This window comes from Pipistrellus hanaki (genome assembly GCF_964339955.1).
Source record: "Pipistrellus hanaki genome assembly, chromosome: 6".
Classification (NCBI taxonomy): domain Eukaryota; kingdom Metazoa; phylum Chordata; class Mammalia; order Chiroptera; family Vespertilionidae; genus Pipistrellus; species Pipistrellus hanaki.
Genome location: NC_140508.1, coordinates 70,100,842 through 71,254,274, shown reverse-complemented (window position 1 = coordinate 71,254,274; position 1,153,433 = coordinate 70,100,842). Strand labels below are relative to the sequence as shown.

General features: G+C 38.6%; 1 protein-coding gene across 1 annotated transcript; it reads left to right on the top strand.

Moving 5' to 3' along the window:
• Positions 1-234,772: 234,772 nt before the first annotated feature.
• DCC (DCC netrin 1 receptor) lies at positions 234,773-1,128,252 on the top strand. Its single transcript, XM_084888913.1, has 29 exons — positions 234,773-234,983; positions 582,308-582,628; positions 667,583-667,867; positions 676,705-676,855; positions 678,185-678,321; positions 787,207-787,361; positions 789,978-790,098; positions 869,900-870,056; positions 881,694-881,848; positions 906,758-906,906; positions 908,790-908,928; positions 913,922-913,971; positions 970,621-970,762; positions 980,290-980,400; positions 991,189-991,383; positions 1,020,695-1,020,790; positions 1,025,741-1,025,973; positions 1,030,637-1,030,775; positions 1,034,338-1,034,445; positions 1,048,307-1,048,501; positions 1,054,297-1,054,329; positions 1,067,106-1,067,171; positions 1,079,694-1,079,856; positions 1,086,490-1,086,716; positions 1,088,086-1,088,202; positions 1,093,296-1,093,457; positions 1,101,582-1,101,794; positions 1,124,697-1,124,839; positions 1,126,760-1,128,252. The coding sequence occupies exons 1-29, from the start codon at positions 234,893-234,895 to the stop codon at positions 1,126,847-1,126,849; spliced, it is 4,344 nt and encodes a 1,447-aa protein (XP_084745039.1). The 5' UTR covers positions 234,773-234,892; the 3' UTR covers positions 1,126,850-1,128,252.
• The last annotated feature ends 25,181 nt before the right edge of the window (positions 1,128,253-1,153,433 follow it).

Genomic DNA, 1,153,433 nt, shown 5'->3' with positions numbered 1-1,153,433 from the left:
TCATTTGCATTTTCCTAATTTCTTGTTGTGGAGTGTATAGAGGGCAAACCCACATCTCTTGATAATTAACCCTAAGAAGGTGAAGTTAAATAGTGTCAAGCATAGGATGCATGGTTGAATTAAACAATAAAATAATATTGTTCATGAAGTTAAGGGAGATGCACTTTACAATAACATGTCAAAATGAGGCAGGGCTTTAAATGGACAGGACACTAATTTTGCTTTCTGTGTTACATGGTGAATACGACAGATGTTGGAGGAAGAATCAAAACGTATGTCTACCTCTGCGGTGTTTTTATGATAATTTCTCCAGCTGTGGCTTCCTTCTATGTAAAATTGAGTTAATAAAATCCCCATCTACTTTTTATGGTTAATTTTCAAATCATGAGACTGGAAATGAATGTGATGACCAATTGAAAGATACTTTGAATACTCCAGTTGAAATAGTAATAGTAAAACAACAAATCAACCAAACCTCTTACTATCAATAAAAATAAGTGCATTCTATGTGTGATGGATACAATTATAGAGAGAAGTGGTGATTTTACTCAACTCTGTCCTGATAAGATCACTCCAAAGTATTGAGTTCTGAATACCACATATCAAGAGAGAGAGAGATAGAGAGAGAGAGTCCTACAAGGAGCATGTTCAGAGGACAGAGTAGAATTCTAAACATCTTAAGTGCAGAGTTGTTGAAAGAATGAAAGATTATTTGTAGATGAATAGTATTAAGTAAAGACTCGGAGGTTCCAATAAACAAAATGCAAAAGAATGGATTTTCTTGCAAATAGTCATCTTTGAAATGTTGGTTTAACCATCCCCTGCCCGACTACAGGGAAAAATGGCTAAGCTACTCGAGTCTCATTTTCAACATGTGTTAAATGAACACAATGTTATCTAGTTTACTATGCTTTTGTGAGGATTTAGTGAGAGAATCTTAAACATAAGAAAATATGTAGGCCATGTGTATATAGTACTCTAAGATAGTAGATCTGGAGTAATTATAATTATTTAGAAAGCATTTTAAATCAGAGACTGCTGTATAGAAAGGGAACTGACTGCTTCTCTTTGGCTGAGGAATTTGAGCATAGTTTGTTGGAGGGTATTCAGATGTCATCAGCACATAGTGGGACTGTTTGATACTTTCAGTCCTTATAGTGTCAGCAAACAGCACAATGCATCCATTCGCCATCTTTATTCTCATCATCGGGCATGTATGTATCTATTACACAAGAAGAGGAGGTTTGAAGGGGTCAGGATAGATGTATGGACTAACTTGGTCAGAAGAGCAGAGCAAACTGAGAATGAGGGAAGTACAAATAGGCTTTCTGACTGAATGTCAATCAAAATTATGGTTCTTTTTCTTTAAGTTTCATAAATTTTTCATAATAAGAACAAGAGATATTTATAATAAGAGCAAGAAAGCTCCATAGACCTTTATGGAAAGTTTAAAAGTTTTTACTAAATATAAGATGAACTTTTGGAGTTTTCTCATAAACACTAGGCGTTTTACATCTTTCAAGCTAAGAGACAGGAAACGTTATTCTTTATAGTAACTCTGCAGACATTTTATTTGTGAAAGAAACAAAACTAACAATGGCAGACTTATCTGCAAAAATGACTAGAAATTGTCAGACCTGTGGACATGTTGTTCTTTGTCTCATGCTGTAATAATATACAGAAGTCTGGTTTAAAGAAAAGGCCTCCTGTTCGCATTGTATGAGTAACAATGACTGAACTACAAAGAAATGCATAAAAGGAAATGTTCTTAATGGAATATTTCAGAGTTATTTGAGAGACCTACCTGGAGAAGGAAAATACATTCTGGCGAAAGAGATGTTGTGATTGCCATGGGCCTGCCAGGAGATGTTTTCTTTTTCCTGAGATGTTATTGTTTTTCTCTGACTGAGAGGCCCTTGTTTTGCATATTGATTAAATTAGAATCTGCACTAAAGGAGTTTTTATCATGATTTATTTATACGCATCCTGATTTATTTATAGTTCCTCCCCCATTTACAGTTGTATATATGCAGGAAAATGAGCCCTAAAATGTTAGAAGGAATCAGTCTCACCCCTAGAGTCAAAATTAATGTGAGGTCCTCTGTAGGCAAAGTAGCTCATTACATACATGAAGTTTTTCCTTACCCTTTCTCTGACTTTCACCATTCTCAAAACTACATTCAGTCATAACACTTTTATTTTTGTTGTTGTTTAAAGTATTACAAATAATAGTACATATATCTCCTTTTTCCACCATTGACCTCCCCCAGGCCTACCCCCACCCCCAGCACATGCCCTTCCTCCCACTCTCCAGTGTCTGTGTCCATTGGTTGTGCTTATATGCATGCATACAAATTCTTTGGTTGAGCTCTTACCCCCATCCTCAACCCTCCCCTGCTTTCCCACTGAAGTTTGACAGTCTGTTCGATGCTTTTTTGTCTCTATATTTATTTTTGTTCATCAGTTTATGATGTTCATTATATTCCACTAATTTATTTTTTAACAGCCTTATTGAGATATAATTCACAAACCATGCAACTCACTCATTTAAAGTGTACAATTCAATGACTTTTAGTCTATTCACAGAGTTATTCATCTGTTACCACAATCAACTTAGAACATTTTCATTACCTCCACAGAAACCCACACCCTTTAGTCATTACTCTCAATCCCTCAGCCTCCCAACCCTAGGCAAGCACTAATGGTTATTATTATTTTTTTTAATGTATCCTATTCTGGATACTCCATTTAAATGGAATCATGTAATAGGTGGTTATTTGGGTCTGTCTTCTTTCACTTGGGGCAGCAATTTTCAACCTTTCTCATTTCATGGCACACATAAACTAATTTATAAAATTCCGCAGCACAGCAAAAATACAATTTTTGCTGAACCAACAAAAAGGTATAATTTTTATTGATTTACAAAAATTAATAATAATAATTACCTACCCTTTTTGCTCCAAAGTGACTTTTTAAAAAATCATGTGCTTATACTTGTATATAAGGATTTCTGGTACCAAGAATTAGCCAATCAAATGCAATCTTGTTATGCCACGTGACCAATAGGATGCAGCTCTATTATATGACCTATATATTTATGGCTCAAGACGGTATTCACACTAAACAGCTATTGTTGTGTTGACTATTGTCATTTTTTTCATTTGACAATCTAAAAGAGGTCAGTACCCCTGACTAAATATTCAGATATTGCATATTTAAAAAATTTTTGTGGCACACCGTTTGCAAATCACTGACTTAGTGTAATAGTTTAAAGGTTCATCCACATTGTAGCATGTAGCATTTGACATTTCTTTTAAACTGCCAAATAGTATTTAACTATATTGACATAACACATTTTATTAATTCATTCATCAATTGATAGACATTTGGAGTTTTTCTACCTTTTGGCTATTATGAATAATTCTGCTATGATCACTTGTATACATGTTTTTTGTGGGGACATATGTCTTTCTCCTGGGTGTATACGTAGCAGTAGAATCACTGGGTCACATTTTGAAAATGGAGACCCAGAGGCACTGCCATAGGAAAAGCCTAGAGCACAAGTCTATTGGCACAGTGTAAACACAGTATTCTCAACACTAAGCCAAGTACTATGATGTTGCTTCATTTAGCAAAGAAGGCCAAAATATCAGCAGCATAGAAGATGACAAAATGTGTCAAAATGCTTATTAAAATGCTTATTTGTTCAGATCAGTGTTTTGGGTTTCATTGTTATATTCCCCAAAGTAAAATCACTTTGTCATATGGCAGTTTCATTTTTAATTTTTTGAGGTAACTGCCTAATGTTTTCCACAGTGGCTGCACCAGTCTGCATTCCCACCAAAAGTGCACGAGGGTTTTCTTTTCTCAGTGTCCTTGCCAACACTTGTTGTTTGTTGATTTATTGCCGATGGCCATTCTGATGCAAGGAAACTTTACTTGGAGTGGTGAACACACAATATGGTATACAGATTATGTGTTATTAAGAACTGTACACTTAAAATCCATATAACTTTATTAACTAGTATCATGCCAATAAATTCAATAAAAAAAGAAAATATATTTAAAATGAAAATCTGTGTCCTTCAGAAAAAAAAAATCCGTTTTGGTTATGATATGTTAAGAACTTGGAAATTTACATTTTCATCCTAAGAAAAAAACTGGGCCTACTAAAAACTCAGTGAGTCTTTTTGGACTTATTGGAGAAGTGAGGTCTCAGGGCAAAATGTCAGCCAGAAGTCCAGAGAGGCAGGTGAATCCAGAGAATCAGAGTTGAGCCGAGGCCATGGGAGCTATAAACTGGTAGCTACACTTAAATAGTGATTTTGATGAGTAGCTGGAGGCTAACTGTGGAGTAGCATGTGAGTGAGAAGCTCCTGCCTCCCCACCACACTCACATACTGTCATCCTCTCTCCAGGGGAAATAATTTTGAGTCAGATGCATGCTTTATTATGAGGCAGGACCAAATCCTTTTTTTGAAAAAAAATATTTTTATTGATTTCAGGGAGGAATGGAGAGGTAGAAAGATAGAAACATTATTATTAGAGATAATCATTGATTGGCAGCCTCCTACATGCCCCTCCTCCCACACACACTGAGTTGCAGACATGTGCCCTGACCAGGAATTGAACCAGGACCTCCTGGTTCATAGGTTAATACTCAATCACTGAGCTACACCATCAGGCCAAATCCTCTTATCAAATTCAACCCAGGTCTTAGGAAGGGAAGTTAGAGTATCCAAGCATAGTAATTCCTAATAATTTCCTACTGTTCTGTGTTTACTTACCCAGTACTGAGAAGACAGACCTTTGGCTAGATAGAGTTTAACTTAAGACTCGGGATCTGTTAATTCCAAACAGAGAAGAGGCAGTCAAAGGTCAAGGTTAGAGTGCTAGATGTATATCAAAGCCTGTCCTCACACAGAATGCCTTTCTAAAATAGTCTCTAATAAGCCTAGCTACAAAGAAAGGCAATTATAGTCACTGCTCCTACAATTTACAATGCAAATTGGACAGAACACAATCTATTAATTAGAGAACATGGTTTGGATTTGCATTTTGCAGATAGCACTTGGTTATAATGTGAACAAGTTTAGGTACTAGTACCTAGGGACAGGAAAAAAAAAAAAAAGGCGAGATGCATAAACACACACCTTCCCATGTCTGAGGGGCTGGCCTCTAGTCCTATGTCCCTGTCTGCCCATATCTCCCCCCGCCCCGCCCCCCACTGCATAAGTACTGTGTTGGTGGGTAGGCTCCCTATTTGCAGATCACAGAAGAGACCTAAGTTGTGGGCTCAATTATGCTCTCTTAGTCACAATTCTCTTCTACATGTGCAGAGTCTTGGACTTATGATCTGTTATGTTGTAGAACTAGTGCAACCAAGCCAATGGAGAAAGCCCCCCAAAAGAAGAGCCTCACTCTACCTACAAAGCCTGAACCCAGACCCCATGATCACGACAATGCTGCACTCACACCAACCTCCAAAATCCACCATCAAAATTTATTTTATTAGCAACAGGGTTCTACTGTGCTTGCCTCAGGCAGCCAAGAGCATGGATAAGGAAGGACACTCAATTATGAGTGATCACACACACCAGTAGGACTGATCAAACACTTAAGTCTCCATTACTATGTACTGAGGTACTATTTTGCCTTGAGTTACTTATCATACTTGACCATCACCAGGAAACATTAAGAATCATAAGGAGTACTGATTGTCTCACACCCTCCATGCTGTATTATAGGATCTTCATTCTGTATCTTCGCTCACAGACTTAATTGTCTCGACATTCAGTAGCTTCTGCAGCAGCAGGCACATGGGCAATCACAGCAAGAGCATGGAAATATGGTACAGATTTCAAGGACATCAATGTAAGAGACATTAAGATATGTTTGCTCTGCTTGGAAATTATGACAATTATAGAAAAGCATATGTGAGTGCAAGAGATAATCAAACGAGTGAGCTTTACCCACACCAAAGATTTCTGTGGGATCAGACTTTGTGAGCTTGAGCTTAGCTTCATCCAATCTTTGGTAGTTTGCTTGCCTTTGTGGATACATTTAAATCTTGTATGAAACTTATGATTTCCAGCTTTATAAGTGACATCACTCACAGGAGCCTAACCTATATACATTGAGTGGCCAGATTATTATGATCTCTGAATGCATAATAATCTGGCCACTCGGTATATATCCTATATAATAAAGGGCTAATATGCAAATTGTCCCCTTGACCAGGAGTTCAACCAACAGGCAGGCTGGCCAACTGTCCATGTCCCCTCCCCCTGGCCAGGTTGACCGGACTCTACCCTTGCACAAATTTATGCACCGGGCCTCTAAAATACACACACACACACACACACACACACACACACACACACACACTGAGTGGCCAGATTATTATGCGTTCAGAGATCATAATAATCTGGCCACTCAGTGTATAGCCTATCATATTACAGATCTTAAAGTGGACAGATGCTGCAACTATGGTATTATTAACTGATGAGTTTTTGATGGAAATAAATCTATCAGCGCATTTTGCCAGGGCTGGGTCATGAAGGTCCACAACAGGCCATTTTTGCCATCTGATTTCAAGGATATGATAAATGATGCTGTGGGTAAACTGTCCCAACAATCTACACAGACCATCAAAATGTCAGCAGCTAGCCCTATTGTTCACTTCACAATGTTACCCTTAGTGATGCACCTACCTCTTTAGACTTAAATCCAGATATCAATGAATTTGTGTCTGATAAATACATAATTGAAGGGAACAATGGATTTATGACTTTAACATCACAGCATATAGAAAATACAGGCAGCAGGTCTGGCTCCTGGTATCATGTGGCCTTAAACAGCTTGTCAAGGCATTGGTAGATGGCTGTCTAGACAATGTACCTACCTTATTGGCCCCACTTTGTACAGGAAAACTCAACTCTGACATGTGCATTACTGTTCTCATCCCAAAAGTTAAAGTACTTTAGTGCCTCTTCCAGAGAATTTGAAATAACAGTAAGCACAGAGATTAAATGGAGGCTTTATATTGTATTTTATGATTGGAAGAGAAACAATATTGAAAATATAAGCAAAAATAAAATACTATATACTGCCATTTCCAAAGAAGATAATTTTCTAAGAAAAAAAGAATCACACATAAGAGTCTAAATTAAAACAAGGAGAGGAGAATATAATTTTAACCAATACGTTCTATTTTGAACATTAAATAATTTAGTTGAATGTCTGGAGGAAAACTGAACCCATTTGATAATATCCACATTGTATTGGTTTATTTATCTACAAACACTTAACTTTTAACCACTCAGTATTTCAATCCTTTAACAAACTTCAACATTCTTTCACTTCTCTTTGTATAAAGAATAATGTCCAAAATACCAACAAACATACTGTGCAGTGAATACAATGTTTCTGAAAAATGTTAGTACTAAAGTATTCTTACAATACAGTTACTGTTAGTTTAGAGAACTGAATTTTCACCAGTCTATTCCAACCAGAACCCTGGTCTCTGCTCTCTAGCCAGAAGCATTGGAATGGTGTTGTGGGCAATGCCTGCTCTAAACCCCTGCCACTCCTGCTGTCATGCCATCTTAGCAACAGACTCAACAAAGTGTAGTTGTCAAGGGAGGGGAACTCATGGAAACATCTAATCAGAGACCATAGATCAGGGAGTAGAACACTCATAAGCTCCCTTTCACCATATAGTAACTCCCTCTTCAGCTGCTTTTTCCTAATTAAAGAAAAGCTCTTTCTGCTATCTTGTTCTGGCTAGGGGTGTGATTTCATCAAGATAGGCAACTTGTATCCCTTTTTCCTGTAGGCACATCATAGCTTGAATCATTAACATTTCAAAGTTTCCCATTTTAGACAGAGCAGCATTGAGTTATTTTCGATCCATACACAGCCCAGAGCAAACCTTGGTTCATCCAAATTCATTCATTCAGCTTTTATTGAGTGCTGATTTTGCATAAGGCACTGGCAAGGATCCTTCCGGGATACAAAGATGAACAAGACATGATTGCTATCTTCAATGAGTTTAGCATCTAGCTCAGGAGATGAACTGAACTATGTACCAAATATGGAAGTGTTGAGTAATGGTAGATAAAAAGGGTAGAAAACACAAGTTTTATATAAAGGGGAATAAAGAAATGCTGTGTAAGGCCATAAAAGGCAACATTTAATTCTGTCACAGAGAACAGTAGAGATTGGGAAGGACTCCTTTATATAGGTGGCATTCTATGCATTTTATTTTTTGTAAAGATACTTGGTGGGTACCAATCATGTGCCAGGAATTGCGCTTAATGTTTAGGTTGAAACTTGAGAGAGCCTGTGAGTTTGGACCTACAGCAAATTGGATTGGGAGATAGAGGGTATAGCAATCAGGAGTGTGCTGGACTACCAATACAAACCAATGCAATATCATTGATATCAAAAGGATTCTGCTGGGGTAGCTCTTACTGGCTCATCTGAGCCAGTTATTAAATGTTCAGGAATTTTGTAAGCAGTTGATTGAAATCATCATTGTGGGGGTTTGCCATGAAATCAGCAAACACTACAACTAAGGGATTCAGGGTCCAACCCCTGACCAGAGCTATTTGTGAAACTGCTGGCATGGGTATGTTCCAGGAGGGAATAAAAATGTTAATCCACTAATTATGCACATGCTTTCACCTTTTAGGCCTACGGTTTTTCCCATCTGTGGGAAGTTGGATACTTAAGGTTTTCCTTACTCTAACATCCTCTTATCTGTAGAGAGGAAAGTGGAGCAAAACCCAGTGATTAAAGGGTTAATAAGAATCAGGGCACTTGTCTGGCCTGCCTGCTCCATGTTGGGCAGGTGCTTAGGGAGAAGTGCTAATAAGCATCAATCTCCAGGCTGTAATGAGCAGTTGCCCGGTCAAGCCTCTCCATAGGAGTGCTGTTTCCCCTGCTATGAGGCTGTTTGAAGTGGCAGAAGAGAGCCCTGAGCTGGAGAAATTGGGAGCCCTCTCTTCTATCCTCCTTGCTGGGTCTCTGTGGGACCTCAGGGCAAGTCATTTAACCTCTCTGTGCCTGCTGGGCTTCACCTGCAAATTAGGATGCTTCTCTTTTCCTCCTGCCCTTGCATGGATGATGTTTGGAAGATCCACATTCCAAGCTCAGATTGTCTGTAAGTGTCAGTAAGCAAAGTATGATGAGGCTATAAAACACGGTTGTTTTATTTGCCCATGAAGGAAAGAAGGCCTTGGAGATACAACCAGTCTGCTTAGCAGCCTCAGGTAGCCCAGTCTCTGGATAGAGAGAGGATGGATGCTTAGTCCCACTAACATTTTCAACTAGTCCTAGCCAAGGGCCTTGATTGCCTCTTTTTGAGCCTTTTCTATCAAATTGAAATTACATTTATTGAGGTGACATCCTATATAATAAAAGCCTAATATGCTAAATGTTCACTCATCTGGTCGTCCATTCAACCAATCAAAGCATAATATACTAATGATATGCTGAGGCTGTTCAACTGCTCACTATGACATGCACTGACCATTAGGGGGCAGACAGTTGGTCAGTCAACCAGTCACTATGATGTGCAGTGATTACCAGGGGGCAGACACTCTGAATGGTAGGTCAGCTTGCTGCTGGGATCTGGCCAATCAGGACTGAGCAAGATGGACTGGACTCACCCTGGAGCCCTCCTACGGCCCCTCCCCAACTGGCCAACCTTGTGAGTCCCTCCCGGCCCCGATCATACACTGGTGGGGTCCCTCAGATTGGCCTGCTCCCTCTTGCAATCTAGGACCCAAATTTCATGCACTAGGGCTCTAGTTGATTAATAACATTATATAATTCTATAATATAACATATGTATATTGTATTGTATGCCCACCACCCACAATCAAGTCTTCTTCCATCACCATATATTTGGCCCCCTTTACTCTTTATTACCCTTTCTACCCCCCTTCCCTTTGGTGATTACCATGCTGTTGTCTGTGTTTATGAGTTTCTCTTTGTTTTTCTTGTTTGTTCATTTGTTGCTTTCAGTTTTATATTCCACATAAGACCATATGACCTAGATTTGCCTTTTTCTGCTCAGTGAGCCAAAGTAGAGTGGTATGTGAAGGGAGGGATGTGGTGAGCTGTGGAGAGGAATGTGTTCCTTCTCTCTTCTCTAACATGAACTAGGAGGTTTAGAGTATTTTCTTGTTCACCAAGCCATGGCTTTCATTTCTTCATGAAGTGTCCCAGGAATACATGTGGATTTTGATTCTTTGGAATAGGCCTTGATTCCTTCACCGAAGCAACTCTGTCCATCACAAATGAGTACTCTGGGCATACATGAAACTGGCAACTGTGACATTCAAAAAAGATTAGACTTGGAATCAGCATTGGGTCCAAATGTCAGCTCTGCCATTTTATTGAGTGATATGAGTTGGGTCACCTCCATCTAACTATACTTGAATTTCTCATCAGTAAAGCGAGCTTTTGTCAACCCTGGCCTGAGTTCCTTTGTCCTCAGATGCATTTCTGCCCTCCTCTGCTTTATATTGGAAGAGTTCACTCTGCCAATGGCAGATTCCCAAGTGGTCAGGTTAACTGGCTTCTGACTGGTTTTGGCTGCAGGGAGGCACTGGCAGGGGATAAGGGGCGGGGGGGGGGGGGGGGAGGAAAAGCAGAGGCTAACTCTGTCTCTCTCTTTCTCAGGTGCATTCTCTAGAATGGCAGAGTCCGCTCTGTGATTCTAACTACCCCAGAGAATAGTTAGAATCTGGCCCAGGCTCCTGTACCCTCCCTTCTCTCTTTGTCCTTCACTGCCTTCCTGCTTTGGCCAGTATTTGTGCTGCCTTTGTTTCCTGCTTCCTTGGTTCTAAATATTGGAAGCCTTTTGTTTCTCTGGCAAAATCCCGACTGATAAGAGAGTTGATAATGTATCATACCTGTTTCACAAGGATGTTATGAGATTGAGAGGAAATCCTATTCATTTCTTTATTAGGGCAAGTGCTCAATAAATGTCTGTAGATCCGTCCAGTTAACAAATCTTTTGCCCTTTGAACTTCTAAACATCCTTCAAAGCTGCATGCAGATGCTACTTACTTCCTGAAGTTTTGCTATCAGATAGGATTTCTCTCATAGCATTTCGTGCAACTCCAAGAGAATTTAACATATTCTGCCAAGAAATTAATTGTTAGTGAATTTGCCATCTTCTACTAATCTAATAAACTTGCTGCCTCTCTTATCTTTGTATTTCTCCCAAATCCCCCAAACAGAAAATGTGCTTAAAAATATTTGTGGAACTGAAAGGAGTAGGAGTGCCCTTCTTTTTACTGTTCTTTGAGACTTGATTCCTATAATTCGAGGGGCTATGGCAGACACTGGGACTGACTCTCTAAATCAACTGTTAGATGAATTTTTGACCCAGTTCTGAAGAATAGACATTTTTTGAAGAATGCAACTGTTTCATATCTGAGCTTATTTTCTATTTCATAAACCCATCAGATATTTCATCAATCCTAAATTCAGTAACTATTCCATACTGAGGACACTCATATCTAAATGCATGGGGTATAAGCAAGTATTTATTTTTATAAATGAATAATAGAAAATCAGAGGTTCGATTTGTGTTATCATGTGGGATCCATGAGCATATATGTAACCATATAAGCTAGTGCCTAGATTTGTGCCTGTCTTCATTATAGATGCTCAATAAAATTTTTTGAATGCTTGAATATATGTATGTTTGGGTAAGATATTATGAAAAATTACATGCTTATAGTTACCCTCCAGAAACTATTTCCTTATGTGAATTTCAAATTGATTGTTTTCTCTCTCTTTTTTTTTTTTTTTACATAGTCTCATTTATTACTTTATTTTTAATTTTAAAGAAAACTCACCGTTAAGCTCCTGTTTTCTATTTTTTTCTTACCCAAATGTGTTAGCTATTATTTGGCCTCTGAAAAGCTTCTTAAAAATGTGACATAATTTGGATTGCTTCTGAGATACTAGTGGTAGAAAAGAGGAAAGCAGAAGATACCCACACAGTGGAATGAAGACTACATTTTTCTTTTTCTTTACACTGCCTTGCCCATCTCTCCTTCCTATCCCTTCTCTATTTCACTCTTCCCACCCATACTCCCTAGCCCACCTCCTCAGCACCTCTACTTCCAAACTGTCCTGCAGTAGTGGTTGAGGTGGAGGTAGCTGAGGGTGCTTGATTGTGAAACATTAAAAATGAAAGGTCTCCTAGAGTTTAGAACAAATTTCTTAATTTACAGATTAGCAAAGGAGACCAAGGGTGAAGTGCACCCTGTGAGCTCACAAAACTAGTTAGCAGAGAAGCCAGAATGTTGGGTTTCCTCATCTCAGGGGAATAGCATGCAGGGACAGGAATTTAATACTGGCCCTGGTAGGAGCCAACCTGTGCCTCTCCACTGCTGCCTTGCCCCAGCACACCAGCTAATGAACTATAAAAATTCTTTGTAACAGTCTGATAGAGTGGCCACTTTAGTTTTCCCACTCTGACCCTCCAGCTTTCAAAACTTGTCTGATTCTTGTAGAGAAAATTCTCTCTACAAATAAAGGGTTATACTAACTTAGGCAGTATTTTTCTTTTCTATGCCTTAGAGGGTTGAGTTAAATTTCCCTGGAGACAGGAGCCAGGCTTCTGTCAGCTCGTTTCATCTTCCTTGGGGTCTCTGAGCCAGGGTTCCTTTCACGGACTGTTCCTTTTCATTGAGTGTCCTTGCCAAGATTTATGATACAGTAAAGCGAAAAAGAGCCACGTCAACTCTCCTGTGAAGGAAAATGAGATTCTGCTAAATTTAAGGAGACTTTAAATGAATAAAAAGATCAGCAGGTTAAATACTATGAAGTGGGATAATAGATTAATTTTAGAAAATACAGAAGTCATCTTAATTACAGGTACAATAGAGTGAAAGCTGGGTAAATCCCATATAGTCTTTTTATAGGCCATGGCATAATTAAATGACTGTTCATTTTATAGATAAGTCTATATCTTTGACATAGACACTGGATACTGGAAAATCATCCACCCTGGGCTCTCAACCTGACACACACTCATTTTTACCCAGAAGGAGCCAAGAATATTCACTGACGCTAAATCTCTGAGTAAAGTATGAACTGGGGAAGATATTTATCCATTTAAAAACAAAGCTTATGGATGCTGGGGTGTATCACTTATAGTACAGAGTAGCTCACTCCAGATGCCATGATGGTGGAGTCAAGCAACAAATTGGAAAGGGTTAGCCCACCCTTGTAATATCCATCTGGTCCACCCCATGCCCTATTCAATGATATGGCCAGTTGATGACATTTTTCTCAGTTTAGTGAAGTATAGCTACAAAACAATTTCTTCTTATTCTCCCCTTCATTCCATGTTGCCAAGAAAAGCCTGGTAACATTACACAAGTTTTTTGCCCAATTTAAGTCAATGCACTTGAAATAAAGCATTGTTTGTTGGGACATGTTATACTTCCATTTGGATATCTTCTGCTTGGACATTTTTCCCTAGATGTTTCACAGACCTCCATTAACAGCTGCCCTCCTATGCTTTACTCTTCTCAGTCGCTCAGCTCCTAATATTGGTATCATCATTGATTTATCTTTCCTTGATTTTTGTATCCAATATACCTCCAAGTCCTGTGGGTTCTTCCTTGGCACCATAATCTCATAAGTCTTTTTCTTCCTTATTTTCCAGCACCACTCAGTACTTATCCTCAGTTTCTTGATGGTACCATTGATGTTTAAGAATGTTTTCTTCTCCTCCAGCATTTTCTTCCCATCCCGTTCTACATATTTCTTCCCTTCCACATATTCAACCCACATTTATCAAACCTATAGTAGATTTTCAGTGCAAAGTGAACAAAGATGAAAAATTAATGGATACTCACATGAAGCAACTCAGGCTATAGTGAAACAAAGACATGGGATAGTGAAATGTAATGGTGAAGAGTATAGTTAAAGGATCTTCATTCCAGTCCTGGCTCTGACCCTGCTCAGCTACATGGCTTTGTGTAATTAATCTTAAGTGTTTCCTGCCTGCAACATGGGGATAATGATAGTACCTGCCTCATAACTTTGTCACGAGAATAAAATGAGATAATGTATGTGAACTCTCTCAATAGTTCTTGACACATACTAAATAATCCTATATAATAAGGTAGGAATATGCTAATTATCTATTACACCTTGAGGTGTAATGACCAAGCACCTAACAACCTCATCACGGATCTGCAGGAGAGTGGGGCAGCTAACTACAAGTGGGCAGTGAAAAGCTACAGGAGGGAGCAGGACAGCAAGCTATGAGAGGAGGGGTAAAGAGGGAGGGTGGCGGGGGGAGTGACAGGAGGGCAGGACAGTGGGCAGACAGCTACAGGAAGGCAGCAGAGAGCTACTGACACATGAATTCTTGTACAGGGCTACTAGTAAATAATAGTAGCCATTATTATAAAGCGATGCTGCTAAAACTTGCTGTGGTAAAGGACTATTTTGTGTGTGTTTGATTTCCATTACAGCATCAGCCTATTTGTGGCTTTACTGTGCATGACTTGTATGAGGCTTGCACAACATACAACTGAATACTTGGTTTTGACAACATACAAATTGGTCTATAGTCTGTTCAATGAGATGAATCCATTGCTTCAATGTCTAGATTTCAGGGCAGTATCGCATCTTAGACCCATAACACAGTTTGTGGGCCAGAACAAATCCCTGGGCCACAGGGATTGAGTAGTAAAGTAATAGGGTACAGCTTTGATTATTTTCACATTCTTGTTCATAAGTGGCTCCCCATGAGTTAATCAAAATAACAAATTTGACATTTAAGAACCTTCACATTCAGGCTACATCCTTCTATTCAAGCTCCATGTCTCCTTACCCCCTTTTGTAAACTTGGGGCTCTAGTCCAGGGGTTTTTAACATGGCTTTGGGGCAAGGCCCATGGGAGAAGGTGCAAGAAATTCACTCTATTTAATCTTCTTTAAAGACTTCTGACTATTTGACATCGTTTTTGTTTTTTAACATCTCTATTTCCTCAGGAACTTAATCTGGTCTCATTGGTTACTATGTTCCTGATGCCTGAAACAGCACCTGGGATATAATGAGTGTTCCATGGATATCCATTGGATAAATAAGTCAGAAAGATTCACTAAACACATTTAAAATTCAACCCACTAGACACATTACTCATCTGTTAATGTAAAATTTAAAGACTCCTGCTTTTATCAAGAAGCAGTTATCTTTTCACCTAGAATGACATTTTCTTCCCATCCATCTTCCTTGTCATTGTATTTTTAGTTACTGTTAATCCACTAACTCAACTGAATGACTACCTCCAACATAGACTCCATGATGCCTTTTTCTGACTTTCCATTTTACTGGATGGTATCATCATTTCAGTACTTTCTAACATGTTTTATTATTTATGTTATATGCCTTGTTCTAAATTAGAAGGTCATAGGGGACAAGAGTCTGGAATAATTCATACATTCACTTCCGAAAGGTTTTAACACAGTATCTAATAGGTTGTGGTAACCTAGGCTGAATTACATGGATTATTGCTGAATTCCTTAGACTCTAATTATGTCTCAAGAACCAGTTCAAGTTTTTCCGCCTTCATGAATATTCCCACCGGCAACAGCATATCTGTTCTGTATATCCTTATAGCCTTTTTGATGTTTACCCTTTAATTAGCACTTAAAAATTTTGTTCATAACTTTTTTTTTCTTTAACAAGTGTTTATGTTTTGATATTGTGCTTAGGGAACTGTTATAAAGATCAGGGTAGATAATGAATAAAAAATTCATGTCTTCAATAAATGTACAATAGAATTTTTGCCATGCACTTCTAGTGGTGTGTGTGTTATTGTTGTTTTCCACAACTTGAGTATATTTATACATATACACAACCTGAGCTCTTGTGGTCAGGGGTCATTGTGAGCCATCTACATAATGTAGCTTAGTGTATAGGGCCTAGCAAATACTCAATACAAATGGGATTAGTTGGTGTTCCACACACATATATTCACATGGCACAAGATTATTTTCTCTTATTAGAAGGCAATTATATATCTTTTATAGTGAAATGTGATAACCATGTGACACTAATCCTGTGCACTACTTATGCAGGTGAGGTCTCACAATGCTGGTGTTTTCACCTGTAGTAACCCATGCTCAATAGACCACTTAAACCTGCTGCCTTGAGAAATAATTAGATGCAAATAGAATGTGATAGGAAACATTTACCAGTCAGGTAGAGTAAAAACTTTCTTAATTTGAAATGCAAGGAACCAGAAAAATGAGTTCTGAATTAATTAGGTTTGGACTATCTGATATTTTTATTAAGGGCATTTAGTCACTTAGGCAATAACAACTGTGTTTGAGTTTTTCAGTGCTGTTTGAGGTTTTACTGTGAAGGCATGACTTGTGGCAGTAATGCAATGAATGTGTTTAACTATTAACCTTTGCAGTTGGATATACATATCTAGCCATTTGACTAAATCCGTGCTTGGCAAACTGAGGCTCGCGAGCCACATGCAGTTCTTTGGCCCCTTGAGTGTGGCTCTTCCACAAAGTACTATGGCCTGAGTGAGTCTATTTTGAAGAAGTGGTGTTAGAAGAAGTTTAAGTCTAAAAAATTGGCTCTCAAAAGAAATTTCAATTGTTGTACTGTTGATATTTGGCTCTGTTGACTAATGAGTTTGCTGATCACTGGACTAGATTTTCACCAGCCACCAAGTTTTCATCTATCAGGTTTTGTTTGATTTCATTCCCATCTTTATTGACTATCACTATCCACAACTCTTTTCAACTTAATTCTTCCCTCTCAGATAGCAAAGAAAATTGAGGGGCACCTTTCAAGCAACCGGAGGAAAAGGACATCACTTCTGCTATATATCAAGTCATCTTAATATGTTTGACTGCATGGTTGATCTATCTCTCTATTTATATAAACATTGAAGAAATAAACCCATTAAAAAGTATGAAAGAATAATAAGTTCTTGACCAAGGTGGAAATTTCTTTGGGACTATTCTAAATCTTTTTTAAAATATGTTTTTATTGATTTCATAAAAAAGGAAGGGGGAGGGAGAGAGAGAAAGCTACCTCCTGCATACCCCCTTACTAGGGATCAAGCTTAAAACCCAGGCTCATGCCATGATCAGGAACCAAACAAGTGGCCTTTTGGTTGATGAGACAATGCTCCACCAACTGAACCACATTGAGAGTGCCTAAATCATTTTTGAAAGGTGATATTCATAATACAAAAGACAAAGTTACCTATGATGCTAAGTAGACAAAACAAGACCATTAGGATATATTCATGAGTCACTCTAAATTTGAAAAATTTGCTATGATGATTTTGTTAGGGAAAGAGAAGTGACAGCTCACTGGCAGGAACTAAGGTTTGCTTATTCTGCTTAGCTAAATCTATCAACAGCCTTCAATTTTGTAAGAAAGACAAGCTAACTATACATTAAAGGGAACAACACATAAATCGACCTCGCATAATATACTACAAGCATCAAGTTAATGGTAGAGACAATGCTTGTCAGAATTTTGAAAGGGATCCCAATTACATGTGATGACAGATCTTACACGATTGAACCAAAGTTCAAATAATGTTGCAAGCTAACTGCATAACTGATAGACTCTCCTAATATAGCAAGGCTGATTTAATTATTAAGGGCATCTGTGAACTCACTTTTACTTATTGACATGCATCTTATCATGATGGCAACTTTCTCCTATTCTCTGCAGAATCTCATAGTCTTTCAAAGCTGGGAGGGATTCTCTGGTACAGTCCTTGTACAAACAAGCTGGGGCTGACCAACAGATCCTGAGCAGCAGATGAATGCATTACTCTAACACAACATTTGCTATGAAAGAGAGGGCTAAGGACTGTCTGGCTAAAGGAACCAGATAGCCTCAATTGCCTGCCTCATTAGGCTTTTATTGTAGCAGCCATTTGAGATAAAGTTTATCTTTTAGATACAATCTGTAGGGTAAGTAATCTTGGGAGTACACCTGTGTTTGTAATGTCCTTTAAGCAATGACACCTAAAGATTAAGCATAAGGATTCCAGTAAATACCCTGGGGTCTGCACGTGCACAGACTTGTTTGGTAAGATCAAGGAATAATTAGGGGCTCTGCCTTTGGCTCTCCTCTAAGTTGGAATTCCAACAAACAGGGTGGGTGGCCTTCCACACACTTCCCTTTTCTCAGAAAGTTCTCCTTACAAACTTTCCAACCAAGGCTCATGCTTCCCCACACAAATGTAGAGATGAGTGACCTGGGCTGTGTCCCAGAGCCAGGGGTGTGGTCTAGCAGATCAGATCCTGTTCCCTTGACACCCTCCCAGTGATAACTTCTAGGGTCTCCTTTATCTTGCTCCATCATCATCCTCCCATTCAATTTTAGAGAAGAGGCATCTCTACTTGTTCTGGAGGGAGCTGAATAAAAGTACCCTCCTTTCCCTTTTAGACAATGCTTTTTGGTTTTGTCTGGTATTTTTTTTTTTAATCTCTCTCTCTCTCTCTCTCTCTCTCTCTCTCTCTCTCTCTCTCTCTCTCTGTCTCTCTCTTTTAAGAGCCTATATTTTTCAGAGCAGTTTTAGATTCACAACATTATTGAGGAGGAGGTACAGAGAGTTCCAATATACTCTTTTCCCCTATATATGTACAGCCTCTTTCATTATCAACACCCCCCACCAGAGTGGCACTTTTGTCACAACTGAGAAACCTACACCAATACACCATTACTACCCAAAGCCCATACTTGAATTAGGGTTCACTCTTGGTGTGTTGTACATTCTATGGGTTTGGACAAATGTATAATGGCTTGTATCCAGCATTGTTGTTTCACTGCCCTAAAAATTCTCTGTGTTCCATCTACTCATCTCTCTCCCCTGTTCTCCCCCTAATCTTTTAAATTGTTTCTATAGTTTTGATTTCTCTTTTATTTATTTTCTATTTTCTTCTTTCTCACAGAAGCTCTATTTGTAGAATAGATAAACATGGACACTTAGGCTAATTTGCTTTAGCCTGTGTTCCATGAATAATTGAATGGTTATATTTTTATTATCCTTTATATATGTATCACAGTTTTTTTTGTTTTTTTTTTAACCAATTCATCTCTCTTAAGTACTAATGATCAGAAATACATATTGGCTCAAAATGGGGGCTGACTTTAGACTAATGACCTTGAGTTGAAGGCCTCTTTAACTCAAACCCCTGAGCTAATACCTAAATAATATTTTTTAAACAGGTACAGATTGTATTATTTTTGGTATATGGAGAGGTCATTCAACTGGCCTGGCTCTGTCCACTGAATGAGTTAGAATTTACTTCCTTTTTGAGAACTTTTAATTAGTTAAAGCTTTCTTTCTTTCTTTTTTCTTTTTTATCAAATGTTCAAAGGCACTGGTTAAAAAAATAGTTTTGAAGGCCATAGTTTTGGGATTGAAAGTGACTTTGCTACCTGAGGAAAAATGCAATCATTTGTTAGCATCAATGGCTAACCCTCAGGGCTTCTGTGAGTCTTGTCTCTGAGCAGCTTTCCTAAAGCAGTATTTTAAGCCCTTACTCTAATATGCTCAGAGTGCTGGAAAAGACGGTTCTCTTAACCAGGGCTTGGAATTCCAGGGGGAAAGTGCTTGAATAAGGATATTGAAGATTTTCCAGAACTGAAAATCTCAGAAAAAAGGCTTGACTTGTAACTGCCATGTGTAGTCAATGACCATGGTATAGGAAGAATAAAAAAATGAAAATGAAAGTCCAGGATAAGAGAAAGGCAGGTGTTTTGTTCTGTTTGAGCAGCTACAACAAATATTCCGGTGACTTATACACTACAGCAATGTATTTTTCACAGTTCTGGAGGCTGGGAAGTCTACGATCAAGATGCCAGCAGATTCAGTGTCTGGTCAGAACCTGTTTCCTAGTTCTAAGTCACCGCTGCACTGTGTCTCCACATGGCAAAGGGGTAAGGGAGTTCTTTGGAGTCTCTTTAATGAGGGAGCTAAACTCACTCAGGAGGGCTCTACCCGCATGACCTCATCACCTCCCAAAGGCCCTACCTCCAAATACTGGGTAATGATTTTCAACTAGTGAGTTTGGGGAATGCAAACATTCAGTCTGTAACATTAGAATAGTGGGGGTCAATGTCAGGGAAAGGATTCAAATGGGCTTATTATTGACATATTGTTTGCTGTGTGCTGTCACTGGAAACCTTTTACAGATACTAACCACCTTACCTTCATCAGAACACTGTATGATAGGTTATAACATTAGCTCACTTTACAAATGAGGAAACTGAGACACAGAGAAGTTATGTAACCTGCCCAGGGTTTTTCAGCAGGTAAGTGACAGAGCTGGGTTTGAACCTTGGCGGGTGGGCTTCAGAGTTCAGGCAATACTCAGCATTACTCCTCTGCTCCCAGGGAGACACATTACACAGTCCGGAGCCAGGTTGGAATAAAAATAGTATTTGGTGACTTGATTAGAGGATACTTCAAAACTACAGCATTGGCCCAGTCAGCAGTGGAGGGAGGAGGCAGGCAGGGAGGGGGTCAGAACCAGGGAGTCAGTGAGCTAAATAGCTGAACAGGCATCTCAGAAGCACCAATGCAGGCACTCAGGACAGACAGTATTCCTGCAGAAGCCATCCGAAGACCAAGCATCCCTTGGCACAGTCCAGGCTGTGCTGCCACTCTGGAAGGCAGGCTTGAGCACTTTGCTGCAGAGATTTTTTTATCCTGAGAACAAGTGCCCTCGCTGTCAGGAAAGCTCCTCACTATTCTCTGCTGATACAGAATGAACTCGCAGGACAGAGCAGCTCAGATCCCGGAGAGCAGAGGAGATAATTGCACACTTGATGGGTAGAAGTAGGGGACTGCAAGGTCCTGACAATTAATTGAGAAAGGCAGAACAAGGACATAGTTACTTCTCTCTTTTTCCCAGTGGGTATTTCAGACTCTCTCCTCTCTCTCTCTCTCTCTCTCTCTCTCTCTCTCTCTCTCTCTCTCTCTCTCTCTCTCTCTCTCTCTCTCCCACATGCACAATTTAAGAAAAGTCATCAGAAAATGGATTTCTAGAGGCCTGTTTTCTAGAATGAAAGGTCACTAAAGTTACTATGCTCTGATTCTTAGGGTTGCCTCTTCCCCCAGAGAATATTCTGTGCCATATTTCAAGGGTTTCTATCATCTGCTCCAAATGAGTGTTACAGTGTGGTAGACTGTCCCTCGGGGTGCCAGCCCACCTATGGACTACTTTCCTAACACTCCTGTGCCCCACACAGACATCCCAAACTCTTAGACTCTGCTTCTGCCACACCTGTCCTCTGCGGGGAATTTGTGTGTGTCTGACCAAGCAACTCTTTTACTTCCATCCTGCCCTGCCAGCTTCTCACCTGGTGTGCCTGGAGCAGGAGGTATAGCGATTGCTGCAGAGAGAGCCTGCTCTTCTCTGATGTTATCTGCACCTCTCAGTCCTGGCCTTGCCCAGCGCAGGGCACTGCAATCAGCAGAGCCAAGCAAGCATTCTGTCCCCAGGATTCCTTTAGTCATGCTATATGGCATTTAGACACACTACATGACTCCTGGACAGAGACACTGGTGTGGATTCAGGTGCATGACAGACAGCTCCCGACAATCAGCTCTGCAACCATCAGCCAGGAGAGCGTTCTTCCCCTGCCTGATTTTTTCTCATTTTGCTTGGGTTGGACCGTATTGCTGTGCAACAAATGTAGCCGAGCTGGTTTCATCTCCAAATGTGTGGGCCTGGTAAGCAGAATTCCTGAGTGATCGTGTGACAGGTCTGTGTGAAATACAGTATAAACCCTGGCAGCCACTTAGTTTCCCTATGTGTAAAATCTTATTAGTTCATGCTAAGCAGTAGGTTGTCCTAGAACTGTGTTGCTGCATTTCTTTGAAAATTTGCTAAAAATCGGAGAACACTTATTTCCCAGACAGTTCATGCTATTACAGATCTCTTAGAGTCAAGTTCCAAAGAAATACTCACAAGGCTTGTCATAGGCCACAGTAGGCAGAATGATATAGGTTAAGAGGCATGCCCGAAAAGTCACTTATTTGCTTGATGCAAAAATGCAGTCTGACACCCAGCACTTGCACCAGGCAATTTGTTGCCAGTCCTTTGAGCAATGCAACTGGGCACGCCAGCCACGTGGCTCCATCAGAGTTCCACACCAGCCACAGCAGGAAGAAGTGATATGCCCGCCACAGAAACCTGTGGGGGACTGGTCTTCAACTTTTCAGAAATTTGTGGAAACAAGCTTCAGTCATGTTAGCAGTGTCAGCTCAGAAAATGAGACCATTTAGTCCAGTGGTTCTCAACCTTCCTAAGGCTGTGACCCATTAATATAGCTCCTCATGTAGTGGAGACCCCCAACCATAAAATTATTTTCGTTGCTACTTCATAACTGTAATTTTGCTACTGTTATGAATCATAATGAATCATAATGTAAATATCTGTGTTTTCCGATGGTCTTAGGTGACCTCTGTGAAAAGGTCGTTCAACCTCCAAAGGGGTCAAGACCCACAGGTTGAGAACCACTGCTTTAGTGTAAGGTATATTGTATGCACAGGAACTTGTTCTGTGCATTTGTGCTCAACATGCTGTGCATTTCCTTTTTTCTCTTCCATGGTGTCCCCTTTAAAAACACTAAGTGCATCTGACTGGAGGGAACCCTAACCTCAAAAGCATACCACCGCTGGCCCTGTCACCAATAACCCCACTGAACCATGTCACTAATACTAACCCAAACTCACCAGGTTAAAGTGAACTCTAGCCCTTCAGAACAGCAGTTCTCAAAGTGAGTTCTGGAACCACAGCATGAGCATCAATGGGCTCCACACAAGATCTGCAGACTCCGAAACTCTGAGGTGAGGGTTCAGCAATCTGTTTAACCAGTGCTTCTGTCGCAGCTCAACTCTGATAATGCTATCAATTAACTTTGGCAGCAGAGTGGAGTCACCTGGAAAGGTTTTGTTTTGTTTTGTGTTTTTTTAAGTATGTGGAGTTTTCACTCCCATCCATTTTGAAGTCATTGATCTGTAGAGCAGCCTCCAGGGATTGTAAGAGCTCCCCAGGAGACTTTAGGTACAGAGTTGAGAACCGTCTGAGGTCTTGCTGCTGAAAGATTGAGTACATGACACTGACGTGGGGATTCTGCTATGATGCAGGTATACCTGGGCAGGGCTGGGCTGGCATCCCAGAGCCTGCCTTTCCAATGGGCTCCCAGAGATGCTGCGCATTCTGCTTTGGAGAGACCACAGTCTGAGCCCCAGACGCAAAGGCAAAGTGACCATTGGCCACTCTGCTGTAGATGCTGGAAGATGGTGGAGACCCTCTCTTGGCTGCTTCTCCAACCGAGAGTCAGCTGTGTTAATTCCCAAGTAGGACATCACCCTTGCAATAGGTGTAATTTAGTTAAACATTTGAACACCAATAAAATAGCACTGTGAGAAGAAAGTATTACCCCCCCCCCCCCCACCACCACCACCATGTCTGAAAAATACCTTGAGAACTTTTGAAAATGTCAGTAAAGGCAAACTGTCCTGGTGTGGGTCCAATGAACTATGGGCAGGTCACCCAGTGTCATTAAAATCTAGATAGATTCTGCACTCAGAATGCATTGTCAGTGATTCTTAAATTCTCACCTTAAAGGAACTGAACTGGAAATACTGAAGGTGTGGCTTATGCAACACAGGTGATAGAGAATTCTAATATTCAAAAGCATCCCTATATAAAAAGTTGAACAAAGACTCTTTCCATCACCATTTATCCACTCTATACCCTCCTACCTTCCCCCAGCCCCTTCCCCTCTGCTAATTATCATGCTGTTGCTTGTGTCTATGAGGGTTTTCTTCTTAATCCCCTCACCTTTTCACCCAGTCCTGCCACCTGTTTCCCCTCTCACAGTTATCAGTCTATCCTCTGTCTATGAGTCCATTTCTATTTTGTTTATTTTGTGTATTTGATTTCCCAATAAATTCAATAAAAAAGGAAACAATTTGCAGAGAAATCAACAATCTATCTGTTTCAGTTAAAAAATATTTGGCACCAATATGTATCATTCGGATGATTTCTTGCTTTCATGGACTTTATTGATTGACCACTAGTTTTGATTGTGACAGGTAATAATTGTGGCTGCACTGTAATTTTGTTTTATAAGAGCATTATTAATAACTACCTTGAATGGCCCATTAGCCACACAGCAGGCTCTCTGAAAGGGATTAGCATTTATTTTCTACTGTTCTAGAAAATGTGTTAATATTCTCATTTTGGAATTGAGAATGCAATATGATCTTCCATTCTCCTGTTTAGCTCGCATCCTAACAGCCACACAGACAAAGAAACATGAGATTCCTTATAACCTAGTACATTTGTTTAGGAAAAAGTTTACAAACATTCCAGGTACAGTGATAATTATTACTGATTAGAGGCTTGATGCATGAAATGCACTCAAGGGGCTCGGCCCTTTCAGCCTCATCTGCATCCGGAAGGTCGTCCAGAAGGATGTCCGGAAGGTTGTTCAGCTATCTGGTCTAATTAGCAGATTATGCTTTTAGAATTATAGATATGAGAGTAAATACGTATAGTTACAAAAGGTGAGAGGCAAATAATCTAATAATCTGGCACTAACCACCTCCAACTTCAATACACATGCACACATACATGCACACAATTCACATGCACACATGTATACACATATATGGACGAGCACATGCAGGGAGAGGCACAGTAGCAGTGGATTTCTTGATCTTCTCCATGTACTTTCTCATTGTTGTGACTTTTCTCATGCCACCCCCTTTGCCTGAAATGCTCTCTGAACTCTTTTCTCACTTAGTGAATGTCAATTTATCTTTAAGATGAAGTAGTTCCTCCTCTAAGAACACTTAGCCAAATCATTCTTTCTCTGGTGACAGCCTTTCTAGACAACTGGTTAATAGAAGCTACAGGTGAGAAGGATGAATTTGGCAGAATGAGTTCATTCAACACATTCTTGCACTGGCCATGACCATGGGTGACTCTTCTGCCTTTTTGAGACGTTCATGCATTTGTTCCCATGTTCCACTTTCCTGCTACTTTGCCTGCACTTCTTGAGTTTTTCATACTTAGATCAGGGCTTTGGTTTAGTTGCCATTTTTGAGGACCCCCAGGGTTTCTGTGTAACTCCCCAAGATAAGTAAGGTCACCCATACTGCAGCCTGTCCTTTAGGGAATGATTGCACTCAACATATTGTTTGTAAGAAAATGCTCCACTCTCCTGATTTCTATTTCTCCTAAGCCCTAAATTATTCCAGAGAAGAGCAATCCTCTCCTTTGTTTCTCCTAAAACAGTTTATCATGCTTCTCTCTGACTTTTATGGTTGTTTATACAATAGCTTCTTTTTATTGTGCACTTTCAAAGAAAAAAACTATCTTATATATCTTTTTTCATATTTTGTTTTTCTATTTTTTTAATATTATAAAATATACCTAATATAAAATTTACTACGTTGACCATTTTAAAATATACAGTTTGGTGGCACTAAGCACATTCACCATCTCTGAATGCATCTTCAGAGCTTTTTTATAATGTCAAACTGATATTACACCCAATCACTAGACAGTGATTCTTTACTCTCCCCTCCCACCAGCCTCTGGTAAGCTTTATTCCACTTTCTTTCTCTATGAACTTGACTATCCTGGGTATCTCATTGGAACCATACAAAATTTGGCCTTTTGTGTCTGTCTTATTTCAAGCTCCATCCATGTGCTAGCATTTTAAAAATTTTTTTATTTTGAAGGCTGAATAATGTTCCATTGTTCATTATATACCACATTTTGTTTGTTCATTGATTCATTGATGAACATTTGGGTTGTTTCCACATTTTGATTATTGTGAATAATGCTGCTATAAACATTGATGTACAAATTTTTCAAGTCCTCAATTTCAATTTCATTGAGTAGCATTTTCTTTTTCAATTAGTGCCTCACATAATTCTTAAATTGCTAAATAAATAAAGGAATAAATTATTGAATAAATGATAAATATCTTTTACAATCTTACATCATTTTTCCAAATTCCCATTACTTCTAATATTTCCCCTTTTCTTATTTCAAGCCACCAATAAAAAGGAATCAAACATTAAAATTAATATTTATTTTCAATATAAATGTTATATTATTCTGACCTAAAATTTTCTAGAAATTTAAAATTTCTACTGGATGAGAAAGGAGATTCCTGGGATCAACAGCTCTGCTGGAAGATAATTGCCCAGAGAGACTCACAATGAAGAATCAGGGGTCAATGGAAGCTGCATCTCAACCAGAAGTCCACATTTCTGGAAACAAAGTCAGTTATTAGTTTCTACTTGCTTAGGCCACACCAATAAAGCCAAGAAGAGAGAGAGCCAAACATTCCTAACATCAGCTTATTGAGTAGAGACAACCATGAGGAGAGCAGGAGAGTCCAAATCTTGGGGTTTGGCTCTGGTCAAGCACAGCTCTATGGTGTTGTAGTGAGTTCTGTTGAGGGTCACATGCTTGCTTCTCTGATCACATCTTCTCATTGTGCAATATGATCACCTGAGACAAAAAGATAAGATGGTAGGACAGGTAGGGATGAGAGGTAGTGGTTCTCTTTACAAAGACCATTTCTTCCCTCCTTGACCCGAAGGGTTATTTGGCAATGTCTGGAGACCTGGAGATATTTTTGGTTGTTATAACTGAGTGGGGAGCTACTAATAGCATCCTACGAGTGGAGGCCAGAGATGCTACTGAATATCCTCTAATACACAGGGAAGAATTATCCAGCTCAAAATGTAACTGTGGAGCTGAGAAACCTGTTTTGGAACAGCTCTCTCCTTCCTCCTTCACTTTTCAGAAAGATAAAGTGTCTAATGCATGGCGCCAATGCCCATCAGTCAGAGCTACAGCTGGAATATCTTGACCCAAAATCTATTACTTTTGTTACTAGTATTCCCACTGTGGGTTCTGTAGCTTAATAATTATTTCCAAAGTGCTTGCATGAACTCAAATAAAATGTGCTATTTTAAAAAAGAAAAGAAACTCTGCATATAGGATTTTCTCTGCTGAATCTATCAACTATACAACCTAATAATTGCTTTCTCTTCAACTTCCCCTAGAAGTATTCTTAGGAATAATAAGTTGATATTTGCTAAGTGCTTTGGGGTCCTTTTGAAAGAGGTGCTAAAAACTTCTTTAAATTATTTTTATCATCCCTATAAAATGTAAAAGTAAAGTATCATTTCTTGTCAAAAGCAGGCTTTACCCTAATTTTCTTAAATTATAACCTCTGATTAGCTATTGAAACTCTTTGATGATGGCCAACATTGTGTTATCCTCAGATTCATACCAGCTAAATCTATTAAATAATGGACTGTAGTCTGATAATACTGTGAGCTATTGTTGTAGTTTGGAACATAGCTTCAGACACTGTGAAAGATTGGCCACTTAAGCTCCCCTTGTTTCCAATACTAGTATGAGGTCAGTCCTATGGCCTGATATATTAAGTAACACTGCCAATTTGATTTATTAACTTACTAATTACTAAGAGGGTTTTCTAAGGATTTATCATTCTTCATGAAAAACCATTATACTGGAAGGAAACTTGAGGAGTCTTCACAATTTCTATGCCTGCCTTCAGGGATAACCACGACCTGATGAATTCTATCTACCACTATCGCCCCCTCCCATGAAAAGTCAACCACCTCCCTTGGATGATCAAATTTACTTTTTAAGTAACCCCCTTCATAAGCATTCATTATTCTCTATAGGTGGAGGCAGTGAGGAACAAATAGAAGAACTGACTTATTTGGGAAGTTGTACGCATGGACCACAGATGACCTGTGTCCCAACCCCTTGTACAAGAGAGACTGTGTAACGAATAGGGATTCACTTGAAAGACATGTGCAGGCTCAGGCTAGTGGATCTTAGTGGTGTTGGAGAAAAATGGTCAATAAAGCCCTGTTACTTCTGTCAACAGGGAATGCACAGGTCATTATCAATGAGGTATTGCTCTGCTTCTAAAAGTTGCATTGCCTGCTTAGCTGAGGTTGCACCACAGTGTGCTCCAGTGGCCACTCGACTTTCCAGCAGGAGCAGCAATTGGGTGGGAAGGTTGGCACCCAGGGGCTTTTTCTTTGGAAGTTGCATTTACACAGCAAGCGTGAGATTTTATTTAAATGGGATGCTTGACAGGGAATGGTTCAGGAAGGTGGAGGGAGATTATGAAGGGGCTAAAGACCCCCAACTGCCTCTTAGTTCAGCTCTTGGTTTCATACATTAGAACTTGCCATTCAGATTCCCTAAAACGTGAGTGGGAGCGGAGAGCAGGCAGCAGGGCCAGAGGGGTGTGACTTCTTTTCTCATGTAACTTACCAGACAGTCACGAAAACATTCCTAAAATGTCACTTTGGAGGATTCCCCCCTCACCCCACCCCCCTGTAAATGTTCAAATAATGTTTATTGTGTCTCCAACATGCTTTGTGCTTGTCACGAGTGATTGTTATGGAAAGATAAAAGAAAAAGAATCATTGTCTCTACCCTCATGAATTTTAGTGTAAGAAAGAGGCAGGCAATGAAAAGTAAATTTATCATTAAAATTTAAATTCAGTAGATGCTATGAAAAACAGAAAACAAAACACAGTAGAATAATAATAATAAAAAAAATAATTAGGCCCTTGCTGGTTTTGCTCAGTGGATAGAGCATCCGCCTGCAGATTGAAGGGTCCTGGGATTAATTCTTGTCAAGGGCATGTAACTCAGTTGCAGGCTCTATCCTGGAATGAGCCCAGTCAACCAATCTGTGTGTTTTGCTCACATCAATATTTCTCTTTGTCTTGCCCCCTCTCTTACACTCTCTCTAATAATCAATGGAAAAATATCTGTGGGTGAGGATTAAAAAAATAACTAGATCAAAATGTGGTGACGTCTAAGAAACATTAAGGTTGAGAAGTGCCCAGTAATGATTTGTGTTCATTTCTTTATATTGAATTGAGAGCTAAAACATACCTACTTCATGAAACATTCATCATTCTTCTTGGGTGGAAACCATCTATTAATTCTTTGGATTGCCACTGAATAATAATAATCATAATAATCAAATTAATTAATTTTTTATTTGTATCTCCCACCATCCACTTATATTTTTTTAATAAATCTTTATTGTTCAGATTATTACAGTTGTTCCTCTTCCCCCCACTCATAGCTTCCCTCCACCTGATTTCCACCCCACACCTGGCCCTTATTCTCCTCCACTGTCCTCATCCATAGGTGTACAATTTTTGTCCAGTCTCTTCCGTACCCCCCACACCTCCTTCCCCCTGAAAATTGTCAGTCCACTCCCTTTCTATGCCCCTGATTCTATTCTATTCACCAATTTATTCTGTTCATCAGATTTTTTATTCAATGTTGATAGAAATATATTTGTTGTCACTTCATTGTTCATAATTTTTATCTTTACCTTTTTCTTCTTCCTGTTCTTAAGGAATACCCTTCAGCATTTCATATAATACTGGTTTAGCAGTGATGAACTCCTTTAGCTTTTTCTTATCTGTGAATCTCTTTATCTGACCTTCAATTATAAATGATAGCTTTGTTGGGTAGAATAATCTTGGTTGTAGGTTCTTGCTATTCATCACTTTGAATATTTCTTGCCACTCCCTTCTGGCCTGCATAGTTTCTGTTGAGAAATCGGTTAACAGTCCTATGGATACTCCCTTGTAGGTAACTGTTTTTATCTTGCTGCTTTTAATATTCTCAAATATTCTTCAAATAAGTTTTCAATACCTAGCTTTCTCTCTTCTTATGGCACCTCTATAATTTGGATGTTGGTATGCTTGAAGTTGTCCCAAAGGCTCCTTGCACTATCTTCATATCTTTGGATTTTTTTCTTCTTCTTTGTATTTCACATATTTCACATCTTTGACTTGATTCTTGGAATCCTCTAGTCTGCTGTAGAATCTCTGTATATTATTCTTTATTTTAGTCAGTGTATGTTTAATTTCTAGTTGGTCCTTTTTCATATCCTTGAGTATCTCATTATATTTCTCAGAGGTTTCTAGAAGATTCTTGAGTAACCTTATAACCGTGGTTTTGAACTCTATATCCAGTAATTTGCTTTCCTCCATTTCTTTCATTTTTGATCTGCTTCTTTGTCTCTGAATTTTGGCTGTTTCCCTGTGTTGATAGAGTGGCTTTGTGTGCCAGGTGTTCTGTAGGGCCCAGTGGCTCAGCCTACCTAATTACCTGAGGTGGACACTCTTGGTGGTGTACCCCTTTGAGGGCTGTGTGCACAGTTTTGTTGTAGCTAAGCCTTGATTGTTGTTGGTATCACTGGGAGAAATTGACTTCCAGGCCAATTGGCTGTGAGGACCAGTTGTGTCTATAATGGGAGACCATATGGGCTGGAGACATCCTTAAGGGGCAGGACTTGCTTCAGTGGGGCTTTGGCACTCACTGAGTCTGCCCCTGAGTTTGTCTCTTATGGATGTGAAGAATTATAATATGGATGGTCTCACTTTGCCCATTGAGTACACTAGCTCTTGGATCTCCAAGGAGGTGCAAAGTCAGCCACTGCCTGAGGCCACCCAGCAGGAACTACAAAGAGATCTGCAGATTTCTCCTCTTTGTTTGGGGTTTGGAGGTGCCCAGATGAGGCCCAGCTGGGAAGCAATGCAAGCTGCTGTCCAGCCTTGGGCCTTCTTTTGGAACCTCAGGGGCTCTCTGACCCAGCTGCAGTTTGTTAGGTTTTAGATTGCTAAATGCTAGGCCATTCATATGCAAAAGCCTCTGCACACAGCTTGGGTGGGGTTATAAATTGGGTGGGGCAGGGCCTCAGGAATCACCAGGACAGAGCAAACAGCAGTGGCTGACCATCAGCCCAGCTTTGAAGAGACCCCCGGGTCTCTGTGTCCCATGGCACCATGCTGGAATAATGATCGCTGCAAACACCTCTAAGAGAAAGCTGCCCTTGCATTCTGGCCCGATGCCAGATAGTCCACTTTCTCTCTATATGAGTCTGGGTCCCCAGAGTCTGGCCCAGAACTGGAGTTCAGAGCAGTCTGGAGATTGTATCTCCCTCCCAATTGAAAAAGACAACAGTGTAACCAGTTGCCAGCTCCTTGCATACGTGCCTGTGTACCTCCACACTTCCCCAGCTCTGCACCTCCTACCAGACTCAATGTGCTTTTTTCTTTCCTTCTAGTTGTAGAATTTCCACTCAGCCTTTCCGTTGATCTGGATTATATCAGTTTTGTCTTTTAGTTGTAGTTTTAATGTGTTGTATGCAGCAGCATATTCAGGTGTTTACCTATGACACCATCTTGGTTGTTCCAACCACTTATCTTATACTCTCTAGGACATAGTAATTAAGTCCATTGTCTGCATTCAATCAAACAAATTTACGCTTTTTTGTCCCCTGAGACTGTCCAACATAGTTGCTTGATCTATATAAGTATCTAATAATTACTCATTAAAATAAATAAATAAGTTATCTTTAAAAAGGGTACCAAACAGAATCATATCCATGACTAGCATAGGAAAGGCCCTTTCTATATTTCTAGCACTTTGCATGTGTCTACTATATAAGAGGTGTTCAATAAGTGTTTGTTTAATTAAAGGTCCAAGAACACACAATGTCAGCAGCTCAGGTCTGACATTTTATTTTCAGTTCTTCAGAGTTCAGGCTCTTTCAGTGGCACCGTCAGCCCCTCTTGCTTTCACAGCTGTGTGGTTTCCTTTCTGCAAAGCCAACTAGACAAAAGTATACCCCTCAGATGCTGTTCTAAATGTGTGTGCCATATAGCATATGGAAGGAAGATGAGAAACGAGGCAGCATCACAACAACCTGTTATAGTCCAACATACAAGCATTTCCAGTTTTTGTTGAAGGTACTAATAACAACCAGAGGAAGTATTGCAATAGGGCTGACATGTGAGATCTTAAGACATGGGAAAGTTTAGCAAAGATATTTCAGCAGGTGGAGAGGGGTAGAAGGCAAAATACACTTTTGCTATGGAGGAAACACCCAATTTCCAAAGCAGCAGCAACAATGGGAGAGAATAAAGGAGGCGAGAAAGGAAGGGAAGGAGGGAGAGAGTCTTTTATTTGATTCTCCTGTATAGTAACTCAAGCATGAAAGACACTCCCCAGTCAAATTAGCCAAGCTCAGAGTGCTCATTATTATGAGAAGAAATTTAGCTATTAAAATAATTATTCTAAAATGCATATGTTGATAATAAGATATGTCTTATTGCTTCTCTCTTTCAGGTTATTGAAATCTCTTACAAACCATTATCTCATTAAGACTTGTTATATGGTTATAAGGTTGGGGATGGGAAAATTATTCTTCCTTGCCATCCAGGAGATAAAGATAGAAGAGTTGTGTGAATTGTTGTGGATTATCCTGCAACTGTAATTAACAGCAGAAATTATACTGGTTTTCAAAGCTGACTATTCTTGAACTAATACATTTTCCCATTATAGTTGATCTTGACTCATATTAATCTACTAGAGGCCTGGTGCACAAAAATTCATGCACTGGTGAGGGTGTCCCTCAGCCTGGCCTGCCCCCTCTCACAGATTGGGAGCCTTCAGGGGATGTCTTATTGCCTGGTTAGGCCCAGTGAGGAGTGGGCCTAAGTTGCAGTCTGGCCTCCCTCGGCAGAAGGTGACCAGGATAATCAGGGGAAGGTGCTGCCCCATCACCCTGCCATGTGCTGCCAGGGGCCATGGCCCTCGCAGCCACCCCGGCTGCGTCTGGAAGGACATCTGGCTGTTGAGTCTAAATAGCATATTATGATTTCATTATTATAGATAGGCTGACATACCTGAATAAGTATAAAATGCCTCATTTAAAGTTCTTATAGCTCTGTTTACTTCCTAATTTCTTGGAATTCAAAAAATAATAGCAAAAAAATTTTGCCTTAAATGAGCCAAAATCTGGCAAAGAAAAGTATACACCAGGTAGATATATTTTTTTTCCTTGGAAAATCTTTAGTTTATATTAAGAAGAGTAATTATCTCCCCCCAAGAAGAACATCTCCCTTAAATCTTGAAAGAGATTATATTCTGACTTACACGCATTTCCAGTGTTTGTTTACCATAATACCTTTATTTTTTCCCAGTGGGAGGAGAGATGCTGAAAGAATTTGGTAACTTGGACTATTGGCCTGTTCTGTCTCTTACTTTCCTTTTCATTATATTCTTACAGAAATACATCATTATGCTCTTCGTGGCTCCCTATTTCTCTTTGCCTTATTAGAAAAGCTCTTTTAGGGGTGTCTGCCCTTTGAAGTGGTTGACTTAATCAATCATACTCTAGTTCTACTTTTTCAGGGTAAAAGAAATGTTGGTTTGACATTTGAAACTCTGAAAAGCCTTTGAGTTCAGATCATAATCTTTTCTATACCAAGTGGATTTTTATGTATTTATTTATTTATTTATTTATTGCCCATGAGTCTCTTTGCTATTTTCTTCTCTTGAGGCTATTAGCATAGAGATAGTGTCTTTTATAGATAAAATCTCCCCTAGTTATCACTGCCTTTTTTCTACCTGAAATCCTAATCTTTCATTTTTGATATCACAATCATTTTCAAAGTAACAACCTGACATATTATAACAATGTGACATGCTTTAAAAAGATATAAAATATTTTTAGCTGCCTAATATCATGCAGCATTTGGAAAAATAGGTTTGCTATGTAGACAGTTTATTTCTACTCTCAATTGACTATAGAAGAATCAGGAAAGGAAGTCCTTTTGCAAGATTTTTTTCTTTTATTACTACACAATTTTGAAACTTTAAATTACAAAGTACTTATGAAACCTCACAAATTGTTTATGAAAATTCATAATATTGCTATTTGTGAATGCCAATGTTCTTCAGAAATAGAAGAAGGGGTGCTAAAAGGCATGTTGTTGAGAGTGAGAATGGGAGATAAAGGATTTGAAGTTGTTGGATGAAGAAGAGACTGTGCTTTCAGAGAATCTCAGTTCCTTAGAGTCCTCTTGCCCTCTTCAAAATTTAACTCTATTTGTCTGTTGTCCATGACCTGCTGATTCCATTTCCACACCCATACTTCTAACCAAACTAGTTTTTGTTGTTCTTTTCCTCTATGGGCCTCACTGTTTCCTCCTTTGCTGGTGGTCTTCTCAAAGCTTTGTTCAGAGTCACTGTCAAGAGACCTGTAAATTTCTTCCCACTTGGAGGCAGTGCCCTTTGAGACTCAATGGAGAGCCTCAGGGTACCAGCTCTAATAGTTATCTACATGATCTGACTGGACTTCCCTGGGTTTCTCAGTCAGTAGTCACAGCTCCTATTTCTCCCTGGTTACCAGCACATCTCTTACCTAAAATGTTAGTATAAATAGAAACATTGTGAGTCCTAAATTTATATCTATCTCAGATATTTCCTTCATCCTTAAAATGGTTCAGTAATGGAATTCTCTCTTTGTCTCTTCCCCACCCCCCCATTGGTGATTTAAGGGGGCACAGTAAGACATCTGTGATTCACTTCACATATAACTGTCTACATGGAGTCATAGAGAGTCATATGCTAGTCTACATATTTCTTCCCATTATGTGGGATTCCTTCCCAAATTAGGTCCAACCCATTGTGCTTTATTCTTTTTTTTGGGGGGGAGGGGGAGGGAGGTAATTATTACTTTATTACTTTCTCTATTACACTTGTGTTTGTTATCTAGGACTGCTAGTTACATGTTGTAAGGTCTCAGAAGACAAAGACTAGTTCTTTTCATCTCTCCATCCCCAATAACACCTAATACATAATGTGATTCTCAACAAATACTTGTTTGATTACTAGACTCCTCTATTGAAAAAAAGAGAAGACCTCCTGTGTTTATGTATAGTAACCTCAGGTCACATTACTGGGGACCAAGTTTCTCAATATCAGACATTATGGCATAGTTCCCAAGAGCATTTCTCTGTGTTCCTGCAGTCATTTTTCAAAGCTACATTATCTCAACAGAGAGCTGATCCAGTGGTTCAGGCTATTATTTAAACAGTCATTAATTGAACAGTGAACTATTCTGCTCACCTATGATTGTATAGGGAACTATAAATATATGTGCAGTTGTGTAATTATCTCCACCAATGCCACCCTTCAAAATGGCTAATTATCACAAACATATAAAATATAAGTGCTATCTCTACATGCTATCCAAAAGGACTCATGCAGGTACTGTAATTCTATAAGAAAAATGAACTATGATTTCATCTGCTCAAATGTGTATTGCCTGGCATGTTACTTTCCCAGCAATTTGTGATCCTGGCTTGCCCTCTGAGACTCCAAGGATTGGAGCTATAATTTCAATAACTAATTCCTGCTTTGGACACTGATTTCCAATAGTTAAGTTTCCTGAGCTGGAACCCTAGTCTTAATTCCTGACTTAATTCCTGAACCCATTATATTCATTGCTTCAGAGTTTTGGATCCAACTACTAGCTGTATGACTTAGGCAAACTTATTTAACCCTTTATATTCTTTAAAATTAAGGTAATAGAAAATTTACATGGTTATAGTGGTAATTAAATAATGTAACATATATAATGCATGTCACATATGTTCAACATGCTTTCTTTCTACTTTCTGTTCTGATCCTGCCTATAATTTAATGTATTAGTCTTGATATATCAGACTCCAACTTAAGTCTCCTTTGTTATTCCTTTGCTCTTACACCACGTAGCAGGGATGGATGAGGCTACTGAAACATTGTAAATGATATAAATACACACACATACACACACAAATGATATAAATATATATGTATACACACAAATGATATAAACACACACACACACACTGAGTAGACAGATTATTATGATTTCTGAATGCATAATAATCTGGCCACTCAGTGTATAGCCTATATAATAAAAGGCTAATATGCAAATTGTCCCCTCAACCAGGAGTTCAACCAGCAGGCAGGCTGGCCAACTGCCCATGTCCTCTCCCCCTGGCCAGGCTGGCTGGACCCCACCCATGCTTGAATTTCATGTACCAGGCCTCTAAAATATATATATATACACACACACTGAGTGGCCAGATTATTATGCATTCAGAGATCATAATAATCTGGCCACTTGTGTGTGTGTGTGTGTGTGTGTGTGTGTGTGTGTGTGCTTGTTATGTTATAGATGTTTTATTTTTTGAAAAGAAAGGGCACTATTGTGGCTGTAACATAGAAACCAGGGGGCAAACGATGTAAGGTGAGACAGGAAGGCTAAACAAAACCTAGATCATTTGGAGCTTTGGGGGCTCTAGTAAGAAGTTGTATTTCTCAAGATTCTTTAATTGATTTATTTCCTCTGCTATCTCCCTCATTTGGAGAATGTATTCTTTCCTGTATGTCAAATACTGTCTATGTGGTATATGAGTTGACCAAAATTTGATATAGGATTCCAGAAATGTGTTTGTACTCACTTTACATACTGTCAGCTCCTTCCATGCTTTTCTGTTTCCCTCCAAGTCAATGAGCCCCTACCCAGAATCTTCCTATTTTTGAGTTTGTATAGACATTATGCTATATATCCACAAAGGGAAAGATAACAGTTCTTGCCATAAGATAGCTTACACTTAAAAAAATAATTATAGAAAAATCACATTTTAATTTTTTTTTGTCCTACAGATTTTTTTTTAACCACTCATTCTCATCTTCTTGCTGCTTCGTCTCTCCAACCTTTAAGTTTTCACCATTTCCTAGGACTTGCTATATAGATCTTTTTTCTGGCTCTCAAGTTTATATTACCAACTTGGATCTTGGCTCCGAATTACAGGAAAGTATGAATTACAATATGAGCCTCTCCTTGTCCTCTCTATTTGGACATATAATGGGCATTTTGCTTATCATATTTATGGGGGCTTGAACACTATGTCCACAAATGCTTTGGCACTCCTCTCCCCTTTTTCTTGAAAGTAAATTGACCGTAATGACTCACTTCTAATAAAAATAATGCTGAGAAAGTGATGTGGCATAAGTTCTAAGACTAGTTTAGAAAAGCTAGTGAGGCAAATAGGAAACTGCCTAGCTAGCTCTCTAAGACACACATATTGAGAGTCCTGAGTTGACATGTAAGAAGACTGGATAACCTGAAGCTGCCATATTACAGAGACTAGGATGAGACTGCACAGAGATAGAGATGCATGAGGACCTCCAACCCTCTAGCCCCCAAATGTTTGAGTTTTTTTCAGCATCAACTGCAAGACTGTGAGAGAGAAAGCCTTCAGGTGATTCTTGCCTCTTCCTTCAAGATTTTTAGCTGATGCCAAATGGCACAAAGATGAGTTATTTCACTTGATCTCTGCCCAGATCACAGATTTGTGAGCAATACCATTGGGGTGACTGTTATAAGCCACTAAAATTTGAAATGTTTTGTTTTGCATTTTTCTTAGCTGAAATAGTATCTGAAATGAATGTCTTGACATTCTTCTTCATGCCTGTTTATTGTTCAGACTTCCTACTTCAATTAATACCAAATCTGTCTTCCCACTTACTTAGGTCAAACTTTTGTCAACCTTAACTTTTTCTTTCTCTCATACCCTTCATCTGGTCAGTTGGAATATTGTATCATCTTGGCCTCTATAAAGATCCAGAATGTGACCATTTTTCACCAGCACCACTGTCATTATTTTTTATATGGATTATGTGTGAATAGACCCAATTACTTACCCTTCCCTGGACCCCTGTCTTTCACACATGGCTTTGCAGCTTCTCTCGTCTAGAGGTAGAGAAGAGTTTCCTTTTCTCTGATTTTATGCCCAGGTTGCAATTTTCCTTTGTAAATGTGAGGCAGGTAGAGAAATCTTGCCTATTTTTAATTGTTTTCTTGCTTGTCTTTGACTGACTTAAGGATAAACCTGGGTTGTCTTGCTGGGAAATTAAAGGCATGGGCATAGAGCCAAGTCACTCAAATGGAGTCCATTCCCGTTCAGCAAAGCTCCCTAGCCAGCCAACCTGCAGCTGACCACAGACCTAAATGAACTCAGCTATGATCACAAGACTTCCTCAGCTGACTCACAGGTTCATGAGCAGTTGCTTACCATTATAAGTCTGTGTGTTTTGTAGTTGATTTTATGTGGCCTTCTTAGTGGCACACAATAGCTTATACAGAAATTGAGGTCAGGAGTGATATGTTAAAACCTAAAATATGTCATTGACTTCATCTCTGGATGTGGGCCACAGGCTAGAAAAATGTCTAGGAAATTGCTATTGCAAATTGAAAAAAATGGGGGCTATTCCATATAACTGTGAGATAGGGAGAGAAGTATCTTGGAAGATGGAAAATGTGATTTTTTTTCTTTCTTTTTTCTTCCTTTGGACAGAAATCTCAAGGCAAAAGTGAGAGTGTCAGCTGGCTTCTTTTACTACCTGTTTTAGATATATTACTTTAAGGAAAAGATAAAGTATATAAATAATTGGCTTGTTTGAAAACCAAACTTAAGGGATCATATAGTGCTTATAACAGTGCTTGAAAATAAGTGCTCACCCGGGCAGTATGCCTCAGTAATTAAGTGTTGATCTATGAACCAGGAGGTCACAATTTGATTCCAAGTCAAGGCATATGCCCAGGTTTGGGGTTCGATTCCCAAGGTTGGGGGAGGCATGCAGGAGGCAGCCTAACAATTATTCTCTTTGTTTCTCTCTCTCCTTCTCCCTTCCTCTCTGAAATCAATAAAAATATATTAAAAAAGAAAGTGCTCAATAAATATTTGTGGCACTATTTATTTACAATTTCAGTAAGTATTATTAATAAGAGGTATAGAGCTCCATGAGTGTCTAGCACAAAAACAATGATCTCCTTAATCCACTTCCAGAGATTTTGAATTAGAATGGATGCTTCTAGAAGGCTTAATTGTCGCCATGAAAACACAGTAGTACCCTGGCAGGAACTTCTATTGTAGACTTTTTAGTTACTGGGAGGATAAGATACTCTTTCTGAAGTCACTCACACAATACTTCTTAGATATCTATTTTACATATTTCCTGCTCATATAGTTCTTTTCAGGTTGTTTTCCTCAGCCAAACCACTATATCTGATTTGTTAAAAATATCCTTCCAGGAAGACATTAAAACCCAGAAATAAAAAGAGGCCTTAAAATGGCTCTAGGTGATAGAGAATGATTTTTTTTTTCCCCATTGCAATTCACAGAATGAGTTTTCTGTCTAAATACCGACCAAGGTTTGTTATCTACTCTGACCTTTAGGTTCAATTGTAAGCAGTTCTTCACTTATCTTGGCCATTACCTTTTCTACATGTTAACCACTTCTCATATTTTCCCTCCTGTTTGTATTTCTTTCTCAACTTTCCAGTTTGCTAGTATAATTTTAATTCTGTTCTTGTCTCCGAAATGCCGCCTCCTTCCTGGATGCTCGGTACAATCTGCATCCTTGATGAGTCTGGAGGGAACAAGGCAACACTGGGCATTTCTGGGTCCAGGCCTGACCCCCGGCAACATTAGCTAATATGTCCCTTGGGTTGGTCCTAATTCAACAGGAGACTTGTCCCTGGGGCCAAACGATGCCTGGGAGATAATTATTTCCCCCAGTTCTTCAAATACACATTTGTTAAGGGAAGAGCAATTTTAACAAGCATGGTCTCTAGGGAGGTAGTTTGAAACTGCTTATTAGTGATTTTGCATTTGGCAGAAAGCTTTTTTAAGTGAACCTAAAGCTGGCGGAATCAATCCTACTTCCTGAGCAGACTCCCCAGTCTGCAGAAGAAGCCCTCCGTTTCAAAGCATTTTTTCAAATTTACAAACAGTACTCCTACAGCTCCGATTGCTGGGTTCTGTTTTGAAGCTTGCCTCCCAATATCATATATATTTTTTTACTATTCAGTAAAACTAAATATAAACTATGCCTGTCACCCTCTTGACCAAGTTAGGGAAGGTTCCCTCGAGAACTGGAGAGTCAGAGGTCAGTAAAGAGTCCCTGCATGGAGAGTGTGAGGTCACATTATCTGCCTAACTAGCCCAGGCAGAGCTTCAACGTGGTAAGGAGAGCGGCTCCCTTGAGCAGCCACGATGGGAACCTAGCCTCCTGCCTCAGGGGCTGGTTTTGTTTGCAATCTTATCACTTCTGTCTCTAGCATTTTCTTTTTTAAATCTCAGCAGTAATTCTTGCACAGGGCAAACACGTCACTGCATAATGAAAAGTAAATGTCTCTCTCACCTCAGACCTTCAGGTTTTTCTCCAGGGACAGATAATGTTAAGAGTTTCTTACCTACCGTTCAAGAAAATTTCCAGGCATATGCAAGCACGTTGCCTTATTTTAAGGAGATGAATGAGAGAAGACCATGTCCACAATGCTGCACCTTGCTTTTATCCTTTCAAAATCTTGAAAATCTTTCCATAATCAGTACATAGGGATGGACTGCCTACTACTAATGGATATCAAGTATTTCATTATTGGTATGTACTATATTTTAACTGATGGGCAGTTAAATCGTTAAAAATCATTGTGCTTTCACATTTGCCCACATGGGGTACTGTATATTTATGAGAAATTCCTATTTGAAATTCCCATAGTTTAAAAGTCATATATGCATTTTAACAAATTGCTAGCTAGATGCTCCTAAGAGATTGCAGCAATTAATATTCTCCCCAAAATGTATGAGACTAGCAGGGTCCTCATACTTTCAGCAACACTGTATTTTTGTTTTTTATTTGTGAATACGATTAATGAAAATGGTCTTTCAGCTTCAAAATGATTAATTAGTTTACATATCTACCCTCCTTTATAATAATCATATTTTATCTGTATTCATTAGTTTCTTGATAAAATCAGATAACAGTGACACCAAGCTTAAAGTGTTTCTGTGAGGCTTCAATAAATACAAATAAAGCACTCAGGACAGGGTCAGACATAGTACTTGGAAATTAATTGCTACTTATCATTGTTATTACTTATTACTATTATAATTGTTACATTATATTCTTATGCACAGTTTATGTTTCTTTACATGTGAATAGTCTATTCTGTGCTTTGCTCATTTTCTTATTGGATTATTGATATATTATTATATTGGTTTATTCAGATCCTCTGCTCATTTTTAAATAGTTTCCTTTTTTTTTTTTTTGCTGTTGAATTGTCTGAGTTCTTAACATACTTTAGATATTAATGCCTTACAAAAAATGCAGGCTTACCTCAAAGATATTGTAGGTTTCGTTCCAGACGAATGCAATAAAGTGAGCATCACAGTAAAGAGAATCATAATCTAATTACTGGTAGAGGATCTTGCTTTCAATGTGTAAAAAAGGCAACATCAACATTCAACACTGAAATACAATAAAGCAAAGCACAATAACGTAAAAGGATACCTGTATATGATTTACAATATTTTTTCCTATTTGATAGGTTGCCTTTCCTATTGTTGGTGGCTTCCTTTGCTGTGCAGAAGCTTTTTAGTTTAATGTAGTCCCACTTGTTTATTTTCACACTTGCTGCCTTTGCTTTTAGTGCCAAATTAAAAAAAAAAATCATTGCCAAACTTTCTGCCTATGTTATTCTAGAAGGCTTATGGTTTTAGGTCTTACATTCAAGTTTTCAATCCATATTGAGTTATTTTGGTGCATAGTGTTAGTGGTCCAGTTTTATTTATTTATTTATTTATTTATTTATTTATTTTTGCATATGGCTGTCTGTTCTTCCCAGCAACATCTATTAAAGAGGCTGTTCTTTTCCCATAGTATTTTCTTGACTTCTGTGTTGTAAGTTAATTGACCATATAGGTGTTGGTGTATTTTTAGAGTTTATTCTGTTTCATTAATCTATGTGTATGTTTTCATGTCAATTCCATACTGTTTTGGTTATAATTTTGTAATATAGTTTGAAACCAAAGAATGTGATGCCTCCAGGTTTGTTCTTCATTATGATTGCTTTGGCTATTCAGTCATGTGTTTCTATACAAATGTTACAATTTTTTTGTTTTATCTGTGTACAATTGCCATTGGAATTTTTTCCCCATTTTTTGCCATTGCAATTTTGATAAGAATTTCATTGAATTTATAGATTGCTTTGGGTACTATAAACATTTTATCAATATTAATTTCTTTTATCCATGAGCATGGGATATCTCTCCATTTATTTTTGTCTTCATTTTCCTTCATCAATGTCTTATAGTTTTCAAGGTACAGGTTTTTCACCTTATTTGTTAATTTTTTTTCTGGGTATTTAATTATTTTTATACAATTATAAATGGGAATGTTTTCTTCATTTCTCTTTTGGACAGTTTGCTATTAGTGGACAGAAATCTTTAAGTTCACTCAGTGGGTTTATTATCAACAGCAAAGTTAATGGTTATATTTTATTGCTATTAATAATAATACTTTGAGTAGTAGGCTATTTTATTGTAGGATGAAGCAAATGAGTTCATATTCTATTTTATTATAAACCAAGATTTCCAGGGTGAAAGATGTTATAATGAAATAAATGTAATGAAAACTCTTTTTAGTGATATAGTTAGAAGTATAAATGCAAACTCATAATTTTTCAAATATGTTTTTCCTCACTTTGTCCACTGAAAAGGCTGGAAAGCAAAAGTATCCAGCAGCAATGAGTGAATCAGTACCCAAATCTTATTTCTAAAATCATTTCCAACTAAAAGAAAACAGAACTCTTTGAAAAATTGACTGATTTTAGGTTGTTCTAGTTATCTACTGCTATGCAATAAATCACCAAAACTTAGTGATTTACAAAACAACAGCATCAATATTTCTCATGAATCTGCAATTTGGGCAGGACTCAGCAAGGACAACTTATCTCTGTTCCTTTCAGTGTTCCCAGAGTTTCAGGGGAAACTCATTACCTGGAAGCAAGAATCACTTGAAGGCCCACACTCATGTTGGGCAAGGTATTCTGGGAAGACTCAGACAGTTGGGGCTGAAAGAGCCAGGGCTAGACTAACTGGAGCTCCTTGTATAGTTTTTTTGTTTGTTTGTTTTTGTTTTTTTGTTTTTTGTTTTGTTTTGTTTTGTTTTTACCTGCCTGTGTTCTCTGTAGCTTGGTGGCTTCAGGATAATTAGACTTTTTATATATTAGCTCAGGACTCCTCAGGAATATGTCTCAAAAAAGAAAAAGCACATATAAACTCCTTTAATGACCCAGTCTTGAAAGCATTATTTCTGTTTGATTTTATTTTTAGAAGTGAGCCATTAGGACTAGCTATTCCTAAGGGGAAGGCAGCTAGAATCCACCTTTTTATGGTAGTATGTCAAAGAATTTGTGGATTTGTTGCAAAAGCACCACATAAATCTATGAAAAAACATAATGATTATGCTAAAAATCAAGATAGTGCTCAAAGACTAATGAAAATATGTCAACAAGACCCACGAGCTAGCTTAAGGATGCTCTTACTGACCCACTTTGGGACAATTTATGCATCATGTGAATAACAAGTGGAATTAGTTATAACATTTGAATAAATAATCTCTGAGTATATAGTGATATTCAAAAGATAGAGGAGGGTTAGCAAAAGTCCATTTGTATGAATGCTGGCCAACTCACATAGCAAGAAATGATAGAATTTGAATATCACTATTTTGGAAATTTCAGTGCAAGAACTGGTTTAGGTAAGAGACATATGTGTATGTTAAACCCATTAAGTGAATGTTTATTGGGAAACTGCATTTTCACATTGTGCCAAAGAATGAAGCTGAGGTTATTTACTAATTGTGAAGGGGGAAGTATATATTAACATAGAAAGATTTGGTCATTGCCATTTTCACTAAGTGATCAAATTTGGCATCAGCAATGGTGAGTCCCCTTGGCATTCTATAACCTTTTAATGCCCTTGTTGTTGTGCCATATAAAATATCAAGCATCTTCTGTTTGAGATATTTTTGTTTCTAGTGATTAACCCAAATTCAACCATGCCTCTTGTTCTGATGTTGATTTTACAGATATAAGAAAACATGCCAAAACTGGTTTGGCTCAGTGGTTAGAGTTTCGGCTTGCAGAATGAAAGGTCCCAGGTTCAATTACGATCAAGGGCATGTACCTTGGTTGTGGGCATATCCCCAGTAGGGCCTGTGCAAGAGGCAACTGATCGACGTTTCTCTCTCATCGATGTTTCTAACTCTCTATCCCTTTCTCTTCCTCCCTGTGAAAAATTTATAAAAAATATATTAAAAAAAGAAAACACTAGAGAAACAAATTAAAAGAAATCAACAAAAAAGATCAAACATCCCAAATGTGAGATACTTCTAACAAATTTTGCCTGGATTCTTAAAAAATGTCAGTGTTATGGGGGAAAATGTGAGAACCTCTTATGTAATCTAGTATAAATGATTAAGATCCATAAAAACAAGTGAACTGCAATAACCTTGATAGGATCTTGGTATAACACATAGCACAAAAGAGGTAGAAAAGGAAAGTAAGAAAGGAAAGGAGGGAAAAGCATATCCATGTCATGTCAAACATTCTTGGGGACAACTAGGGACATTTGCATATGGGCTGATTATTAAATTATACAAGCATAAAATGATGTTTGAAAAGCAATATACTAGACTGAACAAATTTATAGGCCCAATGAATTGTATGATTTTCAATTAGACTTTACTATCCTCAAAGAGAAATTTTTAAAAATTTATGAGTAATACATTATTGAAATAAGTTCAGTAGCCAACAGGATGAATCTTTGGAATTTAAGTATATGCAACTATATAACTAAAAGTAGTTGTATACATATAAAATAGCTAGAGTAATTTTAAAAATAATTTCATGATATTCATTAGTTACACTATCTCCTTATAGAGATTAATAGGAAAGGGGATGGAAAATGCATACTATGAGAATGTGGGAAGGTAATGGGGGCTCTGTTGATATGAGATTACCTTCCCCTCCATTTCCTGCATTTATTTCCTTATAGAAATTCTGTCCCTTATAGAATTGGATCTGTCCCAATAACAACAAAAATAAATTACAAATTGTACAAGATCAAAAGTTGAAATTCAACCCAGATGTCCATGCCAGGTCTCTGAGCACTATAGTGAGCTCAGACAAAGAGTGAAACCTAACTGACAGCTTCATCATCTCAGATTCCAGGAACTGAATCTTCTTGAGAGGAAGTCAAATTTTGTTTTAAGAAGCAATCTTTCTTTTAATACACATTTATTGATAGTTTTTCTCTTGTTGTCTTGCTATATTTTGAATTGTCATGTTCTATTGAATTTTTAAGTTGAACATGCATGAATTCAAAATTAGTATTATAGAAAAAGATAATGATAACTAATACCATAAAAAAATAAAAGATTATGTTTTTAGTGCAGAAAGAAGAAAGCCATATTATTCAGAATAAAAAGCTTCATTGGATAAGGATAGAATACTTATGGATAGAATTCTCTTTCAGAATGTTGGAATGTATGTGCTCAAAAATCTCCGAAAATGGACATGAAGAACACATTTGAAAATCAACTGGTTCAACAATAGTCTTACTTCCTACCCTTACCCAACAGTACTGTAGATTGAAAAAAAAAAACATATAGCCAAAACCAGTTTGGCTCAGTGGATAGAGCATTAGTCTGTGGACTGAAAGGTCTCAGATTCGATTCCGGTCAAGGTCATGTACCTTGGTTGCGGGCACATCCCCGGTAGTGGGTGTGCAGGAGGCAGCTGATTGATATCTCTCTCTCATCGATGTTTCTAGCTCTCTATCCCTCTCCCTTCCTCTCTGTAAAAAAAATCAATAAAACACACATTCAAAAAAAAGAAAAAAAAACAATAGCTGACACAGATGTTTTGATCTTTTTTCCACATGATCCATTTCCTCTCAGTATTATGCCATCCCTATAAGTTTCCTCTACTGTTCCAAAGGACTTCTGAAGTTCTGAGAATTTCTCCAATTCCAGATTTCTTGGCAATTTGGCTAAAATTAGTCAAAGTCTATTCTGCTGTTCTAGGAGATTTCCTTGTTGAGGTCAGCATTAGCTATCACATATATAGTGCTGCCAGCTTATAAAGTATTTTTCTATATATCATCTTATCTAATCCTTACATTAAACATATGGGTCATTATCTTTCCTACTCTATAGATAAGAAGAGAGGCACTGTTGAAACAATATTCTCTTCTTCTCTACTTCAAAAACCATAAAACATCCCATGATCTAAAGGAATTTCCTTTTTGCAAAGCATTTGGAACAGTGGCTGGCACATAGTACACTCCATAAATTATTATTGTTAATAAATCCATGCTTCTCCTATTGGAGAACACACATCCTCGAAAGGTGCCCAGGGCAACAAACTTAATGTGTGTCCTTGGACCATTAGTCTCACTTTATGGTAAATGATGTCAAGCATTATTTTTATTACAACAAATATCATGAAGTAAAATGAAAAGTTTGCATGAATTTAAAGATAAAATATGAAACGTGAAAAGACTTTCAGCCTTGCAGCATGCTAATCTGATTTACATTCCAGACCCTCTGAAGTACACGATCTTGTTGATGCTACTTCAGCAGGAAAATTGGAAAAATTCCTGTTGTGGGTGTTCTTTCCACTTGTCCCAGGTTCTGGGGAACACAGTTAGGCAGTGACAGATGATTTGAACTCAGCCAGCCTTACAAAGCACCTTTCTCTCTTACATAAATCAAGGTTAGTACTTTGATAAAGTTCTTGAGATAATGCTGATGGGATGATGGAAGAATTTCAGGAACTTCTCCTGTTCGCATTTACCTACTCGCTAATCCCTGAAAGAGCCTTACATTTTCACCACAATTATAAAATTTCAAAGCAAATTTCCAGAGAAATGATTCCAATTGGCTGATTGGACAGATTATGGTGTGGAGGACCCAAGACATAGAATAGGACACACAGCAATGTAAAAACAAAACTAGAATGATTTTAGTTTCTTAGCCCTGATTCAGTGCTACTTCCTCTTTCTTTATTTGAAAAAAAGCCTATTTCAAGCAAGCAATTATACTACCTAGGATGGAGATATCAAATGCACACATTAACAGTAAGAACACAGGGGCCAGGAGCAGAGGTATAACTGAATGGGCATATTACATAAGGTTAATTTGTGGGGGTAGGACATGGGACATGGGTAAATGTCTAAGAAAATGGACCTTGCCCTATCCCTGCCAATCTCCCTCAGGAGCCTGGGGGTCTGGGATTGATAGATAGTGGGTATTCTAAGGGTCTGGGTATTAGTAACTGGAGGGAGAGGGCCATCCAGAAAGGCAGAGGGAGAAAAAGTAAACTCTCTACAAGTTTAAAAGGGGGTGCAAATCCCCACTCCTGCCTTTGTCTATGAAGCTCCCCAATGCCTCAAACCAAATTCCTCCTGGGCTTCTTTGAAGAACTAAAGCAAACACACTGAGCACAGTTTACCAAAAGCAGCCAATGATACCCCGAGGAGCAGTTATCCCTGAACTTGTAATTCTGTCACAGAGGAAATGCTGATGTGAAATTTAACACTGAAATCAGAGGAGAAAGCAACTGGCCCAGAAAAAGAATGAATAGTCAATGTGGGTCCCTTTCAATGTCCCCCAGCAAGGGCAGCATGTCCCAGCATCACCCTGAGGTCAGTAATTAGAACTGATGTCTAAGAATCACAATCTCCAAATCTCCTTAAAGTGGTAAAATAGCCCAAGCTGACCATATATTCTCATCTCAGTTTCTAACTATTTGGATTGAGTTGCTAGGTTTTCATTGAAAACCAAATATTACTAACAATAATAGCCATATGCAGTTCACTCTGTGCCTGGCACCATTCATAAACTCTTACTTTCATTTGATCCTCACCATAAACATATGAGATAGGTACTATTATTATGCAAATAAAAAGCAGAAGCTCAGAGAATATAAATAACTTGCCCAAAGTTTGTTGGCTAATGAGTGAGTGGGCCAAGATCCCATCTCTAAGGTTTGTGTTCTTAACCTGTATCCCTCTGCTGGAAACCAGGCTCCAGGGAATTCAGAGAAACAAAAGGCAAAGCTCCAGATCTGGAAAAGGGCGTCAGGGAAGAGTTCCTATTCAAAGATGCTCAGTCATCTGAAAGAGGAGCAAGGATTAGCATGGCAATGGGGAAAGAAGTGAGGGGCTGCAGAGGGAGGGGGAATTGGTACCACAACCTGAGGAAGATAGAACTTGGAGCATTTTTTGGCAAATGAGTCCTTTCCAATGTGATTGGAACATATAATTTGAAAGAGAAATGTGAGATGGAAAAGTACACAGGGACCAAGCCTCAAGGGGCCTTGCATTGCCTTTAATAAACAGGGTGGGGATCTGGAGTTGTGGGTGTGTGTGTGAACAAAGCAGTCTCTTTCCAGTCTTCCTTTTAGGATAAATGGGCACTGTTAGGTGATTTTGCTTTCTTTCATATCTAACCAATGTATGGAGATGCAATTGTTGACATATATGTTCAGCATGGTAAGCAATTTAGCAGCATACTAGCTTTCTCGACTTTTGTTCTCATTCCAGTGTAGTCTTTAGAAAAACATTCAAGGGTAAAATCATGTCCTCTGGCTTCTCTTAAAGACTAGAGGCCCGCTGCATGAAGGTTCATGCAACAGGCCTTCCTTCCCCTGGCTGCTGGCACCGGTTTTCCTCTGGTACCCAGGACCCAGGCCTTCGCTCTGGCTTCAGTGGAGAAGCTAAACCTCTTCAGTCTTCAGCCTTTGCTCCATGCCTGCATATGTAAATTAATTCACCATATTTTTTGGGTTCATTTGCATGTGCACTCCTGATTGTCTGTGAGCATTGTGGAGATACTGTCAATTTGCATATTTCTCTTTTATTAGTGTTGATTATTTCTGCACTGTCAGAAGGCTCACTATCTCCTCCAGATCCTGCCTCAGCCATAGGAACCCACAAACTAACTCTCATAATGGCAATGGATTGATTCTCAAATGTGTAGACATGGTGAAAGAATAGATTACAGAAACCAAGTCTCTGTTCAGACCTTGACTATACCACTTACAACCTTGAGAAGGTGGGGCAAATACCTTAGTTGCTCTGTGTTTAATATTATCATCTGTAAATGGGGAGCATAGCACCTAGCAGTAAGATTTATAGAGATGATTAAGTGGTATATTACATGTCAAGCACCTTGAACAATCTCTTCCACATAAGTACTTAATAAAGATTAGCTGTTATTGGTATTTGTCATAGGTAGATAGAGATTATGGCATGAGCAAAGCACTATGGGAATACAGAGACAGAAGCAATTTATTAGGGTAGAGAACTATTCAGGAAATACATTTTCTGTGTGAGTTTTTTTTTTTTTTTTTAGAAAAGACAGACATATTACCATCCTTCCCCTCACCCTGTCAGCATTACAGCAAATAATTCCTGTCTCTGAAGGAATGTTTCTTGCAACCTACTTGAAGAGGGTCCTAGAAGACCTGCAGGTCAAGTTGTTCCTGATACAAAAAGGCTCAAGACATCATTTGTCCAAATTTTGTCCTAGAAAGTTGATGTGTACATTTATTTTTAAAAAAATATGTGCATCAGAGTTGTTAAAAAAAAACAGACTGTCCTTGAGTACTAATTTATAAACATCTTGATCTGTGCTTTTCAGTGAACTGAAAAGACGTTAGCTGTGGAGTTTGAATTACTCTGCAGTGGTGGCACTGAGCAACTGAGGAATATTATCTTAATTCTTACAGATGTAGATCTGACATAGCTATCACTACCCATGTTTAACAGTTAAAGAAACCAAGCATCATAAGTTTAGTTGTCTTAGTTGACAAGTCCAGGTCCTGAAAAAGCCTGAATTAAAGGCACGTGCTCTTCTCTACAGGATGCCAGTTCCACACACATGGGTTTAAACGTCCTCCAAAGGGCATCATTGTTTCTTTGTTATTATAACCTCTCTCTAGGAAAACTACAGGTCTTTCCGTCAGAAGAGGTTTTCAGGTTCTATTTGTTTTTGCCAGCGCTGCTTGCTACTTTGGGTCCTCTTTGGAGCTTTGGTGGCAATGCAAAATTATCAGCTTAGCCTCCAGCTTCTACCTAATTCAGCTTTCCGCCTCATTTAACAAAGTGCCAGCTCCATGATGGAATTCTCTGCGTTCCCAAACATAAGATAGTGAGTGGAAATTCTACTCAACACCCCAATCCTTTTAACTCTAATTAAGCCTATTTCAAGCCTCTGTCTATGTTTAGAGCTGACACTTTAACAGGCTGTTCAAGGACAAGAGGAGAGAGAATGCTCTTCCTGCCTTGGACTGTAATCATTTTTCACATTGGCGAGAAAAAAAAATCTCCAAAGTAAACTTCCTACTCTAGTGAAAAATTTCCATGATGCTGTTTTCCCGGATCACTTCTGGAGATCATACTTTAGCCACTGGTTAATACCCATCATATTTTGTGTGCTTAATGTTGCTCCACCCTTTGCCTTAAATCCATTCAAGAAAGCATTACCAGCCGAAACCAGTTTGGCTCAGTGGTAGAGCGTCGGTCTGCGGACTGAAAGGTCCCAGGTTCGATTCCGGTCAAGGGCATGTACCTTGGTTGCGGGCACATCCCCGGTAGGGAGTGTGCAAGAGGCAGCTGGCCCATGTTTCTTCTCATCGACATTTCTAGCTCTCTATCTCTCTCCCCTCCTCTCTGTAAAAAATCAATAAAATATATTTTAAAAAAAAAGTATTACCTTACCTGCCATCCCAAAGGAAATAAATTACCCAACATTTGTCCAACCACATCTCTTCTTTTTTTTTTTTTTTTTTTTAATATATTTTATTGATTTTTAACAGAGAGAAAGGGAGAGAGATAGAGAGCTAGAAACGTCGATGAGAGAGAAACATCGACCAGCTGCCTCTTGCACACCCCCTACCAGGGATGTGCCCGCAACCAAGGTATATGCCCTTAACTGGAATTGAACCTGGGACCTTTCAGTCCTCAGACCGACGCTCTACCACTGAGCCAAACCAGCTTCGGCTACATCTCTTCTTGACCAAGCTATTCTCTATCTGCTCAACTAAAATGGAGTTTGCTTCCACACTGCCTAACAGATGATCCAGAGTTGGATGCTGTTTGGCAAAATTTAACTCTCAGACTCTATGTTTTCTTAAGGCAACACACTATGGAAAATCTGTGAGTATGTACACATATCTGTTTCTTATTTAGTCTCAGCCCAATGGGTCATGAGCCTCAGCAACACAAGGTCACTAAGAAGTGATGTGAAAAACCATAAAAAAGTAAGATTCAAAAACCAGTACAAAGTGCTCAATCCTGGCAATGTGTAAAATAAGACATCTGCTGCCTCCTCTTTCTATTAGTCTTCGTAATAATGAGGCTCAAGTAGTGGGAACATTGACAAAGGTAAACAAAAATGCCCAAACTAAAAGGGACTCAGAGAGGACCTAACCCACCTTTCTCCCCTGATTGGTGATTTTTTGAGCTTCAGAATGATGAATTGCCCAGGGTTATGGAGGTAGTCAGAAAACCAGGCCCCTGATATGTAGCCTATTGCTCTCTTCATCAGGAGATTGCTCATTTTCTGTGGCCTACAACTGCCATCATGTAGTATGGGGTCACTTGTTACAGCCCCAGAAAATATACTGAAGTGCAGAGCTAGTGAGAAGCTTGGGTTCCGCAATTCAATAGAAAAACAAGAGGCTGTGCAGACTAAGAAATGGTATTGCTTCCTCATCTTTTCAACATCCAATACACGTAGACATAGGAGCCTTTAAAATGTATTGTAGTTGTATGAGCATATTTTTTATTTGAATGGATAATGGTACCTAGAAACGAGAAAACTAGTCAAGCTCCTACTCCCTTCATCCAGTGACCTGCATGGTTCCCAGGTTCACTGGTAGCATCAAGATTTTTTCCTTTGCTCTGTGCTCAACTCTGCCTTGCCATCCATTTATCACAATTCATGCATAAGAAATCTATGGAGCACAGGAGGCTTCTAACTTCCATGGTCTCTCTCACCCCACTCAGATCCACATCTCTTACAGGGAAGGGATGACAGTGGCACAGATATTGGACAAGCAGCCACGGGTCCAAGGTCTAGGCGTCAGAGTTGATTTTTGGTTCTTCCTCTGCCGGCTGCTCTGTGTGCTGAGTAGCTTGCTCCTGTCAGTGCTGGGATCTTTATATTTGTTTTGTGCTGCCCCTGGTCAATTAAAACATTGATCCAATATTCTAATTCTCCTTGGCTCTGCTTCAGCCTGTCAGAGCTTTTAACATTTGTATTTTTCTAAATTGCTCTGGGCAGGGGTGGTTTTTAACAAAACGGTAAGGTTGGAAATGCTGTCTTTACCTGTATCTCCCCTTTCTGTGCTATTTCTTCACTCCTGGCTTTCTCCTGTGACAGTTCTGCAGGAACAAGACCTCCAGTGAGGTCTGAGTTCACGGTAGTTGATAATCCAGCGACATTTCGTCATTCTAACGTGTGTTCAAGGCATTGGTTGTTTGTCTAACATATTTATAATTTCTGTCCTAGGCTCACGATTTTTGCCATATCACCTCACAAATAGCTTATCTAATATTTGTCATGGATATTAATTGTTTACTCAAATTTATATCCAAAGTAGATTTGGGAGTTCCTGTTTCTTATCAAGAAGGCAAACTAAATACTGGCTGCTGACTGTGACTTCCACATCAAACCCAACAGATGTTAGGAGAGGTACATCTGCTTTTTGTGAGTGTATGTGCAGTTTCTAACAAATGGTGCAAAACAGTGGAAATACCTCAGGAGGCTTACAGTCTCTGGGGTTTTCTTTTTTTAAACGAAAGGAAGGGCAACATGTAGCAACATCGGAAGGGTTGGGTGAGGGTCTCTATACAGCATAACTTCCCTCTCTCTGATGGCCCAGCCTGCCAGGGCATTCCTTGGCAGTAGCTTAGTGTACCTCCTATATAGCAATGTGAAATTTGACTGGCACCAAGTTTCCAGGGCCCTACAAAGAAAGGGATGAGAGGAAACAACTACACATTGCCTAGAACAGTGTTTTTCAACCTTTTTTGGGCAAAGGCACACTTGTTTCATGAAAAAAATCACGAGGCACACCACCATTAGAAAATGTTAAAAAATTTAACTCTGTGCCTACATTGACTATATATAAAGTAATTCTCTTGAATAGGAATCAAATAAACACAAAGAAAGTATTTTATAATTACTTTATTATGAAATATTAAGTAAACAAAATAGTGAAAAATTATAAAATTCTTGTCTTGTCTGCACCTACGGCACACCAGGCAACATCTCGCGGCACACTAGTGTGCCGCGGAACAGCGGTTGAAAAACGCTGGCCTAGAAGACCTCACTTGGATTACTAGGTTTGCCCATGGTAGTGTAGGAAGATTAAGAAGGCTGTAATACAATCTAGACATGAATGAGTCATAGCAAGTCAGCCCAGAGCCCTGATGGGATAGGTAGCTGACGTGCTATGTGTATCTACCCAACAGATATTTATGGAATGGCTGCTCTCCATTGGCCATTGTTTTAAGTGCGGAATGTGGTAGTAAACAATACAAAGGTCCCATCACAGGGAACTTCCAGTCTAAAGGGATAAAATAGAGAATAAACATGTAGTCATTTGTTACTTTACCATGAGCATTATCCCTCATATTCTGTCTCTGGCCTGGACCAGAAAAACCGCCCCAAAGGGTGAATGCCTCTGGATGAAAGAGAGGACAGTGAAGTGATATCTGATGTCCTGAGGGCAGCCTAGCTCCTGGAAAAGAGTGGAAGCAGTTAAGCCGACTACAGTTGTCCCTTTGTATCTGTGGAATATTGGTTTTAGGAACCCTTGTGGGCACCAAAATCCGCAGATGCTCTGAAATACTGTTTTCAGCCCATGATTGGTTGAATCCACTGATACAGAACCCTTGGCTACTGAGGGCCGACTATATGTCAATAGACACTCTACCTAGAGTATAGTTCCCTTCCCCACAAAGCACAGCGAGAGGAACAAGGGTAGGATTATAATTCACTCTTCCCAGATGTTGAGAGTGTAATTTGAGGGAGCTGACCCAGCAAAAGGAATACAATAACAAACAATTTTAAAATCACAATTTTTAATGGATATGACAACAATACAAGGCAACAAAAACAATAAATAATATCCATAGTAGAAAAAGAAAACTAATGGAGCAGAAACAAACTTTGAATAAGCATAGTACATATCCTCAGGGAAGTAAGGACATTTATTCCAAACATAAAAAAGGGCAGATATTTCTAAAGAAGAACCAGTTAGAGGTATTGGATGTGAAACAATGTAATCATTTAAATAAAGGATTCAATAGAAAATTAAAATAGCAGAATAGCTACAAAGCCAATTAATGGGCTGGAAAATCATATTGAGAAGATTATCCAGATTAAGGGGATGGCATGAATAGGCAGAGAGTATTTGAAAACATTTCAGAGACAAAGAAGGTCAAATTAGAATGCAAATATTTATTTAAAAGAGATTCCAGGAAAAAATAAGAAAACCGTGTAGAAAGGTAATCTTTGAAGAAAAAGCATTTTTCAGAACTAAAGGAAGGCACCTGACTTCAGATTAAAAATGCTTTCAGAGGGTGAGGAGCATACAATAAAGAAAGAAATAAAACTACACACCGGACACAGCAAAGTGGGATTTAACAAGAAGCTTCAGAAGTGAAAAGCAAATCACCTCTAAAGCCACAGGCATGAGATAGGATATCATAGTTCTCAAAAACAAGACAATGGGATCATGTACTATTGGGAGTACGGAGAAATAACTGATGCTAGATGATCAAGAAAATCTTTAGTTTAAATGATAGGATAAAATAAAATGTTTTCCCCTTAACACTCTCAGAATTCATCTAAAGATTTTTTGAGCATATTCTTTAACAAGAATATTTATTTGTTCACGAGGAAGCAATAATAATGGAAAGCAAGAATAAATAAGGGTATTAAATGTTATTTGTTTTAATAAACAGTGATAAAAAAGGAACTATGTATATACAACAGGTATTCTACAATTTAAGGTATCATCAAAACCAGTGAAGTGAATTGTAATTGAGAACAAAGGGAGGTAAAAGTCGGCCAAGGGTCTTGTCATTCAAGAACGGGAGACATGAGCATTAAAGAAATTGTGACGTTGGCCATGAAAACAGAACTGTATGCTTTAATAAGAAAATTGCAACCATCAGAAAAATACAATGAAGTATATATGTTTAAACAAACAATGGGAAATAAAAGAATGGAAGGGAGAAAGGAAACCACAAAGACCAATCTAAGCAATAAATATTGTTTTTAGAAATAGGCCAAAAGATAATGGAAACAAACCTTAATTCTTTGGTATTGAAATAAATGAAAATTGATTAAAGCACATATTTAGAAATATAGAATTAGAAAAGATAAAAAAAATCCAGTAATTCTTTTTTAACTTAAAACTAAAGACAGATAAATATTAAAAATAAAGATATAGAAAAAGAGCTAATAGGCAAATATGAAATAAAACAAGGCTAAGATAGTTGTACTTTTAATATCAAACAAAATGGGATAAAAAGTATATAAATATTTATGTATATGCACACATATATAAAGAAAACAGCATAGAAAAGACTGGCATGTCTCAAGTGCTATAAAGGTGCAGCTTATAATTATAATTAATATTTTTAAATATTTTTTATTGATTTTTAGAGAGAGAGGAAGGGAGAGAAATAGAGAGAGCGAAACATGGACGAGAGAGAAACATCCTGCATACTACCTACTGGGGATCAAGCTCAAAACCCAGGTATGTACCCTGGTGGGGAACTGAACCTGGACCTCTTGCTTCATGGGTCGATGCTCAACCACTGAACTACACCAGCCAATATTTTTATTGCAAGACAAATTATAGACATATCTCCTGTGCAGAAGAATTCCAAATATCTTGTGTAAATATTCTGCCCCTGAGGCAACAGAATATAACTCTCACTTGCAAGTGTGGGAGCTCCTTGTGTCTTCCTAAGAGTACAATATGTAGAAGGGGAAAAATTGTAACTTCATTGTGGAGAAACCTGATAAATACTACAGTAATCTCTTCAGCCAGATGATCAAGATTCGTATCAACAGATGAACATGGCATTTTACCTCTGTGGACTTCCTCCCCAAATCCATAACACTAGTCTAATCATGAATAAACATCAGACAACTCCCAACTGAAAAATATTCTATAAACTACCTGAGTAGTAGAAGGTCTCAGACAATGTCACAGCCAAGTGAAGCTCGGGGAGACTTGCTGGTGAAAAGTTATATGGTATTCTGGATAGGATCTTAGAATAGAAAAAAATACACTGTGAAAAACTAAGAAAATTGAAATAGTGTATGAACTCTAGTTAGTAGTAAGGTATCAATATTGTTTATTAATTATAACAAGTGTACTATGCAAATGTAAATTGTTAATATTAGAGATACTGGTTGTGGGAATTCTGAAATCCTCTGTATTATTGCCATAATTTTTCTGTAAATCTTAAACTGTTTTAAAAAACATTTATTTTAAAAATGTAAGCTTACAGGCTTTTGGTGTGTTTTTTTAGGGATCATAGCCTTAAATGTAAGAGCTAAGTCTATAAAACTTTTATAAGAAAACAGGAGTAATTTTTTAATTAGATAATAGCTTCTAGATATAACACTGAAAACATTAGCCCCCAAAAGAAAACATGGATTTTTTTTCTTTTGGGGGCTAACAACACCAAAATTAAATATTTTTTTTACTGCAAACAATATATTAAGTGAAAAACCAACCCACTATATAGGAGAAAATATTAGCAAAAAGACAATCCAATTGAAAAACGGGCCAAGAACCTAAATAGACATTTCTTTAAAGAAAATATACACATTTGTATTATTAGTCATTAGGGAAATGCAAATCAAAATCACAATGAGATACCAGTTCACAACGACTGAATGGCTAAAATAAAATGTTGTTTTGGATGTGGAGAAACTGGAAACCCTTTTATTGTTGGTGGAATTGTAAAATTGGACAACCACTTTGGAAGTTCCTCAGTTTGTCAGTTCCTAAAAATTTAAATCACAGAGTTCCCAAATGATCCATGTGTTCCAATCTTAGTATATACCTGAGAGAAATAAAACACATGCCTACACAAAAAAACGTACCTTAATCATTACAGAAGCATTATTTGTAAGAGCTAAAATAAAGAAAAACAAGCCTGGCCAGTGTACCTCAGTGGTTGAGCATTGACCCATGAACCAGGAGGTCAGGGTTTGATTCCTAGAACCTGGGCTTCATCCCTAGTGTGGGGCATGCCAGATGCAGCCTATCGATAATTCTCTCTCATCATTGATATCTCTCTCTCTCTCCTTTACTCTCTAAAATCAATAAAAAATTTATTTTTTTTAAAAAGAAACAACACCAATGTCTACCAACTCATGAATGTGGCATATCCATACAACGGAATGTGGAATATTATTTGGCAGTAAAAAGAAATGAAATACTGATATGTTCTGCAATATATATAAATCTGGAAATAATTTTCTTAAGTGAAAAAAGCCAAACAGAAAAGACCAAACACAAATCATATTATATGATTCCATTTATGTCAAACTAGAGGCCCAGTACATGAAATTTGTGCATGGGGGTTGGGGGGAGGTTCCCTCAGCCTGGCCTGCACCCTCTCATAATCCAGGACTGCTGGCTCCTAACCATTGGCCTGCCTGCCTGATTGCCCCTAACCACCTCTGCCTCAGCCCCCACCACTGCAGTTTTGTCCAGAAGGACGTTCAGAATTACATCTGGAAGGTTATTTACTATCTGGTCTAATTAGCATATTATGCTTTTATTATTATAGATGCTCAGAATAGGAAAATCCATAGATACCAAAAGTAGATTAGTGGTTGTGGAAGGGAATGAGGAGTACCTAGGGAATGAGGAGTATGGATGTGGAAGGGAATGAGGAGTACCTAGTAATGGGAATGGTTTCTTTTGGGGGTAAGGAAAATGTTCTAACTTAAGAAGTGATTACATTTGTACAACTCTGTGAATAAACTAAAATCCATAGAATTGTGCACTTTAAATAAGTGGATTTTATGGAAGGAATTCTATCTCAACAAAGTTGCATTATCTATCTATCTATCTATCTATCTATCTATCTATCTATCTATTATCTATCTACCTATCTTCTGTCTGTCTATTTATCTATCTATCTATCATCTATCTTTATCTATTAAAGAAAGCATTTAGAAAAGTTGAAGACCACAAAGAGCATGCTTGATTGTATAAACAGAAAACCCATTTTTTCCTTGGCACACATGAAGCATTCTCAGAACCAATCATGCCTCAGGCCACAGAGGAATTTCAATAAATTCAAAGAGTCACTACTATATACACTATGGTCTTTGACCACCATGCCATAAAATTAGAAATGACTAATAAAACATGTTCAATATACTCGGGTGAGTAGTAAATAAATAATCATGCCTCTAAATAACTCCTGGGCTAAAAAGGAAATCAAAAGTAGAATTGTAAACTATAATAGCAAAATAAAATGAAAGCAGTATATTTTAAAATGTGTGCTATACTCCTAGAGAGTACCAAAAAGGAAATATATATCCTTGACTGTAATCATCAGAAAATAAGAAAGGCTGGAGATGCATGAGATTCAATTCAATAGGCCAGAAAAAGAGAACACATTTAAAGAAACAAAATAATAAAAATGAGGCCAGAAATCGATGAAGTAGAGTACATGAAAATAGGATAATTTTGTAAATATCTGTTCTTTGAAAAAACAGTTATAACAGATTTAATTGTAGCTAAACACATAAAGATGAAAAGAAGAAACATATATGAAAATTCAATGAAAAATGTGAAAAACTGTAAAATATAGCAGATTCCCTAAAGTTACAAATAAAATGAACAATTATTATATGCTAACAGATTAGAAAACTTAGGTAAGGAATACATTGCTAAAATGTGTCAAAATATGAGAAGGTAGAGAAAAACATGAAAGAACACTAGCCATTCCAAAACTGAAATGCACATAAAGAACAAATGCACACAGGACATATGCCTCCCTTCCCCTCCATCACATTTTCTGGCTCAGTTATTGGGTAGGTAGTTTCCCCCCGCTCCAGTCCACATGTCAGACTGCTGTTGGACTGAAATTTTAAATAGAAAAGATGATTACAACCCATCCTACTTTTGGGTCATCTAACTCTGTATTGACTTTCTACAGACTTAGGGTCAAGTTCATACTCTTCAGCTTACTCTTTGCCCCAATAGTATTAAACTATATTTCCCAAATAGGTTATGTTTCTCTATGTTTTGATGCCTTTGCCCATGCTTTTCCCATTCTCTGGAATACCACTTTCAACCATTTCATCAGCTCACTATTTCTCATCCCTTATAATTTAGCTCCAGAATTATCTTTTCCTGGAATAGTCAGCTCACCCTTACTCTAATTCAGCTTTACTCACTTTTAATTCTTGATTGCTCTTATAAATGCAAAACCAGCATCACTGGGCATAAAGAGAAAGCAGGTGGAAAAGCAAGTAATTTTTAACAAATTTTAAGTGGGTACCGTGGCTTGCTTTTGACTGTTCACCTGGGGTCTATTCTCAGCTTATTGAAAAGGATATTGCCATACGTTGGACAAGTAGTAAAAACAGGTGCTAAGCCAAGATTTTTATCTTTGATGTTACAGAAGGATTGCTAGGGAGAGAATTGTAAATGGAATGATTTCCTGAATTTCACTGGATATAAATTTGTCCCATACATAGCCGTACAGAGCTTTGACTCAGATATTATTTCTGCCCTCAAGGAGTTCATGTAAGGTGCCAGCTTTACCTGGTATTTGCATTCACATATGGGCTCTTAGAGACAAAACACAACAGCCACCCAAACAATACGGACTGCTAAAAAATCCTGAGCAAATGACAAGCTAGAGGGAGCTAGTTGAGGGAAAATGGCACATTCTAACTTATACCTTGTAAATATGTGGTTGGCTGCCTGCTCCTGCATTTGATGGTGGCTATTGAGTCATGACTGTGGAGTGTGAAGCACTCTCCAAAGGCACATGTGAGAGTGAACTTGCATTGGCAAATTTAATCCTGAACACAGAGGAAAGTCAATGATCTGCACAAACAGGCATTCTCCTTATTTTCCTTCAGGACTCCATGCAAGTCTCCTGTAAAGGTTAATACTTGCTGAACAGAGCTACCATTTCCAATAAAGTGTGTGTGTGTGTGTGTGTGTGTGTGTGTGTGTGTACCTATCTATTGATATATAATAATACATCAAATTTAAACTATTATAATTTAATTTAAAACATGCTTTGCTTTTTGAGTTTCTTAAATTTTTTTGATGGTGAAATTAATTTCAAATGCATTGTTGAAATACACTTGGTTTTCACATCAAAAGCACCTCTGAATGTTCTCATCTTTCAGATGTAATTTCTCTCGTTTTAAGTTAGGGAATTTTCTTGTTACTATATGGAACATTGGTTTTATAGACGCTCCAAACCTCAATAAAGTGAAAATTTTGGCAAAATATTTACTTTCAATTAAGTATCTCTGTGATCTGTAGAGAAATTTAATTAAACCACTACTTCTAAGCCACTAAGAAACGTAAGTAAGAAGGCAAACATTAAATCAGACTGCTTGTCTTGCAAATTATAAAGTCTCAAAGTGAAAATAACCATGGAAGTTATCAACATGGGTGGTAGAAAGCAAAGGCAAATCACAATATTGAAATCAAATATCAATATTTAATATTGTTAAATATTCTTTCTGGGTTCCCATGGATGAGGACATGGGAACCCAGAAAGAATATTTAACATCCAAGGTCAAGCCAATAAAACTGGCCGAGCAAAAAATCAGGATGTAGATCTATCTGTCTCCAGATATGTTTTTGCAGTGCCTTGATGTTGATTTCACCCAGATGGTAACTCCTAGTACCAGCTGTAGTTCTTGTTCTCCATAACAAGCCGCATGCCTTTAAAAATGTTATCCCCACTCTCTTAAAAAAAAAAAAAAAAAAACACCTCAGGTTTATTTAAGTGTAATTTATGAGGTACATAAAATATAATTCACCTAATCTGTGTTCAATGAATTGTAACAAATATATTCCATCTTGTAACCACCTCTACAAATCAGGATATATAGTATTTCCATGTACTCCAAAAATGTATCCATACTACTTCATCTTTGACAAGAGGGTACAAACCCATTTTCCCCACACCCTGATGGACACAAGTATAAATCCTGTAAAAGGCACAAGAAACCATCTAAAGGTAGCTAAATGAAAAGACAAACTGGCTTGGGATGCCCTGGGAGGAATAACACAATAATAGGATATCTTCCCCTCCTCCCCCACCCACTCACCAGAGCAAGGACACCAGATCTGGGGTCCCCTAACCATGACCTCGCCTGCGATGGAAGCCCAGATAGGTTCATTCTTCCCAAGATTGTACAGAGACCCCTCTGACAGCAGAGGGTGAAAGGAATTCAATAAAAACCTAGTGATAACAAGTAACCCCACATGGGGTAGTTATTTTATGTTCATGGGTTTTGCAACTCAATTCTCGCACCCACAGACCCCATTACAAGCAGGTGAAATGGAGGAAAGGAATGAGGCCACAGCAAGCAGCCCAATCTGAGAAACCCCTTTATCTTTATCATCCTAGTCTGCCCTCTTATGCTCAGAGACATTGAGGGCATCAAGGGGTTAATGGTAGAGAGATCCCTCCATACAACCCCCACACCTAGAGACACGTGGAAGTCTTGCCTGGGGAAATTCCTTTTATATCTCTGGCAGTTACTAGTAGAAGCAACTGGTTGAGCTCCAGAGTACCAGATAACACAAACAGACCAAACAAATACTAAAAAAGCTCTGAAAATTAAACTGCCATTGGAACCACACCTACAAGGGTAAACCAAGGTCTACATGCTAAATCTCCATAGGGTGATTGTCATCCAAAATAAAATATTTAATAGAACCCAGGGTCTTCTAATATAGCATATAATATGTTCAGAATACAATAAATAATCACCAGTCACACGAAGAACCAAGAATATGACAGCTTCTATGAGAAAAGATAATCAACTGATGCCAACTCCAAAGTGAGTCATAGAGTAAGATATTAAAAGGATTTTAAAGTAGCTGTCACAAGACAGCATCAGCAATCAATTACAAATTCTCTTGAAAAATATTTTTTGAAATAGAAAATATCAGTAAGAAAAGAAGTTATTATAAAACAAGATGGAAATTATTGAGCTAAAAAATAAATAGAAAAAACTCAATAAGTGGATTCAATAGTAAAGTGGAGATGACAGAGGATAGAATCAATGAACTTGAGGACAGAACAATAGAATATACTCATTATGAAGAACTGAGAGAAAGTAAACTGAAAAATAAAAGACCCGAACAGAAACTCAGAGACCTATATAGCAATAATAAAAGATCCAATATTCAAATCATTGAAGTCCCAGGAGAGGACATAGAGTGGGTCTGAAAACTCTTCAAATTTGGAGAAAGACACAAATCTATTGGTCAATGAACCTGAGAAAAACCAAGCAGAAACAATGCAAATAAATCTATACCAAAACTCATCATAATTAAACTTTTGAATACTAATGTTAAAAAAATTTCAACAACTAAATGGCAACCAGAGAGAAACTGACACTATATGTATGGGGAGTCACCAACTTAAATAATAAAACGTTTCTTACTTAAAATCAAGAAAGAAAGAAGGAAATGGCATAATTATTTTTTAAGTGCTAAAAAAGAAAAAAAGCTGTCAACCATGAATTCTATAACTGCCAGACTATCCTTAATAAATAAAGGGGAAATAAAAACATTCTCAGATAAAAAAAAAAAAACTGTAAGATGTTTTCACTATTATGTCTACCATTAAAGACTGGCTTAAGGAAGTTCTTAAAAAAGAAAGAAAATAATAAAAGAATGAATATTAGAACATAAAAAAAAAAAAACCCAAAACACACACACATGGAAAGCTAGATCCAGAGACAAATGAAGCAGGCAACAGACCTATATATTTCTGAGGGGAGGGGAGCAGGAAGAGCTTAACCAAAGAACTTATATGCATATATGTATAACCCATGAACTGGCAAAGGTGAGGTGAAAGCCTGGGGAGGGGGTTGATGGAGGGAGTCAAAGGGAAACACAGAAGGAGCATTTGTAAAACTTTCAACAATGAAGATACATTTTTTAAAAAATGACATAGCCACAGGTTCCTTTTTCTAAAACTAATTTAGTATGGAATGAAAAGCTCAATTTTTAATTGAAAATGTCATTGACATAAATATAGATTCATATGCTGTAACAAGAAATCATACACAGTTGCAAGAAATAGTATAGAGCGATCCCTTTACATTTAGCCCAGTTTCCTCCAAGATTATATTTTGTCAAACTATAATATTGTGAGCAGGGTATTAACATTGATCTACCAAAGGCTTTTGATATTCATCTCTGTTATTGCATATTTCAAAAGTTTGTTCTTTGAATTGCTGATTTGTATTTCATAGTATGGATTTACCTATCATAATGGTGTTTTTCTCCCCACCCATTTAGCAGTTGAAGGACATTTGAATTATTTCCAGCTTTTGGTAATGAACAAAGCTGTAATAAACATAAATATATGTTTGTGTGAACATTTCTTTTCATTTTACTTGGGTAAATACCTCAGGGCCATATTGCTAGATTGTATGTATGTCATGCTTGCCTATTAAATGTATGTGCTTTCCAGTTTCTCTGTATCCCTGTCAGCATTTGTATTGTCTGCATTTCCTTCCTTCCTTCCTTCCTTCCTTCCTTCCTTCCTTCCTTCCTTCCTTCCTTCCTTCCTTCCTTCCTTCCTTCTTTCATTCCTTCCTTTAAAAATATATTTTTATTGATTTCAGAGAGGAAGACAGACGAGAGAGAGAGAGAGAGAGAGAGAGAGAGAGAGAGAGAGAGAGAGAGAGAGAGAGAGAGAGAGAGAGACGATGATGGTATGATGATGAGAGAGAATCCCTGATTGATTGCCTCCTGAACACCCCACACTGGGGATCAAGCCTGCAACCCAGGCATGTTCCCTGACCAGGAATCGAACTGTAACCTCCTGGTTCATAGGTCAACTCTCAACCACTGAGACAGGCTGGCCAGGGAGTATTTTAATTTCTTTAATTTTAGCATTTCTAGTAGTTGTTTCGTGTCCATCCCATTCTGCCCAACACTTATCTAAGATCTTTTAGAACAATGGAGTGATGTATAATACATAAATGTGGTGGCAAGACACCTAAATGCTTGTTAGAGAAAACTCATAGTCCTCTACATGATATTGAAAGCATTCTATCACTTACCCTTAGATAACTTTTCTGGCTCCCTCTGTAACTACCTTTCTCAACTATAACTATACCAGGTATTCTTTCTTCTCGCCTTCTTGACATTTTCTAAACTTCTCAGGAAATGCTTTTTCATAGCAGTATTATTTTTACAGTTATGTAAAAATTAAATTTATTGGAGTGACATTGCTTAGTAAAATTATATAGGCCTCAAGTGTATGTGTCTGTGATACATGATCTGTATATTATTTGCCTACCACCCAAAGTCAAGTCTTCTTCTATCACTATGTATGTGACTCCCTAACCCTTTACTACCACTCACCCCCTTTCCTCTCTGGTAACCACCATACTGTTTATTGTTTGTGTACATGAGTTTCATTTGTTTATTTTTCTTGTTTGTTCACTTGTTGCCTTCAGTTTCATATTCCATCTATAGTCCAGTCTCAACTTTATATTTCAAGATCCAAATCAAATTTCTATATTTCTCTGCTACTTAACATTGATACCAATAGGGGCATTAGTCCCTTGCTTTGTTGTGAAAGTACTTTTTGTTTGATTCTACTGAGTAACTGGTAATTAGCTTGTTGTGTTACAGGCCTCTGTTTTTGGATGAATGCTTTTCTGTTTGTCTATAGGCAGTTGCTAAAGAGATGGAAGCTGGATCTTATTTTTCTTTATATTCCCTAGAACCTAATAGCAATGCTATTTCCTAAGTTGAATCTAATAATGTTGATGTTTTGCAATATCCAGAAATGTTCTCTGAAACCTTAAAATTACTTTCCCTGTGGTTTATCAAATTTGCAGTTTCTATGACCTGAAAGCAGACGCTGAGGGAGCGTCTTTGGTGTGTTTCTCCCTAACTGTTCTCCATGTGATAGGCACCTCTACCTCTAAGCCAGTGTTTCCCAACCAAGTTGGTCTCAGGCCCCTACTGTGAATCTATGGTTCTTGTTTTGCTACTGCCCTAAGGCCAAAATTACATTGTTGTGTGTGACTTTATGGAGTTTGTATTATGACAGCAATAAGTATTTTGAAAGTGCCTTTTCAAACTACATGCATCTCCTGGTCACAACCCCCACCCCAACCTACCCCACCTTATCTTGGAAATAAGTGCCCTGAACCACTGTTCTGAATGCTGACAAACCACAGATTGCATAGGAAATGTTCAACCATTCTATGAAGAATTTGAGGACCCAATTTGAGAAACTCCACATGAAATGTCAAACACAGTGGGTCTTCACTCGGTGCCACAGGGAACAGATGTATAAGGGATGCTGTAATCCCTTGGCAATGCTGTTCTAAGAGATGGCCACCCTGAATAAGTGTGTATTGCTTGATTTAGATGGTCAAGAAAAGTAAAACACAAAATTTAAAATATTTATAATAATAAAAGCGTAGTATGCTAATTAGACCGGACAGCCGATTGACCTTCTGGACAAAGCCAGGGCTGCGAGGGCCGAGCCCCTTGCATAATTTCATGGATTGGACCTCTGGTTATCACAGAAAACTGGCAACTCCCTCTCCCATGCATATGTCAACAAAAGAAACCAAAATTGAAAAACACTGCCCTAAATGATTTTCTCCTACTTTTTTCTCACTCTTTGAAAATGTAGGAATTCCTTACCATGAAGTTTGCCTATTCTAGAATTGCAAGACTAAGTGAATTTCTTGCTGCAGTCTCTAGTGTGAATGGCTGATTTCTCTTTTAATAAAGAAGTATCTTTCTATAATAAAAGAAAAGGAGTTTGGTGTGCAAGGTTTGCATTCGGGATCAGTAACCTTGGGAGGGAGGGGAAGTAGAACTGCAATGCAGTCTTACCTGGAGCCTTAGCTCACCCAAGAAGGTTCACTCCACAGGTGACCCATGTCGTCGAGCTGAAATGGCTGGGTCTTGACATCTCAAACAGTCATTTGGATGGGCTGATCCCAGAAAGGCATGAATTTGGGTGAGATGCGTCTGTCTCTGTGGCTGAATAAAATCCACAACAGTCAACAATCAGAGGCTGTCTGCTATTGGGTAAGGTGACAAGTCTTTCCTTGAAGGGGATCTGGGTAGCAAATATCCTGGTTTACACAATAGCAGTAGCTAATATTTACCATGTGCCAGCATATTGCAAAAAGCCTTTTATGCACATCATCTCATTAATTCTCACCTTCTGTCTCTGAAGTAGGTATTCTTCTTCTTCTTCTCTTCTTCTTCTTCTTCTTCTTCTTCTTCTTCTTCTTCTTCTTCTTCTTCTTCTTCTTCTTCTCTCTCTCTCTCTCTCTCTCTCTCTCTCTCTCTCTCTCTCTCTCTCTCTCTCTCTCTCTCTCTCTCTCTCCAGATGAAATAACAGGCTAAAAGGGGGTAACTGGTTTGTGCAAGTCCTATAATATGTCTAGGTAGTAGGGCTTGGATATAACCCAGGCAGTCTGACTCCAAAGCTGAAACATTTAACTCTAATGGTATACTGTGCAATCTACACGGTACTTAACTGAAATGCCTTGAAACTAGTTAACCGCATGCAATGAGTAGTTTTCTGTTAAGTAGAAAAGGAATGCCTATTTGCCTCCCATCATATTTTATTTAGCAGAGCCTTATTTTGTTTATTTGAGCCAAGTGTGGTGTGGCCTGATATGAGGAGAATTTTCTTTTTTGTCTTCTGCAAATTCATAGAGTAGCTAGAGGTCTGGTGGACGAAATTCATGCACTGGTAGGGTCCCTAGGTATGGCCAGCAATCAGGGCCAATCAGGTTCCCCGCCTCCCCTCCTCCCCATCTCCCCCTTCCCTAGCTCCCTCAGCACCCACTGCTGCTACTGGTTGCCCCACTCCCATGTTCTGTGCTGCCCCCTGATGGTCAGCACACATCATAACGAGCAATTGAACTCAAGTTCTCTCAGTAGAACTCCCGAGGGGACACTTTGCAAATTAGCCTTTTATATATATAGATATGTGACTGGGCCAATATTTGAGGTGAGTCGAGTCATGATTTAGCCCATCTTCCTACCATGTTTGTGTTAATGGAGCACACCGATTGAAGTTCTCAGAAGCTGAGGGGAGCCAGAGCATGGCCATCAGCATTTTGAGGCTATCCAATTTATAACTTTCTAGAAACTCAGATGAAAGCATAGCAGTCACATCATTGCTCTTAGCTGAAGAGGTTTTCAAGATAATAATTCACCTCTAGCTTTCCTTGCAGCTGTAGATAACAATGTCAATTAGCACTGACCTTTGATGGTGGACCTCATCATCCCTCAGTTATCTTTCGATTTATATTAAATAACCAAATGAACTTTGGGCAGGTGCGATTTGAAAAACTTTTCCTGGGCCTTCTTAATCTTACATATTTCTTGACAAGTTAATAATAAATATGTATATTTTTTATAGTAGAGATTTCCAATGTATTATCTTTATTTTATGGATAACTCCAGTAAAATAAAGATAGACTGTCCCAGTTATGATTAGAGGTGATAATTTGCAGGCTAAATGTGTTGTCATGGATACCCAAAATCCCCTCTCCCTTGCCTCCCCCCTCCTCCCCTGTGTTCCCATCCCCTCCTCCCAGACTCAGGCCTGAAGTCAGGGATTAATCCTGAGGTGCTTTTTTTCAATAGCACCAGCTGTCCAGAGGCTGAAAGGCGTGGCAAATTACAGCATTATTAGAGTGAAATGGTATGGCTAAGCTAATTATTTGTGGGCTTTAGACACAGGTGTTCACAAAAGGCTGAACGTGCACTCCTAATCAAGTCTGATTGGGCCCGAACAACAGCCCAGCATGAGACTATCAAAGAGTTGTTTATGGTGTCGCTCATTTAAATAATAAAAGAGGCCACTGTAGGCCTTCTGCTCAGTCTGGGTTTAATGTTGCTCTGAGTTTGTCCTTACAGGTAATCATCTGAGGTGCTTTCCTTTGGCTTAGTGAAGTTAGGAAGATCTGTTTTCTAATACTATTTTACTTGAGAGTCACCAAGCAACTTGGTATATTTTGGCCATTCCATGACAATTTCCAGTTACTTCTGCTTTTAGTGCATGTAACAACTTCACAGAATTGGAACTTCATTACAAACGTTATATTTTGATAATTTTACTAATTCAAAGAGTTGTTAATTCCCCAAGTATTTCTATTTCATTACTTATAACCATTTTCTGATAATTTTTGTGCTCATAATATAGTAGTGAGTTGATTAAAAAATATAATTTTAAGTTTTTCCTCATTTAATAGTACTTGGCTCATCTAATATCTCTGTGTATTAATGGTTGTTGAAATGCATATTTGGTGGGAAATGTTACATGGTTCCATCATAGCTTGAAATACTGTGTGATAAATAATAAAGCAGACCTAAATTCACCTACATTTCCTAATATTTTTTAAATTAATAAAAAGAATGTCTATAGGCCATAAAGAAATTTATATTGAAGTTAAGAAATAGCACTTACACATCTATTTATCTTCCAAATAATAATGATGTAATAGATTCATTCCCCTGACATTCCTTAATAAGAAATGGGTTTGTCTATTTTAGTTTTCTATGGATAATATAGTGGGTGCATATTTTAGAAAGTGATACAATAGCACTGCTATATAATAATGTTGAAATACCTAGTAGATACTTTGCTTTACACTTTTTTCACTCCACATTCTCACAGGGGTTTGTAAATTTATAAAATGTGAAAACATATTTCTTTAGAGAAACAGCTTAGAGCAGTGATCAGCAAATTGTGGCTCGCGAGCCACATGCGGCTCTTTGACCCCTTGAGTGTGGCTATTCCACAAAATTCCATAGCCTGAGTGAGTCTCTTTTGAAGAAGTGGTGTTAGAAGAAGTTTAAGTTTAAAAAGTTTGGCTCTCAAAAGAAATTTCAATCGTTGTACTGTTGATATTTGGCTCTGTTGACTAATGAGTTTGCTGACCACTGGCTTAGAGTATCACAATTGGATGAAGATGAATTTACTTACACTCTGGAGGCAGAATGAACTGTTAAGAGAGACAGATGATCTCATAAATGTGTCTATGTGTAGATCAATATGATGGAACCTTCTATGGGTGTGGATATGCTCTTGGATGATTAAAAGCACCTGTTGTGTCTCTGAGTCAATTCAGTTAGGGTATTCTTCCTCCCTGCTGTTCTATGCAGGGGAAGAGGGTGGGAGTCTGTAGTTTCAGGATATAATTATGTAGCCTTTAAAGAATGGTGACTAGTAGCTTTTGCTATAGGTTATCTGAAGACACAAGACTTCTATATATACAGGTATAAAGCAAATATATTACGTTCTACCCAGATCAATAAATATTGTATACAGACAACAGTATTCTCAGAAGTGATTAGAGGGATAACTTGGCAGTGGCCACCTTGAACTTGCAATGGTTGTATGAATTATCACTCAGCTAAAATTCAACAGTTATCTACCAAACATCTACTATGCTTACAGCTCTTCAAGAAGAGCTTAGACACAGTTTACTACCAGCATTAGTTGCTTTTCTAATAATAATATATATAGCTTTCATCTTTCATAGTTCTGAGATATAACTATTTAACCATTTCTGAGAAACATAACTATATCTTCATTCTTTGTGGCCCTGTAGAAGAAAAAAATGCCTACACATTTTGTGTGTGTGTGTGTGTGTGTGTGTGTGTGAGAGAGAGAGAGAGAGAGAGAGAGAGAGAGAGAGAGAGAGAGAGAGAGAGAGAGAATAACATCTTTAGTAAAAGGGGTTTGAAGACCTCTGACAATGGCTCAGCTGGTGTGGCTGAGTAGTTGAGCATTGACCTATGAACCAGGAGGTCACAGTTTGATTCCCATTCAGAGCATATGCCAGGTTTGTGGGCTCGACCCCAGTGTGGAGCATGCAGGAGGTAGCTGGTCAATACTTCTCTTTCATCATTGATATTTTTTCTCTCTCCCTCTCCCTTCCTTTCTGAAATAAATAAAAATATATTAATAAAAAGGAGTAATCTGAGCACCTGTTAACAATCAGGAGTGGATAGCATGTATAAGGTAGCAGCAAACTCTCAGGGGCTAAATACAAAAGCTTTTTTCTGCCCATGTACTATGTTTGTGTAAGTGAGCAGGTGATTCTGCTTATTTTAGGCTTTCGGGGACCAGAGTGATGGATGCTGCATCTTGATTCCTGCTTCTATGATTACGGTAATAGAAGGAAGGTGAATCATGAGTGGTCTCTTAAAGTTTATGCACTAGTGACACTAGATACTTATGCTTACATTTTATTAGCCCAACAAATCATATGGCAAAGCTTAAATTCAAAAGATAGTGTTCAGAAAGCAGAGAACAGAAAAATATTTAGTGAGCATAAATAATGATCACTACAGCACCCTCCAAATCACTTGTTGCAAGTGAATTCTTTATAGACTAGAGCAGCTCAAAAACTACATAATTAACTATTACTAATTAAAATTGGAATTCATGGAAATAGAAGAGATTGTATTAAGATAGCATATATGCATCTACCCTTTCTTCTGTTATAAACCACCCAAAATGACAGAAATAAAGCAAACAGGTATTTTTACACTTCTTAATATTAAATATCAATATTTATACTACAAATAAAAAAGTTTAAAATTTAAATTTAATGAAATGGCTTAAACCTTCAACTAAGGTGATAAGAAAAAAATATAAAATAAACATGAAGGGAGAGCCTTAAAGAAAACAAATTTAAAATATATTAATAATAGTAATAATGAAATTGAAAATATTAAATCAGTAAGTTTGATCTGTTAAAAATTGTTTTTAACACATCAGTAAAATAAAAAGCCTCTGATAAATATGACCAAGTTAAGAAAGAAATAATAAATAATAAACAATCTTAGCTATGAAAATAAGTATACATGTAGATATGACTACACAGAGAAAATTTAAAACAAATGGAGTAATATTTTCAACTCTACGCTTTAAAATTGTTAGTTACTTAAATTAACTCTTGAAAAGATAGAAAACTAAAAAGAAAACTGTAGAAAAAAATGAAAAGGCAGTCATATCTTCACCTTAAAAAAAGGCACTAAATTCAAATAACTTTGTGAAAGAGCTCTATCAAACATTCATAAAGAGAAAAATATCTATATTTTATGGCCCATTCCAGAAATGACTTAAAGCATTCTAATTTCCCCCAAGCCAGATAAGAGGAATTCACACTCACAGAGAGAAGAGACACCCAGAACCAAATATCACTTATATATGAAACCTTGTATATCTGGGAGAAACTCTAACCCCCTAAGGGGATAAGCAGTTGGGCCAAAATGGACCATAAATGATAACAGAGACTAATCTAACGGCAACTATCAGTTTACCAAGCTAACATTTATCTCTCCAGGTTGCAAGTAGTAATCAGTAGACTGAATAAAGCACTGTGTTTGAAATTCTTGTAGCTAAAACTATTTTTAAATATATTTTTATTGATTTCAGAGAGAAAGAGAGAAAGAGAAAGATAGAAATATCAATGATGAGAGAGAACCATTGATTGGCTGCCTCCTGTACAACCCCTACTAGGGATTGAGCCCTTAACCCAGGCATGTGCTTTGACCAGAAATTGAAAGGTTCATAGGTCAATGCTCAACCACTGAGCCAAACCAGCTGAGTTGGAAATATTTCTAATGGACCCATATTCCAGTGGTAAACCAACACTGCATGTCATATTTAAAAGTGAAAGATTTGATGCACTCCTATAATATTCTAAGACAATTCAAGAATGACCACTGCCACTTCAAATATTAATAATACAAATAACTAATATTTATTAATTCTTATTATTTATTATCTATCAAGAACTGTACTCATCATTTCACATATTTAATCATTTAATCTTCACATTGGATCTTTGAGGAAGATACTTATATCCCTATTAGAGACCCAGTACACAAAATTCATGCACTCAGGGGTGGGGGTGAATCCCCTCAGCTTGGCCTTTACCCTCTCTCAGTCCAGGAGCCCTGGGGGGATGTTCACCTGACACCTTAGGTCCACTCCCTAAGCTGGCAGTCAGACATCCTTAGTGCTGCTGCAGAGATGGGAAAGGCTCCTGCCACCACCACTGCGCTTGCCAGTCAAGAGCCTGGCTCAGGGCTTCAGGCTGAGTGGGCTCCTCCTGGAGCCCACTGACCACCAGGGAGCAGCTCCCGCTTGAGTGTCTGCCCCCTGGTGGTCAGTGTATGTCATAGTGACCCGTACGCCTGCTGTTTGGTCCATTTGCATATTAGCCTTTTATTATTGTATATAGGATTTGAAAGATGAAAAAAAGGGAAGCAGAAAGAGATTATTGTCATTCACTTTAGTTAGCAGTGAGCCAGGACTTGTACCAGAACCTGGTTCTAGTATGTTTTTCTCACGCACAAGCCCATTTATTTGCTTTCCACACACTCAGGCTTGCATACCGGGTGCCTCCCGGCTGTAGCTCCCCAATGCCCAGGATATCGCTGTGCCTGAGCTTGTCCCACCCACAGGTGTGCCATGTCTTTCCAAATACTACGCTTCTTTCACGTCCTCAAAGGCGACTCAGGCTGCAGAGGCCTGTAGCTCGGCACACCTCCTGGCATTGATTGCCCCGGTCCCAGGCTCAGGTGGGCTGGCTGCACTGATGAGCCCCACGCGGTGCACAGAGGCACGTGGGCGTGGAGGCGGGACCCGCGCGGTGGCTGCTCAGACTCAGGCAGGCTGGGCGCACTTGCCTGCCCCTGTTCCGTGGGCGTGGGGCACAGGAACAGGGCACAGGAGCTGGGCTCTGTTTTGTTCCCATCCTTGGTCCTTGTTTGCAAGTCAGGCATCACCTGGGCTAGTGCTGCCGTGGGCATGAAGTGTTGCAGGACTGCTCTCAAGGCCACCTCCTTCTCCAGGAAGCCCAGCACCTTGTCCTGCTCCGCAGCCGCTGCCACACTTTCTGTGCCTCGCTCTTTCTTGCAGGACGGTCTTCTATTTATTTTATTTTTATTTTGTGCTAAATGTACTCCAGGATGGCCTCAGGCCCAAACAGGAAGTCGTCTAAGGTGACCATGGGCTTGTGGCTCGGTTGCCCAGAGAGGCAGCAGCAGCTGAAGCGCTTGCCAGCTTCCTGGCCCCGGGGAATGTTCTGGGTTTTTTAGCCGAGGCCAGAAGCCAACGTGACCCTCCCCTCCCCTGCTTTGCATGGTAAGTGCGGCTGCAGCCCTCGCTGTGCCTGTTCGCCTCACAAACACACCTGGTTACTTAGGGGCTTCTTCAGCTGCGGCCCATAAGCCAGGCTGTCCTTGATGGCGTCTTCATGCTACATCTTCCCCCATCCTTTTCCTGTTTGGTTTATTCCTTATATTGAAAGTTGGTGATTTATATGACAAGTCATTTCGTGCCTTTTATCCTGTTTGACCATTGCTCTTTCACTTGCAGCATTTATGCACTTTGCATTTAATTTAAAGCTACCATTTTAGTAGTTTTCTATGTTCTGCCTGTGCTTGGATCCTTTTGCCCTCTGTTCCTGCCTTCTTTTGTGAAAGTACATGTTTGTTTTGTGTGTTTTTTCCTAATGAATCGTTCTGATGAGCTCACCATAAATACTTTCGTCCTATAAAAGAGTAATTTTCCCCAGTGTGCAAACTGTTTGCCTGGGTAATGCAAACTGCAAAAATTTCTATAAGATGATGGTGGAGTTATGTATTAGGTCACAGTCCTGTCTTCCTGCTTCCTGCGTGTGACTCTGCTGGAGCAAACAGATATGTTATGTTGGTTGAAGTCACCTCAGCTCTCAGCCCAAGCACTAAGTGTAATTTACCCACAGAGTCAGAGAATGGATCAGGGATGGCATTGTTACATACTTGAATATTGTACAGCAGTGAAATTAATGTAGCAATATGAGTTGACATACAAATGATGAATTTCAGCCGAGCCAGTGTGGCTCAGTTGGTTGAGCATTGTCCCATGCACCAAGAGGTCACCGGTTCAATTCCTGGTCAGGACACATGCCCTGGTTGTGGCTGATCCCCAGTGGGAAAAGGGTGTGTGTAGGAGGCAGCTGATCAATGACTCTCTCCCTCTCCCATCCTCTTTCTATAAAAAAAAAAAAAATTTAAATGATGAATTTCAAAAACAGTGGGAAAAGGGAAGTTGATAATAAATACATAGAATGTGAAATCATAAGTCCAGAAAGCATAAGCAGTGAAACTATAAATGAAAACAGGAATGATGAAAATAATTCAGAATCATTCCTTGCCCCTTCTTCCATAGATAAGAAAAGGGAATGGAGAGGGAGTGTCACTGTGAGAGTTTCTTTCAGAGGTAGTGTCCATTTCTTAGGGCAAGTGACTGATTTGTGGTTCTTCAACTTATAGTTGTTTAAATTCTGTATCCATTATATGTTTTTTATTTTTAAATATTGATTAAGAAGGCAAAATGCCAATCTTGTATGCTACTGACTCCATACTCTCACCCTTGTCCCTTTTCCAATCAAGTAGCACTTGGCATTCATTCACCAGTGAATCCCAGCGTTTTCCCATTGCAGCCCCACTCCAGCCCTCAGTTTTCTCTCTGCAGGACAAGCAGAAACTGTTTCTGTGACCACACAAGTTCCTTACAGAAATAAGATGCATTGGTTTTATAACTATACTAGAGGCCCATTGCATGAAGAGTCTGCAGGCTTCTCGCCTACTCTGGCTGGAGTCTTCCCTTAGCTCTGTCTGGAGTGCTGCTCCTGTCGCTCCCTCTGCCCCCTATACCCCTTTCCCCTCATAGCAGGCATCCAGGAGTGGCGGGGGCAGGGCTACTGCCATCATTGTCCTGCTAATTTGCATATTCCTTCCTGATTGGCTGGTGGGCGTTGTGGAGGTGTGGTCAATTTACATATTGTAGATTTGAAAATGCCAAATGCAGATTTCTTACTTTTGATTGATTGTGTTTTAATTACTCATTTGTGAATCTAAGACTTTAATTAGGTAGAATCTTAAACAGATTCAATAGATTTTTCAGGTTGGTGGTATGAATAAAGATCAAGAAACACCCCTTCTTTTTACTGGGTGAGTAGAAATATAAAGATGTTAACCTTTTTTCTCCCCATAAAAAGCTTTTCCTGGATTTCAAGATTTTTCATGTGTATAATTTTTATGTTTTTCTAATGGATGAGTTGCTTTTGTAAAGACTACAGCTTTCAAGAGCCTGGGAACTGGATTAAGTCTCCTTTCTCCTTCAATGCAGGAATTAATTCATCTTTGATTTCTCTCTATCTAGTTAACATTAATATCTGCTACAGGAAAGATTTTCACGATATCTTTTTAGCAAACCATGTTTCTCTGTGATTTTCCACAAGCCAGCATTTCCCATCATGGAGCTGCTGTTACACCCATCCATCAAGGTCAGCATGTGTGATACAGGAAATCATGTGCAGAGCTGTGGGGACCTGGGGATTCTTATTAATAAACTTTAGTCGCCCTGCGAGGGCACCAGCCTCTGACAGCCTGCCCTACCCCACACCCCTCGCACTCCCCTTCCCCTAAAACCTCACTGGATACTCCTCAGTCTTCCTCTATGTTCCTTGCCCTCAGAATGCTCAGACCACAGTTCCCAGGTCCAGGCGGCTCATTTCCTAAAGATTCCGATTTCCTGGCAAGAAACATTAAGAGGCAGGGCTAGGGACAGCTGACTCTTGCAGTAAGTCCCCAGAAGACTCCAGGACCACTGAAACCCTCTTCAGATGCTAATGTTCACACGGAGTGCCTCTGGCCCCAGCTGGCCTTCACCTGCAGCCCTGACAGGCAGGGGCATCCAGAGTGAGGTCCTGGTTTCCATAAAAATAGGAAGGGCTCACGTGGTGCATAGCAGCGACCTAGCGCAAGCTATAAAATTATTTCAAGTCAGCTTCCAGCCGGCGAAAACTAATTGCTGGGAACACAAAGCCCAAGCAGGAGCCCTCTGTCTCCTTTTTTTTTTTTTTTTTTTGTAATTCACTGGAGACCAAGTAGCTCGAATCCTCTGCTAATGCCCACATCTAAAAGTAAATGATGCCACTGAATTTAAGATGCAGCCATTGTGAATATTCAGCTATAGCTTCAGCATAGGAGAAATGTGGTACTTGGCAGCGTGAAAATATAAACGAGCCATTTAAAATTGTCCCAGGATTCCCTTAGTGTTATTGGGGTTTCTTGTTTAAATGTAGCTGTTATTCTTGCTGGTCTTATGGCTTATTTTCTGTGATGGTTGGGTATAGTTTGCAGCCCATTCATTCTATTTGTAAAACAGATGTGTGAAGGAAATATTATTAAGTTCACCAGCATATTGCAGGGCTCGGCAAGTCAGTTTACACTACATACAAGCCAGGAAGACTTCCTTGATGCCCTTTTTGGGAACTGGTTTAGAGGAGAGCTACACAGAAATCTGTTTCCTGCCCATCCCTTCTTCTCACGTGTATGTAGGGTATCCGTGAGGGCAGCAGGGTGCTCCCCTTACCAGACCTCACAATTCTGTTCTTTCCAAACTTGTAGCTAATTCATGAGATTCTTTGATTAAAGAAAATCATGACTAAAAGCAGCAGTTTCCTTGCCCTTTAAAGTATAGAAACCCTTTTTGACATTAAAAAAGGACACATTCATTCAAGATTTCAGGTGACTTTTAGTTTCTATTGCTTTAAAATATACACGAATAATATGAATTCAGTAACTTCTTATAGTTAACTTATATTTAGTTAATTGTAAAAGCATCTTTTTATTTTTATTTATTCATTTTTTATTGATTATAATAGTAGCACATATGTTTCCTCTATCCCCCTCCAATTGACCTCTCCCCAGCCTTCCCTACCCCTCCCCCCCACACACACATACCCTCTCCCTCCTACTAGTGTCTGTGACCATTGGTTATGCTTACATGTGTGCATACAAGTCCTTCAGTTGATCTCTTACCTCCTCCCTACCCCTCAACCCTCCCCAGCCTTCCCATTGTCAAGAATGGTTGCATGTACAGACAGTCCACGGGTTACATCGGACTCGACATATGTCATTTTATGGTTACATCGCCATCTCCCATTTATTTATTAAAAAAAAAAGGTCCACCATTTCGACGTATGCACATATGTACTTTATGTTTTTTATTATTTGTTTACTACAAGTAAAATCAGGAATTGTCTTTCTGTTAAATTTTTTTACTGTTTCACTTCATTACTGGTATGTATGTGCTCCATGTGAGTGACGTAGGTGCTCATGTAGGTGGGTTCCGATTTATGGAGGAAATTACGTTACATCACCATAGGAACAGATCTCTGATGTAACCCAAGGACTGCCTGTATGTGCATGACATTTATTAGGTCTATAGACAGTGATTTTATATATATATATATATATATATATATATATATATATATATATATATAAATACATAGAGTATGAAATCATGTAAAGTCAAGAAAGCATAAGCAGTAAAACAATAAATGAAAACAGGAATGATGAAAACAATTCAGAATAATAAATATATTATATATATGGTTCAGAATGATTTTCAAAATCCCATGACCTTTTCAGTAGTCCTCTATCTCCTCTCTCCATTAAAGAGCTGAGAATCAAGATCAACTTTTGTCATTTTGTCTATATTCAGCCATTTGTACTGCTTTTGGCATCTTACCCTCTCCATGTTTGTTGCCTTATTGTAAATTAAGGGTGGCTTACACCTGCCATATCATATCTCATAAGTTATAGTAAAAGTGACATCCAGTAATAATGGCTAAAAATATGGTTTGCAAAGTATAAACTCACTATTCTGGGTGCTATTATTTACTTAATTAAGGCTGCATTTTTCGTACTTTGACCGAGGAAAGGAGATTATATATATATAAATGACACAGGTAAAAAAAATCTTTGGGATTCTTAAAGAAAGAAAATATAATGCTAAAATAAAGAATTGGATGAAATATCAAAATGCCTTAAAATGACATTGTTTTCCCAAAAAAACCCATAAGACCTCAAAAAAAAGACAATTCAGAGAGAAGAAGCCAAAACTACACCTCCCCCTCCCCCAATTTGTCCATAATAAGAAAACATATTTTGAGCTCATGCTTCCTGCCAGGATAGTGCTTGGTTCTCAAGACTCAGATACAAACAGTTGCCATTAAATCTGTGCACTAGATCGCTAATTCCTGCACCAAATGCTTCCCTTTATGCTCCCTCTCTTTCCCTCCCTGCCTTTTTTGCCTCCACTGTTCCCAGTTTTTGTTTTCTTTTCTACTCAAGGAACAACTTAACATTTATGAAATTATAAATATTAAATTTGGCTACGAATTGTTTGTAGATCCAGGTTTTATAAATTTCAGGGATAATAGCAGCTTTATTAATGTAGTTTAGGCTTGACTTATTTATTCTTAAGGGTTTGATGTTATCATCCACTAGAAGAAAGAGTAAGTTAAAATGAAGTTGTTTCCATAACATTGATTTTGCTAATAGAGAAATAAATAAATGGTGAAAATATGTCTTCCAGCAGATTCAGTTCAAATGATTCTTAAATAGCACCTAAAAATGTTGGTATTAATTAATATCTAAAACTAGAACTGTAACCCTTTTATATTTCCTTTATGCTGTTTGTTTAACCTGTTAGTTTCAATCCAGTGTGCTGTTATTAATGAGACCTTACTTTATGGTAAAGTGAGGGATTCTGTAAAGTTGTAGGTACATTTTCTTTTTGGTTAATTGGCAAATTGAGTGTCATTTTCCCACTAGAATTCTAAAGTTATTTTACTTCATTTAAGATTGAGCTTTATCAGCTTCTTATTCCTCAAGTACTTGTAGTTCTGTGGTGGGCAGACTGCAGAGACAAAACTCTCGGGCTCTCTCTAAGAGTGAAGTTGCCAATGATTTGAGGGAGAAAGGGAAGATATCAGAGGGGTAAGTAGGTGGTGACTTAGCACTGAACCAAGGAGTGAGTTGTACCATAAACAAGTGTAAACAATTGGTAAACATGGACAAGAATATCACTTCCTGAGAGGGAGGAAGAGCAGGGCTCTGTCAAGATGTTCTGTGGCATCCTTGTGTCGAGGGGAAACCTTCATGAGCAAATGCATGGTTAAATTATAAAGACCACTTCTGTTTCCAGGAAGATGGCATAGATATTCTTTTTTTTATATATCTTTATGTGAAGTATAACAAAAACCCTGGACATAATTGTGGTCTAAATCCAAAACTTAAGAATCATTATAATCTGCCTGTACACCTGACCCCTCCCCGAACCCACCCAGGGCCTCTCAAACCTCCCCAGAGTTCCCCTGTGTTCACCAGCAGCCCAGGCTCCCCTCTGTCAAATGACCTCATTCTCTGTCAAATGACCAGCTGATTTCCACCTGGTCCTCAGCCTAATGGATTTCACTTCCCTGCCAGCCTGAAAAATTATTCAAATAAGGCAAGCCCATCATCCCCAGAGAACCAGGGATCACCCCGCTGTCTGACTATTACAAAGCCTTCCTCCTGTAGTCTCTACTGGTTCATTCTCTTCTCCAGGCAGCTCCTCTGTAATTCTGGGTGGCTGTGTCTAGGGACTTCGAGAGTTAGGGAATGGCATGGTGGTGAGTCCACTGGGTCTTCTTTCTGTCATATATATCTCAGACCAGGGGATGGAGGAGATAGCAACTTGGACACACGATGGGTACAGAACCCACCCCCCCCCCCACAAAAAAACAACAACAGCCAGAGCCTGTTTTCCATAGTCAAAAGGGTCAGAAAAGGGGGTGGACTAGTAAGAGAAAATTTGAAAGCACAGTAAGATATTAATACCCAGTTATCAGAATGACTGTGGTGAAATATAGTGACAACACCAATGCTAATAAGGATGTAGAGAAACTATATCACTCACACACCTCTGGAGGGAATGTCAAATGGTATAGCCACTCTAGAGAACATTTGAAAATGTTTCTTTAAAAATTGAACATGCAGTTAATATACGGGAATTGCATTTCTGTATATTTATTCCAGAGAAATGAAAAAAATATCTTAACACAAATAACTAACTATTCATAATTTTTTGTAATAGCCAGAAAGTGGAAAAACCACATTGTCCTTTGATGGGTAAATGGTTATACAAACTGTGGTACATCCATACATGAAAATAAAAAGCAACACAGTGTTGATGTACAGCCAATTGGATGACTCTGCAAAGAATTATGCTTGAGCAAAAAAATCAATCCCACAGGGATGATCCCCTCCATAGAACTTTCTTGAAATGACAAAATTATTGAAATGATGAAGGTCAGTTCTGTGGTTGCGTGGGATTAAGGACAGGGTGGGGGACAGCAGAAGGTGGAAGGGAATGTGAGGGAAGTTGTTGTGGCTTTAAAGGGTGGGATATGGATCTTTCTTATGAGGGACATGTTCTGTATCTCGTCTGCATATATGGTGCTGACCTTGTGCTGTGCATTTGGGAGATGTTTTCACTGGGAGCACCAGGCTAGACAGGGCATGGGATCTCTCTACAATGTTCCTAACTGCATAGGAATATGCAATTATCTCAAAATTAAGAAGATACATAATTATAAATATCAGACTATATCCTCCTATAATTTTATGTAAGCTGCTCTATGATTCCGCAAAGATATTTGTGAATGCATAATGTTCTTCAAATGGCATTAGTCTCCAGGCCTAGAACTTCCTCATGACCCCCATTTGTAATAGTTTTGAGTAATTTTAAAAAATATATTTTTTATTGATTTAAGAGAGGAAGGGAGAGGAAGAGAGACATACAAACATGAATGATGAGAGAATTATTGATCAGCTGCCTCCTGCATGCCTCTACTGGGGATTGAGGCCACGACCTGGGCATGTGCCCTGACTGGGAATTGAACCACGACTTCCTGGTTCATAGGTCTATGAGCCACACTGAGCAGGCTTGGGTAAATTTTTATAGTTCATATTTCTTCTGGTTCCTTAAGGTTGATGTTATTTTTCTTACAGATGATATGCTCTTGATGAATATGACTTTGCTTTCATGGGATGCCATATCTTAGAAAAGAAGCCAGCAAAGTTCTCATTGACTGCACAGACTTTCACCTTCATGCCATTGGAATGAGTGTCAGTGGGAAGAAATGAGGTTCATTTGAAACCATCATTTACTACTAATAATAAAAAGACAGCTCAGAGGAATGGAACTAAAATCCATTCATTGTATCAGTAAACAACATTCACATTTAAAAGGGACCTTAGTTATTTTGCCCATTAAGTGCACACAAGAGGTTCTCGTGCAGTGGTTCTCAACCTTTCTAATGCCTGACCCTTTAATACAGTTCCTCATATTGTGGTGACCCTCAACCATAAAATTGTTTTTGTTGCTACTTCATAACTGTAATTTTGCTACTGTTAATGAATCATAATGTAAGTATCTGTGTTTTCTGATTGTCTTAGGCTCTACAGCAGCTGTTCTCAACCTTTCTAATGTTTCGATCTACAGGTTGAGAACCGCTAGCAGGGTTGCCTAACAGCATCGGAAAACACAGTTATTAAATTACAATTCATAACAGTAGCAAAATTACTGTTATGCAGTAGCAACAAAAATAATTTTATGGTTAGGGGTTACCACAATAAGAGGAACTGTATTAAAGGTTGAGGCATTAGAAAGGTAGAGAGCCACTGGTTTAGAGGATAGTACTTATCTTGGAATCAGGCAACTGGATTTGTAGTCCAATTCCATGATTGTAAACTGTGTGAACTCAGGAAATTTAATATCTCCAAGCTTCATCTCTAATATGGGACTAATAAATAGTACTCAGTTTGTAGGGGATGGGGAATTATTCTGATAATCTATGTACATTATAAGAACAATGCTTGAAATGATGTAATTGTTCAATATCTATTAGATTTTATTTTTATAAATAGTAGTCTTTCATTACCAGTGAGGCTGAGCATTTCACTGTCTATCAAAATTGTATCTCTGCTTTTGAATATCATCTTCCCATGTTCTTCATTTATCCATATGTTGGAGGTAACATTCTCTTTTAACTGAGTTCTAAGTTTACCACACATAAGAGATAGTAAATCTCTATAACACATATATTTTGAGTATTTTAACCTAATTTGTCCACTGTCATTTAATGTTATAATATTTTACTTTTCTACATCCAATTTTTAGCTCTCTGCACTCTTCTGCCCTTTTTTGTATAAGTACCGCGCGCTAACCGATTGCGCCACTGGAGCTCCTCTTCTGCCCTTTTTTGAAGTTGAACATGGTCATATGACTTGCTTTGGCCAATAACGTGTGAGCAATAGAGATTATGTCACTTCTGGGCAAGAGCTTCAACAACAAGTGCATGATTTCTTCTTCTGTGCTGGTCTTGGCAGCATATGTAGAAGCAGAGACTGTCAGTGTGTGCCCCCACGTGCTAAACATGAGTGGCAGCCCCCATCTACAAAATGTAATACAATAAACCTTTGTTATGTTGAAGAACAAAGATTCAAGGAATGTTTAATATTGCAGCATAATCTAGCTAATCCTTACCAATACAATACAGGGATATCTTTGTTCGGTTTATTATCATTATTATTTAAATTTATCTTTAAGGTTGAATTACAATATTACAAATATACCCTTTTCCAATGTGCAAATATTACAAATGTACCCTTTTCCTCCCACTGACCTACCTCCTTCCATCCCCATCCCTTCTCCAGGCCTTTATCCCACTATTGTCTGTGTCCATGGGTTCTGCATATATGCATTTAAGTTCTTTGGTTGATCTCTTCCCTCCCCACCCTCTTTCCTCTGAGAATCTGCAGTCTGTGGCATGCTTTATTTCGTTCATTAGATTCCACATATAAGTGAGGTCATGTGATACTTGTTTATCTCTGACTGGCTTATTTCACTTAGCATAATGCTATTATTAGTGTTTTTCTTTAAAGGCAGGCAGATTTAGCCACTTTTTTTCCTTAGAAGTACTGCCTTTAATATTTTGCTGATAAATCCACAAAGACTGTTCTAACTAGTGGAGGGCCCAAATGCGGACTGAATCGCTTTCTGAGAAAGTAGTTTCCTGTTGAAGAATGAATTGAAGCAAAAGTCAGGGCAGTATGTCAGGAGTGCTGTGTGTCAGGAATGTTGTGTGGTTATTGTATGTCATGTAAGTACTGGAGTGGTTGACCTTTGTGTCCTTCCAGCTGTTTAGATATTAGATATGACATCGTTATTACTCTCAAAGGTCCATATATGTAAAGACAACATAGAATCTGGGGAAAAGATTCTTCCCTTTTCTCCCAGATAACCGATGATAAACATGCCTATGAAATAACCTCCAAAATGTAGAAGATATTTAAATTTCCACGAGTGCTCTTCAACACCTCCTCAGTGACTCAATTTGACCCAAACAATACAAAATAAAAAGTAGCACCTTTGTCTATAACTTGAACAGATTTCTGATTGAGAATATATTTTAAGATTAATGCTAATCAAAGATAATCTGAAGAATGGTATACAAATAGTCTTACATATTATGTATTTTAGTTCTTTGAACAAAAGTACCAGAGGATGAGCTATTAAGAAAACCTCATTAAACTTACATTAGGAAATTTTGCTTCTGTAAGTCTCATGCATACTTTTTAAATTGAATTTTTTTCCTTTCATCATAGTAAGTTCCTTATTTCCACCTCTCTTAGCTTTACCAGCTTTGACATCGAAGTGTTTGTGTGAATATTTGGTGCACAGAGAATGCTGTAGTTAGCAGAAGAGAAGAACAGCAATTGAATCTTTGCTACCATTGAAGTTACAAATATCTGAATTTGTAGTTTTTATAAAATACCCTTAACATCTACCTTTTTTTTTTTTTTTTTTTTTACAGAGAGAAAGGGAGAGAGATAGAGAGCTAGAAACGTCGATGAGAGAGAAACATCGACCAGCTGCCTCCTGCACACCCGCTACCGGGGATGTGCCCGCAGCCAACATACATGCCCCTGACCGGAATCGAACCCGGGACCCTTCAGTCCGCAGACCGATGCTCTACCACTGAGCCAAACCGGTTTCGGCCTTAACATCTACCTTTTAAAGTGACATTGTGTGGCAAGTTTTATGAACCAGTTTTAAGAAATATTCCGAAATGGATAACAATTTCTTCAAAATCCTCCTAGATTCCATTCTAAATGCAGTTTTTGAAATTTAGGTATGCATAAATTTGCTTAATCTTTCCCCTCTCTCTTTTCTCCCGTTTTCATTATAGTCTAATAACTGGGCCTACTATGACCCTGTCCAGAGTCTCTATCTTCAGAAAGTAAATATCCTGTGTCCGTCCTGTTGGTTTTGAAAGATAATTTCCCCAAAGATGAAGGGATCGAGTGGTGATATAACTGTTCTGTGAACATCCTTTGACACCATCGTAGCTTTTAGAGATAGCTGACTCCACCATTTCTGCACAGAGTAAATCAGGTTGGTCATTGATTGGCTCTTTCCATTACTGACCTACAATTAGCTTTCTAGAGTTTATGTCTCAAATATGTATCTCTTCGCTATAGTTTTAGCAGTGTTTCATGAGGAAGAAAGAGGACATATGTGGATATAAGCAGCCTCCTCCTCACAGAGGATCTCTGGATTCTATTTTAACTACAGTGGTATGTGGTTATATAACCTTTAGTGTTGAGACTATACTGGCTTGCTTTTCTATTTATTGTAGGAAATATGTTTACGTATTGTGTGAGTGTATGGGAAATCAAATTTGCGTTTACATCCAACTTGTAATATTTAATTAGTGATTGTAACTTTAGTTTTTGATTAACTCAACCAATATAAAAGCAATCAGAATCTCTTGAAGTGAGGAAATACCACCTGTTCTTCTTTCTTCAAATTCAGTGAACATTACTCTCTGTTGACATTAACATTTTAAAACACTATGAAAAATCTTGACTTTATCCTCAATGTAGTAGTTTTTAAACTAACCTTCAATATAGTTTGTTATTCTCTGGAAGATGAAAAGGAAAGAGAATATCTAATTTTTTATTTTTGTTAAGTTTGTACTCTGATTCAAAAGAGGAGTAATTATGGAATTATGTATATGGTTGGGGATAAATTGAATAATGCAGAAAATAAGAAAAAAAGCTTTTCATTTATCTGCAATATCCCTATAACTAAGATTATATATACTTTACTTGCTTGTACTTTTTATGCTCATGTTCACATGGTTTAATTACTTAAATTTTTGTGAATATAAGCCATGTTTTTAAATTATTTTCATTATATTATACATCCCTAAGATAGGGATAGTATCTTTTATGCTTTAAGCCTTATCCTACACCTGTCCTAGCATGGTGCAAAGATTGGTACCAGCTCCTGCACTTTAATAAAGTTATGGCGAAATTTTTATTCCATTGGACCTACATAGAGACCAGGTAAAACACTTAATTATGCAAAGAAAGAAACCACATTTAAGAGAAATAGACAAAAATCAATAGAACAACATTTCATTTAAATATTTTCTTTAAAAAAGCAAAAACACCTGCTTTTACTTGGTTTGGTAGGAGTTAGTTCATGGCCTGACAACCTCCTTCCCATGTACACCCAGTGTCCCAGTCTGTGAGGAATTTATTCTCAAGATAGAGGCAGTCCCATGTCTAAAATATAGTTCTTAATTTGCCCATGGACTCTACTTAAATATGGCAACTTATTTGTGGAGGTTATCTTTATTTGGTGAGTTCCTACTCTTTAGATGTGGTAGGTACTTGGGAAATCCTATATAATAAAAAGAGAATATGCAAATTGGCCATCACTCCACTACAAAGCTGGCAGGGCCCATAGTGGAGGCAAGATTTCCGTAACACAAGATGGCTGCACCCACAGTGGAGGCCAAGTTCTCATAAAGAGCCTTAACGAGCTATCAGCAGGACCTGAGGCTGTACCCTCCCACCCCCATGGGGCTTCTCAGGGGACTTCAGGCTATGCCCCCCACCCTGGCACCAGGTCAGTGGACCTCAGGCCACACCCCCCACCCAGCAGGGCTTGACAGGGGACCTGTGGCTGTGTCCCCTCCTGGTGCCAGGTCAGGGGACCTGAGGCTGTGTCCCCCACCCAGAAGGGGTTGACAAGGTTGGGATTGGCTGAGTCTGGATCTAGCCCAATTGGGGGAGGGGGAGTATGGCCAGGTCTAGGTCTCGTGCAATTTTGCGGTGCATGTGGGTGGGCGGGGACTTGACTTTGGGTCCCATGGTGCCCCCCAGACTCCTGGCAGGAGGAAGATTTTCATATACATTTCACTAATTTTCTTTCATCTCTGTCACTTCTATTATAGAGAAAGGGCAAACAGCAATATTAAAATATTTCCTGTAATTAATCCCCTTTTAATGTGCATGAATTTCATGCACCGGGCCACTAGTACACATATAACACATAGTCTCTCGTTAGTATTAGAATTAAGTGAGAAACAAAAACACCACAAATAATGATTTAACTAGCAATTCAAGTGCCAAATGAAAATGCTGTGTGGGCTCAGGTAAAAAGAGATCACAAGTGATACTGCTATTAATAAAGGTAGGACACATTATATAACACTAGAGGCCCGATGCATGAAGATTTGTGCAAGAATGGGCCTTCCTTCCCCTTGCTGCTGGCACCACCTTCACTTTGGCTTTTCCACTCTGGCCTGGAGCTGCCTTTCTGCCTTCCCACACTGCCCAGAGGCCCAGAGTGGCTGGGGTGGTGCTGGATGCCTGCATCGTGGCCATGGCAATGACGCAAGCATCCTGGCCACTGGATGTGCATCATTGCCATGGTGATGTATATGCAAATTAACCCACCATCTTTGTTGGGTTAATTTGCAAATTCACTCCTGATTGGCTGGTGGGTGTCACAAAGGTATAGTCAATTGGCATGTTACTCTTTTATTAGTGTAGATATATTATGCTCATGTACTAATCTGAACACTTTGCATATATTAGCCAATTTTAATTTTCACAATAAACCCATATTGTAGATACCTGTTATGTCTATTTAAAAGATGAGGGAACCAGTACAATGGCAACAGAGCCTGGGATAGCACCCACATTAGCAACATTATAGACTATCACCAAGGAACAATAATGTGCACTGAAACATGAAAGATGTTAATCACAGAAAGATAAAGAAAATTAGGAAGAGAAGTTCATGTGAGTCCTTTTGAAAGTAAGGTATGCATGACTCTTCCATGTTACAGGATCTGAGATACTGTCTAAATATATTTACCTAAGTATAAAATGAACTTATAACTTATTTTCCAAGTAGGGCCACTTTTGAGAATGAAAAGGGTTGCTAACTGTATGCAATGCATGGACCCAAGGCACAAACTGGGACAGCCCCATGCAAATCGAGTCCCATGATCATCCTACTTGTGCCCCTCAGAGGAGGGACCCTCGTGCTTTTAAGTAGATTCTGGCTATGGTGATTGTGGGATCAGGGCTGGCTACACCATGTCAGGTTGTGCAAAATACAGAAGAGAAAACTGAGCTCTAGCCCTTACTCTCAGGGTTTGGCTCAATGTCTGCACTTCAGTGCAAGTACCTTTGACACTCTGCTGGCATGGACTTTGGATTTTGCCTCCTTAGAGCTTTCATGTCTTCCTTCACTCTTTTGCATTAATTAACTTATATGGACCCACACTCTGGCCTGCTTGAACTGACACCATCTACTTGATCTTAAGGGGTATGTCAATAACTACAGAATCTGAACTACACATGGTTTGGTATATGGAACTTGTCAGACTCTTCCTGCAGAGATAGAAAGCTATTTTTTTTTTTATTGTCCTAACTACTCTTAGCTAGATCTGACTCTTTACCACCTACCAAAATGATGACTTAAAAAAAATTATAGTGTAGTTATGGGATGAAAGTTGAAAAGGGTCCTTAATGGAGTGAACACATTTTCCTGTAGATGGGGAATGGGGGTTGGAAAGTGGTTTATTGATGGTTTTTGTACAGAAAAAAAATGACAAGATGGAAGTAAAATGGATCTGCTGGGATCTGTAGGATAGATCACAATGGGAGACTGAGGATGGCAAACCAGTCAGGCGGACACATCATTGTCCACAAATAAAGTAACAGATGGTCATTCTAAGGTGGCAGCAATGTGAATCCAAGAAAAAGAGGCAGGATAAATATTACGGAAGGAGACTTTTTAGGACACAAAGACTTTCCAAACTTAGCATGTGGCATGAAGTTCTTTGGGTGCAGTGAATCAGGGAGTGTTCTCATTGATTTATTTTGTGTTAGATTAGATGAACAAAAAAGTGCTAGTGTTTCCTCTTTGTCCTCATGTTAGAACACATCTTTTTTTCCACTCTGTCAACCACATTTAGCTCAGGGTCATCTCCTCCGGAGCCCCTGGGCCGCTCAGCTTATCATCTTCCAGACGAAGCTCCCAGCTGGAACAGCTGGAACTGGCTGGCATAGGCTTGTCAGCTTAGCTAAGAGGGAACTAACTGTGTTTCCATGAAATTTCTCCTATGTATAGTTCCCAGTTAGGAATAGGAGAAATTTACATGAAATTTGGAAGGTAGCACGGAAGAAGCAGCCATTTTTTAAGCTCTGAAACTTGGTGCATGAACTGTGACAGCCAGCCCCAATCAGCTGACTCATTTGGGTTAGCACGGGGGAATCTGCTCCTGTCACAACATAATTGAATTGCTAAGGTCACAGAGTCTCTTCTGTTGAAGTTAGGACATTAGTTTGAAAGGACTGTTTTTCCAAAAGCTGGGTTAAGTGCAAATTCCAGTGAATCTGGGGATGTTGGACCTCTACATTTTACTACGCCTCTTTTGCCAGCAGCCTTTCTGTCTTTTATTTCCACCTGCAAAGGGTAGTATCTTCTTGTCTGAAGAATCTGAAATGGTTCCCCAAAGGTATTTTCCTTTCAGGGTACCACTCTTCCTCCTCAGGCCCAATCCATAAACCTTCCATTGCTTCTAGATCTATCACGAACTCAAGTCCAGACAGTGCCTGAGAGACACAAAGTATGACCTATAATGAGGTGCAATATCAAATAATTGCAAGATTTGCCACATTTTCTGACAGTAACCTGGGGGGAAATATAGGAATGGGTTTTAAGAGTTTTGGAAGAGTAGAAGGCATAACATGTTGGATCTGCATGATTTGTTGATAAGGCTTACCAAACAGTAATTCTGGATTAAATATGTTACCTTGAGCAAACTGGGAGTCTCTCTAAAAGTCTGCTGGGTGGTGTGACTGAAACCTATACCCCAAAGTTTCTTATGAAGTTTGACATGTCAAACTGAAAATTAAGTGATATAGAAATGTCAAAAAACTATTGATATATTATAGTGGAAGATATCTAAATGCTTAGGAAGATATGAATACTAGAATATATTCCTCAAGTAAAATCTGCTTATCTACCCCCTATGTTTCTCAAGAGGGTCCAGAAGACAATTTTTAAAAAATATATTTTTATTGATTTCAGAGAGGAAGATATAATAGAAGGAGAGAGAGATAGAAACATCAATGATAAGAGAAAATCATTGGATGGCTGCCTCCTGCCTGTGCCTTACTGGGGATCGAGCCTGCAACCTGAGCATGTGCCCTTGACTGGAATAAAATCTGGGACCCTTCAGTTCACAGGCTGATGCTCTCCACTGAGCCAAACCAGCTAGGGTCAAAAGACAATTACTTCACCAAAGCTGTGTTAAAACATTTTTTTAGGAGAGTGTCTTTAAGAGGTCTCTAATATAATGTATGCCAGCTATACTTAAATATTTTTAAAAAGAAATAGAAAATAAGAAGTAAGCATTTTAAAAAGGAGTTCTTGCCTTGGTCAGTATGGTTCAGTTGGTTGGAACAACATCCTGTGCACCAAAAGGTGGCGAATTCAATTTCTGGTTAGGGCATATACCCAGGTTGTAGGTTTGATCCCCATCAGGGCTTCTATGGAGGCAACTGATGAATGTTTCACATGGATGTTTCTCTTTCTCTTCCTTTCGCTGAAATCAGTTTACAAAAGAGTTCTTTAATAGCTGTTCTCTGAATTCCTGCCAGTAATGGGAATCAGCTTGGAAGAGGACCTTGAAATCAAAATGAGAATGCAGCTGGTCAGCACCTTCATTTGAGCCTGAGCAGAGAAGCCAGCCACTTTGTGCCAGATTTTTGATCTGCAGAATTGTGCACTAATAGATGGGTGTTGTTTGAAGCCAATAAGTTTGTGGTAATGTGTTATGCAGCAATAGAAAACTAATACAGGTAGTAAAGGCCAAGCAGGTGCCACTAGAATGTCCCCTTCCTAAGAAAATAATGTAATGCTGTCACATTCTTCAGGGAATTTCAAATTATAAACACCATCAACAACTTGAAAGGTGAGGGTGTGGTGGCTCCTGACACAACTCTCTTCAGTCTAACCTTTAGGGCCTGTAGGAATGCAGATGGTTCTTGAGAAATGATAATAGATTATTGTAAATTTAATTAGATGATAACTCCAATTGCAGCTGTTGGTGCAGATGACTTTCATTGCTATGACAAAGTGACATATCTCATGTCATCTGGTGTGCAGCTATTTATCTGGAAGGTGCTTTTTGTCCTATAGCTATTAGTAAAGATCACCAGAAGTAATTTCCGTTCAATTAGAAGGGGTTCTTTACTGTTTAAATTCAGGGTTAGATCACCTCTTTAATTTTATGTCATAATCTAGTCCACAGGGACTTCCCTCACCTCTCTAGACTACAAGGTACCATGTTCTTTCCTTGCATTGATTATATTATGACAAGTGGATCTGATGGACAGGTTGTACGAAATCTCTAGTTGTATCATTTAGACACAGGATAGAAAATAAATCCTCCCAAATTCAACTGTCACATACTATTATTTTCCCATTGCTGCTGTGCTAAATTACCACAAATGTAGGGACTCAAAACAAATGTATTATCTACTGTATACTACCTATTATCTAAGATGCCCCTGACCCATGGATATGACACTCTACTTCCTCCTCCCTCTCAGCATGCACTTACAGTCTCCAGTGGACTTCCCAATGAAACTTCTCAGAGTCTTTTGACCCGAGGCAGTTAAGATATTCTTTTTAAAGAGAAAGGCAAGTTGTTGCATTTGGTTCTTCCTGCCACTAAGAAATATGCATACTAACTGATGGGCATCTTTGTATTTTGGAAGAAACATGCATTTTCTTTGGGCAAACTACTATCACCATTTACTGAAAACCTCCCAGTTTTAAATTGGGTTCAGACAAGAAAGACAACACTCTGGTCCAGCCTTGCCTCCTAAATTCTATGATCCAGCAATGTTTGAAATATCAAATAGGGATGCCTTTGGAAGGCTTTCAGAGGCACATTTCAGACCCTTAGGATTTGGAATATTACTGCTCATGTCTGTCGATAAAGATTATCCCTTTGTAAAACTGCTTCTGGCTTGCCACTGGGCCTTAGGAGAAACAAGCACCTGGTCTTGGGTCACCTGATTTCTTTTCTTTTCTTTTTTTTTAATTTAATATATTTTATTGATTTTTTTACAGAGAGGAAGGGAGAGAGATAGAGAGCTAGAAACGTCGATGAGAGGGAAACATCGACCAGCTGCCTCTTGCACACCCTCTACCGGGGTTGTGCCCACAACCAATGTACATGCGCTTGACCGGAATCAAACCTGGGACCTTTCAGTCCGCAGACTGACGCTCTACCACTGAGCCAAACCGGCTTTGACAGGGTCAGCTGATTTCTATGCAATACAAATGCCCATTATTAAATGGGTATCGTCTGTGACACCATGCCTGGAATTGAGTATGGCAAGATGCCCCTAGCCCATAGTAATTACACTCTATTTCCTCCCTCCTCTCAGCATGCACTTACAGTCTCCAGGGGACTTCCCAATGATCAATTAGTTGAGGACAAAAAAAGGTCAGTGGTGAAAACAAATTATTTCAGTAGCCATAACTTCAAGCGGTGCACCTGGATTTTGCTTGGGAGGAGACATTATCTGAGGTATGGATCTATATTGAATCATATAAAGTAATAAATGACCAGAAATGTAGGAGAAACAAGGAAATTGGTGACAAGGAAGTCTAAATAAAATTCATGGTGATACATTTTCAAATTATCAGAGTTTGTGAAGATATTTGTGTCTTGCATAAATGCTCATAAACAATTTCAGCAGAGGAGGATGTTAATAATTGAGTAGACAGCAGTAGGTCTCTCTCCCTAGCTATCTCTGTCCTTACCTAATGGTCTCATGAACAAAGTGCCAGGATGGAAGGGATGAAAGTCATACATGAACTCAGCAACATGGATTCTTACATCAAAGTTGATCTAGCTACTCCCTTTGCTGAGCAATCAAGCTGCCAACAGCAGAGGCTGACACTCTTGGGACTGTGATATTCCTAGTAGGTCATGATAAGGTACCCTTTTCTCATATCTTCTTACAGAAGGCAATGAAAACTTAAAACACCATAACATGGGCAAGACTACTGTTAGCCCAAACTCATCAGGATCACTCTGCCAAGCAAGGAACCTCAAGTGACTGAGGTAGAGGCAGAAAATGGGAATATGAAATGAGTAAAGGAAAAAGGAGATTCTAAAAACCACATTTATATCCATGACCAGTTATTGAAATGAGGACTATAATAGCTATGAGTATATCTTTTTTATTTTGATATGAATCTTATTTTCTGTATTAATTCATTCAGTTATCCCCCCCTTTCTCATTTCTCTACTATCTAATATCATATCTATTAATAGTATTTAATCTTATATCTAACTCTTTGATTATAGCATATTAAAATTAAGTAGGGGGTGTGCCACAAATGGATGAGTAATAAACATTCTCAAAGGTAAATAAAGGACCATGTATCCTCTTTTGGGGAAATAGCATATTTTCAGTTTTATGAGGAATAATTACAAAAAGTTAGGTAAAGTCCTAGCTGGTTTGACTCGGTGGATAGAGCATTGGCCTTTGGACCAAAGGGTCATGGATTTGATTCCAGTTAAGGACATGTACCTTGGTAGCAGACTCCTCCTGTCTCCACTCTGACCTGTGCAGGAGGCAACCAATCATTACTTTTCTCTAATATTGATGTTTATGTCTTTCCCTCTCTTCCTCTTTCTCTAAAAATCAATGAAAAAATATCCTTGGGTGAGGATTAACAAAAAAAAAAAAAAAGGTTAGGTATAGCATGATTTTATTTTATTCTGTTAGGAACTTTCAAATATGCAATACAGTATTAACTACAGTTTCTGTGCTATATATTATATCCTCATGACTTACTTGATTCTGTGTGATTGTGTTACTTTAGTCATGTTTAAAAAGTGGAAAAAAGAGCCTTAATCTTTTAGAGCTGTATACTGAAAAATAAAATAAAAATGAAAAGTTTGATTTCCAGCCCTAGCTGATTTGGCTCAGTGGATAGAGCATCAGCCTTCAGACTGTAGGGTCCCAGGTTTGATTCTGGTCAAGGGCACATGTCTGGGTTGCAGGTTCAATTCCCAGTAAGGGGCCTCCTGCAGCCGATCAATGATCCTCTCTCATCATTGAGGTTCCTATCTTTCTCTTCTTCTCCATTCCTCTCTGAAATTAATAAAAATATTTTTAAATAGTTTTCTTTCCAAATTTAAGCTGTATACATTATAACTGTATTTTGCAGGTCCAGAATATCAGGTGGCATTGATCTTTAAGAAATTTCACTAGGGAAGTTCCTTCTCTGGGCCTTAAAGGAAGACTTCACAGGGTTCCTCTATTTACCTGCAATCTCTCTATCACACCAGTAAGTGAAACGCAGCTCTCGCTGTGCTGGCTCAATTTTGATGTGAACTGTTATCTCTGTCTCAAGGCAGTGTTCCCACATGTTAATGGAAAGATCTACAGTTAGTTCAGAAAAGTGTTTTTTAAAATAATACAAACATATCACCCCAAAGAGAGACATGGATCAAATACACAGTAGAGAAAATAAACTTATTATTTAGAATTACCTTATTTCCTTTCCAAAGCATTTAAATAATTTGGGTAATTGCTAGGCTAGTCAGAGGCTACATAAATTGCACAATTATTTCTTTGAATTTGTCTCAGGATGCAAAAAATTTTAGAGGACATTTATTCCCTAGAAAGTTGAAATATATTTCAATGTGTTGGTTGATGCATGATTGGAACTGTATAACCGTGAGTGAATTTATATCAAAGAAGTGATTTTATGATCATTGATAATGGTTGTAGCTATGCAAGCCAAGACAATGATATGGGTAATTGAATCTCATGCTTCGGAGCACAGAGTGATTGCCAGCAAGTCAGGGGACAATGTCTTGCCCCGTATGTAGAGCATTTCACATTTGAATCCTTAGGCAGAGGGGGATGAAGAAAGATCACCTTTTTATGAGGCATGAGAGATTTTGTGCAGAGGAACATCTCATTGGATAAAACAATGGCATTGGTTCTGCATTAAAATGCATCATACTTTCAACTTCCACATTACTGTAGACTTATGAGTAGGGTCATACCAAATCTGTGGTTGCATAAGTGACAGCTCTGGTCTGGCATGTTGGGTAGGCATAGAAATCAGTGCCCAGAAAGATACACAGGAAAAGAGAAAGGGGAGAGAAGGAGACAAATAGGGTGGGAGAGCACCCGTAAAGCTACAGCACTAAATATAAGTGAGAAATAGATTCTGAATCCAAAACTATGGGCACTGCCCAGTAGAAGCAAGAACAAGACACCTGGGCCTTATAAAAGGAGCCATGGATAGCTAGAAATTCATCTTTTTTCTTTGACTTGCAGCAGCTTCTATGGAACATCTTGTCTTTGATTCCTCACAGCAAGGGTTCTTCATCTTTGAAGTGATGGAGTTGGAACTGGAGACTATTTAGGGTTTGTTAAAAATGTAGAAAATTAAGACTGTAATTCTAAGGTGCCTTTCTTAATGTATTCAGTTCACATGTCTCCCTTCTGTCAAGTCCTAAATCAGTTAATATTCTGCACCACACAATTTCTCAGTTGATTATACATATTGTTTTGTAGTCTTCACTAATTGTTTCTTATGGGAAATTCTTTTTTTGGTAAATAGATTGTGCATATTACCTCCATTTAGGAAACATGTCTTCTGCTTCCTCCTATTTCCCACACATAAGCCTTTTCTTTCTTTTTCTCTGACTTAGGTAACTTCCTAACCCCTTTGTTCTCTCTTTCAATTCTAACATAGAAACATGTAGATCTATTCATGGATTATAGTGTGTTAGTGTCATAGGTTAACAGGTTCTCATCTACAGCCTGTGAATTAGGTATTAAAATTGTCATTATTTTATAGATAAGGAAGCTGAGTCTTAAAAGTTAAGAGATTTTCGCCTCAATGTCTGTTCGCCTAGTTAAGTGGTGGAACTGGAAGTAGAAGTAGACTCTTTCCTTTAAAAGCCATGTTTTAGCCATTTAGCTTGCCTTATGATAAAATGATATGGGAAAAAGAAAGAAAAATAAGATAGAAGATAGCAAGAAACTTTTACTATTATTAAATTGCTGTGACCAAGTGAAGTTGTGCTGTAACATACTTGAAGATAACTGTTTTTATTGAACTCTTAAAAGATTACATGGGGATGTCTGAAGTACTTATGATGTATTTAGTGAAATTTAGAAAGTATTCCTACATTTGAGGTCATACCACTAGTATAGAACAATAGCATTTCAATCTACAGCCACACATTTGGTTGTGGTGGTTCCTTTATCTCATGACCTCAGCCATCAAGAAAATAAATGAGCACCACACAAGAAGCAAAAAAATTTCTAAGAGGCAAGAAGAATGTATAAAAATACATGTCCTAAAGAATCCATAATTTTTTTTATAAAGTGTTTTTCAAGTCTTATATCCTACCACTTGACTTTACTTATATCCTACCACTTATATCCTTGCACTTGACTTTACTAACTTTGATTGTCACAGTCTTTGATATCCTGAGTTTTCCCTTCTCATAGCAGAATAGAAATATGGTTAGGATGGTGAGAATGAGTATAGAAAGAACTGGTGGAAAAGAACACAGTGGTCAGTGGCAAGAATTGATTACATGACAATAAAAGAGGAGAAAAAGCAATAGTAAAATATGAGAAAAAGCCATACAAAGATAATTCATAACAGTAGTCAGGACCATTGACAAATGGCATCACTGTTAGAGCTCCATGAGCCTTCTTCTGAAGCTAGTTATTCACCCACTCATCCTTTTACCTACTCATTTAGCCATCCATCCATCCATCCATCCATCCATCCATCCATCCATCCATCCATCCTTCCTTCCCCTAATTCAGCAAACATTTATGTGCTAGGCACTGTTGCAAGTCTTCTGATATGAAGTTGGGTAACCTGTGGTCCCTGCTGCTATGGTACTCAAATTCTGTTTGAGGGAAGAAATAAGTAAAACAGTAATTACAATAAAGTTATGGAAATGGTAAAAGAAGAAGCATGTAGTATGATAAGTGCACCAGATGCTTTGGGAGCACGGAGTACAGACATCTAATCCAGCTGGTGGAGAAGAAAAAAGAGAAGGAACTCAGGAAATTGGCAGGAGTGTGTGATCTGTTCAGGTGAGGAAACAGATAATACACCACAATGGTACCAGATGGCAAAGAGGACACTGAAACCAAGCCATAGGAGCAACTGCTTCTAATTGTTATAAATAGCTAAATAGGAAGGAGAGCTTCTGGTATAATGTAGGAGATACAATTCTTCTCAGTGTGTGTCTGAATAATATCTTCTAGAATTTGTCTTTGTGGAGTAGTTCAGACACAAGGACATAGGTGTCTATGTTAAGATTTAAACCTTCTTTAGGGATCTTTCTGAACAGAATTGGCCACCTGGGTAGAACGATTTGAATATGTCTCTAACAGTAGTTCTGCCTCCACATTGAAATCCCAATAGTAATGATTCCTTAAAATGTAGAAATCCTTTGTTCAGGTTTATTGTTTTCTAGTAGGTTTAACGTATTAATATAGGAGTGGTAGTTAACACAATCACTGATTTAATTTAACAGAACTCTGAGTTAATGCAATAGCTAGCAGATGTGTTTTTGTATGAATGTTTGTATGTACATGTTAGTCGGGTGTGGGGTGTGTGTGTGTGTGTGTGTGTGTGTGTGTAGACAAAAAGGTAATGAGTCTTTATCAGGAATGCTGCTAGCTTCTGGTAGGGCTTCTGAACAAGTACAAAGACTTGGGGTGACTAGTAGGGATTACTACAATAAAAAGAAAGATCCAGAAAGGAGGGACAAGATGTAATGTCAATATGAGCCAGGGTATATTAGGTGTATGCCTGTCATTTCCAGACAGGAGATTAATTCAGTACATTGGAACTGAGACCACTGTTCACACCCCTCCTGCCTTTTACTCTCATCATCAAGAATGAAGCGGGGCCTACAGAAGCTCACCTCGTCACCCCCCTTCATAAATGCACTCTGTCTTGTTTTATATCTATTATCACAAGAAACCAGGCCTCCTGGTCATCCCTCATCTCAAAACTTGAATTCCCATAAGGCTCTGCATGTGTCCCATTCTGTTTCCTATTCCAGTCTTCCCAAACCCAAATCCCTCTCACCATGCCTTCAGGAATTCACAATGCAGGACTGGCAAAAGCTGCCTGTCTCCTCAATCCATTCTTTCACTTTATTTTTCTTAGCATCAACACTATTGACATTTGGGGTCACATAATTCTTTGTTTTAAGAGGCTGTCCTGTGTATTGTGGGACATGTCACAGTGTTTCTGGCCTTTATCCACTAGATGCAGGTAGTATCTCTGACCCACGAGGAATGGTGCAAAATTTTTCCCCATTGAGAAATCCCCACAAGGGAACTGGTTCACTTCAAGACACTGCTTCCCTTGAAACCCTCTCAATGTATGGCAGCTGTTCCTGGGTTTTTGCCCCCCCCCCTTTATCCCTTCTATAATTGGAACTGTGATAGAGTAGGCAACCTCTTTGTTACCAATTGTCACACCAGGCCATTCTCCTTCACTGCTCTCCCCACCTCCCAAACATGTTGGCTTGGAATAGCATGTCATTAGATTACATCACCCTCTACCCTTCATTGTGGTTTCATTGACTGGTTTGATATTATTTTTCCCTCATTTTCTGATTACTTTAGCTTTTGGCTCTCTATATTAATTATTTGCAACTTCAGAACATGTAAATATGAATTATACAATACCCTGGCCCTCCTTAATTTCTTGGATTATTTTTCCAACAATGATCTCCATCACCCTGCCTCAGTCTCTGTCTCTTTCTCTGTCTCTGTCTGTCTCTGTCTCTCTCTCTCTCTCCACACCCTAGACATTATAATTACCAATATTTGCCAACTCCTTCATGAACTCAATTATATGCATCTTGTTCTCTTCAATCACCACCTTCTTTCTGATCCATTAACTCTAATGCCCTGAGTTACTTCTGGTTCTCTGAGAAGCTTAAAGCAAGATGGGATTAGTATTACAGGAGATTTTTTGGGGAAAATGATAATGAATTGAGAAAAAGAGGAATCTGGAAGGTATTAAGAGAACCTTTCCATTGAAATGCAGGCCCCTGTGGTGGAGAGAGGGAAGGAAGGTTGGCTAGGACAGATCTTAGGTTATAATGTCCTTATAAGAAAGTTTTGGCAGAGCTGAATGGGAATTTTTGAGTCAAGGTTGCTTGTCAGAATAGCCCAAATCTTCCAGGAATTGGGTCTTGTTTAGTATTCCTGCTCTCCTCAGTCATTGAGTGACCACTAATCTCGAGAAGCTTCGCCTCAGTTCATTGGGTAGCTGTACTCCCTGTACTTGGAGATCTGGTGGGTGCTTTCTCATAGCCACCAGAGATCCCTGTTATAACAATGCTCCCTTTCCTTCTCCCCATCCCCAGCTTGGAAGGCATCTCTCTCAATCAATATAACTACTGAAATTATCTCCCTGTCTCTATGCTTGCTTATAGTCTATTATCAACATGAAAGTGTGATCTTTCTAAACAGATTTAAATTCTATTATCCTCTGTGTGCAAACCATTGCACTGACTTTTTATTTAATTTTTTTAAAAAAGCCTTTACAGTGGCTCATAAGCCCTATATGATCTATCTACTTCAATTCCTCAACCCAATCATTACCTCCCTGATCTCACATCTCCCCCTTTTACTATGCTGCATCCACTTGGCCTTTTTGCTATTCTTTGAACATGACAAGACCAATTTCATCCTTGACTTTTGTGCTGTCTATTCCCACTGCCTGGATCTCTCACATATCCACTTCCTTTTAGTCATTGCTCAAATATTGCCTTTCAATTTAGCCTATCAAACCACTCCTAAAATTGCAATTGCCATCCAGCCACCCGATTATTCCTCATCTTGATCTATATTTTCTTTTTTCCCTAGCAAATATTCTATATAACTTTTTATGTTTATCATTTGTTATCCATCTACTCATTGCTAACATGTAAGCTCCATGCTAGCAGATATTATTTAGTTTTATTCCCTGAGGTATCCCCAGGATCTAGGGCATTATCAGGCAAATAGGAGGACTCAATAGATTTTGTTGATTTAATGATGAATGAGAAATTAAATGTGGTAGATTTATAATCCTGTTTCATGTATCCCTGTGATGGCGGTGGCTGTAACTTACATGTCTTTTACAGTTTTCCTTAAGACTTTGTCAGGGCTTTATTCATTCACATATTTATTGAATACGAATGGAGTTTTTCTGATGAATGTAAATAATTGAAAATAGAATTTTGCTAAGAATAAGCAAAATGAGCACAAAAGAGAATGAACTGCACTTTTGTCCAAAGGTAATTTTGGGAATGGCTTTGCTACCTTGGGCCCCTGAAGGAAAATGCTGTCAGGCATCCTCTGGTAATGATTTGGGTAGACCATGGCAGGCCCAAAATTGTGAATTATTTTAAAGTATGATGTTTTAAATGTGGTATTTCTACAAGTGGTTATAAAATTCAAGTGATTATTAATTACATGTTCTTTTTAGATGCTATAAGAATACCTTACTCCTCATCCCACATGACAGAGGATTTCTTTGTCCCCCCAAAATGGGCCACAGCAACTAAGGCAGATCTGTCAACACAGGTTAACAATCCTAATTGATCTCCTAAGAAACAAACCTGCTGTCCTTGGTGCTGGGCCAACTGGACCTCAAGCCTGACTGGATACTTAACTGCTGCCAAAGAGCATTTCCTACCGGGGGCTGTTTTCAGGTTTTAGGCTTGAATCTCAAATTGATGTGAGAACAAACAAGCATTGGCCTGTGTGCTTTCCTGAGTCACAAGCAGTAATTTTCTGTGGTTAGTCTCTGGGCTGAAGGGGCAAGTGGAGGCACACAAGATCTCCTGCCAACTATCTAAGCCTTGGCTTCCCAAGCGACTTCTTAAAAGGCTACACACTGGTTAAGTGCAGCAACCAATGTTGTGTGATGTATGTTGGATGCTAATGTTTGTTTCTTGTTCTAGAAAATGATACAATTTTTTCTAAGGCTCTAATCCTGAAAATGAGTGTTGTGAATGCATGCTGAGCTAGGGATGATTACATTTGCAAATGTGGGTGAAATGATTGGAGATTTCCTCATGGATGTGCAATGAAAGGTCAAAGGGTAATTACCAACCTCTGAAGTTGCCAAGTCATTTTCCATAATTAGAGTGAGTCTACTCCTCAAGAAGTAGGGAAGTGAAGGAGGTAGTCAAGTTGTTCCTCCACTGCATTTATTTTGCAACCCGTTGTTGCTAATTACAACTTGGATGTGGAAGAGAAAATGGAAATGAAAGAGTTGGACTTGGTTCTGGCATTGCAGTGCTCATCCTTGCTGCACTAGGAAACGTTAGCTTCACTGGCTCTGTGGTGGGTGGTCAGATAAAAGCCCAGTTGATATAGTGACAGATCCAGGATGATATGGACAGAGCAAGGACTTTAAGGTTGGACTGACCTAGGTTCAGTCCTGTGGTTTTGACCAAGTTCTTCTTTGAGTCTCAATTCCTAGCTGTAACATAGGTAATACTATCTGTTTCATACATATTTGGGAGAATTACCTTTTCCAAAAGCATTAAAAACATGGAGAACGATGATGAACCCTTGGTCAAGCTTCCTATGACAGTAGTTTTTATTATTTTTAACACAGCCATGGCCAGTTTTTCTCAGTGGTTAGCGCGTTGGCCCTTGGAACAAAGAGTTGAGGGTTCGTTTCCCTGGCAAAGGCATTTACCTTGGTTGCAGGTTTGATCCCCAACCCCAGCTGGGGCATGTGTGGGAGGCAACCAGTTGATGTATCTCTTTTATATTGATGTGGCTTTTTTTCTCTCTCTCTCTCCCTCTCCTCCTTCCCTTCTACTCTCTCCCCAAAGATCAATGAAAATAATATTCTTGGGTGAGGATTTAAAAAAAAAAACCAGAGGCAATGATACAAAGAATGTATAATAAGTAATGTAAAATTATTTGTATTGTTTTTATTTATCTTCTTAATTCAGACTTGGACATTTCTGGATAGGCTAATGCCATTTTAAGAATGTGTAGGGCACCTTTCTTCACCTATCCTTGTGATATTCCCAAACAGTATATTGTCACACTTGTTCTCTAGGAAAACAAAAGGAGCCCTGGTTTGTTTAATTTGTCAGCTGCTATGGTGTAGAAATTTCCACTATTGCTCTCTTCAGACTATCAGCTTTTTAACAACCATCTCACGAAAGTTCTGAATATTAACAGTGGGTTCTTGTGAGCCTGTACAAGTCAACACACCCTTGAGATATCCTGGCTACAGAGATCAGTTGCCTGAGATCGTCATGTTTATTTTCTTGCCTGTGAACATGCAATTCCTGAGAAGCAGAAAGAGTAGGAATTCAAATCTGCTCACCTAGTGCTCTCACTCTTATTCTATTCTCTCTGCCTAAAATTGTCTGGGATCATAAAAGTGCATTGATAAAAGAAAGCAAGGGAATTATTTCTGCATGTGTTAGTAGTTTTATACTTAAGACTGTAAAATTCTTCATTTCCCCACATACTTACCAGTAATTGACAGTATCAACTTTAAATTTTGTTTGTTAATATTCAGAAATAAAATCATACCTTATTGCTACAGTTTACATACCTTCAATAACTAATGTGAAATCAAAATTATATATATATATTTTCAAGTATTAAGTGAAGTAAAAAAATTGTCTCTGTGTAAGCAGGGAATCAGTTTTAATCAAAAATGAAATCTGAAATAAGTCATTTAGACCTAAAAATACTTTGTTTGTAAAGGATATGTGTTGTAAATTGTTTCTCTTTGTTGATAAGGAAAGCTAGGTTGCAGAATATTTATGACTCAGAGCTAAACAAAGAACATACCTGATAAATAATCACATTGAGACAAGGACTGAGAACTAAGCTCTCCATAATTACAGTTGTCAGACTACTAGTACATGTGTGAGGGTTTTTCCTTTCAACCAGTTAAAGAGATAAAGACTTTTTTACTGTTCAGTTATTTCACTTCTCATGGATGCAGTGAAACTTTATGTTTGTCTGAATCATGAAATCATTAAATAAGGCTTAAAATTATGAAACATCACAAAATATAACTGGTGTAAAACATAATAATATTTCATGAATGCAACTTAAATAATTATAGCTGAAATTCAAAACCTCAACTATGCTCCAAAGCTTTGAAATATTAAAACAGCTCCTGCATTTTGAGATGACTTCCTTAATAAGTTCTCTTTCTTTTACAAAATTTATAATAAAATGTTTTCAATAATATAAAAAATTAATCATTTTATAGAACTTGCTTAACTTTGAAACTATTTAGATTTAGCATCTTTTCAAATGTTTATTGAATATCCTCCATATGAAAATTCTGCTTGCTGCTTAATCAAGATGTTGACCTTTCCATTCTATTTACAAGAATTCTTTATATATTCCAGACATCAATTCTTTGTTGGTTGTTTATATTTTAAATATCTTATCCCTTTGTGCCTTTATTTTTATGATAACTTTCCTTAAAAATATCCAAAAAAGAGCACTTATGAAAATTTATAGCTTAATTAATACACTTAATAGTAAAAGATAATGCTGTTCCCTTATGGTTGGGAATAAGGCAAGGCTAACTGCTCTCCCCACTTCTATTAAACATCACATATAAAGTACAAGTAAATGTAGTAAAGCAAGAAAAATAGATATAAGCATACAGTTAGAAATAAAATAAGTAAAACTGTATTTATTCATATGCAACATGATTGCCTATATAGGAAATGCTGCAGAATTCACAAAAATGCTATGGAATAAGTAATTTTTAACAATTTAGGATACAAGATAAATATACAAACATTAAGTGTGCTTGTATACTTTAGCAATTAGAAGCAACACAAATTTAAACAACTGTACCATTATAATAGCTTTTAAAAACTGAAATATTTAGTAGTAATTTAACAAAATATGTGTAGGACTTACATAAAGATAACAGCTAAATGATGATTAAAATATCAAAGATGATCTGAATAAAGGGTGAGAGATTTTGTTTTTATGCACTGGTAGTTTTAATAGAGTAAATATGTCAATTTTTCCCAACTTGATCTATAATTATAACATGATTATACATTAAATTTCCAGCATAGTCTTTTAGACATGGAAAGCTGATTCTAAAATGTATATGGCCAAATAGATTGGTCTACTTTAAATGAGAAAAAGTTAGATTGTACTTGGTCCTTGGCAAAGAGAAGTCATTAAACCATTAATGGAATTAATATAATTAATAGATTTCATTTTCTGCAAGGGGAGAGGAAAAGCAGTTTTCCCCTAAGTTTCGCTTTCTCTTTCAGACAGTGTTTCTAATAAAAAAAGATTTACTGTCATCAAATTGATTTAATCAGTGGATTTAAATGGTGCTTGACATTCAACCTAGTGATTATGACTTTGCTATATTTATGTGTTTAGCTCATTTGCACTTGGTACGCTTATTAAACACAGCCAATACTTTGCAGCAAAGTCTGCTGAGCCCTTGCAAGCTGGTGAAAGTGTAGGGCATGTTTTCCTTCTGCTTTCTTTAGCACCTCTATTCTTTCTAAGGTGTAGAGTACATAGGTTTACACCTTTGTGAGTTAGAGATGAGCTTGCTTCCATTACTTCAAGAAAAACTTCCTATTTTGTGTTTCTCTCCCCCCTCTTCACCCCCCCCCCCCCCATCAAGAGTATTACTTCAGTTTGGGGAATTTTAATATATTCTTCATAGGAGAGGAGAAAGATGAAAATGTATTTGTTGTTTCAGAAGTGAACATAGCTCCGAGCTCACTAAGGCTTCCGTTTGATAAGAAGCATGATAGTGAGGCAGGGAAGTGGCCAGAACATGAGGTGCTGATTCTAACCAGTCCCTCTTATGCTCCAATCTCACACAAAGCCTTTCCCGATGGCACCAGCTTATATTGGAGTTGCACAGTTCCCTGCAATTTAAAACTGTCTTATATGGATTTAGAGAGGCTATTTGTAAATTGTTTTTAATAACTTAAACTTGTCTTTCTTGGGACTGGCCGTATGTTACTTACTTTCTGTGTGTGTGTGTGTGTGTGTGTGTGTGTGTGTGTGTGTGTGTCTCCCACAGACCATGTTGTAGTGAAAGCACTCAGTGGGGACCCAGTAGGCACTTCCATTGCTTCTTCCCTGAAGAAGAATGCTTGTTTATTCCCCAACACTGGCAGGAGTACGGACAGTTGTGGATCCTCCAAATGTTAATCTGTTGACATTCCGGAAAGAAATATACTTGGTCTGGCTTGACCAGAGGTGCTGTCCTTTTGACCTATCTCATCCTCACAGTTGTGTGAAAGAGAGCACACCTGTCACTTTTGATTCCATGAAATACTTCGCTTTCACTGACCTTATTGGCTTTGGTTCGTTTTAATGGGAATATAAACAACTCTGAAAGATCCAATAATTTTGGCTCCTCCACAGAATCAATGTATCCAACGGCTGCTTTCTTCGGCTAACCAGCATCCAATTCCCCCAGCACAGTAAGGAGAACAGAGAAGAGAGGCCTGAGAGCCTCACTAACAAGAAAACATCTGCAGAAGCCATCAGCAGACCCCTGAAAAGCACAGCGCTTTCTGTACAGCCCATCTCTTCCTCTCCCTCCACCTCCTTGTCCGGCACCCATGCAATTGTGGCTTCTGCAAGTCCCACTCTAATAAACCACGTTCAGTGTTGTTTTCCCTGGAAGTGTCACTGTCCTTCCTGAACTCTACTCTAATAAGGTTATGCAGTCCTGTAATCAGCCTGCATCTCTGTCCTACATCAGGGCTGTCTCACCCTTTCCTGATGAAGCCCTTCTGTTGAGTTCCCTGAAGTCTTAGGTTGTTAACACAGGAGGTAACAAAAAGGATTTAGTCTGGCTTGGGAATTCTAATGATGGCAGGAGGCCTGCTTAGGGCTGTGCTATGAACTGAACATTTGTGTCTTTTCAAAATTCTAATGTTGAAGCTCCAACCCCCAAAGTAACAGCACTGTGTGACCCCGATTGGAGCCAGCCTAGTGGCAAAGCTGACACACACCGTGAGACCGTGTGAGTGATGCTCTGATAAGAGTCTTTAATGACATCCCTGTGCAGCAGGTGGCCAGCCCTGGAGCTTAGCATGCCTTTGAACTGCTTGCTGTGCAGGAAAGCAATTCCCATATTGTTTACAATGTTCTGAATTGGGGTTTTCTATGACTCGAAGTGGAAACCATCACTGGAACAGTTGGTTGAGCAAAGAAGGGTTATTAGAGCTTCTGCTTTACCTACATCCAAAGGTTCTAGTGAGAATGTGATGGAAGACATTCTTATACCAACAATTGATTGGCCACTTGTGTGCTAAGAACAGTACTAGGCAGTGGAGATATGATGGAGATAAGTTTCCCTGCCCTCATGAAGCTTATCCCAGGAGAGAGACAATTTGAAAAAAATGATGCGTGTAATTTTTTTTTTTCAATAAGTGCTTTGACAGAAGAGTCAAAGGAGCAATAAAACAATATAGGTAGTAATAACTAATTTAGTGTATTTGCCTGGGAAGATTTCCCTGAAGGCCCAGTTGTTCATCTGAGATCTGCCAAAGAGGGAAATGGTGGCTCTGAAAGCATTAGGGTGTTCCAGGTAGAGACCCTGTGGCTGCATGGGTCTCTAAAGATGGAAGGAGGAAGATCATCAGCTTGTACTTGGCTGGCATACAGAGAGTGAGGGGCGGTGTGCATCACACCCTTATGCAAATGGCCTGTTAAATAATTGGCACTTAGTGTTGGTTCAGTGACAGAAGTGCAGATGATTAAAACAAGATGATAGGAATTGCTGGTTTGCTTTACTGGGAATTACAGGAGAAAGCTGAAAATTGCTTCTAAGAGATTTAGATGATTAATATAGAACATTTGCTGTAGATTATTTTGAAAGAGGAGACTGTGTTAGGGGGGCATTGCTAGTCTTTGAAACACATGCCATCCTAAACTGGACATGTTCAGGGCCACTGCCACAGCCATGGTCCTGGATCTAGATGGACAAGGGGTCCGACAGTGACCTATGGTCCCACCGCCACCTCTTCATCCTGGATTTCTGGCCTTTTCTGCGGCATCGGCTCTAGCCTCACATCCAGGTTTGTGGAAAGATGTGACAGCATGTCAGACAGAGAAGCCACATCACATTGTAAACATGCAGTGTGGACTATGTGTGATGATGACATTCATACTTTTCTGCCTCCAAAGGATACCCTGATTTCTAAGAGCTTGTGAGTCCCACACGTGATATAAAAAGTGATGTGTTGGAAAGCGGAGAGCAGCTGGAGGTTCAGGGGGAGGGAGCAAAAGGGAGGCTTGAGGGTGTGAGAACGGGAGGGTCGTTTATTTTTAAGATACTTACATATTCAGAGCATATTTCTTTTTAAAGTTTTGTGCCAAAATCCATCACTCTGTGTTTTTAGGTGCTGGCAGTTACAGAAACGGTGTAGTGATGGAGTGTTAATTTTTAATAAATCCTCAGGAATAAATGCAATAGCTCATCCATGAAGGATGGCTGTGTTTCTTTCACTTATGAAGAGACCTTGATAATATATTAATGAGCAGCATAATGCCTACCCTTCAAGGGTGACATGCTCCATATATATGCAAAAGCCACATCACACCATGCTGAACTTTTGGATACTATCCAAATGTCCTCCCTCTCTCCTGGTTGGAGCCTGTCATATCTGTTTGCGAGGTGCTTGCTCTGGCGTGGCTTAGGCATAAATAATAGTGTCTGGAGATTAAAGAACCCAGGCATGTTCTCCTGATTGATCAATTAATCAATTTTAATTGATTACCAGAATGTTCTATTAAGTCCATTATGATGTCTAAAAAGGGAAGCTATAGCAATTAAATGAAAAGACATTTGATAGTTTGGGATAATTGAATTTGTAAATTTATTAGCCTTCAGTTATTTACTTCCAATATACGTAATATATATTTCATGTTAGTCTTTTAAATGGGAAAATGCATATGGGGGTCATTTTAATTAAGAAGTAGATATTGGTCTGCAATGGAGTCCTGAAAGCCCTAAGTTTGTAACTGGGTAATGCCTCTGTTTTCAAAGATGATGCATTCTGATTATGTTTGTATTGCTCAGAAATCTCATTCCCAGGCACGGACCACATAGGGATGTTGGTTGAGGAAGAATGCACTGTGGGGTAAAGAAAATGAAGCCAACTGTAGCAGTATACATACATGAAATATTCACAGTGGGAAGACAGAGCTTCACTAAGATAAAGACAGAGAAGTTCAGACACGTCCTGGTGCTTGGGCAGAGAAGGAGGAAGGGGATGTAGGAGCGGTATCAGGGCAGGGGTTGCAGGGGACCCTGTGCTGGAAGTCTTGGAAGACTCAGTTTGTAAAACTGTCAGAGGCTCCTGTGACCCAACAGCAAGGAGAGGCCTAGGCCTGGAGTTTAGAGGTATTCTAAGTGGACCTGGAAGACAAACTTTCACCCTGCTGTAATTCATGAGAGCTGGGGACCCCTAGGCATATCCCCATTATGACTAATCCCTGATATATTATTAACACACTAGAGGCCCAGTGCATGGACTTGTGCACGGGTGGGATCCCTTAACCTGGCCTGTGGAGGTCAGTGGACCTTTGAGCCACCACAATCCACTCTACCTGCCAGCTTATGGGGGTAGGGGGAGGGACATGTAGGGAGAGTATCCGTGGGAGAGGCTCATGTTGCCACCCATGGATTAGCTCAACAGTGCTCCCACACTGGGAGCACACTGACCACTAGGGGGTAGCTGTGTTGAGCATCTGTCCCCTGGTGGTCAGTGTGCATCATAGCGACCAGACAACTGGCTGGTCATCCAGTTGCTTAAGGTTTTATATATATAGATAGTCCAAGTGTTAGTGAACGCAGGCTTTTATGATGGGAGTTTACAAACTTTTATATTTTAGGTATCTCTCTCTCTTTATACCTGTGTTTACCCTGATTAGAAAAATCTCCTTGTGACATGTTCAACTTTCTGAAGGAATTAAGTTGCTAATTAGTGAACTCCATGGTAACCATATTTCCATGCCCAAAGCCTGTCTCTGGCTCTCACTGTTACAGTATCATGTCTATTTGGCTTTCCTGTAGCTTCTTCCAACTGTGTGGCTAGTATGATGCCTATCAGCTCCTGGGGATCCCATGAGGTTAGATATGCTTCAAATGCAGAACTTACCTATCCCCCTCAGAGTGTTTTTTTTTTTTTTCTTCAAGTAGAATATGTTTTACTTGATACTAATTCTTCTGAGTTCCAGTGAAATTCCAAGTTTATATGGATTTCATTGGGTTAAATGTCCCAAGTTCATTTGTTTATTACTCATACTTCTTTCATTGCTATAGACACTCTGAAGTTATCATATTGATTCCTTGATTCTCTTCTCTGTTATTTCTGTTTATGGGTTACTTGGCATCTCCTCCATTGTTTCTTTCTGTTTCTACTTCATGCCAGTAAATTGGAAGAGCAGCATTTTATAGTGTAAGCTGAACTTTCCCCTTGTTTCCTCAAATTTCAATTGAAATATTTCTTTCTTACATTGTTGTCTCCTAGAAAACGCATTCTACTCAGGTCCCATGAGGTAAACTCAGTTCCTTGCCGGGAGCTTTTCAATTCAGTGTCATAAGTCATGATCTAACATCCCCCTTCCAATGCATGCACACACACATATCCACACCACACACACACAAAAAAAGAAAAAAAAAACCACACACACACACAAAAAAACCAAACAACCATATGTTCTTTGACACCATCTCTGTAGCCTGTTATTTATTACCTCATAACCTCTAGTTGGTTGTAAAGTCATGACCTTTAATCAGAAAAAATAGATGAAAAACTCACCTCTAGCCTTTTTGTTTCTTGGGAAAAAGACAGGTACTTTTCCCATTTTTAGCAGAATAATTTGTTCTTATATCATTCATATATAGACTTCTCTATTATAATGATAATTCAGTCAAAAATTTTAACATGATTATATTGAAAGAATTTTGCATAATCAACAAATATAAAATATAGGTTCCAGGTGGGTAAGAATTGAGGCTAGGATATCCTCATACATAGAGTTAGTCAAATCTAATCCTGTTGAATCTATTCTAGCTGACTAATTTGTCAAGACCTAGAAATCTCATTGAAAGATAACTTAAATCTTATTGCTAATTGTACTTAGATGTTAACAAATACATTTGGTGGACATGAGGGTGTAGGGATGATGAAAGCTAGAGTTTGGGTGGATGAAATGGACAAATTCACTCAGTGAAGCAAAAAGCCACCTGGACCTAGGAAGTTGCTAGTTGGATTAAGCAACTAGTCTTGAATATTGGCAGAGAGCAGTGGGTTTTCATAAAGCACTAGATAGAACAGAAATTGTTATTAGCTCAGTTCTCTTTGAGGAACTAATGTACTCAGGGAAGAATGGGACTCCAGGATAATGCTAAAATAACCCCATCATTATGAGGCATAGAAAGTCTGTGGGAGTTTATGTAAGGGAATTTGTTTGCCTCTTAGATGGATTTGTCAGCACCAGAAATCCATGCATAGCAGTGATGGAAAGAGCTATAATTAGGAACATGAAAAAATATACACCAGTGCCATCATATGGACAGATAGTTCCTCTGCCATTAAAGCTATAAGCCACCCCATCCACAGCAACAAATTTACATATTTCTTTTACAACAAAAGCAAGTTGACTTTTTATATATCTAAATGTAGTGTTTTAGTGACTTTTCAATAATGGACAGTTTTTGTGAATTTCAATTTCTTTCTATGTTTTTAGAAATATAGAAAAAGATGAAACCGTTTGTGTTACCAAAAGGAAACATAAGCAAATGCCTTTATAATTTGGGAGTGGGATGACCTAGAAAAGCCCTTCTACTCTGATTGGCAGAGCTGGTCCTTTCTGGGGGATCTAGAAAGGACTCTGTTCCTTGTGTTTTCCGGCTTCTGGAAACTGCCTGCATTTCTTGGCTTGTGGCTGTCTCACTTTGACCTCCACTTCCATCTTCATTTCTTTTCCTCTGACTTTGACTTTCCTGCCTCCTCTTGTAAGGAGCCTTGTAGTTAAATTTGGCCAACCTAGAATACCATTCCATCTCAAGATCCTTAAATTAATGATATCTGCAAACATTTTTTTCTTGCCATGTAAAGTAACATATTCACTGCTTCTGAGAATTTGGACAAGAACATCTTTGGGAGGTCATCATTCTGCCTATCAGTCTTCTCTCTGGTTCTTAAAAGATTCACTGCTCTTCCATATGGCAAATACATTCACCATGTTCTAAGGTCACAGAAAATCTCAACTCATTGTAACACCAAATCAAAGTTCATACCTTCTTCAGAATCTTATCACCTGAAAATCCCCAATCTTATAAAAACCACCTGGATAAGTAAAGGGCGATATTCTAGTTATGGTCCATTGTGGGGGGGTAATCTTATTTATGGACTTATAAAACTGGAAAATAAGTTATCTGCTTTCAAAATACAGTGATGGGGCAGATATATGATAGCAGTTTTAGACTTTTTATTTTAAAAAGGAAGAACATGGAAGGAAAGGGGAGTCATCAATTTCAAAATTCAACTGGGCAAACTCCACTAGGTTTGAAGTCCTAGGAATAATCCTCTATATTTTAAGTATCTAGCCTCTGGCCTTAATGCCTCATCCTTAGAGTAATTATTCCTGTTACATGAAAAGTAGCACATTTTTCAGCTGAAGAGTTTTATCAGTCTGTGCCTAGATTTAGGAATTGTACAGGGGATATAACAGACTTCTTTTATTTTGTCCTCTCTTTCTTTTGATCCAAGCTGGTAATGTTCCTGTTGGGATAAAATTCTCGAGAACTTTGTAGGTCTCATAACTGTGTCATGGAGATTCACGTCAGAAGATGAAAATCTGCTGGATAGTGTATCTTGGTCAATCTCATCTCTCTCCTGGATTCTAATGGGATAATGACTGAGGGAATCTGAAAGCCACATCTTAAGCACACATACATTCAGGAACGCAGGTGGATTTCAAATGCATTGTGGTAAGTGAAATAAGCCATATTTAGCTATATAACATTCTGAAAAACTATAGGGATGGAGAACAGAGCATTGGTTGGCAAAGCCTGCTGAGCAGAAGGTTTGACTGAAGAATATGATAAAGGAATTGGGGGGAGGTTCTGCATCTTGATTGACTTACTGCTTATACAATTATATGCATTAGTCAACATCAGAGAACTGATACCACAAGAGAGAAATTGACTATATTTAAATGAAAATAATAATGTAAAAATAAATAGGAGAAATAGAAGAAGGGGACATTTGAATTCATATTAGATGGCTTCACTTTCTTATAAAAAGATCTCAACAAAGTCCTAGTCAGTTTTGTTCAGTGGATAGATCATTGGCCCACAGACTAAAGGATCCTGGGTTTGATTCTAGTTGAGAACATGTACTTCTATTGCAGGCTCTATCCCTGGCCCTGGTCCAGGCTTGTGTGGGAGGCAATTAATCGATATGACTCACATAAATGTTTCTCTTTGTCTCTTCCTCTCTCTTCTACTTGTTCAAAAAATCAATAGAAAAATATATTTGGGCGAGGATTAATTTAACAAAAGGTTCCAAACTCAGAGAAAGTGAATATGAGGGGGAGAAAGAAGAATTTTTGTCTTAGGAAAACATAACTTGTAATGATATCTTCTCTCCCTACCTAGTTCATGTTTTTGGAGGAGGGCAGATACCGTAGACAACATTCAGCACTCCTGTTTGATGTTTCCTGCAAGAAGCTCAGCTTCAAAGCTGGAGCTCCATGTCTGCAGCTTTAAAATATAACTCAACAAAGCTCAGGCTAAACTCTCCATTCAAAACACAGGGCATATGCTGACCTTTAATTAATTAATGATAGAATAATTTGGATATAATCTACAAGCTATTTGAGGATAAGGTCTGGGTCTGTCTCACTTTGATTTTCTCCAAGTTCCTATCACAGTCACCTGATAATACTGCAGACTCTTGCTATACCTACACTGACTAAATATATCTGTTTGTTAACATTCCCTCTTAGAAAGGAAAATAATCAGCAGGCGTTGAGAATTTTTGTTTATTTCTTCATACTGCCTTATATTTTCCTACAGTAAGCATGCTTACTTTTATAATTAAAAAAAATAAGATTCATTTTTGCAAAGGCAGGTACATTTGGGACAGTTGTTTCAATCTATTGCTTTTCCTGAAACAATGGAGTTCATTTGCATGAAGGGAGTTTTGATCTGGAGAGAGTCCAACAAATATGAGAACAAGGGTTTCTTTTGAGATAGGGCTTACTGCTGTGAGAGAACACTAGAGATTTGAGGAGAGGTAGGGCAAGATTTAGAGTTAGTGAGTTAGGTCAGTGGACCTACCAGTAAGTGCAGACTATTGTTGTAAGTTCAGCATGAATTCAGAGCACTCCACATGATGACTTTATGCTAACATGGCCATTGACCTTTAGGACAATTATTCCCTACCTTTAAAACATACTACTTTAAGAGCTGGTTGTGAAATTTACATTTTAGACTGTATTTTCAAAACTCTACCTTTGCTTTTGCTTGAGTTTGAGGGAAGAAACAGATAACACCAAGGCAAACGCCAGCATTGGGAGGCCAAGTCATGTTATATATCACCCAAAGAGAAAGCTCTCTTCTCTTTTTCCCCTTTTCTCTTCAGCTGAAATCCGTGCAGATCTGGTTCTGTAGCTTTCATTCCATTTGGTGTGTATAATTCTGCAATTAACCATTTGTCTGCTCTCCATTTTCCTTTACTTGGGAATAGGGTCTGTTAATGACAGAACAGCTAACTGGGATCCCCAGACAATGTGTAATCAAGATGGTTTCTTGAACTTCCAACATTTTTAATGATCTGTAAAGACATGGAGTTTCTCTGACCAGTAAGCATTGGATCCATTAATTGAAACCCCAGGGAAGCAGGGAAGCAATGCCTCACCAGACCACAGCATCAAACATGGACAGAAAGTGATGTTGTGCAGTATAAGAATGCACCAGAGAAATGAGAAAAGGACCAATTACCATCTAAAACCATCTTTTCAGAACTACCCAAACACTGCCATGATCTGAGTGTGTTTCTTTTCAAAGACTGCATAGAATCTGTGGTGGGTAATGAACATTGTTAGAAGTTCCTAACCTTCTGTGTAGACAAAGGTTGCCTAGCTCCTATATAATAGCTTTATCATTTCCAGCGTCTTTTTATTTATCTTCAAATGCATTACCTTATCTATGGAAAGTCTTCTGCCCTTGGCTCTTAGTAATTTTTTGGTTGCCATGAGACAGGTTTCCATGACTGTTATCTGGTCCTGGGTATATTCTTTACCCTAGCGTGAGAGAAACTTTTAATCAGCAACTTTCTAGGTTGACTCACACTTTTACTACCCTGAGAATCCATCATAGTGAACACTAGACAAGGGAATGTCATAATTATTAGGCTTGTACCGGGAGAAGAAACAGTAAGGACCATACTGCTTCAAATACAAAGGAGGAAGCAGATTGTGATGGCAGAATGCTGAGAAAAGCTTCATAAAATAAGAAAGCAAAAGTGCAAAGAAATGAATGGAGGCTTTCAAGTCTTGCTGAAAGCTTGCTGAAAGTGTACCTTTTGAAAATCTTATATATATTTTTTAAATAAAGGGGATCAGAGAATGAGGCTATTACAGGAGAGGGCGATTAGGGTAGTTTTTAAAATTTTTATTGCATTTTAGAAAGAGAGGATGGGGAATTGAAAAAGGGAGGGAATTGAGAAAGGGAGGGAGAGAGGGAGAAAGGGGGGAGAGAGAGAGAGAGAGAGAGAGAGGGAGAGAGAGAGAGAGAATGAGAATTCTCAAGTTCCCTTTAAAAATAATTATATAGCAGTTGGAATGATGAGAGCAGAAAAGGATCTGAAATCATGATTACCTGGGTGGCTTGATCAGACAGCCTCACCTCTCTAGTTCTCAGTTTCTTCCTCTGTAAAGAGAGTACAGCAGGTGATGTCGAGGGAACTAACACTCTGACATTTCTGTTATCTATTGTTCTATGACAGCAATTTCCATTTTTTAAATTGAATTTATTGGGATGACACTGGTTCACAAAACCATACAGGTTTCAAGTGTACAACTCAATAAAATAATATCTACACATTGCATTGTGTTCCCATCCCCCCAAGAAAAGTATCTTTCCATCCCCAGTCCGCATATCCCCCCTTGCCCACCTCCACCTAGCACCCACCCCACTTCCTTATAGTTATCATCACACTCCGGTCTGTGCCTATGTGTTATGCATATGTTTATGGTTGTTGTTGGTTTTTTACTAATCAGTCCCTGCACCTTTTTTCACCCAGTCCCCTACCCCCTCTCCATGACAGCTGTCAGTCTGTTCCATGTATCCATGACAATGTTTCTTTCTTTTTTTGTGGGGGGAGGAATTGAGGGAGGAAGGAAAAAGGGAAAGGCAGAGGCATGTTTCCTGGAGGGAGTGCACCAATACCAATGTTTCAATTTTGTTCTCAAGACAGCGATTTTCAACCAGGGTGTCACGACACACCAATGTGCTGCAATAATTTTTAAAACATGACTATTTAGTCAGGAGCATTGATCTTTTTTCCCAAATTAAAAAGAAAAAAAAGGCATTGATCAATACAACCATAGCCATCCAGTGTGAATAAGTCAAAAATTATACCTATTTTTTTTTATCAGATCAGCAAATATATATTTTTGGTGTGCCTCAGAATTTTAAAAATAAAATTTATGTGTGCCATGAGATGAAAAGCATTGATAGTTGATGTTCTATGAGCATGCTAGATTTGCATATATGAATTTCCATTCTTTTTCCTGCTTCGTTTGCTAAAGAAAAAGGAAGTTAATCTCAAGGAAGACTAGTTGGCTGTTTGAGACCCCAGCGGACCATATGTTCAACTTGATTCAAAAAAATAAGCACTTATTGAATGTCTAATACTCACTGAACAAGTAATATGTTAAAGACTCTAATAGGATTCACAAGAAAAATATGGCCCAATCTTATTTTTTGATAAAGAACTAATAGTCTAATTTTTGTTTTGTGAAAAAAAAAAGTTGCCCTAATTGGTTTGGCTCAGTGGATAAAGCATTGGCCTGTGGACTGAAGGGTCCCAGGTTCAATTCTAGTTAAGGGCATGTACCTTGGTTGTGGGGACATACCCATTAGGGAGTATGCAGGAGGTAGCTGATTGATGTTTCTCTCTTGTCATTGTTTCTAACTCTTTATCCCTCTCCCTTCCTCTCTGCAAAAATATTAATAAAATATATTTTTTAAAAAGTTAAAGAGGAGTCTTGGGCTCTAATAAGATTCAAAACAAAATATAGCCAAACTGTAAATTAAATCACCCACTAGAATTTTTTAAAAATATTTTTATTGATTTTTCACAGAGAGGAAGAGAGAGGGATAGAGAGTTAGAAACATCTATGAGAGAGAATCATCGATCAGCTGCCTCTTGCACAACCCCCACTGGGGTTGTGCCCACAACCAAGGTACATGCCCTTGCCCGGAATTGAACCCAGGACCTTTCAGTCTGCAGGCTGATGCTCTATCCACTGAGCCAAACCGGTCCTGGCACCCACTAGAATTTTTAGGAGAGATTTATTGGGCATCCCTCAGGTTTGTAGTAAATGTGATTCTTATCTCTGTTTAGTGAGTCAGGGCCCCCAGAATTTGGGGTCCAAGGTGACAGAAAGTCAGGAGAGCAGAATGGGTTTACCACTGCCTTCATGTGCTTGTGAATATAACAGTTGAGCTTATCTTTTTGGTGAAATACACTAACTTTCTCCTTTGATTCATCCTCAATTCTTTGTCTGCCTCCCCCATCTCAGCTCCCAGTGTGGACATCTGTTAGAAATTCTGTGTTGAAGACATACAGTAGCAACGTGGTAACATAAGTTCTGTTGATTGGCCTCAGATACATTCATCCAATTAAGGGCTCAAATATCTCACACTATTGCTTACATGTTATTTATAGTACTGACATTCTTTGCAATACACAGAGAAGATAGAATAAGGTTTAATATTTAGAATTGCTATTAAATCAGTTCTTTAATTTCAGATATGCATAAGCATTTCCATGTTGTGGGAAAAGTGGGAATTTCTTTCAAAATGTTATTGGGAAAATCCTCAAGTCAGATGCTTAGATGAAAACCTGGTTCTTTGAGAGTGAACCAAAGAGAGCATGAAATTCTCTTTCTTCCTAAGTCACAAAGAAGATATCACGTATGCAGTAGTGTGTGGTAAGGATGTAGAGATTACTATTTATTCTGATCTACTCTGGTACTGTCCTACAAAATAAGATTGTCCTATGTCATGCACTAACAATACCACAGGGTGTGCAGAGCACTCGAGAATTAAGAAAGGCTTCGGATGCTAGTTATTCTTATGTCCCCTGAGAGGTAGGCTATTCTGTGTTGAACTACAAGGAGTCATAGAGAAGGATTTTAAAGATGAGTATTGCAGATAAAAGAGAAAGTGACTTAATAAAGAGCAAAGTAAAAGATATTAATAGTTAAAATAAAATGGTGACCAGGGTTCAAAATCAGTCAAGCAGACAAAACCATTAAAGCCACATAAAACTAAAGCTAGCTTACTTTATGAACATAAGTGAAATTTAACTCGGGCTATTTCTGGTAAATGCCTCTGATAATCATAAAAGAAAGTTAAGTCATCTTCCTAAATTGGGATAAGAGAGTCACTTTTAACCAATTCTCATCCCCCACCCCCAATATCTGGAAATCGCCATTGTAATAACACATTATCGGAAAGATTAAACAACTTATTTATTTTCACTTTTTAAGCCACCCTATAATATCATGGTTTTGAGCTTCATGTCACTTTTGGTTGTGAAGCCCAGTTTATGAACTGTTATTATTATTTTTTTTAACAATAAGCTTTTGCTAAATATTATTTTACTAGTAATATGGTTTTAATTTTTACTACTTCTGGATTTTTTACAACATTCAGTTATATCCTCTTTGAATTTAGCTGTCACCTTTTGGCAGGGCATTCCTATATAAATTTATTTTCCACAGGAAATCATTTCAACGTGTGTGTGTGTGTGTGTGTGTGTGTGTGTGTGTGTCTGTGTGTGTGTATTTAAGCAAGTTGAACTAAAGCATTGCAATTGGTTATTTAAATTTTTAACTGAGACAAAGGTGGTCAGTAATTCATTGAACTGAAAGAATAATTATAGCCAAGGCTTCAATGAGCATCAATTCATGTGAGATACATGTAAACATAAATTGTAAGGGAGCAGGAAATGGAAGTAGATGACTTGTGGCAGCAGAGAGGATAGCCTAGCAGATATTGAGGGTGTCAAGAACTGGTAAAGATGCCCATTCGGCTTGATGGCACTTGAAAAAAGTTGATTCTCTTAAATATTCAAATTTCTTTTGCAATCAAATCTTATACCAAGCTTTTATAGCTTTTAGTCATGCCCCTGTCTAAAATAGAATGATAATTGTTCTTTCTATTCTTTCTTGGATGATAATTCTTGAGATCTCCATAGTATTTCTGCTCATCTTTGCACTCCATGGTATTTATTATGATTTTTTACTTGAAATAAAATTAATTCAGAATTGATGTGTGTCAAAATCTGTGAACAATTTGAGATTTTGCCCTACTTACAAGCTAATAAGTTAGTATGTTATAGTTTTATGGATACTGGCAGAAGACACAAGATTTTTAGGTGAAAGACAAAGGACAAGTTACTACAGCAGTAGCCATCACCTCATTATCATGCATTTTCTTTGGTTTCCTGAGCCCCAGTTCCCATAGGGCATCACCATGAGGGTTAGGTGATTTTTGCATGCACAGTATATTATATTATGGAAGAGGAATCCCAACTTTGGAAAACCCAAATATTCTATAATGGACAATAATCCTGCCTAAACTTTGCACCAAAGAGATACATTATATTTATTACTAGAGGCCTGATTTGTGCACCAGTGGGGTTCCTCAGTCTGGCCTGTGGGAAAATCAGGCCAAAACTCTCTCTCTGACATCCCCCAGGGGTCCTGGATTGCAAGAGGGTGGTTCTCAGGTGATGCACACTGGAATCAGGCACCCTCCTTTCTAGTTCCAGGTACATCACCCAAGAACTGCAGCTGCCAAGTTACCGCAACTTGGCAGTTTGTGCATTGAGCACCTTGCCCCCTGGTGGTCATGGCACATCATAGCTGGTTTGATGGTTGAATGGTTGGATGGTTACTTAGGCTTTTATATATATAGATACAGGACAGTAAAATAAATCTCCCTTTTACTCCAGGGAGAGACACACATCTTCTAAGATAGTTTGTTATATAAATATTCTTATAAAGGTAGTCCAGAAAAAATCTAGTCAGTAGTACTTGTGTAAGCAACATACACATACATGTGAAAGATCCATGGAAAATTTTCTCCTACCAGGATGACTCACTTAGGCTCAACATTTTTTTTTTTTTTTCAGTAACAAACTAGTAAAATAAAAAAAGCAATATCTCAACATTAGAACCTCATTGGAAATGGAATGTTTCATATGAATGACATTTTCATATACCTGAAGCTTATACTTGCAAGTACCAAAATTTGAAACAATAAATCTTCATGATAGAAACACTCTAAAAATCTATTACCCCTTCTTGTGTTGTATTAAACTCATTACCTATACCCATTAAGTAAAAAACCACTAATTTCACCAGTGAAGACCCACTGCTACCATTTAGAAAAGCATTCTTGGTTATGGAAAAAGACTTCCCTTAGTGCATAGAGTGAAAGTCACCAGCTGAGATGTGTACATTCACTGTGTGCTTGCATACAGTATAGGTTACTGGCCTCAGGATAAGGGCTTCCTACTAATTCTGATTTTATAGTTGAGGAAACAGGGCCACATAGGTAGGAAATGACAGGCCTAGTTCAGTCAGCATCTACTTTTGTTCTCTGCTATAATTCACTGCTGCATCTGTAATTTCCCGCCTCTCCCCTCTCCAAGATTCTGTCTCTACCAAGTTGTCGATTTCCATTATGTACTTCATTTATGGGTCTTCTTTTCCTGCTTCTACTAGTAAGCAAATTGAAATTCTCTAGGAGCTGAAAATCCAGATATATGAGTTCTTTGAGCGTTGTGCTTTACATAGTAGTCAATAGGGCTGAATGAAAGAGTGGGGCATGGATTGGTTCTGGGACCCTGTAAAAGCTGCCTCCAGCATTCTTATGAGCTGTGGAAATCTGTCCTCTCCATAAGTGGTCTGTGACTGTGTTTAATTTTAGGGTTAACAAAGGGAAGAATGGAAGCAGGTGACGGCTGGGTTGCGCTTGATGGCTCTGGCTCCATTTGGGAGCACGTTTCTGTGGTGACCGGCTGGTATTGTGTAGGGATGATTATTAATTCTGACTATCAGCAGGGCCTGAGTCAGATTAATCTCCATATGGCAGGGAGACACAAGAGATCCCAGCGTAACCATCGATACACAGAGGTCCCAACCTTATCTACATGTTGGCATGGAGCGTGTCGGTTTCTAATTCTTCTCTGTGAACATACCATTTGATTCATGTGTGAAAGATCAGTGAGGGAGGAGTATAAATCCCACTTTTGTTCAGCTTTCTGGGCAGTTTGAGCCTGCTAATTTCTGCAGTATGCATGATGGATAACAGAATGGCAACCTCTCAGATTTACAGTCTTTCCTTGGAGTAAAAAAATTAGGCAGGCTGCCGTTTATTAACATTTCAAAGACATAGACCCATGTTCTGGTTAGCACTACAGGTTAAGAGTGTTTTGATGATTAAAAGCCCTTCTAATTTCTTTTTTAACCAAAGCCACTCATTTAGGAACATACATAAGTGTATGTGAGTGGTGGAAAGTGTGTTTTTAATCTATTCCCCTTGAATCCACATGGATTACTCTTTCACATCATTCCAGTCCATGGTCAAATGGTCCTTTCATTTCACAGGTCTTCCCCAACCACATTATATGAAACAGGACTCCTCCCCATCCCATGATACTCTCTCTTACTTCCTCCTACCTTCTTCATTTCCCCTCTTAGATAATTATCACCACCTAACACACAATTATATGGTGGATGTTTAACTCCCTCACAGAGAATTTAAGCTCAATGAGAGCAAGGATTTTTTTCTCAGTCAAGGTTACATTTTTAGAGTCTAGAACAATGCCTGGCACACAGTAGGGATTCAATAAAGATTTGGTACAGGAAAATGAAATGTTTCCAAAGTTTCTTCTCTTTTCAGTGGCAGTAGGGAAAATGTAGTTGATACCATTCGAAATTCAAAAGGAAGGATTTAAATTTGCACAGTCCTGTTGGCAAAGAATATTTCATTTAACTGCTATTAGACCTTGTCCTGGAATGAGTCCATGCTGCTAATTGCAAATGGTCCTGCTTTCACTTGGAAGAAGCAGTAAAATTGTGTGATAGCAACTAAATTTTCCTTTTAACATATAATTTGCTATCTATTGAATAAGTATATTATCCTTAATAGGAAGACACAAACAATAAGCATTTTGATTAAGACAAGTTGGAGAAAGGCCAAAAGATAATAAAAGCAAGGGGAAAATAACATGGACTCCTTAAATTAAATAAATTGAGTATATAAAGAGAAAGTTTAAATTAGTTACCAGTGGCCCCCTGAATGAAGCATCAGTAATGTTTATTTTTGGAAGTTTGCAGGACGTAAAATAAATTATTCTAGTATTTTTTATTTATTTATTTAATTTTTTTTAGAGCTTGATTTAACCAGTGGCCATCATAATAACAGAAAACCTTTCAGGGAAGAAGGTTATTCTGAGCAAAGCACGTCGGATTTGCCCAACAATTTTTAGATATTGCTAATGTCAATGTTATCAAATACCCATATTCCACAATATATGATTTTCCAGAGCCGCTGACCTTTAATTCCTTTTAAGTTTCTGGTAGAAAATGCAAAATTTTCACTTTGCCAAAATTTGTAGCTGAATCCTAAAATTCAGCAAGGAAAGGACTTTCAGCAGGTTCCAATGTCTTCATATTTTGCTTCCATGTGTGGTGGAGTCCAAGATGAGGCAAGTATTTAGTGTCTGCTTGCCACAGGAGAGCATTTAGAGCAGGGGTCCTCAAACTTTTTAAAGTGGGGGCCAGATCACAGTCCCTCGGAGAGCTGGAGGGCCGGACTATATGAACTACTAATTCCTACTGTAACACCTCGGCTGCGCTCACTGCCCAAAAAACCTGGCGGGCCGGATCAGACTCCTCTGCGGGCCGCATGTGGCCCGCGGGCCGTAGTTTGAAGACCCCTGATTTAGAGTAAACATCACCCACATTTCAAGAGGTCATTGTCAAAGGCTATTTTTGCATGAGTCTCAGTTGGTCATATCTACTCAAATCCTTTGTCTTTCCTCTTAATTGTAAAGTTCTTCTCTTTTTCCTCACTTAATCCTCAACCCACTGACTATCCTCACTCCTTCCCTTTAAAGAAATCAAACAAAATAAACTACAACTCAGATCTGCTTCCCTTGGGAGAATAGTTCATGAGTCTGAACACTCATTGCCATATAAAAGCATAATAAAGGTGATGGTGATGATAATGATGACCAATGTTTAGGGGCTCTTATAATGTGCTAGGAGTAAGCTTTATTTGTTATCTCCTCTCAGTGCCCTCTGAGGTTGACACTACCAGTATCCAGGATTTGGTAAGTGAGGATTAGTAGGATTAGTTAATGCCTGAGGCTATTTGTTCTATAGAAGTGAAGGTCTTCAAACGTAACTACACAGAAGTCATGTCCAGGCTGCCTGTAATTACTGTTGTCTCATGTCTCATTTTTGCCTGCCTTCTAGAATATTTAAGCTTATAGAAAACTATATGAATTGGCCAAAGCAGGGCCTATGTTTTCTAATAATTGTTCCCTGACTTTTTTCTCTACACCATTTTTGAGCAACTGCAAAATCCATGGAAGATACTGTTAAGGGCTTGTCCCCTGACCTCTGGATCTAGGGTCCTTTGCAAATGAAATGTCAACAAAGCAAGGTAAAATAGGTAGCAATATCTTTAGAGTTCACAGAAGGCAGAAGAGTTCAGGAAAAGCTTTTCAGTACAAGATAAACTCAGTTGGGAATTAAGGGAATTAAGAAGAAAAGGTGGAAAAGGGTTCGAGACTCCAGCAGTATTGAAGTGGCAAAACCAAAGCCATGCTTGGGAGCCATGTGAACATGTGGCTGGAGGGAAGACCTCTTGGAATAGTGGGAAGAAAATCCCCTCTGCCAGAAATCCATGCACCTAGGGGACAAGCCTAAGAAATCTGGCAAATGCAAGTTATGGAGATTTGGAGGCATGAAGATGATGTGATAGAGGTGATTCATGAACATTTGTCTGAGTGTAGTTGAGAAGTTGAACTTGGGCAGAAACTGGAAGCGGGCCAACCCCATTTAGAGAGTACTTGAGATGCTTTAGAGTCTGATTACCTCAGCGTTCCCACATGTTGATAATGAAATCAGGATCCTATGATTCAGAGAAATAAGATTTAATTTTTTATTCAAACCATTTTCTGGTAAAGGGAAAGAGGGCATTTGTGAGCAGTGATGTATTAGACATGGAGATGTTCTTCTTAGATTCCCCTTCAGGGAGAGACTTGGTCATCAGGCAGCTTCTAGCTCTCAGCATGGTCAGGATCTGTGTCAGTGGATGGGAGATACTCAGAGCATGCTGTCTGGTGACTAAGCAAAGCAAGGTAGTTGGTCTGGCAATATCTATTTGATGCTGGTCATTCTGATGAACAATACTTGCCTTAGTCCTCCCAGTTGGGTAGGTTTCAACTTTGTGGATTCTGCATTAGAGTTCAACTTTTCCTTCTCTTCAATTTCATCCCTCCCTTTTATGTGTTGATCCCTAACAAATATCTTGCTACAAGGTTCCATCATGAAATAAATTTCCAGAGAACCCACCTGTGACAAGGAGGCAGCAAGGACACAGATCAAGAGAAGGCAGTCCATAGTGTATGAATAATACAGGAGCAGGTGACAATCACCTGCTTTTTATATGAGAGGCATGTAGAATTAAATATCTGATTGAAAAGAGGATCAGGGAATTGTTTAAATCTGCTTTTGCATAGGTGTTTTCTAGAATTAATAGAATAATTTCCACATCAAAGACATGGTAGTGGAAGAAAGGTTGTGTTTATGACTATATGGAAGTGTTCTGAAGCCTTTCCCAACCCCACACTACCTTTTACTCCTGCCAAGAGCTTCTTTTCCATTCCTTTAAAGAATGGCAGCTACTCTTGTTATTATTCCTTGACAGATAAGGATGGACTGAATTATTATGTTCCATATCAAACAACTCCCAAACCTTAATAACTAAGAAAAATTGAGATTTCATTCTCTCAAAGAACCCATGTTTCTTTCTAGCAGGTGCCTGGGGACTCTGCGCTTGCTCTGTCCATGTTTTGTAATCCAGAACCTTGTTGGGCAAGTTCGCAGTACTATCGACCTCTTTACTCAACTATTCTCTTTGCTATTCACCAGGGCTATTAGCCATGCAGAGGGAATGAATGAGCTCTGGAAGACCGCACATTCCAATTAAATGCTTTCACCTGGAAATGGCATACATGCTTTCCACTCACACTTACAGCTAGAAGTAGTCACCTGGTAGGCAGTGCAGTCCTATCATGAGCCCAGAAGAGGAGGAACCTAGTAATGTTTGGTGGAAACCACAAATAGCTAAAACATTTTCATTTTCTCTTTCCTTTTCTATAATATTCTACTTCTATTAACCTCCACTTAGCTGCCTGTATGTAAAACTTGCCATCACACCCCGAGACTGCAGAGGGTTTTTAATTATTTCCAATGATTGAGAATCATTGAGATGAGACTTCCCTCTTTGCCTAAAATAGGGTCTTGTATGTGCATGTGACATTTCTTTACAATACAAAGTGGGGGTTAAAAAGACTATTTCTTTGTAGAATCAAGTTATGCATTTGTATAGCAACACAAAAGGAGGGAGGGAGAGAGTTGGGTAGAAAGGAAAGATATAATGGAAATCCCATTTTGGTGTTCATTATAATGTCACTCCTACAGCAGAATTACCTTGTATCCCTGACAAAGATTAAAGGTTTTACTTCTCCTGGTTATCAGCAACAACTTCTCTCATTAACCACTCATCTCACCACTTACAGAACCATTTATCCAAATGTATACATAAAATTAAAAATAAATAAATGAACTCATTTATAATTGCATACTGGCATAGACAGGTAAACTGATAGTATGGGAGAAATGCTAGGAAAAATTAAAAATAATATTAAACCCATATTTCACAAGGCACAGGAGATTTCTCATTAGTTCATCCATCTCATTATCTTTCCAGAAGACATTTCAGTGTTCACTTCCACAAATACAGCTTTTATAGGTTTTGCTTTTTCTTGTTTAAATGTGATCCAAATTTTTAGAGAGAAAATATACATGTTATCTAGAAATGTTCACCTTACCTTAACCTATAATGTTGACTCAAAGTTGGGATTAGGAAAGCATATTCTGGAAATACCAGCAATCTAATTCCTTCAACATCACTAAAGATAGGACAAAAGAGAAAATGCTTGAACTGCAATTAGAATGATTCAGGTTAGAATATCAAAGGCATTTTTTGACTGATAAGATTATTGTGCACTGGAGTAATTTATAAAACAATAAGCAATACCATATATTGTGAACCTGTGATTACTATATTTCTGACAGTGCATTGAATACACACACACACACACACACACACACACACACACACTATTTCTAACCTTACTGATTTCATGCTGTGGGCATACATTAATATCCCAGTGTCCAATCAACAAAGGATGAGAAAGTTTGAATCACTTGTCCAAGGCTACAAAGACAAATGAAGTAGCAGAAACAAGATGCAAATCTAAGTCTAAGAAAATCTCAACTAAGTGGGTACAATTTATTCTTTTAATTTTGATGAGGACGCTAGCAAAATGACGCCAGTAGATAAGTGATTGAGCACTTACTAGATGCCAGCCTCTTCCACAAGCACTATAGAAACATTAACTCATTTAATCTTCAAAACATTTTCAATGAAGTGAATGCTAATGCACCATTTTGTCGATGAAGAAACTGATGCAAAACTAAGAGAAGTTAAGGTAGTAGAGGTCGTCGTTAGATAACATGGGATGACTCCAAATAATCTCACCTAAAGAGAACAGAGCATGGGGCAAACTTACAGAACTATAGTTCTCTCTGCCCACTCGTCCTTTTGCCATTCACGGCCAATACCAGGAACCACAGAATATTGTGGAAGATGCTGGTGAAGCATGTCAGCTCTGAGTTCAGACTGAGTTCTAATCATAGCTGAATGGATTTGGCGGCAAATCCTTGTATTATTTTCCTTGTGTTGCCATTACCACCAACTGGGAGGCTTAAAAGAACAGAAATATATTGTGTCCTAGTTCAGAAGGCCAGATGTCCAAAAGCAGAGTGTAGGTGGAACAGGGCTCCTTCTGACGCTGCTGGGGAAAGAGCTGTCAGGCCTCTCTCCTAGCTTCTGGTAGTTGCCCCAAATCCTTGACATTCCTTGGCCTGTTGACCTATCTCTCCAATCGCCACCTCTTTCTTCACATGGAGTTCTGTGTGCCTCTGTTTTTCCATATTTTCTTCTTCTAATTAGGAAACCAGTCACTTTGGATTTGGAGCTCACCCTAATTAAGTATGACCTCATCTTAGCTTGATTACATCTTTAAATATTCTATTTCCAAATAAGGTCACATTCGCGGGTTCTGGGTGGACATGATTTTTTCAAGGTACACTCTTCAACCCGGTACTGTTCAAAGTTATTTTCATGAGTAAAATGGAGATTAAAAACTGCACTATGCAACAGACTTCTTGTGAGATTTAAAATACAAAAATAAAATGAAGAATGGAGCTTAGCACAGAGCTAGTGTTATTCAAGTGATAACTATTTTAATTACAAGACTAACTTCTACTGGAAACTTGATAGAATCAAGAGTTATGTTAGGCCTGGTCTTGTTAAAAATTCAATCTCCCCCAGCCCTTGTATTTTTCTGTAAATTAATAGAGCTCGTGGCTAAAACTGGTATTTATAGAACTTGGTCTCATTTCAGCAAGGCAGGCTTTGATCCTGATCAATGCAACAACAGAGTCAGATCAATATACAAGTCATTCTTTATACAGTGACAGAAAATGCTGCCTTTTGGAGGGAGAGTATTCTCCTTTCCTTTTCTTTTAGTTTATTATCTTCCCTATTTTCTCTGTCAGGATTTTGCATCTAGTGAGATATGTGCAGGACATCAAAGGGAACTTTGACTATGGCCCGAGCATAAGAAATTATTAGACTGAGACAACAAATAAATGAATTCAGACAACAATTTCAGCTGCTGCTATGAGTGAAATGAGATTTCACTTTGGGGCTTGCTAGCCACCCGGCTCTAAAACAAATTAAAATAAGATTACTTGACAGTCTAGAGGTTTACATGTTTTTAAAATAAATCCTATAGTCTGCTGCTGACTCTGCTTAATATTTCTTAATAAGCTCATTGGATAATATCACTTGATCGAGTTGGTGTTTATTTTCAATCATAGTCCTTGGCACTAGAGAGTGACTTAGAGTATCCAGGGTCACTTTCTCATTTTGTTGTTGAGGAATATTTATCTACTTGTGGTATTAACTTGGATTTGTAATGGGCTGTGACATATAAAATTATTCCTTTATCCCTTGGCCAACCCTCCCATACTTTGTGTGTTTTTTTTCTTTTTGTTATTTTTCTTTTATTTTTATTGAATTTATTGGGGCAACAGTGGTTAATAAAATTATATCAGTTTCAAGTGTACAATTTTATAATATATCGTACGTATAGTGTCTGTTCACTACCCCAAGTCAGGTCTCCTTCAATCACCATTTATCTTCCTTTAACCTCTTTTACTCTCCCATCCTCCTGTTCCTCTGATAACCACACTGTTGTCTGTGTTTTGAGTCTTCTTTTTAGTTTTTTGTTCGTTTAATCCTTTCACCTTTTTCACTCAGCACCTTATTCCCTTCCTTCTGACAGCTGTCAGTATGTTCTCTGTATCTGTGATTCTATTTCCTTTTCTTTTTTTATTAGTTTATTTTATTCATTAGATTCCACATATAAGAGAAATCATTGTCTTCCCTGACTGGGTTATTTCACGTAGTATACTACTACCCAGGTCCATTTGTGTTGTTGCGAAATGTAAGATTTCCTTTTTTTTTTTTTTTTTTCCAGCTGAAGACTATTTCCATGTGCAAATGCACAACAGCTTTTTTATCCATTCATCTGCCAATGGTACCTGGGCTACTTACAGATCTTGGCTGTTGTAAATAATGCTACAATGAACAGTGTTAGTGTTTTGGTTTCTTTGATTCTCAGAAATGGAATGGCTAGGCCATAAGGCAGTTCCGTTTTTTTTTGTTTTGTTTTGTTTTGTTTTGTTTTTTGAGGAAGCTTCACACCATTCTCCACAGTGGCTGTACCAATCTGCATCCCAGCAGTATGCTGTGGCTCCCATTTCTCCACATCCTGGCCGGCACTTGTTATTGTTGATTTTGACAGATGTGACGTGTTATCTCATTGTGCATTTCCCTGATGACTAGTGACATTGAGCATCTTTTCACACTTCCACTGGCCATCAGTACTAAAGTTCTCAGTTATTAGGGAGTTGAAGAACTGTGCTGTGGATCCGTATGTTGATGGTCACCTCCTAGAATACTTGAGGCACTCTGAGTCTGCTTTAACCTGAATATGCAGAATGACTCCTGAAAACAAAAGTCTGGTTCAACAGAAAAAGGAAGAGTCACAGAAAATGAAAACAAATAAAAAATGCTGCCCATTAATTACTGTCCGTAGGGGCTGGAGAGAGTTAAAGGAATCCAAACTCAGTGCAGTTTTCGAGCTAAGCCTTGATGAGCTGCCGTTCTGGGTTCACGTCAATTAAAATGTTCAGGTTTAGAAAATTGGTTGTGCAAGCTCTCATTTTGTTCGAGGTGACTTTATTTCCAATGATAGCTTTGGCAGCACTGCAGCAAATAATTTTAAAGATTAATTTTTCTTTGGTGCATTTGACTTTTTAGTGACTGCATATTTTGTTAGTGACATTAAGCATCTTTTCACCCTGGGCATGCTTGGTGAAGGCTTTGATTTTTTCATGAAGTTCTCACTAAGAATTTGCATTCTCACTAGTCATTCCCAGGGTAATTCCACTTAGACTCTGTCTAAAAGGAGTTTATGATGTGGCTATGACAAGTCAGACTGACAGTAATAAAAAATAATAGAGGATAATAAGAAAGAAACCAAATGAAATGCTCTATCTTGTTTCCCTCCTGAGAGCCTATGTTGTTGCTTTGAGGTTAGAAAATTGTGCTGGGCTGTGGAAAAAAACACTACATTTGGTTTGGTTGCCATTTGAGTTGACCTCTGAGGTTAGTACTAGTCTTATCTTTGGTTGTCCTGGGCTCCTTGGACAACCTTACCTCACCTGTACAATGAGGTGCCTGGGCCCAGAGAACTTTAAGTTTTTTCTTCCTCTGAAATTCAGTCTTCATAGTTCTGTGATGTAGGTGGCCATTACCCAAAGAGCTTGAGGCCTTTTGTGAGTCTGCCCTCTTTAACTCATCTAAAAACACTTGGAACAGAAGAAAACAATTCACAAACAAGCAAGTCCACTTAGACGAAGTGGCTCATGCTGGTGAGCCAGGGGCTGTGTATCTCCCATCAGGGTGCATTATCAGAGTTCACACTGAAATTGGTATTAAGGGATCTGGATTGAATGCCTTGCTTTGCTATCCTGGGTGAGATCATGAGTGGGGGAATGAGAGGGAAATGGGGGAATAAGGATACATATGTAACACATTAATCAATAAATAAAATTTTTAGAAAGTATTATAGAATGAGCCAGCACCAGGATACTCAGTGTTAATATCTGATGAATCTGTCTTTTGCTCTCTTGCTCTCTCACACTCTTGTTCTCTCACACTCTCATTAGCTTTATTGAAATACAATTTCCCTGCCATAAAATTTTAAGTATGCAATTCAATTATTCTTAGTAAATTTATAGACTTGTGCAAGCATCAACTCACATTAGTTTAGAACATTTCCATTTTCCCAAAAATATTCCTCATGTTTGTTCACAGTCAATAACCATTTTCTCCCATATTCTTTAATAACCACTAATGTACTTTCTGTCTCTATGAGTTTGCCTTTTCTGGACATTTCATATAAATGGAATCATACATTCTTTATTTTTGTGTATGTTTGGCTTTTTCACTTAGTATAATTGTTTTTCAGGTTCACCCATGATATAGCATGTATTAGTAGCATGTTCCTTTTAATAAAGAGTAGTATTCTGTTGTATGAATTTATCACATTTTGTGTATTCATTCACCCACTGATAGACATTTAAATTGTTTCTATATTTTAGCTATTAAGCATAATATTGCCGTGAATATCTGCACACATTTCTGGCCTCCCACCGCCAATTAAGAGTCTTCCATAGTTGAGATTACGTATATAGCAGGCATCCTTAGCTTTTTATGTTTAGAAGTTTGCAAATATGTGTGTATAATTGTATTATATATACATATATGAATCTACATAGGTATTATGTAGTATAAATATTATTGTGTTTCTCTGTTCTCTGAACAATGAAGGAGAAAGCTTGAAAGTCTCACCCAGTTATGCCATCAAGTGTGGAGTTTCAGACTTCTGGATGATGTGCAGTGCAGGGGTCTCTTCATGAAGAATCATGGATGCGCAGTAGTCTCTCCATTGGGTTCCAATATGGCTCAGTTTGAAGGATAAATGATCTTCCCTTGTATGTAAATGGCATGATGGAAGATGGACAAGATAGAACAATGATCACTTCTGTCTGGGAAAAGGGCAGAAAGGAATACATACAACCATCAGTTGTCTATAGCAAGTTTAAACCTTACTGTACAGGTACCAGAGAGACCTACTGTCCTGCCACTGCAGAATATTTTATCAGGGACTGGCTGTGCCCTCTAAGAGCCAGTTCTCCTAGGCTCAAGTCTGCAGGAAGTTCTTTTGCATCATTCACGTTGGACACGACTGAATTTGGACATTAAAGAATGTGCCTACTTTGGGTTCAGCTTGCTTGTAGCCTTTAAAAGATTGGGAACAAAGAGCAATTTTATGTCTTGTATAGCCACAGTGATTTTGGGGGGCATACCTACTCTCTTAAAACTCATGATGAAAGGAAGGCAAGACTGCTGTGACAGCACAGAAGTTTTGAAATTTCCCTAAATCCAGTCACATGAAACAGGGGGATAATTAAGTTAACAAAGTGCAGTACCTCCAAAATATTTTGAAGCAAATAGATTAAGATGTCAATTTTAAAAAAAAGCTATTCTATACACAAACTGTTTGTTTATAATGTTAAAAATACTCAAGAATATTTATAATAGAATATACATCATTCCTCATACACAGAATGATTCTCATTTCTTTTTTTCAAAATTAGACTTTGAAACAAATTTCTAATTTATTCAAGAACATGGGAAACCCATGAAATAGTTTTAATCACCCAGATCTGTGATCCAAGAGAAAGCTAGTGAGAGGAGTATGTCCCTGCAGAGCCAGGCCCAATTTTGCAGGTGACCTCTTGTGCACAGTGTAATTATTATTAAATATTCTAGGCACAGAAGTAACCAGGAAGTTTTACTTTAAAGAACAATGCCATTCTAAATTTTACTCTTTGAAATTTCATTTAGAAGTTTAGGAATTTTATATTTGCAATACCCAACACAAAGGTCGATTCTGGCTTACTTTTAGAGCTAACAACCATCTTGAGAAAATTATTCAGAGCAAAAGATGACTCACTCTGTGAAGTTCCTGAACGGGCTGGGGCAGAGTTTAGACCATCCACCATCATTGTTAACTAATAGAGGCCATGCTGTTCCCACCTTCATACCACCAGGTCTTAAGCAGCCTGCGTTTTGCCATCAGTCAAGGAGAGACATAGACGGAGGAAGATGAACATCATCACTCCTCCCTGTTGTGGTCATCCATCACTGCCTAGGGGGACTCTGCAGAGCGCACAGAGGAATTGTAAGTAGCATAGAAATGAACCCAGGGGAAGAACTTAGGAGATGTGTGTGCTTGCCCCAACTGTGCTATAAAAATAATAGAATGTTAGTCTTAAAGGGACCTCATCGATCATCTCCCCCATTGTCTTCATTTTAAAGATAAGATTCAGTGTGAGGAAGTGAGTTGGCCACTGCCATATCCAACCCATCGTGAATTATTTATTGAGAAACAGGTGAACCGAAGTGAGAGGTGTACTCACATACAAATACTGGACTCAGAACCTCAAACACATTTCAGAGCGGCGTGATGGTGTCTTGGGCTGATTAATAACCTCTTATAGTTCTCTTAATTTTCAGCACGTTAAGTGGGGATACTATAAGCCCCTGGCAGGCCCTTAGATTTACTATGAGAATTAGAACAAAATGGAGGTATTTTCCCACATTTATCTCCTTTGCTTTTGTTCACACTTTCTGTCACTTTATCTTTTGTCCTGATGTTCTATTCCAACTAATAAATAATTGTTGTCATTAATACCTCTTTAGTAGATAAGAGACATTAAATCTAAATGTAGATATCACATAGTCTTCAGAAATTAATGTTATGCAAACACAAAGGGTAATTAGAGATCTTTTTCCCATTGTTTGATAGTCTGTTGCTTCCCCTCCTTAGCCATTGCATCAGAAGTGTGTGTGTGTGATGTGTGTGTGTGTGTGTGTGTGTGTGTGTGTGTGTGTGTGTGTGTGTTGAGGGTGGACAGCCAGAAGCAGGCAGGGTAGGGGAAGATGCAGGAAGCCCCCAGGGAGAGGCAATAGCAGTTTGGGAAACAGCCTACAAGGGGCCAAAGTGGGTGGCTAGAGTTGGAAAACAGATCACGATGTACCAAGCTAACTCTTTTATTCAAATCCAACTCCATTTAATGTCTTCATACATGATCCATAAATAACTCACAGGCATTCTTCATGTGTCATAATGGAGTGTTGTGTTTCTTGAAAACAGGGCTGATGCAAGCCTTGAAGGATGCTAAAGACCTGTGTCACTCATCACCAACAGAACTGTGCTCCTAATCAGCCTCTTCCACCTGACCCAGTTACTGCCCTTCTCAAAAGGTTGGAATTTAATTGGAGCCATAAAGCGGCAGAATGGGTATTTGTGGAATGTTCATTGTAGTTGGCAATTTAGGGAGGGAAGATAATTTAAAATGGACATATCCTAGTCTAGAATGCTAAACCTGCATGCTTTTAGGAAAACCAGTGATAAAAATAAATGTCCTATAAGCCTGTGTCCATCAGGTGACCTCATAGACCCTTGGGGTTTGCCTTTGGTCCCCGTACAGTAAGGGAGAAGTGTCCTAATCCCCTCACCTTCCCATGTGCCAGGCTTTGGAGGAGAGCTGTCTTCCGGGAGAAGCTGTGAACCTGGATGAGAGAGAGATGACTTTCTAGGTCTGACGCCAAATGCTGCCATAGAGGAACCCAACTGAGACCTGGCAGCCATCAACTACCTAGAGCTCCAGTGATGAGTGGCTCAGTCCTGAATGAGGATCTGGGTGGATACCATTGGGACCCACTATACCTTATTTGCTTGCTGCTCTCCATACAGGTACTTACCCTGCCCCATCCCACGCCAAACTACTGATGAGAATTACAGGACTCGCCATGTCTGTTATGCAAACACATGCAGCTTGAGGGAGAGGGCAGTTTCCAATGAGAACCATCTATGGTCTTCAGGCCTGATGAGTAAATTACACTCACTAGCAAGTACAAACAAGAAAAACCACTAAATAAGCTCATTTTCCAAAATTACTATTCTCTTTGAATTCCTTCCTGTCCCCCTCAAACAAATTATTTCCATTTCAGAGTACCAAGATTTGCACTTAGTGATTGAAATATTTGGGTGAGAAAAGCCTTTTCTTTCTTTATATGTATTCACCTATGTTATATAATGGATATAAAATTGATCCTGATAGTTAGAATTCATAATACTCTTCTTTAGGGATAAAAATTTTCCAACCAAAGAGTCTTATTTCCCTTTTTTCAGGAAAAATAAAGAAGGAAAGTGTACTTTAGGATGCCTAAACATGTTTTCTTTATATAAAAGTCTGGTGTTTCAAATTTAAAAGAATTTTAGGACATGTCTTTATTTTTTATGTTTGGAAACTTCCAAAATTTAACATTAAAAAAACATAAAAGATGGCTTAGATGTGTGCTCAGGTATGTAACTCAAACACGAGATGTTAAATGCTGGTGTAAATGCTCTCTTCAGACAACCCTTTTCACTGTTTCCCAGGCTCATTCTCACTGTGAGATTAATCCTTTCTCTTATTTACTCATCTTAGAGAAATAGGATACAGTAAGGAAGGAGAAGCTTGGAGATATGTGACAAAGCTTCTCCTTAAAATATTAAGAAAAATAATGAGGAGTTGAGATTTTAAAAACAAGATAATATACCATGAACCAAAGAGGGCAGCGATAATTAACTTACTGGTACACCTGAAATCCAGAGGAGAAATAAGGAGATGAGGGAGTAAAAAAAGAATGAATCTTATAATAAAACACAAAGAAACAAAAATTACTGTGTCTATTTGCACTTGGTGTTATTTACAGTTTTAAGTAGATACCAAAAGTAATTTTTAGAGTAGCAATAGGAAGGAACAAATTTTGAGGAAACACGCATAAAAGTTTAAAAGTTATTGAAAGTAAGCTATCACATGGGTCTTGATTTACTTTTATCTAACTTCTTAATTTTCAGCTTTATAATTACTAATTCCTTATGGTATATTTAAATAGTAAAGTCGTCTTTATGAGCTAAAAACCATTAAATTTGTTCAATAACCTCAGCTCTTTGTGTCTGACTTCCAGAGAGGAGTAATTAATATTACCGCTGGAATCTCCTTATTTACTGTTCTTTGAGGCCCAAGCAGAGATTGCCCTTGTAAGATCTCATCAGTTAGCCAGTGTGGGAAAACAAAACAAAATGTGGGCTGTGTGATGGTGGATTTATGGCGTGTGACTTTAGGTAGGCTTGAGCTGTGTTTCCCAGATTTCCCTTTCTTGTAGAGTTCCAGTTGGTGTGGCTCATGAGAGACATTTTGCTAAATTTTTTAAAACATTAGATGTTGTGCAAATTTTAGCTGACCTTGATTTTTCTCAGATAGGATTGTTCATGCATCTGTGATCAGCTTCAATTTGGCGTGGACACTAGGCTCTGCTCCATGTGGTCATCCATCCTTCAGCAAAGAGAAAAGGCAAGGGCCACATTATGTCAGCCAGCCCAGAGAGAGCAGATAGAGACTACCAGCTGCATGACAAAAGGTGTGGATGCAAGAAAGCCCTTCATTGTGGCTATTAATGCATATTGTTTCCCCATATAACTTATGAAGTATACTAGGGTATGAATAAATGTGTTATTCTAGCAGAAAGTCTGAAAAAAAATAAAGCCTTAACATCTGACCCTACAATCTAATACTTATAACTGGCTTCGTTTTTATCACTTTATTATTAAGAATTCAATTTTTTTCACTCTCACATTTACATCTTCAGTTTTAATATTTTATAGTATCTGATCTTTGTCTGCATTTTCCTGTTTACCCTCCTCAAAACTACCTTATACCTATATTATCTAAATAAAATTGTGCAGATTAAATGCAAATGTAGCTTCAAAGATGAATCCCCTTTTCTCATTTTCCTAATTTGAGCCATACAAACTTTCTAACTTTCAATCCCATTTAACCTCAGAAATGGCAAATTCAGATAAAGTAATAGATGACTGAACATTTTTTATTTTCCCGTTTTGGTACAGTGTCCTCGAGATTTCTCCTGGCGTTTAACACCACCTGTGCCTTCCTTCTGTACATACTCCTTTCAGGTACAGCTCTCCAGATACCTGGGCACTTTAGCGGGTTGGCTCAGACACTTAAGGGATTAAAACATGTCCATTAACTGCAGGATCAAAACACATCAAGAGGAAGCTAGTAAATAAAGGAAGCACTAATGTCTCTTCCTCCTGTGAAAATGTCAGTGTCCCCTGGAAGTGTACTAGAACATTCATTCTATCCTTTCATTGTGTTTGAACTATACTAGGGTAATAAGAGTCTGATATTTAGGGCAGTGTAAGATGAAAATATTCCTATTGAGTGGTTTCCGTGTGTCGGTTAGCACCTTATAAACATCTTTATTAATTTTAAAAATGTCAATTATAACTTGCCCGACATTTGGGAAGTGAAATAGGTGAATGGAGATATGTGTGGAGGTAAATCTCAGGAATGAGGTTGGAAATAATAGGAATAAACTGGGACTAAGAGGAATAGAGAGGGAATATAATAGAGATGGGGACATTTGTATTATCTCTTTTTTCCTCTCTCATTAAAAAATTACTTATATTTTTCAAATAAGATCTGAGATGTTACATTTCTGTTAATGTATACAAATTCATAGTTTATAACTTATTATAAAATTTTACATTGAATCATAATGTGTTTGAGTTGGGGAGGAATCTTGACAGTGTACCAGGTTGACTACTCAAGTCTACTGAAGTTTCATTCCAACATCTTTTCCAAGGGTACAGTCATTTAGCTGATACTTGATCCCTCCCAATGTGAAACAGTCTGTTCTATTTGAGGAATTTCTAACAATTAATAGTTTTCCAAAATGAGCCAAAATATGCTTCCTTGCAATCTTCATCCACTGATCCTATTTTTCTTCATTAGAATGCTATTTTAAAAAATCAATTTTAGTTGCATAGCACAGAGCTAGAATTGTGGATTTGTGGGAGTGTTATAAATTGGAAAGAACTATATACAAGTATGTGCTCTTATTAATATTTCATATAAAAATCAAATAATTGAAATCAATTATTTAGTAAATGAATCCAATAATTTATTTAAAAATGACCTATGCCCAGCCAGTGTGGCTCAGTTGTTCAGCATAGACCTATGAACTAGAAGGTCATAGTTTGATTCCCAATCAGGGCACATGCCTGGGTTGCAGCTCAATCCCCAGTGGGAAACATGCAGAAGGTGGCCAATCAGTGATTCTCTCTCATCTTTGATGTTTCTATCTTTCTCTTCTTCTCTGAAATCAATAGAAAAATATATATTTTTAAATGACCTAAGCTTTTTTCTCAAGATTAAATTCCTAAATTAGAAAAATGTTATCCAAATGCTAATAATTCATACTTAATTAAAAGTAGTATTTTAGGAGCTTTTTCTAAAAGTTTAAGTTGTATTTTACTTTTTCAAAGATTAAATCAAGGCATTAATGTGTTTTACAAGTAGATCTCTGTGTTCAGTTGACTTTTAATTAACTTTTGTATATTTTTTGTGTGATCTAACTTACAAAATATGATTTTTCATATAACTACTTAGAGACACTTTTCTTAATAGAACTGGGTGTACCTAACTAATTCTTTAAACACTTTGTTTCCTAAAAGCTTTTGAGTGCTAAGTATTGCACTGAATAGCTGACTCACAAATGAAAGTAAACGTTTCCTCTTCTGTTCTTTGCAAATAAGCTTCACTCCTTGTTTGGACCATGAAGGTTGTCTGGAGCTTGGCATAATTGTGAAGTGGGCTGGTCTGTTCACGGAATACTCAGAGGTCCCAAGTGCCTTTGGTTGCTTCTGGCTGCTCATTGTCCTCACCCCCATTCCTACCCCCCACTGCTTTGCATCAGACGTTTATTTCTCTCTCCACACTCCTCTTGAGAAAAATGCCTTGTGTGAATTAAGACCTTCTGGTGCTTTTGCCCAGGTTTCTATTAGTTCTCACCCAATCTGCTGTGGTAATTTCCCAGAGGGCACCCAGCCTGCCCCATCCTCTCCTCACTCCAGAATGTCACCAGAGTCAGCTTTAACATAACTTAATCGGGTTATTTCCTCCACTTACCTCTCCTTTTCCTATCCCAAGGAATGAGCTGTCAGTAATTTATGATAGTAACTGTATTTAGTACCATACGGTGTGAATAGTATGGTTCTAGTCTATCTTCTCAGAACCATCTTCTCTATGAAAGTCCTCCAGTATATCCTTTACATCATGCACATTAAACTGCCCAATCTCTTGCATTTATTATTGTATTAGTTTCCCAGTGCTGCTGTAACAGATTGCTACAAATGAGGTGACTTAAAACAACTGAAATGCATTTACTCTGGTGGTCAGAAGTCCAAAATCAGTGGCCCTGGGCAAAATCCAAGTTGTCAGAAGGGCCATACTCTCTCTGGATGTGAGAATATATTCCTTGCCTCTTCTAGTATCTGATGGCATTTTAATGACTGGTAGTCACATATTTCCCTTTGCAGACACTTGTGATTCTATTTATGGCCTATCTGGATAATTTAAGATACCCTGCCCCCATTTCAAGATCTTTAATCACATCTATCATCACCAAATTCTGGGGATTAGGATGTAGATATATTTGGGGGGACCATCATTTAGCCTACTAAATATATCTATTACTGAGTAGCACATTACCCTAAATTTAGCATCTTAGAACAACAGTATATTGTTGTTATTTATTATTTCACAGTTTCTGTGAGTCAGGAAAGTGTGTGGCTTAGACAGGGCCTCTGACTCAGAGGCTCTCACAGGTCACAGCCACCACAAGACTTGATTTGCAAGAACTCACTTCCTGGTTCACCCAGGTGTTTGTTTCAATCCTTAGTTCTCCATGAGCTACGAGCTGGAATCCACTCTCAGCTACTTGCTACATGAGCCTCTTCATAGATCATCTCATCTCATGGCAGTTTGCTTTATCTCACAAGTGATGGGACAAGAGAGTGTGTCAGCAAGAGTGTTAGCAAGACAAAAGTCACCTCTAATGTGACTTGCTTTTAGTGTAATCACAGAAGTCACATCCTGTCACTTTTTGCCTTCTTCCATTTCTGAGGAAAAAGTCACTAGATCCACCTGACCCTCAAGGAGTGGGGATTGATTTCACAGGAGCATGAATGCTAAACAGCAGGGATCATTGTTAGAACCTGCCCACCTCAGCTCTGCAAACATGGCAAGCCCTTTCCTTACTGCATGTTCTGCCCTCATGCTGGTTCAAGGCTATCTGCTTGAAGAACTCTTCCAAATGCTTCTATCTGATCCCAAATGGCATCGCTACGAAGAAGTATGTCCAAACAATATTTGGAATCCTGTAGCACTTTATACTTTTTAAAAAAAATATTTTATTGATTTTTTGCAGAGAAGAAGGGAGAGAGATAGAGAGCTAGAAACATTGATGAGAGAGAAACATTGACCAGCTGCCTCCTGCACACCCCTCACTGGAGATGTGCCCACAACCAATGTACATGCCCTTGACAAGAATCGAACCCGGGACCTTTCAGCCAAACCGGCTTCGGCTATTTATACTTTTTATTACCTAAGACTCTTCATACATTTGAATGTACTATCAAGCTGGGGGTTCTTGAGGCCAGGATCTCTTTTCTCCTCCTTTGATGTTCTTAATGCTCTCCTGGCTCAATGTTTAGCATAGAACAAAACACTCAATAAATATTGTTTTGATTATTACTTATTTTCACACTGAATAATTTGGTACTTAGCTGATTGAAATGTGATTATTGAACTTCATTATTCATAGTTTTCTTCAAGGAATTTCAGTCTATTGTGATATAGCCATATTCTTTCAACTTTATTGTACAAATAATACATTCCTCGGGAATTCTGTTAAAATGCAAATTCTCATTCTTTAAGCCTAGGATGGAATTTGAGATTCTGAATTTCTAATGTGTTTCAAGCTGATGCCCATGCTGCTTCTCAAGGCCCACATTATGAACAATAAAACATAGAGAAGTGACAGGGAGAAAAATGTAAGAGAAGTTATAGTGAGGGATATTTGAGTTTAAAATAAGGGAATAGTTATAATATCAGTATAACTATAAAATGTGTGTGTGTGTGGGGGGTGTATGTAAAATAATGAGTTCATTTTCCCTAGAGTCAATCAGATATTGACCTGAAATCCAATTGCTGAGAACAATATAGACTCAGGTAACAATTAGAATAAGTTGGAATTTTCTCAAAGCAGTATTAAGGTGCTATGTTTCTAGGTAGGTCCTTATGGACACCCATGCAAGGGAAACCTGCTAAAACACCTCTAATTTTATACATTTCACCTATTGACATCCTGCATAACATTTCATTTTAAAAAAATAAGTTCAGCGTCTTAGCACCCACACTTATACACTGATGACACTCACTGCATCAGAAGAGTTTCTCTGGTTCTCTGAGTCATGATCAAGGAACCATGGTCAACCATTAAAGGGAAGATTCCCCAATGCATAGCTTTTCACTTTGATATATAGAATTTATTCTTCAATCTCCACATCCTAGATTAAGCTGCAGTGAAAACTCATAGCCTGCCAACAGTGTCCAGTTGCCAAAAAGTTGAAAACCCCGCAGAGTAAGCAAACGGAATCACAAAATCTTAGGAGACCCCTCAGGCCTTCCTTCATTTTCAGGCCTACTTGTTCTTATTTTAAAGTCGCAGTTAAGAGACAATATGACGTAATGGGAGGAACACTAAGGTGAGAATCCAGGGATATGGTTCAGCTCTGCTAGGAAGAGCTCCTATAGTTTTGCTCATGTTTCTTGTCCTCTGTGGGCCTCAGTGTCCTCATGAGAGTTGTTCTACATCAACGTTGGGCAAACTTTTTCAATAAAGCGCCAGATAGAAAATATTTTAGTTTCCTCTGGGTCATACAACCTCTACCGGTATACCTACTCTTCAACTCTGGTGTGGATCATATGTAAAAAAAAAAAAAAAAGGAGTGTAGCTGTGTCCCAATCAAACATTCTTTACAAGAACAGGTGATGTGCTAGATTTGGTCCATGAGCGATGCTTTGCTAAGGGATCCCTATGTCCCTTCCCAACTAAAAATGAGTGATTTAAAATTAGACAGGGACTGGTGAATTTTCACCAAGAAATTCGATTATACTGGCTTGAAACACATTTGCTTTTGAACAGGGAACAGCTTCTTATTGTAAGGGGATGCAACTCTACAGAAGACTTTTTTAGGCATTGGGTCAGGCAGCAGGCAGTAGCAGAGATATTTTTAATCCAAGGTACTTTGAAGGGCCCTGAAATTATGCTATATTGGAAGTTGCTTGCCTGGTCTATATGCAAGGTCAGTCTGGCTACTCAGAGGGAGTCATTAGCATTTGAAGGTCCCCTCTGATGCCTTTCTGGGACTGCTTACTTGCCAGGAAGGCTGAGGATCCACAAGGGGAACAATGAGTCCTGTTGTTGGAACTGTACATAATGAACTGGCTGCCTTAGCTCTGCTCCATAGGGCCTCATACTGAGGCCCTATGGAGCAGAGCTAAGGCAGCCAGTTCATTTGTAAATATCTGCTTTCAATTGTAAATATCTGCTTTCTGCTGATGTACTGGAGGGCAGAGAGTCATTGCTATATATTATGCTAAATATTCCCATGGATCCAATGGCAGGAAGAGAGGACAATGCAGGCAGCAAAACCAACCCATTAACTAGCTGCACATCTGCTTCTGTCTCTCCATAACTCCAGGTGCTAAGACAGCCCACTCCTTCCCTTAGAGACACATGGGTGTTTTTTATAGTTATGGAATGCATATATGTGTATATGAATGAATGTATTGCTGTTTGATTCCTTCAGTGGCACCTTCCTTGGGATGAAAGAGATGGACTTATGCCATTTATTTCTCCCTGCAGTGTTTTTCTTCTTCCGCTTGGTTTTGTTCTGCACTGGCTGATGCAGAGCCTTTACCCTGAAAAGCCATTAAATAGCTGGGGTGATATTTCAGAGATTCTTAAATTAATATTCATTAACTCTTTTGCTGGAGGGTATCTTTCATTTGCCAGTTCTGTAGATTGATTCCTGATTAACTCCTAATATAATATTATGAACTTGGAGATTCTGAACTCTGAACTATGGTTTGGTCCCCTGGACCCTGTCTGTTTGTGTCCCATTCTCTGAACTTGATCTTCTGGCTCTTTTGATTCCTAAGTTTTGGGAATGTTTCCTTGCTGGCCATTTATAGAGCAGGACAATTGTTCAAAACATAACTCATGTAGTTTCAAAGCTTAAAAGGATGCTAGAAATCATTAATGATATGCCTTCTACTGTAATATGAAGGCTATGAGGCCTAGGGATGTTGCCTAATTGCTCAATGTACTTAGACTTCATCCAGATGTCAGCATCCCTCCTGCTCCCATCATCTTCCTCTCTGGGCAGATACTATGCTTCTAGCACATCTGGGGAGAAGGTGTTTGTCTCCTCACAGCTGCTCATGCGTTGGAGGATTTGGATCCACCTTTGGTTATGAAATGAGTGGCTCTCAGAAATGCTGTGGCCTTCTGAGGCTTTGGTAACATCCGCCCATTGCTCTTTAGGGTGCCATCAGTTTAAGGGTGTGTTTGTAGCACACTTCTCCCAAATGGCCAGAAAAGACAGAGGGACAATTTCTCAGCACAGCATGATATCACTTAAACATGGAGCACAGCATGGGCATCCACGCTTAAAAAATGTCTTTAAGACGTTCCGTCCTTGAAGACATTTCCGCTGTTTTCGTTTTCAATAAGCCCAGCCTACAGACATGTTGCTCAGGTGTCTTCTAGTTTTACTACCAAGAGTCCCTTCACATCACCCCTTCTACTGCTTCTTTCAAATTCCCTTAATTCTCATGCAGAACAGTTTAGCTCTCAGTAATGTTTGAAATCAGTTCTTCATTGACCAAAGTCCAGACTTCACCCAGATGTTAGCCTCTCTCCTGCCCCCACCCTCATCATCTCTGGGCATCTCTTTCTAGTACATTTGGGGAAAGGGTTTATGTTTCCTCACATCCTGGATTTTTGTGCTGGAAGTAGGCTTACCAAACCATTCTGATAAACTCAGCCCATTTCCTCAGTGAGTGAGAGAACTCTTGAGTTTAATTAGGTTTGTTCTCTTTCTCACTCTCATACCTAGAAGACAGGCAGATAATTTATACTAGACTCAAATTTCAAACTCCCTCCATTTTTAACAATGTTTTGAACATTTTAAATATATACAGGCATTGGCTTTGGGGGATAAGAAGGAAAATAATATTTATCTTAGTTCCCCATAGTGAAAGTGTAGATTATGTTATATGATAATGTTTTTATGTTTCCTTCTCCTTAAGTGCTTCTCCAACTTTTTCTGACCAAAAACCAAGATAGGCAGAGGGCTCATGAATCAGCTTAACCCATTTTCACTTGCAGTTGTAGAGCAGTGCCCTTTCCTGAGGAGCTGCTTGTGGGGAGAGAGTTTAGTTGGGAGTCTCTATTCTTGGATTCCACCCCTCACTCTGAAATAACTTAGCTGCAGGACTTCAGTTAAATCATTTAACCTATTTCGAATTCAATTTCATGATGGGATACTTCGGCTATAGGGAACAGAAAAATGGAGCAACAGTAGTTTTTATCAGGTAGAAGGATATTCTCTTATATAACAATGTATCTGACCATTGGCAGCCCAATAGAATTAGGGCCATTCTTATTGTTTCAATTTGCAAGTTGTAACTGCAGACATCAGGCCCTCATTTATGGCAGGAAGAAGGGGAGGGAAGCAGCCCTCTGCATCTGTCCTCATCAGCAAAAGGAAAAGCGATTTCAGAAGTTCTGAGCAGACTCTCACTCATTTGACAGCATCACATGAAGACCCTCACTGCAAGGGAGCCTGGGAAGTTATGTACTGAACTGTGCCACTCTCTGGCAGAGGCAGGCAGAAGAAAGGGAGTATGATTATATATTGAGTTAGCCAACCTACAATGTCTGCCACACCTTCATGTATACAAAAGTCAGAAGTTGAGTTGAAAATGATCTCTAAGACATGTTATAGCTCCACCCATTCATGAATTTCTGAATAGGGAAAAAAGATTCAGTGTGTAGCATCACTTTTACGTGATGTCCATGGATTGGTAGAATCAACATCTTTAAAATGTCCATACTACGCAAAGCAATCTACAGATTCAAAGCAATCCCCACTAAAATACCAATGGCATATTTCAAAGATCTAGAACAAACTCTCCAAAAGTTTATCTGGCATAAAAAAAAAAAAGACCCAAAATAACCACAGCAATCTTGAGAAAAAAGAACAAAGTTGGAGGGATTACAATACCAGATATCAAGATGTATTACCAAGCCATGGTTCTCAAAACTGCCTGGTATTGGCACAAGAACAGACATATAGACCAATGGAACAGAACAGAGAACCCAGAGATTGACCCAAGCCATTATGCTCAATTAATATTTGACAAAGGAGGCAAGAGCATACAATGGAGTTAAGACAGGCTCTTCAATAAATGGTGTTGGGAAATTTGGCTAGATACATGCAAAAAAAAAAAAAAAAAAAAGAAGGAAAGAAAGAAAGAAAGAAAGAAAAAAAGAAAGAAAGAAAGAAAGGAAACTAGATTACCAATTTACACCATACACAAAAACAAATTCAAAGTGGCTAAAGGACTTAAATGTAAGACAGGAAACCATAAAAATCCTATAAGACTCCATAGGCAGCAAAATAGCAGACATATGTCATAGCAATATTTTTACCAACACAGCTCCTAGCTCAATGGAGACTAAGGAGAAAATAAACAAGTGGGACTACATTAAAATAAAAAGCTTCTGCACAGCAAAAGAAACCATCAATAAAACAACAAGGAAGCTCTCTGCATGGGAGAAGATATTTGCCAATTCTATTTCAGATAAGGGATTCATCTCCAAAATTTACAGAGAACTCATACAACTTAACAAAAGGAAGATAAACAATCCAATTAAAAAAATGGGCAAAGGATCTAAATAGACACTTTTCGAAAGAGGACATACAGAAGGCCAATAGACATATGAAAACATGCTCAAAGTCACTAATCACCCAAGAGATGCAAATCAAAACAACAATGAGATACCATCTCACACCTGTCAGAATGGCTATCATCAATAAATCTGGTGGTGATGAGGAGAAAAAGGAACCCTCCTGCACTGCAGGTGGGAATGCAGACTGGTGCAGCCACTGTGGAAGACAGTATGGAGTTTCCTCAAAATTAAAAGTGGAACTCCTATTTGACCCAGTAATATCACTTTTAGGATTACATTCCAATAAACCAGAAATACCAATTAGAAAGGATATATGCCCCTATGTTCATAGCACAATTTACAATAGCTAAGATTTGGAAACAACCTAAATGCCCATCAGCAGATGAGTGAATTAAAAAACTGTGGTACATTTACACAATGGAATACTATGACACGATAAAAAAGAAGGAATTTTTGCCATTTGCAACAGCATGGATGGAACTGGAAAGCATTATGCTAAGCGAAATAAGCCAGTTAGAGAAAGGTAAATATCACATGATCTCATTCATATGTGGGTTATAGTGATCAACATAATTTGATGAACAAAAATAGATCCAGAGACAAATGGCAGGGGAGGTGGGGGAGGTTAGAGAGCAACCAAAGGACTTGTATGCATGCATATTAGTATAACCAATGGACACAGACACTAGGGCAGTGGGGGCTTGCCCAGGGTGAGAATGGCTGGGGGTGAGGGGTATCGATTGGGGAAAAAGAAGACATATGTAAAACTTTAGACAATTAATACAAATAAATAAATTAATTAATTAAAATAAGACATGTAAAACTTGAGACAATATAAATAAATAGATAGAAAGATAAAAAGAAAGAAAGAAAAGCGGCTTTATAGCATGTCCTTAGAAGGTTATGTTTGCTTATTACATGCTTTGAGGACATCCCAAGAGATAAGCCCACTCTAATAAGCAATGGATCCTCTCAAACCATTCACACACACACACACACACACACACACACACACACACGACAAAGGAAGGCACAAATCATATGTGTGATTCCCTCAGTGAATGGTAATAGAGAATGGTAGACCAGTGTTAACTGGAAAGTACCTCGACCTTCCCCTGAAATCTTTATTTGTTTGATATTATATGAATTCCTGGGTATTCAGGGTTCTCTTCTGATACAAACAGGTTAGGATCTTCAATTTGGAGTGTATGGTTCGCTCACAAACCACTGTGGTTTGTCCTGTTTGATATATATTCCATTGACAACTCTGGCCTTTTTTTCTGCTTCTGGACATAGAATAGTGGGACATGGAGGAATGGCACGTTAAGAATTTCAGGAAACGTTAATGCAGTTTGCAAACAATATTCAGTTTTATCCCCCTTTGAGCACATAGTTGAATTGCATTTCTTGGTTTCTTTATGGTTTTAACTAATTTTTTCCCAAGTGAATTATAAGCCAAAGTGATGAGTTTACTTCCATGCTAAAGCATTTCATTATATATTGCATATGTGAGACTTTTAATTTTCGTTTCCTCTGGCACAAACAACTAACAATTCTAGACTGTTGTTTCTTTCTTCATCTGCCTCTGAGTAACTACAAGAAAAGAACCCTTGGGGAGATTCTGATTGCTAACAGGCGTGAGAAATACACCTTTGTTATTAAGCCACTCAGGCTTGGAGGGTATTTACTGCCATTCCAAAACTTGGTCTATTCTGACTGCAAAACCTTCCTCTGACCTGGAAAGAATTTGAAATATTTTGCCTAAGACCATAATGAAAAAGTGAGCCCTAGATGGTTTGGTTCTGTGGATAGAATGTTGACCCGAGGACTGAAGGCTTTTGGGTTCAGTTCTGGTCAAGGGCATGTCCTGGTCCTGGTTTCCTGAGGGAGGCAGCCAATTGGTGTGACAGTTTGTATAGAAGTTTGAGTAGAATGAGGATGATGTGTTCATGATGAGCTATACCAGTAGTTGGCAAACTGTGGCTTGTGAGCCACATGCTGCTCTTTGGCCCCTTGAGTGTGGCTCTTCCACAAAATACCGTGTGTGGGCGCGCTTGTACAGTGCGATTGAAACTTCGTGGCCCATGAGCAAAAGTCGGTTTTTAGCTTGGGTGAGTCTATTTTGAAGAAGTGGCGTTAGAACACTCAAGGGGCCAAAGAGCCACATGTGGCTCGCAAGCCGCCGTTTGCCAACCACTGGGTTATACCAATGCAGAAAGACCTCAGGTCCAACTCACACACACCTGTCCTCTCTTGCTTCTCATTCCTAGAAGTTCTGAACTGAGCCTACAGGCTTCTAGTCCATGTAAATTATTAAATATATATAATACTTAACTAGCAACACCAGGATTTCAATAATACAGGGTCCAATAATGTAAAACACCCATTGAGAAGAGTCTGCAATTACTGCCTTCCACTTCACACAACTGTGTCATTTTTATTTTATATCACACACACAAGTTCTTTAAAGGAGCTGATTGAGATTGACAGTGCCTGGGCTGCAACTCTTTCCTCTGAGGCAAACAAGCCAACACCCACTGTTTTATACCTAGGCAGTACAACATGCACCCAAATCCTGTGCTAAAAGCTCTAAATTAGCATGGCCTTGTTGCAGCCCTCTCTCCCCTATGAACAGGAAGGAAAGTGTTCCCTAATGGCCTGAGGAAGGGCAAATGGCACCAGCAAACTCTCCAAGTTATGCAGAAGTATCAGTTTTAGGCAGAGCCTTCCTGTGCTCCATAGTTTTCTTCAATCTTGTAGTACTGGGGAAATTTGCATGTGAACAGACTCTGCCTCTTATGGGCCCATCTGTTCCTGCTGTTAATTTTTCACCTGGAGCCCTAATTATAATTGGCTCCTAGCAGAAACGCTTGTGACGTCAGTGTCATGCCATCAGGGCTTCAGGTGGGAAATAAGGTGCTGGAGCAGATGGACATTGTCATGTGAGCAAAGATCTTGATGTTTTGTATATATCCACTGCATAAGCACCAGAGTGAAAGGAAATATTGCAAATGGAAGCAAGGAAAATAACTCCCAATGAGACTGATTCTTTTTTTTCTAATTTACCACATGGCAGCAGTAATATAGTGAAATGATTTGTAGATATGAGACTTGTACTTTTTATAAGCCTGGCTCACCCACTTGGCTTATCAGTCAATGGGAGACACTGGATCCCATGACATCAGCATCTCAAGATTAGCCAAGGCAACATTTGGGAGACCATTCTTGGGATAAAGCCATCAAAAAGTTCAAATAGCCCCAATCTCTCTATGTATTATAAGCAGATTCCTAATTCTTCCAGATTCAGCCCCATGTCTGTCTTGTAACTAGAGGGACCATTGTTATAGGAGGCAGAAGGAGATGATTTTCTCTTTCTCTCATGGGTCTAGGTCAGTGGATGGCAAACTCATTAGTCAACCGAACCAAATATCAACAGTGTGACGATTGAAATTTCTTTTGAGAGCCAATTTTTTTAAACTTAAACTTCTTCTAATGCCACTTCTTCAAAATAGACTCTCCCAGGCCGTGGTATTTTGTGAAAGAGCCACACTCAAGGCGCCAAAGAGCCGCATGTGGGTCTAGGTGATAGGGAGCTTTAGCCAATCAGCTGTCTAGCAAATTACTTGAACTATGCACTCCTGATATATGTGTAATAAGAATATACAAAGTTCTTCATCAAAAAGGAAACACATATCTACCAAATATAGAGAAAATGAAAAAAGGTATAGGATGAAACAAAATTATAATACAGGAGGGAGATGTAATCAGTGGAGAGTGTAAAAATTCTAAGCTATTCTCCAAACATTAAGTACCCAACTCCTAGTTAATTTCTTCCCCTCTCCTTTTAAAAAACTGTTTCTCCAACAAAATCTTTCTTATATGACTGTTCCATTGGCTTCATCAGCTCATTAGCCTGTACTTGGTAGAGTATTGATAGGTCAGTTTAGTCCAGAAAAAGCTACTTTGGGCATCGGCTAATTGAAGGGGCCTGGTTTTAGCCTGAGTAAGGATCACATTTTCATTTTCCAAGGATACATTTATAAGGTTTTGGTGTTTTGCTTATTTGTTTGGACCTCTGCAGGCAATGTACTTGTGCTCTAGGCTGCTCTTTTGTTAGTTCTGGCTGCTGTTTTTCCTCCAGCTATATCTGTCAGGCTCTGTTGCAGAATACCAGTCTGTCCTCACATGGCACAAAAGCTTCAATAGTCCTAATCTTCAGCAGCCTCACTGCCTGGAAAGTATTCCAACAGTTCCCAAGGCCTCCTTTGTTATTTGCCGCGATCAGCTGTACTTGCAGCATGTCGCTGTGAACTAACTAGTCCCATAACACAACCTTTGACAAAACATTGTGTCTTTTGATGTATTATCTGTTTCCTTAGTAGAGGAGAGTCAAGGCTGGGTATCTTTGATTTTGAGAGATTATCATTTCATTCATCCTAGAAGTATGAACACTGGTTGTCTTTCATCCCCTGTCTCCAAGTCAATATATTACCTCACCTGTCACCTGTTACCACAATCTTTTCATTAACTGTGTGCAGCTCTGTCATGGTATGAAGCTGCCTATGCTTGCTTCTGATTGTTCTTCCCACATATCTGAATTTTTCTTGCAGGAATCCATATCTTATGTGTTTTTGTGTCTGTCCTAACATCTCAGCCTCCTCAACTCCTACCCATGGGAAATAGTATAGAAACATGTCTGTGACACGTGGAACAATTTGGCGCTTATAGGCTTCTTGCTTTCCTAGAGTACTTCATGTCCACACAGCACAGCTCTGTGTGGGCTGCTGTGTGGCATGTTAGTGTTTCCAGGAGGGTTTCCTCCTACAGTTCTTAAGTCATCAGTGTGCTTGTGAGTTCCTCCTCCTCCTTCCTGTCCTAACAGTTGCCTGGAACAATTGGACAAGATGCAGCTCCTGAACAAGCATTTCCTGATCATGGTATGGTTGCTGGGAGTCAGTTGGATTGAGAGGGAACTAGAGTAGAAGGAAAAGATAGCACTTCACAAAATAAGGGGAGCAGACTAGAGAGAGAATTATACTAAAAGCAAACATGGGTACCATATTGTGCACAGAACTGTTCCAAGTTCCTTATACATATACACACAGTTAATTCTTGTGCTAACCCTTTTAATGACATATGTACACACATGAGAATTTTATAGCATATTTATGAAGAGTGTGGACTTGGGAGGCTGATTGCTGGGGTCCCAGTCCTAGCTCCTCTATTAACTCCTTTGGGCCTTCAATTCCTCATTTACAAAAATGAAGCTAATAATGCCTACTTTGTACATGTTTCCTAAGAATTAATGTGTTGGTACACATAAACAATGCAAAACAGATCCCAATACATAATAAGCATTCATTAAGAATTACTATGATTATAATTATTTATGCATTAAGAATTGTATCCTTCCCTGCAGAGCCTGGCCATAGCTGTAGTATATTTCTACCAGGTACAGCCTAACTGTGGATAGCCATGTACCTTGTTCTGTCAGATACACCTGAAGGTCACTGCCAGCTGCCCTCTGAGTGACTTCAGGGGAGCAGGCACTCTCCCTGCACTTTCCTTGTGAGTCAGCAATGCCAGCAGCTTCTCACACTGTTCAGTGGCAGATTTTGGCTTATGTTTCAAGAGCATTTCAACCTTTTGCATATTATTACCATAAACTGTTAAATCCCTTCTGTTACTAGAAGCAAATTGAGAGCTAATTAAACATAATCTTTCTGGAAAAAAAATCTATTTGGGCTTTTCAGAGTGGGACAGGCTCCATTTTATAATTACTTCCTAGGAACCCCCTGGTCCCCTCTTAGAACTCTTTAATTTATTTATTAGCTCAAGAAACATACCCATGAAAGATCCCATCGGCAGAAGAACATAAAATGAAATAAAGTCCATTTTCTTATTAGAAGCTGTATCCATTCTGATACTCCCTAGACTAAGGATTCAGCCCATCTCTGAGTTCCTGTGGCTCCTTGAATTGTTAACAGATTTTTCAGCTATTACTTGATATCTGTGTCTTTATGAGTGAACATACTTAATTAATATATATATATATATATATATATATATATATATATATATATATATATATATATATATTATTGATTTTTTACAGAGAGGAAGGGAGAGGGATAGAGAGTTAGAAATATCTAGGAGAGAGAAACATCGTTTAACTGCTTCCTGCACACCCCCTCACACTGGGGATATGCCCGCAACCAAGGTACATGCCCTTGACTGGAATAGAATCTGGAACCCTTCAATCTACAGGCTTTCCTACTTCATTTACACTGACACTGCTCAGTTTCCAACAGTGTCTTTGATGTTGCCATTTTATGCCCTCAAGTCACAGAATCTTGTCAGGGGGAGAAAAATAGAGCCTTGGAGTTCAACTCTTTTTGTATGTTCTTCATTGCTTTTTCTCACCTCATCACTTTGAGACATAGAGTCGACCTTCTCGCTTCCTTGTACCCATGGGAAAAGGGTCATAGTCTACCAGTAAATGGCTCATCATCTAGAGTTGTGATTTCCAAGATTTGATGTGTTCCAGATTCCCATGTATCCTTGAATCCATAAGCTCAGCAGGGGTGGTTAGGGTGAAGACATATATCAGCACAACTGTTCTGCAGAGATATGATTATGTTGTCATCAATACAATTTAAAGCTGTTTAAAAATGCTTGTGAATGAAGAGTGGGTCTCGCATGTATTTTTTCTCTGTGTGCATGGAAATAGTAAAACACACTAGCTTTAGATCTCCAGCTTTGCAATTTGAGAGAAATGGATGCATCCTGATCTATGTAACCTTATCAAAAATTACTGAACCTCCCTGAATACTCACTTTCCTAGTTTGTAAAATGGGGATTAAAACACTTTCATCACAAGGCTGTTTAAAGGAGAAAATGGCTATTAAGTGCTTGTTATAGTGCTTTCTACACAGTAAGGATACAGAAAACGATTATTCCTGTAAAAGTCAAACTCCTGTCAGGTGAGCATCCACATCTTTTCAACATTTGAAATTCACACACCAAATGGAGGTGTATTGATCTCTAGAATGTTTCAGGCCATCCCATCCATCCTATGTATCCTTTGTTCAATGCCTGCAGGGTGAGGCTAATGTCTTTAACTCATCTGTGCTAATGATTTAATTTGTTTCCTTTCCCAAGCAACCTTTGCATTGTAGCAAGGAGATTTTCAGTGCTTAATGAAAATAAAGGATGGATGTGAAAATTGCAGGCACCTGGCAGGGCCCAAGAAAGTGATGCCTCTGGGCAGCCCCCTTAAAACTGTGGAATTGCATGTGTCTGTGCATTTTCCTTGGCTAAGTCAAATTTTCACATTTTCCAAAAGTATATTTTATTTATAAAATGTTTCTTTATAAATCTCTGAATTAGATGGTAACTGAGGGCTGTTTCAATGGACATATCTAGAAATCTTTTCATAATACTGTATTTTAAATTTTATAGTCAAGTATTTTATCAGCAGAGTATCAGTCACTGTTAATTAGCAATGCTAACTGACATAAAATGCCTTAGTTTTTCCTCTGGCCATTTTGGGTCAGTGGATAGAGCATCGGTCTGTGAACTGAAGGGTCCCACGTTTCATTCTGGTCAAGGGAACATGCCTGGGTTATGGGCTCGATCCCCAGTGGGGGAAGTGTAGGAGGCAGCCCGTCAATGATTCTCTCTCATCATTGATATTCCTATCTCTCTCTCCCTCTCCTCCCTCTATGAAATAAAAATTTTAAAATGCCTTAGTTTTTACTATGGACTGGTGAGCTTAATTGAGTTACTGTGCTCTTTGTCATAGACTATAAAAAAGAAAAAGTGAAAATGAGCAAGATAATGATAAAACGAAAGGAAATCAAGTTGAATAGACTGCCTGCTCATCTTTGAGCTATGTGATCTCCCCCAGCCATTTTTGACCTCTTGATATGAGCCTCTCAGTCCCCACCTCCACTTTAGGTCTCACTTCCTCTTCAATCTCTGTGTTCAATGAATAGTTATACTGAATGTCCATTATGTGTCTGCATCCTGAAGAAGGGAGTAAAACTCAAAAACAACAGGAAATGGCATGAATTTTGCAGAAGCTTATTCTTGTGTAGACAAGGCCAGCCTTACCCAGAGGCAGGCTGAATGGCATCACACATTTCAAACTTTGTTTCTCCTCCATTATCTGTGTGCATCTGATGTGGGACCTGTAAGTCACCATAAGTTTGGCCCTGCACCTGGGTGTCCTAACTCCAGCTGAATCAGTACCATAGAGGTTAGGATTCCTTCTCGAAGAAGTCATTTCCAGACTGTGACAGCAAATGCTTAATTTTATATGGAAGTGACTGTGAATCATTTTAATAAATCCAATAAACTGAAATGAAATATATCTCTGATCCTCCTTCTCCTAGAGATTTAAAAGCATGGATCTTCTGTCCCAAAGACAGAATAATCTTTAAGATCAATTAAGATCTAATAAATGATCTTAATTGAAATGTGATTAAAACATCTTTGGCAAGTTTCAGAGAAACATGGATCTGTATGAACTTATCACTGGGCTTTGGAAGGGCTCTGGAGCTCCAGCCTCTTCAGTTTCATGACTCAGCAGGATTTCTAAATACCTGATCTTTCAGTTTCCCTATCCCTGGGGCTCAGACCTTAATCCTTCCTCCTCCTTCCCCTTTCTTTGTTCTGTTTAATGTTTATTTCCTCCCTTGATAATCTCAATAGGTTTCCAGGCTTTAAATACAGTCTATATTCAAATAATGACTGGTTTCTTTTCTCCCCTGCCTGGAGCTTTAGAATCATGTATCTATCTTCTCAGTATCTCTACTCAGATGTCCCAGAGACCATTCCAACTTTACATCACTACCACTGAACTGTGGGTCTTTCTCACTAAACCTTCTCCACCCATAGGCTTTTTGGTTAATGACAACTTTCTCCTCTTAATTTGTCACATCAAACATAGGAGAGTCATCTGGACTATTAGGAAATCCCATGCTTTCTAAATAACTACAGAACCTGGTTTCTTCTTACACACTCCGTAGCTACGAACTTGGACATAGTTCTCACAGTCCTTCACCTGGAAGAAGTGCCTCTGGAAAGGCCTTTTGCTTCTTTCACTCTTGAGGTGGTTTAAAATGCAGCAGCTTTCAAAATGCAAACCAGATCTTGTCATTCCTCTGTTTAAACCCATGTCACTCCAAGAAGCCAAAGGCCATGCCTGGCTGAGAAGCATCTCCTTATCTGGCCTCACATGATCAAACCTCTCATACCTTTCCCAGTGCTGGAGCCACACTGGCTTCGGGAGGCTTGTTGAACACACCAGGTGAGGGCCTCAGGGCCTTTATCCCGGGTGTTCACTTGGATAACTGTCTTCTCTCCTTCAACTATTTCCTCATATCTTTTTTCCTCAATGAGGCTGCCCTGGCCACCTTCCTCATTAATGCTACAATTGTCCCCCTAACCACCCACCATTCTCCATTCCTTCTACCCTGCTCTGCTTTTTTTTTTTTTTTTTTTTTTTTTTTTTTTTTTTGCATTATCACAATTTACTAAGTTTAAAAATTAATTATATTGTTTTTTTGTCTTACCTCCCTACTAGAATATATGTTTTTCAATGGTATGGCCCGTGAGCCTAGATAGAAATTCATCTAATTCCCCCCAAAACAAGTGAACTAACACACTTGAGACAGATACTACAATTTTTATAGATTAAATAACAACAGCAACACAAAATATTGAAATAGACTTTAAGTAGCTGCCATGATCACAAAAGTATAATAGTAGAGATGGAATTCAAACTCGGCCTCTAGATACTGCACCCTTAACCAGTATGCAGTATTGCCTCCTGGTGTATGGAGGGAAAAGGCCTACAGTGGAGTGGGGAACTGATGATGCCCAGGAGACTGATTGCTGGCTGCTCCTGCATGCTCACTAGGCTGTCACAAAGCTAAAAGTTTCAGGATAAAAACTAATTTTTTAAAAAATAAGCCACTTAGTCATATGGAGTATAGTTAAACTTAATAATCCCCCTTTGTTGAGCCATTGTATATTCTATGTGGCTCCTTTGTGTGGCTCAATTACTTTCATTGGAAGAAGAAATTTGTGTAATACCCTAGGCTGTCATTCTGTACTAATGATAGACATAAAAACAACAATATTCCCAAGCACATTATTATAACAACACATTGTTTTGGAGGTCAAAGTGATTTGCATAATGTAAGAATCACCTGAACTCAGGTGGGAAAACCACTTGTGAGGGAGGTCAGTACTAGTAGAGAGATGGTTTGTACAGTCTGAGCATTAGAAGCTATTTGTGGTTGTCATGTTTATTTGGGAAGTAAATGAAAACATATACAGAGTATAATGATTCTTTATCATGCCTTCACCATTTCTGAATATAGATCAATGAGGAAGAATTTTACAGGTGTGCAGTGGGGTTTATATGAGCCATTTTGAGTGTATCTTTCTGGTAACCCACATGCCATTATACATGAATACACACTCACACGTACACACACAAACACAAACATGGGTATGTTTCTAGACTCTTGCAAAAGCCTTATATCTGGTCTCCCAGCTGTCCTTCATCCAGGTGTCTAGCTCACTGCTCCTAAAATTACCTTTCAAGAACCATGTCACTCTTCCCTTTAAAATTCTTCTATATACTCCTGACCTACTATAGGAAGCACACACTTCTGTGTGGCTTCCAGTCAGTCAGTCTGGGCACACTCACTGCTTACTCTGCACCCCTCTCTTCTCCCTCCAGCTCTCCAGGCTTTGCCCCATCTCTGTGCTGTTGGCCCTTGCTATTACAGGTGTACAATCTCCTTTGGCTCCATCTAGTCCAGTTATACCCAACTTTTGAGAACCAGCTCAAACATTACCATTTCTGGGAGGCCTTCTTGGCCAAATCTCAACCCCCAACCAACTTCTGCAAACAGAAAACTAGGGTACTGTGGAAATCAGTTTTATTCTGGACAAGAGCAGGACTTCAATCACCCTTTAAGGACAGTGGTGCTGCTGGTATCTTTGTAATTCTGTGTGTTCTAGCATGGTGTGGACTGTCTCCAAAAGTCTCTAAGATCTGCAAGTCCCCTTCGGTGCTTGTGGAGGTAAGTTAGCAATTGAGCCATCTGGTATTTGCGTGTCTAAACTGTTCATGATACAATAGTTTTCGGAGAGTTGACTTGGAGGAGCCCAGACCTGATGATAGGAAGTGTGAGTGGAACATTTTCTAGAGTCAGCTATCTACTCACTTCCTTATCACGTCGTTCAAGAAGCATTTATGGAGCCCAGTTTTTGCCAGGCACTGTGCTGGGCACTGTAGTCAGCATGATGAGCACAGTGCTGGCCCTGCCTCCGGGGGCTTGGTGCACAGGGAGCAGCTGTGCTGCAGGGAATTGTATGCTAATAACCACAGCGGTTATTAGCATTGGGCCTCCTTCAGGTCCTTAGCTACAAGAAGAAAGGGTTTGTTTTGCTCCCTCTGTATCTCCTATTGATTTTAGTCAATGTCACTAGCATCACAAACACTTTTCTGCACAGGGAGGTGTTTGGTAAGTAGGGAAGGAGGGAGGGAGAGAGAAATGTCCTGTTTACTAACCTAAGAAAAAGTGTCTGACCCCAACCGTAGAAGTAAATCACAGCCTTCTTCACGTCTTCTCTTCAAACAGACATTACTGCAAACTCTGGGAACAAAGGCACCAAAACCAGAAGTAAGAAAAAAAAAATAAAAACAATATAAAATAAACTAAAATTTTATAGGTGGAGAAGGTTTAGTGAGCAAGACCCACAGTTCAGTGGTAGTGATGTAAAGTTGGAATGGGGAATGGGTCTCTTGGACATCTAAGTAGAGATACTGAGAAGATAGATACATGATTCTAAAGCTCCAGGCAGGGGAGAAAAGAAATCAGTCATTATTTGAATATAGACTGTATTTAAAGCCTGGAAACCTATTGAGATTATCAAGGGAGGAAATAAATATTAAACAGAACAAAGAAAGGGGAAACCAGAAGTAAGAAAAAAATAAATAAAAACAATACAAAATAAACTAAAATTCCTGGCCAGCAGCCTGGGTGTGATTAGACCCTGGGTTGGCAAACTGCAGTTCCTGAGTCACATGCGGCTCTTTGGCCCCTTAAGTGTAGCTCTTCCACAAAATACCACGGCCTGGGCAAGTATATTTTGAAGAAGTGGCATTGGAATAAGTTTAAGTTTAAAAAATTTGGCTCTCAAAAGAAATTTCAATTGTACTGCTGATATTTGGCTCTGTTGACTGATGAGTTTGCTGACCACTGGATTAGACCATTGAAGAGGAGTGTTCCCTGACTATATAAACCCTCAACCTGCCTCCTTTTAATTAAGTGACTTCCAAATCACATTCTTTTGAGGTTTGCATAAGTAGAAGGCTCTGGTAATTAGATGAAGAGAAACAAAATACATTTTACAGGACTGTAATGATCTCTTTTCATTTTTTAAATATTTTTAATCCCATAAGCCTCTAGACATGTCTTTGACCTTATTTAATGCAACAATGCATGTGGGGTAAACTTGGACTTGCATTATGACAGTCCCTCAGCAGTTTGCAGCATTGAGAGGAGGAGGGGAAGAAGGAAAACTAAAAGAAGCTGGCAGTATTGATTGAGATTACAAGTGTGACAGCAAAACCTGAGTCTCTCCCCACAGCAGAGGGGCCAGCAGGTGGGCCTGGCTCAGAAGGATGTGATGGGAACCATGCAGGAAGCTGGGCGCTTGCTCTCCTTACCAACTGAATCACCAGGTTTTCCTTGAGAGAGCTGAGCCCTCAGGCAGATGAGTCCACTGCAGAGAATGCACTGGCATAACCCTTACCTTTGTGTTCCTTTGCTGTCAGCTCAGAGCCAGGGAAAGGGGAGGATTATGAGAGCTTGTGCAGTTCTGTCTCCATCATTGCAATATTCAAGAAGTAGATTCAGAGGAAGGCTAGCATAAAGCAAAGAACAGTCAAGCTGCTGAGGGCTGTTGAATTTTTAATCCCCAAACACTTTTCTCCCTTTCTCTAGTTATAATCTATTTTCAGAGCCCTGGAGTAAAGGGATTGTCTAAGTCCCATTTATTATCGACCATTCAAAAGCTTCCTCATGTTTCGTGACTAAGAGAAAGCCAGGAATGAGTTCTTAGAAAAATTTCCCAGGAGCCCATGACATCTCAGAAACTAGATGTTTTGCATTGAGGTGAGGAGTACAAGCAATAGGAATGATGGCTCAGTGATTACAGCACCAACAGCACTCTGTCCACAGACCCTGAGGCTCTTTATCCCTGTGACCCTGTCTTTGCCCCCAAGGCAGGAGATCCATAAAGTCCTGGGCACAGAAAATATTCCTACACTCCCCAGGGGAGTGATGTTTATTTGTTCCTCCCTCCCTCCCCCTTCCCCCCATGACCCAATGAACCTTCACCTGTGCCCTGAGATGACTGCATTTGCTGCCCTTCCTCCAGTGGCTTCAGGTTTTTCTTCTGTAAGGGAAGGGCCCAGGAGAGGTTGTGACTGCTCTTCCTGTCTGTCTGCCCCACCAGGGAGCCTTTTACCTTATGCACTGCTCTAATCTTCCTCTTGAGCACCCTACAGTGGGTGGAGAAACCTTATCTTCCAGCAGGTCCACATTATCCTGGGGTCTGCTGAGGCCAGGGTTTTATATTCTCACCCTAGCCCAGATTTGGGACCTTAGCAATTTGTTTGAACTCAGTGTATCGTGTCCCACAGAACATGTTCCAGGGAAGCATGTGGTCCAAGAAAGCAGGTACAGGCATCCCTTCTCTCTTTAGAGGCTCTTGTCCCCCCTTACATTTCAGGTTAGTTGTTGCTTCTGCATCTTCAGCTCTGCTAGAATCAAGATGGTTGTGAATTTGCAGATTGTCTGTCTCTGAGTGTGTTTTATTGTTTTCGGTTGATAGGGCTGTTGCTTTTTTCAGCTTTCTCTATTCTAATAGAAGACAGAAATCAACTGAAATGTTTATTAAATTCAGTTTCAAGGGTTATATTTTAAGGACTTATATACATACATATGAGCCTAACCAGTGGTCAAGGATAATAGGGGGGTGGGGACATGAGTGGGGATGGGGGGTTGAGGACAAATATGTGATACCTTAATCAATAAAGAAATTAATTTAAAAAATTAAAAAAAATAAAGGGATGCTTTTAAAGTGCAATTCTTCCAGATGAGAGTGATAAGGGTGTTCCTTGGCATGGAAGCCACTGTAAAGGAACTAGAAATATCTAAACTGAAGATAAAAGGCCTAAGGAGAGAACTCTTGACTCTCAGGATAGCAATCTGGGAGCAAGATTAGACTTAGTTGGTGTTACTCTAGAGGCCAGAAGTAATGGGTGGAAATTACAGGGAGGCAGATTTCTGCTCAATACCAGGGAGAAAACATCCTATTAAAGAGAGCTATTAAAGCTGGGTAGAGTGCTTTTTGAGGTCATGGTCTCCTATCTATTTAAAATATATTATTGATTTCAGAGAGGAAAGGAGAGGGAGCAAGAGATTAAAAACATCAATGATGAGAGAGAATCATTGATTGGCTGCCTCCTCATGCCCCCTATTGGAGGATAGAGCCTGCCCTTGTATAAAATCGAACCTGAGACCCTTCAGTCCACAGGCCGAAGCTCTATTCACTGAACCAAACCAGCAAGGGTTAGTCTCCCCTTCTAACAGTAATTGGAAGAGTTGAACTTGCATGAAAATTTGTCAATATATTTTTAAAGGTAGTTTTAGAATTCCATTAGGAGTTTGGAATAGGCAAACTCTGATATACATTCAATTCTTATAATTACAATAAATATACTTTTTTTATTCATTCTGTCTTTTAAATTCACTCTCAACTCTGAGGTAAGAATTCACTGACTTTCAGGTTCTTACTAATGTGGTGACATGAAGTTGTGGCTTCTTAAGACAGGGAACCTACACCATAGTTTTGAGCATTGAGCTATTAAACAGGGTTCTTTTGTCTTGATTCAAAATGAGTGTCACAAATTATAGATAGTTAACATTAGTGATGTTTTCTGCTTGGACTATAATCTTCATCCATTTGCTTTGAAGTGAATATTAAAACTGAAGACAAAATAATGATGATTTACCCCAGCAAAAGCAATGTAATTTTAGTGATATTTTTAGGGCTCCAATGAAGAGATTCCAAAACATCAAAATCATTTGGTTTTGAGGAGAGAAAAAAGAAGCAACTGTATTAGCTCCAGTTGGCCACATGCGAATGCATACATAACATGAAGTGAAATACAGGTGCAACATATAGTTATTTGAAAAAGAAGGGAAGCATGCTTTATTCCACAATGCCACCATAAATCAGTGGCTCCAGTGAAACCAATCAAAATCTAGAAAACCCAGTTGGGGAAAGGGGCCCATTGGAGAGAGGCTCCCAGGGAGCAGAGCTCCAGGTGGTGACAGAGGGAGGAGAGAGGCACACCTTTGATTGGAGTACAGTGTTATGTATGACTGATGATTTCTTTGCCAAGACTCAGCTGGCTTGCTGATATCTCTGGTCTTGTATATGGAAATGGGAGTGCCAGAAGCATAAGTATTTTCTGTGATGTCTAGTCTTTGCCTCTTTTCTGTTTTGAAAGATTAAATAATAAAATTGCCTTTTCTTTAACATAGCATAGAGAAGACACTTTGAACCAGGTCAGTATATGTACAAAGGAATCCCTGGCACTATTGTGAAGTAACACTTGGGTCCAGCCTCCTCTCATTTTCCATTTTGAAAACAGAGTGCTCTCTCCATCCCTTGCTTGTGTCTCCAGCTTGATCCACTTCTCCTTCAGAAAGGGCCAACCCCAAATTCTCCTGTGGCTCTTGGCTGTCCATTGTTTACCATTTGAGAATAATGTTGGGCTTAGAAAGACTGATTTGGCAGGTATATTAGACCTGAAAAAGGGGGTGAGTGATAGATACTTTCAGTGCAGAAGATTGTTTCTCTTCTAAACATAAGATTGAGTCTGCTTAAAACAATTTCTTAATCATGGCCTCAGTTCCAAAATCCAACAAAATAGAACCATGGTCCTATTCCATTATTCCACTAATGGCCCCAGCCATCCCTCTTAATCATGTAAAACAATTTGTTGTGTTATTTTTTTCAAGGCATAAATGCCAGCCATGTGGTTAGCAGGTGTGTACACTCTTCAGGCCTTTTGTTTCTTCGCCTACTCATTTCTTACATTTTGAGTATCCCTCTAGTCTTCACACTTCCTCAAGAAGGATCCCCAAAGAATCCCCAAAATGAAGCCTAAGAAAGAAAACCAAGATTGATCTAGATTTCTAATTTTAGATCCTCTGTTTAGAGTGTTGATAGGGAAAGAATTTGAAACTACCAACCACAATTAGGTTACTGAAGTATAGATAACTTATCAGTTTATGGTTTTAATTTCTAGAACTTTCTTGAAAATGAAGTTGATCTTTATGCCTATATTTTAATAAAGAATAATATATTAAAATTATTTAACTTACCAGTTTGCTTTGTGGTTACAGCATCATCCCCTGACCCAAAGGATAACAACAGGTTCTATTCCAGGTCAAAGACATGTACCTCAGTTGTAGGTTCAAGCTCGCTTCCCCCAGCCCCCCCCCGCCACCCCCGCGTCAAGATGTGAGCAAAAAGCAACCAATCTATGTGTCTCTCTTATGTTGATGTCTCTCTCTCTCTCTCTCTCTCTCTCTCTCTCTCTCTCTCTCTCTCTCTCTCTCTCTCTTTCTCTCTCTCTTTCTCTTTACTCATCTTCCCCATCCCTTCCACTCTCTCTAAAAAAAATCAAAGGAAAAAGTATCCTCACTCCTCCAGTGAGGATTAAAATATATGTATTTCAACCTAGCTTTGGATTTTGTTTCATCATTAATTCATTTAAGAAACATTTTTGTTGATTACTTCCTATATGCTAGATTCTGGGACGCATAGAAAAGGAGTCAACTCAGTTTGTATTCTCATTGGTCTTCTCTGTGTTAAGCACGGTGGGCATATAGGAATGACTTAAGATATGGTTCCTGCTTTCAAGAGGATGTGTAGACCAGAAGAAAGAGAATATATTCATAAGGGAATATAAGTAAGTATGGACAACTGCTGATAATTATATAACATATCAGAGTGCAGGATATTAAGAAGGAGACTGAGTTAAATCATATAGTATAAAAAATGTAGACAGGAGCAGTGGGAGTGAAGGTTATTCATATTACAGTTAATGGAGCAGTGAATATGGTAGCATATTTCTATTAAATGCCGGGAACACACACAAATGGAGGAAAATAAGCTGGTATTAGTGCCTATTATGTAATCAGTAAAAACCTAAAAAGGTAGGGCATACATGAATGAGATAAGGTATAGCCATTTTCATAATAATGTTACAACTTTGTTGGGGTGCCAAGAATAATGTATATGAGACAATTAGAAAATAATTACATAATAGCAAGTGATTAGCTGCTAAATGGTGTGGCTAATGCTAATATGTTGTATGTGTTACTAAGAGAGGAGACCAAGAAGGCTGGAGAAATCAGGGATGGCTCCATAGAAGTGGCAGAACCGTATAAGACATAGAATCTTTGGATGGGGATGATGAAAGTGTGGACAAAGTGACTTTTTTTTTTTTTTTGTAAAGTCAGAGCATCAAAGACTTGCCAATGAAAAGCAGTATATAATGTTGCTGGACCATTAGACTGGGTGGCTTTGTAAGCCTGAAGGAGATCTGATAATATTGTAAGCATAATTTTTGAGAAGTACTTATGAATGTGATTAATAGGAAATAAGTGGGAATTTTAGAATAATTCATTTATGTAAGTAGGGACCTCATATTCTAAATTATTATATATAAATGTGAAAGTTGGACAGTGAAGAAGAGTCATAGGAAAAAAAATGAAACATAGTGTTGGAAGACAGCTCTTTGGATGCCATGACACACTAAAAAGATGAACAAGTGTTGTCCTAAAGCAAATTAAGGCTGAAACATCACTGGAGGTGAAAAGAACAAAACTGAAACTGTCCTATTATGGGCACATAGTGAGAAGGCAGGGTTCTTTGGAAAGGACAGTAGTACTGGAGAAAATAGAAGGCAGCAGGGAAAGAGGAAGACCAAATATGAGATGGATTGAGTTAATAAAAAAAATTAAAAAGCCATTGACATGAGTCTTCAGGAGTTTAGCAAGGCTGTTGATGACAGGCCACTGTGGACATTAGTCATTCACAGAGTCACCAGGAGTTGGAGCTAACCCAGCCATATGTAATACACACAAGTAGGACCACAGGAGAGCCAGACTCATGACATTCATTTATCTAAGTCCTGGAGTCAGAGCTACAGGAAATACAGGCAGAAGAGAAATATCTATAGTCTAAAAGGAGAGCAGGAGTTCTGGGGTATCATGTTTGCAGTTTTTCAGAGCTACTTATGTCACTAGCCCTGTGACTCCGTTGTTGCCTCATTGCACTAATATCTAGTCTCCCCCCTTTCTTACTGACTCCAATATACAGAGCCCCTTGCTGCATAGCTTCCAACTAAGTTCAGCCAATGCCAAGCATGAGTAGTGACTAGCAGGGATGGGTAGGGGAGAAGCCAGGTGTGTCTCCCTCCAAGCTCTTCCTTACAGGAAGGAGATTGGACTTTTCACCCCTTTCACTCTTTCCTTCATGCTCCCAGCTCCTACAGGGGAGCCACACCTTGGTTCTACATTCTTCCAGAAGACTGGCTTCTGGGTTTTGGAAACACCACTTCTTCCCCTGTCTCTCCAGCCTTTGGGCCATAGCAGTCGTTAGTTGTGGCTAATCTCTGGGTTAATTCATCATTCCCTGTTTGGCTTCTCAATTTTTTAATCACTAGGGTAATCAATTCTATATTTGAACATCTTATTTAAAATGCATAGAAATATTCCTAGTTTCTGGATGAACCCTGACTATATAATCATGGATAAACCTTTCTGGCTCTGGTTTTCATACCTTAAACCTGAAAGTATGAACTAGTTACTTGTAATGCTTGTAAAAATAACTGATCAATTAGATAATCAGATATGTAACTCTATTACAGGAGTTTATCATTGTGTAATTCTTTCATCCATATAATATCTTCTCATGGGATAGATGTGTAGTGCTCTTTGGGACATTTGCTTGAATGGAAGTTTTGAAAAAAAATATTTAATAATTGTAGAACTTTAAAATGGTGGGAATTGAACCAATATAGGTCAGCCTTTTAAAAGATCAAGACTGATATTTGCATGGAGAATAGTGGAGAACATGGAAGGAAGATTTCTTGTGAGAAAATCCAAAAGGATGGAAAGAATTGTAAGTGCATTTAGCCCCAGAGATGGAGCATTTGGAGCCAAAAGGTCAACGAGCACAGAAAAGAGAGGCGTCCTTTTTCTTAGCATTTGCTAACACCCGCAGAGTCATCTCCTTCATCTGAATTTCCATCTCTTTAGTGACCAAGACCACCCTGTTGCCTTATGAGTGTCTACTTCAATCACATGACAGGCAATTTAGAATTTTTGTAATTATCTAAGGATTAGCAGTGGAGTAGGCTTTGTTCACTCCCAATTGAATGCTCAATTTTACAGCCATAATTGGAAAGATTTCCAGTAATTTGTGGTAGTTGAATTTAGTAAAAGGAACGGGGTGATTTTTGTTACTTTATTCCATTGTGAGGTCTTTATAATCCGTATTTGGCAGAGGCATGAGATAATCTCTGGCAATGTGGGTCTTGGACAAGATTTTTCTTTCTGACACAACTGCAGAGAAGGTTGAATGAATCCTATCCTGCTTCTTATTTATTCTCTCTAGGTATTATCAGTCATCATTACTCTTCACACTATAAGGCAGGACCATTTTTGTGCCAATGAGGAATCACTGAGAGTAAGTCTGAGAGTAAGTTTTGCCCAAAATTAACCAATATTATAGTCGGTGATTGAATCATTAACTTAAAAATTTTGATCCAGTGCTAAGGCATCAACAATAATGTATATTAGATTATTAATTATGTCAGTACTGTGGTGTGCCTTATACAGACACTTGCAAAGGCACATATTTTGCTTTCCTTTGTTAATGATCAGAGCCAGATACACTGACTCCCATATACAAAGCAAATAGGAATATAATTTCAAACTCTTTGGGATGGTATTAACAAAACATTGGTACTAAAACAAATGAGTGGATAGGTATCTATTTACATAGATGTATGTGTGATCCAAATGGCCATGGATAGTCAATGTTAATCCAATGAAAAAATTCATCTAGTTTAACACATTTGTAGATCAACTCTGATGGGACCAATATTCTAGCATCTTTGGGAGCTAAATGAAAAGGAGTGATAACACATTTCTCAGGTTTCCACTACATTTGCAGACCAGTTGTAGACAGAATAATAATAAAAGCAAAACTGTTTGTTTAAACTTGATAGGCATTTTAGTAGTAAACTATTGAATTTTGAACTGAATAAAAAACAAAGGCATTATTTCCCTATAGAACATTGACTCTAAATCAATGGCACTAGACCAATGAGGGCTAACATCTAGTCTTGGTTCTGCTATTATATAATGTTAACCTGCCTTCTGTTGCACATCTATAAAAGGTAGGAGTTGGACTCTAATGGTGAGTCTCCCAGTCTATCAAATAAAGTCCTCCAAAGCCATGCTGCTCAATTTTGATGAAGATGTGCATTTTATTTTTATCCAAATTATGAAAATTTGGGTTTGGCAGAGCTTTTGCCATAGCACAGAAGGATTCTTGGAAAATTTCCAAGTATTTGAAATTAAACATTACATTTCTACCTAGCCCATGGGTCAGAATAAAAATAACAATATTTTGAATTGAATGTAAATGAAATACAGATAACACATTTTGTTTACTATGGTTAAAACAATGCCTGGAGGAAGATTTTTATGCTTATTAAAAATCTAAGAAACTCTAAAATCAATAATCTCTAGTAAGCTGCAGAAGCTTCTAGCCTTTCAAGAGAGTTCATACTTCATAAAATTGCACACTGATGTGACCACAGCAATACTCAGAACCTTATCTTGTTTAGTCCTGGAACCTCAGAAACCATGCATCATAATCCTTTTGTCCTCTCTATTGGTGATAGTACAAGATCATTAAGCCAAATGTTAACTCTGCTGCTGTTCTGACATTTTTCTCTTCTGATTTTTCCTGTCACAGCAGAAAGGCAGGCTTCATAGAAACAACATTCAGTTTTGTTTGTTTGTTTGTTTGTTTTTTAAATATATTTTATTGATTTTTTACAGAGAGGAAGGGAGAGAGATAGAGAGCTAGAAATGTCGATGAGAAACATCAACCAGCTGCCTCTTGCACACCCCCTACTGGGGATATGCCCACAACCAATGTACATGCCCTTGAGGGGAATTGAACTTGGGACCTTTCAGTCCGCAGACTGACCCTCTACCACTGAGCCAAACCGGTTTTGGCACAACATTCAGTTTTAAGCAGATTTCTTCCCTCTCTTCAAATTTCTGATCTTAACATACTTGAATCTTTCCCAAAGACTGTCCTCCTTCTTTCTCAGTATTCTGCTAAGGAAACACTTGTATTCTCATATCATTCATACATTGAAATATGATGATGATCTTGAATTTTTTTCAGCTATTTCCAGACCATAACTTTTCTATAATCATGAAATAATTTGCCCTCTGTAATGTGAGCTATAACATTGATTATCTAGCATACTCCTGGTCATTTGAAAGCCTCCTAATTATGGTGTTGAAAACTGTGGTTTGAGTTAAGTCTTTCTTTCCATCCCCATTTCTGCCACCATCTATGGCAACCTTAATACTCATATTACTCATGTAAATTTATCCAATAGCCCGACCTTACCCGTTTGAAGATCTCCACCTATGCTGTAGGTCCATGGCCTCATCCTGGACATTTTTTATATGCTAGGAGAAATGCAACACATCTGGGAAAATCCAAAAAATGTAATATACAATGTCTGCTTTCAAGGATGTTTTCTATTTTTATGTATTTATTTTTTAATCCTCACCCAAGGATATTTTTCCATTGATTTTTAGTGATAGTGGAAGAGAGAGGGAAAGACAGAGAGAAACGTCAATGTGAGAGAAACACATCAATTGGTTGCCTCCTGCACAAGCCCCAACCAGGGCCCTGGGCCTAGGAGGATCCTGCAACAAAGATACTTGCCCTTCAAACCTGGGACCCTTTGGTCTGCAGGCTGATGCTCTATTCACTGAACCAAATTCACTAGGACCCTAATTTACTTCTATTTCAATGAAATTGGTTCACAGATCTTGTTGAGACCTCTCTTCCTATCTTCTATTTTCTTATAGCTCATATTGTACTTTACTTTCTTTCTCTTCCACTATAGCCTTATGATTCCTCTTGGAACATTGTTCAGATAGTATTGTCAAAGTCCTCTAGCTATTAAACCAAGAGACTTCTCTCTTCTTTTGCATTATGACATGCTACTATTGTGGTCATGGTTGCATGTAACAGTTTTATGTGTTTCACTTATCTCTTTTATAGGCATATAAACACTACCAGTTCGATAGCTTTGTTTAATTTTTTAAATATATTCCCAGCACCTAGAAGAGTCCAGGGCCCATATTCATGACTGAGGAAATACTTAGTAAATAGGTTAATAAGCAGATTATAGAATGAAAGACCTTGGTTTATTCCAACAGTTACTAGTATGTAGGTTGAGGTGCCAGAATAAAGCCAATATGACTTGACTTGAAGGACTTTTCCTTAGGGAAGTTACAAGAAAGTGATCAGCTCTGAATGTGACATATCAATCACAAGTGTATGATTGTGTCTCCTTGGCTTACTTCTTGAGAAAATTGAAGCATTTAATTGAAAGTAGGTGACATGATGAATGTCACCCATTCCACAAACTATACAGTACAAATAGAAACCTGAGTCTAGTTGCAAACGTTGCCTTGAGCCTTTAGTTAAACCATTGCCCCTGAAAATGTTTTTTCTTCCCAATAACATATTACAAGTCTGGAAAAAAAAATAGACAAATAAAACCCTCTTTTAAAAATCAAATATAAATCCTTCTACAATTTTTGTAAACCCAATATATATATATATATTTTACCAATAGATCAAGAATTAGAGAAGTAGAAGGAAGTAAGAGAGCCAGATTTTGTCAGAAGTCATATTTCTTTTAAGTAAAATATAAGAATCTAAAGTATTACTTTGGGAAAATCTAATTTCTCTCACCTCCAGTTGCCCAACTTGTAAAGAATAACATGACTTTAATATGGATTTTAAAGATAAAAAGATAGACAGCATGAAGAGAAAAATTGATACACTGAAAATGAGTTATATAAATATCATATCACTGTAGCACACTTGAATTACTTGGACATTACAGAAGACTAAGAATATTGTCCCCTTATGTCACAGTTGCTCTGTGTGTATATAAGTGTGTGATAATTCATATGCGCTTCCATGATATAATTAAGGAAATCAAAGTTGTTGGGTTTTTTGTTTTTTTTGTTTTTGAGATTTCTTAATTTTCTTCTAAATTTTTGCAAAAGCTGATGTCATTTCTTGCTTGTGTTGGGCATGTCTGTTTATTTCCTCTTTTTTGTGCCAATTAGTGACTAAGTATTTTAAAAATATGAACACTATGACAAAAGTAAAAATATATCAACACTTTCTTACTATCCTTACATGTACATGACTCAAACTTTAACAACTTAAGATTTAAATGTTTTAAATGTACAATTGACAAAATAGAATAGATTCTAGAAGAAATCAGGATTTGAGGGTGGCATACCAGCAAGCGTTGAGTTGTGCTGGATCTACAGCGATGGGCAGGAACCAATTGGGATGTAAGCAACTGTGTGTCACATCTGGGACTCAGATTTGTTGTGAAAGTTGGGCCATATAACTGATGACTCTTTTCAGCTTCAGAAAAATATGTGGATATATTGTCTTGGAGAAGAGAGAGAATAAGAAGGGACATTCCTGTGAATTAAACAATATGAGAAAAAAATTCAGAGATGGGGCCAGATATATAGCGCGTCAGATCTGGATATAATAAAATGTTCTACGCAGGCATGGTACTATGTCTTTTGACTACTAAATATCTATTCTCCCTTCTTTTGCTCATGATGGTCATGTGCCAATTAAAAGATTCTTCACTCCAGACTCCTTTAAAGCCAGAGGTGACCAAATATCCTGTGGCTAATGAAATACAAATGGAAGTTGCTAGGCTAGGCTTCCCAGAAAATTATTTAGGAAAACAGACTGAGCAAGAATGTGCTCTCATCATTTTCCCCCGTGACATTTTTCTCTTCTCCATTTTCACAGAAAAAATGAATCAATGCCTGAAGTGTAACATACAGTGTAGACAAACAAGTCAGTGATGTTTTTCACAGCAGAACACATGCATACAGTCAGCACCCAGAACAATAAGCAATATTGCCAGCAGCCCAGGAACCCCCTTATGCACCCTCCTAGTTACTACCACCCAAAAGGTAACCTCTATCCTGAATTTTAGGAGCATAGAACAGTTTCGTCTGGTTTTAGAGATTATATGAATAGATCAAACCTTGTGTATTCTGTTGTATCTGGCTTCTTTTGCTCAACATTATGTTTGTGAGATTTTAGTTGCATGTACTGTATCTGTACATGGTTTATTCTCATGCTGTGTAATATTCCATGCACAAATAAACCACGTATTATCTATTTGCAAAAAAGCAAACAAACATTTTGATTTCATGACAACAGAAGCCAACAATCAGAAGGTTCCAGGATCAGAGGTAACATGATTAACTGTCTTACCAGCCCAAAACTGCCAAGATCTGTAGAAGAAAAATAAGTGCCTATACATTGAACCACTGTAGAAGGGTTGTCTGTTGGTTGCACATCCAAGTTTTACTTTTCCATCACATTAACAAGTGATTCCATATCACAGACTGAGGATAAACAAGTTATCAGCTCACATGTTCACACACAAAAGTGAAAACAACAGATAAAAACATAAATTCATATAAGTTGTTTGGGACCTTAGGGATCTGCTTCACAGCTACAGTGTACCAATCCAGGTTGAGAGTCACTGGTGTGGGATGCATAATCCAGCCCTAGCATCAGCATGAAGGTAGGAAAAGGGGAGATGAACACCTTTGCTTTTTCATATGTGTTCCTTCAGCACACTCTCCATAGCACATCCAGATTTGATTTTTTTTCCATAAATAGTAAATATCTCATAAACATGGAGGAAATTAATTGTGATCGATGCATGGTTGAATCTCCGAAGAGTAGAAATAAAAGTTTGTGTGAGTAATAAAGCTAGACAGATATATTAGTAGAATGGTTAACTATATCCATAATCCTAGTATAATTATTAGTAGCAACTCCTTTAACTTTCAAAAGGCCCTCCTTTGGACAATAAGGACTGTGATCACCACTTGTAAACATATACACAAGAATAAGATGATTTTTGGATCTCCTTTTTCAAAGTTATATGGGCAGATGGGGTGGCACAGTTCACATTTCCTATTGAAAGAGGACACGATGTCCTGCTGTGAGGAGTGTCACTGCTAACCTCTAGCTGAAAGACATCCTTAGATCCATCTCCTCTTGTGAGAAGCCCTGGGCCAATGACTGAGCAAGGTGGTGGTAGCTGAAGTCACACTGTTTACAGGGTAGTCTCCTTGGCAACTCAGCAAGATGATATAGCAAAGGCCATGGCATTTCCCCTTAGAACAGCACTCCTCTGACTGAAAATTCTTTGCCCCAGAGTTCCCTTGTAGTCTTTGTCCAGTTGCATCATGATCTGATGAATCTCTTCCTCCTTATCCTGTCCTTTTCCATCCAAAAAAATCTGTTGTATGCCTGTATCAGGGACTGTTGCAAGACAACTGGACCTTATAATCTAACACTTTCTTTTGTGTTCATTTATGGGTTGGCAAATTAGCTGGTCGAACTATTTTAAAGAATCCCAGTTCAAATCATATGTCAAGTGATTAAACGTGTTGCTTTTTGATGTTCAGTGTCCAGGGTCATGAAGCCATAGACCAGCATGAAGGCCCATGGTAGAAGGAGTACTTTCTGAAAGAAAGAATGGCCAACGAGAACTTGAAAACTCTTTGCTGAGGGAAAACTACCCTTGAAATCCAGGTTGCTCATGGTCAGACATGGATGTTATCTTTTTTTTCCTCCTTTCCATTCTGCTTTTCTGCAAAAGAAAGGAAGCTGCGGCTTGAGCAGGGAATTTATAAGGGCAAATATAACCTTTGGTGTGATGTGCTGTAAGCTGACAGTTCAAGGTGTATCATGCTAGATAAATGTCAAAAGCCAAATAAAAGCCTTGATAATACCTTGCCCAGAGGCTAAAATCCATGACCCTGAAGCAAAGGAAAAGGATTAATCTTTAAAAGCAAATTTTAGCCCAAACTGATACTGTCCAAAGTGATTAGAATCTTGTGATAACCTAGGGGTTGGGGTGTGATGACTGTAAAGAAAAGAGAGCAAGAGGGATCTAATCCAAGAGGTACCTAAATTGTACTAAGAGGTTTGTTTTGATTTAGAGCTTGCTTTGAAAAATTGTCAAGTGGATTCAGATGCAATAAGTATTGTTGCTGTCCCTTCTCATTCATATGTTGAAGTATTAACCCCTAGTACCTCAGAATGTAACTGTGTTTGGAGATAGGGTCTTTAAAGAGGTGCTTATATTAAAATGAGGTCATTCCAGCGGGTCTTAATCTAATACCACTGGTGTCCTTTAAGAGGAAATTAGGACAGACACAGAGTGAAGTCCATGTGAGATATAGAGAGAAGACAGCCATCTCCAAGCTACATGGGGTCAAAGGAACAGGGAGGCAGCTACAGGGGAAGTCTGTAGGCGAAAAGCCCAAGAGATGATTTATTTCCAGCAGGAACATGTTCTCTGTATTATTGGTGAAACAGAGTACAGGAAGTTGGAGGAGTATTCATATGACCATGCCTCATGCTAAGAGTGGACTCTGTGCTGTCTTCCATCCTCAGTTTGTTTCCCCAATCACCTTTCCCTGCATCTGGCTTAAGAGGTGCTTGTACGGTCTGAATGCTCATGCTTAAAGTCTATAGGACACATTGAACCGTGATGTAACTATTTACCACATAGGATAATTTCCCCAAAATTCTTATTTTGATTCCTGCAGGATATAGATTTCAGCTTATCCTTTTTTTTGTTAGAGTTAAATCTTTACAAAGTAAGTAAGTAAATAAATAAATAAATACCCATTTTCCCATTTAGAAATACTAGTGAGGGGCTTGCCGATCAACCTAAGAATAATAATCTGCTATAATTCCAGACTCACAGAATCTTATAAGAAGAAAGGCTCTGTGGATTTGTGCTTATCGCAAAGAAAAAAGAAAATGTGTGCTGAGTTGAGTCATGGAGACTGTGGATTACTAATTCTCCCTGGAGGGAATTTGAGTAGGTGGACTTCCAAGGGCCAGGACTCATGGAGAGACGACTAGAGTTTAATAGTTCAGATTTTTCCAAATTAATCTTCTCTGAGTGAGCACACTTGTTTTCATCCTATCAGGTCTGCTAGAGATGAGGCTCCATGCCACCCATTATTCAGACTTGGAAGACCAATCCATTTTTGTCTTTCCTCCTGCTGTCACCCACAGACTTTATGGGCAGCTCCAAAGCTAAGATGATTAAATCACCAAAGATGGTGCCTTCCTGTCTCTCAATTTGGCCCAAAGGTACTATGCTGGCAGATTACTGTAGCAGCAAAGCCTTGGCCCAAAGGCCTGTAAATCATCCCTAATGCTTTTCAAGGGCTTAGCAGAGGACGAAAAAGAACATGGGTTAGGATGCTTTGGGTCACTCCCATGTACTTTGCTGGGCTTAGAGCATAACTTTTCTTTTCTTGTGGCAAAAATGAATGAATGAATGAATGAATAAATATGAAAATTTAAAAAATAGGTCAGAATTTGAAAGAACTTTTGCCTCTATCAATGACAGACACCTATAGTAAAAAATAATCAGTTTTGCCCTGGCTGGTTTGGCGCAGTGGATAGAGCGTCCGCCTGCAGACTGAAGGGTCCTGGGTTCAATTCTGGCCAAAAGCACATGCCCAGATTGCCGGCTCCTCAATCCCCAGTGGGGGGTGTGCAGGAGGCAGCTGATCAGTTATTCTCATCATTGATTTTTTTTTATTAAAATATATTTTATTGATTTTTCACAGAGAGGAAGAGAGAGGGATAGAGAGTTAGAAACATCGATGATAGAGAATCATCGACCACCAGCTGCCTCTTGCACACCCCCTACTGGGGATGTGCCCATAACCAAGGTACATTCCCTTGACCAGAATAGAACCCGGGACCTTTCAGTCCGCAGCCCGTCGCCCTATCCACTGAGCCAAACTGGTCCCGGCTCATCATTGATGTTTTTATCTCTCCCTTTTTTTCCCTCTCTGAAATAAATAAAAATACATATAAAAATAACCAATTTCATATGTCATAGAGTAAAATGCCTGAGCAGTCCCCCCAGAGAATGGCTTGGACCCTTTCTTTTTTTGGAGACCTAAAAATATGAAGGTTTCCTTTTGCAATTGAACCATTCTTCCATTGTTTTCTTTACTACCACCATAGTGAGTTTAGGCAGCTTCCCCCTTTTGGGTGAGCATGCTTCTTAGTCATCATTTTCTCTACTTCTTAGGTATGAGGCCTTGAAAAAAAACTGACCTACATTACTATAGCCAAGTGAAGTTAACTATATTCAAATCATGTTGCATGCCTATTTTAATATATGTGTTGTTCAATGACACATTGAATAAAAACAGGCTAACTTCTTGCCCCAATATTTTATTTCCTAGCTTGATGGTTTTGCACACTGGCTATGCATTAGCATTATCTGGGGAGCTTTTAAAACAAATATTTATTGATTTCAGAGAGGAAGGGAGAGTAAGAGTGAGAGATAAACATCAATGATGAGAGAGAATCACTGATTGGCTGCCTCCTGTATACCCCCTTCTGGGATTGAGCCCAGAATCTGGGCACGTACCCTGACCAGGAACTATGAACTCCTGGTTCATAGGTCAACACTTAACTACTGAGCCACACTGACCGGGCATAGGGAGCTTTGCATACATACCATGCCAGGTCACTCTCTCAGAAAGCCTGAATAAATAAGTGATCTATAGTGGGGTACAAGTATTGGTATTTTCAGTTTTTTCTCTGGATTATTCTTAGGTGCAACCATAATTAAGAATGGCAGGTAGTTGGAACAATCAAGTATAAGCATAAGCATGTGTGTGTGTGTGTGTGTGTGTGTGTGTGTGTGCGCGCGCGCGTGTGTGTGTGTGTGTGTGTGTGTGTTTAAAAGTGCCATACTAGATAATAATGGAACCTGCATAAACTTAACACATATATGTACTATGCTGGGTAAAATAAAAGAGTTTATGCATAGAATTAGGTCATTTGATCTTCCACAAAATGGAAACTTAGATACTATAAGTTTGGTGCATTGTGGGTTCCTTGTTTTTTGTTATTCTCAATTAGAGTTATTCTTCCAAGCAGGATCTAGGTTATTTAAAAAGCATGGATCCTATATTGAAGCTTCTCAGAGTTAGACTCCCCCATATAATGTATAAATATTTCAGAAAGTTTCTCCTGAAGGCGATTTCAAGTGGTGTTTTTAAATAAATGTGAAACAGATAAAATTGGCTGGTTGGGGGAAGTATATGTGAATGGAATATTGGAAAATATGAGAAGTAATAAAAGAGGAGATTGGAGAAAAGAATAGGACAAATGTGGCCCACAGCCCTATGGAGGAACCTCAACCCATAGCCAGGTGTACCCCTGACCTCATAACCCCTTTATCTTTAGAATGAGTTTCAGATCATCTCTTTTAGAGTAGTCTGTTTTCCATCATTTTCAATGTTCATTTAATTATTAGTTTTATTATAATTAAACCATAAGTTCACAAAGTTATTTAATTGAAATAATTCTAATTTTAGAATTAGGTGTTTCTTTAAATAAAACTATTAAAAAGATAATTGTGTTCATTGTAATAAATTAGAAGAGCATATTAAGAAATTTAGTCACCTGAAATGCTGCGCCTCAGAACTAATCCACATTGATATATTTGGCTATTTTTATGAAAGGCAAAAACTTAGGTTTCCTTTTCCATGTGCCCCTCTTGGATGGCGCAGTGAGGCTCTGGCTGAGGCTTTCTGTGTATACACTGAATAAGTACAGTTGTATTGACCTCAGTAAGGTCGGACCACTAACATACATTTGGTGACTTTCATCTCCATTTAGCTTTTGGCTTCTTGTAGGCTAAGCTTTGTATGTCTTTCATTAGTAAAGTTGATCTATGAAGCTTTGCTTACTTTCTTAGACAAAGAGGAGAAGAAAAGAGTTGCTCATGCGTTTTTCTCAAACTACAAAAATAGCAAGGGCTTTTAAATTAGATAAAATAAAAAATGCTAAATCTACTGCACCAATCACAATTTGAATCTCTAGGACAGACAGGTGTGTGTGTGTGTGTGTGTGTGTGTGTGTGTGTGTGTGTGTGTTGGTGGAAAGAAAGCTCACCTCTTTTCCAGCCCAGCTGGTGGATAGAGCCTTGGCCTGCAGACTGAAGGGTCGCAGGTTCAATTATAGTCAAGAGCACATGCCTTGAATGTGAGTTAAATCCCTGGCCCTGGTCGAGGCACTTGTAAGAGGCAGACAACTGATTGATGTGTCTCTCTTAGATTGATGTTTTTCTCTCTCCCTCTTTCTCTTCCTCTCTCTCTCTCCATCTCCCTCTCCCTCTATCTCTCTCTGAAAAATCTGTGAAGCCCAATGGCTCAGTGGCTGAGCATTGACTTATGAACCAGGAGGTCACAGTTCAATTCCCAGTCAGGGCACATGCCTAGATTTCAGGCTCCATCCTCAGTGTGTGGTGTGCAGAAGGCAGACAATCAATGATTCTCTCTCATAGATGTTTATAAATTTCTCTCTCTCCCTCTCCCTTCCTCTCTGAAATCAATAAAAATATATTTAATTTTTAAAAATCATTGGAAAAATTCCCTAATGTGAAAGTCTACTTTTATGGGAAACTATAACTTTTCAAAGCAATTATTATTAACTTGATATAATTAATTTTCTCTAGCTTAACAATTTAGAATTTCTGGATTTACTTGTGAATTGAACTTTATAATGCAATTATTATAAATGTATTTATTGATGATTTGCCTCTGTTGCCTTGATAATTGGTTGAGAAACAGGCAACCATTACATAGATCTGGATGTCTTCTATTACCTCCAGTGACCATAGGTAAAGTTTTCAGCTCCCTACTTGTTCCCTTCTCTGATCTATCTTAACAAATCCTTAACACTTTATGCTGCCAATTAGCTTGCAAGGACTCCCAGCACCTAACATCTAGGGAAGACATTCATACTCATCAGTTTCTATCTTTTGACCCTAATATTTTATTTTGGTGTACGCACTATTTCTCAATTTTAACACTATAGAAATTTTGAGTGGATAATTCTCTGCTGTATAAGGTAAATCTTTGTATTTTAGGACATTTAACAGTATCACTGGTCTCTATTCGCTTGATCCAGTAGTATCCCCCAGGTGTGGCAACCAAAAATGCATCTAGAAATTGCTAGATGTCTTAGAGGGGACCGAAATTGCTCCTAGTCAAAAACAACTAACAGGGAGAAACCAAGATGGTGGGCTAGAGTTCATCACCACCAAACCAGTATTATATGAAATGCTAAAAGGTACTCTTTAAGAAGAGGAAGAAGAAGAAAAAAGATAAAAATTATTATCAACATATATATATATATATATATATATATCAACAAGTGAATCTAAAAATCAAGTGAACTAAAAATCTGAGGAACAGAATAAACTGGTGAATATAATAGAATCAGGGACAAAGAAAGGGGGTGGATTGATAATTATCAGGGGGAAAGGGGTATGGGGTGCAGGAAGAGACTGGATTAAAATTGTACATATACGGATGAGGACAATGGGGTTGGGTAGATACTGGCAGAGGATGGGGTGGGAACTGGATGGAAGGGAGCTGTGTGTATGGGGGGGAGAAACAATTGTAATAATCTGAGCAATAAAGATTTATTAAATTTGGAATAAACAAATAAATAAATAAAACAACTAACATGGTGTGATTCATAAGCTTGGGCTTTTTGCACTAACCATCCTCTGTGACACATTTGCATCTGAACTGTTGATTTGATTTCAAGTCCTTAAGACTAGACTGGTGGTTCTCATGTGTACACACTGGAACCAGAAACCATCTGAAAATTATTAAGGTCAGGACTCATCTCTAGGAATTGGGTGTGGAAGCGGGCCCAAGCCGTTCCCCCTCCCCCCTCAGGTAATTTTAATGTGCGGAGAAGGTTTAGTGTTCTCCTGGAGTGCGGAGAGGGTTTAGTGTTCTCCTTTAGTGCCATGCGCCAAGAGTTGTGACGCCTTTCACATCACTTCATGAAGAAAACAGCCTATTTGGAAAGCATCCTCAAGCAGGTCCACAGATCTGGCAAGGCCTTTCCTGGTGCTTTTATAAAGGGACTATAAAGGTATTTAGGGGTCAGCCTTGAGGTCTACATTTATTTATTTTCTGGTTACTAACAAGTGTCATCAGGAATATGATTGGCTTAGGTTTTATAAGAATAGGTAATATGCTCTTCTAGTTCTTCTAGGTAATTATATTCCTACTTGACAAGGAAAACACTTTTAAGTCTTAAAAATAAAAGTTTAAAACAATTAAAATTAGCTCTAAATTAGCCTTAAATGGAAGGGAGAAACATAGTTTAAATAAAACTAAATTAATATTACACTTGTATGTTTGTTGTGTCTGCATGTGTGCTTGTTGCGTATGTCATAGATCATAGCCATCAGTGATCAGCAAATTTGTATATTAAACTAGAGATGATAATTTCACTATGGAGAGCTCATAAAAGAGGATTAGAATTTGGGAAAGTCTAAACATGGCCATTTCTATTCTATTTATCTAAATAAATATTTTGATATACCAGGGCACTTAATTAATATAGGATTGTTGTCTGTTCAGCATATTTTTCTTTCTTCCTCTCAGAAATGGTACTTGCTTTCCTTTTCAACACATACCCTAACTCCCACATCACCGTGGATTATCAAACACATTGTTCTATCCTCACCTCCAGTCATAGGCATGGGTGTATAATACAAGCTGGACTAGACATAATATGGAAGTACCTTCAACAAAACGTATGATAAAAATTGTGCCAGTTATAATACTCCCCTGAAATTTTCAGCATTGGAGGTTGAAATATAGCTCTCAATTCCTCTTGCAGCTTCACACACACACACACACACACACACACACACACACACACATACACACATCAGCAACCATCCTTAATGGTACATGGAAATGCCTATGTGCATTAGAGAAAGTGAGACCAGCAGATGGGATGAAGGAGTTAGTAATGGCATCTTTTTAGACATACTTTAGGTAACGAAGAATGTTCTTCAAGAAGGGAAACTGCTTGGCTCTAACTTTGCACATTTCATGTATATAACTAGTGTCTCTGAATGTCAATAATAAGAACTGCAAGTGAAAAGTTGTTTTTGCTTCTTTTGTTGTTGTTACTGTCTGTATGAAAGAAAAGTAATTCAAACCAAAGCCTCCTGGAATAAAATGAAAGTTTATTTTCATTGTGAGTGGAAAGGTAGGTGATAGCAGTCTGTTTTTTTTGTTTTTGTTTTTGTTTTTGTTTTTGTTTTTTGCTATGATTTTGAATATACCATTTTGGTGTGTCTATTTGAATGGAAATGGAATCAGAGATGTTTTAGATGTCAACACTAACAACAAAAATGAGTAGGAACGTTCTTTGTGTCACACCAGATTTTAAATAATTAGAATCTCAATGGCATAGGACAGCTACTTGAAGGGACCTTAGAGGTTATCTTGTACTTTGAATCTCAACCTTATGGGTGGTCGAGGAGGGGGCACACACCTGTGTAGAGAAAAGCTAAGGTGAATAACATATGACATATCATTTACTTGTGTAATAATTTAAATACTGACATTTTCAATGGTTGGATTAATTTCTTATGGACCAGAATAGATTAAATTCAATTCAACTTTCAAATGTTGAGTTGAAAGTTCAACATTTCCATTACTGGCTGTCTGTTGGTCCCATATTCCCCCAAACTGGAGCACTTCTCTGTGTTACAAATCAAACAGAAGTGTCTATTCCATCACAAGGACCCAAAAGAAACATAAGATTCTCTTATAAACGGGGGATTGTGGATAGCTACATCCCATACCAGAGTCTTTATAACACACACCATCAGAGCATAAGACAGCCGAGGCCCTGCTCCTAACATGGAACACAGCTTCAGCCCACTTTGAGTTCCTTTTGAGGTCTCCAGCTGCAGGTGGTATTTCTCCCAGAGCAACCATCTCCCTGACCAGTGAAATATATCTAAAAGAGAAAGTTTCTGCTTTCTCTATAACCCACTAGCTTCTTTTCAACCTCTGGTGCAATATCCTCATTAGAGAAATCACATCTTCTTTTGTATATGCATCATAGCTGTGAATCAGAGTTTCCAAACAGTAAGCACTGATTGTGTTGCTCATTAATTAGAGGAGCTTTATGTCCTAACCATGCTAACAATGAGAAAGAAAAAAGATCACGGAGAAGAATTTTTAAATGTAACCACACTCAGATAAGCAGTATAGCAGAGTGAAGAATTTCAGTGTTGGCAGCTTAAAATCTTTTGAATCTCAACAATTACGTGTGCTTAAATGAAAGGAAAATCTTATATTAGGAAAGACAATATGTACAGTGGATAGTTGGCTTGTTAAAACTCTTGGAAATGTGGTAAAACCAGTAAACTTTGGCTTTTAGGTGTAAAATTTTGCATTAATAGCTGTTTCAAATGTCACTGAAACAAATGATTTGTGTAAGTATGATAACACCTTTAAAAGTGGGCACCTCATTAAAATTAGCCCAGCATGTCCTCAGCCAGCTTACCACCTATTTTATAGGTTTGTTCAAATGATTTTCATTGGAAATTGTTATGCATCAGAAAAAGAACATGCATGAGAATACCTAAATGAATCATTAGCAATAGCATTCTTGGTTCAAAGTATCAGACCCATTCTCTATAAATAAAATACATTCACTGGCAATTTGTATGTGTAAATATATGTGATTTTAATTAGCTTTAAGTTAAAATAAAGTAATCATACTTAACTAATTTTGCTTTATATAAAAATTCACTTGAATCAGTGTTGTTTTAAATAAAATTAAATAACTTTTCAAGGTTCAAAAGCATCATGTTATCTAAATAGGATAATCCTCTTTCCTCCAAACGAAATGGTCTCTATACTAGAAATTTCATTCCTATTAGGATCCTGTTTGTCTCCTTTCCCATATTATGAGTAAATGTCAATCAGACACTTGGTAGATTTCTATGTAGGGAGGAAGTGGAAATTCACTGCCACCCCCCCTTCCAAATACATAGGTGCTCTCCTGGCGCAGAGACGATTTGAAGAAAGAGCAATCACAGGCTTGAACAGGTGAGGATGAGGAAGAAATTGGCGAGGAATCAGCCTTTCTCTTGCACAGCTGTGCTGCTCCTTAGGTGCTTAGTGAAATTGAGAGCAAGACATATTTTTATTCCCTCTGTGGCTGGCTGAATGCATTAGGGGCCATTCCAATGTCTGAAAAGAGGACAGACCAATTGCTGCAAGCCCACACCTGACTTTCAGATCTCAGTACACAGATCTTCCCCGGTCGTCTGTATTGGAGACCATTATATCTTATGGTTCATGTTTTTTAAATTGGAAATATCTGGATTTCCTAAAATGCTAGGACAGTTTATAGATGAAATATCAAGTTATTTAATCAAATATAATATATTTATTTTTTGCTTATATTGTCCTATTTTTTAAAACACACACAAATATTAGAGGTTTAAAGAGGAGGGAATGCCAGTTTCACATTGTATGTGCTGACACTCTTGGCAGAATCAGTGGCTCTGACTTTTAGATTCTAGGACATGAGCTCCAGGGCCACCCTGCCTCGTCCACAGCATGGCTCTGCCATGCCCTGGCCTGGGAGCTTACCTCTCCTAGCTCCAGTGCCCTCCTCTGTAAAATGAGGATCATATTGGTAACTATTTCAGGACCGAGACTAACTTTAAAGAAGGGGACGTAGGTTAAGAAGGTGACGTAGGCAAAGTGCTAAGAACTGTTCCTGGTAGATGTTGAACACTCAAAAAGCCCTTATGAGCATTACTGTGCATTGCTATTACAGTACTACTTCCTGACAGCTGTCTATAAACACCTTTGTCCACCTCAAGATCCATGATTGACATTCTGTTCATTATTTGTAAGAAAAACTAAAGGACAGGAGCCTTGAAAAACAGTATCAATTGCTTGAAAACATGATGGTTAGTCCACTAATGAAGGAATTGTTTAAGATTTCCCACTTTTCGGTAACTATAACAACTCTAGTTGTGATTTAGTAATAGCTCCTGTGTGAACTTTCTCATTATATACCATTTTGGCTTGTAATTTAAGCTGTTTGTGTCAGCAACATGCCTGACATAGTGTGACAACTTGGACATCCCAGTGTTGGTTTTCTTTAGGTTGGAAGTGTGGCAGAGACCCCCAAACTATCACCAATAATGGCCCCTCCCTCCACATTGCAGAGCTGGCTCTCTAGAAATTCCTCAGACTCCTTCACTTCTAAATCAAGCGAAGTAACAAGTTCCTACAAATGGAGTGTGAGTGCCTGAATGTGTCAGTTCCAGGATGAGCTGAGGACACTTGCTACTTCTCCCGTCTCTTCCCCTGGCAATAGGTACAGGGGACGTAGGCTCAGAGGATGCAGTCCTACCAGTACAAGATAGAAGAAGTTGTATCTTTGAATCATTGCCTGGAGAGCTACCCACTGACAAGGAATGCTTACGCTGGCGGGTTGTGTAGCAATTAATAACCTTCTATTGTTTTGAACCACTGAGATTTTGCAGTTTTGTAATATTGGTTCATGCTCCAGTAACTGATATAAAAAGCAACAGAGTTATCCCTATGATTCACTGTTGCTTCAAATATCTGCAAACTCTCTTTTGAGATTGCTAGTAGGGCTTCTCACTACTGGCAAATTTTCACTGTTTTAACTTAGAATTACGTTTTTAGAGGTGGCCAAAAGCCACACAAAGTCTTGGTATAAAAAGTTTAAGTACAGAAATTCTCAATGTGTTATTAGAAATCAGTTTCAGTAATTCCAGAAAATGAACCTCTTAATAAAATAACTTCTTACCATAAAACAAAGGACTTTATATCATGTTCTAACGTCTCAGCATGTCAAACCACACTGTTGGTCAGCAGACCTGGTTTTTGACTCCAGCTTCGCTGCTTAACTTTAAATTTTAACTTCAAAGAGCAAGTAGATGACAAATTATGGGCCTCGTATTGAAACATTTTTATAAATAACTTAAACATTTAAATAAATGCCAGGCTTAGCTTTGAATGGTAAGTAAAATATCCATATGGCAGTGTTATCAAACATTTCTACTTGCTGCAATGAACGATGGTATTATTTCCTAGATATATTCAAATTGTTCTTTGTAAAAATAGTTCTATTTAAAATTCTAATGTCACCTTCCAGTGAGCTACATCACATCATCAGATGAATAATATTGGAATATAGAATTGTGTAATATTTATAATAGCCTGCAGGTTATCAGCAAGCCCAAAACAGCTGGAAAGCAAAGTTTAAAGGATTTTTGATGTGAACACATTGGTCTGTAGAGAAGGACCTGTTGGCAGGAAGAGTTTATAGCTATCTGGCTCCTCCATTCTAATTTCTGCTTTGCCACTACCTTCCCCATGACTCTCCTCAGTTTCAGGATCCATAGTTGGGTCTTAAGAGTGTGGGACCCATGCAGATATTTCTTAAAGACCCCTATTTAAATATATGTTACAAATATCCTACCTAATAAAAGTAATATGCAAATTAACCATCATTCCACTCAAGCCAAGCCCACTAGTCACGCCCACAGCCAATCAGAGTGAGTATGCAAATTTACCCCAACCAAGATGGCTGCAGCCACAGAGAGCAGTTGAAAGGCTTGGATTTTCTCAGCAACGGAAGCAGAGCTTTCTACACACCCTGGCCAGCCTAGGCCTCCACTCAAGGATTCAAAGTTTCAATTATAGAAGATAAATCCCAAGAAAAATGGCTGCAGCCATGGGGAAAGCAGGAGGCATGGCTTTGCTCCAGGTTACAAAGTTTCAATTGTAGAAGGTAAATAAATTCCAGATACCAGGGTCTTTGCTTGGGTCGCTGGCCTGCAAACCACTGCAGGCCCCTCACCCAAGCCACCCCACACCCCAAGGGATACCCAACCCTGATCTGGGACATCCTTCAGGGCAAACCAGCTGGCCCCCACCCATGCACCAAACCTCTATCCTATCTAATAAAAGAGTAATGTACAAATTGACCATCACTCCAACACAATATGGCTGCCCCCATGTGGTCAAAGATCCTGCTTCCATGTGGACACAAGATGGCCATCACAAGATGTCCAGCAGGGGAGGGCAATTGAGAGGCACCAGGCCTGCAAGGGAGGGTAGTTGAGAGGGACCAAATCAGCAAGGGAGGGCAGTTGGAGGTGATCAACCCTTATTGGGGAGGGAAGATAGAGGTGGCTAGGCTGGCAGGGGAGGGAAGTTGGGGGCATACAGGCTGGCAGGGGGCAGTTAGATATCAATCAGGCTGGCATGGGAGTGGTTAGGGGGTGATCAGGCTGGTAGGCAGAAGCAGTAAGGGGCAATTAGGAAGGCAGGCAGGTGAACAATTGGGAGCCAGCAGTCCTGGATTGTGAGAAGGATGTCCGACTGCCCGTTTAGACCTGATCCTGGTTTAAATATATATATTTAAACTTAGAATATAGTGCCAGAAAGTAAGGAAATGCTCAAAAAATAGTGATGGGAATTATATCAAGGGGACACATGTGACAACTGAAAGAGTTCCCAATGGCCAAAAATGGAACATCTTGAGAAATAAAATAAACTAATATTGGATTATTACCCCCAAAATGCATATACACTGAGTGGCCAGATTATTATGATCTCTGAACACATAATAATCTGGCCATTCAGTGTACTTCTCTTGAGTACCTCATTTATTTGATATCAAAGATACTATAAATTGTGCAGTTTTCCCCTTAGCACTGGCTGATAGAAAACTCAGGGCAAATAGGTAGTTGATCTCCAGCAAAAATCTAGAATACTTTTTGCTACCCATTTGAGATACAAACACACTGCGTGGCCAGATTATTATGTGTTCAGAGATCATAATAATCTGGCCACTCAGTGTATATTTATTTATAAAATAAATATCCTTGAGTCCATGCTGCAATAAAGGATTAAATAATAAATAAATGGAGACTATGCCAACCTCACATCCAGAAGAGCTGCAAAGAATTTACACAGAGAGTCCACCCTCAAGAAAGTGGAACACAGTCTCCCACTTCCTGATGGTGGGCTGGTTATAGTGACTTCCTTTCACAGAGTACAGAATGGCGATGGGGAAAAAATAGTAAGTTCATAGTGCAGAATCCTGATAAACACCACTTCAGCCAGCTGATCGAGGTCAACATCAACAGTGCTAAGAAATATTACATGATCTGATGAGAATAGCACTTTACCTTTGTGGTCTTCTTTCCCAAGATCCATGACCCCAGTCTATCCATGACACATATGTTAGACAAGTCCAAATTGAGGGACATTCTACAAAATCACTGCCTAATACTCCTCAAAACTGTCAAGGTCATGAAAAACAAAGGAAATCTGAGAAACTTACAGCCAAGAGAAGAGTAAAGAAATGTGATGACTGAATATAATATGGTACCTGTGGTGGATCCTAGAACATAAAAAGTGGATTTTAGATAAAAACTTAAAAAATCTGAATAAAGCATGACATTAGTTAATTAAGAATTATTCAATAACAGTTCATTAATTTAAATACATGTATCATACAAATGTAAGATGTTAATAGGGAAAGTGGGTGTGGAGTATGTAGAAACTCACTGTATTATCTCTATAATTTTTCTGCAAATCTAAAACTATTCTAATATCTAGAAAACACTTATTTTTAAAAAATTGTTATAAATTTCAAAAGCCCATGTAAGGAAGTGTGATTTATTGACAATTTAAGACTGAGCTTGGCAAACTTTTTAAATAAAGGGTTGGCTAGTAAATGATTTAGGCATTGCGAGCTACCCATGATCTCTGTCACTTATTCGTCTTTGTTTATCACCCTTTAGAAAAATATAAGTCATTCTTGCAAAAACAAGCAGAACAAAATATCAAAGATCATAGTTGCAGAATCCCTGATTTAAAATAATGTATAGAAAAGATGAACTTATACATTTGTTTGTCCCATCAGCACACATGCAAGTTTTCTTAGTTTACAGCTACCATTTCTTCTTCTTCTTTAGGTCCAAGAGCCATCTCTTCTTTTTCATCAGTATCCAATGCACCATTCCATTCCTGGTTCGTTTCATTTTTTCCTGTGAGATAAGGTTAGTAATGATGTTATTACCCACAAGGTCATGCCTTTTTAAACCTATTTTATTGAAACAATATGAATCTTCTTGCCTTTGTGGTTCCCTACTACCATTTACTCAGGACACTGCATTATCTGTCCAGCCACCAATGAATACTGCCCTTCTAATGATCCTCTTAGGGGTTGTTAATATGCATTGTTGATGTCAACCTCAAATAAGTGTCACTCAGAGTCACCTGATAATATTACTATTCAGAATTTTATAGTATAAAGGTTGAACAAAACACCTTCTAATCATGGTTGACTTTGGACTAAGCTGTCATCACTGAATCCCTAGAACAATTTCTTTCATCGTTGACTTCATGGCGGCCTTCCACACACTGCACCAATGAGGAGGAGGGGCACTGGCCCCTGGCACAAGGAGTGTCCTTTCTCCATCCAGCATGGCTTCAGACCAGTTTAGGAAAGCACGATGTCACCATATTGGTTGGAGGTAAAAGAGGATGTGGGTTAAAAGGGTCAGTTAGTGCTGGGAAGTCATAAGCTCAGAGCCCTGTAAGGAGGTAAGTGTGGAGATTCCCAGGAGTCTTCCTAAATCATGGCGCAAAGTCTGTGTGGGAAGGGAAAGACTTGCCTGGGAGATTTAATATAGCTGCAGCAAGAGAAACACTGAGCCCCCAAAAGGAACCTCTGGCACAATTCCCACATGCCATCCTATTGCCCTCAGATGCTAAAGAAGAATATGGATTATCAAAAGCAGTACTAAGGATCTGTGGTAAATGATCAGTATCCCAGAGTCCTTGTCCAGGATCCAAAGCAAGCGACAGTCATTCCAAATTAGTGTTGTCAGCACTATTCTGGAAACTCAGTCTTGTATAGCCCCCCAGTGAAATTTCATATCAGCCAACTAGAATGACCTGCTTACCCTCCTATAACTGGCATTCAACCTCAGGGCTCTGATATGGCCACATAAGCATAAATCAATGTTGGGGCATTTAGTTGACCCAGTGCAAAACAAAATTGAAGATAGAAGACTAGAGAGATTTCTGAATGAGAAAAATAGCGACATGGGAGCCTGACATGGCCAGCTCTAGCTGAATTCAAGTAATCAGAAGGAGAAAGACAATTTCAACAAAAACTATCCAAAATGTAGGGGCCTCTGAGATGGGGGACCCAGTACAGGGACCTTTGCTTGTCTGGCCTAAAACGGCACTTCCTCTCTTCAGTTCATCAGACAGGTAGTGCCCTACGCTGACTGTAGACCTCCAACCTCCATCTAAAACTCTCTAGAGAATCATGCAGAAGCATATTGCAAATCTGCATTCAAACTCAGTTTTTGCCACTGTTGTAGGCTTTAGGGATAGAGATGAAAAACCTTTCTGGATTTTTTTTTTTTTTAAATGGATGTACCCTGCAAATCTATCCTTCAGGTCCCTGCTGTCTAATTACTAATTTGCAGAGCTAACTCAAACTAAGATGTTAATCCTGATAATATCTTAATTCCAGATAATGCACTTTTATTTAACAAGATCTTTTTAATTCCCAACATAAAGTTGTAACCTGTGACTCTGATTGTTGAAACATGTAGATTCACAATTCACTGACACAGAGCATTACTGAACTCCAGCGACGTATCAGGGATTATTATTTTAAATTTACCCTGCTGAGTACATTTTAAAAACTCAAGTACAAGAAGCAACATTTATTTCAGAGTTGGGTTGTGGGTGTATAACTGTATTCTTCTGTATACTCCAAAACGTAGCCCTGAATTGCGCCAGATAATTAAGAAGCCCCATGCTTGGATTGAATATTGGTTCTGTACCAGGCCCTTCCCAATGTCCAAAATGCTGTACTTAGAGTTGCTTTCATTGGCTTATGTTTCTAGGTGGCCCATGGATCTAACTTCAGGGGGAAAGGGCCTCAGCACCATGTTTCCTGAAAGGTGCTGGTTGGGGATGTTGGGTATTAACATACACACTTGCATGAGAACTCGGAGCAGGAAAAAACAACATTCATCTGATTTTTTTCTGGTTGCTTTTTATAAACAATACTAGAGGCCCAATGCACAAAAATTGTGCAAGAGTTCCTTTAGTAGAGTTCCTTCCTTTCCCCCGGATGCCATCACCGGTTTCCTTCTGGCACCCGGGACCCAGCTTCCCTCACAGCCAGGCTTCTTCTGGAAGGTCGTCCAGAAAGATGTTCGGTATAATTAGCATATCATGCTATTATTTTTATAGATGTGGTGTTTACTGCTGGAAAATGCACAGCCACGTTTGAGGCTCAAATCAGAGTCTCATTGGCACCGTGGTTTGCCCTAGGCCAGTGGTTCTCAACCTTCCTAATGCCTTGACCCTTTAATACAGCTCCTCATGTTGTGGTGACCCCCAACCATAAAATTATTTTTGTTGCTACTTCATAATTGTGATTTTGCTACTGTTATGAATTGTAATGTCAATATATGTGTTTTCTGATGGACTTAGGTGAACAGATTGAGAACCGCTGCTGTAGAGCCTAAGACCATCAGAAAACACAAGATATTTACATTACGATTCATAACAGTAGCAAAATTAGTTATGAAGTAGCAATGAAAATAATTTTATGGTTGGGGGTCACCACAGCATGAGGAGCTGTATTAAAGGGTTACAGCATTAAAAAGGTTGAGAACCACTGCTCTAGGCCGACTTCAGGCTCTAACTTATTTCCTGTCCTTATTTTCCTATCTCATTTTCTTTTTTCATATAAACGTTCATTCTCCTGTGTTATTGGCATATCTGTAAGTTAACCTTCTTTCTTTTTGGCACAAAGCTGTTTATAAATAATTCAGAAGTCCTAACCCAAGTGCTTTGAGACTTTACGTTGTTGGCACTTTAAAGCGTGCGGGCTTTGGAATGACACAGGGTTGGTTCGACTATTAGATTTGCTGCTTATGAACTCGGTGACCTTTGGCTGGTTTCTTTATTTGATATGGCATGTTCCAGAAGTGCTGTAACCGCTGGTTAATCCTGTTCTCTTTGTTCCCAATGCCATCTTCCCTCCAGCATGTCTACGCATGCAATGTTTTCTAACATAACATGTATCACTTTATAAAGCTGGCCTATTGGGTAAGGCAGTCTTAAGTAATTATCCCTTGGAGATGAGTACCAACGTGAGGAAAGATCTGGAGACCTAGATAAGAGCTCTATTCTCTATGAAAACTAGGAATGAGCATTAAGATCCCTTATTTGTAATGTCAATATATGTGTTGGTAAAGTATACATCTGTACACTGGTAATTTTCTATTCCACCCCTGAATTCATGCTCTGTCCTGCTGCTGAATTTGTACTGCTGATTTTAGAAACACAAGACTTAGCCCTTAATTTTCTGGCTGTCATCAATATTTCCCCCATTAGTACAAACAGGACTACATCTCAGCGATGTATCCATACCTTAAAGAGATAGTGTCAATCCTTGAAACAAGCAAACCAAAACTGTATATCCCGCCTTTACAAGTCTTCTCTATCTAATGAATGAATTTACAGTTTCAAAGCATAGTAAACCCATCAGAAAGAATTAAATGATATGTTGCACCAGGAATAACTTCTATGTCTGGCATTTGGGTTAGGTTGTTAAGTAAGAGGAAAATGGAGCACGTGGACCTTGATAATAAACCTGTCTTGGATATTGTTGTTAAGCCTGCCTCTTCTGGAGATTAATGTGGCAGGTAGTAAAATGTATCATGCACACATAAATGTGATGTTTTTGTTCTGTTTGAAGTTTCTCATGGAAAATGGTTTTGTGATTGGTCTTTGAGCAGCACTTTATTTATAATCCTATTTGCAACTTGAAGAGATTTCACCTAAGAAGGTGAACGAGCATCCTACTTTGGATTTTGTGATTCTGAAAATGTCACTGCTGTCATTTGTCAAGTATGCCTGAAATCTGCCTTTTCAATAAGTGACATCTCTCAATCCTTTTGTGTGAAACCTTTCACTCCTTTTTCCTTTCAGAAAGAGATCTAAACAGAGAGGGGGGGGGAGGAAAGGAGGGGGGAGAGAGAGAGAGAGAGAGAGAGAGAGAGAGAGAGAGAGAGAGAGAGAGAGAGAGAGAGAGAGGAGAGAGGAGAGAGGAGAGAGAGAGGTGTTTGGATTCTTAGTTTTAGAACAGGAATGAAATTGATTTCTTATATATCAGAACTACTCATTTTTGGTACCACACAATTAGACAGTCTTGGTTTTCTTTTATTTATTTATTTTTTTTACCTTGGCATGGAATACCATTTTATTCTGTTCATAAAATGGATTATATTTGTTTTTACTTGGGGGGAAAAATCTATGGAGCAAAAGTTGCCTTCCCAATTTAAGCAGATTTTTATTTCCCAATTTAAGCAGAGTTTTACCTACTCCTCCATGGTTAATTTTTTGCTTTTCCTTCTGTAAGCCTCGGGACATGCTTCCCCTTTCCTCGGGCTTACCTGCTAAAGTAACATAATTGCACTTCCTTCCCCTGAGCTCAGGGCCTGGCATCCTGGCAGCGATGTCTTCTGACTGACCTTTCTGTCCTCTGGCCACTGGCTTACCTTCTCTGCTTCTAGGTTATCTCATCTGTGAGATGTGACTGTACCTCCGCACATTCTGGAGGATGCTGGGAGGATTAATTAGTGTTTGCGGTACACACCGAGGCTCAAGCCTACAAGATGCTTTATGAATGCAAAATACCTCCATGTTCACAGCAGGCTCAGTGATGGTGAAACTGCTAAACACAACCCTCACCCTCATTGAAGCTCAGTGACCTTTCTATCTATCCCCCTAATTCCATGGTGTCTCCTAGAGGAGTGTTCTGTGCCTCTCCAACCTGGATTCTCTTTTAACAATAAGTGCAGCAGTACTGAAAACAAAGAAGGGGCTTATTTATTTGACTAATGCTTGTTCACATGGAACATAATAGCAGCTGGATTTCTGCTGAATCAAAAATCTATTTGTTCCAGCAGATCACCGAATGTTGTGTATCAATTTTCATTCCCGCTAATGGAATTAGGCTCCCAAACCATTTCTAATCAGTTTTTCCCCCTTCATTTTGGATTTCAAGTGAAGGGACACATTTAGCACTGTCATACTTACCAGAGGAATAGTGGCTTCTCCTGGGAGACATAGAGTGGGTGATATATTTTGTCTATTTTTCTCTTCATGCATTTAAGACACAGGTATCATTTAGAGTCCCATTGTACATGGAAAGGATAGATGAAATGGAGCCCAAAAGCCTGGAGTATAAATTTCATTCCTGCCACTGAGTATGATCTTGGGAACATCATTTTCCTCAGTTAAATGGAACTAATTCAATTTGTCTTTTGGGGTCGGTGTGAAATGTAAGGAGATAAGATAGTTTCTGGTGATACTCAATGATGTTTACTCAACCAATATTAGTTTTGTTCTCATTTTTTCCTCCTATCTTCTCTACCATTTTGCTAAGTCTCCTTTTCCAGCTGAGACTCCTGCTGACCTTGAATGACAGATATTGCTTACCTGAATCTAGTGCATTTCTTTAATCACTGATTCATCATTAATCTGTGTAGTATTTGGTCTCATGGAAAATGGGTTAGTGTGGTAGAAACTTCTAGTGGGACAATGGGTTTGAGCAGAAGTGAATATATTTTGGAGGCAGAGCTAATAAGAATAGCTGTTGGGACTTGATTGATATGTTGACATAGAAGGAGGAGAGCCAAGTATTAAGCACTTTTTTTTTGACTGATGGGAAAACAGAAGGATTAAGAATATTGGAAGGAAACCAAACCAAAACCAAGTATTATATCTTACACATATCAATCGTGAGGAGCCCATTACAGAATCCAGTCAAGATGCCTTTAGGTAGTAGGATACATGCAACTTAGGTTCAAGAGGAGAGATTAGGAGTAGACATATAAATTTGGCCATTGTAGACAGAGAGACTATATATAAAGTCATAAGACTGGATAAGGTCACAATGCAGAGAGCACCTCGATAGAGAAAAAAATAGCCTACTACCAAATTTTGGTTCCTACATTTGGCAGCCGATTAATAGAAAAAAGGGAATCAGGATAGAAGATTGGAAAGTCCAGCTCAGAGTGGCAAGAGTCAGGAAGTCACAAAAATAAAGGTATGCAGTATCTAGTTACCCTGCAGTATCATCTGTCTGATAACTTTGAGAAAAGTTGTAAATTTGCCATTTTCCAGTGAGTTTTATTGTAAAAATAGGAGTGATGTTCTTGTCCAGATTTTTATACAGTAAGCAGAAGTCCGAAGTCTCATCATCATTCTTGAAAGATAGTTTTGTTGTACATAGACTTCTAGGATGACAGTTCATTTATCTTAGTTCTTTGGAGATACAATTCTATTGCTTATAGTTTCTAAGATTATTGCTGAGAAATTAGCTTTCAGTATAATTGTTATTTAAGGTGATCTTTCTTTCCCCATTGGTTCTTTAAGATTACCTCATTGCCTTTCACATTCTGCAATTGCATTTTTATATGTCTGATTATAATTTTTTATTTTATTTATTTGCTTACACTATAATATGGGATTCCAGAAAGGTATGTTTTGCATCAACTATGAAAAATTTCCATGTAATACCTTTATCTCTGATTATTGAATCTATTCCAATATTCACTATTGTCAAAGACAATACTAAAATAATGCCTATTGTCTTTGCCTTATAATTTTTCTTTCATAATTGCTTTTCACGAATTTTGAGGGATTTTGCCATGCATTTATTTAATTGTTTAACTTATTCAGCTAACTAGCTAGACCCCTAAATATAGATGCATAAATATATTGATGGATTGAAAGTTCATTGCTCCAAATTGAATTTGCATATGGGTCAGTCGGTCACCTGGGAGTCTATTTACCCAGAATTATTTCAAACTAAATATTCAGCTTATAGTTTTGGAGGCTGTATAGGAAGTGTGAATTCCAATTTTCAGCCTGCTTGAAGGTTTGTTAGTTGAGAATTCTCATTATATTCTTTTCCCCTTTCTTCTACTATACTTAAAATCAAATCCAAAACACAAATATACCAATTTTCTCTATAGCACATTTCCCCCTACTCTTGTTTATATGCAGAGTTTGTTGTTCTTTAGGAAACTGACTTTATGTTTTTTTGTTTGCTTGTTTATTTGTTGTTAATCCTTACCCAAGTACAGAACTTGCAATTCAGGTTCTTTCTCTTGACTGGGAATCGAACACACAACTTTTCAGTGTGTGGGCTGATGTTCTAACTGCTTAGTTACACCAGCCAGGGTGGATTTTTAAAGTTTCTTTTAATGTCGAATTTGGATGTTATAAGGCTTCCAAACTTGTGAACTCTCCATGCTCTAGTATTTAAGCCCTCCTTAGACCTCATGATTTTAGAACATCATTGATCAGTAGACAATATCTACTACAACTTCACTATCTTTTCATGGATTTATTCTTGTATTTTTTTTTCTTTGCTATCATGGTATTCCCTTATTTTATCCCTAGTGCAGCCAGATGTCAAAAATATATTTTTAAAATATTTATAACTTCTGATGCTGAACTGAGAGTGGTTTCTCTAAACCTCTAATATCCATAGTACCTGAAAAGGAAGCCTCCTTCTCTGCTTACTGACAATTCCAGTCATTATTTTAAGGCCCGGTTCAAATACCACTCATATGAATTTCATTCTGCTGCCCTTAGTTTGAGTTATTTTTTTCTCTGTCTCCCAACTAGTATATTTTTCTCAAATGTATCATTTACAGTAAAATTTGTCACATGTATGTGATTATCCCCTTCTATATAGACTGACTCTTGAAGTCAGGAAGATATGTTTTAATTCATCTTTCTCTTGGCCAAGAGAATGGCACACATTATCTATTTAATATATGTCAAACAAGTAAATGGATTGATGAATTAATGAATAAAATAATTTTTATAGGTTTGGAACTAACAAGAGTTACATTAAGCACCTAATATATGACATGCATGTTGCTAAAAGCAAAGTAAATTGAAATAAATGAAGCAGATCCTTAAAGAGAGTGATTGCCGTTTAATTCTCCAAAATAAAGTTTCTGGGGGAGGAAAGAATTTCTTGGATGATTTCCTTGGATGGGAAGATAGCATATAAAACTATGGTCACAATCAGTGATGCATTCATAATGAATTATAGGAGAAACAGGGACTCTGGAGGGCCAACTCTTCATGGTTGAGATTTATATCATGCATGCCAGCAATGCTTCTTCATAGCTCATTGTTGGTACAGTATATGACTAGGCTAGAGGGGCCAAGGTTCAATCTAGAGTGTGTACACACACGGGTGTGTGCATATGTGGTGTGTGTGTGTGTGTGTGAATTTACAAGCCAAAAAGAGTTGTTACATTACCTTTATCCCAACATTCAGAAAAAAATATATTTGTGAGTATAGAATAGATTATTTTGACTTAGAAGAGCTATGCAATAAATAGCCTATTTTTGTACATAACACATTCTCAATAATGTGTATCAAAGTTGATTGTATAAAGGCTAAATAATGAACTTACATATTATAAGAGTAGGGGAGGTAGACCCAGCCACAAAGATCTAAAATGTCCTCAATTGCATTTTGTCTTTTACACAAATCTCTTTGATTTATTTCTAGAATTTCAAATATGTTCCTGTTTGTTATCTTTTATTCACAATTGAGCAAACAGTTGACTGGCGTAAGCCCAATGAGTGTCTTGTTGATTTACCACTCTTGGCATCCAGACCAATTTCCATCTTTGTTTCAACTATTTTTGATTTATGCAATCCACATTTCTTGTATCAGCTTTCTTGTCTTCCATTTGTTTTTATAAAATGTTAAATACAGAAGGCAATGAAATATTCAAAATACACAAACACTGTTGTGTAAATAAACTGCCAAAAGTGTACCACTGGTTGGCAGTCAGAAAATCTGTGAACCACCTGAACATTTTAGCTTATCAGCTGTGTAGAGAAAGCCAAATTTAGCATATAAAACCTAGTTTTGACTGTTGACATATAATGTGCAAACCAATAGATTGTATAAAAACAGAATGAACATAAGTCAAAGAAAACCGCTAGCTAGAATTATACCACTTATGTCTCTTCATTTACGTGTGCATGAGCCTCATATTTTTGAAACCATGACTCTCTCTTCAGTTGATAACTTTGATATCTAGAAAGGAAAGTGCTCAAGACTGCATATCAGGTTTGGCAAAATAATACTAACAGTAATAAAATAATGCTATCTAATAGTAATGTTTTAGCAATGTTGACATATAGGTGTTCATTTAATTAATCTCTTTTTGTTTGAAATATTTCATTTAAAAAGGTTAAAGAAGTAACAAAGGTAAGATCTTTCCCCTCAATGACAAGAAAATTTTCTTCCCATTTTCATTCAAAGACTTTTACCTAAGTTACAGTTTTAATTCGCATATGCATGCTCCTGCATAATCTCCTTCCTTTGTGAGAACCTATGCAATATTAAGCTTCCAATATGATTTGTCTTTTGAGATCTTAGATTATTATTATTTTTTACATTTTTAGCTTTGTGACTTTGTGCTTTCTTGTCCCCCTTTTTAATATTCTGCTCTTGGAAAAGGATGTACAAATCACTATTGACACTTCAGTTGAACCCAAATCAGTATTTTGCTTCTGCAAGGCAATTTCCAGTTAACAAGCAAAAGTATTAGGGGAAGTTTTGTTGCTAACAAGCAAGAGAGCCAATATTTGGAAAAATTGCAAATAAGTGTATTTGTGTGTGAGAAGAGACCTCTTGTCCCTTGAATTTATCCAAATATGTGGTTGCTGAGTACCAGCACCTATAGGGACAGATGGTCCTAGTCAGCTTTCTTCTTCCTTGCTTGGGCCTCAGACTGTGACAGTGTAAGGATTTTGTGACATGGTCTTTTGTTGACTTATGAAGAACTTACTCAGCCACCACCCCTCCTAAATACTGCTTGGAAACATTTGGGTTCATAAAGTGACCATGGGACTTTTTTGTAGTTGAGTTATAGTTTCTGTTCTGTCATTAAATTAATATGAGACTTGGCTCGACTTCTAATCCATCCTTGATCCTTGGATTCCTTGTGAGTAAATATGTAAAAAAGACTAAATGAGTGGCTTTCAACCCTGCAGGCACATTTGAATCCAGGGAGTATTTTAAGAATGTGAATACCTGAACTTTATTCCTAGATATTCTTATTTAATTTGGGTGAAGTGAAATGTGACCATCAATGCTTAGAAAAAGCACCTCAGGTGATTGTAAGGTACATCTAGGACTAAGAACTGCTGCACAAGCTGATCTCTAAAGTCTGGTCCAGGGAGACTGTGTACCGTAGGTATTTAAGAGAATGAGCATTACATCAGATGGAGCTGGGTTTTAATCTTAGCTTTCCCATTTGCTGGCTTTATAAACTTGGGCAGATTTTCTTATTGCTGTAGTAAAGATACACTTGCCTCCTTGAGTTGTTATAAAGATTGAATGGAATAATGATTTATATATATGAAGTAGCTCAAGACTTTTGCACATAGAAAACTTTTAACAAATGCTGATGATAAAAGAATTGTTACTATGATGAGGCTTATCACCCCCAGAAAAAATAAATTCTTGCTTGAGTGTAGTATTGGCCCAAGAATAGAACATAGAATAATAGAAAATAAAGAACCAGAAACAGCTCCATTGCATATTTTCAAATTTGGTATATCCCACAAGTGCGTTTTTTATTACCAGGGACTATGCAATAAATGGTGCCTAGAGCAGTTGGGGGAAAAAAAAGAAAAGAAGGAAAGAAAGAAAAATTAATTCCCTCTCCTTAATGTAGATTGCAGATAGATGAAAGACCTAAATATGACAAAGCAATCTTGAAATATTTAGATAAAAATAGGAGAATGTTATAATATTAGAAGAGAAAGGCTCATTAAACAAAAGGACAAATCATAAGGAATATAATAAAAATGCTACTTGCTTTTAAATTTAACAAATTTATATTCCAAAAATACTAGAAAGTTAAAAAAATACTTACAATAATTATAAGTAACAATCCTATACTAATAAGAATAGTTAAAAATCTCTACAAACCAAAAAGACAAAATAAATCAAGCTTAAAAAAATGGACAAAGTTTAGGAATTGGCAGCCCATAGAAGTAAGCAAATGAGAATATGCACAACTTAGCTGTGAGAGAATTAAAACAAATGAGATGCAAATACACATTCATCAAAATGGAAGTCCTGATGGAAATTCAAATTGCTGTGACAATCTTACAAGAAAACACCAGCTCATGTGTCTAAGGGAACCCAATCATGAATGATTCCAGCAGTGTTTGAATATATAGAAATTTGAATCAACTTCAATGTCATAAATGGGAGAAGTAATAAGTGAATTGTTCAAGAATGAAAATTAATGGGTTTAAACTATTTTATAAATGTGGATGAATTTCTCAAATACTGTGTTTTTTTTTTTTTTAGAGAATTGTGGAAAGACCTACATATTACCAAAATATTTTTAATAATCTGTTACTAATATATACATTGTAGTCAAAAGAATACATTGTTATACTGTCACCTTAGGTTAGTAGATAACTGGGGTGACAGGGAGAGAGAGAGAGAGAGAGAGAGAGAGAGAGAGAGAGAGAGAGAGAGAGAGAGAGAAGATGCAAGTACACAGAAGGAATTTCAACTTTCTTCTACTCTTCTGTTTCTTTTTTTAAAGACTTGAAGGAAGTATGGTAAAATGTTTATACAGGGTGTTCCCCCCCAAATGTATATGCATATTGAATAATTATTCACTTCAATGGGTTAAATCTGAAAAAGAAAGAAACACCAATCGAGCTATCAGCTATTAAAGTGTGTTTACATTTTTGGGACACCCTGTAAGTGTAATTCTTGCCTGCCTTTTCACCCTGGTGTCCTTCTATGCTGCTTCTTAAAATAGTCGTCATGCTGTTAATTACTTTTAATTGTGCGCCTGTGCTCCCACTGCCCTAGGCCCCATGCTATGACATGCGTGCGCAGTTCCTCATTGAGTGGTCCTAAGGGGGTTCCTCTCGTTCTCCCTTTTGATGGATGAGGACAGTGAGGCGTAGGGCAGTGAAATACACCCCCATGACCACAGCTCTGTGACTGGAAGGTTGGCAGTGGGACTCCAGAGCCCACCTATTGACCACCACACTTTGGAAAAGATCAAAGCTACTTGAGTGTGCAAATAAAATGTTTATCGTCTCAGGTCACCTCGCTTTGCCTTTGGCGAGAAAAGGAAATGGATGAGTAGTGTGAATGCCGTATGGTGGGCTCTGATAGGAAGACTTTAGACACACGTTCAAGTGTAGAGAGAAAAACCTAGAGGCAAGCCTTGATGCTCCCCAAGCAAGTGCCTATGTTATTTCTCTGAGCCCCTTATATCCCACGAATCTTACACTCGGTTCCAACCCTTAGCCTCCTTTCTCTCCACCAGAGGCCTTCATGCATCCTGAAAAGCAGGGTTTGGAGCAGGGCAAGAAAATTATTGTTGGCTCAATCATAAAATTCTACTGCTCTTCTAAATGAATTTACACCTTTAACTCTTAAATCCATAATCTGAGAAATGTTATCTTTCTCACCAGCCTATAGTGAAGACACACAGGGTCTCCTAGTGTTTTAGAGGACAGCAGTCATCCAGGACTGCCTATGACTACAGGGTCATGCCTGTCTAATTCAAGGAGGGACTATTACCAGCCAGGAGCTGCTCTCTATAACCAGCTTTATCAGTAGTAAAGGCTGGCATTTTTATTTTTTATTGTTGAGAGAGAGAGAGAAAGAGAGAGGGTGGGGGGAGAAAGAGAGAGAGAGAAACATCCATTGGCTGCCTCCTGCATGTCCCCTACTGGGCATTGAGCCCACAACCAGAGTTTTGCCCTGTCCGGGAATTGAACTAGTGACCTTTTGGTGCATGGGACCATGCTTAACCAATAGAGCCACAATGGCCAGGTCAAAGGCAGACATTTTGATCTCCATTTAGAGCTCGTTTCCTATGTTTCCCCCCCACTTGGTACTAAACTCAAGAGGAGGAGAAAGAGAGTAATTTATTTGCTCCACTCCCAAATCTTTGGCACATGCTGTCATGGGGAAAACAAACCAGGGAAAGCAAAGAGAAAAAGAGGCACAGTGCACAAGGGTAGCACACTCCTACACTCAGCTCCGGGGAAGGCTGAGAATAGCAGCAAAGGAAAAAAAAAGCAAAAGGAAAATCTATGTTATTTTAAAATGGTTTATTGAAGGAAATAATAGTATCAGGAAAATCAATAAAGCACATGATGCAGAGTAAAAAAATAATGAAGTCTCAAGTAAAGACAAGCACTCTTGGATTCAACAGAGGGAATCATGGGACTAATAACAATTATGTACTTTCTATTAGAAAAACAAATAAAATGTTTCCAATTTTAGTCACTGATCCCCATAACCTGGAGAATCCTCATAAGCATTCAGAGTCTTTCCTACTAAGGTCAGCTCATGGTGTGTTATCAATACAAGCAAAGTGAAGATGCTGGGAAAGGAAGTTGCCCCGGAGTTATAATGCCAATCTGTCTTTACAACGTGTAAGTGTTGTTCTCTCAGGAGCATTTCTGAATTTTATTTATTTATTATTATTTTTTTTTTTGCTGGGAGAGTCAAATGTAGACATTGGACAGAACTCTTTCGCCCCACTCCTACCCCCTGCCCTAAGGGCTAAAAAGGGAGGAACATACTTAAGAACTCCACTAACAATATCATTACGGTAGGGAATTACAAAACAATTGCATTTGTACAAAATCAATCTTAGCTCATTCCTCCTACCAAACCTGTAGTCCCCACAGAATGGATGCTGGGAAAGCCCTAAGACATAGCTATAATTAGGTTGCCCTGTTACCTGCCACTTCTGGCTAAGATAACTCTTCTTTTTTTTAAGTGTCCTGGGAAAACTGTACATTTCCCGGGATACATCACTGCCCCCACTGTATTTCCCCCCTCAACTCTGTCCATCTACATCTCTTAATTGTCCTGACTCCTCCTATGACATTGAACACAGTAAGCCTGCCTTCCTCTTTGGCTGTGTAACAACAGTTCTTGCTTTGGGGACCTTTCTTCATGCAAGCTGAATGTTGTCTGACCTTGGCTTTCCAAGTTAAAAAATTGTACCCATTTTGATCTGACCCTGTTACAAAACTCTGTAATGAAAGCATTCTCTATGCTTTGTCATTTGTCAAGGAGCAGGAATCAAGGTCATGAAGGGGGAATTGGTCTACAGAATGGGTGCCCTTTTGTGCAGAGTACTGTTAAAGATCTGGCCTGGAGGGCCAGGGAGCCCAGAAACATCCTCAAGGTGTCAGGAGGGCGTGGCGAGGTACTAAGAGGGGAAGGGGCACTCTTTGGCATTTTCTGCCTCTTGTATCCTTTGTCTGAAATGGTCCTTTCACTTTCTTCTTCCTGGTGACTTCTTAGTCATTCTTCAAGGCCCACTTAAACATCAGATCTTCTGCAGAGTCATTTGTATTGCCTCCTTCTCCTTTGTCTTTCTCCCCTCATCTCACTTTCCCTTTCCCGGCCTCAGTAGAGGTAATACTCCCATCCAGTGGGCTGCTGGTTAATCACGTGTACACATGCCTCAAAATGAACTAAAGGATTCTAGGCACCTGTCTGTCATCTACCCAGAGCGTGAGAGCCTTGAGAGCAGAGATCATGCCTTGCTTTTCTTCATATTTGCAGAGATTACTCGGAATCCAATAGATAGATAATACAATACAGGTAGGAACGAGTGAACTGATGAACACATGAATGAATGAACTGCATTTTGCCTCAGACCATCTATGCAAGCACTGCTACCTAATGAAATGATGTAGTAAGTAACTGCACTGAAAGTTTCCAGAAACTAGCTCTGGCAACTTTCTCACCTGCCTAACCAAAACCTTTGGGAATCATCTTCTTCCTGTTTCCCACCCAGTTGATCCCAAACCCCATCCCCTTATACCAATGTCTCCCATACCCACTGCTCCATCCTCCTGCTGGTATTCTGCTTGGCAGTATAGTTGTGCTTGTTCACTGTTATTCCCAGCCCCTTCCCATCACCCATGTTCAAACAGCTGTTTCATGCCAAGGGTAAAATGAATGTGTTTACAGAGATAACTTGAGAATGCACTGGCTAACTATTAGAGACACATGAGCTATGACAAAAAAGCTAAAATTATCCGAGATGTTAGGGATGTTAATATAATACATTGGAAAGAGATGTGCATGGGGGCCCCTTATCGTTCATGAAAAGAGCAGGAGCTCAAAAGCAGACTTCCCTGTGGAACTGAGGAGAGTGTTTTACAAGATTAAAATTGTTCCGGGCACTGTTGGCTGTGACAATGGCATTAAAGTTTCCCACAAGGAGTGGAAATAAAACCAGATCGAATAACAGGGACCCATACGTGGCCGCACGATGAGAAGACGAAAGATGCAACCATGGCAGGAAGGATGGCCCTGCCATGTGGGAGTGCCAGGCGATTCACAACATCCTGCCCGGGTGCAATGTTCTGCCTGACACTTTAATAACACAAATAGCTCATTTTAACCAGTTTTAGCTTATGCTTCCCTGGCCTTTCTGTTTCTACTTCTCACTGGAAGCAAATAACCTGCTACCAACTTTTGAAAATAGGTGATAGCTTTAACTTGAGCTCCTCAAGCTGAGTCCTGGGACCTGGCAAATAAGACATTTCTCTTCACATTCTACTGTGAAACCATTCTTGGTATTTCTCCCATTTCCTATGCCTTAGAGGGCTCAGTAGGGTGCTGACTTTCAGTAGAGATACAATGCAGTACAATGATACAATACAATAGAGAAACAATGCAATACAATGCAAACTTGGCATTGATTAATGCTGATATTTCCTGCAAGTGGGAAACAGAGGCTGCTTTTATAGTACAGATGTCTCTGGAAGAGTTGGACTTCTAACATCTCTGATTGGTAATCTAACTGCATTTAGAGGATTGTAGAAAGCTCATTTGAGAAGAATGAAAGGCACATAGTGGTCTGAAGGCAGCGGTTATTTACTTACTTATAACGTACTAGAGGCCCGTTGCATGAAGATTTGTGCAATAGGCTGTCCTTCCCCTGGCTGCTAGCACCGTTTTTCCTCCAGAACCTGGGACCCAGGCCTTTGCTCTGGCCACTGCCTTCCATCTTCCTTGGAGTCTTAGTCTTTGCTCCAGCTGGAGCACTGTTCCCATAGTTCCCTCTGCCCCTTTCCCCCACTCAGCTGTTCCATGCCTACATGCATGCTGCCCAAAGGCCCAGAGTGGCTGGGGGTGACAGGGCCACTACCATCTTTGTCAGGTTAATTTGCATAATCACTCCTGATTGGCTGGTGGACATTGCGAAGTGACAATCAATTTGCATGTTTCTCTTTTATTAGTGTAGATTTTAATTCCAAAGGATCTTAAGCCAATGTCAGTTCCTGAGACTGATACCATTGTGATTAACCCAGTTATCAATTAATTAACAGAAAAGAAGCAGAGGGAAACAGCAATTTAGACATGTGCCCAAGGCCTGAATGATGTAGGAAAGTTGATTGACTACTTGTCAGTCACACCTAGGAACAGGGCATTGGCTGTAGTCAGTGTGTAGGCATGGCTGCTTCAAGCACAGGAAGATTTGATATTTAAACTCCTAAACAAGGGGAGCTCTCTCTCCTGGCCCGGAGTGTGCTATCACGCTCTATACTCGTCCACATGACACATGTGCTATTACTGAACTTTAGTAATAGTATTACCTTGTTGTGAGCCACCTGAGTCATCAGGAAGTTAAGAGGCCACATGTGGAGATGCCTGATTTGACCCTACTCTGCTTGGGTGAATTTAACCAATATCCTTTTCCTTCTACCAAAAGGCTCCAATACACAAAAATGGTGGGGACCAGGGAGAAGAACCTCTGCTGGACCCAGCTCTGCCATGGGACAGAAACTCAGGACTCTGGCTTTGCTTGTAGCTGAGCTTGGCCCCCTGCTGCACATTTCCCAGGACTGCTTTAGGGGAAATGGGACTTTTGAAACCAAGGGATATAAGTTTACGCAAGTGAAAATCACTCATTCTCCTGTGTGAGTCCTAGAAAATTCTTTTTCTCAAAATACCCCACTCCCACTAGCAATGGAGAAATTACACCCATGCAATTCTCTAACAGGGCTACATCAATGTTTTTTAAATATAAATGGAAACAATATCAATCACTAATTACATACATCCTCAATATGTGTTCCTCACAAAAATTTCAGTGGTCTCAGACTGTCTTCCAAATTAAATAATTCCAGTTTAATCTCTTCTCTTTTTGTATTTGTTAAACTTCCTTGCCAATATATTGTCTTTTAAACATTAATTTATATTTTTCAAGAAATGGAGGACTTCTGGCAACTATCAGGAACCAACTGGCAGGTTGAATAGAGATTGTGCTGTCCACACCTCTTATAATTACTCCTCACAAAGAAATCCCCAAATGTCAAAGAATAGAAGAAAGAATAAGAAACTTCTTCAGTCTGGCTTCTTTAAAAATGGGTCTTATGGAACATACTAAGAGGACACATGAATACCACATTGGAAAATGAAGAATTTGAACAATGTGGAGTAGATGACAGCTGAGCATCTTTTTTAAAAAAAATTAATTGGAGTAACCAAAATTAGTACAGTATTGATAGCTATCTACTGAGAAACAATTACAATAGTAAACTATTGTATCCTCCGGAATTATTCTAAAAGCCAAGTGTAGGGAAAGTCTGTGTATGAATATGCATATGTAATGCTTTCAGAGGATGGGAAAATTTGCATTTTCTTCTTGAAGTTGGTCTGGTAAATGTATTCATCAAAATGTTCCCTTTGATCAAAGGAATTGGAACTGTGATTTCAGAAGGAAACATCTCACCTGGCACATCATTATATATATAATCAGAAGAAAGAAAAAAATATACTGCTGCTCTCTCAGTAATCAGGCACCTCTATTACCTTTGCAGTTGGAAGATACAGCTGAAGTCCAGAGGACAATTTGCTGTTACTGAACTTCAATAGTAGTATTCTCTTATTCTGATATGCCAGGAAGATCAGAATTGTGGGCATGACTGATTTGGCCCTACTCTGCACGAGTGAGTTTAATCAATATCCTCTTCTTCTCCCCAAAGGCACCAATTGACTGAAATGATGGGGGTCAGGGGGACAGGACTCTGGATGTACACAAATCATTTGGAAAACCTTGAGTTTCCTAAAACTGAAGGGAATGCTTCCTACTTCCAGTCCCTCCAGAAGACATGGGTGTCTGCATTTGCTAACTAGTTTATATAATTAGGTGAGAAATCAGAGAGGAGCCCAGGAAACTTCTATTTCAAATTAGTTCCAATCCCTTTGCCATAGAGGGTGATACCAGAACCCAAACCCAAGAGTGAGAGCTGCCTGCCTTATGACACCCTTCCCCAAACCAGGACACTTGAATCCAGGAGCCATGACCCCAGAGGCAGTCTGCTGCTCCTGTAGATAATCCCAGATATCACATCAAGAAAGGTCACTTCTCTGAGCGATGACCAAGACCTGGGTGGCACCCACGTGCAGAGGTTGGTAAGGGCCAGGTGCTCCCAGCCTATCTCCTCCTCCGTAAACAATGCGGGATGTTTTATGCTAGCGGCAGAGTAATGACGCTAAGAGACTAAATGATTAAATGCCAGTCTGCCAGCCGGAGTACATTTATTTCCTGCTTGAGAAAGCCACTTTCATTTTGTATGACAGCTTTCTTAACTGCAACATAGCTCAGAAAATGACAGAGAGCGAATGAGAATAAGTGATTGTAAACTGGCAAACAACTATTTGCTACTATTTGAACTACCATTAAACTGTTCATTCAATTTCTAGTCAGGAGCCATCACTCAGCAATGGAACCAGAATGTGAGCATTATTTATTCGATGCTTTTACAAGGCCATCTAATCTTGGGGAAAATCTTTTAGACAAAAGTCAGAAAACCCAAAAATTGTTTTGACATTCAGTGGTGAAATGCAGTGCTTAACCATGGCTTCTAACTTCTCTGTTCTTTATCCTGTTACTTCTGAAATGTTTGAATTAAATTCCCATTCCAATGTTATACCTTAATAAATAATATGAATTTTTCCACTAGCTGTCTATCTTGGCTAGGTATTATTAGCATGGAGCAAAGCTGAAGTGTTAGAAGACATACACAGGCTAGACCTGGCTTCCATATAGTACCATTAATTTTCTATGGGCATGTTTCTTTCACAGCTTGCACATTTCCTAAAACAGATGGAGAACTGAGAATTATAAAAATAATGAGGTCTGCTGGTAGATGCTCCATATCTTATTTAAACTGCTTAACAATCTTAATGAGACAGGTAGTTTTGCCTCTGTTACAGACAAAGGAATTGAGGCTATTCTCGAGGTTACAAGATTCACCAGTTAGAATTTGACTCCAAATCTGACTGACCCTAAGATCTTGCCACCACAATGCTTCTCAAAGGAAGCTCCTAGTGGCAAGGCCCATTCCACCAAAAGGAAAGGAATTTAATATTTTAAGGGAGTCTGTTAGCACCTACTGTGTAGAAAGGTGTGCATTTGAAGTCATGAGGCAAATATCAGAGAATTAGAGTTTCATATGGGAGTTAATTTTCCACTTGTGAATAGCGGAGGAGTGAGTCCTTAATCTAAGGATGTTGACCACTTTGATAGCATCTTTTAGAACATCTTCTAAGACCTCCTTCAGATATAGAGTCAGCTTTTATTTTGTTTTGGTTTTGGTTGTTTGCTTGTTTTTAATGTTAACTATTAACTATTCTTTCAGCTTCTTAGCCTTTAAAAACGCATCTGGTGTTTGATAACAAGCCAAATTAATTTGGACTCAAGCTTAGTGTCCATGAATATATCAAGGCACTTAATATAACTTTGTGTCTAAAAAGAAATGATCTCACAGCAAGTGGATGTGAGTTAGTGCACCTCATAAAGTGAAACGTTTGTGTGTTTATAACACTGTCATGATGGTTTCCAAGAGTGTTAGTTAGAAGGAAAAAGTTTCTGGAGGGTATTTTGGCAATATGTATCAAGCACGCTCTAAAATTTTCTATATACTTTGGTAAAACAATTTCACTTCTAGAAACTTAGGCTAAAGAAATATTCAAAGATTGTATGTTAAGATTTTTCCAGAATATTCATTTATGTATTATTAAAAGCTGAAATATAAGAAAAAATAAGGTAACATGGTAATTAGTCAAATTACTATACAATTCAGACAGAATGCTATGCCTTCATTTATTTTATTTTATTTTATTTTATTTTTTCTTATATATTTTATTGATTTTTTTTACAGAGAGGAAGGGAGAGGGATAGAAAGTTAGAAATATCAATGAAAGAAAAAACATTGACCAGCTGCCTCCTGCACATCCCCCACTGGGGATGTGCCTGCAACCAAGGTACATGCCCTTCACTGGAATTGAACCTAGGACCCTTCAGTCTGCAGGCCATGCTCTATCCACTGAGCTCTATCTGGCTATTCCTTCATTTTAAACAATATTTTATAACAGCAATTTCCAACCTTTTTATCTCATGGCACACATTCCAATTACAAAAATTCTGTTGCACACCAACAATGTATATTTTTTGGTGATTTAACACAAAATAGGTATAATTTTGATTCACTCACACCAAACAGCTCTGGTTGTGTTGACTGGTTGTCTTTTTTTATTTGACAATCTAAGGGAAAGGAGATCAGTGCCCCTGATTAAATCACCAGGTATTTCATGTTTTAAAAATTCTTGCAGCACACCAGTTGAAAATCGCAGTTATAGCATGAGTAAATAACCGCATCATGTTGATAATCCTTGAAAAATATAACATACATTATTTTTATGATGTGCATGTAAAATATGCACACCAAATGGTAACAGTGATTTTAAAATTTTATGTGCATTTCTCTCTAAATTTTCTACAGTACAGAGTATTAATTTTGTAATAATGATTTTAAATTATTTGACTTAGTCTATTCTCATACTTTATAAATTATGCCAGTTTAATCATTTGGTTTTAATATGGAAAGTAACACAGGACCTTTCAAATATAGAGCCTTTATTAACTGGAAGAAAATGTTTGCAAAAGACATTTAATAAAGGACTATTATACAAAATATTCAAAGAACTCTTAAAACTCAACAGAAAAATAAAGTGTAGTGAACAGAAGAAACAATATTATAATCATGCAACTTTCTAAGATACTAGAACTTACTTATTACAACTACCAAAAACATTAATAATTATGTGACATGATTAAGGTTCTAATTATTACTATAATGTCAATCATATTATATATGTAAATATATCAAATTAACATTGTACACCTTATAATTGTACACCTTAAATATACACAATGTTACATTTCAAATATATTACAATTAAAAATATATGTGCCTTCCTATTAAAAGATAGGCAAAATACCTGAACTGATACCTCACCAAAGGAATATATATATATATATATATATATATATATATATATATAATGCATTTTATATGCTTATTTCATATATATATTATATATAAGAAATATATATTTTATATGCATTTTTATATGCTTACTTCATATATATATGAAGAAAGCATATAAAAAATGTTTAGCATCATATGTCACCTGGAAATTACAAATTAAAACCACAGTGAAATAGCACTGCACACATATAAGAATGGTTAAACTCCATAACACTGACAATAGCAAATGCTGGTGAGGATGTGGAGCAATAGGAACTCTCATTCACTGCTGGTGGGAATACAAAATGGTACAGCTGTTTTGGAAACTACTATGGTAGTTTCTTACAAAACTAAACACACTTACACTATACAGTCTATCAATCACTCTCCTTGGTAGTTACCCGAATGAATTGAAGCTTACTTCCACACACATGTCTGCATATAGATGTCTGTAGCAGCCCTGTCCATAATCACCCACTTGGAAGTAGGCAGTCCTTCAACTCATGAAGATATTCACGTGGAAAACTCAGGGTGGTCTATCCAGGCAATGAAATAGCATTCAGAGCTAGAAAGAAGTGATCTACCAAGCCATGAAAAGACATGAATGCAGATGGCTAAGTTACATGCACATGGCTAAGTGAAATAAGCCAATCTGAAAGCCTATATACTGTGTGATTTCAACTCTGTGACATTTTGGAAAAGGCAAAACTGGAGACACTGAAAAGGTTAGTGGTATCCAGGGATTAGAAAGTAAGAAGGGATGAATAGGCAAAGCACAGGAGATTTTTAAGACAGTGAAACTATTCTGTATGATGCCATCATATGTTTATCTAAACCCATGGAATGTACACCACCAAGAATGAACCCTAATGTATGCTATGACTTTGGGGGATAGCAATGAGCCATTGCATTGTAGGTTCAACTGTAACAAGCGCACCTTGTGGAGTTGATCATAGAGGGGTGCTGTGCCTGTGTGGGAGCAGGGAGTGTATGGGAACTTTCTGTTCAACTTTCCTGTGAGCCTAAAACTGCTCTAAATGTAAATGTTATTTTAAAAATACAGCCTTCAACTTCTTACCTGGAGGAACTTAGTCACAAGTGTGAAGGAAACAGTGCGAATACTCCAGAGAGTTAACTGAAAGAATCTCCTCATGGGCTTGTGGAAGTCTCTAAAGCAGAAGTTGATGAGCATAAGGGACACACTGCTCAGCTCTGTGGTGTAAACGTAGCCACAGACGACATGTAAACAAACAGGTGTAACTGAAATTTATTTTGAACATTTTATTTTCAAGAAGAAAGATTTGCTTACCCTTGATTTAAGGCAAGGACAGGGATGTGCTTTGGCAAGTATGAGATAAATGTGCACAAAGGCTTCGAAGGGCGAAGAGGAACTTTGCTCCCTGTGAGGTTGATGGGGGAGGGGAGGAGGAGGGGAGGAATGATGGGAAGGCAATTCTGTCCTCCTTCTCCAGTGTCTTCACATCTCAAAAAAGTCCTTCCTGTTCCGGGAAATTGCAGACAAGTATTCATTCTTCTTCATAGTACCAGCAGAAGTACTGTTGGTTTTCTGGGAACTAGCTAATCTCTCAAAGGAAAATGATGGTTAAAATGGTAAAAAGTAAGAAAACTATTCCTTTACTTTCTCAGTATCTTCTCAGGAGGCAGCCAAAGAAAATACCAACCGATTCTGTAACTTCCCAGAATTCAGCTCCCTTAATTTCCTTTGCAGGAAGAAAGTTTATAAGAAGACTCTTCTATCTGTCTTGAGAAATCATTACCTAAATCAAAACATTTCTTTTTTCCATGGAGTTAGAGGAGATGGGCCACGGCCATGTTTAAGTAAAAGAAGAACATACTGTGACAAAAACCAAGATGTATTTTGTGGCAGAATTATTTAAGCTTTGCTGTTATTGGTTTGAAATGGACATAATGATACCTTTCCAGTTTGTATTTCCCCAACTCCTTACAATTCTTTGAAGAAGACCTGATAGGAAATTTCTCTAAGTATTGTCACATTGGATGAAACGTGAGTTGTCTTGTTAAACCTCCAAAATCTATAGCTGAACAGCCTTGGGAAGAGTTCAGGGACATAAGCATCTCACCTTTGACTGCACCCTTCAATTCAGATGCACACATGAAAATGAAATGCATTCTCTGTTATGTGTTTGGAGTTTACTTTTTTCCCCCAGTTTTCTTACAAAACCAAAATATGAACCTAAAAAGATAAACTTTGGAACAAAAAAAAAAGCAAAAGAAAAAGAAAAAAACCACAAACAAACAAAAAACAACTTATGCATGCTACACTATACACAAAAAAGCCAGTCATTAAATATAATTCTAAATATTCATACTTGTCTACTGAAGCAAAACGAAAGTGATGATCAGAGATAAAGATTTATCAAAGCGTTCTATTTTAAATTATTTCTACCTTGCTGTGTAAGATGGCTCTCCTATATTAATAAGAAATCAAAGGAAAGTGGAACATAATTATTATAGCTGGGCCTGGCCACAAGTCCCCATCAAGGACATTTTCATGGCAGCGGAGGCGTGAGAAGCTTCATTCTGCTCTTGTGCTGGCATAGATTTTATTTAAGGATCAGGGACTGTAGTCATGCAGTTCTATTCTCAGAGCACACCTGCCTCGCTAGCTAACTGACTTGTAGAATGAAGAGAGAAAAGTCTCTCTGTATGGGAATACACTTGCCTTCCTGGATGTCAAGAGCTGGAGAAATATAAAATATTTAGTTAGTTCTTTGAAAAGATTGTCAACATCCTACCTCCTAAGTCATGCAGACCCATGGCTTCTCCCTGGGGCTTTGCTCAGCTTTTTCATGTCCTCAACATACTGAGCATCTACTCAAGGTCAGAGGCTCAGGCATTTACTGGGTGTACTCTAGTGATGAGACATGGTTTCCACTTTAAGAGAGACCCTTAATGAGCCCTATGAGAGGAGCAGTTCTGCTTGTTAGGTTTATAATGTTGCTCTGCACAGCAAGAAACAAGGGGGAAATGATCCCTTCCTGAAGTACTTACTACTGAGAATCTGAACATGGTGTGAGGCGGTACCATTTCCATGAGCAGGTGGCATGTAACTGGTCAAAGAAGATGTGTACTTCTATGAAAACACTTCATTCATATATCTGATATATCTGTGTATATATCTCTGTATATATATATGTATACACACACATATATCTGATATATATGTGTATACACACACATATATATATTTAATGAGAATAGAGTAGGATCAAAAATAAAATGACAGATAAAACTCCACTAATGTAATATATATGTATATATACATATGTGTTACATATACTAGTACACATAATATATATACACAGATAAATATATATGTAAATTAATGCTTTATAAAATAGAGAAGATCATAACATGCATATGTAAATATAAATTTATGTGCTTTTTAAAAATATATTCAATTGGTTTCTTTTACAGAGAGGAAGGGAGAGGAACAGAAAGTCAGAAACATCCATGAGAGAGAAACATCAATTATCTGCCTCCTGCATACCCTCCACTGGGGATGTGCCCCACAACCAAGGTACATGCCCTTGACCAGAATTGAACCTGGGACCCTTGTGTCCCCAAGCTGACACTCTATCCACTGAGCCAAACCAGTTAGGGCTATATGCTTTTATAGAGAAAGATTAATAAAAGGATGATTATCAAAAAGTTAATGATTACTCTCAAGATCATGGGACTTCAGGTGACCTTTTTGTTCATGAAGTTTTTCTGTGTCCTTAAAATGCTTTATTATGAGCATGTGCCATTTATACAAGCAAATAAACTTCTTCAAGCAACTTGCAATAGAAGCAGCACTTATGCATCATCATTTGATAACCATGCAAGTTTAGTCACATCTGAGATCTTGTTTTCAGCCCTGTAGTCAGGCAGACACCTCAGAACCCGTACTTGGATGGTCTTGCCTCGTGTTCATCTCTCCCAGCCACCACCTCCAGGATTGGCATTTTGACATTGAATCAAGTGAAGCAAACAAAGAAACTCTGCTGAAACACCAACTCACCGAGAATCTGCTATATAAAGGCACATAAAAGAACCTTCTGTCATGCAAAATTAGAAAAAAAGCTTGTTTTCTCCCAGAATTAGGTTGCTTCATGAGCTATGTGAATTTTGACGTTTATTAGATGTCCTATTTTTCTTTGTCTTACAGGAATCTTTTAATACAGATTTTGCAACCCAATGTTAATCGCACTCACCAAAATGTTCTCAACCTTTCCCCCACTCTTTAATTGCCTCCAGAAAAGTGCTTTTAAGGTGTTTATTTTTCCTAATCATCCAATTATGCCCCTCCCATGAAATTTCAATACCACAGATATATTGTGTATCTGTTTATGCACCTTATATATTTCTGTGCTTTATACAGAAAAAAAGAGTAAGATTTTAATTTTACCCCTGAGAATTATTAATGTCCCATAAAGATTGTGGGCAATAGTCACTGCTGGCCTGCGTATCCTCATATTGACATTTCTCTCTTGACTTGCCATTCTATTTACCTTTCCCTGGTTCTCTGCATGTGTATCTAACTGTAAAGAAACACACTTATATATATTATCAAACACTTGTTGAATGCATTCTCATAAATAGGCTCAAATCCAGGTACATTTGATGTCATTAGTGTACAATGAGAGGTTGTAATCAACGTGTTTCCTTCCCATTGGCACACCTTGCACTGGATGTAACAAGGTTGTTTAGGGGCTAAGCTGTGATCATGCTTATCAAGGGAAAACTCTAGTGGGATGTGTTGAAGTGATCTAGGAAACATAAGAAGAGTCCATCTTGAGTCTGGTTGTGCATTAGAAAATATCTAGCAATGATGAATGCCAAATGTAAGAAAATACTATAAACCAGAATATTGTAAGCAGATTTTTCTGTCACAAGTGATTCTTTTAAAAATATACCTGCTATTCTAGTAGGTGCTCCTATTTCACCAAGGTCTGTGCATTTTTTTTTTTTTTTGAGGTTTCATTTATTGCCCATCTCTAACATTTCTTATTACTCTTTCCTGGACTCTATTGATCTCATCTATCTTGGAGGGACACAGGCAAAAGGACAGAGGGTCTCGCAAATGAAAAAGAACGCCACCTCACAGGACACAGTTCCTATTGGGATGCACCTGGGCACACGGAGCACTAACCAGCCTTCGGGATTGATGTGCACATTCACCTCCAGGCGCCGTGAGCACTGTGGGCCTTGCTGAAATTATTTAAAACCCGAGCTTTGGACACGGGTTGCTGTTGGAGCTACCTCTTGAAAGCACAGCAATAAAAGCCTTTCAGAAACGTGGACTGGTCCAGATCGCTCTCCAAAGCAGGACAATGCTGTCTTATCCTGGCAAATGAATCCACAGAAATCTAACATTTGCCCAGTAATTGTTTTAGAAGTGTCTTCACGTTAGAGATTTTATTTTTTGTGAAAAGATAAAATTTGTCAAGATGGACCTAATTCATAGTTTACAAATTTCAAGAAGTATAGTCAAGTGTTTTTTTCTTAGAGACTTTCAATAGCTCCATATTGTCTAGACTTTGTAATCTCTTTGCAGTCTTGGTTCTCATGACATTCTCCCATAAACCCTAGGTTGTACCATTAGTTTGTACTGTGTTTTTCTACACAGTTTTCACAATGGAATGATGCATTAGTTTTGTACACTAGCAATTTTACTACCAATAATTTAATAATTATTAAATGATCTGGGATAGACAGTTCCATTCTGTCAAAACCATGGGATCAGCTCCCATGAGCAGACAAAAACTGAGACAACAGTGATTTATTTCTGAAATATTTTAGGAAAATATCTCAAATTTTTCTAGGTGTTTTCTTATCAAGAGGTTGCATAATATACTTACGTTATGAAAGACAGCATCTATTTTGCAAGTTAGTATCTTTGGAGCTATTTTTTTTTAATTTTCATGCCAAAATATAAAGTAATTGCTATAAAAAATGTCCATATGTACTGGCATGCCATCTATTAATATAATGACATTTATTTTGTTATGTATTATGTGCCTAGCAGTATTTATTCAGACTCTTAAAGATTTAACAACAATGAGAATAAAAGCAAACATCGTCTCCCTTGGACCCGGGAGCTGCAGAGGGAAATGGGGTGTAAAATAATATCTCTGTATGGCCAGCAGGACTATTGATTGCCCCACTAAGTGGGCAGTCAGAAATGAAAACCGAAGAACTAAATATCCAGATCCAAACAGTTGCTTATGTGAAACTCTACCAAGTCATTAAAGCTCCTCCCGTGCCCCAGCATTTCCTTGAATGTAGGATGGAATTCTGAAACTTGCTGCATTCTGCTCACAGAATTTATGGGCAAGCGCTCGCTGCCCCTGGAGAGGAAGGGACAGGGCAGGAGGAAATAAGACAAATGTGTTCCAATCTAAATCGTGGGGCTGGTGGCTCGCATCCCAGACTTTTTAAGAGACTGGCGTGTTATTTTGTTGCAACTATCACCCTGAAAGCTTTTATGCTGCAACTGTGCAGAGTCACTAAAGGCTGAAAAAATTAAGAGTTTCTTAATTAAACAATGGGGGTGCAGGTGGGAACTAATAAATTGAGCGCAGCAAATGGTAGCCCAGGGAGAGATAGATTGAAAATATAGCCGGGGAAGCAGTTGGGAGGGCCAAGCGGAATCTTCTCCGTGTCTAAAAAGAGTGTGTGTACCTGGAATTAACCCGCACTGTTTGTAAAGAACAGATGCTTCCAGGGAGTCTGTGAGGAGCTGGGGGGAAACAGCAGATCTGAGGGAGCTTCCGTCCTTTTCTAAGTGAGAAGCCATCAGAAGCAGCCTTTTGTGGAAAGGGTGGTGCCGAGATGTGGGTGGGTGTGTAGCTCCCTGTTGGGACACATCCAGGATCCAGTTCTTCCTGACAGTGACCTTGGCTGTGGAAAGATCTGTCTCAAAGATGTCACCAGTGACATTGCTTCTGTCCTGCCTGAATCACCAAGGCTTTCAGGATGGCTTTTTTAGGTTTATTTTTTAAGCAGTGGTTATGTTAGTTATTTAGATGACAATGAGTTACCTGTTAGGAACAAGTATTTCTTAAAATATATTTTTATAGATTTTAGAGAGGAAGGGGAGATAGAAAGACCAATGATAAGAGAGAATCATTGATCCGGTGCCTTCCGCATGCCCCCCACTGGGGATCAAGCCCATGACCCGGGGCTGGGCCCTGACTGGGAATCAACTAGCACCTTCCGGTTCACAGCTTGATGCTCAACCACTGAGTCACACCAGCCAGGCTGGAACCAGTATTTATTGAACACCGGCTCTATGGAAAGCTCTGTGATTCATGTTTGGGAAGAGAAGAAGGGAGATCAGCATTTCGTAAATAGGCGTGGAGCTCTTTCTGTGAGCAAGGCTCCATGCCAGATGCTGGGAAGAGGAGTGGGTGGGAATTAAGGGAAAAACATGCTTCTTGCCCTCAAGGCACAGAGTTTAGAACCTAAAACAGTCAAGTTCTTATCTTTAGGAAATGTTTTTGAGCATCTGCCATGTGTTCCAAAGGGTTCATGATCTGGCAATATGGACAAAGAAATGACCAGAAGACTTCAGGGGAAATAATAAAGGATGAGATAGTAGTTCAGTGCCTCATGAGAGGAGAGGATCCCAGATGGCAGGGAAGTATGAGCAGTGACACATATATGCTAATGCATGAGTTAAGTTCAGACACTAAGCTATGGGTCTGGGCCAAATAGTAAGTTCTCATGTGGAAGAGGATAACATCAGGTAACCAGAAAAGTGGAGGTCAGATCCTAAATAGTTTGAATTCAATTCAGTTGACAGGAAGATATGAAAATATTTTACAAAAAAAGAGGTATAATCATAGATGAACATTTGAAATATTAACCTGATTGTTAAGTGTACAGTCCATTAAAAAGGAAGGTATTTTTGCCCTGGGCGATGTGGCTCAGTTGGTTGGAGCACCATCCTGTACACCAAAAGGTCTCAGGTTTGATTGCCGGTCAGGGCACATACTCAAGTGTGGGTTTGATCCCAGGTCAGAGTGTATACAGGAGGCAACCAATGGACGTTTGTCTCTCACACTGATGTTTCTGTCTCCTTCTCTCCTCCTTTCTCTCTAAAATAAAAAATAAAATAAAATAAAATAAAAAGGAGGGTATTTTAAAAGCAAGGATATGAGGCTAATGAGTCATCGGTTCATGTTGGAGCTACGCAAAGGCTTTTGGTGGTTCCTGTGGAAATGAAGAGATGGATAGCAGAAATCTGCCCAAGTTAACAATCAACGAAGAACTGACTGCTAAAGTACTTGATATTCACTTTCAGTGCTGTAGGATTTCAGAAAATGAAGAAATCAATAAGACTGCTGCTCTATTTTTTAATGCACTGATCTACTACAATTACATATCTTAGAGCTGGAGTTGGGCAATATAACAGTAATGTAATGATAGTTCGCTTTCTCCGTGGACTCAGCCCTGTCCACTCAGCTCCGCTCCCTGCATTCAGAGTTGGTCTCTCCTCTGTGTCCGTTTTCCAGGCGGCTGGGATTTCCTTTGGGCTTACCAGTATGTCATGGGACCCTGAGGTCAGGGATCTCAGTGCTGCCAGACAAGAAAAGAATGAAGGCCTGTCAGGTTCTGGATTTCCCCCACTAGACACAGCTACTAGACCCTAACAATGGGAAGATCTTCTTATTAAAGAGCGGTTGGTTGGTACAGGTTTTGGTTACAGACCATCAGCAGTTTCTAATCACAGGAAGTCACTTGGTGAGATCTGTACTACCATGTACACTCCATGTCCTGATCACTCCCAGACCACCATTTTATTTAATATGTTTTTGTCTTATTTTTATTTTTTAAATATATTTTTATTGATTTCAGAGAGGAAGGGAAAGGGAGAGAGAGATAGAAACATCAATGATGAGAGAGATAGAGTCATTGATTGGTTGCCTCCTGTATGCCTCATACTGAGGATCAAGCCCACAATTCTGGCATGTGCCCTTGACTGGAATTTAACCCAGAATCCTTCATTCAGAAGGCCGATGCTCTATCCTCTGAGCCAAACCAGCTAGGGCTGTTTTTATTGATTTCAGAGAGGAAGGGAGAGGGAGAGAAAGATAGAAACACCAATGAGAGAGAAATATCAATTGGCTGCCTCCTGCATGGCCCCTACTGGGCATTGAGCCCACAACCTCACGCATATGCCCTGACCTCTTGGTGCATGGGATGATGCTCAACAAACTGAGCCACAATAGCCAGGCCCAAACCACCTTCTTGATTGGGCCTCTGAGATCCACAGCCCTTCATCTTTCTTTCTGCCAGCCTCACCATTCTGCTTTCATGTCTTCTATTCCTGGCATCAAAAGTCCAGTTCTCTCTATCTCTCAAAATTATCTCCTTTCCCCCCCAGTGCAAGAGAACAATTCTCAGCTGCCTTTTTGAGGCAAAATAAGTAGCAACAAGAAAAATAGTTCCCCTCAAGGGTGAAGAAGACTCGGTTTTTAAAACTTAATAGCTTTTATTCTAGTCTTGTTGTGGGGATAGTTCACCATCTGCCACAGGATGTATTGAATGACTGTAATGCAAACATTTTGAAATTCATGTTAAAAATAGATAAAACACTTCTAACCAGCTACATTAGTGAAACGTTCATAGAGACTTAGAAATTAGGAAAGGTTTTTATACTTGCTATCAAGCCTGGAGGTCATTTGGATTGGTTGTTTGTCAGTTGGAAATGTGAAGCAGTGGGGGGTGGGAGGGGTGCAACATACTGGGTACCATACATATGACTGGAAGTGACAAAGTTGCCATGATAATTTAAGGCTGATTCTTCAACTCTGCCTGTTCAATATGCTGACGATTGACCAAAGCACTGAAAAAAAAAGTAACATGTGCTATAGCTTACCTTTCATTTTTATTTTGTTATTAGAATAATATAATTATTTTGTTGTTCTCATTATCCAATAAAGGCAGCTGGTAAAATTTCAGGGGACGGTATTTTTGAAGCAATTGTTTCAGTATATGTTTTCCCTCTGTTTTTGATTTAACATTCATTTAGCGATCTAGTGTGTATTTACAGGTACTTTTACAGGAGTTGCAGGTACTGCTCTTGGTTCTAGGCATATGGTGATGAAAAAGCCATGATTACTTTCCCGATGGCATTCACTATACAGAGAGGGCAGCACTTTTTCATTTCCCCTGGGAAGACTTGGTGCACCTGGGTATTTTCCATCTCCAGTCTACTGCTCTCAAAATAGTGGTTTTCATTATTTGAGTCATTCCACCTCATTTCTACAAAATGGTGATTGCCCTAGTCTTCACCCCTTTACACAGCTACATCTAAAGGAAATAGGGGAGAATTTCCTTCCCAAACCTTTTGCAGACCTCTCTTGATGGATGAGGTGTTTCTCCTGTGCTCTGGTGGCAATACCATTTGGGGAAGCAAATACACTGCTTCACCAGCCCTTGAAGTGGAGCAGACCTGCCAACTGGGAAACAGGGGTGGGTGACTAAATAAATAACCAGCAGTCTGCCACAGTAAATAGCCATAAAATTATGATATGTAATTTTTGGATGCATTAATGTGATCATTTCTCAAAGACAGTGAGATCTTGATATGATGTAATGGAAATTGAAAAGGGATACACCATTTACTAGTGTAATACTCAGTTACCATGATGGTGGCTCAGTATCTATCTATCTATCTATCTATCTATCTATCTATCTATCTAGCTAGCTAGCTAAAAGCCTAAGCAATTGTCCAACTGTTCAACTGGTAGTTATGACACACACTGACTACCAGGGGGTAGATGTTTCAACTGGTAGGTTACCTTGCTGCTGGAGTCTGGCAGATCGGGACTGGGTGAGACAGGCCAGACCCACTCTGGAGCCTTCCCTCCTGTGGTCCCTCCCCAGCACAGATCCTTCACAGGTGGGAATCCCTCTACCTGGCCTGCACCCTCTGGCAATCTGGGACCCTTCAGGGGATGTCAGAGAACTTCAGGCCAGGCTGAGGGACCCATAATAATAAATAAGATTACTTGTCTCCACATAGAAGTTGATCTTAATTCTCAGACCATAGACAATTTTTGCTTACCACTTCCACAGTGATCCTCATCATTAAGGTGGATCCGTCTCCTCAGTTAGCATTCATTCAGTTCTCTGCTCACACAGGATGCTGTATCATGTTTCTGTTTCTCTCAAACATGTGGAAAAGAGTGCTTTTGGAGAAATTAGAGACAAATGAGCTCCTGCAGGTGTATTCCATTGTATGCAATAGATGAGATCCTAGAAAGGCTAGTATACATTGAATTTTTGTAAATGAAATCAACGTTGAATGCACTAGGGGAACTTGGGGTTTCAAGGGACCTTGTGTGAATCTGTGTTGCCATTACTCCTTTTGAAACAGATACGGAGCCCCAAGTTTTATAGCTTCATAAACTTGTACTTTTTCCATGTTGGGTTAATCTTAAGTTGGTTTACCATTTTTTCAGAGAAAAGTCATTACAAATCAAGATTGTCTTTGTAACTATTTTTTAATTTAAATTCTTTATTGTTTAATATATTACATAAATCTCCTTTTCCCTCCATTGATCTCTCCCTGGCTATCACATGCTCTCACCACCATCTCCATTTCATCTATGTCTATTGGATATGCTCATATGCATGCTTACAAGTCCTTTGGTTGATCTCTTATCCCCTCACCCCCTGCCTTCCTTCATAGGTTGGGCAGTCTGTTTGATGCTTCTATGACTCTGTTTCTATTTTTGTTCATCAGTTTATGTTGTTCATTATATTCCACAAATGAGTGAGATCGTGTGGATAAAAGATAAAAGATATTTATCTTTCTCTGATTGGCTTATTTCACTTAGCGTAATGCTGTCCAGTTCCATTCATGCTGTTGAAAATGGTAGGAGTTCCTTCCTTTTTATAGCAGCATAGTATCCCATTGTATAGATGTACCAGTTTTTTTAATCCACTTATCTGCTGATGGGCACTTAGGCTGTTTTCAAATCTTAGCTATTATAAAATGTGCTTCCATGAACATAGGGGTGCACATATCCTTTCTGATTGGTATTTCTGTTTTCTTGGGATATATTCCTAGAAATGGGATTACTGGATCAAATGTCTTTGCCACTATTAATATATAACATCTAGTTCATTGCTATCTTAGAAGCACCATTATTTTCATTATTATTCATATTTTTAGATGTGTTATTTTGGATTAGCCTTTTTGAATGATTCATATAACAACATTTAAAAAAAATGAAAGAAAGCTGAGGAACTGCACATATGTAGTTGTTTAAAAAAATATATAGCTCAGTAAATGATCTGTGCTAATCAGTCTCCTCCCTCCCTCGCTCCCTCTAGTATCCTGAGGAAAAATAGAGCAATGCTGCTGGGGATAAAGCAGAGGTGAGGGGCACTTCTTCCAGCTTGATCCCTTCTGGTGTTCCCTATAGTTTTAACAAACATCTCTGACAATTCTGATGTGCCACTGATGTCATCTCCCTCATTTTATCAGTGACCTTGCCCGGGAGCAGAAGTGGGATAACTCCTAGGTCTTCAAACTCCTGGGCCAGCTTCCCTTCTCCTACCTTACTACACATTTCCTTCAGGGAAATCATCCACCCATCAGGGTGGCTTTGGAGGCCCACAACTCTCCAGCCTTGAGAGTTGAAATTAGTTTTAAAAAATCGAAGGTGTGGTTTATCCCAGATCCTGCAGTCATTTTTTTTCCAAGGCTGAGAAAATATGCAGAACTCCAAGTCAGTAGCTCTGTATCCAGTCAGTTCAATGTTCTGACATGTTTTACAGTTTACATTTTTTAAAGACCAATTTGATACATCAAAGTCTAAAAACAATTTAATGGTTATTACACTATAATTGATGGGGATTCCTCTATTTTTGCTCATATTTCTAATTTAAAAAATATATATTTTTATTGATTTTAGAAAGGAAGAAAAAGGGACAGAGAGATAGAAATGTGAGATGAGTGAGAATCATTGATCGGCCATCTCCTGCATGCCCTCTACTAGGGGTTGAGCCTGCAACCCTGGCATGTGCCCTGACCAGGAATAGAACCCTGACCTCCTAGTTCATAGGTTCTGCTCAACCACTGAGCCATCCTGGCTGAATTCTAATGTTTTGTTTTGTTTTTTTTTAAGTTTATATACCTTGATATAATGTTAAAGTCTCATGGCTATGAGAAACAACTAGAAAATGATTCAACAAAGTACAAAATGATACACTATATTCTGAGTGGCCAGATTATTATGATCTCTGAACACATAATAATCTGACCATTCAGTGTATATCCTATATAATAAAAGGCTAATATGCAAATTGTCCCCTCGACCAGGAGTTTGACCAGGAGGCAGGCAGGCCAACTGCCCATGTCCCCTCCCCCTGGCCAGGCTGGCCAGACCCACCCATACATGTATTCATTCACCGGGCCTCTAATATATATACTGTATATATATACACTGGGTAGCCAAATTATGATGCACTCAGAGATCATAATAATCTGGCCTATCAGTGTATATGTGTGTCTGATTCATCATAGAACAGCGCCTTTTCCCTCACATTGTAAACTCATGACTGGTAGGAATGTGAGGATCCATTCACTCCTGTGTCCACTTCGCCCCATTCCTTACACACGGTGTAAGCTCATAATATATTTTTGAATGAAGGGACCAGATTAGGAAGCATGTCTCAGCTCTGATCAAAGCCCATGTGTCCTGAATCATTAGTGTGGCAGACCTGTGGGCAGAGCCAGGGTCTGGGGGACATCTCCTGGTCAAGAGGCTGTCTCTGCAAGGAGGAGAGCTTGGATCACATGGCTCTTTGAAATAATTTAACATCTTGGAATTTCATGCACTTTTAAAATGATCACAAATATGGCCTGCAATGCTAATGCTGCTATTTCTAGTATTTTCCCATCTGGCAAGAAAATGTCATATTGTCCTGGAATATCCTAGTGCTTTGAAAAAGTAGGACTGTTTTTCCAACAGTGTCCACACTAGCTCTCAACATAGTGAAATATTTAAACAACAACAACAACAATAACAAGCAAACCACCCAACCAGCCCCCAGCTGACTTTTTGGGAAGAGGATGGAGCTTTTACCATAAAATATGCAGGATTCCTTTCACCTGTGCCTTTGCAAATGCTAGTCTCTGTGCCTGGAACATTTTGCCCTTGTCCTGCCATCTGCAATCCACTTTTCACTCCCCTTCATACACACACACACACACACACACACACACACACACACACACTTTATTTGTTCATTTCTATTATTTAGGGGCTGCCTAACTGTTCCATTTTTAGAGCAGTGTTTCTGACTTTCCGGAGTCCAGATAGGATGTCCCTCTTTTATGCCCCCTCAGTAGAGGGCACTTCCCATCTGGGAGTACCTGTCACACTGAATTGCATTTGTCTACTTGGACATTTGTTTACTTTTCAGATGCTAAGCTCTGTAAGGACCTAGAACATGCTTCAGCTATTTATAATCATACCCCAAAATATCACTCATGCTCCTAGCTAACATCATTGTTTTCCTAAGATAGTTCTCTCTTACCCTCTGTTTGAAGATATTAAGGAGCACTTCCTCCATTATTTTATTATGAATAATAGAGCACCTCTCAGAAAATCATATCAGTTCTGAGCTGATCTCAATCAAGAATAGTTTTGTTTGTTTGAACAGTTCACTAACATAATTAGCTTTTTTAAAAAGGTGTTAGTAATAATTCCTGAGGATATGACCTCAAAATTGTATTGGAGGTAATCTTAAGCTTTTTAATAATCATTTTACAAAAGCAATGCTGAAAGCAATTATGTTTTGAGGACACCATTTCTACAGCTATGGAATGAATGGAGAAATAAATTGCTCCAATGCCCTGGGAATTGCCACTTGTGGTTTGGGGTATCCATCTATAGATTCAACCAGCTGCATCTCTACCTGGCAGGGTGAGAACATGATTGCTCTGAAAATAGTCATAATCGTGATAGAGAGACAACTCATGTGAGTACACAGATGCTGATGTTAAGAATGCGTGTGAAGATTATGCAATTCATAAAATGTGAGCATGTTAGAAAATATTTCTCAATGAATATATTATTTATCCTTTATGTCATTTCAAATATGCATGTGAGTCCTTATTAACAAATTACATATTATAACAAGAATGTAACTATCTTATCCACAAAAGTGATTTTTATGTTCACATTAGCTATAAAACGTTATGGGGATTTTGTTATTATAAATATGAAAGATGACATGATTGAGCAAAATACCGTATATTTGGAGGAAACACCCAGGTTTGCTATTTGATTCAGTGAACACTATATCGAGTGATACTAATACAGGATATGCTGTAGGACTGTAACAATTGCTCTTTGTGCTGTTTAGACTGCCTCACTCACAATCTCTCAGACTCCTCAGAAGAAATAAACCCTGTGGTAGTCAGAGCCGTGGCATTGGGAAAACTTGTCTCCTCCTATGCATGTCCCACCACTGTCCTCATCACCCAAGCACATGGGTTGCAAGAAGACCCAAACAAAATTTTAAATAAACAAAAAGGAGGTGATAGTTCTAGAACAGAAAAGACTGGGGATATGATCACTTTCTACTCAACTTTATCAGGGCACTGAGGTTGCTACCAGGAAGCTTTCTCCTGGTTGTGTTCTCCCTCCACGGGTGGCCAACCCCCAACCAGGCTCTCCCTCACAGTGAAAGAAAGGGCGCAACTCCAGGCCTGGAATCCTCTCAGCTCAGATCCAATAGGAACATCCTCCAGCTGTGCCCAGTACAGACTCTGTGTGTGTTCTCTGTTCTGGGGGGATCATAATCATGTTGCTAACACATCGCCACAATTGGGCAACAGCCAAAGAGCATCCTCAGGTGAGGATGAGGAAGGTTCTGTTCTTCATAGGGAGAGGGGTGGTCAGCAATCTGAAGAAGGACACAGGGGTGTATGCAACAAAAACAACAGATAGCTGCTCCATTTCTAAGTGTTCCCAATTTTAATAGTAGTCCATGTTAATTGTGTATCACTCAGAATAATGAAAAGAAGAAAAAACATCATAGCCTCATTACTCAGGGAGATCTATAAATAAGATTTTTTCATGCTTCAGGCCAATTTTTTCTACTGGTGTAATTTTTATACAATGGCAATCATATATAGTTATAGATGCTGTGTTTCTACTTACATTAAATAATGAAAATTGTACCACAGCATGAGTAAGCTTTCATAAACAACTTTGATGGCTACATGAAGTAGAATTATGTTGTATTATGTTGTATAACCATTTCCATCTCTCTTGTGTGGATCTTCCCACCTGTACTTGATTGCTGAGGTTGGTCTCTGTCTTCCCGTCCACTGTTTAATCTTTGGGGATGAGTTTGGTGATCCAATATTTGTTGGGGCTGTGCTATGGCTCTCTCTCTCTCTCTCTCTCTCTCTCTCTCTCTCTCTCTCTCTCTCTCTCTCTCTCAAATTATATAATTTTAGAGAGGAAGGGAGAGGGAGAGAGAGATAAAAACATTGATGGCTGACTCCTTCACTCATCCTACTGGGGATTGAGCTTGAAACCCAGGCATGTGCCCTGACTTTGAATGGAACCATGACCTTCTGGTTCATAGGTCGACGCTCAACCACTGAGCTACACCAGCTGGGCCATCTGCCCAGTTTGACACCAGGACACAACTATAGCAAAGTCTGCTATCCTAGGACTTTCCTTCTGACTTGGGCTTTCCCTGGAATATCTGCTGTCTGCTGAGACAAGATTAAAAGGTGCCTGGGCCCCTGGATCCCAGATAATCAGACTCTCTCCTTCCACAGGCCCTGTGTGCCATTGCAATGTGTTTATTTCTTTAAGCACCTGATATATGCCAGTCATTATATCACTGCTGGGAATATAATGATGAGGAAAACCTATATCTTCATCATGCTCACAGTCTAGTGTGAAAGATAGACATTAATCAACATTAACTATTAAATCACTACTGCAGTAAGTGCAGTGAAGGAGAGGGACATGGATATGAGTGGTTGCAATAGGGGAATTTGATCTTCTCAGTTATGGTTTTTCTGAGAAAGTAATGATTAAATTGAGATCTGAGGGATGAGTGAGCAGTAACAAGCAAAAGTGATGGGGTGGAGAAAATAATTCAAGAATGCAAACGAATCTCCTGATTCCTTGACTATCTGACTTAAAATTGTATTCCTTCTCTGGCACGCTCTATAAGATTGGTAGCCAGGAAAGGCTTTCCTGAGAAAGTGAATTGTGAGAAAAGACATAAAGAGATTGGAGATTAATCCTCCAGATATGTGGGAAGGAATGTGCAAAGTCCCCAAGATGGGAGGGTGCCCCATATGTCCGGAACAACAGGAGGTGAGTGGCAAGAGCAGTGGAGTGACTGAATGGACTTCCTGGAGGCAAGGTCAGTCAGTGAAGGAGAGGAGAGCACTGGTCCTCTGGGTCTTTAAATTTGATTTTTGAGCAAGAGGAAGTTGAATTTGAATGAGATGAATCAGATGTAGAATCCTGAGAAGGTTTTGAACATAGCAACTTGTCTTGATTTATATTGAAAAGAAATTGTGTGTTAGTAAGAGATTGTATAGAATAAAAGCGGGAAGTTCAGCGATGTTCAGAATATATTTCTATCTCTTTTACAAAGAAGAAATGGAGGTTCAGAAATTTTAACCCAACAAAAGTTATGTAATGCCTAGAGTTGACTTGAACTTTAGCTGGTTCTTAAGTCTATGCTCTTTCTACCAGGCGTGTGTGTGTGTGTGTGTGTGTGTGTGTGTGTGTGTGTGTGGGCATTAGGAATCAGATGGATGTTCCTTAACTTCTTTCAACCAATACTCCCAGCCTCCAGATGAACACAGAGAGGGCAGAGCCAGTTCCATCTCAATAATCATCCTTCCTAGTTAGCTTCAGGAACATGAGTCATTTATTCTATTGGAGGGGGGGTCATATTAATTAGAAAAGTAGAATTGTTCAATCCTGGAAATTTAGATTTTTTTTTTCCACTGAAAGTGTCATAGTATCAGGATTTAAATAGTATTTTCTGCAGCATCATTGTAAGGCATCTGCTTTTGTTCATTGTATAGATGTACTCTCTTCAGCTAACCCATCTCCTGTTTTTATTTATTTTTTAATTGTAAATGGCCCAACTGGCATGGCTCAGTTATTGAGTGTTTACCTATGAACCAGGAGGTCAGGGGTTCAATTCCAGTCAGGGCACATGCCTGAGTTGCTGGCTTGTTCGATCCCTAGTGTGGGATGTGCAGCAACCAGCTGATCAATGATTCTCTTTCATCATTGATGTTTCTATCTCTCTCTCCTCCATTCATCTCTGAAATCAATAAAAAATTGTAAACTGTGGGAGCCCCTTCTATGTCCCACATGGTTCAGGGTTCCGTGTTCTGGAGAAGGCTGCACACAAATGAAGAGACTGGAAAAGAGTTAATTTGGGAAAATGGAGAGCCAGGTGGCAGTCCACCTCTAGGGGGAGGACTACCCCTGCTCTGGCCTTTGCTATCCCTTTTATTGAGGTTATGAGATACACCCATATCCTTTAGGCAGGAAATTCCAATAATAGACAATCAGCAAGAATTTACGTTTGTTTAACATTTAACTACCAACGTCTCAACTAAACAATGAGTGAATAGATCCGACCATTTAGAGCACATGTGTCAAACACAAGGCCCGCGGGCCAAATCCAGCCCACCAGGCCTTGCAATGTGGCCCGCACCGCGCTGTCATCACTGCACTCCGCTGTCAGTTTATGACATTGTCAGTTTATGACTGTTCAGTAAACCATTCGGCCTGCGATTTCGGCTGGATTTTAGATTTTGGCCCCTTCTCTGATTGCGTTCGACACCCCTAATTTAGAGCAATTAAGGTTGACCAGCCTTCCCGAGGATTCCCTTTTCACATTTCACTATTAGTGACAATGTTCGGTTTCTGGCAGTAAACCTAAGAAAATACTTACACCATGGAATTATTCCAACCCCTTTTGGGAGGAGGCTAAATATTACAAGGAAAATATCATAAAACCTGCTTCCTGCTAATGAGAGTTGATCTTTCATATGTGGAGACATCAATTTAACCTTCAATGTTGCATTGGCCTTTTAGTTGTAAATTACTTAAACCAATGCCTAAAAAAACTACATTCTTTATAATTTGTGAAATAAGCATGAAATTATGCAAACTATTTGTTAGGCAGATTTGGAGATGCCTCCAGTGTGTTCATGATGAAAGGCAGTGTCTGTAGAAGTTGATGTGCCTATATTGTCACATGTGAAAGAAAATAATCAGTAAGAAAAGGTTTGTCCTTCGCCCTGTGGAACCCTGGGTCTTCTCACTGATTTGCTGGTGATGATGATTTTGCAATGTTCTCTATTCGCCTCTCTCCTATAGGAACTTGTGTGTGTAATTTCTCCCCCATTGTTTTACCTGTTACTTTCCATGGCTAGTTACAGAGCTCCGTTTTTCTTGGTAGGCTTTTCAAGTTTCCCTTTCCTCCTTTACCATGAACTTTTGTTTTTTCTTACAAGTTCTCAGAGCTGTGGACTTCAGAGAGCCCGCATTATATAAGGGGGGAAAAAACACATCACAAGCTTTCTCCTGGATGAAGGCCAGCAGTCCGGCCTTCTGCAATACTTCACATGGTGGAGCCAGAGACAGGAAATTATTCAATTAAACCTCAGTTCACCACTGTAGCAACAGCCAGGCTATTTCTGCAGCAGTCTTACTAGCCTAGGAGGAGAGTAGAGTTATGCCAAAGTACTGATTTTCAAGAGTATTCAACTGCAAAAATGATACTTTTCTACTTGCAAAAGAACTTGCTTTTGCTATTTTCTAAGATAGAAGGAAAGCTTCTTATCCATTTTGGAAACCAATAAGGCTTTTTCCTGCATTGTCATAGGTTATTATAGAACAAGTGACTCCTGTTCCTGAAGCTAACTAGGAAGGACTATTATTGAGATGGAGCCAGCTCTGCCTCCCTGTGCTCATCTGGAGGCTGGGAGCACTGGTTGAAAGAAGGTAAGGAACGTCCATCCTGGTCCCTAATGCTCAGATGTTGTAGCCAAGTCAAGCATTTTGAGACAACTTCTCCCAGATCAGGGATATTTCCCACACAATTATCAGGACTTATTCCGGGCACTCCTCTTGAGTTCTGTGGCTAGCATTTTTGTTTTCTCTAGTATAAGAGGTAACTAAAGATACAGCCCACACCCGAGGAAGGAATGCTTTCTACAGAAAAGAGATGGTGCCATGCCTCTCTGAGGACCTGGTTCTTAAGGCAGCCTTACTTCCTTGTATGGAGCTGGGGACAGCACACACAGCGAGGGGCACCCGGCATCCATGAAGCTGGGCTTTCTTGGGCTTGTGCTCTTGTGCTTCTTACCTGTGTGACATTGAGTGGGCAGCTTGGACTCTCTTAGTTTCAGGACCTTCATCTGTGAATGGCAAGAATAATACTTCACAAAGTTCTTAGGAGGATTCAATGAAATTACATATCTAAAGTGGCACATTGTAGGCATATAAATGGGGGCTGTATGCTCCCCTTCTATTCCACATGAAATTCAGTCTCTTCCCAGACGGGTCACAAGGGACACCTTCTCATTCCTTCTTGGTCCCCAGACACAACCATAGAAAGCCATTTTCTTGGTGTGTCTATTCAGTTCATTTGGACCATTTGTAATTATTTCCAAAGTATTAAATATGTATTAAAATATTATGTTATTTAGTGTGATCTATAATATTAACATAAAATTAAGATAAAACGTTAATTTCATTGTCGCATCCTCCTGAGATCTTTTGAATTTTGAACTTGTCCAAAAATATATTAGTTATCCCTTCTAGTTTTATGTCATTGACTAACTTGTGAAGCCTATTAACATATCTATGCTAGGTATCAATTTAAATACAACATTTTCTTTGGGGGCAGAGGGAAGCAGAGCCCTATGGTAAGTCACAGGAGAACAATTTTCGAAGTGGCATTAATTGGCACTGACCAACTAAAACAATACCATAGCAATAATTACTATGGAATTACCACACCATATCATTGTTTAGGTCATATTTTAACTTACATGTTTACAGCAATATCATGAGGACTTTGTAAAATGCTTCACTAAAATGCAGACATGATCTATCTGTGATATTTAGCAGCTGTTTCTTCAATCTGCACTAATTTCTTCTAAGTGAACCCATGCTGTTCCCACTGATTTTACACCTTTTCCTAAGTATTTGTAAATCACATATTGAATTATTAATTTTCATATACTGCCTGGAATTGATTTCATGCTCACTTGCCTATAATTAGAAATAATTGTAGCCCTTCCATTTTTTTTTTTCATGTACATCAAAGACACGCCTATTTTTAGGCATAAATATCTCTCCTATTTTTAAAAAATTAAAAAATAAATTGATTCAGCAACCTATTTGCAAGTAATCTTGGCACTTTGGAAAATATTTGGATGTTTTTACAGCATAAGCCTTCTAGGTCCTCTAGGACTTTCTCATGATTGGGGTTTTTTCTCGTCCTACACCCCTACTCAGGTAACCCCCTCTTATTAGGCATTGGGCCATAAAAGTGCCTGTTCTTTTTGTTTAGACTGGAGTCTGCCCAAAAGTAAGAACTCTTTCTTGTCCTTCCTTTGAACCACTAAGTTATCATACACTATAGTAAGCATTGGGAAAGGTTTGCTGATTAATCATAAAAGCAAAGTCATTCCTTCATTGTCATATCATCTCACACCCAGAGTTAGACTTCTGATGGCCTTTGCCATTCAAACACTCAGATGCAAAGCTGGAACTAGATCTCATGGTGGGAAAGTGTTCTTAGTGAAGATCAACTTTGTTTTCAATTTGTCTATTTAAGATCCTATATGTTGTAAAAGGCAGACACCCTCCTTAACCTGGATGCAATAATGAAAGAACTAGGTTACTTGGAAACTGAAACATCCAAAAGGTGGGGCAGGCTCTAAGCAAAGTGACTCTTGCAATAACAGCATGAACTTAGTTTTTTCTTTTTCCCCCTTCTATTCACTATCATTCTACAGTTTGTTCTATATGTTTTCTACTGCTGCAGTAACAAATCACACAAAGTTTGTGTCTTAAAAGAGCACAGATCTATTACCTAACAGCTCTGGGTGTCAGAAATCTGAAAACAGGCCTTACTGCTTCATCAAGGTATCCAGAGGGCTTCGTCCTTCTGGAGGCTCAAGGGGAGAACTACTTCTTGCCTTTCAAAATTTCTCAAGGCAGCCTGCATTCCACACCCTGTAGACTCCTTGTAGCTATGGCATCGTACATCATACATCCTATGGGCTTCTCATACCACCTTCTCCAACTCTGACTCTACTTTTCCTTCATATTTTTTAAGGACCCTTGTGATTATAATGGGCCCACCCTAAGGACCCAGGATAATGTCTCATCTCAAAACCCTTAATTTTATAACATCAAAATCCCCTTTGCCATTTAAAATAATACATTCACACCTAGGAACTAGGTGTGGTTATCTTTGGAGGGCCATGATTTTATCTACTATAGTTCTCTCTCTGGGCCCAGAAAACTCACCCATATGCAATCTACATTCACATCTTCCCATCATTCATCCACATTTTAATCCATTACATCATAATCTCAGAGCCCACAATCTCATCTAAGTATCAGCTCAAAGGTCAACATTTCTGTGTACCTTATGAAACTAGGATTTTAAGATATAATGGTGCAATAGGCAGAACAAACTAACTATAGACATTCTTGTTTAAAAGGGAGGAAGTGGAAGAAAAGAATTTCTTATCCTAAGCAACTTGGGAATTCAACTAGATAGGTAACATTAGTTTTCAAGGCTTGGGTATAATTCTCTGTGGACTGTGGCTCCATTCCCTGGGCCCATGGTTCTGTCCTCTAGCTTCACACCTCTGCCCTTGGACTTATCCTTCCTTGCTTCTTTTTCATGATGGGTAGCATATAGAATATACAGCTAAGTATTCTTACTGGCCTGGTTTTCTGCCTATAGGATTTTAGGAATCCAAGAACCTCCTGTCATTTTGTCCTGTCTCTTTCAGTCTAAGCTGGCAGCTCCCACTCTTATAACATTCTCAAGAACCTTGTGGGTCTCCATTATATGTGTTGATAACAAACCATTAGGTAAAATTTCCCTCTACAGATCTTTCCTGGATAACCCCTTCTCTACTCCAGGCTTTTGCTGAAATACTTAAGAAGAGACATGCCTAATCACGTGCCTCAGTACTCTGACATTCTGACATTTTTGAGGCATGAGGAAAAGGTTGTCCAGCCACCTCTTAGCTTTCTCTCCAGAGCACACTTCCTTAACTATGATTCTCACTTCAGTATCTTTTATAATCTGGATAGGCTGAGAATTTTCAAAATCATCAAGTCCTGTTTTTGTGTTTTTTTTTTTTGTTTGTTTGTTTGTTAATTTGTTTGTTTTTCTTAATGTTTTTTTCCTCAACATCTCTCCTTTAATTTAAGCATCGAGGAGAAATCAGGTCATATCTTTAATATTTGGGAAATCTACTTAGTTGATATCCAAATTCATCACTTATAAGTTCTGCTTTCCATAGAACTGTAGGATACACCTGTGCAATGTTTCCTGCCACTATATCACAAGGATCATCTTACTTCTAGTCTCCAATAATATTTTCCCAATAGCATGTTCCTCATTTCCTTGTAAGTCTTCCCAAACACCACCTTTAAGTTCATATTTCTACCAATGGTCTATTCAAGATAATTTTTTTCCTACTAGGTTACTTAACATTTTCCCAGCCTCTGCCCTTTACTCAACTCTTATGCCACCTGTACATTTTACAGTTTTGTTTTGTTTTTGTGTTTTGTGTTTTTTTTTCCAGCAGCACCTTTACCCATGCTACCAAAATCTGTGCTAGCTTCCTAGTACTCCCATTTTAAAAACTACCATGAATTCAGTAGTTTAAAATAGTAGAAGTTTACCACCTTATAGTGGTGGGTATATTTTTAAAATGGTTTTACAGAGTTAGAATTGTTAGGGCTACATTCCTTCTCTAGGCTCCAGTAGAAAATCTCCTTTTCCCCTTCTCTAGCTTTCAGAGGCCATCTCCACTATTTGGACCAGGATCCCTTCCAATGGTGGCAAAACTCTGCCCTGACTCCTGCTTTCATCATCATATCTCATTTTCTGACCCTGACTTTCTGTCTCCCTCTTCCATTTTTCTAAGAACCTTTGTGATGACATCTGAATGATCTAGGATAATCTCTTTTTGATTATTCTTAATTTTATCACATCTGCAAATCCATTTTTCCATATGAGGTAAACATATCCACAGGTTCCAGGGATGATGATGTGTACATATTTGGAGGGAAGGTTATTCTGCCTACCAGGGGTTCTTCATAGGAACCTGATGAATTCTTCATAGGTAGGTGATGAAAGCTCCAAGATTTCTTCTAAATTAGTGCCTTCATTGAAGCTCATGTGCACCCACAACCCAGAGGGAAAAGAGGTTTCTTCTAGAAGTACCCCTATGGGAGACAGAAAGCTTCTCATTTCTAGAAACCCTAGAAAATGTCTCCTTGGGTCTGATTAGATCTGAATTTATCACCATGGTCAGAAAGATAGGCTACTCTGCATGATTAAAAGGACTTGGAGTCTACTTCTTCAACATTGTAGTTGAGAATATAGAGGAGTACCTTCAGAGCAGAATGTGAGACCAGTTACCAAAACGGGAGAGTGGAATCTGTGCAAACAAACAAACAAACAAACAAAACAACTAACAGATAAATGTCAACCAAAATGCACCCCTTCAACCCATGACTGCAAATTAGCCAAGGACAGTGACCATATCTTATTTATAGTTTTGTATTTTGTTGCCAGATGTCTAATATAATAATTGGCTTTCTTAAATAAATGACTGAATGGTGAATTGTTTATTGCCATCTTTACTTGATTTCAATGTAGTCAAATTCATAGTCTAACTTATATCATTTGACTAGATTTTATTGTTTTTGCAAATAAACTTCTAAAATGTGTCATAGAAAATATCTTTTAAAGTCAGATCATGATATTGGGAGAGAAATAGAAATAGACTAAGGTAATCAATTTTCTGAATTAAGGTAGGGATCCTCAAAGGAATTACATGCTTTTAATTTGACTTATACTCTTAGGCTAATCTCAGAAAATAAATAGTCCTGTTGACACCCTCCCAAAACACACACAAGCACACCTAACTTAGGATACATGTAGTTTGAAGAAATAATAAGTATTGATTAATTTGCCTTCACAAATCAAAAGTGTGTCTGAATATTTGCATACTTTATTATCAGATTAAAGCCCACAAAGGGACTCTAAGCACCAAATGTCATAAAGACTATGTGATGAGCATTAATTATAATAAACTACCTCCTATTGCTCCCATTTCTCTCCTCTTAGTATTTGGTTTTTTGGTTTCCTTTTATCCTGATAAGGAGGTTAGGTGGGAAGTGGACCTGACAATTCTGAAAGAGCGATGAGGAGGTGCTATGTCTCTCAAATACAAATTGCCCTTCTGTAGACCAGAGAATATTGAAGCTGTTTCCAAGAGAAAGCTTCAAAATCAATCTGGAGCCACCTCCCCAAGCAGAAGGAGAGTGCAGTAGGGTAGTGAGTACAGAGAACTGTCAGAAGTGAGCTGTGGAAACACATGAGTCTCTGAGAGGAAGAGAAGTTGACGATCTTTTATAGAAGCTCATTGTTCAGGGGGCAGATGGCCTGAACTACTTAGGAGTCAAGGACTATAGTCAAGAGTAACTTAATCATTAGTCATACTGTATTAGTCTGAGCCATATCCATGAAAAGGGATTCAAACAGCATGGACCATTTTTGTTCCTACCTTCCCACTCTTTGTGGACATCTTGTGATGAGAAGAACAGAGGATTTGATGATTCTCTTGGGAAGAGATTGCAACTATTTCCTCATACTATACCTTCTAAACCAGTGGTTCTTTCCCTTATCTGGTAGGGGAATGCATGAACTCATTTTGCAAATTGAATGAAAGCTAAAGGTTCCCTCCCCAGCAAAAGCAGCATTGCACAGAGGTCATTCCTTTTTCATAACATCTCAGCTTATTCGTGAACTTCCTGAAGTTAGTCAACAGGCCTCCCAGAAAGATCTACAGATCCAGTTAAGAACCCTTCCTCTAGACCACCAGTCTGCACCTCCAGGGACCTCATCCTCAGCTAAGAGACACTCTGAGAGTATCTCTTAAAATGTGGGGGTCAGCATAGAGTTCTATTCCATATTAAAGTTCCCCTCCAGCTAAGCTACTTCAGGAGTTTTGTGATTGGGGATCACAGGTGCTTCTTATTTTTACTTTTCCAAGACAGAAAGGGACATATATGGCTGAGAATCTAGACGCGACTGCCCCGTCCTAACATCATGGGATGTTTCTTGATGGTGATTCCATCCTACATTTTCCACGCTGCTTCCCTCCTTATTTGGAGATAGCTAGTTGCATTTCCTTCTCTCAGAAATGGATCCATGTGAGAGAATGACAAGAATGTGTGAGGAAGAGAGAGAAAGAAATGGACAATGTAATACAGCGAGGAATGGAAAGAGCCTACAGCTGAACAGCTCCTGAAAAGACAGACCTTTCTACCAGAGTGGCGCTCCTATTCATCATCCTTCCTGGCCAAATTTATTTGTTTGCAAGTTCACTTATTCAGCAAAAACGTATTGGCATGTGCGGCATTTCATTCCAAGCCCCGTGCTAGATCCGTGAGGGGGCAAAGAGGAATGGCACGCGGCCTCTCCTTTCAGGGGAGCTTGAGGTCCTGCAATGGAGATAAAGTATTCCAAGGAAGTCAGCTTAAAACTGTTTTCTGAAAGGGCTTCACTGTTCACCCTTCCTAAATTGCCTGCTGTGTGTATGTGTGTGTGTGTGTGTGTGTGTGTGTGTGAGAGAGAGAGAGAGAGAGAGAGAGAGAGAGAGAGAGAGAGAGAGAGAGGGAGGGAGGGAGGGAGAGAGAGAGAGAGAGAGAGAGAGAGAGAGAGAGAGAGAGAGAGATATTTCATGTTCCAGGGACTGCAGAAGTGCCTCTTGCTCTCCCATAGCACCTCCTCATTACATGAACCACCATGTTTATCATTATATTTTATAATGATTCATTAATGCCTTTCTCCCAACAGATCACAAACCCCTCGAGGAGAGAGGCCGAGTCTTATGAGACCTCATCTCTGTGTTTCCTGGGAGCTAACAGGCAGCCTAGAATAGATGAGTGCTTTGAAAAATGTTGTCTAGAGCACTGACTCATGTGCAGTAAAGAGAGGACCCAGACGAAGGTCTTGCACAAAGCGGACCCTCGCTGTTAGGTTGGGAGACAGTTGCCTGGCTTTGGTCCCTGTGTTTTTGAACCTCAGTTTCCCACCTGTCCGGAAGGGAGTGGGGATTAGGCGATCCTTTCCAGCTGAAAAATCCTGCCTTTTCCCTAATGCCCAGGGGCAGAGAGGAGGGGAAGCCCTGGCCATCTGATTCTGCTTAAGCACTCACCGAGGCTTCACACTCCCACAAAGCTGCTGGGTGCCCGAAGAGAGAGTCGCAAAAAAAAACCCCAGCCGCTCAGGATATTCGCCAGCCCCATTGACAAAAGTGACTTCCCACGCTTTGCCCACAGAGGGCATCCCTGCTCATTGATATGTAGACCAGGCGCATGCAGCTGCTGGAAGGACCGCTCTCTTTTCTCCTTCGCCGCCGCCGTCATCTCTCTGCCCCCACCCCTCCCCCCTGTGCGTGGAATCTTTGCCGGATCCACTCGGTTCCCCTCCGGTCTCCACATTTTCCCTCCCAGCCCTCCGCTCCTCCGGATCAATGGAGAGTAAGGCTCCCCGCTCGCACACCGCGGGCTGGCGGGCGCCCCGGTAACAAGTGAGTGCGCTCCTCCCGGGGCTCCCGCCTCTCCTTCCTGCCTCCGTCCCCAGGGCTCCTGGAGGAAAAAGCCCACAGCATCCCAGCTCCCGGAGGAGGATTTTTCTCTCCAACTTTCCCCCGCGGAGGACCGGGCACCAGCCTCCATCCCTGCACCCGCCGCCGGGCCACAGGATCGCTTTCCTCGGGGTCCCTCCTGGATAGTCTGTGCGTCGCGGACTCGGGGGCCCTGCAGAGAGCTGTCCTCCGTCCCCCGGCCCCCTCGGGCGCCCTGAGTTAGTTTTCCGGGGTGCTCTCGGGTCTCGGGGCTCCCTCGGACGGACTTCTTGCCGGATGATGGAACTTCTCGCCGCCTGTCTTTGCCGCTGACCTGCCAGGGGTCCAGGAAAAAGGCTTGGGAAGCAGCCGCGGAGGCGCCGGGGAGGTGGGGAGAGAGGTGGAGGAAGAGGACGGCGAGGAGGAAGAGGAAGAGGAGGAAGCCAGCGGGGCTCAGGGGCCGGAGTGCGTGCATGTGTGCATGCGTGTGTGAGTGCATGTGTGTGAGCGCCGCCGCTGCCCAGGACCCCCGGCCCCGAAGGTGCTGGCGGAACCATGGAGAATAGCCCTGGATGTGCCTGCGCCCCCAAGCTGGCTTTTGTACTCCTCGGAGCCACCCTGCTCAGCGCGCACCTCCAAGTCTCCGGTGAGAGCGTCTTTCCTTTCTTCTCCCCGCGGCCCTCACCCCGGGGGTCCCCCCCACCCTCCTGTGCCTTCTCCTTTGCATTGGCCGGGAGCCGAATTGGGCAGAAGGGGGAAGAGCAAGATGCTCCTGGTTGCTCTGCGCCTCACCCACCTCATGCCCCCATAAAAGACCGGGAGACTTTTGTTGTTGTTTTCCTTTCGCCTGGGGGCGGAGGTTGTTGGAGGCTGGGGACAAGGGGCCCCCCCATGGCTGTTTTTACTTCTGATCGTGTGGATTCTGTGCTTTTGCAAACACTTGCCTCGGTTTGGAGAGCCGGCCGGCCTGGGCAGGAGAGAGGCGGGTGCTGGGGGTGTCGCTGCAAACCTCCGGGTTGGAGTCTTAGAGCCTCGGGGATCCCTAGGGACCCCCGAGGAGGGGACCCGGGGCAGCAGGGCCCAGCGGAGCGGGTCGCCAAGGGGGCGCTGAGGGGGCCGCTCGGACTGCAGGCGGTGGGTGGTGGGCTGAGCCGTTTGTGGTTCTAGGCGCCTCTGTTTGGTGATTGAGAATCAAGAAAGGGAAGGCTCCTGTGTTTGGTGCCTCCGAGGAGGGGACCGAGGTGCCTGGAAGAGGCGCAGAGTTGCGAGGAGGAAGGAGGCGTGTGTTGCGGTTTGGAAGGTGGATTTAGTTTCCCAGCAAAGTCCCCGCCGTCTCCAGGACACTTCCAAACTCGGATGATCGCTATTCCGCTATTCCGGGGAGTCAGCCCCTTGGCGCTGGGGCTTGGCAAGCGCAGTTTCTAATGAAAAATGGCAAAACTGTTTGGGGACTGGGCTGGGAGGTAGCGGGAGAAAGGGAGAAAGAGGGGTCCGAGGTATGCTCAGGCTGCTGCAGACTGCCAGTCCGGAGCGGGGGCTTCAAGGCCACAAAGAATTGTTAACAGAGCAGAAGAACACATTCTGTGTCCATCGCCTTGCTGGGCCTCACCGCCGGTGCTGTGCAGATGGGCACTGAGGTGCAGGGGGCGGGCCTGTCGGGGAAGGTTGGGATTGAGCCGGCTGAGTATTCAAATCCCTTGGAAACGACCTTTCCCCAAAGGGGGGCGGGGGCAGCGGCTGGCTGGAGCCAGGCTTTGGGGTAGGAGCTTCCCAACAGGAGCCCAGGAAATTGAGGGGATGGCCAAGCACCAGTCACTGCCAAGCTCCCAGCTGCCCGGAGCCTGGAGCTGCGCTTTCTTGTTCCTGCCCCAGGCCCAGGGCTGCGAATGAGAGAGAAGGAGCCTCTGAGGCTGGGGACTCAGACAGGGGAGCCAAGCCCCTTGGAGGCTCCCTAATCCTGGGGCGGCCACACAGGAGCAGCGGGGTCTGACCATCCACACCTACCCTTACTCCTCTCCTTCCTGTGATCAGAGCCAGAGCAGGGAGCTTGCTTGTGTGTGGGCTGTGCGTGTGCATATGTTTTTGTGTGTGGTGTGAGTGTGTGTGTGTGTGTGTGTGTGTGTGTGGTGTGCTGTGTGTGTGTGTGTGTGTGTGTGTGTGCACAGGCGCTCACACTCAGTGCGCCTACTGAGTCCCAGCTGCCAGCAGCCTGCCAGGTTCCTTCTCTCCCTCTGGGCTGCTCCCTCCTCCCTGCTCCTCTCTCTCGGAGCTTTGTTCTCAGCAATTACTCCTTGGGAAGGTGTGAGGGGTCATCCCCGAAGTAATAAGTGGGTGTCCTTTTAAATCCCTCCTCAGCACCAGCAGACACTGGATGCTGCGGAGAACAGGACACCCTCCAGCCCCGGAGACTTGACTTGCATTTTCTTGGCAGTTTGGGAGACAGCCAAGGAGGGGAGGGGAAGCACAGAGGGGGCATCCCTGGCCCCATGCAGAGTCTGCCAGGCCAGGCCTGCAATGATTGGCTGACAATGCTGCACTAGGCAAGGTGTGCAAGAACGGACCATGATGGTGTGTCATTTACACTAAAATATTTTAAAGCAATTTCCCAAGTGACTGTCTGGGGAAGGGTGGAGTTAAATAAATGGAAACATTTATATATGTTTTACTAATATTGAAATCAGTTAAACACCCTTCTTCTCACGGAAGTTCCTTGTCTAGAGAGTTAAGGCCATCTATAACTGCTTTATTTTCATTTCTTCTGCAGCAGGCATGCCTATGTTTGAAAAGGCTGACAAAACTCTACATGCATGCCTGTGGATAGGCTTGTGGATCTAAATAAACTTGCGTATATTCTAAATCCCTTCCTGTCATTTGCAAATGAATTGTGACGTAGTTTGCACAGGAGAGTGAAGAGTGCAGTTTTGAGATATTGTTAATTCAAATCGCTCTGGTCTTTTGCTCATTTATCTGTTTCCTCTCTTTTTCTTGGTAACTAATTCCTGTCTTCAGGTTGATGGCAGGGAATTGGTGCTGAAGAAAGCAGAGTTCCCTTCCTTAAAGGGCCAGTAGGAGGTGCCCTTACTCAGGCCCAGTGTCTACTCGCAGGGGAATTCCCATTCAGTGAGGTGTTTTAAAGACTTCGCTGATGGGTAACAAAGGATTGTGGAGACTAGCAGTTACTCTGGGTATTTTCCCATTCCCCTGGTCCTGTCTGAAGCTGCTGTCCATGGTTATGAAACTGTAATGGCCTCACGCCACCCCTGAACTGTGTCAGACTTGATGCTGGAGGTGGGGCAGGGGATGGTGGCTTTTTAGTTGGCTTTTATAAGATGCCATCTTCTCATGTATTTCACTTGAGCGACAAACAAAGACTCTGAGTCCCAGGATCTCAGATGAAATGGAAGTTTTAGATGTGAGATGTTACTGAATGAAACAGCAGGTATACAAGTGAATTAATTAATTCTTCATACATACATTTGCGTTCCATTCTATTGAGAAAAAAGGCTCTGAGAGTGTATGTAGCCCAGACATGGTGACAGGAGGCTTGCTGCCTTCCCTATTCCCTTCTCACTCCCCCAAACTGGATCAGATGCCCCCACCTGGGCTTGCTGTTGAGGGGAGGTTAGACCTGGGGCTCCTGGGCAGGCTGGCTGTCCACTCCTTTGTGAGTGCCGCTGCATAAATCACCAGCCGCTGGTCCGGCATCCATTTCCCACACAGCAGCAGTTGCCCTCTGAGTTATGAAACATGGGAAACAGTCACCACAAGTGTTATACGTGGACATATTAGGCTTAGCACGTTTGCTTTAATGCTCTTAAAAGCTGGGCTGGCTTGAGCTGCCCATAGGCATTTTTTTCTGGGGAGAGATTTACAGCTTCTCAGCATGTGTGACTTACATTTCTTCTCTGGCAAGTGAAGCTCTCAGCAAACTTCCTTCTTGTCTCCGCTGAAGAGGAAGAGCTTTGCCCAGGTCTGCATCCCCCAGGGAAGCCCTGCTGGAACTTTCTCCCAGAGCCCTGGTATTTGCAGGCTAGAGGGTGCTTTTCTCAGCCAATGGGAAGCTTTGCAAGAGTCTGGGGAGGTGATTTGGGGGGGAAGGAGTTAGTTTTTACTTGTTTCTGGAGAGAGAAAGGATCCCTAGTACTCCAAGGGATTGCCAACACTCTAGTTATCCTCAAAACCAACTAAGGAGAGGAAACACTTCTCTCTGTCTGGCTTTCCTTTATCCTTTGGTGCTCACAGTAGCCTGAGAGTCTTCAAAGGCATGTGATTTGCTCCTGCAGTGTTTCTGCTGCATGCAGTGGGGTCATCTGGTACTGGCTCCATCTCCCTCCTTTGGAAACAAGCCCTGATTTAAATCTTAAACCCCACCCCCCACCACCACCCACACACACACTTATCCATAGGTAGTGTTGCATGTTCACAGGCAGTGTTGAAGTTTCTGAACAGAGTATTTCTTTCCATAGAAGACTGAGCCCTAAGGTTACATTTTATTTTTTATTTTATTTTATTTTATTTTATTATTTTATTTTATTTTATTTATTTATTTTTTAAATATATTTTATTGATTTTGTACAGAGAGGAAGGGAGAGAGATAGAGAGTTAGAAACATCGATGAGAGAGAGTAATCGATCAGCTGCCTCTTGCACACACCCTACCAGGGATATGCCTGCAACCAAGGTACATGTCCTTGACCAGAATTGAACCTGGGACCCTTCAGTCCCCAAGCCCACGCTCTATCCATTGAGCCAAACCGGTCTTGGCCTAAGGTTACATTTTAAAGCAAAGACTATGGAGAATTTGCCATCCTAAACTTTACAGATGAAACTTCTATTTTTAAAAAAATATATATTTCAGAGAGGAAGGGAGAGGGAGAGAGAGATAGAAACATCAACGATGAAAGAGTGTCATTGAACTGCTGCCTCCTGCATGCCCCACACTGGGGACCGAGCCTGCAACTTATGTATGTGCCTTGACGGGAAATCAAACCATGACCTCCTAGTTCATAGGTGGATGCTCAATCACTGAACTATGCCAGCCTGGCCAGCTGAAACCAGGCAGAATAACTTTATGACAATAGACTGCGATTGTTTCAGGCTTTTTTATAAGAGAGGGTTTCCACACACACTTCCCATGCCATCTCCCCAAAGTATGACTTTGGGGTGAGTTAAGATAGTGCTCTTCACACAGAGACTCCTGGAAACCACGGGGATTTCAGCAGTGAGGGAGCTCTCATTGGCTGGCGATAGGTCTCCCCACTTTATGTGACTCTGTACTCTCTCAGTACTGGCACCCCATTAGGAAGGCATTGCTCTGCTTCGGATTTGTTACACAGCCACCGGCTCCAAAGATAAATTTTTGATTATCTCCCTCAGATGATCATCTCTTAGATGAACTGTATTATGTAAATTTTGGGAAGTCTTCCTTTTGCCTGAGTAAAAAGAATAATGACATGAGCCCTCTGAGGGTTACTTGATTAATTAGCCAAAGATAAAAAGTCACTAGGTTCTGGAAACGTGCTGCAATCCCTAAAGAGAAGGGATGAGCACTGTGCACATTTCCAATTCATACAATGGAAACGTGGAGTTGTCCTTTCTTTTTCCTTCACAGGTTCATTTTTTATTTTTTTCATTATGATGATCCAGAGGATTGGAGAGCGCCCTGAATGGTCTCAGCAGTTACATACCTTCATGAATCATAGCCTGGGATCTTAGTAACTCTTGATGAAAACACGCTGAATTAGCTACCAGCACGATGCGCAGTGAATTGTTCTGCAGGCTGCCGAGGGCTGCTTGCTTCTCTCTCTCTCCCGCATATCTCTCCAGCAGCACAGATCTCATCTCTAAACTGTCTGGCATCAACGCTCCCTCCCTTGCAACAGCCCAGGGAAGCCTTCCTCACTGTGACTCCAGGGCCCTGACCCACAGGCACGGGGTTGAACATGCTGTATGATGCTTTGTAACTTCATGGAGATTTGCCTTAAAAACAAATTTTCATATTATCATGAATGCCTTTTAGAGGAGAGTTAAGCTGGACTCTCAAGATAGTCAATTCATACTCTTACTTTAGGAAATGCTACTCGATGCCCTCTGGGCTAGTGTTGTTGAAGTTCTGGAACTCACGAGCATTATTAAGAGATACTAGGGGCCCAGTGCACAGATCCCTTCACCTTGAAAGGAACTGTGAGATGTGAGGCTGCTGGTGAGAACAGGGGCAGTTCTCAGCCCATACTCTGTGACCCTGCCCAGCTCCTCCCACCAAGGGCCTGGTTCCTTGCATGCTGGCAGCCCCGCTCCAGTTGCCACAGCTTCCACACCCACTGACTGAATGGAGCAATTGTGGCTGTGGCAATTGGGGTGTGAGCAGCTGCTACTGCCCCAATCGCCCCTCAGGAGCAGGGAGAGGTAGAATAGCCCTCAGGGGTGATCTGGGCCAGCAGCCATTGCTCGAACCTGCTGATGGTGCTGAGCAATCTGGACCTGCGCCGGGTGCTGGCAGTGAGTACGAGCGGTGGCTCCAGTGCCAGCTGTGGGTGCGAGTAGGACTGGTACCCACAGTGGGTGTGAGTGGGGCAGTTGCTGGCAGCAAGTGTGAGCACCAGGCAGGACCATGACATGTGTGAGCAGAGAATTTTCAGTAACTACCAGAGGCTCGCCCCAATGAGAGTAACTGGCGCCTTACCTTGGTCTGGCGTCCACTATGCACCTATCTAAATTGTAGCACCCAGTAAATTGAGGTTCTGAACCTAACTGTCTCCTATACTTGGGCTTCTGAGCATTAAAGAGAAAAAAATCATCATGATATAGAAAAATGTTAGTTACATGCAAGGAAGTGGTTAGAATAAGATGGAACTTGGAGATATTGTAGAAAATAGTTCTAGGCAAAGTACTGAAAATTAGGTACAGCAGTATAGTGGCAGATTCGGAAATTACTGAAAAATCGGTAGAGTGGTCTGGAAGGATTAAAACACTGCTCGGTACCACACTTTTGCTTCCTCCCGCACTAGAGGATTGTATTGATTCCTTATTTATATTTCTTTGTGATAGCACTGCACTAATAAGTGGAAATACAGAACAGCTGATTAATGATCAAAATTACTCCAGTGCTCTAAATTTCTTTGACAAATTTTAGCCTGAGATTAAAAAAATAAATAAAAGATCAACAGGTCCCTTTAAGTCAACTGTTAAGTAAATATGTTTCCCTTGGTGGTTTATAAATGGCTGGACTCTCTCTAATGGTATGCTTTTGAAATACATGGTAACAGGTATGATTTAATATCCCTCCTTCTATTGAGGGCCATTTGCCAATGGTAATACTAATACATGTTGCTTTTCCTAAATAGTTCCAAACAATGATATTATCCACAGCTTTCATTTCTTCAGGGGTGAGGGGGTTTGAGTTCAATCTGAAAATACACAGACTATTCCATATTTATTGATAATATTTTTAAAAGTCTCCGCTCTGCTAAATTTTGTGAGTCTAGTGCCTGTAATCTCCTTCTGATTTCACCATGTGCTTCAGCTTAGTGTTATGCAATTGAATTCTGTGGCTTCTGGCTTGCTCAGGCATTTCACAGTTGCAAGGGAAGAAGGCCCCTGATACCACTTGTGATTATTATGATGGGACTAAACAAGGGGATGGATTGCAATTTGGGATTTCACCCTCGTACTTGGCTCATCCTTTAAAGATTGGTCCTTGCCAGAAATCTACTCTTGTGAGCATCTAGGACAATCCACGTATCCCTCTGAATTAATTGAATCTTTACAATGCATCTAATGGACACAGCGACTCATTAGTGTAGTGTGATTTGGTGAGTGGACGTATCAATGCCCACATTAGTCTGGTATTTAAAATGTTCTTAAATGTACTTTTACATTTTTATAAGAGGAAAACAGAGTTGAACAGTTAATATAACTATTATTTACCCAAGTCAATTTTTTAGTCACTAAAGTTTCTTCTTAAACACCAGCAATTTTAGATTTTACTAATTTTCCATAGTCTTTAAAAATAATTATCCAGCCTGGCCTGCGTGGCTCAGTAGTTAAGTGTTGACTTATGAACCAAGAGGTCAAGGTTTGATTCCCGGCCAGGGCATCTGCTTGGGTTCAGGCTAGATCCCCAGTGAGCATGCAGGGTGGCGTGCAGGAGGCAGCCAATCAATGATTCTCTTTCACCATTGATGTATATCTCCCTCTCCCTTCCTCTCTGAAATCAATAAAATTATTATCCACTCACTTAGCTGCCTTTTAATTGCATAAACCTGAGTTAACCTGTCCTTAATAGACCAAAGGCGTCTCTGTGGCTCAGTTATTTATTAAGTTATCAGATATTATAGGACAATTTCTGAAGCTATTACATTAAAAAAGACTGTTTATTTTATTTTTTATTTTTTTTGCTCTATGGCTTTTGTTTTTTAAAATTTTTATTCCTGATGCATAAAAGGCTTATTATCCACTGGCCTGTGTCCTGCTCGAGCTTCTCCCTGTTGTGCAATTTTGACAAAGCAGTCCTTCCATTTCCTATTTTTTATTTTCTGAGAACTAAGAGACTGGGCTTTGCTGAAATTGTGTCTAAAGTAAAAAGGGAGTTTCTAAATCAGGATCCATGTTCCTCACTAGGAAATATTGTTTATAAATAATTGATTTGTAGCATTACTGAAATCTGGTACTACTTTTTAAAATGTGTAACATATTTTTGTTTGTTAAATGATGGTGTGGACCAGATGATTTTACTTGTATTACTAGTTTAAACATTACATGATTTATTTAAATGATGAACTATATATGTTTGGCATAATTAATAATGATGACATTGATGGCCACAATAACAATTATAATGAAACAAATATCCATGTACCCACCAGCAATTTTATTAATTTTGTGTTAATTCGTCCTTTGTCTTTTTTTTTTTTTATAATTTTGCCGTACATATTCTTTGCTTTGTCTATACTTGACCATTATTAAATGAATATATTTTTCCCTGATTTGCATTTTTGCCAAACATGAAATATTTGCTATTTATCTATGAGGATACACATTGCTGCATTTCAGTCCTTTTCTCTGCTGTATAATATTTAATGATATTATTGATACTTAGTCATACTTTACCCAATCAACAATTGATGGAGTTTTGGGACCTCGATATTTTGCTCTTCTCAGCAATGCTATATCAATACTCTTGAACATGTCCTCCAGAATAAGTTCATCACCTTGTCTAGGGTACATATGTGGGAGTGGAGTTGCTGAGTCATGGAAACCATATCTCTGCCTTTAGGAGGCAGCAACAAATACTCCTACCAGGAGAAAGTTTCATTTGTTCCCTGTCTTCCCCAATACTTGGTGTTGTCTTATATGTAACGTTCTTTCATTTGGTGAATATAAATTAGTACCTCACTGTGGTTTTAATTTGCTTTTCCCTGATTGCTAATAAGGTTGAGCACTTTTTTTCCATGACTTTATTGGCCTTTTGTGATTTTAGCAAGCTGATTCTATGATTCTTTTTCTCCAACTGAGCAGCCATTTATTTTGAGGCATCAATGTTATGAGTAGTTGTTTGGTTTTTCCTACTTAGCAACCTTCTGCCTTTAGACATAGATGTTATTAGTACCTTACTTTTAGGAAGTTGTCTCCTGATTCTGTATTGTGCTTATTTTGGGCCAGACTTTTCTTAAGCATCTTTCCAGAATGTGCACTTATTTTAAACCAGAAAAGAGCTCCTTGGTTACTGTCAGATTATTGAATACCTATAGCAACCCTTACCTTGTCAGTATCCTGCCTAATTAGGTTTATTATGTCTTTGTAGCATATTACCTACAGGGAAGCAAGATGCTGGGGCGCCAGGCTTAATTTGAGAAACATTAAAAATCCCCTTAATGTCATGGTACTAAAAGATGACTCAATCATAGAGTTATAATGGTAGAAGCTAAGTCTGAGTTAAAAGTCCTAATCTGACCTTTTGAACTTGGCTATGTTTCCAATATGGTAAAACACATATTGGATCATGGTTACATATATGACTGTGGGTTTCAAGCAAGCAACCATGTTGCACCCCTCCCAGTTTTTGTTGGGGTTCAGAATTGTTTCACCTATTCCTATGTGACAGGCTAATGAAGGGCCCTGGATGAGACAAAGCACCAGATATGCTAGCAGTGGCTTCTGTCTTGTGTCGACTTGTCATTAGAGGGTGAGGCATCTAAGCAAACCCCCTGCACCAGAGCCAGTCCTCAATCCATTGTTCCACGTCTTTTCTCTATAAATTAGAGACTATCTGCAAAGCTTTCCCTTTCATGTCTAATGTCTGGGCAGAGCTGTTCCCTGCAGGACAATTTTTAGTTATTTTCTCTCTCTGGTTTGACACATCTCCAGGGATGGTTTGTTCACTATTTCCCCTGGGAAACTTTTCAGCAGCATATCAGTTCTGGTTGTTAAAAATGTATTTTACAATTCACCTTAGACCGTCCTGTTCTAAATGTTCTTCCTATTGCTCCTGTCACCCAACTCTTGGTTCCCGTTTTCCCTCCTCATTGACACTTTGCCTTTCTGTGCTGAACTATGTTAGAAAGTCTATCCAAAGGATATTCTTGCTTCCCCTCTTAGTCTTTACTTAACAAGATTATAAATATTTAATTTATTCTTTCCTCAGGCTCCTCCAGGAGCTTAATCATGTTTATTTTTCCTACCTGATCTCCTTCTGGTTTGTTTATATCTTTCTGGTAATCAAAGATCCCACATTTAATGTGCTCTTCTCAGTGAGCTCTTCCAAATCATTTATGGAAAATGTAGATTTGGTATAGTCTTTATCTTATTGTATAGCCATTCCTTGCATCCATTTTGCCTCTTTTAAAATGTGTGTTCTTGCCTGGCCAGGATGGTGTTCTCAGTGGTTGAGCATTGACCCATGAACCAGGAGGTCCATGGTTCAATTCCTAGGTTGCAGGTTCAATTCCCAGTAGGAGTTGTGCAGGAGCCAGCCAATCAATGATTTTGTCTCATCATTAATGTTTCTATCTTTCTTCCTTCCTCTCTCTGAAATCAATAGACATAAATTTTTTTAATTGTATTCTCTTTTTTTTTCAGGTAGGACTATCAATCATTGAGGTATTATAAGGATCAAATAAGATCAATAATTTGATTCAAGATAATAGTTACTGAACATTTTCTGTGGGTTATAAAGAATTAAATGAAAGGTCTAAATTTGTTTCTGTTGTTCAAGAACTTACTGGCAAGTTAAGGTGACAGGCACAGACATAGATAAACAGGATACAAGGCAGAACAACGTACTCATTAAACAAAGGAAGCACATACAAAATGGGGCCGACTGAAAAATATCAACTACAATGTTAATATATTAAATCGTTAATATATTAATGTTAGCCAGATGAGCTAACAGAGCCAGTTCATTCATCCTTGTATCCTTAGATTGGCCAAAACAAAACAACAACAAAAAGAAGAGAGTGTTAGACTTGTTACTCATGTTGACTCCAAGCCAGGGGTTTGGTACAATTAGGATATCAGGGTTTTTCCTAGCAGATCTGGCAGCCTGTTGCTATAAATACATTCCTAGCTTTTCATGACCCTGTGCTCAGATGATGATGGGTCTTTGAGCTTAGTGAGATGGAAATGCTAATCAATGAATATATTATTAAATCCATAATTTTAAATGAGATGAAGCTTTGAAGACAAGAAGGTATTATAGAAGAATAACACAGCAGATGAAAGAGGCTTCCCTGAGAAAGTCATGATGGCATCTGAAGAATAATTAGAGAGGGATTGTGTGGGCAGAACTAGTAAGAGAATGCTAGGTAAGAGAAGTGATAGCAAAGGCTCTGGAGTGGGAGAAGCAGTGAATTCAAAGAGGATCAGTATATACAAATCTATAAATATTACTAAGTATAACGGCACGGCTGAGGCCTGAGAAGACCTTAGGTTCCTCTCTTATAGACAGTAGCTACTTGTGCTCAGTACAAAGTCCTCCTTTATCTGCAGTTTTCTTTCTGTGGTTTCAGTTACCTGATGTCAACTGTGTGGCCCAGAAATATTAAAATGGAAAGTTCTGGAAATAAATCATAAATTTAAAATTGTAAGCCTGAAGAAATCTCATCCTCTCCTCTCCATCCCACCTGGAACATTACTAATTTCTTTGTTCTTTGTGTCCACGCTATGGATGCTCCTTGCTCCTTAGTCATTTAGTGGCTATCTTGGTTGCCAAATTGATTGTCCTGGTATCACAGTGCTTAGGTTCAAGTAACCGTTGTTTTACTTAATAGTCCCAAAACACAAGAGTAGTTTTCATACATGTCAAGGAGAAACTATTCCTTAACTGAAAAGGAATGTATGTATGGGGGGAAAACATAGCATATATAGGATTTGATACTATCCCTGATTTCAGGCATCCACTGGGGGGTCTTGGATCATATCCCTTGGAGATAAGGAATAAATATTCTAAATATTGTTTGAATGAATTGAAATGAGTTCAAGACAAAGATGTTTTTCTAATCTCAGCAGAATCATTTAATCATTTAAATATTTAAGCAAATTGTCCCTGGTGGGGTAGCTCAGTTGGTTAGAGCATCATTCCTATGTGCCAAGGTTGTGGGTTCAATCCCTGGTCAGAAATCAACCAATGAATGTATAAACAAGTGGAACAACAAACCAATCTCTCTCTCTCTCTCTCTCTCTCTCTCTCTCTCTCTCTCTCTCTCTCTCTCTCATCAATAAATAAATTCAATCTCACTCATTTGTGGAATATAATGAACAACATAAACTGATGATCCAGAGACAGACAAACATTAATCGGAACGTCAAACCTCAGGGAAGGTAGGGGACAGTGGGGGTAAGAGGGAGAGATCAACCAAAGGACTTATATGCATGCATATAAGCCTAATCAATGGACACAGACAATAGGGGGGTGGGGGCATAAATGGGAAGTGGGGGGTAATGGGGGAATAAGGACACATATGTAATATCTTAATCAATAAAGAAATTAAAAAAAATAAATTTAAAACAAAAATTTAAGCAAATTACATAGGCAGTCCTTATCCTGATTCTTTTTAACTATCTGATGTGAATTTATGAATATATCTATCCTATATGTGTAGAAATACCTTATGGGGTTGTGTGGTTACATAATAAATGTAACACAGGCAAAGGGATTTTGAAAAGTGTAAAGAGCTAGATAAATACAAATGATTATTAGTAAACATGTGTACCAGGCTAATTCTTTGGGAGCTATCCCTGAGCAGAGAAAATAGGGCTTTATCTTTTCTATATACGGTTTGTCATGAGATTTTTCCTTTTCCCTTGACCTCCTTTACAATGTGTACCTGAGCACTCTCAGTGAACTAAAAAGGAAAAATGAACCTAAGATTTAAAAATAGATTTTTCTGATTGTTTTTCCAATATGCTTCTTTCTTTCACATTTTCTCTCCGTTACTATTTCTTAAATTTATGGATGAATGTTCTCTTAGGTTTAAGATACAGTTCATTTAGAAGTCATTGAGCTTGCAACTCTTGCTCTACCACTGTAAGTAGCCAAGGAGTCAGTAGTTTGGTCCTATGGTCTTTCGTCATGATGAGACATGTGGCACAACCCAGGGAGAAAAGCCTGTCAGCTAGTGGCTTTGACTTTGAGTTAGCCATCTGCAAAATAGAGACAAAATAACATCTTTTTTCCTTACTGTAAATTGAAGATAAGCTCACTCCAACAATGAGATTTATAAAATACCTATTCCAGTGCCGGGCATCTAATAAATGTTTCATGACTCCTAGCTATTTTCAGTATTACCTTTATATGGGCTAGATTTATACTGAGACAGTATTTACAAATAGCAAATTTCACAGGCACAGGGAGGCCACTCTAGAACCCTGCTCAATTTTATTGTTGTAGTTGACGATTTTAAAGACTTAGAAATAAATAAGATAGCCAGACTCCACCAGCGATTTTGAAATCAAGTCCATGCTTAGTTTCATGGGCTGTGGTTTTGCCGGCCATGGTCAGTGCCTTTCCTGGACTTAGAAGCTAACAGGTTTAGCTAAGTAAGACCTGACACAGTGCACTACTGATCAAACATGGCGCCATATAACACAGCCCCAGCAGCTTCCTCCTCCAAACTGACCTCCCCCATTAACTTCTCTCTGGTCAGCCACATCCATTTCCTACAGACCCACTCAGCACAAACACCTAGAAGCAAGTACTTGCTTGGTTAATGGGTAGTGCTAGGTTTAATTCATCTCATGGGTCTTCTCTCCGGAGTAAGGGCTGTCACCTTGATTGTGTATCAATGCCCAGCCCTACGTCATACAAATTAATTTAGAATCTCTGAGATGACCCTCAGAACAAGTATTTTTTAAGCCTTTACAGGTGATTCCAATGTGCAGCCAAGTTTGAGAACCTGTATCTGAGGGTCCATGGACCAGCAGTTTGGCATCACTTGCAAACTTTTTAGAAATGCAGACTTATACCACACCCAGACATACTGAATTAGAATCCCAGAGGGCTGAGAGACATTGCCCTAGGGAACTGAGAACCCATTGAGGGAAGTGACCCAGTTTCTGTTTTCTTCTAAAATATAGTTAATGGGAAAATTCTCTTTTTATACTAGTCCAATCTTAGCTTGAACCTCTCTGAAATGCATTGGCTTAAGGAGCTGATTTTAAAATATATATATTTTGTTGTTTTTTACAGAGAGGAAGGGAGAGGGATAGAGAGTTAGAAACATCAGAAACATCAGAAACATCGATGGTTGATGAGAGAGAAACATCCATCAGCTGCCTCCTGCACACCCCCTGCTGGGGATGTTCCTGCAACCGAGGTGCATGCCCTTGACCAGAATCGAACAGGGGACCCTTCAGACTGCAGGCCAGCGCTCTATCCACTGAGCCAAACCGGTCAGAGCTTGAGGAGCTGATCTTGATGGCAAACTATGCCAACATCAAAGTCTTCCGATTTGTGGTTTAGTATATTTCTTTCTTTTTTAAAAATATATTTTATTGATTTTTTTACAGAGAGGAAGGGAGAGAGATAGAGAGCTAGAAACGTCGATGAGAGAGAAACATCGACCAGCTGCCTCTTGCACACCCCCTACCAGGAATGTGCCCGCAACCAATGTACATGCCCTTGACTGGAATCGAACCTGGGACCTTTCAGTCTGCAGACCGACGCTCTATCCACTGAGCCAAACAGGTTTCGGCGGCTTAGTATATTTCTTGAAGGCCATGTCGTGTTTAATTTCCTTGAGTTGTAAAGCCCTTGAAAATGCTCTGAAAATGCTCTTTGAGTGTCTCATCTGCCTTTCCTCTTCTTTTCTCATCAATGCTTAAGAAAAGTAGTCACATTTTTAAAAGGCCAGCTGGTTTTAATTCCAGATTTCCCCTTCCCTTTATTTCATCTTTAAAAATACTCAGACCCAGAGAAATTAGGGGAGGTTGGGGGTAAGGGAGGAGATCAACCAAAGGACTGATGTGCATGCATATAAGCCTAACCAATGGTCATGGACACCAGGGAGGTGGGGGCATACGTGGGGAGGGGTTTGGGATGGGAATGGGGAGATGAGGACAATTATGTGATACCTTAATCAATAAAGGAAAAAAAAGGAAAAAAATACTCAGACCCAGGGAAAAATACAGTCACTTGAATGGACCACAGGAGCCCTGGGACCTTCTCTACCCTCCCACCTCTTCCTCTCAGGTATGATGCTCAAATCACACATCTGCTCAAAGTGAAGCCCTGCTAGGCCACCAGGGGACACCATGCTGAACCTCATCTTTGGATTGGGAATGGTCTTCAGAGCATGAAACAGACCAGGTGCTCATTTGTCTGTGCATCTGTGGCAGGGGAGAAGGGGTGTCACTGAGGCTTTTGAAGAAGAGTAAAGGTTTACCTGGTACAGACAGAAGCTCACTGTGAGGAGCTGGAGCTTTGGCTCTGCACTACCTGACAGAGGAAGGATTGTAACCATGTGCTCCAGATCAGACTGTACAAGAGGACCACATGGGGTCTCAGCAGTGCAGACTGGATCAATCTGAATGAAGATCACTAGCATTCTTCCTGGTGAGAGAAGTTTCTGCCTAGCTCATGGACTGTAGGCCCTTTTCTGGTCCCAGAAGAAAGTGAGGAGGGCTTTTGGGAAAGGTTATGTAAAGCTGCTGTTTTTTTTTTTCTCCCTAGAATAAAATCCTATTTATAGAAGGGCAAAACTGCCTCTCAGGGAGAAAATGCATTTTATCCCCTATAGCATAGGAAAGATAATGTGATCAACCCTCAAGAAAGAATCAGAGGAAAAGAGGAAGAACTAAGTCACAGGCAGCTAGAGTGGGACATGCAAGAAGAAACAGGGGTGCAGAGAGCGTCTGCCTTGGCCTGGCCCTTGTCTCTGCAGCGTTTATAGGGAGACCAGGGGTTCCTGTTTGCTGGGGACAGACCTTTCCCAGGAAGCAGGACTTTCAGGGTTAATAATAGAACCGCTCTATGTATGCTGGAAAGGTTGGTCTCCCCCAATTAGGTACCCTGGAAGGGCTGGGAGTGGGAAAAATTCTGAAGCGTGGTCAGCAGGGCAGTGGCATTCTAGACAAATGCTGTTAGTCTGAAGGAAGAATGACTAGGGGTGGCAACGAGGCCTGTTAAGTCCAGAGAAGATGAGTACCCATTTGGAGGTTTAGAAACAACTTGTATCTTGGACATATCTCCATCCGAGTCATGGAGTCCTTACTATAAACCTGTGCAAAAGTAAGACCTGATTCTAAAACTAACTTTTTTTCTTTTGGCCAATTATGTGGCCAAAAAATTGTCATTGATGGCTTTTTTTCAATATTGGTATATCTTTTAGAGATGCTAGGATAATTTATTCATTTATTCATTTATTTACTTTATTGTTGTTTAAAGTACTACATATGTCTCCTTTCCCCCCATTGAACTCTCCCTGACCACTTTCACTCCCCAGGACAAGCCCCCATCCCCAGAGTGTCCATGCCCTTTGGTTATGCTAATATACATGCATACAAATCCTTAGGTTCATCTCTTACCTCCCCCACTCTTGCCCCCATCCTCCTTTGCCTTCCCTGAGGTTTGAAGGTCCATTCCGTGTTTCTCTATCTCTGGATCTATTTTTGTTCATCAGTTTATGTTGTTCATTATATTCCACAAATGAGTGAGATCATGTGATATTTACCTTTCTCCAACTGGCTTTTTTCGTTTAATATAATACTCTCCAGGTTCATCCATGCTGTTGCCAATGGTAAAAGTTCCTTCTTTGTTATAGCAGCTAGGATAATATATTTATTGAAAAACTCATCTCTAAAAGTCACATGTTTCTTTATACCTAGTATAATGCTGGATGAATATTATTCAATAAATACCATTAGTCAATTGATTTTCATATAATTGTTATTCTCAAGTTTGCACAGAATCTCAAGTTGCTCTTATGCAGAAGACATACAAAGTTTAGTTAAGGATATGTTAAATTTGAGAGTACTCAGCTTTTAACCACAGAGAAGTTTATTTTGTTCTCTTTCTTCTCTTCTTTTTGCTTGATTTTGTTTTTACATGTAATTATCACTAATTTTACTGACAATATTCCAGAGTTCTTATGAAAAATCAAGGGAACCCTGCAAAAAGTAAAATACAAATTTATAAAGTCGATAGAATTTGCCATATCTTTAAATTCTGTTACTAATATATCTAGGGTGTTTATCAATTTTCATATGTGAAAATGGAACAATATAAAATAGATCAATAATTAGTTCCTATATAATAATCCTAGATATAGATTCATTTGTTTGTTTGTTTTATTTGTTGGTTTGCTTTTTAGGAGAACCATTCCTAAATGGGATAGAAAAAAATACATTACACTAAAGAATTATCACAGTCCTGCCCAAACCAGTTTGGCTCAGTGGATAGAATGTCAGACTGAAGGGTCCCAGGTTCGATTCCAGTCAAGGACAAGTACCTTGGTTGCGGGCACATCCCCAGTGGCAGGTGTGCAGGAGGCAGCTGGTAGATATTTCTCTCTTATCAATGTTTCTAACTCTTTATCCCTCTCCCTTCCTCTCTGTAAAAAAATCAATAAAATATATTAAAAAGAATTATCACAGTCCTTGGCACATTGGAAGCAATAAACTATTTCCATTTTTATTAATTATCTAGGTAATCTGCTCTCAAGAAGGTTTAGTATAACACCCACTCTTTTCAGTGTGTGCTGTGCACAGTAACTTCCTTCCAAAGAGCATAGTATGCCCGGTCAGGGAGAGTAACTCTAAAGAGGAGAAACTGATAAACACTCCCTCAGCCAGCAGGGTCAAGGCCATCATCAGCAATGACAAACCATGGTACCCTCACATAACCCTGGTATTACTTGATGAAATTGGCACTTCATCCCTGTTACCTTCCTTTCCCAAACTCATGACCTCAGTCTAATCATGAGAAAAAAAAAAGCAGACAACACCAATTGAGTAACATTCTGCAAAATACCTGACCAATTCTCCTCAAATTATCACGATTATAAAAAATGAGGCTAGTTGTAAGAAACTATCAGTGCCAAGAGATACCTAAGGAAGTATGATGATAAAATGTAATATGCTATCTTATATGGAGTCCTGGGATGGAAAAAAAAAATGTAGGTAAGAACCAAAGAAATTATATAAAATGTTGATGCATTATTGATAAGTAATAATGCATCACTATTAACTCAATTTTAATACACGTTCCATATTAATGTTATTAATAATTGGCAAAACTTGGTGTAGGGTAGATGGGAACTCTTTGTACTATCTTCATAATTTTTTCTGTAAATCTAAAACCGTTCTAAAATTTAACTGTATTAAAAAGAAATGCGATCTTGTTTCAAAAGAATGGGACAAGAAATAGAGTACTGAATCCAACTAAATTTGTTTCTTTCTGTCTGAAATAAGGTTGATCATTTTTCTCTTGTAGGGCTATTCTGATAATTGTAGATGATGTTTCGATAATACTTTTTTTTTTTTTCTCTCAGAGTGTGGTTGTATGGGCACAACTTGTATACTTTTTCAAATGCAAAAGTCCAGGGTCCATCCCCCTCACACCCGAATCACAGCCCCTGGGAAGACCAGGAGGAAGTAGGAAACAGCACTTTAGCATGCTTTCTAGGTGATTCTTATATACATGTAACTTTGAAAACCCATGAAATTTGCTATACATTAATCCATGTAATTTGCTATACATTAATTATAATAATGACCAATATTTATGAGACTCTGGGTGGTTTAAAGTGATATGGCAGATATTACATATGAAATATTGATTACCCATTCCTGGCCAAGTAGCTCATTTGGTTAGAACATTGTTCCAGTATGCCAAGGTTGTGGGTTCAATGCCTAGTCAGGTTATATGCAAGAATCAACCAATGAATGCATAAACAAGTGTAAAAGCAAATCCTTTTTTTTTCCTTTCTCCCTCCCCCTATTCTTCTCTTTCTCTATGATCAATAAAAATTTTAAAAAATTATTACCCATTAGTTCCTTATTTATCAAAAGGATATTTTTCTTTTTACTCAGCAAAGCCAACTAAAGGACTCTATTTCCCAAGACTGAGTGGCCATGTGAAAGTTCTGGCTAATGTCATGGAATCAAAGGACTCCATGGGATTTTGGAGAAGGTTTACTCTATGATCTGAAAACCACTTCCATCCTCCTTTGTTGCCACTTCCTTTCTGTCTGTAGAGCAGAAGTGAGACAGGAGTAAGAATAGCCAACCTGCATTGCATTGCCTCTTAAGGACAATGAGAAGGAATTAGGAAGAAACTTAGTCCAGGATCACTTCCTGGAATAGCAGTACCATCCTGGGTTGGCTCTCTTCTGGCTTGTTGTGTATGTGAGGAGTGAAGCCAGTCTTTAGTTTTCAACCACAGTAATGGGGTTTCTGTCATGTGCAGCCATACTCAGGCCCAACTTCTGTGGGTTCCCATACTAAGTTATTTACTCTTCACAGTAAAACAGCAAGGAAGGAACTAATATTATGCCCTTTCCAGTAGGTGAAAGTGAGTCATGAGGAAGTGAGCCGATTCTCCATGTGCTGTGCTAATAAATTGTAGACCTAAATGCTGGCTTTAAAACACATATTCTTGAATGGATGCTGTGATTTGTAGATAAAGAGTAGATATTATTATTATTTCTATTTTTATAATACTCCCCTTTCCTCTCTAAATAGGTGATATTTTTTATGAGCCATTTATGATTTAGACATTCCTAGATTATCGATATAAAAACTCAATTTTCTGTTAATCGTTCTCAAATGTCACAGTTTTCACTAACAAGTTATAAGACAGCTTCATGCACTTCAATTTCCTCTGAAAAGAACTCCACTGCCACCTTATAAAAGCCTAACATTCTAACTACGGCTTTGGAATGTTAACTCCCTACCTGAACAAGGAGGCACAGCTCTGTAAGTCACATACGTGTTGTGATTTCTCTCCTATGGCAGAGTAAGGGGATTTCACATAGATTTGATATATTGTATAAATTAGGCCAACAAAGTGCTGTGCTGTGTCTTCATTAAAATGGGAGACGGTAATCATGCAACCGTGCAGTGTGGTCCTGTAGCCTTTGAGTTACGAACATTCAATAGTGTCTCCTTACTTTGCTTAAGTTGGCATTTGTGAAGCAGCATAGAATCAATTAATCAATAACCTGATTTTCTATTAGAAAGATGCTGCATCGTTATTTTTTTTTGTTTGTTTGTTTTTTGTTTTATAATAATAAAAAGCAAGGGCCATTGTATGCTTTTATGAAAAGAGAGGGGGGAAAAAAGAGCTGTGCCAGCAAGGAAACTCTTTTGAAAAACATTTAAGCCTCTAGTTAGTAATGATGATTTTGCTTAACTAAGCCAAAGGTGAAATTGAATAAAAATTTTCAGTTCCTGAACCATTTTATTATTTTCCAGCTTCTAGAATGGAAAGCACTCATTTGGGATTGCTGGTAGGAATGCAGTGCTTTTACTCATGATTAGATATGGGTAAGTGGATTCATCTATGACATACAAGAGAAAGGGATTCTAAATCTAAAAAGTTTAAAATGGATTCTTTCCTCTTTCTTGCAAATTTTGAAGAGTATATCAATAGCCTAGTTTGTCTCCCATAAGGCCACAGCAACTCAAAGTGGTGTGGTAGGATGGCCGAGCTGAGAGCCATGTAGAGGTAAAACTCTGGCCCTGCCAAAGTCTGGTGTATATTTATATTCTTATCTTTATTATAATTGCTGCCCAAACAGATATACCATATTTTCCGGTGTATAAGACGACCCCCTAATTTTACAGTTAAAACATAGGTTTAGGCCTATATTCGCTGCATAAGACTACCCCCCCCCACTTCCGAGGCAACACCAGTTCTTTTTTTAATAGACCGCCTCTCTAACTCAGCCAATCCAAGCAGGCTTTTTATGCATGCAAATTATACATGTTCTGTACCCGAAGCTACACTGTGCTCTAGTAAAAAGCCTGCTCAGATTGGCCAGAGTCAGAGAGGCAGTCTATTAAAAAAAGAACTGGTGTTGCCTCAGAAGTCAGGGGTAGTCTTATACAGTGAATATAGGCCTAAACTTATGTTTTAACTGTAAAAATTAGGGGGTCGTCTTATACGCCAGAAAATACGGTATATCTTTATTGTAAAAATTCACATACAGTTTTATGACAGTGTGTGAGCTGGAGAAGGAACCTGCTCCATAATCCTATCACCCCTGGGTAATCACTGTTCATTGGTTTTGTTCTGTCTTTCTCTCCTTTTTGTCAGTTTTTGTCTCTTTTTTTTCTGTCGGCCACACAATTACTGTGAAACTTAAGGAAAGTTATGTTTATTTTTGCATCACATTGAAGCATTGAGTTCTGTGTTCTTTTTACCAAGTAAGTAAATATATCTTAAAATACAGCGACAACAAAGCAAAACAAAACAAAACATTCTAACATTTGTGTATCATTTAGAAGACATGATATGATGAAAATGATCTCCACCAAGCAGATCACTTTCAATGACAGACAAGTGTCATGCCTGTCTTTTATTTCTACGTGGAGGTAAAGAAGTTAGCTCCAAGGCCTTGGAAATGCCCAACTATCCCCTAATGCTTTGCTTCTCTAAGTGTGGCCTGGGGACCCACCACTATATCAGCATCACATGGGTGCTTGTTAGAAATGCAGAACTTCCAGCTTCATCCAGATCTGCTGCTTCAGAAGCTACATTTTTACAAGGTCCCTTCCTGAGATATATGCAAGCCAAAGTGTGAGAAGTACCTTTCCAGCACTAGCATACTTCCTATTTGAACCTTTATCATATTCTAAGAGGTGCAGTTGCTCATGTACAGCCTGGTATTACTTTGCTAATGCAGTATGTCTGTTGCTAATGAAACCATTGGGTGAGTGAAAGAAATGACCAAGAATATATTTTCTTTACCTCTGTCCCTCAGTTAGTGCTTGATGATGATAATGATGATGCAATATAAATTATTGTTGCTTTTCCCTTGGAATTTTGGTGGAAATAAATACAGGTTGGCATTGTGTGCTATGATAACTTCTTCATAAAACAGTGAAGCCTAAGTAAGATTCTAACAGCTCTCTGCAGGCAGGAAAACAAAGGTCTTGCTGGTTTCCTCTTTTATTTCTCTCATAGCCATGGCATTATTAAGCTTTAATTTATCTACAGGTTTTATCAAATAGATTTTCAACTCACAGAGATTTTGCCCATTAACACATAGGAGTTAATTGTCTTCCTCCTTGGCGTTTTAACATTGTCCTGTTGGAAAATAGCATCCAAGGGACCAATCAGAATTAATCTGAAAACCTCAAATCTAAATATTAGTAGAGAGTGAAGAGGTGATGAGAAATTGGTTGCGAGATGTTAAAAAGAAATCTCACTTCATTAAATTGAACTTTAACATATTCTCCTTATTCAAACCACTTTTCTTTTTGGTTCAGTAAGATACCATTGCTAGTCCAGCATGTTAATGGATTGGGTGATTAGAAATGTCACCTGGGGCATTACAAATGCAGTAACTTTGAATGATGGATCATCCACTGCCTGAGAAATGTGGTTCCAATTGGAACTTGGATCTCCACATTTGAAGTGATCTTGAGGCTTTTTTCATTGTACTGAAATCTATGGGAAAAATCAGATCAAGAAAATTTTGTTTCTGGTTTATTGCAGAAATATTGGGAAGAAGGGGGAATCATATCTCACCTTTTGTCATACCACTGACTTGACCTATAAAGATGATGCATATTGAGGAGTAAAATGAAAAGGCACCGAATTTTCTTTTTAATGAATCAAAGCTGAGATTCCCATACATGATGCATTTGGGCATATTTTTCATAGACTTGTCCACCCTTTATACGTTTTAGAGACCTTGAATTACTCTAAGCTTGAGATGTGTGGTTTGACTACTATTCTGTGACAGCGCTGCTTTCTTTCCAGGAACAATCTAATTAAACTCTTGATTGAATGAAGAAACATGCTCGTGGCTGTGTATGGCATTTTGATTGTGAAAGGCTTTTCTGTGCAGAAGCTAAGATGTTTCAGAATGGAAAGGTCAGGCGACATATCAAAAGCTGGAACTGCTAGATCCAGCCTCCGTGTGCCTGACTTCTAGGGATGGCGGGCCCTATTTACAGAAGCCTGGCCATTCCTCCAGATGGGCAATTTATGGTTATTAGCTATCTCCATTTACCCAAGCCTGTCTGCTGGCCACAGATCCACGTTTGATGGTTATGTTTCCTACCAGGGGCTGAGAAGGGATTGACTTTGGTAGCAGTTGATTTCTTCCTTGAAGTTCCACTAAGAGATCACCTATCACATCTCTCTATACCCCAATTCTAAGCATTGGCTTGTCATCTGGTTGAAAACAAGATATTGGGCAATGGGGAACACAGTCCAATTTCCATTTAGTGAACATTCATAAATTCCTCAGGGGAGGCCAGGAAGATAGTATTTGAATTCCATAAAGTTTTTTTTTTTTAATATTTTACTTCAAAGTATTATTTTTTTTTCTTAGCATCTAAAATCTATTATTGAGTTTCTGTTTTGGGTGTGTATTAACTCTTCAAATTAAGAATATCAAAGGAACCTGAAAGGAAAATGCAATGTTTTATTGTTATCAAATGCTCAAAGAGTATCTTTCCTATGCCCATTGGTATGGCCAGGTTGAGGAGTGAGACAGAATAAAATAAAACTTCTCTCTGTTTTTTGAGCCCCTTACATTAAATAAAAGAATATTTTCTTAACTGGTCTATAAATGCATTACTAGGGATTTATTTTACTGGTTTACAGTCTCATAGGAGACTCAGAGATCTTCATGAAGTTTGTATTCAGACCATGTTCAGCTCAGACTAATTAATGGAATTATGTAATTGATTGGTCCTGTTTCTATTTCTAGAACTCTTATATTTTGAAATGAGAACATAAAAGTGGCAATCAGGTTCACAAGGGCACCCCATTTTTCCTTTCTCTTATATTGCACAATTTATGAAGAATACAGCTTATCTTTCTTCTTTGAAAGATACTTGGCAGTTATTGTGGTTAGAAAACCTGCTTGCCCATTACTTCAGGCTATGTCTTTTTTTGATGCAGAAGACTCTACCACCAAAGATATATTTCATGCAAAGATACTTCTAGATCTAGGACATGTGATAGAACTTAAGGAGGGGCACAGGTCAAAAGCAAGAGATTTTGGTTCTATTGGTGAATTGCACAAATTATTTAAACCATTTTTATTCAACCATCAAGTACCAGTATGGATGCTCAGATTGTTAAAAAAAATTAAAAGATTTCTTCACTGGTTGCTAAATGTCCAGGATCTCCCAAAGTGCCCTGTTGCCTTCATTCTGGCCAGTGCCTATGCCAATCAGCTCCCCAATGTCTACCTTCTAAAATATCAACATTGACTTTTCCCCAGTAACTTTGGAAGGCCAGGTATCCCCTTATCTGATCCTGCATTACCTTGGCACCCTCCAGTCTGCCAGCTAGACTGCCCACATGACTCTTCCATATGTTGGCCATTCCCTAATGACCCTGGGCTCCTCCTGTGCTTTACTGGTTCCCTAAAACTGTGACACCTGAGCAGGTTGATGTTCCCTGTGTCACTTTTCCATGGATGTCAATGGGAATTTCAGATCTGAGAGAAGATGAGGCCAGTTGGGTCTCCAATCTCACTATGTGGATTGCTGATGTCATAGATTTAATCATGTATGCTTTTGCCTCTGCTCTGTAGAGTAAACACTAACTGCCCTTATGACCCCGAGGGGGTCTTCCTAGAACAAATCACATAACATGTAATGATTGGATCTATGATTTTTGAAATAATTTGTAAAATGTTTATTGTTTTGTGTTATTTAGTAAAGTAATTGTGTTCAATGAAAGAAACTTTATAAAAGAAATTTAGAAAAAAACACATATAGATTATTATTAACTGACCCAGATATTTACTGTTAAAACTTTAGTATTGTGTGTGTGTGTGTGTGTGTATGTGTGTGTGTGTGTGTGTGTGTGTGTGTGTGTATTTGTAAATGAATTACATTATATATACTGGTCTAACTTTTAAAATTTTAACCCTCTGCCGGGACTGGTTTGGCTCAATGGATAGAGCGTTGGCCTGTGGACTGAAAGGTCCCGGGTTCGATTCTGGGCAAGGGCATGTACCTTGGTTGCGGGCACATCCCCAGTGGAGGGTGTGCAAGAGGCAGCTGATCGATGATTCTCTCTCATCAATATTTCTAACTCTCTATCCCTCTCTCCTCCTCTCTGTGAATAATCAATAAAATATATACATAAAATTTTTTAACCCTCTATTATCACAATTTTAAGATATAAAAGAGTTGAGTTGAGGAAATTGGAAGTCAATTAGTTTATCCTTCTTGGCCAAGGGAAAGCATCTTTTATATAAAATTTCTCTTAAAGATCCTACAGTTTCCTCTTTGACATCTCCAGTGACAGGGCCTCACAGCTTTATTACACCTCTTTCTCCATGTTTGGATCATTAGTTATTTTAGCAAGGTATGCTTTAGTCTTGATCTAAGATTTTTCTGTCTGCCTTTTATCCATTGGGCCTATTTTGCTTTTCTTTGCATGCACAAAGGGGTGGAAGTGTAACGTAAAGGGCAGGCTGTAGGGCAATGGAGCTATCTGAGCATGGGAGAGACCAGAGGCTTTGCTGAGCTATAATATGTGGCCATGAGACCAGTCTCTGGGTGAGACTTTTAACCTATTGTCCCCACTTTCTCTTTTCTCCAAAGACTTATATCAAACTGGAAAACCTTAGAGTTGTTGAAAATTCTGAAGAAATAAGCAGTTTACCAATTGCATGCTCTTTTGGTGGAGACAGTACATTTTAGGGAAAAGGTATAGGATGTGTTTGAAAATAGATTGAGTTGGAAAATATCTATAAGTTAATTCAATATCATTTGTAATAATAAAAGTGTAATTCGCTAATTAGATCGGACAGCCGAATGACCTTCCGAACATCATTCTGAACATCTTTCTGGATGAAACAGCAGAGTTTATTAGGGGCTATCAGGCATGCATGAAAGCAGTTAGGGGCAATCAGACCAGCAGAGTGGTTAGGGGCAATCAGGCAGGCAGGCAGAGGGGTTAAGAACCTGTGGGTTGTGTGAGAGAGGTCTGACTGCTGGTTTGAGTTTAAATCGGCAGTCAGACATCCCCCAAGGGGTCCCAGAGTTGGAGAGGGTACAGGCTGGGCTGAGGAACCCCCCAGTGCATGAATTTTGGGCACCAGGCTTCTAGTTATATATGTTTAACTTCTCATCACCTTCCTTGCTATCTGGTCTTGAGAAGATTAATGATATGGAAGAGGAGTATAATGCAAATGTCAAGTGTTAGTGCTATCCTGAGCAGCAGAGATTGCCCATAAGGTGGTTCACATTATTGTATTCTATTAACTAATTCACTCATTTATCAAGTATTGAGGCAGTAGGGATGTAGTTGCCAGCAATAGACAAGTTCTTTGATTACTGTTTAGTGAAAAGATGAGCCAGTAACACATGACTACTCATCAAATTATGTAAAATTTAATTAAAATTGTGCTAATATCTTTGAAAGAAAAGGATTCTCATCTCTGTCTTAAAACAAGCATAAATGGGGATATGATGAGCAGTAAGGACCAGTGAGATTACAGAATATTGCTGTGAATCACAATTGCTAGGATGGGAGTTATGGTCTGAAGCATCAGGGGAGGCTATAGCAATGAAGGAAAGAGCACTGGGGAAAAAATGGAGGAAAGATTCTTCAGCTGATTATGAATTGGGTTGCAACTAAATCCTCTTTATCCACTGTGATCAATTATTACTCATGAGAAAGCATTAATTTTTCAATGCTTTATAGTACTGTTCCAGTTGGGAGGTCAGCAAACTCATTCTGTAAAGGGCCAGAAAGCTAATATTTTAGGTTTTGAAGGCCACAGAGCCTCTGTAGAAACTACTTAACTTTGTCTTAGTAGTATAAATACAACCACAGACAATAAATAAAATGAATGAGTGTGGCTGTCCCAATAAAACATTATTTAAAAGTAGTCCAAATTTAGCCTGTGGGTCATAGTTGGCCAGCTCCTGTTCCAGGCTCTCATCTTCTGATCACAAACCTAATGATGGAACTTCTGGTATCTATATTAATAAAAGCCTATGTGGTCGTGGTCATCATGCCCTCACCCTGTAACAATCCATCACCAGGAGACTGTGTGCATAGGAGGTGTGCGCGAGTGGGTGTGGCTGCTTGATCTGTGAGGAGTGCTCGAGTGAGTGGGGTCTTGATGCTGCATTCCTGGTGGGGATTTGACTAGGAGGTGCATGGGGGGAGCTGATGGCAGCTGCTGCTGCCCAGGACTGGCCCAAGGCACAGGCAAGCCACAGATGGTGGCTGCTGCTGTGAGGGCCCGAGGCTCAGGCAATGAGGGCCTGCTGAGGCTCAGGCAAGCTGCAGTGTTGTGAGGGCTGAGGCTCAGGCAGCCTCGCAGCCAGCAGTGGCAGCAGCAGAAGCGTGATGGGGGCATCAACTTCCCCTGATCGCTGGGTTGCCTCCCACAGAGGGAAGTGAGAGGCAGCAGCAGTGAGAGGGTGATGAGGCTGGTGCCTTTCCATGATTGGCTGGTCTCCTCCTGCAGAGGGCAGCCAGACTGGGCCTTAGGCCTGCTTCCCCCAGGGAGCCATCAGCAGGACATCCCCCGAAGGCTCCTGGATTGTGAGAGGGGGCAGGCCAGGCTGAGAGACTCCCAGCCCCCAAGTGCACACATTTTCGTGCACCAGGCCTCTAGTGCCTATAGTTACTTTATCCAATTGTTCTCAGAATATAGCTTCTTACAAATCTATGTATTCCTTAAACTTCCTTTTTTGTCACAGCCTTTGCAGTGTCTATCATTTGTGGCTCTATGGAGTGGAAGGAAGAGATGTTGGCCTGTAATTAATCTGCCATTTGGACTCATGATTTTCTTTCTCTACATTTCTGTGTTTAAAATATTAATAATAATTATACAATCATGGATCTCCTCCTTGGGTGCTTGGGAGTTATAGCACAATCTCATGCCCTCTAGATGCCCAGCCTCCATCCCTGTCCCCATGTCATCCTGTTATTTGAGTCTCTCTTCTGAGCAGAACCAGTCTCCTTTTTTTCCCTGGTTTACTAGTAATACTGACTATAGCCCAGCTCAGTGGTTAGAGCCTCAGTCACAGCCATGTAGCTGTTGCAGGCTCCTCCCAGCTTGGGTCCTGATTGGTTTGTGTGCAGGAGGCAACCAAGCAATGTGTTTCTTTCATATTGATATTTTTCTCTGCCTTTCCCTCTCTTCTGCTCTCTCTGAAAATCAATGGAAAAATATCCTCAGGTGATGATTAAAAACAAAATACTGACTGTGGTGGTCCTATTCTGTCTCAGGCTGGCTTAGCAAATCCAGTACCCAAGTCTGACTCCTTCTCCCGGGTGACACAGACCACCTCTAATTAACATTGATCGGGTACAGAGAATCCAAAGAGGTCCTTTGAATCCCACCAGTGGGAAGTTTGCACTGAGGGACAGAATAGAAATTGGCTGTACATGGAAAAGCTCCTTCTTGTGAAGGTGGGAATAGGTGGTCCTTCCGGAAGGGCGGTCCTATGCTGCTCAAAATCACAGAGGTATTGATGGTCAGGCTTTGCTCCTGCCTCCCTCTTCTTTGGAGGGATTGCTCCAGGCCAGATGGTGGACATCTGTGAACTCACTGATAAGCAAACGGCTGAGGTGGTGATGGGAACATTGCATTTCCAGAGTTTTTTTTTTTTCTCCAAATGACCCTGCTATTTGAAACTGTGTTTCCTCTGTTCCTGACTGGGGGCAGAAAGGAAGAATTTATGGCAGCTCATACGGCTGTGCACCTTGCGGCTGGATTTACAATATGTATGTATTTACCTTGAAGGAGTGCAGTGTGTTTTACTTCTAAAATTACTTTTCGAGTGTTTTTAATTATTTATCTCTATAGTTCTGTTCTCCGTGGACAAGCCCGCGATACTGTAGGGTCCATGTTTCTTTACATTTCCTTTTGAATTGGCAAGTAGTTACTTTTGGGGCTGGAGGCCATTTGGCATCTATGGATGGGGCAAGAAGATGAATTAATTTTTAATCTCGGTGCATTCCCTTTAACGCTCTGAATGGTTGCTTTCTCCACCCTGGGGAAAAAATAACTGGCAGGTTTCAGTCTGTTGTGTGTTTTTTTTTAACCTGTGTGGAGCTCTGCAGTAAAAAAAAAAAATGGCCCTGTCATACCTAAGTGCCTGACAAAGCAAGTGCTGAGATACTATATTTCCAAGTCAGAGTCTCTGAGAGATACAGTCGGTCTCTGGCCGGTGTTGGTAAGTGACTTATCTCCACTCTTTTGGATATGGTGACTAGGTTGCTTATTTGCAAAGTGGGGATGATCTCTCTCTCCATAGCTTCCACCAGTTCACTATTTGAAAGGAAGTGTAGAAGGTAGAACAAAGTGCTAGTATTGGCTTAGAAATCCAGTGCCTGCCCGGACTTGGACTCTGAATTGCCCAGACATTCTAACTTGCAAAATGAAGATAATACTGTTAGTCCTGCCTACGTTAAAAGGTTGGCATGAGGGACAAATAGGTAATATATGGAATGTGCCCTGAATAATACACATCATCATGCAAATACAAGTTAATAGCTACTCTTGATGGTGGTCTCTGGCATGGTGGGAAGGATCTAGTTCTGGGAGGGTTGGTTCTGAACGTATCTCCAGCTTTGGGAGGTTGAGAATGACATGTCTTTCTCTTGAGGTTACAGAGGTAGGTTATGAAATTTCTTTACATGAAGAACAGATATGCAAGTTCCTTGCCCTTCCCAGGATAAATTTGCTGGTATTAGTGTGTGTGTGTGTGGGGGAGGGGTGGTCTTCCTTCCCAGAAAAGCATGACAATACCATAGAAAGTATGTCAGGTGCTTTCCAATTTTGTTCAAATCATACTTCTGTCGTGTGTGTGTGTGTGTGTGTGTGTGTGTGTGTTTTCTTTTTTCTTTGTGAATCTGCTATTTCTCCTCAACATAGCTCCTCCTAAGTATTGTTCTGTAGTTGGATTTTTCTCTTTGAAAAGTGACCTTAAATAATCTGGAAATGGCTGAATAGAGTGAAAAAAAACAGTGCAGGTTGCCTTTGTGTCAAGTGTATGGAGGAGGGAGGAGACAGAAGAGAGTGGGTGAGAAGGGGGTTCTGGTGCTTCAATGGTACCAAACAGGTTGCAAATGGAGAAAATCATGGGTGGGAGACCTTCCCTCTCAGATTGTTACTTTATTTACTTATTTATTTATTTATTTATTTATTTATTTAATGCCAGGGCTAAAAAAAAGATGAAAACCAGATCTGTGTTGAAATGCCAGCATGCATGTCATTTATAACTCAAAGGTAATGCTATTTTGAAGTTGATCTTCATGAATGAGGCTGTAGAGACTTAATCCATATGTAGGAAACAACATAGTGGATATAGGGTTTTATACTATTTGTGGTTTCAGGCATCCACTGGGAGTCTTGAAACGTATCCACTATGGATAAAGAAGAACTACTGTATTACTCTTGAAACAGGTATTTTAATTAATTTATTTTTATGTCCTCAGCAATTAGAACAAGGCCTAGGTGCTTTGCATATATGAATGACTAGGATGGGGGCAATTCTAAAGTAAGAATAATGCTTCTGCTTCTAGAACAGAGGTATTCAAAGTGATATTTAAACAGTGTGACTTCTATTAAATATCCTAGAAGTAATTTGTATTTTTTAAGTTTGTTTAAGTGACGAACAATCCCAAATATCTATTAAGCTATATATTAATGTGAAGAAAAAAAAAAACCACAAGAAGTTTAATTAAGGTTGCTAAGAGCTTTGAAAAAGAAAAGGGCTCTTCAGTAGCTAACGATGTCACTTAAATGTTCACTTTTAGCATCCACAAAAAGCTGGCTTCCTAACTTAACCTCCTGCTCTCTAACTGTGCACAAACATGCATGGAGTTCATTAATCTTGGAATAATGGGAAAGTAGGATTGATCTGAAAAGCACTGTTTGAATGAATCTACCTGCTTTCTACTAGTTTCCTATGCAAATCAACTGAATGGCAGAATGCACCAAGAGATGGAAAACTTATGAAATATCTCAAACATTTTCCCACGCTCTGAGCCAATAAGTACTGAGGTGAGAAGTACTTCAGTTAGACTCACTTATTTTGCCTCCAGCCACCAAAAGGGCTCACTGTCTAGCAGATCACACTGGCCAGGTTTCTAATTGAGCCTTCCTCCTGTCTCCTAAAAGTAAGGGCTGCATAGTCCTAGACTCTGTTTACCTCTAACGCTGAAGGAACCTTCTGGGGTTTGGATGTGCTATTGGGTCTTTCAGGTGATACAGTTCATTCTCTCGTTGAGAGTCTGTGCATCTGCTGAGCTATTAGGGCCAAGCTCCAGTCTAACCCATTCCATAAGGCTCTCTCTATACACTGAGGGGTAGATGTGTGTCCTTTGAACCTTTAATAGCAGCCATTCAATGTAGAGATGAGAACAATTTTATAGTGGTATATTATACAGTCCTCACTTAACACTGTCCACAGCTTCTGCAACTTTAAGTGAAATGACATAAAATGAAAACGATTTTACTGTAGGAAATTCCTATATAATAAAAGGCTAATATGCAAATTGGAGTTTGATTGGGAGTTCCACCAGGGAACAGGGCTGGCCTGCCAACTGCCCATGGCCCCTCCCCCCGGCCACCCCCTACACCTGACCAGCCCCTCCCCCCCAATCAGGGTGGGCCAGCAGGACCCCACCTGTGCACGAATTTGTTCACAGGCCCCCAGTCGATACATAAAAGATTTACATTTCTATAGCATCTTATCAACATTATTATGACACAATGTTGAATAAAATGAAAGTTATTCAAAGACCTGCTGTACACAGTAAAGCCTGAATATATATGTCTCTGTATTAGTGGTGTGTATGAAACAACATGTTTTGATTTTATTAGCACAGGTGTGAGACTTGAAATATTTGTGAGATTTTGTTTTGAATAAATGTGTGCATGGGTATGAGTATGTATGCTTATTTCATCTACCCCCCTTCCTGTCCCAGTTCTTAGCCCCGGATTGAGACATTAAAGTGGTTAGACAATACAGAACTAAAACAGCAAAATGGCTGCAGCACTCGATTTGCATAGCTCAGGGCAGTTTCTGGGTCACTTAAGGCATGGCAAAGGCTAAGATGATAAAAGAAGAGGCAGCCATTGGAAACAATTTGTTGTTCATGTGGGAAATGCAGTGCATTTTGCTAAAACCTGCAGTTGACACCATTATCTTATTAGAGATGCAGGCACCTTTATTCCCACACCAGCTTTGCTTGCATTGTCAACACACCTGTGGCTTATAATCAATGACTCAAGCAGAGGTTTGCTTTTCAGAGAGAGAGAGAGAGAGAGAGAGAGAGAGAGAGAGAGAGAGAGAGAGAGAGAGAGAGAGAGAGAGAGAGAGAGAGAAATACAGAATTAAAAAAAAAAATGTAAACACAGCCAGAGAAAGAGTTTCATGAGAGAAAATACATGTATTCAGTATCAGCATCACTTTGGCTCAGAAAGTGGATTGAGGCAGCTTAGTGGCCTTTCCAGAAAATGTGCAACTCTCCTTCAACAATATAAACCTTAACCAAAGTCAGCTGCTAGAGTGAGCTCACAGTTTTGGACAGTCCTGAACACTTGTGGAAGCTTGTGATGTGAGTCTCAGGTCCCTGTGTTCTATGCTGTTCTCCTTGGGAGGGGCTTTCACAAATAAACAGAGCCCACAAATCAGCAATTTTTCAGCTGCACATGATGAACAGTAGTGTGGCTGGCAAATAAGGAGATGACTATACATAATCACATGCATACTTCAGTGGAGCAGTTTGGCTGTGTTTTTGAAATTGTGGATTTCTTCTATGATATGCACATCATAGATTTTTTTCTTCATGACACAAAACTTCTATTTCTCTATTTGTTCAGTGCTTTCTAGGGAATTGGACCATATTGTATTTTATCATCTGAATAAGGCTCTCAATCTCCTTCCACGATCTTAGCTTTTGCAGGTTGAATGATGCTAATACTGTAGTCATTCTTTTCCTCAAACATTCCTCTCTCTCTTCCTCCGAATAGGTGACAGACTTTGTAATAAGGAACCAGCCACCTGGGATTGTTTGTGGTACATTTGATGATATCACATTTCCAGATTTAGACTATCCTTCAGAGAATTGTAGAGTTTACTGAATAGAACTGAGGGATGGGTTTTTGTTCCTAGTGAGGATATTTATCATTGGGACTTACTTCCTACTTCATGTTACAAGCTAATGGTTATTGAACTCTTTGCTTTAAACCTCAGGAGCTCCTCAAGAACAGATATTAGGTTCAGTTCATTTTCGATTCTTGTTAGTGCCTAAGAGTGTTGGGAATGGACTGGGTACTTGTGACATATTTACTTGAATAAGTATAAATGCTGTATATATTTCTGCAACTTAAACATTATTAATGATTGGGGCAAGACACAAGAGAAGAATCCAAGAATAGGATAGGGCCAGCATTATAATACCTGGAATTGGTCTTTTGGAACCATAGAAATTAAATGATTGGTCTGCAGTGTGAAGAAACAGAATACGGACAATAAGAGCACAGCAACTCTGAGCTAGCCCTAATCAATTGCCTCAGGTGAACAGCCTGAGATTCCTTGGACTCCAGAGTCTCAACTTGGAACTGGTACTTCCATGTGTTCTAGAAAGATGGATAACAAAATGTCTTTTTACCTAAAACACCAATTTCACACAGCCTGCCGGCAGGTTTCTATGAGAGAAGGAAAGTTGAAAGGTGGATATAAATGTGTTATACACTTTTAGAAATCCTCCCCACATTGATTTATCAGCCACTTGGGGCACTGACATTGTCCACATGTCATGGCCATGCCTAGAATTAACAATCTGATAAAAGGCTGAAAGTTGTTGAGAGTGAACCTTGGGATTTTTGAGTTCTTCCTGATCTCTTTTGAGGTAGGAGGTTGCCTTTTGACAGAAACATGCAGTAGGACCTTTATTAAAAATAAATTCAGATTTTTAGCTCTATCTATCCCTTAGTTCTACATAGGCTAAGAATTACATGTCAGTGGCAGTAGGTGTGTGATCCACTTTGCTATGAGATATCCCAGCCAATGAAGAGGAGGGCAAAAATATGAGCAGACTTGGAAAAGTCTTAAGAAGAGTGAGTGACACTATAACACTTCTGTTAAAGATTTGTCCCAAATCAAAGGAATTAGCAAACCAATCTGCTCTATAATTTTTCATTAGTAATATAGGAAAATAATGAAATATTAGCCCTGGCCACGCTTTTTTGATACATTACCAAACATATCATATAATTAATCTTAGCATTCATTATTTGACATTTCAAATAATGCTTCAGAACTGGGCTGTAAGAACAAATCTCCGCTTGCTCCTAAGTGCTTAACACAAAGGTGTCATTTTTCAGTACATCAACTGCGGAAGTGCTGTACTTTCATTGGCATTCTCTTCCTGCTTCAAATGTGACTTTGAGAGGTTTGTGTATAGAAATCTTGTCTCTCCATTTTAAATGTCATTGTGATGGTCAGAAGTCTATTAACCTTGCCTTGATTGGATAATTCAAGGCAGTGCAGAAAGATCTAATGGCTAATAACAACTGGCTTAGAAGCAACGGAGGCATTCTGGGATGGAGAGGGGTTATCTTAAGTATTCCTGAGGATGCTGGTCAGATCCAGACCCCAACCTGGAGAAAGTTTACAAGGTCAGGGTGGCTGTTGCAGTGTTAAATCAGTGTTATAAAAACTGAGGGGGAAGTTTATATTTCCTAATCACTCTCAAATTGTGAAAATATCTGTATTTTATTCTGGAAGTCCTAGATCCTGGGGCCTATTAAGCTTCTAGCTATGATTTGGGGCAAGTAATTCTCCAACTCAAGTTTTCTTTTCATCAGTCAGAAGATTGCTTGGACACAATCTGCTAATAGACCTGATGTGGCACACATAAAAGAACTCTGGATTGTAAGTCACAATCCAATGCCTTATCCCAGACTCATCATTGACTTGGAAAGAACATTCTGTTCCTCAACTGGAAGAACATTCTGCCATGGTGTGTCATTCAAACACCAATTAAAAGATGCAGAAACTCTCGCTGTGGTGTTAACTATGAATAAATGACACCATTCTGATTCATCCAGAGTGTCGAGCTACCCAATAAGCTGACAAAATCTTTAAAATTATAGTGGAGAAGGAGTAGATAGGATAAACTTGAATTTGTACAGTCAGGAGTAGATAGGATCGACTTGAATTTCTCAAAAATAATAGGATGGTTTCTTGTGTGAGTAGGCGCATGCAGTGTGCTTGGTGCACACTGGCCATGTGGAGAAAATTCTGTGCTCAAAACAGTTTTCACTCCCTGGACATTCTTGACAGTTTGTTGATGACTCTGTGCTTTTGTGGGTTTGTGTGATTGTTCCCCAAGGGATAGTTCCTTTTCTTGTCTTCTCTAGTCATTTTATTCATGCATTGACTTTCTCAGCAACCATTTAGTGCGTATTTACCATATAGCATCTCAATTATTTATGAATCTTGCTGTCACCTTCAGTGCTTAGCATGTACCTTAGATAGCTATGTCCCAGGTTAATATTTAGTAGAGTAAATGAAATGACAAGCAAAGCACTTACACAAGGTGCAGATGTGTAATTGTTGAGGAAAATGAGCATGAATAGTGTGGGGAACACTAAGAACACAACACTAAGAACCATTATCCCAGTGCCTGCAGTATGCAGGTGGTTAGACAACAACTGGACTTTGCCCTAACTAGCCGATCTCCTGTTGTTTGCCTCTGCAGGTGTCCTTAAAGAAGACACTCTCTTTCAGCATAAAATTCTTTTGGCAAAATAACTGATTATTATGACAATGCTCCTTGAGTGAGCAATTTTACTTAAGGACAATTTATAAACAAGTGTTTAACTTCATCTTTTTCCTCTCTGCAATTGATCTACATGGAAGTTAAATTAGCTGTTGATGAATAGTTCTTGTGCTGTTAAAATTATGATTTTTTTAGAAGAGAGGAGCCAGCATCCATAACTGTCCTGAGTATTTTTCCATTCAAAACTTTAATGGATCACTTAGAGATAGGCCCAGTTTGTCTTTTCTTTGTGGTAACAAGTAAAATGCACATCAGCTTGTGATCAGAGAGGTTTCTTTATGAAGCTTCTACAGGGTAACATTCCCTTAACATTCATTTTTCTCATGAATCTCCAGTAATGACCATGAACTTCCATGTTACTCTTTAATTCATTATTGGTAAATTCTTTAAAACTCTTTAAAAAGCAAGAGCAGCAATGTTGATCCAACAGCAGCCATTTAGATATTATTGACCTTTACTTTTGTTTTTCCTTTTATCTTAAGCTCTGAAAACCTGACTCAAACATCACCTTCCTTTAAATAATAACAAAAGTGGAATTTTGACCCACTCATTGTAGCATTCATGCTTTTTCTTGTAGAAACTGCCAAAACCAAACACTGCAAAACAGAACAAATCATAAGCAATGTAGCCATTTTCCTTCCTTCTCCTGAATGTCTGGAATTCCACAATTTGATCTCAAGGAGTCTGGTATCTGTATTTTTACATAGACTCTGTGTGAAAAAAGTTTCCAGGTACCAAAGCAAATGTTAAAGAGGAAACCAACTAACTAGGGGCTCCAGATGAATCTAGAAGGGCAAACCTAAGCTATATCTATGCTTATTTAGGTTCTTATTTATTTTCATAATTATTTCATTGGAAATAATTCAACTTGGATAGAAACTGAGAACACTGCACAGCAGACACTTACCCATAGAAGACCATATGAAGTGAAAAATAAATTCCCTAATTTCCTATTGAGAAGATTCAATAGGAAAGTGACTTAAGGTCATGACTTAACAATCTTTATTTTTTAATTCAATATGCCTTTGTTAAGCACCTACTATATACCTCAGCAGTGTAAGATATGACAAATATATGTAATGAATTGTACAATTAATGAATTTGCAATCTTGATTGTGTGACAAGATATATTTGTGGAAAGATATATAACCATGAAACAGAATATATACTAGAGGCCTCATGCAAGGGATTCGGCCCCCACCACCATGGCTTCGTCCAGAAGGTTGTTCAGAAGGACACCCGGAAGGACATCTGGTCTAATTAGCATATTATGCTTTTTATTATTATATATTTTATTATATGTACTATTTGAATATAATAATTATATGATAGTTATTCTTTAAATAATAGTCTTCCCCTCTTCAAAAGGAAGAATATTGCATTTTGCTTTCTATCTCTGGAGTTTGTACATTACAAACTCTGTGAAAGGCTAAAGTATATATACAAACCAGTTTTTGTGAACTTAAAAGTGAATAAATATGTTTATAGCATTATCACTGTCCATCAGATATTGCACAGCAAACCTTTTCTCTTAGGTGCTGGGAAATATGATGTTTCTTATTCACAGATATTTTTTAAAACAAAATTTTGAGTAAATCCCATTGCTTAGAGATAAGTCAAAGTATAGTAGAGAAAGTAGAAGTTTTGGCATCCAAAAGATTCATTTTTAATTCCTGGATTTACTCCTTATTATCATTGTGGTCTCTAATATATTATAATTATTTAATCAGGAGGCTTTAGCCAATTGAAATATTTCTCTAGCAGAAAACACTTATGACCAAGTACATAATTTGCTCTGTTTTTCAGTATTCTCATCTCTGCTACCATGCTTGTTATGACTGTTTTTAGTTATAATTATTATTAGCAATAATTGCCCTTTAATTCACTTTCCCAGCTGCAGAGTTCATTTAATATTTGTGCATCACTTAGTGGCAAAGGTATTTCCATTAATATTTTAAATCCTTGCCCAAGGATATTTTCCATTGATTTTTCAGGAAAAGTGTAAGAGAGAGAGAAACAGAGAGAAATATTGATGCGAGAGAATCATATTAATTGGTTGCTTCCTACATGAGCCCTGACCAGGAAGGGCTTGGGTCTGGGAGGAGCTTGCAACCAAGGTGTGTGCCTTTGACTTGAATCAAACCCAGACTCTGTGGTCTGCAGGCTGATGCTCTATTCACGGAGCCAAACCAGCTAGGGATCCATTAATTTTTTTAAAAAAAATTTTTCCCACCACTTGTGGAGTATGGAATGAATGCTTACGTCACAGTCAAAAGAGTTAGTTTCTAGCTCTGGCTCAGTTACTATGTTCCTGGATAATCTTGAACAGATATTGTTATCTCTTTTATTCTTTAAATATAAAATGAAAGTGTTAGACTTGGGAACTGCTGAGCATTCTGTGAGGCATAAACATCTGAGATTCTCTTTAGCTTTTAAGATCTTCCATGGTTAGGGGTGTGTGTGTGTGTGTGTGTGTGTGTGTGTGTGTGTGTGTTTTCATGTGTGTAGGAGTTAGAGTGGTGTACACTTGGTAAGGAGCAAGATTTTGGAAAACAAGTCAGATATGTTTATGAGTTGCAACCTTGGACAAAGTGACAACCTCTAAGAAAGAGTTTAGATTTCATTTCCATGATATGTGAATAATAACAGCATCTCCACCATAGACCCATTTGCCCATGAAATGCATGCCAAACTTTTGACACAGTGTTTGACAAACAGCAAGCACTCAGACTTTTACTGTTCCTCTTCCAAGAAACAGGAAATTGAAGATGGAGTGGGGTGGGGACCTGCCACCAGCATTTAGAGCAGCGCCACTAGGTGAGGCTACGTCGAAGCTCTTCCCTCCTTTGAGCTTTCTGACTAAGGAGCAGAAGGCGGCTGGGAAAGGTTGTGGAAACCAGAAGCAGCTTAGAAAGATGGCACTTTGTCTTGGTGTTCCACCAGAGTCGTGGTCGGCAAACTGTGGCTCACAGCCACATAGGGCTCTTTGGCCCTTTGATTGTCCCTCTTCCACAAAATACCAAGGCTGGGCAAGTCAATTTTGAAGAAGTGGCATTAGAAGAAGTTTAAGTTTAAAAAATTTGGCTCTCAAAAGAAATTTCAATTGTTGTACTATTGATATTTGGCTCTGTTGACTAATGAGTTTGCAGACCACTGCACCAGAGCATCTCATCTCTCCCTGGTGTCCCTGGACTTGAGACCATTTCATGTCTTCAGAGTTTGTCATTATATAATGTCCTCTATCAATCAAGTTTCTACTCTCTGAGATCAATGAGGGTTGTTCAAAACCATCCAGCAAATTAGCAGAAGATTCAATTAAGTTTTAAGTTTGAGGATCTCCATGACATCATTTGCCAAATGAACCAAGTAACCTCTTTAAATTGTAGCTTAGGGTAACTAAGCACATAAGCAATTGGGAAAGAAAAAAAACCAACAACAACCTTTGGTCATTCTAGATGGACACTTAGAATCAGTGGGAGAACATTGGCTTTTGAGTTATAACCACGGGTTTTGCATGTCTCTTTGAGTGTCTCAGATTGATTTAGAAACTATGCTGACTGTCCTTGAGTCTCGGTTTCCCCCAACCCCACTCCCTGTAAAATGAGAATGTTGAGATATATGCAATGAAAACAACTTAAGAGATTCATTCCAGATCTAAAATTGTGTGCGTCTATGCTGTGCATTGCTTCTTATATGCAATGTGTGAAATGGTTCTACCTATGCTTTCTCACCTGGCTCTCAGGGCTGTAGCACAGAGACTCTGCTGCAGAGGAGAAATGGAAGATTTTCCTTGAGTCTCTTTCAGCTTTGACGAAATAATCTCAGTGCTTGCCAGACATTAAAGGAGCTGTTCTAAGGCTGTATACCTGCCCTGAGGGAATGTATTCAGATCAATTTTTTATAAACAAAGAACAATTTAGCATCGTAACCTTTGCTTGCAGCTTGAATACAGATATTAATTAGACAAGGAAGCAGGGGGGCACTAATTGTTTCTTAAGTGGGATAATTAGTGTTGCTGAATTCATAAGTTAAAGGGCGTCGTTAAGAAAAATAATCAAATCATGTTTGAACAGTAGTGATATCAATGTGAAATTATCAAAGGCTTCTGGAAGACACTTTGATCCTACAGTAAATGAGACATTTCTGTTTTAAACATTCTGGATATACATAAGGGGCAGGTGATGAAGGGAGTTGGTGTGGCATTGTAGAAAGGATGATTTTTCAGGATCTAAGGGTAGAATCTTACTTCGCTGAAATAAAACTGTATCGAGTACATGCACCGCTTCTAAGGCTAAAGTCTTCAGGCAGCCAAGTTGGATATATGCCACTGGGCACAGGGTCTAAATTTAACAGTGAAGTAGTTCAAATTGTGGAGCAAGAGCAGAGGCAACTTGAAGAACCCCACAAGGCAAGAGCTGGGCTCCGATGCCTACTTATAAGCAGTAACACCACTGAACTGTTCTCACAGCTTGTGCTGTATTACAGTTGAGCCTTTTGCAGGAATCAAGTTTCCTTCTTCACTGCACCCAGGTTAGGATTCCCGTTGGTGCTGAATTGGTGCTGGTGACCATAGTTTGATGGAATAAAACGGTTTCTTTAGTCCATGCTTTGGGATCAACTCTTAAAAGATACAAATAAATGCTGTCTTTTAAGAGGTCCTTCTGGAGTACATGCCTTTGGATGGGATCTGAGATTGACTCTCTAGTAGCCAAACCAACAAAACGCCATGCTGCGTATGTGTACACTTTCACTGGACACATTGAGTGGCACTCTGTGCTAAGTATGTTTTCGTATGTATCCATATATTCTATGCCATATAAATGAATAGGAAATCTTTTTTTGCTCTCTCCAGCAACACAGTTCGTATAGGAGGAGATAGTCAACAGACACAATGATCTGCATCAGTGGTTCTCAACCTTTGACCCTTGAATACAGTTCCTCATGTTGTGGTGACCCCCAACCATAAAATTATTTTCATTGCTACTTTATAACTGTAATTTTGCTACTGTTATGAATCATAATGTAAATATCTGTCTTTTCCGATGGTCTTAGGCGGCCCCACTAGCGGTTCTCAACCTGTGGGTCGCATTACAATTCATTAACAGTAGCAAAATTACAGTTATGAAGTAGCAACAGAAATAATTTTATGGTTGGGGGTCACCACAACATGAGGAGCTGTATTAAAGGGTCTTGGCACTGGAAAGGTTGAGAACCACTGATCTACATGCTATAATAATACCTTTACAAAATGTTGAGGGACTTCAGATAGAACAGTGGCTTTCAAACTTCAGTGGGCTGTGATGCACATATAAATTGAAACAAAAGTTTAAAAAAGCACTATTTACCCTAACAACACGTAATGACCACTAGTTTCTGATTTACATTTAAAGCGTGTGCTGTGAACCAATGAATTGATTTAATGAAATTTCAAAGGATCTTTTTTATTTTCTTTATTGGTTAAGGTATTACATATTGTTCTTATCTCCCTATTGTCCCCAATTCTCCACTCATGCCTTGACTCCCCTGGTATCTGTGTCCATTGGTTAGGCTTATATACATGTATGCAAGTCCTTTGGTTGATCTCTCTCTCCTTTAACTCCACCCTCCCCTACCTTCCCTCTGAGGTTTGAGCATCTGATCGATGCTTCTCTGTCTCTGGATCTGTTTTTGTTCATCAGTTTATATTGTTCATTATATTCCACAAATAAGTGAGGTCATGTGATATTTATATTTCTCTGGCTTATCTCACTTAGAATTATGCTCTCCAGATCCATCCATGCTATTGCAAATGGTAAGAATTCTTCTTATTTACAGCAGCGTAGTATTCCATTGTGTAGATGTACCACACTTTTTAATCTATTGATCTGCTGATGGCACTTAGGCTGTTTCCAAGTCTTAACTATTGTAAATTGTGCTGCTATGAACATAGGGGTACATATATCCTTTCTGATTGGTATTTCTAGAATCTTAATTTATGGATTGAAATATCTAGGAGGAAAGGTTGCTGGATATTTGAACCAGTCATAGGAAGCAGATAGCGGGGAGGGAGAGGGAGAGTTAGTAAAGGAGGTAAATTTCTTCTTTGCACTTATAATAATAAACCTCATAACTTAAATGGTTTATATACAAACAGGGTTGTTATGAGCCAAAATATCAAAAGCATTATTTGCCAAGCTACACCTTTTGAACTTAGTTTTATAAGTGGCAGAGAAACTTTAAAATGCCTTAAGCAGGGAAGTGGCTGCTATAATCCGATTTCCATTTCAGAGAAAACATTCTGGTATAATTTATAGGACAGATTTTATTGAGATAAAACTGGAGACAAAGAGACAGATTGAGGACTATTTCAAGTATTTAGGTTAGAAATTTTGGGGAAGTGAGTCAATATTCTTGTGCTGAAATGATGCTGGTGAACAAACTAGAGAGATATTTTGGGCACAACCAAAAATGACCAGTTTGACCTGGGAGATTATAGAAATTCAGAAATTCAGGATGACATCTAGGGTTCTGTCCTGGGTCTGTGGGTAGATTGATGGTGTCTTTGATGGAGATGAGGAACCCAAGAGACAGAGTGAATTGAATGAGAAGCAGATACTACATTCTGTTTTTATACAACATGTGGTATTTAGGTATCTGTGTAGGAGGCATATTCAGAGTTGAAAATTAGGCACTTTGACTTCTAAGCCTCTATTCTTCACTCAGCATGTTTGTCACTCATCATTATATCAAAACATTATTCTCACATCAGTTTTCTTATAAAATATTCTCCACAAATAGAACTTAATATTTTCTGTGATTTACTGCCATTATGTAGGCATAGCATGAGGTGTTTAATCATGTCCTTAATTTTGCCTAGTTTATTCACAGATCTTCATTCTTAAACATGATACTGTGATGAGCATCATTGTGCCAGATCCTGTTTTACCTAATTCATCCTTTAGAATAGATTCGCAAAGATAAAATTCTTAAGTTAAAAAATGAACATCTTAAAGACTCATGATACATACCAGTGGATGGTTCTCCAGAAATGTACCAGTTGACTACTTATTATGAGTTTATAGGAGTATCCATTTAGCCATGTTCCATTAGTAGATATCATGCAAAAAAGTCTGGTGATGCCTGGCTGGTGTTGCTCAGTGGTTAAGCACTGATACTTAAAACAGGAGGTCACAATTCAATTCCAGGTTAGGGCACATGCCGGGGTTGCAGGCTTGATCCCTCATCTCTCTCTCTCTCTCTCTCTCCCTCTTTCCCCTCCTCTCTCTGAAATCAATAAAACATTTAAAAAAAAAAAAACAGCTTGGCAAGAAATGCTATTATGTTTTAAGTTGCATGTCTTTTATTATTAAAGGATTAAAGTTTTTATATTCATTGTATTTTTCATATGTTTGTTAGATAACTGTACTTCTTCAGTGAACTAACTATTGATATATTATATATTATATACTTTGTCAACTTTTTTCTATTTGTATTTCATTGTTTTTTACATGTTTATTATATAGCATTTATTTTTATACATTAAGAATATTTTTTGCTATATTGGTGTCAAACCATTTTTTAAAAACTTTTCTGGCTAGTCTTTTATTTTCATTTTAGCAGTTTTATATACTGGAGTTTTAAATTTTCATGGGGCAAAATCTTTTTTTATGATTTCTTTCATTAATTTTATACTTAGAAAATATTTCTTCATTGCTTTTTCTTCCCTAATCTCTTTTTTTTGGTTACTTTGTATTCATATAGTTATTGTAATTTTTCATATTTAGCTCTTCAATATGGAGTTTATACTGATGTCTGATACAACAAAATTTCAAACCACATCACCCAGTCTTCTTGAATCTTACTCGGTCATCATCCAGTCATTCTCCAGGGTTCTCTACATTTACCACAGAATATTTTACCCCAGAATTTTTCTCTCAGTTTCCCTTCAGCCTAAAATGCCACCAACTCATTTTTCCATGTGTGTATAGGCAAATCCTATCCGTTTGTCACCTAGTACTTTATAAAGAATTGTTTTCTGCTCAGTAAAAATTTCCCCACCCTCAATTACTTCTTTTATTATTTACAAGCTTTCTTGCATTATTATTTTAAAATAATAATGATGTCTAGAATATTATTTTATTTATTCCATACTTGTTTAAATTAGATATAACGTTCATTTAACTAAACTGCATATTGCACATGTTTTTAAAACTCTCAATTTCATCCCAGCACTAAGAGTGAATCATCAGAAACTCTGCACACTGAGGAGTTATAGTTGACAATGAGCTCCATTTTGGAGGTGGGGTTGGCATGTCTTGGCTGAAGCTCTTTGCTCTTCGTGTGAATCGTTTTTTCTTTTTTTAAAATATATTTTATTGATTTTTTACAGAAGGAAGAGAGAGGGACAGAGAGTTAGAAACATCGATGAGAGAGAATCATCTGTCAGCTGCCTCTTGCACACCCCCTATTGGGATGTACCCACAACCAAGGTACATGCCCTTGACCAGAATTGAACCTGGGACCTTCAAGTCCACAGCCCAACACTCTATCCACTGAGCCAAACCGGATTCGGCTCATTTTTTCTTTATCTCAGGCATAATTTAAGTTTGTAATAACATCCGAAAGTACATACCCTAATGAGCAAGTGGATGTCAAACGTGAATGCATGTTCCAATGTGGAGTCCATTGTTTGTGGTGTGAAACAAGAGTCCTCAGGTTCTCCCAGGACAGGTAAAAGTTACAAAAATCCATAATTTGAGTGAAGGCCCTAAAAACTTTTGGTAAAGTCAGTGAAGATGAGAGTGAGGGTTATGGGGGTTGGGGTGGAAGAGTTGAGTGTTCAGAAAACACTTCATAGGCCTTTTATTAGAGTTTCCAGCTTCATTTTTGGGCTTAATTCTGAAATTGGCTCACTGAAGTTCATTTGGAAAACCAGCAGAAGTGAAAGGCAATTATAAAACAAACAAAAAGCTTATGCCCAGATTGTCGATGGGACTTCAGAATTACTTTATTGCATTCATCTTTGACTGAAACTTTACTCAATCCTTAAGGGAAGGAGAGCACTTTCCTTATGATAGAAACAAGCAGTGGTAATGGAAAGAGAGCAACACCAGTGTTTACAGTAACAGGAAGAACTAATTTAATTAATGTGTTCTCTAAATAATTACTTTGTGGCTCAGCTCTCAACACAGTGGTAAAACACACAACTGAAGGTTAGAGCTCTTGAGAACCAGAGGGTTTTTATAGAAGCTCAGCTGCCCTTCTAGGATGTTAAATAGTGTGTAGGACAAAGGAAAATTAAATGTAAATTATTAAGAACCGTTGCTTAAATTTTCCTGAAAAAGCAAATATAAAGGTTAAAGGAGAATGCACTTGGCTGGCTGCTCTGTTGTCTTGTCCCAAGAGAGTGGAGGCATTGCATGAAATAACCAGTGTCTTCGTTTGAAAATTATGCATCTCAGAGCAGCTAGTTCATGCTCTGCTTCCAAAGAAGCCTTTATCCCAGGAAAATAGTTCCATGGTTTAAAAGTATTCAATGGATAAAGGATTTTAGATAATTACTTAGTAGTAGTAATAGTAGTAGTAGCAGTAGTAGTAGTATTTTCCTAGGATGGAAATTCCTTGAACTCAGAAACTTTACTCTGAAGTGTAAGTTGGCTATTCACCAAACAAATGTGATTTCTTCCTTGTAATTCTATTTATCCATAAGATTTTAATATGTACATATTCTGTGGCACTTGGTTTAGCTGACAATTGGTTTACCCTTTTCCTTTTCCCTATTCACATATTATTACTGCTCTAATAGCCACTTTTTAGTTGGAAAAGAACATTTATCTGATGTATAGTATGTGTCAGAGATTATGCTAAGCATGCATATAGACATAGAGGTATACACATTTATATGCACACATGTAGCACATATAGATTTGTTTCATGCTCATCACAAACATTGAGGTTGTTTCTGGGTACCTGGCATATGGTCAGACCTCAATAAAAGCCAACATGAATAATTCCACTTTCCCATGTCACAGACGAGGAAACAGGCTATGTGGGAGCTGAAGTAACCTTCTCAGAGTAGCTCACAAACCCAGGTCAGCTTGAACAACTATTTTAGATTACCTCCCATGTGACATTACTAAACAATAGTGACAATTGTAGGGTGCTTTCCATGGTTAAAAGCTGTATTTAATTCCAGTTCTACAATCTAACATAGGCATAGCTTTCATTTTTGCCTTCAGAAAGGATTTTAAATTTAGACCCTGTGATGGAAAATCATTAGGGGATTCTAGTAATCCTCATATTAGTTTTTCAGTCAGTAAATGATGTTTTTTCTAGAGTAATAGTTCCCTAGTCACTTGTTTTCATCTGTCTTCTGTTGGTCCAACAGGCTTTTTGTGAACATAATGAATTTTGAAAAAAATGGAGTGATATATTAATTAACCAAGCTAATTAGCTTGAAGAGCCATGATTTTTCAAACCCCAAGGTGCATACACTATTTCTGGAAATACATAGCGGGAGATCTTGGTTGAGATGGTGTAGGCAGAGGGAAAGGTAGCCAAATAGCACTTAGCAGGAGAAACAACTCTTGATTTTGGAAACTATAGGAGGAAATTGTTGGGAATTAAAATTTCAGTGCTTGTTTTGTGTCTCATGTACAATTTCTGATATAGAAAAAATGCATGCATAGTTTGTGTTGTGCACATTGTATATCAGATAGTAAAACCCACCATTCACTAAATGTGCAATATCTTCATTGAAACTAACTTTTCAGTCTAGTACCTATCACACACATCACTTTGGGAGTGGCTTTAATGCCATAAATTTTAGCTAATTAAAAGCCAGTAGTTTAACTCCAATAGGAAGAATAGAATGAATCAGAACATGAAGGGTAACTAAGGTTAGATTTGTGATGTTTTATTTCATCAGTAACAAGTTATATCATATTCAGCTGAAATTCTCTTTCCAAATTTTTAATAGCCCTTCTAATTGAAATAGATGCATGAAGGGAGATTCTTAAACTGCAAGGACTATTGCTAATGTTCTTTGCTCTTCGTTTAATGTATTAAACAATGATTTAGTGTTTTACAAGAGGCATGGCCCTGTCCACCAGCAGCCAGCTTTCTATGATAAGACTTCTTGAAGTTGTGCAAGTGCTGAGAACATAATGAATATCAGGATGGGGTGGGGGGCATTGTGGGGAGGGAGATTAAGGGAAACCACAGAGGCTTCTGGGTGATTTCGATTCCCAGTATCATGTGAGCTAAAGCAGCAGTCTCCTTTGCTGTGTGTGTGGACACAGCCATCACCAGCAGTGCAAACACCAAGGGGCAGAAATTCCTTTAAATTTTCCCAACACAGAGGAATGCAGAGCCCTTTTGTTCTGACTTCATTCTCATACCCCTTGCAAACCCACCTCTCCCAAGCGTTCTCTAGCAATAGGCAAGATTCTAGCAGGTTACATCGAAAAGGATTCTTTTTTTCTTTCCATTTGGAAGTTTTGTGTGCTTGTAAAAATCCCACCAGTATTTAAGTTTAAAAAGGCAAAAGTGGCTGCCTTTATTTAGTCCATCATACTGATCATGCTCTGCTACTCCACTGGCAATCCCAGAGAATATTCCTCAGGGGGCTTTTGAGGGTGGCTCCCCACACAGTATGCACCCCAAGGAGCACTGCTCAGAGTGTGGTCTATGCAGAGGTACTCCCTGGTGCTACATAGAGCTCGGCCTGTATCGTGCACCCCCACATGGCTGAGTGTATTATAGAAGCCTACACTGATCCCCTCTCTGTGGACCAGGAGGGTACTTGAGAGGCCCTGTTCTGGGCTGCCAGCAGCTTGCTCCATGCCTTGGGGTGGATACTTGACTTCCCCACTTGCCCAGCTAATTGAGACATCAGGAGAAGACAGCTTTTCATGTGTTGGCAGTGGACATTGGAAAGGGGACTTTCCAAAGTCCCTTCCAGCTCTAACATTCTATCAGCTTGCCTGGCATCTTCCTGGTAATTGGTTGCTACATAGTCATGGTTTATAAACCAAGGTCTTAGCACACAGTTCCCTAGATCTTACAAGAAAATTAATTTTTGACTTCTTATTTCAGGTCTGTCAAATTATTGTTTCCTGTTCTTAAATTCAACTCTCACCATGGAAGCTTTTTGTTGTACAAGTGTGGCCCTTGCTCTCATCGTCATGCATGCGACTGTCCCCAGGCCCTTTAGACTGGTTGAAAACTGCCCCTTTGGACAGAGTGTTTCCCTCAGCTAGGCTTTCCCTGGGTCTGTCGGCTTCCTACACTTGACCTGGAGTAAAAAGGGAGGGTGGACTCTCTGGGCTTTTCTCCTTCAAGGACCTCTTGTTCTACTCCCAGTTGTCTTTCTCATCTCCACACATAAAAGGCTAGCACTCGTTAGAAAGAAGTTTCCCAAGCAATTTCAGCTTTGGGTTCCTACTACATGCATGATCTAAGGGGAAAGAAGAAATTGCATTTTGGGATATAAACCCAAGTAAGGGCATTTGGGTCTCTTGTGGGCAAGACTGTCTGCACAATGAACATCCACAATGGAAGGCGAGTGATTGTTCTAGGCCGAGGACTTTCAGGAGTGAGGAGAGCCATCTGTCACAAATGGAGTCAGGTCCTGATGTTCCTCGTGTGCTCTCTGCGCTAAGCATCAGAGGATAAAGCGCAGCCAGCTGTGATTTCTGGGGTCCCAGAGAAGCGCTTGGCCTCTGATTGTCCCCACATGGGGCTGGCCCACCTGAAGGGCCCTCTGAGTTTCCATGTCATCTTGTTGATGAACCTATTTATACAGTGGGCAATCATCAGAGGGCAATTTCACATCCTCATGGGATATTTGATCATGTCCAGATATATTTTGGGTCGTAACAACAGGGAAGGTTCTAATATGAGGGTTGCCAGATAAAACACAGGATGCTCAATTACATTTGAATTTTTTAATAAACAGGGAGTAATTTTTAGAATAAGTATACTCAAATGTTGCATGGGACACACTTATACTAATAAATTATTCATTGCTTATATGAAATTTAAATATTACTAGGGATTCTGTATTTTTATTTGTTCAATCTGACAAAACCCTAGACTATTGAGGTCTAAATGATTGGAGTGTAGGGATGTTGCCAAACATCCTATAGAGCACAGGGCAAGAAAGACTTATCATAACACCTTTATGCTAACATGAAGAATGGCCACTCCAAATATAGCATGACTTCCCATAAGACATTGGGTGCCTTGTAAACTAAAACGCTGTGTTGTGGAAGTTTACTCTGCAACAGCGTGATTTTGGTAGAAACTAATAATAAGTCAAAAATTAATTCTCTGATCAAGTCACCAAATCTTGAGAACTGTGTGTTCTGGGCTCTCCACCTGGGCTCTCCACCATTTAGTCTATTTCACAATAACAGGGAGCCTCTTCCCGTTACCAAAGTCTACTACACAGAATGTATCTAATCGATGATGATTATGGGTTGATTCAATGAATAAAAACAAGACTTTCTTGTATTGAGGAATTAATCTGTGCTAAGCACTTCACCCATATTGTTTCCACTCAAAACAAAAAGGTTATTACCCCATTTTTTTGGTAAGGAGAGACAGAGACTCAAGCTTCAGTGTGCCTTACTTAAGTCACAGTCTTAGTAAAGGCAGAGGTGGGACTTGGGTCCCTGGTGTTAAAAGTCCAGGCAGTGAAGTATCCCCAACAGCGCATACGTTCTTCTCTCTGTGAGGCCTCCATGCCTGGTTTTCAAGCTGTTGGCTCCACAACAGACTTTTCTTCCGTGAATTTATTTCTGTTCATTCCCGGATTCTCAGTAGTGAACAGTGACCATAGATCACTCTGGAAGTTGGTGGATCTATTTCCAAAGCTCTCCCTGCTGAGCGACACCCACAATGTCTCAAGCTGCTATCTCACTCTTCCAATGAGTACCTTGGGGTGTGCAAGGGGTCACAGCTGTGCTTGTGCTGGGCCCTTGGGAGGCTGGCCTCCCTACAGGCACCCCAGTTTGGTAACAGTCTTAGATTTCTATTCCTCCATAAGATATTTTAAAATGAGCTTTGCAAATAGTTGATTTTAAATTGGGGTGTAAGATTTCACACTGACTGCTTTTGCTGATGAGTGAGTGGCTCTGTCCTTCCTGCCCCACAGGCCCAGGCTGGATCTGCTCCTCAGCACAGGGAGTGAGAGTGGGGAGCTCCAAGAACACCCCACTTAGGACCATGGGAGGAGAAGAAAAGCCGCCTCCTGAGTCTCTGGCAATTGCCCACCTGGCCAAAAATTATAGTCCTCCCCACGTTAGGCGCACTAGTCCTTATTTTCTGTCCCTTTATTTCCTGGCTTGTCTAAGTCAGGAATTGTCAAATTGTTCTCATTATTATATTTTCCCCATCAGAGTGGATGGCCTCTCACTCAGTGAACTCTTAGCGTCTTAGCAATCAGAATTGACAGCCCATTATGTGGATTTTTGTTCGCTTTTATGACAAAAAAGTTTTACCATCTTCTTGGGTTTTGGCATGATGTAAAAATAGAACAACAAATCACAGAAAGTGTGTGTGTGTGTGTGTGTGTGTGTGTGTGTGTGTGTGTTAGTACTTTCAGTCTTCCATGTACTCAAATGCTGTTATTTGAGTCCTAAAACAATATTATAAAGTAATATTTTCATCTTGCAAATTCAGGAACAGAAGTTTGGAGATATTAACCTACAAGTCCCAAGCCTCAGTGGTTTGTGATTGGTAGTGTCAACTTGGAACTAGACTTTTTCAAGGATGTTTTTTTCTCTGCCACAGAGTTAATGGGCGTTCATAAGAGCGTGCAAGTTTGCTTCACTGTTACAGATCTCAGGATCTAAAACCAGATGGTATTTATTTTTATTTTATTGTTTAAGGTATTACAAATAGTAGTGCATATGTCTTCTTTTTCCCCCCCATTGACCTCCCGCCGGGTGGTATTTATTGTTAAGGAAAGCCTTTGTAAGCACACAGACAGTAAAGACACATCTAAATCTCTTTTCCTCCCTTTGCTGACTCTGCATCCTCTAACATAAATTTATGGATTGAACACATTGAAAGACAGTGAGCCAATTGTTTGACTCCAGGCAGGAGGTTTTAACATGAAAATAAGGGACTGGGCAAGGATGAGGAATTCAGACTTGCTTTTTTATTTTTATTTATTTATTTATTTATTTTTGAGATGTGAAGGCAAGAACCTTTGGCCTGCTTTGACCATTGGTTGTCAATGGATGTTAACATCTTGCCATATTTAGAGTGACTCACAGATTCAAATACTGTGCCAATTTGAGGGGATTAGAGGAGAGTAAAATACTTGGCTTATTTACAGAGAACACTGCTCAAACTTTAATGGGCACCATATTGCAATTGAGCACAACATCATGATTAAGCAACCTGCTCCATTCGGGCTTATCTCTGGACCCTGTGGGGGCAGGGTGACTGGCAAGACACTTGGTCTGCTTGTGCTGCCATAAGGTCGGTCATGCTGCTTTTTCACTGTACTTTGCAACGTGACTTACAGATGCATGGCAGGGCAAAGTGTTGAGTACTGCTCCACAGGGACAGCTGATGTCAGACACAAATCTGTGTATCAGCTTTAAAGCTGCCAACATGGCACTACGTGTCAACCATCCAACCCTGCATTCTTGGCATAGACACCAATAAGTCAAAATCAAATCTGCTTTATGAGGCATACAGATTGCCTGCCTGTTAGAGCACACATGCTCATTCGGTTATGTGTGAATAAGGACCTCCTTGGCCTATTAATTATGCTTCAGCTTGAACCTGGAGCTCTAAGTAAGTGCCTGGTGGAAGATGGATGGATGGTTAAAAGAATGGAGTAGGGTCGTTGTCCTGGAGATGCCATTGAGTAAACTGAAATATGGTACTGACAGCCTAATAACAGAAACTCCTGCATCTGGGCTGTAAGGGTGGCAGTTGCATGAGTCACTATCATCATCATCAAAAAAATAAAATGACAACCAATTAGGAAGCTTGGATACTACATCTCTACAAGTTGATGCTTTAATTGACAGGACAACCGCCTGTGAGTTTTGTCATGTCTAATGATTTATTGCCACAGAAATTAACTATAGGTAGTATATTGATAGTATATGTATAAACCCAATTCACATTCACTGTACTGACAGTGCAAGTCAATCAGACAAGAAGAAAAACATAGTTCTAATGGCAATGGGTTCTTTATAGCATGCAATTGATCCTCAGTAATATCAGGGGGTTGAGAATTTTCTTTGTGTGTGTTTCGGGGGGCAGCTTGTTGTAATACTGCTGCTGATACCTCTGTCTGTGATACTATGTTGCACTTGGGAGTGGTGCATTATTTAACTTGGTATGTTCCACTTGCTCAAAAAAGCCATAATGGTTCACCCCAAGTCAAATCTCCTTCAATGGTCATGTTTTCAGTCATTGAAATTGACACATCTATAGCAGTTATTGCCCCAAAACAGAAAAATCATGGTTAAGTAAAGTAACATGCATTTGATGGCAGCATTTACTTTCCTTCCGGTCTCAAAGGGTATTATATAGGAAACACCAGGAAAGTTCTCAGTTTGCCTGGAATTGTACAATCCACCAGTATCAATGCACTGCTTGCATTTGAGGCAGTCTGATTCCTCAGCCCATGGGGAAAATCGTGTCCCCCTCCTCAGAACACACTGGAAGTCAGCTTCTTCATGCTCAATAATTGATTAACTGCCTTTAGGACTTATTTCCTGTAGTTTCCCAGACCCTCATCCTAATGATGACAACCCTGTGTTAGGCTATGTCAAATTGGCACTGACCCTAGCTGATTTGGCTCAGTGGATAGACCATCAGCCTGGGAACTGAAGGGTCCCAGGCTCAATTCCAGTCAGGGGCACATGCTTGGGTTGCGGGCTCCATCTCCAGTAGGGGGCGTGCAGGAGGCATCCGATCAAGAATTCTATCTGATTATTGATGTTTCTATCTCTCTCTTGCTCTACCTTCCTCTCTGAAATCAATAACAATATAAAAAAATCGGCACTGTTTCCCAGTAAACACTGGTTTCCATGTAAATTAAGGATTCCTAATAATAGAATCTCTTTACCTAAGTTGTGGATCAGACACAGTGGCATTAAACAGAGGGCAGCCAAAAAGAGCTGTTGCAAGTGAAGTTTTGTCTGAAAAATAGTTAACGAGAAACTTTGAGAGCTGCAAGGATGTCTGACAGATTGCCAACTCACTTTGAGAAAGAGACTGTCCTCCCTTCCAATTCCCAGACACATAGCCTGTGGCTAAGTCATCAGAAATAAAATAAACAGGGAAACCGGAGAGGGAAAAGCTACACCCTCTAACATTTATCAACAGTGTGAGCCAAAGCTACCACTGCGGTTACATCGACAACAATCCTTTGTGCTTATTTTCTCTTCACTGAGGTTGCCAACTTGAGCTTCCAGAGGACTGACACCACAGTTGAAGACAGGCAAGTTCTGCAGGAACACAGTAAAATTCAGACCAAAACCAGAATATTTTGATGTTTAGATTGAAATCTTCTATCGGCTAAGAAAGGGGCATTTATTGTCTAAAGACAATGACACTATTATTCCCCCAGCAATTATGGTCACAATGCTGCTTAGACAAGCAAAGGACCCAGGCTTTGCCCACAGGTGGCCTTTGGTTTTGCCTGGTTGAGTGGACTTTGAGCTTTTGCTGATGTCATCAAAGGGATGCAGGGACTTTTATGTTGCTTCAGGATTGAGGACATGCAGGCATAGTGCCTTCAGGAAAGGCACAGATACTGAGGCCAGACTGCAATCAAGAGAGGACTTTCCAAAAGGAGTCGCCCAATCACCGGGGCACAAACTATCTGGGTAACTCTAAGCAGGGAGAGGAGACATGAAATCCAGTTGGGAAACCAGTCAGACAGACTTTGGGGGGTTCTCTGTCTGGCTATCCAAGCCAAGCCCATTCTGAGTCCAGGGTCCTCCTTCCTGTTATTCTGGAAGTGGTTCTTTCAGATTTGGGGCATCACTTCTATTAGTGGTCACAGCTCCCCCTGAATGCCAAGGCATTTTATTTCTGTCATCTACACTGACTCTTACTTTTCTCTTTATGCAGCCTATTCCACAGAACTCTGTGGCCTCTCGTGTAGAATAGTTAATATTTCCATTTCCTCAAATTCACACAAGACATGATGTATCTCTAGGGGAACCATTATCTCTAATGCAGTTAATCAATTATTGAGCATGAAGAAGCCGTCTTCCAGTGTGTTCTGAGGAGGGGACAAGATTTTCCCCATGGGCTGAGGAATCAGACTGCCTCAAATGCAAGCACTGGCATTGATACTGGTGAATTGTACAATTCCAGGCAAACTGAGAACTTTCCTGGTGTTTCCTATGTAATATACCCTTTGAGACCGGAAGGAAAATAAATGCTGCCATCAAATGCATGTTACTTTACTTAGCCATGATTTTCTATTTTGGGGCAATAACTGCTATAGATGTGTCAACTTCAATGATTGAAAACATGATCATGGAAGGAGATTTGACTTGGGGTAGTGAACATGCAATACAATATCCAGATGATGTATTATATACTAACCACTGTCACCCCAATAAATCCAATTAAAATAAACAACCTGCTACCCTCACTTGAAAATACACAAAGAATATGCTCACATACCGAGGGCAGAAAATCCAGACTGTTGGAGAAGCAAGGGCTTCTAGCAAAGCAGAAAAATTCAACAATTGGAGCAACCCTAATATTCCTGACAATCAGGTTTGTCACGGGATGCTGTCTCAGCATTAGGATCTGCCAAGTTGTTTCTGCAAACCTCTTTGATGACCCTTATACAGGGAAAACCCAGAGGTTAATTAGAAAGGATTATTAGTTCCTGAAAGTTGACTAGAGCCAACTGAAAAAAAAAAGTCCTTGTTAGGTAAAAGCTCTGTGATTTAATATCCATTTCTATAGTTCTTACAACTCCCAGAGGGATTAATATTTAATCAACAGAGCAGTTGCCTTTTTATTATAGAGAAGTTTCAGTAAAATGGAATAGTGCATTCATTATATTGCAATGAAATGGCAAACAGCAGTGAAATTTCATTTAAAATCAGTATGTTGAAGCAAGGAGTTGTTTTTTAACTGATGGGTCATCTCAGTTTAATGAACAGCAACTAAACACATTAAATAAATGGCTGGCATGCAGGAAGAAGGCACAGCAGAAAGACTAATTATTGCCCCACTAGGCCTTATGATTCTCAGAGAAAGAGCTGTTTTGTTTGTTTTTCCTTAGCCTATGTCCACAACAATACCAAGCATGTAGTTGGCACTCATTAATTAATCAATGCATAGAACAGTGTTTTTCTTTAGAGAAAAGAATGTGGAACATTGCTTACTGTTGCCACCTCAGTTATGCTGATTACTGGGGCTTATATGCACGTTTTATTCTCCTTTCCTCTATGCTTATGGTAGAGATTCTCAGACTTGACTTACAACAGAATCACCTGCAGAGTTCATAAAGCACAGAGTCTAATAAGTGAACACAGAATTTTTTGCCATTTCTTTATGTCTTCTGATAATTTCTTACAGTTTCCAGTGTGTACATCCTTTGTTAAATTTGTTGCTAGGTATTTTATCCTTTTATTTTGCAATTGCAAAAGGGATTTTTTTTCTTTCTTCTCATTTCTTTTCCTGAAATTTCATTCTTAGTATATAGGTATGCAAAGGATTTTTGTACATTTATTTTATATCCTGAAACTTTTTTGTATTTGTTTTATTATTTCTAATAGTTTTTGGTGGAGTCTTTAGAATCATGTCATCTACAAAAAGTGTCTTTTCTAATTCATACACACACACACACACACACACACACACACACAGGGTGTCCCCAAAAATGTATACACACTTTGAATAATTATTAATTCTAACTCATTACATTTGAAAAGAAAGAAACATCAATTGAGCTATAAGCTGTTAAAGTGTGTATACATTTTTTGGAACACACTGTATATATCACATTTTCTTTTTCCAATCCTCTATTGAGTGACCCTTCTGTTGTTGCCTTGTCTTGGCTACTGTGAATAATGCTGCAATGAACAGAGGGGTGCATATCTCTTTGCTTAGGGGATCTGATGCTGCTATTCTGGGTACTACATGTGGAAAATCATTGGCCTACAGCATCTACTGAACTGCCCCGTGACTGTTTCCATTTATTCACCTACAGGTGAATTCTTCCCTAGAGCACAGGTTCTTGCACATAGAAAGCACCATGGGGAGCTTTTGCTGACTACATAAGTGATTCCAGACTGTGTGAGGGAATATAAATCCCTCACTACAGTGCCACTTACGGCTTTGGTTCATTGGGACCCTTCACCTATGAAGGGCAGCATACCAGTTTTTCTGTTGACCTCTTCTTTTTCCTGCTTACTTCGTGTGATGAAAAGTGGCTATTAGAGGCCTATCCAGACATAAATTAATTTCTCTGGGAATTTACCATTGGCTGTTGCTGCCCACAGTCACCATTGCTGTTTTTTCTGATCCATTGGCCCTTCACATGGGATGGCTGTCAGAATGACAGGTCCTATTGCACGAGAACCTGCCATGGTATGACTAGCTCATCACCTTTATTGACATTTGTGTAATGTTTTCCTTTCAATTGAGCCACTCTGTATTAGCTTCTAGTTACAAACTGTTCATTCCAGATGGATCTGGATATAGATGATTATACTGGACATGGGATTTCTGTCTTGTAAAATTTTTAAAAAAATTATTTCATTGTGAAAAGAGAAAATACAACAGTCCTGTATTTTGAATGGATGATTGGTTTGCTTGTCAGAATTGGGCTATAAAGCCTCATTAATAGCTCCTCATTTGGTTTCCTTTCTGCATTACAGCACAGCTTTGAGGACATTCATTTAATAGAAGAAGACAGAGCTAACTGATTGATCGAGTTTCATAGGAGGTAGATTTTACAGCCTTGCCCCCATTACCCACATTCTCCAAACAAAGTTTTTTAAGTTATATTAAATGAGAGCGACATTTTGACATTTTCATGCAGATATCCTAGTGCTACTTACACCTGCTAATCTTTTCTCTGCTTTCAAAATGTGATTTATTCTTCAAAGAAAAGTTCATTTCAATCTCCTCATTTTTCTCCTCCTATGACAAACTCTTAGGTATTACTATCTCAATCACTTATAAGGTATTTCCTTGAATACTGTTATGTGACACCCTGTGTAATGTTATTTAACTTCCCATATGTATTAATACCGTATCTTCAATTAGAATGCAAACATATTTATTCTCTTCTTTTGGTACACAATTACTCAGTTTCTACTATGTATAAAAAAAGACACCACAATTCATGCTGAAAAAAATACAAAAAAGCAGAATATATGGTCCTATATTCAGAGTCCAAGAATTACAGTAGAATGGTAGAGCCTAGCTACACACACACACACACACACACACACACACACACACACGTACAGGGACCTACAAATTCCACAAAATAACAGTTTTCATTCACATCAGTACATCTATTATGAGTGATATAGATAGGTATCATATAAGTCTTTGTTTTTCCACTGGGATTACACATTGTTTTATAAATAGGTACTGAATGCACATTTATTATCTTCATGTCTACATAAAATATGCTTTATTTAAACACATTCATGTAACTTTCTAATGGGAGAATAGGAGGATCAGACCTATAATCATGAAGCCTGACATAATTATCTAACTCCTTTACCTGTTTCATCATATCACATCCCATATGCTCCAAGTTGCTGATCTACTCAAAATTCTCCCAGCATTCTGTTTTCTAAGTCACACCTGGCTCTTCTTGCCTAGTGAAGGTCCACATCAATAGTCAAACCCTGTGAGAAGATTTTCTTAACTTCTAGAAATTGAAATATTTATTCTATCTTTCTATACCTTCATAATGACTTTAGGTGGTTACTTTAATTATACTATGTCTGTTTTTAACCCCATTTATTTAACATGTCATTATGTTCAATGTACTCTGAGTTCCTTAGTGTTGAGGAACTTGTCTTATCCATATAAATATCTTTAGTATTTTCTAAGGCAGTATGTCTTCCCCATTAATTGGTTGGATCACTACACATTTGTGATATTAAAGCATGAATTAATGTATTAAATAAACGAGTGAATGAACACCTAGCCCAAAAGCAGTAGATCAGTAAATATTTGTTGGACAAATGAATGGATAGTAAGTATGCCAAATACCATCATACGTACTTTCTTTTTATCATACTTTCATGTTGTGATGGGAATATATTTGAAGTTACACGTCCCATCATTAACAGCTCAGAACTCAACCGAAATGTGTGTAGTTAATTTTAAAGCCAAAGATACCTTCCTTTGTTTTGACACCTTTCAACCTAAATATAGAACAATTAATGTCAACCCTGATTTCAATTCAAAAGAATGAAGAATATAAAATAGAGAACTCCATTGTGCTAAAAATGGTGATCTTGAAATTAATAGTTTTGGCAGATACTAAAAAATGTACATGATTTCTTGATTTAAGCCAAACCCCTTATAAACAAAGTTATGTTTTATTTTATTTGCGTTTTGTTAATCCTCACCCCATGATATTTTTTCCATTGATATTTTTAAGAGAAAGAGTGGAAGAGAAGGAAAGAGGGAAAGGAAAGAGAAAGAGAGAAACTAACGATTGGTTGCCTCCCTCATGTGGCCAGACCATGGCTGGAATTCAATATGTAACCTATGTTTGTGCCCTCCACCCAGTTGAACCTGAACCTTTTAGTGCATGGGCTGATGCTTTAACCACTAAGCAATACCAGCCAGGGCAACAAAATTATATTTTAGGGGGAAAATAGAATCTGACCAGTGAAAGCATAATATTGGTTAATAAATAGTGGATAAATGCTGGTAGCCTCTGGAGCTCAGAAGGAAGTGTTATTAATATAATTGGGAAAGTTCAGCAGAATGTCATCAATATACCTTTACAGAGTATAACTGACCACATTCATATGATGATTGCTATCTGAATTTGAATGGCATAGGACAGCGATTTGAACTGGTTATGTCTCAATAACCTGAAAACATGCAATACCTGACTAATCTGAGGTTCTATCGCTTTTACATTAGATTGTCAAGTTACAAAATGATGATAGCTATCTGATGTGAATGAATCAAAATTATGCCCATTGTCAGATCAGCAACAAATATATTTCTTGGTGAGCTACAGAATTTTAGTAATTAGTTTATGTGTCCATGAGATGAAAAAGGTTGAAAATTATTGGTGTAGGATGTGGCAGATTCAAACTTTCCTATTTTTCTAAGCATTTTCATATCCCAAATATTTACATATTAACCTGGGCCTTTCACAATGTTCAAATGAAGATGGAATAAAATACACAGTCTGACTCCTTAAGGACTCTGAACAAAGCTGAATTTCATTGAGTCAACTGGTGATGTAACTCCGAACTTCTTAAGTACATCCAACCAATCTATAACTTAAAATATTCTGGAAAATTTTTACTTAGTTGACTCCATCTACAGCTACCTTTAGAGCAAGCAAATAGGGAAAAGTACCCCATCCTCTGCATTTGTCTTTTAGAGATTTTTTTCCTAGGTACAATCATGCATGTAAACCCAGCAATGATCATTTGGAGCTCCAATTTTGAATGCCACTCCAAGTTCTACAGCCTTGAATTATGTCTGTTTACCAGGAAAAGAACAAGAGTTCTCCAATTAAACTTCATTACCTTCAATTTTAAGGCTTAACAAAACTGGTGCATGCTGAAGAGCTTCCAAAAGGGAAAGTTTATGACATAGCCTTTCTGTCATAAGTTATTTTGCCTCTTCTATAAAATTATAGAATTGTGTTTCCTTTTCAAATATTTCCATGATCTATTCTGTTGCATTTATAAAAATGGAATATCGTTTCAGAAAGGAAATTCCAAATTATAACTTAATAATTGTGGGGCATAAAATGTGACTTAAAGCGATTCACTTGAGTAGTCTTCTAGGAAGCAGAGGTTCCCTGGACAATTCAGGGCTCGTGGGCATATTAAACTGGATACTTTACAAATCCATTTAGCTTGGGCTTTGTTCTTTCATATGAATGGGAAGTAAATACCTGATATTAATTATATACATGGCAGAGTTCAGCTTGGAGGTAGGAAAGGGCAATAAGGGTGATAACACACCCTCTGGATATTTTGAGCATATTTAGAACTCTACATCAGGCCTGGTATGTGCTGGGTGATCAGAACATTGCATCCGGATGTCTTTGATAAGTGATGTGCACATTTGAGTCTCTGTGGCCCAATTTCAACTCCCTGAAGTCCTTTCCACCAATTGATTTTACCCCTGGTATGTGTTCTCTTTGTCTTCCTTTCTGTTCTCTCTATCCTTTAAGCATCCAGAGAAGTACACATGAAGCAGTGACTTGAAACTTTCAAGGAATTATTATTCCACCTCCTTTTTTTAAGTGTTGGCTGCAGTCCAGAATCTTCCCACTGAAAGGTTTTTCCTTTTTACTTCTGTATTCCTTTCTTTTATAAAAGAAGCTGCTCTTTTCCTGATGCACTTTAAATTTTGAAATGTGTAACTAATAAGAATAATGCTTGCTCTCCTTTTTGTATAGCACTCTTTTATATACTGCACTTATTACCTAGAAGCATCATTAATTAGTTAGGGTTTGTAAAGAGTTTTCAAGAAAGAATTTAGTGATAACTGGGGAAGCAGAGAAAACTTGGGCTGCTGGGAGGAGGAGGAATACTAATGAGTGTTAATCCTGAATGCTCACATAGTGCCGTTTGTCTTCAAAGTGGTTGAAAGAAGCACTAATTCATTATCATCCTATCGGATTATGATTGAACAGTATAGTCAGTGTCCAAGTGAGCCTGGAGCAAACACAGAAGCTCAGTTACTGGGTTATAGGCTAAGCTGATGATATATGTGCTTCTCATGCAGAGGCAGTGACATAAGACCATATCATTAAATGGAAGGATTTGGTTAAGGATACAGACACCATGAGTCATGTGAGGCCATTGCTTTGGATACTTTTCAGAATTTGGGGTGCCACATAAGTAAAAGGGAAAGTTGGCTAGCATATCCAGGGATTGTCTTTTGTCCTTGTCTGTTGTGCATTGTGTCCCTGTAAAGGAGGCAGATCCAAGGGGAAGATGATCAGTTCTCGATACTCTTATTTCTATTCCAGTGGGTCCAAGTTCTTCCCTATTTCTGCCATTCAGAAGGCAGCCCACTATGGGGCTTCTTGAAGGTCTAGAATCACATTTTTTAAAAAAAGCTGGTTATCATCTAAATTATGTTCTAATTTATGGTTAGAGTCTATTTTAACATATATCCCCAAGAGCCATAGATCAGTGCACAGGGTGCCCATTTTCCAGAGGAAACAGTATAACAGAAAAATGCTGTTTATATTCCCCAATGCTTCTAATTTCCCCCACATTTCTTATATTGTTTGCTAAATTCTACAAAAGACGTATAAGAAGCAAATGAAACAGATAATTCTTCATAAAAGTCCAACTAAAGAGGGAGGAAGCGACTTCTTTGTGCCTTTTCCAATGCTCAAAACATAACACGCACCCCCCCCCCTAAATAATGCATTGGTTGCTAATTCAGTAACACGGCTCACACTTGAGAAGAGCCTCCTGGGCAGCACTTGATGCCAATCCTGATGCTCTTTCAAAGCGGCCTCCTTTAATGTATATTTGATTGCTGTGTTGTGCACTGAGACACGAGGTATTATGTGGAATTCCCGGTGTCACTAGACATTATGCAGGGCTTTAGTCATGGACAATTAGTAAGCATTGATTCTCATTGTGATTTACAGTGTATTTCACAGGCTCCAAATGGTCATTTTTTCCCCTGGAAGAACAGAAGTATTTTTCAACAGGGCAGGTCCTCTAGGTAGACAGAAGCTTCTTCCTGCCTTAAGCGGGCTGAGAGGTGGGAACCTTGAAGGCAGAGGTGCAATGATGCATGAGCTTATCAGGCAAAATGTAAAGTCAGTTCATTATTTCTCTGCAATCTGGGGATATCATTTGTCATGCATTAAGGAGGGCAATGATGATGTTCATAATTTACAGGTTTAATAAATTGAAAATACGCAGACCTCATTAGGTAACTTATCCTTCCATGGGGCAGGCTGACTGCTTTTGTTGAAGAGGATGGGTTAGAACTGTGAAGAACCATAACCCCCTGGGATGGCAAACCCCTGACACTCACCCTGGAAGGTAACAAAAGAGTATAAATGATTTTTTTTTTTTACTATATCCCTCCCTCCTTTCACAGAGTGAACACTCCTGTAATGCCACAAATGTTAAGATCATATTTGCATAACTGTGCAATTGGTAGAAGAAAGGATCTCTCCTAGAGCATACACAGAAAATGTGTGCTATTCTATCACTCTCACCATACTGTAGAGATAAGAAGAAAAAGGTGACTGACCCTTTTCCTTAGATTGGTTAAGATGGACAGATTTATACTTTAAAGTCTGTAGTCAAGATTGGAGTTGTCTGAGTTTCCCTCTAAGACTGTAACAGGATTACTGCTTACTTAGGCTGTAGCTGACGGACTGCAAATTCTTATGTAGTCCGGATTGATCCTCTATGTCCTTAGGATGAAAGCAAATATTCAGACTTGAAAAAGGTGTTATATAGTCCTGTTACTTTTCACTCTCTCCTTTATAACTTATATGTTTATATACATCATCCATCATATGGGATTGTGAAAAATTAAATCAAAACAAAAAAATGTTTTACAATTTTGGGATACCATTAATGACAGTGCCTGGTATAGAAATCAATTTGGGTAGGTTCATTGTGACTTAAAATATACTAAACTTATGATTATTTTTCTATTAATGAATTCCTTTTGAGTTTCTGTGTATCTGCATGTGGTTCTGTTCTGTGCCAGGTATTCTTATTTTCAAGCGGACAACTTCATTTAGAATCATCTCAGTTATTGGGAGGAAAATCACCATTTTGTATTTTTAAAAAAATATATATTTGTATTGATTTCAGAGAAAGGAAGGGAGAGGGAGAGAGAGACATAGAAACATCAATGATAAGAGAGACATCTATTGACTGCCTCCTGCATGCCCTCTACTGGGGATTGAGCCAGCAACCTGGACATGTGCCCTGACCAGGAATCAACTACTGAACATGCCAGCCAGGCTGTATCTTTTATTGACTTATCCTACTGGATTGCTAAGCTTGATACCATGGCCTTTTTCAAATACCACTCTCCATAGTTTTTTCTTTAGGAACATTTGCTGACATAACTGTCATTCATGCAGCCAATTATTATTGTTGCTGCAGTATTGCTGTCATTTAAATTCCTAGAAATTAGTACTGACCAATCCTGATTCTACCCTATAGTGAATTATATATATAGACAAGAGTCCAGAAAAGCTTTACGCCTTGACTTTGAAGATGAAGAGTTTTCTTGAGGTAAATATTTTACTAGAAAATAGTAAAATAAAGAATGAGAGTGATATGGAGTAATATGAATCTGTTATGAGATAAATGTGTGTGATATATTGATATATCAATATTTTCAGATGTGCAGGGGAAAATGAATTTTGTCTTTAAGATTCAACTCAAATTATACTAAGAAGCTTGTCATACTTCAGTTACTTTCCTGATAATTTTTTGAGTATATCCAAACATTCTATTGATAGAAGACCTTAAAGCAAAAATGGCCTTGTTTCAATTGTGTATGTTCTTTTTCCATTAGATTGGGGATGGGGAGGGATAAAAGACTTTAGGACAGAAAATAATACTTTTCTTCTTGTGTTCTCTTACCTTCTCTATTTGTGCAATACATGTTCATTATGCAGCTTATTGAGGGAATCTCTCTATATAAAGGGCTAATATGCAAATTGTCCCCTTAGGATTTTGACAGAGAGACTGGGAGTTTGATCACTTGCTATGGTGTGTGCTGAACACCAGGGGGTGGCGCAGAATGTAGAAAGGGAGGCCCCAGCCAGTAATCAGAAGAAAGGCCATGGTTGACACCGGAAGCCCCTGATAGGCCCTGATCACCAGCCAGGCCAAGGGACCCTACCCATGCACAAATTTCACGCACCAGGCCTCTAGTGTATGAATAAATGAATGTATTAATGGTTATATTTGAAAACAGACATTCCAACATTTTTTTTTCTAAAGTGAAAACAGTAAGTTTCTTTAAAATGATGTTTTTTATTTAGCAGAGTATTCTGTGTACAGCTTTCCTTTTCAGGACTTTTGTGTCACATTTACTTGGTGCCTATATTTGGTGGGGGCTATATTGGTAGAACAATGAGGCAAATTAAAAGATGATAATTTGAATTGTTTAGTTCGCTTCTTGCTTTTATTCTGTTCAACCTTAGTTTCTCTATTTGCACTCTTATTTTATTGTAGCTAAGATTTAAATCTAACCAATGCTTTTAGGTAAATTTTGTATCCATGGGTAAATCTTTGCTGTTTTTTGTTTGTTTGAATTTTTAGAAATAAATGTTAATAAGTCTTCTGTCTCACAAAAAATATTGTTAACTCAACAAGCTTATGAAAAATACATAAGCCTCCTAAAATTTATTATAAATCACATATCCACATATAATATATGTTATTCTAAATAACAAAATTTTATGCATACAGTTTAGAAGGTATGTATCAAAAATTCAGATTTTTTTTTTTACATCTTAAATGAGTTTAGAGTCAAATGCCAGTTGTTTATACTGAAAAGTAATTAGAAGATAACTTAATTCTCCTTTTCCTTTTTCCTGGGGAAAAGCCTTTAAAAGAGAAATTGTTCATTGAGTTTTTTTTTTTTTAGGGAACATCAACAAGGTAGAATCCAGATGCATGAAGAATTAGAATGAAATTATAAATTTTGAATTCTATTTTAGACCTCTGAGATATATTTTTATGAGCCCCTGTTGGCAATAGATATCCTGGTGTGAGCCATAAAGCAACTGGGGCTTGCAAATTAACTTATACCTAATTACACCCCAGGATCTCCAGCCCTCAGTTCAGATGAAAAGTCAACTGCATGCTGATGTTGTTTGAATGTGTAGCTTTTTATTTAATATTCCCTGTGAAACATCAGGCATGTAGCACTTCTAGACAACTTTGAATTTACTATTTCATATGACTCTAGCAAAAGTATAATTTCATACCCTAAGCATTCCTCAGTCTAACAGCATTTTATCGGGTATTGGGTTTCACTTTATTTCCCAAGTGCTTATGCATTTTGTAATGGGTTTATAAAAGCTTCTGTAAAGACTTTTTCCATTTAAAACTTTCAAGTTATCTTTAAAGGGAAGATAAAGTGATTTGGGAGAGTTTGGGGAATGGTATTGTTTTTATTAGGTTGAATCCTAAGGCTCATGTTATTCTTATGAGATAGATCTAAAATTAGCCCACTTTTGTTTATGCAGGTCAAATGCGTGTCTTAGGATGTAACCTCAAAGACAATTCTGAATGCTCATCAGCACAAAATACTTCTTATAAGAGATATATATTTTGGTTCATTATTTCAGGAAATGGTGGCAAAACCAGTCTATTTACAACACAATTCCTAGACTTTTAAAATGTATCATGTGTGTTTTATTTGTCTTACACCTGCCTCAGATATAGAATATCTATATATATAAAAGACTAAGTGACCGACCATCCATCTGACCACTGACTGACTGGCAAGCTGATACATATGATGTGCACTACAATTTAAAAATAAACTTTGACTTGCGCATGCACGATACATATGAAGCTCTTGCTAGTGCCAATCACACACATGTGTTTCCATCTGTCATTGTTGATTGTGAATTTGTTTCTGTTGATGTTTCCATTATAGAGAAAGGGCGGATATCTATATTAAAATATTTCTTCTAATTTCCTTTCAATATGCATGAATCCATGCACTCAATCACTAGTAACTATATAAAAACAAACTCTCATGTGGGCAAGTAACAATATGATATATGACCTTGTAAGTGGAGATGCTATTCAAAAGCAATTGATTCCATTGTGAATAAGCATGGTCTGTAGATGATGCTAACCAGCCACAACTTACCACAATAATTTGTATGTGTATACATCTTTATACCTTTGAACCATATAAAAGTGTTGATATTGAACTGTATTTTTTAACTTACAATACTGGAATTTCATGTCAATCTAGTACTCTCACATTTATTATTCAACTTAAGAGCTACCTATGATAGTTGAAAGCACATTGGATTTTAGACAGAGGCCAGGGTCTACGTCCCAACAAGACTACTTGAGTGACTTTTATAGACCAATTAAAGATTGGATAGGGAACAAAGAAAAATAGAATTCATGAGACATTTATCAGTGTTTTGACTGTTACCAGATAGCCTTTTTCACAGGAAATATGAAGGTGCTAGAATATTAGCAAAAAGGCTAAAAAACAAGTGAACTGTGAGTAATCGTTAATACCATTACTGATCATCAATGGGACCTTATGAAGAGATTGTAGAGACTAACCTCTGGCACTATTTCTCTTTTAAAAGTACCCTTTGATGACTTCTCTAACTGAGCATAGCAGTGTTACCAGGACACCCCAGTTAGTCAGAAGGCCAGCTCTGTAATGCTACATCATTGCCTTGTAAAGTCCTGATGATGTAGAATACCTAAAAAAATACTCCTTTCAACATATATATTTTTGCATCAAAAAATGTATAAGTTGCAAAACCCTGGGATAAACCACTGGGAAAAAATAGTAGGATAGAGGGCATAGTAAAATTTTGGTATAGACAGCTTTTAGAAAAAAATCTCATCCCTTATCTTCCTATAATTAAAGCATCCTGCAGCTATTTAAATTATATTATGACTGGTCCTAGGCTATTTTCTGGAAAGGTAAAGTAAGTTACTAAGAAAGCCAATTTTCTTTGGAGGTTCTTTGTAGCACTCTCGAACACCCACCTCAACCTTATATGTTATAATTTTTCCTTTGCATTCTGAGCATTAAATTTATTTCATAGCATTTTGAAGTTACTATGGCTTGTAGGCCATGTTCGGGGATTTGGTAGGAGGATTGCTTTAAGAGAATTCCCAAGGATGACTTCCCACTTTAATTAGACATTATTGTCTCTCTGTGCACAGCATGGCGTCAGTCAGAGGTCTCTGCACTGTGCCCTTTTTTTTTTTCTGAGTCCTTGGTCCTGGGTGAGGATGATATGGTCATCTTCAGATACAGGAGGTTGAACCCTGCATGAAATAAAAGCAAGTTACCCTGAAACTCTCATTACCTAGGGCAGTGGTTAGCAAATGTTTAAAAAATTTGCCTCTCAAAAGAAATTTCAGGTGTTGTACTGTTGATATTTGGCTCTGTTGACTAATGAGTTCGCTGACCACTGACCTAGGGCAACCATTGTTCTCTGGGCCCAAAAACAGAGCCATGACTAGTTTCCATTCTTGTTCATGGGGAGATGTTCCCAGGTGTTTTTCTCACATAAGAGTTAATCCAAGATGGGGGTCTGCCTGCTGGTCTGAGGCTACCTCTGACTATGTTCAGTACCTGTGGGAACTTCCTTTGTTTCATTTATTCATGAAGAAGCACGAAGTACTTAATATTGTGGATGCAGCATCAGACTACTTAGTTGGGAATCCAGGTCTTCCGCATGTTAAATGACTACAGACAACTTCCTAAGCACCTGCATATCCATCTGTCAAATGGGGACAGTAGCCCACCTACCTGACAGAAACTTCATGAAGATAAGATTAATAGAGGGGAAAAATGCTTATAATGTTGGGCTTACCCATCCTCTGCACAAATGAACACTTACTGTTGTTTTTTTTTAATGTATTTTATTGATTTTTTACAGAGAGGAAGGGAGAGGGATAGAGAGTTAGAAACATTGATGAGAGAGAAGCATCGACCAGCTGCCTCCTGCACACTCCCCACCAGGGATGTGCCTGCAAACAACATACATGCCTTTGACCAGAATCAAACCTGAAACTCTTCAGTCTGCAGGTAGACGCTCTATCCACTGAGCCAAACCAGTTTCGACCACTTACTGTTTTGTAAATTAAATATATTGGGCCCTAGCCCATTTGGCTCAGTGGATAGAGTGTTGGCCTGTGAACTGAAGGATCCCAGGTTCAATTTCAGTCAAGGACACATGCCCAGGTTGTGGGCTCTATCCCTAGTAGGGGATATGCAGGAGGTAGCCGATCAATGGATCAATGATTCTCTCTCATCATTGATGTTTCTATCTTTCTCTCCCTCTCCCTTCCTCTCTGAAATCAATAAAATCATTTTTAAAAATTAAATGTATTGGGGTGACTTTGGTCAATATGATCATATGAGTTTGAGATGTGAGTTTCTATCAGATCTGTGTATTGCACTGTATGCCCAGTACCCAAAATCAAATCTCCAATCACCATATATTAGGACTCCTTACTTTCCCTACCTCCTTCCCTCTGGAAACCACCACACTGCTGTTTGTGACACTTATTCTGTAGCCATATCATATCTTAGTCATGCATTCAGTCCATGTGCAAAGTATCCTATTATCTTCAAATTCCCTCCTAAACCCTCCACATGTTAAAGTTAGTCTCTAATTTTAGGATTCAACTCAAATACCACTTATTCCTTGAAGTACTTTTTCTTTTGTACACCTCAAGCTTTTGCATAATGGTACTTATATTGTAATGTATAATGGCACTTATATTTACCTAAATAGTATATAATCATACTTATATATGGCTAAATAAGTATATGCATGGGTATATATATTTTTATGATTGTGTATTTATATATGTGTTTATTTAATTATATACTAATTTATTGAATAATTAATTACAGCTTATGTGCAATGTAACCTTGTTATATGGGGATAAGGTGAATAATATTTCCTGATCTCAAAAACTGAACACTTACTGTTCAGTTTTAAATGAAGATTTTTTTAAAGCAAAAATGTACTATAAATGCTGAAATCATTTGGATGAGATCTAATACTATTATATACACCCATACATACATTTTTATACAGACATGTATTTACAAATATACAAATGCAATTTGATAAAAAGCAAAATTTCTAAGATAATTTCCAAAAACTTATTTTATTTCAAAACCAATAACTTCTGTAGTTATTAAATAATAAATTTGAGTTCATTATTGAATACTAGAGGCCCAGTGCATGAAAATTCATGCACTGGAGGTGGGTGTTCCCTCAGCCAGGCCTGCCCCCTCTCATAGTCCTGGAGCCCTCAGGGGTGGGAGACGGCCAAGGCAATTAAGGGAAGCGATGACCCTATCACATCTCTGCTGCTGACACTTCCAGCATCGCAAGCGTCAGCCAGGCCTGGTTACCTGAGCCTCGGGCCAGCTCTGGAGGGCTGGGCAGCTGCCATCCAAGGCTTGCCTGTGCATCAGCTGGCCCTGGTTACCTGATCCTCAGTCAGTGAGGAGTGCAGGACGACCTGAGGCCCCTGGCAGGGCTGAGAGGTCTCTGGCAGCAAGTGCACAGAGAGCTGGCCCTGCCCCTGGTGTGGGTACTGCCATCTTGTGATGGCATTATGGTCAATTTGCATATTACCTCTTTATTATATAGGATTCTAGCAGAATGACTGCTGTGCCCTGAGATTTTTATCCCTGTACTGCATGGTTCTAGATTTAAATTAGCTAGCTTTCTCCTTCCAATGGCAGCCTCAGCTTTCAGCCTCACTTTTAAACTTTTTACACTCCTTTGATAGACTTTATTGACTGAAAATATTTTCCATAATCTTTGCCTTTGTGTTTCTTCAGCAGAATCCTTTTTCCCTTGTATTGAAAGATAACTTAATGTTCATATTTTTCTGGGAACAAGGTGACCGAGAGCACAATTCATCACACAATTCATCACACATAATTTTAAAGAACCTAACTTATCTAGGTTTAACTAAATAAAATAGAATTGCTACAATGCATTTATGCAAAGTCAATTAACTTATTAAACTTAAGTAGTTCTGTAATAGGTTGACTTAACCTAAATGATATTTTTTTACATTTACTATCTCTGTTGCAGGAAAGTTTAGTTTGTTTAAAGGTTTATAATTCCTTTTTCCCCTGAAAGGTCATTCCCTTGGTTTCTCTGTTTTAAAGTGGTATCCATACTACCCAGATGAGTAGTAAAGTTACTGCGCAGAAAACCCACAAATGTTCTTTAAATAAGTTACTCCAAGAAACATGCAAATCTCATAGCTTTTAAGATGTTATTTCTAGCCTGACTATATTTTAAAAAGAAAAAGAAATGAACCAGTAATCATAGCAGTGCACACAGCATCTATTTTGTTTTCTGTAGCCATGTCAAATGATTAAGACATTAATTAATATAAATAGCATGTATTAAAAGATCACATTTTTGTATAAGTGATCCTTTCTTTTGTCTAGTTACCATTTCTTTTTCTGATTGTAAATATGTATAGAGAGAATTATTTTCACCAAATTTTAATAAAATCCATTTTTTATAGCAGCACTTGTGTAATTATATTAGAATTATATTAACCTTCTGTTCTGATAGCTTTGTTTATTTTATGTATATTAATTCTAAAAAAATAGTATATTTCACTCTTTTGGAGATTTTTTTACTTAGTCTGCCTCAAAGGGGGAAAAAAACAAAACAAAAACCCTGGTCCTTTACCACATACTAGTGTAGATTACAGGCACACATTTGGGCTTGAACATTTTTTTGCAATTGGTTCTGGTGAGATTCTGCGGGAAATATGTGCAACTTTTTCTATATCTTTTCTCTGTGGCAACTATTCCTTTACATCAGTGTTTCCCAAACTTCTCTCATGATGAGAATCACTTGCTGGAGTTGTTAAAATACAGATTCCTGAATTTCTAAGACAGAGCATTGAGTTAAGTATACAATTTTACCTATATGTTCCCAAAAATTCTAGTTTAGCACTTCTTAGTTGGGATTCGGGAATCTGTATTTTAACAACTCCACCAGGTGATTCTCATCATGAGAGAAGTTTGGGAAACACTGCTTTACATCATAATCATATAGGAAGCACTGGATATTTAGGCTCAGAGACACATACTGTTTGAAAAGAAGATGCTCCTCAAATGGAAGGATTAGTCATTGCACACACTGCGTGTCAATGCTTAAAAATACCCATTTGTGTTTATCATGCACCTTTCATCTATTGCATACTTGAAGATACTGACAGTATGCTTGATTTTGTGCCCTTTCTTCTGCCTTGAAATAGATTTGAAATGAGACTTGAACATGACTCCTCTTTCCCTTGACTGGGAGCTTCCATCCCTTTTAGCTCTTCTTACTTCCCATGCCATTGATTTGCTCTCCTTGAGCACAGAATTTCCTCTGCTTTCCCAGCCCTGAAATGGCCAGAGCAGGCAGGCCAGCTCCCTCTTTCTCTTAGGAATCCAGCAGGATTATCCTGTCATCACGCTGAGTGGGAGGACAGAGCGCTGGATTAACTGCATGGGTGGCTGTGGTAAGCAAGGAGCCACCTTGTCTGGATGACATTTCCAATGAAACCATGAACCCATGCAAGGCAGAGAATATCTGTATGTCAGGGTCACAGGAACCTGCGTGACTTATAGGTCTTTGGGGAATTCTATATTCATTTTTATTAACTTTAATTATAGGAGTGCTATAAAATCCCTCATTCTGTGTTGCGTAAAAAATGCAGAAATTAATTGCTCCTGACAGTTAATTGGTTTATGCTTCTCTCTTCCACAATCTTGGGCTGCAAGAGACAGGGAAACTAGCTGGCATGTTTCTGCAATCACTGAGGATTATATACTAAGAAATTGGCCTTTTTGTTAGCTCGAGCAGTGGATTAAAAATGCAATTACAGAAGTGTGGGGAGAGAAACAAAATCTGCGGCTCTACATTCCACATATGCCTAAAGACTGACGAGGGCTTCCGTGAAGGCGTTGTCTGGCTTTGCCAGCATTGCTGAGGTTTTTTCCACGATCAGTGTACCGGTGTTAAAAAGGAACATTTTTGTACCTCTGTGGACATGCCAGGTTGTTTATAGCCCTGAAACTGTCCTATATACTTTTTTCAAATATCTCATCTGGCATAAGAAGCATAAGGTGTTCATCTGGCTGTTGCCAATGATCATATGGGATGGCCTGAGGAAGTCGGACTTCAGTGTGGTGCAGTGCCTCTGATTTCAGGATTGGTGAGCATCTTTGGGAAGCATCCATCTCCTTTGATGAATCCTGAGCTTCAAGGGAGAAAATGGCAAGCTGACTTCCACGTGACACACAGTTATGGAGCATGTGCCCATAAGCATGGCACTGTGCCTACATCTTGAGGTTTGCCCAGGTGAAGCAGGCGGGCACCTCACCCTCCAGCAGTGTGTCATCTAGAGGCAAGAATGTCCTTGTACATGGTAACTACATGCAAGGCAGGCTGGTAAGAAGGTGAGAAGAGTGAGAACATCCAGAGAGAGGTGATTAGGGAGAAGGCGCAGCCTGGCCTCACTGGAAAATAGGACTGAATTGGCTCCAGAGGAAGCAGCCTGTCTGCAATTTCTATCAGTTCTCCCCTGCTAGGTTCTGCAAGACTCCAGGAAATAGATTAAGAAAATGTAAACAAAACCAAAAGTCAGCAGCTGTCAGGTGCTATTCTTTAATTTGCTTGTCCCAGAATCTAAAAAAAAATTGTTTAAAAACAAATAAACAGATTGTCAGAGACTGGGAACACTTGTCCAAGTCTATTTCCTTTATTTTATTCATTGATATGCCATGGGATAACAGTCACAACACAGCAAGGTTAAAAAAGAAGGGAAAAAAAATCCCAAACTCATCTGCCATTAGCTTCTTTAAAAACACAAGAATTCCACTGATGTCATTCTTCTTCACCTTTACCTAGTGGAAGTCATTGAATAAAATAATACAAATGAATGAAATGATAAGGGAATGCTTGCTGCAGGGAGGCATGGTAGAGATAATGACACTAGTATAAGTCCTGTCTTTGAGGTTTGAGTGAGGAGTTAGTACTGCATAGGGGCAAAGGGCTTGTTACGCTGAGCAGAACAAGAGGAAATGTAAGGATGGCTGTCTGGGAGGGCATTTCCAAATGGAGTCAAGTTGCTGAAGCAGAAGGCAGGGTTGAGGACAGACTGCTGATTAAAAGCACCAAAGTGAAGATGTCACATGGGCTGGGGAATGCAGTCTAGAGGCGGAAATCACAAGAAACAGAGTACAGGGCAAGGCCCACACCTGTTCCACAAGTGAGAAAATTCCATCTCCAAGCAGGAGGTGAGTCCCATGATGTCACCGTTCAGAATGCCCAGAGTGTGCTTGCCAGGGTGTGTGGGCTCCTTCCAGGTGTAGCATCAGGAAGGCCAGGTGATCCTCATTCTTGAACAGCTTAGGCTCTCAATGAGCATTTCTTCAAGAGTGGTCCATAGTCCCCCTGCGTCGGAACACCAAGATGCTTGTTGAAAATGCCCATCTCGAGGGCTATGTAACTTGGAATGGAATTTTCAGGTACTAAAGTTTCAATCTCTCGTTAGGCTATTAGATGAAAAGAATACACATGACAGCCAATGACTCACGCAAGGCCAGAAATACTATCTGAGAAATGATTGGACCAGATAGTAATGCACTAGGAATTCAGGAGAAATAAAGATGAATTTGAGCTGAAGAGCTCAGAGTACATTTTATAAGATGTGAAGAATTTTATTCAGTGAAGAAGTGAGAGCATTCTTGAAAAAAGGTCTAAAATGAAAACCCTTAGGGAAGACTCAGTGTGGCTTTAATGGAAAAGGCCATGAACTTTGAAGTTTGAATCCTACTCTAGCCATTTCCTATTTATATAACCTTTGACAACCTAACCATTCTGAATCTTCATTTTCTCATTTGGAAAATGGGACTGATAAGAGCCATTTCCTAAGGTTATTGTAGTACATGGATTGGATTAAATGTAACATGAAATATAACATAAAGACCATCTAGTTATTATAATAGTAAGTACTCAGTATTTGTCATTTCCCTCATACCCAGGACTAATATTTTATGAATATATATTTCAACAAGGTTTCATTAAGTCCTGCCTATATTTGAAAAGCAAAATATCAATGTTTCCCTCAAGGTGAGGCTCTGAGTGCCAGGAAAGATGGGATGAAAATGAGGTTTAAAAATTATTGAGTTTAGGAGAGAGGGTATTGGGATCTGGTATGGGTAGAACAATGTGATGTAGATGATTAAAGGTAAATCAGAAAAAAAAAGTAAATCAGAAATTAAAGACACTCAGTGCTGTAGCTTTACAGCAAACTTTGGAAAACAGAAAAAATGGAAAATTTCCATTAACATGTATATGCTAGATTTTTTTTTATTTTAACCTTAATTTTTTGTAAGGTTAGAAGAAAGTAAGAAATAAACAATAATAAAAGCTAATGAATGAATAGACACAAATTACAAATGATTATTTGATTTCTTCTGCAGAAGGTCCTGGTAATTAATTGGCTAATGTGAGAAAACAACATCATTATGGCTGACAATATTTTAATGTATTTTCTCTAAAAGATGCAGAAATAATTCTGCCTGGCTGGCATGGCTCAGTGGTTGAGCATCAGCTTATGAACCAGGAGATCGGGTTTGATTCCCCTTCAGGGCACATGCCACAGTTGTGCACACCATCTGCAGGGTGGGGCCTGCAGGAGGCAGCCTATTAATGATTTTCTCTCATCATTGATGTTTCTATCGCTCTCTCCCTCTCTCTTCCTCTCTGAAATCAATAAAAATGTATTTTAAAAGAATAAAATACACAGAAATAATTCTGAGACCTGGGATAATGTTGTATGTAAAAATATTTTACATGTGGTTAGAACTAGTGGCCTCAAAAATCACATAAAAATTTCCCACTCTGTTCCATTGGCTCATATGTCCAGAATGTGGCTGGAATGGTAGCTGTACCATTTTCCCTCTGTCCTCTTCATGCTTCATCAGCAGATGGTATTTGGGAAAGCTGTAGATAGTCCCTTAGTAAAAAAGGGTGCACAACCTGAAATGAGAGTTTCCAGTAAATTTGTTCACAATCGTTATAGGTTATTATCAGAAGCCCAGTCTATACAGTGCTGAGTGAGGCTGGAAAAGAACCTTGGCGGCAGGTAGAAGTGAGAAAGAGGCAACAGGGTGAGATCATAACTGAAGTAGCATGGCTATCCTGTAAGTGGACTGTGTAAGAAGGTATAGCTGAATCCAGGGAATTGAGCACATATAAGAAATATGAGAATTAGGAAAGTCAGTCAACAGCTGATTCCAGGCTATTCTGCTTTCCAGTGCATCTATTAACCATTGTTTGGAGTGCTTGTCCAAGTGTGGTATGACTTAACTTTGTAAACCTATGTTAGATAAGACAGAGTTGAGACAAATGATGAGTCTTCTAGTGCCATTAATTTATTTAACAAGCTGAGTCGGAAAAGTTTTGATCCTAGAACCCTTTATAGGACCCATGTATATAGAATTTAATGTGTACCAGACTTTGTAGTAGGTCCTGTGGGAAAAGGAAGATAAATGTTGCAGTCCTGCCTGTATGTGGCTAACAATCCTTGATGAGAAAAGGTGAAAACGTGCCCAATAATCTTTATAGGACTGTATAGGCTGTGCACACAAGCGGTGTCAAAACCCATTGCTGGATGAGTTCATCAGAAGAAGAGACGTTTTGTCCTAACCGGTTTGGCTCAGTGGATAGAGCGTTGGCCTGTGGACTGAAAGGTCCCAGGTTCGATTCCAGTCAAGAGCATGTACCTTGGTTGCAGGCACATCCCCAGTAGGAGGTATGTAGGAGGCGGCTGATTGATGTTTCTAACTCTATCCCTCTCCCTTCCTCTCTGTAAAAAAGCAATAAAGTATATTTAAAAAAAAAAAAAAGAAAGAAAAAAAAAAAGATGTTTTCACACTAGGCTACTTGGAAAGTCTTCATAGAATGGTAGGATTTAAGCCTTGATTCTAACTTTTAGGAAGAGATTCTGGGTAGATCTGACCACTGGGTCATAGAGCATTTTGATCACTGGCCCTCTATCCTAGTATGGTAAGTATATCAGCTTGAAGCCTCTTGACCACACAGATCCTTAACCCCCAGGACATGAACAGAACACAGTGGGTGAGATGGCCAAGATGGCATCTGCAGGGCTCCTCCTGCTTTCTCCATACAGAAAAAACCCCACTATGTCAGGGAACAGAGTGGGGATGACAACAAATTCTGGTTACAAATGACAATTCGTTTCTGTTCATACACACATGCCTTGGACTGTTTTCACATTAAACTTCTGAAATCTGCCTTCAGCTGTCGTGGTTTATGACATTGATGAGTAAGAGCTGCTTTTAAAAGGAAAAGAAAAAACCAATGCACAGCAGGGAAGTTAAAGCAAAATGTATTTTGGGACTGAAACATATTTCTTGAACATGCTTAAATTGAGACCTACTTTTTAATCTTTAAAAATAGATGACTTTTTTGAAGACAATGATAGTTGTGTGTTAAAAAAATAACCTTCTGGTAATGTTGTGAAGGGCAAGAATTTTTTCCTCAAACCCCATTTTCTCCAAGACTTGTTTCTTTATTTCTTTTTTAAAAATATATTTTTATTGATTTCAGAGAGGAAGGGAGAGGGAGAGATAGAAATATCAATGATGAGAGAGAATCATTGATTGGCTGTCTCCTGCACACCCCTGACTGGGGAATTGAGCCTGCAACCTGGTCATGTGCACTGACCTGGAATTGGACCATGACTTCCCGGGTCATAGGTTGACGCTCAACCACTGAGTCATATTGGCTGGGCTAAGACTTGTTTCCTAATCACTCTTTCTAGAAGGTTGTGGCTCAGTGAATGGTGAGAGTTTAGTAGATTCTTCTTCTGGGCTCCTTTGTGTATAATGGTGAATGTTGATGTGTATGTAAATTGGTTTACTAATTATTTTAAGTTTCCAGTTTGAGTTGTGTTTCATTGGAGCTACTTTTAGACAAATTGGCTTCACGTATAAGTATTTACTAAAGACTACCATTTATTAAGCACTAACTGTACCAGATAGCATGCTAAATATTATCTTTCTTAACCCTTTTGTACTGATTATGTCAGGTACTATCAAAACCAATTTATAGATAAGACAGTGGAATCAGGGTTGGGGGTGAGGGTTCAAGCTAGAAAAATGTTGGTTCTAGTTACTGCTGTGTTACCAGCTCTGAGCACAGGCAAATGCCCTAGCCACTAAATTATACTCTTTCCAATCCCTCTCCCTTCTCCCATAAGGGATAAGATTTGTAGGGGAAGAGCTAGTGTCAGACAGGAAGAACCCATGAATTATTTTAGGTATGCATTTGTGAAGAATACTTAGCTGGTAGAGTAGGGTATAGTTTTTCTCGATGAGATAAGATATAGATGACTGAGTTATGATATAGATGACTGGATTTGAGCCACATAGAGTGATGGTGGTGGTAGAGCCAATTGGACCTTGATGACTTCTAATCCAACTAAGTTATAGGATGTGTCTAGATCCTTCTATTCGAGAAATGGCCACACTGCTTCTAAACTGTGCAGAGCACTTACCACATTACATGTGTTCATTTATAATGTGAGCATAGATATGTGAGAAAATTGAAACTACTGGAATAGATCATCTAAATGGGATTTACTATAGAGCAGTAGGTGGAAAACTTCCTTCTCTTCATCAAACCTAAGATCAATGCCAAAGTATCATATTTTTTCTTTCTATTTTTTTCATGCATCTCTCATTTTCTCTCTTATTTTCTGTCTTATTCCTGCGTTTTTGTTTTCCACTACTTTTTGGGCAGTGCGATGTCTAGATGTTTTCTGTATCAGAAAGTAAATAGTCCACAATAGCTTAAACTATGTTACACAATAATATGCTAGTGAAATGCATGTAGTTCTGATGTTAATTGTCAATGTCTTCCCGATGAGGTATGGATGGAATAAGTAGCCAGGTGTGGCTAAACTGAGGCCCCTCTTTTCTTTCAGCTTTCTTTATCATCATCTTCAGATATTTGAATATTACAGGATTCTAAGTCCTATGGTGATTCCTGCCTCCCCCCATTAGACTGGTCCTTTTCCTGAGTTAGAGATAATGCAAAGTTGCAGTTGGTATCTGTAGTGATTTCAATTTAGTGCCATAATGCAAATACTTTTGGCCTCAACTATACCAAGGACCATCAATCAGCAATTCTATGTTTCCATTGCTCATACATGTTTACGCTGGGAATGTTATGACTATCCCAGAAATAGAAGCAGGATCTTTGAAGATAGGTAGACTGAGCTTGAATTCTAGCTTCAGTGGGTAGAAATTAAGTGACTTTGGTGTGTGATGCCCAAAGTATTCATACATAAAAAGGGATATAATACTTATCTCCCATGGTTGTTGGAAGAATTTAATAAAGTTTATTGTCTGTGCACGTACAGTATACTCAATAAAGGTTAATGTCCTCAATCCCCATGGTGTCTTTCTATTTTTTATATCAAATGTTTATATCTGAAACATTTGACTAAAGATTTCACACTTGTTATCTAGTGACATTGCATTTAACTGTTTTATATTCATACAGAACCACTCAACAATTCCTATTTCGCAGATTCATCTTAGATGCCATCTACGACAAGATTTAAGTTTACAATATAGTTTTGAAACAGCTTTTCATGAGCATCATACCAGCCTGCCTATCACACTTAACAACCTGTGGTGCTGGTAAAAGGCTGTGTTCTTCAGCCAGTATTGTAAACACTCATCTTCCTCACAAGAAGAACAGAGCAGAAACTAGCCATGCTCCTTACAAAAGCATGTTCTACTGCCATGCTTTTTTCTCTCTATCCCTTACTTTAACTTGACAGATTAAAGTAAAACTGTGCCCCAGTTGATTTGTTTGAGAATCTTCCTTTTCCCTCTGAAGTGATGAATGCCAAACAAGGCCTATTTTATTTACACCAAGTAAGAGTCTATGTTTTTCAAGAAATAAATCCCAAAAGAAAAGTGAATAACTTTCCAACTGAATCAATAACCACACCAGCAACCAGCAACAAAAAATCCCCACAGTGTCCTAACCAGTTTGGCTAAGTGGATAGAGCATCAGGCTGCAGACTGAAGGGTCCTGGGTTTGATTCCTGTCAAGGGCAAGAGCTCAGATCGAAGGCTCAATACCCAGTAGAGGACTACAGGGAGCAGCCAATCAATGATTCCTTCTTATCATTGATGTTTCTATCTCTCTCTTCCTCTATGAAATCAATTAAAAATGTGTTGTTGTTTTTTTAATCCACACAACAAATATTTGAGGACTTATATATAACATCTACTGATAGTTCTAAGAAACGAATTTTTTAAAATTTATTTTTATTGATTGTAGAGAAAGGGAGAAGGAGAGAGAGAAAGAAACATCCATGTGAGAGAAAAACATCAATTTGTTGCCTCCTGCACCCACCCAACCAGGAATCAATTTCCAACCTGGGCATGTGCCCTGATCAGGAATCGAACTGGCAGCCTTTTAGTGCATGGGACTAGACTCAACCAACTGAACCATGCCATCCAAAGCTGCTTATTATTATTATTATTATTAATTAAATGCTTTTATGAGAAAGGAGTTTTATTCATATGTTTTAGTCTTTTTAGAGGATCCATGTTACCAACATATGAGTAAATAGAGATCTCTAAATAGCTTGGTTCTTGTGCTAATTTTTATTAGACTAGAGGCTCCCCACCCCCACCCCGGGCCTATGCCCTCTCACAGTGAAGGAGCCCTGCAATTGATCTCACCAAAGAGACAGGCTCTACCCACCCACTTGGGGCTCCTCAATGGATTGCCCCAAAGAGGTAGACCAAAGCTGGGGGTCCTGCTTCTGCACCAACTCACGGAACCCCTGGCATCACCACACGGAGCTGCAGACTGAGTCTCTAGAGCCCAATTGTCTTGGCTCCTTGGCTCATGTGTTCATTCCCTTGAGCCTGGCATTTGGAATGCTGCTGTCTTTACCCCTCTCTTTTTAAAATCGACTTGCATTTTTATTTTGTCATCTTTTCTCCACACCCCCTTCCTGGTCACTTAGTTTTACTCCACCAAAATTGCTTCTGCATTTTTACCAGCTCTGTAGTTTATTTCTCCGAGAATATCCATTATTGTCTTGTTTCGTGGCAAGTGGTGAGCAGAATTGTGTTTAACTCAAGTCATTTTCACAAACCTATTTTCTGACTCTTTTATATGAGGATTTCTAAGACTGTGTTAATATTAGGGCAGGAAAAATGTTAAAATATATTTTTGTATTTGTGCTACAGTAAGATTGGCTGGAAATGTACCCAAGGTGCTTTCACAATTAGAAGGGAAATTTGACATTTACAGCATACATAGAAAGAATGATTTGGGCAGAGAACAAGGGAGCTGCACTTGTCAGAGAATATTTGTACTTTAATATGGAAGCTTGAAACCCAGCAACAATAAACTATACACCTGTTTTTAGAGCTTAATGATTCAATCAAATGTGCTTTTAATTGGATTACAACTGATGTAAATTATTATTGTTATCATTAGCCTTGTTGTTACCAAACTATTTATTGGTGAGTATAAACTTGGTGCAAGGCATTTTGTGGAAGACAGATGAAGTAATGCTAATTAATTATATACTAGTGGCCTAGCACATGAAATTAGTGCACTGGGGGGGGGGGGGAGGAGGAGAGGGTAGCTGTCCCTTAGCCCAGCCTGCACCCTCTCCAATCTGGGACCCCTTGGGAAATATCCAACTTCCAGTTTAGGCCCAATCCCCCTAAATCATCATTCGGACATCCCTCTTGCAATCCAGGGCCACTGACTCCTAACTGCTCATCTACCTGCCTGTCCCATCACCCCTAACCACTCTGCCTGCTAGCCTGCTTGCCCCTAACTGCCCCCCACACTGGCCTGCTTGTCCCCAATTGCCCTCCCCTGCCAACCTCATAGCCCCCAACTGCCCTCCCCTGCAGCCTCATGGCCCCTAACTGCCCTCCCTGCCAGCCTCATAGCTCCCAACTGCTCTCCCTGGCTGGTCTCCCAGAAGGTCTCCTGGTCTAATTAGTATATTACCCTTTTATTAGTATAGATATATTTTTAAATCCTCACCAAAATAAAGAGAAATATTCTGGATATTCAATTTTTAGCGATGTTATTAATTCAACTCACTTTTTTTTTTCTCCCTGGAAACTGTCATGGGATGCAAAGCCTCTAATTGAATGATGGGGGATTAACACTGTGGTTGGCAAAGGCACCCATATGAACACAGGAGCAATAAACTGCCTTCAAAACACCCCTCAATTGATCTTTTCATGTTTTAGAAGAGAAAATTATGCAGATAGATGAAAACCTTTGTCCAATCCCTTCCTGCCACCATCTCCAACCCCTGTCCTCTCTTTAGTGCTTTCATTCTGCTATCTAAACATCCTCATGCTGGTCCAAAATGCATGCTCTTCCTGCTAGTATACATCAGCCCTTGAATTTTCTAAGAAACATCTGCTGCTGTTTGAGATACTGAAGCATCTTAAAATTTCATATTAGAATGGCAAGAACATTTTACTGAATTTTACTTGGCCATGTGGATGCTTTGTATCTAATAAATGAGTTTACTATGGGTCTTTTTGAATTTGGTGTTTATGTGCCTGAAAAACACACATCCACATAAGGCTCCTCTGATCTGTTTTGTTTAATTAAGCCTCGTCTAAATCTCCAGATAGTTGTGTTTTTAAGTCTCTAATTTGGGAATACTGTCATTCCATCCCAGTAACATTCTTCCAAATTGAGCCACATATGACAAGCTTTGATTTAATTCTTCCAACTCACTGCAACATTTGTTTGTTATGAGTAACTGCCTTAATTCTGCTACCACATACAATCCTTTTGGAAATAACTTTTCAATAATTAAAACCTGGTTCCAGCTCATAGGAAGTGCATGGAGTAGAAGCAAAAGCAGATTTTGCTCAATCAGAAGTCAGTAGGGTATCGGGGCTAAAAAGAAATAATGGCTTTTGAGCTGGGCATGGGAGAAGTTACCAGATTTGAGCAGTGGATAAGGAGTGCAAGAATATTTAGAGGAAAAGATGCAAGCTGTGTGGAGCATAAAGCAGGTCGTAGCAGAACAAAAAGTGCACGTAAAATATACAAAGAATGACAGTTATACCTGAAAAGGTGAGCTGGGACCAGTCTGTGCTGACGGAATTTTTGAATCCCCAAGAGGATCCCGACCTTTGTTCTCTTGGTAGCAAGAATCGTGGGGAGGTTTGTAGGCATGAGAGCAAACACACCTCTCAGAAACATGCTGACAGCTGAGTAAGATGAAAAGGGAGAGGCACAGCAGATGCGAGATTAATCAGACTTGCTGCAGTGTCCCGGTTAACGAGGACACATTTCTGAACTAAAGCAACAGTGACAAGGGAGAAAAAGGTGTGGTTACAACATATTTTAGAAACAGAATAAAAAAGTTCTCAGGCCAGTCATTTGTGAACTATGGGGAGAAGGAGGAGTCAAATGTGACTAGGAGCTTCTTGCCTGGGGCAGCCAGGTGCTTGATTCTGCTTGCTGGGGACCCGAGCCAGCCTGGGAGATGAGGAATATGGTCAGATGCGTGAGGTTTGTAGGAATCTGTGGAGGAAGACAGCAACATTCCCCACTTATTCGCGTCTCTAAGGTAGGATGCAGATGAAAAGGAGGAACTATTTGAAACCTCCGTGAAACAAGCCAGTCTATGCTTGCAACCTCCCAGTTATGCAATTGCTGCTAGGGACTTCTTAGTTAGAGTGAAATGCAGTTGTTCCGGCACAAATGAGATGATGCTGAAAGCACTCACACAGTGGAATTCAGCGATGGGGAAAACACACTTAAATAACCTCCACTAAGAAGAACCCGGGCTGTGGCTGAGAGCATTGTGGGGCACTTCGACGCATGGCTTGTAGGATGTGCAGGTCAGCTTTGAATGCCGACCTCTGCTTAGAACTTACAGCTTCCTCGTTCATGTGTTGGGTCAGAGTGAGTGGGTTAGGTGCATCCCATAAAACTGGGTGTGGAAGGGGGGTCAGTCTATCAAAAGTTGGGTACATATTGAAGTCCATAGTAGAATCCTACTTAGATCTCCCATTAATACTATAGACCAGGGCTTTTCAAAGTGCAGCTGGGACCAGCAGCATGTGCAGTAGAGAATTTGTTAGAAATGCTCATTCCAGGGCCCTCACCCCAGGCTACTGAATCAGATGCAGTTACACTAGGGAAATCTGAAGCCAGAAATGCTGGGGATGGGACCCAGCAAGCTAAGATTTTGGGGTAAATCCTCTAGGAGATTTTTGATACTCGCTAAAGTTCTGTGAACGCCTGCTGTGGACACAAAGGTTAAAAAAAAAGTGATGGGGAGAAAAAAGGAGAAGAGAAGAGAACTTTTTCAAAATTGAACATTCACTTTCTCTTGGCACCAATGAATGGACATTCCTCGGGGCAGTGCTGGTCATGCCCCCACCCCTTCCCACATCCATAACACAGGTATTAATTAGTGCCAGAGACTGAGCCAGATGACCATGGTCAACAGGGAAAACTCACTGTGGTATTTCTGTGTTCTTAATTGAAATCTACACTAATAAAAGAGTAAAATGCAAATTGACCATACGTTTGCAACACTCACCAGCCAATCAGGAGTGAGAATGCAAATTAATACAACAAAGATGGCAGGTTAATTTTCATATGCAAGAGCCAAGCAGTCCGTCTGGGCAGGGCTCTTGTGTCCTTTCCATGGCCACACCACCCCAGCCTCTCCAGACCTCAGGCAGTGTGGAAAGGTGGCTCTGGGCTGGAAGGAAAAGGCAGCTCCAGCTGGAGCAAAGGCAGTGCTGGCAGCCAGGGTAAGGAAAGCCAGTTCTTGCAGGAATCTTCCTGCATCTGGCCTCTAGCCCCCTCCCCCCTCTCTATTACACACACACACACACACACACACACACACACACACACACCGTATTTTCTGGCGTATAAGACGACTTTTAAAACGAAAAACAGTCAACCGAAAATTGGGGGCAAAAGACCAAAATTGCACAAAAATTACCTGCAGATCTTGACGGCAAAGTAAGTCTTTTCTTTGAAGTGGGGGGGTAGTCTTATGCAGCGAATATAGGCCTAAACCTATATTTAAACTGTAAAATTAGGGGGTCATCTTATACACCGGAAAATACGGTATATATATATATATATATATATATATATATATATATATATATAATCCTAAAGCAAATTACTGTGTTGAGTTTTCCGAGATGTAAAGGGGACTGGCAGTTCAGGGTTCAAAGGCCGTGATGGGCTAGCTGAGCATCCCACAGGAAACCTGATGAGAGGGCAGTCATGCCTCCACTCGGCCTGACCCTGAACCCAAAAGTCCTGGGCCACAGCAGCCTTCCTGGGACACTGGCTTTTCTTTGCTGGGCTAAGTCAGCACCCGAGCAATGGTTCACCAGTGAGCCCCATGCAACAGGAATATCCGGCCCATTTGATCCATCTTGAGCTGCCCATTCACGCTGAAAGGGAGTGAGCATCCAGTCCCTCCATCTGTCTCACTTCATGATCACAGGAACTGGGCTGGAGGAATCATCCCTCAGACTCTGACATCTTCAAAACCCCAGGGCATTTCAGCAAAGCACCAAAATGTCAGAACTGCCGCCGGATCCCCCCTTCCACCTACCGCCAGCACAGCCTTGGGGTGAGCCTTGGGGAGCGCCTTGCCACTTTTATCTTCTCTCCCTACTGCGTTTCTCCTGGTTGCTGTGCTGTCCAAGCTGTGCAGACACTCCTGCTCCTTGTCGCTGCCCCTCATCTTCAGGCCCCTGGTTGCACTGACCAGTGCTTATCTCCCACGTGGGCCTGGGTCTTGTTCCTTTCATAAGACTTCACTCTTGATCAGGAGCCAACAGGCCCAGGTCTGGCCACCTCAGCTTCCGGGCTGCCTGCTGGCTTAGGTCTCCCTTGATGTGTGAGGACATTTGGGGCTCAGCGGCGAATTTTTAGCTGCTTTGATATGCTTTCCTCCTTTGTTCTGATGCAATGTACACTGTGCACTTTTATGTTCAAGGGGAACCAAATGAAGAATTGTCCCTCCTGCTTCTCACAGCTGAATTTTGCTGAAACTCCCTCTGATGCTATTAGTGTAAGGGAGCATTTCTTTCTACAATGTATAGTATCATTTTACTGGAAAAAAACAAAAACAAGTAATACAGACAGGCTGAATGAAGGCATTCATAAGGTCTCAGGCTGCTTTTTATCGCTCCCCTTTGCCTCATGTTGCATTTGCATAAATGGTTCTTTAATGCAAGGCAAATTGGCTGGGGATTAAAACCAAGTCAAATTCCAAAAGAGGTTGAATACTTATAATCACTTATGGGCATTATGATTAAATATACTATTAGTCTTTTTTTTTTTAAGCAATGTAGTCAAAACCACGTATTGAGTGGCAGGTGCAGGTGTGTGCTCTGAACTCACCTGTGGATTATGCTGGACCAGATGGCGAACATCCTGGGGACCTGAGAGAGGGATATTGGCAAAGATAATTCTTCCCTGACTGTCCATCTTTCAGTGCCTTCTGCTCCCTAACATCTGGCCACTAACAGTAATTTAGGCCTCTTTTCTGGACATAGGCAAATAAATGAAAAGCAAAAGAGTCATAGATTTATTTATTTACTTATTATTAATTCACCTTTACTGGTGAGAAAAATCACTTGAGTTGTTATTGTTAATGAGGTTTATGGATAATATGAGAATTTTATTCATTTTTAATACCCTCAATTTATTTTATCAGATATTTTGGGAGATCTATATCTAGGAAATTTTGTAGAAAATTCTATTCATTAGGGTTACTTTACACACTTTAATATTTTTAAACAAACCTCTACATTGAAACCTGAGTCAGAGGACTTCTAATTGCAGAATTGTGTTTGAATATATCAGTTTCGGATATGTGTACAGTATTCATGTTTATTTCATATGCATTTATTCATTTGAATTATATTTGTATAAGACAGGCAGGATAGTTATTATTGGTCCTATATTACAATTGAAGTAATGGAGGCTCAAAGTCAAGTGGATGCTAGGACTGAGTTTGGCTGAATTTGATACTCTTTATAGCATATCAAGTCCAATTTTGCATCTCTTGCAGAACATAATAATTTGGTTAAAAAAATTGTTTCTCAGATGCACTAAAGACTGATTATCCATCACAAAACAAAACCATATAAGGAACCCTGCATGAATTATAACAATTTAGAATGTGTTTTTTGTGATACTTGAAAAATCTAGTAAAAAATTGTAGGTCGATTTGTAAACAATCAGGAGATTAATCTGTCCTTTAAATATAACTCTATACTTTTTTCTAAATCTGATTGTTTCACTCTTATACTTGGCCGGTCCTATTTTTGTCCCTCTCACAACAACAGATCAAATGGAACTCTGTCATATTTTAGGATAGAGCCTTTGATAATGGTTATATGCAGCAAGTATTATTAGGCTCCCTGTGATGTGGGCCAGGACAGCTGAACCTGAGTGTGTCAATCACATAAATCAAGGCGGTAAACATGCCACACGTGCAGCTCAAGGGGACACAAGTGAGATGGAAAGCAGGGGCTACTAGTCAAATGTGTGATATATATTTTGATTATTTATTATTGATTAGCAGAGTATCTTATAGAATCAGAGGATTTTAGAAATTCATAAAAGGTGTGAGTGGTTATATAATTCATTTTTGAAGCAATGAGTCCTTTCTCTGTAGCTGTTATCATTGGATTTACCTCTGTAGCTAGCTAAGTAGCTGGCATTAGCTATTCTTTAGGCTGCTAGTTCTCAAATGGAAATATTTCTGCCTCCCTGAGGACATTTGTCAAGGTCTAGAAGTGGTTTATTATCACAACTAGGGGGCGCTGTTGGGATCTAGTGAGTAGAAGCCAGAGATGCTGCTAAAGACCCTGCAATGCACAGGAGGGCTCCCCTACTAAGAATTATCTCATCACATTAAAAACAATGTTTTCATTTATTTCAGAGAGAGGAAGGGAAAGGGAAAGAGAGATAGAAACATAAATAAGAGAGATCACCTTTGATCAGCTGCCTCCTGTGTACACCCTACTGGAGATCGAGCCCAAAACCCTGGCATGTGCCCTGACTAGGAATCAAACCTTGACCTCCTCTTGCCGAAACCGGTTTGGCTCAGTGGATAGAGCGTCGGCCTGCGATTCCAGTCAAGAACATGTACGTTGGTTGTGGGCACATCCCCATTAGGAGGTGTGCAAGAGGCAGCTGATCGATGTTTCTCTCTCATTGATATTTGTAGCTTTCTATCTCTCTTCCTCTCTGTAAAAAATCAATAAAATATATTTTTTTAAAAACAAAAAACAAAACAAAAAAAATCAACCTTGACCTCCTGGTTCATGGGTCAATGCTCAACCACTAAGCCACACCAGTGGATTTACCACATCACATTTTTACTATATACTAATGTTGTTTTTTAATTAAACACTTTTGCAAGAAAAAGAAAATGGTCTCATTTGAAATGTCAACAGTGTCCAGTTTGAGAAACCCCGATTTAGGCAAAACATTAAGTTGCTACAATTACTCATCAAATTGAACTCCTTTGCAAAACCATTTTTTAAGGAAATATAACAATAAAATAGTGTTAATATGCTACATGAGCTATTTTAGATAAATTAGTTCTCCATTCTACCTTGTGCTTGTATGCATATGCAGCAGTATTAATAAACCAGCAGATTAAAAAAAACTCTGACCAGAGACACTTTTATTTATTTTTAATCATCACCCAATGACATGTTTATTGATCTTAGAGAGAAAGGAAAGGGGGTTGGAGAGAGGAACATCCATGTGAGAGAGAAACAGATTGGTTGCCTCCCTTTCTCACCCTGACTGGGAATCTATTCCAGGTTATGTGTCCTGACCTGGAATCAAATGGCAACCTTTCTGGTGTATGGGAAGATGCTCAATGAACTGAGCCACATGGCTGAGCCAGATACACTTTTAAAGGCACAAGAATTTATGTACCATTTTGGTTACTATTTGCTGCATCTTAAATATAGCACCAAAAATTTTCTCTTAAAATTGGAGTGAGGTGATCATTACTTTCATGTTAGCTCTTTAAGTATCAGTTGCCCAGTCATCACCCCACCCCCTAGCCCCCTCCTCTCTTGGGGTCTCTGCTTCTCCTTCCTCTAAGTTTCTGTAGCATTGTCTCCCCACACATTTTAGCATGTATTCCTTACACTATTAATAAACCTATGCATGTACATATTTGTGCTCCCAGCTCACCATCAGTTTGTTGTTAGTATTGGTTTTTTTGTTTGCTTGTGACCCGCCACCCCCCACCCCCCCTCGCCCGCTAAGAATTGGCTGATTTGGCCACGTTGCACTGTTTCCGAACCTGAGTTAGTCTCTCAAGTATGCTGAGCTGTCCCTCTGTGAGTGCGCATACTCTGGCCTTGGGAGGCCAGGACTGGTATCTGTGCCTTTTCAACCTGCTGTCTAATCTGCTCACCTTCTTGCCTGGCTAACCTGTCAGGCTTTTACCATTTATAATATTTCTCCTTCAGCAGTTTTCCCTGCTACCTTGCTGATTGCTTTTCTGCACCAAGAAACTCCAGCCCAATTTGTGTGTGTGTGTGTGTGTCTATGTGTGTGTCTCTGTGTGTGTATGTGTGTGTCTCTCTCTGTGTGTGTGTATGTGTGTGTAAGCAGTGAGTGCTCTTGTACCCCCTTTTCTATCTCTGAGTGATCTTTTTCATGGGTGCAGTGGGCAGTGTGTGCTTAGGGCCTCTGCTCCACCTGGCTGTCAGTGTCCCCTCCTCATCCAGGCCCAGGTGGACGGGACCGCACACACTAATGCTCTGTAATCCCCGCAACTTCATCACTGCTGGAGCTGCTCAGAGATGCTTAGGAGCTTAGCCATTTCTCCATCCTCTGGGAGAGCAGGGCTGCCTTCCTCATTTGTCTCAACCGTGAAAGCAATCCACCTCCCCAGCCTTCCCCCCGGGCCACCTTCCCTGTCGCCAGCCTCTGAGATTGATACTTGCCTTTTCCGTGCCGGGGTCTGTTCTGGCCTCGGTGGGCATGTTCCCCGAAAGAGCACCATCACTCTTACTGCCTGTGGTGGGGCAGGAAGCTCCCGGATAGGCTGGCAGTGAGTCATTCTCCTGCCTTTTCCTTCAGCATCTGCCTCCATCTGTGAGGGAGGGAGCAGCAGCCACCCAAAGGGGGTCCTCGGGATGTTTCCACCTCCATCAGAGGCTCTCGTTTCTGCTAGCAGGACCAGGTGGTCTTACCAAAGCTGGGGTGAACCACAGCAACAAGACTCCCCAAGAAATTGTGTTTCTTTCCCTTCTCTTCTTGTTGAACCCAGATTTCTGTCTGGAGCTCTGTGATTAAAATTGTCCCTGAGACAGTTGTATCCATCACACAGGGATCCTACCACCCACTCAGATCCATGTGAATACAACCACTGATTGTCTCCTAGACATTCACAAGGCAGGAGAGCAGTGACTGTTTCCCTAATGGCTCAGAGCTCTTCTGGACTGATGAAGAGAAGGGCTAGGGGACATCTCTAAGTACATAGCATGTACAAGTATTCCTTATAGTGCCATCGAGAAAGCCTGTTCCACAGTAGCTTTTTAACTCAAAGAGATCATCTGGTTGTGTGCATCCTGAGACAGACATTAGAGATGAGCACAGCAATGCAGAGATTCTTCTAGACCCTAGTGAGCCCAAGGGCCACGCCGTGGCAGGACTTCTCACAGTGCTCTCTATACTTGCTGCTCAGCAATCTGTCCATGGCTCACGGAGTCAGTCTGGCCTGCGAGCTTGTGTCAGATGCAGTCTGGGGACCCACCCTAGATCCACCAAGCCATGATCTGCCTCATAACAAGATTCCCAGGTGCCCCCTGTGCACAGTAAAGTGTGAGATGCTCTACTCTCTCTGTTCCTGCACTGAATCCTCTGAACAATCTTCCCTAGGAAATATGAAGTTCCCCATTTTACAGAAGGGGACACTGATGCTCTTACGTGGTGAAAAGATTTGCCTGCTGTCACTGGAAATGGAATCTTGTCTGTACAAAGACCATATTCTTGGACTAATGTAGGGTGTCCCAAAATATATGCACACACTTTGATAATTATAAAGGCAGTGTTTATTAAAATACGGTTCATTTTCAAAATTGAGCTATCAGCTGTTAAGTTATGTAGACATTTTGGAGGACACTATATATATTCATGATGAAGTCAGCATTACTTATTTTTCTTTCAAATGCAGTTTTTTTAAATATTGGTAAGGAAATGGTCTGGTCTCTGAGATATCAAAGTGCCAAATAGAAATTTCAGCCATGGGCGAGAGGCCCTTAAAAACTCCATGGAGCAGAGTTGAGCTGAGATAGCACATGCCTGGCTCAGGTTCACTCGTCGCCACGGGCCCGAAAGAGAACTTACCGGGCTCTTGGCACACTGGCAGCGCAGAGATGGCCACGGCGAGATAAATTATGTGTTAAGGTCATAATTGCCATGGCCTTTCCTCTGAGCAGCAGCTGGAAATAGGCTGCAACAGATGGAGCCAGAAATAGCGGAAAGGTTGTGGGCAGCCTCAGAGGAGAGGCAGTTGTCCTGAGAGAGACCGTTTAAATAAGAGTCCTTGCAGACCTGCAGCTATGAACATGTACTAGACACCTAGGGTGAATAGGGCTTTTATCACTTGCCCTAACTAGAGTTCATGGTTATAAAAAGGAAGACAAATAATCAATGGGATTTATTTTTCAGTTGTATTTTTGTTGACATATCATGGAAGATTGGTTTATAAGTTTTATTTATGCTCATTTCAATTGAGTGGCAAAATTACAAGTCCTCCCGAAGTCCTCCTCTGAGGAGGTCACCTGTTTGCATTTTTGTCTGGTCAGCTTTAAGTTAGCTTCTAGATGCCAAATTCTAAGCTAGACTGCCCCTTATTCATTTTCACAAATATTGATGCTAAAAGCCAATGGCAAGATGAGGGCTTCAGGGTAAAATGGTGACACAACAGACTTACTAATTACATGACACCAAACTGTCATCACTCTTAACTCTCCCTCATTGTTAAAAAACCAGATCCCAAGGGCTGGAGTTTCTCTGTGATTTGACTGCTCATGTACCCACTTTCCTGCCTCCTACACATTCAATTTCCATGGCTCCATTAGCTCTTGACCTGCAGAGTTGTTGGTGGGCCATATCTGCGATGCCCAGTCATGACCTTGAGCAATGTGGATTTCTGCCACTCCAGTAGATCTAAATTATGATAATTCTAGAGCACTCTTTATGTGGTGTTGCAACAGATGTTATTTGGGGCTACTTAGAGTGTCGTAGAAAAGATAGTTTCTCTTCTAATGGCCCACCTGGAGCCAGGAAGGAGAAGTTTATTACATTTTCCCATTAATATAATCTGCTTAGCTCACCGACTCTGCCCTCTGGAAGAATCTGTGAGACTTAATCATATGGCTCAAAACACGATGCACTGATTGCTCCAAACAAGAGCTTTAAAATTATGTGAAAATGGAACCTTTTAAAAGTCACATTTTGGCACTGATATAAACAAAATTCTCTTTCAAAGCCAGTCTTCTATTTCGATCGAGTTATAAATTAAAATGCATATTCTTCACACCTACGTAGGACGAGGCCACAATAATAAAGCGGTGCTGTGTATTTACTTAGCACTTCAGATTTCCAAGTGGCACCACTATTTCATTATCATATTGCACACTCTACCTCTAAGCCTAGCAGAGAGTCTGCTGCCGAAATGCCATAAAATGTATTAATGCAGTAAATGGGTAAATTACTCCTGGTCTTGACTGAGCAGCAGTGAGCCCAAGGGACCCATAACTCCCACCCTTCAGAAACTAGGAAGACTTGCAAAGATCAATTGCAAAGGTGTGAGCAGTGGCTAAACACTTTTATTCTTCTTTATAGCAAAAGGATAATGAATTTTTTTTATTGTAATGATTGAGCTCAGATTGCTCCTACAAAGTGTGGGAGCCAGATGAGAGAGAAAAATTAGATTAAAAAAAATAGGGATGTTCTTCTAGGTTTGGCTAAGGAAGTGCAGCAGGGGAAAAACACACACAAATAAACAGATATTTGTACAGTTTCTCTAATCACAGGACAGAGTGTAGGTGGCCTCTGATGACAATGATTAAATAATATAGGTGGAGAGTATGTATCCATAAGGAAACCCAAGTTCAAAGTGGAAAAAAAAATGTAACTGGAATTTAGTGACACATTAGTGGTAGTTCAGTTTGGGGCATGGAATTTAATTCCCTAATTCCCCACGTTTTCTTGCCTCTGGCTCAAATATATATTAGGATGAAAAATGGCCTTATTTCAGGGGAAGCACATGGGCCATTGTTGACCTTGCCCCCAGGTTCAGAGTTCCCACATCATTTACTCCAGGGACAAGACACTGTGTTCCGGTTAAAGGCAAGACACAGAGGGTCTAGGTTGGGGTTGGAGTTTGGGTGTTTGCATTTTAAGATAAAAAAGGGCTTATTGAATTTTAACATCAATTAATTCAATCTATGAAATAGCATATCTCTAAGGGACCTGGCATAAGATAGAATCCATCAACAGAGAATAACTTTTTTCATCTCTGCATCCACAGAATGTAACAGAGTGCTCAATAAAAAAAAATCATATTAAATAACTAGTTATTCCATTAGTAAATGATGGAACAGATGAATCAGAGATGAAAAAGTATAAAGAATGGAACACAGATGTTTTTCTAGAAAAGAAAGGACCACATGGAGATTAGATGGGGCATAAATGTGGTTGGATTTCAGAGGACAATGTGACATTCAAAGGGAAGTGGAATAAAAAGCACCCAATTTGGCTCTTTCATGTGGCTGTTGCTATCCCTGCTCAAAGCAAAATTCTCAGTAGGTCCAAAATTGAAACACATATCCTTTCCACCTCCTTGCCTTTCATCAGGGCTAGTTATGAAGAATGGAATCTTCAAGAGAATTTCTTCAGACTAATAACCCTTCTCAGTATAAAAATCTCTCTGAGAGGGTATTCCTGCTCACCTGCTTCAGAGCGACAACCACTAAGGAAAGTTCTTAGAAGCAATTTTGTTGGATAGTCTTTCTTTTCATTATTTTTTCTTTTTGTTTTTAATAAGTGAGCTTGGTATTTATAGCACTTCTACATCCATTGCTCTCAGTTCTGTGAAAAGGGCTGTTTGCTTGCCCATTGAGTGTGAATTATAGGGCTGACATTTAATGGTGCGGTTTCCTTTGCTCCGTGCCCTCACCAATTGAGATATGAGTTGGAAAAGACTGATATTGCCTAGTAAATGTCTCCCACAATGGAAACACGCCATTTTGATTTGATTTTATTTTTTAAATGTAAGGTTTGAAAAAATAATGTGTGGTATATTGACATTATTCTAAATTGCACTGTTAGGAGAACATTAAGTTTTTCATTTCACACTTTCTGAGTCTTAAGCACCATTGCTATATGGGGAAATCAGTCATTTTCTGATGATTTATGCACAGATTTGTACCAATGAGAATTGGCCGCAATTATGCCTAGGCCCTCTTTCAAGGAAGTTCATTGAGGGCACAATGAAGGGAAAGCTAACGGAGGATCATCCTCTGTAAGTGTTCTATGTAAATTCACAAGCCATAAAGGTACAAGTAATTTCATAGTACAGCGGAAATCGACTTGGAATATACTGTTGTCATAAACCATGGGTATGGATACAGCCATCCGGGAACCACTTGATAGGGACTTAATGGCAAATCTGTGGGCACCTTTATCTTTTTTGAGTTTGCCTTGCGGCTGTGAACATGAGAAAATAGTCAATGATATTTTCCTATGATTCATTTCTGGTGAAAATCACGGAGAATCTGAAATCACTGACTTTTATCACTGACTTCTCAAGGAGCTGGGAAGACATGAGAGGTGCTCATTTGTCTGAGACCATTTATTTTAAGAAACAGGAATCCTTGTGTGCTAGTGAATTGGGGATGAGAATAACAGGGGGCCCACAAAAAACGGGATGAGTGGCTGAGGTATTAGGCGTGAGAAATGTTTGTATCGATTCGTGTGTGAAAAAGAGTACCCAGTCTATGTTTTATTCTTCCAAGCTTCTCAAGGCATCTTCCCCCCTGTCTATGAAATGTTATGGATAAGCTCTTATTTATTTTATTTTAACCTTAATTTTAGTCACCATCCCAAAAAATACACCCAAGGCACAATTATTTCTTTTACCATTCCTCTTTCTTTTCTCCCCTATTCAGAGAGCTTACAGTTGAATTTTTAAACACCAGCCTTTTCATCTTCTTCAACCTGACATAATCACCTTGGAAAATTTGAATCCAATAGGAGCATTTTCTAGCTGGATTTGACTTTATTGCTGCCCTCCTTTAACCTTAAAGGTACAAAAGGAAGTACACCAAGCACCTAAGGGAATCTGGCAAGTAATAGCAAACAAAAGTTCAAGATGGGTCAGATCCCACGAAGGAAAATTAAATGTATTATTCTCACACAACAAGATTAGCAAATCATCCCTAGGCCTCAGTCACTCTTTCCTTCTTTTTATTCTAATGAGTTTAGTGTGCAATAATGATGGCGCAGGCTTCATCAGAATTCTGTCAGTGAAGGGGAATTTTCAAACTCCTTTTGCAAATGAAATGTGCACCATAAGCCATAGTCATCCATCATAGGGAAGTAGCTTATTCTTGATAAGAGACTGTTTGGCCAGAGTCAATCAAATGAGCATTATTAGAGCTTGGTATTACATTGTCCATCCAGTGATGGAGAAGGAATGTAATACAGTTATGGGATGTGATTTTTTCTTTATATGCCTCTGTCCCTTTTGGAAGACTAAACTCTATTCTAACACGAACATTTCAGAGTGACAATCATAATCTTTATTATAAAATGAGTCCTGTCAAGAGCAGTTAGAGCTGTGTAGAGTTTTCATGATAGAGCTAACACTACAAAGAAATCATGTTCCAGCTAAAATTACAATGCATAATTGTTGGTTTTAAGGGAAGGTAAATTGAGCACTTGTGTTACCTAAATGAAGATAGACAAAAACATAACTTTTACTATACCATAGCCATCATTAAAGATTATATGTGTCTTTGGGCAGAGTCTAACCTCAATAGATGTTTGTTGAACTATAAAGAAAATCAAATAATGATAACATTAAGAAATTATGTGAATTAAGAGATCAAATAGTTGTATTAGAAGTTAGCTCTTGGAGTATTAAAATAGTGTATGAACATAATTTTGTTAAAATGTTTGCTAATCACTGCTGTTTTTCTATTTAATATTATCTTAATGTTTGGGGATATACAAAATTACCTTTATAGTTTCTTAGAACTTTTCTCTGCTTAATTTGGCAATATTTGATAAGTATTCTAAGCATATACATTAAGTAATGGTAGCTACTTGCAATATATCAATATAAAGTGAAAACATCTTTTATGTTGTCAACATACAGAAAGAGATGGCATTATAATTATATTATTTTTAAAAAATTAAAATTTTTATCTCTAAACTATATTCCTTTTCTATTTTGAGATTGTGTTTAAGAATATGATTTTTTTGTCAATGTTTTTTAAAAAAAGCATTGCAATTATAACAAGGATTATAACATGTCCTTTAGATGCCATCTAATGTAGTGGTTTCTAACTCTTACTTTAATGGATCCCAGTTTCCAACCAATTATTATATGGCATTAGTAGTTCTCATTTAGATACATTGAGGGGGCCTTGTCAGTTTCCTTTACTCTCCCCCACCCTTTGATGAGCATTGCTGAGACTTTGAAACAGACTTAGCTGGCCCCTGTTTTAATTTGTTTAGATTAAGATACTAATGGCCAAAAGCATTCATAACTTTGAATAAGACTGCAGAACTCTCTAATTGCAAAGCAAATATAAAGACGCCAAAGTTTTTATTCTACACAGATAGCCACTGTGCAGGGCTCCTCAGTAACACTGCTCTCCACGCCAGCAGAGGCCAGAGTTCTCAGGAGAGAAGCGGGGTGGATCACGATACTTACACCCCACGTAAAGAGAACAGCTGTTAGGAAGTTTCAGGTGATGCTTTGTATGAGGAAAATAGAGCCTGGGATCCCTTGACTTACTTTTTTAAGCAGATGGAAAATTAGAACTTTAGTGGAGTAATTATAATAATTTAATATCTTAATTTTATAATAGTAATAATAATAATAATTAAAAGCTACTGTACTGGTGAACAAAAATCATTTACAAGTCAAATTCAGCTAGTCACTAGTCACTATAAACACTGGTATGTTTAATGTTGTGATGCTGTGTTGTCAGGAACACTGAAAATTAAAACAGCCTTGTGATTAGACTCATGAGGTATACCCAACTATTATTACCCTTCTGAAAACTTCTTAACAAGCATTTATTAACTTAATAAATATCCATTTAGGATCTACTACACCCTATGAAAAGCTCATACTTCCAGACTTTTTAGGACTTTTATTCTAATGGAGGGAACCAAATACACCCAAGATATTTGCAAAAAGGAGAAAAGAGCTAATCTTGAGACATACCTATTTGTAGTGGAGCCACCAAAAAATATCACTTGCATAGCTCTGCTCAGAAAAGACTTTCCTGGGAGAGTTGTGAAAAACATTGGAGTTTGCATGGCTGGTGTGTATTAGGAGTGGAGCATCGACCCATGAACTAAGAGATCATGGTTCGATTCCCAGTCAGGACATATGCCCAGGTTGTGAGCTCCATCTCTAGAAGGAGACGTGCAGGAGGCAGCGGATTAATGATTTGTTCTTGTCACTGATGTTTCTATCTCTCTCTCCTTCTCCCTTCCTCTCTGAAATCAATAAAAACATATTTAAAAATAAATAAAAGGGAGTTTGCCAGAGAAGCAAGAAAGAGGTCATTCAAGGCAAAAAAGAATAGCACTCATACAAGAAAGAGATTGAAAAAAATCATATCTCGATTGAAGAACTGCAAATAATTTGGTGTCATTAGAGGACGTGGAGAATGGAGAGAAAAGGGACATTAGGCTGGAAAAGTAGACAATAACTAGTCCATGAAAGATTGTCAGATCTGTGCTGAGGAGTTTGGACTTTATTGTATAATTACTGGGGCAGTATTTAATGATAGTAACTAGGGTGAGGGCATCACCTTTTTATTTTAAAACTAGAGGCCCAGTGCACAAAATTTGTTCATGGGTAGAATCCCTAGTGGCTGCCCACTGCCAGCTGAGGTCTTCCTTCATTCCACACCACTCCCTGGTGGTCAATGGATGTCATGGCGAGCTATGGAACTCCAGGTCTGTTGAACTGCTGAGGATGAGGGGACACTTTGCATATTAGGCTTTTATATACATAGATGACTCAGAGGACATATAGGAATGGGGAGAAATGAAGATAGGAAAAAGGGGCCAGAATTGAATACACCAGGTTATAGTTAGTGAGGGCTGTAGGTTGAAAGATTGAAGAGGATGGGTTTATGGCAGTGGAGTTCACAGGATTTGACTGCTGACTGGCCAAGAGAGAGGAAAAGGAAAAACAGAGGAGACAGAACCCACGTTTCTGGCTGGATGGGGCATAAGGAGCCTGAAGATACTGGCCTCAGCCCAGACTGGCTTCTGGAGAGTGGCTGCCTGCTCCAGGGCTGGGAAGGCCCCAGCCTGCTGTGTATCTAGTCAGTGGCCTGAGGAATTCACCACTAAAATGAAGTGTTTTTCTAATTTTCCTTAGCACATTTTCCAATTATAAAACAAAATATTACGTTGAAAATCCAAACATCCTAAGTTAAAAAAATACTAATTTTATTAGAAAGAGCTCAGTCATTGGAAGATGTTTATGCAAAGAAGCTTAAAATTAGCTGATTTTTTATTTTAGCATAACACATTTCAGTGTTAAAAACAAACAATACCAAAGCCAATAAACGCCTGCCAGACGTGACCAACAGGCTGTTTCAGCTGGTTTAATGAGCACTGAGCTAAAAGGTTGAGGCAGAAGCAAACAGGGGTCTTTTTTATTTTTTTTCTTCACAAATACAAACTTAACCTGTTTGGCATTTATTTTTGCATTTGAATATGGAATGATTGACTTTATTTAGAACGGGAGGGGAAAATTGAAAGATAGTAAACCACACTTTTGTGTTTATTGTTTTGAAATCTAATATTTTTCTTCCCCACAGTGTTTTTTTTAGTATTCATCTCAAAAGCTCATAGAGCCTTGCTCGTGTGGCTCAGTGGTTGAGCATAGACCTATGAACCTGGAGCTCATGGTTCTGTTCCTGATCAGGGCACATGCCTGGGTTGTGGGCTTGATCCCCAGTAGGGGATGTGCAGAATATAGCCTATTGATCATTGATCAAAGATTCTCTCTCATCAATGATGTTTTTATCTCTCTCTACCTCTCCCTTCCTATCTGAAATCAATTTAAAAATATACATATTTTTAAATCATCAAAACCCTTTAGCTGGACAGCTAGACTCAGTGGCAGAGTGACCTGAGAAACAGAAAATTGACAACCTATATTTTCAAATTAGAATAAGTGTAAACCTTAATTATGGTTAAGAGCAAAGACAGTTTTTTAGTCAGTAATCCAGCAATTATGAACACAGTGGATCACAGTATAACCCTAAAATAATGGGCCTCAGTGAGATCAGTGGGTATTTCATAAGCAGGCTACTCATTCCTTTTAATTTACAAAAACAAAGCTTTTTACATGTAAACAATGAACGACCTTAGTGAGGATGAGATATACAAGGAAGGGACAAATGCAAGATCTAGACAACAATTGTAATAATGACATTATTGCAGAAAAAAAAATAAAGAGAAAAAGACAGTCCCATCTGGAATGGCTCAGTTGGTTGAGCCTTGTCCTGTGCACTGAGAGGTTGTCAGTTCCATTCTGGGCACATACAGAAGGCAGCTGATCAATGTGTCTCTCTCACTCTTCCTATCTCTAATTAATAATGTTATCAGGTGAGGAGAGAGAGAGAGAGAGAGAGAGAGAGAGAGAGAGAGAGAGAGAGAGAGAGAGAGAGAGAGAGAGAGAGAGAGAAAGAGAGAGAAAGAGAGAGAGAGAGGAAACACTAAAGCAAGGTGATAACTTTTTTTGTTCAATCCCTAAATAGTAGCTTCTTTCAAGGGAATTTATGGTTATTCTACTCATCATGAGAATAATAACAACTAATGATAATCACAATTGCCAGTGAATGCAGTGGTTACCACAGTCTCTGATTTAACCTGTAGGTTTGAAATGGCAGGAGTATTACTGGTGACTCGTTTTCCCAGGAAATATTACTGGTGACTCAATTATCCATGAAGAATCCTGCACTGCACTTCTTTCTCCCCCTCTTCACAGCATCATCCTGCAGACATGAGTCCTGAGAAAAACACTGTCACAAATTTCAAGAGACTGCATCATTCTTTATAAATATATCCACTTTATACGTTCACATATACTGTATGCTCTTCAAATGCAAATTTTAAATATTGTTTATCCGTTACTTCACTAGTTGTGCCTCTGTGTGCATTCTGACCTTAGGTAATTTCATGTTCAGATGTTCAGTTTCTCTAGGGCAAGAATGAATTTGAATTTAATATGTGAGTGGGGACTAGTTCAATGAAATGAAAGGACTGAAGAGATCAGACAACGTGAAGCTTTGCTCTGGGAATTAAGATTCAGAGAAGCCCTTGAGATGGTTAGCAGAACCCTGGTTTTCTAGTCGCTGGTCTCCAGTTTGGGAATCTAGTACAGCAGGTGTGCTGGGGAAGGGGGCAGCTAAGAGAAGATAACTCTTGAGAATTCTACAATAGCCTATAACCTCCTCAGCACTTTTTGTAACTTTAAATCTCTTTTATCCCTACACAATGGGCTCTATGTTCATTCTAATTTGGATTACAAAGAAAACCATAAATGCTGTGGATGTTTAAAACTGTTTATACTGCTTTTCTACAACTGCATGGTTCCTCAAGTCTATAATCAAGTTAATCTGTAGCACCAACAGAGGCTTTACCATCTTGCTTCTTTTTCTAACTCCAGTACTCCATCAGCTACCTCCTCAGATCACATCAGATCCTTTATTGTCTTCGGCCTTATGTTATAATTTATTCATCCATCTACATAAATACATCTGAAATGCTATTTTCTTATTTTGCATGTAATTTTTAAAAAACACTTTCTGTAGGAATTCATAATCTGGCTGTGACACTTGCATCCCATCTGTGTGGCTGATTTGTATTCATGTGTCATTGATAATGTCATCTGGCATTCTCCTTGCCACTATCTTTTGGTATTGATGCTACTGTGGCAATTTGCTTATGAGGATCATGCTCCTGTTTACCTTTTGCTGCCATTCAGATGGTACAGGGTGCTGGCGTCAAGCCCACTGAGATTCCTTATCTCCTTAGCAGTTCATTTTGTAGAGAGTTGAACAGAAACTTCTCTCAAATTTTAAATTGTGGGGTTATATTAGATTCAGCATAATGCCCAGAGAGACATTTAAATTCAATTGATTGATTTTTGTGTTACAGTCTCAGGAGCACTATTTGCCAGTTTCTATTCTCAGTTCTGTCTGAGTAGTTCTGAGAGAGTTACACTGTTCACAGTAATAACCTCAGAACAATTTTGAAGCAATTCTCTTCTCCATATTCTTAAACAGACCTCAAAGACTTCAGTCCTCCTGTGCAAACAAAATACCTCTTACAGATGGAAGAGACACAAGGGACACCTTAAACATGCTTAGGGATTTCAAATAAGCAAAACAATTCCTCCATAATAAAGACACCCCCCCCCATCTTGGTCCATTATACCCTCATTCTTCTAACCCTATGATACTGTTTTCAAACAACACCATCAGCAGATAAGCAGTGCTAAAAATAGTAAGGAATCAAAGCAGGCTAAAGATGGCTTTTGCCTTCAAGAAATCTTCAGCATAGTTGAGAAGTCTGAGCATAAGATTTAAAAAAATATGTAACTATAAGGCAGCATGTGTTAAGTGCTGATGGTTTGGGACAGGGAATGGTTATTATACAAATTAAGAGGCATAGAACTGCAGTGTGTGCTAAGTGGTGGGAGCAGACTTTGCAGAAGAAGAAATACTGATTTGTATCCCAAAGGATAAGCTAGCTCAATCTCGTGAGACTGAGAATAATGTTGTTTTTTTGGTGGATGAAGAGCATACATTCATAGAGAAAAGAATTTTCATGATGGGAAGTTGTGTTAGATGAGCTTATGGAGAGGTTTTTGTCCTGTGCACTATTTAATAATAGAGGTTTTAATGACTGGCTAAGAATTTTGAATTTTATCCAAGGGAAATAGAATCTATTGAAAAAATTTAAAGGCTTTGAAGAAGAGAGATTTTCTAAGATTTATCTGCCCACAACTGATTGAAGTGGGTAGATTGGTGGGTGGTGGTGGTGGATGGAGGAAGAAGGGAAGACCACATTTCATTAGAGATCAGCATATTTCAGTAGAGCTTTACAAATGAGGCCCTATGTGTTCAGGTCAGAATGGTGGCAGTACATTGGAGTGGACATAATCCTTATACATAGTCTCTGTGTGGGAGATAAGCTCGCAGGTCATTCTAAATGGTGTGAGCAACTCTTTGTGCATTTGTCTTCCCTCATATCCATTCCTTTCACTCTAGTTTCCCCCAGTGACTTGCCAAAATAAATTTGGAGGGTAGTTTCATAGAAAGTAAAATGGCATGATAGTCCTAATCTCAGAGCACTTTGAAAAGTAGACAAAAGCTATGGAATCTCCCTTAGGAAAACAATATGCACTTATAGACAAGATTGTGCATACAGGATTAGAATGCGCATGCCTGGATGCTCACTTAAGAGCCCTTACAGAAATGTTTTCTCAGTGATTTAGTACAGGTGAGGTCTATGCAAAGCTAAGGGAGAAGTGATAACTGTTCAGCATTTGTTCCTGGCTCAGAGGAAAGGGAAATAGCAATAAACTGATGACATTTGGGTTGACAAACCATTAAAAGAAGAACAGTTGGGAGTGAGCTTTATTTTTCAATTAGAGCCTTATTTGGGACTGAACTCTGATAAATTGAACATATTCGAATGAATAACTAGAAGGAATTTAGCTAAAAGGTTAATATTCAGCTAGGGAAAGAAACGAGCATGTGAGGCAGAACAATTTCAGTAACAAGCTTGTCTCAAACAAAGACCTAAATAGAATAGAGCTGCTTTCAGTCCATGTAATTTTCCTAAGTGAGCTTTCAGGTGTTGGCCAGCAGCCATATTATTTCATCATCTTTATGGTAAGCCAGATAGGAAGTGACCAAGATTTTATTAAACTTGCGTATATGGATGACAGAGAGCATGAAAAGTTAGTCAACGAATAATTGCTCTTTTCATTAATACTTTAGTTGCATGGCCCCTTCTATTCATACCATTGCAACTTATTCAGCAAATGCTTATTGAGCATATACTATGTGCAGGGCATTGACCTATAGATGAGGTGACCATATATCTGATTTTCCAGGGAATGTCCAGCCATGTGTCTAATGACCCTGTATAATTATTCACAATGCCACTTTTACCCCCAGAAGTGTCCTGGTTTGAACTATAAATTAGACTATTGAGGAAAATGTCACCTAAAGAAAATCTGCTAGTTGGGCTTCCTAAGCTCTCTGGACTGCAGCACAATTGCCTTTAGTAGTTTTAATAGAATGCAAACCTCAAATAGGCAGGTACCTTGTCTATTTTGTTCATCAATATCTCCCCTGGCCCACGTTACTGTTGGAACATAGTAGGTATTCTACAAGTATGTGTTATAAATTAATGCAGCGTTTTTCGACCGCTGTTCCGCGGCACACTAGTGTGCCGCGAGATGTTGCCTGGTGTGCCGTAGGTGCAGACAAGACAAGAATTTTATAATTTTTCACTATTTTGTTTACTTAATATTTCATAATAAAGTAATTATAAAATACTTTCTTTGTGTTTATTTGATTCCTATTCAAGAGAATTACTTTATATATAGTCAATATAGGCACAGAGTTAAATTTTTTAACATTCTCTAATGGTGGTGTGCCTCGTGATTTTTTTCATGAAACAAGTGTGCCTTTGCCCAAAAAAGGTTGAAAAACACTGAATTAATGAATCATCTGACACAATTTCACCACTTGAGAATATTGTGCCACTATGGTGACCTATAGAATTATGAATAGCCAATATCCACTTAAGCAGAGAAGTTTAATTTGAAAGAGGATCAATTAAAAAAAATAACATATTGTAAGAATTCAAAGAAGTTATTTGGTTACCTAATTTTATTTTAGAAATATGATCTGAATATACTTGCTTTGCTTTTAAAATCCAATCTTAAGTAAATAAAATGTGAAGATATTCACATTGTTTTCTCGGTTATTAAAGCTTTGAGAGGCAGCGGCTATTGTTGAAATCACCAGGCAGACATCAGAATTCCACTGTGGAGTGCTGTGAGGCAGGGATGCGGTCTCTGTGACTGAGGGAGCTAGCGAGCAGCTTCTTAGAACAGCGCCAGGTCTAGAGAATGTCTCTTCTCCCTTCCTCCTTCCCATTTCAGGATTTTTCTGTATATAGATATCACATTTTGAAGAGGTGACCCAGGCTATATGAGCCGCAGTCTTATTTTACACCGGAGTCCGTCAAGCTTGGTTATCTTACTTCCCAGCCTCTAGAAGATTAGAAGCAGAAAGTTAGAAAGAAAGCTGTTCCGGGCAAGCAGATTTATGGTAATGGGAGAGATTGAAAACCCACACAAAGGAGGCTGGGGATTCAAAGAGCATCATTTCCGAGGCCATTTAGAGGAGAGATAAAGAGCCTTGCACGCCCAGCAGCCCAGAAAGCATCCCTGTGTTACAGCACCTCCCTGTAGTTGTCAGTAATGAAGGCCCCGGGCCATCAGGAAAAGGGTCGGGTAGGTTTGTCCTGCTCTGTTCAATAAGAAGACATGGCTTGTAATCCATTTCAGCGAGATGGGCATTTCACTTGGGCTCTTTTGGTTGTAAGTAATAGAGCCTTTGAAACGTGTGTGTGTGTGTGTGTGTGTGTGTGTGTGTGTGTGTGTGTGTGTGCAGTTGTGCTTGCACCTAGGGTTAGAAACTGCAAGTAAAAGTGGTCAGAAACTGAGTCAGCCCATGGAGTCAGTACTGTATCTACCTCTTTTGTAGGTCCCTGCTTTCTTCTATAATATGATATCTCTGTTTCTGATTCTGATTTGTCATCTTCTTGGTCTGCGATCACCCCTCTGGACTCCTCTCAAAGCCTCCTTTCAGCATGAACTTCTGCTTCTCCCTTATTCTGGTTTCTCCTTTTTTTATAAAATTCCAGGACATTTGAGTTTATCCCGTTCATCTTTTCCCATTGGCAATGTCCTGGTTTGCCAGCTCTGAATCCACTGCCGGCTCCTGCCCTAGATTGTGGACACAGGGAGGAAATGGATTGGTTATCAGGCCTGATTCTCACAACTCAGGAAGCATAAGCTTCAGATGAGCTGGTTCATGGGACTGGACTGAAGGGGTGGCAGATGCTAAACAAACCCAAACTTAGATAAATGTTCCAAAATGCTGAGATGTAGCACAGTGAGGTTTAGTTACCTGAGAAATTTTATTTAAGTGGAAACATATTCCACTAATGTTATATAAATAAAATCCTACTTATATGTACCTCAGGAAAATTCAGAGCTCTTATAAAATATCAATAAATATGATCATGCAGTTTTTATTCCATTGTCAATCTCCTTCCTCCTCCCCCCTCCTCCCCTAATATTTGAAAGTAACTTCTACATTCTTCTCGGCCTATATGACTCACTCATACACATGTCTCTCTCCAGTATTCTCTTTCATATTGCAAGGTGGATGTATTGATCCATGCGCTTCACCATTGCTTCATCTGCTCCTGATTCTCCACCCAGATCTATCCTGAGGCAAATGCCTTCAAGCATGAAGAGGAAGGTCTCTGTTTCAAGAATGGGCAGATGTGGGTGGGCTTCCAGGGTTGCAGTACAAGTTTTTGCAATAAGAATCTAGAAAGTTGTCAGAACAGTAATTCATTTCACGGCACACACAGATAATTATACTAGTACTGTAGTCGGCAAACTGCGGCTCATGAGCCACATTCGCCTCTTTGGCCCATTGAGTGTGGCTCTTCCACAAAATACAACAGCCTGGGTGAGTCTATTTTGAAGAAGTGGCATGATTAGAAGAAGTTTAAGTTTAAAAAATTTGGCTCTCAAAAAAAAATTTCAGTCATTCTACTGTTGATATTTGACTCTGTTGACTAATGAGTTAGCTGACTACTGAATTAGGACTAGTGGTGTGGCACACTGAGGCACAGCTCCCTGTCACAGATTCACAGGGCATTGTTAGGGCACAACTCGTGCTCAGAAAGTTCTGGTTCAGAGCCCCAGTGAAACTGGAACAAGGAAATAAAAAGTTAACTTTTTACATGTTTTTTATATGTTTCATTATTTCAAATGATATCTCCAGAAGTCAATCTGTGGAGAGATCAGAATTTTGCCTTATATGTGGAAGTGAGTGTAGGAATAGAGGCTACTAAAGTTTTATCAGTTCTTAGGGACTGGAAAACAGTTGACCTTCTTTGAGTCTACTTACCCTGTGTCACTCACCTCAACACCTCCAACGTATTTGCTCATTTTAATCCTCATCACCTGTCCTATGGAATCGGAACTTATAACAGTTGATAGACCATTGGCAAGAGGTTCAGTAAGCTGCCAGGATCACAGAGCTACTAAGTAGAGAAGTTGGCATTCCAAGACAGCCATGAGTCACTGTTCCACTAAGTGTTCTCATTTTGGCATGGGTCTTACTGTCTATACATTAAAGGCCACAGGCCAGGTCTGATACTTTTTAGAATCCCTATGTCCTTGTTAAGCTGCATATTTTTCTACAAGCAGAAACCATTACTCATTGAGACAAAGATGTGTGCTTTAGGTCATGTAGCTGGTTAGTGACAGGGTGGGAATTGATTTGGAACTGGTGAGAAAAAGAGAGAACTCAAAAAAGTAGTAGGTGTGGAATAAAGACCCAGTGGCTCTGAAGTCTTTGAATGATCAGGGAGGAAGAATAGATGAAGTCAATAAAGGCAAGTAGCAAAGAGAGCTCAGCTAAAATGTGAGAGAAGGAATACACTGAAACATATTGATGGAGATTCCTGTATCTGAAATACAATACAAAAAAATAAATGCAATTAAATCAGAATTACCTCTCAATCTGCATTATTAATCTAAATTTTAAGAAATGAATCAAAGTGAGCATAAAAACCACGGCAGGGCTTAACTTTATAGAGGAATTTTAACTGCATAGATTTAATTTATAATATGGAGTTTAATGGTCAATGCTACAAGAAGAAAATAAGATTAATAAATTTGGATGAAGCACACTTGCAAACAATTTCACTAATGCAAAATGAATCATTTGATTGGAATTGCATGCTGTGGTACTCTATTACTAGCAGCCTTGCCGTTACAATAGAAGTACAAGCAATAAACTATGGAAATGCGTTTTCTCTTCATAATATTGGAAATATTATGGTCAGAGTAAGTGTCAAGGTCCTTAAAAAAAGGAATAAAATGAAATTAAAACATCACCTTCAAAACTAAATGTTTGTTAATGCTTCCGTTGAAAGGCATGCTGAAGAATCAATAACATGATCATAAAGGATCAAAGTAATTACCAATAATTGTAAGTGGTAACATTACAAATAAAAGTCTTTCAGACAAGGTGAGGGTCAAGCTTCCTCTTTTATGTTACTACAGGAGGTTGATGAACTTTGTAGTGACCATAGTCAATAGAAGTGGAATTAACAATGTCATTATTTCTGTTAGTGATCACAAAATAAAAATAACACCTAATGGAATTATGGAGAAAAAGTTGGCTCATTGCCAGAATAGTCTCTGATAATATCAAATTATCTTAGGCACTTCAATCTGGATCATACTATACATATACATTTTGTTTTACTTGGCAAAATTATCCTCAATGATTTTGTGAGCGCTAAGAATACATATGCCTTCTTATTGACTGGATTTTATTACTTGCTTTCAGGGACTCCAATATATCAAACTATGTGGAAAATGATTTTTTTTAATAAAGATTATGACATTTACTGATGCTGTTTTATAGCTTTTGCTCTGAAAACTGTTCATGTGAAAAAGTCACAGCAAGAAAAAAATTTCATGGATTTCTTCCTCAGTGTACTTATTTAAGCTTTAAAGTTGATAATCTAAGAAGTCTCTCTGTGGAGAGATCAGAGTTTTGCCTTAAATATGGGAGTGGGGGTAGGAATGGAGGGTACTAGGATTTTATAAATTCTTAGGGACTGGAAAACAGCTGACCTTCCTTGAGTGGTCTTCCTTATTTTCCTGTCTGAAACAGCTAGAAAGCTGACATATCCAAGCATCCTTGGACCCTCAAATAAAGGAGGACTTCACATATTTGAACATGGATGATTAGTTCTTTTCCTATGCGAGATTCAGTGACAGAGAATAAAGGATTTCTAGTGACCTGCTCTGGGGCCGCTAATTCTCTCTCAAGATGTAAGTCACTTCATTTCTGTAAGCACTAGTGCTGCTCTAATTGACCTGCCTATGATCGAAGTTATGCCCTTGAAAGGTTGGGAATGCATTCAGGCTGAATTTGAAGTGATAGTTTGAAAAAAAAAAAAAAAAAAAAGACAAATCAGTTTTATCATAACAGTCACAAAGCAAGATGTTAGAGGAAAATATTCTTGAGTGTGAAGTTCAGTCAGTATTTAGCAACATTTAAAAAAAAAAAACGTTTATTGATTTCAGAGAGGAAAGGAGAACATGCGAGAGAGATAGAAACATCAATGAAAGAGAGAATCATTGCTTGGCTGCCTCCTGCACACCTCACGTTGGGGATTGAACCTGCAATCCGGGCATATGCCCTGACCAAGAATCAAACCATGACTTCCTGGTTCATAGGTCCATGCTCAACCACTGAACCTCCAAGGCTGGGCTAGCAGTATTTTAAATTCAGTTGCCTTACATTCTCAAAAGAATAGGTGGTTAATTAAATGCATGAAATAAATATAGGTGAAGACTATTTCTGAGACATTTAAGATTTTGTATAGTTTAAGAACTGGCCATTTTATTCAATTGTGTTGGTCTGCACAAATGCATGCTTAATTAGTAAAGATAGGCCATAATCACTTATCTTGTAATGAAAAGCTGTATGGATAGCACTAATGAAGACCTGACTTTGCCTTTCCCATTGTGCCCCTCGCGTGGTGCAGGGGGACCTGCCTGATGCCTGAGGGACAGAGAGATGCCGTGTGCTACATCGTTTATCAATGTCATTAAACATCCACCTATCAATTATGTCACACCAAGCTTTATTAATGGTACACTTATCAACTATTCATTGGATGGCACTAACATTTAAAAAATGTGTTCTACTGAGCCTAATGGATCTGTGCTTTAACTGTCTGGTTATTTAGTGAATTAATTCCAGGGGACAATTTGAAATACTGAAATCTGCGCTGACTCAATATGTCATGTACTAGAAGAGCTTGGCTGATCTCTTATTTGGAGGTCGTTACACGTTTTGTTGATAAAGGGAAAGTGGCAGGTGTACTGTGACATGGAGCGGGAGCTTGTGCCCATGCACACACACAGACCAGTACATGCAGATTCATTGCACATACACACATGCACCCGCTGGGCCCCCAATTGGGCCCCCCATTTGTTATTTATTTCAGCATGCTGGTATGGGTTTTATATCTGGTCTTGCCATTAAAATTGCCTGCAAAGATTCAGATTAGTAGCTTCAGTTGGGATCTCTCTGGAAGTTGTACTAAGGTTCTGGAAGCTTGTCCTCCTGGGTCTTTTCTGTCTCTGAGTTAAAGGGAATTGCCACTCTGTTCCTTGTTCTCTGTTGAGAAAAAGATTCCCAGCCTATACTATTTAAACACATTGTAGGTGTTCATTTTTGAAAATCATATTTTTCTGAGGATAAACCTTCAAATACTCCTGGAGGATTTATCCTTAGGACTCAGGTGTCAGATGTAAGTGGGTGATCAGTTATATTCCAGTGGTTATAGAAACTAATGACAAGTGAATTTCATAATAATATGTATTGTTATTATTATTAGTGTTTCAAGTTACAGATATACATGATACTGAATTTTCCCTCATTCATGTCAATTTATCTTTATTAATATATACTAAATATATATTCATGGATACTGCAGATTTTCTGTTGTCTTCATGTGAAATTGGTGAGAGCATTGTTATCCAGAATAATAATGGTGACAATAGCCTCTTTTTCCAACACTCATTTGAGATATAGTAAAAATTATTCAAAATACCAGATAATTTTATGATAACTTTGTTTGGTGTACCAACTTAACTACATATTAGCTGAAATGTTAGCATTATATAGTTTTAAGTATGTCTAATAATATTCAGATTTAAAAAATAAGACTTCCATATCTCATCTTTTACTAGGCCCCAATATATGACATAATTTTGAACTTTTCTGCTATTTGAAGAGATAGCAATTTAAGCAACATAGAGGATATAAAAAAGTTGCTTATAGCTGATGGTGGTATTTTGAAGAAGAAAATATATATGTATACCCCTTCCATACACACACACACACACACACACACACACACACACACACAACCTATAGATAGATTTCATAGAATCTTAGACCTTAAGTTGACTCAAGAATGAGCTGGCATCACCCTTATTTCACAGGTGACCAGCTTTAAGTGGCAAAGCTGGGGAAAGAATCCTGTTTTCTTAATACTAATTCTGAGGTCTTTTCGATGTTCAGCATTGTTTCCCAAGAATATTACTCCCAGAGAGAATTTATCTAGCATTTTTATTTTTCAGACATTTTTTTCAGACAGGATTTTTGTTTCTGATTTGTATTGAAGTGAATAGAATCCCTATTATACTGCACTTCATGGAAATGCAACACATGGAGGCTTTTTGTACTCGCTTTTCATTTCTGCTTCTTTTTGTCACAAAGGCTCTTCACTATTGTAGTTGAAATCATTTGTAATTATGAATTGTGCTTTTAAAAAAATCATCAATGAAAATCTTTTGATTTAAAATGAGGTGCCCGAAGAAAAGGAGAAAGGAATGACTGGAATTTAATGCAATAGAATAGTTACACAGAAATCACAAAAGAGAGGCATCTCACCTATAGTGTGTCTCAGCAGGAGGTAGGAAAATGAACATATCACATTTATTCCTATTTTGCAATTTGTACCCAGTGTTACTTGATATAACAGTACACAGCAAATATCTTTATGCCACATGTTAAATATTTGTGATACATTCGATATATTCACTGAACAAAATTTAGACATGGTGGACACAGGGAGCCACTTACAGAGTAAAAGAAGATATAAATGTTTAAATACTCAAACTTCTTTGATTATTTTTGTTATTTTAAATTTTGAGCTAATACACAAGAATTTTATGTTGTGTTTGTAAATGTATTGATATCTATTAATAGCCCCCTCAGAGTTTATATCCCTAAATAATCAAATAAGAAGCATTGAATTAAAAATATGCCTAAGCTAAAGAGAGTGAAAAGAAGGTAAACAAGTATTTCTATATATGGGTTTTGATAAGTTTACTCCTTCATTTCAAAATATGCACACATACACACACACTCACACACACACACACACACACACACACACACACACACACACACATATATATATTTACACTCAATAGTATAATATTAAGTGACTGTGATTATATTATATTTGAATTGGTAAAACAAGTATTATTATGTGTATTTAGTATATATAGATATATAAATATAAAATACACACACACCCATGCAGAATATTATGTATTCAGTCTCCAGGAAGTTGTCATTAGACATCCTAACTATCCTTTTAAAGATCTTGCCCATCTCTATAATTCCAACTGTTTAAAAGAAAGGAGGGAAGAGGGGAGGACGGAAGGGAGGGAGTGAGGGAAACAAAAGTTACTCAGATCAAAGTGGTCTGTCTTGATGTAAAATCAACTTTGGAGAGATCCAGAGTCTGATCAGTTCAATCTGCTACAGCCTTTGGATGATGCCATTCAGGGTCACTGATGGAGTCAAGTGCTATGTTATCACACAGATACCTATTCTTGATGTCTTTAGTGGTCCAGATCTTGGCCAAGCCATGGTGCTCTCCACAGCACACCCAAAGGTTTTATTCTGCTTGAAACCCCACAGCTCAGACCACCCTGCCCAATCATACCTTGTCAGTGGCTGCTTCTGTGGCACTTTCTTTGTCATCTGTGGCCTCATAGCACTTTCTCCCATGAGCCTACAGCTTTCATATTGAGCAAGGGTCACCAACAAGTATATAATTTGGGGAAAACTCATGAACCTTCCTTGATAACATATCTGAGGTACGGTGACTTGTGCACTATTCTATTATTGAATCTTAGACTGTAGAGCTTGAGTTTCCTTCTTCTCAGAATCCTTAGGATTCTTATCAAAACAGAACCTCCTTATACATCATAACCAACTTGAATTAGTAAAGGAACAGTAAAAACATTAAATATCGATGAAATCGCTTATATAGTTTTCTCCCCCTAATTTCTCTCTTATACTCTTCTTGGCCCAAATTTACATAATTTAAGAATGCACCACTAGTGATTCATTTAAGCAAATATGCTTCAATAACATGTCTTGACTGTACTACTTGATATCAAAGGTGCTGATATAAAAATTTTAATTACCTCTTATTCAGTGTTTAATCTTTGCCATAATAGGCATCTTGTCATATACTTTTAATGTTTTTAAAATTCCCCATTAAATAATTTAAGAATATCTTAGAGTTAGATTACACTAGTATGTTATTTTAGAAACCCTCATTTTTTTTAATGGGATGCTGGAGTGAAAACACTAAAAACATTTAATTGTCTTTTTTTACTATTGCTTTTTGGATGGAATAATTATATTGCTTGAGCCTTAAAAAATGAAAAGGGCAGTAAAGACCTAACAACTTCTGCTATGCTGAACTATGTGATTTGCACATCAATGAATGAGTTTTTAACTCCCAACCTCCAAGCATCCCATAAATTAGTCATAATCTTGATGTATCCTGCAGTTACAGAAGGCTCATAGAATCAAAATCTTATATCAGCTTCTACCCAGAAATTTCTCTGATCATGCACATCAACTTACCCTTTCTGCTAGGTCATTCTTATCAATACACAGCCTCCTGGCATTTTTCCAAGCTAATAATCAAAACCATCCTCTTTTGATCCCGATTCCCCATCTAGATATTGCCCTCTTTCACTGCTTCCCTGTCCTTCAAAACATCTTGAAGATGTTTTGTTTTATCTCTAATGCCTCTTATTATTATTTTAGTCAAACCTACCCTAGTTGGGTTTTGCCTCATCATTCTTTGCATCAAAATTGCTGGTGCTCAAGTTCCCAGGGACTTACCTAATGCTCAGTTCTCAATTGTCCTCTTAGTTAATCTGTCTTCAACATTTGACTCAGCTAATTTCTCCCTCCTTCTTTGTACCCTCTCTTCACTTGGCTTCCAGGATACCAAACTCTTCCAGCTGACCAAATTTCCAATCAGTTGTTTACTAATTCATTGCTGTTATCTTTTTATCTTTCTGATCTCTCAAGGTTCAGTCTTTTTTAAAAAAAATATATTTTATTGATTTTTTACAGAGAGGAAGGGAGAAAGATATAGAGTTAGAAACATCCATGAGAGAGAGACATCGATCAGCTGCCTCCTGCACACCCCACACTGGGTATGTGCCTGCAACCAAGGTACATGCTCTTGACCAGAATCAAACCTGGGACATTCCAATCCTCAGGCTGACTCTCTATCCACTGAGCCAAACTGGTTTCGGCTCAAGGTTCAGTCTTGAATTTCTTCTCTAGCCATGTTTATTCTTTTGATGAGCTCATCAATGTCATGGCTTTAAGATGCATATGACATCCCTATTTTTATCTCCAGCTCAAACCACTTCACTGAACTCTAGATTCAGTTCATTAATTGCCCACTTGCACATCTAATAGACATATCAGTCTTAACCTGTCCAAAATGGAACACATGCCCTCCTTCCTGCAGTCTTCTCTGAGTTAGTGAAAACTCTGTTCTTTCAGTTGCTCAGGCCAAAACTATGGTGTAATTCTTGACTTTTTCCCCCTGCAACTTGTGTCTAATCCATCAGCACATTCTATTGGCTATACCTTCAATTTATGCACAGAATTTAACTACTTTTCACTACTTGTGCCACCTTAGTCAGTGCCACCATCATCTCTTAGATAATTATGGCAATAACATCTTAGCTTGTCTCTTGACTTCTTTCTTTGGCCACTACAGTATACACAACAGCTCAACCAGAGTTACCCTGTTAACTTATAAGTGGGGCCCCATCATTTCCCTGTTCGAAACCAACCAACAGCTTCCAAGCTTGATCAGAGTAAACAAAACCCTTCCAATGCCCTAAAGCTTCTAATCAATCTGTAACCTCATTTTATCTGTGAGCCCATATCCTGTCACTCTCATCCTAGCTCACCCTGCTCATGACACACTAGCCTAATTCCACCCCTAGGCCTTTGTACTTGTTTTTCTTGCCTATAATGCTCTTTCCCCTGATATTACAACACAATGTGTTTTTCACCAGTTTTCAGTCTTGACTCAAATGTCACTTTTTCTATGAGGTTATCCTCATCTACCTTCCTAAAATTGTAATGTTCTCCCCTCATCTCTATTCCCTTTCCTTGATTTTTCTTCATAGGACTTAACACCATCTAGCATACCAAATATTTTAATGTATTATTGTTACTATTTATTGCCTATTTTCTTCTACTAAGACGTAAGCTCCCCTTGGACAGAAATGTATGTCTATTGTTCCTTGCTTTCTCCCTGGTGCCTGGAACAGTTGCTGGCACAGAGTAAGCACTCTGAAATTATTTATTAAATTGATTAATTAATTATAAAAATGTCCTCTTTATTTCAATTTTTCCTGAACAATTCTCTCAGCCCTTAATTTTAGCTCTGAACGAGGCCCAGGGATTCCTTTTTTTCTCCTAGACCTGATGGTAGATCCGTTGATTCTTAGGAAGCCCAGGTGAAGCCCATTTATTGGTATAGCTGCCATGTCATTTTCTGTTCTCTCACCTTTCAGTAATCATAGTCACAAACAGACAACAGTGGCCATAGTTACTTAGTGCCAACTCTGTCCTACTTGCTTTAATCCTCATAGCGTAGGAACAAGGACAGTGGGGCTTGGTTTCCTGCTCATGTCATTTTTTTCCCCCTTATGTCTGACTATGACCTCATGAATCCTGTCCTCTTGTTTACCTTCAAGTCGAAGGCATAGTGGCCACTTCTGCTGACTTTCTCAACTGGGAGTGAGTGATCAGGAACAAGACTAGAGATGAGGGGTCTAGCTAGAGGGATCAGATAGGTGGAAAGGTTGATGTTTTGTTTAGGGACATAAACTGCTGGACGTTGGGCGACATATAACTCTGGTGGGTATTGATCTGGCATCTAGATAGGCTCTGGAATCTGGAGAAGACTATGGGCAGATTAAGTAAGGGTCCAAAGACAAAAGATAATTTTGAAAGGCATTGGGGATCAGAGGAGCCTAGCTAAAGGAGCTAAGTTCTCCTTCTCTCGGGACCCCTTGCTTTTTATTAACACAAATTGTCTTAAGGCAAGGTAGAGATGTACACTTCAGAGGGTAGGGTACAGAAGCATTGTCAGATTGGGGAATAGCCTACGGCTGTTCTGGTGTTTGGCGTAGGAGGCAATAATATGTAGAGTAAGGTGTCCTGAGCTGTTTGGCAGCAAACAATCATCCTATTCAGGTTTGGGGGAAATGCCTTTATCCATTCCAACAGGCAATAAGGTAATAACATATGTGACTCAGCCCTTGTTGAGTCCCCAAGTACCATCAACCTTTTGGTAAAACTTTTGCAACTATGACATGCTGGAGCTGGCTTCCAGCAATAAACATTATTGTTTGCATACACTCAGTGTTTACTATGTATTAGAGACTGGGCTAAGAGCTTGATGTTAGTATCTCTTTTAGAGAGTAAAACTGTGTCCATTTGACCAGTGAGGGGAATGTGGCTCATAAACAAATGGTCCTTGCTCCCACAACTGACTATTCAGTACTGATTCTAGGATTTTATCTTGGTAATTTGAACTCAGAGCCCTTGATCACAAGCACCAGTTGGAGATACCTGCAGAAGGATGAACTGAATCAATATTCTTCAATTGCCAGGCACTGTATTAAGTGCTGAGGACATAATCAGAGCAGTGGAAGTAGATATTCTTTCTGTGTTATACCTTCAATCTAGACCAGGTGGAGAATATTATACAATATGAAGCAAAGACTGATATCTTTATGTAGATATAAAGATCATCTAATGTCTTTGGAAATGTGTGCCTTACCACCATTTAGTGCTCAGTCTTCATAGCTTCCCTTCAGAATATGCCAGTCAGGTTTCTATAGTGAGTCCTCTTCTGAACTTATAACTTCAATTTCTATTAAATTACTAAAATTGTATTTGCAATTTGCTTTTTGATGTGCATGCACACCTGTTTAACTATGCTATATTATCAGCTTATTGAATGTAAAGGCTTTCTCTTTATTTGATTGCTACTCCCCTAAGATTCTTAGTTTTCTTCCCTTCAAAAAGGATGTCTAAATATATGCACACTGAATTCCATCTAGGTAAGAAGACAAATTTTTATATACTTTCCTTTTGAATGGGAAGATGAAAGTACCAGTGGCCAATGTAATTTATCAAAAGCCATGGAGCTGGGCATGAAATCAGAACACCCAAACATCTGAGCTTAGGATCTAAAGTGTGTGCTTTAGTCCCCTGCAGCCTTAAGAAAAATACTCAGATGTTAGCAGTAGGTGGATTTTAATAGAAGAGGTGTAACTAAGCTCTCTGTGTGAAGAGCTGGGTTTTATAGAATTAAGCAAGTGTTTCCATTAGGATCTACAGGTTAGTGAGCTGCCCCTAAGATCTGGACCAAACATGGACAATGGCACAATGTGGTGATTTTTAATTTGCAACCATCTACTTGACAGGTTCAATTCAACAGGTGATAATGTTGATTTCCCTGCAGGGGCAGTTCTAAAACTGTAGCACAAAGCATCACTTTCAACTTGAGTTTCAAAGAGTAGGCAGCGTGAAACCAGAGGGAGACTTTCTGCGGGCAGTTGCCACTGTCTGTTTGTTTTACTGTTTTATTTCTCCCCATGGAGATTTCATTTCTGATACTTCAGTTTGCTGTGCACAGTGGCTCTCTCCTGGAGCAACAGACAGCCTGTCTGTGCCATAACTGAGGTTCTTTGGAGGTAGTTATGATTGGAGGTGTGTGTTTTCTTTGGCGTATTTTCTTTCTTAATCTTTTCATGAGAATAGAAACAAATCTTTAGAATTTTACAAGTGGTTATCTTTGGTCTGAGTATTAAGTTAACCATAAGGAATTGTGGTTTGGAACTAAGGTGCCTGACTTTGCCATTTTGCCTGGGAATTCCTGAACTAAAACTAAGGAAATGTGGGGCATTCCAGAACAAGCTAGTCATCCCATTTATATCCCTCTACTAAACTTTGGAATAACTTTAATCCACTGATTAGGAGGGACCCACACCTGCCCAGTAAGTCCTGGAAATTGCTAAATATGGCTTTTTATTTTATTTTTTTTTAGAACTATTCTGCCTTTGAGACAATATATTTTCTAGAAGTCAGTGGTGGGGCGGAGGTTCCTAAAGATTAGGGGAACTGGTAAAGGTAACTCCCAGCCAAAGACCCACATCTCTGCTGATTTTATCTTCCTGTTTCCCTTGGTCAATAAATGCCCCTTTCATGTAGCCAAACCAAAGGGACTTTTTCACAGAAAGTGCCTCATGCTCTCTAAGGCTCTGTTTTCTTGAGTCTCACAGTCATTAGAGGCACAATGGCCACCTCCTGTCACTGACATGCCTAGTTTTGTGGTGATGCCCTCAGGGCCAAGGCATCACAATTGGTGTGGAAAGATGCTTAGGCCCCTTATCCTGACAAAAGGAGCTTCTGTTGAAGGCTGTTTCCCTGAAGTGGTTCCATTCAGGACTAGGCCACTAGCTTAGTCCTTTTAAATTGCCAACCCCATTGTTCAAGGTATTTCTTGAAAAGAGAAATCCTGTTGTCTGTCCTTTAACTTGACTTGTTCAGTTAATGCTGAAAACATCTCCCCTAGAGTCTATCACCACAAGACCCATCACAATCACAACAGTAACCCCCTGTCACCAACTTAAATTGATACAGCTCTTCCTGTCTCTCCTTGTTCTGGTCCAAATAGTATTTATTTTAATTCTTCTGTGGACACAAAGGAGATAGCTTCAAATATACTCATTTTATAAACAATAACATGTGCTTGTCTCTTCAAGCCCAGTGAGATCGTTGTTGATAAAAATTAGTTCAATGCTGGTTGATAAATTACATTACCAGAAATAATTATTGAATTGTCTTTTCTTACTATTTGATATTCAGGGGGAGGGGAGTTATCATTGAACTCAATTAAAAGCCAGATGCATGGCTGGTTGCAAGTCTGTCTCTTGCCACCAAATCGTTTCTAGAGTAACTCTCTAGACCTTTTGTCTAGTCCAGTTCCATGCTTCTAGAATAGGAATACACAGCAGGATGCAGAGAAGCTACTGGATAATATATAATAATTATGGTTGATCTAACATATAAATAACAGGGTTTTCTAATAACTATTGATATATTATTTTTATATTAAATCAACCGTAGATACAATATGAAAACTCACATAAAATTGTAACGTAACTCAAGAAACTTCTGAAAATATTTAGCCTTATGGAGGCCTCTGTCCACCTATCCCATCTTCTCAATTGATGGAAGAGTGGGCTACTTCAGGGGATCTTTTCTGAGTGGGTGCTTCAAGGGAAAAATTAAGGAGTTGTTGTTTCTAGTCCCATTATGCCTGTTGTTCATAGATGTCATAGGCTGTACATCTGTACAAAAGATGTGTTGACCTTGATTTAGCTTCTAATATTTAAGTTGTCTGTAGTAGCAATATTGGATTTATTACTGAAATAACATAATTTAGTGATGACATTTCTTTTATCATAATCTAAGCTAAAATGAGACTATATTTAGTCTTGTTTCAAATTAGAACACACTGTACAATGTGCCATCTGAGCTTGCATAATAAAAACAAATGTGCCTAATATTTACTGAATCTTTACTCTATGCCAAACACTTAGCTAAGCACTTTACATGCACTTGTTACACACAAGTGCTATAAGTTACCTTTATTAATGTCCTCATTTTGAAGGTGTTTGGAGATGATTATTAACTTACCTAACAGGTAGTAAGGGCAGATCTGGGATTTCAAACCTGGACAAACTGAGGTTGAGCCCATAACCTAACTTACTTTTTATGTGGTTCTTCTCTCTGTGTGATTTAATAATAGTCCTATAAAGCAATTTCTGATGAGTTATATTGCTTTGATGATATTTTTATATACATATATATCCATCATAGTCAGTGAAAAATAAGGTTATGCTCATTCATTCAACAAAAAAGGTTTTTGAATTCCAACTATATACTAGGCTCTATGGATGTAGATATATATGAGTAAGGGAAGATCTCTACCTTGGAGTAGCTCACAGTCATGTGGAGGAGACAGGGATATAAATACAATGTGAAAAAATCAAATAATGACAAGATGAAACATGATGTACTATAAAAAAGGCAGACAGAACACAGATACCACCTAGACTTAGAACTCATATGGGGAATTGAGATGATGTAGTAATCATAAAAATTGTCCCTCCAAAAGGCTGAATATAGTAAAGGAGAGAAAGATGTGCATATAAGGATGAAGGTGAAATAAATCTCAAGTGAGCCTTTCACTTCTTTGGATAATTTTTTGGGGTGGCTATTTGGAAACATTTAATTGTTAATTATTATTAGTTTCTGAAATCAGTTTTATTGGTCAACTTTATTCCAGGCCTTCAAGCAAAACTTCTAGTAAATGGTAGCATTTGATTCTCATTAATCTCTTTGGTTTTCTTAATGGCAAATATGAAGGCATATTAATAATTAATATGTTTAGCAATGCAAACTTTTATGTTAATAAAACTGACACAGAATTACTGCCTCAACCAATCATAGTAAAGAGCCAAGAGACTTTAACAGTAGTAGAATTGGAGTATGATAACCCTCAAAGACTAAAAGCCTTCTAGTTGTCTTATTCTTGAAGATTACAATCTGTACAACTATAACAAAACTCGTAGATATTGCTATATCAAACTTTTGTTAGTTTTTTGAATGACATAATTCTAAAAGCAAAGTGTTTACTTAAATGCTCTTCTTATTTCAGGACTAGACATACTACAGTATACATAATCTATGATACTTAATATATGCTGAGTTTAGGCTTTTCTTCATCCTTATCTAAACATCCTAGAGCCATTTCCTAGAGGTGCTATTGGTAGACAAAAATTTATTTTAGACAACATAACAATTTTGCATATAAGAAGTGTTTAATTATTTAATATTGGGGTGTATTTATTTTATAATAATGAATGGAAAATGTGAAGCTGGTAATTACAATAATGGTAAGCAATATGATCTCATAAACTTTGACAGATAACGGACGATAAAATCGGGTTATCAAAATGGTTCTAATTGAATGCTCATCTGAGTTAGGCTATTGTGTTAATCAGGTTATGCTAACTGCTATAACAAAATCTCAGTGGCTGAAGGAGTGCAGTAAAGGTTATGTGACTCATGTTACAGTCACATATGAAGCAGTGTATATCTCTTTCTGGTCCATGTAGAGGTTCGGAGACCTAGGCATCTTCTTCCTATAGCCATGCATAATTGGGTTTTCAGGACTTTTGTGCCCTCAATCAGGTTCCCTGCCTCCAGCTGGTAGACCCTGGGTGAAAGAATAGATGAAGATCATGGGGAAAAATTGGGAGCAGGGAGACTAGACTTGGTACATATCATTTTTACTCACTTTGCATATATTTCAGTTACTGGCCCCAGGTAATTGCCGAGGTGCTGGGTTGTATGCTCAAGAGGGAAAGGAAAAGGGATTTGATGATTCCATGGCATTGTGATAGCTGGTAAAATGTGTGTTTGATCATGAAGAGACAGAAGATTTAGAATCGTGTACAGAATGCTGGAAAGATTATCAAAATTGTCTACAAGAGGCAGGATATAATCAGGGATTTGGTGGTCTCTGGCGCTTTAGGCATATAGCTGATACAACCCTCCCCACTATCCCCCTGCTTTGTTGCCTGTGTGTCTATTGTGGTGTGGGGTTATGTAAATATTTCCAAAAGTAGGGTAGGCCCAGTAGGACTACAGATAGCTTTTCGTCTGCAGGAATTAAGTTCTAGACAATTTAAGATGACATATAAATTATAAACATTTTTCCTAAAAGACCAGAATGCAACTAAAACACACACACACACACACACACACACACACACACACACACACTTTCTTTGAACTATGATAGATTTTTCTACCTGACTTTCAAATCTCTGGTTATATCAAGAGATATAGGTATATAAATGTCTCACAACATCAGTATGCCCTGGGATGGTTAGGGCAGTGTGTTGGAAGAATGCCTACTGAAAGGGGGATGGAATTGCAGTCATAGGAGAGAAAACATTGCCTCAGAGGGGTTTCCAGGGACTCAGCAAATGGGAGACTTCCCGAGTCTTTAGTTAGGAACCACAGTGATTCCCCACTCAGGTGTCCCTTTGTGTCAGCACAGAACATAAACACTCCCCAACTGGAGACAAAATATCTCATTTCCTCACAGCTTTACAACGACATAAAGCTAGGAATCCTCTGATCCTTCTAGCACACTCAATGTCTCTGGAATTAGATGCTTATCTCCTGTAGAGCAGGGCCTCTAATCTTCAAATCTAATTTTGTGTCACAAACATAGTAGAAGTTAAAGAACCGCCCACTTGTAAGAAATAGGCAGAATCTGCCATTGACTCTTAAAAAGAAGACTCTCCCCCGAATGCTGACCTCCAAGTGCTGAAGCAATCCTTTGTCCTTTGCGGGAGCAGCAGGTTACATAGGTTCTACTCCAATAACTGTTCTCACCCTGAAAATAGAAGGTCAGTTCCCTCCCCTGGTGTACTTCTTCCTGTGATGTGTTAAAGAGAACACACATAGACTGTTTTCATCAGCACGTGCCATTGCCAAGCATTATCATTCATGCCTGACCATTTTGATTAGATGAAACTGATCATCTGTGCACGATCACACTCTATCATCCTAGGCAAGACTAAGCAAAAGCAACAACAGAAACTATCCCTCTGAGAAAGCTCGCTTCAGCAGCCCTCAGCTCAGGGTTGTGATGAGAAGCCCGCAGTCCTGCACAGGGAAGAAGAAATTAGATGGAGCTTATTGGAAGTGAACCTGTGGCAACTATATATCAGGATAACGACCATGTTCTTCTCACATTACTTCTAAGCTGTGCAATCAGAGGAGCCCTACAGAGCCTTTTTAATCATGGAAAGGGCTAATGAAACATTGGCATTCTCGGTGGTGTTGGAATGCTTTGTGTGACCTTGCTAAACCTTGGATGTTCATTATTGTTTCTCTCTTACGGAAATGTTCGCCATTGTGTCTTACATGAAGGGCAGAAAACGGATAAAAAGCCTGTGATGATGAAGTCAGTTTTCACTGCAGAAGAATGACCTCATTGCTTCCTGAGGGAGCGGGGAGGGAAGCTGGGTCTTTTCCAGGCCCTGCAGAGGGGGTCCTATTGGTCGGGGTTTATGAGACCAGGTAGGATTACACAAAGTATCCCAAAGTATTTATTAACTAGTTTGCCATCCACATAATTTCCTTAATACAGACTGTACAGCCTAGAAGAAAATGTATAAGGGGTTTTTGAGCAAGGCGTGATAGACTTTTCCCAGCACAGTCATTCTGGCTGGGACTCAGTCTCCCTTTTAGTTACCCTTGAGATGGGGTGTGTGGAGATTCCACTGAAGTTCACATTCTTTTGATGTCCTTCTTAAGTTCAGCAATGACCCTAAACTCAGCCCACAGGTCACATTTTTTGTTGGATTTTTTGGGGGGAGTTTGATGTTTTTTCCTAATCAATTGATATAATGCTGCTAGAAACTTTTCTATAGCTGTGAGGTCTTTTAGGATTAATCATAGTGAAACTTCAGGAGGGCTACAGCACAACCTTAAGCTACACGGACAATTTGAGCAGGAGAAAATCACTCCAACTTAAATTCTAAAAGGCTTATCAGAGAAAAAAATGAAGCAGTTTATAAAACAGTACTCTACTGGCTTAAACTTGGGAGGCAGGTGGGAGGAGAAGGCTGGGGTTGGTGGTCCAGAGGTTAGGAGATGTATAAGACTCACTAAGAGTGGGAATCAAAGGGAAGATATCCAGAATTTCAAATTTATCAACTCTGCAAGCTTCTTCTTGGCCTTCTCCCAGTCTCACATGCAGATTTTAAATCAGTCAGAGACATTAGCATATGGCTTCATGTTGGTGACAGTCATGGGTTCTCATGGAAGGCTACCTGGGCCTTCCATTAAGGCTGCTCTCCTTCTGGTGCTGAAAGTGAAAACATCTGCCACCCATGGGACTCACTGAAGCTGACTCCACCTGCAACTATGGGAGGCCGTGGCCTCCATCATAAATAGTTATGCACGTAGAGTTGCAGAATTTTCTAGGTAGAGGGATGGAGGCCAAGAAGGGGTAAGTAAGTTCTCCAGGACTACACAGCTTGATAGACACAGACCCAGGAAAATAACTCAGATCTCCACTCCTCCATCGGTGTTTCTCTCTATAGCTCATGCTTTCTTGTCTCAGAGAGTGGGGGAGATGACTTTCTAACTTGTTTTTTAGAAAACATTGACATGGCACCCCCAAACTGGTTATCTTTAATCTATTGATTAGTTGGCTTCACCATTTTGTCTTTAAAATTCTTTTCATTCCCTGAATTGGTGTCTGTCTAAAGGTTAGGAAACTAAGTTCTGCCTCTGATACTATTCATCAGACTTCCTTTGATTTAAGTTTGAAAAACATGGAGATGTTCTAAGGGAACTGGTGGTAATTTCAGTCATCCTGGTGTTGACTCTCTACCCTCACTTTGGAAAGTAAAGAGGCTGACGTATAACCACACATTCTGGGTAGAAACCGAGTAAACACTGTCTATAGTTTATTTTATATCTATAGATGGATAATACTTAAGCAACTTTATGGGAATGTTTTAAGGCCTTTCTACTGACATCCAGGAGGAAAATGCAATTTGTTCTAGAAACACTCAAATTCAGTGGGTACTGCCAGGGTAAAGCTAATATGAAAATAACTGCTTGTAAGAAAATGAACACAAGGCTCCAGTAGTGGCAGAAAATAATGTGTATGAAGTAGATAATAAATAATACCATTAAGCCCTTGTATCATTCCCACTTCTGTCAAGGTAAAAAATGTGATATTTGTTGCTGGGCTCATAATTACTTTTATGCTTTAAAACAGGGGAAAAATGGGTTGTTGATACAGGAAGGTATGCGTTAAATGTTTATGTTGTTGTTTTCCTGTGAGTACAGGGGTAGAGGTAGCATGAGGTTGTATTTTTCTTAAAAAGGAAGGAAATGACTCGCACTATCCTTTCTCTAATCAACCAAGAAAACAAGGGCTTTACCATTCCAGGTATTCATGAGATTGTTTTGCCTTCCTGAGCTTTGTGTTTGTGGAGATTGTAAAAGAGAGAAGAAAACATGGGGTGATCAGGGTTAGGTAATGGTTCCTAGAACAAAGGATAAATATTAACTTAAGGTAATGATTCTGAATTTCCAAAAACAACATATTTCTGTCTAGCCAGATAGATAGATTATGTGGAAATAGTACAACCCTTGAATCTTATTCAATCGGGGTTTCTGGCCTACAGTCCCCATTGCCCCCTTCTCGATTATTACCTTCCATACTTTAAGGAACATCATTTGCAACAATTTCATCAAGAATATTAGTTCTTCTCCAGCTGATGCCTGGATGCACTATTTGGGACAGTTCCAGAAGAACCTAAATCTGTCCTCTGCAAGTTTCAAAGCTGAAAATAGGGTACTTGGAGCTGCAGCAGCTGAGGGCTGAAAACGTCCTTGATATTCCACAACTGTAGCCACAGTGTCTCTTTTTCCTTTGTCCTCTTCCATTCCTGTCAGGAACCATTTAAAATTCTATTTTAAATCACCTGGCTTGTTGGCATAAGGAACCTGCAATTTAGATTTGTGATTGTTTAGGCTTAGTGTGTGTGTGTGTGTGTGTGTGTGTGTGTGTGTGTGTAAGAAAGAGAGAGAGAGAGAGAGAGAGAGAGAGAGAGAGAGAGAGAGAGAGAGAGAGATCCTGTCAGTGTTTAATTAAATCAATGTAAAATGCTATTTGAGCCGAAGGCAAAGACTTTTCCTTTACTCATTTAATGTCACACAGATTATGGCAAGCTTTTCATTTGTATAATTTGTCATGCATTGCCATTGCCTTTTAAGCAAGCAGGCTGGCTTAGTCAAAATCATTCATTTAAATGGAAATAAAAGTTTAATTACTCCCTTTTACCTTTTACACTTGTGTTACAAATCATGTAGTGTCTTGAAGAGACTGCATTGGAGAAGCGAGATTTCCATCCTAACCCCAGTACTGCTTCTACTTAACTGTGTGACTTTGGATAAATCACTTTCTGTGATAGTATGTGCTAACTGCTAACAACAACAACTCACAATAGGGTTTTTTTCCTCACTTAACTAAGAGTTACATTTAGGTTGTACCAGTAAGATGAGCCATGTAGTACCTTCACCATAAACATGAGAATCTTGTAAATCACCACTTATGAATGCCTTGGGAAAAACAATAGGGAGTAAGCTGAAAGTGTGCTATTATGAAGGTCTGCTTCTCTATTTTAATCACCTGTGTGACTGGGCATTTGTGTAACTCTAGTATTTTCATTCTCTGACTCTCTCTGCAGTTTGGATTCCTTTTCTCTCCTGTGGACTAGAGTCTTCCACTGTGTTTCTATTTCCAGAAACATGAGGAGTTTAATACTGATATGGGTGGGTGTGGTGTGCCACAACCATCAACTATACCCAAGGGACTGTCACCCTGTAGTAATATATAGGATGGGGGAGGAATAGCATCATTTTCCCCCACCTAAATGATTCTCTTCTTCACTGAATGTCAAATGTGCCCAGTATCCCATAATTGTGCCCCACAATTGTGAACATTATCTTTCTTATATCACATTTACCTTTCCCTTTGTCCTAGATATTAAGGTCCACATATTCTACTAGGTTAATCTAATAACCGCTGCTTAAGGGTTTATGAATAATTACTCATGGGTGCATTTTCACAGAAGTATCCCATAATATTAACTGTAAGAGGAATACTCAATGTTTACTGGCACTTATTGCATGCAAGGAAGGCATTGCGGTAGAAAATGTGGGAAATACCAAGTCAGTGAAGATGTATTTTGTCTAGTGTGGAAGGGAAGCTTTTTGGCCTTGGTATCAGATTGCTAAAAAATTTAAGCTATGCCACCTGGCAGTATTATCCTGGGGCAACTTGCTTGACATCTGTGCCTCATGCCCCCCTTTGAAAATGGTAGGAGTAATAGTAACTACCTCATAGACTTGTTTGTGAGATTTAAATGATGCGCACAAACATGTACAATGCTTAGCCCAGCAATTGGCTCATTGTAAAGGTCCAGTGATTCTTACCTTTCAAAAGCTAAAGCATATATAGCTTATCATTGCTTAAGACGATGGATTTAGTCCGCCCTCTCAAACTGTATTTTGTTGCTGCCTTGTATTTAAAAAGTCACCCATCAATACCCCATTTCATCATTTTAGAGCATCTAAGCACTTTGTTCTTGGTCCTTTAGTCTTAACTTGGACTTTTCATTGATAGCCTGTAGTTTGTTCAGACATAATTCTGGGGATGTCTCTGGACAATGAAAGCTACTAGGACATCTGTAACACCTTTACTGTGTACCAGTCTTCCTGCCATGTGCTATCTCCCTCTCTCTCTCTCTTATTCTGAGTGAGTTTTATTTCAAGTGCTGCTCTCCTTCTCACACATTAATTCCAAATTGTGGTTGTGTACTAATTCATTCAAGTGTAATTTGGCCACACATACAGACAACTTTTCTGTTAAATTTTGATTATTCTGTATCAACATGACTAATATTAAAAAAAAATCAAGAATGAAAATGAAGAACTACCGGGCTAAAATAAAACTTTAAAGACTGCTTTTCTTTCTCTTTCTCTTGGGTTCTGAACTCTATTTTAGCAATACTAAAGGAAACAATTTTTGAGTATTTTTGTTCTCAGATCCATGCTAGCAAACCATATACTTATAATAGAACCCACCAATCATAAATGATGCTAACATAAATGGAGCATTAACTCTGTGCTGTACATTCTATATAGTTCTCTTTGCAACATAGTCAAGTTGTTATTAACCTTAAGACTCAGAACAGAAATTTGCTCCAAGTCCCATAGCCAGTGAATATCAGAACTGAGATTTGGACCCAGGTTAGCCTAAACCTAAAAGACTTGCTCTTTCTGTCCTACCATCCTCATTATTCAAGACTACATCAGCCTGATATTCAAGAGGAAAAAATGAAGACCACTAACCAATTTATTAAATAGAGATGAACGTGCAACTACTTTGGCTATGTGTCTATTAAAATAATTAATTGGCTTAAAATGCAGATTCTTGTCATGTTCCTTGAAGTTACTAAGTGAGACAAGGTATACAGCTGTGAATGACCAACTCATGTCCCTTGATTATATATATTCTTCGCTGGAGATCTTTTGATGCCCACATTTTATATTAACAAGCAAACCTGCTCCTCAATAATGCACTGTTAGAGATTCCAGGTTCTAGAGCTATTAAAAAAATCAATAGTTCCAATTGACCTCTCCATGCCACTTTTTAATAAAATAGTGATTATATTAATAGTACCAATATTTTAGCTTATTGTGAGAAATGAATAAGTGGATATATTTTTGAGCAGTTAGACCAATGCCTTGTTCCTGATAAACACAAAGGATTAACTGTCTCAATGACTAGAAGTACAAATAGAGTCTCAATGAGTTGCAGTGCTGATTTTACTCTTTGGCAGCTATAAATCTAAAGTGTCTCTAGCTTTAAAACTGTAATAATTTCATTTCATTTGGATTTCTGCATTGCCAACCAAATTAACCAATTCACTGTGGTATTTAGGATTTAAAAAACTTTTTTTTTTTAATTTTCATTTCCAGACCCTAAAACCTCCTCTTCTATATAGCTGTTTTGAGTAGACTAAATATTTAGGAAAATCTCTTTAAAATTACCAAGAGAGCAACTTATTCCCCTTTCAAAGATTTTTATCACAATGTTTCATGTTAGAAGTTAATAAAAAAATCTATTTCATTTAATGAGGATATCTTCATTTACTCACTTCATATCAACTGAAGATAATTTTTATAGGTAAACTCAGGCACAACAACTAAAGAAAGCAAAGATATTTATTGAGGTTTAAATATTTGCTTCATTTTCATACAAATTAATTTTAATGCAATTTCTTCAAATTCTTAAACTTTCTTAGGCTTAAATAGGCATTGGTTCAATCTATGGGAATGAAGTGTTGACACAAGGATGCAAATACTATAGGGATGTGCACCAAGCTGTCTTCTCAAAGCTGTTTTACAATAACTTCCCAAGGTCCCCTTCTTTTAGGGTCCACATATCTTCCCACCTCCTGCCTGTCACAGGCCGTCCTGGAGGGGCTGCTTTCCAACTTACACCATTTGCACCTGGAGTGGCAAAGAGGGTGTCAGATGAAGTTTTTACTGGGGAAACCTTCACTGCCTTTGTCACTGCCCTGCCCAAGTGCACCCCTAGATTCACACTGATTCTGAAGCTGAGTCAACACCAAAAAATGGCAGAGTAAGCAGCTTTTATCTTTTACCAAGTATTTCCGGTGGTTATGTTTTTAAACCAAAGTTCCAGGTTTATTACGCAGTTTTAAAAGTCTCCCAGCTCTACATGTTTCTTAACTAGCATGCCCAACTCCCCACGAATATTTTCTTTTGCAGGAAATTTTGAGATGAATGTGGGAACTCTAAAGGTGCCTACTTATGTTCCAAATCTGACTCTCACACTATTGCGGGACCATGTTGCCTCAGTGTCCTCATCAGCAAAATGGGATAATACTAATAGTACCTTCTCCACAAGATTGTGCTGAAGAATAAAGTGCCTAAAATACTACTTGAAATGTGGTACCATATGAATTATAAGGATTTAATTTTAATTATATTTCTTTTATTAAATTACTACAAAAATATTGCAATTCCTCAGTATTAACTTTCAAATTATTTTCATGATTCTTTTGATGTTTATTATTATATCACTAATTAACATGCTTACATTGCTATTTATTTTTCAGTTTTAGGACTTGGTTTTATGAAAGATGAAGATGTTCATTCTCACTTTTGCCCCAACATACTCACCCCATGCACATACAACCACACTCATGCACACACACTCATCCATAACCCTCCAATACGGTTAGATCATAATTTTGATGCGATCAACACTCATTATTTACCCTCATATGACCTTTTGTAAATCGTATTTACTTTTCCATTCTAAACTTTCATTTGCTTAATTTTCTACAGAGTTGCCACTAATTCAACCCAAACTATCTGCAATTGTCTGAACCTCTTTTTAAAGCATTCATTGACACCAGGAAGTTATAAATTATGTCATCTTTTTGAATAAGCTTCTTCCAGAGCCAGTCTGTTTTGATTATACAGTTATCATCCTAGTCTGTTTCTGGGACTCCTAATTATTTGGATGTTGAACTTTCAGTGATGTGGTTTCCGTTTCTTATTGTATATTCATGCATTTTTATATCCTTCATCTTTGTGCATTACTTTCTAGGAGAGCTTTCCGTCTACACATATTTCTGTTTAGCGATAATCAATGAACAGAGAGTCAGAATACATGGAAATTGGCAAGTTCTGTTATCAATCATGTTCGAGGTTGGAGGCAAGTGATTTAGCTCCTCTGGTCTTAATGTCCTCAACTGTAAGCTATAGGAGTTGTACTAAACCAGAAACTTCTGAGGTTGGCTAGTTCTATAAAAGTGCCAGAAGCAGATTTCTATCAAGGGCAGAAAGAAATCAGACAACTCCCACCCCTTTGCCCTCCAAACAGAGCAGGGTACTTTTGCCTTTTTTCATTTAAGTTTCTAAGATTCTTGTCATTTGATTGCTTTTTGGGGGGACATGTTTTCCTCCCCATTTTTTAAACTGGTTTTGGTGATGTCAAAGGTTCTTTTTGTTTCTGAAATCCTGTGACTTGATGTGATACCCCTTCTCTCAAAAGTTCTGACCTCTGAGACTTGTAGCATGGAGACCCCACATAGTGACGAGTGATCTGATGCATGTATGAGCACAGTAACAGTCCCTTTCATTACATGACATGAGGTGTCTTCCATGGTTCCCGAACTAGACTGTAGGTGCTGAGAAGTCTTGGCAGTCAGCTCAAATTAATAAAGAAATATGGTAATAGATAGGTGGTCTCACACTGCAGGCTTAGAAAAGATTATAATAGCTCCGACAGTGTGGAAATGGTCCTTAATTTTTTAAGAAACATGGACTACCTCAGCAGGCGGATGCTTACGGATTACTAATCACTTACAGCTCTGTTGGAAATCAGTTATCCATCATCCCAATGTGGACAATGTTGCCGGAGAGAATTTTAGGAGGTTTGAATGCAGAATGCACTGAGAATGCAGCACAAAAAGAGTTATTTCTTCCAGGCAATGAATTGTATTTTGGTCTAGAAGATAAATTGTATCATTAGACATTTTTATGTACTGTCTGGCTGTGTACCGGCACCAATAGCTTCTACTCACCCAATGCTCATTACAAAGCACTAGAAGCAAGTGGCAACTCTTGCCGAGTATCAGGAGACATAGGGAATACTAAAAAATGAGCAGACTCTCTTTCTTCTAAACATTTGAACCTAAAAAGAGTGTTCAGCGGGTTCTTACCAATAGAGGAGACGAGGTAATGCCAGAGAAATTAGGGAAACGATTACACAAGAATTATGATTATTTCATTTGTGGTATTTTATTATATTTTAATGAAAATTAAAGAATGAATTAAAGTATAACAAATAACTAGAGTTGAAAGAGGAGAAAATGTTGCTTAAACAGTGGAAAGAGAATGTACTTAAACATGCAAAGCAATCTTTCTCCAAACAAAAAGGGCTAATTCAATAGTAAATATGACCTATGACATTACAGTTGACCCTTGAATAATGCAGGGTAAGTGACACCAACCCCCTGCAGAGTTGAAAATTAGTGCATGACTTTTGACTCCCCCAAACTTCACTACTAATAGCCTATTCGTGCCCGGAAGCCTTACTTATAATATAAACAGTTGATTAACACATATTCTGTATATTTTATGTATTATATAATGTATTTTTAGAATAGTAAGGTAAGTGAAATATTACTTAAAAATTCTAAGAAAGATAAAATACATTTATAGTATTTATTGAAAAAAATATGTATATGAACGGGCCTGCACAGTTCAAACTTGTGGCTTTTCAAGGGTCAACTGTAATAAAAAATAGGATTATAATTTTTATTTAAAAATATTTTATTTTACAATTAACTTACTTTTAGGATACAAATGGAAGCCTGCAGAAAAATAAAAATATAGAAACAGTAGTACTACTATTTCATTCTTTCCTAGCTAGTAATTTTTTTTACATCTTATTTTACAAAGTTGTAGATATGGTTAAGATAGGTGGTTCTTAAACTTTAGTATCAGATCCACCTGGGCAGCTTGATAAAGCACAAATGAGGGACACCCCAAACTTCTGACGCATTAGGCCTTCTTGGGGTTCCACTTCTAACAAGGATGCCAATACAACTGGTCTGCTGATTGGCTATTTGAAGCAAGAATAGAGTTCAAGCTTACAGATTCCTAAAGATAATCAGCCAGACCTCATGTCCTCATTATTTCTTCCCAATGATTCTACAAAATAGAAAGTGATTGATTTATACCAATACATCAAATGAACTTATATTATCTACAAAGACAGATGGTATGATACCAAGGAAACAAACAATCACTGAAGTTATTTGTTTTTCTTTTAATCACCAAAGTAGCAAAAATCTAGTTACTCAGTCATGGGAACCAAGAAAATTCTTTCAGGCTTAGAAAATCACTTGCTGGCTCATTGTCTTTCATCATCATGTTTTACTCATCCGAAAGATAGAGTGTGAACTACAAATCTGTGAGTCTTATATCTGTTAATTATTGACTAGAAGAAGACTTTATGGCAAATGGTGGGTTTCAGCTTTGATAAATAATGGGTTTGATTCTACCCAATGACAGATGTGTGTAATTCTCATTAAAGTCAGTGGCAGTTGCACAAAAACATCAAAGCAAAACAGTGTCTTTTACAGAATGTTCTCATTTGGTAAATTATTCACTATATCCCCAACAGTAGAAACATATGCTATTGTTCTCCGTGGGGAATAAGAAAAACTCTCTCAGGCAGGATATAGTTTCACATTTGTGACTTGGAATGTGCAACTAAGATATGGCATAAAAAGTTTCCACTCCAAAACCCTTAAATGGATAGGAATTAATAACTGCATTGAACGCTGCCATACTTGCTCTATGGAGCAAAAGGGTTAGTGGATACCTGGATGGATATCTGCTTATCTCTGGATTTTCCAAATATCAATCCAGACCAATGGTCTTTGCTAAAGTGTGGCAACTGCCAAAAGCATTACAACCAGTGACTGAGACATCCAAAGGGAACGTGGTAATTGAAAAACGTAGATGCAAATGATACAGTTAATAGGTTTAAGTATTAAGCAGCACGTTAGGAGACTGAACTGAATTCTTGTCCTCATTTTACCATTGAGAGTCTCTGCACCTAGAAGTGTTTCAGTTAACACGTCTATAAAATGGAGAAAATACTGGCTGTCTATTCTGTCCCCCTGAGAAGCTATGGTGAGCAATAATGGAAAACATGTTGAAATCATCAAAAGCACTAAATTAATTAGGAAAATAAGCAAATTACCACTGTCAGGGCTCTTACGTAAATACATAAACCTTTCTCTCTGATGGTCAAGCTAGGTTTGTGGGGAGATGAGTCTCCTTTAACACAGTCAGTCTTTCAGAGCCTGAGGTCTTCTGTGGTGACACATATTTAATCATTAAACGCGATGATGGTCAAGGTCAGGGTGTCTGTGCGTATGACCAATTGTCCCAACCCAACCATATGTTTCTCTAATTCTTCATCAGCAGTATGTTTCATAAACTTGAGGAAACTAAGAAAGAAAAAAACTCCATAGATAGTAAAAGACTGTTTTATATTTATTCTTTGTTTGTTTGTTGCACCACCATTCTCACAATTAGACCTTACTTTTGAGACTCTTTGTTTAACTGCATTTTTCCCCTCAGATACTCGAATGCTCTATAATTATTTGTGGTTCACAGCATAACTTTTAATTAGAAATGGCTGTTTATAAACCATTTAAATGGTTTATAAATAAAACTCAAACTTTCATAAAGCTGCAGTACTTGAGAAGGTTGAAACAAAGTCAATGCAAGTAGTATTTTCTTCCTCCAATAGGAAAGCACTACTGTAAGTGATTAGAATCCTATCTGATGTAGAACAGCACGATCGGGGAATAAGTAGGAGTACATTCAGCGTTCAGCATTGGCATCGGTGAAAGACAACCAGAGAGAGGAACATGCATAAATGAACTAGATTTGACTGTTGCTTCTTCAGTTCTCTTGAAGTCCTCAGGCGAAATGGCATCGAACTGTCATTGACTGCTGTTTGATCTGTGGGCTCTGCCCAAGTTTATTTTGAAATGCTGTGCAAGTCTTATTCTATAGACGCTGGGATGTGATTATTTAAATGCAAAGTTGCAAGCAACAGTGAAACCACCTGCTCTGTATTGCTGTTTCTAGGCGGGAGGCCTCTGTAAGACTGGGGTCAAAGAGGCTCATTCTGCATGCCCCCATGTGGAAAGGATATCCGCTGTCAAACTGGCCTTAGAGATCTGGCACAATTGGGAGCATATTTGGGAAAGAGGGGTGAGGTGACAGAACTTCAGAAAGACACTGTTTCCTTCCTCCTCTTCCTAGTCCTGTCTTCCTCATCCTGCTCCCCCTCCCACCCTTCTCCTCTTCCCTCCTCTCCTGTTTCCCTCCTCTTCCCCCTCTTTCCCCCAGCTCTTCTATTTCTTCTCTATATGTTTTTAGAGCCATGGATATTGTTGGTATCATGACTAACGTTCCCTTATAGATGCCCGGACCCCCCATCTCTGCTTCTATTACAGTGTTTCTTAAACATCACTGTGCTCAGGAATCCCTTGGGGAAAATGCTGATTCTGATTCAGGAGCTTTGAAATAGGGAGAGATTCTGCATTCAGACAAGCTCTCAGATGATGCTGATGCTCTGTGATCCTAAGAAAAGTATAAAGTTTAGATTTTTACTAACATTTGGGTTTAAAACGGGTAGCTCAAAAATTTTAAAAAATATATTTTTATTGATTTCAGAGAGGGAGAGATAGAAACACCAATGATGAGAAGGAATCATTAATCAGTGGTATTCTGCATTCTTACGCCCCACGCCCACATTGGGGATTGAGTCCACAGCCCAGGCGTGTGCCCTGACGTGGAATTGAACCGTGACCTCCTGGTTTATAGGCCGACACTCAAACACTGAGAAACACTGGTTGGACTCAAAAAGATTTAAAGTGAAAGACTCATATCATAATCTATATCATTTTTCTGTAGTTATCATTACATATTAAATATGTTTTTTTTCTGCAAAATACAGTAAAGTTTTGATAGTAAAACTGGAGGACAGAGAGACTGCTGGAGGAAAAGTTAAACTGAATGCATGAAGGAAGAGAGAGAGAAATATTATGTGGTGCAACTTCAAAATTAAGAGAAGTAAATCTTTCTGTCAAATTAAGTGGATTGATTCTTAATAGCCTATGTCTTGGAGGCGGGAAGCAGTAATTCCTGGCCTTAATTCTACTGACTCCTGGCAGGAGACCTTTGACTTTTTAGCTATTTTATTCACAATGGACATTTCTGTTACTGGGCTCCCACTTCGATTCAGATGGGAAGGATTGATTGCTGCTCCCCACCTCCACTCTGCTACATGTGAAGAGCAGCTTCCGTGGTCAGGCTACCAGACAGGATCCCTGAGAGGGAAGCTGCACCTTGGACAGAGTCCCTTTCATCTGTGCTTCCCAAGTTGAGGAGTCTAAGACCCCACGCTACGCATCACCGGTGTGACCTCCTCTGAGCCCGCTCTCTCTTTTTACATGTTGCTCCTACAGTCAGTGTGGAGCACTGATGCTTCTCTTTTTACACACATTCATTGTGTACAAAGTACATATTTTGACAGAGTCGTCTTCTTTTATAAGTTTACTGTAAACACAATTAGAGCAGATATAAATCAAAGCGATGGCAGTCCTTCAGACTGGTTTTTGAAGTTCCCAGGAGTGCTGTTGGGCTCTTTAATTGCTTACTAATGGAAAAATATCATTGTTAGCAAAGCATAAATCATGGCAATTTTGGCCCACTGGAGGCTAAAAGCAGCACAAGATGTGATAATTAAGATATACTAATAGATCTGGCAATTTCTATAATAGGAGCTTTTAACAAGTAGGAAAAATGGCATCTCTCTTTGCAGTGAGGCAACAAATAAAAAATGGCATTTTCTTGATGCAAAAAGAGATTACCTACTCAAAACAAAAACAAAACAAAACAAAAAACCAACAACAACAAAAAGAAACAGGAACAGTCTGTTTTTGCCTCTCATTCTTTTTGTTTTTCTGGCCATAGGGCAGCTTATGAATACAGCTTCAGGTTGAGAATAGCTTCAGACCTTCTAAGAACTAGACAGATCTTTAGTTTGGAACCTATTCTTTTTTAATGACTAGAAAACTGTGACTAAGGGACAAAGTGCCTGGCCTTAGTGGGGAGCAGAGCTGGGGCTAGAAACCTTTCCATTCAGGTAGCCTCGCCCTTCATTTAAGATGCTCACATCTTCAAACTATGCACCTTATTTATTTATTATTTATTTATTTTACAAATCCACCTCCCTTTTCAGTGCTGTCTGATACATATTTTAAGCCATATTGGTGCTGGAATCATTGACAAAACTTGGTTTGCTCAGTAAAAAATTATTAGACTTTAAATACTAAGAACAAAGGACCCCGCACCTCCTCTTGAAGGAGAGGAACAGGATTTTCTCCCCAGACCAACACTGGGGTCTCTAAAGTGAAAAGAGGGGTCTGTGTTGAACTGAGGAGTGTTATGCCTTTTAGACCTGATGTTCAGGAGCTGTGTGCAAAACAACAAAAAGTACTCTACTTTCCCCTTGATGCATATGTAAATTCAATTAGCACTCATTAGAATGATGTACACACAGGAGCGGGGCAGCAGCTTCAGTTCTGCTTAACACCTGTCCAATTTTTCATCAAAGGCTCCAGAATGGTTCAGACCATGAATTTTTTCTTTTGTTTCACTAACTTATTTCCCTCTTTTTTGTTTTATGCTCTCTCTTTGCTCATTTATCCCTTAGCGAGAGCACCTGCTATATAGTATATGTTGTATGTCAGTGCTCTGTGCCAGGTAATAGCAATAGAAGATCATCATAACCCACATTGAATTCTCCCAATGGAATTCATAGTCTGGTGTAGGAGAAATACAGAAGTAAAAAACATGCAAACATATACATATCAAATTTCAAATTGTGGTGCAATCCATGAAAGGAAATCTATGTGCAGAAAGCAAACATGCTTAGATATTTATAGGGTGATATGGGAGTAATAGGTAAGCTAGGGAAATAAAACTTCATATAAAGAGAAAAGGGGGCTCTGACCGGTTTGGCTCAGTGGATGGAGTGTCGGCCTGAGGACTAAAAGGTTCCAGGTTTAATTCTGGTCAAGGGCATGTGCCTGGGTCGTGGGAACATCCCCAGTGGGAGGTATGCAGGAGGCAGCTGATCAATGTTTCTAATTCTCTACCTCTCTCCCTTCCTCTCTGTAAAAAATCAAATATATATATATATATATATATATATATATATATATATATATATATAAATTTTTTTAAGAGAGAAAGGGAGAGAGTTGTGGACAAGGTCAGCCTATTGGGGGAATAAAAGGGAGTAGATCATGAAGCTGGAGCATAGAAAGTGAGGGACCCAGAAGCACAAGAAAAGGTAAAAAACTGGGCAGGGAGCAGACATAGGCCCAAGCAAAAAGTTTTAATATTTCTTTAACTATAATGGAAAGTTGTTCAAGGATTCTAAGTGAAGGATTGTTATTGGTTTAACTTTAAATGGATTCTTCCCCTGTAGTAGTGGTCATGTGAATGGATGTGTGATCAGATGGCATAGAACTGTACACACTCATTGTACCATTGTTAATTTTCTGGTATTGATGTTCATTGTAGCTATGGGAGAAAATACTATTAAGGAAACTGAGTGAGGGATACATGGGAACCTCTCTGAATTATTTTTGCAGCTTCCTATAAATCTGCAATTATTTCAAAGTTAAAAAATATTGTCTAGATGCTTGCAGAGAGTGGAATATAGTGGCATGAGCTCAAGGGGAGACCAGTGAGGAGGCCTTTTCAATAGTGCTGATGAGAGGTGGTCCGGACTGTGGTGGTGGCAATAGAGACAGAGAAATGGATGGGCAGGGTGGGTAGATATCAGGATATCTATATATCTATATATCTATATCTATATCTATATCTATATCTATATCTATCTATATTTATATCTATATATAAAACATATATATGTTATATATGTCAGGGTGTGTGTGTGTGTGTGTGTGTGTGTGTGTGTGTGACTTACTGAAATATTAGATGTAGGAAATAGGGGGAAAGGAAACTCAAGCATACTCAGGATTTTCACCTCCGCAATGGTTTACAACCTGGAGTTGTTTATTAATTTGAAGATGTCTGGGGAAGAATAGATGTGTGGAGGTTGGGGTGTTTGGAATATGTCTGAGATATTTAAGTGACCATACTTACCTGGAACTCAGAGGAGCACTCTGGGTGGTGATGTAAACTTGATAGTAAACAGGTTATATCGACAGAGGGAAGAACTGTGCCTAAAACCATGCCCGGGGGAACCCCAGTGATTAGAAAAAACAGCTAGTGGCATAGAATGAAGCCCAGAGAAGAACATTAGTACTTAAAGCAAAGAAAAAAGGAAATTATTTCACAAATGAAGGAATGGAAGATTGTACATCTGTGAAATTTTGAATAGAAAATGGGTATTGACTAGATTTGGCAATACAACATGTTGATGATCTCAATAGAGAAATTTGAGGTGTAGTGAACATTTAGGAGAATATACAGAGTAGAGAAATGTAGTGATGGCTAGAGATAGATAAAGAATCAACATATAGACAATCCCTGACTTGTGCCTTACTATTTTATGATTTTTGAATTTTGATCTTTTCTGGGCTAGCAATATAAGGTACAATAATCTCTTGTAATGCTGGACATTGGCAGTGAGATGCTTTTGTCCAACAGCAGGCTAATGTAAGTGTTCTGAGCATATTTAAGGTAGGGAGGGATAAGCTATCATATTTGGTAGGTTAGGTGAATTAAATGCATTTGGTTGTTAACTATTTACTTATTATTATTTTTCCATTGGTCTCAATGATTTCAATATTTCCCTTTTTTATGCTTTTGTACAAGTTATCATTTTATAGTTATAGTTATTCAATTTTTCACTCTAATAACTTATTAGTTATATATTTATTTACTATTTTGTTTAGTAACTACCGTAGAGATATCAATGTGTGCCTTTGATTTATGATAATTCATATTGCTATCAACAATGGTGAAACCTTTGAATAGTTTAACTGCATTGGTCCCTCCATTTCCTCTGTTTATTGTCATGCATTTTAATTCTAAATATAATTTGAAGTCCTTAAGATATTTATCCCCATTGAAATATAGTTACCCACATATTTACTGTTTTACTGTTTCTTTTTAAAAAAATATATTTTATTGATTTTTTAACAGAGAGGAAGAAAGCAAGATAGTTAGAAACATCGATGAGAGAGAAACATAGATCAACTGCCTACTGCACACCCCTACTGGGGATGTGTTCACAACCAAGATACATGCCTTTGACCGGAATCGAACCTGAGACCCTTCAGTCCACAGGCTGAGGCTCTATCCAATGAGCCAAACCGGTCTCGGCATATTTACCCTTTCTGTTTCTACCTGATATTTCCTTCCTTCTTTCCACTTAGAATTCTCTTGTTGCAGGTTTGCTAGTGACAAATACTCAGATTTTGTTTTATTGTTATTCTGAAAATGTTTTTATTTTATCTTTGCTTACATATTAAGTAAGTGTATGTTTGAGTGGTGTAGAATTCTAGGTAAGCAGTTGTTTTATTGTTGTTGTTTTATTTTGTTTTTTACTTTTATCATTTTTGTTGAGAAACCAGTAGTAAATTTATTATTTTTTCTTTTAGAAAAATGTCTATTATCTCTATTTTTAATGTGTTTTTCTGGGTTTTGGCTTTAGCAATTTCACTAAGTGTGTGTGTATGTGTGTGTGTTGGTGTTATTTTACTTGGAGTTCACTGAGATTATTTAGCGATATTATTACTCATCTTGATGACAACCCAGCCATTAAGTTAATGTTCTTTCAATTTGGAAAATTCTTAGCCATTATGTCTTCAGCTACTGCTTTTGCCTCTTTTTTCCCTCTCTCAATGGTATTCTAGAGTGCCACCATCTTTTACTCACTTTTCTATATTTTTCAGTTTAAAAAAAATGCTGAGCTTTTCCATTGACTTTCTTCATTTTTATTAGGCTTGTTTTATGTAGTGCCTAATTGGCTGATAAACTCATTTATTGGGTTCTTAATATTAGTTGTTATGTTTTATAGTTCCAGCATTTTCATTGGACTCTCTTTATACATTTCAATTATCTAGTGAAAATAGCTATTCTTTGCATCTGTTATATCCAACTTGTTTTTTATTTTTTTCAACTTCAAATTAAATTGCCTGGTTTGCTGTGGGCCTATTTCTATTAACTTTTTTAAAAAAATAGTTATATTGTCCTCTATCTTGTCATTTCAAGTACTTTTTAATTAAATGCTAAATAGTGTGTGTGTGTCTGTGTGTGTCTGTGTATATTTATAAATGAGAAGTATGCAAATTGTCCATACCTCCACAACACCCACCAGCCAATCAGGAGTGAGTATGCAAATTGACCCAACAAAGATTGTGGGCTAATTTGCATATGCAGTTGTGGAGAGAAGATTGATGGCTCTGGCTTGAGTGAAGACTGAAGATGACTGAAGACTGAAGAGGCTTGGCTTTTCGGCTGTAGGTGGAGCGAAGGCCTGGGTCCTGGCTGTTGGAGGAAAACTGGTGCTGGCAACCAGAGGAAGGAAGGTCTATTGCATGAATCTTTGTGCAATGGGCCTCATATATATGTGTGTGTGTGTGTGTGTGTGTGTGTGTGTGTGTGTATGTGTGTGTGTATTTATGTCCTGTTATCTGCCCAGAGGTTTTACTTATTTCTCTGCTAGAAAGATAGAGTAGAAGCTGAATCATGACTGAATTGTGTTTTCGCTTAACTTGCTTTTATTCATAGTAGGCAGTTCTGCAGGGCTTTCAAAAAAGAGCCTGGTGTGATCACTTGGACCCCTCCCCTGATGAGTCTCACACTCTCATCCCTGTCTCTTCATCAGCTAAGGGCTATCAGAAAACTTTAATTTGCTTCCTAGCAGCTTTGTTACTAGCTTTTTATCCTCCCATCAAGCTTTGTCTTAAGGAGAAAACTGACGTTGTCTCAGCCTTCTGTCCCTCTTCTCAGTAGGACTCTAACTGTACCATTCTTCATTTCTGTCTCTATAAGACCCCAAAAAAAGTTCTCGTAGTTTCTATGACCCCACCTATAGCCCTCTGTTCAGGCAAAGCCTGACTTCTTAGGTTCCTGCCCTGCACCAAGAATTGCAGATACCCCATGAAAAGGCTTCTAAAGAACATCAGCTCACTTTCATAAAGTTCTCCTCTTTCTGAAATCTTGACCCCTTTCATTCTCATTGCTTCTGCAAAAACCTGATACCTTTAAGCAAGTTCTCCCCCCCCCCAACTTTTCCAGTTTGTCTTGGCAGGACCTATGGTTGGCTATAGGATATTTCCTATTACCGAGAAGCAAACACTCCAAAACAATGCCATTTTACAAAATAAATAATCTTGAAGGGGTTTTGCACATCAATTGAGGAGTGAATTTGGGAAATTTTAAAGGCTTTTCAGGCTGGCTACATTTCTTAGCATTCTGGAAGTTTGTGAAGCACTGATCTGGACACATTGTCAGCTGGCATCAGGAAATTCCAACCCTGGCTAAGTTGCTTACTGTCTGTGCATCTGTGACCAAAGTACTATATCTCTCCTCACCTCACTTTCCTCATCTGTTAAATGGGGAGAGATAAACCTGCTTCTTATGCTTGTAAGGATTATGAAGGAAGATTGTATTTATTGATTGCTTATTTTTATTATAATAAACTAGGAGCCGAGCGTGGGATTTGAAATTGTGTGGTGCCTCCCACCCTCGAGTTGCTGGTCTGGCCCTGCCTCACTCCCATGGCCCCAAAGCAGCCACGACTGCTGCCAGACCGGCTCTGCCTTCCTCTCTGGCCCTTGAAGAGCTGTGGCCACTGCTGATCAGGCCCTCCCCCAGTGCAGGCATGCAGAAGCCTCTGCCACCCACCCCCAAAGCTAAGCATGCAACCTCCTCCTATCTGGCCGACCCCTAGGGCATCCTGGTTAATTAGCATATTTCTCTTAAAAAATATATATATGTATATGTATATATATATATATAACTTATGTATATTATTTCCTTATGTATATTATCTTACTTTAATATGCTACATACCCTACTACTTACTAAGGATTCAGCAAGGGGTAACAATTTTATTACTCATCTTGATTACAACCCAATCTCTGTGTTGACTTCAGGTGAAATTGCTAAGCACCCCATCGTTCTATTCCTCATACCTTACTCTTTTAGGTACAGGATGTGGATGATGTAAATACAAGTCAAATAAAATTATTTAATGGTGACACATACAGTTGGTGCTGCCATTAGCAATAAAAAATGTATAATTAAACAAAAATCACAAAAAGTAAAGCTCATTGTTCATACTTGGATACTCAGAATAATGTCGAACTATGCAGTGTGTTTTTCCACATCTACTTTTTTTCAAAATAGCATAGCTAATTTTACAGGGGAGCTGAAGAGGCACTATATGCTAAGACGTCAGAAAGGTATTAGCATTAAATCCTAATGGTTTTACTTTGTGGTTGACATGACATGTTGGGCCTCTGCCTGGTGAATTTTCACCCAACCACTTGCACCTGTGTGGTTCAAAGTTGGGGTGCAGTAGCATGGGTGGCAGCAGCTCCTGGGGTGGTGGTATTTGCACTCCATTTTGCCTGCCCTGTATATCTGATATGATGACATCTCCTAAGGAGACAGTGGCCGGAGGACATGCATATAAAATCATGGCAAATACAGCCTGCATTTCAATGAGCTGAGGCTGCTGTTACCTTACCATTAATTTTGTGGCCTTTGGGGCTTTGACAGGTGATGTCCAATATGTTTCTCATCAGTTTAAATCTCAATATTCACTTTTAGATATCTTACCCTAAAAGCTTTTGTTAAAAAGAGAATTGTGTTTGTTCACACCATAAAGAATTGCCCTTTTTTGCATCTTCAAAAAAAGATATTTGGGTATAACATATAAAGGAAACAAGCCATTTCACATATAATGAAACATAATTAGCAAAGGAACAATATCATTAGAAAAAAATGAATCATTATCTTAATGTAGGTTACTAACTTTCAGGGTTTTTTTTTAACATATATATTTTTTTATTGATTTCAGAGAGGAAAGGAGAAACAGAGGGATAGAAACATCAATGATGAGAGAATCACTGGTCTGCTGCCTCCTGCAGCCCCCCCCCCCCGCTGGGGATCAAGCCTGCAACCTAGGCATGAACCCTGATTGGGAATGAAACTGTGACCTCCTGGTTCGTACATCCATGCTCAACCACTGAGCCATGCTGGCCTGATTAACTTTCAGTTTTGACTTAGTTTACCTCCTTTATAGTGGCTTTCAAATTGTCAACACATAGACTAGAGGTTCTCTTTCTGTCCTTGTCCTACCCATCCTCTGTTAATGACTGCTTTTTACAGTTTAGGATGAATCCCAAGATAATTGTGTTAGTAATCGGTGCTGATTATCCAACCAACCAGATAATTATAGATGTCCCTCTTCAGTGTTTCCCAAAGTGTGGTACATGTACCCCCAGGGGTATGGGAAGAGTTTGATGGGGATATGCACTGCACCGTGCTTAGCTGTACCTAATTCTACGTTCTCATGAGTACGAGGGGTACTCAGTGTTACGAAAATTATAGAAGGGGTGCACATATGTCAAAAGTTTGGGAAACACTGCATGATATGATAAAATGGTCTGAACCTTCCGAGTCATGTAGTGGCCCCGGTACAGTAACAGCACCACCACCAGGAGCTCATGGGAAGTGCAGCCTCTCCAGTTCCATCCCAGAGGGTGGAATGAGAATCCTCTCTGTAACCAGAGCCCCTGGAGATACATATGCAGATTAAAGTGTAAGAGGAACCCTAGACCCAGGATTGACATTTTTCTCTAAAGGGCCAGAGAGTAAACAAATATTGGTTTCTTTGGGGCCACACAGTCTGTAGCAATTCCTCAGCTCTCCTGTGAGAGCTTGAAAGGATCCCTGGACAGCACAAGAGAATGCATGTGGCCATGCTCCATTACAGATTTACTTATGGACGCTGACATTTTAATTTTCACATGTCACAAAATGTGATTCTTCTTTTGCTTCCCCCTTCCCCCCCCACACACACACACAACCATTTAACTGTGTAAACCATTCTTAGCTCACGGGCAATGCAAGAATAAGTGGCAGTTTGGACCTAGTGTGCCAGCCCCTGTCCTAAGTTATACCATTGCTTTTCTCCCTTAGGGATGTATTGGGCCTCAGAACCTCCCTTAGCTTATCAGACTAACATATCAAGACACTGTGCATGAAACCTGTGAATGAGGACTTAAACAACAGAAGTTTACTTTTTCACAGTTCTGGGGGCTGGAAGTCCCAGGTGGAGGTTCCCCAGAGCTGGTTTCTGGTGAGAGTGTCCTCCCTGCTTGTAGCCAGGGCAACATTCTGACTGTGTCTTCACAGTGTTGAGAGCAGGAAAGAGGACAGGGGCAGGAGAATGGGGAGCTGAGTGAGAGGGAGAGGGCAAGCTCTGGTGTCTTATTATTATTATTTTTAATCTATTGGGTTGACCCTGGTCAATAAAACCATATACGTTTCAAGTGTCAACTCAACAACACATCATCTGCATACTGCATGGTTCACTCACCGCCCAAATTCAAGTCTCTTCCCACCACCATTTAACCGCCCCCTTTTCCCTCTCCTCCGCTTCCCCCACAATGTATCTTTCTTACAAGAACATTAATTTTATTAGGTCAGGATCTTACCCAAATGACTTGATTTAGCCTTTATTACTTTCATAAAGGCCTTGTGTCTAAATGCAGCCACATTAGAGAATACTGCTTTAAGCTGTGAATTTGGGAGGATGCTATTTAGTCCATGGAAGTGCCCAACATAATTTTCTCACCCTTACCACCCACAATGATCTCCACCCTCGGTGATGTCCCCTTGGTCTTGTTAACTGAGACTCTCTTTTGGTACTTAAATTAAGGCTTATAAATTTATTATCACATATCTCGTTCCTTCAACTGAAGTGTAAGCTCCTTGAAGCAGATAATACTGATCAAGGATTAGGAGCTCAAACAAGTTCCAATTACTGGGTTGAACTGACCAGTTAAACAATACCAACTAGAAATGGCACAGCCTGAACTTTCCTGCTTAGGGAGGTCATGAAAACATTCTTTAGTCTATTTCCTCATCTCCACCTTGGGAAGAGTATGAAGGTCCACCTGTCTTTCTTATGGAGGGATTAGCGACTCATCATTAGAGGCTCATGTTGAAGAGCCAGTGTTTTGTAGTATCTGGCACATGGAGGGGACTTGGCTCTAGTAAAGGCCTGACGTGTTTAACCTTCACTATTTCACCTACTTTTCTGATGCAATAAGAAGACCAGCTACTCCATCCCTTGGTCTTCTGATAGAGTGTTCTTTCTCCTTTTCTGCACCCCTCTCCTCATTAGGGGCCTATTTAGCAGCCATCATGAACACAAGGTCCTTGCTTAACAAAGACCTTCCAGTGCATTTTATTTACTATTAATGTTGCAATGTTGTCGGCTATCAATCTTAAATATTAGGTCACAGTTGCGTTGATTCTCTAGGGCACCTTTCTGTATTGTTCCCTGCTAGAGATTTCCTAGTGTTTTGTCCCATGTCTTTTATAATGACTCCCAAGACAGAGCTTCTCTCACTTGCTTTGGAAATGTTTGCATTAGTGGATCATGGTGCCAGCAGATGGGGACTCGTGTAGAGTCCCCATAAATCATTCTCAAGGGTTATCTATGCCACAGTTACGACTTAAAGCCTGAGGGAAGAGTGAATGACTTAGGCATAAACCCATATATCTCATCTGCTTTTCTGGTTTTTAGATGAAATTGACTTGAATTAACACTCTTCCCTGCCTCTACCCTTTTATTTCCTCAGTAAGTTCAACTGGCGTTTAGGTCCCTGATTCCATTTGATTTTAGGCATGTGGTGCTCTTCTGGAAACAATTGTCACTAGGTTTTCGCTCACACCAAGGAGGAATGCAGGTGACAGGGCATGTGACAAACATTCACCACAAAGTGGCTGCACCCTGCATTTCCTCCTGGAGGTGAGTTCTTGAAAAATGCTTACAAACAGTGTAGCCTCCGGCCAGGGGTGTAAAGACACATGCAAAGGCTTCATGAATGGCAAGTGAAGACTTAGAACAAAAGTGCTTTGAGGAGAAGCTAGGTATTAGCAACCAGAAGGAATGGCCTCCTAGGGAGGAATTCACCTCTTTGATATTTCATTCATTCCAGATTATCATGTGGGAAAGCAGGCAATTCTGTAGGATCTAATTTAGAAGAAATAAAAAAGGAAATGATTAGAAGCATTATAATTTTTGTTGCAGGCAATGCCAAACAAGCTTCCATTTTTGTGAAATTATTTTTGTGTTAATAATTATGCCTCTTTAGCCTCCAGTTCAGTTTCTTGCATATATCCTTCCTGTCTTTTCCATGCCAAAACACACACACACACACACACACACACACACACACACACACACACAAATTGTAGATGAAAATAATTTTCCATCAAAAATTAACTTCTGTCATTTAAAATTATGATACATGAACTTGAATATCATTTCTTTAATACTAGAGTGCCAGTGAAATGATTGAAAACTTATTTTTGTTTAATCCAGCAGTAAGGAAAGAAGGTTGGAATTCTTCTGTGTGATCTTGTACAAGTGCCTTAGCCCTTTGGATCCTCAATTTTCTCCCCTGCAAGATGGAGATAAACTATGTATTTTCCTAAGAAACTGAAAGCATTAAGCAATGTCTCCAAAGTACTTTAAGTAAATGACACATGCACATAGTAGATGGTCAATAATTTGTGATGGTTATTATTATTTCAAATAGTCATAGTGGAGCTTTACAAATAGGCTAATGGGCCACTGATTCTAATATGTCACAGATGTGACCAAATAACTGTGTAACATTGAAAGGAAGGAGAAAAAAGAAGTCATCTCTTAGAGCATCTTGATTGGAAATCTTTGCACATTGCTAATTTTGTATTAGAGATTTTATTCATCGGTTCCTGTTCAGCCAAGTGCATGGTTTACTCGTTATTGCTGGAATGATAAGCAGCAGGATGCTTATGCCTAAAGACTCGCAGGACCCTTTTATTAAAGATGGAGCAGGTATCTGGCAAAGAATCAGAGTATAGTAAATTGTGAAACAAATGATATGCCAGAATCAATTTACTGCACTCCCCGAAGTACAATCGCTTTCTCTTTATCCCTTTCAAGCATGGACTCCTAAGCACACCTCATTTGCATGCATCACACAGAACTGAATGCCTCCTTGTTGTCTCTCTTACGGAGAAGTTTATGCCACAGAAGGTAATGTGAAAAAAGAGAATAGCTATCCAGTCTCATTTCAGTCTTCTGGACTGTCATTGGGGAAAGGGAGAGCAGATGGAATCAAGTATCAGTGTGAGGAGGATTCTTGAGAATTGCAGCTGCATTTTTACTGCTGGGAAACCGAGTCACAGAAATTGGAAGTAGTATGGGTGCCTCCCTAGAAAGGAGGAGTCACATTTACACCATTGCCTATCATGTTTGAGGCCCCCTTTTATTTTCTCTATAATTTGTTGCTATCAAAATGTCTGGGAGGATATTTCTCTGAATTAGTTGTTGCTTAAGGTAATGTCATAGTTTCCTTAATCTAGAGCAGATGATGCAAAACAGACTAATCAGCATTCATCTACTGATTTATGCATGGTTCTTCTTTGTCTTAGGGCTGTCTAGGTTACCTTGATTATCTGGGTGAAGTAATTTAAATCAAAGAGGTGAATGATGTCTTCCCTAGGCCTTCAAAGTTACTTGAGCATCTACTAATTCTTGGAGTAAAGTGAATGGCTAAACAAAAGTTCTTTTTTTTTTTTAAATATATATTTTATTATTTTTTACAGAGAGGAAGGGAGAGGGATAGAGAGTTAGAAACATCAATGAGAGAGAGAGACATCGATCAGCTGTCTCCCACATACCCCCTACCGGGGATGTGCCCGCAACCAATGTATGTGCCGTTGACCGGAATCGAACCCGGGACCTTTCAGTCCACAGGCTGAAGCTCTATCCACTGAGCCAAACTGGTTTCGGCTAAACAAAAGTTCTTAGTGGGGGAAGCCCTGAGATCCTGACTCTCAACTCCACATTTGGACATATATTTAGAAGATACAGCACCTCAGGAACTTGATTTTTATACTCCATGTTGAGCAAGGGTTTGCTTTATAGACATTTCAATGGATATCTTGGTTCTAAGACTTTCTGTTTTAGCAACTTAGAATTAAAGAAATTGTTATCTAGAAGAGGAATATCAGAGAAAACAAAGAAGGAGAAAATATTTCATTCACCTCTGTAGGAACAAGAATATTGAATAAGTTTCAAAGACCATGAGATATATGTAAGAACATCCTAACTAATTTTATTTCCGTTGTGTGGGTGTCCATCTCTACCAACCTTTCCCATGGAACTATATATCCTGAAATTTCCTTGATTGCAAACACTATTTTAAGAATTTGTAATTTTGCGAGTATGTAGGCTTCAAGGAGTGGAGGTGGGAGATATCCTTGTCTGAGAGGAAGGAGGGTTTTTATGATAAAATGCACTGGGCCACTGCACTTCCAGAATTGGTCCCACCATCCATTATCCAGGAGTAAAGGATGTTTGCATCATGCCTGTAGAAATAGCAGTGTTGCAAATAGGCAATTCATTGTTGGTTCCAATTTGGAAGCTGACAAATACTTGCTTTATTTCCCTGTCACATGCAAAGTCTATGTTTCTGCCTACACAGCACAAGTCAGGAGCCTACATAATTCTTCTGGGATATTCTAAAAGCCCCAAGGAGGGAGTTTATGCTGTATATATTTGACATTCAGAATCAGAAGGGGAAGTGAATTCAGTGATACTCTGGGAGAATTTCCAAATATTTCAAAACAATGTTTTTGCAGTTCCTCCTATTTGCATTCTTTAGTTTGTGCTGTACTGGTAAATGTTTGCCTTTGTCATACATTTGTCATGTACTTGCCATTTGGGATTTTGATTCAGGAAAATGAACTAATTATTTAGCTGCTTTACTTCTTAAAGAGGTCAATTTTACCAGAATAGGATGAAAAGCCACATCAAACTAGAGAGAAATATATTTTATTATCTTGTTTTACCTTTTATTAAAAAAAAATACACATAGCCCTAGCCGGCTTGGCTCAATGGGTAGAGTGTCAACCCTGCAGACTGAAGGGTCCCAGGTTCGATTCCGGCCAAGGGCACATGCCTGGGTTGTGGACTCCATCCCCAGTGCAGGGGGGCATGCAGGAGACAGCTGATCAGTGAATTCTCTCTCATCATTGATGTTTCTACCTCTCTCTCCTTCTCCCTTCCTCTCTGAAATCAATAAAGAAACATTTAAAAAAATACATATAAAAATCTATACTATTTGACTATTTGATACCAAAGTGAAATATTCCATTTGTAAGGCAATGAAAATAATAGAAATTATAAGTTGAATGACTGTATAATTCATCATCTAAACTAGAATACTTTTGAGAGTGTAAGTTTATCTCATTGCACATGATTTAGGCAAGTTGGAAATGAGTCATCTTTTTTAGTGGTGTGAATGTTGCTGATCTAAAAATTCATGCCCGCTGAAACCAGTTTGGCTCAGTGGCTAGAGCTTCAGCCTGTGGACTGAAAGGTCCTGGGTTTGATTCTGGTCAAGGGCATGTACATTGGTTGTGAGCACATCCCCAGTGGGGGGTGTGCAAATGGCAGCTGATCAATGTTTTTCTCTCATCGATGTTTCTGGCTTTCTATTCCTTTCCCTTCCTCTCTATGAAAAAAATCAATAAAAAATATGTTTTAAAAAATAAAAAATAAAAATAAAAATGCATACCCACCCTGGCCGGTGTGACTCAGTTGGTTGGGCATCTTCCCATGCACCAAAGGATTTGGTTCTCAGTCAGGGCAGGTTGCAGATTCGATTCCTGGTTGGGGCATGTGAGGGAGGCAGACAATAATTGCTTTTATCTCATATTGATGTTTTTTTCTCTCTTTCCTTCTCTCTTCCTCTCTCTCTAAAAATTAATTAAAAAACATTTAGGAAAAATAATAAAAATGCATGCCCTAATATTGTTAAACTACCCATATTGCCCCAATCTATCTACAGATTCAATGAAATCACTATCAAAATTCCAGTGGCATTTTTCTTATGGAAATGGAACAAACAATCCTAAAATTTCCATGACCTGAATAGCAAAGCAACCTTGAGAAAGAAGAATAAAGTTGGAGGCATTATACTTCTTGATTTCAAACTATACTACAAAGCTAAAGTAATGAAAATAGTGTGGTATTGGTATAAAAACAGACAACCATATAGCTCAATGAAGCAGATTTGAGAGCCCAGAAATAAACCCAGGCATCTATGGTCTATCTCTTCTTGGTTTTTATTCCTCCTTCATGTTGACATCTGCAGCCTGCTTCAGTCTCTGAGATCTAATTTTCCTGTTTCCTTCTCTTAATTCTTTTCTCTTTCCTCCCCTTCCCACCTCAAGTTCAGAGGATCTTTGCTAAGTATGTACAGGGGCAAAAAAAAAAAATCGCTGGACATCCTGGATCATTTATTCTTCTAATATTCCACTTATATGTGGACCAAGCTCCTTCCCTCCATCAATAAGAGCAAAGAATTAGACAACTTTATTCTTTGGTTCTAAAGGGAGTCCTTGCATCTAGCTGTATATGTGGGAAAAGGTCAGAGCCAAGTAAGATGAGATGAGGTGAGTACAGTAAGATAAAAGTAAGCCAGGACCGGTTTGGCTCAGTGGATAGAGCGTCGGCCTGCGGACTGAAAGGTCCCGGGTTCGATTCCGGGCAAGGGCATGTACCTTGGTTGCGGGCACATCCCCGGTGGGGGGTGTGCAGGAGGCAGCTGATCGATGATTCTCTCTCATCGATGTTTCTAACTCTCTATCCGTCTCTCTTCCACTCTGTGAAAAATCAATAAAATATATTTAAAAAAAAAAAAAAAAAAAAAAAAAAAAGTAAGATAAAAGTAAGAGAGCTAAGATAAGGCTAAGATGGCAGGGGACACACTGGTAACCAGAAACTGGATAGAACTTCATTGTAGTGTTCCATCCTCATTCTGAATTCTTAGAGAGCAGGAAGCAAGTCCATTCACCTTTTATTACTCCTCAGGAAACAGTTAAGATAAACCAGGAGTAGAGCACAAAGACTTTGGGGTCTTTCCTCAGAGTTATGCCTGATTGGCAGCCCCTGGCTTGGGCTCACTCAGTTTTCCTGGGACAAAATGTATTGGGAGATGTGGAGCAAAGGAAACTAAGCGAGAGCCAGGTGTGGGTATCTCAAAATCATAAAGAGTTCACATGAAGAGGTTATTACCATCCTCCTTCTTCCACTATTGTTGGCTCCACCCCACTCCCCATCTTCCCTCAAAGTGGCTCCAGTGTAGGCCTGTAGGAGAAGGCAGCCTGCTTCCCCTGCTCTCTACCTAAATCCTGTTCGTGACTGCAGCAACCTGACAATGCCAGTTTAAAGAAATCAGCAACAGCCAAAACCGGTTTAGTTCAGTGGATAGAATATCGGCCTGTGGACTGCAGGGTCCTGGGTCGATTCTGGTTAAGAGCATGTACCTTGGTTGCTGGCACATCCCCAGTGAGGGGTGTGCAAGAGGTAGCCAATTGATGATTTTCTCTCATCTATGTTTCTAACTCTCTATCCCTCTCTCTTCCTCTCTGTAAAAAATCAATAAAATAAAATAACCAGTAACAGCTATCTTGACATCTTATATAATAGTGAACATTTGCCTTTTATTTCCAAAAAAAATTGAAATCATCTCAGAAATAATTTATATTTATAGCACTCCTATTTTTATCGGATTTGAGAGAGAGGAAAGAGGAAGAGAGAGTGAAAAAGAGAGAGAGAGAAGAGAGAGAGAGAGAGAGAGAGAGAGAGAGAGAGAGAGAGAGAGAGAGAGAGATGTTGATTTGTTGTTTCTTATTTATGCATTCACTGCTTTCTTCTTGTATATGCCCTGGCAGAAGATTGGTGTATTGGGACAAAGCTTAAACAAACTGAACAACCTACCCAGGGCCACTTCTATTTTATAAAAGAAAACGCAGCAGTTTTTACAAAGAGTCTATTTGCAGGGGGAAAAGAAGGGAGAGGAAAGAGAAGAGAATATATCAACTTTTGATAAGAGGCGAACGGAGCATATTACATTTCTTGAAATATTCTACTAATAGCTGGTTTCTGTATGTCTCTATTTGGTTTTCAACAGTGTCCTAGCCAATCTTCATCTTAAAATATCTTCATTTAGTGTTTTTCATGAATACTCATGTCTAATTTGATTTTTAGAAAACACCATGAGTTGAAGAAGGTAATTCATTTCCATAATTTTACTGGTATGTAAACTGAGCCAGGGAGAAATATAAAGGAGTTACCCATATCACATGACTGTAGGATTAGAGAGAATTCCAACACATATCTTGTCCTATAAGCTCTTATTTTTCTTCAAGATATTTAATTTTAGAAGAAATTATGTATTTAAAGAAAAGAGTAAATCTTCATCAGTGTATATGAAGGAAGTTTTATGCATAGAATGTCAGGAAAAATTTAGATTACTTAATCTCTTTCTAATTTCTGGAGGATTAAAAAGAATAGCTGGTATTATGACTAAAAAAAAAAAAATACAAAAACTGGTAGAGTTTGCCTTTTCCTCTGTCCTAATCCATCATCAAATTGAATATAACCTGAAAGACGAAGATGTAAGAAGACACCTATTTTGTCTTTCTTACAGACATCTTAGTTGTCATGGGAGGGATTTACTTTTAAAAATTCAAATCTTACAAATAATGAAATGGAAATTGGAATGATGACCACCTCTCTTGGAGCATCTGATGCTGCCAAAATGTCATTGTTTTTGTCCCAAAGAAATCCTGAAACAGTTTAGATATTTTTGAAATACTTGTTAATTCATACTAGTTGTACTGAAAAGGTAATTTATGAAAACCTGTCAGTTTTATTGAAATATTTCTTTTGGTGGTGAGAAAACACATTTACATTAACATGTCAACAGAGCAGCATGCCAGGGTTTTTAGAAAGTGAAAAACTATTAACGTGATTACAGCACTATCATTCCTTATTGCCCAAGCAATACCAAATTCCCATAGGATGGTATTAGTGTAATATTTGTTTTCCCCTTTGTTTTGCAAATAGTATTGTGATTTTTCTATATAAGTTGGTGGATGAATTATTTTACATAATTCTATACTAGGCAACACGTTTTTAGGACTAATGAACAAAACTAAAATTTGGAAATATCCTGTTATAATGGAATGCCCTTTTAATGTCCATGATTCAATATAAAAGCCTTTATTTAATGCATAAGATTTATAATATTTTATATTTTTTAAAAACTCTTTGAGGTTGACCTGTGGAAGATACAAACCATATGAACATGATTCATGTTATAAGAGGGTTTAACTATGGGGAATATAGTAATAAATATAAGGTATTCATACAACCCTTAAAATGCATACCTATACCAAGTGGTCAGTTTGCAATGTGATCATTACCTTTATAGTAGATTCTGGCTGTATGTTCTCAGGACAAATGAATCAATATCTCTTTTATGATATTAAAAATTATTAAGCCAAAGCTGTTTGTCTATAATCCTTCAGTATCAGTCACTATGATTAATGTTATGTGATTTAAAAAAAAAAATTAAGTCTATAAATTCCTACCCTTCCCCACCCCTGAAAGAAAGAGTGTGTTTCTTACCAAAGTATAGATTAATCAGCATTGCTATTAATGAAAGTTTGATTACTGGATATTGTATTGCCACTTTATTATATCTATTGTCAGTGCTGGACATACATATCGTTATTTATTCATTTTAGGAAATTTTTGAAAAATGATTATGAATAATAAAGTTTATGGAGAATTTAAAGTGACAGTGGTTATAGGTATATCATTGATGTTTTGAATAATTGCATTTGAAGTTCAAATTGGTGATGGATTGTATTAATTAACAAGAAGGAAGTCGCTAAAGAATTCCAAAAGAGAGCTTCGGAATCAATTCAAAGATAATATATTGCAAGATGCAAAATAGAAACCAAACAGTTAAAAAAAACTAATACACCATGGCTGTTTGTTAATGTGAGATAAAATGCTAATCCTTCGGAGGCCAATAGGAATCACATACCTTTCCTAGGAGATTTACTCTGTTGGGCTTTCTTTAGCTCCCTCTAATTATTATTATTATCACAGTGAGCCAATCAGGTTGAACTAATTAATTTTTGTCAAATGCATCAGTTTGGTGAATAGCACTGATATGTTATTTTTCTAATCATTTCAAATTTCTCAGAGTCAAGTATATTAATGCCATGCTTGAAAGTATATTAGTATAGGAAAGATTGCCCTGAAGGCTGGTGTAAAAGGCTTTTGGCCATGCACATATTAAGCATTTGCATTCTTAATGTGAATCATAGATAAGAGACTGAATAGGATAGTGGCCCAAACAAAACGAGAGGTAGTCATCCTTCCTGTGAAAACAAAACAAAACAAAACAAAACAAAACAAAACAAAACAAAACAAAATGCCACCTGGTAGTGAGAAGGTGGTTTCTCTCAGCATTTAATCCATCAATTGCCAAACCATAATCTAAGCAAGTGACAGTGGGAAGTATTATCTGTCCTGTGTTCCCAGCCCAGGGCACAGCAGTGTACCTGGCCCAGCAAATTTGCCTTTTGTCCAGCAAGGTGTCCCTAGATAGACCCTTACTCTCTCTTGTGGATTAAAATCTGCTCCGAGCATCTTTTGGTATCTATAAGGTTCTCCCTCCACCCAACTGGTGGGCAGAATTATGACATTACTGGCATCTGTCACAGAGACATCCCAAGACATTGAGCCATCAATCAGCACCTGCCAAAGTGTCCTGGAGCCCACCCCTTCTTGTTCTGCCCTGGGTCCAACCCTCTCCTGTTCCTTCCCTTAAAAAGACCCCCAGACCAGCCATGTGCTGCTGATCCTCCATGTCCAGGTGGCAGCCCGGCTGGGTCCACCCCGCCTCCCAACTCCTTTAATTCTGATTTCTCTACCTCCGTAATGAGTCCCGCTCATTACTGGGGAATAAACTTTACTTTAAAACTCCTTGGTGGTCAGTTTCCTGCGCCTCAAACCTTACATTGGTATCAAAGCATTGTTTTTGGTCTGCCTTTGCTATTCAAAAATTAAATACTTATTTCATTCTAACCTATAGGGGTAGTATTTTTTAAGTGCCCCTCTTAATTTAGAGAAGGAGGGTAACTGATTTTTTGTTACTTTTTTGTTTTGTTTTTCTTCTTAGGACAATGCCTCACTACCAGCAGTGTGCTAAATTTGAAGTTTTCTTGCTTTAGTGTAGTGCATATGTTTTGGTCAAAATAAGGAATCACCTTTATAAACATCCTCCTTAATACTAATATTTCCAATTCTCCTTTAAAGCTTCTTGCTCTCTGAGAAAATTCACACTTACAGTCTATTTGAAGAAAAATAAATCCTTTCTTTAGATATTGACAATTTTAGATTATAAAGCACACCTTTATATTGAGGAAATGTTGGGCTACATTTAGAATATGATTTTCAGGCTTGATCACTGACACAAATAAAATATACAAGAAAAAGCTAGAGAAGGTTCATAGAGTAGTAAGTCACTTGATTGGGGGTATTATGTGATTTCAGAAGGATATTGACTTTAAAAGCTTGGAGGGTTGATATTCACGAAATGTTAACATTCAGAAGTGAAATAATCAAAAACTGAAAGTATTCATAAAGAGGGGGAAATTGCCTAATCAAAGAATACTAGTGGACAAAATTTCTTCCGGAAGTTTGAAATGAGAGATTTTAGAACAAATAAGATGTTATTCTACATAGTGAATTGCGTCATTTAAGCAGAGACATAGTCTAAATCCTCACTGTCTCATATAGTAGCCACTGGCCCGATGTGGCTATTGAACACTCAAATTGTGACTAGTGACTAAGAAACTAATCTTTAATTTCATGTATGTGGCAGAGGGCACAGTGTGGGCAATTATAAAAGCATTCTTTACCCATAGACTGTGTTTGACAACAGAGCCAAAGGAGAGACAAACTACAGGACCCCTCCAGTGAGTTTTTGTTTTTGCTGCTTTTAAGAAAATATCTACATGCCCTGCCTGCGAGCTCACAGACCCTTTTGCCTTCCCTTTCTCTCAGGCAGATTAACCACCTGGGTAAGCACCAGAGGCTCTGATTACTTTGTGACCCCGAATGAAGGCCAGGGATTCAGCTCCTGCCCCCTGAGTTGGCACAGTTCAGGAGGTGGCTGAAAACCCATCTTGCTAATTATATTTTTTGGTAACAGATGAGAATCCGTGGAAAGGTTTCCTCCTCGGGTGATTAAATCTTTCTGAGTGACAACTTTTCCATTTATTCGCTCCGCATGACAGCCCAGGTTTCTGCTTCCTGTACCTGGGGTTCGCTTTCTGCTTCCTGTACCTGGTGTGCACTTACAAAGGGAGATCTTGTGTGCCCCCAGGAGCAGACCCCGTTGTGGAAGGTGAACTGCAGCACAGTGAGGATACTTTTATTCGGATTAATTTCTTGAAAGAAGCCGACGGGAGGTATAAGAGATCCAAGGAGCGCATAACGATGCACAGATTTTGCTGAGAGAGAATGAAAGATACTGTATTTTAGAAAAGACAGGAGTTTAATCATCTGCACTAGCTTTACTCCTGAGGATGCCTGAGTAAGTTTAATGAGAATTGGGGGCAGGTGACGGTAGGGCAAATAGGGCAGGGATAGATAAAGCAAACTTTGAAGAATAGAGGGAGGAATTGTTTATATTTGCGTCTTGGTGGTGATCTTTTGGCCCAATTTCAGGTTCATTGCAGGTTCAAAAAGTAGAGCCCTTAAGGGGCTCCACCTCCCACCTCAGCTGTGATCACTAAATGAGTAGAACCAAGGAGGGAGGGGGCAGGAGGACTGACATCTGGCTAATTGCTCTTCCAATCGGGAGTTGCTGACAGTTGAGTGGAAATTGCTCGGAGATGAAGCTTCAGAGCCTCCAGTGAGCAGAGATGGGCAAAGGTGTCTGAGCGAAGAGGGAGGAGGACCCGGGCTGGGCCAAAGGACTGGGAGGAAACCGCCTGCCGTAAGTAGGGAGGCTGGTCTCTCCCTTCAGCTGGATCTAAGTAGTAAAGTTATTCACTTCACACCAAGTGGTTTGCAGGAAAACTCAGGATAGCCTTAGACTCTAAGGCTTAGAGGCAGAGGGGAAGTCCCAAACCTGGAGCTGCATTCATTGGTCTTAATGTTGACAGCGCCCCAAGCCTGCCTAGGCGCCAGGGGTCTGTTCCCATCCAGTGCCCCCATGCTGGTCTGGACCCAGACCCTCAAAAGCACCTTCCCCCTGCGGTCCCCCACAGCCAGGCACGGTGGTCCTTCCCCAAGCACCCAGGCTGATGGTGACTTCTGAGTCTTTGAGCAGTTTTCTGTGCAAGTCACTTAGGGGCACAGGCTGGGCCCATAGTCATTAAATCCATGTTAATTTCCCCAAAGGTTTCCTCCTTGACTGTGGCCCATCCTCCCAACAGAACTTTGGGGGTGGGTGGTGTATATTGTTTAAAAAAATACTTAATCTTTATTGTAGAAAATGGAGTGCTAGGAATGCTAAGGGTTCTGTGACATTTGGAGTTGGTGGATAATGCTCCTGGAGAAGAAGTTTGTGGGTATGTCATGCTTATGACACTTTTCCCATCTCCCTGGTTTGGGGTTTGGTGGGCAGGGGTGGAGGTTGGGGCTGGGGAGAAACCTTTTTGCTGATCTATTTTTATTTTTTTAAAATTTATTTGTGGCTTTGCTCCTATAATAATTGTGGTCTGCAGGTTGCGTTCAAAGTAATTTTTGTCCAATTACTATGCATTTTTTTAACCTAGGCACTCTTTTTAAATCTAGAATTTTCTTGTCATTTTTAGGATCAGGGAATCAAAATACTCTTTTCATTTTATAACTCATCTGTCAAAAGTGACTTACAACAGTAGTTTGTGTTTTGTTGCTTCAGTTGGTATTGTTTTCATGCGTAAGAATTCACGCCATGGTTGAAATCTGTGAACAAACTATTTGGCCTTACGAGCAGGTTAGAAAATGGCTATAGACTTTTCTAACAAGTGGATTTCAGGTTCTATTTAAGTTTGCAAACCGAAAGGGACTGCTTGAGAAAAAATAGTGTCTTTTTTTTCTGTTTGAACCGCTGGTGTTTTTCAGGCCAGAACTTATATTGCGGGAGTTCCTTTGTGCTGAAGACAATCTCCTTATTTTTTCCTTACCTTGTAGTACATGTTCAGATGGAGACGCTCTGGTTTGGAAAAAACAAAAAACACACAGGAAAGCCTTGTTGACTGCGCTGCACCTGCTCTGTCTCCCAGGTGCAGTGTGTTTTTTGCAAGTGGAGGACAAGACCCTCCAGCAGTGGCCAGATGACAGCTTGCTGTGTATTCATACTTGCTGTGTTACAGTGCCCTGAAACCTACCCCCCATCCTCCCAACCCAGTGTCTCCATGTGTGCTTGTACTTGATTGATAAAGATTTCTCTTGGAGATTTAACTATTTCCTGGTAAGTGGAAATTAATAAAATAAACTGTGTGTTAGATTGGAGAAGGTTAACTAGATTTGGGTTCCATTTTTTTAAGGAAGTTATCATGCTTTTAAAACTAACTAGGAGAAGGTGAATGGTTTGCCTAGGGATTGTTTATTAATAAACCACGGTTTTCTCTTCTACACTGATAAGAGGGGACATAAACCTTCATGTTGGTTAGAAGATGAGTGCCAAGCCCTCATCCTCATAGTGCCCCTCCAGGCAGAGAGAGTTGCTAACTTAAGGTGGTATTCACTAAATGTTTGTTGAATGAATAAATGAATAATTTAGGCAAAATCTACCAACATGAAGAAAAAAAAAACCAAACATACAAAAAAACAAACCCTTCGTCCTGAATCTTAATCAGGAAATATTCTCTACAAGCTTATTTGGCAAAGTGCAGTAAAGTAAAATGTCCCCAGTTTAAAAAAAAACACACAAAACTGATGGTCTAGTTGGGAAATTAAGGCAGATGTAGTGAAATCATTAAACAGTCCTAAGGCAATATCCAAGATCAAGGCGTGGTGTTCAGCTGCTTAGGAATGATTACAGGGTCCATGAATGCTCATGAGCAGACAAACCAGTGGCTGGACCAACGTTTACACCACCCTCCAGTCTCCACAGCGTCATTTTTAACTTACTTCCCAGTTTTCCCAGGGATTTGGTCTAGATCTAGCTGTTACAGCTGGACACTCCCACCATTAAAACTGCCATGTCCAGCCGAAACCCGTTTGGCTCAGTGGATAGAACATCAGCCTGAGGACTGAAGGGTCCCAGGTTCGATTCCTATCAAGGGCATGTACCTTGGTTGCGGGCGCTCCCCAGTGCGGGGTGTGCAGGAGGCAGATGATCAATGATTCTCTATCATCGATGTTCCTAACTCTCTATCCCTCTCTCTTCTTCTCTGTAAAAAATCAATAAAATATATATTTTAAAAAAACCTGCCACGTCCGGAGATGTCCGCTCTGTGGTCTCCCATGTCCCAGGCGCAGTGTCCTCCCAGTGCCCAGGGCTTGTCGAATTGCCTAATGAGGTCCGCACCCACATCTTGCCACTCTCTTCACAAAAGCCTCTCTTTCTCCATGCTGGGATTGCCAGGCAATTACATTTGAATTTTGAGTAAACAATAAATGACTTTTAGTATAAGGGGATATGTATAACCTAGCAATATCTGGGATGCAAGGATGATAAAAGTAAAATTTGTAATTTATCTGAAATTTGAATTTAACTGCGCATCTCAGGTTTTGATTTGCTAAGTCTGGAAATCTTACTACTCCAAGTCCATCCCAACTGACACTTGATTATTGTTTATATTTCCATCCACCTCTCAGAAGACAGGACTCTAATGAGGGGGGGGGGGGAATATCACACTCAGGTATATCTGTTAGCTAGATTCATGTATAGTAATTAAGTGAAGTATATTCTTATAGTTCAAAGAGGCTTTGTATATCCAAAGGATCAGTCATCTGGAGGTACATTCTGATCAGGGACCATTTATAATGCTTTACCTCAAAGCATTAATACCTCCTTATCCTGTTTCCATAGCCAAGATGAGGTTACTAGTAGGTGTGGTATTTCTTGTTGCTTCTCATCTGGAAAAGTATATCCTACAGCAATGCAAGTTATATAACCTTTTTTGAAAAATTTATATTTATTGTTGCAAGTCTTATAGATGTCCCACTTTTTTCCACACTAACCCTCTCCACCCTGCCCCCACCACACAGGCCTTCACTATGCTATGGTCTCTGCCCACGGGCTTTGCATATATGCATATAAATGCTTTGGTTAATCTCCTCCCCCCCTATTTGACCTTTTTGTGCCTCCAGGTTTCTCATGTGTAAATTGGACATTAAAATGGTCCATACCTCAGAGGATTGATGTGAGGATTAAATCAGTTAATATATTTTGGTACTGAAAATAGGATGTGGCCAATGGGAGGCATGTGTTAGCCATGGCTACCGGCTATTCCAGTGACATTGGTACAGATTATTTGCTCTCAGGTGCAACACATTTATCTCTAGTATATACTTTCTTTTCCCTGAAATGTGGGAGAACATTGGATTAGGAGTAAGGAAATAATGGATTTTGCTTCCAGATCTGCCGCTGGTTTTTAGATGATCTTGCATGCCCTGGGCCTCAGTTTCCCCATGGTTGAATTATACGTAAGAAACATTTGAGGTGCTTGGGGGAAATGCACATTTCCAGGTCTCTCATGAGACCTCTTGATTCTGGAAGCCTGGGAGTGGGTCGGGATGAAGAGGATCTTTAATAAGCTCACAGGTGACTCAGATGCAGGTGGTTCATGGACCGCACATTGGGAAACATTGAACCACACGACCTCTTAATGTCTTCCCATTAAGTAGTTAAATGTAGACATCTGGGATGCAAAGCAGTAAAATTGTTTACCTCAGTTTAACTATGTCCTATAAATGTCCTACAAAACTCACGAACGCTCATTTCAAAAGCTGAATTAAGTCTCCATTATAAATGCCTCCGGTTACTCATTATTGGGAAACTTAATTTAGAGAAGGTTCTTTCATGAATTTTCATCAATTTTTTAACAAAGCTCTGTCGCAAATGGTGAATTATGCATTAACATATGTTCATGCTAATTTATACACTGGTGACAGGTTTTTGGCATGGGATCAATAATTTATAATTATATTTTTAAAGTGTGTTTATTAGGAACATTAAGGAATTTTGATTATCATTTAGATAGTGTGTCATTTGAACCCGATTAAAAAAAGGAGCAACATTTTCAGTTTTCTGGTGTCTGCATCCTTGTCCAGGGAACAACCACTGAACCTGAAACCAACGGGATAAATATCTCCTGCTCTTCTCCGTTAGTAGCTTTGACAGTCCTGTTGGATTGCCTTACGTCACTGTCTTGTCAGCAGATGGAAATGAAGAGTATTATAACACCAACTTCCTCTAATAACCAAGTAATTATAGGCTAACCTATTTGACTCCTGAAACAAGACAAACATTAACAGCTTGACATGCCCCTTTTGAAAAATGTAACACAATTTATACTTATGTCTGCAGTCTTAAAAGTTAAGACAAAAGAAATTCCTGTGAAGAAGTGGAAATAACCCTGCTGAAAGCTTCTCCAGTATTCTTTTTTTTTTTTTTTTCCAGTGCACTTTGATTTAAACACCCTGGATTTTAAGTAAACCTTAAGATTATTTTGAGAAGCATTGGTGTAGCAAGAAATTTTCTAAATAAAACGAGTAGATTAGAGGGTGATTATGAATATGACAGAAATGGTTTCTCCTTTAAAAAATATTGTGGATCCCTGAAGAAGCTCCTGTCCTGTTATAGGTAAATATGATTTGTCTCAATTTTATGCCCAGTTTCTTGGAAATGCATTGTCCCACATGTGGAGGCCCAGCTTTTCTATATACAGGCATTGTTTTCTCAGAGAGAGATAGCAGCTACCACATCTGACAATTGTATTCCAAATGTGCTCAAGAAAATAGTTACTAAAGCTGACTCAGTTATATGCCCCTTTCATCCCTCTGGTGACAGTCAGTGGGACCAAAGAGAGTTCATAGCTTTGATCATGCCTTCTGTCCTTCCATTTTAATATCTTTGCCGGGGACAGGAGGAGGAGGAGAAGCAAGCATATTTTAATGTTAGATTTTTTAGTACCGGATAGCACATTCTGGTGGAAGGCCGAGGCAAATTATTTCTATGGTTATAATAGGGGTTTTTAGGTTCTTTGCATCATAGCGGGAATATAGTTTTAGATAGATTTTAAATCTTGGCTTTCTCGGGTTTTAGCTGTGTAATGTTATATAACTTTTCTGAGCCTTTGTGTCTCATCTTTAAAATAATAATTATAACCCACCTGGCATGGCTCAGTGGTTGAACATTGACCTATGAACCAGGGAGTCACGGTTTGATTCCTAGTCAGGGCACATGTCTAGGTTGCAGGCTAGATCCTCAATGGGGAGTGTGTAGGAGGCAGCTGATCAAAGGTTCTTTCTCATTGATGTTTCTCTCTCTCTCCCTCTCCCTTCCTCTCTGAAATCAATAAAAACATATATTTAAATAATTATAATGCTCTATTTACCAGCTAGTTATAAGTATAAAGCAAACTTATCTTTATAAATGCCTGAAACAGTGTCCAGCATTTAGGAGGCAATCAGACGGCATATAAAAATGTGCATTTCCCCCATTCAAGATTTCCCTGCCATGTAGATTTAATACAAAGCTTTCTGTGTCCCTTAGCTTACTTGGATGTTTACTCTCTAGGATATTATTCTGCATTTGTTGCTAGGATTGCTTTGCACTTTTTGGTAAATGTATATGGTCATCCACATGGGCCTGGTAAAAACTGTTGACGTTTTCAAGCTCATCTTCCATCCCTACCCATCTAGAGCAGTCTGTCATAGAGATCGGCAAACTATGGCCTGCGGGCCAAGTTTAGCTGCTCATCTGATTTCATAATTCAAGTTTTATTGAGCTATAACCATGCACATTCATTTACATAGTGTCTATGGCTGCCTTTGTGCTTTAAGGGTGGGTTTGAGTATTGTAATAGAGACTTTATGGCCCACAAAGCCGAAATGATTTACAATTTGATCACTTGTGGAATAATCTTGTGAACTCTTGATCTATTGCCTGACACAAGATAACTGGGCTTTTTTAAAAAAATATTTATTGATTAAGGTGTTACATATGTGTCCTTATTCCCCCATTCTCCCCTGCTCCCCCCACTCATGCCCTCACCCCCCAATTGTCTGTGTCCATTGTTTAGGCTTATATCCATGCATACAAGTCCTTTAGGCTTATATGCATGCATACAAGTTGATCTCTTTTTCTTACCCCCACCCTCCCCTACCTTCCCTCTGAGGTTTGATGGTCTAAAAAGTAGCTGATTAGGAATTAAATAATTGCTGAATAAATGGTGAATAATTGATAGTTGATAGACATATTTCTTAAATGAGGACATATATATATAATTGAGGAGAAATAGAAAAAGATAGTAATGTGGAAGTAAGAATATAGTAAAATGTTTTCTGTGTGGTAGTATCATGGCTATGCTCCACTCATTTAACTTCTGAATATCGCCATACATCTTCATAATGCTACCTTCAGGTGGCGATATTTAAAGACCCAAGCTCACACATCAATGCCTTTTTACCCAGGGAGCAAAAGAAAGCTCTAGGGTGAAATATTTACCCTATATTGCTGAACATGGACAACATCATTCTGATAGATGTGTGATCAGGGCTTTCCCTGGGTTTCATCTACCTGGATTAATAGTCATGTTACAGATACTTCTACTCTCTTTGCGATGAACAAAACAATCACTGAGAGGTAACATTATAATTTAAGAATAGAATACTAGGTTTGGAGCAATTTGTTCTTTCTCTTTTCAACTCTACAGTAAATGGTGTTCACATACATATTCAGTCTGCTGGGAAATATGATGAGAAAAAACACACAAACATAATCTTTAAGCAAAGGGATTTTATGTAGAATACATGAAACAGTGGTTCTTTTGTTATAATAAATGCATAGCTAGTAATTCCACCGATGGGCAATTGGTTGGAAATGTTTTATTGGTCATGATTAATGGATGACAAGTTTGAATAATTATTAAAGCTTAATTGCACTTAAATGATGGATTCCCCCGCCCCCCAAATGTTTATCTTCAGGGCAAAGATGAAAGCAAATGTGTTAGAAACATGCAGAGTTCAGTGGTTGCTAAGTGAGCTTATTAATGTTTACATATGTAACAATTTAGTCCATTAATATGTACATGTCGAAGATGCTGACCATCTCCTCCCAGTCAGCAGAAAATCCCAGATGAACAACCATCCTTATTTTCCTTTTGGATAAACACTCAGCTGTTCAATTTCAATCACAAGTTCAGGTTTTTTGGAGGTTAATTTTGGTCGGTCTGTGGCTGGGGAAAGTATTTTCAAGAAAATGAAATGACTACACCTAGTTGGCATGCAGTAGGGCATTAGGTCAAGAGCATCCAGGCTCTGCCAGTTCTGGGTGGGAAGGCAACTAGTCTGATCCCCAAGAGATTTGTCTTATTTCCACAGAATGAATTTCTAGGCAGCCCATTTTACCTTTAATAGGAAGGGGTCAGCAAAGCAAATGTGCCTGCTTTTGTAAAGCAGAAATAAAACCACTGAATTTCCAGCTCTAAAATCTTGTTGTTGCTCCTTATGAGAACTTAAGATGATGTAGAATCTTGTTACAAACTTTATGATAGATGCCACAAGTGATTTAAAATTATCAAATCAATATACTGGTGTAATGGACTGATCATGAATTAGACTAGCCTCCTGCATATGGGCTAACATTTCCTCGAATTTTTCCTTTATCTCATTAGTTCTCTAATAAATATATATTGCACAATTAATGACATTCTCCTTTAAATATAAAACACATATGTATATTTCAAGACATATTTCAAAATTCTGTGCATTGGATTTTCTTTTTTGCATTGCTAAGAACCAAGGTTTACTCAACTAGTCAAAGAAATGGGATTTTTTTTTTTTAAGATAAAGTATATTGACCATGTTTCTGGGTTTTAGACAAGAACCTAGAAACATCAGTACCACCAAGTTTCAAATAACAAGTTCAGTGGTACTGACTGTATTTTAGTCCACTTGAGCTGCTATAAAAATTACCAGAGATTGGGTGGCTTATACAACAGAAGTTTATTTCACACGGTCTGGAGGCTGGAAGGTTAGGATCATGGTGCCATCAAAGTCTGGTTCCAATGAGAGTTCCCTTTGTGTTGTAGACAGCAAACTGTTCATTGTTTCCTCACCTGGTGGGAAGAAGGAACTCTCTGATGTCTCTTTCTTATATAGAAGGGCACTGATCCCATTCATGAGGGTTCCACCCTTGTGACCAAATTACTTCCTGAAGGACACACTTCCTGACACCATCACATTTGCTGTTAAGATTTCAACATATGAGTTGGGCGGAGGAGGGACAAAAACATCCAGCCCATGACAGCAGTTTCAAAGAGATAGGAGCCTGACTCCACAACTGGACATAATCTTTTCAAGATCTATCAGCCCCGGTATCCTACTCATACTACACTGGTGTGTGTGTGTGTCTGTTTGTTTTTTGTTTTGTTTTAATCTTTGAGTTTGCCCTACTTGTGTTTTCTGCTTACTGGTAGTTTTCAGCATCTCATAGATTTTACTTCCACACTTCATAGATTTTACTTCCTACGTTAATTCTATGGTCTGCTCAACTTTAAATTGGTATAGTCACCAATATCCCATTTAGGACAAGCTTTCACCATTTAGGCCACTGGTCAGCCTGCATCTAGGCTAACTTTGGGTCACATACCTAATGTTTATCAGTCAGCTGTGCCTAAGTTGATATGAATAAAAAACTATGCACCCCTGGTGCTGTGCCATAAACAGGAGGCTGTGGGCATTCTGAGACTTGGCCTTCATTGCAATGGGTTTTCTCAGTTGACCATGATAATCAGCAGTGGACCAATATTCAGTGATCATATTAGTGCCTGATTTTTCAATTAAAAAAATTAAAAAAAAAAAAACTTTTCTAAATTGTGAAAAATACTAAATAGTCACAAAAATTAATTACCATTTAGGATTGGTACTTTTTCCTTAATGTAAGAGGAAAAGCAGTCATATTCTTATTACTGTTGGCATGTACAGTACAGGAGTGCCATGTGACTTTTTCCTTGAGTTTTTCCAGATTTCTTCTAAGTCCATTGGTATCAGCTCTTCCTCTGGGTCTCAAACTCTCAGCTGATATAAAATCACTCAGCCAAGGACTTCAGATATTAGGAATTCCTTATCATATATGTTATCCCTAGAAAGGGGGGCATTCACCTCTAGCTTTTTATCTACCAAAGTCACCTTGTGCATGCAAAGATAGTATCTGCTCCTGGCAGACTTCTTGTACTGTGATTCTGAGAAAGGAACAAATGGACCTCTTAACCTGTATACTTTTCTGGGAAACTAACATGGTTAATCCTCCTCTCCAATCAAATGGAAAATGTTTGCAAATATATATTTTAAAAAATTATAATAGAAAGCTATAGTTGGCCCTGGCCAGAATGGCTCAGTTGGTTGAATATCATCCCATGCACCCAAAGGTTGCTGGTTCTGTTTCTGGTCAGGGCACATACCCAGGTTACAGGTTCAATGCCGAGTCGGGGTGCATCTGAGAGGCAACTTATCCATGTTTTCCTCTCTTCCTTTCTCTCTAAAATCAATATAAACATGTTTGTTTGTTTGTTTGTTTTAAAAAGAAAGCTATAGTTGAATCAAACTTTCAATGCAGCTAAAACCTACTAATATAGTTCAGGTAAATAAAAATATTCTGTATTTAATACAGTGTATATTGTGAAAAGTAAAATAACATACTATTAACATGCTTTATTTCTTTATTGATTAACTTATTACTTATGCATTCTTACCCCCCATTGCCCCCCCATCCCCCTCATGCCTTCACCCTCCTCATGTCTATGTCCATTGGTTAAGCTTATATGCATGCATACAAGTCCTTTGGTTGATCTCTCCCCTTATCACCACCCTTCCCTGCCTTCCCTCTGAGATTAGACAGTCTGATTGATGCTTCTCTGTCTCTGGATATGTTTTTGTTCATCAGTTTACGTTGTTCATTATATTCCACAAATGAGTGAAATCACGTGATACTTATCTTCTCTGACTGGCTTATTTCACTTAGCATAATGCTCTCCATCCATGCTGCTGCAAATGGTAAATGTAGTGTTCCATTGTGTAGATGTACCATGGTTTTTTAATCCACTCATCTGCTGATGGGTACTTAAGCTATTTCCAAATCTTAGCTATGGTGAATTGTGCTGCTATGAATATAGGGGTGCATATATCCTTTCTGATTATTTTTTCTAGTTTGGGATGTATTGAAATGGTATCACTGGGCCAAATAGGAGTTTCATCTTTAGTTTTTTGAGGAAACTCCATACTGTTCTCGGTCAATGGCTGCACCAGGCTGCATTCCCACCAACAGTGCATGAGTGTTCCTTTTTCTCTGCATCCTCGCCAACACTGTCGTTTGTTGATTTGTTGATGATAGCCATTCTGACAGGTGTGAGATAGTACCGCATTTGTCATTTTGATTTGCATCTCCCTGGTGATTAGTGACTTTGAGCATGTTTTCATATGTCTCTTGGACTTCCTTATGTCCTCTAAAAAGTATCTATTGGGGTCTGTTACTCTTTTTTTTTTTTTACTGGGTTATTTATCTTCTTTTTGTTAAGTTGCATGAGTTTCCTGTAAATGTTGGAGATTAAACCCTTATCGGTGATAACATTGGCAAATATGTTCTCCCACACTGTGGGCTTTCTTGTTGTTTTGTTGATGGTTTCTTTTGCTGTACAGAAGCTTTTGATTTTGATGTAGTCTCATTTGTTTATTTTCTCTTTGGCTTCCATTGCCCTAGGAGCTATATTAGTGAAGATAATGCTGTGTCTGAGATTCTGCTGTCTGTGGATTCCTCCCGTCTTATGTTTAAGTCCTTTATCCATTTTGAGTTTATTTTTGTGTGTGGTGTAAATTGGTAGTCTAGTCTTTCTTTCTTTCTTTTTTTCTTTCTTTCTTTCTTTCTTTCTTTCTTTCTTTCTTTCTTTCTTTCTTTCTTTCTTTCTTTCTTTCCTTCCTTCCTTCCTTCCTTCCTTCCTTCCTTTCTTTCTTTTTTTCTTTCTCTTTTTTTTTTTGCATATATCTGTCCAATTTCCCCAATACCATTTATTAATGAGGCTGTCTTGACTCAATTGTATGTTCTTGCCTCCTTTGTCAAATATTAATTGATCATAATGGTTTGGGTTGATTTCTCGGTTCTCTATCTGTTCCATTGATCTATATGTCTGTTCTTGTGCCAGTACCAGGCAGTTTTGAGGACAGTGGCTTTATAATATATGCTATATTTTAGAGCAGTGTGTTATTTGGGAATATTTGCATCATCATGCTGTTCATAACTATTTTCACGTGTTAATAGAAGGGACAAGCATCATCTCCCCTTGAGGGGTGATGAGCCTAATAAACACACACACAGGGACACTATAGGGATGAGGATCTGCAGAAAGACAAGGGTCACATAAATGATTTGTCCAAGTTCATCAGCAAGAAAGGCAATAAGGGGAGTGAAGCAGTGTGAGCATTAAGTCCCAGTTCGACCACTTTCTATTTGCATGACTTTGGGATAGTTACTAAACATTTTTCAGTATGCAAAAGGAGGAAAGTTTGTTGCAGGGTTGTTATGAAAACAGAGACACAATGCACTAAACTACACTTGAAAAAATTTAAAATTAAAATTGAGAAAATTCTGTGCAACTAAGTCATATTTGTATCTCAGGATATCTCCCAAGTAAACAGTGCTTCTGAAATAATCAATAAATAGATAACTAAATAAATAACTAGATAGGTAAATAAATAAGTGGCACCAAGGAAGGGTTAAGGGTAGAACTGGAACTTTGGTCTTTATGTTCAATAATCTTCCTATTCTACCATACTTTAAGAATCAAAAATATTTTCTCAGATAAAATGAATGCAATTACCTAACCTTAAAAGGGGTAAATCTTGACTGTCTTTACCCCACACATTTACTGTGTGTGTCTAAAAAGGATCAGGGCTAGGTATTGACAGTGTTCCCTAACTGTACAGTAGATGCAAATACCTGAAGGAGAGCAAGCTCATTACAGCTTCCACGGACATCGGTCTTATTAATTTTCATTGACTTTAATGACCCCCAAAGGCGGCAGGCAAAGCTTCCAGAAAGAAGATCTAGAGAGGTAGTTCCAGGATTAAGAAATGTTGAAATCAGTCCTGGCTAGTGTTCCCCAATGGTTGAGTGTCAGTAGATAAACCAGAAGGTCATGGTTTGGTTCCTGGTTAGAGCACATACCCAGGTTGTGGCCTCAATCCCCAGTAGGGGGCATGCAGGAGAAAGCTAATGATTCTTTCTGATTGTTGATGTTTCTCTCTCTCCAGTTCCCTTTCTCTCTCTCTGAAATCAAGTAAAAAATTAAATATATCTTTTAAAAAAAGAGACACTGAAATTTCACAGAGAGAGAATGTATTGTAAATGAAGATTGACAACTTGGCCTTCTAAACATCTTCTGCTATTTAATGCAGTTTCTGTTAACTTGACTAGCCTTGGGATGCTCAGACATCTATGCCAAAGCAGCCATTGCTTATAACCAACCTCCTGTGTTCAGGGCTGTTTTGTAGGAAATTCTTTTTCCGCAGGGCTGCTTTTGAAGTGATGAGTCAATCAGTCACCAGGTGTTATATCAATCCTGCAAAGGTATTCTGAAATGTGTAACCCCTATAAACAACAAAAAACCAGGGCTACTCTCTCTAAGGATGCAGTCTTTGTATGGCTGTCTCCAGAAAAAACAGGGGCTACTAGAGATCCTTGAAAAGCAATTGAAAATGCTGAAGTTCTCTTCTGTGTTTGCCCTCCCCACCCCCAAATTCTTCAACACCAGCTTTAATTTTTAAAAAGAATTATGATAGTAAAAAGATATACCAACATCAATGCATTTTAAAATGAGGCAATATATTCATTATAACATGGTTTGTACTTGGCATTTAAAAATATCACAATTATTTCCCTAGAGGGGTGTTTAATATTTCATAGCATCTTTCATCCTGAAAGTAGACAGTTGAAATATGTTTTCCTCTCTCCTTGATCTATAGCCTGTTTGGACCCAATAGTTTAATGAGTTTTCTAGTGTGTGTGTGTGTGTGTGTGTGTGTGTGTGTGTGTGTATGTTACTTGAACTCTTTGTGGCTTGTGAAAATTAACTCAATAATATGCTATCTTAGAATATTTCAACCACCTCCCTTGGCACCCACAGTCCTACCTCCCTTTTATAGTTTCTTCTGCTTGTTGTTACCTATTGTTATCACTTTTGGAAGCATAGTGTCTGCACTCTTACCTCCTAAAGCATTTTGACATAATCTGGCATGACCCATGTTTTATTCTTGCTCTTAAATTAATGGAAAAAATTAATTCCCCCAAATCAACCCACCAGCTTATGAAACTCTGACTTTTGGGAGCCTGTGTCATTTTCATACCCACCCCCACTCTTTCACCTTACTCAACGCAAAAGATACAGATTCTGCTGCCGTTTTTCTGACAGTGACATAGTTACCCTCACAGCAGTCATCAAATGAAGGGTGTCTGCTGATGGCCTCTGTGCCTATGCATGCATTTGGGGACATGTGTGCAGAATTGCTCTGCATTCATAAGTGATGTCCATCCATGAATTTCTTCTATTCTAGGAAGAAAATACATATGTTAACACTTATGAAATCAGGTCCAAAAGCAAACTGGATAGATTACATTTTAAATTTCATCAAGATTAGTTCTAGAAATTGACCCATTGTTGCAAATTCTGTACCATGGGAAACAGTATTAGCACTCATTCGACTTGAGTGCTTTTTCTGCACAAGGCAAGTGGCATTTTCAAGGCATGTGCTGGGAGCTGAAATTTCTGTTCAGGTGCCGCGCAGTGGGGAAATGAGAAATGTGCATTGCCTTTGATTGAAGGGTGTGTGTGTAGGAAGCCATTCTTTCAAATGAGTAATTCAATGAAGGTGAAGGGAAGAAGTTTCTTGCCCAAGGGATGGTGGGAGTGAGAACAGTTATTTATAAGTTCTGTCCTATTGTCTTTTTTTTTCTTTTTCCTGAGGGCCACCTTTCAGAACCTGGAGACAAACCATCAAAGATGATTGGGATATAATTCATGTAACATAAAATTCACCTTGGAAATGTGTACTAGTGGTGGCTTTTAGCGTAGTCACAAAGCTGTGCAACCATCATCACTATGTAATTGCACCACATTTTCATCACCCTAAAGAGAAACACCATGCACATTAGCAATCACCTCTCTTCCACCATCTCTCCAGCCCCTGGTCTACTAGTCTGTATTTTGTCTTTATGGATATGCCTTTCTGGACACTTCATGAAAATAGGATCATACAATATGTGGCCTTTAAAATTTGATAGGTATTTTGAGATAATTATAGATTCACATGACATTATAAGAAATAGTACACAGAGGTTCTACCCGTCCTTAACCCAGTCCCCTCCAATGGTGAGCTCTTGCATCCCTGTAGAATATCATAACCAGAATACTGATGTGGAGACCAGCCACCCACCTTATTCAGATGTCCGCAGTTTTCCGTGTGTGTGTGTGTGTGTGTGTGTGTGTGTGTGTGTACTACTGCATGGCTGTGTATTTAATTCTAAGCAATTTAAAAAAAATATTTTTATTGATTTCAGAGAGGAAGGGAGAAGGGAGAGAAAGATAGAAACATCAATAATGTGAGAGAATCATTGATCCACTGCCTCCTATACGCCCCCTACTGGGGATCAAGCCTGCAACTGGGGCATGTGTCCTTTACCAGAGTGGAACCCTTGACCCTTCAGTCTGTAGGCCGACACTATCCACTGAGCCAGACTGGCTAGGGCAATTCTAAGCAATTTTGGCACATGTTGGTGTGTGTATCCACTACTCAATCAAGATGCAGAAGAATTCCAACACCAAAGGATCCTTGTGTACTGGGGTACTCTTAGATAACCCCTAATCATCCCTAATCATTGTAACCATTAATTTATTCTCCATTTCCAAAGTGTTGTCATTTCAAAATACTGGAATCAAACAGTATTAACCTTTGAGATGGACTTTTTCTACTGGGCATAATTCCCTGGAGATTATTTAAATTGCCCCATATATCCATAATCCATCCCTTTTATTACATGCCATATTCCATGTAAGTACCACAGGTTTTTTTTTTTTTTAACCATTTACCCACTGAAATGACAGGTGCGCTATTATAAGTTTTTGGCTCTTATAAGTAAATCTGCTAAGAACATTCTTTTTTTTTATTCTTTATAGTTTAAAGTATTACATATATTATTACCTGTCTCTTTTCCCCCCATTGACTTGTCCCCAGTCACCCCCAACCCCCAGCACATGCCCTCCCCCCCTTAGTATCTGGGTCTATTGGATATGCTTATATGCGTGCATACAAGTCTTTTAGTTGATCTCTTACCCTTCCACCACCCTCCCCTGCCTTCATCTGAAGTTTGCTATGAAATTCTTGCACTGATATTTTTTAAAAATATATTTTATTGATTTTTTACAGAAAGGAAGGGAGAGGGATAGAGAGTTAGAAACATCTATGAGAGAGAAACATCGATCAGCTGCCTCCTGCACACCCCCCACTGGGGATGTGCCCACAACCAAGGTACATGCCCTTGACCAGAATCGAGCCTGGGACCTTTCAGTTCGCAGGCCAATGCTCTATCCACTGAGCCAAACCGGTTTGGCTGCACAGATATTTTTGCATGAATATGTTTTCATTTTTCTGGGATAAATGCTATGAATGTAATCTGGGATTGGATAGTAATTTCATGTAAGTTTCATAAGAAATTGCTAAACCATTTTCCAGTGTGGCTGTATCATCTTAAATTCTCATAACCAACATGCGAGCAATACAGTTCCTCTGCATCTTCTCTAGCATTTGGTGCTGTCTCTGTTTATTTTTCTTATTTTATTTTAGCCATTTTGATAGGTATATAGTTATTATGTGGCACCTGTGACTGGCTTATTTCATTTAGCATATTTTGTGGTCCATCTATATTGTAGCATGTATTGCATTTCATTCCTTTTTATTGTCGAATAATGTTATATTGTATGGAGAGACCCATATTTTGCTTATCCATTCATGAACTAATGGGAGGCTATGTTTAATTTGAAAAAAAAAAATGCTTCCTAATGTCTTTGTATTAAAACACTATTTAACGCTTAGCTTCTGTTTTTAAAAGTAGCAAGCCCTGTGATAGTGCTTTATATGTAGTCTTTCACAGACGTTTCATAACAACCATGGCATCTAAGTTATGATGGGCAAACTGGAAGCTCACCTATTAAATCAAGCTTGTGGAAAAAAATACCAAATCTATCAGGAAGACTTATTGAACTTGTGCACGTCTATTTTAAAAATAAAATGTGAGTACTTCCGCTTCTCTACAGACCCCACTATATGCTTCCTCATACTCCATTAGTTTAATCCACACACTTGGCTTATGAGAAATTCAAGTTTGCAAACTTGACTTCCTTTCTAAGCCATATTATGGTAGAGAGACCAAGACTCATTCATTCACTACACAAATATTTGTTGAGAGGCAATATGCATTAGGCATGCAGTAGATGCTATGATTCAAAAAGGCTAATTAACCTAGACAGGGTCACAAATTTAGTAAAAGCAATGATTAAGTGCTACATTGCAAATTGAAAGCAAAGATTCATCTTTGATATTTATTTCCTTTGGATCCTAACTAAAGCAAACTTAAGGTACTTCATTAGTGATCATTAACTTTTTTTATGCAGTGAAATATTTATTTGGAAACATAATTTCTACTGAGCTTGTCAATTGCATTTAACTTTGTTGGCAATGAATCCAGTAGGCAGACTACCTGACATGTTGGCTCTCCATTGTGAGTTTCATCCAATCCCATCATGTATAGCTGGGACACAGATATTGAACACAATATATCATTCAGTCACTAATAAGCTAGAATCATTCCTTTTCCAGTTTTCTCCATTCCCCCACTGTTGATGAGTAATTTATCTCAAGCGGCAATATGCATACGTTGCCTTTGAAAATGAGGGACATGGCATTATTAGTCATTGCATGGATGCATTACAGCCAGTTCCATCATGGGAGAGAGCATATGATTACAATCAATAATCAATCAAAGAACTAGTGACAGTAATCATACATCATCTCCTACTGTGGAAGTTTCATTCAAAGCCTGATACTGCAAGATCCAATTTCTGGAAGCATTGGGCACTCTGCCATTAACCTGAGGTTGCTGTTGTGTGTGGGGGTGGGAGGTGGAATGTGGACCATCCACTTGGACTCCCCCTTTGGGAACCGTTAGAAACAGAGCAGAATTGAATGTGAGAGAAGAAAACAGTTGCCCCTGTTGTTGCTGACTCCTCCTCCTCACTGTACCCATCTCTTGTACAACTAAAGACTGTATCCGGTGTGCACTTGCAATATAGCTCTTTAATCAAGTTGATGCATTTGGAGAAACTTGTTGGTAGAGCTTTTATAACATGCTGAAAGCATGTCCAATAAAATATACTGTCCAATAAATGACACGGTCTCTCAAAAACCAGAATTAATTTGGGGAAATTGTCTGGGAGGTTTATTGGAAAGTGGAATGCTTTTGAAAAAATACTAAAACAGTTCAGGTGGACACAACATAAAAAAATACCAAAGCCTTGCCTGGCCTGAGCAGTGGTTGAGCACCGACCTATGAACCAGGAGGTCAGGGACAGGGTCTGATTCCCAGTCAGGGCACATACCTAGGTTGCAGGCTCACTCCCCAGAGGGAAGAAGCAGGAGGCAGCCAATCAATGATTCTCTCTCATCATGGATGACTCTATCCCCCTCTTCCTCTCAGAAATAAAATTATATATTTAGAAAAAGAATACAAAAGTCTTTCTATTTGAAATGACAGGACTATCCCCTGTGAAAATTGGCACATGGGATTTTCCTAGCTCAGTCATTCCACAAGCACTTGCTGAGCCTCTACTTTACACAAGAACAATATGCCCCCCCCACTCCCCCGCCTCCTTCAGGCCAAAAATACCTGGTGTAGGAAAACATTAATGACTCATGGTATATTGCAAAGTGCGTGGATTGTATGAGCTTGTGAAAGTGCTTTGGGAGCACACAGGAGGTTCTGTAAGGCCCTGGGGAGTCTGGGCTCCTCTAGGAAAAGGTGGATTTTAAGCTGGGAATTGGAAAAAGTGGGGACAGTCAAGCGTCAAGCACTCAAGCACAGGGGCGGGGGGGGGTGGTGGTGGTGGTGGGGTGGGGGGTGGGGGTGGTGGCAGCACGGACACAAAAGAGCCAGGCATTGCTGGCAGGATGTGAAGGTCTGTGCCATTGGCCAGCAGAGGAAGAGACAGGGGGGTCTTGGTGGGAGGAAGGATGGCACGTGGGAAAGAGGAGGGAATGAGCCACACAGGTGTGCTTGGAACTCTGAGAAGCGCTCTGACCATAAAAGTGGAAGGAAGACAAATGGACGCTGGGTCAGATGGACAAGGTAGAGGGCTGTTGTTCCAATGCAGGTCTCCTCACTGGAGCTTAACTTCCGCTGTGGGCTTCCCGGGATGGTCTTCTCTTCCCCAGCTAAGGGGATTCTGTTTCATCAATATAAGGAATTTAATAAAGCTCAGGCTATCATATGAAAGCTTGAATATTCCTTGGGAGGAGATGGCTTCCATTCCAGACCTCTGACAAAGCCCCCAGCCCCGTGTGTGTGTGTGTGTGTGTGTGTGTGTGTGTGTGTGTGTGTGTGTGTTTGGTGGTGGTGGTGGTGGTGGTGGTGGTGGGGAGATTATTATGAAGTTGATTTGAAACTGATAACAATTGCCAGGAGATAAGATCTGAAATGCTCCCAGAGCTCCCCATCTTATAGAATAGGCAAAGGAATGTTGCTGTTTGGTTTAACCACACCCCTGACTCCTCTTCAGAAATGACTTTGGAAGTACCCCAAATTCTATGCAGCCCTTAGGGTGTGTCACCTTTCTTTCTACCCTGTTTCCCTGAAAATAAGATAGTGTCTTATATTAATTTTTGCTCCAAAAGATGCGCTAGGTCTTATTTTCAGGGGATGTCTTATTTTTTCATGAAGAAGAATACGGTACACATTTATTGTTAAATGAAAATAAAGGAAATTTATTACTTGTATATGGTACGGTAGTTGTCAACACAAACCAGACAAACTGTGAATCCTACAGTATCAAGAATTTACTCATTTATTCAATGACAATCATGTCATCATCTTACAGGGGTCCTCAAACTTTTTAAAGTGGGGGCCAGATCACGGTCCCTCAGAGAGCTGGAGGGCCGGACTATATGAACTACTAATTCCTACTGTAACACCTTGGCTGCGCTCACTGCCCAAAAAATCTGGCGGGCAGGATCGGACTCCCCTGGGGGCTGCATGTGGCCCGCGGGCCGTAGTTTGAAGACCCCTGTAATCTAGAACATCATCATAACAATCCATTTCCTGAATTTCCTGGTGAATTTCTTGTGACTCCATTTCTTTCAGAATCAGTGGACCAAATCTCTCATGTTTAGCCTAGGGGGGCCTCATTTTCGGGGGGATGCCTTATATTTCACTCAGAAGGAAACCTGTAAGTAGGTCTTATTTTCGGAGGATGTCTTATTTTTGGGGAAACACTAGTTAAAATGCCTTTGTTATTTTGTTACTGACTTCGTTTTTATCTGAAGGATCATTTTAATGTTTTGTAAAAAACTAAACATAAATCCTTAATCACCAAGAAGACTAACTTTTTTACAAGAGAAGTTTGCAGCTTTTTAAAATATATATATATATATATATATATATATATATATATATATATATATATATATATATTATTGATTGTTTACAGAGAGGAAGGGAGAGGGATAGAGAGTTAGAAACATCAATGAGAGAGAAACATTGATCAGTTGCCTCTTGTACACCTCCCACCAGGGATGTGCCCTTGACAGGAATGGAACCTGGGATCCTTTAGTCTGCAGGCCGACACTCCATCCACTGAGCCAAACCAGCTAGGGCAGTTTGCAGCTTTTAAAACAATTCTTTAAAGTTCTGTGTTGCTGACGGTCAGGCTGTCTGGGAGAACTGGGTTTGATTATTTCCTTCGTGAATGGTGTAGTTAGTGCAGTGCCCCTTATGTGAATCGTCCTTAAAATGAGAGAAGCTTTCTATGAGAGGGCACAGGCACTGGTGCCATTGGAGTGAGGGGTTATTTGATACTGGAAAATGTAATGGGGAACTCTGATTTTTCTTCAGCTGAGTTTCTCCCCCAGGTCCGTATTTTATCATGGGGAAACTAGTTTCAGACTAGAGGACAAACACCAACTGGCATCAATAAGTTCCTGTGATTTTGCTTCAGGAAAAAGTGCAGTAATGAGTAAACACATAGATCAAGTCCTATTTAAAATCTTCCTTATGATATATTTAGACCTGGGTTACAAAACATAAACAAGAAACGGTTGGGTAGAATTTTGAAATTATTAGCTTTCAAAGGCTCTAAAATTAGGCTGTTGTGGGATGGGCTTTTGGAAATTAGCTTTTGCAAAATGATGTTTTCCATTCGGTGTTTGGAAGTAAACACAGCTACTGTTGAGGCTGCTGCCTGGAGGCAAATCCACAGTTATCTGGAATCTTCTTCCTGGCTATAAATATATCCCGGGTTTTCTAACTTGGAGACTTAAGATGACAGTCTAGAGGAGGAAGCTGCAGTCCCCAGCGTGGATGCATTTTTGGACCTCCTATAACCATTTTGTCTCCCTAGATAATACTTGTTTGGGGAAAAAAAATAAAGAAATGACAGGAAGAACAAAGATGTAGATTCCTAGAGACAATTTTCCCCGTGGGAAACTGTAATGATGCCATATGCTAGTTCCTCAAAGCCAGTCAGGGGTCTCCCCATGTTTGTACCCCCTCTTCCTGCCTTACAACCCCATGTTGCATCTCTGAAGAAGTATAGCTCTTACCCATGAGTACTAGAATTGCCTGTCTTCTGCCCATCATTACAAGATTACCCCTTTCTTTTCTTCTACAGCTCTAAATCTTAACTTTTGTGCAGGCTCTAGCTATGGCCACCTGAGTAAGCTTCCTGGCCTGGATTCAGTCTGTCTATGAACCATCTCCAGGAGGACTTTCCTAAGACAGAACTAAGTATCTCTTCCAGCATTCAAACAGCAGTTGGGTTTGGCAGGGATTCCTCCATCCCCTGCATAGTAGCAAACCTCCACATCTGTATCCGAGGCTGCCTGTTCACTCTGCTCTCTCAGTAGCCTCTGCTGCTTTCCTCCAGCTCCCATCCCACTATCCGGGACCCTGAAATCTGGTCACTTCCTTCCTTCCCGTTGCCTTTCTGCCTTGTTCATATTACTGAGCCACCTGAACTATTTCTTCATTTGTTACACTTTTCAAATCTTATGGATCGTGATATCATTTTCTCTCTCACAACACTGCCCTTTATAGTTTTACTTTTCTAAATTTCATCACATATTACCTTTACAATAAAAATGCACACACACACACATACACATACACACACACACACACACACACACATATATGTGTGTGTATGTATATGTGTACTTTCACTAACACCTATGAAGTCTTTCCTAAATTAAGCTGTTTATTTCTTCCTTTTCTCTTCCAGCTATATTTTCTCCTACTTATTTTTTTAATTATATTTTTATTGATTTCAGAGAGGAAGGGAGAAGGAAAAAGAGATAGAAACATCAATGAAGAGAGATAATCATTTATCGGCTGCCTCCTGCATGCCCCCTACTAGGGATCATACCCGCAATCCAGGTATGCACCCTTGACCAGAATCCAACCTGGGACTCTTCAGTCTGCAGGCTGACGCTCTCCACTGAGCCAAATTGGCTAGTGCTCCTGCTTATTTTTTTTATTACATAATAAATTCTGCCTTGTTTGTTGGTTTGTCTGTCTCCTTTCATCTCTTGGTACCTGAGACTGGAAGAAGTTTCAGAATGCCACTGCATCTTCCTCACCTTTGTATCTCCAGTGGCCCTGTCAGAAGGCACAGCTCATAGGGCGAGCTTTGTGAGACTAACTGCCCAGAGAGCTGCTCTCCTCCCTGCAGTGCCTGACTTGTCTTAATCTCTAGTAGTTTCTTATAAACTTTTAACCTTGATTGTAAACTCCTTCTTGGCAGTGGCCATCTGTTTTCCATTTGTGTTTTCCCCCAGAGCCTTAAGCAGTATCAAATGCATTGTAGCTTTTGAATAAAGTGTATTGAGAGAATGAATGAATGAATGAATGAATGGTGGATGTGTGGCCTCAACTACTAAGACTGATGGCTGGCCTGGGTCTGACAGACATGTGTGTAAAAAATTAGCTTCTTGTTCTTTCCAGGTGGAAAGGAGTCTGATTTCAGCAATTATATGTTAATTAGTAATTGGGGTTTTGATGTTAGAATGTAAACTGTGTTGGCATTTCTCCAAGGCATGTCTCTGATTATATATATAGTGAGTTCTTTAGTCCCAGATTTTTGTGGGTGTTGAATGAATCCTGAATACAAGTCCTCAGAATTCCCAAATGAAATATTCTCTGCAAAGGCCCAAGAGGAAGTTCAAAGTGAATCCATGAAAATCTTTGCTCAAAGTTCAGTGGGAAAGCCTGGTAATCCCAGTAGAATTGAGATGCCATGGATGGTATTCACTTCTTTCTTGTGCCATATGATGTTTCGTGGCATTATGTTGACTCAGTGGAAATATTCCTGTATTACAATGCCCATTTTTTTTTTATTTTCCTAAAATGTACACATGAGGCCCATGGTCAGCAAACTGCTGCTCTGGAGCCACATGCGGCTCTTTGGCCCCTTGAGTGTGGCTCTTCCACAAAATACCTCAGCCTGGGCTAGTCTATTTTGAAGAAGTGGCATTAGAAGAAGTTTAAGCCAAAAAAATTTGGCTCTCAAAAGAAATTTCAACCATTGTACTGTTGATATTTGGCTCTGTTGACTAATCAGTTTGCTGACCACTGCGTTAGGCAGTTAATGACCCTCTGGATTTTAAAACCATATCATTCCTTTCCATTTGATATTATCTTCTCTTCTTTTTTTAAAGACCCTTCAATTTTGGTGGCACCAGGGCATGTGGTCTTAAGTATGGTTATTGTTCTTTTTCTGAAGAAAAGAGTCATTCACAATAATATAGGTATTTAACTTTGTTCTCTTAGTAGAGAGAGTGAGGTATACTGTGGCCTGAAACATACAATTATATGCTAATGCATTGCTAAAAGATTTATGAATATTGCAAGAAAATGCTTTATCTGAAGAAGAAATTTTAGGAGTTAATTATTTGAGAAAGGTTATCTTCCTTACTGTAATGTTACCTGTACCAAGGCAGGAATGTTATCATATTTCATTTGTCTTTTTTTAATGCCAAACACAGAAACTTGTTCAATTGAATTGAATGTGTAATCATAGCAGCATTTATTCTAAAAAGCAACATAACCCATAACAAATGCACATGATAAAAACTGAGGGAATAGCTGAAACTGGTTTGGCTCAGTGGATAGAGCATCAGCCTATGAACTGAAAGGTCCCAGGTTCGATTCTGGTCAAGGGCACATCCCCAGTTGGGGGTGTGCAAGAGGCAGCTGATAGATGATTCTCTCTCATCAATGTTTCTAACTCTCTATCCCTCTTCTTCTCTGTAAAAAATCAATAAAATATATTTAAAAAAACAAAACTGGGGGAATATAAAAAAGTAAGAACTATGATTCCCTACTCTTTTACCTGTATAGGAGGTAGCCATACATGTAGCAATTCTGGAGTAATACCAGGCAGTGTACAGTGAAATGCTTGGGGGAAATTGTCAACCGAATTAGTCATGGATATTTTTACGGTTGAGAAAGAAAATGCATTAAGACTTGAAGGAAGTGTAGAATTTGAATTAGTAGAATGGAAGAGGAAATAATTCCAGAAAGGAGGAAGGTACAAGTAAAGCTCTGAAGAAAAGAGGTATCATGGCTAGGATGTTCAGAGAGAAGGCCATCTTGATTGGGAATAATGGGATAGAGTAAACAAGCAATAAAGGGTAAAGTTCTTTGGAAAGTATACCTACATTTAAGTGGAGAGCTTGAATGCTTACAGTGGATAGACATTATCTGATATGGGTAATGATTCATCTTTCTTGGCCTCTACTCTTTAATGTGTGGGATTGGAGGTAAATTTCTCATGCTGTGCTTCAGCAATTATCTGGCATATATTAGATAATTATTCACAGACACTACGATAACAGTTTTTGTAAATGAGAAAGCAACCAGGATTGAATTACTCAAGAGTGTGTGTGTGTGAGAGGAGGACAGGGGGTAGAGCAGGCATTTGAAGAGAGAGGCTCTGAGTATTTGAGGAAGGAATTGCTCAGCAAAATCCCAGTGCTTTTGATTTGGAGCATGAAGTAAACAGGAAGAGAAAATAAAGATGGGGAAAGCAGGAAGAAGAGTCCTGAAGTTTGGATCACTTTTCAGCTATATTTAGAAGGGTTGGGGTATCACTGTAGCAGGCATAGATCATGGGAGGCATGACAGGTGGGGGTGTCAGGAAGACTGTAAGACAAGGTATTGCCACCTACTCCTTGATGTAAATCAGTGTCACACATCCTCTTTCTGTTTTGTCATGCACACAGTGAGTTTTTGAGCTAGTCCTTCTAGACCACTACCAGCTCTATAAATTCTACAAATTGAATTGCTTTATTAGATTAAACATGTTGTTCTGATTTCATTCTTTTTTATGAGATGTGTTAGTCTCATTTCCACAATGGAGTTATCATGGGATTCAGAAAACAGTGGTTGAATTTAATTGGTTTCTATGCCAATGTCTCCTGTGCTTTTTATTAAGAACACGATTGCTATGCTAAAGATGAATGGTGGCGGGAAAAGAGGAGCCTGCTTTCTCATGTCAAAGAATAAGGGAAGGACAGGCAAACTTCAAGTTGAGTTTTGGGGCTTGCCAAAACTTAAATTAGAACCCACAGATGAGTTGTCATAGATGGGATGTTAATATGGTCTTGACTTGAGAATCTATTTTGGCTGTTAGAGATCCTTTGAACCATCCTGCATATAAAACTGTCATCTATTATATCAGCAAAATTATTCTTGATTATATTGCATTTTCAACCTATCACATTTTCCCTTTTTCTCAGTGTGTGTGTATGGTGTGTGTGTGTGTGTGTGTGTGTGCGTGCGCAGTGTTGATGGGCCCAAAATAAAGAAAAACATTGCTTAAATATGAACAAGAGCCAATTTAAATACTAAGCTTGTTTATATTTAAAAACATCCCTTCACCACTATAGCTTAGTCATTCACGTGTGAACTTTGCTCTGTAATTTATTATTCATCATTTGATTGGATTTTATTAATGTCCCACTAGCACTCCTTTAAGGAAAACTAACCTGGTGTCATATTCCTATCATCAATCAGGATGTCGCCATGGAGATCCTCATCAGATTTTTGTTGTTGTTGTTGTTGTTGTTGTTGTTGTTGTTATAAGGTAAACTTTGGTGCTATAAAGAGTGTTTTTATTTTTAAATATTGATTATCTGTCATGATTTGGCACCAACGTGAGTTTTCATGTTCCCTGAAAAATCATCTTTCTTTTTCATGCTTCTGTTTTGTAAACTGCTGTCTGGCCTGTCTTTAGGGCTAAGACCTACAAGGAGAAGTGAAGTCTACTTTTCTAGAAAAGAGCATTTATTAAGGGACAATGTCTCTGGTAAAAATTGAGTAGAAATTCTAGAAAGTCAGCAATAAATAAATAAATAAATAAATAGAGCTAGGAGCATTTTCTTCTAGAAAGTTATTGGGTAGTAGAAATTTGGAAGCAACAACCTACCCTTGAGCAGATATTTATTGTCCTAAATGCCTTTCCAAAGGCATTACCTCATTGGTCCATGTGAGCACCAAGTGAGCCAAGTAGAGCAGATGACACCATCTCTACTTTATGGATGAGACTATGGAAACTCTGTATCTTGAAGGAACTTAACCTGATAACATGGCACACAGGGATGGAGCCAAAGGTGGAGCTAGATCTTAATTATTCCAGTGCACTGTACTTCCTGCCACTCTTGGCCACCTCACTCATAATTTATTCCTGTTCAATATCCATATGGTATTCTCCTTCTGCTCTATCAAACAAGAACAAGTGAGCTCAGAACTGTGAAGACAATTTTAATTATATCTTCACATTACCCTCAACACTGCTGATGATTCTCTTTAATGCCAAAATTTTTTTTTTCTTTAGTGGATTAAAAACATTAACCCTCATTTTCTACAGGTGATGTAGATAGCTTTCATAAACCTGAGAAGAGCAAAATTGAATTCTGTTCTCATATCCTCTATGCTCTAACTATTACCTTTGGAAAGTCATTTTATTTTTGTGTTATTCTTAGAACTGGAGAATGAAGGGCATGAACAGATCAACACTAGAATCTTTTTAAAATATATATATTTTTATTGATTTCAGAGAGGAAGGGAGAGAGAGAGAGATAGAAACATCAATGATGAGAGGGAATCATTAATTGGCTGCCTTTGCACACCCCACACTGGGGATTGAGCAGTAACCTGGGCATATGCCCTTGACCGGGAATCAAACCTGGGACCTGTCAGTTTGCAGGCTGATGCTCTATCCACTGAGCTAAACCAGCTAGGGCAACATTATAATATTTTCAACTTTGTTATTTAATAAGGTTTAGACCCAAGTTTTGCTCTGTTTGTGGGGCAGAAGGGGGGATATCCTTTGATCTTAAGGCTTGCTAAGTAGCCAGGATATGGCCTTTAATTATTGATATTCTTGTTAAATATTCTCAGTAGCTCTCAAATCCATGCAACCTAATCATTTTTTACAAACGATCCTATGGCTCTGGTACCCAGATTCTCTGGGAAGCTCTGAGTGTGTAACTTAGAAATGAGGGACTGGTTTAAAGTATTTTGCTTCTAAAAGGATATTTTTATCATTATAAAGCTGAATTTTTATGTTTATTATAACACTAGAGGTTCAGTGCATGAAAATTCATGCACTAACTGGGGGATCTCTCAGCCTGGCCTGCCCCCTCTTACAGTCCGGGAGCCCTCAAGGGTGGGAAATGACCCCGTGACCAGAGGAAGGAGATGCCCCATCATACCTCTGCTGATGCCACTGCCGGCAGCACAAGCCTCAGGCAGGCCCTGGGTGGCTAGGGGGCTGAGGGGACTGGGAGACTCTGGAGGCAGGCATGCAGAGTGGCCAGCCCCACCTGGGGGCCGGCTCAGCATTGCCATGCACCCGTTGCCCCAGCAAGGCTGAGGGGACTGGGCGCTGCCATCTTGTGGCTATGGGTGCCACTATCTTTGAGGGTGGGACAGTCAATTAGCATATTCCCTTCTTTTTGGCTATGGGTGCTGTCATCTTTGTGATGGCATAAGGATCAATTAGCATTATTCCCTCTTTATTAGATAGGATTACCCTTATATTTCAAATAGGGATATTGGGGCCTTTATTGCTATGGTCAAGTAACTTCTGAAAAAAATATAATAATATGAATAGTTATATTATAGAATAATCCAGCTCTCATCTTAGATGCTACCTCTGAATTTGAAAAACTTTAAAAATGTTTAATTCAATAGCATTTTAAAAAATTATTGAAAAAATAGTTTTAAGCATTTAACAAGGGCATGTTTAGAGTGCATGCTATATGCTCATTTGAAGCTTTGGGTAAATTTAAAAATTGAATTAAATGTTAAACAAAATAATTTAAATTAAACCACAGAACCAAAACATATACCTATAACTATAGAAAATCACTTACGTTGTGGTACCACAGATATTGCAATATTTCTGTTTAAGAAATACTAGCAAACATTCTAATGGATTGAAGGGGCAAGAGGTTATATTTCAAACTCCAGTCCAAAAGACCAAAGAAAATTGAAGAGCATTCTGGAAGGAGATTTCAGACACTACAGGCGAGGGAGTTGAAAATATTGTGAATGTTTATCCTGCAGAAATAATAGAAGATATGTCTGCATTTGTGCCAGAGAGAGTTGGGCTCTACCTCCCTCTACTTCCATGAGTTCAACCTAGCATTGAAGACAATGAAAAGAGACAGATTGCTTCTGAACATAAAAAGTGGGTGTTTATTGATCAGGTCTTTCAAACGAACGGAGGGTGGTGGGGGGGGCGATCAAGTAGAGGCTGAATAGAATATTTCAGAGCAGGCCTGCTCAACAGAAATACAATGTGAGCCCAGCAACATATATAGGTTTTGAAGTTCTAGTGGCCATATTTTAAAACATAAAAATCACTGGTAATGTTAATATATTATTATTCTATTTGACACAGTTTCTTTAAAATATTATAATTTTGACCTAAAATCAGTATGAAATCACTAATAGTAAATTATACAATTTTCCTCCTTCTAATTCTTTAAAATCTAGGGTGCATTTTAGATTTACAGCTTATCTCAATTTGAACCAGTGACCTTTCAAGTCCTCCACAGCCATCCTGTGGTCCGTCCCACTGTCTTGGACAGCTCAGTTTAGAGTAGTCAAGCCAAAAAACAAACTGTGAGTTGCTACAACTCAATAAAATATTCTTCCTTGAACAGCAAGGGGGCAGAATGGATACCGTTTTCCAAGCAAAGGCATTTCGCGGTCATGGCACAGGTTTAGGCTGACAGGATAGGAACTTAGCCTTGGGGACCGTGGAGGAAGAGAGGAAGAGTAATGATCACTGTTAGCCCACCCAACAGTCATGTGAATTATGAAACGAAGGCCCCTCTGAGCAAGGAAAATACAAAAAGGATCCCCTCAGCCTTGGCTACACCAGGGCAAAGCTTGAGGAGAGAGCAGAGCTGGATTTCATCCACTTGCCCCTTGGGCTGCAGACCCTCCTGGGCCCTTCCTAGGCCCTGTGGCTGCCCTGGGAGCCAGCTCCTACCGTGAGTGCTAAGCCCAGCTTCAGCTGCGATTCAGAAACCTGAATAGATCCTAGGCCCCTACCAAAATGTATATATTGATATGTTTTTTTTAAAGAGTGAAAATACACGGGTATATAATATATATCCGTAGCCAAAACCAGTTTGGTTCAGTGGCTAGAGCATCAGCCTGCAGACTGAAAGGTCCCAGGTTCGATTCAGGTCAAGAGCATGTACCTTGGTTGTGGGCACATCCCCAGTAGGGGGTGTGCAAGAGGCAGCTGATCAATGTTTCTAACTCTCTATCCCTCTCTCTTCTCTGTAAAAAATAAATAAAATATATTTTTAAAAAATAAAAAAATAAAATATATCTGTAGATGAACACCAAGGACCTTTTGTCAAGGCTTTTTTGTGAAAAGATTTGCAGAGTGTCGATGGTCCATTGACTGTCCTTTAAAGTATGGACACTTTTGAGTCTGTGAACCTGTGATTAAGAAACCTGGCCACAGTAACAGCTGCCCCTATTTCTTCTGAAGATTCTCTTGTGTCAGGGGGCCGAGAAAACGAGGACATGGGTGATGCATAGACATCCTTCTCTCTCTCCTGTCTCCAATAGGCTTCATGGATGTGAACTGAAAGTCACCAGCTTACCTTGTTTAGCTTGCTGAGTCATTGTTTTCTCTGGAGTGTGTGAGGGTTTTTCTGCTGCTGTCCCTGCGATCCTCACCTTGTCATGCTGGGGGGGGAGAAGTTGGTGGTAACTAAATTGAAGCACTGAATGTTCTGGCACCAGCCACGGAGCAAGCAGGTCACTGGGTCTATTTTTAATGTCACCTCCATTGGCATGTCCTTCCTTTTCTTTTCTTGTGGCATCACAAGAAGTTCCTCCCCTGCTGCCTGCTTCCTGTCATGATAAATGCTCAAGACCACACAGGTCTCCTCTGCTATCAAGAACAACTGGCTCAGCAGGCAGGGTCTTCGGTTCACTCGCTTAGGTCTCACTCTTTTCTGCTCTTCTATGCATGTCACATTTTCAGAATAGTGAACAGAAAGAAAACTTGTGGGGTTTTCGTCTCCTGCAAAATAAGTCTCCCTATCACTGGGAATTCATATACACATATACATACACATACACATACATACTCATGCAAATACACATATACCTATGTATTTTCACTCTTTAAAAGACACATATATACATATTTTTATTGATTTCAGAGAGGAAGGAAGGAGAGATAAACATCAGTGATGAGAGAGATTCATTGATCAGATGCCTCCTGCACTCCCCACACTGAGATGGGGCCTGCAGCCCAGGCATATGCCCTGGCCGGGAATGACACCATGACCTCCTGGTTCATAAGGCACACTCAACCACTGAGCTACACCAGCCGAGCCATTTTCACTCTTTTAGAATATCTTTCCCTTCGGATCTACTGAATGTTTTCTAGAAAACTTAAAAGGTTGGCAATAGGTAACAAGTTTCTTTTTCAGCCTGCGTTATTACCATTACAATCACCGTTTAAACCCAATGAAGGTTAGGTTATTGAGAGAGACACTGTGCTGTGTTATTCCTTTGCAATTGCACTTGCAGCTCAAGTTGGAGACAGAACAATTAAGAACAGTTTTAAGAACGCTTAGAGTTCAGAGGTGTGAGATCAGTGAAGGAGGAAAGAGAAAACATTCTGAGAAGCAGACAGCCCATCCAATATGCAGGGAAGGTGGTGCACTGGATTAGATGGTGGAGGAAAGGAGCTCCTATACCCAGAGGAGAAGGAACTTGTGGGATTTTGTTATCGGGGTTTGTGAGATAATGAGTCCAGCTTGGAAGCTGCTGCCTGGGGAATTAGAGACCTGGAGGGCATCCCTGAGATTGCTTTTGAAAATGTAGGGATGTCTAACTGAGCCAGGAGAGAGGAGTTGCTAAAGGGAAAGGGGCTTTTTACTGTTCTGACCTTCCCCTGCAGTGCCCAGAGATCTTGTGACATTCCAGAGCTCTCTCTACCGTTATTTTTCTAAGTTTCAGTGGGCACTTGGGCTATTACTTGGCCAGTTCTCAGGCTCTGCAAACCTATAATGCAGATGGGACCTGCATGTAGCCGGGGAAAGAAAGCCAAAGGAAATTTGTTTCTACCAAATGGCTCACAACGGATCCAATTTAGAAGTCTGCCAGAATCTGGGCAGCTAATAGAGAGATACTTACTGCTCAGTTTGGCCTTCCAGGTCAGAATTGAAAAGACTACTGTGTCTGGGATCAGATGATTAGGTTTGAGATACTAACTAGGTTGCCTTGTGTGAGTCATTTTGTTCTTCTAAAGTTTCCCATCAGTAAAATAGTTAGGCAAATTTAGAATTCCTGTGAAATAATAATAATAATAAAATGTTATTGCATTTATGCAGAAGTGGCTATATTTTTGAGTTCTTGCCCAAGACATGTAACTATGGGCACAAACTGATTTTCTCAGTCTTTTCTGGGCCAAATTGCAGGGCTATCTTAGAAGGTAAATCGTCTGTTTATAGATGTAGCAGAAGTTTTGTTGAGGCTTTTTCATACTTGATCTTGTAAGTGACGATGAGCCTGCCCTACCTTGTCTATGGAATTCTTGCAAACTGGGAAGGACAGGAAAGGAAGATGCTTGGAGATTGCTGCTGGACATACTTTAGTTTTGAGCCAAATGACTCAGTTTCCTTATTTATGCATGCCTGCATTCAACAGTACCTGTTGATATACCGTGTTTCCCCGAAAATAAGACATCCTCCGAAAATAAGACCTAGCGCATGGAAAGATAAGACATCCCCTGAAAATAAGACCTAGAGCAACTTTGGGAGAAAAAAATTAATATAATACACTGTCTTATTTTCGGGGAAACAGGGTAGCATTTTGGATATATAAATACATAATTAAATTCTGCCCTCAAGGTATTAGTAGCTAAGGTGAACAAAGCCAGCTACCTGAAGAACTGTATATCATGAGATACTATTCAGATATCTGAAGGGCAAGTGAAGACATTCTTCGAATTGGAAGCTTAGTAGGGTTCACAAGGAAAAGGGGTTTGCAAGCTCCACTGAGCATGGTTCAATGTAAATTTGTGAAAATGAAAGGAAAGGCATTTGAAGGTGAAGAGATAGCATGATCAATGATAGAATGGCAGAGATGTTGAGGGGTTCTGTGGTTAACCGTAAATTAGTTTTACTAAGACAAGAGTTGGCAAACATTTGGTTAGTATAATGGGTCTTTTGCATTGCACTGTCTCTGACGCAATGGCACATTTTGCAATAGCAGCAGCAGACAGTCCATAAATGACTCTGAGTGCCTATGTTCTGGCAAGACTTGACTTATGGAAACCAGCAGTAGGCTGGATTTCCTTCATTCTGTAGTTTTCTGCTCTCTGGATGTATGTATGGAGAGATGAAACAGATGGAGTAAGCTGGAAGGGAGCCTGGGTCACAATATCTAAGGCCTTCTACTACTTGTCCCCATTTTATTATCTGACTTGTTTACTTAGCTTTTCTTTTGTAGACCGTTTTACTCAGATTCCATTTCATTCCTACTAAAGTATAATAAAATACTGGAGTTATAAGTAAATAACTATGGTCTAGGGCCGTGGTCAGCAAACTGCGGCTGGAGAGCCGCATGTGGCTCTTTGGCTCCTTGAGTGTGGCTCTTCCACAAAATACCATGGCCTGGGCGAGTCTGTTTTGAAGAAGTGGCATTAGAAGAAGTTTAAGTTTTTAAAATTTGGCTCTCTAAAGAATTTTCAATCATTGTGCTGTTGATAGTTGACTCTGTTGACTAATGAGTTTGCTGACCACTGGTCTAGGGCATTTTGTGTTACACTAATTTCACCTTTGGTTAATAGCATTTTCTACTTTACCAAGCATTGTTAACTAAGAATTGTATCACTTACAATGCATGACATTATCTGGTATGTAAAATATAAACTAGTTTTTATGTCTGATGTTTATTTTATGCTCTGTTCTAGGCACTTAGGGCTTTCCATAAGTTATCTCATTAAACTTCAGAACAACCCCATGCATTATTACTATAATCACCATTTTTATGGATGAAAAACTGAGATACAGGGAGCTTAAATAACCTACCAAAAGGTTATATACCAACCAAAAGGCAGAGCCATAGTTTGAATTCAAGCAGGTTAGTCCATGCTTCTAACTCTATACCAGTGGTTGGCAAACTGGTTCATGAGCTGCGGTTTGCCACTCTGTTGACTAATGAGTTTGCTGACCACTGCTAGACTAAATGCTGCCATGTAGTTAGAAGCTGTGAGGATTAGGCAGTTGTGGCATATTGTGTGCAAAGAGGTAAAGGGTAGTATATGACAGTGGTCAGCAAACTCATTAGTCAACAAAGTGGCAAACCATGGCTTGTGAGCTGCAGTTTGCTAACCACTGCTTCTATGTGGTCTCCTAATTTAAATATTACTCTGGGCCCTGATCCTATAAAATTCTCCTAGCCATATCATATAGTAATTGGTATGAGCATTAGTTCTAATCATACCATCTGAAGAAGAAATTAAAATATGAGATTTTAAAATATGAAAGTCCTCTTGAATTGCAAGGGAAAGAATTGCCTTATGTGAGTAAGGAATCCTAATGTGAATTTTTAAATGTGAATGGTCACCCAGTAGTCCATACTGATATAAATCAATGATTGAATAAATAAGTGGGGGATAAGAGACAAATATCCCTTGCAGAAGAATGTTAAATAATTTACATAGATAGTCCACTCTCTTTCAAATTGAGAAACAATCCTGCATAGTACATCAAAAAAAAAAAAAAAGGTTAAAGAAAAGAGTATTATAAAATTATCCAACAAGAAGAAAATGTGGTCAGTGGCAAAAGTACTAAAACGGTGCCAATGATGGAGGTCAGGACAGAGCGGGCAGAACAGGAACTTGGCAGGAGTGTTCTCTTAATTGAAATGTCAGCTCTGTAGGGTACAATCTATGTAACAGAGCTCAGAACAGAAAGAGAGGCGGCGAGGTGGCATCATACTTCTGAAATATTAATAGTGGCAATGAACTTCAACTTGTCAATGAAATGGATAGCAGCACATTTAGGAGAGGATACAGAAAAATTCAGAAGGAAAAACAGTCCTTAGTGAAGCTCTATCCCGCATTGCGATATTGATATGATTATGTTTGACAAAAACACTTAAACTTTGGCTCACACAGTTGTGCTATTAAATAATGTAAGATCTAACAGATTTTTAAATCTGTTTTTCCTTCGACAAGACAATGCTCTTATCTAAGAGAGGGGATAGATGGATGCTCTAAGTTTTGAGGACTAAAGCTATCAACATTTACAAGCGGGCCTTGCATAATGAATGAGCTACTCAAACTCACAAACTGATGTTAGAACAACTTGTGAAATGTCATCCAGTCTCCTTTCCATTTCCAACCCCTGTCCTCCCCCCATAAACTTTGCAGCATGAATTAATAGTCCTAATAGAAGAGCTGTAGAAAGAGCCATGGCAGGCTGCTTTGGTTACGTGCCGTGGAACTCAACGATCCCAATAGATATGTCCCCTGGGTGTCAGATTCTGTTCCCAATGCTAAAGCTGCAGAGAAGTTGATATCTTCCTCTTATTATAGCGGGATATATACCTTGCAGCGAAGGGACTTCTGCTTTAATGTGAGAGATATTGGTGTAAGTCACAGAAACAGAAGATGAGATTTTATATATCATATCCCAGAGGCTTACAGAAATAAATCACTGAAACAAAGAATGAAGTGAGAAACCAGCTCAAGTAGTAGGGTACACACAGATACAGAGGTTACAAAGAGTGGTGGTTTGATAGGTAGGAACATGAAAATAGGTAGATATATGTGAGAAAGGTCAAACAAAGAAAAACTTGACTTTTGATGTTAGGAGAATGGAGACCCATATGAATGAGGAAGCTAAAGCAAAGTGGCTGAAGTATCATTCAAGGCCACTTGAAGGACCTTACACCCAAGAAAAGGAGTGGCTATAACAGAAATTTCTTCTATGATTCCTGCTACCATTCTTGAGATATAGGCATCCCAGGGCATGAGGTGAGGAGAGGTATGAAAGGAAACTTAGATAAATAATAGGGGGTTTTAGTAGATGTCAAGCTTGATGCTGGCCAACTATAATAGTTAGTGATTTTAATTACATAAATAAAGATGAATCAGACTCAGAAGGATAGAGAGGGTGGCCTCAGGCTTCTGTGTTTTGGCCAGAACACATCTCCAATGCCAAACTCAAAGCGAAACATATAGACAAGTTAATCCAAATTCATAGGATTGTTGTCACCATGGTGAAGTAAGGTAATCTTCCAATTTTTGGAATGTAGTTAAGATCTGAGAGGGAGGAGACTAAGGGGCCATAGTTTCTGTCCTTAAACATATGAAGAGTGGTCATGAAGAAAAGGACTTACATTGACTTGGGTAGAATCTGAGGGTAGACCTGCGATGAGTGACTGAAATGTAAATGTCATAATGGAGGCTTGCCATAAGTCAAATGAGTTCAAAAGGCGAAAGGTGGGAGGTAGTGAGTTAGCTTCCAGACATGGTCAGTCCAGTTGTACCAAGTGAAGACTTTACAGAAGAAACTATTTTCAATAAAGAGTTGAGCTACATGGCTCAAATCTGAAAACCTCTGTGTGATAATATGATTTTATATTAAAAAAAATGGCAAGCCATTAAGAGCGAAGTCACCATTTTGAATGTGGACTGCAAGTCCAAGAAGGTTTAGACTAATATAAACTGAAGGAGGACTAACTAGGTTTCAAATGAACATTCACAGTAAAAAGCCTTTCGAGGATTGTGTGGGGCAGGAAACTACAAGCATAGGTGGAGGTCAATTCAATTTTCCATTTATTAATGACCTGGAGGAATTAATAGCATGTGCACTGAAGTCAATAGATGGTTCCTTATTCAGTGGTTACAGACATATCAGCAGAAACCCAAGTAGTTTTTTTTTTTCTTGTACAATGCCAATAGAGCTTTATATGCTGAAAGAAGAGTGAGCTAGGTGATCTATTTACTTCTCATTTGCACAGACTAGATTATATAGCAACAAAAAGAATGCAGTGGGTGCTGGGAACTTGATTTTTGTTCCTATTAGTGCTGCACATATAAAGCATACATATTCAGGGTTACTTTCTGGTAGGAGAGATTCTGGTTTGGTAATTTGGCTCTAAGGAGACTGATATAAAAAAATCATTATCATTTAATTATATCAAATAAAATGGGAGCATCTGGTTTTGAATTATTTAACGTTAATGGGAAAGAACAAGTCATTACTTAAAGAGTGTCTCATAGCCTGTGTTATTTCTAGTATTTTTAGAAATAATTTATTCCTCTTCAAGTTTATGTGCTATAATTATTCATTAATAATTCTTCTTGATGACTCTGGAGTCATTCCATTACCCATAGTCATTATGCATCGTTTGTGAATGTTTGTGATGATACGGAGATATCTATAGCTCATTGAGTCATTACATCCTTTGGTGTCTAGCCTTATAGTGAAGAATATTCAATTTATTCTGAATCAAATTTCATTGAAATATTTTGTAGGAACTTAACCAACCACCTCTAGAGATTGAATACAGATACAATCCCTAGATATTAACCCCTAAACGTCATATAGCAATTTTGACCTTGGCTGGTCAAAAATTCCATTCTTGTTTCTGGGCTGGTGTCCCAGAAGATACTGTCAATTCCCAAATTGTAACAGAAAGACACTCCATGGAATCATTGTCATAACTATTTTATCCACTCACTGGTAACTTGTATTATATCAGTTATATTATGTATGGGCTCAATAGCCTTTAGTGAGAAGACCTAGAAACCTGATCAAAACTGGCACTGTGTCATAGGGTGAAATATTTTACATGGTAAGGATAATTTTTTTTGAGTTGGCATCAGTTGAAGCTTTAAAATCCATTGTTATTTTTGTTGATTATCCTTTCCCCCCGACCAAAGGTTAAGTCAAACTAGTAAAAAAAAAAAACCCAAAAAACCCAAAAACAAACAAACAAACAAAAAAACACAGAAAAAGCACTTTATATTTATAAATAATTTCTCCTATTTCTTAGAAAAAGTCAGGTATAAACTTCCTGAAGTCCAATGTATGACAGCAGTTTATAAAACAGATACGTTAATGTTTGATTATTCACATCACAAAAGGTTCTTTAGTTGCAGGAGCTTAGGGTCCCTTTAAATGCAAAGCCTCATTATGCATGTAAAATGCCATTTAGATTATCTAAACCTTCAAGATAAATCTGTCTTGTAAAGTAACATATACTTATATTACTATGTTAGTTATGATCTTGGGTGAAATGAGTTATTCAGGAGGTGATTGACACAAGTCTGGAAGGAAGCCAGGAATGTGAAAACCAGAAATTTCTGATTTTTAAAAGCTGTTGTGCAGTATTCCATCGGTCTCCATAAGAATACTTAAGATTATTTTGTAATAATAATAATATTGATTGTGTAATTTAAAAATAGAAAGTATGAAACTATTTTCACCAGTTAGATAGAAACTGTGGAGATATTTTTAAAGAATTCATTAATACATTCAACAAATATCTGTTAAGTGCACACCATTTGCTTGGCAATGTTAAAGCAACAACAATTAAAATGTAATCATTATGAAGTGTTATTACTGCTTTAAATTCTGCACTGTTTGTTGTTAGTTTTTTGGGGGTTTTTTTGGTTTTTTTTTTAAAGAATGATTATATTACTTCCAAGCAGAAGAAAAGAACAAGAACAAAAACTATTTTTGAAAAATACCCCTAATGCCTCTATTTAGAAACAGTCATTTTTAAAATCCTGGTTAACAAAATTTCAAATATTTGTATGCATTGTGTTTTTGCGTTATAAATAAAAGTATAAGAGTATTATATATACATATGTTTTACTGCTGTCTTTTAGGTTTTTTACTAAGCTTTTTATACAATGTTTTTATAAACACATTTACTATTATCATTTTTAATGATCACACATAAACTCACCTAACCTAATCTCCAGTTTGATAAATGAGGAAGCACCGGATGAGAGAGATGTGGTTAGCTCAAGGCCAAATAAGGAGTAAATGCAAAATCAGGAGCAAAGTTCCAGCTTCCTGATCACTAGCCTTTCAGCTGCCTCAAACAAGCTTCTGCTTTTTTTTTTCTCTTTAATCCATTTGTTAATACCCTTCATTATTGAGATACATTAAAACTTGTTATTCTATCTTCATCAATTTATTGGAATTAGGATTTCTATAAAATATATTTCCTTCTCATTTCTCATTCAAAAAGAATTTACACAGGCATAAAGCCTGGCTCAGACTGCTGACAAAATACACAAGATAATCAAAATCAAATTAAGTGATCAAAAGTGAAAACCAAGCTGCTGCAATAAGGAATAATGTAAATCATACAGAGCGAACACACATATAATAGAAATTCCTGTTTCAGCCTGATTCTCAAACTCACTACTTATTTAGGTCACAAATAACTTTGTCTTAGAAAAAAAAAGGAGAGCCTCAAATTTGATTTATTTTCCCATCCTAGTAAATTTTAGAAGACTGTCAAAGCTTTCCACATAAATCTCAAGCATCTTTCCATATTGCAGAGGAGAAAGAGAAAGAGAGAAAAGGAGCTTATTATTTATGAAGCTAATTGGATGGGTATAGGAGGAGTTAGATTTTAACTTTTTCAGTTATGATTTCTTAGGAGTTAATATTTCACAGAAAGTCAAACTTCAAATAATATCTTGGGCAGATTAGGAAGAAATATCTTGAGTATGTTTTACATTCTATGTTTTTAGTTCATGATTACATGTATTCTTAACCTCTTCCTCTATTTTTTTTTAAGTTTCATTTTTTCCACTGTCTTCCCTTTGGCAACTATAACTAGGGTCTGTATCTGTTTTGTTTGTTCATTTATTTTTGTGTGGTTTTTAGAATCCATATATAAGTGATATCATATGGCATTTGCCTTTGTCTCTGACATTTCTCTTAGCATAATATCTTCTATGTCCATCCATGTTATTGGGAATAGCAAAATTTCATTCTTCTTTATTGCTGAATACTATCCTATTGCATATATGTAATACATTATAAACATACCAGAGGCCCTGTGCACCAATTCATGCATGGGTAGGGTCTAGCCGGCCTGCCCCAATTGGGGCTGATTGGGTCAAGCTGGGCAGGGGGAGGAGCCATGGGTGGTTGGCCAGTCAGCCCCATCCCCTGGTTGAAAGCCCGGTCAAACTCTTGGTCTAGGGTAGGGGTGTTGAACTCAATCAGAGAAGGGGCCATAATCTAAAATCCAGCCTAAATCGCGGGCCGAAAGGTTTACTGAACAGTCATAAACTGACAATGTCATAAACTGACAGCGGAGTGCAGTGATGACAGCGCGGTGCGGGCCACATTGCAAGGCCTGGCGGGCTGGATTTGGCCCGCGGGCCTTGTGTTTGACACATGTGGTCTAGGGGACAATTTGCATATTAGCCTTTTATTATATAGGATATTTCACATTTTTTAATCCACTTATTTGTTGATGGGCATCTAGATTGCTCCATAGCTTGGCTAATACTAGTAATACTACAATGAACATAGAGGTGCACATATATTTTTAAATTAGTGTTTTTGTTTACTTTGGATAAGTACCCAGAAGAGGAATTGCTGGATCATATGCAGCTTTGTTTTCAATTTTTTGAGGAATATCCTGTTTTCCATGTGGCTGCACTAATTTACAATCTACCAACATTGCATTGGGGAAACCTTTTTTTTCTACATCTGTACCAATCCTTTTTATTTGTTGATTTATTAATTATAACCATCCTGACAGGTTGGAGGTGATTTCGCATTGTGGTTTTGTCACTTCTCTGATGATTACTGACTTTGAGCATCTTTTCATATGTCTATTGGCCCTCTGTCTGACCTCTCGGGAGAAATGTCTATTGAGGCCCTCTGCCCATTTTTTAATTGGATTGTTTTGGGTGTCAAGTTGTTCAAGTTCTTTATAATTGTTGGATGTTAACCTTTCTTCAAATCTACTCTTTGATTAGTCTGTCCTTTTATTTTTTTCACTAGCGGCCTGGTGCACGAATTTCATGCACAGGGGTGGGGAATGGTGTCTCAGCCTGGCCTGCACCTTCTTGCAGTCGGGAGTGCTTGGGGGATGTCTGATTGTCAGCTTAGGCTGTAGTACATTTACACAATGGAATAATACTCTGCCATAACAAGGAAGAATATTTTATCCTTTGCAACAACATGGATGCACCTAGAGAACATTATGCTAAATAAATAAGCCTGCTAGAGAAATACTAGTAACATGTGATTTCACTATATGTGAAATTAATTAACAAACTGAACTACCAAGCAAAACAGAGACAAACTTATAATGAGCAAACAGCTCTGTCATGATGTATGTGTGTGTGTGTCTATGTGTATGGCAGGGTGTGTATGTGTGTATGGCAGGGTATGTTGATGCTGGTGCTGCAGATATTGAGCAAAAAGAAAAAAAAAGAGAGAACTCATGGACACAGACACAGTGTAGTGATTATTGGGGGGTAGAAGAGGGCATGGAGGAAATAAGTAGGGATGGAAAAAATAATTTTATAATAGAAAAGATTCTCATACTTAGAGCTATGATGGAATTCTGTGTGAATGTTCAGTTGATGGTGGGGTTTACATTAAATGAGAAAATGTGTGTGCTTAGTGCTTTGTAAATTGAAAAGTGCTATACAAACATTAAAGGTTATCTGTTTAATTTTCCTTAAGCTAACCAATACATTTTTCTCCATCTTATTGCAGAAGCTATTTCTAATTCAGGGGATACGTGTTTTTTCTCTGGTTTCTCTCAGTAGGCTATGGATACATTCTGTTTGTTTTATTTTGTAATTGTTAAGAATAATTTACTAAGTGATTATTATCCCTAGTTCTCTATGAAAATGCCATCCGAAGACAGGCATCAAAGCAAATGATATTTCATAAGAAGGATACTGAATATGGCAAAATCAGATTCATGGACCAGTTAGGATTTCCCCTGGACTAAAGAGAGGATGGGGGTTTAGAAAGTGTCAATGAATAGAAATTGAAAAAAAAATTAATAATTTTCACATTCTCCTAAAGTATTCTCTTGTAGAAGCAACATACATGAATTTTAAGTGAGATAAATGTGTATTGCTATCTGAGACTAAGCCAGCTTTATTGACAGCAGACAGTAGGAAAATCATTGCCTGAGTCCAGGTCCTTTACTTCATATGGAAAGAGATTGGATTACTTATATTGAAATCACCATGGTTTATTTAGCCACACAGCCTTTTATTTAAATGAATTGAAAACAGAAAATAAAAAGTGACTGTGTTAAGTTTTTAAGGAATGAAGACTGATTGGGCAACGATTTTGTAAATTTTGGTGACTTTCCCCCCCTTTCTGTGATCAGTATTTAATTTTAGGTCACATAGTGTGATTTATTCTATATAATAAATACCTAATATGCAAATGGTTGTCACACCATAAGGGCTCAGACACTCAACACTGGGGAGAGAGGAATGGGGACCAGCCAGATTATGGCCCAGGAGAGGGACTAGCCATCTGCCCCATGGTTCCAGGTGCCAGTCACTGGGGCTGCAGCTCCAGAGAGGAACAAGCTGCATGTCATGTGGTCCCAGGTGCCAGCAGCTGCACCTGCACCTGCACCTACAATCGGGAGAGAGACAAGCCACCTGCTCTGTGGTCCCAGGTGCCTGTGGCTGCAGCCCAGGCAAAGCCGCCTGCCCATAGTCCCCTGTGGCTACAGCCAACCTTGGCAAAGCTGGCCCAGGTCCTGGGTGCTCACTGCCAGCCAGAGGGAGGAAAGCCCGAGTCCCAGGTGTGGGGTGAGGCAGGAGCGGTTAGGGACAATCAGGCCAGCAGAGGAGCAGTTAGGGGTAATCAGGAAGGCAGGCAGAGGTTAGGAGCCAGTGATCCCAGATTGCGAGAGGCAGTCGGACATCCATCTGAGGGGTCCCAGATTGGAGAGGATGCAGGCTGGATTGGCTAAGGGATCCCCCATCCCCCATGCTAGAATTTTGTGTACCAGGCCATTGGTATATTAATATGATCAGGGTAAAGCGAAGAGATACATGTTGTCAAGTGTGAGGGGGAAAAAAACAGTACAAGGTTTGATTCTATCAAGATATATTAAAGAACAAGAAAAGGAGAGAGTTGATCATTTTCTTGAAACAAAAGCAGAAAAATGGAGTTCTGAAGTCAGCATCTGCCTTATGAATCCATCAGAGACTCACATTAAACTTTAGGATAGAATTCTGACATCTGTTGACCGGCTCAAACGTCGGTTTATGAAAAAGAAACTCATCGCCCTTCATTTAAGAAGTGGCAATCTTCATCACACCCTCAGTAATTGAAAAGCATCTGTGCATGATTGGAAAATAAAAAAGGGGCAAAGCACAAATTAAGTCAAGTATAGTTATCTAAAACTGAGTGTATTTGCATAATCAAAACCACATGTAAATATAGGTTTATAATGCCAACTTCTACTTTACAATAAATATTAAGTTCCCTTTAATTACAGACAGTGGGGCTGTCAGCTCATTCAATTATTCCTCCTCATATGAATGTAGGTTGAGAAGTCAAATCTTCATCTCCACGTTGTCAGAATCCATGAATAAGAGAATATGTGTCCTGTCTTAAAAAAAATAATAATTAATTGCCACTGGAGACAGTTTGCCAAATTCCTGCTCAAGCATTTGATTCATCCCAGAAGGAGGGGTGGTTTTGAATATTAGTGTAATCCCTGCGGTATCTTATATTACCAGGAGTATGTTCTTAAGCTGTTATATGCATATGAGGATGGGAAAGCTGACCTTCAGACATCAATTTTAGAGTCTTTAGGAACACTAAGTTTAATGTCAGTTATTCCCTGGTGAATATGCCTTGGATATGGTAACTCTACATCTTTATATGTGGGTACAAAATAATGGCTGAATCATTAAGTAGGGCATGGATTGTTCTTATTGAGTTAGGTTTTACTCTGTACGTAGACTCCATCCTATCTTTAAAACAATCTTTTCCAAAGATTGCCGTGTCCTTTCCTGCTTCCCAGTGTTGCCTTTGTAGGTTCCACTTAGCACATCTTCTAGTAATTGGGGTCTGCTCTCAGTCATTTAGCCAGAGCCAGGGGCACTCAGTAGGGTTCTGTGCCAAAATCCCAGAGAGTACCCATCTTGCCTTGGCCAGTAGACTTCTATCTGCAAAGCTCTGGGAAGTCATAGAGGAGAGATCAATGGTCTGATGCATATATTCCTCAGAGTTTCAAAAACGTAGAGTCATGGTACAGACCATTGTGTTTCATGTCAGTTTTCACCCATTTGAAATGGTTACACTCTTTTCAGTTTCTTGTGACCTGCTTGAAATTAAAGCTGCTTAGCAATAGTATAGATTTTGTACCCATTTTCGTTTTCTCCTTTTGTTCTTTCTCTCAAATAACATAGGGTTCCAAATGTACTAGGGGAAAAAAATCACAAGAAACACCGAAGAGTGGATTGGAGAATAGGTAATTCCTTGATAAACATCCATGGTACTGTTTGCTTTATACTCATTGTTCTAGGCACTTTCCATGGGGAGGAAATTATTTTGAAATACATTCTCGAGCTAAGAATCCCTTCCTCTTAAAGTTCTTTAAATGTGTGGTCTTCTTGTTGAGATTCAAAATCCCTAAGTATGCATTAATTGTTATCTTTTTCTTCCTTAACGGAGGCAGTCAGAAGTAATCTCATTATTTTGCCCTCCAGATTTTGAAACACATTTTTAAAAATTATATGTGAGCTTTTTTTTAAAAATTTTTATTTCAAACAGAAATTCTAAGAATCAGTAATTTCAGTTACAAGAGGAAAAAAATCTTCCAGATTGAGATGATTCTTTCATTGATCCGTATGCTTAGAGTATGGGGTATCTTATTTTAATATTTTTGATTTGAAAGATTTTGTCAGTATTTCATAACAGTTAGATACGCAGTGATATGGGAGGTGGGAGGGACTGCACAGAATCCAGTAAGGCTATCCTGGACCCAGGTAGAGATGCTCTTAGTAGTTCAGAGAGTCTGAGCATCTGCCAGTACCAGAGCACAGATAGCTAAGGACACTGTGTATCAAGATGGGCCACTGAGGATATGACTTCAGTACGACTTTGAATTCAGTAGAAGCTAAGCAGCCAAAGCAACTCACTATGAAGCCAGGACAGGGAAATCACATTTGTGAGCCCCAGGAAGGTCAAGCAGACAGATCCAGAGTCCTAGGAAGTTACAGAGGAGAGAATTTACAGCTGTGACCTCCCTGTGCAGTGCAGGGTACATTGGGATACAACCTGGCTCAGAGCTATTTGTCAGTGATGCCACCTGCCATAAAAAGAGATGAAGTTGTAAATGAACAGTACAATAAAACCGCTGGAAAGCCTAAATCCGGGGAATAGCATCACAGGGAAGCGCCTGGGCTTTCCACACCTTTAAATTTAGGAGTTGCCTTTTGTAATGATGTTAGCTTAAGAATATCATTAACTTCTATAAAACTCCCGGGACGGTAATACCTAAGTACGGATTGTTATTATAATTAGATTGGGCCCTCTACAATGGTGATATTCCACTGTGTTTTTACTTAAAATTGTAATCTCCTAAGGTTCCACTTAATATTACTTAAAAGAGCAGAGAGAGTTTTAATCACCCTTTTAAAATTTAAAAGTGTCTATCTACAAGTATTTTAAAAACGAATTTAATCTAGTCACTCAAATATTTATTAAGCGAATACATATAATTTTATCTATTAATAAAACACTCTGCCAGGCCACACTCTGGAGTGGTTATTGGAAGTGCTATGCGGTCTTGTGCAGAGCATGGTGGGAAGGGATGGCCAGGACTCCCATCCTGCCTCTATCCCTGAGCCGCTCCCTGAATTCAGGCTCAGACCTTCCTGGACATCTCTGTGCCTCAGACCGCACATTTTAAAAGAGAGTAGAGGTTTTTCTCTCTTTTCCAAGTCCAGCACAGAAAAGGAACGAGTCCAGTTCCTAAGTGGAGGAGCTGGGGATTGAGAAATAAAAGAAAAAGAGACAAGGTGCAGACATAGAAGTAAGCTGGGAGCTAGGTGGGACGCCATTCTCTCTGATGGAGAGGCAAGGACTCCCTGAGCCACACAGCACATTTATTTTATACCCCCAATACCAGGGAGTGACACCAAAACTTAGGATCAGAGGAGCTTATTTGTATTCTTAAGTAGGCCAGAGCATTTCTGGAGGTTGACTGGATTGTCATATCTAGACCTACCCCTGCCGACACCTGGGCTGATGTGAAGGCCAAGCTCATTACACTTTCCACCATCTTGGGGAGTGTGTATCAGAGACATGGCTCTGCCAGTCATCTCGGACTCAGCTGACAATTTAAAGAAATGCCCATGTGCCTTCCCAGGTGGCCCTCTACAGAGGTGAGGCAGGGGGTCCCTTTGCCACGATGGGACAGGTCTGGGCCTTGACTGTGCTGATGGTGCCACAATCTATACGTGTGATTAAGTGTGACAGAGTTACATGCACACATGTACCAAGCACAGGCAAAAAGGGGCACAGGTCAAAATATGAAATTCGAGAAAGGGCTGTAGTTGATCATATTGTGCAAATGTCAGTTTATTGATTGGAGTAACATTGTGTTTTGATAATGATAATTCCATCAGCTGTTAGCACAAGGAGGGAGGCCCCAAACCTCTCTGCACTGTTTTTGCAATTTTCCCACGAGTCTACATTTCAAAATTAAAAGTTAAAAAATGCACGTAATGTATGAGCTAGCAATCCGACTCTTGGGTGTTTTCCTTGGAGGAATGAAATAGCTTGCTCACGTGAAATTTGTACACAGTTGTGTATAGCTGCTCTAATTATAATCACCCCAAATGGGGAATAACTGAGATGCTCTTCAACAAATTGTTGGCTGAAAAAAATCTGTGGCACAGCCACACAGTTTAATGCTTCTTAACAATTAGAAGGAAGAAATTGTAAATAGAAGCAACATGACCACACCAAAAAAAGTAGAGGTGAAAAAATGGAGTTGTTACAATGATTAAATGAGGCTATATACACACATAACATTCTTAGAAAAAGAGCTGGTTCATAGTACTTTGTAAGTGTTCAATATTATTATTCCCCAAATACACAATAATCTGGACTTCTAATACGTTTCACATTTTCTCCTAACTTGGACAATTAGTGCGCATTTATAATTCCATGTTTCATGTGTGTACTATATATTAGGTGCGTATGAGTGTAGTTCTCATCAAGATATGTTCATATATAAAAGTATGGGTGAAGTACTAGAATTCAGCAGTGAACATGCAAAATATGATCTTTCCACCTACTGAGCTTTAGTTCTAGAATGATATTTTTGAGGGGAGTATGAGGGGAGGGTGGGGGCAGAGTAAGAGATCAACCAAAGGACTTTTATGCATGCATATAAGCATAACCAATGGACACAGACACTAGGGGTGGGGTAGGAGTGGCCAGGGAGAGGTCAATGGGGGGGGGGGGGAAAGGAGACATATGTAATACTTTAATCAATAAGGAGTAAAAAAAAAATAGGATGATATTTTTTAAATGTTTAAGTTCAAAATTTTCAAATGAATGTTTAAAATTGAAATTTAATTAAGGTTGAAAAAAATGCTTATCTTGGAATTGTCTTATGCATGTGAACTGGTGTTATATCTACCTTATGTGAAGCTACAGGATTAACATTTACCATATGTGCTGACTGTGCGAAGTCAGGCTTTTATGATGGAGCTATTATATTTTGAAGAATATGCTTTGAATCATTTATAAGTCTGTGTAATAACAAGCTATATCATAGTAGGATTTACTGGACTTTTATTGCCACCTACACAGCCAACCAGTACTTATGTGTGTGAAGTGCTGAGATGGATAAAAGAGGAACAGAAGCTATTTGAGGCAAGAATTTTGGAGTAAGAGACACTTGCATTCAAACCCTAGCACTGTGATTTGCCAGGTCTGTGGATTTATACAATTTTCCTTAATTTTTTCACTTATGAGATGAGTACAATATAAACTATCAACCTCATAGAGTTATAGTGATGTAAAAGATTTATCACAGAACCAGGCATAAATGTTAGCTATCATTATTCTTACGTATTATTATTATTTGGGAAAGCATGATTTAGGGGTTTAATGAGAAAAAAATACAAGGTGGTATAAAAAACAGTCTATATTTATATATAGCAACTGTTTACGGGGAGTATCAAATATATACTAGGATATTTGCATTATACTTCACTGGCAATGTTGAGCTTCCTCTCCATCAAATACATGCAGTTTTCTGATTGACACACTGTGGGAGGAAATGGATGTGTCTTAGTAGTGACTAAGATCCTGGCACGCTTAAGGGAGACAGTATGAGCAAATTGTAATCAAGAGAAGAAGATAGCAGGGGGATTTGGAAGAACGGGCCACTGAAATTGACATTAGCTATTTGTATTATAGTTGACTAGTTCATGAAAGAATTGCTGGCTATGAAAAAGAAGCAACAACTATTACCTGTCAGCACTATCTCAATACACGGGATTAAATGCAATTTTAATCACTTATGAAATGCCATATATATATATATATATATATATATATATATATATATATATATATATATATATTACATATTTATGTAATATATATTACTAGTGGCCCGGTACACAAAATTCATGCAGGGGGACAAGGAGGGGTTGGGTGTCCTCAGCCCAGCCTGCACCCTCTCCAATTGGGGATCCCTTGGGGGATGTCTGACTGTTAGATTAGGCCTGATCCCTAAACCAGTGGTCGGACATCTCTCTCACAAGGCCTTTGCTCTCTCACAGACCAGGAGTCCTTGAAGGACGTCCTTAGCACTACCACTGCCACTGCTAGTGCTCGCCAGCCATAAGCCCGGCTTCTGGCAAAGCAGTTCTCCCCTTGGAAGTGCACTGACCACCAGGGGGCACTGCCTGAGTTGAGTGTCTGCCTCCTGGTCGTGCACATAATAGCAACCAGATGTTCTGCTGTTTGGTCGATTTGCATATTAGCCTTTTATTATATAGGATTTGGAATTATCCCCAATGTGCAGCATAGGTGTTCATGTAAACTTTTCCAATTCAAAATAGTAAAAAGGTGTTGCCATTGCTTCACATACAATTTCTGTTCAACCTGCCTTTCCTAAAGCATAGAACTTAATAGGTTTCCTAGCAGCAGACACTAAACACTTTTAAGAGGCATTTAATGTGAAGCATTTGTTTACCTGTGGATTCATTATTAATGAAAAGCCGAGCGATGCACAGTTCCAATCAGGCAGACATTAAGTGGATCTGTCACCTGCATTATTAAAATGTACTCTGGGGGACAGGGATTATTCTGCACATGCAATTATTCCTAATGGAGGGGGTTCCCCCCACCTATATCACTTCCCATAAGAAAGCTTGCTCTTCCCGTTGACCTGTCTAAATGTACACACGAGCCGTGATTTGCCCGGGCTCCAGGCCCCAAGGGAGAGTTAGAGGTGGTACAGTGCACTGCTGAGCAGGCCTTGACCCCCCTCCACCTTAGCCAGTCTTTAAAGCAAAGCCCCATTGGTAATAGCACAGCTCAAAGCCCTTGACTGCAGGTCCCTTGACAACAGCAGGTCCAGAAGCTCTGACACAGTGAGCCCCTGGAGTCTGTATCTACATCGCCAGGAGCTGAATTCTGTCAAGGAACACGCTTTGACTGTCAACAGTTCAGACCTCAGAAATCAGGTAAAGACAGCCCGAGCTGCCTTGAAATCTCGATTAGGCAGAGTGGGAAAAGCAGAGCGGTGAAAAATGACACAGGGCAGTGAAAAACATCAGTTCTTCCTTTCTCTCTCCTCTGATTTCATAACCGCCAGTTTCCACAGTGTGTCTCCCCACGTAGCTGATTTTTATAGTTGGCTGCCCACTTGTGCTTTGGTTGATTGTCGCTGTTTATTGCCAGTAAGCCCTGATGTCTAGGTGGATTGTAAAAGCCTAGAAAGCCCAATTTTTTCCTATGGATTTTCCCCCACAGGACACATACAACCTGATGTCCATCAATTTATTTTCATGCTGCTAAAAATATTAAAGCCTTCCAAAGTAATTCTTTATTCTCTTTAAGTAACTTCTGGGTAACAACTATGTTCTACGTGGATTTTGACCTTGTCATTGGATTGCCCACTCAAGGGAACCAGTGAACGCATGTCACTGAATCATTTAGACACCTCAATCCTACAGGTTGTGCAAGCTGCCAGGTAGGTTGTGACTATAGACAAATGGATGGAGTCATGTATGCTTCCAGTGATAGAGGGTTCCAAAGTGATCCAGCCCACCAGGGCTTCTCAGTATGGACCACTTTCCCAGGCTTGAAGCAGAGACCCTGGTATGGATCCACCTCCACTCACATACCTCATCACCCTCCCCTACCCCATCTCCCTCTACCCGTTTTGTGTCAATGGCCACAAAGAAAGGATCGTGATGGGTTCAGGACCTTTGATGGAAAAGAGAGGTTCATAGAGTCTGGGGCATGCTCACTGGGGAGTAGTTCAAAGCCTACTGCTTTGAAAATCCAGTGTGTGGTTACCGTTCATTCTCATGAACCAGATGGAGTGAGGGGTTCCGAGGCTCTGGATTGATTTTCTTAGGCAGGTCTGAAAATAACACCAGGAAATAAGGAGGAGATCAGGGACACTTTGTCTTCCTGTATGAGCAGGTAACCATTAACAACATGAGTACTGAGCCAGGCATGCCCTTTTCTCTGGAAATTATCTGCAATCTATAAGGTGATTCTTCTGATATATTGGCTGCTCTCTGATACCATCAACTCTCCCCACTCCTTCTCTTCTTTCTCTATCAGGTTCTCCCTCCTGAATAGTTTGAATGTTCAAGTGGCACTCTGCACTTTGAAGTTTGTGGAGTCATGCTCCTTTCAAAGGGTTATTTTCTTCAGATCACCCTATGTCCTTGAAAAACGTCTATTTTTTACTCAGAAGAGAGAAACTTTTTTTTCTGAACCTTGCTATGAATCATAACATAAAAATAAAACTAAGAGTCAACAGAAGTACAGAGAACCTGAATTACAAGATACGTTTCTATAGATCTCCTTATCCTATACATTAACTTTCAGTATAGCACAGTCCACTGAAAAAAAAATATTTAATTAGCCTTATTCCCTAGAAACATTTTAATACAGCAATGGCCCCCAAACACTTAGATGCTTACCTTGCTAAAATGCATAGTAAAGAAAGAGGAATGGTAATCAACAAGATGGTGACTTAAAAACAAAAGCAAAAACAAACACAAGTTCATGTCTAAAAATTCTTTAAGGAACAGCAATTTTGCCCTAGCTTGTTTGGTTCAGTAGATAGAGAGCCTGCCTGCCTTCTGATCAAAGGCATGTACTTCAGTTGCAGGCTTGATTCCTGGGCCCTGGTTGGGGCCCAAAAGGGAGGCAACCTATCGATGATTCATTCTCTCTCTCTCTCTCTCTCTCTCTCTCTCTCTCTCTCTCTCTCTCTCTTCTCTCTCTCATCTCTCTCTCTCTCTCTCTCATCTCTCTCTCTCTCTTTTATCTCTCTCTCTCTCTTTCTCCCTCCCTCCCTCTCTTCCTTCTTCCCTTCCTCCTTCTCTCCCTCTCTCTCCCTTCATTCCACACTCTCTCTCTCTCTTAAAAAAAAAAAAAAAAACAAACCCCCCCCCCAGCAATTTTATGTCACATATTAAATCAGACCACAGGGCCCTATCTCTGTGCGTTAAGTACTGTGAGTATAAACAGTTGCTTGTGCTCAGATTTCTAAACACATTCCTAACATCATAATGAGATCAAAATGGCTTATACAAATGTGAAAATCATGTTAACCAGGTTGTTTTAACTTCTACCATGCCTTAAAATTTATTGTTATTACAGTATCATCACTAATAAGCCCAGGAACCATTTTGTTAAACTGAATCAATGCATTTAAAATATATCCCCCCAAGAAACAACAAGAAATACTCTATCTAGAGCTTAACATTAAAGTTTTATGCAAAACCAACCAACTACAGAAACATTTCACAGCAAACTGACATTTTAAACTACATTTTAAAATTGGAGGAGGTCTTCAAAAACACCTGATCATCAGCTGGCACAGAGCTGGAATGTGCTTTTAAGGTTCCTACCCCCACCCCACCCCCGTCATTGGAATGTGTGCTCTCTTGCCTTTCAGTGCCTTCTTAGAAGTTGCTCCAAGGATTCGTCCTTGAGATAGATGTGTGGTGTACAGTCTATCTGAACTGGGTACATGACATCACAGTTAAGACCCCTTATGCACATGACTGACATTAAGGTGGCTACATACCAGGTGTATGGGTCAATAATGTGGATTTTGTAATCAAAGAAAGTATAATTTCAAGAGAAACATAAAAAATGCTTTATTCAAAATAATGTCCATCGCTAGCTACATATTTCCCCCATCTTTCGGAGAATTTGTGGAGACCATCCCAATAGAACTTTGCTTGTTTTGAGGCAAACCCAACAGAGACCCAATTTTCCACTTCTTCGTATGTTTTGAAGTGCTGCTCAGAAAGTACATGTGCCATCGATCTGAACAAGTGGTAATCTGAAGGAGCAAGGTCTGGTGAATACGATGGGTGGGTTAATACTTCCCAGGCAAGATCCTTTAACGTGTCTTTAACTGGCTTTAAAGTGTGTGATGGTGTATCACCATGAAGCAAAATTACTTTGCCTTGTCTTCTGGCACATTCTGGTTGTTTCACAATCAAAGCATGGTTCAAATTGATTATTTGTTGTCAGTAGTGATCAGTATTAACTGTTTCACCATGGTTTTAGAAGCTCATAATACACCACACCTTCCTGATAATACACCACCAAACACAGAGCATTGTCTTCTTTATGAAGCGATTTGGCCTTGTAGTTGAAGTTAATGGTTGACCTGGATCAACCCATGACTTTGTGCATTTGAGATTCTCAAAATAAATCCACTTTTCATCACCAGTCACAATTCGATGCAAAAATGACATTTGTGCTGTTGAAGCAACATTTTACTGATGACTTCTGTTTTCCATTTGTCTTTCATTCAGATGATGTGGCACCCATTTTCCTTCATTTAGAATATTTCCCATTGCTTGTAAATGATCAGAAATTATTTGCTCAGCAATGTTTAATCTTTTTGCAAGTTGTTTTTGAGTTTAATACACAAGTTCATCCAATAATGCTTTAAATTGTTGGTCTTCAAACTTTTTCTGTTGACCTGGACGTTCTTTGTCACATCGAAATCATCAATTTAAAAGTGTTTAAACCAGCATTTAGAAGTATCTTCAGATGGAGCATGATCACCATAAGCTTCCCGAAATATTTAGCAGCACTTTTCTTCAAAATCACCCATTTTTGTGATTATGGATGCACGTAAAATAAAAGTGCCTACTTTGGCATTGGTGACACAACAGAATTTGAGATGAGAGAATTCATAACATCTGTGGGAATTCTATGGCTCCATCAATATTAGCAATATTTCTTTCCAGCTACATGTTTTTTCCTTAAGGCCACTGTAGCGTGATATTATAACCTCCTTCATAAAGCTGTCAGCTACAGCCATGGTATAGTTCTTTAGAACCAAAGGAAGAAGAGTCCAGAATGGGGGATGTGAATTATAAGCCTAGACTGATTTAAGTGTAAGAAGAAATTATACTCGAATAAATTCAACCTTTCAGTCAATTCAATCATAGGTTTGATGCCATTGGAAAATGTTTATAGGGGCAAGCCTTGAAAGTAAATGAATTCCCCTAAATAAATCTGTTGCCTTTTTTGGGGTGCTAGTGGTCATGGTTTACTGACTTAAAGTCACTCATTTTGTCCCTTTCTGTCAACATTGTATATTGATGTTTTTGTTCAGCACATCAGCCAATAATAAAGAGAATAAGCCGAGTGGGAGGGCAACATCCAATAACTTTCCAGATTTTAATAGATTTCTATAAAAATAAAGCACATTTTATGTGCTTAGAAATACTCCTTGACCTTCTGGATTCAGGTGGGCTATCCTACACTTACTATACATATAAGCGTAAGGAAGTCATTTAAAAGCCCCAGGCTCCGATTTCTGGACTCTACACTGGGAAAGAGAATAGCACCTCCCTTATGGGGTTCTTATAAGCATTAAGGTCATAACTTTCCAAAACATCTGGGACTTAACAGCCCGTTCTTGTGAGGCATTCGTACTTTCTGCTGTTGCTAATGTTGTAAAAGTGGAAGGCTGAGAGCTTTACTGAGTTCTATCTTCCTGGACCAATTCTATTTTATTGCATTTACCAGAACCAGCTTCTAGCTATCTCTTTCTTTTTTTTTTTTTTAAGAAACATACAGCTTACTAGACAACTCTGGGTGTTTTGAAAGACTAAATTACTAAAACACATTTACTTGAATTGTGTATGTATTGAAGAGGCCAACCCAGGTGAGAGAGAGAGAAGGCGCTAATGGCTAGAGATGCATCATGTTGCATTCAAGAAGGAAATATAGTTCAAGGGTGCGGACCATTCACTTTCCCTGAGGCATACACTTCGTCACAAACATTCTGGAAATAAAATGTTCTGTTTTGTACCCAATTCGTACTGTGTTTGTGTATCTACTGCAGTTTTCTTACTGTTTTTTTTTTTTAGATCAATTACAGATTTGGAAACCATTATATATGATTTCTAAATGTTCTGTGACTATTTTAATTCATTTTTCAGTTGCTTTTTTTCCTCTCTTACCCTTCTATAAAAATTACACTTGTGCGATTTTTTAGGAGGATAGTGATAATAGTAAGTGCCTATAAAATAAAATTAAGAAAAGTAAAGTAATTTATGGTTTCATAGTAATTCACATGCATTACACCAAGTGTTCTTCACTAATATGTTATAAAATGGAATTTTGGTTGTGGTTTATCTCTTTATGTATATTTTAGGAATATAACAACAGAGTTATATATACCCTATTTCTCTGTATACTCTTTGCCCCGGTAAGTTGCTCATTGAAGAAATGTGCTTTGGTACTAGTAACACCTGGCAAAGAGAATACTTCTAGCAAAAACATATGTTAAAAGTCAGTAAATAAAGGAGGCATCCATGATTTTCATCCAGGTGGGTAAGCTAAGTAAGATTTCCTCCTGAACTTCCTCATTATGGAGGGGGTATTATTATAGTGTCCACTGTTTACAGGCTTAACAATGTGGCCTGTTTTGGTTGTCCAAAAATTGTGTGACCTAAGGTGCAAACATATTAGTCTGTTATCTTCATGGTAGACAAATTCTGTTGAGGGGGAATATAATTGGGAGGGAATAATTTTTCACTTGCTAGAAGTCATTATGGACCATTCCTGCAGACAATAAACAGCCAATACATAGAAGAAATGGTAGATCTTCACAATCCAAAAATACACTGAAATTAGAAATGACTGGACAAGAGGCAGCTGAGTTCTGGTCTGGAAGTTTCCTCAGCTCTTTGTCACTAACCAGGGTGCTGAAGTACAAACTGTGCTGCATGACTTTTCCATTGTGCACTACAGCATGTACATAGGATAACATAAAGAGCACACCTATGCAAATGCTGCCAGCTCCCCAGAACCACGTGTGTTCTCTCCCACCATATGCTTGCTACCTCTGGTTCATCTTGCAAAGAAAAACAAAACGGTTTATCTTTGTCTTGATAACCATGCTTTATTTATATGTCCCTTGCACTTCTTTCACTTAGCATTAATTATATTTGTGAGTTCCATCCATATTTTGTGTGCTTGTATTTAATTTTGCTTGCTGTATAATGCTCCCTTTTCTGAATGTACCATATGCAAACGTTGGGTTTTTCCAGTTTAGCACTACCACGGACAAGGCTTCTCTGAACTTTTTCTGATCTGAATCAAGACACACTCAGGTGGGCCTTCTTGAGATTATATTCTTAGGAGGCTAATTGCTAGTGTGTAGAGTATGTACATCTTCAATTTTTAAATTTATATTTCTACTGGCCCTGAATGACCTTTCAGTTGAGGCTCATGCTAGCAGTCACTTGTGTTGTCAGGCATTTTAATTTTTACCAATTTGGCTGATGGGTCATATCTCAAGGTGACTTTTAATTTACATCTTACTAACCACAAATGAGCTTGAACACCTTTTCACGTGTTTATTAAGAGGTAGAATTTCTGCTTTTTATGATGCCTTCCAAGTATTGTAGCTATATTTTCCCACTAGATAAACAACATTGTTTTTAAAGAAAGAAAATATTGCTTGAGAGTTTCTCTTCTAACACTTGTAACAGGGAGTTCAAGCAGAAGCCCATCATTGAATCCTTAAGTTGATGGTTCAATAGTTATTTTTAACTGTCACATAACTGAAAACCTTTGTTCCTTCAAATTTCATTTTTCTTTTCCAGATAGCATCTTGACAGGTTTTTTTTTCTTCTTCTTATATTTTTATTCATTACTTCCCCCAAATTCCCTCAAAAGAAGCAGCAATGTTAGATTTGTAATTCAGAGCCTAGACACTAGGCCCTAGAGCATTCTTCGAAGGATAAGAGGAAAGGGGGAGGATTGTCCTTTGTGGTAAGCTCTAGGGAATCTCCCACTTTGCATTGGAAATGGGCATATTCTTGGCAGAGATTACTCCTGTGGGGCCATCTGCCTGGAATTTAGGAAAGGGAAACCTTCTGGAGGTTCCAGGCATATTAAAATCGCAGTTGGGCATTGACTGAGCAGGTAGGTATAAAGAAGATGATGACAAGTAAGGGGAAAAGAGGTGATTTCACCCACCAGTGCTAAAAATGTCATTAGAATGATTTATATGCCATCAATTCATTATACCCCTGACTCTTTCCAAGGATCACCAAGGCAACGGGGATGATTCTTCACACACATCCCTCAGGCTTGATCTCCATCTTCTGAATCAATGTTTCAATTTCTTCCAAATTGGTGATTTACACATGGATGGCAGTATTTACATGGGACGAAGTGTAATGATGCTAGGGCCTCCTGACCTGTCCAGATTCTACCTTACGAGTCATACAACTCTGGTGAAAGCAACAGCGACTCCTATGGTTGTGTTTATTGGGCACCATCATGGCAGACTATGGCTCCATATAGTTGGATCCAGAAATAAGATCAATTAAGGAGCTGATGATGGATAAGGAACATTATTAATTTAGATATTTTTAGATTTTAATTAATTCCTGTTGTATGTGTATGAAATTCTCATCATTCATACCTCTTATTATCTATGATGCCTATCACTGTTTTTTATTTTATTTTTAGTGTCCTTTGTTCTTCCTCTTTCTTCCTGTCAATTAAGTTGCCATTGTTAAGAGGTCTGTGGCACTTGCATAATGAAACTATCTTCTTAAAGTATACTGTAAGACAGACTTCCTGTAAGAGTGTATTGCAAAACAAAATAGGTGTAGTCAGGTGATTATACAATTGAACTTTAGGTAACTTGGGCAGTTGTGTATAAATGTGCATGTTATCTTATAATGATAACAAAATCAGTTCATATATTTGAAGTGAAATTAATTTCAGTCTTCATTCATTTCCTTAAAAAGGGGGGTCAATGGATTTATTTTGTGTGTGGAGCCACTGTAATCCTTATTTTATAAGTGAAAATGAGATGTTCCCATTTGTTTCTATGAGAATTTCAGTCCCCATAGCCTGTTTGAAAGTGTTTCTGTCATGAGGTTTACCTTGCTTATCTAGTTTGTAGGCTTAGGTTTCTCTGAAAGGAAGGTAGGTCAATGAAAGGAATCTCTCTCTGTCCTCTAGGTCAGCGTTTTTCAACCGCTGTTCCGCAGCACACTAGTGTGCTGCGAGATGTTGCCTGGTGTGCCGTAGGTGCAGACAAGACAAGAATTTTATAATTTTTCACTATTTTGTTTACTTAATATTTCATAATAAAGTAATTATAAAATACTTTCTTTGTGTTTATTTGATTCCTATTCAAGAGAATTACTTTATATATAAGTCAATATAGGCACAGAGTTAAATTTTTTAACATTTTCTAATGGTGGTGTGCCTCGTGATTTTTTTCATGAAACAAGTGTGCCTTTGCCCAAAAAAGGTTGAAAAACACTGCTCTAGGCTCATTGAACCCTATGGATATCCATTGTAACTTTAAATAAATTGTATTTTTACTGTATGTTTGATTTGTCCAAGAGTAAGTGTTGGATCCAGAGACTTAAATTGGTGTGTCACGCTCTATAAGGTCTGGTTGTACGACCTTAGGCAAGATATGTGAGCTCTATCATCAGAAATATGGTGAAAATAATACCCAATTTACAAGATTGCTGTGGAGATTAGGTAAACTGAGACAGAGCTTTACAGCCTGCAAAGTTCTCTATAATATAAAAGATGATTATTATTATTTTTTTTTACCCATCACAGCACTAATGCTCTGGATGTAGTTGGAGTTCAATAAATATAGCATTTGAGGAAATGAATTCAGTGTAGGAATGAGTGACAGCCTAAATAATATTTAGTTAAAAAAATGAGATACAGATAATACCCCACCTCTCCATACATGATTACTTCCTTTTTCCACCTTTGTTGCCACTCTTCATCTTTTCTATTGCATTTAATATTCATTTTTTCTTCACTCCTAAGTTTCTCAGCAAACCCATTGGATATGTTGAAGTTGTGGCAGAGATTTTCTAGATTAACAGGCTGTTGATACTGTGTTAGAGTTTGCAAATTATTTCTTACTAGTCACAAGGTTTGCGAACTATCGTTGGAAGATACCCTAATGCTTCTGATCTGCAGTTAGATGCCCTTGCCCATAGAATATACACATGTGGCCAGAAACTACTCACCAGATAGAAGATGGTGAATTAATTGCTCGTGGCCATTAATGTACTTAATATACACCAGAGAACAAAATACAAACCAAGGCACTTCATCCCATTAGCTTCTGCCCTGTGAAGATTTTTATGCCTTTTTATAGTCCATCAGGATAATGTGCTGTATATAATCTGCCAGACAAGGCAACATCTAAATGCTCTATTGATTCTCCAGAAACACACACATGTGATGGGGTACAGCATCGTTATCATTTCTGAACTCTAGCTCCTTTAAGCTTAATTGTAATTCTTCTGCCCAGTTTCTACCATGTCCAAGTCTGCGGTTTCTCAAAGGCAGCTGGTTAATGAAGGATGTTTTTATATGGGCCCAACCTCACCGTCCACGTTTTATTAGGCAATGGCCTCTCTGGGGTTTCCCCTTTCCTGGGGAGGGAGCTGATTTTCAGTTGGGCACGCATCGTTTTCTCAGGCTAATGCGGAAAGTAGATGGATTGTGAGACTTAATGGCATTTAGAACCTTTAAACTCCCCACGCTCCGTTATGCTGGTTATTTAGCCAGGGGAGTTCTTGTTGAAATAGGCAGTAACTTGATTTTTGGCTGCAAACCAGTAAGCTGATAGACCAGCGTTTGCAGCGCCCCTGCCATGGCGGTGCTGGGTGTCAGCTCTAAAGCTTCCCATCAGAGAGAGGGGCCTATCCTTGGAAGAAGGTTAGCTTCCTTGGCATTTTCACTATCTAATTCTCCACCGCTCTGTGGCTACTTAAAAGGCAAGGCAGGACAGGACCGCGACATTACTTCTCTGATGGCTTCACTCAATCAGAACAGGGCAGGCTTTTGTGTAGAGTTCTTCAAGTGGGATTCTTTTCTTGCTAAGCATCAACAGGGACATTGGCATTGTAGAGGAAGGCAGTGAGGAGGACATTTCAGAGTGGCTCAGAGAGAGAAGGAATGAAGAGAAGGACATCTCTTCTCCCTGACATATGTCACATTGTAATACCATGTTGTTCATGGTGGGACACGTGAGGTATAGGTGGCATGGCCCCAGGAAATCTTGTAAGGATCAGATTCAAGTCCCATGTACATGTTTCCAAACAAGTGGCTTTCAGAATATAATCAATGGCATCGCCGTCATCACCAAGCATGCGTGAGATGGGGAATTCGGTTGGCTCTCACACATCCTAAAAATGGGCCTGAGACAACCTCTTTTATAGGTGGACAATTATAGTAAGATCTAATACTTTGGTAAGATCCATGAAGACATGACAGTTTATTCTCTGCTTTGTTCTCTCTTGCCACTCCAGTGCCCACAATAGTTAGCATGAAATAGATACTTTGTAAATATATGTTGTTCATTTTTGCTATAAAAACATCTTCTTCCATCTAAAATGCACTTGGGGCAAAATTCCCAGAAATAAGTCTGTCTCCTCCATAGCAAGCATGTGAAGACTTACCAAAAAACAACGGAAATGAACTAATGGACAAGAACAAGAATTCCTCTATTTTTTCATTTATAAAGTATAAAGAATTATACAAACTTAGAAGTGTATGTAAATGCATAGTTATTTCTCTTCAAAGGATAACTTGAATTTTGACCTCTTTCTAAATGTTGACTGAATAGTGAACTTTTCTTGACAAGATTTATCGCTGTTAATCAGTTTGGTTTAACATAAATATTACACCTTACAACTTGATAATTTCAGATCATAGTTATAGGTCACAAAATTGAATGAAAAATGGATAATACTTAATAGGAGTTAGTCTTAATTGTGGTTGTTACAGTTCTCAGGTTTAACTGTATTATGGAGTATGTGAGGAATGGTTTTGGAAAAATATTTTTCACTTGACAAGATTCCTCTAAATATAGCTCACCTTGCATAGAAATGCCCCATTTCCATAACCTTAACTGCTTTTTCTTTTTTATTTCACTCCCTCTCATCGCTGTATTGTTATTCTAGGGTGTATTTTTCATCAAAGCCCACCTTCATATACTGGAACTCTCAAAAAGCCTATAGTGAGTGTTTTCAAAATTTGTGTTTCTTGAAGCAGCATTTTTTTTTTTTTGTAGCTGAATTGTAATAACTTGAGAAATCTGAGGTATCCATGATTGCAATAAGTTCAACAAAATGGTTTCATTTTTCCAGCCAAAATATCAGCTCTATTATGAGGGCTCATTTTCTTCTTGTGAGGAATTTTACAAGGTCAGAGATAGGTCAGTGGAATACCAGGAAGGGGTAAGGAGCACAGTTTTTATCCCAGCACTTTGCTCTTATTTCTATCCAGAGTTTTATCAGCACACCAGCACATCTTGGAAAGACTGTCCATTGGAAAGAGATTTAGATACAGATTGGAATATTAGATCCAGCTTTTTATATTAATTAGATTAACTTGATCAGGAAAAAGAGAGAGGGCAGTGCCAAAGTGACAGAAGCAAAGGCAAATGGCTGTTAATTTTGTTGTTGTTGTTTTATTAATCCTCACCCTAGGATATTTTTCCATTGATTTTTAGAGAGTGGAAGAGAGAGGGAAAGACAGAGAGAAACATATCGATGGGAAAGAAATGCATCGATTTGTTGCCTCCTGTACAAGCCTTACCAGGGCCCTGGCTATGGAGGAGCCTGCAACCAAGTATGTGCCCTTGACTGGAATCAAACCCTAGACCCTTTGGTCTACAGGCCAGTGCTCTATCTATTGAGCCAAACTGACTAGTGTTAAATGACTGTTAATTTTCTGGGACTATAAGGAACCTCTTTGCAATAGGCAGAATATGGGTGAGAAATTGTTCTTTGTTGGCAGAGAGAGAGAGACAGAAATAGAGATTTAGCAAAGTTCACCGAAGGTTTTTAAAGATGAGCTTATGGCTCAGGGAAGCCAAGTTCTCTCCCTAACTTGTAAGAACAACTACTATCCTTCCTTCCATATGACACACCCTTGGGGTCTTTGTTGGAACCAGTCTCTTGGTCTGGTCCAACTGGTTGATGTTGGCAGGCTCCATTGCTTGTAGACATACACTAGCAGGTGTTAAAAAATAAACTGAGCCATATTAAAAATGCTAAGAGATGGAGCAAAAATCTATTTGAATTGGGTAGCATCCAAACTGGCAAATAGAAAGGAGCTCTAAAGAATTGTACAAAATCAAAGACTCTTATAGGCCGAAGGGAACAGGATCAAGGATGCTATACTAGGCAGAAAAGGGGGTTGGTTGTTATTGCTAAGTTCTTTTCTTTATGAGGCAGGCTACTTGACTAGTGCTGATTGGGCAATTCTTTTTTTTTAATATATTTTATTGATTTTTTACAGAGAGGAAAGGAGAGAGATAGAGAGCTAGAAACGTCGATGAGAGAGAAACATTGACCAGCCGCCTCCTGCTCACCCCCTACTGGGGATGTGCCTGCAACCAAAGTACCTGCCCTTGACCAGAATCGAACCTGGGACCTTTCAGTCCACAGACCGAAGCTCTACCACTGAGCCACCGGTTTCGGCAGGTTGAGCAATTCTTGATTAACTGGTGTAAGATTCAATTTCTGGGAAAGCCAGACAGTAGTTGTCTCAGTTCGTGGTGTGGGCTTTGACATATGCAACTTTATTTGGGTCTGTTTTTAGCGGTGGTACGAATCTAATAGTTTGCTTGACACCTTATCATCAGTCTTGCATAAGTAGTTTGCTGTTTGAGCAGTATACTGACCTTAAGGCCTAGCAGCCTTGAGCTCACTCCATTTCACCCTGTGCCTCCGTTCTTTGCAGCCTGTGGGTATTTCTAGGGGGAAAAGGAAGGTGACTGAAAACTGTGCTCATGACCCCTCCCTGTAGATTAAGGACTGTTACCTTCCTTCTCTCTCCCTTGCACTCCACACAGTCCTACTGGAGGACAGTTAATTCAGCTTTGCAACTCCAAAAGCTCCCAAGGCTTTAGGGAAATTCATGTAAAACATGGTGAAACTGCTCCTTAGTTCATCCATCTTAAGACAAGCATATTCTTTGCAGGTTTAAGTTGTTCACTCATGACAGGATCTTCCGAAAATAGAGAGTAAGACTTATCTTGATTCTTTGCTGAACCAAACTCAGACCAAAGGTTTCAATGACTGTGCAGTGCCTTTTAGAAATAGCCTGCCAATCTGCTTTGTGTTGATAGACTTAACTTACTGTCATCAAGAACCTTCTGCTCTTCTAATATCCTGCATAGAGGCCTCAGTCTGCTAATTCAGGCTAAAGACCAAAAGAACAAACATGCGGACTTCCCCTTTTCCCCACTCTAGGATATCACAGGTTCTGAAACTCCACCAACTGTTTGGTCTGGTCACATTACCTGTGGTGTGTTCACCAAAGAAATCTCCCCTCCTAATCAAAGCATACCCCTATTGTTACTTTTATATTTTTGGATTGAGTTATTTGTATTAATAAATTAATAAGCCCATTAATAAGCATTATTAGTTGAGATGTTTACTATTTAAGGAAAGTTATTAAATACATCAGGAACACGAAAATGACAACAGAATAAAAGTTTCAGATAATTTCTCACACTATTGAAGATAAATTATTGATGAAGATATAAGACTCATGTATGTATAGCAGTTAAAGTTAGGGTTTTCTTTTTTTTCAGGGTAAATTCTTTTTTTTTCTTTTCTCCTTTATTTTTTATTTCTTTATTGATTAAGGTATTACATATGTGTCCTTATATCACCATTGTCCCCCATCGCCCCACTCATGCCCTCACCACCCTATTGTCTGTGTCCATTAGTTAAGCTTATATGCATGCATACATGTCCTTTGGTTGATCTCTCTCCCTTACCCTCATCCTCCCCTACCTTCCTGCAGAGGTTTGATGGTCTGATCAATGCTTCTCTGTCTCTGTTATTGTTCATCAGTTTATGTTGTTCATTATATTTCATAAATGAGTGAGATCATGTGATATTTATCTTTCTCTGACTGGCTTATTTCACTTAGCATAATGCTCTCTGGTTCCATCCATGCTGTTGCAAATGGTAAGTGTAGTATCCCAATGTGTAAATGTACCATGGTTTTTTTAATCCACTCACCTGTTGATGGGCACTTAGGCTGTTTCCAAATCTTAATTATGGTGAATTGCTGCTATGAACATAGGGATGCAGATATCCTTTCTGATTGGTGTTTCTAGTTTCTTGAGATATATTCCTAGAAGTGGTATTACTGGGTCAAATAGGAGTTTCATTTTAAGTTTTTTGAGGAAACTCCATACTGTTCTCTACAGTGGCTGCACCAGTCTGCATGCCCATCAGCAGTGTATGAAGGTTCCTTTTTCTCCGCATCCTGGCTAGCACTTATCATTTGTTGATTTGTTCATGATAGCCATTCTGACAGGTGTGAGACAGTACTGCATTGTCATTTTGATTTGCATCTCTCAGATAATTAGTGACTTTGAGCATGTTTTCATGTGTCTCTTGGTCTTCCTTCTGTTTTCTTTTGAAAAGCATCTATTTAGGTCTGTTGCCCATTTTTTGATTGGGTTGTTTATCTTCCTTTTGTTAAGTTGTATGAGTTTCCTGTAAATGTTGGAAATTAAACCTTCATTAGGGATAACATTGGCAAATATATTCTCCCATGCAGTGGTTTTGTTGTTTTGTTGATGGTTTCTTTTGGTGTGCAAAAGCTTTTTATTTTTTAACAGATAATTTAAAATTGCCTAAAAATATATGAAATATTTTATCTATGGACAATCTTTTTTAGTATTTAGATACATATATATATATATATATATATATATATACATACACATATAGTCACATATAAGTAAAAGTCACACCAAATTGAAGTTGAGTTCTCTATGCTAGGGTTTCAGTGCAAATAGTGATGTGACATCAAAGAAAAAATAAATGTATGATAGGAAAAAAATCCAACAGTAGGAATGGAAATGACCCAATAAATTAAATAAAAACTTAATTAAAAATAAATGTAATTGCTTGTTAAGGTATATCAAAAATGAAATTAATCCCATAGGCACTTATTTTTTTAATTTATTTTTATATATTAGAAGATAGAAAAATCAATAATGGGAGAAAATCATTGATCAGTTGCCTCCTGCACACCTCACACTGGGGATCCAGCCAGCAACTTTGCCCTTGACTGGGATCACACCTGGGACCCTTCAGTCCACAGGCCAACACTCTATCCACTGAGCCAAACATGCTAGGGCTATAGGCACTTTTATCAAGTCACAGTGAGGCTGGTAAGCTCGCTTAGTTCTAGGACATATATCTGTAAGTGCCTGTACCGCCACACATTTTCCCAATAATAGTAGGTATCTGATGCAGTAGAGCAAAAGAATAGCAAACCATTCATAGTCTTAAGGTTACCTAATGGTCTGTGTCCTTTAGAATGTCAGAAGAATGAGCAACTTATGGTCACTGGAGCCTACATCTTGCATATGATATATTTTTAATATCCATTGGTGATTTAGAGTCCTATATACTAAGCTTTTTTGCTAAATACTTTGCAGATTTTCTGTTACTTGAAATAGGCATTATTATATACCCCATTTTGCGCAGGCAAATACTGAGCTACAAAGGTTAATGACTTAAGCAATGTTACATCGCTGATACACGCAGAGTGGAAATCCAAACTGAGGTTAACCTGATTCAAAAGTGCCCAGGCAACTCTTCTAGGCACTAGTCTGACTCTTGTCATCATATTGGGACTGTACCTCACTGATGCCAGGGCACGAACCCAGGGCATGAACCCGGGCTCTAGTCACATTCCCCTAGGAATGTTCTCAGTGGCACTCAGCATCAGCATACAATGCATACTAAACCCTCAGAATTGCATTTGAGAATAAGTAGGTCTCTGTTCCAGAGAATGTCTTGAATAGCTAAGTGTCACTAAAATGAAATAGTTTACAAAGCACACACTCACTGGAAAGCTGTTCACTTCATTCTCTGATGCTTAAAGAAGGCACTAAAACTCAGTTTTAAAAACATACCTTCACCCAGGCCTTCTTGGAAACCAACACTGCACATAGACAAAGCGTGTTTGCTTTGAGTAGACAGTTGCATACAGAATCAGGAATGTGTCATGTCTATAGCCATGCCCTAGAGACCAGTATTTTTACATGGCCAGGCAGAAAAGGTAAGAATAAATATTTCCCCTCACTTCCAGATAGAAATTTGCAACTGTAACATTTATTTTATTTTATTTTTTAGAAAAAACCAACTCACATAAATAAGATGGGTGTAGGTCAGAGCTGAAATAACCGAAGGTTTCTGTCTAAGTAGTACACATAATCAATACACTTTATACACATTAGGGTTTTTTATTTTTCCCATTGGAGTGGCCAGTTATTTCTGAGTTAAAAGGAGATCTTCAAATAAGTGTTAGTAGGAAGTGCTCACTAAGATATCCTCTGACATGACATGCTAGGCAGGTGAATGAGTACTTTGGTACTCTTTGATGGACAGATAGGTCTAAGTTGAAGGCAATTATTCCCAATCACCCTCACCCAATAATTAAAGTTGATAGTAGAGATGAAAACAAAGACATATAGCAAAATAAAATATTGTACAAATATGTGTAGACTGACACGCCAGAGAAAATATGACTGCAAACACTTCTCATTAGATATGGAGCAATAACTTTATTCTAGAAAGAAAATGGGTGCAGAAACTCATGTTTATGATCACACAGTGAATGTGGTGTTCTATGACACCCATAACAGATCTTCTCAAGAATGAAATCCCTCTCAGCTCGTGGGGTTATGTGTCTAATTTCCCTGAAGCCTTTGGATATTTTCTGGCAAGTGCCATGTTTAGATATGTTCTAAAGCTGCATATTCACAGTCCTCGTTTACTTCTTGTCAGTCTGCAACACGGGATGGGATGCTCTGATCCAGTGTTTCATAATGGCTTTTTAGAGGGTTTGGTACAATCTTCTCCATGCTGCCTGATAACATGCTGATAAAAGGACTGTATAAGCCTTTCTCTGTTTATAGTGCCAATCAGTTGGAACCTGTAAGTAATTACTGACTAATTAATAGCTCTTAGGGAAAACACAGAACTTCTTAGGGACTTATATGTGGAATTAAAGCAAGTTGCCTTAGTATAATTATACATGGTAGGGCCTATATAGGTAAAATACTGCTCAATTTTTAAAAATTACTTGGGAGTAGTTTATAAGAAGAAAATACATAATACCTTCCTTAATTATTTGTTGATGACTTATTAATTTGATCCCCTGACTTACAGTCATGCTTTTGGTAAAAATACAAAGCCTTTTTAAAATATATTTTCTAGAATAAAATAGCATAGTGCTCTGATATCAATGTAAAGATTATGCTTTTATTAAAGAAAAATGAAAAGTAATATTATGTTCCAGGATCTGTTTGTACAAAATTACTTTCTTCTATGTGCTGGCTTAAATATTACATAAGTTTTATTTGGTATAATTACTACTTTTGGTTCTTTTTTTTTTTAATGTAAGCTGTATTTAATGTCATCACAAAGAAGGATAGCTCAGGACCTCAAGAGCATTAGGCTAAACAATGCTCACTGCAGCACTACTAGTATTTACAATAGCCAAGATACGGAAGCAACCTAAGTGTCCACCAATACATATGTAGATTAAAAAAATATGTAATGTGCATGTGTGCACACACATGCACACACAATGAAATATTAGCCAGCTATAAAAAAAATTGAATCTTGCAATTTATAACAACATGGATGAACCTAAAGGATATTAATGCTGATTAAAAGTTAGACAAAGAGAAATACTCTATACTATTTTACTTATATGTGGAATATAAAAACAACAATACAACAACCAGAAGACTCATAGATCTAGGAAACAACGAACTGGTGGTTACACAGAAGGGGTTAGGAATGGGGGCCATGGAAGATAAAGGTGAAAGGGATTAAGAGGTACAAACTCCCAGTTAGAAACAAGGCATGGGCATGTAATGTACACATGGTGGATACAGTCAATAATATTGCAATAACTTCTTATGGTGATAATTGATAATAGATCTTAGTGTGATCATTTCACAATGTATATAAATATAAAATCCCTATGAGCTGTACCTGAAATTAACATTATATTATATGCCAATTTAACGTCAATAAAAAAGGCAGTTTGGTTTATTTTACTTAGAATAATGATCTCCAGGTCCACCCATGCTGTTGCAAAGGATGGATTTTTTTTCATTTTTATGGCTGAGTAGTATTCCATTGTTTAAATGTACCCCAGCCTTTTACCCACTCATCTGCTGATGGGCACTTGGGCTGCTTTCAAATCTTGGCTATTGTAAATAATGCTGCACATAGGGTGCATTTCACTTATATGTGGAATCTAATGAATAAAATAAACAAACAAATAGACTCAAAGAGGGCAGACTGATAGCTGTCTGAGGGGAGAGGGTTTGCAGGACTGCGTGAAAAGGTAAAGGGATTAAGCAAAACAAATAAAAAACAAGTCATAGACACAGAGGACAGTATGGTGATTATCAGAGAGGAAGGGGGGTGGAGGAGGTAGAAAATGGTAGAGGGGGAATAATTGGTGATGGAAGGAGACTTGACCTGGGTTGGTGAACACCCAATATCATATACAGATGATGTATTATAGAAATGTACAATTGAAACCTATATAATTATATTGACCAATGTCACCCCAATAAATTCAATTAAAAAAGGAAGTTTATAAAGGTACATGGTTTCTTAAGTTTTGTTTTATTTTATATTAATTATTTTATATTAATTAAAAGCATGGAAGGCTATAGACAAAAATGATGGTTGTACATATGCATGGTATTTAATTTGGTCATTTTATTATTTTTTAATTAAATACATCTAAATTTTCCTATAATAAAAATATATCTTTTAAGAAAAATTATAAATGTCACAAAAAAGAAATTTTATGACCTTATGATGTCATAGAAGCTTAATAATAACTATGTTCAGTTTCTTGATAGAATCAATGCTTTTTATTTAATAGAACTAATTTGAAGCAATGGTAGACATTTTCCATGATTGAAAAGGTAAAATTTTCATTTGGCTGTTTGGCTAAAACTTTTAATGTTTTGATGATATAATTACAGAATATTTTTAATGCTAGCTAAATTGGATTCACTATTGATTTTTAAAGAAACAGCCTGTTTGGAGACATTTATCTACTTGTAATCGACAGTATATAATCCATAACCCTAATGGCTTAATGATGTTTTAACCAGGGGGAAAAGCAACTCTTAGGTTATAAACTCCTCTTTGGTCACTGAGAAATGGCAAAGACTCTGTGTATCTTGCTTGGTCCAGCTTAATTAAGCACAAATATTTCTCAAGTGTTCACCTGTCCTTAGCACAGAGGTCAGGGATACTGCCTGGGACACAGGAATCAAGGCACTGGGAGGACCCCGTGGATTGCTGATGGCCACGTCCATTCTGATGACTCATGATGCATCACTATTTAAATATTTCAAGAATCACAGTTGCAACACTTCATCTCTACAAAGTCAGCACTTGTACCACTTACAGAGAAAACATGAGGATTTGGACAAGCATGTATGTTCAGTGCCAGGGAAGCTCCACAGATGCAAATTATATTTAGCTTGTTGAAGAAACATTCCCTCACATAAACTGTCAATGTCTTGAGGCCAGGAAATTTGTTGATATAACTTCTTCACCCCCTAGAGTGTCTAGCTTTTGGCTGAGCATGTGTCCTGTTTCAACTTCTAAACATACCCACTCTCTCCACTCTCTTCTGGAGTAACCCTGTACATGGAAGTTAGCCTCCCCTAAATATAAGTTCTCACTTTATCCTACCATGATTTCTAATAGCATTTCTGTTATAACTACCTACAATCACATTTATTGATCCTATTCCAGTTGGGATGAGATTGTTTTTCACGCCACATATTTGTGAAGGAACATTTCTGAGGTGGATCTCTGAAAATACTGGATTTTACATACATAGAATCTGTTAGTAAGAGCAAGGAGTATATAGGACCTATAGCTTCTGAGTTGCAAAGCTCAACCATAAGAAATCTCAGTGAAGAAATGTTTTCCCCTTTAAATTCTTAATTTGAATTGTCTTTCAAAGACAGTAGATTTAATACCAGCATTTTGATCCATAGTAGGCAATTTAAAAGGGTTATAATCTGTACAGACTAGATAGAGCTTTTTATATAATGGTACTAGAGGCCTAGTGAATGAAATTTGTGAACATTAAAAGGGAATTAGAGGAAATATTTTAATATTGCTATTTGCCCTTTATAATAGAAGTGTCAGAGATGAAAGAAAATTAATAAAATGCATATAAAAAATCCTCCTCCTGTCAGAGTCTGGGGCGCACCATGGGAACCAGAGTCAAGTCCCCACCCACCCACATGCACCTTGAAATTGTGAGACCTAGACCCAGATCCAGACCTGGCCGGTCCCAGCCCCTTGGGCTAGATCCAGACCTGGCCAGTACCACCCCTATCAAGCTCTGTTGGGTGGGCGGAATGGGGGCACACCTTGAGGTCCTCATCAAGCCCCACCGAGTAGGGGTGCGGCCTCAGGTCCCCTGCTCCAGCTGGGGTGGGCGACATGCCTTGAGGTCCCCCATCAAGCCCTATAGGCAGGGTGCACGGCCTGAGGTTCCCCAGCCTGGCACCAGGGAGGGGAGCATGGCTTCAGTTCCCTGTCAAGCCCCACCAGGCGGAGGACACAGCCTTGGGTCCCTGCTGATCGCTCCTTAAGGCTCATTACAGGAACTCGGCCTCTACTGTGGGCGCAGCCATTTTGTTATGGTATAGTGGTCAATTTGCATATTCCCTCTTTATTAGATAGGATATGTTTTATAACTGTTGGTTCTAACTTGGGTTACCCAGCAATTACCTTCTTTTGGGAATAGATATGGAAGATACCAGTCTCTTGTTAACTACATTTATTTTCAGTGTTCACCTAATAATGAGCTTCTTCCCAGGCCAGGCTTCTACCCGTAAGAACTTCCAAGTAATGGGAGTTACATTGTGCTATGGACTTACACTCTCACGCAGGGAGCGTATTTCAAATAGAATGTGTTGCAGTGAACCAATCTGGTGTTGCTATTTCAAATGTTGATCTAAATTACACCAGTTTATCAGCGAGTCCAATGGTGTTCTTAGAGCAAATTGAAACTGTAGAGTGCGGGGCTCATACTCGGTAGTTTTCCAAGTGTGATCCCAAGACCAACAGCACTGGCATCAGGAGGAGCTGGCTAGAAAGGCAAACTTCAGGGCCCTGCTACTGAGTTGGGAACTTTGGAGGTGGGACTATGCAGGCTGTGTTTTAATGAGGCCTCCACATGCGTCAAATACAGATTTGGAATCAATGCTTTAATTTACTCTTTTTATGGTTGAGAAACTGAAGCCGAGAGCAATAAAATGACTCACGAAAAGACATAGCATCCAGTTAGTTAGTGACGATATCGGAATGGGATCAAATCCTAAACTGGTCTACAGCTGTCCTCGGCTGCCAAGGAGGTTGCTCTTTCTATACTTGCAGGAATGAAATCCTTTATTTTCCAACAGCTAATTGTCGAATTCTTCTTATGTGGCCACCTTGTGGGTTGATGTTAGTACTCTTCGCCTGCTCACCTCTGAATGCCATGAGCCTTTTCCATGTTGTTTCTTTTCTCTTTGTGCTTTGCTTTCCCAGCTTGGATACTTAATTGAGCATCTACTCAAGGACACTCAGCCACTTTTTAAAAGCCCTAGCCCTTTGCATAGGAGCTTTTGGGTGATGGTTGTTGGTGTTTTTGTTTTGTTTTTCCAAGTGTTCCCCTTTTAAATCAAAGGTTTACAAACACCAGGAAAGACTTGGTGAAATTCTGTTTTGTCAGAAAACTCCTAGCTAAATGCAGTCCCATCTCATAGAGTCAATTTGCAGGAGGCGTCTTTGTAAGAGACTATGACATTGTGAGCAGATGAAGTTTCATCTTGCCGGTAACGAGGTTGCCTTGCCAAACCTGTCAGCGCTGGGGCTGACCCTCTCGTGCTATGCTGTCTGCTCAGCTGGCGCTATTGGCTGTTAATCAGAAGTGCTTTTCCTTTTTCAGTCTCACTTCATTTCCAGCAGCCTGTGCCACTTGGTATTCAGAGCTGGTTCGTTACAGAGAATATTGTTGCAGCCCTGTCTTGACATCTTCCTGCCAACTGGCAGTGATGGGTCAATATTGCTCCTAACTACTCTTCACAAAGCAGAAAATATGCGATCACACCAATTAGGTGGTTTAAGCATTTTTGTTTTCTATCCAGCCTTCTTTTAGCTGCCTAAACTGGTCTACAAACTGGAGGGGGAGAAAGGGAATTGTTAGAGACAGAACCCTTGGCTTAGGTGCCAAGGTTAGCCGGTGAGATACCCTAGTCTTTAGGGGGCTGACAATCAAATCAGGCACCAGAGGAACCTGTGACCCCTGCTCTCATCTGCACATTGGCAACAAATGGAATAACTGATTGTTTGGACACTGTTTGTAGGAACTCAAAACACATTATCATTGGTGGGTTGTAAGTGGTACGTTGAGAAAGATGCACCAGCATCTGCTCAATATTCTGTTTCATGCTTGTGAGCTTATTATTAGGGTTGAGGGACCAGAATATATAAACTTGTTTAATTTCTAATAGCACTGAGTCAATGGGATGTTATGTTCACCAGTCTAATTTCTCCTAATTCATTAAAAAATATATATTTGTTTCCTGGTTTTTGACATTTGCGCCTATGCAGTCTGACCAATTTCATGTGAGGCAGCATGGCATTGGTGAATACGCATATGTTGGTTTCAGTGAAAATTTTGGATTCAGTGAAACTGGGTCTAAATGCCAGCTTCATTACTTTCATTAGCTTGTGTGGCCCTTAAACAAGACATTAAACTTCTCTAGGCCTGTTTATATCTGTAAATTTGTGATAAAACAACAGGAAAATTAATAACATTTAGTTATGATGTCTTTTTTTCTATTTACTATGGTGCCAAGAACTGTGGTTAATGTTGAGGCTAAGTATCAATAAGAGGCAGAAAGAGGTTTCAGGAAGTAGAGAAAAGGGCCACATATTTCTACCTAAGCACCACAATATAGCTTTTTGATGGAAATGAGATATCTTGATAAAGGATTGAGTTAGATAGGTAAATATGTTGAGGAAGGCATTCCCAGAAAAATATAGAGTCTAAGAATTGAGTAGAGGCCTGGAGATGCATGAAGAAAGAGTTGTGAATGCAGAGCTCTAAGCAGCTGACATATGAAGCATAGAATGGGTGGTGGGCAGTGAGTGCTGGTCAGAAATAAGCCTGGGGAGTCCACGCAGGACCTCCTGTGCATGTCAGAGAGCTCAGACTCTATCACCTGTGATGTGTGGCTTACATAGCAATTTAAATATGGTTGGCTATGAAATTGGGGTTTGGATGGATCACTTGAGTAGTAGTGTGCACAGTGCATTAGAAGAGAGAAAGACTAGATCCAAGTGCATTAGAAATGGTAGTCACTATAGGGATGTTGCGAGTAGACTACGTGTCAGTACAGGTCTTTCAGAACCATGGGTCAGCAAACATTCTGTGCAGGGCCAGAGATGAAATGTTTTCAGCTTTGTGGGCTGTATGGTCTCTATCACAGCTACTCAACTCTGCAATGGTAGTGTGAAAGCAGCCACAGATAATACAAAAGTAAGTGTGGCTATTTTCCAATAATTCAAATTTAAATTGCACATATATTTACATTTAAGAAATATTCTTCTTCTGAGGACTTTTTCCAAGTATGTACAAATGCAAGCATCATTCTTAGGTCACAGGCCATCCTATCTAATAAAGAGGGAATATACTAATTGACATATTCCCTCATAAAGATGGTGGCACCCACAGCCAATAAGGAGGTAATATGCTAATTGACTGTCATGCCCTTAAAGATGGCGGTGCCCTGTTCTCTCACCCCAGCCGGAGTTGCAGGCATGCGGCAGAGCTGGGCCCTCCCTATGTGCCTACCTCCAGAATCCTTAAGTCTCCTCAACCCCCCAGCCACCAAAGGTTGGCCCAAGGCACAAGCAAGCCTCAGATGATGACTGGCCAGCCACCCAGGGCCACCTGAAGCTCAGGTAACCAAAGCCAGCCAACTCTTGAACCGCTGGCAATGGCAGTAGCAGAGGTATGATGGGGGAGTCGCCTCCCCTGATCCCGGGGTTTCCTCCTGCCCCTGACAGCTCCCAGACTGTGAGAGGGGCAGGCCGGGCTGAGGGAACTCCCCCTGCAGTGCATGAATTTTCATGCACCCAGCCTCTAGTTACTAGACTAGAGTCTAGTATGAAAATAAGCAATGACTGCATTTGTGTTGTGCATTGCTGCCCCTCCCCTAAATAATTGTGTTTTTCTCTATTTTCTCTAGTATCCAGATCATTCTCTTTTCAGGCACGTAAAGCCCAGCCTTTAGACAATTTAATGGAGCTTTATTTTTCAACCTTTTTTAAAAAATTTTTTTTTTGCTTTTTTTCTTCTTCTTTGTTTATGAAACCTTTTTCTTCCTGACTGTTATTAAACTTTTTTCCTATAGTTTGCTTCTTTCATTGAAGTTTGAAAGTTTTGTTCTTCACATTTAGGCTTTCAGTGGACCTGGAATGGGGTTTTGAATACCAGGTGAAATTTGAATCTGATTTTCTGTTTGTTTGTTTTCCCCTCCTACAATGAGAACTAATTTTCCTGGCTCTATTTATTGAGATGACCATCTTTTTCCCATTGTTCCACAATTATACTTCTGTCCTACATCAAATTTGCATATACATGTGAACCTAGATCTGGATGTTTTTCTCTCTTGCATTGGTCATGTTTTCTCTATTGCATTGGTCATTTGCATACTCTTTCACTAGTACCATGATTTCTACATTATTACAGTTTAATTAGAAATATCAATATTTGGGAGAGTAAATATTCCAAACTGTCTTTTTAATAGAATTGTTTTGAATTTGTTCAATTTGAAGACAGTCAACATCTTTATGAGACTGATTCTTCTTATAGATGACCATTATATGTATTACTTTTTATCTTAAGTCTTCCTTCATCACTTTCAGTAAAACTTCATTATTTTCTTCATGAAGATTTTTTGCACATTATTGGTTATGGATAGTTGTTGTTTTTTTAAACTGGGGAATTTGCTTCTTAGTTTTTATTTTAATTGACATTTTGAAAATTATGAAATATATCCTTCTCTTTTCACATTAGGATTTTGCCACTTAAATAGAAATAATATTCATAGTTTGTAAAACATTCTTTGAATTTCAATATGTTAAAAATTCTTGCCCCCAGTGGATAAATTTGATTTTTGAATATAACCCCAAATGATGCAATATCAAGATATGAAATGAGATCCCATTTTCATTAAAATAGAGGTGATTCAATAAATCTTCAGAAAGAGTAATTTTACATGTGAGTAGAGAATTGCTTCTGAGTAATATTTCAAAAAGGAAGTCCAGAGTGTCCTGATAATTGATGAAGTTATTCTCATTATCTTAGTAACTTAAAGAAACTGCTACTCAATATACATTATTGACTACTTATTTGCATATCTACACAAATCTCTTCTCCTACATGTTTATCACTTCATTTGTCATCATATCATAGATTTACATTTTTGACATTTATCTAAAATTATAATCAAACTTTGTAGTTCACATCTTGCTTGTTCCTGTTTATAGATTTCTTTTCTGACCTGTCATTGCAAATACCCAGTTTCTTGTTAGTTCACTTCCTTGGGCTGTCAATAATCCACGTTTATTTAGTTTTTCTCTGTATATCCTGACTTCTAGTTCGGAAGTCTCTAATGACAAATTAAGAGTTTGTCATTTCATCTTTTCCCTTACTCTTAGTGCTACATATGTGCGAACTTTTCTTCTCTAAATGATTTGTGACTTCCTTAGATTTTCAGCTAATATTAGAGCTTGCCAAACTTCCACAGCATGCCAGAAACAGAACCTCCTGCCCTATATATATTATCAATTGTCATTTTAAAACTTATAGGATTATTGTGGCATAAAACTTATATTTTTAGATCTTCCTGCATTTCCATATTATAATTGTATTTATTGTTCTGTTCCCTATTTTGCTTACATCTTACCAAAATTAACTAACTCTAGAACTCCTATATTCCATAGTCAGATAAACATATAAGTTCCTGGAATTCTTAGTGAATAATTTCTCTGTAACTTCCACACTCTTTCCAGCTTCTCTCATAACAAATTATGATGTTATCACTTCTCCCAAGCACTAAACACTTGTTCTTCAGTGAATGTCCTTTACTTTGGATCAGTACCCATCATTGTAATTTTGCATAGAAATGAAAGGTAAGGGAGTTTCACATCTTAAATGCAATACCTGTGCACATGTGTGTCTAGCCAACATAGATTTTATTCTGAAGATGAAAGTATCCTCATATTTATGGCCCTAAGGGGAGATCTAATTCCTGGTGGACACAATGTGTTAACTTGGATATTTGATAATTTGCTGATAGTCTCATTGGTTATAGAAAGCTTTTTAGGTACCATGGATAAAATAGACAGCTTTGCTTTACTCGGGCATTTTGTAAATGTATATTTCTATGCAACTTATCTTGTCAGTCACACAGGGCCTTCTATCTTATCTCTTAACTATTGTTAATTTTTCTCAAATGTCTGTGTCTGTTTCCCCATAAGAGCAACTTATAACTTGTAAAAATGCAAATAGGTTTTAATTTTCAAAGTATTTTTTAAGGGCTCATTTTCCCCTTCAACATTATGCTGACAATTTGAGTCATTGTCACATAGTAATCAGTGACAACTGGGAAGAATACACATTCTACCTGCCAGGAGTAACTCATAAATAAATTGTATACCTAAGAGAAGCAGTTAAACTCTTTAAGTATATGTCTTTGATAAAAAAAAAAAAAAAACACGCATGTTAAAGAATGAGTTGTCTTTTTTCATATTAATCCTAAGGAAATTCGCTGCAAATGCAGAGATTTAACATTTTTAAGGAGGCTTTAACAAATAAAATTTAATATGTTACTTACCTTTTGTCCTCTATTTGTCATAATTTGTTTACTTTGACTGTCATCTCTTGACAAAGGTGTACCTCCCTCCCATATGCCTTACACCTGTTTGTTCAAACCTGCTTTGCATAATCAAGAGGCGTGGCTTGTCAAAGTGAACCTGAAATGTTACCTAAAACTGGAAAGGGTGCTTCCTGGCATTATACATATTATAGAGCGTAGATGGATCTTTTTCCTGGCTATTGATTAGTAGATACTAAAGGTAATACATTTTTGCTCTTTTTAAAATATGTTTTATTGATTTTAGAGAGAGAGGAAGGGAAAGGGAAATAGAGATAGAAACACTGATGAGAGAGAAACATCGATTGGCTGCCTCCTGCCTGCTCCCTGTTGGGAATCGAGCCTGCAGCCTGGGGATGGATCCTGTCCAGAAATTGAACCCATAACCTCTTGGTCCATGGGTCAATGTTCAACCACCGTTCCACACTGGCTGGGCCATACACTTTTGTCGACAAGAAAAGATCATCTAATGAATGTTTCTAGATGAGTCAAAGCTCAGTGCTTCTCAATATGTAGCCCACAGTCACTGCTTCAAGTCACCTGAAAAGCATGTTTAAAGTATAATTTTGGAACTAACTGCAGACCTGCTTGCTCAGAATCTCTAGGGATGGAGACTAGAGCAACCATATTTAAAACTAGAGGCCCAGTACATGGAATTCAAGCACAATAAGGATCCCTAGGCCTGGCCAGCAATCAGGGCTTATGTGTGGGGTGACTGACAGGGCGATTAGCGCCCCTCCCCACCCCGCTCACTGCTTATACCCACCTTGGCTGGCTTATCACGGCCTGCTAGCAGGCCCCGCCTCCCCACCACCACTACCACTAGTCAGGGGCTTTGGAGGCTAGGGGCTGCTCCTGCATTGAATGTCTGTCCCCTGGTGGTCACTGCATGTCATAGTGATCAGTCATTCTGGAGTTCAGTCAATTTGCATATTAAGGTTTTATATAGATAAATAAGATTACTGGGGGTAAACCAACACATGCTAAAATGTGACAAGTGTCTAAGTGGGAAGAACTTTTATGATTAGTGGTTTTGCTAGCCCCACTCCAACTGACTAGAATTGGGACCTTGGGCCACTCATTTATCTAGCTTTGGGCCTCTGCTTTCTCATCCATTAAATCAAGAAGCAATAGTATGTAATCTCTAAATCGCCTCCAGCTCTAAAATTCTATAGACACAGCATTTTGAAAGACAATAAAAAAGAGGGAGGGTAGGAAAACGACCAAAATGGGAAAATTAGATAGATATAACATAGATTTAATAAAAGCCATCAAGGAAAAAATAAAATAGTTTTAAATAAAAAGTTGTTTTCTATGTTAGTTTATAAACCATAAAAACCTTTGGAAAACCCTGAAAAGATAGTGAAGTTCACACATACACACAATTTAGTCTCCTAACTTAAATCATAAATTGATAAAGCATTGCATATATCACAATAACACCTGCAAAAAACAAAACAAAAACTAATGTTAAATAAAACAAAAGAAAACTAGAAAGAAATAATATTACAAATATTAGACCTTAGGAGATAATATTTTTAAATCAATAAAGAGCAAAACCCTAACAAAGATGGAAGCTAAGCTAGAGTATTTTGCATAAAAGAACTAAGTTTTTCTTTAATTTATGCAGATTGCCCTATTCTTCATTTTTACCTTTCATTTTTTGTATGTTTAATTAAAACATTATAACTGTGATTTCTTCTGAATTTTTAACTTCAGCCATAATTTATATCAGGTCTGATCTTTCATTGTCAATAATTACTAGGCTTACAGTAGTGTTTGGAAATGTGTAAAAGTAAAATAAAAAAATAAGTAGAGGAGTTCTTCATTAATTACAGTAGCTTAGCAATCTTCATTCCCCACAGCTATATGACTTTTCTCAAAATGTGTTTTCTTCTTACAATTCTGCAGTTCAAGATCTAAAAGCCTCATCTTGGCATTTGAGCATATCAGTAACCTTGGTTCATTTCATCATCCCAACCAAATGTCTCATTCTTCATCCATTTCATTATCCCAGCCCAGTCAGTCCTCTCCAATGATCAGCCAGTCAGGAAGCTTCTTAGGGACAGGGGAGGGGTGAGTATCTGATCTGATCGTCGGTATGTGTGTCAGTTACTGTATTAAACAGCAAGGACTCGATCAATGCCTGGTGGTTTTTTTCCACCAGTAAGAGGTTTGGATGAATGGAGATAATGGAATTAGTTAAGCAGTGTCTTTTAGCTCGTGTTTCAAAGAGCAACACTTGCATTTTCTCATTATTTCTGAGTTCAAAGTAGGAAGGTCAGGAATGGATGAGGATTGTATCATCTGTGCCTGTCCTTTCCTATTGGTAAGAGAAAAACTTTATCAAACATACCCCTCCCAGATTTCCACTTACATCTTACAGGGCTTTTCCCATATGACATATATTATACATCACCTGTATTACCACACATACCACACATTATCACACATGATCCAATTGCACAGTCCATAATCACGTCTAGCTGCAGTGGAAGCCTGATAGTGAATCATTGCCCATGTTATGGTCACTGTTCTAACTTTGCTTTGTTACCTTTTATGCAGTGCTGTTATACTTGCAATGTGCTCCACATGATTATGGTGTCTCCTCAATGATGTTACATACTTCCTCAAAGGGATTATCCCAAAGTGGACACTTAATAACTATTTCTTGGCACATATTTAATACACACTGGTATCTGCTTTTAGGCAATATGGTTTGCTGTGAGGAGCTGAGGTTGTATAATTTTAAAAACTGGAATTTGTGTCATTAATCTTCTCTTTAATAGTTACATCATGATTACTGCCTTGCTCTGTAACATCTCTGAGACTCATTTCCTTACCTGCAAAAATGGTGGAAAATAAAAAAACTTATTTTACTAGGTTGTTTTGAAATATAAACATGAAAATTCATTATAAAGCATATTACAAAGAAACCCTAGGTTGCAAAAAATCACTATTCTTAATAGAATATTTCTAATATCCTGGAGTAAAAATAGGCTAAGTGACAAGTTTATAAGAGGCAATGGAAGTGATCCTCCTACTATTATATGACATTTCTTTTATAGTGGCACAGCTACAGCAGAAAGGAGACAGCAATTACAACTAATAAGCTATTGCATTCGATTTGTTAGGCTTTCAGGACTGCTTCTCCACTCTCCAAGATTAGCTTGCCATTTGTTATGATATTATTGCAGCAGCAAGCCGAAGAAAAAGATGTCACACTTTAAAGGAAATGTAGAACTCCAGAAAATATAGTCTAATCAGAAGTCCTGCTCAATGGGGAATAAAAAAACCCCAGAATGTGACAAATTTGCATTTCTATGTAGACAGTAGCATCCAGCAATATACAGCAGTCCCCACTTATCCACGGTTTTGCCTTCCACAGTCAATTTGGGTCCAAGAATATTAAATAAAAAATTCAAGAAGTAAACAACTCATGTGTCTTAAATTGTGCACTGTTCTCAGTAGCATGATAACATCCTGTACCAGCCAGCTCCATCCTGCTTAGGATGTGAATTATCCCATTGTCCAGCATATCCACATTTTATACAGTGGTTAGCCCTCCTGATGATCAGATTGGTTGTTGTGGTATGCAATTCTTGTGTTCAAGAAACCCTTATTTTACTTCATAATGGCCCAAAACGTGAAAGTACTTTAAATTTTATTATAGATACATATGTATATGGGGGGAAAAACACGATACGGGTATATATGGTTTGGTACTACCCTCAGTTTCATTCATCCACTGAGGGATTTACAACACATCCCCCTCACACAGGGGGAGTACTGCATCAGTGTTCTAATTAGATACTAAATAGAGAATGGAGCCCACCTTGTCTAATTGCAGCGGATGGTATTACTATTCTTACCGTAGTTCTTCTTCGGTGCTACACTTAATCACTGGATTAGACTGGGCATGTCAGAGAGGGGAAGTTACCTGAGTTAGGACATATGTTACTGGTTAAGGATAAAGAACACAGTTACATTTAATTTAGCACTCAGTCCACCGTTGCTTCCTTCTGAAGTCCGATCAATACTGATACCACCTGACCTAGATGCTTTGTGGTCGAGGCTAGGTGCATAGCAGTTGAAACCGAACAAAATGTTACCACTTATATTATTCTAATGTCTTATATTTTCATAATACAAAGAATGCAATTTCACCTAAACAAAAGGATTCCAGAAATTATTTAGATATTGCTTATCCTGGACATTCTCCACAATTTTTTTTCTGTCACTTGATTTTTCAAGAACAATATTAAAGCACCCGAAGTCAACCGCATTATCACATTAATGTAACATTCTCATTAACTTCTTTGGTAGTCTAAAAATTCTATCCTAGAATATGTCATTAGAAATCAACCTATCTATCTATCTATCATCTACCTACCATCTACCTATATATATTTGTGAGAAAGGATAACTATCAATTATCTTCTAGAAAATAAGCTAAGTCCTGAGTTTCTGGCCCTTCAGCTTTTGATTTGTATGTTTTGACATCTGTATCAATAGCTTAATACAACGAAATTTATTACTTACTCATGAGATGTCCGCTTTGTGTCCATGCACCTCTCCGTGGCATCTGTCCCTCAAGGCAGCTGGGATGACCAGTCTGCTTTGATCTTATGGCATCCCATCTCAACATGGGCTTCGATGATCCCTACAGCAGGGGAGAGGATGCTCGAGCATTGAACACGGGCAGCTGAATGCGTGAGCCCGGATTTGACCCATGGCCAAACCAACTTCAAAAGAGTAGGGAGGCACCGTCATCTGAAGAGAACCAGTTTGCGAAATGTAGTCATGATGATAGTAGAAACATAGACATCTAGTCTTAGTGATTTAAATACTTGGCATTATTGGCTAGATTCCTAAATCAATGGTGGCAGTTTTTAAAAACATGTTCTTTTTCTCTTGGGATTTGTTTGTTATGAAGTCCAGATGCACTCACATTGGATATTAAACATGGATAAAAACCACTTGAAGAATAGGAACTTTAGTCAGAGGGAGCTGTGTGAGTAAAGGCATGGAGGTGTGAAAGCTTGCACTGGAAGGTAGCCCATCAGCCATTTCATGTCACTAGTGGGTTATTAGGAGTCGGGGAGAAGAAGAAGAAGTTAGAAACCTGACATTGGAAAGTATCAAGTGTAAGTGAAGGAGGCTACATGTGATGGGGACAAAGATGTACTTTTCTGGCATTTCTAGAAAGTAGCTACTTTTATCCTTAAACTGCACTCATGAGCCATCATAAGTAAGAATAAATTATTGAATTTTCCTGAGTAGGAGGCAGTTTCTAAAACTTGCAGAGTCAAATATATAAAATTCCAACTCTGCTTTGTGTCACCATCTGCCCTAAAATGCACCTACAACTCACAGAACTTCATGACTGTTAGCAGGCAAAGGTGCGTGTCTCCTCTGATGGTGAATTCCTGGGAGTCTAGCAAGGCCTAGGGATTCCAGCAAGTGTTTGAAGCAAACCTCTCAGACTGAGAACAGTGCAACATATTCCAATAAAATATGAATCCAGGCACGCACAGAATGAGACATATTACTTGCAAATGTAAATAAATATAAAGGTGTGTGTTCCTGTTTTCTTGACAGGAAGGAATATTTGATTCATATGTTTAATATGCTCTGCCTTTTTTGCAAAAGTACAGACTCAGGGAATACAATCCATCACATAAGAGAATTTCAGAAACAAGTGAAAACAGAACTACTAGTGCAGATCACAGGGTGAAAGGCAAGGGAGCAGACTAGGATGTACCCCAAAGGGAGCATCAGCTGTGCTGATAATTCCACGTGTGGGTTTGGAGGAGTGTCAGACGTGGTGCTGAGGAGGGGCATTCTTGATCTTATTTCATGGTAACATCTAATTGGCTGGGTGGCTAAGGCATACCACTCACTCTGCTTATAATTAACATTTATTGAGCATGTCTGATTTGGCTGTGATGTTGAGTTGGGTCTAGGCCAGGTAGCTCCATTGGATGAAGCCTGGTATGAACAGGGCCAAAATTCTTTGCTTAGCACCTATAAGGATCAGCTTTCACGCAAGCTACAGTTTTGGGGTCATTGTGATTTTAAACTTTCCTCTCAGTTGTTCCCACTAAAACAACTTTGCTCTAGAATTTCCAATGTATGATATGCCATAGAGCTCTGAACACTTCTTACGTATGAAAAAGAACCTGAAGAAAATATTTGTCAAATTGTGTGTTTTGAATTTTGATTTGGAAGATAAAGGACAAAAATGCTGGAGGATGTAATGACTCAAATGAATTGAAATCTCTTTATGAGAACACAATCCATAAAATAAGCGCTATGTTCATCACATGCTAGTATGATCATCATTATATAAAAGTAACTATCTTATTGTCCAAGTTTTAAAGAAATTTTTACAATAAAAAAAATAGCAAAATAGCTCTGGACGGTTTTGCTCAATGGTTAGAGTGTCTGAGGGCCAAGAGGTCAGGGGCTTGATTACTGGTAAAGGGCATGTACCTTGGTAGCAACCTCAATTCCCAGCCCTAGTCAGGGTGTGGGTTGTTTGGTGTGTGCAGGAGGCAACCAATGGATGTGTCTCTGTAGCATTTCTGTCTCTCTCTCTCTCTCTGTCTTTCTCTGTCTCTGTCTCTGTCTCTCTCTCTCTCTCTCTCTCTCTCTCTCTCTCTCTCTCTCTTTCTCTCTTTCTCTCTCTCTCTCTCTCCTTCCCTCCCTCCCTCTTCCTCTCCTAGGAGATCCTACATGGTTGGGCCTCCACTGCTTCCCTAATCAGTCTCTTCTTAGCCCTTAGCTCTCCCTTGATCTCTTGATTCTAGAGGCACACTGGTTTTATTTCATTACTTGAATTAATCATATTTATTTTGGCTCTAGAATTTGTGTTACTTTTGTACTGCATGCCCAGTGCTTCCTTACATGGGTTTGATCTTGAAAATTTCCTTTCTCTTAAAAATACACTTCCTAAGTTCATGTAGTCACCTTGAACACTTTGCTTCTGTGATCTCTTTTATAGCACAGGCTGGAGAGCTCAATGAGCCAATTACTGACCACTTCTGTTGTTGACAAACTAAAAATCATTATGCATATAGCATTGTATATTGTTTTGGGGTGTCACCCATCCAATTCATCAATGCCTGTTGATCATTCTGCTACTATTGCTGCATGTACAGAGTATGAAACAAGTGGGTCCCTATCTGTGCAGTGTATTGAGTGATAGAAGCTATTATTTCCCCTATTTCTAGCCTTACATACAGGATAGAGTTAGTGCTGGTTATAGTCTCTCTAGGATACCTCCTCTGGGAACTGTCAGTAATAAGAATACTTCACTTTTATGGTTTTTAAAAATTGTTCTCACATAATGTATCTCATGGGATGATCCCAACAAAGTTATCTCTCTATATAAAAGCCTAAGCAACTTGCCAGTAGCTATGATGTGCAATGACCACCAGGGGGCAGATGCTTAATGCAGGAGCTGCCAAGCACTGCAGGAGCTGGTGACTTGGCAGCTGTGGTTCTCGGGTAATGCACCCGGAATCAGAGAGGAGGGAGCCTGTTTCCAGGATGCGTTATTGGGGAACCACCCTCTCACAATCCAGGTTCCCTGGGGGATGTCGGAGCACTGGTTTTAGCCCAATCCCCGCAGGCCAGGCCAAGGGACTCCACTGTTACTAGAATCCATGCACCGGGCCTCTAGTGAGGTATATAAAAGAAGCCCTTTTCAAATGTTTTTTTTTTTTTTAATTTTATTTAAAAACATATGATGACACCTTTATGGCATCTTCCTGGAGTTGGTGTCTAGAGGACACTAATCTAGGAATGGAGCAGGCTGTGAGCTGGTCTAAAACCCTCTCATTGGAACCCCTTATTTTTTCTCTATTCTTCAAACAACCATGCATTTCCTAAGTCAGTGAAATCTATGGCCACATCCAGGTGGAGGTGAGACTGTGTATCAGATAAGAGCGAACAGAATGACACACATTGGTTCCTACACTGATGACTACATACCCAACCCTGGGAAGCCCACTTTATCATCACGCTGCTTCCAGAGTACATGGACTCATTATCCCAATTAGAACAGAAATGTTGAGAAGCGTGTTGGTGTTTGTGCCAGAAGGTTAAGCTCAGAGCAGATGGATTCCAGACTGTTCCAGAATAGATTATACAGTACCAACACCTTCCAAACCGGTTTCCCTTGTTTCTCTTCCAGCCTTGAAAGCTTTAGCAATCCTTGCGCCTATCACGGGCTGGCAGATTTTCTGTTTGTGGGATCACTTCCCTGTATGCTTAAGAAATATAACTTAATTTTATTATTAAAAATAAAATGATGACTCTCAATTGCTGGGAAGGACAAACGGTACCGTAGTGCGAGTTATTCATAGTTCAAGTCTCTTTTGAAGGTGACATAAGCAATGCCAGGCCTTCTATCAGAACTCCTGGGTACACCTTTCAAAATTGATGGGTGTCATTCTCTGAAGACCTCTAGCGAAGGAGATGACAGCATCCACCAGCATCCTGCTTTTATGAGAGTAAAGAAAGGGACACCTAGTGATGCAATCCTTTCACCCAGAAGCACCTAGAAATAGTGAGAAGTTACTTCTGAGGTTGACAGTGATGCTGGCAATTTGTCTAAGATATGCATGATGGCATTTACCTTGATGATAATACCTCAGCTCTACATTCCTTACAGACCTGAAGTCTGGACCCCTCCCCTTTTTTTCCTTTAAATATGTCAGGGACTTGGCTGGTTTGGCTCAGTGGATAGAGTGTTGAAGGGTCCCATGTTAAATTCTGGTCAAAGGCACATGTCCAAGTTGCAGGCTTGATCCCCTATGGGGGCTGTGCAGGAGGCAGCCGATCACTGATTCTCTCTCATCATTGATGTTTCTCTCTCTCTCCTTTCCCTTAAATAAAAATATGTTAAATATGTCAGGGAGAGGGGAAAATTGACAAAGGAAAACCGGCAAACATTTTCCTTATCAATAAGAAAAACAAGACCAGACAGTCCCACGGTGAATAAAAATCTCAGATGTAAAGCATATTATATCTGAAAAATCTCAAATTTTAATAGCATGTTGCCATAAGTATCTCTATAATGATGGTACCAAGGGAATATAAGACATTTGAAAAAACAGTAAGATAAAAACAAATATTGGGGCAGGCCATCTATAGTGGCAAAAATAGGGGCAGAAATAAAAAATTGGGAAGAGCTCTAATTGTAAGAAATATGAATCATGTTCTGTTAACCATGATTGTTTTATTCTGATTAAAGAAAGCACATTCTAACTTGGCTGGAAGTTGCATGTAGGACCTGGGAGCTTACCTGGAAATTCAACCCAACCTCCCCATCTGGGAGCCGCCTATTAGCATGGAAAGATGAACAACCTTGTTGCAGAAACCAGAGCCCCCAGCCCTTTGAAGACCCCCAGCCTTTGCATGCTCACAGGCCTTTGCAAATCTCCAGCCTGTATCACCTGGCATACCCTTTTGCCTACTTCCCCATGTAGTCTTTGTCCTTCTTTCCAATATAAGCAGCTGGCTGGTGGTAGGGGCAGAGCAGATGTCTGTGGATGACCTGCTGCTCTCCCGCATACTGCCGGCAGCATTGGAATAAATGCTCATATGATTCGCCTGTCTCTGCTTAACTGGCTCAAGTAGTGACAAGCAGCCAGACCCATTGATTGTCCAGTTACAGCAACTCAGGAAATGCTATTTGTGGGCAAAAGCTCTCTTTCCTTTTTTTTTTTTTTCTTTTTTTTTTTTCCATCTGTAACTGAGCATTGAATGAAAATAGAAAGAAAGGGAAATAATTTCCCTCCTCTTTTCATCAGAAAATGTCATGGAAATGTCAGAGTTCTTCCTGTGTGATCACAGCTCTTAAAAGTCGATAGCTGCAAATCATTGAAACACTAACTACACTGGAAATAGGAATTCCAGGTAAAAGCAGCATTTCCGGGAGAGGTGAGCTACCTCTAAAGCTTTGGAAAGGTGCTTCTGAATGGAGGATAAGCTGCAACCACCAGAATTCTAGGACTGATCCTAAAATTCTGATGGCTGGATGTCAGTTCCTGCAATATGTAAATGGCTCTCTCTGTCCTGCCCTTGGGTCACTTCCTTTGAGGTCTCCACTCATTCCTGCCATTTAGACATACCTACTTGTAATTCTCTTTTCAAGATTCCAAGGGGTGGGATGCCCCCTTTTGAAAATGACATTCTCAGATAAGAGGAGGAAAGATTAGGATACCTTGAGTAGCTGTTCATTTGTTCCCTGGCTGTAGGCAGAACTGATCTCACGTCCTGCAAATCAGTAGCTCCTCTTGCTTTAAAGACCCCCCCAGGGCAGAGTCTTAATCTTTTTGTATAACTAGGATCACAGTGAGTTTGTTATCAGAAAGTCTCTCTTCACTGGTGTACCCTGACCTCAATATATACCAATTCACTTTCTATATGTAGCAAGATAGTGAATGGGGCTTTTTTAGTTTTCAAAGTAGTTTGAGTATAATCAGAGATGGGCTGCCTTAGAGTATTAAGGAGGCCCTGCCAAGAGCCCACTGGCATTATTGAAAGATAGCAAAAGAGGTCCAGGCAAGAGGTATGAATAGGGTAGAATCTTAGATCTGGATGTAATATCCCATTTTTTTTTAAGTTAAAAATATGTTATATATATATATATATATATATATATATATATATATATATATATATATATATATAAATGTTTTTCAAAACAAGGAAGCTGACATTGGTGCATTACTGCTAACAGTATTCCAAAGCAAATAAAGTGAACTCTTTCTGTTTGGAGTTCAAACTATAGCACCATATTTCACTCAGTTGTTTCGTCTCGGTCTTCACTGATCTATGACAGTTTCTCATTCTTTCCCTGCTTTTTATGACCTGGAGGATGCTGCCCAGGTATAAGATCTCACTTTTATTTAGGATGGACTGTCATAGTTTAATACCTGAAAGTGAATCATACTTGTCTACCTGAATGAGATTGTTTTTATAATTGGACGTGACCAGAAAGTGATGGAGATGCCATCAAGGGAAGCTTGCTGGGGGTCAGAGGCAGGTGAGAGAGCAACTTATTAAAAGGCACTGCTGGGAGAAAAATAAAGCCTTTTCCTGTATGTACCCTCATTGGGTTGGCCAATTTGATAAGCCAATTGTATTTGCATTAGACAGGGAAAAAGAAATAATAGCTATCCCAAGTACCCCTCAACAAAGCCTTCCTGTCTTTTGAGTTTGTGATTATCAAGGTTAACCTTGGCTCGCTTTAGTGTCTATTTGAAGGAGAGACTATTGGACATTCAGAAGCAGCCCATCCCTCAAGGAGTTTGTAATCCATCAGAGGATATTACACACAACTCCATCTAATTCAGAATACAAACAGGTAAATACTAAGCAATTAGGGAAAAGATGTTACTTGCCCTTGAAAGGAAGGGAAAAAAGAGAATTCCTTGTATCACATTATCTAATGCATCTAGGGGAAATAATGAACAACATAAACTGATGAACAGAAACAGACCTGGAGACAGAGAAACTCAAACTTCAGAGGGAAGGTAGGGGAGGGTGGGGACAAAGGGGAGAGATCAACCAAAGAACTTGCATGCATGCATATAAGCCTAACCCAATGGCCATGGACAACAGGGGGAGGGGCCATACATGGAGAGGGATTTGGGATGGGAATGGGAAAATGAGGGCAATTATATGATACCATAATCAATAAAGAAATTTTTTAAAAAAGAAAAAAAATGGGGATGTTAAAGATGATGAAAAAGTACTCTAGACAGAAGTTGCCTGTGGATGGGATATGATTCTGAGTATGAGAGCAAGGGAACATTGGCTAATTTTTGGAGGTGTGAAGATGTACTGCAGAATCAGATGGGTAAAGTGATTTATAAGATAAATGAGAAAAGTAAATTGATTAGAGGTTGAATTAAGGGCTCCAAATACCAGGCTGGGCTAATGATTTTTTCACAGGCAGCGTGTTGGCCTTTACAGAATTAGACAAAGTGAATGTCTTGTTCATAGTTACACTTCAGGAAGAGGAATCTGGCAGGTGGTGTTGTGTGGCTTGGAGAAAGAGATGAGTCCAGAGAAGAGACATTCAGAGAGACAAAAAATAAAAATAAAAAGGAGGATAGTGAATCTGACTAGTCCTCCTTGCCTCCTTAGTTGAGGAGATGACGTTATCTGTAGAAGGTGGAAATGGGGTTACTGAGTGCTTGAATTAGATAATACATGTTTAGCACAGTGGCTGTGGGGAATCTGACAGGGGTTCAATCAATCAGAGGTTTAAACATAAAAACTACTGAACCACATTGAGGATCCATGGAAGTAGAGATGAATGACATTTTGAGGGACCCAATAATGGTACTTTTTGGTTCTTCACTGTCTTTTGAGTTTGTGATTCCCAAGGTTAACCTTGTCTCACTTTCCTCTGTATCTTGGAGACCACTTTTTAGAGTGGCCTCTTCCCTAATCCAGTTTAAAATGGGGAGAAGGAGTGGTTTGCTTGCCTTTTTTTTTTTTTTTTTTTTTTTTTGTCTTGTCTTTGCTTTCTAAACATGCTCTTATTTAAAAAAAAATGCTACTGAGAAATATGAGCTCATTTGTTCTAAAAAGTAAAAAAAAAAAAAATTACAAAGATAAACAGTGCTACAGTTAGCCAGTGAAACATGAAAGAAAATGTATTTAGTTTGCTTACTGTTGGAAGCAGTGTCTTATCCTAGGATGTAATGGAGATGGTTTTGAAAAGCTGACTGCCAGCCAAATCAAGCAACTTCTTATTCATCTCATCAGTTTATGTGTAGCCTAAGGCCTGGCTCTGTGGTGTGACAAAATAACTAATATAAGAAATTTAATTGAATAACAATAAATCCATGCAGGGTATCAGGCAAAAAATATATGAAAACAATTTCAATAGCTATGTTAAATATAAAACTATATAACCCCTTACATTAGAGATCCCTTAGCCATTAAAGCTTGTGCCCTGATTCGTGTGGCTCAGTTGGTTTCGCATTGTCCTGTGCACCTAAGTGTTGCTGGGTCAATTCCTAATGAGGGCACCTGCCTGGGTTTTGGCAGTGGTCCCTGGAAGGTTCAGGAGGAAGCTGATCAGTGTTGCAGTCTCATATCAATGTTTCTCTCTTCTCCCTTCCTCCTTCTCTAAAATTCAATAAACTATTCTTAAAACCAAAGTAATAGGCCTGCTATTACTATACATTTGTAAGCAAATATTATCACTGGCCTGATGCCTGTAGAAGGAAAAATTTCTATCACTGCTGCCATTCTTAACCAAAGTTCTTTATAGAATCATCAAACTGCAATGGAAGAAACTTTATAAACCACAGATTCCAATCTCCTGGCAAATAAATAAGACTTTTTTTTTTTTTATTTTAAATCCATGGTTGCTCCTTCATGACTATGCATGAGTGTTACAGAATAAACTGGTAAAATAAAAACATTAAAAAAAAAAGAATAAACTACTGGTTTTGTATAACTCCTTCCCTGGTTGAAGACTTCAATCTATAGCAATATCTTTGTTGTATTTAATCAAGAAATGCTCCCTTCTCAAGCTTTCTTTTGGATATTACAATTTAATAATCATCCCCAAACCTTCTCGTTAAATATTATAAAGAATTCTTATTCATTTACCAGGTTATCTTTACAAGCTAAACAACACCATTTCTTTCATCAATTTCTCAAACAACACAGCCATCTTATTCTTACTATTCTTGTCAACTTCCTTGGAACCATCTTTAATTTCTCAGGTTCCATGTATGTGTTCAATGCTCAGAAATAATACAATTCTCCAGCTGTGCTGTAACATGTTTTATTCTCAAGGTTTTGTTTTATGGATACAAGCTATTATTTTAGCTTCTTTCTTAAGGCTCCCTGAGACTTTTTTTTCTATTTATGATTTTTAAAAATATATATTATTGACTTTTTACGGAGAGGAAGGGAGAGGTATAGAGAGTTAGAAACATCAATGAGAGAGAATTCTGCATCCAAAGTACATGCCTTTGACTGGAATCGAACCTGGGACCTTAAAATCCGCAGGCCAACCCTCTATCCACTGAGCCAAACCCGATAGGGCTCCCTGAGACTTTTAATTCAGACAGAACTGTTGGTCAATAAATGCCCTAGATAGATTTCATTTCAACTACTGTCAAGACAAGATTCTCTTGGATATATTTATCCAATTGATTTTTTTTAACTCAAAGTAAGTCTTTAATATATCTCTACAATAGTTTATCTTATTTTGTCCAGTGTTTTAATTTATTGAAAGATAGTCTTGAAAATTTTGGTTTTTCTTTTAAATATGTTTGACAATTTGTTTGGGATAAATTTCCAAACACAGTATTCAATGCTAGATATGCTAAAGCTGCTAGAGACCATGTCATATTTTTATTTCCTGCCATCCATCAATTTGACTATTTTTAAAATAAAAATCCCACATGAACACAACAAAGACAGAGATCTGTGTCACTAAAAATATTTCTGCTTTTTTTTCTTTTTCTTTTTTTTTTCTTTTCAATTGTAACATTTGGAGCTCACAGTGTTTGAAACGGTCTCCTTGAATATTGGGGATTTCATTAACCAATATTATTTGGATTTAATTGTTCAACTTATAAATTCAACTGACTGTACTTTAATGTTACCAATATTAGGCTATATAATAAGGCACTGTGCTCTGGCTGGGTGGCTCAGTTGGTTGGAGCATCATCCATACACCAAAAGCTGATGGGTCTGATTCCCAGTCAGGGCAGATGCCTTGGTTACTGGTTCCTTGGAGCATGTAAGGGAGGCAAATGGTTGATGTTTCTCTATTTTCTCTCTCTCTTCTCCCCTCCCTCTTTCTTTTACTTCCTCTTCAAAAAAAAAAAAAAAAAAACAACAAAAAAAGAAATCAATGGAATGTATCCTAAAACATTGTGAAAACCTTTCAAAATCAAAATCAGAAATAAAGCTGTGTGTGTTACATTAATATTTCCCTTATCTACTATTTTGTAAATTCTTATTTTTATTAAGAAGAAGAATCTGTGTCACAGAAGCCAGAAATAGCACGTGGATGAGTTTTCTGCAGACATGCTGTCACACTCATCTCTCTGATAACTGTAGACTCTGAGAAGTCAGTTACCTCTCAGTGAGAAATGCAAAGGCCACAGTCACAAGTTAATGCCTAGGACTTAATTATTTAAACTTCCACCTAATGTGCTAGAAGAAAGATGCCAGGCACTAGAATGCTTTGATCAAATGGCTACTTCTCACTAGAATCATAAAAGTAATCCGAAGGGCCAAGGAATCCCTTAACTGTAATATTATGCAAAGAAACAAAGATCTCCATTGGTTGTCAGATTCACCAATCAGTTAAATGGCTAAGGCAATCCCAGGACTGGCCCACTGTTCTTTTGAAAGAACTCAAATTTGGAGGCTGAATTTACTTGTCGCTCTTATTTTATAGACATCTTCACTTCTAATGCACTTAACCTCCTTATCTATGAAGTATAAAGGTCGAATAGTTTTAAACAACACCTCTAAGTCCGAGTCCACCTTTCTATTACTTGGAGGAAGGGAGAGGGAAACTAAAATTATAGGAAAGTTTGACTTGAAATTTTTGGTATTGCTGCTGAGGATAGCTTATTATAGGGGCCCTGAGATGCTGACTCAGTTACTACAAAATGACGATGATGTGTTGACCATTTAAATTAACCTATCCAAAGGGTTTTGTGGTAAAATTGCTGGTTAGCTAAATCTTCCCATAAGCCTATTTAAAAAACAAACAAACATATTTTTGTTGATTTCAGAGAGGAAGAGATAGAAGTATCAATGATGAGAGAGAATCATTGATCGCTGCCTCCTGCACATCCCACACTGGGGATTGAGCCACAACCTGGGCATTACTCTGATGGGGAATCAAATTGAGATATCCTGGTTCATAGATTGATGCTCAACCACTGAGCCACACCTGCTGGGCTCTCTACAAGGCTATTAAAGTTATATATACAAGGTAACCAGCACATTTGTTTGATGAAGAGAATTTCTTTTTCAAAAATTTTGTTACTGGTATGACTTGGCTCAGATTTTTAACTTTAGGATGTGTGTGTGTGTGTGTGTGTGTGTGTGTGTGGCGGGGTGGTGGTGGTGGTGGTGGTGGTGGTGGTGGTGGTATGTTTTTCCCCGTCTTTATTTGAACATTTTAAATTCTTCAGATATAGTAAACAATTAGGGTCATATTAAATTTTTTACTGATCCCTTTTGGCCATGTTTCCCCTCTGTTCTAAGTAGACTATTTGGATAAAAATAAAGAGCTATATTATATGACCTCTGTGAGTACAAAAATGAATGAGCCATCACGTTTGATACTATTGTAAGGACTGCATGGAAAACGTACTAGTCAAAAACTCTAAAGCATAGGATTTACATGGGTCTCTGCATTTATACTGCTGGCCCCTTACTTATTTTGAATTTCAAAGTACACTTTTCTAACAAGGGTGACTGTTACTAGAATGACTCCTTCTCTCTTCTGGCTCTTTGCACCTAACTGGTGGTCAGAAGCAGGCTGGGTGAAGGGGTGGAGAAACAGCCACCCTGGGTCAGGACTCCGTGGCCAGCCTTCGGGATGGCTGTGTCTGTGGATGAAATTCACAGCGCATGGCTTCCAGCTGCTGGAGCTACTTACTCACTTACCGTGCTGATGTTAACTCTGGCCCTTCTTTTGTTTAACTTCATATAATATGTTTAGACACTGCTTGGGTCCAAAGGCAGCAAATCCAGCCTCCTGCATTGATCGATTATCCTCTAATAGGATTGTTCTGCAGAAATGGATATCATCACACCATACTGTGTGATGCTTAATACACACCGCGCAATAACTATGCTGGGGATGACTGTGCAAAGAGGATTAGACCTTGTTTCTGAAGGCTGCCAAAGGAGGAGGACTGGGGCAGTGTGGGTCTCAGGAAGGCTCTCTTGATAAAAAATTAAGTGAGGAAACCATGCCTTTCTGCTCTCCCTCCTTCCCCTTACACCTCGGGCTCATTCCTTTCTACTCAAACCTTACAACCACTCTCTAAGGTGCCTTCTGGGCCTTAGGGTTTGGCCACAGGCAGAGCAACTGAGTCACTGCAAAGGATAGTGCCTTTTTGCATGAAGGAAATTATGTCATCTGCTCAGCTTGCAGGGAGAAAGGATATTGCCCATTACACACCAGCTTCTGTTTATTATATCTCGAGGTACAGTGTGGCAACTTATTCCCATCTGGACACAATTCAAAGTGTGAACTTGAATTTTTGCAGGTCTCTGTGCTTTTGACCAGGGTTGTCTTGGACTTGATAATTAAGCTTTCTCACACTTTTTGTTTTTTGTTTTGAAGAGGCACTCATACTTCATGTGATGTATGCAGGATTACTTGCATTGCCATAAAGGTGAAAAATAGCTCACCCACAGCAATACCCAATTTCAAACTTGTTAATTTTCAACTTAGTGTAAAACATACTTTATTTTATGTAGTATGGATTTAATTCCCAAATTCTGTTATTCGTGCTTAGTAATAAAACTCTATTTTCATTCCACTCACAGATAAGAGATTAGACATGAAGAAATCAGAAATTAGGCGCATATGGAATGCAAAATTTGTCTCTGACTAAAACTAATTTATAACCAGGGATTCAAAATAATACTTTTTCACACACTTTCTATCACCATTTTGAGTTATTTCTCATTTTCTCCGACTGAAGACCACCAGTTATCCACAGAAATGTCCATGATTCTAATAGCAGTTATTCTAGTTGTGCATGGATATTAGCAGCTAAGAGGGAGAGGAGATTCTCTAGAAGAGGAAGTGATTCTAAAATATGAGTGGATATCAAGGTCATCTGGAGGGCATGTGGAAACAGATTTCTGAACAGCACCTCCTATATTTTCCAGGAGCACCTGGTGGGTCCTAAGAATTTGCATTTGTTACAAGATCCCAGGCAATTCTTTGACCCTATTACTTGCTAATAGATCAAGTCACATGGCCAGAATCAGCCCGGTGGTCCATGTGGAGGACTAGAAGCTTTCTCTTATTTTCCATCCTCACTCTTATTGCACAAGTTTTCTCTATAATGACACGTTTGATTTTAGATGACAAAAAGTGACCAGAACAGGAATATGTGTTCACCATTACTCTCACTTCCATGATTTCAGTATCCTGAGTGACAGACCCATGTTTTAATTTTATGAAGAATATGTACAGAAAAATACATTTGAAAATAAAACACAGGGGCCCCAACTTCATCTAAGGTGCCCCTGACATTTTTTTTTTCCGCTCCTCTCATCTTCTAACCCAGGGTTCTGCATAATTAAGCCTGAAGGCTGGCCACTTGTTTTTATTAGTAAAGTTTTTTGTTACATAGCCACTAATGCATTTATCTATTGCTTGTGGCTGAAATGGCAGAGTTGAGTAGTTGCAACTAACAAAGAAAGCTTTGTGGGGTGAGACTGCAGTTGGGGGTGAGAAAGAAAAACTAAAGGATGATGGAATATTTTTATGACACATTTTCTTAGTAAGAAAGAAAACTACAGTTGGTGGGGAATAATCAGCAGAATCTGTGTTTTCCTTTAGACATCCACATCATTCTCCCATCTTAATACAAAGATCGTTAGGAAGTGAATAAGTGAATGATGGCAGCCAATGCATTCTCTTGGAAGATGTGCAACTGGGAGAGGCTGAAGTTTGGCATTTGCATGATCAGATCTTCCTTCCTAATTGTTTTATTTCCAAAGGGTGGGTATAGAGAGGCGTGATATTATAATTATCCATTTATACTGCTTTCTTTGTTTTGTCCTTCCAGCAAGCAACAGACAACCATATTTTCTTCTGTGGTTTAATCTCATTACACAGTTTCTCTGTGACTATAGCCTTAAACTAACAGTTCCTAACAGGATTACATAGATTAGCTTATTTTCCACAATTTTCTAAGCAAGGTTATTCAAGGGTACTTTCTTGGGTAGTATTCTTTCCCCTTAAGTTCTGTTTCCTTGACCTATGTTCAGGTCTTCCTTTCTTCATTTTTGCCTCACCTTCCTTTTTTTTTTGCTTCAGAACTCTGGTTTAAGAGATTTTGTATAAGAAAAGGTGATGCTCTCTCTCCCCTCTACAGCAGGACTGCTTTAAAGCTTATCATAATGTCAGCAAGGATTTGAGCATTAATCAGCAAGGCACATGTGTGCCTTGAATACACAGAGAAAGAGGCTTATGACAAGAAAGCCAAACAAGGTTTCTTTTGAATCTGCTGCTTCCTGAAGAAATAGCAGGTTATATGATAGTGCTGGCATCACCTCCACACCAGTGCAATGAATTCAACTTCAAGGGCACATAATGTAAATCTTATAGGCAGGTGAGATCCTTTAATAACACATTTTTCCCCAAAGGCACTCTGTTAACCTAGTGCATCCTCCTAAATGGAAACAAAAATTAAATTAATCACAGGCTTGCATCCTGTAATTAAAGTTCCATATAGAAATTAATTCAAATAAAAATATAAATTGATCTTCTTCTCTAGTTTGGCACTCACCTTCCATTAGTGTGTTGGTAGAAGTGTCTCTTTTTGTGACGTAGCTTTGGAATGGAAAGACTCATCACCTTTCAATCATGCTACTGAGAAATGGCTGGTTCTTCAGCACTTTTATAATGAAGGTTGTGGAAGTTCAGTTATGGGGGAATAAATCTTAGCATTGATTGGGAGTTTATTTTTCTCCCTAAAATGGAAGTGGCTTGTTATTTTGTATTCTCTGAGGCCTGCTTGTTTCTGCAGGAAGACACTCATGAGTAAATGAAAGGATTAGAAGCTAGTGGTTTCAGTGGTATTCCAATTGCATCTAGTGGTTTGGTGACTAAAGTGCATGTTTACAGTTGCTTGAGAATCACAGAGCATTAGAACTAAAAGAAACAGCATTATTATTCATGGTAGCGTAGGGCAGGACTTGGGAAAACAGACTCCAATTAATCAACAGCTCTCTATTGAACTTCTGCTATGCAGTGATGACTGAGCTGGGAGGCACAGGGGTGTAGTTGGCCTTTACTATCCCATTAAGGAGATAGGATACCCATAGGCTCAGATGTATAACTAGGAAGACACAGAGAGACATGCAAGTGACAACTGGCTTATGCTGAGTATTGTGTGAACTCATAGAAAGGTGAACTATGATGTGAAGCATTTTTTTTGAATGATGTAAACTTGAAAACATTTTAATTATTCAGATTTCAGGAAAGCAGCTTGATATTACAGATATAGTCATTCCTTCATTCCCTCATTCCCTCAAGGACCATGAAGTAGCCACTATGTGCCCTTCCCATATCCCCTCCCTTTCCTCCAGTTACAATGGAATCTGCGCCCTGCAACTGATCCAGGTTTATCTTCAGCTTGGAAGCTGCAGTTCTAAACCCTTTTGCCTTCTCTGGTGACTTCATCCCGATAATCCCCATTCTCCCTGTACTACATTTGTTTCTTCTCTCTCTCAATTGCTCTTCCTCCTCCTCCTCCTCCTCCTCCTCCTCCTCCTCCTCCTCCTCCTCCTCCTTCTTCTCCTCCTCCTCTTTTAGCTGAGAAAACTATCACTAAATCTATAGAGAAATGTGGGCATTACCAAGACTTGGTCAGACAGAACTCCATACACCATTTAGTTGATGGGAGAGTCTCACAAATGATGTGAGAGGAGACCACCCAGTAAATATTCCTGACTTAACAACTAATAGAGGATATGTGAGTGAAACCTCTACAGTAATAAAAACAGCACACTTATCCAAATATACCTTAGACACCTAGTCTGCTTTAATTGAAAGAAGAAATAGTGAGTGCTTGGGAAGGCCAGAAGTTAATCCTGTAAGAGGCTCATGCACTGAGATGAGGAAAAGCTATGAGGTCAGGGGGTCCCATTTTTTAGGACTTGAATAATGTGGGCGTGAAATCCTAGGAAGCAAAGTCTCAGTCTTTCCACTTAGATTCTGGACTGTGGCGATGCAATCTTAGGCAATTAACTTTATTGTACTGAGCCTCAACGTCCTCATTTGTAAATGGGGATAACAAACCGTGTGGATATGAAGTTTCATTAAGGTAATGCTTATGAAATTATGAATCACAGTGCCTGGCACATTGAGGTGGATGCCACAATGTCAGAAAATGAGTGAAATCAAATGCAGTGTTGCTTGGATGAAACAGAATAAAGCCGATGTTGATTCGCTTTGAGGCAGACCTTTATGAAGGGCAAATTTTGGTGTAAATCTCTGTGCACAGTTGTAATTCACTTAGTTCAATGGTTGGCAAAGTGTGGCCCTTGAGACACATGCTTCTCTTTGGCTTCTTGAGTGTGGTTCTTCCACAAAATAGCATGTGTGGGCGCACAGGTACAGTGCGATTGCAACTTCGTGGCCCAGGGGATTGGTATGCCTGGCTTGTCTGCCCTCTGGCTTCCAGTCTCGGGCTCAATTACACTATCTGGTCTCTATTGGTGTGAAAGAGAGGTAAGTTGGGTGACTTGTTTTTCAACCCAGTGCAAATTAGTTTATGCTTTGAAATTTGCTGATCTTCTCACCTCAATTGGGGAAATGTCTGACTATATTGATTGGTCAAATGAAGGACTCAGTGAGGTCAAGTGCATTTTAGATGCTTCTTAAATTGTCTTCAATCACCCTTTCTTGGAAAGCTGAGTCTGTGGCAATGGCATTAGGATAGGGAAACAGCACAGACTGAATCCTCTCTACTTCTAGGGAGTCCTTCGCTCAGTCCAAGGCCTTTGTTCATACAGTTTCACCCAGAAGAATCTCCTATGCCAACTCCTCCATTGACTCCCATTCATCTTTCCAATGTTAACATCGGCATCATTCCTGTGGAGAAGTCATTCCCAAATTCCCAGTCTATGCTGCTGTTTTTCCTCTCTAAAAACAGATTACTCAATTTGGGGGAATACTACTTTCCTTAGGATGCTATTGTCCTGATTTGTTCCTGTTTCCCCAACTTCTGTGTATTCTCCAAGAAAATAGGGACTGTATCAAATTTTGCTCATTGCTCTGCCCTCAGTGGTTAACACAGTACTTGGCACATACCTAGCAGTCAACAAATGTACTGAATCAGTGATTTCCAACTGGTGTGCCACAAGAATTTTTAAAACCTGCAATACCTGACTATTTAGGGGCATTACATTAACCTCCTTCACTAAGACTGTAAAGTAAAAAAAAAAAAAAAATAGCCAATACACCACTAGCTGTCAGGCGTGAATGAATAAGAATTATACCTATTTTTTGTCAGATTAGCAAAAATATAAATAAATAAACACACACACAATATATATATATATATATATATATATATATATATGTATGTATATATATGTATATATATATATATATATGTATATCGGTGTGCCCCAGAATTTTAGTCATTAGTTTATGTGTGCTATGAGATGAAAGGGTTGAAAATCACGGTGTTGAGTGAATGAATCTAATGTTCTACAACTGCACAGCCTACTACATATTTCATAGAAAACTGACTTGCACTGGGACTGAATAAGGAGCCAGTGGGAAGCTGGCCCCCAGCGCATGAGTGTCCATCTAGCAACTGCCATCTGAATTTCTGGTTTACTTGGTCACCCACCACCACAAAGCTGAAATCCCTGTCGCACTTGGGTGGCCACAACTTCAGTAAAAGTAAAGTCAACTAAAATGGAACTCATTAGTCATTTCGATAGTGGCTGCTCCCTCCTTCTGTTATCCTCCCCATGAATGTGCCTTGCCTTCCCACGCCTTCAATTTCTGCCTTCTGATTGTGAGCGTGCCTGGGGCTTCTCACTCCTGCTTGTTCTCTTCTGTTAATGGACCTTACAATAATTTTCTACTTATTTGTATTGTTTGCCCAATCTTCTTTACGAGGTTGTTTAGATTTCTAAAAGCTTCGGATTGATGGCCCCTCTTCCTGCATTCCCGCCAATTTAAATCGTCTCCAATTTAAAATTTAAAAACTGTTTCTTCACTGTTGAGGTTTCTTTATTTCTGATCAGGATCTCCTTCAGGGATGCTTTTGGTTTTCCAAATAATCAGAAGTTAGCCATCTTTTTGCAAGTAAAAATAAATAAAGTAAATGAAAAGCAATATGAACTTTAGGACTTAAAATATAATTATTGTCCCATCTACCTATCCAAACACATGTTTGAGAGCTTAGCCCATTTGGGGCTCACCTGTCAGACCCATTCATTCTGTTTATCCTCCACATAGAAGCCTCTCTTCTCTAGTCCTTGGAAGAAGGCACCAGCAGCCATGGGCAGGAGGGCTGGGGGTGCCACAGGAGGTAGGCCAGCACTTAAGATGCCAGGTTCCTTTCTTCTCCTTCTGCAGCAAAGCCAGTGCCATTGGCTGAAGAGCCTGGGCTGGGAAGAAGGAATTGTCACCTTGATTCTGCCACTAATGAGCTGTGTGCCCTCAGTCAAGTCACCTCCCCCTCTTCGCATCTTAGAGAACCCTCACCTGGGCTAATGACTAACACAACCTGCAAACTTGGGATCTTTTTGCAATTGAATGAACCTTGATTCATTGGCAGCAATAGTCACTGGTTTCACTGGCAGAGTTAGTGTCTAAAGAAGGTAGAATCTATCCTCAGAAAGCTTCTCCCCAGAGTTCAGCTCCCAACCCCCCCCCCCCCCCCATGACTACAGGGAGTGAGAGCAGCCCTGTCTCCCCTCACCCCACACCACTCACAGCAGTAGGAACTCCCATATGCTGGGACGTGCAGCCGCCCATCAGTAAGGCACTAGGCCACAGCAAACCTGGAATAAGATGGAGAGAAGGGCGTGCGTTGATGCTGGCTCAGCTTCTCACTTTCAAAGAGGACAGCCTGTCCAAGGAGAGACTGAGCCCCTGAGAGCAGGGGCCCAGCAGCCCGGCCCTGCCAGCTGGCTGGAGCTGTGACCTTTTGCCAGGCGTGATCTCCATGGAGATGACAGCGTGGTACCCTGGGGGATTCCTTTGTTTGGAAGAGTTACTTTCCCGGACATTAAACATCTCATTACGTGTCTTCCTTCATTTTCGTGATGTCCAGAAGCTTTCAGGGATAATCTGAGCAGCCGGTGAACTGCTGTGTCTTCCGGGGCGTGAATAGCAGAGATCGGTCCCTGTTTGCCCTGGGTCTATCAGCAGCAATAAATTTTAATCGGTGAGGCACTTTGCAAGCATTGTTTGCCAAACACTATTTTTGGCAGGCATCTATAACAAAGCCTAATGCATTATGCATATTACTTCCACCGTATTTTATTGTATTAGCACATGTAGTATTTGTAGGGAATTTGGGTAAATTCATTACCAAAGTCTTTTCACATTAATGGCTGGTTTAAAAAGTATTAGGAAAAATATTAATATTCATAGAGAGGGTACATCCTATGTTAAGGAAATGGGAATAATCTACTCTCATTTGAAATTCAGGACAATATTTGCATGTGCATGAGAAAAAATAACATAAAAGTACACAGCAAACATGAAAATAATGAAAACCTTGAATTACATTGATGGTTCCTTAAAGATTGAATGTTCAATTTCAGAATTGTAATCACAATCATTATCACAGATTAAATTATGGTGAGAGATTAGTTTTGCTTAACAGCACAATTTAGTAGTGGAGACCTGGGAAAGGTATTTCACTTCGCCGAGTCTTATTCCTTTGCTGTCCTGACCTGCTGAATGACTTCTCACTTCTTCTGTTTCCATCTTTCCTTGCAGTGAGGAGGACTTTAGACCTTTGAACCGCCTTCAACTCCTTGTCTTGCTCTTTGCTTAGAATGGGGAGTGCTATGTCCTGGTAAAAGTCTCTGTCTCCACCAGAAGCTATTCCCCTAATTCAGTTCTCCAGTGAAGTGTAAGGATTCAGCTCTACTGAATGTCTCTTGGCAATGCTCTTACTATTCTTATAACATGGGGCCGTGGAAATTAGTAATCAATTATTTTCTCCACCCTACTGGAGATCATAGGGTTCCCAGTGGTTCTTAGCACCTTGATTTGTCCTGCATCTCTAAATTTGACAATTCACATCCAGAGCACTCTTCCCTTTAGAAACTATTTTACAACGAAATAGTTTCTCAGTGTCAGAAAAATGCTATAGCTCTTCTTTTCACAGGTTTTGATTCAGATAACACCTCTCCAAGAAGCTAAAACATCTCTACAGGTATTGCTCTCCATCGCTTCACAACAACCCTTTGATGGAGGGCAATTTATTCTGACTGCTATTAAAAAGAGGAACAACTTTCTCCCAACACAGCACTGAGGTAGATAAAAAGTGACTGAGGAATGCTGAGTTTACTATCTAGAATTATAAACCACCTGGCTGGTGTGGCTCAGTGGTTGAGCATCAACCAAGGAACCAGGAGGTCCTAGTTAGAGCACATGCCCAGATTGTGAGCTCACTTTCCAGTGTGGGGCATGCAGGAGGCAGCCAATCAGTGTTCTCTCTCATTATTGATGTTTCTATCTCTCATATATTTTTCCTCTCTGAAGTAAATTAAAAAAATATTTTTAAAAATAAACCCAAGGACATCTTATTTGAATAGGCAGAAAGATGAAATGCACCTACTCTCTATAGAAAATTACTATAAAATTTCAATTGGAAGAAATATTAATTAAGTGGAGACAATACATTTATAAGGATAATTACCTTTTAAAAATACAATTCATCCACATTTTTGTTGACTATAAGATTTCTCTTCATTCCATTCCATTCATAGCTGCATAGCCAGGGCAATTTTTTTTTTTTTTTTTTTTTTTTTTTACAAATATTTCTATATAGGTTCTTCTTTCTGACTCATTTTCCATTCTGACTACCAAAAAAAAAAAAAAAAAATCAATGAGACTTTGACTTTGCTGCTCTCGTATTTCATGTGTTAGTTCTTAACTAGAATCAAACTAGCTCTGGACAAAGACCATTACTATCTTACACCACTTTCCCCAAAACTCAAAGTAATATACTATGGCACTTACCAGATATTTCTTGCTCATTTTTTTTTTCTCAATTTTTATAGTTGAAGGAAAAATAAAATCCTAATTTTAATAAAATTTCATGAGCACTTTTCTCAAACTATTTTCCTTTAAGAACAAAGGAAGTTAAATTATTCAATGAGAAAATGAAAATGGCAAACCCCTCAAAAGAGTGTATTTTAGAAATACATGAAGGGAACTTTAAGTCAAAAAGAGGAATATTCTATAGATGAATAGAAACCTCTTAAATGGAGCAGGGCATTTGAGGGGAGATGCTTGAGCTAAAATGGTTCAGACAGAAGATCCTCTCCTCCCCAGCTTTCTGGCTCTTGACCAGTGACCACTGGCGCCTGGGATGCAGGATTGCTCACCCGTTCAAGGAAATGTTTGTGGTTTTGAGTCAGAAAAAACCATACTTAAATTTTCCTATAATTTTATTCTCAGAGAGAGAATAATACAATATTAGAGTTAGGGGTAATTCACCATTTTCAGCAACACTCATTGAAATCTACCTTTCTGATTTTTGTTCTAAAACCCTAGTCACCATCTAAGTGTGGTCCCAGCTCCAGTCTTCCTGATGGTTTGGAGATATAAGAAAATAGGTGCAGAATGAGCAGGCCATTGCCACGGTCATAGCCCCAGTTTTCCTCTCCTTGCAGATTTGAAACTGGATCAAAGAAATGTAGGGACAGGAGAGAAAGGGGCCCTCCTTCTCAGGATGTATTTTCCCCCAATTCCACCTCTAGGAATATCCAAAGTCTCTATCTTGATTGTCCTGATATGGATGATTATCTTCTAACTTTTGGCCCTTGCTGTGCTAAACAGAGAAAATCATGCAGAGATTTCTATGGAAGAAAATACCTTAATTCTTTTTTTCTACAAGTATGTATTTTTTACCATAACAAAGGAGATGGGAAAGGATTGGAGTTTGCGTGAGGAAATAACTTATATGATGTAGTATAATGTGTGTTCCCAGGAAGTCATTTGCTCTAGGCTGTATTAGGGTCATAACTTGTGCCCATTTGGGTTGTACCAGGCAGAAGTATCTGATATACAGCTGAGCGCATGAGCATCCCTGAACCCCATGGGTTGCATTGATATCAATTTCCCAGGCTTATATGTGCAGCCAGAGGTAGAAAACTTCTTAAGCAGCCATGTCCCTTGAAAACTAGTGCAAGTATTGTTGGAATGTGGTTGAGAGAGTTGACAGATTGCTCTGAAAACTAAACTCATTTCACTGATGGCACAGATGACAGGTTTGCAAAGGAGTGGCATCTCCTTGGAATACCATTTTATCATTTATTTAGAAAAAACAAAGAAGTCTTTCATTGTTGCTGTTGCTCTGTGTTCATTTGCTTTTGTAAGGAGACAATTTACCCATGGATTTTGCACTTACATTGAGTTTTCTAGAGACATCGTATTTGCGTTTCTTTCTGGTGTGTACAGATAAGAGTAGGGTTGACCAAATTTGATGTAGATTCATGTGGGCACCGGTGTGATGAACGTCAGAGAGCTTTAAACCCGAGTCACTCACTGCAGCTCCCCAGACTGGAAAATGCACATGGCCTAGATCTCTGTGGAAGGAATCACAGTGACACTCTCAGCCTGGAAAGGTTATAGGGTGTTCTGGCATCATTCATTTAAATCTTCCCTTTCACATAAACTACCCAACCCGTTGTATTTTGCTTTATAACTAACTTTTGCTTCTGTGGTATGTGTCTTATTCCCAGAGGAGTCCTGAACGATTTCTTCATCATCTTCCAAAAAAGGCTATCACTAATAGAATTGAAAACTTATAAAACAATAGTAAATGCACACGCAAACAAAATGAAAAGTCACAAAGTAACAGGTCATCCTCCATTGTTAACATTTTTATCCCCATTTCAAAGGAGAGAGGAAAGTCCCAGGTTCATCATGGGAGCGGAAAAAAAAATAAAATCTAAAACTTTTGGCCGGTTTTCACTCTTCCGCCCTAGGTCTGTGTCGATGAGGGCCCTGCACTAGATCTCAAGGTGACAGATTGCAGGTTCAGTGAGCTCCTGATGGAGAGAGAGCTATAGAAAGAGAAAAGGATCTCCACTCACCACGTTGTACTCGTCACTACAATAGCAGCACTATTTGAAAATATATGAGTCTTGACTATAACAGACCTTCCTTTTTTATCATAGTCAAGAACTGCTTCCACATGAATGGTATATCTCAAAGTTTTTACCTTTGGAAGGTAGATGCTTACTCTTTCAGAATCGGTTTCACATTTATGTGAGCTACTTGAGAACAGGGAAAGCAGTGTTTTAGAGCCATGGTTTTGCTCTGGTTTGCATGATGACATAGTGGAAAGGGGCCAGGGGTTTTAGTTCAGACAATCCTGGGATTGATTTGCCACACAATAACTTGTCTGGCCTTGGGCAAGCCCTTCACCTTTCTCAGCCTCAGTTTCCTGAGTAAGAGTTACTAGTTAACAAGTTAGTGCAGTAACCCAGCATGCATTGCTTTATTCCTATAATACAATCTCAGCCAGCTTTGTAATCATCTTGAGGGGTCTTTTGAAGTTGTCATGGAATGGTCACTTTACATGCACTCATTTAAAAAAATATGTTATTCTGAATAAAGTCCAAAATAGCAGCCTCCCACAGTAGGGAATTTGTCATCCCTGGTAAAGCCAGACACTGTCTTGTATGTTCCCTCTCAGCTCTTGGGCCCACCAGAATGTGGTCCTAGCTCTTGCGGTCTTCTAGCCTCCAGCTGCACCTTGTCAGCGTTTGGCACCGAGGCAAACACCTTGTGTATGTGTCTGGGATTTCTTCTGCCTGTGATGGGATTCAGAGAGAATCAATTTCCATGGAAAAGACCCTGTAGATGTTTGTGGCAGTATTGCCATTAAGGCTGCATCTTAAGTTATGAGTAGGAATGAGATGTGCAGAGAGAAGGGCAAGACTTCCAGCTTCTGTGAATGTGTGAGTGGACGTGTGCAGGCAGGGACACCTCTGCTGTCACTGACAGAGAGCCAGAGTCAGGGGCATGCTGGAGCCAGCCCCCCTCAGCTCGCAAGACTGAACTGTGCCCCCCTCCTCTGACTTGGCATTCAGTGATCAGCCATCAGTGAAACATTCCTGTAAAAAAACCCAAACAAACAAACAAACAAACAAAAAAAAAAAACCCAGCACAATTCTGGGCTCTTAGAGAATACTTAAAAATGGGCATAGTTAAAGTTTAAGAATTATGGTTATCGTAATAATAAACATGATTATCATCCACCATGAGCCCACTCAGAGAGAAATCTGTCCCTAGATTCCTCTCTCTCCCCTCCACCCCCATTCCTCTATCTTCCTCTCTCCTTCCTTCTCTTTCTTGTCCCTTGCCCTGTTCCAGTGTCCCCGTCACCACCAGCATCCTCTGAAACTCTTCACTGTTCCCTCTCCTCAGCACCCTTTCTGCTGCTTCCACGTCTCTATGCAGAAAAACACACCATTTTATCTGCATGTACTTCCAGGAGGTCATTTGTCATCTGTTCAAAGTAAGTGGAAGAACTAAAGATTCATTTAATCAAATACTATATTAATTAAATATATCTTTAATTGGCTGAGAGATGCACAGGATGGTCTGTATGATTTTATTCAACTAGTGCTTAATTGAGAACCTATGGGAGCTGAGGATGCAAAGCAAACAGAATTTCATGTAGCGTTCCATCCTTTCAAAGACAATGCCAGGCTGAAAGTACCATTAAATTCCAAAATTAGGTAATACTATTCCTTTTTTTTTTTTAATCTTATAGATGCCCCATGCATTCAAGAGATGAGAAATCTGTTTTAACTTTAAAATTTAAAAATACAAAAAGTCTAAAGAATACTGTAACAAACACATATTCCTGTCACCCTGAGTTAACAAGTATATAGCTTTCAGTTTTGTTTTGTTTTTTAAATGAAAACACAGAAAAAGATAAAATTCTCACCATTTCCTCTTTTATCCTTCCTCCTGACCCCAGGCAAACATTATCATCAATTTTATATGATATAACAAGTTATGAGTTTAAAGCCTATTGGCCCCTTTATCTGTTGTGGAATGTTGCATCTCATCAGATAACATATTTTGTTTATTTAATAAATTACGAAGCAAATTCATTAATTTATTCTTTTCACCAGCATTCAACAAGTGCTTATGGAGTCCCAGGGAAGGAGGCTGAGTCAGTAACTGACTTTAAGGATCACTTGCTATTGTGTTGGATAAGATAGGAAGATGGAAAACAAGGGGAGGAGTTAGCTGACTTCAGATTGGAAGAACCAAGGGCCACATAAGTAAAGGTTTTGCAAATAAGATAGCCTAGAAAATGGTGTTCAGAAGGAATGTGAAAAAAAGATAAGGTTGGAAAAAAAGAGCTATTGACTCAGAGAGGTGAGATTTGAAAGTTCAGATTAGGCAAGAAGGAGGAGAGCTGTGAGTTTGGGAAGATTTTCCAGAGGAGATCATAAGATCTAGGGAGTTGAAGTATGAGTAGGAGTTTTCCAGGTAAGAAAGAACATTCCAGACATTGAAATTTTGCCTTTATTACCCTTGTTTAACTTCATCCCCATATGCTAGTTGCTCCAGGTCCTTCACCTTGACAGTAATAAGAATGTAAGGGCTGATTATTGCTTTCTGCCTCTTGGCCTAGGCCTACAGATATCTAACCAGGTAGTTTTACCCCTCTTTTATGCTCAGGAGACTACATAAAGCAGCTGTATTTTAATTTATTGCATTTTAATCTGTCCTTTAAGGTTGAGAACTCAAGCCTGCATTCTTTCTCTTTAGGTGATAGATAAAATATAAACTGCATTTTTGAAGGAATACATTATGCCACACTTTTCCTGGCTTACTTCCACAGGACTCCTCCTGCTGGATGAATTATCCCACAACTTTTCCAGATGCTAAAGTTTTTCTTTATTTGGAATCCTTGAAATTAGTCCCAGTGTTCACTATTAAAGTATCAAGTTTATCACATCCTATATAATAAAAGCCTAATATGCTAAGTGTCCAGCTGTTCATTCAACTGTTCAACCAATCATTATGATGCATACTGACCACCAGGAGGCAGATACTCCTATTGGTAGGTTAGCTTGCTGCTGGGGTCCAGCAGATGGGAATCGGGCAAGATGGACCAAACACTCCTTGGAGCCCTCCCACAGCACCTCCCTGGCCCTGATCATGCACCAGTGGTGTCCCTAGGCCTGGCTTACACCCTCATGCAATTTGGGACCCTTCGGGGGATGTCCACAGGCCAGGCCAAAGGACCCCGCTGGTGTACAAATCCATGCACCTGGGCTCTAATATTTTTAATAAGATAGTGCAAATTAATTATTGTCACCAGAGCCCATTAAAGGTATTGTGGCCTGCAGTTGTAGACAGTCTGATCAGGGAGAGAGCATCTAATCACAAGAGCGGTAATGAAGCAGTACAGGGTGTGAGGTGCAGTGACTAATTCAAGTTCTTAGTTTAGCGATGAAATGATTGGGAGCCAGTATGAAACCGTTACCCTGAACAAGGGTAATGCAAGACTGAGCAGCAAAGAATCACCATACTCCCAATCTTAGTTTGCTACCAAAACAGAATTTCAGTGCAAATAACAGTAATTTATTTTCTCACAGTAATGGAGGCTGCAAGTCCAAGATCACGGTGCTAGCTGGTTTGGTTTCTTTGGGGGCCGCTCTTGCCCTTGCAGGGCCTGCCGTCTCCTACTGTCTCTTTCCTCTGTGCACACACAGGCCAGTGTGTCTCCTCTGTGTCCAGAATTCATCTTCTTATACTGACAGCAGTCGGAATGAACTAGGGCCCAGCCTTGTGGTTCATTTTAACACCTGTGTAAAGACTTTCTCTCCAGATAATCATATTCCAAGATACTAAGGATTAGGGCTTCAACATATGGATGTCAGGGTCACAATTCAGCCCATAACAAACCTCCTTTTCTCTTCAGGCTTACATTGGAAACCCCAAGTCTGAGAGACCCCAAGCTTTACACTCCAGGGGTGAGCATTACTTCAATAATGTCAAAATGCTTCATGTTGCTTCAGAACCTAGGACTTCCCCGCCTTTCCCCACTCCAGCATATGAGTCTGTTTCCCCTGCTTCACTCAGTGGCTTTTATCGTTTATCTGCAGCTGCTATAAATACAAGCCACCCAGATTTCAATCCTCCAGGCACTACTACAGAAGCAAAGCCATCCCTGCTGAGACAGATCCAAGTGCTCCTAAAGGGGAGTGTGCCATAGTGGATCATTGAATCTGCACCTTTGCCATTAACCCACTAATCACCTTCACCTTTAAACACCCACCGGCCTTTATGTAGATATCCTCCCCCCCTTTTTAAGGGGAGAAGGATGAACATATACCCAGAACAGCAAATTAAAGTTCATTCAAGCACAGTTGCTGTTGATGGAAAACACAGTTCTGCTTGGCTGCAATGAGACACCAGGGTCTTGTTAAGCCTACTTGTCATGGTGAGCACCGAGTCAGGCAGTCTGACGAGGAGGTGAAACCCATCTTATTTAATGCATTCACAAATTAATAATCAAGCTGTAGCATGACTTACTTTCACTGAAAATGGTGTGATCCAAGTGGAGCCTTTGAACCAAAAAGATTGTCTCTTTTCCTATGACCTTGGACTAATGGACGAAGAGTTTCCGCAGCATAATTCGGAGTGGTTTTGTATTCAAGCCATGAAGGAATGATATGGTTTCATTTTGCCTGTGATAGAAAACTTGCAGTATAGAAAAATACCCTCTGTTTTTTAAGGTGTTAACAATAACCCTATACATTTGTTTTATATGCAGGTTAATAATTTTTTCCTCCAAAAATATAGGCAATTGTATTACAAATAAATGTCAAAGAGAACTTAATAAAATAATCTAAATTCTATCTTGGAGAAAAAATAATATAGCCCATTTAAAACAAACAAAGGAAACACAAATTTCTTCGAGAGGTTTCACTGATACACTTTTACTTAGTCTCTTCAACCCTCATATAAATAGGCTCTATCTCTGAAATTTTTTGTATAGACTTCAAAAGTGCTAAACAGGCTTTTCTTCCCTGCCCATCCCCTCCTTCAATATATGTTCAAATAAAATATGCAATGTATTGATACATGGATATATACCATATATAATATATGTCAATATATATCATGTACCATTTTACATGTTGTATATTTCATAGTGTTTATGCATTCTGTATTCCACATTATACATGCACATAGTAAATAATAGTATTTTAAGTTACTAAAACTACTAACTTTCTTTCAAAAGATGATACACTATGAAGTTAATGTCAAGCCACATAAGTCCTCACTGTGGATTTTTGAAAAGACATTTCTCATACAGAAGTAGCAAGAACTGAATGCAAAAATGCCACGTGGGTTCTGATCTTGAGTTGTGTCTTGGCCTAATTTTATTTGTTTCTGAAATTTCTTATGTGAAAAAATAGGAGAAATAGATCTCATCTTCACCTATGTCCATAGAATGTCAGTCAGGATTTCTAGAGAGAGCAGTATATTAGATCCACAAGAGGATGGAGGGAGAATGAGGACATGACCTGGGGAGCAGCCTTCATTATTCTATTTTTTTAACAGTGCAATTCCACAGGTACTCATTGTGCAGCCTCCACTTCGGACAGATAGTTTCTTACATTTAATTCCCTTCTTCCAGACTTACCTATACTTTAATAACTTTTATTCCTTTGGTTCAGAATTCCAATATTCCCTCCCATTTACTTAAAATTATATTCAAATGCAAGCTCTGACTCATGAACCACCTCTTCCATGAGACTTTTCCGATAATCCTATGATAAAGTTGTCTCTGTTTTAATGTCCTATGGAAATGTTGTCTTTACCATCCAGCTGGGCATTTACAGGCTTGCTAATGTAATACAGGTATGACCTGATCATACCCACTGGGAGGGTACAAATGGTGTCAGGGCAGAATTCTATAGTATTTTATCTGTGTGACTGTATATATCTGGGATGTTTATGTTCATGGGATCAGGCAGCTACCACCTATGAACTGAAGGATCCTAAGACATTGATTTCTGTAGTTCCCCAAGGTGACCTTGGACATCTTAAGGTGCAAGGTTCCTCGTGTTCTTGTGGTAGTACAGCTTCCTCATGGACGTCCTTGGCCACTGCAGGGAGGCCTCTCACCACTTGCCAAGGTGCCTGCTGCGAATTTCCTCATCTTCTGAGACTGATAATCAAGAGTATAAGATGGCTGCCTCACTGTCATCCTCTAGTGCCACACAGACTTGACTGTTGCAAGTTCCCCTAACCATGGATGTCCCCTTCATCACATGTCCCCACAGAGAACATTGCCTCTGTCCCGGGTCTTCTGCTATCCATTTTCAGGCAAATGAAACACCTTCCATGCACATGAAAAGAGAAATGGATAGTTTGCAGTGCTAACTCTAACCAAGGCCAACAAGGAGGCTTACCACACTCCTGAGCTCCAGGCACATGCAGGATGGAATATTTAAAATATATATATATATATATATGTATTGTTTTCAGAGAGGGAGAGAAATTAATGATGAAAGAGAATCATTGATCAGCTTCCTCCTGCATGCCCTCACTGGGGATCCAGCCCACAACCCGGACATGCACTCTGACCAGGAATTGAACCATGACCTCCTGGTTCATAGGTCTAAGCTCAACCACTGAGCAATACCAGCCAGGCCAATGGACTCTTTTTTCACAAAAACATTTTATAAATAAGGACAGGGCCTTAACTTGGATGTACATATAGTCTATTTTTTTCCCCTTTGTTTTTTCTATCTGTCTTACTTATAAGCACCATCATTTACCCTAAGAGACCCCCGAGGAGATTGTTAGAGAGTGACATTCTAAGTACAAGTCTATCCTGACTACTAGAAGAAAAAAAAATCAGCACACATATCCCTACACACAATCAGCCAGAAATGTCCTCTTCAGATTTCTCAAACAGCACACCATCCTATTGTGATTCTCTTCAGGGGAGATATTTAGAAACTCTGTTCTATGTCCATCGTAGTTATAGAAGGTGACATGTGGTCACATCGGGGTTTGTTTCTTTCTCTTATGTGCTGATGGAGGAACTACAGTGTGGGGGAATACAGTGCATGACCCAGGACTGTGCAGCAAGATAGAGTCCATGCTGAGACAAAAACCAAGCTCTTCTCTGAGCTGGTGCTAGAGTCGCTGAGCCACACTCTCTCAGCGGTTCCCCACAGTGCGTGTGAAGTGAGTGCCAAGTGCAATTTTCCAGTCTGTACAAATGCTCCTATTGGCTGTGTCACTTCTCCTGGCTTCTGTGGTCCCAGGATTGCTGTGGAAGTTATGACTCTGGGCTGTGCCATGTGGTAGCAACTCCATTCCAGTGTTGGCTGGACATGTTTCCTGGAGTTTTAAGCAGGAAGCAGTTTGCAGAAGGCCCCTCAGCGTTTCTTCAGTGCAGGTGATCACGGTATGATGTTAATAGTGGGTACTTTCTTTTCATTGGCAGGGCTCCTGCACTCTTCATGGACGCCTGTAAGGTGCCTGAAGTGCTATTAAGTGTTTGTTCACAGATCCAATCCACTTGGGGCCATGTCAGTGTGTTACAGACAGCTGGGCAGATGTAACTGCCACTGATAAACCAAGAGATGTTTGTCATCCTCCTGTCTTGGCAGGAGGGCCTGCATTGAAATTCTATATTTGTTCCTGGATTTCTCTATGGGATAGTGACCACCGTGTGAGCAGGGACTGTGTCTTCTTCCTTATTGCTGAGCACTTTCCAGGCTCATAATTATTGTGCTTGATGAACTGCATTAAACCAGCTCAAATCCCTTTCATATCACTTAACCTGTCTAGGTCTCCACTCTTACGGTGAGAAATGATGAAAGAACCAATTAATCATCCCATTTGCAGCATTAGCATCCTGCACATCTACTAGTTTATGTTTGATTGACTGGAGGAAGCTCTAGCTTCAGCTTTCAGCCAATTAAAACAGGGATCAATTTCTCTCTCTTAGTTGTATTATAAGGCGGTGCAGCCACTCTTCATGTACATTTTTATGTTCAGGATGTGATTAGTGTGATTTGGAGTTAGCCATCACAAAGGAAAGTAAGCGTAGTATTTTTAGTGTCACTCACCCAACTTGTGAGGGAGGTGAGAGTGTTAATTCAGATGATCCTTCTCCCAGCCAGCTGCTCCGCCTCGCTCATGGGCAGAAAAGGTGATGAGGTTCCTCTTCAGAGATTGCATTCCAGTTGTGATTAATTCTCAAAAAGGCTCCCGTTCATGAAAAGCTGCATTGGCGTAGGCGTTTGCTTTTGAATGGATGATCAAATCATCACACTCTTGTACCAGCTCTTTCTTCGTTACATGAAGCCTTTTATCTAAATAACCCTGAGCACATTGTGGACCCCACTTACCATCTCTTATTTAGAAGCCTTAGTGATCACATCTAGAGGTTAAATAATTTCCCTTTGTGTCAGCGACCCAGAACTTAAAAAGAGATCTTCTCTTCATCTTCTACTTAGACACTGTCATGATTACAATATGCTGATGCCTAATTAATCTGAGGAGCATGGTGAGGTGAAGGGGCAACTTTCATTGCTTCAGTTCTATGCCTCATCAAGTAAGTGCATTCCACTTGGTGAGAAGTAGGTTTTTTTGTTCTTTTTGCTTTTTTGTTTGTTGTTGTTGTTGTTGTTGTTTTTTTTTTTTTTTTACAAGTGTTTTCTTTATAGTAACTGGGCACGAAAGGTAAAAAGGTTGCCTGGCTCACCCATTCTGGATGAGGCAAATGATTGCTTCAGAGTATATTTCAGTTGGTATTTGAATATCCAAGAGCAGTTTATAGGCTGGAAAATTACTCTCCTTCTAATTGTCTTTATCAGAGAACTTTGATCCCTATGGAAGTTAAATCAGCATTTGTTATTCAACAGAATTCATTACTCGCCCTTCAAAAGTAAGCCAGTGTCTGCTTGAAAGTTGGGGGGGAAAAATCTTGATAATAATCTCTAAACTAGAGAAAGTTCTCTGAGAGGGTGCTTTTTAGCCTTTAACCGTCATTCACTCTCCACAAATGACCCAGTATGTTACCACTGGCCAGAGCAGTTTCATCTGCCTTTCTCTGCCACCAGGTCAGAAGGTAAGGCCAGGATGATTAAACTCAGTAAAGTGTCCAGACCACAGTCAGATACTAGATTTGTCCATGGAGCAACAACAAGTTAACAAATTGATATTCATGGTTTAGACATCAATATCTCACCGGTGGAGTGAATGATAATCCAAATCCCATGTTATGCCCAGGACTCTACACAAAGGGCAGAAATGGGGTCAAGTACTCTAAGTGTTTCATTGCCTGGAGGAAGCTGCTGATGGCCGTGCTTAGATCAGGCCCACGGGCTGAATCCCATAGCCCAGTGGTGTCTAAGTTCACTTGTATTCTCCAATGCAACTGTTTTTATTTGTGTTATGCAATGCTTCACTGACTTAAGCTATTTAAATTTTTAATCTAGAAAGTCATCCTGATAAGGGCTCATATAGTCAGGGAGCAAATGAACCAGGCCAAGACAAGTGTGCCTGTTGAACATGCGCCCTGAGCTGTGGTGTGCATTAAATAATTTTGCTTCCCAATTATGTTGCACTTACATTGTCACTAATACTCCTCTGAACCACTGAACTCAATATACTTTTGAACCACTGAACTCAATATACTTCTTGTTTTAGAAGAAAAATTTAAAGTTAAATTATCGTTAAAAAGAAAAGCATGGATGGGAGAGTGACCCCAAAGCTTGCAACAATGCATCTGTATCCTTGTCAGCATAAGCAGTGATCAAAGATCATACCTAGGAATATCAACATATGGATTATGAAAATCACATGAAGAATGTATCCGGTATTTTGTAGTCTGGCACCCTCTTTATAGGTAAGGCCACGGAAATCCACACACTAAGGGATTTGCCTGAGTCTAACCATTTCAGGATGAATTGGAACTTGAAAATAATCCAGACAATCTCTCCTTCTGAGTCTTGGCTAGCCAGTCCATGGCAGAAAAAAATGGGACCTGGTTCTCTAGAGTCCCACCTCAGTGTTCTTTCTCCTATATTATGCCATACATTTACTTGATCATTAGATGTATTAGTAGGCTTGTGTTTAATGTAGAAGTGAAGGATGGTCTTATCAATTATTTTGCCTCTTCTCTTCCCACTATTGCTGAGTTAATCCATAATGTCCTGGCAGCAAAAGAAATTCCCATGAATCTACTGCTCTAGGATACATGCTTCTCTCCCACTTTCTTTCCTCCTTTTCCTGCAATTGAATGTTGTGAAAGGAAGAATCCATGCAGAGACCAAGTGATAATCAATTCAAGTCCATACAACCAGGACAGGAACATAAAGCAGATACATTATCTAATTGCCTGTTTCTGGGAAGCAAGACGACTGCCTCTGACTATCAGATCACCCAAGCAGCTGCATTTCTTTGGTTCAGGTTCACAGTACCTTGGAGTCAGACAAAAAGAGACTGAGATGAATCTGAGTGTCATCTCTGCGGTCAAGATGGCAGAGCTGTGACTACAACCACATATTAAAGGAGAAAACTTTTAGTATTTTCTAGAGGTCTTTCCTAGCCAGCACATTTCAGATTTATGTTTGTGTGGCTTGGTGTGCACTCAGGCTGAGGGAACAAGCTCCTTTGACCATTGGGCTATCATTATTTTCACAGACTTGTTGGCACCCATGACAATCAAGTTGCCCAGGGCTCCACATACCCATCAAAATGAATGTGCCTCTTGCTGGAGACCAGGGCCATTCCTCCACAGCCCACTGCCACCAGGCCAGCGCTTCTGGAATAACAGTGCATCTCAGCTGTATGTCCAGGACTGTCCTCCACAGATCTTCGCCAGTATTACTAGAGCTTTTGGGAGATGTCATGAACTGACACATAAGGGTGGCTCTACTCTGGCAGTGCTAACATGCCAGAATGGGATACAAATGGGATAAAGCCCAAGGACAGCAAAAAGGGCCAGGAGATGAGAGATGAGAGAAGACTTGGAAGCTGAAAAGCAGATGGGTGAATCATAGCATTGTTAGGAGTCTGGTGGGAAGCCACTGACTACAACATCCTGTTAAACAGGCCTGGGTTGGCTGCAGAACCCAAGAAGTTCAGAAATGGAGGCAGCAGGTGACTTTGATGGTAGGGGTGCAGAAACCAAGCAGGATGAGGGGATTATACATGAGACATTATACCTACAGACCCTCCCAGATCCCACAGACCTCTCTGAATGTAGCAAAAGAGAGGATATGCAGTTTATGAAGAGATTAAATAAGAAAGGATAAACTTTAAAGGTTCCCAGAAACAGAGGAGAGTGAGGATGAGAAATTGTTCTGAAAATAAGGGGATTAAAGTAAAAGATTTTCAAACTGAATGTTGAGATCCTACAACCCTCTTCACCTAGAAAACGCTTCTCAAACTGACAGGCTGAATATTGGGAGAACTCTTCTCTGGGGAAATTGTCTACCCAAAGGAAAGGCCCACAGATCTTTGGGATCATCTCCCCCAAAACTAGAGGGAAGCCTGCAACTAACAAAATCTCCTATGCAAATAAGTTTGTCTTTTTCCTCACTTTTTTTTTTTTTTTTTTTTTTTTTTTGATATCTAAGGATCAATATACCTGTAAAGACTTATAAAATAACGGGGATAAAGCAAACCCAGTAAATAAGAAGGAATCTAAGAGAAACAGAAACCATAGAGGAAGCAGAAGAAATCTTAAAACAGTCTCATAAAATTTAAATGAATATTCTGAGAGAGAGAGAGGAAAATGTAAAACAACCATAAAGCAAGAACAGAAATTTATAAAATAAGAGGGATAGCTTTTCCAAGAATAAAAAAAAAGTGTTCAAAAATTGGGTATTCCTGATAGAGGGAAAGAAAACACAATAAAAGGAGTAGAGGATAATGTTGAAGAAAAAATAGATTTAAAAAAAAATAAAGGTAGGAGCAAGCAAATTAGAAGATCAGTGTAGGTCAGTGTGATTCTGTAACTTGACTTGCATTGAACGCGCCAGGAAGGCTGTTGAAGCACAGATTGCTGGGCCCACCCCTGGAGTTTCTGATTCACAAGGTCCGGGGAGCGATCTGAGATGCACATTTCTAATGTCTCAGGTGAGGCACACCCTTCAAGTCCAGGGACTAAACCTTGAGAAACTCTGCTCTAGGAGAGTCAACATCCGAATAAGAGCATTTTCTGACAGAAAAAAATAAAAAAGCAGAGAGGGAGGACATGACTCTTAAAATGTTTCAAGGACATGATTATCCAGTTTGAAAGGGCATGTCAAGTGCTGGCACCATAAAATAAAAAGACTCACCCCAAGGGACATAGTGATGACATTTCTGAACTTTAGAGATAAGTACTTCAAGATAAATATATCCAGAAACGGGGGGGAAAGTTCACATACAAAGACTAAGGAATCAGAGTGGACTCAGACTTCTCCATAGCAACACCGATAAAGAGAATGAAGGGATGCATTCACTGTATTGGCAGAAATTATTTTCAAAGTAGTATTGTGTGTGCAACCGGAATTCAAGTGTAAAGTCTTTTCTAGCATTAAGGTCTTGAAAAACCTCCTAGGCACTCCTTCAGAGGAAGCTAGATGAGAATGTGATTCTACCAAATGGGGAAAGAACCAATAACAATGAAGCCTCAGGGTCCAGGAGAGAGGGTCTTTGCAGGAAAGATGCAAAGATAGGGCTCAGGGTGATGCTAGAGGGGGAACTTCCAGATGGAAATTGAGTGTTGGGCTCAGGATGGGGATGTAATAGCACCCCTAAATGAGCCCTGATTTGTTCACCTCCATTGGGAAAAGGTTCTAGTTCTACAGGAGAGTTGTGGGTTAATAAAATTAAGCAAATAAAAAAATACACTAACCCTAGGTAAAATAAAAACATGTACAAAAAAAGGGTATTTAATCATTGGGACTCTACAGTGGATAAGACACATTAATGTATTAATGTATTAATGAACATATGTATATGCTACATCTACCCTGTTTCCCCGAAAATAAGACAGTGTCTTATATTAATATTTTCTCCCAAAGTTGCGCTAGGTCTTATTTTCATGGGATGTCTTATCTTTCCATGCGCTATGTCTTATTTTTGGAGGATGTCTTATTTTCAGGGAAACATGGTATATTGAAATAAGACAAAAGAATTATGTTTTTGATGGGGGGAGGCAACATTAAAACAACTACAACTATAATGCTACTGTTTGGGGTAGAATGCCATCAAATAGTATCTTGAATAAAACATCAAGAAATAAGAGAAGAATCAGTAAGAGTTGACTGTGGTCACTTCTGTAGAGGTGCCATGGATCTCAAAAGACTGAGTCTGGAGAGCTAGTCTAGACATCTACTCCCTTGAGCCCTCCATGTAAGAGAAGGAGGCACACAAGCACTTCTGGGGGGAGGGTATATTTTTAAATCTGATACATGCTCCATACATAAGTTCTATGGCCCAAATGTAGCAAAGCAAAAATTCTAACAATTCTATCTCTTTGCTAGTATAACCATAACTATATGATGCTAGTCTAATGGAGCCAGGCACAGCAGCCTCTTTGATGTTGAGCCTCCATCACCACCTCATCACATTCCTGACCCTAAGAAAGCTGGCCTGTAGGCAGTTGTATTGGCCCCATTGGGATATAACTATAGAATGTTGAGCTTTCTCTTCAAGGACCTCTTGGTGATTGACTGTGTTTGCAAAATTATGAGAATGGTCATCTAGTGGTTGGGTCTTCCTGTCGCCTTTTCAGCTTCTCACAGGATGAAGGCAAAGCCATTAGTGTTTGAGTATATATGTGCTTTTGGCATGCAGGCTCCTTTCTGACATACTCAGAGGCTGATGGCTGGCGACTTAGAATGTTTGGTTTTGCGCCACAGCATACTGAAGTAACAGGGACACTTCTGGGTATGGATTGCTACTACCAGCAGAGCCGTGCTGTGCCTCAGAAAAGCTATTTGTTGATGAAACACTAATTGTAAAATAGGTACCTCAGAGAACCCAAATGTAATTACATTAAGTTTAATTACATATCATTAATTATATAAAATATTTAAATTGTTGTGTTGAATTGTGCGGCAATCGCTGCTGTACATTTTGCTGGTGCGTGGAGCAGATGTGCTTGAAGAGTTTGGACGTCATCCAGAAGTTTGTGAATTGTGACTGTTTAGATGATTGGAGGCGGATGTATAGCATCTATTGAAAAACAATAGCTACCTATTTTCCCTGAGGCAGCCTTATCCAGTGCAGGGTTGAAGCAGCTTATGCCTAGGTGACATTCTGGTAATTACTGCTTGCTATAAACCTTAAATTTAATCAGCCAGATATAAGGAAGTCAACAGCCTAATTTCTCATGTAAATCAGCAGCAGCTAAACAAGCACTTCTTGTTTATATTGGGAGAGAGCCATTCCTTTCCTTGCTTAGAAGCTGACACTTTATTTAGAATACCTGAACCATCAAAGGAGTCTAGAGTTAAATTGTCTGCCTTGTCCCTCAGATGGTTGCTTATTGAAAGGAAGTCACCACTAATTTGATGCTATTCTTTTTTTAAAAATATTTTTTATTGATTTTTCACAGAGAGGAAGAGAGAGGGCTAGAGAGTTAGAAACATCGATGAGAGAGAATCATCGATCAGCTGCCTCTTGCACACCCCCTACTGGGGATGTGCCCATGCCCTTGACTGGAATCAAACCCGGGACCTTTCAGTCCACAGGCTGATGCTCTATCCACTGAGCCAGACCGGTCCCGGCAGAAGTCACCATTAATTTGAAAGTGTCTATGTACTTCACATGCATCCAGTTCTCTTACTTGATTGAAAGCATGGTGAAATTTACAGATAAAGAGAATAGGAAATAATCAAATAGGCTAACAGTAGACCTTTGCTTTTCTAGTATGTAACTAGTACTTATCAGACCTGACACTAAAGGCAATGACTGATCTTCAGTTTTGGTGAATAAACAAGCAGTACTGGAATTTGTTCTCTTAAGGGATTTGCTCGTACATGTACATCCATTTAGAGTAAAACTAGGTAGAAATGTAACATTTAAATTGAAATTCTGCAGAAAGGAAAACATATATTTGTGACTGATGTTTTTGCCAGTCAAATATTTAGTGCAATTTAAATATAAATGTTATTTTTGTCTATGTAAATGCCATAGCTTGTTAACAGTGCCATTGCTCAATTCAACTCATTTTAATAAAATTTTGAAAAATAGAAAATAACTTGTTAGTACCTCGCTAGCCATAAATCATGACCTGTCACTTCCAGCACCTTTGGAGAGGATCTGTCCTACAGAAGTGAATTTTAAGGGTGACTTATCCTTATAATTTGAAGGCCAACTTACTAAAGAAAATACTTTTTAAAAGAAAAAATCCCTAAGGATTTTGACAAAAAATCTTTTAAAATTATAACACAGATAACTGTGTATATATGTATGGGTATATATTTGGTTGGTGGGTGATTTAATAAGAAAATAATTGACTTCTGTATAAATAATGTCGACTTTTGCCATAAAATTCCATCTGAGTGTCAAAATTGGGGTGAGGGGCAAAGAGGAATTTCAGACACAAGGTAGAGTATGGAATAGAGCAGATACTTGTTCACACGTAAGAGAGACATTCGGAAGACTTTTGTTCAGGAAGATCTGAATAAGCTCTCTCAGTCACTCCAGCTTCCCAGCTTCCCAGGCCTAAAGGTAACTGGTGGTAGTAAGGGCTAGTGTGCCTCAACCCCGCCAGTTAATGGAGTTCCTGTCAAGCATGCATGCTACACTTGATACTGAATCCAGGGTTGGCTCTCTGCCACTCAAAAGCCAATACTTGGGAAACAAGGTAAACAGGGTCTGATGAAAGGAAAGCAGGTTTATTCAAGAGCCAGCAGCCTGATAAGATGGGGGACTCTAGTCTCAAAAACCATCTACATCTCAGCTCAGGCAGGGGCTTTCATGAGGGGTTTTTATGGAAGGAAGAACGAAGGAAAATGGAGGGAGTTGCAGGCTCTGTTGAGGGATCTATGTGCAAGTCAGCAGTCTGCTCCGAAAACCACACCATCTTTAAGATGGTCAAGTGATGGTCTGGTTTTCCTCAAAGGTGAGCACCTCTCCTGGAGCTGAAATGCCTAATGGCTTCAATATGTTTCCTTGGAGGTTAGTTCCTAGAAACCTTGAAACAAACCAACTATTTATCAGTAGCTTTGTGTGAATTTACAAGTTATTTGCAAATATCTGTTAAAAGCATGGTGGGGGCTTTACATAATGTCCTCCAAGCAGCCTCAGGGCAAATACTCCAGGTGATTTATGATGTTTGTTATTATTGATAGAGGTTGTCTTATCTTTTGTGTAAAATATACGTTTATTGATTGCAGAGAGGAAGTGAGAGGGAGAGATAGAAGCATCAATGATGAGAATCACTGATTGGCTGCCTCCTTCAGGTCCCCACACTAGAGATTGAGCCTGCAACCCAGGCATGTGTCCTGATTGGGAATGGAGCCATCACCTCTTGGTTCATAGGTTGAAACTCAACCACTGAGCCATGCTGGCTGGGCTCATTTATTTTTCATTGAAACTTGTTTTCTGACAACAATGCCAGTTGTATTTTATTTTGTTTTCTCAAGTCCTGCTAGAAGTTTCTCCTAGTTGTTCTAAGCCAATTCCTTGGTCAGACCTGGGCAGGAGATATTCAGGGCTCTGTGTCTTCAAGGAACAATAGGGATATCAGAGCTCACCTTAGAATCACCCCTCCCCCCCACACCCTTTTTTTTTCTTTCTTTCTATGACAGTTTCAGGAAATAAGAACAATTTATCCCTGACAGTGTTAGAAACACTATCTACTGATTTATGCACTATTTTCCCTCCCATCCTTGGGATCCAGACATGCTCTGCATAACAGCTTGACTTTGGGAGGGCCCAGGCTTACCAACTGCTACCCCTGGAGGAGGAAGAGCCAGAGGGTGAGCAGATTGTGTCTTATTAAAAAAAAAAAAAAAAAAAAATAGGGATGGCAAGGATGCTGGGAGACAAAGGGGGAAGCATTTGATAGGTCATCTGTCAGTAGGCCTTGAGAGAGGCTGGTGGGAGAACAATGGCAAACCACTTCAAAGTGAACAATGCCATGCTGAGTGTGTGCCAGTTTAATGGAGCAAAAAGAAAGAAGACATGTCAGCTCTTAAACACATTTATTAAGGGGTGTCTTTTTAACCCCTTGGTTTTCCCCCACTGTTTTTCTCTCCTGAATGGGTGGGAAAAATGAATGAGCCCATCAAAGCAGGAGGGAGGTGTGTAAGGTTGCCAACTTTCTGGAAAGTCAAGCGAGAATATTTGCATTAATTAAATATTTATTGTTGGAGTAGAGATTGTATAGAGAATGAAAAACAGGTAAAATTCTTGAAGGAATCTCACATTTGAGTGGACGCCCTCTCCTTCTCCAATCCCTTTTGTTTTAACTTCCAGTCATATCCCACGTAAAGCAGGATCAAATGCTTAATTTGAAATTTAGGAGAATAAAAACTGAGATTTGTAATTTTAAAGTTATGATTTATGGATAGGAGTTAAAAAACAAAAAAGGGCTTTTTTCACACCTCTTTTTGTGATAAGTAGGAAAGAGAAAAGAGGCAGAAGAAAAATTAAGTGTTGTTAGTTCACAAAATGATCTTGAAAGTGTCTGATGCTATGAATTTAGAGATGAAAGAATAAATAACAAAATGAAATAAGAACATCAGACTTCATGAAATTTTGTGAGAGTTTAGAGCAATAAATAACCCAGCCTTAAATTCTGTCTTTGACAGTAGGGCAGAATATGGCCTTTTCTCTGTGATTGCTCAAAAAAAAGGGTAGATTTGATTAAAACTATTATCTCCAATATCTGATCAGTTGCTGCAGATTCTTACAGAAAGCTTATTTTTCTATAAGTTAAGGACAGTTTATCTTTCTGCCACTAGTTGGTTTGGTTCAAATAAGATGTAGAGCTGACAAATTAGTTTGTGCTCAGCTCTTGTCTCTTCAACTTGATATAAGTGCCTTGTCATCATGACCCATGTCTCACCTCCTCCAAATTGAGGATACATGTACATAAGCTGGCTTTTTGTTTACTCATTTATTTGCAAATATTTGTTGAGTCCTTACTGTGCCAGGCATAGTTCTTGGTACTGATCATTCAGCAGAATACAGAACAGCTAAAACTCCCACCTCCATAGATTTATTATCCATAGATAGTTAATATCAAATAAACCCAGAAGATAACATTAAGTGTTGACAGTGTTTTGAAGAAAAGCAAAGTGTGATAAGGGAATGGGAGTAGTGGGTGTGTTCTTTGGGTCTGGTGGTCAGGGAGGGACTCGGGAAATAACTGTTGGGAGACAATGAAATGAGATGATGGAACTATCTGCCCAAATGTCTGTGGGAAGAGTGTTATGGGGAAAGTGTGCTTGGTGTATTCTTCCAACATCAAGGAGCCACACTCATTGAGTGTAAAGAGCAGAGTGTAGGTAGCAGAGTCTAAGTCTTGAAAGCCTCTTAGATCCTGATTAAAAAAAAAAAAAACGCGGGTTTATTGGCTGACAAGATGACACCACCCCTATTGTCCATTATCATTCTTTACATTTTAGAAACGTTTTAAGAGCTGATTTCAAGTCAAATGTATTTTTAAGTAAAATATCTCAGCCCTTAATTCTTAAGAATATTAATGTAATTGATCTGAAGCCACAAACCTTTCTAAGGCCAGGGAGTATAGCATGTATGCGGATATAAAGTTACAGAAGACTGGAGAAAAACCAAGGAGCAGTTAGAGAAAGGGGAGTTACATTTTATTATAATTATGGGTATGCCCAGAGAAAAATGTCTTTCAAATTCTGAGCTCCCCCACATGAAGGAAACATTTTCTATTTATACTTTTCCTAGTTCTTTGTCTCCCAATTTTGGAATGAGACTCCGGACCTTCTGAGAAAGAAGGCCTGTGTGCTGGGAAGGGGCCATGAGACCATATCTCAAGGCCTGGCCTGGTGTCAGCACTGACAACTCTGTCTGGGACATAGTTTATGGCCTCTCTGGAATGAGAGTAGTCTTCTTTTTATTATTTAAGCAACCAAGCATTTACAGAAGCCAAAATAGCAGGGTTGGGATTTCAAACAGCAGTTTTTACATAAGATGGATGCTTCAGTAGTACCAGAACAAGGTGACCAATGTCCTCTCTGGAGATGAAGACTGACTTAAGTGAGGAGTTCTAAATAAAGTCAGGGTGTATCTAAATAGAATGCTGTTTCCTCTATTACATTCAAATTATCCTATATAATAAAAGGCTAATAGGCAAATTGACTGAATGACAGAACAACCGGTTGCTATGACATACACTGACCACCAGGGTGCAGACACTCAACACAGAAGCTGCTTCCTGGTGGTCAGTGTGCTCCCACAGGAGTAGCGCCACTCAGCCAGAAGCAAGTGCTGTGCGTTGGCGGGAGCCTCTCTAGCCTCCAGCAGGCAGATATCCCCCGAGGGGCCCTGGACTGTGAGAGGGTTCCGGCCAGGTTAAGGTATCCCCCCCACCCATGCACATATGTCGTGCACCGGCTCTCTAATTTAAGTAAAATCCCTTGTTGGAAAACCATTAATTATCCATCATTAGGCCTCTTTTTTGTACACTTGAATAGTATGCCAAATGTATGTGAATATAATTCTAAAGCTAGCAGGCTGTAACTGTCTTCTCTGTAAGCATTACACTAGAACGCACCTATTATATTTTGACTCTCTATGTAGTATACTGTCACTTTTGCTGAGAAATATTTTGTTTTCATCCAAAGCTTCCTCAACAGCATTTTTTTATATTATTTAATATAAAAAAATATGGCATCATGAGAACAGTGATGCCATATTATGACAGAGCTTATATTTATCATTAGCTTAGTGACCCTTGCTGGGAAGCTTAAGATAATGGTCCCTAAATTCAAAGGTGGGGTTTCAGCAACCTAGATGCTTGGGCCTCAAACCTGAGTTGTTCATGATCCAGGATGATCGATGTGCATCACTGGAAGCTGCTCCTTCCCTAGAAGGGACTCGCCCTGGTCATAGGACTGAGCGTGTGACCAGTTCTCTAAAAGACGTGTTTGGAATTAGCACTTTCTTCCTGACTGTCTGCCTCTGTTTCTTCATGTTGTCAATTTTGTTTTATGTTATTAGCTGAGGGGCACTCCCTGAAATCTTTCCAAGATGCTTGGACAAAAAGTCAAAAGGCACAGATGATGTCATTGTCCATCAGAATCCTTTTTTTCTCTTCACAATAGCATTAGTCAGTCGCAATATTCAATATCATATGCCAACATTTTACCATCACATTTGAAGCACTGAACTCTTGAAAAGGGAGTCAACATCCCACAGAGCAGAGGCCTTATGGTCTTATTTTCATGAATATTTAAAGAGCCAGGTGCTCTTTTGTCCGAGGGTAAGCTTTTATTCATGTGCAGTTTTTTTTTTAGATCCTATCTATCTCCATCCTAGACCATGTTGTCATAACAAATCAGTTTTGATAAACTAGTATGAATAGTTGTGTGAAAGAAGAAAGCAGTAATACTTCAGCTATATTTATGCTTCAGAATAACAAAGGATAAGTATAGGCTATTGATATGAAAAGATCTGTAAGCATATTTAATGGTAAAATTTAAAAATGAATATTCCTCTAAAATCATTTTATTAAAATGTGCTGTGTGAGTGTATACACTTTAATTTACAGGCTAGCACCATAATATGTCGGTACATAAAGTCTCAGTTAACTAGAATCCAACTCTGACTCTTTCAACTAACTCTGCAGTAAGTGGTTTTTCTCTATGTACTCCAATTTTTATGAAAAGTGGGTCCAGGGGGAAGATAAGCACAAAGTCTTTTTACCTCCCTCCCTTCATTTTTTTTCTGCCTTCCCTAATTTTTAGTTTTTTGTCCTAGCTTTGAAGGATGACTTTGATTCAATAACAATTCCACTTAACGTAGTGTATTCTGGGTCTGGATACATAATAAAATCTTGCTACTTAGCATGGGCAATGTGCAGAAATCCTCTCCTTTGAGTGAATAATATCTTTTAATTTTTAATCTCTTGGGTGGATGTAGTGACATTTGTTATACAAGGAACATCTCTCCAATTTTTAAACTCCAGACTTCATTTGGATGTCACGAGTTTTTCATTCAGGTTCTCTTTCTGCCTAAATATACACTTAGAGTGCCACATGGCCTTCAGTTGCCATGCCACTTTAGTCATCTCCACTCAGTCCTAGTTTTTCACTCTTTTCTTCTTTTTCATGATAATGGTTTTGTGGAGCTTCACAGCAAATAACTAGTTAAGTCATGCTTTTAGTCATTTCCTGTAGTTTAGGACTGTCTGATGTTTACTTCATGTTTAAACTGACATGATGTTTTCATAACATAAGGAAGAATATCAAAGAGGTTAAGTGTCCTTCCTGTAACATCATTTTGAGAGGGATGTGAATCCATAAGACTTGTCACTGGTGATGTGAACCTTCATTACTTGGATTAGGGAGTACTTGCCAGGTCTCTCCATTGTTAGATTGCTAGTTTTCTCTTCACACACACAACTTTTTGGAAGAAAGTCACTTAATCTAGCTCATCCTGTTTAAAATATTGGACATGCAGCCTGATGTGGTAGAAAGGAGTTCATGGATAAAAGCTATAGGTTGTCACTGCTAATCTTTCACTAAAGACTGAAGACATGAAAGAGGACACATTGTCCTCTTAAAAGTGGATAGACCCCTGGGGCCAAACTCTTCTACCTTGAGTTATTAATCTTCATCCCAGCTGGCGGTGCCCCCATTAGGTTCTGGGCTCCACACTGAGGACTGAGCTCAGCTGCAATGATACCTCTCTCCTGTGGGCTTTCAAGATAAGTGACATTAGAATGGGCTCTGACAGTGCAACCAGGGGTGTCTCCAGTGTACAGCCTTGTTGTGTCACACTTGCTGATGTACCATTTACCAAAGCAAATCCTACCCAAGTTCAGAATTGATACAAGGGAATGAATAACCAAAGGTGTGAATCCCTGAGAACCTTCTGTGACAATCTACACAGCTGCACAGCAAATATCGAGTTAAGTTGAGAGGAGAAAACAAATAAATCCTACCTTAGTACCATCTCCACTGTAGCATATTGAAGCCAAGAAATGTTTCTTCTTCTATTTTTTTTCTAAAGCAAGAAATCTTAACTCATAGTTTAGATTTTTCAATAACAAAGATTAACATAGAAAGAGCTTTCTGCTTAATCTTTTAGATAAGTAGCATATTTGGTGAACCATATTCTTTCCTTTCAGTTATTGAAGAGGCAACGGAGGACTGGAATAGGAATAGCAATCAGTCTGTCTGGGTACCATATCTAGTTTAACTATGTATGTGGGTAACTTTGAGCAATTTATTTATCCAAGGATGTTCATCTGCCTTTAAAGATTATTCAACTCTAGAAAGCTGAAGTTGAATATGTTCTTTATTTTTAATTCATATCTTTTTTTTAATCAACATTTATTGTTTAGCATGATGAGCTAGATACATAAGTCTAGCTAGATCCAAGAATAGAATGGTTAGCAGTGGGCCTCTTGTCAGAGGCAGAAATGGATTCAAATACTGGCTCTATCACCTGCAGACTTTGAGGTCTCAGGCTTAACCACTCTGTGTTTGTCTGTGTGGTAATAGTTACGGTACCTCACAGAGGTTGAGAGGATTAAATTGAATTAGATAAATTACTAGGTAAAGAATCCATCATATGGTAAGTGCTCTATAAATGGTGTTTACTGCTATTTTAGTATAACTACTGTTGATAGTAATAGCAAATCAGACAAATACATACTTTATCCCATAGCATGATAGACTGTATTCTTTACTAATCTGTAAATGATCTGTGCCCATAGTGTCTGACTAGTGTCTGAGCAAGTTTTACAAATCAGACCTCGCTCCTAGGAGAGAGGTTTATTGGGATTTTTTAGTTCATTTTACTAATACAGATGACTAAATGGATGCCAGAACAAGTCTTGGTTCTGTGGTGGGCATCCAGAGACGGAGCAAAGTTAGATGTGACCAGGTCCCATCCAAAGTCTAATGTTAGACCTAGTGGCAGATGGGTTGTTAGCTTTTTCTTTCTTTTTCCAGGCTTTGGTTTCTTTCAGGAGCTGTTGGACCTTAGTTTATGCAGCTCAGGGCATGGACAGCGACCTGTTTTTCTCACTCAACAGGCTTTTCCCAGAGATTGATTTCCTCTTGCCTTAGATTGAAATCATTTTGGGGTTATCAATTTTATTTCCTTAACTAGATTATAGATGTCTTGCGGGTGGAGGAAACATTTTTCATATCTTTGTTTTTCCCCAAGTACTTACTACAGAAACATGAGCACAGTGCATCCTCTAGTTAGTTTCTTAATGTAGCCCTTTGAGCTCTGAGGAATTGTGACACTGAACAGCAAATACATTCAGCCAACATTCTGTGATAGGTGTGACATCATACATTAAATTGATGAGATAAGTTTTAATTTTTATCTGTTAACACCAGGGTTTTAAATTTCTGCCTTTGAATAACTTCTTTAATCACAGTTATTGCCCATCCTTTTATCCAGAGGGCATGTATTGGTATCACTGGAGCTCATCAGGCAATGCTAAAACTCTTTGTCCTGTAATTATGGGAAAGTAAATGTGCGTATGTTAAATACGCAACAGTAAAGACTTAAATATTCAAGTGCCTATCCTTCAGCTTCTGCTGAGGCTCATGGGATTTGAAAGAGTTTTCAGGGGCTGCACAGCAATAAGAATCATCATAGCCAATTCTGTGCTGCATTGTTCTGCCATCCTTGCTTCTATTACTGTTCTTATTATTGTTGCTATCATCATCATCATCATCATCATCTTGATTCAGCTCATAAAAACATCTGTCCTGCCCAGTTTTGACAAAGGGAAGTCATCTCTTACTGCCAAGGAAGGAAGACATGCCTTTCTTTGGAGACGAAACCCTTGACAACTTATAAGACTAGATGGCCGAATGAAATGTCTGTGACAGATTCATTCTCTCTTTCACTCTCTCACATTTGCTATCTGACAAAATGGAAAAGGGGAAAAAAAAGTCTCTAACTCCAGATATTGCCGCACTCTGTTGTTTTTGATTTTCCACATGAAAGGATTCTCTTTAAGCACAGGAGCGTCTAGGAATACTGGCTTCATGTTGAGCCAGTGTATTAATACTTTTGCTCCTACAACTGCTGGCCTGATCAACTGCAATTATGTCTGTGGACACAATACCCAGGATCCTGAAAACAAGCTAAATCAAATGTTTTTTTTTTTTTTTTTTTTTTTTTTTTTTTTTTTTTTTTTTTAAGTGAAGGCTACGGCTAAATTCAGAACAAACAAAAGGAAGGTACTAGTGGATGCCTTATCTTCTCATGTGAGTGAGTATAAACTTTGCAGATGGGCAGAAAAGCGTAGCAGGGCTGGAGATCCGTGTCTTTCATTGAATGGACTGTGTTCTTGATTATTCTCATCAGCGTTTGCCCTTTCCACTGACATCAGAAACCGCACACTCAATCCCTGAGTCCCAACATGCCCGGGGCTGCTGGAATCTGTGCGACAGCATGAAGATTAACCTTAAGAAACACACAAAAGGCAGAAAACAAATAGCACCACTGCCATCTTATTGGCTGGCATCCTCCTGGGATGATCTATAATCATTTCTCCAGCTTAGAAATCAGCCTCGCGGTCTTTGGAGTAGGACGGAAGCTCCCAAGCCCTGCAGGTTTTTGTCTCTTCTATTGTTTAGAAGAGTTCATTCCTTTTGCCATTGATTTTAATAGAGACACAAGGTTTGCTTTCTGTGGTGCCGGTTTTAAATTTTGGAGAAAATAGATCAGAACAATGAAACGAGAACCAATTCTGGCTCCTAAGATTTATTTGCAAGTCAGCAGTGTTAAATTTCTTCCCACTCAACATGTAAGAGGCTTTAAAAAAAAATAAATCATTGTCCTTTAAAAAAAACAACATGTGCTGAAGCGTCAGTGTGAAAGGATGTTAGAAGAGAATCATTATCATCTCTGTGTGTTTACAAAGAACACACGTGAACGTATACACACGCAGTCGGAAAAGTGGTTCTTTAAGAATTCTGTGCCACGGAAGATTTAATTAACCTTTTCACTAGGAAACCAATTCTGCCGGCTGCCTTCATTATTTCTTCTTTCAGCTTCCACCCCATGGCTCTCACACTTTATTCCCTGCCTCTTCTTTTATCCCCCCTCCTTGTGACCCATTCTTTCATCAATGATTCTATTGTTAAATCTGCCAGCTGGTGTGAGAGTCTCTTCTTCCTCACTACTTCAGACAGCAACAGCCTTTCTTTCTTACTTTAGCTTTTGCTATTACCTACTTTATTGCACCCTCTTTTCCTTTTCCATTTTTAATTGTGTGTGGAATGGGGGGACCTGTACTGACCCCAGGAGGATAAACTCAGTGGAAAAGTTTGACAGAGTGCAAGGAATAAAGCCGGGAAATACTGTTCTCCCAGGGCCTGATAGTTTGTCTTAAGTGAATGTTATTTTTGGAAATAAAAACAAAGGAAATCTTTTAAAAAATTATTTAATGATGATAGAAAAGGGTTTTTAATTATAGTTATCAACCTAATTTTACTATTATGCTTTTGTTTGTTTGGGTTTTTTTTGTTTGTTGTTGTTGTTTTTCTTATTTTTCTTTCTATGCTTTTAAGTTTTATATATTAAACGCAGGAACACAGGAAGTATGGCCTTCAGCATTCACTGAGAAAGATATTTAAATTAATATGCAAATCAGCATTGCATGTTTGATAGTGTGCTCATTCTCAAGAAAACTTTTAGAAGTTATTTTTTGTTGTTCATGATGATGTAAGGCTGCTTTCCCCACTGTGTTTCCTCCTCTCTGTGTTAAAAGAGAGTAAGGATGTATATTCATATATTCATAGAGCTCCCATGCTCCCAATGCCTAGACATGTAGGTTGCTAGGTAACAGAATACTAAGAGGGAAGCAGGGCCCATGGTGTGTACTAGTATCTCTGATCTAGCAGAAATGCAGAAAACTCCACAGGAGAGAAGCGCTCTGCATTTCCTTCATTTTTGCTGAGACAGAATTATTATTGTATGACAAAGTACCACTTAGCCTTATGGAACTTCCTGCCAGTTTCCGTTTAACCATTGCTGCAGAGAATCCCTAAGTTGTGCTTGGTTATTTCTACAAGATTATGTGTTGGGTTTACTTCCCTGGATCAAAACTTGATTGTTATGGGTCTTGTTCCCTTTGGCTTTTTTTTTTTTTTTTTTTTTTTTTTTTTTTTTTTTTTTTTTTGGTTAAAGTTCATTTCGCCAGTTATTTGAATTGAGATGCTACAATAGCTTCTGATGTTTTGTATTCTTAAAAAATGCTTAACTCTTGCATTAAGCAATACTATCCATAGAATATGAAGTCAAATAATCAGTTAAAATTGCTCAGAATTCCACCACTGTGAAAAATGAAAACAAAACCTACTCTTTAAAAAATCTTTATTCTTAATTAAAACAAATGGGTAACTTAAGTAGCAAGTATAAGGCATCATGACAAGGTCAGAGGGTGTAGATTCATTCTTAAAACATGACCTGGGTGCCCACTGTGTGCTTGGGTACTGAGCACTGAACATGAGGCAGTGTCTTGGCCTCACAAGGAATGTGAGGAGACGTACATGCAAAGGATTAATTATATTGTAGGAAACCTCCAAGTAGCGCATAAGCAGAATATTTTTGGAAGATAGAGGGGGAAGCAGCCAGTGAGGCTTGGGGGAATTAAGAGCTTCAAGATGCTGTATATTGAAAACGGGGTTTCCCAGGGAAAGGACAGTGTTCTATTCTGGTTTCCCAGTGGGTTTCCACGCACCCATCAACACAGACCCCTGCTACTCAGGGAAGCCTTCCTGAACTTCCCAATCCAATCGTGATTCTTTCATCATATATTCTCTCAGCTCCCTGCTCCCTTCCTTCCCAAGGTTTGTCTTAGTTTTAAATTACATATGGGATAGTCCTACAAAGTGCTTTAATAGAAATTACTACCTTTCCCCATCCTTGATCTCTTTGCTCCCTCAAGAAGGGTCACAGTGATTGTACTCACATTATCCTCTGGGACCAACACAGTGCTTTGCACATAGTACAAACTTGGCAAATGTTGAATGAATGAGTGAGTGGACTTGCAGATCAGATCATTTAGGTAGCTGCCATCCTTGATTTTATTACATGGGTGATTAAACTCATATTCCCTGTCTTTGATGTTCCTAAAAAAATCTTGTCTTAGTACACTACCCTTCATAAATCTACCATACATATTCTACCATAAATCTAAGCCTACCAAATACAATCTATAGTCCTAGTATATATAGTTAGAAAAAGAGCACCATTATATCACTTATGGGTAGTTAAAACACAGAGAAAGATATTACTGGTTAATTCTTACATTGATCCAACAGTGCCTGAAATCCTCCCAGAGTCTACTAATTATTTTGAGATGAATATTGATATTTACTAATTACTTACTTTATGTCAAACTTCATATTATCCCCTGAACCTATATAATCACACTTAATTTCTATACAATAATATAACTAAGATTATATTATCATTTTACAATGAAGGAGACTGATGTCTAGAAAGTTAAATGGCAGTTTCTAAGTTCACAGGAAGCAAGTAGCAGAACTGATTGCCAACACCAGGCAGTTTGACTGGCCATTTTCTTTCCTTTATCCTCACTCCTCTACCCACTAGCCTTTACTATCTGAATCCAGAAAACTGATCTTTATATATAAAATATTTTCAAAGTACAGACATACCAATTGATTTCCAGGATATCAGGAAAATAATGGTCCATTGAAAACACAAAAGTATCTTAAGAACACCCATCTCTTTGATTGACACCAGTGGAATTCTTTCTTCTTTATAGTGATGGTATTAGACAAAAACATTTCAGAAGTGGAAAACTTATTCTCTATGTATTTATGTATCTATTATCTATTTATTTATTTGTTTATGGATAAATCATGCTTTGCTGCCTCCAAAGCAGGAAGACTTTATTATTGGTCCCCATTGTTAGCATACATTAAATATTGAAAAGTTGCTGCTAATTCTGAATTTGTTTGGGGGCTGGCACAGGTGGTTGCATAGTGAGTGAGTTAGAATAAAGCCTTATTTTTAGCCATCTCATTCAGCCTTCCGAGGAGTGGATAATTGGAGGAGACTGTTCTATTCACATCGGAAGGGAGGACTAAGTGGCTCCTTTTGGTAGTTTCTAGCATGCAAATGTAACTTTCATGGTGCTTGAATAGTGTCCTTCCCTTCCTAAGAAGCCCCCTTAATTATGGTGCTTTAAATATCTCAAGCCTAATTTTGTCTCACTTTAATTTAGAGGGTTAATAAATGCTTTCAATTTGGTTTATGTTAGAAGCTATGAGAATCTGCTAAGTTAATTTCCACTAAAAGCATTTGACTTTGTGAAAACCACTCCAAACTCGCCATTACTAACTACGCAAATGGAGAGGGCAATCTGCTAATGGGGTTGCATTTGTGGCAATCTATGGACTTCCTAACGTTACCCAACTTACCAGGGCACTTCCGAATATGAACCAGTTAATGTTCAACATCAATGGATTGTAATTCCATATAACATATCACCCATTTAGACGTCACTAAGTAGGAACATCATATCAAAGTGACATTCCCTCTGTAGCCAGTTACTGGTGACACAGAAGTGAGCAAGACAGAAGCAGCAACAACAAAGTCCTGCTATGAAGAAACATATAATCAAGTAGGAGAAACAAGCATTATGTAAGGAATTTGGAGGCAAATTCATTCCATGCTTAAGAAGAAGACAAAGGGTAGGAGGAATCCTCAACATTCCAGGAGTGTGAAAGAGGGTAGTGGGAGAACCAAGAGCAGTAGGAAATGCTGTGAGATCATGCAGGGCTTTGCTTTGGTCTGGATGTTTGCTGTTTGTGTTCCCCACCCCCAAATTCATATGTGGAAAGCCTACCACTCAATAAAATGGAATTCAGAGGTGAGGTCTTGGGGAAATGTCTAGGCCATGAGGATGGAGCTCTCCTAAATGGGATTAGTGCTCTTAGAAAAGAGACCCCATAGAGTTCCCTAGCCCCCTTTCATCCTGTGATGACCCAGCCCAAGATCAGAGCTCTACAATCTGGAAGACAAACCTCACTAGAACCTGACCTTGTTGGCACTCATACTCCCGGCATATAGAACTGTAGAAAGACGTTTCTAGTTTTTATAAGCACCCAGATGGTGGTATTCTGCTATAGCAGCCAGCCAAAGACAGAATTTATCTATTTACTATGAGTACTATTCTGGAGATAAAGAAGTGAACACAATTGATGAATCCCTGAAAAGACAGGTAATTAGCAATGAAATGCATGAACATAGAATATGTTGAAGGGTTAGTGTTATGAAGGAAACTAAAGCAGGTGATAGGGATAGAGAGTGACTGGGTAGAAGGGTTACTAGTTTAGAAAGAGTAGTTGAGAGGGTAAGTTGAGATTTGAATAGAGACCTAAAGAGAGTAACTATATTAAGGTCTTTGTCTTTCTAAGAGCAAGTATTACATCATTGAAGGGTTTTAAGTAGAGAGGTGACATAATCAGAGCATCATTCTAAAGGATTGACCTGGCTGTAGAGTACACAAAAGATAAGAAAAAGAGTAGAAGAAGTGGGCCTGTATTTAGAAATCGAACTAAGTTTTCAGATCCATTCCCAGGTATCAGGCTGCCCAGCCTGTTACAGACCTTGTTCAGTGCGTCTCCACATGTCAAGGCCCCTCCAGTTTAGAATCCTAGTACCATCCCTTTGCAGACCCTGAGATTCAAAACTTCTCCCTACTCTGTGTCAGGAACTAGCAAGGTTCTTATCTTACAAATATTTGTGAAAAATATGCATGCAGCCGAAACCGGATTGGCTCAGTGGTAGAGAGCGTCGGTCTGCGGACTGAAAGGTCCCGGGTTCTATCAATGTACATTGGTAGAGGGCATGTCCCCGGTGGGGGGGGTGCAAGAGGCAGCTGTTTGATCTTTCTCTCTCATGGATGTTTCTAGCTCTCTAGCTCTCTCTCTTCCTCCTCTCTGTAAAATATCAATAAAATATATTTTTTTTAAAAGAAAAAAGAAAAGAAAAATATGCATGCAAACTTTGGTGAGGAAAAACAACCAACAGAATTCTTATATGTATAGTAAATGAATTCATTTGAATAAAATTGGACTATTTACTTCTCTTAGATGTTAATAATCTAATTTTCAGCTTGATATGAAGCATATGCTATTCTCATCTATACCCCATTGTTTGGCTTCTAGCATTCGTCATGCCACTGAGGTGTTGATTTTAATGGCACTCAAAATAAGTAAATAAATAAAATCCCATTCCATTTGTTTGCTTTGTCATTAGGTGTTCTTCTAACTGCCTCTGCCTATTCATTAAAATAAACATTTTGGACAGGTCATTTCATTAGTTTTGCAGCGAGGTTATGGTCTATGGATATCTGACCTTTGCTGATTATTGTGTGGCCAAACGAAATAAAGCACATGCACTGAAGCAGTGAATAAGATCTGAGGTTAGTGAGTTTGATGGAATCACAACCAGCAATTTCAAAATGTGACTGAATTCTTCCCACAATTAAAATCTTTCATTATGCTACTTCAAAGCTAATTTCTTTCTTGTTTTTCTGAATAGTTGCTTCCATTAATCTCACTCTAGGTAATGATGGTAATGATACAATTATATGTAATCATTGCCTGAATTCAATGTGCAACACATCAGTCCCTTTGTGTGCTGATTGTACCACTCTCTCCAATCTTCGTATTTGGAAGGTTTCCATCATGTCATGCCAAGATCAGATTCAAAAGTCTCTGACACTTTGCATAACATCAGTCAAGAAGGGTGTTCCAACTGTCCCTGGTAATGACTGGACAGGCTCATCCATCTGGCAGGTGCCAGTTGAAGCTCGGGGTGAAGGCATGAGGCAGGCTAAGCAGGGCTTGCTGTGTACATAGTTTCTAAAGCACTTAACATATTCAGGGGGGAAAAATTAGAACAAGAACTTTGAAAAGGCCTTCATTGTGCAGGTGGCTAATCTGCTTAAACTACTAATGATACAAATCATAACCTCCGTTAATTTATTGTCTTTGTGCAAAGTGAATATTGATTTCAAAAATTGTAAATCTGCTTTCCTGGAATTTGCAGCTATAACCTTTTCCTCAAAGTGCTAATAGGTAGATGTGTGATTATTATTATTATTATTATTATTATTATTATTTTGATACGTAGATGCAAACTTGCTTATGTTCTGAAGACAGACTTTGTTCCGACACTTGCTTGTTCAGTTTCATTAGGACAATATTTGTATGTTCTGACACAATAGAATTAATATGTCCATATCTTCGAAGGGTTAACTAATGAAACATGCAGGTGGCCATAAGGGATTAGCTTACTGTTAGTCCATGCTTACATTTTTAACCTTGCCTTTCTTTTTCTCATCTCTCTTTCTCAGGATAAGGACCAGGCATTTCTTGGCCTCCAATAAATATTTACCATTGATAATTTTGCCCTGACCTATTAATTTGATTAATTGATAATTTTTTGAAGGTCAGTGTCAAGATGAGTGTGGTGAATGGGATGACAGTCACTTTAACCCCAAATCTAAAATGAGCTTTTTTACTATTATTCATCTCCTTTAACAACTCTAAATAGTTCTTCTCTCTAGTTCTGAAACAAACGTTGGACCTCTTATTATCAGCTAGATAGATAGCATATACTGGTTTTAAAGATATATTAGGTTTCACTTTACCAAAATGGGAAACATGTGAATTTCCCTCTCAAATTGAACCTTCCCAATTCTTACTCATATATGTAAACAGACACCACTATCTACTAATGGCCAAAATAAAAATAATAGGAGCTGTCCTGTTTCCTCTCTTTTCTCCATCTCCCCATCCCAGATATTGGCAAGTCCCAGAAGGTCAACATCCAAAACTTTCACTGCACCTGTTCCCACTTAAAAAATAATATAAATATAAATATAGATATAGATATAGATATAGATATAGATATAGATGATATAGATATAGATATAGATATAGATATAGATATAGATATAGATATAAATATATATATATATATATATATATATATATATATATATATATATATATATATATATGAAAGAGAGGAAGGGAAAGAGAGAGAGTGATAGAAACATTAATGATGAGAGAGAATCATTGATTGACTGCCTCCTGCATGCCCCCTATGGGGGATCAAGCCCACAACCCTGCATGTGCCCTAGACTGGAATCAAACTTGGGACCGACATTCAGTCTGCAGGCCAATGCTCTATCAACTGAGCCAAACCAGCTAGGGCCTGTTGCCACTTCTGATCTCTACCACCACCTTCTACACACTACTGTCATCTCTCCCCTGGACTACTGAAGTAATCCTGTAATTGGTGTATTTGACTTCACCTTTCCTTTATAATCTATTTACACTAATCTTTAAAACCATAATTTATATTGTGCCCTTTCCTTCTGTAAGCTGGAAATAATACCCAAACATGTTAAACTGTCATTTAAGGATTATCTATCAACTCCTGCTTCTCTGGCCCACTCTCCCCATTCTTTTACTCTTCTCCAGCCCATTGTTCTTGTTTGGATGTCTTTTTTTGAACATTTGGAAGATGTCCTTGCATTAGGACCTTTGCATTTTCTGTTATCCCTGTCTGAGAATCCCTTTTCCTAGATTATCAGAGACCTTTCCTGATCTCAAGTAACCTTCTGTCATACCACCTTATGTTAATTTTCTGCAGAGTTTTCATATTTTTCTTGATTGATCCTTTTATTTTGATCTGTTTCTAGATGAGGGTTGGTCACCAAAAAGATCAAGCCCTGGTTGGAAGCTTGGAATTTTCAGCCCCTACCTCCATTCTTCAGAGAGGATGAGGGGCTAGAAATGGAGTTAATGATCCATCATGCCCATGTGATGAAGCATTCAAAAATATCCCAAAAGTAGGGGGTCCAGAGAGCTTCCAGAGTTGGTGAATGCATAAAGATGGGGCTCAGAGAGCATAGAAGTCCTGTGCCTTTTTTCTAAATATCTTTTCCTATGTATTTCTTTCACCTGGCTGTTCCTGAGTTATGTCCTTTTATAATAAACTGGTAATCTAGCTAAGTAAACTGTTCTCCTGAGTTCTGTGAACCAGTATAGCAAAATAACTGAACCTTAGGAATCTGGTCATGGAAATTTATGATACACAGCTAGTCAGATCCTGGACTTGTGATTAGTATCGAAAAGCATGGTTGGGGGAAAGGGTCAGTATTGTTAGGCTAAGCCTTTAGCCTGTGGAGTCTGGTGCTCTGAACAGGTAGATAGTTTCAGAATTGAGTAAAACTGTAGATTCCTATATGATAGTGACCAGAATTGTCAGATGTAAAGTGTTTTGAGTGAGTAGTAAAGGAAAGACACATAGGAGGTGTGAGTTTTCCCAAATAGGTGTTTAGAATGGAAAAAATGTTACCTCTGCTTTGTCCACCAACATTTTCAAAAACAGTGTTCAAAACCTAGAAATACCCAGATAAGATCCCCAACAAAAATCCTATCATATCTAGAGCCCCATTAGATCAGCAGATTATCACCACAGGACAACCTTTGTTCTTTCCTGTCAATTGTGCAAGTTACTTGAGTAGAATGAATAAGTTCAGTGTGATCTATGAATTCCTTGACAGATTATTTGAAGAATGTCCTGAGTCTAACTGGGTAAATTAAGAGGGTTGAAGATAAATCAAGCACTGTTTGAGGCTGAGTTCCTAGCTCTAAGCTTTCCCACTGAGAACTTTCTTTGATTATGTTTCTGCCAGTCTTCCAGACCTCTCTAATTTCTCATTAAGAGCATAAGGGTTTGGATTAATCTGTGGAATCTGACTCCTTGCCATTCTTATCAGACCCCTTACATGGATCATCTTGCCAGTCTGTGTAAATTTTTTCCAAGTTTCTTTCTAGTGGTGGTTCTACTCATCAGCTCAACCACCATCTTCCTTTATTCATCTTAACCTCAACCCGTGGTCGGCAAACTGCGAGCCACATGTGGCTCTTTGGCCTCTTGAGTGTGGCTCTTCTACAAAATACCACGACCTGGGCGAATCTATTTTGAAGAAGGTTAAGTTTTAAAAATCTGGCTCTCAAAAGAAATTTCAATCATTGTATTGTTGATATTTGTCTCTGTTGACTAATGAGTTTGCTGACCACTGGCCTAGACTATAATTAAATTGGAACTCATGCCTGCTGACCCTCAACCCAGCAACTTTACACTTTAAACCTCTTCTAAAAATTGATTCTAAAATATACTTTGAATCAGTTTATTTGCTCAAGAAATATGGAGGCAGCTTGACTTTCTCTCTGGATATTAACTAAATAGTTTTAAAATATTTGGATTTTTTTTTTTCAAATGAGTTTAGGGAACCTATGTACATAAAAGTTAGAAATACATAGTTTGCGATTATTATTGTTTCCAACCCAAGGGTATTTTTCCATTGTTTTTTTTTTTTTTTTTTTTTTTTTAGAGAGAGTGAAAGGGAGGGGGAGGGGGAGAGATACAAAGAGAGAAACATCAATTGGTTGTCTCTCTCAGGCACCCCAACCTGGACTGAGGACCGAGACTGCAATTAAGGTACATGCCCTTGACCAGTATCAAACCCGGGACCCTCCAGTCCACAGGCCTATGCTTTATCCACTGAGACAAACTAGCTAGGGCTTAGAAACACATCTTAAGATAATTTCTCAATACTATTTCTCAAAACAAAAAGTAGTTCTAAAATTCAAAGCCAAATATTACTAAAGTGTTTCATGAGAATTGGCAATGACAATTAAAATCTAAATGGCTTTAGAAATCTACAGGCATTGTGGGTGGGGTACACAGGTCCAATGTTGAAACAACATGACTGTTCAAATAAAGACTAGACTAGCAATCCAGAATAACAATGGATTACTGCAGTCAAAGAAAAATGATGAATAAAAACTGCAGAGAACAATGCTTTTATTTTCATGGTTCTTCAGTTGTCTTTAACCATTCTTTTTTCCCCTCAGCTTTTCTGCTTTGTAAGTTTCTGTGTCAAGGCTATTTCATGATCTACTGAAATCTAAGGAAACTCTGAATCTAAATTACCCATCATTTCCTGAGTGCATTGTCATATTTGCTCATCCATGGGACCTTTGTTTAATAAAGAAGTGTTTGAAAATGTCAGTAATTTTGTTTGTTTGTTTTTGTGTACCGATGGTTAACAATAAATTTTCTTTCTTGAGTCATTATAGTTCCATTATTTCCTAAAGAAATTATAAAATAAGTAGAAGCGGTGTAGGCACAGCTAGGTCCCGGGCCAGCTGATTTGGGTACATCATTGTAGTCTTCCCAATAGCTCTGAAAAGCAGATATTCGTATTTTCATTGTATGAATGAGAACATGGAAGCTTATAATATTGCCATTTTCCATACAGTAATTTTAGAATTTCACTTAACCAGCTCTGTGTGACTCTCCAATCTTCCTAAGATCTTAGGCTCTTCTAGGTAATCTATCTAAAAGAATGTTGCAAATAATAGGTAGCTGTTTTGCATATTATGAAAAAAAATATGGACTATTTAACATTCCCATTGCTAAGCTTCCACACTAAGCAATAGTAACCTATTAATCTCTCCAATAAGTCCCAAGTACAGAAAAGATTAAGACATTGTGCATTTATTTTGATTAAAATAATTTATGTAAATTTTAATTCAAATTGGTCTCAGCTTTAGGCACCTAGAATATTAATTCAGAAAGTATTATTAGTTCAGATTTCAATGCACAGAGTTTTGGTCAAGGACATAGAAGCAAACACTTTATCTTTATTAGCCATCCATTGGCAAGCATTGAAGGGAGCCTGTATGTTAAGGAGATCGCCATCTATTACAGCAATATGACTGTCACTTGGAGAAATTTGGAAAAGAAGCAAAGTAGTTTATAATTAAGTGCTAATTTGCTATAGAAATTAAGGGAAGTGGACATTTTTTAAAAGTACAGGTTTGCTCTAGCTGGTTTGCTCAGTGGTCAGAGCATCAGCCTGCAAACTGGAGAGTTATGAGTTTGATTCTGGTCTAGGGGACATACTTTGATTGCAGGCTCAATCACCAGATTCCATCCCAGGCCCTGGTTTGGGTGCTTGCAGTAGGCAACCAATCGATGTGTTTCTCACATTGATGTTTCTCTCTCTCCCCCTCCCTTCCACTCTCTCTAAAAATCAATGGGGGAAAAATACCCTCCAATGAGGATTATCAATAATAACAAAACAGCACAGGTTCATTGAAAATTTTATGGAGGATATTCCATGTTGGGTAGCCTTAAAAAATGTGGAGTAGCTTTGGGTAAACAGAGAAACATGAAGACATTAAAAAGCATTAATGTCACATTAATAGTGAGTTCTTAGATTTGTCTTGTGAAATTGTGAATGCAGTTGGATATATGGTTGTGCCAGATTCTAGAGACTGCTTGTGGTGTGTGTTGCTTGTCCTCTTGTAAACTGAGTAAGGCAGGACCTTTTGCCGCTTCCTCATCTGCTATCTCAAACACAGTGTCGTCATGTTTTAGGGTTGTAATAAATGCAGTGCGGCTCTTCCCTGTAAGAAGACAAAGGAGTCTGGATTTGGTGTAGTAGGAAATGGAAAATATAAATGCCAATTGCCATCTTATTGCAGTTAATATGTACTGAAGATTTTATTGATGTCACTTTGCTAAAGAGATTCTGTTCTATAACTCTCCGTATTTGTTTTATAGGGCTGGCTTTACAAAGTACCATAAACTAAGTAAGTGGCTTAAAAACACACACACACACACACACACACACACACACACACAAAAAAAAAAAAAAAAAAAAAAAAAAAACCCAGCAAAAGAACACAACAACAACACACACACACACACACAGAGACATTTGCTCTGGCTGGTTTGAGTCAGTTGGTTGGAGTATCATTTCATGCACCAAAAGGTGGTGGGTTTGATTTCTGGTCAGGCACATACTCAGGTTGTAGGTTCAGTCCCCAAGGATCGACCTCTCTCTCCCTCTCTCTCTCTCAAAAATTAATATAAGTACATATTTGGGTGAGGATTAAAAACAAAATAAACCTGCCAGTGTTGAAAAAGAAAGATTGAGAAACTATCACAGACCAGTGGAGACTGAGGCGCCATGGCAGCTAGATGCAGTGTGAGAGCCTCAGTTGGGTTCTGAGGTAGAAAAGGGACAATAGTGTAAAAATTGGTGAACTCCAAATAAAATATGAAGTTAATTAGAAACTTAAAAAGGAAAGAATTGGGTCAGATGATTCAGTGCTTTCTCGCCATAGAATTTTTTAGTGTGTTAGGAGTAAGATTAACTAAGGAGATGTTTTAGAGGAGGTGTTGAAATTAAGGTCTCGGTGTTATTTTTCTTTTTTTTAAAACTCTTTTCTATTTTTAAAATGCTTCTTCCTGCATATGTTCTTCCCATTCTTAAAGACAGAGAGTTGCAGTAGGCTTTGCTCTAGATAAGGGAACCATGTGGCCACACAGAACAAGAATGAGAGACAGCAGAGCTGAGTGAAGGGTGCTAGTCAGTGGACCTCAGGAGAATGGCCTTCTAGTCCTGACAATCTAGGCACGGGGCATTGTGCAAGTCACATTCCTGTGTGTGCCTCAATTTCTTTGTCTATAAACTGAGAAATTCTATTGGGAAATATTTAAATTTTGAATCATGAGAGTAAATAACTCTACTAGCTCTCTTATATCTGCAAGTGGTAGAAGTCTGAGGAATAGTGCAATTTCTGGGACAGATGCATGTTCTTTCCCATGCCACAGTGACACCTGCTGGGGGACTCCAAGGCTACTCCCTGGGTTGGTTCCCTTGGAAAAGCAGGTCCTCTGTGAGCCAAGAACCATGTGGACTGAGTTTGGGCATCAGCTGTAAACTCTGATAAAGCAGGGTGAAAAGAATGATTTCTGCCGGGCTCTTTCTTGCCTCCTCTTCTTTCAGACATTACCGATCTTAGTTCTGACACTGCCCAAAATTAACTGTGACATCTTAAGCAAATTACTTAACCTCCATGAGCCTCAATTTCTTCAGCTATAAAATGGAGATTAAAAATAACCACTTTGCATCACTTTCATGAGAATGAATGGAGCAAATTCAGTTCCAAGGCTTGCAGTGTGTTATATGATTCCTCATTTAAGTGGATCATGTTTGAACTTTGCTAGCCTCTTGCTGCTCATCAAGTATTCGATGACAGTAGTCTGTTTGTGTCAGATGGTAGAGAAATTCAAATGGTAGAATCCCTCTGCTCCTGTCTTTGAAAAAAAAAACAAACCCTGAATTGCATCAAGAGGATAGGTTTAATTTTCCTAATAGGAAGTTAAAAGATTTGCAGAGATGGTTGTAAAGCAGTCGTTTGCTACACTCGATGTATGGTGATATTCATAAATCAGAATATAACCATATTTATGCTCATAAATCAGAACGTACCAGGCAGTATCAGTTTTCTCCTGGGGGTGCCTAAGCAGTGGGGAAGGGGCATGGGAGTGGGGATAGCCAGCATTCAATAAGAGTCTTAGTGGAAGATTGATAACTTGGGAATATTTTCAACATATGTGGATTTGTGTTTAATAGGTTTCCAACAAAGGCTCTTCTCCAGCCCACACTTTACCCTGGCACGTGCCCTTATTTTCTTGTAAATGAGATTTTCAGTGCTAAGTCCCTCAGTTCTTCTCTCTGCGCATCTGCCCTCTTCTTTGTGGCCATGGGAGGCAAGGGATCAGCTGCAGGGGCCCCTGGAATTCTGGCTTCTAGCAGAGCAACTGGTTCCAGGAGGGATCTGGCCCCATTTGCATATTTTAAAAATACATATTTTGAAATATGGTTGGAAATAGGATTATTTCCCTTGAATTCAGGAGTCAGGAAATATTCCCTGGAAACACTTAACTGAATATGCTTTGATATAGTACTGGGTTGTACATATGCCGTGTAATATTTTAAAGTTTTTTAATTTACTCTTTCTTGTGACACTTGCCAGATCCTTTGATACTCGGTAGGCATTATTATTGTGCCCTCATATAGGAGGAAACTGAGTTACAGAGTTTAATTTGTCCAAGTTAATGACAGAGACAAGAGCCCTCTAGCCTCCTCCAACCCCTAGGTAGGTAACTCACCCCATAACCCCCAGTGACCATATCATTGTCAGATAGGAAATTGAAAGTCATTATTATTAGAATCATCAATAACCATTTTTGCTACTATGGTAACCTTCCTGGTTGTGTGTGTCTTTGTATTATCTTCTTTTACTGAGAAGTCTTCACCCCTAAATTCATAAATTAGAATTCAGATGTTCTTCAGGATAAAGATATTAAGAAATACAAGCATACCTTATTTCATTGTGCTTTACAGATGTTGATTTTTTTTTCAGATGTTGATTTTTTTATTTTTATTTTTTACAAACCAGGCAAGACTCTCCCCCAGTAAAAACATTATAACCAACTTTATTGTGATGTTCACTTTATTGAAGTGGTTTGGAACCCAACCTACAATGTCTCCAAGTCATAAATCATATATTTCCAAGTCGAGATATTTTGCTAAAGTAAAAACAAAACAAAACAAAACATGGAATAGAGTAATTAAGAACCTCTATTCTTTTAAAATATATTTTTAATTGATTTCAGAGAGGGAGAGGGAGAGGAAGAGAGAGGGAGAGGAGGGTGAGGGAGAGAAACATCAGTGATGAGAGAGAATCATTGATAGGCTGCCTCATGCATGCCCCACACTAGACTGAAACCACTACCCTGGCATGTACCCTGACCAGGAATCAAACCATGACCTCCTGGTTCAAGGTTAATGCTCAACCACTGAGCTATGCTGGCTAAGCTGAGCTTCTATTCTTAATTCAATCAAACCCAGATTCTTTGCACTTCCAACACTCTTTTTTGGCCAAAGAAAACTGCCTTTTTAATGTGGCCTTACTTATCCTAATTCCTATCTTAGAGGTTAACTCTCAAACCTAACTGTGCAGCAGATTCCTGGCCCCACCCTTCACTTACGGAATCAGAAAGTTACAGAAGCAAAAGTTTTTTTGTTTTTTGTTTTAAATATATTTTATTGATTTTTTTACAGAGAGGAAGGGAGAGGGAGAGAGAGTTAGAAACATCGATGAGAGAGAAACATCGACCAGCTGCCTCCTGCACACCTCCCACTGGAGATGTGCCCGCAACCAAGGTAAATGCCCTTGACCTGAATTGAACCCGGGGCCCTTGAGTCCACAAGCCAACACTCTATCCACTGAGTCAAACTGGTTTCAGCAGAAGCGAAAGTTTTGAGTGGCTTCCCAAATATTTCCAATGCAGTGAGCCCATGAGTTGACATTAGTGGACCCTGACAGTCCCATGAGATCTGCTTTATTCAAACATGGCTTTTGTTGGCAGGCCCTCATAACCTGATATTATCATTCTGCCTGATCCTACCAAATACTACTTCTATTTCAGGAGCCAGGTCTAATGCCATGACATTCTTGCAGCTTTGGCTAATTTTTTCCATTGCAAATAAGTCTTCCTATTTGACCCCCTTGGAATGACTGTGGGCTTTTGTTTAGCTTTAGATGCTTGGGTGTCTTGTCCCTCATGAGAGAAGATGCAGGCTCAGTCCTGAAGGCCACAGGGCACATGGTTCTGAGTGCTGAGTCTATTGGATGAGTAACTTCAGAGCAGAGATTGATGTTATTTTATGCTGGAGATGAAACAATGTTGTTTAGGTCTTTCTGTTTCACCATTGGTCTCTGAGTTTGGGTTTAACTCTTATGGATTCCATTTACCTCTCTTACTTGGCTCCAGATGTCCAGTTCTGCTGTGCTACCATCTGGCAGCCTAATTTTTTGTTATTTATTGGGGTAACATTGGTTATTTACATTATGTAAATTGCAGGTGTACAACATTATAATATCCTCTATTGCCTGCACACCACCCATAGTCTAGTTTCCTTCCATTACCATACATTTGACTCCCTTTACCCGTTTCATCCTCCCCATACACCCTTCCTCTCTGGTAACCACCTTCCTGTTGTCTGTATCTATGGGTTAGTTTGTATTTGTTTTGTTTGTTTGTTACTTTTTGTTTTATATTCCACAGTCTGGATTTTGATTAAAGAGAAGTGAAGGAAGAGGAATAGACCATATATATTAAAGATTCTCTGGGCAATTATCTTGTTTAGATTAATAGAGGAATAGTAAAACAGAAAGGGTCCAATGTCACTGTATAATCCCACATTTTTATTCTTTATTAGATATATGTATATAATTTTTGAAAACCATATTAATTTCTGATAATTATTTTAAGTTATACATGAAAATATTCTTTAGCTTGTGTATTTATCAAGATACTGCATTTTTGTTTTAATTTGTTTGAAGCTTTTATCCAAAAGTCCTTCCATATCACCACCAATATATTCATTCAGTGTTCAGAATATGGATTTTGGCTACAGGTTTAAAAGTATTTAGTGTTATGAGTTCACTGTTCAATAAGGAAATTGCAAATGCCATCCTACTAAACATAAAATTGAATATGAAATATAATAGTTGATCCAAGAGATTTCATTGAAGAACATCTGTGTAAACCTTCTGGAATACATTTTTGGAACTATGATTAAGAATCTATTTTAGATGTAACAGGTACCTTCTTATATTTTCTTATATTTTTTCTTCACTATAATTAAAGAGTATCATCTGCTCTTGGTTTTGAGTTTAACTGGAATTCAATCTCTCACAATAAGATTGCCTCCCTTACATAGCTCTGTGAAATTGAAACTAATTTTGGAAGAAAGGTAGAAATCAAGGTCTAGGTACCACTCATAAACTTTAAAAAGGACTCGGTTGAATTGTCTTGTACTTTGCCACTCTGTTCTACCAAGCAATGAATCCAATGAAATTCTTAGGAAATAGTAAAGTGATTAGAAATCAAGAGCAAAGATCAGCTGAGAGGGAGGAAGCACTATTCCTGAGCAGCAACAAACCATGATTGACCTTATCATTGACCTGGTAAGAGCATAAGGTCTTCTCAAAACACAAAACAAGAGAGAATATTTACAATTTTTTCTTGAGCTAGAATTTTAGCACAGCCCTCTCCAAATCCCAAGGACAATTAGACATTTGAAAAATACCAATTTTAGGGAATTAGTACATTTCCTTACTCCCTAAAGTTAACCAAATTATTCAAAATCCTTTAGCCTAGGTATAATAGCCCACTTTTTAACAATGTGAAACAACTTCAGTGTTCAAAAAACCTCTGGCATTTGTACTTGATTCATTAATGTTGAGCTTCTCGGGAATTGCTTACTCTTTCATTAATAAAGGAAAGGGAGAGGGAGATAGAAACATCCATGATGAGAGAGAATAATTGATTATCTGCCTCCTGTACACTCTACAATGGGGACTGAGTTCACAACCTGAGTAGTATGCACTCTGGTGAGAAATGGAACCATGGCTTCCTGCTTCATAGGTCTATGCTCAACCACTGAGCCATGCCAGCTGGGCTTCTCTTTCATTCTTTAAATTTGGGAAGTACATTAATTTATTTCTGCCTCATTAAAGAATTTATCAGCATCAGAGCTGACCTTTTGCAAGAAAGAATATCCAGTGGGAAGGAGGAATACGTGAGATTTTTCCACTTTTCCTTTTTTTAATCTAATGAGGTCCCCAACTTTCTCTTGGAGTACCTTGATTACCTGATGTAGGTCTACAGAGTTCGTCCTTTTTTTCCAATTTTACTGGCAACTCGTTTCCCTCTTGTTTTACCATTGTCCCAGGGTTCTTAAAAATATAGAGTATCAATTACTTGAAAGATGGGGGTCTTTAAAAGGGACTTTTCCAGAACATAGGAAATAGAGTGACATGAACATCTTTAGGACAGGACCAAGTTATGTGGAGATTGTCACGTGTGCTTGGATAAATGAATGAATAACCAAATGAATGGATGTTCTTCCCTGTGGATCAACTATAAAAGGAAAATAAGTTCATAAAATTAGAACATAGTGTTTAGTAAAATTGTCCGTGTGTATATAGAATGAGGAAATGTGAGTTTTAAAACTCGATGAAGAGGGCAGGGTGTGATATTTATAGGCAAACTTTATAGCTGTGGGTTTCAGAGCTCATAGAGTACAACCTGTCTAGAGCCATCCTGGAGACCTCCCCTCAACCAACTGTGCAGCCACCGGGCTAGGAATGGCTTCCTGCTGAGGGATCATGTATGGAAATCCCATGTGGCCATGGAGCTCTGTTCAGTAATTTTCTCTGAGACAGCTGACTATCAGGATCCTACCTTTCTCTTACTCGTGGTTTGACTGTGATGGCAGCAATGATGACAAGTCAGATGTTATCACTATAATTATCCCAGCCCCTTTAGGAGAAAGAACTGGAAAATAATAGTTACTCATGCTTAGGTATTTTTGATCATTCATAAATCCACTAATCAAAATGTCAGTGGTTTAGGGAAAATGACAACTGAAATATAGCTTTTTTATTGGTGAATTCCTCAAACTCTGTGAGCAGACACCATGGCACATACTAGTGTTTGGTGATGTCTGAGAGATAAAGACTGGCATCCTGAAGTCTGAGGCAGTGCAGAAGTTCGTGTGTTTTTAAACTTTGCTATTTAGTATCATGATTTGATTGAGATTTTATTAATTTTTTCTCTGACTTGGCATTCACCAGATGAATTCTAGTCCCATGTTCCCACTTGTGTATTTTTCTTTTTGAACAGCTTTATTGAGATATAATTCACATAACATACAAGTCACCCATTTCACATATACAGTTCAGTGTTTCTTAGTATGTTCACAGAGTTGTTCATTCTGTTCCTTGAAGTGTCTCTATCACTTCAGATAAATTTGAGTGTTTCCTCATGTGTAAATTAAGTGTGGAGAAATCTACTTTTCAGTTTTCCTTGTAGTGATAAGTCTATAATTTTAAGCCTTACAGTAATCTGTTTATGCAAAAAACAAAAAATCAAAAAAACACACACACACATCATCAGATATAGTGTGTGCTCTGTAAGTTACTATTTCTCATTATTCTCTTTCTGAGAATATACACATATACACAAGTACACATTTCTTCCCTCTGTAGTTTTCAAATCAAATTTTCCTTTATTCCTCATCCAGTTTATGTCTCACCTTCTCTACTTTCTACATGAAAATTTTCCCCACTGGCCTCTGCTGTATTTTTTTTCTATCATGTACAAAGATTGTCTCATAGATATGGGCTGTCTAATATAGATTCATAGGAATATATTTTTCCCGTGAGCAAGAGTATAAACTTGTCTATTTCTGTCCTACACATCACTTTCTATCCAGTCTCAATGAGTAGTTGTTGAGTCTCTCATATAAAATTACTGAGAAATATAGTTGGTATCTTAAGACATAGATGAATTCTTCCTGTGCCAAGTGCCAGCATCAGCTTCTGAAAACTCACAGATTTTGAAAATGGAAGCACTTTAGGAGTTGCCGGGGAAGAGAGTAATTGTGCTTGCAGCTGTGTCCCTTACAGTACAGGCATGGTGACCCTGAGCAGTACATAATATTGATTGACCAGCATTGCAGGTGCACAATTATATATTGCTCCAGTGGGATTTAATAAATAACCCGTACAAATCTCTTTATAACAAAGACATTGTCATGGTAAAGTTCATTGGCCATGGTGTGTTGTACCTATGATAGCCTCTGATCAATGTCTAGCATTGTTTTGGCGATTTTCTAGTTAAGCACATATGGAAACTTCTGATAAGGACTTATCGCAATAGTGGAAATCCATTTTTCAATACAATCATGTACATCTGTATTGTATTTAAAAATCTTTTCAAGTGTTTTCACCTTGACTTTGCTAATATAGTTGGCAGTTTCTTTTTATTGTTATTTTTATTTAACAGAATCTAGTGCTCCTTATTGATGCCAGGGCTAAAGTAGCATCATGACTTGAAATGTTACCAATTCTGAAAGAGCAGAGCAAATAACAACTCAGGAAATAGCTGGGTTTCTGTTAACTGTGCTGAAAGGCCATAGCCCTGAGCTTCTTTCTCTTCCTTCTCAAAGGGATCACTATCAGCACACAGAAATACACACATAAGCTGAGCAAGGGTCCTTCCTCCTCCCCAGTAAACAATAACAGAAAAAGGAAGATGCCACATAGTAAACTATGGTAACAAAATGTGTGATGAAGCATATTTCCCCTCTTCACACCAGGTTACATGTTTTCACTTAGGAAAGAAGAGAAGCAACTAATCCTCACAAAATGTTGCTGAGACTAAGGGCTTTCCACCTCTCGGTTTCCATGTGATGGAACATGTGTCTTCCCAGTGGTTGCTTCCCAGGCTTCTAGTCCTCACAGGCCAGGAGGCACAGGGTAATTGCATTATCCTTATTCTTTTCAGATCTTTATGATTTTCTGCCAATCTCAATGTTTCCAGCTCAACCCATCACCCTTTCTTTGATGTCCCTATCACGTTTCTTATTGTTTAGCCCCCTCTTACAATGCTAATATTCTATGATCCTATAAAAGTAGGTCTAGCCCTAGCCAGTTTGGCTCAGTGGATAGAGCTTCAGCCTGTGGACTGAGGAGTCCCAGGTTCGATTCTGGTCAAGGGCACAGGCCCAGGTTGCAGGCTTCATCCCCATTGTGGGGCATGCAGGAGGCAGCTAATCAATGATTCTCTCTTATTGAGGTCTCTCTCTCTCTCTCTCTCTCTCTCTCTCTCTCTCTCTCTCTCTCTCTCTCTCTGTTTCTTCCTCTCTGAAATTAATATTTTTTAATAAGTAGGTCTAAAGTATTTCACAGGCAAGAGAGAGTTGTATAACTATAATGTGATATAATTTCAAGTTTTTGTCAAGTCTATGTGAACCCTCCACCCTTGTGCATGATAAAATTCAAATGTAATAATTATTTGTCACCTTAACAACAAAGAAACATTTTATTTTTTACATAATGCAGTTCATTATCTGTTCTGTGCCCTTATAATATGGATAGCCCATTTGTAAATATATATATATTTAATGGCAGCTGACAATTTGTTTACTTACAAATTGGGGTCCTGACTTAACAATGAATGTTGAGGCTTTCAACAACACTCACAATTATTTTTCTACACATAGTCATTTTTTAAAGAAAATTATATAGAGACTACTTCCAATTATATTTGGCACGTAAGAGAGGTCCTTCTCACATTCTGAGAGTTGAGATTTTATTCACTGAGGATGGCGATTGAACGCTTCTGCTCAGGAGCTGAGCTGGTTTGGCAGCACAGGAAGGTGCTAGGGCCACCTGGGGAATGGAGGAAACACCCTGCTCTCTCTACCTGCGAACAGCTCCCAGCCATCACCCTCAGGGCTGGACCAGGACCAGGGCGGTGGGTAAAATAGGCTGCTCTTTGCTTTTCTTAGCCTCACTAACCTTCTTTCTGGCTCTCTAGGTCCTGAATGTCCCTAGGCACATGGCTTCTTGGTTTTGCTCATGACTTTCACCCTTTGTGTTTATTGCAGTAGAGAAGTTAGGAATGCCTTTTCAATCTTCTTCACTTGTCTTTTTTTAATTATTATTATTTATTAAGGTAGTGGTTGGCAAACTCATTAGTCAACAGAGCCAAATATCAACAGTACAAAGATTGAAATTTCTTTTGAGAGTCAAATTTTTTAAACTAAAACTAAATAGGTAGATGCATTGTTATTAACTTAATAGGGGACTCCTAAGCTGGCCTTTGTTAAAAACTCAAGGGGCCAAAGAGCCGCATGTGGCCCAGGAGCCCCAGTTTGCTAACCACTGGATTAAGGTATTACATGTGTACATATCTCCCCATTGACACCCCTTTTTGTTGTTGAGATGGAGGATCTGTTCAGCCTGACCATTTCCATTCTGGCCCTAATTTTTGACTAATCACGTCTCTAGTCCCCTTCATGCAACTCAATATGAAGCTTTTGGGGCAGTTGATTCCCAGGTGGTGACATTATCCTGGGCTTTGTGTCCACAGCTGTGCCCCTGCCATCCTCTCCTAGGATCCCCGTAAGTAATTATGCTATGCAAAGTGGAACTATACAATGACAAGACTGGGGTTCCTACGGCATGCATAAATACCCGTCTCCCTGCTTTCTCAGGATGTTTCATATCTGCCCTTCTCTTAGGGGTAGGAGTGGACAGTAACCAATTGCTCAGATGACGATGGCTATCTTAATGTGAATTTTGATCCCTGAAAATTCCTGCTTTGCAAACCAGTTAATTAAAGTTGTCAGTGACCCCCAAAATGGATTTCTGAGAAAATGAATCAAGGAAGCTAGAAAGCTAGAGGAGAGTTAGAAATGCTGATGCTTCTTAAATATGGCTCTGGGGTTTTGTATTTGAAAGGCAGCTGACTTGGTGGAAAGAATTCTTGCTGCTTGTGGTGAAACTTGTTTCCCTCACTGAACACAACAGTCTAATCGATGTGCATGCTGATGGCATTCACAGAGAAACGGTGGGGTTTCTGTCAAATGTTTCTTGCTTATGTACACAGTTGATCTGGAAAACTCATTCTCAGGAAGTTTAACTAGTCCCAGCTCACATATACTGGGACTAATGAAATCACAGTACATTGCATAATCATTATTTGAGATCTGTTTAAGTCCAAAGATCATGTTAGAATGTGTAGTGCTATTCCTTGTCCAGAAAGACTGATGGTCTAAAACCCAAATCACCACCTAGTTAAAATGTGTTTAAAAAGTAATACTACAAATTAGAATGGGTATGGAAAGCAGAGTGGTGCCAATGAGAGAGAAATGGAGAGATCCAAGGCATGTCCCAGGGGAAGGTTCTGCTCAGGGGAGTGCAGAGGCCCAGAGGCCAAGGCCAGAGGGCAGTGAGACCACCTGCAGCAGGAAGGGAGCCCTCCTGGTGTCACTCTCACTGTGCCAGGCACAGTCACTTCCACTCTCACCTTTAGTTTCATCTCAGCGGTGACCCTGCATCGCCATCTTTGATTCTTCCAGCACCAGATGTTTCTACAGGACATGTGCCATGGTAACTTGATTTTAAACTCTGGGATCAGTCAGTTAAATATGTTCCCAAGATGAATACTGCCATTGAATAACTGAACAACCCTTATCCAGCAAAACTGTTATACAATGAATTAAAAAATAAATTGAAATGCTATTAAAAAATGGTCAAATTTTATGTGAATTTTACTATTCATAGGAAAGAAACCATATGAATGAATAATACATAGAGGCTTTTTCAATTCAGTGAATAAAAAAATTAATAAGATTTTTAATAGGAGTGAGGTAGGTTTCCCCCCCCCCCTAACTGTTGAAATAACAATTAAAGAGGAATAATGCATGTGTGCTCTTGAGAATGTAGTGGAGCAGGCATTCTCGAACTTGGCTGGTGAGATTATTGTTTCCTGGGCAAGTTTCTGGAAATCAATTTGGCAATTTTATCAAAGGACTTAAAAATGTTTGTTACCCTCACCCTTGATCCAGTTTTTCTCACTGGAATCTATTTTAGGGAAATAATTAAAGATGTGAAATGAATATATATATATATATGCTGTTGCAGCTGCATTTTTAACAACAGTGAAAATTTGGGAGTAGTCTAGGGTGCCACCCATATGGAACTGACTGATTAAAGAAGTATGGTATAATTATATGAGAGAACATTATGTGCCTAAAATATCTTCAAAGTATTTTGTTGTAACAGAGAATATACTTGTAATGTAAAGTGAAAAAATGTAACATAAAATCCATCATGTGCAGAGTGAACTTGTGTGTGTGTGTGTGTGTGTGTGTGTGTGTGTGAGAGAGAGAGAGAGAGAGAGAGACAGAGAGAGAGAGAGGTTTACCAAAACACCCAGGAAACACACCAAGGTGTTGATTGTAGTCTTCTTGCTGCATGAGATTGTGATTTTAATTTTCTTCTTCATACTTTACTATGATTTCCCACATTTTCTACCATAAACAAGTATTTGGTTGGGCACATGGAAAAGAGAAGCTACTTTGGTGTGACCTTAGATATTACTCAAATGCGCAGTTTACTCCCGGGGCAACTTCTCTGTCACACCCCAATATCCTGGAGTGGAGGAAGGGAGAGAGGATGTTGCCTGGGAATAAGGGTTTACAGAGGAGGGAAGCTTGTCTCTAGGAAACTTTATGCGATTGGTTAGGAAATACTCTTTCGTCTCTAACAGAATCCCAATTACCAAATGTTCTGCCAGTGAGCACATGGAAGCTAAAAGCTAGATTGTATGACAGATGGAAAACTGCCTCGTCTAAAATAGACACTCGCACCCCTGTGCCAGCCATCCTGTACTGTGACCTTATCTATGCTAATAATAGCCTAGGTGGCATCACGCCCTCAAATAATCACAAGATGGAGTCACAAGATGGCCATCACAAGATGGTTGCATGCACAGCAGAGGCAGGGCCCAGTGGCTGTGATGTACGGTGAGACCTGGGGGTCCCATGGCTCTGCGTGGCATGGAGGAGGCCACTCCCAGCATCTCCACCACCTCATGCAGAGGAGGCAGGTCCCAGTGGAGGAGGCAGATGTCCACAGGGGAGGGCAGTTGTAGGCAATCAGGTTGGCAAGAGGGGGCAGTTGGGGGTGATTAGGCCTATAGGGGAGCAATTAGGGGGTGATCAGGCTGGCAGGCAGAGCAGTTAGGGGCAATCAGGCAGGCAGGCAGGCGAGCATTTAGGAGCCAGCAGTCCCAGATTGTGAGAGTGATACCTTACTGCTAGTTTAGGCCCTATCCCTGCAGGCCTGGGAGAGGACAATTTGCATGACCCATGGTCCCTACGATCCCAGTGGAATCAGGCCTGAACTGGCAGTCAGACATCCCTTAAGGGGTCCCAGATTGGAGAGGGTACAGGCTGGGCTAAGGGACCACTCCCCTGTGCACAAATTTAATTTACCAGGTCTCTAGTCCTATATGATAAAGAGCTAATATGCAAATGGTCATCATACCCTCATGCTATCACACTGTAATGGCTCAGACACTCAGCAATGGAGAGTGATAAATGAGGACCAGCCAGGCACAAATAAGCTCTCAAGAGAGGAATGGGACCAGTCAGGGTGTGGCCCGGGAGAGGGACAAGCTGCACGCCCTGTGGTCCTGGGCACCAGTGGCTACATCTGCACTTGCAGTCCGGAAGAGGGACAAAGCCACCTGCCCCATGGTCTCAGGGGCCTAAGGTTGTGGTCCAGGCAAAGCTGCCCACCCACAGTCCCCTGCAGCTGCAGCCAGACTGAGTCCTGGGTGCCTGTGGCTGACTAAAGGGAGGAAATCCTGGGTCCTGAGTACCAGGTGAGGCAGAGGCAGTTAGAGGCAATCAGTCCAGCAGGGGAGCAGTTAGGGGCCATCAGGCAGGCAGACAGAAGTGGTTAGGGGTGATCAGGAAGGCAGAGGTGGTTAGGGGCCATCAGGTAGGCAGGCAGAGGGATTAGGTGCAATCCAGTAGGCAGGAAGGTGTGCATTTAGGAGCTAGCAGTATGGGATTGTGAGAGGCAGTCAGACATCACCCAAGGGGTCCCAAACTGGAGAGGGTGCAGGCTGGGCTGAGGGATACCCCACCCCGTGTATGAATTTTGTGCATGGGGCCTCTAGTATTAATTGATATAACACAGAACTTTCAGTTATGTTATAATCCTGTTTTCTTGGGGTTGTCTGTTTTCCCCCTTTAGACTGTGAGGGACAGAGGACCAATGCCTTGTCTGTTTTCCTCTCTGCTTAATGCGGAGAGCATGACCTGACACACAGAAGGCTCTGGATAAACGTTTGTTGAGTGGGAAATGAACTAACTGGTTCAGTATAAATCTGTTGTAGGACTTGACTTCTAGTCTTTGAAGCTTAAACTGGACTCGCCAAGGCAGTTGGTGTCTCTTCAGACTTTAAACTGCCTGCAGGTTTTGAAGCTGGGAAGGAAGTGGAGGGCTCTAAGAATCAGAACTCCTTAATTTTGCTGCCTTTATTTAGGAGGTAATGGAGGTACCCCTGTCCCACCACACTGGAGGACACACGTGGGATCCCGTGTGGCATAGTCTGTGTCCCACTCAAGGCTGTTTGGTTTATACCTAGTTTGGGAAATCACTGGCTTTTCTATGTGTCTGAGTTAATAAATACAAGCATATTTCACATATTTAAATGTCAGTGCACCGGTATGTTTTGCACACACCTAGGAGGATTTTTAAGATATCCAAGTCAAAGTACTTTTGCACCTGCTTAATTTTTAAAATGACCCTGTTAGGTAACAGGATTTAACATACTGTTACATATGTGAAATATAATATTATTTTATCTTATTGTCCTTCTATTATCATTAGCAATCATTTGTAAAAAATATCACTTTGATGCTGGCACTATATTAAATCATTTACATACATTCCCTATTCAACCTTATCATAACCCTAGGAAATATAGGTCACCATCCCAACTTAAAGATGGGAAAAAAGTGAGTTACTATGATGCAGCTGGGTTGATCTCAGAGAAGGTATTATTCTACCCATGTTCCATGTAAGGATCCTGAAATACTTACACACATATCCTCCGTAGGCCACAAGTACCTGGGGCTGGATCTGGAAACAACAGACCATAGGAAGTAATTGTCACAGTGAGGAGCTTTATTTTCTGAAACACTCACACTGGCACTCTTCATTTTTATACCCCAGCATTCCAGTGTTACCGGCTTGCCTTCCATTCATATGTTATTGGATATTCTACTTGGTCTGCTTTAAACCAGGAGGCAAACTGATTTGCAAAGGCAAAGGGGAGATCTGTGAGGACCCTTTCATTTAGAAGGCTGGAGGGATGAGGTGCTAAGCCTATGGAAGTTCCTCAGGTGTCACACTCTTGCCTGTGATGCCATTACTGTCGTCCTTATCCTCATCCTCATCATCAGAATGAAAGTGGTCACCCTCTGAAATGTATTTCCATGGCTATTCTTGACTTAGCCAAGTCTCATTCTTTGTTCTGTAAGGGAAAACAGAGCTCACCCTAGTCCATCTTTTTGACTTTTGAATTAATTTTCCTACTTGGTAGAGAGAGGCCATTGGGGCATAACACCCACCATGTCTGTGCCTCGCCAGGAAGTTTCTGAAAGCTCTGTCAGCAGAGAGGCCAGGGCTGGTGGGAGTTGATGCCCAAGTCTTGGGGCCTCTCTGTGTCAGGTCTTTCCCTGGGGACGCCTTCTCTGTAACTTACCTGACTCAGATCCATTAGAAACGAGGCTGGGGGAGAAGAATGCTTACTTGCCAGGCTCACAATGCAGACTTACAAAACAAGACTAGAGGCAGGGGCTCAAAGCCAAGTTCTCCAGAAAACCATGGAAACCATTGACCTGTTCAAAATTGAACCTTCATTACCACAAGGAAGAGAGAACAGAAGAAAGAACATCAAAACCCCTTAAAGCGCAGAGGACAAAGCTTTAAGACACCACCCTGGCCACCGGGGCAGCCCTGGGGATGTTGGGTGCTGAATGGCCCATTACTCTCTTGAAGCATCATCTGCAGTGAGAAGACAGAAAATACTTCCCAGGGCAGCCCCAAGCACTTGATGGATCTTTCCCGTTCAGCTTCCCGCAGGGAAGTGTTTAATTGCAACTGTGATTGAGATGAATATTTTTATTGTGTTCGGCCCAGAGCTAGGGAGAGATGGCCCCTCCTGCGGCAAGTTTTGAATTTCAGGTTATTTTTCATCTCTTCCCCATTATCAGTGGTGCTTTACTGTCATCATCATTATCATCAGAATGGAAGTGGTAAGCCTGTTAATTGCACGTGGCACGGTGCTGAGTGCAATGCGAGCAGGCGCATGGTTCTCACTGGCCAGATGTGCATAATCAAAGCGCACTCTACACCAGCGTAGGCCGTTACTGCAAGTTCATGGGGAAAGAAAAGCTGAAAACAATGACTAGGTGGGCAGGTCATATGAGGATTTGGCAGCCTGGATTCTTGGACTGCAGACTACCATCTGGCGACTTTCAGTCTAATTCCTGCCTCTAAACACCACGATGTCCTGGCATAGTCCTATGCACCTTATATGTGTCCTATGTGATCCTTGCAATGGGTGAACCTGGTAAATGTCATGATTGTTCCCAACCCACTTACCAGATGGCAACAGTGAGGACACACTGCTAGTAAGAGGCATAGATGCTAGACCAATCTGTCTGAGCTCAGGGTCCATGCAAGGGAGCATTTACACCCCTCAAGGGCCATTGCCACGTTTCGTGGAAAACACACCTATGGGAGAGACTTCAACCTTGTTGACAATTTCAGGGAGTGTCACGTTTATAACTCTATAAAACTCAGATGAGCAGATGAAAAAGGGAGTTAGCAAGGAAGAACACAGTTGATTTAGGGGAACAAAGTTTTTAGATTAGCTCCATAACCTTTTGTTGAATATCACAATGTCTAGAGCCTGTTTAGATATGAAAGGGAAGTGCTGTGTTGGAAAAAGAATGGCTATCTGGAGGGTGAGAGAGGGAATTAAGACTTGAATGGGTACAGTATCCTCCCTTTGAATTCTGACTATTTGTGGGCACACTCATCTCTGAGTCTTCTGCTGCATTACTACTGATTAGGTCCCAGTTATTCCAGTAGAGGGACTCAATGATTATATGTTACTTAAGGACTCTTTCCAAGTTGATACTGTGTTAATGAAAATTCTGTTCTTTCTCCCCTTCCTCCAGACTTTCCTTATCTCATGCTCTCTTGCTCTCTCTCTCTCTCTCTCTCTCTCTCTCTCTCTCTCTCTCTCTTTCTCTCTCTTTCTCTCTCTTTTGGGTGGGGGGCAAAGATAGATAGGAGGGAGAAACACATCATTTAACCCCTTCTCCCTTCAGTTTCAATTTTCCTTTCTTAAGAATAAGAGCTATTTTTGGTGTGAAATCCTCTGATTCTTCATTTTGTTAGAGTATGTAGACCATGTGAATGGTGAGACAAAACATTTCCATCATGGGAAATACCATCATGGGACAGTGCTGCGTGAAGGCTCACTTTGGAGGCCACAGAAAACCCCTGCCATCCTCTACCCCAATTACAACAGCCCTCCTCCATGGGAGTTGCTGCAGGCCAGTATGTTGGCCATTGCCTAGGTTCCATGCCCTTTCCCACAGAATCGATGTGACGTGTGCAACCCACTGCCCCCACCCAGCCACCCGCTGGTTTTCTGTACTGATTTACGCTTGAAAGAGCTGCTTTTTCTGGATCTGGAGACTATAAGTGCAGGAGAAGGAGTCCTTGCTTCGGAGGCGGGTGATCTGGGTTTTCCTGATAGCCCTGGGGATATGCAGATCTGGACCTGACCCATGGAAGTTTCCCTCCAATGCCTTTGCTTCTTCATTGGGGAAGAAGAAAGGGTGGCATAGCCATCTCACAGTCCTTTCCCTCTCTGGGACTCCATGATCCCTGATAGAACTGGAGGCCAGGTGCAGGGCTGGGGGCATCAGCTGCTCTGGGGTCACTATTTACTGAATAACCCCTCCCCAGGGGCCCTGGAGGCCCTGGCTGGCTGGCTTGCCCCATGCCCGCGGGCTATGCCTGCCTGCTGCAGAGCCCTGATATCCCAGGAGGCCCCTCTTTCCCTCCCTCCTTTACATATGAAGCCAGCAATCTGTCATGTTGACAATCAGCTGCACCTGTGAACCCCGGCTTCCTTAGGCACCGCCATCTGACGCTGTCCTCCTGCTCACCTGTCATGCTGTGATGGACAGTGAGGGGTACGCCTGATATCACGGGTGGACAGGCAGAAAGCTCCTGAAGACATAATGGGACACGGCGGTGGCAGCTGCTCAGTGACACCTCTGTAGTCACACACTGCTTATGATTGAGGGTGGGAGTCTTGTGCTTGGCAAGGCCCTTTGTGTGCAGAATGGTGAAGATAAATAAGTATGATGCCCAATTAAGAGCCCCACGGAATTGCCTTGTCCATGCGGCTACATGGCTGTCAGAAACAGGCTGCACCGGCAGGCAGGAGGGTGAGGACAGGATTTGCTATGGGGCTGTTCTGGCAAAGATGTCACCATGTCTTCTGTGCTTGCACAGTCCTCAGAAAGACCATGTCCTGGCTCCCCATCATCCTCTTCACTTGTGGTGCGGTCTTACTTCCTTCCCTGTCTCAGAGCATTCTGTTTGTGAGTCAGAGGCGATCCTTTCTCCATCTTGAAGCTTCCTAGCCTTGATGCTTCCCGATCTTTCTTTAAAGAAGGCATTGAGGTGTCAAAACCAGAGCAGAGAATGGGCTCGCAGATGGGAATTTGAACAAGATGACAGGTGGCAGAGAACTGGGGTATTACACTGCTGTCCCACCCTGCAGTGCGGCTGCCTGTTCTGTGTCAAACCACAGAGATGGAGCCTGACCCTGGTGAGAACTGACCACAAGGGGGCCCCAGGGAGCAGAAGTCAATGGAGCTTGGTAAGGTGGGCCAACAGTTGTCTAGATTTGCAAAGGGAACAGAAAGGCTATTTCCCAGCAGTGGGCAGAGGACACTGCAGTATTGAGTAGAACAGGGCCCACAGAGCTACATAACGATGTTTCCTATTAGGTCATTGAATTGCATGTCACATGACCTTTGGAACAGCTTCCATCAGTCCGGGGCACAGTTTCTGGGGCAGCTTGTATTTGTCAGAGTTTAAACCAGTGTTGCTGCTCCTTGAAGCAGCTTTGCTTCTTTGAAGCTGTTAGGACATGTGGCAGCTGTAACAATCAGCGCAATGTTTGTCTGCTGTGGGTTCCGGGGCATGTACACTGTTCCCCTTGTAAGTTCCACCTCTGTGTATAGCGTTAAGGGGTAGTGAGCTTTCTATTAATTAGTAGAGGCCAGGGAACCATCTGGAAAGGATGTTCTGCAAAGCTCTTGTGTTGTGGGGAGGCTGCACAACATCACCTGTTCAGACCCTTTAATTCTGAGGCTCTCTTTCTGTCGTGCCCTGTGAGTGTGTCAGTGCATTTGTGAACCAGCTTACTACATATGGGTCCTTGTCTCTGGGTCAGTTTCTCCTTCTGGAACTTTGGGAAAGGAGGACACAGAGGTTAGAGACTGATGCCATTGCCCTTAGAACGTTGTGTTCGTTTTCTAAGGCTGTGATGACAAATGACCACACACTGGGTGTCTTACAACTGCAGATACTTATACTTTTACAGTTGTAGAGGGAAGGAGTCCTAAATCAAGATGTTGGAAGGCCCGGTCTCCCTCTGAGACCTGTAGGGGAGAACCTGTCCCTGCCTCTCCCAGCTTCGGGGGCTCCTAGCACTCCTTAGCATTTCTTGGCTTGTGGCTGCATCGCTCCAGTGTCTGCCTCCACCTTTTCACACCCTTCTCCTGTGTGTGTGTGTGTGTGTGTGTCTCTGTGTCCTCTTCTCTAGTTACTGTATGTAGAGTCTACCTGAAAGTTGGCATCTTAAGATCCTTACTTACGTTTGCAAAGATCCTATTTCCAAATAAAGTTACGGTCTGAGATTCCAGAATGATATAAATTTTGGCAAGGATATTACTATTCAACCCACTGCAAACACTTTCTGGAAAAGAAAAATTTAACATTTAAAAAATTCCAAGTCACTAAACCAGTTTGGCTCAGTGGATAGAGCATTGGCTTGCGGACTGAAAGGTCCCAGGTTCAATTCAGGTCAAGGGCATGTACCTTGGTTGTGGGCACATCCCCAGTAGGGGGTGTGCAGGAGGTAGCTGATCAATGTCTCTCTCTCATCGATGTTTCTAACTCTCTATCCTTCTACCTTCCTTTCTGAAAAAAAAAAAAAAAAAAAAAAAAAAAACACAATAATATATATATATTTTTAAAATGTCGGGTCTGCAGGAGATGCAAAGTAAGTGGGTAAGAGGATGAAGTTTTAGGTCAGTCCTCAAGAAGAGCAGGGGACTGAAGCCGGTTTGGCTCAGTGGATAGAGCGTCAGCCTGAGGACTGAAGGGTCCCAAATTCGATTCCAGTTGGGGGCATGTACCTTGCTTGGGGACACATCCCCAGTAGGGGGCGTGCAAGAAGCAGCTGATTGATGACTCATTGATGTTTCTAACTCTCTATCTCCCTTCCTTCCTCTCTGTAAAAAATCAATAAAATATATTATAAAAAAAGAAGAGTAGGTGCTCAGAGAGAGATCATACACTCAGTCACTGAGCAGCAAATACTATTAATTATTGGGCCCCTGTCATGTGCAGGCACTGTACTCAGCACTGGGTGCAGAGTGGTGAATATTAAGAGACAGAAGCTATCCTCCTGGCATTTATGGTCCATGGGGGGAGATTAATATTAACCTACAAAGCACAGAACCATATCTCTCCCTGCCGATCATTAAGGAAGCAGTGAATACAGTGTTCTATGAGAGAGAATCATATCAGCATAGGGCAGTACAGTGGGGATGGTCCAACTATTTTATTCACAGGTCTGTCAGGAAAACTTTCCTGAAGGAAATTATATTTATGCTGGAATGAAAAGGTGAGTGATAATTATCATTTGAAAAGAAAGTTTCAGGGAGGTAAAAGTTCAAAGGGCAAAAAGAAGGCCACTGTGGCCGGGGAGTGATGGCCAAGTCCTAGGACGAAGATTGGGGGGCAGGAGTCTGCACACGCACCCATGGTGGTTCACATTCGAGACTGGGGGTCCTGCTATGTGAAGCCCAGAAAGGTTAAGCAGGAGACTGCAAGCTCAATGCTATTTTAGGATGATCTTCCTGGTTGATGTATGGAGAAGAGACAGGGACAAAATGGCACCAGCAGGCTAAGTAGGTTGAGGTAACAGGCAGCTGGAGAGACCCCATGTTCAGGGAACATGATTCCATATCTATTCCTGCTGCTGGAGCTGACCTGTGGGTTACCAATGGATTATTTCCACGCTGAAAGGCAAGCCCAGCTCAGTACCGTTATGTACAGCTCCATCCTCTCTATCAAATCAATGTTTTTAAAGAGATGGAATGAAAATACTTTTTGAATGGATGTCATCTAAAACGTTTAACTGAGGGGACTTTGCCAGTTCTGTCTGCTCCTGAGCTACAAAAAATGTGCAAGTAAATTTCAGTTTGGTATATTGGTCCAGAATGTGTCTCAGGCAGATGGCCATGCCCTGAGATGACTTCAGTGCATGGAGGGAAGGTCCTCCTATGAAAGTGTGAGTCCCTCAGACCTGGAAACATTGGCCCATGGTAGCTCTGAACCAGCAGGCACCCCTTTTCCTACGAGAAAGTTGTGTGACACACTCCTTTTATTTATTTAGTTAAAATATTTTTATTGGCTTCCAGAGAGAGAAACATCAAAGAGGAGAGAGAACCTCAGCACTGATTGGCTGCCCCCTGCACACCACACACTGGACATCTAGCCTGTAATCCAGAGTAGAACCCTGACCAGAATAAAACTACGACCTCTTGGTTTGTAGGTGGACGCTCAACCACTGGGCCATGCCGGCCGGCTTATGACCCATTCCTTTTAAATCTCAATTGAGGCAGCCTTAGCCAACAGCCTTTGTGTCTGTCCATCCCTGGAGGATCTGGATTTCAGGTGAAAAGAGGAGAGATTAAGATGAGATGAGATATAAGGAAAGATGATTCCTAACAGTGAAAATAAAGTGACCATTTAATTTGTTATCAGAAGTCATGTAGGTACAACTCTCCATTGAGCTACTGAATGTGCACGGGCTCTCCCACAGGGTCCCCTACCCCCGTGCAATTGGCTGACCAAAGCCTAACATCTGACAACAGCGAATGGGTTCATTTTCTTGGCGCACCATGACCTTGTCCATGAAGTACTTGGTCCTCACAGCAGAAGGCCTCTCTTCAGGAGGATGACTAATGCCGTGTATACATATTCCACTCCAACCTGAGCTCCTCCAGCCCCACTGAAGAGGCATGTAATCCGTTCAGAGTCTGTAAAAAGGGATCCGATCCGGGTGCCAGAGGTAGATGGGGGCAGAGATGGCCTTGGCAGAGGGCCCCAGTACCGCTGCCCCCATCTGCATACATTATCCACATGAGCGGGCCACCTCCATCGAGATCAACAAAGCCGTATGGCAATGTTCGGATCTGAAATTATTTCAAATGGGCTCCTGTGTAGTTACAACTCTGTACTTGCCATCTTTGTGATTTCAATTTGGAAAGTCATTCAAGTGAATAATTTAATGTTGGGCTGTTCCTTCTGTTTTCCCGTCAAGCTCACAAAATTCTAAAAATAATGTTATTATGAGCAAGCGTTGTGCTTAACAGGACAGTGGGGGATTACAGTTCTGTTGGCTCCAAGTATAGAAGGTCAGGTCATTTTTTTTGCCTTATCCGCTTGGCACTGGGCTTTGTGGAGACAAGTCCTCATTGTGTGAAATCACCTTCTAACTCTCAGATGCTGTCTCACCTAGAGACACAAACGCTGGGTTGTCTGTAAGCATGGAGCTGGCCCTGGCTCCAAGGCAAGCAGGGGGTCTTTTTCACTAAGGAAAAGTACCTCATCCGTGCCTCTTAACCCTGATTCTCTTCCACATCGGCTGCTCCTTGGCCTTAGAACACCTCACATCACTTCTTAGAATCAGGTCTCATGGTTTTGCATTAATTTGTACCAAAGTTGCGCATGTACATGGTTTAAACAACCCTGGAGTTATGCAAGACTTATTATTAAGAGCATTATTCCCTTGCCTCTCCCCACCCCCATGGTTCTTCCCTTCACAGAATTTACCACACTGAATTCCTCTAGCTGATTCTTAAGGACTTTTTGCTTATATCTGTAAGTACATACTTATATTGCTCCTTTTAGATTTTTCAATGTTAAGCCTCATCTACTGATGTCCTGCTGTGACATGAAGTGAGCAGACTTTCTTTTGTACCCCTTTACCCATTCCTCTCTACTGCGTGTGTGCTCTGTCCTTATCCCCAGACGCCTAATAAAATGATATCTTCATGTTGAATAGCTCAATATTCAGTGTTCACAATGATGAATCAGAGTATACTATGGATACTTTTGCTTTCCAGTACAATATTTCTCTCCAGGAGTTAATAACTGTCTTTTATATACTTTTGTTTTGTTTCCTTAGTTTTAATGTGCTTATCTCTTCATTACAAACTTCAATCTCCCAATTATTGACATAACTGTCAATCGTTTCTTCCAGGTGCACTGTCTCCAAGAGACTCTTTTATTTAAGCAAACTTTATTGGCAGTAGTTTTCAAATATGTTGACAGCAGCACACTCTTAATAGGAAGTCGCATCCTTCCCAGAGACTCTCTAACTGCACCCACAGGGGGCGCTGCTGTGCCCCAGGCCTCCTTTCACCACCAGGCTGAGATTCCCTCCTCCCCTCTGCATTGCAGCATCACTTACCTGAAGCTCATTTCTTTAGTCCTTCCTTTCTGGTGGGAGAAATAGAATTTAAACTTGGCATGTCAGAAAATGTTTTTATTCTTAATATTTTTGTATTGATTTTTTTAAAAGAGAGAAAGGAGAAAGGGAGAGAGGGAGGGTGAGGAAAATAGGTAAATGGAGAGGTAGAATGAGGAAGAGAGAGAGAGGGAGAGAAAGAGAGAGAGAGAGAGAGAGAGAGAGAGAGAGAGAGAGAGAGAGAGAGAGAGAGAGAGGAATATCGCTGTGAGAGAGAAACATCAATTGGTTGCCTTCCAAACTAGGGATTGAACCTGAAACCTGGTTATATGCCCTTTGTCCAAAATGAACACATTCAGGAGGCAACATGCTATACACTTTATTTCAAAAAAATTCCAGCAGCGGTAACAAATGTGTAATGACATTTTTCCTTGCTTTTTAAAAGAGAAAAAAGGAAGATAAGTCACTTGCTAAAGTCATATAGCTGGCATTTGGCAGAGAATGAGTTTAAATCTAGTACATGTTCATCTCCAGAATCTGTGATCTAACCACTATTCTGTGACCCAGAAATTCTTTCCCTGCTGTCTGTAATTCCTACATAGCGTCGTCACTGTCCTATTGAATCCCACCTCTCTCTGCCACAGGGCCTTCATTTTCATTGACTTCACGATTTGTAGCATCACCTCATGTCTTCTCTTTTAGTCCACATACCTCACTTTTCATAACTTTTATAAAATATATTTTTATTGATTTCAGCAAGGAAAGGAGAGAAAGAGAGAGAGAAAGAGAGAGAGAGAGAGAGAGAGAGAGAGAGAGAGAGAGAGAGAGAGAGAGAGAGAGAGGGAGAGAGAGAGAAAGAAAGGGAGAGAAACATCAATGATGAGAGAGAATTATTGATTGGTTGTCTCCTGCATATCCCCTACTGGGGATTGAGCCCACAACCTGGACATGTGGCCTTGACCAGAATCGACCTGGGACCCTTCAGCCCATATGCCTAGGTTCTATCCACTGAGCCAAATCAGCTAGGGCAGAAGACATACTTAAAGAATTTCTATGCCAAAACCGGTTTAGCTCAGTGGATAGAGCGTTGGCCTGTGAACTGAAGGGTCCCGGGTTCGATTCCGGTCAAGGGCATGTACCTTGGTTGTGGGCACATCCCCAGTAAGGGGTATGCAAGAGACATCTGATGGATGATTCTCTCTTATTGATGTTTCTAACTCTCTATCCCTCTCTCTTCCTCCCTGTAAAAAGTCAATAAAATATATTTAAAAAAAAGAAAAGAATTTTCTATATATCTCACTTGTCCAGCCTTCCAACACATTGGGCCTTTCAACATTATTTGTAATTTGTATAATCTCTCTTTTTCTAATTATTTTGGGAAACTTAAATGAGGCATAACCAATTTTTTAAAATTTTACATCATGTTTTGATGTTTTGCTCTGGAACTAAAGTCTCCCACCTCCACATGTTATGCTTTGATCAACAACACAGTCTCTAAAGTCAACGAGACTCAAGTTCTGGCTCTGCCACTTATTGGCTGAATGCCGCCAGTCACGTTTTGAAGCCTCTCTGCACCACAGGTTACTCATCTGTGAAATGGGGATAATGGAAGCCACTAAATCATAAGTCAGATTTGAGGAACATTCTAGACAATGTAAAATGGAAATTTCACGTAATTAGCAGCAGATTAAAAATGACTCCACAATAGAAGCTGCTATTAGTGTTATCAACATTAGCAATGTTGACAATTATGAAAGGAAAATTGCCAACTTTGGGAAACATCCCACACTAAAAGTTTCTCTTGCTTAGGAAATTCCTGGCTATTTTCTAAGGCTAATACATTGGAGTCTCTTCCATATAACTCAGGATGAAATGTATATTCATCTATTTTTAGAGAAGCCATCTCTTAGTTATGATACTGAAAGCAGTAGGGTTGTTGCAACAATAATAGATTGCATGATCAGAAGAAAACAATGAGAAATGAACATCCACAGTGCTTGGTTATGGAAATTAAAATGTTCTTGTCTTTGATCTGTGGGCAGGTGATATTTTTTTAGTCTCTTATGATTACTGGCTAATGAAAAGAGTGTGATTCTTTTGATGCTACCTTTGGCTGACCAATGTTTCTTCATGAGGCCAACGGAGCATCTCTGAGTTGTCTGAAACTACTGTGCTCACAAATGATTGGGATAAGGATTTAGAAAGGTGACATCCCCCTCCAACATGATGCCCACAGTGTAATGAATAACAGTTTCAGGACCCTGAAACTGTGTTTGCTTTTCCTCCTCCTGTTTGCTTTGTTCACCTCAGACAGAGAGAGGATCCACGTTTGTAATATCCCCTAATCCGGCTGTTGGACATTAAACATTTATTTTACACATTAAAATTGCTGAGCTGGTGAGTTTATGACCCAGAGATAGTTTTATTTATTTATTTTTAAATTTTAATTTCTTTATGTTGAAATTGCCAAATCCACTGAGTAGAAAGAAAATGAGATCTGAAAGCTGTGACTTTTCATGAAGTGTGACCGAATACAGCCGGTCAGGAGAGCTCAGGAGGGGCCTCTTGACGGGGTGCTGGTTGGAAGGGCAGGGCCCACATGTACACATTTGTTATTGAATGCTATGTGGTCTGCTTATGTTTGGAGGGTGGTTTTTTAAAATATCTTTGGGGTTTGAAGACCCAGAACAATGTACTCATAACCCATGGCCCATCGGTTTTATCGTGGCTTTCTTTTTGTGGAGAAAGAATGGCTTTGCATTTGCGACGCATTAGTTGTTTATTTTCCCAACTGTCCCATTTCATTATAGCGATACAGTTTATACCCACCTAATCGAAAACATCTTTCCCCCCAACTCCTGGTCAGTTCTTGGCTCAGACTAGAGGGGTTTTATTTTCAGTGTTGGTGTATAGACATGAAACAGTATAACCACTGAATGCATTAGGACTTGGTTCCTGGGATTTATAAGTGTCTTTCCTGTGAATTATGACTGTGGGCTCTGCCCCTCTCTCTTTTTTAATGAATCAAATGGAGAATTATTGTGAAGATACCATAAGCTATTGAAAAAAACACTCCATAATTGTTATTGACAGAAATTATTTGGTGCCCACGGCCTTAGAAATAAAGTTATTTTTCTTACTAGAGACAGCTAAGTACAGTGACACTTAGCAGATACCTCACCAAGAACACACCCTAAGGATTCCTCTGTGTAGTGCTATTCCTTAGCTGCTCCATTTCTTAGGGCAAGCCAGTTTGCCTTTCTTCTCCTGAGATTGTTATATATGAAAATATAAACATCATTAGATTTTGATGCATCTTCTAGGATGTTGTGAGGCAGTGATGAGAGACAGGTGCAACCTATATGAAAGATGATTTTCCCAACATTATGTTCAGATAAATGCATTGTAAATGGAACATACTATAGGATATTGGCAAGAAGGGCATTCAAGTCTCTGGGTGTAGAGAATTATAACGTTGTGTCTCTGTCGTGTTATTTTACTTTGTCCTCACATGAGCTATAGCAGGAATGCACAAGCTAGCATATCAGTTATGAAAGGGCCCAAGTGAGGGCCTACGGATGGATGAGTCTCAATAGCCAAAAGTTGACAGGGCTGAGAGTCCTGAACAGTGATTTCATTGACTTGTTGCATCTTTCATGCAAACAAGGATTCGACAGCTGCCAAAAAGGCAGATTGGTCTCTAGACTCTCCAGGGATCTATGTGACCAGCGTGTATTTGGAGAAGTGATTACAAATATTAATGGGCTCTGAGAATCACAAAACAGAAAGCCTGTGCTTCTAAGACCTCATTGCTCATAGGGTCAAATTCAGGAAAATTGGATTTTTAACAATTGCATGTATTTATTTTTTTTTACCTCATAAATATAGTTTCTATCTTGAGTAAAATTGTTAGAGAAGGAAAAGCTTTAGCACAATTCATATACTAATATTAGAGTTCGACTTAGTAGTCTATTTTGTTGTTTATTTGCTAACTTTGTGATCATACCTGTCTTTAAAGAAACACTAATTATTGCCCTGTTGATGTTTCTGTCACTTTAAATACACGGAAACAAAACTACCCCCATCTTTGCTGAGCTACATATTCATATTTTAATGCATGCACTGTTTCCTTCCTGTGGCATTCAAATTTTGCACTGTGATAAAGTCAGTATTGCTCTTAGAGAGAGATGGTTGAATGGAGAACCGACCACAATGGGTGGGATGCTTGGGAGGCAGGTTATGGGTCCTAGTTTAAGAGCTCATTCATATGAATCAACTCTCCTCAGTTAGAAGCATAGATGTTAGACCTGGCATGGTCCAAGCCTTTCACCTGACAGAAGAAGAAAGTAATATCTAGTAAAAAGAAGAGAATCAATTGCCCAAGACCATGGAGTCAGGATGGGATCTGCTTCTTAGCTTTCTGTGTTCTATAAATGCCTTAAAGTATTTACATAAAAGCTGAGTAGCTGGGCCAGTGTAGCTCAGTGCCTGAGCATCAACACATGCTCCAGTTGCAGGTTCAATCCCCAGTGGGGGGCATGCAGGAGGCAACCGATCAATGATTCTGTCTTATCATTGATGTTTCCCTCTCTGCCTCTCCATTCCTCTTTGAAATCAATAAAAATATATATTTTAAAATGCCAAGTGAATCTTTATTTCAAAAACGATTCAATAAAGTTTTTCTAGAAACATAATTTTTCAGTCTGCTTAAGATACTTAAAAAAAAGAAAGAAAGAACATTGCACCTGATTCTTGTGCAAAAGAGCATAGGGCAGTGTTCTCAACTAGAGATGCTTCTGTTTGTCCTCCTCCCCCAAAACTAATGCCTGGGAACATTTTTTTTTAATTGTCAGGACTGGAAGCGAAGTGACAAGAGTACTGGTTTCTAGTGAGTAGAGACCAGCTATGCTGTTAAACTTCCTGCAATGCCCAGGCCAGCTCCTGAAAGCAGACTTGTCTAGTGATCCAGACCAAAATGCCAATAGTGTCATCGTTGAGAAACCATGGCCTGGAGGCAAACTACAGTGTCTCTTGTCCTTTTCTTTTTTATTTACTCCATGGTTCTAAGAAGCAATCTGACAAGGACTGGGTTTCTATGGACCCAAGTACATATATAATGATGATGGATATTTGGCAAAAACCTCTTGAAAAGTATGTGAGATACTGAAGCTGTCTGCTAGTGCTGGGTTCCAAACATGGTGCCCTTGTGGGTTGAGTTTTGTATAATTCGCAGCTGGAACAGCTCAGCAGCCATCAGGGAGAATTGTTGCTGGCTACAAGCATGCAGTATGGCCCTCCAGGCAAGCACTGGCAGAATTCAGACCTTCTTAAGGAGAGGGACACATATTTGTGGAGAGAGGCCCGGAGGTCCAACTAAAGTCAAGAAGGATGAGAAGACAGATGTGTGTGGGGACTTGGTCCCCTTCTCTCATTCAGGTGAACTCACAGTTTCTTGAGGGAAATCGGATAATTCAAAAATCTCTGCCGCTAGGAATTGGACATTTTCCAACCTTGCTAGAGCCATTCTGCTTAATCTCTATCCCCTCTTGCAAACAAACCACTAGATGGGCAATACCTCCCAACAAAAGAATAAAATTTGTCCATCTATCATTAAGATAATTGTTATTGATTAGGCTCCTTGTAATTTTCTGCTTTTTGTTTTCAGATGCTGGTTATAAATCACACCCACAACAGGCACCGAGACTGTGTTTGTGTCTATTATGTGGTCCTGATAAGGCGAGGCGGTGTTTTTCACCTTCCTGATGCGAGTTATTGAGATTGATTGAAGCGCTTTGCTTGTCCTATCCTAGACACTGCGTAATTAATGTTTCATTATGTTAATACATGCAAATGGGAGAGTGTGCATTTGATTGGGAGGTGAGAGAACAAAAAGGATTAAAGAGTTCACTCCAAAGTACAAATTAATTTATTGCATTGCTAACTGGCCTCTGAGGAAGGGGGTGGGGGGTGGGCTTTGAAATGCAAGAAAACACACAATAAGCCAGAGCTGTGGCATGCCTGTGTCTCTCTGAGGCAGTGGAGTTAGCATGTACAGGAAGGGTATTCATGCGGGGACAGAGGCCTTGTCTGTGCTGTGCTTTCCACAGCCCCAGCTCCCTCTGCAGTGAAGAATTTAAGATGAGGAGGCCACAGACTATCTCCTATGTACATACCAGCATTGGGACACACATGGGGTACTGAGGCACTCGTGCAGTATCCTAGTCCAGTGTTTCCCAACCTTCTCTCATGATGAGAATCACCTGGTGGAGTTGTTAAAACACAGATTCCTGAATCCCAACTAAGAAGTGCTAAACTAGAATTTTTGGGAACATATAGGTAAAATTGTATACTTGACTAGTGCTCTAAGACAGATTTTATATACAGAGCACTAAGTTAGGTATGCAATTTTACCTATATGTTCTCAAAAATTCTAGTTTAGCACTTCTTAGTTGGGATTCAGGAATCTGTGTTTTAACAACTCCACCAGGTGATTCTCATCATGAGAGAAGGTTGGGAAACACTGTTCCAGTCTTCCCTTTGCAATCATTGGTTGACTTCATGACATTATTTGAGGTGTAAGAGTTATCCCCATACAAATCACCCACTGATCTACCACAATGATTTGCTTATTTTCATGTTTCTCCCTGGTCTTCATGGTGATGGTTTCTAAGATATCTTTGTCTTCATGTTTTGTGACTTACCCCCTAGTTCCTTAATATTAGACAGTTAATATGTTTCTATTTTAGCTGTATTTGCTCTAATATCAAATGTTCTAATAAACTTTATTTATTTTTATTTTTTTTGTCTAGACAGTAATTTTTGTTGCTCTCAATTTTTTTTTTTTTTTTGAGGTAGCTTCTTAGAAGTAGATTTACTGGAACCTAAATATGTTTATGGCTTAAGTTGTAATTTTCTTTGTTAAGAAACATTCCCACTCCCAATATCTAGCATAGAGATTTAATAAATGGTTGATGTATTTAGTTAAACATGGGCCACTATTAAACTACAATTATTTTTAAGTCTACAATAATTATTAAGCTTGCCACATTAAATTGTTTTAGCTAGCCATTCCTTAATATGGGTAAAAACAAAACAAAAAACAAACAAAAACAAACAAACAAACAAACAAAAAACAATTAATTAATTTTCCCCTCCAGTAGGTGATGCTATTTTGAGTATGGTTTAGAAATGGGAAGCCAGAGAAAGAAGGATTTAGGATGTAAGATTCAGCCAGGAAGGGCCAGGCTGAATGGCATTTCCAGAAGGGAATCCGGATGCCAGGAAGCACTGGGTGCCCAGTGGGTGGGAGGCAGGGTAGGGATGCCCAATGGGTGGAAGGCGGGTAGAGCTCTGAAAGCAGCTAGGAAGGCCAAAATAAACACTTTATTTTTCTATCCAGGATTTATTTCCTGGAAGTATTATAGGAGCACGATTTAAGATATTCTTAACTATCAGTGTGTTATGTAATTTTATTCATTCTTTAGTTTTTCGTTTGTTTGCTTTCATTGAGGATGGTTACTGAGGAGTGGGGGATAGGGTGGGGTGGGAAATCTGGCCACACTCATTTCTGTTAATACTGTGTATGGCTGCTTTCCTGCGCAGGGGTCTTCAAACTATGGCCCGCTGGCCACATGCAGCCCCCAGGGGAGTCTGATCCTGCCCGCCAGGTTTTTTGGGCAGTGAGCGCAGCCAAGGTGTTACAGTAGGGATTAGTAGTTCATATAGTCCGGCCCTCCAGCTCTCTGAGGGACCGTGATCTGGCCCCCACTTTAAAAAGTTTGAGGACCCCTGTGCTACAGTGATGGAATTGAGTAGTCGTGCCACATATTCTAAAGTATTTATTATCTGGCCCTTTGCAGAAAAAAAAAAAAAAAAAAAAAAGGAAAGAAAGAAAGAAAAGAAAAGAAAAATGCAGACCCCAGACATAGAGACAGCAATCTGACTGTCAGAAATGGAGTTAGAATCAAAAATATTATTTCAAATTCAAATTCATCCATTGGACAAATTGTAATCTGCCTAGTCTTTATTTAATCATGGTTTTCTTCTCCCTAAAATCAACATAATGATGATCATTTTATCTAACAGTTGAAAATAAAATTATACAATGGATAAGCTTTGGTCCTTCTTTTCTTCCTTCCTACAAAGGAAGAGTTTCAAAAATATTTGATTTTATGTTGATCTAATAGTTACCCTGCCATGATGTGGTCAATGGAAAAATCCATTAGCCCTATGCGAGTTTATTTTTAACATGCATGTTTACAGATTAATAACTAATGCAACCAAAATTACCAAGTCAGTCTCCTGTAAATGTCCCCTGCTTTTAGCTATGGCCATGGTAAGCTGTTAGCTGCTGATGTCAGTAAAGTTTCCTCAACATATTTATCTCAGTCAGAACATTGCACCCACCACCATCAAGCAAAAGGGAACAGTGTTGTGAGTCCCTGAGTGTGATGGAGCAGGGCTCTCCCCTCTGAACCCAACCCTCCTTCCTCTTTCTGCCACTATTCTTTCTGGTCAAAGCCAATGGAGTTCACAGTGGCCACTAAGTGGCTGCCATCCTTTTAAGCATGCGCCCTGGGTCATGTCTCATAGTCACTTGGCTGACTGACAGGAGATGTGATACATTTTGGTCCCTAGTCCCCTTCGCTCAGACCCATCACCTGTACAATCACATGGTTTTCATGTATTTCCAGCTCTATGCCCATATGAGGAGCCTTTCTACTTCCATCAGGAGGTACAGCAGCAAACGCTAGCCTTTTATCTCCACCCAGAGAAATGTCTTTTGATGAGGAGCCAACATGTAGATGAAATGGAGGCAATAATTCTCTTTAAATCCAAATTTGACTCACAACCAAAAGCATGCCAGGTATGACTATTCAGAAATAGAAATGTGTAATTATATATAATGAATTCTGAATGCATCTAGTACCTGGCAAGATTTCTCACTATCAGATAAAAATAAACAGATTTCTAAAAAACATAAAAAATGCTATTGTGGACATCTGCATCATCTTTAAAACAGTGATGGTCAGAGGCCATACATCCCAGGGTGCCTGACACAACTCGAAGTTATGCTTGTCCTGGCATAATTATAAACGAAGTTCCCTTAAGTCTCAAAAGTATCTGATTTGTACAAAAAATTAATGATTATCCTAGTGATCGCTCTAGTGATTTAACTTGAAATGCACAATATCATAATTAGCCAGTCCTCATGTCAGATATATTTCTTTGGTTAAATTTCACTTTATTTTACGTTCATTGACAATCAAATGATTGACAGGCTGAAGTTTAACAGTAATCCCATGTAAAAACTACTTTTAAGACCTTCGCCAACTGTGCTTCTGACCTTTGCCTTGGAGATGCCCAGATGTACATCCATGAGTGCCTTCAATCTGCCAAGCCCAGTGAGAGGGTTTTAGGGGGCTGCTTGCCCTTAAATAAGGGATGACAATGGAGGCCTGCAGCTAGTGAACTCAACTTGGGGCCTAGTGAAGAATAATTGCTAACGGAGGCGCAAAATGCTCACTCTTTTTCCTTTCCTCCCCTGCGGTTCATGGAGCACATTAAAAATGGCAAGATAGTCTCCTAACTTGAGACTAACACCCCTGAGCACCTTTTTTTTTTTTTTCCCTCCCTTTTTACTATTATCTAGGATGTGTGTATCAGTGCTAAGAGGTAACAGGGAAGAAGCTTTAACAGAATTTTAGGCATAATTGCATAGTTCTTGACCTTGAAAGTAGTCGTTCAGATGTTAAGGTATAAGGTAGGTGAATACAGACTTTTTGGACTAAATCAAAATTTGAGAGGTATGAGCATTATAAATTCTGATAATCAAATACCTGTTCATAGAATCAGTTACATGGAGTAGACTTAGGCCCATGTGTGTGTGTGAGAGAGAGAGAAAGAGAGAGAGAGAGAGAGAGAGATTGAGATTGAGATTGATTGATTGATTTAGGGACAATCCCGACGAGAAAAGTAGGTTGGCAAAGTTCTAATAGGGTCCTGCATCCACAGCCTTCTTCCCGGTGCCCAGCCATGTGGGGTGCTCCCGGTCTTCTATTCATTGCTGGAAGTGCAAAGCAGCTGTATCCTGAGGGTCCCGCCCAGGAAAGCCACCCCCTCTCCTGCTTGGCTCACTGTGCAACTCCAGGTGCATCCTTCTGGGCCCACAGGGTCTATAATTTTATAAGTCATTTTTTTACTTTATGGTTTTAGATATCATAGGATTATTGCCTTAGTCCCTCTTCCCAGATTACACATTCACGTGACTAAAAGGTTTTAGTGCCTAAGCCCTGATTGATGCATTTTCTGGAATCATAGCAACTTTGAGGGGAATCTGTAACAAATATTTTAATCAATACTCTGAATTTTTATATATTTCACCTCTGAGCTGTTTGGCCCTACATGACTGTGTATTATACCTTTTATATATAGTCTGAGAAAAAACAAAGAGCATGGGTGAGAAGCAGAAACATGATAAAGAATGTGTCCTAGGCTAGAATGAAGATAAGGCTAGATTTTTTGATTAGGTCCTCTTCTGAGCTGTGTGATTTTGGTCAAAAGGTTAACCTCTGAATCTTTTATCTACTGATAAATAAAGTTAATAGTCTCCACCTGACCAACAGAATCAAACAAGACTGCCATGTAAACTCTAAGTAAATCACTAAAAATGTAAGGAAAAATAAGTGGAGAAAGTGATTACACAGTGCCTTTAAGGTGCAACACAAGCCTTTAGCAAACCTTAATGCAACACTGCCCCATGAATGAAGGTGGTGAATAACACTCAGCCCCAAACCCCAGACCACCCTATGCACAAGAGAATGGATCTGACTTTGACCATTATTACTTCTTTCATGTCTATAGTCATCCCCTTGTTATGCAATAGCATGGACATTTTCCATGCTTTTAAACTGGAGAGAAAAAGAATTGGAAAGGGAAGAGTTTATTTTTATTACATATAAAACAATAATAAAGGGTTTGGTTAAAATGACTTAAATATATACTCATTATGATTTTAAAAATTATAGTTCTGGCATGTATCATATATATAACCAAAAGTAACCCCCTTTTTCATGCTCTGTGGCATTTATTGAGCCTCTGGCTTTACTGATCTTGAGGTTATGTTAGGTTAAAAGAGGTAAAAGGCATTATGTGAGAACCCACAAGTGGGGCAGACTAAGAGAGGAAGCGGATGTGTTTGTCTGGACTCACGGGTTTTGGGGGAGTGTTTTCAGTTGATGAATCCTGGGGAAGCCCACATTTGAGATACAGACCTATAAAGTGGACTCGGTAAACTCAGCACATTCTCTGCTCTTGGTTTTGTTTTTCATCTGAGAATTGTGTATAAATTTACTTATCGCTGTTTTACGATAACACTGGGACCTCGAGGTGGAATTAGAGTTTCTGTCATTCAAGGGAGCCTGCTATTTATTATTTAAATAAATAGTGGGCTGTTACTTTTCTAAGGTGATGCCACAGAAGGTCATTTATTTACTGTGAATCTTACTGATTTTATTTTTAATTCGAGACAGTGTGAAAGGAATCTGTTGAAAGTCACATAAGATAAATGAATGAAAAGTTCTTGGATAAAAAACTTATCCAGGAATGGTAAACCATGGCTAAACCACTCTGGAAACCCACAAGGCACCATGGGCGATGCGATAGTCCCTGGCTCTTTAGGACTGTGAGGTACCCATTTTAAAAATCACTCTATTGACCTGCGATTGACATACAAAAAGCTGTACTATTTAATATTCCATCCACCCTTTTTATTTTTCCAAATGTTTGTGGTTAAAAAGCATTTAACCTAAGGTTTACCCTCATAGCAAGCCTTTAAGGAAACCCTACATATTGTTGCATACAGGCCCTGGGCTGTGCGGTAGACCTCCAGTTACTCATCAGATCTCACTGGAGCTCTGTGATCTTCTTGATTGCAATAAGAAAACAAAAGAACAGCTTTCCCTTCATAAGATGAAGAAAGCTAATAAGACCATTTCCCCCCTCTCTGGGGCTTTCTAGTAAATGATGCTATGATAACAGCATGTGTTTGATATGTCATCAGCAATGAGGAGAATGCATTACCCACAGCATCCCCAACCCCTCTGTCTGCCGAGCTCCCAGAATATTCAGCAAGCAGCGGGACATTAGACAGGACAAGGAGTGTCCATGGGCAGCGAGGGGAGAGGAGAGGATGGGATAATTGGTCTGTGGACTTGAACTAGAGAGTTATTGGAAGGAACATGGTATCTGGGGAGGTACTTTGGATTGAATAGATGTTTAATGATGTGTGCGAATAAATGAAAGATTATAGAAAAAAAAAAAAGTTCCCCTGGGTACATAGCCTATAGATCAAATATTTTTGTGAAAACTCTTGTAAGTGGTAAGACCATTCCTAAGAGGAATGCCTGCCGTGTTAAGGATGGTAAGTCTAGCCAGGTTGGCAGCTTCAAACCTTAATTCCCCGCACTGTGACTCCGCAGTCCCCTCTTCTGAGGACAGGGCCATATTTGGCTCTCTGCCTGTTTTTCTTTAATAATGGTTTCTGCCTATATAATATATCAAAATTTGCTTCTCAGCACACAAAGCTGTAAAAATAATTACTCTCTTGCCCTTAACAGAAAAAAGTTGGCCAACCCTGTCTCAGAACATGCAAGAAAATGTTATCAATATAGATACTGAAAAATTTTTATTTATATTGACAGTAATATTGAGTAATCTCTTACAGCCACATTAGTGGAATTAGGTTCCTATTCCTTCCACCTATGTTACGATTTTCTTTCTGAGACTTAGATAATTTTCCTAAATTATTCATGGTTTTGCCTGTATACGTTTATTTATTCAATAGATGTTAATTAAATACCTCTGAGATAGGTAAGGGCCACTAAGGGCTGAGCTGTTTGGAGAGAGAAATTTGATTCATTTCTTCTGCCTTGGAGTTCACAATGTCAGAGAGAAGAAATTCTCACAAACCTGCTGTGTGACAGGAAGACTAGAGCCCCAGGAGAGGGAGCAGAAAGAGCTGTCTGCACTGAGAGCCGGGCCTGTCACTGCTGTTCAGGGAGACTTTCCATCTCCGCACAGGCTTGTGTCTCACTTTTCCATTTGGCAATATGAGAACCTGATGAGAATGAATGTTTATTATTTAATCTGGTTAAGAATTATGACTAGTTCTGAATTATTACTGGAAGTCACACCAGATGGCAATGTATTGAAGACAGCTCCCAGAGAACCTTTTGCCCTATGCTTTGATATCTGTAGTAGGACTTGGCCAACAAAGGCTTTATTAAATATTCAGTCTAGCCCTAGCCAGTTTAGCTCAGTGGACAGAGCATCATCCTGTGTAGACTGAAGGACCCCAGGTTCGATTCCAGTCAAAGGCACATGTCCGGGTTGTGAGCTTGATCTCCAGTAGAGGGCCTTCAGGAAGCAGCCAATCCATGATTCTCTTTCATCATAGATGTTTCTTTCTTTTTTATTTTTTAATACATTTTTTTATTTCAGAGAGGAAAGAAGAGGACAATAGAATCATCTATGATGAGAGAGAATCATGGATTGGCTTGCCTCCCGCAAGCCCACCACTGGGGATTGAGCCCACAACCTGGGAATGTGCCCTTGACCAGAATTGAACCTGTGACCTTTCAGTTCACAGGCCAAAGCTCTATCCACTAAGCGAAATCAGCTAGGGCTCATCATTGATGTTTCTATCTCTCCCTCCCTTTCCCTTCCTCTCTAAAATCATTAAAAAATATATCTTAAAAATATTCAGTGTAGAAAACTTTTAAGGTTTCATTCAGCTATTCAGGTATCAACATGGTTTTATTTATTTGAATAATACACTTTTTGAAATACAGACATTGTAGGGTTACTCTTTGGCCCACTATGTTCCACTCTGAACCACTGTGTGGACACAAAGTGCCTTCAGTATTGGCTCCCTTCTGTTACTATGGTGGGTCCAACGTGGTAACCATCGATTCCTGGGAAGGTCTACGTAGGATTATGTCTAGAAATTGTAACAACCAACTCATGCATGCAGTAAGCACTTTTTGAATGAAAAGCACACATGTCTTTCTTTATCTTCTGGTTTCCTTTAGGTGAGAGTTCCAATAAATAGTACCCTCACCTTGACATTAACATAGATTGTGCATATGTTGCATGCATAGGGTTAAGAAATTCTGTCATGCTATGACCCTCTAAAGAGACATCATCCTTACTCTCCAACCCATATCCCTTTGAACCTAAATCACCATCGAATAAGACAAGTTGTTTATGAGGCTCCTTTAATAAATTCCGACTTCCTGAACAGCTGGAAGCTAACTGGCTCTCAATTCGAAAGTTGATATTTCTCTTATCATTGTGAGTTTTCCTTCTCGGTGTCATGCATGGACTAAGAAGGAAAATATCACCTTTCTGCTGGGACAAGATACAGTAAATATCACGACAAAATGAATGGCAGCATTTTAATGAAAAGCACTGTTTGCCCTCCATTTTGAGAAAATTGGACTCTGGTAACACAGATGTTTTATCAGTATGGGTCCCCCACATCAGACTCGATACCGTAATATCAACCATGAAGTTTGCTGAATATCTAAGGCTTTCCCTGGACCTGTCAGACCTTTATGGAATTAATCCTTCATATTTGTAACAGCAGTTTCCACAAGATGAGTACTTCATTTCTCATGAATCATAATAAGCAGCTCGTGCTTTGCTGGCAGAGTGACCTCTGCAGACTTTTAGCTTCAAGAAAAAAAGAGGAGACTGTCTTTTTGTTTTATGGGGAAGGAGGCGGGTTCTTGGTCTCTCGGCACCTTCAATAACCGCGCCTTTTTTGTGGTCCCAGGTAAGTCTGTGATAAACTGATCACAGGTGATTATAGCAAATCTTTTCATCGAACAAATTTCCTCCTTCCAGGGTGATTCCATAAATAGAAACGTTGATAGCTGTGAACTCAGAGACCTCTATGATATTCGAACTGAAGACTTCTAGAAGTTATCTACCCAGCTCCTTGTTTTATTGATGAGTACTTGATCCCAAGAGGCGTGACCCACCCTTACAGGGCCAGTGAGGGACACAATTAGACAAAGAACTCAGGTCTCCTGACCCCTCTTGCTGAAAGCTTTCTTGGGTGACAGTGTGACCCTTTTGCTTATAAATTACATAAGTTGCTCTATTGATCTACTTGGAATCACCTGGAACTATTTTCTTTTTTGAACAACCCACATCTAATCTCTCAGCAGCCCCATTGACTCTGCCTTTAAAGAGGATCCTGAATCTGACCATTTCTTACCACTTTCACTGCAGTGTTTTAGTCCAAGTTGTATCATCTCTCACTTAGTCTGTGGAACCAGCCTCATAACTGGCTTCCCTCTTTCTTCCAATGACCTCTTTTCCCAGCACAGCAACCAGAGTGACTCTTCTACAACAGGGGTTCCCAACCTCAGCACTGTTGATGTTTTGGACTGGATAATTCTCTGTCTTAGAATGTGCAGCAGCCTGGCCCCTTCCCAGTAGATGTCAGAACCCTTGTTCCCAATTGTGACCAGCAAAAACGTCTTCAGACATTGCCAAATGTCTTCCAGGGGTCAAAATCAATTCTTATTGAGAACTATTCTTTTAAAACCTAAGTTGGACCTTTTATCTCATATAATCAAAATTTCCTAATAGGTTTCCATCTTCCTCAGAGTTCAAGCAATGTTATTTTGCTTGCCTAAACAGTTCTACAACCTCCTTATAATCTCTGGACCTTATCTCCTTATACACTCGCCAAGTAGAGTGTATAAGGCAATATCCAAGGCGACCCTTGAGATAAACTTAACCATGCAGGTGTTCAGACATTAAGTAGTTGCTAGCAAAGAGACTACTCTAAGCAAGCAGGACCAAGGGTAGGCATTATCATCTAACCCTATATTAGTATAATTAAGATTGCCAGATGAATTTCGCCACACAAAAATATGCAGTTGCAAATCACACAGCACACTTTATTACCCTCAAGGTTCCTCGTGCCATGGGCTCAGGTTTAGAAGAGCAGTTCTCTGCAGGCAGCAGCAGATTTGTATTTGGGTGGCTGGCTGTCTGGTTGGGTTGAGTGCGCAGGAGGAAGGCAACTGAAGTCTCACGATTGGAAGTTCGGCATGGAGCAAGGCAGTGTGGAGTGTGGGTGAAGAAGATGATTGAGGTCTGAAGTTGGGGACCCATTTTTTAAGTCTGTTCTGGCCCATGGCAGTCCAGTGGCTATCAGTAGCATATGACATCACACAAGTGTTAATCAGAGTACAAGCTGGTTATCAATCACAGTGTCACTCAGAACGTGTCTATCAGGTTTACATATGTCATTCCTAAGGGGAGCTTTCAGCTATAGTCTTATCTACATGGTGCAGCTAAGGCTTGGCCAGAGTGATCATTCCTTGTGCTCTTTAATATTACTCTTTAATATTTCACACAAGTGTTTCACAAAAAATAATGTTTCTATAAATTGTTACTAAGAAACCCCCCTCTCCCTCAGTCTAACCCAGCCACATGGGCCTCCCTGCAGCTTCTAGAAAACCTTAGGACCTTAGGACTTACTCTTCAGTCTTCCTACAGAATCCTCTAGATACTTGGTCTATGTCTGTTATGGACTAAACTAGAGGCCTGGTGCACAGATTCGTGCACATTGAAAATAAATTATATAGAAGATGGATGGTAGGGTGGGACTGGGCAAGAAGGGCCGAACCTGCCCTGGAGCCAATCTCCCATGGTCCCTCCCTGGTCTGCCATGTCTGGGTTGACACGGGGGCTTAAAAGGCATCTACAGCATGAGCAGGGTTCCTCTAGCAGGTGAGGTCTCTTGGCCTGACCTGTGGGGATTGGACCGAAACCGGCAGTTTGACATCTCCTGAGGGGTCCCAGAGTGTGAGAGAACACTCTGCAAAGTTGCTGCTGCTCAGCAGCTTCAGCGTGGAGAGTATTTCTTCTGGTGGTCAATGCACATCATACCTACTGGCCAACTGGTTGGCCAGTTGCTTAGCCTTTTATATATATAGATGTTTGTGTTCCCTCAAAATTTATAAGTCAAAGCATCTAAAGTGTGTGTTTGGAGGTAGAACCTTTGAAAGGTAATTGAGTTTAATGGGGTCAAGCTAGCAAGACCCATTGAAGGGATTAATCTTTATAATAACAGGAAGAGAAGCAAGGGAAGGAATTTCTCTCTCTCTCTCTCTCTCTCTCTCTCTCTCTCTCTCTCTCTCTCTGTCTTCCCCCCTCTCTCTCTCTTTCTCTCTCTCTCTTGGCTATCACCAGGTGAATAAGATTATGAGCAATTATTATGATATTTGGTTTTATGTCTATATTTTATTATTTGAGTATACTATATGCTTACTTTAACAATGGGTATCAATTAATAATCTGGTTTTGAAAGTAAGTCAGTTGGTCTCTTCACAATGAATGGCATCTCCAATGCTTGTCCATTCTTCATTGCCATCCAGATGGAGATAGTCCTATGCACTGGTATTCTTCAGATGATACTTTGCCTCAGTATTCTGGGTAACCTTTCTCAGTGTCCCAGTGCACAGCTGTGCATGCATAAAAAGGCATGCATCCCCCCTGTGTTGAGAAAGGCTGCTGAAAAACAGAGTGAGGAGAAAACCAGCTTACATGTGACCCAAATGGGGGAGAAGGAAGGCTCAAACTCAGAGCAGAATCAGCAGCACATCAGAGTTTCTCATTGTTTAAGTGTTAATTTTGCATGAAGCCTGGGAAGTGATCATCTAGATGTCAGGCTGCATTTGTTACCTGTTGAGCTGAACAACAATCTCATTATAATCTGTCCAGTATGTCACTGCAAAACCAAGCTGTCATTTACAGGTTTAGCTCCTAGAGTTACACAGGGGTGTGGAAGCTATTCCCCCATTCTAACAGGGCCCTTATCATTTTCTTCTCCATTGGATTTAGCCAGAGGACACTCAGGCAGTTGCCCGGGGCACACATTTCTTGCCCTATAGAAACATCAGAGCCTCAGAACTTGGAAGATGCCCTGTGTTCAGAATGTCTGATGGGGACTCTCTGGGTAGTCGCACTAAGATTTCTGCAGGGACAGTTGCTTTTTGAACTCCGCAGATGGTATTTCTATTTCTGAAGTCAGCTCCCCGGCTTGTAAAGGGAACAGGAAAAGAAGAATCACTTTGTCGGGAACTTATCAGGTTCCGCATCTGTGGGTATTTGGTGTGTTGGTCTGGGTCAGCACATGTCCTGACATTAAAATCACTTTTCCTGATTCAATCAGGGAAACTTCCCAAGAGTTCCCTCTTCTCTGTGAGAGCCGAATAGAGTAGTATGAACTCATAAACTGTTTGCTTACTTTTGCCCGGGTCTGAAGGAAGCCATTTCCTTGGGGTCGCTCTGTGAAATATGGAATTTCCTGTAAAATGTGAGTTTCTGGTAAACACCAAATAATGTTTTAGTACAAGTATGTCCTATGCAATATTTATTACATGTAATTATGTAGGACATGATTGTATTAAAACTTTATTTGTTGTTTATCTGAAATTAACATATAACTGATGTCCTTAATTTTTATTTAAATCTGGCAACTCTAATGGGAGAGGAACTTGAACTGTCGTCTAAGATTTTTCATTTATATTTTCATCCAAATCTTCCCTACATTTTAATGATACTTAATAAATCCCGGTAGTAAAACGAACCTATGTTTCTTTCTGGAAAGTCTTCCTTGCATCATTTAAATTCAGGAAGAAATTCCCACAAAACCTAATTTATTTTTGTATTTCCACTTGTTAATAATAAAAAGTTGTCTTAAAGTGAAACAACTTTAAAATATGTTCATCTCTAGCAAGAGCTGGAATGCACGCTATCTTTTAAAGAGATGACCATACCTTCTGACAACTATTTTTACTATGTATCTTATCAAATAAAACAAAGAAACAAATAACACACACTGATTTGTTGCAGAAGTCCCAGTGTTATTGGTTTTGGTGCTTTGGTGAGCTACACTTGCTCACTCTGGTCTGGCTGAAGTTCAAGTCTTACTTTAAGATGAAGCACATAAAGTGCTATTCTGGTTTTATGCATCTAAAGTCCAAACTGCAAGGGCAAGTCAGCAGGATGAGTTTCTCAAGTGCCAATATTTTAGAAGGCTACAATGGACCAGAGAGCTAAAATATAATGGAAGAAATGCAACCTGGGAAAGAATATTGTATTTAAAAACACACACAAAAAAAACCCCAAGCCAGGTGGGTGTGGCTCAGTTGGTTGGGTGTCCACCAGTGCACTGAAAGGTCATTGGTTCAATTCCTGGTCAGGGCACATGACCTGGGTTGCTTGCTCAATCCCGGTAGGGGGCATGTAGGAGGCAGCAGATGTGTTCCACTCTCACATCAACATTTCCCTCTCTCACTCTCTTTTCCTCTCTCTCTAAAAATCAATTTAAAATCTTTAAAAAAAAAAAAGTTATACATTTACCGAAACTTCTTTTGGGAGAGGACTGTAGCTATTAAAGTTGATCAAAAGAAATCTTTTAATAGCTCCTTGTAAGAACTAAGAATATTCCTAGGAGCTTTCTAAATGTCCAATAGATGGTGGCATTTTAATTTTGTTTAAAGGACAACTATTTGGGGGTCCAAACAGAGTGCTGGTTACAGTAGAGGAAAGATGAGGTATTGTCAACAACAGCCCACTTTCTTGGCCCTTTCTCCACTGTGGCCTCTCAAAGAATACACAACAAATTATAGTAAGATATATTTCAAAATGGTATATAACCATCCATTGTTAATGTAAAAATACTCAAGCCGGTAAAGAAAATTTTTGTGAGTTTATCTGAGCAAAACTGTCAACAATTGTCAGGAAGCAAGCACCTCAACAAATGAGAATAGCACTCCGGAGAATGGCAGTTTTTCACCTTGTTTTATACAATACAATCAGAAGAGGAGACATAAGTAGGTTACATGAAATACATTGGTGATAGATTATGGAGGCAGGAGAGAGTAAAGAGCGGGAAACCAATGGGATTGGATAAAAAGTAAAATGACAGACACAGATTTCTTTTACTTAGGTGGGTACAGGATAGTTAACAGTGAACATGACAATGATAACAATGGAGGCATTTGGGGTCTCATCCTGGTGCCCAGGGCATTTGGTTGTGCCCTAAAGGGTTTGGCAAAAGGGAGGTTACAAGTTACCCTGACATTTCAATGATATGTTATCTTAGACAAAAAGACAAGGAAGATACTGGCCTAGGAGATGACTACCCACCATAACTGCTTTTTTAATGAAAGGTTTTTAATTTCAGACCATCCTTTGTAGTTACTTTAGGTCTCTTGAGTTTGAAAGGCTGCACACAGGCTTCCCTGAGTTAGCATCTGGCCCTTTTTTTGGTCCACAGCAAGCTTCACCTCCCTACTGAGAAGAATTGAGCCATATTTTACAAATTCCCCAAATATGGAAAGTTATAATGAGATAGTCTGAAGAATATAAGAATCCTCAAGATCTGATTTAGACCACCAGATGTTTCTCAAGCTTTAGTGAATGCCAGACTCTCCTAGAAGGCTAATTACAGCATTAATTAATTAGTTAAATAAAGCTACCTAATTTTGTGGGATTCCACCTCCAGAGTTGCCGATTTGTAGGGCTGAGCAGGGGCCTGAGATCATGCCTTCCTAACGAGTTCTCAGGTAGTGTTGCTTTGTGCATTGGGGGACCATAGTTTGGAAATTACCGTTTTAGAATTTATATTTTGACTAGAGACCCAGTGCATAAAATTTGTGCATGGTGGTGGTGGGGGTGTCTTTCAGCCCAGCCTGCACCCTCTCCAATCTGGGACCCCTTTCACAATCCAGGACTGCTGGCTTCCAATCTCTCACCTGCCTGCCTGTCTGATTGCCCCTAACTGCTTCTGCCTGCCAGCCTGATCACCCCTTAACCATTCCCCTGCCAGCCTGATTGAGGCCTAACTGCTCCCCTGCTGGCCCGATTGCTCCCAACTGCCCTCCCCTGCTGGTCTGATTGCCCCCAACTTCCCTCCCCTGCAGGCCTGGTTATCCCTAATCCTCCTCCTTTGCAGGCTTGGTCACCTCCAAGTGCCTTCCCCTCCTGGCCCAGTCACCCCTAAATTCCTTCCCCTGCCAGCCTGGTTGTCCACAACTTCCCTCCCCTGCTGGCCTGGTCCCCCTCAACTGTCTTCCCCTGCTGGCCTGGCCACCCCTAATTGCCCTCCTCTGCCAACCTGGTTCCCCCTAACTGCCCACCATTGCAGGCCATCTTGTGGCGGCCATCTTGTGTCCACATGGGGGTGGCCATATTGTGTTTTGAAGTGATGGTCAATTTGCATATTACCTCTTTATTATATTATATGGGATATCCTAAACCCAGCAAGATTGGCGTATAATTAGGATTTCTCTTAATTCATGTTGTTTGTGTATATATATATATATATATATATATATATATATATATATATATTTTTTTTTTTTTTTTTTTAAATCCCACTTCATTGCAAAGCCTCACAAGTATTATTGGCTTTTGCTGGGGCAGAAGTCCAGAGTTATAATGCATGTACGGTTGATGTTCAATGAGTTGAAAAGTAATGCTATTCCATCATCCATAGAGTAATTTAAATTTTCTTCTGTGGAGATCTCTTTATTTTATCATGAGATAAAGGATAGTTAAGCAGATACAGTAGCCTCTATTTTCTATTTCTAAGAAATAATGATGGTAAAGTTTTCTGGGTTGATCACAAGATTTGGGAATCATCAAAATCTCCCAGCAGTGCCAAGTGAAAGTTTGTGTAATATGAAAGAGAAAATTATGCCTAGAAAGTTCAGTGGGGATTCATACGACATTTTTTTAATCTTAAAATCTTTGCAGAAGCCTCTTTTTACTTTCATGTTACTTTTCATAAATTTCAGTTTTAGCTTTTATTGCTTTAACCAAAAGCTTTTACGTTTTAGACTTGGGAAGGAATTTCTCACTCCGTGGGGCATTGTTTCTCACAATTTTTAACAATGTTTGATTCTGTAGATAAAATGTCAGACCTTAAAAAAATCATCTAAGATAGTCTGCCTCTCTGACCATAAGGTCTTTGAAATTAACAGGAGTACCATAAAGAGAGCAAGCACAAAGGGAATTAAGCTTGCAGAAATATTTCTAACAGTTGTTTGATCATTTTGGTGAGTTCCTAAAATACACTAAATATATTTTCTGTCTCTGGGTAATTAATATAAACTCGGAATATCCCTGGCAATGTTATCTCTGATGCCTATGTTTGACAACATGAAAGCAAATACAAGTTAATATTTCTGATTTGGGTCGCCCTAGAAGAGTAAGCCCTTCTATCTATCCTCATTCAGGAAATAGCAGAGGTTTTAGTAAGGTGGTACATGTCTTTAAACTGCTGTCTTTCAAAAAAAGAAGAAAAAAAGGAAAGGTGTCCAGTTATGATATGACATTTTCTTTTGTTCAGATTAACACAGATTAAGAAAAGATACCAATTAGTCAAATGCATGTATGCCTGTATGCCTAAATACTGAAGATTTGGAAATCTTCCCAAGACAACGATTAGAGGGAGAGGGCGCTGGAGACTCATTCATTCTAGTCATGGACTCTGGTGTCAGACTCAGTTACGCATGTTTCATAGTGGATAGGATCTTGGTATTCTCAAGTATATTGCCCAGGATATACTACCTATGTCATTTTACAGCAGGCTCAAAGAAAAGGAATCTTTTCTTCATCTGTGTCAATCTTGAAAAAAAAAATGAAGTGTCATATCATAATTGGACCCTTTTTCTTCCCTTTATGAAGCAAGGCTGGGAAATATAACTACTTGAGGGTTCAACAGAATGCCCACTGGCATCTTAAAAATAAAACCATAACAGAGCAGCAAAACAAAAGCTTCTCCAGAAGGCTTTCTTCTGGATGAAATTTCTACCATTGTCACTCTAATGTCAAATCCTCTGTAAAATTGTAAAGCAGCTCCATTTTGACCTTTCAAAAGCATTCTTCTATTGCTTTCCAAATTGTTTTTTCCCCACCCACTTCCCAAGAGGTCTCTACCCTCTTGGGAATCTACTAATCTACTAATGCCCAAATTCCAGCCACAGCTTTTTGATATACAAGCTCTCCTTCTTTGTCATCTTCAGTTTTATCATCTCTTTCTCTGTTCATACATTAAATTAGTGTAGTTGATTTCAGATTGATTCTTGGATAAAACAATTTGGTATAGTCATTTCATATTAAGATATGCATACTGGTTGGCAAAATGCCACTAAAGAAAACTCTACTTAGAAGTCACTGTAAGGTATTAGGGTTACATAATTTACCAGGCGACAGAAGAATGCACAGGGGTACTTGGAGACACAGGAAAAACCCATTTATTTTCAGATGTTTCACATGTACTGGTAAAGTGACTCAGGGGAGACTTTTCTCTCTAAATCCTGAGCAAGCCAATATGGGGGAAGCTTTCCTTTTATACCCTTTGGTTTCTTTGTCCCCCAAATATGGATCATACTTCTGGACCTTTCATGGGCTTTGCAAAAAGCCCTGTGTGTTTGGATGAGGGTTGTGAGACCACATTTCAAGGCCTACTGGTTCCAGTGCTGATAGCCCTGACTGGTGGTTGTATATTGTAAATGGTTTATGGCCTCTCTAAAATGTGGGTAGTATTTAGGTAAACAGGTCTTGCAGGATAATTATAAAGGGGCAGTGCCTAGACTATAGCCTAACAGGAATGTGCATTAGCTTCCTGGCATCGATTCACATTGCTAGGCCCCCCAAAACGTCTCATTTTCCCCATTATTAGTGGGATGTTTTGGAAATACTTCCACAGGGAGTAGAGACAGCTTCTGTCTAACATGGGCTGACTCTTTGAAAGGGGAATAATTGGAGGCATATCTGTTATTTCCCAACAGATTCTATTTGCTTAGGTCCATCTTTGCTAAGAACTAAGTAAGCAATGCTTGTCAGGTATTTTATTCCAGAGCCATATTTTCAAAATGTAATTGTTGAGTACACAGCTCATCCAACCAGCCAACTGCAAGGGTAATTGCATTGAAGAAAAGTTAATCTTTACTTAACTTGCCTAAATTATGACTCACAGCACTGAAAACTGTCATAACCTCCTTGTTTCAGATGGAGTGGAGTTTTTATTTGTGATAATGGGCACAGATGCTCGTTACCATGCTGTCATAAACAGCTGCGTTAAATGAATTTCGTATTCTCCAACATAAATAAGGTGTTCAACATGAGCTTGTTGTTAAAGATATAGTCCCCAGGAAGAACAAAAGAGTAGTAAATGCTCCTCAATATAGTTGCCTGGTCTTGAATTCGAGATTTATTTCTACCCTATGAAGGCTACTTGTACAGAAATTTCAAGTATTGCTCTAGTAAAATGCCTTGACATTCAATGTCCTTGGTGTATCTCAAGCTAGGCGTTTAACTACCTTGTTTCTCTTCTTATAAATGAGATATCATGTGGACATGGGGGAGGCATTCACAGCAAACTCAGCCTGCATCTCAATCAACTTATAACTGGGTTCATTTGATGGATGCCTTCAACCCAGCCTGGTTGTTGGGTTGTTGTCCAAACTGGATGTTGAATTTAGAATTCAGGGACATTATTTTATAGATGAAGGAACTAATGTTATGAACTTAAAAGATATATTTGGATCACAGATCTTTAAGTAATAAATACAGGACAAAATGCTAAACACTCAGTCTCCTAATTTCCTACTTTTCACCAGAATGGATGATAATACCTGGGTGAGCTACACTCTCAGGGTCTGTGGGGAAGAGGAGCTTATTGGCCAGTGACAGAGCCAGGGTGTATCTTTGGGATAGTTACTAATATCATTTATGGTGGTACAGAAAACTGGAGAAGAACCACACAATGCTTATAGAGATGGAGTTATGTTTATTATTATTATTATTATTATCAATATTATTATTATTACACATGGGCCCAGAGAAAAAGGTTTCTTAAATTCTGAGGCCCAACATGGAGGAACTTTCTCTATTTATATGTTTTTACCTTCTTTGTCTCCCAAATATGGGGTGTTTCTGGTCTCCTTTGCAAGTTCTTAAAGAGTCCCTATGTGCTGGGACCTTGAGACCTCAACCAGGCCTGGCCTGGTGCCAGCACTGATAACTTCGTCCAGGGAAGGTTTAATGGCGTCTCTGAAGTGGGAATAGTCTTATTTTCCTTATTATTTAAGCAAGCAAGCATTTACAAAAGCCAAATAGCAGGGTTAAAATTTCAAACAGCAGTTTTTATATAAGATGGATGCTTCAATGGGAGACTTACATGTTCACTGTTACTTTACAATTGATGTTAATTTGACCAAAGTTCCAACTGCTTTCTTTGGGTGAATGGCCTCATTGGATGCAATGAGTGTATGAGGATGAAAGATGCAGTCCATTGGGAAAGGCTCAACAGAAGGAGTAAAATAACAGCCTTCAGATATACGGTTTGGGAAAAATTGGTGTGCAAGCGCATGCCATGGAAGAACAGTGAGAAGCTGTTCAGACTTACCTTCAAAGGAAAGGGCGGTATACAAAGCGGGGAGTACTTCTGTCCAATAGAACTAGTATGGGTCACACCCTTATGGGGATATTGATTATAAGCAGTTTAGATGCCTGCCTTAAATGATAGAAAAAATAAAAAAAGTTTATACAAAGTATGACAAAAGATTGCTCCCATTATAGAAAAATTATGGAAACTAGTGAAGTTGGATTGTTATTATGGGGGGGGGGGGGCTTGGGGGGAAAATAAGACTAAAATATATTTTAGTGGATATTTTTAAAATAAAATTAAATGCCTCTTCAAAAGTATAAAGGGCTCTTACAAAGAAATGTCTAGCTTCTCTGCATTTTCACACTAAGTGATTCAGAAGGGAAATGGGATTAAATAGAATCAAGAAAATTCAGTTAGGTCTAAGAATGATTAAATATTGAAGACAAGCTACCAAGGGACACTGTTGAATCCCCTGCCTCCGGAGATGGTTAAAAATGAAATGGAAAGTAATTTAACTTGCATGATTTAGGTATACTCATGCCTGAGCCCAATGACCCCCTGAAACATCCTCAAAGTCTTTGATTCACCAAACAAGCATTCTGAATGCCATGCTGTCAGCCCGAAAAGAATATTCTTTAATTATATTGGTTCTACTCCCTCAGGATTCTTACCTGACTTTCCATTCCTCCTGTTGATTTCTCATGTTCACTTATGTTTATGGGGGGATTCCAACTATACTATTCACTTAGGTTCTCTGGCTTTGAGCAACATTTAGATAGAAATTAGGATGCATTGGGGACTTGTGATTTAGGCAGTAGTTTTATTGACTTGTTTCTGCATGAGGGATTACTTACCTGTTTTAAAACCCATACGAGCTTTGTTCTAAATAACATTCCCCATTCAGCTCAGAGGTGTTTTTTGTTTTTTGTTTTGTTGGTTTGTTTTGTTTTTCATTATAAATAAAACACCCTGTCTGAGTATATATTTTAAAATGAATGGATATTATAATCAGAATGAAGAGATAGGAATAGTATCCAAAATCTAAGCTACTGTACTACTATACACTACTACTTTAAAATACCTAGATTTACTTGGAAACTTTTAGTTGATTCTGCCTAAATTTTCAAGTACTGACAGATATGTGATGATGCCCATGCCTAGATTAGTATAAATTCTTAACTTTTTATAATATTACACTTTGGGCAAATTCTTTCATTAATTGTGGTTACTTTAATTGGGTACTTTTTTTTTTTTTTTTTTTTTTGCTTCTTTAATACTAATTTTAAGTTTAATTTATTCAGGGACTTTTTAAAAATAGTTTTAGAAAGAAAAAGCAGGGAAGCCCTATCTACTTTGACTTAATGGACATCTGCTCAGGGACTGAAGGGTCCCAGGTTCAATTCCTGGTCAAGGTTACTTACCTCAGTTGCAGGCTCAGTCCCTGGTATGGGTTAGGACGCATGAGAAAGGCCACCAATCCATGTGTTTCTCTCTCATTGATGTTTCTCTTGTCTCTCCCCCACTCTTCCACTCTTTCTAAAAAATCAATGGGAAAATATCCTTGGGTGATGATTCACAACAGCAACAAAAAGCAAAGCATTTAAACTGGAAATGTCTTTGCGTAAATAAACTTTCTCTGGTCTCCCTTGTTCCAGGTTTCCAGATCAAGGCTTTCACGTCCCTCCACTTCCTGTCGGAGCCTTCGGATGCCATCACCATGCGGGGAGGAAATGTCCTCCTGAACTGCTCTGCGGAGTCAGACCGAGGAGTCCCGGTCATCAAGTGGAAGAAAGATGGCATGCCCCTGGCCTTGGGGATGGACGAAAGGAAGCAGCAACTGCCCAATGGGTCTCTGTTGATACAGAACATCCTGCACTCCAGGCACCATAAGCCGGACGAGGGGCTGTACCAGTGCGAGGCGTCTCTGGGAGATTCTGGGTCAATCATCAGTCGGACAGCAAAAGTCGCAGTAGCAGGTGAGCACATTCTTCCTTCTCCTTCTCTTCTTCCTCCAGCTCTTCTTGTTCCTTATTATTGAGATAATAAAACGATCTTGGTAGAAACGATGTATATTTTTAAGAAAAAGGAAATATGTACATGTACCTATTCCCGCAAGGTCTTGCCTTTTTTTTTTTTTTTAAATTAATTTGGAAAGCAGTAGAAGGATCTCAACAATCAATGTAGCTTTCTGAGTTGTTATTGTTGTTTTCTTCCCCACCCCACCCCCAAAATAAAGAAATGCCAGGCTCAAATTGATTTACTATTTATGTGTACTAGAGGACATCTACTAATATAAAAAATATTAGAAGAATATTTTTCCAATTAATTATGTTTTATACCCTCACTAATACTTCAATTTTGCAGATTTTCTGTTTTGTTGTTTTTCCTTCAGAATTTTATTTTAATGATGATGGCTTTAGTTACAACATATAGATCTTCAAATATAAAAACTTTCATTAGTGCTTCCAAGTATCTTAATGCTTGGTAATGTGTTGGCTCAATAACTGTGATTAGATGGATGATATTTTTTAAAAAATAATTCTAGATACTTTAAAGTAGTATAGACCCCCCTCCCCCCCCAAAAAAAACACAAACAAACAAACAAAACACACAACAACAATAACAACCCAATACTGAATGTACTAGAATTTATGGATGTTGGTATTTCTGTCCCTATTATTTTGGTTAAATGGTAGTCATAATTATTTCTTTTGGCTTTGCTGTGTTAGACCTAAAAAAAGAAGAATCAAATTTTTACTCACTTCTATAGAGACTTGGCTAAAAATTAAGCTTTGGTTTAAAAAAATTTTATGAGATATATAGCCAGGCAACTTAATTTTAGCTGAAATAAATTTAGTGTCGAGGCTCTTGTTCCAGCATTAAGAAGGGTTCTGAAGTCAGGAGAAAGTCTGTGCATAGATTAAGTAGGGGTCCAAAGATGAAAGATAATTTTGAATGGCATGTGGGTCAGTGGAGCCTAGCTTAAGGAGCCAAGTTCTCTTTGTCTCAGGACCCCTTTCTTTTTATTAACACAAATTGTCCCAAGGCAAGGTGAAGATATACACTTCAAAGGGTAGGGTTTTATATAGAAACATCTTCAGATTGGGGAATAGCCTAGGGCTATTCAGATGTTAGGCTAGTAGGAAGCAATAACATGTGCATTAAGATGCCCTGAGCTGTCAGGCAGCAAATAATCATTCTATTCAGGTTTGAGGGAAATGCTTTTAGCCATTCCCAACAGGTGACAACATATGTGATTCAGCCCTTGTTGAGTCCCCAAGTTCCATCAACCTTTTGATGAGATTCTTGCAATTATGACATGCTGGAACTGACTTCCGGCAATTTAGGTCTTCAAATGGATAAACAGGCTTGAAGGTCCACTTTCAAACTTAATATTTAGTTATTGGTAAAAAAATAATAATAATTAAATAAATAAATAAACCAATAAGCTAGTGTGTGTGTGTGTGTGTGTGTGTGTGTGTGTGTGTGTGTGTGTGTGTTTTGTTTGTTTGTTTTTTGGGTTGTTTTTTTGTGGGTTTTTTTGGTGGGTTTCCTTTCTCAGGTCCAATTTAGTCTATAACCTGGAAGACTTATGAGAATAAGGACTCATTTTCAGCAATAACACGTACTAGGGCCATCAGGCAGGGCCATCAGGCCTTCCCCATGCACTCTTCTAGTGAAGGTGTGATGAAGTTAAAATCTGAAGGTGGTGATTTTGTCAGGTATAAAAATCTAGATTTCATAGACTACAATCTGTCCATAAATCCAGTTTCATGACACTTTTTCGTGGCTTCCTTTCCCCATGAAGCACTCTCATATTCAGTTAAATCAGATTGAACTTGGGTGAAGGTGATCTGGTGGGCAAGGTCTTCACCTAGGGATATAGTAGCTAACCATCCTGATTTAACCCCAACTGACCTGGATTTAGCACTTGAAAGCCCCATACCTGAGAACCCCTTATTGTGGGTCAACCTAGTGATACCACTTGTTAAAATAGAAATAGACTGAAGCATGGATCCATAATATCCCCTTTACTCAGGAGACACAGAGGTGGCATCCTGACCGTGGAAACTAAGGCTACCTTTGAGGGATCGATGTCTGAAATTTGATTGGTGAGCATCAAGTGTGGAGGAGACTGAAAGAGTTTATGTGAATTATACTTGATTAAAAGGAACAAGTACAGCAGTGCTGAGAATTAGATAACGGCTGCTTTCTTCCCAGGGTTTTCCAAGTGCAGTGGGAAGGGTGCGTCTGATATTCTCTCATTTGAGAATCCAACCCAGCAGTCACTCACAATGCTAAGGGGACCCTGCCATGTTGAATGAATTGGACTGGCATTTTGATGCCCTATTCCAAAAGGCTGATGCATGTGTGCTGTTGATGAAAAGAGCCTGATATGCTGTGGTTTCCATTTTAGTGCAATCTAGATTTACTTTTAACACGTTCTCTGTTTCAGTGTTGAAATGAAGAACAATTTCTTCCCTGTGAGATATTAAAATAAAGTGGCTTCGGCTTTCATATTCTATACCAGGATAGGCTGGCAGGTTCAGTCACTGAGTTACAATCTAATATTAGATTGTATCATTTCAAGGCAATAAGACTGTTCACGGTGTTTTAGACACTTACCTTGTTGTTTGGCAATACAGCATACATCAATGTTATGTCTGCTGAGCTTAAAATTGCCAAACTGCTGGGATGCACAAGGGGCATATATCTTCCTCATAATAAAGACCACGGGCTTAATTTAATGTAATTTTTAAAGCATTAGCAGTCAGTAACCACTCACCACTAAAAGGTGAAAAAACAAAAAGCAAAAAACAAAAACAAAAAACACCTGTTCTCTACCTTCAGGTGCAATGTAGACCCTATTTAATATATTGCCCTGCTTTCATTTTTCTCTCCAAGTGTCTTTTGATAAAAAAAAAAAAAATGTGGCAAATGAAATCTGTTTGTAATCAATCAGCACATTTTATGCGGTGATCTTGCCATGCACCATTCATCATATCTCCTAGGAACCTACGAAGTGGTCTTTAAACTGGAGTGCACACTTGGCTCAAGGCGGAGGGACAGTAGGGAATAAAAAGGAAGGGCTTCCATCCCATCCAACATCTTGTTATCTATCTCAGTGGCAACAGGCTATGGACTATTGGTATTCCTGGTAATTGTGAGTTCTGTCTACCAGAAATGCCGGGACTATTAAATCTCACGTGAAAGCAACTTGGCCAGTCCTGGCTGGAACTTGGGACTTTTATTTGTATCCAGTTAACTCTTAGAGAAGACTAGAGGCCTGCTGCATGAAATTCATACATCCAGGGAGAGAGAGGAGAGCCTCAGCCTGGCCTGCACCCTCTCCAGTCTGGGACATTGCTCTCTCCATCTGGGACTGCTGGCTCCTAATCGCTCACCTGCCTGCTTGCCTGATCCCCCCTAACATCTCTGCTTCCTGGCCTGATCACCCATAACTACCCTTCCCTGCCAGTCTGATTGCCCCTAACTGCTCTCCTGCCAGCTGGATCGTCCTGACAGCCTCTGCCTTTGCCCCTGCCCCTGCCACCATGACTTTATCCAGAAGGAGGACTGGACGACTGGAAGATGTTTGGTCGGCCTGGTCTAATTAGCATATTACCCTTTTATTAGTATAGATGGTACAGCATTTCTCTGCCATGATATCTCTGTTTAGCCCTCTAGACGAAGAACAGCTTCAGGAGAGAGGCAGGGTGGGACTTTATAAAGCTTCTCCTACTACTCTGTCCATCTAGCAAGGCATCAGGAATATAGTTGTTCAGTAGGCTTTATCTTATAGGTGAAGACATGTGTTTTGGGATTATATGCCATAAATGGAGAGGTTTTTATCAATGTCATATTCACCCCCCCCCCCTCATTCTCCTCCTTCTCCTCCACTTCTCCTATTTTTTAAAAATATATTTTTATTGATTTCAGAGAGGGAGGCAGAGGGAGAGAGAGATTGAAATATTAATGATGACAGGGAGTCATCATTAATTGGCTGCCTTCTGAACACCCCCATCTGGGATCAAGCCTGTAACCAGGGCTTGTACCCTTGATCAGAATCAAACCTGGGACCCTTCAGTCTGTAGGCCGACACACTATCCACTGAGCCAAACCAGCTAGAGCTTCTCTTTTAACGAACTTGATGAAATTAAATTTACCTGTTTATGCCCCTCTAAACATAATCTCTATGGACTGAATTAGAATACTTTAATTTATATCTCAGTAGTCTACAAATTAATGAATTATTGAAGTCCCCAGAATTGGAAGATGGCTGTGCTAGAATATTTATATGCTATTTTCAAAACGGCATGTGCCAATTCCTATTAATTCCTAATTCGCAATATCAAGATGAACTTGCATCTGCCAAGCACATCTTTCCTTCTCTAGATACTGCCAACTTTCTCAGCCTCTGGATTCTCTTATATAAAACAGACATAATAATAACTTACCTCCTGAGGCTGTGGTGATTTTTAAATAATATCTAGGCTGTAAAATTTAGCAGATTAGATTGCCAAGCAATGACAATGGTAGTACAAACAGAAATAATAATGGTTATTATTGTGTTATCACACTTATCTGGAAATGACAACTTTTAATATTTTCATATGATGGTGTGAAACATTTCTTTGGAATAAAACATATAGGCGGCAAATCATATCATGAGCCATAAATATTGTCACTTTGCCTTAGATATCTACCTTTGTAATCTGTGAACACAACTGGCAAACCTGACTTCAGTTCTCAAAGTAGAATCTAAAAAAATGACTTGATTTTTTTAATAGCAATTTCCTCTTTGCACAGTACAGTCGCAGGCATTATCTCATAATGTTAAAAAAAAAAGAAGTCTGTGATATAGGTACCCAAACTGACAGAGAACAAACTGAAGAAAGGTATATAGTGATATTATACAAGCAGAGGCAGGAAAACAAGTCCTCTAACTCTAGTACATTCTTATTCCCTTATCACTTTGCTTCTCAATCTTAGGATGTGATTTAAGGACACCCAATAGTTTCCCACAGTCTTTTATTTTTAATCAATTGAACTTTCTGAAATGAAAACTAAGGAAAATAAAAATCTATATTAATAAAAGAGAAAAATGCCAATTGGTTGTACCTTCACTATCCTCACAGCCAATCAAAGTGAGTATGCAAATTAACCCAACAAAGATCAAGGTTAATTTTAATATGCTGAGGAAGGGAGGAGTGAAGACTAAAGACAGCATAGAAGGAAGAGGGAAGGAAAGGGGAAAGCAAGGCGGCTGCCAGAGGGAAAGCTCAGGCAGGGCTGGCAGTGGTGGTGGCAGAATCTTCCTGCATTGGGCCCCTAGTAAATAATAATAATAATAATAATAATAATAATAATAATAGATTTTATTATTTATTTAGTTCCATGAAAATATCACCTCTTATCTAGTAAATAATAATAATAATAATAATAATAATAATAATAATAATAGATTTTATTTATTTATTTATTTATTTATTTAGTCCCATGAAAATATCACCTCTTATTAAAAGAAGCTATAGGGGAGGAAAATTTTTTCTTTCATTCTTCTATGTTCTTTGGCTGATCTAATAATTAAATTGACATAATAGATAACAGAAGAAAAACAAATTTAATTTCATATGTAAGGAAGCCCCATAAAAATTTGAAACTTAGGATAGCCAGGCAATTGAGACTTGTGTGCCACTTACGCTAAAGAATAAAATAAGGATCTGAGGCTTCAAAGGTGAGGAGAGTAATTCACAAGATGATAAGAAAAGCAGAAATTTGGTAATTGGACCTCTGCCTTACCAAACAGATAGGTCATTCAGATAAAAAGTTATCTCTGATAATGGCTCTCTTTCTGGGTCACAGGATCTATCAAAATTCTTTCAAGTGGTTAAGGAAGAAGTAAACTTTTTACTTATTTGCCTTCAGCTCAAAATAACCCACTGGCCACTGGCACATTTTGGGATAATAAATTCTGATCCTCTTCATAGTCTTTCTAAGGCAAGATTTTAATTTTCTTTTTATTTGTGTTTTTATAATAAAGGCCACGTTTGCATTTTTTCTTTTTTTCCCCCTTGAAAATCAAAAAGATAAAAGGCCAACTAAATTGCCTTTACTTAAATTGCTATTTTATTCAGCAGCGTGTTTTTTTTTCTTCCCTATTACAATAGATGTTTCAAGATGCAAATTGTCCCATTCTGCTTTTAAATAACACAGGCATTATAATTAAAATTCCCTTGTGCTTTAAAAAAATAATTAGTTACTTGAGGAGTTGTTTCAATGCATTTCCTTCCAGAATGCCTCCCATTTAAATGAGTTATGAAATAATTAGTGGAAGCATACTATGGTGAGAGAAGCTGGAATCACCTGAGTAGAATGGAGCATTTTGTGAAATGATAACCTGACCTTTACGTTTTTACTTAAAAGGAAACTGAAAAACAAGCTTGTATTAAGAGAAGGGAGAATAAACTACACCGCCTCAGGTCACTCAAATGTTATACAGTATAAAGGAAACAGCAGGAAAAATGTTCATATTCCTTTTCTCTACAAGAACAAATATGAGAATCTTGCCTAGAAGGTCAAGTTCACCCAGGGAAGCAGTTTGGAAAATGTATCCCAGGGCCCTTCAATATTCTCAGAATTCTGTTTTGGGAAGGTTCTGTTTCAGAGGAAAGCTTTTCATTTTAAACAGATAGGGATATTATTTATCCTCAAACAATAAGCAAGAATTTAACAATTTTTTATTTAGCAATTTAATATAAATGGTTCTGTCTCCATAATTCTTAATGGTCTTAAATTATCTCCACTTTGCTAAATGTTCCTATTATTTTGTAGTTAAAACAAGAAAGAGAAAGAAAATGTGAGAAAGAAATGCGGTGTTATAAGTAATGCGTGTTTTAATCTTATAATTTTTATTTAATTTGATTGTCAAATAAAACTGAGATAATCACTAATATTACCCCAATGCCCACTTACCTGCACACTCCCACACCCTCAAGTTAAAGAATTGCATTTTTAAAAGTAGGTTTTTAGTTGCCCCCTTTCTAAGTCAATTAACTTTGCAGTAAAATTAACATAGAAATATATTCCTAAAAATAATGCAGAGTGAAGAGACACCTACATTATAAAAATTGCGAAGGAGAATTTGACAGGGCTTTTTATAGTAGAAACATCAACAAAATAACTTTTAAAAAATCTTTCAACCTTTCATTTCCTTTTCTTTGTTATGAATTCTAATTTATGTGGTGATGGAAATAGGTAATTACTCTAAAAAAAAATCGGTATTTTAAGAGCAGTGTTCTTTTGTTCAACCCTTAAGCTAGCTACAGTGTGATTTTTGCAGGTACTGTAATTTAAATGGAGTAACCAAAAACTCTCTTGAATTTTAGAAGATCCCTTAGAATACAAAAGCTTGATTTTTTTTTTTTTTAAAGTGCCAGGCTAACAAAGACTTAAGTCAGAATAAGTGGATAGATCAGGTGACATAATTATACATCTCCAATGAAAGTATGGCTGTTAATAAATTTAGTAATTCATTTTTACTTTTAGGAACCCGTCTCTGGCACTCTTTTCCTATTATTATGTTTTTTTATTTTAAAAGTCTATGCTAAAATTTATTATTTAAGTTTAATATTACCTAAAGACCTTTGAATTAAGGTGTTTGTGTCATGTACAAAATTTTCCTATAAAGCAAGGAAACATTTATGTTTAGGGGATATTCTAGAAAGTCAGTTAGAGTGAGAAGGCAAGTGGAGAGCAGATAAACCCCTCTGGCTGCACCACCATAACCACACCCCTGGCTTCTGTAATCTCCCTGACTTCTTGGCAGATTGGCAGTGAGAAGCAGGAGAGGGGGAGGGCTATCTGTGTGCTCACTGGGCACTCTGCCTGATTTCTGCCACAACAAGAAGAAATCATGGGAAATCCCATGTATATAGTCCCTATATCATAAAACTTTTTCTGTCAGGATCAGTATTTATAGATGAAAGTACTGAATACCATTAGTGAAAAATGCTCATCTTCCTTTAAGAAGTTATTATCTTCTAATAGTCTAGTTTTATACTTATAATGGATATCTATATATATATTTGATAATAAGCAGTGTCATATATTGGTCACTTCTCCCTAATGGCTAATTAAATATGTCTACTGTTAAAAATCAAAATTTAGCTGAGTCAATTTGAGGATCTAGTGCTTCATTCAAAGATTCAGAATGGATGAACATCATAGCTAGCAAAGAAAAAGGAGCTCCAAGGAGCTGTACTAAATGACAGGGTTTTATAGAGAAAAGGGGTGGAGCAAGCAGCAGGAGTGGACTATTTCAGACCATATCCTACTCTCTTAGGAGAAGATAGGGAGTCTTTATCAGAAAATGACCTCACTAGTGCTGACCAGGAAATTCCGTTCCTCTGGCTAAAGGTTACATTACTGGGAGAGGCTGACACTGCAGTTACTTTAGATATAAAGTGTTGGACTGAAACCGGTTTGGCTCAGTGGATAGAGTGTCGGCCTGTGGACTGAAAGGTCCCAGGTTCGATTCCCGTCAAGGGCATGTACCTTGGTTGCAGGCACACCCCCAGCGGGGGGGTGTGCAGGATTGATGATTCTCTCTCATTGATATTTCTAACTCTCTATCCCTCTCTCTTCCTCTCTGTGAAAAATCAATAAAATATATATAAAAAAAGATTTTAAAAAAATATTTATATATATTAAAAAGAATAATTAAATAAAACACTGGAGCTTATAGAGCTTCAGGGCTCTGATATTATGATTTATAATAAGAAATGTATATATAGTTTTCATTCTATTTCTGGCATGGAGCTCCTAAAACCCTTGAAATTTCTGAGAGTGATATGGCTTCTTTTGTTAATTAGGTGACCTTTGGACCCCATTGAAGAATGGGGGCTAGTTGCCACGGGAAACAACCATGTGATTAAGGGCAGGAACTTTCAGGCTACCCATGACCTCCATCAAGGTTCAAGGGGAAAGAGGTTGAATCAATCACCAGCATTCAATAATATAATTAATCATGTCTTTGTGATGAAGCCTCCATAAAGAAAGCCAAAAAAGGGGGCAGGGAGGGGATACTGAGATCTTCCTGTCAATGAATCAGTGGAGGCGCTGGGAGAGAACTGTGCCTAAACCCAAGGGCATTCCTTGTTCTTTGCAGCTCTTCCACCTGCTCTTCCTGAGCTGTATCATTTTATAATAAACCAGTGATTTAGTAAGTAAAATGTTTCTCTGCATTCTGTGATCTGCTCTAGCAAATTAATCAAACTCAAGGAGTACCTGAGAACCAGTAGGTCAGAAGTGCTGGGGAAGTGATGGGGGAGGCAGTCCCATGGGACTGAGCCCTCATCCTGTGGGATCAGCTGGTTGTTAGGACTTAGTTGAATTGTAAGGAGACACAGTTAGTGTGCAGAGGATTGTTGCTGGTGTTGAATCCTCTTCTATAGTACTTATGAATTGGGTCCGGGAACCCAAAACAGGGGCTCTCATTTGGGGAGAGTGGTGAAGTGCTGGGGTGCTATGTGTAACTCAGAATTTAGGGAGCTCAGATCAGAGGAATTGCATCTAACTAGTGTGTTAGATATAGGCAGTGGTGGGGGATGTGTGTGTGTGTGTGTGTGTGTGTGTGTGTGTGTGTGTGTGTAAGAGAGTCTGTATTCTATTGGCTGCATATTTCCCATTTTGATCTTAAAACAATTGGATATACATTATCTTCATATACTAACCTAGGTCACCCACAGATATTTAGACATAAATACAGAGCATACATACACACAAACACACATTTCTTACACAACTTTCCTTTAGATGACTTTCTAACCACTGTGCTTGCCTCACTTGAATCTTATATATAGAAGCCTAGAAGGAAACATCTCACATGTTCTAGAATTTCTCTGTACTGATATGTGTGTTCCCTGCTTTCCATGGAAGGAGGCTTCTAAAAAGTAGGTGTCACTGTCACTCCATGAAATAACTTATAGTTGATGTTACCCTTAAGTCCAAACCAAGTCCTTCCTGAAGGATCAATAATGATGGCACTAAAAGTATCTGAATAATATTCAGGGATGTGGTTTTATTTTTCATAATTCTTTTGATTCTCACTTAGAAGAAGTCTGAATAGTGTTTGTTGTGGTTTTGAAGGGCTTTCTTTGGACCAGCAAACCTTAGGACTCTTCCTTCTTTTGCTGGGAAGGCATGTGACCTGCAGATTGGCCAGTTACCCCAGGTGACCTTCAGCATATCATGAATGTCAATGGTCATTAAAGAAACAGAAAATGTCACTGAGGTGAAGAGAGTTATGTTAATGATCTCACTTGGATTAACAGCTATGCTTTCATATAAATCTTGAATATTTATATTAGATTTAGACAATTACCCTCCATTTCATGCTTGTTGCTTCCTTCTGTTCAGAAAAGTAAGCAGTCATACCATTTTGCTAGAGATTTTAAATGTTTCCTTGAACAATAACCTATTTTTCTAAGTCTCTGCCCCCTCATTTGTATAAATATTATACCTACAGTAGGAGTGCTCCTCTTTAACAGAAAAAAAAAAAAAGTCGTTTTGAAAGGCTCTCAGAAGATACTTTAATGACCAGCATTATTTAGGTTGCCTGTGTACAACTTAACATGTCTTTCAAAAACATGAATAAGGTTACAAGATAATGCCGCCACCATTATCATGGCTGTGCGTTGAGAAGGAAAGGTGAGTGTGAAGCTGGTAATGTGCCTATTAGGCCCAGTGACAATAAGAAGGATGTTTATGAATGAAATAGCCCACCCATAGCATTACGCTGTGGAGGAGGCAAGCAATTTGGTGAAGCGAAGGGTGGTAAATGTTTTAATTTTCTCCTATGCCAGTAAAATCTTGTAAAACACGGTGACATATTAAATTTCTCATACTAGAAGGGCTCCCGCAGCCTGTCAACATTTTCATTATAAACTCCATTTCCAGAGCTTTATAACTCAGCTTTAAGAATTCACTCTGGTCTGACATTTGAAGTGCAAGGTCTTACCTGGGGAACATGTGTTTCACATGTTTGAGAAATTATGAGTTTATTCATTTCTCAGTGTGTAATCAGTAACCTTTTCATCCTTTTCCACTTGGCTCTGTGTCTCAGAAATTGGAGGGAGATGGCTTACCTATGGTAGGTCGCCAGTGGTGGTGGTGATGGTGGGCGGGACAATCTACAATCATGGTCAACCCAGGCCCAGGCTGGTGATTTTCATCACTGAGACTCACGTTCACACTAACCACTCACTTCATTGTACAAAAAGCAGGAAGAGCTCTGCACTATCCTCAACATTTTATACTAGACTGTCTGCTATCCAGGGAGTTTTTTTGGCCAAATCTCTGCAGTGAAGACCTGGACTGGCTGGAAAATTCTTAGTCCCTAAGCTGTTTATTTCACATTCATATTATTTTGTGGATGGTGTGAGACCTTTTGCTAAAGCTTCATCACATTCATTCTACTCATGTTGGGTTTTGGCTAAGTCTTCTTTGTGAGTGTATGTGTGTGTGTGTGTGTGTGTGTGTGTGTGTGTGTATGTGTGTGTGTTCTTGTTGTCATATTTAGCACTCAGTAGGTTTTCAGTCAATATTATTTAAGCATACATACATCCTTTTTACACTTTGAAATGTCTGCAGTTATCTCTGAAGGAATTACTTTTTGAAAAATAAAAGGAAAGAACAAAGAAGAAACAGAAGAGAAAAATGCATGTTGCCTTTTGGCCATCAGGCCTCGCAATGTCTTGAGGACTGACTACTTAGCATTACTTTCCCAGAAAGAGCAATCATAGTCTATGTAGAAGTGGAGAACCCTCAGTAAAAGGTGTGGTATCAAGTCTTCAGGTCTAGGTTGTCTCAGAGCGTTCTAGGAAATTACCACTTCCTGGTATATATATTCAGCATTACTCCGAATCTACTTGATTGCATTACATTTTTTATGCCGCTATCAAATTCATGTTAAAATGTGAGAAGCACCCAGTGTTTAATCCCAGGACTTGTGTTTATTGTGTGAGGACAAACTCTATGCCAATTATCTAAAAATATCATTTGCTGCCCCTCACAACCACCTGGCATGCAATGGCTCTTATAGGAAGCTGAGGGACAGGAAATTTAATTAATTTATCTCCAAGACAAGTTCAGAACCCAGGTCTTTCAGACCCCAAACCAAATTCCCATATTCTTTTCTCTATGCTATCATGCTTTCCTTTACCCGTACAAAAATATTTGTTTTTATTCCACATTTTTATCAGAATCATGCTATGTCTAAACCTGTAAGAGGCTTACATTTTCCAATGAAAATAATGTTAGAATAGGAAGGCTGGTCCTCCAGTTTAAAAAAAAAAAAATGGAAAGGACCAAAGGATTTGAAATAATCTGAGTTTAAACAAGGAATCTGACTTCCTTTTCAATTCAGCTCATAGCCATCTCTTTCTCACTTCTCCCTCTTAGTCCCATTGCAATAAATGGAGTAATCGCCTAGAGACACTTATCCCAGTACCCCACGGTTAAGCTCATTCCTATTCATTCTTCAGAGTTCTGTTTAGATGTCACTTCTTCTGGGGCATCTGTTGAATTTTTTAAGTCTAACTGCTAACCACTATTAGGTCACCAAGCCTTAAGAGTTCTTTACAACAACTGCAGATCATAATGTATTATTTCTTTAGCATCTGCTTACCCCACTAGGACTGAAGCTTTATCTGTACAGGGAGAACTGTGTCTGTCGTCTTCCCTGATGTGTTCATAGCGGGCACAGTATTACAGAGTTCCTAGTGTCCTACTAAAACTGTGGGCAGGAACTGAACTTGAACCCTCAGTAAAGAGTGAGAAGAGAATTGCAGGGCATGAACCTGAGGGTAAGGTCCTGATTCCTGGGTCCCAGGATTTCTCTGTTTATCAAGGAGTAATCAAATTATGAGTCAAAAGACTAGCTTTCACTGTTCAGAAACATGGGGCGTTAGAGAGCCAGGGGATTTTGGATTTGGAAAAGATTAAATTCTGCTTGTAGTAGTCATGGTTGTTTATAACCATCTGAAACCCCGAGTATTAAAGGATTCAGAGCTCATCTTCTTCTCACAGCCTTTGCTTTGTTTCCTATAGACACTCCCCACATACGGAGGAGGGTAAGATAGTCACTGATCTCAGCCTCTCCTCTGATTGGGCGTGTGCAGGGAAATTGTGGCTTTCAGCTTTTCTATGTTTAAGGAATAATCTGCTTTCCCTTTCAGAAAGCAGTTCTCAGTGTGCTCTCAAGCCTCAGTGGGCCCGTCTTAATCAGCATCATTCGGGAAGAGCTGAACCCTCGGGTGGCCCACAGCAGAACTGGTGCCAACCTTGAAGCAAGAGGAGGTGCAGAACATGAACATCTATCTTTAATGCAGCCAGGAAAAACTCTCTTTCACACAAAATAAATTCAGCATCCAAAATATTGAATAAATTGCTAATCATTTTACAGTTCTATTCAACTTGAAGTATTAATTACTTAGCCAACTAAAAGGAAATATGCCCAGGCCCCTGGTTAGCTGGCATTGCTGATTTCTCTAGTGTTTTCCATTTAGGTGGCCGCTAGGCTCCTCCCAGAAGTTGGGTGGAGTCACTTCTTCTGCCCTGCCCTGCAGGGGCAGACAGAATGCTGGACACTTCCGCTCCAAAGAAACACTGGTGAAGCTGGGCACAGAGCCCTAAGACATGGGGAGCATTCGCTGTCACTGAGGTGGAAGGATAGATGGAGACATTGTCCCGGAGAGGTCTCCCAGGAAGTTTTCTCTGCACTGCTGTATCTCTTTGAGGATTTCTTCAATAGCAAAAGCCTCCTCTAACATTGAAGTGTTCTCTCTCTTATTTTAATTAATTCCCCAGTGCTGTGCTTTTCAAATTTGGATATATCAGAATCTTCTGGAGGAACGTGCTAAAAATACCAGGCATTGCCCTACTTCAATGAGGCTGTTTTCTTGACTGGCTCCCCAGGTGGATGGGAAATATACCAATGCTTAATATGTCTATGGTCTCAAGTTTATGCAAAGTAGCACCATGCTGTTACTTTATGATCCCTTCCCCATGCATTTCATCATGTAGGTATTTACTCTGTGGTACCTTTTTTTTACTTACTAGAGCTGAATTTTTTTTTATTATTAGAAGCTCTTATTTATCAGATCCTCTTTATTAAAATATAATGACAAATGCTTAGGGAAATGGTAATTTCATCTAGTATTCATACTGAACCCTTCTTGGGTTAAGAACTTCATGTTAACAGTTATTCTTTCAAGGATATTCCATTGTTCCATGATTAAAAACAGCCAGTAAACCATGAATATCAGGAGAAAAATAGCAAGAGGGTTGTAAGTGTGCATTGTGGGGCACCAGCAATTTGTTTCTGAAAGGGCCTGATTAAATGCCTCTCTGTGGATAGCCATGCTTTATGGCTCGAGTGATGTGATGATTTGTGTTAGAGGTTTAATAAGTTTAGAGTTGAAAATTTATTCTGCTTTCATTTCCTTCCCTTTGGCTGATAGTTAATGTCTACGGTACTACATCAAAGAAACTACCATGCAAGGTCCTAACGAGAATACTCTAATGCAAAGGGCAAAAGCCTGTCTCTAGGGTCAGTGTCAGAGCTGGCTGCATGCTCTGCTTAAAGAGATAAGAGCTCAGATTAAATAAGACCCTCTCTTCAAGGAGGTTTCAGTCCAGCAGAGCATATGATCCATCACAGTGTTTATGTTTTCTTGTTTTGCTTGTCTTCTGATGTTTTTTTGTGTTTTTTTTTTCTTTATGGCAAAGACTCAATGGAAATGGAAACTGTCCAAGGAATTATTTAGTGTCGCCTTTCCAACCGCTTGCCTCTGACACTGAGGTCATTGTGCACAGTCTACGCCTAGCTCTGTCTTGCTTGTCCTGAATATTTCCTGGTTCAGCACACATCCAGGTGTATGCCAATTATTTTCATTGCCAAGAAAATGGACATTAAAAATTGGTCAGTTGCTTGGGGGTCCAGAGCACAATGGACGTAAGTCTTTGGTGGTGGGTTGGCTGAGGGTTATGGATGCCATGCCATGATACTGCAAACCTTTTACACTTCTAATGGGGAGAGCTCCCCACCACCTCCTCCAGGGTCAGCTGGAAGGAATAGCAGCTTCTGGGCAAACCTTGAAAAAGGAAATTACAATTTCAGTGGAAGAGCCTAGTTTTAAGACCATTACAAAAATCTATAACTTCTGAATTAAAGTTTATACTTTCACTTAGTCAGGCATCTAAAACTAACATATCAGATGTATTAGTGCCTTATGTGTTAAAGAGTAATTTTAATTTTTATCTGCTTGTTTTCTGTATGGGATTCAATAGGTAGATAGATTTCAGGAACCTAGCTCAATTCTTTTAAATTCTAATAACTCAGCTTGGTATTTTTGTGGACTTTACAATTTGAAAGTTTAGAAATGTTATATTCATCTTATAGAAAATGACTATTTTAAAAATAAATGGTCTATATGTTTCATCTTCATAGAAAAGAAACAGCATGTGGCCAGTCAGTTATTGAATTTCCCCAGAGCAAACAGGATGTGGGGAAGGGGGCTGGGGAGAGGGAATGAGAACTGTTCAGGTGGCTGATGGCACATTTCTAGGAAGAGTCCCCTAGACCAGTGTTTCCCAAAGTGTGATACACGTACCCCCAGGGGTACGGGAAGAGTTTGGTGGGGGTATGCGTTGCACCGTGCTTAGCTGCGCCTAATTCTATGTTCTCATGAGTAGGAGGGATACTCAGAGTTATGAAAATTATAGAAGGGGTACACATATGTCAAAAGTTTGGGAAACACTGTCCTAGACAAAGGGAGGTGGAGGCAACTAGAAAAAGCCTCGGCCTATCTTTTAAAATAGCCCAATGGAGACAATAAGACCAAGGCCACATATGGGATAGAATTGCAACTCCATAGTACTCAGCCAATGAGGAACTGGAGAAGGGACTATCACACAATAGGATCAAACTGCCTGTGTTCATTGCCCTATGTGTGCCTATACCCATGGTCAAACTGCGGCTCTTGAGCCACATGCCGCTCTGGAGCCACATGAAGCTCTTTGGCCCCTTGAGTGTGGCTCTTCCACAAAATACCATGGCCTTGGCGAGTCTATTTTGAACAAGTGACGTTAAAAGAAGTTTAAGTTTAAAAAATTTGGCTCTCAAAAGAAATTTCAATTGCTGTACTGTTGATATTTGGCTCTGTTGACTAATGAGTTTGCCAACCACTGGCCTATACCAATGGACACCCACTCTTGAGGACATATGAAAAGTCTCATTTTCATCATACTTCTGTCTCCTACTCTGTTATTTGAATTTGGACACGTGAGCATTTCTCCCATACAGAGTAAACTATAAGAAGTCCTATATGTTAGAAAGGTGGGATCTACCAAACTCGGTGGACTCCAAGCTTGATAAATGCAAGTCATTGTGGAGAATTGGGTTTCACAGCCAGTATTCATGGAACACCGATTTAAGTAAGTGTCATTGTCACTGCCATGAGGGGCTGCCTGTCCCCCCCCCCCCCCCCGGGAGCTGGGTGGCAGCAGGAAAGATGAGGAGCATCTCCAACACTGTCTTTCTGCCAAAGCAGAGTTTCAAGTTCACCTTTCCCATGTCCTTCAAGCTCCAGTGCTCTCTCCATTATTGCTCATTTTCTCAAAATTGTATCTCCTTGGCCTGTTAGGAGGTTTAAAAGCAGAGGTCTTTGAGTGGAGGACTTTATTTCTACTCTAGATGCAGTATACTCTTTTTTAGCCTTTTAGACACTAAATTGTATGGGTATTCATTTTTTTTTTTTTACAAAGCTCTCATTAATTTGATACTTTTGTACCCATCTCTTTATATGTGAAAGAGTAAAGAAAGCTTGCTTACTCTGTTTTTTACATAGTATGAGGACATATTTAAAGAGTTGGTTAGCTGAACAGAATGACCTTTTATTATTATTACATATACATGGGAAAACTTCAGCAACAAAACACAATGTGGGTTTTGTTTCTGTAAAGAATTTCTAAATGATAAAGGGGACTGCTTTTCTGTTAAGACCCTCAAGGTAAAACACAATTGAGCATAAGTAGAGAAGGAAAATACCTCTTCAGTTAATGCATCTCTAGAACTAAGCGCAAAGGTCATTCATAAACAAAGGGAACTTTCCAAATGAAGGTGCACTTTAGAGAGGATCTTTGCAAAGGACACCTTTTTAGTTCAATGGGGCTTCTTCAAATGCAACGGTTATAAAGGCTTGGGAAGTGCTGATATCCTCTTGAGAATGCTAGATAGGAGGGCGTTTCATTTTCTTATGAAAGCTCTAGTACACAGGTTGATGGGGAGTAACCTCTCTTGTTGCGTAGAGAGCAGATTTTATCCTATTGCAAAGTAAAGAGAGGGAATCTGAGCTGCTATTTCTTGTTTTCTTCCTTCCTCTGGTCTATATTTCTGTCAGCCACACACCAAGACAGCTTCCGACCCTGGGTACTTAGTGCCCCACATCTATTCCTAACCCCTCTGCTTTGACCCTAACTTCACCCTTTCCTTTGGCCAAGCACATTCATTTAACCCAAGTGTAGGAGCCCTGGATCTTGGCCTCCCTCCCTGTGTGTTCTCTGTAGTAGCATCCTGGATTGCTGATAGATCTCTGCATATGCCCTCTCTTGGTTGGGACTTCCTAGACCTAGACCACTGGTTCTCTCCTCCTGGGCTTGATTTGAACTTCCTTGCTCCCCTCTAGGTTACTGGACAAGAGAAATAAACTTTTGCCAAGTTGGTATTTTTACCCCCAATGATCTGTTAAGAGAGAAGTCAATTTCCGAGGAGTTGTATTCCCCATTATGCTCTTCTTAGAAACATTTTAATTTTTAAACATGACACTCTACCCAGAAGAATTAGGTAGCACATTTGCCTAGGAAGGTAAATCATTACTATTTTATTGTGCCTCAAAAACCTGGTCAAAGGCTTAAATGTCTTTGGACAGATGGTGCCCTGTGAGATTCAAGGAGGTGAAAACAAGAGGCCTTACTGATTCCAATATTTAGATGTTTCTAGAAATATGTTCTGAGTCATAAATGAAAAACAGACCTTTACTACTGATACTTCCAGAGAAGAGCCAAAGCTTTAGACTCTATTTTACAGATAAGTGAAGAATTAGCAATTATGCAGGGAATTCAATTTACACAGGCTGTCAATTTGAGTGAGTTAGACATCCCTGCCTGCTCCTTTTACAACAACTCTCAACATCTGTTTAAATTCTACATTTATCCAGAACCGACACTAATTTATTTTACTCTGCTTTTACTTTGATAGCACAAAGAAAATTCAAATAACCTAAAAATGCTTTTACTACTTAGAGGGCAGCATCGTTTCAATCGCAGTATCCTTGGGCATATATGATAAAGATTAATGCAAATAATGTGATTTGAGGCTTGCCAGGATCCTATAATTCTTTTGGAATCCTTATAAAAGTTGAATTATGTGCATTAAAATGTTGAGTGTATTTTACTGTATTTTCTGTTAAAGGCAATACGATGTTGAAAAGATGCTCTGGAGCCAAACCTTGCTCTGAGGAGTCCGGAAAACAGTCACTTAACAAGAATTCTAATCCACAAGCCCTCCAACTAGCAGGCTTTACGGAAACTCCTTAATGGTCCTATTTGACTTTGCCATATAGGCCAATAACACTTTGGTAAAAGTGACTTAATATCAGTCTAGAGCAAAGACTTGGCAAACATTCTGTCCTGGCTGGAGGAGTAGCTTTGGCTGGTTCGGAGGGGCCTCAGCCACTTTCTAAGTAGGGTTCATGGTGCTGTTCTTGGCAGAAACAGCAGATACCTTCTGAGTAGGTAGAACGCTATTCTAATAGGTGGAGAATTTTGTGTGTGTCTGTCCTTGAGCCTTTTAGTGATGGAGGAAAAAATGAAGGGGGTGAGTAGAGGGGAAAGAAAAAAAAAGGGGGGGGGGAGGAGGAGGCAGCAAGGAGAAAAGGTTATAGCTAGAGTTAAAGAACCCTGACCTGAAGTTTTCTATCATTTTTAACATTTGAAATGAAATAGGAGCTGCTATTACAAACCAGCATGATATGTCCTTGTGTTGGTGGCGCTTAAAAAATATCGACATATATTCCTAAAGCGACCAGAATAAAACACCAGCTGCTCCAGGACAGCCTGGCACTTTAATGTGTAAGCATTTGTGGAGACAGGTCTTCCTTCTGCTTATGGTCTATGGAGTAGTTTATGCTGCTCTGCATCAGCTGTGACAGGTGACAGGGCTTTGGCACTGTGGAATCCTTGGACTGGCAAACGCCTAAGTAAAAGAAATACCAGAAACGTGATCAAAGGTAAATAGTACTTTTTGCTCTGTGGCATGGTGCTTGTTTGCTCTTAGGTATGTATACATGTAACAAGGGAGCATGGCAGGAAGGTGAGGTTATGTGACTTATCAACATTGCGTAGCTACCAACCAGGCAAAATCGAGTTTGAACTCAAACCAGTCTCAGGGTAAAGATGCATCTTTATAACTAAAGTATGCTCTATCCAGTGAGTTTAGCAACTTTACCCAGATACCTAACGTTAACCCTACTTTCAAAATACTATTAGGACACCCAACTGAAACCCACACATCAGCATTGGAAAAGCCATCTTACCTGTCCTGGTGCCAGAGTGCAAGGATGGCTGCTACAAAGGACTGTGGGCTTCCTATTCATTTCTTAACATTGGGCAGAAAACAAGACCCTCTGAGTTACTGATTTACCTGGTACCTTTTTTTGTCTCTGTTACTAATCGCCGAAATAATAAATAGTGCCTATTATAATTGAATCTATGGGATCTTTGGCTAGTTTGGTTGATCATAAAGATCAAATTGTGGAAACTTTGAATTCTACTTGTTCCACAGATCAATAATTCTCTCTCTCTCTCTCTCTCTCTCTCCCTCCCTCTCTCTCTCTCTCTCTCTCCCTCTCTCTCTCTCTCTCTTTACTTCACTGGGAACTCTTTGAATGCAGGGATAGTGTTCTTCATTTTGAATCATTAATGGCTGTCATAGTAACTGTCGATAAACATTTGTTGAATTAGATTAAAGGACATTCCTGGATGATGCATGTATCATGAACAATTGAATTCATTTTCCTGTTGTGTTCGGTGAATTAATAAAATTAGTGTTGCAGGGTTTTTGATGATAGAAGGCAACCAAGGGTTCTATTCCATACAGACAGACCTCCGGCAAAATTTGTGAGTCTCTGTGTTCCCTGGATAACACCGTGAGTTAGGAAGGGAAAAGGTTATATTTATAGTTAAAGTGTCAAATGCAACATGGCACATGATGCTTTAACTGAGTCATTTGACAAAAATGTATTCCAATAATTTGATTTTTGGGTGCAGTCCTAAGGACAGTGATGGAGTAGAAAAGATACTATTTTGTTTCTGTTTTTGTTTTGATGAGAAATACTAGGAGATGCTCTATGAAGTGGCATTCCCAGTGGTGTTTGAGCAGCATCCTGTCTTTGCAATATATGTTTTAGTCCTTGATACATTTCTAGGTGCACAGGTGTATAGGTGAGTATGAAAAGGATATGTTTGGTACACATGCTGTCCTCAGGTGACAGTGGTGCTGTCGCTGTGATTAAAAGCATACATATAAATAAGTTTGGAAATGTCTTCCTGAGATACAACTTTCAACTCCAAACAGATGTTGCGTACATTTTCAGATCAGTGGCTACTCAACATAGCAAAACATACATTTCATTAACATATCACATTGAATTCAAAAGTCCACTGTGCTCCTGAGAGACTGTAAGCAGACTAGACTGGAGTAAAAACACGAAGGTTTTGTTTTTCTTCTTTTTTTAAATGTATTAGTTAGTATTTACTGCATAGCAAGCCACCTCAGGACTCAATGGCTTAGAACAACATTTGTTTGTGTAATTCATTGATCATCTAGGATGTTCTGGTCTGGGCTCCCGGCCTCTTCTCATTCATGTAGGCAAGTGCTTTTCCAGGTAAGGATTCTTTTTTAAAAAAATATTTTTTATTGATATTTTATAGAGAGGAAGGGAGAGAGATGAGAGCTAGAAACATGGATGAGAGAGAAACATCGACCAGCTGCCTCTTGCACACCTCCTACCGGGGATGTGCCCGCAACCAATGTACATGCCCTGGTCCGGAATCGAACCTGGGACCTTTCAGTCCGCAGACCGATGCTCTAACACTGAGCCAAACCGGTTTCTGCTGGGCAAGGATTCTTAATGAGGGGACAGTATGTGGGTAAATGGAGGTAAATGGACGGTATGTGGGTAAATGGTTTATTGCTGAGAGGAAAGAAGGGGGTCTTGGAACTTAAACCCATCCATATTCAACTATTTAGAGATTAAAAAATATTTTTTTTTATTTTTGATCTGGGCACACGACTTGAAGAAACTCATACAAAATTCTGAAATCCTGTGAGATGATCCCAGCTGAATCCAGCCATAATAAACCTCTTAATTCAGAGGAAAAGGCTGATCTCTGTACTTTAGCCCAGAGGTGAGGTGGAATTGGTCAGTCAAATGGCTTTGAATGAAATCTGGGCCCAACAGCAGCTGTGGCTGTGTACAGTCCAGGGCAGCCAGAGGCATAGACAGGCAGGTCCTGGGACTTCCAGAAATAACCGAGAACAGGCCTGAAGGCACATTATAATCCACCTGGACCCTATATTAGAAATGTGTTACACAAGTAATCACATTTGTGCCCACAGGGAGGTTGGATCTCGTTGTTGTTAAACACACACACAAACACACACACACACACACACACACACACACACACACACACGTGTGTGTGTGTGTGTGTCTACAATATATCACTCAAGTCTTTTGTGCTACCACTGGATCTAAACCTATGATGGTGATTATTTTGTATTTCCCATCTATCCTATTTCAGCTCACACTCATCTCTTCCATCTCACTGTTCTTGCATAGCACATTACTACATTCAGTACATGTTCACTAAATAAATGTATGAATGAATAGAATAGGCTTATCTGTACATATATATTTTTATATAAATCCATTGACAAGAGCTATATATGTGGCCAAATGCTAAACAGTTGTCCATAAATATAGAATTTTCAAAAATATGTTTTTATTGAGAGAGAGAGACAGAGAGATATTGATGAGAGAGAAACATCATAGATCGTCCACCTCCTTCTTACCCCCTACTTGGGACCTAGCCTGCAACTCAGATATGTGCCCTGTCCATAATCAAACTTTGTTTCTTGGTTCCTAGGTGAGGCACACCAGCAGTGTAAATGTAGAATTTTAAAGAAGTTAACATTTTTCTCTACATCCACAGACTCAGATAATCCCTTTATAGCCCAAGGATGGAAAATTATGTTTCTCAAATGGAGGAATCATATCAGAATACACCCTAAGGCCAACATTTTTTCACCCCACACAAGTCAGCCGCTTTTCTTAGAGGCGTGGGAGGAAATATTCCAAGGGAGGAAGATAAACACAAGAACCTGATGAGCCAACTGACGGACCTAAAGAAGGAGTTCTGGGTTTGTTTCCTGTAACATGAGAGTTGAATTCAGACTGGTGCTCTGGCCAGAAACATAGTTCCTCCTACATTATTCCTGTTTCCAAAATGTTCAGCCTTCACACGCAGATCCAGAGCTTTACGCTCAGGCTAATATCTCGGTCCTGCAGTGAAGCATGGAGAAGTGAGGAAAGACTTATTTGTCCAGTTAGATCTCCTCTGCATGTCTATAAATAATTTTGAAGTCTTAGATCAGTGATTGGGATCACACCTGAGTGTGCCCAACTTGAAGGTTGGTAACAAGTGCTATTACAGCATCTCTCTGGGAGGCCATTGGAGTCCTTCAGAGAAGTTCAGTCAAGAGAAACTAATGTGATTGCAGACAAGACTCGGATCAAAGCAGCACACACTGGGAGATAGGAGGTTTCGTTAAAACTTATGAAAACTGTGAATACTGATAACAATAAAATCATTTATATTTGAATATGCTTTTAAAACTAATCCCAGTAGGGGTAACACCTGCTTTTCTTCCCACCTTATAGGAGATACTAGGCTTCACTGCTTAGGAGGTGAGATGACCAGGAGGACTCCTCCAGACCAAACCAAAGTAACTAAGGGAATTGGTAAGAGCCATCCAACAAAGGCTCTGCATATGCTTCTTACTAGCCATTTGCAGTACCTTGTTTATAGAACAGGTTTGTTCATCTTAGCATACATGACTGTGTACCCCCCAATGTACTATCTAAAGGTTTTTCCTGGCACTGGGGGAGAGGAGAGTTTCAAAATCTAGGCTTGCAATGGGAGTGACCACAGCTACAGCTCTCTGCCATTTCTGTTTGGTGCGATCTTTAATGATTTGAAAGGACCCTGGTGAAGACAGTGCTACCCTCACCTCCAATACTTCCAAAATATAGAAACAACAATAATAACAATTTTAATTTTTTTTTTCTCATCTCACTGTGTGTCAGGGTTTGTTAAGTACTTTATATTTTTTATTTAGTGCATACAACTTTAGTAATTCATACTCATTATTTCTGTTTAGCATATAATGTGACGAAGGTCAAACCATTTGTAATTGACATATGTACCATAATTAAAACTCAGTGCCACCCATGCAACAAAGGTTCTGCAGATGCTTTTTACTCGCCATTTGCAGTACCTTGTGCTCTTCATTGTTGAACCAAAAATATTGTTTCCTATTTACAAAATATTTTCATGTTAATTAATCCAACTAGTCTGTATAACAACTCAGCAGGATCAAAAGGATCAGAGATTTATATGCAAGAAAGATGAGCCTTGCTAGTGTGGCTCAGTGGTTGAACATTGTTCTAAGAACTAGGAGATCATAGTTGGGTTCCAGGTCAGGGCACATGCCCAGGTTGCAGGCTCAGTCCCCAGTAGAGGGAGTGCAGGATGCAACCCATCAATGATTCTCTTTCATCATTGATGTTTCTGTCTCTCCTTCTCCCTTTCTATCTCTGAAATCAATAAAAAACATTTACAAAAAAATAAGATGAGAATATGAGATGTTTGGTTATTTCCCCCAAGGTCACATAAATGTAAGTTCTTTAGCCAGAACCTGAAAATATTTTTAAATAAATTAAAGTTATTTTTATCTGCCCACATTTCTTTCTTATGACAATAGATGCAATATACAAGCTTATTTTTTTAACCAGCATAGGATTTTTTCAATTCTAGCTTCTGCTACTAAACAAATGTATAATTAAAACAAAAAACTTAGCCTGACTGGAGTGTCTCAATGGTTGAGTGTCCACCTATGAACCAGGAGGTCATGGTTCAATTCTTAGTCAGGGCACATGCCGGGTTGTGTGCTTCATCCCCAGGAAGTAACCGATCAATGATTTTCTCTCTTCATTGATGTTTCTCTCTCTCTCCCTCTCCCTTCCTATGAAATAAACAAAAATACATTTAAAAAATACTTAGCCTCTCTGAGCCTCTGCTTCATCATTTCTAAACTAAATATAACAATATAGCTGCCTCATAACAATATTACAAGATTTACATTAAATCATAAGCAAATATGTCTAGCCGAGTGCCCTCCATTTTTGAGGTATCCAATGCATAATCTCTTGCTTGCTTTCTGCTCACCCCTTTCAACTCAAGTGGGGGTAATTTCAGGACAAATAAAATAAAGTGCAACTTATATAACCAAGTAAAAGTTATATTATCTTAACAGCTGGTGCCAAAATTCACCTCAGGAAGGGAACTTATTTGTCAAAATATCTCACTAAGCGTTTCTGGAAGGTGTGACTCTGAAGGCATAGATATCAGCAGGAAACCAGCTATCATAACATAAGGTTAGATATTTCTGGGTAAGAAAATTGTAAGAGTTTATGTTTTCTGCCCAAAAAAAGTAGAGAAGAGAAGGCTGGAGAAGGTAGGAGGGGAGAGAAGAGCTGAGGAATTGGGATGAGGTAAGGACAGTGAGCTGAGCTAGGAGATAGTCTCCCAAGGTTAAAAGCAGTTAATTTTCAACCTAAAATTATTTACATTAATTTTATTTAAATTTCACCAAAAAAAAACAAATAAAAAAAACCCACATGAATTTTAGGAAAATCTACCACACTCATGAATGCGTTTTATGTCTCATCTGGATTACCATAAGGAAGAACAGAAATGCATGATTGGGAATAGAAGAGACCCCAAGAATATAAGATACCATGATATACTCAGAAATTTAAGAACTTTGAGGGCCCATGACAATTTTGGGGTGACCTCAAGAGACTGGCCATCCTAGGGGGCATAGTTCATTGAAAGTCCACTTGAAAAGAAAGTCAGTGGACCAAGAGATGGTTTCAATTTCAGCATGGAGTAGATACATTCGGAGGAGACACAACAGAGGCATTAAGGTTCAGATTATTGAGGAGTTTTAGGCATTGTTGAAACATAGTATTAAACTGTTGACATTGATGTATAAGGAGATTCTCTTTTATGGTGTTGGCCTAAATAGACCAGAAATTTCCCACAGTGGGTCATTTCTGAATTGCCTTTATTTATTTTTAAAATAGACTGGTGTTTGTTTGTTTGTTTGTTTGTTTGTTTGTTTTAAAGCAGTGTTAGGTTCACAGTAGAACTGAGCGGGGACTTCCCACATATTACCCTAATCACACATGTACACAGCTGCCCCTACAACCAACATCCTCTACTGGAATGTACCTTTGTTTCAGTAGATACATCTACACTGACACATCATTTTCATCCCAAGTCCATTGTTTACATCAGGGTACACATTTGGTGAAATCTCTTTATTTTTAATCCACAAACTTCTGTCACATCACGGGTTCAGTGAATCACCTGCCCAGTAGCATGATGGGATGATGGAATGCCCTTTCTCAGCAAATATACCTGATCAAGGAAAAGATGAAGCCATTTCCCAGAAGGTGACCTGACTTGGCTTGATATTAATACATTCATCCATATTTTACTTTTTTTTCCCCAAAGAGAAAGATATATATAATTTATACACACACACACACACACACACACACACACACACACACACAAAGATACAAACCTGATTGTTTTTAAATAATGACATCAAGATCCACAGCAGAGCTGTGAGGTTAGTAATGGATCACAGAGAAAGGATACTGGGAGCTGTAACAGAAGGAGAAACATGATTATGACTCTGTCCTCGGGATCCAGCTTTTCATTACATATCAGCCTGAAATAAATCAATTCCATCACATTCTTCTTTTGTTGCCCCTGGACTGGCTTTTACAAGATCCATAATAATCTTATAACAGTTGGTATTTTTACAGACTGTACAGAAAACAGGTGTTTATCCTCCTTGCAAAATGCCATTTTAATATCTGTGCAGATTTAGGAGTTTAAAGTGATTTTGTGTTTTGCTATTATGAGTAAGGCATATCCAATTACACACTACCCTTTTCAATCTTCCCTTGGAATGTATGGGCAATAAAGTTCACTCACTGGTGGTTTGGTCCAGGCCACCAAGATCCATCTCAATCCCCTTTCATGTGTTAATACTGACTGATTCCACATTAAATGGCTTAGGGGTGTTGGCTCTGCTGTTGCTATGACCACTAATGCTTTGTGTGGCTAAAACCCACACTTAGCTTCAATTCTGCTGCTGCTGTCATCTTGCAGTCATTCCCTAGCAAGCCTCCTTTTGTGTGGGATTTCTGAAGCTTAGATGTCTGAATGAAAACTGGTAGAAACACGTGCTTGATACACACACAGGTTTGGGGCAACATCCGCCTCAAAGGATTGCTGTGTCCAAAAGGTCTTATTCTGGTGTTTTCAATTAGAATATTAGTTTGATGGTTATTCTTGACTCTTCTTGGGAGGCTCTTACTGAGTGGTGTGGTTTGACATGTACCTGAACCTTTAGGACTCACTTCGGAGATAACATTCTAGGGAGCAGTCTGCACTTCTGACTCACTGGCTCAATCAAGAACACTTGGCATTCTTGTGTCCCTTCAAAAAATGGCCCAAAAGCTTAGCCTGAAGTAAAACATTTGCTGAGGATAATAAAATGCAAAATAAAAACAATGTTATACATATATTGTTTTTCAATACAAAATGAAAACACTTCCATAAGTTATTTTATAACATATAAATATTTTACATTATTATTTTTAACAGAATAAAGAAAGCCAGTATGTCACAGAAAGGCATAAACAAAAGCTCCCTATTTTGGAAGGGAGGAGAAAATTATTCCCAAATCCATTTAAAGGCAAAGGATTATTACCAAAGGAGTATCTACTGCCACCTGCTGGTAGCAGGCAAAGAGGTCCTGGACCTGTTGTATGGTTTCCTTCCTTACAATTGTACCTTGAAAATTCTTGTGACCACTGCTGGTTAAGTGAAGGTGTACTTAAATCTGCCCTGGTTGTTTTTACTTCATCTTTCTTTTTATTTCTAGATTGTAATATTATTCTTGGTCTTGTCTCATTTTATATATATATATATATTTAAGTTGGTTTGGACCCATGAGATTTTAGAGCTCCCCAATAGACTTGCTCATTAGTTCCCTGACTTGACTAAAAATGTAACCAGTTCTTTCCAGTCTAGGTTTGTGTTTACAAGAGCTTATGTCTTGGTCATCCTGGATTCTAGTGAATGCCACATGTTCAGCAATGAGTAATTGTATTGTAGTGTGATTAATCAGTCATTGTTGGTGTCATTGACCAAATTATCTCGTTTCGCCCTGGTTTGGGTACGGAGGATCTGGTAGGTGCTGCCAAAAATGAGAGCTAGGACTTTGATTACATCCTTGGAGCATCCAAGGTTTGGGATTCTAGTTTAAAAAATAATAATTAACAATTATTATTATTACTATAGCCCCAGTGCATGACACTCATGCACTGGGGGTTGGGGAACCCCTCAGCCAGGCCTGTGCCCTCTCGCAGTCAGGGACCCCTAGGCGGACATCCCCGAGGGGTCCTTAGCACTGCCTCGGACATCCCCTGCCTTAGCTGCTGTGCTTGCCAGACATGAGCCCGGCTTCTGGGTGAGCGGCGCTCCCCCTGTGGGAGCATACTGACCACCAGGTGGAAGCTCCTGTGTTGGGTGTCTGTCCCTTGGTGGTCAGTGCATGTCATAGTGACCGGTCATTCTGAATTTTTGTCAATTTGCATATTAGCCTTTTATTAGATAGGATTATATTTTGTCAAGAAGCCTTGAAAGAAATGAATCAGAGCTACCACACATTATCATTATCTCATAAGAAAAAAAGGGCTTTCTAATAACCAAAAAAATAAAAGGAATACATTCTATAGAAAGGAAATTTACTTTAAGATAAAAAAGAATATATTTAGTTTAGCAAAATTCACCACATTTTTAACATTTTTGTAAGACACCAGGAGCTAGTAAAGCATCGCCATGGACCCAATTCTAGAGACAAAGGAGAAATAACAGGCTTGTAGGCTGCAGGTGAAAGGTCTAAGGCTGTGAAAGGTCTAAGGTCTCAGCAAATTGCAGCTCGAGAGTCACATGAGGCTCTTTGGCCCCTTGAGTGTGGCTCTTCCACAAAATACCGTGGCCTGGGTGAGTCTATTTTGAAGAAGTGGCATTAGAGGAAGTTTAAGTTTAAAAAATTTGGCTCTCAAAATAAATTTCAATTTTTGCACTGTTGATATTTGGTTCTGTTGACTAATGAGTTTGCCGATCACTGGTCTAAGGGGTTCAAAACCAGCACACAACAGGAAACTCTACAATGTGCTGGAGTGCTGGCTCAGAGACAGGCAGGACCCAAAGAGGCGTGTGGATTCAGCCCCTGAGAGGGAAGGTGGGTGGGTTACTATAAAGATAACACAGCAAGAGGCTTGAATCCCACGTGGCGGCACTGTAACGGGTAGAGGGGAGGCAACATACAGATAGCTGATAAATTTAAAAAGTCATAGAATTCAGGCTGTGCTCTTCTTTTAGGGAGAAAAAGGCATAATTTGCTTAAAAAACTAAAACCCCCAAACAAAACAACTGTAGACCTACAAGAGATCAGCAAATATTATGCAGATGTACTTGCAAACTGGCAAATTGTTATCATCTATAGTGTTTTACAGCTATGAATAATGTGATATAAGATTACTTCTAGATCTTATCTATATGTACATGGTAACTTTTTGTCCTTTTCTTCTCACTTTTGATTGCATTGAAAATACCAGATCATATTTTATGGGTGCTATTTATTAGTGCTCTGTTTAACCTGCATGCATGCATGCATGAGTCAGTTTTCAAGAAAACTGTCATGATGTGATTCAAAAGTGCCCATGCTCAACAGCATTGGTTTAGTTAAAAGAAATATAATTGAGCAAATAACTTTTCTTTTTCTTTTTTTAAAAATATATTTTATTGATTTTTTACATAGAGGAAGGGAGAGAGATAGAGAGCTAGAAACGTTGATGAGAGAAAAACATTGACCAGCTGCCTCCTGCACACCCCCCACCGGGGATGTGCCCACAACCAATGTACATGCCCTTGCCCGGAATTGAACCTGGTACCCTTCAGTCTGCAGACCGACGCTCTACCACTGAACCAAACCAGCTTCAGCCAAATAACTTTTCTTATAGAAATTAATGTTGGAAAATGAAATCACTTTATATTGAGGAGGTGCTGATAACTTACTATAATCAGTAAGGAAAACTAAAGTTTTTATTTAGTTTGCAAATAAATTCATTTTCATGCATTAAATTGGGATTCTTTTATTTTTACATTAGAAAAGAAGTGAGTTTAGCACTGCCAGCACAACCACAATCTTATTAAACATATAAAACATACAATATGGTAAATTACAAGAGAACATGTTTTTTATAGTTTGTAATTTTTGTAATCTAAGATCTGAATAGACAAATTTTCTTTTTAAAAGATGCTTTGCTGCCATCCTAGCTCTAGCTCTCTTATATAATTTACATCAATCATTCTTTTAATTATCTTTATCTTATCAACGAAAGACATTTGGCGAATCTGAGAAAAGAGAAAACTGAATGCCAATCAAAATTCCAAATTAATTCATTCTAGGAGCTCTTTTTGAAACTTTAATTTGTTTTGTGTTCTGTGAATAACCAAACCCAAAATCCTTTCAAACAGCAACTTTTAAAAATCTACCATTAGTAAATTGGATTAGGACTCAGAACCAGCAACTTCTATGGAGGTGGTTTGGGAAGAAAAAGAATCTGATTATCATAAAATCTGAATAGACTTATAAGTTAGGAGAAAATCACTCAGTATTTAAGAGACTCACTGAAAATGACTGAATTCAGTTTATAGTGATTTATTTATTTATTTATTTATTTATTTATTACAATTTGTGGAATTAAAAATGGAGTATTTATAACTTACCTCAGTTACCCTTCCCAGTATTACTCTTATTATATATTTTATGTGTCCTTAGAACTTTTATAAGATATCTCTTGTCATACCAACTCAAGAAGGATCAGGAGGCTTTGCTAGAAATAAATGAGACAAATTGATTCAAAGAACTTTGCGAACTTGGAACACAGCTAGGCAAAATCCCCAAAGTGTTCCAAAACAGAACGAAAGTTAAAAGTTTTTATAGTAAAAAGCACATTCTTGAGAAGTATCAACACTTTTTATCGGCCCTAGGATTGGTCTAGGATGGCTACCAGTCAGAAGTCAGGCAAGCAGGCTGATGGAGGCCAGGCGGCCCAGAAGATGGGTGCCAGGTAGCCTGGAGTCCAGGTAATGCATGTCAGGTGTATGTGAAGGTGAGTCTTTCAGGGCATAGTCAGGTGGCCTAGATGTGTGAGCCCTTCAGGGTATAATTAGAGGGTTACCTGGAAGCCTGGATGTATATGCAGGCATTGATACAGGATTGGAGAATTGAACAATGCTTACATTCCCAAGCTACTTAGAATGGACTCTCTTCTTATTCCTCAATCCTCATAATGTTAATTCTTTTAGCAGCTGGGTTAAAAGAAATCCATTTTATGTATTCCCTGTCTGCACTCTTTCCTCATGTGTTTCTTGGAAAATTATGTTTCCTTCCCAATGATCAATATATGTATAATACATTGAAAAAAATATATATACCTGTTTCTCTAAATTGAGGTTGAAAAGTTGATGGTTATTTCAGGCAAGAGAGAAGACAAGTTCCTCTAGAAGAAATAATACTTTATTAAAGTCTGTCTTCAAGGAGAGCATAAGGAATACACCAGAAAGGCAGAAATTCACTCATGGGGCTCACCTAGAGTCTGAAATCCCAGAGAAGAGAAAAAAATTGTCAGGAAAGGATCATCTAAGTGCAAGTTTTTCATCTTAAAAAATAATGGTGAAAACCTGAGTGAAACTGAGATCATGTTTATTTTCCAAAGGATATACAGTGCCAGGAAACTCAGGAGCTGAATAATGATTCCGAGTTTCCATTTAATTAAGTGGGTGCCAATAATGGGGGTCCAGGTCTGAGCTGCCTTGCACTGCATACTTCCTGCTCTGGTGCTGGAAGGCATAGCACCATTAAAATTCAACGGAGCTGAACACCCACTGAACGCTGTTGGGCTGAGAGTTTGATAGTATTCGGTCCGGAGCAATTGACCAGAATTCTGTGGGTGTGAGCAATGATCACCAGGAATCAAAGGCAGAAACTCTGGTCCCCTGAAATGCCACAGCATGGAGTGTCTTCACTGAGCTGCCCCAGCGGGCTTTGTAGAGAACAGAAACATAGAACCTATGAAACCACAATGAAGGCAGTGCATGGCCTTAGGATGTACCTGCTTTACATAAAACAATGTTCGCTTTCCTTGGCTCTCTGAGGGGAAGTTGAACTGAAACATCTTTCCCTATAAAACATCAGATGATTCCAGAACAGTCTTGCTGCTTAACCTTAAGGTTTTCTAGTGCCATTAGGCACAGATGTCGCATCTTGGTAGCTGTTAACTTTTGGGGAGAATGAGTGGTGTAGGGGAGGAAATATTTTCATAAACCTTTCAGGGTCCCTGTCTAGGCCTGAAAAATAAAGTGACAAAGACAGATTAATAGGAGAAAAGCTTACAAATTATTATTAATATTTTACAGATACATGGGAGCCTTCACAAGAGAATGAAATACCAAAGCAAGGACCAGAGTGGGAGGTTTTATGCCTTTTAGGCAAAGAAGCAAGCAGTCAATTTTGTAAAGAGGGGACAAGGCAAAGGGGTTTGGACTAGAAAAAGTAAATGGTAAAAATCAATAGAAATATTACCAAAAAAATAGGAAGGTATTCAGCGTAGGTATTTATGAGTGCTTTTTTTGTTGTTTATTTAATATATAAATTTACCTTGCTTTTTTTTTAAAAAAAATATTTCTTTATTGATTTCAGAGAGGAAGGGAGGAGAGAGAGATAGAAACATCAATGATGAGAGAGAATCATTGATCAGCTGCCTCCTCCACACCAGTTACTGGGGATCAAGCCTGCAGTCCAGGCATGTACTGTTGGCTGGAATTGAACCTGGGACCCTTCAGTCCACAGGCTGATGCTCTATCCACTGAGCCAAGCTGGCTAGGGCTACCTTGCTTTTTTTGGTCATAGAAATCTTGGAGCAATTATTGAAAAATTCCAAAAAAGAAGCAGGTGGATAATTTTTGTAAAACACCATATTGTAAATGTTTTGGGTAAGTGAAGGACAGAAGATAATAGTTAGCAAGGAGGAATGTATGAGGGTAAATGGATTAATGGATATACCTTATAGGTCAGTAAAAGGAAAACAAAGCATTGTGACAGTTAATTTTATGTGTCAACTGGACTGTGCCCTGAGGTGCCCAGCTATTTAGCCAAACATTACCCTGCTGTGTTTGTGAGAGTGTTTCTGAATGAGATTAACATTTGAATTGGTAGACTGAGTGAAATATATTGGCCTCCTTAATGTAGGTGAGCCTAATCCAATCTATTGAAGACCTGAACAGAACAAAAAGATGGAGTAAAAGGAAATTCAGCCTGCCTGCAGTGACATTGGTTTTTCTGGTCTTCAGACTCAGACTGAAATATTGGTCTTCTGGGGTCTCAAGCCTGCTAGCTCTGTGCTGCAGCCACCCTCAGCTTCCTGAGCCTTCTGGTCCCGGTGCTCCTGAGGCTCCATAATTACATAAGTCACTTCCTTAGAATGAACATATATTTTCTATTTTTCAGAATAATCCTCATACATACAGGTTACCCATTATTTCATTCTCCTGGAAGTGTGCCACAGGAAATGCATCGTGGGTTTATATTTCAGGGCTACAATTCTGCCTGCCCCATCTCTCCTGGCACCATGAGGCATATGCAGGGGCAGTCTTACCAGTGAAGGGGCAAACTGCTTGGTGCCAGCATCTGGATTGGCATTGAACCTGCACATGGAATTTTTCTGGGATGCTAGAAGCCCAGCTCTTGGGGATTCTATGACTCTTGGGAAATTGCCATCCCTCTACTGTGGAGAGGAAGCCACAGGCAACTGAGCTTGAACATAGCCTTTCCCCTGAGAGAACGGGACCTCTGGTCCCAGCTGCCTTGTTTTCTCTGAAATCCAGAGTGAGCATCAGGGACCCTTCTGTGCTGTCTTAATCTTTGCATCACACACTGTTGGACAAGACTTGATGATCTTCTGTGAATGACACCATGACAAATGCAGTCTTCCTGGGAAGATGCTGCCTGGAAGAAAATGCCAGTATAGAAAATAAAGATTAGTGAATACTAGTAGGCTAAGGACCCATTCTGCAGTATTTGTTCCAGACTTCTAACATTCTCTCATTTTTTATAATTTATAGAAGATTTGTATTGAAAAGTGGTTGAAAATATATACTGATTAGAACCCAAAGGCTTTAGAAGACCAAGGAGACTTTCTTAGACTCAATATGATGGACGGTGGGAAATGTAGACTTTTCAGCAAGTAACAGAATGGAAATAGGGTTATATTAGAGAGAGTAATTGACTGTGCATGATCCTCTGGAGGAAGGAGTCCATAGGCAAGATGGGTCAGGATGCTATCCCAGTGATCCATCAAGTGATTAGGGCCCTGGAATGAGGTGGCCACAAGGTTAATAAAAACAAAGGGGCACTGCTGACAGCGGCTTCAAAGGATGAGTCGATAAAATGTGGTGACTCATGGGAATGGATGATAAAGGAGATGGGTCAAAGATAATTTCAAAATCGTAAGACTAGGCAACGAGAAAAAATATGGTTTTGGTTAGGGACATAGCATAGAGATATCTGTTGTGGGCCAAAGAAGATGAATGGCTTGATGGTGAGAGAGTTACATCCAAATAAAATAAAACAAAATACAGGCTTGATGATTATAATGGAATGGAGGACTGGTTAGCATTTGGGTAAGACTGAATGGCAAGTTACATAATTGCTATCGACTGAATTGTGCTCCCAGCCCCCAGTTAATATGTTGAAGCCTTAACTTCTAGCTTAACTCTATTTGAGGTAAGGCCTATCAGGAGGTAAATAAGATCATTAGGGTAGGTTCCCAATCCAATAGAGCTGGTGTCCTTGTACTAGAAAGGAGAGGAAGAGACACCAGAGCTCTGGTTCTCTTCACCAGGTAAGGTTAGAGTGAAAAGACAGCCATCTGCAACCAGGAAGAGAGCTCTCACCACTGAGTCAGCCTGCACTTGACCTTGGACTACCACGTCTCCAGAACTGTGAGGAAAAATATGTTCTGTTAAGCCCCTCAGTCAATATTAGCCTGACCTGACTAAGACAGTAATTTTCATGCTTATGAAACAAAATGATTCTGTTTTACTCTTCCTAAATGATTATTGTGTATAAGGCACAGAACAAAAGTTAAATGGAATAAGAAAAGTAATAACATGATTCATTATTGGATAATTATGTTATATTTCCAAGAATATTTGAAGACAATGTCCATCTTGGAAAAGAGATTGCCAACTTCAGCTATATTTGCCTTAGAAGATTTTAGCTTCAGGATTATTTAGATATATAGCTACTCACATGCCACCAATGTTTACAAATTTACAAGATATAACCACTTTTATTAGCATTCCTATAGTAAAAATAAGAAGATAAACCAACTAATTCTATATAATAAAAGCGTAATATGCTAAGTGTTCAGCTGTCCAGGCAGCCATTCAACCAATCAAAATAGAATATGCTAATAATATGCTAAGGCTGCTCAACTGCTTGTTATGAAGTGCACTGACTACCAGGGAGCAGACAGTCAACTAGTTGACTGGTCACTATGTTATGACATGCTCTGATCACCAGGGGGCAGATGCTACCACCAGTAGGTTAGCTTTCTTCTAGGGTGTGGCCAATCAGGATTGGGTGAAATGGGCCAGACACACCCTGGAGCCTTCTTGAGGTCCCTCCCTGGCTGGCCAACCTCCTGTGTCCATTCCTGGCTCTAATCATGCACCAGTGGGGCCCCAAAGCCTGGCCTGTGCCGTCTTGCAATCTGGGCTGAGGGAGCTCCCCTCTAAGTATATAAATTTTGTGCACCATGCCTCTAGTTAATGGTTAATGAATGAATGAATAAATTAATGATGATGATAATGATGATGGAAACAGTTATGGAACACTTGCATTGTCAGGTATTTTCCTAGCACCTTAGTATATTCATGTAAGTGATACAAATTAATGGCTAGTATAGCACAAATTTCATTCTAGTTGTTCTTCCCCAAATTCTTCAGTTTATCTATACTGAAAGTATTAGCTAAAATTGGAATTCAGATATTCCATTACAATAACCCTTATCTCCCTGAATTCAAATGCTATGTTTTTAAAATTATTTTAGATGACGTTAAAAATAAACTTTTTATATTAGAAAACCAAACATGCTCATTATATAATATTGTTAGTGTGCACAAAGTAGTAATATAAATTATCTAGTATTCTGAGCAGTCAATTTTTTTTGTATTAATATATGTCTTGATTTATGTTCTATGATCATTTCTTTATTGTTATACCCTGTTTCTCCGAAAATAAGACAGTGTCTTATATTAATTTTTTCTCCCAAAGTTGTGCTAGGTCTTATTTTCAGGGGATGTCTTATCTTTTCATGTGCTAGGTCTTATTTTCGGAGGATGTCTTATTTTCGGGGAAACACAGTAGTAGCTGCATTTACATTACATTGATTTTTGGTGCATTCTATTTTTCATTCTTACAATTGATAACATTTTATAGGTTCTCACAAACTCTTTGTAGACATGAGTTTAATGACTATGATATTCCATTACTAGTCATTTTCACTTTACCAGTATTTTAGTATTGATCTTTATAAAATAATCCTAAAATAATTATAAATGATTTCATTATAGTGTTTGTAAACATTTTATTGATTTTTAGTATCTGTCTCTCTCCCTCTCTCCTCTCCTCCCTGTTTCCATCTACATTTATACACAAACATATGTACACATATACTTACATTTATTTATTTGTATTTACTTTTATTTTGATAAGCCTCTTATAAAAAGGATATTTAATAATTTATCCTACTAGATGCAACTTATGGAAATTACTTTTAAAACAACATTCTAACAATTAGCATTGCTTCATCAACTTTTTAAAAACAATGTTATTATTTAAATTTTGTTCTTGTTGATTATAAAATTGCTATTATTTTTAAGAGTCTTATGATAAACTATATATCCTCACTCTTTGTTTATGGACCATATACCTGACTATCAAAATGGTCAGGGACAACATGCAAGGAAACACACAATGCATGTGACCTTAAAGAGAAATGGGCACCAGAGCAAGTTGGTATGATAAAAGATTGCCATTCCCATACCTGTGACTATTTTGAGAACAGACATAAAAGATTACTAGGTGGAGATTTGAATCATTCTATTAATTATATCTAGGGTTTGCATCATTCAGTTCTTCACATTATTGCAAGACTAGAGGCCCAGTGCATGGATTTGTGTACCTTTGGGGTCCCTCATTGTGGCCTGTGGGGACTGAGCTGAAACTGGCATCTAACATCCCCCAAGTGCAAAGCAACAAAGTGGCTAAGGAGGCACCTGGTGCTCTTCTGTCAGCTGAGCTGCGCTCCCACTGTGGGAATGCATTGATCACTAGGGGACAGCTCCTGCTTTGAGCATCTGCCCCCTGGTGATCAGTGCACGTCATAGACTGGTTGCTTAGGCTTTTATATACAGAGATGTATCATGGAGAAAATTAGAGGCTTGTGAATTACACCTACCATGTCAGGAAAATAAACCTTTCAAGGTAAGGATTGCAAAAGAGGTATGTGGGAAGGTTAACAAGTGGACCAAAATATTAAATATATGTAATTGTAGTTTCCAATGAAGTGCCTTAATGAGTGATGGTGATAATGAAACTTCCCCACAGAAATTAAAAAAAGGATTAACATGTTTGCCTAATATGCATGCATAATATAAATACCCACACTTTCCTGACATTGCACTTTTGGAAAATTTAAACATAGGTATTTTTATCTTTAAAAACTCTAAATCAGAAATATAATATATTTTCAGTATTTTTGTAAGCAAGCCACCCATTTATATTTTTTTCACACAAATACTAAATCTTTTGAGTTGTTCTAAAGTTATACTGAATTTTATGGGATAATTTAGCTCCTTTAGATAGTCTGCAAAATCTCATAGGAGAAATGAGTCAGCAACGTGATATGCACCACCTGGGGCTGGCCAGAGGTTCTGTTCTGAAGTAGCATTAAGTTAATCTGGGATCAGTAACCACATCAGGAAAGTCAGCACATGAAGAAGAAAGGCCATTGTGAGCACCCTAGCTAAGCACACAGCCATCTACAATTGCTTTTATGCCGGTATAGCCCCATTCTCTGTCTTCACTGTGCTGGGTCTGCACAGCTGAATTTACCTGTAGAAAAACCACCACAGCCAGGATCTGTTTCTCAAAGCATCCCCGCCCCCCCCCCCCCCCACCCTAGAGAAGCAATCTCTCTCTATGTCCTACGTCAGTGGTTGGCAAACTCATTAGTCAACAGAACCAAATATCAACAGTGCAATGATTGAAATTTCTTTTGAGAGCCAAATTTTTTAAGCTTAAGCTTCTTCTAATGCCACTTCTTCAAAATAGACTCTCCCAGGCCATGGTATTTTGTGGGAGAGCCACACTCAAGGGGCCAAAGAGCTGCATGTGGCTCTCGAGCCACAATTTGCCGATCACAATCCTGGGTGAATATGCTCTCTCATTCTGCGAGATGATGTCATAGTTTCTTCTCTCTCCTCTGAACTGTAGTGCTCTTTCTTCTTTCCTCATTCTTGCTGCTGTATTCATTTCTTAGTTGTCAAGAAGAAGGAAGCAACCAGGAAAGGGTGCTCTTATTCATTCTCTCAACGCCAAGCCTACTAACTTAATTTGTGTCCATGGCCATAAATTCTATTTCCCTCTTATTACCCATGACTCCCCCTTGCTTCTATGTAACCAACCCCTCCATATACACTGAATGGTCAGATTATTATGGTATCTGAATGCAATATATATATTAAAGGCCTGGTGCTTGAATTTGTGTATGGGTGGAGTCCAGCCAGCGGGAGGGGATATGGGCGGTTGGCCAGCCTACCTGCTGGTTGAACTCCTGGTCGAGGGAACAATTTGCATATTACTCTTTTATTATATAGGATACACACTGAGTGGACAGATTAGTATGCATTTGGAGATCATAATAACGTGGCCACTCAGTGATACTCTACTTCCTTTCCCATCTCACCAACCATGGTGCATCCCCCTCTGTCTTCCTCCTGTATCATTTATTTCACCATGTATTGGATCATTCTCATCAGCCTAAAAACAAGTAATAGCTTCCAATTAAAAAAAAATCTCTTGACAGCATATTCCATTCTAGGTAATATGTTTTTCTTTTTTTGAAAGCATTTCCTACAGTATTGTTTTCATTCCTTACTTGTCTGCCTTCTTCATCACTTATCCTGACATTGATGCCCTTCAGTAAGGCTTTTCTCCCATCCCTCCAATGAGACCAATCTCAGGAAGGTCATCAAAGACCTTCATCTTGATAAATTCAAAGGTCAGTTTCTGAGTTTCTGTCTTTTTTTTTTTTTCCAACTTCTCAGAAACCTTCGATCCTCTTGATTACTCCTTTTCTATTGGAAGGCATCTAAAGGTATATTTATTTATGAACCTCTTTGCTTGTCTATTGTCTTTCTTTATCACTACAATATCAAAGCAGGGCACTGTGTAGTATGACCCTTGTTCTCCTTGCTCTATTCCTGGTATCAGGGACTATTGGATCCCCAATATCTAGAACAGTACCTGACATAAACTAGGTGCTCAAATCCTAGGTCATTTAATTAATTTTTGAAGCAGTAACAGATTTGAATAATAGGTACATGAAGTCATAAACACAGAGTTTATGAATAATACCGAGATTGTGGGAGTCAGAGACTTCCTACTGCTGCTCTTTCCAGCACCAGTGCAGTCTATTAGCCTAAGTTGTCAACTGAGCTTTGGAATCTTTTATTTCCATGGATTCCAAATGAACCCATCCACCATGTCCTCTGCACTACACATCTTAGCTCCAACTCTCCAGTTGACTCAGGATAAATAAGCATATTCATAGAAGCCATTAATTTGAGTTAGTATCTCATGAAAACAGAATGCTAAATCTCAGCTGATTTTGTAAAACTATGACCAAAAATAGATAAGCCCTATCCTATTTTGAGGCCCATCCCAAAACAACACCTCCGAGGTACATTGGGCCCTCTCCATACTGAGGGAAGTGCTGACAAGGCAAACTACCCAATTATATCACCCCCATGCCCTGCCACCCCCAACTCATTCCAAAGGTCACCATCCAGCTATTGATATCAATAATCCACTTGGGTCCATGCTACAGCCAAGAAGTCTTATTTTTAGCTCTAAATAAGCTGATAGCTGAGCTGGGAGGCCTTCTTCTTATTTTTAATTATTTTCCCACCTAGACCATAAGTAAGCTAACACACCAGAAATACATCAAAATAGTAAACCCTCTCAAATTTCAACCTTGCTTCATTCCCCTGAACAAACAGGAAACAAAGCATTGGGAGACACCTTTCAGCTGGAATGCTTCCTTCAGGACTGTCAGGCACAGCCTTGGGTAGAGACTGGGGTGTATTTGGAATCCACAAATTTCTGTGTGAAATTACTTGGTTTTTCAACCATGTGGCACTTTTTCCCCCTTCTATTGTAGATAAAACTGCTGGCCTTTAATATTAAGACTGTGAAATGGGTGTTAGAGATCTGGGGGAGTCCTTTCATGGTTTGTTTAAAGAATTCATCCACAAGGAGTTTGCCTAAGCTATGTTTGACTAAGGATAGGATTTGTTCTAACATTAATGAACCATCGAGGCAATTACACAAAGACTTGGGATGTTTAAGAGGTGATTTTTCCCCCTCAAGAAAATAAGTCAAAACAGAAAAAATTGAACTCAAATAAGTAAAGCCTATAATCCTTTTGCTTTCAATTAGATTGAGTCAATGTTTATTGAAAACCTATGGATTCTCCTAAATTCTAGGTGAATTTATAAGTGCATACAATAGTCTTCACTGTTAGAGTGCTTTGCTTCATGCACTGAAAATATATATTGTATTAAAAATAAATATATTGTTGTCCAGAGGGTGTGGGTCAGTGAAGTGAGCATCAACCTGAAGGTCAGAGTTCAATTCCTGGTCAGGGCACATGCCTGGATTGCAGGCTTGATCCCCATGTAGGAGACAACTAACCGATGAATCTCTGTCATCACTGATGTTCCTATCTCTCTCTCCCTCTCCCTTCCTCTCTGAAATCAATAATATATATATTTAAGTAATGTATTGGTAGTGTGGCCTATAATCAGACAGGTTTGGCCCAATTTCTCCCAATGTCTGTCTGGGTAGTTATCTTTGAAAAGCAAAGCTTTTCTAGAATTGTAACATCCTTTAAAAGTCAAAGAAGCATTCTGTCTTGAGGCTATCATTTACTTTACTTACTACGGAGTGATATATCGTAGAGTAAAATGAAAGTAACTTTTTAATTGTTAGCCAAAACATTCAATAATCAGAATCATGCTTTTGATTATATTTCATGACTGAAAGATTTTTATACACAGTATTTGTGTTTACTGAGAATGAGCCTAAATGCTTTTAGCAGGTGTTCTGCATATGGATGGATAAATGGACCTCAGTGAGGACAAAGCTGCACATAGGGAGTGACATGTATGACAAAGAAATGAGAATCCTCACCATTAAAAGTGTGATGTCTGTAGGTTATTTGTGTAACCTGTATTATCTGGGAAATGAGTGAGGAGCTTGGAACTAAATGGAATTAGGAGCCATTCTTGCTAAAACTGAGAATGGAAGTGAGAAAAAATAGTGAGATTATCCTCTCATAAACTGTAAATTGCAACCCGAGAGCTAGTTGCTATCTTTCCATCTAAGTGACTCTCTGGCTGACTGGATTTATTTTCAAGAAGATTTTGACATTCGGAAAAGTGGGTCGCTTCCATACTCATTTAGATGACAAATACACCAGTTTTCAAAAAAAGAAAAATGGCAAAGTGGTTTCTGGACTAAGTTCCAACAGACTCCAAAAGAACTAGAAAGTTTTGGGATTTTTTATTCCCATCAGGTCTTGTGAGTGAAGACAGATTTATTTCAAAAATGGTGATGGAAGATAAACAGAGCTTCAGAAACATGTCGTGGCCTATTTATTCTGTCCATTCTTGAGAAATGTCTTGGAAGGGCTGTCTAAGCTGTGGCTTCCTAATGTATATTATGGGATGCTGGTTGGACCCATGGCTGGGAAGTTATGGGAAATGTTCTTTTGGTTGCTTTAAATGTGTCTTCATTGCTAGTTTCTTGTGTTCGGTGGTACTTCAAAAGTATTAGTTTTGAAATAAAAAAAGAGGAATTACATGTTTTCTAATGCATGTGTCTAAAAGACAAACTCATAGCCCAGTCTTGATTGCTGCTAAAGTTTTGGAGATGATAAAACCCTCCATCTCAGCAATAAGCAATGGAAGATGCAAAATATTAGAGGGCTTGTTGATGGTGCCCAGCTACTTAGTTACTAGATAGAGAATAAGAAACAAGAAATCCCCCTGGAAGCTCTGCCTCAACATTTACCATAGAGAAATATGTTTATTTTGAGTTAAGATATTTAAATGAGCAATTTATTATGTATAATAACTTTAAAAAATATTGAGTTTTTACAGAGAGGAAGGGAGAGGGATACAGAGCTAGAAACACCAATGAGAGAGAAACATCGATCAGCCGCCTCTTGCATGCCCCCCACTGGGGATGTGCCTGCAACCAAGGTACATGCTCTTGACCGGAATGGAACCTGGAACCTGATGCTCTATCCACTGAGCCAAACCGGGGAGGGCTGTAACTTTTCATTTAAAGATTCTAAGGATGAACTGCTCTCCTTGGAAAGGCTCTGTGGGGAAATAATGAGAATGGATCTAGACTGTCCTAGGATCACACCTTAACCATCCAGCTGGGAGATATTGATCTATGTACACTTGCTATTTTGGCTTCTTCCTTTTTAAAATGACATGATTTGCCCAGCCAATGTAGTATGGATCAGTTGGTTGAGTGTGGTCACATCACTAAGAGCATTAGTTAGATTCCTGGTCAGGACATATGCCTGGGTTGTGTTTTTTCCCCCTCTTGGGAGGCATGCAGAAGGCAGATCGTTGATGTTTCTTTTTCCCCTTTTCTCTCTCTAAAATCAATAAAAATATATATTAAAAATAAAATGGTCATGACCCTACCTAAGGTTCTTATAAAGATAAAATGATAATATGCAAGCAATAGGTCAGGATCTGCTAAAGAAAAGTGCTACATTATTGTTCTTATTAATAATAAAATTAAGCAATTCATATTTCTCTTAAATTTTATAATTTACATGAACCTTTATCTGACATGTAAAAACTGAAAGGAACAGCTTCACATTTCTTTACCTTTTTTGTCATCCTATTAATTTTACAAACTTTTCATGCATAACTTACACATTATCCTAAATAATAAAGAGGTAATAGGCAAATTGCCTGTCATGTCCTCACAATATGGCTGCCTATCACCAGGCCAGCAGGGGATTGTGAGAGGGATTCCCAAGTTCCACGGGGTCCCAGATTGGTGAGGGTACAGGCTGGACTGAGGGGATCCCCCCATACATGAATTTCATGCACCGGGCCTTTAGTAATTCAGAATTCATAAATTGCAATATATAATCCTATCTAATAAAAGAGCAATGTGCAAATTGACCACCACTCCAACACAGAAGATGGCCGTCTCCAAGTGCTCAAAGCTGGCCGCCCCCATGTGGACACAAGATGGCTGCCACAAGATGGCCAACAGTGGAGGGGAGTTGTGGGTGATCAGGCCAAAAAGGAAGGGTAGTTGGAAAGGACCAGGCCTGCAAGGGAGGGCAGTTAGGGGTGACCAAGCTGGCAGAGGAGGGAAGTTTGGGGCAACCAGGCTGGCAGGGGAGTGGTTAGGGAATAATCAGGCTGGCAGACAGAAGCAGTTAGGGGCGATCAGGCAGGCAGGCAGGCAAGCAGTTGGGAGCCAGCAATCTTTCATTGTGAGGGATATCCAACTGCCCATTTAAGCCAAATGAGTGTTTTTTTGTTATGAAAAAAACACCATCCGGTGGGTCTCAGATTGGAGAGGATACAGGCTGGACTGAGGGACACTCTCCCCTTGTTCAGGAATTTTGTGCCCCAGTCCTCTAGTGTACATTATAATTACTTGTATACAGAATTAATAGGGAAATTACTTAAGCTTTTATTTTAAAATTTAGTGACTCTCTAGGTACATACAGTACAGTACTCCAAAAAAAGTATCTCTGCTCTTAAAATTTCTGATGATGTTTCAACAACTAAATTCTAGACCCATAACAATATGATCATAATTGTTTTGGTTTGTTTTTAAGTCAATTTATGTTTGATGAGACTCGTGAACAAGTCCAAAATTGTCCTTTTGCCCCATATAACTATGAGTGAAAATCAATGTTACTTTCTAGAATGTTCTTACCTATCTCAGACAAAAGTTGCACCCTGCTCACATTCATCTAATTTATCATGTGGATGGTTAAAAATTCAAGTCCAGAAGCCAATATACTGAGAAATTTGTAATAAGTTATAGTTTAAAAGATTTGCTTTAAAAAATAATAATATGGGAGTGGGCAAAGGTAGGTTTACAATTGTAAATACAGTTTTTTTCTTATATTATTATTTATGCTTGTATTATATACTTTTATATGCAAACTTTTGCCTACCTACTTTTGCCCACCCTTGTATTGTTACAGAAAATCACAAGCTATAAAAAAGTTTCAAATAAGCTTTCTCTCAACTCTTCTACAACTTGTCCTTGACTTTTACTTTTTTATTTTAAACAGCACTTGAATGATAAAATGCGTTGGTATAGTCCCGTGTTTTTCTGGTGACTATATTCACACCATTTTACTGAAGATACTATTTTAAGCTACCATTTCAAAAATGTTACCACAAGTTTGTAGATGATTTGTAGTCAGTTGTACAAAACAATAGCAAACAATATTTTTTGCATTCATTCTGGCATGGACCATCTATTTTTCTGCCAAAAGGACTCAGATGCCATTTATCAAGTGAGAATGGTGTCAGGAAGTTGTTTTAAGAGCAGCAAGGGCAAAGAGTTAGGATAGGTATCCACATGCGTACACTGGGGAAAATAGGTCCCACCCTTCTCCCTAAGAGCAAGTTTAGCTGTTCTTTGGTGCTAGGTGACTCTTATACTTACTGCTACAAGTGACATCAGTTAAGATTGGTCTTTCCTGTCTTAGATATAGGCGTTTGCATGTGCCCTTCTCCATGTTTCCAATATACAAAGAAAAGTCAGAAAAAGAGAACACCAAGCCACAAAACAAAATTAGTATGTTAGTCTTAGAAAATGCTTAACCTCGCATCTCTAAGAAATGTGAAAAAGAAAACTGCAAGTTTCCTATGTACAAGTCAAAGATAACTTCACAAATATACCAACGTTTTATTAAGAAGTGCCAGTCTTGTAAAGTGCCATTCATTGTGGAAGGGCATATAGTTTTATTTTAGTGACTACCCGTAGCTTGAAACAGTTTGAAACCTTCTCTTCCATTAAGTGGAGAGTAAACATTTGGAATTTGTGCTACCTATATCTATATCTGTATCTATATCGAACTTTTGATGGGGTAACTCTTCAAAAACAGTCTATTGTATCTATCTATTTATTATCAATCATCTATCTATAATGATTATGGTGGGCAATGTGTTTTCACTTTTAAAAAATGAGGCAATTCTATAATGGATATAGGAGGGCAGCCATGTAAGCGGGGAGGCCAATTAACAATTGCAACAATTCACGGTAGAGATGATGAAAGCTCAGACAAAGATGGTGACAATAGAGGTGGTGAGAGATGGTCACATTCTAGTTATATTTTGAAGCTTGAGGATAGACTCAATAGAATTTTCTAACAGATGGGATATGGGGTCTGAGAAAAAAGGGTGCGGGCTATAATGACAGTAACAGTTGTTGAGTCCTGAGAGACGACAAGAATGAAATCACTATCACCCAAGATAGGAGAGATGCTTGCAGAAGCAGATTCAGGGGACTAGCAGCTGTGTTTTGGGTCAAGATAAACTTGGGCATTTAACTGGAGATGGTACAGTTAGTTAGTAAGTCTGGCATATGAAGGAGTATCTGGACTGAAAACAAAACTGAAAGAGGCAGCAGGCTATGATGGTATTTAAAGCTATGAGACAGCCCTAACCAGTTTGGCTCAGTGGATAGAACACCTGGCTGTGGACTGTAGGGTCCCAGGATCAATTCCAATCAAGGGCATGTACCTTGGTTTGGGCATATGTAGGGAGTGTTCAGGAGGCAGCTGATTGATGTTTCTCTCTCATTGATGTTTCTAACTCACTGTCCTTCTCCCTTCCTCTCTATAAAAATCAATAAAATATATATATTTAAAAATAAAGCCAGGAGACAACAGGAGGTCTCCAAAGGAGAGTTTGAAGATAGAGCAGAATATGTCCAATGCCCTATCCTTGAATACTCTCATTAAATGATGTGGAGAATGAAAAACCTCAAATAGCTTAGAATTTGATTTGATAACGTCTCCTGGCATAACAGTGAAGAACGGTTATAAAAATAGTTTGAACTTTTTTTCCTGATCGAAACTACCCTTTAACTACTTTTGTAGCTTGATCTTTTTTAGATATACCTCTAGCATAGACTTCCCCATCCCCCTCCCCCCAAAAAAAGTGAATATGTGTCACTTTCCATGATAATTCCCGTTGCTTTGTGGTGACCGCTTGGAATGCTGGGTAACAGAAGAGATGGAGGGCTGCACATGTTTTTTTGGGGAAAGAGCCCACGATGGAGAGGTGAGGCCTTTCCAGGAAGCAGAACAGGTAGCAGTTGGCTCGCGTGCCTGGGTCTATTCACGTCAGTCTGTACACATCTCATCAGTGAAAATGCACCTTGGGCGCTATTAGTTTGGGGGTCACACTCTCCTTTTAGAATGTGATAGGATTACGAAGACGATTAGCCAAGAAATCGGCATTTACCTGTCCACCCCTCAAACAAGAGAGTGTGCTTTGCTCTGTTCACTCAATAGAAGTCTTAGTTACTTTTTAAACATGTATCACAAAACTTTGTCAGCTTCTGCATTAATTAATTGCACGTTTGGTATGCTTAGTCTACTATGGCACATCGGCAGCAAATAGGAATGAGATCCAGTTATTCCGCGATTACTATTATAATCATTTCATGGCGAAACTTGCCAAGAATAATTAAAAGGTATTTGCAACTTCATTGCTCTTTTATTGGCCATTGGCTTTGCAAACAGAAACTAGTTCTAGCCAAGTGGCACATGTTTCATATACTTTCCCATATTTGTGTGCTTATAGCATCTTTTCATTACCAAAGTAGTAAGCAAGTCCAACGGAATTGGTCCCCTGAAAGACAGATGGCAATCCTAAACATTACTAAATAGGGCTGTTTCTTTCCTAAATTTGTAAAGTTATACATAAATGATTTGAAATTACTCTTATTTCAGCCATATGTATACTCCTTCTGCCATAGCATAAAGAATAAATAGCCTCTTGTTTAATAATTTTATGGTATTTTTCATAAAAAGAGACAGTTCCAGGTGAGCTTTAAAACAGATAGGACATTATGGAATCTAAGTACTGCTAGAAAGTGTGCCTTAGCTTTAATTACACTAAAATGTAACTCATTGTCACATGGCTTTTACATGCACCTAAGTCCACATTCATTACCTCCATGGAGCAAGTTCACTTCTACTGGTACTTGGGACACATTTTCAAAACAAATATTCCTAGTTATTACACTGATAAACAACCTGGTCCTCAAACCCAACCATCTGTAGGAAAACAGTACATGACATAAGAGTTCAGGAAATGGAAAGATGAACTAAAACAGTTCATCAAACTTTTGGGATAAAGAAGGACTAGAATTTGAAGAGAATTTGTTTACTTGGGGGGGTGAGGAACGGATCCTTCAACCCAGCCTGCACCCTCTGGTAGACCAGGAGCCCTTGGGGGATGTCTGACTGATTGCTTTAGGGAGCGGGCCTAAGCAGGCAGTCGGACATCCTTAGTGCTGTGGGGAAGCGAGAGAGGCTCCTGCCTCCTCCATTTTGCTTGCCAGCCTTAAACTGGGCTTCTGGCAGAGTGGTGGAGCACAGTGACCACTAGGAGGCAGCTCCTGCATTGAGCATCTGCCCCCTGGTAGTCAGTGTGCACCATAGTGACCAGTTGTTCCGCCATTTGGTCGATTTGCATATTAGCCTTTTATTACACAGGATAGGTCAATTTTGGAGAAATGGGGGGAATGTGTTAAGAGAGTCCTGAGAATGAAAAGAGCTTGAGTAAAAATAGAATTGAACTTGATTTAACTGAAAGTGACCAGGTTACTTGGGCTCAATCAAGGTGTAAGAATCACATGAAAACATATATTGGCTTTATATAGTTAGGTCACTTTGTGGATTTAAAAGGCAGGAGAAGCTGAAACTGGCTTGGCTCAGTGGATAGAGCCTCGGCCTGCAGACTGAAAGGTCCCAGGTTCGATTCCGGTCAAGGGCATGTACCTTGGTTGTGGGCACATCTCCAGTAGGGGGTATGCAAGAGGTAGCTGATTGATGATTCTCTCTCATTGATGTTTCTAACTGTCTATCCCTCTCTCTTCCTCTCTGTAAAATATCAATAAAATATATTAAAAAATAAAAAGATAAAAGACAGGAGAAGTTGGTAATCTCCTTAACCATATTCCAGTTCCAGTAATACCTTTTATTTAGTGGGAGAAAATGTACAACTGGATCCAACTATCCCATAATATGTGATACAATGCCTTTGTTTATAATTGAAACAAAATTTTCTGTTAAATAAGGTGACGGATGTGCCTGTGTATCCATTTATGCTGAAGCACATATGTTTTGTGTCTGCATGTGAATGTTAGAGTTGTCATTTATCACAATAGAAGGTTACAGCTTCCCAACCAGTTAGGCACAGGGAGAGCAAAGATTGGGTATGGTGAGCTGTGTCACTTTGCTCTGAGAAATCTTTATCTCCTGTAGTAATCAACACTGACATGTTGTCATCATGACTGACAGCTACAGACTCCTAATTAGAGGAAATGATTGCACAGTGAGGCAGACTGATGAGCTGATTGGTGTTTCCTCAGAAACTCAGCTCCTCCCCACCAGCCCTCTCTGACAACATTGCCGTGTACTATCAAATATGTATTTAAGGCAATCCAGCGAAGGCGTCTTCACTTGGCAAAACAGATTGCTTAGAGACTTATGCTGAGAGCCAATTCTAACTTATCTCTCCCAACTGTAATGATACCCACCATTCCTAGAACTCTGTACCTTTTTGGAGTGTTTTCCGCCTTTAGTTTGTCCAACTGTACCCGTGATATTGAGGGTCAGGTCTTACGTTTCGTTTATGCATGAAAAATACAATCCGTGGACAAAAGTATTTTCCTGAGGACTGTCTGGTCACTTAAAAGCACAATATCAGGCTCTTATGTTCATTTCCAGCTTTGCACTTCCAGTTGCAGGTACCTTTAACCAAAATGTGGTTCACCTCTCCCTTCCACCAGCAGGTTGGCCCTGGCCCTGGAAAGGGGGTTTTCAAACTTGAGCAAACTTCATGATCGCCTACAGGTCATGCTAAGCCACAGAGCCCTGGGTTCTACACCGAGGGTTCCTCATTTACTTATCTGGGGTGGGCTCTGATTTATTAAGAGTGTTGTCCTAACCGGTGTGGCTCAGTGGATAGAGCGTCAGCCTGTGGACTGAAGGGTCCCAGGTTTGATTCCTGTCAAGGGCATGTACCTGGGTTGTGGGCAAATCCCCAGTGGGAGGTGTGCAGGAGGCAGCTGATTGATATTTCTCTCTCATGAAGTTTCTAATTCTATATCCCTCTCTCTTCCTCTCTATAAAAATTCAAATATATATATATATATATATATATATATATATATATATATATGACAATAAAAGAAATCCTGCCTCAACGGGTAATTTTTTATTGGTTACATTGTGTTGCCCAGGTATTCAGTACCTGAATGTTTCCCCAGAAGCTTTCCTGGATCCCAGTCCCACATGACTCTGACATCTGTCTGGGCATAGTTTGCTCTTGTCCCTGGATAAATGTTTTATTTCCTGCTTTGCTTTGGATTTTGTAGTCACACCTCATGGTCTTCATCCACTAGGCAAACAGGCAATGCTCTAAATAGAGAAATGCTACAGTTGCATTTCTGAGATTGGTTTCCTGACTTGCTAGTATCCAGGCACTGATGCAACAACATTGTGGCTAAAGTCTAAGTGGTGCCAATACTCGTAGAACCATTCTAAATGTAACTTGGATCAAACTAATCATCTTGGTCTGTCTTTTTAATGAATGGTCCAGCTGTCAAAATGAAGATATATTCATTGTCCTAAAGAAACTATCTTAGATATAAACTATGCTTATTAGCCATAACCAGACTGATTCTTGTGATCCTTCTCATCTAAAAAGACTATAATGCCCTGAAAGAAAATAACTAAAAACCTGGCCCATAGCCAATAGAGCAATTGAAAGCTAAGATGTAAAATATCATCTTCACCCAAACCATGTGCAGTATTCACCTGTGGACTCAAAAATATTTATTTAAATCCTATGTGCCAAACATGTTTCAGGAACTGGGTGCACCACAGTGAACTGGAAATCAAAAGTCTACATTTGTGGGACTCGCATTCTCCTGGGGAGAGGCATGGTAAATAAGGAAACAGATGAATAAACTAGATAACTTCAGACATGTTAGGTTCTGTATAGTAGCTAACTCGGGCTAGCATGGTACTGTGGCTGGGGGTGTGGAATTACTTTGGGTGGAGAGATCTGCCTAGGTCTTGCTGAGGAGGTGGCCTTTGGGCTGAGACCTGAATGATACGAAGCAGTCACCCATCTGTATCTCTGTATGGTACAGAGATAGTGGTGAGGTTTGAAGTGATGGGAGAGGAAAAACTTTTAGGAAGAGGAAGCAATAAGTTGCAAATGCCATGAGCCTGAAAAGCCCAAGGCCTTGTTGGCCTTGGAGGGAAATTTTATTTTCTTCTAAACACACTGGAAAATGATGGCAAGTTCTGATTTATATTTTTTTAAAATTACTTTGGATGATTCATGGAGAAACCAAGGTAGGAGAGTTAAACTGTACCATTTAAGAGGTGATTTCATCCAATCTTAGTGTCAGACATTAACTTTGAAGGTATGGCTTATTTATTTATTTATTTATTAAATATATTTTATTGATTTTGTACAGAGAGGAAGGGAGAGAGATAGAGTTAGAAACATCAGTGAGAGAGAGTCATCGATCAGCTGCCTCTTGCACACCCTCTACTGGTTATATGCCTGCAACCAAGGTACATGTCCTTGACCAGAATCGAACCCGGGACCCTTCAGTCCCCAAGCCGACGCTCTATCCATTGAGCCAAACTGGTTTCAGCACTATGGCTTATTTAACTTCAAGGCTATTATTTCCTCCTGCAGATCCAAATTTCATACAAGGAATTTAGCTCTTGTCCTAGATACAACCCTACAAAGGCCACTTTTCCTGAGGAAGGAATTGCTATCTGTTGATAATATGATCGTGAATTAGGTGGTAGCAGTGGATACAGTGAGAAGTGCTTAGGTTAAGGACCTGTTTTGTAGTTGTAACTGAAAAGGCTTGCTGAGAAAGGATTTAGCCAATGTGGTAGATGCTCTTTATACCCTTTCCATATACCCTTTGCTAGCTGGAGAGTCATCCTGTAGCTTTTAGAGTGTTGACTACCAAGAGCTTATAGTTGTCTCTGTCAATCACTTGGTTCCATCTGAAACTACATTTTGCTTTCTGCCATTCTTGATTCATCTCCTCTCATCCACCATCTCCATACAGCAGTGGGATTCAAAGAATGGTTTTGGGAAAAGTAGCATCAACATTATCTGGTAACATGGAACTATGACTTCTCAGATCGCACCCCAGACCTTCTTAATTAGGAATTCTGCAGAGGGACTCCAATATTCTGTTTTAATATCCCTTGAAGATTATTCTGGTGTTGCTCAAGTTGAGAACCACTGCAGTAAAGCTCATGCCCAATAAGTCACTTGAACAATAATCCTTCATGACCCACCACTAGGAAAGGCACCCAAAGACAGGGCATTAGGGAAAATAAGAATGGAGGGCGAATCCTCGGTTTGGGTATATCCTGGCATACTTTGACGAACTAAAATGGGAAAGACTTGGGGAGGAACCAGTTTGGAGAAATCAATATTTCTATTTGGAACTTGGTTAAGCCATTTTGCTTAGTGGTAGAGTATCAGCCTGTGGGCCAAAGGGTCCTGGGTTCCATTCTGGTAAAGGGCATGTACCTAGGTTGCAGGCTCCTCCCCAGCTTGGGCCCTGGTAAGGACTCATGCAGGAGGCAACCAATTGATGTGTTTCTCTCACATCAGTGTTTCTCTCTGTCTTTCCCTCCCTCTTCCACTCTCCCTAAAAACCAATGAGAAAATATCCTTGGGTAAAGATTAAAAATAAAAAAATAAAAAGATTGTGGTACTTATTAGATACCTGAGTGTGAATGCCATGTTGATAATTAATGTACAAGAGCAGAACTCATGTGAAAAGTCAGGACTGAAGTCATTTTAGAGCCTTCAATAAATGGATAATCAGACCTAGAAAGAGAAATAAAGAAAAGGGATTGCAAAAACCTCTAATTTTTGCATGTCTGGAAACTATACAACGTATATCTAGGTGACTTTCTAAGATTGTGTAAAATAATTGTATTGGTTCCAAAAATATGTAGACCAGAACAAATAATAGCTAAATGCACTAAGAATATGAATCTTTGTACTATGAATTTATGCAAGAGCTTAAATAGATTTTGCTAATTATTAATTAAATAATTTAAGTCTGATTTGGCTTCAAGAATGTATAACTTGTTTAAGCTGCTAACTAGAGAGGGTTTCTTATGGAGGATAGTTATGTGTGCATACATTTGGACAGCAAAAAGGCAAAACTTGATGAGATGTCAAGAAGGCCGTTCTATCCCTACATCCAAATGCGACTTGTGAAACAGAGAAATACAAAGATTGATGTTGGAAGATAGCCTGGCAGTTATAATGTTTTCACAGCCATCTATAAAGATAAGACTATTTTAATGATCACAAAGAAAGTGCTTCATTGTAAAGAAATTTTTTAATAATTTTATACAGTAAAATCATTAAGTGAAACTTAACTGTGTCCAATAACTCTGTGAATATCTTAAACACCATTGCTTTCTTTCTAACATAATTTCTAAATTTTCCTTTAGTTAAGCATTTAGTAAGATAAAGTATGTATCACATAATTTAAAAATACATTACATTTTTCATTACTTAATGCCTATTAAAACACCACCCACATTGCACACCTGTTGGCCTCAGTTGTGTCAATTGCTTATGATGCAAAATTTAACCCAGTTTCCAGAAGCAGATTGCTGGAACAGATCTTAACTATTTTTCTTTTTTTAATATTTAGGGACTAGCATAGGTGAGACAAAATAAAAAAATAAAAAACATTTAAGGGACATCCAGGGCTGACTCATCCTCCAGAAGTGATTTTTCTGTGTGCATATGACCCTGAGTAAGGGAATCGATCTCTCTCTGCTCAATTTTCTTGTTTATAAAGTGACAATCCTATAGGGATATTGTGAGGACTAAACAGTATAACAGCTGTAAAGCTCATAGAACATTGCTTGGAATGAAGGAAGTCCTCAGAATACCCCTAACTTCACATCCAGTGCCACCAATCTCTGAGCCACAGGAATGCCCGGATAGGCAAAGGCATCATTTGATGGACAGTATCTCTCTAAGAAGAACCAACTTTTGTTAAAAACTTTTCTAATAAATATGCTAAGAACAATGATGGAAATTTTACATCAGTTTTGATATTCCTGTATCATAAAAGAGAGAAGTACAACAAATAAATATAAATTAGTCCACAGACAAGAGCAAGTCCATGTAGACTTAAAGTTCAAACACATTATTCTGGAAAGACATACTATGTTGCTACTTTTGTTCATCCCCAGTCCTTGTGAACTTGGAAAAAGGCAGGGTTTTTCTTACGTTAGTCTCCAAGTGTGAGATAAGAAGATCTGGTTTTGGCCATCAAGTGTCTCTTAACAAGAGAATTTGAATGAATGACTCAGAGTTTGTGTTTTATAGGTAGTATATCTCATGAAGTAACTACAGAAAATACACTTTGGTCACAAAAAGAGAAGGGATTGCCACTAAACCAAGGTAGTTTTCTGTTTAACACAATGAAAAGATGTGTCTAAGAGGTATTCATCTGTGCTAATACCAACCTCCTTCCTGACAAGGTGTTAGTGAAAATGAGCTCACTGAGACGCATCCCAGTTCCCATGGGGAAAGGAAGGCAGAGAGAGCACAGAAAAGCTTACACTCTGAGGTCTGAGAGCAATTTCCTGCAGTATTCCCATGAGTTACCAGGAAAAGACAGTACATCTTAAAGAAGACAGAACTGCCCCATTGGCTTACATTTCTTCATTGATTTCCTTCCCATGACTTGAAAGTACCCCGAGAGAGACCTTTATATTGATACTAGTTGTAAGTGTGAAGTATAAAGATAATATAATGGATGGTCTCAGTAATTCTTCCTGACCAAATAGTAAAAGCCATGATAATGCACTACAGCAATGGACCTAATACAGCCATGGCCCCACTGAAATCACCTTGTGATTCCCATTGCCGTCCATCCTCAATCCCTCAGGAAGATGACCTTGCAAAGCTCTAGAGTAAACAGGCTGCAAACCTGGCTCCAGTATCAGGTAAGACACAACTTCCCCCAAACACAGGGCAATCTCAGTTAAAATGCCCAACTTCCATGCAACAATATGGTCCTCCTCATTGGGCATACAATAGAACCACCAACATAAATCCTTAAATAGAAGCACTAGCAAATGGCTTAAGGAATGGCATCAATATCAGTCGTTCTTTAAAGGGATTTGATTGATTTTAGCAGGTAATACATTCCTACACTGGCTCATTTCTTTTACAGAAAGCATGCATTGAAGAAAAGTACTACTGGATTTATTTATGGGCTGTGGTGCTAATGGAAGTTTCCGGAAAGGGTTTAATGAAGAGGCTCTGAGATTCAAAGAGTAGAACTTGAGCTATCCCCAGTCCCCGACCACACATATACCTAAAGATGCTATTGTTGGTCTCATGTAAAAGGGCGGCACTTTCAGATGTGGTGTAACCTGCCTGAACCTATTCTGCTGTGGTCAAGTACGAGTGGGAAAATGCTGATGATTGAGCTTCAACTGGAATGGGGAACCTCCAATGGGAGTTGAATAGTCATTGAAATTGAAAATGTATGTGATGGGTAATCAGCAGAGTTCTAAGTACAAAGTGGGTGGCTGAGAGTGGAGGTGGGTACATAAATCTGTCAGAGGATGAAAACTCAGGGGATAGTGTTGTGGGTTTTGACCCACTATGCAGTCAGAAGTCAGCCTGTATGAGCTCTTTACCACATGAGCAGTATGTTGTAGATTCCTGACTTTACCGGTACCTGCCTCCAATCTCACATAGAACACTTTCTACTCAGATGGTCTTTCGATTTGGAACCTTCAGTCTTGTTATTATTTTTCTCCCCATCTATTCCTCACACGGAATTTCCTCCTGTAACATGTCCCTAGAAATATGTTCTCCATTCTCATTTTAGACTTGATTTGAAAATCTTGCTATTTAGCCATTCTCTTTCTGCATAGAATCTGGGTTTGAGACTTACCTTTGAACTTTTGTACCGGAAGTATGGTCAAAATGTTTCAGAATCAATCTGAGCCATTATGCTGGAGCAAAATCTGGAAACTCCCTGCTCAAATGGCCTTGATTTATTGGTTTCTGGATTTTGAGATGGTTCATGGAGGGACCGAGGTACTTGGGCATCACAACCCTTCAGGGCTCAGACTATTAGCTATTTGATTATTAGAATAGAAATATTTCAATATTGAGTAAACAGGATTGCTGTAATCATGCATGGAATTTAGCTTTTGAGTTGCAAATTATAAAGCCATCAATTTGCCAAAGGACAGTTCTATAAATGTACAAAGAGCCTGTCATCAGTTCATCTCTGTGATTTCTCTCTCTCTCCTCCAAATGCATATACCCAATTGGGCAAATTCTACAAGCAAAGCTAAAAATTCAGAGTTACAATTTCCCAATGATGAACCTAGACCCAATCTATCTAGCACTTCAATCTTTGACAAGACAGTAATACAAGAAGAGAGGAGGAGAAGAATAAAAATGCAAAAATGTAAAGGCTATTTCAGGTTGACTTTCACTTTTTAAATTAATAGGGTAGAACTTTGACCAACAAAAGAGACAGTGGTGTCTCCTGCATTCTCTTCTTGCAATCTTGAAGAGGCTGGAGCATTGTTCATAAGAGAAGGATGGGAATGAGCTAGGAAGAATGTGATTTCATGCATAACTTGGGGGAAAGTCACATGATAGAGAGATGGAATACAGAATAGATTTGGAATCACTAAGCAATCAGTCAGTTAAACATACTTCTGAAGGAGTTAAGAAGGTATATGAGGGAAATTATTTGTCCTCAATTGGCTTGAAAGCTATTTGAACCAAGCAAGCCAAAACACAGGAAATCAGTTAAAGATCAATTCAATACCAGGTAAAGTAAAATTATAAATTTGTGATTCAGACTATAAATTACTCAGTAGTGTAGACAAAAGGAAGATCAGTGAAGAGAAGGGTCTTTCAGGAAAAACTTTACTTACAGGATTAGCAAATAGTGCTGTGATTCTAGCCAAGGCCAGGAGAGGCATAGGGAAGTGCATCTTATCCTGAAGATATGGAACATGATTCTTTTGGACACCTGGGAAGTGTGAGGAACTAACATGGAACTTGCTATGGTCACATTTAGCTAGTATTCAACACACATACTGTTCACAGGCTTCTAATATGAGATAGAGTTTGGAATAAGACTGCTTGCTCTAGCCAGTTTCATTCAATGGATAGAGCATCAGCCTGTGGACTGAAGGGTCCTGGTTTCACTCCAGTCAAGGGCACATGCCAGCCTTGATCCCTAGTAGGAGGCATGCCGAAGGCAGCCAATCAATGATTGTCTCTCATCATTGATGTTACTATCTCTCCCTCTCCCTTCCTCTTTGAAATTAATTATATATATATTAATTGAAATTATATATATTAATTAATCATATATTAATTAATATAAAATTAATTATATATATATCACAAAAATTGCTTGAGTTCAGGTCCGGGTTCCGCTTGCAAGTTGTGACCTTGACTGGGAGCCTCCATTTCCTCATATAACTATGACAGCGCTTTTGTAACCTGTTAATGTATATAAAGGGTCTACATGGACCTGGTTTGTAAAAAAAGCTTACAGCACACTGTAATTAATAACTTCTGTTTCCTTGGTTAAACTGTTGGATTAAGGTTTATCACAGCAACTACAAGATGGTTCCCTCTGCTTTGCTTTGCTATGGGAAGCAATCTGTAACAGCACAGATACCCCCAGGGAATGACATAAGCATTAATTAGCTTCATGACTTTGTATAGGTTCCTTGCCACACTTCTCATCTCTACAACAAGAGGAGGATGCAGTGATCTCTGAGATTCCTCCAGTTGAGATACTTTGAATCTAGTTGTATGAATTGATAGCAATACCTGCTCATTATTCAGTCTTATAAATGACCCTGACATGATAAAAGCAGAGGATGACAGTTTCTAGACTCTATTCCGGAGGAGAAGAGTGGGAGGTTTATTGATTTAATTTTCTAATTTTTTTTAATTTTCACTTCCAAGTCAATTTACATTAGTAAGTAAGTGTTATTTAATCTAAATTATAAATATTTTCTTTAATAGCTTCAGAATTTTGTGTATTATTTGGAATGGCCTTCTCCATTCCAAGACTATACAAGGAGTCTTGGTTTATTCTAGTAGTTGTTTTATGCATTTATTTGCAATTCTATTTATATCTTTTATGCATTGGAATGTATCATGTTTTCCCCGGTTGTGGGCAGACACTGACTTCATAAATATTTTCCAAATGGCTGCACAGTTGTCCCAACTACATTTATGTAATTATTCATCTTTCCCTAATGGTTTGAGATTATATGTATTTTCCTATTTATATCAAGTTCTGTTGGGGCTTTTATTCCTGTTTCACTTTCTCTATATTCACACTCGAATGCTTTGTGTGGCAACTTACAATGTAAGCTCAGGCATATTCCACACCTTTTTGATGATTAAATATTCTTTTTCTGAAGAAGGCAGCAATGATAGCATGTCCCTCAGAGATGTCGCACATGTGGGATCAAATAATGCTCTAAAGAGTTTACCATAATAACTGGCCTCTTCTAAACTTCCAGTAAATATTAGATATTGTTACTGAATCATAGCATTACGGCATGTTCTTCCTGCTGCTGAAATATATTTTGTAGTCATTTCCAATATTGTGTGTATGTATTCAAGGAGAATTTGAATATTTGGGAATTTTTTGAGAAATCTTTCTCAGTCCCTCCTAATTCTGAGATTAGTCCTGCCCAAGAAATCTCTGTTCTAGACATGAAGCCCCCCCAACTGCCTGAGGCTACGCCTGCCCCAGTTAATTATGTGTTGCCCTTTCCTCTTGAAAATAAGCTAAAGGCGCTCTCCTGTTTAAAACAAAGACTGATTCCCTGCTGGTCCCATTTTCACAAATCTCGCCGGTTTCATCTCTGTATTTCTAACTCTAAGGGGGAATCTTGACTCATAATCAAGGATGAGCAGCTGGAATGAAATCCAGTAACTGTGAACCTGTGCGGGGAGAGTGTTGGAAAGACCCAGGCATAAACATTCATAACTGATGTAACATCTTTGGTGTTTGCTCCCAAACCAGGATCTCGAGATTTTTTTTTTTTTAAATTAAGGCATCATTGGCAACAGAATATGTCCCTAAGCAGCAAAGCTCATAAAAAGTGACTTTTATAACTTGATTGTTAATTAGATTTCTTTTCTTTTCTTTTTTTTTTCAGGGCAGAAAATCTAGCATAGAATTTTATAACAGAAGAAGGAGCCAAAGGAATATGGATTTCTTATGTACTAGTAGCAAGTGTAGTACTGAACTTTTGATTTTAGTGTCCACAGTTGGGGAGGTTTAGCAGAGAGAGTATCTGAGCTTCTCAGCATATTTATTTGATTTGGGGAGGAAATATACATCTGTTTCCAATGTGGTAAAACACCACATTATCTCAGGTCATGAGAGACAAGTATTGCTGTTGGGTAAAATAAAACTGGACACAAATAGAATTGTAGATTATAGCACTTAGATGGATGTTGTGGTTTATTTGTTTATTCTTGAATCTTGATATCAATGTAGGTTGAAAAGAAAGAAATCTATTTCACCATCAGAAAGTTTAAAGGATCAGCTGCCAAGTTAGAAATTTACTTCTGCATTTCTACCCACACCCCATGAAACTGCCTCTACAGCCCATGAAAGCTCTGTCCTTGGGCACCTCTGTCATGTGCCCAAGGACAGAGCTTTAAGAAATATTTTCCATGGAAGTTGAATAATCAGTCAAAATTTGGAATCACTCCCAGTTCTTCTGAAGTAAAGTTAATTAATCTGGAAGCACATCATTTGTGTATAAGAAATTCAAGAGAAGTGTAATTAGCTCAGCAATTAGCTTTAACTTCTCAGATACATTTTTAAAAAAATAGGCATTACAGTCTTACCCCTTTCTTTTTCTAACCAATTTTATATTTATTTTTTATTGTTTTAAATATATATATTATTGATTTCAGAGAGGAAGGGAGGAGGGAGAGAGTGAAAGATAGAAACATCAATCATGAGAATCATTGATCGGCTACCTCCTGCATGCCCCCCTACTGGGGATTGGACCTGCAACCTGGGCATGTGCCCTTGACCAAAATCAAACAAGAATTGAGCTGCTGGCTGATGCTCTATCCACCGAGCCAAACCAGCTAGGGTTCTAACCAAATTTTAAAGAACTATATTTTTTGCTTATTTTTATTGATTTCAGAGAGAAAAGGAGAGGGAGAGAGAGACAGAAACATCAATGACAAGAAAGAATCCTTGTTCGGCTGCCTCCTACACTCCCCACACTGAGGATCTAGCCCACAACCACGTGTGTGTCCTGATGGAGAATCGAGCCATTACCTCCTGGTTCATAGTTCAGTGCTCAATCACTGAACCACACAAGCCAGGCAAAATATATTTTTACTAGAGGTCCAGTGCACAAAATCGTGCATGTGAGGGGGGTCCCTCAGCCTGGCATGCACCCTCTCCTATCCAGGACTGCTGGCTCCTAACCACTCACCTGCCTGCCTGCCCAATCAGCCCTAACCACCTCTGCCTGCCTGATTGCCCCTAACTGCTCCCCTGCTGGCCTGATTGCCCCTAACAACCTCTGTACCCAGGACCCAGGATTCCCTTCTCTACCCAGTTGCAGGCACCTGGAATGCAGGCTGCCCTCTCTCTGGTCCCTGGCCAGTTTTGCCTGGGCTGGCCGCAGCTGCAAGGGATTATGGGAGGGCATGTTGTCCCTCTCCCCTGCCACAGGCACAGGTGCAGCTGCTGGTGCCTGGGATTTCGGGGTGGGCAGCTTGTCCCTCTCCTGGGCCACAACCTGTCTGGTCCTTATTCCTCTCTAGCAAGCTCATTTGTGCCTGACCGGTCCCCATTCCTCTCTCCCCAGTGTTGAGTGTCTGAGCAATTAAGGCATGATGACCATTTGCATATTAGCTTTTTATTATATAGGATTGATTTCAGGGAGAAAGGGAGAAAGAGAGAGAGAGAGATAGAAATGTCAATGATAAGAGAGACTCATTGATTGGCTGCCTTCTCTACACACTTTACCAGGGATTGAGCCTGCAACCCTGGCAAGTGCCCTGACTGGGAATCAAACCATGACCTATTGGTTCTAACCATGTCTGGTTGTTAAGCATGTTTATCACACTGGTTAATCTTATGGTAGAGGGAAAAATCCATTGTTGGCTTTTCCTGTTGCATCTAAGTCCTCAATTGTGGTTGATTATTTGACTGGGATGTACAAAAAACATTGTTTAGCATCTTGAATAGAAACGCATGGTTCATGCTTCTCTGAAAGCTATTTTCACATCTATTTCATGCAAAACAAGTCCTCTATCTGTTGTCCTCTAACTGCAGCCTTACCTTCACCCATATGCATTTTGTGACAATGTGGACAAAAGAACTTGCGTAAAAGTTCTTTAGGAGATGAGACACATTATTTTATATATAAATTTTGAGTCATATTATTTGTACCAAGTTAGAAAATGTAAATTCATGGGGTCAGGTTTTACTTCACGTTATTGGCAGCCATTAATGTATCTGCCAAAAACTACTGGTTAAATAGCCATGTGGACAAATTCTAATTCCACATGGCTATTTAACCAGTTTTTGGCAGATACATTAATGACTGCCACACTTATTGTGAAATGATCATAATAATTCTAGTTACCACTCATCACTTTAGATAATTTAAATATATTTTTCTTGTGATGAGAACTTAAGGTTTACTTTCCTAGCACCTTTCAAATATGTAAGTGTTACTGACCATAGTCACCATGTGGTACAATACATCCCCATGACTTATTTTATAACTAGAAGTTTGTATCTCTTGTCTTTTGAGTTTTTCTACATTAACACAATATGGCATTTCAGAGTGTCAGTATTATCTTTTTAAATTTCATATTCTTCTAGTAATGAATACAAAAGGATTTGTATTTTTTTATTTCAAAACTACAGAAGTCCACAAAGAGGTAATTATAATAATGATACATTTTAATCTATCAATAGTTTAAAATCTATATTGAATTTTTACTCACAGTGACACCCCTCCCCCCAAAATGACAATCACAATGAATTAGAAATGGAATTTGAACTTATTATAATACTAAAGGCCTGGTGAATGAATTCATGTACCGGTAAGGTCTGGGTGACCTGCCCCAATGGGAGCTGATAGCGTCCAGACTGGTGGGGGTGAGGGGATTAGAGAGGTTATAGGGGCCGATTGGGGCCATGCTTGGGCCAGTTGACAGCCAGAGTTCTTATCATAGCAACCAGTCATTCTGGTCGTTCCAGCATTCTGGTCTCTTGGCTTTTATATATATACTAGAGGCCAGGTGCATGAAATTTGTGCATGAAGGGGAGGGGGGGAAAAAGGGGTGGTGTCCCTCAACCCAGCCTGCATCCTCTCCAATATGGGACTCCTTGAGGGATGTCCAGTGGGATCGGGCCTAAATGGGCAGTTGGACATCTCTCTCATAATCCAGGACTGCTGGCTCCCAACTGCTCACCTGTCTGCCTTCCTGATTGCCCCAACTGCTTCTGCCTGCCAGCCTGATCACGCCCTAACTACTCCCATGCCAGCCTGATTGATGTCTAACTGCTCCCCTGCTGGTCCGATTTTTGGATATTTTAAAACATGTAGTAGGAAATAAGTGATGAATAATGATAATGGACGTGGTGTTTAAACTATAATCTTACAATTGGATTTTAACCAGACACCATATAATCGTCTTATAAGACTAATCATCATACTTTACTCACTGCGGGTGGAATAAAGGCAACATCAAATATAGTTTTTTTGGTACAAAACATGCATTCCATACAAACAAATATCCTCCTTTGGCTATTGTAGTAAAAATAACTGATTGATTTTAATTTTCATCTTTCAATAGCAGGCATAGTAACAGTATAATGCATTTTTACTGAAAATTGACATTTTATATCAAGGAAAAAGAGGCTGAATTATAAAAATTAATCTTGAATCTATCTTATCAGGCTTACAGGTATAACAAAAAAAGAAAGAAATATTGTATTCTTTATATCTAAAATTGGTACTATTTTTACATAATCATATTGCTTTGTGGTAATATAACTTTTACCTTTACTTATTAATTTTTATTAACTTTATTTATTTATTGTTAATCCTCACCTGAGGATATTTTTTTCATTGATTTTCAGAAAGAGAGGAGGAGAGAGGGAAAGAGAGAGAAACATTGATGTGAAAGAAACACCTGGAGTAGTTGCCTCCTGCACAAGCCCCAACCAGGGTCCGGGCTGGGGAAGAGCCTGCATCTGAGATACCTGCCCTTCATTGGAATCGAACCTGGGACTCTTTGGTATGCAGGCCAATGCTCTATCCACTGAGTCAAATTGGCTAAAGCTATATATTAATTTTTAAAGATAAGCTTTAAGAAGGTGAGGTTATTATTCACCTTTTATCAATCTATTTAAAAAATGGCATATGCTAAATAGTCAAGAATACATGTTTTGGAAAGTCTAAAAACAAAATCTGTGAACACTGAATATACTTTATGCAGGATGATTTCCTAGTATTCTATGAAAACAGGCAAACCAATACAAAGTAAAGATATTTTCTTTATTTCTAGGGATGTTAAAAATATATATCAAATCCATTGGATCTACTAGCCTTAAAATAGATCTTTAAGGTACATATACATTTATTTTAAACAAATAATTCAAGAGGCATCACAGTTTTATATTTTCGTGTACTTTCATTGCTTAGATGGTCATTTTTAAAACATTTTGTAAGCTTCTTTTCCTTTCCTGTGTCACTTAAATAATCAGCATATTAATATTTTGATAAGAGTTATTATGTTACATAGTTACAATTATTGAGAAATTGGCATTTATTGAATGCTTACAGTGGAATCTGTAGATTTGTATTCTCATTTGATCCACACAGCCACCCAGTGTGGCAGGTACTATTAGTACTGTCTAATAAGAACCAATAGGTCAGTGACTATAAAAGTATGTCAAGGTTATAGTGATGGTTTTACTATAGTTAATAATTCTATCTCCTGAAATACTTCATTTGTTTCTTCCCCAACGTTTCTGGCTTTACATTTCCTATTTTATTGTAACCTTTAATTTGATTTTATATGTTTTGGATTTCTCCCATAAGACCAAATGGCAGGGCTGGCATAGGGAGACATAATCATGTGGAGTTTGGGCACAGACACAGGTAGAGACAAAAGTTACAAGCAAAGAGACTCCAGAATTGAGCAGGACCAGGGCAGGTGCTGGTATATCTAGTGCCTAGTATAGCATGTTGCTTTTATAAGCCAGGCAGCAGAAGGTCAGGTTCCAGAGTTCTGTGCCTAGCAGAGAGCTGGGGTCAGCATAGACCCTCTCTAAGCAGTTTCAAAGGAGTAAGTAAATGAATGAACAAGCCCAGTCAGCGTGGCTTAGTGGTTGAGCATTGACCTATGATCCAGGAGGTCACGGTTTGCATCCCAGCCAGGTCACATGGGTTAGGGCAGTGGTTGGCAAACTCATTATTCAACAGAGCCAAATATCAACAGTACAATGATTGAAATTTCTTTTGAGAGCCAAATTTTTTAAACTTAAACTTCTTCTAAAGCCACTTCTTCAAAATAGACTCGCCCAGGCCGTGGTGTTTTGTGGAAGAGCCACACTCAAGGGGCCAAAGAGCCGCATATGGCTCACGTGCCACAGTTGGCCAACCACTGGTTTAGGTGGGTGTGACTTTGGGGTGAAGTGGGGCAGATGAAAATAGAGGAATTAACATTTCCTAGTCATAGTCAAAAGTAAAATCAAGACTAAACTGATCCTAATCCACTGGTAAGTTTCTATGGAATTCTTTCCATGTTTTACTATTTTAGGGGGGAAAATTTTTTTGGAACTGCATAGTATTAGAAAAGGGCTATCACTTACTCATTAACCAGGCATCCGATGCCTAAAACAGTTGGTTTATTGGCTAGGCTCTCATGCAACTGGGACATGCTGCAGGCAGCCATTCATTCTGTTGTTTGTTGCTGAGTGTCAGATGGAGAACACAGAGCTGCATTCCAGGCCCTCACTTTCACTGAAGCTGTGTATTCATTATCCATCCCACGAAGCCCACCAGCAGTGTCCGGGGCTGTGTATAATTCTAGGAAGGAAATCTTTGGTGTCTTTCTATCTGAAGGTGTTTCCACTGACCCATTAAGGAAGGGATGTCTTCAGAGAGCCTGCCAAAGGCTGGCAGTGACGCTCTTCCTCAGAGCAGAGATAATTGTCCCCCATAGGAGTGAACGCCAGGACCTAGTTGCTTAAGTGAGGCTGTCAGAAGTGGCTTCAGGGTCAGGCCCACAGTCTAGGCAGTCTCCCAACTCGCTGCTGACAGGGGAATGACGAGGGGGTTTGCACGGGGATTCGATCCACCCCCTAGAAACCAGGCAGACCATGGAGGGTCATGCTCTGGTGGCTGGCTCTGTTAACACTCTGCATGGAGCCCTTTTCTGTGCAAAGCCTAGCCATCCCATCTGCTCACTTTCCTTCCCGCCTGCACTGTGCTCCACGCCTGGTCTCTCTTCTGGCCATTTCCAGGTCGTATTTATCTTTTCTCCTTCCCCCAACTTGTTATCTTTCCTAAGAGCATCCCTAACAAAATATGGTGGTTCCAATAATCTGATCCAAATGAAGAGTAAGGCTTAGAGAGGCTAAAATAAAATTAGTTTTTGTCTTTACTTTCTTTCTTCTTATACTTTTTACATTCATAGATGCAATGGTTAACAAAAAAATATCCTCTATGTATGTACAAGTTTTATAAAGTTTCAAAATTTTGTTTTCATTAATGATTCACTCAATGACTTATTGGATAATCACCACTTATTTTGTCAGTGAGGATGTGACCGTGATGTGGTCTGAAGACCACAGGCAGAAGGGGATAATTGCAGGTTTTCATTCCAAGTCACCAGGGATTTGCTGCTGAGGACAAAGACAAAGCTCTATGAGCCTCTCTGAGCTTCCATTTCCTAACTTGTAAAATTGGAGAAATCAAGTTATCAGAATTGAGTTGTGATGGGATGGAGGAAATATGTTACTGTTAAAGGGACACGTATATAATCTGGAAAAATGCCATGATGATGGTGATTAAAATGAAATTAGAGTCTACATTCTTGTGAAGCTTGGAGTTAAAAGGGTTATGATCATTTATCCCAGGGCAACAAAAGCATTCAAAAGATTTGGGTTGGTGTTATCAGTTGCATGCTGTCAGTTGTTAATTTAAATATGTATTATTACATATTATAGACTACATGTCTAGTGCACAAATTTGTGCATGGGTGGGGTCCCTCGGCCTGGCCAATGATCGGGGCCACTCTCCTAGTCCTAATCGGGGTGGATCAGGGCTGCCTGTTTGGGGTGGAGTGTTAGGGTTCTGGGAGGTTGGCCGGCCTGGGCCAGCGGGAGGGGCTTGCCAGCCAGTGGGGAGGGGCTGAGGGAGGTTCCTATTCAGGTGACCAGGGCCAACTGGCTGGAGGTGAGGTTGTCCAGCCATGGGAAGTTGTCTGTGGGAGTGCACTGATCACCAGGAGGCATCTCCTGCAGTGAGCATCTGTACCCTGGTGGTCAGTGTGCATCATAGCAACTGGTTAATTGGTCATTATGGTTAATTCGGTCCTTCGGTTGTAAAGGTTGCTTAGGCTTATATATATTTAGATAGTGTGTGTAATGTGTGTGTATATGTATAATGTATAATATGGATATAGATGGTCTCCACCTTATGATGGTTCGACCTATGAAATTTCAATTTTAGAATAGTACATAAAAGCAATACACATTCAGTAGAAACCATTCTTAGAATTTTTAATTTTGTGTCTTCCTGGTCTAGTGATATGTGATGTGGTGTGATAATTAAGCATCACAAAATAGACTTTGAGGTGGTTTTGCCTAACTGTTGGCTAATGTGAGTGTTCTGAGCACCTTTAAAGTAGGCGAGGCTAAATTATGATGTTTGGTAGGTAAAGTGTATTATATGCATTTCAATTTATGATATTTTTCACTTATGTTGGGACAGAGCCCCATCATAAATTGGAGCACATCTATTGTGAGTCCACACATTTGTATGTGTGTGTAAGTGTATTATTTAAAATTTTATCTCTTCTGTTTATAAAGACATACTTTAAAAAGTTTTTATAACAAAATAGTAGAATTACTCTTTTGATAGCCACTATTTTAAAAACAATAGCAACAAAAAAGTGCCAATATCTATTATTATGAATTTAGTAAAAAAACTTATTTTACTGGTGATACCAGTATCTATGTATTCTTGGAAAATAGTCCTTAATGCACTTAGCAGATGTGAAACAATGATCAATTTGTATATTGATTCAAGAACTCCTTTCCATGACTCTAAAGCATGAACAACTCTGGCTCCTTAGCCCACAGATTAGGAATAACTGCTATACAACAGATTACATATGCATAAAATGAAATTATGGTCTCAACTACCAATTCTTCCTCTTCAGGCTATTAGTGTGGGTCTAAGCTTTAGGTCAGTTGGTTCCTTTCCACATGGTTAAACTGATTCACATCCTCTTTTAATTTTCCTTCTTCATAAATATTTTGCGATTTAACTGACTCATCACCATTAGATGTGGATTGCAGTTTCATTTGGGAGTGAGGGGAGGTAAAAATGATATCATGCCCATTCCTTCTTATGCAGATTAGATATTGGTGAAAAAACAAAGAATAAGCATATTTCAAATGCAACTGGAAAAATATAAGAAATACATATTTAAAAGTAAACAGACACCAAGTAACTGCCTAATGGAGCAGTGTGAGAAGAATGTGCGTTTAGTAAATCCAGGCTGTCGACATGTTTGAGTAACATTTTGCTATCTTTGCTCTAAAGACACATGCTAATAAAAGGGCTAGTGTACCATTAATAAGATCACTCCATTAAATTCGTCCTTTTTTTTCTTGTTAAATATCCGAAAGAGAAAGAAATGGGCCACTTAACTAGGAAAAGAAGTTTTCATTTTAGTGCAGTAAAAGCATGATACATATTTTCTTTCTAATTTAATTTCCAACCATTAAGACTCGATTCTATAAATGACCCACTGAAGCACTCTGAGAGATTAGAGAAGCATAAACTGAATGTCATTTGAATTTGGCTGGGTAGACACCATGATGTTATATTGCATAATTTGAATTTAACATCATATTTTTATGAAGACACAAAGATGAAGCTCAGTGACTTTCATGAACAATTACTAAGGAGATCCTCAAATGGAATGTGAGAATCGAGCTCCTCTGGGGTCATTGTTATGGTTAAAGGTCACATTGGCCAGGTCTTCCCATCGCTGTGATTTGAACTTGTATTAAGATAGCCAATTTCACTCTCAGACTCCTAGGAAGGGGTTGCTTTCACTCCGTGGGTTGAGGGAAAAGGATTACAGCTCTAATGAGCCAAATCTGTGCAAATGAGAAAATAATAATCTCCTCATAATTAGAACTTCCTTTTTAGACTAAATGCTGGCCACGAGTTTTTCAAAAGAAGATATAAATTAATACCAAAGAGCTTACTGGAAAAGGGGAGTTAGAATAACTGGCTTGTTTTCACAAATGTACACTGTTGGAATCTCACTCTGATTTTGTAGTGAAAATAAGTATTGTTCTTGTTTTAAATATATTTAGATAGCAAGGGCCAATAGTATTTATCGTAAAATACAAATAGTATTTTAATGTTTCCTGAATAAAATAATCACTTTCAGGCCTGGCCAATGCGGCTCAGTTGCTTGGAACATAGTCCCATACGCCAAGAGGCGGTGGGTTCAATTCCTGGTCAGGGCACATACCTAGGTTGCAGGTTCAATTCCTGGTCAGGGAGCCTACAAGAGGCAACTGATTGATGTTTCTCTCTCTCCTTCCATTCATCTCTCTAGAATCTATACCAAAAAATCACTTTCAGTCTTCCTGAAGATGCCCTTTAGGAAGCAGGGCTACCACACCCATTTCACAGTTGGATTAATGGGATGTGTCTTGCTCAATGTTTAAATGAATTCTTGAATGGGGATTAGAAGTCAAGAATATCAGTTCCCCTGTCCAATATGCAGATTATTATAAGTAGTACTGGCAGTCACTGCAGTGATGGTGGCATAAATCAGGGGGAAAACCATTTTAATGACCCTGACAGTTCTCAGTTTATGAGCAGATTTTATCTGTAACTCAAAGCATGAGAAGCATGTATATATGTAATTGTGAATGTGTGCTCAGACCTACTCATATTCTGCTGGTATATTACTTAATAGAGGCATACAATTCTGCCACTGTCCCAAGTGTCCTTTTTCTGGCTTCATCTAGCTCTTTGGGGTCTGTTGAGTTCTTTGTTCCTGAAACAGGCCCCTCTGAGGCTGGAGACCAAGAGAGTTTAAATATCAGTTGGAGGTTAATAGCCATTTGGAAAACTGTTGGAAGGGGATGTCCCAGATGGGAATAACTGTCAGGGAAGACAGTGATGGTAGAGGATGGGAGCCTGCCTGAATGAGTTTGGTGGAAGGTCACAGCCTTTGGAAGGGAGCCCTTGCTTGTTTGAAGGAAGGTTTGGGCGAGCTAGTGTTCAAAACCCAGGGACTTTCTATAATTAAAGTATCTTCCTTTCCTTTCTCAAAGGAGCATCACTGTACATTATCCTGGATAATCACCACGACAAACTGGGAAAATGGTAGTAAGATAGTCTCAGAAAATACGGTGTTCTTTTCCACACTGGACAGATGTCCTGGTGATGTGCCTACCCCCGAGATCACAAGCCGATGTGAGAGCTGGACTTACTCCTTCTTTCTCTTTAACCACTGTTGAGGTCTAGTGGGTTTGGTACAATGCTTAACCACTTCATAGAAGAAACAGGAGGCTTACCCCTGTACTTGGCCTACCCCTAACCTGATTGATGAAGTACATGTCCATGAAATATAATAAGGTAACACCCCGCCCCCCCGGCAAAGCCTTTGGCCATGTTTCTGAAGTGGATGAAATGGTATTACTTCACTGATCGAGTGATTACATATAGTATAATAGGGGTTACTGCTCCTGCTGAGAGGGCTTTGATCAGTTGAAAGAGCTCAGTGATTATATGACACTTAAAAAAATCTTCACCACTCTTTACTAGTTATTTGGCCTTTTGATCATTTCAAGTCAGAAATACTGACTATAAAAATAAATGAACTATTATGCTTTGATAGAAGAACTTTTATTAAAAAGTGATAAAAAAAAAGAAAGGAATTATTACGCCCTTACATAAGAACAGTGAAAGACGGCCTTTTGAAAATTTCCAAATTATCCCAGATCAACTGTGTTAATCCTACTGATTGCCTACTCATAATATGTTAACACTTCTGTGATGTTCAAATCTTACTATTAGAAATCTTCGGCACAGTGGTTTTCAAATTTCTAAAAAGATTTCCATCTTCCCACAGGTCTCACCCAGGCCCCCCTCCCTGCAATAGGCACACAATTTTTATATGAACAGAAGCAACAAGATAATTCTCTAAGCCTTCAAGGGTCAAGGTGTTCTCTAAAATTGTCTCCTCAACATTTTGCCCTGCTATTCTTTTCACTGTAAATAGTATACAGAATGATGAAGGGAAAGAATCTTATTCATTCACATAAAGCTACTGAACCCTCTCTGTATGCACGATGCATCAATCAGCAGACCAGCTTGCCATGAGGGAGTGTAGAATGGGATGTTTCAGGTTATTTCTTCAGCCCTGCATTCTACCTGCATGAAAGCTTTAGCACTTAGAACCCTCGGGCCCTACAGCGAATGCAGTCCCACAGAGGTGAACATTCCTGAGTGGCACAAGAGCGATTCACCATTTGTGAAATCTTTTACCGAAATGAAGATATGTCATGTCCACAGAAGACCTTTGATTAACCAAAGGCCAACACATTAAACTTCAGGAAAATTTTGGACATCTGTCCTTTCCAGTCAATTATAACATATAATGGGAATTTCTAAGGTAAAGTCAGTTAAAGTTATGAAATAATTGAACCATTTAGAGGCAAATATTGTTTCCTATTTGCCTACCTATGAATCTTGTGTCCTATTACCCCAACCTATGCACCAGTTTAGCATGTTAAAGCTAAATTGTAATGTTACTTATTCTCTTTCCTGAGTATTTTACATTTCTGCAGCCATAGTATATACACTTGTCTTTCATGCCTGTGGGATTAAGCTCACAGTCTCTTCCCCAGAACTTCTGATCTTCCACTATACCTTCTCCCTCTTCAATCCCACTCCCACCCACCCCCTTTTTAAAATATATATATAATTGATTTTTTTTTACAGAGAGGAAGGGAGAGGGATAGAGAGTTGGAAACATCAATGAGAGAGAAACATCAATCAGTTGCCTCCTGCACATCCCCTAGGTACATGGCCTTGACTGGAATCGAACCTGCCAACCTGCAGTTCACAGACTGATGCTCTATCCACTGAGCCAAACCGGTTAGGGCAATCCCTCTTCCCTTTGACTTTCCACAAAAATTTTCTAATATTTCTCTGTCATCCACTTCAATATGCAACACAAACCAAATCAATACTACTGTAATGATGGTGCTACACAAGTGTTTTCTGATCATGTGCATTGCTAGCTTTGTCCTCCTTCCACTCTGCCTCATGGCCATCTTTCTAAGCAATCTATAAAACCGTCTCTTCTATAAACTCCATTTTTATTTTCTGAGCTTGAAAAAGAGTGAGCATCTCCTGGCACCTCACTATCTGCCTCTCGTGTACACAGTGGAGTATGCATTTCCCTTTATTAGAAATATTTCTTAACTTTATTCCTCTCACACGCCTGGAAAGACCATTAGAGTAGTTGGGGGACCTATTCAATGGTGCACTCTCCTTAGGACCCAAATGTCCCCTCCTTGAGATCTTAGCATGTTCATTTGCCTCTGTTGAAAAGTCTGGTCCCACAGAGCATGACAGGGTCTCTTTCCTCACCCCTTTGAAACCTTTTTTCTAAGCGAAGCTGCTCTTGAGCTCCCTTTATTTAAAATTGCCAAAGCTTCCCAAACTCCACACGCTTACCTCCTTTCCTGATTTATTTGTTCCTTAGGATATTCAGTCCCCTCGCTCAGACTTTATTTTTACTTATTTGTTTAATATCAGATTGCTCTTAAAAGTATATAGATTGTACTCAGGTAGGATGTTTTATGTCTTCCATTTATTACCTTTTTCTTAATGGAGAAGTTTCTGGGACATATTAGATGTTCAATAAATGGTGAATAAATAAATTAATGTGCTGGAGCACCTGAAAGCACTTCAAAAAGGAATTGGTATTAAAATTATTTGATCTGTGGGAATATTAGTAAGAATAATAAGAAAAACAAATAAAACAAAATACTTCATAGCTATAACTCCTCACACATCCAAGCATAAACTCATCTCTTTATAACACTACCTTGCCTTCATTTTAAACTGAAGGCTTAGGAAGAAAACCTGAAAAATTACATTGATTGCAATTTGGAAGTAAGGGCACTGAAAACAGCTTATTTGCTTAAACTTCTCTAATATTAGGTTCTGGGGATTCCACAATTTTTGCTATACCAAATACTCTATCACTTGTTACTATCTAAGTTGCTATAGAAATCAAATTGGACCTAAAAGAAAGTAGAAGAAATCTGTCTCATAAACCTTCTTTTTTCTTTCACTCCTTTTATTGTGTTCATAAAAGTTTCATTTGAAGTGAGCAAGCACCCTCTGGGGCTCCATCTACATGAAATGTTAAGATATGAAGTTATTATTTTGGGGCAATAGATCATAGAGCTCAAGTATGCCAGACAGGTAGGTTATTCTTCCAACCACATTGATCAAAATGTACATGAAATCAATTAGTTAATTTAGAACTCCTGAATTACCATAGAAAAGGAGCCAAACTTATCTAAAGGATCAGAGAGTAAATTTTTTCACATTTGCAGTCCATATGGTCTCTGCCACAACTATGCAACTGTCCTATTAGCTTGGAAACAACCATAGGTAATTAATAAACAAAGGGGTGTGTGTGTGTCCCAATTAAACTTTGTTTTATGGATGCTGCTATCTGAGTTGCATATAATTTCCACATTTCATGATATATCTACACTAATAACAGAGGATGACACACACCAGCCAATCAGGAGTGAGTGTGCAAATTAACCTGACAAAGATGGGGTTTAATTTTATATGTGGGTGCCAAGCGTCCTGAGTCCTAGGAACATCCTTGGGACCCAAGCCACTTCAGGCCCTGAGCAGCCAGGGTCCCAGAATGCCCCCGGCCAGGAGTGGCCTATAGGTTGGCAGTAGGACATCCCTGAGGGATCCCAGTTTGTGAGAGGGGGCAGGCTGGGCTGAGGGTCTCCCCTGCCCCCACCTGTGCATATATTTCTTGCACCGGTCCCTAGTATATAGTGACCCTTGCCACAGACTTTTTGCTTCCAGATGTTTTTGTGTCCTATTGCTATTATTCCAGTGCAATCTGAGCAGGACTAGATAGAAACAGAGCGGCCATGGTAAGTGTGTGAGATCTGCAGAGATTAAATGAAAAAAACAGCAAGATATTTAATCAGACAGGAGCTCCTAGCAGGTGCTGCAACCCCGACTCTGAGTTTTATCTCCAATTAAAACATTATAGATTCCTTGCGCTTTTATCTGAATCCTGCTCTCACTCTGCAGGCTCATCCACCTAGGCTGTACCATCTCTTCTCCTAACGTTTTAGAAAAATGTATCCATGACTCCTTTTTTTTAAGCTAGTATTAATATAGCTGTGTAGAAAATGGAGAGTCAAGCGTGTTATTTTCTACCTTTTGTTCAGCTTAATACTTAATATTATGTTTTCTCTACATGTGTCATTTTAGCTGCAAAGAGATAATACCAGCAAAAGGCAAAGAAAGGATGTTCAGCTTTGTAATATGCAATTAAGACTTAAAAGACACAATTGCATAAACTTCTATTTTTAGATCTTGTCCACAATGATCATTTCCCCACCCATTCATTAACATGTTTGAATAAATTGCTTACAACTTATAAAATCCATAATTTTCTAATAATACAACCATGGTGGATACGAGATAATATCTTTTTCAGGATATTTAAAACAATAGTTTATCTCAATTTTATGATGCTTTTTCCTCCCCAAAGTATTTCAAAAGGTGAATTTCCACAGACTCACAGTATAGCTTATCCAACTGTCACTGGTCGTCATTAATGTGGTCTATTTGTCTCCGAATTAGACAGTTCACAGCCTGTGCACCAGACAAAATCATCTTCCCTTGAATGGGTTGGTTTTACCAAGCAGGAGACCTTTGTAATGCTTCTTAGAGTACTTTCATCTTGGCAAGAGCAGACTGGGTTTAGTCTCTGAAAAGAAATCTGCTGAGATGCTGATAATGTAGTTGCCATCAGTAAAATTAGCCTTTCACTTAATAAATGAAGTGAGTCTCTTCTACCCACTCTATGTCACAAAGGATTAAGATCTCTTGTTCCTTGTTTTAATTGGAGATTTAAAATATGTTTCCATCTAACTGCATTAGCACTGAGCTGCCCCACCTCCCCAAATTGTGCTTTCTGTTTGAAAAGCCTATTAAATGGTATCCTTGCTGATTGGCTGGAAGCCTACACAACTTCCTGGCTGTACGCCATTAACACCCTGGCCGGAAGTGCTGGAAGTGCTGACAGAATGATGAAGGGATTTACACCCTCTGGTTTCTGCATTAAGAACAAGGACAAACAGTATGTGGTCTTGTCAGCGGATAATGCAATTTAAAGATACGATTTCTTTCTCCACAGGTGCATTTGTCTCTGAAAATTAGCAGTTAGCTTGGTGTGAATAATGAGGCATCTTGTCTGATGAGTTTGAATCATATTAAAGTTCTGTATTCTGGACAAGCTTATGATTTATAGACTATTATCATTTCTTTAAATGATGGAACTCAGGTCAGCTTATTTTTTTTTAGATCTAAATTCTCTGGTAACTTGAAACATTTAGTGGAAAGGATGTGTAGGAAAAGTATTATGTTTTATAAAGGGAAACCACATACATGTACAATAACGGTGAAAATCTGTTAATTATGTGAATTATTTAAGAGAAAAATTACTCTTTAACAAGAACAGTGCACTATGATAATATGGTTGCTTTGCCCAAATTCAATAGTTAACTATATATCTCTGTAAAGATATATGTGAGGTAGATGTGTGTTATGCATACATAAACTCACTAGAAATAGAGGTATGTGTATATTTGTCTATAGTTGTGCATATTTAACTGTACATACACACACATACCTACATAGGCGTCTGCATTTGAATCTACACACACATATATAAACACTACTCTTCAAAGCTTATGTTCTAGCGCTGGTACCATGCTTCTTAAGAACTACTTCTCAATATATAATACTTCTGTTTACATTCATAGGTCATACAATCATAAACTTGGAAGTCGCTTTGTTTGTGCTTCTATAAAAAGTGTATAAGTACTCTGATTTGACGCTTAAAGCTATTATCAAGGAATATTTTACTTCCAACTACATACATCTGTAACATACATCTGGCTCCCTTGGAAGCAGGGGGAGAATTTTATCTCTGACTGCCCAGGCATGCCCTTTTCCATCTCCCTACTCTGTTCAAGTGTCAGACATCCAATTGGGCCAGGAGAAGGATTCCACAACTAAAAGATTTTCAATTTACTGACCTTCTTCTATAGCGAAATAATACCTAGGGACTAAGTATACAAAAAGATCAGTTGGAATAAATGATTAGTTCAGACTCTTGTGATAGACATTTATCCAGGTGAGTGTGAAACCCTTACCAAATTGTGATCTTTGAGACCAATATTTTTCCTCATGCATACCTCATTATGTCAGGTATATTTGCTTTCTCTGGATCAAGCTACCCCAAATTTTTATAATTCTTTAAAAAGTTTTGATTTTTAAACAGTTAAACAGACATATTTTGGTTTTCCATTTTTATTGTGTGAATGCATAGCATGCAAATGTGTTTTATTAGCTTCAATTTTCTCCCAGTAGGTACTTCCAAATCAAAATTAAAATTAAATAGATTCACCAGAAGTCTTTAATCAAAGTTATTATGTCTGCTGGGATTTCTTGATTATCATATTACAGATTGATTTTATGGGGGAGGAAAAAGAAACTAAAATTCTGAGAGGAAAAAAATGGAATCCTTTTGCTATATTTGATGTGGATCTTGGCTATAATCAAATTGAGTTGAATCGGTTAAATACTGAAATAAAGGCTTTGAGCTGACACTACTCTCTCTGCTACCTCCTTCTATTGAACTCTGCTCCATTTAGGTTTCTCCTTTCTTAGGTTTCTGTCGACAAATTCTAAATATTGAACTCAGTGCATATTTAAAAAAAAAAAGTCATTCATTTTTAGAGGATGTTGGTCCTTGGGACAAACTGAGAGTAAAAAGTGTTGCCAGGGAACTTCAGTAGGGTCCTTTAAAGCAACACAAAGGCTAGACTTCATCCATATATACCAGGGGTCCTCAAACTTTTTAAGGTGGGGGCCAGATCACGGTCCCTCAGAGAGCTGGAGGGCCGGACTATATGAACTACTAATTCCTACTGTAACACCTCGGCTGCGCTCACTGCCCAAAAAACCTGGCGGGCAGGATCAGACTCCTCTGCGGGCCGCATGTGGCCCGCGGGCCGTAGTTTGAAGACCCCTGAATACGCTGCCCTACACAGTGGCCAGTATAGGGCTGGGTAAAAGTAGGTTTACAGTTGCTATACATATGCATGATACAATAATTAACAAATGATAGAAGAATAAACATGTGTCTTTAACTCACAACTGTAAACCTACATTTGCCAACCTCTGTATGTATTCATTCAGTCACTGGTAAGTAGAAAAAACCCTGTTTCCCCAAAAATAAGACAGTGTCTTATATTAATTTTTTCTCCCAAAGTTGCGCTAGGTCTTATTTTCAGAGGACGTCTTATTTTCGGGGAAACGTGGAATTAGCACTTAGTTTAAAGATTGACAGGTAGAATATGATGTAATCTTTTGGATAATATGCTAAAGTAAATGCTTGAAACAATCTTACCCCAATAGATTCTTGATTTAATGACCTTTGACACCAATAGGAAAATCTCTTGCTAAGTGTTTGGGATATGGGCTTCCCTGTTAGTGGGTCTTTGAAAGGGAATAAGAAATACGCTGATTAATTCAGGAAATAGGCTGGATGTGAATCTCAGATGATGCCATGCCCAGGCTTCCCTCATGGAGCTGTAGAACTTGTGTAGTCAAAGCACACATGAGGTCTGATGAAATTTAAGGACTGCCAGGCTCTCTCAAGAGGTAGAAAAAAGCAGTTGTAGTGATTGCTTAGTGCTTCCCCGCCATGTAGGCTACTAGAGGCCCCAAGGCTATGATTAAAAAGGATGATTTGGAAAATCTTGATTTACTCCATGAACTTGAAGACCAATAACCTAGTAAGGCTACTTGGTGAGATTGTGACAGACCAGCATTTAAACTGGCTCTTAGTCACCCAGAGATTATGGAGGTTCCAAAATGATCACTTGGTTCCAAGTCGTATGTAAAATCAGTCTTCAAGAATCCGGGAGATTGCCAGTTCTTTATAGCGTTTACATTGGACAAACCCCAAAGATGACTCTGCGAAAGACTCTGCTGATGGCATATCTTCCTGACATTTTTTGTTTTTGTTTTTGCTTCCGAGAGGAGTTCATTGTGTGCTCCTAGTGCTCCTCATCTTGCAGAGTTAGACAAACTGACTGTGTAATGGGCACAGTGTTCCTCCTCCTGTCACACTTCTTCTATGACATCATTTTGGTGTTCAATTAATTGGCCACATGGATGGTTCTTATAATCTCACATCCTGGGCAAGTGTGGCTGTCACCCCCCAGAAACTCTTACTAGACATGTTTTGCCTCACCATTTCCAAGCCACAGCTCTTCAGCCAGTCACCTAGGAGTCTGTAACCTTTCCATTAAAAATTAAAAATTTGGGGGGAGGTGGCCGTAAGAGATCAACCGAAGGACTTGTTTGCATGTATATGAACATAACCAATGGATACAAGACACTGGAGGGGGGGTTGCAGGTAAAGGCATATGCTAGGGAGGGGGGGTAGAGGAGGCTGACAGGAGGTCGAGGGGGGGGAAAGGAGACATATATACTACTATTTGTAATGCTTCAAACAATAAAAAATAAAATTTTAAAAAAAAACCCTCAAGCAAAATCCTTTATAATAAAGAAATGGAAATGGATATAGAGACAGAAATGTGCTTATAATGAATTCCCGGAATCCTTCATTGGTCTTGTGGTTACTAAGAGATACCAAATCTAGAGAACTTCTCTTTGGATTAGCTCTATTCTCTTTCCTGGGGCTAATTTGAGAATTCAAAGGAGGAGGGGGGTAAACAAGATCTGGCTTGGAAGGGACACAGCTTTCAGGCTTTCATTTGGAGCAAACAAGGCATTAACAGCAGCTCTCCTGGGGCAGTCATTGTGAAATATCACCACATTGCTGACTATGTAGAAGCCAGGCGTGTTTCCAGCCCCAGAGTCTGTCCCCCCATTGATAAGTCTCTTTTTATTAAATGGATTTTAATTTCTTAATAATTAGACCTTCCATAGGAAGAGATGAGGATCCCGATAGTCTGGCAAAGAGGTCCAGGTCAAAGCAGAAAAATGTGCCATTTTCAGATTAGAATTTCAAGGAAGGAACGGGCCCCCATCTGTGAGTGTGTGGGTGGAGGAGAGGCCTCCCTAGAGGCAGAGGAGAGTCTTGGCATCAACCTGGACTGTGAAAGGTTTACTCCCACTTTTGCTTATAAAGCAAATTCATTTCTAATTAAATGACTCAGAGAGCAGAGTGTGTGTTGAAGATAGTCAAACTTTCTGATTGTAGGATCTGATGGGAAGATTTCTCCTAGGCCTTTGTTGTTCTAGACTGTTGTTCCTAGACTGTTGTTCTCAGGATATTCATTCTAACACATTGGCTGTCCCTGTAGACTTAGCAGCTTTCATTCATTGCCATGGTGATTTTTTTTTACCCCATTTGTTTAGCATCACAAAGGAAAACCCCAAATGAAAAATGTTTGCTGCTTTTGTCATTAATGTTTCCACTGCCCCAGTGACAGCCAATGGTTTGGTTATCCCTTGCTCCTGAGGAAACATGCATGGGCCAGAACCTGCTAGATGGCTGCAGCCTTGGCCCAGGCTATCCCAGATGGGCGTGTACTGGCTCTGAGATGCTGATAGCTATGTTCCTGGGAACAGTGATTTGAAGGGAGGATAGGGAAATCTCATTCTGAATATACATCCCTGGCCCACAGTTTGAATTTATGTGGGGTGGATAAAATTGTCATGGATGCACTAGGCGTAGCTTTTCTCTCCATATTGTCTCTTTTCAAATGAAAGGCTTGATGGGTTGCCATTGATATAGCCTCAGCTGTTTTTTTACTTTTCATGAAGAAATCCCTGTTTTCTCCCCTTTCTGCCTCGCTAACCTTGCTGTCTTTCCTAGAATCCCTAATGTTTAGGGTCTAAGATATTTTCCAAAACTACTTATCTTACCAAAAATACATTTTTTCATCCAACATGTATTTGATGGAGAATTATGTGTCATGTACTACACTACTAGTAAGTCCTCAGAGTACAGAATAAAACAGACCTAGCCCTGCTTTTGTGTAATTTATAGATTAGCTGGGATGATAGCTATTAGGTTAATTTTCCAGTTAATTGATTATAATTGATTATAATTGATTATAATTGAAATAAGTGCTCCAAAGGAGATATACAGGAACATTTGGTTCTATCTGTGTTTGAGGACATGTCTCTGAGGAAGGGAGGGTTCCGATACTGTGTTGGCACTATTAAACGCCAGGTATTCAAGCACTGTGTTATTGAAGAGCTGAAAATAAAATATCCTCTCCTTGCATGGGTACTTAGTAAATGTTCTAGAAAAAGAATTGGGCTTATAGCTGTTTAACAAGCCTTGAACAACATTTAACAAAGTAACATATATAAATAGACAATTATATTAGTATGTGAATCATTTAGAGTTCAAATTGGTATTGGAGAATAACTGAAGGATCTCTTGCAAAAATCAAAATAAACAAGGTGAGACCCATTTCTCCATGGCTATACATCATCTCTCACAGCGCCTAATGCTCATTATACAACTATAATCAGGAGATAATTTCTGAGGCTGAAGCCTAGGCACTTTGACTGACTATTAGTCACTTATAAAATTTGAATTAAAGTCTCTGTACTTGTCATTTCTAGAACAGGGGATACACAGAGCTGCAATGTATGTCTGGCTTTCCCATAGTAAAACCACATGTTCTTTGATGTGAACAGGTGCTGAGCTGATCCTCATTAGGCGCTGGGCATCATTAATCCCTGGATGTGCAGATAGTGTGTAAACTGTAAGGTGGTTGACATGGGATACTTCCAGCAAGTCCAGGTATTTCCGAATCTAAAGCCCGCATAGCATCCTGGGCCAGGCTAGTGTGAGGGCAGGGACCTTGACTACACGTCATTCTTAAAAACAGCCCTTGACAAGGTAAACAATGAAAGATCTCCATGCCTAGCTGGTGTGCCTCAGTGTTTGAGTATCAAGCTATGAACCAGGAGATCACAGTTCGATTTCAGGTCAAAGCACATGCTAAGGCAATGGGTTTGATCTTCAGTGGGGGTTGTACAGGAGGCAACCCATCAATGATTCTCTCATCATTGTTGTTTCTATTTCTCTCTTCCTATCTGAAGTCAATTATATATATACAAAGATCTCCATGAAAACACTAAAAACAGGTTTGTGTGCTACTTTTAATAGTATAGCCCTACAGGCGGAAATTTGCCTATAAGACAATCTAGAGATAAGGTACTTATTACATAACCATTTTTACCCAGTGCTGTGCTGATATACTTGGAGCAGGAGTGGGAAGGTACTGATATATAAAATAAATTCCTCTTGAGATATTTTCACTTAGGTTGGGGAAATAAGGTGTTTTAGGAAGTGTAATAATTCAGTCCTGAAGCTTGCGTTCTTAAACATTCATGCATAATGTAAACGGTTGAATCAGTTTTGCTCCCATTTGAGTCCCATCTGCAATGTGAAGACAATAATACTGAAAGAGCTGTTGTGAGGTTAAATGATGCTGTTTATAAAGGAGTTTAGAAGAGAGGAAAAAAATAACACTGACTCCTTGTGCAAGGTCACTCAACTGGTTAAATGGTAAAGCAGTGAAGGGACCCCAAATGATCTGGTACCTAAGAATGTTAACCCCAAAAATGCCAAAAAATATGCTGGAAAGTGAGGCGACTTATTCAAACGATTATCAACATTTGGATTTTTGCAATGCTCTATTTAAATATTTAGAGTCACATCGAACCTCGATAAATATTTATGTATTTCTTTTTTATATACTCTGTGTACATAAAATACCAAAAATTACACATTTACAAACATATAAATAGTCCTTGGACTTTTTTTTTTTTTTTTTATACACCCAACTATTAGGTCTGGTAATAATTAATGTCGTTTTCTAATACTTTTTTAAATCGAATTTATTTAAACAATACAACAAAATTTAATCAACAATATAGTTGCCGTTGTTTTCTACTACTTGTACCCAACGCTCAGGAAGCATTTTAATCCCTCTGTTGTAAAATCCTTGTGATTTTGATGCAAAAAATTCGGTCAATGCATTTTTGAGGCATTCTTCATTATTCAATTTTTTTCCAAGAAAGTTTTGCAAAGAACGAAACAAATGGTAATCGGAAGGGGCAATATCAGGAGAATATGCAGGTTGAGGGAGAACTTCCCATTCCAACTGGCGCAGTTTTTCAGCAGTGATTCTTGCAGTATGCGGTCGTGCGTTATCATGGTGAAGAATTACGCCCTTCCGATTAATCAGCGCGGGTTCTTTTTCTCTTAAAGCTTGGGCTAACCTTTCCAATTGGGCACTATACACTGCACTTGTAATGGTTTGGTTAGATGGTAAAAGTTCATAATGAAGAATTCTTTTAAAATTCCACCAAACACACAACATCAGTTTTTTCGCATGCAAGTCAGGTTTGGGCATGGGCTCCAGAGCCTCATTTTTGTCCAACCATTGAGGCCGCCTTTTCAAATTAACATACAGCACCCATTCTTCATCTCCAGTAACAATTTGCTCTAAAAACGGCAAACGGTTTTGACGAGAGAGAAGCGAACTGCAAATTGTGACTCTTTGATTACGGTTGTTGTCGGTCAACTCATGAGGAACCCATTTTCCAAACTTTTGGACTTTGCCAAGTGCACGCAATTGATTGGAAATTGTTTTTTGTGAACAATTTAAAGTTGTCGCAAGCTCTTGTTGGGTAATTTGAGGATTTTGCACCAAAAGAGCTTGAAGAGCTTCTTGATCAAAATTGGACACACGGCCTCGACCACTCTTGTCATCTAACGAAAAATTTCCCTCGTGAAATTTCTCAAACCAACGCTGGCATTTTCTGGCGCTAACTGCATCTTGACCAAGAGCACTACAGATGTTTTTTGCAGCCTCACTTGCTTTTCTTCCTAATTGGAACTCGTAAAGCATGCAGTGCCGAATATGCTCTTCATCCGCCATCTTCTTAGCCCTAGTTTTGCAACAAAAACCAAACCAAACACAAACTTTTTCAAGCAAAACTTGTTAATTGCACTTCACACGTTCTGTAGATGCCACGTGTTTGTAGGTTATGTCAATACAAGTAAACGAATGTTTAAAAACGACATTAATTATTACTAGACCAGATAGGTCATTCAAAGGGTTGAGAGATGATCTCTAGTAGCAAGTCTAGGGGAATGGAGATATTTTAAATCAATGTCTTAAGAATGACTACAGTTTTGATAGGTAAATATATTAGGGGAGAGGGTATACTTCTTTGGAGGAAGTATCATAAGAATTAATTCAAGAGAAAGCCATGACTAGGGCATAGAATGGTGCACTAGATTGGAGAATTATTTTGCAAGAGTTATGGAGATGAGCCGAGAAGGTGCATTGTGCTAGAATTCTTGGGTACCATTAGGGGTGTAAGACAACACTAAAAATGTTTGGAAACACCAGAATTTCCTGAGTGAAACAAAAAATTGGGTGATTTAAGAACACTGATCTTGTGATGGTGTTTGAATGGATTTGGGTAAGAAAAGAGCAGAGGTAGGAAGACCATTTGTGCTGTGACCACAGGGGTTCAGGTGAGATCTAATGAGCTTGAACAGACTGTTCTCATGCACAGGGAGGCTCTCGTTGAGCAGGTAACTATTTTTCATGAGGATCTAGTTAAAATTATGTTTGCATCTACCTATGAGCAGAACACAGAAATTATGTCTGTATCTACCTGTGAGCAGAACTCAGGAATTGTTCACATTGCATTAGAGCATTAAATGACTCTTCTGACAACACCGTATTTCATTCTTATGAGTAACAGTGAGTTTAGTGTTCATTACCAGGTCCTCATACTCAAGCCTTGAAAATATACTACTAACTTGATAGCCTATAACTTCTTCTCTCCTTTTAATGCTATTGCCGGTTCGTACAACAGTGGGAGATGCGGATGCTACAATTCAGCACAATATTGGGAGCATTAATTCTAGTCATATAGAGCCTCATCAACTTAGAATTGCTTTCTGATGCGCAGGATTTCCTTTGCACAGACAAAAAGAAAAAGCTACAGATCATACTTACAGTTTCTCAGTCTGTTAAATAATCAATTATCTGAAGCTTTCAAATGTTACATTGATAAGTTTTATAAATAGGAGGCATTTCTGACCCCTGTTTATTAAGGTCTGAAATCAACATAGAATGCATATTGAATAAACATGTGGAATAGTATCTGATTTCATTACGTTTAATTATATTCATACACAATTTTGTGTTGCGTATGATTCTTTTAGCTAGAAGAAATTTACAGAAAGGAACCAATTGTTGAGTATCATTTTGAATTACCCTTTCATTTTATACTTTATTCTATTTCTAGAAATTTGCAAGTGAACCCTTTGAATGCCACCAGCATTCAGATGTAAAATAGATATTAAAATTTTATCTAATATGCATAACTTATATAGGACCATACATCTGAATATGCAAAAGTATTCAGATATCTCCTCAATGTATGGATGTTGTATAAAATCTGTAATTTGTACATGTAAAATACATTATTCCCAACTGCATTTCCTTAGTTACAAAATAAAATATTAGGGATGAAGACCATATGAAATTATGATGTCTAGACCTAGATCATTTGCCTTTGCTCTTTTCACTCCAGCAAAATATCCATCATATTGTAGGGAAAGTTAGCTTTGTGAAAATCAATAGATCCAAAATAAAACCAACATTATTTAAAACTGAATATAATGGAATTTGTTATTGACTAAATATTGACTAAATAAAATTTAAACCTAAATCTAGCAAATTTTGAGTTAGTTAAAATAAATCTATAAAATAGAAATTGCATAAAATATGATCTGCAAAACTGAATGTGAACCTCAAATTGATGAATGAATAAAACTTTATCTGAAATGGACTTAGAATGAAAGAAATGTTGAGTAAGATTAAAATGAAAATAGAAATACTGTAATATAATGGTGATGGTTAGCACATGAATCAATGAATTAGGATTATTTAATTGAGGTTACTCTAAAAATAAAATGCATCTATCAGTAATGGCACAGTTCACATAATAATGTTTATTTGCAATTCAAAGATAGTTCTTATGGTCAAAACTTTAGGGTCACAATTATCTGTTCAAAAGAGGGGCTTCAGAGGGCAGATTACAGTATCGCCTACCCTTTCACATTAAAAATCACCATGAAGGAGGCTTCTTAGCAAGGCTTGTGGTCAGGGATGGCCAATTGGTTGGTTTATTTTATTTATTTTATTAATTTTTCACTACATTTTCTTTTTAAAAATTCTTTATGTAGAAATTATTACATATGTTCCCGTTTCCCCCATTGACCCCCTCTAGCTTTAGCATTTTTTCTCTATACTACACCCCTAACTGACAAATACAGATGCATATTTGCCTTAAGCTGTTAGCCCATAACAGTGTGTTCTCTGTTATTATAATCAGCGGTTAATATCGCCCATTTGTTTCTTGAAGCTGCCCTAGGTTATGCCATGTGGCCAGTCCATCATAATCCCATAATTTAATAGTTCTTTGTTCAAAGTGGGATGATGAATGAGCACAGGTCCCGAATTAAAAAGAAGCAAGTCTCTTTTGCAGTATTGCAACATAAGAACTGGGCATTTATTTGTGGAATTTCACTTTTCTGCACCTCCATTTCCTAATGTATAAAATGAGGATGATCTTGTCTGCTCTGTTTAGTTTACAAGGCTGCTTTATTAACCAATAACAACCGAACAGTAAACTTCAAGAGATTAATGGCCACATCATTATCGTATTTTAGCTCCAGAAACTACTGTAGTGCCAGGCACATACTACGGTAAAATGAGAAAACAAATGAGATGAAATATGAGGAAAATACTTTGTACAATACAGGTTTCTATGCACAATACAAATGCGATTATTTTTATTGGCGACTGTCACATCTCCTCTGAAAGATGTACCCTTCCTTCTTCGTTTTCCCCACAGGACCTCTGAGGTTTCTGTCCCAGACAGAGTCTGTCACGGCCTTCATGGGAGACACGGTGTTACTCAAGTGTGAGGTCATCGGGGAGCCCATGCCAGCGATCCACTGGCAGAAAAACCAGCAGGACCTGGCTCCCAGCCTGGGCGACTCCCGGGTGGTGGCCTTGCCCTCGGGCGCGCTGCAGATCAGCAGACTCCAGCCTGGGGACACTGGCATCTACCGGTGCTTAGCCCGCAACCCAGCCAGCTCGAGAACTGGAAACGAAGCCGAAGTCAGGATTCTATCAGGTATTGCAGCACTCTTTTTTAAAAAATAAATTTTTATTGAATTCAGAGAGGAAGGGAGAGGAAGGGGAGATGGAAACATCAAGAATGAGAAAATCCTATACACCCGACGTGTGGGATGGAGCCTGCAACACAGGCGTGAGGTCTGATCGGGAATCAAACTGTGACCTCCTGGTTCATAGGTCTACGCTCAGCCACTGAGCCCCACCCACTGACTGGGCTTGTAGTGTTCTTTATTCTTCCTAGGATTATGTTCTCTAGAGTACAGTAAACAACCATTTTTCCTTTAACAAATAAGTTATATTTGTTTTAAGTTCCTTATTGTGTATTAAAGTTTTGTTTTATATTTTCTCTTTTCCTTTTTCTTTGAGCTATTAGATGAAGGTATGCCAAAAGCGTGTCCTATTTGTCTATGTCTTATAGTTGAAGTTTCCAGAGAAACAGATATTTTCCTTATATTTGGCTTCATTCATTCCATCAATATATGAGTGTTTCTTTGAGCAAAGCCCATTGCTAAGCATTTAAAAAAATTTTCTCTAGTAAAATTTTTTAAACATGAAGTGATGATTACTTAACAAGGATAAGAACCTTCCCCAAGTTAACATTAAACATTTATTCACTCATCCATTCATACACTTGTTTTTGAGAAGCATTGTACTGAGTACTAGGGATATATATAATGACTAAGACTGACACGGAGCCTGGCTTACTAGGGTTCTGGTTGGCAAGGACATTGCTTAATTACAATGAAGAGTGATTGATATTATGAGGAGAACAATTTTTCCTGTCCTCTTAATCTTTTTCTCTCCTCTGGCAACTCTCTAAACTCTAGGTTTATTCTCCTCTCCAAAATAATTAGAGATTGGATTGGCTATTCTCTAAGATTTTGTCTCTTCCGATTTCTACTACTATTAAATACCTATGTACTATCTACTTTCTTATTTAGTGTCACTTGTAAGGTTTGGTTAGACTAGTGAGAATCACCAGAAAGGCACATACTTGAGAAACCATGACAGATTCCCTATCAAAGTATTGATGTTGGCCCTTGTCTCTGCTCTCTATGTGTAGTTTCCACAAATCCATCAGCTGTGTGGAGGGTCACATCCTGTCATCCAAAAAGCAAATAGGAAGGCAGGGGAGAGTAGTGGGGGAAAGAGATCAACCAATGAACTCATATGCATATATGCATAATCCATAGATACAGACAATAGGGTGGTAAAGGCTTGGGGGGAGACGGGGAAGGGCAATGGGGAATAAAAAGGGACACATGTAAAACTTTCAACAATAAAGATTTATATAAAAAAGCGAACTAGCAATTTGATTGAAAGTTGCAGGTTTTTTTAATAAGGGCATGTCTAAAACCTCTTCTAATTCTTCTGTGTATTCTTTTCCCCATTATTCACAGAAATACTGATTTAAATGTGTCAGTGACCATCAGCAGCACTGTTACCTTCCATCTATCTGCTAGGCAGTGAAAGATGCAAATTTAGCATTTATTCCAAAAACATACATTCATTTATTTAGGTACCCATTATATATACATAAATTTTAAATATTTATACCCATATATCTTGAATAATGCATCTGTTAAGTCTAGGTACACTACATAGAAAATTGGCAAGAATATGTTTGACTATCTTAATATGACTGAGAGGTTATTTCCCTGTGGTATGAAGGCACATAGTTGGACTAATAAAATATTAAATCTGAAATGGAAAGTTTTGAAAGGCACAGAGATATTATCATCAAATAACCATTTACTTTTATTTGTTCACTTTGTAAATCCATGGAGGTTTGCATTGTAATCATGGAGGTTTATTTAAAGCCAAATTTCATGTTGTTAATTTGGCTAAATCAAGAATATGTTGGTATACTTTGGAGGCGCCTAGTTTTTTTCTTACCTGAATGGAAACTAAAATTTTTTGAATTCATTACATTTAATGAGAACCTTTCTCAAGTTCTATTTGAATAATATTAACTTTAGAAAGGAATTATGAGCAGAGGTAATAAATACACACACACACACCACATACCCACACACATGTTATTGTCATACTTAAGATTGTCTCATTTGCCACTGATCACATAAAGGCACTGCTGAAGGAACACGTTTGTCCATTTATTCTTAAGTTTGCAAGTTGATTAGGGGGTCAAATATATAGATCCACAAGTATAAAAATGAGTAAGAGAATGAATGACTGAATGGGTAAGCCCAGCTTCTCTTACTTGCCACTTGTTCTCTCATTTTTAAGATCATGATTATTCTTTTTTAATCAATTTCCAATTTCCAATTTGAGGAAGTATTGATTTGAGGGAGTGATAAATTACATACATATATTGCCCATTCTTTATCTAACACTTAGTTAATCCATTCTGATAAAGTCCACTAAAACAGAAACCTATCATATTATTAACATGATTCAGGAGCATTAAAGTGGGACCTGAATGGTTACCACTCTTTAAAATATGTATTCTTCTATGATCATTTAAGTACCATGCTGAGTGAGGAAGTGGCCTATATTGTTTCACTTTGATACATAAATGCTAATTAGAAGTCACATGTCCAGCACTTGTTTTTACCACAGTTCATATGGAGAGCACTCACATTGTATTTTGTGTGTATAGACAGTCATTTACTTCTAAAAAAAAAAATAAGTACAATGTTATTGTACTTATTCAAGGTCATGTGAAATATATTTCAAGTTTCCACTTTTATATAGCAGGTGTCTAATATTACACAGTAATTGAGATCTATTGAATTAAAAATCCAAAAAATCAAATAGCTGTTTTGAAATGCTTTCTTTTAACAGCAATTTTGATTTATTCACTGAATAAAAAAGTAAATACTTTATTCAACACCTTTTAAGTGAATCTTATATACTGCCATGACACAGGTTGCTAGGAAGACAATGTTGGAAGACTGCCCTGAGATAGCTGTTGTCTAGTGGGGGACATAGACAAAGCAGCCCATGAACTTGCTATGAGAAACTAACACACACAATGCCATAACTATATATATGATAACAACACCAATGTGTCAATCTTGGAGGACAAGTGGTAGCTAGTCCAAGAGAAGTATATACGTCAGGAATAAGCGAGCATTTATAAGAAAAGCATAGAGGAAAGAGAGATAAAGACTTTTTCAAAGTAACCTAACTGCACACATTCTATTTAACATGATCATAGGGCATAGGAAGGGTTGAAGGAGTATGAGTTACAAGGAAAGAAGATAATGGAATAAGGAAGATACGGTAGAATGTGTGGCAGTAATCCTTCAGAGACTTGACCAAAAGCTGCTATAAAGTGATATCACAAGGATTCAGAAATGAAGATGGGTGGTGAGATTTTCGGGCAGGTCTTGAAAACATATTAGATGTGGTGTCTGAGGGAGGGAATGGAGTTCTGGATCAATGAAAGCTGAGCAGTGGCATTTCCACTGAGATTGGGATTGGGGTAGTGGTTCATTGTATGCAAAATAAAGTGCAAAGTTTTAAAAGAGATTTTCTCATAACTTAATGTTTTCCAGATTCAATGTATAATTGTTTCATTAAATGGTAGGAAAATTAGTAACTAACTAAATTTTTTGATTAATGTTTTAAGATAGAAGTTAGACTTTGCTTCTGAGGAATTATACATTTTAGCACATTAAGTTAGTATTAAAGCACAAAGAACTTTTTTGAAATATTGATAACAATACACTAAGAGCTGAGATGCTTTAAAATATCTTATTGTACGTGGTGAAGAATGTATGAGGAGCTGAAGTAGCCATTGAGACTGTCAAGTCCACTTCACTCAGCTCTCATCACTCCTGAGTGCCAAGTAGTACATTGGGTTGCTAAATATAAATCTGCTTTGGACATTAGGTTGAGTAAAATAACTGGCCTATACTCATATTTCAGTTTTCATAATGGCCTAATTGAATTGAACAATTTGTAATTTAATATATTATTCATCCATCCACTTAACTACAATTAGGTGACCCTGGGCCCTGGGTAACTATGAACTAAATATCTGTATAATTAAAGTCATTGGCTTTGATGGAGTAAATTGGGCTAAAGTATATTTCAAATAATTTTTCTCCACAATATTTATTTTTATTGAAATAATTTTTAACAGAAAACATTCCCAAAATCATATTATTTAAATAGAAAACTATGGTTTTTAGCTTAAAAATAATTTCATTATTTTTGCCATCACTAAGAATTATTACTAATCCAATGGGTGCATTAACATTTTTGATTTGACTAAATATTTCTTATATTGCAAAATTAAATCTATTTTGCTACCATTTGTTTTTACAATTTCTACAGAATAATGATCTGAAGGGGATAACAAAAATGGCACATACTTTGTTTTTAAATTGACCATCATGCCAGCTAGTTAATTAATATAGCTATATGACTCTATAAAGCAGGAGAGGGTAAATTCAGGAAAACATATTTAGTTCCAAATCAGTACAGACAAAAAATAAGCAAATTTGAGGTGGAAAATTTGAAAAGTCTTTATAGAGATGTTTACTTTTCTAGATCATCAGGGGATAAACATTTATGGAAAGATGTCAGCAGATTATAAGTCTAGAAAGAAAGGTTAAACCTACATTATGAAAAGTCTTGAACCCCATCCCAATCAACTAGATTTCATTCTGTTAATTTTATTAATAGTTTCAAATTCTTAACGGTTTTCGAGCAATGGGTACCATAAGCATGCATACTGATAAGCAGAAACAACAAAACGAAGAGTAAATAAGATTAAGATATTATCTTGTTTTATATACCATACTTAAAGTTTTTACTGCACTGAAGGATTTTCCCATTGTCTGCTTTCTTTTTGTAGTCTAGTTTATTTTAATATATTTTTATTGATTTTAGAGAGGAAAGAAGAGAGAGAGAGAAATAGAAACATCAGTGATGAGAGAGAATCATTGATCGGCTGCCTCCTGAACACCTCACACTGAGGATTGAGCCTGCAATGGATAGAGCGTCGGCTTGGGGACTGAAGGGTCCCGGGTTCGATTCTGGTCAAGAGCATGTACCTTGGTTGCGGGCATATCCCCAGTAGGGGGTGTGCAAGAGACAGCTGATCGATGACTCTCATCGATGTTTCTAACTCTCTATCTCTCTCCCTTCTTCTCTGTATAAAATCAATAAAATATATTTAAAAAATAATAAAAAATAAAAAAAGAGGATTGAGCCTGCAACCTGGTCATGTGTCCTGATCAGGAACGAAACTGTGAACTGCTGGTTCATAGGTTGACACTCAACCACTGAGCCATGCTGGTCGGGCAAGAACACTATTATATCATACTATAAACTAGGTATTTTAGCTTTTCACAGATCTAAGTTGGATAGGATGGTTTTGTGAAGTCCATGTTTCCTTTATGTTACATCAGATTTACTCCAGATGGCATAAAGGGGTCAGCAGTTAGATTGTTATAATTCATGAAATCAGTTCATATTAAGTTAATCTTGATCAATTAATGAATATTTAAAATTCCCAATTTGAACTATTATTATCGGTTGTTAAAATCATGGAGTCTCACACCAGACTCAGTACAAATATTAATTTTAAAACTTGCTACTAATGAAATTTAGGGCAAGTAATTTAATTTAACTCTTTATCTTATAAAATATAGAGAATAATAATGCACATTTTATAGGGTGGTTATGCGGTCTGAATTTAATAGGCCAAGTACAATACCTGGAATTAAGTCCTTGGTAGCTATTATAATTACGTTGGCATTTTAGAAATTCCAGTCTTAAAGAATTTGATTCTCCCTTTAAGATTATTTTTCTGATAATGAATTACCTGATTTTGATTCTACATCTCCAAGTATTCATTCATCTACCGGTATTTACTTATACTATTTATCAATAGTTCTATTTTATGCATTTCCCTTTTACATCTACTAGAGGTCAGAGTCTCCTGAAACCTTATTCTCTAGTAGCTCACTATTATATGATTTTCACCCTCACTTTCCATCAATATAATTTCTTTTGCTATATAAAATACCGCTAGAGGTCTGGCTTAAAGATTGGCATAAGAAGATAAATAAGACTTCTGGTATTTGAACTTTTTAGCCATTGCCAATTCATCTAATCCTCTATAACTGTTAGTTTCTTTATCTGTTAACCAGCCTCACTACCAAGGATCTCATTTATTGTTTCATTCCACAATCATCCCCAAATCTGTCTTCCTGATCCCAGTGTTTAAGAGTTCAAGTTTGCCAGGTAAACTTTAGTTACTGAAAACCAGGAGGTCATGCTGACACATTACAACTAAAGATCAAAACATGGTACCATCAAATATGAGATGGTACTACATTTAGATTAATTTTAAAACAATAGTTTTAAACTTGATTTATGTTGACACAAAAGCACACCCAGAGAAGATAGGGTAGCTTTATTGCACACAATTGACCCCATGTAAGCTGACCATGTTCCATGTGACTGTGTGTCCTTGCTCCTCCCAGATGACAACTTAGCTTGGCCTTCGGTAACCAGGGCCTGGCCAATGCATAATCAGGCCATGTGGGAATTTGTTACTGTAGGTCAGGTCTTTTAACCGGCATCAGATAACCAGTATTTCTAATGACATTGATGAAACAATCCGTTAAAAACAATCAGTAAAGGTATGCCTGTATATCATGACACAGTGTTTTGGATAAATAGATATATTCTGTTTAGTTTTTGAATTAAAAAGTAAGTCTTTAAATAGACTTCCCAGTGCTATTTTGGGGGACATCAACAGTGCCTAGGATTCCAAGTTAAAAGTACTTGAAATACTGGGGGTCCTAGTATATTTTTCTTGCATGTCTATACTTCTAATGTCCCTAGTGATCTCTCCCTCACCACCTCATTAGGTTTTCTATTTCATCCTTCTTGACTGATGTTAGATATTGATTATACTATCTTCCCTTAACTCCCATTTCCTGAAGGTCACAAATGCAAACCTGAAATTGTCCTCCACCTGTAGTAACGAAGATTTCTTAGAAAGGAGAGAGTTTTTCTTTCCCAAGAATCTCTTGAAGTTGGCATTTGGTCAGTTCTGCATTTCCTAGGCATGTGATACTTTGCAGCCCGGACTGGATGACTGAAGGTCAGGCAGTCCGCCCTGACTTACACAGAGGCTTTCTCTGAAGATGTGTAGAAGCCAAACCTATACCCGGTGAAGAAGAGGTCACAGAGATGAACAAGATAGCCTGTGCATCCTCCTCCTCCTCTCTGCTTTTGTTTTACATCAATTTATTCCTGGAACAAAAAACAAAACACTGTGTCATAATATACAGGCATACCTTTCTTGATTCTTTATACAAAAAGGGGAGTTAGCATAAAAACTCTACTGCTTTTCTGGAAATTTTAAATGCCATTTTACACATTTGTATAAATTATGAAGATTTCTGGGTTTTCTAAATTAATTTTGACACATCACAATAGCAACATTTGTTTTCTGTGATTTGACTGTCAGCTGCAAAATTTAGAAACAAAAATCTATAAATGAAAAAAATCACTTCCTTCAGGCCTTCCACTGATAGACTCAAAATGTGCCTGTGAGACAGAAGGGATTTGGCCATATGCCAGTGATAAAAATAGATGCTCTTCTTTCTTCCTCCAAACTGTAACTACAATTAGCTGTGTGTGTGTGTGTGTGTGTGTGTGTGTGTGTGTGTGTACCCGCACGCGCGCGCATGCTCATGTATACGTGCTCATGGAGAAAAAAAGAAAATATGAACAGATGTAGGAGTATTTACAGAGATGGAATGTTATATTTAGTTCTGAATTGGTGTAAATGAGGAAGAAAAGTAATAGAATCATAGATGATGAATAACAGCTCCTGAGAAATAGCTCCCTTTTCCTGCTCTGTTCAGAGCTCCTTGGCTTTTGGCCTCATGGAGGTTTCTGTTTGGTGTCAAATAAATTTTGATTCCAGTGATCAAGCTGGTTTTAATGAAAGACACTCTAAACAGAATTAGAAGGCGTTTCATGGAATGTTTCACTCCGAGCACAGAGCACAATCCCAGTACACTGCAGTACCAGAGGATCACAATAACACAACTCATAATATTTTTGCTGTTGGAGGCTCTTACCTTCAATTTGTAAATAATCCAACACCTCAGGTAGGGTATGCTACTTAGTATGTACCTGTGTGTGAAGACACATGGCACCTGTTGGATTTCCTAAAACAAAACTAGATGGGGTTGCTAAGGAGCCAGCAGGTGAGCAAGCAGTAAGTTAGCTCAAAATCTAGGAAACTAGGTCTGCAAAATTAAATTAATTTGTAATTCTTATGCCTATGAAGAAATCAAAGAGAATACCCCATGGTAGTGGGTAGTATCCTTTCATTTCCAATCAGAAACAAAAATGGTTTGCATTAGGAAAGCATATAAATCAAAAGCAAGTACTGGTAATTTTAAGGAAGATAATTATTAAGCTGTGAAAGCCAGCATTATGTTCTTGCTGACACAGATGCCAACAGTCCATAATTACATTTCTCTCTGCCTCAGTTATTCTTTAGACTCAGCCATGTAAGTTTAGTCACATTGACTTATGAGAAGGTATGAGAAAATATCTCATGAAGGTATGAGATATTTTCTCATATCTTCTATATTCTAATCCTCTGCACTTATGTGTTATTTTGCTTATTTTATTTACCAATCCACAGCCCCATTAAAAGAAAATCATTGTCATCACAGAGTGTGCGTGCATTCTACACCTAATGTCTTAGAATGACTCTCTCTCATCATTGATGTTCCTATCTCTCTCACTCTCCCTTTCTTTCTGAAGTAAATAAAATGTGTGTTGTTTTTTTTTTTTTTTTATGTGACTCTGTGTTTCTCCCCACAGACCCAGGATTGCATAGGCAACTGTATTTTCTGCAAAGACCTTTCAATGTGGTAGCCATTGAAGGAAAGGATGCTGTCCTAGAGTGCTGTGTGTCCGGCTATCCTCCCCCGAGCTTCACCTGGTTACGAGGAGAGGAAGTCGTCCAACTCAGGTATTGTAGGACTTCTGTGAAGTTGTACGCTATGATTTCTCTTTCTCTAGTTTGATAGAGATCCCTACAAATATTAGGGTCTTTGATATTAAATCAATATTTTTCCATTTTCCTATGAAAGACATTTACCCACCTAGATAAAGGTTTGAGAAATGGTCAAAATTTGTGAGATCAATTCTAAAAGGAAATTTTTAAAAGCCACATTTTCATTGAGATAATTCTTCCCAAAGAGTCTTCAACAAAGATACTCGGAAAGATCTCATAAGCATATAGCAAGTGAAATATTTCTTAAGAAACCAACATTTCTTGAATTCAAGATATAACATTCAAATATAGTAGGTTTGTGTAACTTTTGTTAGCTCCAGTAATATTTCTCACTATCTTCTCTACAGCAAATATCTCAGGTAAGGCAGGAAAAGGACTTGACCAGCTTTGACTTACTGGGCATTACTATTAAGGCATGGTTAGAAAGTAAGCTCTTAAATAGAATGGAACACTTAGTCTGAAACATTTTGATTGAATGAGTTTCACTTAAGAAATTAATTTCATTGATTTTTGAGGTTTGGCATGCTCCTTTTCAACACATTTATTTTCTATGGTGAGATAGGTGCAGAGACAATAAGTTAATCTCTAAATGTCATTTACCTTAAATCCTATATAATAGAAAGCTAATATGCAAATTGTCCCCTCCACTAGGAGTTCAACCAGGAGTACCTCCAGGAGGGTGGAGCTGGCTGGCCAACTGCCCGCAGCCCTGCCCCCGATCGGCACCCCCTCACATCCACTGGTGCATGGACTCATGCACTGGGCTTCTAGTTTTAATAAATGGTATGGTATCACAATACTTCCGGGAACATGAAAGCATATGGAACCCTTTCCATCTGCAGAGTGTCACAATATCTTCCCTGAGCATAGCCTGGCATTCCTGGCATGGTGTGAAAGGGCCTTGTACAAAAGTTACTAAGTAGGATGAAGGCCACATGGCACTGACCTCTGCTGTGAAGATCAACTTCTCTGGACCTTGCAGCTTTCGAATTCAAAACGAAAGAACTGGCCCAGATTATCTATACATTTTTCTCAGCACTAACATTAGTGCCAAGTTGAATCTACTTCAATTCTTCAATCAATGCACACAGCCTTCCAATGGGAGTGGTTTACCTTGAAGGAATTTCTCACTAATAACTGCAATACCATCAATTCCCTATGATACAGAATTTCTTTTCAGTTTTATAATTTGAATTTTTGTAGAGTTCATTCAAACCTTTGAGTACCTATTGATAGATGGCATGTTAGTTTAGTCTCTAATTTCATATGCTTTTGTCTTAACAGGTCCAAAAAGTATTCACTATTGGGTGGAAGCAACTTGCTTATCTCCAATGTGACAGATGATGACAGTGGAACGTACACCTGCGTTGTCACATATAAAAATGAGAATATCAGTGCTTCTGCAGAGCTTACAGTCTTGGGTAAGTTAATGGCTTGAAATGAGTTTACATGGTACCCTTCAAAATATATCACCATGATGCTTCAACTGCTTATTGCCCAATTGCTCCCTATGTTTTTAAGTGGAAAATTGCCATCTCGGTACTCCACTTGTAGCCTTGCTCTGCTTTGATTAATTGCATCGGGGTTAAATGCAGTGTTTGAATACTTGCTCATTGATTAAAATCCAGATTCATCACACTTTAGTCTATTTATTTCAGTGATGCAACTGAAAACTACCAAAATTATTATTTAACAAATGTGATATTCCAAAATACATTATCTGGGGAAAATAAATGAAGTGAATGAGATAAATCGCATGACAAATATGAACCTCGATAGAAAAGTCAGTTGTCATTTGAGATGACAGGGCATCTGAGAGTGAGTTCAGATGTGTTGTTAAAATTTCTTTGTTAAGATGGAGGGACTGTAGATGTTATCTTGAGAGTGAATCATTAAAATCAAATACATCTAGAGAAAATTTGCATGGCAAGAATATAATTTAAAGAAATTTAAGGACCACAGATGGGTTCAAATTATTCCGAGAGGAAGGGTCACCGGCTATCATTGCAAATTAATCATTCTTCTGTGTGGTAGGTATTCCAATGGGATGCATATTTTATCATCTACTCCAGATTGTTTTTAGGCCAGTTTCTTTGAATTATGTAGTTTGGAGAAAGTACCTTAACATTTGAATTTCAATTGATTTTTCATGTAACAACAAAAATTTGTCTACCAGTCTTTGGATTAGTTTTCCTTTGGAATAAATCTTCTTACCTTTTAAAGAGCCCAGGAAAAATCATAGGCTCTTGGAAATTTATTCGGTAAAATTGAAAAGATTCAGTATACTGATTATATCAGCTAGTCCATATCATAATATCATTATGCTATCCATTCTGCTTTGTGGGTTTCATGTTTATTTTTAAAATGTTTTAATCTGTATTCAGGGTAATAATGCATACGATGGGTGAGGCAATAGACTTATTTGTTTCTTGATCAAATCATAAATATTAAACTAAGAATAGGCAAAGGACTTTCTTTGGTTTTGGAGGTAATGTTATTCTAACTTAATATCATCTGTCTTTAAAATTACAACAATTTCATTTATTCTTATACTAGAGGCTGGTGCATGGTATTCGTGCAAGGGGCTCATCTCAGATTCAATGGGAGGTCTTCTGGTCTAATTAGCATATTATGCTTTTATTATTATAGATGGAAGTTTTTGGTGAAGCACAAACTTTTGCATTTGTAACATCAAAGTACAGTAACACAGAATGGTTACCATAGAAATTATCTTGTAATGTCTATTACAGATCATAAGGCAAATACAGTTATGGGATGCAATATAATTCATAGTGATCATAGGTCACTATTACAGATTAAATAAATCTCTAATTGCAAACACATAAAGTTAAATTATATCTCAAACAAATGCACATTATTTAAATATGTAACACTTCATTGGTATGTAAGACTAATATATAAATTCTGATTTCTGAGACTACAGAATTAGCATAAAATATCTGTACAGACATAAATATCTGCATGCATATAATATTCATGTACATTTCTCTGTGTGTTCCTATGTATGTGAGTGTCCTTCAGTTCTTTATTGTTGAGAATTACCTTGTTTCCAAGTTCAACTTAATGAAAACGAACACTGAGATGATCATTTTAATAAATATATCTTTGTTATTTATTTGCTTATTACTTAAAGAAAAGTTTAGCAGAAACAGTTATAATCACCAGCAATGCAAGAATTTGCCTGTCACCTGGGCCAATCTATGAACCAAAAGTTCATGGTTTGATTCCTGGTCAGGGCACATGCCTGGGTGGCAAGCTCAATCCCCAATGTGGGGTGTTCAGAAGGCAGTCAATCAATGATTCTCTCTCATGATGTTTCTATCTCTCTCTCCATCTCTCTTCCTCTCTGAAATTAATAAAAGTATATTTTAAAAGAGAATTTGCCTATCATCATTCATGAGTATATTTTTTCCTAGTCCCCAATATTTGCTTATTTAACAATTTTATAAAATTAAGTCTTCTTTTTTCTAATTTTCATCGCTATTAAATCCAGGTTTCTTTTTATAGTTTTAATGTCATTTTTTTCACCTTTTTACTTTTATGGAAATAGTCATTTTCATTTTGTTGACTTGTAGGAGCTCTTTCTATAGGAAGAATAGTAACTATGTTGCATATGCTCCATGTGTATATTTTTGTCATTTTTTTAATTAAAAATTTTATTTTATATATGGTACAAAGTCTTTTTTTTTTAATGGCTGCTGGCTTTGTGGGCTTTAGACTTACATTTTTGTTCTAAATGGATCACCTTATTTAGATGTGATTATGCATTGAATGTGTAAATTAGCAGTACTAATTTTTAAAAATAGATGGAGCTGTGTTTATATCTTGGGTGCTTTAGGTGTGTGGTTTTTTTGGGGGGAGTTGAATCTTTCTAATAACTGGGTATATATTTTAAAGATTTCCCTACAGCCCTCGTAAAATTTATAACTATTGTAGAAGGCATAATTTAATTCAGGAGGTGGTTATAATGCTGTTTTAACTGTTCTACTCAGAGTTTAAAGTATCAATATAATGATTTTTTTTTATATATTCTTTGACTATTCTGATTTAAAGTTCATCTTGAATTTATTTGGAAAGTAGAACCTATTACTCTTTTAACTGGACGATGAAAAATAAGATGAAAATAACCATTTATGTTAATGATTCTGACCTGTTGGAATAGCCATCAATATGTTACTAGTGACCAAGTTTTTAGTACATGTACCACATAGGTTCTGGGAAGGCTAACAAAGGTTTGAAATCTGGCTTAAATGGGATTTTAGTATCACCACAAATGTATACAATCAGTTGCTCTAATGCCTTATGGCTAAGATTTTTTTTCATAATGTAAACTTGGAATCAGTGACGATATGAGGAGTTGATAATCTCTATTCTCATAAAAGACAGAGCATAAAGCCCGGGGGGGGGAGGCGGGGGCGCGTTGGAGGGGTCCTTGAGAGGATGCAGAGCCAGGCTCTCTGATATGGTCCTAGCTTCTGTTTCATTTGAATCACTACTGCCATAATGAGCTACAGAGCTGTAGTCTGTCCATTTTTATTTGTAAACTGTCCAACTTTCTGACTGAAAAATTATCATCATTTCTAAAAATATATTAATTTTTCCCTATATCTATTCACCTCCATCATTAGGCAAACGTCCATATGCATAGCATGATTTGCCACTGACTTAGGTCTAGATTTATTCCTTGTCTGAATAGATGCATACATGCATGTGTTAAATATGTATTTGATCTTTAACCAATAAAGTGCCCAACCTTAGATAATTTCTGTACACTGTTCATACACACACACACACACACACACAAGAAGTAGGTGGAAGGTTCACTTTTCAGTAGAAGCCGTTAGGTCTGAAATCCATGAAAAAATGAAAACATTTTTGAACTTTTCAGAAAGGATTCTGGAATTTATTTTAAAGAGGTCTGCAGTAATTTATTCAATATACTATTAAAAGTTTACCTTTGGCCCTAGCCAGTCTGGCTCAGTGAATAGAGCATCAGCCCGTGGTCTTAATGATCCTGGGTTGGATTCTGGTCAGGGGCAATGCCCAGGTTGTAAGCTCCACCCCTAGTAGGGGACATGCGGGAGGCAGCAGATCAATGATTCTCTCTCATCTCAATGATTCTCTCTCATCATTGATGTTTCTCTCTCTCTCTCCGTCTCCCTTACTCTCTGAAATCAATAAAAATAAAAAATTAAAGAAAAAAGTTTGTCTTTGTGTTTAGGCTTCCCTGATGATTTTCCTCATCAACTTTCTAAAAAAAAAAAATGTTGGCTATAATTGGCACAAACTAGTTAGTAGGAGACAAATAATTCTGATGGGTCAGATCTTTAAACATAATTAAAGACTTGAAGCCACATCCAAGAGTTCCCCATATGCTCCACGGTGTGAAGGGACCATATCATGTCACATGGTGGTTGAGTTTATACTTCTCCCAAGTAAACACCTTTGCAAGGAAGTCCTTTGTGGGAGGTGTCCCTCCTGCAGGAACTTCTCCTTAAGAAGGAGGCTCCCATGGTTCACCCTCTCTGGGTGCCTGTGTTCAGGAGGTCTCTCTCCATTGACCTAAGCTTGTCCATTGTAGACAGTTATGTTCTTTAAGCCTGATGGTAGTGTCTGTAGAATAATACATGCTATCTACATTTATATACACGATTCACATACTAGTATATTTTCTATTTTTAAGAAAATGTAACTTCAAAATTGATTCCCATCCTCTCTTAAATGCATATCACTATCTCAACCCAGCATTAATGTACTGATTCTGCAAATGCAACTATAATAGACCAAGCTATTCAGAAAGTTTTAGGAACATTATCTTAAAAGGGAGTTAAGAAGACAGCATATTAAGATACATGGGAAAAGTTTCAACTGTTAAAAACTATCATTTTTATTGTAGTGGGATGGAAAAAATCTATGTTAGTAACTCACTTTATTTTGAAAATGCTTTTGAATAATAAAGACGACATATATGTAGTGAATTAACCAATTACAGTTCCAGTCCCAGATATACAACTGAACCTCAGCATTAGTAGTAAAGCAGCAACCAACCAATGAGTAAGTGCCTCTGTGTGCTCTGCTAAGTACTCTTTGGACACAGAAAGGCACATATGACACAGATCCAGGCTTCATTAGGAAAAAAGACAGGAAGTGGGCATTAGTAAAAAACCCAAAGAACAGTTGGGGAAAGAAGGAGTCCAGGGGCCCTGGATAAAGAGTTCAACAAAGATGAGAGAATGGGAGTTGGGGTTTGGTTGGAGGAACAGGAGAGAACTTTCCAGGCAGAAGAAATAATTGGGCAAAAGTTTGGAGATAAGCATTGGGTGGGGAAGGGGAAGTGATTGATGTGACTGAAGATTGTGGGTAGGAAGAATTTCTGAGGTGGCTGAAAAGCAGCATAGATCCTGAATGTGTCGCTAATGTGGTTAGATTTTTATCTTTTAAAAAATATATCTTTATTGATTTCGGAGGGAAAGGAAGAAAGAGATAGAAACATCAATGTATGTCCCCAACTGGGAATCTAGCCCACAACTGGGCATGTGCCCTATCTGGCAATTGAACCTTGACCTCCTGGTTCATAGGTCCATGCTCAACCATGGAGCCCCACTGCCAGGGCTAGATTTTTATCTTAAGGCAATGGAAAGACATGGGAAAGGTTTTGAGTAGTGCCTTACTAGCAGTTTCATCGTGGCTAGTTATCTCTGCAATCCTCTTTTTCTTTTATAGAGAGTGATCACTATTTTTCATAGGATTTGCTGACTGCTTGGGTGCCAGAATTGGGAGAGAAGTATTGCAGACTAGCAGGCACAACTTTGGGTGCCCCAGGAAATAAAGAAGTATAAGATGCTCTTCCAGCCCTCAGGAGAAACCTAAAGCATAATTGCAAAGATTAAGCAGAAACAAACAAAATGAAGTGCCACCTATTAAAACACCTCATGCTTTCTCTTTGCCGCAAGCTTTCCTCATCTATAAAATATACAAAACAAGTGATCCACCCATGATTCTCATGGTATTTGAGACATTATATAATGATGTTCTCATACACAGGTTTTTCTTTGACAGAAATCTAGAAACAGAGGCAAAAACGGCAGTTGGTGGCACATGTAGCACATCTATATTTGTGAAACATTTTTCATTTCTTACTTTTTTCTGTGCATCTGCAGCCTGCAGTTCATGCTTTCTTTGCAATCATAAGAAACTTAAAAACAGGTGCCAGTCATGGCTTGATCATCTTGACCACTCAAATCCTTGCTTTGTTCTCTGGCTCATCTGAGATTTAAACTTAAGAAATATCATTGTACGTACAATAGGCCTAACTCATCTATCAAAGTTTTTTATAAGCTCTTCATTGAGGCTCATGGTTTTTTCATAGACTGAATTGTTTCTCCCCAAATTGACATGTTAAAGCCCTAATCATCGATTTGACTGTCTTTGGAGATAGGGCCTTTAAGAAGGTAATTAAGGCTAAATGTCATCAGAGTGGGGCACTGATCCAATAGCAATATTTCTTCATAAGAAGAGGCATCATAGCACTCTATCTCTTAGCGCATGCACACAGAAAGCAGGATAGGTGAGGACACAGAGAGGACATGGTCTGCAAGCCCTGGAGAGCTGTGTCACCAGAAACTAACCCTGCCAGAAACATGATCTTAGCCTCCCTCCCTTCAGGACTTTAAACAATAGCTTATGTTGTCTGAGACACCCAGGACTAGGGAGTTTCTAATGTAACCACAGAAAGAATATGTGTTTTATGCATTATATTGTTAAAACGATTTTTGAGCCCTAGCTGGTTTGGCTCAATGGGTAGAGCATTGTCCTGCTGAGAGAATATGTGTCCCAGGTTTGATTCCAGTCAAGGACAGATGCCTGGGTTGTGGGTTCAATCCCTAGTAGGTGCAGGAGGCAGCTGATCAATGATTCTCTCTCATCATTGATGTTTCTATGTCTCTCTCCTTTACCTTATGTGAAATCAATAAAAATATATATATTTTTAAAAAAGATTCTTCATTGGTTTTATAGAGACATGAGCTACAATGGAGAAGTATTTCAGTAATATTTATTGCATATCATTAGTACTGACAATCTTAAATTCATGACAGTGTAAAAAATAATGTCCTTAAAATAGCAATGAATCACAAAATTACTGGTTTATAAATGAGAAGCTGTGTAGTTATAAGATTATAAATTTAATGTTCCCCTGTCTTAGCTTTTCTTCAATATCACCCTCTCTTTATTTAGTAATTTTTGAATAACAGGTACTTCTCACATTTTAGATCCTATCATCTTAAATATGTCCCAATTTAATAATAAATATGTCATTAGCTACTAGGAAATTGTGTTTCTTTCTTTTCTTAATCAATTCTTAGATAAATTTAATTTACTAAAACAAGCTTATTGAAGTAAATATTCATGTCCCATCAACTCTCAGATGTGTCTAGTAATGAAAGAAAGCATGATAATTAAACACTGATGTGATTTTGTATTTTTTATTTTTATATATGTTTTAGTTTTAATAATTTTATTTTTACTGAAATATATATGATATTAGTTGCTAACTTCTGAGCATGTGTAATTAATTGGCCGAGTAGGGAATTGACCCAGCCATTTGTTTGGAGAGACAGTAGAACATTCACTTCCCATCAAGGTGTTCAATGGCCTCCTTTATAAACTTGCTGGGGGATCACCTATGCTGGGTGTTAGGCTCATTCTTAGTCAGAAATGGAAAATAGCTATCATAAAACATATTCATTAAGGTCATATTTACCCTTCTATTATAATGTCAACTCTTCATTTGAATGGAGCTCTCCTGAATTTACAATAGCACTGCTTCTGACTTAACAGCAGTCCTTAAATTTCATGTCTAGCTGTAATTGGCCTTTATTATCAGTGACCCCCTCACCCATCACATTTAATTATCATATTCATAAAGTAGTGCCTTAGGTAAGTTTATGTTGATTATCCTTCATGAGGTAATTGCCAAATGGATCTTATTGAAATTAGTTTAGAATTTTTCCATGACCTAAATGTAGTATACAAGTGCATAACCTAAGGCAGAATTAAGTTTTAAAAATGTAAAACTATCTATGAGCTGCTTCTTCCTATCACCTGTGTTACTTTCTTTATAGTTAAATTCTTCATCTGGGATTATAGCTTTCATAAGAATAAGCCAAAGTTCTATCCAAAATAAGGTTTGAAAGATTCTGTTGAATATATACGTTTTATATGCAGTTTAATATGATTGAAGTCTTACTATGTGGAGCTCTACTTTTTCCCCCTGTTCTCTTGGAGATGACAGTTTGAGCAGTGTTTTGCATTTATCCTTGAGATGGTTATGAATCTATTTTTTCTTTCTTGGATAGACAAGGAAGTAGAGGCCCCAGAGGGAAAGGCAAAGACTGTGCATTAACTCAGAGCATTAAAAGGCAATCTAAGGCCATGATTTTAATTAACCCTCACAATCTCTGCAAGGTGAATGGACCATCTGTAGTATAGAAAGAGAGAAACTGCTGAGAGTGGTGCAAAGGGCATTTCATGCCAAAGTTCTCCTCAGATACCAGAACTATGCATTATCCCAGAAAGAGTCTGAATCTGTGATAGGACCAAACTAGATTAGACCGAAGTGTTTTAATTAAAGTTGGCAGGCATTAGTGTTGGTTGTACTTGCTAGTTCTCAAGGACTAGAGAGCAAAGTGTGACATTTCCTTATTTACAATTTAAGCATTTTTCTGTTTTATTATTTCATATGTGAAGGTATAATAATTTCAGTATTTTTACTTAGCAAGGTATAGATTCATCTGCAGTATAGCACCATATAGATGAGCAGGAAATAATCAGAGTATAATGATACTCATACACCTGGAACACATATCATATAAGCAAGGTTTCTACCACCACTTGATGGTAGTGTCCCTAAGGGCAAAAAACACCAATGTGAAAACATATCTTAAAATAGTGAACTCTGTTAAAGCATTTATAGTTTCTATCTAGACATTTTTAGATCATTTATTCACTCATTCAACAAATATGTACTGAAAATGCAGTAATTTTGTTGCCTGAATCTTTGGGGAAAAAACAGCTTTACTGATATATCATTAACTGTGATTTTCCTACTGTACAATTTGTAGTGTATGATTTACTGTTTTTCAGAGTAATCACAGATGTGTGCAACTCTATTCAACACAGCCAATTTTAGGACAGCTTCATACCTCAGAATGTAACCCTCTACCCTTTAGCTATCACCCCCATATCCTCTTGTTCTCCCTCTTCCCCTGAATAACCCAACACCCCAAGCAAACAACAATCTATTTTCTTTCTCTATTGATTGCCTATTCTGAGCATTTCATATGAATGAAATCATGGAATACGTTCCATTTTGTTATTTATTTCTCTTTAATTTGGCATACTTTTGTCAAGGTTCATCCTTTGGGTATTTCATTCCTTCTGATGGCCAATTGTATAAATATACCATTATATAAATATACCATGTTTTATGTATTCACTGATTAGTTGAACATTAGGATGTCCTCACCTTTTGCCTATTGTGACTAATTTTTTATAAGCATTTATGTACAAGTTTTTATGTGGACTTACATTTTCATTTCTCCTGGGTACATGCTTAGAAGTAGAATTAATCAATCATGAGATAACTTTGTTTGATCATTTGAGGACCTACCAGTTTTCTATACTGACAGTACCATCTTACATGGCATGAGTAAAGTATGTGTATTTCTATTTCTCTACATCATCACCAACACTTGTTATTAACTAACTTTATTATATCGAGTCTAATGAATGAGAGGTGGCATCTCATTGTGAGTTTGATTGGGATGACTACTGATGTTTATTCTCTCTTGTGGGTTTATTGGCTGTTTGCATATTTTTGTTGAAGAAGTGTCTATTCATTTTTAATTGGGTTATTTGTTTATTGTTGAGTTGTAATGACTTTTTATGGGCATACGTGTTTGCGGTGAGGTATACCACTTTCCTAGGAATAGGTTAGGTGACATGTAACATGAGGAACTGCTGAAGACAACATGAGGTCATTGGCGATCTGGTACCAGGTGACAATGTTTGAGTTCAAAAAGACTTTTTTTATGCTTTGTTTCTTAAGCCATGTCGTGTATGCGCACTGCTCTTTAATCATTGGATCTGACACTATGTGCACCCATACGGTAAACCTTTACCTCTCCTGCGCTTCCATAATTACTCATTAATTCTACTCTTAACACTTAACACATTGGTTAGGCAGTTTCCATAGACATTCCTATGGTCGGTTGTAATCACATATACATGAAATCAGTTTCTCAAGGGTAGGGGTTGTATCTGAGTCATTTTCACATCTTTAGTAACCTGCATACTAGTTGGCATGAATAAAGCATTTAAGAAATATGTAAAACATTCAGATTTTTCTCTCTCAGAATTAAATTTGCATCCTGAATGTTGAATTTTAGTATATGAAAAAGAAAGTGGTCATTTATTTCATCCTTCTTGTGACAAAAGAATATTTTTACCCAATGCTCAGACTTAACCTTTCTTACTCATTTTATCAATATTCTGGTGGTGCAGAAAAGCTGCTTCTATGCATGAAGTTTTAACAGCACTATGATTAAGATATGACATCATGTGCTAAATTTTAATAGAAATAGTTTGGTAGATATTCCTTATGAAACACATTTTGGGATAAACCTTTTTGTATACCAACATTCCCAAGACTGTGTTTTTATTACTAGGTATTCATAAAATAATAAATAAACAAGATATACAATGCAACCATTTGCTATGGTTCCTTCAATTTGGGAAATGTTGGCTCAAACCAAGTTAAACAGTGCATACTAGAATCTCAAACAGGCTAGTAATGTTAGGGAAATGCTGTGTGCAATTACACAGGTGGAAAAAGTAAAACATTTTCCTCTGTCCCAGTGTCAGATCTGTTTGGAGAATGAAAGAGTGCTTCAGGTGGACAATCTCCTGGTACCATCTGTACAGCCTCACCGGTTTGGCTTATACACGTTTGCAATGTACTATCGATATATAGGAAACTGCCTATCCAATAAAAATGGGATTTCTACCACAGCTAATGGATGTAGTCCATGTTTTATTCTTGCAGTTTGGACCCATTACACATTCTGCAAGAAGCAACGTGATTCTATTTTAATCACAGCCCAGTGCTTTCCTCCTGCTAAGAAAAATAAATGTGATATTTGTGAGTTTGCTTCTTTAGAGGACCAGCAAAAAAAATAATTAGCCCGTGATTAAATCATATAATTCAATTTCTCCCGGCATATGTTCTTTCTGACAAAGTAGTTCATGAATTCAACTGCCGAATGCTCAGTAATAACATTTTATCACCAATTTATAGTGCATGAAAACAAAAGAAAATTGAAATGAGCTGGGGGATTGTGGTATGTGAGTGTGTGTGATTCTTAAAGGATGGTTAATCAGATAGTAGTGGTGGTTGTGCAAGTAATATTGTATTTCTCCATTGGCATGTTAATTTAGCTTGCAAAATACCTCTGAAATTAAGATTCACCAGGTCATTATGTAGATATATGCAGGAAGGCAGTGTGAAAAGAGGAACATTTCCCTTTTTGACTTTTATAACAATAATAAAATAATAGTAAGTGAAATTCTGGCCTCTGAAGAAGATATCAGTGTTCTCCTCACCACCCCTTCTCTCTTCCATGGAAAGAGAGAAGCAGGTTTGTTCTCATTTTTCACTTCCATGGTAAGCTGCTTTGTTTTTTTCTCATAGGGTTGATTATTTATGGACACTTCATGCTTATCAACATCACCCTAAAACCAGGAGCATTTATATGCTTATGACTCTCATCTTCTATTCTGTCCTCACTTCCCCCTTTCACTTCTTGCTTCTCTCTCTACTCCTTCAACTTACCCTAGTATACCCTGAGGTTGTTACTGGCAGATGGCCACGGACACATCTCAGATCTCTAAGCATTGTCTGGGCAATGGAGCAATGACAGCTAACTTGCAGACTTGTTATGAAGAACAGACTCAGAGAATTAATGTATGTTCAGTGCAGCTCCAGGACAGTGCCTGGAGTAGAGCAGATATCCAGCAAGTGGCTTTGTTATCACCGTTGTTATTATCTGCACATTAACGTGCATCCTCCTTAAGTACTTGGACTCAGAAGAGCAAGTCTCATTCAGATCGCATCCTCAGAGGGAGAGCTCTTGCCATCTCTTGACATTTCAAGAAAACCCAAGGAGAAAGGAACTGTGATAAAAATGTATATTAGCGGTGACCCTAAGAATAGCAGAACATAAGCAGGGGAGCAAAATTCATCATAATGTACAGGATCAGTGAACCAAAGTTTTGGAAGTGGGGACTGGAGCAAAGTGAATGAGAGGAGATGGATATGTTGTGCTGGTTTGGGTGGGCCGCATAGTCTAGGGACGTGGGTGTGAACCAAGGTCTGGTACATAAGAAGCATTATCGATTAGCTATTATTATTTAAAAACTAATTTGAGGTGAAAATATTACAGGTTTTCTTGAGGGAGTTTGGGAAGTGTGTTATCATTACTTATACTTCACCAAATATTATGAAAAATGTTAATGATGTAAGTTATTAAGAAAATCACCCAGAAAATAAATACTCTCAATTAAGTTAGCTTCAGATAGAAAGTACTATTTGTCATTCATATATATAATGCATATCAACAATGTCAAAATAAATAAATAGAGCTTGGCTTAATGAATATGGCTTCAGTGTTGCAATATATTACACCCAGTCATGAGCTTTGTGCCCCCTTTTTCTTATACCTTACATTAAACCCATTACAGTTAAACCTCCAGAATTATTTTTAAATATATTTTTACTGATTTCAGAGATAAGGGAGAGGTAGAGAGAGATAGAAACATCAATGATGAGAGAGAATGATGATGATCGGCTGCCTACTACACACCCCATACTGGAGATTGAGCCTCAACCAAGCATATGCCCTGGCTGGGAATCAAACCTTGACCTCTTTCTTGGTCCAGAGGTCGATGCTCAACCACTGAGCCATGCTGGCTGGGTCCTAAAGAATTACTTTAAATCTACTCACTCTGCTCCATCCTAAATTACTTCACTCTGAATCCAACTAATGTCATCTGTTATCTGGAGAAGCCTCTAACCTCCTAACTATTTCTTCCAGTCTTACTGTATTATAACCCAATATCACCCTGGATGATCTTGTTAACAGGTTAATCGGAATATAGGATATTCCTTCCTAGAAATACAACCTTTTTATTTTTTAGCCTAAACTAGGAACTCCTTACTGCAACCTACTGCATAAACCATTGTAGGATTTACTTGCATTCACTTTTCTAATTCCATCACGCTTCCTCCTCTGTACCTCAGGCTCCACTTGTAACAGCCTCCTGCCTTTTTTTTTTTTTTTTTTTTTTTTTTTTTTTTAACAAACCAAACAAGTTCCAATCTCAAAATACATGTCTGTAGATCTTTTTCCCTAGTTCATATTGCATACACCATATCTTATGAGATTTGTCTTTGTTCTTTATGACGAAGTCAGCCAATCCCAGTGACTCCATTCCACCATCCACTTAGTGTTTCCTTTGTAGTACATATTATAATGTGTTATTTGTTATTAATATTTTTCATTAATGTTTTTGTCTCATTCAATATTTTTGTCTCTACAAAAGCTGAGTTCTTATCTGTTTTGTTCAATATTACATCCCCAGAAGCTAATCAAGCAATCAACAAATCTGTTCAAATAATGATGCATTGCTATCATAATTGTTGGTATTGATGTTTACAGAACCCACATGTATTGAGCATCCATTTATGTTCTAGGTATCATGCAAAATCATGTGCTTTCTTATTTGCTAACTTAAAAAAATCTGTAAGGGAGGTCTGTTTTCATCTCCATTTTAAAAATAAGGAAATCGAGGCTCATTGACATTACTACTGTTATAATTGTCATCTTCATTATCATCATCATCATGATTTCAGGAAGTAGAACTAGAATTGGTTTGCCTTTCTCACACAGAGGTCAGAGGAAGGAATAGGGCCGTAAATGTAGAAAATCTCATCAAGATGACACAAATGAACTAGTCAGAAAAGAGGACCAACAAGGGATAGCTTTCAGCAAGTGACAAACAGATGGAAATCCTGGAGGTTGAGTAATTCTCAAAGCGTGGTCTCTAGGTCAGCAACATGGGCATTACTTGTGAGCCTGTTACAAATGCAGCAACATTGACCTACTGCAGTGGTCGGCAAACTGCAGCTCGAGAGCCACATGCGGCTCTTTGGCCCCTTGAGTGTGGCTCTTCCACAAAATTCCATGGCCTGTGTGAGTCTATTTTGAAGAAGTGGTGTTAGAAGAAGTTTAAATTAAAAAAAAATGGCTCTCAAAAGAAATTTCAATCATTGTACTGTTGATATTTGGCTCTGTTCTACTGGGTCAGAATCTCTAGGGTTGGGGCCAGGAAACTAAGCCTTCAAAATGATTTTTAACCATCTGCATTTGGAAAAGGAAGTTCTGGCAGTTAGCCAAGGAAACAGGAAATTCACAAGAGTAAGGCAAGACATTCATGTTAAAAAAACCAAGCCATACAAACAAAAGTCAGGTTAGTAAGCCAGGCACAAAGATGTGGACCTGTAGCTAAAGTTGGAATATAGGGTGGGGATTGGTCATAAGCAAAGACAGTCAAGGTGGATAACAGGGCAGTGAGCCAGAGTAAGATTAGATAGCATTCAGGCGACTTGATCTTCTCACCTGTAGCACGTGCTCAAGTTCTTGAAATCCCCGTATGGTACACAGGATTAGTATCGGTACAAGAGGTTGGACTAAGCCAAAAGTAGAGTGAAAAATGCTCTACTTTTGGTCCCCAGTTATATAGCCTGGGAAAATGTGGGTGTGGGGAGGCAGGTGGGCCTTTATGGCTTCACGCAGGTCTGAAAGTTTGCAGAGGACTCAGATGCTGTTCCGATGGATCGATCCTGCGAGAACACTTTGTAGTTCTGTGTGAATAGGCAAAATAATAGTGGAAACATTTCAGCTGTGGAAAGTATAAGATAATGTACCTGGGGAAATATAATTCAAGCTATCCTAATAAAATAAATTATTCTCTCTGCTACTACTATGTGTAGAAAAACGATATCAGAATGTATGTCAACTGTCCCTTGAAGACAGTCCACTGTAGAGTGGCAGTTCAAAGGTTCACCAAGTGCCAGAGATAGCTATGATAAAATTGAAAAAAAGAGTAATATATAATTGTGTCAAATTTTTCAACAGAACTAATAATATTTTGCACGTAGTTCTATTCAGTGCATTCCAATAAGGCTATAAGACAGTTAGAGAAGCCTGAAAGGTTAACAGAAATGATCAAAGGAATTAAATAGTAAGACCAGATGAGGAATTTTCAGTTCAGAAAATGATGGGTGAAAAGGGACATCAAATTTATGTCCATGAAGATATTAGGTAATAGAACATGGACATGCTCAACAAATTCAGGAATACTTTACCTAGAAGAACTCTCTTGAAGCTTGAAGGTAATTTTATGAGAATAAAAAAGAAAGTGTAGGACTTCTTCATACAGTTGTGAATAGGAGAAACACATAATTTATTCTTATTATTGTGCTATTTTCCATACAAATAACTATAATTCTTTTGCTCCCATCCTGTATACCTGTTGGTACATTCATTGATGTTGTTCCCCATTAAAGAGTTTATAAACTAAAAAGATGAGGAACAAAAATAACTATTTATTTATGGAAAATGAGACTCAAAATGCTTTATAAAAGGGAAACCTACGCTATTCTGGATATTTTCTTAATGTTTAAAAAAGACACTATTTTTGGGAAATCCAAAATATTATCTTCATAAAAATGAAATCCAGGAACTGAAGATTGATATAGCAATAAAGGTGTGCACAAACATACACTAATGTACACATACATATGCATAGACATCTATGAATTTATATTTGCTTTCTTTTAAAATAAAATGTTTTATCATAAAAATATGTATGCAATAATTAGAATAATTTGAAAATACAGACTAGTAGATTAAAAATATTATAAATGAAACATAGTTTCATTATCCCAAGGTATCTACTATTAACATTTTACTGTACTATTTTCTATTTGTAATTTTCATTTATCTGATTTTTAAAAAGCATTCACTGCCTCTAGGATTTTACTATTAGCCGTGTAGACTGTTGATTTAATATAGGCATTTTAAAAATCATAATAATGTGAAAATACTAATATTCTGTTAAATTCATTCTATAAATATATAGAACTTTTGCTTTATATTCAAACTAAGTTTAGGCTATAGACTTTTTTATCTGGTTTTCATATTCAGGTTTATTATACACATAAGATTAAATAGGTTTCTAATTCTGCATTTCTATAATTATATTTTATGTGTAATTTTTTTTGTTTCACATTTTAATACTATTTTGTTTAGTATCTAAAGATTTTTTAGATGTGTCTTTTAATAACACATAGGTACCTCACAAGTTTTTCATTTCTAACCAATTTGAAATGCTTGCCTTTTCCAAAGAATGTTTCACTTATTTATATTTATTGTCACACATAATTTGTTACTGTCATTAGATATTTGAAATACAGTATTTGGGTTTGAATAATGGTATTGTTATCCAGCTATAGTACAAAGTTATATGAAGATTGAGATTAGATACTGAATTTAAAATACTTGTATAACGCCTGGCACAGAGTAAGCATTCAAATTATTATTATTGTTCTAATTATTTTCTCTGTCTAATTTTATACCTCTTTTAAATTTGAATACCATTTTGGCTTTTTTCTTTGTTTATATATTCTATTGCATAGATTTTTTTATGGTTTTAATTTTTGTAGTAACTCAGAAGATAGAAACACTATTAAATTTTACAGGCAATTAACTAAATTGATAAAATAGCTACATAAATCTATACTTAGAAATATGCATAGGTTCTCCAAATATGTATTTACGTCTCTATATTATGTTATGTTCAATATAATAGCATATACTATATTATGTTCAATGTAATATCATTGTCACTTAAATTGCAAAGTATCATTACAATTTATTGTTATTACTAATAGTATGACAGATAGGCACATGTGCTTAGTTTCATGATAAAGAAAAGATATTCAAGTATAGAAATTTTCAATGTATTTTTCAAGTATGCCCATCTAGTGCACATGACATGGGATAAATTTCCCATGAGGATATGCATGTTTATTTGGACTGTAGATGCAGATGAACATAATTTGAGGGAAGTTTATTTGATCCTGCAATTGAAGGTTATCCACCCCAGAAATGGATCAAATCTATATATTACGATGAAGCTATTCAGCCCATTTCTCCCTGAAGGTGACATACCTTCCTGTTCATGTAATGCAGCCTTTTTATATTCCAGATGGGTTATATTCTTTCCCTTTCTCTGCATCTTAAATTGTCTGTGCTCTTAACTTTCCTATGTTTTCTTTTTCTGGATATTTCCTCTCAATTATTTTAATAAAAAAGAGTACATAATTACTAAAAAAAAAAAAAAAAAAAAAAAAAAAAAAAAAAAAAAAAAAAAAAAAAAACCTTAAAAAAGTTCAACAATGTATAAAACTAAATTAAATTTGTTTTCTCTAATAAAATCCTATTCCCATTTGCTAAGGCCAAAAACCTTTAAGGGTCTCTCACATCTTTAACCATTTGTACTAGAAACTACATAATCAAAAAAACAAAAACAAAAAACAAACAAACAAACAAAAAAACACATGTGGGTGGTCAGAGAAAGAGACCCTAGTTCAAAGTATGATTTTTCTAGCATGTCCATAAGACAATCATTAGATATCACAGGAAACTTATTTTCCCTTTGTAAAATCGATCGATAATTTTCCCTACTTATATACTAGGATTGTTGTGATGATTCCATAAAATAAAATTTTAAGGCACTTGCATTTATTGTATAAAACTTGTCCTCAACTCAAATACCCCTTTTACTCTGTCTAGCCTTAGTCTTTGCTGAACTTACTTTCATTCTCATAAACAGAACCAATTTACCCATTTATATACTAACAGTCATTCTTAACTAACCCGAGTAATTTCTCACTTATTTAAAATCCCATAGAATTGTATTTGTACCTATCCTGGGTTTCTTACACCATTCTCCTCCATGGGATTTTATCCATTTCCGGTGCTAAATGTATCTCTGGCTCAACATCCCCCAGCAGCATCCAACATTCCTTTCAAGGCAGATTTGAAGCATTTGTTAAGTTATAAGTAGATTAATAAAGAAGCAAATGGGTGAGTTAGGGAAGTATTTTAAAGTCATTATGGACATCCATTCTCAGGTCACAAGGCTTAAAGCCATGTCTACACACACCTCCTCCCCCCTAGTTGCCACAGCAGGTGTTAGAGTGGCGCCTAACATAGGACATGGATGCACAGCATGGACTGGCTGCCTCCTTAAGGGCTTGCTGCCCCTCTGATGTGGCCCAAACTCACACACAGTGCATTGAGTCATTGAGTGGTTCCTGCCAAGTTCCCTCTGCATCTGCCAGTTCTGTTTGCCAGTGAGTCATTTGGACCGCCGCGCCCCCCCCCCCCCCCCCCCGAGAGCAGTGGCCTGCCTATACCCACCGGGCCATTCAGATACAGCATGGAAGACAGAACATACAGCTTGCCATTTGTATCACTGACTTTCAAAGCTTCCTGAACAAATGGTTCTGACTGGATCTACTTCAGAGCGTTGACTGAAGCAGACAGAAAGCTTCCTGCCAGCCACTTGTATTTACCACACAAATTTGTCAGCTTAACCAAACATTTCAGTGTGTTCGGAGCAGAAATTTGAGCTGATGGATCTAACGGGATCAAACCCTGTGAAAGAGATGAAGATACATCAGGATATAGAACAGTGTCTATATGGCTCCAAAGTGACCACTAAGTAAATGTGTTTCATAGGATCTACTGGGTTCCCAAAAGCAATGAGACCCTTTCTTGAGTGTTGCACATTTAGGCTAAAACAAGGTGGTAGTGTTAGCAATAATCTTGAGATGCCCTTATCTGTGTAAATTACACAGCACAAATGCTATTATAAACCACGAGCAAAACCACGTGATGTAGTTAGGGATTCTTGAATTCTTATTTCAGCTTTCACATCTCCTCCGTCTTCTATGTGTCTCTGCTCCACTTCTCTTTCTGTAAAATGGGAATTACTCATTTTCCTCAGTTGCTGTCACACTATCTTCAGAACGTAACGTTAGATGTACAACAAAAATCTTCACAACGCACATGCCCATGGGGAACTCCTGCACCCTGTGGTGTAAACCTAACCCGTATCACAAAACAATCATTCTGTATGCTATGACTGTCTTTGATATGCTGGATAATTATCATGCTACTACTTGCTCCTTTCAGGATCTTTTGGATATAAGGGAATCAACATATTGGTTGTAAATGTCATAACAATTATCCATTTTCCCTTAATTTGACATTTTACCATTTCTTACACATATATGTTAATTCAGGTTGACTTCTTTTGTTCTGCCAGGAATCTTTTGGGGAAAATTAAATAAATAAGACAGAGTTTTCAAACATTTAAAATTACACCCACGCAGGAAATACTTATTTTGCAAGTGGGTCTGAAGAACAGTTTCAGGAAAGGGTAGGGACATATATGCAAGGCTGGTCTGATGACTGCCTAAGGGTTTTAAAGTCTATAAGGCATATTAATAACCCAATCCTTTCCAAGGGACTATTGCCAAATTTTATGCATGTAATCCCTCAAGAAGCAATTTTTAAAGCTGCATTATTTAAATCAATTTAATAACAATATCATTTATTTACTTACTTACTAGAGGCCGAGTGCACTAATTCGTGCACCAGTGGGGTCCCTCCACCTGGCCTGTGGGATAAGGCTGAAACAGGCTCTCCAATATCCCCTGAGGGGTTCCAGATCGCAAGAGGGCACAGGCCTGGCTAAGGGACCCCACTGGTGCCCAATTGGGGCCTGGAGTGACAGGTGGTTGGCCAGCCAGAGAGGGCTCCAGGGCATGTCTGGCCTATCTCATTCAGTCCCGATCAATGGGACCCCAGCAGCAAGCTCACCTACCAGTCAGAGCATCTTCTTCCTGGTGGTCAGTGCACTTCATAGCGTGTATGTGAGTGGCTTTAGCATATCATTAGCATATTACACTTGGATTGGTTGAATGGACCACTGCACATTTAGCATATTAGTCTTTTATTATATAGGATTTTTTTTAATCCTCACTGGAGGATATTTTTTTCCATTGAATTTTTTAGAGAAAGTGGAAGAGAGAGGGAGAGACAGAGAGAAACACCAATGGATGAGAGAAAGACATATCAATTGCTTGTGTCCCGCATGCCTGCCCCCAAGGCTTGCAGATGGAAACCTAGGTACCTGCCCTTGACTGGAATTGACCCCGGGGTTCTTCAGTCCCCAGGCAGACCTGAGCCTAACTAGCTAGGGCTAACTTAATAACAATATAAATGGGGCAAAAGGAGTTTGTTCTTTTCTCAGTCTCCTATGTCTATTGTAGTCCACTCATTATGTCCAGAGAAGAACTCTATAAATACTTTACTTTTAATTTCTAATTAATCTATAATTGAGGAACAGCTTAAGTTAGCCTGGATGTTTTAATTATTAATTTTTAAATCACCAAATTTTAGGATTTAGAGCAATTTTAAAGTCACAGAAATTAGAGGAGCAAGTATATGGAATTCCCATATTCCCCTGTCATGCAAAGTTCTCCACACACATGCACCAACTTCCACTATGGACACTCCCCCGCCAGAGCAGTGTATTTGTTACAATTGATGAACCGACATCGACATGTCATTATCACCCAAGGCCTATAGTTTACATTAAGGTTTATTCTTGGTGTTGTACATCCTGTGGGTTTTGACAAGTATATAATGGCCTGTGATACCACTCAGACATTTCCCTGCTCTTCTCAGTGCTCAGCCTCTCTTTTCTGTAACCTCTGGAAACCACAAGTCTTTTTTCATTTCCATAGATTACCATTTCCAGTGCGTCGTATAGTTGGAATCATACAAAATGTAATCTTTTCATATTGGCTTCTCTCACAGTAATATGTATTTTAAATTACATCCATATCTTTGCTTGGCATGATAGCTCCTTCCTTTTGAGCACTGAATAATATCCTATTGTCTGGATGCAGCGCATTTTATTTATCCATTCACCTACTGAAGGACATCGTGGTTGCTTTCAAGTTTTGACAGTTATGAATAGAGAAGCTATTAAAATCCTTGTGCAGGTTTTTGTGTGGACATAAGTTTTCAGTTCACTATGTACCAAGGAGCACAATTGCTGGATCACATGGTAATAGTTTAGCTTTATAAGAAACTGTCGCACTGTCCTCCAATGCAATTTTGCATTCCCCTCGCAATGGGTGAGTTTCTATTGTTCCTATCCTCACTGCCACTTATTGTTGTTAGTGTTTTGGATTTGGGCCATTCAGATAAGTGTGTGGTGATGTCTCATTGTCTAAATTTGCTATTCCCAGATGATACATGATATTGAATGTATTTCAAATGCTTGCTGGATATCTGGATATCTTCTTTAGTTAGGTGTATTTCTTGTTCTTTTGCCCATTTTTAATCGAGTTTTTAATATTCTTAATGGTGAGTTTCTTGAACTCTTTGTACATTTAGATAACATTTTTAACACATGTGAGTCATGCATATTTTTCTTTCAATCTTTGACCTGTCTTCTCCTTCTCTTGAACTATCTTTCCTAGATCAGAAGTTTTTAATTTTAATAAAGCCCAGCTTAATTAAATCTGAACACATGTAAGCTGCTTTTATTAATATTATTGATCTGTGAACTGAGTAACTGGAAAATATATACTTGGGAATACATTGTAAGAGAACCTTGGAGTGGGGACATGATCTTACTGGTAAAAAGAATCAGCTCTAGCTTTCAGTAATTAAATCTGTATTTTCAAAGATAATGATGAAGAATGGCTAAGGCATAGGTTGATATTAGGATGCAGGAGGGAGGAAGAGTATTTAGGAAATATTTCAAAAGTTTAGGAATCTGTCATTGATAACTTGAACTTGGCAGAGGTGATTGCAATGAAGACATGGAAGCCTATCAAAGAGAATTACAGGATATGGTGGCTATTGGCATTTAGGATGGGGAATCAGGATTTAAGGATGACTCACTGGATTGTCAAGAAGAGGGGGCAGTGTCCTCAGATGGAGAACATAGGAGTAGAGAAACATTGAAGCTAGAATAAGGGATTACAGATCTTCAGTTTACTTTAATTCACAGAATAAAAAGCAATTTCTAGGAAATCACTATATTCATAAGAATGTTCAGAATGAAATACTGGAAATTAAAGTAAAAAACTGAGCTTGAAAGGAGTGTGGTTGGCTGCATTTGATCTAATAAGTCATGGGGAAGTAAGTAGAAGCTGCTTGCTTTTCTTGACACCCATGATTAAGCCATCCCCAGAAAAAAAATCTCTGTGTTAATCCAATTTTACGAAGACGGAAAGTTATTTAAACCAATGAATTCACTTGCTGTGTGCTCTTGGATGGGTTATTGAGCCTTCTATGCTTGTGTTCTTAACTTTTAAATATGGAAAATGAAATTCTGTTTGTAATATTTTTGTGAGCACTTGCTATAATTTTTTTTAAACCACTCTGCCTGGCACATTCAAGACACACAATAAATAATATTTATTAATAATAGTACTAATAATAAAATGATTTCTAAGCAGAACAAGCTATATTTGTTGGCTTCTCTACATAACTTGTTTGCAAAGGAAATTAATATACTCTCAGAAGATTTATATGAGACCGCAGTATATTGTTATAAGGCTGTTGGTAATTATTGAGTGATAAAAAATAGCTGAAGTACTTGGGCAGTAATTCTCAGTCTTGGGTGCAGCTACATGCCTTCTCTAAAACTTTAAGTTTTATGTGCACAGATTCTTGAGCCCAACCCAATCTCTACTGAGTTTATACTGGACACATAGGAAATTACCGAAGAACAACAACAAAATGAAAATCATTGTCCCTACTCCCAAGGACTTTAATCGGGCATGAGATATATATGTAACATTTAATATTGGTGAGAGGATGTCAATCATTCCACGGAGTGTTCCTATGGGGATTTAAGGCCTAATATATATTTTGAGCAATGTGTACTGCTAGAAATTAGCTGGTGTTGTCCAACTCTCTTCTAACTCTTTCTTCCCAATCTGCACCCATAACTCAGTCTCCATTGCCTCAGACTTGATATAGGTGCCTAAAACTTCCCTGGGCTTCATACTCATAAAACTTTGAATGTGTCTTGTTTTGAATATATTACACCCCCCCAAAAAAAATGTTACAGATTCGCAGATTAAAGAGGGAAAACCTACAAAGTGAATATACCCAAAGCATTTCCAGTATTAATTTTTTTTAACATTTGTAATAAATTATGGAAATCAATACACTTTATATTACTGGCAAAAATAAATTAAGAGTTGTGCAGCTTCTGACTTCTAGGCTTGTCACAAATTTCTTTGAACTTCTACATTTTTAATGTTACTTTAGGCCTTCTGTCTCTACTGTACTAATTGGCATACTTTTTATTTTTTTATTTTTTTGTTTTATCCACTTGAGAAGTACATCTGTTTTTTTTCAGTCATCTTCTGTAAAACACAGCATGATTCATCATAGTTCTTCATCCATTGAATCCAAAACCTAGATGGCATATTCAATTTAAATGCTATCAATTTTTCAGCTATCCTTTAGAAAACAATCATAGGGACTCAAAATGTGCCCACCTCTGTAACTGCATCTCATACTCTTTTTTTATTTTTATTTTTTATTGATATTTTACAGAGAGGAGGAAGGGAGAGAGATAGAGAGCTAGAAATGTTGATGAGAGAGAAACATCAACCAGCTGCCTCTTGCACACCCCCTACAGGGGATGTGCCCGCAACCAATGTACATGCCCCTGACCAGAATCGAACCTGGGACCTTTCAGTCCGCAGACCAATGCTCTACCACTGAGCCAAACCGGTTTCGGCTGCATCTCATACTCTTAACTGACTTCATTGACAAACTGAACTTTGTAATTTGGCTGTTTCTATTGGCCTCTTTTTATCCCTTCAACGCAGTTACTCTCACAAGTCAAGTCAAATTCAATTTCTGTGACCTCTAAGACAATGTTAGAAATCAAGAATTTATTGTTTGACTGATATTTGAACTAAGTGAATGATAGGCTTATTAGTAGTTTGTAATATAGTGATATTATTTTACAATTATAATATTTTGTGGTAAGAATAAAGGGGATCAAAATTGAAGTTTGATGACTCTTCAGAGAGGACAATAAAATTTCACAGTTTCCTACATGCAAGAGCAAAGCTACCCATAAACATAGCTTTATGTTAATTGAGGCCACTTTAACAATCTGGTAACATAAAATTTATGATACAGTACCACCGCACACTCTGAAATTTTGTTATGCCGTGTGCTAAGAAGTTGTTTCTTAAAAAGCCCCAGTGTGAGCTATTTCCTAGGAGAATAACATTAAATTGATATATATATTAACAAGTGAGTACATATTTCTTTAATGAGAAAAGCAGAAAGCTAGACTGTGGAGCAAAGCTCTGTGCATCAAGGACATTCTGATCATCAAGACAGGAATGAAACTGCCTGAACATACATAGCGGTCTGAAGACAGGCCACACCAGGAATGGGTCCCTGGGAATAACAGAAGGAGATGATAGCTATTATGAAGTCCAGATTGAAGGGCAAGTATGGAAATGAAAAGGGAAAAAGAGACTCAACTCTTAACCATTTGATCTAAGAAAAGCACTTCTATTTTAAACCATGATATTTTTGCTTTGGAGCCATTGCTTATATTATCTAGCATATCTAGTATATATTGTTCAATATTGATAGCTCTTTCTGATTCTCTTTAGGATCCCCCCCCACTTCAGATCCTATAATTACTACCAAGTATAACTTTAGTCTATGCAAGGATTAATTCCAAAAACATTTTTTTAGTGTTTGAGAGATTTTTTAAAAAGGTGCATAAAAATGATCCCTAACCTTAATAACCTGACAAAGTAATCATTAGCCATTTTCATCTATAGAAAATTTCACATTACCCTTTTTGGAAGCTCAATTAGAGAAGCCTGGAAAGAGGACAAAGTTTGCCTCTTGGATAAATTAAATATATATATATATATATATATATATATATATATATATATATATATACATACATACACACACACACACACACACACACACACACACACACTGTATTTTTCGGACCATAAGATGCACTTTTTTCCCCCCAGAAGTGGGGGGAAAAAGTCCCTGCGTCTTATGGTCCAAATATAGCCTACACATATACTGTAAAAAAAAAGTTTTTTTACTTGCCCGGCTCTGTGTGGTCTCTGTGTGCTTGCCCGGCTCTAAAATGGTTCTAAATGCTCTGTTTACTTTACAGGGTTGATTACATGTGTTTATGACTGTGATGTTGGGTTTTAATGCACATAAAATATTTTAGGACACTATTTGTTTCAGAATCTTTTTTTCTTCATTTCCCTTCTCTAAAAACTGGTGCATCTTATGGTCCAGTGCGTCTTATGGTCCGAAAAATAGAAAAATACGGGATATATATATATATATATATATATATATATATATATATATAATTTTTTTTTTCAGAGAATAGGGGAGAGAGAGATATCAATAATGAGAAAGAATTATTGATTGGCTGCTTCCTGCATGCCCCACACTGGGGATCAAGCCTGCAACCCAGGCATGTGTCCTGACCAGGAATTGAACTGTGACCTCCTGGTTCATAGATCAATGCTCAACCACTGAGCCAGGCATATTGCCTTCTATTTCATCATGAGCATCCTTCCATTCAGGAACGATGCCCCAAGAATGGGAGGGCTTATAAATAGTTCACCAACATCATAGTGAACAACAACAAAAAAATACATTTGATGTTGTTGAATCTAAAAATTAATTTCTGCTCTGTCCAGTGATGTTCATTAATAGAAAAAAATTGAATGGTATAGAATGCAACAGAAATGTTAAGACATTCTTATGAGTCCATGAAGGTGCCTGCAAATGACGAGAGAAGTTATTTGTACGCTTCTGACTTTCTGTGATTCTTTTTTAATCTCAGATTTTTTTCTTAGAATCATAGTTTAGGGCTTATTACCTTGGAAGTCAACAGAACACAAAGCTGTCTTAGTAGTGTTTGAGGACTCTGGGGACTATTTTCTAAACAAACACTTCTTCACAACCTTCTATTAGAGGATATAAAATCATCGTATATTTATTAAATAATTATTTTTATTTTTTGGCTACTGGAGGGAGGTTTTTGTTTGTTTGTTTTTTGTCTTTCTAGAAGATCCTATTTACAATTGTCTTAGAATTTCTGCTTGCTTCCCATTGTTGCTATAAACAAATTGCCATGAAGGTATTGGCTTAAACCAACACAATTATATTCTTTTACAGTTCGGAGCACCACAAGTCAGACATTGGTTTCACTGAGCTAAACCTAAGGTGTCAGCAAAGCCGCCTTGTCTCCTGAACACTCCAGGAGAATTTGTTGCCTGTCTTTTCCAGTTTGGAGGAACTGCCTACATTCCTCGCTAATGATTCTTCCTCCACCTCAAAGCCACCAGTATAGCATCTTCTCTCCTGTGTGACCTCTGCTTTCATCTCTACATTGCCTCTTCCTCAGACTCTGATCTTCATGCCTCCTTACTAAAAGAAATATTGTGGTTACATTGGTCCCACCTTCATAATCCAGGCTAATCTCATCTCAAAACCCCCAACTGAATGACTATACACAATTCCTTTCACAATGGAAGGTAACCTACTCACAGACTTCAGGGATTAGAGCATGGATATCTTTGGAGATGTCATTATTTAGCCTATAACAGAAGGTAATATTTAAAGCATGACTATGATCTGTCATCATTATCTCAGGGAATACCATTATAAGGAAAAAGTTCTTAGAGAAACAAACCTAATTACTGGAGGTCTAGGCTAGATTGAGAAAAACAGAAAGAAAAATGATTGACTATTAGGAAAGAAGGAAGGAAAGAAAAAAGGAGAAAAATAAAGAAAAGTAAAAGTAAAGCATGAAAGAAAGATTATGTTGTTCAAATAAGAAATAAAAAGTCCAGCTGAAAGCGGTTTGGCTCAGTGGTAGAGCATCGGTCTGCAGACTGAAAAGTCCCAGGTTCGATTCCGGTCAAGGGCATGTACATTGGTTGCAGGCACATCCCCGGTACGGGGTGTGCAGGAGGCAGCTGGTCGATGTTTCTCTCTCATTGATGTTTCTAGCTCTCTATCTCTCTTCCTTCCTCTCTGTAAAAAATCAATAAAATATATTTTTTTAAAAAAGAAAAAAAAGAAAAAGTCCACACTCCACAATTTTATCAAAGTTCTGATGATTAGGACCAAAACTTCACCTCCTTTCCTATAACTGATGTGATCATTCACCTTATATATGTAATATTTATGGTCATGAAACTATAAATTCCAAATTCAGATTTTAAAATATGGCCTGAAAAAAAAAGCAAATATAGCCAAAGAAAGGTAATTCGTCTTTTCCCTTCCTGCATTACTTATTCTTCAAAGCATATCTGGTTGTTTCAATGAATGCCTTTAGAATTTAGATCTATTTTTTACATTATTTTGAAAAGGATACTGGAAATAAACTTAGACTTTTACAGAGAAAGTGTATTTTGTTACAAAGAATTTTACATTTCTAGTCTGAAATCATATTACTTCTTAGTGGTAGACCTAAACATTACTTCCCAAACTCAGATTCCCTGTCTCTTAAATCAGTTCTCTGTCCACTGAATGCACTGGTTCAGTGACTTGCATTTGAGTTTAGATTTCAGTGCAATACACAAACTACCTATGAGTCTCTTCCTTTCACAAACCAGTTAATCTGTGAGTCGGAGCATTTCCTAGTACATTCTGTGAATCACTGGTGCACTCACATCTGTGGGGTGCTTGTCACCCAGACCTGCTTCTCTCCATTGCTAAGGAATTTTAAAACATGTGAGACAGACTGCTAGGAACTCTTTCCAGTATTCACCATTTCTCATCAGGAAAACAGAAGCTTTTATGACATTATTTTGCTTGTTACTATGAAGCTACAATTTTCCCTAAAGCAAAAATTGTTTGAGCAAGGGCTATTCCAAGGCAACAAATAAGGAGACATTGCTTATACCCTCTGACAACTTGAATGATTTGCTTTCCAGGAATGAGCCCCAGAAGAAGAGCATTTACTTATTTATACTTGAAAACACCCAAGAGGGGAAACATAATTTTGTCTTGTTTTTGAATTGCTCAGGCATTCCATAGACCTTTGAGAACTAATATCCTGAACAATCTCAAATTCTTTTTTGTTTACCCTACACCAAAGCCATTCTCTGACCATGCAGAGAATGCAGAGAATTCTCTGACCAAGAGGCTGACCACTTGGCCCTGTATCAAACAGGTGCCCTGGGCCGCTGCCTGTCAGTGCTTTTGTCGAATGGGAGCCACCTGCAGAAGATAGGTAGGCGGGCAAAAGAAAGGTTGCTGGGATTTTCTTTCCCATTTCCAATTGGGCTGTTCCCTCCATGAGTCCAGCTGTTCCAGGGACCCCCTCCCCCATAGCCCCCACTGTTAAAGAAAAATGATTCATGCTGACACTTGTTAAAAATAGTAAGGAAGACTTTATTCAAAGTGGGGGTAGGCACTACAGTGGGATTTTGTAGAAGAGAAAGAGATGTGGATCAACTCCAAATAAAGGAAAAGTGAGGATTTTATAGCCAAAAAGAAAATTCAAGGGGTCAGTGGATTGAAACTTACTCAGAGGAAGAATTATCTTAGTAATTTATCTAGTGCCTACTGGATATTTCCTATGGGCACCTAAACCCCACAAATCCAAAGTAAATGTATCATTTTTGTCCCAAAACTGCTGCTTTCTTGAATTTTCAAAGGTACCATCACCAACCAAATTACCAACATAGAAACCCAGACTCATCCGTGCCCCTTCCTTCCATCATCCATTGCTTCAGCCAATAATGACTCCCTATAACTCTTCCTTAATCTCCCCCCTTCTGTAAGTTCTCTGGAATCTTTCTAGTTGAATACCTTATCGTCTCAATTAGAATACTAGATTAGCCCCCAATGCATTGTACATGTGCACACTTATGCATATGCAGTTATCAGATGCACACATATGCACACACAGTTACCAGGTGTGCACAAACATGCACACCAGGCCATCAGATGTCTCTGACATGTCCAAAACATCAAATTTAACACTAAGATATGTCTTTATTATTTACTAATTGGTAATAAACTAATTATTTTCTGCAGGGTGGGCTTTAAACTTTAAATTTGGATCACACCCTCCAGAATCTGACCTCTGCCAGCCTCTGTGGTCTTTTCTCTGAAGGATAGAAGAACCTATATGGTCTGGCTGCTGTATTGCCTCATGCCTTGTGGGCAGTAGGTATTCAATGAGTGTTTTTCATATAAATGAGAAGATGATAGGGAGAATTTTTGGGGTGAAATTTGTAATATTATGTTGTCAAGATGAGAATATTTAATGCACACTAATGAGATAGTTCTTACATTTGAGGGTGTTGATATCATACATGGTATCTCAGATATTAATAATAAAGAGCCATGATTTTGTGAGATTTATGTATTAGTGTCTCTACATATGAATATTTAAATACAGATAATCATTAAATGCTCCTAAGATGGTGTATATTTATATAAATATTTAAATACATTGAATCTGCTTTACTGTTTGTTATTTCAATACATGTTGACATTCTGATTGTTTGGACTTTTTGAATAATTAATCACCATTTTTTTCTAACATTTAGACTATATTAAAATAGAATCTGCACTACAATGACATTGGGGGCATAATTAACCCTTGGTAACATTAAAAGCTAGTTCAGAGAACTGTGCATTTTGTATATCTGTGATAACCATTTTTATTTATGAGAAAATAGAAACCTGTTTTTAGACTAGAGATATTTATTCAGTGTCCCCAAACTAAAAAAAATATTGCACAATGCATAAACTAATCTCTAAAGCACATATGTTGGCATTATTCTTCAGTGGTTTAACTAATGCAGATTTTTTCCTCAATGGTAAGCTTAAAACACATAAGAGTATGGTGGAAATAAATGCCACTTATAAGGTTTCAGGACTAATCAAAGAAAACATTGATATTTATCTGTGACAAATTTAACTTCGCCTTCCAGAAAATATGCATGAATAAACAGAAATTATAACTGGAATAGCAGGGTTACTTGCCATTAATAAAAGAATATCTGTGCTGGCCAGAATTTCTCAGTGGTTAGAGCATAGGCCCACAAACAGAGATATTACAGATTCAATTCCTGGTCAAGGGCACAAATCTGGGTTTCAGGTTCACTCCAAGCATGTGGGAGGCAACTGGTTGATGTATCTCTCTCTCTCATCCACGTTTCTCTCTCCCACTTTCTCTTCCTCATTGCCTATCTCCCTACCGCTCTCTCTGAAAAGCCATTGAGAAAATGTCCTCAGGTAAGGATTAACCAACAACAACAACAACAAAAAATAAAATAATTTCTTTGGACATGCTCCAGCCTGAGCATTGGTAGAACCCATATTGGGGAATACAGCTTCATCAGAAGCCTCATATAATTAGTGTATGTAGTTAGAAACCAGTGGAGCTTGGGGTATTATCAGGCAGACTGACAACACTAGTACATGCTGTGCAGAGAACCATCTGAGCATTTCTTTTAAGCAACATATTTAAAAGTCTGGCCCCTAAAACCAATGTTGTGAAGCTTGACTTCTTTGGAATTGAGATTCCTGGGGAAAAGGAAAGGTCATGATTATCAGCTAGGAATTGGTGCTGAATTGGCTTATTTGCTGATTTCCCACCACTTTCTATATAGTATGTAAATGAGATGTTTACTTAGTAAAAGCATTCCCACTCTAAGACAGATGGCAGCTGTTGAAGCCCAAGGAAGAAATAAAGCTCAGCCTTTTCCTCAGCCTTTTCTTTTCTTTCAGCACAGCTTCCAGTCTCAGGGAATCTCCCTAGAATTCCCTGGGCAGGAGCCTTCACATTCTGTTCGATTAGCCATCACATGAGAGCTTAATGCCTGGGAGCTCCCTGGCTACCCATTGAACATTGTGAACGGGGCTCAGAAAATTGGCTTGCTCAACACCATTGGGACTGTGGTCTGTTTAGCAGTGGAAGTCTAACTCCCTGACTCTAGAGAGTAGAATTGGCATCCAAGGGATAGGAATAGAATGTCTTCAGAAAGGAGTCTGAACATCTTTGCAAAGTTGACAGTCCTGCTGCAAGATACAGGGGTAGGTGTCCGCACATGGAGTCTTCCAGACCTTGGCCAGGGGAACTTATAGACTGGAGTGGGGATGGGGGAGGTGGGTGATGGGGACTCACTCAGTCTGGTGGGAGATGGGATCTAGGGGGTTTTCAGATTTTTATTGTTGCACCTCTCTCTCCTTATTCTGTTGCATTCTGCAATATCTGCTTAGAAGTGATTCAGTGATCCTACCCTCAGATTTCAATCTTCTTTTTTTTTTTGTTTATTTCCCAATATATATTTTATTGATTTCAGAGAGGAAGGGAGAGGGAAAGAGAATACAAACATCAATGATTAGAGAGAATCATTGATCAGTTGCCTTCAGCATCCCCCCTCCCCCGACTGGAGATCAAACTCATAACCTGAGCATGTACCCTGACCAGGAATCAAACCATGTTCTCATGATTTATAGGTCAATGCTCAACCACTGAACCATGTTCAGTCAGGCAGATCTTAATCTTGAGCACACCTTTTAGGCAGAGAGAAGTCCAGCTTTCCCCAGAGCTGACACCTGGCAGTGATGCTCAGGAGGAAGATTCATCCCCTCCTCTTATCTCTTCCAGGTATGCAGCCCCCATATCCACATAGCTTAAGATCCCACTCAGGCATGACTTTCTCGGGTCCCTTGTGCTCCACAACATGCCTGCACCTCCCTGCCTGTGTCAGAGCCCCATTGCCCTCTGTACCCAGATAGAAGGTGAGCTCAGAAACTAATTCACATGAAGGTGCTGATGTTAATTTGAAATGAACATGGGATCTCCCTTAGCATAATGCAGGTGCTTACCTTTGAGAACTCATGATGAGCAGCTGCCATCCCTCCTCTATGGTACTCGATGCTGAGGGGGAGGAGGCATACTATTTATTCTGGGCTCAGGTTTAGGCTGGCTGGGTCTCTATTGCTGCTCTAGAAAGACAGATCTCGGAATATAATTTTCAATGGTTCTCTGCTCTGTATCATTTTATGTGGGGGCACTGGGCTGTGTAGGAGGCAACCACTGCATTGCACACAGGAAGAGGTAATAATCCAGCCAGCCCTGGAGAAATTGATTCAGCACCCACATGGAACAGAGCAGGTTTAACATTCATATTCTCTTAGCCAGAGTTTTCCTGCTAACACAGTTCTGGATCCTAGTGTTTGCTCAATAAGTATGTGTTGGATGGGTAACTGAATGATGAATAGATGCATTATGTGTCATCAGTAGGGTCTTTCTTTTCCTCAGTCTTCAATATAATGTGCTTTATAGAAGATTAGAAAATTCTTATTTTATCTTTTTCTTTCAAGGAGTCACAGAGTTTTCCAATTAATAAAAATGGTAAGGTTTCTTTAACTTAACATGCATTAATGTGAATTTTAAGTCACGATTTAAGTGTTTCAAGCTTATGCTAAATAACACTATCTACATTTTATGTAATTTTCAAATTGTGGCATATAAAACACTGATTGTCTACCTTCCTTATTGAGTCACTTGTGATCTAGGAAAGTAGCTTTTTGCTCTTCTTCTCTCATTTCTCTGATGACTACAAAAAAATAGTTCCCTCTTTTGCGCCTTTCATTCCCAGAGTTCCAACTTTGAGACTTATCCCTGCATAGGTGAGCAGGGGATTTCCTGTCTCCCCACAGGCTTTGTGCTCTCTGACTTCATAAAGACATAGATCTTTGCCTGTGAAGAGACCTCAGGGATGCGTGGACTGGCTTCCTGACTGGTCAGAAAGGTACCCCTTTCACTAGTAACAGGAGGAATCCCTGGGAGGCCTGGAGAGGAAACGGATGGGGTTCAAAACCTGGTAGGAGTGGAGGGGAGAGGAGGCTAGAGCTTCAGGACCCTTACTTTTTTTTTTTAAACAACATATGTTTATTGGAGTTCTCCTTACCGTTCATTTCTGTAAGTGTCAAACCCAAATGTTTTAAAAATTCATTCACTGGTTCAAAGATTCACTGAGTGTCTTTTCCTGGTGTGAGCGCTAGCCCATTCATATGCTGTGTATATATGTGAGTGTTTTAATAACAGATGGTTCTCTATAATAAGTAGAGAATATAGATAACAATTAAGTTAGTGCATTAATACTCCTGATGACAATGAAAAGTGTTTTTTATTGAAAGATATCCTACATTCTAAAGACACACACACACACACACACAACAGTGTTTTTATTTTTATCTCAATACTAAAACAAGAATTTGGGATGTAAAAATGTGTTCCAATAAGGGTAAACCTGACACCAATGGACTACAGCTTGGGATTTAGGTCTTAGTAGACATTAGCAGAGCCTGACAGGAAGCAGGGCTGGAAATAAGACAGTATCCTCAATGTTCTGAATGTGGAGCATGATGTCCTGGGAATCAGTGCATCTGGGTCTTTTACCTGTTGCTAATATGAACTGGGTGAGATGCAGGAGTGAACTAGGTCATCATTAAAGTCTGTTCCAGCTTTACCACAATCTGTTAACGAAATGTTTGTCAAACAGAAAATGTGTGTTTGAAGGAGCTGCCATGGCATGAGGCTACCCAGAACCACACTGAATGTTAATAAGTGCCAGAGGACTCGCAGCCAATCAAAGCACAAGTGCTGCTAAAATGAATTTATAAGAAAAAGAATGATTATTTGGTTTGAAAGGCCAGAGGGTGGCCTGTGGAATCTAATGCGGGGAGGTCTGGAGAATACATGAGAATAAACTATGGCAGTGTTATCGGAGCCTACCCGGTGAGGAGAATCCAGATGATTCGATATGTTCACCTGTTACTTCCACTTGGCAGGTAGACAGCTAATTTTTATTTTTCAGTTTTCATTTTAAAGGAAAACCCAGATGTGGTGACTGCAGTGGAAGACCTAGGGCTGCCGGGAGGAAATTATAGTGGTGTGGCATCTCCTCTTTAACCATAACCTTTAAAAAGTAGAGTTAACTGACTGTGATTTTATGTGAAATTGTATTTTGCTGTGAGTAAGATCCCATGCAAAATACTCCAGACATTTACCATGGATAGGTAAAACGTTCATAGGGTTTCATTTCCAGGGAGTTTTGTTTCACATAGTTCTACCCCATGTCACACTTCACCCCTGGAACAATCTCTATTGGAAGCAGAGTCTTGGCATTTGTTTTGGATTATTAGCTTCCTTTATGCGATCTCTGTGCGGACCCTAAAGACAAAAGTCCGCCTTTGCACCAAGTCAGCTAAGGCTGCCATAGTGGAATACACAGTCTGTGGATCAAAAAGCAGACATTTATTTTCTCACAGTTCTGGAGGCTGGAATCCAAGGTGAAGGGTTTGGCACGCCTTCTCATGTGTAGACGGGGGAATCTCAGGGAGTCCTGGTATCTCTTTCTCTAAGGACACCTGTCCTATTTATTAGGGCTCTCAACCCTTATGACCTCATGTAACCATAATTACCTCTTTAAAAGTCCTCTCTCTAAATACTTTGTGAATTAGGACTTTAATATATGAATTTTGGGGAACACAATTCTCCTCATAACAACCTTTACAGCTATTTTCAATGATAAATTCCCTTCTGTTGCAAATCCATTAATTCAGTTACCAAAGATATTTTTACATTTTTTTCCCCAACCTCACTCCAGTTGAAAAATAACAAATAACCACAAGAAGATTTAGTTTTTCCCTGAGGGAATTCTACTCTGTATTCAGATTTTAAATGAGAATCCACCTCCTAAAAGAAAGAAATAATAGTCACCCCTGCTTCTGCTGTCTTAGAAATGCAAATGCGCAAAGCTTTCCTCTGAGTCTATATGTAAAGGTTACACAGCTCTTCAAATAAAAGTTATAGAAAGAGATACAATTTTTCATATTATTCTTATCTAAGCTTTATTCTTTTTAAAGTATATTTTATTGATTTTTTACAGAGAGGAAGGGAGAGGGATAGAGTTAGTAACATCGATGAGAGAGAAATATGGATCAGCTGCCTCCTGCACACCCCCCACTGGGGATGTGCCAGTAACCAAGGTACATGCCCTTGACCAGAATGAAATCTGGGACCCCTTAGTCCACAGGCCAACTCTCTATCCACTAAGCCAAACCGGTTAGACCAGGCATCTAAAGCTTTATTCTTATCTAAGATTTATTCTTTAAGGGTTTAGTAAAATTTCACTCATTCTTCCTGATAAATTTTAAATAAATATGTATGACTTGTCAATCACTATTCTAGGCATTGGAGTAACAACAGAGAGCAGTTTCTGTCTTCCATGAGCTCAAGATGCCCTAGTATGGATCATAAAATGTTTGTCAGTTTCTCATGCAGGATAAGCTCTTTTCCTATATTTGTCTTAGTTAGCCCTCATTGTTAACCTTAGTCATTTTTTTCTGAGGGAAATGAGAGGAAACTGAAATCAAGTGATTTATGAGTCCATCTGTAAAATGAGGGGTTAGACTGGATCAGTGGTTTCCAACCTGCTTATCCATTAGCATCACCTGGGAGCTTTAAAAATGCACCTTAGACCCCAGAAACTCTGGTCTATTTGCTTGTTTGTATTTAAATTAAATCTTTATTATTTAAAGTATTACATATGTTCCTTCCCTGCCCCCCCTCCCATTGGCCCTTTCTAGCCTGCCCCTATCCCCTGACCCAGGCCTTCAACACCATATTATCTCTGTCCATGTATGCAAGTTCTTTGGTTGATCTCTTCCCACCTACCCACCTGCCCCTACCTTCCCTCTGAGATTCCAGTCTCTTCCATGCTTCATAGTTTCTGGATCTATTTTGTTTATTTGATTCCACATATGAGTAAGATCATGTGATACTTGTCTTTCTCTGACTGGCTTATTTCACTTATCATAATACTTTCCAGGTCTCTCCATGCTGTCTTAAAGACTAAGAGATCCTTCTTTTTTACAGCTGCATAGTATTCCATGGTGTAAGTATATCACAGTTTTTTATCCATTCATCTACTGATGGGCACTTGGGCTATTTCCAGATCTTGGCTATTATAAATTATGCTGCTATAAACATAGGGGTGCATAAATTCTTTCTGATTGGTGCTTCAGGTATCTTAGGATATATTCCTAGAAGTGGGATCACTGGGTCAAATGGCAGTTCCATAGTTAATATTTTGAGGAAACTCCAAACTGTTTTCCATAATAGCTGCACCAGCCTGCACTCCCACCAGCAGTGTACTAGGATTCCCATTTCTCAACATCTCTGGACAACACTTGTCATTTGTTGATTTGTTGATGGTAGCCTTTCTGACAGATTTGAGGTGGTACCTCTTTGTCATTTTAATTTGCATCTACCTAATGATCTGTGACTTTGAACAATTTTTCATATGTATCTTGGCCATATGTACATCTTTTTTAGAGAAGTGTCTATTTAGGACTTTTGCACATTTTTAATTGGATTGTTTGTCTTCCTTTTATTAAGTTGTGTGAGTTCCTTATGTATTTTGGATACTAAACCTTATCAGATATATCATTGCCAAATATGTTCTCTCATATAGTGGGCTCCCTTTCATTTTGTTAATGGTTTCTTTTGCTGTGCAGAGGTTTTTTTATTTGCTGTTGTCCCAGGTGTTTATTTTCTCGTTAGGTTTTTTTTTTTTTGCTCTAAAACAGTGGTTGGCAAAATCATTAGTCAAAAGAGTGGCAAACCATGGCTCGTGAGCCGCCAAGTTTGCTGACCACTGCTCTAGGAGATGTATCTGTAAATATACTTCTATGAGAGATGTCTGATATTTTACCTGTTGTTTCTTCTAGTATTTTTATGGTTTCATGGCTTACATTTAAGTCTTTTATCCATTTTTGAGTTTATTCTTATATATGGCATGTTAGTGGCCTAGATTAATTTTTGCATGTATCTGTCCAATTTTCCCAACACAATTTATTGAAGAGACTGTCTTAACTCCATTGTATGCTCTTGCCTCTTTTTTTAAATATTAATTGAGCATAATGTCTTGGGATGATTTCTGGGCTCTCTATTCTGTTCCATTGATCAATATATCTGTTCTTGTGCCAGGCTGTTTTGATTACAGTGACTGTGTAGTATAACTTGAAATCTGGTATTGTGATTCTTCCAATTTTGTTCTTATTTCTCTAAATTGCTGCAGCTACTCAGGATTTTTTTTTATATATATATTTTATTGATTTTGTACAGAGAGGAAGGGAGAGAGATAGAGAGTTAGAAACATCGATGAGAGAGAGTCATCGATCAGCTGCCTCTTGCATACCCCCTACTGGGGATATGCCCGCAACCAAGGTACATGCCCTTGACCGGAATCGAACCCGGGACCCTTCAGTCCCCAAGCCGACGCTCTATCCATTGAGCCAAACCGGTCTCGGCAGGATCATTTTTATTCCCTACAAAATTTTGGAATGTTTGTTCTAGATCTGGGAAATATGACATTAATATTTTAAAAGGGATTGCATTGAATCTCTAGATTGCTTTGGGTTGTATGGACATTTTAATGATGCTAATTCTACCAATCCATGAATATGTTATATTCTTCAAATTGTTTATATCTTCCTCTATCTCTTTTTTCAATGTCTTATAGTTTTCTGAGTATAAGTCTTTTATTTCCTTGGTTAACTTTATTCCTAAGTATCTTAATTTTTGTTGCAATGGTTAGATAGGTTTGTTTATTTAGTTTCTCTTTCTGAGAATTCATTATTGGTATATAAGAATGCCATCAATATCTGGTGTTAATGTTGTATCCTGCTACATTGCCAAGTTTCTTTATTAAATCGAGTAGTTTCTGTGTGGGAAGAAATGCATAATATGGTGATACCTTGAGGGTGACTTAGTATAAAAGTATTATTATATTTAAAAATGGATGAGTTGAGTATTCTTATATTCTGTTCAAATATAACAAAAAATGCAAAATATGGAGGAAGATATATGAGATACATCATTAAGGTAGTATGCCATGGAGGTGAAAGCAGGAGGGAAACCAGAATGTGGGGGGAAGAATCAGTACTGACTACCTCTTTCCATGAGAGAGGAGGAAAGGAAAAGATGTGGAAATAACAGCATATCAGTCTCAAAAAGTTGTGAAGGCATATTTTCCCAGACTGCTTTCATTCCTCCTGAGATGAGAAGTGGGGTCTGCAAGCCTTTCAACTGTATTCTTTCCTGTGCTCCAATTTTTTCAACAGCCATCAATATCGCTAACTCACCCAATTCAGTATGGAACCATCTTTCTCAGTCAGCACATTCTTCAAGTTTTAGGTATTGAATTCAGTTAATATTTCCTCTTCTTGGTAAAGGCAAAGGTCAGTACCAAGTAAAACATACTTCCCGATCACAGAATGGCATAAGCCAGGCTCTTGCATAGCCTGTGTCAGGAGTGATCCATGAGGAGTCTCACATTGATTTACAGTTTGCTGGTCCTGCTTGGTGTGCTGAATTAGAAGAGGACCAATGGGTAGCACATCCAGTCAGCTTGGCAGTGATTTGCCTGCCTGTGCATAGCATGTGGACTGAATTAATAACACTTGGAATTGAAGCAGGAAGAACCTTGGAGGAAAGATGTCTTCAAGTGAATTCCCAAATGCAGACTTTCTCGCCCTCTCACTTCACAGGCGGAGCTGCTTGCAAAGGGCAACTTCAACAACTTGCACAGGCAGCCCAGTCACTGTCAGTTTGACTTGGAAAGGAAAGGGGTTGTCAGTTCTCCAGAAAACAGACATCCCCTGAGGCCTAGGCACGGCTTTCATGTTCAATCACTGCATTTAATTCAATTATCTGCCCCCACCACCTCCAACTGTCTGCCTTGCAAGGAAGGTTGGGAGGAGAGTGATAGTTGATGCTTCTGCAAGTCCCAAAAGGTGTGCATTCTTTATTAGAAAATTCAATAAAGGAGGAGGTCTTCCTCACCCAGCTGCTTCCTCTGGGAAGTTGTCATGAGGCTCCAGCTGCCTGCAGCAACAAGATGACCAGGTGTACACAATGAACTGATTTTTTAAATTCAAATAATTGCATTTTTAAAAAAGGAGGACCTATGTCATTTACACATTAAAATTTCTTTGTTTAGGATGTGAAAAACCACCACAGGACCCTATTCTATTCTAGAATTTTCAAAGTTCAATTACCCAGGTAGAGCTATATTTAAGTCTAATGATTAGCTTCTCTTCCTTCTCTTGTCTTACCTGTCATGACTGTTTGCCTGTTCCAAGGGACAATTGGGATTAGAATCTATACAAGATCTTGAGGAAAAAGAGAAAAGGAATTGTGGTTCACCTACTGTGTTAATTTTCTTTTTAGCAATGACTCAAATGAAACAATGCAATGAAAAAATTGTGAGGTTAAAATTGCAGAAGTCATCCTATATAATAAAAACCTAATATGCTAAGTGTCTGGCCATCCAATCAATCAATCAATCAATCAATCAAATCATAATATGCTAATGATATGCTAAGGCTCCTCAACTGCTCACTATGACATGCACTGACCACGAGGGAGCAGACACTCTGACTAGTAGGTTAGCTTGCTGATGGGGTCCAGCTGATTAGGACCGAGTGAGATGTGTCAGACATGCCCTGGAGCCCTCCCATTGCCCTCTCCCTGGTGGCCAACCTTATACATCCCTTCCCACCCCAATCATGCACTGGTGGGTTCCCTCAGCCTGGCCTGTACCCTCTTGCACTCTGGGATCCCTCAGGTATGTCAGAGAGCTGGTTCCTACCCTGTTTCTGTAGGCCAGATCAAGGGACCCCACTGGCACACAAATTTGTGCACCAGGCTTCTAGTTATAAAATAAAACAAGAAGTCTTTTAAAATTTGTAAACTCCTATTTCCTTAGATTAATGAATGCATACCCTTAACAATAAATGAGACATTGGTGGGGTTAAATTTTTCTTAATTAAAGTAACTGAAACTGGGTAAAGGAAATTACCTCACTTGTCTCATATAACAGTTAACTAACTCATGAAGTGAACAAGAATTGACTGTGCCATACAAGAGACCATAAGTTGAAGAAAGCTAAGCTAAGCTTATTTTTGAATCAATATATCACAAACCTTCTAATTATTTCTGAGTACAAATATATTGCTATCATTTCTCACTAAATAGACCAATAAGACCCATAACAATATATCAAAAGTTAGTGTTTTCCAAGTTTGAGTTTATATAGAACTTCTTTAAGAAAAGAAAATCTCAGGACCTCAGTAACATGTACTCTCTCAATTTTGAGAAATATTGGCTAAGGATTCCAAGCCTTATTGCATGAAAATACCTAACTACAAATAATCATAGCAAAAGAGAAAATTTATTTTATACTGGTACAAATCATTTTAGATTCTATTTGCAATGGAAGCTAAAAAATAAAGCAACCATAAAACACAAAACCTTGTGTGCCTATAAGGTCAGGCCTGCAGACTCAATTTGAAAAACACTACTTGAAGCACTATTTACCAAAATTTTATACTTTTCAACAAATTCTTTTCTTTTTTATACATGTGCCACATTGCCAATTTTCTATAGCCTTATATTTAATCCAGTCTCTGAATCCTGCTCGCAAGTTTCTCCTATCTTTAGACTCTGAGCAATAAGAAGAATGACAACAAAAATGAATATCTTCTGGAAAAAAAACACACCACACACACACAAAAAATACTCTTTTCCCAAGGGATTGGCAGACCTATTTTTTTCCCTCCAATCAAACAGGGGGGGAAAAAGTATTTTTTTGAAAGTTGATCTCATTAGCAGTTTACTTAATCTTAGATATGTCTCCATAAGTGTTGTCAACAACATCTATTTATTGAAAACCAGTAAATATGAGTGGGAGGATTAATGTCCTTGATGATCAATGAATATGTCTTAAAATCTTTATGAATGACTTAGCATAAGTAAGTTTACTGAAGAAGAGATTTTTTATATGGAAATTCATATTTTCCTTAAGTATTTTCTGTCTTGAAGAAAAGACTGGGAATGTGCACATTAATAGATAATGACTAATATGAGCAATAAGCAATGAAGTAAGTACATATCATGGAGGTACAAGGCAGAGAGGGGTTTGGGGAAAATGCAATTTAAGTAGAGTCTTAAAAGAAAAATGGGACTGGGATAGACAAAATAGAGTATTCTAGGCAGGAAACGTCAGTTAGAAGCAGGAAATTTTATTTGGAGGATGGAATCTAGACCAACATGGCAGAAGTCAGGTGCTCCTAAGAAGAGCTTTCCTAGGTAGCTTCAGAAAAACCATTTGCAAAGGACTTTGAACTTGTCATTGAGTGTGTTTAAGCAGGGCACCCTCATGGTGAGCACAGTGCTTCTGGATGGCTCACCTGGCAGTGGTGGGAAGAAGGATGTAAAAAGGGAAGGAGCTGGAAAATTCAATTCAGGTAGTTGGTGAAATACCTAGATGATGATAGAGATGTAATCTTTCATCCGTAGCTATTTCATTGGGAACAAGCAAGGAGGATGACAAATCGAAGATGGTTGTGAAAGTGGGTGTTCCTCACCAAGCTGGCTTCTCACAGGGATGTGAGGTTGGCTCTGGAAAGCTCACTGCTGTGTATTTCCTCTGCCCTTGCTCTTTGCCCTCCTTGCCTGCACAATCCATCACTTGCTTAGCGCTGAATTTCTTAACCTCAGCACTAGTAACATTTGGGTCTGGATAATTCTTTGTTTTAGGAGGCTCTCCTATACCTGCCCTCTAACCACTAGATGCCTCATTACCTTCCCAAATTGTATGAACCAAAAATGTCTCCAGACATTGCCAGATGGCTCCCCCCCCCCCGCAGAGGGCGGGGGAAGGGGAGAACACTGTAGGGGTAAGGAGTGGTGGTGGAATCACCCCTTGTTGTTAACTACTGGCTTAAAGAAATACATGTTTTATTGTTAAATGTTAAGCATTTGTGACCAAAGAGGAGAAACTTTTTCTCCTCTCCAACATGACTAAACTATGAGCTTTGTAGGTAGCTTACAGCCAGAGAGCCACAAATGCCATCCATACAGTTTGACATGCCTTCTTCGTTGACATATTCCAACTTCTATCCTGCTCTCTGACATCCAACAATAATGTGAGATCATCCATGTAATTGGTGGCTTGTCCACATATCCTGGTTTGCCTGGGACAGTCTTGGTTTACACCTGTTTTCTCCACTCCTTTTCAGTAGTCCCCTTTTCACGCTCTAATGCAGGGGTGGGGAACGTCTGGCCGGAGGGCCATATCAATTGATTTGGCCCTGCCAAGACAACTGAAGGCTGGACTCGAAATTCAATATTTCTAGGAGCTTTTTTTTTTTTTTTTTTTTTAAATAGCAACATAAATTTTGAGTTGGTAATTTTGTATGGCCAGAGAATGATGTTGTAAATATCCACATGGCCCTTGGCAGGGAAAAAAGTTCCCCACCCCTGCTCTAATGTGTCCTAAATTGCATGGGAAATGATGTGATTATTCGAATATGGATATTACTAGAACTGTGAAAGAGCAATTGGGGACAACTCAAGTTGAAGGTGGCAAAGAGGCTAACTGCTTCTCTGGCTGTGCCAGCTACTGTTTCCAGAAGACAGTCTTGGAGTTCAGATTGAGAGAATGCTAGGAGTTAAGCAAAAAAAAGGGCAAAGAGGTTACCAAGACAGCACAAGACACTGAGCTGAATAAATTGAAGAGTTAGACCAACAGGCTAATATGAAAATCCAAAAGTCATTTTTGCAAACTTGACTTCAATTTTGTATCTACCTATCAAATGATTATCCTACCTGGCAAAGGCTCAGTGGCATTTTGAGGCTATAAATTCTAAATGTGACCAACATTTATCTTTTACAAAAGAAAAAGAATTGATTGCTAGACATTGTCCAAAAGGAGAGGAGGGTCAAGTCCCCTGGCTTCGGGTTTGCAGATATATGTTGATATGAAAATGCAATGATCACCTCACTTTCTTTTATCTGAACATTTTCAGCCTAGACATAGAGACATAACTACAGAGGTCCTAGCATACCATTACACATATATAGGTTTCAAGGTCTTGGGAAGAAATCTTATTTTAACATCTGTAGTTGGTTTTATTAAAAGCAGTTTAATTTCCCCTGCCTAGAGCAGTTTGGAATTAGAGAGATGGGCTCAGAAATTTACATTTTAATTGAGGCAGGAGACAAAATAGGGCATGGCAAAGCATTCACACGTTACAAGGAAGAATAAATAAGATATGTATCAACTGGGAGAAAAGAAATGACTGGTCGTTTTTCACTGCCTCATGCACTTAATTTTTTTTTCCATAGGGCAGTGAGCTGAGTTAGGCTTGCTATGCAAAAACAGTTTCCCAGTCAACATGTTTACCATTTTGGTGTCTTGGCATTGAAATATCTTTACACTGTGGAGTCAGTATGCAAATACTCAAATAGGCCCGGGTATGTGTGCAGATGTGTATGGCGGTATCTATAAATATAATATTTTAAGTATAAATAACATATTTCAAAACATCACAAAAGACATTATTTTATGTGGGATATAGTTTATGTGAGAGTTATAGTTTATGTAATTTACCTGTAAAATATTATAATTTGAACATTGTTAAGAAGTTTTACAGAAATAGAATTCTCCTCTGTGGACTTTTTTTTTCTCTCACTGTGATCAGAATGAAAGTACTCTGAAGAGTGGGGAGTACTTAGATTTGCAAAGTTGAAGTTGACCAGTGTTTGACAGTGTCCTTGAGAAAATATTCAGTTCATATTTTTCCATATTCATTGTGTGTTTGGTTCACTTATAGATAATTAAGCTAAACATACATTTCTCATTAAGAAAAACAATATTTTAAAAGGTATATTATAATAAGGGTTTTTAAAAGATATTGTGGTCATATGAATATAATTTTCAGAAAATTGCTGTAATTAATCATATTTAAACATTTGCTTAAAGCTTCAACTTTATGGTATCTATTCTATTGATTGTACTACTGCATGCTCTTTTAAACCATAATTATAGGTTAATCATAAAACTGTAAACAAACAATTTTTACTATATTATGATTATCCAACTATTATTTAGTATACAGTGAGGAACCCAAATTGGAGACAGAGAAAGGAAATATAATCCTTTATCTCAAAGTGTATGCCTCTCAAGCATGGAAGTCAAAAAATTATCTGCCTTTACCCACTAAAACTTTTAATTTGCCTTCAAGTTTGACTATGAATTGCCCTTTTGCTTTTCCTGGAATTTTAAGATGGCATTTTAAGAATCTTTATTTTTTATTTTTATTTATATATTTTATTGATACAAAGGGAGAAGGATAGAGAGTTAGAAACATCGATGAGATAAAACATAAATCAGCTGCCTCCTGCACACCTCCTACTGGGGATGTGCCCACAACCCAAGTACATGCCCTTGACCAGAATTGAACCTCGGACCTTTCAGTCTGCAGGCCGATGCTCTACCCACTGAGCCAAACTGGTTAGGGTGGCATTTTAAAGTATTTTTAAAATATTAGCATACCTCCACCTCATCAATAAGATAACTTACTTCTTTTTTAAAAAAATATATATTTTTATTAATTCTTTACAGAGAGGAAGGGAGAGGGATAGAGAGCTAGAATGGGAAAGAAACATGAATCAGCTGCCTTCTGCACACCTCAAGCTGCATTGATAATTTTTTAGTTCTTCCCTATGATTGCCATCTCAGGATTTCTTTTTTTCCTCTTTTCCACTTGATCCAATTTTGTTTGGTTATGCTTGCATGTTTTAATCTCTGCCTCCTCCATGCTTTGCTTTTCTTCTTTACTTTATTTTTCCTTCTTTTTTTGGATATTCATAAGCAATGTTTCAGAAGGTATTTGGAAAGTAAAAGTTTTGAGTCCTTTTATATCTCAAATGCCTCTTACTTGCCACCATAATTAATAATTGGTCTGGAAGCAATTTTTAAGTTCAAAATTATTTTCCCTCATACTTTTAAGACACGGTTCTATTGTCATATGACATTCAGCATTGCTGGTAAGAATTATAATGACAATTTTCTGTCCATTTCTTTGCAGACAAAAACTTTGCCTTTTATAAGCTTTTTGTGTTCTCTGAGTTTCTGAAGACATTTTATTGAACTTTGAGTACATGTGGGCTTGCTGGGCACTCAACCACATAATAGCCACTTTATTTTGAAAAAATGTTGTGCTTTTTTAGTTCTGATATTTTTTAACATCTGTTTCACCTATGATTTTCACAATCCTTATATTTTCTATTTCTTGTTTTCATAAAACTTTTATTGGATAGATATTAGCATCTGGGTTAATTATCTATGTCTGTTAACCTTTTTTTTCTTATAGTTTCAACTCATTTATCTTTTATAAATGAGACTTTTTAATTTCTTAGATTATTTAGCTTCAAGAACTCTTTATTCTTAGATTTATCCTCATCATAATATCATTTTTGTTTATAGATGCAACCATTTCTCAAATCAGTAACAAGAGTATATAGTAAAGCCCTCTTTTGTTCTTAGTATTATCTCAATGCCTCTTAGGATTGGCTGTTTTCTTAGCTAATTTTTTTTTTTTTTGCATTTTGTTGTTAATTTGCTCAATGTTCTTGGCAATTTATGAAGGAAATATAAATGCATATTGAGCAATGTCTCTGTCATTATGTAAATTCTGAACACTGAAAACTAGGACTGATCAAGTGGGTTAGTGATCTGGCAGATTTCACTACAGAGCTGGCGGAGAGGTAATAGGATAATATGTTAGAAAGATAAAAAATACGAATGACTTAATATTTGGTCCACCCTATGGAAGTCATTAAATTTCCCTAGAGAGTATTTTCATAATTTTATAAATCAATGAAAATGTTACTGAAAATGGTGTGTCAGCAGATGCCAGACAATGTGGGGGCTGCAGTGGGTTGGAGTGAATGGCCTAGGAATTCATCACACACGCCTCCCTAATTTTTCTGCCCCACTTTCTATATTTACTCTGCATCACTGGGTCTTTGTCATAAAGGATATTCCCACCTCCTTACAGACTTGTAATAGTCTGTTTCACCTGCTTTGTGTAAAATTTCTACATGATCCCACTCCCTTTCTCTTTTCCGGATACCTATTCAAAATAGTGGTCCAATGAGATCTAGCCATCCCTGATTTTTTTTTTTCAAAATGGTTACAGATTTATTATGTTTTGAATTGTCTTCTTTAATTTTTGAAGAAGGTGAAATAACATCTTAAATCTAGTATTTTGCACCAGAAGCAATATTTTTAAGTTAAAACAAAACTGAAGAACTATTTACTCCACTTTCTTCCTATCCAACCTTCTAATTAAGGAGTCAAAGCAACCAAGGTTTCCACAAGGACAGTCATCTTTGTTGTTGTCTGTTCTGCATCTACCAGAACAGGTAAGGCAAAATGGCAAAACATGAGGAGTTTCCAAGAAATTCTTTTTAGCTTAAAGATAAAACACAATCTCACACCGTGACCTTATAACCTTACTTGTTGACTATAGCCAAGCTATACCTTAAACATCCCCAAAGTGGAACTTGGAAAAATATTTGTTTCTTGATCCTTGATTAGTCTTCATCCATTCCATATGTTTTCTCACTATGTATAACACTGTTAATATAAAGGAGAGAGGGGTTTATATCTACGGAAATAGACACTGGGGCCCAGTGGTTTTATTTCAACAGTCTACAATTAAAATTGGTTGACTCCATCCGTGTAAACAGCTCACTACATTCCTGTGAGCATTATCTAAACACTGGGCAATCTCCACAAACTTTTCCATTTTTCTCACTGTCTCTCCTGAATTTCCGATTTATTACATTCTGTTCCTATTAACATAACATGAAAAATATCTTCAAACTATCTAGACAAACGCATTTCATATAATTATGACTTAACCTAATGCATTTTTTTTCCTGACCACATAATAGTTTTCTGTCCTTATCAGTATTGCCCAGCAAGAAAACACAAGCTATTTAACCAGCAAACCTGCCAATATTTACAGCCCTTTAAGTCAGTAGAGAAATTTAGGTAATTTGTATTTTAGTGTTTACTGGTTGCTTAATGAATATTGTACTCGGATTTTATTTATTTATACTCTAAAAATAATTTAAAGTGTCTTGAACATTGCAGAATATAAAATGAAAGATTTAGAATCTGAGCACTATATAATGTAAACAAATTTTGACCAAAATTAACTTACCAAATGGGGAGACTCTGGAGGTTATGTAATGTTATTCATACTTTAAATTTATGGGTATTATTACTAAAAATCAATCTTTACTCTTACTTTATACAATTATTACAGAAAGATAAAACAGATAGTTCACATATTGTAGAGTTACATCGTTTCTACTGAAACATTCAAATGATCAACATTTTTTATTCTAATTATGAAAGGAGTGCTCCTCTGTAAGCATAACTAAAATAATGTCAAAGGGAGATGTTCTGTGAGAAAAATTCACACATTTAAACTATGAGAAACATCTCAAGTAACTGCATTAACCTGGCTTTTATTCAGTCTTTGATTATTTCACATGCAGTTGTAAAATATATAATATGTTAGGAGTCAATTACTTTAAAAAAAAAAAACATGGTAACATAAATATTGGAGATGAAAAAGCATTTTGTACTCAAATGTTTGTTTCTATTAGATTAAAAATTGCTACTCCTGTTTATGTATTGTGCATATGAAAGTTCAGTATTTCTATTAGAAAGGGGACAGGTGTGAATTGTGTGTAAGCAAATACCCAATAACATCTATATATGTTATTAAAGCAGCTTCTGCTGAAAAAAAAAATGTACCCGTGCAGGTAATGGTCAGGCCTCACAGCAATGCATTATTTACTGTTAGGTTTGACTTGACTTGTAAACGAGAAAATACAGTTTGTTTTTGTTTGGTTCACATGATTCATTTTAAAAATTCAAGGAGACATTATTTAGCTATCTTCTAGGATATTACTTTGGATACCTAGAAAAAGAAGCTTTTAAAGAGACCACATAACAGAGAGCATCCATTTCTTTTGGAGCCTCTTAAAATAATGTGGTTCCAAAGCTTCAGAAATGTTTTCCTTTCAATAGAGTGCATGCAGAGAAGTAGAGAAGAGTTCACTTCCTACAGCCTTTCCCAAAATAAGCATACTCTTGATTAAAATATAGCTTTAATTTTCAGAACTTTGAATATAGTTTTGTTTGTTTTAAGTATATATCCAACAAGAATATCTCTGCGCTGATTTTTGGGAAAGTTAGTCACTGAACATAGTAAAGACATTGTATTTTGCATCCTTCTCTAATCTGGAAAATAAAATAAATACAGATAAGATATAAACATAGGGAACACATACATAGTCCCATATGAACACAGTATTTCTTCTCCCATCTCTGACAAGTTGAGTTTCTTTTTAATAAAGGGAAGTATAAAAGTTATGACGTGGTTTGAACTTTCCATAACGTACTAACTTTGGCTATGGGGTAACTACTATGGCTGCAACTGTGACTGGAGTGCGGAAAACAATTTCAATCAAATCCACATGGAAACTAGAGATGATTCTGTGGCCACAGCCCCAGTGCTCACCTAGCCACTTAATGCGACAGGTAGAGATAGGTCTGCAGCTGCTTATCTGTGATCACCCAGCGCCTGAGATGCAGAACGATACGGTCTACACGTGGGCTAGTACCACCCTGCGATATTAAATCATCATGGGCTTCCCAGCACAAGTCGTCTGAGCAATAAGGAAAGAAACTATCGTGCCTGATGTTACAGGTAAAAAGTTAAATCTAAGAACATAATTTATTCGTCCAAAGTCTCACAGCAAGTTAGTGGTAGAGACCAGACTAGAACCCAAAGATGCTAATTCCTGGCACACTGATTTTCTCTCAAGACTGCCTCATTCGCTCACGTGCTAAATAAAAGAGGTAGTATATTCAGAAACCTAAAAGCTTCCCTTGTGTCTTCAATTGCAAACATTAACAAAGAGATTGTGTTAAAAATAAAAACTGTGTTTTTATTCTCCCACCTATATGCAATTCCCAATGTTCTAATTCATCAGTTTATGTTTTGAAGACTACAATTGGAAGAACAATATATTTATGTTAAATCCTGTACAACAAAAAGTTCCTATAGAAATGCACATGCAGTATATACAAATATTACTGATTCATCATAAAATTATTCTATTTCAAGCCAATAGAATAATAACAAGCATAACTAACATCATTACACATTTCAATGTGCCATTGCTTTTCTAATCATGAGTCACATATTAATTTATTTAATTCTTATAACATTCCTTTCATAGAAATTACTATTTTCTCCAGTTTATTGATGAAGGCATTGATGCCCAGACAAGTTAAGGAAATTGCCCAAGATCGTGCAGCTATAAAGCTGAGGAGATAGGATTTTTTAAATTATTTTTATTTATTTTTTACAGAGAGGAAGGGAGAAGGATAGAGAGTTAGAAACATCAATAAGAGAGTAACATCGATCCCCTTCTGGGGATTTGCCTGCAACCCAGGTACATGCCCTTGACCGGAATCAAACCTGGAACCTTTCAGTCCACAGGCCGATACTTTATCCAATGAGTCAAACCGGTTAATGCTAGGAGATAGGATTGAATGATTTGCATTTGTGAAGGTGAAATTTATGTGTCAAAGTATATCTGTTTGTATGGCTCAGTTATAGAACCATCTCATCCATAAAGCTTTCTCAGTTCCTTACCCACACTGTTCTGTTGTTTCTATTGCAATGCCAGAGTCTGTGGCACATAGCAGCAATTATGTACATACAGTCACATACCTTGATACCACATGTCTCCTATGTTTTCTGTTTTTTTTTTCTTGCTTTAACTAAATCTTGTTTATTGAGGAGACCGAAAACTTTAAAATATGGGTCGGATTTATATTTTCTCTTGTACACACCAAACTACCAAGTTACGTTGGCAAAGAGTATATGTTACCACATACTTATTGATTGACTGAACAACATTTTAGGAGAGTAAGCCAAGTAAGATTCCGTTGAGTAAGGCTGTTTGTGTTTTGGCTCTCTCGGTGTTTTTTCTGCAAGCATCAATGCCCTAGTTTTGTCCCGGACTTTAGGTTGAACTGCTTCTTTTTCCTCTGTAAAGTTTCTTTAGCTATGTCAACCATCTTTTCTATGTGAACACTTCCAAAACTTAATATCCAGCCTGTCCTCTCACTTACCCTAGATCCTTACAGTAGTATGCTTAATATATAAACAAATTATTAAAAGTGAATATATTATTTAACTTTTAAAGTAAAACACGCTTGCTTCTAAACTACCTCCATGATTCAGCAGCATCACAATACCAGAGTAGTAGCATTCATTTGGATAATTCAGTAGTCCTTCACCTAACACCATGTGCTAGGATCTGTAGCAAATGTTCAATACAATGAGGATGGGTGTGAGGGGGAAATGCCACCATTTTTTCATAGGTAACAGCTAGATAAGCTATTATAGCCCAAGGTTGGGTGTTTTAGCATGAAATCTGCATAAAATACTATATCACCCATGCAGGGGTATGTAGCAAATGGGTATCATGTATCACCATTGGCACTGTGTGGGTCTCACAATTTACTAAACAATTTTGTATGCAAATTTAATCCTTAAAACAATCTTATGAGGTGATATTGTTACTATCCATGGATTCTGAGAAGCCAAATACCTTGCCTAGGTAAACAACTGTCTTAGTCCGTTCATACTGCCAACAAAAATATCTTAGACTGGGTGGACTATAAAAACAAAAATTCATTATTATAGTTCTGGAGGCTGGTAAGTCCAAGACAAAAATGCCAGCAGATTTTATGTTTCCTGAGGGCTTGCCTGCTGTGTCCTCAGATGGGGAAAGTGACCAGGGAACTCTCTAGGACCTCTTTTATAAGGGCACTAATCCTATTCATGAGTGTTCCACCCTCATGACCTAATTACCTACCAAAGACTCCACCTCTTCATACCATCACACTGGGAGGAAGGATTTCAACATGTGAGTTTGGGTATGACACCCACATTGACTTCTTAGTACCTCCCCAAGTGAGGGGTGGGGGCCTGCCAACCTGCTGCCTCTCAGTGGACCTCTCTCCTGTGTGCATCCTTTGCTCCTTTGCCAGAGGGAAGAAGGATAACATGTCTTTGGATGCCACCACGATCCTCAGTACAGGGCTGCAAACACAGGAGCCCACACCCCCCTGAAATAGTTATTTTATAAGTAGAATTAAATGCAATGTGTTCAAATGGAAGGCAGATTGCAATTGACTCTCAATGAGAATTTCCAACTAGCCTGTCAAGAAATAGAACATATTGCCTCATCTAGAGGGGTATGTAAGCATGTCCTGTTTGAGTCCTTTTTGGGGAGAGTGGCACAGGATTTATATATGTGGTAAAATGTTTAAATACTTGATCCTCAGCACATCTCTTATTCTGCATTTCTGTGGTTAATTTCTTTTTCTAGTCCCTCTCCCTCTCTGGACTAGATCAATTTTGTATTTTATTTTAAAGAAGCCCAGTACTGCTTTCCTAAGCTACTAATTCTCAAGAGACAAAGAGTGACTATTTTAGACAACTGTGAACTTATCATCAATCAGTACAACTCAGAGTACATGGCTCCCCTGAACCCTTTCTCTGAACACTTAATTTAAAATATCTCATGAGGAATGGGTTCATTAGCATCCTCAGCATGGTGTAATATCTTGTTAGAGAACTGAACCTGGGAATCGGTGTCTTTTTGCCTACATGATTGTCCCAGTTTCTATAAAGTTAAGGAAAATATCTTACAGAAAAGGACAATTATTTTATGACATCTATTGAGACCCATAAAATGTTGAAAAGTTGCAGTGAGGCTTGATAGGATAGGAAAAAAGGCAGGCAGGTTATGAAAAATACTTTGCTGTTTTCATTTTGTATAATGTTTTTAAGTGGGTTCTGTTACCAATGCACAATAACATTTGACAAAAGTGTGGATATACTAGTACACAGGGTGAGGGGAAGTGTAAGAGGAGCATACTGTAATTCTAAAATATTCCATACTACAATATATATATATATATATATATATATATATATATATATATATATATATATATATATAAATGCCTAAGTGACCATCAGACCATTCAACCATTCGCTTGGTAGCTATGAGGTGCAATGACCACCTGGGGCAGATGCTCTGACCAGTAGAGTAGGGAGACTGATTCCTCGAAGAATCAGGTTAGGTTGCTGTTGGGGAACTGTGGACCCCAAAACTATTGTATTTCACACACACCCCAGACCCAGAGAGGAGGGAGCCCTCTCACAATCCAAGACCCCTCAGGGGGTGTGAGAGAGTCGGTTTGGCCCGATCCCTGAAGGCCAGGCTGAGGGATCCCACCTGTACACAAATTCGCGCACCAGGCCTCTAGTTCATGTATAAAATAGAATGAGTATTCACTTTCATAACAATGGTCACCTCTGATCTATAATAATCAATGCATAATATGATAATTAGGCCTGAAATCTTTCCTGAGGAAGCCATGGCTGTGAGGGAAGCCCACGTCCCGGGTCCCAGAGGGAAGCCAGTGCCAGCAACCGGGGGAAGGAAGGCCTACTCTTCCACAAATTTTATGCATTGGGCCTTAGTGTTATATAATGTCTATTACTATCAAATTTAAATGGTAGACTGAGGTTCTAGAACCGCTTCATGTAGTAATGAGTTTTGACAAAGTCACTGGATTAGCATAGAAATTTGGGACAGAAAAAGTTGTGATCTGGGATATTTCAAGTTTAATTTTAGAACAAGATAAAAGGGTGGGGTAAGTGAGTTATTGGGCTCCCTAGGAAATTATATGTATTGAGAGCATATAGTACCATTTTGGGGGTTCATATTTCTTTTGTTTTATCAACAGTATTGAAATACGTATGTAATTTGTAGAAGTAAGTAACTGGTAGTCCTCATTTTTATACATTCTTGGAATTCCCTAGATTTTGCCATGCTACCTTCCAATCTATATCATGTTTGAATTAGGATAAATGTGGAGTTTCCTTGAATCAGGCCAAGATTTAAAGGCATGAACTCATTTGTCTTTGAAAGATCAGGCATTACAGCATGAAAAACATATTATCACACAGATGTTCAAGGTGATGGTGGCCCACACTGACAAATCTACTTGCATTTTTATGTTCACCAAAAGTCTCAACCTAGGTAGCTGCAGTCAGTAAGTATAAGAACGAGTCAGACTGCTTAAATCTCTTACAGATATTAAAATTATATTGCGCATCAGATTTTCTATAAAATGCAGCCATCTAGACCTTTGAGTTTCATTACATTCTCTTGTAATCACTTGGATTTATTGACAGAATATTCTTTTTAAAAAGCATCTTTGAGAGAAGTGAATAAGATTCTTGGCAAGTCTTTTTCAACATTTCTACCAATTTAGGACTATGAGGAAAGTTGGAGGGGAAAGAGACTTTTTAAATTTCAATTAATATAGAATTAACAATTCTTTGTCCCCTCAATCCCTTGCTGAGTTCAAGCACAAAGACCCACATCAACTCTCACCTTCTCTGGGTAACTCTAACTCCTGCTTATTCTCTCAATTCATATCTTCTCTGCCTAGAACTATATATTTATTATTACCTTTATCAATGTATGAGCCACAGGGCTATTAAAATTAAAACTAAAAACTCAGTTTTCAGTTGCTCTATCACATTTCATATGATCCATGGCCACATTGGGGCTAAGGGTTACCATATTGGACAGTGCAGAGATGCAATTTTTCTCTCCTTGTAAAAAGTTCTATTGGTCAGAACGCTCTAGACTGAGATCCTTTGAAGAGAATTTCTCTCCATGATCCTCATTATCAGGGAACAGTGCTTCATACATGGAAGATAGCCAGTAAACTAATAAACAGAACTGAGAAACAGTGGGTGAGCTTATGTAGAAAATAGAATCAGACTGAACTTGTATTGCTCTAACCACGAAGATAGAATTTCTAATATATGGGGGTGGCATGGAGGCAGACTTGAGTTCATGATGAGAAGCAGCTTTCTCTCAGCAGACCTGTTGGAAAATGAGGTAGGCTTACATGTTAGATAGTTAGCTCAGGCCCCACACTTATTCCACTGAAGCCAGATATCACCTTGCAGGACTCCAGGACATCAGATCCTTACTTTTGAGTGGGAATTGGAGCCAGAAGGAAATAATTGAGTTTCAGCCATTGCCATGAGCAATGTTTGAGAACATTTGTGGAGAATTTCAGAAACTTTGACTGCTACCTGTCTGTCACATTTCAGTCCCTGATGCCTTGTCAGCAATGATTCCTTCTTTGTTTTATTGTAGAATATCTCAAATGTAGACATCTTTTCCTGGGATAGCTTTTACTAAACTGATATAGTTCTAAAATTGTCTACTAGATTGTTGTTGTTTTTTAAGGAAGCCTGTTGGGAGATTCAACACTGAATTAGGGATTAAATGTCTGTCAGGAAACAAACACTTACCATAATAAAGAATAATTAAGAAAACAATATCAAATGAGATTTCAGCATCACTAACTAAAAGTGGCGGGGGACAATTTATGAGACATTTTTAGACATCCACCTTCAAAATAACTGAACTCAACTATATTTGGGGCTCTGCACACAGTAGGCATTCAGTGTTGTTGACTGTGAAGAGACTAAATGTTGTAGGTATGACTTTTCATGCCCATTCCAATCTGTTTAGTGAAAACCCTATAGATGCATTGAGCCATTTCAAAACTTGTTTCCTATTGTGGAACACCAGTAATGTTTCTGTGTTTTTATCTTTATGTAAAAAAACTGCATTGTTCTCACTATAAAACAACATCACTGGCTCAGAAAACATTAAGAACAGCTGAGAAACAGTGGATGTTTTTGTAGGTTAACCATATTTATGCAACTGAAGACATAAGGCACAGTGAACTATTTTGTGCATGAGGTTAAATGATCTCTGGGGGAGAATATTTCACTTCATTTGCTGGGAGATGTGCATACTTCCTTGTGGTCGGAAGGCACTGCTGTGCTGACGGAGCATGCACAGAATAGGCTAGAGCAAAATCTGACCGAGGGCTTCAGTGGGGAAGAAAGTGAATTTGGGCTTTAAACAGCCCTGCCTTTAAATCTGACAAAATTGTAGGCTTTTCTATCGCTGGCCTTGGTGATTGGCAGCAATTTTCTTTCAGTGAGTCAGCTTCTTCTTCTCTTAAATGAAAATATCCTTCCTGTCAAAAACAATGAGAGAGTCTGGCTGGTGTGTCTCAGTGGCTGAGCATCAACCCATGAACTAGGAGGTCTCCAGTTCAATTCCTGGTCAGGGCATATGCCTAGGCAGCAGATTGATGTTTCTCTCTCATTGATGCTCCTATCTTCCATCCCTCTCCTTTCCTCTCTGTCTAAAATCAATAAAAATATATTTTTAAAATATCAATTAGAGAAGTGACATTAACCAAACATAATTTATTAAATTATTAATTTAACATTTATGAAGGGTTGAGTTTTGTCACCAGAAGATATGTTAAAGTCCTAAGCCCCAGGACCTCAGAATGTGACCTTGTTGGTAACTAGGATTCTTGCAGATGCAATTAGTTAAGGTAAGGTCACACTGCAGTAGGGCAGGCTCTTAATCCGGTATAACAGTGTACTCAGAAGAGGGTACACAGACACTCAGGGAGAATGCCATGCGGTGGCAGAGGCAGAGATTAGAGTGATGAAGCTACCAGCCAAAGAAAGGCTCAATGGCCACCACCAGAAGTTATGGAATGGCAAAGAAGGATTGTTCCAAGGGTTTCAAAAGGAGGTGGCTCTGCTGACACATTCATTCCAGACTTCTGGTCTCCAGAACTGTGAGCAATACATTTCCATTGTTTTAAACCACCCAAGTTTGAGATCATTATTTGACCACAGCTCAGGGAACCTAATGCAATCCCCATAGGAGTTAGTCAGTTTCTTCCATCTAAGTCAGATTTATTTTAATCACTTGAGTGGAAATCAATGTTGTAAGAATATGTGGCAGTGTCCCTTGATGTGGGTCCCACAGTCCTCACAGTCCCACAGTCCCACTTCTCCTCAATGACTATGTTGGCAATTCTCTCACTTCTTTTATATATATATTACTGATTTTTCACAGAGAGGAAGGAAGAGGGATAGAGAGCTAGAAACATAGATGAGAGAGAAACATCAATAAGCTGCCTCCTGCACCCCCTCCACTGGGGATGTGCCCGCAACCAAGGTATATGCCCTTGACTGGAATCGAACCCAGGATCTCTCAGTCCGCAGGCCGACACTCTAGCCACTGAGCCAAACTGGCTAGGGCCATTCTCCCACTTCTTGCCTGCTCACTAAAACATGGCTGCTGGTGTGAGGAGGAGGCAAGCAACAACTCCCTGCAAATGTAAGCCAGAGTTGGGAGGCATTTGCACAGGTACAATATTCTGAGGCCGGGTTCTATACTTTTTATCAGACCTCCCAAGGGGGCTTACAAATTAGGAAAAGCCCTCTCTTTTAACGATGCGAGTCCAGAACATTCACCTTGTTGGAAATGAGCTGCCCGAATTCAGTCCAATGTCTAGAATCTGCCAGACCAACAGCCCAGGACAGGAACTCAGTCAGGACCGATCATGTGTTGCAGCCAGCTGCCAGCTTGTGAAAGCTGATTGGTAAATGTCCAGCATGTTTGCAAGCTGATCGTTAAACATAGCCATCATGAAAATTTAATTACAAAGAATTACATTTAAATGCATTGTTTGAAAACCAAGGTAATAAATACTCAAAACCCACCACCTTCTAATTATTTTTATGACATCATGCTATTATGTATGTCCTTGAGGTGATTTGCATCTATTGAATCTGATAAACATTCTATACAAATCTATTTCCAACTCTATGTTCCAGCAAGTTGGTAGTTGGAAATCCATCATGGTGGGAAACCAGATCACCCAGGAAATTGGCAAATGCTATTAAGGAGGATTTTAGGTCCCTCAACCCCAACCAAAATAGCTGATAATACATCCCAGCCTATCACTAGTTCACCTATGCCTCATTGCTCACTCTTGCACCCCTGAGGTTTTCATGACTTTGGGATATTATATAAAATGGACTAGACTAGAAGGAAGGCCCTTAAAGTTAAGCAGGGCCTTCATTTTTATAGGGAAGTTAGCAGAAGAATGTGCTTTAGGATTTGCTCTAATCTTTATGAATTTAAGGAGTTCTCAGTCCCCCAATTACAGCATTTTAAGGGATCAAAATGCCACCTCTTTCTTATGACAACATAATCAGTCGTTCTCCTAAAATGAATAAGAGTAAAAAAGTTCATAATCTTCTGGAGATGTTTTCCTTCTAAATCCCCGATTTTGCATGACTGGGTAGCAATTTATGAAAACAATGAATCACATTTTGCATTTAAAAGATAACCTTTTCTCTTGGATGACCTTCTGGTAATACTATCTCTAACCTACAAGAGACTGTGTCTTGTGTGTTTATGTTACTTGGAAAAATGTCTCCAGATTATTGGAAATATATTTGTTTTTTTATTGTCTTGTTTCCCCTTAGACAATAGCAGTGAGGTATAATATACTATAATTCAGAGTTAATTAATTTTATCTGGGTGAGATCTGGGGGAAAATCTATCTTTATTCTTAATTTTACTTTAGACATTTTTCCTGGGATTGTCCATGAGTGTGAGCACCTGACAAGAAACATCCTGGCCACATAATGCAGCTGTGCAGCTGCTCCATAGGTTGTTCTCTAACTTTGTTAACCTCTACTGTCCAAAAATTCTTTATCACAACCTGAGAAAATAACTATATTTCTAGCTTTCACCCTATGACAGACACAGTTTAAAAAATCATTTCTTTATGTTTATGTTGCTATAACTGAAATAGAAAAGAAATGAATAGGTTTTCTTGAGATGCAGTTATCATCATCATCATGACGAAGTAATGTATTTTAAAATAAGCTACTTCTGTTGCACATTCAGTTGACAACTCAGAAATCAGATTTCCTCTATGGATAATCTAGCTGGCCTCCTGTCCCAGTTAAGATGGCCGTGCTGAGCAGCTTTTGCTTGTCATAGACAAAGTGACCAGGAATGTCAGATATGGGCATGCCATTTACAATAGACCACATTACTTTGGCCTTCTGGTGAGATTCAACATCAACTCATCTCTTATTGAGACTGTTTGCTTATTATTCCTTTAATTACAGCTTTTTAAAAATTTTGTTTTTCTCAGAACTTTGAGAAGCAGTACATAACAGATGTTTAAAAAGCATTTATTTTTCAAGCAGCATTAGCGTTGAGAAGACAAATGGGAGAAGTTGGGAGACAGAAGGGTAGATTTGCACAGATATGTTCATGGGCAAGACTGGTGTCAGCACATGGACTTTATAAAAGCTTGAATGGAACTGGCCTGGTTTCCTTTGAGTTCATTTATTTTTGTGGGAAGCTTCCGTCAAGGCCCCTCCATGGAGAAAAGGAAACTCGGTCCTTAGGACATACCTTGTGCTTGTGTTCTGTAAGAGCCATGAATGTGGAGCTTGAGGGAAAACAAAATGGGTAACATGCTGAGAACAAAGCTGTAGAACAGACTGTGATTAGGGGAAGGCTGCGGGTGCAGAAGGTGATGTGACATGCCTCCCACTGCATCTTGCTCTTCCATTTCTTCAGCAAATGGGCTTTAAGATGTTCAGACTTGAGATAACTAATTCAAATGCTGGACAAAATCGTTACTCTTTAATTAAATAATGGATTATTGAAGGCAAACTACTTAATACGTGATTGAAAATGCTGTTAAATTAAGAGTCCCTTCCTCTTGTGTCTATAGTGCACGCTGAACCCAATACTCTGACCCTGGAGTCACTGGTAGGGCTCGTGTGTGTCAAAGGAGAATGAGGTTGGGGTGGGGCTGCCGTTCTCCCATCATGTGCATGTGTTGCTTATGACCTCTCCATGGTGTGCCTAGGACTAGAGTCATTGATACAAAAGCTATAAAATGCTTGGAGGTGGAAATCACTTCCCCTTTGTTTTCTTAGAAATAGAAGAAGAGGGAAGCTATGCCCAAGGCTTTCTATTCCTATCTCTGTGTCTATTGTAGACACTGGGTTTAAGCCTCAAATATATGGTTAGAGACTGAAATGGGAAAAGGTAAGTTTTTCTTTCATGAATGGCTTTTAAAAGCTAGAAGAGAAGAATCACAAAAATTATCCATAAGAACACACACACACACACACACACACACACACACACACACTTCTCTTTGATATTCACTTCCTACTAGGCTTTGGTGAGTTATTAGATTTTATATTAAACCCATTCAGTATCTGGCTTCATTCCAAAGTTTGTATCACATATTTGTCTACAAATTTTATGTATCTTAGCTTTAATTCTCATATATATTTGATAATTAAAGTTGAAATGTGTATATGTGTGTGTTATATAAATATATTTTATGCAAGTGATAAATATGTACATGCATACATTTTATTTAACTGTGTATATTCTTATCTCTTTCTTGTTCCCTTCCTCCTTGTCCCCTCCCTCCCTTCCTTTCTTCTGTCCTTTTTTCTTTTTGGCATCCTTCTTTTGTCCCTCACACTCCAAAATGATATATAAATACCATCAATGTATGTCCAAATATCAGAAGTATAGAATGTTGATGATTCCACTATAATGTAATTCTAATGAGGTTTGTAAAGCAGACCTATGGAGACATAGCAGAGAATAGTGATTAAGGTTAGGACTTTGGTGTCTGACAGTCCTAAAGGAATATTGGCTCAGCTATTTACTATTACTTAGAAATGTCACTTACCCTTATTCAACCCCAGTTTCCTCATAAAATGGGTCTAATTACCCATTGTGTTGTAAAAAATGAAATGATTTAACATAAAGAATTTAAAAATGTGTTTGCCTAATTTTAAGTGCTGTTGTAAGGGATTTAGAAGGTTGTAAAGCCTCCAAAAATATATGAGTGATGTATAAGCACAAAAGCACATTTTACTTCAAGCTTCCACCAGATTTTTAAAGGGATCTTGGTCCTCTGTAGTTTGATATATCAGGGACCATTGGGAGGTAATCTATTTTCAGAGAGGTAACATCTGTTGTTAATCTTTCTTAATAAAAAAGAGCATTGGGAGATAACCCATTTTCAGATAGGTAAACATCTTTTATTTATCTTTCTTAATAAATTAATTATATGTGATGTGTGGGTATTTTTTATCACAGTGTATTTGGGCAGTATTTTTTAGGTTTCTAGGAATTATTTATTCTATTTGTCGCAGTCTGTTTAAGCCACTTTTTTTGTGTGGCAGAAGAATATGTTAAGTGTGTGTTTCTTTGGTGATTATGAAAGGTTTAAAAAAATGCAACAGGTGAGAGGTGATATCTCATTGTGGTTTTGATTTGAATATATTCTTTTGGAAAAATGTGTGTTTGTTTTTAATTAGATTATTATTATTATTTTTTTTTACCATTGAGCTGAGCTCTGAAGTCTGCTCTGGTAAGGCCAGGCCACAGGCTGTGTTCCCTGTGATGCCCAGTGTTTGGGCTCCAGGATGGAGCAGGGCTGTGGGCTGTGCTCCACACGGGCTGTGTTCTGTGACCAGGGAGGCCTGCAGGCTGTGCTCTGTGACTGGGAGGAATCATTGACTGGACTGCGTGCCTGGAGGAGGCCAAATGCTGTGCTCTCCAGTGAGGCAGGGCCACAGGCTGGGGTCTGCTGCAGGGCAGGCCTGTGGGATGGGCTCCAAGGATGCCCAGGGTCTCTGCTCAAGCTCCCTGGTTATGCTGGGCCAGATGCTATACTTGACAGTTGGGGATGGCGGTTGGCTTGGCTCCCTTCTAGGCTATAGGATGGGCTTCAGAGCTGCCAGGTTTCTCTGTCCAAGCTTCCTGGTCAGACAAGACTAGAAGTTACACTCTGCAGTTGAGTGTGGCTAGAGTCTGTACCTCTGCCTGGACAGTGCTGTAGAACAGTCTCCATAGCCAGTATGGCTCACTGGCTGGAGACCCAGATCAGGAAGAACAGCCAGCGGAGCATCCTGGACAGATGGGACCACTGGATCAGCCCTGCAGATGGACATATTCACTGGCCTGGCTCTCACATGGGTGCTTCTGAAAGCAAGTGTGGCCTGCCAAGATCTGAGGGCTGGTTCCCAAGTCCCAGCCTCTGTTTCCATCTCTACCTGCTCTAAGGTGGTTGAAGCCACAGCTTTCTCAAGGTATCTCTGTGAGGCAAGACCCAGCCAGACTTCCCAGGAAGTGCTATGCAGGTTTAGGGGAATTGGATATTTACCATGGCCTCTCTTCTCCCACTGGGGCAACCATGGGCCCAGGAGGTCCTCTCTGCATGGCCAGCCCGGGGAAGGGGTGATGGCAGAGTGTAGCTCTTCCTCTGATCCTTCCGATATGGTCCTTCGAAGACTCTGTGGTCCAAGGGTCTGGGATGTTCACAGTTGTGTCTTGTCTATGGATAGCTGCTAGTTGGTGTTCTTGTGAAGGGGACTGAGTCAGGAATGACCTATGCCACCAGCTTGATGATGTCCTGACGATATGTTATGATGGAGCTGTTTCTCAAGAAATCATACTCCAACATGGATGGAGATGCTGAATGCAACAATCCAGATAAATACAAAAGTGTATGCTGATGTTGCTAGTAGTTTGATAACATGAAACCGTGCCATGGTACATTGTTAGTTTTGACTTTTGTAGAGGTTGGCCACTCATATAAGCCGGACAGGAAGCAAAGACATATGTCAACCCATCATGTAAGTACAGCTGTTTGAATTGATTTCATCATTATCTGAGAGCTGTTCTGACCTTGTCAGTTCCGGTGCGTAAAGCACTTAAGTCTTGAGTCCTGTCAATAAATATCTGCAGCTGATCCACTTCCAACAGGACATGACAAGGTCAGGATGTTCCGAGGCCTCCTATTCCTACAAATGGTAATGACAGGGGATTCCAAGGAGAATGCTTTACAGAGTGTGATATACCATCAACTGAAACTTTTAATCACTATAAATCAGAAGATGTACCAGCTCTGTAGGAATGCCAAGGAGATTTATAAACAACAAAAATAAAGCACACACACACACATATACATATAAAAAATAAAAAATGCCTAGCTGAAATGAAGCAACTAATCAAAGCATTTGTATGTACTTCAAGATTCCCATATAGACCAAAATTATTTGCATCTGGCATGATGGAGCTTAAGTGTCTAGCCTTTGTTGGAAAAGCACTGAGGTTGAGTTATAACGGCTATGATAATTTAGAAAGATGTGGTTAGTTGGAGAGAAACCCAAGTTGACAATGACAGATTTCATAATAAATTGATGGTAAGTTTAGATGTGGGTATCAGCAAATTAAATAAGCAGTCAAACTCTAAATACAATTAGTTTCCTTTGAACTGCCAACTCCCTGGAGAGCTCTATTACTTGGCAAAAAAACCAAAAAACAAAAAACAAAAAAAACACAGAGACAACTTATAGTAAGAATTCATCAAAATCTATTGTCTGGAACAAAATAAGAGCTGAGGTAGCAACTGTGTTTATAAAAGAGAGAAATCTAATTTGGAACTAAGATCATCAACTGTTAAGTTTTAAGTAAAGTATCACAAGAGTCAGAGGCAGGTTAAAAGTTTGTGCATAGAAACTAAAGTTCTGGCTGGAGTGTCTTAGTGGCTGAGCATTGACCTATGAACCAGGAGATCATGGTTCAATTCCAGATCAGGGCACATGCCCAGGTTGCAGGCTTGAACCCCAGGTCAGGGGCATGCAGGAGGCAGCTGATCAATGATTCTCATCATTGGTGTTTCTATCTCTCCCTTTCCCTTCCTGTTTGAAATCAATAAAAATATTTAGAAAACAAGAAACTAAAGATCCCATTATTTTCTTTGAATGCATATTATAAATATTTACTTTGTATTATATTATACTATATACATTATAATTACATATTTATATTCATTTATATATTTCTATTTCTATTTAATGTATAATTTAAATTCAGAAGTTGCAAATTCAGATGCCTATAGAAGCAGGAAGTTAAATATTAACAAAAAGTGCCCAGTGTTATATAATAGTAAATATAAGGGACCATAGCAAATTGGGAAGTCATTTCGTTTTCTGCTTTATCACCCCCCTCCCTTTTTTTTTAAATTCACATGAAGGTGATTTTGACCAATAGACCCCCACAGGAACTCAGACAGAAATGATTAAATAATTACTTGAACCAAATTTACCTAAAAATATATTATGTAAAGGTGAGAGAGATCTTACTACTGCAACTCTGAAATTAAGAAGTGACATCAGACTTTGTACTATTACTAACCAGAATTTGTAGTATTACTTAAAGAAGGTATCTGAATCACACATGAATTTTTAAGGCCCTTATTTGAGAAATCAGGCTATAATAAATACTAACATTTTAGCAATTCTTTGGTTAAAGTTTCTGCTAATCAATTTCATTCAATCGGCTTAGATCACACTTTCATGTTTATTGATGGCCAACACTTTGTTGAGTTATTTTGCTTGACCTTTGTACCATTTTTACCATTGACCATTAGCATTTTTTTCTTCTTCATTACACTTGTGTTGATATCTCAGTGATTTCTACTTAATTTTCTTCCAAGGGTGTTTGGGAATTAAAATCTTTAACAATTTCCATTGCCCCAGGATATGCATTTATCTGATAGTATTTATCTATTTTCAAAACAGAACATGTTCTATCTGGAGAATAATTAGGAATCTTTCCTGTTCAATCTAATGAGTACTTACAGTACAAATCTTTAATAAACTTGTTGCCTAAATTTAAAAATTTTCAAGCTATGTACCACTTTTTAAAATTGGTCGTTTTACTCACACTGTCTACATTTCTTTTTTTTTTCTTTTTTTTAAATATATTTTATTGATTTTTTTTTTTTTGCCCTCCTCCCTCCCTCAACTGAAGGACTTGTATACATGCATATAAGTACAACCAATGGACACTGTCTACATTTCTGAAGAATTTAATTATTACTAAAAGTATTTTTAAATAAACGAATGAATTATACTATATAAGTCTAAAAGAAAAGTCTCAATAAACTATCAGTACTGAAGAAATAGTACTAACTTTGATACGAGGATAAAGTAAAAATAACATATATATATATATATATATATATATATATATATATGTGTGTGTGTGTGTGTGTGTGTGTGTGTGTGTGTGTGTGTGTGTGTGTATATATATATATATATATATATATATATATATATATATATATATGGCTAATATGCAAAGTGCCTCAGGGAGTTCAACCAGGAGATGGGAGTTCCATCACTCCATCACTCACTATGATGAGCGCTGACCACCAGGGGGCAGCATGGGATGAAGGGCCAGCAGACAGAAGGCCCTGATTGGCCCTGATCACCAGTCAGGCCTAGAAACCCTACCTGTACACAGGTGGAACAACCAGTCATTATGATGCACAGTGACCACCAGGGGACAGACACTCAATGCAGGAGCTGCCACCTAGTGGTCAGCGCATTCCCACAGGGCAGCACTACTCATCCAGAATCTAGGCATGGCTGGTGAGTGCAATGGCAGTGGCGGCAGCCTCTCCTAGGCAGCACTAAGGACCCCTTGGGAAATGTCTGCCTGCTGGCTTAGGCCTGCTCCCCATGACAGGCAGACAACCCCCAAGGGGTCCCAGACTGCGAGAGAGCACAGGCCCGGCTCAGGGACCCCCTTGCCCCTCAGTGCACGAATGTTGTGCACCAGGCCTCTAATAATAATTATAATAAGTGGTTTTTATTAGAACTCACATCCATATTCCTAACCCTCAAATTCAGAGTTATATTTCAGAAGGAGTTTTGATAGACCTTGAAAGATTAGATTAAAACATATAGGTTAGGTTAATAGGAGTAGAATACTATAACCTTCATTAGTAATACCTTTACTACTCTGGATTCCTATCACCTCATATTATTTTGTGCTGCTAGCAGGAGTTATCTGTATTTAAGTTGAACATATTTTTGAGCCCATATACCAGAGGATATTGCCTTTCTTATTTATTACTAGAGGCCTGGTGCATGAAATTTGTGCACGGGGGGAGGAATGTATCTCTCAGCCCAGCCTGCACCCTTTCCAATCTGGGACCCCTCTGGGAATATCCAACTGCCTATTTAGGCCTGATCCCTGGATCACACCTAAATGGGCAGTCATACATCTTTCTCACATTCCAGAACTACTGGCTCCTAACCACTTGCCTGCCTGGCTGCCTGATTGCCTCTAACCACTCTGCCTGCCAACCTGCTGGTCTGATTGATACCTAACTGCTCACCTGCCAGCCCGATCACCCTCAACTGCCCTCCCCTGCAGGCCTGGTCACCCCCAACCACCTTCCCCTGCCAGCTATCATGTGACAATGTGGGAGCAGACTTCTTGTGATGACGTGGGGGTAACTAGCTTGGAGCAGCCATCTTGTGATGACATGGGCATGGCCATCTTGTGGTGGCCATGTTGTGACGACGTGAGGGTGGCCATCTTGAGACAGATATCTTGTGATGACATAGGGGCAGCCATCTTGTGATGATATGGTGCAGCCTTTTTGTAAGAATGTGTGGGTGGCCATCTTGTGACACGAGGGCATGAGGGTCAATTTTCATATTACCTCTTTATTATATAGGATATCTTGGCCTGAAATAAATAGAAAGACTAAAAAATATTCTATAAATGTATTTGTATTTTTTATTATATGATGATTTTTTTAAAACCCAATGTTTCAAATAAAAGATGATTTTGATGTAGTAAAACATTAGGGATGTTTCTCAAAGCCCAGAAACTTATTCACTATATTAAACTGTCCTTGGCATTATCATTGCAGGCATCAGACTGGCAAAATGATGATATCCATAAGACACCAAATAGCCTATCCATTATGTTGATCCTATGATTAGTGAAATGGTATTGATGGCTTCTGATTTATGATAAATAAAAGAGATAAAGTCAAAATAAGAAATCTTAAAGTGACCTGAGTTCAAATTTTGCAAATAGGTGACTCACTCTTAGACTGTGTTAGAGATTTGAGACTATGAACATTTCTATATAGGTCTTCAGTGTTGGAGTAAGTCTGTTCTTCCTATATATTTTTGTAACAAGATAAAAATCAAAATTTTTGCATTTAGTGTAGTTAGTTTTGTTAGGTTTTGTTCAAAGTTATGTGTTAGATCATTTGGAAATTTTAAAAAGCAATCACATTTTCTTATGCTCTTACCTGGGCACCCAATGTTAAAAGTTCTTACTTCACAATATGCTTCAAATATAGGTAACCCAGTCAAAACACCTGCCCTGTTAGCTCTCCACATCAATGGTGGTGTCACCAGTTTAGTCACATCTTGACTTCTTTGTTGAATCCAGACTGACTTTTCCAGGTAGCAGCAATGAAGTAATAGGAGGAATTCTGGGAAATATAAGTGACAGATGTTTTTAAAATCAAATGCATCAAATATTGCTACTTTAAATTCACTCAAAATTGATTAGACCCACTCCTGTGATCTTGCCTCATACTGGTTTTGTTTAGTTTAGTTAATGTTGTAATTAATCTTTGCAAAAATTTAATTCATCCTCAAGCTTCTTTAACGCCATGATCTGTTTGTATAAATCTTCTGAAACAAAATACCCTGTCTAATTTGATAAGTGGTCATGATTGAAAATAGTAACTTGATATTGCTTTGTTTCCACAGTGATATAATTAAGATGCCCACGCTTTTCTAATTAATTTAATCTAAATTTGCTTTGGCTATTAGACATCCTAATAGAATAGAATACACTGTTTTTCTTTCTTTATCTCTGTCATTAGTCAAAAGAATTAATCTTGCCAAGTTTGAGATACACCAATGTTTATTTGCATACTCAGATTTTAATCTAAGCCAGACCTCTTTGTCAAATATGATTAATCTTTTATTAAAGAGTATTTCAAAAGCCATTGTAAGAATGTTTGAAGCAAAATATATAATACATAATGCTATACTATCTGCAATTGCAATACACATATTATTTGTTTCTATTTAAGATATTTTTATAATATATACCTTCATATATTACATATACTATATTAAATAACATGTAGTATGTATATATTTAGGCACATATCTATATATCTTAATTCATTATTTATAATATTTATAATATAGTATCTATTATATTCTAGATACGCAAATAAATAAGTGTCTTTTACATTGGACATTGTAATGAGACAACAGGGAATATTATATATATATATCTAAAGAAGAGAAATTCAGTAAATGACAATTTCATTTTTATTTATTAATGGTCATCATAACACATGGTTAGATTTTAGAAATAAATAAAGAATGTTCATTTAAAAATTTATTTTAGAGTATAAGACTTAGGTAGTATGCAGGAATTGTATATTAATTTTTGTTGCAATTGCCTATTTAAGTATTGCATACAATTTATAATACAAATAAACAATGGAATTTTTGTAAAAGTTAATAGAAAAAAAGACAGGTCTATTATCTGAGGAAAGAGAGAGATATTCATTAGTAGATTTGTACCTATTAGTTTTAAAAGTCAAATTAACCTTCATAATCCTATATAATAAAAGGCTAATATGAAAATTGTCCTTTCAACCAGAAGTTTTACCTGGAGTTTGAACAGAGGATGGGGCTGGTGGGCCAACTGCCCGCAGCCTCTATCCCTGGCTGACTTGGCCTGGCCAGCCGGACCCCACCCATGCACAAATCATGCACTGGGCCTCTAGTAATAAAATAGAAGTAGGGAAGAATTTAGAGAACCATGAATGGTTTTCTTTGAATTTTTCTTTTGCACATCATTGTGCATATCAGCATTTTCTTCCTTCTAATATATGGCAAACATTATTTTTACGTGTGGACAGTACATGGAATACAATTAAAAGTACTGTGTGTTGTCTGGCCAGTATGGCTCAGTGGTTGAGCATCGTTCAATTCCTGGTTGGGCATATGCCTGGAATTGTGGGTTCAGACCTCAGTAAGGGATGTGGGAAAGGCAGTCAATCAGTGGTTCTCTCTCATCATTGATGTTTCTGTCTCTTTCCCTCTCCCTTCTCTGAAATCATTAACAAAAAAAAGTAGTGTGTGTCTTTCAAATGGGTACTTCACATTGCTTTGCTAATTAAATGATTTAATAATGAAACTAAAGTTGGAAAGTTCATTAAACAATATTATGATGCATTTCCAGCATTTTCAAAGAAAACTTGCCTAATGCTCAGGGTATGTTCAGATCTGATATTAAATAATTGTACTTATATTAAAAATGTACATTTAATTAAATGATTAATAGTAACATTCATTTCACAGTACATATTAAACATGTTGATGAAATGAATTTTGAAAAGGTCTCTCTAAACTCATTTTACTAATACTCTGATGGCACATATAAGAGTATGTAAGAGTATGTAAATAGTAGTTTTTAAATGTATCAGTTGTTGATCATCATTTCAATAGACAGTTTGCATATAATTAAAATAAACCAGTATTATGATACTCAGAGATGCTTGCATCTAATGAAAACCATTTTTAAGCATTTTTTAGTGAGTCTGTTTTAAATTAATATTTGAAGGTTTTTTGCAGGTATTGTAATATGTAAAATATTTCTTTTCTAAAAGCATAATTTATTCTCCATATATTTTCAGATTTGACTATAGTTTCCTTCTCTTTTATCCAAATTCAGTATTTTAATTTTACTTCCCAAGATTATACCTTTTTAATTTTACAAAGAGGTTGATTATATCTCAGTTCAGAAATAAGATTTGCCTATCTAAAGACTTAAAAATCAGTTCCTTTATAATTCCTTTAAATGAAATTTATTTCTAATAAAGTACATTAATGCAAAGTATTGCAAAATTGTGACAACATTACTATATAAAAAGCAATTTTTAATAAAAATACATTTTCTAGTTGCCTATGTTGAGGGCAAAATTCAGATTGATTTGAATCAAAGGCATTGTGCAGTTAAGTAAGAATGGATAAAACCCTCCCTTCCTACTCATTAATCTCTAGGGCACTACCTTAATTTTTTTAACCAATATATTTTATTCTTTCACATATTTTCCATGTTGAATTATATAACACAGATTTACTTTGTTTTAACTATATCATATACTCATATCATAATATTTTCATATATATAACTTTAAAAAGAAGTAAAAAAAAATAGATACTGTGGATTCTATTGATGCGGTCAGTATGAAGAAAAAATATGGAAAACTTCTCAATATCTTTAGTCATGAAAATGCAAATTAAGCAACAATGAAATACCCTTATGCACCGACCCGAATGCTTAAATTAAAAAGACTGACAATACAAAATGTTTGCAGGATGTGGAGGAACTGGTATATTCATATATTGTTGGTGGAAACACAAACATGAAACTGTCACATTAGAAAGATATTTGACAATTTTTAATACACATATGCCTTTTTTATGGCCCAGCTATTTTACTTCTAGGTATATAGCCAAGGGATATGAATGCATATAGGCAAAAAAAAATAGTCATATAAGCTTTATTCATAGTAGCACAAAACTGGAAACAACCCAAGTGTACATAAACAGGAAAATAAATAAATCATGTTACAGCTAAACAACAGAACACTGAACAACAATAAGAAAACAATGTCACACACTTCAGTGTGGATAAATCTCAAATACAGAGGTGGGCAAAAGTAGGTTTACAGTTTGAATAGAAAAAGACATGCAGATTATGATCATTACATTAAGAATGTCACATTGCAACTGTAAACTTACTTTTGCCCACCCCTGTACATTTTTTTTTAGGGGAAAAAAGTAAAAACTGAGCTATATACTGTATGAATCTATTTATATGAAGATCAAGAAAAGGCCAACTTGTTGATCATGAATGAAATCAGAATACAGATTACATCTGGCATCAAATTTTACTAAAAAGGAGCACAATAAAAGTTTAGTTGAGTGTAAATGTTTTTATCTTAATTTTGCTAAAGTATACATACACAGACACATAAATACTTATACATCCGTATTAATCAAGCTATACTGTTTTACCAACCGTAAATATTCCCTAAGAAATAAAAGAATCATGGTACTATTAATTATTGCTACATAGAAAAAATATGCATATATTAATTATATTAAAACAAAATGCATAAAGGTGTTGACATCTAAGTCTAATTCCTCTTCAGCCTGACTAACCTTATTTTCTTTACAACTCTTATCCATTTCTATCTTAAGAATTGTTTTTGTTACACAACACACTTTCTAGCAAAGCTCAAAAACTCTGCTAATAACAGAAACAATATATATCGTATATAGTGTCTATATATATAATTGAGCTACTGTATTTTTAATGAATTACAACAACAAGAATTGTAACAGATCCTATCTAATAAAGAGAGAATATGCTAATTGACCATTATGTCCTCACAGAAATGGCGGTGCCCACAGCCAATAAGGAGGGAATAAGTTAATTGACTGCTTTGCCTTGAAAGATAGCAAAGATGGTGGTGCCCACAGCCACAAGATGGTGGCACTTAGTTCCCTTAGCCCCACCAGTGCAGCAGGCATGCAGCACAGCCAGACCCACATTCAGGCAGGTCCAGCTGTTCCACATGCCTGCCTCTGGAGTCCACCAGTCCCCTCAGCCCCCCAGTCACCCAGGACTGGCCCAAGGTACAGGTAAGCCTTGGATGGAGGCTGCCCGGCTTCCTGGATCCAGCCTGAGGCTCCTGTAACCAGGGTCGCCCAAGGCTTGCAATGCTGGCAGTGGCAGCAGCACAGGTGTGATGGGGCATCTCCTTCCCCTGATTGCCAGGTCACCTCCCACCTCTGAGGGCTCCTGGACTATGAGAGGGGGCAGGCCAGGCTGAGGGACATCCCCTTCAGTGCATAAATTTTCATGCACTGGGCCTCTAGTATTTATATATGCCAAGATTGTACCTAGTACCATTACATGCACAACTTCACTGCTGTTCAGAGGAACAATAATGAAGTGAATGATATAATTAACCTTAGGGAGTCCTGGAACTGTACCTGACACCCAAGCACACTGATTTCAGACAACCTGTCCTTAACAGTGTATTAATTTTATATTGGATATTCTGAGTGTAATGATGACATGACCAAAAACTGGGTCATGTAGACCATTGCAGTGAATGAGATGCATCACTTATTTCTTAAGCTTGTATTTGAAGTTTAAGCAATTTGGGGGGGCAAATAGATAATTATTTATGCTCTTCAGTTGCAGATAGGTTAAGTGGAATGTTTCTGTACTTTTAAACCAAGTGGGTTAACATTATGGGATTTGATTTAGAAATTACCAAAGAACTTGCAAAAGAATAGCTGAAGTGCACAAGCATTTGAAGGTGGAAAGCAGAAATACTTGGGGGACCAAAGTGAAGGAAGCTCAGAAACTTCTTTCTGGTGAACTCTCCATAATGCAGTATTGAGGAACTGAGTTCTTCATGTAAGTAAATTCCCTAGGGAATCAAAAGAATACCCCGTATATTACATTTTAAGTGTATTTCTCCCCAAAGTAATAAAAATTAGAATATAAATAATTACTAAGGGAAAAACATTCAAATATAAAATTATCATCCTCAGAAATCTAATAAAAAATAGGAAAAATGTCAACACACTCAGATTTTACAGTATCATTAGGTTTCTTCTTTCTATTATTTTCCTGATTTCTAGGATAATGGCTCTAAATAATAAGTTCTACAAAGTTAATTCATAACTGATTTTCAATTCCTTTATGAAATTTTATGTATAGTGAACCCCAAGTATAGAATGAACAGGACTCTTTCTGATATATCTGGTAGACAAACCCTTAGAACAGAGTTTTAGGATGAACATAACCTTCATTCATTTGATTTAATTAAATAACTTTCAACTTGTATAAATGTCATTAAACTTATGCTCTCTTAAGTATAAATGCAATATCAGATTTTCACTAGCTCAATTTATTGACTTCTGATGTAGATTAACCTTAACCAGGTTGTCTTCTGTGGCTGGTGGCTTGAGATGTCCCTTTCATAACAGTCATATTTAAGATAATTATGAAAGGAAAGTGGAGATCCACAGAGACTGTGTCAACACTTAAATCATCACTTGGGAAGTTATTACCAGATTTCCTTTAAAAATTTATTATAAAGCCACACCTTGAACAATCCAATGCATTATGACAGATGAGGAAAGTTCCATTGCATTCTACAGATGAAGTTTTACAACCATTAGCATACTTCTTAAAAACAGGTATACTACTAAGTCATGTCTCTTTCACCAAAACATGTGAAAATATATGGGGGATAATTTTTCAAAACTTATGGGATTAACTAACCATGAGAATCAACAGAGTTAAATTTATCACCATTAAATTTCTGCCTATTACTGAATAATGGAAATAAATTAATTGGAGGGAAAAGAAAAGATTACTCAAGAGAATATTTTTTTTTAAAAAAAGCAAATTTAGCCTTATCCAGTTTGGCTCAGTGGATAGAGTGCTGCCCATGAACTGAAGGGTTGTGGGTTCCATTCTGGTCAAGGGCACATACTTCAATTGTAACCTGGATCCCTGTGTGTGGGAGGCAACCAATGAATGTGTCTCTCTCACATTGATGTTTCTTTCTGTCTCTACTCCTCCCATTCTCTCTTTAAAAAAAAAGTCAATGGGAAAAATATCCTCAGATGAGGATTAAGAAAAAAAAAATTGTATTTACATTTCCCCTTATTTTTTCCATGTTCTTCAAGCTCCATTAAAATTTAAAATGCATGGTACAGCAGGTGGTTGTGGGTCCAATCCCCAGTAAAAAGCATGCAGGAGGCAGCCATTTAGTAATTCTCTAATTATGGATGTTTCTATCTTCCTCTCTCTCCCTTCTTCTCTGAAACCAATAAAAATATTTTTAATTTAAAAAATGTATGGAGGAGATTGAAAGTTTGGGGGCCAAACTACTGTTATGTGCAGTTGTAAATAAGCTCTTAATTCAGAACGTGTGCAAATTTTAATTTAGTATTTAAAACTCCTCAAACAGAGAAATGAGACAAGCATTTCTCACTAAACACATTGATAAAGATGCTGTACTTCCACAGAACAAATGGCACATGCCTTTGACAAAGCAGATCTGACATTACAGTTATAAAAATTCATTTAAAATATTTGCCTTAGCTTTGACTTATAACATCAAAAGTTCCATAATTTAATAATTATGATCAAATGTCAAATAAAAACTATGAACACGTTTGTTATGGGAATTTCCATTTTATTATACACTGGAAGTAATGAAAGTAAAATATGTTACCTCATATTTTTTGCAAGTCATGACCTGGCAAAGTGGGACAAAACTTATAGGAAAAAAATTAATTCCTCTGTTTGATTAATTGCATAATCAGAGTCAGAGTATTGAGCTTGTTGAGACTATGTAAAACTTCAAGTGAAAATGTAGTAAAGCCACACAGTTTTGCAACTGTGTCAAATTTTTAGAAGAAATGAGCAAAGAATAACTAAACTTGCTTTCAAAAGATTTTTCACATGTCTGCCCTTTACTATTTGGAGCTTATCAGCAACTAAAAATTTGAGGCAAGTATTTATGGCAAACTTTTTTGCTAAAGTATGTTTGCTGATTGATAAGGATTTCCTCTATGAGAGACGGAAAAGTAGCTCATCACCGTCAGCCAAAAGCCTGTTTCATGTCAATGTGCTGTAGAGTACTTTAAAAGATGGCTTACAGAAGTCCTTACTCAGGTTTTATGAGCGGCATTGTGGGATTTAATAGCAATGGTATGTTCTATGCTTTAATATGGACAAATGTTCACTTTACTGATATCGTTCAGAGCATGCAAATATATTTATACTTACATATAATTTTGTGCATTAACAACTTCTGACAAAATTTAAAATTAAGAATTAGACATTCTAAAGGAACACACCATTGAGGCAGGAAGCCAACTCTTTATTTCATTCATTATTAATGTGGAATTTCTCCTAGGGGTTTCATCTCTAGTTATCTATCCTGTTGATATTTTAGCTAAATCTAGCTTAGAAACAGATATATACAAACTAAGGAGTTTGTGAATTCCCTTAATATCTATACTTAACAGCAAATCTGTAGTTACTGGCTACAACTAACAATCTTATTTACATTCATGATATTCAAGGTATATTTTAGAGCAATGGTCCATAAAGTTATAGAGAACTAGTAAAAACTCAGGCTTATAACTCCGAGGAAAATGTACACATTCACACACATACAATGTTCAAAAATTAAATTCAATATAAGAGTTGCATAACGGCTAAATTCACTTACTGCCGGTAGATGTAGCACCATTGACTCTTAGTGTGAGAAAACAACAACAAAAGGTAATTGTAGTACTCCTTTTCCTGCATACTTGCTCCAGATTCCACAAAGTTGTTGCTAGTGTAGGCCAAAGGGACCTTTTCAGATTCATGCTGTCTGAGTTACCCCATGTGAATTCCCATCTGGTGGTGTTTTAATCTATTTCCATGACCTGCTCTTAATCCCCGTGTTTAGGGGATTAGGTTTGCAACAAGCATTTATTCACACAGAGGCACAATCTGTATTCTGCTGATCTTTAATGTTAAATGTGACTTTCTGGTGTTAGTAAAATTTCTTAAGAATATTCGAGGGATTGGAAACTGTCATTATGTTATCCTACCTAAACACAATGACACAAACTCTTGACTGAAGAACACTTGCATAGAAAAGAATACAGACATCAGGGTGTAGGCCACATACACCACAGCACCACGCTTTCTTCTGCATTGGCTTTACCCAAACTGCAGCTGCAAGTATTGACTAGTTGTTCCCCGTCTGGCTTGAAGGGATAATTTACTAACCACATTACCTGCACTCTTTCTTTATTTCCAGGGTGTTCACATATTCTGTTCCCTCTTTAAGGAATACTTCTGCCTTACCAGCTATAATTTTATTTAGTCTGTTTTAATTCATCCTTTATACTTCAATTTAACCATCTTGTCCTCTGAGGCACTGTTCCCAAACATGTACCTTTTCTATGATAATCTGTAATTCATTTTTCTCCTGACATTCAAAAGAATGGAGTAATAAGATACCTAGGATATTCTATATACTCAAACAGCATTCATTATTGAACATTAAATGTATGAATGAATGAATTAATGAATGGGAAGGCTATAATTGAACATTAAATGTATTAATGAATGAATGAATGTGAATGCTATAATCCTGTGTATATTCAAAATATGCTTGTTTAATAAGCAAAATGTGTCTTATTTTTTAGAGATGCTCAAGACAAAAACTGAAATAATTGAACCTGAACTTTTTACAAATATAGGTGCAAATAATCCTATTTTGTGGCTAAATCATGAGTCTATTTTATATACAATGTTTTTTTCAGTATAATTTATTTGTTGAATCTCCATTTCTTCTTACTAATGTAGAAAACTAGAGTTCAGTACCACGGAGAGCTCCAAGTTGAATTGAACTGGGAGATTCTGATGCTTGCATCTTAAATTCATAACTTAACAATGTTAACCACTGCTTGTAGCAATGAATGGGTCCTTTACTGTATAGCACAATTCTTTCCAAAAATTCTCACCTTTACAAATAAGATAGCTAAGACCATTCAATATTTCAATAGCTGACTCCAAAATTCAGAATATTTTCTATAACGCATTACCTTTTCAACATCTATTTCAAAATATAGATTTTATAACCGGTATCGAAGCTTAATTTCTCTCTTTTGCCCGTATGGTTCATTAGCATTTAAAAGTCAATACCTTCTCATTTTAGATAAAGTATTAGAATTAGCCTTCTGATCTGAGAATAAGTTCTAAAGTAGGAAGTTTTAAAACTTAAAAACTAAAGAGAACTGGAAACTGCTCTGTGTTACTTTTCTATTGTTGTAATCTTAGAATTCTTGTAATTATATGGATCTGAATTACTAATCTAGGTCATCACTTTTGGGTCTTTGGGTCTTTACACTCTTAATGGTTATGCTCAGCAGCCTCATCCCGGGATCTGTAACCTCCCTTACTCATAAGCCTTTTTTTCCCCCTGTTTATAAAACATTAAGTCTAGAAATGAATATGATAGGATATATTTTCCTATCTTTTGCAATAATATATTTTCCTATCTTTTGCAATAATAATATTGCAAAAGATAGGAGAATAACTATGGCCAACTATTTAATCCACCATTCATTTTTAAAAATCAATTATTATTGGATTACAGCTATGGCCATTTGTGCCCATAGTAGTTATGATTGCTTTTATGCTACGGCAGCAAATTAGAGACACCATGGCTTACAAGGCCTGTAATATTTCCTGTCTGGTTCTTTAAAGAAAAGAGCCTTTACTGATCCCTAGGTTAGATACAGGGGATTATTAATTGTGGTTTTCAAGGACACATTAGTGAGTGCAGTTTCCTGTACACCAGGAATCACAAACTACACAGATTGTGGCCACAAGCAGGTAAACGAAAGCTGAATCAGATTTGTAAGAAGAAACAAGGAATGATGGGGACTGTGGGAGCATGGTAGATATCTTTAAGAAATATGACTCCTACATAGCCCCAGTATAACTTGCTTTCCTGGGTTGTGGGCCATGTATTCCAAACCCAATTTTTCCAGAGAAGCTAGAATTTATAGTCTTATGTGAAAACTTTAAATGAAACATAAAAGCTGACTAGATATGTTAAGACAATTTGTGCAAAAAACTAAACAAAACTTGAATTTGGCCCATGTCATTAGTTGTAATAGCAGCTTTAAAAAAATCAGCTTAGAAATTTAACATTGAACCATATTGTAGCACCAATGATATCCACAAATATTTTTGTGGATCATGCTAAAAATATATATAATAGAATTTTAAACACTTTAACCTAATGTAAATATAATAAAGGTGCTTTGATCAAGACTGCCTTTCTTCAAAATTGAACTCTCACCAAAAAGTTACTTGGAATCAGTAATAATAAAATAATGGTTGCCTGCAATTTTTAATCAATGCGGTACAGTATGCTCCACACTGATTAGTCCTTAGCCTTCCGTGTAAATGTTAGTGCAATCTAATTAGCTTTGGGTGAACACCTGCCAATATCTATTGAGGCAAAGAACAAACTGTAACAAATACCTAAATCGTCTCTTCTCGCATCTTTGTATTAAAATGCTTTTCAGGGCAACACCATTTTCATGTAGAAGGGTATGAAATCTGTACAGCAGGCCCTGGCTCCCTTAGCTGGCAACTGAGCAGAAGACTGTTTCAAAAGGAAGGGGGAGAGTTTCTTGAACAAGTGAGAGTAGTGAGCCTCTTGGCTGACTTTGTCATCGCCTCTAGGCCAGGACTTTTCAAAGGAGGACCAGGTTATGGAACCTGGCCACCTGACAGGAGATTTTTGGTAGAGAGGCATAACAACTAGCTGTGGCTTAGAAGTGAGGGGACAGGGGAAAAACATCCTGACCTTTGTTCCCTTCTTCTGCCCCCTGCTGGTTCCTCTCATTGCTGGACCCACTAAAAATCTGAGGGAAAGGCAGTCAGTCCCTTTGTGAGACCCTCCAGAAAGGTCAGCCCCTGGGGCGCAGAAGAGTGGGAAGGTGGATGTTGTCTCTGAAGAGGCACTGAGGGAATCCTTAATCCAGGAGCTTTCCTCTCTGTGTAACTTTTGAAAATTAAAAGGTCTTCTACAACTGAAAACACAGTCATATAGAACATGAAATGGAAGGTTTTCTTTAGAGCAGTTGAATTGAATGAGGTATGAGTGAATACTTGTGCACAGAGAATCAAATGTGTCTGCTAATGACTAGTATCATATCTTGTTCTATTATGTCTGGCAAGCTGAGAAGTCAAGTGAGGGTGACAGACAGATTTGTAAACTGTGAAACATCACACACCTATCATCCTCTGAGAGGGAGTATTGAACAGGTAATTGGTATTCTAAAGGAATGTGTATAGGGTATGCTTTGAAGGAAGGATTTCCATGGAGAAAATGATAAGAAGTTGTGTGGTTCTATATTGGAGCATTTCCCAGTACTAAACTCAACTGACTACTTTGAAGTTCCAATGATTGCTTTAATCAGATCATGATTTTGAAGATGTTCCTATAAATGAGGGAAATAAAGCATTTCACTGTTAAGTTTATTTGTAGCCTGGTATGACAAGGAAAATGAGCTTTCATGACTTGAAGGTTGTTACACAGTTCTGGAAAACTTTAATTAGTGTTTGGGGAACATCAAGCTCTAGAATATTGGCTACATTTGACTTAATCTGGACATTATTCAAAATCCCTGGTCTCACCTACATATAAATTCACAGAATATTATTCTTTGGGTTAAAATTTCTAGAATTGGTTCCAGTAATTAAGTTGCAATTAAAATATTGGAAAAGCTACTGTATACTTTTCAGTATTTCCTGTTATATTGATAGGGTTGATATTCTGTGTTGTCCATATGTGCAATTAACATGTATTAATTGTCTAAATGCATTTTTTTAGTTTTAGTTCAAAATATTTTATTTATTGCAAATGATAAATTTGATAATATCTTTTAGGAAAGTAAATTAAATATTAAGAAGTTTGCATGCATATACATTTATAATAACAGGTTTTTTAAAAAGAGTAAAAACTAAATTGGATATTCTTATTAAAAGATACATTAAGAACATAGGCCCTGGAATCACAATATGTGGGCTTGACTACAGATCTGCTGCTTAGTAGATCTGTGAACGTGGGTAAATTGTTTCCCCTCTTTGCCTCACTTTCCTTATGAGTAAAATGAGGAGAATTATACAGTCACTCTCCTGAGATTGTTGTAAGAACAAGGAATAAATAATTACAAAATACTTAGTGCCTGAAATAGAATGAGTTCTCAATAAATAAAATGAGCAACTATTAAGTGATCATGTAAAACATTTTGTAAAAACTAGTAACCATAGATATATTATAAAAGTATGGTAATGATAGGGGTGAAAATATGAGAATGTGTCACAAGAATGAAGATTGTTTGCACTATAATATGCTGAGATTTGTTTAAAAAGATCACTAGTAAACTGATCTTTAATTCTAGATAATTTCTAAAGGCAAGTTTCTTCCTAAGATCCTGCTCAGGCACCCCAGATGTCAGCAGTGTGGCATCAAAGTGAACAACCTGGACGTTGGAGCTACTCACAAGTCTGTTTGCAATGTAATTTGCCATTTGTCAATAGAGTGACTTTCGGTAACTTATTTGCCCTTTATGATATTTTAAATATCCAAATGGTTGCACAACAGTAATAATACAGAGCCTGTGAGGCATTAATGCGATATTGCTAGAGTTTGGCGTGGTGCCTGGCACATCAGAGGCCTCACTTGTGGTGATTTGTATTGATAGCTGCTATGTAACCTGCTTTCCAGGCTTCAACCCTTACTGTCCTGATTGTGGATGCCCCAAATTTCCTGTGGCCATCTTGTTAGTGGAATTATTTCACATCTGCCATTTGTGAATTCAGTCTAAAATGTGTATTTATATACATTTTAGTTCAAATGAATACATTTGAAGGGGTGTTTTGATTATTACACAGGTGTAATCAAATACTTTATAGCTTGATTGGGAAGAAAGTGGAGAACTGAGCAAAAACATTTTTAGAATGCGAAGGATAGACTTTCAGAAAAATTCTAAGAACAAAATTTGAGGCTATCGTGCTTAATAAAACCGTGTTTTAATTTTCACCTAAGGATATCTTTTCATTGATTTTTTAGAGAGAGTGGAAGGAAGGAAAAGGAGAGGACAGGAGAGGAGAGGAGAGGAGAGGAGAGGAGAGGAGAGGAGAGGAGAGGAGAGGAGAGAGAGAGAGAGAGAGAGAGAGAGAGAGAGAGAGAGAGAGAGAGAGAGAGAGAGAGAGAGAGAGAGAGAGAGAGAGAGAGAGAGAGAGAGAGAGAGAGAGAGAGTGAGAGAGAGAGAGAGAGAGAGAGAGAGAGAGAGAGAGAGAGAGACACCGAGATCTGGGCTAAGGATTGAACCTGCAACTGAGGTACATGCCTTTCGCCAGGAATCGAACCTGCAACCCTTAGGTCTGGGTGGTCAATCAAACCACTATGCAAACCAGCCAGGACTATTTTTTTCTATCATAAAACAGTTAAAAAGGTGTTATCAAAGATGAGTATCAGCATAGTTAGTAGACAGGAAATCTTGGGTATCAGGAGAAATGGATTTGTCATACTTTCTGGGCACAGCCAGTTTCATGAATGTGACCTTTGTTTGCCTTCTTTGTAATCTCTAAAGTACATTTCCCTTCCAAAATTCCACAGAATCATCCTCTAAGAACAATCAGTATAGTTACTGTTACCACGTTGCATTTGCATAGCTCTTAACCATTTTCAAATGCTTTCCACACACCTCAGCCAAGGGAAACACCTCTGAGCCAAAGAGCTCATTGAAGTCCTAAGAGGAAGGAAGAGGGACAGAGTGTCACCCCCTGAATCACAGGGAGTGGGAACCTGTCATGGGCTCAGCAAAGCACACAGGTAGTTTCGGGCAGCTAAACCAAGGACGCTTCCACAATAACTGGTCTCCAGCGGGTTTCTAGTCCTTTGATCAGCTTTTGAATAATAACTACACTCTAATTACCAATTCAATTTAAATTTTCTAAGCCCTGTGAAATATGGAAGTGCTAGATGTTGAATTTTTATTTGCTGTGTGTAAAGGATTGTAGTTGTTTCTTAATAAAAACTTGGCACATCTTTCATGATTAATAATACTAATAATTTGCTGTAGCTTTTGTTGTAAAAAATAAACCACTTTACACTCTATACTTCCTTTCTTTTATCTCCCACCTTTGTAGTAGGGGGAAATATCAGTATAGCCTTCCCTTCTCTAAGTGTATTTTATTTATATGAATAGAGGCCTAGTGCACAAAATTCATGCACTCAGGGAAGGAGAGGAGAGTCCCCAGCCCTCTCACAGTCTGGGAGCCCTCGGGGGATGTTCGACTGCCTCGGAGGCAGGCAAGGCTCCCTCCACCATTGCTGAGCTTGCGGGCCATGAGCCCGGCTTCTATCTGAGCAGTGCTCCCCCTGTGGAAGCACACTCCTGTATTGAGCATCTGCCTCCCGATGGTCGATGCACATCATAGCAACCAGACATTCAGTTGATTTGCATATTAGCCTCTTATTATATAGAATAATACATTAACACATTTTGTTTAGAAAGAAATCTTTATAATATCTATAAGCATTTCAACATTAGAATAAGATCTGTTATTAGAGAACTAGAGGCCCTGAGCATGAAATTTGTGCAAGGGGCTTGACCCTTACAGCCCCAGCTTTGTCTGGAAGGTCATTCTGCTGTTCAGCCTAATTATCATATTAGCTCTTTATTATATAGGGTGATGTTCTCATCACATGAGATGTCCCAATTGAAGTTGTAGGATAACTTTTCAGATGATTTTTCACAGGACTCATGTAGGATTAATTGACTACTATCCAGAAATTGGAAATTTTGAAGTCTCCCTGCCCTCAAAACCTATGGTGACATCATATACATTTAATTACCATAAAATGTTGATGAAGATTGTGCTTTGTTTATTTTAATGTGAACTCAAACATTATTGAGAAAAACTGGGGGAAAATGAAGAACTCTGTAACATCGATACAACATTTTACCTTTATTTTCTAATATAAAAAGACATTTCTTAATGCTCCCCTTATGATTTCATCCATGTTCCCTCTAAGGACACAATCTTCTTAACCGTCTTTTAAAAGCTATGTTATGAAGAAAGAAACATTGTCAGCTTTTCATTCCTTCACTGGGGAGCGATGCTCTTTTTTTCAGTCCTACATTGTAACACTTGCTTTTATCCCACTAAAACCCTCTCTCAATTCAGAATGGCCTGAATTAGTAACTCACATCTGGGCGATCCTCATCCCATGCTACCCCAATTCACCCTTTATTTAAAAACAAAAGGCAAAAACTTCTGATAAATATATGTAAGGGTTTTCCCGATTTCTGTTTATAATAACATCCGATTCTTAAAAAAAAAAAAAAAATTTTTTTCTTCCAATCACCAGAGCTTGCCTAAAAGATTGCTACCCAAACCCTTCCTTCCTTTTTTTTTTTTTTTTAGTTCAACACAAACAATGGTTTTCTGGGTACTCTTACGCCCCATAGAGTGCTATTTGTCTTATGTATCGTATCCTTAGCCATAACCCCTAGAAAACCATACTGACCTCCAGAATGATTGGCAGGTCACACACAGGAATTGGTACAGTATCATGAAGTGATCCTGAAACTTACCTGGAGAAAACAGGACATCTGGTTTCGGTTTTCCAGGGACACAGCCCTGAAATCTACTGTATATAATACAATGTGGAAAAGACTGTCACAGCTCAGCAGTGACTAGGCCTCGGAGAATCCGTATTGATGAACATTATTGTAAAGGTCCATCTAGCCCAATAACAAAACCATTAGCATCAACAAACATTGATATAGTCCATTACAGTTTCTAAAGAGCTCTAAATGTATAAGTAATGTTCTTCTCAGAACCACTCTGAAACTGTGCATAATATATACAAGACTTCCAGATAGAAAAGCTGGGGCCCACGGCGTGTCAGGGTGCGGCCTAAAGCTGCACAGCTGCCAGTGTGAGTCTGAAAAGCTCAGCTCATACTAGATCTCATTTAACTTTATGTTTTGACCTTTCTTCCCCGATCTGATGCTGGTTTTGCTAACAAATAGACTCCTAGACAATACTTGAATCCCTCTAATGATGAGGAACTTCATTACCTGCTAGAGTTTCCCTGACATTTCCTTTCTATGGCTTTAACTATTTCTTTAAAATGAACATTTTTATTGATTTCAGAGAGGAAGGAAAAGGGAAAGAGAGATAGAAACATCCATGATGAGAGAGAATCACTGACCAGCTGCTTCCTGCATGACCCCTAAAGGGGACCCAGCCCACAACCCAGGCATGTGCCCTGAATGGGAATCAAACTGACCTCATAGTTCATCGATGGATGCTCAACCATTGAGCCATACCTGCCAAGCAGGAAGGCTTCTAATACTAAACCTAAAGATTTTTTTTGGCTACTCATTTAAGATTTTTTAAAAATCATGATAGAGTTTTTTTGGTCTCTACTAGAAATTATGTAAAATAATGTATTTTTATGTCTTCTGAAATGATTGTATTTTTAAACAATTTTTATTGATGTTTAGAGAGAGAAAGGAGGAGGGAGAATTATTAGCAAATGTTTTGTGTTTTTGTCCTGTTTGTTAAGCAATGCTTACTTACAAAGCACTTCAATGAGTCTGTGATGCTTTCTCATTATGTATGATCCCTCTTGACTTCTTTTCACCTGGTTGTCAAAAGATAGATAAGTTTTAATGATTTCATTGTAATAAGAGAAATTCATTCAGCATTTTTGAAGCAAACTTTTCCTAGGCACTTAGAAGGAAAAAGTACCATGACTTTCTTATTTATTTATTTACTTATTTATTTATTTATTTATAATTTCTTTATTGATTAAAGTATCACATATTTGTTCTCATCCCCCATTCCCATCCCAAACCCCTCCCCCCATATTCTCCCACCCCCCTGTGGTCCGTGATCACTGGTTATGCTTATATGCATGCGTACAAGTCTTTTGGTTGATCTCTCTCCTTTATCTCCACCCTCCCCTCCCCTCCATCTGAGGTTTGACAGTCTGATCCATGCTTCCCTGTTTCCAGGTCTGTTTTTGTTCATCAGTTTATGTTGTTCATTATTTCCCCTAGATGAGTGAGATCATGTGATACTAGAAATATTCTTATAAGAACCAAAAATGAGACAAGCACTCATGGTTATGCTGAGAGGCAAGTGAATCAGTCTGTAGTGAGTTTCTTTCTGGGACAACAGTTCATTTGAGTCCCAATTTCAATGTCAGACAGTTCCTTATGTGTCCTACAACCTATTCGCTGGGAGAATGATCCCTCTTGAAGTTACTCACACCTAGTTAGCAAACACTGAAAATGAATTAACACTTTTTGTGTGTTTTCTATCACTACACCATCTATTGCTGCTAAGGCTCCAGTATTTCACCCCACCTCTGATCAGAAAAGGTTGATGAGTCTGTCTTCTAACAAAGAGAAAATGACAACGTGTTAAACCCTGTAGACTTTTTAATTAGCCCCATATGTGGCTTGGATGAGGAAACATTGTCAAACAGGAAGTGGATTTATAATCCCAACACAGTAATACTCTGACTGATAAAAACACCTTATTAAGGATTTGTAAGTTTATCATTTAATTTTGACCTCATTACAAATTTGCCTGGTGGAAAGAGAGGCCATTCACATTCTACACACTGATGCACATGGGTGGTGAGTGACTGGGAGCCAGGGAGGTTCTTCCCTGGGTGGTCAAGGACCCAGGCTTTAAATCCAAGTCTCCTGGGAAAAGAGGTGATAGCTAAAACCACTGGTTAGAAAGGGATGGGGGTGGACTCCTTATCTGGTTGTTAAGTACCTATGTGGTTATAATAGCTTCCTATAACACGTTCTGAGTTGGAAAATAAGTTTTTGATATTCTGATTTTGCATGTAATTTATTGCTTTATCACATTTCTGTTGAACTATCCTCTATATCATATAAGTTTATATTTTATCAACTTGTAAAATAGGATTGCAATGGTCTGACATTATATCATTTCCAGAGCCTCCCAGACATAACCATTTGGAGTCACCCTCTGTTTTCTGCGGCAGTTACTATAGGGAAACATGGGCATTGCTTATATATGTTGTTGTTTTTTTAGCAACAACAGACAACGGAAGTGACCTTTGGACACAGTGTTTTCCATCAAATTGAAGATGCATTATATGAGTGAGAAGAGATCATTTGTACCAATTATCTAATTGATTAATTGTAAATTACTGGTTACAGTAGGTTAATTGAATATATCATTATTATTATTTAGCTTGCTTAACGAACCAACATTTAGAGAGTCCTTGTAACTGAGATTTTATTTGTCTTTCTAAGAAGATGTCATAGTACATCCTGGTAATACAACAGGAAACTTAAATTCTGTGGTAGCCAAAATGATAATGTTCTTGGCTGATCCTAACTGAAGATATTGCAAGTGACTTTTTTTCCCTATAGCTTTTCATTTCGCCAAATGGTATTTGAATTATTATAAGTATTTTATCACCATATCACTCATCAGGATTATGTAATGGTGTTTACTTTTAGATTGAGTACAGGTATAGATCACTTGGTATAATAAATTGGAACCTAAAAAGTTGTGTGTAGATGAATTCTTTTCAAAATATTGGATACTTGAAATTCAATGCACTATCATGCTATCCAACATATGCTATAAATCTTTCTGCAAAATAAAGACACATTTTATCACTTTTTGGACACAGTTTTCAAAGAAGCATTTGCTTTAAGCAAGGTCAGGCTATATGTAATCAGATATACCTCAGCCAAAGCACTGGAATCCCCTGTTCAGACTGAGCCCTTGGAATTTTCCAAGTGGGTCTCTATTTCATCCTCCTTACCTTCTTTTTCATGATGATACATAACCATTTTTTTTCCCATGACTCGGAAATATTGTTTCTCTAAAACCTTCAATTTTCCTAGTCACACTAAAAACATGATAGTTCCCATCCCACTGGTGCTGTTATCCGAGTCCCCTAAGTCCCATAAATTATTAGTCTTACATTACACATGTACTATGTGCAAAAGCTTAGTCCACAAATGCAGGTTTACCAAACTATGACTTGCTTTCTTATACCTGACCCTAATTATCATTTTTAGCTGCACTTTATTTTATTGAAGATGGAAACTTAATCTCTCTTAATCCTGGGGTATGGTGTGGTGGGGGATAAGGAGAGGTTCATGCTGCCAAAGCCATGGGTAGGAAGCCTGGGTCATCATCTGGGTGGTGTCATGTCTGCATTCCATCCCTCAAGGTCACCTTTTAATATCTAGCTATTTCTTCTGTGACTGTGATCTGTAAAGGCAACTCTATATTATTATTCTATAATATATGTTTATTATTGATTCAGAGAGGAAGGGATAGGGAGAGAGAGATAAAAACATCAAGGATAAAAAAGAATCATTGACAGGCTGCCTCCTTAATGCACCCTACTGGGGATGGAGTCTGCAGTCTGGGCACATGCCCTAAGTGGGAATCCAACCGTTACTTTCTGGTTCATACGTTGACACTCACCACTGAGCAACACTGGTTGGGCAACATTATTATTTTTTTAATCCTATTGGCCTCTTCTGGACAACTGACTATACAATCTTAACCAAGGTGCTCAGGACAGGCAGACAGGGGTCTAAGATACTCTCACTCTGCCTTCAGGTCTCCGCTCCTCCCTATGCAACAGAGAATCATTACTCATGGTCAGTGTGAGAAGGGGACTTACGTTGGGTTTGGTTTTAGTTTTCTCTGTCTAAAGTCCTTTGAGTGAGTTGCTAGCTTGTTTTTCCTTTGCATATAGCGGCATCACCCTGTCCTTGAGGTAATAAATGTTTCACTTTCTGGCTAGTCAAACTCAGAAAGAATCAGAATGTAATGGGGAGAATCAGCTGCTGTTTCAGAGTTTATCCTCCTGCCCTTCCATTTTAACTCCCTGGCCTCTGTGAGCCTTTTTACTGACTGTGTGAGGAACTTCGGTGGGGATTTTTGGTTTAGTGGTGTTTGAGAATTTTACATGGTACGTTCTCTGAGAAGGTATTGCAAGGATGGAATGTTTATAGAATGCTCTCTTGCTTTTATACTTAAACATGAATACAGCATATGTAAAACTCAAATGTCTAAAACTGACAATGCCAGAGCAACATTTAAGACTCAAGTGTGAGCCCGAGCTGGTTTGGCTCAGTGGGTAGAGTATCAGCCAGCAGACCCAAGGGTCCTGGGTTTGATTTTGGTCAAGGGCACGTACCTAGGGGCCCATGCAGGAGGCAACTAATCGATGTGTTTCTCTCACATGAATATTTCTGTCTTCCCCTCTCTCTAAAAATCAATGGAAAAATATCCTCAATGAGAATTAAAAAAGAAAAACATGTCTCAAGTGTGATGACCTGAAATAATTCAATCAAATCCTGCCCAGTGCCTTAAAGATATACAAGTACATTTGGAAGCAGGGGGTTGGGTGATTTAGTCCAAAGAACATGGTCTGTAGATGGAGGCCATTCCTCTGTGAAGGTAGGGGGCCTGCAGCAGGAAAGGAGGGGAGCAATGCCCGCAGGACAGAGGACCAGTGCTGAGCAGGCTGGACTGAAGGTGCCAACATGCATGGACATGGCTGCATAGCAACAAAAGGGCCTGCATAGCAACAAAAGGGACTGCAGGGCCTGCAGGAGAGGAAACACAGGGAGATCAGTGCTTTGTAAAATGTATAAGTATAGAGATATTTGGACATATCTGAGCTAGTTGCTCATAGTGCCAACCATTTTTATTCCTTTTTAATTTCTGTTTCTCTTCTTCCCTTTCTTCTTTTTGTTTTATTTTACCACATTAATTCTCCCTTCCCTATGGTTGTTAGCATTCCCCTGCCTATGGCTTTGACCCATGGCAAAAGCAGAGATCTCTTTTCCATTCCAGTCTCCCATGGGAATCTGGCCGAGGAGACAGAAAGCTTTATAAAGTAAGGGATCACTGGCTTCGTATGAGACAGGAAGATGGCCTTAAAGCAGCAGTGTTCAACACTTTTCATCTCAAGCCATATCAACTAATTATTAAAATTCTGTGGCACACCAAAAAGTATATGTTGCCCTGACCAGTTTGGCTCAGTGGATGGAGCATCAGCCTGTGAACTGAAGGGTCCCAGGTTCCATTCTGGTCAAGGGCATGTACCTTGGTTGCGGGCACATCCCCAGTAGGAGGTGTGCAGGAGGCAGCCAATAGATGTTTCTCTCTCATCGATGTTTCTAACTCTCTATCCCTCTCTCTTCCTTTCTGTAAAACATCAATAAGATATATATTTTTTAAAAAGTATATTTTGCCTAACTGGCAAAATTATTGGTATCATTTTGATTCATTCACATCAGATGGCTATTGTTGTGCTGACTGTTGTCATTTTTTTTATTTGGCAATTTAAAGGAAAAGAGGTCAGTGTCCCTGACTGGATATTTGTTGAAAATCAATGCCTTGCAGTTTAGGTAGAGACTGTTTAGCCACAGCAAAGATACCATGGAGGCCAGAACAGTGCTATACTTAGGAATGCCGATAAAGACATATTAAGAAACATTTGAAGGTAATCTCACAGGAACAGTCAGGAAGGCAAATGGACATTTTTATCCAAGTGTAGTGACCAGTCGGAAAAACACGATGTGTTCAAGTTTATAGCATCATAGAAAATGCATTGCTCACGGTGCCCGCACACGCGGCTTCCACTCAGACAGACGGCGCTGTAGCTGGTAATTGGAAGTGCTGTTATCCGGATCAGAGTGCACCTTAGGCACCATTAACAGCAGCACTTCCTCCGTGGTGTTTTGTTTTTTTAACCCGCGAATTGATATTTTTATTAAAATTAGTCTCGCAGTAAAAATGTATTTAGCAACCACATTTTTCTCTTTGTCGGTTAATGAGGCTCCTGTCCCCATCGGAATGCCCTTGGCTCTTTCCCCCACATAATGACTGAAAGTGGAAACAATCATACAAATGGCACCTCCGCTGCACAGAACCATCCTATGTATGCACACTATTCAGAGACCTTTGTCAGAAACAGCATGCTTAAACCACAATCAGTCATGGAAGGTAGTTGCTAAAACTCAAAATCCGTAAATGATTATTGCAATTCAGGAGGACTTAAACCTTCCCTGATTTCTTAGTGTAATAGTTCTTTTACTGGTCATTTGTAAAGCTGGTCTTTAACCGTTTCTCATTGCAGTGTAATGTGAAAACTCCCAGCAAAGTCAATATTAAACAACAATAAATAATTCCACTGGAGTGTTTATGACATTCAAGTATTCCTAATGACCGCCACATGTATGCTACTACTGTTGTGTTACAGTATGTTACAATGATGGAAACAATAATCACACTGCTATTAAATCCAAATTTATTTTCATTATACAACCTTATATTCAGCCATGTAGTGTAGAATTTTTAGAACTGACAAAAATTACTTATCCTGGAAGGAAATTCACATTTCTTTCTCTTCCATTTAAGATGTAACTCAACTGAATAGTGGGAGGAGGGAATGTATCTGAAACATAATTATGTCCTTATCAATCTATAATAATAAAGGCATAATATGCTAATTAGACCAAACAACCTACAGATGAAGCTGGGGCTGCAAGAGCAGCCTAAGTCCTGGGTGCCTGCCAGCTGCCAGAGTGAAACTTGGGTCCCAGGTGGTGGAGGGAAGCGGCCTGGGATGCCAGAAGGAAGCCAGTGCTGGTAGCCGGGGTAAGGAAGTCCTACATTTGCACGAATTTTGTGCATCGGGCCTCTAGTTACTACATAAAGAAGTAAACTAAAATCCCCCCAAATGTGAGTTTTTAGATAGCTACTGATAGGTAAAAAACTAAAAAACAAAATAAAATATATGTGTACTTGGTTAAGAAAGGAAATACAGACATGTGGGAGATGAATGTTTTCCTGTGTGGGGTACAAATAGGTTAAAATATGCCTCTTTTGGTGCTTTGTATCACAGAGTCACTTTTTCACAGTATCCTAAAACTTGTCTTGATTTTTTTAAAAATATATTTTATTGATTTTTTTTACAGAGAGGAAGAGAGAGGGATAGAGAGTTAGAAACATCAATGAGAGAAAAATCATTGATCAGCTGCCTCTTGCACATTCCCTACTGGGGACGTGCCCGCAACCAAGGTACATGCCTTTGACCGGAATCGAACCTGGGACCCTTCAGTCCGCAGGCAGATGCTCTATCCACTGAGCCAAACCGGTTTTGGCTTGTCTTGATTTTTTTAAATTTATTTTTTACTCTTTTTATTGTTTTGGTTAATCCTCACCCAATATATTTTCCCATTGATTTTTAGAAAAAGTGAAAGGAAGGGAAAGAAAGAGGGAGGAAGAGAATATCCATGAGAGAGACACATAAATTGGTTGCCTCCCACACAGGCCCAAACCTGGGCCTGGGGATTGAACCTGGAACCTAGGGACATGCCCTTGACCAGAATCAAACCTGGCACCCTTTGGTCCACAGGCTGATGCTCTATCCACTGAGCCAAACTGGCTAGGATGAAGCTTACCTTAATTTAACATAAAGGAACAAAATAAGTATTTACCGCTTGGCTATCCTAGAAAATCATTCTGCTAAAACTTTTTTGAGGTACATTTATGGTAGAAATAAGTACTAGGCTGAGTCTATCATACCTTCTCCATGATCCCAAAGCAACTTGCAAAGGCCTGATTTATAGCCTTTATCATATCTCTGAAAAGGATCTACCTCTATATCAGTTGTTGCCTCTAGATTGGGAATAACTTGGAGGCAGGTACTAATTCTGTGTCAGCTTGATCTTTGGGTAGCTATAGAAACTTAGAGATACTGCAAATATATGATCCTTTATTTATCTCAAATAATTATTATATTGGCTTGCCTGTCCTTTTGCAGGTTGGTAGCTCCTTTGATTTTGTGCTAAATTTGAGAACTGGGATATTTACTGACATTAGGAAGCTTGGCTCCTAGACCCAGCCTACTGAGATATTTTCTGAAGGCATTCACTTCTCAGATTCTGCCATCCTCCTGGAGCTGAAGAGAGATACTTTCTGATATTAATGAATCTTAAATCCTTAGATTGGCCCATGACACCATATAAGAATTTCCTTTTCTTCCTCAATCCACATACAATCCACTCAAATTGAGATTTAAAAGAAAGACAAGAAAGGATGTGCTTTGGGGGAATTTAGGCTTTTGGTCAATAACTAAGACCCACTCTACCCTCATTGTATCAGGAACAACAAAAGTTCTTATTATCTTTGTAGACTAAAAGAGACCCCAAAAATTCCACAAAAACAAAAACAAACAAAACCAGGAGAGAAGCACACATTGACATCTGTATGTCTTTTCTAACCATATTGGTATACCCAGTACAAATAAGATTCTTCTAAGTAGATATTCAATAAACAGGGCTGAGTGACTAAATAAATGAATGGGACTCTGATTGTTAGAACAAGGATTCCTATGTTTTCATTTCCATTTAATAGTTTACCTTGCACTCAGGTTTAGCATTATGCACGATAGGAGGTGTTATTGTTTGAGTTGGAAATATTATTCTGTTAATTATAAGAAAACTTAGCTATTCTCAGACCTATCACTATGGGATCCTACCCTATCTTGTTACTAGCCAGAGGGTATCTACCTAATAAAAGAGTAACATACTAATTGACCATACCTTTGCAATGCCCACCAGCCAATCAGGAGTGAGTATGACAATTAACCCAACAAAGATGACAGGTTAATTTGCATACACAGGCCCTGAGTGGCTGAGGCTGGTTGGGACGTGTTCTTCACTACCCCAGCTGCTCCAGGACTCTGGGCAGAGTGGGAAGGCAGAAAGGTGGCTTTTTGCCAGAGCTGAAAGGCAGTTCTGGATAGAGTAAAGGCAGTGCCAGCAGCCAGGGGATGGAAGGCCCATTCTTGCATGAATCTTCATGCATAGGGCCTCTAGTGTTATAATAATTAACCTCACTTTAATATATGCATTTTCTTTCTTAGTGAAGCTTAGTGGAATGCACACTCTGATTCAAAGGAAAGATGCTTCTGAAGAGACTGTTAGGCACCAGATTAGAGAAGATGTTTTGTACCAGAGCACTCTGCTGTCATTCTATCCTATCAGTTCATTGAGACCTACCAATAGCAAAACTGTTGAAATACTTTCCTAGAAAAAAATGAAGTGAAATGCATATTTTAGTCCCTAGAAATAGGGTGACCTAAATTTTATCTCTCATCCTCTGAGCAGTGGTCTTACATTCTGAAAATGGGCTATGTGACCTGTATATTAGGTCACAAAGTCCTTTTCTGACAATTATCTTTTGTAATCTGGATAAAATTTGTCTGAAACTAGATGCACTATGAAAGTATTTTTGTGTGTTAGAGTTTCCCAACTTTTATAATTAAAAGCAGCTGTTTACTCTGAAATGCTATCAGAAATTGTGAAAAATGCAGATCTCTGGAGTGTAAGAGATGAGATAACAATTATTTCATGTTATGAGTCCTCACTGGTTTGGATCAAATGGAAAGACTTTGATATATATCACTAGACATGAATCATTTTGTTTATTCAAATTTTGGATACATAATAAAGTTTAAATTGAAAAAAATTCAAGATTAACAGAATAAGGAAGATTAAAAAGCAAACAGATTTTTGAGGAAAAATGTAACACAATGCATATAGTATTAGGATTTATCAAAATTACATATCCAAAATATAAAACAAATTATTTTTAAATAATTGACATTTTTAGTAGGTTAGAGTGTTCTGAATATATTTTCATGAAAAGGGCTCCTAATGGTTTTTATACTTTTCAGAATGTGTGTTTAAACATATTCTGTGTGTGTGTGTGTGTGTGTGTGTGTGTGTGCTTGGGCATGCAGTTTTAATTGATTTTAATATTCTGTTAAGCTGTTAAGCTATTTTTTTTTAAAAAAAGGACAACCCAATGTTTTTCATAGAACTTCCCTGGGAATATAAGAATGTGATAGTCTAGAAAATATACCAACTAAGTGGCAAACAGTACTATTCTGTGAAAAATTTCTACATTGCTCTGAAGGTCAGCCAAAAACTTTTCTGTTGTTTGGATGCCAGAAAAAAATATGTTATTACAGAGAAATGATACAAAACACACCTTTGTCTTTTAGGAACATTTTTTTTAATGCTGCAAAAAGAGTCTGTAGAATCTCCTACACACTCCCTATCCCCCAACAAAAGTGTAAGAGAACCTCAAAAAGAGAAAATTGCTTCTGATTTTTCCCTGTACAAATTCATTTTCAGGAAAATTGGAGAGAAAATAAAATATATTGGAAGCCTCTTACTTGAGGGAAAGATAATTGCTGGCACCTACTTAGACTCAGTGTATATTTTCCCCATTTGAGTTCTCTGTTGTCAGTTCTTTGGATATGATACAGGCGCTTATTGATCTAACACTTCTCTCGTGATATATGGGGTTTTATTTTGAGAAACATATTTTGCATGCATGGCAATGAATCCATTTTGAAGGAAGTTTGGAGTTAAAGTTGCCTTGTCTTTTATGCAAAAATGTTTCTATGAGTTAGGGATCTATGGGTCTGTGGGGTTACTACCTACCATCCTAACTTGGTAGAAATAGAAAAATGTCAGCTTCCCACATGGAAAACTTCGGCATCACATGGAAAAATGGGTCAGGAAAACAGGTAACCCCTCGGGGTAGCGATCCAGAGTTCTGTGAGCGACCCTGACAGCATCCAGGTACAGAGTGCACAGAACACTGTGGGGTGCCTCTCTGAGCCGAGCTGTGAGCATTGAAGCTGACAGGAGGGAAGGAAGTTAATAATAGAGGGAAAATTTCAGTTCAAGTAAGACTTGAGGTGGAAATGGTGACTTCCCAAGAAAACTCCCTCTGGCTCTGTCTGACTTTTCTCTGCAACCCACATAAAATCTAAAAAAAATATTCCATAGACCGGCATACCCTGTTCTTCACAGAAGGCTTCTTAATGAGTTGACAATTCTCTGCTTCACTCTGCCTTCTATTCCAGTGACAAGGAACCAGAGTCTCCGTGGAAGTTAGACTCCTTGTGGGGCAAGTCACTGAAAACTCTCAAATTGACTTAACCCAAAAGGAAAGATAATACCTTGTAGAATCAAAAAGGTTTGTGGGTGGGGAAGGCTTCCAATATAGCAGGATGAGGGAGCTGAACTGGCAAAACCTAATTTTCCCCACTCTGCACCGGAACTCCTGAAGCCAAACATGAGTGGAGAAAAACACTTGGTATTAACTTTACAAATAATAACTTTTTAAGAAGATGTTGAGCCACACCTATTCATATCTAATTTAAAAAAAAAAACCTTTATGACAATTGACTAGGATATGTATACTTAGTCTGTTCTGCTATAGTGCTTATTGTGAAAATGTGAATTTATTTAAGGAAATTGATATGTCAGGAAAGAAATTTAGTATAGTGCAAGTTTTTATTTTTGTATATATCATTTTATCTCTAAGGAACAAGAGGTGAATATTAGTACATAAAAGTGCACCCCGCTGACATACAGAAACATGGAAGCCAGATATCTGCTGCCTCCCTTAGTTCACCATGCATGTTGAGCCACACATATTTGTATCTGATTTTACAATTTTCTGATTTCAGATAATACTCCAACTTTATTATGTTGTTCAATTAAAAAAAAAAAAACAACAACACATATCTCATGATAGTAAAACTGATGCATACAATATGAATTCAGCAAACACCAGAGGTTACGTTTACTCTGGTGTTATTTGTGTGTGCTTGTTAATACCCTAGATAAGTAGCATTCAATTTTACCTGAATCACTGGTGAAGCTACTGATGAATCTGTTATTCTATTCATGTGTCCCCAGCCCTCTATCTGCTCCTTAATTGTGGACGGAGTAGGCAAACTTGAGACAGCAGAGACAGAAGTGGAAATGGAAGTGTTTGGACCTTTTGGAGGAAGCAATATTGGAACTGAATATCTCTGTTTGAAAATATGCTTCAGAGTCTGGGAAATGAGTTCTCTCAAGCATTGCTTCCCATCTGGGGTATAATTGAATCCTTCGGCTCCTTAGAAAGATAAAGTTTCGCTCCAAATTGATATGCATTTTCAAGGTAGAAGTAGTAGGACAGCACTCATATCAATCCTTCAATGCTCAGCAAACAGAGTTATTTTTATCAGTTTCAAGCAAGGGAGCTGGCATTCAGTTTAAACCGAGTAAATGATTTTGGGGACATCAGAAAAGACCCTTTACTGAAAGGAGCATTGCCAACTCAATCAATAATGCCTGAATGGCTCACCGTGACAGCTAGAGATTAAGCTTGAAGTGCAGCCATCTCTGCATTTGATTTCTTGGCACCCTAATGTAGATTCAGGTACAAATGGCAGCAAGTCCTCCCGTGGCAAATTTCAGGAGAAGCAAACTGGCAATGAGCAGTTGGAAAAAAAAAACACAAAAAAAACCTAAGAGTAAACAACCAGAACTGGAACAAAGGACATATATTGCCTACTTACCTGGCAGACTGTGAAATGCCCTTTCAATGTGACACCGTGCCTGTGTGTGAGGGTGCTGGCAAGAACTGAAACCAGAAGTGGTCTTGTTGTGTAGGGTTACGAACAGTATTTGCACAGCCTGCTTTGTTATCACTTCGCATCTCTTAAGGGACTCAAATGTCTCTTAAGAGTCTTTACCCTAAGCCTTGAGTAGAAGTTAATAGGAAGGTGGTACTTAAAATGGCTGAACTATAATGTACCAACTCTGAAAGAATGAGCTATGAAAGTATGGCATGTACAATGAATAGGTAGCAACTAATATAATTTTCGTTAAAGTAAGAAAACCACACGGTGCTATTTGAGAGCATGGCCTTGGAAGCCAAGCAAACCTGCACCTCTTCCTGACTCTCCACTTTCGGTTCACAGTATAGAAGAAACAATTTCACCATCAAGAGTCTCACTTGATTCACCTGTAAGATCATAACTGATGCAATCCCTTTGGAGGTTTTTAAAAATGGTTAAATAAGATAAAGCTGTATGAGCATTTCCTAACATGTTTGGCACTTGGAAAAGGTGGGGAATGGAGGCTAAAAGGAATAAAAAGAAACAAAGGAAAAAAGCATGTGTCGGAGCACCACCTTTGGAGACAGATCAGCCTCCAAAGATGGCCAGGATTGTTGTTGTAACCCCACAGCAAAAACAAACACATATACCTGAGATTATTATCACCATTTAGTGCTATTATTTTCCTTATTGATGTGGGTACTCATTTGCCAGTCAACAAACATTTCAGTGACTATTTATAAGGTGCCAAGCTAGGATCCAGGGATAAAATAAAGTAACAGACTGGCCCCATTCTAGATGTCTTCATTTGTAAAGTTAGGCAATAGGGACAAGTAACCTATTAGTTCACTTTCCTTTTGGATGTTCTAGGATACTGATTATTACTGGTATTAATCCTATGTATAAAACAATTTCTATTGTCTTAACTTGGGCTGCTCTAAGAAAACATCATACTAGGTATCGTAAACAGCAGACACATATCTCACAGTTTGAGAGGCTGAGAAGTTCAAGGTCAAAGTGCCAGCAGATATGGTTCTTGGGGCAGGCCTCTTTCTGGCTTGCAGATGGCCACCTTCTGGTTGTGTGCTCCCATGAGCTCTTCTTTGTGTTTGCCTGTGAAGAGAGAGTGAGATATCTCTGTCTCCCTCTTCTTAAAGGCCACTAATTTCATCGTAAGTATTCCATGCTCATGGCCTAATGTTCCCAAAATGTAAACTGGGGGTGGCAGAATGAGGTATACAAATATTCAGCTCAATACAACTATATATTATTTTTAAGGCAGGAGTTTTAATGGGTTTTCTCTTATCCTCCAAAAACCCTCCATTAGATAGTTATCCATGTGCTCGGCTGACAGAGAGAAGCCAAGGCTCAGAGAAGTCAATTGATTAATCAAAAGTCTCATAGCCACTAAGTGGTGGGGACAGAATTCTGACCTACAGTTGCCTTTGTGATCACTCATCTTGGGCTCTTTCAGCGACCTACCACGGTGTATTTTAGCCCTATTAATGTAAACTTCACAAAGCATCATTCAGATGAGAGATGTTGAGAGAGGTTAGTCAGCTGGTGGAGGCAGGACTGTTCTTTAAATCAGTAGACACACGTATTTTAAACAACGTTCGAACGTGCAAAAAAAGAACACTTTGTATTAGAAAGGATGACATTTCTTGGGATGTAGTTTTTCATGACCCAATCAGCTGTCACTTCAGGGGAAAATATCTGGAAGAAATATCGAGGTCACTAAAACAGAGAGCTTTGTAGCTGATCCAGCCCAGCTTGCATGCATCCCATTAGCCTCAGAAGCTTCTGGATAGATTGATGAGGGAATGTTGGTGTCTCTATCCGGCAGTGTGGGATGTTTTTCCCTTCAGAGCCCATTGATCAAACCCTCTGTTTACACTCTTACTGGTGTACTCTATTTTAACACCCATGTCTCTGGACAATACCAAGATTGTAGTTCTAAGGAGGTGACTTGGGAATTTTGTCCTCCCACAAGTAATATCTAATTAATAACTTTCATGCAAATGGGAATACTTATGCAAATTTAATCATTTTATGGTTAAAAAAAAAAAAAAAAAAAAAAAACAACTACAAAGCTTCATCTTTGAATTGGCCCTATGTTGTTTAACACTGATTCTCAATAAGGAAGTTTGGCCATAGGGAAAAGTCCATACTGTGCTTTCTTAGCCAATTATATTCTTAAAGGGGATGGAGAGAATAATTAGTTCCTCTTTGTGCTTTTGTTTGTTGAGAAATGCTGAGGACCCAGATGAATAACACTAACTCCACATCGTGGTAGAGATTGGAAAGAGCTTCCTGACTGCACTTGTGCCCCAAACAGGATGCAGCCATTTCTGCCATGACCCCTTGGGTCTTGCCACTGCATGTTCCTATTGTAGGCATGGGGTATCAGCCACTCTGCTTTCTCCTATTTGGTGAGACCCAGAGAATTTTAGATTCTAATCGCTAGGAACATCAAATTGTCAAATCCTTGGGACCCTTTTTATTTCTATATACAGCCCAATGAAGCTACTGCTCTTTTATTATAACAACCTGTGGATTTAAAAAATATATTCTTCTTCCCCATTGCACTGTCCATTCCTTGAGGGCATATATATTGTACTTATATCCTTGGTGTCTAAAACAATGTCTAAGATGTACATGCTTGGTTAGCATTGGCTAAATTCAGTTAAATTATGCCAAAGCCGTTTTGGCTCAGTGGTAGAGCATCGGTCTGCGGACTGAAAGGTCCCGGGTTCGATTCCGGTTAAGGGCATGTACGTTGGCTGTGGGTAGGGGATTTGCAGGAGGTGGCTGGTCAATGTTTCTCTCTCATCGACGTTTCTGGCTCTCTATCTCTCTCCCTTCCTCTCTGAAAAAAAATCAATAAAAATATATTTAAAAAAATAATAAATAAATTAAGTTAAATTACATTGCCAATATAGTAATGGCAAAGCAGTAAAGACAGCAAAAAGGTGACAGACACTACAGAGTTGGAATGCCAAAGCTTGACAGCGATTAAATTCAGGTTATATAAGAAAGAAAAAGTCAGGGGTGAATAATATACAGTTGCTCCTCAATTTACATTGGAATCACATTTTGGTAAACCTATGGTAAGTTGAAAATAACAAAGTGGAAAATGCATTCAGTACATCTAACCTACTGAATTAGCTCAGCTTAGCTGAAACATGCTCAGAACAGTTACATTGGCCACATAGGCAGACTCATCTAATGCAAAGCCTGTTTTAGAAAAAATTGCTGAATGGCTCATGTAATTGATTATGCATATCACTTTTCACCATCTTAAAACCAAAAAATCATTAGGTTAAACCCTCGTAAACCAGAGACCATCTGTAAATAATGGGTGCCAGAGAGAAAGCACAGCAATGGGTTTAAGGAGATAATAATAATAGCTACAAGTTATCGAACAATCACCATGTGCCCAGCACTGTGCTTATTAGCGCTTCCCATTTATTATCTCACTGAATCTCCACATAATTACTGTTTTACAAATGAGATACTTGATTAAAATGCTAAGGAATTAGTAAGGCTATTTCTCTGTATTCCACAAAACCAAGAGTTTCTCAAAGTGTGATCTAGGAACTCCCCAAACCAAAACTTATGCAGAGCTGGTGGTGTAACGTGCATATTACTGGGCCTCACCACAAGCATGCCATTGTGGAGCCAAAGACTCTGCACACTTAAAAGCACTCTGAGCAATGCTTATGCCAGCTAAAGCTTCATCAGTATTGTTTTCAATTCAATTTACTAAACCTTTATGAAGCTGCAGTAATATTATTGAAGTTGGCTCAGGCTCCACAGATATAGAAATAAACAACGTAATTTCTTCCCTCCAGGAGCTACTAGACTAATGAGAAAAAGAATGAAGAAGAAATAGACCATGAAAACACATTGTAATAAATGCTTGCGTGGCCACGGGGAACACCTGAGGGGACATGCTGGCCAGTGGTGTGTAGAAATGGAGTTAGAAACAGCCACCAGTTAGTCATACATTTGAAACTCATGAGATAAGTCAAGATTAAATATGGTGAAATTTGAAAGGTTCAGTGGGTAAGAATGCTAGGAAAGAGTCTAAAAAACAAGAAGACAGGAGCAAAACTTGAGAGATTACTTCTTATCTGACATTTTCTTCTTGAAAACATGGTACCCTGAATAAGTGAACCACTCATTAGCACAACCAATGAAATGCCCTTTTGCATGGCCTGAAAACTTCAGATCACTTGAAGAGTTTTATTTGCTAAAGGAGAATTTTGAAAGTGAGTTGACTAACTTGTTAACTTTCCAGTTGACTTTTCATAAAAGGTATGTGTTATACCTCTGTTGCAAAGTTGCATTTCAGGTGGTCTATTTCCAAAATGCATGCATTAACAGTTTCATTATTCTGATGTAACTCTAAATTAGATGCTTTTGTATACCCAATTTTAGTAAACACTCACCTTTTCCATGGTTTCTGAAATCCATACTTGTAAAGCAGTGAAATTGCCATGGAGATTGGTCTTACCTGTAGGGTGATAACTAAGGTATCTTGAGGTCAAAAAAGTAGGAATACCCAAGGCTGATAGAGCCTCAAAATTGGAATATAATCAGTGCTGGAAATATCCTTTCACCAAGTAATCTTAAAAATAAGTAATTTGTGTTAGTATGAAAGGAATACTGTCATTTTGCAGCAAGGCATTGCACCAATGACCCTTGACCTGCCCTTGAGTCTTTGATTTTTATGAGACTTTAGTTGATATTTATTATTTTAAACAATGCATTTATTCTAGCTAAATATTATTTTGCTGGCAGAATAAAAAGCAAACTGACAATTTTATTTTCCCAGTGTGTTCTTTTTAATATCTACCCTGTATAAACTGTTTGTGCAGAGCAGCCTTGGATTAGCTGTATGTACTCTCATGTTAGACTAGGAATTTTAAAGCTGGAAAAAAGCTTGGCGCCAACTTCCTTTCTTTGTTTTAGCAGCAGAGAGTGTTCTTATGCAGCTTTAAGTTACTATGGAAACTCAGTATATACAGCTGATCAGCACGTTGCTTTGCTTCCTTGGAGGTATTAAAGGGTTGGGAGTAACATCACAATCGTCCCCTCCCCAGTGACATAGGAAGGGGTGCCAAAGAATCATGAACATACAGATTCCAAATGAATCTTCTAAATTTTCAAGGGAACACTTTGAAGGCAATAAAAGTTGAGTGAGGTTCTCAGTGTTCATAATCTGCCCTGATGTAGCACCAAGTTCAGGGGTCTCTTGTCTTTTATATGGTGGTTTTCTCAAGTCATCCTGTATGTCATCTCCTTCACCACATTTGCCTTCTATAACCTTGCATTGTTCTTTCTTCTATGTGATTTCCCTTAAGGGTTTCTGTGCTCTTGTCATGAGCAGCAAGAGTTTCTCTGAAGTCCTTCTAAGCCCCAATGGAGAAGAATGATTTTTTTTTTTTTCAAAAGGGAAAGGAGGATAAATATGTTTACCCTCTATGTTTATCTATGCACAGTTTATAGAAACTCTTAGGATTTCTAGAAGGTTCTTCTACTTAAAGATAGAGCATTGAGCCCTTGCAGTAGGTAGATTTTTAGTTAATATCTTTTGAATCATTGGAAATTTTAAAAATACAAAAAAGGAAAAGAGATATATCTATACTTCCATAACCCCTGTGACTTCTTAGAATATTTCTTCCCAGAGTCTTTTTAAAAATTATTTTTAGAAAAATTGCCGGGACCGGTTTAGCTCAATGGATAGAGCGTCGGCTTGGGGACTGAAGGGTCCCGGGTTCGATTCCGGTCAAGGGCATGTACCTTGGTTGCGGGCATGTCCCCAGTGGGGGGTGTGCAAGAGGCAGCTGATCGATGACTCTCTCTCATCGATGTTTCTAGCTCTCTATCTCTCTCCCTTCCTCTCTGTACAAAATCAATAAAATATATATTTAAAAAAAAGAAAAAAAGAAAAATTACTCTATTAATTCTGTGAAAATAAACAATGTGAATTAAAAATCTTCTCAAATCTCAGCATTCCATGTTTCATAGCTCACTTAAGGGCATGATTGATGAAATTATTACTATAAAACATCTTTCATAACAGGGATTAGCATTCTCATTCATCTTCTCATTTCCCCACCTTCTGGTCTGGATAGGCATATTATTAGTTATGCCTGTTCAAGTGTTTAACAATGGAATTCTCTTCAGTAACCATTATTTCCATTGTCTTTCTTTAATTTCTTTATAGAAGTGGATTCTGCATCCATCATTCGTCCCTTTTTCACAATGCCTAACTTTTATTTTTGATGATATTGTTAATTATGTGGATTTTATTGTCAGACTTATTTTAGAAGTGCTACATTTTCTGAGCACTTTCATAGTTGAGTATGTGACTGTAGATAAACAATCATATTTAATATTCTTTGTAGATAAACGATCAGATATATTTCTCCATTGTCTTCTGACATTGGATTGTTCTATGTAAGAACCCAATGTATCACTCAAACAAAGATGTATTTTGCTGTTGATTTTTCTGTCTGAATGTTCATCTAATTTGTCATTCTCCAGATTCAATAGCTGAAATATATGCCTCACTCTTAAGAAATGTATTTTCAATTTCCCGGAAAGTATAGTATTGCAATCTAAAAATTAAGGTTTATTTTTCAGAGAAAATTTCCTATTATTTTATCTGTGAATGTACTTTCTGTTCCCATGTGAATTTGCTACATCAAGAATGCCAGTTATCTTAATGTTGGATCATCTTTGCTTGTCTTCTTTCCTTGCAAGTTTTGCTCTAATTACTTTAGTCCTTTTGCCTTTTCATCTCCATTCACTGATTATCTCAAGTCTCCTCTGTGTGAGCAGTTTGATATTTAGTGGTATTAATTATGTTACCATGCTCTCTAATTTGTGTATTGGCTCTCTAATTATGTTGTTTTGGTCCCTGATTTGTTTTCTTAGTTCTGCTATCGCCCTGTTCATGTTATTCTATTGTTTTATCACGTAGTATTTGACCTCTAATTTTTAAAAATATATATATTTTATTGATTTTTTACAGAGAGAAAGAGAGAGGGAAAGAGAGTTAGAAACATCGATGAGAGAGAATCATTGATCAGCTGACTCTTTCACTCCCTTCACTGGAGATGTGCCCGCAGCCAAGGTACATGCCCTTGACCTGAATCGAACCCAGGACCTTTCAGTCAGCAGGCTGACGCTCTATCCACTGAGCCAAACTGGTTTTGGCTTGACCTCTAGTTTTATTGAATTCATTTTCATATTAAATTAATATATTATGTGAAGCAACTTGAGGAATTGCCTTCTACTTAACTTTTATATTTTCTTCTGTATGGTATGCTTTGTTTTCCCCCCCTCTCTCTCTCTCTCTCTCTCTCTCTCTCTCTCTCTCTCTCTCTCTCATTTTCTCATGATTGCTGGCTGTAGTATATTTTTTTGTTTAATATATTTTATTGATTTCATTTATATTCAAAGAGAGGAAGGGAGAGGGATAGAGAGTTAGAAACATTGATGAGAGAGAAACATTGATCAGCTGCTTCCTGCACACCCCCTACTGGGGATGTGCCCACAACCAAGGTACATGCCCTTGACCAGAATCAAACCTGGGACCCTTCAGTCCCCAAGCCGACACTCTGTCCATTGAGCCAAACCGGTTTTGGCGAAAAAGATGTTTCTAAATAATATGTGTATAGATGTATATTTTTGTGTCGATGTATATATGTGGCATTTGAAATATAGGTATTCTGTATAATCATACAGTTTACTTAGAAACATATAGAAATGCACACACATACAAGTAACTGCCAGAGAGTCGCCAATAACAAATGAAGGCCATTGATACCACACAAATCGAGTTTCCAAAGACATAGCAATCACAACAGATGCACATACAACGAAAGCCTTGAGACAATGCTACTATAATTTTTATCACTGGTTTGAGCCTCACAACGTTACTTTCCTAATTTCAGGTTTCACAATTAAAAAGAAAGAAAAAGAAAGCTCAGTCTGAATTTAGAAAAAAAAAAATCTACCCTGATTAAAGAAAGAGGGTGGATTGAGGGAGGTTAATGGGATTTTTTATCTGGGTGAAGACAGTTGTGAGGAGAGAACTGAAATGGTTTTGAAGCATATATAAAAGACTTGAAAATAAAGCCTGAAGATCACATATTCTTCACCCCTATATCACAAGGCCAATAATTTTTACATAGGAGGAGAAAATTATTTGGGCATATTGTGCTCACAATAAGTACTAATGGCGTGTGGAAAAGAAAATCCAAAGGTCTAAATTGTTCATTATTCTAAGATGAACAAAATAGCATCTTTGCCAATTATAGTAGAAGAGCTTATAGTCTAATGCTTCTATATTCTATAATTGTGATTAGTATTAATTAAACGGAAAAAAGTGTACCCTTATGTTTTTAATGTGTTCCTCACTTAGCTTTTCCATAGCTATTACTCATTTGGAGACAGAAAATGAATAGAAAATGCTAAGAATAAAATCCATAGCTTAAAAAAACATGTTTTTCCAGAATAATGGCAGCCCTAGTCAATATTAATAGAAAAAGATTCAAGTGTACTTTTATTTTTAATATAAAACACATTCTAGTCCCTTAAGGGGAGAACCAAATTTCACCCAACCTAATTTTTTTAGGAGAGTATAGACAGGTATAAGGGAGAGACAATTTAGAGAATGAAATGCAAATCTCAACAGCCAACCCTACGGGGGAGGACAGGTGTGCAGGTAGGAAAGCGAAAACTAGAGAGAAATATTCAGCAGATTTTAACTTACTTGTCAGGTAAGAATAAGCCTGGAGATAAGTGTAGGATTGTTAATAAAAGAGGAGGAGGATTATACATTTAGTGATCAAGTTAGTTGAAAGAAAGATACTTTGGAAACAAAAGTTGGTGCAGAAAGAATTGAAACTGTGATGTGAGAGAACAATTTCAAACCTGTAAATTGAGCAGTCCATTAGAAACATTAGAGACATTATTCCTGCCGTAACCAGTTTGTTTCAGTGGATGGAGCATAGACCTGCTGACTAAAGGGTCCCAGGTTTGATTCTGGTCAAGGGCATGTACCTTAGTTGTGGGCACATCCCTAGTAGAGGGTATGTGAGAGGCAGCCAATTGTTTTTCTCTCATTTATGTTCCTATCTCTCTATTCCTCTCCCTTCCTCTCTGTAAAAATCAATAAAAACTATTTTTTAAAGAAACATTATTCCTTAAAACTAGGGTTTAGTTGATGTATGTTTTACATGGAAACCTAAATTTATATGAAATATTTCTATCCTATGACATGTTGTCTCTAAATTTACATTCAATTCCATATTGCTTCCACTGTACCAATCTGAATATGATTCCATATGAAACTATGGCTCCTTAAAGTGAAATTGTTTGTTGATACAACTGCAGTACTGAAATTAAAGGAACACATTTATTTTGGATATAGAGGTAGCACAATTGGCCAATAATCATATTCTAGGCATCTGGTATGGTCACTTCCTTCAGATATTTGCACTCAAGAGTAGACCAATAGTCTTATCTCCACTATTTCAACAATAAAGTGAGTAATTCTGAAGTGCTTGAAGAGGTAAAGAAAGGTGTTAGGATCCAGGGAAAGGAGCCAAGCCAGCCTTTCAATGTCCTCAACACAGAAATGCAGCCACTCAAGGATCTTGTAGCTTTTATATTCCCTCCAATAAAACCTCAAAAATCTGTTCTTGTGCTTGATTCTTTCTCATTCACCAGAGTGGCTTCTGCTGCCTATTTTTCATTCATCTGCATAATTTTAAACATAATTTTGCAATTTTAAAGAGCCACTGTAAGCCTTTAGGATGTATAGTTTCTTTTCAAAGTCAAGGTCTTATGGAGAATATTAATTATGTGTGTTAGAGCCCTATTGTAAAATTGACCCACATTTCTTATGCACCTAAATAACTGGAAAATAATTGTTAAATAATGTATCTAAAGGAAGAAAGACTAAAATTCAAGTCTAAATAAAATTAGAGAACAGTATGGGACATTACTTAAGATTTATTATGCTATATAATAAAGGCTAATATGCAAATCGACCGAATGTTGGAACAACTAGCTGCTATGAGTGCACTGACCACCAGGGGGAAGACGCTCAATGCAGGAGCTGCCCCCTGGTGGTCAGTGCATAAGAGGGTACGCTGCTCAGCCATAAGTGGGGCTGATGGCTGACTGCAGGGGCTGTGGCAGGAGCCTCTCCTGTATCCGTGGCAGCACTAAGGATGTCTAACTGATGGAACTAAGTTGGACATCTCTCAAGGGCTCCCGGACTGCTAGAGGGCGCAGGCCAGGCTGAGGGGGGATCCCCTCACCTCTCCAGTGCATGAATGTCATGCATCGGGCCTCCAGTGTGAAATTAAGCCCATCATATTCTTTAGGTTGCGTAGGCAGGATTCTCCAAGCCCTGTAAGTTTGGGGACTGAAATTACAGAAGAAACTTTGCTCTGCAAAGTTCCAGTCATTTGCCACAGCATAGACACTTCTTAGAAAAACAAATAAATTTACAGTAAATGTTTACCCAAATTTAAGGTTTAGTTGTATAATCTCACTATTGTCATATAGAAGTACCTTTCATCTTCCATCTGTTAGTCAATTTTAAGTATAAGAAGTATATTAAAAAACAAGTGTATATTTCTATATTTCTGTTGCATATTAGTCATTATTCTTTCTTACCTCAGCACCAAATAAAAATAATGATCTATATATGGACTTTAAGTACTTGAAAAAATCCTGAGAAACCATAGTCTGATGGGAATGTGGATAATTTATTTATGGTCATGAATTTTACTTCATCCAAAGAAGAAAAGTATTAAAAAATCAATATATTGTCTGAAATTGTTGTAACATTGTACTTAAGAAATTTTCTAAAGCGTCCTATTATTATGCAAATTGAACAATGTGATAAACTTGAAAATTCATGAAACTTTATCTTTATTAACTCATTAAGAGTTGCTGCCTACCAAATAGTTTAAAAAAGTGAAACAATTTCTTCTGCCAGAGTGAGAGAGGGAACTATGTAATATCCAAAGGAATTAAAAAAAACAAAAGCATATGCTGCAGGTCCCTTTAAGAATTACCATCTAGGCTGATAAATAATGATATATTTAAAAGATATCTGAAATAATAAGCACTATAAAAATTGGGCACAGAGAGAGCATTACAAAGAGCAGAAAAATCCATTGCCAGCTTCACTAAAGACAGAATTTCAAGGAAAGGAGGTATTTGAGCTCCTCTTAAAGAATGAATAAAAATCACATCATCTGAGGAATGCAGTTCCTTTAGGGATCCATAATCAGAAAAATGCTTATTTTTTCCTGATTATGAAAGATATCCACAGCCATTGATAACCTACATTCACTCTTTATTCCCAATTTCAATTTGTGTTAAGAATATAGACCTACAGAGCTGTGAAAAGTATAATGTGATTATTATACCTTGATCCTACATACTAGGAAGCAATCATAAAATGGGATGAATAGACCTTAACCTGCTGATCACAGAAAAAGACAAAGAACCAAATAAGAGAAAACCTGGGTAAACTTCATTTGTCCACTCTCTCTCAGAATAGCATAATGATCAAAATTACGTTAAGCCATGAATTGATTTCATGTTCACGGGATAGAGCCTTTTCACCCAAGGACATACAAACTAATGCTAAAGTTATCATGTCAGTGCTATAAAACAGGTAAAATAAATACTACAGGTATTCTTAAAGGAGAGAAAAATTTATAAGAAAAATAATAAGGACATCCTTTTGAAGGATAGGTAGGGTGTCTAGACTCAAGATGAAAGTGAAAACAGTTTAGGATGAGAAAATAGAATGATCAAAGAGTTGGAATTAGAAAAGGGCCTGCCTCAGAGAATTATAGTGAATATAAAAATTTAAAAAATTTGGAGACTGCCCTGACTGGTTTGTCTCAGTGGATAGAGCATTGGCCTGTGGACTGAAGGGTCCCAGGTTCTATTCTGGTCAAGGGCATGTACCTTGGTTGCAGATACATCCCCAGTAGTAGGTGTGTAGGAGGGCAGCTGATCAATGTTTCTCTCTCATTAATATTTCTAACTATCCCTCTCCCTTCATCTTGGTAAAAAATTAATAAAATAGACTTAAAATAAATAAATAAAAAGTATGGAGACTAATACATTGGGCATGGTCAGCTCTCAATAAACATTGACTAGTAAATACACACTTAATCAACACCTGTATAAAATTGAGGACACAATCCAAATGAAACAACTAATATATTTGCTCAGTGGCATTTAAGAAATATTTCTGACCTTTTTGGATCATTGGAAAGGGAACATAAAAAGTTTCATACTTTTTATGATATAAATGATATTATTATTTTATGATATTATTATTATTTATAAAGAAAAAAATTAGCCTAGTGTGTACAATGAGGATACATTTGCTTTAGAAAATGTCTCAGGCATACCTTTTATCATGTCTTTAATTTATGAATATTACTGCCACCCAGACAAGACATCTAAGTTAATTTTCTACTGAGAAAGATTTAAAAATTTAAAAGTTGTTTAGTATTCTAGATCCAAATATTTAATTAAAATTTAGAAAAATAAGACATGTCAGGAGGGAGGAAGGAAGAAAGGATGGAGAAGAGAGAGGTAGAGAGGAGAGGGAGAAAATTGTGATTGAGATTTTCAAAATCATTAAGTAGAATAACTAGAATTTGAATCCTGGGAGCTTCCTAGTAGCTTTCCCATCAAAGATAATAAATTCACTTTGACATCTGGGGGTTTTGCTGATTGTGGTTGGAAAGAGCAAAATATGGTGGTTACTCAAAGAAGCAAAAATTAGCACTCCTTACTCATTGAGCATAACAACAACAATGACAAAAAAGTACAATATAACTTTATATATGCATAAAAAATTGCATACTTATGTCCCCAGTGGAAAGGAGATCAAGGCTGCTACTGCACTGTGCTTATAACCTGGGTCTCAGGCAATATGAATATTCAATTCTGTCATCGCTTTAAGATTCCCAGTGGAAGAGGATGAACATTGCTTTTTAAAATCTTCCTCTCTCAGGCAGAGTTTTGAGGGTCCAAACCTGGAAGATTCATTAGCAAGGGTGTGTCATATTTGTAAATTTCTTTCAGCCGCAAATTTCCATTACAGAATTACTAGCATTATGGTAATTAAGACATTAAATCACACTAGGATATTATATACATGCTGAGAAAATGATAATACAGATTGCTAGGACAATAGCAATGTGCCCACCGTAAGAAGGACAGTCATTTTTTGAACCCTGTTATCACAGCCAATTTCAACAGGGAATGAGTCTATCCCATTAACTAAATCCTAATGAAACTCTAGAATTACAGGGACACAAAGCTTTCTTCTCCTGTACCCAGGGCTGTCTTGAATCCTGTTAGCATGTTCTTATTTACTTTATTAGCCTAGTTTTCATAGTTTTATGTTCTTTTTCAGGGCAGGTCAATTGGATGCCATTGCTTGGATATTCAGAATGTTCATTCTCTGTAGTTAGTTTTGTTTTTGTTTTTGTTTTTGTTTTTGTTTTTCTTTCCAAAAGTGTTTTCATTTTTCTCTCTCTGTTTTTTTCTTCTGGAAAAAACACCATGAACTGAAATTGTTTAACTGCATTTGGAGGCAGGGGAGGGGGCGAGAGGAGAAGGAAATAGATAAATAGATGTGTTCTGAAGTAGTTCTTGTATAACCAACCAAGGGTTTGGAGAAATTATTTGAATTACAAATATTTTCTGTCCCAGAGCAGGGTGTTTTAATTCAGTGAAAACCTTGGCATGCAGATTTACATGTGGCCACTGGCTTTTGTTCCTGTCTTTGCAGTGCCTCCCTGGTTTTTAAATCACCCCTCCAACCTCTACGCCTACGAGAGCATGGACATCGAGTTCGAGTGCGCGGTCTCTGGGAAGCCGGTGCCCACGGTGACCTGGATGAAGAACGGAGACGTGGTCATTCCTAGCGACTATTTTCAGATCGTGGTAATCATCCCTTCTCACATTTGCTTTCCAACCCCACTCATGGCTGACTGTCTTCAGGTGTTTTCCTGTCCTGGGAAGAAGGTTCCTGTTTGGCATTGGTGTGATGTGTTGAACACAATTGTCCTAAGAAAGCAAGTGATTCTAGACTTGGAATTTTTGAGTTAAAAAGAGTAATCAAACACCTCCCCCTCCCCCACCCTTCTTTTTTTGGGGGGCCCAGAAATTAAACACGCCTTTGATTGTGAATGGAATCCAAGACTTTCTGGTCTGCCTGTGAGCTGATACTCCAACCCCTGAGCAACACAAGCCAGTCTCCCCCCAATGCCTTTTTGTTTTTAACAGACTAGGTTTTACACAGAGAAAAAACAGAGGACTTAAGACTTATTTCCAAGTATTCTCATTACTGTCCTTGGGAAAACAGTTTAGGACCTTGCTCTGGACTATATGGGGCCAGGAATCTGTTACTGCCGTGGCTTACCTATTGTAATGAAGTTCCATTAGGTGTGCTACTTATGATTTTCGGAGTCTTACTTGGGTGATACGGGCAACTTCCCTTCCAGCAAGGAACAGCTGGCCTTTCATGAGAGTAGGCAGGACAGGGGTGATGCTGGCAGGGATGGTGGTAGCAGCCATGGCAGAGAAGCCAGAGGTGACATTGCCTTGTAATTTTGAACATCTTAAAGCTCAGCGTGGTAGTTCTCATTTACTGTAAGTCTCAGGACACCCTAGTTTCCTATCCCCATGGGAGATAATAGGGGTAATGGTGCCCTAGTCACTGAGTAGTTGTCCTGGTACAGAGTGAAAGCTCAATCCCATATTATTGTTGTTCTTTTCACCGGCAGAATTCTTTGCTCATTGGAAAATGGTCTACAAAAACTCTCCTTGAGATGTAGGTTAGCATCGGAGGTTCTGAATTCACATATATAAACATACGAGAAACTCTTTCCAAATGTTAAAGAACTTTTGCAGCCAAAGAAAGATATGTGGGGTCCACATCTGTCAAAGAAGAGTGTTCCAGAGTGTTCTTCTAAGCCAGGTCTCCCCATAGAATGGGGCTGGAACATAGGTGCCCTGCGGGCTGAGGCTCAAGCCCTCTCCATGGCCTTCCCCGGCTCTCAATGCTAGAACTTTCAGGAACTTCCCTGGCCTGTGCATGCCTGCATTATGCATTATGCCATACTATAAGGGTTCTTAAGGGATAAAATCACAAAACATTTTTTGTCACTTCTATCACCACTTATTCCCCCCCCCCTTTTAGTCCCATTTGTTTAATTGCTTGGGAATAGAGTAAGAAAGAGGAAATTTTTAACTTGAATGCCACACCAATCCATTAGTTTAAGTGCTATTGCTACTACCACTGAATTAAAAATGACCTGCCATTGGGAGACTTGTTGTTTATGCCTAAAATATATGCTACTTGCACGTAAAAAGAAATTACTGAGTGCCCTTAAGGACACATGATAAAATGCAACATTTATGTTTTTCTACAGTTTGAATAATCTTTCTCCCAGCTTGACTCATTACAGCCAACCTCTTTCAGCATTTCTTTTCTTAAGGTGAAAAGAAAATGTATAGCAGGAGCCCTATTCACATTAAATTGTGCTTAAAAATACCTCCCCAATCGCTCTAGAAATCAGAGAGCCATTGTCTGCTGTACAGGTAACATTTGGCACAGATAGTAACTTACATGTGAATTTTTAATTAGAAGTTAGTCAGCTTTATCTTAGAACTTTATATTAGCCAAGAACCAACTACAAGATACTAAAAACAATTAAGAATTCCCCACGAGGTAATATTTATCTCTTAATGACTTCAGGGGAAGTGATTTAACACGTCTCACTTACTGAACTAACTCTTGCACTAATATGAAAGATAAACTGAGTTAGTATAATTAAATGCTCTCTCTAGTACGTTTTATCATCCATCCTTGAAAAAGAGGGTGGCTCAGTTTATATGAAATAAATGATAACCTTGCTATCTATAATGTATTGATTACTGAAGTGAAGCATTTTGGTCATAAAACAAGATGCAATGGGCATAAAATATCCACCCGGTACAAATTCCAAAATTGTACATGTCAAAGCAATGAAAATGTTAAAAGGATTTTCAGACATATTTTCTGGATAAACAATTGTAGAAAATATCTACCTGAGATTTCTTGTCCCTTAGAAGCTGCAAAGAGGGGTGTTTTTGTTTCTTTTTGTGTGTGTGTGTGTTTTTTTTTTTCCTATCCAGTAGCTGCTAAACCTCAGCTTCTTTCAATAACAAATCAAAGCATGAGATGTCTTTTGTTGCTACCTTTTGCTTCTTCTGTTGCTAATAGGAGAGTTTTCTGTTTACTGCTCTTTCAGACACTGAGGATGTTGTGTACTTTGGGGAGTACATTTTTCATTGCAGAACTAGGTCAAGTCGATGCCCTTGGATCCAGCACAGAATTCGGAAGCCATGACTTTCCCAGTCAACACAGACGTACCTGTGAAGCTGGGAATACTCAGGGCTTCTCTTCTTATTTCTTCTGTGAAGTTTTATTAAAATAGGTTTATGTTCACTTTTTACTTTGAGGTGTGTTTTTTTTTTCTTTTTAAAATATTTCACGTCGCCTTTCCTTCACTCTAGGGAGGAAGCAACTTACGGATCCTTGGAGTGGTCAAGTCGGACGAGGGCTTTTATCAGTGTGTGGCTGAGAATGAGGCCGGCAATGCCCAGACCAGTGTACAGCTTATTGTCCCGAAGCCTGGTAAGTGGAGGGGCACTCTGCTCTGGCACAAGTAGTTACAGTTATTCGTTGTCTGCCTCTAAAACCCATGGTTTTCCCTGTCTCTCAGTCGATTTGAAATTATATAATTATTTTGTTAATTAGATTACACATTTGTGTGTTGATAGTATATTTTGCCTAGCAAATTACATCTATATATGGATATATGTACATAGATAAGTGGATAGCTAAGTAGATATATACTTAGATATCCATTTATCTATATATATCCATCCAGTAAGATATAGTTATCATTATGAATAATAGTTGCTTCTGGTGGTGAAGACAATACCACTAAATTACTGTGTTCTCCCCTCTCTTTTATGATCTGCCTTTTTCCTTCAGTGTTTTATATAAATATACTGCATATGTGTGTAGTATGTATTTACATACATGTGTAAACATATAGATGTTTACACACATATGTAGTCTTGAGTCAATGAAAGTTGGTCGAAAAATAATATCTTAAACATAAAAATATTTTCTTAATCTTTCCCAGTAGTAAGTTTAGTGGAAAGTAGCTGAAATGTATGATGCGTAGTCTTTTAAAATATATATATATTTCAGAGAGGAAAGGAGAGGGAGAGAAAGATGGAAACATCAATGATGAGAGAGAAGCATTGATCAGCTGCCTCCTATATGCCCCACACTGGTTATCAAGCCCACAGCCTGGGCATGTGCCCTGACCAGGAATTGAACTGAGACCAACTGGTTCATAGGTTGACACTCAACCACTGAGTCACACTGTCCAGCTGACATAGTCTTTCTTTGGTTTCTGTAATTTAAGTGGCTATCACCGTGTTATATTTTGTGTATCTCTAATCATATATCTAAAGATTTTGAATCTCGTAGTGCTTATAAGGACAACTTTTTCTTTTCTCCTTATTAAAACAAAAAAATGCAACAGTCAAAGGTGAATAAAGGAACTATCTCAGTATGAAAAAGGATAATTAACTTCTGTTCAAGATCACTAATTTCTCTGATAGACTCCTTCTCTTTCCACTCCATGTGCTTTAAGCATCAGTGTGACTTCATTTGTGTGTCTGAGTGCATGCTCTTGTGCCGAAGCAGTCATGGATAAGTAGGAGAAAAGGAATCTCTAAACTCACGGTCTGTAATGTGAGCCGTGGTTTAAAAACTGCATCATCTCATTAGCAATGACAGTGGGCCCCACTGATGTTAACACTGGCTGCTACTCAAGTCACAAATTCTGGTTAACATTGGTGCCCAACTATGGCCATAAAGCCGAGGAAAATGCAAGGTGAGTAATCCCCTGTTTCTGAAGAAGAGTGTGAGATACAGTTTTTTAGGATTTGTTGAACTGACCAGAATCCCAGTGATCATCTTATAGTCAATTGCTCATGAGGACGGGGGTCTCTGAAGTGCTGAAATCCATAGGATTAGAGATTGTCCTGGTATTTTCTCCCCCAACAAGGCAAGTTGTAGAGACTGTAAGGAAACCCTTTGAACAGTGTGTGTGTGTGTGTGTGTGTGTGTGTGTGTGTGTGTGTTTTCTAGGATGCTAGCAAAAAATGGGAAATGGCAACTCATTCTGAGTGAAAGCACTCTGGAACTCCCCACAATGATGCTGGGAGAGAAACGGGGAGGCAACTGTGGAGACAAGCTCTGCTTCCCGCTGTGGGAGGAACACAGGTGTGAGCTGCAAGGGAAGAGAGCCGGGCTGCAGGCATCTGGAAAGGACCCTGCCCAAGAGGCCCTGCCTGCCGAGTCCAATCCATCCAGAAGGCTAGAGGGTCACTGTCTGGGGTGGAGCTGGACTGGGGAGCTGGTGTGCAAGGTCAGCTGGACCGTACCTTGCCTGTTTCAAGGAAGGATCCAGTGATGGATTCCTAAAGTGGATGAGAGCTGCCTCACAAAAAGGAGGCATGCAGAAACCTTCTGTGGTGGTCGATTTTTAAGAGCACAAGTTGAGAAAAACAGCCTTTGTATCTTTACTCTAACTCTGTCCTCTCTTCTCTGATCCCGAAAAAGCCATAAGCCAAGGAAGGGAAAATGGATCCAAGAGACTGAAACAACAGGTGACAGATGGTCCCACTACTCCTTCCGCATTCCTGGTCTCAGGCTTACTCTATAACAGGGGAAGAAATTTTACATTGATCATTAGGTTAATGTTTGATTTACCTCTCATGTGGTGTGTGTGTGCATGTGTGTGTGTGTGTGTGTGTGTGTGTGTGTGTGTGTGTGTGTCCCATACTGCTATCAGAGGTAAGAAATAGATCTGACAAGGTGTGTTTGAAAGTAGATGCTTATAAAAGTACTCTGATATTTCAGTAGTTTGGCTTATTCAATAGACCAATTATAGATATTCAATGTCACCTACCCCCTTACCAAGAGGCAGCCCTTCATTAGTGGCCTCTTGCACTCCACAAGGGCTCTGATTCATTCGGCCTGTGTGACTGTAAGAGAGCAAGGCTCCCGGGGCAGAAGCATCCTTTACCTTCTGACTGGGGGAAGCCTCAGAAAAGCTCTGTACTTCATTCCTTTCCTCTCTAGGTGGTAAAGTGTTGTCAGTGGATGCTACACTCTTGGCTACTGTTTTTCATACTTGGCATTGGATTGGAATGAGAGTAAAGGAAAATAAAGACAAAAAATCCTAAAATGCGACAGGACACATAGCCCCTTATCAATGACAGGTTGCTTTTTTTTCCTGCCTTATTCAATCAGGTCTTCAAAGAATAGCTCCCCCATTCCTTAGAGATGCAGGGTGGGCTGTGTGCACAGATGGGAGAGGCCAGCTCTCCTGTAAATGCAGCCTTGAGGCTGACCCCAGGGGAGGATGGGGGAGAGAAGGACAGAGCCCTCTGTGTATGTGGGACACACTGTAGGCCCGCGTTACCCAGCCCTTCAGCTCTGGCCTGTGCACAGGCTTGAAGCGGAGTTACTCTTGGCAACCGCCATAGTCTGCTTCTCCCAGAAGCACACAGGGTGACCTCTGGGAGCCAGGGCCATTGTTGGGATATTTACATAAGCCTAATGAAGGTTCAGCATAGCCTTTCATTGTGTAATTAGCGATCCTCTCTTTAGCCATTAGTGATTAGGAACTGAACATTATCTACTGAATTAAATTATGATAATGACTTTATTTTTCTCTCCAGAAAATTAGTTTGGGGAAAAAAACATTGAACTATATGCACAGTAACATGTGAGATATGAACCTGCTTTCCAGATAATGGAGCTCAATGGTATTTAAAAAATTACATTAGAGGAAGTTCTATCAACAATGTATGTATCTAACACTACAACCCCATGTACAGATGCAAACTGTTTCCTATCTCTCCCTATATGTCTACACACGCACCTGCACACTCAGAGAGACTGGCCTCCTGAACACTTAAGAACACTTTGCACATGCACCCACAGTGCCCCGCTATATCATGTCAGGGGTGATGAATGCAAGTTAAAATAGTGTAACTGATTTATATCACTTGTATTGTCTACGAATCTCATCCAAGAACTAAGGGAAGCTTTATTGTTGTTGTTTTCTTTCATCTATTTTAGTGCAGGGGCCATTGGTTAAGATGTCCCCTTTCCAAATAAGAAGTCCCCTATTCATTGAATAGCCCAGCCAAAGTGTCAAGAATCAATGTCTCAGTTGTCACAAGAATAAGAAGTTCCAATAGCCAGGTTTCCAAGCCATGTAAGCAGTAAGTTAGCATCTAGTTGGTATAGCAGATACTAATGGATTAATTATCCCGAGTCACCATCCAATAAGCCAGGTTTGGCGTAGCTGGTAATTAAAGTAAAAAGACTCTGGTAGCTGGAGCAGAATGTTAGTTTTCCGGTGCTAGAAGGAGAAGAGTAAGGATAAAGGCAGAAGTCAAAGTCTCCTTTCCTATAGAAAAATATTGATAAAGTAACTCTTTCCCTAAGGGGTCAATGATGGCCCAAGTTTGACATTAATCAGTCATTTGATCTTTTGCTATCTAATAGTTATCTCTGAGTTAGCTATCCCCGTTATTTCTAGCTGTTGAGTAGCATTCCATTTCCTGGCAATGGTCTGCCATGGAAGGTAATCAGAATACCTAACTGCTGGGCAGGAAGTTGAGGGACAGGGAACTGCCAATGCAGCTATGATTGTGGCCTGTGTCGTCTGTAATATTTTTAAAAATATTTTTTATTGATTTCAGAGAGAAAGAGATAGAAACATCAATAATAAGAGAGAATCCTTGATCAGCTGCCTCATGCACGCTCCACACTGGAGATTGAGCCTACAACTCGGGCATGTGCCCTGATTGGGAATTAAGTATGTGACCTCCTCCTGCTTCAAAGGTTGATGCTCAACCAATGAGCCACACTGGCTGGGCAGCCTGAAATATTTTTAATTTAATGGCAGAATAGGTGAAATTTCCATGGGAGAAATAATATATTTTTCATATCAACTATGCACAAAAGGCTATATGATTGCAAATGAAGAGATTTTATTATAAATATCATGTCTCCTGTGTTAATATTGAATATTTTCTAATTCTAGCTTTGTTTCTTTCCTTCAACAATGTAACACAGTAGTTTCCCACTATAGGATAGAAAAAACATTGGCTAGGCATTTAGAAAAATGTGAGATGCAAAACTGGTTTGGCTCAGTGGATAGTGTCTGTCTGTGGACTGAGGGGTCCCAGGTTCAATTCCAGTAAAGGGCATGTACATTGGTTGTGGGCACATCTCTCTTATCAATGTTTCTAGCTTTCTATCCCTCTCCCTTTCTCTCTGTAAAAAATCAATGAAGTATGTTTTAAAAAAATGTGAACAGTCCTCCCTGGAAAAGATTAGTGATTAAGAATGATGTTGAATTTAAGCCTTTTATTGAGACAGTATATCATAGAGCCTAAAATTAGCAAGTGTATTTAAGTCAGTCATGAACATTGAGGCATCAAATCAGGAGTCATTTGCATCTATTTTTGTAACTTGTTCCCTATCAATATGAGAATACCTTGCAATTCAAATGGACAAAACAAATATTTGTGTGCACACCCATATAATCATTGTATATTAATTGCAACTAATTATAATGTTTCTTATTAAAGCATTGACTTTTAACATGATAACTTTGGTGGAATTGTGTGAATCAATGAAAAATTATACAATTTAGTCTTAACACTTTAATATCTGTTAGAATTTGTCTAGTGTATTACCACATAAGCAACTATAAAAGATAATGTAATTAAAGCTAAAGGGATGTACTTCTTAATCTGGTCTCAGTCACTGGTGGCCAATTATGTTGAATTTTTATCTCTTTATAGGAGGATTGCTATGATTTAAATGCTCAGTTGTATTTAGTGTGAGATCAAATTGTTCCTGGAGTTCTGTAAATAATCAAGAAGAGTCATTTCTGTGTCCTGTACCTATAATATAATGATGGACCCAACCGGAAAATCAGTCATTAGACAGTTTCACACAAACTGAGATGTCCATTGAAACTACAAAAATTCTCTTAGAGTTCCATCATTGAGTCTAAATGAATGATAGTGCAATTTAGTATTTTTGAAACATAATTCCAATGTGGGGATGTTATAACTATAAGTTTTCCAAGAAGGGTTTCCCTTACAAACCTTAGTAATTAACTATAGCTAACAGGATACAGAGCCAATTTCTATAAGATGGCTATCAACTCTAATAAATATAGCTATAACTTCATTAATTCCACTGAAAAAATAATTTTGCTTGTCAACGGTTAAGGTAAAAAATAAAAAAAAAGATATGTTCTACCACAAAGTCTCCTTTCCTATAGAAAAATATTGATAAAGTAACTCTTTCCCTGAGGGGTCAATGATGGCCAAAGTTTGGCATTAATCAGTCATTTGATCTTTTGCTATCTAATATTTATCTAGTATATGAGATATGGACACATCTAATCTCTATCTCACTCTTTAGTTTACTAAAGATATTTAAAAACTTCCTGTAATATAGAAAATATTTATGAGCAGAATCATGGATGGTTTTGCCTAACCTTTCCAAGTCTCCATTTCCTTGCTGTAAAATTCAGTAGGTTATTCTCTCAAAGATTTAGTGCAATAAATGTATGTAGAAGGGTTCTGTAGGCTGTAAATTACTGTACAAATGTTAACCATTAACAGTGTTCTGTTGTTTTCTTTAGTCTCAAGAAAAACAGCAGGCATATTTATTGAGATGGTACAGCAATAGCTTTCTTCTAGCATAGTTTTTCATCCTCCATGAAAAAGTTTAATAAATATCTCAACAACAGTATCCAGGCAAAATTTAGGGGTTTTATTCAGTGGACAAGGTGAAGGGAATGTTCTCTTTCACCAGGACTGCTAGTGAGAGGGTTTGCAAGGTTCGCAGCATCAGTTATTGGCTTGCATGTTTCATTTTAATGTAGGCAGAGGTTTCTCAGCTAGTACAAGCTTTTTACCCACCCTGTCCTTAGTCAAGGGTGTGCTGCAAGTAGGAATCTAGCTCAGGTCTTAATCGAGGGGATATGGCTGTCTGGCAGGCTTTGAAATTAGAAATGAATGCTACAGTGCTATGAAATATCCTGGAACCCATAATAACTACACATGCATACAATATGAAAGACTTGATAGATTCATAAATATTGATCACATCAGACTTTGGTTATAAACACATCAAAGAGTATTATTCTATAACTTTCTTTAAAAAAATCCTTATAGTAAGGAATTAGAAAAGAAGAATTAAAAAGAACTCAATCCTGCACCTGTTATGTTTACCTTTTGCTTACAAGTCACCCTTTGATAATAAGTTCACACACACACACACACACACACACACACACACACACACACTATGTCCTTCTGACATATTATTAGAGAATTTTAAACTACACATGCAATAATTAGTAGGAGGAACTTATAAAGCTAAAATTATACAGGTATATTTTTAACTGCTTACAAAGTGATGACATCAACATTGACAGGTACAATGACATGGCCCTCATGTACACAGTGTGAAGGAATGGATTCCAAAGCACAACAAAGGCCTCCATTGGTCCCACAGGAAGCTTCAAAGTTGGGATAGCTCCTCGGCTCCTCCACCCCCAGAGATGAGTGTGTCTTTGAGTGAAGTGTTTCTCTTTAGCCAAGCACAATTACCTGAGATGGAGCCATCAGCCACTGCCACTCCTTCTGGGGGAGGAATGAATTCTAGATCTGGATGGTACACCAGTACATCTACTATCCCTTTCCCTGTGCCACTGAAATCTATTTGCTTAATGCAATGTATTTTTACAATACTATATTAGGTTACAGGTTGGTCTTATTCCCTGGGTAGAAAAAAAAAAAAGGAAGATTAATAGGATGAGCTACAACTTCTCATCAGTATAACTGCAACTGATCTCAAAACTGGAACTGATACTCCTTGTTTTCCTGCTCCTGCTTATTCTGGATTTCTCTCCCCCTAAACTAACATCTCTGCTGGTCTGTGTGGCTTATGGGGTGGACAACTCTAAGTTCCATGCTTTTGAAGGTCATAGAAACTAGTCTGGTCCATTTACCTTCAAAATTGGAAAATAGCATCAAGAGATGTTTCAATGGCTCACCTGGGGCCTATCATAGTCTCCCCTGTTTCTCACCTCCTCCTGATCAGCTGGGTAGTTCTTCTTGCTTTGTGTGTTGTTATTTTGGCACAAGAAGCCTGTAATGGCCAGGCAACAGTGATAGCTCAGAGACCAATGACAGAAGCATCATCCTCTTGGGAGTAGGACTTCCCAGGCCACAGAGCCTACCCTTTGGGGATGTGGCACCACATACTGGTTATTGATTTGGAGCATAATCTGCCCCTCAGAGGAAGATAATCTATCTCTTTAGAATGTTGTCTCTAATCATTCCTCAGTTGCTTCTCCCAGAAGCTGTACTTATTCGGTAACAAGTCTGCAGGTTCTCGGTGATGAGTATGTGATAGGGTTTGTGGATCCAAGGTCATGGATTCGTGCCCATGCCTCTTTTGCTGGAAAGTGAGTCAGTGTCATGTAGGACCCCTGGGTGGTGGCTCAGAGAGTGCTTGGGGCTGATGTCCTGAGTATAGGAAAAGCCAGCGTGTCTATTCTAATCAAATGAATTTCTGCCCTTTCCATGTAGAAGGAGCCCGATAGAACAGCATGCTCCCAAGAGGCTAGCTGCTCTCCAAAAGAATGGTGTTTTATTGGTTGCAACCCCCCCACCCCCGCGGTCTCTGCTTCTAGTAGACTTGGCAGTAGTGATAGCTGCTGGTGAGGAGCAGCAGTTTGGCTGAGTTTGAGCCATGGTGGTGGGCCATGCACAGGTTCTATCCTGCCCTGCTAGCCTCTTTAATAATACACCTTTTGTATCACCACTGGCCCTGGCTGATTTCAGCTGGCTGGATTGCTCCATCTAAAAGATTGCTAGTGCCTCTTTCATAAGGGATGCAATCTGGTATTCAGATGTGATTCAAAGATCTTTACACTTGGTGTTCAGTCCCAGAGGACCACCCTCATCCTCATCCCTCTTCTCCCAACTTACTTGTTCCTGATCTGATTACTCTCCCTGCAGACCCCTGGTCTATTAGCCAAGCATGCTCATAGTCTCAGTCTCTCTCTCTCTCTCTCTCTCTCTCTCTCTCTCTCTCTCTCTCTCCTTCCCTCCCTCCCAGTACACACTTAAGCAGCTGATAGCTCAATTTTGAAAGTGAAATATATTTTAATAAACACTGCCATTATAAATGGTCAAACTGTGTGTACTACACTTTTGGGACACCCTATATATATGTGTGTGTGTGTTTGGGTATGCATATGTATATATGTATATAGCTAGATATGTATAGATTAGATATAGATATGGATATGTATTCTTACATTAGGCCATTTCTTTTTTTCATCTAGGATAGATCACATTTTGTATCCAATACTCTGGCCATTAGGAAAAGTTCTCATATTGCTCTGCTCTCTTTGGGAGCTATTCATAAGTGGGCCTATAGCATGGCAGTGATTTACTTGGAGTGCGCCTACATATAAGCGGATACAGCTTGGTCTTTTAAAAGTCCTAGATTTTAAAACAAATTTGAATATAAATATATCCCTATATTTATAATAAAAATTCTACTGTAATATTTTTTTTTATTTTAGAAATCAAAATACATGAATACAAAGAGATCAAACAACAATCAATATATTCTAAAGCATGGCAGGGGTTTTAGAAATGTATGAGTTTTCCTTTGACTTCAGACCTCAAATAAATGAATTGGAGCCCTCTCTGCCCCTGGAGACTGTTAGGAAGCCTTAGGAGATACGGCTTTTGTATTTTCAATCTAATGGGAAACAGAAACACAAGAAAACAAGCACCATTTTAACTTATGGAAAACAACATGTCAACAGAGCTACAGCCAGCCTATTTAGAGTAAGATTCATGTAAATACCGAGAAAAAAAAAAAGAAGAAGAAAGGAAAAGAATAGTATTTTCAAGAACCTATTGCATCAGGTACTTTGTGCTAAGCATGTTATATACATCATTCCATTCATTTCTACAATAATCCAGTGCAAAATATATTATTCTTCTTTTTCTACAGATTAGAGGGTGGTGCTTAATAGAGTTCAGATCACATGCAATATCAAATAGCTACAAAGTTGTGGGGCTGGCTTTGTAAACCACCATTGAATCTTTCTTGGTGGACACCATGCTGAGTTAGAGCTTTGTAACCACATATTAATTGATTTCTCTCAGGACAATGCAATTGTTTTTCCCATATTGTGTGGGAGAGGAAACAGGGAAGCTAACCAACTTGTCAAGGCCCCATAACTAGCAGGAAGAATGACTTTGTACCTAAAGTCTCAGCTATTCTGTCCTAATGCGACTGTCCACCTGCATTCTGTGAGCCACATGGAACCGGATCAGATAAATGGATGATATTTCAGATTTTTTTTTTTTTTTTTTTAGTGTAGTCAGATGAGTTTGGGGATTATTGGTAAAGACGAAGAGCTTGGATTTAATTAAAATTTCTAAAATTTGCCACCCAAATGATTTCTGTCCAAATTTCCATTGTTCTAGACATTATCGCTAAGTGGGGGCCAGTTATAGAATGTATCTAAAGATTCTTAAAGGTGAGTTTCACACAATCTCTGCTATCCAGAAATCCATAGTTTAAATGAAAATTAGTTTGATAAATTTTTTAAAATATATTTTATTGATTTTTTACAGAGAGGAAGGGAGAGGGACAGAGAGTTAAAAACATCGATGACAGGGAAATATCGATCAGCTGCCTCCTGCACACCCCCAACTGGGGATGTGCCTGCAACCAAGGTACATGCCCTTGACTGGAATCAAACCAGGACCCTCCAGTCCACAGGCCGATGCTCTATCCACTGAGCCAAACTGGTCAGGCTAGTTTGATAAAATTTTATCAAGAGCAATTAAGACAGAGCTATTTATAATGGTATATTAATTATTTCATATTTATTAAATATCCAGAGAATATATAAACTATATGCAAATTAGAGATGATAGATGCTATTTAAAAAGATTAATTATTTGTATTAATACTCCTTAAATTATAATACAGATACTCTGATACAGAGTTCTCCAGATATAATATTTTGTTATAAATCTATTTTAGGAGTATGATATTGCCTCTTTTCACGCTGAAAGACAAGGCTTCTATTGTTTTGAAATGTTCTTTCACTTACTTTTTTTATTTTGTTCCCAGCTCTAAGTGCAAAGCTCTATGTAATAAAAACAATTTTTTTAAAAAAAGGAAAAGTTTTCTTTTGTACAAAGTATCTACTCGTAGGTTTTTTTAGCCTGTGATGCAGTTTCTTAAACACACACACACACACACACACACACACACACACTAATTAGTTAAAAACCTAATTGACTAGTGTGTGCTATGCATAGTTGTCTTTGTTATCTTGTGTTGACTAATATCCAGAAAGAAACTATAGATTCTTAGTTTCCCCTGCCAATATTGATAAAACAACATTTACTTAGTTAGATATTATCTGAATATAATAATTGTAGAACATAAGAAAATTCACCTGAAATAAAAAACTAACGCATGCTCAAAATAAAGCATGTGTCCTTATACAGCAGGAAACATCAAGTAGAAAAGCCCATTTCCAACATTTCCTTATGTTTTTTCTGTCCCAGTTCCTATTTAAATAACAATATTTCTGATAGATAAAATATTCTTTAGTTCTGAAAGATGTCAACTGAGTGTATATGTATGAAAATGTACAAAGGTAGAATGGATTAATTTGAACAGAGAAAACAAATCTTCTCCAAATAGTTTTCTCCTAACAGTACAGAAGGAAAAAGAAATAAAAATGCTATATAGCTTATTTTTTATCCTTCTCTTATATAGTTGACTTCATGAATAGAAAGAGACAGGAGATAAGAGAATCAGTGGTCCAGACATAAGCCTTTGGATCTCATGATTCCTCATCCAATTTCTGACATTGGATAAGGACAACAGGCCACCTGCTTTCTTTTCATACGTGAGCCTTACTTCTCATTATTTAATCTCAGCCCTTTGAGCTCAATTCTGATTAGATAGTTTAGGTCTTTAGCATGCTGGCCAAGAAAAGGATAACATGACCTGTAGGGAAATTCAGCTGATGGATATAGTAAACAAAAAGTTGAGCTTTTTACACCAAAAGCAATAATAACAATAGAACCTTATACCAAGTATGTCGTTAGTTGCACATCAGGCATTTTCCCAGAGGAAGTCACTCCTATTTTCTAAATGTAGCTGCTAAGTGGTTGCTTAAGGTGGAAGTCAATAGGGAAACTTGGAGCAGAACAAATCATTTCCATGAGTTTCAGGAGTGTGTGATACAGGATGCAGGAGTAAGCACCTGGAGGCTTAAGCATCTCTTTCTATGGGAATTGGAGGAATTTATTACTGAGGCTGTGACATCTGAGCTGAGATGGACTTCGAAGTATGAATGTGATTTTTAAATATATATATTCTATTGATTTTTTACAGAGAGGAAGAGAGAGGGATAGAGAGTTAGAAACATCAATGAGAGAGAATCATCGATCAGCTGCCTCTTGCACACCCCCTACTGGGGATGTGCCCTTGACTGGAATCAAACCCAGGACCTTTCAGTCTGCAGGCTGATGCTCTATCCACTGAACCAAACCAGTTTTGGCTAAAGTACGAATGTGATTTTGCCAGGCTGTCCAGAAGGGCAAAGAAATGGCTGGGAGGGGAAGCATGTCCCCAGAAGTCTAAGAAGACAGCACAGAAGTGGAAATCCTGTATATGTTCAGGAAAGTATGCATAGTTCAGGAAGATGGGAGACATCGGCAGGGGCAGACAGAATTTTTTTTTTTCAGGATATGCAAAGAAAATTGGACTCCTTGTCTAGGCTGTTTTTTATATCAGTGCCTAGAATGTAACAGATCCACATGCTCCTATTGGCTGTTTTGGAAGACAACTCTGGAAGCAGTATGGATAATAGCTGGGTGGACAGTGGTAGTAGGATGAGGGGCTGAAACTAGCAAAATGAACTAGAAAGGTATATCAGTAGGTTAGGCAGGAAAGAATAAGGCCATCTACTACAACACCTAGATAGTTATGTAAGAAGTTCTTTAAGACATGGAGATTGCTATTAAAAGTACAGATGGATTATGGATCTGAAATGATCTCTAGATTATTAACTTAACAGAATAGATGGTTAAGCCATTCCTTTCAAAAGGTGGAAGACCATGCGGAAACCAGTTTGGCTCAGTGGTAGAGCATCGACCTGTGGACTGAAAGGTACCAGGTTCGATTCCAGTCAAGGGCATGTGCATTGGTTGTGGGCACATCCCCGGTAGGGGATGTGCAAGAGGCAGCTGGTCTATGTTTCTCTCTCATCGACATTTCTAGCTCTCTATCCCTCTCTCTTCCTCTCTGTAAAAAATCAATAAAATATATATATTTTTTAAAAAGGTGGAAGACCAGCCCTGGCCAGTGGCTCAGTTGGTTGTCATCCTGTACACCAGGGTGTGGGTTTGATTCCTGGTCAGGGCACACACAGAGGTTGAGGGTTTGATCCCAGGTGGGCAAGCATATGGGAGAATGGGAAGCAATCTCTCTCTCTCTCTCTCTGTCTGTCTCTCCCTCCCTCCCTCCCTCCCTTCTTCCCTCCCTCCCTCCCTCCCTCTCCTCCTCCTCCTCCTCCTCCTCCTCCTCCTCCTCCTCCTCCTCCTCCTCCTCCTCCTCCTCCTCCTCCTCCTCCCCTTCTTCTTCTTCTTCTTCTTCTTCTTCTTCTTCTTCTTCTTCTTCTTCTTCTTCTTCTTCTTCTTCTTCTTCTTCTTCTTCTTCTTCTTCTTCTTCTTCTTCCCTCTCACATCAATAAGAAAAGAAACATATACTTGAGTGAGAGCAATATTTTTTTAAAAGGTGGGAAATCAGGAAGAGTGATTTCAGTGCATTTGACAAAAGCCTGGCTGCGGATTCATTGAAAGCTCCCTGTCTTTATATTTTAATCATTTGGTGAAAGAGGGTCTACCAGGGGCAGACTCTCACCTCTTCATCAGGAGGTCTGAAACCCAAAAGGCAGGTACTTTGTTTTATAGGTTAATCGATAATGCTGAGTGTAAACTATGACATAGTAAAGATGAAGCAAAGGAGGTAATTATTTAAAAGATCCCAAATCATAGAAGTAAAACATTTATAACTAACGCAGGCAGAATTAATAGTCTGACTGAAAAGCAATATTCTACTGTGCATATTCAATAGATCTAAGCAGGAGGAAAGATGAGTGCAGAATATTTTGTAATATTCCCAGAGGGAAATAATTATGATCTGAACTGAGCTCCACTCTGATCAAGGAGAGGAGGATAAATTCAAAGAACAATATGGAAGAGGAAATGGTTAGCAGTTTGCATTTGAATTGAAAAGGAGCTTTTGATGCTGAGGGGAATTCTGTAAATTGTTGGCATTGCTGATGGTAATGGAAAGCTTAAGGGAGAGTATGACAGGGTCATGTTATTCACCCAAAGTTCCTTGATAAAATGTAAGTGAAACATCCCATCCTCCTATTGATGAGATGATTCCTCCTTGCTGGACATATTCTACCCAGCTTTGAGGAAGGAACTCATTGTACCGCCATCTTGGAATAATGAATTAAAGGATTTTGCATTATCATAAGATAACCACCAAGAACTTTCTGATTTGATTAGCCCTTAAATATCGGAATAAAAGTGATTGCATTTTTTTCTTCTTCTCTCTCTTCTTTGTCTCTCTGTCTGTGGCAGACACAGATTACAACTGAGAAATAAATTAGAAGTGGAAGGAATAACTTTGGCTATTCGCCACCTGGAAATAAATTCCATTTAATTTACCCTGAGTATCCTTGGTATAGTGTTAAATATAGACTAAATAGTTTAATATGGATTTATGTAACAAGTTCACAAATTGATTTTACAGCTTGCCTGCTTTAGAAAATAAGCATCTGTTTACTGAGGTTTGAATTACATACTTATGTGTGGACTCTTTTTTATATAATAAAAGAATTTTCTGATCTATGATTATTAGCTTTTTCTGATCTATGATTATCAGAATTTTCTGATCTATGAAATCTGATCTATGATTATTTTGTCATCCCAATATTTTGAAAACTTAGAATTCAAAAAAAAAGAAAAATGAAACATGCCCTAACCAGTTTGGCTTAGCGGATAGAGCATCGGCCTGCGGACTGAAGGGTCGCAGGTTCAATTCAAGACAAGGGCACATGTCCAGGTTGCGGGTTTGATCCCTAGTATGGGGCATACAGAAGGCACCAATCAACGATTCTCTCTTATCATTGAAGTTTCTATCTTTCTTACTCTCTCTCCATCCTCTGAAATCAATAAAAATATATTTTTAAAAACAACAACAAAAAACCACCCCACACTGATTTAGATTTTCCAGCCCTTTCCTAGAAGAAATAGTCTCTAAGGGGTAGCAATGCCAATACCTTAACTCTGAGTGACAGGATTAAAGGGGGCGGGGGGAAGAAAAGAAAAAGACTTCCATTCCTCCTTTCTCTTTTTCAGGAAAGTTATGTCTACCTTATTAAAATATTAATTATTTAGCCTGAATGGCATGCAGCTAAGTTTTAAAGTTTAATTCCCTGCAAGTCTGAAAATGAATCCAGAAAGGTTTCTCTTAGCAGACCCCAACCTTCCTGCTCTCCAGTGGCCAAATGTGATGTCATTGTCATTGGTGACTAAATGGGGACAAGAGTATCAGCCTATCATCCAAAGAGTATCAGCCTATCATCCAAAGAATGACTCCTAAGATTTGTAATTATAATGTCCTTTATTCCAATTTAAATTCAACTGTGTCTCCGCATGATTATTCTTTCTCCTGAAACATGGAAATTTGTGTATGGGGATTGGGGATGGTCAAGAGACAGGGTTTACCTTTGTGAAATCTATGCTTTCTCACTGTCAATCACATTTCTCTAAGGCACCACAGACAAAGGTGGCCAGCTATCAAGAATTTACAAGCCAAGAGAGCTTAATGTCACAGCCCTCCTTGTCAAAGGAGAAGCTTTGGTCTCTGTGCAGCAGTAAGAGGGATTTTACTTTTATATAAGATTCAGTGGGGCTCCCCATTGTATTCTTTAAACTACCCTGTCCTTATCCATTTATGCAATGTACAGGTCTTGTGGGTCTTTAACCTGTCTACTTTTCAAACAGAAAGCACTGAATATAGTAATTAGTGTAATCCGCATCTAAAAATAGATAACTAACCTCTTAAACTGACTCCAAATATAGCAACAACAATTGTTATAGAGTTATGACTAAATCTAGCTTTCTTATTAATTATTTCTTTGGTGATTGAAGCGACACTTTCTTCCCTAACAGACTTGTCTTTCTTTCACTATAATAATTTTATATTTAAAATTACTTTCCTTAATTTCTATTTTCATATACAATAGAACTTTGCTTATCCTGGTGTGTTTTTTTTAACAAATCATAGTGGAGGAATATATATTTCAGAGTAAATTTGTAGGAACTAGAGATTATTATGCTAAGTGAAATAAGCCAAACAAGGGAAAGACAAATACCTTACTATCTCACTCAAATGTGGACTCTAATTAACAATTAAGCTGATAAACAAAATAGAACCAGAGGCATGGATACCTGGAGCAGACTGACAAGGTCAGAGGGGAGGGGAATAGAAGGGACTGGATGAAATTAGGTGAAATAATGTGAAAAGATTAGCCAAAGAACATATATGCATAGCCCTTGGACACAGACAACAGTGTGGTGATGGCCAGAGAAAGGAGGGACTAAGGCTGGGTGGAGTGGGTAAAGAGAGGGGAAATGGAGGACATCTATAATAGTGTCTATATATATATATATATATATATATATATATATATATATATATATATATATCACTCTGGCTCAGTTGTTTGGAGTGTTATCCCCTAAACTAAAAATATTGAAGGTTCAAGTCTCAGTCAGGGCACATAACTTAAGTTGCAGGTTTAGTCTAGGTCAGGGCATATACAGGAGGCAATTGATTGGTATTTCTCTCTCAGATCAATGTTTCTGTCTTGCTCCCTTCCTCCCTATTTCTTCTCTAAAGTCAATGAAAGAGGATTTTAAAAAGAAAAATATATATATATGTAAAGTCTTTATAACTATTTTTGTTCACTAATGAATCACTAGGCAGCCTGCTAGACAAAGCAATATGAATGACATTTTGAACTAGTATAATGGGTATTTTGCTTTACTTCTATTTTTCAGCTTTTGCTTATTAGATGCTTTAAGGATGTCTCACCCTCATAGTTGTTATGTGATATGTATAAAAATGTTTGTTTTGGTTTAAAAAAACATGTCCTACCCAGCCAGCACTGCTCAGTGGTTGAGCATGGACTTATGAACCAGGAGGCCATAGGTTCAATTCCCAGTCAGGGCATATGCCCAGGTTGCAGGCTCAATCCCCAGTAGTGGGTGTGCAGGAGGCAGCCAATCCATGATTCTTTCTCTTCATGGATCTCTCTCTCTCTCTCTCTCTCTCTCTCTCCCCCTCTCCTTCTTCTTTTCTCTAAAATCAATAAAAACAATTAAACAAACAAAAAAAAACCCCACATATCCTAACTTTATTGTCCTGATTTCTGGTCTGGTATTAGTTAACTAGAAATATCTGGCTTTTATGTCTGCCTCCCTGGGTCTCCACTCTCTCATTTCTAGATTTACTTTTTGTATCGGCTTTTGTGGATCCATAAATTCTACACTTCACTGAGCTCTGCATCTACCTATCCAGTCACACTGATCATATAGAACAGATTCTACTAGAGAGCAATTCTGAGAGCTTTTTCACCTTTACTTTTTCTTCCAATAACTTTCCAAGGCATCACTGACTGAAGAAAAAGAAAGAAAAATGCATCATCATCATCATCACATTTATTTTTCTCTGCTGTGTTTTAACATAATGTTCTGTCCCCAAGCCTCATTTCTTTATGTTTTCCAATTATCCTAAATAGGAGTGACAATTAGTATTTTGGTAATGGCATTTGGATGACAGTAGATGAGATAGACATGTAAAATTCCATATGTTATTACTACAAGAGATGTTAGATATCAGTCGAGTTGGAAAATACTTGATTTCTGATGTGAGAAAATCCTGGATGTCTGAAGTATAGCATAGGTATGGTTTGGATCATTAGCAACATAAATGAGTACTGACAGTTTCTCCTCAAGTTTATAATACAGTCAAAAATACTACAATAGAACTCGAGGAATTTATAAGACCCCTTTTGTTTACTATTTATTTGATTCATCCATGGAAGACTGCATATTCTAAAAATATTACTGACTCAAATGTCTTATACATAACTGACCAGATTCTTTGCACAGTAGTTTAGAATGACTACCTTCTAACTTTCCTATTCAAAGTAAATTCAAGACATAAAGATACCAATGATTTATAATAATACTAGAGGTCTGGTGCACGGATTCGTGCACCGGTGGGGTCCCTTGCCCAGGCCTGCACCCTTTCACAATCTGGGACCCCTCAGGTGATGTTGGACTGCAGTTTTCGGCCTGACCCCTGCAGGCCAGGCCAAGGAACCCCACCAGTGCACAAATCCATGCACCAGGCCTCTAGGATGCATATAAGATCTTTGGTTAATCTTTTTCCACCCTCTTCCTTGCCCCTTCCTTCTGAGATTCATCAGTCTGTTCCATATTTTCATGCCTGTGCATTGAGTGTCTTCCCCCTGGTGGTCAGTGTGCATCATAGCTACCAGTCGTACGGTCCAATGGTCCAATGGTTGCTTAGGCTTTTATATATATAGATGTTGCTATTTAGACAGAATCTTGGGTAGAATCTAGCTCTCTATCCACATATGTATAGAAAGTTGATAAAAAATTTGGTGTAGCCCTGTCAACAAATTCTCCTATGATGTTTTCATATGTTTGAGGCTGCAGGGAAAAATAAATGGCTCTAGTGATGAAAACAGAAATCATTGTTGGCAGTGTTTTTCACTGGCAGAGACATGGACGTTGTGGGTGTCTACCAGTTTAGTGAGGCTAGACAGCATGTCTCCACATTTCCTTCCCAACATGGCTCTAGGTTATTGTGGGCCCATGAGGAGTTTTGTCTGAGATCTGGCATATAGATGTGAGGGAGTAGCCATACTTCTCTCTGTTTTGAGGTTTGCTGCAGGACACATGTCACTCCTCATCTGCTCACTCACCTGTTGAAACACAGCAGCAGCCTAGCAAATAGCACCTCCTATAGTATCTCTGCTCCCACTTCCCCTGCACCTGGGCTAGATGGGTGTGTAGGTCTGCTGTGGAGATGATGAGAGATTGGCATGGAATCCAGCCTGTTCTTATGGGCTCCATCTAAGCATTACAGATTCCATCTTGTACCATTACGGATTCCAAATTCCTGACCTGATGACTTCAGGCTGAATGACCAGATTCGCAAACAACAGCCTTATTTGCACTATATAACCATTTCTCACAACTATGCAATATTAAATTATGTAATCACTTGTGCCTCTCCCACCCAGGACCCTAATACTCTAATCAAACCATGACTAATACAGTGCAGAAGATGGACAGGCAATAAAAGTGGCCCAGGAGTCTGGGAAATGGAGGGACTGCTAAAGAGAGACACCCTCAGATGATTTTTCCAATTTCAAAGACATACCTAGCAATACTTGCTGCTTTTAAAAATTAAAAACTTAAAAAAAAAAAAAAAAAAAACTGTATCTATTGAAGTTATAAGCTCTGAAATGTGAGTCTGGTTATACAAGTGTCCCAGAAGGAAATGAATAATAGCATACTTAACTCAGGGAAGGTTTAATAAAAGGCATTGTTAACAAAAGTGGCAGAATTTCTGAAAAACACAAAATTAAAGATGGATTCATCTTTTGAGCTTCCAGAGAGGATTGCAGTCCTGCCAACACCTTGATTTGAGTACAGTGAGAACCATGCCAGCTTTTTAGCCTCCAGAACTGTAAAATAACAAGGACTATATGCATGCTAATTTGCTACAGCAATGGCAGAACATGAAACCATTTGGATTAATTTTGTCTCTAAATTCTGATCACCTTGGATAATTCTTATAGGAATTTTACCACATCAAGCAAATAGAAATTTTATATTATTAACAAGTGGGAATTTTCCTGCCAAGAAGTCTGTCTTGGTATTGCACAAGAAAAGTTATGGAACTATGAAAAGGGTGGATCCCTTTTTAATTCTTACTCTAAATAGAGGATTCCTGTGGAGGAGCATAAAGCCTCCCTTATCACTTAGGTATTCAGGGAGAAGAAATTCCCCAGAACTGGCTCTGGTTTAACTTTCTAAGTGCTTGAAATATATATATATATATATATATAGATAGATAGATAGATAGATATAGATATAGATATAGATATAGATATAGATATAGATATAGATATAGATATAGATATAGATATAGATATAGATATAGATATAGATATAGATATAGATATAGATATAGATATAGATAGATATTTATATATATATATATATATATATATATATATATATATATATATATACTTGACCGGAATTGAACCAGAGACCCTTCAGTCTGCAGGCAGACATTCTATCCACTGAGCCAAATCCTTTAGGGCTGCTTGAAATCTTTGGAGCATAATGACAGTTAACCAATTGTTTCATTAACACAAATTTTATGTTATTTAATAAATATTTTTTTATTTTTAAACTATGTTTATGTCATAGGCATATTCTATAAGGTTGTGCCAATTAATTTTTTGATCAAATAAATCATTTCTTTCATTGACTTCGTTATGACTACAAAAAAATGAATCTTTATTTCATATTAATTTCCAACTTGAATAGCATCTAACATGTAAGCTTTGAGAATTTTTGACTTCTAATTTCTTGCCACTTCCTTTCCACTGTTGGCATATTATTTTGTCCTGGAACTGATGGTCTGACCCACACACTCATGTTTATGGAAGGTATTAAAAATTTAGAAACTCTTTTTCAAACAAATGGTGACTTACCTGTGATGTCAGTGGGAATACTAAATAGTCTGTATTATTTTTCCTTAATGCAAGGACTTTGAGAAATATTTTTAATAGCAAACATATCTCTTTAAAGACAAATAGTCCACAATATTTAAGTAGCCAATAGAACTCTAAATACCAGCTCATGAGGCTAGTGATTCCCTTACTATCTGACAGTTAAAATGGCCCTTTCAGCATTCAGGAGATTATCTCAATACTGTTTGTGATGCAGAAAAGTAAACCAGATCTGGTGTTTTCAGGAATATGTAATGTTTCTTGATGCTGACACTACCCTAACCAGTTCAACCAAGTCACTAAGCTTAATAATTTTTCACAGTTTATGTGGGTCATCTAAGAGTTGAGGAAATTTTAGGGTAAACTGTGGTGGCATGCTCCACTATTAATTTACAGCCTTGCTCTAGAGACCACACGTGTTCTAGGATCATTCTGTTTGCAGCACCTATGGCAGCTGCGTCCTAATGGAATGTCAGGAGTTGGTGCAGAATTCCAGCATCAGTTCCACATTCTGAAGCAGCAGCTCATTTATCAAAGGAGTCAATCTCAGCAGGAGTTGAACCCCAACTATCTGCAGCATGCGGATACATGTAAGTGGGGAAAGCTACGTTAGTGGGTGCATGTTAAATTGGAAAATGCAAATCAAAGACTTCTAGTAAATTTGATCTTAAAAGTACTTCAAACTTATATAGGCATTATAGATTCAAGAAGCTTCAGATAGCCCTTTATCTCTCTAAAATACTGAAAGAATGATAATGTTCAAGAGGCTAACATTTAAGAAATTCACTTTAGCCTTAGTCCGGTGGCTTAGTTGGTTGGGGTGTGCTCCTATTCACCAAAACGACTGTAGGTCCAACTCCTGGTGGGTCACTTACATGCAGTTTGGATTGGATTCCTGTTCATGGCACTGATGGATACAGGAGGCAGTTTTGATTGATTTTCTCTCTCTTCCTTCCTCTCTCTAAAAATTAATAAAAACATATCCTTGGGTGAGGATTTAAAAAAAGTCACTTTGGCCTTCCTACAAAATCAAATCCAATTTTCTTTTAATAGATAATAGATAAATATATGTTGTAAAGTTTAGTGATTTTTAAGAGTCTCATGCTCTACCGACTAAGCTAGCCGGGCACCCTAAGTTTAGTGATTTTTAAATATCACTGTTAACAAAACTCAATGGGACTGAAATATTCACTTATTTCTCACTTTTAGACTCTGAGGTCATTAAGACCTCTGTGTGATATCTTTATTATGAGAATTTTAGGAGATTTACTACATTAGTAGATAGTTATAGAGTAACATTTTTATTATTCATAGACCCACTATGTTGATGATTAAAGTGACTCCTAAACTTCAAAATTTAGAGGTGTTAGTGTTAATCTTAACAACTAGAATACATTTTAAAAGGTTTTAAAAATATTTACCATTTGATTCTGTGTGTGTGTGTGTGTGTGTGTGTGTGTGTGTGTGTGTGTGTTTTAAGTTTAATATCTCCAGGAAGCTGTGCTTTTATCAAGCAATGAAGTGAACTTTAAAATATCAAGTTTTGGAACCAATGCCTAATGCAAGTTATCTATATAAATATTTTACTCTCTATTCTTAATTTCTGTTTTGCTTCTCACTTCTCCCTCAGAGATGCATATGCATAATAAATTATTAGAGGAATTAGAAACTAGTACATGATTAGAAAATGGGCATCATAAAGCAAACATACCATCAAACACTCATTATATCATTTTAGAAATATTTTTGTAACTCATAAATCTGATGTAATATTAGTGTTTTTGTTTTATTGCCACAATATGTTTTAGGAATAGAAATCTCCTAGGTAGGTATTTTGACAGAATAAGAAAGAAACTGAATCTGTGACTACACTGTGCCTATGTTGGAATTTTTGAACCTCAGATCTAACTCTTAGGAAGTCATTCTAATGTGGATTTAACTACTATAATATTTGAAAGGATTATATTGAAAATATCTATTAATATGTTTTACTTAAAATTATCACTCTACATATCTGTCTCTCTTTTGATATTTTCCCTCATTTATCCATCACAGAATCTGATATATTACAGGCCCTGGGACATTGTTAAGGAAATAAATTGCTACTCAGTTGTGTATAAACATACATACATACACACTCACACATACACACAAAAAAAGTAGGCATTTTTTTATGCTAGCAACTGAATTTCATGAACAGATTTAAAGATTCATTTAATTTCTATATGAGTATCTCTATTGCTATTTAAATATATACCATTACTATATTTACTATATTATATAATATTATTATTATAAACACTAACATTAAAGAAAAGTATGCTTATATAAAGGCTTCATTATGGATAATAAAATATTTTGAAGAGCCAAAACCGGTTTGGCTCAGTGGTAGAGCATCGGTCTGCAGACTGAAAGGTCCCAGGTTCAATTCCGGTCAAGGGCATATACTTTGGTTGCGGGCACATCTCCAGTATGGAGTGTGCAAGAGGCAGCTGATCAATGACTCTCTCTCTCTCTCATTGATATTTCTAATTCTCTATCTCTCTCTCTTCTTCTCTGTAAAAAATCAATAAAGTATATTTAAAAAAATATTTTGAAGAGCCTATTAGAATTATACCATGCATCTCCTCATAAATAAAACCCTAGACCTGTAACATTTGTCAACAAATATCAAAAGATCTTCATCCCTGGCAAATAATCATAGAACTGGCTCAGGGTCTTCTCAGCTTCATGTGTTTCAGCCTGTCATCAACTTTGAACTCTGACCTTAGAGAAGGGAGCCTTGGACATGTCAACAGGACAGAGCCGCCAAATCCCATCTGTCTGATCTTACTAGGATACCCCCAGGATCTAGGTTCTGACCTCCTATAATTATTGACACCTAGTTAATTTATCTTTTCATCCGTAGCCAAGCCCAGTGCAGCTGCTGTGGCACATGGCAATACATCAGCTCTGCCAGAGCGGGCTGATTGGCATTCATGCTTGAGTGTGTATTTTATTTTCTCCTTGGCTGCTGGGAGTAGCCTGAGCAGCGGAGAAGCTAAGGAGCTTCATCCATTAGGCATGACAGATTTGTATTCAGCGGTAAACGCCTGACCTTGTTCAACTTCCCACATCCATTCCCATCATCCTCCCACCAGATGAAAGAGTCTGCTTAACTCCTGTTTGGTGGCTGTTTCCCTGGCAACAGCAGGGAGTCAGTCTGAGGGAATAGCTAGTAGGTGAAAATGTTGGAAGTTGGAGTACTAAAACTTTTCAAAAAATTAAAATCACCCATAGAAGGATAAATGGAGAATGCTTAAAATTTAAATTAAACAAAAAACAACCAATCGCTGATATTATGATTCCTTATTAACCCATTTCACATTGTGGTAATACAGATTCCCCCTTGGATATTTTAGCATGAGAATAGTGTTTAAGCTTTTGGTGTCCATTTGACTTATAAGTCTTCTTATAACTCATAAATCCAACATAATATTAGTGAGGAAAGCAGGTTACTTTTGTAATAAAACTTGCATTGTTTTAGATCTCAAATGAGTGGATGGAAGAAGATATGTACGGACAGCATCTCAACTGAAAGACATTTGTCCTGAAATATCTACTATTTATATTTTCCTTCCTTTTTAAGGAAAGAAAAGTAGTCTGCCTTTTTAAGGCATTAGACCTGCGTGATCACAAACCTGCAAATTTCATTGTCCTGTAGAATTCTGTCAAATTTAGCCCTAATTCTTTTTAAAGTTTATTTTTAATTAAGTTTATTGGGGTGAAGTTGGTCAATAAGGTCATTTGGGTTTCAAGTGTACATTTCAATGATGCATCCTCTATATATTGCATTGTGAATCCACCACCCAAAGTCAAGTCTTCCATCACCATATATTTGGACCCTTCTCCCCTTTTCCACCCCCTCTCCTCTGGTAAACAGCATACTATTATTGCCTGTGTCCATGAGTTTCAGTTTTATGTCCCACATATGAATGAAATCCTATGATCCTTACTATGTGGAAAATTCATCAGCATTCTTGCCTTGTATTATTTTTTGACAACACGTCACTAGGTTGTCAAAATTCTCAGAACCCCTGTGGAATTCTCAAATTTGCAGTGAAATTCATAACATCAGTGGAAAACTAAATTCATAAATTGTTCAGTGAAAGTTTGATGGATTTTTATAGAATAGTTTCAGATGCCTTTATGTCTTAATAAGAATGTGTGCAGTTAAGAGGTGTATAGAGAGATCCAGCAGATCACAGGGTATTTAGATAAAATGTTGTTGTTGTTTTTTAATTCTGGAAATCCCAATGATTCCATTGTTCTTTATTAGTTTTGCCATGGGTGCTAAATAATTTCAAAAAACCTATTTTTATTCTAATCTTGGTTTTCTATGCATATTTTAATATTTACTGAAGCTATTTAGTATATTGGCATACTTTACTGGATCTAATAAATTATAGAATGTAGTAATAATGTAATATTATTTTAGATAATATATCCTAATACTCTACACTAAATGAAAGCTTAGTATTACTTATATTATGATTGTGTTGTTATTGCTACAAAATTGGAGAGTACAGTTAACTTCTATCATATGAATCAAAATTACACTTGGCATCAGAATTTAACAAAATCTATTTATCTTTTTCCTATTAAAATAAAATATCAGACACTTCCACTTATTTTTATAGCTCCTGATTGGAATGGACATTTTGCTTTGCAGCCTTTTTTGAAGGATGAATATAAATATATTCCAAGAGTCATTGCTGGTGCTCCTTCTTGGAAATCTGATTAACCAGGTGATGAAGCCTGAAGGAGATGAGCACTCCTAGGTGCCAGGTCAAAATGCAGAGATGGCTGCTCACTTGTCTTTAGGAAGACACTGGATTGGATGGTCTGTTGATCTGCCCTGGGTATCTTCCATCCATCATGAAAAAAACAACTACCGTTGCTGATGGAATAAATGGGGGAAAGGCTTTTAGATAGTGTTTTTGAGTTGTTCTAAGAAAATGGAATTGTTGCTGTAACATAGGAACTCAAACTATATGGCTTATGCCAACACAATGGTATTAGCTTATGGTTCTGGAGATTAGAAGTCCCCAATTAGACTAACTGAGCTAAAGGGATGGTGTTGGCAGTGATGGTTTCTTCAGTTTTATTGTCTCTTTCCAGCTTGTAGAGTTTGCCTGCATTCCTTGGCCCATGGCCCCTTCTCCCATCACTTTGAACTCTTGCTTCGGTTGTCAGTTTTCCTGCTACTGAGGCTTTCCCCCAGTCTCCTTTTAAAAAGACACTGTAATTACATTGAAATAACCTAGATAATTCAACTGATCTCCCCATCTCAATGTCCTTAAATTATTTATATCTATATTTCCCAGGGATAACATGTGGATACCTTTGTTTGGACCAGGAGGAGCCTTAGTCAGCCTGACCACAAACACAAGCAACTTTATCTTATAAAATGTGTGCAGGGTAGACACTCAACAAATATCTCCCAAATAAATACATGAGAAAGAATACTCAAAGTTATACAAGAAATAATATTATGAAAATTCACAAGTTTGTGGTTCTATATAAAGGAGAGGCGCATCTTTCAAGTGAGCCATGTAGGAGTAACCTGACAATCACATGGTCCGATCTCCAGTTGAGTGTAGCAGGGACTAGATTTGCATTTGTTTGGTTAGTTGTGCTGGCAACCTTGTTCTATATATGGTTTTTATATTTAGAACTTTAATATTTATATTGTTTTCATGAAGAACCCAAAATGAAAGGCTAGAGAAAATATAGGCTGTACAATATAATAACGAAAGGCATCAAAAGAAATGTAATGAAGGAGTTGTGCTTTTTATGAAGTTTGTAACCCTATGGTGGATTCTAGATCCTCTTTAACTTTATTCTGAAAGGCACCAAGAAGGAGAGAGGGAGGAAGAATAGAAGGTAAGGAGGATTTAAGGAGAGACACCAAGCAATTGTTTATTCAATAATAAATTGCTTAATAGATTTAATTTCAGGCCCAAGTGGTTGATTTGCTAGTGTAGATAATCTTAGGTTTAAATATGTCTATTGTATTCAGTTTTCTCCATCTTCAATACATTCTGAGATACAAAGTGAGTTAATTATTGATAAAAGAAGTGAGCAGGTTGTATGTGTCCTTTAATCCTCCAAGATAGATAGTAATTAAGGAACCATAACGATACAACTACTAATTTCTAGAAGGCGGCTTTAAATCCAGCAAAAGTGGCTTTAGAGCCATACCAAGAAGGTAATAAATGTAAATTCTGTTATTATTGAATGTTATTGTTATCATAATGAGATAATTAAGTGAGAGTTATCTTTATAAAATAGCATAGGGTTCACCTGATTTCAGTTAGAGGGTATAAGAGTACTATTTACCTTAGCTTAGGGGCTTTCATCCCCCAGCCCTTAAGCGTAAGGTTAAAAGAGAGTAAAAGAAGTATCTGTGGTTTATTAGAAGAGATGCATATTAATTTACATTTTGCAAAGTCTCCATCCTAATTAAATAAGAATGTTTGGCAGGCTCTTAGTTTCAAATGCCAGATTGTCCAGAAAGCATAATGATCCTTTATGATACCAAAGGAAGCTGTGATGTCTCAACATCAAGGGGCAGAGGAAAAGAGCTAGTTCTCTAAGCCCTGATGACGGAGCCCTCAGACACTGCAGGAAACAAAATGAGATGCATGACCAATGGTAAATCCACAGACCTATGTGGGACTCTTCAGTGGTGGTGCTAACCCAAATCTTAATAGCCCTGACATAATGTGCAAGGTGACCTTTATCTAAGGAATTCTCTCCAGACTGCTAGCCACACACCAGTGTACTAGGAACAATAAGTACACAGAGGTGTGTGTTCAAAATATCTGATTTCCCCTATCGCTACTTGTCCACGAAGATGGAGAACAATTCACTTTCCCCTGGCATGTTTGTTTTCCTCTGTTCATTGCCATCCTCCCAGGATGAGAATAAAATGCCCAGTCTTGATTCTCAGACACTGTTTTTACTGGAGAGGCCATCTAGGTCCCTGTGATTCCCAGGACAAGTGGAGTGCTTCCTCACCCCGCCACTGGGCTGTTTTCTTTGGTGCGTTGACATTGATGTCTCTTCTCTTGGCATGAAGAAGTCCCAAGTGCCCCACTGACCCATTATCTGCACCTGTCATTACTCCGAGAGCACAGAATGAAAAGGGCATATCTCCGCTCCTTGAAGGGAATGACAGCCTCAGAGACACAAGCAGGCTCTGCATTAAGGCACATCTCTCAGGAGAGCTTAAGACTCCCAAGCTTTGATTCCTCAAGTTCTGCGTCAATAGCGACCAAGCTCATTATCACTGAAGGATGCAGAAGTGGCGGCCGTGGCATAGACTCAGACACTGCTTCAGTATAAACACAGATCCAAATGCCCATATTTGACACTCAGGTACATAAAAATATAATTACTAAAACTAGCTAATATCTTTTTTTCACAGTACTACTATGTAGTGAGTAATTTCCTTTTTTTATTTTCCCTTTTTTCTAACAAAATTGTTTTTTAAATTTCTCACCCTTATAATTATTTTATTGTCTTATTTTTTTAATTTTTACTGTTGAAAGTATTACATGTCCCCTTTTTTCCCCCATTCACCCTTTCTAGTCTGCACCCACTCCCTGCCCTAGGCCTTCTCTACCCTATTGTCCATGGGTTATGCATACATGCATACAAGCTCTTTGATTAATCTCTTCCCACCCAATCTTCCCTCTGAGATTTCACAGTCTGTTGCATGCTTCTATGTCTCTGGATCTATTTTGTTCATCAGTTTCCTTTGTTCATTAGATTCCAAATATAAGTGAGATCATGTGATACTTGATCTTTCTTTGATCGGCTAATTACTCTTAACATTATACTCTCCAGGTCCTTCCACACTGCCTCAAAGGGTAAGGGATCCTTCTTTTTTGCTGTTGTATAGTATTCCATGGTATAAATATACCACAGCTTTTTTATTTGCTCATCTACTGATGGGCATTTTGGCTGTTTCCAAATCTTAGCTTTGTAAATTGAGCTGCTAGTAACATAGGCATACATACATCCTTTCTGATTGGTGTTTCAGGTTTCTTAAGATAAATTTCTGAAGTAGGATCACTGGGTCAAATGGCAGTTCCATATTTAATTTTTTGAGGAAATTCCATACTGTTCACAGTGGCTGCACCAGCCTACATTCCCCCAGCAGTGTACTAGGGTTCCCTTTTCTTTACATCCATGCCAGCACTTGCCATTTGATTATTTGTTGAATGTAGCCATTCTGACAGGTGTGAAGTAATACTTCATTGTTGTTTTATTATTCATCTTGATATCTTTTATAGCTGGTTGTTCTCAATCCTTTTTTTTAGATCACACTGATTTTTTAAGTGTTTCTAAGAGTTATGAAAGGTCATTCCGTGTATTTTTATTTCTTAGAGCATCTGAGATCTAAATTTTGTATATTTGTGAATCTATTTCACACTCAAAAAGGCTCTTTACATATCATATTAAAGGACCTCTGCATAATCTTTTAAAGTGTATATGTGTTTCCAACCTAATATCCAAGCTGTATTCTTATGCGTGGATGAGGGAGGGAGCTTGGCTCCCTCAGACAGTATGCTTAGTTGATTTTTAAAGTGAATCATGGTGCAATGAAATCTAAAGATCAGACCATGTCTATTTCTCGGGCTTTTTCAATGCTATGGGCATATGGGCATTAGATAAAGTCCTTTAATGCTGACCCAGCTAACAGCTTGCCTGTACACTTTAACCTATTTCCTGATCCAGGTTGTTAGACTCTGTAGTCTGCTTCAGGGACTTCAGAATGGGTTATGACAGAGCACACACTCAAGGATTCCATGAGGATCCCCTTAGGAATTTCAAGCATGAAATTGTTGCATAAGAGAGACTTTCTGCAACATGCCCCCAGTTATCTATGTATTTTACATATTGCCTGGACTGTTTTGTTTTGTCACTACTGCTCAAGGAGAAAATTAAATTTCAGAGAGAATTTTGGAAAATGTGTAATGCTTAGGGTTGGTTACTTAGGGATGGTTCCCTAACAGTTTTGCTAATTATCTTTTACTTATTTATCCATTCACTCACTCCATTTATTCATTAATTCAGTGGTTTCTTCTGGAGCAATGCCACAGTACTAAATTGCCTGAAATGTAAAAACATGAGATGGAGAACCTGCAGTAAGTATGTGATCATAATCTGAGCTAGACACCCAGACTCAGCTCCTTTCAATAAGAAATAGAACCAAGGGATACACCCTCTGCAGCTTATGAGAGCAGAAGCATGAGGGGATGAAAAAAGGATTCAGGGAAGAAGAGGTAGCCATGAGAGAATAGGACCTGGGGTGAAATCTAAAGCAGTCTATGTTGTGTTTGTTTGGCATGAATGTGTCTGTTTTTGAAATACCCCCAAAGAGTCACATCATTCAAATAATATGCTATGACTAACTCTCTGTGAAAATCTGAAGCTAATAGTTGTAAAATTGTGTTTCCATGACTAATAAATTAGCTGTCCCCAAAACCACTTTCATAGAATGCATGATCCTTTACAAGTTATGTCATCTAGTCTTGCTAGTATTTAGACAGCAGTAGGTTCTGACTAAATGCTTATTAAATAGTTCATTTCCTTTGCCAGAATTTGAATCCAAATATTCTCAACTAGGGGAAGATTAAGCATTTGAGAGTGTTGATTTGTTTGCCTCTGTATCAGCTGGACCAATAAACGTGGGCTTAGAGGAATGATCTAGAGACAGGGCTGGGAGTAGGGTGAGGCAGGAGAGGCTTTTGTCTAGGTTATAAAATGCAAGGGTGTGTCGAAACAGTAGGTAAAAGCATTTTTATGCAACAATTTTTAAAAATTTTAAATTAATGGAAAATCAATGACAAGCAAAATATTTAAATTTTAATTAAAGACAGAATTTGAATTACTGAAGTTTCCTCTTGCTTCAGTTACAGTGTGGCTCAGCACGGTACCAATCTAAACTGGCTGTAGATACAGAATATGCACTAGTGTTCCATAACAACCATATAGTTTTAATGATTGGTTACACCATTCCTCAAAAGCAAACAAACAAGTAAAAAACCCACAAAAACATTTTTAGTTGATTTTCTGGTGATCCTAAAAAAGAAATTATACATCACTAGAAGATTTCTACTAGCAGACATAGAATCTGAGCATCTTAGAAGCAGAAGTATGCTTACAGGTCAAATGGCAGTTCAGAAATATGGACTAAGTAACAAGTTAGTAAGCTGAGGAGTTTGGCCTAGCATCTCCCCTTCAGAGTCCCAGCCCATTCTTCAGGCTAAGTCATCAGACAACCTGGGTCTGAGTATTCAACAGGAAGAATAAGTTATTTACCATTTAGATCTCCAGCCTATGAAATCATCTGGGGATGGGCTACAGAAATTCAGTTTAATCTTATTCTGTGGCAAGAAACAGCCTGAGAGAGAACGCATACACAAAATGAATGAACCACATGGGAGTAGACAAAGAACAGATATATTAATTCCCATCTATGATTATGTAAATGAATTTTGGTTTTTACACAGGCTTTTAATGGACTAGCAATCATCATTTTAAATACTGTAATAAGCAATGGCATCATTTGGAGATTTGTAAATTAATTATGTTCATGTATTAACTAGCATTTTTAGAATCCCAGATCATGAACAAGAGGGATGAGAGGAAGCTGTAACTGGAATTCATTAAGTCCCAGGGAAATGTGTTCTCTGTCAGGCTGTTTCTTGCCACAGAAGAAGTTCCTTAGCAAGAAGTTAGAATTTCCTCAACAGAGAAAGCCAGGCACCCTCATGGGGTGCTTGAGTAGGATTCCAGGAGCAGTAAGCTACTCTTGTGGGCAACTGGGAATGAACATCCTATATCATAAAAGCCAAATATGCTAAATGTCCAGTCATCTTGTCAGCTATTCAACCAATCAAAGTGGAATATGTTATTGACATGTTAAGGTCGCTCAACTGCTTGCTATTATGTGCACTGACACTCCAACCAGTAGGTTAGCTTGCTGCTCGGGTCCAGCCAATCAGGACGGAGCAAGATGGACTGGACCTGCCCTGGAATCCTCCCATGTTCCCTCCCCAACTGGTCAACCTCCTGTGTTCCTCCCCAGCCCCAATCATGCACTGGTGGAGTCCCTTGGCCTGGCCTGCATCCTCTCACAATTCAGGCTGAGGGACCCTCCCTTCAGAGTGCATGCATTTTGTGCACCAGGCCTCTAGTGTTCTCATACTATCTAAGGGCCATTAATTTTCTGTTTGTACTGATCCTGTTTCCAGAGTATCCAGCTCAGAATCCACAACTTTTGCTTCTGTCTTGTGGTACTTCCTGTATCATTGGCCCTGGTACATGGAAGACTGTGTGGGACTATTATTTTTCTATCCTTATAATCAGATCTCAGACCGCACAAGCTAGTTTAAAAGGGATAATCATATCTGTGATAAGATTGTTTTGGAAAGGGTTGTATTTTTATCCACACTTTAACTTCATCAAAACAGTGACAAGCTAGACATCTTATAAACTAAGCTACCAGATTTCACTCACCCATCCTGGTATCCTCCCCTGGCACATCCCATTTGTGTAAGGCATTTTCGGGGCCTGGGAAATAGAATGCATTTTTTTTTTGCAGGTAATAGATTATTTTCTTATCAGTCTCTGACAATTTGTAGTCTAGCACCCTGGCGTTCTGCCATCAAGCCTGTCTGAAAGAGTCACTCTACTGTGACCAACTTTTGAATGTCCTCTTTAGTATATTTGCAGGGCCGCTGGAGGCATTTTGTCTGCTCACCTTTTTTTCACGCCTCCCTAGGACCTGAGATGAGAGAATAATTTGAAAAGCAGGGTTGTTTGAAACCCTGGCCTGGCTTTATTCAATTTCTGTCATTTTCTTATTTTGACAGTGGAAGTTTCATGGGTATATCCGAGCCTTCGGTTATCACTTAGGGGTAGCTAATAAAATCCCTGACACATCAGATTGTTTTCTGTTCTTTCTATTGAACTTTTTGGCAATTGAGCTTGATAGGTTGAAGCTCAAAGGAAGCTCCCTAGTTCCCGTTGCTGCCTAAATTAGATCCTTAGCAGATGACAGGTAGCTTCTTAGGGAATTCTGCCATCTGCACAGGGCAGTGTCCAGCTCCTTGCTTTCTGCTGTGTGCCCGGAGCTTACTTGCTCACAGGACACATTTCCTTGCCTGTTACAGGGTGTTCTGTACAGGGCATTTCATCATAAGCTGGAACTTGGGGTGTGTTATTCTCCCCACAGATAGCATTAAACTTTCACTTTCTTTAAGAAACTGTCCAGTGGGTGCTGACTTGGATGTACATTGGATTATGGCTGGGTCACCTGGTAGTTAAGAAGTAACAGGAGCAAACAGTTCCTTCTAGGACTTCCAGAAAATGTCTCAAACCTTGAATAAAGATCATGGAGTATGCCAGGAACAGAAGGAAGCACTGAGGCATGTAGAAGAATAAGTAGAGGATGCCCTTTGACCCACTGCATTTCTTATAGATGTAGAAGAATCGTCCATCTCACTTCTTGCATCTTCTGTGCTTTTCACCAGGCCACTTTTCCTGAACTTTCCAAAGAGACCTTTTGTGCAGCACTAAACTCTGGTCTTTAAAAGTTCAAATGACTACCTTAGAGAGACCAGCCTTGAATTGATATTCTCTCATCCTTTGCTTCACACTTTAATACAAAATGGAAGTGCAAGGTTGGGGGGTGTGTGTGTGGAATTATCTAAACTTGAAGAGCTTATACTAAAGTTTATGTTTACCCCTCAATCAGAACTTACTGGGAAGGTATTTCCAGGTGACTAGTTAACCTGATAAAGAAATTAAACTGCTTATAAGTGATCCTATGTTACTTCCCAAAGATAGCATATCCATATTTTAACAAAGACTTCCTGTGACATGATGCCATAAAGTTTAATGGTGCCTCATGCTCCACTACAAAGACTTGGAAGATAATAATGTAGATGAGAGTGAGGGTTATGATTTTCCTATGATTCATTTATGCTCAATATATGTTTAATCTGTTGTTTTGCTTCATCTTTTATTTCTAAGTCTTATCTTCTGTGCTTTCATTTTGGGTTGCTTATGTATATTAATCTTACTGATCTCACTCACTTCTTATCTGTTTGTTACCTTTTCCCTTACTATCTTCCAGGAGATAATCACTACGGGAGTAATGCATCAGAGCAAAAGAAATGAACTTGAATGCAAATGTAAAATTCTCAGTATTTTTCAGATATTTAAAAACTTTAAATTTATAGCAACAACTTTTTGTTTGTACAGGATAATGTACACATGCACACACTCACTTAGGTCAAGAAATAGAACATTGCCAGCTGCCCAAGGAGCCCATCATGACCTTCCTAATCACTTGCCTGTCTCCCACCAAAGAAAGACACTGTCCTGAACTGTATTGAACCATTCCTTACTTTTCATTGGAGTATAGTTCCTACACAAGCATATCTAAACATTATAGTGTAACTGTTCTGTTTTTGAACTAAATTTGAGTGGAATCAGACAATATATATTTCTTTGTGCCTAGCCTATTCTCTGGACAGTATGTTTGAAAGTCATCCATGATTTTGCCTAGTTATAGTTGACTCATTTTATTGCTATTCATGTTCCATGGTATCAGTGACCCAATTTACTTATTCGTTCTACTGATGATGAGTATGTGGATTGTTTCTAGCTCATGGCCATCATGCAGATCCAAACATACTTGGACATGAATATCTTGGTTCATAAGCACATGACTTCCTATTGGGTATATATCTAGATATGGAATTGCCCATTTTCAGCTTCAGCCGATAACATCAACCTCTTGCCAAAATGATCATATGCCCGTGTTTACATTCTCGTAAACACTATTCCCACTTTACCAAAAGCTCTTACTGGGTATGCTGGACATCACAGCTGCAAAAGTGTTTAGGAAAGAAAATTGAGACCTGGGAAGATGTTATCTTTCTCCAAAGAGAATGCACTTTGCTTCTGCCATAAAATCTCCTTCAGATGATATTGAAGCTACTCAAGACTGATCCTCCAAACTTCTGCATACTTCTGCTTTACTTTTACTCATTGGGTTTAACGTGTGTGTCTATATTTATATCTATATCATATATATATAATAAAAGCATAATATGCTAATTAGACTGGACATCCTTCCAGACGACCTTGCAGAGGAATCTGGCATTGGGAGGGAAGCCCTGGTCCTGGGTGCCAGAGGAAAGCCAGTGTCTGTAGCCAGGGCAAGGAGGGCCTACTCTTGCATGAATTTCATGCATTGGGTCTCTAGTATGTATATATATATTTTTTTTTTCTCCAAAATTAGTAAGGTTTAGCAGGGTTCCCTCAGCAAACTGCTCACTGGTTCTAGATACAAATCTTAGTAGCCTTAGTCCATCAAGGCTGTGGGACTAAGGACTTCTTAGTCGCTACCCTTTGAAGTTAGCAATTCTTATGGAATTAATGGGTCCTAAAGTCTAGAATCACTTCATTTTGCTTCTTTTATTCCCATTTCCCCATAATTCTACATTTTGTTTGTTTGTTTGTTTTCCAGTGCTTCCAAACAGACTTGCTTTTAAATTTTATTCTTTTTTTTCCTAGAGGCCCTCAATGGCGAGATTGTTTTGAATGATCTAATTCACCATGACAGGAAGCAGAATTCTTATTTTATTTGCATATGCATTTGTAACTTATTTCCAGATGGGACTTTGAGAAAATCATCATTGAAAATTCTGAAAACATTTATTCTAGGAAATAATGCATATTTCACTGTAAACTATTGAACATGTTGAACTATTCTTATATTTCACATACACAAAAATCATCCTATTTGAATGAAAACTTTGAATATTTTTCTTTAATGATACTATAATCCAAATTCACGTACGTACACAGGAGAGATGCATGGCCATACTCCCCTAAATACATGTTTGCATACATGTTTGTAACTGGGTACAACCCCTCCATAGTTTTTGTTTTCTTTCTGTTCCCCCAGCCACAATCTCAACTTTTCAATAATTTAGGGACAGGAAAGTAAGTGGGGAAAAAGGTAATTCTGGAATAAAATGAGGTAACTTTTAGCTCCCTAATTTCTTAGCTGATTTAGCATAGCTTCTTTGTCATGTCAATATCATCTACATTAGCTGTGTGGACAGAAACAGAAAGCCCAAGGTTAGCATTTTCTCTTTTCTCTCTATTATGCAGATGTGTTAAAAAACAAAACAAAACACATACACAAACACTGTTTATCTTACACTTAGTTTGAATGCTAAATGGAATCAGATAATTTAGCAATAATCAAGTTTTAAATTTTGGGGGTCTTTCAGAACTGACCAGAGTGACACAGGAGGACCATTGTCATTTTTGTCTAGATTTCAGAGTGGGAAATAGAAATTCTAAATTAGCCACCAATTTGGGGTTTGCCTTCTTGTCCTCCTCCTTACAAACAGTAACTCAAAAATTCCCTCTTTACTATGTTTGCCCTCTTCATAAATAAGGCTTCTCAATCTACTTGGACTACCTTTTGACAGTACAAATGCTTGATTAAATAGCTTTCAAAGAGGAAGGCAAAAATTCCTTTCATGATGATTCAATCCTCAGTCTTAATCCTAAGCATTTACACAGAGAGGATGAATATATGTCCATTTTCTAAGTTTTCTCTTGAACCTTATTGGACTTCATTGAATGTTGTAGAACCTCTAAGGAGAGAGAGAAAGAGAGAGAGAGAGAGAGAGAGAGAGAGAGAGAGAGAGAGAGAGAGAGAGAGAGAGAGAATGGGTATTCAGCCAAGCTCTAGTGACTTTAGACACTTGAGTTGTTTTTGCAATTTGTAGTTTGAATTGCTAGAAACTCTCCTACATGCTTTACTGGCCTTCCTGAGGTCTTCCTGACCTTCCTGAGCTGTGTGAGGTGGGAAGAAAGAAGAGATACCTGGGTGGGGCAGCCTAAACATTAGTCTGATTGGATACTGGAAGTGATTTTCATGACTGGCTTTTTAGCTGCCCTGAGTGACTCTAACCCTATGTTTAGAAGCCACTACTGAAAAAAATTCCCCAAATAACTAAAACCTTGTCTTACATCTTGGCGGTGTTATGCCAGAAACATATTTGACATATTTTTGGAACATTATGATACTGCTATTATTGGAGGAGGGAAAATAATGCTGGCTTTCTGCTAACACCTATTTTTCCTACAGCAGTCAATGCCTCGCCATCATATTTTGAATAAACCAATAGCAATGAACATTTAGTGGATGCTCACTCTGCTGAGCACTTTTTAAAAATATATATTTTATTGATTTTTTTTACAGAGATGAAAGGAGAGAGATAGAGAGCTAGAAACATCGATGAGAGAGAAACATGGACCAGCTGCCTCCTGCACCCCGCCCCCCAGTGGGGATGTGCCTGCAATCAGTGTACATGCCCTTGACCTGAATTGAACCTGGGACCATTCAGTCCATAGACCAACACTCTATCCACTGAGCCAAACCAGTTTAGGCTGCTGAGCACTTTTACTAATTTTCCCCGCCTTCAGTCCCCACAGCACTGCTCTGAGAGAGACTGCTCTGCAGTTGAAGAAAAGGAAGCTTAAAGCTGTAAAATAGCTTGCCAGTCACTCAGGTAGTAAAGGCAGCATTGGAATTTGAATCCAGGTCTGGCTTTGTTCTGGACCATGGGGCTACTGCAACATGTGTATTGGGGGCTATCTGAACCATGTAATGGACATATATATGATTGTAACCCATAAACTCTAAGATTTCAGCTATCCTCTGATAAGAATAAGGAGCTCGGGACATGCTTATTAGATTGCAGAGGGGCATCCTTGGAAATGGGAAGAAAATCTCTCTCACTTCCCATGTAGATCCCACATTGACGGGATTCTGCTGGTAGAATTGGGTGTTAGTCACACTCAGAAGATCACCTGGCAGTGAAAAAAGAATAAAGCAACAAAATATGGTGACCTGATCTGTTTGTACTACCTTAAACTATTTTCCCTTTCAGTATCCAGTTGTGTAACTGCTATGCATATTACTTGTTATTATTACTTATGCAACTTGTCACTTAATTTCAAAATTGAAATTAGAGTAGTGAATTACATTTCAAAAATCCCCTAAAAAATTATCCCCTTTGACTTGGATTCTTGCTCATGACTGATTTATAGAATCGAAAATATGCTGGGCCAGTATTTTGAGAGGTTTTCTTTTAAATTAGTTTCCAGGGCTCCAGTGACTCGAAAAATCCCATTAAAAGACATTTTAAAAATTAAACTGAACCCACCAAAATAACATATTCCAGAGTGTGTTCTTTGAGAACAATATAAAAGAGAAGGTTAAAGAAATAAAGTTATTGTTTTTAAAATATTTATATGGGATAAAAATTCAATGGGTTGAAATCTTTTATTCAAAGGCTGCTCAGTAAATAAAATACAGAATAGGTAAGATTCATTTTTACAAAGTTATATATAATTTATTAATTCCATTTCAATACCACTGAGAGGCTTAGAGTACTTTTATGATTAATATGATAATTTATAAAATTTATATTTTTCTAAATTCACTCCCCTTTTAGAAATCTCATAGGCTTAACACCACGTAATGGTTTTTCATTACCCTGACCCATTTTTCTTAAAAAAAATTTAAATGCATGCTGTTATTCTTTCCCTCTGTTTATTTATTTCAGTATCTCCAAGGATATGTTTTGATTGATTTTAGCTAAAGGAGGGGAGGGAGAGAGAAAGAGAGAGAGAGAGAGGATCATTGATTGGTTGCATACAAATGAAACTAGCAACCTGGGTATGTGCCCTGACTGGGAATTGAACCTGAGACCCTCAGTGCACAGGACGACACTCTAACCAACTGACCCACACCATCCAGGGCTGTTTGTTTATTTTTTAATCAACAACATCATTGAGATATAATCCACATACCCTAGATCCTATTATTCTTTCATTCCATGAGGGTACATGTTGACACGTCAAATGGATACATGGTATAATAAGAAAAGTTTGGAATGTAGATGATTTTTAGAATTATCAAAGCCAGCACCTTTATGTTTATCAAAACATTCATCTCACTTAGCAATGGTAAATGCCTTTCTTGTCCTAACAACAAACTGAGAGTAAGTCCCAGGTGTTAAGCTGACATTCTAGTTAAATTTCCTTTTTCTTTCATAATTTGTAAAGGCTTTTGTAAAGCAGTTTTATGTTCACAGAGAAATTGAGAGGGGGTACAGAGATTCCCTATAAACTCGCTGTTCCCACACATGCATAGCTCCCCCATAGATGCTTGTTAGAATCCATGAACCTCTGTTGACCATCATAATCGCCCAAAGTCCATAATTTAATTAGGGTTCACTTTTGGTGTTGTACTTTCTATGGGTTTTATCAAATGTATAATAACATGTGGTCATCATTATGGTATCATACAAAGTATTTTTGCTGTTAAAAATCTTCTGTGCTCTGCCTACTTGCCCTTCTGTCTCCAACCCCTAAAAACCATGAATATTTTTACTACCGCCTTCATTTTGCCTTTTCTAGAATTTTTTGTAGTTGGCATATAGTATGCAGCCTTTTGAAATTAGTATCTCCCCCTTAGTAATATGCATTCAATCATTCCCCTTATTTTGAATGTGATTGTCCAGTTTTTCAGAACCATTAGTTGGAAATACTGTCTTTGCTCTATTGTATTGCCTTTGCTTCTTTGTAAAGATAACTCTATTTGTCTATTCTTTCACCAGTAGCACACTGTCTTGATTACTGTAGCTTTTTCCATTCATCCTCCAACTTGGTTCTTTTCCTTTAATATAGGGTTGGCTAGTCTGGCTCTTTTGCCTTTCTTTTGATTTTAACTGACTAAACTTGAAGCCATGCCGCCTTATTTCTTTCATTTTAGTATGTAATCTTAACTAAATCTTGCCAATTATGTTTTGATTGCACCTTTACTATGTTGGGTTTCATTCTCTCAACTGCTCTACATTTCTGAATTTTCCGAAACATTAATATTCTTGAAGTTTCAAATGGAACTTTACAGTATGTTTTCTTCTTTTGAAAGTTAAAATTGTAGACCCAAAGATAGGTTTAAAATGGCCGATTATAGAAAGAAAGACAGGTAGATATCCCTGTAGAAATTAGTATCCTCTGACCCTTTAGGATCCCTACTTCTGCATAATATACTTATGTTCATGAAGCCCTACCAAGCGTCTGTTAGTCGCATTTGTATTGAATCTTAGAAATGTGTTGTTTCTAAATTTAACTCCTTTTTTAATGAACACCTCTTTTAATCTTAATGACTGGAAAAGAGGATGTCAAAAATGCAAATGCTGTTTAAGTAGTTGAATGTTGTTTCTGTATAAGATATGCAACATTCAAAAGGAAAATGACAGTCTGCCAACTGCGCAATGCACTCTGCAGAGAATCAGTACTTACATATGCTAACAGAAATCACATAAAAAGCAATTTTTGTGTAGAAAACAAACTCAAAAGTTGGGTTTTTTTTTTCCACTTTAGCTATATTATATTTTGAAATCTGGTGTGCCATTGAGAAATGAGTTTTGATGTTGATTTTTTTTTTAAATCAAAGCTACAATTTGCAGAAAGTCAAGCCTGTTGTATAATGCACCATTGAGCCAATGGGCAAAGGAGCAGCAGGAGATGCCTCTGTCTTTGCAAACTGAAATACAGGTTTATTTACATGAGCTAAATCTCACCCACATTGCAAAATTCAGGATTTCAAATCATTTGGAAAAGACCAGGCCAGAGCTATACTAGATTTTCGCTGGCTCTTATTTCTTGATTACATTCTTGGTTGGATTCACAAATTTATAAAAATAAGCCAGATCACTTATTTGGGGCCAAGTGGAATACAGATGAAGAAATTTTTATGCACCTGATGAAAGAAATGTGTCCAAATACACTTATTATTTTGCCCTCGTCAGTCTGGCTCAGTGGATAGAGCATCAGCCTATGGACCAAAAGGTCCCAGGTTTGATTTAGTTCAAGGGCATGCACCTTGGTTGCAGGCTTCTCCCAGGTGAGGGCCAATTTAGGAGGCACCCATTGAATGTGTTCCTCTCACATAGATGTTTCTCTCTGTCTTTCCCTTTCTCTTCCACTCTCTAAAAGATCAATGGGAAAATATTATTAAAATTTTTGTTAGGGTTAACAAACTCCCCACCCGCACTCCACCCCACAACACTCACACACACACAAAAATGCACTTATTATTTTGAACTTGGAAATCAAGGCCCACTGTCATCAACACCAAAGCATGGGACGTGGCTCTCTGCCTGGCGAGCTAAGCTCCTACTTGAAATGAACAGAGAAGTTTTCCCTTATTTCAAGCAGGCAGTAGAATGTTCAAGTTTTACCTCCTTAAATAAATACTTAATATTTATTATTTCATCAGTGATTTGGAGAAATAGGCTTTTCAAGAGAGAGGGTTGAAAGTCACCCTCATTAATTATTGGTAGGCCCTCGAGTGAGTAATTTGTTGTAGGACCCGTGAGAGCAAACTAATTTACTTGGTTGTACACAAATGGTGGTTTTCTGAGGTATATAAAATGAAGTGAAATTTTTCCATCAAAAAATAAAATAGAAAGATTATTAACAACAAGAAATATGCGTGAATTAAAGACAATATTTCAGAATGATACCTAACATAATTCTTTCTAGACCTGGATATCTATGCAGTTGTCTAAGAACTAGTTTTGCACAATACATTAAAGTTGGTGTGTGTGTGTGTGTGTGTGGTAGTGGACTAGTGAAAAGAAATGACTGGAGGTCATAGTTCTAAATTCTGTTTTGAAACTGGGCCTTTGGCTTTCACACTTAGATTTAATTCACCTACCTAATTATTATACTTTGGCCAGTAGTTCTGAAAAATATAAATGCATTGTTGATGGCATTTTCATAACCAAAGAACATTTGACTCATGAAGAAGTTTATGTCTTTTGCACATACAAAGGACAGGCGTTTTCTTTGATGATAAAGTCCATATCAGGATTTAATATGTACATTTAGTACTTTGACATTAAAAGTACCATAAAGTTGAAATTAAAACAGAAACTGTATTTGCTAGACATCATTATTTGAATGGGAAGGTTCACATTTTTCTTGAGGAAAACTGTGTTTTTATTACTTCTTTGTGGTGACAGTTTTTAGTATTGTTTTTATCAGCAGTAATCTCAGGGATATATGCTCTGAGTTTGTAGGAGATGTAGAAGTGATACACCAAGAGCAAACTCTTACCCTGGAAGGAAAAACAAGTCAGAGAAGATAAGCTGATGGATCAGTTGAATCTTCAGGAGCTGAAGTCACATATCACATATTATATTCTGCAGATCTGTTATTTAGTAAAAGTTTCAAATGAGAACAATTTTGCAACAAATAGAATGATTTAAGCTTGGTTAAAGGTTTTTGTTTGTCCCTGTTTGACAAAGTTAATTTCTTCTCAACTAGGATAGGTTCATATTTTATTTTTTACACACAGTTCCAGCTATTCATTATTGAACTTTTCCCATAATCATGAAAGCATTCCTGGGTTTTAGATAAAGAATTGTTAAAAAACGATTTGCAGTGTTCTTTCCCTCAAGGGTTCTTTTAGATGGACTAATCAATAAATTGATATGAGACAGATTAATAGGAGAAAATCAGATTTAGTTTTGTACATATTGGAATCCCACATGCATGAGAGGTCAAAGACAGAAAGGTAAAATGAGGTACATATGCAACATCGAGCCGGAGAAAGAGATGGGGGCCTGGGGCTTCAGAAGGGAGAAGGTAAATCATAGATTGGTAAGAAGACCAAGTGTTCAGTAATTAGATATATGCCCTGGTATAGAGAAAGGTCATAAAATATTTTTCTGGTAGTAACTCTTATGATGTGCAAGATCCCTAATTTAACTTCTTTATGGGAGAAGGGAAAGTTCATTTTAAGTGCATCTCAATTGCCATCAGCTCAAAGTAGTCCAAATACCAAATAATTCATCCACCTGTGGGGGAGGCCTGTTCAGACCACCTTCGACAGAAAAGGAAATGGCTTACTCTGTTCAGTAACATCCTTTGCTTACCTTGTTCTTAACAATCACATCTGTCTAAGGTTCTACTTCAATTATAATTCAAGACTTCTCACCTTTCCTTGATTTCCAATATACATTGCTAACGTGTTAAAAACATCCACATTTACCTCACCCAGTTCTCTGATTCCCATGTCTAGACCTAAAGGGCAGACCCTCCCCCCCATATTAAGTTAGTTTTGAAAAAGTAAAATAATTTATTTTCTCTTGTGGTCAGAATAGTTTAGTTTTTCAAACAGCCCATCAAGTGAACTTTTAAATAACTAAATTCACATTGAACTATGTGTGAGATGGAAAGTTATAATCAATGACAATCCAGTAAAATGCATATATAAGTCCTTCAAATGTCAAAGCAAAGTATCTGATCGAAGCTTTGGAATACAAAACTTGTAAAACAGCTTCAATCTAGGCCACCTAACTTCCATTAACATGTGCTGATATGAGATCATTTAATCCATTTCCAACTCGGGAGTTATTGGGGCCAAATTGCATTTGTCAGAATTTGCCTTGGCAGTTTTGTCCCCAGTTTACTTACTCGCACTGAATGAAATGGCCAGGATCCAATGGTTTTTGGCCTAGAAAATAGCATTTCCAATTGGTTCAAACTAAAATTGCCCATCTTCAGCTTCTTTAAGAATAAAAATGGAGGAGGATGGGGCAGAAAAAGCTTCAGGATCAAGGTCTATGTTTGCTATTCTTTCTCCAGCCTTTCTTGTATTTCCTCTTATTTATAGCTAGTTTCCTTATCTTGGCCCAGTGAGGCTCCTTGGATGTGTAATTTGTCTTGCTGTTTCTAAATCTGTGGTTTCTCACCCGCTGCTTGTAGGCAGATAGCTATCAGAATAAGAACCTCCATTCTGGATAGAACCTACGTATTCCACTAGGTCAGTGGTTGGCAAACTTATTAGTCAACAGAGCCAAATATCAACAGTACAACAATTGAATTTTCTTTTGAGAGACAAATTTTTTAAACTTAAACTATATAAGTAGGTACATTGTTACAACTTAATTAGCATACTCCTAAGCTGGCCTTTGCTAAAAACTCAAGTGGCCAAAGAGCCGCATGTGGCTCTTGAGCCACAGTTTGCCGACCACTGGACTAGGAGTATCTGACTTCTACCAGTTTTTAGTTAAAGTGATCCATACAGCAAGGGACATCAACCATTTCTGTAAATGACAAATGGAAATGGTTTAGGCTTTGTAGCCATATGATCTCCGTTGCAACTACTTCAAACTCTGTCATTGTTGGGCAAAAGCAGCCTTAAAGGTTTTGAAAATAATTGGACCTGCCTGTGATTCAGTAAAACATTATTGATGGACACTGAAATTGGAATTGTATATAATTGGCACAGGTCAGGCGATATTATTCTTCATTTGTTTTTTCCTCCAACCAGTTAAATATGTAAAAATCCTTCCTATCTCACAGGCTGCACTGACAGGCAGCCAGAGGGACTTACCACAGGCCATTCTTTACCAAGCCATCCCTGGTATGGGTCACCCAACGTCATCAGAACCACCTCACTTGTTTGGGAGACAAAGCAAGTCAGCACATTCAAACACTTCAATTGCATTTACTATAAATGTAGTAGAACTACATTATAATGTCTATTTTGAATTAGGAAAAGGAAAAGAAGGCTTCTAAGAATATTATCATAGTAACATAATTATCATTAACCAGAGGCCCGATGCACGAAATTTGTACAAGGGGCTTGGCCCTCGCAGCCTGGCTTTATCCAGAAGGCCATCCAGATGGCCGTTCAATCAATTTGCGTATTATGCTTTCATTATTATAGATGTAGGGCAATATATTCTTCTGAATCATACTATGTATATTTTTTGTATAACTACAGTTATAATGGATATTTTAGATACTACTTTTATCATATAAATAACACTTCATCATGAGAATATTTATAATTTTATAACTGTAAGTTTAGGTGTCTGAACTAAAGAAACCTCATTTGAGTGTCTTCTCGATGTTATACCTAACTTTCAGCAAATTTTGAACACTTGGACTGCTTTTTGTTGTTTCACTAAGGTGATTATTGTTCAGTGTTTTGATGTTTGGATTAACTTCTCTGGGAAGACTTTCATATGTGGGATTACTGAGTTTATGATCACTGTAACTGTTGAATAATTCACTAAAGGGTGAATTCACTTGTACTGTATTAACGGGGATGGTACATTAAGGCCTTTCTATGTGGCTAGCAGTGCGCTTAGCATTTTAAACATATTATCTCATTGAATCTCCATGACAACTCTATGAAATAAATATCATTGTCCCTCCTCATAGAAAAGTAGAACCATGACTGGCATTGAAAGAGTCCAAATTAGACCTTCTATCTCTCTGACACCAAAGCCTGTATTGAGGCATTTTATTGCCTCTTACCAACTTATAAATTTACTATGCTATTGTGCCCCCATTACCAAATGTTATTTTGTTTTTCTAACTTTCCCTATCAAGTTAAATTATATTTACCCTTAAAAACTTAAGTTTTTGTTTTGTATGTGTATGTGGAAGAATCCTGTTAATAAAAGCCTATGTAGTCATCATACCCTCATGCCGTGACGCCCTCACACCACAATGAGAACTCACCAGGAGGCACACATGGATCAGGGGAGGCTGCATGTATGTGGGTGAGCAAGGGCTTGGCTCTCTGTGCATGGCACAGAGGTGGGGCCTGCAGCTCCACATGGTGAGGCCTGAAGGGTCCCGTGGCTCTGCACAACAGTGGGACCCCTAGCTCCAGCCTACCTCTTTGGGGCAATCCATCAAGGACCCCCAGATGAGTGGAAGGGGCCTACCTCTTTGGGGTGATGGATCACAGGGCTCCCACACTGTGAGAGGGCACAAGCCAGGCTGGGAGAACCCCTCGAGTGCATGAATTTCATGCACCAGGCCTCTAGTATTTGTATAAATTGCTATCCCACTTCCCTCACTGAGCCTATTATAAAAAAAAATAAAAAAAAACCTGCTTGGAAAATTAAAATGTACTTTAAATTAAGAATATAATATGAAAATGAAAATATTATTTTTAATTGATATAAGTTTTCCTTCAAAATAAATGCATCAGGTAAATTGTAATTGGTTAAGACAGTCTTTGGTTGAATGAAATGCTATAGCTTTCTTCTTTTAGAAAAAATAGATTTTAAAAAATATTTTTTATTGATTTCAGAGAGGAAGGGAAAGGAAGAGAAAGATAGAAACATCAACAGTGAGAGAGAATCATTGATCATCTGCCCCCTGCATGCCCTCCACTGGGGATCAAACCTGCAACCCAAGCTCTTGAACAGAATCGAACCCAGGACCCTTTAGTCTGCAGGCCAAAGCTCTATCCACTGAGCCAAAACATATAGGGCAGCTTTATTCTTTAATATTCATAAAAATCAATCAACTTTTAACCAGCAGCTATATCTACACTAATGGGAAGGTTACATGCTGCAGATTAACTCTGTGTTCTACATACCTTTCTGCCCAACAAAACAGAATTTACCAGAAATCAGGGGAAGATTGCTCAGCTAATAAGCACAGTAATGATTATGAATAATGAATATTGGAATGTTATTGTATAATAAAGGTACAAGCCACGAAGTATCTTGCTTCTAAATTATTTAAAATGCTGCTTATAATTATAGACTTGTTTAAGTCTACATCTGTACATGGTAAATCTCTTATCAGAGCTTCTAATCAGCACCATTTTCCCCCTCTTTTTGGTTGGAAGGAGGAGAATGTTCTATAGAGAAAATGTTTTAAAGTTAGACTGTTTAAAGAGAAACTCGTTTTAAATTAATAGATTTTTGTTTGGGGCAAATGTTTCTCCAAAGAAGAATTACTGAAACTTTAGAAATGCATTTGGAATAAAACTCTTATAATTAGTGTGATTGTCATTCACTCTATTCTATGGACAATATTAAAGGAGAAAATATATTTGATTATTAAGGAAGCAAAATATGAATTGCATATTTAACACCTCATTAAATATGTAAATTTCTGCAAAATCTGGTAAGAAGTTTAAGGATAGTGAGATGTCATAAATCCATCTTCCCACACACATTTATACATACATTACTAGAGATATGTCTTTTCACAGGTTAAGTAAAGGCCATTTAACCCCTTTTTGTACAACATATTATTTGAACAAGCTGCATGTAAAATAATATGAGCTGCATTTAAGAGTGAAAGTTTCCTGGTCATTGTGGTTCAGTTGGTTGAGTATCCATCCACCCATGCAACAGGAGGTGACAGGGTTTGATTTTGATCAAGGCACATTCCCATGTTTGCATGCTCAATCCCCAGTAGGGGGCGTGCAGGAGGCAGCCAGTAGATGTTTCTATGTCCCCCTCTCCCTTCCTCTTCCTGAAATCATAAAAACAGTTTTTTAACTGTGAACATTACATTAAATGGTATAGTATATTTCAAATGCTGTGATGGGATACCTCTCACTTGCATTTTTGAACAAAGTTCACTATTCTCCTTGTACTCTGAACATTCACAGAACCTCTCCCCCAGACTTATTATTTAAACTTACAGTTATATGCATATAGTTGATGATTTTTATTTAAATTCATGCTTTTGTTGTCTCTATTCATTAGGAGTATTTCACCTGCTAAAATAATATTTATAAATCTACTTTAATGTTTGAGAAGTCAAAACTGTCATTTTAAACGTATGCATTTTCTCCTTTTAAAATACTATAGTACAATATAAATATTAACTGAACATCTATTATGTGCTCAACACTATGGTTAATAGTTTTACATGTATTAGCTCTTATAATCTTAATAAATGATTTTGTGATTCATACACATCTTCGTATGGAAAAAACTGTGAACCAGAGAAGCTAAGTAACTTGCACTGAGGTACCAACCTTATGCCTGGTGCTGATTGCCCTATAGATCTCACTCTGTGCCCAATTCTGTCAATGAAAGCTATTACATTTTCATACGTGATTTATTGGATAGTTCAAGGATTCACTCAGTGCTGAACACCGAGGCTCCCAGCAATAACTGTTTTGAGAAAGAGAACACCATGTAAGGATTTCCTTCTGAATTCCTCACAGAAAACCTATGTTTTGGAAGGAATACGTAAACATAACTGTTTTTTCTCTAATTGCTTAATCCAATTGCTACGCAGATTTTGACCAGTTGAGTAAATGATTTCACATTTTTCAATTTTCAAGCTAACATTCATAGAAATTCAGTGAAACTGAAGACCGCTGCTTGGTTCTGCTCTGCCTTTAATTGGTCACAGTTAGGATACTCAGCACTCATCTTACTGGAATAGAAGTAAAAATAGCTTTGGCCATAATATTGCTACAGAATTCTCTCTTTTTTCTTCTTCCAGATTTGTGCTGTCTGATAGCAGTGTAAACAAATACATGATAATCTTCTGAAAAAAATAAGCCAAAGTTGATGGAGGCATATAGAGAGTGACCCCAAAGTCACCTTTTCTGTCACAATTCCATTCCTCTTTGTCTCTGGAAAACTGTGGTTTTAATGGGGAACACTGAATGTCATTAAGATATAGATTTGTTCTGTTGGTTCTTCCTTCTATAATATTCAATATTCTAGAAAAACTTTATCTTGGAAAGCATATAGTAAACACGATTGACCATCATAGCTTGGCTCCATCATTAGGACATTAGAATGGACCCTTCAGCTGTCAGAATCGATTCAGCATTTAATTAAATTGCTCTATGTTTGACCTTAAAGAGGGAATGTCACAGGGCTTCTCAGGTATTATCATTATAGTTGTTTATAGAGTATATAGGTGGAAAGAAAAAATATTATCTAGCTATTATAAAAGGCCTATCTTGAATATTTTTAATGCTTTGCAAACATCAGGTATTTTTTACCTTTACCTGTCATTATTCTTACAGTTTTAATCTCCCTTTGGTGGGCGCATCTTTGTCAAGTGCCCCTTCCTCTATTTTTGGAATTCAGTCATTTTCTTGTAAAATCAACAATAGAAACAAATACTCAATGCATGTATAACATGTGCTGAATCCTGAGCTAGACACTGGACCTCTCATGATGAGCAAAATGGACATTGCAGCTGGCCTCACAGAGGTGATATGCTAGTGTGAAAGACAGATTTTAATCAACAAACCTATCACATATAACAAGCTGTTATAATTTCTACAAATACATATAATCTATATGTACATATAGCATCTAAATATAGTGGAGGGTGTTGGAAAAATATGATAGAAAAGCAAGATGGAGAATGTTGGTAGAATAGATGCCCCAGGTCCTGGGAATCTAATACAGACATTCCTGGGATATTACCCATTGAGCTGAGATCGGAAAGAGGTGCAGAAGGTAATCAGGGAAGTGGGCAGCAGTGGAGGGTAAGGTGCAGGTGATCAGTTTGGAGGAAGACTTACAAAGGTAAGAAGCAGGACCTTGAAGAACTGAAGCAGAGTGAATAGGGCTGGGACAGTGAGGGGGACTTGGGCAATGAGGGGGGCTGGTGATAGGCGTGAAGGAGCAGAGGGAGGTTGGAGAGAGAAGCAGAAGCAGTTCTCAGAGGCCTGCAAATCACTCTAAGTCTTTATATTTCCTTTCAATCTGAGCTTGTGAGAAAATTCTGTGTGCAACCAGCCCTATTACTCTTTTATTGGTTTACTCCCCTTGAGATAATTTAAGGATGCATTGTTCCAACTTCTTAATAGTCCTGTCCTTTCTTGTGAAGATATTCCTGTAGTTTCTGACGATGAAGGCAAAACCTAGTTTCCATTGGTTCTCTTTATTTTACACTTCCGATGGCTTTCTTCCCTGCTTTTAAAAATCATTTTCTTGTCTAGCCCAGTCCTTTGGCCTTGCACGGGTGATTACCACACTCCACTGTGTGCTCCCCATTTTCTTATATCCATCTCATCTGCCTGCTCTTCCTCCTTGGCTGGGACCAACCCCGAGTTGCCATTCCACTCGTTGCTTTCTTTACTTTCTGGGTAATGAAGCGGTCAGTGAGGCGCAGCCAGGACATATCCGATGATCGGCTCTGGCTGAATTACTACTTCCTGTGGCGCACAGCTCACTGATGCTTCCCCAGCTGCAGTGTCTTCCCCGGATGCGGAGCTTCAAGTATTTTAAGGACAAGATTGTCCCGAGGTTTCCATCCAGGCCATTGGTTTTATTCCGTTCCTGTGATGACCCTTTTCTCTTTCCTCGTTTCTCAACAGGCTGCTTTCCATGGTGCTTTGCTCTTCCTAAATTGGGCAGGTTTTCTATTGAATGCTGCATATCTGTCTATGCACTGAGGGCTCAGCGGTGCTGGGAGGGGTGATGACATCAGATGCCTAGCATTTGGAAAGATGGGAGAATTCCAAGAATAAGCTGTGCAAGGACCAGAGGGCGTTCACCAAGGAGCACAGCAAAGCATCTCCATCTGGGAGCTCAGCGGGGTGAGAATTAGAATCACCTGCCAGGGTTTTAGGACAAGAGTCCATAGGGAACCTGTCAGGGCAGCCTGTGGCTGAGAATGAAGTGATAAGATGAGGCTGAAAATGATGTGCCTTTAAAGGTGCCTCATCGTGTCCAATTAAAGACATTTGGATTTATCTTTATTATGCAGCACAGGTTCAATCTCTAGAATGGGGCAATTAATGATTCCAAATCAGCAGATCAATTAAAAATGAATCCAGCACATTAAAAACATAATTTATAGATATTTAATATCCTCTGAAAAGCATTTCCAACCTAAGGATGAACATAAGTGTGCATAGTTTATTTTATGCAGTTAGTTTCAAATTCTGTCAGGTTTACCATCAGCAATGTCAGTCTTTTGGGGTTCTTTAAGATCCTTCCTTAAATTCACCAACGTGCTTTCTATGGCAAGGGAAGGGATGGAAACCCCCTCCTTTTGGAACTCATGATACCATTTGGAGGCAGGTGCTGTGCTAGATCTTTCAGATTAGCAGTTCCTGTCCAGGGGCCCCATCTCTCTGTAAGCAAGTCCAGAGAAAGGGGGAGAGGGAGTCAGCACTTAGACCTCCATCCTAGGCCTCTTGCAGCTCCCTGAGTAGCTGGTGGTCTCACCATAACCATCTCCATTTTTTAAAGAATCCAAGCATGTAGAACATATTGAAGATTTTAACTAAGATTGATCAATGACACTTGTGTATTATAAGATACTTTTTAACCTAAAAGTTTTAATGAAGAGTAAGTTACTCTATTTTAATTTGTAATCTAAAATTTTTCAGGAACATACTCTTTTACAAAATATGTGTTGATCTGCCAAAGATGCATGGATTTTACTGAACAATAGTTTCTGTGATATGAGGGGTTTTGTTTCATTTTCTCTTTTGCAAAATGTTACCTTTTTCGCAGAGCTTATCTTTTCTCATCAGCATTCTGTGAGGCAAATCAGTCTATGATTGTCATGATGTTGTTTACTTTTATTCTTTTTCTTAATCCTCACTTGAGAAGGATATTTTCCTATTGACTTTTAAAGAGACTGGAAGGGACCAGGAAAATAGGAAGGGAGAGAGAGAGAGAGAGAGAGAGAGAGAGAGAGAGAGAGAGAGAGAGAGAGAGAGAGAGAGAGAGAAAGGGAGAGAGAGAGAGAGAGAGAGAGAGAGAGAGAGAGAGAGAGAGAGAGAGAGAAAGGGAGAGACATCAGCTCACTTTCTGACTGGTGGCCAGGGATTGAACCTGCAGCTGAGGTGCATGCCCTTAATTGGGAATTGAACCTGAGATCCTTTGGTCTGTAGGCCAACACTCTGACCACTGAGAAAACTGGCCAGGACTATCGCTGTGCTGTTTAATTCTTAAACAGCATCATCTTGGCTCTTATTCTGCCAAATAAACTTGTGTTCTCTTTGCTTGACAAGTTCTTACCCTGGGTTCCCTCACCACATCTTCCCATGCCCTGACGTTGTGTGTCCTCATTATTCTCTTCTTAACAATTTCCCCTTTACTGGTACTCACTCAATGTCCTTCCAATATTGGCTGGATTTGATGTTTGGCTAAAAATGGCCACCAAAAAACCCACCAGCAGGGATTTTCCACCCCAAATTGTTCCATCAAGCAAATAGGTCAGGGGAATAAGCTGTCCTGGTACCACAGTTGCCTATAATCCCAACACTCTTGTAGCTGAACAAGCAGCACATCTCAAACTAGCCCAGCCCAGCACAGCTTGGAGCACAGCCCCAAAGTGTATACCCAGACACGAAGATTCTTTCATGCTGTTAATTGTGTAACTTGACACACGAGTGCCCATAGGAGAACATGTCACCTACAAGAGGGAATTGGATGCATCTGCCAGCAGGGAGCTTATGTTGCAGGAGGGAGAGACACATTGGTCATGTAATAGGAAGTTGTTGAGTGCTCCCAAGAAGAAACACATCATATGTGAACTTACAAGAAAAGGGCTTCACGGGCAATGCACTTGCGAGAGGTGGAGATTTTGAGACCTGAGGGGGAAATGCGAGTGAACAGGGGAGGAGGAAGTGAGATACATAAAGAAAGAGGCCATAGTAGGGGTGAATCCAAAAAGACCGCAGAGTGTTTAAAACGCATTCTGTACAAACTGGGGATTTTTAATTCACGATTCTTAAATCTGTTTGTATTGTAATATCAAGACATCTGTTATCAACTGCAGACCATTTCCTTGGTGTCAGTCTCTGAGATATTATTCTTGGCTAGAATTTTTGAGAAGGCAAGAAAATATTTCTACAGCGTTTCAGCCCTCCTTAGCTAATACACTGCCTAACTAGAGTGAAGCAAGCCTAGTTGATGATGCAGCTTTTATAAGATTGGAAGTACTTTCCTTTTATTTGTCATTGAAATTGGGTTATTCATTGTGGCAGTTATTTGAGGCATTGTGCTGAGCTGTTGCTAGGAGCAGCTAATATGATCTCTTCAGACTTTACCACATATTATGGGCTGCTCATTGATTTTCCTACTGATCTTATTTGCCCAACTGTTTGTTCCAGATAAACACAAAATATGTGGAGAATAAAAAGGAGCACTGATTCATATCCATCACTGATAACTGTTCATTTTGAAGTTCATGTTCTTTGTTGTCATCATTTTCTTGTAACTCTGGCATCATCCAGATGCTGGGGTCAAATAGGATCCTAAAGAAAAACATTGCTATCCATTTGAGTTGACAAGCATAATTTTGATATGTAGAGATTGCTGGAAAGAAAAACAAACATGGAAATTTACAAATAAGAGCATAAATTGAGGATCATGCTGTCTGTTTCGGGATTATTTTATTATATATCCAATATCTATGCCAAGTATCTCTGTCTTTAAATAATTTAGATGGAAAGGATAAAAGAGGAACCCTTAGTTTTAGGTGTTCCAGAATCAAAATCTTTCAGGTGGTGTGTCATTGCTTTCAGATGCAATACATGTTAGATGGAGGTAAGTCTCAGCAACCAATTTTTGGAAGGATTTAGTCAAATAAGAGATGCCCCCCCAAAGAATGAACTGGCTTCTAGTTGATAGTGATGATCAGGATAATTCAGGTAGAACTCATGATTATTCCTTATACATTTTTTAAATTGGCCAAACTAATAAGCCCTATAGTTTGCCCTGGTGCTCTCCACTAAACATTGACTTTATAGGCAGGGATAGCCAGTGATAAGCTTCACTCTAGAACAGTAAGATGGCCATCTGTCTTTTGGGAGCATCTTCTAAATAGTGGCTTCTGCCCTAGTCAGTTTGGCTCAGTGGATAGAAAGTTGGCCTGCTGACCAAAGAGTCCTGGGTTCAATTATAATCAAGGGCACATACCAGCCCTAGTTGGGGGACATGCTGGAGGCAACCAATTGATGTGTCTCTTTCACATAGGTGTTTCTCTCTGTCTCTCCCTTTCACTCTTTCTAAAAAGCAATGGGGGAAAAAAATATCCTCAAGTGAGGATGAAAAATAAATAATAATAAATAATAGCTTCTTTTAGCCTTTACTCTGGCAGTTCAGGTTTTCCTGGAAGAAACACTCTTATCTTCTACTTTGGGTTTATATATCTGGTTCTTAGGTTCTGGATCCAAGTGGGAGAAAGAGGTGTGGCATTCCTCCTGTTCAGTACTCAGATTTTCCTTCATCTTTGTTTCCTGTCTCACACTTGATTCTTCTCTTCTCTGTATCTGGTGTCCTATGTCTAGAACTTTTCTGGTTTAGTTTCCCTGCAGGCTGTACCTCCTTTTTCCTGCCCAGAGAGGCAGAGTAGCAGTCATTTGACTGTACTAAGTGTCTGTGGGAATAGAGAGAACCGGGTGTGATGAACACCAAATTCCAAACCATGCTGCTGTTCATCTGGCCAGAGCCTTCTGTGGTCTGGGCTACCCTGGGATCTGCAGGGTGAATCACCTGTACGGTGAAGCAGTATCTCAACTATACTTAGATTTATTGGCCCTCTGCTCTCCTAGGTCCTGTTCCATTCTTCACACATCTTCTTTTCATCCTTGGTTATAGATGTTCCCTACTTTCCTAAAAGATACTGTATTTGTTCCTTGATTCCTATATTTTGAGAACTTAATCTCTTTTTAAGTTTCACTTGTACATGGTTTCACCCATGACTTTCAAATTACAATGTACTTGAGGCTGGCAGGGGATTGAGTTAGTGGAAAACTGTAGTGTTTGCTGATGAAGAGCAAATTTAGTTCTTTCTTTTGAAGAGCTAAACCTAATGGGGCCACTCAGTTCATTTTTGAGAATGCTTAAAAGACTGCTTGAGAAAAATGACACAAAGGAACTTCAGAAGGGGGATGATATCCAATTTCTCTTATCACCATAAGAGTTGTGAGGGTAAAGTTCAAACAAATGATGTACTCACCTTTTAAAATATAAATCAACTGTAACATTAGCATAATTTTTGTCCTGTCTTTGAAAAAAAAATAAAAATAAGTGCAATCGTGATTTTTCCTTATCCTCTCAAGAAAGCCTTTGAAAACCCATAATTATAGAATTTGTTAAGGAAAAATAACTAAAAAATACTGTTGGAGAATATTCAAAAATTTAAGGATTGCTAGGCCAAATTGGTATTTTTAGAATGTATCTTGGAAGGATACTCACCAAGAAAGATAATAGAAAATTATAAATTATAAATTAAGCTTATTGGAAACAACAGGAAGGGTAAAAGCTAGCAAATTACTGACATTGGAGGAGGCAACCAAAGGAGGAGGTGCCTAATGTGTCACTTTGATGATCTGGCTACAGGTGTGTGGTTGTTGATGTGTATGATCAGAGGGAACATTTCCCCATGTGTCAATCAACAAATGTAATGAAGAGCCTATGGCATGCTAGTTACTGGGTAGGCTAACAAGATTTATGAACACACCCATGATTTCAAAAGAATTAGATATCATAAAGAAATAGACACTGATTTTTAATTAAGTATAGATAACAAGTACTACCTTAGCTCAGAAGAGATAAAGTCATAGGTAAATAATGAGATATGCATTGGAGAAACTGAATTTGCCTTTAGTTTAAAAAATAATAAATCCAAGTTAATCAAAATGGATGGTTTAAACATTGTAGTCTCTAAGGAAACTTGGAAAAATGGTCTCCTTGTTCCTGTTAGTTACCTTACATTTTGGTTGAGATAAAGATTTATGGAGTTCATCATTGTTTAGTAGATAGTAGATTTTTAGATACTTTTATAGTGAGAGTATGTCTTCTTGTTCTATTTATGTACTTATATGATCTCCAACTGCCAAATTTGAGGACTTTGGCATAAGCAGACAATATTACATTGACTTTTGTATTTCTTATTAAGTAAATTTCCCCAGGAGAACCTGAAGTGGAAGGGGGTCCAATTCATGATATGGTGATAAGGAAAGCATCTGTAATTTGTAATATTGACCAATTTCCAGGGAATGAATACTGCTAACAAGGCCAATTTCAAGCTGTTAACTTGAGGTTGCTGAATCCTGACTTGGGGATAGTTGAGCGCAATTGACCGTCCTGAGCTAGGGCACGCTCGCTCCAGCACGCTGCTGAGGCTAGCAGGCTTTCAGGTTCCACCGCGTGAAACATAGGGAGGGACAATACGTGACATTTAGTCCTTCTGTTTCCAATCTAATTCTCTCTTGGTCTTCCTATCATTCTTCCTTTCCAGGTAGATGGCTTGAATGACAATATTATAGAGGTCAAAGATACTTTATCCCAATATGTACCTTGTTCACTTAGGCTGTCAGCTGCAATTTAGTTGGTTATTGATGGCAGCAGTGCCTTGTTGCTTGAGCAGGCACTGGCAGATGTGTGAGGAGCGGAGGGGAGAGGTGTCAGGATCCAGAGCACAGTGAAGACTCACTGTTATGAGCTCACTTCTGATGCAAGCTCCTCACTGCAGGGTTCCTCTTCAGAAAACAGAGTCCTATGATTTACTGTTACAGAACCCTGAAGGCTATGCTGAGATCACAGGATTTATGTGCTACCTCGTTTACTTTAATAGGTGTGGGGGAAACCTTATAGAGATGTTCACAAGCCATGCATGCTTGCGTCATAGGGAGGCATCCCAGTACAACTCGGGCACTTACCCAGAACTATCTGAGCCAGAGTAATTAAACAGTGAGCGAGAGTCTACTTAGAGCCTGTTTTGCCACCAGCCAAGCAAGATGCAGTACTCATCTTCTATTAAGGCAGTTCTGACTTTCACTAAATATCCACCCATTTGTGGGTATCTACTCATCCTCTTAGCTACCATGTGGCATCCGTCGCATCCTGGCTCTCTGAATTGGCTGCTGCTGTGGTGTCAGAGCCTCTGCCAAAGTGCAGGTGCCCTCACCGGATGCTCAGGAGGCTCGTAGGAAGACCCAGATGGGCCTCAAAGCCATCCCAGATATAGAACCATCCACACTGATATGATTGCATTTCATGCAGTAGCTGTAAATTCACAACATCTTGAATTTTTAGTGCAAAATTCAAAAACTGTATTAGCTTTTTTTCTTCTCTTTTGCTGAGAATCCTTTCTATAGGATTCAGCAATGAGCCACAGAATTGACCTGAGTCCTGCGTGGAACAGACTCTTCACGCTCTCTGTTCTAAGATGATTTTCTGGAATTGCATATACATGTCTTGTTCCCTCCCTGGGGATATCACTCCTTCTCTGGGATTTTTATCTACCACTCGCTAAGATCCTCCACCCTTTCATAGGCCACACAGATATTATAAACTTTGTGAAAGGGGTGAGAGAGAGAAATTTCTGATGCATAAACTACAGTTGGACCTTATTTCTTCCTTCTCACTGAACACAGTGAACAGAAGGGAACTTTGGTTGCAAGCTCTGCCCTCAAAGATTTATCAATGAGTCTCCAAACTTCTCCAATAGGAAACCTCTCTTTCAAGAGAAGTCAAGATAAAGCCAAGGGTCAGAGCCCTAGCCAGTTTTGCTCAGTGGATAGAGCATGCGGCCTAAGGACAGTGATGAAGAGCTGGGTAACATCATACAGAGAATAACATTTAGAGATTACGTGCTAATATCAGGAATAAATGTGAGTTGGGATGTAAAGCATGATTGAGAGGAAAGGCCATGAACATTGTCAGAGAACCAGAGACCATTCTTATGAACTACCAGGTAGGCACATGGTGTCGGGCAGGGTGGTAGGTATGAACTATATAAAATTATTTACTGTCATCCAGTCATCCTCCTGTGAGAAAGACAAGTTAAGCCCTCTTCTCTCTTGAGCATGTCTGCATTTTAAAGATGTACCTACAGTGAATGACATTTTGCTGTACCACAGGTTTGTCAAAACATCAGCCTAAGAGCTGACAAGGCAAGGGTGTATTAAATATCTTTACAGGTAGTCATTCCTAATAGAGCAGGACACACATTTAATTATAGTCATTTAGAGGTAAATTTTCTACTTTAATTATAGTTTTATAAAATCTAAGCTCAATTTAGCTGAATAATAATGAAGTAGCATTTATATGCTGAGTATGAAGAAGGTGTTAGACCCTGCATACTTATGAATTAGCCTCTCAACCAAAATGTACAAACATATATAAATAATGTACACATATGCTTTTCAAGAATATCACAGTGCGAGAGCCTCTTCCTGTTCTTAAATATGAGCAAGATTTGTTTGCAGGTCATTGTAGACACAGAACCCCTCAGAGTTATGTTGAGGGACACATTTTTATGCACAAATTTTTACTTTATTTAGCCTGTTGGGAGGTAAGAACCTAAGGGCCCAATGAATGGCTCACCTCCTAGTTCAGAATTTGACTCTGGGATAGGAAGACTGTAATTAAAAGAAATTATTTTTTGACATTTGTCAGTGTTATTATAGTGATTTATTTTGTGTAATTACCTAAAGATTTCAAAGGCAATACATAGGGAACCCGGTTTCTGAAGCTGTGCTAGAGATTGGGCTGGCAAAAGCCAGAGTGTCATTCTCCGTCAGCAAGCTCAGGTGACATTTGCAAACATCAGAGGCAAACCCAGGCATTCTGTTTCCCATTCCCTGGTGGTTTATTGTTTCGCCCTCATGCCAGTGTCCTCACTGTCATTATCCTTCAAAGGCCCTCTGTGGCATTCGTACTAAGTTGTTTGTGGTTCTGTGGTCGGAACACATTTCTGACCAGGAAACCATAATTCTTGGAACTCTCATAAGTGTGTTTTTGGTTGTTGAGGACACACCCCTGTGTGATGGATTCTCCAAATCTGCTCACCCGGCCTGTTCCCTGAACCTCTGCTTCTCAGTGTATTGGGATGACAGCAGCAAAAACTCTGGCAATCTCTGGGTTCCTGGGGCTGGGCTTCAGTGGTGGTGGGACATCTAGGGAAGGTTCCTTCCAAAAATGATGTAACCTGGCGACCTTCAACTCATGAGATGGGGGTTGGAGGAGAGCTGAAATAAGAACTTGGGAAGTCAGGATTCATCATATTAATACATTTTCATTAGGGTTTGTGGCATAACGATCATAGGGCTAGACTACCAGCTAAGAAATCATGTTTATTTTATGAAGTCAAGATAATGAAGTGTGTTATTTTGCTTCTTACATCCCTCATTCCAAGTCTAGATGAAATTCTCCAGGGTTGTAGGAACCCTTTTCTGTGAGTGTCACTGGGAGTTCTTAATGTGTTCTTCCCCTTCCGTTGTGGTTATAGTTGGGAGTACAGCCACCGAGGGCCGAGAGTTGTTTCCGGCTGGGCAAGGTTTCATGGTGTGTGTTTTTTCTCACCAAAATAGTTCCAAGTCTCTTACATGTATTTATGTTATTTTTAGTTTCCATGAATGGTTGGAAGAAATTGCTGTTCAGCATTCAAAGATAGCTCAATGGAACAACAGACTTTCATTTCCTGAGGGAACTGTAGAGGGTGACTAAATTGTCCTCAATCTTTAAGCCAGGTTTTTACATCATTTTTCTACTTGACTAATTGATTATGACAGGTGTCACCAAGCTCTGCAGCTCAGGCTGCTCTGATGCTGAGACAGACGCAGAGTGAGCAATTTCTGTTGACGAGATAGAAAGGCTATGCATGGACATATTTCTTACTGATTGTGCTAGTATATGATGTAAGTTAATTACTAAGAACCATAAAGGTAGTCTGTATTTTCAATGGATTTTCCCTCTGCAAGCATGATCTGTGAATTGGTCATTTGAGCCAAACAGAAACTGAAATATCTGTGGTCCTAAGATATATATAAGTATAAGATATGATAAATGTCCTGTGTCCAGGACGAGTAAAGTCCCTATAATACGTACAATACTGTGTGTGTGAGTAGAGACCTAGCATTCCATTGCCATGCTCTAAGTTGTAATCATTATATCAAAAGAGGGATGTCTAGGATATTGAATTTTAAGTATACTGTATTTTCAGTTTCACAACATGATGGGAAAATTTACAGGATCCTCTCTATACTGAGTGCAAGAAGCCAGACACAAAAAGTACACACATGTGAGTTCCCATGCAAAATTCTAGAAAACTCAAGCTGAATCTGCAGTGACAGCAAGGGGATCACAGGTTTAACAGGGAATGGCACTGTGGAAACTTTTGGGGTTGATAGATAGCATTCGTTTCTTGATTATGGTTATTTTATGGCATTATACATCTGTCAGTACTCATCAAATTATGTGTATCAAATGAATGCAAGTCATTGAACAGAAATAATACCTCAATAATAATACCTCAAACTTGTTTTTAAAAAATGAGATCTATACTTCATCACTTAAATAGTATTTGGAGAATTACTATAGATTTGCCTTGTCTCTAATAATATTAAATCATTGTGCATATAAAGAAAATGTTCATATTGCTTCAGTATATTCTTATGTGAAATTGAATTGATAATATTCATGATATATGTTGAATGTTAAGGATCCAAAGGGTCATTCTGAAGACAATTGAGATTTTCTCCTCTGGGCTTCATAATTTCTACTTTCCTAGCAAGAGGAAAGCAAGAACTGATCTGGTTTTCTCCTATTTACCTACATCATAGGTTGCTGCGTTTGTTTTCTATCACTGCATAACAAATTGCCACAAACTTAGCAACATACATGATACACATTTATTACCTACTTTCCTTGGGCCAGGAGTCCAAGTCTAACTTTGTTGGGTTCTCTGCTTCAGGCTCTCGCCAAGGTACAATCCAGACATTGGTCAGGTTGAGGACTCATCGGAGGCTTAACTAGGGAATGACCCACTTCCAAGCTCACCCTAGGCCAGTGGTTGGCAAATCGCGGCTCGCCAGCCACATGCGGCTCTTTGGCCCCTTGAGTGTGGCTCTTCCACAAAATACCACAGCCTGGGTGAGTCTGTTTGAAGATGTGGCATTAGAAGAAGTTTAAGTTTAAAAAATTTGGCTCTCCAAAGAAATTTCAATCATTGTACTGTTGATATTTGGCTCTGTTGACTAATGAGTTTGCTGGCCACTGCCGTAGGCTGTTGGCAGAACGATTGTGTCCATGGAGATAGGATCGAGGTCCCATTTTCTTATTAGGCATTATGCAGGGGTCACCTGCAGGTCATAGAGGCCACTCACAGTGTCCTGCCATGTGGCCCATCCCGCATGGAGTTTCCATCAGGACAGTACAACTTCTCCAAAGCCAGAAGAAGTCCTCCTTTCAGGCTGCTGAGACAGAGCTTTCCAAACTGTTACCTAATCATGAGAGTGAATGTTCCATCACCTTTGCCAGATAATGTACAGGCACGCCTGTCTCAATAGGTCTGTCCCATTGCACTCAGAGAAAGGCAGTCCAGTCACCTTAGGTCACTCAAGTCTCCTTAGAGTGTATTCAGAGAGTTTGATAGAGGGTTCCTGAAATGAATAATTCTTTAATAACATATTTAAATACATAAATATACCTTTAAATTAATTTATAAATGTATATTTCAGGACAATTTAAGCAGCATATGATTCAGTTTTAAATAACGGGGTTAAGAGTACATTTAAAATGTGATTTAATTTATATCGCTTTTATTTTTAGATAAAATCCTCAGGCCATAGCTCTTCCAGGCATGTTCGTACAGGCTGTCTCAGACCCTGAAGGAGTTAATGTGCCTTTCTAAAATTGTCTAATTCCTTTTGCCCTCATCAGCAGATAAGACCTGTAATTTGCAAAATGAATCTACATTCTTGAAGAGCGACTGAATAAAAAAAAATTGAGTATTTTAATAATTCGCTATTCAATTATCTTATGGTTGTCCACTGCTCATAAAACAAACAAAAAAAACACAATATAAAATAACATAGATCATAATATTAGTTACAAATGTCAGCTTCCTCTTTGTGTGTGTGTTGCTGTTTTTCTTTTTATTTATTTTTTTATTTTTTAAGTGTTAATGAATTACTCCAGACTGATTTCTGACATAATTGCCAGGATTGCACAATATATCATTCTATATTTATGCCAGAAAATTAGCATCTGTGATTCATACAGCAGTAGCTTTCTTAATTTTATCATGTACTAAGTACATGATGTTTAGGTTTTCAAAATAACAGGTGTTTCTATACCTTTTAGACTGAAAAGAATTTATAATCCTGTCATTGAATTAGTGAATATTTCAAGGATGACACTAACGATATGCCTGTGGGTTTATAGCAAAATAAAACTGCAACTTTGACAAGCTCCTAAATACTGCAAATGCATCAATAATTTCAAGTTGAGAAATATGACTTTTAATAAATAAGACTGTTAGCATCCTTTTATTTAAACATATCTTTTCATGACAAGTACACACACTCAGCACTTAATATTCTTTTTCTAATACCAAAAGACAGCTACAGACGGTGTCAGTAGAGCTTGTAATATGTCTTGCACTTGCACATACATTATGGTATCATTGCAACTAAGAGCTTAGATTTGTAGACATTCTCTGCCATTTTACTGTATCGGTGACCTTAGAGGAATTTCAACGCCCCTTGTGATGCAAAATTATAATAGAACCCACTAAATGTGCATGGACTAATTTGCTTAATACCTAATATACAGGGATCATTCAAAAACCAGTAATGATACAACTTCTCCTCAAACTAAATCATTTATGGCTAGAGGCCTGTGTCTTTTTTATTTTTCCTAAACCACTACCCTGAGATTCATAACTCATGAGGCAAAAAAAAAAATATATTAGAATGCTTTCTAATTTCTGAATTTTTAATTTATATTTAATGATGCCACTTTCTTCTCAGAAGGAAGTTATTTGGACTCACTTCAGTGGGGATTTTTGTTTTCATATTTGTCTTTCAGATTAGGAAATAGGATCACAGGAAGATTAAAATGTTTGTCCAATGCAGGGCACTGCTGACATTGGAATAATGGGACTGTCACAGGACTTAATTTCTAGTTATGCTTGTTTTTCCTCTTGGACATCTCCTTTCTTTCACAAAAGCTTATGGTTGGCTTCTTATGAGCCAAGCATTCCCGAATGTGTTTTGTAAGAACTTTCAATCATTTAACAATCAAGGCAGTCTTAGGCATCAGTAATAGAAGTCCTTCACAGAGTATAGGTGAGGAAACTGAGGCCTGAGCAGTAAAGTAACTTGCATGGAAACACCTAGTATGTTGCAGAAGCAATTTGGCTCTGAAATCTATACTTAACTACTATCCTATGCTGCCTTTCTTTCTCAGATGTGACTTTTTCCCCCTCTAGATAAGAAGCACATGAAATAAGGCCCAATCACCCCACCCAGTGATCACTAGAGCTTCTACTCTGTTTAACACATAGAATCAGTTACCAAGAAAGAGTCAAATAAAGAACATGAGCTCCCAGAAGGAAGCTAGAATGGTGTCTGATACATGGAAGGTGCTTAGCAAAAGATTTTGAATGAAAAAATTATCAGGTTTATAGAGGAAGGAATGGATAAATTCATGAATTAAATATATACCTTGTTTTAAAGTAGCTTTTAGTCTAAGAAGACAGATCATAATGCAGATGAATAAAAGGTTTTATGTGTTTTTATCTCTTTCAGATTGTTCAGAGAAGCTTTTTATACATAAAACTATTCCAATCTAGGTGAAAGAGATTTGTTCAGTTTTAAAATATATATTTTTAAAAAATTATGATAAAATCTAAATTAAACAAGTGTTTTCTGCATGGCTCAGTCTTAACTGCATGGCTCAGTCTCAAACCAGATTAATTTGGTAGAAGTGAAATGAATTATTTTACAGAAATTATTTTGCTAATTCAAAGGAACTAGCATACCTTTTCCATATGGGTAGCGTTTTTATAAGAACAAACTGAGAAGCAGATGTGCTAAAAGTCATATTTATTAATTAAGAATGGAGGGGGGGGGGGTTGAAGGTTGTTGAAGGTGCCTGTGTCTTAAAAAGACCTCAATATTGAAGTACTTAAAGAAATCAATAACATGCTGAGGTTAATAGAAAGGATTTGGTAGATGGGTTTTTATTTCCTTATCATTATAAAAAATAATGGCATGTTTATATTTTAAAAACTATGGGCCATTTAATTTGCTTTAAAAAAAGAGACAGGCAGATATAGTTAAGAAGGGAAACTAATATAATCAAGAGGGGAGAATGGATTTTCATATAAAGACTAAAACGCGCTAAGGAAAAATGAGGAAGAAATATCAGTGTGTGGTGATGGAGGGCGTTGGGTTATTTTTGTTTAAATTGGAAAGTGAAGGCCTGGGAAGGGAATTTCATCGAAATGTATAAAACCAAAAGGCTATAAAATGTTGCCATTGATTTATTCAGTAAATACAAGTATCCTACAGCCCAAAGATCTACTCAAAATTTAGAAGTGGCCCAACTGTTGCTCAGTGGTTGAGAATCAACCTATGAACCAGAAGGTCACAGTTCTTTTCCTGGTCTGGGTACATGCCCAGGGTTGCAGGCTCAATCCTCAGTGGTAATTTTGCCAGAGGCAACCAACCAATGATTCTCTCATATCATTGATGTTTTTATCTCTTTGCCCCTCTCCCTTTCTCTATGAAATCAGTAAAAACATATTTTTAAAAATTTAGAATTTAGAAATGGTTGTTTTAGCATGAGTTCTAAGTATATTTCACAGCAGATAACAAATTCGGAGTGAAAAGGGAAGCTCCCTAATATGTCATTAAGAAAACATGAGATTTGTATATATCCTAAAATTTTGTAATCATTATCACGAGGGTCAGCCAAATGCTTCTATACAGCATGGTCCCTGGTGAAAGCTCCATTGGGAAAAAATGTGCCAGACTCATTGATTATTGAGTTAATATGTATATATTTTATTTAAAGTTGCTTATTATGGAGACAAATTATGATGGAAGTGCCTAGTGACTTATATTTTCTAGGTTCATTTATTTTTATTTTTATTTTTTATTTCAGAGAGAGAGGAAGAGAGAGAGAGAAAGAGGAAAGAAATATCAATGTAAGAAAAATTGATTGGCTGTCTCCCATATGGTCAGTAAGAGAATAAGATTATATAGGGGTAGGTATTGTTAACAACACCAACAACACTGGACCATGTTTCTAAGCCAATATGCATAAAGCAGAGGGCAGGTGTAGGCAAGTGTGAAGTGAAATTCAAAATTACGTATCATGACTGCTGATAATCAGAGATGAGAAAAGGTCTTAGAAGAGAAAGATGTTGAGATTGTTAACCAAAGTGGGGGTGCAGAATTGCTGGAATCATAAATCGCCATGTTATATTCTACCTTACGTGTGAGTTCATCCTAGATTTTAGTGATCCCTGACATTTTACCTAGACCAGCATAATCTATGATATGTACATTTTTAGAAATTTTATTTCAACTGCCTGGATTTTATGAATTCTTCTGGTTATTCAGCCATTTCTTCTGAGTCATTGGTGTATACATTTTCCCTTCAGTAAATTTTACTCTGCTTTCTTGACTCCCCTCAGCAAGGTGTTCTACTCATTACTTTTTCCTCCTCTCCATAGGTAAGCATTTACAAAAAGTGAAGTTTCCCACCCATCATTTTTTAATTTTATTCTTACCATGTTTGGTGGTATTTCTGGTCTTTCTCAGATGTCCAACTCCTTATCCCAGGGACTCTCCCCATGTTTCAAACAACTTTGGTGATTATCCAGGTTCATGCTGTCTTGGAACTCATCATGCCAACCTCAGCAAAACTGTCTTTCCAAACTGTCACCTTTCATGTTACTAGCTATTAGTTGCCATGAAAGTTGAAAAATAGAATGAAACAAGAATCTAGTTGGAATCAAATGCATTACTCTCTGTGATAAAATACAAAACTAGACTGGCAGCAGATGATGCAGAAGCATCAGCATGAATCATAAATGTCCTGGATGGGATGACACTTCCCAGATAGATGGTTGCATTCTGAATGCTTTATCTCTCAGGTCTGTGTTTGGAAGTCAGGGTGGTGCACACCATTTCAACCTCCACAATTAATCTTTTCACACTCGCTGAGAGATGGTAGCTGTGACCACATCAAGAATCCTAAACCATGATGTTTCTTTTTTCTGATTCTCCACTCAGAATGAAATGGCTCACTACTAATAGATATGCAACCCCTTATCACTTGTCATCAAGAAGTCCACACTCAGCTTTTTAAAAAATATATCTTTATTGATTTCAGAGAGGAAGAGAGAGGGTTGGAGAGTTAGAAACATTGATGAGAGAGAAACATCAATCAGCTGCCTCCTGCACACTCCCTACTGGGGATGTGCCTGCAACCAAGGTATATGCCTTTGACTGGAATCAAACCTGGGACCCTTCAGTCCACAGGCTGATGCTCTATCCACTGAGCGAAAACAGCCAGGACACACACTCAGCTTTTTAAAAAACACCAGAACTAAGAGCAATAGGGTTGGCTTATCAACTATAATTATTACAACAGCTCCTTCTCCCTTTTCTAAATATACTACTTTTGTTTTGGAATAAGTTTGGATTTACAGAAAATTTGTAAAGATATGACAGAGCTCCCATATACTAGTTTCCTCAACTGTTAACATCTCCCATTAGCATTGTGCATTTGTCAAAACTAAAAAACCAACATTGGTACATTACTGTGAACTAGAATCGAGACTTCATTTGGATTTCACCAGTTTTTCCATTAATATTATTTTTCTGTCTCAGGATTTGGTGCTGTGTGCCAACTGATTTAGTTGTCATGTAATAACAGTCTCCTTGTTCTGTGACGATTTTTGCCTTTCCTTGTTTTTCTGAGTCTTGACTGTCTTAAAGAGTATTGGCCAGTTTTCTTGTAGACTGTCTCCCAATCTGTATTTGTCTGAACCTAGTTTTAAGACTTAGATTCGGGTTCTGAGTTTGGGGAAAGAATAACATAAAGGTTAGGTGCCGTTCTTGTCGCATAGTATCACTTGTGATTGCCACATATCGTTGGGGATGATAACCCTCACCACTTGAGTAAGTGGTGAAAGTCTGCCAGGGTTTTACCATGAAATTACTATTTTTCCTTTCCAAACATTTTGTTAGGAAATAACTTACTAAATCTAGCCTCCTGATTGCCTCCTGAATTCTCTTCTTAATGGCTGTAATAAGCTGTATGACTAAGAACTAGCATTGTTATATCACCTTCTCTGTTAATTCTCTAATACTTGTCTAGATAGCTGCAGCAGGAATATCTCCATGTGCTGCTGCCTGTGTGGGAGGACCTCCTCCTTTGAGAGCACAGGTTGATCACTCAGAGAGAAGTCAACAATAAAGCTTGCACAGTCCCAGCTTTCCCATTCCTTATCTGTGCCCAACAGAATTAGACCCCCAAAGAGGTTATTTATTTACTTAATTCTCATCTGAGGATATATCTATTGGTTTGTGAGTGAGGGGAAGAGGAAGAAGGTGAAAGACAAACATCAGCATAAGAGAGAAACATCAATAAGTAGTTTTCTTTCATGATGAGGAATTGAACCCACAACATTTTTGGTATGCGGGATGACCGACTGTCCAAACAACTGAGCCACCCCACCAGGGCTAGAAGAGGTAATTTAAATGTTTGGATTGTGACATAGCTGGGTGGCACAGAGAGCAGAAATTGTCTCTAATTCATCTTGGTTTTCTGTTCGTTTATTTTTTAGTCATCCTAAGGTGAATTTATTTAAATATCATATTTTGGTCTCTTCTCAGACACAGCTGTAGACAGAAAAAATCTAGAGGCCAGAACTAGTCAACTTCCATAACCATATCTTCATGTTTATTACAAAATAGCTAAAGAATCCCAAACTACATATTAGGAATTTTAAAATGTTTCTGTATATGTGGCATGGAGCTCTGATCTCTGTACAGGTAATTTTTCCTCTTGTCAAAATATTTACTTGTGAATATAGGACATCATGTACTCTTTGCTTCACACAACCAAAGGGGTGAGAATATTAGCTTCCTTTCATTTGCAGGGTAACAAATTTTTTTACATTCTCAAAGGGAAAGGCCCCAATATTTTGTATTTTTATGTTAACATTCATTAGAGTAAAGTAATGCTTTTTGATGTAATTAAGAATTACTCTAAAAGAGGAGATAACAATAGGAATTTTCAAATATATCAAAAATAAAATTGCATATACTGAAACTGCTTTCCCATGTTTTATAACTCTGCCTTTCTATCTTATTTTCTTGGTTAGTTTAATTGATTTGTGACATCTGTTTCCATATTAGAAAAGTTCATCCTTTGCAGTATTATGAAAAATATTGTTTCAGCTTGTCATTTATGTTTCAAACTCATTTATCAAGCTTTTCCATTCGGAAATTATAGCTTAAATGCAGTCATGTTTTAAATATTTCTCTTCCTTATGTTATTTTTGTCAGATTCTAAGAACTTGCACCCTTTTCAATAGCTTAATTAGTATGTTGCCTTCTGTTTTTCTTGAATAGTTTTCAGGTTTTTCTTTTTGACTTTTTAACATTTATTTCTGTGCACTGTATTCTGGGCTAAGTTTTTTCTGACCTTCTTTACTATAGTGCAGAGGAATGTTAGGCATCTCCCCAGGTGTCACACAGAGAGTACCTGTCAGAGCCCAGCTTGGGCTCAGGAAGCCATAGAACTCTCCAGGGGCGTCAGAGCTGCCTCTTGCTTGCAGAGATTTGTAGATATTTCAGTGTGAATTTTCATCTTAACATCACTGAGGCTTCCTATGCAAGGACAATCTATATTTTGCTTGAATAGAAATTAATGTTAATGCTTGAATTGAATGCTAAGTGGCACTAGCCTCTGACTTGCCCATTTTAATAAATTTCAGCATTTCATGGGTACCATCTGCTATATTTTGTATCTTGGTGGTCAGGTAGAAGAAGAGGAATGTTCATACAACGTTTTGAAAGTGGAAAAAGTATGGAGAAAGTGGGCATGTACAATAAGGTCATATAATCAGTAGTGAACCTGGCATAGAACTCTGTTTTAACCTCCTAATTCCAAACTGCTCTGTACCATATTATGTTTAAATCCAGCCATTACTCCTGGACTGAGTGCCGAGGCTGCCATTGGGTTCCAAACTCTGTCTAAAATTTGGATGAATCACTTTTAGATAGGGGGGAGGGCAAGTAAAAAAAGAAGAGAAAAAAGAGACAGAGATGGAAGATATTGTTGCTTACTAACATAATAGAACCTGAGTAGTAGTGAGCTTAGAGATCTGACCTGTCTACATCCTGAAAGATATTTGCCCAACTACTAACTAAAAGAGAATATAGATCATCTCATAATCCTTTTCTCTTTATTTCATAAAAAATGCCATCCTCCTTAGCTGGTTTGGCTCAGTGGATAGAACTTTGGCCTGTAGACTGAAGGGTCCTGAGTTCAATTCTGGTCAAGGGCACATGCCTGGGTTGCTGGCTTGATCCCCAGTGGGGGGTGTGCAGGAGGTAGCCAATCAATGATTCTCTCTCATCAATGATGTTTCTATCTCTCTTCCTCCTCCTTCCTCTCTGAAATCAATAAAAATATATATTAAAAAATTCTATCCATTATACCTTTTTGTTTAAAAAATGTGTTTATTGATTTTAAAGATAGAGAAAGGGAGAGGGAGATAGAGAAACATCAATGTGAGAGACACACTGATTGGTTTTATCCCATATGCACCCTGACTATGGATTGAACTGGCAACGTGGACATGGGCCCTGACCTGGAATTGAACTGGCGACCTCTCAATACCTGGGGCAATGCTTAAGCAACTGAGTCACACTGGCAAGGGCCATCATACCTCTTTCTTGATCAGGGTGAACATGTGAATACAGGAAAAACGTATTTTTTGCTTTGCTATAATTGCAACCAGAAATCAAACTTAAAATAGATATATGTCAGAATTTCTCATGCGCTATGATACATTTTGAATTATTCCATAAATGTATCAACTGTAATTCAAATTTAGATGGGTCATCAGTTAAATCAACACATTAATGATTTTTTTACATATTCAAACAAGACTTTAAAAAAATTCTTTCTGTAGGAATTACTATAATTCTATTTAGAGTGACCAAGGAGAATACTGGCATTGTATGCACGGCCACAGTTTACGATTATATAATGTCTCTGTTACCAGTCAGTCATCTCTGATAGTTATTTTGTTTACCTGTTTAATGGATTTGAAGTGTGAGTGCTAGGTTCAGGCCAATAAGCCTCTTTTATAATTTACAGCTTCACTGTCATTTCCTTCCCTGCAGTATATTAAAGAAATTTAAAAATAAAATAAAAAGAAAGAAAAAGCCATGAACTTGCATGGTTTCAAACTGTCCATGTTCACCACCTTACTTCCCACAAAGGATGGACTTATTCTCTCTCTCTCTCTATCTATCTTTCTCTCTCTCTATCTATCTTTCTCTCTTCTCTCTTTCCTCCCTCCCTCGCTCCCTCCCTCTCCATCTCCCTGCTGTCTCTCCTCAGGGTTTATGGACCTAGAAGGACAGAGCTAAAAGGAAACAAGGATCTAAGGCAGCATCCTTCACACATACTCCCACTATAGCCCCCTGGTGCCTTGCAGAGGCTGCTAGCAGCAATAGGTTCTATTTATAAAACGTAATTGGAACAAGTAATAACTTACCTTAGCTTTATGTGCTCTTATATTGTTTTTTATTTTTATTTTTCTTTAATTTGTTTTGGCTATAAAATTCAAGGGCAAATAGCTAGAAATTAGAGCCACCTGTGCCGCACACAGACGCTTCATAAACTGCCATGCCCTGCGGCTGCACTCCTGGCCTGAGGTGCTTCTTCACGCATCCGCACTCTTCCTGGCCATCAGAAACACGGTGCCTGGTGCACCTGTCATCCTGAGACTCTCATTCTCAGGAACATTTCATTGGAACAAACGTTGGAACTAGCATTCCCACAGACTGGAACCTTAAATAAGTAGATTTAAATTTTATATTAAATCTCAGGGACAGCATTAGAAGTTCACCATTAGGAGAACCCACTGAGCCATCAATGTGATTGGAACTTTATTTTGTCACTTGGAATCCTGAAACAGTAAAAGTGGCTCTTAAAAGGGGCAACACTACTAAAGATGGGAGCTTAAACCAGTGGTTGGCAAACTGCAGTTCGAGAGGCACATGCGGCTCTTTGGCCACTTGAGTGTGGCTCTTCCACAAGATACCACAGCCTGGGCGAGTCTATTTTGAAGAAGTGGCTTTAGAAGTTTAAGTTTAAAAATGTGGCTCTCAAAACAAATTTCAATCCTTGTATTGTTGATATCTGGCTCTGTTGACTAATGAATTTGCTGACCACTGGCTTAAACATTTAGTTCTTTTTTTTACTTAATTTATATTCTCTTTAACATACCTTTATTGAGTTCCTTGCTGGAAAAATTCAGATACTTAACAAAACAACAATAAGATTCCCTAGCCCTGATTTAGTTATCTTTTTCTTAACAACACAGCTTGTCGGTTATTTGACTTTGGTGGTTGTCTTACTACCAAAGAGCAAAGCATGGCTTCTTAAAGCCTGCCTCTTGATCCGAATCAGCAATGCGTGTGTTCTTCACATGTTCTTCATGGGCCACAGAAGAGGCTTGTGTGGCAGCTGGGACAAAGCACCATATGGCTGGGATGAGGTGAAGGATGATAAAGGCACATGAGGGATGGGAGGAGAGATGTCACAGCTTGTCAGCCATTCTCCCTAGAGGAAACTCTGGTGACAAGAGAATGATTGAAATGGCACATCTGGGGTCCCTGGGCATGGAGGATAGATAAACAATGACTAAGAACTCAAAGGCATAAACTCCAGGGAAAGGAGGGAAACAAGGGGTCCTGGAGGTTGGGGAGAAGTAGAGTCATTGTGCAGTTGGTGAAAGACACCAGGAAAAGACACTGATGGGAGAGGTGATGAAAGGTGGCCTTCCGAAGTCTTGGAATAGTGACAGGCGGTAAGGGCACAATGATGAGGGAGAAAGTACAGAGAAGGAAAAGAAGCCTGAAATGAAGTATATTCTTGTAGGAGCAGGCCTTTGGGATGACAAAAAGGGCACACAAAGGATGATGTTTTCTCTGCCAGCTGGTAAAGGAAATTGGAGAGATATGAAAGTGACCAAGTCCTGTCCTTTTATAGAGGAAGCACCCTTGTCCCCAACTTACCTCACCTATCGATTTAGCCCAAATTCTTCCCAAAGCCTTGCCAGGAGGGTCTATGGGTTTCCAGCCAGCATCGTCACACTGGCCCAGCAAAGGCGGACTTCCTACTCTCTGGATCTAAAAACAGACAAATAGTAACAGCCATTTATCGAATACAACTCATATGCTAGTTACTGTGGGGAGCCTTACGATCTATTTCTCCTCATCACTTAACCATGCATGTTAAATATTTTGAATCAATTTTGAATCAATTTTTAGCTCAAATAAGCTAACTAACGTCCCAATTCACATAGTCGTAGAGTATTAGAGAATGGATCTACCATCCCCTCTGTTTAATGACAGTTTTCTAGACAAATCCATCTGTGTTTACGTAAATGAGGGACTAACCACCTTCCCAAGCTGCCTGTGGTCTTTGTTCCATCTTGGATGAGTTCTTTAAGAGGTATTTTCCTAAATGAAGTGAAAATAAAGAAATGAGGTATTACCTCACACCTATCAGAGTGGCTGTCATCAACAAATGACAAGTGCTGGCGAGGACGTGGAGCAAAGGGAACCCTAGTACACTGCTGATGGGAATGTAGACTGGTGCAGCCATTATGGAGAACAGTATGGAGTTTCCTCAGAAAGTTAAATATGACAATGTCATTTGACCCAATTATCCCACTTCTAGAAATATATCCTAAGAATCCTGAAAAACCAATCAGAAAGAATATATGAAACCCTATGTTCATAGCAGTGCAATTTACAATAGCAAAGATCTGGAAACAGCCAAGTGCCCATCAACAGATGAGTGGATAAAAAAGCTGTGGTATATTTACACAACAGAATACTATGCAGCTGTAAAAGAAGAAGGATCCCTTACCCTTTGAGACAGCGTGAATGGACCTGGAGAGTAGTATGCTAGGTGAAATAAGCCAGTCAGAGAAAGAGAAATATCACATGGTCTTACTCATATGTGGAATCTAATGAACAAAATAAACTGATGAACAAAATGGATCTAGAGATACAAAAACATGGAACAGACTGTGGAATCTTAGAGGGAAGGAAGGGGTGGATGAGGAGACATTAACTGGGGAACTTATATGCATAGCCATGGACATAGACAAAAGTGTGTGAAGGCCTGGGAGGGGCGGTGCAGGGTGGACGGGGTCAATGGGGCAAATGGGGGACATCTGTAAGACTTTCAACAATAAAGATAAACTTTTTAAAAAAATCATTAAAAGCACACAATGTATGCGCTCATATACATATAATGTACAGATTTGAATATAAAATCATTCATTCACACACATGTTGGTTGACCAGTTTACCCAATATTTGTCTTCTCATTTTGTCTCTTGCAAAGACTTCATACTCTGAGAGATGCAGGTACCTCTGCTGATAGGATAATACAGTCCAGAATTTGTTTTTCGCCTTGTCTCTGTGTGTGGCCATAGGTAACCTTTCCCAGCATGCAGCCTGGGCCTGGCAATTCTCCTTGATGCATGGTCCTGGGATAAGAATCAGACTTCTGATATCAGAGCCCCAGGTTTTCCTCCTGGAGGCAAATCCCAGTCCCAGCCAGTGCTTCAGGTTTTTCTTTCTTAAAATCTTCTCAATGGAAACATTTCTTGTCTGGGGAATTATTCCTACCCAAACACAGCTTCTCCTTCCGTGTATTGTTGGATTTCCAGAACATTTTCTTCTCTCCATTTGATCCTAAATTAAATATTCACAACCCATACCTACATTCCCCTGGAACCTTCTTCTGAGCTTAGTTTTGGAATGTACATGTAATTTATTAGAGTTATAATGATTAGCATAACCAGCTTGCAATAATAGCCCTGGTTCCTCCCCAGACATGTTCTCAAGTACCCAATTTTGAGGGTTCTGGCAGAGAATTTTCTAGTCAAAGTCTAATCATTATAATTTCACAGATTTGCAAAGCCTTTCATTTTGCTAACACTGCCAGGATGTATTGGATGCCCAGGGTGTTTCTAAACACATTGTGCTAGGTTTGGGGATTAAAGTAGTGAACGGTTTAGACTTGAGTCCTCCTCTTACAGAGCATATAATTTGGCAAAGGGCACCCAAAAGTAACTGGGCCATTACAGTGCAGGTTCATAAGTATTCTGAGAGGACACTTATCCTGGTCCTAAAAAAGCCCATGATGGAGGCACCTAAGCCAGTGGAGGGATCAGTGAGTGACAGCTAAACTGAAATCTGAAGGACAGGGCAGCAGGGCAGAGGGAGGGAGGTATTCCAGCTGAGGTTGCAGCACACGGAAGGAGCAGAGAAGAAAGAATGAGGTCACCATGGAACTGGACAAGTTCAGTGTGGAGAGCTGAGAGCCAGCAAGGAGAGCCTTTGGAAGCCCTCAAGCCTGGCTCTCTACCTCCAGTCAACTGGGCAAGTAGAGCTGGAATGGAGGAGCAATGCTGGAGGTGAAAGGACATTGAGGGAGAGTCAGAGGCAGGGAGAATTGGGAAATGGATGAAAACAGGCCTTCCATAGTGCTTTACACACAGCAATCCCTCCATGGACATTGAACAGATTAGTGATTAGATAATAAGTTGATTTTACAAAAAAAAACATACAAGTGTCATAGTGTGAGTACTGTGATCATTTATGAAAGGATAAATAGTTTTATGGGAATAGGATAGAAATAGTTTAGTTAGAAGTGAGTTCTGGTTTCTAAACAACCACCCTACCAAAACTTGAGTGTGGAACTTGTTTGTAAGTAAGAGACTGTCTCAAGTGTTGTAATTGTCTAACAGTTTAGTTCTCTATCCTCTCAGGGCAAAAGAACATGAATTAAAAATAAATAATTCTTGCCCAGCTGTGTGGCTCAGTAGTTGAGTGTTGACCTGTGAACCAGGAGGTTAAGATTCCATTCCCAGTCAGGACACATGCCTGGATTGTGGGCTGGGTCCCCAGGAGGGGGTGTGCAGGAGGCAGCTGATGAATGGTGCTCTCTCACCATTGATGTTTCTATCTCTCTTTACCACTCCCTTCCTCTCTGAAGTCAATAAAAATATATTTAAAAATAGAAAAATAATAATTCTTACAAGCATAAAAATAGGAACATGATAGACATTTAATAAGAAGTGGTTATTCATTTTTAGATACTAATCCAGTAAATTATTTTATGTAAAGAGGAAAATTCAATGAAATATTATAACTTATTAACATCTAGTTCATATTCATTTAAAATGAAATAGTTTCAAATCACTTTTTTTAGACACAAATTTTAAATTATCTTTATTGTATAAGGTTATTAATACACTAGCTCAAAGGCCCTGATTCTCTGAATTTGAAAATAAGTGAAGTTTTATAAAAATGTGATTTTGTTATCTACAAATATAAACAGCCACACTTTGTTTTGGTAAGGTTGTAAAATTAAGTTTAAAACTATAAAAACTTTAACCAAAATTTTAATTTTTATCTACTTCTCCATTAGACCATTAAAAGCTAGAGTTTGGTGTCAAAAGAGCACAAAAAAGAAAAAAAGAAAAAGGAAAAAAATGCCAAAATCAAATAAATGTTTGCTCTTAGGACAATTAAATGTTCCTGTCACATCACTAATATTATCTAGTTATATTTTATTTTTATTAAATCTTCAAGATAATAAGGAGATTCATGGAAGAAAGCATCTAGCTGACCTGGTGGCTACACTGATAGTACTTCAGTTAACAACATGGGGAGTGACAGTGGGAAAAAGCCTATTGGTTGTTTGATATTTAATGCAAATTAAATATTTTTGTGATTTTGTGAATACATTTTATGATCTCTCATATGCCTCATAGAAGTAAAGGTCAGGCACTGTTGTTAGCACAGATATAAATTAATATTCATGTAACAACATACTAAAAATTTGTCAGAACAAAAGTCTATGGTTTCTAGACAAAATGTAGCTTCATAGAAAAATTCACCCAATAATATAATTATTACCAAGGCTATTGCAGCAACATCATACAAATGTTATTCTTAGCTTTTTGTTTCAAAACTATCTATTCTTCCCATTTATATTATTTTCAGAAATTACCTCTTACTACTGCTATGATAATTTTTTTTATAGAAGTTCTTTACAAAAAAAAAAAAAAGTCTTATGTTAGAGTGTGGCAAATTCAACTCCTCTTCTCCATGACAACAGAAGCTGTAACCATGGTAACAGTAATGGGCCAGAGAGATTAGGGCCAGAGTGAAGATTAGGCCTCCAAGAGCAAAGAAAAGGAGTCCTGATTGGTTCCTTATTGAGTGAGACCTCTGTGAAGACAAGTTACTATTGAGAGAAAGCATGGAGGATTAGTAAGAACAAAATTAATTTCCCTGTGTAAAGCAAGAGGCTATTCCTTTGTGAAAAATGAGCCCCTTCTTTTTCATAGAAGGACCGTTTAAATTGAAGTAAAGATTCCATGATTGATTCTATTCTGAGCTCTAACTGTGCGATCTGAGTGTAGACCAGCTCTGTGAGAAGGCACTCAGGGAAGCTGGGCAGGAGAGCATCTGAATTGGAGACTCCATTGCGCTCCTTCCTGGCAGTTCCTGAGTGGATGGCAAACCCAGATCACTTTTGATGTGGTATCATCCATAAGTGAGCTGCTGTGGGACAAAAAGAATTTGAAAATTTCTCTCCTGTTCTTTAAAAATTATTTTCCAACTTGAACATTTTCCAAAGGTTTTTTAAAGTCATCATTGATCACCTTTTGTGTTTAAAAAATCTTTTGTAAAAACACTCTGTAAGAACCCCCTTTTCTTTAAACTGATAATATGTACAGGCATTACATTTTGAGGAAAAGTCCAGTGATTTCACATCAATTCATTGATAAATGGGGTATTCGTTTGTAAAAGTTACAGACATACGAATGCTTAGTCAAATGGCATGAATATTTTTCATTTTAAAGAATTTCACCAAGCCGAAACCAGTTTGGCTCAGTGGTAAAGCATTGGTCTGTGGACTGAAAGGTCCCAGGTTCGATTCCAGTCAGGGGCATATAAGTTGGTTGCGGGCACATCCCCGGTAGGGGGTGTGCAAGAGGCAGCTGGTTGATGTTTCTCTCTCATCGACGTTTCTAGCTCTTTATCTCTCTCCCTTCCTCTCTGTAAAAAAATCAATAAAATATATTTTAAAAAATAAAATAAAATTAAAAAAAAAAAAAAACACGGGGGGAAAAAAAGAATTTCACCAAATTGACTTCTGAAGTCTGTACTTTCATAGGCTTCAGCTGAGAGCATAAGGTAGTGGAACTCCATGGCCAAAACTAGGTAGTAACACTCTCTAAAGTCTTGCTGCTCAGATTGTTTTATTTTTTAAATATGTTTTTATTGATTTCATAGAGGAATGGAGAGGGAGAGGGAAATAGAAACATCACTGATGATTGATCAGCTGCCTCCTGCACGCCCTGGGGATCTATGCAACTAGGGCATGTGCCCTAACCTGGAATCAAACCATGACCCTCTGGTTCATAGGTTGATGCTCAACCTCTGAGCCACACTGACTGAGGACAGACAGATCGTTTCAATAGACTTTATTCAGACAGACATTTTTAGATTTTATTTTAATTCGACATTTATTTGTTAGGTTGAACCTTATTTTAAAATAAGATTCCTCATTATGTTATAGATTTTTAGACATTCTTTTTTAATTTTATAGATATGAATCAGTACCTGGTAGATGCATATTTTGTGAATGTGTTGGGTCCATCTTACCAAAGGACAGGCACTTAAGTCAAGAGGAAAGTGGGCGTTAAGTGGGTGAGGTGGGTTTCTCAAGGGTGGGAGCTGCCTGTGCCATGGCCCTAGGAACTGCCCGTGGCTCAGCATGCACCTCCGACCCTACCCTCTCACTTTGCCACAAAGCTCGCTAAAGAGCCAGGAGTCTCCACAGAAGCTGCCGAGGATACTCTCTCTTGGGCCTGGAGAAGGGCTGACATAGGATAGATGCTCTAGAACAGTGGTCAGCAAACTATGGCTCATAAACCACATGCGGCTGTTTGGCCCCATGAGTGTGGCTCTTCCACAAATACCACGGCCTGGGCGAGTCTCTTTTGAAGAAGTGGCTTTAGAAGAAGTTTAAATTTAAAAAATTTGGCTCTCCAAAGAAATTTCAATCGTTGTACTGTTGATATCTGGCTCTGTTGACTAAAAAGTTTGCTGACCACTGGCCTAGAGTACTTGGTGAGTGAATAGAGCCAATGATCACTGCTTGCTGTGGACACCCACACGCCTTTGCCCAAAGGTGGCATTTTTGCAGTGATAGGAATGCACTAGGCTACCATGCAGGAGGGCCAACTCCCTGGGAATCATCCTCAACGAGTGGAGGAGAATAGGATGGTAGATCCATACCCCCGCCTGCTTCCTTCAGAAGTGGATCGCTCAGAGGCTTGTGGGACCCTGACTCCCAGAGTCCCCAGGGGGGCTCCCTTCAGTTTCCTACAGCGACAACTATCAGCTCTCTCCCTGCTGTCTCACTGCCCCACTCCTCGAGGGTGTCTCCTGAGATCACCTTCCAAATAAAGCGTTTACACTTAAGTCCTTTTCTAATACTCTCTCTTTGTGGAGGAAGCAAACCAAAAAAAGTGATCAACAGGAGCCAGGCCCACAAGCAGACTCAGAAGTCTGGAGTTTCTGAGGGAAAGAGTAGACCTGGAGGGTAATAAAAAGTGGAGTGGTAGGGCCAGATGTGTCCTTTACCAGCTTATTCTGGACGCTGCACAGAGAACACCCCCATGGGAGGCGAGTGGCAGGGGAAGCAGAGGAGCTGGAAGAGAGCGTGACAGTTCTGGGAGGGGAGAGTGATGGTGTGGATGTAAGTGTGACCGTGCAGATAAAGTGAGCTGCCCAGGAGTGGGTATCCCCAAAGGGGCGAATGGGAGAGAGTCGGGAATGGGAGCCACCACTGGTGTTTCGGGCTGTACAGTTGAGAGGACAGTGTAGACATGAGTGAGTTTAGCAGCCTTGGAGGGGAAGCAGGCAGTGAGCTGGAGAGAGGAATGAATTCCCTTCATGGTGCTGGTTGGCGCTGTCCATGGAGGATGCAAGTAAGGGCTTTTGTCAAGAGGGTTTCTATCACCCATGTTCTGGACAGAGGTGCTACCTATCTGGGCATCAGCCTCCCACCCACTCCTCTCCACTCTGCCACAAAAGATTGGCGATGCTCTTGCCAGTCTTCCATTTATTTCATATTCTGTGCTGATCAAGAAAGCAAGGGGAAGTTATACCCATGAAGATGTGGGCTGAGAATCTGCAGAGCCAGAAATTACTTTGAAAGCTTTCTGCAGTTCTCTAAAACCTCTCCCTTTGTAGCACTGGTATGTATTGTAAATTGATAATGTTTCTGGAACCACTGGGAAATGAGATGGCCCCTGCCCCTCAAATGGGATTTCTAGCTAACTGGTGTGCAGTTCCTGGCACTAGGCCCAAGGAGGGAGAGAATGCAAGAAAGGAGACTACCTTTCATAAGAACTGGGTACAAATGGAGCACAGAGGCCAGTTTGAAGATTAAATGTAGGCACATGGGCTCTTGTGGGGCCTGAACTCACCTTCAAAATGAAAATCACATTCCCCAAACCTGGGGACTTGAACACATAAGAAGAAAATATCTTTCCAGCAAAGGTGAATTATGAATTCACACACACACACAATCAAACACTTCTAATACAGGTTAGGAATGCCCCAAAAGTGTAAAAAACCAGTTTTGCAATTGTGAATGATTGAGTGCTTCCTATGAATAACAATTATCAGATTTTGAGAATTTTGATAGGTGCAGTTGCCTATCTTTATGTGATTTTTTTTCTTTTTTGGCATTTCCCTTGCTAGCAGGAAGTTCATGAGAACAGTTTCTACTTTTTGTTAGCTTTCATCAATTTTAATTTACTTCTTTAAGTTTTCTGTGGTCTTAGGAAATGATAGGAAAGCTCCTCAAATTATACAACAACAAAAAAGTGTAAACAGGCTCTGAGAGGAATGAGGTTCTGTTATAGCTACTTGGTTACCTGAGGCATTTATCAATATGTGCATGTCCATGGTCATGTTTCCCCATTTCATACTTCAATAGGGCATTTATTCTTATTGTCATTGATCTCATGATTACTACAAACTGGAAAAATATGAATCAAATTACAGATGCAATTAACTAACTACCTTTTCATAAACTCCAAGGACTCCTGTTATGCCTTTGGTTCCATTTACTGTCTCTTTGCTTTCCTGGTTTGTCTTCATTTCCGCAGCATCTGCATGATGTGCCATTCTGTGTTTGCTGTTGGGTCTGCTTTGCTTCCCTGCCCTTTGCCCACCTGTGGCATCAACATCTCTGACTGCCTCCTCTCCTTTCTCCTCAGCGATCCCAAGCTCCAGTGTGCTCCCTACTGCTCCCAGAGATGTGGTTCCCGTCTTGGTTTCCAGTCGGTTCATCCGTCTCAGCTGGCGCCCACCCGCAGAAGCAAAAGGGAACATTCAAACCTTCACCGTCTTTTTCTCCAGAGAAGGTGACAACAGGTAAGTGCTACCAGTAGAGCCCAGCTTAGCCATCCCTCTCTTTAGAGGTACACTGTGGGGCGCTGGCAGCGGGCGTTCTTGGCAGGGACCTCGGAGACCTGTGGAATCTACTCTGTGTCCTTCTCTCATTACAAAATGAAGACTTTATGACTCCTTTGCCCATAAAACACTAAAGACCCAGTGCATGAAATTTGTACACTCAGAAGGAGAGTTCCCTCAGCCCAGCCTATGCCTCTTGCAGTCCAGGAGTCCTCTGGGGGATGTCTGACTGAGAGTTTTAGCACTGCCACAGAGTCAGGAGAGGCTCCCGCCACCACCACTGTGCTCGCTAGCCATGAGCCCAGCTCAGGGCTTCTGGCTGAGCAGAGCTCCCCCTGTGGGTGTGCACTGATCACCAGGGAACATCTCCTGCATTGAGCATCTGCCTCCTGATGGTTAGTGCATGTCATAGCAACTGGTCATTCCACCATACAGTTGATTTGCATATTAGCATTTTATTATATATGATGTTTTTTTAAAATTGATTTTAGAGAAAGAGGAAGGAGAGAAAGAGAGAGAAACAAGGGTGTGAGAGAGAAACACTGATCAGCTGCCTTCTTTGTGTCCCCTATAGGGAATCAAACCCAAAACCTGGTCAAGTAACCTGACCAGGAATCAAACCAGTGACCTCTTGTTATATGGGATGATGCTCAACCACCTGTTACTGAGCTCTGATGCTTGTTTGCTCATATTTGTTTAACTCCTTAACACAATAACTTCCTAAAGGTTGTGGACTGAACATTTGCCTCAAATTAGCAATGACAAATTACTCTAGCTCAGATTATCATTAATCTGCCCGATTAGTTAATGGTGGCAATAAATGCAAGTGCCATAGTAAACATTTTTTCATTCATCCACCTCGGTGCCTTCACTCCATAAATCAGAGAGTAGAATAATTTTAGATCCTGAAAGTCAGAATTCACAAGACACAATGGCTTCAGAGAGATACATCTATTCCCCCTTAGCACCTAAAAATGATTCAACTTGAAAGAGATCTTTTGACTCCTTCTACTTGAACTTCTTCCTACTTGAACACTTAGAGATGGATGCTTTGGGGAGGCTAAAATCACATGTCCAAGCCCACAGAGGAAGCATGGATAACAGGAGCAGGCACTTATTGAGCACTTACTGTGCCAGGTACCAGACTGAGCATCTGACAGCAGTTGTCTTACCGAATTCTCACAACAGAAACATCCCCCTTCAGGAAGAAGTTTGCATCTCTGGGATATAGCTAGCAAGTGGAGGGACCAGGACTTAATACAGGCCTGAATTTAAAGCAGGCGCTCTCAATGCTGCCTAACTTCCTCCTAACTGATCAATCTGGAAAAGAGCCAAGCTCTCTTGATATATATTTTTAGAGTTATGACATGAATTTCCTCTGTAGGCTTATTTCTAAGAATTTTCTGACTTGATGGCTTACTTTATTTGCATCACTTATTACCATATAACACTTACAGGAGCAAACTTTTAAATCCATGCATAGAGTATCATACTGCCCACTTAGGGATCTAAAGTTACTTATAGAGTGTGGGACAGTGTTGCCGAAAGGTTAAGGCTGTGTGGCTCTGGAATTGAATTGCATGGGTTTCAATCCTGGCTCAGAATTTTACTAGCTGTGTGGCCTTGAGCCAATTACTAGTGCCTTGCATTCCTCACTTGGGATCATAATTGACTCAACATGTAAGGTTGTGATGCCCATCTCCTGGTGTCCCATCAGCACTCCATTCTTGTTTGCAGTGCCATGTACAAACCATGGTGTAGGTGAAAAATGAACTTCAGTGGAATGCAGATATTCTCCAGTTCATAATTAGAAAGAACTTTATCACTTTCACAAACATTAGCCCATTTGATCCTTGGATAAAGCAGGAATGATCATCTCCATATTACAGATGAGCATGCCTTGCTCTGTTCAGAAAGTCTCAAAAAAAATTTCCTGAAGAGCTACATAACTAGTAAATACTAAAAGCAGGATTTAAATGCCAGGTTTCCAGTCCAGTGATCTCCTCACTGTACCATACAAAGTAAAAGATATTTGCTAGAAGTGCTACATAGAAAGACTGCGGGAGTTCAGATGAGAGGTGTAAAAACACTTTCATGAGCATCATTCAATTTAATCCTCACCATGATCCTGTGAGGTAGGCAGATAAGTGACGGGTATCTTCCTTTTGCAAATAAAGCAGGAGGGCTCCGAGATAGCCCCGGCATGCTCAAGGTCACATGCTAACTTTGTGCCAGAACAAAGTCAGGGTCTTCAATGTGCAGGGCTGTATGCAATGCGGTGCTTTATGCTGCCCCGGGAAACCCTGCTCATTGCTCGGGAGTAGAGAGCAGCTCTTCATGATTGACATGGAGGATTCACTTTAGAATTCATTGTGCATTGGATTTTCTTCTTTAATATATTTTTATTGATTTCAGAGAGGAAGGAAGAGGGAGAGAAACATCAATGATGAGAGAGAAGTATTGATCAGCTGCCTCTACATGTCCCCTACTGGGGAGTGAACTGGCAACCTGGGCATGTACCCTTGATTGGGACCCTTCAGTCCACAGATCAACACTCTCTCCACTGAGCCAAACCAGCTAGGGTGATTTTCTGTCATTTTAAAAATATATTTTTTTATTGATTTCAGAGAGGAAGGGAGAAGGGAAGAGAGATCCAAACATCAGTAATGAGAGAGAACAATTAATTAGCTGCCTCCGCACACCCATCCCCTGCGAGCCTGCAACCCCAGCACATGTCCTGTCTGGGAATGGAACCGCGATCTCCTGGTTCATAGGTGGACACTTCACCACTGAGCCACGCTGGCCAGGCAGATCTTCAGCATGGTGTTTACATGTTCTTCCCATGCTCTGCAGTGTTGAGGACCAAGTAACTGATGAAGCTTGTTGTGGTGAAGGAGTGGGTTGTGAGGGAAGGAGAACAAGGCTCAGAATCCAAAGCACCACAGTCTGGCCCTGGCTTAAGACTCAGCAGGAATGGCCCTGTTGTCACTCTGCTCCTCAGTGAAAGTCAGCCCCGTCCTTTCCACCTCAGAGAGGTCTTAGAATGAGAGAACTGGGATTTAATTCTTCCAGTGAGTCGAATGGATATTTAAAAGGATGCCATCTACAAATGAGTGACCCTTTATTCACTTGCCTGGCACCAAGATTGAAATAATAGAGAATCCAACAGTCTCTTTAGAGGTAGTTTAATAGTGTTGGGAGGATCATTCTACTGAGGAGAATATAACCACACACCGAGTGGAGAGCTCTAAAGGGAAGGAACACACTTCTGTAAGAGAAGTTACGGAGCGTGTGCACAATGTCCAGGCTACAATTAGACTTGCATTTATAGAGGGTGATGGTGACTGTGGATTGAAAGTTTGACCAGAGGTAGTGGGTGGGCGCTGGGGAGCCCTCTGGCAGGCAGTGCAGGAGTCCAGGCTGGAGAGGATGCTGGGTCGGATTAAGGGGGTCTGAGTGGAGATGGAGCAGGTGAAAGATTCTGGAGATATTTAGGTAACAACACTGACAGGACCAGGTGATGGCTTGGACATTCATGGTGAGGGAAAGGGGATTTTTTAAGAGAGCTCCTAGGTATTCTGGAAATGGGAGGGTGTGGAAGGGGCAATATGCTGAGTGAGGTAAGGATACTGGAAAAACCCAGATTTGGGAACAAAGGGCATTAGTTCCATTTCAGACTTGTTGGTTTGACATACCTTTACAGTATTCAAGGGGGAATGTCAAGCAGGCCCTTGAAATTAGGCCACAGAAGCTCAGAGGAGAAGTTCAGGCCTGATATATAAACCAGGAATGTGTCTACACATAGCTGATAACTGCAATGGAGAAAGATAAGATTCCCTTTCACCTATCCCCCACCAAAAGCAAAAAAAAAACAAAACAAAACAATAACACAGAACTAGAAGATGACCAAAAGAGTGAATAAGATTTATTATAGGGGTATTGTTATAGGGGCAAAAATCCAACAAAATAATTTTTTTAATATATTTTATTGATTTTGTACAAAGAGTAAGGGAGAGAGATAGAGAGTTAGAAACATCAATGAAAGAGAGTCATCGATCAGCCGCCTCTTGAACACCCCCCACTGGGGATATGCCCGCAACCAAGGTACATGCCCTTTACTGGAATCGAACCTGGGACCCTTCAGTCCCCAAGACGACACTCTATCCATTGAGCCAAACCGGTCTCGGCCAACAAAATAATTTTAACCCAAAACTTTTTTTCCACGATAGAACTTATTTGTTGTAGCAGTATTTATTCTGTGACTAGTCTCTTAGGAGTGTACTAGATGCTGACACAGATTATGTGAAAACAAATGTTTAAAAGCCCATTTCTCAGCCTATGCTTAGAAAGAAACAGTTTTTAACCCGACGCAGTGGAAATCCCTCTGACCAAGGTGATCTCCATCCCGCACTTGGTTTTGTCTGGTGGCCACTCACCTCTGAACCTGCCTCCTCTTCAAGACACAAGACAGCAAAAGGTTTGGCTGGGGTGACCAGGAGTGTGACATTTGGGTGGCTGTCTCTTTTGTTGCCATTGTCACTTTGAACCCTGTTTCCTATTCCAGCGATTTTCAACTGGTGTGCCACAAGAATTTTTTTTTAATATATTTGATTTATTTTTTACAGAGAAGAAGGGAGAGAGATAGAGTGCTGGAAACGTCGATGAGAGAGGAACATCGACCAGCTGCCTCTTGCACACCCCCTACCGGGGATGTGCCCACAACCAACGTACATGCCCCTGACTGGAATCGAACCTGGGACCTTTCAGTTCACAGACCAACGCTCTACCACTGAGCCAAACCAGTTTCGGCGCTGCAAGAATTTTCAAAATGCAGTACCTGACCTCGTTTGCCTTGGATTGTCTAATAATGAAATGACAACAGCCAACACAATAGTCATCGGTGTGAATAAATCAAAAGTATATTTTTTTTTATCAGATTAGCAAAGAAATATATGTGTCGGTTAGTAATTAGTTTATACGTGCCGTGAGATGAAAAAGCTTGAAAAATGCTCCCTGTTCTAGCAAACACTATATTTCAGTTTTGAAATCTTCTCATCATTGTACCATTCTTTCTCTCACTAAGGAAATAAAAATGAAAGTGGAGCCATTAAAGAGAAGATGTTAAAAATCTCTCCATTAAAAAATAACAGAGCCTCTTCCTTACAAAGGGACAAAGGACAAAATAGAATTCTTGGCCCTCAAAGCAACTAATTAGGTGTTTTCTACATCAAGGCAGCATCTGTTGCTCACCTCACAGCTGTAACAAGTGCTAACACCCCAGTACACTTAGGCAAAACAGCATGTGTTTACTTAGACTGTGTGCTGGAGACATGTTACAAATGACCCACTAAGAACAGTATCATGCTTAATCTTTGATCTCTGTTTACTTCTGAGATGTAAATACAGAAGTGCTGGATTCAGCTAAAGACAAAGCCAAAAGCACACAGGTGATTTTCTCTGCCCATGAAGGATGTTGAATGGGAAAGACTTCTCTGAGTAGATTCCACACTCTCAGTTTTCACATAATGAAAGCGAGATGCAGGAAGGTGGAGCGCAAGTCAAGGCCACCCATGGGACTAAGTTAGGATGGAGCATGGGTATTTATGTGACCACAGGCCATGGAGATAACTTGCAATTCTTCTGTTAAAATTTTCCCATTTATATACTATGCATTCAATATTAAAAAATGTGAACACCAGTGACATTGCCATTCTTTTTAAAAATATATTTTTATTGATTTTTTACAGAGAGGAAGGGAGAGGGATAGAGAGTTAGAAACATGGATGAGAGAGAAACATCCATCAACTGCCTCTTGCACACCGCCTACTGGGGATGTGCCCACAACCAAGGTACATGCCCTTGACCAGAATCGAACCTGGGACCCTTCAGCTTGCAGGGACCCTTCAGTTCTATCTACTGAGCCAAACTGGTTAGGGCAACATTGCCATTCTTTAGACCCAGTGGGTATATATGCTGAGTGTCAATAAAATACAAGTTGAACATGGTTTCTCTTCTAAAATAATTCATAATTGAGTCAAGGAGACAGATATGTCTATCAATGCAGTGGGATATGTGCTAGAGTAGATGTGTAAACTAATAGCAGCGAAAGCACAAAGGAGAAAACTTTCAATGCACTGGAATCAGAAGACATAATGGTAGGAACCTAAGGCCAGGAGATGTCATTTGAATTGGATTTGAAGAATGAACAAGCTTTTGCCAAACCCAAATCCAGAAAGCACTGCGAGTCAGGAGAAGGCAACTCCAGGAAACAGAACAAAACCGATGCTAGACAGCAAAACAGGGGAAGAGGAGTGAGGATGAGATCTGGTGTTGAGGCTTGGTGACTGCCTGTGAGTGTGAAAAAAGTCAGCCCCATGGCTTGAAAGTCTTTGGCTCTTGTCCCAAGGGGCTGAGGTTGCATTTTCCATAGGATGATAATAATACACTCAAGGTGAGGGCATGGAGTCAACCGCCTGTGTATGTTAGAAGAGAATCCCTGTCAATGGCAGATAGAATAGCTGGGAAACCAGTGAAGAAGGATCAGGAAAAGCTGTCCTGATGCAATGTGTTGTGAGTGCAAACCAGAGCAGGGCTGGCTCCGGGCGCAAGAGACTGGAGCCCAACTGGGGTCGGGTCTCCATGCAACTCATGCAAGTTCACGTTCCTCGCCACCTGTTTGTTTTTGTGACTTCAGAGAGTCAGGACTCACAGGCTGAGCTCAGAAAAGCAGCAGCGATCCTGTGACTGGTTCAGAGTGTGTGTTTTTAGAGCGTAGCCGTTCTTTCCCATAGAGCCTCAGCCATGGAACCCCAGCGCTCAGCACGGGGCAGTGCCTGCAGATGGCCTGCTCTTGGTCTCGGTGTGCAGGTGCCAGCGGGCAGGCTGCCTGCAGCTTCTCAGCCAGCGGGAGGGGACCGAGTTGTGCACTTGCACTCTCTGTGGATTCTCAAGGAATGAATTTCATATGAATGGATTCTAAAAAGCTCATGTGACCTACTTCCTTTACTTCAGTCAATTTATTTTGAACTTGCATGAACCCCACACTGCTAACTCAGAGTGGGGCAAGGAGTGAAGTGATGAAGTTTTGTCTGACAGTAGACACCATGACCCTGAGCTCTGCGCATTTGAAGGGTCATTACGTCTTCAGAGCCATTGGAGAGAACATCCTGAGAAGCAGCAAAGCCAGGAGCCGTCAGGGCAATGACAGTGACAGGCAGGACACCCGAACACCATAATTGGGCAAAGTCTTAACATCCCCTGTTCTTTGTTCTTCAGAACCTCTTGGCTTATCAAAAAATAAAAATAAAAAAAAATTTTTAACTTATCTCTGCAAGCAAAATTTATCTGACAGAACATTTTTTAAATAATGGGGGCAGGCCCATAGCTCAGTTCAATCTGTTTATTTTCCTTTTAAAAAAAATGATGATTATGCCTTTTATTAGTTAATTTCCTCATATCCCTATAGCTGAATACTTTGTGGAAAAGTTCTTTTCTTGAACTCAAGAGCACTTCTTTTCTTCTGAGGTTATGGTTGTGTTTTGTAGTAATAATAAAAATAATAGCGCTAACTACCATATAGAGAACACTGCATAGGGAGTATCGGGCACCACTCCTGCTACTTGAGATGGTTTGCATTTATTCTTTAGAAGCTCTCTAAGGAAAATATTTTTATGGCAACAATTAGCATCCAAGCAACCTGAGGCTAAGATGAGTTCATGAGGAAGCCCAAACACCCTCTCCTCCCCTCGCCCAATGAAGACTCCTGAATCCATTCTGCAGTCTGCGTAGCATTTTGCTGCCACCCCATTTTGGTGTGATCAATAGAGCTCTGGGGAGAAAAAGGTACATACAGTTAAATCATTATTTAAAATTAAGAGCCCATATTGAAGAAATGAATGGACAATCTAGGGCAGGAATAACCTATGGTTAGAGGAGGGCCCGTGAAGTTGTCTCTGAAGCCATGTTTCTCTAAAGCAGATTGTACTGGCTTACATTGTATTCCTTCAGACCACTCCCAATGAAGTATTTTCTAAAGACCCTTTGTTCACACTTTCTGTAACATTGAGAGAAGACCCATTGTCCATAAGAGTGAACATCATTTTTCTCATGACTATTGTTAATTTGGGATATTTTGGGAGGCTGATGGAGGTGGAGGACACCAAATACTCCCTTTGTTGTAATGAAGTCCAGTATCCCCTTTGGTATCTGAGTGATGTTTTCGTTCTATGACTGTGGACATTTTTACTGTGCATACCCAAATTTTTTGGCCTCATTTTTTCCTTTGAAGACTGCCTGTTCAAAGGGTTTTGCCAGCATGTCCCGGAACACAGCTATTTCATCTAAATTATTTAGTAGTTATGAAAATAATGTCAATTCTAACGCTGTCTTTTCTTATAGATAGCCAAGAGGTTTGGTATGAAAATCTGACCTTCCATGGCAACTATGTTGCTTGAAGGTCTAGAAAAGAGGAAATGACCCCCAATAGGTCATAGACTAATTCATCCACAGAGGATTCCGAATGCCCAGTGTGCCGTCTTCCCCTTTAGGGTCTCATGCTTCTACACGAAGTGCCCTTGATCCAAACAGGCTCCTCCTTTTGCCACTACTGTGGAATGATACCAATTCTGGGCTTAGATTTCATTCTCTGATATCCATTAACTTTGGGGTGGGGGAGGATATTTCTCTAACTCTTCTTTCCCATCTATAAAATAACAGTAATAAAACCACCCTGTCTATATAAAAGGGCTATATTAGACAATGTATATAAAATTTATTCCCAAAAGAAATTAAATAAGATGCAAAAATTCACATCCACAAGGCATACAATCTGATTGTGAGGATTTCCTTTTATAAAGAAACATATTGTCCTAAATAATTTTGGTCTGGTAGAAGAGAGCAGGTGACATGTGACACGTGAAACATGTTTTGATGATTTTACTCTTACCTACTTTAGAGTAATATTGAATCTCACATAGTCACAAGCTCTCCCCACTATGTCACAATTCATCCTTAAAGCAACTTAACACAGCAGTTCTAAAGAAATGTATAGTCCTGGCCAATGTGGCTCAGTTGGTTGCCTGAGATGTTGCCGGTTTGATTCCCAGTCAAAGCACTTGCCTGGGCTGTGGGCTAGATGCCTAGTAGGAGGTGTTCAGGAGGCAACTGATTGATGTTTCTCTCTCTCTCCCTCTCCCTTCCTTTCTCTTTAAAAATCAATAAAAAAAAACATATTTTAAAGAAATATCTAAACCTTGGGCTGCATCCAGATTAATATAAGATGTGTGTGTATGTGTTTTCTTTGTGGTAAAATCTATATGACATAATGTCTACAGTTTTAATGATTGTCAGTACAGAGTTCTGTGGCATTAAGTTCTTTCACATTTTTGTGCAACTATTACTATCCTATATCTTGAGAAATTTACCATCTCCCACAATTGAAACTTTATACTCATCATTCTTCCCTCCTCATAACCCCTGGTAATGACCCAGAGTACATATTTTAATGTACTAGCAGTAGTGGATAAAATAATGCTAACAGCTCCAACAAATAATCGCTAAAAGCTGTTTGATTCTATAAAATAGAAAAAAGATGTTTGTGAGTGAAGACAGTTCTTCTCTCAGCTCTTCTTCAGAATTTGTGCAAACTTTGCTTCCTCCATCATTAGTATATGGCTTTCCAGCTCACCATGGTTACCTGCCTCAAGCCTATAGCTGTAGGTAGAGAACATGAAGGAAGCCATATAGAGAGGGCAAAAGTATGTTTACAGTTGTGAGTATGTGAAACACAGTTTATTCTCATACTAGAGGCCCAGTGCATGAAATACATGCCCCGGGCGATGGAAGGGGGGCTCAGCCTAGCCTGCACTCTCTTGCAATTGGAGACCCCTTGGGGGATGTCCAACTGCTGGTTTAGGCCCAATCCTGCAGGGATCCCTGTGGTATCGGGCCTAAACCAGCAGTCAGACATCCTTCTCACAATCCGGGACCACTGGCTCCTAACTGCTCACCTGCCTGCCTGCCTGATCACCCTTAACCACTCTCTGCCAGCCTTACCACCCCTAATCACTCTGCCTGCCTGATCACCCCTAACCATTTACCTGCCTGCCTGATTATCCCTAATGCCTCTGCCTGACTGCCTGATCACCCCTAATCACTCGTCTGCCTACTTGATCACCCGAAAAGCTCACCTGCCTGATCACCCCTAACCACCTCAACCTAGGCCCCTGCTACCATGGCTTCATCCAGAATGACGTCTGGAAGGTTGTTCGGCTGTCCAGTCTAATTAGCATATTATGTTTTTATTATTATAGGTTATTATATATTAATTATTGTATCATTCCCCATATGAACAATTGTAAACCTAATTTTGCCCCATCCTGTATGTGTAGTTTTTCTGTGCTAGCCTTAGAGTCAGCACACATCACACACACTCAAACCCATTGGATAGACTTGGTCACATGGCCTTATTTAGACTTCAGGGGGGCTAGGAAGTAAGTCCATGAAGAAGAAAGGATTGAGGATGAGTCAGCCAGTCTCTGCTGTGTCAAAGTGATTTTAGAGTTAATATGTATGCCCAGGAATCACCATTCATTCCCTTCAAAGTTTGTCTTTCTCTTTTTGGAAGCTAACTTGCCCTGGCAGAAAAAAAATAATAAGTTTCACTCTACATATCTCCCAAAACCAAATAAACCCAAATGGCAAAATTAAAACCTACATATAATTCCATGGAGAGGTAAGAGATATTATCTATAAATAGAAATACTAAGAAATAGTTGACTAGGTTAGAAGGATTTCCCTCTTCACCAAATCTATTATATGAAGCCAATGAGGGTATAAAGGTCTAAAATCATGTATGTCTTTAAAGAGTAGTTTTAGTAGTTCTTGTTTATCACATATCAGCACGTGTCCATAGAGTTTGTTTTCTCTTAATAAGTATATAAATCCCAGCATGACCAGCAGATTGATTCATTTGTTGGGAACCATTGAGGAAGTTTTAATTGGGAAATGAGTTGGACACCTGTAGGTGGTGCTTAAAGAACAAGGCAAGGAGACGTGTTGTTGTTTCTGCACAGATGGGGACCCACTTCCATTTACTAATTGCTCTTAATGTAACAACAGGAGCTCATGCTCCACTCACATCAACACTTAGCATCTGCCTTTTCCTCGTGTACAATGAAAGGAAATGCAGAAATGCATTTGTGGACATTACTGGCAAAGACCAATTTGTGGAATAATTGAAATCTTGATTTTTTTGTCATTAGCTGGAAGCTTATGAAATGCATTCCAGATGTTTTTTTTTCTTTCATATAGCTCTGTGTCATAAGGTTTAAATAAAAATTTATAAAGTGTCAAAGGGAAAATACTTGAATATTCAAGTTTCATGGAAATGGCACAAACTCAAACTCCCCAGTCACCCTGCAACATTCACTTGTAGACCCTCAGTTTGTTTCCCATAGTACGTTTCAGAGGTCTTGGATTATGTCCCATTAAGTAAGGAAGCAACCTTTTTTCTATCTAGCTACTCTTGAACATTAAGTAAGGTTTGGGCTAAAAGTAGAGGTGTTGGAATAATCTTTCCCTATAACTTTGATTTTCCAGGGAACGAGCATTGAATACAACCCAGCCTGGGTCCCTTCAGCTCACGGTGGGGAACCTGAAGCCAGAAGCCATGTACACCTTCCGCGTGGTGGCCTACAATGAGTGGGGGCCGGGGGAGAGTTCGCAGCCCATCAAAGTGGCCACTCAGCCTGAGTGTGAGTATGAAAAGGGAAGGGTGGCATCTAGAAAGTGTTTCTCTTCTCTAGCCATATCCTTGAATACTTTCATAGAAATCTCTTGAGAAAATGGAAGGAAGATGTTTGAAGCGATGTATTTAACTCAAGAATTTTTAAAGGTAAGATCACTGTTAACAAAATGGCCTCCCCAGTTGGGACATCTCTCCTTACAGGCAAATTAACAACTTCAAAGGCCTAATCCTTCCATACAGTCTGTGTATTTACTTCCTATGTGAGTGAGTGACCTCCTCTACTTGCCAGTACTGTATAGTCAACATGGGGTTTCAGCTTCCTCCATTGACTTTTTCAGATTTCCCAAGTTTGTCTATGAGAATGGAGCATCAAAGGTAAAATAACGATGGCAAAGGACTTCTCAATGCAGGGACTTAGTAAAGAACTTAAACATGCACCCAATGCTCTCAGGTATATCCCAAGTAGGAATCAAGACTCAAGAAATATACACAGATGGTCCCTGCTGTGCAATCACACTGTCTGCTAACCACTCTACTGAGCTGTGTGATCACAGAGTGAAGCAGCTCAGTGTTCTTTGGCCAACTTATAAGTCAGTGATCCCTAAAAATACTTCTGATCTTACAAAATTAAATTTCTGATGTCATTTTGAAAAGATTGATGAGTTATGATTAGTTTGACAGCCTTATTTTTATTTAAACTTAAAATGTTGAAGAAGAGAGAGCAGGTGTGCTCAGATATGTCGTCGGGATGCTGGTCTCATGCTCTACATTTGACAGCATCTCCATTCTTTCTTCCACTTGGTGACCATTACAAGGACAAGATGGGAACAAATTGGAGGGTGGGAGAGGGGTGGGCCAGCAGCACAAGTCTTAGAAATATTTGCCTTACAGAAATAAAATCTCAGGTAGCATCTTTAAAGCCATAATCATGTACAGGTTGCAGACAATCTTTAGGGAATGCAGAGTTGCAGGCAGAACTCTCTACGTAATTTGCAGGACTAAGATGCTGCAGCAAGACATGAAATCACACTCCAGGCATGACCCCTCTGACCTCGGGTCCTCCTGCAATTTCTCTGGTCATGTGCCCATAAAGTTGACCCCACTCCCAGGTTTCTGTTCTTAAGAATGTTTTGTTTTCTTGGTTGTTTGGATTTAAATTCCTAGGTAATGTCAATTTCTACTTCAAGATGTCTCTGGTAACATACTATTTGTGTCATCAATTTCTTTGACTTACTCTTCATAAATCATATGCTATATGGAATCATTAACTTTTATAAATATTTGCTATTTTTAATCTATAAAGTTAAATAAAAAGAATTAGGTCAAAATACACATTTTCAAAAATGGTATGTGCTGTGTTGTCTGCAGAGAGACTGTTTAAAAAACCCATCAAAAATTCTCTAAAGAAAAATTGTGTCTAGTTTTCTAGTGGTAGAACTTAAAAGCATGTTCATTTTCAAAAGACCCAGTTTCTCTGAATTCTTTACTTCCTAATCCAGATGTTATGCCTAGAATTGTTTTAGCATACTTTTCAGAGCTGACTGGCCATTAATACATTTCTGATAAAAATCCTAGGTAGTCAGCTTCGCTTTTTAATACTGAGTAACATTATTTTTTCTTCTATACACACCAGTTTCTAAGTATCTAGATTAGGAGATCAGTTAACAGCAGTGTTTTTTGTTTGTTTTAAACTCACTTTTTATGCCAAATTTCCATGACAAGAAAGTATTTTCTGTTTTGGCAGTGACTAATTTTAATGCTTTATTTTATTTTAAAAAATTACTCAAGATACAATATTTTCTGCCATTTTTGTATTCTTAATTTAAGAAAAAAATCAGTCAGTAATTATTTGTATCACAAATAATTAGCTTTATAAAAGAAAAACAATGACATAAATCATTATAATTACATTAATGAACATCTAGTATGTTCCTAATACTGTCCCATGCTGCCTGAGGCACATTCAAACACACACACATATGTAGGTAATGAAGCAACAGCACTACTGGATATCAGCAGCTTCTTGGGGAAGCAGATATTCTAAATATGTAACAATAACCAGACCACTAAAGTAAGGAAACTTGTAAGAAGATGTTCAACGAAATATTACCAACTGAGGCATAGAAGAGCTGTGGGCCCATTACCTGTGATGGCTGAGGCATAGTATCTAATTCCCTTTTTATGCTTAAATCATATCATGCCCACTTCCTCTAATAATCACTTTATTACAAAGACAGCTGACTCAGTCGTGGTATATCATCCATCCCTCCTCATTTAAAATGCTGTGTGAAGATCTGTGCAGAGGACTCCACTGGGCGCTGGTCTCTGTCAGCATTTACTTTGCTTAAACATTAGCATAAACGATTATCAGGCACAAAATAGAAACTACATGCCTGGCTGCATAAAATGCGGGGCTCATGGGTAGTGTTGTCTTATGTAAGTTATCTTTCCTCCAGAAAAATGAAAATAGAGAATCCTGCCTTAGAAGCATGAAGGGGCCTTGAATTTTTTTCATTAAGCACAGTGATAATGGCCTTAGAATGCTCACTAAATTTTGGCCTTTCACCCCAGCATTGTGTTATTAAATCATCTCTGTACCACTGTGGATGGAGTAAGAATTTTCTCCTTTGCAGCCATTGTTCATTTGCAGGTGACCTGATTCTACTTCAGTGAGAATTGCCATTGGAAAATTCTTCTCTTGCTGAGTAAACAGGTGGATAGGAACAATCCTGCCAAAACAGTACATTAGAATATCCTTTACACCTTCGAAAACAGTTAGCCAACTCCTTCAATTCATGTGGAGTAAGAGTACTGTGCAGCTCTCTTGCTGTCTTATTACAGACGTTAGGATAAATAAATTATATGGTTATGATTAATAGGTATTTTGTGTGTATTTTATCTTCTATTGTTAGCACAAAGTGCCATGTTGGTGATTTAAAAATATTTCTAGCATAAAGAACACTTCATTTTCTCCAAGCATGCTCAATCCTGCACCAATTGCTGATGGAGATGGAACATTGTAGAGACTCAGTGTTTATTTCCTATTGGCCCCTTCCTTTTCTTCTTCTCCCTTTTTCTTCTCTGCCATCTCCCTCTCCTCTCCCTCCTCCTTTCTTTATATTCCCTTCCCCCTCTCTCTAGAAGTCTCTCAACTTCTTTCTGTGTTTTTAGAAGAAGTGCAAAGGCTGATTTTGTTATTTAGCTAGAATAACAGAATTTAGAGGCAAGAAGATGGGGGCACATTTCCATCATTATTTCTCTCCCTGACAAAATGATCTTATCTTTTGAAAATGGCTCTCGTCTGGGTATGCATTTGGTGGCTCCTTTTATCACTGTTTTTCCCAATATGATGTAGTAATTGTACGTTAAAATTGCATAGCTTTTATACAAATTGAATTCAAGTTTTCCATATTATTTGAAAGTATCAACTCTATTATGAAAACCATATTCTCAATAAATAAATACTGATGGAAAATATGTCTGAAATACAAATCAGCCAGTAACTCTTTCCAAAAGCGCATGCATTTTGTAATAATCATTTAAAGAGATCAACAGCCCAAGACCCAGTTTATGAAATAATCACCCAGAATAGAACGGCTTGATTTATAGAAAGGTTTGTGTCCCCTGATTCTATCTTCCTTTTGCTAAACCCTTGCTACCTCCCCTGCCTTTATGGCATTATAATTTCTCCAGTGTATTATCAGCAGGATTTAAGTCCCTGCCTGCTTAAGACTTGTCTAATCTTTTCACACCACATGTGGAGAATTTTTGAATTATTATGCGGGGTTCTTTAAGATACTGTTATGGCAGTGTTATCACGAACGATGTAAAAATGGGCCTCATACTGGCTGGAGGCTTGAGTTAGAATGGGAAGCCTATTTGCTAGGCCACAACCCAATTATCCACAAAACCTTTTTCTATTTCTGAGTTGTAAGTAATATTCTTAGTCCATTCTATTCTTTACACTGAAAAGATGCGTGAAAGCCACCCCTAAGTCAAATGGCTTTAGAATATAGTAGCTGGAGGAATAGACATGTTTACTTTGCTCCTCCTGCCCTGGATTATTTTTTTCCAATGCTAACAGGGCTCTCATGTGATGTGGTTATGGAGGGAACTAAGACACCTTTGAATATTATGTCTCCAAAATGTACTCCTTGTATCTTAGGGCAAGTTTATTAATCCTGGAGGCCCCAGTTTTCTCAAATTCAAATTGGAGATGTGATTTTACTCCTCTTCCTCCCAGGAAGTGGACATGAGATGGGATGAAATAGGAAGCCCCTGAGTCTTAGCTGCCACTAGGCACTCAGTAGAAGTCCCCTGCCCCTAACCAGGATGCCAACTGACCTGCTCCTGCAAACACAGTGGTGACTCAGCATGCTAATCACCAAGGTGAAAAGGCTAACATAATACCTATTGACAGTTTGGACTGGATTGATTCATATACAATAAGCCACTTATATATGTTCATTACTTTGGCCCTAATTATCTCCTCCCTATAATTTAGCAGGTCTTGATAGACTGCATTGTTTTCTAATTTTACCGAGTGCACATCTTTATATCCCTACCTACATGTGGAAGTTTTGTGATCAGAAAACACTCTGTCCCATAAAATGTATCACAACATTGCCTTTTTGTGAATAGAAGATGCAGGGAGAATCTGATCTGTACTTAATGTGTGGCAGAGATACTAAATATTATTTATACTTATTTCATCATGATTCTATAAATTAAGCAAATCAAGTAAGTTAAAGTTTTGTCCAGCTCATTTTTTAATCACTTGAGCTGATTTCCAGTTATTAACTGCACTGCCTGGAGTTTTGAATGAATATTTGGGGTGACTATGGTGGCAAAGTTGACCGTGAACCAATCAACAAAGGTCCAGCTGGTTGGTACATGGCTTTAGGTTAATAGTAGAAAGAAACAAAGATAAGCATGGACATTCCACCTAAGTTTTGGTCTAACAAGCCACATTTATCTATTTAAATTTAAGTGTGCAGAAATAAAATTACATTTAAAATTTAATTCCTCAAGCATAGCAGAGGCATTTCAACTGTTAAATAGCACTTAAAATTTAAATAGGTAGAAACTAAAATTTCAATTCTTTGGTCTTATTAGCCACATTTCAGACGTTCATATATGACTCTTACCTATCATATTGTACAACTCAGACAAGGGGTCCATCATTGGAGAAAGTCCTATTGGACAGAAGTGATCCAGAAACCATACTAGTAAAGGAGGGAATAAAACAAGCCAAATAATGGGCTGACTCTCCAGGAAATTACTCTAAGTAGAACTCACTAAAATATATTTAACAGATGAGTCCCCTGAGAATATTGAAAAGTGTGTTATTCATTGAATTAATATAAAATATTTATTTTAAAAAAGATCAGACAATCTGGATCTGAACATATCCTCTGGTTAGTTAAAGTTTCTTAAATATTTTTCAAGTTAAAAAAAAAGGATCTTTCAAATCATGAAGATGAGAGATAAAGATCAGGTGTTGCTTGAGTTAAGTAGTGAAATCTCTAAGTGCAGTTTCCCTCCATTTCTACTCTCTCACTGTTGTTCTCCTTTCTTTTGAGCACCGAGCATAATCCAGGCTTCTTCTGGTGGTATCACCAAACATCCAGAGCAGCTGTATGCCTGATGAGAAAGAGGAAGTAAAAAAAAGCTAATGCACTTGAAACCTGTGTTATTTCATTAACCAATGTCACCCCAATAAATTTTTAAAAGAAAGGAAAAAACTATTTCTCACTGATAACAGGTAGTGCAAAGAAAGAGGACATGCAAGTGTCATAATAATGGGAAGTTTTCAGGAAATATGGCTCGCTAGCCAGGGATATAGAGGTACTCAAAGTAGTTTTGTTTGGGGCTTAAATGCCTACTTTGATTATACCCTATAAAAATGAAAGTAGGTTGCTTGCTAAACTGAATTAGAGCAAAAGAGAGCTTGAGCATCTTCAGGGATATTACCATCCAGTTGAGGCAACCGAGTCAAACTCTTCTCAGCTGACAAAACAGTTGAGCTGAGCTGAGCCTTCCTGAGGCACTCTCTCAGTTACATCTGATTTTACGGGAAGCTGGTGAAGGTGACTAATGAATAAAGACAGGAAGAGACTAGGGCAGGGGTCTGCAACCTTTAAGACATAAAGAGCCACTTGGACTCGTTTCCGAAGGAAAAAAAAAACACCTGGGAGCCGCAAAACCATTGCGACATTTAAAACAAATATAACACTGCATATATTGTTTCTTACCTTAATGCTATATACCGGATCATGCAGTTAGCTGTCAATCTGAAGAAAAAAAGGACTTTTTCACTTAACAATGTAAAATATATTTTTGCAAATTAATAGCTAATTAAAATATTTAATTTACCTGGTTAATGGGATTTTTGCTCCTGAACCTCAGTGCACAGTGTCAGCACATCAGGGCTGTAAGACGTTACCTTCATTTTCACACAGGCTTGAAAGTTGTCGGAGCCGTGGTAAAGCTTCAAAAGAGCCGCATGCGGCTATGGAGCCGTAGGTTGCTGACACCTGGACTAGGGCATTTTGATCACATATTTATTTATGCAGTCTCTCATCATGAGAACCCTTTTTCACCTATGCAACAACCCGTAGGCATTTACGAACACCTTCTAAGTGTCAAGACTTCTATAAGCTGTTGGAGAAAGACAGTAAAATAAGATGGACAGGATAATGTCAAAGAAATTAGCAATGAAATGTTTGATGAAAATATATCGGGAAGATAAATTGTTCTGAATCATACTGTGGAGTCAAATTGATTTTCTATTATTTTAACCTAAAGTTAGGAGTACAGGGTTGTTATATGTTTTGGTATGAAACAGGATACTACAATTTTATGTTTTGTGTTTTACTATGAAATATGGTAGTGTATTATTTAAACTATCACATCAAGAAATGTATAGTTGACTAACCTAATGTAATACCCAACAAAAATTAAGTAAAACTCATGTTGTTATCTTATGGATTCTTTTAACTGCAGATTATATTCTGTAGGCTGTAACATACAGTAAATCTCATGTGCCACCAAAAGGACAAAAATGTGACTTTAATTATTGTCCTCTAACTTCAATGTTCCTGCATCATTATATTGTTTTAATAAAGGTATCATGTCTGTTTAGTAGGAAGATACCTAGGGAGATAAATGCATAATGTTCCCTGTTCTATGAAAACTCTTCTCTCTCTCTCAACCCAATCTTCCCACCTTGGGAAAAACAGATCACATCTAATAAAGCAGTTGAGTTGGGTCACAATTTCAGATTATAGGACACTTGACAGGTCCAGGGTATTGCCCTGGGTTGATATGAAATGGAAAGATTTTAAGTTGGTAATGCACAATTACTACTTCAGATCATAATTCTTGAAATCTGAGTCCAGAGGTTGCCATCAATGTCTGAGAGGAAATGATAATAGGGTTTTATCAACTATATGCCAAATGGTGGAACTTGTAGAATATGGTGACATGGTCAGTGCAAGTGACCTGTCCCTTACCATCTTACTTACCCTCATAATCAGTGTTCCAGATCTTCCAAATAAGAATAAAAGGGGATTAAGAATGACTCAGAAGCCAGGCTGCATTTGAATTCTGCCTCTTTCACTTACCTACTAGCTGGGGTAATTTGGCTTTGCTAAATCACAGTGTTGTCCTGTGTAAAATGGAGCTATCTTTCAGGGATGTTGTAAAGCCTAAGAGAAAATCTGTGTGATGGGACACAACAGTACACTCTCAACTGTTTATTCTGATGATTAGCTGAGGTAATTACTATAAAATATTTAGTGTATTCTCTGGTACATCATCAGCCCTCAATAAATGCTAGCTCCTGTAACTGCTCATTCCTTTATTGCTGGATTCTAATTATTTCTCATGCAATGTGTTGTTCCTTAACATTGCAGGTAATTTGTTCATTTCATGTGTTTGAAATTTACTTCTTCTTTAGGCTATTTCATAAGGCTCTTCTATTTCTACTTTAAGATTTCATTTAAGATTTCTAAGAGCAGAAAGCCTACTTTGGCTAATTCACCACATTGGTCAATATGTTAGTCTGCATAAGTTCACCTTTCACTTTCCAAATTTTGAACCTTATCTTGATTCATTCATTCAACAAATATTCCTTGTTTCCCCAATGGACTATCCTGTATATCTCAGCACTGTGAACCTAGCAATAAATAAAGACAAAGTATTTATCCTCAAGGGGTTTATATTCTAGTGATAGAAAGGTACACAGTAAACAGAAATAAATGATGCAGAAGAATATAGCAGCTTAAGGGGATATAGAATGAGGAGGATAGAGGTGATTGTACAAGGGAAAATCAGGAAAGTCTTTATGAAGGAGGGGCATTTAAGGGAATCTCTGAGTGAATTTTGGAGGCATGCCACAAAGATCGTGGACAGAGACATTTCAGGCAGAACAAATAGCAAGAGCCAAGACCCAGGAGATGGGGAAGGAGGAAGAATAGAAACATGAGTGAGCAGGCAGCAGGGCCCGGCTGTGAAAAACCTTCAACCCATGCTAAGGAACATTGATTCATTTCTCCGCACTGTGGCATCTACACAGGAAGGGGGAAAGGGCATCATCCAGTTTCCGTTTCTCAAATGGAAGCAAGGAGACTCCAGAGAAAGCAAATATGGTTCAGTCAATAGTTGTTAGTCGCTCAAGTTTTGGTGGGACTTGTGGAGGTGTTGAGAACTGGTGGGATTTGGTATACCTTTGGAAAATGGGGACAAGACTTGCTGCTGGATGTGGGATGGGAGAAAAGATAAGAGTCATATTTACTCCTTGATTTTAGGCCTCAGAAACTGAGTGAATTGTGGGATCATTGTTGGGTCAGACACTGAGTAAGGAGCTGTCCAGGAGGATGTCTGGTGAGGGAGGGGAGTGCTATGGGTGATAAATAAATGATTCCTTTTTTTTTTTTTAACTTTAGATTAGAGCAGTGGTCTGGTTGGCAAACTAGTCAACAGAGGCAAATATCAACAGTACAACGATTGAAATTTCTTTGGAGAGCCAAATTGTTTAAACTTAAACTTCTTCTAATGCCACTTCTTCAAAATAGACTCACCCAGGCCGTGGTATTTTGTGGAAGAGCCACACTCAAGGGGCCAAAGAGCCACATGTGGCTCGCAAGCTGCAGTTTGCCAACCACGGAATTAGAATATTAAATAGATTCAGGTTTTATTTAGTGAGACAATGAGCTCACTAAATATTTTGAATATAAAACTAAAAGCAAATGCCACAAACTGCTAAGTCATGGCCAATGCAATGCACCTTTCAGCTTCTAACAGTGTCAAACTGAGCAGTTGTTGGAAAACGTGGGTGAATTGAATTCCCATGTTGTAAACTGTAGAACATCTGTTCCCTCTATGCCCTTCAGGCATGCAAGGCAGGGATATGTGCAGTGCCACGCACAGAAGACGCTCAAAGGTGTATTCATCACAGAGGAGGGACCTTCTTAGAAAGCCTGTGACAGGCCAATGACATATAATGTGATGTGGCTAACACTACAGAAAGAAGAATTGATGAAAGGAGGCCTCAGATCCGCAGTCCAGTCTTCCAGCTGCCAAGATTTTCCAGTGAACCATTCCAAAATGGGCAAGGCAGTGCCAAGATAAGTATTAGCTCAGAATCAGCTTATTCTCCAGTATGTACTTGGTCTGTGTTCATTCAACAGGAGACTGGATTCAATGGGATGACTGGGCAGGGATGATCCAGAATAGGAATCGCTTTATGGCTCTGAGATGCATCAGGATTTTACTGGCAGAAGCCTAGGTCAGGCTTAAGCAAAGGCTGCAGAATTAAGGAAGAGTTTGCCTTTGGAGTCATACCATCCCTTTTCACTTCCCTTTCCCCATCTTGTGGTCTTCTATCCTCCATTAACTCAGGACACTCAGAAGCCAAAAGGATATCTGAAAAATAATGTTGAATCCACACATACTTTTGTGATTGTTAATTCAAGTTATTGAATTTTAAAAGAAATAAATTTGGAATTCAGAGAGATTAAGGCAAATCAGAGGATAGGTTAGTTCATGGGTGGGAACACCAGACCTAGGTCTAGTGTTCTAGTTCAGAGCTGTTCATGTGTCTCATCCACTGTTTTAATAAGGACACCTATCATATGGGATTTATTGCTAATCCAATATGACTTTATCTTAGTTTATTAAAGGCAAAGATCTTTCTGGGTACATAGAATTTTCTTTTTTTTTTTTTTTGGGGGGGGAGGCGGGCACACTATTCAAACTAGTACATATATTACCCTATCAATCAGACATATTGTTAAAGTAAGAAGGCAAGTAATCATATGGAGGCAAACTGTAAAATTTAAAAAGAATGATAAAAATAAATATTTACTTTTTATTAGGAAGCTAACTTTTTCATTTTAAAATAAGTTCAGTAATTGTTGCTCAAGCAGAGACATATTAAGAAACATCCCTAACATCCTTAAAAATCATATTTGATATGTTTCTACCTTTTTTCTTGTTGAAATTCTAATGCTGGCTTGTAGGCAGTGGGATGGAGCACTTTCTGAATATTAAGGGCTGCACACTGCTCAGGTGACCCTCCAAGGAGTCATCTGAATAACAGAGTTTGCAGAAGCTGCCAGTGAGAGCTCTTACTGACACCAACCACATGCTCTGATTTTTACTATTTGACCTTCGGTTGATAAAAACCCCATAATCACTTCTTCCCGGACATTGATGGCAACACCTTGACTCTGATTTTAACAGCTACAACCTGAAGGAGTAATTGTGTGGCATCACCTTAAACTCTTTCAACTTCAGCCATAGCAATCCCCGGCACCTGTCAAATATCCTGGGAGCAAGAAATATGGCTCAACCCAACTCCTACCTGAGATGTGACAAAATTAAATGGGATGGAGACAATAGTGTGAGAGTGGGGATTTCAACCCAGCATAACATTTCTACCACAATGCTGAAGTGTGACAAAGTGTGTGTGTGTGCATATTCAAACTAAGGTTAGCCTTGATTATTTCAGGGAAATGGAAAGATAATTAATTGAAATTTAACTGCCTTTTAACAATTCTTTAATAAGTTAAAATCCTTTAGTGTAAGTTAAAATATTTATTAGGTAAGAAAGTATAACTACACCAGTGTAAGGTTTAAAAAATCCCAACGTTATTGAGCTTTATCCAGTCTGAGTGAGTTGTGCTAACGGTTGTGCTGAGGAACATGCTGACACATAACTTGAACTCCTTGTTATAAAATAATTGATCTTAACCTCAGTCCACTGTGTTCATTCAAAGCCCTCTCCTACTACCTAATAACAATTATTCCTTCCATTTTTCAGGGGGGCCAATTGACTTATAGTTCAGTCTAAGCTCCTCTAAAAAGTGGTTAGGACTCCCAGAGGAAATTGATGCTACTTCTAGTGGGGTGTTTTTTTTTATCATTTAATATAATATTTAACCACAAATAACAATATAACAATATATTTGACATATCACTTACTTATTTTAGATTATGCTAATTTTACCACTTTGAATATGGTTTGTTCTGTCTCTTCTTTATAATTTAATGTTCTTATAGTAATTTTGAATTACATTCACTTTAGAAATATTAAATTTTCCTATATTCTAATTGAAGAATTCTTGAATTATCCTGGTAGCATTGCCTATAGATGTAATGTTTGGCATTGAGCACTTGAAATATGGCTTGCCCAAATTGAGGTATGCTGTTAGTGTAAAATCTACACTGGATATGAAAGGCTAAGTGTAAAATATCACCTTGACAAATAAGTAAAGAAAGAAAAGATTCATGGACACAGACAATTGTATGGTGATTGCCAGAAGGAAGGAGGAATGGGGGAAGTACAAGGGGATAAAAGGCAAATAATGGTGATGGTAGGAGGCTGACTTAGGGTGGTGAATATACACTAAAATATACAGCTGATATACTATGATTCTAGAATTGTATATCTGAAATCCACATAATTTATTAACCAATGTCACCCCATAAATTTAATTTAAATTTTTTTACATTGATTATGTTTTGAAGAGATGACATTTTAGGTATATTTAGTTAAATATATGCTATTAAAATTAAATTTATTTAATTTTTACTTCTTTATTGTTGCTACTAGAAATTTTAAAGTACATATTAATGTTATGTCGCACACTAATATTTATCCTTATTTATATCCTTATGTCTTATACCCAAGTAGAAGGCAGTTAAGAAGACATTAAAAATATCAGATGTTGCTAATATGATATCAAATTGATATTGACAATCAAATATTGAGATTCAGATTCAGAGTTGATAAAATAAAGTAGATAAATTTACCTGAATCATCTATTTATATTTAACAATTTATTTTATTGTAGATTTACCCAACATCAATACCAATAGCCTTTGAACACCAAATACATTTTTCCTATTGGTCTGACAATTTATTGCACCAATAAAAATAAAAGCAGAGCAGTCCTAGCTGGTTTGGCTCAATGGATAGTTTCGGCCTGCAGACTGAAGGGTCTCAGGTTCAATTCCAGTCAAGGGCACATGCCCTGGTGTGGCTTAGTCCCCAGTAGGGGACATGCAGAAGGCAGCTGATCAAGGATTCTCTCCCATCATTGATCTCTCTCTCTCTCTCTCTCTCTCTCTCTCTCTCTCTCTCTCTCTCTCTCTCTCTCTCTGTCTCTCTCCTCCCCCCCCCCCCGCTTTTCTTCTTCTCTAAAATCAATAAAAATATATTTTAAGAAATAAAAATAAAAGTAGGACCGATGGGGTTAAGGCCCAAAAGGATTCCTTGGATGCAGAGCCGCACACCAGTGTCCCTGTGTTCAGATTTACTTCAAGTCATTGTCCAACTTCCCTGAGCTGATTAACTGCTGAAGCCTATTTGTCTTTCTTCTGCTATCTCTGAACAAGCCTAAATCTTCCATGTGGTTAATAAACTTCTTATCTTTTGAATACTGAAAATAAAATAAACTTAATCCTCAGGATGGTTCAGTCAAGAGCCGGGGAGCCTTTTAGATATTTCTGAGAGATAGAGGACAGCTAGGTTTTCTGCCCCATGAGATTATCAATCTTCCCCATGCGCGCATGTATGTGTAAGGGTGTTAAAGGTGCTTCTGGGTGATAAATGTCAGTGGCATCGCACAGCGAATATTAATTTCAGTGTTGTCAAGGTCAGATGTATGTCCAGGTTCATTGTTCCTTGAATTTTTAAATTTTTATTGCAGTCACTGCTACAGAAGGGTTTTGTTTGTTTGTTTGTTTGTTTTGTCCTCGGCCTCTTTTTCAGGTATCAAGAGCAAAAGGGAGCATAATTCTTCAACATCCATGCACAATGCTCTGACGAAAAGTGCCTTACATAGACTTCTCTGTGCCTTTGGGCAATTATTTCTACTAAGACCAAAATGTGGGTTTAGAGGAGCTAAGTTAGGTGGGAAGAGAAAAAATAGATGATCACAAAATCTGGAGACTAGCTGATGTCCCTGAAAAGCCACTGGCCGTATGTGGAAAATGAAAGAAATGAATTGCAGGAGACTGTAAATTTTAAGAGAGGCTTCCTCACTTCCCTGGTCAATTCTCACAAGGCCTCGCACCATGTATAATAGAAATTAGTTAATATGTACTGAGCATATACATAGTGCCAGATGTCATTTGCCAAATATTTATGGTTAATCTCCACAACAAACCCATGTGATAGATACTGATATTAACCCCATTTTTTAAATATATTTTATTAATTTTTTTTACAGAGAGGGAGAGAAATAGAAAGCCGGAAACATCAATGGGAGATAAACATCGATCAGCTGCCTCCTGCACACCCCCTACTGGGGATATGCCTGCAACCAAGGTACATACTTTTGACCAGAATAGAACCTGGGACCCTTGAGTCCGCAGGCTGACACTCTATCCACTGAGCCAAACCGGTCAGGGCTTAATCCCATTTTTAAGATAAGAAAAACGTAAACTTAGAGATTTTTAGTAGCTTGCCCTCAGCCACATAGCCTGCACGAGGACAGCTCTGGATTTGAACCGAGGGTCTCTGATTGTGGTGTGTCAGTCTCCAAAGCTTTATTAGTTGGCATCACTTGGTATTGCCTGCATCAGAGTAGCCCAGACCTCTGACTTGAAGAATAGAGTTCTAAATTTCTTCCTTAACTTGTAGTCCCTCCCCACAAAAGCCAGTTTATCCAAGGCAGTTTCTTATCCCTTGAAGCCTAGAAATAGAAAAACGATAATTTTCTTTCCCAAAGAGAAGGTATCTTTTAAGGCAGGATCTTTTTGTCATTATGTAGACAAACCTACTCACTTGACTGTCTGAAAGAGATCGCTGCTTTCTTCTCCTCTGCAGGACTCTTTTATAAAAGCAGTCGCCACATGCCATTTTATTGCTCTATTAAAACTACAAACATCATGTATTGATTCTTCCCACACTGGACATAATACAAGCTCACTTGAGAGAGGTTGCTGGGATAAAGTTACATCATCACCATGGGGAATGCTGAGTTTGCTGAAGACTGTTTCTATGATGCATATCACAGAGAAGTGATATCTTTGTGTACAGAAAGACCACCCTGAAGGATATACAAGTCTCAAATTAAGTGCAAAGTGCGTGAGAGACCTGCCCCTTCCTGGGATTTGCTGCTTAGGCTCTTCCATAGGAAGAAACTTAAATGTATGGTCTGGATAACAACAAAACTAACCCTGCAGAGAATTTATGAGGAGATTAGAAGGCTTAACTTACATCTGGTATTGTGACATACCATGCAGATCCTGGCTCTTTTATCAGGTAGTCTGTTGGCCATTTATGGTTTGTAAACATAATCCAGGTCAGGACCAGGCCCTACGCATGTACGGAATTCTGTGCTTCCCATTTCCCTCTTACCTGCACCACCTCCTCCTGTTCTTCTAGCCACCTTGAGAACCAAGAAGCACAAATATTCTGTCCTTCCATTGTGTAATGAGGGAACCCAACTACGGAAAAGTGTAAGGGGCTCGAGTTCAGGAAACAGTAATATCAACCACCACGTTACTTGGAACACTTTACTTTCTATGTAGCCTCCTATGGTCCTTAGAATGGCCCTGTTATGTAAATAAAAATGATGCGCAGAGTGTTTAAGGAATTTGGCCTAAGGATACACTATTATTAGAGAAGACATTTTGTGTGTGTGTGTTTAAATCCACACATCACATTTCCCTAAAATTGGTAGAACATTATTTGGTTTTTTGATAATGCGAACAAAGTAGAAAAGAAAATTAATTAATAATCCCATGCTTGTGAGTTTTTTCCCCAATGTAATATTAATTGTGCCTTTAAATACTTCAGATGATAATGTATTTAAGTACAAATAACATTTTACTTAAATACTTTATCATCTGAAGCTTTCCCCAAACTGGCTTTTCTCTCCATTTGCCAACTTGTTTAAGTTCTGTTCCAGAAAGGCTAATGTCAAGGCCATTAAACCATCAGTCTCGTGCACACCCATGTTTCCTGACTCACTAGATTCTCTCTTCACACCTGAATTCATCTGTCCTTCCTTTGTCCACCCTGAAATTCTCTATCTTTATTGAGCCATGATAGTTATATAGATTATTTGAGTTTCAGGTTCTCAACATAATGCTTCAATATATGTATACACTACAAAATGACCACCACAGTGAATCTAGTTACCAACTGTCACCATACAAACTTAGACTTTTCTTTTCCTTGTGATAAAACCTTTAAGATGAACTTTCTTGGTGACTTTCAAATATGCAAAACAGTGTTAATATAGTCACCATGTTATATATTCCATCCTGATGACAATTATTTTATAATTGAAAGTTTGTACCTCTTGATCCCTTTACCCCAGTGATTGGCAAACTCATTAGTCAACAGAGCCAAACATCAACAGTACAACGATTGAAATTTCTTTGGAGAGCCAAATTTTTTAAACTTCTTCTAACAATTCTTCAAAATAGACTCACCCAGACTATGGTATTTTGTGGAAGAGCACACTCAAGGGGCCAAAGAGCCGCATATGGCTCGCAAGCAGCAGTTTGCCGACCACAGCTTTATCCATTTTGCCCACCTCTCAATTCCCCTCCCCTCTGGCAGCCATAATAAAATATTTCGTAGTACTGGAGATATCATTATATGCTAAACATATGAAAAGGATGATCATTGTTTTTTTAAATCAGCTTACGGTATACTTTTATCTAAAAATTTAAACATAATGGAAAGTAGCCAAACCCAAGCTATTCTAGGGAGAAAATTTTTAAAAGGAAAACTGTCAGTACCATTCATTAGGTTTATATGATATCAAACTGCCTTTAGTAATATAGAAACTTGAGCACATTTGGCTGAAACTTTAAGTTTTTAGCTCCATTGTTTGATATTTCTTAGGCAATTTTTCTAGATCATAAAAACAATTGCTTTTGTCATTACTTAGAAGTCTCCAGTTTAGATGGTTTGAGACCTCAACTATGCAGTCAGAATTGTACTTTACCCATTCTATATTTCTAGGCAGTGCTTGTGTATCCTAAAGTGCAATGAAAAGAACTCTCCATGCTTTGCCAAGACTATTACTACTTGGCTATGTTAGTGAAAAAATCTGAGGAACCACATGGAAAAGACCTTATTTTGAAGTCAATTCTTGTAATCACTTTTTTTTTTTTCAAACTACTTCAAGTTCTAGGATGAATCACAAGAAGACTACTTTCAATACTATTTGTTCAAAGAGAATTGTTAAAAGTTTTTCCTACTATGCTGTCAAAAATATCCATCAGTCAATGTCTGAGCATATATGCAGATATGTGTCTATATAAGTAATATACAAGTTAGGTCATGTATATCTCACACATTTTATATATGTGTATAGATTTATAGGTATATCTATGCAGACAAAAGCACACAATGGCACAGTTGATTATATTGTGAGTTAGCAGATAGCACCTCTTAAAACCCAAAATAAAATTATTAGGCAATAACTGCTTCCTCCTATCAAATCTTGTCATATTTATGTGGTTTTGTAATAGAAATCGTACCCTTAGTTTGTGCTTCTTGCCAAATTACTGTCATATTTCCTAACAACCTATAGTTCAGTCAAGAGGGGGTTTCATTATGTTAATAATTACATTGCCTGCAGGCTTTTGATGTTACATTCCCCATACAGAGTAGAAAAAGATTTCATAGAAATATCATTAAAGCTGTTAACTACAGTATGAAAAAATCAAAGAGACAATCAAAGCATGCACTTTATTATCAATAAATGCAAATGGTTTCAGCAATGCTTCACATTTGATGCAGATTCAGTGAGATCAGTGGCAATGAAAGCTGCTGCTTAAGTATGAGAGCTTCCTGGTGTAAATCTACTTGGATCTCCACAGATAATTACTTATATCCCTGGCTATCTAGTTTTTTTCAAGTGGACTCAAGAACCTTTTTTTTTTTTTTTAAAGTTAACAAATGCAAAAGGACATGGACTCATCCTTAGAATTCTGGTCTGAATTGAAGACCTCTGGATTATAGGTCGTCATTTGAATGACAACCCATGAGATATATATATATTTTTAATGCACTGATACTAAAGTAGTTCTTAAAACAAAGGATTTGGTGACTGTTAAATTGATGATTTAGGAACAGTAGGACACATTATACTGCACAGTCATTTAGAAAAGACTTTAAATATTCAAATGTTCAACTACACATTCTCTGACACTAACATTTGTCTTCATTTCAGACTTCCAGCTGAGAAACATCAGCATAATGGTGAAAAGACATCAGCCTTATGCATTATTATGAAGACAGTGGCATATCTTGATCTTTCTAAAGCTTTTTCTATGAAAATCTTATGTTCACATTCTTATTTGAAAAGGATTATTTAAACTCCCAAGATATTTTTTAGAACTATATATTTGATAAATCATAATTTAGGTTTTAGTCTAATTTATACAAATATCACATTACAGTAAAGAAAAGTCAGAAAGGTAGATGGTGCTGAAACCGGTTTGGCTCAGTGGATAGAGCATCAACCTGCGGACTGAAAGGTCCTGGATTCGATTCTGGTCAAGGTTATGTACCTTGGTTGTGGGCACATCCCCAGTAGGGGGTGTGCAGGAGGCAGCTGATCGATGTTTCTCTCTCATCGATGTTTCTAACTCTCTATCTCTCTCCCTTCCTCTCTGTAAAAAAATCAATAAAATATATTTAAAAAAGAAAGGTAGATGGATAGATATACATTGAAATAGAAACAGAGCAAGAAAAAGGAAAAATGGGTATTAATTAATATATGCTATGTGATTTCTTAATAATCAGAAGCTCTAACATCTTATAAAACAAAATATCTAGTGATTTAAACCAGATGAATTCAGATATATTTGACCATAATTTGTAAAATAAAATATAAAAATATATTCACATACATTTCAGTTTTTAAACCAAGAGCATTTTATTAAAAGTTAAAGCTATCTCTTTAAAGTGAAATTATTACCATATTTTCTATCATGAAGTAATTTACAATTAGTACAAGTGATTTGATAATAAGCACCAGTTTTCAAAACTAAAATAAATCAGATATATTATCCAATACATAGAGAGCTAACATTTGAAGAACTATGGGAAATATGGACCCTACATCTCCAAAAATACACATATTACATTCTAGAAAACGTTTATACAATTTCAGGGGGTCCATGGACTCGTTGATGTTAAGGACTGGTTCCTATAAGTAGATTAAGAACAAGAAACCATATTTCTGACTCTAATCATAGTCAATTAGAACTGCTTAAACAATGTTATTCTCTTTCTCTAGCTTCTCACACACACACACACACACACACACACATCTTCAGTATGACTATGTCTGATAACTCTTACTTTAATAAAAATTCAGCTAATGTTTATATGCCATTTTAGAGATTAATATGCAATAAGATCTCATTATAAAGTATACTCTGATATATTATAAATTTATATATAGTCAGAAAGTACTGTTCCCCTTGCAAATAGTGACATGTAATACATCTCATTTACTTTGGCATATTTAATTTGTTCTTAGGTACAGGTATTATAATGACTTTCTACTGAAACGCAATATTGAAATTTAAAAAGGTGGTTGGTTAGGCTGACATTGATTGATGAGTTACTTGCATGGATTATGCATCTATTCTGAAATCTTTCCATTCTTTGAAGAAATAGGTAACCTGAATAGAGATGGAGAGAAATTAGATGCAGTTTGCCACAAAATTATTGTCCAAAGGAAGGGATCATGGTGATTATTAAAGACGTCTTGGAAATGATGAGTAGTTAAGCCCATTACCTTTCTTGACTGACATACTAAGATGTGATGAAATGGAAGGCAGAAGCTGTTAACTGTATTGATTTCACATTTAATTTCCATTGTTGAACATTTTTGTGTCTCCCTTTTTCTCTTTCTCTCTTTCTAATGTGCATATAATAAATCAGATATAAAACCATATAAGTTATTCTTAAGTATACTTTATGATATGAATCTGAATAAGAAAGTATAGTCATGTATATATACATACACAAACATATCTCCACAATGAACATAAAACATAATATATTAACTTCAAACCTACATTAAAGCTATAAATCAATGGAAAAGTGTTAGGAAATGTATGAGTTTGAATTTATAGCACTATTGTGAAGAAGAGTAAGCATTTAATAGTTTATGCAAAAAATAGTCTTGGTACTAGCTATGAATGCTATGAGGAGGAATATCTCATAGACAGGCAGTATTTGGGTCTGGATAAAATAAATAATTATATAGATGATAAAAATATGATTTGATGGTGATTCTTTGATGTCTTGTTGTTTATATTCACTCAGAACAGCATAGGTTATTATGCTTTCATTTTATTTTATAACAAAAAGTTAAAGTAGGAAATAATTTAGTAGTAAAAGGCAGTCTTTACTCAGAAAAAGATAATTGGAAACATTGAAACAGCAAATAGAATGTTATCATGTGGATGGAAACTGGTGAAAATACACACAGTTGTTTGAAAATACTTAAACTGAATGCCCTTTTTTAAATTCAGATGTCTATATTTACTGCTTGAAATTCTAAAAACCTAGGCACACTTTTTTTTTTCCTGATAGTATCTAATGACTATTCAGAGAGAAGACTAAATCAGTGGATTAAGAGGTGATCAGAGTAGGTACTACCAGTGTGAACTGAATCCAAAGTAGAGTACTTACTGCCTGATGTTTTCCCAACAGTGACTAAGCTACATGTGCCCATAAAGAAATTACGCTGTGTGCAGAGCACACAGGCCCCATGCACAGGACAAACACAGGCATATATACCAACTTCAGATCTCACCAGTGTTGAGGAAATACTGTTTTCTGAACACTTGCAGTGAAAATGCTGAATAAACCATATCAAATGAGTTAGACTACACAGTTTATTTTAGGCTTATGATTTACGGTAACCTTTGTGAACTATATGGAAAGCTGTTCATTTGACACACATCTATTAAATACTGTCTGTATAAGTAGCATTGTGCCTATCCCTGTGGAGAAGAGAATTACTCTTATTATTTGGGTAACTAAGCGGAGGTTTTTGATCATCCTCTGGACCAAGAGCCAAGACACTAGCAGCCATGGCTGGGCTCAGCAGGGAGGAATCTGGCTCATATTTGTTCTTGTGAGTTGCTTCTTGAGCTGCAGATGTTCCTGTGGTCTCTTCTTCCCAGAGGCCTGACGGAAGTGATTGTGAGGTTGGCATGTCTGGCCCCCCTGCCCCCAAATAGTCCTAGTTTAGCAGGCTATGCATCCCCAGCTCTCTACCATGCCAGGCAACCCTCTCAGCTTGTTCTTCCAGATTATCAGGTGGCTTGTTCTTCAAAAATTCATATCAATTTGGATGGTTTTCCATTACCCCCTTGTGCTCCAGTGGAGCAAATCAGCAAAATCTCCTCAAACATCCAGGCCCACCCCCCCATCCCATACACTCACTTCTCTCCTAGTCCTCCTGGGAAAGCTTCTACCCTGGGAAGCCTCCCTTGAAGGTGTTATATCACACAGAAGGCATTAGGACCTTGGCACTTGGCCATGTTTAAGCCTTAGTCTTTGTTCCCAGAATGAGCCATGCTAGTAGTAAGCAGTATGCTTTCATTTTAGCCAATGGACAGTGAGAAGGAACTCATTCAGTTAATACTTTCCCTGTCACTGGGCTGCACAGATATGGTCTGTGAGCTTCCAAAACTCTGCACCCCTCACATGCATCCAAATTATAGAAGCATTCAAAATGTTTAATTTTTCATAATGTTGTTTCAACTATTGTACTTTGCAAATGCAGTTGAAAATGTCAGTGGGAAAGTTTTTAATTTGCTTTGCTTTGTTTTTCCCCATGAAGCAAAATGCCTCCTTTGTTATAATCTAATTCTAATTGTATCACTATAAGCTTTGACACAAGGCAAGAATCCCTGTTGCTCAGTATTGTCTACTGAAGGCCCCTTTGTAGAAGAGGGGATTTTCCACAGAGAAATGATCTCTTCCTGGAAGAAGAGCAGCATGGGGTGCTCTCATACAATGTCTTTCTAAGTGCAACTGTTTGGGATCTAGAGGTCTACTTGTGGAAGAAAGGATGCATAAAGAAGAACAGGGAATGCACTAATGAACCTATTTCAATGGCTTGAAATAGGCAGCGTCTCTGTAGAATCATGAAAGATATGTATCGGTATATTTTGGTATATGTATGCATGTATGCATTTGTGTATGTATGTATGTATATACACACACATATGTTTCCTAATTGGTGAAAGGATTAAAAGCAAGGACAACTGAACTGCAATGAGCAATCTAACACCCTGACATTTGTCTTGGATACCATTCCCTGAGAAAGGAACCAAAAATCTTTGGAAAAATGTGATTCCAGGCTGGGGCCGGATCAAGATGGACTTATAATGTATTATGCTAGGAAGAAAGGAAGTGCTCCTGTTAAGGATGGGGCATGTCATAGGACAGAAGATTAAAGGGGGCCCACTGGCAACATCTGGCATAATTCAAACACCCAAATTATTTAGTGCCAGTGCTGACCAGCAGACCCTGAGCAACGGATGAATAGATTCACCTGATACATGTTTCTGTGAAGAGAAAGCTAAGGGGCTTGTTTGGCTTTAGAAACCAAAACAGCCCCGATTGCCTGCCTCCTTAGCCTTTTATTGTCACAACAGCTTGAACTAAAATTAACCTCAAGACACAATCAGCAGGGTGAGCATCCTTGAGAAAGCAAATGCTCACAGGCTGGGTATAAAGACTAAACATAGAGATTCCAGCAAAACACCCAGGGGATCAGACTTGTTTGGAAAAGTCAAGGTAGGGGCTGCCGCCTCCGGCAAGGTCCCTGACCTTTCGGAGAATCCTCCTCACAGACTTTCCAGCCAAGTCCTGTGCTTCCCACAATTAAGAACAATAATAAATTGTAGACTATGATAAGGAACCCATGTCCGCATAACAATAATAGATACATCAATAGAGAAAAATACCGGCTCTTGCTTAGAATCGAATGCTGAGTGGCAAGTTGCTAATTCAGAAGTGCTTGAATAGAAAAGCAATCACCCTGGTAAATACTGATTCCATCAAGAGCCATGAGTAGATGCTGACTCTAAGGGAAGCTGCTAAAGAACATGATATTTACCTGGTCCTGCTGTAGTCATTTCCCAGCAGATTGCTTATTAGCTGAAATGGTGGAGCATGGGTCAGAGTCCGGGTGAGAGTGCAGGTTGGGCAGTTAGTTCCACCATGGAGAAACCTGACAGCACCTTGACCAGATATCCAACATTCACATCTGAATGACTGAGAGAGATCTTGTGTCTCTGGAGGTGATGCCCTGAGAAGGACAGACTTCTCTTCATGTTTCATCCCCAGCTGGAATGTATAACCTAAATTCAACATGAAGAAACATTCTATTAATTAAAAAAAAAGACTATAGTTTGCAAACATGGCTTAAAGATAAAGAAAAAATCTGGAACTGTTCCAGTGTAAAGCAGACTGAAGGGACCAGCAGAGGAAAAGGTAGAGAAATGCTACATCAGTAACAACGTTGGGTCAGTTGGCATGATTGCAATACAGATGAAGATTAGATAAAACTACTGAATGAATATGAAATGCACTGAATAACTATATTATTCATGTACACATTAGCTCTTCAGAAATATGCACTAAAATTTACAGGGTAAAGAGCTAAGATGTGTATAACTTAATCTGAATAGAAAAAAATATATATATATATATTCTTTCTATCAAGAGAAAATAGATAAATAGCCTCAAAATATGTATTTATATAGGTTATAGGTAGAATTTATCACTTACTACACATTTAATAGGTGGTAATATAATCTATAAATATATAGAGAGAGGAAGACTATATATGAATAGTGAGGTAGATAATGATAAAATATACAGAGCAGTGTTAACCATGGGTATATCTGGATAAAGGAAATGCGGGTGTTCTTTGTATTACTCTCATTGTTAAAATTGTAGGTTTAAAATAATTTCTAAGTAAGTTTTGAAGAAGTTCTTAACAGTCATTTGTAAGGGTGAAAAGAATGCTATTGTCAGTAATAATGGTTCTCAAGATTTGAAAACTGGTGGGAAAATATGTGAAAGTGACATAAAATGTGTGTTTCTGACATGAATATATTTATTTCCCCAAAATGAATGTGTGAGCAGTAATGCCTTAAGGTTGTTGGGTTTCATGGAACAAATTCTGAAAAATGATCCTAAGACATAGGTGCCAGGCAGATCTAAGAAAGGTATCATTAGATGTGTCAGCCATATGATAATTTGATATGGAAGTTCAGACTCATAAAAACTGTAATATGGACCTTTAATGTACAGCTGTCCAAAGCTAGGTGGTATCCAAAAACATACACAGCATGCTAAGCTAACATAATTACACTTGCAGTGCTAAGACTTTATTTATTTTAGATTGTAATAGCATGGCTATTTTCCATTTACCATTCACAATCCATACATGTTATATTTAGGTATATTTGCATAAACAAAAAAAATTAGGCACAAGTTCAACATTTGCAACGCTGGAATCTGAAGGATTTTCTTAACTCATTTTGTACCTAGACCTGATCTTATGCTAAACTATGGGTAGTCTTTAATAATTCTATTAGGTATAAATATATACTTTGTTGAAAATATATGATTTGGTAACAGGGTACTACCACAGATCCAACCAGGGATTTTACATAAAACTCCGCATACCCACCATCTTAGCTTTCTAACATTTGAAAATTTCTCGATCTGAAAATACATCTGGACACAGTGTATGCTTAAGTAAATGTAGACTTGTGCTGTCTAATTATGCTGATGTGAAAGTTACTTACCCTTGATTGAATTAATAGTTATGAGAGTAAATGGAATACTAGAAAGTAAAATGGAAAATTAAATCCTGCAATTGATATAAAGGACCCAGAATTGGGCAAGACCTTCAAACACTGACTAAAGACAATGAGTGTGGTCAATTATCCATAGCTGTGCTGCTGACTGGCATGATAAGTGGAACGAAGATGTCTAAGTATTTTCATGGTAGTTTCTCTTTCCCCTCCGCAGTCATTAGCAAGACATGGGCAAAGCCACACTGGCACGGTGGAACTTTCTCCACTTGAAGAATTTCTATTAAAAACCCTCTTTTTCTCCTATTATCCTAGTCACTTATACTCCTTGACCAGTTTCTTCAACTGTAAAATCAAATAAGAAATGTAGATGAATATAAGTCCTCTTCTGAATATGAAAATGAGAAATAACTCTAAAACGTTACTACATGTATTTTATGGTTTTCTATTCTTATTTCGTATGGTTTTAAAGATACTACATGCTGCTATAATTTCCTCAAACCGTAAAATATGCAATTCTGAATGTTTGGAGAAAGAGAACCCTCTTGTACTAATTCATTTCTCTTGTACACAGTGCAAGTTCCAGGGCCCGTAGAAAACCTGCAGGCTGTATCTACCTCACCTACCTCAATTCTTGTTACCTGGGAACCCCCTGCCTATGCAAATGGTCCAGTTCAAGGTTACAGATTGTTCTGCACTGAGGTGTCTACTGGGAAGGAACAGGTAGGCAAGGGAATGGGTCCCACTGCTGCCACTTGTTGGTTTGGCTCTAGGGCTGGAGAAATAGGCACTTGTAAGCTACTGATGTCCAGTCCAGTGTCCAGCATATTAATTAATCAGCTGATCAGTTTTTAAGTACCTGTTACTTGAGATGTTAAGCTACTTAATTGAATTCTGGTGCTGAGAGAGGCCAATGGGTAATGAGATGAATCAGAAAGGATACCAATGTTTTGTGTGAGTATGTAAGTGCCCAGGCCAGTGAAACCACATTTGTATTAACCCATCTGGTCCCAGGAAGCATTTGTATCTTCAGTCCTTTCCTTAAGGGAGGATTTATCTCATTGTCAATGTCATCACCCAAGTTGCTATTTTTATTCTTATCTATTTGATGGTGTGTCTGTCTTCTCTCCATATCAGACTGTCACCTGTCACTTTTTTTTTTCAGTCTACTTTACTCCAGAAGGCTACCTGTCTCTTTCTTACATTTCCCCCTATCTGTGGTTAGTACAGACATCTGAGAATAAGCCAATTGGATTTCAGATAAAGTAAGAGTGACAGTGTTAGGGAGACTCATGAGACTCAGCAATTCTCCTTTGTGACTGATATGACTATTGCTATTTTTCTATTGATTTTTAGAGAGAAGGAAAAGGAGAGAGAGAGAGAGAGAGAGAGAGAGAGAGAGAGAGAGAGAGAGAGAGAGAGACATTGGTGTGAGAGAGACACATTGATTGGTTGCCTCCTGTACACACACGACCAGGGCTGGTGAACCTACAACCAAGGTACGTGCCCTGACCGGAATCAAACCCAGGACCCTTCAGTCCACGGACTGACACTCTATCCACTGAGCCAAACTGGATAGGGCTTATGACTATTGGGATGTTTACTTCCAGATTCTCAAATTCACGTGGGAAAAATTGTATCGGCAAGTATGTAGTTAAATGGGAAAGACAGAGAGATGACCATGGGACAGCCGAGATCTTAGGTCATTGTGAAGTTTCCAAGCCTACTGTGTTCTTCGTGCTTCCCCATAAACTGTGTGATAGAGGTTTTTTTTCATTTAGAAACTGTTTTTGCAGCAGTTTTATTCAGAAATAGTTCTAATTCCCAAGTCATGTTGTAAAATAAGAATCGCTAAGAGTCCCTCCTATGTAATCATTCATTCCACTGTCTGTGCTTGCCCTTTAGCTCTTAGTTTCATCTTTCTATTCTATCTACTTTTCTACATATTTTAGCTCTTCAATAATGCATATCACCAATCTATTTAAATAAATCCCAAAATGATGTTAGCCAAGATAGATGTGAGTGAGAGGATCCTAGCGGAGAGCTAAATAATGGGTCTTCTGGAGCAAACTGGCTGTGATTGCTCAGTGACCTTGACCTTCAGCACCTCATTTCTGCAGCGCTGAAGTGCTGAAAGCAGCCCCCAGCCTGCCTCACAGCATCCAGGCAGACTCAAATGGTGGCAAACTCTCTGTCAGTTTCAAGAGACAGAGAGTCTGTTTCCACTAAGGAAGAAGGAAGTCTGCTGATTCCCGGGGAGCTACCCACTTAGAGTGTAGGAGCAGCGCTCTGTTCCCCTGAATGTAATGGCTGCCTCCTGCTTGTCAGGGTCTCAGTGTGGCCACTCTATTCAACACCTTAGGTGGTGTTAAACAGATTGGAACTTAATGACTGTGAAAGCAGCACAGTGCTGTTTTCACCAGGAGTCTGCAGAGAGGTCTGGGCTTCCGTGGGAGAGTGAGTGTCCCAAGCAGATTTTACAATTCATTCTAAGACCGGAGGGTAGTTGCGAGAGTAGGATTAATATCCAATTTACTGACTAATCAGAATGGCTGCCATTTTGACTTCCATGTGCCTCTTGAATAACAGTTGTTTTATGTCTCCAGAATATAGAGGTTGATGGACTGTCTTATAAGCTGGAAGGCCTGAAAAAATTCACAGAATATAGTCTTCGATTCCTGGCTTATAATCGCTATGGGCCAGGAGTCTCTACTGATGATGTGACGGTGGTTACGCTTTCTGATGGTAAGTTATAGCCAGTAACACTTGACTCACATAGTTGTCATGTCACTTGTTTATGTCACTATTTCATGTCATATTTTATGTTATGTTTACACATATTTTGTCACTTTCACACCATAATCAAATAATATGGTGTCTGTGTCAGAGATTTCATTTTCAAGGTTTCACAACTAAAACTTGTTGGAATATATTAGCATATATTAGAATTTGAGCTACTTCACTCAAACTTTTACGGTCACATTTAAACTTTCATAAGACAGGATGTCCTCACAGGTAATCTTCAAATGTGACTACTGCCCAGAAGCTCAAAATTATTTTTTGCTTTTTTTCCTCTATTTCTTTTATCACAAACACATTTGTACATGTATTTGGACTATATTCATTGGCATGTTGCTTTTATTTCTCATTCTTAAAAAGAGTAGATGATCACAATTTTAATTGATGGAAATTCTCCATATTTGCCTTCATTTGAAAGTATAGCATAAGGATTTAGGCCAAATAATTCAACATGGAAAGTATTACAGCTGCATATAAAACATATACACTGAAATTGTCCCATGCTAACAAATAAAAGATTACACATATATTTTTAAATTTCATAAAAGAGAGGAAGAAGACTTCATAAAGAGGATAAACTAGACAAAACAGTAGAAGAGTAAAGTATAAGTATAAGAAGTGGATAATAATGCAATGGGAAAGTAAATAAAAGTGAAAATAAAGTACAGCAGAGTATAGGATGTGGGATCAGTGAAAATTCAGGCAGGTGTAGAAAGTCAGAGATGTGACCTCCATGAATATTAAAAAGTCAATAAGCTATTTCTCCTCAGCACTGGTTTCCATGTTGGTGTGTGTAATTCTATAAATTATTAATCTTTGAATTAAAAAAAAATGACTTTAGCTCCTGATTCCTTGACCAATCCACCACTCTTTAATCTGGAAAAGTATCCTGGCCTACATTTCACACAACATCAGTGGGATGCGAAGAGCATCCATGTTATTAAGGGTAGTGCAACAATGACACATGAGTAAAACTCATTTGCAATCCATTTTTTTAAAAATGTTCTATGTGTGACACCTCTTCATTTTTAATGTAATTCTTATGCCCATCCAACTGATTCTGTTATTGAAGACAGAACAGAATATTTGTTGGCAGAATAAATTACTTCACAACTTATAATTATAAAAATAAAAGAAAAACAAATGAAAATGAATATTTTGCATAATTTATGGAGATTTCATTCACACTCTGAACTGTAAGACAGTGGCCTTATTTGCCACTTACATTTTAAATGTCATAGTGAGAAAGATAGATTATTACTCATTAGTCCAAGAATTATCACTCAGAAATGTTAATGATAATGGGATTGTAGAAATTTAGGAGTTAGAAAATGCCTGTCATTATATCAAAGGATTTCATGATCCTTACCCAACAAGCAACACTGTGCAAGGGACCCCAATTTTTCTCTCTCAGGTACATTTGAAGGAGAAAAAGGAACTTCATGAGCCTCTCATGTGGGCTCCCTGAACATGCCTGCATTCATCTATCGGTATACAGTCTAATCATGTTTCCAACAAAAAACCCTGTACTTTTGGCTTCTATTCTCTACCACCCAGTCCCTTTCTCACCACTTCAGTATGATGTCTTGGTGAGGTCATGGTGAGGTCATGATATGTACTTAATCATACAGATATATATTTAATCGCATTTAATAGTCACCTACTTCCCATTCCCAGGCAAGCCCATTTCTCCTTGATTAAAAGGGAGGCTTGAAAATTAAATAGGCTAATTCATGTAAATACCTAAAACATGAGCATGGCATGTATCTAAGTATTTACTAAATGTAATCTATGCCAATGTGTGTGTTCCTTTCTCAATTAATAGCAAACATTGCTATAGAACAAATTTTCTACTTTCTTTCCTGACTAAAGCAGGAATAGTCAGTGTGCTATCAATGGATAGTAAGAGAGATTTATGTAGTCAAAAAATAGATAAAATACATCAACACTGTGTTATAAACTCACTTTTAAGATTTTGTGGCTTTCAATCCCCAGTACAGAAAATAATATTGATACTTATCAAGTTGTAGTGGTTAAAAAAGAAATGAATATAGGAATCCTTTCTCATATATGTTTGGCTTTCTGGAAATACTATTTTGAAACTTACATTAAAATGGCAATTGAGGGTTATTACTACCTATCAACTAACCAGTACCTAGAAAAAATGTGTGGTGATTTTAAGTAAATTTATCCTTACTCCAAAATTCATTCACCTATCATAAATCCATCTTACTGAAATTATATTCTAAAATTAATTGTGAAAAAGTGGGTGTAACGTGATTAGTATATGACTTGTAAATATTACACTATCATGTGGAATATAATTTTATTAACCTATGTGACCCCAGTATATTTAATTAAATTAAAAAAAAAAAACACAATATACCTACCAACTGGCTAAAATTTTAAAAATTGAAAATCCCCAATGTTGGTAAAGATATAACACACCTGGAACTTTGCTACATTTTAGTAGGAGTGTAAACTAGTACAACCACTTTGGTCAAGTTTATATCTATTGAAGCTTAGCATGTTTCACCCCCTATTGGGGTTTGCACTTTGCCAGTATTTCTACTCTTTGGTATATAATGAAGGAAATGAGAGCAATTGTCCATCTAAAGACATGTGCAAGAATATCAAGTAGATTTAGTCTTATATCCTCCAACTGGACATAGTCCAAATATTACTTGTCAGTAGTGTCGAAAATATAAAACAGAATAGTCATATTCTATATTGTAATACTATGGAATAATTAAAAAATAACAACAGCCCTAGCCAGTTTTCTCAGTGGATAGAGCAATGGCCTGTGGATCGAAGGATCCTGGGTTTGATTCAGTCAAGGGTATGTACCTCTGTTGCAGGCTCCTCCCCAACCCAGGCCCTGGTCAGGGCTCCTGCAGGAGGCAACCAGTGGATGCAGTTCTCTCACATCAGTATTTCTCTCTGTCTCTCCCTCTCTCTTCCCCTCTATCTAAAAGTCAATGGAAAGATATCCTCAGATAAGGATTTAAAAAACTAACAATAACAAACAAACAACAGAAACAAAAACTATTGCTCCATGCAACAACATGAAAGAAACTGATAGTGAGCAAATGATGCACCCTGGATAAAAACGAACTCCACTTTCTTTTTTAGTAAGCTCAACAGCAAGATAAACTAATGATGGAGTTAGAAGTCAGAATAGTGGTACGACTGGGAAGAGATGCAAGCGAGCTCCAAGGGACTATAAACGTTCTATTTCTTGATCTCAGTGATATTTAAATGGGAACACACAGACAACTTTGTCAAGTCATACATGCAAGACTTGTGCATTTTACTATACATATGCTATAACTTAAGTAACTGTAAGACAAAAGTTTGTGAAACCCTGAATATGAAAAAATATTTTTAAATACCTTATAACTTTTCTCCAACACCTATTGGCTGAGTGTGCCTGATAGGCTGGACTCCTGTTGATACTGGGGATGTAGTAGCAAAAGATACAACAATTCTGGTCCCTGTGGGGCTTATATTCTATATTTTATAAGAAAATTATAATATCAACGGAAACAAATTAAATAACATCTATTTTTTAAATGACAAAATATATGTTAAAGATATTTATTGGTGTAACTCATGAAAAACAAGTGTCCAGTGAACAACTTATCACAAGCTACATTAGCTATAGTCTTTATCAAACAATAAGACAAGTTAAAAATTAAAACAAAATAAGTGGTTACAATTCCCATCCTGTCCAGAAAGGCCCAGGAGCTAAGATTTAAGTAAGTAAATCATTTGTTTATTTAATCATTGAGTTATTTGTTAGATGTCAGAATCGAGGATATAATAATAATACATATGTCATACCATTCTGCTGATTATATTTCAGAAGCTAAAATCAGAGTATAACATAATTAAATTTTGGGTAAAACAGAAGTAACCTAGAAAAACATAGATATTGTCCATGTTTAAGTATAAGAAGAGGGAGCATGACAAAAAAATTATTGAAAATGCTAAGAGCATTTCTTCCCTGGGAAATTCACCTATGCATCCTGAAGAAGGAGAGGTACTACTCATTTTACAGATTAATATATATTAAGCATTTATTAACTGCTTACTTCTATTTCTATTGTGGGACAGAGAGCTTTATTTTTTTATGATTCACCTAAGACCTCTAGAATAGTGGCTGACTGCAGAACAGCCGTCCTGGGAACGGTTGTCTTTGAATTTCTCACATGCTAGACTGTTTGCTTTTTGCTATAGTAAATATTCATGATACATATTGTGGAGGAAACTGTGTATGTTCTTCCTTATTCCATGAAGGGGGCAATCAAAGTGCCGGCAAGAGAAACAAAATTCCCAGAAAATCCACAAAGCAAAATAAACAGCTCCTGTGTTAATAGAATCAACTCACCAGATGCCATTCGGGAACCTGCATCTGTGACAGGGGTTTAATCACGTACAGCTGAAAAAAGGGGGAGAGGAGGTGTATGTCTTCTTTTCACCTTTTAAGAGATAATAAAGGTTGCATTAAAGGGATTGAGCAACACAAGTGACCATTAGAATGACACATTTCATCCTACAACCATGCAGATGCTGAAATGCACAGTATCTTAAGCTTTTAAAGCCACTCAGGAGACCTCCTGTGTGTTTGTATTGGTTTCCTGGGAAGGTTATCTCAAGAAAGCTGTGATTAAATGTCAGTGTTTGGTATCAGGGCAGGTGCTGTCTTGCCTACTAGTATTAGGGGCTCCCTAGAGGGGTAACTGGCCCACCAAGTGAGTAGAAATAAGCAAATGCAGTGTGCGTGTGTTTAAAACCTCTCCAGGAAAATTTTAAAGTGCCACCCACCTGGATCAACCTACCTGCTTGTCGGTATGAACTGGGAAATATGAACTGAGTGATACAGTTTCTCTTTCCTGACCTGGCAGTAACCATCTCACCTTGTTTTATTCCTTTTCAGTGCCAAGTGCCCCACCTCAGAATGTCTCCCTGGAAGTGGTGAATTCGAGGGTGAGTTGTTGAAATGTTCACTGTTTTGTTACCTGTAGACACACAACCTTTGTCCACTCATCCACTGTGCAGGCTGAATGGTGTCCCCATGTAAAGAAATGTCCAGAAGGGTGCAGTGAGTGTCATTGTTCCTGCATCGTCTTAGACCACACTTGAATTCACTATAGGGGGAATGTGTTTACTTTTACACTCAATTTTGTAAGTGTTATAACCATGAAAGGCTATTCCATCAGGAAGAAAAAGTTCTCTTTACTGATACTCCCCAATATAGGACGTCATACTAGTATACAAGCTGGAACAATTGAATATAGGAGTGAATAAGACAATTAAAAGAGAGGGATAAATAAAGGCTTTGTTTGCTGAAAGGTTAATTAGAATTGAATGCTTCATCATCATCTCTATGCTTTCCTTAAGTTATGTCTAAAGACAATGGTGGCATTCTTGAGGTCTAAAAAGGTTGTATTTATGAAGCAACATCACCCAATGGCCAATGTTTCCTGACCCAGAATGTGGATATAATTTTCAAAAGGGCTTAAATTAGGCTAGTTCTATTGGGGGTGGAGGGTGGGAGGAAGGGGAAACCTAATGCCAAAAATCAGTTTTGTAGAAACATCTCATTTCCAGTGTGTCTCAGGGTAGGAAACCAGTCCAAACCCCCCTATAGAAGAGAGAAGCAAACAAGGATCGGATCGGTCCGGCTGGACTCTGTCATGACCTGGGTGTGTGCTCTCTGGTTGTGTTCACTGTCCCTGGGCCTCAGCAGGATTGACCTCACTGGCCTCTAAGCTATGGACACAGCAGGGGAATTCTGTGGGCCTTTGAGAAACTCATATTCAGGGGTTTAATCCTAGCTTTCTCTTTTAATATCTCTATGTGATCTTAGAAAACTTCCCAAACTCATCAAATGTCAGTTTCTCTATTCATGTTGTATGGGCAGTAACGTCTTCCTTGTGGGTTTATCACAGGAAATAGTAATGTGACATATACAATAGGCCAGCTTACTGTCAGTAGCAACTACTTCAATCAATGTACATATCTTTGCCATATTTTGCAAAAATCTGTGATGCAGCCATATTCTGGTGACTTTGACCAGATTTTCCTCTCTCGTATGAATTTATCTTTTGGAACTCATGAGATGTCTCTAATATTGTTAGCCTCTTATATTTTTAGGCAGCGTATTGGATAAGAAAGAAGTAGTGAGCCGAAACAGGTTTGGCTCAATGGATAGAGCGTCGGCTTGGGGACTGAAAGGTCCCGGGTTCGATTCCGGTCAAGGGCATGTACCTTGGTTGCGGGCATATCCCCAGTAGGGGATGTGCAAGAGGCAGTTGATTGATGACTCTCTCTCATCGATGTTTCTAACTCTCTATCTCTCTCCCTTCCTCTCTGTACAAAATCAATAAAATATATTAAAAAAAAAAAAAGAAAAGAAAGAAGTAGTGAGATAAATTCAAAATCAGAATGGATGAAAATAAGTGAATTTGGAAAATAAACTAAAGGAAAATAACCAGGAAAAAACACATCACCCTAACAAAGACATTGTTTGCAGCAACAGTAAATGTTTTATAGATGCACCACTCAGATTAAGACATTGCCAAAGTAAAGCCAAAAAGGTTCCTACAATTATTATAGGTTGTTATTGAATGAAATTTGGAAAGCATATTGTAATTCCTCTTTTTTTGAATGACTCATTTTATTAGCATTTTGTTCCACCTCATATCTTTCTTCTAAGACACAACATAGAAATTGGTATAAAGCTATTTCATATGTGCGCTTGTATCCCCTATAAGTCTACTCAACTATGGGTGAATGGTCTTGTTCTAAAATGTGAATGAGGCATTACTGAGTGACCCTGAATGACTGTTATTTGAAAATGGACTTATTACTTTCCTGAACAGGAAATTCCTAGATTGTAAAACTGACTTTTTCTGTCTATCTATCATCTATCTACCTACCTACACACACACACCCACACACACACCACCGGGCGTGGATTATCATATAGGTATAGATTTTTTAAGTGCAGAATATTGGATTACTCTCCTATGTCACAGCACACCTCTCTAATGTAGAAATCCTTATCCTTGAGCATCAGAAGCATCTGTGTGGAAGTCATTGTGTTGCATTTCTGGGAGCTCTTTTACTACAATTAGATGGAGTGTGTGTCTTCTTCTCTACAACAGTAGATTTTGTGGCTGGCTTCTTGCTGCATCACAAAGCATCTCCCCTGTGTGTCAGCAGGATTTGGCATCTTACCTAATAATAGACAAGCATGTAAATTGACTATACTTTGCTACACCACCAGCCAATCAGGAGTGATATGCAAATTAACCAAACAAAGATGGGGGTTAATTTGCATACACAGGCACCAAGTGATAGGGGCGGGACACAGGCGTTCTGCCCCACCCTTAGTCTCTCAGGGCCTCTGGGCAGCATGGGAAGGCAGGGCTGGAGCTGAAAGAGGTGGCTCTCAGAATGGAAAGAGTCAGTCTTCCAGTGCAAAAAGAGGCAGCTCCAGAGCCTGAGTAGGAAGGAGCTGGGAAGGGGCTTTCCACAGTGGAAAGGGGCTGGGAAGGAGCTTTCCACAGTGGAAAGGCGGTGAGGCAGCCAGAGAAAGGAAAGCCCATTCTAGCACAAATCTGCATGCATTGGGCTTCTAGTGCTCAAATAACTTGAAAATTAGTTTAGTGATCATATAATTCCCTTTATCCAGGCACTACCCAAAGGGAGAACTAAAAAAACTACTCCAACTCTAGACACCAAACTGCTCATTTTGGCCCCCAATGTTTTAACATATATATGTTAAAACACACACACACACACACACACACACACACACACACACACACACACACACACACTAGAGGCCCAATGCATAAAGATTCATGCAAGAATAAGCCTTGCTTCCCCTGGCTTTATTCCCAGCTGCCCGGGAGCCGGCAAGTCCTCACTTCTGTCAGGAGCACCACTCCTGTAGATCCCTCTGCCTCACTCCTCTCCTCATAGCAGGCATCATGCCCCTTCCGGCCACTCTGCACCTGCATAAGGAAATTAACCTCCATCTTGTTGGGTCAATTTGTATACTCACTCTGATTGGCTGTGGGCGTAGTGGAGTGATGGTTAATTTGCATGTTTCTCTTTTATTAGGTAAGATTTTTAACATTACAGAGGAAATCTAAGTGTTGTTTCCTGGGATAACTAACCTAGACTAATACCATGTTTCTGAAGATGGGCTATGAAGGGGGGATCTAGCATGAGGTCTCTCCTATCCTTGGGCGAATGATACTTCCCTTTTCAACAGAAGTGATAGCCAAGTGAACAGCTGAGTGAGTCATTTGCATTTGACCCCATCTGCAATACCTACCAATCCTTAGATACTGAGTGCAAAAGTGTGAAAATGAAGAGAAGGAGAGAAAGGGGAGGAAGGGAAAAACCAAGAGGCAATGTGAGTTATGATGTTACTTTGTGAGTGCTTTGTGGTTTCCTGTCTGAAATTGGGGTTGTCTTCTCTTGGCTGTGCAGAGGACACAGATTCACATTGCTCCCTGCTGCACATAATTTTTTTAAAAAACACTTCTGCACACAGATGTTCTGGAATCATCCTGTAAATGGCCATCTTCCTATTCTATGTTATTCAGAGGCATGGGCCTCAGATAGCTCGGGGGGATCATAATTTGATTTCTTTCTGAATCATCCTATATCCTTTATTAAATACACTTTGGGACTGAGGTTTTCGGAACCAGAGCTCTGAGTCCTTCCCTCACAAATATAGTAGGTTTCAGAAATGGATTTAGTGCAGAGAAAGAAGCCACGTGGGAGTCCTGAGATGATTGGTTCCACTTAACAATAACTTAGAAACTGGCATTTGCTTACTGATGAAAAATTTAAATACAATAATGTTTATGCTCACAAACCCTAGTAACTGTACTCAATCATAATACACAGATTTCTGTTTGAACACAGGGTCTGGAGCAGTTATCCATCAATTCAGTTCAAGGAGGTGTAGATCTCTGATGTTTATCTTATTGATCCCTTTATTGATCCATTGTGTGACTGTTCCTTGAGCATAGCTAATGTCCTGGAAATTGTGACTGAAACAGTTTTGTGGAGGATGCAAAAACAGGAGCATAATTATAAGGAAGGCAATGTTTCCTGATAGTTCTTACAGTGGAGTCTTCTGGTTTTGTCTAGAATTCTAGAGTAAACTGAATATACATTTTTATATTACACTAGAGGCCCGTTGTATGAAGATTCATGCATTAGGCCTTCCTTCCCCTGGCTGCCTACACTCGTTTTCCTCCAGCATCTGGGACCTAGGCCTTCACTCTGGCTGCCACCTTCCATCTTTGCTCCAGTCTTTGCTCTGGCTGGCTGGAGCCTTTCAGTCTTCTCTGCTCTGGCCAGAGCACCGCTCCGCTCCTGTAGCTCCCTCCACTCCCCCACCTTCCCCCATATAGCAGGCATCCCACCCCACCTGGCTGCTCAGTGCCTGTGTATGCAAATTAACCCACCATCTTTGTTGGTTAATTTACATACTCACTCCTGATTGGCTGGTGGGTGTCCCAGAGGAATGGTCAATTTGCATATTTCTCTTTTATTAGTGTAGCTTAAAATCTAAACTATATTACATGTAGTAATTCATGAGAATCCCTCAAAAGTAAAACTGTATTTGGTCTATAATTTGGTCCATACAGCTTAAGATATATGCCTTTCTATTTATATTATATTTATAAAAATTGATCACTATTTTATTGTGGTAAAATAAGATAACATGTATGTAAAAGTTACCATTTTGACCATTTTTAAATATACAGTCCAGTGACATGAGTATATTCACATTGTTTTGTGACAATTGCCACCATCTATCTCCAATACTTTTTATCTTCTTAAACTAAAATTCCCTGTCCTTCATTGTTGAGCCCATCCCCTCCGATTCTCTTGGCCCTGGCAGCCACACCATTCTTCTTTCTGCATTCTGACTTTATAAAAGAGCGAGACAATGAATTCATGGACAAAAAATTTGTTCATTTGATCTTACTAAAAAAATAAAACACTTTATCATGCATATTCTTAGATATGTTCTTCCTAAAGTATCATGGTACTTTCCCAAGCAATAAAGTCCACTGTTAGAGACACCAACATCTGTGAGAAGTACTTGCTTTAATTATGCCATACTCAAATTATTTCTTTCTACAAAAGAATTTTACCTTAAATACTATCTTTACTATTTTTACGTTAAATACTATCTTTACTAAACTTACTTAACTCCATCATATAACTGAGTGGCCAGATTATTAGGATCTCTGAACTCATAACAATCTAGCCACTCAGTGTACTTCTCTTGAGTGCCTCATTTATTTTATATCAAAGATACTATAAATCGTGCACCTGATCAGTTTTCCCCTTTGCACTGGCTGATAGAAAACTTAGGGCAAATAGCTGATTGATCTCCAGCAAAGGTCTAGAATACTTTTGGTACCCATTTGAGATACAAATACACTGAGTGGCCAGATTATTATGCATCAGAGATCATAATAATCTGGCCACTCAGTGTATATTCCAAACAAGAACAAAGTGGTCCATTAATTGAGCTACTCCCCAAAAACGGATATTCTCACCTGAGTTAATTTAAAACAGATATACAAATTGCATAGCTGTAGACAAGGGACCTGAGAGTTACCTATGCCATATATTACAGCAGCTGCATAAATGAGAGGCCTGATTAACTCTCCATGTCAATATGAACTTTTCCTAATGAAAATAGGATTCCAGAAACTCTTTCTGGACTGATCTCATTTTCATATATCAAATACTTAAATACATCATATTTTGCTCTTTTGTGTTTTGAGGTTATTGTATTTTGCCCTTTGCAAATTTATTATAGTCACAGCCAATTAGTATATCTGCATAAAGAATTTTGATGAAGAGAATGAAATATGTGATAGAATACCCTTCTCTTTTGAGTTCCAGCCCCACTTTAAATATCACCCTGTAATTTGTACTTCATCGCACACATTTCCAACGGCTGCATTTCTGGTTGGTTCCGAAGGAAATGCTCACTTTAGCCTTTCCATGAAGTTTAATGAGATTTCCCTCAAGTCATACATTTTTGAAAAGTGGGAAGTTGAATAATGGGCTTAAATTAAATGAACCTAGGCCTAGTTATAATGTCCCTGATTTTAATTTAGTTCATGGAAGTTTCCCTTATAGTTGGAATGCTTTACTAGTTAGAAGACAGGAATAGGTTTAGTTCTGCCAGTAAGTGAAAGCAGTTGCTAACCATGTGATTTGTGTTCAAAGAAGTGGAAACATTTGCCTAAAAGCGAAAAATGCAATTCATTAATGTGGCTTTAAAAAATGTTGTTTACATTTGAAAACAACTGTTTAAATACAAAGACTTCTTCATCTGAAAGATTTATGACATTAGCATGAGTTATTACAATTAACATTCTTGAGACATATTTGAGGAGCACTTAATAATAATAATAATAATAATAATAATAATGATGATAATGATAATGTCAATAGCTAATTTTTTCATTAGGTATTTTGTGTCTAGCAAATGTGAGAAGCAATTAAATCAGTATTTCATTTAATGCTTATAACAATTTTATAAGTATTATTCATTATACTAATTACTAGCAGACCAACTTTGAGCTATACTTATTGCTGAAAAAGCTGCATGATGGTGATCCAATGTTTTTCTTTCCAGAAGCTTGCTCACATTCAATGACAGAGTAGACTGATAAGCAAAGAAATTAACAACTAACACAGTAAAATGATAAATTCTCTGAAGATGATTAAGTACTAGAGAAGAACCTAGTTGAAATCACATTGTCAGGGAAAAGCCTTTTAAGGAGAGGACACTTAAGCTGAGACAAAAATATGAAAAAGGGCCAGCCTTGTGCACACTCAGGTTGAATCATTTCAAGTGATGCTAATGAGGAGGGCAAAGGGCTGGAGAAGGAAACTGTGCGCACAGGGAACCTGAAGTAACAGCAATGTGAATAGGTGACCCATCACTGGGTCAGGATCAGATCATGTGGGCTAATTGGGATTTCATTCTGTGGATGATGATAGGGGTTTTTGAGAAAGGAATGATTCCTCTCACCTTTTGAAAAGATCAAATTGCTGTGAGGAAAATTATTGGGAATGGACAGAGGGCAAACAGGAAGACCAATTAGGAGACAATGGAGTCATCTGTATAAGATCATTTTAGCTGGAACCAAGAGTCAGAGCAGATGAATAAAGAAGTGGGGCCAATCAGATTGGCTAAAGGGTTGGACAGAAGAATCAACAATAGATATTAGATTTTTTGCTTAAAAAAAAAAAGCTGACTGGATTGTAGTTTAATGAGATGAGTAGAGAAAAAAATGATTTAAAGGAAAAAATACATTATTTTTTTCGGTATTTTGAACTTGAGAAAACTACTAGAAATACAATGAGGAATGCCAACCATGTAGATAATTTGGTATGAGAAATCATTATTTCAGATTATAGAAAAGAGATCACAATATATGTGAAGTTATGGCTGCTGAGCAGTGTGGTCCGAGATTTTTAAAAGCCACATTGCCCTGGCTTTCCAGTTCTTCTTGGCATAAATCTACTTGGGAGATTCTGTCCCTTATAACTATGTAGTTCACTCTAAGAGCCTAACATTTGTGGCCTGTTATCATGAAGTTAATGGGAAACTAGCCACCATAATTGTGTGTGTTTTGCTCCCTGTGATTGGTTGCTTGGTTGCTGGGCTAAGTTAGGCAGAGAGCTGAGTTTTATTCTGTTTGGTTTTTGCCATGGATGAAAGGGGGGAGTGAGTTAAGAGGTTTTGCTAAAAAGGGAGTGACTAAAAAGAGGACCCATGGAATCTAATGGTCTAAGGAAGAAAGGAGGGCAGAGGGTAGGGATGATGGGTAAGGTCAGTAGATTGTATAAATTATCTCCATTTTACCCAAAGAACACTGAGGCTTAGAGTCAGGGTGATGTATTCCAGTGCCTCTGAGAGAAAGTGGAACCCGCAGGTTGGAACCCAAGCCTAGCCTGTTGATCCTTTGGCCACGTTGCTTCCTATGTTTAGGGCCATAGGAGGGAAGTGATACGAATAAGAATATGCCTTGGCCAGTGAGTCTCAGCTGTTTGAGTGTCATCCCATGCGCCTACTGGTCTAGGGTTCTATTCCTAGTCCGGGCACATGCCCTGGTTGCATACAGATCTATGTTTTTCTCTGATCAATTATTCTCTCTCCTTCTCCCCTTCCCTTCCCTTCCCTTCCCTCCCCTTTCCTCTCCTCCCCTCCCCTCCCCTCTCCTCCCCTCCCCTCCCCTCCCCTCCCCTCCCCTCCCCTCCCCTCCCCTTCCCCTCCCCTCCCCTCCCCTCCCCTTCCCCTCCCCTCCCCTCCCCTCCCCTCCCCTCCCCTCCCCTCCCCTCCCCTCCCCTCCCCTCCCCTCCCCTCCCCTCCCCTCCCCTTCCCTTCCCTTCCCTTCCCTTCCCTTCCTTCTTCTTCTTCTTCTTCTTCTTCTTCTTCTTCTTCTTCTTCTTCTTCTTCTTCTTCTTCTTCTCCTCCCCCTCCTCCTCCTCCTCCTCCTCCTCCTCCTCCTCCTCCTCCTCCTCCTCCTCCTCCTCCTTCTTCTTCTTCTCTCTCTCTCTCTCTCTCTCTCTCTCTCTCTCTCTCTCTCTCTCTCTCTCTCTCTCTGTCTCAAAAAATTTTTAAAAGACTTTCTAAAAAGAATTTAGAAGTTTTGCCTTTAGGTGGTTTACACTCTCAATGAGATTAGTTTCTAGGCAGAAAGTAAGGTCTCGACCAGAAGCTAGGAGATGGACTAACTCACCAAGTAGATGTCAGAATTATGTGAGGAAAACAGGGAGAGATGGGTGTAAGACCTGAGAAAGGAGCGCTAAGAAGGAGATTTAAAACAAACAAACAAAAAAAAAAACACCATATTGCTCTGACTTTCCAGTTTTTCCTGTTGGGTATCTATTTGGGAGATTCTGTCCCTCATAACTATGTCTCTCTCCCCAAGAGCTTAACAAGCACATCAGAGAAGATACAGTTTGTGAAGGGAGCAAAAGCTGACAGCTCAACAAGCTGTATTAAACAATCAATGAGTGCATTTCCAAGTTGTGGGCTTTTCCTCAACTCCAAGTTCTGGGATGTATTGATATTTGTTATGCAATGTTTGAAGTGGGGACATTGAGACCACAGGGAAGAGCATTTTATATGAGCCCTCAAGGTTTGTTGGCAATGAAATAAAACCTCTCATTGTTTTAGCAGTTGTGGAATGGGACTATTAGGAAATGTATTTTAGACTCAGAGAAAAGGCAAGTCAAAAAACTGGGCATACATTTTATTAACAAACATGGTTAATTAATTTAAATAACAAATAAAATGAAACCAATGGGCTTAAAATAGAAAAGAAGTATAGAATAGGTGTTGCCAGATAATAATAGTACAACTGTCTGGGAGTATTATTTTAAGAAATAGATGCTTTAGAAACCAATTAAATCTAATACAGTTTATCTTCCCCTGAACTTATTTTAGTTTAATTTAATTAAAAGCCCACAAACATGAGGCAATTTGAATATTCTAAATAATGCTCAACATTAAAATCTTGTTTTATTTTATATGTTGCTCTTTCACATTGAAAATGATAGCCTCCATTATTTTTCAAAAGCTCTTTAATATATCAGAGTCCACTGGAAAATTATGTGAAATTGATAGAATCTAAGAGAATCATTTTTATGTTTCTGAAACATATTGTAAAAAGTGCTCTACATTTTGAAAATAAATGTAGTTTAACCTACTATTACATTTTTTAAAAAAGCATGTAATAGGTTAGAAAATATTGAACAATTTAATATTTTCAGAAAATTAACTTAAATTCATGTTACATATCTAAATTTAATGCAATTGGGAGAGATTGTATCTTCTACAGATAACTTTGTTTAAAGGTAAATTATAAGAAATTTTGTGTTTCTGCTTATTTGTTTGCTTTTGTAGTAACTCAAGTTTCTCCTACTTAAACATTTCTCACCTTTCAGAGAAATCTACTTGACAGACCATGTTGTATATTGTCTGAGAGGCAGTAGCTCTTAAGTAGTTGTCTATTTTAGTTTTACCTGGATAAAATTATAGACACACACAAAAGGGATTTATATGTGAAGAAATGCCTCAGACCAACTTTAAATAAAATACATCTTTTTAAAGTCTCAAGCTGACTGTAGCTTTGTATCTTTTATGCACAGATGAATCTAAATGTCCCAAAGAATATATGTCTTTGTGCCTGGCTGTAATATCAGCATGTATTTCTCCAGAGATGTTTATATTTTAATATTTCCAAGTTGAGTTTTCTTTTTGTACCTCAAAGAAAGAAAAATATATATTTGTGTTTTATTTAGATACTAATGTACACAATTATCTTAATGAAATCAAATATAATGGCTGGAAACATAGTCAATTTTAAAATACATATCCAAATGCTCTTCTAATGTGAAAGTTTTATTTAAGAAAGGGCAATAAATAATTTAGAGATTATTTCCATCATAATCTTGGGTTCATTCTTTCATGAGTTTACTCTTTGTTTCATTATACATGCTCATTGAGTATATTCCTTCTGGCAGACACTAGCTAGACACTTTAGCTCCTCCTGTTTAATAAGAAGCCTCCTGGTTGCTTCTTACCAGGTCCATCCATGAGTGACAGCAGTGAATGAGAAATCCTGACAAGTGACAACACCACAGATTGAACAGAGTTTCTGTTCTTATAAAAGAAATTAGCCTTCCTACCTTTGATAAAGGGAGCTTGCCTATGGTGTATAGGTGGTCGGGACATGATCTGATTATACTTGCTTGATACACTCAAAGATGTTCTGAGTTGATGAGGCACCAGCTCTAGGAAGCTGAACCTCAGCTACAGGTGGGACTGAATCAGCCCATCGTCCTACTGTCCTGGAACAGAAGCTGAGTGTGGCTGAGTCAGCACTCTGGCTGTAAAGGTTCAAGTCGGTGGTGCACGGGCAGGCTAAATAGCCATCTCAGATGATGATTAAAGAAAATTGAATTTATTTAAGTAAAGGAGAATTGGAGACAGGGCTATCCAGAGAGAAGGGCTACACAGAGAAAAGGAGGCCTTGGAGACAGGTTCAGGGGGTTGGCCCAGGATGAGCTGCCACAGCCCATTGCTTCTTTGGTTGCAAGTTTCATGGAGTCCCTTAGCAATTGGGGGGATTGCCTTGGAGAGAGCATGCCCACTGGGTCCTTTGTCCTGAGGATATTTATCTCTTTCTTGCAAGTTGAAATCTTAGGGGAGGTCTAGGGGAGGGTCTTAATAGAATATTTATCAGCATGCCAGGTGAGCTCTTTCAGGTTCCTGGTCTCCTCTGATTGCTCAGTGTCAGGGCAGGGGATCCTTAGACAATGTAGCTGGTCCTGAGACAGCCAATACTTCACTTGTCTTGTCTGGTTTTGCTGCTTTTCTGGTCCTATATGTTATTTTTAGGGAGGAAAAGGTCAGAGTTACAGTTCTCAAGCTTTAAGGAGTATGAAAATCCCTTAAGCTGGGTGCTTTTTTAAAATACAGAATCCCTTTCCCCACCCTCCATCACACACTTTGATTGGGTAGATCTCTTGTCCCAGAAACATGATTTTAAATAGCAGCTGGAGCCTTATTTCAATTATAAATTTTATTTTTGATGGACAGTTTTCAGAGCTCAGCAAATCTGATGTATTAATTAGATTAAAACTTATGATTAATTAGTTTACATGTGTGTGGACTTTATAAAAAAAATTCATTTAATCTTCATGATGTGAGATGGCCCTTTTAGTATTAACAATTTTTGTTCATTCTATTTTCACTAATCTCTGGTCTCCTTTGTCATACATACACAACAACAACAACAACAACAAAGCAACAGAATCACTAAGAGTTTATCTTGAGCCTAAATTTTAATTCCATTAGTTAAAAAATAAATGCTGAAGAGCTCTTAAAAGCCTGCTTCTCCAATTACCCATCTGATATACATGAGTTCCCTGTAGAACACCTTCTTCTAGTTCATGCCTGAACTGTTCTGCTGACAGGAACCTATTTTTTTCTCTCTGAGCAGCCATTTTTAGCATATGTAGGTCTCACCTGCAGAAATTTAAATTCAAAGTGTATTGCTCTATCTCCCTATAACTTCCACTCATTTGTCATAATTATTTCTTCTGAGATTCTAAAGAACAAATTTGGTGAGTCTAGTGACTTTCTTTATGGCACAACTCTAAATATTTGAAGATGTCTGTCGAGGCTTCCTTTTCTCCATTGGTTCTCCTCCAAGCTAAATATCCTGAGTTTCTATAAATGTTTCTCATTTGCTTGTCAGCTTCTGATTTGATATGCCATCCTCCTCTACATAGTTTATAGCTATCCTTTGATTATTCACCATCCCTGTAGGATACCTTTCTCATCTTAAATATGACAGTATCATTCATATAATCGACAATCCTATTGATGCTGTGATTACAGTGGTGACATTATCTTATGGATTCATTATAGAGCTGATTCTCTACTAAAACCCTTGAGTATTTCTTGAATGCTGCCCACAAACTGCATGTGTTTCACTCTACTCATGCCAGCCTTTTATGATTTATATGCAAGTAAGACCGCTTTATCTTTACCACAATTTGACTCAGATTAAATCCATTATGACAGCCTCTGAAGGTTCCTTGAACTTTATGCACTTATCCAACATCAGTAAATAAAGATTGGTTGTATGTGTCAGGCAGTGTGTAGGATGCTAATTTTGTGGTCAAATTATTTGACTCATACCCAACTTCAGTTGGTTTCTTCATGCCCAGGAATCTTCTATTCCATTCTAACTCATCCATCATATGGGGACCATATCTTAACTGTGTTTTCTTCCCCTTCAAGGATCTTTCATTCAAAACTTCAGACTAAAACCATCCCAAGCTCCTCTCTCACTTCAGAACTTTCCTGTCTTCACCCTCAATAAACTGATTAACCTCATGAATACTCCTGTTTGATCCCTTCATCATTTCCCTTCAACGTGTTCATCTTTATCTCGCCTTATCTTGAAACAGGACTGTGTGGATGACCAGGTGGCTAACTGTATTCAGCACCCTCAGATTATTTTTAATTTATCTTGCTTTACTTTAAAACTATTCTCATTTACCCCTTATCACTCCTATGAATTTCCTAATCTTTTCCTACTGTAAAACTAATTAATGGGCATTATGGGAGAAAATACCTAAAATGGTTAAAATGATGAGATCTGAAGGACCCTAAAAAGTGACTGATCCTTTTGTCATGTTGAAATTTTCCAGTTTTTTCCATGTAGTCATTATATCAGCTATTAATCAAACACTCCATTAGGTTTTCCTGTATTTCTTTGTCATTCACAGAATTAATCAAATATATATTCTGCTTTACATCCAAATCCACACTGTGGCCCATATTCAAAAAGTCAATTATTATGCAGGGATTGAGCTCCACTGGCCTACCCCTTTTTATCCAAAATAAAATCATATCAAGAAAAATGGTTTTCTATATATTTAAAAAATATCTGAAGTTGATTTATTTGGGCCATTAATATATGGTTACTATTTTATCTTATTTTCTATAATTTCAGGGTCAGTATAGTTATTATATTATAATTCAAAGCCACAATAAAAGGAGTTGATTAAAATGGTGCTCCTGTTTGACCTCCTGGTTTTTCTACTGAACTGTGCCTGATTTTACTTAAAGTTCTCTCACATTATCTTTGGTCCAGTTCTGACAACTTCATTACTGGTATAAATTATCTGTCATGTGGAATAGTTTCAAGCGTCAACACAAATACCAGATACAGAAATGAAGTAAATATTTTCCTCTTCTTTCTAGTCTCAAGTGTATTGATCTGCCAGTGGTTTTTTTGTTTTGTTTTGTTTTTTATTTGTTTGTTTGTTTTGTTTTGTTTCTCCTTCATGGCTCCAAAAGTAGCACAAAGCCTGGCCAGAAAAAAAAGTATTACACAAATCATAAGTATACCTTATACATAACCATCATCCTCTTACACAGTGACTTAAAATACTTAAAAGAACTTTATTGATAAAAATCACCCCTTCATTTCAAAAGCCATGTAAAATGTAGACATGTCTAAATCTCTGAAACTCTAACTTTAGTTCTCCCCCTAAACTAGTGTGTATTCTGTTCTATACAGAAAAAAAAAAAAAGCACAGGTGTCCATTCACAAACTCTCAGTAAGCTAATTGCTTTTTAGTACCCAAATCTCTTCAATAATAATAACTCAATTCATAATGATTGGCTTAAAGCTGAAACTCTTAATAACGGTAAGGTTTGCTCCTCTTGTCCTCTTTTCTCCCTTAATAATATAGTCACCTTATTACTTATCTCAGACAAATATGTGTAACAAAGGGAGAGTCACATAATTTTTGTTTGACAAACCTCATAAGCATGAGGAAGGATGCCCTCTGGATAGCCTATTTCCATTCTTTTCATTTTAATGTTAATGAAGTTATTCAAAGTTATGGGATGCGCTGCATCAGATGACATTATTTCAAGTGATTTCATGACACAGAGGGTACATTGTGTAAGGAATATCAAGTAGAATTTCTCAGGTGTTTTTCCCTCTAAAAGGCAAAGGAAGAAATGCAATTACTATTTATTTCTTAGTTACCTGCCCATCATGTCTCCTTTAATTTGGCCCAGTAACTTATCATTAAAAAAATCATTATCCCTGCTGCATGTGGGCACAAATTCACATTACTTCCATGAAAACATGTCTGATGTCTCACTTTAATGAAAATAAACTTCTTAGAATGGCATGTGGTACCTGGAATTATTTTTCTTTAATCTGAATAGAGTTACAAGGAGAAAGAACTCATCTGCATATATAAAAGGCTAAAGCTGGTAGATATGATGCACACAGACCACCAGGGGGTAGACACTCAACGCAGGAGCTACCAAGCAACAGCAACTTTGCAGAGTGCCCTCTCACACTCCAGGACCCCTCCAGGGATGTCCAGACTGCTAGGTTTAGTCCAATCCCCTCAGGCCAAGCAGTCGGACCTCACCTGCCAGAAGGAGCCAGCTCACTCCGCAAATGCCTTTTGAGCCCTGGCACCACTTCAGGTGCGCCTAGCCAGGCAGGAAACGTGGGAGGTTGGCTCCAGGCCATGTCCAGCCTGTCTCACCCAGTCCTGCCCCAATGGACACCATCTAATTAATTTCCTTTCAATGTGCATGAATCCATGCACCGGGCTTCTAATAGAAATATAAGTCTCTAATCTTTTCCATAGATTCATGTCTTTCAAGCATCCACTCTCTCTTTTGGAAAGGATTAATGAGAAAAGTATGGAAGTATCTATACAATACGTAAGAGCATACATAAGTTAGTAGAACAGAAACAAATAAACCAAAAATTGGCTTTCCCTCCTTCCTTATTTCAGAATTATTTGCCTTTTTAAAAATTGTACTAAAATATACATTATGTAAAATTTACCATTTTAACCATGTTAAGTGTGCAACTCTTTGGCATTAAGTATATATATATATATATATATATATATATATATATATAGTATAATCATGACCACTCCAGAAATTTTTCATCATCCCACACAAAATCTCCATATCCATTAAACAATAATTCCCATTCCCTTCTCCCCTCCAGATCTGATAACCACTATTCTACTTTCTGTTCATCTAGATCACTGGATTAACTTGCATAATTAAGCAAGTGAGGCCAATAAAAGAACTTTCTACCCTATATGTGCATATATGGGTGACTGAGGTGAAGCAAGAACAGGGCTAATGTTCTCTGGAATGCCTTTTCTGGCCAGGCATTCTGACATTCTTTTCAGATCTTGTCATAGTTAAATTTAATTCTCAGAATAAACTCTAAGAGATAGTTCTTAGTAGCTCTATAAGTAAATGAATAACGTGAAGGTCAAAGAATTAATTTGTTCAAAAGATTTGACTATCATGGCCAATGAGTAGTCATCCTAAGTGAATACATGGGGGCCTGCATTGGGTCTGACAACTGTATTTTCAGGTAGAGATAAGTCTGCAGATACCTATCACAATGTATATATACATAATCCAGAGCATAGTTTTAATAATTCTATAACAATTTAGTAGAACTTCCATAAAAATTATATCCAAAAGGACTTCATTTAAAAATGAGTGGTTGCCAGAAAACTCAAAATCTGATTCCTATGGTTTTTTCAAAATCATTACTGACTATAGAAATTCAAACAGAAATAGCATTTCCCCCCCCAAAAAAAAGTGTGATGAACTGAACTGACAGCATGAAAGACTAATAGTTGCAAAATTGTACATTAATCACATAATCAATTTAAATAAACAACTGGATGATCTTTATCTTGCCACCACTGAGAGAGAAGACTTAGCAATTGGGTTTAACCTTTAAATCTATCACTTACTGAGAAGACCTGAGAAGGCAAGTTGTCTAAAACCTTTAAATCAATTAGATTCTAACAGAGCCTCATGAAGCACTATGCTTGACCTTCACATGAAAGAACTCTTAGATGTCAGTGGTGAAAAGTAATTGTGTTCCTTATATCCTTTGAATTTATCCAGGGTACATTGCGGATGATTTTCTTCATGACAGCAACTTTTACTTATGATACAGAGAAACGTACTGTATTTAGGGCAATTTGATTTTTTACTCTTCTAATGAATATCCGAATTTATAATTAGGATATATATTATGCTGGATCCTAGGAATTCTAGGTAAATCTAGGTAATCAGGGCTCCCACCATTATGCAATGTGTTGCCTTCTAAGGGTAAATGTTACATTTCTCTAGCATACCTACATTAGATAAGATTACTACTATTTTGGAAATGCCTTCATAAATATAACAACCAGTGAGACAGTAATCTTATAATTATGCACCTGAATCCTTACAAAAACTTTCAACACAAAAGGAATTAAAATATTACTTTTTTCCATTCAAGAAGATGGTGATGGTTTGTCCAAGCTCACTCACGTTGCAGAGGACCCATGGACTCACTCTGAGCCTTTTAGTTGTAGTGGACACTAAACCTTATGTAAAAGCAGTATCAGTGCAACTCAGGAACTCACAGTCAACAGGAGGAGTGAGACAAGCAGCCAGTCATGGAACACTGAATTTGGAAAATGTGTGGTAGATGTTTGCTGAGAGAGAAGAGAACCCGACCTCACATGTTATGGGGGACATTTTCCTACAGAAGGTGAACTCTGTAGTTACGCAGTGAATGTGCGTTGAAAGGACCTTCAATGTCTATGATGCTCCATGTGCAATCTGTACCCCTGGTCTTATTTAATCTTCACCAAAATCCAACAAAGCCCAATGCTATTCTCCATTTTCCAGTTGCAGGATGTGGGGGACAGAAAAGCCCAATAAATAGAAAAGATGAAATGACCCTTCAAAGCTCCTCCCAGGTCTATCATTTTCTGGTTCTTCAAACCCCAAAGAGCCACAAATCGCTGAAGTTTTCTTTCTTGTTTTTGGTTATGAATGTCTGCTGCTGGAAGCTCTTTCATGGTGGTTCGTTTTGGAAGAGGCTGTGGACTAGGGGTGACTGTTGTATTTATGAATGAGTGAATTCACAAACAGAGATAACAGTGATGAGGAAACACCCCTCAGAAGGGCCCACAGTGGATTACTACATCGTTGGACCCTTTGATTAGAGTTTTTGACATGATTAATAAGAAAAATGCTACTGAATGTCAAACCAAAATCTTATAGATTTCCTGCCTTCAGTAATGTCATTCATAAGTTTTGGACACTAATATTCCATCCCAGGAGTCAGAGAGTTAGGATAACAGACCTCTGGTTTTTCTTGGTTTCATTAGAAATGGGCATATGATTTACAGAATTTCTTTAATTTTCTATACCCAAGAGATGAAATAATACTCTACGCCTTTTATCTTAGCATGTGAAAGTGCTACATAGGCAAAACTGTAACATAACACATTTTAATCAGAACTAGGGCAGAGCAAAAAGGCTACACTTGTAATTTTACTTTTGTTAGAGGAGAAAGAGAAGTAAAAATATTTAGATACCCATCATTTTGGTTCTAGAATCAGAAAAACACAAGCATACACTACCCAATCATAACCCATGCCTCTACTGTTTTCCAGAGAATGAATAACAGAGTTTTAATTCTTTTTATATTAGGCACTAGAGGCCTGGTGCATGAAAATAATGCATAGGGGAAAGGGGGTCTCTCAGCCCGGCCTGTGTCCTCTTGCAATCCAGGACTCCTCTGGGGATGTTGGGCCTAAACTGGCAACTGGACATCCCTCTTGCAATCCTGGATGCTGCATGTACCAGTGACCATACTTTTCATACAGTGAAAGGCGTCTTGCTGTTATATGGGCAATGACATTTTTTGCCCTGATTATAAAACATAGTATATAACATGATCCTTCTGAGGCAGTAGTACCATTTCCCCCATCTTATGGGTGGAAAAACTGAAGCAGAGAGAAGTTACGTAATTGGCTTTGTCACACAGTCATAAGAGTCAGAATCAGGGCTGACCACAAAATATACAAGCCAAGTCCATGCAAGTCATCAATGCATCATCCTGTTTTTTCAATGTTAGAGTAGCCTTGCCAGGTTTTAATTTTTAAATATAAGAGACTGTTCCCAATATATAGGGTAGGGTCCCTAGGCCTGGCTGGTGATCAGGGCCATCTGTGGGGTGACCACTGGGTAGGGCAACTGGCAGGGTGCTCACCTGGCTGGCCCCAGCCCTGATTGCTGCTGATGGTTGTCCCTCTCAGGACAGATGCTCAATGCCCCCTGTCCTTGTGCATCATAGCGATTGGTGGTTCCACTGTTAGGTCGATTTGCATATTAGGGTTTTATTATATAGGATTTTTTTCCTGGGGTATTTTTAGAAAGGCAAGAAATGTTAAATGAAATTACATACTAATGTTAATATTTAAAAACTATATAAAAAGCAACAGAAAAGCTTCCATCCTTGATGTCTCCTGCAGTGAATATTTTCCCATTTCTGAGATGGCCTGAGCCCACCCTGAGTATTATGAAAAATCTGCTGTAACGGCTGTGGGATCAACAATTGTCTGTAATTTCCACAGTTATAGTCAATTTTATATATGGTAAGCGGAGAAATAAAAGCTACTAATCCTGGTTCTATTGCTGAAAGGATCAGACATAGAGCTATTCAACTGAATCTAAGTAGGAATATTTGTAGAAAATGGATTAGGCAATGATCTTCAAGGGATAAAAGGCTTTGGTGTCAAACAGACTCGGTATTGAGTCCCTATTTTCTGTGGTGTCTTGTTATTGTAGTTAATTAGCCATCTCTCTGTACAATGAGACAATACTATGTTTTCACTCTCATAAGATTGTTGTTGAAATTAAAACAATGCCTCTAAATGCACAGGATACTAGTTCCCCCTTATCTGCAGGGCATGAGTTTTGACATGTGTTTTGGATTCCTGTAACTGCAGGCCCAATTTTTACTTTTGCACTTAAAGGAAGCAATTTACAGCTTCCCTTTGGAGTATCCGAATTGGCAGTGTGGACTTTCGTGTTTTGGGGCCAGTATAAAGTCAACAGAGGGTTGCTAGACCACAAGCACTGCCATACTGACACAGACTGGTCACCAACACAGCTACTAAGTGACTGACAGGTGGGTGTCTACAGTGTGGAGTTGCTGGACAATGGGGTGATCACACGATGGGTTGGATGCAGTTAGACAGTGCAAGACTTCATCACGTTCCTCAGAATAGTGTGCGATTTTAAACTTATGAATTGTTTATTTCTGAAATTTTCACTTATTATTTTTGGACTGAAATGTTCAAAAGTGAAATTGTGGGTGGGGTGGGGTTCATTATCCCTAAAAACAGATTATTATTATTATTAATAATAATAATTTCATTTTTCTCTAAGCCAATGTATAGAATCACAAAACAGTTTATCAGAGTCATTTTTTAAAAATTTGCACTTTGTCAACCCATTTTAAGCTACTTGTACTAATAACAGAGATTTTCACTATTAGAGTCTTGTTCTATTGTGAACATATTGTTTAGGTGAGGGCTGGTGCTTGTGATGTGAATAGTTCTGGATTCCAAGGAGCGGAGTGATGAGAAAAGCAGTCCTGCTTTGGTGAATGTGGCTCAGAGTCTGGCACTGAAGGGAATGTCACTCGAGCTGCCAAGGAGTTGGGTCCTCATCAGGAGTGTGAAGACAGCTTCTGACTCTCTTGTAGATTTTCTGGAGGGAAATCTCTCTTAAAGGAGAGTCATCATGTAGCACAACTTGGCTAAGACACTTCTGCAGTGACCATAGGGAAACAAATCAATCCCAAACCTGAGAGTTCAAGAAGGCATTGGCACTTGGCTGCCAATCATGTATTAAGGATCTCCTTGTGCCAGATGCTGATGCTCATTTCAAATGCCTACTAAGGAGACGTGTTATTCTCTGTACAACCAGAGGATAACAAATGGTATGAGGCAGGGGCCAGTTGTCATTTCTGACTACTCCTTGTAGCTTCCATATGGGTGTAATCAAAGAGAGTCTTGGCATACTCATCCAAGAATGCTGTGATTAATTGTGTTCTCAACAAAGATTTGGAATAATTTACTGGATGACCATGTGGTATAAGAAGGAAATTTGTAACTCCTTCAAGTTTGGAAAGTACTGAAAGCAGGCTTCAGGCTCTCCATTTCAATGAGAGTTTTATGCAGTGTTTGTCATGCACATAGCATGGCCACTCCTGCTGAAGCGGAGCGGTGAGAACAAATGTTCTGACTCTGTAGATTCAGCTGCTTTCTCTAAAGAAATCAAATTCAAAAATCTTCTCTTTTCTATTAAATCTGCAGTAGATTCAACCCTCAAACAAGCTTGTTAAGAAAAAGGGAGCAAGATACGAGCTGTTCTCTGAGGTTAATTTGTCAAGTACAATTGCCCTAACATTCTCAGCAAAGCATAACAAGGCAAGAGATAATCCCTGTGATTATGAAAAATAGGAGATGGCTTCTGCATGTTATACAAAATTTTGTATCACTGAACAGTCAGGTTATTCTGCTGCAGCAGATGTAACAGCTTTTTGCAATCCACTTTCTCCTCATAAAGGAAAGTTTGATACCTTATTACTTCCATTTCATTTTGTGAAAATGCACTTGCAAAATATATCCCTTTCCAATAGAAACCCTGACACAAAAGTTGATGTTCCAATTCTAGTATCTGCAATCACAGGGACTTAGACTTAAAATTAGTAGGGAGGTGCCTATGATCAGTTAGCTCGATGTGACCCTCAGAATAATGTTACAGACTTGAACAAGTGTTCCAGGACAGATAGGTGTTTTGGTACGCAGTGTGTAACAAGCCACTTAAAAACTTAGTGGCTTAGAACAATGACCGTTTTATTTTCTCTTGTGGTTCTGTTGATTTACTGAGTTAAGCTGCATATGCATCTGCTCCATGTTTTGTGGGCATTGGGGGACTTGATATAATAGCAGCTTTATGGAGAAAATGGGGTTTTATCTGGGTCATGAATGATGAGTAGGAGTTGAATGGGAGTGGAGGATCTCTTTTGGTCCATTTTTAGTGCAGCAATAATAAGAGTTATCCCTTAAAGCCTGGATATCACAAATGTGTTTTCATTGTAACAAACTCAACAGTTGCCTGGACTTGCAGATCAGTCAAAGCTGAGAATCTAAAGTTAGTTTAAAAAGAATATGAAGCCGAAACCGGTTTGGCTCAATGGATAGAGCGTCGGCTTGGGGACTGAAATGTCCCGGGTTCGATTCCGGTCAAGGGCGTGTACCTTGGTTGCGGGCATATCCCCAGTAGGGGGTGTGCAGGAGGCAACTGATCAATGTCTCTCTCTCATCGATGTTTCTAACTCTCTATCTCTCTCCCTTCCTCTCTGTACAAAAATCAATAAAATATATTAATAAATAAATAAAAAGAATATGAAAGTTCAATTTATACTGTGGAAAGGTGGATGACTTTCATAAGGTGGTCAAGCCAGGAAACATACGTTGTAAGTAAAGGAATCATTGAGGATATAGGTACAGAAATGGCATGGCCTTGGAGGCTCAGAGAAAAGGGAGCTGTCCACTCTCCGGATGGGAAGACTATGTAATGGAGTACTATGGATCATGAAGCTCTAAGGATAGATCAGACAAGTGTTAGATTCCTTGAAAATCAGACAGTGACATGGGTAATTTTTAGGACATAGAAGTGGCTCTCTCTTTTCACATTCCACAGACTTTAAATATAGGCACATGGCCCTTAATCTATATTAATAAATAGGTAATATGCTAATTAGACCGGGAGATCTTCTGGGAGACCTTCTGGATGTCCTCTGGACAAAGCCATGGTGGCAGGGCTGAGACAGAGGTGGTTAGGGGCAATCAGGCTGGGAGGGGGGGCAGTTGGGGACAAGCATTCCAGCAGGGGGGACCAGTTGGGGGCAAGCTGGCTGGCAGGGGGAGTGGTTAGGGATGATCAGGCAGGCAGGCAGGTGAGCGTTTAGGAGCCAGTGGTCCCATATTGTGAGAGGGATGTCCAACTGCCAGCCATCAGACATCCCTCAAGAGGTCTCAGATTGGAGAGGGTACAGTCCTGGCTGAGGGACACAGCCCCCTTCCCCCAAACCCCACCGTGCACAAATTTTGTGCACCCGGCCTAATCATAAGGGAAGCTGGGAATTGTGGCATTTCTGAGATACCAGGAAGAAAAACTAGGTTACACGTAATATATTTCCACTTCTCATGTATCTAACATTTTATTCTGTGAGAAGAGGATAAGAGGAGACATTTCAAAGAAAAGGTGTGTGTGTGTGTGTGTGTGTGGGTGTGTGTGTGTGTGTTTTGATTGTTTATTTTTTTTACAGCAAATGTGTCTATTTTCAGCAAAATTGTATGTGTCTTTGAATAGTAAATTTTATTTTTACAAGCTGACATTAAATACATCTACTTACATATTTTGGCTTAGCGATTATGAAAGAACATAGAAAGCTGTCTAGCATAATAATAACTTAGATAACTAAAGGAAAATAATAATAATATGGACACCAGCACTTTTGGGGGTATTTTTTTATTTGAGAGGATCATAGAAAAGATATGAAGATCAATGCTGGTTTGAGGTAGTCAATAGGTTAACTTAAATCACTTTATAAGCTATTAACTGTTTAAGTCTGGGAGACCTTCTGGATGTCTTATTGTTTGAAGCTATTTGCCCAATTACTTAATGAAGATGGCACTTGAGACTCTTCTTGCTTGGGAATTAGTCATATTTTGATAGGTTATGCTTTACAGGGCTTCCTTGAAGTATTTTGAACTTCAAAAACTTATTTTATTCTTAACACAGTATTATTTCCCTACATTTTAGTCCTAAACTTTAGTGCTTTAATATTCATGTGGCTATTTTACTCAGTCCTCTAGTTTATTAATTTATTGATTTTCTCAAACCCACTGGACTTTTATTCACATACATCAGCCCATTCATTGTTTCTCTTTGTATCCCTTGGCTTGGTAGAGTGATAGAACATGGTAGATGCTCAGTAAACATTTACTAGATGGACAAATGGATTGCTATTAGGTGCTCCATAAATACAGAGTAAATACATGTATTATTGTTTGCTGGCCAGTATCCATTCCACTATTTGTCTTAACTAACAGCACCTTGGATTTGATTACATATCTATCTTTCTTCAACACTTTCCATGTAGTGTAGGGGATCCTGGCCCCAATGCAAGTTTCAGACATGGATGCAGATTAGTCTATGACAGGTTTGGTAAACCTGCTCCTTTGTCAATGATTACCTCCAGAAATGTCCTGCGAACAAATTCTAGCCAATAAGCTTTGAGGATAGGACTAGGAGGGATGGTTTAAGGAAGATTTTCCTTGTTCTTAAAGGAAACAGTGAGAAACCCCTTTCAATTTCTTCCACTGGAAGTAATTAAGGATGCACATTGTCCTAATGGTTGGCTGGTGGCAGCTCATTTGTGACCATAAAGAAACCACAAGTCTCCATGGAGGAAAATGAAGCCCTGGAAATAGTCAAAACGCAAGCCAGAGCTGGAGTCCTATTTCATGTGAAAGCCCTCTGTGAGCCAGTTATCTCCATACTATTTATGCCATTTTGAGGAAGGTTGCTAATACTCAACATCAAAAGCCTCATCCTGATACAAAATTCCTAGCCAATTGGAAAAATTAGATACTGGCTTTAAAAAAAATAAGCACTCTCCCCCCCTCCACTTCACCATCCAGCAGGGATTGGGAATATTCCTTTTTGTCCATGTAGGATCATGAAATAAAAAATACAGATAACTATCCAATAAAAATTGACAACTGAGTATGTATTTTCAGGGAAGGCATTTTTGACAGTACCTTTGCCTGAAAGTTCTTGTTTTACCCGCCTTTGGATAGAAAATCAGGATGACATGTTGCTTCTGTTTGGCATCTTCAGGAGATAGTTTGTATTCCTCTCACATACAACATTGCAGCACAGAGATTTCACAGTTTTCCTGCAGAGTGTCTCTTGATTAGGAAGCCCTATCAGGCCTGATGTAAACGTGCACTGTGTTGCCCATAGTTGATAATGAGCTTCAGGAATTTAGGCAATTTGTGAAGTTGGTTATTATATTTTCTATTATCATATTCTCTTATTTATAACACTCAATACAAACAAAGCTTTTTGTCTTCTATTTGAGTAATTATTATTGTCATTAGCTGTGAACAAAGAGTAATAGTCAATGTGTGTATTATATCCTAATGTAATCTGATGGGTACCATTCTGAGAGAAACCTCATACTCAATGTTGATAGGAGGTTCTAAGGAATCATTTGTTTTTGACATTTTCATAATTAACTTTTTAAGAAAAATCAAGGGTCATGTATATAAATTTGAGGTACTTGGAGTCTATTCCATGAAGAAAATAAGGTTAAAATGAATGTGCAATTTGATGAAACTAAAATGGAGATCTCTGACCTGGAAAACTTGAGAATTAATTGTTCATTTATTGTACCAAATTTGACTCTAAGCTTCTTGCTGTCCGAAGCAAAAAGGAAAGCAAATGAGATAGATGCTGTTCCTTACATATTCTACAATAAGAAGCATGACAATCAAAATAAATATTTTTTCAAAGAGCTAAATTTTCAAAGAAATTTAATACAGGGACAGATTCTTTCTGAGTATATTTTACCAAAAATATAGCCATGTGGTTACATGGTTAGCACTTATACCAATCTTCAATAAAAGTTAATGACATCATAATTGATTGTAAATCTTGGATGACACCTCAATATATGAAACTTCAGTATATAGTAATAGTTTTTGTTTGTATGGCATTTTTTACTCCATCCAGCATTCTATTTTCTCAAAACAAGGTGTGGAAACTAAGGGACAGAATCACATAGCCAATGATGGTGATAGAATTAGTGCTTATATTTCCCAACACCTATTCACTTGTCTGATCCACTACTCATTTTACTGATGTTTAATTGTTCTCTATTTGTTCACTGAAAATACCACTGTATGCCAGCAAATTTATATATATATATATATATATATATATATATATATATATATGTAAGTTTATATATATATATATATATATATACATATGTAAATAGATTAAAAATTAGCTTAACTCAGCCATAAATATAAATGGACAGAACCCCAACAGTCAGATGAGGCTAGAATGTCTTGATAATCTACCACAATTATTAAAGTTATCATATTTCCCCAATTTCTATATTAATGGCCAATGTTTATTCATATTTCAAGCAGATTGTAAGCACTCGATATGTTTTATTTTATTTTTTAAAAGAAAGCTATGAGGTAGCAATAGTTAATATTCCATTTTGCAGATATAGAAACAGAGCAAGATTAAAGAATTTGTCCAAGGCTACTCAGATATTAGATATCAGGGTCAGCGTTTAAATTAGAGGTGATTCTGAATGTCAACTTCAGTTGGGAGTATTTAACTCCAGACCTTGTGTATGTTGCCTCAAATTAGGTATAGATCATTTTGGTCTCATTATAACAATATTGTGCATTGATATTACCATCCCTATGGAGTTGACAAGGGCTCTGAAGAAATTAACTAATTAACCATCATGTCAATTATATTGTATTATTATTCTTTTGATGGGAAAGGATCCTGAGCTCTCTCAAAGCCAGCTTAGTGGGAGTTGTCAGGAAAAATTAAAAAAAAAAAATGGACCACGTTTCAGACTAAGAAACCTCTCACACAGATTTAAGGAGTTAGGTTGAAGCTAATTATAAATCCATGACATTTTTATTTACCGCAGTGTAAGAAATCACCCCTCCTCCCCCCACTCGTCCATTCAACACTGTTCTCCATGACTAATGAGTTCATTTAAAAACTGATGCTGCTTCTGAGACAGGGAGATGAAGGATGTACAAGAATCAGTGCTCTGTGGCAGGTGTCTAAACAATGTCTGATTAGATGAAATCCTTCAAACATATTAGCATAAAGAGTCATATAGTATCAGAAGTAAAAAATGAGTAGATTTAAAGCTAATGGGTGAACGGGTTTTTCTAGTGTTCCCTCGTTATGAGAATGAATGGTAACTTAGTATGAGGGAGAGCAACCAGAACTTACTTCTTTTTAATCAAGTAAATATCATCATCCTTAATATCAAATGATCTCCTGGGAGACAAGCGAGTTCCTGTGGATCTTTGCTCTGAAATAACTTTTCCTTCTGGAGAATCCACTTGGCAAACTTGAGAGAATACAGTGGCCTCAGAGTCACCTTTCATTAAAGTGGTGATCGGTAAACATTACAGATCAAAGGCCTGTGTGCCCCTCCCTCCATTCATATGTTGTAACCCTGTGGTATTAGGAGGTGGGGATTTAGGAAGAGAAATCATTAGGGTTAGATGAGGGTGGCACCCTCCTGAATGGGATTAGTGCCCTAAAAAGAGTCAACGGGGAACTTGTTTCTCCTCTCTGCTCTTTGCCTTGTGAGGATACAGCAGGCAGTTAGTTAGAAATCTGTAATCCATGAGAGGCCTTCACACCAGACTCCAAACTTACTGGCACCCTCATCTAACTCTTCCACCCTCAGGAACTATGAGAAAAAAATGTTTATTGATTAAGCCAACCAGGCTATGGCACTTTGTTATAGCAGCCCAAACTACTAGCAATACAGTGAGGCCTTCCTCTAGGATGGCATTGTCCCCCACTGTACTGGACTTCCTCAGCTATTTATTTCAGGGAGAGGTACGCAGAGATGACAAGATTTAAACTTCCTATAGGAACATTCTCTGATTTTAACTGCAATATAATAACCCACAAATATATACTCAAAGAAGGGCTAAGTGCATTTGGAAAACCCTAATTTCTGTTTTTCTCTTTCTCTCTTTAAGTGAGTATGCTTTACTTGTGGTAAATAAGGCTGCTGTGTAAGCGCATATCCTCAACCAATCTGTGATAGTCAGGTTAACCTTTCCTGGGGAGTGAGTGATGGGATGACTCTAATAAAAAACAATTAGAGGTTGGGCTTATAGAGAAGGAAGAGAAAAGCATCCCAGCATAGGAAGCAGCAACTATATTTTGCTCTTAAAATTTGCAAATCCCATCAGCATAGAAAATATTCCAAGGGGTTTTATGGTAGTAAAACCTCTAACTTTGTCCTAATCCTATCTAATAAAAGGGTGATATGCAAATTGACCATCACTCCAAGCACAAAGATAGCCGCCCCCATGTGGACACAATATGGCCACCTCAAGATAGCCAGCAGGGGAGGAAATGTGGGCAATCAGGCCAGCAGGGCAGGGCAGTTAGGGGTAACTAGGCTGGCAGGGGAGGACAGTTAGGGGAAATCAGGCCTGCAAGGGAGTGCAGTTGGGGGCAATCAGGCCTGCAGGGGAGGGCAGTGAGGGGCAATCGGGCCATTAGGAGGGCAGTTAGGTATCAATCAGGCTGGCAAGCAGAAGCAGTTACGGACAGTCAGGCAGGCAGGCAGGTGAGTGGTTGGGGGCCAGCAGTCCTGGATTGTGAGAGGAATGTCTAACTGCCCATTTAAGCCCAACCTTGGGGGCCTAAATGGACAGTTGGGCACACCTAGAGGCGTCCCAGATTGGAGTTGGTACAGGCTTGGCTGAGGGACACCCCACCCCAACCCCATGCACAAATTTCATGCACTGGGCCTCTAGTATTTAATAAATTTATTTCACTGGCAAACACTTTTACACTGAATGTTGTAAAGTGATATTAAAAAAAAAAAAAAAGAACACTTCCTAGTGGTACCTACTAGCAATCCCCATGGTATGTCCATGGCTTAGATGTAACTGTAAAGTTTAGCCCTCTCCTATTGGCTCATAGATGGAATCTATAGCATCTCCAATTCTCTTCTAAATTTAGAAACGCTGGTATCTGTCTTTCAGTTCAGCAGAAGACCTCCTGCTCAGCACTTAGCTATTATAAAGTAGTTGTCAGATGGCTTTACCTTTAGCTCAGTGATTCTCATTTTTCACTGAACAGAATGAGGACAACAATATCAGCATGAACATAACAATATGCTGTAAAGTCAAGTAAAGTCAAGATAGGAGTTTCTTTCATATCCTGAAAAAGAAGTGATAGCTACTTTCAAAGAAGATTCTCGAGTACTACTGTGTAATATTTACAGTGGTTCATTTTCCTATTCTGCATCTCACACTGCCTAACACTGGTCACTCCAGAGTAGTCAGTGTTTGGATCTTGCATTTTGAAATGATTACCTCCAGGTGCATCTGCCATCTTGTTAATGAGGAATGGGTGGTACTGTATATTTCAGATCTGTGAAGTTGAATGGACATCACTCCAACACATTTACTCTGTGGATAGCATATTTCCAAAGTGTAATGCTTAATAACATCCAAATTGGGCTGAGACTTGTTGCATTGGAAGATGATTCATTTAGATTATAACCACAGAGTTAATTATTTTGCAGGCACAAGAAAATCAGTATTCGGAGGTCCCCCTCTGAGAGTATCATATTGCAAATACTTTACAGATAGCTGAGAGTGACCATTGCACGTATATTTTCTTTCCACTTGAACACAGGCAATGCAGATGAATTGGTAGAAGGTCTCTTGAGATAAATTTAGTCAAAAACAAGGTTAATATCAAAATGTTGTCCCTGGCTTCCTTTCAAAGGTTTATATGTGTATGTGTTGGGGGGGGAGGGTTCCCCAGTGGAGTGGGGGGGGGTCATTTTTTCTGTACCCTGAAGTATCCTGATTTTTATAGATTTGTCAAAAAAAAGATTTTAGCAATTCAAATTAGAATTAACATGATTTACACATATAAATAGAACATGTGAGACATATGTTGAGTTTAAAGTAGCCTCACATTACTATTGGGAGGAAGGAAAGCATACTTTCACATGAATGAAATTAAAATCAAAAGAATTATCACTTTATTAAGCACAGGGGATTAAAATTAAGAACTCTCTTTCCCTTTCTCCCAGGAAAAGGTTCTTACATATTCAATAAGCTCCTCTCAAGAGTGTATCTAATCAGGACTTGCCAGCCTTCCAATTCCTCATTTGCAATGCCACCCTCACGCTCCCTTTCTTCCTCCCCTTTGTTACGTGGCCTTAAAAAAAATGACAAGATCCATATCCTGTCTAACTGCTGAATCCCAGTGCTTTCAAACAGCCGTGTTTTTATGAGGGGTCACGGCGCTGTCATGCTGCTGGCAGGAGGCCTCGTTCCATTCTGTGTTCTCTGTCTTCAGTTGACACCTTGAACAGGAGGAGGGGCGCAGAGATGGCCACTGTCAGCCAGGAGCAGAGCACGGGGCGAGGGGCTGTGAGGGATGAGGATGGATGAGCGCAGGGGAAACAGGTCTGTGAAGACCGCCTTCGGGATAGAGGGCAGCTGCTCCATCCAGCCTGTGGTCTCCAGGTCCCTGACGTTAGAACTGTGTTTTCAGAGGGAAAAATATTGTCTATTAGTGAGTGGACAAATGGTTTCAATAGCAAAGGCATCTCAGGGGCAAGTTTTAGTCCTGCTTAGGGGTCACAGCAAAAATGCCAGATCTCTTATTATTCTGATAGAAGTGCGCATGTGTGTGCATTTCTATGTATGTGCACTTGACTCCTGCCGGTGGGATTAATGATTTAACTTGCTGGATAAGTGTGATGAAAGAATTACTGTGGTGTCCATTTGTTTGTTACAAAATGATTTTAATCACCAGGGAAGTGTTTATCTTCTCAGTTGCACTTTAATAACACACCTGTGTTCATCATTCTTGCATTTGCCAAATCAATAGAGGTTTCCTTTGCATATCCTAAATTTAGCAGCAGTGTTCTATTCTACACCAAAATTTACTCATAATCCTTGGGTGCAGAGTTCCATCCAGTGTAAGGGTTTTAATTATGCTCTCCCCTCTCCACCGAATCTACCCACATCCCAGTTGAAAAAAACAGACGAGAAAATGATTATCTTGTGTGCAAGAAATAGCAAGACAGAAAGGCGTAGAATGTTACCAATAGTAAGAGTGAGCATACTAATGCAGTGACATTAATCATTAATATCCCTCAAGTACCTGCTTTGTGCCAGGCATGATGCTAAGTAGTCTGTCCATATTATACTGTTGGTTCACAAAATAGTTACACATAGTTGGTACTATTTTGAAGGTGGTGAAACTGAAGCAGAGAAATGTTTAAAAATAGCCCCAAATGCCCATCTGGCTGCAAATCTAGAAATCACATGTGGCTAACTTGACACTGGAGTGCTTCCTTCATGTGAAATGAGTGTTTTTAGAGACCGACATCTTTGATTTGGGCCAGGAGAAGAGATGGTGTTGGATAGATTGAGATTTGGAATGATGAAAGGGAAGAGGCTTTTAGGAGCAAAGAATACCCCCCTCACATTCAGCTTTATTGAGGTATGATTGGCACATAACAAGAATAATATGCTGCTGAGCCAGTGTGTGCAGTGGTGACAGCATCAGCCTGTGGCCCAAAGGGTGGTGGATGTGACTCCTGGTCAAGGATGCGTACCTGGGTTTTCGGTTCAGTTCGATCCCCCAGCCTCAGTTAGGGCATGTACAGGAGGCAACCAATGGAAGTGTCTCTCTCACATCAATGTTTCTCTCTCCCCCCCCCTCCTCCCCACTCTCTCTAAAAATCCACTGAAAAATGTCCTCAGGTGAGGATTAACAAATAAACAAAAAATAATAACATGCTTTAAAGCAGGGGTATGGAATGTCTGTGGTGCATTCATGAGAAAATGACAAATCCAAGCTGCAAAAGCAGGTCCTACACGCTGACTGGGATAAGTAGCATTTCAGTTTCTCATAACGCAGCTCATTCTAGCCAGGCAGAAGAGTACGAGGGATGAGGTCAGAATTCCCCACGTTCATTTGCCCTCCAGGATCTAGCATTCCCCCACTTATCCCCACAGAGTACTACCCGCAAGCTCGGTGCTCCGAGATGCCTTTGTTCAAACTTGGTAAGGGGGTTTGAGACATTTTTTGAAGCTCTTGCAAATAGCTTCTTGAAAGTGTTGGTCTCGCCAGGACTGGTTTGGCTCAGTGGATAGAGCGTCGGCCTGCGGACTGAAAGGTCCCGGGTTCGATTCTGGTCAAGGGCATGTACCTTGGTTGCAGGCACATCCCCAGTAGGGGGTGTGCAAGAGGCAGCTGATGGATTATTCTCTCTCATCGATGTTTCTAACTCTCTATCCCTCTCTCTTCCTCTCTGTGAAAAATCAATAAAATATATTTAAAAAGAAAGAAAGAAAGAAAGAAAGAAAGAAAGAAAGAAAGAAAGAAAGAAAGAAAGAAAGAAAGAAAGAAAGTGTTTGTCTCAATAGTTTACCTAAAATAAAGGCTGCCCATTTGGAGATTTTGTAATTCTTTGCTTTTTAATTTGGGAAAGGGGCAAAGTGCTGGAGATTTTTACTTTTATTTATTTATGTATTTTTTGCTAATCTTCACTGAAGGATATTTTTCCATTGGTTTTTAGGGAGAGTAGAAGGGAGAAGGACAGACAGGGAGAAACATTGATATGAGAGAGACACATTGATTGGTTGCCTCTGCCAGGGGAGCCTGTAACTGAGGCCCTTGAATGAAATCAAACCCAGGACCTTCAGTCCGTGGTTGACACTCTATTTACTGAGCCAAACTAGCTAGAGCTGAAGATTTTTTTTAATAAGATGAGATGGATATTAAAAATCACTTTAAATGCCTAATGAAATGTGATTAGTTACATGGTCTCCATCCTGGGATTTAGCAAACCTTATGAACAAAATGGCTGTTTTGAAGACTTGTTTGGAGAGATGAATGCCAACCTGCTTCCTGGGACCCACATCCCAGGAAACTTTACCCTAAAATGATTAAAGGGAAGAAATTTGAAACAAAAACAACTTGTTACAGTTTAACCTTATGTTTCATGTTGCAAAAAAAAAAAAAAAAAAAAAAAATTAACTCCAAAATACCATATTGTACATTGATGCCAATTGTTAGCCATTAAATACTTTTTTTATTACCCTAGACCCTGCATATTTGAACTTTGAACATTTATTCCATTTTTTATCTTATAATGTACATACTTCTAAGGCTTTTACTCTTAGTAATTTCCACTGATTTTTAAGACAAACTCTTTGGGATTTCTTTTCCAGAATAAGCTGGTGATACCCATATAATGCTCCCTGAGTGCCAGGTGTTATGAGTACATTAACTATAAGTACATTAAATTTGTTTCATTTGTTTAATTCTCACAGTACTCTGGGAAGTGGGTACGTTACCCATTTTACTGCTGATGGAACTGAGACAAAATATTTTAATAACTAGCACAATGGAGGATACTTATCATAAGAATCATATGTCAGAGCTCAATGTTGAATCCAAGCCATTTGGCACTAGAGATCTTACTGCTTACCACTCAGATACCCTCTAAGGATAGATTAAACGTGTGTGTGTGTGTGTGTGTGTCCATCCAGATAAAACACTGGAGTATTTTGCTTAGTACTTATGAGTAATTGTTTTTCTCCAGCATAGAACATCACTATTGAATGCAAGTTTCCTCAACAGTCTGCCACCACAGCTTCAGTTGAATATATATCTGAAGGTTATTTTTTTAATCTTCACCTGAGGATGTTTTTAATTGATTTTTTAGACATACAGAAAGAGAGAGAGGAAGACATTGATGTGAGAAATATCAATTGGTTGCCTTCCGTACATGCCCCAGCCAGTGACCAAACTGCTATCCAGGTATGTGCCCTACTTGGGAACTGAACTCACAGACTTTTGGTGTATGAAATGATGCTCCAACCATCTAAGCTCCCCGGCCAGGGCTGAAGGTGATTTCTTATTCTATTAAGATAATGAGGGAGTGAAGGAAGCAATGTGTGATAATTATCTATTGCTGCATAGCAAGTTACCCCAAAATGTATTGGCTTAAAGCAATAGATGTATTATCATCTCCCAGGTTCTGTGAACCAGGCATCTAGACACAGCTTTGCTGAGTGCCTCTGGCTTAGGGTCTCTCACTGGCTGCCTTCAAGGTATGGACTGCAGCTGTGGTCTCATCGCCTAGCTTGACAGGGGAGGGTCTGCCTAGAAGCTCACATGCAGGGCAGTTGGCTGGGCCAGGTACCACTGGCCATTGGCCAGAGGCATCAGTGCTTCACTACATGGACCTCTCCTTAGGGAAGCTTATGACATGGCAGCTTCCTTCTCTCAGAGTAAACTCCAAAAAGGGTGACTCAAGGAAGAAGCCCCAGTCTTTTTTTAATATATATTTTTATTGATTTCAGAGAGGAGGGGAGAGGGAGAGAGAGAGAGAGAGAAACATCAATGATAAGAGAGTCACTGATCAGTTGCCTCCTGCATAGTTCCTGCTGGGGATGGAGCCCACAACCCAGACATTTGTCCTGATTGGGAATCTAACTGAGCCACACAGCTGGGCCCAGTCTTTTTGTAACATCACTTCTTCTGTGTTCCTTCATTGGAAGCAAGTCCAGCCCTACTCTAGGGGAGGGGATTTCAAAGGATGGAAATACCAACAGGCAGGAGTCGCTGGGCTCCATTTTTGAGGTTGTCAGCCTCAATTAAGTAAGAATTGCTATGGGTTAATAGAAGGCCAGGGAATCTGTTGTCTCCTTGTCTCTTTTCATAGTGAATGGGCACAGCGATTTATTGTCTACTTAAAGCTTCTTTTTAGGAAAAGAACATCTGTGTACCCTCCATTAACTTCATACCAATTCTGCCCAGTTTGCTGTGTTGTGATAAGATGCTTTAATTAAATGTTCTCTGCCTCAGAGTGACTACACCCTCATTACAGAGATAGGAGACTTGGCATTTTGGCAGAATTGACTGGTTAATTTGTTTAAGCAAGTAGTTAACCCAGGCAAGAAACTGATTGGACTGACATGAGTCCACTCAGTACTCGCCTCTTTAGCTGAGTTAATCAATAGCATGTTCATTTAGCATTAGATGGAACAGGCTAAGAAGACATTCCCCAGCCCACTTTTTGGAACCCCAAATAAGGAGAAATATAGGCTTCATTGATTAAATATTTCAGGAATAGAGCAGATTATAAATGGAATTTTTCTATGTAAGATCATGCTTTATGAATGATAATTTCCATCAGAGAATGAGATCAGGTTTTAGTTTTAAACACATCCCTTCTCAAGGAACTATCAGTTGTTATTCTTTGCAAAATGGCTATTCAAAGATACATGCATTTTCTCCTGCATATCATTACAAATGACTCTAACTGTATGATAAATTTGTAATGGATCTATTTGTGTCACATTTGTTTATATCTCAGGTCATTTTTATTTCCTCATGGAATTCATTCATTTATTCATTTATTAATTGCTTATCTAGTGCCTACTCTGGGCCAAACTCAGTTCTAAACACTGCTTATTTATGTAACCCTACTTTTGTGCATATTTCAAGATATATTTGTATGTGTAAGAGTATTTAGTACCTTGTTCTGGGTTGAGGTAAAATTTATTTCTTAATATTTTCATTAGAAAACAAGTTTTAAATAATTGTAATATTTTTGGTTGTTTCAGAAAAGCTGTCCTCTTAAAGAGTATTTAAGTATCAATAAAATTGATATATAATTCTCTAAGAATGAAGCTACATGTACAGATAAACAGAACACTCAACACAGATACAGGAATGTAAGTTAATCTAGTGATAAAAGAACACAGCACAATTATTGATTGGGTTTGAACCTTGATTATGAGTCAGTAGCAATAGTGAAAGGGGGATAATGATTCATTGCTAAATGGAAATAATTTAGCTTGATTATTCCGGAATTTTCAAGAACCAGCAACATCAACCACATGCAGATAAGTGGTACAGAGCTGTAAATTAAATGTGGTGATGCTGTGATGATATTTAACATACCATAATCTCATTTAGTTCCACAGAGCCAAACTATGTGCTCTTATGAATAATAATCACCTTATGATTTCTTTTTACAATAAGAAATTATACCTGAACCTCTGAATTCTTTTAAGGTTGGTGAAAGTTGCCCCCTCTGTGCTCTTAGCATTGGTAATTGGTATAGTCCCCAGTACAGGTGCACTGTTCACTGATCTAATATAGTATTAATCATAACTAAATGGCAATATTGAAATATTTTAGTCAAATGAAACTTGACAGGTAAAGAACACACTTCATTAAAATATTTTTTTAAAAATCCAAATATTGCCCTAGTCCTTTTGGCTCAGCAGATAGAGTTTTGGCCTGCAGACTGAAGGGTCCCAGATTTAATTCCAATCAAAGGCATGTATCTTGATTGCAGGCTCAATCCTCGGCTCTGGTCAGGGCAGGTGTGTGAGGCAACCAATTGATGTGTTTCTCTCACATCAATGTTTCTCTCTGTCTTTTCCCCTGCCTTCCACTCTTTCTAAAAATCAATGGAAAAATGTTAATCCTCAGGTGACGATTAACAACAAAAAATTCAAAATATGCAATTAATATTTTATGTCAAGAAAATCATTTGATATGGAATTCCACTCTAGAAATTAAATATTAAATTTCATCAGTGTTGCTGAGAGCTGATTACTTGCACACAAATTCTGGGTTTGATTTACCAGGCTTTCATGCCATGGGAAATATTGTCCTTCTACTCATTATAACTTTTTTTACTTATAATTTATCTCCTTAGGTCACATCTATTCCTGCTATTCTTTTTTTTTTTTTTTTAACACCATTACTTCAGTATGAATCTCCTTTTCAACTCAGCCACACTTTAGGGACTCACCCACTGTTGTCCAAATGAGTTATGTCACCTGAGACCACACATCACACATGTGGCCCTGGCACATCTGTGAAGCACCAGCACATACACTCCATGGTCATGCAGACGTGACTGCTTTCCGCTGATAATATTGTGTAAGAGAGAGAAATCAATAGGGCCCCAGGCAGGTGTGAGGAGGAGCATTCATTAAGAATATGGATAAGAGAAGCATCATTGACAAACTGCAAGATAATTTTAAAAGGAGCTTTTTCAAATGTATTTAAAATGTGAAAGGGGGTAGAGGATGAGGCAAAAGAAGAGAGAACCATGCTCTCACTTTTCAAGCACACTCTCATGTATTTCCTTCTGTTTAAGCTAAATTAAACACATACAAATGTATAATAGGAAGTCAAAAATTCCCATATATTATGCTAAGCAAAATAAGCCAGCCAGGAAAAGACAAGTTTGACATGACATCACTTATATGTGGAATAGAGTGAAAAATAAATAAATAAATAAATAAACAAACAAACAAACAAACTGATGGATGCAAAAGATCCAGAGGCATTGAAACATGGAACATACTGATGTTCAGAGGGGAGGAGTGGTGGGACTAGATTAACCAAAGAACTTATATGCAATTATGCATGCCTTATGGGCAGACAGTAGTTTCAGGAAGACCTGAGGAGGGGTGGAAACAGGATGGAGGAGGTCAATGGGTGAGGGGGTGAATGGAAGGAGAAAGGAGACTTCTGTAATACTTTCAACAATAAGATAAATTTTAAAATAATAAAAAATAAAAATCCCCATATAATTTGTTGAGAACAATATTTGAGAGGCTGCTGTTGGTTCTACAGAAGAATCTTAACCTTATATCACTAATGGGTTATATATTGGAGCTAAATTATTCCTAGAGTCTCCCAATCAAGTTACAATTCTACCTCTTAAAGTTCACCATTCATACTCTTTTGAACAGATTGCTATGGCAGTCCATGTTTTTGTTTGTTTGTTCTGGAGGAGTTTCTTAAAGATTATTTATTGTTGAAAGTATTACAGATGTCCATATGTCCCCTTTCCCCCTTATTGTCCTCTCCCAACTTGCCCCTGCCTCCCAGCCCCTGCCTTTATCCCCACACACCCCTCCTACCCCATTGTCTGTGTCTGTTGATTATGTATATATGCATGCCATATTTTCCAGCGTATAAAACGACCCCCTAATTTTACAGTTAAAACATAGGGTTAGGCCTATATTCACTGTATAAGACTACCCCCCACTTCTGAGGCAACACCAATTCTTTTTTTAATAGACCGCCTCTCTAACTCAGCCAATCCAAGCAGGCTTTTTATGCATGCAAATTATACATGTTCTGTACCCGAAGCTATACTGTGTTCTAGTAAAAATCCTGCTCAGATTGGCCAGAGTCAGAGAGGCGGTCTATTAAGAAAAGAACTGGTGTTGCCTCGGAAGTCGGGGGTAGTCTTATACAGCGAATATAGGCCTAACCCTATGTTTTAACTGTAAAATTAGGGGGTTGTCTTATATGCCGGAAAATACGGTATAAGTTCTTTGATCTTATACCCCTCCCCTGCCACAGACATAGAGTCATGGAACAGATCTTTAAACCTCAGAGGGTAGTCAATGTTATATGCTGTCATTACATATGATTTCTAGGTAAAAAGTAAGTGTGTGAGACACTGAGGATGTCACAGAATTTGCATCTCTGTTCTTTACCAATTGTCTCATGCTTCCAGTGGGATTGGGGATTAATCGTGGTACCAGCAAAAATTCAAGTTTCAAAGGTGTTGTTGATGCTGCATAGCCTAATTGAAGGAGACCAAGACACTGTATCTGTAGCTGAGGAGGAAAATCTATACACCCTTCCCCACTGTTTCTCTTTCTGTGATTTCAGTTACCCATGGGCAACCATGGTCTGACAGTATTAAATGGGAAATTCCAAAAATAAACAATTCACAAGTTTTAAATTGTATGCCAAAGTGATGAATGGTAAGGAACTACAACCAAGATTACCCTATCCAGCAAAGCTCTCACTTAGAATTGAGGGTCAGATAAAGAGCTTCACAGCCAAAACCGGTTTGGCTCAATGGATAGAGCATAGGCTTGAGGACTGAAGGGTCCTGGGTTCTATTCTGGTCAAGGGCATTTACCTTGGTTGATGGCATATCCCCAGTAGGGGTGTGCAAGAGGCAGCTGATGGATGACTCTCTCTCATTGATGTTTCTAACTATCTCTCTCCCTTCCACTCTGTATAAAATCAATAAAATATATTTTTTTTTAAAAGAGCTTCACAAATAAGAAAAGACTAAAGGAGTACATCACCACCATACAGGTATTATTTGAAATGCTTAAGGGTATTATTTAAGAAGAAGAAGAGATTAAAAAAAATATGAGCAACAAAATGGCAACAAATACATACCTAACAACAATTGATTCTATAATTCAAACAGATAAGAAGTCTAATGAACAAAATAAACTGGTGAATAAAACAAAATCTGAGGCAAGGAAACATGGAACAGACTGATGAATATCAGAGGGAAGAAGGGACAGGGTGTGGGAAGAGAGTAATCAAAGATCTCACCTATAGACACAGATAGTAGGGTGGTGAAGGCCTGGGGTATGGTGGGAATCAGGTAGAGAGGGGAATGGGGGAAAAATGGAGGCCATCTATAATACTCTCAACAAGAAATATCTTAATTTAAAAAAAAAGAGGATAAAATATAATAAAATGGGCCCAGCTGGTGTTGTTCAGTGGTTGAGCATCAACCTATTAACCAGGAGGACACAGTTCGATTCCTAGTCAGGGAAAATGCCCAGGTTGTGGGCTTGATCCCCAGTTTGGAGAGTGCAGGAGGCAGCCAATCAATGATCTCTCTCATCATTGATGTTTCTCTCTCTCCCCCTCTCCCTTACTCCCTGAAATCAATAAAAGTATATTTAAAAAAAATATATTAAATTAAATAAAATGGAGCAATTATAACAATGAACTGCCATAAAAGTTATGTGAATGGGGCTTCTCTCTCTCAAAACATCTTATTGTGCTGTACTCACCTTTTCCTTAAAAGAAGCACTTGACAGCTTATGTGAATTGCCCACATCATTACTCTTACACATTGGAACCATCATTAAGAAAAATAATGGCTACCTGAACACAGGCATTGCAGTAATGCCATAGTCAATCTGATAACTGAGAAGGCTGCTGAGTGATACAGGGTAGATATGTCTAACAAAGGGATGATTCCCATTCAGGGCCAGACAAAGAGCTGGCAAAGATTTCATCACATTGTGTTTCCAGAGCTAGTGTCATATTAGATACTAGAGTGTAATCACTGGTAATGTCTGTGAGCAAATTTTACTGGCTGCAATATTATTTTTCAAAACCAAGCTATAATACTTTTTATACCTTCACATCAGGAATGAAAATGAAGGTAGTCTTTGTGAGCTAATATAAGTTTTCTTAAGAATCAGTTATTTTTAAGCCATTGATAAAGCATAACTTTGAAAATATTAAAATTTGACTCCCATATCAATACAAAATGAACATATCAAACATGTTATTCATCTCATTAATTAGTGACAGACCTAGAAAGATGGCAAACCTGGTATTTATGAGCAATTTAATAAAGGAATGTTAGAATAAAATTGCTAGGAGGCCTTTTAAATTGGTTAGTGTCCATTGGGATAATAAACCATAAACTGACATTTTCTTCCCCACTGGACAGAAATTATTCACATTTCTACTAGACAGAAATTTACAGGTTAGCCTATAACTATACTAAGCTAAGATCCCTTAATCAATACTCAGCAGTAAATTTAATAAAGTATGTTCCCATAGATAAGTCAGTGACCCTTATATAGATCTGTTAAAGCCTCAGAGGGGGAAAAAATGACATCTATCCTTATTTCTTATTTCCATGTTTTAAATATTTTTGAATATGGCTATTCGAATTTAAACACATCATACCTGAATTCTGATTCACCCTCTATTGTCCTTGCTTTATTTGGACTGGAGTCAATAAACAATAATTTGTTTTCTGAATTCCTTAGAAAGTAACAGCCATACCAGATAACTCTAAATGTTCTCTTCCTCAGTGGCCTTTCCATGTTGGGACATGCTGAATGTCTTGAGACCTCATAAAATTTTGAAACAGCTAGAGTTTAGCAATGTGGCTCAAGCGAGAGATGATTGGACCTGGACCTGGGTGACAATTGTGCAGCGGGAAAGGAAGGATGGGGCTAAGATATACCTACAAAATTAAATCAGCATGACCTCACGCCTGCTTGAGTGCAAAGAAGTCTGGGAGAGAAAAGTGCCAAAAGTGATGGTGGAATTACTCTGGGAATAAATATGACCTTTGATGGTTTGGATTTAAGGTACTAATGAGATGCTGAGGTTAAGATGTTGATAAGGCAGTTCAAATGTTTATTCTGAGACTTGGATGAGTATTGGAACCAAGACTAGAGCTTTGCTAGGTACCCATTGATTGTGAGAATTTAAGCCATGGAAACTGATTTAAAATCGGTGACCTACAGAGAATATGCAGAGTGATTAGAGCAAAGGATCTCAGACCAAACTCCTCTTAATCAGTGCAAGGTACTAAGAAAAGAAGGGGCCATGAAGAAAGAACAGTCAGGCTTGAGGAGAAATAGGATGGGACAATCCAAGTGCATGCAAACTACTTTGAAAGTATAATCACAGAAATACGGGACTTCCAACACAGATACCAAGATTAATTTTAATTTCTACCTATTAATATTTCATTATCCTTTCTAAATTACTGAAGATTTTTCTTTAAGATACTGTATTTTACCATCTTCAGTAGGTCCATGAGATTGGTATTGTGGAAATGAGGTTGGCAGATCTGCGCTTTTTCTTTAAGAAATGAGCCAAATAAGTTATCTATCTGAGAGATTTAGGAAACAACAGCAAAAAGGACATTTGAGGGATAAAGGTGGCCATTGATTCAACGTCCATTTGGGGATTTTGGCTGCCTCTGTATTTCATGCACTTAGACTGGATTTGGTTAGCTGTGCACACTGTCTGAGTTGGCTAGTGGGGGCCTGAAACTCTCAACAGATCATTATTTGACTGTGAATGTTTCATTGCAGACAACAGCCTGAGCCACTGAAAAATGTGAATGTAACCAGGAATGGAATTGTAGCCCACTTTTGCCATTGGCCTGCAGGATACACATTGACCTGCAACGCCTGCAGAGTGGGGTTCCCTGCCGGTCACCTCACTGGGCAATCTCATAGGGTTGCATTTACTTTGCCTTTGGGTTGAGTGAGGAGGGTGCTCTGATGCTTGTTATTCTGCTCATTCCCCACGTGTGCTTGCCAAATGAGAACACGACCTGAGTATTCATCTAGCGCGGCAGTGTCGCTACAGCCTCAACATTCCAACAGTGGACTTGACAGCAGATGGAATTTTGACAAAATTAGAAAATATTGTGGACTGGGTTTGTCTCATTCAGTTTCCGACAGGGATGTTAAAGAATTGTTCCCCTGCCTCCAGCTCTGTTCCCCTCTGCAAGCTTGGTGATAGATTTGAGCAGTAAAAATCAGTGAGCTAATCTCTCAGGGAAATCTCCCCTCTTCCCATGGACTGTCCCCAGGTGATCCTTTGACCATGTGGAGACATAAAGCCCTCTCTCTACAGAAAACCCCAGCCGCTCAGGCCTCCAGAGCAGGGCTGATCTGCAGCCGTGGTAGCTGATGGGCCTCCAGGTTGTTCTACACATTTGTAAAGACACCAGCTACGATGACAGTCCATGTGACAGCAGTTTCCTGCTGAGAGGTTCTCAGGCAAGTCTGCAGAAAGAGAAAGGCCTATTACAACCAGGATATTGGCTGTAATATGTTTGCTTTTTTGAGAAATAATAGTAACTATGGTTTTTGTTTCATAGTTACCTTATTCTGTACTTACTTAAATAATTGGAACTGTGACAGGTAATTTGTTTTTTTCTTGTTTCCTTAAAAGGAGGACAGAGGATAATAGGGATTTCTCTTAAGTGAATTGATACTAACAAATAAAAATCTACAACTGCACTCAGCTGTAGGATGCTATAAGTAGCCTACAGGGTGAGGCAAAAGTACAATAGGTTTACAGTTGTGCACATGCAAAAAATAGTTTACTCTTTTGTTATTTATTATATTATTTTCTATATGAACAATTGCAAATCTACCTTTGCCTCATCATATGACACCAAAACCTGAATAAAAATACAAACATGCAGCTGTTTTGCATTATGTATAATATAACATCTGCATAATTAACCTCATGGCTCTCTCATTCACATACTCAGGACTTCTATGGGCCAAAGATGTCTTCATTTGTAAAATACCTATTATAAAGGAAATCCAATAGGAAAACAAAGTTATTTAATATCTTTTGAATTTATTATACTAACGTGTTATATAAATGTAAACATTCAAATTTAATTATTTCTGCATGTCAACATCTCTCTACCCCCTTTCTCCCATCCCTCATCTTCATACCGATTTCCAAAATATTCAGATACTTTGAAGTAAGAAACAACAAAGTAAAGTCGGAGCTCTATCTTCATTTCCAACTTAAGATATAAGATACACAGACAATAGTATTTATCCTCATGTTATTGACTCTGTTCAGGGAGCCACAGCAACTTCTAATTCTCCAGATGCCACTGGGTACAAAATGTAAAGGCCTGCACTGCCTGGCCCTCATCATTCATCCTGAAACAGGAAAAGCAATGTGGGTAGCATGTTGGCTGGTGGCTTCTGGTCACTTGCCTTTCCCAGTGATGTCCAGTGGCTGTATCACATGATCTTGCCAGAACTTGCTGATGAACAGGGGAGTAAAAAGAGACACCAAGGAAGGAATCAGAAAGTCAACTCTGACCTAATTATTGCAAAGTGAACTTTTTTGCAAGTGACCTGCAGGCTGCTCAAGAGTGAGGAAATATTCCTCTTCAGGCACTTCAATATTTCACATGGATCATAAAACTTAGAGCCAAAACAATTAAGGATAATTCAGCCAGAATTCATGAATAAGATCAACCTTGAGTTTCAGGAGTAGTGATGCTTACCCGTATGTTGTCTGCAACATGATAAACACAGGGTGCCATCTGCTTGGCGGCCAACAAGTGCGTTCTGATTTATTCCAGGGAAGAGTGAAGTGCCTTTCTTTTTTGTAAGCTTCAGATTATTCAATTAAAACAGTGGTTTAGGAAGAAAGTGTTTCCTGATTAGATCCAGATGTTTTTATAATATTGCAGGCTAATTTGGAAAGCAAAAACAATAGATGGTAAGTGCAGATAAAAAATTAAAAGTAGGATATGAAGATAACCAGAAGGTCATGTTTCCTCTATCATTCCCCTAGACCAGTGGTCAGCAAACTCATTAATCAACAGAGCCAAATATCAACAATACAGTGATTGAAATTTCTTTTGAAAGCCAATTTTTTTTTAACTTCTTCTAACACCACTCCTTCAAATTAGGCTTACCCAGGCCATGGTGTTTTGTGGAAGAGCCACACTCAAGGGGCCAAAGAGCTGCAAGTAGCTCATGAGCCGCAGTTTGCCGACCACAGTCCACTTTTTCCTTCATACCAAAAGAAATTGAAAAGAAAAATTAGATTAACAACCAATTTTATATAATCAGTGTCTGTGAGAAATATATATTTTTTTCCAATCTGTGATTTTACAACTCTCCCAAAAAGAAAAGTGTACTATGATTATGACTTGCTTGGCATTTACTTAAATTTATTACTCATTTAGTATAAGTTTTGCCAAAGTTCTTTATAGGCCCACTTTGCTTCATAAGCATCCAGCTCGAGAACATTAGAACCATGTGACCTGCTTACTATACCCAACCCTCCTCCTGAGACTGTGTTCCTGTGTTTCTTTCAACACTGTCCTTCCCAACACATTCCCATTCTTACTCCGGGGGCTCAGGACATCACCCAGTGATGTTATGGAGAACCAGAGTTCAAATAGGGTTTTGGTTTCTTTCACTACAGTTTCCTTTATTTAATTTTAGGTGCTCATTCTCTTTCTCACAAGCACACTCTCTTATTAACATGATTCTTGTTTCTTCTTCAAACTTTTGTTAGATTCCTCAAGAGCTATCACCCTACTGTCATTTCTTTCTTTCATCACTGCGTGTGTGAGGCAAAATCTGGTTCCCGTAATGCCTTCTAAGCATGACGATGACACTATTTATATGTTGGTAACCAGGAGGAAAGAAAGTACTATGATTTAAAGTAGAATTTCCTTAAATCAAGAACCATTCCCATTAAGATGCTTATCCATTAATTCATTCACCAACTATTTATTGAGTATATTCTAAATGTTAGATGTTGTTGACACTAGGATCCTGTGGCAAGAAAGAGGAAAAAATTTATGATTTTAAGTGCTAGGAAGCTAACAGCACCTTAATCAAATAATCAAACAAATAAATAGAAACTTAGAACTGTGGTAAGTACTATCAAGAAAAGCACAGAGCCCGTGAAAATGTTACATTGATTTCCATTTCATTTTCTTGAGCTTAAGCAAATAGATAAGCATATAAAAGAGTTTTCTGAGTCCTTTTATAAATTTTATACCTAGTTTAATCATTCATTTATATGCAATAGTTCGCCAGCCTCCACCGTGTGTACTCCTTCCCCCCCTCTAAAAAAAAGTACACCCTGTGTAGGATGGAACCACGTTTGCCTTCTAGTTCTGTTCTATAGGATTTATTTTAACCAGGAGCTGGAGTAGATTTTCCCTGGACTTTATTAGAGGTCTTAAACAACAGAGTCCTTTGCAGATGTTTCAGCCCCCCCGATTGTCCCTTACCCTCTACCCGTCCTCAAAGGTAGCACCTGAAGCAGTGCAGTGGGACCCAGATGCTCCAGGCTCTGCCACCTTCTGGAAGCCATATTTAGCCCCATCTGCCCCCATTTGCCATTTGCAAATATTTGTAATTACCATGTGTACAGGGAATCATGCCCATGATGTAGCATAAAAAGTATTATATTCACGTCTTTCTGGAATATACTTCCTCCACACTTAACTCAAGACTCACAGATACTGTATGTTTCTCCACTTTATAAACATACTAGAGGCCCAGTGCATGAAATTTGTGTACAAGTAGGATCCCTAGGCCTAGCCAGCCATCAGGGCCAATCTGTGGAGCAAACAGGGGAAGGACTGCTGGCACAGGCCTTGGTTGGCCTGGGGCCTGTAGGCTGGGGGAAGCTACTGCTTTGAATGTCTGCCCCCTGGTGATCAGTGCACATCATAACGACCAGTAATTCTACCAGTTGTTTGGTCAATTTGCATATTAGGCTTTACTTATATAGGATATAAGCTTTTCTTAAATTAAATCTCAGTTGAGAGGATTTAGTAGATATGTATAATAAGAATTAAAATTACCCTAACCAGTTTGGCTCAGTAGATAGAGCATCAGCCTTCAGACTGAAGGGTCCCAGGTTCAATTCTGGTCAAGTGGGGAGGGTGCAAGAGGCAGCTGATTGATGTTTCTCTCTCATCAATGTTTCTAACTCTCTACCCTTCTCCCTTCCTCTCTGTAAAAAATCAATAAAATGTTTTTTTAAAAGAACTAAAATGAACAGAATTTGAAGTCAAGTTATGAAAACATTGGGTTTATTATACTATTCTAATTTTTTTGGTGGTACAATTATTTTTATATTATCTTTATTCAAATAGAACCCACACATCATATAACTCACCCACTTAAAGTTACACAGCCATCATCACAATTAATTTTATAACATTTAATCAACCTTGAAAGAAGTCCTATGCCCTTTAGCAGTCACCCTTCAATTTCCTCCTACTCAGCCCTCTTGCATCAGCCAAAGGCAATCTCTGATCTACTTTCTGTCCCTATGATTTGCTTATTCTGCACATTTCAGATAGATGCAGTGCTATACTATTTGGTCTTTTGTAAGATGCTTCTTTAAAGTAGTATAATGTTTCCAAAGTTCATCCATGTTGTAGCATATACTAATACTTCATCACTTCTTATGTTGAAATAATATTCCATTATGGGGATATGCCACATTTTGCTTATCCATTCATCAGGTGATGAGCATTTGGCCAGCTTCTACTTTTTTTCCTGCTATTATGAATAACGCTGCTATGAACATTTGTACATAAGGTATTCTAGTTAAAGGTTGACTTAAAATTTTTATATGTAAAAAAGTTATTTGGGGGGGTGGAAGGGGGGTAGAGGGGAAGGGGGAGGGAGGACAGGAAGGGGGAGAGGGGGAGGGGGGAGGAGGGGCATATCTAGGGAGGGGTTTGGGATGGGAATGGGGGAATAAGGACAATTATGTGAGACCATAATCAATAAAAAAAATTATTTATATTCTTATTGGGCCTTAAAAGAATAATCCAATATCTCTTTTGAAAATTACTAGTGATTGGACTGTGATATTTATAAAAATAGATCAACAAACTTTTTAATTTCTAAAACATGAAATTTAATAAAGCAAATTAGAAATGGAACTCTATTGTCATCTATGCCTACCTGGGAGTTTCATTCTCATTCCCATGTTTTGATGGGCTAAGGCAGTGGTCGGCAAACTCTTTAGTCAACAAAGCTGCAGTTTGCCGACCACTAGGCTAACTAAGGCTTATTCTGAACTCCTGCCCCACCTTCTAGGAAAACTGATGAGTTACATTAAAACAATGGTTGGTCTGCTTCTCTCTACATTGTACAATTTAGGGAAAATTCACTAACATTACTTAAAATAAAAATATTTAAACACATTTTATTGAATTGGTTTCCATCTAAATTTTAATAGACTAATTATTCTGGAGTTTTTAAAATTTTCCTTCACAATCCAGGGCTCATGTAGATATTCTTTTAAGTAAATCAGCCATAATGTAATCAGTAATTAAAATTATAGCCAACTACAGGTGCTGCTAGTAGTTAATCAATTAGAGTCATAATGATTGCATATCTAATTGAAATACTGATTGACTTATTGATAGTTACCCACATTTATTTTTTCAAAAGCTAACCACCTCTTCCTCTTACTGTCTTGAAATCAGGATGAGGTGATGAGAACATGCTGCTAAGTACTGTCTGAGTAGCTTTTCTGGCCTTTAATAGGAAATGGGCCTCCTCTTTCTGCAGGTGTAAATAACATTGGTAAAGTTGATCAGAATTGACCTGACGGATGGTCAATGGATGAATGAATCTGTGAATTTTAATTGGCTTATTTGCATATTAACAGGCAACATTCTGCAGATGGCTCTGTGGACCCTGAGTTATCTGGCAAATTCAGGGCCTATTATATAGGAATGAAACAGTCATTAAACACTGAGAGAATCCCTGTTTTGCCAGGAGGCTGCTATCCCCATCACTGTCAACCTGCTGATCAGTCTATACAGGAATTAATTAGTTCACATATTTATAGCGATTTGGTGGCTAGAATATCACCCGACAAAGAAAGAGTTGACGTTCATTCCTTTGGAGAAATGATTGTTAAAATTCGTAAGACAGGCTAAAGCTTAGAAAATAATATTTTGCCTATGTCATCAAAACTAAAAAGTATTTCATATGCTCTAATCACTGAATTACATCAATGGGAGGTAGCCTCACAGAGGGCAAAATTATTTGCATTTCATGATTCATCAAATATTGACCATCCATAATTGAAAGGCATAATCTCTGAATATAAAGCCGGAATTTATTCTCCCTAAAGGAGACCATCATATGGGATGTCTACTTAGCTGAACAGATTTTAGTAAGGCCAATCTATCTACAGCATCCCAGAACCGCTCACTGGAAAGCACCAAGCTGTGCAAGGCCAAGTGTGTTAGGTGAGCATGCCTGTCTTCTTGCACCATGCCAGAAACAGAGCAGCAAGCATTTCAGAAGTTTAATGAATAAATAAAGCATGGCATGTAAATAATAGCAAGATTTGCTTTGGGCATTCATCCAAAGAGAAGGGATCATTAACAATCCAGAAATTTTCTAAATTATAATTTTAAGAATTAGCAAAAAATGATTAGACCACTGAGCTGACCTGATTATTCAGGTGTCAGTGGTGTTTTAGATGTAAGAAGCATGAAAACCTCTTTGGCTGGGCTGCCATAATTCACCTGTTAGACTAAGTCAGAATTTTCAAGTATAGACTAAGATAAGAGGAAGACATTTGGGGGGAAAATACCTGTTGAAAATTTCACTGGGAGACTCTTCTTTTGGAGAAAATGAGAGTGGGTTTAGGCTGTATATTCTAGAATTGGGGCTCTGAAAATTTGAGCAAATACCATTTTTATACACAGTAGCAGGAATGGAAAACAAAAAGACTGCTAATTTATTCTGCCTAGTTGTATGAGATATCAACTATTGTACTTGAGATTATTTTTAATCAATGGACATTTGGAAATTTGTGGTTTGGATATGAAGTGTAATTAATAAATTCTATTATTGGGCTATCAGCTGTTATTACTTGAAGATTGAAACTGAGAGCAATTTCTCTTCATCCTTGAAACATTATTCCTCAAACCTTCATTTCCTACAAGAAAGTACCACAAAACCCTCGTGAGTCATGAAGCAGCCAGCTGTTAATATGAGTTATGTGAATCTGACCTATAATCTCACCTGACATTTGGAACTCAAATATTTCCCTTATTTCTCCAGCACAATTAAAATATTTAGTCTCACTTCATTTTATGAGACATAAATAGCTATGTAAGTAGTCTGTAATTACGGTGCATTGTAACAAATGACCTCATAAATACATTGTAATGTCCCATGTAATTACATGGTAAGTCGTGTCTTTGAGATGGCTGAGATTGAAAGCCTGCTGGCTTCAGAGATTAATTATTTAGGGCCTAATTTGACAGTTTGCTTGAAGACAGGCATCTGTTAAATAGCAGCTTCTGCATTTAAAAAAAAGCTTCATAATAAGATTTTATTTCCTTATATCATATAGACTCAGTTGTGTGTGTTTATTCCTGAATATTGGACATGTCTAAATTTCAATATACATAAAAGCAAAACACATGGAAATGTTCTGTACAGGATGAGATGCATTTACAATTATATTTATTCCATCAAATATTATATAGAGGTTGTTTTTGTAACAATAATTTTAAAGGTCCTAGTTTTATTGGTCTATGGAGATTTTTCAAGTATAAGATGTTGTAAAACTTACATTTCTATTCTCTTATTGAGCATTGTACAACTTTTAGATAATGTTTCATTTTTTTACCTACCAAGTTGGGATGTTGTGATCATTTTGAATGAGTGCATCATTGCAGTAACCTGGGATCTTGTTATTCTTGATAAATGCCTTTTACCCCATATGAGAAAGAATTTTCATAGGGCACAAACTGGTATTTAAACTCATCTCTTTGCCTTATATATGGTGAAATCAATTATTCTGAAGTTATGCCATTCACCTACTGCTCAAATGGTATGCTGGTTTTTATTTCACGACAAAAAAGAAATGGGAAATAAGTTGACACTGTATTTTCTACCTTAAATTATATATACTTCTATTTTCTTGTGCCTTTTGAGGGTGCAATTTTACATATAACTCTCCTGATGTGGTTGTGGGCTTCTTTTAACTCAGTTCTTGCATCAAGGCTGTTATATTGCTTTTAGCAGTTTTGTTTAGTAGAAATGAACAGCCTAAGAAAGGACCTAGTGATCTGAAAGAGTTAATGATCCTCCCTAAACATCTAGCTTACATACATTCATGGAATGACTTAGGCACTGGAGAATAAAGTCTATTGATACTGACAAATTCTGAAATGTATTACTCCTAAGATTGCTTTATCATGAACTCTAGGGAACAACCAAATTGCTTTATTGTAATGGAATTTTGTCAAAATGTGAATACCCTCTTGAAATTGCATTTTCAGTTTGTAGGACCTAGAAGTAAACAGGCCTGACTACTAGGCTATGCATAGCAAATTATCACATGGGGAAAAAATGCCATTTTAAATCCAGGAATTAAAAAAAAAAAAAAAGATGAAAAAGATGCTAGGTACAGACAAGTTTTACCTCTTTCTTTTGTTTCCTTTGTTTTGCTTTAGGATGAGCTATACTCTGTGTGAGGGTGATTTGCTTGGTTAGTTTAAGACTATTTGGTTAACTTTTCCTAGTTGACCAAGAAAGCCTGGATAGCTGGTAAGATTAATTGATTTTTCGTAAAGTAATAAAGACCATCCATAATTACATATATGAGTATCAACTGCAATAAAGTTTTGGAAACCAATGGAGAAAGCACTATTTCTAAGGGCCACCCATCAAAAGATGGTGAGATCTGCCTTAAAGAACCCACTTCTATTCAGTGAAGGATTTCTGAGCGGCAAAGGAAGTTGTTTCCCAGGGAAGTGTAATCTAGTTATGATCATATAAAGTACTCATGAAGTTAGTCTCAATGAGAATCATTCATTCATTTATTTATTTCTATGTCTTCAATGTTGAATTCCATAAGGCCAAAATGACCTCATAAATCAATTCCTTGAAAAGCTGCTTTAGATTTAAGCATCCTTTTGTATACTTCAAAACAATTGTGCATTCTACTACTACTAATAATAATAATTGCAAAATAATACTAGAACTTTATATTTTGCATGTTTTGAAGTTTCTAAGCTTTTTCTCATTGATAATTCCTCAACAACTAGGGATGATGGTGCAATGTACCATTGATGCCCTTAGACAAACAATTCCTAACATCATTTAGCAAGTTAATGAAAAGCTGAGAGTGGAAGAGTATGCTTCCTACAGTCAATCTTATATTTATGGAATATCTTTTATTTGCAGATCATTGTTCTCTCTCTAAACAACAAATCAAAGCTGCATGCTGGATGGAACATCTAATAAGATTTTCTAAGCACAAAGCTTTAAGAATTAAGGAGATCCTAGTGTATTTCCATACACCTGAACCTAGGATTTGAGCTTTATTTAAAGTTTGGAGTTCATTCTTAAATGACAACTAGTGTGCATTGTATAGAATGGGCATATAAGTTTGGGACCAGAGTTGAATTAGTCACATCTCTAGAGAAGATTCTACAGGCCATTCAGTTATTTTTTATGTTTCTCCTAATAGAACTCTGAGCCTCATCTTTAAATAACCTAAAAATACTTGAAAATGTTACATTGAATGTATGCAAAACACTAGCCTAGTAGAGTGCCAAACTGTCAGCGTACCAACCATACTCTTGGCCTCCAAGGACAGTGATAGATTGAGGACCTCACAGTAAAGATTTGGAAACATATTTTACCTTCATTTACTGGTTCAAGGCCCCTGAGCAGCTAAAATTGAGTGGGTTATATTATGTTATTCGCTTCCCTTTTTTTTTTTACTTAGAATTATCAAGGTTGAGCTCTCAGAATGTCATTAAAGGAACACAGAAACTTCCCAGCGTCAATTTAAATTTAACCCCATCTAAGTTAGCTAACAAATGGGGGGAAAATGGAATATATAAGAAATAGAGCATATTCCAGAAGACATTTTTTGCACTGAGTATAATTTTTCTAATATGATATGTGCCTCTTGTATATACCTGAAAATGATAGATCTATGGAGGTGAATGAGTATGGCATTCAAAGCCAGTGCCAGGAGGATCATGCCCCAAGTCCTGGAGTAAGTAAGGTAATTAGGGATGTTCCTTTAGGAAGACTGGTCACAGTCTACAGAGAAACAGAGTGATAGATAGTGTGCTTGGTGAGAGGTGCCATAAGAGCTCCCAGTGGTGACTCAGAAGACCAATGGGTTTGGGCAGGTCAGAGTGTGAAAGTAGATGATATGCTAGGTTCAGGGAGGCAAATAAGTATTGTGAGAGTAGTCAGCCAGCCTGAGACTGAGAAGACTCTAGCTTCTGGGGGAATCAAGCCTGCATGTCTTAGATGTGTTTAATGGACAGGCAAATTAGCATGGCAAAAGCAGAGAAACCCAGCTACTAAAACTGGGGCCCAGATCACAGTAGAACTGCAGTATATGATTTGAAGTCGAGCAATCTGAGAAATTGTCCCAGTGTGGCTTAGGTCATTATATAACCAAAGCAGGATTTTTCCAGGGTAGATCAAGTTGGGCTCAAGTTCTGGAAAAGAATACCACTGGTACTAGATCTCAAGAGGCCACCAGGGCAAAGACAAAGAGAAGCCTATTTTTAAACTATACGAACCTATTGATTAAGAAATGTTTGTATTATTTCAAAAACATTAAATGAGATCACAACAGGTCAGTTTCATTTTATGTTAATAAAACAAAGCAGAGTTCCTTGCCTGAATTTAAGACTTGTTAGTAAAATTTTATTTAAAATCAAATATTACTCAATCTATATTATAAAAACCCAGTGGACCTAATGCTGGAATGGCCAAAGACTTGCATGGGTGGGTGGGGCCGTGTGATATATAGTTATATATAACCATAATTTTATTATTACACAAATGTTTTACTGAGAATTTACATATTACTAGCAGACTTCAGTCTGGAACCCAGTGAGAATATTTGCTAGCATAGCTTTATGTCATTTTGAATAACAGTTTCTACATGAAGTCAAGAATGCCAATTTCAGCATGCTCCCCAAATTTCTAACTTCACTGATCAGAAGAGATTGCATATTTATGAAAGTGAGGCAAAAATATGTCAAGTCTGCAAGAATAATATAAAACTGCAGGAAAAAGATAGAGAGGCCTTTATAATATCTTACTGACATTTTATCAAATCCATTCCTGGTTAAGTATCATATATTACATGATTTATAAAAAGGCAAAACAATTTTTGGAAATAGTTCACAGAGTTTATAAATATAATAGAGTTTAAAGTACTGTCTCGTTAGTAAATTAATTTCTATTCCAAGTTGAAGTTCAATTAGATTTTAGATGATTAATAGAAACATATACCAAGTATTTAAATCAATGTCAAAGGTTAAATATTATTAATTGTTGTTACTATATAATTTTGAAATTAAGATATTATTTATTCTAAGTTATAAAATTAAAAATGCCCTTCCCCAGTAACTCAAATATTATTGATATGGATAGCATTGTTTCTGCATCCTCTGTGAATTGTCATTTATTGATGCCAGCAGCAGGTCCAGTGAACTTTTTTTGAAAGTGGATTATTTTCAGACAGTCTGGTCCCAGTAAATGCATTATCATATATTGAGTTGCTTATGCCTGAAACCTTAAGAGTCACTCTTAATGATTGTTCCTCCTTTACACTTGACATTTGATAAATCAGTCCTGCCAAGTCTACCTCCAAAAATATATATTAGATCTCTTCACTTTTTTTTGCATTTTTCTCATTTTCACCTCATCTTAGGGCTTCTTTATTTTCTTTATTTAAATCCTTGCCTGTAGATATGTTTCTGATTTTTGAGAGAGGAGGGAGGAAAGGAGGAAAGTAGGGAGGAAGGAAGGGAGGGAGGGAGGGAGGGAAGGGGAGAGAGAAAGAAAGAGAGAGAGAGAGAGAGAGAGAGAGAGAGAGAGAGAGAGAGAGAGAGAATTGATTTTTTTCTGTACACACTATTATAGGGAATTAAATCTAAAACCCAGGTATGTGCCCTGACCAGGAATAGAATCGCAGTCTTTCAGTGTATGAAACAACACTCCAACCAACTGAGCAACCTGGCTCTCTTATTTATTTATTTTTTACCTTTCAGGTCTGAACTTTCTATTAGCTACAATAAGAAATGTGAATAGTACTCTGTAGAATAAATTGGCCCATACACAATTATTGGAGAAAGGGAGTGAAGGAATAAAGTCATGGGTCCATGAAAAGTATAATGCTGTAACTGACTAACCAAGGGGTCCAGGGTGCCTGTCACCACTCGAGCCAATTAAGCAGAGACAGGGCTGAATCACATAAGCATTGATCCCCATAATGCCCGCAGTATGGGAGAGCAGCAGGTCATCCACAAAAATCTGCTCCGCCCCTCCCCATAGCCAGCTGCTTGTATTGGGTAGAAAGACAAAGATTTCGTGGGAAAGGAAGAGTTACAGGCATGGGTAAGCAGGCACGGTATAATAGTTACAGGTGATCAGCAATGCAGGCTGGGGCTGGGGGTTTGCAGAGGGTGGGTGCCTCCAGGACTAGATTGTTTCATCCAGGAGGTTGTGACTCTTTCCATAATGATGGGCAGCTCTCAGAAAAGGAGGATGGGCTGCATTCTGATGTTAGCTCCCACTTCCCAAGGCATATAACTCTCAGCCAGGTTAGAATGTGCCGGTTCTAGTCAGAACAGAACAAGCACAGTTAATAGAGCATGGTTAATATTTCTTATAATAATAGATAGTACCCAATATCCCATGTCTGCCCCTAACAACACTGCATCACCACATTGGATGGAACTATCTCAAATAGGAAGAAAGACCAATGAGACATTTCCTTTTAAATCAATAAACCTGACTGCTCTCCACAATGCTCCATGTAAGCAAATTCGTTTTTTATACCAACCAAAGAGGGGATGGAGGAATTTGGAGAAACTCAGTTTTATAGTTTTTTTCTGTTTTTCTAAATCTGAAAAAAAAAAAAAAAAGAAAGAAATTAATCCCTGACTCACTGCAACAGTGAAAAGGATTAATTTCTCCCTCTCAAGTAATAAAAGGACCAAAAGTCAAGTCACAGCTACTGGAATTGATATTTTAAGAGTCAAAAGTCATGTGTTAAGTACTTTTAATAAAAGTACTTAACTTTAATAAAAATCATTACCAGACTGGCCCATGAAGACAAGGTCATGTTATAAGAATGTCCCCATAACAGTGACAGCTTGAGGTGGCTTGGTGAGGGAAGGGCAATGAGTGTGAGCTGCTGAGCCCTGGCAGAAGAGATGTCAGACAGAAAAGAAATTCATTAGACCATTCACTAAGAAAGACTAGCTGAACACTTTCACTGAAATTCACCAAGCAACATGCTTTGGGTCATGTGCAGAAGAATTTGCACAAAAAGAATGTGAGCACCAAAGGTTTTGCAACCTGCTGATGTTTGCTTGAAATCAGTAAAAAAGCATAAAAGATGTTAATAAGTTTAGCTGCTTCCCACATATAAGGATGAATAATATAATTACTTCCAAAGATAAATAATAAATATTGAGCGAATTTACCCATCAGTATGTAGAGTGTGTAACAGATCCTATTAATTCATTGCTATAGGCATTGATATTAAGGTATCAGCTATATGTGCATAATTCATACAACCACCGGAAATCCCCAAATGTGATAAGAAAGATTGTGTCAAAAACTATTTCTCATGGAATCATTAGTATAATTAAGATCTTCAGGCTTATCAAGTGATTTGCAAGTACTGGGTAGACATACTGAGCACATTTATTCTCCCTTTTTCAATATATGCATTGAAATTAATTTCATTTATGAAATTAAAGAGAGGTAACTCAGCAAAACCATAGCAAAGCATTACCTAGTAATCATAAAGTTTTATTTTTGTATCTAAGGTTAATCTCTTCATTTCTCATTTGAAATTAATTTTGACTTTTTTAAAAATAAGCTTGTAATCTTTGGAAAATAATGCTTATTGATTTACTAAGGGCTACTTACGGGAAGGCCTATTGGATATCTTAAAATCTAGTTATTTCAATTTAGTTTTATTCCTTTCAATAATATTTTGTAGGAGAATTTAGATGATTAGAATTGCCAAGAGACACTCTGATTATTTATTTCAGTATGAAAGGATAAAAATATGTTAAACTCAACAGTTGGATAATCTTCCAGTAGTTGTACAAGGTGACTTCTGGCCATTCATTTTACTCTGAACCTCAATTTCATTTTTTAAAATATATTTTTATTGGTTTTTCACAGAGAGGAAGAGAAAGGGATAGAGAGTTAGAAACGTCGATGAGAGAGATACATCAAACAGCTGCCTCTTGCACACCCCCTATTGGGGATATGCCCGCAACCAAGGTACATGCCCTTGACCGGAATCTAACCCGGGACCTTTCAGTCCGCAGGCCGACGCTCTATCCACTAAGCCAAACCGGTCCTGGCCTCAATTTCATTTTTTGTAAAATTGTTAAATAATGATAATATCTGATACCTTGGAGCACTGAAAAAAGTAAAAATAGAAGGTATACTTCTTCATCAAATCTGGTTTTCTTTTCCCAAACACTTGAGAGCAAAGAACATGTCCTCACATATGAATGTGGAGGGGGTGATAAGGGATGGACGACTGTGTATGTATTTATGGCTATGAGTTCTTTGGGAGTGACGAACAATATATCATTATTTTTATATTTATTAGTTTATCTCCCAAAGAACGTAGTCAATCAAATGAAGTGCATTTTGTCAAAATTAGGCCAATAGGAATGCTGCCAAATTGTAAGAATGCATTGAATTTGGTCCTAAGGGGCAACCCCCAGCACTTCTTGCCTTTCTGCTTTATTCTTAGGTTCGGGTCATTTCTGTGACCCTGCTCTGTTGTCCATCCTTCCTCTGCTTGAATTTGCATCTGTTCTTTTACAGAGTATCAAAGTGAGCTGGCTGCCTCCTCCATCTGGAACACAAAATGGATTTATTACCGGCTATAAAATTCGACACAGGAAGACAACTCGCAGGGGTGAGATGGAAACATTGGAGCCAAACAACCTCTGGTACCTGTTCACAGGTCAGTATTCACACGGTGTGGTCTTACAAGTTTTTGATAAATGAAATGCTTTGGGAATAACATATATTCTCACTTCATGGGAACATTTTTTTTCCTGGCAGGTGACATTTGTTAGTCTGAAGAAGAATAACCTCTGTATTTTGAACTTGGTGTTTTCTATAATGTTTTCACTATGTATTTTATTTCTGGATCACCATCTGAATAAGCACATCATATATTTTTAAAATCTATTTTAGTTTCTCAGCATTGCTAATTCAATATAGCACCCGTTGCCAAATAACTTCTGAATTTTTAGCTAGTAACTAAATAGTTCCAAGTTTAAGCCACGTTGGTCTCGCTTCCCTCAGTCTACTGGGAAAATGGAAAGAAGGGTAGCCTGGGGAATAAACAGATAGATTGTTCTACATTTCATAGATATCAGGGTAAATTCACTTTTATAGCAATGTTGGTGGAACTCTTGATAGGTCAAACTTCTCTATGAAAACTGGACCCAGTTTTCAGGTAGTAGTTAGAGGATTTTAAAAATAAAATTAATAATTATTTATTTACTTTAACTATTGTAATACACTGCCAGTCTAGTTTCTTTCCTAGAACACAGAGGCTGAGGCAGGCTTTCAAAAATAAGGCCTTTGGGGGTGCAAGTCCAGGAAAATAAGAGCGAGGGGACAAGGGAGGGGAGCCTGGGGAAGAGGAAAATCAGATCATGAAGACATATTATTGAACTGGCCACAAGTTTAGAATAAATACAGAGCTTGTTTGGCTCTTATGGTATCTCTTGCGAGACTATGAGTCCCACAGTCAATGGCTGGGTAGCAAGTGTGAGCACTTTCTCTCTTTCCTCTCTTCAGTCAGAATCCAATGACAGATTGGATTTTGGACCTACACAGAGCTCCCTGGGATGGCAGAGCTCCAGGAAGTGTGCAAACATGGAATTCTCCTTGTCAGTCAGCACCTATGTGAGGGTGGATCGGTCTAATGTAGCAGCATTACTCAGGGCCTGATAACCCTAAGAAGAGCATAAATTTTAGCTAGTGGCTTGAGAAGCAAAGCAAATCATGGTGGCTCATGGCAAGGACTGGTGAGTGAAGTTGAGCCCATCTGAGATGGCACAGAAACTGTGTCTAGGACAATATACACACGAAAATCTGTAACTTACATCTAATGCATAAGTAAACTATTACAGCAGATGAGAAGAAAGAAAGTAATTCTTTATTTATTCCTTTTTCTGTCATAAGTATTCAGTAAATTCCCACTTGCAATCATAGTGCAGGTACACAACCCACATGAGTGCGTACACACACACAAACACACACACATGCACACACACAAGATCATATTCAGCCTACAGTCTGAAACTTGATAGAAATCTGTTCTTCCCCCTCAGTAGGTTTAGCTTTTATGCCTATAACATTTTAAAATAATAATGAGAGTGCTTCCAACATAGATTGCCAAAAAGTGTATTTTTTGTTTTATATCTGGACAGAATATCCCACGCAGGTATTATTGGTTCTAAGTGGAAGTTATGGCACTCTACTGTACCTTTAAAAAGCCTAGGAAAAGCCAAGATCCTATGCTTTTTTTCTCTGATGAAATGATCAGAAGAAGGTAAAAATCACTGAAGTTGAAGTGAGGTAGATGTGTTCTTTATTATGTTTAATAGAACATGTAGTATCCTTCGGAAGAAATCACCAAAATTTTAAAACCTTGCTGAACATTTTTTAGTTTATTTCCTAAGATTTATGTTAGTCCAGAAGAAAGACTCTAAGGATAATTTAATGGAAGCCTTATATTTTAAAAGTTATGGGCACTTGAAGCACTGACACTTTTTTAAATCAATGCTTTTCTTTCTCAAATGAAATAGGCTGAATACAAAAAATAAACTTCTCTTTGTAAAGTAATTAATTAAATTATGAGCATTCCAATAGAAAAACTAAGGATTGAATATTCAATTTACAGAACTACAAATGCCGAATAAGCATGATGAAATGTTCTATCTTATTAGTAGAGAAATATAAATTAAAACAAAAGAGTTAGCATTTTTCTTTGATTAAAAACATAAAGGTAAAAATGAATGATGATACCCTTTTCTGGAAAGCATATGAGAGAAATATGAACTTTCATATACTGCTTGTGGGTCATAAAATTTCTGGAATATTTCTGGAAGCAATGTGCATATGTTATATGTGTGTGTGTCTGTGTGTGTGTGTGTGTGTGTGTGTGTATGTGTGTGTATGTTTTCAAGAATAAATTTTAGGTTTCCAACTTCTAGCAGTTTGTTCCAATTCAACAACCATATTTTGGCCTAGTTTTTTACTCTAAGCATGATTAACTCTTTACACTGTTACTTTAATAAAAAATAATAAAAAAGATCATAAATACCCAACTGTAGACAGTTATCTAGAAATTTCAGACATGATCATATCATGGAGTATTGTACATTTATTGAAAATGAAGTAATATAAAAATACTAAATTATATATTAAGTATTTAAAACATTATATCACTAACTTCATTTTCAATCAGGATTAGTATATAAGCCCTTATTTATAAACCAAAAAAATGAAATCATTGGAAAATATTTAGAATAAATATACCAAATATTAATAGTGATTGCTGCTAACTTTTATAACAATAAAATATGTATTTTTAATTGCATATGTATGTAAAGTGTAAAAAAAAAAAAAGTCAAGACTCTAGTGTCAGATTGCAACATTTCGTTACAAAAATTGAAGATTTCTTCCCACTACAGCTAACTATAGTCCCACTGGACAGCTAAGACGTGAGTGGGCCCAGAAGGTAAATGTGGAACGGTAGCCACATGACCAAATGAACTTGCTGCTGTGATGTGTTTAGTATTTGTGCAATGTTTTTGGAAAATGAAAAGTATCACATTAAACTCAGTAACATCAAAGCAAGATTCTGACTCCCTAAATAGACAAACTTACAGGATATTCTTTCTACAGAAGGTATAATTATTTTTTATTTGTTATTCTTTTTTTTTCTTTATTGATTAAGGTATTACATGTATGTTCTTATCTCCCCATTGCCCCCCTCCTACCTCCCTACTCATGCCCCACCCCCCTGGCATCTGTTTCCATTGGTTAGGCTTATATGCATGCACACAAGTCCTTTGGTTGATCTCTTCCCCTTAATCCTGCCCTCCCCTACCTTTCCTCTGAGGTTTGATGGTCTGATCAATGTGTTTCTGTCTCTGGATCTGTTTTTGCTCATCAGTTTATGTTGTTCATTATATTCCACAAATGAGTGAGATCATGTGATATTTATCTTTCTCTGAATGGCCTATTTTGCTTAGCATAATGCTCTCCAGTCCCATCCATGCTGTTGCAAATGGTAAGAATTCCTTCTTTTTTATCACAACATAGTATTCTATTGTGTAAATGTACCAGTTCTTTTTTTACCCACTCCTCTGCTTATGGGCACTTAGGACTTAAATATAAGATGGGAAACCATAAAAATATTAGAGGAATCCACATGCAGCAAAATCTCAGACGTATGCCAAAACAATATCTTCACCAATACAGTTCCTAGGACAATGAAAATTAAAGATAAAATAAACAAATGGGACTACATCAAAATAAAAAGCTTCTGCACAGCAAAATAAACCATCAACAAAACAACAAGAAAGCCCACTGCATGTGAGAACATATTTGCCAGTGTTATCACCGGGAAGGGTTTAATCTCCAACATTTATAGGGAACTCATACAATTTAACAAAGGAAAGATAAACAACCCAATCAAAAAATGGGAAACAGACCTCAATAGATAAATTTTGAAAGAAGACAGAAAGAAGGCCAAGAGACATATGAAAACATACTCAAAGTCACTAATCATCCAAGAGATGTAAATCAAAATGACAATGCAGTACCATCTCACATATGTCAGAATGGCAATCATCAACAAATGACAAGTGTTGGCCAGGATGCAGAGAAAAAGGAACCCTCTTGCACTGCTGGTGGGAATTCAGACTGGTGCAGCCACTGTGGAGACAGTATGGAGTTTCCTTTAAAAAAAAAAAAAAAATATTGTAAAAATGGCCAAGACCGGTTTGGCTCAGTGGATAGAGTGTCGGCCTGTGGACTGAAAGGTCCCGGGTTCGATTCTGGTCAAGGGTATGTACCTTGGTTGCGGGCACATCCCCTGTAGGGGGTGTGCAAGAGGCAGCTATAATCAATGATTCTCTCTCATCGATGTTTCTAACTCTCTATCCCCCTCTCTTCCTCTCTGTAAAATATCAATAAAATATATTTTTTTTAAAAAAAACTAAAAATGGAACTCGCCTTTGACCCAGTGACCCCACTTCTAGGAATATATCTCAAGAAACTAGAAACACCAATCAGAAAGGATATATGCACCCCTATGTTCATAGCAGCACAATTTGCCATAGCTAATCTTTTTTTTTTTTTTAAGATTATATAGAGAATAGCAAGCATAAGCCTTTTCACTACCAAAAACCCTACATTAGTCCCAGGGCTGACATAATAAATTACCACAAACGTGATAGCTTAAAACTACAGATGTTTTTTTATTTCAGTTCAGGAAGTAAGAAATTAAAAATCAATGCCTCAGCAGGGTTGGCTCTCTTTGGAGGCTACGAGAGAGCATCCATCCCACGTTTATCTCCTCACCTCCAGTGGTTCCTAGTAATCCTTGCCATTCTTTGGCTTATAGATGCATTGCTCAAATATTTCCCTCCATCTCTGCAGACCTTCCTCTGTGTGTCTCCATGGCCTCTTCTCTCATGAGGACACCAGTCATGTGTATACCCCACCATTAATCCAGAATGGTTTAGTCTTGAAATATTTTAAATGTTTTTATTGATTTTTAGAGAGAGAGGAAGGAGGAGCGAGGGAGATACATTTACCAGTTGCCTCCTGTATACTTCCAACAGGGATCAAACCTGCAAACTGCGTATGTGCCCTGACCGGGAATTGAACCAGTGACCTTGAGATGTCTGAGATGACACTCAACCAACTGAGCCTCACCAGCCAGGGCTTTTTAAAAATATATATGTTGTTATTAATTTTTAGAGAGAGAAATGGAGAGAGACAGAATTTGAAATCTTGAACTTATTATCTCTGCAGGGCCCTGTTTTCAAGGAAGGCCACATTCTAATGTTCAGGGGGACACTATTCAACTCACCAGAGACACCTCCTATTATTTTTCTCTCAAGGACTATTATCTTGAATTGTTTCCTCTCATAAACTTGGTTTATTTTAAAATAAATAATTTAGTCCCACATTTTTTATTCATCTAAAATATGTGTGGCAACCAGAGTTTCAAATCAACGTGACATAACCCATCACCACGCTGGTTTAATATCATTCCAGCTTATAGGGAAGAAATCACTCAACTTGTTGTTGGACTGGCTCACAAGTGCTTGCTCTCATCTGCATTGCTTTGTAGGACTCTTGACTCCAAATCTGAAGGCTTCACTCATGGTGTTCTTTCTTCATTTCAGCACCTATAAAACGCAAGCATAACCTGAGCAATTGTATTTAAAACTGTAACTGATGTTTATTGCACAAAAGCCACACAAGTGCCAGTTTTAATTTGAAGCAAAGAAATTTAAAAAGAGCCAGAAAATAGCCTTCTGCCCTAAAAACATGAAAAACAAATTTTACAAAACATTGGCCTTCCCTCCCTCTACTATGTGGAGTGGCTTCCCACATAGATGTTATGGGAATTTCTAGATGTTGTGGACATACCTTCAATGCCGCAAAGCATGGAGAATTCAGTGCGGCACTGACGCTGGGAGATTGGCTCTGGTTTTCACTTGTCCCCAGGATACATTTAGTAACTTATGCACTTTCTAGTAAGCAGAGTAATTGATTTACTATGGCGAACTACAACACTTTAAAATGTACAGGATTTGACCCCATGTTTTTAATACCTGAAAGACACGTGGATATATTGATTTGGCCGTTAGAAAGTTGGAAATGCCAGAGTGTTTCATTTGACGATATAAATATATATTCAGTATAGACACGCAAACACTTTTGTGTACAATCCTCTATGTGTTACACAGGTGTGTGTTGTTGTTGTTGTTGTGTGTGTTTTGCTAGAATAATGAGACATCTGCAATAACAAAGTAATTCTGAGTTATAACAAGGGTTTTAAACCACAATGATCAGTTCATTGTGGGAAGCCCTGTCAACTGTATTTTAAAGTGCTCTTTTGAATTTTTGAGAGCTCTTCAGAAAAGCTTGCTTTGGATTGAGTTCAGGAGTTTCCTTATGTTTCATGGCCGAGAAAGAATAAACAATGATAAACACACATTGATATTTCAAGGACTGAAAAACTAAAACAATAGCATAGACATTTTATAACAAGGTTAACATTAGGAGAATAAAGAAGGATCATATTGTTTGAATAATATTCCGTCTCTTGCCATAAGCTCTAAGAAATGAGAAATAGAACAAAAGAATTACAAAGCTTGAAGGCACTTAGTATTATTGGAGATAGAAATAGGCAATCAGCTTTCAACAGTGAAATTTTGTTACCTGCACAGCTAAGAAAAGAATTGTTACCTGCACCATACATTTTTTTTAGAATTAAATTATATTTAGAAGCAGCTAAGTAACACACATGCAGGTGCATGCATGTGCACGCGAGCATGCACACACACACACACACACACACACACACACACTGAGATTTGAGACTGACTAACCAAAGCAGGAACTATACCATTTATCTCACCTATACCCTTCCCTTGTTTTATTGAAAAGGTAGCAGTGGCCCGAAGTCTGACATTGCTAACATCTGTTTACTAGTTTAACTGATGATTCCCAACTAAATCACAGGGATCCTAACTCCTGGTTATTTACAGCTTGCACTCTATGTTCTTGTCTTTAGCTTCCTTAATGACTGGCTATTATATGAATCTGTAAAGTATTATTAATATTAAAATATTTTAAACATTTACACATTAATAATAACTACATTAACTTTGAAAGCAAAAACTATGCTGAAAACAGTAGAGAGATTCCTCAAAATATTAAAAATAGAACTGCCGAGTAAAAATAGAACTGCCAATGACCCAGCAATCCCATACCTGGGAATACATCCAAAGGAACTGCAATCAGTATCTGGAAAGGATACTGCACGTCCAGGTTTGTTGCAGCATTATTCACAATAGCTGAGATGAAGAAATAACCCAGCCCTGGCCGGTTTTGCTCAGTGGATAGAGCATCAGCCTGGGGACTGAAAGGTCCCAGGTTCGATTCCAATCAAGGGCATGTACCTTGGTTGCGGGCCCATCCCCAGTAGGAGGTGTGCAAGAGGCAGCTGATTGATGATTCTCTCTCATCAATGTTTCTAACTTTCTATCCATCTACCTTCCTCTATGAAAAAAAATCAATAAAATATTTTTTTTAAAAAGAAAGAAATAACCCAAATGTCCACTAATAAACAAGAGTTTTTTAGTGTGGTTTCTACATATAATGGAATAAGTATTTTCTTTAAAAAGAAGGAAATTCCACCATTTGTGACAACATGGAAGACATGCTAAGTGAAATCAGTCAGTCACAGAAGGACAAATGCTGCATGATTCTACTTACAGGAGGTATAAGGTGTCAAGCTCATAGAAGCAGAGTGTAGAATGCCAGGGACAAGGGAGAGTATCACATGATCTTACTCATCTAGGGGAAATAATGGACATAAACTGATGAACAAAAACAGACCCAGAGACAGGGAAGCATCGATCAGACTGTCAAACCTCAGAGGGAAGGTAGGGTAGGGTGGGGGTAAGGAGGAGAGATCAACCAAAGGACTTTTATGCATGCATATAAGCCTAACCAATGGTTATGGACAACAGGAGGGTGGGGCATGCGTGGGGAGGGGTTTGGGATGGGAATGGGAGGATGAGAACAAATATGTGATACCTTAATCAATAAAGAAATTAAAATAAGAAAAAAAGGGAGAGAGTACATGAAAAGTTGTTCAGTGGGTATAAAGTGACAATAATGCAAGCTGTGTAAGTTGTCGAGATCTGTGTTACACCTAGAGCCAGAATACTGTATTGTGCACTTAAATCTCATTAAGATGCTATCAAATATTAACAAATAGCAGATAACCAAAGGACAAAACATGGTGAGCAATGAGCCTACTTGAGGCATGTTCAAAAGTATGTGTTTGCCACCTTCCTGATGATGTTGTATAGTGTATTTTAGCATTATTTTTTCTTCATGTGTTAGTGGATCTTTCAATAGTTGTTTTATGTCTGTGCCTTTCATGTGTCAGGCACTGTGGTGGGTTCTATGGATGTACAGTTACAATACCAATAATAACAAAAACAGCAGTACCAACACCACTGTCAGGCCATGTCTTCATGGAGCTTCAGTCTGTTTTATAAAATCAGAAGTCCTTAATAGGACATTTTGTGTTATACATATCTTCGTGTGGGTGAGTTAATCAAGTTGTCTTTTCTAATAGTACTATTTATCGATGGCAATTGTCCCTTGACATTCAGAAGTCCATTCTATCCATCACTTAAAACACTATCTCCTCTGAGTAGTAAGTTATAGTTTCCCTTAATACCAATATTTGTTCATTCTCCAATGCAAAAATCTGCAAATGCATAATGTTGTACATGATATAATCCTCCTTTCCCCAGTAGTTTATTTTCTTTATTAATTTTCCTGGGCACCAAATGCGTGTGCCATTTGTGATTAATGAAAAAAAGCAAAGAGGGATTATATTTTTACCTTTATCAGGGTTGTTCGACACCTTCATATTTAAGGTCTTGTCAATTGCAACTGAGTCCTCAACAACTCAAAAAAGTCACATGTTCCTTTGACAGGTGTCATCTGTTTTATAGTAATTTGTTGTGTTAATGAGCGACTAGTGATTCAGCTAAAAGGAAAATTATTTACATAAAAAATTAACACATCTCACACTAATGATCCACGGGCTCTCTCATCTACCTGTTCTCTAAAATTAGCCTGCAGTATGCAATATTATATGTACAAATTATCATAGAGATAGACTTGTGTCATGCTCTATTATGGGAACAATGCAAAACAAAGTAAGTCTTGTGATGGTTTTAGGAGACAAAAGCCCTAATATTTTTGCTGAAGTGCAGTAGCTTTGGATTCTTTTTGCTTTGTCCAAATAAAACATAATCACTGACCTTGAAAGGATGATAAAGACATAAATTTTTAGATTGATGGTTTTTGATTTATAGGCAGGCCTCTTCTGGACTGTGAGGAAAAATGATCCTTGCTATTTCTGATTATTTCATATTTTATATTCTGCATCTACCCTCAGGCTATTTTCAGGGATACATTTTTTATAAAGTGGACCAAGATAAATAAGAATATATGAAAAATAATTTGAGTTCTTGCTATAATATGTCTGACCTTTTGGCCAAAATAACAATAATTACCTCAACCATCACAAACAACATAAAGCATGTCTACAGTTGTTAAAATTTAACTAAAAGTTTTGAAACTCAGCTAGAAATAGTTACTCAGTATTTTTTTTCTTTGTGGAAAACTTTTTCCTAGGATTGGAGAAAGGAAGTCAGTACAGTTTTCAAGTGTCAGCCATGACAGTCAATGGCACGGGACCAGCTTCCAACTGGTACACAGTGGAGACCCCAGAGAATGATCTAGATGGTAAGAACTTTCCTCAATCATTACCACTCTGACTTCTATCTTTCTTGCTACTTCAGCCTCAAAGACTCTCTTTTAAAAATTAATGAACTCCATCATGGGGGATATTTATTTTTTTCTATATCTTAAATGCAAAATCAAAAACCTTTAATGACTATAGTCTTCACTAATGCCATGTAAATATAAATTAATTATGCATTAAGTATATCTTTATAATATGTTACTTTTTAAAAGATAATTTGAAGTTACCTTTTTTTATATTTATTTTGAATAGTTGACCTTAAACATTTTTGTCACAGGAACTGTTACAATTTCTGATAATTTTATCATGAAATATAATTACTTGCACAGTTTTTTTGTTGTTTTATGAGGCTTATGCAAAACAGCAATTTATATTTTTTATGTTATGGTTACTAATATTTGATACTTCATTTTTATATAAGGACAGTCTACTTTCTTGATTTGATAGTTACTGCAATTCATATAAAATCAAACAATTAAATATAAGCAAATTTTTCAAAATTAGAAAATGAGAAATATTTTATGAAATAAAAATATCATATAGCTAAATAAGAAAATAAAAATCAAGAGAAAGAAATGAAAACAACAGAGAAAAATCTAAACAATAAAACAAAAATATACTATAGAGATTACAACTTAGAAGTGAAGGAGGTAGAAATTCATGTAAATGAGTGATACTTGCAAAAAGAAATTGTGATCTGTAAACTTAAAGCTAGGTGTTCAAAACTGGGACCAAGAAAAAATGGCTAAAAGAATGAATACTAGTGGTCCTAGCCTATTGGCTCAGTTGGTTGGAACATCGCACCTTAGACCAAAAGGCTGAGAATTCGATTGGGGGCACATATGGATGTTTCTCTCTCACATTGATGTTTCTCTCCCTCTCGATTCCTCTCTCTCTCAAATTAACAAAAACATATTCTCAGACAAGGATTAAAATAAGAAGAAGAAATGCATGTGTATTTGTGTAAAGGCTTATTAATGTTATGAAATTCCCAATATACATAAAAATTATATGATGTGTATCAGAGAGCAAATAACACTCTTCCTCAGTCCCATTTACTTTTCTCCGTCACAAGCAAAAGGACAGATACTAGAAAATTAAGTGTATTCAACATGATAGAGCACTTTGTAGAATGCATTTGGGGTATGTCTTTTTTTAGTGTCAGTTGCAATGCAGTTGTTGAATGCAACATTTAATATTCTGAAAGAAAAAATTCCCCTCTGGGATGTTAGGACATTAAATTGGAATGCATCTTGGAGGGAAGGACCACATTATCTGAGGGCAAGCAAGCATGGGGATGTGTCATGCACAGTTGTCTTCTCGGATGGTAGTCACTTAACAAAGAGTTGTTGAGTATATGAGTGCTGAAGTAGTGTTCTGTGCTATGGAGATTAAGGGTGTTATTGTCAGACAAATCTGGAATAAAGTCCTAACTCTGAGAAAGTTAAAAAAAAAAAAAAAAAAAAGAGATGATGACACAAGACAACTTTCTAAATAACTGACAGTGAAATTACTATTAGGCCTGTTAGTTCTATATTCTTTCCCTTTTCTGTCCTCTTTCTCTCTTCCTCCTTCCCTTCTCATTTTTATTCTGGTTCTGGTTCTTCTTCCATCACCGTTTCTCAAGTCTATCCTCCCTTTCTCTTTCTCAAACTCTTCCTTCTCATTTTTCTCCTCCTTGACCTTTCTCTTTCTCTCTTTCTAAAGAATCTACCCTCATTCATGATTTTAATATAGTCACTGATTAGATTTTACAAAATAATTATGACAGCACTAAAATAATAAACAAATGCTGTTTCCACAATAATGGTAATCACTGACACGGGACAGCACATTCGTTCAAAGAATATTGAAAGAAAATGTACTAAGCTTTAGGCACTGTGTTTAGCTCTGAGATAGAATAATAAATAAGGAAGACATGATCTTTTGCTTGTGGATCTTAGAGTATAACAAAGAAAGACAAACATTCGTGGTGAAGTAATAGGAAATTGCCACTTTGTAGTTCAAAGCCAGTTGAATATTGGCTGTGTCCCTCTTATTCGCATAGGATGGATAGAGAAATAGATTAATAGGCAAATAGATAAACATAATCAAGATTGGCATTTAAACTGAGACTTTAATGAACAGGAATTAGCTGCACCAAAGCATGCATTAGAAATTGAGAGAGGAAGAAGAGAGGGCGAGCTAAATGCAGGTATAAAGTTAAGACAGACAATGGAACTGCTGGGGGCCTGGAGAAAAAAAGCCATCAAGACTAAAACAAAGAGATGACATATGATGAGGTTTGTAAAATACTCAGGTTCTAAATCTGACAAGAGTAAATTAAGGAGTTTGAACTCTGTTCTAGGAATATCATTAAAGCAATAATACGTTTTAGCCTAAGCAAGTCATTAATGGGCTTTTTAAAATAGTGACTTAATTATATGTGCATTTTGAGGAGATCACTCTGACAGAAACAAACAAAGACAAGGTGTTAGAATAGGCAAACTTGGGCCAACCTAGTTGGGACAACCCTAGAGGTAATATTATACTTTGTGGAAAAATGACTTGAATCCTAGAAGATGTTATTTAAGCTATACAAATACCTTATTTTTCTGTCTTACTTAAGACATTAACTTGTCATGGGTAATATAAATTGAGAAGTTGTGGAGCTACATAGTGGCAATTCACAAAGCTCATACCCTTCATTAGTAAGTTAGCAAACATTAATTTATGTATTTACTTATTCAACAGGTATTTCTTCTTGAAGGCCTATATATAAACAGGCATTATTTTAGGTATAGGTGTGTGAAGCAATAAATAAGGTCCCTACTCTCAATGTTTCTACATTTTATTGAGATAGAAATAGTGGTAAATGCTCTAAAGAAAAACAAAGCATGGTAGAGTGAATAGCAAATGGTTAGGAACTACTGTTTGACCATAAGGGGTTGAGAAGATCTCTTTGGTTAGGTAAAATAGATACATAGATCTTAAGGCAGTGAGGGGGCAGCCTTCTGTTTAGGTCAGACAAGAGCCCTTCAAGCAGAAGGACCAGAAAGAAGCCACTCCTGATACTGGAGCCCAGTTAGTGGTAGAAGTTTGGCAAGGAGGCTAAGATAGCTGTGCCTAAAGTCATGAGGATGTGATCGGTTTTATCTAAAGAATAAAAAGACAGGATATGCTTTACAGATATCTTATTTTTCTATTTCACTTTTAAAGTTTATAAGTAACTGGGGAGCTGAGACTCCAGACCCGGTTTGTGAGTGAGTGTCCAGTGTAGATTATTAGAGCAGAGCCTCTATGAATGCTCTGGAACTGACCCTGGGACAATAGGAGACAGTGATATAAGGCGAAGCATTCTAAGAAATGAGGTCATATCATTTACCCAAACCCAGAGACAGTATCTCTTACCAGAAGAAGTGGAGACAAATGGGCAGAGGTGCCGAAGGTCCCATAAAACACCCAGGATGGATGGGGCTCTCCACTTGACTCATGTGCTCCTTCCCCTCACTCGAATGACTCACAGTCTACATGAAACTAAAATGTAGTGTCTCAGCTCCCGAGATAGCACAAAACTTTTATTTCTCTGCATGCTTTTCATGTCCATGCAATCTTGCCATAATCCAATTCACCTATCTATTTTAATGAAGAATCTTCTATGCTGGGCTCATGAGCAGAGTCCTAATCAATGTTGCTTAATTGGATTTGCTGGAACATTTCTAAGTCCATGGCTTCATAACGTCCTTCTTATGAATGCAGCATACCTCCTTACCTTTTCTTCATTTTAGTGGTGATGCAGTTATTATTAAATATAATTAAGAACCTCAAGTGTGCCAAGTGGGGGGAGGGGTACAGACATGAGAAAGATTGGAACAGCTCTCTTGAGGAATAAACAGGTAATGGCTGCACTGGTTGCAAAGATTTCATGAAGACAAATAACACGTGAGCTAGAAACTTCAGGGAAAGAAGTTGACTAGGTATACAGGGAAGGTGTGTGAGGCAGCATAGGAGATATTCTTATAAAATAATGCCTTTTAGGAAAATTATTTCTGTCAATATTGGTTCAAATGTATCCTTATTCTTTGCAATGTTACTCATTTACCAGTCAATAATCTTAAGACATTTTGAATATTCTCTTTTCTCATTCTTCCACTTTGCTATATGGATGATAATTGCTTAGGCAATCCTGACCTTGCCCACAAGGCATCATCAAAAAAGGTAAATGAAAATTAATAGAAGATAGTGAGTAGGGTTAATACTTCTTATACTTGGTACTGTTATGAATTATGATTTGAGATTGTTCACCTTCAAAACAAAATGAAAACTAATAGCCATTTTAGAGCATCTAACCATATGATTGTGGGAGAGAGGTGTTTCTTTTTTTTTTTAATATATATTTTTATTGATTTCAGAGAGGAAGGGAGATGAAAGAGAGAGATAGAAACATCAATGATGAGAGACAATCATTGATTGGCTGCCTCCTGCACACCCACTACTGGGGGGATCGAGCCTGCAACCCGGGCATGTACGCTTGGCCAGAATCGAACTTGGGACATTTTAGTCCACAGGCCGACACTCTATCACTGAGCCAAACTGGCGAAGGTGAGAGGTGTTTCAAGTACTTTGTAAAGCAATGATTTGCTTACTGAAGAAATTAAGAGGACCAGACATATTGGTCCTAAGGCCTTCTCGATTTATTGACTCATAGCCTCTTTGCACTAAGATACTCCCCTAAAATGATGTAAATTTCTCATCTTCCATCCTATTTTTCTCTTTTATATCTCTGTTATTCAAATGTTAAAGAGTATGAATCTTGATGGGAATTAATATATCTGGACAAATGTACAACTTCAGAGTTGGTCAGTAGTAGCTCCAAAGGAAAACTCAGCCTGATGGCTTGCAAAATATATATGAACTAGAGGCCTAATGCATGAAATTCATGCAAGAGTAGGCCTTCCTTCCCCTGGCTGCCAGCATTGGCTTCCCTTTGGCACCCAAGACCAGGGCTTCCTTGCAGAGGGAGGTCCTGCTTACCCGCCTCAGCCCTCCAGTCAGTGGCCTGGGCATCCTTCTGTGGAACGATCATGGGGTGATTGCCATGCCTCCAACAAATCACATCGCACCCATCTTGGCTGGCCTGGTGCCAGTGGGTGTCATAGCATGGTCCTGGGTGGTCGTCTGGATGGGCGTTCGGATGGCCATTCCACTGCTTGGCAGTTCAGTCAATTTGCATATCATGCTTTTATTATATAGGATATTAAGGAGGTTTTTAAAAAATATTCACCTCATCCCATCTAAAATTATTCATGTATATGTTTAAGCCATAAAATAATATATAAATGAGTTCTACCAAATCTTTCATGGCTAATGTTAGAAAACTTTGAATTCTAAACATTCCAAAGTCAGAAATTTTTATATTAAACTTGCATGATTTTTCATAAATTGTGGATATGGAGAAGGGATTGAAAACTAACAGAAATAGACATTGCTGCAGCCAAAAAAAATCTGCATTGGAAGGGAACTGCAGTGTTAGCCCTCGCTAGGTGCCTTGGGGTGTATTACTTTCCCCCATGGTTTTGGAGTCTCTTGGTGAACCTCAATGAGGTGATCTTCTCCTTAGGTGGTAACTCTGAGCCCTGCAATCAGCTGCACAGACACAGTGGTTGGTGCAGAGAGCAGAAAGCAATTCTGTCTCCTGTGGCTTCCGGACTTCCTCCTGCATTCTCTGCTTGGCTTAAGCGGCTGACAATCAACAATAACTTAGAGAAATACCCCTATTCCTCATGGACTGCCCTTTAATTAGGGGGTTTTGTTAAAGTGATGATAGAACAAACCTTACTGTTTATTCAGGTTTGCCTGAAACCATGTTTCAATAACTAACAGCTGGGAAGTTGTAAAATATTTAATTTGTGCCTCAAAACATCAGCTTAAAAAAGGCAAGATTGTTAGAATTCCCCAAAGTTCTTTTGTAAATGTCTTGCATAACGAATGGTATGAGAGAATTTGTGGTGAAGCTGAGCAAAGTACTCTCTAGGACAGCGATTTTTCACCAGTGTGAGGCAAGACCTTACAACACACAATACCTGACTACTTAGTCAGGACCACTGACTTCTTTTCCCGGGTTGTCAAATAAATAAGTGACAACAGTCAATACAACAATAGATGTCCAGTGTGAATTCATCAAAATTATACCAACTTTTGTCATGTTGGCAAAAAATATATTTTTTGGTGTGCCACAGAATTTTAGTAATTAGTTTACCAATGCCATGGGAAGAAAAAGGTTCAAAATCACTCTTCTAGCAAATTAAGCTGGGGAAAACCTCTGTGTTGCCCCCCTTTCTAATTTTGAAGTGAGCAGATAGAAACTGCTCTGCACTTCTGTCATAATGTAGTTTAAAATTAAACTTCTACCCTGAAATGAGGGAGATTGGCTAGCAAGAATTTGCATTGCAGATTGGCTAGCAAGAATTTGCATTGGCTAGCAAGAATTTGCATTGGCTAGCAAGAATTTGCATTGTGACTGAAAACACAAATGGGATGTAGCAAAAATAGTGAATCCAGAAGCAGTCTCTAATTTCCAGCCCTACTAGCCTCATCAAGTAATTGTTGAGTGAAATGAGATTGTCACAAATTCATTGTTTTACAAAGTGAGAAGAAATGCATAAAGCTATTTCCATAGTACTGATAAAATAGATGATGAGACCACCCAGAGAGAATGAACACTACATAATAAAATGTCAAACTCATTCAAAAACTGGACTCTGAAAAATGGAATATCTCTTGGCAGATGAATGAGAAAAATAAGTTTTGACTACTTGGGGGAAAAAATTGAAGAATAGAAAGAAAAAAGGAAGAGAGGAAAGGAGGTGGTGGAGAGGGGAGGGAGGAAGGAAGGAAAAGGGGAAGAGAAAGAAGAAAGAAAGGGAAGGGAAGGGAAGGGAAAGGAAGGGAAGGGAAGGGAAGGGAAGGGAAGGAAGGGGAGGGGGAGGGGAAGGGGGAGGGGAGGGGAAGGGAGGAGAGGGAAAGGGGGAGGGGAGGGGGAAGGGGAAGGGGGAGGGGAGGGGGAAGGAGAAGGGGGAGGGGAGGGGGAGGGGAGGGGGAAGGGGAAGGGGGAGGGGAGGAGGAAGGGGAAGGGGGAAGGAGGAGGGGAGGGGAAGGGGAGGGGAAAGGGGAAGGGGAGGGGGAAGGGGAGGGGGAAGGGGAAGGGGGAGGGGAGGGGGAAGGGGAGGGGGAAGGGGAAGGGGAGGGGGAAGGGGAGGGGGAAGGGGAAGGGAAAGGGGAGGGGGAAGGAGGAGGGGAGGGGGAAGGGGAGGGGGAAGGGGAAGGGGAGGGGGAAAGGGAGGGGGAAGGGGAAGGAGGAGGGGAGGGGGAAGGGGAGGGGGAAGGGAAAGGGGAAGGGGAGGGGGAAGGGGAGGGGGAAGGGGAAGGGGAAGGGGAGGGGGAAGGAGGAGGGGAGGGGGAAGGGGGAGGGGGAAGGGGAAGGGGAGGGGGAAGGGGAGGGGGAAGGGGAAGGGAAAGGGGAGGGGGAAGGGGAAGGGGGAGGGGAAGGGGAGGGGGAAGGAGGAGGGGAGGGGGAAGGGGAGGGGGAAGGGGAAGGGGAGGGGGAAGGGGAGGGGGAAGGGGAAGGGAAAGGGGAGGGGGAAGGGGAGGGGGAAGGGGAGGGGGAAGGGGAGGGGGAAGGTGAAGGAGAAGGAGAAGGTGAAGGAGAAGGTGAAGGAAAGGAAAATATTGTGAGTTGTGATAGGCTGAATAATGGCTTCCAAAATGTCCATGTCCTTTAAAATATTCCTTCACATGACAAAAGAGATTTTGCAGATGTGATTAAGCTAAGAGGGAAGCAGGAGATCAGAGTGACAGAAAGAGAGGTGATAAGAGAAACAGAGTCTCCACATCCATGAGTTCTCTCTCTTTGTTTAAACAATAAGGTATGGCAGCAATGGGAAATTAATACAGTTGCCAGAAGAATTTTTTTTTTTGGTTGTAGTTAGAATCATTGGCAAATAGACATATGCTTGTACCAAAATAAAAGTTTGCATAAAATAAGATAAACCATTGGTTTGTGTTGTGGTTTTATATTAGCATCATTTTGAGGCCCAAAGGTATGAAAACAATGAGCACCAAGCTTGAAATAAAAAAAAAAGTCGGTCAACTCGGAATTTTGCTTTCTGAACACTTAAAAAGATCATATGGTAATGCTATTTTTAATTTTTTTGAAGAGCTGCCTTTATATTTTTCATAGTAACTGCACCATTTTACATTCCCATTGGGTGACCCCCTTTTTATCTTCATTTTCTTTCGTACCCTCTATGATCCAGGTACAATGACCCTCTTTGCTTTTTTTTATTTCTTTTTCTTTTTTTATTAATTTCAGAGAGAGAGAGAGAGAGAGAGAGAGAGAGAGAGAGAGAGAGAGAGAGAGAAACATCAATGATGAAAGAGAATCATTGATCGGTTCTTCCTGCACACCCTATATCAGGTAACAAGCTTGCAAACCCGGGCATGTGCCCTTACGTGGAATTTAACCATGACTTCCTGGTTCATAGGTCAAGGCTCAACCATTGCACCATGCCAGCACGCTAGTTTTGTTTTTCATACCAATCTCACTCTTGTTATAAGACTTCTCCAGTAGTTGTTCTCTCTGCCTATAAAGCTTCCCAACCCTGTTGTTTGCTTGACTGGCACTTTCTAATCATTCACCTTAGACCCTACCAGTGATGCCTTCATTGGTGAGTCAATTACTATTGCACCAGCCTGGCACTTACCAAGATCTCATAATTTCCTTGTTTATCCTTTCATTTTTTATTTTGTGGTCTTACCTTCTTGAAACCATATCCCCCTACCTGCTTCTATAATACTATGACTGGCACATAGGCAATCCACCGTAATTGTTGAAAATTCACAGGGATTAATCTGATAAATTTCCTAGTGTGTTATATGTGAACATTACTCATTAGTGGGAATCTGTAATCACCACTGAAAGAATAATAACTCTTCTTTAGAAACAAATTAAACTAAGGATCCATAATTTCATCGTATCATCAAGTGTGGCAGTTGACCTACTTATCTTAATAATTCAGACTCCCGTAGAAATTTTGGGCCTCATTAATTTGCATATTTCAGGCCAAATGTGTTCTTTGGTTTCAAGTGATTTCATTAATTGCCTTAATACTTATCTCTGCCTTATATGTGCACTCATTGTCCTAGAGGTATTTGCGAAATGTTTCAAGTACTTCTGAGTAGCGAATTTCTGTTTTAGCCGCCAAAGAGCATTCATGTCACACACCTTCCACAGCAGATTTTCTGAGTCAATGTTTTCTAGTTCATTCTAGTAGTAACTGTTTTCATGCTTTTTAACATCATCTGCACTGGAGAAAACTCACTCACATAGTAGTATAAGAAAAATGTTCATTTCTGTTGTTATATTAAGAAGTGAATAGCAGAGCACAAATGGGCTTCTCTGAATTATGAACAATCTAACACGTATCCATGCCTCTGTTTCTGTTTTGTTCATCAATATATTTTGTTCATTAGAGTACACTTATGAGTGAATATGGTATTTGTCTTTCCTTGACTGGCTAATTTACATATTAAACCATCCCTTTCATTTCTCTTATTATTTTCCTTAAGGTTTATAATGGAAAATCCTTCACAGACATAGTGTTTTGCTGTAAAGGTTTATCCATGTTTTGAGATTTTTTTTATGATGCCTTTGCATATTACATCACAGGCTTCTTCAGGACAAAGGCTATTGTGTCTCTTTTCTGTTTACAAATGGGAATCTTTGAAGAAAAAGGCATCTTTAGAAAATGCTACTGATGTATCTTCAGAATGTAGCATCTTTTGAGAAGCCGTTAGTACAGTATCTATTTTTAAAACTTGAATAGAAAACACACTTTCTTATAACACTTAAGCTAGAAGTATGTGAATTGATGGTAGGTAATATTGGGAGAGATCACATCTCCTCTTGCTATTACAACAAGGAAAAAATATACTGTACTATTTCTTTTAATCATCAAATTTTCTTGCATAGTTTGGCAAATGTTACCATTTGACATTTTCAAGTAGGAAAGAAATCACGAGCACAAATAGTTTGAATAAGGTTCAAATCACTAATATTTTTGAGTACTTACTAATTGTGCTAAAACACTAAAGGACTATTAATTTAGAAGGGCACATTTTTAAATTTCTTCCCAGAATATTTACCTGATCAAAGAATGGATTGCATATGCCGGTATTAAACCTACCAAAATATTTATAATAGTATATTACAACTGCCTTGTTACTTGTCTGCAATTCCCATTAATTCATAAACTCCTTCCTGACTGGCATGGCTCAGTGGTTGAGTGTCGACCTTGGAACCAGAAGATCAAGGTTCAATTTTTGGTCAGGGCACTTGAGTGGGTTGCAGGCTCGATTGCCAATAGGAGTGTGCAGGAGGCAGCAGATCAATGGTTCTCTCTTATCATTGATGTTTCTATCTTTCTCTCTATCCTTTCCTCTCTGAAATCAATACAAATATGTATTTTTAAAAAACAACCCCAGAGAAAAGCTATTAGAATAAAGAAGAATGGACAGTATTCAGTAACCTCTTGTGCTTAAGAAATTCTGTGCAAGTCAAATCAAACTTGGAAAATGCCTCACATTCTGGAACACGGAGGGACATGGGCCATAAGTAACATACCATCCGAGCCTCTATGGAATATGATGCTAAGTCTTGTTTGAATGGGAATTGTGCCATGCTGTGTGTTCTACTAGGAGACAGGCTGATGGTGCCTCTCTCTGAATTCTAGAGTCTCAAGTCCCTGATCAGCCAAGCTCTCTTCATGTGAGGCCCCAGACCAACTGCATCATCATGAGCTGGACTCCTCCCTTAAACCCAAACATCGTGGTGCGAGGTTACATTATCGGTTATGGTGTTGGAAGCCCTTATGCCGAGACAGTGCGTGTGGATAGTAAACAACGGTATTATTCCATTGAGAGGTTAGGTGAGTACCTGCGGTTTTTATTCTGTTAAGGAAAACAAATAATTTACTTCAATTATTTTCTTTCTTGAAAAATTGTTTTTGAATGTTATTTCAGCTTGCAGCTTATATTCTTAAAAGAATTCTCTTTTTCTGTCTTCTATTCATCCACAACACACACAAACACACATTTTCCCCTCTGGATTTTCAATTGTATAATTTTATCTAGGACTATTCACAGGGGCGGGTACCCTTGTGTGTACCCTTGCCTATGTGTCATAAAGATATGAAACATATATTAGGTGATTTTTCTCTTATTACTGATAAATGGAAACTTGTAATCTTAAAAATTCTTATAAAATGAGTCAATATACTTTTCATCTTTCTCTTACTAGAAAGATAGCCTGTCAATTTTCTTTAACCTTGAATTATCTAGTCACATTCTCTCCTTTACCTTTTGCATTTATATATAAAGCTTTATGGCTATGTCACTATGACTGTAAAACAACAAAATGAAAAAACAAATTTTCAGTCAAGCCAGTAGCTCAGTTATCAAGCTCCTCTCGACATTTATTTCTGATCCCTCTCCAATTCAAGTTCTTCTCAAATTGTACTCAGCCTTCATTTACTGACACAACTGAGTATAGTACTTCAGATGTGATATTTAAGAAATTATTTAAATCTATCACATATCATAAGGAGACTTCATTAAAATATGTCACCAACACTGATGTGGATTTGCAGAGATATACAGTAAACTAATGTTCTTAGAAATGTTACCCCATGAAAAAAAACATGCATAATTAAAACTTTTACAGTTTGAATGATCAACTATCACTTTTTTGAAGTGTTTAACCCCCTTACAGAGAGCTATTTTTATTTCCTGAATATTGAATTATTATTTATTTTCATTTTTATTCTCCTTTAAATAATGTTTAGTAGAGGGCATGGTTGCAAAGGACACATATTTTCAAAATATAATCTGAGCATGCTGAAAGTTAAATAAAGGCAGAACTGGATGGCACTTCAAATCTGGGTTTAGATCCATGTTTTTCTCTCTGCTATAATGATTAATCTTGGGAAAGTGATTTATTTCAGTGAAAATGTGGGAAGAGTACCTTTTATCTTTTATTTGATGGTGTTAGGGAGTTAACAAATATTAAAAAGAGTTAATAGAGGAGGTTAGTTTTTGTAAGACATATAAGTATGAACATTTGCATCTTGGTCATTGCAAAACCAGTAAAGTTTTGCCTTAATTAAAATACTTTATAAGGAAAATGTATTACCTACTTCTAAAGGTTAATGGGGGAGAAGATGACCTATGTGATCCTTTTAACATTAAAGATTAAAAGAAAAAAAATCTCTTTTTTATAATACTAATTGTAAATATTTTTATTTTAAACTGTTTAGTAAAAAAAAGATTTAAAAAGTGAATGTTCCATTTATGATTAAATTTGTTTAGAATCCATTGGTATTGAATGAGGGTTTGAATTCTGTCTCTAACAATGGATCACTGTCAAAGGTGGCACAGTGGCTGTGGGTCTATATGAGCTTCATTTTCTCACCTGTAAAGTGGAATAGCATGCTGCTACCTCACAATATTTGTATGAGATAATAAAAGTCAAGTTATTTGCAATTTTTAAAGGTAAAACATACATGTAAATAAGGCATTGTTCTTCTGTATCATTTTGTACAACAGCAGTTGCAGTTTAGCAAATATATATAATATAGTAACATGTGCTTGGAATTGTGTTTTTATAAACTATGACATTTATAGTATTCAAGCATGTTATCTTTTTTACCTAAAAGTGGACTATAACCAACACACAGTTAAAAAATAGTAGATTGTGTCAAACAGATTTTTAAAAAATAGTTGAAGTTTCTAGGTTTCTAAACTCAGAAAACTCAAAAAAATGGATGGAATTATATAAAATATTTATTTACTACAATTAATTAACTTGAATAAAAAATATAAACAACACAGTGACATTCAATTCCTTGTGAAAGGCAAAAATGCAAATGGATCCAGGCGATAATAGAATTCCGAGAAAATCCCTAGTGGGAGAGTTAGAGGCATTCAACAAGAGCATTGGTTGCCGGGGAGGAGTGAGGGGGAGATGAAAGGTCATTCCCTAAGATCATTACTCAGAATAGATCAGGAGAAATGGTTTTATCTTTTATGATTTTTTTTTAGGTTAGTTCTTTTCAACCTATAGGCATTTTCTAGCCATCTTTAAGGACAGCCTCAGGGAGGTTCATTAATAATTCATACTCTTCTATTTGTAACTCTTTTCTCATTTTCTACTCCCCGAGGTCCAAAGCACATGCCCTGTCTTACACGTGGTGAATTTTCTAACGCTATTTGGAAGAATCTTTTAGGAAAGATTAATAATATTATTGAACTAGAGGAGCAAATACTTCATTGGAGTAAATAAATGTGTGTCTTTTATTAAAACCTAAAATCTCCCCTCTTTATTTCCCTTTTCTTTTTTTAATATATTTTTATTGATTATTTTACAGAGAGGGAGAGGTATAGAGAGCTAGAAATGTCGATGAGAGAGATACATTGACCAGCTGCCTCTTGCACACCCCCTACCGGGGATGTGCCCGCAATCAATGTACATGCCCTTGACCTGAATTGAACCTGGGACCTTTCAGTCCGCAGACTGACACTCTACCACTGAGCCAAACTAGTTTCGGCATATTCCCGTTTTCTTGTAACCCTTTCAGGTTGCATCTTGAGTTTTATAACCTGAATTATCACTTGTAAAATCAAATTGATAACTAAAGGATCATGTGGTCATTCATTCTACCAACACTAAATCCAAGCATTCAATCAAAAATGATTCCTCCATCTTCTGTATTTAAAAAAATACTTTGTTTGGGTCAGAATAATCCAAATCTCTTCTTAATTACCCATGTCATTTAATGTTCGCGGACAGCTGCTCAGTGCATTTCTTCCATGTGCTTCACACATACCAGTCTATTCCTTCAAAGGCTACATTTTGTTAGTGTCAGATATCATCTCCATTTTACTAATGAGGGAAGACAGCAAGAGAATTAAAGTAAACAAGAAAAGTCAAAGCTAATTTTTAATGAGGGAGTTAAATGTTACATTAATACACTTAGATAAATTTGGCCAGAAACAGCAAAGACCTGGCTCTTTGGGATGGAGAAAGGAAGCTGGGGTCGAATCTGAGCCTGACTTGTTTTACACAAATAAACAGGGTCTTCTGGAAAATCATATCTCTCTCATGCAACAACAGAATATTCTAACCAAGTGAGATAGGACACAGTCCTAAAATTTCCGATCAAACACAACTATAGCTTCAGGTATGAATCTCCGAGTTTAATCATGGAACTTTTGAGAATTGTTATCCTGTGAGCTAAGGTTAGGACAGATGGGGGCGGGGGAGGGGGGAGGGAAACAACAACAGAAAAAGAGATGCCTGAGCTTTGCTTTATTAAGCAATTATACTTGTGAATATTTTTCTTTCCTATTAGTTCTACCAGTTCTGCCCCTTGCAATTTGACTCTAAGGTGCATATTTATTTAGGGTTGTTATGTTCTCTAGATTAATTAGCCAGTTTATCATTTATAAACTATTTTTCTTTATCAATGCTGATATTCTTTGCTCTGTAATCCACATTGCATTTGATATCAATGACAACTCCAGCCTAATTTTTGTTTGTAAGTTAGCATGATACATATTTTTCCATTATTTTACTTTGAAACTGTTTGTGTATTTATATTTAAGTGGACTTTTGTAGGCAGCATGTAGTTGGGCTTTTTCATCCAATCTAATAGTCTCTGAATTTTAATTGAGGTGTTTAGGCCATTTACATTTAATATTAATATTGATATAATTGGGTTTATATCTACCACCCTATTATTTGTGTGGGTTTTTTATTGTTATTGTTCTGTCTGTTGTCCCATATATGCTTTATGCCCCTTTTACTTCTCTTTCTGAATTTTGGGGAGGTTACTTATTTTTAATTATTTATGTTTCATTTTTTATTTTTTTTTAATTGTTTAAAGTTTTACATATTTCCCATTTTCCCCCAATTGACACTCCCCCCTACCCCCATCCATTCCCACCCCGGGCAAACCCCAAAAGCCCCAGTGTCTGTGTCTATTAGTTATGCTAATATTGCATGCATACAAATCCTTTATGTTTCATTCTTGTGAGCTCATTAACTATAACTCTTTTGCTTCATTAGTGCTTGATAATAATTTATAGTTTGTATATTTGACTTATCACTATTGACTTCACAAAAGTATTATTGAAGTTTATAAACCATTGGTATTATTTTTTTCATTAAATAATCAAATATTATAAAAGATAAAAATAAGCACAAGATGTATTGTATATATAACTATGTAGTCAAGCATTTTTAGTGTTCTTCATTCCTTTGTGTTAATCCAAATTTTGGAAAGATATAATTTTCCTTTATTCTTGAACTAGTGACCTGGTGCACAAAATTCATGCACATTAAAAGGGAATTAATTAGAGGAAATATTTTAATATTGCTATTTGCCCTTTCTCTATAATAAAAGTGTCAGAGATAAAAGAAAATTAGTAAAATGTATACAAAAATCTTCTTCCTATCAAAGTCTGGTGCACGCCATGGGAATCAGAGTCAAGTCTCCGCACACCTAAGTGCACCTCAAAATCACATGAGACCCAGACCCAGGCCAGTCCCACCCACATTGGGCTAGATCCAGACCCAGCCATCCCCACCCCGGTCAAGCTCTGCCAGGTGGTGGGTATGGCCTCAGGTCACCTGGCCCAGTGCTGGGCTGGTAGTGGTGGGGGTGGGAGAGGTATGGCCTGAAGTCCCCCGGTCTAGGTGGGGGGTGCACCTTGAGGTCCCCTGTCAAGCCCCACCAGGAGAGGGGCACAGCCTCAGGTCCCCTGCCTCAGCCCAGTGTCAGGCAGCCTCAGGTCCCTGCTTATTGCTCATTAAGGCTTGTTATGGGAAGTCAGCCTTCATTGTGGGTGCAGCCATCTTGTGTTACAGGATCCCTGCCTCTGCTGTGGGCACAGCCATTTGTTACAGCAGGATGGTCAATTTGCATATTCCCTCTTTATTAGATAGGATGACTTCCTTGTAATGGACTTAGGTTGTTAATTTTTTTTTTAATTTTTGTACATCTAAATAAGTTTTCATTTTACCATTTGCAGAGGGGGTGGAATTCTAGGTCAATAAATTTTATTTATTTTGCTATTTATATGGCATTACTCTATTTTAATATCTCTTATATTGTCTTGTTTCTGAATAAACTGCTGTAATCATTTTTATCTTTGTGCCTCTATACATGTGTCTTTTGTCTGTGGTTGCTTTGAAGATTTTTTTCTTTCTGCTGCTTTTACACAATTTTATTATGATAGCTCAGGGTAGTATTCTTTATGTTTCTTCTGCTTAGAAGTTCAGTGAGATTCTTGGATTTCTGGGTTCATAGGTTTTTTAAATTTTGGAAAATTTTTGGCTGTTTTCAAGTAGGTCCCCCCTCCCCACTCTTACTCCTCTCAGTTGGGGACTTCATTTACTCATATGCATGGAGCTTTTGGTTGTATGTAGCTCACTGGTTCTTTGTTCATTATTTTCTGTTGTTTTTGTCTGTGTTTCATTTTTTATGGTTATTATGTCTTTAAAGCAACTTATTTTTCCCTGTAATGGCTATTCTGATCTTAATCCCATCTGGTATGTTTTTCATATTACATATGACAGTTTTTATCTCTATAAGTTTGGTATGGTTCTTTTATATATAGTCCACATTCTAGTCAATGTACTCAAAATTTCCTCTACCTTCTTGAACATAAGGAATGCTCTCATCTACAGATTTTTTCATCTATGTCATTTTGAGTCCATATCTATTTTATTACATTTTCTCCTTGCTTTGGATGGAATTTTTTCTGATTTTTTTCAGATGTAGATGAATGCAATGTGACATACTGCATATTATCTACATTTTGCATGTGTATTTTTTAGACGTGGTATTTTTTAATTTTGTGATGCTTAAGAGTTCTGCAATTTTAAAAAAATAATTCTCAAGTTTTGTTCCAAAATGCAGTTAAGTTACTTGGAAAAATTTTGACCCTTTTGAGGTTTGCTTTTAGGCTATTACATGGTATTAGACCACTGGTACCATCTAATAGCTTAAAGGCTAATTTGCCCTACTATTAAGCCCATTCCTTCTGAGTATTCTGCCTAAATTCCCAAAATTATGTGACTTCTTTAAAAACTGGCTTTTGGGAGCCCACTTACTGGCCATTATTGAACAGCAAATATTTTTTCTTGCTAACGTCTTGTGGTTCTTTCCCCAAGCCTGGAAAATTCCCCCATAATTTGCACTGATAAACACTCAGATGAATGTTCAAGAGGGACCCCCCCATCAACCTCCAGAACTCTTCTTTTGTGCATTTCTCTGCTCTCTGGTTTTCTTCCTCTCCAACTCCAATTGCTTTGCTTCTCTCAGACTTCCAACTCTATATGCTCAATAAGAAAATCACTGAGCCCTCCTTAGGTTCCCGTTTCTCTTCTGCAGCCTGAAAACTTCCCCAGGTAATAAGCTCAGGAAATCAGTGGATTCATTTTGTTTCTCTTCTCCCAGAGACCACTCACCTGATCTGTCTGATGTCCAATATCAGAAAAATGTTTTGTCTGTTTTGTTTTTGTAACTTGATCCAGGAAGGAGGTAAATCCATTCCCTATTCATCTACATTGATCAGAAGTGGAAGCCCTTTAATAAACAATTAAGCAGTCATTTTATTATTTCAGTATGCCAAAATTTTAGCTTTTCAAGAGTACCAAAGATGTCAAACTTCCTTCTATTTCCTGATGTCTGTCACCAATCTCATCAAGAATGGATCCTGTCAGATTGTATTTTTGGAGATAAATTTAACTTGAGTGCTCTTAGAAACAGGTTTCCTAGCTTGCGAAGAAATGAACCTTTATAACTCCCAGAGTGCATTCTGAGTTCACTGAATACAATGTAAATTACAATGTTAACCTCAGCATCACCCCTCCCATCAAAATAATTCCATCATGCATGGAAAATAGAAGTTTTGAGTTTATGACATGCGAACACTTTAAATCAGAAATATCAATGCACTTCAGCAGCCTCTAGAATAGCTGACATTCATGAATAAAAAATGAATAAGCACCATGTAGAGAACATTTTATTACTTTTAAATGAAGTACATTATAGGTGTTGGTTAACAAATTTTGCTTTATAGTTTTTGAAGCAGGATGTAAGGAGAATTATAAAAAATAAATTTTAAACTGAAGTTTGAAAAACCTGGTCATAAAACCCTATAGAAATAAGTCATTTAATGGTAAAGAACATAAAAAAGGGAGAATACACTTACTTACGCCTTATTTATGCACAAATATCTTATTCAGAGTATTTATCTATAGTGAGGCAATAGTGAACGTGAACTCCAGCTGAATTTCTAGAGGACATAAAGGGTCATTAGAAAAATATCTATTGTATGTTTAAGCACTTCTAGAAGAAAGTCAACTTACCTTTCATTTTTGCATTATTACTTTGCAATTGTGTTATTTTCACAGGGAATCTCTGCTTGTTCTTAAGATAATACCAGTAATTTTACAATACAACTTTATTCTGACAGTTTTCATGTTGGGATTCTATTATAAATGGAACTTCTATGTAAACATGTGTATGTCTGTAGTTTTATCTCAAGTTTGATTGAATATGCCTCTTACCTTTGCTGTATATGGTTCTCCCTGTAAATATTATTTGCCCAATGTCTAGAATATTCTAAATATTGTGAATGGAACAAGAACTCTAAGGAATCCAAAGAACAATTTATGTTCTCCTTGCTTTCTTAGCATTTGAAATTCACCTTAGTTGGTTTCATTGCTTTTTCTGTTACAGGTGTGGATGGATTCAATACAACATAATGCATATTATCTGAGTCATAATTTCTTTTTCAAATATTCTTGGCCATTGAGTTGGCATAGTCAAAACACCAAATGGATGAATTTTCCATAGAGCAGACAGTTAATACAAAACAAAATAAAATATATCTTATTAAAAGACCAAATGGTATATTATGTCTTTTCAATTTCTTACTTGTATTGTATATACCTACATATTGAGATACTATGTTGAGAATTGGGAGGGCTACTAAGAAATGCAAGGCATATTCTCTCACATATTCTAGGCTCCCAAAGTCTTATGTGATAAATATAAAAATATTTCTTGAAAAGGATAAATGAAGTAAAATGTTGCATATTATGCGCACTGACCACTAGGGGCCAGACACTCCATGCATGAGCTTCCCCCTCGTGGTCAGTGTGCTCCCATAGTTAGCCTCTATCAGTCCCTTCCCCTGGCCAGCTGGTCCCATCAGCCCCAATTGGGACTGGGCAAGATGGCCCCGATTGGCCCCAGTTGCTGGCCAGGCCAAGGGATCCTACCTGTGCATAAATTCATGCAGGGGGCCTCTGGTAGTCTTATAAAGACACTTGAAGTATATCTTCTGATAGCCTGATTACTTAGAGTGATTCCTCACTTATTCCCCATCCACTCTTTGCATCAAGTCTTTGCATCCAGTCTTTCTCCCTGTATCCATGTGACTTGTGAAGATAAGAATTTTGTTCTCCTTCTTAGGATTATGCCCAGGCATTTAATCGTTCAGTGAGAGCAGACTGTGGGACAGAGTGTTAAGGTTTAGATAATTAAAATGTATCTAGTTAAGAATTTAAAGAAGCCCACCTTTAAAAATGCCAAGTTACTTCATTAGATAGTGCATCTAAAAATGTTTCTGTTTCTCAGGTTCTATACATGTGTGGGTGTGGGTGTGGGTGTGGGTGTGAGGGGCAGGGGATGTTTTAACAATCAATATCCTATCACAAAAAGCGACATATGTTACTCATGAGACTAGTACAGATTAATTAGAAAATTAAGGATAGCAATTGAATGGTATTTATTATTTCTAGCAGTGTCTACCCTGAAGCATATTAATCAGTTAAGTTATTATGTAGAATATCCAAAGTGTAACTTATTACACACTTTATTTCACACCATCATTTGAGAGGGGCCCAGGGTTATACATGGCCCAAAACTTAGAACATTTTAACTATACTGGAAACTTGTTATCTCAAATTCTACTTGCTCAATAGGAATAACCTTTCCCTAAATTAAGCATTTTACTGTCTCATAAGAATAATAATAAAAAAGGTCATGTAGTTTGGAACTAGCTGATTATGTTACAAATCATTAAAAGAACACATAGCAAGTTGGGTTTTATTTTTTGCTGCTTCTTTGTATGTTAATTTGTTTAAGAACTAAAAGCAGAACTATAATAAAACGGGCTTTTACTCCTTAAACAGCATTAGTAAACTACTTCTTTAATTAGTAGAGATTAAATATTTGTGTTGGCAGCCTAGAGTATTTCTGAGAAGTCATAGTGTTATAAGCTAAGGGATCATTTTTTTCTAAAAGCATTTAAGTGAATGTCAACATAGCCTTCTTAATAATTAGTAGAGAAGTGACATTTTGGAAATTATTGATTGCTTAGCTATGTCTCTTTATAAGGTGTAGTGGTTTGAAAAGATATGTCTACCTCCTAAAGCCCAGAACCTGTGAATGGAATCTTGTTTGGAACAAGAGTTTTGGGAGGTAGAATTAAGTTAAGTATCTCTCAATAAGATTTTCCCAGATTACTAGGTAGGCCCTAAATTCAAAGGATGTGTCCTTATAAGAGACACGCAGAGGACAGTCAGAGAAGAGGAGGAAGTCCTGTGAAGATAGAGGCAGCCATTGGGGTGAGGCAGCTAGGAAGTCTGCGGACAGCCACCTGAAGCCAGGAATGTCACCGCAGCTTCTCCCTTAGATCCTCCCTGGCAGTGTGGCCCCCGACACCTTGGTTTCAGGCTTCTAGCCTTCATAATTGAGAGAGAATAGATTTCTAAATTTAAGTCAGCAAGTTTGTATAAATTGCTATAGCAACCCTAAAAAGACAATACAAAAAGGTGATTCAATATTTTTCTTTAATTTATTAATTAAGGTATCGCATATTTGTCCTCACCCCCCCATTTCCATCCCAAACCCCTCCCCACATATGCCCCCAACCCCTGTTGTCCGTGACCACTGGTTAAGCTTATATGCATGCATACAAGTCCTTTGGTTGATCTCTCCCCCTTAACCTCACCCTCCCGTACCTTCCCTCTGAGGTTTGACAGTCTGATGATTATTTTTTTCTCAATATCCTTCTGAATTTAAAAAGAAAAACAAAAATTCTGGAGCTGGTACCATCTACTTTCTAAAGCATCATGACCAATATTAAAAACTGACAAATTGAAAAAGAACTCAACACAAAAGCGATGTTATGGGTGAAAGAAACCAATAGAGTTCAGGGAATGGCCACATGAAAGATTCTTGGGAGTGAAAGTAGGTGGATAAGATGGTTCTAACTTCATAATCAACAGCAGTATCACCTCAGTTATCCAAAGGTTTTGTGTTCTTCTGGCTGGTCAGCCAACACCTCTTATGTCAATGTCCAGAAGAAAACTAGAAATTGCATACAAATTGTGTGTTTATCTGTCTACTTTTCTGCAATGTGGCCAGGCCTCTGTTGTCCAGCAAGAGACAGGAATGAAACTTGTCTGGAATACAATGAATTTGTACAGAGGCCTTTTTTCCTAATAGCAAAGCACGTTTACAGCAATGAAACTAAATTCTTTTTTTAAAAAAAAAATATATACAGAGCCAGGAATTATACCCACAAAAATAAAAGCAAGTGATTTAACTTTATGGTAATCTAATTCAGAAGGTTTACACACCAATTAGTCATTTCTGAGCAGAAATCAGAGAACATTATACAAATACTGAGCAAAACTGTACTTATGGAGAGGTTATAGGATTGGGGCAGAAACGTGATGATGTTATTTTTCTCCTTGACCCTATTTCTATCACAGTCTTTTCCTACAGTGTAACATTGTGATCATGAGTAATCATTCGGTTCTCCACTATGTTCTCTTTTTTCAAGTCCCTTGAATGATGACCACACCATCTTTTATTATTTGAACTTGCAGTGAAACATTAGAGCTGTTTATTTTGACAATTGAGGGTGTGTGTTTAATGGCATATGGAAACCAAAAGCATGGACACATATATTGTCAAATGGAATGTGTTTAAAGAAGTTTTGATGAGTAGTAAGAGTTTCCACTGCTTGGCAATGGAGGGTGAAATTGTATATTGTCTCTCTTGGGGCTCTATTTATCTGAATGGAGGGGGAAGTGACTTTGAAGCTCCAAACACAGTGCACACACCACAGCGATTTCTCTGGTGTCTGTCAGGTTACTTTGAGTTTGTGTCAGAGTGTCACATGAGCATAATAACCACTCCTGGTCTTGGGAAGAGCAAGTGTGGGCCAGGGAGGGGGTAGGGGAAGGAACGAAGTCCCATTAGTGTAGTGGAGGAAGAAGTTATTTTTGAAACAAGTATCATGTAACTTTAGGAAACAAAATCTGGAAAAGGGTATTACTATAAATTTTAAATATTTTCTTAATGTGAACACTATTATTGTCTGTGAACTCTATTTTATGTTAGACTTTAGGAGAAAGAAAAAAAGGATAATTGATATTAATAGTGTTCAATAAAATAAGAATTCTATATAATAAAAACCTAATATGCTAAGTATCCAGTTGGCCAGTCTACTGTTCAACCAATCAAAGCATAATGTGCTAATGATATACTAAGGCTGCTCAACTGCTCCCTATGATGTGCACTGACCACCAGGAGGCAGGTGCTCCAATGGGCAGGTTTTCTTGCTGCTGGGGTCCTGCTGATCAGGACTGAATGAGATGGGCCAGACACGCCCTGGAGTCTTTCTGCAATCTCTCCCTGGCTAGACAACCTCCATGTCTCACCCAGCCCTGATTGTGTACTGGGAAAGTCCCTTGGCCTGGCCTGTGCCCTCTCACAGTCTGGGATCCCTTGAGGTATGTCAGAGAGCCAGTTTTGCCCTGATCCCACAGGCCAGGCCAAGGGAACCCACTGGTGTACGAATTCATGCACTAGGCCTCTAGTATTATTTAAAAAATATATTTATACTAGAGGCCCGGTGCACAAAATTTGTGCACAGGGTAGGAGGTGTCTTTCAGCCCAGCCTGCACCCTCTCCAATCTGGGACATGTCAAGGGATGTTACACTGCCCGTTTAGACCCGATCCCACTGACATCAACGCTTATGCAACTTACTTAATATGTGCATTATAAGTAATTAAAGGCTTCAACAGCCCATAAGAATGGTAGTAAATTACTTATTGTTACACTTACTATGTGTGAAGCTCTATGTATTTTATATGAATGGTCTCATTTGATCCTCACAATTATCCTAAGAGGAGATATGGTGATTATTGTATGTCATGGATGAATTAACAAACTAAAGTTAAACTGAGGCTAAGAAGTTAAATGACTTGCCCTAGCTGGTTTGGCTTAGTGGATAAAGTATCGACCTGAAGACTGAAGGGCACCAGATTTTATTCTGTTTGGGGGCACATGCCGGGTTGTGGGCTCTATCCACAGTGGAGGTTGTGCAGGAGGCAGCCGATCCATTATTCTCTCTCATCATTGATGTTTTTGTCTCTCCCTCTCCTTTCCTCTCTGAAATCAATTAAAAATATATTTTTTAGAAAGTTAAATGACTTGCACTAAAGCTCTTTGCAAGTAATAGACCTGGACTCAAACTTCCTGACTCAAAAGCATTTCTTGACCTCTGAACAAAAATTACAGTAGGTTAAGTACCATGACCAAGCTATCTTTGAACATTATCTAGCAAATGGAGCCAACCCCTTTGAAACTAATTTTCTGAAGTCTAAGTTATTTCCCCATATAGTACTTGAAGAATTCTTCAGGAGTTTCATGTTTGTTTTTCACTAAAACTGCAGAAGTTTGAAAGTTTACTTTTATGACCTTAACCTTTCTTTGTGTATATGTCTCTCTTTGAGTTTCTCTCTCACACATACACACACACACACACACACACACGCACCTTAGGTCTCTTTATGCCTCTTTTTCCAATATCTATTGTAATATGTATTTTTCGTACTTTTCAGTTAAAGTTATCCACCCATGCAGAGTTGCCCATAATATAGAGAAAATGTGTGTAATTCATATTCAATTTAAATTATATCTATTTTGAATTGAATAATGATGGCTCTTATAATAACTTCTAAGTAGAACAATTTATTTTCTCTATAAATGCGTTACTCCTACATCTGAGTATAGCCCGCCAATGCTTTGCCTGGTTTCCCTGAAAGTCAATGAACAGACTAGGTTTAGTTATTGTTATCAAAGAGATACCTAGGAGAGATACAAATATAATGAACTATTTTTTAAGATCATTAACATTATAATAATAGCCAAATAGGATTATGTGGATAGGTCTATTTGGCTAATGAGACCGAGTTATTGGATCATTAGTGTGTTTGGGGTTTAACAATGTAAATCAGCAACCCAATCAACATATATCCACTGCCAAGAAAGAAACAGTATTGCTAATTATGGCTGAATAGAAAGAATGCTGGTCTTGGAATCATAGACAAATTCAAATCTATTATTATCCCTTCTTTTTATTATCTTGGAAACTATTGAAAAAGAATAGTCTCTCCAAGCCTCAATTTCTACATCACCAAATTAGAGACAGAATGACAGGGTTTTTTTTAGGTTGTTAGGGAAAATATATAAAATCATTTAACAAATATTTTTATAAAATTGTTACTTCATATTTCATATTTAATGAGAACTCATCTCTGTTTTCTCATGGACACATAGCTGCAAGCTTGGCTGGAAATGTAATCTTAATTTGACTGAGACATTGGAGTATCAGATTTTCATGGATTTTCTTATTGAGGAAGAAGTGGAGAATGGACAGAAGGCGAACTCTGTATTAGTCAGGGATTTCCAGAGAAATAGGATCAATAGGAGATATCTGCAAGCTTGAGATCTGGGAAAGCCAGCAAGGTAATTCAGTCCAAGTTCATGAGCCTGAGAATCAGGAAGCTGATGGTGTACTTAGCAGCCCAAGGGCAGGAAAGATGAGGTGAGATGCCCCAGCTCATACAGTAAAACAGGAAAAAGGGTGAATTCCTCCTTCCTCTACCTTTTGTTCCATTCAGGCCTTCAGTCGAGTGATGATGCTCACCACACTGGAGAGGGCATTGTGCTTCAACCCACCAATCCCAGCTCATGTCATCCAGAAATTCCCTCCCAGACACACCTAGAAATGATTGTGGAAACCCTGTGGCCAGTCCAGTGGGTGCATACAACTAACCATCACACACACTAGAGGTTTGCCCTACCATACCCAACATATTACAAAATGCCATATGACGTGGAGAATTCAAAATTCCCAAAGATTCTGAAAGATTGTCACTTAAATAAAGTAAAAATAAATACAGGTGGTGATTTGGGGGAAATATTTCTATTATTATTCTTAGTTGTTTCCTACCTCCTATTTTTACATATCTGTACAAATAATGTTATAACATCTCAATTTTCCAGATTTACCATCTTGATTTCCCACACACATTATTTTATAAATTAAAAAATATGTGTATTAGACATAGTTTTGAACTTTCACACAGCTTCTCCCATAGACACATAAACACACAGTCTCTTTTATATTCCTAATGTTGGTGGAGACTCGTCCTATGTTAAATAATCAGCAAACACTCTGAATTCTGCCCTCAAGGACAGTGGTCGGCAAACTCCTTAGTCAACAGAGCCAGATATCAACAGTACAATGATTGAAATTTCTTTTGAGAGCCACATTTTTTAAACTTAAACTTCTTCTAACGCCACTTCAAAATAGACTCGCCCAGGCCATGGTACACTCAAGGGGCCAAAGAGACGCATGTGGCTCGCGAGCCACAGTTTGCCCACCTCTGCTCCAGGATAAAGAAAATGCAGTTAGCGTGTCATTTCCTGAATGAACATCAACACTCAAATCCCGGGTTGAGGGCCCACTTTGTCCATTACCAGATGTAATGGTTTTTGAAGAAATCGGTTCAGAAATCGTTCCAGCTGCTGGGTGAAGGATGTATGAGTGTTCTAGTATCGAGTATTTGTTAAAACACCCATGAATCAGGTGTTGTCCTTCCTATTCATAATCATAAGCAAAAAATGCAGCCTGTCGGGGTGAGCTTTGTAAGAATAATTCATTGGAGAATCAGTCAACCACAGAGTCCCCTGACACCGCAAAGGCGGGGAGAACAGTGGGCGATCTCCTGGGGGATTTATGAGGCCGGCATGAGCATCTCTCATGTCCCACAAAAGAAATACAAGGAGCAGAATGACAAAGCTGGAGTCATTACCGATTTTATGTCCCCGCTTATGGAGGAAGAGCTGCTCTCAAGCAGATGACTTGGCGTTATCACAGGAACTTTCTTGCAGGAGAATCACTTAGGAGGAAACTTCAGATAGATGCGGGTGGGATCCAGATGCTACCAGCCAGAAGCGGTTTGACCTTGGCAAAGATATTTTATCTTCTTGAATGTCAATTTTTCACCTTTCAGTCCCTTCCTTTAGCCATTCCTTTTTTATTCATTCAGAAAAAAAAAATCTTAAAGTTTTTTACTTACTACATGCCAGAAATGATGGGAAGGCCTAGGGAGTATAAAATAATAAAAATAAAAAGTGGCACCTGCCTTCGGTGTGAATAAGCATGCTCCTGTCCCATGGACAGAGTATGCTTTAAAGGAATGACACTGTTCTGAAACATCCTGAGAATCATCTCATTCTCCTTTGGACAAACTTCCCATGGATTGTCTCTTGTGGTTCCCTCCAATGACAGTGATTTTGGTAGTAGACTCATTTACCTGATTTCAGAAGGACACACAGCCTCCAGGAGACTGGCATGTTTCAGGCAGGTGTGGCCTTCTTTACATCCTGGATGGCTGTGTGACCATGATCTGCCAGTGTACTTTAGTAAAGGTGGCAGTGCCATCCGTGGGCTTTGCATGAGCACACGTGAACACTCCGAGTCGTTCCCCTGCTCCCTGGCTGAGAGAGGACATAGGGTTAAATGCAGAGGAGTCACAGATTGACAGAGCAGGATGACCCATGCTGGGCTGCTCACTTTTAAACTATCACATTTATTTTACTTAAACTGTTGTATTTTGGTTTCTTTATGATACACAGCTTGGTCTGTATCATAATTAATACATTCTAATTGTGGCCGATACAGTTCCTACCTTATCTGTTTCTTGAATCCAGGAAAGAACATCACTTGCTCACAGCCATCACTGAAAAATATTTCTTATTCATCTTTTAAGCTAGCTCTGGATCTTTGAATGATCTCTCCAATTACACTTACTACTTTTTTCATTTTGCTTTGCGTTCTAGTATAATAATGACAGTGCAGGGAAAATCGCTTAGGTTCACAAAGGGAAACAAAAATCTTTGTCTTTGCTCATAGCCCTCCTTCTTCCAGGAATGCCCAATAAAATAAAAACGTTGAACAACATAAGAGTATCGCTTGGGATTCTTATCCCCTCACAAATGGATAAACTGCTGATACTTACTTCTCTCTGCTTGCAACCTTTCAGCAGAATTTTCCAAACATGGCAGCTGTATTACTATCCGGATCACTTTAAAGCAATCATGTACAAAGTTGTCCATTAAAACAGAAATATATATGAGGAATGTTATAATTCCATAAACTATTTTGCTGGGACTTATACACCTATTTTGCTTCTTATATCTCTGATTTTCTGATATTTAAAGCTTTTTTTTTTTTCTTTTCTCATACATCCACTGACTATTACTGTTAATGCTGACATTTGGTTGGTTCTTGGCTCAACTTAATTTAAATCCATTTGATTTTGGTTAATTTTTTCCTCTCCCTTTTCTCCCTACTCATCCCAAGACATCCAGAGTTGGTAACTAAAATACTTGTTGATTTTCTTGATAACTTAAGTCAGAGGCTATATTTGTTTATGAGCTAGTGGCCTAATGTTATAATCCTTGTACCATTTTTTACTGTTAGTTATTTTCCCTGGTTCTTTATTCTTACCCAATTATTCCAATTTCATTTTTTCATGTTTTATTAAAGCATGGGTTATAAATGACTTCACAGCCACCTTTGAATTATCATTAATTTAGTATTTTCCATTATTAACAAAGTTATTTTCCATCTAGACTTCTTTTCTTGAATTGAGTATTAAATAAGAAATCCAAAATTTAGGGCACAGAATAAAAACCATGAGTACTTCAAGTCTTATCTGTTGACGCAATCATATTGCCATGAGGATAGAAATGAATATGTGTATAAGAAAATGAATCAGATACAAGGCTACTGCTTTATTTTTAACTTCAAGTGAAATATATGTATTCAACTTATTAAATTATGCTTTGGCCCAGGCTATAGAGTCATAGTAGATATTATAGTGCTTTGTTTCACATTTGAAGAGAACAATAGCAACAGGAACCCTTATATTGAATCTACTTCATTGTCCACAAGACTTTAGTAACTATGGCAACACATGGGGAAAAAAGGTAACCAGAACTTCTATATAGGTATGCTGTCCTACATGGGAGCCACTATCCGCATGTGGCGACTTAAGCTGAAATATATTAAAATAAAATAAAATAAAAGAAGTCAGTTCACCATTCATGCTCCTCACATTTCATTCTGCTCAAGAGACACATGTGGCTGCTGACTGCCATCATGGATAGCATAGAAATGGAACATTTATATCATCCCAGAAAGTATCAGGGGACAACAGTTTTATAATATTTAGTGGGTTACCTTAGATGGGAGTTAGTCTGAAGATAATGAAGAAAGCAAAAACAGCAGTTCATAGAGAGATGACAACTGTGATTCTAAGTAAGTACACACATGTATGTGTGCAGACTGCATGTCACCTGAATGTTTGACTGTCATCTAATTCATATATTGAGTAATTAAAAGTCAGCATGCAGCCGAGACCGGTTTGGCTCAATGGATAGAGCGTCAGCTTGGGGACTGAAGGGTCCCGGATTCGATTCCGGTCAAGGGCATGTACCTTGGTGCGGGCATATCCCCAGTAGGGGGTGTGCAAGAGGCAGCTGATCAATGACTCTCTCTCATCGATGTTTCTAACTCTCTATCTCTCTCCCTTCCTCTATGTACAAAATCAATAAAATATATTTAAAAAAAAAAAAAGTCAGCATGCAGATAACAAGAGACATTGCCCAGATGAAGGCAGGAAAGTGAGTGACAGATTGATCTAGTGACTTTGATATACACACATGTGGACACATGCACACAAAGTCTCAGGCACTGGAGTGAAAGGTAAAATCAAAGTGGAAAATAAGAGTTACCATGACCTATCTTAGTGTACCATGATGTAAGGAGAAAATTAACTGTGATGTTGATACACATTACTAAGAAGTGAAAAACTCCCTTCTGGCTCTGCTTAAAGTGAGGCATGGTGAAGAACCGAAATAATTTGTGTCTTGGGGGGCTGCAGAGCAGATTTTTGTGGATGACCTGCTGCTCTCCCATCCTGCCACCAGTATTGGAATACACACTCATATATTATTCCAAAAAAGGTATTTGTGCCTTGTGCCATATTTCTATTTGTCCACTTAAAGAACTTGTAAAGCATCTGCACCTTTGCCCACACTGTCTTCCTCAGTCTTTACTCCACAGTGACCCATGGGTGGACTTGCAAATAGGACAGCCTGGGCTCTGATTGGAGCACTGCTACTTACTGAGCTCCATGACCATCACCAGGACTGCGTTTTCTGGTCTGTGGAGTAGACTTCATTGAGCCCACTTTGTAGGGCTCCTGTGAAGGTAGGTGCGGCAGCGTTGGTATCTGGTGCAGCCAGGCCCCTAAACAAGGACTCCAATCATTGTGTAGTCTTCTGCTCTCTTTCCTCAGCACCTCTGTATCAATATTCACATCATTCTTTCTCGTCATGTCTTGTTCTCTGTTCTACTTCCTCGCTCCCTCCCTCATGCCCAGAAACTCAAGGAAGTGAGTGGAGAGGAAGGAAGGGAATAGACCCAGGAACTAAAAGAAAAGGAGAAGGAAGTGGGACAAAAGGAATGGATGCAACCCTTTGTAAAAGGGAAGGATATGCTTCCCCTTTGGTTCCTCACCAAAGCAGTTCATTTATTTATGGTTCGTTTTATGTTATCTATTTATGCTAAGGAGTCAGTTTGATTGGCTTTTTAAACCAAAGCAATGGTCTGTTTGATTGAATTAACTAGATGAACAGCATCTGTGTTTCTTATTCATTGAGCCCTTAGGCAGTCATATAATATTTCCACCTTTTTTTTGATTTAATTCAGGTGTTTTTTTTTTTTTCTTCAAGAAAGGTGAACAAAAGGGGGAAAGCTGTATGTTTGGTTATATTGTGTCTGTTACTTTCCTGATGTGAGGCTTTGCTGAGAAATCCTCTCACTGAGGCTCCATCTGCAAGCTGCTTACAGGGATTCCTAATGGAAGCATTTGCCCAGTCATTCCTCTGACTCTGAGGGCTCTCTGCCAAAGCGTCTCACCACAGAAGCGGGAGGGATGAGTCTTCTGTTCTAATGGGTGACCAAGGCTGCTCTGTAGAACGGTCCAGAGGAAACCCCAAATCATCTAGTCCTGGCACTAAGGAGGGAGGAGCAAACCTGAGCACACGGAAGGCCCTTGACTCTTCCTGTGTCTTCTGTAGCTGAGATGATCACCCCTGGATGGCGCCTTCACTTCTAAAATGGACAGGATCATTCTTGTCCTAACTACTTCATAGCATCACCGAGATCATGGTTGAAAAGTCTCACAATCAAACTGAAAATCTAGGAGTCATCCTTGATATTTTCCTCTCCCCGTTGCCCTTCCAAAGAGAGTGACAGGGTTTGCTATTCACACTTGTCCTTCGCTATTCGTTTGCCCTACACACCTCAGTCCAGGCCCTTGTGATCTTTGCCTACGCAATTACAGTAGTCTCTGTTGGTGGCCTACCCACGTTCAACATCTTTTTCCATCTTTCCTGGGCTACGGAGCTCTGAAGAATTAATTTCCCTAAAAGTGCAATCTGAAACTCGTTCAAAATGTTCAACTCACCAGCTCTTATTCAATAAAAGGCAAGTAGTACAGAGGGTGAAGCAGAACTTTGGGAATTAGAATTCTCCCTCTTATCTTTAAGAGGGCAATCATTTTTCATTCATTTACCAAATAAACACTGAGTACTTTGTGTTTATTTTTACCTGATTTCCTCCTGGGTAGATTAAGTAAAAAGTTACCTTGGTTATTTTTTTTTTTTTTTGAGCGGGGGGATGGACTCAAATACTTCCTCACACAGACTATTCTGACCTTTATTTGGACAGTGTTCCTATTTTTAAAAGGGGTACTAGTTAGATTAGCTACAAATTAAATTTGCAAAAGAGTATGTATAATGAGTTAAAATTGAATATTGTATGTATTACAAAAATTGCATCTTTTTAAAAATATTTACTGTTGAAAGTATTATACATACCCCCCTTTTCCCCTCATCAACCTCCTCCAGGTTACCCCTGCCCCCTCCCTCAGGCCCTCACCACTCCACTATGTGAGACCAGGGGTTATGCATATATGCATACAAGGTCTTTAGTTGATTACCTCCCACTTATCCTCCCTCCCCCACCCTCCCTCTGAGATCCCACACTCTGTTCCATGCTTCCAATTTGCATCTTTCTTGAATTTGAATTGTAATTGCTCATTATTTAAAGAAATCAGTGCAATCAACTGTATTTGCTATCCACCCACTTCACTTAATTAAACGATTTGGATCCAGTGAGGTCAAAGGTTTCCAGTAGCGTTTACCATCTGACAGCGATCCCGTGGCCTGTGGTCTCTGCATGTGGTCGCCCAGGTTCACTGCAGTGAGCAGTTATCTGCATTAGGCAAGCAGCTACCACTCTAATTTTCTCTAATTGATGTGTTGGTGATGCTAGCAGAGAGGGCAAGAGATGCAGGGACATGGAGACAAGGCCCTGACAAGCACTTGGCATGGACAGGGCCACTGAGCTAAGTATTGTACATACATAATCTGTAATGAATAAAGGACTATGGGCTGTCAATCTGGCATGTGCCAGTGGCATTTAACTCACATAAAATATTAATTAAAAATAATGATGTTCTCACTGGATCTGTTACCAAGTACAGCAACTTGGTCTAGCCCTGTAGGATCTATCAGTAGGCCTCTTGATTCATTCTTCTGTCCCAAAAAAACCTCATTCATCTCACTATCTTTAGGCAAGTCTCAACACACACTTAGAATAATGGGCCAGTCACCTGCCAAAACTCTGGGGAAGGAGAACCAAAAATTCCCCCTATTAGTGATTGCTTGTCTTTACAGCCCATATAATCAATAAATGTACATTTATTCCTCCCTCTCTTCCCAGCTACAAAGAAGATACTAGCCAGGAACTGTCTATTTTGGATGCTCAGAGAATTAAGTATCTTTTTAGCTTCCTTTATGCCAAGCTAGTGTATTATGTAAGAAAGACTATGATTAAAATCTGATCAACGATTTGAAATCTGTTGAATTACACAGAATATCCGTAATTAAAAATAAGTCCCATGGAAATCTACAAAAACAAAACACAAGTTTTTTTCAGTACGATTCATTCACAGTACATTAAAATAATAAAAGGTTGCTGTATTTTATTTTTCAGAGGCAAGTGATACATTTTTAAGCCTACATATCTACAACATTTTAGCAAATCCAAAAAATAAATTTACTGTCATAATTGTCACTAAATGTAATTCTGAACAATGGGCTCTGACCATAATTAATGATTAATTCATTTGGAATTCATTATGGTAATATTAAGTGTGCTTAGCTCATTTGATGCTTCTACAGAGGGAGCAATTTTAGGCAATTCTTTTGTGATTTACTGGTTTTGAAGTTGAAGAGCTCTGAGCATGTGCAGGAAAGTAGCTCCACATTGCTCTCTAGTGGTGCGCTGGTAAATGACACCCTTCTTTTGTATGGGGAGAAAACCCTCATTCTCCTTTGCTACACATTCACTTTCACAGTATTTTTCCCCTCAGTATGGACTCACAGCATTTTCTCCCTCAATACACACTCAAGTGTGACTCTATGACAATATAAAAGGAGATCAAAGCAATATAGTCCTCCATCCACCATTAACCAATAACTGACTAATGTATTTATTGCTGTCATGCAGGCTGATTTAGTATTGGATCAAGCTTTATTGCAGCATGAAAAGATCCCTTGGTTTCTCAGGAGATCAAATGCAGTTTGACAAAAGCACAATACTGAGGCCAGAGAGAGCAAAAAGCAGATAGAATATGAAGGGCATAAATAAAAGCACCTTGAAAAAGCTACAACAAAGGGTTATGGAGTTGGAGTTGTCCCAGTCCTTTTATTTTCTATTAGAGGCCTGGTGCATGAAATTGTGCACATAGTGGGGGTGGAGTTTCTCAGCCTGGCCACCACCCTCTCCAATCCTGAACCCTTGAGGGATGTCTTACCCGCATTTGGACATCCCTCTCACAATCCAGGACTGCTGACCCCTAACCGCTCACCTTCCTGCCTTCTTGATGCCCATAACTGCTCTCCCCTGCTGGCCTGATTCCCCTAACTACTCTCCCATGTCAGCCTGACTGCCCCTAACCACCTCTGCCTCAGCCCCACCACTGTGGCTTTGTCTGGCTGAAATTCCAGCCACTGCAAAAATTCAAACCAGAAAAATGAGAATCAACCAGTTAAGGTACTTTTCCTTTTCTTTTAAAAGAGAAATAAATAATATCCAAAAGATCTAAAAGCCAATAGTTCAGAAAAGCTAGAGAGGCCTTGACAGAGTCTATGGTCTAAGAAGGCGTACCGGATAAACGGGGCATCTGGGAGGTGGGGCATGGAGGGGAAGGCATCAATGCCATGTCTCATGGACCACGCTGACCACGTCACTCTTCAGCTGTTAACTGAACAGGAAGTTCAGAGTTTCTGATCAAGTTGGTCTTTCTTCATTCTGAATTCCACCCTGCACAGGAGAGGTCCGCGGAAAGCAATTAATCAGTTTGCATTAATGAGATCTGCTTTATTTTCTATTACCCTCCTTATCACATTGTAGTTTCTAATTTGTTGCTGTTGATCCTACAGTTAAAGAAGACTAGGCCTTTTTCACCCTATTTTATGCATGAATATGTGTAGGTGAGAATCTGAGGTCACAGACTAGTAGCCATGAGTTTAGATTCAATACAGAAATATATATTTACTTTGCCAGTTCAGGTTTGTTTTGTTTATTTAAATTGTTTGTCAACGTTTGAAAATTTGGTGATTTCACATAAAAATCTGTATTTACAGAAAATCTGTCAACATGGGACTGCCTTCCTTCCACATGCTAAGGAATAGAGGCAGCTCTGTTCCTTGGGTGAATTATTGCTGAGCATCCTCTCTGCCCTATTACCTCATACACTGTGGCCAAATCCTTTCTCTCTCTCCTTCTCTCTCTCTCTCTCTCTCTCTCTCTCTCTCTCTCTCTCTCTCTCTCTCTCTCTCTCTCGTCTCTCTCTCTCCATCCCTCTCTTACACTTAAAAACAAAATAAAACAATTAAAGCCTTAACTCCTAAGCATGTGAGTTTTGAATTTCTTAACTGTCTCTCTCATTTCCTTGAGAAACAAAAAATATAGATAAATGCATATATTTAGTATGTGTATAATAGGTGAAACCAAATGCAGTTTAAAACACAAAAAGGTAATTCATTTGGCTTGAACCTAATATCAATGTTTTGCAGTGTAGTTGTCTAGATAAAACCTATATGTCAAAGCAAACTTAAGTCTTTATTCTAATAACTATACAGGATATGTTTCCTAGTAGAAAAGTACCTTGTTGACCTCCCTACTTGTATTTTCAACATTTCCTGAAATGTTTACCATTCTTTTACCTCTAAATCCTACTCATGCCTCAAGTCCTAGTTCCAAGACCATATATTTGATGACCCAATCCCTCACTAATTTTTAGATCTCTGAACTGGTGTAGTATTCATAAGTTGTAGCTCACTTTACTGCTCAATTTTATGTAGTCTTTTCTTGTTTTCTCTGTCCAGAATTATGATTGTAACCTGACATAGATGTCCATCTTTTATCAAATATTCTTGGATCTCCAAGAGCATTTAACACTTGCTGACTGATTACTCTTTTATAAATAAAACTTGGACAACAAAAAACAATAAATATCCCTTATACATGAAGTAGTTCACTGAATAGATCCCCTTTAGTTACATAATATGTAATTTTATTTTATTGTTTGCTATATTATAGCTCTTGTGTTATTGTGCTTTGAAATACCAATAACTTTAACTCTAATATTTAGGTAATAAAATTTTATGAAGAAAAATTTCATCAACTTTCAAAGAACAGAGATAAATTCACTCATTTTAAAAACTTTGTTATTGTAAAATAAAACTCAGATACAGAAAGCCACAGACAGCAAATGTGTAGCTCAAAATAAATTGTTTTAAGTTGGAGTTAAACCATTTTTTCTCTATTTCCCATAAACTGGCATTTGGATCTAGAGGTTTAATCAGACTAAATCGTTTTTATCTTTTTGGCAGGACTCTAAAACAAGCATGTCAAACTCATTTATTTGACCCATGTTAGCCTTTGTGTTTGACATGCTTGCTCTACTGGGTCATGTGCTTTTTGATTGATAGGAACATGATATCTAGATGTTTCTACTTTGTTCATTGGAGCTGCAAGCTAGCAGTATTTGAATTCTATTACTAGTCTTATAAGTTGGAATACCTTATAAAAAGATGTTTTCCTTCTTACACAGCTGGTTGCACAGAGTTTATTTAAGAAAGATACATTAAGCCGAAACTGGTTTGACTCAGTGCATAGAGTAGGGGTGTCGAACTCAATCAGAGAAGGGGCCAAAATCTAAAATCCAGCCTAAATCGCGGGCCGAATGGTTTACTGAACAGTCATAAACTGACAATGTCATAAACTGACAGCGGAGTGCAGTGATGACAGCGCGGCGCGGGCCACATTGCAAGGCCTGGCGGGCTGGATTTGGCCCGCGGGCCTTGTGTTTGACACATGTGATAGAGTGTCAGCCTATGGACTGAAGGGTCCCGGGTTCAATTCCTGTCAACGGCACTTACCTTGGTTGCAAGCACACCCCCAGTGGGGGGGGGGGGGGGGGGATGCAAGAGGCAGCTGATCAATGTTTCTCATCCATGTTTCTAACTCGCTCTCCCTCTCCCTTCCTCTCTGTAAGAAATCAATAAAAAATATTTAAAAAAAAAAAGAAAGACACATCAAATATTTTATTTTATTTTTTACCCAGTTTTCAAGATAATAATTTGGTCATCTGTCAACCTCACAATGGACCAACTCTTATTATTTTAAAAAATGTCTTTATGGAATCGCTGGAAGGCAGTTCCATTGTATTTATTTTTTATTTTTAAAATATATTTTTATTGATTTCAGAGAGGAAGGGAGAGAAAGATAGAAACATCGATAATGAGAGAGAACCACTGATTGGCTGCCTCCTGTACACTCCCTACTGGGCATCATGCCCACAACTGGGCATGTGCCCTGAACAGGAATCAAACTGTGTCTTCCTGGATCATAGGTCGATGCTCAATCACTGAGCCACACCAGTTGGGTTCATTGTGGTTTTAATTTGCATTTCTCTGACAACTAATGACAAAGGGATTAAGCAAAACAATAACAACAAAAACCATCATAGACAACAGTATGGTGGTTACAAGAAGGACAGACAACAGTATGGTGGTTACAAGAAGGAAGCGGGATGGGGAGAGGTAGAAGAGGGTAAAGGGGATAAATGGTGACAGAAAGAGAGACTTAACTTTGGATGGTGAATGCATAATACAGTATATAGATGATATATTATGTAATTGTATACTTGAAACCTACATAATTTTATTAACCAATGTCATCCCAATACAGTGACTAAGAATTACACACACAGAGATATATATCTTAATGAGTTTATCCATTTACATGTATTTGTTGGGTTTTAATCCATTGCAACTTTTTTCTTTATGGAAGCTCAGATCATCCCTGTCCTTGGTCTGTGGAAGTCCCTTCAGGTTTATTTGTGAATCCATTTTATGTGAGCCTATTAGTCTTTGGTTGTTTCCTTTCTATCTGATATTCCAGGATGTTTCAGGCTCAACTGGTATGAGCCTGAGTCATCGCAGACCAGAATCAACCTGCTTTCCAATAAGCCCTTGCTTCTTGCAGAAGAAAATATGTTTTCAAAATCCAGGTCTTGGTGTGGGATGCTTTTTGTTATTAAGTCTGTTTCTAAACTTTTTGGTGGACAGAGATAAAACAGAGATAAAATACATTTGGGGTTTAAACTGTTTTTTTCTAAATAAATTTTTGTAACATAGTACTTTATGTAACCTTTCCTATTTTAAATCTGAATGTTGTTCCACATCAAGAATCCAGTTCTCAAGGTCACAGGGGATGATAAAGTTAGAATGTGTTATGATTACACATTTGCTTTATCCCATTTCATGTTAGTCTCAGAATAACAACAATAATAGTACCACCATAAATAATAATTATTGAAACATTTTTCATATGCCATCCCTATTGTCCCTTAGTTTTGTCTATGGTTGTAATGTATCTTCAAAAGCAGAATATATAACCCTGCAAGATAAAATATCTCCCTCTTAACCCTCACTTAGTCTTAGTTCATTAAACTTATTGTTTACCAGTTAGCTCAATATCTCCCCTGGTCATTTCAAATGGCTTAAACTCATTTCCTAGTAATTTTCAAGATCAGGGGAATAATATCCTAATTACTTATAAGCTGGTAACTTAGTTTTCATTTTGTGTTGTGTTCTTCTTGTTTTATGTATTTGTTCCTCTTGATACCCTTCTGTTCTAAAATTATTTTTTCATTTATATATAATTCTTGAGTTATGCCAATTCGTTTCTGGACATTTTATTTTCTTAATGTTTGTTAGCTCATTTTGAAATAGTAAATTGCAGATTTGATGATTTTTTGTGTATTTGTTATCCTGAGTGTGTGTGTGTGTGTGTGTGTGTGTGTGTGTGTGTGTACTTGACTACAGGAATGATATTCTCCTGATTTTATTTTGTATGGTATTTAACCTCAACAGATTTTTGTGTTTCTCTTTCCTGTGCTCCCAGAAGTGCATTTGCTTTTCTCAACACACAGAGCTCCTGTCCTGTTGTTTTTATTAGGCCAGGGCTCTTGTCTCAGCACAGCAGAGCCTGCAGGTCAAGCCTGCAGGTCCTGTTCTTGTTTGGGTCCCACTGAACTAAGAAAGGTTTTCATAGATTTGAAGTTTGAAGTAGTGTGTAAACAAACAAAACAAACACAAATATGTGACCGAGACAGAGTGCTCTACAAAGCTAAAATATTTCCTCTCTTCGCCCTTTATAGAAAAGTTGGCCAACCCCCGATACACACTAAAAAGTGTGCACCTTTTTTCTAGATTTTGTGATGATTCCTCTTTCCTATTTGTATCTGTATTTTCTCTTCCCTTCATTCCTATGGCTTCAGATTTTAAATCTATTGGGTCGGCAGCTAAGTAATTGCGGGTTTCACACATATATGGCTTCAGTTGAATTTTTAGTTTGCAGACGTAGTACAAATGTAAAACACATTTTGTTATTTGATAGTTGGCTATTCAGCTGTTAATCAGTAAAAAAAGTTTTTTGATCTGTTTGTGGTTTTCGTTTGGCGTTCGTTGAAAAATGGAAAATCAAAAGGAACATTTTCGTCATATTTTGCTTTTTTATTTCCGCAAAGGGAAAACGCATCGCAAGCTCATAAAAAGTTATGTGCTGTTTATGGTGACGAAGCCTTAAAAGAACGGCAGTGTCAAAATTGGTTTGCCAAATTTCGTTCTGGTGATTTTTCACTCAAAGATGAAAAACGCTCTGGTCGTCCAGTTGAAGTTGATGACGCCCTAATCAAAGCAATAATCAATTCAGACTGTCACAGTACAACACGTGAGATTGCAGAGAAGCTTCATGTATCACATACATGCATTGAAAATCACTTAAAACAACTTAGCTATGTTCAAAAACTTGATACATGGGTTCCTCACGAACTGAAAGAATCACAGTTAACGCAACGCATTAGCAGCTGCAATTTGCTAAAGAAACGTAATGAAAATGATCCATTTTTAAAACGACTGATAACTGGCGATGAAAAATGGGTTGTTTACAACAATATCAAGCGGAAAAGATCGTGGAGCAGGCCAGGTGAACCAACTCAAACAACATCAAAAGCTGATATTCATCAAAAGAAGGTTTTGTTATCAGTTTGGTGGGATTACAAAGGAATTGTCTACTTTGAACTCTTACCACCCAACCGAACGATCAATTCTGATGTCTACATTGAACAACTAACGAAATTAAACAATGCAGTTGAAGAAAAGGGGCCCGAATTGACAAATCGAAAAGGTGTTGTATTCCATCATGACAATGCAAGGCCACACACATCTTTGGTCACTCGGCAAAAATTAATGGAGCTTGGTTGGGATGTTTTGCCACATCCACCATATAGTCCTGACCTTGCACCATCTGATTACTTTTTGTTTCGATCTTTACAAAACTCCTTGAATGGTAAAAATTTCAATAATGATGATGATGTCAAATCGTACCTGATTCAGTTTTTTGCTAATAAAAACCAGAAGTTTTTTGAACGTGGGATTATGATGCTGCCTGAAAGATGGCAAAAGGTCATTGATCAAAATGGGCAATACATTACAGAATAAAGTTATTTAGTTCCATGAAAAAATTGTCTTTGATTTTCTTTAAAAAATCCGCAATTACTTACTTGCCGACCCAATATTTCCAGTTGTTTGTCCTCAGTGTGAGCCTCGGCCTGAAAAGGAGACTGCGGGTTAATTTTGGGATTTATATTTACTGTCCTCCAACTGCTCTGCTGCACTTGCTAGCATTGCCTGCTGGTGACTTAAAGTGACCAGGTCCTGAGCTTGATGTTGCCCTTGGATTTCTCTCCCACAGAGGCTGCTACCATGCAGGCCTGAGGTGGTTGTGGTTCCTCTGTACCCGCTGTGTTTGAGGATGCGAGAGCACACCTCAGCACCTGGTTTTGTTGAAAATGATCAAATGCCTGTGCTTTTCTATCTAGCTGTTCAATTTCTTTTAATATAAAGATACAGGAAGCTCCGAGAAGCACATTGTCACCACTGCCACCTTCTTCCCAGAATCACACTTACTTGTTTTTAATCCACAATTTACTTATTAGGTTATATTAGATTTGATTTACCCTGCGTATTTCAGTACATTAAATAAATCAACGTGTTTGTATTCTTTCTGTGTGTTTTTTTTCCAGAGTCAAGTTCCCATTATGTAATCTCCCTAAAAGCTTTCAATAACGCAGGAGAAGGCGTTCCTCTGTATGAAAGTGCCACCACCAGGTCTATGACAGGTAAGCCACCACAGCTAACCCTGCTCTGACACGCAGTCTGTGTTTGAGTGATGGCAAAATAAAACACAGGAAATGTATGCAGTCATGTTTCGAGCCCTGCGTGTGTGTATACGCATACACAAACTTGATTATCTTTTTGGTTTTCAAATTGAAGGAAGAGAAATTCAGCCTATAAACTATACCTGGATTTAGGGAAAGAGAGCTCTCATTCTCTCTCTTCTCTGAGTGGCTTCCTATTTGGGTGCCCTGACACCACTCGTCATTCCCCCGAGGAGCGTGCCTCCCAGCGATGCCCTTTGACAAGAGGGTCTTGGCACAAAGGCTCCCAAATGCTCGGAGGGGCCCTCGCTTCTCTGTAGGTCCTTCCGACTCATTGACAAAGATGATCTGCCTCTCCTGGGGGTGCATGGGCCTGGGCCGAGACCCCCAGTGCCTTCTTCCTGAGTTGGACCTTCAGGTCACTCAACAGTGTCCAGGGCCTCTGGACAGTAAAAGGATTTGCTGCTCACTGGGTATGTCACCTCTGGGAATTTTCAGGTGAGCTGGAATATAAAGGCCCCCCACAAGAGAAAATGGGCTCGAAGAACTGAGGGAAGGATGGGTAAGGAAGTGAGGTCCAAGCTGTTTATGAAGACTATTTGTGAGCAAAGCAGGGCTTTTTAAAACACAGAGTAAGTGACACCTTTGTGGCCTGTCTGTGCAGGGACAGTGGAGAGTCACATGACCATTCCAGTGGTCTTATGTCTGAAATCTGAAAATAAAACCCAAGATGTTCATCTCTTTAGTGAATACTTTGACCGCAACCTCTTTCAAAATTCACAATCCTCAGATCTCAGATAACCTGTCACCTCTGTTTACGTGATGAGAATAAAGGATCTAAGGGTAGGGTTTGATAGCGAGCACCAGAGGACATGGAAAACCACTCGGTGCCTGTGAGTGAAGCCCTGGCAGGTAGGAATACAGGAACATAACATTAATAGTGGAATCGTGTGACTTCTCCTGCCACCTAAATTTACGTGATCTTTAAACAGTTTGTTTTCCACATTCAAGAGCTCCATTCATCAACTATGTGGAAAACACACAATTATTGTGTGCATTCACAGCAGTTACATGATTGTCTCCAGGGCATAGCATCACTTGATTGATTTCAGATTCAGGAAGGCAAAGTTGTTATTCCAGAGTCTCCTTGACCTTTTGGCCATTGGTTTCAAGATCTATATTCTGCCTGAAGTGATGTGTGCAATTTGTGTATATGTCAATCTATGCCGTTATCTGTGGAGACACTATATATTTTTCTTGTGTTACCAAAGAGGCTCATGACTCCACAAAAGGGTCAATAAGAAGAATTTTTTAGTTATATAAGTTCATAGATAAATACCAACAAACCGCATTACTTAAAATTTGAGGGATGCATTCTGGAACTAAGATTTCAAAGCATTCAATGTCAGGGAAAAAAACACTATTCTAAAATTCAGAAATGGCAAGATTGGGTTATTAGCATTTCTTGAAGTAGAATTACTACTTTCAAAACATCGCTAGAAAACACATTATCCCTAAATATAGGGAAATGAGGCAATGGAGGCCCAGAGTGTAAAATACAGGATAACCTCATGGGCGGGACCTAGGGTTTCCACTTCCCCTTCCTCTCCTGCTGGGCCAGCAGCCAGGTTCTTGGAGAGGCAGCATCTCGCATTGGCTGTACCTGAGCTTCCCACAGTGTTCCCTTAGGAAGTCACTCTTCCTGCCTCTGAGGAAGGGCACTGGCCAACTGCTTGTTCAAGGGGCAACTGGGCTTGTGATCAGGCCACAGACAGTTATACTGCAGCCAGTCTTTTAAAACTCTTATTATTTTTATTTTTACTGACATTAAAGCCCACAAAAAAAGGGCCACTTAGACGACCAAAAAGTAAATAAAATTTGGAGCAGCAAGTGGTAGTAATAGAGAAAGAAAAGAGTTCAAATACACTGAAGGGAAGTAGCTCAGAAGGAAGTATTCTGGAGTAATTCACTTCACTTCCCCTTAGGGTTGGTTATCAGTCTTTAATTCTCAGGATATGGCATCCCCAGAGTAGTTCCTAAAAAACCAGTGATTCCCTAAGGTTTTTTTTCCCTGATATGACTCTAATCCTCATGGATTTGAGAAATGAAATGCTACCCAAAGTTGGATATGGTGTGAGGGATTTTCTTAGTGAAGACAAGTCAGGAAAGGTCTGAAGAGGGATGAATAAAACTAGCTCTTTCTGAGAGAAGGTCGTGGTTGTGGCAGATTTGCTGTGTCTCTACACATCATGGAGAATAAAGGACAAGTAAATGGGAAAAAAGGTGAAGGTTCTGGGAGAAACTCTATCAATAAATGTGTCCTAGTGCCTCATAGCATACATGCTCTGTCTCTGAGCTTCTGCGGTGTATTCCCATGAGCACTCTGTGAAGAGGCCAGGATAAAGGAAGTAAAAAACCGCAGGCAATAAATGCTTCAGGCCAGAGTGAGTACCAGGCTCTGGTGCTTCCCACACGCGTGTGCGCATGGATGCTGGCCCTCTCTGGAGCCCATCCCATCCTGACTATATCAGAATGAGACCGAGGTCAAGAGGGTGGGCAGGGCTTCATATTTGCTATAAAGCCTTTTCTTTCTATTGTCATGAGGACAAGATACATTGAGCCCAAGGAAGGGGCTGTGGAATAAGGAGGCGTGTTGTTTGAATTTGTTTATTCTCAACTGTTTTATCAATGTCCAAATGAAGTACAATCCAGGTATAAAGCTGTGTTATTTATTTTAAAAGCTCTTTCAGAATAAAAATATATTGACTGAAAAATTCACGGGCTCTGACCAAAACATCTATTAGGAATTGAGTATGTTTCTCTTTTTAGCAGAAATTTTGAGGCTATAATTTGTCTTTTGTAATTTTTTTTAAACTTTTGAACATAACCATTAACAATCAATAGCATAAGGCATGCAAGAGTATTAAAAAATGAAAGACAGTTGTTTAAGAACACAAAGATGTTTTTAATGCACCTATCCTAAGAGAAAAAGGTTATTTTGCAATATATTTAGCATAGATGAATCTAGAGCAGTGTTTGCCACCAGCTAGAATATTCTGTTTGCTGGAAATGCTCTACATCTGTACTGTCTAATATGGAAGACACCAGGCTCATGTGATACCAGTAAGCACTTGCAATTGGCTAGTGCAACAAAGTGAATTTTTAACGTTTATTTAATTTTAATTATTTTTAATTTAAATGATTTCTGTAACTAATGACTATTATTAAGCAAGGCAGCTGTAAAAGAGGTGGCAAGTAGAGTGACAAATCATGCTTTGAAAAAAAATTCCCTATAAGAGTCAAGACACATGTGCCCAAGGGTAGAAATTTGTGAACTATAGAACTCCATAGATAAATGCCATCAAACAGCATTCCGAATTTAAGGGATGCATTCTGGAACTGAGGCTTCAAGAAACTCAATAACAAGTCATGAGGGAGAGAGAGGGAGAGAAAGAAACATCAATGATGAGAGAATCATTGATCAGCTGCCTCCTACACACCCCACAATGGGATGGAGCCCACAACTCAGGCATGTCCCCTGACCGGCAATTGAACTGTGACCTCCTGGTTCATAGGTCAACATTCAATCACTGAGCTATGCCGGCTGGGCTCACCATTTCTTGAAGTAGAATCATTACATTTCAAAACCTCACATAAGGTACCTGCAAAAGGCTACCAATATAGATTTGTAATCAGAGTGAATATAGATTTACCAACAAAATTAGATCAGGCAAAGAAACAGCACGTGGGGTAAGTCATTAATAAGCTTGGTCAAAAGGGGGTTTGCCCTTTAGAGGACCCCCCCCCCCCCCAGTGCATAACATTCTCCTTGGAAAGTCAGCTGAGAATAGAAGCAGGTGTAGGGGGGCAGCACCCACCGTGGTCTATGCTCCAGCCTGCTGACCAATGGGGACCCTCCAGAGGCTGCAGTGTCTCCACTCCTTCTTCCTTGTTTCATAAATGCATTTGGCTTTAAAGGAGCCCTGCATAAAAAGGACACATGAATGGAAATACAAAAAGCCCGGGCTCTGGCATTAAATTTTAAACACACAGTTTCCTTTCTCCCTTTCTCTGTTTTTTTCTTTCCTTTTGTTGTTTTTGTTTTGGAGGTTTTATATTTTGCTCCAAAGACCACAGCCCAATAAACTGCTAAATAATTCATTGGAAAACAGAGGGATGAATAGGGGCCACGCATGTGAAATGCAGTGGACAAAGTGATCATCAAAACCAGCCAGTAGCCGCTGCTCTTAGAACCAGGCTCTTTAAAAACTTAAATTCTGCCTGTGCACTGCTTCTGATTCTCTACCTTCTAAAAGATCTCTTCTCCCTACATGGTGTCACATGCCCAGACTGAGAGCTCATCTTGTTTTTGGTTAGTGAGAATTCACATTATATGACTGAAATGTAAAATATTACAAATTTAAATGTCTTGGATATAAAATACAAGGTTCAACTTTGGGCTCCACCAATTCTACAAAATAAGCTACACAGATTTTTTTTTAATAGGAGGAAATAAGCCAGACACTCCTTTTTATCATGTCATTTTAAGTTATCTGAATAGTTATAAATCTGGTGCCTTCTATACTAGATCGTTGGAGAAGTAATGGGCAAAATTTCAAGAAGAAATTGACTTTTTAAATATATAACTAGAAATGGCAGCCAGGTTGATAAAACCACTCCAAGGAGATGAGCCCATTCTAGAAAATAGTCATTGTTGTAATATAGCAGCACTGTTTCTGACAAGTTTTCCGATTGAATTAATGGTATTTTTTTCTGTTCTCCTCATGTTCCCTTTCATCATTATTGCCATGCATTTAACTCATTGTGATGTGTTGCCACTGGTATTTATTTTTTAACTCTTTTATTCATGTACTTATTTGTTTGTTTCATTTGGTGGGTTTGCTAACCCAGATCCCACTGACCCAGTTGATTATTATCCTTTGCTTGATGATTTCCCCACCTCGGTCCCAGATGTCTCCACCCCCATGCTCCCACCAGTAGGTGTACAGGCGGTGGCCCTGACCCACGATGCCGTGAGGGTCAGCTGGGCAGACAACTCTGTCCCCAAGAACCAAAAAGCGTCCGAAGTACGACTTTACACTGTCCGGTGGAGGACCAGCTTTTCTGCAAATACTAAATACAAGGTGAAGTTCACGTTGAGAGTATGGAATTTTAAATGAACAGTCATTTGTTGAATACATTGTTCTCTGTGCTCCCTGACTGACCTGAGTCCTTTTGCTGCAATCTCGCTAAGTGGGAAAACAAAGCATTTTAACAACTCAGTAGCTAAAAGTAGCACAGGAATTATTATGTCTTGGGAAACAATTTTAAGGTGAGGTAGAAAAATATCAAGAGATGCACAATGGTATCTGAATTCCACCAGGTGTCGCGATAATAGGGAAAAAAATGATAAATAATACAGTATACAGGAATGACATTTTCCTTTGAAAATAGCAGGGCTCCACATTAATTGTCTAGATGGGTTTTAACTTTCTTTTCATTTGGAATCTGGATTGACACCAAAGGCCCCGTATTATTGTTGCAGAGGATCCCTCTGACAATGATTCTGACTGGGGATACATGGCTGGAAGTTTCTCATAACATCCTTGGAAAACACTCTCAGCCATTAGCATCTACTTCCTCTGTGTAACCTTGAAACACCCTTACGTACTGAAGGAAACTCACAATATGCACCCCCTTTAACTAATCTGAATTAGACAAGGTCCTGTATCCCTGCCTTATCACTCAGTCATCTCACAGCACCCTAAGAGCTCCTTTGAGATACACAGTTGAGGCATTGTCCTTAATAATTTTGAATCTCTTAGCAGCCGGCCACAAGAATTACAACCACTCATTATAAACCAGGCCAATCCTGTTACCACCTAAGCCTGCCACTATGTTGGGATATACCAACCATACACAAATGTAGACAAAAGTGAGATCCACAAGTGATTGCCCAGCACCTACTTTGTCCCTAGAAGTATGCAGTTAAACATGGTTTAGTCATTGTTACTTAATATATTATTTATAATTTTAGAATGAGTAATACACTCAGCTCCATAGATAGACTCTGAAGAATTCATAAGCGATTCCAGTGAGATAACATATTTAAAGTATAAAGCCCACAGGCTGGTGATGTGGAATAAATAAAGTATCAAAACCAGAGAATAAATTCCCCAACAACGAGGTAAATAATAGCTCAACTCTGGCGCTCCAGCTTCTTACCCCCTCTCTTTACTCCTCTCAGAATTTGGACTGCATGATACTTTATCCAAAGTTCATTCCATCAAACTGCCATCTTGCTTAATCCAGCCTCCATCCAGGGGTGATCAGGGGGATAAAAATATCCTTTGGGAACTTCTGATTGTAAAATCCTGGAGATAAAGCAAAATCTGACCAGTAGTTTTATGTCAGCCTTTCTTCATGCAGCCATGCTCAATTTGCTTCTAGTATTTCTTAACGTTTAAGTGGCATAAAATTCACATTTCATCGTAAATCAGTTTTTAGTTGAAACCACTTCTTTTAAGAAAGGGCTCTTTTGTATTGCCTTCCTGCTAGGTCAGGTATTTGGAAAACTCTCAGGCAAATCTTTAGTGTCACTGATATAAGATACTGTTGTGAGTATCCTATCCACATCCTTACGGTATTAGATTTAATACTCAACCGAGCTATAAATAGAGATAACATTATCAGATAAGACAACCAAAGAAACATGAGAGCATTCAAAATAATATTTTTATATACAGGTTGCCCAATTCTAAGTTTACTTTAAAATGGCTACTTTAAAAAAAATGTATGATCATAATTGCTACATTTTGTTACATTCATTTCACAAAAATACCATGGATACTTTGCCAGTCTGTGAAATGTTCTGAAAGACAATGGTTGTTCTCTGCCCAACAGTTTGAGTTCCAAAATTTCTTGAGTGAGGCAAATTATTTCAGATGAATAGGCTAATACAGCAGACACATAATTCCTGAGTTTCATAAAGAATGCCTGGAAAGCAAGATCCCAACCCAAAACTATTCTCTCTTGGGTTGGAGTTTGGAAATAAAAAATAAAAAATAAAAAGATTTAAACTGTTTTTCTCCACATGATCTTCCCTGACCCAAGTCGTTCATTTGCTAATATCCAAGCCCCCTTATCACACATGCACAGTGTACCCCAAGAAGAAGGGTTAGAAGAAATAGTTGGGTAAGTTGGATAGTAGGGATAACTGTAGAACATACTGATCCACTAGAAAGAACATACAATAAATTTAAATGTTATAAATAGTGGTAATAGAATTATCTGGCTTTGAATTTGGAACTTTTGAAACCACTGTGGTGATATTACTTAATCTCATTCACCAACTTCATAAGGTAGGCAGAGGACACACAGATAGAGGGGAATCAACACATACTTGAAATCACATGACACAGGCTCAGGAGTTGGCCTCACTCTGTCCTCTCCTTGTCACTTAACTTATATGATTGGGATATTTGTACCCACTATAGAAAGAACAAGTAAACTTCTTCATAGTTAAACATGTATGCAGTTGTGTTCATGAAGACTTGGGTAGGTTATATGACTTAGCAAAAATTCTCCATTAAATGAGAGCTGGAACTCAGAATGAGCAGATGCCATATCCAGGGATCGCCTCACAGGAGCATCTTTTTCATTTATTTAGTCCCAAATCAAGCATTAGTCAGACTTTCCTATTGTCATTGCCCAAAACTCCAAATTTCTTTTATCAAATGGAGAAAGAGTCTATAATTTCTTTTCTACTAAAGTGATTAATCACATGAAGCCTTATACAAATTTTCATTCCAAATGCATTCCTAAATCACCAGACATAGGGGAAGCACACACAGTTGATTCCCCTCTATCTGTGTGCCCTTCCTACATTCCTTTACCAGACATAGCATGGGCATTATAAAAGATACAAAGTTGTGCAAGATTGTCTCTGCCCTCAAGATGCTGAAAACTAAAAACAGAATTGAACACGTGCCTAAAATTATATAGCACATTAAGCAATGTATGAAATATTGTAGCCAAAATTTATTTAAACCTTACTGTGGGCCAATGTTTCACTTGACTTATTACACACTTTAAATAATGCCATGAGGTCAGTGCTATGGTTATCTCTGTTTGATAAATGAGGAAACTGATACTCAGACAAGCAGTACCTGGGTATTCTAGGCTCACAAAAATAGCTGGCTATGATTTCTCAATAACTTCTAGGCTAACACTTTATGCTGAACAGCAACTTTCGTGAGAAAAATCAGTGACTTCATAGTGTTTATAGAATGCAAATGTGTCATTCTGAACCACAAATGAAGACCTTATTGCTTAGTGGCCTCCACAATGCCACTGGTGTCTATGCTCTAAGAGACTAGTTTTATGATATGTGATCCTTCCTCACTGAAACATTTCTCATGGACCCAACTCTCCCCTTACTTATTTCCATCTCTAAGATAGACATTATAGACATTCATGATGAAAGGGAAGGAGGGCAAGATTGGAAGTTATACATCAGCATGTCAGACACTAGCTGCCCATTTTGTGTTGGATTTGATGGATTCTATTTTCCCGAGTCTACAAAGCATTTTTCATTTATTTAGGGAACACGTGTTTACAGCTATTTTAAAGAAGAGCTTCTGATAGATGTCTGTGAGGTCATCGCTCTAATAGAGTGAATGGTCACATCATGAAAATGTTATTTTTACTGTTAAATATTTACTTGGTTTTATAATAAGATGAAGGATTTCCATAGCTATCATGTAAGAAGGATTCATTGTAGAGAAAAAAAGATGTCCCACACTGAATTAGTAAGGTAGGGGATTGGTGTGACATTGGTGGGGAACGAGAACTTCCCTAGGCATAGATATATAAAAAATCTAATAAATATAAACATAAAAGTAAATATTTAACTTTGGAAGAAGATAAATATATAAATACCAAGCATAAATTGATATTTATAAAAGGCATAAATTTGCCTGATCATATGGAAAATATGAATTGACCTGTTTTTTTTTTTCTGCATTACCATTTTGTTCTTTTGAGTTGGAATAAAGACAGATAATTTACTTTCTACTAAAATATCTTTAACCTGTTGTTTAAAAGACAAAAAAATAGATTCAGAAGACAAACAATATTAACACAAATGGAATGTTTTCATACTTATCCAATTTGTTGTTCCCTTCCGGTACAGTTGCTTCAACGACCAAATGTAAATGTGTGTTCACTGTGAAGTATGCACACAAAGGAACCACATGACACAACATTGCTTTGGTCCATTTTCTTTATAACAGTCGGATTCTTGAATCACTAAAAGTTTGTACCAGAAAGCCTCTTTGCAAGAGCCATAAACAGAACTCTAAAAAAGTAGTTTTATTACCAGTGAGAATAAAAATTAGTCATATTATCATGATGGTCTATGTGAAATGAGTAACATTCAAAACTAAAAATAATTTATTATTATAAATAAGTTGAAGTTAAGTTTAAGATAACCTTAAAGAGAGAAGTGACAGGAAGAAACAGAGTTGGTCTTATTGCCATGGTTTTGCCTCACTTGGGGGTATTTATCAGCTTGCGGCCCCTTTAAGCAACATAACACCTGATTTTGTGGGTCACATTTTGGATGTCCAATCAGGCAGTGTACACCAGCTGGCAGAAAGGTAGTAAAGTTAGTGCTATTTCCTAGCTCCCTGGATGCCTTTTTTTGTTGTTGTTGGCTTATTTTATATAGTCTTTTCACATGTCTTGATTTGCCAAGTTGATAGAGTTCATTTTTCCCCCCTCTTTGCTTCTTTCCCACTTGTATAGTCAGAAGACACAACATCCCTGAGTTACACAGCAACAGGCCTCAAACCAAACACAATGTACGAGTTCTCGGTCATGGTAACAAAAAACAGAAGGTCAAGCACGTGGAGCATGACGGCACATGCCACCACATATGAAGCAGGTATGTGAAGAAAGGCTGGCTTCAGAATTTCTACTTTCAATATTTTGTCGAGGTGTTTGCCAGGTTCTGTGGAAGGTGGAACATAGGGCATTTTCAGGTCTAAATTATACTTGATTTTATATAAGATATCTTAAGCTTTATAGTTCATAGCACTTTTATATTTAATATTATCCTCCCCATTTTAGGAAAAAAGAAAATGAATTCCTAATGGATTAAGCAATCTGGTTTTAATTGGGGCATTAACTCAGGGGATCTAAATAGAAATCTTCTTTTTCATGCATTTACATAAAGCCAGAGAGCAACACATTGAACTCTCTGTCCAAAGTATTTTGTGTCATTGATCAACAGTCACAGTAGGGATTTACCTTTTTGGAAAGAAATTAGGTACAAAATAAAGAATTGTGTTATAACTGTGGTCTCATGGATTCTTATCCTGAATAACCTCAGTTAGATGTGGAAGCAGTTTTGGGTGGTCATGTTCATTCTTTAGAAATAAGAGAACAAAATGGAAAACCTTCATGCAATTTGAAGTAGTTCAAACCTGAGGTAAAAGCAATTCACTATAAATTTTACCAGTCACATTTACTATGGGTCATAAAAGTTGAGTTTATTACCTTAAAAGACCTGCAGTGCACTTGGCATTCATTGTTCACAGGGATCCAACATTTGAAGAATACAAGGTTTAACATGCTTTTTAAAATCCTCACCCCAGAATATGTTTTCATTTATTTTATTTTATTTTTTTTAGAGAGAGAGAGGAAGGGGGGAGGGGAAGAGAAACATGGATGTGAGAAACATCGATCAGTTGTCTCCCAAGCATGCTCTGTCCTGGGATAAACCTGCAACCTAGGTTTGTGCCCTGACTGGAATCAAACTCACAACTTTTTGATGTATGGGATGTCCATACATCAAACTGAGCCATAGTGGCCAGGGATTAACCTGCCTTTTGATTAGTTTTGTGATATTCTATCACAGGAATTTTTAAAAATATGAAAATAAAACTCTTCTCTGGAGATGTTGAATTTCTCTTTCTATTAAATTTGTTTCCATTGTATTGCAATTCTAATTTTTATCTTTGGTTACCATGTTAACCATAGAAGTTTTCTAGTTTGACTTAATTTTGACATCCTCTTCTATTTCACATGTATATATATATTAACTCCTTCTCCTAGAATTCTTCCCTGAATGCCAATGTTCACATCTTCCTTTGAAGACTTAGACAAGCTTAATGGGTTAGGTACTATGGGAATAATAAAGGTTCTGCTCTTTCTTTTTACCTAAAATGAGATGGAGTGAAATATAAACCACTAAGACATTTGGTCTTCCCTGAGTAAAAGAGAAGGAGTTTAATTTCCTCTTAAAGCAAAAAATTCAATCATTTTTCCCTTTCATAAACATAAAATGCACACCAGCATCTGACTTGATAAATGTACCCTATTGATTTCTCATCAGCCGCCTAAACCTTGTAGGTACTCCAATGGTGAGACAAAAAGATATTAACTTTTAGAAATGTGGTTAGCAGGAAGGGTGATTGTCAAAACAGATAATGATCTGGACAAAGGTGTAAATAGCGTGTGGATGAGATCTCTGGGTGATGATGAGAAGCAACAAGTAATTCACAAGTGTCTGCAGGTTTTATAACTGAAGAAGGAAATGAAGTGAATGAAATGACTCTAGGGTTTACTTCCAATTCTCCAATAACATAAAGACTATAGGGGCTGCATCGCTAGGCACTTGTGCTGAAATTGCTCATGATAAAGACATAGGTGGCAGGAGGATTCTTGAAATAAAACATTTCATTCTGCCCAGGTGATGAATACTTAACTTTACTCTAGTTAGCTTTAGTAAAATAAAAAATAACTGCAAGTACACCTGAAATAATGGGTCTTGGGAAGGGACAGGAACCAGAGGCACTCCCAGTCTTTCAAGGGGAAGAAAGCTATCAGAATGGTTTGGCTTGATGTGTTCATCTTCCTTACTAACATTCTGTTCCCCAGAATAAACGGTCCCACTGCTAAGGCAAGAGTGGGGGGAAGGCCATGAAATTCACATGGCAGAGAAGAGCTTGTTCCCAGAAAAGAGCCAAGTTCTTCTCTTAATGAAGGAGGAAGGGATGGGGTATTGGACAGTCCAAATAACAAATGTCCAGCGCAATCCCCATGGCTGGAAATCTTCTAAATCTTGAGTGTTACCTCCCATTCATGCACTTAAAGACACTCAAGCATGGGAAAAGGAGAACAAGACAACCAAAGGGCAGTACTTGTCCAGTCAACTGAGACATTAATTATGACTTTCCAATTATGTCCATTTGTAAATGTCAGGTCCTGAGACAGGAACTTGGTATAAAAAGCAAAGACAATATAGTCTTTATCTTTGAGAAAATTATAATCTAGGAGAGAAGGAAAATATTAACCTGAAGTAACATGGGAAATGTTAGTGAATCTTTATTCACCAACCTTCACAGCTTTCCAGGTGTTCCTTTCAGAGTCATGGTCTCTACCGGTTGATTGGTTCTAGGGTGGGGAACCTTGATCAGTGTGGCTAGTCCTGAGGTCAACCATGAAGTCTGGTTGAGGAAAACCACTTTGTCTGGTTTTGCTGCTTTTCTGGGCTTGGAGCTGAAACCCAACTGAGGCCTAGACATCATCTCTAAGTTGACTGGAACTTTGTCTCTGTGGTCAACAGACCAGAGGCTTTGTTCCTAAGATCATTTGATGCTGATCAGAACCTCGTCATCCTGAGGGCTTATGATTAAGGGAGAAGCCATGCTAGGGAGAAGGAGGCAGGTGAGTCAGATGCTGGATGAAGCCAGTTTGAATCGGAAGGAAATAAAGGAGAAAAAGTCATATAAAAGAAATGAAGTTTCGATGCTGTTACGTCAGCCTAAAATAATACTTATACCAAAGAAGCATATTTTAGGGGTGACAAATTCTGCTCTCTTTCAACAACATGTGGGAAAAGCTCTAAGAAAGGCAGGGTTTCATACCATCTAATTCCATACCATAGATTCCTTGCCTGCTCTATTTTTAAATATTTCTTTGCCTTCTTGTTAGGAGATAACTGGTATGTTACCTAAGCAAGATGTTTTGACCTGTTTTTAAATGTATTCTTTTCTTGAAAAGGGGCTTCTAGGGAAATATAGAATTAGATGACATTTTTTGCAATTATAAATCCTACAGTCATAGCTGAAATCTGTCCCTTGGAGACATGTAGCAATCAATCTCACAAATGTGTGCACATTAGTTTGTTCTCTTATGCTTCTCACATTTTCAGTGTGGCACTCACTTGAAAACACGTTATACTCTTTCCTCCATATTCACACATGTTCTCTTCTCCTTTGGAAGTCATTAAACTTCATCGAAGAGAAAAAAAACACATTAATTTCCGTATTTGTGTTTGTTTGCTTCTTTAATCCAAATACTTGAGAGGAATTGTAAATGGTAAAATCAGCATGATATACTGCATGATAGATGCTGAGTGTCAACATCGTGATTAGAAGTCCCATAAATGTCTGTTTTCTCTCACATCCGATGACAAGGCCTTGTCTCTGTTCCCCCGGCAGCCCCGACCTCTGCTCCCAAGGATCTGACAGTCATTACTCGGGAAGGGAAGCCCCGTGCTGTCATTGTGAGCTGGCAGCCTCCCTTGGAAGCCAATGGGAAAATCACGGGTAAGCATCTCAGCTTCATTGTGAGCGCTGCTCTGCTGGGCCCGTGATGGCTCACCGTGAGTGCGCTGCTCATGCCTGTTGTGTATTAGTTTTCTGTCTAGCGTCTTGGTTGACTTCCTGACCCTTTCTGATGGTCTCTTCTTGCCCTCACTGAGGGCACTGACTGTAGAATTCTTTGGTGCATACAAATAGGCGCGCGCGCTCGCACACTCACACGCACACACACACACACACACACACACACACACACACGTGTGATTGGAGTTGCTTTCTGAAAGATGTGTACTTCAATTAGTATAGGCCTTTTGTTTAGGCTGTGCAGCGTAAGGACAACCTTCTAATGGAAAGTCTCTGAGCCTGAGTGACTAAGAAGAAGCTGTTTGGCAATTATAAAACACAAAAGACACCTAATGACCATGTATTTTTGTGTGACACATAGGAAAAAGGAGGTTTGTCTGGGCAGGTTTTCATGTATTTAGCTTGAAAACCCGCTTTTAGCTTTTAGCTTCTTACTTAAATCCTAAGGTTCAGAAAACACTTAATGTTGACTGACAGAAATTATACTTAATGAATATTTCACAGTGACAGATTTTATTTTACCAAATATTGCTGATAACATCAATGCCTAATTAAAGCATCCATTAGAAGCCTGTAATGTTAATTTAGTATGAAAAATATAATGGAGTTCTATCAGGGGTTTTGCATTTAAATGATCACTCTAGTCTTTTAATAGATGTCTCCATAGCATATAATTATTATGAAAAAATATTGTATAACTAAAAATGGGCACATTATAGTCTAATTAACTTGCACCATTGTGTTGGGTGCATGTAAGAGTCACTCCTTTTTTCTTTGCATATGATAAGTGGATAGCACGCTTATAAATTAGCAAAGTAATTCAAACATTCTGTGATGCAGAGACAAGCTTGGGGATTATAGTTCAGACAGCATGTACTTTATGTAAGTTAGTTTCTGAAATTTACAAAATGTATAGGTAATATGTGAAAATTTCAAATGTGATGCAAATATAAGTTGAAGACTTGTTTTCTCTAGGAAATTGCTCTTAGTGCAATAGCTCATAGAATTTTCATTTGAGCCAACAAATATGAGAAAAGAAGAGGAACATAACATCTTCCCTAAATCTCAGTTGTCACTCTGCCAGGTTTTTTTAAATGAAGGTTGGTTCATTCTAATTTCTTCTTATTTTCCCCTCAACTTTATGATCTGTTTTTATTGGTTCCATTCCAGTACTTTTGTAGATTTTGATTGGTTTACATGATGACTATTTTATTATGTGACAAACTGATTTATAAGCACATGGTAAATCAACAGATAATAAGTTTAAGAAAAAAACAAAATAAAACTTTTCTAAATTAAAACAAGTTCTGGTGGATTTTTTTTCTTAAAGGATAAAATAAGTCATATACTACCCAATTCTCCACTCTTTTTTAAGTAAATCTCATCAAATTGTTGATGTAAACAATAGAAGGTGTTTTCAACTCTGAAAGGCAGCTTTATTTTGCTTTTCAAGATTAAAAAACGGGTAGAAATGCACTTAATCTAAGCAAAACATTTAGTGTGCCAAAATCACAGTGTATGTGTAAGAGACCTTGTCCACCTATTTTATGTAGAGTTGTATAATAGTGTCCACCACTAAAACTTCATCCTCTTATAATGGTATGCATTTGTGAAGGCCAAGTTGTGATTTTTAGCTTGAGATATTTTGACTCAATTCAACAGAGAGCAAACACACAGTGCCCATAAGACAATTTCTATTCTATACATATTTTGATTCTTTCAACCAAATCCCTTTTAGAAAATAGGATGATAAAATATTCAGAATAGAAGGCCATTAGGCAGAAGGCCCAGGTTTGCACTTTCTGTTTCCATGAAAGTGCGGAGGAAACTGTGAGCTCTTTCCCAGTGTGTCAGACACCTGTGAGCCTCCCTGGAAGAGTATGCTTCCTTCCTACATTTCTATTTCCTTATTTTCCTAAGTTCTTGCATCTGCACAGCAGTAGGACAGGGTGGTTAAGAATTGAAAACTTGAGCTGCTGAGAGAGATGCCCAGGCAAGTTATTTAACCTCCCAGAGTCTCACTTTCTCATTTATAAATTAAGGGGAAAGATAGAATCTCTTTTGTAGAATCATTATATTAAAGGGCCTAGATAAGTCTCTGAGGCCCAGTACATACTGAAACAAATGAGCTATTATTATTCCAACTTGAAATCCACTCTAGGAAGAGACTTTACTAATGGGCTTTTTGCATGGAACCCAGTTCATCAATTTGTAAATATGTATACTTCAAAAAGAAGATTAAACAAAGAAAAGAGGATGAGGGAGAAGACCTAGATAACTCTGGTGCTTAAATTCCTTGATCATCAGCTGGCAGCTTAAGGATCGGGACTGACATTTTCAGAAGAAAGTGGTTCAAATTGAATTAAGCATTTGTTACATGCTTGGCATTCTGTTAAACACTTTGCTATTATAAGTGTTCATATATTCCAATTATTCCACTTTGAAATGAAGAGACAAGGGACTTCTCTGGGGTAACTGACTCCTAAAATCAAATAACCACAAAGTACAAAGATCCTCAGATTCACTGCTCCAGGTGAACTCAAAGCTCACCAATATGGAGCCAGTAATGCTGCAGAATAGAGGGAAGGGAGCAGAAATTGTGAGGAACGATGAAAGAAAAAGATGGTGCTTGTGTAAGGTCATCTTGAATACATCTGAAGCCAGCACAGATCCAAGGCCATGAGCTATGTCTCCAGGCAAACTATCACACTCCCTAACAGAGCCTCCAAGGGGATGCTTTCCTTCACAGAGTCAGAGCTCAGGGAAGTAGGAAGTGAACATATACTCCACAATTTTTTTTTTTTTTTTTTTTTTTTTTTTTTTTTTTTTTTTTTACATCTTTGTATCTTTGTTCACCTTTCCAACAGGGCAAAGAAACAACTTGAATAAGTTTTCATCTATGGAAATTCCATGGTCCATCAAGCTAAATATTTATTACTGATCCACTCAAGGACTGAATATTCCAGTCATTGTTCTAGACAAAGTAGCAGAGCTAGCTGGTATTCAATGAAAAGGCCGTGTTTTCAAAGCAGCCCCCAAACACCAAAGGAGCAAGAGGCAAAAGAATGAGTCAGTCAAGTCTAGCTTGTTCGTTAATGAGTTGAATAGGAAATTTACTTACTTACATAGCGTAACCAGGTCCTGGCTGCAGGATGGTCAGATTTCCACATCCTTCACCCACTAGATCAACCTCTTTTTAGAAATGGAGTTATGTGCTAGGCAAGGAATGTGTGTGGAGGTGGAGGCGGGGAGGGTAGATCAAGAGACCTGATAGCAGGAGTCCCTGGCACTCCGGTGAGCCAAGAGATAGATCAAATCAGGGGTGCCTTGCCTCAGAGGAAGGATTAATGAAAATTTCATGATTAGACAGCTGTCTCTGTACACATTCCAGGGTCCATTAAAGGGAATAGGTGGGAGGTAGGGAATGTCAGAGATTTGGCCAGGTTCATTCATTCATTCATTCAGAAGTTAAGCTGGTTATTATTAGCAAAATAGAATCAAGCTAGGATTTAAAACTCAGATTCCTACTCTTAATTATTATACTATGCTGTACTTCAACTTCTTAGTATTCAACTGGTCCAAATCAGTGATTTTCAATTGATTTATGATTTAATTTTTCTGAAAAAGGATTGGGTATGCTATATTCCAAGTGATTTTAATACAGCTAGTTGTGAAGCATTGATCTAAATACATGCAGCATCCAACATGACTTAAAATCAGAGATCAAGGTAGATAGAGAGTGGGAAGAGTTAGATTTTCAGAGATTTTCTTATTATTGCTAATGGTGAAAGTTATACTTGCTTTTTCTGCGTCTCCAATTCCTATTGCTTCAAATCCTTTTGTAAAATTCACCTAACCATTTTTCTTCTCACTTCTAGGCTATAGCTTAGTCTTGCTAGCAAATATTTCTTCCATCTGTTCCTTAAGTGTTGCTTCCAGAATTCAGATCATTTTATTCTCTTTGTTACTTTCTCTGCAAAAGTGTCTATATGATACCCATGGCTTCAATGAACACAAACATCTCTTAAATTTCATATTAAAAGCTCATATTGCCAAAACCGGTTAGGCTCAGTGGTAGAGCGTCGGTCTGCAGACTGAAAGGTCCCAGGTTCAATTCCGGTCAGGGGCACGTACGGCAGTTGCGGGCACATCCCTGGTAGGGGGTGTGCAAGAGGCAGCTGGTTGGTGTTTCTCTCTCATCGATGTTTCTAGCTCTCTATCTCTCTCCCTTCCTCTCTCATCGATGTTTTTAGCTATCTCTTTCCGTTCCTCCCTGTAAAAAAAATCAATAAAAATATATTATATTGTATATTTCCATTTGCCTGCCTTATTGTATTCTATTCCCCAACCTCTTTTTCTCCCCTTCTCTCTCTCTCTCTCTCTCTCTCTTTGTCTTTCACCCACCATTACCAGCTAAATAATGCACTATTATATTCAATAACAGGTTTTAAGACCATCCAGGAATGTGGACCCAGCTGGGTACTCTCACTGAATCATAATTTTCTGCATTATTTTATTACCATCAATTACAAAGCCTCTAAGTTCACCTGGTTGTATATGTTGGAAATTTAGTCATCTTGACTCCTTTTTTATCTCCTCAACATGTAAATCATGAAGTAAAATCAAATGCTTATAATAGAGGGCTGGAAATTTTATAAGAACAGGTTTCAGATTTTGTCCAATGCCTTCTCTCTAGTAACAATATTTTTAACACATAATAGGTAATGAGTAAATATTTATTGGATAGAATAATCATTGAATTGCTATTAAATCTATTGTTTCACTTGAAACCAACAGTTCAGCTCTTCCAAATATGATACCTTCCTTGAGATGTATTAATATTTAGAAAGTGATAGAGATCTGAAACCAGTTTGGCTCAGTGGATAGAGCATCGGCCTTTGGACAGTAAGGTCCCAGGTTTGATTCGGGTCAAGGGCATGTACCTTGGTTGCAGGCACATCCCCAGTAGGGGGTGTGCAAGAGGCAGGTGATCGATGATTCTCTATCATTGATGTTTCTAACTCTCTATCCCTCTCTCTTCCTCTCTGTAAAAAAATCAATAAAATATATATATATATATATTTAAAAGAAAATAAAGAAATAGAAAGAAAGGAAGGAAGGAAGAATAGTTGGAGCATTTACTAGTCAGTATATAGAAAGTAATTTAATAGAAATATCCCAACATATTAGATTCTTAAAATGCATATCTCATAGCAACTTTTTCTCAGATGATAAAATTGAGACATACTTTGATTAAGCAAGTTGTTCAAAGTTACAAAGCTAGTCAGTGTTAGAGCTGTGACTTGAGGTCAGGTATCCCTGAATCCATTGCCTGTTATTTTTGACCAAAAAGGAGGAAGAAATGGTTCCTTCCTTTCTTATGTATGTATTTATATACAAGATTAGCAGAATCATTTTTTAAGCATAAATGCTTGGACTGCGTTGATTTTCTCGTTGGTAGGGGTCATCTTATTCTTCCTTGTGATTCACAGTCCACCTGAGTCTTGGAGGGAAGTCAGTAATGAGTGACAAGAAGTATAGAAGAGACAGAAGAGAGAAGAGAGGTGGCATTGAACACCTCTACCCTTTGCTTCTGGAATTACAACTACCCATTTGTATAAATAGGGCCAAAATAATAGATATATGATGTTAAATTTTATATGTATCTAGACAAATGTTATTCCAATGTGGGAATGCTCAGATGGGTTAGCAATCCCAGCTCTTAAACCCATGACTGGATATGAAACTTCATTATATAGCCAGCGTGGTGGGTAAGAGACAAAAATGAAGTAGAAAAAAGTAAGAGAAAACAATGAAGAAAAACAGATACTTGGACACAGAGAAACGAATATAGATATACAGAAAGGTAGTGAGAAACCAATGAAATTGTTCCAACTTATGTGGTTATATAGAAATCTATAAGGTAAGACTTTCAATACTGGATTTAATATCCTCCAGTCATACCAAACTCACGTATTTAAATGAAATTATTTGCTTTCTCTATGGCCGGTTTTTATTTTTGAGTAAAGTAATGTGTTTCTATTCCCCGTCTCAGTTCTCAAATTTACAAAAAATAAAATTTAAAAAGTAGGGTTGCCCACCAATATCTGTTCAAATACAGTGTGAAATGGTCAGAACCTGACTATTTCATATGGTATTTGAAACCTTACTTGATTCTAGAATTGTCATTCTAAATGCTGAATTAAATACTTTTTATATATTTTAATCTCATTTGATAAATGATGAAAATTCAGGAAAAGTGTAGCTGACTAGGATGGGAGCACAATTCTTCAAACTTTCAGATGTGTTGTACATTTAAAACAGCCCATGAAAACTAACAATTTTATTAAATGTCATGAATGTAAAACTTAAATGCTTTCTGACTAATGTATTTCAATCAATAAGTGAGTTTCAACACCTAGTATGTGAAGATATTTTATTAGTTTTTTTTAATAATAAAATGTAAATGAGATATGGCTCCTGGGCTAAAGAAATGTCTTTATTCTCTTGAAGATGACATGCACATAATAAAAGCTAAATAAATAAATAAATAAATAAATAAAACTTCTACAAATATCAGGGTCTTATATTCAATACTAGTAGATATAATTCTTTGGGGACAAGAATGGAGGATTTTCTCTCTCAAAGAATATCAGATTTTATTGATGTTGTTATGGGGGCTGAGTTATAAATGAATGGATGCCTGTGAGTCAGACACAACTTTTTTATCCAATGATACTTCATCATCCCTTTTGAATTATAATCTTCCACTTTTAATATTAACCAGAGAGAGGAGTCACACAGTCTTTATAAGTTTTGCAGAATTCTTAAACCTTAGTCCTTTACCTTTCCCTGAACTCTCTGCATCTTCAGACATTCCTATCTGCAGTGTCAACAGCTCAACAAATGCCACACATCCACTAATACACAGATCCCACATATCAACAAAAGAGGTGATTCCTCACCTTGCTTGAACACAGAGATCATCTGGGGTGCCAATCACTGGGATTACATTTAGCCTATTGTATTATCGGTTACAATAGCACCACAAATTTAGCACCTTAAAGCAGCACATATTCATTATCTCATATTTTTTGGTGGTCAGGAATCCAAGCACAGCTTAGCCATATACTCTACTTCAGGGGCTCTTACACAGCAGCAATCAAGGTTTTAGACTAGACAGATGTCTCATCTGAGGCTTGACTGGGGAAAGATTTGCTTCTAATTCATGTGGTTGTTGGCAGGATTCACTTTCTTACTGGCTCTTGATCAGAGTCAATCCTCACTTCCTTACCATGTGGTCCTCTCCATCTGGCAGCTCGTCCCTTCAACGCCAACATAGGAGAGAATCACGAGTTTGCTAGCAAGGCAGAAGTTATAGTCTCATGTAACATCATCATGAAAGTGACAGTTTGTCTTATTTGCTGTGTTTTATTGGTTATGCTCAGACAGAGAGGCTTATATAAAAGTGTGACTACCAGGAGATTGGAGTCTTTGAAGGAGCTAAGACTTTGTCTGCAATACCTATTACATCAAAATGTTCTTTCTTGGGACCTGTATTTTTTAACGTGTACCCAGTCACCAGGTAATTCTTATAATTAGGCAGATTTGGGAAACAATAAACTTGGTGAAAAGTGAAAGCTAAAGCAAAAGAAATATAGGTTTTTATCACTGATCTGAACTGAAGAGAAATGGACTCCTGGGTCTTGGAATTTGTAGGAATTCTTAATCCTGCAGAATTACAAAGAAAAAAAATCCAGTTCATTGTCTAGAACTCATTCTCCAAACCCAAGCATAATTGAGATTAAATATGGCATTAAGTGACAAATGATTAAAAATTATATAAAAGTTATTTTACTTTACTGAAGTGTATTGCAAAGTCTACAAAAAAAAATCTCACTATAGAGGAAGGTTTTATATGCTAGATGTAGCTTGAACTAGACCTTGGCGGATGGGTAGAATTTGGATGGAAAGAGGGAAGAATAAGTGGTAGGTGAGAACAAACAGAGTAGGGAGACCTCATTGCAGTCCACCTGAAGTAAATGTGTGTGTTTTCATGTAGGTAGTGCGCATGGTTATTGGGGAAGGAAAGTGAATCTGAATCGAAGAACCTTGTGACATAACCACAAAAGATTTATGTGGAGGGTCCCCAATCCAAATAAGATAAGCAGGGCTCAAAAGGAAGGAACAGGTCAACCAAAGACTGCTATTTTAAAAAATACGCTTTATAAAGAACATATTCAGGGTATAAGAATAGAACTGGGGACATTTGTGGCCTAGCTGATATAGCCATCTGTGCAGTATTTTAACAAAAATGTAGGCTGGCACTATGTCCATAGACCAAAGACACCTATGATGAGCTATTTTACAGTTTCACCTGATAGTCTAGAAAAAAATTATGAATTAAGGTGTTTAAATAAAATCTAATTTACATTTTGGCTAAATATAATATTAGAATATTAATATTTTATAGGTTTACTTGGGTGCATGTTAGACTATCACCACTGAGTACCCTACCAGTATTCAAGTAACATCCCCTAATACAGAGGGCAAATGATACTATCCAATGCTATATTACTAACATTTGAGATAGTAATTAAATAACCTACAATTATCCAGAAATACATTGTTTTTTTTTCCTAGGTGGGATGGACTAGGAGAAGTAGAGTTGTATTTTCAGCATAACAGTAGAGGATATTATCCTAGCTTTTTTATCCCTAGCTTGGGTCATCTTTAACTTTATCATCTTCGAAAGGAGGCAACAGTGCTTCGGCCAGCCTCATGGTGCTATTACAATAAACATAGCTGATCATTTCTTTTATAACACTTTAAACAAGCACGGCGTTTTATACTTCTCAGAGTATTTTTATTATTTAAGCATAAGCCAAAATAAATGCTCCTTGTTTTCATTATTGGAATATGGTAAAAATTATACAGAGTTGTTATCTGTGTTTTACATGTTTGTCATGCTTATATATTAAAATAAACCAATAATTAGAATTTATAGGCATCAGAATCCTCACACTTTTAAATGACAAGTAATTTTTTTTTATTTCTTTTTTTTTTTTTTTCCCTCTTTAAACAAGTTTATTTTATATAATATATCACATAGGTTTATTTCATACATTTTCAGGTCAAAGTGTTTTGAGTAAAATTAGATTTTGTATATCATTAAATGTACTGAAATATACAACATTTATTCAGTAAAAGCATATTTGTAACAACATAAGTTCAAAACTGCATAAATTTTCACAAAATACATTCACACAAAACTAAAGTTATATTAAAAATGTATAACTTAATTAAGGAACTTCCAGGAGATTAGCAAGCTCTTTTCCTTCACTATAATTTTGTTTTTTTTTGTTTTTGTTTTTTTTTAATTTTTTTTTATTTTTTAATATATTTTATTGATTTTTTTTTTTTTGCCCCCCACCCTCCCTCCCACACATCCCCTCCCTCCCCAGAGTTTTGTGTCCATTGGTTATACTTATATGCATGTATAAAAGTCCTTCGGTTGATCTATTATCTCCCCCAGGTCTTCCTCCCCTCCCCGCTGTAATTTGACAGTCTACTTGTTGATATACTGTCTCTATATCTATCTTTTGGTTCATCAGTTTATACTGCTCTTTGTTATCCACAAATGAGTGAGGTCATGTGGTGTTTCTCTTTCATTGATTGGCTTATTTCACTCAGCATGATGTTCTCCAGTTCCATCCAGTTTGCTGCAAATGATGAGAATTCCTTATTTTTTATGGCCGCATAGTATTCCATTGTGTAGATGTACCAAAGTTTTTGGATCCAATCATCTGCTGACGGACACTTAGGCTGTTTCCAAATTCTGGCTATTGTAGATTGTGCTGCTATGAACATAGGGGTGCATATATCCTTTCTGATTGGTGTTTCTAGTTTCTTGGGATATATTCCTAGGAGTGGGATTACTGGGTCAAATGGGAGTTCCATTTTCAGTTTTTTGAGGAAACTCCACACTGTTCTCCACAGTGGTTGCACCAGTCTGCATTCCCACCAGCAGTGCACGAGGGTTCCTTTTTCTCCGCAACCTCGCCAACACTTGTCGTTTGTTGATTTGTTGATGTTGGCCATTCTGACAGGTGTGAGATGGTACCGCATTGTTGTTTTGATTTGCATCTCTCGGACAATTAGTGACTTTGAGCATGTTTTCATGTGCCTTTTGGCCTTCCTTCTGTCTTCTTTTGAAAATGTTCTATTTAGGTCCATTGCCCATTTTTTAATTGGATTATTTATCTTCCTTTTATTTAGTTGTATAAGCTGTTTGTAGATGTTGGAGATTAAACCTTTATCAGTGGTATCATTTGCAAATATGTTCTCCCACACTGTGGGCTTTCTTGTTGTTTTGTTGATGGTTTCTTTTGCTGTAAAAAAGCTTTTTATTTTGATGTAGTCCCATTTGTTTATTTTCTCTTCAGCTTCCATTGCCCTAGGGGTAGTATCAGTGAAGAAGTTCTTTTGGCATACGTCTGAGATTTTGCTGCCTGTGGATGCTTCTAGTATTTTTATGGTTTCCCGTCTGATGTTTAAGTCCTGTATCCATTTTGAGTTTATTTTTGTGAATGGTGTAAGTTGGTGATCTAGTTTCATTCTTTTGCATGTGTCTGTCCAATTTTCCCAACACCATTTATTGAAGAAACTGTCTTGACTCCATTGTATATTCGTGCCTCCTTTGTCAAATATTAGTTGAGCATAGTGATTTGGGTTGATATCTGGGTTCTCAATTCGATTCCATTGATCTATATGTCTGTTCTTGTGCCAGTACCAGGCTGTTTTGAGAACAGTGGCTTTGTAATATAGTTTGAAGTCTGGTATTGAGATCCCTCCTACTTTACTCTTCTTTCTCAGGATTGCTGTGGCTATTCGGGGTCTTTTATTGTTCCAAATGAACTTTTGGAGAGTTCTTTCTAGGTCGGTGAAATATGTCGTTGGTATTTTAATGGGGAGTGCATTGAACCTATAGATTGCTTTAGGAAGTATGGACATTTTGATGATGTTGATCCTACCAATCCATGAACATGGTATGTTCTTCCATCTTTTTACATCTTCCTCTATCTCTTTTTTCAGTGTCGTGTAGTTTTCCCCATATAGGTCCTTTACTTCCTTAGTTAAAGTTATTCCTAGGTATCTTAATTTTTTTGGTGCGATGGTAAATGGAATTGCTTTTTTAGTCTCTGTTTCAGCAGTTTCTCTGTTGGTGTATAGAAAAGCCATGGATTTCTTGGCATTAATTTTGTATCCTGCTACATTACCAAATTCATTTATTAAGTCAATTAGTTTTTTAATGGAGTCTTTTGGGTTTTTTATGTACAATATCATGTCATCGGCAAATAAGGATAACTTTACTTCTTCTTTTCCAATTTGGATGCCTTTTATTTCCTCCTCTTGTCTAATTGCAATGGCTAGTACTTCCAGTACTATGTCAAACAGGAGTGGCGAGAGTGGGCATCCCTGTCTTGTTCCTGTTCTTAGAGGGAATGGTTTTAGTTTTTGCCCATTGAGTATAATGTTGGCTGTGGGTTTATCATATATAGCTTTTATTATGTTGAGGTATGATCCTTGTACTCCCACCTTGTTAAGAGTTTTTATCAGAAAAGGGTGTTGGATTTTATCGAATGCTTTTTCTGCATCAATTGATATGACTATATGATTTTTATCTTTCAATTTGTATCACGTTTATTGATTTGCGGATATTGTACCATCCTTGCATTCCTGGAATAAATCCTACTTGGTCGTGGTGTATGATCTTTGTGATGCTCTTCTGGAGTCGATTTGCTAGAATTTTGTTGAGGATTTTAGCATCTATGTTCATGAGGGATATTGGTCTGTAATTCTCTTTCATTGAGTTGTCTTTATCTGGTTTTGGTATTAGGGTGATGCTGGCTTCATAGAAGGAATTTGGAAGTGTTCCTTCCTCTTGGATTTTTTGGAATAGTCTGAGGAGGATAGTTTTTAGTTCTTCCTTGAATGTTTGGTAAAACTCTCCTGTGAAGCCATCTGGCCCTGGGCTTTTGTTTGCTGGAAGCTTTTTGATGACTGTTTCAATTTCTTCCCAAGTCACTGGTTTATTGAGATTTTTAGATTCTTCCTGATTGAGTTTTGGAAGGTTATATTTTTCTAGGAATATGTCCATTTCCTCCAGGTTGTTCAGTTTGTTGGAGTAGAGTTGTTCATAGTATTTTGTAACAATCCGTTGTATTTCGGTGGGGTCTGTTGTTATTTCACCTCTTTCATTTCTGATTTTGTTTATTTGGGTCCTCTCTCTTTGTTTCTTGGTTAGTCTGGCTAGAGGTCCATCTATCTTGTTTATCCTTTCAAAGAACCAGCTCTTGGTTTTGTTGATCTTATGTATTGTTTCTTTGGTCTCTATGTCGTTTATCTGTGCTCTGATTTTTGTTATTTCCTTCCTTCTACTTACACTGGGCTTTTCTTGTTGCTCTTTTTCTAACTCTTTGAGTTGTAGAGTTAGATCATTTGTTACACTTTTTTCTAGTTTTTTGCAATAGGCTTGTAAGGATATGAACTTCCCTCTCAAAACTGCTTTTGCTGTGTCCCATAGATTTTGGATTGTTGTGTTTTCATTGTCATTTGTTTCCAGGATGTTTTTAATTTCTTCCTTGATTTCTCTGGTAACCCAGTCCTTGTTTAATAGCATGCTGTTTAGTCTCCAGGTGTTTGATTTCTTTGGATTATTTTTATTGTAGTTAATTTCCAGTTTTATGCCATTATGGTCTGAGAAGATGCTTGATATGATTTCTATCTTCTTGAATTTGAAGAGACTTTGCCTATGTCCCAAAATGTGGTCTATCTTTGAGAATGTCCCATGTGCATTTGAGAAGAATGTATATTCCGTGGCTTTGGGGTGGAATGTTCTGAAGATGTCAATTAATTCCATCTGGTCTAGTGAGTCATTTAGGATTGATATTTCTTTGCTGATTTTTTGTTTGGATGATTTGTCGAAGGGTGACAGTGGGGTATTAAAATCTCCTACTATGATTGTATTGCTGTTAATCTCTCCCTTAATGTCCTCCAGCAGTTTTTTTTATGTATTTGGGTGCTCCCGTATTGGGTGCATATATATTTACCAGGGTTATTTCTTCTTGTTTGATTGCTCCCTTTAGTATTATGAAGTGGCCTTCATTGTCTCTTGTTATGTCCTTCACTCTGAGATCTAATTTGTCAGATATAAGTATTGCTACCCCAGCTTTCTTTTCATTTCCATTTGCCTGGAAAACCTTTTTCCATCCCTTCACCCTCAGTCTGTGTGCATCTCTTTTTCTGAGGTGGGTTTCTTGTAGACAGCAGATGTATGGGTCTTGTTTTCTTATCCAATCTGTTACCCTATGTCTTTTGATTGGAGCATTTAAACCATTTACATTTAATGTTATTAATGATAGGTACTCATTTGATGCCATTTTTATTCTATACCCCTGTGTTCCTTCTTCACTTCCTATTTATTTATTTTTACAGTAGACCTTTGAGCATTTCTTGCATTGCTGGTTTGGTGGAGATAAATTCCTTTAGTCTTTTTTTTATTTCTATCATGCCATTTTCAGGTTCTGCACACTGAAGCAATTATTTATTTAATCCTTGCAACATGAAAAAAATATATTATTACTTTCCAAACCCAAAACTGTAGTTTATAGATTGTGGATACATAATATAATAATTGCAAATTACAATTGGGAAACATGGATGTTTGGGAGCAGTCATGGAGCAGGCTACTAACAAAGTTTGCGTTCATCTATTTATGCAGCTTACATCTTGTTTTATACCTTGGACAAGAACATACCAATTGATGACTGGGTTATGGAAACCATCAGTGGTGATCGCCTTACTCATCAGATCATGGATCTCAATCTTGACACTATGTATTACTTTCGAATTCAAGCACGAAATGTGAAAGGAGTGGGGCCCCTCTCTGATCCCATCCTCTTCAGGACTCTGAAAGGTTTGAATCATTTTTTGCTATCGCCTCTCTTTTCCTGTGGGATTGTTATGAATTTCCTTCTACCATCTCTGTTGGCAGCATGGCCACATACGGGCATTAAAAAAAAAAACTAAAATGCAAATTAAAACTGCAATGAGTTATCACCTCCTATTATTCTACTGGCCATCATCAAAAACACAAGAGATAACAAGTGCTGGCCATGATGTGGAGAAAAAGGGAATCATGTACATTGTTGGTGGGGCTGTAAATTGGTGCGGCCACTGTGGAAAGCAGTATGGAGGTTTCTCAGAAAATTGAAAATAAAACCATTATGTGATCCATCCAGTAATTCATCTTCTGAAAATCTATTCAAAGGAAATAAAAACACTATCTGGATATGCTATCTACACCCCCATGTTCATAAGAGCATTATTTAAAATAACCAAGATGTGGAAACAAACTAAATGTCCATCAGTGGTTGAATGGATTAAGGAATTGTGGTATACATACACAATGGACTATTATTCAGCCATAAAAAATGGGGATTCCTACAATTTGTGACAAAATGGTTAGATCTCGAAGGCACCATGCTAAGTAAAATAAGTCAGACAGGTAAAAACAAGCACTTTATTATTTCACTTCCATGTGGAATCTAAAAACAGACAAGCAAACAAACAAAAACACATCCAACTCATAGAAAAGAAATCAAATGTTTTTGTTATGAGAGTCAAGGGATAGGCAGAGAGTGAATGAGAGGAAGGTAGTCAAAAGGTACAAACTTCCAGTTATAATATAAAGAAGCACTAAGGATGTAATGTACCACGTAAGGACTACAGTTAACATTGCTATATAACATATGTAGAAATTTTGTTGAGAGTCGATTCTAAGAGTTCTCATCACAAGAATTTTTTTATTATTTTATTTTATATATATGAAATGATTTATGTTAACTAAATCTTTCTTTAAAATTTTATTGTTGACACTATTTCCTCTTCTTTGCCCACCTCTACCCAGTCCATACTCACCCTCATGGCCTTCATCACACTGTTGTCTGTGTCCATGGGCTATGCATATATGTTCACTAAACTTTTTATGGTAATTATTTCACCATATATGTAAATAAGACCCTCAGGCCACACATCTTACACTTATACAGTGGTAAATGTCAATTATTTATCAATATAACTAGAAAACAATATGAAAACTAAATAATTAAAATGTATATTTTATTTCTTAAGCCAGCATGTCTTAGGAAGATCTGTTGTATTTGCTGCATTTTCTGCCTTCCGCAGAAGGCAGGCATTTCAACTGACTTTTTTCACTAATAATCACTGGACTTTTGTATTGATTTCTTGTATGTTGGTTCCATTTGAAATATAATGAAACACTTTAGACATTTAATGTGAGGGAAGAAAAACTAAAAAGTATTGAATTACTATGTGAATGGCATATTCTTGCCAAATTTAAGCATCTTCTTTTAAGATCTATTGTCCTTATACATTAAAGGATATTTTGATATGGCAAGGTAGAAAACTTCAAACAAAATGAATGTGCTTATTTTAAGGAGGGAGGTCAGCAACAACAACAACAATTTGCAGGATGATTGGAAGAAAACCCGCATGCTTGCAAGAATAAAAATGAGCACTCAATTCAAGGAGAGTTATATGTTCAGCACTTCGTTTAAGGATAGAAAAATACTCAGGCCCAGGAATAGTAATTACATCAAAATAATCTTCATACACATATTTTTTAAAGCAGAATGTTGTTTTTTGTTTATTGTGTGTGGGTTGTTGTTTTTTTGTTTTTGTTTTGTTTTTGTTTTTGTTTTTGTTTTTTTGGAGGACAAATGATTTCAAGGGCTTCTATCATTCACTAATTGAAAATAATGTCAATGTTGTATAGCTGATATTTAAAGATCGATACCTAAGGAATGATGTATCTTGTACCAAGGAAGGATTCTTAGCTCTTGGATCTGACCACATTGTGCCTCTACATCTAGCTGAAAACTTGATGTTACATGATGACAAACAACTAAAAAATTAGAAACACATGTCTCACATTTTCACCCAGTCATCTAACATACTAACGAAGAGTTTTAGAAAAATTGTATAGTCTATTTCTCAATTCTCCTAGGGATGGTAGCCTGATAAACAGTGGCCTTTTGAATTCTGTGAGTAAGCTATTCAAAAGCTGGATTTGGTAATAGCACATCTGAAAGTTTGCCAGGAACACACAAGCAAGCATTCAGCCTGAGCCTGTGATGGTTCTTAATGACAGAGTAGAAATTGGGAGGGAGACAGGAGGAAATGAGCTAATCTTTGTCTATCCAGGTTTTTAGGACTTCATGTCTAAATCAGGTTTCATTCCAAATGAGCAATTGACAGGAAACTGGTTATTCATTTTGTGGGAGCATGAAATGTAACTCGATAATGTTTCACAAACGCTTCATCTTTATCTACAGACAAGTGCCAAATTAATTTCATGCTCACAACGTGTGCCAACTGGAGATCTCAGAAAGGGTTTAAAAATGACTTAAGGCATCCAAATGTGTTAAGCAGCAGAATGATGAGTTATCACGGGATTTACAGGCCCACATGGATAATCATCCTGTGGATTGTGTAATGAACTCCCTACCTCATTTGGTACTGTTTACCCTCAGTGTCCTACACTCATCTATTAAATGATCTCCAGCATTAAGAAGGAATTCAGGAATTTGCTCTAAGTCGTAATAGTCCATAAAAATCATTTCTAATATCACGATTGGAATATTTAATATTGTCTATCCTATGTATGTCATGCTCCATTAATAACCAATTAAAAGTTTTTTAAACAGATCCTGCTCATATGTAGTACACTGAGTTTTAGATATCTTGCGTGCACTTGAAATTATATAGAAACTAGAGGCCCTGTGCATGAAATTCATGCATGGCGGGGGGGGGGGGGGGTGTCCCTCAATCCAGCCTGCACCCTCTTCAATCTGGGACCGCTCGAGGGATATCCAACTGCCCGTTTAGGCCCAATCCTAAACGAGCAGTCAGACATCTGTTTCACAATCCAAAACTGCTGGCTCCCAACTGCTCGCCTGCCTGTCTTCCTGATTGCCCCTAACCGCTTCTGCCTGCCAGCCTGATTTCTCCTTACTGCCTTCCCCTGTAGGCCTGGTCACCCCCTAACTGCCCTCCCCTGCAGGCTTGATCACCCCCAACTGCCCTCCTTTGCAAGCCTGGTTCCTCCCTACTGCCCTCCCCTCCTGGCCATCTTGTGTCCACATGGGGGCAGTTATCTTTGACCGCATGGGGGCAACCATCTTGTGTGTTGGAGTGATGATCAATGTGCATATTATTCTTTTATTACATAGGATATTTATATCTCCCATCTTTTAAAATAATCAATATTCTACATGCATGCATCTTACGTGTCACTTAGGATGACAAATGTTCTAAGGTAAATAAATTACTCATTGTAAGAGATTTGAAGCCACATGAACCAAATTTACACTAAAGACATAAAATCACACTATTGTTCTCTGATTTAAGATTTTCATTTTCCAAAGCTGCTTCAAAACATAGGGCCACTGTTCATCAGATTGTAACTTTGACAAATAGAAAGGTTTGCCTATTCTCCTGAAGCTGAGGAAACTCAAGGTAGTCTACTGGGTAGCAGGCAAGTGCTTTGTTGTAATCATGCCCCTCAGGCAAGTGCCCTCAGGCTTATATTCAGTCTTTGTAAGATAGACACATCTACTTGAGACTGGAGTTTTATCCCTTTTTGGTTTTAGGCACTAGCCAGAGAGGTACAGGAAACTCAATCAGTAATCACTGGTTAATTAAAGAGACATTTATAATTAAAAATGGATTAAGGTATTATACCCGTTATGCACATGGTATAGGTGATGTATCTGACTCTTTCTTTGAAATGTTAATTAAAAGACTCTGAAACTTGATTCTTGACCCCACATGATTCTGCAACTAGCCACCTCCCTTCCCCAGACCCTCCCCATTATAATACCTACACACTGTTGAACCCTTGGAAGATGAATAAGAGTCATGTTTATCTCTGCCTGTCACATGGCTATTTCTTCCAGTAAAGTAAGCTTCTTCCTGTTGGCCTGTAAAGTAATAGGGAGGGTGGATGAAGTAGACCAGTGGTCGGCAAACTCATTAGTCAACAGGGCAAACTATCAACAGTACAACAATTGAAATTTCTTTGGAGAGCCAAATTTTTTAAACTTAAACTTCTTCTAACGCCACTTCTTCAAAATAGACTCGCCCAGGCCGTGGTATTTTGTGGAAGAGTCACACTCAAGGGGCCAAAGAGCCACATGTGGCTTGCGAGCCTAGTTTGCCAATCACAAGAGGAGACCAATGAGGATTTCTGTGGAGGGACTGAATCATCTCAGCAGTAGAATATGGTGTATTCTCGGGGGATCCTTAATCATCATTCTGTGCACTTCTTCCATCCAAAATATAGAACTGAAAGCTCTGTATCAGAATACAAAAAAAGCTTTAGTCTTCAAAGAATTTTGTGACAAAATTCATTATTTTCTTGACAAATGACAGAAGCCATTAAAAAGTCAAAGTATGAATTACAATACTTTTAAGCCATTATTTGCCTTTAATAAAAAGTAACTTTTGAAATATATTTGGTCATTGTTGGAAAGTACTCTTAAGTAGATAACCTTTCTTAAGTCACTCAAAGTTTCCCAAGCAATATTCAGCCCAGATTTGCTAACCATAAAGCAAATAGAAGATAAGAAGAGAGATCAGATTGTCCACAATAACATTTACTTGTCACTTGCTAAAAATTGCTTAGACTACAGACAATGCATGTATATAATTAAAGACAAAGGGAGAGATCAATAAAAACAAGATTAATTTTTGTTTGTTTTATATTATTGCAAACAGTTCTCCCCTAAATATGTATTACTGTGTATGGTAGTTTCTCAAGCGTGTCTCTTCTGGCTACCAGACATTTATCCTTCCTGGATTGTGTGATCAGATATGATCCTGGCATATCATTCCCCATTCTTACTGGAAAACCAGCATGGCATTTCCTACAACATGACGCCCATCCTTCGAAGCTACAGTGGGGTTCTAGCCTTGTCTATAAAGTACAGTTAATTCAGTTGCCTATTAAAAGCACTTTTCATCAAAAACACCTTAATACTATCATAAAATGTATTTTGAGGTGCCTTTACTCTTCAATGAGAAATAGGAGAGAAGATCAAGACAAAAATTAAATTGTAATGATTCTATTAGAAATTATTAGATTAGATAGCCTGGTGAATTAAAGAATGTTAATGTTGAAGAGATACAAAGACATTTATCAAATTTATATAAAGTTTACAGAATCTTACTGTAATAAACACTTGTATATAGCATTTTTTAAAGACTCATTCAGAATTTAAAGTCTGCTTTTTATTAAGATACCTTTCCTAGTTTACCCTTTTCATATGTCGACATATTAACATAAAAGAAAGGGACCTGGGGAGTATTATGCTTAACTAAATCACATGCATTTTTATTGTTATTGTATTTTTAATTAGACCTGTATGATGATCATTCTGAGTTTATGGTTAGAGGAATGTGACAAAAAATATATTTTTTAAGAACACATTTATACAACAAAAACATTTTCATTTTTCCTTCTAATTATTTAATAGAAATAATTACATTAACCTTGATTCCTTATTAATTTTTTTCCATAGGGCCTTGGCCTTGATTTAAGAGCTTGCTAACAAAAACTGTCAACTTAAAATGTCAGCTTTCTTGCCGGGAACTGTCAAAATCTAATAATATTTCTTTTTCTCCCCACAGTGGAACACCCTGACAAAATGGCTAACGACCAAGGTACGGTGTGGCTCAACCTGTCACGTTTTCCCTCCTTGAGTCAGTCCTGTCTGTCAGAGCTGTCAGTCACTATTTTGTATTCCTCTTTTCACCTGGGCCATACACCTGATGGAGCCCACTCTGGGGTGATAATTAATCTTGTTAATGAAGTTCTGCTTGGATGGGGCTGAGGCTCTGATAGGGAAGATGTAAATTTTCTTGAGAGGAAATTGTTTTGTCTCTATTCTGAAGGACCAATTAAAACGTCAAGCTTCTTTGTAGGGAATAAATTTTTAGTCTCTGTGTGCACTTCTGAATAATTCACATTAAGTATAATTAAGCTCGGCATAATTTCCAAGCTGCTCTCGCACCCTCTCCTGCGCTCCGGATTAAAGTTCTGCAGTTCCTCAGAGAAGCACCATAAATCATGTGTGCTTGTCCTCCGCCATGAGCTTCCTGCAATTAATAAAAACAAAGAGGGCAACTCTTTTAGGGCATCGCTATTGTTCATTCCGAAGCCAGAGAGCTTTCATTCCTTGAATCAGATGCTGGGTGGACTTGGAGTATCTTATCCTCTTCCCACTCTTTTGCTAACAGCTTGACTTGTGTAGAGAAACAGGGATGGTTGTACACAAAGGAAAATGGGGATAAATGAGAGTTATCCATCAACTCACAGGGAGATGTGAATTTGCTAATATCATGATTCATAGAGTGAACAATTAAGATTCCATTATTTTTTCACTATGAGTGACTAGTGGGATGTTAGATGAGAAAAAATAATATTTAAGATGAGAAAAAATAATATTTATGAGTTTTATTGGGGGGGGGATGTTAATTCTTTAAAGAAGGGCGAATTTGGAAATACTCACCACTGGTTATAGTCTGTGTTGCTTATTTGTGGTTCAGAGCCTATAACGTGCCTTCTGTTTTGGATATCGACTGTCAGCACAACCTACTTGCAAGTATCAGGTCTCATAAAGTCCTGTCTTGTAGACTGGGGGAAACATCATTTTCAACAAGAATGAATATATATATATATATATATATATATATATATATATATATATATATATATATATATATATATATATTTACTTTTAAGCATCTGCCAAACCAGTTTTGCTCAGTAGATAGAGCATTGGCCTGCAGATTGAAAGGTCCCAGGTTTGATTCTGGTCAAGGGCATGTACTTTGGTTGTGGGCACATCCCCAGTAGGGGGTGTGCAAGAGGCAGCTGATCGATGTTTCTAACTCTCTCATCCCTCTCTTTTCCTCTCTGTAAAAAAATCAATAAAATATATATATTTTTTTAATTGTAAGCATCTGTGGTTGGTAAGGCTCACTAACAATAGGAGGTTGCCTACATAAGTGGTATTTTAGTTAATGATCCTCTATTCAGGCTTAGCTCCGGTCCTTATGCCATGCCCCTGCTGTGGGGACATGGTGTGGGTCTCCTACGGGGAGGAACAGCAGTGATGCCATGCCCAGCAATGCCCACTCAGGGTAAGTTAGCTTTCCCATCCATCACCTCACTGCACCTGCTTGCTTCCACTCAAAATATTTTCCTAAGATTAATATCTACTAAATAGTCATTTTTGTAAAACTACAAATGATGAGTAATTAACAGTTAGAATATATTTGCTTAGCTAAAGTAAATATTAGTGCTGGCCAAAACCAATGCTGGAATCATTTATTAACTAACAAAAGTGAGGATTTTTATTTGTGATTAAAAATAACTAAAACAACCTCTCATAGCTTTTTAAACTTAATGAATTTGGAACTTCCACAGGCAGATAGCCCCTAATTTTTGAAATTATATTTAGACAGAGATAAATGTTTAAAGTTAAAATTTTATTTAGAGAGAGAGAAATGTTCAAACCAGAGAAAATGCTACATTCACAGCTACTTGGGCGATGGAGTGCTCAAGCTTCTCCATAAATGGATTTTCAGTTGTTTCTTGGTTCCTTTTCATTGTCTCTCAATTCCTTTAAATTGTTTTTGCTAGGTGTTTTTTTCAATTAACTCTTTTTAAATATTATTTTAAGATACCAAAACATATTTTATAACTGAATTTTTTTCTTGTAAAAGAAAGGAGAATAAATTATTTCCCACATGCCCTCTGTATTTTACTCAGATTTTCAAATTGACAGTGAAATCAGGTCAATTATCAGGAACAAAGGAATTCCCCAAGATTATTGTCTGTTAATACAGCCCAACAGTTGTTCTTTTTCTTCATCTAACATTACTTAAGAAGATTCTGTCACTTACCATATACTATGTGGTACCTTATTCAATCGCAGCTGGTATACAATTGGTCAAATTGATAGGATCTAAATTTTACGTCAAACTCAAATCACTTGTAAGTTGATGTCATTGGACTGATATAATTTAGTGGTGATAAGAAATATTTTTACATTCTTACAAAGAAGACATATAAAATAGCATATAAAGAGCTATTTCTAAACAAAATTAGTCTTCTGGGTTGATGACCAAGTGCTTGAAAACATAGCCCAGAGTAAAGATTCCTCTAAGATTGAAGAAAACAGTAGGAAGAGACTGGGTCAGCACCTGGCAAATCAGTCAATATGCTTTACTGTGCTCACTGGTAGACCAATTTGCCCCTTCCCACAGCGAAAGGGTCCCATTTTGTGTTACATTTATGACACATGCTGCATTTCTGTGGAGAGAAAACTCCCTCTGAGAAAAAATTTAGCACTCTGGGTCAAAGTTAACTCAGTCAGGATGAACCCTAAATATACTTGACCTTATATGAGAAAAAAATGAGAATTGTTTGAATGGTTTTAAAATAGTAGGCTCTGGTCACAGTAACTTTTTATTGTATTTGAAAATCTGCCTGAAGAACTTTACTGTGAAAAGGAAAAGTCAGTTATATTCTAATCATTTGTGGATTGGGGAGAGAGCATTTCTTCTGAGTGACGGTAATAACAGTATTAAAATGATAGACTTCACATGGAACTCTTTTTCCCTTCCTGTAATTGTAAATTGGTGTTATCTAGCATTTATTTGCTAAACAAACCCTCTAATCTCAAGCTACTCTATAATTTCTCCTTTTTGTAGCCCTTATCTCTTGTTCCATGTCTTAATTATTATTTTTTTTCTGGTGTCTCCTCCCAGGCATCTGTGGCCAAAGTAATTATGAGATTTTAGAGATTAAGCAGTTTAATTTTTCAGAGGGTCAGATAGGGCAGGGAAATTGTATGACCTATGTGAAATAGAGGCAAAGGGTATAGAAATGTTCCACTTTAGGTTTTTATTTTTTTCCATATTTTGGTAAAACCCCTGTCAATTTGTTTAGGTCTATATGTGCATATATAATATTAAAATGAACCCTTTTGAAGCTCTTATTATCACTCCCTGTTCTAAGAGCATAACATCAATTGGCTCAGATCCTCATATCAATACTGTTAAATCCTATTCCTGTCTCCTTTCTGATTTGGCAATGAAGAAGCGGAAGCTCTGAGAGGTAAAGTGACTCGCCTATAAACACACAGCTAACAGGCGGTGTGACTATGATTCTCACTGGGACAATCATGTTCCAAAAACCCTGTTTTTAACCACCAACTATAGTCATCACATGTATGTTACATGCATACATGGACACACATATGCTTTTAACATATATCTGTAAAGTTTGGATATTTCCCCAATATTGGCCTTCCTTTTCCCAGCTCTGTGAATCATCTCAAACAAAGGCAAAGAGCTTTCAGTCTAGGTCAAAGTTAGCGTCACGTTGCTCGTGGGGAGTCTCAGCACTGAGTATCTATGGTCCTGACAGCTCTTTATCTCAGGTCACAGTGGTCGGCAAACTCATTAGTCCACAGAGCCAACTATCAACAGTACAACGATTGGAATTTCTTTGGAGAGCCACATTTTTTAAACTTAAACTTCTTCTAATGCCATGTCTTCAAAATAGACTCTCCCAGGCCGTGGTATTTTGTGGAAGAGCCACACTCAAGGGGCCAAAAAGCCGCATGTGGCTCGTGATCTGCAGTTTTCCGACTACAGTCTCAGGAAACCCAGGAACAGCTCTAATTCCACTGTCTCATCAGTTTGAGAGACTAATGTAAAATACCAAGCGCTGGGTGAGTTAAACCACAGAAGTGGGTTTTCTCCCAGGGCTGGAAGCAGGAGGCCTTGCATCGAAGTCTGGAGTGAGGGCTCTCCTCCTGGATAGGAGACACCTCCCTCAATGAGGCCTCAAGTGGCAGACAGAGGACAAGCTCTCTCAAATCTCCCCCCTTAAAAAAAAAATCTTTATTGTTGAAAGTATTACATATTATGTCCCCTTTTCCCATTGTCCTCTCCCATTCTGTCCCCGACCCCCTGGCCTTCACCACCACCCACCACCCTCCCCTATTGTCTGTGTTCATTGGTTATGCTTATATGCATACAAGTTCTTTGGTTGATCTCTTTCCCCCTCACCGACCCTCTCTGCCCAAATCCTCAGATCTCCTCTTATATGGATCCTGATCCTGTTGGGTCAGAGCTCCATCCTTATGACCTCATTTAACATCAATTATTTCCATAAAGGCCCATATCTCCAAACATATGAATGTGGGGTTTGGGAGAGACCCAATTCAGTTCATAGCATCTACCTTCAAAAGGAAAGCCGATTGTCTTCGCACACTTTCAGATGAGAAAGCAGAAGGTTATGTTTTCCCCCAAATCACAAGAATATACTTGTGGACAGAGTTGGAACCCAAACATGTTTCTCTCTTACTCCCAGAGTTTATCGTTTTTCTGTTGCAGACTTCTAAAAAAAATTGGCTTTTTGTTTTTCTACACTTAGCTTGAGCCTTTTTTAGAGCTTCTCACAATTGTTTTTAAAAAATATTTTTGTTTGGAGGTTGTGGTGAAGATAGTCATAAAATTTAACAAATTCTCAAAAATGATTATAGATCAAACTTTTAATATTAAAATACTGTTTTATGTCCTTACATTTTGTTTACTCGCAGATATCGGACTCCTCTTTGAAGTGTGCATGAGTGAAAGTTGGTAATTCTTAGTATGAGCAGAAACATTTACAAGTCATGTATGTTTCCATTCCTGCCATGACATGGTACCTTAAAGAGTCAGGAATTTTCATGACTCGATCTGTAGCATTGCTGAGATGAATTAGGATAAAAATGCTTGCTTTGAGCACTCTTAGGTTTCTTTAATTCTCCATAGCTTGAGTGGTTGATCTAAAACGCCAGGCCTGGAAAAGAGGTATAAGGTCCTAGGCTAGTAGACCCAGAAGAATGCGGCCTGCTGAGAACTGCCCTCCCACTGTGGAGAGAGAATTACTCTCCTATAGACCCATAATGCTCTGCTTTCTCATCAGCAATCACGGGGTGTGGTCCAGCTGGATGGGATCAGGAGGTCCCATCCTGCACTGGGACCTCCTGTGTGACTTCGGGCACCTACTGATCTCTCAGCATCCTCACCTCTAAAATGATGACTTCAGCCCAAGTTACTTTTTGTTTCTTTCAGGATTTAAGATGATTGAGTTTTAAAATTAATATTAGAATTACGGGGGGGAAAGGCATAGCATCTTTGCATAGTGAAGCACCACATGTTTTTACCATTCCTGTGATATGTCACTCTTCAGCACACTGCACCCGTTCTACCATATTGAATTCTCATAGCATCCCTACAGACATAGAAAATGGAATGCAGGATAAAACTTGCCCAAACTCTCACCATATGTATGTGGTTAGACCGAGATGCATTCCCAGGCTAACTAACCTAAGAATTTCTTCTCTGAACCACTGTATAATTTCTGGAAATTCAGCGACTTCATTGGTTTCTACTTTGTTATCAAGAAGTGAAACCTAAATGGCCTCAAGTAAGTGCATCTGGTTTAAAGGTCTTGTCTTTCCTCACTAGGGTATTCGGGCAACTACTTAACACTACCCCTGCCATTTTACACCGCCCCCATGGTTTTAATCTCATGAGTAAGCAGAATACTAATTGTTTCCAAGGCAGCCTAGTCAAGCTTACAAGACAGTTGGGGGTGAGGGCATGTATAGGAGTGGATGCGGTAAGGGGGCAATGGGGAGATATGGACACATGTAATACCTTAATCAATAAAGAAAAGAAAAGAAAAGAAAAGAAAAGAAAAGAAAAGAAAAGAAAAGAAAAGAGAAGAAAGAAAGCTTGCAATTTAGTGAATATAACCCAAACTTTGCAGGGTTTGGATCACAGCACCCTAGCTGCTGTTTGAAGAATTGAAACCTCTATCACCTTTTGGTGGGAGATGCTTAATTGAAAATGAAAACCTCTTTTTGCCCTGCTATTGTGTGTTGTTTTAATTCACTTTATTATTCAAGTGCTTGCTCCACTCCTTTTAAAAAGCTATCCTTACCTGTGCTTTCCTATGGTAGAAATTTTTGCAACTTTAAAAATTATGACTGGTGGAGAAGTAAAGGCAAAAAAAAAAAATAAGTACTTTAAATAAAGCATTTGAGGTGCTTAACTGTGTTCCCAGCAAGCAGGCAAGTAGCTGCTTCAGTCGATGTCTCAGGGGCTTTTATGTTCTAATGGATAACTTTGAAAGAAAACAACATACTTGGTACTCATAAGAACTGATACAATTCATGGTGTAATTTTAACTTTCTAAGACTTGAAAGGTAGACATTTTTGTTAACAAATCCTCCAAAAGATTATTGAAATCAGTTCCTCTTGTAACACTCATTGTGTTGCTGAATGCCCTTCTTTCGCTAAATACCGAGTTCCTAGCTTTATTCCTTGCCCACTTCTATCAGTCCTGGACTCTACCTCCTGAATTTTCATTCCAAAACGATGCTTCACTGTTCCTTACAGAATGGAGTCAGTTCTTTGACATCAAGACCCTGACTGTTTGACCCCAACTTCCTTCCCTCTTCTAGCCTCCTGACCAATTTATTCATATACTGCAATCTTTTATCCTTCTATATGCCCTTAACATCTGACTTACTCATTGCTATGTGGTCCCTTTCTTATACTTTGCTATTTATATTCTCAAACCCTAGGCCAGGTTGTAAATTCCTTGATGGCAGATGACTGGTCTGATTCACATGGTCATGTCCTTCCTCTCTGAATGTCCAGATTCTAGTTGTGAATGGATTCTACTCATTGGTGCCAGATAAGTGTTTTTGTTGAATTATGAAGGCACAGATCTTTTGGGAAACAATCATGGAATAATCTAGAAAGATAGACTTTGTCATCTAATCAAAAGAATAGTTCAGAGGAGTAGTGCTCATGGCTGTGGGTACTGTACATGTTACTGATCTTGGGGGATATGAAAAAGATGGGAACATATTTTTCCAGTAGAGAAAAGTATCATATCTTCAATATTCATCTGTTAAATTAAAGTTCAACAGAAAAACAACAAGTTCTGTGTGATCCAGGCAATGGTAGATGATTCTGACCTCCTGTGCTCTTTTCTTGACCTCCACCACCCTTCCTGTCATTTCTTGTTAGCAGAAAATTATAGACTTGCATTTCACAGCTGCTTGTAATTCTGAGTACAGAAAGGAGAAAATCAAAGACAGCAAGCACTGATGAGTTTTTGAAATGTCAAATGTGCAGTATGAAAGGAATTGGACTCACTTTTGCCAACTTGCTGGTACCTCTGCCTAGCCATGAGCTGCTTATAAGGAAGCTTAAGAAATAAGCAGAGTTCTACCTGGCCATTAAAAAGAAGCATGCAACATAGTTAGGAGGAATATACAAACACTCAAGTGCTACATGCTAAACCAGCAGGTACCATCTAATGTGTAGTGTATTATAGGGCTTGAGATGGGCAATTACTGTGTGTAAGTAGTGTAGAAGACTCTTAAAACCATGGCTGGCCTCTAAATATATGAGTAGAATTGAATCCACACCAATGACCACAAACGGAAAGATAACTGGAACCTTTACTTAGAGAAATTCCAAAATGGAGAAATCAAGAAACCAAAAAGCTGCTCAAAGGAGATTTGCAGGATGTGTTCGGTAGACAATTAGGGTCCCCTTGGGAAAACTAGGGCTCTGTGATGAAGACACATTGGCAATGGGCTTTGGCTGTTTTTCTCTGCTCGATCACAGTAGGTCTTGGGCTTTACTACTTTTCAACACATCAAGTACCTACTGTCTACACTGGCCACCAAAGACCAACATGCTCCCCTGGAGCCAGAGTACTGCAAACCCCATTCACTATTTACTGATGATGGGAGAGTATGGGGCAGAGGCAGGGAAACGAAAATCTGGATAGGGCCTCAGTGTGTTATTTTCAGAGTTTTCCTCGCCTTATTAGTCCACTTCCTCTATGCCTTTTGTCAAGGGTCACCTTCACTTGTCCCAGTGCTCTATATGGTTACAGACTGAACTGTTTCTATTCTCTTCCAAAGTCTGTTTTGCTCCATTTTCCCTATGGAGAACAGACCTACCACCCCCAGTCACACCCATTCACCTACACCCTCACATTTACATGCCAGGATCAACTCTAAGAAGCGCTCTAATTTATGCCCAACCCTCTTCCCATTCCTCCTCTTATTTATCCTTTGCCTAATAGTGATGAGATAATCACAGAGTCAGGCAGCTTCAGCTATTTAATAAAATGAGTAAATTAGTGTTTCTGTACCGCAGTTTACTCATCTATATAATGGAGCTAATAATGTCTGCCTCATGGATTTGTAATTAATATTAGTCTCACCCTATTTATTATAACAGCCTCTTCTAATTAATTTGCTCTTCACAACTCAGCCAGAATAATCTTACTAACATACATATTTAATTGAGTCACTTTTCTGCTTAGTATACTTCGGTGAATCTCTGTCCCCTACAAGATAAATTCTAACTCTTTGGTCGAGCATATAGGAATTTTTCTTATTTCATCCTTGCCCGGCTTTCTAAGCTTACCCACATTACTCTTCTTTTTTAATCTACAAACTTTCCTTCATGTTAACTTGAAAACAATGTGTTGAATCTTAGGAAAAGATAGGAAGAGCTTATTAGTTATTTTTATTAATATATGTTTGAAATATCCTAGGTGTGGGTTGTGATTTTGCTGCCTGGTTTATAGATATCCTGCTGACTTTGAACAAAGTCAGCAGGGTTACCAACTATATGATAAATTGATCTCTTAGATTTTCCTGCCTCTGAAAAACCATCTGCTTTAAATATATCTCACTATGATCTGTGTACTGGACAGTGAAACTGTATTCAAGTGGCATTAATGGATTATCTTTATCCACCAGTATACATGATATAAAAATCAATGCAGTTTCCTTCATTATCACCCAAATTATTTTCTAAGAGTAATTCTAAGATCACGAAGCTCTCTCAGCACTCTGCATCCTTGAGGAGATATATATTGATCATTTGTTAGGTGACAAATCTGTCCATTTCACTTAGATTATGGGCCATATGTTTTTCTCTTGGGATTGATCGTGTGGTGTCATTATGGGGCATCGTCTGTTATCCCCACTCAGAAATATGGATTAAAGAATACATTATAAATACCACATCCTCTTTTGCCAATGTCCTCCACATATTAATTTTTCATTTATTCCTCCCTGAACTTATAAACATCCACTGGGAAAAAAATAAGACTGTAGAAATGAATTAAGTTTCAGCAGGTAATAAAAAATTTTTGTCATGGGAAATATTTTCCATCTGCCCGCATGTGCTAGAAGTAGGGATTTAATGTAAACATTAATGTTTCATTTTACATGCATAGCACTCACCACAATGAAAATATTGTAATTTATGAATTAACTTATTCTTAAATCTTCAAACTCAGAGGAAATGAAAAGCCTCTGCAGTTAGCTAATATTAATCATGAGTAGGCCTGAATAGGACCGTAAACCAACTCTAACTGTCATGGCTGGATCCATACTCAATTGATCATTGCATACTATCCCTTCCCTGCGGACATAGGATTGTGCCTTGCATACAGTAGGCACTTAATATATTTTGAATGGACTTTTATCAGTTTTATGCTCCATTAATAAAATTAAGACCTCTAGGATCTTTTATGTATCCTTTCAGTAACTGACTTACCATGTACTAGAGTTTAATTAGTCCTCAGTTTGCCTAAATCAGCACTTATGAAATTAACCAAGTGAACTAAATGCATTCAATAGTCAATCCACAGCCAAAAGCCCTTAACAGTGCTTTGAACTGCCATGCAATAACAGCACGCTCTTTAGTCTTAGTGTCTCCTCATTGATGCCTTTTGATTCTTGCCTTAAAGCTGGGGGAGAATCCCTTTTAAAAACTTTTTTTTACCCATAAAGTATGCCTTCCTGGAATTTAAAAGACATTTTAGAGAACAGAAACATAGCACACAAAACTAATATTTTTTAATATATTTTATTGATTTTTACAGAGAGGAAGGGAGAGGGATAGAGTAAGAAACATCGGTGAGAGAGAGAAACATCAATTCAGCTGCCTCCTGCACACCCCCTACTGGAGATGTGCCCACAACCAAGGTACATGCCCTTGACCAGAATCGAACCTGGGACCTTTCAGTCAGCAGGCTTACGCACTATCCATTGAGCCAAACCAGTTTCGGCAAAACTAATGTTTGATTCTCACATCTTTAGACAAAAAGGGATCTCAGACTCATCAATATACAAGAAGCGAATTTTGTATTTTCTTACCTAAGTGGTGCAAGAACTCTAAATTACCATAAATCCAATCTAGCTAGTTGATGATATCAAGTTTCTTTAAAGTACTTTCTATTGGGCATGTTAAGAGTTACTTAATTTTCTTTCATGGTATTAATCTAGTTATAAAAAGTTCACCAATGTCAATATGCTAGATTTCGTGAGTAGAAAGTTCAAGCTTTAAGCTGCCTCCTCTTATTTAGGAAGGATTTTGAGAGTCCGTTTATCCTACTCAAAGCTTAAACCACATGACATCTGATTTTCTCCTACATATTGAAATTCACAATGTAATTGATAGCCTCACTAAATCTAAGGGGTGCTCTACCCATAGCACTTTATGCCTAAGTAATATGCGGATGTGCTTATGGGCTTGTTTTTTTGCATCTCCCCACAACCTAGCTGGGAGAATGAGAAACTTCATTAAAAAGACATTTGTGGGATGCTAGAGGGAGAGGCAAATCCTCCACAGGCTCTATACCCAATTTCCAGCCAATACAGGATTACTCCCCACAGGAATCATTTATTGCTTTACTGGCCTAAGTGATGGGGCTGTTAGCATCTCTTTTGCCTGAGTGCTTTGCAATCTAGTTGCTTTCAGATATGAGAAAAGTCATCTTACTGTTTATACAGAACTTCTGTCTCACTTCATTTCTTCCAACATTGATCTTACAATGTCCAGTGGGCAAAGCTTATCCTGTGCTCATTGAAAACTGCAAATGTGTCTGAGTCACACAAGCAAGGTGTTTGGTAAAAGGATTAGGCTTGTCCAAATTTTAGCCAACCCACTGAAATTTACATAATTGGTCCTTATTTCAGTTGCTTCTCTCACCACTCCCTAACCCCACCACCTCCTCACAAATAGGAGCCTTCATCTTAATTTCCACTTCTTTATAAACCCACAGTCATTGGCCAGCAGATTTTAAATGTACCAGGTTATGCTAAAAACAGAATATGAAGTGATTGCATTAAGTTATGCATTGCTTTGAAAGCTTGCCATCCTAACTTCAGCATTGACTTGATATCAAAATAATTTTTTAAATTGTGAATATATAGTCTGTTAACAAAATTAAAGTCAGCCCTTCACCACCATTTTGTAAATAAAATGAGATCTTGGGAAAACTTTATAAGAAGAGTGTTGGGTCTGCGAATGAAGGTCTCAAGAGCAGAACTTAAAGAAAACTAAAATCTATGCCTGCGAGGAAACCACCGTTACTGTAACTGGCTCCCCAGTGGACGTCAGCATCCACTGATTAAAACCACTTTCAGGAATAACTCCCTGAAGCAAATAAAACAGAGAATTAATTCTATTCTTGTATGTGTTTGCATATAAATTCAACTCCCAAATGTCTTTCCATAAATGATGTACCTAATGGAAATCTAGAACACAAAATCTAATCAAATAATTATAGTTCTACAAATGTAAGAAAAGATGAAGGTATTAGAATCATTATATCTGGTTAATTTCTGGCTCAGTTCTGTTAAGGACTAATTTTACAACTGTTGAACACTTAATAGAAGGAGCTGTTTCCAGTCATGTAATGTTTCTTTCTTTCCTGGTGTGTTTGTCAGAAATATTCAGACCAGGTGTGTTGCTTTTCTCCATGTTTAATAGCTCTCTTCAGGCACCTACTTGACATTAACACGAAGACTACCAAAGCACAGTTGTAAGATGAAATGTGTTGTCCCTTGTAAAGGAATAATGGTAGCGTGCCCACGTCATATCATGGACAACAGGGCAGACAGAACCTGCTGCAGCAAAGAGCACTTGGCTTTGCCTCTCTGGAAGCCATGAGCAGCAAGCACCTTTCTGTCCCAAGATGTGCAGGGACGCAACATCTAGACTAGCACCGCTGTTGTACCTTTGGTGACTTTTTAGCAAGAATATTGGGGGGTGGGGCCAGCTTTTCAAACAGGGGTTGAATTTAGCTTGTTTAATAGTCCATTTTTGTGAGTTGGTTTGTTTGTTTTCTTCACAGAAAATAACATTCTCACAAGGTATATTGGTATTAATAACCTCGGGCTTTCTTCGAGGTGGCCAGCATAATCATGTTCCATTGTTAGTGTATTTTGAAATATTTATTATTTCTGTCTGACTGCTTTGTTTCCTTTGTGCTTTCATGCTGTATATCCACTGACATTCTGATATGTTTTCCCAATACATAGGTCGTCATGGAGATGGAGGCTATTGGCCAGTTGATACTAATTTGATCGATAGAAGCACTCTCAATGGTAAGTATATAAATTAGTTTATATTGGATTGGTTATATTAATTAAATGGTTAATTCCAGAGCTCTGCAGCATGTTCCAAAATTCCCAGACTTGGGATTTTAGTGGGAATAATAAAAACATGAAGTCATTAACAAACCTGTAGCCTATTCTCTCAGAAGAGAGCTCACAAGTACACAAAACAGGGTCAGAAAGGCCCAAGCATAGAGAATTTTATAAATGACAGAGGGCTTTTAAATGTATAGATTTTAAAGTGCTATATGTATTTAAAGTGTTTCCAAGTGTAATTTTATGAGAGATGATACCTACGATAAATTGAATTGAAATGCATCAGTTTCATAAGTTGACATTACCAGTATGTTTGTCTAAATTACATTTACTCTTCAAAATCTTCTAGCACTTAGAGCCAATTTCCCATCACATAGTCACGATTAGACATTTAGTTCTGTTCATCCTATTGGTGTACTCTTGGTTTTGAGGATCACCAGACAGAGGCCATCTGAGAACTGCCTGGAAGAAGCAGGATGGTATTGGGAGTTGTTTTATGGATCTTGTCCTGAGTTTTGCTGAAGCAGGAACTATGGGAATTGGTTAAACACTAGCCAAACTCTCAGGCATTGATGTATATATGATAACTTCCCTCTATAGGTTCTTAAAAAATCGTTCCTATTGTTGATTGGTTTGATTTACTAAAAACATACATTTCGTGTATTCAAAATACAAATATTAACACATGTACCCATCACCTAAGTTAAGTTATAAAATAGTCAACAATTCAGTCAAAATGTTGTATAAGTCTCTGCTTTATCATATGCTTCTCTCAAATTCCCTCCATTTCTCACTGTGTTGTAACCACTCTCCCAAATATGATATTTACCATAAGTGTATATGTTCCACTAAATATTGTGGTAATATCATACTATATCTACCCTGCTATAGCTTGTTCTTATATTTAAGTTTGTGTTTTGTTTTTCTTGGACCTTTATTGTTGAAAATATTATATATTTTCTCCCATTGACCCCTCCTAGCTTGCCCTTATCCCCCTGAACCACGTCTTCACTCCCCTACTGTTGGTGTCCATGGGTTACGCATATATGCATACAAGTTCTTTGGTTATTCTCTCCCTCCCACCCACCCACTCCCCTCTTCCCTCTGAGATTCCACAGTCTGTTCCATGCCTCTATGTCTCTGGATCTATTTTGTTGAACAGTTTATTTTGTTCATTAGATTCCACATATGAGTGAGATCATTTAATTTGCTTTTAGGATTTATTCATGTATTTGCAAATAGCTCTCCTTCATTTATCTTTGCTGCTATATAGTACTATATTTTATGAAAATAACACCATGATTTACTTAACAATTTTAGCAGGTTTTCATGAGAAATGTGATTAATTAATAGCTAAATATCCATTTGGATGTCCTTCTGTTAAAAAATCCATGTAAGAAGCCAAAATTACAATCTAAAAGTTTTTTGCTGACCATGACATTAGAATAAAGGGTTGAATTATGTGATTATTTCCTATCATAGGCTATAGCAAGCTAATGCATTCCTGTCCCCAAAGAGGATATGTATAATTTGGGGAGTAGACCAGATGCTCCCATGAAAGGCTCAGTGTCCCCTCTCCCCTGACCAGTGGTGGACTCAGGTACACATTGTTACCTGTTGACTCTTCCAGTTGCCAGGCACAGCCTGTCTGTCATTAATGCCTTACTTAACCAGACCAGTTCAATTTTTCATATTTAAATTTTCTAAATATATTCCATTCAAGCTTTTTCTAAGATTATGTCTAGGATATTCTATCCAGGTTGCTATCGCCCTCACCACTTCTTTTGTGTCTTACACAGATACTCCTCCCTCACTTTAGTAGCATTACTATCTTTTGTAGGTATTGGAGTTTTAGAGGCCTGTTATCGCTAGTCCCTGGCTCTGATAGTTCCCAGATTCCAATAGACACAGACACACTTTGGAGATTTCACAGAAGAAACATGAGAGGAGGGATGTGTTTGGACCGAAAATAGACCATCAGCATGTTGCATAGATTGGTTTAGATATAATTCCCTCCCCCAAACTTTGCAAGTTGCATTCTCTTCCTTCAACTTTTATCCCCAAATCTCAACAATATCCTGAGCACCCTGCATGCATTTGAGTCCACAGTAAGAAATGCTATAAAGCCCTCACTGCGTGCAGGGTACTTGCTGTGAGATATGGGATATATTGGGAAAAGACCACTTCAGGAGCAATAGACAAAGAAAAGTGCACCAGGGAAGATGAGAGTGTGAAACATCCCAGAAATGTGAGGAGAGGAAAAGAAGGTTGTCACTGAAATTGTGTGGAAACCTAATTGTAGTATTTGTTACCCTGAGATCATATCTAGCTTTGGAGCATTTGATGGGTATTAACTTTCCCCTTTTAGAATCATCCTGCAGAACAGATTCTGAGCTGTTGTGTCTATGGGAGGTTAAAGTTGGAATTCATTTCCAGGTAAAGACATACCTATAGAATAATTTTTTTTGAAGAGACAGAGTTCCAGAAAGTTAAAGAAAGAATTGTTATAGATAATTGGGAAAGGACCATTATCTTCTAACAGTTTCCATCCACTACTAAGCAGTGTTTACTTGTGTGAACAGTGGATCAGATGTTAGCCACAGATACAGAACCCTGTAGTCTCTTAAACTGAGTCCTAAAGAACTTTAATCTTGCACAGAATTGCCAAACTTAATATCTAAACACACAGGAAGCCCAGTAAAACTTGAATCCTTTCTAATTGCCTATAAATATGAGATAAAGAAAAATATTGCAAAGGATATCCATTGTAATATTTTTTCAATGTATATATACATAGGGAGCTAGAAATAATTCAGATAGCTGTATCTTTATTTTTAATTATTAAATGTGCAATTCTAATTTGGGATCAAGTTTAAAACCTTGGTATTGACTATTTAAACATTCCCTTCCAAATAAAACAAATTCTCTGGTTGAAAAGAAACCCTCAGACAAATTTTATGTTGGGGTTAGTCAACAAGAACTTTTCATGGGAGTCAGACCTCACATAAAGGGAATGACAGTAATTGCGAGAAATGTCTTTCATTGTGGTTTTTACATTTTACTGAATATTTCTAGTGAAAATATAATTGTAAATGTAATTATGATTAATTTAATAATAGATGAATGGTATTCGTTACTTTAAACCAGTTTAGATTATTGGCATTATTCCTTCTTAATTTTCTGTATCACTTCATGGCGTTTTAGATATTCTTAAATAGATGGGATGAACAAAGCACCTGAAATAGTTCTAGAATCCCTACTGGAATAATAAATTATGACAGGCTGCTTGACTAAGGTGAATTGATAACCTCAGAGAGACAGGGGTGGTGACAGGCAAACTTAATCTACTTCCTTTTCTGTTTAGCTAGCAGATAAATGAAAGCAAATTTGTAATTTGATTTTAGTTTGGGCTATTGCAAGCAAATCAGCAAAGGCCTCTAAAAACCAGATCTTTTGATTAAAATCCTACTAATGCCTTAGGTCTGAAGAAGGAGGTATATTTTCCAAATAGATGGACAAATGATACCCTGACTGGTAGAACTCTAACCCCACCCCATCTTTAAAAGGTAGGCTGTATCAATGAAAATATTTTAAAATTTGAATTTGTGAACCTTATATATAATGCAGATTTTTTACATCTCCTCTTAGAGTGATGGGATTATAGAGGTTTTCTCTTTCCCTACCTTGCTGGATTCATTCTTCAATGCCTTGTAAGAGAACAATGGCTTATTGTCAGGATACTCAAGCCAGGTGCAAACAAATTTAGACATAGCCAATCATTTACTTTCTCCTAAGCATGTCACGCTTTTAAAATGAAATTCAAAAGAAGAAAAACAAAGATATAATTCATGTTTACTGTTGTAGTAGGAAGACCTTAATTAAATTGAGGATACTGAAGAGGTCTCCAAATTATTTTATGATGACAAGTAGACTCAAAGCCAATATGTGGTGATATGGTAGTATTTTATTTTTATGAGGCATTCAGTTTTGAAGTATAGTCCCCATTTTTAAAGCAGAAACATCTTCAACTTCTGTAAAATGTGACTTTGTAGTTTATGTTTGTATGAATGACAAGAATAGTGAAAATTACTTCAATTACATCATGTTTTTCTTAGTGAGGATGATAAATCACCAGTTTATTTTTGTGGGTTGCTCTTCCAATAATTTAAAAATTAGTAACCTTGGTTAAGAAATATATGAACCCTACAAAAAATGTTGTTATATTGACCTCAACCTTTAAAAACTAAATTAAAACTATGTTGAAAACTATGGTGATACTTTGGTGAAATGTTATTTAAAAATCAATGTTATTAATTATTTTTGAATATTCAGAAGCATATTATGTGTTCTGCAAAACATGGCTTGTACTCTGTGTTTAGGAAAAAATAGCATTATGTGTCGTCTAGTTTTAGAAAACTTTGTTTTATTCTTTTCAGATCTCAATACCATTTAAACTAATCTAAACAAAATATACACAAAAACTCTTTCCATGTTTGCATGAAGTGATCAACATAGGTTGGTAAGCTGTTTATAAAACATTCAACAGACTACCAAAGGAAAGGTCCAGAAATAAAATTTTACGGTTGGTTTTTTGTTTTTTGTTTTGTTTTTTTGTGGAAAGATCATTGAAGTTTTCCAGGGTCTCAGGTTCTAGTCTATAAAAGGATCTTCCCACCAATATCTATCCCAAATGATTTTAAGGATCCCAGACAAAACCCAAAACCAGGTTCTAGACTTTGCCAGGGATTATGTCACTTAAACTCTGTGTTTCAGTTTTTCATCTGAATATAGGACCTATTTAGCTAGTCAGGATTTCTCAACCTCGAAACTATTGCCACCGGGGCCTGGATAATCTTTTGTTCTGAGACCTATCCTGTGCATTTGCCTTGTAGGATGTTTAGCAGCTTCCCTAGCCTTTATCTGTTAGAGGCCAGTCATATTTCCCCCTTCCATGTAACAACCAAAAATGCCTCTGGACATTGCCCAGTTTCCCCGAGGAGAGAAGGGGGGCACAATTCCCCCAGATAAAAATCACTGATCTAGATGACTATTCCCCAAAAGTTGTTCCAGTGTACCCAGGTCACATGAGAAGCTCTGAGAAAAAAAAGAAGTGCTTCATTAATTAAACATTGGGAAACGTGTTTGGCCTTTCATGTCTCTTTGGCCAGGTCCCCCCCTTCTGCTTCAACACTAGATCTGAGTCTTGAGAGAGCTTCTCTGCTCACACTGTACTCTTGATTCTGGTGATCTCATCCACTCCCAGGGCTTCACAGTCCATTTGTGTGCCAACTGCCAAACTCTAGCTGCCTCTTTGTAATGTACCAAAGATCTCCACCTGACATATTCAAGACGGAATGTTTGTCTGCCCTCCCTGAGCCTGCCCTAACTTCCTCTCCCTCATCTCAGGCATAAGGACTACAGAAGGTCCTCGGGTTACATGGGAGATCCATTCCTATGGCAACGTAATGTGATTTTCGCAGTCAGAACCCACCTACATGAGCACCTATGTCACTCACATGGAGCACATACACAGCAGTAATGAAATGACAGCAAAATAAATTTAACAGAAAGACAACCATTCCTGACCTTTGCTTGTGGCAAATAAATAATAAGCATAAAGCACATATGTACACAAGTTGAAATGACGGAACTTTTTTTTATATATATAAATGAATGGGATATGGCGACATAACCATGAAACGATGTACATCAAGTCTGACATAACCCGAGGACTGCCTGTATTACTTAAGCCTGAACCTGACTTCTTTAACTTCCCCACATGCAATTCACTTTGTTCATTTACTTTCAAACTATATTGGGTAACTGTACACTCTGTCTGATTGTAATAGCCACCATCTCAGTTCAAACTAGCATCTTCTCTCACCTGGAGAAATTCAGTATTCTTTCTGCTGGCTGCTCGGCTTTCCCCACCAGCCCTGCTCCACACAGCAGGGAGAGATGTCTTCTTAAAACAAATCAAGTCTGTTCCTTCCTGAAAACCTCTAAATGTTCTGTGATTCCACGTCGAGTAATTGACAGTGGTCTACCAAGCTCTGTGAACTGGGTCCTATTTCTCATTCTTCCCTCCTCTTGGGTCATTCCCCTTTTGCTCCCAAGGTTCCAGACACATGACCTGCTCCCATTTCCCTTGTAGAGGAATAGGCATTAACTCCTAGCAATGCCCTGGGTTCAGCCTAAATGTTACTTCTGTGGTGAGGCTTTTACCTCCTCCCTCCTCCTCCAATGACCATTTCCTCCTCATATTACATCTTTCTATGTAAACTTCACTCTTGTGTTAAACACCAATTGCAGTTGTAATTTTATGTTTATTTGCTTCGTGATCTATTCACTATGTCTTTTCCAGTAAGTAGTAAACTCCATGGGGGGAGAAAAAAAGGAAAAAAAATCATGCCTCTGGGTTTTTGTTTGTTTGTTTGTTTGGGTTTTGTTTTTGGTTGTTTGTTTTTTTTTTTTTGCTTATTTGTTTTGTTTTTGTGGGGAGGTAGGTGGAGAATAATCACAATATTCTCCTTTGAAAATTGATCTCAGACCACACAATATACAAAAAGACAGTGGCATGCAAATTATTGTGGAACAATGGGTGTGAACCTTTCAGTACTTACTAATGGTTCCACAGCCTGGCTGTTCCCTCTCCACTCTACCAGAAAAATAGCTCCAAGACTGAATTTTCAGAACTCCTAACAGCTCTGCTTTCAGCCCAGGTGAAAAGTAATCTGATTTGCTATTCATGTCACAGTGACCCAGACAGGGCACATGCTTTAGGAGAGGAAAAAGCAGGTCATTTAATATAAAATATTTTTTTTCTTTCACTAGTCCAACTGGTTAGGCAGGCCTATGACTACATCAAAACTATATATTTTTTTATCTCAAATAGTTTATTTTTGCATGCTTGAATACTTTTATGCCCCACACAAGGCTTATTGAGATATAATGGATATATAACAGAGTGTAAATCGAAGGTATTTGATATACTTAGATATTGCAAAATGTAGACCACTATAGCTTAATTAACACCTCCCTCACATCACATAATTACCATTTTATGTAATAAAAACATTAAAGTCTCTTAGCAACTTTTTTATTTATTTTTGCAACTTCCAGTATATAATGCAATATATCCATATAATTTCCATGCTGTACATTGTGTCTGCAGAATGTATTCATCTTATCACTAGAAGTTTGTACTTTTTGACCATTTCCCCAAGCCCCTAGCCCCTGGTAACTATCATTCTAGTCTCTGTTTCAATGAGTTCAGGCTTTTTAAGATTCTACACATGAGCGATTCATACAGCATTTGTCTTTCTCTGCCTAACTTACATCACTTAGCATAATGCCCTCTAAGATCCCTTCATGTTTTGATCACAGCATCATATCCACAGCACCTAACTGGATCTTCCATTCATGTTTATGGAATAACCAGATACATTCTCTAACATCCCTGCCCAATCTCTCCTGGCAATGCACAGTTTAGATAAGCATGTTCAAAAGTCTGAGATTTGAGGAAAGAAATATGTTTTCTAACTTAATTGACAAAGGAACTTTTCCCCCCATAATGCTGATTAATAGTTTACTGTAGGGAACATTGAGCTAGATTATCTGTGAGATCTCTTCCAACTAATGACTATATGGCAATTTATTTCAGGGGGAAATGCTCGGGAAAATTCAGTGCCATATGCATTTCCATTCAAATTCAAAAACCTATAAAATGTTTAAGACATATTTTGAGGTCAAAGTGTTCTGCTAATAAAACTATTACCAGGGAAGCCTGAAGCTGTAGAGAGAAGTTCAGTCCTGAACTAGAAACTCTCTGGATCATCTCTCCTCAGAACTGGGCAGGTGAACCTAATGTTCACATCGTTTACCTACTTGTGGACATTGTGTAGCTATTAGGGCCCAGCCATTGTGGCAATGGGAATAGGTCCTCAAAAATAGGAGCCAGGACTCCTGGATACAATACTTGGTTTTGTTTTCTGTAAGAAAATCAAGCACTCAGAGTACTGGTCTACCAATAAGCTTCTGGCAGAGTTTTTGAGGGCAACTCTGATAAGAAACATAAAACATTTTTTGAAGACTTACAAAGTATTATAAAAATGAATGAAGTTTTCTAATCATTAACAAAACTTTATACCCATCAGATTATAAAATATCTATGTTTGCTATTATTAAATTTAATAGGAAAAGTGTGAAATCATTGATGGTGATCAAACATCATGAAAGTAAAAAAAATGAATGGAATGTTCATGTGATGTAAAATAAAATTGATTCCTTTCTCACTGTTATCAGTGAGACAGTCAGATATGGCTTACTCAGACCCCGGATACCCACATTTTATGCTAACATCAGACACATGCATAGTATATTATCTTTTTCTTTAATTTGGAAAACTTACACAGAATGAAATAACTGAGTCACAACATTATGGTGTTGGTTGAGTGCCAACTCCGTGCAGGGCCTGAGGTCAGTGCCTTGTATCCATTATCTCTCGAAGTAATCACAGTGTCCTGGAGGATATTTGCAAGTCTTTTGAGTTACACCAGGCAGCTTCCCCTCTGAGCCTGGGAGGTGGTAAATGTCATCTTGCCCTTTCTGAGTCAAGCTGTCTCCCAGAACCCTGAACTGCACTAATCAAGATTTGTGAACTCCAAAAATCTTCCTAATTTGGAGCAGCCTTTTGATATATTTAAATATATAATCATCATTATTCATAGATTCTGTATTTGTGAATTCATCTTCTTGCTAAAATGCATTTTTAGCCCTCCCCATTCAATGCTTGCAATGCTTTTATGGTCACTTGTGAACATGTGAAATACTTGAGAAGCCCGATACTCACAAAGTCAGCTGAGATGGGACAAGGAGACACATGGGCTTATTCCAGCACTCAGACCATAAATGAAGGTCCTTTCAGTGATATATGTATTTCGTGCCAATTTTGTTCATCTTTGTATTTTTGTTTATGGTTTTACTGTATTAAGTGACCCCTAAATGTGGTGCTGAATGATGCCCATTGTTCTTAATGCTCAAAACGCTGTGGTGTGCATTTTAGGGGAAATATGTGTTGATTAAACTCCACGAGGCATGAGTTATATAGTGCTGTTGGCTGTGAGTTAAATTAAATGAATCGCATTACTATTAAATAAGGAGTCTTTAAATAGAAACAAACATAAAGCAATTATATTAATTGGTTGATTAAAAAAAAATGTACTCAGAGGGAATACAGGAACCTAACCCTGTATTTTCTCTAGGAGCAATACATAGTATTCTCTAATTCAGTGTTTGTGGCAACTTCATAGAATACAACTCCTGCAAATATCAGCTACATCCAGAGACACCATCAAATCACTTTTTTAACTGATGGTTTGATATCTGATTACTCAGCTTTTGAACTGAGATTGGGAAATTAATACAAGACCTCAAATGCCAATTTTTAAACTGATGGAACTTTTATGAAAAAGCCATAAAGGTCTGAAATGAAAGATTTATATGAAAGTTCTCATGAACCCATTCTTTGGAGGAAAATGATCTCAGTATAATCTCTCTAATGCTCAGCGGTCCTACTTTTTACTTGAAACATGATGTCTTCCTGAGTAGAGAGAATGCAAGTAGAAATTCAAAAGATTCTAGTTTACAAGGTTTTTAGAAATGTTCGAAGGCACACCGCTGGGTATAACTCAAACCAACTTTATTAGAAATGTCTTGCTAACAAAAATCCATGAAATCCCCAGCTGTCTCCATTCTCAGCTCTCACATAAAAGGTGAATTCATGCCAGTCAATTAGTTTATTAAGCACAGAAAGGGCACATTGAGACACTACTGTAAAGTGACTTTAAGTTGTAAGTAAAACTATGATAAAGTTCTGACCTGTCATTACTAGCCCCATTTCTTTGTAGCAAATGTAAAATTATTTCAAGGAAATCCTATGTCTTTCATTTATAACCAGAATCTTTTAACAGATAGTGCTATTAAAAACTTTTTGGGATCCCCCTAGCCCCCTGATATTCAATTTATATGAGAGGCACTAATTATTTTTTCATTAATGATGAATCATCAATATTTATTTAAGTATAGGTGAAAGTTTTTTTCAAAAAAGCAATGATTCTTAGATAACTTGTCAATAGTGTTTTGATTTTGAGGCAAGTATTGGGTTGGTGGTTATATTCATTTTTTAGTTCATTTATCTTTCACATTGAGGATTATTTATAAACATTTTGTAATTTAAAAGTCCACAAATGGTATAGGATATTATTAATTAGGCAACATTTTATTTAATACTAGTGCCCTGGTTCACAGATTCATGCACATTGAAAGGTAATCAATTAGAACGTGGCCAGTGGGGCAGGACTGGGCAAGTTCGCTGGACATGCCCTGGAGCCAACCTTCCTTGGTCCCTCCCCATCTGCCCACTGGGGAATGGGGGATAAGAACACATATGTAATGGGGGAGGGCAGTTAGGGGCAACCAGGCCAGCAGGGAGGGCAGTTAGGAGCGACCAGGAGGGTAGGTGAGGACAGTTAGGCTTGACCAGGCCAGTAGGCAGAGGTGGTTAAGGGCAATCAGGCCAGCAGGGGAGCAGTTAGGGGCATCAGGCAGGCAGGCAGAGTGGTTAGGGGCAATTAGGCTGGGAGGCATATGAATGGTTAGGAGCCAGTGGTCCCCAATCCCTGAGGCCTAAACCAGCAGTCAGACATCCCCCAAGGGGTCCTGGATTGGAGAGGGTGCATGCTAGTCTGAGGGACCCCCTTCTTTACCCATGCACAAATTTTGTGTACTGGGCCTCTAGTGAATTATAAGCATTTACTCTGTGTCCGGCACTGCTTGGTATGTTGTATATATTTTCTTTAATCCGGACAGTAACTGTACCCAATAATTATTAATTTTACAGAAGAAGAAAAACATTGAGGTGCAAAAGGCCTAAACATTTTGCTCAAGGAGTATAGAAGGCTAATATAGGTTATTAGAGAAATACTTTCAAACTTAGTTCTGGGAAAATATCCAAAGGCATTGCTTTCTGCAACTTTCTAAGTTAATTTATAAATAAAGTTATAGTCTACTATTTATTTTTTATAAATGTGTAGCTTGAAATGACAAACATGACATAAAACATGGTATTTCTTTTTTTTTAAATATTTATTGAACGTATTACATTATGTCCCCTCTTTGCTCCCATTGACCCCTTATAGCCCACCCCCACCCCCCACCCCAGACCTTCACCCCCCTATTGTCTATGTCCAAGGGCTATGTATATACTCATACAAGTTCACTGGTTGATCTCTTCCCACCCACCCCACCGCACCTTTCCTTTGAGATCCACAGTCTGTTCCATGTTTCCATGTCTGTGGATCACTTTTGATCATTAGATCACTGACTTGGGTTTAAAGAAAATAATTTAGAAGGTCAATTAGCTATTTTTATTTACATAAGCAAATTATCAAAACTCTATTATTAGTCTGTTATTTTTACCTAAATATTGTCTACCCTGTGGTACTGCTGCGACACAGGACAACATTGATATCAGGACTCTATGACACTCTTTCATACCCATTGGCTGCTTTTAAATGGGATTCACACTCTCAAGAGGTTGAAAATTAAATGTGCTTTATAGATAGCTTCTTAAAGGGAATGGAGGTAAATTGTGAGTGATAGGTGCCAAACAGTTCATCTTTCGTAGCATCAAATAAATCACATTTTCTATAAACCACAGCTTTCCCTGGTTCCTGTCCCACTGGAATTCTTATTGTACTAAGCATCATTCCTCCTTCCCTCCCTCTTTCTAGTCAATACGATAGCATAATGCTTTTTTAAATTCAGATAAAATTCAGATAATCTAAATTCTCCCTTTTAAAATGCACAGTTCAGCGCTTCTTCATTATATTCACAGGTTGTACCACCATCACCATGTAATTCCAGAACATTTTCATTGCCCCAAAGGGAAAGCTGTACATATTCCCAGTATTCCCCTGTTCACTTCTCCCCCTACTGGCTGCCAAACTCTAATCTGCTTTCCTTTCTATAGATTGGCCTATCTAGCTACTTCCTATAAGTGGAATTATACAACATGTGGCTTTTTGTGTCTGGCTTCTCTCATTTAGCATGACATTTTTACGGTACATGCATGTTGTACCATGTATCAGTACTTCCTTCCTTTTTTATGGCTGGATAGTGTTCCATTGTGTGGATAGACCACACCTGTTTATCCCTTCGCCAGTTGATGGGCATGTGGGTTTCCACTTTTGGCTGTTTTCAATAATGTCACCCTGAAAGCTATTGTATTAGCTTTTGTGTGGGCATAGCTTTCATTTATCTTGGGTAGATCATTTAGGTCTTTCTTCTCAGTTTTCATTGCTTTGTTTTCACCATACCCAGAGCAATAGGAACACTTCACATCCCTAACAGAACTTGATAACCCCTGAGCTGCCATGTCTCCCTCAACCTGATCTCCATTTGCCTGTCTTTTCCCAGAACCACCCATTGGCCAGATGCACCCCCCTCATGGCAGCGTCACTCCTCAGAAGAACAGCAACCTGCTTGTGATCATTGTGGTCACCGTTGGCATCATCACAGTGCTGGTGGTGGCGATTGCGGCCGTGATTTGCACCCGACGCTCTTCAGCCCAGCAGAGAAAGTAGGTAACAGCTGGTTCCCAAAGGGAGAGAGGTCCATGCTTGACCCAACTACCATCCTTTTGAATTATATTTTTGAAGGCTTTCTTCCTTGCTCTTTCATAATTCATGCATGTTTCTTATCTCTTGGCCTGGGCAAAACCTTGCCTTTGGTCCAGTCCACGCCCATTAACTGAATTGAGCGAGGGCTAGACTTGCAGACTGAATAGTAGAATCCTACAGATCCACTTTGCATCTCTGTTCTATTTCACTTCTTGAGGACATATTCTTTCATTCAAGTGACAGCAGGTGTTCCTGAAGTAGCACTTAGAGAATGGACTTCACCATGTCCCTCTCTGCAATTATCTATAAAAGGTTGAAGATGTGTGTTCCTCTAAAAGTGTTTATCGCTTTTGGCAAGGAAGCCGGTAGGCATTTAATCAATGCTTGTTGCATGAATATCTGCCTAATACCAGACACACTGTAGTTGCAATACTAGAGAGTGTTTAATTTGGAGGCAAAAGTTGAGGAAGAGAGAGTAGGAAATTCAAAATGGTTCACATTTCCTAGCTATGATGATTCTAGAAAATTGTAATAATTGAGGGGTTTTTAAATATTTCCTATTATGCAACTCTAGGTTCTAGCACAAATAGAGCTTGAGAGTCAAAGTACACAGTCTAGAGTGGAAAGATTGTTTTAATCCTGCTTGTCCCCTTCTAGCAATACCCCCTAAGCATTATATTAACCTTGTGCCATCCAGTTCATTGTCAGCAGTAACCTCCTGATTGTTCTCCGCATCCTCACCAATTTAGTACTTTTTCAAATCCATCCTGACTATCTTACTGGATTGGCTATCAGAGGCTCTTTCGTTGTTGTTGTTGTTGTTGTTATTGTTGTTGTTGTTGTTTGTGTGTGTGTTTTATGTGTGTGTGTTGTTGTGGTTTTTATTTTTTCTGGCATTTTTCAGTACTGAGGAACAAATGTTTAAACTCCTAAATGAAGTCTACTTCACTTTAACTACTATAGGTCACTGTACTTATTTCCAAAGTTTTAAGAGAGATTCTCTAGCAAATAATTTTCCCTCTTTCCTTGCTAATATCTCAGCCTTTCTCTTTTGAAAAGTTCCTGTAACTGTACTTGTTGATCTGTAGTGAATCTTCCAGCATCTTGAAGTGAAGTGATTAGAAACAGGATAAGGAATATCTACAATACATATTGAAGAATGTTACATAGGGGGATAGAGATGCAGTCTTTGTATTTAATTTATATCTATGCAGGAAAATTTGGTATCTAACTGCATCCATGTGATTGACTATCTTGAAGCTGGTGTGCTGGTGCATTGTGTCCAAACAAGAAATCAGAAAATTGAGCTTAATAAGACCAGTCTTATACATGACCATTCTGGGAATTGATGGTCACCCACAGAGCTTCCGGGGTGCTGGGCACTTAGTAAGGCTCTGGGGGTGGAGGTGGGGGAACATACTTGAATAAAGCATTAAACAATCTCTTGGCCCAGCATTTCTAAGAAAGAGTTGTGCAAGTTTATATTGGTAGAACATCATGGCATTGGGCATCTGAGGCAGAGCTGAGGAAGAACCACAAAAGGGGAAGTTGGGAGGATACCATACCCAACTTAGCCTGTTTCATGATAGTTATAAAAACATCAGTGAAGTCACAAAATTAAATTTGCTAGCTCAACCATCTGTAGCACTGGCATTTTGTTTTGCTTTCTATTTTTATCATTGCAAAAAGGATATTTGAGGGTGATATTGACCTAATGAACTGAAATACTGGACATATTCTGTCCACCCACAGAGAAAACGCCAGTCTTCTCAATGTGCAAAAGTGGGATTTTATACTATTTAGAGAAACTCTCAAATTATCTTAAATTCCACATTAAGCACCTTGGTAAGAACTTAAAGATTTTACTTAGAATGAGTAGAGGCTGAGCATTGTATATGACTTGGTTTTAAGAACAAAAGAGCAAACCATCTCATTAATAACTGAAAACTTAAAAAAAAAAAAAAAAAGTGGATTGTGAGTTCCTGTACTTACTGCCTCCTTTTTCTCCCAGTCTCTCGATATTTATTTGGCACATTTTCACCATGTTTATGCATATACCTTTATTCAATCACAGACCATTGCCATTCATTTTTGTCTCTTTGTACATGTTAACAGAAAGGGAGAAAAATAAGTTTCTTCTTCTAGATATTTCTGAGTTTTAATTTAGTTTTTCTTGATTTCATTGAGGACTCCTATCCCAATGCCATTGAGCCTTTTAGGACAAATTAAGTAATGCAGATGAAAGCAAAATCAATTCCAATTTGAAACAGAAATATTGCCCCTTATAGGGCTCTCAGGAAAAAAAATGGGAGTTTAATGGAATTAATAAAGTGAAATAGGGAATCAATTCATGGTCTTCTTCATTATCTCTCTATCTGGAAGTGCTGAGGATATAAGTTTTCTTTGTGTTTTATTGGGGGATGTGAATTGCATTCAAATTGACTTGAAACATATGTGTGCATACTATCAGTAATATTTCATTCAAGTCAGTGTCTGTACATTTTATTCTATAGTTAATCATATTCATATAGTTTATTACATAGACCTCATATATAATAATGAGGTTGGTTATCTAATTGACTCATATTCTAGTTTGTAAGATTTTATTTTTGTGATGTAAAATAACTACCAGAAGTTAGAACCCAAGATCTAGTTCTGATTCTACCACTCATTTAATTAAGTCAATGGTATTTAATTAAACCTAAGGGAAGAGCTAATTCCTCTTAGTTTCCTCAAATGAGAAATAGGACTAAATACTTTTTTATCATCTCCTCTACCTTATAAACACTGAAATTCCCAATGGAATACTACTAAGTTATAGAACACATAGCAGCATTTAACTTCAAACTAATATGAAATAAAAATAATTTTATTTATTTTTAATTATTGATTTGAAATGTTGTACTTCTTTGAAGAGATTCCCCTTACACATTTAGAATTAGTAAGATTATAGAATGTCATAATATAGAAAAAGCATTTTATGAAAGATTTATTTGATATGGGGTGTTCTGTGTTTTTAATAAAGCCATACATTTTTCTGGCCAAAGTATATAACATGGTTTGGTAAGTCATAATGTAGCCATAGGTACTAAAGCCAATATATTTGACATTGAGAATATCCTGGGAATCCAAGACACATAGTTATCACATCTGTAGATGATCAACAATTTTTCTGAATACATTAAATTTTAATATGTAAATAAAATTTAAGACCTTCTATTTTATTTGACAGGCACACAGCAAGTTTTACATATTAGCACGCATTCAAATCCTGACCAAAATAATTACTTTCACTACTCAAGATCAAATGTTAAACTCTTTTTTTTTTAAATATATTTTATTGATTTTTTTTACAGAGAGGAAGAGAGAGGGATAGAGAGTTAGAAACATCGATGAGAGAGAATCATCGATCAGCTGCCTCTTGCACACACACCCCGGGGATGTGCCTGCAACCAAGGTACATGCCCTTGACTGGAATCAAACCCGGGACCCTTCAGTCCGCAGGCCGACGCTCTATCCACTGAGTCAAACCGATTTTGACTCAAATGTTTAAACTCTTAAAGGAAATCTACTCTATCTTAATTACTCTAGGTCATTTGATTTTCACAGTTTTAACAATTTTATCTTTTTTTTTTTTTTTTTTTTTTTGTATCTACCACACAGATTTTAACTCTCAACCACTTAGCATCCTGAAATATCTTAATTCCACCTCAGAAAAATACAGTTTCATTTGAGAATTTAAGACACATTTTCCCTGGGTTTCTAATACATTTTTTGTTTTTAATAGCATTTAGTAGAATAAAAATGATCACTATGGAGAATTAGAACCCTTTGGGAAGGATTTGGATGGAGGGTTCAGGGCAGTTTATACTTCCCAACATATTTTTCCTAGTTAAATTACAATCATTTTTCACCTCAGTTCAGGTCTTCTTTCTGCCTGCAGACCTCCCTAAATTCCCAGTGGGCAGTGTCCCCACATCAATCTCCCTTCAGATCTTGGACACATGTCTGTGTGACCAGGAGAATTAGTATGGAGCTCTATGACTGCCTCTTGTGAACAATTTGAGCAAAGGATTGCTAAGCACAGAATGAGAACTTGAACTTATTAATTAATTATAAGGTGACAAAAGGACCTCTGAAATGATACTAGCCATGTAGGACTTTGAAGGGCACATTCGAATAAAATGTATACTCAATCAGTGTTGGTTCTTAGCCATTCATGTCCCCAGCATACCAATTATAAGTTTAAAAAAATAAACTCCTTTTATAATAATCAGTTATATGCAGGGTGATCCAATAAAGAATCAAAGAAGAATCTAGCAAAAGAATATTTTTAAGCCTTGACCCATGTGGCTCAGTTGTTTGGGTATTGTTCCTTGTACCCAATGGTAGCCAATTCAATTCCCAGTCAGGACACGTGCCCCAATTGCTGACTCGATCCCCAGTGGATGTTTCACTCTCATGTTGATATTGCTCTCTATCTCCTTTCCTCTCTCTCTAAAAATTAATTTTTAAAAATCTTAAGAAATACTTTTGTCAATAATAATAATTATTATTATTTAATTCAAGTAATTACTATGTGTTGAGTATGTGATCTGCATCCTACAAAGTAACATCTGATTCATGTTGAGTCCTAAGCTATAACTCTTTCTGCAGTGCCCCATAGACTTACTATTATTATTAAAAATGTATCTATTGGAGGCACAGCCTCCTGTGATTTGGCCCCCTCTGGTTTTTCATGATAGCTTTCCTACCTCCCATGTCCCAGTCCACGAACGTAGAAATTCCCAGAAGCCATGCCATTCTCTGTACATTTATTAAGCTCCCAATGTCTCACCTATCTTTGCATTTCCAGTACTTAGCGGAGTTCTTGACACATAGTTAAGAAGGGACAATGGTCTAGAGCCGGAATGACCTTCCTTCCAGAAAATCATCAAAATGCAGTTACTTTGGAGGGAAATATTAGAGCAGGAAACATTGCCTTGTTTTTCCCATAAACTACTAAGTAGATATTAAGTCTGGGGTTCTTTGTGTTTTACACTCATCAGCATGGATGAATTTTACACTCATCAGCATGACAAAGGAAAGACTATTAAGGAAAATGTAATAAATCACACCATCAAACGTATTAATTATCTAATATGGGCAAGCATCTTATTCAGTGGTTGGGAAAACAGAGCTACTCTCCTTGGCCTTGCAAGGTTACAAAGAGTTTTCCCTGAGTAATTTGTTTGAACAATTTTGCAGTGATAAAAAGTAGTTATTCTTGCAAAGCACTGCGAGTGAAAAATGTGGAAAGGAGGTACTTATCTGGGCTTGTGACCAAAGTTAGATTTTAACCCTCTGAAGTTTGTCTTATGAAGCGATATTATTATTATTTTAAAAGTAGTAGAACCTATAAGTGGAGGTTTTTAAAAATTACAAAACTGTAGAACAGAGGTTGAAAACTCTCTGAAAAAGGCCCAACAGTGCATATTTTAGGTTTTGTGGGACTTGTGGTCTTTGTTTGCACCTATTCAACACTATACTGCAGAAGTGAATGAGCTCTGCAGGATTCCAATAAAACTTTATTTACAAGAGCAGGCAGCAGGGCAGGTCTGGCCTACAGGCCATTGACTGCTCACCCTGCTGCAGAGAATGGCTAGCATGAGCATCCTGCTACTTTACTTAGTATGCAGAGAATAGTTGAATTTCACTAGGCCCAAGGAGAGAGGACCATTGAAAAATTTAATGATGCAAAATTCTTTTTTAAAAATATATTTTTATTGATTTCAGAAAGGAAATGAGAGAGAGAGAGAAACATCAATGATGAAAGAGAATCATCGATTGGCTGCCTCCCTGGGGATTGAGCCCGCAACCCAGGTATGTGCCCTGACTGGAAATCAAACCATGACCTCCTAGTTGCAAACCATGATGCTCAACCACTGAGCAATGCCGGGTGGGCCAAATTCTTATTGAGTCAAGTAAGAGGCATTTGAATCACACTTCCAAGGGTGTTCTCTTTTCAGAAGGCTGGGTCTTACTGTGTTTGATACTTAGTGGCTCTAAGGGAAAGTGTTTTCTTCTCTTAAGCACATCCTCTTGTGGTCTTTTGTCCACAAGAGCAAGCTTCCCGATTGCACATTAAATTTTACAGCAGATGTGTAGACCTCCTTCTAAGCTTCTATCTTGGCTGTTGGCACAGACTCTGGCCTTTTTATTTCTGTTTACCTTTTCAAAGCAGTTCCTTCCTTTATCTCCTAAGCAGATGCTACAGCCAGTTACCTTATGCCTCACTCCAAAGACTGGCATATGGCTCCATCGAAATTGTCAGCTTGTGCTTGATTTGCAGCTGGGAAAGCTGAAGGGAGGTGCTCCCTGGCAGACCACCGAGACCCTGGGGACTCAGCACCACATCTCCTGCCACGTGGTGACGCTCCTGGGAAAGGGAGGAAGGCTGCCAACACAAGCCTGCCAATTCCTGGCTTTCACAGGTTTCCTCCTGGGAGTGCTTTTGCTTCCTTCCCCGGCTTCTAACTTGAATGGACAGAGAAGAGAAAGACATGGCCATTGAGGCGAGGCTCTCACATTTGCCTTCTAATTCTGTTCCATAGGAAACGGGCCACTCACAGTGTTGGCAAAAGGAAGGGCAGCCAGAAGGACCTGCGACCCCCTGATCTTTGGATACATCATGAGGAAATGGAGATGAAAAACATCGAGAAGCCATCAGGCACCGACCCTACTGGGAGGGACACCCCCATCCAAAGTTGCCAAGAGCTCACACCAGTCAGTCACAGCCAGTCAGAAACCCAAATGGGAAGCAAAAGCACCTCTCATTCAGGTAATTCTCCCCTCTGCCATCAGAAAAAAAAAGAAAAAGAACCCCAAAGGGTGTCCTGCACTCCCTCTTTTGTGGAGAACACCTTCCTGCTAATTCAGTTATTTACCAATAGTTCAAATAATCTGATATAAATTTATTTGATTAGCCTGGTTTACTTCCTATCCTATAATCCTGTTGCCTGCTTTTTATGATTGCCATGCCTTTTGAAACTTCTAAGAGATAGGAGATGATACCAGTGGGAAACATGGAAATGTGAAGCTTCAATGAATTGATTGCTTTTTTAAATCTGGAGCAAAACATTTGTCAAGACAATGAAAGTTGAAGCCTTTGTATACTTCTTAGTTCCCTATGTCTGTGGGTAATTGGAAGTTGATTATAATTTGCTGTCAATTCCTTGCTTTAAAAAATCACATCAAGGATACTTGAAATATGAAAACATTGACAATTCTGTTTCTTTGCCTTGATTACCATGAAAATCAGCTCTCATCCCCATGCAATCACGTGATATGATCACTAGCCTAGTTCAGTGAAGAGTCTATTTGAAGGCTCTGTAGGTATACAAAGTGATCTAAGAAAACCTCCAATGTTTTATAAAATGGTGCAGAACAATCTGTGTCCTGGTATAACTAAGAAATCTAGAGAGTTGGTGGTAAGGTGTTTCACTTTCTGTGGGTCTTCGTGTTTTTGAAATGCTTATCGGGAGGTGAACAATTAACAAGTGCTCTCATCAGAAAATTTCTTTGTCTACTCATGATATGTTTGTAGAGTGAGTAGCTATGGTTTTTAAACCAAATAAAAATATGTTAGTTGTTTAAATGAGTAACTGAATAACTAAATTTTCTCAGCTTTGAATTATTTAAACAAGGACTTTAGTTACTAATTTTCAATAAGTTTTTCAGTATTCCTTTTCTAGACCTTAAATAATATCTCAAGCAGAGTCTCTAACATTGATGTCACGTTCATTTATTAAATGCATTTTGATTTCCTTAAGCACTACCGTGTGACACTTAAAGATTTCTCCTTGTGGCCAGCTAGACTTCTGGTTCTGAAGGCTGAGGTCATAATTTGTTCTTTAAGTCCTCTAGCATTGTGGAATGAGATTGAGTGATTAGAGTGGGACAGTCTATTTCAGACACACATTTACCTGTTCCTCCTACTTATCTCTTCTTCCTGGCTATGTGATTTTCTGGGGAATGAGGTTAAGGTGAATTTAAATAGTGAGGGTATATTGCTTGGGTCACAAGAAATTAGATGTTATGATTTAATACGTTAAAATAAAAAAAGGCATTGGAGTGTTTGGCTAGAAATGATATAGAGAGTTGATTCATTGAAGAAAGTGTGTCTCTCAGGAGTGCTGTTTTTCTTTCAGGTCAGGACACTGAAGAAGCAGGGAGCTCCATGTCCACTCTGGAGAGGTCACTGGCTGCACGCCGAGCCACCCGGGCAAAACTCATGATCCCTATGGATGCCCAGTCCAACAATCCTGGTGAGTCAAGATGGGTGCCATGCTGCGGAAATGAAGTGGGGTGTTTTGGTATCTTTTCCATATCAGTTATCAAAAAGTGGTTAACATTTTCTCTGGTCTTCCTGAGTAAATGGACTTAATGAAGAATGATGAAAACCATATTATTTATAATTAGAAGTCAGAATTTTCACTCTGTTACTGCATTTCTTATACACAATGAAATGTTCTGGCAACAACCCGCTACATATTTAAGAAATTGTAAAAGAAAATATGAGTTGACATAAAAAGAGTTGAAATGCATGTCAATATTATTGAACTTATTCTAAGGATCACCTTCATGTTTGTTTGTTTTTAATTATGTAATAGGTACAATTTTTAAACTTAAATAATCTAGCACCCTTGAAGCAAGTATTAAGAGATACTCATTCACTATCCCCTTCTTGTTGAAGTTTTCTGTCATACTCCCATCTTTATTGAAGATATTAGTATCTGGGGACCCCTTCCTTTCCAATTACCTCTATGATCAATCTTGGTAATGACAATACCCATGCAGACAATCCATCCAATGCCTTAGACTGTTAGTTTCCTTATGGTACCTGAAATGATATTGGCTCTCTCCCACTGCAACACATCAATTCCATGTCACACACTAAACCAATAATCACACCCCCTACAAAATGTCAGTTTCTATCATCCCTTTTTCCAGCACCCTATTACTTTCTTGCTCACTTATTTGATTTTCCCCTTGCCAACAGTTCTTCAATTTCACTACAACCTCCAATCCATTAACTTTGCCACCTTTCCAGTGTTCCTCATCACCTCATGTCCTCATTTTCATCCAAACTCAGTTTCTAATCCATCATCATTTATTATTTTTAGTCCTTTGCAAACACCCTCATCTCCTTTGGTCCTCCTTCCCCATTATATCACCTGAAAAAACACAACCCTGGTTCAGTCAGCTTCCCTGCCAACTCTTACCACATATCCTGATAGCTGACTCTAGGGGGGAAAATCGTCCTCTGCTTACTGGGGATTTATGGCCACAAATCCAAGGTGAGCTGCCATCTATTTGGAAATGCCACTGCATTTCTGTAGTCATTCATTGTCTCACTTTGCAAAATGAATGTCTTACATCTGTTCTCACTTTTCATACTCCTAATACCTATTTCCTTGGTTCTGATATCAGCAAGAAAAGAGAAGCATTCAGAAATGATATCCTTCTCTTTCCATCAAATCGGGTCCATCTATTTGTACTTTTACCTAAGGCTGCTTCTTTCTCTTGTGGATATCCCTTTTTTACCCACTTAGGGACTCTGTCCTCCTCCCTCCCTTTTCTGTAGTATCAGTTTCCCCTCCAAATGATAACTCCAATAAGCATACAAATATTGTCTCACAACTCCTGTTTTATATAGCACCCTCACTTGATACTTTCTCCTCCACCTAAAGCCCCACTCCTCTCCTTGCTTGAAAAGCTCCTTTAAAGTTGACTATACATACTTTTGTCTTCTTTTAATCTTCTTTATTCATTTAAGGCCATTTTTTCCAGGCCCTCTCCATTGAAACCATGGTTGCCAAGGTTATCAATAATTTCTACATTGATCAAATGATCAATTCTCAGATGGTCAGGAAAATTGGACACAGCTTCTCACTCTTTGTTCTGAAATACGTTTTGAGTTGAGTTGTAGTATACTAAGTGTTCCTGGTTTACTTCCTATCCCACTGGCTGCTCATTCTCTGTATCCTTCACTTGCTCCCCCTCTTCTTCCCAATCCCAAGAATCAGAGAGTATGCCAGGGCTTAGTCTTCAAGCTTCTCTCATCTATCTACACTAGCTTCTTAGATGATCATCTAGTACAAACGGCCCTAATGCCATGTAAATGCACATGAATCCCAAATGTTATCTCCAGCTTAATCTTCTCCCAGAATCCACATCAACTTCTATAAAATGCTGACTCAACTTCTCCAAATGGCTATCTAATTAGCAAGCCATCTATGTTCAAAATGAAAATCTTGCTCTTCCATAATTCCTCTCCCCAACTCCAAACTCAATCCTCCTACTATTTTCCCCCTTCAATACATGGTATCACTATTGATTCATTTACTGTAATTCAACTTTAGTTTCATGCTTTTTCATTTCGATTTTCTCACACTCCAAATTTAATCTTTAGTTCTTGCTTTCAAAATTTGTCCCAAATCTGACCACTGCTTTCCATTTTCACTGCTCTACCCATATCATAGACAGTACTATATTTTACAGATGACAGACTATAGCTATAAGCTTGTAATTACTTTCTTCCTTTTAGCTCTTGACCTACAGTAAGTTGTCTTCTCGTTAGCCTTTCAATATACAAATATTGAAAAATATTCCTTGTGTTACTCCTCTTGACTTCCATCACATATAGAACAAAATCCAATGTTTTTACCATGTGTTACAAGATACCAGGTAATCCACCCTCTGGCCTTATCTCTCACTTCATCTCCTGCTACTCCTGCCTGTAATCCATTTCAGCCATCTAGTCCCCTTCTTTGTTTTTTGGACAAAAATGCACACGACTTTTCACTTGCTTTTCTCTTTGCTTGGAATCTCTTTTCATAGATATTTACAGTGTATATGGTTATTCCCTCAAATCATTCAAGTCTATATTCAACTGCCACTACCATAAATAGGACTTCCCTGACCATTGCCTAACATAGGGTCTTTGGTCGTTCTGCTAAATTTTCCTTTATTGTGTATGACCATCCTACATACATTTTTGTGTTTATTTATTATTTGTCTTCTATATATTAATGCAATATATATGACATCAGAGATTTTGCCTGTTTTGATTATTTTGTATCCTCAATAATCAGAACAGAGCCTGACACATAGTAGACACACAATTGATACAATTCACTCAATGAATGAATTAATGGTTGTTTATTTCTACTTGCTATACATCCTATCTCCTCTATCCTCCAGCACATCTCTCATTATACTGTAGTAAGTGCAAAAACATGTATTGAATTTATAACAAATGCCAACTGTTCAACTCATGGGATAGAAAGTATTATTATTCCTGTTTTACTGATAAGCAAACAGAGTTTAAGAGAGTTTAAGAACATCACTTGCATTCACACAGTGAGTGAGTGTCAGAGCCAGACTTTGGACACAGAGGTTTGGCTTCAGAGTTTCACACTCTAATCATTATGTTCCCAGCTGTCATATCCTGTGAAGCCATTGTTTGTTTGTTTTTTCCTTCATTCATTTCACTACAGAGAGAGATTGTACATGTAGCTGCCCCTATTTTTTCTCCTTCCAGTCACTTTCCTCTTGTCACTGAGTCCTATTGGTACCAATCTAACTTAGCTTTCTTTTTAAAACTCATTGTGTTTCAGAATCTTTGTGTGCCTTTCTGTCTCACATATAACTTTCTCATCCAGAAACTCCTATACCCATTGATTTCCTTTCACAATAGCTTTTAAATCCCTGGCTACCTTCCCGTACCCAAGAGTCATATTTTTTATTCTGTTCATATGGCCTCACACCTGAACTGTGCAAACAGCTTCATAATTAGTCTTCCTATCGCTAGTGTGTCTTCCAGACTCTTTTGCATCACACTTTCCAGATTTCTTCCTAAAAAAACTTCCACATGACATTCCATTCCATACATTTCCCCAATGGCTCCCCAATGCCTACCAAGAGAAACAAGAGCAAACACCTCAGCATACCAGGTTCCTGTGGCTCTGCCCTTCTTTGTTATGCTTACCCTATGATCTTACTGATCTTACTAATTGCCAGTCCAATAATATACATTGCCTTTTATTTGCTTTTCCATTCTAACATGTTTTTCCTTTTGGAATGACCCAGTGCCTAACACTACCTACGAAGTTCTGTGCATCAGGGCAGATACTGATTCCAGATCTCATACATTCCCTCTTTTCTGATTACCTCATTCAGAAATGATCATTTCTTTTCTCGTACTTGAATAGCACTTTTATACCACTTTTGTGACATTAATTATACAAGCTCGGCCCCATCTTCTTAGGTAATCAAGTCCAAATCGTCCCTCCTCTAACAAGTTGTGAAGTACATGAGAGGGAACAAATTACCTAATTCATTTTCTTATTCACACACTGTATGGCTCAATACCTAGCACAGAATTAGTGCTTGCTAAATATTTGCCACATGACTGAATGAAATTGTAATTATGCCAAGATACATATCTACAGTTTTATCAGCACAGTTATCTAGGGCCTTATCAATCACATCAGTTGCAAAAAAAAAAAAAAAAAAAAAAAAAAAAACCTATTTTATTTATGAGAAATCTTAAAAGTTTACTTTAAAATCAACTTTGTTTATATATTGAAGTCATTTCCTTTTGTTGAATAAAGCTTCACTAACACGGAGCTTGGAGATAAAAAAGAATTTATGTGGCAAAGTAACTTCAATGATATATATGTTTAAAATCATATACATGTATTATATTATAATTTTTAAGTAATAAAAATAATAAGTTGCTAGTCATGTTAGGGTCACCATTCATGTGGAATAAGACTAGGAGTGAGAGAAAGCTTGTTTTTATAGTCACAGAGCAATTCAGAGCTTGAGATGACAGCATGAGGCAACAGCGCAGTGAATAGACCCAACGCAGGTTTGGGGTTCTGACTCTCAGAGCCTTAGTTTCCAGACTCTCTCTCCAAAGCATTAAATTCTTTCACAGAATTAACAGAAAATTCTAATTTCTTCAGCCTACTCTATACAATATATTCAGTTTCTGAACAACCCAACATTTTTAATACCATTGTTCTAGCTTAAAAGAAAAAAAAAATTTTTTTTTAAAAATGTATAGCAAAATCCAGGGAGCCTTAAGGTGGTTCTGTGGTGGCTTGATTAATCATTCCTTTGTTTGAGGCCATGGGAAGTTTTAAACCTCAGGATAATGCTTCTTAGTCAGATGCTGGAGGCGTGGGTTGTCTTTTCTAAAATTATTAGTGAAGAAGTTCGTGGAAAGAGGTAAGAACCTACATGATACTGTGAAGAGCATGTGTGGCGTTAAAGATGTGGACATATGGCCACTTCCATTGTCAGCCATGGGAACCCATTGGATTAAAAAGTTAATATCTTTGTGTTGCAGCTGTCGTGAGTGCCATTCCTGTGCCAACCCTAGAAAGTGCCCAGTACCCTGGAATCCTCCCATCTCCAACGTGTGGATACCCCCACCCACAGTTCACTCTTCGGCCTGTGCCATTCCCAACGCTGTCTGTGGACCGAGGTTTCGGAACAGGAAAAAGTCAGTATCATGTATTTCCTCTTGTTTTTTTTTTGGTTTTTTTTGTTTTGTTTTTAATGGGAACCAATGAACAATACCATGGGGTATCTCATCAAAGGTGTAGCATTTTGATGTCCTTATTTCTTAGAAAGATTGACTTATCCATGACCTGAGTAGGAGAATTTTTTTTCCCAACATAGTCAATCCTTTGGACTGGTTCTCTAGGATGTCTTTTTATAGTATATGTAAGGAGTGGTGGGAAGCAAAGATTCAATGGTTCAGGAAAGAGATGCTTGGATGGGTGCTTGGAATTTTATTTAACACAATGTCTTCATGGTCCATCCACGTTGGCACAAAGGGCAGAGCGTCCTTCTTTCTTAAGGCTGAATAAAAGTTCGTTGTACTTGTAGTACCACATCTTCTTTATTCATTCATCCATTGACGGACTCTTAGGTTGACTCTACATCTTGGCAATTGTGAATAATGCTATGATGAACATGGGATTGCAGATATCTCTATGAGATAGGTATTTATTTCCACTGGATAAAGTATTTCCAGAGGTGGGATTGCTGGGTCAACTGGTAGGTCTATTTTTAATTTTTTTTGGAAACTCCATACTGTTTTCCATAGTATCTCCACCAATTTACATGCCCACCAGCAGTGCACCATCACCAACATGTGTCATCTTTTGTCTTTTGGAAGAGGCCCATTCTGAAAAGTGTGCATTGATAGCTCATTGTGGTTTTGATTTGCATTCCCCTGATGATTAGTGATGTCAAGCACCTTGCCCAGTTGTGTGTCTTCTTTGGGAAAATGTCTATTCAGTGCCTCTGCCCATTTTTTAAATATTATTGTATGGATTATTTTTGCTTTTGAGTTTTATGAGTTTTGTTTTGTGTGAAGATTTTTATTTTTGTCTTTTAACAATTGGTAGTTTTGTAGTTTTGTTTGTTTTTCTTGATTAAGTTATTACATATGTGTCCTTATCCTCTCCATTGTCCCTCATCCCCCATGCTCCATTCATGCCTTCACCCCTGGTGTTTATGTCCATTGATTATGCTTATATGCATACTATTGATAGTTCTTATGAGTTTTTTAATATATTTTGAATATTTTTCCCTTATCAGATAAGTGGTTTCCAAATATTTTCTACCAACCCTTACATTGCCTTTTCATTTTGTTCATGGTTTCCTTTGTCATATTGGAGCTTTGAAATTTGATGTGGTTCCTCCTTTGCTTATTTTTGCTTTTGGTGCCTTTGCATTTAGTGTCAAATGTAAATGACCATTGCTAAGACCAAGGTCTTACCCCTATATATTCTTTTAGGAGTTTTATAGCTTCAGGTCTTGAATTTAAGGCCTTAATCCTTTATGAGTTGTTTTTGTGTTTGGTGTAAGATAGGGGACTGGTTTTATTTTTTTATGTGACAATTTCATTTTCTCAGCACCATTTATTAAAGAGAGTATTCTTTTTATATTGTACAGGGTGGGAGCAAAAGTAGGTTTATAATTGTGAATATACAAAATACAGTTTATTTTGTATTATTATTTATTAATTATTGTATTATTTTTCATATGAGCATCTCTAAACCTAATTTTGTCCAACCCTGTATATTCTTGGCTCCTTTTCCACAAATTAATTGGCCATGTATCAATGGGCTTATTTCTGAACTTCCTATTCTATACCATTAATTTATATTTTATGATAATACCATACTATTTTGGTCGCCATAGCTTTGTAATATAGTTTGAAATCAGGAAGTGTGATGACTCCAGTTTTGTTCTTTCTTGAGGTTTATTTGACTGTTTGGATCTATAGTTTTTAGGAATTTTTTTTTATTTCTATGAAAAATATCATTAAATCTGTAGATCACCTTGGTTAATATGGACATTTTAACAATATTAATTCTTTTAATTGATGATCACTGATTAGCTTCCCATTTGTTTGTATCTTCTTCAATGTCTTCTATCAATGTTTTGTAGTTTTCAATGTATAGATATTTTCCTTTTTAACTAAATTTGTTTCTATGTATTTATTTTGATGCTACCTTAAATGAGATTATATTCTTACTTTTTTTCTGAGAATTTGTGTGGATGTGTAGAAATGCAATTAATTTTTGGCTATTGATTTTATATCCTGGTAGTAGTATTTCATTTGTTTGAAGAAAGGTGGGAATGGAGAGACCCTCAAGCTATTATATATACCCTGGTGATTTTCCTGTACCATTTGACTTTTTTTCTTTCAAGCACATTTTAAAATCAATTTTATGGCTTTCTTCTTTTAGTTAAGAACAGGTGACTCAGCAGCTCATGTGAAATAGGATGTTTTGTAATAGAGAAGATGGTAACACAGCAATAAAATATACTTGTGAAGTAAGCTATGTCTCTAACAAATCATAAATTGTTAGATGCAGCAAGGCTAGAATTAAAAGGCATCAAAAATCTGCCAAGAGAGAATTAGGTTTATTTTCCCTTTTCTCAGTGCACATCATATCTACAGAATAGAGTTGTGTGCAGAAACTTGAGAGAAAATAGTCCCTCAAACCATATTGGAGGGAATTAAATGAGAAAAATGTGGGAAGTCCCGTAACTAAAAATTTGCAAAACCCAGAACAATTAGGAAGGTAATTTCAGTCAATGAATTCAGAACTACAAGTCCCTTCTTCAGCTATTAAAACGACTTCTCCCCAGCAGAAAGGGAGTTATAATTTTAGTTTAGTTTTCTCTTTGGGTCATTTCCTACCACTTTCTTTTGATTTCACTTATGTTCTCTAACTTTAAGAAGGATGTGTAGGAAGGATGTGTATAACAACCTTTATCTGTTCACTTTTAATTATTCATAGTGTATCTCTGTAATTTCTTTCTCTTATTTAAAGGCATAGTCTCCTTCAGAAAATCCAGTATCCCATTTACTTTTTGCTTATTGCTGCTCTCTCTTGATTTGGTATTGCATGCAAAACTATCTCATTGAATCCCAGGGGGAAATGATTCCAAAAGTGCAAGCTCAATGGAAAAGAAAACAATAAATGAACTAGTACACAACTTGTTTTTGTCTGTTTAGAGTCTCATAAACCACTCTAGTGCAGGACTCAAATAGTGTGGGAAGCTGCGTATATATGCAAGCAGAGATACCTCTGTGTCTGCCAGTCAGTTTTGCTGTGAACTTAAAACTGTTCTAAAAAATAAGCTTTATTAAGAAAGGGAGAAATGAGTAAAAAAATAAAGGAAGGGAAAAAAGAGGAAGAAAAGAAAAACTTTAGTCCCTGCATAGATTTTATTTAGTTAATTTACTTAAAAGTAGATATAATTGAAAAGGTAGTTCTATAACTTTTAAATAATAAATAATATAAATATAAAATATAACATATAATATAACAATTATATAAAGGTATATAAATAAAGGATTCTTGACAGAGTGCTTTTGAACCTCATCTAAAATCAAAACGCATAGACAGTCTTCTATGCCTAGATGTCATAGATTTTAAAAATATATCTAGTCATTCGTCAAGGACTTTTGAGCACAGCTATGTGCAGTGCCAAAGGAATGGGAACAAATATGTGTTTCCAAGTGATTGCTTAGAAGAAGAAAAAAATAAGCACCCTCTTTTCTAGGAAACTAAATATTCCCTAAATCACTGTCAGAAACAGTTAACTCCCATCCAGTCGGTATTGGTTTCTAAATGCTTTGGAGAACACTAAACATCCCTGTTCTCTCTCAAGCAGAAAACACTTCATGACTCCAGCTAGAGATGTCTTATTAGTCACCTTGAGCAACAGTGAAGGACACACGTAGGAAAAGAAAAAGATGTGCAGGTGCAGGCTCTTCTTCCTCCAAAGTTACTCAAAAGACCTTTGAGTTTTACAAGAAATAAATCGCTGAGACCCGGCCCCCAAAGACACGTTGCTTTCTGAAGTCATAGATACAGCTGCCTTTCTCTCCTACCGTAAGGGGAGGGGTGAGGAAAGGATATAATGTATTTGCATTACACACATTTGGCGATATATTGACAGAGATTTATGCAGTTTTGATAGACTACCAATGCACTGCAGGCCTGACCTCAGCCTCAGTAGGCAAATGAGTTGTTCTTGGAAAATACGGAGCAGGGCCATCTTTTAAAAACTCCAACCCATAGACAGTCTTGGGGCCAAGTCATGACAAAATTGGTTCCCCGCGTCTCCATCTTTGAAGCAGGCAGAAAGCAGAGAGAGCCAGGTGGTTTCCATTGCTTCTTTAAAGTTGACCACTGTCTTCGTGAGAAGGATGGTCAACTTTTTCAGCATTATTTTTCTGCTCCAGCTCTCCCCTGAATTGGAAATTAACTAACAATGGGACTTGATCTAGATAATACCAGGGAGTTCATGGATTTTTCTCTGGGTTCTTATAAAAAAAAAAAATCTAGGCTGTGAGGAGCTGGGGTTGCTCAGAAATATTGCCTGATGTTATTCTTCTGAGACTGATGAATGAAGCAGGTTCCTAAAGGTGTTTATGTTTCAAAGTGTCTGCCTAGAATTGTGGGAATGTTTTATTTCTTTCAAATGTTGCTATTTCAGACAGAAGAAAAATCCTCATTTCCATTTTTGCAATATATTTACCAGTTATTCTGTTGCAATGATTTATGTGTTGACATAAATTTTTATCAAGTGCCCAGAGATTTGACTCTGTTGTGTAATCGTGTGCTATTTGTACAATGTATTTCTAACATTTCTTCCTTTGCAAACAAGTGCCTTGCCGGGACACGTTTGATTCTTGTTTTACTCTCTGAATTACAGGGAGGCTGCACGTTGTGGGCGAGTGGAGGTTTTCTTTGCTTTCAGAACTCTTAGCACAGCTCACGTCCTGTCAGGAGCCAGTCTGTCTCACACAGGAGTCCTGGAGCTGGCGCCTGGAGCTGGCCAAATGGGCTCATGTAAAATGAGAGCCGACCTCCAATGGAGCAGATGATAGTGTGTTTGTTTAAGAGTTTCCCCTGCCTACCTGTCAGCCAGGCCTGAACAGCATTCCTTTTGCTCCATAGAAAGTATAAAAACTGTGATTTGTCTATAGAATCCTGTACCTTGTCCATCGTATAAGGCAGTGGTCGGCAAACTGCGGCTCACAAGCCACATGCGGCTCTTTGGCCCCTAGAGTGTGGCCCTTCCACAAAATACCACAGCCTGGGTGAGTCTATTTTGAAAAAGTGGCATTAGAAGTTTAAGTTTTAAAAATTTGGCTCTCCAAAGAAATTTCAGTCATTGTACTATTGATATTTGGCTGTGTGGACTAATGAGTTTGCCGACCGCTGGTATAAGGTATTAAGCAAAATTGTCATATTGAACGAAACAAAAACAGTTCCTTATGAATCACCGATACATTTAGTCAGGAGGATGGGCCCTTCCATTGCCACCTAGCAGATTAGAGTTGGCATTTTCCTTTTCGCTCTGTGTGGTGGCGAGGATTGATTTCACTGAAGAACAGGTCCATCCGGTTGTTATGCCGCTACATCCTGCCCATTACTTCCCTCAAAGTCAAGAGCCACGTCGTGGTGGTTCCAGTGGGAATACCATGGTGGCCAGGCAAACACCTGAGCATGGAGGGCTGGGCACACAGAGGATTGTTGTGTATCAGACGCTGATGAGCAGCGCCATGAAAGGGAAGGAGCAGCCCCCAAAATTCAGCTACATCATCAGAATTAATGTGAAGCTGGAGGATTTTAAAAAACTAAATTTCAGAAGACTAAAATGTGCATGTAAAATTTATTAAAGCTATGACTGCAATGATATTTTACTGGTACTAGATCTCTTTCATTTAAAAATGTAGGAGAAATAAGAAAATATGATGGGAGGAATAAAAAAACTCATGAAATACTTTTTTAATGACTAAAGCCATTTTAAAAATATGGTATGAATTAATTATAATTCATCTTCGATTTGGGGAATTACTTAAGGTAGGTTTCTGAGAAAAATTGCAAACTTTCTTTCCCTAGAGAGGTATTTCTAATATGATAATATGGACCCTTTAACAAAACAAGCCCATTGCCCTGGCCGGTTTGGCTCAGTGGATAGAGTGTCGGCCTATAGACTCAAAGGTCCTAGGTTCAATTCCAGTCAAGGGCACATGCCCCAGTTGTGGGCTTAGTCCCCAGTAGTGGGCATGCAGGAGGCAGGAGGCAGCCCACCAATGATTCCCTCTCATCATTGATGTCTCTCTCTCTCTCTCTTCCTTTCCCTTCCTCTCGGAAATCAATAATATATATATATATATATATATATATATATATATATATATATATATTTTTTTTTTTTTTTTTTTAAAAAGCCCATTGATAATAAAGAGGAGGGACCTACATATATGTCCCTGCTGCTGCTTCTCCCTGACCTATTTTTTCTTTGATTTGGTCAATAGATCATTGGACAATAGAATATTATTGCAGTCATAGCTTTATAATTGTCTTTATCTCTAAAACTGTATTTCCATCCAATAGGTTACACAATCTTGACTGAACACAAGCACACATGTTCCTCTCTCCTTTACAGTCTAACAAGCATGTAGAATGTAGCTCTATAATACCTACCTGAAGACCCATCCCTGCTACTCTTATCTGAGAACCAACAAGAATGTGCCTTAATGTTTTCCTTGCAGCTCTTGCCCTTTTGCATGCATGTGCCCCTCTCTCCACTTTTAACAGGACTTCCTGGCTTAGGGATAAGACCCATCAGTTCAAACTCCTTTTGCCCCCAGAGTCCTATGTACTTTGCTCTCTTGGCTGCAATTTTTTCTTTGAATAACTGTTTGTTGTTGTTGTTGTTGTTGTTGTTGTTGTTGCTGTTGTTAAGACTTTGCCTGTTTTCTGGCTTTGGTTGCAATGTTGCTATATCCTGTCTTCATCCAACCCTTTATCTCCTCATCCTCATCTTTGCATGGGGTGCTCGAGGTTTCTTAGCCACCCAAAGGACCTCTAACCCTTTCTGAATATAGAAAAATAAGTTTTAATATCATATTCCCTCCAAAGGCACATTTCACTTTTGCATATATTTAATAGCATGTCTTATTCTTTGGTATCTTAATCTCTACTCCCTTCAGTATTATCAGATTTTCTTTCTATCTCTTCTGCCCTTTGCTGACCTCACTGTGCCTCCCAGAGAGTTGTCTCAAAATTATCTCACAAAGTAATTATCTTGAAATAGTTCCTGGTTAAAAATTATTTTTCAGAAGTGAGATATTATCTTCTATTACTGCATTTTTTTTCAACTTACCCAATAGAACTGTCTTAAGAAATTAATAATCATAAATACTCTTATTTTATCAACACTTCTACTATGCAGCTCATTTCCTGTGTGGTTTAACTTGGACCTATTGACTTTGCCTTTGAATGAATAAAGATAAGTCACAGTGTCCTTAACATGGGGAGCTGCTTTACCATGTTTAAGTCCATTCAACTATGTTCTCTGGGGGAAAGGTGTGTTTCCTTATGCAAAACTGTCCAAATACCCATAGGCTATCACAGATGACTATGCGAAACCTCTTCAACTATAGTAATCTAACAGTCTAATGGCAATTACAAGGTTTTCTACAAAAGAGAAAAAATTATCATTCAGCACTCAGCTTGTTCCCGCAGAGTCGTCCCTCATGTAACCTTTTAGTTGGATGTACTCTTATTTTGTTATGGGAGATAATGATAGGGGTATTATTTGAATCATTTTATTAGCAATGCCTCTAACACCCAGTAACTGATGTGTTTGATAGTTGGCATAGCATGTTTAAATCACAGAAAAATTGGCATATTGGCTGCTGGATGCAGCTGTAGCTGGGTTTGGTACATTGAATTTCACTGACATTGCCATTTATGAAGAGGGAAATAACTCTTTTTTCTCACTTCATCACTTATGATTACAGCACCCAGACAGTTCAGGCAATGTAATGTGTGCTGTATATACTCTTCTATTATTCCTGAAAAATGGATGCCTGTCTTGCTGGATCTATTTCTTTGGGTTAAAGGGGAAGTGCTATCATATCCCATGAATATACCAAGAAGAATGAGGGCGCTCATAAATGAAGAGGAGATTGGCCAGATCTTAGCAGAGCATTCCGCATTGATCCAGAGGCCCTCCAATGGCCTAGGGGAAGCAAGCTTTGTCCTGGAATGATGAATGGATTTTCACTTCTCCATTGCAGCAGTGAATGAAGGACCAGCCACCCAACCTCCACCCATGATGCCCCCAGCCCAGCCTGAGCATCCCAGCAGTGAGGAGGCACCGAGCAGGACCATCCCCACAGCCTGTGTTCGACCAACGCATCCACTCCGCAGCTTTGCTAACCCCTTGCTACCTCCGCCAATGAGTGCAATAGAACCGAAAGTCCCTTACACGCCGCTCTTGTCTCAGCCAGGTAAGGTGGCCATTTGTCACATTGGAAACAGTGTTATCTTTGATGCCTCTACTTACGTCCATGAGGGTTCCTGAGAAGGCTGATGCAGCATGTGTTCAGCAATGATTGTGTGCTCATGCCTGGTACTGATGTGTGCAGTGCAGCTCTTACATAGATAGCTGCCTTAAAAGTAGCTGGCTTGTTGGTGCCCTTCATTCCTTTGGAAAGTTGTTCACTAATCCTGATGCCTGTTGAGTACTTTTAGTACAGGCTGTAGGTCTGCCCACCAGAGAATGTTGGGAAAGTTCCCGATTCTCCAGTTGGCCACATGGGTCCTAGCACTTAAGGCTAGACTACAAAACTAGAGGTAGAGGCACAGTGTGTGCTCTCCTAGTTCCGCTCTGTGCCTTTCAATAGTCATCTTGGGGGATCCTTATTGCAGACTTCCAGGGCCACAGAGTGTCAGAATCTGTGCGGAATCCACCTTCCTCGCTGTAGAAATAAAGGAAACAAAACTTAGATGGGTAGGAACTAGCAACTCCAGGATGCCTTTCCAAGAATATCAAATGTCAGAGGTGAGGAGCAGAGATCCCAGTTCCTAGGGAGGTCTTCATCCCAGTGTCCCAGCTGGTACCCAGGGGACCTCCTTTTTATTTCTGTTAGGGATTTGGGAGGAGAAGTGAGAGAGATAAGAAGAAGAAAAAAAAAAGGAGAGAGGAGGAGAGGGAAGAGCTGGAGAATTGGGAACAGATAGATAGGGTGAAAGGTAAGACAGTAGATAGATACGTAGATTCATAAAAAACTAGATAGTGCTTACCATTATTTTGAATATTAGAATACTTCTTAACGACCCCAATATATTAGACATAATAATAAAGTTCGATGGTTCCAAGAAAATAGAGGTGGCCCTTTAATAGCCATAGGCAGCTGGCCTGTCCGATCTGCCATTGTGCAAAGACCCACAAATAAGCTTCTGCTACTCAGATTCAGACCCACAGCAGTTTTAGCCACTGTTTTAGTCCATAAGCCTCATGATGACTACAAAACTAGGACAAATACCATTGCACTGAGGAGTGCTATCTTCACGTCAATATTAAGACTGTGTCTTGTTCCTGGCATCACAGTCATTGATTTGAGCACGTCGCTTCCGGTGTTGGCAGCAGCCATGTGGTATGCAGTATGAATTCTCAGCAGCCAGACCCTGAGAGGCGGGGTGGAGAGGGGAACCCCACATTCAGGAGAGATGCGGGTTCCACTGCCTGACATGCACAATGCACATCCAGCCTGGTGTTTAGGGTAGATGGCAGGTTAATTGCAACCACACTGAACATGAGCTCTGTGACTGGCCTGCTCCTGGAGATGGGTAACATTGCTTTGTATCCTCAACACAATTTTGTGAGTAGCTACCTCCTTAGCCCCACCTCCTGTATATGGAAGCTGGGACACAGGGAATTGAAGAAACATGTTTAAGTCTCCACAGCCAATAAAAGTTGATGCCCCCTTTCCTACTCTTTGCAAAAAGTATGGGTTCCCAAATGGGAACTCATTTGTAGCTCTCAGTTTGTGTCCATTTAATAACAACAACAGCAAAAACAAAGACAGAAGTTTAAAAATCTATCAGATTAAATTATTCCAAAACGGATAAAAAGGAGAAAATTGGAAACATCTGAAATAATGCTGAGTTAAGGAATACCATTTCTTGACATGCTTTTTTTTTTTTTTTTTTAAGCATAGTTGGTACACAGTATTACATTAGTTTCAGGTATACAATATAGTAAATGATTTGACATTTTTGCACTTTATAATGTGATCATCCCGCTAATTCTAGCAATCATCTGTCACCATACAAATTTATAATTGTATTATTACTCTTTTGTTTCTTCACTCACATTTTTTAAAGGAAACATAAGAGATTTAACCATCCTATGCTGAAGAAAATGATTTTATTACAAAAACGAAAGTGCTATGGTACTTTTTACTGTTAACTATACTCTCTATTGCAAGTAAAGTGGGGGTTTTTAGTAACTGTGTTACACAGAGAGAAAAAAAGCTGGAAATGATTCTCTGGAGTCCATATTACATGAACATTTTCTGGTAGTGGAAATGTTTGGTCTGGAATACACAGTTTGGAGATCACCTCATGCTCCAGAGATATAAATAACCCCAAAGACTCTAATTTTAGGACAACACCTGCCAGGAGATAGGACAAAGTAAGGCCATTGTTATTTACTCGTCATTGTTTCCTTCTAGTTATAAAAATACTACAGCTCACTGAACCTGGTTTGGCTCAGTGGATAGAGCATCAGCCTGAGGACTGAAAGGTCCCAGGTTCGATTCCAGTCGGGGACATGTATCTTGGTTGTGGGCACATCCCCTGTAGGGGGTGTGCAGGAGGCAGCTGGTTGATGTTTTTTCTCTCATCGATGTTTCTAGCTCTCTGTCCCTCTCCCTTCCTCTCTGTAAAAAATCAATAAAATACTACAGCTGCCGTAAACAAAATCTGACACTCCGTAGCACAAGCAGGTATATTATGCCTTTAAAAGCTTTGAAACAGAGTTTGTTCTTCAATTTCTACACCTAGTCTCTCAAATAACAAGCATCTAAGAAGAATCATTCTCTGATCTGATGTCATGTGGGCAAGATCTCATTTTCTTTTTAATTCTCATTGTACATTTATGAGTTCTCTGTTTTTTCACTCTCATTCTTGTTTTTATTTGAAGTTTCATAAAAGCCATAGCATCTTTCATATTTTCCAGTGTCCATGTCTTGCGTTTTGGGCTGGACTTTATGGTTTTCATCTTTTCCCTTTCTAGCTCCCTCCCCCACGCACCTTGAGGCTTACCCGACCAGCACTTTGGAATCGTTAAATGCCTTTTCCTTTCACATTTCTCCTTCATTGTCTGCCTGTGATTCCGGTTCATTTCATAATGTCCTACCTCATGATTTTCAAATAAGTTCTCCCCGCATTGCTCCTGACACATGGTAAATAGTATGCTTTTAAGAAAGCGCTGATGTTTACTTATTCTAATAGAAAAAGAAAATTAGCTGACTGACAAATGTATTAGCTGTGACATTAACTACATGTGTCTCAGCCTAAAAAATGAAATACTTAGAGCTTTCAACCAATTTTAATTCTAAGAAAATCATTACTCTAGTCAAACTGATTGATGAAGTGAAGTCATTCTCTTGTCGGCTAGAAAAAAAAAAAGAAAAAAGAAAAAAAAAAACACATCTCAAAGAAATTTTCTCTGGGTTTCACAATAAAAGGCCGAGTAAGTACTAATGACTGTATCTTTACTTAACACAAATAATTACTCTCGGTGGGGCTATGGGCGGCATTGCTATAATTTTTTAAAGATCCTGACGAAAGCTCTTTCTGCTTTGAAATCTGAGAATTAGGATCCATGAAGATGCTCCTTCCCTCTGCCTTTCCACGAGTGGGTTTTCATGGGCGTCACTGACCTGTTTGCCTTCCTCTGAGACACACAGCTGTGTTCGCAGCACTTATACACTGCGTGGCCAGGTTATTATTACCTCATAATAATACTGAGTGGCCACATTAATATGCGTTTAGAGATCATAACAATCTGGCCACCCAGTGTATCAGTGCACATGAGGCACAGGGCAGCACTGTTGTGCGGGAAGGGTCTCCATGGAGTGGCAGAGAACTAGGTGGTGCTTCCCATAGTGCCTGGGAGTTAGGAAGTCAACCAGGCTGTTTTCATAGCGTCTGAAATCTGCCTCCCCGAACTCAGAGACCCAATCCTTTGGTTTTGTTTGTTTGTTTGTTTGTTTTCCTCCCACCTGTTGATTTGAAAATTTTGCTTACTAGACCCTGGGATACTTTATTGTGTTTCTTACAATTTCATCATCACCTTATAATAAAACAGTTTTGTTTCTTTTTAAAATATACACTGAGTGGCCAGATTATTATTATCTCACCATGCATAATAACCTGGCCACTCAGAGTGTGTGTGTGTGTGTGTGTGTGTGTGTGTGTGTGTGTGTATATATATATATATATATATATATATATATATTAGAGTCCCGGTGCATGACTTTGTGCATGGGTAGGGTCCGGCCAGCCTGGCCAGAGGGAAGGAACATGTGTGATTGGCTGGCCTGCCTACTAGTTGAACTCCTGGTCTAGGGGACAATTTTCATATTAGGATATACACCGAGTGGCCAGATTATTAAGCATTCAGAGATCATAATAATCTGGCTACTCAGTGTATATTTTAGAGAGGAAGGGAGATGGAAAGAGAGATAGAAACATCAATGATAAGAGGGAATCATAGATTGGCTGCCTCCTGCGCATGCCCCACACTAGGGATCAAGCCCACAACCCTTGACCCAAATCGAACCTGGGACTCTTCGGTCCACAGGTCAATGCTCCATCCACTTAACCAAACCGGCCAGGGTGTTGTTCCATTTTTGGATGCTTCCTCCACAGACGTGAATAACTGGCGGTCTTCACACAATCGAAGGGGGGGGTGGTTTTGCAGTCACAGCACTTTGCAAATCCCAGGGTGGACACGTGAGGGATTTGGCTTAGTCCCTTGCAGGCTAAATGGAAAATGTCTGATGGAGCGCTGGGCTGAGGGCTCCATAGATCTGACACGTATCCAACAAAAGGCCACAGTAAGGTGGGGCTTTTTTCTTCCCCAGTGAAAATTCCTTTCAGCGATGAAATGATTGGCTGCACTTTAAATGAACCTGGATTAGGAGACCATTTGTCTTCCGGGCTGTGATTCTAAAGGGAAATAAAACTGGACCCTTTCAAGGGGGACTTTTACACAATGCGCCATTTTGCAACATGAGCGCCCAAATTCTTGCATCTTTGCAAAGCTGCATAAATGCTCTATTGTCCTTCATGTACACATCGCATTTCTATCCATTTTTTATTTGTAAAAGCCAGACCCTAGAACAGTCTCATCTTTTCAATCTTCTAGGGATCAATATGTCAGTGGACATGACAAGACCGAAACTCACTTCATTGTCCTGCGAAATTGAGTTTGATTTTCCCTCTGCAAATTGTGGCATGCGCTTCAATTTGTCTGAGCATGGAGGACAAGGAGTGGGTGCAGGTGGCTGCAGGGGACAGAAAAGGCACTTGATTTATCTTACCTGGCTGGTCAGGAAATCATGTGTTCCTGCTCCTACTTGATCTTTATGATAGGCCTCGTTTCAGTAAATATGCTATCACACAAAACCACCAATAAATTACTCTAATGCATTCATCCAATTGCTTCTCCTGGGCCACTTGTAGGCCACCAGCTGGGGTGTTCAGCAAGGATGCCCCATGCGTGGTCTGTTCTGCTGACCCCGGTCAGAGGAAGAGGTCACGGGAGATCAGACATTCTCTAGCAAGTGAAACAAGAGGGTCACTTTTCAGGCCAGTCAGATCAAATAAATCATTTGCACAGCTAAGTGCAAGGGATATGTTGATCTCGCAGTATTGGAACCAATAACACCAATCCATTCTAGGGTAGAAAATTAAACTACTGCCTTTTCAAATTCCATCTTATGTGTAAGCTCATCTGTGAGGTTTTGTTTGTTTGTTTTGTTTTAGTAGCTCCTTGGAATTGGCCTATTCTTATCTCTGAGTGATATTTTTAATAGATGAATTATGATTTGCTTTGGTCTAGTCATCCTAAATTATCCCTTGATTTAAAAAAAAAATATTTAAGTCAAAGTTGCCTTATATGTTACCAATATTTGTGACTCTGGAACCTACTTGGTATTTTAATAAATTACTATTTCCTCTATTATGGCATTCCATATGTAGGAAAGAGCTCTGCTAATAATCTCAGAGAGGGAAACAACTTCTGGAGAATTCTTTATGAGGAAGCCATGTATCTGCTGCCTCATTTGTAGGTAACAAAGCTGAAGACTGAAAGGCAAAGCAGCTTGCCCAAGGTCCACAACTGAGCTAATGGCTAAAACTCAAAGAACTCAAAACAATATAAATAGAAGGAAAACAAAAGATTTTATTTCACTTTCTTTGGGATGTGAACACTTATTCTTGAATTGGCTTTTTTTGTCTATTTTCAAACTTTGTTACTTAGTAGGCTCCATAATTTAAAAATAATGTCCTTGGATTAAACTGTGGAGTAGGTGACCTTGTAAGTAGCAGAGAATTGTGAGGGAAAAGGCTGTTTTCAAAGAAGGAAATATTCGTTTCCCATTTCCTAAGAACCTGATAAGTCACATGGTTAACTACTGTTATATAGATTTTGTTATTTATAAAATACCTTGAGGGTTAAAATGTCTTTTTAAAATCCAGCTTAATTGAAATTAATAAGGTTGATGCTTTAATTTTATTGTCACCTTTTATAATTTATTGAGGTCATTTCCAAGTGAATTCATGCCTATCTGAAGCTTAACTATTATCACCAGTATAGCTGCAGAGGTAGATATTCAGAGAAGTTAAATAGCTTGTAACTGTTCCAGAACCATGTATCATTATTCTTGGGACCTTTATACAAACACACATAACGGACACTCAGTAAATATTCCCTGAGTGTTCCAGAATAGAATAATAAAGTTAAGAGAAAAAAAATTGAATTCAGGTTTCAATTTTAAGTCTCATGATGATTATAAGTGAAACAAGGCAATCTGAGAGTCAGTAAAAAGTTTAGATATTGATGATAAATGCAGGTAAGATAAAATGATTTCCAGATCCATGACCATTTGCTTAGAAAATGCTAAATGTTCCTAATGATAAGTAACACCTCAGGCTAAAGTGAAAGTGAATTGCATGGAATGGAAAAGCAATATGAAAGCCATCCCTGGAAATTCCATTTAATAACTTAACTTTGTGAAAATAAACAGACACGCAGTGACATCCATAGTAAAATGGAGAAGAGTAGCATCCACTTTGTTCCTAAAAGCAGGGTGTGCAGCTCCATGCAAATAGAGTCTTGAGGATTAATCTCTTCATTATGCCAGTTGGGGAATTGATTTTTGCTCCCCTTAATCCTGCTTATTCTCATCTGTGAAATTAGTCTTTCCTCTTTAAAAAATACTGAACTCTAACAGTCTTAATTACTGCAGAAATAAGAGTGGATATTCTCTTGGTGATTTTTCTTTGCTTTGTGAAATAACATAAATGAAAGATTATTTGAGTAAAGATTTTAAGCAGTTGACAGAGTTCTTTATGGTTTATCAATTAGTGTCAGGCTTTATGGTTTCCCAATTTCTTCTTGGAAACAAGGAGAAATTTTGAAGGAAACAAATAAAACATGTCCACATAAAACTCTGTGCTAATGGACCATTGAAAATGTGTTGTGAGAAATCTAACACAATGAAAACTCCAAATCTGTGATATGAAAATCAAGTGAGAATTTAACCATCGGCAAAGTATTTCTAAAGATATGATCTGTGACATCTAAAAGAATGTGAGAACACGTTTAAAGCTGTGCTTCTGGATGTTTGTAACTTTGATCCTACTGGCAGAAACTGAACGAAGAATTCAAGTGCCATGTTAAACAGCTCGTGTGTTTTACAGCATTGACTTTTATCATAGGCTTGCAGGATTGATGTTCTTATTGCCAAAACCTATTTACTGGAACATCAAGGCTCTCCAAAGAGAATGCCTTTACCATTTGTGCTAAAGGGGATTTTAACAAGTGTGTGTGTGTGTGTGTGTGTGTGTGTGTGTGTGAAAAGCAATAATAAGTAAGCCCAATTGATTTCAAAATGAGAGACATATTATGGCATAATTGCATATTAGAGACTTATAAGAATAATGGAACTTCAAATGACTGATCTTTTCATATCTCCTCATATTGCCCTCTTCACTATGCTTTCACATTTTCTGTTTCCTTCTCCAGTTCTTATCTTTCTAGTGCGATCATCAGCGTCGGGATTTTTAATAGAAATGGCATATTTTACACTACAGTCATGTGTGAGCCTTTAAAGTCCAAGATTGCTAACGTAACCTATAGTTTCCATTGGTGTTGTGTTTAAAATCATAGTGATCTGTTTGATATTTTCCTTTTTGGCTACTCAGTCGGGTAAGAGAAACGGGCTGCCTGTGCACAGGGGCCTGAGCTGATGGTGACCACAATGCAGGTGAGAGGTAGGAGGCGTTGCCATGTGGCAGGGAGAGGTCCACCTACTTTCCAGGTCTTTTCACTGGCAGAGCACCTGGGACTGAAAGGCAAATTACCTGAGGAGAATTACAAACCCCCCCCCTAGGACCCAGCTCTCTGGCTATTGGCTGGGTCACCCTTGAGTAAGTCATTTGACCTCTTCATGTTGCAATGTCTCACAACTGTCAATGGGGAAAGTAAAAGCTAGTCTGGAAAGGGTTGGTTTCATCTTTTTTAAGGAGTAAAAGATTGTGACCATGAATTGGGCTAAAGATGTTAGCTCTGAATTCAGGAGGGCCTGGTTTGATATGATCAGGAGCCACATTTCTGTGGTTCAGTGAAGTCTCTGATGCCTTATATTAAGGAGCAGTGAGGTCGGGTGGAAGGAGGTTAAAGTAAATGTCAATGGTTCCATGGCTGGTGATGACACAAGGTCTTACTCCCGAGTGTTGTATTTCATCACAAGTGCATGCACCAGAGAAAGGGAGCCAGTGAATCGGGCCCTTGCAAGACAACTTGGTGAGCAGAGAAGAGCAGGGCAGCTGCTCGGAGCAGTCTGAACATTGTTTCCTGAGTCTCGAGCAAGCCAAGGCCTCTTCCAATTGGACATGACTTTTTCAAATCATAAATTTACCCGGCAGCCAGGAAACAATCTTCCAGCAGCAGCTTTAAATGATCAAACTGCATTTAATAGCCTTTCCCTTCCAGTTTCTTCATCTGTGTCTCCACCAACCGTTATGCATGTTTGCTCTGCAAGCCCAATAAGGATTTACGTCCTTTAGGATCGCATGTTTGGTGGCAACGTGCCTGACTTCCTCTCATAAACAAATGCATCTCCTGAATTGCTTCTCACCATGAGCCAATTTAATGTGTCCATAATCTATGGAATTTCTTAGAGCTCAGCCTTACCTTCCCACTTAGCTATCCCTAGCATGAATCTTCTGGAAAGAGAATAGCAGGGCAAGGAGGAGTAAGAAGTGAGGAGTAGGAAGTGAGTTGTTGAAAGTGGGAAAAAGAGGTTATACCTTATTGAACACAGATGAGACGTTGCTGACACCATTGTATCATTTACAGGAAATATAGAGTGTTCCCAAAAAAATGTGTACACACAATTTAAATAATTAAAAGGCAGTGTTTATTGAAATAGATTTCATTTTCAAAATTGAGCTACCAGCTAAAAATTGGTCTTAATTTTGACAATTTTTTTTAGTTTCTTTTCCAAATATGTATGGAGCACATTTTTTTTTCATATTTGAGTTGGCCCAACATATCCAACTGGGGAACGTTTTATTTCAGATTGGAACACTAGAATAAATATCTGCATATTGTCAAAAGCCCAAAGATGATGTGGACTTATTTCTAACCCCAATATAAGATAGCCTACAGCCTATTTTTTCACAACCAGCTTCCAATCATTTTATAGATATAAAATATTCAGAAACATCATGCTGCAGAATATGTTGAATATTGAAGAGTTTATGAAACATTGCATAGAAACATGTTGTTCTCAGAAATAATTTCCCATACGTGGGTTCAAAGAGCTCTTCTTCTTGGTCCAGCCATGACAGAATTAGTCAAATATTTTAATTGGCATTTAGTTCCACTGCAGATAAAGAAAAATAAAATCTCAGTTAACTAGAATCTTTAGGGAATGGACTATTTTCAGAAAATTGTGTTTCTGGACAGCTCAGAGCAAAATAGGAATCATTTTATAATACATAAATATTTATCTGTTGCCAAATCTATATTATGTATAAAGTAAGGACTGGGAGAATGTCGTTTTGCACATGTCTTTTCCTTACATCCTGCACTATCTCTATAAAATAGGTCAAGTCAATTTATAGGGCCTGAACCCAGAGTACAAAAGCGTTGAATGACTTCTCCAAGGTCACAGTATTAAGGGCAGGGGCAAGATATTAGTCTTGTTCTGCATTGTTATAATATTTGTTCTCTTACCTGATTGCTGGAGAATCACAAAAGTGTACCAACAAGAAGAACAGAGTAAGTAAAAACTCAGAGATGAGGAAGTACAGGATGTTTTTCGAGTCTGTAGGTAATGCAGTCTTGCTAGGGAGGGTGATTTATAGAGTAATTATGAGATAATAAAATGGCGAAGGGCAGGGTACAGTGAGTGAAAACAGAGCAGTGGGAGGATCCAGTGGTAAGCCAAGGCTGAGATAGAAGCTGTGTGATGTAGATTTATGGCAGTGAGAATAGATGGAAGAGACAGCCATAATAGTTATCTTTCAAAAGAAGAAGCAGGTGGCTGAGTGAATAATTGGATATGAAGAGTGAGGAACAAGGTGAAGTCCAAGGTGACTCTTTTGTTGTCTTTGGGAACATGGTTATAAACAAACAGCAAGAGGGAAGTGAATTGAGAAGTTACTCCTTAAAAGGAATGGGAGAATGGGAAACGGTGAAGTATGATGGGTCAGTTGAACATCCAAGTGGAAATATACAGTTTATATGGTAAAGTGTTAAGAATTCAAGAGGGAAGTTACAGCTGAAGAGTAGTTTGGGGTAATCACAGCTGAGATTTAAGAGTTTGGGCATATAGTACACAGAATTAGATCACAACTCCCAAGAACAGAATTTGAAGAAAAATGAGAACTTTAAAAACTGAAGTTTAAGGTAAATCTATATTTTTATGAGGGAGTAAAGACCAGGTACTAGAGATAAGAGAACAATAACAGTGTTATTTTTAGAAGGTAAAAAAGGGGAGTACTTAAAGGAAGCCTCAGTTTTAAATATAACAGTTCCTTGATTCAAAGATGCCTAGGTTTTTTGCTTCTAATGTTTTATTATAAAAAATATCAAATGCTCAGGAAAACTGTACAGTGAACTCCTAAATATCCACCACCTATATTCAATAATTAACAATTTTTATATTTTCTTTGCCACATATTTACTCATCTAGCCACCTATCTTAATGTTTAATGCATTTCAAATAAAACTGTGGACATCCGTTCACTTTACCTCTAAACACTTCAGCAAGTATATAAAGATGCCATTGCCTTTGGAGTCTACTGATGATTTTGTTGTATAACGTTAAAAGAAAAGTTAAGTACAGTCATTGTACAAAACCACTTGTAAGAAGCATCTCAGTTTCAGTGATATTGCTGTGTATCTTAGAGCTGAAGAAACATCATTACTAACAAATCCCATAGAGAGGTTAAGAAGGCAGATACTCATCAGGCTGAAAAGTTATGTGAGTATTTATGACCTTTACATATGACATTTATATATGTGCGTGAGAGCAAAAGCCAGGTGGCGAGAGAGTGGTGGTGAATAAATTAATAGTTGATGTGCAGGTGTACAGTAGATTATCCTAGAAGTATGGCAGCAAAATACAGAAAAGAAGTTGGTCAGTGGTAAAAATAGTAATGCTCTCTGGGCTGTTTTCCTCAATGGCATAGATTTCCTTTGGGGTGGAAGTGGTGATGTTTAATTCTTACAGTTGAAATTTAAAATAATATGACCATAACTCACTAAGTTTCTTTGAGCTTTTTAAAGTGCTCTTATGCCTTGAAAATACTATTCATGTTGTGCTTTGATCAGGGTGAGAAATACACATGTAAACGTTGGGAGAGTTGGGGTTAAATTGATAATATACTAACCTCAGAATGTAATCTGGAAGTTATATTTCTGGTTATAGTCATTATACCTATGTGAATGTGTATACAATTTGATGACTTCTATTAAAGATCAAACCAGAGAAAAAAATTATTTCAGGTTATTAAAAAATCTGGTTCTCAGTAATAAAGGCTTTACTATAAAGACAGAATCCTCTGTGGTAATCAAATTGTCTTTATAAAGGGAAATATTTCCAATGTTTATAAAATAAATTTTTAAGTAAAAATTATTACATATATACAGCATATGAAATATTTTTCAGAAATATATTCTATTGCTTACTAATGTGGCTGAATTTAGGATATGATGACATTCTATACGTGGAAAACTGAAGTCTGGATATTTACACTGTTTCTTGATTTTCCTGATGTTTTCATAATTCGGAAACTTTATGCAGTGTCATATGTCTTTGTATGCTTTGAGAGTCTGGTTTTTCTCTGAAGTTTGATCAATAGGATATCATCAAAAATAAGATAATAAAGGAGGGGTTGTAAGCCTATTTTTCATAAAGAATGGGATTGACAATTTTTCTTCCTGGAGCACAAAACATCTGAATTGCAGTAACTATAAGTAAAGTACTTAAGCTTGTTGCTTCTTGTTGCAAACAGGGTAGAAAAAGTTAGAAAGAAAATTAAAGAATAAAGTTGGCTAGAAGATTTAAATGTCTCTTTTATAACAAACTATCTAAAAATGATTTTAAATATTCATGAAATTAACTGAGAGGCCCCTTGGTTTTGACATTATGTGAAATTAACTATATATATAGATCTCTTAATATATATATAGATCTCTTAAAATGAGCAATGGAAATAATGTAGAATCTTATTTTTACCTTTAATTATGGGAGCTTCCCAATTAGCAAAACACATGTTTAGTTTTGAGTTTGTAGTTTTGCTTTTGGTTTGTTTTGGGTGTTTTGTTAATATGTGGTGTAGGAATCCCAGAAAAACATCAAAAGGAAAGGAGTGATACAAACCTGTCCTGAGGAGTTCATTTCTCATGATCATTGGTGGTTTTCCTGAAACGTTTCTTCTTCTATGAGGTTTCTAAATCAAGCAGCAGCAGGAACAGGCAGAATTATGAGTCCAAGGTTCCTGCAGGCTCATCTACTTGTTGTGACTTTTGTCTGCCTCAGTCTCATTTCCAAGAACAAATTCACAAAGTATTGATGTCAGCTCTGCTCTGTATGAATTAGGCACTGGAGTAGTCCTAAGGACAAAAAGACACATTAAACAATGTTTTTGTACTGAAGGGCTTCTTATTCATCCTTTGCTTAGTCATTCTTTCCCAACATAAATTTCATCGATGACTACTAGAGTATTTATCTGTTCTAGCACTTTTTAAATCCTTCTTTAATTAAGACTCTTCTTGCTCATTATAGAATGCAAAATAGACACCCTCTTATGTACAGAATTTGTATGGATTCAAAGCCATCTGGGATAATATTTAACTCATGTTTCTAACACAGTCGTTACTTCCTCCCCTTTAGTATTTTGGTAACTTTGCTATTTTCTTCAGTTACCATAGGGTAGCTTCTGATGTGCCCAGTGCATTAAGAATTTAGATTCCAACTCCAAAAGGTATGAAGGTAGAACAAACCACAAATAGGTAGAAGAAAGGTCATGGCTTAATCATTGGGGCTGCTAGAACTTATAATGACTTCAGAAGAGAGATTAATTTATTGGATTATTATTTAATTATTCAAAACAGGAAGCTGGAGGTATTGTAGCCTAGAGCAAAAAGATGTTAAAAATATCAGCATCATATTTGAGAGGTGTCCCACAAAGCAAGAGCATTTCCCTACCCAGGTGCAACTGTGACATTAGACTCATTTGTAGAAAAGCATTTCTTATATGGCCCTTTCTATCATTTTTTTTTTCATTGTAAACAAATTCAAGAAGGGGAAGATAATAAGATACTAATAACAGTTTGTCATGGGTTATATGGGGGATATCTCATGTGGAGTATATACAAAAAGAAGGTAATGGAGAACAATGTGGGAGGGAAAGTATATCAAAAGGAAGAAGGGAAGATATGTGAATACAATATTCATCCTTTTCAGTAGTCAAACAAAGGTAAACTGTAAAACTATGTACTATAATAGTGACCTGATGCACAAAATACATGCACATTAAAAGGGATATATTTTAGGGTCTAGGTGCAGGGGAATGGATTTCTTGGTTGGCAGGCTGCTGATAGGAAGCTGACCAACTGCTGATTCCAGGAGGAATGGGGCTCCTTCCTCCCTCCTCTCAGGGTCTGGTTTGAAGGCTGGCCATGCCCCCAATCACGTGAGACCCAGGGTTCCGTTATGCCCTGGCCAGGGCTCAGAGCTCTCTCCTGCTCAGACCCATCAAATTTATCCTAACTGCTCCTCCCCCTGCTGGCCAGTCGCCCCCAACTCCTCCTCACACCACCAGCCTGGTTGCCCCTCACTGCCTCCGCCGCCCCCCCCCCCCCCCCCCCCCCCCGCGTGCTGGCCTGGTTGCCCCATGCAGCCTGCTGTTCAATAATTTAGTCGTCCCTTACTGCCCCCCTGCCAGCCTGGCCACCTCATGCAGCCTGCTGTTCGGTCCTCAATCTGGTCATTTTAGGTCATGATGGTCCCTGGCTATTTATATATATTAGGATTATTTTTTCCCAAGATGTCAGAAGTCTTCACTTCTATGATACAATGACACTTATATTTTCATTGGTTCACCTCTTAGATGGAAACAAGTCTAGCTAAGATCAAGATAGAGAAGTGAGCATGGGTATGTTGATTTCTTCTACCTTTATTCCATGACTCACCTCCGCCATTCTATACTGTCACTGTTGTCTTCTCTCACTCTTTCCTTCCCTTTCCAGCACTAAAAATGTCCTGTCCACTTCCCGTTGCTTTTCATCAATGCCTATGTTGTAGATTCATTTTTATTTGTTTTTGTCTAAGAAGGACATCTGCTTTAACAACAGTAGTAGTCAAACCCCACTTACCAGCTGAATGACTTTGAGCAAGTTGCTTATCTTTTTTAAACATTGACTTTTCCATCTCAAGGTGTGAGCAACAAGATATGTTTCAAAAGGCCTGTTTGAAAGAACATACAGGACAATGTAGACAAAGGTGTTTTATTGTAGTTCATTGTACCTGAGGGAAAAGGAGGGGGTATGTAAGTTTTACCCTTTTTCTCTCTGAATTCCAGATCACGGAAATAATAGGAAAAAGAGGGCTTATAACCAAATGGGAATCAAGGACCCAAGAGAATCATAGCCCTCGGGAAGAACTGGGTAGGCGCATTCCCTGAATTTAGGATTATGGGTTTACCAGCTGTGAGTTAGAACAAGTAGTAGAGACTTGCTCTGTGGGAATCAGGCCTTGCCTTTTTTTTTTTTTTTTTTTTTAAGAAATGGAGCCTTCAGAAAGTTCAAGGCCAAAGAGTTGGGAGTTTTCTAAGTCTCAGAGCAGACAGGTTTAAGAACTTGCTCAGGGACCAACTTTGCACATTAATTCTACTCTCCCACCTTCACAGAGAGATGGCACAATGAAATTCACCTTATTTGTCACTCAGAATAGTCCAGTCTTACATCTTATACCTCACATGGGGAATAGGAGAAAGGGAGAAGAGATGGGCAGAAGCACCACATTAATACATCCTTTGTTTCTTTGTCTTTAAGGAGAAACAGGAAGGTCAGATGAAAAACAAAAAGCTTCTGTTCCCAGAAATTCCATTTAAATACACTTATCACCCTTATAATATACTCCACACAGGAGATTAAATGATTTAAGATGGATGCCAAAACTTATGTTTGAAATTCACTTAGGAGGAATGCCTGAGGCATTCTAGTTTAACACAGCTACTGTCTTTTTGTTCAATACCTGTGCCCATGAAAAGGTAGGGAGTATTACACATTTTTCCCTATACATGTCTTATTTCTTTCAGGACCTCAAAAGCTCCTTACATGTGAGAAGTCTACACAACTACCTGTCACTTCCATATGCCCACAGTCAGCCTGAGAGCAGAGAGTAGGTACTAATCATAAAAACATGTCAGAATAAGGTTATAGTTTCTATAGAAACTAGACTAAGAGTGGCTGTTGCCTTTGTCAGGCATCATAGAATAGGTCAGAGTGGAGAGGAGAATCCAGGCCTCCTCAAAGTTACCCATGTTGATTTTATTCCTAAGGGTGAAGGAATGGAAAAATGAGATAGGAAATAGGAAGATGTAGTCAACGATCAGAAAATTCATATTGAAAACAAAATCATGCTGCACACTGGGCTCGGGTTTGATGTGGGTGAGTCAGTCTTTTCACTCCATTCCCACGGCAGGTTCATCTAATGTTTCTAACCAAGAATCATTTTACAAGGGAAAACCCTCTGCAGGGAGACCAGCAGGCGTGTGCACCTGGCAGCCATATATTATGCACCTAATGAGCAAATGACATGTTTAATAACTGTGCTGTGAAAATAAAGCTTAAAACAGTAAATTCCTGCTGAGGCGGCTCATCCACCTCAGAGGCAAACTTCTGGCCATCTCAGAACTCCAGCATCATTCTTATTCCAACCCCTTACTGGGTCCTGCTGAGAAAAAATAACATTAAATCCAAAACTATGCCCACTTAATTAGTTGTATCGGTGTCGACCCATTTATTTAGCCTATCAACATTATGTGTTTCACCTCAGGGTCACCTGGAACACATCTTTGATATGCACCCTGGGTAAAAGGACATCGATAGCACTTTAAGATTGAGCATTTGTCAATTTATGTTTTTCAATGAATCATGGATTATTTATACTCAGAGTGATTTAATTCTGCTTGTTTATATTTGGACTGAATTTAGCCTTTTGGGAAGGCCACTGTTGTTAGTTTGAAATAAGAATGCAAAATAGCCATGGTGGATATGATTTTTCATTAATAATTTTAAGAGAACATTATAGAACTTTTTTCTAGAAAACACCACTTTAGAATCTAATTATTGTAATTTATGAGTTAAGGATTCACTTGCTGGAGATTTCTTTGGATTCATTTTTTACCAGTGGATTAAATAATGCTTCCTTAATCTCTAGGAGAGCAAAGAAATCCTAAAGTAAAGTTCAGTTTAGATAAAATAACTATATTCTCCTTCCTTGTATAATTTTAATAGCTGATAGCTTAAAGAAAAATTGTTTAACCTTTATAGATATAAAAAATTGAGACCCAAAGAAATAAGACTACTTATTTCTTTGGGTCTCAAAGTAAGACTGAATCTCCTCAGTCCCAGGCTAGGACTCTGCCTGCACATTTGGATGTTTACTTGAGTACTCATTCTCTCCTTGGAATTTATTGTGTAGGTCACACACATCATGCTATGATGGGGGGGGGGGGGGAGTAAATATAGGAAATCACAAACCTTTTATCATGAAGATCAGTTTGGTCTTCTAGATTGGGAACCCCTCATCTTTCATTTGCTTATCTTCTTCTCTGCAAGTGACAGGTTTTCTTGCTCCCATTCTAGAAGTCAGTCTTCATAGTTGAGAGTGACTATAGAGAATCTTGATGGCCAGGCTAAAATTATATTAAATTAGCAGTTGGGCTCCATGGAAAGAATTCTTTTAATTTCTATCTTTCCTTTTCTTTTGCTTTGATATATTTCTCTGAAGTTGATAGAAGTTTCATTTAACTTTTTCATGTTTAGACCAATTAACTTATTCATGTTTAGACCAATTATCAATGTAAGTGTCATTTTCTAAAGCAAAGGAGTCAATATACAAAGTCTTCTCTGTAAGCTACTCCCTAGATCTAAAAAAAAAAGAAGAAGAAGAAGAAGAAAAAGCAGCAGCAGCAGCAAAAATTCTAGTCCTTCTTCACTTTTTAGGTTTAATAGCCTAAAGAAAATGTTTTCATTATTTTTCTAATTGCTACAGTTTTCATTTAATGGCTCACTTCAAGTGTATCAAAACACCACCAGATATAGCAAAAGCTACTATTACTTATAAGAGCCCATCATGGAAAAGAGCCCAAAGAAGTGGGGAGCAGGGCTCCAAAACAAAGTGGCTTTTAAATGCGCTTCTGAGGGCAGTGTAGAAAATGCCAGATAGCAGTGAAGGAAGTGGGACAAAGAAAGCCCCAGTGCAACTGAAATCCAGGACGTTTCAACAGAAGAACGGACTCAGGATAAGGGTCTCCCAATAGTTGCACTTCGTCAGCAGATGAGGGGCAACAAGATTATTCCCAATGTCCTCTTCAGACTCGACCGAGCTTCCAGTCATCACTTAATTTTCCAAATGACAGGTGATTATACTGCTTTTTCACTTAAATTTAGTCCATGACATGAAACTGGTTACTTTATATAAAAACTAGTGGCCTGGTGCATGAATTCATGCACATTAGAAGAAATATTTTAATATTGCTATTTGCCCTTTCTCTATAATAGAAGTAGCAACCAAATTCACAATCCACAGTGACAGATAGAAACATGCATGAGATTGGCACCAGCGAGATGAGATTAGATACATGATAGATAGATAAATAGATAGATAGATAGAGATAAGCTTGCTTAATTAGACCTGCTTTCTGATTTAACTTAACTTTTTCCAGCCCAGTGAAGCACCCCAACTTCTCTTTCAGGTAAGTGTCAGCAACACAGCAATAAATGTCAACATGAAGCATATCATAATTATAGATCACGCAGGGAGAACAAAGGATAAAATATTTAACTGCAGCAGTGTTTGACTATATTCAGTGCAGTGAGAAAACATGAAGTCATTTTCAAGATTCACCATTTCTTACTTCTTTTCAGTAGGTTCAAGTTTCTAAACTTTCTAAATCTCCATTTTCCAGCTAACGAAAAGAAAATAGGTTTCCATCAAATCTCCTATTTATCTTCTCCAGGACTTCTGTGAGGATTAAATGAGATAGGATACAAGGGGAAAAGCTTCATAGATATTTATTTAAAGTGTAAAATGTTTGCACCTGGCTATAACACAAGTCGTGTTCCTGGGCTGAAGAAACTGTAAGGAGGCTAGTTGCTAGGGAGGGGAAGCCAGGCATTACTATGTGGCATCATTATCCAGTGCCTACAGCCACCATTTCTGGGCTGGCCATGGAATCTCAGCCTTGGCTGGGATTTGGTGGGTTGTCACTCCAGAGTGGTGATGAGGTCTGTGTCCCACTTGGGGAAAGCCGAGTGTTGCTTTGTTGGCCAGGTCTGCACTGCCATTTCTATGTAAATGGCAAGTGTGCATCACAGCTCCTGCATTGAGCATATGCCCCCCTGGTGGTGAGTATGCATCATAGCAACCAGTTGGACAGTGGGAAGGACACTTATCATATTAGCCTTTTATATATGTAGATGTTTGTTTGGTTTCAATGGTACAGAAAATGGGTTCAGAATTTAGCCTTTTGGAAAGGCCACTGATAAGGTCTCAGACATGAGTTGAAGGATTAAAGACATGTCTCACACACTAGTGGGAGAACAGGAATGAGGACAGGAACCAGTAACACATGGTAAACTACTGTACATAAGTGAAAGAAAGAGCACAGCTTGGAAGGCTTTTAAGGACCTAGGCTTTGCCAGTGTCCAAGCTTAAAGCTTCTGAGGTTCAGAATAGAAAATGCTGAATCTGCTCCAATACCAGCATAACTCCACAGCGTAGGTCAGAGTGAGTGCTCACCCAAGAGCCAAGTCTTGGTGTCAGCTTCCCAACACAGGATGATTTCAAGAGAAACTTTGTTTTAAAACATCCGTTCCCTTCTACTAAAAGGTAATTTTGAGACCTAGATTGTCCTATTGGCTGTTGACAATATCTCCTGGGATATTCTCCTTGTAGTCTTTTCTTTGACTTCCATTCATTAAAATGAAAGAAAAATATTTAAGGGCATAGAGTACACTAGAAAAACCTTGCTAATAATGAGCTCTCAGAGACTGTTTAAATTCTCCTCCTGTACTGGAATTTAATTGAAATTAATTCTACCTTGATCTCTTGATCTCCAGGGACCTCAGTGTTCTCTTCAACAAAATAGCCAGGAAGGTTTCAGCATTCTAAATTTCTTTGAATGTGTGAATGTTACACTAGAAAAGGCAGTCACTTGAGGTTTAAACACATTGTGTGGTCTTTGAGCCAAGACAATGTCTTTGATTCCTTTTGCAAAATGCACTGTGTCTTTTGCATTGTTCAACACTCAGAATGTTCTAAATGTATAATTGTTGCCTGGACACTAGAGACAATCAATTATTATAATGATCTTCTCTTTACTGGGTTTGAGTTATGGTGCTCTTTAGGCATACCTGCATACACACAGTATATTCACTGTGATGTTAGGATTGTGGGCAAAAAAAATATGTCATCAGAATATATTTTTATAATAACTATAATTTCTCTACATATAAAACTACAAAAAATAGTCAAATAAATATTAGGAATTTATGTAGAACAGTCTGATGAAGTCTAAAAGAATCTTTATTCTTATACATTGCCTAGTATAAAATAAGAATTTTAATTGCTTATATAATCAGCTATGCTCATACCATTTGCTTTTCTTGTGTCACTCTCTTTATATATATCTAGGTTAAATGAATTGATTTGCAATATATGTTAAACACACAGTCCATGTGTTTGGTTAAAAGTTAAATTATATTTTTTCAGAAATAGTTTAGCTTATTTAAAAATTTTAAAAATAAACAAAATAAGTGGGTTTCACCATCCAGGAACCCTGAGTCTGAATTGTAGCAAAAACATATATTTTATATTTATACAAAATGTATAATATATAAAATTATACATTTTATATAATATAAAATATATGTACAGGAAATGTTGTTAAAAAGCAGCTGTTCTCTGAAACACAGGGAAGGAAGAAATGGCTGTGCTAGAAGGAGCATCTTTCCATGGAAATAAAACTAAACTCAGGTGTAAGCAGAACATTGTAAACATTCCAGAAGGAACTATAAAAGTCAATCAGAAAATGCAACTCACAGTGGGAGTTCCATAGATACATTCTCAAGCCTTGCCAATGCTCCCTGAAAATTCCCCTTTAAACTCTTAAGCCTTATACTTAATGAATCACCTACAATATTAATGTGATTGCATGTGTTAGATCATCTGGAAGTCCCTTTCTTAGCACCTCTACCAGGGTTTTAGGGCCTGCCTTTGTATTTAGGTTTACAGCTAAGTTGGCTCCGGGAACAGTGTGTTTATAGTCAGAGACTAAAGAGAAAAGGGTAGAAGTAGGCTTAATGTACAAGTGGTTTGTTCACATCAAGTGAAGACCAGCTGGCATTACAGTCTTTGGAAGAATGAAGGTTTGCCTATTGTTCAACCGGAGAAAACTGGTAGTGAGAACTGAGCATATGTGACAAATCCAAAATGACTTGTGACATAGCAGTCAGTATCAAATTTATGTGGCCATTTTTTTAGCCCAACAACTGCATTCATCACATTAAATCAATGATGTTTATTCAAATTGTTCTATTTGGATAGGACTTGGAGGGTGTATAGATCACCCTCTAGTGATAAATCATTCCAACTGCAGACTTATGATCCTTGAAGTTGAAGGAAAGAGTGAAAGGATGTAAATATGAAGGAATTACATGTTAGGCCACAGTCTGAGAAAAGTGCTTTTGTTAGGATTTCTCATTTATTGCCAGCCTACTAGACAGTTTGCAATATATATATATATATATATATATATATATATATATATATATATATATATATATATATATATATAGTTGTTGTTGTTGTTGTTGTTGTCATTGATTTCAGAGAGGAAAAGAGAGACAAAAATATCAATGATGAAAGAGAATCATTGATTGACTGCCTCTTGCACATCCCCTGTTGGGGATCAAGCCTGAAACCTGGGCATGTGCCCTGACAGGGAATCAATCTGGGACCTCCTGGTTCATAGGTCAATGCTCAATCACTTTGCCATGCTGGCTCAGCTATTTGCATTTTTTCTTTCCCAAGAAGTAAATGCTACCTATTTCTCTGACTGTAGAATAAGTTTTGAGCTTTATTAACTGGAATTACATTTCTAAATATGATCAAAACAACTTACAACTTTTTCCCTTTAAATATAGAGTATGCGATTGGAATCATTAGAATTCAAATATCACTGATGATAGAAGAGAAGTGAGCAATTTTTTTTTTTTTAATCCTCATCCCAGGATATTTTTCCATTGACTTTTAGAGAATGAAAGGGAGGGGGAGAGAATGAGAGAGACACATTGATTGGTTGCCTCCTGCATGCACCCTGATCAGGGCCAGGGATTGAGCCTGTAACCAAGATATGTGCCCTTGACTGGAATCGAACCTGGGACCCTTAGTCTGTGTGCTGATGCTCTATCTACTGAGCCAAACCAGCCAGGGCGAAGGAAACTTCTTTTAATTATTTAATTCAATATCTCCTATGCTTAGGTCTTAGTTACGATGCTTGATTACAATGCATGAGGTATACTAGCCTTCATAAACTTTTTATTTTAGGCTATAGGAACAGAATGATATTCTTGCTATAAGCTAAGCAGGGTTCATAAGGCAGATTTCAGACTCAAAAGGAAAAAATAGCCATTGCTCACAGCAGACAGAAATGTTATCTAGAAGTAGCTCAGCAATTCTTCAAACAATTTGCATGAACTTTGGACTGTATTTTATTGAGAGAAACTGTACTGATCAGGACAGAATAATATTTTGCTTTTTTCCTAAAGATAATTAGTAATGAGATTTTATCAGGTTAGCCATGAAGGACTCTGTCTCTCTCTCTTTTTTTATTTATTTTTTTTTACTATAATATCTAATACTCGTTTATAGGTCAGAGCAAGAATTTCTTTAAACTGCACAGAGTCTCTGGTACTATTCAATATCTTGGGGCTTATGTAGGTGGTTTAGCACTGGGCTTTCTGGCCCAAAGTGGAGACTGACACCAAAAGAGCTTGCCTGACACTTCCTAGGGTATGGCGCACAGCCCAAGCTCCCAGGCAACCTTGCTTAGCATGATTTGAAATCCACTTGAAATTACATGAGATGGTGGAGCTTCATCTGGAGGCACCTAATCAGAATCTGTCTGCATTTAATAGCAATTAAATGAGCCCATTCACGGTGTCAGAATTCATCTCTAAACCACATAAGGCACAATAGCCTAAGATCAATGCAAACCCTCTGGATTGGGCTTCCATGCTTGAGAGATTGATGGCCAGGCTGCTTCACCCCTTCCTTTTGTCACTGTCACTGTGCTTTCTCTTTCAGGGCCTGCTCTTCCTAAGACTCATGTGAAGACGGCCTCTCTTGGGCTGGCAGGGAAGGCAAGGTCTCCTTTGCTTCCTGTGTCTGTGCCAACGGCCCCTGAAGTGTCTGAAGAGAGCCACAAACCAACAGAGGATGCAGCCAATGTAAGGGCATCCCCCCACCCCAAAATTCCCACTGTGTCACCTGAAGCAGGGCCTAGGACTGTGTGATTGAGCCTAACCCAACCAGAACTCTCCATTAACCACACCCATTATTGCTCTGTTGTTTGTTTGTTCTGTTTTCATGCACTTGAATGAGAAGAGTTTGAACTCTAAGAGAAGATTGTAGGTGGGATTTAATTAAATTTAAAAATTACTGGTACTTAAAGGCAATCCTAGAATACATGTGGTAGCTACAGAATGTATGACTTTACATACACATCTATATAATAGGTATCTATGTGTGTTTGTATGTTATTATATTTTCATATATAATATGTATACCAGGTCCTTAAATATCATTTCTTTCAGCGTTTGTTTCATTATAATGTTGATGAGATGCCATAAGAATTGAACACTTGTTTGTGTCAATTAGCTATAGTTAAATTAGTTTCTTCATAAGTGATTTCACTTAAAGTTGCAGAACTCATCAATGACATAAGTGAAGTGTGTGTGTGTGTGTGTGTGTGTGATTTTACTTAAAATCATCAATAGAAATGTGGAATTGAGAAGAAGAAATTACACATAAAAATGAAGGAAAGGATTTTTAAGAAGGAAGTAAAGAAGGAACTGACATATTTGGAAAGTAAAAGGGGAAGTTTCTTTAATGAGATAAAATGTGTACTAAGGGAAGAAGCTAAGAAGTGATTAAATTAGAAAACTCAGAAAGAAAATCCATGAAAACAACATAATCTAAATTTTGAGAGAACTACGAAAGTGTTTTATAAAGTATTGCCTAAAGGCAGCAGTTTAGAAAACTCTAGAGTGTTTCTGAATATAATTCAAGAGAAAACATTTAAAAGAAGGCCAAGGAACCGACATATGAGATACCCCGAGAGAGGGAGATTGAGAGATTCTAACCCTTTGTAGACCTACTGAACCAAATCCCTGATAGCTGATAGTCTGGTATTACTAATGACGTGGTGCTAGCGACTCACAGTGAGAGCTATGCAGAGTAGGTTCACTAAGACTCCTATAGTCTAGATAGACTCTTCATTTTATCCACCAATAAAATCCTGCCATAAGGTTACCTTCACAACTGCGCATAGAGCCAACTCTGATTATGGTGAGAATTTTGTTTCCACCTATAAACTGATGCCATAATCCTCAGACTTTTCATTGGTCAAGGCAAAGCCCATCAATTTCCCACACAAAAGGGTGCCTACATTGGGTTACAAAGAAAAGAAACCTAGTGATGTAATTCTGCTCAGAGCCTCATGGGGGCCTCTAAAAGGAAAGGAGCTAATGTATTGAAAGTGTACCTCTTGCTATACTGTGATAGGCACTGAACATGCCACAAGATGCTCAGAATAGCCTATAGAATAGATGCCATTATTTTATATATAGCAGAGAACTATATATACACCAGAGAGGTCCCCTAACTTGTCCAAGACCACATAACTATTGATTATTAGATCTTGATTTGAAACAAGGTATTTTTTTCACTCTAAAGCTTTTTCCTCACTACAGGGATGAAGCTGGTGAAAGAGTATGCAATCATTCATCACCACCTTTTACTAGTATCCCCATAAATGATTATATTTTGAACACAGCCCCTGATTATGGGCCACTGTGTCTCCCTGGAGAATACAGAGTGAACCAGCTAGACATGGCCCCTGTCTTCACAAAAGAATGTGTGGCTATTCATCTATACCAGTGGTCAGCAAACTCATTAGTCAACGGAACCAAATATCAACAGTACAAACATTGAAATTTCTTTGGAGAGCCAAATTTTTTAAACTTAAACTTCTTCTAATGCTACTTCAAAATAGACTCGCCCAGGACATGGAATTTGTAGAAGAGCCACACTCAAGGGGCTAAACCACAGACCTATACTAACCCTTTGCTCTCTTGTCCTTTCTGCAGGTGTACGAACAGGATGATTTGAGTGAACAAATGGCAAGTTTGGAAGGGCTAATGAAGCAGCTTAATGCCATCACAGGCTCGGCCTTCTAACACCCATTGCCGAGTAGATGGGGTGAATTTTCCGGGAACTTTACAACGTATCAAGTACCCATCAACAGCACACTTGTGTTCCAGAACTCCCACCAGTGCACAGGACAACCATCAGGACCACTCAGTTCCAGAATTACCTGAAGCAGTGCAGGAGGAAGAGCAACAGTCCTTCTAGCACAGACATCAGGAATTCAAATATGATGACAATGGTGTCCCTCCACAAACACAAGGACAAGTCCGCACCGCACTGTCAGAGCTGAAGCTGCAAGAATAGTCCTGGGTCTTTCCCACCACAGTGATCTCACTGTCACAGCTAATGCTTATGTTTCCTTCATCCAGGCCTGTCATCTCCTTATGTGTAGGTCTAGTCTTACAAAATGCAAGTGCATTACTTGAGCCTGTACCATGCCATGGCAAACCAGTGCAAGTTCACGCTTTCATTTGCAACTTACAAGTTCAAAGCACCCACAGGAATTCTCTCTACATAGCACCAAAGGATTGGAAGTTTTCCTGACAGCACAAAAAGTCAATAAGTGAACAAACAAAAGGCAGCCAATGCTTGTGTTTTGTAACTTAGTCATTCCTCTTGCCCAGGTGGTGGGTATTAGCAAGTGGCTGTAACGCTCACCCATTTTTAGCAAGTATTTGTGAATCCACCCATGGTTAACACTTACATTATGTCTGGAGAACAGGGACATGAAAGTCTGCACCCATGGCAGCAGTCTATTTCCTGTAAGAGGATAAAATATGCAGTCTTCTCAGACACGCAGTAATTATGTGCTTAAGGCCATAATAGGACACTCTTCGATTTGGGTGGCTTTTGGGCCATACCACACTGTGATGACATTTCAAAGATTCACCCAGGCCATCTTCCTCAGGAGTCTGGCTGGAAGAGTTCCCCTTCCTCCCTGTCCCTCCCTGAGTTCTCCTTGGCAGCCAGCCTTGGGCCAGGTGGCCAGCTCCACACATCGCATGGCCTCCTGACCAAGGTCCCTGAACCCTTCTGCAGAAATGGCAGACTCCTTGAGAATAGGCCCTGAGGAAGGGAAGGAAGATGGAAGGCAGTTTCAAATATCACTTGACTTGATGTCACTTCCACCAACAGGGCTCTCACTGGCTTAGAGTAGGCAGTTTTGGTAAGTGGCAACCAAGGGCCCTGTTGTCAAGGGGACCTCCTATCCCCACCCCGACTCCCACCCACTGCCCCCAGCTTCCCAGAGTCAGAGAGGAGCAGAGGGTCAGAAGCCACTGGACACCTCTGACACATCCCAGTTCCAGTAGCTGCTTGTCAAAGCTGCATCTTCATTGTGAGCTAGAATCGTAAGCTTTTATTGCCCTGTGTATCAACCATTGGGAACTATGTGAAATTAAAAACATTTTGAGTGCAACCTTTTAGTTTCTGAATTTTCAGCTGCATTTGGAATTAATCCCTGTTTATGCAGCAGAATTGCCAAAAGAGAGCTAGTTTGCATATTTATCAGTTCGGCAACTTGAAAACCCAATAGGAGAGTTTCCGCTGAATTATTCCTTTCAGCTCTGCCTTTGATTTCAAGCTTGAGTAGGTCATAATTTTAAAAGAGCATGGAAGGGATGGGATCTTTACAACCTAATAGCTCCTTTTATTAGGTGGGTAATTATATACAAATCCCTGAATGAACTATTTTGAGCAAAATGGCACTGTAACAGAAGTAATAATTCAGATTATTTTTTTACAGTTTTATGTCGGGAAGGAAATCTGGTGTCAGAGAGAGAGGGCTTGTTAAAATTGTTCATGAGGAAGTCCGGTCCATTGGTGAAATCATTCCCTCAATAAGAGTGCTTGTTCAATTTACTAAGACTTTCTTGAAGTCCTTCTGAAGAGCTACGTGGCGTTATTCTGCGGGCTGTATTACTCTTATTTAACATCTGAGCGCTTAGCAGGACTCACTGACCTGGAACAAGGCATTTCATATGAATTTCCATAAAAAATTCATTACTTCAAAAGAGAAAATGCTCAGTAGGCTAGTCTTACCTTCTTGGTGTCTTCAAATGGCTTCCCCTTTCTAATATTCACAAACAAGGCACTTAATATGCAGGAAAAGCCACCCTGAATGCTGTTTGTAATAGACTGCCGATCTCAGACTTCAGGGGTTGAGTCCTATCTTCAATCTGTAGGCTGCATCTGAACAATAAAGACAACTAGCATGTTTACAAAATTCTAGACTCTTCAAATCAAAGTCATTGACCTTAGGAAATAACATTTTTTAAATACACAAAAATACACATGGTTTTCAGTGGGAGGTATATTTCTGATGCATGCTCTCGAAACAAAATATAATGGTTCATTTTAGTAATTATTGGCGATGCTAATATGCCTCAGATCCATGCAGTGAATGTAAGGAAGTATCCATTTAAATGATCTCGAGAGACTCTTGTGTGATTTATCCAGTGGTTTCAATATACAACGAGTTAACCACAACTCTCATACAACTCTGTTCCCCACTCAGATAGCTCACATATGTGTCCAACTGCCTGACCAAGTTTACAGTTGACTTTTAAACTTCCCAATCCCCTGATCTCTTGACAAGAAGAAATTTAGGAATACTTCAAGATTGCCTCAAATTTGCTCCTACTCTAAGTCTAGCTCATGACATACAGGGCTCTTGAAGCTCTGACTCCCATAGGGCGATGTGTGACAGCCATCCAGCAATGCTGCCGCCAGGACTCCCTTCTCCCTGCAAAAGGAGCAAATCAAACGTGGCAGGGCATGCTCGAGCCTCCCCTGCCCTGTGCTGCCCTATCTGGCAAGAACCACCTCTTGAAAACTTTTGGTATTTTTATTTTACATTTCTTTCTGATAAAGCTAGTAGGTAGTTCAAAAGGCGTAAGGCATATTTGGATGATGCTCTAGCCAAAAGTTAAGTATTTCTCAGTGATTCGCATTCAGTAAGAAACCAGTCATAGCTATCTCCATGTAAAACAGAGTTAGAAGCTTCTAGGATATTTAAATAATGGAACTTTACATTTAGGTATTATAAAATACACATTCAATTGAGCAATCTGGAAAAAAAAAAGCATATCAAGATTTGGCACTCACTGGCTTTTCCAATAAATAATCTCTAAGTAGAGGTCTTTCCAGAAGTTTTTGTAGTCTGTGCTTAAAGGTGGTTACTCATTTTTATCCCCTCCCCTTTTTATAGTTTATTACTTTTAGAGACAGGGAGAGGGAGAAAAAGAGAGAGAAACATCAGTGTGAGAGAAGCACATCAGTAGGCTGCTGCCTGCATGCCCCCTACTGAGACTCAGCCTACAATCCAGGCATGTGACCTGACTGGGAACTGAACCAGCAGCCTTTTGGTGTACAAGAGGATGCCCAACAAACTGAGCCACACCAGCCAGGGTTCTCCACCCTTTGGATTAGTCTGTCTGTTGACTTTGGTTAAAGAAACATATTCAGGTCTTCTCTATTTTTTTAAATATATTTTTATTGATCTCAGAGAGGAAGGGAGAAGGAGAGAAACATCAAAGATGAGAGCTAATCATTGATCAGCTGCCTCCTGCACACCCTCTGCTGGGGATTGAGCCCACAACCCACGCATGTGCCCTTGAACTTTGGGACCCTTTAATTCACAGGCTGATGCTCTATCCATTGAGCCATGCCAGCTAGGGCAGTTATTCTCCACTTTTAATAGAGTGTCTCACATATGGTAGTAGGACTGTAATTCTGACAAAAAAAAAAAAGTCCTCGATAAAGAGATCACCTTTCCATTTTCTATAAAATTGTAGCCCAGACTCAGATTTCTTATAATTTCAGAGTGTCTATTTTTAGTCTTGAGGGGGGAAAAAAGAAAAGAAAAAATCCCTAATTTTATATGTGTTTTTAGAAAACAAAATCATCTGAACTTTGCAATAGCTGTGGGACAAGATTGCTTTTCCTCCCTCTTACCATTTGCTTCATGCAACCGCAGACCACCCGGAAGGCCAGGTTAGCATCCCAACACCGAGCCCACCACATTCTGGAGCTACGGAACCTCTCCTACACTCAGACCTGCAATCTCCCTCTTTTTAAAAATTATTCCAGAGCAGCCCCTGACTCTCAATTCGTATTTCTCTAGCAACTTTCAGGAATCACTTGAACAATTTACAGAAACCCTTTCCCCTGGATTCTCATGTTTTCAACGAAATTGGATAGCTGGGAAAATCACAGATTGTTTTGGATGCTATTCCATTCTATTGGAAAGTATGCACCCCGTGTCTCAGTGCCACTTGCAGTCCAAGTAGCTGTTTCCAAAAGGTATTGATCCTGAAAAGAAATGCCTGCATGTTTCCTGGTCAGTGAGGTTATGTAGGAGACCAACAGCATGCCCACAGCAACAGCGAGGGTCCCCTCTGCCCTGCCCACAGCCTGCTGCCAGGTAACGCTCACATGGCATGCTTCAAAAGGCACTCTCAGAAAGATTTCTCCTCCTGCCCTCCAGTGTACCCTTCGTACATTGTCATCCTAGGATGTGGGGTCTGTAGGAGAGCAACAGCAAAACTCTACCAGATGTCCGAAACACAGACGCATGGGCCGAGGGAAGTCATTGTGCTGAAAGTATTTTCAGATGCGAGGAAGGAATGTTGGGGAGAAGGAGAAGCGCTGTTTTTTATTGTTGTAGGGGAAACCTGACAATTCTGAACTTGATGAATTGTCAGCTTGTTTGGGGGCTGGGTGGGTTGGGTATGGGGTGTACTTTTTATAAGTAATATTTAATTTATTATTTAGAGTGGCTTCTTTTTGGATAATTTATGGGGGGTGGAAAAAAGGAGATCTGGTTGGGAATTTAGATAAAGCTGTTAAAGCTGCAGTGTTCCGTGTCTCAGAGGGACCAGTTTGGATGAATTGTCCACTTGCTGAGTATGAGGGTAGCCCAGGCAAAGCCTCCACCGAAGCTCCATCACCTCTGCCTCCTCCCTTTTTGGGGTCATTCAAACATGACAGCAGCACCCCAGAAATGTGCTGATAGCATTTCCCAGATCAATGCTACTCATCCTCTCTAAGGGCTTTGCGATTCGAGCAAATTGTTAATGTGCTAGTGGTAGGTTTATTTGGTAGAAATGGGTATACTACAGCTTTAACTAGCCTTCGTAGAAAAAGAAAATTTTTGTGGCAACAAAACACCTTTGAAAAAAAGAAAAGAAAAGGTATTTTGAGCCTACAAAGAATTTCTTTAAATTGTCAGACTCTAGAATTGTTAACCAAATTAGACTAGTGATTGCAATATTTAAGTGTAAATCTTGTTCTATGAGAAAGGAGACTTGCTTACAGTTTAAAACAATGACTGTTTCTACAAGATCTTGTATACTACTACTCGAGGAAAAGGGGTTTTGTAATCACTGTAGAACAGTCTCATATTCATTTTTTATAGAAATGGTATTCCAATGGTGCATTTTTTGTTTAATAAATAAAGTTTTGATACAAAGTTCTTTTGTCATGTTTTTTTTTTTTTTTAATATTAAACTAGAGGCCCAATGCATAAAATTCATGCACCCTCTCCAATCTGGGACCCCTGGTGGGATGTCCAACTGCTCACTGGGATCAGGTCTAAATGGGCAGTTGGACATCCCTATCACAATCCAGGACTGCTGGCTTCCAACCACTTGCCTGTCTGCCTACCTGATTGCCCCTAACCACTTCTGCCTACCAGCCTGATCATTCCCTAACCACTCCCTTACCAGCCTGATCGACACCTAACTGCTCCCCTGCCAAACCAATTGCCCCTACTGTCCTCCCCTGCTGGCCCTGTCACCCCTAACTGCCCTCCCTTGCCAGCCTGGTCACCCCCATCTGCCCTCCACTGCTGGCCTGGTCCCCTCCCCCAACTGCCGTCCCCTGCAGGCCTTGGTCCCCCCCAACTGTCCTCCCTTGAGGCATGGGGCCCCCCCTCCCAACTGTCCTCTCCACAGGCCTGGTTGCCCCCAATTTCCCTCCTCTGCTGGCCCAGTCACCTGCTGGCCTGATTGTCCCCAACTTCCCTCCCTTGCAGGCCTGGTCCCTCTCACCTGCCCTCCCCTGCTGACCATCTTGTGGCAGCCATCTTGTGTCCACATGGGAATGGCCATCTTTGACCACATGGGGGCAGCCATCTTGTGTGTTGGAGTGATGGTAAATTTGCGTATTACTCTTTTATTAGATAGTATGGTTGACACAAACTCACCTGACCCTTACCCCTACCTATCTGTTCTTATCCACAGAATACATACTACCTTTTTGACATGTGGCAGAAGTTCTGCTTGAATCCTTAGACCAGTTTTATGCACATGCTCAGTATGCCTTAACCCCAACAGCCAATGCCCATGGTCCTTTTGTTGGAGAAACCTCAAGCTTCCAGAACTTTTTTTTGCCCACATGCACAGGGGAGCTGGCAATGTCTGAACACATCTCACCCATAGCTGATAAGTACTCCAGCCCCTTTGCCCCTGAAGGAGACAATCTGAGGTATAACCCAATTTACTATTATAGGCAATTAGACATGAGCAGAGCAGGGATGCAGGGCCAAGTACAGAAGGCAGAAAGTCTAGGGTGCCTGGCAAAGGACAATTGTAGGGTGGGGCCTCGCCCCCAGGGTGACCTTTCCTCCTCTAGCATATTGCTGGCCATTCAGTTTGGACCCCCTGACCTTTCCTTCTAGGAATAACACTAGGCCTCAGTTATATTTCAGCTCCTGGCACAGAAAAGCAACAAAACCAGATAAGCAATGCCACAGCTTCCCTCAGGACCAGCTGCACTGAATAATCCCTGCCCTGGAGCTGACCCATCACTCAGCTCCTGAAAGGACACACCTGGAAAGCTAGTGTGTCCTACTGAGATCTACCCTGGGGACCACCCATGCCTTCCCCTTTGCTTTCCCCACTCCCACCCTCAGGTGCATCACCTTTACCCTCCTCTCTTCTAAGCTCCAAGAGCTTTGCCTCTTTAACTTGTTTCTCCAGCCCAGTTTTTTTCTCTGAATTACTTCCACCTCTGTGGTTTTCTAAATAAATGTTCTTTTATAGTTTGAGTCTTGCCTCTGAATTCCTACATAGCCACAACTCAAGTACCAAGGTTGCTAAACCCAGGTCCGGATTGACCCCATGGGTCTAACACCTGGTGCAGTTTCTTACTGCCCCAACAAATGGATGACTGTGCAAACAATATGTGGCCTTCATCTTAAAAAAGAATGAAATTCTTTGCCCTGACTGGTTTGGCTCAGTGGATAGAGCGTCTGCCTGCAGACTGAAGGGTCCAGGTTCGATTCCAGTCAAGGGCATGTACCTTGGTTGCGGGCACATCCCCAGTAGGAGATGTGCAGGAGGCAACTGATCAAAGTATCTCTCTCATCGATGTTTCTAACTCTCTATCCCTCTTCCTTCTTCTCTGTAAAAAATCAATAAAGTATTAAAAAAAAAAAAAAAGAAACTCTGACACATGCTACACTTTTACATTTATTTGGTGTTGGTATATTGAAGACATTATGCTAAAGGAAATAAGCCCGCAACCAACGAACAAATAGTGTACTATTCCACTCAGATGAGGCACCAAGAGTAGTTGAATTTTTAGACACAGAAAGTAGAATGGTAGTTGCCAGGCGTGGGAAGATAAGGGAATGGGGAGTAATTGCTTAATAGGTATCTTTCAGTTTGGGAAGGTGAAAAAAGTTCTGGAAATGGATGGTGGTGATGATCATCCAACAACAGGAATGTACTTAATGCTATTGAACTGTACTGTACACTTAAACATGGTTAAAATGGTAAGCCTTGTGCTATGCATATGATTTTTTAAAATTTCCACATAAGGATATTCAAGAGTCAACTTCTATAAATGCTAAAATATAAATTCTGACTCTTGAAATATAAATATGTTAACACCAAAATATTTAAGGAGACTGATGTACAGGAAATAAAAGCAACATATTTATCGCAGTTTATTTTATCTCATACTTTATACTTCCATATTCAGTTTATATAAAAGAATTCTATCCATGTAAACCTGCTTATTAGAAAAAATAATAATAATATGAATTACTAGGGTCTGACCCAGAGAGGAGTAGGTAAAAGGTTACCCTATTAATATTTTTATGGGAAGAAGTTTGGAGAGGCCAAAGAATAATAAGCTCTCTACCTTAAATATCCTATGATGCTAATACAATGAAGAACAACAGATTAGTATTAAATCGCATACAGGTGAATTTAATTGATCTGAGGAAAGTAGATAGTCCGAGGTTTACCCAGAGCTACAATACAAAAAGGCTGACATTGTCGGTGTTGTTGGAAATGTTTCAATTCATTGAGAATGCACCTGTTCCATTCTTCAATGTGTTTTAAAGGTGTCTCTGTACTTCTGAAAAATACTTCCTGATTAAGGTTAGCGATGTGCTTGTCTCCTCCCAAGACCACACTAAATTACAACTAATTATAGAACCACCACCCTGAGAAACACCTGAAGACTGAGCTCCTATAACCAGGGAGTGAAGAAGAGCCACGTTGGGACTATGAAACAGGCTGGGAGAAATATTTTTAGACACAGGAAGTAGAACAGCAGTTGCCAGGGGCTGGGAAGGTAAGGGACTGAGGAGGGAGGGGCTCCAGTGGCTGGAAGAGGAGGCCCCCACAGCCTCTGGCTGTGAAAGTGGAGATTTCACCTGGGTGAGGTACAGGCCTGCTGTAAACCCAGGCCTCCTTTTAAAGGGTCCAAGCACGGACCCAAGTCCTTGCAAACACCCACCTTAAGCTCCAGAGAAGGAACAGCAGCTCAGAAAGAGTCAGGGACATCCAGGGAGTAACTGAACTGTCTGGCTTCAGGGAGAAGGGAGGAGAGGGCTGGAGGGGCAGGTCTCTCAGGAAAATGGAAGGTGTGAGGGGAGATCTCATTATGGCTTTAATTTGTATTTCTCCAGTGATTAGTGATGGTAAACATCTTTTCAGATGTCTACTGACCGTTTGTATGTTCTCTTTGGAGAAATGGCTATGGAGGTTCTCTGCCCATTTTTTAGTCAGATTGTGGTGGTGGTTGTTTTGTTTTGTTTTGTTTTGTTTTGTTTTGTTGTTGGGGTGTGTGTGTGTGTGTGTGTGTGTGTTGACTTGTATGAGCTCATTACAAATTTGGGATATTAACCCCATAAGGGGTGTATCAGAAGCAAACATCTTCTGCCGTTCAGTGGGTTGTCTTTTGGTTTTGGTGATAGCTTCCTTTGCTATGGTACTAAGAGCAATGTCAAAGAGTTTACTGCCTATTCTTCTAGGAGTTTTATGGTTTGGGGTCTTCCATTTAAAACTATAGTTTGCATTTATTCTTGTGTAAGAAGGTGATCTAGTTTTGGGGGGGGGTTGTTTTGTGTGTTTTTTTTTGGGGGGGGGGGTTTGTTTTGTTTGGTTTGGTTTGATTTGTTTTTTTTGGAGGAGGGTGGTTTTGCATGTATCTATCCTAAAGTGACACTGCATGGCTTCTCAGGATTTTTCATAAAAGGCCACATTCTCCCATGTTTGCTGGAATATTCACTCTTGGAGCGCTTGCTATCTGACAATTCTGAGGAAATCTGACAGTCCTGAGGCTGCCATGTGTAGCACACAGCAAGTCCACAAACGTGCCCTCTGCTTGGCAGTCCCAGCCTTTGAGTCACCCCAACCCAGAAAGCAGCAAGTGAATAATGGAACTCTGGATGGTTCCAGCCCCAGCCGTCAATCATCATCAGCCTGTAAGCACTCGCTGCTGAGACTCCAGGCATCACAGAGCCGACAAATCACTCCCTCTCTGTGAAATTCTGACCCAAAGTATCAGCAAACAGAATAAAATTATTGTTTAACTTTAAATTGCTAAAAAAAAGAAAAAAAAATCCTGATTTTCATTCTATCTTTAAACTTCAAATTTTCATTGATTACTCTTTTTGGTTGTTAATTCTTACATGAGAGAGAGAAGGAGACTGAACCATCAAAGTGTGAGAGACACAGCAATTGGTTGCCTCCCACCAGCACATCTTGCCTGGGGCAGGGATCAAACCTGCAACCCAGGTGCATGCCCTTGACCAGGAGTCTAACTTGTGACTCTTTAGTTTAGTACGCAGGCTTGGCACACGGGCCAAGGGAATTGCTTTTTTTTTTTTTCCCTAAATATTCTGTGTATCCTGAGGCAGCCAGGGTGATACTAGCATCAATATTTGGTTGACATAAACTCTTTATTTGTGAGCTAAAGATAATTTTGCATAAGCTACTAGCAATATAGTGAGGATGGTCCATCTATTGCATTTTCTTAAAGTTTTATTGGCCATATAGTTGGTAAAAAAAAAATTTTTTTTTAAATTCTAAATTCTGCCAAGGGATCCTGCTTTTCAGTAATAATGCTTTTTCTCCCCTCCCCCCAATCCTTCTTCTTATCCCAATGTATTTTTTCTGAGTCCATAGATAAAATAATGGGAAATTTGGATAGACTGTCAGGAGCAACTTTCCAGATGGTGTGGTAATTACTGCATCCTATATATTTTTAAAACACCCAAGTTTTATTCTGTTTTATTTTCCTAAGTCAATGTTTTATCTGACTTTTTGTGTACCTAAGTCAAAGGCTAACATAACTTTTACTTAGCAATTTCTTATTTCCATATTGCTATATTCTTTTTCCTTTCATTTGTGACTAATCTCTCTCTCCTTTGCCTTAACTTTAGAACTCATAATTTGACACAATAAATACTAAGGCAATTATTCCTAAGATAATCCAAATGTTCTCATTAGCAGTTCAAAAGATTTCTTGGAATAAATAACAGAGGTTATTTTTCCCAGATTCCTCTCAGGTTTTAATTAACATTCTTCTTCATAAATTACTGACAGTTCTTTAATGTCCCTGTCTTAGCTAATTTCTATTCTGACTCTTTATGTGAATTTGACAAAATACCCCTCAGTAGAACAATTTCTCACCTTCTTAATATTTCTTGAGGATTTAATTCTTGTACTAGTCTTAGAATATGTGATGGATTCCCTCAGCTTCTTTTCTTTTTTTTTTTTCTTTTTTTTTTATTCAAGCAAAAACTGTTCTCTGGTGAAAAGATATCTTAACAATAGTAGCATTTCAATTTTGTAGATGTGACACCTTATTTGTCATAAATTGTTCCTATTTCTCCCCTAAATAGGATATTTTAAAAAATTAGCTATAACGTTACTAATTAACTATTAGCTATTACTTCATATGTATATGTGGGCTTAAATTACACAATATATATAAAACTCCTAGTACAATGTCTAGTACTTGCCAAAAGTTTAATGAATGCTACTTTTGTTCTTTTTGTCTCTATACTTACTCTTTCCCCTTGTCTTTTGTGAACCTTTACTAGTATGTGTGTGTGTGTGTGTATATAAATATTTTAAATATGGATGGGAATTTAGCAAATTTGTAGTTTGTGTGTGGTTCTAACTTCATAGGTAAAACAGCATGCATGTAGATGTGTGTGTCCACTTAACAGGAAAATTTTTTTCAATAAATATACAGTCATCATTTAGTATCCCCAGGTTTCCCATCCAGTGATCAACCAACTGAGGAGGAAAAACATTGTTTTTGATCTGTGGTTGAAAGTCTGCAGATACAGAGGGCGACTGTATTCATTCTTTTTATGTCATCTATAGATAGATAGATAGGTAAGTAGGTAGGTAGGTAGGTAGGTAGGTAGGTAGGTAGATAGATGATAGGTAGATAGATAGATAGATAGATAGATAGATAGATAAATAGATATGGCTAATATGCAAAGTGTCCCCTTGGAAGTTTGACCAGGAGACCGGGAGTTCGATTGCTCACTATGATGTGCACTTACCACCAGGGGGCAGCACAGAATGAAAGAAGGCCCCAGCCAGCAGTTGGAAGGCCCCAATTGGCCCTGATTGTTGGCCAGGCCTAGGGACCCTACCTTTGCATGAATTTTGTGCACCAGGCCTCTAGTTTTATATAAGGGATTCGGGCATCCCGATTTGGGTATCCACTGAAAGGCCTGGAACTAATCCCCTAAGCATAATGAAGGACAACTGTAAAGTTTGTGGGGAAACAAAAGTTATTCAAGGGCTGTTGACTATGCAGGAGTTGACATTACCCAGGCATAATGATTCAAGGACCAACTGGATGCTAGGACAAATAGGCTAACCCAATGCAGGAGGAGGGGGCATGAGGAAATGGACCAAAATGAGCCTTTTCTTTGTACATTATTCTCTTTTACTTACAAATTTTAGAAATACTTCTATATTTTTGTAGAGCTTACTTGATTCATGTTAAATCAAAAATTGAGCTTTTCTTTGAGATTTTGCTCTGTTTCAAGAAGGAAAATGATTACTATTAAATCAAGATGAAATAGCTTTACTGCCTACTTGCAACTCATTTAAAATTGGATATACTTTAACACTGAATATTTCCTAAAATGAAACTTTATAACCATCTGGATTCAGTGCGTTCTAGCTGATATTTCTTATAGATAAATGGTTTCTTAATGACACTTTTGATCCCAAAGGATGTATTAGACTTCAAAATTATGTGTTTATATAACAACCCAAAAGGAACCAACTTGATTTCTGCAACTTCTTTACCTACAATTGCATTTCAAAAATTTAAGTGTATAAGAGTATTTTTCTCAGAAGTTCTAAGTCCTGAAAAAAAATCAGTCAATATTATTGTTCTATGATATTATTATATATACAATGATACATTATTGTTCTTTATTGTTCTATTCTTCTTTCAGAAATGGCTGTTATCCAATCTGCTCCTTGCTCTTCAAATCTACTTTGCACCTATGGAGGTTCATCAAATACTAAGGGAACATTAATTTGCACATGTTGAGAAAAGCTAATTAACAATTAACATTTTTCTTCAAATCTTAACAAAATCAGGTGTAGAATAAAAACAGAGGGTTTTGGAAATCACATCAAGGTATCTCACCTAGGAGAATACTTTATGTTAATCCTTCCTACAATGCCTTTTAATATAAATACTAGAAACCTGGAGCACAAAAATTCATGCACTGGGGGGGGAGGGGGGGGAACCTCAGCCCAGCCTGCCCCCTCTCACAGTTTTGGAGCACTCAGGGGATGTCCTACTGAGGTGCCTGGCCAATCAGGGGAAAGCACCACCCCCATCATCCTGCTGCTGCTGCTGCTGCTGCTGCTGCCACTGCCAGCCACTGCAGCAGCTGACCCTCCTCGGCCTCACAGCCACTGCAGCTTTGTCCAGAAGGACATCCGGAAGGAGCTTTGGAAGAAACTCCAGAAGACATCTGGTCTATCCAGTCGAATTAGCATATTACCCTTTTATTAGTATAGATATAATTAAATATTGATAAAGGTTACTTAAATAATAGTAACTAAGATACTGCTACAAATATGTACTATAAATATGTGTATATATGGGTATGCAGAATGCCCCAGTTCCATAATTTCCCTCCCTCTCTAACTTATATTTTGACAGATGAAAGAGTGAATTAGAGAGACTATTTCAGGTAATTACTTTGAACACAGATGAACCCCAGAGTGTAGGCCTCTAAAAAAAGGGCCCCTGAACATCACTTTCTTCATATAAAAAGGTTAGAAAATAATACCTATTGGCAGTTATTTTTGAACTTTGGATATATAAAAAGTGCTGGTGGCACAGAACAGCCATTCCACTCTTTTTTAAAAATATGTTTTTATTGGTTTCAGAGAGAGGAAGAAAGAGGGAGGGAGAAATATAACATCAATGATGAAAGGAATCACTAATTGGCTCCCTACTGAGGATCAGACTACAAACCCAGGCATGTGCCCTGATCAGAAATCAACCACAATCTCCTGGTTCTTGGGTCCACATTCAACTACTAAGACACACTGGCTGGGCCATTCCACACTTTTAAAACATCTTTCAGATTTTCTCCTTCTCTAGTGCAGAATTACACAAAAATAATTTCATCATCCAAAACATAAAGGTAACCAAAAAATAAAGAAAATAGAAAAGTAAACCCTGATCTTTAAGACATGATATTTAAAGGGCAATGGAAGAAAATAAATCAGAAGTGACACCAAGCTCTGCTAGACCAACCTTCAAAAATATCCATCGATATTTGATTTGAACTTTTCAACTCCTAACACGCCAGAGGGGTCTCTTCAGTTTCTAGGGGTCAAAACTGAACTTGAGCAATAATGGGAAATGTAACGGTTCCCATAAGCTAATGTTCAAGAACATTAGAAAACACATATACAAATCAGGGGCCCTCGTATAAACAGTGCTCCCTCAGGTTATCAGTTCCCAGAAGACTGGAATATGCCTGCGGCTAATGTTGGGTTGTACCCTCAGACCAGCGCACCAGGTCTGGTTAATGAGATCCCTGGGAAGAGCTCTTTGACCTACTTTGATGAAGTGCCCTTCCTTGGACCAACCACTGCAGGCAGGTGGATGGAGTAGTGTGATGGGCGTGCTCTGGACTAAGTGGCCACACCTATGCCTAGGAAGAAGGTTTTGTGCTAGACAGCTACAACCAAAGCAGCATAGCTATGGGGTGGGGTTATTGGAAAGAAAGGAAGGATGAGGAAAGCAGATGGAAAGAGAAATGGCCAACAAGTAACTTTTTCTAGAAGAAAATGCTCTTTCTAGAAGAAAATAGTCTGGAGTAGAAAAAAAAATCTCAACATTGTCAGCTTCAGCATGTTATGCATTAATGCCTAATTTATACAATAAAAATACCAAAAAATTGTGAAAATAAAGAAGAAAAAAATTAAAAATATACATTTGAGCATATGAAACGGTGAATATAATATAGGAGATATCTGGAAAAATTTGAGTCTGCACATTGGCAGTAGCATGAGCAAAATGATTAGAAAGTTGTTTCTATTTAAAAACGTGGGGACACTTATGCCAAAATTTCTAAATGCTTCTATTTAGAACATTTTTGGCATTACTGAAGTGACTGAAGAGTCTTAAACATCCAGAGATTCGTCTTAAAATGTATTTTTGTTTGTTTGTTTTTCTGGTAAATGTCCCAGTTTTAGGTATTGGCATTTCCCAGAGTGCTAAAATCTTCCAAATCTCATTCAAAATTAGCATCATCCACCATGAAAAATGTACAAGTGTATTGATGCTTTGTGTTCATGAATTCTTCAATATTTGAATGTTAAATGCCAGTAGAGGAACAGTTTGATTTCAGAACTTTCTGATCATTGCACCAAGGCTACTGCCAAAAGCACTGTACTCACGCTTTCCATCCCATGCACAATTTCACGTATTAGCATCCTTTTGAGCATTCACTCATGATTATCCTCTACGTGCTCTGGGAATGCTTGAACACCTAGGACAGGTTCTGTCCTGAATGCATGTGACTTCTGTTTGCTGGGCTGGGGCCCAGACTTACAGAGTGAAGTGGGCTTTGCAGAGAGATGTTTTCCATAAGCTGGAACCTGTCAAACTCCTGTGTGAAACCTAGCGTACCCTCACACAGGAGAGGAAAGAAGCACAGAAGCATGTCAGGGTTGACCAATTTGGTGACTCTCCAGGGCTGTGCTGAGATTTGGCCCTAGAATTGTAAGAAAATACTATGAACAACTCTATGACCACAAGCTGGACAATGTGGATGAAATGGATAAATTCCTACAAAAACGCAATCTCCCAACACTGAATCAGGAAGAATCAGAAAGCCTGAATAAGCCAATAACTACTAATGAAATAGAAGCAGTCATTAAAAAACAAACAAACAAAAAAAAAAAACCCTCCCAGCAAGCAGAAGCCTGGGTCAGGTAGCTTCATGGAGCAGTTTTACCAAACATTCAAACAAGAACTAACACTTATACTCCTCAAACAATTCCAAAAACTCCAAGAGGAATGAACACTTCCAAGCTCCTTTTATGAGGCTAGCATTATCCTAATTCCAAAACTAGATAAAGACACTACAAAGAAAGAGAATTACAGGCCAATATCTCTTATGAACATAGATGCTAAAATCTTCAACAAAATTCTAGCAAATTGGATCCAGCAATATATTATTATAAAAAGATCATGCATCATGATCAAGTGGGATTTATTCCAGGGATGAAAGGCTGGTACAAAATTCGCAAAGCAATAAACATGATACATCACATAGGTGTGGTCCCAGAGGAAAGAATGACAGCACATATGGGACAGAATGGTTTATATGTTCTTAATCCTTTAAATGCATTTTTCTAAAAGATGGGCACTTGAAAAACATCTATTCATTCATTTAATAAGCATTTGCTCAACCTCCAACCTACATCTGCATGGCACTTAGGAATAAAGCTTAGTTTAGTGACTCAGGGTGTCCTATATCAGGGTGCTGTTTTGTTCAAGATGGACATAAAATATTACGAACATTGCAGACAGTTCATTTACTCACTTAACAAGTATTTCTTGAGCAGCTCCTCTGTGGGAGGCGTCATCTGAGGCTGCAGGAATATTATCATAATCTAACCAATAATGGGCAAAGTGGCAATAGACATGTCAGAAGCATTACACTTGAGTTTCAGATGTTTTATCACTAGTTTGGATGAGTCATTGAATTCCCTGCCCTTCCCCACAAAACATGGCCAGTAACCACTGTACCTCATAATCTTATTGCAAGAATCTATTTTTTTTAAATATATTTTATTGATTTTTCTTACAGAGAGGAAAGGAGAGAGATAGAGAGCTAGAAATGTCGATGAGAGAGAAATATTGACCAGCTGCCTCTTGCACACCCCCTACCGGGGATGTGCCTGCAACCAATGTACATGCCCTTGACCGGAATCGAACCTGGGACCTTTCAGTCCACAGATCAAAGCTCTACCGCTGAGCCAAACCGGTTTCGGCTAGAATCTATTTTTTTTTAAATAAAAAATATGTATATCATTTTCTAAGCTTCAGAATGCTATACACATCGCTGGTATGGTGCTTATTTGTAAAAGATCTGTCTCCTATCTCTTACTTAAGCAAAAGGAAGGCATTAAAACTCCTTCCACCATTCTCTTCACAGGTGCTCCTCAGGGTGATCTGCCAGCCTTCTCTGCTCTCTACCAGCTCATCACCCGAGTTACCTGGGATTTGAAAGACTGTGCTCCTGCCTCATGCCGTCTGCTAGGTGAGCATATGCCAAATTACTACGGCAGAGTTTCTCCATGGGGTCACATACACGGGGTGACTGAGCCTGTGCCAGGAAGCAGAGGAAGACACCATGGGGTGCTATTAAATTTCCCATTAACTTTGTTGCTACAGCCCTTCTTGACCTTCCCTTGTCTGTCCTTAATGCCTCTCAGCTGAAGAAAAGGCTGTTACCTCTCCCAGAGACTCTGACCGTATCTGTGCTGTGGGGTGAGATGCCATCAGGAGATCTGTGGGGGACAATCAGAGCGGCCAGTCACAGAACTGAGAAGGCGGGTTTGAACCTGCAGAGCTGCTGGGCTTTCAGCAACCTTGTGGCTGTTATTAAATGTGATTTCTGTTAATAACAAAATCGGGCAGTGTAATTAATAATTAAAGGATCCACAGGTGATTTTCCTGTGAGCACTGATATGAAGGCCTTAAGGAAAAGAATGCCTCCCTTGTGGAAGCTGGTATGTGCACCGAAGGGTGTCTACAATTCTGGGGCAGTGGTGACTTTTCCAAAAGTACTAATAGATTTCAAGACCTATTTTCCCCCTACTTATTCTTAATCAGTTTGATGAGGTATAATTGCTGTACTGGGTTGACAGTATCTCAAAAGAGTGTCCCCCAAAGTTGACATCTATCAGCAACTCAGAAAAAGGCTTTATCTGGAAATAGGGCACATGTGGGGGGTCCTGAGCCCTAAAGGCTGGTGTCCTTTGAAGAAGAGGGAAGTTGGGGCACAGAGAGGAAAAGGCTATGCTGATTTGGAGGTAGACTGGAGTAATGTTGCCACAGCCAAGGGAAGCCATGGATGGCCCCCACAGTGGAAGCTAGGAAGAGCCCAGGAGCCCAGTAGAGACTTCAGAGGAAGCAGGGAGGTACCCACACCCTAGTTTAAGCCTTCTGGCCTCCAGAGCTGTGAGAGAATAGATTTCTGTTGTTGTAAGCCACACAGTTTTGCTGTGCTTTGCAATGGCAGCCCGAGGAAGCTAATGCAATTGCATAAAATGTACAGCTTTTACATGTGCCGTCCAGTGAGTTCTGGCAAATCTTTACACCATTTAAGCACCACCACAATTGAGATACAGAATATTTCTATGAGCCTCAAGAGGTTCTGTTTGCCCTGTCCCAGTCTATCCCTCTCATCCCACCCCAACACAGACACACACACACACACACACACACACACACACACACACACACAGACTCAGAAAGCTCCTGGCTGCATTCTGTGATTAGGTTTATTCTAAGGTATCATATAAGTAGAAATCACATAGTAAGTACTTTTTTGTGTCATTGAGCACAATGATTTTGAGGCCCAACCTATTATATTTATCAGTAGTTTGTATTTATTGCTGAGTAGTATAACATTAAATAGATATATCACAATTTGTTTATCTTTTCACCTGTTATTGATTATTTCGATACTTCTAGTATTGGCTATTATGAATAAAGCTGCTATAATCCTTTGAACACAAGGTTTTGTGTGCACATATGTTTTTGTTTCTCTTACGAAGTACCTAGGAACCTAAGATCATATGGGTCAAATGTTACTTATATGTTTAACTTTATGAAAAACTTCCAGACTGTTTTTCAAAATGGCTGTACTCCTTTATTATTTTTTAATGTATTTTTTTCATTGATTTCAGAGAGGAAGGAAGAAGGAGAGATAGAAACATCAATGATGAGAGAGAATCATTGATCGGCTGCCTCCTGCATAACTCACACTAGGGATTGAGCCTGTAACCTAGGCATGTGCCCTGACTGGGAATTGAACTGTGACCTCCTGGCTCATAGGTTAATATTCAACCACTAAGCCACATCAACAGGACTCTTTTATATTAGCATCAGCAGTGTGTGCGAATTCTGGTTGTTTCATCTCTTTATTAATACTTGATACTGTCCACCTCTTTAATTGTAGCCATTCCATCAAGAATAAATGGGGGTGGGGCTGTTAGTTGATGTGATTTCTTCTTAAAAAGTCAGTTAACTGGCTACCATTTCTTTTGCTGTTTTATGGACTTTAAACAAAATGGTTCGCACTTATAGACAGGTAATCTGGTTTCATCTTATTAGACAACTCTATAGCTGAGAAGTTTCTAGTTAATGTACACACTCATCCATCTTTTCTATGGCTCATAACACTATTTTCTCTAAGCTAATCTTCCCGTGACATATTGGTGAAACATAAAGGGAAACCAAACTACGCCTTCATGTCAAAAACCAATACACAATGTGGATACTTAATAGATTCAGAGAGATAATTAGCAGTAACAAGTCCGAAGTTATTTACTTAGGAAATGAAGTTGAGATACTCAATGGCAAGAGATGTCAGCAAAAAGCATAGCAGTTACAATGCAAGATAGCAATTTCTCTTCCATCTCATTGGAGTGTAGTTCAAAGCAGGGTATTATCATAGACTAAATGTCCCACCAAATACATATGAATATAATGAATACCTAGGTACTACTGGAAATAGCTACATAAAAATTCCAGTTTGAGAGGGAATAAAAAGTTTATTCTATTAGAGAAAAAATAATCTGTTTCCAAATCCTAAATTATGTAGAATAATGTAGTAATTCTGACATCTGTGTCTACATGGCATTAAATACCCTCTGGTTAAAATTTTCTCTTTCCATGTTCTCCTGACAAGGTGCTGTTTCATGGCCCTGGTAACTTATAATACATTAAGCAGTGATATAAAGCCTGCGTTTTCCTATGTGTTAAACTGGATTAATGCCCTGTTATATCATCATAAAGTTATTTTCACCTCTAAGACAGAAAGTCTATAGTTAACATATAAAATATATGCAATTTTGGAGTGTATCTGGGCACTGCCTTTGTAATTGAGATGTTCTTCCCTGCCTGTGGACAAATTTTCAAAGATTACATAAAGAAGAAAATGAGTCTTTTGAGAATAAATATTACCTAGCTCATGGGGATGTTTCCTTACTGTTATTCTCTCTTATGATATTTCTCTTCTGCCTCTGTCCTTTCCATTACCATGTGATGAAATGTACACCAGTTTTGAGGTTGCAAGACGGGATTTGGAAACAGGTTATGAAAACATGGGTTAAAGTAAGATGGTTGTTATGTACCAGTTAAGCTTTTCAGTTATTTATTTACTTTCCCAGCAATTCCACTTCTTGGAATTTATCCAAAGAAACTCAAAACACTAAGTTTTTGTGTGCGTTTTTATGTTAATGCAGACTTTTGAGATGGGTGCGAGCTGTCCCACTATCAACCTCCCACATGATTCCATGTTCTTGGTGTAAAGAGGGCAATGAAAGTGCCCTAAAATAATTCCCATTGACTGGACTATGCTGTCTTCAAATAGTTTGTGGCCGGGACCGGTTTGGCTCAGTGGATAGAGCGTCGGCCTGCGGACTGAAAGGTCCCGGGTTCGATTCCGGGCAAGGGCATGTACCTTGGTTGCGGGCACATCCCCGGTGGAGGGTGTGCAAGAGGCAGCTGATAGATGATTCTCTCTCATCGATGTTTCTAACTCTCTATCCCTCTCTCTTCCTCTCTGTAAGAAATCAATAAAATATATATTTTAAAAAAAAAATAGTTCTGTGGCTGCAGGGTCTTATATCCAGAAATCCTCCTGTCACTAAATGAATTAATCAAAATATCTGTCCAGTGGTCATTTCTGAATGCAGTCCAAGACTTCATTTCTGTCTAGATCCCCAAATAAGATGTTTGGGGGTTTTGTGTGTGTGTGTGTGTGTGTGTTTTTTTTTTTTGTGTGTGTGTTTTTTTTTTTGAGGTGAAGAAAAAAACTCCACTGTATATGACCTAAGTAATCTATATGTAGAAAAAACTTCACTGATTAGAATCTTTTGGAGGAAACTATCATCATGATTACTATGAAACCAAAGCATTTATAGAACTTTTCAAAGAGGGCGAGTTAATGTCTTTTAGGTAAATGTAGTAACTTGAAGAAGGTCAAGTTGTGGAGCAGAATTCTTCAATGATAGGCCTAATGACGGGTAATAAGTAGACCACTTGCAAAGGAGCACAGCTATTATATATATGTATTAATGGTACTTCTAAAGTACTTAAAATCAGCAGTCCCTTAAAATAATCTAAACATTTGCCCTGTAATCTTAATTGCACAATTAATTTGTTTACATATTATTTGATTTGAAATGCATTTGATGTGAAATGTACCAGTAGTGTAAGGGTGAATTTATTATCATTTAAATGACATCCTCCATTCCAATACACAATAGTTCTAGATTTCAAAATATAAAGTCAAAATTAAAGAGGCTCACAGTGCCCAACCAGTGTGGCTCTATGGTTGAGCATCCACCTATGAACCAGGAGGTCACAGTTCAATTCCCAGTTAGGGCACATGTCTGGGTTGGGTTGCAGGCTCGATCCCCAATGTGGGGCATGCAGGAGGCAGCCAATCAATGATTCTCTGTCATCAATAATATTTCTATCTCTCTCTCCCTCTCCTTTCTTCTCTGAAATCAATAAAACTATATTTTAAAAATAAATAGGCTCAAGGTGGTTCTGATTGTTCTTGATATTTCTGCCTAAGTTATATGGAGACAGTTACTTTGTTAGCAGATAGACCCCTGAGTCCGAGGGAGAGGACTGCTCCCTCTTTGGCCTTTGTCAGTCTTGTAAGAAAGATTTTGGACAAGTGACAGACAAATAGCATTGTAGCAAAGCAAGCAAAATCATTAAGGAAACAAGGCAAGCAAATGTATTAAAAATATACTTTGCATATAGCACAAGTGGGAGAGCCAGCTAATCTGAGTACCCCACCTGGGGACAGTTTAAGGATTTTATACTTTTCTGACCACAGGTTTCAAGGCTCTTCTGCTGGATACCTTGGGCAACAGACTAGATTTCAATGCCCCCCTATTTACTTTGTTGTGGCTTTTCCAAGAATTTATGGGAACATCTGGCAATTTTGTCTTGGCAAGTCCCAAGACTGCTGACTTCTTTGTTCAGTGACTAAGATAAAACTTGCCCCTTTATGCCCTAATCTGTTTGGCTCAGTGAATGGAGTGTCGGCCTGCAAACTGAAAGGTGTCGGCCTGCAAACTGAAAGGTCCCAGGTTCAATTCCAGTTAAGGGCATTTACCTGTGTTGCAGGCACATCCCCAGTAGGAGGTGTGCAGGAGGCAGCTGATCAATGTTTCTATCTCTCTTCTCTCCCTTCCTTTCTGTAAAAAAAATCAATTTCATATATATATATATGTGTGTGTGTGTGTGTGTGTGTGTGTGTATGTATGTATGTATGTATATAAGTATATATGTATACATATATGTATATATGTGTGTATATATATATATATATTTTTTTTTAACTCACCCCTTTTCCTTCCCTCTTTCCTCCTGCTGCCCTAATATCCCCTAAGTGAAATTTTTCCTTGGATTTAACTGGGGTCTTTGTTCTCTATTTTCCAGGTTGATTTAAATTGTATATTCTCTGATTAAGAAGGAGAGAAATTAACCATTTACTTTCAAGTGTCCTTGTTTAGGGAAGATAAGGTCTTGGAATTTCCAAGCTGGCTGCAAGCTCCTCAAACTATTTGGCCTTATTTGATTTTCTTGTCTCAGTTTCCCCTTCCACCTGCCCAGGAATTTCCTAGCTTCTTAGTATCCTGCCACAATTTGAGGTAATCATCTATTCAGGAATGATGACTTAAGGTTTCATGACTCAGGAATCACCATTCCCTTGGAAGAATTATTTTTACATATTGTCAATAACAAATTAAATTGGCAGGTGGGATGTTAGAGAAGAATTTGGGTTTGTTAACAGTTATCAGCTGAAATACCACCTCCATTGCCAGAAGCTGTGTGACCTTAAGCCAGAAATGGAACTTCCCTAAGCTTTAGTTTGTGTGTTTTTTGTTGTTGTTGTTGTTGTTGTTTTCATCTCTTAAATGAAAATTACAATGCAGAAATGATGGTAAAGGATGAGAAGACATGACTATAAAACCCTTCGCATGATAAATGGTAAATAATAGGTATTCAATAAGTGGTAGCTAACTCTCTTTCCGGATTGTTGGTTTTGTGGTTATACCATGGAATACAAATAAGAGAACAAAAAACAAAAGGGAAAATGTGATGCCGCCCTGCAGAGGCAAGGAACACTTCTAACATGCCATTATAATATTTGCTGTAAACTGGGAAAGAGCTTCTGTGGAGTGTACAAATTTGTCAAGCCATCCACATGAATAAAAATGAAAATTTTATGCTTTCTAGTCATTAGAAAAATAATACCTGAACTGGCTGAGTTGCCGCAGAGCAACCAAACCTGAACAATCTCAAATAGGCCAGTCAGTCCAATTTCAGAAGAAGGTAAAAAGCACTAGCTCATTGTCATCTTTATCTGCTGACCTGATTTACTCAAAAAAATTTGCATAATTTGGCTGCATGAATGTCTGAAATGAATAAAATTTATTAGACCCAGGGAGAAATGCTATCTTTTTGTATATAACTTATAATATCCCCTCTTGACCAATAAAACACTGGCCCATGATAAATTTATTAGAAAACCACCATTTTAAATTCAGATTAAAGTCTGAGCACACACTATTTATCATGAGTTAGTTTACTCCTCCATCATGTCTCTGTGTTTAAATGTAATATAATAGAAACAGCTTTCATTAATCCCCTCTGACATACTCCAATAAAATTTCCAAGGGCTCTGGAACAGAGGGAGAAATGCGATAGTTTAGAACTCATTCTGAGGTCTATCCTGGGACGATCATTTAAAGATAATGTCAGTGAAATAGAACATTTGTGCAGGATAATGGTCACCTGCTCTTAGAGTAATACTGAGATGAAGACAGAATTATTTTCAAGCACACACACAAAAAAGGCAAAGCAGGAATGTTTATTTTCAAAGTGGGAATCGTGTTTCTCTGAGAATGTTTTCTCTACCACCCACACTTTATTTTTCATACACTTTCTGAATAACTCAGAAAAGGACTCTCTTTCAACTTGATCTCTTGGAATTGTAATGTTTGATTCATGAAGAAGTTAATCAAGTTTGGAGCATCACTTGAGGAACATAATATAGACATTTTGATGGTCCTTTTGTTAAGTCACCCTGGCTAGGCTACAGTCCCTAGTCATTCAATCAAGCACCAATCTAGGTGTTGCTGTGAAGGAATTCTGTAGATGTGACTAACAGTTTATTATTAGTTGATGTTAAGAAGAAGGGGTCTGATATAATCAACGAAAATGCCTTAAAAACTGAGCTGAGGCTTCCCGGAAGAGGAAGACATTCTGCTGTGGACAGCAGGAGGGAGTAAGCTCCCCCATCATCCGGGAAATCAAAGGAGCTACACTCACATTCATGTGGGAAAATATGTTATTCGGACTCCCACAGAACAACTTCAATTGAAAAACCAAAGTTAAAAACCAGCCATCCGTTTCTTTTTTCCAGTCCTGCCTCAGCCTGGCTTTTTCACAACCTTAACCTTTAGCTCTAACTTGAGGAATTTTTTAAAAAGATAGATCAAAGAAATGCAGCCTCTGATAACAACAGGGGTGTCTGGAATTCCAAGGAAACTCACCCAAGTTCTCCCAATGCCAACCAAGGGCCTCTGTTTGTACCTAGCAGGGTCTTGGTCTACAAAGTGGGCTTGGGTGGGCTCCTCTCTGGTATTACACCACAATACAACAATCCTAGTCACTGCACATGAGTCAGCTGGGCATAGGCTCAGGAAAGAAAGTCCAATCTTGGGTCTCCAAAATGGTACTGAAAAGGGAATCTGGCCCTTCTAGGAGAAAGACTTGTGGGGTTTAGAAGGTGTATTCCCCATATTTTTCTTTCTGAGTAGAATGCAACAACATGAAATCTTGCATATAAGAAGAGATCTTATCCTATTTCAAAACAGCCCCCAAAGCAAATAAATGAGTCCTCTCAAAAAGATGGACGGGGGCATTAGCCTTAGAATCTTATCTCACACTAACCAGAACAGCAAACGACCTTCGGTCTAGGGTGCAAAGCCCAAACAGCAGAGACAGAGGATTCCCTGCGTTCATAAAATGATGAAGAGCAATCTAAGTCCCCAAAAGATAACAAAGCAAGCAAAGAATATCTGTAACCAAAGTTACGTTACAGGCAGCCAAGAACTCTCCCTAGCTAAGTGTTTCAAGGGGCTAATGCCTTGAGAGGGAGAGCAGGCTGGATCCCCATTGGACTTTTGGTACTGGGACTCTAAATATCTGACAAGAAAATAAGCATCACCAGGGATGTGACTGACTCTAACTGAAGCAGGTGCTCAGAATATCTGCTCACTCTTGAGGCTTTTGTTGGGTTTTATGACTTCTGAAGGTGTAGTGATTTTTCTTAGGCACTGGTGGTCTGGAAGGAATTCAGAGGTGAGGCCCGTGTCTTCATCATCCACACTGACCTTATCAAGCCTGTTGTGAAAGCTCACATGTGATGTCCACCTGGAAATCTAGCTAAAATGATTAAACCAACAATGCTGAGGCTAATTTATGACCTTCCTGGTTTCCCTCTCCCCCCCCCACCCCCCCCCATAGCAGTGGTTCTCAACCTTCCTAATGCCGTGACCCTTTAATACAGTTCCTCATGTTGTGGTGACCCCCAACCATAAGATTATTTTCGTTGCTCCTTCATAACTGTAACTTTGCTACTGTTAATGAATTGTAATGTAAATATCTGTGTTTTCCAATGGTCTTAGGTGACCCTGCTAGCGATTCTCAACCTGTGGGTCTTGAGAACCGCTGCTGTAGAGCCTAAGACCATCGGAAAACACAGATATTTACATTATGATTCATTAACAGTAGCAAAATTACAGTTATGAAGTAGCAACAAAAATAATTTTATGGTTGGGGGTCACCACAGCATGAGGAACTGTATTAAAGGGTTGCGGCATTAGAAAGATGGAGATCCACTGCCCTATAGCAGTGTCGACAAACTGCGGCTCTCAAGCCACATGTGGCCCTTTGGCCCCTTGAGTGTGGCTCTTCCACAAAATACCATGGCCTGGACGAGTTTATTTTGAAGAAGTGGCATTAAAAGAAGTTTAAGTTTATAAAATTTGGCTCTCAAAAGAAATTTCAATCATTGTACTGTTGATATTTGGCTCTGTTGTCTAATAAGTTTGCTGACCACTGCCCTATAGCATTTTACCTTCCTGTTGATTTGGAGATTACAAATGGTAACTGATCACAATATGCAACAAGCTCCTTCTTCTCTTTCTTCCCCTCCTTTCTTTTCTCCCTCCTTCACTAGACTTCACTTCTCATTCCAGAGTATGGAAGACAGGAAATACTGCTAGGGGTGATATCTAGGAGAACTGAGGCTGGGAATTAAAATGCTTAGCAGTGGTTGCCATGGTAAATGGCTATCTCACCTGTTGTTGTTTTTTTATTCTTTCCAAAACAGGAGCATTATTTTACAACCCATTTGCAAAGGCATGGGAAACATTAAGTAGTCACTGAAAATACAAGTGATCAAGTGTTACACCTGAAGCTCTGATACTAGCTGCTGGGAGAGATAGAAAGAAAAAAAAGTGCAAAGAGAAT

Bases quoted from the DNA above. Each gene is read 5' to 3' on its own strand.
- DCC (XM_084888913.1), top strand. From the start codon at position 234,893: ATGGAGAATAGCCCTGGATGTGCCTGCGCCCCCAAGCTGGCTTTTGTA. The intron at 881,849-906,757 runs GTGAGTATGAAA...TCTTGTACACAG, and splicing joins AGTGGCCACTCAGCCTGAGT to TGCAAGTTCCAGGGCCCGTA. The intron at 1,034,446-1,048,306 runs GTAAGCATCTCA...CTATTTATGCAG, and splicing joins AGCCAATGGGAAAATCACGG to CTTACATCTTGTTTTATACC.